General features: G+C 41.5%; 5 protein-coding genes, 1 non-coding gene and 2 pseudogenes across 9 annotated transcripts; 4 read left to right on the forward strand and 4 right to left on the reverse strand.

Moving 5' to 3' along the window:
• Window positions 1-329797: 329797 nt before the first annotated feature.
• LOC126279105 (uncharacterized) lies at window positions 329798-513021 on the reverse strand. 3 transcript variants are annotated; one of them, XM_049979584.1, is made up of 14 exons: window positions 512609-513021; window positions 486724-489072; window positions 481694-481863; window positions 459391-459596; window positions 439246-439378; window positions 403399-403559; window positions 381645-381870; window positions 378623-378874; window positions 355389-355674; window positions 342838-343060; window positions 342530-342712; window positions 342236-342438; window positions 338977-339030; window positions 329798-333444 (listed from the first exon to the last, which is right to left on the reverse strand). In XM_049979584.1, exons 1-14 carry the CDS (start codon window positions 512672-512674, stop codon window positions 333316-333318), a joined length of 4641 nt encoding a protein of 1546 aa, XP_049835541.1. In that variant the 5' UTR covers window positions 512675-513021; the 3' UTR covers window positions 329798-333315. The 3 variants fall into 3 exon arrangements, with proteins under 3 accessions (XP_049835541.1, XP_049835542.1, XP_049835543.1); XM_049979585.1 differs by lacking the exon at window positions 378623-378874; XM_049979586.1 differs by lacking the exon at window positions 486724-489072 and having other exon boundaries at window positions 512609-513018.
• Window positions 513022-513029: 8 nt separating this feature from the next.
• Window positions 513030-624171, forward strand: LOC126279109 (long-chain fatty acid transport protein 1-like). The gene is made up of 12 exons (XM_049979590.1): window positions 513030-513530; window positions 578203-578353; window positions 578441-578678; window positions 591717-591945; window positions 598599-598800; window positions 599050-599242; window positions 610582-610725; window positions 610803-610940; window positions 612275-612341; window positions 612536-612626; window positions 623071-623224; window positions 623707-624171. The coding sequence occupies exons 1-12, from the start codon at window positions 513352-513354 to the stop codon at window positions 623856-623858; spliced, it is 1938 nt and encodes a 645-aa protein (XP_049835547.1). The 5' UTR covers window positions 513030-513351; the 3' UTR covers window positions 623859-624171.
• Window positions 514594-514711, reverse strand: LOC126279785 (5S ribosomal RNA; annotated as a pseudogene).
• A 415-nt stretch (window positions 624172-624586) lies between the features above and the next one.
• Window positions 624587-947373, forward strand: LOC126279108 (long-chain fatty acid transport protein 1-like). 2 transcript variants are annotated; one of them, XM_049979589.1, is made up of 12 exons: window positions 624587-624890; window positions 853498-853648; window positions 855451-855688; window positions 866074-866302; window positions 886591-886792; window positions 905009-905201; window positions 905356-905499; window positions 905584-905721; window positions 930418-930484; window positions 930573-930663; window positions 930775-930928; window positions 947103-947373. In XM_049979589.1, exons 1-12 carry the CDS (start codon window positions 624709-624711, stop codon window positions 947252-947254), a joined length of 1941 nt encoding a protein of 646 aa, XP_049835546.1. In that variant the 5' UTR covers window positions 624587-624708; the 3' UTR covers window positions 947255-947373. The 2 variants fall into 2 exon arrangements, 1 of the variants encoding a protein (XP_049835546.1); XR_007550783.1 differs by having other exon boundaries at window positions 624607-624890; window positions 930775-930992; window positions 947103-947189.
• LOC126279786 (5S ribosomal RNA) lies at window positions 786219-786336 on the forward strand (annotated as a pseudogene).
• Window positions 844821-844925, reverse strand: LOC126279761 (U6 spliceosomal RNA). The gene has a single exon (XR_007551212.1). It is a non-coding gene; the product is annotated as a U6 spliceosomal RNA (small nuclear RNA).
• A 37750-nt stretch (window positions 947374-985123) lies between the features above and the next one.
• On the reverse strand, window positions 985124-1096427 carry LOC126279106 (protein CASC3-like). Its single transcript, XM_049979588.1, has 11 exons — window positions 1095857-1096427; window positions 1042859-1043020; window positions 1035945-1036063; window positions 1030075-1030293; window positions 1029053-1029322; window positions 1027821-1028292; window positions 1017923-1018028; window positions 1017440-1017616; window positions 1016910-1017229; window positions 989464-989844; window positions 985124-986324 (listed from the first exon to the last, which is right to left on the reverse strand). Exons 1-11 carry the CDS (start codon window positions 1095956-1095958, stop codon window positions 986184-986186), a joined length of 2469 nt encoding a protein of 822 aa, XP_049835545.1. The 5' UTR covers window positions 1095959-1096427; the 3' UTR covers window positions 985124-986183.
• Window positions 1096428-1096456: 29 nt separating this feature from the next.
• On the forward strand, window positions 1096457-1117286 carry LOC126279113 (V-type proton ATPase subunit G). Its single transcript, XM_049979594.1, has 4 exons — window positions 1096457-1096658; window positions 1096842-1096942; window positions 1109440-1109538; window positions 1116305-1117286. Exons 1-4 carry the CDS (start codon window positions 1096577-1096579, stop codon window positions 1116377-1116379), a joined length of 357 nt encoding a protein of 118 aa, XP_049835551.1. The 5' UTR covers window positions 1096457-1096576; the 3' UTR covers window positions 1116380-1117286.
• The last annotated feature ends 23023 nt before the right edge of the window (window positions 1117287-1140309 follow it).

Below are 1140309 nucleotides of genomic sequence, written 5' to 3' on the forward strand. Positions count from 1 at the left end.
CGACAGTTTACAATTACAAAACCGATTGCTGCTTGGTCCCCGCACGTCCTGACTTTGCCCCGCACCCTTTGAGGCTGTTGCCCTTTCTGTACTTGCCCGAGGCCATCTAACCTAAAAAACCGCCCAGTCCACGCCACACAACCTCTGCTACCCGTGTAGCCGCTTGCTGCGTGTAGTGGCCTCCTGGCCAGCGGAACCCGAAACCCCACCACCCTATGGCGCAAGTCGAGGAATCTGCAGCCCACACGGTCGCAGAACCGTCTCAGCCTCTGATTGAGACCCTTCACTCGGCTCTGCACCAAAGTTCCGCAGTCAGTCCTGTCGACTATGCTGCAGATGGTGAGCTCTGCTTTCATCCCCCTAGCGAGACTGGTAGTCTTCACCAAATCAGATAGCCGCCGGAAGCCAGAGAGGATTTCCTCCGATCCATAGCGACACAAATCATTGGTGCCGACATGAGCGACCACCTGTTATGGGTGCACCCTGTACCCTTCATGGCATCTGGAAGGACCCTTTCCACATCTGGAATGACTCCCCCCGGTATGCACACGGAATGCACATTGGTTTTCTTCCCCTCTCTTGCTGCCATATCCCTAAGGGGCCCCATTACGCGCCTGACGTTGGAGCTCCCAACTACCAGCAAGCCCACCCTCTGCAACCGCCCGGATCTTGCAGACTGAGGGGCAACCTCTAGAACAGGACAAGCAGCCATGTCTGGCAGAAGATCAGTATCCGCCTGAGACAGAGCCTCAAACCGGTTCGTCAGACAAACTGGAGAGGCGTTACGTTCAGCCCTCCGGAATGTCTTTCGCCCCCTGCCACACCTCGAGATGACCTCCCACTCTACCACAGGTGAGGGATCAGCCTCAATGTGGGCAGTATCCCGGGCAGCCACAGTCGTAGTCTGATCGGGGGATGCGTGGGACGAGCTCGCCGTCCCCGACAAACCCCCATCCGGACCCCCACAGTGATGCCCATTGGCAACAGCCTCAAGCTGTGAGATCAAAGCCAACACTGCCTGAAGCTGGGAGAGAAGGGATGCCAACTCAGCCTGCATCCGAACACAGCAGTTGCAGTCCCTATCCATGCTAAAAACTGAACTAATCTACAGAGAGCACAAACAATTCGACACAAAATTTAAACGGGTATTAAAATACAAGATTGCCTAGTAAATGCAGTAATGCTGCTACTTGCGCACTGCTGATACACTGCTCGGCGGCGAAAGGAGACTACGCGATTTTACACTATTCAGCTACTAAAACGCGATGCTACAACTCTCAAATACTATAATACTCCCGAAATTTATGAATTAAACAATGCAAGTACCAAAAACGCGCTAAGAAATTAAGAATTAAACTATATAACAAATAAGTGAGCTAGGAGTATACGACTTGCTGTTGGCAGCTGCTTAACCAACGGCGGCAGGGAGCACACAGCGGCAGTTAACACTACCAAAGATCCTAAACACTTTGGTTCTCCAGACGACCTATCGATGTAATCGTTCGATAGCACAGTTTCCCCTAGGCCAGACCCAGCGTAAAAATACAAATAGTATTTACAAAATAAACCAATTATACATCGACATAAATGCATAACTATTTATATATACAAATAGTAAAACAATTACAATACATAAAGACACAGAAATGTCATACCTTCAGGTAACAAAATAAGGAAAAATCTATAGTACAATAGATGGAAACAGAGGGATATGCATTCCCGGCGTTACAAGTTGACATATTATATCCAGTGTATACCCAACGCAGCTCAGATCACGCCTCTGTTGCATCTTCTACACCGTAAGAATGTGCCTTTTGCTTGTTTCAAAGTGTGTCAGGATACATCCACAAACTAAAAAATGCCTTGTGGAGTGACAGATGGCTTGTTCATTTCGATTCCGCTAGACCTGTGGTCTTCACAGTGGACGCTTCTCCTTACATAATCGGAGCCGTGCTCCCGCGCAGATTTGGTTCACAGGACAGACGAATTGCTTTCGCCTCCAAGTTATTGACAGAGACTCAACGTAACTATTCCTATACCTACAAGAAAGCGCTCGCTATTATCTATGGCGTGATGAAGTTTCATCGTTATCTGTTTGGTCGGAAGTTTTACCTAGTGATGGACCATAAGCCACTTCAGTCTTCGTTTCATCTGTCCACACTTGTTCCGCCATGCATGACTCAGAAGCTGCAACGTTGGGCTTTGTTACTGTCACAGTATCAGTACAAAATATTGTACCAGCCCACGTCGAAGCATTCAAATGCTGACGCGTTTTCTCGCCTTCCTGCTGGTACTGATTCTGAATTCGATGCTACTGCCACATATTATTGTCAGATCGATTCGCAGGACACTGAACTTTCACCGATTTTTCCACTGCACTACAGAAAAATTGTACAGGCCACAGAAACATATCCTGCATTGAGCCTTTTGTTGCACTACATCCGTACTGTTTGGCCTCGCTCAGTGAAAAACATTTCGTATTCTTTTGTGCGTCGATATTTTGCCTGTCGGCGTAGCCTCTCCATGCAGCACAGTGTGTGATTCTATTACCAAATGACTCTGGAGAGTTGTGTGTGCTTATTCCTTAAGTTTTGCAAAGCGACGTGCTGTGATTGCTACACCAAGGACATTGGGGAATGGTACGCACGAAACACTTAGTACATCGCCACTGTTATTGGCTGGGCATGGACAGCCACATTGAATAGATGACATCACAGTGTCGCGCTTTTGCTGATATTCTATCGGTACTGCCGCAAACATTTTCAGCTTGACCAAAGTCTCAACCATCATGGCAACGAGTCCGTACTAATTTTGCTGGTCCCTTTTGGAGCACTCGTTGACTTACTGTTGTGGATTCTTTTAGCAAATATCCGTTTGCTGTGCCCATGAACTCGACTATGTCGCGTAGTACCATTCAGGCTACGTCATTTATTTTTTGCTTGCAAGGTTTGCATGAACTGTTGGTTACAGATAACAGTCCACAGTTTTTACGGCTCAGGACTCTGAAGAGTTTTGTACAACTAATGGTATCAGTCACGTTACCAGTGCTCCGTTCATACTCAGTCGAATGGAGATGCTGAACGATTTGTGCGTACGTTCAAGCAACAGATGATCAAACTATGTGCCTCCCACAGAGTGGAGCAAACGCTGCTGCTCTTCCTCGGAACATACCGCTCCCAGCCACTCTACGGTCCGTCGCCAGCGGAGCGTCTACATGGCCGGCGCCACCGCACGTTGCTCCGGTTGCTGCACCCACTGCAGCGCACAGCGTCTCCCATGCTCCTCAAGTTTCGCTTTAAGCCTAATGATTCTATTCTTTTCAGAGTTTTTGGATGCACCAGTTGTTGGGAGAGAGGAACAATTCTTCAAAATTTTGGCGCTTGCATTTTTTAATTCAAGATTCTGGTGGGTTGCTGCGCCTCCATTAGAACCAGATTCGTGCTTGTTGCTTGCAAGATCTTGTGGCTGGCGCGGCCGCCCCCGGGTGAGTCTTCAGCACCATCTGCAGAACCGATGGAGCTGGACCCATCACCTTCGCGGCCGCACCAGGTCAACTGCCTGGCACTCGTCCCTATGCCCGCCGTGGACCCGGTGCCGTCGTCGTCATCATTGCCGCAGCCGTTGTCAATACCGCCCTCTAAGTTTTAGTCGAACTGGCTCAGGAAGACGGTGGGCGCCTTTCTGGAGTTTTCCGACTGACATTACCCTCGGAGCACAGGATGTCGGGGTGCGGCCGGGACCTGAGCGTTGATCCCGGTGCGGCATTTTGGGGAGAGGAATGTGAGTTCGTAAGGCATCGACCGCACACCGACCAGCGCAGTGCCGCAAAACGGCATCAAGAAGGCTCTGAACCGAACGCCAATGCAAAGAGGTACAGCGCCACACCTCCAGGAAGACATAATGTAGCGCCCCGTGTCAACACGGATTTAACCAGCTGCCCATCACTGGTTGGCCCTGTTTGGTCGCAGACGTTGAGAGCATCAGTACTGAGTGATAAGAAGACGTTACTTAGCCTGCATTCTGCAAGTAGTATCAGAGAGTAAAGTATTTGTATGTAGGTGGCACAGGAAGCAAGAGAAACAAGAGAAATTAAGTTTCCTTTTTTTAGAGAAATAAAGTTGTCCATTAATTTAAAAGTGTTTTGCACAGATGGTTTTTGGGTTCCTGCTATCGGTCACCACAACTTCGCGCCTTCCTTGTTCGTGCTGGTTATGACCCCCACAGCAACCGACACAACATGTTCAAATGGTTCAAATGGCTCTGAGCACTATGGGACTCAACATCTTAGGTCATCAGTCCCTTAGAACTTAGAACTACTTAAACCTAACTAACCTAAGGACATCACACACATCCATGCCCGAGGCAGGATTCGAACCTGCGACCGTAGCGGCCGCGCAGTTCCAGACGGTAGCGCCAGAACCGCATGACCACGACACATGTTCTAATGGATAAAACGCCTGAAGACGATTATCACCTTATAAATGTGTATGTCATGAAAGACTAAGCTGTGATTTTGTTAACAGTGTGGTAGCAAAATGGGAACACAGGGTAGTCATTATAGTTTACATTGAATTAGAGATTCCGTTGTGAAGTTAGTAAATAACACTGTATCATTACACACAGGTTAGTCCACTGATGGTGACCGGGCCAAATATCTCACGAAATATGGATCAAACAAAAAAACTACAAAGAACGAAACTCGTCTAGCTTGAAGGGGGAAACCAGATGGCGCTATGGTTGACCCGCCAGATGGCGCTGCCATAGGTCAAACGGATATCAACTGCGTTTTGTTAAATGGGGAACCCCCATTTTTATTACATATTCCTGCAGTACGTAAAGAAATATGAATGTTTTAGTTGGACCACTTTTTTCGCTTTGTGATAGATGACGCTGTAATAGTCACAAACGTATAAGTACGTGGTATCACGTAACATTCCGCTAGTGCGGACGGTATTTGCTTCGTAATACATTACCCGTGCTAAAATCGACCGTTTACCAATTGCGGAAAAGGTTGATATCGTGTTGATGTATAGCTATTGTGATCAAAATGCCCAACGGACGTGTGCTATGTATGCTGCTCGGTATCCTGGACGACATCATCCAAGTGTCCGGACCGTTCCCCGGACAGTTACGTCATTTACGGAAACACGAAGTGTTCAGCCACATGCGAACGTCAACCATGACCTGCAGCAAATGATGATGCCCAAGTAGATGATATAGCTGCTGTCCGCACATCAGTAGCAGACAAAGTGCGCGAGAATCGGGAATGTCAAAAACGTTGGTGTTGATAATGTTACATCAACATCGATTGCACCAGTACCATATTTCTATGCACCAGGAATTACATGGCGACGACTTTGAACGTCGTGTACAGTTCTGCCACTGGGCACAAGAAAAATTACGGTACGATGACAGATTTTTTGGACGGGTTCTATTTAGCTACGAAGTGTCATTCACCAACAGCGGTAACGTAAACCGGCATAATTTGCACTATTGGGCAACGGAAAATCCACAATGGCTGCGACAAATGGAACATCAGCTACCTTGGCGGGTTAATATATGTTTGCGGCATTATGGGAGGAAGGATAATTGGCCCCCATTTTGTCGATGGCAATCTAAATGGTGCAATGTACGCTGATTTCCTACCTATTGTTCTACCGATGTTACTACAAGATGTTTCACTGCAGAATGGCGATGTACTTCCAGCATGATGGATGTCCGGCACACAGCTCGCGTGCGGTTGAAGCGGTATTGAATAGCATATTTCATGACAGGTGGATTGGTCGTCGAAGCACCATACCATGGCCCGCACGTTCACCGGATCGGACGTCCCCGGATTTCTTTCTGTGGGGAAAGTTGAAGGATATTTCCTATCGTGATCCACCGACAACGCCTGACAACATGCGTCAGCGCATTGTCAATGCATGTGCGAACATTACGGAAGGCGAACTACTCGCTGTTGAAAGAAATGTCGTTACACGTATTGCCAAATGCATTGAGGTTGACGAACATCATTTTGAGCATTTATTGCATTAATGTGGTATTTACAGGTAATCACGCTGTAACAGCATGAGTTCTCAGAAATGATTAAGTTCACAAAGGTACGTGTATCACATTGGAACAACCGAAATAAAATGTTCAAACGTACCGATGTTCTGTAGTTTAATTAGAAAACTGTTCGTCAAAAATTGTGGAATATATTTTCGTAACTATTACAGCGCCATCTATCACAAAGCGAAAAAAGTGATCCAACGAAAACATTCATATTTCTTTACGTACTACACGAATGTGTAATAAAAAATTAGGGGTTCCTATTTTAAAAAAACGTAGTTGATATTCGTTTGACCTATGGCAGCGCCATCTAGCGGGACAACCATAGCGCCATCTGGTTTCCCCCTTCAAGCTAGACACGTTTCGTTCTTTGTAGTTTTTTCGTTTGACGCTTATTTCATGAGATATTTGGCCCGGTCACGATCAATGGACCACTCTGTATATGTCCAAAGAATGTGGTGGTTTTTGCTAACATAGGATACCACACATCAACATTCTATGTAGAGATACAGAAAATATCTCGAGAGTTCAGTTCTTAATAAGAATGCGTAGTGATCTTAATAGTTCTTTTGAAAAAAAATATGTGGTCTATATTAAGAAGTTATAATTTTAGTGCTTAGAACGTAGAACTGGCACACAATACCAGCGTTCTTGGACATGGACGCTCTTCTGTAGTATTAAAACTGTGTGCTTTTTTTATTCTTTGCACACGGTTATTGGTAAAAACATTTGGGTATGTATCATCTGTTAACAAATGTTTTTAATGTGAACGTAGACCACCACTGGCATGATACAGGCGTTTGGCTCTATCTCCAGCTAGCGAGCAGTGTGCATAGGTCTGTAGGTGGGCTAGGTGCTGTAGCAGCTGCCTCTACCGAACGCTGTGCAACACTAATGTGCAATCTCACTGGTGTAATAAAGAATATCCTCGCTGTCTGCCTCCTGTTATTATCGTTACTTGTGAAGCAGTTCACGCAGAACCTGATGCCTACACATGACCTTGCTGGCATCCATGCTACTGGACACCTACAAGGGCATATTACTAAAATATGTATGACGCTCTTGGAACAGAGCAAACAGAAGTGGAAGCAAAGAATGTAATAATGGAAGTGAGGAAAAAACTATTGTCAATATATGGGGGAGAAATGGCGTGATATTACATGGTGGGCAAACCGCAATGTATGCTTTAATAAGAGTGTCATACTGAGTCACTTTTCTGCAATACATGAAATAGGGTTCGTTAAGGTACTCTTTCTCGCATGTACTTACATGTTTTTCATCCAATTGAAGTCATGTCTAATTTCATCCCTCTTCCCAAAGATGCTCAACAGGCATGTATTAACGTCCAGAATCTTGAAGAGGTTGATGTATATTGCTTTGCAAGGCGCTTCTGTCTTGAGACAGAAATTATAGTGCTCATCGTACGTCTATGGCTATACACCAAGCATCTAATGTCGATGAGCATTATAATGTCAATAGCATCTTGTTCTCCATGAAAATTCAGGACCTACAAAACGTGAGAAGCAGAACCCTGGATATTCAGTTCACGTAGTAGGTGATAGCAAACGACAAAATTATGAAAACACCCTGTGTAGAAAGATGTAAAGCATAAAGTAGCTGCTCTTCTTTTCAAAAAACATATAAATCTACTGTTATTTTCTGAGGGCGAGGGCAACACAACATCTGGATAAAATGCATTTCCCACTTATTTTCAGCCCAGTCGAGAGCAAAAAAATGTACAAGGCATTTTAGCCATAAATTCCTAAACTATTATGCCAAGAGCGAGTATCCAGAAATGCTTCTGCTCTAGCCCAAAATGGGTACATAAGAAAATTCCTACTTACGCAAACAATATTTTTCAAAGCTTAAGAATATCCACCGCCATGACCACTGCCCCTTCATCGCACATGCTGAGTTCGAGTGCCTGCTAGCACATGTGGTGCATAGTGAAGATGACACCACTGTCTCTTATACTAGATTAAGAGAATGGCCAATACTGCCTCAGGCGGCACATCAAGTCGTATGCTCGTATGACTACTCTCATTGTTTCGGTTCATAAGTCAGGAATAATCCTGTCAAAGGGTTGTTCTCTGAGCTCAAGAAACTTGCAAGGGAAGTTGATTGCATTTGTAGCTACAACATTCCCAAGTGTAACTCATTTGGAGAATGATGCCTCACACGAGTATGCCATACAGTTGACTGACGTATTTGTAGGCTGGCAATGGATAGAAAAGCGGAAACTCCACGTAGAAACCACTGTCATGTAATAGGTTGGTACTGTGGTGCAGCTCACAACACATGAAACACATGAAACTTGAAATAAATTGAGAAGTGGAACACTGAGGTGAATTCAGCTTGAAAAAACAGCATCTAATTTTCCTAGTGAATCAAGCTATAAATAACGCTCCACTTCTTGCATTAGCTATGTTTTATCTCTGCGTCTGTTCAGAAACTAGCTGAGACGGTGCATCAGGAGGATATACCTACCATCAGAGGTTCGTATCTCGATGATTTTAAGTTTCAGCATTTGACAAAGAAAGGGGTGTTTCCTTATGTACAACTGGATTCGATAGAGGGACTCCATGCAACCACAGTGCCTGTCATGACTGCATTCACCACTAAATTCATATGCACTACCATTACAGATGGGGAGTATGGACAAGTGGTGAATGTTTGGGAGGATTTGTGGGAGTATGCGAGATGGTACATGGACAGCGATGTACATCTACGTGGACACCAATGTACATCTCGTCACAGACATTTTTGAGAAATCCTGAAGAATATGTAGCACTACATACATTCTGGATCCTGCCAACTACTACACCATGGCAGGGTTTCATAGATTTCAATATTAAAATTAAAATGTGTCAGCAGTGAACTGTTGGTTGATGTTAACATGTCGCTCTTTTTCGAGTGCAGGGTTCACAGGGGATTTTGCCAGAATGTCCATAGGCATTCCAAGGTGGAAAACCTGCCAATGAGCAAGGAGAAGTACAGGTCATGTGACTATTTCAGTAACATCTTTTACTTAGATGTAAACAACCTCTACATTCACACCAAGCAATAATCTCTGGAGGGTCCCAATGCCTGTCCAAAGAGGAAATCGCCAGACTGGAGAAAAAGGTTCAAGATGTGGCTGCGGATTCTGATGAAGGATTGTACTGAAGGCAGACATGACCTGCCCTAGAGACTTGTTTGACATGCACTTGGCAATGCGTCTGGAGCATCTAGTCCTACGCAATGATTCTGTCCCCAAGCTGATGACAGTGCCGGAGAATAAGCAGGGATACATTCTACACCACAGAAATGGACTTGTGAGCTCTGCCAGACCGTTGGTCACCCTTGCTCTGTATGTGGATGATTTCTGTATCAACTGCTCCAGGATGCCATCCAGTGCACTTACACGTGGACACTATCGTATAGTTTTCAGTTCTTTCCTCTCAAGCCAAGAATGTCTCAGTTTGGGGATGAAAGTTATCAGAGTCACATATGCTACCTCCTCCAAGCAGTCTGACTCATGTAAATACCGTACAGAAGTCTCCCATAATGCGTGACTTTGGGGAAGATTTTTTAAATTAATGAATAATTCTGTTTTTGGCAAAACTTTGGAAAATGTTAAAAGACCAGCAGAAAATCCATTTAGTTTGCATTAGGACAACCGTTATGGCACAAGAGATTACATCGCCAGACCATATTTTAAGTGAACCACTATCTTCAATCAAGATCTAGTCCCTGTGGAGATGGCTAAAGTTTCACTGCATTTCATGAAGCCTCTCCACAAACTCCGCATGTACCGAATTACTTTATATGGAAACGAACAGTTTTGATCTACCAGGTGAAAGGCTGCAATCTATAATAAACAATTAGGTACAATCACAAAGCATTGACATGTCTGTATAGGTTGTAAATAATCCTTACGGCACGCCACCTCAAACTTTTTCGGCTTGATCAAAAATAAGGCGAATGGATTGCTGATTGTGGAGTTCGCGGGACTCAGATCTAAAATGTACACATAACGTTCAGAAACAGATGCTACCCAAAGACAGACTAAGGGTGTGTAACATATCGTCATAAAGGCTCTCACGACCAAATATCACAAGAAGTGCATGGCTATGAAATACAAGTACATACTGTACTGCACCTGAAATTTGTCCTATAGCACCATGATGACAAATGGTCCATGTGTGGACACTATTCACTCAAGTGACAGCGCGTGGATGGGTATTTATTTGTAAATTGTGGTTATCTGTGCTGAACTGTTGGAGAAACCATTTCTCATAGGTGTAGGTATATGTATGTGTGAGTGAGTGCACATTATGCGTGCACGAATATTGTATATACCGCCCCTGTATAAAATCTATCAGAAAGTATTTATTAAATGTAAATGCTGAATAAAAAAGAGTGACAACAGGATATGGAAATATAAAGAATTAAGTGGGAAATGTCGTATATAAGTTCATCTGCTCTCTGCTGATTTTATTGTTTATGGGATATATATACCTGGTAGCATTACTTCCTAAAAACGTACACATGTATATAATTAATCAGAAAAATTATTTATTTGAAATTAACTTTCTAAATAAACTATAATATTTTAAAAAGTTGTTACTAAATGAAAAAAATATTGTTAACAAAAAGGAAAAATTTATTTTTGATAACAAACTTTACATTAATTTGTTATACTACTGCTATTATTTACAAAAAGAACTGATTCTTTCACTTCATATTACAACTGAACTATAGGGAGAGAGAAAATTGTTGCTGACAGTACAGGACTTAATTGTTATTACTGTTTAAAACAAACGTGATCCATCACTTTGGTGCACAGAACAACGCTGACGTCACCCACACATTTTCCCTAGTAACAAAAGTGGGAGGGGGCGCCTAATTCTTATTGATGTGGGGGAAAGGGTACGTGGTTGACATTCATTTTTCCACCAATTCTATGTCACACTATTGCCCTAAATGTTTGGGTGGGCTATCAGTCTACATCATGGCATTGAACATAACATACAAAAGTGCCCAGCAACCATATGACATATCTGGTTAAGTCAGAATCTTGAATGTACCATATACAGTTGCCCCAGGATATGGACAGGACGTGGGTTCTCCAAGGTGACCTTGAATATACTTGATACAGGAAGTGATCTTGAGATAAGAAACTGGTTTCGAGTCAGGACTCTCTCTAGATAGCTACTAATCTTCAATTATAGCGCTATTTCATCACCAGAAGTGATGCAGCGCCAGAAGTTTTCCTGCCTTCGTATCCACCCTTCCCTACTACTCGTATCTCCGTTGCGTGTAACTAAAAGCAAGAGCAGCTAAGTGTGTTCATTAAACTTCGTGAGTCTTTGAGAAGACAGCCTGAAGGATATGCAAAAATCAGTTGTAATCACATGGAGGACCTGCTGTAGTGTCAACAGAAAGATGGTTATCGTAGGCGAAAATGGCTCAGATAGTTAATTAGTTAGTTAAAGGTTCCACAGATCATTTTAACGATTCTATTACCAATGTGATGTGGAACAAGTCACTTTACAGGATATGTGTACATGACTAGTGTTAACATCAATGACTACATAATTTTTAGTCTTACTCATTCAACTACACTTAAAAGTAAAGTGGAATGGAGAGGTAGCAGTTGTTAAAAATGGTTCAAATGGCGCTAAGCACTATGGGACTTAACATCTGAGGTCATCAGTTCCATAGACTTAGAACTACTTAAACCTAAATAACCTAAGGACATCACACATAACCATGCCCGAGGCAAGATTCGAACCTGTGATCGTAGCAGCTACGTGTTTCCGGACTGAAGCGCCTAGAACCGCTCGGCCACATCGACCGGCAGGAGTTGTTCAGGACGAACACATGATCATATGGCTTCTTTCCTAGTGCTGAGCGAACTATGTCTTGTATGTAAGTCGGGCAGTTTTCTTTAAACGCCCTGAATGTTTTAATCTCTGTCTACCGCTTCAATACTTGACCTCGACAGATCCCTCTAGTGCCACTGAAATTATTTCGTGTTATCATAACTCCTATCAACCTGTCCCCTTTTTCAGTTAATCATTTCCACACATTCTTCTCCTCTTCGGCTCTGTCAGGAACACTCTTGTTTTACCAGTCCACTTACTTTCAACATGTGCCTGTAGCAGAAACTGCCAAGCGTTTCGTTTCTTTTCCTTTCTGATTTCTCAACAGTTCATAACTCATTTCCATACAATTCTGTGCTCCGGATGTATATTCGCAGACATTTCTTCCCCAAATTAAGACCTATATTTGATTCTGGAATACTTGTCTGGCGAGAAATTCTTTCTTTACTCGTCCAAATCTGCTTCTTATGTCGTCCTTGCTTAGTTCCTCATGCAGTATTTTGTTTCCAAGGTAACAGAATACCTTCGCATCGTTTGCTGCTGTTCATTTCATTCATTAGGTCCTCGTTGCTATAAGAGGCTCCCTGTTTTTACTCTATAATTTATTCACAGAAGAACTCATTCTCGATGAGATTAACCTGCTTACGTTAAAAAAAACAGTGTTCATAACGAATCTTTCGTTCTGTATTGGTGCTTAAATTGCTATGACATTTACTGGGAAATTAAAATTGTGTAGCAAATCAAAATTCAAATCCTAGTCCTTGCAAAAGTGTAAACAGATTTCCATTAAGCCATACAATTCTATTGTAACATCAACACTTATCTAGTATATAAATTCCAATTCTAGTAACAGTTTGCCAGCTGTTTACACCATGGCCGAGGCACTTATAACATACACAGACACTGAAATAATCAAGCTGCATCTGCATAAATAATAAAAAATAAAATGATGGTAACAGCATCAGTGACCTAGACGTTGTCTTGTAGAGCACACAGTGCAACAGAAAACGTGTCTAACTATGTAAAACTGCTTAAATTATTTACAATGAGAACAAGAAAGATATGACAGAAAGCGCAAAATATTAACTGACGTAGCGTAATACTGCGTTTCACCACGTACACCGACTGCTCCACACGTGGAACTTCATCAATATGCAAGCAATAAAGCCACGTGTATACTCCATTTTTTGTTTACACTTGATGGCCTTACATTCCACAGAGGTCTGCCAGTAGAAGTCGTTAGTGATTTCAAAACGAACCTGGACAGTAACCCCGAATAACTACTACGGAAAGTGATTTACAGTCGTCACCGGCAATCAACAATCGATGCCATCAGATCTTGCTGTGAAGGTCAGATAACAATCATTAGCTGCCGCCACGTGCCCATTTTTTTCCTCATGCTTCCCATCTGCCGGTTATTGTTCGTAAACAAAAAAGTGAGTAAGTAAAAATGGACTACGATTGCAAACCTGTTTAGAACGTGTCAGCGCGACCATGCACTAACATCTAGTTAATACTGAAATTCCTATAGTCGTCAGGTGAGATAATGATAGCAGCTCACTGTTCCACACTTAACAGCGTGTTGATAATGTATTAGAAAGCCGTAAATGTCGCTCGTGTCGGCTAAGAACGCTTCAGTGCGCGAGGGCATGAAACAACCGGGTGATCGACTGCAACCAACAGCTGAATATGAAAAGCAAATTTGGCGGGAACTTTATGAATTAGCTTCATGATCCATTTCATAAAGAACCCAATGAATTTGCCATTACTAGAGGTAGGTAACACATGTGAAACAGTCTTCGTCCGTAGTAAAAAAAAAATAAAAAAAAAAACAAGAAAATTTACCAACGATAATGCAGGCATTTCACATACTTGCTCAATCTCTTGTTACGATGAAATGGACATACCTATTTTTAGACAGCTGTTAGATAACGCTGGATTTCGTCCTCCATTTCAAAAAATGGCCGTCAATTTGTGAATCAAGCGATCCAATACTGTGAATTACTCCATTTGAACTTAAAGTTTTTCGTCGGTAAATCGTGTCTATGATTGCTTCACTGACCATTAATACGACAATATAATATGAAGAGATAAAGAAGAGGACTAATACAGTCCAAAGGAAGATTCATAAGTGAAAAACGCAGCTCACCAAAGAGACAAGTAGTATGCTTCAAAACGTATTTACTTGCTTCCTTGAGCACATTTCACTGTCCTTAAGTTTGTTATGGGGCAGAGTCATTCTGTCAAAGGGTTCTTATATCAACAATATAATAAAAGATACTTGCCAACTCAGCAAATCAGACTCAAAATTAATGGTACATACACTAAACAAACAAAATGACGAAATAAGATAAAGAAGACGCAATTATCGTATCCCTAAGGTCAGTGAGACTGCCTTCAAATTTACTTCGCTAAGAATATTTTTAAAAACGTATAAATAAAATTTTATAGATCTTGCAACCACGCAGAGTGGTTCGAGCTTTCTGTAGAGTCACTCCTGGGAAAAAGGTTCGCAGGACTATTCTGTGAGACCTCTGTCACCAAAAGACAAATCGCTTTTGCAACAGCGTAATAAACGAGGCGACTGAGATTAAAATACAGGACAGCAGCGTACATAAATTCCCTGATCTGCTTATGCACGCAATTAAAAGACACTTATATGGAGGGTTCAAACGCCAATCACTGTCACTCCACAATGAAACTGAAGATAATTAGATTTTTTCAAAATGTAACACAGAAAAATGCAGGCGATTCATACAATGATAAGACCTTTTTTATTGAAACCTAATACAACATCTCACCTATTTTGAGAATACCTAAGAACATAACTTAAATAATTTAAAACATAACTATAATTTACCTCAAAAACTGTGACTTATAGTCACTGCATACTGCACTTTTTGATGAATTTAATCTATATATCATCATTATCGCTTCCATACTCTGCAGGATTCTTGATTTTTTTTTATTTTTTTATTTTTGAGGATCATGCACGTGTACTTTGGTGTATTGAGGGTAACCATCGATAAAATGAGTGGTAATGCGGACGAATATATTGCTAAAGTTCCAACATATGCTTTTTCAGCTCTTTAACAGGTCGACGATCTGGATACACGGGATCCTGAACAATATTCATCAAATGAGGACGCCTTCCTTTTGAATTTGATTGATCTCATAAAAATTCAATATCTTCCAGCAATGTTTCTTTATAGAAAATAGAAATTTCTTGGTCGTGGAACATCTTAGCCATTTCATTTTCAATAAATTTACTTTACCCCCTTCAGTACTGGTTTTCCTACTGGAAATTAAAGCTTCCAAGTTTTTGGTTGAAAGAGACTTTTCTCGCTTCATCTCTGTTACCATAAACGGATTTTTGCGTTTGGCAATTGTTACCAAATCAAACCAATATCTTGGACCAAAAATAAATTCTTTCTTTTTTCTTTAGTATCGACAACTTCAAAATCTGCATCATTTGGGAGATAACTGTGTCCCGATACCATCTCTACATCTACATCTACATACATACTCCGCAATCCACCATACGGTGCGTCGCGGAGGGTACTTCGTACCACAACTAGCATCTTCTCTCCCTGTTACATTCCCAAACAGAACGAGGGAAAAATGACCGCCTATATGCCTCTGAACGAGCCCTAATCTCTCTTATCTTATCTTTGAGGTCTTTCCGCGAAATATAAGTTGGCGGCAGTAAAATTGTACTGCAGTCAGCCTCAAATGCTGGTTCTCTAAATTTCCTCGGTAGCGATTCAAGAAAAGAACGCCACCTTTCCTCCAGAGACTCCCACTCGAGTTCCTGAAGCATTTCCACAATACTCGTGTGATGATCAAACTTTCCAGTAACAAGTCTAGCAGCCCGCCTCTGAATTTGTTCTATGTCCTCCCTTAATCCGACCTGATAGGGATCCCAAATGCTCGAGCAGTACTCAAGAATAGCTCGTATTAGTGTTTTATAAGCCGTCTCCTTTACAGATGAACCACATCTTCCCAAAATTCTACCAATGAACCGAAGACGACTATCCGCCTTCCCCACAACTGTCATTACACGATTGTCCCACTTCATATCGCTCTGCAGTGTTACGCCCAAATACTTAATCGACGTGACTGTGCCAGGCGCTACACCACTAATGGAATATTCAAACATTACGGGATTCTTTTTCCTATTCATCTGCATTAATTTACATTTATCTATATTTAGAGTTAGCTGCCATTCTTTACACCAATCACAAATCCTGTCCAAGTCATCTTGTATCCTCAACAGTCACTCAACGACGGCACCTTCCCGTACATCACAGCATCATCAGCAAACAGCCGCACATTGATATCCACCCTATCCAGAAGATCATTTATGTAGATAGAAAACAACAGCGGACCTACCACACTTCCCTGAGGCACTCCAGATGATACCCTCACCTCCCATAAACACTCACCATTGAGGAGAACGTACTGGGTTCTATTACTTATGGAGCCTTCGAGCCACTCACATATTTGGAGACCAATCCCATATGCTCGTACCGTAGTTAGGAGTCTGCAGTGGGGCACCTAGTCAAACGCTTTCCGGAAGTCAATGAATATGGCATCCGTCTGATACCTTCATCCATTGTTCGCAAGATACCATGTGAAAAAAGGGCGAGTTGCGTTTCGCAGGGGCGTGCTTTCTAAACCATGCTGATGCATGGACAGCAACTTCCGTCTCAAGAAAATTCATTATATTCGAACTGAGAATATTTTCGAGAATCCTGCAAAAAAACGATGATAAGGATATTCGCCTGTAATTTTGAAGATCCGTTCTTCTACCTTTCTCATATACAGGCGTCACCCGCGTTTTTTTCCAGTCGCTCGGTACTTTAAGTTGGGCAAGAGATTCGCATAAATGCAAGCTAAGTAAGGAGCCAATGCAGTAGAGTACTCTCTGTAAAACCGAATTGGAATTCCATCAGGACCTGGCGATTTATTTATTTTCACCCCATTCAGCAGCTTCACAACCCCAGGGATGTCTATAACTATGTCCTCCATACGGGAATCTGTAGGAGACTCAAACGCCGGTATGTTTGTACGATCCTTCTGCGCGAAAGATTTCTCAAATGCTAAATTTAAAATTTCAGGTTTAGTTTTGCTGTCTTCCGTTGCCAGGTCAGACTGATCAGAGAGTGACTGGATGGAAGCCTTCGACCCGCTTACCGATTTTACGTACGACCAGAATTTCCTTGGGTTTCCAGCAAGAACATAAATTTGAGGTCAATGTAATCAGCTGCCATCCCTGGATCTTGCAAAAGTTTTTGCAACGATAAGCTTAGTGTGATATTCCTGTTTTGGCCTGTTCAAGAATTTGAATACATGACAATATGTTGATGAAATGAGGCATGTTGTTTGAGATCTTAAACATGTTTATGGAGACATGCTCCAAATTCCTGTGATCCTTCTGTCTCATTCCACATGTACATGTAACCTTAAGAGTCATTAATACTGTGCACTCCTAGGTCATATACATACATGTTTAGTTTGTAATAGGCAACAGATGTGGAAAGTTTTGGGAAAGGTAAAGATTTTTTCCAGATCAAAAGTCAAAACTCTGACATCTTCTCCTGCAAGCAACTTGTCTGGAGAATCTCGTGCTTGTTGTGCTCACTGAACATGAATTTCTTTTGTAATCTTTGCCTCGTCCTTTCTTGCAACATCATTCTCAAAAGTAACAATGTTCCCCAGGGAACTGCATAGCTGACGTGTATCTTTGGTCAGGGGTGTAAAATGTAAATTGAAATTAGTAGAAAACACGTGATAATACAGCTATTTTTTTTTTGACAGTTTCTGTACCATCCTGTGTACATTTCTCCACGTAAAGGTTGTACATCTTTCTGATATTCAGATTAGACTGCAAATATGTCTGATTTGCCGCATCAGAGAGGGTATAATGACTTTTATAAGAGGAAAAGATTCGATTTTTTCTTTCACTTTTGTCACATCGATTTTATTTGTTGGCGGCCTTTGGCCTCTTTTATCAATACATGCGAATGGTTCTGTACTATCCGATATTTTATAAAGACGAGCATTACTAACTTTAAATGCGCTCATCAAATACTTTTTACACACACGAACTGACATCACTGTTGTTGTCAAATAATATGTCAGAGTTTTCGATTTTGGTGGCTTCGTTGAGTTTCTTGGACGACGTTGCTTCATCTTCATGTTATGGATCAGTCTACGAAGATAGACGTTCTGCTTTGCATTATCGCTCAGTTTATAAAAGGATTCGAACAATGATCGCCGTTCTGCACGACTTATTAAATCAAAACACTTTCGCGAACATTTACAGTTCACATTTATAAAGGATCTTGCAGGCATATTTTTCCCACTTCTGTTCACATAAGCTTTCCAAGAACATCTTTTGGTTGAACTGACTACTCTTTTCCATGAATATTGCTTCCTCTTCCGTTTTCTTCCATTCTGTATCATCACATTTTCGTTTTCATTGCTGTTATCATGGCTGTCTAATTGGTGATCACCTTCTTCAACGACATCTACAGATAAATAAAACATTTACGAACTCAGTCAATGTAACTCACCAAACAATTCACAATTCAAAAAAGTTATTCCAAAACATGTGTTCAGCAATGCTTGTACTGTGAAGTTCCGGTTGGAAGGTTACAATATCAATAACGAGATAAACAAAACACTAGTTATGGGAAAGAAGCCTTTTCTGAGAGATCACATGAAATTACGACACATTTTAGAGGTTAGAATGTACATACCTGAGTCGAACGAATTATTGTAATTGTCTAGTACATGCTCAGAAGCGCTAACTGAAAACTGCGTATTTTCAGCGAGTGGAGAGGACATTCTGATCGAAAAATCACGTATTGTGTAACAGTAGCAGATTGCTATGTCTAACAGTACGAAAAGACAAACAAACCAGTGTTGCAAACTGACTTACTTAGGAACATTTCGGCTCATTTACTCTGTGGTCAGTACATGTGCTACCATCTAGCGTAAAACATGTCTCGGTAACTGAAAGATTGAATACTCTGGAGTCTGTTACGACATGTAAGTCACTTGCAGAAAAACTATGTCCTGCACTGATTGGCTTCTGAGCCCTCCACATAAAAAGAGAATCTATCTGGGTATAAGAATGAAGCTGGTTGGACTTCTGTATTGTAACTGCCTGTAAAACACTGCAAGATACTGTGCAAGGTACAACAATGGAATTGAATCTTACAGTCAGAGAATAAACTGTGGTCTACAATTAGGTGAAATGTGAGGTGTTGATAATGGCGTCTTTGTCACCTTAAGGGCTTTCTTGAGTAACATCAACTCACCATGTCCAATCTCAAAGGTAACTAAGCGCTCACGACCGTTACAGCTTCTATTTAAATAAAATCTTATTTGCATCAACATGGTGGTGCAACGAGTGGCAGTCTTACGCAACTGGTGCGAAATTTGAATTGACATCACCTTTCACATGTAAAAACAGTCCTATCAACTTTCGTTATGTCACACAACTCCTTTTTGATGTTCTCATTTTTTTCCATCAGTGCAGTAATATAGCTGGAAACATTCTATAACCCAATTATTATTTACGCTAACGATCCAGCCCACACGTATGCATCTATGTCTGATGTAGCGGTGATAAATTATACAAACAAATCTTCCTTGTGAATCTATCTATCTACACTCCTGGAAATGGAAAAAAGAACACATTGACACCGGTGTGTCAGACCCACCATACTTGCTCCGGACACTGCGAGAGGGCTGTACAAGCAATAATCACACGCACGGCACAGCGGACACACCAGGAACCGCGGTGTTGGCCGTCGAATGGCGCTAGCTGCGCAGCATTTGTGCACCGCCGCCGTCAGTGTCAGCCGTGGCATACGGAGCTCCATCGCAGTCTTTAACACTGGTAGCATGCCGCGACAGCGTGGACGTGAACCGTATGTGCAATTGACGGACTCTGAGCGAGGGCGTATAGTGGGCATGCGGGAGGCCGGGTGGACGTACCGCCGAATTGCTCAACACGTGGGGCGTGAGGTCTCCACAGTACATCGATGTTGTCGCCAGTGGTCGGCGGAAGGTGCACGTGCCCGTCGACCTGGGACCGGACCGCAGCGACGCACGGATGCACGCCAAGACCGTAGGATCCTACACAGTGCCGTAGGGGACCGCACCGCCACTTCCCAGAAAATTAGGGACACTGTTGCTCCTGGAGTATCGGCGAGGACCATTCGGAACCGTCTCCATGAAGCTGGGCTACGGTCCCGCACACCGTTAGGCCGTCTTCCGCTCACGCCCCAACATCGTGCAGCCCGCCTCCAGTGGTGTCGCGACAGGCGTGAATGGAGGGACGAATGGAGACGTGTCGTCTTCAGCGATGAGAGTCGCTTCTGCCTTGGTGCCAATGATGGTCGTATGCGTGTTTGGCGCCGTGCAGGTGAGCGCCACAATCAGGACTGCATACGACAGAGGCACACAGGGCCAACACCCGGCATCATGGTGTGGGGAGCGATCTCCTACACTGGCCGTACACCTCTGGTGATCGTCGAGGGGACACTGAATAGTGCACGGTACATCCAAACCGTCATCGAACCCATCGTTCTACCATTCCTAGACCGGCAAGGGAACTTGCTGTTCCAACAGGACAATGCACGTCCGCATGTATCCCGTGCCACCCAACGTGCTCTAGAAGGTGTAAGTCAACTACCCTGGCCAGCAAGATCTCCGGATCTGTCCCCCATTGAGCATGTTTGGGACTGGATGAAGCGTCGTCTCACGCGGTCTGCACGTCCAGCACGAACGCTGGTCCAACTGAGGCGCCAGGTGGAAATGGCATGGCAAGCCGTTCCACAGGACTACATCCAGCATCTCTACGATCGTCTCCATGGGAGAATAGCAGCGTGCATTGCTGCGAAAGGTGGATATACACTGTACTAGTGCCGACATTGTGCATGCTCTGTTGCCCGTGTCTATGTGCCTGTGGTTCTGACAGTGTGATCATGTGATGTATCTGACCCCAGGAATGTGTCAATAAAGTTTCCTCTTCCTGGGACAATGAATTCACGGTGTTCTTATTCCAATTTACAGGAGTGTAGTAGTGGTTACAGTAGTTCCTGAGATTAGCCTTAAAATACTGACAGTAAAACGCGACGGGGACTTTAATGCACATATATGTATAGATAAAACTACATGTAGTACAGACCACTCAAAACGCATCATAAACAAAAAGAAGCGAAGCATGAATGGGACGAAACAAACAACCTTTCGTTTGGTTGCGTCGACGGGCCACATCTCCAAGAACAAGCAACTAACGAACGACGGAAAACATAAAACATGTCTTATTGTGCCACCATCTGCGCTCGATCGCACAATCATGTTATTTACCATGAGCCAAGAAATGTTCTTTTTTGGAGCAACACTAGTATCCACACGAATAGTGTGGAGCGCACGGATTCTCAGTATGGCAACTATTAGTGTGGCTTTCCTCGACCGCGCAGGAGAAAAAGGCGCCCCAGCAGTTGTGAGCCAAATGAGATCACTGGACATATGAGTGGCATCACGACGTCTGTCCTGTGGATAGCATCACGATAGATGTATCCATGCGTGCTGTCTACGAGGTGAACGAATATTATAAGACTGCATTCATCACCTTCATATGTGTCTAGCAGCTGGCGTGATGCTATGGGTTGCCAATGGGTACACAACACTATCCCTTCTGGTTTTCATACCCGTTAATTTGGGCAGCGAGTTACATTTGGCTTTGAGGACTATGCGACTTAACTTCTGAGGTCATCAGTCGCCTATAACTAATTAAACCTAACTATCCTAAGGACATCACACACGCCCATGCCCGAGGCAGGGTTCGAACCTGCGACCGTAGCGGTCGCTCGGCTCCAGACTGTGGCGCCTAGAACCGCACGGCCACTCCGGCCTGCGAGTTACATTTCTGACGCGTTTAGGCCGGCGCTTGTGCCCTACCTACACTGTCTCTGTTAAGTTATATTTCAACAAGATAATGCAAAACCGAAACTTTTCTTACTGTCCTGACCTATCTCTGTACAAAAGGTGTTCTGCAGTTGTCTTGTGCAGCATGTTCTCCAGATTTATCACCCGTTGAAAATGTCATCCCGAGCTTCGTACGATGGAATTTGTTATTCAAGCTCAGTTTTATTCGATGCCTTAGAGCCATTGTTGCTGCCACAGGTGACAGCTACGTATACTTAATGCTGTACCTTCTACATCGCCATGTCACGAAGAAACTGAATAGATATTCATCCTACCTACCGCAAACGCCTAGTAGGTAAAATTTCGTTTTTGCTATTCTCCTCAGCGTTTCAGTTTTAATGGTCAGCTGTGTATCAAAATGGAGGTGAATAAAGTTGAATAGTTTTCAGATCACTTCTGCAGTTACATATTTTTGCTCCTTGAGAAACATCCGACTAGACGTGCTATATATAAAAAAACCACTGCTTCTTGCACATCAGTTTATCCTTCCATTTGTTATCGAAACCCCTTCCACAACGATCGAAGATTTTATAACTATTTCCCTGAACAGGGATATATCACGTCGGTCGACAGGGGTCTGTGGGTCTTTGAAAAATGATACAGCTACACTAGTATCTTCCAGTGACAAAGGGTGAATAATGAAGACGGGAAACTGGCTCTCCAAATCAATAGTCATCATGAATTTTTAGAGAAAATCTGGACACAAGACAGTGGCGAGCCAGGCACTTTATTTTTTTGTAGACACTTTCTTCTGGAGAAATGATAAAAAGAATACTGGCTCGTTGTCAAGGCAAACAGCCCACAGTATGAACACTGGGAAATTTTGCATTATATTCCTATTTTTGTTGATTTCCAGTGTTTCATCCGCATTTAATCAGAATTCCTCAAATACATGTTGTGTGCTGAGCACTGCACTTGGTTTCAGGCATAATTAGACTAGCTTAAATGTGCAATAACTAGGAGAGGAAACCATGTAATGCCACGAAAGTAACACGCACATCTGGAAACCATTGGATCAACTACCGTGAACACTTTCACAAGTCTTCGGTATGAATTCGTTATTATGTGTTATGAGTCATACGAGATGGAATTCTTAAAAACTTTATCGCTTCCCGTGGCGTTTCTATTTATTTGACGTACAAAGAGCTGTACACAGTGCTTCATATTCCCCATACTTACTCGCTAATATTGCTTCAGCGTTAAATTCTGTGAAGACCATTGACAAAATATGACAACTATGGTGAACGGCCAGCATCAACAATACGACGATTTCTAAGATAAAATTGTTCACTTTTATCCTCTATCTCCACTATACTAAAGAAAGGAATATTTCGAATATGTCGACAAAGAAAAGTGCTGAAACTAAGTTTATAAATAATGTTGCAGACGACAAAGGAGAGATCGATGTGTTCCGAGTTGTTAATATTAATCTTATGTTGTACAGGGTGCCAATTATTGAGCTATATGAAAAAAGGCATAAATTAGTTACAAATTATGGCGTGCATACATTTTATTCAACTTTTAAACGTCACTAAAGATACTCGGATTTAGGTTAGGATATGTCCGATATCCTCCCCCCATGAACCATGGACCTGGCCGTTGGTGGGGAGCCTTGCGTGCCTCAACGATACAGATAGCCGTACCGTAGGTGCAACCACAACGGAGTGGTATCTGTTGAGAGGCCAGACAAACGTGTGGTTCCTGAAGAGGGGCAGCAGCCTTTTCAGTCGTTGCAGGGGCAGCTGTCTGGATCATTGACTGATCTGGCCTTCTAACAATAACCAAAACGGCCTTGCTGTGTTGGTACGGCGAACGGCTGAAAGCAAGGGGAAACTACGGCCGTAATTTTTCCCGAGGGCATGCAGCTTTACTGTATGATTAAATGATGATGGCGACCTCTTGGGTAAAATATTCCGGAGGTAAAATAGTCCCCCATTCAGATCTCCGGGCAGGGACAACTCAAGAGGATGGTGTTATCAGGAGAAAGAAAACTGGCATTCTACGGATCGGAGCGTGGAATGTCAGATCCCTTAATCGGGTAGGTAGGTTAGAAAATTTAAAAAGGGAAGTGGATAGGGTAAAGTTAGATATAGTGGGAATTAGTGAAGTTCGGTGGCAGGAGGAACAAGACTTCTGGTCAGGTGAATACAAGGTTGTTGTTGTTGTGGTCTTCAGTCCTGAGACTGGTTTGATGTAACTCTCCATGCTACTCTATCCTGTGCAAGACTCTTCATCTCCCAGTACCCACTGCAACCTACATCCTTCTGAATCTGCGTAGTGTAGTCATCTCTTGGTCTTCCTCTACGATTTTTACCCTCCACGCTGCCCTCCAATACTAAATTGGTGATCCCTTGATGCCTCAGAACATGTCTTACCAACCGATCCCTTCTTCTGGTCAAGTTGTGCCAGAAACTTCTCTTCTCCCCAATCCTATTCAATACTTCCTCATTAGTTATGTGATCTACCCATCTAATCTTCAGCATTCTTCTGTAGCACCACATTTCGAAAGCTTCTATTCTCTTCTTGTCCAAACTATTTATCGTCCATGTTTCACTTCCATACATGGCATCATCAGTTATTTTGCTCTCCAAATAGCAAAACTCCTTTACTACTTTAAGTGTCTCATTTCCTAATTTAATACCCTCAGCATCACCCGACTTAATTCGACTACATTCCATTATCCTTGTTTTGCTTTTGCATGCCTTATTTTGCTTTTGCATGCCCTAACGCATCAAGGGATCACAACTTTAGCATTGGAGGGCAGCGCGGAGGGTAAAAATCGTAGAGGGAGACCAAGAGATGAATACACTAAGCAGATTCAGAAGGATGTAAGTTGATGTAGGTACTGGGAGATGAAGGAGCTTGCACAGGATAGATTAGCATGGAGAGCTGCATCAAACCAGTCTCAGGACTGAAGACCAGAACAACAACAACATGTCCGATATGCCTCCCATCATTGGCGATTATGTGGCCGAGACGATCGATGCTGTCGATGACCTCCTGAATTGCTGTTTTCATCTCAGAAATGGTTTTGGGGTTATTGCTGTACACCTTTTCTTCATTATAGTCCCACAAAAAGGATTCACATGTGTTCATATCCGGAGAACATGGCGACCAATCGGAGGCCCATGCCAGTGGCTTCTGAGCACCCCAGAGACAGAATGCGGTCCCGAAAGGGCACCTCCAGGACATAAACAATCTCCTGTTTGCATGAAATTGAGCTCCGTCTTGCATGAACCACGTCTTGTAGATATCAGGGTCACTCTGGATAATGGGATAAAATCATCTTCCAAAACCTTCAGATACCTTTCGGTAGTCACCATGCCATCGCACCGTGACTGTACATTGCACACCACACAGTCACCCGTTGAGGGTGAAGAGACTTCACGATCGCGAAATGCGAATTCTCAGTCCCCCAAATGCACCAGTTTTGCTTATTGACGAACCCTTCCGAATGAAAGTGCGCTTCGTCGCTAAACCAAACCACAGTCACATCAAAGACCTATACGACATTTCAGTGGACAACACTGTTGGCGAAACTCAACCGCTGTTCCATGGGCCTGGGGCTTAATGGCTGAGAGGTTCGAATTTTGTATGAGAAGAGATGCAGGTCTTAACAACAATTTGTCGCAGTGTCTCCTGGTTGATTCCCACCTGCTGTGCGGCTCGTCTGATCGATATCCTGGTGCTGGTTTGAAACACAGTACGTGTCTTGTCGATATTTCTCAGGCGGTTTCAGCCTTTCTGGACGACCGACATTGCCAACATATCATCACGATCACTACCCGTTCTCTCAAACTTGTGAATGAAATTCTTGATTGTTAGCACACATGGACCGGTTGTCTTCAGGTTGATCTCTGTGGCTAACTTTCTTTCAGCAGCAGTTGGGCTATTATTGCTCGCATAGTAGGCCGTCACAAGCGCTATGCTCTCAGGCGCGCTGTACGGTGATATTTTCACGGGCAAAAGGCCGACAAAATCAAGGCGCGTGCGCATGCGCATACAAGTTCCCAGCATGACCCGTGGCTAACGGTGCAATTTTCACGTCCTTACACAAACCATTCAGAAGTTATGACGGTTTTATTTCATATAGTTCAGTAATTGTCACCCTGTATATGATATCTCGGAGCACAAAAACTAAATTTTTGTGTGGGAAGGAGAACAAATAATTAAGATGGGTGACTTTTGAGTTGCTTACTCCCAGCGGTTGTTCAGTTTTTTGCGCAACTATTTGTAAGCATACAAGAACACAAAACGGTTAATTCATTGTCTTTTTTTCGGTCAGGACTGCCGACGTAAATTTGGTCAGTCGTTACTGGCATTTTTGTCCTGCCCTACAGAAAAAGTCTCGCATTATTGTGTAAACTGTACGACTGCTGCCCACAAGCACTTACCATTGGTTTTGTGTCACGTCGCTCATAAATTGAGATTCATTTACACTCCTTATTTTCAATCTCGATTACTCTCGATTTACCTCTAACACTTAGACAGTGCATACGACATACATAAAAACTTAGTATGATGTGACATACAAGTATCTCTCCTAAGAGCCGTCAGGCGCATTTTCTATAGTGTTTCAGTAGATATTTGAAGTTTAGTTTTGCAGTAGGTAGCTGGAGTCAGCCCTAACAAATACGAGTACTGCTCATCAGGTATTTCATGCGACTTCCATTGCCGACAGAAAACGTCGGTTTTTTTCCCGTTACGAACAAAATGATTTAATGATTTTTAAAGACGATAAATAATGACAGCCAAAAACAGTGGCAGAATAAAAATTTATTAAAATTCTTTACCAAGGTTTCGGTACATATAAATATACCTTCATCAGAAGTAAAAAATCCTGAACAGGAAGACACTTTCATTAGAGAAGCCATGTTTAAAATCTTGAGATTTTTAAAGAGGAATTTTGTTTGCCCATTCAGTTTAGCCTAGTATGATGTTTGAGTTGGTGGGCTATCATTCGCTGACAAGTCGATTGCCTTCTTCGAAACTCAGTTCCTAAGGGGTCTTAATTGGCTACAGAGGCCAATCCTAGAGTTGCAGATTTTTCCACATTGTTGACACACGTTTGTTCTGATGGGGACCGGCTGCGTAGCTTTGCTTATCTTCAGAAGTTGCCGTTGTTTCCAAGCATTGCGCTTGGCAGTTTCTGTTTTCCGCCTCAGCTGCTCGAAGCGCTGATTACCTCCCCAAACATTGCGATCGACATACTCCACGGTTTTAAGTGGAGTAGTTTTCCAGTTATCAGTTTTAGTTTGACATCTTTTCATGTTATTCATTAGTAAATCTTTGTATCGTTTCTGTGGTCTCCCTAGTTTTCTTTGACCATCCTTGGGCTGGAAATACATAATTTTTTTGGTAGACGGGATTCAGGCATACAAACAATGTGGACCATCCAAAGAAGCTGATGTTTAATGATCACGGCTTCAATGCTCATAGAGTTTACTTCTACCGGAAAGCTGATGTTATACGCCGATCTTGCCATTTCACTCTTAGGATCCTTTTCAGGCAGCGCTGATAGTACTCTTCCACACATCGTATGCACCTTCTGTAAGTGGTCTATGCTTTGCACTCACGTGCGAGGGATGGTATAACACTAGCGTGGTATACATGGAGCTTGATTTTAATGCTGATGTTATGGTTATCAAAGACCCTTTCCCGGAGAAACAAAAAGCCTTTCTGGCACATTGTATTTCGCATCAATATTTGCAATTGCTGAAAGACGGCTGCCAAGGTATGGGAAGTGTCCTACGTTCTGCCGGACTTTGCCTGGGACTGTGATTCTCAAGAGTATGGGACGGAGGTATATGTTATGTAGGATCTGCATCTTCTGGCTGTTAATGCTTAGACCAATGCTCGTGTATGCTTCATCAAATGCAATTAGGATAACTTGTAGATCTTCTTCTGAGTTGGAAAGAACGACATTATCATCTGTGTATTGAAGTTCATTGACGACCGTGTTGGATACTGTAGTCTTGGCCCGTAAACTATTGAGATTGAACAGACCGTCATCAGTCCTGTATTCTATTTCTGTGCCCTTTAGAGGCTTCCCATCGACAACATGAAGTATAGTTCCAACAAATATTGAAAACAAAGTGAAAGCTATCACACAGCCCTGCTTCACATCCGTTGTGATCTAGAAGTTCTCCCCAGGGCTATTGTTGGCAAGAACCATGTCGTTCATGATATCGTGCGGTAGTCTAAGAATGTTAATACACTTGACCTAGCTAATATCTTCCACGAGACATCTCTCTTGAATGGCCGGCCGGTATGGCAGAGCGGTTCTAGGCGCTTCAGTCTGGAACCGCACGACCGCTATGGTCGCAGGTTCGAATCCTGCCTCGAGCATGGATGTGTGTGATGTCCTTAGGTTAGTCAAGTTTACGTAGTTCTAAGTTCTAGGGGACTGATGACCTAGATGTTAAGCCCCATAGTGCTCAGAGCCATTTTGACCATTTGAATCTCTTGAATGAGTAAAAAGCCTTGACAAGATCTATGAAAGCCATGTACAGAGGATGGTTTTGTTCTTTACAACTCTGCTGCATTTGTCTGGCACAGAAAATCATGTCTGTGGTATTGCGATTAGGTTGAAATCTACACTGGGTTTCAGATAAACAAACTTCGGCGAGATGTATGACGCGGTTGGAAAGAATTTGAGCAAGTATTTTTCCAGCAGCAGACAGAAGGGACATTCCGCGGTAGTTACCACAGTCAGTTCTGTCTCCTTTTTTGAAGATGGTAACTATCCGTGCATCTCTGAAACCAGCAGAAATGGTTTCATTGCTCCATATTTTGATAATGAGAATTAGTACATATTCAGAGAGGATACTTCCACATTCCTTGAAAAATTCAACAGAGATTCCATCTGACCCGGTGGCTTTGATGTTTTTAAAGAATTAACTTTGCCAAGATAATATTTTGCAGCTTCTTGCGGAATTGTGGAAAGTAATGTTTCATCACCTCTTGGTCTTTATTCGAGAATTCGTGGAAATGTTTCTTGCATCGTGTGTTAATGGAGTTGCTGTCCTTCAGAAGGGTAGAGCCATCCCTAGATTTAAGTGGGTTTAGACCTTGAGTTATTGAGCCACGTATAGTTTTCACCATCATAAAGAAAGCTTGAGTGTTGTTAGTGTCTGCTATACGTTGCGTTTCTTGAGATATCATCGTCCACCATTCATTTTTAAATACACTAGTTTTCCTCTGCACTTCCACCTTTGCTTCTTAATAATCTCTTTTCTTGATGATTGAGTTAGGATTGCTCTATCAAATCTGATGTGCATCTCTCTTTTTGCTAAGTGATACCTGAATTTCTTGGTCATTTTCATTAAACGAATCTTGGTTTTGGTCTTGCAGTAGCCAACTGATTGTTAAGCAGCTGACACTATTGCAATCTTCAATGTTGCCTTGTATTCTTCAGTGCTTTCTGGATATTTAGCCAGTAGCCTTTCATCCAACAGTTTCTAAAATTTTTCTTTATTGCTACTATCCTTGAGACGGTCTGCGTTCATTTTAGATTTTGCAAGTTTCCTCTGTTTCGTATGTTGTAAGCGAATGTGAAGGGTCATCGCAGACCGTATCAGTCGGTGGTCTGGAAAGCAATCATCAGCACTTGTCAATGCCTTCGTGATAATGACATCGCGGTGGTCTCTGGCGCGCAGAATTACATAATCAATAATGTGCCAGTGTTTAGACCGTGGATATCGCCATGAGGTTTTAAACTTATCCTACTGCCTCAAAATGGTATTAGTGATAACTAATATGTGCTCTGACCATTTGGTTAGGACTGCACTTCCCTTCCCCTTCTTTTCCAATTACTTTGGGCTAAAGTGTTGAGTCTCTACCAACTCGTGCATTGACGTCTCGGAAGAGAATTATTTTGTCAGCTTGTTAGAAGCATTTCAAGTTGGGAGTAGAAGGCTTCCTTTTCATCGGATTCACAAGTGAGGATCGGGGCGTATGCACTGATAACAGTAACGCACTGGTTTGTGGTGAGTTTGAGGAGTAAGCTCTTGAGTCTTTCGCTTATGCCAGAAGGTACTTCATCAAAGTGAGGAAAAAAAGCGTTTGTGATTACAAACTCAACACGATGAATACAAAGTTTATGCATTTCTTTTCCTTTCTTAAAAAAAAGTGTAGCCACCTCCTTGTTCATTGATTTGTTCTTCGCCTGGTCTTCTAGTTCCACTCAGTGCTGCAATATCGATCTTAAATCTTTTAAGTTCACGAGAAACAATAGCTGTTCGCCTTTCTGGTCGATTTATTATATCATTATCTATTAAGAGTTTGAGTGTTCCAAGTAACAAGGTTCATCTTTATTTTCTGTCGAACGCATTCAGTGTACCCTCTGAGCGCAGCTTCCCAGTCGGGTTAAAATTTATGCTATGTTTCAGGCACCTTCCTGTTCGGGGTGAGCAGAGTGGTTCTTAAATAGGCCTCCTCAATCGCGAATGCAGCACAAAAGTTACTTTACAGTCTCTTCTCAAGCAAAGCGGAGATCACGCATACGTCGACTAAGTGCCGGTTTGTCACTAGGAGCTCCTAGACTACACGGTTCTGCCCCCGTCATAACTCTCCGATTGCCGCAGGACTTGCGGTGTTGTACTACGTTCTTCATAAGACGCCTGTGCATGACATCGTTTGGTGCGGAAATGATGCTGCACTACAACATTTACGTATTTCTTGACAGGCTCGTGACCTGTGCACAGTGACATAGTACTTACAATAGCTGGAGACTCCTTTGGTTGTCCCTGCGCCTGGTATGCCGCTGAGGATTTTAAGCTCCTATCAGCTCAACCGCCTTCCTAGGAAGCTGTTGGTGTAGTAGAGGAGACTCTTTATACCGAAAGTATATCGAGGACTTTCTGTCAGGTTTTATTCACTTGGATTTTGAGGATCCCTCCTCAGCCCACAACGCAGCGAGTTCCATCTGTATTAGGCCCAGTTAGATAGGTTGCCTCTTCCAACGGTTCCGCCGTTCTGAATTCCACATTCTCCACCTTCGCCGCCGTTGAGGTCTTCGCAGTACCCTGGCAAGGGGCCCTATCGAGATGCTGTCACCAGGGCCAGGTGAACCAAGGTCTTTTAGCGAAGTGTTACTCTCCCCCTCCTTCTTTCTCAACAGGGCCAAGGACCGGTTACAGTGAAGTTAATATTCGGTTTATCGACATGTAATAACGGGGAAGTAACCAGTAGCCCAACAACAGTTACTGAGCAGTGCTGCTGCGTGACGGAAGCAGACAGAATGGGCAGAGCGGTGCTGTCGCTGTTTGAGTAATGGTTATCCTTCGTGTTTTGCCGTCCCTGTTAAACATATCGATAAAACAAATATCGCACTAGACTAAAATGAGACCGCTCAATCGAATTGGCAGGTAAAATTTCGCTTTGAAAAAAAATTTGCTCGTAATTGAAAGAAAGACGACACTTTCTGACAGCACTGGGTGCTGCATGACGCATTTGATGACTAGTATTTGCAAAAACGAAATTAAAAATATCTGCCAAAACATCAATATGGTTCAAATGGCTCTAAGCACTATGGGAGTTAATATCTGAGGTCATCAGTCCCCTAGGCTTAGAACTACTTAAACCTAACTAACCTAAGAACATCACACACCTCCAGGCCCGAAGCAGGATTCGAACCTGCGACCGAAGCGGCAGTGCGGTTCCGGACTGAAGCTCCTAGAACCGCTCGCCACAGCGGCCGACTGAAATATCAGAGAAAACGTGCCAGACACCCTGCATAGTTTCATTGTACAGTGACCTGTATGGCTGCAACGTATACATATCATTTTTACAAACAAAAATAGAATTCACACACATTGATTTTTTTAAATTTTAAATGATAATACACATTTTGCCTCCTAATCCTAATTCCAACGTCGCACTGCTCAGATCTCGACTCTAAGTTGAAAAGTATCGATGTAGGATGCTTACGGATCGTTTAGTTGTACAGGGTGTAAAGTATTTAAACCGACAAACTCTGGGAGGTTGTAGGGGACATCAAAACAAATGTTTTGCCCTAATTTCATTTTTTCCTACGAGGATTATTTGAACCGTTGGAGGCCGTATTACGCTTTTCAGTTGATAGAGGCCGTATTACGATCTTCAGCAGTTAGAGGGCGTATTAAGCTCTTCAGTTGTAGGCAACTGCTCCACCAGTGTAGTAGTGCATTGTCTCTGTCTACTAATGGAGCGATACACCTGGAGTGAGTACACTGACATGGTTGGTGCGTACTACATAGCGCACCACAACGGACGAGCTTTACAGCGGGTTTATCAACAACAATATCCTAATCGCCGTATCCCGCATCATACGACCTTTGATGGTATGTACCAACGTCTGCGTGAGACCAGGTCATTTAGCAGATTACCTGGACAGTGATGCCGTCGCACGGTAAGAACGCTGCAATTTGAAAAAGCTGTCTTGGAGCATGTTGAACGGGATCCTTCAGTCAGCACTTGTGCAATTGCACGTCACATGGGGACGAATCAGACGAATGTAAGAACAGTCCTTCGAGAGCAATTGTTACGTCCATTTCACTTATAGCGTGTCTACAACCTGCAACCAGTTGATTATCCACCCACAGCACAGTTTTCGCAGTGTGAAATGCATCCTACATTTCCATCCTCTGTGTTGTTTACCGATGTAGCAACGTTCGGGCGTGATGGAGTCTTCAACATGAACAATTCGCATGTTTGGAGTGAGGATAACCCACATGCCACAGTTACTAGCGCTCATCAAGTGCGGTTCTTCGTTAATGTGTGGGTCGGTGTTGTTGGAGACTAATTGTGCCGTATCTGCTACCTAGTTGTTGTCTCTTGGTCATAAAAAACTGGAAAAGTGTTTGTTGGTTTAATTAATTTGCCTCCAGAGACATTAGGGAAAATATTTGTTTTGATGTCCCCTACAACCTTTTCACCCTGTACTCCTTCAGCTATTCTATGTGCTTACTCTGACTGTAGATACAGAAAACGCCCTTGAGAACATTTCATGTGTGTTGAATACGAGTTGTGAGAATGTTCACCAGAGCCAGTATTGGTGTCACCTCGAACCCACACTGCCCGCGACGACAGGGTAAGCGTGCCAGACGCGGCTCCCGCTGTCGCCCGGTGCGCCGGCGCCAGCCAGCTAGGGGCGGTGAGCGGCGCAGCGAGGTCACGAACTCTGCTATCTGTCGCTATTGGCTTGACAACCGGCGGTGGAAATTTCCACGATTGCCTCCGTGTCAAGGACAGCGCGCAGCGCCTATCTTCCCATACTGTGGGGATACCACTGCAGACACTTACTGGGAATATGTGCACCATTGCTTTCAAAAGTAAATACGTAAATCGTCAGTGGGGACCAAAAGGCACAGTAAAAGCCGCAAATTTATGGCAGTTTTTCTTAATTTGTCTTTCGAAGTGCATCTTCCGAGCATATTTCTGGCATTTTTTCCTGTGGTAGGAACTCTTACAGACGCAATATTCATTTTAAAAGAGCTACTGAGCTGTGCACAACAGTATGAGCTATCTGAAACAAGGATCTAACTTCCAGAGCTAGTTTTGTGACTTACTAGTAATAATCTGACGTTCATTCTCTTTCTTTAACAATAACTTCTGGTAGTTTTCTGCGCCGTTAGGTCATTTGTGAGCAGTGAGATTTTGTGTTCAACTAAGGGCTTATACGAGGGACGTTTAAAAAGTCTGTGCAAAGTTCGAGAGATGGCACCGCCGGCACGTATCGAGGTCATGTTTAGTTAGTAGCATCTTTGGAAGGAACGCACACCAAGTTGAAGCCATGTTGGTCTATTTCTGTGTGTTTGGCATTCGTGTGAATCAAGGAAGTCGAGTGATGGTCAAAAAATGAACAAAAAAGAATTTCGTGTCGTGATTAAACATTACTTTATGAAATGCAAAACGCCTCAGGAGACTAAAGAGAAGCTTGATAAACATTACGGTGACTCTGCACCTTCGATCAGAACAGTTTATAAGTGGTTTAAACATTTTCGGAGTGGCCATATGGGCACAAATGATGTTGAACGCCCTGTGGAGACTACGTCTCCAGAAATCATTGATGAAATCCATGATATGGTGATGGATGACAGAACAGTTAAGGTGCGTGAGATTGATAGTGCTGTGGTCATCTCAAATGAACGGTTGCATAATATTTTCACAAATATTTGGGCATGAGAAAGCTATCCGCAAGATCGATTCCGCGATTACTCACCAAAAACAGAATCGTGTGAAGTGTTGCAAGGATGGTTTTCAGCTGTTCAGGAAGAACCCGCGACACATTAAGCGTCGTTTCGTCACTGTGGATGAAACATGAATATATTACTATACTCCTGAGACCAAACAACAATCTAAACAATGGGTTACCACGGGAGAATCTGCACCAAAAAAGGCGAAGACCATTCCTTGGGCTGGAAAGCTTATGGCGACTGTCTTTTGGGATTCACAAGGGATAATCCTCATCGACTATCTGCTAAAGGTTAAAACTATTACAGGTGCATATTATTCATCGTTATTGGACCGTTTGAAAACCGAGCTGCAAGAAAAAAGCCGGTGATTGGACCGCAAAAAACTTTTCCATCACGACAATTCAGCAACACACACCTCAGCAGTTGTGGTAGCAAAATTAATGTAAATAGGATTCCAACTCGTTTCACATCTCCCCCCCCCCCCCGTTCTCCAGACTTGGCTCCTTCTGACTACTATTTGAAGGAAAATGGCTGGCAGGATAAAGATTTTATTCAAACGAGGAAGTGATTGCAGCAACTTACGAGGGTCAGTCAAAAAGTAATGCCTCCTATTTTTTTCTACGTTTAATTGTCAGGAAAATTAAATGCAATTACATAGGTTGAAAACCACAACATTGAGGATCATTTTGTCATTTTTCAATGTAATCTCCGCCCATCTCTACAGTTTTGGTCCATCTTTGAACAAGGGCATGTATCCCAGCACGGTAAAAATTACAGCTCTGCTTCCTAAGCCATTGACGGACGGATGTTTTGACGGCCTCCTCATCTTCAAAATGAATCCCACGATGAGCTTCTTTTAGTGGCCTGAACAGATGGAAGTCTGATGGTGCCAGGTCAGGGCTGTATGGGGGATGAGGCAAAACTTCCCATCCAATTTTGACAATCTCGTCAGAGGTATGACGACTGGTGTGTGGTCTTGCATTGTCATGCAAAAGAAGAACATCTGCCATTGATTTTGTTGGGCGAACTCGCTGAAGACGTGCTTTAAGTTTTTTGAGGGTTGTGACGTATTGAACAGAATTTATTGTGCATCCCTGCTCCAAAAAATCAACCAGAATCACACCCTCTGTATCCCAGAAAACTGTTGCCATAACTTTCCCTGCTGATCGCACAGTTTTGAATTTTTTCTTCCTCGGCGAGCTTGTGTGACGCCACTCCATTGACTGCCTCTTTGATTCGGGTTCAAAAAAATGCACCCATGTTTCGTCCCCGGTCACAATTTTTTTCAGAAACTCATCTCCCTCCAAACGGAAGCGCTGCAAGTGTTGGGAGGCTATTGTTTTCCTTGCCTCTTTATTCTGATCGGTTAACATTCTTGGAACCCACCGTGCACAAACTTTTGAGTACCCCAATTGTTTAATAATCGTGATCACACTGCCTTTACTAAGAGAGATAATGCGACACACTTCATCTGCAGTCACCCGACGGTCACCACGAATGATGTCATCAACTTGCTGAATGTTGTGTGGAGTCACTGCACTCACCGGCCTGCCGCTCCGCTTTTCGTCAGTCAACGATGTTTGCCCTTCAGCTTCCTTACAACGACGAACCCATCGTCTAACAGTGCTGACATCCACTGTCACAACACCATACACCTTCTTCAGTCTTTCATGAATGCGTATGGGCGTTTCACCTTCTGCATTCAAGAATTCAATCACACAACGCTGTCTCAAACGAACATCGATGTCGGCCATCTTACAAACTTCTGCTGTGCTGCCACCTGTTGACACAGAAAGGTACTACTGCAGTGGATTGCAGAAGAAGGTTTGAGGAATGGCGCCAAATTCAAATTTTTCACTTAACTTAATTTTTTTAAGTAGAAAAAAAATGGGAGGCATTACTTTTTGACCGACCCTCGTATATCTATTTTGCAGACTTTGACAAATCCTATTATTCGGAAGGGATCGACAAATTAGAACAGTGTTGGACGAAGTGTAAAGTCTAAAAGGAGACTATGTCGAAAATTAAAAAAGGATTACCCCAAACAAGAAAGTTGTTTTTATTTTTGCACGGACTTTTCAAACGCTACGCTTCCAGTGAGGGCAGACTATCGGGAGTCCGTAGTTGGTGAAAGTGTGGGAATGGTCACAAATCTACCATTGTTATCTTGGGCTATTGCGTATAGTATCTCGGCAGCACGCAAATGCCATACCAGAAGCTCGTCTACCAAACACTATTCCTACATAGGAATGGGGAAAAAAACTTCCATATACAGATACGAGTGCACTAAAGGGAATTTTTAACGTCTAATGTGAAGATCACTACCATTAAATTGACTGACTGCTTATAATGTGTCCAGAGACAGCGGCCGGTCGGAATGGCCGAGCGATTCTAGGCGCTACAGTCTGGAACCGCGCGACCGCTACGGTCGCAGGTTCGAATCCTGCCTCGGGCATGGATGTGTGTGATGTCTTTAGGTTAGTTAGGTTTAAGTAGTTCTAAGTTCTGGGGGACTGATGACCTCAGAAGTTAAGTCCCATAGTGCTCAGAGCCATTTGAACCAGAGACAGCGAAGAAAGTGGGACGTACCGCTTAAGTAAATCATTTGTAGCGGTGCTGTTATTATCAGTCCTCTTGTAATCTGGATGAATGCAAAGTACTGTCTTCCTTGGTTCAGAAAATACAAAGTCAGAATTGCTGAGCTACAGAAAAAATGTTACTGTGATGCTAAGAATGGAAATTGTCTGTTCCCGTTTACTAAGTGAATCCATAAATCTGTGGACGTTATCTACAAGATATTTCTGTCATTATGACAAAAAATTTCAGGGTAATGGGGAATGCTTTTTTTTTTTTACAATGTGAACCCGAAAATTCTGATTCTGAAATTAAATTTAATATTTACCCTCGTAACTTTCGATTCCGTCAAGTTGGCCTTTGGTCTCCTGAGGATAGCAAAAATTCAAGTAGATAAATTTGTGTAATAATTTTATTCATCAGCACTACTTACACAAGCTGCTAAATTTAGAACAGTTGTTCAGAGTGACAGACCATAACTTCTGTGCCTGCCTTACATCATCGCACAACAACCTAGTTTGAAATGCCATGATGCTATTCGAACAGTGTCGCAGGTAGTAAGAATTCATGCCATGAAAACCTTTTCAGTCGTGACTAGTATGTCATTCACAGGACTTTTTGCATAATGTAGCAAGATGTCAGTAGCGGTCAAATCAATTGAACGAGCTGGTCATGAAGGATAGCCTCCTCTTTCAATGTACCTCTCACGTAGGCAAAGGAAGTAATTTTAGATATTTACATGTTCTCATCCATACACACGCTGACCACAGAAGCACACCCGGGACAAATGAGGAACTTCACCGCTCCAGTAGTCTGCATCTCATCTGTTCTAGCGCCCATAAAAAACAAATTTAAGGATAAGACGATAATGGATACGTTGATATTCCTTTGCCTATGGTTGTCGTATATTCTACACTGAAGCACCACAGAAACTGGTATAGTCTTGCGTATTCAAATACAGAGATACGTAAACAGGCAGAATACGGCGCTGCGGTCGGCAACGCCTATCTAAGACAAGTGTCTTGCGCAGTTGTTAAGTCGATTACTGCCGTACAATGGCAGGTTATCAAGACTTAAGTGAGTTTCAATGTGGTGTCATAGTCGGCGCACGAGCGATGGGACACATCAACTCCGAGGTAGCGATGAAATGAGGGTTTTCCCGTACGAGTGAACAGTGAATAACAGAAATCCTGTAAAACATCAAATCTCCGACAACGCTACGGCTGGAGAAAGGTCCTACAAGAACGGGACCAACGACGACTGAAGAGAACCGTTCAACGTGACAGAAGTGCAACCCTTCCGTGAATTGCTGCAGATTTCATTGCTGGGCCATCAACAAGTGTCAGCGTGCGAACCATTCAACGAAACATCATCGATATGGGCTTTCTGAACCGAAGGCCCACTTGATGACAGTACGACACAAACCTTTACGCCCCGCCTGGGCCCGTCAACACTGACATTGGACTGTTGATGACTGGAAACATATTGCCTAGTCGGACGAGTCTCGTGTCAAATTGTATCGAGCGGATGGACAAGTACGGGTATGGAGACACCCTCATGAAACCATGGACCCTGCATGTCAGCAGGGGACTGTTCCAGGTAGTGGAGGCTCTGTAATGGTGTTGGGCGTGTGCAGTTGGAGTGATATGATACGTCTTGATACGACTCTGACAGGTGAAACGTATGTAAGCATCCATTCATGTCCGTAGTGTATTCCGACGGACTTGGCAAATCTAGCAGGACACCCCACACTTCCAGAATTGCTACAGAGTGGCTTCAGGAACACTGTTTGAGTTTAAATACTTCCACTGCCCATCAAACTGCCCAGACATGAACATTGTTGAGCATATCTGGGATGCCTTGCAACGTGCAGTTGAAAAGAGATCTACACCCCCTCATACTCTTACGGATTTATGGACAGACCTGCAGGATTCATGGTGTCAATTCCTTCCAGCACTACTTCATACATTAGTCGAGTCCATGCCAATTCGTGATGCAGGGCTTCGGAGTGCTCGTGGGGGCTCTACGGATGTTGGGCAGGTGTACCAGTTTCTTTGGCTCTTCACTGTCTATGTAAATGGGAGGTACATTTAAAATAAGTACAGTAGAGGTTTTAAAAACTGCTAGGGTACAGTATGTCATCCACTAAAAAAAAAAATTCCAATAGAAATATAGGCCACTGAAGCTGCCAGTGTCGATAACTATTTCAGCCGCGCGTGATGTCAGAAACTGGATAAATAACTAGAGACGGCACTGGTGCAATAACGAGATACGTCCGCGTTTGGCCGAAGATGAGAATTTACGACCACTGCTTAGTTTTAAAATTGCTAAATCATGTATGAGACTTACCCGTGGAATGAACTCGGAGTAACATAGGAAATGGGCGTGTCGGCGTCGGCTGTGTGGGCAAGAACCAGACATGTCCAGGATTTGCCTTGTCCTTGCCCCAAATAATAGTTAGATTCTGGCAATGAAAGGTGTAGAACATAAATCAAATGCAATCAGGATTCGAACTGCAACGATAGGTGTTTTTTCTATCAATATTTTATCACTCACTACGACACGCCGTTTGGAAAACACGAACAGATACTTGTTAAGAATGTGAAGTTATAGACACGAAGCTGAAAATATGTAAGACGAAAGAAGAGGAAAAAGCTCTTCTCTTCAAACAAAAAAGAGCTTCACCTTTGACGGGATGAATCACTCTATTTTCAGATGAAATAAATACTTACTCGTGCACAGAAAGAGAAAAATGTTTACGCTCTTTGCTTGGATTTTTTTTAAAATTTGCTTATGGCTTGTATACTGTCAGGTGACTTTCTTTTCATTGTAGTTGTAGGAGTACAGTTTTTGTATCAATATTTACAGCTCTGGCGCCAGTTGTTTCTGCCTATACGATGGAAGTTGGTGGAGGAAAGTGATATAAGTTCTGACCATTTCATTAATAACACACTTGACAAACCGAAGAACATATGCATATATTTACTGACAACTGCAGTGCTAGAACAAAAATCACAGCATGGTACAGTATCTGTGCACGATAGTGTTCAAAAAATCTTTCAAGATAATAACCCCCGTATTTCCCGCACCAGGTCAAAGGTTTTTACTCTATGACTGCAGCTTTCCCTTAACTGAAAAGAAAAGAAGGGAATGCACCAAATGACTGAAAAAAAACTCGTGAAAAGTACATGCAAGAAGTTCACTGTGGTTGATGTTACATAAGAGCTCTTTTTAGACTTCTCGACTCACCGTGAAAGTTGTTTCGGTCTAACGTTGAGAGTGTGATAATGAAAAGTTAACGCTTTCAAAATATGGGTTCTTTGACTACTCCACTGAACATAAACATGTAGTTCGCTGCAGAGTATCATTTTCACAATTTATTTCTCACGATTTCGCCATTCGGGGAACCTGAGCTCCATTGACGTCTGCTGAGGAAACACTTTTTTAAAGCCCCTCTGCCAGTCAAATGTGAGAAACATGCAGATGTCATGAAACTTGCTAAGAAGTACGCGCCAGCCACAGACATGGAGTTTTATAATAAATTGATCTGTTTTGGAACTGTTACGGATGTTACATAAAATTCATCAAAAGAGAAGCACGGATCTTCTTATTAAATTTCCACAGCTATGAGTTTTATTAGGGTACCCATTTTTTAAAATTCTCAAAATATTCAGCAACATATAAAGTGCTAATAGTTACTGTTTTTTAGTTATGTGTTTATTCATTTGACATCAGTTCATAAAGCAAAGTTGTTTTATGCAACAAAGAGACAAGTCCAACTTTTAATATTCAATAAATATCATAATAAATCTTTGATTGTTACGCAGTAAGCTATTATGGTGTACTGGTACCCTAAACAAAGGTTGGAATAAGACCAGACCTGTTCATTTTTTTTATAGATAACTTTTTGTGTTTTATTCTAATTTATCTCGTCCCTGCACTAAAGCCTTCAGGTGTCGAGATTGCGTTAGCTTCCTTCCGCCCTAGTTGATCGCACACGATTAATGCACACACAAGGATCATCCAAAAGCCTTGCACGACTGAGCATGCAAGTTGTATCTGTTAACCGTGACCAGTGATTTAATGACATATAAGCATCCTCACGTTCAAGTTTTTCTAGAGCTGTAAGCCTCAACTAATCGCTCAGAATCAATATCAAAATATTAAAGTTTCGAGCAGTCTGATTTTTAGTACCTTCCAGTCGTGACACGTACGACTGAAATCAACCACCGTAAAACTCTATAGATTGTTCGCACTACCAAATCCTTCACCGCAATTGACAGTTCAAAACGAGGGGTCGCTGTTGTAATGCAGATGTAGCAAAAACGTAAAATCGTCCAGCAGCGAGAAATACTAAACATAATTTCTTACTGTGAACATACTATTATCGGTCACATTAAATATAGTTTCTCGTAGGTGCCTTAAAATTATGAAACATCTTTGTCTTTTCCATAGCAATCTGACACAACATCAATTCGATATTTAATAATTGGTGGGGGGGAATAAGTGAATAAAAGATCGGAAGCTATCTCGACAATTTTTATTTGTAGAGCTGCTTGAAATCACGTGTTATTACTGTAGTTTCACTGAATATCGAAAAAGGCACTTATGGGGAAAAGTGTCCAGGAAGACCTGTTACACAACCGTCAGGTTATTTAAGGTAAGGAGATATTTTCTGGAATCTTCTAAGAGACTTCTCGATTCTAAAACTGCAAAAAAGATCATGTCTGAACGTCTAACTCGTACACTGACGGAAAAAAATCTCAAAACAAAAAGGGGTTGTGAAACGGAAACGATATTTGGTTGGCTTCTTTCTATATCTGAATGATGAAGCGTATTCAAATTCCGCTCTAGTCGCATAAGAGTGGCGATAGTAGTGCCACTGAGGATACAAATCAGGTTTCCTTCAAATATACTCTGTAACGGTCGTGAACGTTAGTTACTTTTGAGATTGCACGGTAGTCAAGAATGCCTATAAGGCGACAAAGACGCCATTATCAACACCTTACTGAGTTTGAACAAGATCGTGTAATAGGTCATGGAGAAGCTGGATGTTCTTTCTGCGATATTGTAGAAAGACTTGGCAAAAATGTTGCCACTGTACGTGACTCTTGGCAGCGATGGTCAAAAGAATGTACGGTAGCAAGAACGGCCACTTGGTACTACCGGGAGGGAAGACCACCGTGTTGTGCGTATGGCTCTGGCGCATCGTACTGAATCTGCAGCAACAATTTGAGCAGCATTTGGCAGCAAAGTGGCACAACAAACTGTTGACAATCGGAAGCTTCAAATTCAGCTCCAAGCCCAAAGCACCGCCATTTGCGACTTCGTTGGTGTCAAGCGAGAGCTCATGGGTGGGCAACATAGAGGTTTGTCGTGTTTACTGATGAGAACTGGTTCTGCCTCGGTGCCAGTGATGGTCGTGTATTGGTTAGAACGATGCCAGTTGAGGGTCTGCAACCAACCTGTGTGCGTGGTAGACACACTGTACCTACACCTGGAGTTACGCTCCGCGGCCCAATTCATATGGCTGCAACCTGACTGAAAATTGTTACGTCAATCTGGTGATTCGACTTGTTGTGCTGTCGTTTATGAACAGCGTTCCAGGGGGCGTTTTCCAACAGGATAACTCTCGCCCACATGCTGCTGTTGTAACCCAACATGCTCCACGGAGTGTCGAAATGTTTCATTAGCCTGCTCGATGACCACATCTGTCTCCAATCGAGCACATATGGGGCATCATCGGATGACAACTCCAGCATCATCAACAAAAAGCATTAACTATCCCAGCATTGACTGACTGGGTGCAACAGGCGTGGAATTCCATTCCAGAAACTGACATCCGGTACCTATTCGACACAATGCATACACGTTCAAAATGGTTCAAACGGCTCTGAGCACTATGGGACTTAACAGCTATGGTCATCAGTCCCCTAGAACTTAGAACTACTTAAACCTAACTCACCTAAGGACAGCACACAACACCCAGTCATCACGAGGCAGAGAAAATCCCTGACCCCGCCGGGAATCGAACCCGGGAACCCTGGCGCGGGAAGCGAGAACGCTACCGCACGACCACGAGCTGCGGACCATACACGTTCGCACGCTTGCATTCAACATTCTGGAGGTTACACTAGTTATTAATGTACCAGCAGTTCACACTTACAAAGGCATATCTCGCGCGTACGTTAACCTGTGATCTTGAAATTTTTATCACTTAAATATGTTACCTAGATAAATGAATTCTCGAAATTTCATTACTCTGTATTAATTACTTATTGGTGTTGCGATTTTTCTCCGTTAGTGTCTTTCCCCCATAATACTCAGCCGGGGTAAGGTCCCTTACAGGAATCCAGAGAAAGATCAGATAAATGTCTGAAAAACTCTGTAAATTGACAAAATTCTTCATGCGGAAGGAAATCTAAACAACAGCGGCTACATCATGGAAATATAGGTCCTGACGAGACAACTCCTTGTGTCACACTGCAGCATGATATATTCTGGCCAGATCCAAGAGTAATGCGCTTACTTTCTAGAAAAATGACCGGTGCTACTGCTTTCTGGCATGTTCGTTCGTTCGACATATCACCTGTTGTACCAGGTAGTTATACACTACTGGCCATAAAAATTGCTACACCACGAAGACGACGTGCTACAGAAGCGATATTTAACCGACAGGAAGAAGATGCTATGATACATAACTGATTAGCTTTTCGAAGCATTCACACGAGGTTGGCACCGGTGACGACATATACAACGTGCTGACATGAGGAAAGTTTCCAACCGATTTCTCAAACACAAATAGCAGTTGACAGGGGTTGCCTGGATAAACGTTGTTTTGATGCCTTGTGTGAGGAGGAGAAATGCGTACCATCACGTTTCCGTCTTTGATGAAGGTCGGATTGTAGCGTACCGCGATTGCGGTTTAGCGTATCCTGACATTGCTGCTCGCGTTGGTCGAGATCCAATGACTGTTAGCAGAATATGGAATCGGTGGGTTCAGGAGGGTAATACGGAACGCGGTGGTGGGTCCCAACGGCCTCGTATCACTAGCAGTCGAGATGACAGGCATCTTATCCACATGGCTGCAACAGATCGTGCAGCCACGTCTCGATCCCTGAGTCAACAGATGGCTTTGTTTGCAAGACAACAACCATCTGCACGAACAGTTAGACGACATTTGCAGCAGCATGGAATATTAGCTCGGAGACCACGGCTGCGGTTACCCTTGACGCTGCATCACAGACAGCAGAGCCTGCGATGGTGTACTCAACGACGAATCTGGGTGCACGAATGGCAAAACGTCATTTTTTCGGATGAATCCAGGTTCTGTTTACAGCATCATGATGGTCGCATCTGTATTTGGCGACATCGCGGTGAACTATCATTGGAAGCGTGTATTCGTCATCGCCATACTGGCGTATCACCCGGCATGATGGTATGGGGTGCCACTGGTTACACGTCTCGGACACCACTTGTTCGCACTGACTGCCCTTTGAACAGTGGACGTTACATTTCAGATGTGTTACGACCCGTGACTCTTCCCTTAATTCGATCCCTGAGAAATCGTACATTTCAGCAGGATAATGCACGAGCGCATGTTGCAGTTCCTGTACGGGCCTTTCTGGATACAGAAAATCTTCTACTGCTGCCCTTGGCAGCACATTCTCCAGATCTCTCATCAATTGAAAACGTCTTGTCAATGCTGGCCGAGCAACTGGCTCGTCACAATACACCAGTCACTACTCTTGGTGAACTGTGGTATCGTGTTGAAGCTGCATGGGCAGCTGTACCTGTGCACGCCATCCAACCTCTGTTCCAGTCAATGCCCAGTAGTATCAAGACCGTTATTACGGCCAGAGGTGGTTGTTCTGGGTACTGATTTCTCAGGATCTATGCACCCAAATAGCGTGAAAATGTAATGACATGTCAGTTCTAGTATAATATATTTGCCCAATGAATACCCGTTTATCATCTATATTTCTTCTTGGTATAGCAATTTTAATGGCCAGTAGTGTAGTTAAAGTGCAGCTGCTCACAGAGGTCGAGTATGAGGTGTAATTATCGTATGGGAGTGAAACTACGCGGATTTTGTAATGCGTTAACCTGAGAGCGATTTACGTTGGAAATGAATTAGGAAGGGGACGTGTACAGAAAACGTCATACAGGTGAGGAAGGCAGAATGCTGATTTTATTATCAACCGTCACTTAGTTCGCTCAATATGAGTACCGGAGACGTCGATGAGAAGCTGGATCCTTAAGACGACGTGATCAACAGCGCCATATTTGCATCTGGTGGTCAGACGTGGAGCAATTTTTTTTTTTTCATCGTAAATGGAGCCCACATCAACGCGTTAGGATATGTGTCAAGTTTCCGTGCCGTATGATAATTTCAGCCCACAGTGTACCTCCGTGTGTAGCTGTACTTCAATTATTATCACCCGGTACATTTCTAGTTGTTGCAATTTTCACAAAAAATGGCTACGAACCGATGATCTGGTAGCTCATATACGAGAGACGCCATCGAGCACACCGTTAGGTTGCATCACAGAATTGTTGATGCTGTAGCTTACGACGCAGTTGGCTTGTAGCGAACACGAGAAACGGGGAAGGCACGAAATGAAAATTCATGCCGAAGCCCCCGCCCGGCAGCGAACCCCGGCGGCGCCCCCTGCTGGCAGGCGCGCGCGAATTCCAGGCAGGTGGGACGGCGCCCCGCTTCGTGGGGCGAATGTACGCCTGCCCGGAGCCCGGACCGCGCGCCGGGGCGGGATGCTGCAAGGCGCGCGCTTACGTGCAGCGCCTCCAAACGCCCCCTCGCCGCCGCCGTCGCAATCACCTTATCGCTGACCCAGCCGCTGTCTAAGATTTCGGCGCGGATATCGCCAAACCGAGCATTCGACGTTTCCACATCCGTACGTGTCTGACCTGACTACACCTGATTCATGCGCCACTGTTAACAGTGTTTCCCGTCCCTGCCATGTGCTGTCTCCCTTCGTTATTTCTTCCACAAGTCGTTTCATTTACTTTTACTTTGCAACGTTATGCATCTATTCGTTGTTTGTTAGTGGCTGCAAAGGTATGTACGTGATATCAGTGTACTGGCTGACCAACCTGTCATTGTCCGAGTAATCTTTAGCCTATATAGCCATACAGCCAACAAATAATCCTGAGTTAACAACCAGCATCAAAACGGATATAGGGATTAGTGAACACAGAGTTGTCGTAGCGAGATTGAATATTGTAATCCCCAAATCCTCGAAAAATAAGCGAAAAATATACCTATTCCAAAAAGCAGATAAAAATTCACTTGACGCCTTCCTGAGAGACAATCTCCTCTCATTCCAAATTAATAATATAAGTATTGACCAGATGTGGCTTAAAACCAGAGAAATAGTATCGGCAGCAAAAAATGGTTCAAATGGCTCTGAGCACTATGAAACTTAACACCTATGGTCATCAGTCCCCTAGAACTTAGAACTACTTAAAGCTAACTAGCCTAAGGACAGCACACAACACCCAGTCATCACGATGCAGAGAAAATCCCTGACCCCGCCGGGAATCGAACCCGGGAGTATCGGCAGCAATCGAGAGGTTTATACCAAATAAACTAACAAACGACGGAGCTGATCCTCCTTGATACATAAAACGGGTTAGAACATTGTTGCAGAAACAACGAAACAAAGATGGCAAATTTAAACAGAGGCAAAATCCCCAAGATTGGCGATCCTTTACAGAAGCTCGAAACTTAGCGCTGAGTTCAATGCGAGACGCCTGTAACAGTTTCCACAACGAAACTTTGTCTCGAAACCTAACCGAAAATCCAAAGAGATACTGGTCGTATGTGAAGTATGTTAGCGGCAAGAAACAATCAATGCCTTCTCTGAGCGATAACAATCGAGATACTATCGAAGACAGTGCTACCAAAGCAGAGTCACTAAACGTATCCTTCCGAAATGCCTTCACAAAAGAAGACGAAGTAAATATTCCAGAATTCGAATCGAGAACAGCTGCTAACATGAGTAACGTAGAAGTAAATATCCTCGGAGTAGTGAAGCAACTCAAATCACTTAATAAAAGCAAGTCTTCTGGTCCAGACAGTACACCAATTAGCTTCCTTTCGGAGTAAGCTGTTGCCTTAGCTCCATACTTAATAATCATATACAACCGTTCTCTCGACTTAAGATCCGTACCCAAAGTTTGGAAAGTTACACAGGTCACACCAATATTCAGGAAAGGTAGGAGGAGTAATCCACTAAATTACAGGCCCATATCGTTAACGTCGATATGCAGCAGGATTTTATAACATATATTCTGTTCGAACATCATGAACTACCTCGTAGGAAACGATCTATTGACATACAGTCAACATGGGTTCAGAAAACATCGTTCCTGTGAAACACAACTAGCTCTTTATTCATATGAAGTGCTGAGTGATATTGACAAGGAATTTCAGGTCGATTCCGTATTCCTGGATTTCCGGAAGGCTTTTGACACTATACCACACAAGCGGCTCGTAGTAAAATTGCGTGCTTATGGAATATAGTCTCACTTATGTGACTGGATTTGCGATTTCCTGTCAGAGAGGTCACAGTTCGTAGTAATTGCCGGAAAGTAAATCGAGTAAAACAGAAGTGATTTCCGGCGTTTCCCAAGGTAGTGTTATAGGTCCTTTGCTGTTCCTTATCTCTATTAACGATTTGAGAGACATTGTGATCAGCCGTCTTCGGTTGTTTGCAGATGACGCTGTCGACTAATAAAGTCATCATAAGATCGAAACAAACTACAAAAGGATTTAGAAAAGATTTCTGAATGGTGGTAAAAGTGGCAGTTGACCCTAAATAACGAAAAGTGTGAGGTCATCCACATGATTGCTAAAATGGAACTCGTTAAACTTCGCTTACGCGATAAATCAGTCTAATATAAAAGTTGTAAATTCAATTAAATACCTAGGTATTACAATTACGAACAACTTTAACTGGAAAGAACACACAAAAAATATTGTGGGGAGAGCTAACCAAAGGCTGCGTTTTCTTGGCAGGGCACTCAGAAAATGTAACAGACCTAATAAGGAGACTGCCTACACTACGCTTGTCAGTCCTCTTTTAGAATACTGCTGCGCGGTGTGGGACCCTTACCAGGTAGGACTCACGGAGTACATCGAAAAAGTTCAAAGAAAGACAGCACGTTTTGTATTATCGCGACATATGGGAGAGAGTGTCACAGAAATGATGCAGGATTTGGGATGGAAATCATTAAACGAAAGGCGTTTTTCGTTGCGATGGAATCTTCTCACGAAATTCCAATCACCAACTTTCTCCTCCGAATGCGAAAATATTTTGTTGACAACGACCTACATAGGGCGGAACGATCACCACAATAAAATAAGGGAAATCAGAGCTCGTACGGAAAGATATAGGTGTTCATTCACTCCGCGCACTATACGAGAATGGAATAATAGAGAATTGTGAGGGTGGTTCGATGAACCCTCTGCCAGGCACTTAAATGTGATTTGCAGTTTCCATGTAGATGTAGATATTTTATATAAGAAGTATATACTTTCTATAAGCTGGGCGCAGCTGCTTCGCGTATCTAAACGAATCTATGGCAACTCCTCTTCGCAGCTCTGTAGAAGACTATTGTTTTTGCCTACAGCCATTTGCGCTTCGTAGTTAATAACTGCCAAAAGCGCTACCAGGTGTGAGGGATTTCTAATTTGACTGGACTGCAGGGGTGCCTAGTAGTAAAGAATGTATGTATTAAAACTTCATGTATTATGTTGCATTTTCTCACGCATGACAAAGTTTATGACGACATGTCTCTTGAACAATGAGTCGTGGAATGATATATTTGTGTAGGTTAAACAGCGGCAAATGTGGATACTGTCTGTGAAATATAGTCCGAATAGATTTAGCAGCAAAGGAGAAATAAATTTAAACATCATGTATGATGCGGCAGTTTTTCAGACATCTCAGTGCTTATGACGTCATAATCGCCTGAACTATGTGTAGTAGCATGGTATAATTTTTAATGTGCTTTTAGCGGCATATGTGGATACTGTGTGCGAAAAGTATTGCGAATGAAGTTAGTAGTATAGAAGCAGTAAAATTAAACATTACGCATGATGCGAAGCCAGGCCACAAGAAGTCAGAATGCCAAGAAGAAGCCACAGTTGGATGTATACCATGCAGGTATAGGAACAGGCCATGTCATAAGGTAGTGGGATCTGACTGCTCTATCTATAAGCAATTTTCCGAGAGCGCACCTAATAAGACATTACCGACAACGTTCACTAATACAAAGTACAACTACAACGGTCAGATATTGAAGCCCTCCTTAAATACATGTATAAATACGCGAAGAGACAATACATGGACGCACAAACACAAGTCTCCAGCAACTAAAACTAGACATGGTCAGCGTGCAGTCGCCTGGCGATAACATGTGGGTATAGCACAATTAACAGAACTACGTCACTGATAACGTAGATGAAATGTCTGTGCTGGTAGCCACTGACTACCACGTACGAACGAAGGTAAAACACGAAACGTTCCAGTGGGCAATCTTCCAGACCGGACTTCTGCTACGATGGAAGAGCTGGAAGAGAACATTTTTTACCAATGCAGTGCTGGTATCACCTCAGTGATACCAGCACATATTCATCTCACAACACCGAAAAACAAGGAACAGACATATTGGCACACCAACACAAGAAACACAAACAAATACAAAACCTGTTAACAATTCACTAGGTCAAAACAAATAATTAAAATCACATTCAGAATGAGACTCTAGCAAATGCAGACAGTACATAAAGCTCGTACGTTTTACGCGTAGTACCGACGAAAGAACAGGCACCAGGCGCAGTTCGCAGCTGTGATACACATTACGAAGGGAGACGAAAATTTAATAGTCATGGGTGACTGGAATTCGAGAGTAGGAAAAGGGAGAGAAGGAAACATAGTAAGTGAATATGGATTGGGGGACAGAAATGAAAGAGGAAGCCGCCTGGTAGAGTTTTGTGCAGAGCACAACATAATCATAGATAACACTTGGTTCAAGAATCATTAAAGAAGGTTGTATACATGGAAGAACCCTGGAGATACTAAAAGGTATAAGATTGATTATATAACGGTAAGACAGAGATTTAGGAACCAGGTTTTAAATTTTAAGACATTTCCAGGGGCAGATGTGGACTCTGACCACAATCTATTGGTTATGAACTGTAGGTCACAACTGAAGAAACTGCAAAAAAGGGGGAATTTAAGGAAATGGGACCTGGATAAACTGAAAGAACCAGAGGTTGTACAGAGTTTCAGGGAGAGCATAAGGGAACAATTGACAGGAATGGGGGAAAGAAATACAGTAGAAGAGGAATGGGTAGCATTGAGGGATGAAATAGTGAAGGCAGCGGAGGATCAAATGGGTAAAAAGACGAGGGCTGATAGAATCCCTTGGGTAACAGAAGATATATTGAATTCAATTGATGAAAGGAGAAAATATAAAAATGCAGTAAATGAAACAGGCAAAAAGACATACAAACGTCTCAAAAACGAGGTCGACAGGAAGTGCAAAATGGCTAAGCAGGCATAGCTAGAGAACAAAGGTAAGGATGTAGAGACTTATCTCACTAGGAATAAGATAGATACTGCCTACAGGAAAATTAAAGAGACCTTTGGAGAAAGGAGAACCAGTTGCATGAATATCAAGAGCTCAGATGGAAACCCAGTTCTAAGCAAAGAATGGAAAGCAGAAAGGTGGAAGGAGTATATAGAGGCTCTATACAAGGGCAATGTACTTGAGGACAATATTATGGAAATGGAAGAGGATGTAGATGAAGATGAAATGGGAGATACGATACTGCGTGAAGAGTTTGACAGAGCACTGAAAGACCTGAGTCGAAACAAGGCCTCCGGAGTAGACTACATTCCATTAGAACTACTGATAGCCTTAAGAGAGCCAGTCCTGACAGAACTCTTCCATCTGCTGAGCAAGATGTACGAGACAGACGAAATACCCTCAGACTTCAAGAAGAATATAATAATTCCAATCCCAAGCAAAGCAGGTGTTGACAGATGTGAAAATTACCTAACTATCAGTTTAATAAGTCACAGCTGCAAAATACTAACGCGAATTCTTTACAGACGAATGGAAAAACTAGTAGAAGCCGACCTTGGGGAAGATCAGTTTGGATTCCGTAGAAGTGTTAGAACACGTGAGGCAATACCGACCCTACGACTTATCTTAGAAGCTAGATTAAGGAAGGGCAAACCTACGTTTCTAGCATTTGTAGACTTAGATAAAGCTTTTTCAAATAAGATAAAGCTCTTTCAAATTCTAAAGGTGGCAGGTGTAAAATACAGGGAGCGAAAGGCTATTTACAATTTGTACAGAAACCAGATGGCAGTTATAATAGTCGAGGGGTATGAAAGGCAAGCAGTCGTTGGGAAGGGAGTGAGACAGGGTTGTAGCCTATCCCCGATGTTATTCAATCTGTATATTGAGCAAGCAATAAAGGAAATAAAAGAAAAGTTAGGAGTAGGTATTGAAATCCATGGAGAAGAAATATAAACTTTGAGGTTCACCGATGACATTGTAATTCTGTCAGAGACAGCAAAGGACTTGGAAGAGCAGTTGCATGGAATGGACAGTGTCTTGAAAGGAGGATATAAGATGATCATCAACAAAAGCAAAATGAGGGTAATGGAATGTAATCGAATTAACTTGGGTGATGCTGAGGGAATTAGATTAGGAAATGAGACACTTTGTAGTAAAGGAGTTTTGCTATTTGGGGAGCAAAATAACTGATGATGGTCGAAGTAGAGAGGATATAAAATGTAGACTGGTAATGCCAAGAATAGCGTTTCTGAAGAAGAAAAATTTGTTAACATCGAGTATAGATTTAAGTGTCAGGAAGTCGTTTCTGAACGTATTTGTATGGAGTGTAGCCATGTATGGAAGTGAAACATAGTTTGGACAAGAAGAGAATAGGTGCTTTCGAAATGTGGTGCTACAGAAGAATGCTGAAGATTAGATGGGTAGATCACATAAGTAATGAGGAGGTATTGAATAGAATTGGGGAGAAGAGAAGCTTGTGGCACAACTTGACTAGAAGAAGGGATCGGTTGGTAGAACATGTTCTGAGACATCGAGGGATCACCAATTTAGTACTGGAGGGCAGCGTGGAGGGTAAAAATTGAAGAGGGAGGCCAAGAGATGAATACACTAAACAGATTCAGAAGGATGTGCGCTGCAGTAGGTACTGGTAGATGAAGAAGCTTGCACAGGATAGAGTAGCACGGAGAGCTGCATCAAACCAGTCTCAGGACTCAAGACCACAACAACACCAGCACACTGGGAAATAGACACAAAGAAAAGACTCAATTGCTACATAACCTTGAGATAGGCAAACAATGTTACAAAAACAGAGATATGACGGCTGACAGTCGGGTGACGGACATCTCCAGGCACTTTTTCGGACTGGAATCTCATTCATTAGAGTAAAATTGTCACAATGATAAGTCTTGCTTCAAACTGATCCCCGATTACCAGCAAAGATGTGGCTGGGAGGCCCCAGACAGCGATTGATTACCAGCCTGACTCTCGACCGACGAAAGAACACGCACCAGGCGCAGCTCGCAGCTGTGATACACATTACGTAAATTGAAAGATGGTAGGGGAAAGAGGAAAGGAAAGAGAAGGAACTGATGATATCATTTGCATCCGAAAGAACAGACACCGCGCATTCGTATACTGATTCGCATCGATAGGCAACGAATCCGCAACCTTCAGTGTGGATGTACATTTACGTCCGACGTCCTGCAGGAATCTAAATTTAACTGGCATAGAGGATGTAGACAGGCACTGCGGACAGGTGGCGCTGGGTGGGAAAGTGGGGCGGCCAGGGAGCGTACCGAGACAGTCCACGCATTTGCGATAAACACTCTCTCCGGATAGCGTAGTAGTAAACGCAACTGCGTGGTAAGCAGGAGATCATAAGTCTGAGTCCCAACCTGGCACATACTTTCATTCGTCGCCGTTGTTTCCACATAAAGTCCCGATGCAGCTGATATCATCGGTTTCTTCCCTTTGCTTTCCTTTCCTTTCTTCCACCCTATCACCTTTCAATTTACACAATATGTATCACAGTCGCGGATTCCGTGTGATGTCTATCTTTTCGGACATGTCGAAAGGAACAGACACTGTTGTTGTAGTTGCTGCTGTTGTTGTTGTTGTGGTCTTCAGTCCTGAGACTGGTTTGATGCAGCTCTCCATGTCACTATCCTGTGCAAGCTTCTTCATTTCCCAGTACCTACTGCAGCCTACATCCTTCTGAATCTACTTAGAGTATTCATCTCTTGGTCTCCCTCTACGATTTTTACCCTCCACGCTGCCCTCCAATACTAAATTGGTGATCCCTCGATGTCTCAGAACATGTCCTACCAACCGATCCCTTCTTCTAGTCAAGCTGTGCCACAAGCTCCTCTTCTCCCCAATTCTATTCAATACCTCCTCATTAGTTATGTGCTCTACCCATCTAATCTTCAGCATTCTTCTGTAGCACCACATTTCTTATGCTTCTATTCTCTTCTTGTCTAAACAGACACTACGCACTCATATTAGCAGTTATATCTGTATTCTTGCTTGTCACAAATATTTGACTGTTTCATTCCGAATATGTGGACATTTGTGAGCGTATGTTGAAACGAGCAGCAATGACAGTACACCAGTCTGCTGCCGCAAAGTGCCGCAGTAGTGAGGGATTCTCTGGTCGGAAATGCCACTGTGCCAATCAGTTTGGTCGGTAGTGCCACAGTACCTACGGCACCAACAAAAGGGTTAGAAAGTCCACGGACCGCGTGTTCTGCGTATAGCATCACAATGTCTGTAGAGGTTGTGAGTAGAGGTAACGTTGCGATATTACATCCGTCATAGTCAAATGAGTCCAACATCTGGTGTGATTGGTAAACAATGCTGTCACGTCTGATTCATATAGTTGGCAGTTTGGACACCAACCGCTACATATCTGACGATTTTAGACCTGTGGTAGTAGCCTCTCCGAGGTTTCCGTGACTTTCAACAAGGTAATGCAAATCTGTATGTTGCCCTTGCAGTTCTTGCCTGCCTGAATACAGAGGGTGTTAGGTCACACACATTCTGCACAGCTCTCACGCACTAGAAACATCTGGTCATGGATTTCCGACACACTAGTACACCATCACTCGCCAGCCACTAGGAGTGATGATGCCTGGTACACGTTGCGCAACAAAATTGAAGTATCACTTTTCCGAAACCCTGTAATTCTCTCCCATTAGGTCACAGAGGCTGACATTTGGCTCAAAGGTGCCTACAACCTTCTTCTGTAATGATAGAAAAGCACTTAAAAATGTTCTTGTCGGAAACACTTTCGCGACAGCTCTCGCGCCTCAAGGTAGGCAAACCAAATCTAAGGAATGTCTAAGGGGTTGCCTAGCTCTCAGGCGTTAGAGCAGCCACGAGGCTGAATCGGTGTAGAGGTTTTTGCGATGTCACCCTCGGGCTCAGTGGAAGATGTCTACAAATGTGAAAAAAGACTACAGTTCAGAAGTTACTGTGAGCTTCAAGGTTGGTTAACGATGGCACATTCTTCCCAGAGCCACCGTGGACGTTTCACACGATGGGAAGCTCATCACGCCCACTCTTGATGCCTCTGCGATGGAGATCAGAACGGCGACTCCCAGCCCTGAAACCACGCGGTGTTCTTCCGTATGGCCGAGGGGAACATTTCACACACATCGCCACTCAGAACCGACACGAAAAGGCCTCAGGGTTTGACATAAGTGGCGTCAATAAAACAACCCCTTCCGTTGGGGAGTTGATTCCTGGACATTTCGTTGTCGAAAACGACAGTTTGTAGTTCGCTTAGCAATAGAACGACGGTCTTGACATCGTTCGATACTGCTGCCACCCCCTAGGCTTTTCACCCCTACGCTAAGGACGCCGTGGCTTTGCAACCCCACTGAACGTGATCTGATCCCATTGGAGTGTAGTGCGACCACTACTTTTGCTCTAGTATACAGAGTAAAATCACTAGGATTAGTTCGGAATCTTTCTACGAAATCTGAGAGTGATCCAAGCAGCGAATGGGTTTTATACTTTTTCAGTTCTTCTGTTTCGCGCCATCCTGTGACGAGATCTCTGGGGGGGGGGGGGAAGCTTGCATCATTATCATGTGCGTGACTAAAATGGCAAAGTGTTTTTACCAGTTTGGCAACACCCTCGATGCCATCCACGCACCTTTGTGAGGGCTTTAAAAATGTACCTTTCAGAAACTAGCACCTGAAGGTAGGCAAACCGCACCTAAGGGATGTAGAAAGGGTTGCCTAGCTATCAGGCATTACAGCAGCCACGTGGCTGATTATTCATGCACATAATGATTTTGCTCCTCCCCTCCTGTGATCATGCCATAGAAGGGATCGAAAGAGAAGCGCTGAAAAAGCATAAAACCCCTTCACTGCTTCGGATCACGTTCAGATTTCGTCGAATATTTTTGAATGGTTGTTAGTGCTTCTACCATGTACACCAGAGCAAAAACAGCGGTCGCACTACATTCTCAAGAGGTCAGAGTGGGGTCGAAACTACCAGAGGGTGGAGATTTCATTGAAGCCCTGAGCCCTTTTCGTGTCGGATCTGAGCGGCCACCTATAAGAAAACCGAGTGCTTTCAGCGTTGGATGTCGCGGTTCTCACCTCCATCGCAGGTGCAACAAAAGAACTGGCGATGTGTGGGTGAGAATGGGTGTGACGACCTTCACAGTTGCAGAGTTGCGGTGACATTTGGTGCCAATGAGACATTAACCTACCTTACTGCTGGCACGAACTCCTGAGTTGTGACCTTTTTTTCGTATTTATCGACACCGTGCTGTTTGAAGCGTCGCTGAACGCGAGGCTGACGTCGAAGGGTCCATGCTTCTCCTCCATTATAGAGGGACATTTAGGCAACTTCTGCGTCGAACTAGTAGAAAATTATGGAGTTTCGAAAAAGTGATCCGTAACTCTTGTTGCGCATTGTAGAATTACTTGGTTTACAGCAGCATAGAAAGTTGTACTTCTTTCTTTTATCTAATCTTAGTTCGACAACATTCTTAGCGCGTTAAGCCTAGTGTTGCGGTCAGAGCTAATAAATTTCGTTGCCTATTCACTCCCAGATCATCTACAAATTTAATGATGTATTCTTTCTACTACACTGTGTACGCTTAATAAATAAGCTATTGTTATTTGCTGCCCTTCTTGATGCTGCAATGTTAACGGCCAGCAGCACAATTTAAAAAGTCCTCGTATTTATCCTGGTTTCGTCAAAGTCATGAATTTTGCTTAAAAAATAACTCAAGCTTTTCATTACAAACTACTGCTTCTTACAGAATTATTATTTCAGCGTTCCTAAATAAAATGAGGACAGACCCGTTTACTTAGCTATAGCCTACCCCTCAAACGTTCATCGGTACCGAACTGTTCGAAGCATGTGGGTGAATTGCAGAACAAGTGTTGGACATAAAATTCCACTTATGACAAATTTACCGACCTTGTCGATCCGGAAAGAAGGTATGACTGGCTCAATACGAAATAAACTCAGGCCATATGTCGCCAAGGCTGTCCTGATACCCAAGGAGAGAAGTGCAACATCGGAAAGAATTTTCTAGCGAAGGTACTTAGCCAAACCATAGAACACATAATTCAGTATGTACAGACAAAATTGTAAATCCTGCTTGTTTCCAGTATGAGAGCACTGGAATACCATTGCGTCATTTGCTCTTTGATTTTCTCATATAAAACGGTAGCAGTATGAAAATGGAAGACTATGACTTTAGTCTGGAAAGCTACATGGATACAGTAATTTGTGTTGAGAGTTATTCGGACGTAGTCAATAGTGGAAAACTTGTCGCCACATTGTTTTTTGACGAGTACTCGAAATTCTTTCTCTGGTACCACTAGCCCCTGAAAGTCATGCTTGTTCCCAGTTCCATACGTAGCAGAAGCTTTTCGGAACGAGGGAGCTAATGATGCCATAACAGAATCAGTGCTCCGTATTTGGACGTAGCTTCGTGGTTGGTCACTGCAACGCGGATGAGATGTTGGCTATACCGTGCTGTCAGAAAATTTCGTTGTCTTCTTCGTCAGATTCTTACCAGTCCGCTACTTCTGCACCAAACGGCATTCGCAATATTTCGCTTAAACAAGCAGTATCGCCGCGACACACACATTACGATGTAGCAAAACATAATGGAATACCTTAGAGATGAACGCTACACTCAAAGCAAGAGAAAACGTCACGTAAACATTTGCCCAGATATGCTTAGTATGTTCGGCATAGGTGGAAAAAACGTTGCAATAGCACATTGTTTGTTAGCGTGTGTCAACTCTTGTAAGTAATCATAATCTCATAAAATTACGGAAACCAGCCAAAATGTTCAAGACATCCTCTTCGTGCTTCTAAAACTGGTAAGAAATAAGTGCGGAATTCACGAAAGTCTGTATTGAGAGCCTGACTGAGTATAAAAGAAAATTGTGCAGCGTGCTGTAACAAGTATTACGCTTTGAATCCACGCAAAGCAATGTACACATTTCTGTACATCTTTTACCCTCTGGGACGTCTTGCCCAAGGGACCGTGAGGGAAATTGTTTATTCAGGGCCCGAGCAGGACTCAGCAAGCTTGGCGGGCAGGTCGCTGCCAGATCCGTACCGTAGGCGCCACGCTATCGCACGGTGACATTCTTGAGCGTTTAAATATTGCAACATCTCTTGAGTCACCACCTTCCTTTCATGAAAGCTATTCCCATAGTGAAGGGAGATTTTTCTTGAATATTTATTGCCTTAAGAAGGATAAATCTGTAACTGTGAGTTATGCTGTGAAATAGAGAGTACATATGATATGTCTTGCTATATTACACTTAAAAATCGTGTAAAGAACTGCTACGGGCTACATCTTGGCGGTAAACATGGCGATCAGGAAAGGAAACAGGTTCCACACGTATGCTGTTTCACATGTGTTGCACTTCTGACAGTCTACTTAAAAGAATCATGTCTCCCTTTCTTTGTTGTTTCCACAATTTTGAGAAAACCAACACATGGTTACTTTCATCTCACAGAAAATATTCTAAATCACTTAAAAAAATAAAAATTGTGTAATATCTCAATTTTCCTTGATTACTGGTACCAGTGAGTTTTAAAACTGTAACAGTGAGTTAAAGCACAGTGAAGAACACATAGAAGACTGTACATTCTTACGTAATATTTCAGGCCCCCTTTTACCACAGAGACAGTCAGTTCCATGATTGTAGGGAAAATAGCTTACCAGAAATGAACTACTATCTGTACACAAGAATTAATATTGTTAACTTAATAGAAGATGAAGACATGAGAAGGAGGCAAACATTTATATGGGAAATGCTACGGACTCAGTTCACAAACATCGGTGGCACAGCTTAAAAGGTCTTCAGAAAAACAAGTTGATGAGTGCTTGAAATAAATTCAGAAAAATGCTTTTGCTAAGGATATGCTTTATCTGAAAATTACCTTGAGCAGTTAAACAGAAAACCGACTCGTGGCGATAACATATTAGACCTTCTGGTGACAAACAGACCCGAACTATCTGAAACATTTAACGCAGAACAGGGAATCAGCGATCGTAAAGCGGTTACTGCATCGATGATTTCAGCCGTAAATAGAAATATTAAAAAAGGTAGGAAGATTTTTCTGTTTAGCAAAAGTGACAAAAAGCAGATTTCAGAGTACCTAACGGCTCAACACAAAAGTTTTGTCTCAAGTACAGATAGTGTTGAGGATCAGTGGACAAAGTTCAAAACCATCGTACAATATGCGTTAGATGAGTATGTGCCAAGCAAGATCGTAAGAGATGGAAAAGAGCCACCGTGGTACAACAACCGTGTTAGAAAACTGCTGCGGAAGCAAAGGGAACTTAACAGCAAACATAAACATAGCCAAAGCCTTGCAGACAAACAAACATTAAGCGAAGCGAAATGTAGTGTGAGGAGGGCTATGCGAGAGGCGATCAATGAATTCGAAAGTAAAGTTCTGTGTACTGACTTGGCAGAAAATCCTAAGAAATTTTGGTCTTATGTCAAACCGGTAGGTGGATCAAAACACTCTGTGACCAAAATGGTATTGAAACAGAGGATGACAGACTAAAGGCCGAAATACTAAATGTCTTTTTCCAAAGCTGTTTCACAGAGGAAGACTGCACTACAGTTCCTTCTCTGGACTGTTGCACAGATGACAAAATGGTAGATATCGAAAAAGACGACAGGGGGATAGAGAAACAAAAGAGGAAAGGCCGCTGGACCTGATGGGATACCAGTTCCATTTTACACAGAGTACGCGAAGGAACTTGCCCCCCTTCTTGTAGCGGTGTACCGTATGTCTGTAGAAGAGCGAAGCGTTCCAAAGGATAGGAAAAGGGCACAGGTCATCCCCGTTTTCAAGAAGGGACGTCGAACAGATGTGCAGAACTATAGACCTATATCTCTAACGTCGATCAGTTGTAGAATTTTGGAACACGTATTATGTTCGAGTATAATGACTTTTCTGGAGACTAGAAATCTACTCTGTAGGAATCAGCATGGGTTTCGAAAGAGACGGTCGTGTGAAACCCAGATCGCGCTATTCGTCCACGAGACTCAGAGGGCCATAGACACGGGTTCACAGGTAGATACCGTGTTTCTTGACTTCCGCAAGGCGTTCGATACAGTTCCCCACAGTCGTTAAATGAACAAAGTAAGAGCATATGGGCTATCAGACCAATTGTGTGATTGGATTAAGAGTTCCTAGATAACAGAACGCAGCATGTCATTCTCAGTGGAGAGAAGTCTTCTGACGTAAGAGTGATTTCAGGTGTGCCGCAGGGGAGTGTCATAGGACCGTTGCTATTTACAATATACATAAATGACCTTGTGGATGACATCGGAAGTTCACTGAGGCTTTTTGCGCATGATGCTGTGCTGCGAATACATAGAAAGATAGATCCCTTATCATTTAGCTACAGTATAGCAGGTCAGCAACTGGAAGCAGTTAATTCCATAAATTATCTGGGAGTCTCATTAGGAGTGATTTAAAATGGAATGATCATATAAAGTTGATCGTCGGTAAAGCAGATGCCAGACTGAGATTCATTGGAAAAATCCTAAGGAAATGCAATCCGACAACAAAGGAAGTAGATTACAGTTCGCTTGTTCGCCCACTGCTTGAATACTGCTCAGCAGTGAGGGATCCGTACCAGTTAGGGTTAATAGAAGAGATAGAGAAGATCCAACGGAGAGCAGCGCGCTTCGTTACAGGATCATTTAGTAATCGCGAAAGCGTTACGGAGATGATAGACAAACTCAAGTGGAAGACTCTGCAAGAGAGACGCTCAGTAGCTCGGCACGGGCTTTTGTTGAAGTTTCGAGAACATGCCTTCACCGAAGAGTCAAACAGTATATTGCTCCCTCCTACGTCTATCTCGCGAAGAGACCATGAGGATGAAATCAGAGAGATTAGAGCCCACACAGAAGTATACCGACAATCCTTCTTTCCACGAACAATACGAGACCGGAATAGAAGGGAGAACCGATAGAGGTACTCAAGGTACCGTCCGCCACACACCGTCTGGTGGCTTGCGGAGTATGGATGTAGATGTCGATGTAGATGTATGATATGTTAACACCGCAGGTTTAGCTAGGTGAGAAACGGTTTTATATGTACTTCAGGATGATATGTGATTGTAGGATCTCAAATTAGAACTCGTTAAACACATTGCGACACAATAGGAATTATTTTGATTCGCTACACTCGATCATAAATTACTGGCCATTTTAATACCTCACCTTAAATGCCTCTTGCATCACATGATGGAAATCTGAATTGATCCCATGTAAATAACATCAATAACGGAAACAAACAATCTCACATATGTTTTAATATTAAGTCTGCTTTCCAGATTTAATAGTGAATGTCTTGCACATTACGGTTCTCGTCTATACATACCTGCTGTACACATAAATGTACTTCACGATATATGATAGTTTGTGGCTGCACCTCAAGCGCAGTACAACATGACATACCTCTACTATTTAAAATTTATTTTGTATTGGGTAGAAATAGATATGACTCAACTTTCAGCTTTAAAAGAGACTTCGATAAAGTAGCCACATGTTTCATGCAGCAAGGTGTGAACTAAGTACACTAAACATGAAGTAGCCAGCGATAACATTTTTCAATGGAAACATGACGAATTAGTTATATTCGATCATCATAATGAGTATGACCAATAACGAAAAGAATGCTAGTCTGCTGTCAAGTAGAGATATGATGGTAGACGGAGAATTACAGTTTTTTTGACCGGACCATTTCCTCACACTCTTTGAGAAAGAATTAATTACCCAATGCGCGTCATGAGCACACTCACGATGCAGCGGCAGCTGTGTGGTAGCACAGTGGAGAACAAATGGGTAGAGCGCGGCAGAAGCTGTTGCACCGTTGGGACACCGCCAGGAAGACTACTGCGTCTCTGTGTGCGGCCCCATAATCCGCCACGTGTCACAACATTGAGATGCAATATTAAACGCTGCGGCAGTCGCTACTCGGTTCCTATAGCGTCACTGTGTCTTATCACTGTGTTTAGTAGTACTGCGATTTGGGAAGACTGCGGCACCCAGACTTAACTGTCATGCGTAGCATGGGGTCTGTAGAAAGGTCCCCTCCCCCATCCACCATCTCAAATTGAGAGAAAAGGTAGATGGAGCAAATACGATGTACCAATTTCCTGTTTAATGTTGTCCTATAACAACTGATAAGCATTTAGACCTATCTTCTCACTGTGGGGCATAGAACGCACTGTCAACACACATGCCTCTGCTTACCGCATGTCTCGGAGTTCAGCAAAGCCGCAGGGCCACTATTATTCGTCTTCCGCAGCATGGAGAATAATGTAGGGGACCGATGTATTGCTTCACAGAATACTACACACCGGTTTCTGTACGAATTCGATAAAAACGACAAGTGTCGATGTGTCCTACTGGCAAATAAGCATGCATTGGAGGTCGCCTCATTTGGAGGCTATTTAGCTGGGATGAAATGGGGCACTTGAAACGCTTTCCATCGTCTCTCAATGGCGGTACTGGAAACGACTGCCGGATCATTCATATCTGTTCCTTCTCTACAGCATCTCCCAAGCGATCAGTACATTCATAAAGACAACACTCCACGCCTTTGTTCCGGAACTGTGTCAGGTTTCCTGGAGTAAGAGACTATGGACACGAGATTCGTAATTCCCCTTCCCCCTTCTTACAGTAAAAAGGTTAGTGTACTTTTATTCATTTTAGTTGGCTAACTGAAGTAGACGTCGGTCCTAACTACGTAATCAGCCATAAAGGTTGGACCTAATTACACAACTATATGCACAGTGCTACACAAGGACTGCCTAAAATCGCAATACAGCCCAAAAATTGAGGGTGCCATATAAAAATGGTTCAAATGGCTCTGAGCACTATGCGACTTTACATCTGAGGTCATCAGTCCCATAGAACTTAGAACTACTTAAACCTAACTAATCTAAGGACATCACACACATCCAAGCCCAAGGCAGGTTCGAACCTGCGACCGTAGAAGTCGCGCGGTTCCGGACTGAAGCGCCTACAACCGCTCGGCCTCCGCAGTCGGCGACGCCATACAACTGGCGTTATCGTGCTAGGGAAAGATTTAACATGCTACTCGAAACTAGTGGCAGACATACTCAAACTGTATCCTTCAGCAACAGCCTGTTGGGGAAAAGACATGCGTGTAAAGCATTATTTTTATTACCGGTAATCATACGGCTGAGGACTGTATCTATCACTGCTTGACGTCACAGTTCGCTACAGGCACCTGCTTGACAACCAATCTGCAGCCTATGTAATCAAAGCCAATACACGCTACCACAACTGATGTAAAATGGATCACTGTTCTAATTCCACATCGAAACTGTGAGAAAAAACACAACGGGTCATAATGCAACTAACATACTGAGGATTGCGAAAAAAGCATCGTAATAATACAACTACTGCAAAAACGGACCCCTTGATGGGCGCTCACGAACTGAACAGCTTGGAGGTAGTCTTATCCTCCCCCTCCTCCCTCTTGCACACCTTATCTCTGCCTCTCCTGTTCTAACTTGTTGCTGGTGGTCCATAAAGAGATCCTTCTGGTGGCATTGATATACGGTGTTCAGTCTGCGAAAATCAGTGACAAATAGACAAAAGACAAGAACAAGATGCTTCATGCAACCTATTAAACCTATTAACGTATTTTTGGAAAGACTGGACCCCCCCTCCCTGGAACAACATCGAAATTCTGCAGAACTCTACAGCTGGCTTTTTCAAAACAGGAAGCCTTCCGCCTAATGTGACCGCAGACCCTGGAGCAGCGTCGTGCTGATCTAGCTACAGTCTTCCCCAGCTGAGTCCAGACCAGCCTGCAGGGTGCGGCACGAGCTTGCGGTCTCCTTGAGGTAATGGTCCTTCACCAACACAAAATGGAAATTTAGCAGCACAGCCCCAACCTACACGCTGCTCCCGTGGTTGCGTGCAGCTGCATCGGCGATCTCACACACAGTGCATCATCCCCCACACCGCTTCACCACAAGCGAACCACTGTTCCGTGATGGAGAACACTTTTATATAACACCAACACATCTCTTATAAAATCAAGCATCTATTAAAAAGGAAAACACAATCACGACTATAATAAACGTCCTCTTTCCACGAAAATACAGGTAAGCATAGTAAATTTTCTTTTACTTTTATGAGCAAAATCGGCGTAGTTTTTAAGTTCGACTGCAGAATAGAATTCACACCTCACTATTTTGCGGCATCTAACGAAGTGCACCGCCACTGATTACATATGACCAAAATTCAAAGCTCCGGCTGTACTCGCTCTATGCACATGTACTCGAGAGATTTGGTGTTAGGGCGAAATTACTATATTATCCTGCACATGAACAAAACTACCTGACTTCATACCAGGACTTTCTTTGTGTAAGATCTGTGCTGGAGCTACAGTATAACAGCAATAAGGCTCTTACAACTAATTTGGCCACTGATCATGCTGCTTCTTTGTGCGCATTTTCGTGCAGCAGGGAGTGGGTGGTACCTCAATGTATCAGCTATCGAAAATATTCATGTCGGTTTTTTTTTTGTTTTTTCTTTTCTTAGTGAGACATAGCAGCATCCAACGAAACCGACACTATTAACACTAATGACATGCATAGCTGATGGAATAATGCTTCAAAACTGATAGCGCCTTTGATTTATGTGAAATGTTTCAAACTCTATCCATCTGGAGCTTCATCATGTTAACTATCTGTTATATCACTGCAACACTCTCATGTCAACTATACATCTATTAGAGGTGCTACCTTCCTCGTCATGCACCCTTCTGGAGCAATCTTGTGCTTTTGGTTGGGTGCCATGGGTAAGATTGGTCTTGCAGGGAGGATTGGCCAACGACAGTATGGTGTTATCTGTCAGTCTCCGACCTTATCCTACGAATGCGAGAATTCTCTGTAATGCCCATCCATGCGCTGGAAATATGTAAATAACCTAATTTCATTGGTATAGAAGGCTGTCTGGTATACGCTGGTGTATATGGCCACATGGATGTACTACAGTCATCTAGCTGTATTTGTGATCTACTACATAGTACTGGCAAAGTAGTGGAGGTGTGATTTAGCGATGTTGCAGAAATTTAGAAGCATTCTGCCACGTCATTGACTGACATTGAAATTAGGGAACAACTGGTAAAATTGCTGAAATTGATTGCAGTATCAACTGTGGTGCGTATTACAGCACATCACCCCATATCACATGTGTCTTTCCCGTCCCATCCAGCCACTAGTAAACTGTTGATCACCACATAATGATTGACTGAAACCGCTTGCTTGTGATGGAGAGAGACTTGCCGGAACACTGGATAGCTGCTACATATCGCTGTGGAACATGGTATAAGTGTAGAGGTCATCACTTTCAGACAGTTCTTTGGAAGCATTCCTCAATGCTGCTGACTCGTCCTATTTCCATATACTGTTTTTTTTTCTTTTCATCAATGAGACAACAGTACCTCTTTTTATTTCTAGTACCTCGCGCGTGTTGCAAGCAGCACCTTGCTTGCGGTGATAGACAACACCAGAAGAGTAATCATGTACAAGACTGCAAAAAGTGGAAACAACACTCTTTGAAATGGACCCCGCGACATCCGCTACCCATCACTGTAGAAGATGAGATATCTGTTGGAAATGCTCTACAATGCCGCAAACTCCTTCAGTTTCCATATGTTGCGATGTCTTCCACATTTTTGTAAATGAGAAACATCTATTTCTACGAACCTGTGTGTTGTGGGAGCTGAATAGTTTACACCATGCGATGTTCAGTTTTCTGTGAGAGTCAAAGGATCAAAACGTGTTAATGTCCGTTTAGCAGCTGACACCTCGAAGTCATGGTAGAAAAACAAAGTGTACGGCAGTGTACAGAGTTGTAGTTGTACTCTGTCTGAATGTGTTACAGCCGAAATAACAACGTATTAAACTGCATATGGAAGACCAATACAGGAAACACTCTTCTAATTGATAGTCTGTTGGATATCCTCCAGTACAGTTGACAAAACTTCACGCAGATCTGTGCAAGCGACTTTGACTGCTGGCCATGTGCTCCAGTGGGGCGATATGTGTACATGTAATATGCTCGATGTCAACACGCAGACAGTATTTGTTTTTCCGTTATATCGGAAGAGATAAATGCAATAAAATCTTATAGGAGGTTCTATTACAAGCGGTGGTAAACTGGTTAGAGTCTGCATGCAGATAGTTCTCTCAAAACTACGCCGATTTTGCTCGTAAAACAAACAGAAAACTGCTGTATCTATTCTTGTGGAATCAAGATTATTTTTAATATTATCTTCAGGATTGCGTGTTTAAATGACAAAAAATAGTTCAAATGGTTCTGAGCACTATGGGACTTAACATCTGAGGTCATCAGTCCCCTAGAACTTAGAACTACTTAAACCTAACAAACCTAAGGTCATCACACACATCCATGCCCGAGGCAGGATTCGAACCTGCGACCATAGCGGTCGAGCGGTTCAGAGTGGAGCGCCTAGAACCACTCGGCCACACCTGCCGGCGTTTAAATAACAGGTGTTACTGCAAGTCCTGTGCTATTTCATACTTCATAACCTCTAATTATAAAGTAGACACCACTTGAATTATAGCTCGCTATGGAATATAGAAATGTTAGTGTTGTTTTTCTTTTTTGCCCGACGTGTAAGTAGATGGTATGAGACAGACTGTGGTGATTAAATTGCCTAAAAAATTAGAAGGCAAGAATCTGCTGTATGATAGAAGCTTTACAGACGTGTCGGTAGAGGGGAGTTATGGAGCAAAGTGTCAAGTATTAGCATGCAGACGCTAATTGCCTTCGATGTAACGAAAGAGAGAGGGAGACATGATAAAATCTTACAGGAGCTTCTATTAAAAGACGAGTTCTCACAATTTGTTTCGAACGTAGGTGTGATACAGCTTTACATCGGTAAAATGCAACTTACCATAGTGTACAAAACAGCGACGTCCTGTTGAATTACAGCTTCTTGTTGTCAAACGTAAAATGATTGTGTTTTTTTCGACGTGTGAGCTAAGGGCGTGGGAGATTCTATTCTCTAATGTTATTTTGCATGTCTGAAACGTGCATGACAATTTACAGAAACTGATATGAAAGCGAGAAACGCTTTTTTTCTTCAGAGTTTAAACTCTCGCTTTTTCGTTACTCTAATGACAGTTTCAAAATAACGAGGACATTCTGTAGTGTTCGGTACTTTTTGCAGCAAAACAGGGAAAGCTTGTATCCCAGTTTTACACGGGATGGACGCATATTGGGGGTGTAAACCTGAGTTCTGAATTTTGGGCATATATAATTAGCGGCGATGATCTTCGTTGGATGTCGCAAAATAATGAGATGCGATTTGTATCCCGTAATCGAACGTAAAAACTATACCGATTTTGCTCATAAAACTAAAAGTAAATAGATTGCTGTTATTTTCGTGGAAACAGGATATTTATTATCGTCGCGATCGTGTTTTCCTTTCTAATAGATGCTTAATTATTGGCTGTTAAATAAAAGTGTTCTCCATTGCAGAACTGTGGTCGTTTGCAGTGAGGCGATGTGGGGGGCGGTCCAGTGTGTGATATCGCCGACGCAGTTGCACCCAGCCAGGGAGACTGCGAGCTCATGCCCTGCCCTGCAGGCTGCTCCAGCCACAGCTGGAGAAGACTCTGCAACTAGTTCAGTGGGAGGCTGCTCTGGGGTCTGCGGTCGCTTTAGGCAGAGGGCTTCCTGTTTCCGAATTAGCAGATGTTTGAAAAAGCCATCTGTAGAGTTCTCCGGAATTTCGTTTTGTTCCAGTGGAGTCCAGTCTTCCCCAAAAATACGTTTAACAGATTCCGTAAAGTATCTTGTTCTTGACTTTTGTCTATCTGTGACTGATTTCCACAGACTGGACACAGCATATAAATGCCACCAGAAGGATATCTTTGTGGACCACCAGCGGCAAGACAGAACTATATCCCTAAAAAATATCCCTAACTAATATGAGGAGAGGGAGAGACGAGGAGTGGAAGTGGGAAGGGTAAGACTACCTCCAAGTTGTTTAGTTCGTGAGCGTCGATCAAGGAGAATACAGCTGCAAGTTCTACCTGTCTGAAATCTTCTGGGGTCTGTTTTTGCAGTAATCACTACTATGATTTTTCACGATCCCCAGGAGATGTGTTGCATTATGATCCACTGATCGTGAGTGCTGGTTTTTTCTCTCACATTCTATGTGGAAATAGAACTGTGATGCATTTTCCAACAATCGTGGTATCATGTATTGGCTTTGACTGCCTGAGCTACAGGGTGACTGTCAAGCAGGCATCTTAGCGAACTCTGACATCATCAGTGATAGACACAGTCCTCAAATGTATGCTTACAGGTAATGCACTTATTATCCCTTCTGCGTCCAACACTGGAATCTTATCTGTCGAATATATTTCTCGCCAAAAAGAAATAAAGATAGTACTTTACACCCCTGCCTTCTTCCCCACCAGCTAATAGGTGAACTGTAGAGTTTGAGTACATCTTCCACTAGTTTCGAGCTGTATTTTAAATTTTTTCCCAGTAGGAAGACGTCCTCAGTTTTTGAGCTGATTGCAACTTTAGGCAGTCCTTGTGTGGCGCTATGCAAGTAGTTCTGTAATTAGGTTCGATCTTTATGACTGATTATGTAGTTATGACTGACCTTTACTTCGTTTTCCCAACCAAAATAAATAAAATACACTAACCTAACCTTTCTCTTCTGTACATGGTCATTTGCCATGTGTTGTGTGGTGCACTTGGCCTTTCCATCCAGAAGCACTAGGGTTCAAATTACAGAAAGGTGAAACGTCCCCTTAGAACAAATATACAAGACTGGTCTATGTGAAACGTTCTCTTTGAACAATTATACACGAATGTGAATGTTTTTAGCGCAACGCAATCTGACTTCCAAAAATCCCTACGAAAGAATGGCCCTGACTAACATTAACCTATACGTTTCACAAATCACTTACCTCACAAAAATCTTCGTTACTCAAGCTACTGCAATACAGCGAGCGCCACTACTGCCAGCTAAATAAAAGATTCAAACTACTGAAGGCACTAACTACTGATAGGCATAGTTAGCAAATGAAAGATTTTAATAGAGAACAAACAATGTATTTACCTCACTAGTCATAATATATATAGCAGTTCATGACACCAATTCTTACAAATTTCAAAACTCCGCCATCTCTCTCCCCACGTCCACCACTGCTGGCGGCTCACCTCCAACTGCGCAACGCTAAGCGCTGTTAGCATCCAGCTGCCACTGCCCGACACTACAATGGCAGACAACAATGCAAACTAAACACAGACTGCACACAGCACAGCCAGTGATTTTTCATACCAAGCGCTAAGCGGCGTTACCAATAAGAAAACCTAAACAGCCTACTTACATAGCCCCCATGCTCCCCACAAAAAATTTTTACAAATTGTTTTGGGCAGTGGCCAATAATGAATTGATAAAGTTTTTCATAATTACTATGACAAAGAAATGAAATGCACACACTTATCGATACAATGTTGGTCAAAAGTTAAAATTTTCTCACAGTCCATAAAGACAGTCCTGATCATTCATCAAAGTAAAATTGCAGTGATTTTATCAAAGTCTGAGTAGTAAAAGAAAATGCACACGGAAGTAGAGGATTTCCATGCAGTCTTGAAGAAGTAGTGTTGTCCTTCCAACAGAAAGACAGTGCTGACTCTTGACATGCTGACAGGTAATGGGCCACAACAGAGCAAACCCACAGCAGAGTCAGTCCAAGTTTTGAAGAATATTGGTAGGTAGGTCGTCACAGAATAGGCCCATTGTAGTCCTGGTAGAGATTACTATTGGTGGGCCACCAGAGGTGCAGACCCATTGCAGTCCTTGTAGAAATAATAGTATTGGTGGGTCGTCAAAGGTGTAGACCCACTGTAGTCCTTGTAGAGATGGCCAGCAGCCATCTGTTTGACTGTGCAGGTGCACAATCACCATTGAAGAGTCTTGCGGATAATATAGCAAGTCCATAACCACCACTTGTGCACTCACAAAAATTGTTTTTGAAATGTCCTTACAACCAGCAATGCTGTTATCCAGTCCCTTACTGAATTATTAACACACGTGCAAACACTATCAGTCCCTACTTCTCACATATTGTCCATATACTATGACCAACAGAAATGTGTGCAGTGAAATGTAATTTACAAGTTACTTAACTTGATGAACTGGTGTCAATTACCATTTTATAACATAAGAATACAATAACAAAGGTACAAAATACATCATTAAAGAACATAACAATACAGATAACATTAGCAGTAGTACAGGCTTTACAAAAGAATCGAAATAGCAAATACATCAGTGTTACAAAAATTACGACATAAGTACATACATAAAGTTCAGAATAACTTTTGAAACATCAACTTCACACATGAGCATTAAAACAAAACACAATAAATAATGTCTGAACATATTTACAAAGAAAATAACATAGTATTTGAAAAATTCTACAACATAAATCTTATAAGCTAAACACATAAAGACAGGAAAAAGACAAATACACAAGGGTACATAAACACATAAAGGGATAATACGAAAGGAAAGGACAGGGTTTGTTTTACTGCAGTATTTTGCATAGAGATCTCCCTTAGTTTATCATTATTCCCAAAAAGTCCTATCTAAACCTGCTGTCTGTATTCTGTTCATATCCTCTTTCAAAAATAGTTTTTCTCCACTGTACACTACTTTTTTGGCCAAACCATTTTCTTAAAGCTTCTCAATGCTTTTCTTCCAGTTCATCATAGTTAGTTTCTTATATAGTCTACCCCCTCTTAAGCTAACGTAAATCTACTGAGCTCAGATGCTTAACTAAGGGACAAGCCAGCAGCAGCATCAGCAGCAGCACAAAACAATTAATACAAACAGTAATGACAAAAAAAATGCAAGTAAGCACAGCGAGCAGCAATAAATGTAATAATTTATATCTAAACATGACAAAGCTGAAGCAGAAAAAATATTATAGTAAAAATGTTTAATACCTATGTCACATCTTAACACTAGAGTAATGCATCACGAGAACATACGCTAGCAGATAAGTTACCAAATCGTAAAAAAAATTGTTTTTGCAATTCCCATGAAGGGAAATGTCTATTTGTGCTCTCTTTTCCAAGAAAGTAAATCATAAAATGATTCTTTACTGGGTCTGTAGACAGAAAATAGTGATATTAGTACATCTATTAAATTTTATTTTAACCAATGCTGCAGTGCAGATAGAAACTGAATATTAAACAAAATGAGCAATCTCTCAGCTAGAAAGACAATAGATATAAAATGTTTCTCATCATTTCATTTCAGTAAATATCATAAATTAAGAACTCTACAGTGTAATCATGTTTCCAAGTTCGAGGGTGCGGTATTTACGTTGCTTTCTACAAAGGAATGTCAATACCGAGGATAATGGCGTTTTTTTTTTTTTTTTCACCTGTGTCTCTGACAGGCACACACTGGCTTTCTTTTGTCAGGTGGTTGGTCGTCGCGCAGCTGGGTGCCCACGACGCATTACGTGCAGGTGGTCACTTAACTGTCTTATCGAAATATTTACGACACCACTTTCCGCTACGGTGGCAGTCTCATATAAAAAAAATTCACAGGTCAAGAATTTGCGTTACAAATCTGTAGAAATAAAATCATTTAAATATAATAGTGTCCAAAAAATTTTCACCACCATTGTAATACATTACGCATTTACACACATTTCATAACTCTTAAAGTACGATTCTTGGTTTCCAACATCCTTTTTCACAAACCAGGGTCCCTAACCACTACTCATTATTCCTTACGTTATTGCACATACACATATTCGTCGACACTTTTTCAATATTTCATCGTAACAGATATGTAGCATAACCAAATAACTCACATAGCATCAGCTTAAACATACCTCAGCAGCATAATCCACATCGTCGTCGTAATAATATCATAACACCTCAGTCAAATTCTCAAAATCTCCGTAGCTTCCTCCAATAATTTCAAAACCTAAAATAAAATTCTCTGCTCATGTCAAAAGTGTCATCTGCCTCAAACGTACTTTAAAAATCGTGATCCCATACCAAATACATCATTCATAGCTCTCATAGTATCACAATGGTTCTGAAAAAATATGAACAGTTCACAAAGTACAGACAAAATACAATTTCTTAAGTGTGAAGTTATCCAACTGTGTAATTACGTAAACATCTGTCACTGATGTAGTATAATAAATGTTTGTTTCTCTCAGTTAAATGATCAGATAGCTGTGTAATTTATGTGTTAGAGAAATATGGTACCGATGTGTAAAGTTGTATAAACAAATACCATATTAGCTAGGGCTCCTTGTGCTTGCCAAACACATGGTACACAAAGTAAGCGTGTACCCCCCTGAGGATTAATGTAATTATATCCTCAGATGTTACAGGTTACAGCAATGGAATGAAATGTATCACGAAAAACTTTCTTTCTAATTCAACAATCTTTATAAATAAATGGTTTAAGTACCAAATTAATCACTCAAATGCGAGCCCTGTGTTGCTAAATGTGCGTTTTGCTGTAAGATAATTCTGTGGAAGTGTCGTAGTTATCGTCCTCCGAAAGCTAAGTTCTGCAGAAGTCAATGTACTTACCTCATGATAAACGAAATTGAAATGCTTTGCGTATAGATATCTTAGTTATTACGCTTATTGCCGTGATGAAGTAAGTACTGTACTGTACGTATTGTTGTGCTACAGAAAAGGCTGTCTCATTGTAGCTATACCACAAACGTTACTACTAAAACATGTTTTACTTTCCAGAATAATACAGAAAAACTGTGCAGATATAAAACAGATAAACTGCAAAAGCAACATTGTAAATTGTCACTCATTAGTAGCGTCGTGATAAAATCGTGTAGCTGTCACATAAACTAACCACTGTGTCATCTGGTATCTCACATAAAGTACTTTAAATCCAGAATGTATTTTCAAGTAAACCAAAATGTTGCATTAAAATCTCATTAGCAATACTGGTAAATGTTCTAAGTATGTGAGCCTTATAGTCGTTACGTAATCGTGCAACTAACAAGCAAGAATGTACACACGCAATAACACAGTGATGTCTGTTCACTATAACATTGCACTCGTAAATACTGTCTAAATATGTTCCGTAGGTTCTAGACTGTATAGTAAACTTCAAACATTGTTACATGTTAACAGTTTCTCAGTGTGACAAAGCATACTAGAAATGTGAAGTGAAATGTTTTATGGCAAAGACAAAGTTAAAAAGCAGATTATCTTTCAATAAACGGTTTTATATGTGAAATGTGGTGTAAACCATTACTCTTTGTAGAACTCAAAGTTTCAACTTGAACGCAATTATCATGCGGTGTACGTCGGTAAAGAATACTGGAATTTTTCTCAAGGTTAGCGTCTGTTATTTTTCTGTGAGCCAGCCGGCGCACGCGGCTGCCTGCGGTGCGAGTCATTGTCTGTCTCTTTGTTGGCGCGCGTCGTTATTGGGATTAGGAGACCAAACTTTTACAAATTCACCTTGCCGAGAGGGCCCTGCTCTGTTTGAATCCCGCCAGTTCTGATGCAATTCAGGTCTGTCGTTACGATCATATCGTCTGTCGTCATGTCGGTAGATTCCTTTAGTTTCTTTCTTGTCGGTCACGTGGTCGAGAATTTCTCTCTGAATCGTAACTGCGCGCTGGACCGTTGCGTCTGAAGTTATTCCGTCTCCCGTGATGATAATAGTTCTGCTTGCCATATTGTCTGTTTCTATGATTGTCTCTGTCATATTCATTACTACGGAAATGCGATCTTTCTCTGTAATTATTACTAACCTGCCAACGGTTGTCATACAGGTGGTGTCTGTTTTGGTCACGATTTGTATTGTGAGAATAGCCTTGTTGTGTCCAGTTATTATTTCTTTCATCGCGGAATTGCGACGGATGTGACCTGTAATTGTTGTGTTCCTGTTTTCGCGTTCCGCGATTGTCAGTGTCAATTTCTAATTCTTGTAAGAGTCCCTGAAAAGATTCAATGTCGTCTTTGCATCGTCCTGCTAAAATAATCTGTCGTAAATGTTCAGGTAATTTGATTAAGCAAATGCGGATGAGTTCTGAGGGGCTGTATGGGTTTGAAAGATACTGATTCTTATGTAATATGTCTTCAAAATATTTGACAAGACTGGAAAATTCAGATTGTTCGAAATGTTTCATCATTATGATGCTATGTTTTACTCGGTCTTGTGTAGCTTGAGACCAATATGCTGAGAGGAAGGCATGATAAAATTCTCCTTCACTATGACAATCGTGAATGACCGATCGCATTCTTACAGCTGGTTCATTCTCCAAGTAGCCACACATAAATTCTAATCTGTGCTCTAATGACCAGTTGGGAGGAAAACAATGAGAGAATTGATGGAGCCACGCTTGTGGATGAATGTCGTTGCCAGAATTCTTAAATGTTTTGAATTTACGTGTAGTAATGAACAGCTTATAGTCAAAATCATCGTGTCGGCGGGTAGCATATCGTTCATTGTTACGTCGTGTCGGCAGTTCCATCTCAAAATTCGGTGCACCTTGCCAATTTCTTTCACAATTTCCGAAATGCCCTGTGTTATTATTTTGTGGCTTTTCCGTATTTCTAAGCCCCTCTTCCCGTGTTGGAGCGAGACTGTCCTCTGAAATACGTAATTCTCGTATTACTTTAGCCAGCTGATCTTGCACTTCCCAGATTTCTCTTTGGTGTTGTGTATTAATTTGATTCTGATTTTGTTTGAACTTCCTAATTTGTTCGCACTCTTCTGTATCATTCAGATCATCATCTACCTTTGTAGATAAGTTAGTGAACTGATCTGAAAGTTCGGCTACTTTCTCCGATAGTGAACACATTTCCTCAGTGTGTTTTTCTGAACCAAGTTTCAGAGTGTCCATTTGTGTTGTAATCGAATCTACTGTGACCTTTAAGTTTTCCTGAGTTCTTGCAAGTTGCGTAACCGAATCGGTGGATGCAACTGAGTCCATTTTAGCTTGCAAGGTGTCGTGATTTTCACGAACAACAGTTTGCAATTCTTTTATGGCTGCTTCGTGATTCTGTAATGCGTTTTCATGCCGCGAAAAAATAGGTTGAAAATGCTCACAAATTTGTGTTTTTACGTCATTACAGATTTTTTGGCATTTCGATTCAATGTTATGTAACTCAGTAGTTAAATATTCACGTGTTTGTTCAAGTGTGGTGTCTAACTTTCGAAGATTTTGTTCCATTGTGTCTAACTTTTGAAGATTTTGTTCCATTGTGTCTAACTTTTGAAGATTTTGTCCCATTTGTTTCTGATTTTGTTCAAGCGTTGTGTCTAACTTTTGTAGCCTTTGTCCCATTTGTTGCATTAACTGTAATAACAGTGCACTGGTGTCTGAAACATGTTCCTCAGTGCTATTCAGCAGTGCATTTGAACCGGCAATATTCGCATTTTGAAAAGCAGAAAATGTGTCTTGATTTATTTGAGAAAACGGCGAGGACGCAAAACCTGAATCTACAGTATTTGCAAGATTGTGTCCTGTCATTTCGGAATCCTGAGGTGAGCTGTTGCCGACCGATCGATCGATAATGCTTCCCTGTTCACTAATTGTTTCACTGGCTACACCATTATTTGCAGCCCACTCCATTTCCCTATGCGCTATTACCAAATTACTACTTTGAACGTTAGTGAATTCATTACATGGTGACGCTAACACACTGCTTTCGTCTTCACTGTCATTTCTCAGTTTACTTTGGAGCCTAGAGTTACGTTTTTCACACTCCATTATTGTCACAATTTTTCACACGACAACACATAAAAACACAATTTGAAGAACAAAAATAAGAGAACACATTAACATAGCACTGAAAATAATATCTAGTTAATTGCAAGCGAAGCTGCGAAATACTTGGTGCAAATCTACATGCATGCCACAACTGTTTTACTGTACAACAATGAAAGACTGCAACTACAAAGGAAATTCTCTCTATGATTACGCGCTAGCAATAAACAAAGGCTACACTAACTATACAAACTACAAGAAAAAATCAGAAGATTCCAGTGAGGTATATCCGTGGCTAAGGGTCGACATATGAAACGTCCCCTTAGAAAAATTTTACACGACTGTGCTATGTGAAACGTTCTCTTTGAACAATTATACACGAATGTGCTTAAACTGACACACAATAGTTTTTAGCGCAATGCAATCTGACTTCCAAAAATCCCTACGAAAGAATGACCCTGACTAACATTAACCTAAACGTTTCACAAATCACTTACCTCACAAAAATCTTCGTTACTCAAGCTACTGCAATACAGCGAGCGCCACTACTGCCAGCTAAATAAAAGATTCAAACTACTGAAGGCACTAACTACTGATAGGCATAGTTAGCAAATGAAAGATTTTAATAGAGAACAAACAATGTATTTACCTCACTAGTCATAATATATATAGCAGTTCATGACACCAATTCTTACAAATTTCAAAACTCCGCCATCTCTCTCCCCACGTCCACCACTGCTGGCGGCTCACCTCCAACTGCGCAACGCTAAGCGCTGTTAGCATCCAGCTGCCACTGCCCGACACTACAATGGCAGACAACAATGCAAACTAAACACAGACTGCACACAGCACAGCCAGTGATTTTTCATACCGAGCGCTAAGCGGCGTTACCAATAAGAAAACCTAAACAGCCTACTTACAAAGGGTGCAGCCCTTTTTAATTTTCCACCAATTCCCAGGTGCTTAGCTGAAGTGCAGACGATGCACCATAAATGGGGTGGGGTGGGACGACAAAGAAATTCCACCAAAACTCGAAATTCCCGCCAAAATTCGAAATTCCCACCAAAATTTGGAATTCCCACCAGTAGGGTAGGTGGTGAAGGAGAAGGGGTAGGGAGTGGGAAGGAGGCTGAGACCCACGTGCATGTTGAGGAAAACATATGACGACATGGGTGTGGGACTGGGCTTCGTTTGAGGGATAATTAATTGATCATTTTAATAAATTTGCATATCAATTTGACATCAAAATTGCGCTCATGCTGCCATTATCCTACTACTTATAACAATCTACTCTAACGTTATGCCTAAGTAGGCGAGTTATTCGGCTGTGTAGAATTGGTATGAGGTGAGATGAATTTGTTTGTGCGGTTAACGCTAGCCCGGGACCCCTGGTCACAGGGCGAGCCGCCGCCGGTCCAGGAAAGTGGACGATACGGCCCTGCCCCAGCACTAGGGCGATCAGCTTGGCCGGGAATGAGTATCAGAACCGTGGTTGCTTGCTTAGCTGAAGAGCAGATGATGCACCACATATGACAGTATGGCATACAGTCTGAAATATGGCTACTTAAAACTCTCAGAAATTCTATAATAAATCACACTTATATAATAAAGCAAATCTGAGTAGATCGGTGATCTCAGAAAAATGAGTGAACAGTTAATAAATGCTTTGAACAGTGAATAAATATTTTGACAATGAGCCTTGGAATTAACAATTTTTAAATGCATCATGCTACTTCATCAAATGATATCTTAGACGATAGCATTGCCATACATCATCCATGAACGCTACATATCTCTAAATATTTTTTATAGATTTATTACGTTTTCATCTTTTTCATTCCGCAAATGTTTGTTAAAACACTGTAACACCCGCAATAACATAGCGACTGAATGTAGCATAAATACCTCATATTTTATCATATTTGTGTTGGTTATTTATGGAATATGTAACTATTTTGCCAGTAACTTAATTTAAATGTTGGTTACAACCGATATTAAAAACCATGGTAATTTAAAAGTGGTCACTCGCATGTGTTAGCTGACGCCACTATTGAAAAGATTCTCACTTAGCGTGAGCGCACTGGCGCTAGAGTACTGGCTTATTTACGTATGAACAAATCATTATTTATATTTGATATAAATCGTATGAATGTGCCCGAATGCATATGTTGTTGTTGTCTTCAGTCCTGAGACTGGTTTGATGCAGCTCTCCATGCTACTCTATCCTGTGCAAGCTTCTTCATCTCCCAGTATCAGTTTTTATTTCTTCTCCATGGACTTTAATACCTACTCCGAATTTTTCTTTTGTTTCCTTCACTGCTTGCTCAATATACAGACTGAATAACATCGGGGATAGACTACAGCCCTGTCTCACTCCCTTCCCCACCACTGCTTCCCCTTCATGTCCCTCGACTCTTATAACTACCATCTGGTTTCTGTACAAATTGTAAATAGCCTTTCGCTCCCTGTATTTTACCCCTGCCACCTTCAGAATTTGAAAGAGAGTATTCCAGTCAACATTGTCAAAAGCTTTCTCTAAGTCTACAAATGCTAGAAACGTAAGTTTGCCCTTCCTTAATCTAGCTTCTAAGGTAAGTCGTAAGGTCGGTATTGCCTCAAGTGTTCCAACATTTCTACGGATTCCAAACTGATCTTCCCCGAGGTCGGCTTCTACTAGTTTTTCCATTCGTCTGTAAAGAATTCGCGTTAGTATTTTGCAGCTGTGACTTATTAAACTGATAGTTCGGTAATTTTCACATCTGTCAACACCTGCTTTCTTTGGGATTGGAATTATTATATTCTTCTTGAAGTCTGCGGGTATTTCGCCTGTCTCATACATCTTGCTCACCAGATGGTAGAGTTTTGTCAGGACTGGCTCTCCCAAGGCCGTCAGTAGTTCCAATGGAATGTTGTCGACTCCGGGGGCCTTGTTACGACTCAGGTCTTTCAGTGCTCTGTCAAACTCTTCTCTCAGTATCGTATCTCCCATTTCATCTTCATCTACATTCTCTTCCATTTCCATAATATTGTCCTGAAGTACATCGCCCTTGTATAGACCCTCTATATACTCCTTCCACCTTTCTGCTTTCCCTTCTTTGGTTAGAACTGGGTTTCCATCTGAGCTCTTAATATTCATACAAGTGGTCCTCTTTTCTCCAAAGATCTCTTTAATTTTCCTGTAGGCAGTATCTATCTTACCCCTAGTGAGATAAGCCTCTACATCCTTACATTTGTCCTCTAGCCATCCCTGCTTAGCTATTTTGCACTTCCTGTCGATGTCATTTTTGAGACGTTTGTATTCCTTTTTGCCTGCTTCATTTACTGTTTTTTTTTTATATTTTCTCCTTTCTTCAATTAAATTCAATATATCTTCTGTTACCCAAGGATTTCTACTAGCCCTCGTCTTTTTACCTACTTGATCCTCTGCTGCCTTCACTACTTCATCCCTCAAAGCTACCCATTCTTCTTCTATTGTATTTCTTTCCCCCATTCCTGTCAATTGTTCCCTTATGCTCTCCTTGAAACTCCGTACAACCTCTGGTTCTTTTAGTTTATCCAGGTCCCATCTCCTTAAATTCCCACCTTTCTGCAGTTTCTTCAGTTTTAATCTATAGGTCAAAAGCCACAGATTGTGGTCAGAGTCCACATCTGCCCCTGGAAATGTATTACAATTTAAAACCTGGTTCCTAAATATCTGTCGTACCATTATATAATCTATCTGAAACCTGTCAATATCTCCAGGCTTCTTCCATGTATACAGCCTTCTTTTATGATTCTTGAACCAAGTGTTAGCTATGATTAAGTTGTGCTCTGTGCAAAATTCTACCAGGCGGCTTCCTCTTTCATTTCTTTGCCCCAGTCCATATTCACCTACTACGTTTCCTTCTCTCCCTTTTCCTACTACCGAATTCCAGTCACCCATGACTATTAAATTTTCGTCACCCTTCACTATCTGAATAATTTCTTTTATTTGATCATAGATTTCTTCAGTTTCTTCGTCATCTGCAGAGCTAGTTGGCATATAAACTTGTACTACTGTAGTAGGTGTGGGCTTCGTATCTATCTTGGCCACAATAATGCGCTCACTATGTTGTTTGTAGTAGCTTACCCGCATTCCTATTTTCCTATTCGTTATTAAACCTACTCCTGCATTACCCCTATTTGATTTTGTGTTTATAACTCTGTATTCGCCTGACCTAAAGTCTTGTTCCTCCTGCCACCGAACTTCACTAATTCCCACTATATCTACCTTTAACCTATCCATTTCCGTTTTTAAGTTTTCTAACCTACCTGCTCGATTAAAGGATTTGACATTCCACGCTCCGACCCGGAGAACGCCAGTTTTCATTCTCCTGATAACGACATCCTCTTGAGTAGTCCCAGCCCGGAGATCCGAATGGGGGACTATTTTACCTCCGGAATATTTTACCCAAGAGGATGCCATCATCATTTAATCATACAGTAAAGCTGCATGCCCTCGGGAAAAATTACGGCTGTAGTTTCCCCTTGCTTTCAGCCGTTCACAGTACCAGCACAGCAAGGCCGTTTTGGTTATTGTTACAAGGCCAGATCAGTCAATGATCCAGACTGTTGCCCCTGCAACTACTGAAAAGGCTGTTGCCCCTCTTCAGGAACCACACGTTTGTCTGGCCTTTCAACAGATACCCCTCCGTTGTGATTGCACCTACGGTACGGCTATCTGTATCGTTGAGGCACGCAAGGCTCCCCACCAGCGGCAAGGTCCATGGTTCATGGAGGGGGGGGGGGGCTGAATTTAGTATTATTCTTAATAGTATTCTTAATAGTGAAGTGCAACCAGCGGTATTTTCTGCCTTGTGGCCGCTAACGCCCCAGTTATCTGCCCTGGATGGCTGCGTACTTTTCCGGCAGTGTACCTTTCCTCATCGTGTTGATGCTGTCCGACACGCGTATAGTTCGAAGCCTCTTGTATTGTACTGTGTATATTTTTTGGGGGGGTTACCTTGGTTTCAGTGTTTCCCTCAGCCTTGGGTGTTTTCTAAAGACGTAGTGCTGTCTGTCTCTTCGCCCTTGCCTAAAAATATTCCATCGTTGTACGGTGATCGGACGTTAGGCCGCTTGGTTAGTCGGGCGGTCGGCGCTTAAGCTGCCCTAGTTTGAGTTGCCATCCTGTTACGTGAGTACAAGTCTTGGCTGCCTGTGTCACCTTACCTTCAAGATACCTTCCCAGGCCGACCCTTGGAACACTTGCTGAGAACTGCATGTCCTGATTCCCTAGATTGTGATGTTTGTTTGAAGGATATTTGTAATTTGTAATTATTGTTGGTGTGGCCTTCAGCTGTGTAATAATTTCACTTCTTTCATAATAAGGCCTTCAGCTGTGTTACAATAAGTTTTTTTAAGCAAACTTGTTTTAAAAGCAAGATATATGTTGAGATGTGTGCTATTGTGTGGAATTGTTTTCCTGACTTCTAATTGAGGCCTTCAGCCGTCTGTTTGAGGTTATTGTTAGTGGCCTTCAGCCCTAAAATTATAGAATTTTTTTTCTGTGATATGGCCTGCAGCCGTCATACAGTCAATTGTGTTTTTTAAGAGAGTGTTTTAAAATTTTAATTTCTTTAAATAAAGTTTATGTATTTGTTGTGCAACCCAGAGTAACTGATTACGGCCCCAGCCACAATCGTAACCTTATCCTGCCCCATCCTGAGAAACCAGTGCTCACCTGGCGTGGTTACGATTGTGATATTCCCATTTCAGTTACTCTCGGTACAATTGTAGTTCTGTCAGTGTTACTGGATATTTGTTTCGATATTTTGTTGTTTTAGGTGACTAATTCTAATGGCGGTCAGGCAGTGCCCCAGTATCGACCTGTTGAGCAAGATCCATCTCATTTATGAGCTAGCGGTAAGGCATCAGCCTACTGAGGGTAGTGTTCCGGACTTAGTGGCCCGTTTGCGTGCTACCGTTCTTCAGCCAGTTGACGTCACGCCGGATGTTGTGGGTGAGACAGAAGCAGCTACCGAGTTTTTGTTAAAGACCATTAGGGTCCTTGAGCACAAAACAGGCTTTTTGGAAGGCACTCAACCTAGTGGCAGTCAGTTAGAGTGCGGGCACAGTTAATTCATGTTTTTGAGTAGGTGGCCAACCCTTGGTGCCATTTAAATTCTGATAGCTCCTTTTTGTTGGTCAGCTCCGAATAGTTCTTGAATTTAGTCATCTTTTGAGACTTATCTCGGTACCTTCTTCAGTGCAGGGATGTCGGGTTGCCTATGGGAATGTGTTCCCTCTGCATGGTTGAAGTTCGAGCGGGTATCTCGCTTCTTTTGTTGCTGAACTAGCAATCATTCCGTGAATTGGTCATCTTGCAGGACTTAAGTCGATCCTTTCCTGATGCAGGGATGTCGGGTGGCCAATGGGCAGGTATTTCCTCTGAAAATGATTGGTTCTGAGCGAGTGTCTGGCTTGGGGCTTTCTCATAGCCATCGTTTTTCGCCTTCGTTAAGAGCTGCCGGTCGATTTCATTTTAAGATATGATTGTCTCTAAAATTGATTGTGTTTTGGGTTATTCGGTTAACGATAACAGAGTGATTCCTTACTAACTAAATTGGTTAGGCCTCTAGTTGGTGTCCCCCCGGGTTGATGTTTGGGGGAGGGGGGGGGCGGCAGGTTGAGCCGGTCATAGCTTGGCATTTTGTAATAGTGATAGTAGTGTCTCGTTTTCTTAGTGTGTTCACTGGCACCACTACGTTTGCTCGCCTTGTCTTTCCATGAGTGGCAGCAGCAGCGCTTATCGATAGCGCGTGCTGTGGTACCATCTTTGGAGCAGCCTCTAGTATTTCCAGGTCGTCGTGTGTCAAGCTAGTTGGGTTGGGACGGAGCAGGAGTGAGGTGCGGACAGCCAGTACTCGCCCGACAGCTGGCGACACACATGCACTGTCCAACGGAAGGATGTGGTCGCGAGAGTACTCGACCACGTCAAGGACCGGATTCAGCGAGTTTTAGTTGAATGGACTGTGACATTCGAGTAGTGCCATGACAGTAAGTCAGTCAGTCCTCGAAACTGGGACCTTTCCCGTGCCTGATTTGCCTGGGACGACCAATGGGCACGCATCTCGTGGTCGTGCGGTAGCGTTCTCGCTTCCCACGCCCGGGTTCCCGAGTTCGATTCCCGGCGGGGTCAGGGATTTTCTCTGCCTCGTGATGACTGGGTGTCGTGTGCTGTCCTTAGGTTAGTTAGGTTTAAGTAGTTCTAAGTTCTAGGGAACTGATGACCTCAGATGTTAAGTTCCGTAGTGCTCAGAGCCATTTGAACCATTTTTTTGAACGACCAATAGTTGGTCGTTTGGTCGGTCGCCGCAGTGGACGACGAGCATTTGGTCTTCCGATTGCTTCTGGCTTCTCTGTGTTTGCGCCGACTCATAATTCGTCTGTGTTATTTCACAGTGAATGGTTTTAGTATTGTGAGTTGTTGGTGGAATTGTTTTCCCGGATCCGTGTGTATCTTGCGGTTCTGAATGAGCAGTTATTTTCATGCTGTCTGCATACTACATTCCATTATCATCGTTTTACTTTTGTTGACATTCATCTGATTTTCCAAGTCCACTACTGTCTCTGACAGAATTACAATATCATCGGCAAACAAATCCTATTCCAAATTCTTCTTTCGTTTCCTTTACTGCTTGTTCAGTATAAAGACGGAATAACATCGGAGATATGCTACAATCCTGACTTACTCCCTTCACAAACACTGCTTCCTTTTGGTTCAAATGGCTCTGAACACTATGGGACTTAACATCTGTGGTCATCAGTCCCCTAGAACTTAGAACTACTTAAACCTAACTAACCTACGGACATCACACAAATCCATGCCCGAGGCAGGATTTGAACCTGGGACCGTAGCGGTCACGCGGTTCCAGACTGAAGCGCCTAGAACTTCATGGCCACACCGGTCGGCTGCTTCCTTTTCATGCCCCGCGACTCTTATAACTGCCATCTGGTTTCTGTAGGAATTGTAAAGAGCATTTCCCTCCCTGTATTTTATCCCTGCTACCCTCAGAATTTCAAAGAGAATATTCCGGTCAAAAATTTTCTTTAAGTCTGCAGATGCTATAAATGTAGGTTTTCATTTACTTAACTCATCATCTATGAGAGGCCGTAGGGTTAGTATTGCCTCGTGTTTTCCTATATTTCTCCGGAATCCAATCTGATCTTCCCCGAGGTCGGACTCTACCAGTTTTTCCACTCTTCTGCAAACAATTAGTTTTAGTATTTTGGAACTATGATTTATTAAACTGATAGTTCGCTGATTTTTACATCTGTCAGCTTCTGTTTTCTTTGGAATTGTAATTATTATATTGTTCTTGGAGTCTGAGGGTATTTCGCCTGTCTCATACATCTTTCTCACCAGATTGAATATTTTTGTCATGGCTGGCTCTCCTAAGGCTATCAGTAGTTCTAAAGGAGTGTTGTCTACTCCCGAGGCCTTGTTCCGACTGAGATCTCTCAGTGCTCTGTTAAATAAATTCTTCATGCAGTATCATATCTCTCATTTCATCTTCACCTATGTCCTCTTCCATTTCCATAATATTGTCCTCAAGTACAAAGTCCTTGTATAGACCCTCTATTTACTCCTTTCTGCTTTTCCTTCTTAGCTTAGAATTGGGTTTCCATCTGAGCTCTTGATATTCATACAAGTGGTTCCCTTATCTCCAAAGGTCTCTTTAATTTTCCTGTAGGCAGTATCTATCTTACCCCTAGTGAGATAAGCCTCTGCATCCTTACTTTTGTCCTCTAGCCATCCCTGCTTAGCCATTTTGAATTTCCTGTCGTTCTCATTTTTGAGACGTTTATATTCCTTTTTGCCTGCTTCATTTACTGAGTTTTTACATTTTCTCCTTTCATCAATTAAATTCAATATCTTTTCTGTTACCCGAGGATATCTACTAGCCCTCGTCTTTTTACCTACTTGATCCTTTGCTGCCTTCACTATCTCGTTTCTCAGAGCTACCCATTCTTCTTCTACCGTATTTCCATCCCCTGTTCTTGTCGGTCGTTCCCTAATTCTCCCTCTGAAATTCTCTACAACCTTTGGGTCTTTCAATTTATCCAGGTGCTATCTCCTTAATTTCCTTCCTTTTTCCAGTTTATTCAGTTTCAATCTACAGCTCATAACAAATAAATTGTGTCCAGAGTCCACATTTGCGCCTGAAAATGTCTTACAATTTAAAATATGCTTCCGAAATCCCTGTCTTACCATTATATAATCAACCGTCCGGTCTCTCCAGGTCTCTTCCACGTATACAACCTTCTTTCATGTCTTTTAAACCAAGTATTAGCTATAATTAAATTATGCTTTGTGTAAAACTCTACCAGGTGGCGTCCTCTTTCGTTCCTTCCTCCCAGTTCATATTCATCTGCTATTTTTCCATCTCTTCTTTTTCCTCTATCGAACTCCAGTCCCGTATTACCATTAAATTTTCGTGTCCTTTAACTATCTGAATAATTTCTTTTATCTCATCATACATCTCTTCAATCTCTTCATCTGCGAAGCTAGTTGGCATACGAACTTGTACTAGTGTGGTGGGTGTGGTCTTCGTGTCGGTCTTGGCTGCAACGATGCGTTCACTATGCTGTTCGTAGTACCTTACCTGTATTACTATTCTCTTATTCATTATTAATCCTATTCCTACTTTACCCCTATTTTATTTTGCACTTATAATCTTGTATTCCCCCGACCAGAAGTCCTGTTCCTCCTGCCACCTAACCTCACCAGCTCCCACAATATCTAACTCTAACCTATACATTTCCGTTTTTAAATTTTCTAGCCTATCTATCTGCCCGATTATGGGTTCGGACATTTCATGCGGCGATTCACAGAACGCCAGTTTTGTTTCTCCTGGTAACGACATCCTCATGAGTAGTCCCAGCCCGGAGATACGAATGGGGGACTATTTCACCTCCTGAATATTTTACCCGAGAGGATTCCATCATCATGTAACCATACAATAGAACTGCATGCCCTCGGTAAAAATTAAGGCTGTAGTTTCCCCTTGCTTTCAGCCGTTCGCAGTTCCAGTACAGCAGGGCCGTTTTGGTCGATGTTACAAGGCCACATCAGTCAATCGTCCTGCGACTACTAAAAGGACGTTAAGGTTTGGTTAAAAACAGGGGGTCGGTACTCAGGTAAGCGGGTAATGAAGAATCGGTGGAAAACAGCTGGTAGGTCGGTGGCGAAAAGCATTGTGCAGTACGTGTGACTTACGGAACGTCACGTCGGAGATGTGGAGGAGCTCTGCCGGTGGCTGTTGTAGCTGGCCGCAGACCGTATCTCGTGTCGGCACAAACACCTGCTGCTTTGGTTCTCAGTCGATCTCTAATTCCTTTGGACAGCTAACTGAATGCGGAAGAAAGCTGGTGGTATCCAACGTTGGGTTGCCCATCAGCCTCGATTGACACTGTCGCACGCCATCCCTGGTTAGGAGTCAAATTGGAGTGCTTGGTCCAGTCGCTCACACGTTTCTGCGGCGAATATGGATGTCTTGACATCCGCTATCCGGTGGAAAACTGTAAGAGCACCTTTAATGGGTGAGATCTGCAATACGTACAGGAAGCGGTTACTCCGTAGGACTGTCAACATTTTCATAGTGAAACATATCTATCCACAGGCGAGTAATCAACTAGGAGACTTTATGCAGAAAAAAAATAAATCAGACACATAAAGTAGAGAGGCAAACACTTGTCCTTTCAAAGCAGAGAGTGTAAATATTATTACGATATTAGGTACGTGCAGGAGCGTCGATGGTAATGTCACAGGACTGTTTTCACTTTTTAACGGTAATAGGCCCACCTCAAACGAATTACAAGGAATAGAAAGATTTCTGAGACCAAAAATGAACTACAGTGGAGTCATTATTTCCAACTGAAACACATATCGCAAGGTCAGGCTGATCGCTAGCGATGGTGGCGTATTTAACGCCGTAAATTACTCGATGATATCGAGAGCGATTTTTACATGTTCCGAATATGAGATAAACAATGTAACAAGGTAAATTTCATTTGTGAGTCCAAGATGGTAACCGCATTCTTCATAGGCAACCTATCTCAGAAGATTCAATGGTTGAACGCTTCAGAGGAAATGTGCGTGAATTCTCTTAGCGTGCTACACCAATTGTAAGTAGGCTGTTTAGGTTTTCTTATTGGTAACGCCGCTTAGCGCTCGGTATGAAAAATCACTGGCTGTGCTGTGTGCAGTCTGTGTTTAGTTTGCATTGTTGTCTGCCATTGTAGTGTTGGGCAGCGGCAGCTGGATGCTAACAGCGCGTAGCGTTGCGCAGTTGGAGGTGAGCCGCCAGCAGTGGTGGACGTGGGGAGAGAGATGGCGGAGTTTTGAAATTTGTAAGAATTGGTGTCATGAACTGATATATATATTATGACTATAATGGTAAATACATTGTTTGTTCTCTATTAAAATCTTTCATTTGCTAACTGTGCCTATCAGTAGTTAGTGACTTCCGTAGTTTGAATCTTTTAGTTAGCTGGCAGTAGTGGCGCTCGCTGTATTGCAGTAGTTCGAGTAACGAAGATTTTTGTGAGGTAAGTGTTTTGTGAAACATATAGGTTAATGTTAGTGAGGGCCATTCTTTCATAGGGATTTTTGAAAGTCAGATTGCGTTGCGCTAAGAAATATTGTATGTCAGTTTAAGCACAGTCCTGTATAATTTTTCTAAGGGGATGTTTCATATGTCGACCCTTAGCCGAGGATATCTCACTGGAATCTTCTGATTTTTTTTCTTGTAGTTTGTGTAATTAATGTAGATTTTGTTTATTGCTAACGCGTAATTGTAGAGAGAATCTCCTTTGTAGTTGTAGTCTTTCATTGTTGTACAGTACAACAGTTGTGGCATGCATGTAGAGTTGTACCAAGTATTTCTCAGCTTCGCTTGCAATTAACTAGATATTATTTTCAGTGCTACGTTAATGTGTTCTCTTAGTTTTTACTCTTCAAATTGTGCTTTTCTGTGTTGTCGTGTGAAAAATTGTGACAATAATGGCGTGTGAAAAACGTAATACTAGGCTCCAAAGTAAACTGAGAAATGACAGTGAAGACGAAAGCAGTATTTTAGCGCCACCGTGTAATGAATTAACTAATGTTCAAAGTAGTAATTTGGTAATTGTACATATGGAAATGGAGCGGGCTGCAAACAATTGTTTAGACAGTGAAATAATTAGTGAACAGGGAAGCATTATCGATCGATCGGTTGGCAACAGCTCGCCTCAGGATTCCGAAATGACAGGACACATTCTTGTAAATACTGTAGATTCAGGTTTTGCGTCCTCACCGTTTTCTCAAATAAGTCAAGACACATTTTCTGTTTTTCAAACTGCGAATATTGCCGGTTCAAATGCATTGCCGAATGGCACTGAGGAACATGTTTCAGACACCAGTGCACTGTTATTACAGTTAATGCAACAAATGGGACAAAAGCTTCAAAAGTTAGACACAATGGAACAAAATCTTCAAAAGTTAGACACAATGGAACAAAATCAGAGACAAACACAGCAACAGTTGGACACAATGGAACATAATCTTCAAAAGTTAGACACAATGGAACAAAATCAGAGACAAACACAGCAACAGTTGGACACAATGGAACAAAATCTTCGGAAGTTAGACACCACAACTTAACTACTGAGTTACATAACATTGAATCGAAATGTCAAAAAATCTGTAATGACGTAAAAACACAAATTTGTGAGCATTTTCAACCTATTTTTTCGCGGCATGAAAACGCATTACAGAATCACGAAGCAGCCATAAAGGAATTGCAAAATGTTGTCCGTGAAAATCACGACACCTTGCAAGCTAAAATGGACTCAGTTGCATCCACCGATTCGGTTACGCAACTTGCAAGAGCTCAGGAAAACTTAAAGGACACAGTAGATTCGATTTCAACACAAATGGACACTCTGAAACTTGATTCAGAAAAACACACTGAGGAAATGTGTTCACTATCGGAGAAAGTAGCCGAACTTTCGGATCAGTTCACTAATTTATCTACGAAGGTAGATGATAATCTGAATGACACAAAACCGGTAGTCTTTAATGACACAGAAGAGTGCGAACAAATTAGGAAATTCAAACAAAGTCTGAATAAAATTAGTACGCAACACCAAAGAGAAATCCGGGAAGTACAAGATCAGCTGACACAGGTAATACAACAAATACGTATTTCAGAAGACACTCGCTCTCCAATATGGGAAGAGGGCCATAGAAATACGGAACAGCCACAAAATAATAACACAGGGCACTTAGGAAATTATGAAAGAAATTGGCAAGGTACATCGAATTTTGAGATGGAACCGCCGAAACGGCGTAACAATGACCGACATGCGACTCGCCGACATGATTATTTTGACTATAAGCTGTTCATTACTACACGTAAATTCAAAACATTTAAGAATTCTGGCAACGACATTCATTCACAAGCGTGGCTTCATCAATTCTCTCATTGTTTCCCCCCCAACTGGTCATTAGAACACAGATTAGAATTTATGTGTGGCTACTTGGAAGATGAACCAGCTGTAAGATTGCCACAGTGAAGGAGAATTTTATCATGCCTTCCTCTCATCATATTGGTCTCAAGCCACGCAAGACCAAGTAAAACATGGCATCATGATGATGAAACATTTTGAACAATCTGAATTTTCCAGTCTTGTGAAATATTTTGAAGACATGTTACATAAGAATCAGTACCTGTCAAACCCATACAGCCCCTCAGAACTCATCCGCATTTGCTTAATCAAATTATCGGAACATTTACGGCATGTTATTTTGGCACGACGTTGCAAAGACTACATTGAACCTTTTCAGGGACTCTTACAAGAATTAGAAATTGACACTGACAATCGCGGAACGCGAAAACAGGAACACAACAATTACAGGTCACATCAGTCGCAATTCCGCGATGAAAGAAATAATAACTGGACACGAGAAGGCTATTCTCACAACACAAATCGTGACCAAAACAGACACCACCCGTATGACAACCGTTGGCAGAGTAGTAATAATTACAGGGAAAGATCACCTCTCCGCAGTAGTGACTATCACAGAGACAATCAGAGAAACAGACAATATGGGAACCAAAATAATTATTATCAAGGGAGACAGAATAACTTAAGACCCAACGGTCTAGCGCGCAGTTACGATTCAGAGAGAAATTCTCCACCACGTGACCGACAAGAAAGAAACTATGGAATCTACCGACATGACGACAGACGATATAATCATAACGACAGACCAGAATTTCATCAGAACTGGCGGGATTCAAACAGAGCTGGGCCCTCTCGACAAGGTGAATCTGTAGAAGTTAGGTCATCAAATCCTAATAACGATGTGCGGCAACAACGAGGCAGACAATGACTCGCATCGCAGGCAGCCACCTGCGCCGGCTGGATCAGAGAAAAATAACGCAGACGCTAACCTTGAGAAAATATTTAGCGTTCCTTACCGACGTATAAAACATAATTGCTTTTCAGTGGAAAGTCTGAGTTCTAGGTAGAGTAAAGGTTTACACCACATTTCACATGTCAAACCGTTTATTGAATGATAATCTGCTTTTTAACTTAGTCTTTGCCATAAAATTTTTCACTTCACGCTGCTAGTACAATTTGTCACACTGAGAATCTGTCAGCATGCAACAATGTTTGAAGTTAAATATCCAGTCAAGAACCAAGAGAACTTATTTAAACAGAAATTACGAATGCATTGTTACAGTGAACAGACGTCACAGTGTTAATATGCCTGTAGATTCTTCCTTGTTAGTTGCACGATTACGTAACGACTATAAGGCTTACATACTTAGAACATATACTGTTAATGAGGTTTTAATGCAACATTTTGGTTCAGTTGAAAAGACATTCTTTATTTGAAGTACTTTCTATGAGATTAAAGATGACTTAGCGTTTGGTTTCTTTATTAGCTACTCGATTGTATGATGACGCTACTAATGTGTGACACAATTTACATTGTGCTTTTGCGGCGTATCTGTTTTATATCTGCACAGTTTTTCTGAATTATTCTGGAAAGTAAAATATGTTTTAGTGGTAACTTTTGTGGTATAGCTACAATTAGACAGCCTTTTCCATTGCACAGCAAGACGTTACAGCACAGTACTTTCTTCATCACGGCAATAAGCGTAATAACTAAGATATTTATACGCAAAGCAATTCACTTCGTTTATTACGAGGTAAGTACATTGACTTCAGCAGAACTTTGCTTACAGAGGACGATAACTACGACACTTCCACAGAGATTATCTTACAACAAGGCACAAAGTTTAGCGCTACAGTACACGTATTTGAGTGATTAATTTTGTACTTAAAACATTTATTTTTAAAGATATTTGAAATACAATGATACAAAGGTTTTCCGTGATACATTTCATTCCATTGCTGTAATCTGTAACACCTGAGGATATAATCACATTAATCCTCAGGGGGGTACACGCTTACTTTGTGTACCATGTGTTTGGCAAGCACAAAGAGCCCTAGCTAATATGGTATTTACTTATACAACTTTACACATCAGTACCATATTTCCCTAAAACATAAATTACACAGCTATCTGGTCATTTAACTGAGAGAGACAAACATTTATTTTACTTCATCAGTGACAGATGTTTACGTAATTACACCGTTGGATAACGTCACACTTATGAAATTGTATTTGTCTGTACTTTGAGAACTGTTCATATTTTTTCGGAACCATTGTTATACTATGAGAACTTTGAATGATGTATTTGGTATGAGATCATGATTTTTAAAGTACGTTTGAGGTAGATGACTCTTTTGACATGAGCAGAGAATTTTTTTTAGGTTTTGAAATTATTGGAAGAAGCTACAACGATTTTGAGAGTTGACTGAGGTGTTATGATGTTATTATTACGATGACTATGTGTATTATGCTGTTGCGGTATGTTTATGATCAATAAGCTGATGCTATATGAGTTATTTGTTTATGCTACTTATCTGTTATGATGGAATATTGAAGAAGTGTCGACGAATAAGGTAAGAAATAATGAGCTATTGTCTTGCTAGTTGAGAGAAACGCCATATGGATTGCTTTATATATTTATTTACTCATTTTGTTTAATATCTAGTTTCTATCTGCACTGCAGCATTGGTTAAAATACAATTTAATAGATGTACTAATATAGATATTTTATGCCTACAGATCCAGTACATAATTATGATGTACTTAAAAAAAAAACGAAGGAGCACAAAAAGACTTCCCTTCACAGGAACTGCTACATAATTTTCTTTTCAAGTACTTGGTAATTTTTATGGTAGAATAAGTTGTGGTGCCCCACTTTAACTATATAGACATTAAGATGTGAATCGACATCTCCCTTTTCTGCATTGTTGTCTTTACTGTAATATTTTCTGTTCGTGCTTTGTCATGTTTAGTTATAAGCTGTTGCATTTCCTTCTACTGTGTGCCAGGCATAGTGCTACTGAATTTCACTTTGTATTACTCTGTTAAGCCAGTTTTACTACGGATTTATTTTTTCTTGTTTGCAGCGCATTGCCTTATATTAGTTGTAATATTGCTGCCTTTTTTTGCCAATTTCCATTTTTTTCATCATTGCTGTTTGTGTTAATTGTTTTGTGCTGCTGCATTGCCTCGTCCCTTAGTTTAGCATCTGAGCTCAGTAGATTTAAGTTAGCTTAAGAGGGGGTAGACTATATAAGAAACTAACTATGATGAATTGGAAGAAAAGCATTGAGAAGCTTTAAGAAAATGGTTTGGCCCAAAACGTTAGTGTACAGTGGAGAAAAACTATTTTGAAAGAGGATGTGAACAGAATACAGAAAGCAGGTTTAGATAGGACTTTTTGGGAATAATGATGAATTAAGGGAGATCTCTATGCAAAATACTGCAGTAAAACAAACCCTGTCCTTTCCTTTCGTATTATTCCGCTATGTGTTTGTGTACTCTTGTATATTTGTGTTCTTCCTGTTTTTATGTGTTTAGCTAATAATATTTACATTGTAGAATTTTTCTGATGTTTAGACATTATTTATTGTCTTTTATTTTAATGCTAATGTGTGAAGTTGATGTTTCAATAATTATTCAGATTTTTTATGTATGTACTTATGTCATAATTCCTGTAACACTGATGTATTTGTTATTTCGATTCTTTTGTAAAGCCTGTATTACTGCAAATGTTATCTGTACTATTATGTTCTTTAATGATATATTTTGTGCCTTTGTTATTGTATTCTCATGTTATAAAATTATAATTGACACCAGTTCATCAAATTAAGTAACTTGTAAATTACATTTCACTGCACACATTTCTGTTGGTCATAGTATATGGACAATGTGTGAGAAGTAGGGACTGATAGTGTTTGCACGTGTGTTAATAATTCAGTAAGGGACTGGATAACAGCATTGCTGGTTGTAAGGACATTTCAAAAACAATTTTTGTGAGTGCACAAGTGGTGGTTATGGACTTGCTATATTATCCGCAAGACTCTTCAATGGTGAATGTGCACCTGCACAGTCAAACAGATGGCTGCTGGCCATCTCTACAAGGACTGCAGTGGGTCTACACCTTTGATGTCCCACCAATATCATTATTTCTACAGGGACTGCAGTGGGTCTGCACCTCTGGTGGCCCACCAATAGTAATCTCTACCAGGACTACAGTGGGTCTGCTCTGTGATGACCTACCTACCGATAGTCTTCAACGTCGACTGACTCTGCTGTGGCCCATTACCTGTCAGCATGTCAAGAGTCAGCACTGTCTTTCTGTTGGAAGGACAACACTACTTCTTCAAGACTGCTTAGAAATCGACTACTTCCAAGTGCAATTTCTTTTATTGCTCAGACTTTGAAAAAAACACTGCAATTTTACTTTGATGAATGATCAGGACTGTCTTTATGGACTGTGAGAGAATTTTAGCTTCTGACCAACATTGTATCAATAAGTGTGTGCATTTGATATCTTTGTTATAGAAATTATGAAAAATTTTATCAAATCATTATTGGCCACTGCCCAAAACAAATTGTAAAAATTTTTTGTGGGGAGCATGGGGGCTATGTAAGTAGGCTGTTTAGGTTTTCTTATTGGTAACGCCGCTTAGCGCTCGGTATGAAAAATCACTGGCTGCGCTGTGTGCAGTCTGTGCTTAGTTTGCATTGTTGTCTGCCATTGTAGTGTTGGGCAGCGGCAGCTGGATGCTAACAGCGCGTAGCGTTGTGCAGTTGGAGGTGAGCCGCCAGCAGTGGTGGACGCGGGGAGAGAGATGGCGGAGTTTTGAAATTTGTAAGAATTGGTGTCATGAACTGATATATATATTATGACTATAAAGGTAAATACATTGTTTGTTCTCTATTAAAATCTTTCATTTGCTAACTGTGCCTATCAGTAGTTAGTGACTTCCGTAGTTTGAATCTTTTAGTTAGCTGGCAGTAGTGGCGCTCGCTGTATTGCAGTAGTTCGAGTAACGAAGATTTTTGTGAGGTAAGTGATTTGTGAAACGTATAGGTTAATGTTAGTGAGGGCCATTCTTTCGTAGGGATTTTTGAAAGTCAGATTGCTCTGCGCTAAGAAATATTGTATGTCAGTTTAAGCACAGTCCTGTATAAATTGTTCTAAGGGGACGTTTCACAATACACGGTTTCAACTTAGCAGCACAATACTTGACGCTTCACATGAATAGAACAGGTGCCGAGGATAGAGTATTGTATGATGCCTATCAGAAAAATCTTGGGAAGGACTGAAAAACCTGCAGTGTCTCAATGGACGAATAAGAAAGTTGTTGTAGCGATTAAAGCGTCACCCAGTTTTAAACGAAATCAAGGCACTGTTGGGAAATAAGAGCTGAACGAAGTACACCGATCCAAATGAAAGCGAAGAGAATGAACTCAAAATTCCACATTCTATCCACCGATGTGATAAAAATCCCTAAGAAGGGTTGGTTGTTGTGTGAAATTAACAACCGGCTCAAAGTTATCTATGCAGTCGCTCTTACTGGCATCAAAAAGGAGAACTGATAATTCATTATGCCGATGTTGTTTCATTGGGAAGATCTTGCTTCATTCTATGATGCTGTAGCATATCTGGATGAAAACGCGCAAAGATTCCCCCTCTCACCTTTCGCACCAATGACGCTAGGCGCTTCAGTCTGGAACCGCGCGACCGCTACTCTTGCAGGTTCGAATCCTGCCTAGGGCATGGGTGTGTGTGATGTCCTTAGGTTAGTTAGGTTTAAGTAAATCTAAGTTCTAGGGGACTGATGACCTCAGAAGTTAAGTTTCATAGTGCTCAGAGCCATTTGAACCATTTGACCCAATGACGCTATAACAGTGTTCATTTCAGCTTGTACGTAAGGAAACATCAACTAATACGTTCAGCAGATGAAGGGCGACGACACCTGACATAATGGGATAGCAGTACAGTTGTATACCATCATCATCATCACCACCGCCGTCGTCAGCGTTGTCATCATCAGCCGCTTGACATCCAGTACATGACAAAGGCATCCATGTATGGCGGAATATTAAAAAAAAAATCCTTTTCGTCCGCCCTCGATGTTTCGGGAGGTGTCTCGTGAAGTCACACTCTGGGCCGCATGCAGAATCTAAACGTTTCTGGCGATATGCGCTGAGTGAAACAAGTTACGCGAGTCACTATTCCGAATATTTCATTGTAACCGTATTTTGGGGGTCCCGGCTTAAGTCTGTGCGCTGTGGCAAATATCAAATCAGTCTAAATAAGCGACGCAAGCCGCACTTCTACTCGTGAGACACTGTTAAATTTCTCACAATTTCAAAGTCAAAAGTTACGTCCTACAATAGCAGAACTACTTTCGGAAATGAAACTCAACTCCCTGTTAGATGGAAACTGTGTGCCGCGTCCACACTCGAACTGGTCCCGGCACACAGTTTTCATCTGCCAGGAAATTTCATATCAGCGCACACTCCGCTGCAGGATGGAAATTTCATTCTGCTATCAGAAATATTCAGAGATCCGACCACTGTGCTGGAATAAGTACACTAGGGTAGCATTGATTATTAAAGTATGACTTTTTCCTTGACTTACCCCCTACTTTGGTTCCACTGCGTGAAAAAATGAATTGTTTGTAATATGGGATCCATTCGAAGAGGGAAGCCATGCCACTAGGCCCCTACATTTAAAATAAAAAGGGACGAAAAATTTCATTTACTTTTTGTTTTACACTACATTACACTGAAGCAACTGATTTACAATAACTACATACTTAATGATTAATTTTATTATATTAACTTTAATACTTCAATCTATAAAACATCTACAAAAATACTTGTCAGGCAAATACAATGACATAATCAAAGTAAATAATCCACTGTAGTCCTCCATGAGCTTGTCGCCTCTTATAGCTACAAGCGGTTATAGCTACTGAAACGCTTCGAAGCTACACTCCTGGAAATGGAAAAAAGAACACATTGACACCGGTGTGTCAGACCCACCATACTTGCTCCGGACACTGCGAGAGGGCTGTACAAGCAATGATCACACGCACGGCACAGCGGACACACCAGGAACCGCGGTGTTGGCCGTCGAATGGCGCTAGCTGCGCAGCATTTGTGCACCGCCGCCGTCAGTGTCAGCCAGTTTGCCGTGGCATACGGAGCTCCATCGCAGTCTTTAACACTGGTAGCATGCCGCGACAGCGTGGACGTGAACCGTATGTGCAGTTGACGGACTTTGAGCGAGGGCGTATAGTGGGCATGCGGGAGGCCGGGTGGACGTACCGCCGAATTCCTCAACACGTGGGGCGTGAGGTCTCCACAGTAAATCGATGTTGTCGCCAGTGGTCGGCGGAAGGTGCACGTGCCCGTCGACCTGGGTCCGGACCGCAGCGACGCACGGATGCAGGCCAAGACCGTGGGATCCTACACAGTGCCGTAGGGGACCGCACCGCCACTTCCCAGCAAATTAGGGACACTGTTGCTCCTGGGGTATCGGCGAGGACCATTCGCAACCGTCTCCATGAAGCTGGGCTACGGTTCCCGCACACCGTTAGGCCGTCTTCCGCTCACGCCCCAACATCGTGCAGCCCGCCTCCAGTGGTATCGCGACAGGCGTGAATGGAGGGACGAATGGAGACGTGTCGTCTTCAGCGATGAGAGTCGCTTCTGCCTTGGTGCCAATGATGGTCGTATGCGTGTTTGGAGCCGTGCAGGTGAGCGCCACAATCAGGATGGCATACGACCAAGGCACACAGGGCCAACACCCGGCATCATGGTGTGGGGAGCGATCTCCTACACTGGCCGTACACCTCTGGTGATCGTCGAGGGGACACTGAATAGTGCACGGTACATCCAAACCGTCATCGAACCCATCGTTCTACCATTCCTAGACCGGCAGGACAATGCACGTCCGCATGTATCCCGTGCCACCCAACGTGCTCTAGAAGGTATAAGTCAACTACCCTGGCCAGCAAGATCTCCGGATCTGTCCCCCATTGAGCATGTTTGGGACTGGATGAAGCGTCGTCTCACGCGGTCTGCACGTCCAGCACGAACGCTGGTCCAACTGAGGCGCCAGGTGGAAATGGCATGGCAAGCCGTTCCACAGGACTACATCCAGCATCTCTACGATCGTCTCCATGGGAGAATAGCAGCCTGCATTGCTGCGAAAGTTGGATATACACTGTACTAGTGCCGACATTGTGCATGCTCTGTTGCCTGTGTCTATGTGTCTGTGATTCTGTCAGTGTGATCATGTGATGTATCTGATCCCAGGAATGTGTCAATAAAGTTTCCCCTTCCTGGGACAATGAATTCACGGTGTTCTTATTTCAGTTTCCAGGAGTGTATTACAGTATAGGTGTCTTCGAAACGCAAGTACGTTTACGTTAAGATGTGTATCTGTCAAGATAAAGTCTGATCAGTGTATACGGGGTTCATGACTTGCATTATCATTTAGAAAAGATTTATCTGGATAACTTTAACTATAATTTCAGCAGAACACTTTAAATCACTTTGACACGACTGCTTTCGAAAATCAAATTCGAGTTATAACAGAAAACATATAAATGTAATTTTGAAGCATAATTACATATTTTTACAATGTCTTCATGAACAAAAGTGTCCATGTTGGCTATTTTTCAGCTATAACGAGAAGATTCTTACATTTATTCTCTACAGAGATCAAAGCGATAAAATTTCTGTCAAATTAACTTCCCTTCGACCGTTTCCCCAAGAGCCCTCAAATCAATAAAAGTACATTCGTAATACATACGGCACAGTCAGTCAGATGGCATTGGCAAACAGGCAGACAAATAACTAAAGAGTTCCAAGTTTTCTTTATTTACTCGCGACAACAAAATAGACTTAGTACAGCTGGTAGTAATTCATCCAGCAGAAGTTATCTAAAAAACATTTTCTACTTATAAATTGCGCTAATAGGACTCACTAATCAAAACTGGTGAAGTATATCTTGTGTGTAGCTTTTCACTTTAACTACTGTGGATCGTACTATTACTATCTGAGCTCACATATTTAGTGTGTGAAGTATGAATGAGCGCCTTAAACGAAGTCATTGTTACACAGCGAACTTCATCACAGCGTTGGTTTGTCGTCGTGTTAATATTTTCATTGGCTTAAAAATATATTGTAGAAAGTACCACGTACCGGTACAAAACACTAAAATGCACCAAGAAAACCTAAATTGCAACTACATCTTTTAGTGTGCAGTTTTCACTTAATTCCGTGTTGTAGCCTTACCAAACAGAAGGGTCATTGTGTTAATGTGCTTAACACAGCACGGTTGACACGTAAATCATATCGGTTTCTGACAAAGCTTTTCATCACACGTTTTCATTCACGACCAGAAAGAGAAAATCCTGTTCCTGGTGTGCCCATCTACCGAGTTTCCTGCTTGACCAAGTGCATTCACTGTTCCCAACGGAGCTTACGTTACACTCCTACACAATGCTCAGGCTGTCATGCGGATCACACGTGGCACGCTCAGCCGTTCAAAACGACTGCTGCACGCCTCTGTTCCGCAAATGCTGGCATTTGCTTGCCTTTCGGCTGACAGTTGCCGACACGGCGTGCATTCCGCGTTCTTGATTGAGTGCTCGCAGAAAAGAGCATATACATCAAGCCGTCAGATTCTGGGGAAGCTGCCAAGGGAGGAACAGGAAGCTTTATATATTCCGTGAGATCAGCACAAAGCAAGGTCGATGGCCAAGTAGCAGTACACTTCTGCCAGCAACTTTCGTGGATTTCTTCGCTACGGGAACCTATCTGGAGAACCTGACGTACACACTAAAATGTACGCGGGATAATGGGCGTTGGCGTCCGCTGCAAAGTACTTTCTATATTGAGTAACAATGGAGGTAGTTGGGAAGTCACACGGCGTTACCGTAACGGCGGTAATCCGCAAGGATCTCTACTTCGGCCACGCCCATGCAAACAAGCGATAGCCATGGGCTGCTATCCTTACAGTTTTTCATTAAATGCTTCTAGTCTTCATAGCGGTAAAGAGTGATCACCAGCGACAATCGTTGAATTAAACATATTTCGTTTAAACTGAGTGTTGAATAGTAACGGGAACGGTTATGGCATTTGAAGCTGTGCCGTGTTTGCGCCCTTATGTTGCGGCTGGATGTAGCGAATGATGCGAGTGTAGACACGGTATCTGAGAAGTCTGTTACGGACCAGTGTGTAGTGGGCATTGCTGCACATCGCGCGTTTAACTTATTTTGAATCAGGTACACGCAATGCGACATCAAACATACAGATATTCAATCATATGTTCATAACATATCAGAGTGGTGGAAATTGGCAACCTACTTTAAATGTTCAGGAATGTAGAATTGTACGTTCGAAAGAATGTCAATGGCGCCAGTGTGAGCATTCAGATCTTAACACGAAACTGTAAAATATTAACTTCACTATTTCTGCAGATATTTTAGTGAAGTACATTGCTTTCCACTGTATACAGTAATTGAAGAACACTCCCTATATCTGTCGCAGACAGCAGGACAATTGCTTTCCGTAGCATGCTGCTATAGCACAAAAATAAGCCCCATAGGCTCGCTGCCATGTCAAGTACTGTAGGCAAAGTTGGACGACCCTGAAATGACACCTTATGTATTACTCTTATATCAAACACTGACTGCCTAGCTGGAGGTGCTGAAACAACTTCTAACTGCTTATCGTTACATAAAATAATACCAAATCAAAGCAAAGCAGGTAACTTAAAAACGAGGTAAAAGTAGAAACAGAAAGCATAAAATTAGATGCGTCTTTAGAATACGAAAACGTCGCTGAAAATTATAATTTGCTTATTTTGTAATTGCGTCGCTAAGTGCCATATCGAGTATTCCCTTGCTGCCATTGAATAGATCTTCACGGTACCAACTGACAACAGGGTAATATAAGGTATTTTCTAGCCTTTTGGCCTTACGCACTAGTGCCTTCACTATTTTCACATCTAGGAAACGGTATTGAAATCAACATGCCAAAAAAATTATTCTAGTGAGATTGGTAGCACAAAATCATACAAGCAAAATTTATAAAACAGTGTCTAGATTAAAAAAATTACAATACTTCAGAAACACCTACTTACCTTATTTATCTGCAAGATTTTATTTATCGTGACCAGTGTTCGAGATTCGCATAACTTATGCGTAGTTCTCCTGACCGTTTTATTCAGAACTTTTAAAAATCTTTTGTAACCAGTTGTATGAAATATCTTCAAAGTGTCAGAAATCCGTACTGATAAAATCCTCTGGCGGACCAGGGGATGACATTAGCATCTAAATTTGTGAATCAAACTAGTAGAGCAGAGAAGAAACAAATATCTGCCGTCCGTTTTTAAACTGTTTATCTGACTTAACTACAACAAAATTAATATACTTTATACATAAAACACTTGACAGTCACATACATACCGTGATTAATACCCAGCCACATTGCGAAAAAGCGATACAAGGAATGCCTTTTCTTTTCTTTATTCCTCGACTTTTCGAAACTATACCGCATTTCGCTTGTATCACTAACTAATTTTCCTACGTATATTGTATCACTTATTAGAATTAGTATTAAGGTGAGCAGTACATTTTGTAGCATTTGATTTTTTTGTATGCACAACTTTGTTATACATATACATAACTTTAATACATCCGACAATCAATCTTGAATTTATGGGAGGATTGAAAAACACTGCTTGCGTTGTTCAGGGGGTCGCGGTCGCAGGGGTAAACAGTTGCAGCACGGTTGGTAACGTATGTTTCATGACGATCCTCTGCTATGGTATAAATGTCACACGGAAGTGACAAGGTTTTGTGAGAGAACCTTGCAAATTCTCTCACGTTAAGATCTAGTACTTATTTATAATAATGAATACGAAATTAATTTAAACCTGTTAAAGAGTTCAAATACGCAAACACTTGCAGCAGTGAGAAGCAACACGATGTGTATCGATCTCTTCCCGCTTCTGCGAAATGGAATTAGGGCGGCGACAGTCACTAAGTCTTGTACAGATAGTATTTACCTCTGAGGGGTTTGCGCGGAGAGGGAATGGACCACATGAACTTGGGCTTTACTGGCGGTGCAGTGGCAGCGTCTTGTGTATTACTGACTACTTAGTTTACGTGTCAGTCATCTACTGTGATAAGAATATCACACGGAACGAGAATCATTTAGAAAGCGCATTTAAAATATGCTCACGTTCAAATGTGATACAAAATGGCTCACTTGAAAGATTTGGCCCCACGGTTACTAGAACGCATTTCAGTAACAAGCATCGAACCAGAGAATAGATCGCTAGGATTGGCAGCAGTGAGACAAGACACGAAGTACAGTAATTTCTACCAGAGCAATTTCTGCCGAGCCGATCTAAGATGCCTGAGCTTAACTCAGACTTTTAATTCACACACTGCACGCTGACGTTTCCGTTTTCCTAGTTCTGTGGCTTCACATGGATTGCCACAAAATCGTCGTTGCTGGTCACCTGGTTAATTTCTCATTTCTTTCGTGTAGTTAATTGTGGTGATTGCCGTGAAGTGAATCATTATTTTTTTGATAGTACTTTATAAAACGGCTGAAAATATCTTACAAAAGCTAGTAACATCATTTGTCAAAAATATACAACATATTCCCGGAATTAATTAAAATGAAATAAAATAAATGAAATAACCAGCCTGCTACATGTCTCAAAACTAGGGGTTCTGCAATACAAAAACATAGGCCTATGTAAAATGGTATTTATTTTTTATTAACATTACGTATTTCCTTTTTAACATTCATTCTGAATTGAGCGTAATGTAGATTGTTTTATAATAAATACGTGTTAACGATAAATAAACGCAAAACTGGATGATTGTTTTCAGGAACCGATCGATAACTAAATGAAGAAGATCCAATAAGTAACTGTGAGAAATTCGAAATAAGATCTTCTTCTTTACAAATTGACTATACAGTGGGACCTCGTTTAGCGAATCTTACCTATACTGCAAAACACTCGTTATGCGAAACATATTTTTCTGTTGGAATTTACGTAAAGAAAAAGATAATGCATTCCATTCCGAAAAATACTAAAACAGTTCGTAAAATGGACATCCTTTTTTACAAGAAGTCGTCTAAAGACATTTGTTTTTACCTTCTCTTCAAAATGAGTCATAAACACAGAAGACGACTAGCCGAATCAAACATCTGCCTACGTATTGGTTAGTGCGCAGCTTTACTGAATTCGTATTGGTTAACGACGACATATCTAAAATGGAATTCATATAGAAGTATTTCAAGGCCATGAAGTAACGTGAGTCTTGCTTGCAATACCGTCACAGGGAATTTGGCAACATCGTCGAGGAGAGCCGAGCGGGGTATCGGTCACAATAATTGCAACGCGAGGAGTCTCGATAACAGTATAGCTGAATACTGCATTGGCGGCGGCTTTGTCTTTGTCGGGGCGCCTAAGGTACTTTGTTCGTCGTAATAATAATAATAACACTGATGTAAAACGCGAAGCTCTTTTTTCCTTCGCATTTTCTGCTATTTCATTGTCATTCCTTTCCCGCAGAGCATAAGTCACACCGTCAAGAGTAAAGTAAGTAACAATATGGTACGATCCTGCGATCATTCGTAGATGCACAGCGCTTTATCAGCACAACTGCAATTTGATGCCTGATGACTAATGTCACTCATTTGTATTACTAAAAAGTATACTTGACACTTATTAAGATTTTATTGTTCTGAACAGTTTTTATTCATAGGACGACACCAGCGATATCTGCCACGGGTGCCACGTAAGTTAGCCAGATGAAAGTAAGCAAGGGTTATAGGTGCTAGATTACAATAAAAATACAACAGTTTCAATGAGAAGGCTGTGTCTGTTCATTTACTAATAATTTGTCACATCCCGGTTCCATTTCTGAGACACAAATCACCAAATCATTTTCTAGTTGAAGTCTATTTCTCTTCTTAGTTTTTATGTTCACAATTGAAGAGAACGCTAATTTACAAATCTATGAAGTGGCGAATGGCACTAATAATTTCAAAGCTTCCTTTGCCATCTGTGGATACTCTTCTTTTCTCTTCATCCAGAAGACGTTAATCTTTTGCGAATTATTTCCATTTTAAGCATCTCGTCAGCTGCTAAATCTATAAGTGTCTCCTTCGTCATTATAGTACTGGCATCTAAAAAAAGGATTACTATCCAGCTATGACAGTTGTCAGCGTCAGAGTTCAGCTCTGGAAAGTAACTTTACAGTTTCTCTTCAAAATTGTGCAAGCTCTGTATCACGCAAGGAATGTGAGAACTTAGTACCACCGACTAGTCCATTGCAATTTCTTCGACAATCGTCTGAATACATCCTTCGATTTTAACTTTAGGTGTTATAATGTTTTCTTCTTTCCCTTCGAGGCTCTTGTTTAAAATATTTAGCTGGTTAAAAACATCCGGCGAAATTCTAATTTTAATAGCCAAACAGGATTACAAAAGTAGTTCGTTTACCCAGATTTAGATTCGTGTCAATATATTTCCTTTCGAAAGCCACCTGAGCTCTGAGAGCGAGTCATGTCTTCACAAATAATCTTGCTAGCTAGTAACGCTTTCTTGTTGACACTGGGTACCTAAAATCACATAAAAATATTGTTAAATCAGAAAAAATGAATAAAAAATCAGAAACATTAATACTATTTTAAGTCAACAAATAAAATTTCTACTTTATTACCTGAATCATAGTAGTTTGCTGCTGGTTAAGTGTTTTCAGTTACCTTTCAAAGAAATCCAACGGTTTACCAGCTTCCTTGGAATGTTCAGTTGAAAGGTGACGCAGAAGCTTTGTTGGTCTCATACTTCCACGTGACAATACTTCGCCGCAAATTACACACTGAGGTTTACTGTTCACGACATTAAAACCATACTTCAGATAACTGTCGTCATAAAGTCTTTTTTTTCGATTTTGATTCGCTTCCGCCATTGCCACTTCTACCAGACGTGGAGGACTGCACACATATTTTAAGAAACTTGTTCATTTTATGATTACTCACAGTGAACCGCGAAGACAGAATCCATGTGCATGCTTGCTGGCGTACTCGGACAACTGATTGTAGTGACCGAAAACGCGCGACTGTGCCCCACTGACTCCTTCTCACCCCCACACCTCTAACGCGGCAAAGAATATAATTATATCTCCAACCGCAGAGCACTGCGACCTCTTTCCACATTGCACTTGATTTCTCGACCTGTATAGTATCAATAGAAAGAAAATTAAATATGGTGCCCTTGAAATGGCTGACATAATTTTATTATGGTTTTGGTGATCGCCAGAATATTTTTACTTGGAAAGGAGTCGCATATTCAAAAAAGTTGAAAAACGCTGGTGTAAAATATGATCCAGGGTGATGTGTACAATTTTTATTGGCATGTAACCAGAATATATATATATATATATATATATATATATATATATATATATATGTGTGTGTGTGTGTGTGTGTGTGTGTGTGTGTGTGTGTGTGTGTGATGTATTAAAGTTTTCATCAGCAAAAAGTTACAAATGAAGAAAATGGAATATTGTACCAAACCTGTGGTAGTTACGGTGTGGTAAATATTCTATAGGTATGGGACAAAATTCCACAACACACGAAGAAATTATTATTACAACAGACTAAAGGAGAATTACAGTATTTGTCAAGTATTTCCATTATTAACTTGTGTAACGTTTTAATATACCAAAATCATCACCAGCATCACAACTATCATCACTGTCTCTGTCATTATGATTGAATTAGATTTTATTAACCATCAAAACGTGACACCAACATATCACTGATTTAAATACAAAACAGTTGAACGCAAGGGAAAAAATGGTTCAAATGGCTCTGAGCATTATGGGACTTAACATCTGAGGTCATCAGTCCCATAGAATTTAGAACTACTTAAACCTAACTAACCTAAGGACATCACACACATCCATATTCGAAGCAGGATTCGAACCTGCGACGGTAGCGGTCGTGCGGTTCCGGACTGAAGCGAAAGGAAAGTCATTGTACACTCCTGGAAATGGAAAAAAGAACACATTGACACCGGTGTGTCAGACCCACCATACTTGCTCCGGACACTGCGAGAGGGCTGTACAAGCAATGATCACACGCACGGCACAGCGGACACACCAGGAACCGCGGTGTTGGCCGTCGAATGGCGCTAGCTGCGCAGCATTTGTGCACTGCCGCCGTCAGTGTCAGCCGTGGCATACGGAGCTCCATCGCAGTCTTTAACACTGGTAGCATGCCGCGACAGCGTGGACGTGAACCGTATGTGCAGTTGACGGACTTTGAGCGAGGGCGTATAGTGGGCATGCGGGAGGCCAGGTGGACGTACCGCCGAATTCCTCAACACGTGGGGCGTGAGGTCTCCACAGTACATCGATGTTGTCGCCAGTGGTCGGCGGAAGGTGCACGTGCCCGTCGACCTGGGACCGGACCGCAGCGACGCACGGATGCACACCAAGACCGTAGGATCCTACACAGTGCCGTAGGGGACCGCACCGCCACTTCCCAGCAAATTAGGGACACTGTTGCTCCTGGGGTTTCGGCGAGGACCATTCGCAACCGTCTCCATGAAGCTGGGCTACGGTCCCGCACACCGTTATGCCGTCTTCCGCTCACGCCCCAACATCGTGCAGCCCGCCTCCAGTGGTGTCGCGACAGCCGTGAATGGAGGGACGAATGGAGACTTGTCGTCTTCAGCGATGAGAGTCGCTTCTGCCTTGGTGCCAATGATGGTCGTATGCGTGTTTGGCGCAGTGCAGGTGAGCGCCACAATCAGGACTGCATACGACCGAGGCACACAGGGCCAACACCCGGCATCATGGTGTGGGGAGCGATTTCCTACACTGGCCGCACACCTCTGGTGATCGTCGAGGGGACATTGAATAGTGCACGGTACATCCATACCGTCATCGAACCCATCGTTCTACCATTATTAGACCGGCAAGGGAACTTGCTGTTCCAACAGGACAATGCACGTCCGCATGTATCCCGTGCCACCCAACGTGCTCTAGAAGGTGTAAGTCAACTACCCTGGCCAGCAAGATCTCCGGATCTCTCCCCCATTGAGCATGTTTGGGACTGGATGAAGCGTCGTCTCACGCGGTCTGCATGTCCAGCACTAACGCTGGTCCAATTGAGGCGCCAGGTGGAAATGGCATGGCAAGCCGTTCCACAGGACTACATCCAGCATCTCTACGATCGTCTCCATGGGAGAATAGCAGCCTGCATTGCTGCGAAAGGTGGATATACACTGTCCTAGTGCCGACATTGTGCATGCTCTGTTGCCTGTGTCTATGTGCCTGTGGTTCTGTCAGTGTGATCATGTGATGTATCTGACCCCAGGAATGTGTCAATAAAGTTTCCCCTTCCTGGGACAATGAATTCACGGTGTTCTTATTTCAATTTCCAGGAGTGTATTATTAATATTATTTCACCTTTTCCTGCCACGCATTTCTGCATTTTTCCCAGTATAGTTGTATTCTTGTTTCCCCTTAACAATAAACTTGATGTGGCAGAAAGTTATACTAAGATCGCTAAGTTTCCAAGTAGCTGAATAAAAGTTCCATTTGTGATTAATTGAACCCCATTAACCTCCCAATACTAATTTTCTCCGTTGGCCTCAAGCTTAAATTACGATGAGCAGTAATTCAGCAAACCCAGTCTTCCCCTGGCACTTGGGTTTCTATATTAAACGAGTGGTTTACGCAATTTCGGTAAACTGATATGCTGATGTCCGAAATGTTTAAACGTAAGGCAGTAGAACAAAGAATCCTGATTCATACACTGCTACGCCATATCAGTTTCCTCTGTCTCCGAAAATACTCGTTTGAAATGCCCCGGAAATGCCATTCCATGTCCTGCTTTAAGTCTTTTATGGAATGCGAATTCATCTCATTCAAGCCTTTTATCTGGATTTCTCATGGAAGATCCATTTACTATTGGCTTCTTAGACAACGGCGTGGAGGACGTTTTTCTCTCCTAGTTTCTATTACGTGACGTGAAACTAGTGATATTAATATTTAATCAGTCGATGTAAAATAGTGAACTATAAATTAAGGGCCGTTAAATACGTTAAATAAACCTACGCGTTCAGCATTAAAACCGATGAAAGAAGAGACAAACGTTCTGAGGCAAAGATGTGAGTACATTTGCCCCAACTATTCGTAGGATCTTTACTGCGTGGCGCTTGTTTATGAACGTTTGGTATCAGATGCCATATATGTCAACTTGTTAAACTAACAACTAAGCTTGAAGCCTGAGTTACATGATGTACTTGCATACTTGGGATTTTGTTACAGCAGACAAAATGGTTCAAATGGCTCTGAGCACTATGGGACTTAATATCTGAGATCATCAGTCACCTAGAACTTAGAACTGCTTAAACCTAACTAACTTAAGGACATCACACACATCGATGCCCGAGGCAGGAGTCGAATCTGCGGCCGTAGCAGCCGCACGGTTCCGGACTGCAGCACCTAGAACCGCTCGTCCACCGCGGCCGGCTTAGAGCAGACGGAACGAGGCTCAAACCTAGTCAGACAGGTAGGACAAGACGTCAAATGACATCATTCAATCCAATGTAGGCAGCCCCATCTTGTCTACCCCTGTTAAAAACCTACCTAGCAATCATAATTTCAAACGGATCTAGCACGGAAGCGTTACGTTTCTGGACATTGATTTCTGTTCCAAATATTAGGTACTCACTCCCCTCTACAAGTCCTAGAAGTTTGTAACGGAAATTTGTAAACACCCTGAATAACGTGGTACTTCTAAGTAATCGAGCCAGTTGTAAACTTATAAACTTATTGTTACCAGCAAGCGACATCGTATGGGTGTAGTTGTTTCTGTATATATCACATTCTCGGTTGATTCCAAGAGCATTTATTTATTTAAAAATTACTTGTCACAAATTTTAATCATACCTGACCTGAGCATCAAGAAGAAAATTACCCTACAAACTTCAGTGCATTTCTCTTTCCGCAAGCTAGGCCAGAAACAACTTGTCATAATTTTGTTCGCAGTGACAAACTGCGCCAACAGTTACTACGTAAAATATCAGGATTGAGGTACAAACGTTAATATATTCTCCTGGAATGTATGGCTGACAGAATCTGTGTCAAAAGTTCGTTTGATATACAACGTATTAAACAGAAAAGAAAAATGCGTAGTTAGTAGGTATATCATTTTACACCTGGCAGGCTATGGACTTAACTTAGAATCTGAGAGACAATTCCCTCCACACCTTCAAATGCACCCTACAGTAAAACCCTTTTTTAAGAACGTTATAGAATTGTACAAGACTAGTAGAGAAAACTTTATTTCGAGCTAAAATCTTTGTAGATCTACGTTGTGTCTACTCGATCTTTTTGAAATGGTTAGGTTAATTGTAAGCGAATGCTTACGCGGCCGTTGTCACAGTCAATAAAATACTTCTGAGTGTGTAACTGCACTGTCAGTATGTAAAATTGTCCGACGTTTCGGCCAACCGCTGTTCCTGGCTAGGTAAAATATCCTGAGGAAGGCCTATCCAGCAAAATTTTATCGACTGTAGTTAGGTTAAATTCAAACAAAACCGACAAAATCCAGTGGAATAAACATGTTGTCAGTTTCTGGAGTTCTCAATTCCGAATAGTTGGTTATCTGTTTGGCGACATTCAAAGGAAATTCATAACTGAAAAGTCACTGTGAAGCTTCGAATAACCGAATAATATCGTAAACAGAAGCTACAGAGCGAAGATACGCAGACTAGGCAGTCACTGTTTTTGGAGAGTGCTTTTTTTTAGTCTCAGAGCAAAATTAATGATATTATTCTGAAGAATCATACAAACTACTGCTACCATCAAAATCCTGCAGATAGCAGTCTGATAAGAAAACATATTTACGAAGTACTGTCGATTGGAATAGTGACCAACACAATCAGAAAAAAATTATTAGCTTCAATCCATAGTTGCACTTTTATCTACGGACTACCGGTTTGGGTATCAAGTACCATCACCAGGCCATCTCACCATCAATCATCCACAACACATAGTTAAAATGTTCCTAAGAAACATTTACCAAATAGTTTTCAGTATAGCAGCAAACGAATGGTGTAAAGTGCAACCATAAAATATAGGAAGTCCCTTACCCCCGGCGCGCTGTTGTCAAGCTCACGTATTCAATCTAGACAATTTTTTCTGCCTTAGGCGTTTCATTATAGTAGGGATTGTTTCATTTTTTGTTTTATTATTTTTCTTCTTACATTCGATTTTTATACTATTTTTATTTTTTAGATATCTTATACATTGGTACTCCTTTTGAAGAATGAAAATTCGTTATATTCTTATCAGATCTGAGCACATTTGGGTCTATTTAAAACATACTATTGACATACTAAGAAGTATTCTGTAAATAATTCTTACAGAATATTTCAACTACGAGTCCATGTGAAAACAGCAATCCTCAGTTTCATTTTTCTTCCAAAAATAGAATAGCATAATTTATGTTCATATTTTTGTCCATCTGTGTGATATGCTGATGTTATAACACGCCAAGTTCAGTTCTAAAAGTGTGAACGAAGTGCTGACTCTTCAGTTCAGTGTACCGCGTCTCCGTGTAATCTTCGCTGCAGAAAATTGCTTTCCTGTTAGGCAACGCACCATTCATAAATTGGTCACTTCTGCGCTGCACTATAGTAAGACTTTTCGACGTCCTTGCTAAAGCCATTACAACCCAAAGAAAATGTCTCATCAATGTGAATTCATTAAAAAGAGAAAGAAAGTACACAAACTTTCCCCATGCATGACCAACTTCTATGCTGCCAGTCATTGCGATAACCACATCATTAATAAAGAGAAAGTTACTTTCCAAAATCTTTCGGTATCAAGGAACATAGGAAGACCTCCAGCCAGAACACTTTTACAACAAACCTGGTTTCTTGGCACCATGGGACTCACTGGTCAGGCTTAACCTATTGCAGGCAGGTGCTTAAGAGGTCCAAAACTCACAAGATTCTCACAACAGGAAAGTAAATAATAATGTTACAATTTTTAACCAAAGTATTGGTGGATTGAAGAAAAAAGTAGATTCTCACAAAAGAAAAGTACAAAATAATATTTCCATTTTTCACCAAATATTCTGGGATTGAAGAATGAAATAGATGAGCTCCTGGTGTTTTTAGATAACATTGAATCTGATAATGTAATAGATATATTATGTCTGTCTGAGCATCACATTGTGTCTGATATGGAAAAGGTAAATATCAGTAGTTATAAACTAGCTAAACATATGAGTAGAGAGAATAAGGTGAGAGGGCGAGTTGCCATATATGTCAAGTTATCACTGTGCAAAAAGCTTAGACAGAAAAAAGTTTTGTCTAGAGTAACATTTAGAAGCATGTTCCTGTCAACTTAAAATGAAGGAGGGCTGTTTTATAATCGTAACAGTATACAGGTCCCCTTCAGGAAACTAATTTATTCCTGGAAAAATTGGATGCCTTTTTGTACTATCTGTGAGATAGGGGAAACCAAATTATTATTTGTGGGGACTTCAATGTTGATTCACTGAAAGAGGGTAATAGGAAGAATGACCTGGAAGTCTTGCTCGGTTCTTTCAATTTGACATCTGTCATTAATTTTCCTACTTGGATGGTAAAGGAACTTTCCTACTCAGGTAGTAAAGGACAGCAGCACAATGATAGATAACACTTTTATAGACCAAGATACGTTTAAAAACATAAATTCTTGTCCTGTTGATAATGGCTTTTCTGATCATGGTGCTCAGCTAGTTACAGTATATGACATAGCTCCACTCAGTAATTCAAAACTATCCTCCAAAGTTGTGCGTTTAATTAATGACTCAACAATTCGAAATTTCAGAGAATTTGAAAACTGTTTCCCCAAGAAAGTAGTTAAATCTATAAGAAACCATGCAAAAAAACCTTGGCTTACGAAAGGAATAAAAATATCTTGTAATCACAAAAGGGAACTGTTTCTAACAATAAGAAGGAGTAATGACCCAGAAACAGCCAAATATTATAAAAACTTCTGTGCTACATTAAGAAAGGTTATTAAAAAGTCCAGAAGCAAGTGCATCATGACTGAGATTAATACCTCTGATAACAAAATCAAAACAATTTGGAATATTATTACAAGGGAGACTGGGCAACCAAGAGTACAGGATGACGGCATTACCATCAGAGCGAATGGAAACTTGACAAACAACAAGCCAGAAGTCGAAAATATTTTGAATAATCATTTTTTAAATGTTGTAGCGAAAATAGTTTCTAAATGTTCATTAGAAGAAGCAAGACAGTTAATGGAAGAGGTCTTACCCACACCAGTTGATGAAATTGAGATTCCACCCACCTCTCCTTCTGAAATTAGGAAGGTAATAAATTCTCTCAAGAATAAAAGCTCACATGGAATTGATGGCATTTCCAACAGCATAATAAAAGCTTGTTCTTAAGAGATAAGTGGGATTCTTAGCCACATAAGTAACAGCTCTCTGTAGCAGGGTATTTTCCCAGATAGACTGAAGTATGCCATTGTTAAACCAGTGGATAAAAAAGGGGATACGTCTGATGTCAACAACTACCGCTCAATCTCTCTTCTGGCTGCCTTATCCAAAATTCTTGAAAAAAAAGTAATGTATTGTAGAGTAGCTTCACACCTTTGTAAAACAATGTTTTAACAAAATGTCGGTTTTATTTCCAGAAAGGTTTTTCAACGGAAAATGCTATATATACTTTCACTAATGAAATATTAAATGCTCTGAGTAACCGGAAGTCACCCGTTGGGATTTTTTTTTTGAGCTCTCCAAGGGGTTTTTATTGTATAAATCATGGAATACTTCTAGATGAGCTCAAGTACTTTGATGTGGATGGGACAGAGCTCAAATGGTTTAAATCATACCTAACTGGAAGAGTGCAGAAAGTTGAAATAAGCAGTTCACGTAACATGCAACAAAACTGGTGATTTCTCAAACTGGGGCCCAATCAAGAATGGGGTGCTGCAAGGTTCGGTCTTGGGTCCTCTGCTGTTCTTAATATATATCAATGATTTGCCATTCTATATTCACGAAGATGCAAAGCTGGTACTTTTTGCCGATGATACAAGTATAACTTCACACCCAACAGACAAGAATTATCTGGTGAAATTGTAAACGATGTTTTTCAGAAAATCATTAAGTGGTTCTCTGTAAATGGACTCTCATTCCACTTTGACAAAACACAGTACATACAGTTCCACACAGTAAATGGAATGACACCATTAATAAATATAGACTTCGATCAGAAATCGGTAGCTAAGGTAGAATATTCAAAATTTCTCGGTGTATGCATTGATAAGGGATTGAACTGGATAAACACACTGAAGATCTGTTGAAACGTTTGAGTTCAGCTACTTATGCTATTAGAGTCATTGCAAATTTTGGCGATATACATCTCACCTGTCAGTAAGTTAGCTCACCACGCCTATTTTCATTCTCTGTTTTCGTATGGCATCATATTCTGAGGTAACTAATCATTGAGTAAAAGAATGTTCAATGCACAAAAGCGTGTAATCAGAATAATTGCTGGAGTTCATCGAAGATCGTCCTGCAGACACTTATTTAAAGAGCTACAGATCTTCACTGTAGCCTCACAATATATATATTCACTTATAAAATTATTATTAACAGTCCGAACGAATTCAAAAGTAATAGCAGTGTACGTGGCTACAACACTAGGAGAAAGGATGATCTTCACTACTCAAGGTTAAATCTAACTTTGGCTCAGAAGGGGGTAATTATGCTGGCACAAAAGTCTTTGGTCACTTACCTAACAGCATCAAAAGTCTGACAGATAGCCATATAGCATTTAAAAGGAAATTAAAAGAATTTTTTAATGGCAACTCCTTCAACTCATTAGATGAACTTTTGGATATAGTAAGTGGGTAATTTCCCCAAGCCCCACAAAAAATTAAAAATATTAAGTGTGATGTAATATTTTGTGTAATGTAATATCTTGTGTAGACACCTTTTATTAAACTGACACGTTCCACATCATTGCGAAGTGTCGTATTCATGATCTATGAAACTAGTCCTAATCTAATCTAATTTAATGTCACACAGGTTTACATCTATGCCCTCTGCATCAGATTGATGATATCACCATTCAATGACGGAACTTCCTGTACTTCATTGTAGATGTGACAAGAACTTTCGTTTTCCCCTTTAATTCTTTACGTTTTAGAACAGCAAGTACAAACGTTGCATTCGACAGATAAAGAAAGAACAGGAAGCGAAGCTGGAAGATCATTCTGATTCCATTATACATTAGCCGTATCCAACGTTGCGAGCCAAACAGTACTGTGGAGGCAAGCTCCGATCGTCGCAGACATTCAATCCCGTTCCTCGGATTTTGATAGGTGATGCATCGGTATGTAGCCGAATTAGACACTTTAGGAGAGACCTTGTAAACATGACAGAGAAAGTTGTTGCGTCACTTTGCACTTCACACTGTTGTGTTACTAGCATCTGGTCACAGAGGTGTGCAAAAACTCAAACTGAAACCATATAAAGTAACGTTAGTGCACTGATTGACCGATTGTTGCTTGACATCAGTGATGCAACTGGCAGTTGCAGTTCGCAGATGATGGGGAGGCTCATCCCGAAATACCCTTTTTTCTGATGGACTACTAGATGAAACCTGAATAAACTTGTAGGTTTGCACTTAAAACACCCCTAGCGAAAAGACCTACAGTTATTGGATACAGGACAATGGAAGAGCACACATCGCCAGTTCGTCTATGATAGCATTACGAGGGTAGTTCCTGTCATATAAAGTACATAAAATGTTACTAATGTGCGCCGTGACGCAAAGATTTTCTCCTTTTTTCCAGATCTGCTACAACCACTTGCCAAAAAGTCTGACGAACAAGCGAAAGCGTATGAAGCATCGGAGCCAGCTTCCTCGATATTGGTTTCCGACATCAGATACATTTGGGACAAGCCAGACTTACAAAGCTTAAGTCCCTAAAGTAGGAGACTGCTGTAACGGCTAAATTCTTTACATGTTCTGAGTATACGCCGTGTTGATTAAGTGCAACTCATTAACAATGTACACCGCACTGAGTCTCCGATAGCAAAGATCTACTTTTTGTGGATCCTGCTCCACCTTCTGTAACATCCAGCATTACACATATATTAAGAAACCAAGAGATATTTATTTAGAAAATATACAGTTTCTCTCTTTCCACCTAATGCCTAATAATACCTGCTCAAGAATACAAGTTTTTCATGTTGTTTTAACCTCCTGTCCTTCATTAAACTTTGAGTGGTATTGTTACACGTCGTGAATTTCTTGAAACCCTTTACCGAAAAGAGCCAGAGAATTTGCTTTGTATTTATACTGCGAAAGAATTGTACAAAATTAGATTTTATTTGTGTTCCTACTGTTGGTTACATTAACTTGAACATACATGTTTAGTCCATGTTTCTGGCCAGTACAAAATAGTGGACCTGTGAAACAGGGACAGTCAATAAAAGACTTACAAAGCCTCATTTAACTATCCTGGTTTTTATGTTGACTGGTGACCTTCATTTGATCTACACATAGACATCTATAAGGTAACATTTGATAGCTACTGCTATCGTTGTAAGATTTTTAGCTAATGTTTCCACAATCTCGCAGTCAATTTAATTTTAACAGCAGTTAAAAGACCATTCCTACTAATAGAGGCTCACATTCGAGATATGAATTCTCACATCAAATCACTTATACTAACAGCGAGACCATCAGACTTACAACTCGTGATATCTATTAATATCAGGGATACTGTAGAGGGACCTGTCCTGAGTACGTGGCTAGCGGCTTTTCATGCAACGGTATCGTTAAATGGCATTCGTCATGAAAAAACTTCAAAAATAGTCAATTTCGCCATAGTAATTTCATTAATAAGTTAAAAAATGGCTCTGAGCACTATGGGACTTAACATCTGAGGTCATCAGTCCCCTAGAACTTAGAACTAGTTAAACACAACTAACTTAAGGGCATCACAAACATCCATGCCCGAGGCTGTATTCGAACCTGCGACTGCAGCGGTCAAGCGGTTCCAGACTGAAGCGCCTAGAACCGCACGGCCACACAGGCCGGCTTAATAAGTCAATCATTACACCATAATTTCTTCATATGTGGACCGGTATTCCGTTTGTTACAGAATAGATTCCAGAATCGTCTTACTCGCTTGATGTTCTAGAACAGAGTTCCGAATGGTATTTGTCACAGAATCAGCCTAAACACAATCCGTGGAGTACCACACACATTTAACGAAATATACTGCCTTGCATGCACATGGATTTTTCAGAAGCGATACCGGAAAACATAGTTACTTTGGATTCATAAAGATTCTTCGATCAACTTGAAAGGTTCCCTTTGAACAATTATACATGACTGTGCTTAAACTGACACACAATATTTATTAGCGCAACGGAATCTGACTTTCAATAATCCCTACAAAAGAATGGCCCTGACTAACATTAAACTATATATTTCACAAATCACTTACCTCACAAAAATCTTCTTTACTCGAACTACTGCAATATAGCGAGCGCCACTACTGCCAGCTAAATAAAAGATTCAAGCTATTGAAGACACTAACTACTGATAGGCATAGTTAGGAAATGAAAGATTTCGATAGAGAACAAACAATGTATTTACCTTAATAGTGTTCAAAAGTCATAATATATATAGCAATTCATGACATCTAGTCTTACAAATGTATTGTCTCTGATGGACACACGTTTAGATCGTCTGCTCTCAAATTTCCGCCATCTCTCTCACCAAATCACCCACTGCTGGCAGCTCACCTCCAACTGCGCAACGCTACGCGCTGTTAACAGCCAACTGCCCAACGCTACAATGGCGAGTATTACAATGCCAACCAGCCAAAGACTGCACACAGCACAGCCAGTGACTTTCATACATAGCGCTTCGTGGCGGCGGCGTTACCAATATAAGAACCTAAACAGCCTACTTACAAACTTCGAAGCGAATAACGCTTATTTAATCATTCCTGTGAAAGCAAGAGCACTAAAACCATGGAAGAATGACAGGCTTTAAAAACGCTCCGCACCGCACTCTCGCGGATCTCCTTCATTTCGTTCTTGTCACAATTACATTTTTTTAGTTTATCAGTCAACTGGTCAGCTGTCTTTTGAACATTCCGACCAAATTTCCCGCATGGTTCGCTCCTTGTTCCGCATGCGATCTGTTTTACCCCGTGATACTCGCGGTTCGTTTGATCGGTATTAATTATAGAATCTAAGTCAAATTATGGATGATTACCTTCGTCTGTATCTGGAATCCTTCCGCAGCTGCTAATACTCCTTGCGAATTCTTTGGAGCTAGCCAAATGTTTGGAATTTCAATTACGACGCACAAATGAAATGCATGTTTGAAAAAAATATACTATACGGTTTGATTTAGCAAAGAAATTACTAATTCATATCTGGTGATTTTCGTATATTTTTCATAATATAATATTTAATGATACTCTGCGCGGTAAACCTGGAAAAAAACCCGTGCACCCGCTGGGTTTGACCGAGGACCTAAGCTCCCGCGCTCGCTTGGTCAGAATATATTCATCGGTACAGATATAGGACGTACGCATAAATCTTCAACATCGATTTTCTCGGAAACTAGGGGTCGCCGCATGAAAAGCCGCTAGCCAGGTACTCAGGACAGGTCCCTGTACAATACCTCCGAGATTTATCAAAATCTGTGATTAACAGGCCTGAAGGTCGCCTTGCAAGTGGGTGAGCACAGTTCTGCTACACTGTCAAATGTCAAAAGTGTAGTTCTACGCTCTTCTTCTTTACAGCAAAATTCTGAATGTCTAACATACTGGTGTTCTGATTTTAAATCGTTTAGTTAACTAATGAAATTGTATCAGTGTTGTTTAGTACCGAAAGGGCATACAATATGTCTATACAACTTGATCACACACAATTATTTTAGCAGTATACGGTACATAAAGCTCTTATGCTGCGCTTCTGAAATTTCTTTCGCTCCAGTCCTTGTGTTCGATAAAGCCTTCCCGGCGATCGACGTGGCAAAGGCAAGCCGAGAACATATCAAGGTCTTGACCTTGCTCGTTATCTCCGTATTATTGTTGGGAAGTAGCGGTTGGAAACAGCTCGACAAAAGAACATACAGAGGTCGGGGGCTCGTTTCTTTCAGAATGAGATAACCGTCGCTGCGTGTGTTCTCAACGCCCATTGGTCGTTGTATCATGAGTCTGTCGAGACACACACACACACACACACACACACACATACACCACATACGCACACTAATATACACAAAAAAACTTTGGCAAGTGGTGTTACTGAGCTCTATTTAAATGATAAAGCTATTTGCAAAAACATTAAAAACCACTCTGCAAGTAAGAAATACCGTCACATCACGGTACTAATTCGTAAATCCCTGGAGCCAGGTAGCAATGCACCTGTAATGCATCAGTTGCAGAACAAGGACGAAAACTGACACTATCTCATTAAGTAAGTGATGTCCTACACCCATTGCGAATCTTGGAATGGCAATAAGATTCTCTGTATTAGGTGTGTGAGTGCATGTGTGTGTGTGTGTGTGTGTGTGTGTGTGTGAGTTTTCTCTCATAAATAACTAATATAGGGCCTTCAAGTCTTAATAATTTTTACAGATAACCGTCAAATGAGAAAAATAATATGCTCTTTCTTCCTCTCGAAACCAACCAGAAGCGCTCACTAGGAATGAGTTCGACCAATGAAGGGGAAAAATACAGTGATTGGCTTCATTTAGATATTCTCTACAGAACATGTACCTCTCACATCACTAGCATTCAACTGCAGACTACTGAGCATCACTTCAAAGGTGCGTTTGCACCTGTGCGTCTTGCGCTTCTAATCCGTTCATTGGTCTAGCGGTTCAGACGCTCAGTCTGGAACCGCGCGATTGCTACGGTCGCAGGTTCGAATCCTGCCTCGGGCATGGATGTGTGTGATGTCCTTAGGTTAGTTAGGTTTAATTAGTTCTACGTTCTAGGGGACTGATGACCACAGATGTTAAGTCCCATAGTGCTCAGAGCCATTTGAACCATAATCCGTTCATCATAAGAATAAACCTGAAGTAAACATTGCACTATTTATTCTTCTGCTTCTGCTGGAACCTCATCGGATTTCCGTTTCACGTGGGACTGCAGCCAAGCTGTCTCGAGTACTGTCAAGTACGATAATAAGGGTTCGTTCTGTGCTGTGCCTTGCGTGCACATCGACTTAGCGGTAATACGGGACAAAAGCTTTACCTCCGCGTTTAACTTGGACAGCAGTGGCCGGTCAGGTATCTTGCAGTGACGTAGCCAGCTGCAGTTCACACGTAGAAATAGACGAGCAGAGGAGCAATACAGCTCCGAATGTCATTTACTATTTAAGCAGAATGAAATAATCCACTGCAAATCTCCCAAATACGCTCCTTAGACGACTGGACGAAAACCGCAACACATTATCGTTTTTAGCTAACGTACTATTGTAATTAAAAGCAAGAAAGATGAAAGTTCTTGATTTAACCACAGTGTAATTTTTCTGCACAATTTTTCTGTGTGTAATGTAACAGTATTGAAGGATTTCGCCGTATAGTTAAATATTGAAGCCACTGAAGGTATTACTTACAGTCAGTCGTCTGGTAATATCTTAACTCCTTCCTAATCCGAATCCGAAAAATACATTTCAGTTCTGGAAGTGTCACCTGCTTCGTTGATAAAGAGCATATCGACAACAGAGTCCACGACGCCAACCACACGCAGCGTTTTCTCTTCGTCGTTTATGACACGCCGTTCTTTATCCCGCCAGCGTTCGGCAGTGACGTGTAGAAAAACTGCGTGAGCTAGTTTCAGTACGTCTGGCAGCTTAACAGCCTTGTTAATTCTGTTGCCAAAGCCATCAGCTTGGCTCCAGATCACTTCTGTTGGGTTCATATTGTAATGGTACAGTAAGTAGCTAAGTAAAAATGCAGCATTTGTGTGATGTGCTCGATGCTGTGAAAATATTGTTTTTCATGTTTCTACGATACTCATCTGCGTCTGTGGTATAAAACGATGAACACAGTCCAAATAAAGAGGATTTGGTTTTTCATTTTTGCCTTAAAAATTAAATTGTTTTGTTTTCTTAATTTAAACAACTTTTATGAACAGTCTTTCATAAAATATCGATAATTAAGAATTTGTATTTGAAATGGAAACAGGAATTTCGCGTCGAATATGTAATTAGAAACCAGAAGACGTGCATTATTCATAAAAGTATGGTGATGGGTTTTATAATTACGAGATGTGGGTATTTCAAATTGAATGTGAAGAAAAAAATTGTACTGTGAAGAGTTGAACCTGCGCACAAATTAACCTATTCGAGTACGCTATCGATTGCGCTACGCGTTCAATGTGGGTTTGTTTATTAACTGTATTATATATAACGCTGGGAAAACTTCGAAGCCGGTTATTTACGCAAATTTATGAAAAATATTACGAACAGCTTATTTATCGGCACTTTTTAACCGTGTTCCATGCTCGTGTTTCATTATGGAACTGATAGCAGCCTCATCCATTTACATATTGCACATTAATAGCCCGACAATCAGAGCGCAACGCTGCAGAGACTATGACTGTACACGATTTTCGAAATAAAAACTACGTAGCGTGATTAAGAAAAACGTTGATGGCTGTTAACACATTTGAATATCTTAAAGTTTCATTTAAAGTATCTTAATAATAGGATATCTAATATATAAGGTGGACCTACTTCCAAGAGTGTACCAACAGAAATGTACGTGTGCTGCGTGTTCTGACCAATCATCGTGTTTGTGTTTGTTTGCATTATGTAATTCTTATGATAAACAGATTATAGTCACCGTGGCCTGAGCTTACTCGACAGGCGTGTAGGTGCGCGCACTTTCTCAACATGTACCCACTGTCGATCCCATTTTCACACTGGGCGCGGGACCGGGACGCGCGACTGCTTAAGTAGGGGGAGAAACAGCTTTTCCGTTTTTTACGCTGCAAAAACACTTGAAGGTATAAAGACTATGCCACATCGCTTTTTGAACTTACCTTTTCAACAGAAGTTTTACTTTCGTTGGTAAAAAATTAAACCCCTACTTCCTATTCTTCGTGATTTTTTTGGGCCTAACGTTACTCCGTGGCTTTTGCAGAAGGTATTCTATTTAAAAAATTTATTTTTTCCACATATGGTAGTATAGAATCTTAACTTCTTAATAAATAATTTATTTTCTCATAATTCGTAAAGATCATTGTCAAATGATGCTATTTGTCAATAAAGTGGATTTGATTTACATAACTTGTGTTACAATAGTCTGATAGCCTGTAGTTTACAGTTCGTTACTTTTTAGACCTTACAATAGTCTGATAGCCTGTAGTTTGCAGTTCGTTACTTTTTAGACCTTGTATTATTGGAAGTCAAAGACAGCTAAAACTATAAAAAAAAGGTTTATAAATGATAGTGGCACTGTATTTGTCTCTGTCACAAGTAAATGGGAGTTAATGCACGGTGTCAGCACCGCGAGTGCACGCAGGTGGAGTTTGCGAGGATTTAGCGTAGCGACCAATGCAGGCCTATTATCGCAATCCCGGGTGATTTTAATGTGCATGTTCGAAAACTACAAATATATACGAATTTTTCCGTTGGCGATGTCGGGTGGCACTAGGCAATCATCTGGTCTTACAGCAGTTCACAAGTTACATCACGAAAGGCAAGAAATTAATTTTTATTCATATCTTACAATTAAGTAGAACGTACAGTTCATATACGAAACTAGAAGAGAAGAATAAATCAGTGTTAAGATGAGACTTTGGTGTGGCTTGATTACAGGGAAAACTTCTCACACACTATTTAACTGCTTTCTAGTTGGAGATGAAAACCAGCCGACGTCAAAAACAGTAGTACATTCATAGATGTTCTTATGTCTGTAGTGGTTACTACACAAAATTTTCCTGTATGACATTTCCTATTTCGCATTTATGAAAGAGTGCAGTACCAAGAGCAGTAACTAACTGCCTTATCTCCACTTTCAAATAACCGTGCACAGCTCTTAGCAATATTTCTTTTATTTCATATGATGGAACAAAGGGCAAGCGGAACTTCATTGTAATGGACTTTTCCTTGGACCACCTAACCTAATCAGGTCAAATTTTTAAGTTCATTTCTCTATCTCTAACGTGTTTCTGTTTCGATTTTTCTCTTTTACCAGAAAAATAAGTGGCGGTTTCAGCGTAAACTCTAGCTCCGCAGGTCATGTAAGCGACTGTAGGTAGGTTGTTTAGGTTTTTTTTATTGGTAACGCCACATAGCGCTCTGTATGAAAAATCACTGGCTGTACTGTGTGCAGTCAGTGGCTCGTTGGCATTGTTGTAATACTGGCCATTGTAGTGTTGGGCAGCTAGATGTTAACGCGCGTAGCGTTGCGCAGTTGAGGGTGGATGTGGGGAGAGAGATGGCGGAGTTTTGAAATTTGTAAGACTGGATGTCATGAACTGCTATATATATTATGACTATTAAGGTAAATACATTGTTTGTTCAAGTGTGGTGTCTAACGTCCGAAGATTTTGTTCCATTGTGTCTAACTGTTGCTGTGTTGGTCTCTGATTTTGTTTCATTTGTTCCATTAATTGCAATAATAATATATTAGTGTCTGGAATCTGTTCCTCTATGCTTTTTGGCAGAGCATTTGCACCGGCAACATTCACATGTTGACAAGCAGAAAATGTGTCTTGACTTATTTGAGAAAACGGTGAGGACGCAAAACCTGAATGTACAGTTTTTGCAAGCTTGTGTCTACATCTACATCTACATCCATACTCCGCAAGCCACCTGGCGGTGTGTGGCGGAGGGTACCCTGAGTACCTCTCCCTTCTATTCCAGTCTCGTATTGTACGTGGAAAGAAGGATTGTCGGTATGCTTCTGTGTGGGCTCTAATCTCTGATTTTATTCTCATCGTCTCTTCGCGAGATATACGTAGGACGGAGCAATATACTGCTTGACTCTTCAGTGAAGGTATGTTCACGAAACTTTAACAAAAGCTACTGAGCGTCTCTCCTGCAGAGTCTTCCACTGGAGTTTATCTATCATCTCCGTAACGCTTTCGCGATTACTAAATGATCCTGTAACGAAGCGCACTGCTCTCCGTTGGATCTTCTCTATCTCTTCTATCAACCCTATCTGGTACGGATCCCACACTGCTGAGCAGTATTCAAGCAGTGGGCGAACAAGCGTACTGTAACCTATTTCCTTTGTTGTCGGATTGCATTTCCTTAGCATTCTTCCAATGAATCTCAGTCTGGCATCTGCTTTACCGACGATCAACTTTATATGATCATTCCATTTTAAATCACTCCTGATGCGTACTCCCAGATAATTTATGGAATTAACTGCTTCCAGTTGCTGACCTGCTATTTTGTAGCTAAATGATAAGGGAGCTATCTTTCTATGTATTCGCATCACATTACACTTGTCTACATTGAGATTTAATTGCCATTCCCTGCACCATGCGTCAAATCGCTGCAGATCATCCTGCATTTCAGTACAATTTTCCATTGCTGCAACCTCTCGATACACCACAGCATCATCTGCAAAAAGCCTCAGTGAACTTCCGATGTGATCCACCAGGTCATTTACGTATATTGTGAATAGCAACGGTTGTATGACACTCCCCTGCGGCACACCTGAAATCACTCTTACTTCGGAAGACTTCTCCCATTGAGAATGACATGCTGCGTTCTGTTATCTAGGAACTCCTCAATCCAATCACACAATTGGTCTGATAGTCCATATGCTCTTACTTTGCTCATTTAACGGCTGTGGGCAACTGTATCGAATGTGCGGAAGTCAAGAAACACGGTATCTACCTGTGAACCCGTGTCTATGGCCCTCTGAGTCTCGTGGACGAATAGCGCGAGCTGTGTTTCACACGACCGTCTCTTTCGAAACCCATGCTGATTCCCACAGACTAGATTTCTAGTCTCCAGAAAAGTCATTATACTCGAACATAATACGTGTTCCAAAATTCTACAACTTATCGACGTTAGAGATATAGGTCTATAGTTCTGCACATCTGTTCGACGTCTCTTCTTGAAAACGGAGATGACCTGTGCCCTTTTCCAATCCTTTGGAACGCTTCCCTCTTCTAGAGACCTACACACAGTGCAAGTCTTCCTCTGAGAAACAGATTTGGAAGAAGACATTTAGTATTTCGGCCTTTAGTCTGTCATCCTCTGTGTCAGTACCATTTTGGTCACAGAGTGTCTGGACATTTTTCTGCCAAGTCAGTACATAGAACTTTACTTTCGAATTCATTGAAAGCCTCTCGCATAGCCCTCCTCACACTACATTTCGCTTCGCGTAATTTTTGTTTGTCTGCAAGGCTTTGGCTATGTTTATGTTTGCTGTGAAGTTCCCTTTGCTTCCGCAGCAGTTTTCTAACTCGGTTGTTGTACCACGGTGGCTCTTTTCCATCTCTTACGATCTTGCTTGGCACATACTCATCTAACGCATATTGTACGATGGTTTTGAACTTTGTCCACTGATCCTCAACGCTGTCTGTACTTGAAGCAAAACTTCTGTGTTGAGCCGTCATTTCGGATTCCTGAGGCGAGCTGTTGCCGCGCCGATCCATCGATAATGCTTCCCTGTTCACTAATAGCTTCGCTGCCTACACCATTATTTGCAGCCCGCTCCATTTCCCTATGGACAATTACCAAATTACTACTTTGAACATTAGTTAATTCATTACATGGTGGCGCTAACACATTGCTTTCGTCTTTACTGTCATTTCTCAGTTTACTTTGCAACCTAGTATTACGTTTTTCACACGCCATTATTGTCACAATATTTCACACGACGACACAGAAAAACCAATTGAAGAGCAAAAATAAGAGAACACATTAACATAGCAAATACACTCCTGGAAATTGAAATAAGAACATCGTCAATTCATTGTCCCAGGAAGGGGAAACTTTATTGACACATTCCTGGGGTCAGATACATCACATGATCACACTGACAGAACCACAGGCACATAGACACAGGCAACAGAGCAAGCACAATGTCGGCACTAGTACAGTGTATATCCACCTTTCGCAGCAATGCACGCTGCTATTCTCCCATGGAGACGATCGTAGAGATGCTGGATGTAGTCCTGTGGAACGGCTTGCCATGCCATTTCCACCTGGCGCCTCAGTTGGTGCTGGACGTGCAGACCGCGTGAGACGACGCTTCATCCAGTCCCAAACATGCTCAATGGGGGGCAGATCCGGAGATCTTGCTGGCCAGGGTAGTTGACTTACACCTTCTAGAGCACGTTGGGTGGCACGGGATACATGCGGACGTGCATTGTCTTGTTTGAACAGCAAGTTCCCTTGCCGGTCTAGCAATGGTAGAACGATGGGTTCGATGACGGTTTGGATGTACCGTGCACTATTCAGTGTCCCCTCGACGATCACCAGAGGTGTACGGCCAGTGTAGGAGATCGCTCCCCACACCATGATGCCGGGTGTTGGCCCTGTGTGCCTCGGTCGTATGCAGTCCTGATTGTGGTGCTCACCTGCACGGCGCCAAACACGCATACGACCATCATTGGCACCAAGGCAGAAGCGACTCTCATCGCTGAAGACGACACGTCTCCATTCGTCCCTCCATTCACGCCTGTCACGACACCACTGGAGGCGGGCTGCTCGATGTTGGGGCGTGAGCGGAAGACGGCCTAACGGTGTGCAGGACCGTAGCCCAGCTTCATGGAGACGGTTGCGAATGGTCCTCGCCGATACCCCAGGAGCAACAGTGTCCCTAATTTGCTGGGAAGTGGCGGTGCGGTCCCCTACGGCACTGCGTAGGATCCTACGGTTTTGGCGTGCATCCGTGCGTCGCTGGGGTCCGGTCCCAGGTCGACGGGCACGTGCACCTTCCGCCGACCACTGGCGACAACATCGATGTACTGTGGAGACCTCACGCCCCACGTGTTGAGGAATTCGGCGGTACGTCCACCCGGCCTCCCGCATGCCCACTATACGCCCTTGCTCAAAGTCCGTCAACTGCACATACGGTTCACGTCCACGCTGTCGTGGCATGCTACCAGTGTTAAAGACTGCGATGGAGCTCCGTATGCCACGGCAAACTGGCTGACACTGACGGCGGCGGTGCACAAATGCTGCGCAGCTAGCGCCATTCGACGGCCAACACCGCGGTTCCTGTTGTGTCCGCTGTGCCGTGCGTGTGATCATTGCTTGTACAGCCCTCTCGCAGTGTCCGGAGCAAGTACGGTGGGTCTGACACACCGGTGTCAATGTGTTCTTTTTTCCATTTCCGGGAGTGTAATATCTAGTTAATTGCAAGTGCAGCTGCGAAATACTTGGTGCAAATCTACTTGCATGCCACAACTGTTTTACTGTACAACAATGAAAGACTACAACTACAAAGGAGATTCTCTCTACAATTACGTGCTAGCAATAATCAAAATCTACACTAATTACACTAACTACAATGAAAAAATTAGAAGATTCCAGTGAGGTATTATCGGCTGAGTGTCGACATTTGAAAAATTATACGTAACTGTGCTTAAACTGACACACAATATTTTTAGTGCAACGCAATCTGACTTTCAAAAATCCCTACAAAAGAATGGCCTTGGCTGACATTAACCTATACCTTTCACAAATCACTTACCTCACCAAAAATCTTCGTTACTCGAACTACTGCAATACAGCGAGCGCCACTACTGCCAGCTAAATAAAAGATTCAAACTACGGAAGGCACTAACTACTGATAGGCATAGTTAGCGAATGAAAGATTTTAATAGAGAACAAACAATGTATTTACCTTAATAGTCATAATATATATAGCAGTTCATGACGTCCATTCTTACAAATTTCAAAAATTCCGCCATCTCTCTCCCCACATCCACCACTGCCGGCGGTTCACCTCCAACTGCGCAACGCTACGCGCTGTTAACATCCAGCTGCCCAACACTACATTGGCGAGAATTACAACAATGCCAACCAGTCACTGACTGCACACATCACAGCCAGTGATTTTTCATACAGAGCGCTACGTGGTGTTACCAATAAAAAAACCTAAACAGCCTACTTACACGACTTACTATCGATCGATTTAGGTGTAGTGCTGTGCCCGTGCAGTCCAGACCAGTTTAAACCGTGAGAAGTGAGTGTGTCTGTTTTCGCGTCTGTGTTGGATTTTTCCTCATTGGCTGGATGATCCACACCGACAAGAGAATTCCCACTCTTCGACTGCTGACATACAGTTGTTCTGTGCCATCGAGTCTGAGCCACCGTACAGAAAAATGACTTCATTGTTTTACTGGCATCGTTTAGACAGCTCAGTGACTGAGTCTTGAACCACAGAAGAAATAGGAGGTTGTGGACTCCATGAACACTAACCAACATTTGGAACTTTTCCCCTTACATGAAGAACTGAAAATTTTTTCTGAAGTTGGTTATTAATATTACAGAATGAAGCATATTGCACTTCAGTGTCTGCTGCAGAATATTCAAGAAAAATTTCGGAACACATTTTTGTTTCAGTATAAGGGCAGAAGAAAAATTGCTTATTATGACAAAGTAAGATGGATTAGTGCACATTGATTTGAAGGAAATGTTTGCACACAGCTTACTGCGTCCCACTCATTACACAGAAGCTTTTCTATTTTTTTTACAAATATTTGCTTTTGAAGAAGAATGGCGTTTAATGCACTCCTCAGACTCCTCAGGAAGTAACCAGTGTCGTCATTTTGGGTGCGTTCTTTGTGTGCCTTCAACAAAGCTAATTTATCATTCTTGAGCTGTTAAAATTATTTGACATTATTTTTAAGGACTTTCTTTTCTAATAATTTTAATAATGTGGCACTTAGCGGTGGCGATAGCTCTTCGAGTTGATATAATAAAAGCATCTCAGAACGCTCTTAATATTGTGACAGAAAAAGATTAAAAAGTAAATACATGAGGTAATCCCAGCTGTCTCGCTGATTTTGCTTCCACTATGCATTTTTTAAAATTCATATGCTGAAACCAAGGCCAAGTGGACTTGCTTCTTTATGGACTTTTGCCTGGCTCACCTAATCTCCCATTGTCAATTTTTTTCAAGTTCTTCTTTGTAAATCTCTCAGAGGTGTTTTCATTTCGATTTTGGTTCGTTGGTTGATTTGGTGGAATGGACCTAAACAGTGAGGTCATCTGTCCCATCGTATTACAAAAGAACGGGGTAGGAAATTGTCAGTACCCTTTCAAAGGAACCATCCCGGCATTGGCCTCAAGCAATTTAGGGAAATCACGGAAAACCTAAATCAGGATGGCCGGACGCGGGTTTGAATCGTCACCCTCCCGAATGTGAGTCCAATGTGGTAACCACTACGCCATCTGGCTCGGTTTCACCGTTTTAACTGAAATAATCATATTATGATGTAAAAAAACATATCTGGCCATAGTAACGGCCTTGATACGCCTGGGCATTGAGCCCATGTAGCTTCAACACGATACCACAGTTCATCAAGAGTAGTGACTGGAATACTGTGACGAGCCAGTTGCTGGGCCACCATTGACCAGACGTTTTCAATTGGTGAGAGATCTGGAGAATGTGCTGGCCAGGGCAGCAGTCGAACATTTTCTGTATCCAGAAAGGCCCGTACAGGACCTGCAACGTAGGGTTTCGCAGGGATCGAATGAAGGGCAGAGCCACGGGTCGTAACACATCTGAAATGTAAACAGAACCTGGATTAATCCGAAAAAAATTACGTTTTGCCATTTGTGCACCCAGGTTCGTCGTTGAGTACACTATCGCAGGTACTCCTGTCTGTGATGCAGTGTCAAGGGTAACCTTAGCCTGGGTCTCCGAGCTGATAGTCCATGCAGCTGCAAACGACGTTGAACTGTTCGTGCAGATGGTTGTTTTCTTGCAAACGTCCCCGTCTGTTGACTCAGGGATCGAGACGTGGCTGCACGATCCGTTACAGTCATGCGGATAAGATGTCTGTCATCTCGACTGCTAGTGACACGAGGCCGTTGGGATCCAGCACGGCGTTCCGTATTACCCTCCTGAACCCACCGATTCCACATTCTGCTAACAGCCATTGGATCTCGATCAAGGCGAGCAGCAATGTCGCGATACGATAAACCGCAATCGCGATAGGCTACAATCCGACCTTATCAAAGTCGGAAACGTGATGGTACGCATTTCTCCTCCATACAGGAGGCATCACAACAACGTGTTACCAGGCAAAGCCTGTTTGTGTATGAGAAATCGGTTGGAAACTTTCCTCATGTCAGCACGTTGTAGGTATCGCCACTGGCGCCAACCTTGTGTGAATGCTCTGAAAATCTAACCATTTGCTTATCACAGTATCTTCTTCCTGTCGGTTAAATTTCGCGTCTGTAGCGCGTCATTTTCGTGGTGTAGCTATTTTAATGGCCAGTAGTGTGTTAACGGTGTGAGGGACAGAACTACGGACAGGTGCACGACTGTTGCAATTGCCTCCCCGCCTGATTCGGGAAACCTGATGCGGCTGTTCGCGATGTCCGGGGTGTACAAATCAGAGGCATTATTGACTTCGCACCAGGACATGCGCTCCGCGCCTCTTCAGGCAACCTCCGCCTGTGGCTAGAGGGCATAGAAAGTTTACAAGTGTAAACGCACCTTAATACCGAGTGATGACACCTGTATACTCATGCACTAAGAGATCTTCAAAATCGGCTAATCAAGATGAGGCATGACGAAATTCTTGCGCAAAAATTCCCTGGCACAATTGTTACGTGTTACATGGCAACAAGCAATCAAGACATGCTGGAAAGCCAGCCAGGGGCTAAAGTGTGATGTATTGCAATATGTCATTCCGCCGGTGTTATATAGATTGTCATTACGGGTTATGATACAATCGCATGCCGCATGCCAATATAACACGTACAACCCCTCCCGCCTCCCCTCTCCTCCCCAATATAACGAAGACAGATAAACCGTATAAGCCAAAAAGGCATTTTCAAGGCTTGTGAAGATATAAATTAACACTGAGCGACTATCTAGTACTAAGGAAAATTTAATAGTTGACATGTGGAAGGAAAACGAACACAATAAGCTCCTCGTACAGGAGACCCTAAGGGAAGCTATGAGGCGCCAAACCATAATCTTTGGAATGAAAGTCATCTTGAAGGTGACGTAATCCTCGCTAGATCTGGTGTGAACATCATTGTGGCCTTACTGTTAGCGAGAGACGATAGGACACCTCCGTTTACAAACCAGCACCCAGAAGAACTACACCTCCCAGGAGCCTGTCGCTTTCAGTTACAGTGAGATCGACTTTATACCGGGAGACTTTAACTGCCGCAATACGGCACAGGGTAGCGGACAACTGTCGACAATGGAGCTGCACACAGGGCATAGGCAGCAGCAGACGACATTCAGTTGATTATTGAGAGCAAATTACCACACTCTTTCAACGTTGGCAAGTGGAGAAAACAATAGAATCCTGATAATATCTTAGTGTGCCCTGAGACCGCAGTTTAATGAGAGTAATGCTTGCCTGAGTTGGTTCCTAACACATAGTACAGGTCAATCTCTACCCTATCAGAGTTGCGGTGAAGCCATTGTACACACCCTTTGATGGCACTGGAAACACTTCAGCATGGGCCTAGACATCCCCTCAAAACCAGAAGCAATATGTAAACGTCATCACCTAAACAAATGAGCTGCTGCGAGCCACTGTTGAAAAGTGAAAGAGAAAGTACAGCCACGTAGCTGAAGGTCTCGAAATGAAAGTAAACAGTAGTTGAGCCTGGAATCCCTTCAAGAACCTCAGATCACACATGTCCAAAAAACAAGTTCACCGAAATAGCTCCAGATCAAGTGGCAAACTAACTGCCTTTGGAAGGCAATACGAGCGGTAGGACTCGAGTACGCTTCGCCTGGGATCTGCGGTGTGAAAGCCAATTACTCAAGCATGTGTTCGCCATGGTTAAGCTGAAGTCAGCCATCTATGCCATGAAGGCCAACAGAACGAAGGGTGTTGGTGGTTTCGGATCGAACAAACTGAAAATTTTTGATTGAAACACAGAAACAACCCATCGATATGGTGATCTCCTGTGTTACCAACTTGGAGATCCCGAAGATGTGGAGGACGCCCAGGGTTGTCACCATACTGAAACGAAAAATGGAACCAAATAATCTAACAAGTTTCCGACTTGTATCACTCCTCCGTCATGCCTTAAAGACAAAGGAACGCCTGACATTCCGTGGGAACCTAGAAGAGAATTTCATAGACGAACAAACAGACTTCAGGCGTGTGACAGCCCGTACTGTTCAAATACGAAACCTGATGCAACATTTTGCAGAACTTGAGCGAAAGAAGAGTACTGATGTAGCCTGTATTGACCTGACAGCAGCATATGCCACGTCAACTACTGAAAGCTGCTGATTAAATTATATGATGAAGAGAGCCCACCACCTGACCTCTTTGGCTGGCACCATTCTCCACAGAAAGAGATTCTTCTTCAGTCTCTCTGGGAAAAACAGTAGGTAAAGGAATCAGAAGAATGGCTTAGCATAAGGAAGCTCCGTGGCGCCATATTGTACAACATATACGCAAATGATCAGCCAATACCAAGTTAAATCAAGCAAATTCATATGTGCTGACGACACAACAGTGGCACCTAAGGTTCGAGCTTCAAAGGGTTGGAAGAGAAACTGCACGAAATTTGAACAGACTCTACCGCTATTAACCATACAAGACTAAATCCAAGCAAGGGAAAGATCAGTGCTTTCCTCATCTTCAATACAAGAGCATAGTGAACTCTGTGTGACAGAGCGATGCAAACGACTCCAGCGCTGCTTACAAATGAAGTATATAGTTGGTACCTTGGATAGCACCCTGACGTTTAAACAGTATCAACATCAAAGTCATCAAATACCTGAGGGGCAGGACACGAGGGTTCCGACCAACTACCGTTGCAGATGTCAGCTACAGGACTGTGTGCGTGTGTTAGTGCCGAGAACGCTGCTTCTGTGTAGAAAGCATCTGTACACGGGAAGAAGGTGGGTGTTGCAGTAAACAAATGAGTACAAAGTAATGTAAGCTCTCGGTTTTTGAAGAATAAATATTTTTACTTCAAAGGTCTTTGCGTCGCATGATATAAATAAGCAAACATTTGGAAATGAATTTGTTTTACCAAAATTTTACATTTTTTATTTAAATTTCCCGCACTCTAAATCTCTCTGTTAAGGGCAACCTCGTCCTACACTATTTGAAACTACAGCCTTTACGAATTTTTTTGTAGCAAACGTCTAAAATAGCGACAAGTATACTATAAACATCTTCGCATTGTAGGACAATAGACTACATGCCATGAACAATCAAGGTCGCAGATGCTGCCATTTGTGACCTTCGACTTGCCTAATAATACTGCTGACTTTTGTACTTTATTTTGCATTTCAATTTTTTTGTGAGATGTGATCTCTCATGTATAGGTGAAAGCATGTGGCTGCCGGTAGCTTTTATTTATTTAGTCATTTATTTATTTATTTGCGCTTTGCTCTTATTGATTGGTTCAAATGGCTCTGAGCACTATGGGACTTAACTGCTGAGGTCATCAGTCCCCTAGAACTTAGAACTACTTAAACCTAACTAACCTAAGGACATCACACACATCCGTGCCCGAGTGCTGTTATTGATTCTACAAGTTAGTTATTGTAATACAATGCCCTCTTATGCAGTATAGTATATCTGTTTTATAACAGTAGTCATGGTTGCTGTGATACATCAGCTACACAATCACTGTAGGAAGCTACATCCGGAGAGATCACAGTGTAAATGGATACAGCGCTAATTTTCTTCGCTGAGCGATAAACAGTTGCGATTCAGGATGACACTGCCCCCACGACGGGGTTATCAGTAATCTGTCCAGCTGAAGGAGTGGCCACTGTTTTCGGCTGTGTAAGCCATCTATAGGTCAATCAGCACTGCGCCCCATCATCTGGCACCATCACAGAATAGTCCTAATTCATCACTTTAACTTTGGCCTGAAGTGTTAAGACACGTCTCATCATCTCTATATTGGTGTAGAGATAGCATACCATTATTACGAGACACTGCATATTTCACGTGAAGTCAGACTAACAAATTAAAAAAGAAGTAGTTGTCAATGGTGCCACTTCATCGGTGGAATTGGTAAGTACGAGAATCAGTCCTTTATCATAATTCTTATCAACTGCGTAGTATTTGCAACTTCCAGAGAGATTTTATCTATGAAAACACTGGTACTCGAATCTTGACCCTTCCTGTCCGAGGACAATGGTCTTCTCGGCGAACTGTGTTTATCACACAGTTTTAATCTGTTATTTACAGTAAGATAAACGTCGCTGTATAGTAATAGATTTATTATATACAGTACCAGGTTTATTGTATATGGTAGACTGATGCTGCTAAACAATACCCGTATCGACGTTATTATTACGATCAAGTTTGGTCTGACCTTCAGATAAGCAGTTTTATCCTTAGTGCAACCAACAAAAATTTAACGAAGCTTAAATGGTAATAGGATCGTTTGAAATGAAAATCACATTTTTCGAAGCTAACATGTGTTACTATTTTCTCTCTTCTATAACGATGGATGGTTTCTGATGACATAAATAAAGACATTGTTTAGATATGTATCTATTTAAAGTCTTCTTCACTGCTAGATCAATTTATGTCACATTCTACGGAAAAGTTTTCGAAAATCGCTCCTCATGATGATCTTCGCATTAATTAGATTTCTTTTTCACCAGTGCTGCATACAGCATTTAAATTATGGTGCATTCCAGAAATAGGTTTTATAATATTGATAAACTGGTGTCCAAAATTAAAGCAACAAACGGAAATTTTTCAAGGTTGCGTTTATCTTGCCACAAAACTGTGTAAACAGGTAATAGTAAAGTAGAAAGAAAGTAAAGAATACAGAATGTATACAACTGAACACGCATAACGGTAGAGAAAAATGTTCTTTGTTTTTTCCAATTTAACGGATTTGCACACACATTACGACAACTGCTTAATGTGCTCACCATGGGGTATTACCACGTCTGGTTGCAGTACGGACCTCACATCGACGGATCATGCTGTGAGTGATGTCATTAGTCTCATGTCTTCAGTCTCATGTTGAGGCAATGATGCCCATTCTTCATGCAGAACTGCTCGCAAGTCTTGGAGAGGGGTTGGTGGATGCCGATGTGATGCAACCTGTCCCCTTAGCGCATCCTACCATGCTCTATGAGATTCAAATCGCGAGAGCGAGCAGGACACGCCACGTGTGCAGTATCTTCCGTTTGCAAGAAAACGTCAACCACGCGTGCTCTATAAGGTCGAGCATTATGGTCCATCAATACAAGGCCTGGGCCCACACCAACTCGCAACAACCACATATGAGGTCCAAGATCTTGTCACGAAACCTGACAGCAGTTAAACCTTGTCGATTCACCCGTACAATTTCACGAAGAGGTGTTCTAGTGAGCAACATAATCCCTGACCACACCATTAAGGATCCTCCTCTACAGCGATCTCTTTCCACATCGTTTGGATTCCAAAATCGTGTTCCATGTTCCCTCCAGATGTGAATGCGTCGAGAATCACTCTCCATACCAATTCGGGACCCTTATGTGAAAAGAACATTGGCGCACTGTTCGACCGCCCTGGTGGCATCTTGACGACTCCACTCTAGATGTTCCCTTCTGTGAAGACGCATCAGACGACAATAAAGGCTATTCTGCCGAAGCCTTCTGTACCCCTCTTGTCTCGATACAACACTTCCAGTGGATGCTGCGAGGTCAGATGCCAGTTGCCGTGCCATTACGGCCAAATAACGGTCCTTCCCATTTGATATCACACGTGATTGGCCATACCCTTGTCTTCGGGATACTGTTTCGGCCTCTATCAACTGTCGCCGCATCTGAGAAACAACAAAACGATTCACATTAAGCCTTCGGGCCCCATCAGTTTGCGATTGTCCTGCTTCCATTCTTCTTATGGACTTCCACAGAAAAGTCTGGTAGGCGTCTTCTTTGTGCGTTACTGCACCGTCTGGAAGTGTATACATAGCGATTGTGGTTGTGAGACTACCTGGCAAACACTACCTCGGTTGATAGGTGCCCTGACATCGTCGTTGACGTGGTTGTCCATTGACCGGAATACCATCTTCCGTGAAGAACACGATTCTACGGGCGTCTGTTGACATTTTGTATGATTACACCGTGAATTAGACACAACACGGGGAAATAGCGGTTTGTTGCTTTAATTTTGGACACCAGTGTATGAACGATCTTATCACCACATAATAAGATTTAAAAATGGTAGACAGTATCTTACATTTAACGCCTACTAGATCTGTGTGTGTTCATTCTGTTCATAAATTTCATTTGTGCTCTTCCGCAAATGAATTGCTACCGAAAAAACAGTGATCGAGTAAAAATAACACAAATGGGCAGAATTATGAAATAAATTTTATCTTATGTGGAAGACTAGTGCAAATTTATATAATTGTAATGTAATCTTCATAAGCTGAAGCCCCCACTGACTGGGCATGGAATTTTCCTTTTTGTCTTGTAACATGCTGATGGATTGTGAAGTTCACGTTTATATATACGACAGACAGAACAACATGACTAACATGTTGGACAAGGGGGGAAATGTATATTTTAATAGAAATAACACAGGAATTTTGCGTCCACCGATTTCAGTAAACACATTGTGTGATTTGCAAGCCGGATATAGCCGACAATTGCGCTGGAGACTGCTGCAGTTGCAAATCACGTAACCAACACGTGCCGTATGACGTAGGCGCAATGTCTGGAGCGTTTGATTTTAGCGTCAACGTTCACCTCGTCAGCTGCCTCGTCCCGTGTGAAGACGGCTTAATTCAGCAAAATTGTGAAGGCGCGTTTACACCTACGCGCGGCTGTAGCCTTCCCCACACGCAAGTAGAGGCGCCCGGTGTGAACACAGGTGTGAATGGAATCAGCCTCACGCACTTGTTGAAGAAGAGGCAGGCAGCTACACATATGTCTCAGCTTGCGTGTGGAGCACGCTATAGCCGCACGGCGACTAGCAGCAAGACGCACAGGTATAAACGCACCTTTTAGGATGCTTTAAGTGCCCGAAGTCGTCCAATCAGCGATATAGCCTCACTGCATCCTCTGGGCCATTCATGGCCAGCAATATTTACACGGTGTTTCACAATTTCTGGTACTGCCTTCCAGGGATTGTATAGAGGGCTTATTAGATAAAGATCTGACAAGGAATCCATGCCAAGAAATGCACAGTTTGGATATAAAGTAAAATTGACAATGAATTCCTTTCTAGCCTTTCACTTTACGGTACGTACACAAATTGAAAACTAGTCTCGGTCGTTCTTCTCTGTTGTAATTATGACGTCCGCTACAACAACGGCTGCTAAAAACGCACTTCACAACTAGAAGGGTTGGCTGTGGGTCTCCACGGACACAACGCACTGTCGACTTCGAAGAGTCTGGCCTTCGCCAAGTATAGAGAATCCGAGGACAAATACTCGAAACACTGACCATTCTGTAGGCTCCTGTAGAAAACACAGGACAAAGCGCATTATCTCTGCTGTATGAGTATCGCAAATCTGGAGATTTTAATGTGATCCAATGTTTAAACTTACTTTACTTCCAAACTGTAAATTTCCGGAAATGGGTTCCTTCTCAGAACATTACCTACTACGTCTCCTCTACAACGTCTAGAACCTCGTTATAAAGACTGTGGAACACCCTGTATAATCCGCTTTTAGATGTTACCTACTCTTTGCACAGCGATCCAACAAAACGATACCACACTCACGGAAGGTCTCCATCGCTCAACGAACAAGGTGTCTTGGCCAATGTGAGCTGACTGATGAACAGTGAAACAATGTCCTGTTCAAGGCTGAATCATGTTTTAATCTAGAGTCTTGCTATCAGTTCTTTGAAGGACCCCTGGGACACAGTACAACCTTACAATATTGTAGAAAAGGGTTCTGTATGGCCTCGGCATGTTCTCATCGAGATAGGTATTGTGTGCTAATGCATGTTTTTCCTAGGCGTACAGCAACGACTGTGGTATACAGAAATGATATTATGCGACGCCATGCGCTCTTTTTTTTCGTGGTGGCTCTGCAGTCCATCTGTTGGATGGTAATGGTTGACTACGCAAAGATAACCTTATGAACATGTACCTGCTACATGGGGGAAACTATCGTCTATATCATCAGCTTGCTTCCCTGCTTTAAATCCGATCGAATTTGCATAGAACGCTGTAGGACGAAGATTACAGCCCGAGTACTACAATCAGCGATTGCTGCTGACGTCTCATAATGAGAGGCGTTATTTCAGGTCATTCTGAACGACCAAATTCACAACAAGGTAAGCAAATTATTTATTTTCATGTCCTTTGCAACACGTTTTTTTTATAGGAACTTGTCAAAATATCTTTGTTATTAACGTGAAGAAGATCCGTTAGTGTGCAACGTTCATTTAACAAGCGCAGTGTAGCAAGCCGCTACACTCGTACAAGACATGTTCATCTTGGAGGTGGCCCCCAAATTCTGCATGTTGATCTTGGAGCGCAGCTCTGCATCATGTCAAAGTTCACCACACAGGGTAGGGGAACTCACTGTCAGAAGCAGGCTTTTCCCCTGGGGGGACGGGGGGACGGGGGGGAGGGGGGAAAATGTCCGAATTCTCCATATAACCCTTCGATTGCTTAAATTACTATTTCCTATCGTTTTGTCCAGTCCGCTTGATAGTGAGTAATTCAAAAGGACCACACATAAGAATCACTCCTAAATTTCTATTAAACGGGCATCGTAAATTGTATTTGAAGTTGTAAGGATCTACTTCACATATTATCGATTCTGTTTCATTGCACTTCAATGACATAATTATAAGACTCTCTATTGCAGCTTTCTTAACTATCTTAAGACTTTTGTAAATTGTTTGTGGTAAACAAAAACAGTTACCAGCTAAAAATATTGAAACAAACCTAATAAATTAGGTAAAGTGCGTATGAAAGTACTTGAGAGTACTACAGAAACCGTCTCAAACGAAAAGAGGCAATTATATGCAACTCTGTGGCATAAAATGTTGCAGGATTACTGCGAAAAATCGCACTTCCCTGTTACAAAACAGATCGTAACATTAATTCAACCACTTAAAAAAAGGGTTTGAAGGGTGCTAGGTACTGCAAGGAAACAGTGATAAATATTTCTTTAATACCTAGGGTTAGTGGAACTTCAGTTTTAAGTACTTTCACCAAGTGATTAGTCCGAAACATCAGGGATTCTTATCGTCTTTAAGCCTAAATGGGACTAATATCAACTTCTCTTCTTTAGCAAACAGTCAAGAAATAACAATAGATGAAAATCTAATTTGTACTGTGTACGCAACTGCAATGTGCAAGAAGATTTCAGCATTTTTCCACGACCTACAAAAATATAAAAAGCTATTCCCTCTTGAGCTGTAAAAGAAACTTGCACGAACACTTATACTTCCAGTTACTGATTACAGGATAATACTATCCTGCAAGATCTTCTCAACAAAACTTCTGGATCCTAGAACTAGCTATGAATGGCTGTGTTCAAGATATCTGTGATGTTCGCCTCTTCGATCATATTTCGCTATCATATGCACAGCTGTCCTGCGTGCGTGCTGGCAAGTGCAGAGATTTCTAACACTCTGTCTTCTCTACTGTTTTACCAACGTACACTGTCCCTCATATGTCTCCTCGAATTTAACGCTCTTATCTGAACAACATGGAAGAAACATCCGTTACCATCAGAACAAAACCTTTTTGTCTCACTCCGTCGTTCAGCCACTTTCTCGAAGTCTTTCTCAGTAGCAGGGTCACCACTCTTTAATGTCCCCCCGCATTGTACAGTGTTCTTCAAAAAGAAAGAACGGACTTCAATTGTTTACTACATACTACGAAAGATAGAAACTCATTGCACATATCGCTAGACAGGTTCAGTCTTTTATGTTTGCACAGACACTATGCCATACACGCAACATGAGCCCATGCATTTCTCCAAAAACATCGAAGCGGTAGTCCATTTCACTCCAGACACGAATCAACAGGTCCCTGTCGAATCGAAGCTTCGACGATGATTCAGTGTCTCATGTCTCATTAAAATCTGTTCTTTCATTTTGATTCACCCTGTATTAGACAACTGAATGACATCTCCTGCTTCATAAGACAGTTATCATATGTCTTCTAAAGTAACAATAAGAATTACCACTGTCCCTGTACGCACTCGTTACCCTTGAACGCAGTTCTTCCCATCCAGATCTTCTTTTCCCAGTATTCTCAGCTAGTGTAGTCCCCTTAAATTTTCTTTCCCCAGAACTCGCTATAGCAGAAGAGATATATCTTGTACACCAATAAATTATTTTAGTATCACCCTTTATCATTTTCGTTATTATTATTATCACTATCACTATTAGTGGCTGCTGCTGCTGCAGCGGTACAAGTACTGCCAGCATTAACTTTATTAGTTCATAGTCAGTGTTATTTATTCAAATTGCCACTTCAGACATTCAAATCTTTTTAAAACTATTTGTCATATTAAAATAGTTATGTCTTAGAAAACTATGATATTGGAAAGGTACTATATACGTGAAGCCCTGGTTCACTGTAAGAGAGGGCCAGATGCCCCTAATTATGTGCGGGTAAATAAATAAAATGTGGCACATCAACAAACTGGGCTCACGTTTGGGAGGACGACGGCTCAAGTACCGAACGGTCCATCCAGTGTTCGTCTTTTGTGACTCCCCTTAAGTTGCTTAAGGCAAATGCCAGGTTGTTAACTTTGAAAAGAACTTAGCCGATTTCCTTCCCCTTCATCCTGCAGCATGAACTTGTGCTGCACCTCAAAGAACTTGTCATCAGCGGGACACTAAACAGTAAATACCTTCTTTGCCCTAATTATACATGGTACGCCGAGACAGCTCCCGGGCCATTTACATATTTTTTTATATTAAGGCCTCAAACAAAAATGTTAAAAATTTGTTACGTTGTTCCTCATGTCGTAATATTTGTTTGCTATTTTTAGAAGAATTGGTTTAAAAATAATACTGAGGAGGGTGGTACAGCATTTCATTTGAAAGTCTTCAAAATGGCCTTTCTGTGTGACCTACGCCTCTGTTCATGAAAGAATTTATACTACATTCAACAGGTGAGGATTAAATCTCATACAGATACAATTATGAGAAAGGCATTAAGTGTTACCACAGTGCCATTGGGTAGTCCATGCTGTAGATGAACACAAACTTGATAGCAAGTTTTCTGATGCGTTGATAAGATCGTAGAATCCTCCCATACCATAACAGCTGGGCCACCAAAACGGTCATGGAGGAGGAGGAGGAGATTAATGTTTAACGTCCCGTCGACAACGAGGACATTTGAGACGAGGCACAAGCTCCGCTTAGAGAAGGATGGAGAAAGAAAGCGGCCATGCCCTTTCGAAGGACCCCATCCCGACATTTGCCTTAAGCGATTTAGGGAAATCACGGAAGACTTAAATCAGGGTGGCTGGGCGCGGGTTTGAACCATCATCCTCCCGAATGCGAGTCCAGTGTGGTAACCACTGCACTACCCTGCTCGGTCAAAACTGCCATGTTCGAACAACCTTCCTGAAAGCATTAGGTGTTTTCAACTCCCGTCACATGAGTGTATGTCCGGAATCACTATTCAGACTGAATCTGCTCTCATCTAGAAGAGCAAGTAACCCCATTCTTTGTTGGTGCAGTCTCTATGCTCTTGGTACTATCTCGAATGATCATCTGCTGCTGTAGTTGACTATGACCGTGTTCGGCCCCTCCTGTCCTCCGAGCACCAGTGTCTGTTGTTTGGAACGCTTGCCATGCGAGTGAATACCAAACTTCGACCTTTTTCCAGATTGCCAATGATTCTTCCCCTTGCGAAGTCACGCAGGTGTTGTGTCTGGGCCATATTGTAATGAAGAACACCACCACAGTGCACAGTAACTGCTCGCTGATTGGCACACACCGCTGTTTCCCGTTCCTTCAATTGCTTTGTGTTGCGGGGCCAGCTCTATTGGCGCTACAGTCCTGACCTCAGGCTATGTGACGTCCAGCTTTCTGTGCACGACTGGGAGAGCTCTGAAAACATGCTCCCGAACATTCATTCATTTCCACCCTGTTGTTAATATTTTACGTTACTTTACCTAACTCGTCCTTCAATTTTGCAAAGTGAGACGCCATAGAGAAGTTCATAGTGAACTGATCTTGTGGTGGCCGTGTAGACCTTCAATACTTTACATTACTTTGAACACCATCCAGATGTAGCTTGGAAACATTGTATAAGCACGTCCGACGTCATTTGTTATAACAAAATTCTTTCCTTTAATAAATATTGTAGTATGAAGACATACTTGTATTTTGATCTCGTATTCAAACGTATCATAAAAATATCTGTATGTATTGTCCACATCTGCTCCGAAACCACTGGACCGATTTCAACTAAATTTGATGGTACACACTGTCTTGAAAGAATCGCTATTGTCCACACCTGCTCCGAAACCACTGGACCGATTTCAACTAAATTTGGTGGTACACACTGTCTTGAACGAATCGCTATATGGTAAGAAACACCTAACTTTCAAAGGGGTCGAGGGGTGGGGATTAAAAAGAGCTGTAGACCACGGTGCGCGAATACATGGGCTTTATTTATCCAGTATATGAGAAAGAGAGCATTTAGTGACTTGCAACAAACTTTAGACACAATTTCAAACCTTTACGAAACTTTTTCTCGCTCACAACCCGTACATAATGATGAAACGAAAAACGTTTGTTACTTACTACATTTTCGCTGTTTATGCAAAAACTGCCGCATCCGGCATGACTTTTCAATTTATTACATTTGACTACTAACTGCATTCGCGACATTTTGCGGGCAGTAAATTATATCATTGTACGACACATAGTTCAGGAGAGGAAGAGGAGATTAGTGTTTGACGCCCATCATAACGCGGTCATTAGAGATGGAGTGCAAACTCCAATTACGGAAGGACGGGAAGGAAATCGATAGTGCCCTTTGTCAAACGAACAAACCAGGCAGTGCCACTGAGGCAAATCACGCAGAACCTAAATCGGGATGGCCGGACGCGGGTTTCAACCATCGTCAGGAGATTTGACGTCTTAAACACTGAGATGAGTGAAAAACTGCCGCATCATGTATGATGTTCAAATGTTTTACTTCTTTGCTTCTAACTCTATAAGGCAATACATTTCGCAGACAGTATCCACATATACTGCGGAATAAAACTACAAAATTATATTATTGACGGCACATTGTTCAGGAGATATGGAGACATAAATATTGAGATGCGTGAAAACGAAACCGCAGGGCCAAATTCGCTAAAAATCCAAGTCAACTACGTGTAAATAAGTTTCAAATACACTACAGGCCATTAAAATTGCTACACCACGAAGAGGACGTTCTACAGACGCGAAATTTAACCGACAGGAATAAGATGCTGTGATATGCAAATGATTAGCTTTTCAGAGCATTCACACAATGCTGGCGCCGGTGGCGACACCTACAACGTGTTGACATGAGGAAAGTTTCCAACCGATTTCTCAAACACAAACAGCAGTTGACCGGGGTTGCCTGGTGAAACGTTGTTGTGATGCCTCGTGTAAGGAGGAGAAATGCGTACCATTACGTTTCCGACTCTGATAAAGGTCGGATTGTAGCCTATCGCGACATTGCTGAACGCGTTGGTCGAGATCCAATGACTGTCAGCAGAATATGGAATCGGTGGGTTCAGGAGGGTAATACGGAACGCCGTGATGGATCCGAACGGCGCCGGCCGCGGTGGCCATGCGGTTCTGGCGCTGCAGTCCGGAACCGCGGGGCTGCTACGGTCGCAGGTTCGAATCCTGCCTCGGGCATGGGTGTGTGTGATGTCCTTAGGTTAGTTAGGTTTAAGTAGTTCTAAGTTCTAGGTGACTTATGACCTAAGATGTTGAGTCCCATAGTGGTCAGAGCCATTTGAGCCATGTTTTGATCCGAACTGCCTCGTATCACTAGCAGTCGAGATGACAGGCATCTCATCCGCATGGCTGTAACGGATCGTGCAGCCACGTCTCGACCCCTGAGTCAACAGATGGGGACGTTTGCAAGACATCAACCATCTGCACGAACAGTTCGACGACGTTTGTAGCAGCATGGACTATCAGCTCGGAGACCATGGCTGCGGTTACCCTTGACGCTGCATCACAGACAGGGGCGTCTGTGATGGTGTACTCAACGACGAACCTGGGTGCACGAATGACAAAACGTCCTTTTTTCTGATGAATCCAGGTTCTGTTTACAGCATCATGATGGTCGCATCCGTATTTGGCGACATCGCGATAAAAGCACATTGGAAGCGTGTATTCGTCATCTCCATACTGGCGTATCACCCGGCGTGATGGTACGGGGTGCCATTGGTTTCACGTCTCGGTCACCTCTTGTTCACACTGACGGCACTCTGAACAGTGGATGTTACATTTCAGATGTGCTACGACCCGTGGCTCTACCCTTCATTCGATCCCAGCGAAGCTCTACATTTCAGCAGGATAATGCACGGTCGTATGTTGCAGGTCCTGTACAGGCCTTTCTGTATATAGAAAATGTTCAACTGCTGCTCTGGCCAGCACATTCTCCAGATCTCTCACCAATTGAAAATGTCTGATCAGTGGTGGCCGAGCAACTGCCTTGTCACAATACGCCAGTCACTACTCTTGATGAACAGTGGTATCGTGTTGAAACTGCATGGGCAGCTGTACCTGTACACGCCATCCAAGCTCTGTTTGACTCAGTGCCCAGGCGTATCAAGGCCGTTATTACGGCCAGCGGTGGTTGTTCTGGGTACTGATTTCTCAGGATTTATGCGCCCAAATTGCGTGAAAATGTAATCACGTGTCAGTTCTAGTATAATATATTTGTCCAACGAATACCCGGTTATCATCTGCATTTCTTCTTGGTGTAGCAATTTTAATGGCCAGTAGTCTATGTTAAATATGTGTACATCTGCGTACGTAGGTAACTCCACAAGTAAAAAGCTCCTATTTCAACCAAACTTACTACACACATTACTTACTGTCTGGAAAGAAATACTATGGGGGATAGGAAACACCAAGCTCATATTGGATTAGGTGTGATAACGTAGAGTAGGGGTAGGAGGATGTGGACAGAGAGGGGGAAGAGGGAGATGAGCAGAGAGATGGAGGAAGAGAAGATAAGCAGAGAGAGGGGGAGCAGAAAATGGACTAATATAAGACTGGAATAAATATATGCTCGGGCAACATAAGGTACTAAGCATCTCTACAACCGTATTATAAAAATCTATGTATGTATATTCAGAGTCTCCTCCTAAAATAGTGGATAGATTTCACCTGAATATGGTAAACATATCACTTCCTATCTGTAAAGAAGCACCTACGTCTCAAAGTGGTGACGGTGAAAAAGAAGCGCACCGCAAAGAGCGCAAATACCCAGATTGCATTCATCCAGTGTTTGAGACTGAGATCACTTAGCGACTTGCAATAAACATCACAGATCATTTCAAACCAGTATGAAACTTTTTCTCCCCGACACCACCCACAAAATGATGAAAGGAAACAAGTTTACCAAATGGTTCAAATGGCTCTGAGCACTATGGGACTTAACATGTAGGGTCATCAGTCCCCTAGAACGTAGAACTACTTACACCTAACTAACCTAAGTACGTCACACACATCCATGTCCGAGGCAGGATTCGAACCTGCGATCGTAGCAGCAGCGCGGTTCCGGACTGAAGCGCCTAGAACCGCTCTGCCACTTCGGCCGGAAAAGTTTACCAGTTACTACATTTTCGCTGTTCACGTAACAAAATTTCCGCATCTGAGATGCAGTTTTAATTAATTATTTCTCTACCCTTAACACTATTCACAATATCTTTAGAACACAGTATCTACACATACTACCGAATGAACCTACAAAATTATGCCACTGTACGACAAAACATCGTAAAGGACATATGACATTATAATAATACTTCAATACGTACAAAACTAGTGAAAAAAAGAAAAAATGAAGCGCAAATTACCCAGATATAAACATCCAGTGTTTGAGAACGAAGACACTTAGCGACTTCCGACAAACTTTAAACGTATTTTCAAACATATTATAAACTTTATCAGGATTACATGCTTAACGCCAAATATTTAAAACATTAACTAATTTGTAAAGTAATCAGAAGTCTGAATATGTTTTATATAATGGAGTACCAGTCTTCAAAGAATCGGCGATACTGGCTGCTTAATGCATGATCCAGTCACATTAATGTGAATAACTGAAGTCTACGAGTTGGATTTTTGGCATGATTGAATGGGGACCCAGATTTTATTTTTATCGATACCTAACATAGGTAACGTCACTATATATACCTATCTAAACATCCAGTAAGCCGAAATATTCATGGATTAAACAACAAGATAATACAACTTCACACCATAAGGCATAGCAACCGCCTGTAATAAAAAAAAGACGTAAGGATCCAAAAAAGAGCCCAGAATCCTTTGAAACGTATGAAACAAACAAATAAAGAGAAAGAGGGAGAGATGGCTACCTGACACACTAGAAGAAACCGCCTTCTGCGATAACTCTTATTAAAAAGTGTGAGGGGTCCACTTGTACGTGGAGCCCGATTTTGTAATATATTTCATGAAAAATGACATGAAATAGTTATCGCAAGTAGAAGAGATTGTATCTTTGACACCACTGAACCAAAGATATTTCCTGAGTATCAGAATCGATTGTAAGTAGGGGCGCGCGGAGCGTGGTAGAAATTACTGTTGCAGTCTGTTAAAGGTAGGAGGTAAGACAAAGCTAGTGGCTAGCTGTGAGGCTTTAGCTGTTGGCTTATGGACACTGCATAATACAGTTTTGTAAGATAATGAAATTTTGTACGTTTAGTTTTAAGTATGCAGCAACGCAATGTGGATCTTGCTAATTTTACAGTACTGACCTTTGAATGTAGGAACCAAGTATTTGCCACCAGATTTAATATATAGGTTGATCAGGTATACTCGATTTGTAAAATTTTGTGTGTTTTGTAATCGTGTTACAGAGAAGTTAAATTTTGGAACCTTTGTGGCCAGACTTTTCTTACGTAACAATACAAGTATTTTGAATTACGACAGTAAATGAGAATTGTAGAACAGTTTAGAAGTTCACTGATTTTGAAGTTAATGAAAAATGTTTCATATCAGATTTTGTGAAGAAGAAACTTTATTTTGAAAACAATTTTCAAGCTGAAGCATTCGGTCTTAGGACATCCTGTTATCAGTACCGAATCCTCTTCCATGTCGTGTTTGTTTAAATCTATTGAGTATTTTTTAAAAGAAATGATTTTTCAATCATAGATAGAAATATATAAATGTGCCAGTATTAATGGTTGTAACAGTTTCAATGTGAGCCAATATCCAAAATTATCACTGTACATTTTCAAGGTTATTCATTTATAACTAATCTACTGACATTGTTTGTATGAAGCTATTTTACGGCCAGCATTGCACTTCGCTGGGCCAATATTGAATATTTTTGTAGTGGAGAAAACAAAATACCAAGATTACATCCGTTGCGACTCAAGAGCTAAGGAAAATGTATTTCATTGTTTATTTGCATAGGAAATTTTATCAGTTTATTACACAGGGCCACAGAACTCGGTGCTCACGACATTGAGTAATTTTAAGAGGGATTTATTTCATTATAGGCATTATATACTGGTTTTCCAGATTAAGTTGTTTAATTTTTCTTTGGATTGTAGTGAAACTGATTAAGCACACCATTTGCTCAACAACACATTACACAGTAAATTTCCGTAAGACAAACATTACGCATTTTATATCCATCTATAAACACGAATAATGTAATTTAAAGAACGATACAAAGTAAAAAATGGCTCGGGGAGATGGGGGGGGGGGGGGGGGGAGTGTTAATATAACCCAGGATATCAACGCAGAGGTTAGTGAAGAAGGACCTTACGCTTCCATTCGTTAGTGACAACACATGGGTGATTAAAACTTCTTACACCACCACACTACTTCGAGGTGGAGTATCACTATATAATGTGCTTTAATGCACTATAATGATCACATGATTCTTTTTTTTTCTTTTGAAGGACGCTTTCAAAATCACGTGGAGTTGAAATGAGAGATTGCAGTGTGGTTGTACGATGCCCGTAACAGTTTCAGTAAATGTCGCTGCCTTCATCTGTTGACGTTACCCACCGTCACTGGTAATAGTATTCGACAACAGACTGGTATGTGCTAAGTATAGCCAACGCCTAAAGACAATAGGCGAGAAGCTGCTTTTAGCTTCTGCGTCACTGAGACTTGTCAGATGTGTGCCCTATTGTCGTGGCAGCCAGATATGCCATTTCAGATGCCGTTTGATTTAATTTAACGCCGACGTAATGGGCATGTGGGCTTGAATAAAAAATGTATAAATATTTCGCTTATGTAAATATAGTACAGTGGATTGCTGCCGAATTACTGAGTTTTTTTAACAACTAACAAATGTCTGACATGCAAAAAGTACAATCCCGCTTGCTCAGTGTGCCTAAATTGGCCAATAAATTTTCAAGTTCTGTTTTAATTCGGAGATTGTTGCCTTATACGTTTCTTGTAGGTTTCTAATATTTTCGCAGTACGAACTTCAAATGCGGAAATTCATTCTCTATCACAAAAACGCGGTTTTGAAGCTGAATTGATCAGAAGAATATTTCATGATCATGCAAAAATTACTAGTTTACTCAGTCGCAGCGGAAAAAGTGTTCTACAACAGTAAAATTTTACGAATCTTCTCCCTGTGCATCCTTTCAAGGGTGCATGCGACCCTTTCTTCGTTTCCATGTGGAAAAAATCTGTGTCGTTTTATTTTAATGACGTAATATAATAGCGCGATTGTATGAGTCTAGGGTATCCACTAAATACAGGAGTAACACAGAACCACGTACTGTATATCCTGATAGACGTGTCTTTTCGTTGCTCCTCTCTTGCTCTATGTGCTCCGTTCACTCTCGTCACCAACACAACACATTAAAATTTCAGGAATCCGCTAATGCCTCTTTTAAAGTCATAGACTATTTTTCCACGAAATGTCGATTTTTTTAAAAATCTTCTTTTAGCCAAGAGCTCATCAAGGAAAACAGATAACTAGTTTCGATTGTTTCCAGTCGTCTCCAGATCTGAAACATGTTGAAATGGAGGGTTACAAGACAGGAATTGCATTCAACATTAACGGTATTTACAAAAGATTTTGACAAAATTATTGAACAGTACATATCAGAACAGAAAAACCTGTGTCTAGGATAATAGGAGACTGTTATTGGAAAAAACGACATTCCGTTTGCGGAGCGGAAACTTATTGTAAGGCGTTATTTTTTAAATTTTTGACACAATCTTTTTTTAATGATGAAGTCATAACCGGTTTTGACCTTCAAAGGCCATCTTCAGGTGCTATGGGCTCTTGCCTTGTCAACCAAACGTAAAGCAAGACCTTTTAATAGGACGCTTTTGTCAATTGGCTGTTAGCAGCGCAAAGGAGTGTCAGCTTCGAACTCGTTAACAGCCAACTGACGAAAGTGTTCTCTTAGACACGGGTTTTTATATTCTGGTATGTAATGTTCAATAATTTTGTTGAAATCTGTTGTAAATACTCTTATGGTTAAATGCATTTCCTGTCTTATGACCTTCCGTTTCAGTATCTTTCAGATCAGAGATGACCGGAAAAAGTCGAAACAAGTTACCTATTTTCCCATATATGATCTTAGCCCAGTAAAGATTTTACAAAAAATTAACATTCATTGAAATTACAGATAGCTGTCTTTACACTGACAGCGCAAGGTAATTTCAATTTTTTTACGTTAGTTCCTTCTTCGTCCAAAGAAGCTTTATCTTCAGATTTACATGCATAAGCTTCTCTTGGCTGTAACCATTGCTTTTCAATTCTATATATAGAAACATGTTTTTCACTATTTCCAATGGATACCATTTTACAAAGACGGTAATAATCTGCACCTCATTTAAATTCCCTCGTCTACTTCTGTAGTCCGAAGGCTACATTACGTGTGGCAGAGTGTGCACTGATGTGCAAATCTTAAGAACAAAAGAAACTTTCTCATATGTCACTGACAAGCAACGTAGGTTGATGTGACTTGGACAAAACAGAACGAACTGCAGCGGTATAATACAGAAGGTAGCTGAAAGAAATATACATTGAGAGGAACATAAATTATACTTTTACTCAGAGACAATAAGTATATTAAAGTCACCGCGATCTATGATGGTCGCCTGGGCAATAATGTTCGACAGTGTTAGATGCACCGTCATATGGCAAGAGTTGACACACAAGAACGATGCAGAACATCATCGTTTGGCGATCCAGGTGTTATGATGTGGAAAGCCATACTGAAAAGTCGTACTGAAGTCTCAATCTTTGAAACGGTACACAAACTGTCAACGTTATCGTCACACTGTACTCCTTCTCCCTGTGCATTCTTTCAAGGGTGCATGCGACCCTTACTTCATTTTTATGAACGACAATACGCTACGACATCGAACTTTGCAGGTAGGGGAGCTCTTGTAACGAGTGTATATTCGTCGAATGAACTGGCTTGTCACCTCCCACCCCCAAGCCCCCTGCAGCACGTGTGCGATTTCAACATCTAGCAGCTGTCAGTTGCGCTGGTGGGAACGCCCTACTATAAGAACAATGGGAGAAAGTTGCAGAGCACGCACCCTGTTAAGAACCGTATACTGCGCTTTGTAATATCTATAGGATCATTGTTAATCGTAAAGGCTTCAGTGTAATTATTGTCTTTGAATAAAATTTCCATTTCTGTTCGTCTCATTTCGCATTTCTTTCAGTTACATTTTGTGCTTTACAATAGAGTTCATGTCATGTATGATCCAAGTTTCATGGAGCTACACTCCTGGAAATTGAAATAAGAACACCGTGAATTCATTGTCCCAGGAAGGGGAAACTTTATTGACACATTCCTGGGGTCAGATACATCACATGATCACACTGACAGAACCACAGGCACATAGACACAGGCAACAGAGCATGCATAATGTCGGCACTAGTACAGTGTATATCCACCTTTCGCAGCTATTCTCCCATGGAGACGATCGTAGAGATGCTGGATGTAGTCCTGTGGAACGACTTGCCATGCCATTTCCACCTGGCGCCTCAGTTGGACCACCGTTAGTGCTGGACATGCAGACCGCGTGAGACGACGCTTCATCCAGTCCCAAACATGCTCAATGGGGGACAGATCCGGAGATCTTGCTGGCCAGGGTAGTTGACTTACACCTTCTAGAGCAAGTTGGGTGGCACGGGATACATGCGGACGTGCATTGTCCTGTTGGAACAACAAGTTCCCTTGCCGGTCTAATAATGGTAGAACGATGGGTTCGATGACGGTATGGATGTACCGTGCACTATTCAGTGTCTCCTCGACGATCACCAGAGGTGTACGGCCAGTGTAGGAGATCGCTCCCCACACCATGATGCCGGGTGTTGGCCCTGTGTGCCTCGGTCGTATGCAGTCCTGATTGTGGCGCTCACCTGCACGGCGCCAAACACGCATACGACCATCATTGGCACCAAGGCAGAAGCGACTCTCATCGCTGAAGACGACACGTCTCCATTCGTCCCTCCATTCACGCCTGTCGCGACACCACTGGAGGCGGGCTGCACGATGTTGGGGCGTGAGCGGAAGACGGCCTAACGGTGTGCGGGACCGTAGCCCAGCTCCATGGAGACGGTTGCGAATGGTCCTCGCCGATACCCCAGGAGCAACAGTGTCCCTAATTTGCTGGGAAGTGGCGGTGCGGTCCCCACTGCGTAGGATCCTACGGTCTTGGCGTGCATCCGTGCGTCGCTGCGGTCCGGTCCCAGGTCGACGGGCACGTGCACCTTCCGCCGACCACTGGCGACAACATCGATGTACTGTGGAGACCTCACGCCCCACGTGTTGAGGAATTCGGCGGTACGTCCACCCGGCCACCCGCATGCCCACTATACGCCCTCGCTCAAAGTCCGTCAACTGCACATACGGTTCACGTCCACGCTGTCGCGGCATGCTACCAGTGTTAAAGACTGCGATGGAGCTCCGTATGCGACGGCAAACTGGCTGACACTAACGGCGGCGGTGCACAAATGCTGCGCAGCTAGCGCCATTCGACGGCCAACACAGCTGTTCCTGGTGTGTCCGCTGTGCCGTGCGTGTGATCATTGCTTGTACAGCCCCCTCTCAGTGTCCGGAACAAGTATGGTGGGTCTGACACACCGGTGTCAATGTGTTCTTTTTTTCCATTTCCAGGAGTGTACAATGACTTTCCTTTCGCTTCAGTCCAGAACCGCACGACCGCTACCGTCGCAGGTTCGAATCCTGCTTCGAATATGGATGTGTGTGATGTCCTTAGGTTAGTTAGGTTTAAGTAGTTCTAAATTCTATGGGACTGATGACCTCAGATGTTAAGTCCGATAATGCTCAGAGCCATTTGAACCATTTTTTTCCTTGCGTTCAACTGTTTTGTATTTAAATCAGTGATATGTTGGTGTCACGTTTTGATGGTTAATAAAATCTAATTCAATCATAATGACAGAGACAGTGATGATAGTTGTGATGCTGGTGATGATTTTGGTATATTAAAACATTACACAAGTTAATAATGGAAATACTTGACAAATACTGTAATTCTCCTTTAGTCTGTTGTAATAATAATTTCTTCGTGTGTTGTGGAATTTTGTCCCATACCTATAGAATATTTACCACACCGTAACTACCACAGGTTTGGTACAATATTCCATTTTCTTCATTTGTAACTTTTTGCTGATGAAAACTTTAATACATCACATACACACACACACACTGGTTACATGCCAATAAAAATTGTCCACGTCACCCTGGATCATATTTTACACCAGCGTTTTTCAACTTTTTTGAATACGCGACTCCTTTCCAAGTAAAAATATTCTGGCGATCACCAAAACCATAATAAAATTATGTCAGCCATTTCAAGGGCACGATATTTAATTTTCTTTCTATTGATACTATACAGGTCGAGAAATCAAGTGCAATGTGGAAAGAGGTCGCAGTGCTCTGCGGTTGGAGATATAATTATATTCTTTGCCGCGTTAGAGGTGTGGGGGTGAGAAGGAGTCAGTGGGGCACAGTCGCGCGTTTTCGGTCACTACAATCAGTTGTCCGGTGTCAATGTGTTCTTTTTTCCATTTCCAGGAGTGTATGTTACTTGTCAGAGAACCATCATGCGAAAGTTACTTTCGGGTTGCAGTATCATTTCTGACATTTTCTATTCCATTCGTGAAATGAAGCGCAGAAACAACGATCTGAAGTCTTCACATTAGCTTCAGCTTCGCTGATTTTTTTCCGTCATGCTATTTCGTAAGCTGTAAGTGGTATGAAGTAATATTTAGGCAAAAAATTTTCTTGCATTGATGTTCCTTAGTTTATTTTGGCTTCGTTCATCTTTTTCTTCGCAGTTAGGCTTTTATTTTGCTTAAAGATGCGAAGAAGTTCACTTTGCCTATGTAGTACCTTCCTCACACGACTATTGAACCATTGCAAGTCTTCCACATCCCTTACAACTTTACTGGACACATACATGTTTAAAATATATTGTAGAATAGTTTTGAATATCATCCATGGACACTCTACAACCTCGTCCCCAGAGTTAAAAGTGAGTTATTAATTGCTTCTGTAATTTGTAGTCTGTTTCCTTTCACAATTAAAAAATGGTCCAAATGGCTCTGAGCACTATGGGAATTAACATCTGAGGTCATCAGTCCCCTAGAACTTAGAACTACTTAAACCTAACTAACCTGAGGACATCACACACATCCATGACCGAGGCTTTCACAATTCCTATGTAAAAATTCGATTATCTAACCATTTTAACCGATCTCTGTCACTCACTTTCACCAAGATTATATCCAGGAAATGTACACACACAGTGCCTAGAAAAATTAGTTAAATCAATAAACTGTGCTAGTCAGAGACGCTTGTTATATTTAAGAGGTTGTTTGCGAGAGCCCTTAACAGTTCTGGCAACTGTAGTATGGATAGTGTAGCATTTTCAGCAAATATTAGGCATGCATAAATGCTCGTTACATGAAGTTTCACAACTCCTTAGAATGAAAACTCGTTTGCATATGATTGCTTCTTCGCATATCCACGTTCCATCCTCCAGCACTGGCCGAGGATAGCCGTCAGCCCCGTCGGCCGACAAACTGTTGATGCCAACGAAGGTGAACGGCGTGGAGTGGGTCGTTAACCTTCGATGTGTTTACGTATCGTTTATCTCGTGCAAACGCAGATGTCACGTAATGCCAACACCCACGCGCAGTTTATTTTTAATCTTCTATACCTCAGCGGCTATAGTGGTATGTTTATGAGTTTGAATAGCTACTCTAATTAAAGAAGATCAGTAATTTAAATGTTCAGACAGAAGCTGCGGGCTATTAACATACAGCTGTAGTAGAGTGTTTCATACATTCCTGTTAGCAACCTATGTAACGCTCTATAATTGTTTCATTCACGAATCGGCCAGCTACCTCGTCGTATACAATCCGTTTATATAGACTAGTTATACAAAAGTAACCTTCAATTGAGTAAATGATATATAACTTACGGAAATGTTTTATACAGCTCTGAAAGCAGTATATCTCCAAGTTTTATTTACAGATGTTCAGTGTGGCTATCTCTTGTAACACGCCCGAAAATCTTTTTACAGCTTACAGCGTAAAAACTTTTACCTTAGGCGAGTCCTTTACATATTCGGTTACGTCATTCAGTTTCTGCTTCCCCCATATCCGAACATTATGCCGATTCACTTTACACCAGGTATGGAAGGTGGCTTCGTCACTGAATACAATTGAGAAAATCATGTTCGCTCTGCGTTTTGTTATATATTTCTACACAAAACTCAGTTCGTTTTTCTTTGTCATTTTCTCTTAAGGCCTGCAACAGTTCCAATTTGTAGGTTTTGAATGACAGGCGTTTCCGTAATATCATCCACACTGTAACACTGTGTATATTCAGTTCTTAGCTGGCATGTCTCGTTGATTTAGTCGAATTACGAATGTAAGTTTGCCGAACTTGTTCAATTGGTGCGTCGAACACTGCCGGCTGACCCTGACCCGGCGTCCTCTGTAATACACAGCCAGTTTCGGTGAAACGATTGTACCGATTAATAACGGTTTGTCTTTGAGGTGGTGGCTTGCGATATTGATTCCTGAACTGTCTCTGAATTGTATTACTGGATTTAGCTTCATGAAACCATAAACAACACCGAGCCCTCTCTGCACCCTTATACGACTCCATGGTGACTGTTGGAATTTCTCATGTGCACTTGCAACCTAGCGAGAACGTTGGGAACTAACAGTGTTAGATGGGAATAAAACTTGAAGATATACTGCATTCAGTACTGTATCAAATATTTGTGTAAGCTATTAACCTTTTCACAATTAAAGATTACTTTTGCATAATTAATTTCTAAACATGTACTTCTCCATTAGTTATAATTAATGGCTGCTCTTCCGAAAGCGAAGGCAATCATCTACATCTACATGACTACTCTGCAGTTCACATTTAAGTACTTGGCAGAGGGTTCATCGAACCACAATCATACTATCTCCCTACCATTCCACTCCCGAACAGCGCGCGGGAAAAACGAACACCTAAACCTTTCTGTTCCAGCTCTGATTTCTCTTATTTTATTTTGATGATCATTCCTACCTATGTAGGTTGGGCTCAAAAAAATATTTTCGCATTCGGAAGAGAAAGTTGGTGACTGAAATTTCGTAAATGGATCTCGCCGCGACGAAAAACGTCTTTGCTTTAATGACTTCCCTCCCAACTCGCGTATCATATCTGCCACACTCTCTCCCCTATTATGTGATAATACAAAACGAGCTGCCCTTTTTTGCACCCTTTCGATGTCCTCCATCAATTCCACCTGGTAAGGATCCCACACCGCGCAGAAATATTCTAACAGAGTGTAGTGTAAGCTGTCTCTTTAGTGGACTTGTTGCATCTTCTAAGTATCCTGCCAATGAAACGCAACTTTTGGCTCTCCTTCCCCACAATATTATGTATGTGGTCTTTCCAACTGAAGTTGTTCGTCATTTTAACACACAGGTACTTAGTTGAATTGACAGCCTTTAGAATTGTACTATTTATCGAGTAATCGTGCGAATAAAGAGCTAGCTGCGTTGCACAAGAACGATGTTTTCTGAAACCATGCTGATTACGTATCAATAGATCGTTCCCTTCGAGGTGATTCATAATGTTTGAATACAGTATATGCTCCAAAACCCTACTGCAAACCGACGTCAGTGATATAGGTCTGCAGTTCGATGGATTACTCCTTCTACCCTTCTTAAACACTGGCGCGACTTGCGCAATTTTCCAATCTGTAGGTACAGATCTATCGGTGAGAGAGCGGTTGTATATTATTGCTAAGTAGGGAGCTATTGTATCAGCGTAATCTGAAAGGAACCTAATCGGTATACAATCTGGACCTGAAGACTTGCCCGTATCAAGCGATTTGAGTTGCTTCGCAACCCGCAAGGTATCTATTACTAAGAAACTCATGCTAGCAGCTGTTCGTGTTTCAAATTCTGGAATATTCCATTCGTTTTCCCTGGTGAAGGAATTTCGGAAAACTGCGTTCAATAACTCCGCTTTATCGAGCGAGGTAGCGCAGTGGCTAGCACACTGGACTCGCATTCGGGAAGACGACGGTTCAATCCCGCGTCTGGCCATCCTGATTTAGGTTTTCCGTGGTTTCCCTAAATCACTCCAGGCAAATGCCGGGATGGTTCCTTTGAAAGGGCACGGCCGACTTCCTTCCCCTTCCTTCCCTAAACCGATGAGACCGATGACCTCGCTGTCTGGTCTCCTCCCAAACACAACCAACCAATAACTCCCCTTTAGCGGCACAGTCGTCGGTAACAGTACCATCGGCACTGCGCAGTGAAGGTATTGACTGCTTCTTGCCGCTTGTGTACTTTACAAACAACCAGAATTTCTTCGGATTTTCTACCAAGTTTCGAGACAATGCTTCGTTGTGGAACCTGTTAAAGGCATCTCGCATTGAAGTCCGTGCCAAATTTCGCGCGTCTGTAAATTTTAGGCAATCTTAGGGATTTCGCGTTCTTCTGAACTTCGCATGCTTTTTCCGTTGCCTCTGCAACAGCGTTCGGACATGTTTTGTGTACCATGGGACATCAGTTCCATCTCTTACCAATTTATGAGGTATGAATCTCTCAATTGCTGTTGCTATTATATCTTTGAATTTGAGCCACATCTCGTCTACATTTGCATAGTCAGTTCAGAAGGAATGGAGATTGTCTTTTAGGAAAGCTTCTAGTGGCACTTTATCCGTTTTTTGAAATAAAATTATTTTGCATTTTTTTCGGGTGGATTTGGAAGAAACGGTATTGTGCCTAGCTACAACGACCTTGTGTTCACTAATCCCTGTATCAGTCATGATGCTCTCTATTAGCTCTGGATTGTTTGTAGCTAAGAGGTCAAGTGTGTTTTCGCAACCTTTTACAATTCGCATGGGTTCGTGGACTAGCTGCTCGAAATAATTTTCGGAGAAAGCATTTAGGACAATCTCGGAAGATGTTTTCTGCCTACCACCGGTTTTGAACAAGTATTTTTGCCAACATATCGAGGGAAGGTTGAAGTCCCCACCAACTATAACCGTATGAATGGAGTATTTATTTGTTACGGGACTCAAATTTTCTCTGAACTGTCCATCAACTATATCATCGGAGTCTGGGGGTCGGAAGAAGGAGTCAATTATTAACTTAGTTCGGCTGTTAAGTATAACCTCCACCCATACCAATTCGCACGGAGTATCTACTTCGACTTCACTACAAGATAAACCACTACTGACAGAAATAAACACTCCACCACCAATTCTGCATAATCCATCTTTCCTGAACACCGTCTGAGGCTTCGGAAAAATTTCTGCAGAACTTATTTCAGGCTTTAGCCAGCTTTCTGTACCTATAACGATTTCAGCTTCTGTGCTTTCTATTAGCGCTTGTAGCTCAGGGACTTTCCCAACACAACTACAACAGTTTACAACTACAATTCCGACTATTCCTTGATCCAAGCACGTCCTGTATTTGCCATGCACCCTTTGAGATTGCAGTCCACCCCGTACTTTCCCGAGGCCTTCTAACCTAAAAAACCGCCCAGTCCACGCCACACAACCCCGCTCCGCTACCCGTGTAGCCGCCAACTGAGTGTAGTGAACTCCTGACCGCTTCAGCGGAACCCGAAACCCCACCACCCTAGGGCGCAAGTCAAGGAATCTGCAGCTAACACGGTCGCAAAACCGTCTGAGCCTCAGATTCAGACCCTCCACCCGGCTCTGCACCAAAGGTCCGCATGTTTACGTTTAGTCATCGCAGTTAGCTATATACAGGGTGGTCAACTGATAGTGGCCGGTCCAAATATCTCACGAAATAAGCATCAAACGAGAAAACTACCAAACTCGTCTAGCTCAAAGAGGCCCGCTACATGGTGCTGCCATATGTCAAACGGATATCAACAGCGTTTTTTTTTTTAAACTGGAAACCCCCATTTTTATTACATATTCGTACAGTACGTGAAGAAATATGAATGTTTTAATTGGACCACTTTTTTCGCTTTGTGATAGATGACGCTGTAATAGTCACAAACGTGTAAGTACGTGGTATCACGTAACATTCCACCAGTGCGGACGGTATTTGGCTTCGTGATACATTACCCGTGTTAAAATGGACCGTTTACCAATTGCGGAAAAGGTCGATGTCGTGTTGATGTATGGCTACTGTGATCAAAATGCCCAACGGGCGTGTGGTACGTATGCTGCTAGGTATCCTGGACTACATTATCCAAGTGTTCGGACCGTTCGCCAGATAGTTACGTTATTTAAGGAAATAGGACGTGTTCGGCCGCATGAGAAAAGTCAACCACGACTGCAACAAATGATGATGCCCAAGTAGATGTTTTAGCTGCTGTCGCGGGTAATCCGCACATCAGTAGCACACAAATTGGGCGAGAATCGGGAATCCTAAAAACGTCAGTGTTGAGAATGCCACATCAACATCGATTGCACCTGTACCATATTTCCGTGCTCCAGAAATTGCATGGTGACGTCTTTGAACGTCGTGTACAGTTCTGCCACTGGGCACAAGAGAAGTTACGGGACGATGACAGATTTTTTTGCACTCGTTCTATTTAGTGACGAAGCGTCATTAACCAACAGCGGTAACGTAAACCGGCATAATATGCACTATTGGGCAACGGAAAATCCACAATGGCTGCGACAAATGGAACATCAGCTACCTTGGCGGGTTAATATATGGTGCGGCATTATGGGAGGAAGGATAATTGGCCCCCATTTTGTCGATGGCAATCTAAATGGTGCAATGTATGCTGATTTCCTACCTATTGTTCTACCGATGTTACTACAAGATGTTTCACTGCAGAATGGCGATGTACTTCCAGCATGATGGATGTCCGGCACGTAGCTCGCGTGCGGTTGAAGCGGTATTGAATAGCATATTTCATGACAGGTGGATTGGTCGTCGAAGCACCATACCATATGAAACGTCCCCTTAGCAAAATTATACACGACTGTACTTAAACTGAAACACAATATTTTTGGCGCAACGCAATCTGACTTTCAATAATCCCTACAAAAGAATGGCCCTGACTAACGTTAACCTATACCTTTCACAAATCACTTACCTCACCAAAAATCTTCGTTACTCGAACTACTGCAATACAGCGAGCGCCACTACTGCCAGCTAAATAAAAGATTCAAACTACGGAAGTCACTAACTACTGATAGGCACAGTTAGCAAATGAAAGAATTTAATAGAGAACAGACAATGTATTATAGTCATAATATATATATATATATATATATATATATATATATATCAGTTCATGACATCCATTCTTACAAAATTTAAAACTCCGCCATCTCTCTCCCCACGTCCACCACTGCTGGCGGCTCACCTCCAATTGCGCAACGCTACGCGCTGTTAACATCCAGCTGCCGCTGCCCAACACTACAATGGCAGACAACAATGCAAACGAGCCACAGACTGCACACAGCACAGCCAGTGATTTTCTTACAGAGCGCTACGTGGCGTTACCAATAAAAAAAACCTAAACAGCCTACTTACACATGGCCCGCACGTTCACCGGATCGGACGTCCCCGGATTTCTTTCTGTGGATATTTCCTATCGTGATCCACCGACAACGCCTGACAACATGCGTCAGCGCATTGTCAATGCATGTGCGAACATTACGGAAGGCGAACTACTCGCTGTTGAGAGGAATGTCGTTACACGTATTGCCAAATGCATTGAGGTTGACGAACATCATTTTGAGCATTTATTGCATTAATGTGGTATTTACAGGTAATCACGCTGTAACAGAGCATGTGTTCTCAGAAATGATAAGTTCACAAACGTACATGTATCACATTGGAACAATCGAAATAAAATGTTCAAACATACCGTATTTTAATTTAAAAAACCTACCAGTTACCAGCTGTTCGTCTAAAATTGTGAGCCATATGTTTGTGACTATTACAGCGCCATCTATCACAAAGCGAAAAAAGTGGTCCAACTGAAACATTCATATTTCTTTACGTACTACACGAATATGTAATAAAAAATGGGGGTTCCTATGTAAAAAACGCAGTTGATATCCGTTTGACCTATGGCAGCGCCATGTAGCGGGCCAACCATAGCGCCATCTGGTTTCCCCCTTCAAGCTAGACAAGTTTCGTTCTTTGTAGTTTTTTCGTTTGACACTTATTTCGTGAGATATTTGGCCCGCTCACGATCAATTGACCAACCTGTATATCCGCGATATATTTGGTTTAGCAGGAATACATGGGAACAAGGACTTAACATATACAGCTTCATTTTTATACTGTCAGTGTGTGCTTTTTATTGTGCTACACGAAGAACGTTAACCCGTAACTAAAACGATATGTGTATTACGTAGAATATTTTTGCAGCTTAACGTTTCGTAGAATGACTTTCTCACTCTGCAGCAGAGTGTGCGCTGATATGAAACTTCCTGGTAGATTAAAACTGTGTGCCGAGATTCGAACTCGGGACCTTTGCCTTTCGCGGGCAAGTGCTGTACCATCTGAGCTACCCAACCACGACTCACACCCCGTCCTCACAGCTTCACTTCTGCCAGGACAGCTGGAGAGCTTCTGTGAATTTTGGAAGGTAGGAGACGAGGTACTGGCAGAAGTGAAGCTCTGAAGAAAGGGCGTGATTCGAGGTTGGGTAGCTCAGATGGTAGAGCACTTGCCCGTGGAAGGCAAAGGTCCCTAGTTCGAGTTTCGATCTGACACCCACTTTTAGTCTGCCCGGAAGTTTCATAATGTTTCATAGAATTTACTTCCACCTATAAAATACAATCAATAACTTTTGAAAATCTGGATGAGGTATAGGGCGCAAAAAAAGTTTTTTGCTTTCTAGACGAAACAATTAGGTTGAGGCTGAGGCTTTAGCCTGAATCTTCAGCAGTGACGCAAGATTTTAGGTCGCTAAGATTAAACTCCAAAATGGAGATTGTGATAGGTACCAGGACATCCTCTTCGCTTTACAGCGTTTATTTTTTTGAATGATATAAGTTACATCGAGCCACCTCAGGCTTTGTCCAAGAGTCCTGAACAAGCCACAACTCAATGCCAGGGAGACGATCAGATCGGCTACGTATGAGGACAAAGAGGAGGTGCTTCCTGCCAGGCCCGCGCCGAGCGGCACACACCTCGTGCGCGCGAGAGCCCCTGCAGTGCTGTGGCCATGACCTTGCGGTACCGCCGCCAAGCGGCTGTCTTGGCGAGCATCAGATAACCTTTGGGCGCGCTGGTAAACAGAGATGTAGGTCAGTTACGACGTCCTATTAATACTGCTCCACCGCGCTGCTCCCCGACCTTGCGCCAGCCACATTCGCTTGACCAGGACACAGACTATCTGCGATTCTTTTATTAACGTCAGGCAGATATTCCGTACATATTGCGTCACTGAAACGCAGAACACAGTTCATAAAAAGTACGACACCAAGATAATACTAATTTAATGGCTCCCTTGCGAAATGCGCCACAGCGGCTAGTAACGACGTCACCGCCTTTCTGTCCGTGTTATACAAACGAAGGGGAAAAGAGCATGAACTTTGTGGACTCGCAGACAAGGCCTGAATTTAGTTCCTCCACGGCAGTATAAACTACATTGTGTACCAGAAACTGAACCCTGATATTTAGCTTTAACAACCAGTGTAGTTGAGCTATCAGAGAATGGAACAAACCTTCGACACCCAGATACATCCCGTGCTTCTCTTCATCTGATTAACACAACCGTTCACGTATAATACGAACTATAGTGTCAGACATAGTGATATCCACGATAACAAATGACTACCAGGTTCTAACGTTATTTCACGGTTTCCAAATTTTAATAAATATTGTTTATAAAGAAGCAGCATATCAAAAACAAAAATAAATTTGTTAACTGTATCCTAAAGAAGATGGCAACGTAAGGAAGAAGTATACTCCATGTTCAATGTATCGCTGTTGCGTTTCAGTTGCCCAGATTTCCATTTGTTAGACACAGGGAGAGGATTCTGGGATAGTGGTTACGCGCACCAAACGCATTACCTGGACGAACTTGAAAACAAGCCGAAAAGAGCACCTCACCTTAGTGTAAAAACTAAAAGCGGTTGCATGTATGCTGAGCACTACTCTAGACAGCGGTAATAAACAAAGAGGCATACACAGAAAACTGTAGCACCACAAATAAATTACAAAAAAACTACTAATAAACTGCAAAAAATAGTTTGCACTATATTTAATGTATACGTGGTAAAATCTAATAAGCCCAGAAGCATTGTGTGTATGTACATATACGCAGACCCTTCTCGCAGGGGAAAACATTGACGATATATTGTAGGAAAATACATGTGTTGAAGGGATCTGCTGTCTGATACAAAGTTTTCTTTGCCATAGGTATATTTCTGCAAGCTGTTGTTGCTATTTACACATTCCCTCAGCAATCCGTATTTGAATAACACACGAATCCACAGTCGTTGAAACTGTATCTTTATCTTTCTTACATCTTTCGTTTTCTGCTCGTGAGAGCTGTACGCGCTGTTGTAGAACTTCGTTCTTTTCAGCCAGATATCTCCGTAAGTTGCGAATAGGGCAAACGGGCTCCTGGTTGCGAATGACTGGCAGGAGATTTACAGTTTTAGCATTCGTCTTATAATCGTACCAAACCTACAAAAAACCTTGGTCGGAATCTGAGAATTGGAACTATTTTAATATCCTGTGGCCATCGCTGATGATCAGTGACTTACTATTAATTCTATTGCTCAGTTCAACTTGTGAGAGGCAAATCAGTAATTCAGCTCCTAAAGTGGTTGCCAGATAATATTGGATTTGGCACATGGTGTCGACAGTATAAAGTGGTTTTCTATGTTCCACACCATTAGCGAGCAGTTTAATACCTTTATCCACAACCGTGGCTGTTGAAAGTGGCCAAACGGTTTGCCTCATTGCGTTGCACTAATAATCGACCTATACCATTTCCAAAGAACCGCGGTTCTACCGTCACCATAGGCAGTGAATACGGCGCAGATGAAGCTTCCACATTTCTTCTCGTGACTACTGACTGGCTCTACCTACGAAAAACGCTATACCGTTGGGGTCCATGACTTTATCCTTTTATTTTCCACTGGCCGATACACCTCAGCGGTAACAGATCTTCCACATCTGCGTTAAGTAAACAAACTCCGACCTGTTTCTTACATTTGTCATCCAAAAAAAAGGTGGAAGTGACTCTTCGGCGTTGCAGAGAGGCTTTAGACATTTCAGCGAGTGTCTGTTCAACTTTTGTTGCGTTCACGGAAAACGGCTGATCTGTTCTCCCTATCTAACAACATCATTTCTCCTAACGGTTTTCGGAGCTTTCTATAATTACTGTTTCGTTAATTATGCAGTCCAGATGTCTAATACAACAGAGACACGATTTTCTCATATCTTTTCATTCATACAAGTTCTAGTATTGATTTCTATCGTGTCTGTCTAAATCTACAGACATCTGTTCTTCGCAAACCATTGTACAGTAATTGGTTGATGACACACGTTGTTGCTGCAGTCTTCAGTTCGGAGACCAATTTCTTGCAACCTTTACGCTAATTTGTCCCGTACAAGACTCTTCATCTCAGTATTAAATACTGCAACCTACCTCCATTTGAATCTGCTTACTGTATTCAAGCCCCAGTCTTACCTTCTACAATTAAAACGCCATACACTTTTCTGTATTAATAAATACAGCACTGCTTAAAGCTCAGCATGTGATCTCTCAACCTATCCCTTCTTTTAGTTCAGTTGTGTCATAAAGCCGGCCGGAGTGGCCGAGCGGTTCTAGGCGCTACAGTCGGGAACCGCGCGACCGCTACGGTCGCAGGTTCGAATCCTGCCTTGGGCACGGATGTGTGTGATGTCTTTAGGTTAGTTAGGTTTAAGTAGTTCTAAGTTCTAGGGGACTGATGACCTTAGAAGTTAAGTCCCATAGTGCTCAGAGCCATTTGAACCATTTGTGTCATAAAGCTCTAGAGGTGCTTCCCGATTCGATTCAGTGCTCCTTCGTTATTCATCCAATGTAAGCTTCAGCATTCTTCTGCAACACCACAGTTCAAAAGCTTCTATTCTCTTTTTGTCTGCTCTGCTTATCGTGCAAGTTCTCCATTCAAGGCCATACCGCAGAAAAGACTGCCCAACACAAATATTTATACCCAATGGCAACATCTTGCTCTTTTTGAGAGAAACATATCTTGTTACTGAAATCTATATTTTATACCCACATTACTTGTAAGTTCACTGTTTTTTTTTTTTTTTTTTTTTTTTTTTTTTTTTTTTTGCAAAGCCAAAAACTTAAATTTATATTCCATAGTAACTACTTTTTCTTCTTAATAGAAACTTCACTTTTACTGACAATAAGCATTTTATACATTCTTTACTTTTGCTGTCATTAGTTACACCAATACTCATCTACTGCTTTCAGCGTCTCATTTCCTAAACTCACTCCCCAACCATACCTGATTTAGATTTATATTAATACCGTCGGCTGCTCACGGGCGTTGTTATATATCAACGGGGACAGATGAAAGTGCGTGCCCCGATTGGGACTCGAACCCGGGATCTCCTACTTACATGGCACACGCTCTATCCATCGTAGTCACCGAGGGCACAGAGGAAAGTGCGACTGCAGGGACTATCTCGCGCACGCCTCCTGCGGGACTCACATTCTCACCTTGTACATCCACACACTACATTCGTAGTGTCCCACCCCAACACACTCATTACTCGTGGAAGACATTCTTGCCAAGTCCCGTAAGAGTTCGGGGAATACTTGTGCATCCGCACAGATGTGAAGGTCATCGCCGGTATCAATGGTGTCTGTTCTGTCGGATATATCAATACAAGATACCTTATTTAATTCGGCTACACTCTGTTGTCCTTATTTTGCTTCTATCGATATTCATCTGATATGTCTCTTCAAAACACTACCCAAAACGTTCAACTGACATTCCAAATCCATTGGCGTCACTGATAAAATTCCAGTGTCATCGGCAAACGAAAATCTTTGTGAACTTCAGTTCGTTTTCTAAATTACTGTTCTTAGTTTCCTTGACAGCTTTATCTATGTATAGACTGAATATCGTATGTGATCGCTACAAACCTGCCTAAATCTCTTGTCATTTATTGGCTGTCTTTAACGTCCTTCGACTTCTATAACTGCGTTCTTGTTTCTGTACACGTTGTAGATAACCTTTCACTCCCTGTTCTTTAACCCAACTACCTTCAAAATTTCAGAAAGTTTATTCTAGTAGACATTGTCAAGAACTTTCTCTAAATCTACATATTTAAACATCAGTCTGTATTTCTTTAAACGTCTTCTAAGATGATTCGTAGTATTAGCATTGCCTCATGTGTTCCTTCGTATCTCCGGAACCCAAACTATTCTTCTCCGAGTTCACATTCCCCCAGTTTTTCCATTCTTCTGTAAATAATGGCGTCTTAGTATTTTGCAACCATCAATTATTAAACTGATAGTTCTGTAATATTGACACCTATCAGCAGTTGCAGTCTCTGGAACTCAGATTATTACTGTGCATTCTTCTTGGAGTCTCAGGGTCGATAGCCTGTTTCATGTATGTTGCAGACCAGATGGAATAGTTTTGTCATGACTGGTTCTCCCAAGAATATCAGTAATTCCTAGGGAACGTCGTCTACTCCTGGTACCTCGCTTTGACTTAGGACATCCAGTGATCTCTCAAATTTTTATTTCGGCATCATATCTCACATCTCATCTTCTTGCTCTTTCCTTTAACTAGCACTGTTTTCAGGTTAGTTTCCCTTGTGTGCCCCTCCTGTATATTTTTTCCACTTTTCGGTCTTAATTTCCTTGCTTAATGCAAGCTTGCTAGCTGCTAGCTGAGCTCTTAATATCCATTCCTCTATTTCCCTTTTCTCCAAAGGTTCCTTTAATATCGCTGTAGGCTGCCTCTGTCTTCCTTACATTCATGCCAGTTCTATAGCTTTGCATTTCTCCTCTAACCACATTTTCTAAGTCTTGTCAATCTCATCATTTAGACGACTGGATTCAGTTTTATCTCATTCATTTGCTGCGTTATTAAATTTTCCCTTACCTTCAATGAAATTCTATACCTCATGTGTTATCCAACGACTTCTACCTGGCCTTGTCTCTTTGCCGATTTTTCGTCTGCGCCTTCGTTTTTCCATTTCTCGAAGTTACCCATCAGTCTTGTAATGTGTCTCCTTAACCGCTTCAGTCACTAGACGCTTGACGCTCCCTCTGAAACTCTCAATAACCGCTGGTTCTTTCAATAAATCCAGGTATCATTTCCTTAGTTCTCTACATTTCTGATTTAGAGCTCTCTTTCATACCATTATTGATCAGTCTGTAACGTTCCAGTGTCTCCGCTCTCTTCCAAGTGCACAGCCTTCTTGTATGATTCTTAAACCAACAGTTAGCAAAGCAAGATTTTCTCTGTACAAAGTTTTACCAGGATAGTTCCTCTTTCATTCCTTTCCCACGGTCCATATTCTCCTAATGTTTTTCCTTCTCCTCATTTGTTTACTATCGAATTCCAGTTCATTATCATATTTAAATTTTTCTCTCCCTTAACTATTTGAAAAATTTCCTTTGCTTCATCATATGTTCCTTCGTCGATGATATTATGCATATAGACATGCACTACTGTGGTGGATATTGGCATTGTATCTGTCTTGGCTTTGATAACGCGTTCACGATCAAATTATGCTGCTGTGGTCGGTGTTGACTTTGTTTATATTTGGCTTTGATGATGCGATCACTTTGCTGTTCACAGGAGCTCAGCCGCATTTCTATTTCCGTATTTATTATTTGCCCTGTTCCTTCATTATTCCTATTTGAGTTTTTCACCGCACTTCATTAAATCCCACCATATTTTTCAATCTGTAATTTCCTCTTATTAATTTCTCTAACCTTCCTACACGATTAGGGCATCTAACATTCCATGATCCGAGCTGCAGAACAACAGAACTGTTTTATCCGTTGACAACATCCTCCTGAGTAGTAGCCTCTCAGAGAGCCGAGTGTTGCCGTATAATTCTCAATACAAAACGAATTTTCGCTCTGGAGTGGAGACGCGCGCTGATTTATAACTTCCAGGCAGATTATAACTGTGTACCGGACCGGCTCACATTTTTAATCTCCCAGGAAGTTTCAGAGCAGCGCACACTCGCTAAAGAGCGAAAATTCATACTGGAAACAGTCCCCCAGGCTATGGCTAAGCTACGTCTCCGCAATCTCCTCCATTCCAGAAATGATATTTCCGCAAGGCATGCAGGAGAATTTCTGTGAAAGGGGGGGGGGGGGGGGGGGGGTTGTCCTGAGCCATGCTTGGATAGCTCATTCATTTGAGCACTTTCTTGCTGAAGGCAAACGTGACAGCTTCGAGTCCCGATCCAGCATACATTTTTAACTTGACGCGAACTTTCAGTACTCAATGGGGAACAAGTTTAGCGATCGTGTCAAGTTGTGTTGAGTGACACTAGTGACGTGTAGGCGAGCGTTAACTGTTAGAACAACAATAAACTTGCTTTTAGAATGGAAGCGACACAGATTGAAAGGCCAGAATGAAATTTTCGCTCTGCAGAAGACTGTGCGCTGATATGAAATTTCCTGGCAGATTAAAACTATGTGCCCAACCGAGACTTGAGTTCGGGACATTTGCCCCTCGCGGGCAAGTAACCTACCATCTGACCTACCCAAGCACGACTCACGACCTGTCCTCACAGCCTTAATTTCACTAATATCTCGTCTCCTACCTCCCAAACCTCACAGAAGCTCTTCCGCAGACATTGCAGAACTAGCACTCCTGGAAGAAAGGATACTGCGAAGACATGGCTTAGCCACAGCCTGAGGGATGTTTCCAGAATGAAATTTTCACTCTGTAGCGACTGTGTGCGGATCTGAAACTTCCTGGGAAATTAAAACTGTGTGCCAGACAGAGAAGTTTGGAAGGTACGAGACGAGGTGCTGGCGGAATTAAGGCTGTGAGAATGGGTCGTGAGTCGTGCTTGGGTAGCTCAGATGGTAGAGCACTTGCCTACGAAAGGCAAAGTTCCCACGTTCAAGTCTCAGTCCTACACACGGTTTTAATATGCCATAAAGTTTCAGGTTGAAAGGCGTTTGAACCTGATCACCGTTCCCCTGCAAACACTAAACTTAAGGAAGATTTCTAACTAACATCCTAACGTCAATACTTGAACTACTATGTTTTGAAGGACACACTACGGACGATATTGCTTTCCTTGTCTACACCATATGCACACTTACACATTATAGCAGTATATGCTCTCAGCCCTGAATACTGCTGAGAATGTGCCTCATTGCTCCTCCCAGTTGGCCAAGAAAACGTACCAGGGAGACGTGCAAGACGACGGATACTGTCTTATAAATGAGAGACTGAGAGATGGGTTAGGGAAGTGGATTCCGCAGCAACGAAACGATTCTCATTGTTACGTGACTTCCACACATCGGTGAAAACATCTGGACATCACCAAAATGGTACAAAGACAAAAGGGTAATTTTATTTTTTCAAGTGGCTCTAATATATAAAATCCTCTGCGACGGAATATTCTCTCAGAACCCCAAAGTGCGGGAGTTTCTACTGCTTGTCTTCGTGCTTGCCAAACCCTATCCTGGCCAGCGACGTCGACACATGGCTCCCCAGCTGAGAACGCTTAGAACATTATGGACAGGGCACTCCAGTCAGCCTGGGATTCTGACGATCTATCACGCCAATTGGACAGAATCTGACTCGATGTCCCTCAGGAGGGCATCCAGCAATTCTATTAATCAAAGCCAAGCCGAATAACTGCTAGCATTAAGGCCAGAGGTGAATCAATGCGTCATTGAGCTCCCCAGTCTGTGGAACTCTTTCTCCTAAATAAAGCACCAATTTTTTCTGAAATTATAATAATTTGTTTGTTTGTACATGCCCATCGCATATACCGATTTCACTCAGCGATGGTTTTTTTTTCTTTTTATTTGTAACACAGCTGTTTCTGAAGCAATACCGTACATAACTGAATGAAAAATTAGTGATACATAATATTAAATGACAAGACCGTACGCTCACGAACGCCCGCTTAAAACTTTATTCTGAATCTGAAACTGACATAAATTTAATCGTCATTGAACGTTAGACTGTCTTATTAAGGTAAAAGAACGTCATTCCAATTTCTTCTCTCGTTTCACATTTGTAGAGATTGTCCGATGACAAATACTTTGAGAGCCAGCACTCTAACACAAGAAGAACATTCAAGTGGTTTTCTCAGAGACCTACTGCAAGGGAACATAATATTTCTGGAATCTGAAAACGTGGTACTCTTCGACTTTTGTTCTTCTCTACAAGAGATACAGGAATGAAAAAGTATCTAAAATGTGTTCCTGTCATGATTATAGCAAGTGAAGCAGCCGACACCTGCGCACTACGTTTTTCGCGGCAACTGGAAGGACTGCCGGCCGCTGTGGCCGAGCGGTTCTAGGCGCTCAGTCTGGAACCGCGCGACCGCTACGGACGCAGGTTCGTATCCTGCCTCGGGCATGGATGTGTGTGATGTCCTTAGGTTAGTTAGGTTTAAGTTCTAGGGGGCTGATGACCTAAGATGTTAAGTCCCATAGTGCTCAGAACCATTTGAACCATTTTTTTTAAGCACTCTTTCGATTCAGGCAGTATGCAAGCCTATCAGATACCATCATCTGGAATGGAACCTGAATCGGTGGCGTTAGGTTTTCTTCAGTGATATGAGCCGGATTTTTCTGGCGTCTAACGACCTTTCGAAGAAGTGTGTGGAAGCGATGAGATACCAATTCAGATGTGGGTCTCGCGGGAGGCGTGCGCGAGATAGTCCCTGCGGTCACACTATTCTCTGTGTCCTCGGTGGCTCAGCTGGATCGAACGTCTGCCATGTAAGCAGTAGATCCCGGGTTCGAGGCCCGGCAGGGGCACTCATTTTCACCCGTCCCCCTTGATTTATATCAACACCCGTCAGCAGCTGGAGCTATTAATATCTAATTCTAATTTCGTTGACACCAATTCATGTCTTACCCATGCTGTCTCTTGCATTCAGTAGAAAGCTAGGTCTGCCATGTTTTATGCTGGTGTCGGACGATTCTCATCGTATCGTGGGATATTAGAGGGCTGTGTAGTACCGAGACAGGATCCTCCAACCTTATTCCAGCCCACCTGCCAATATTCCCCGCGTCTTTCAATACGATAAGGCACGGGGACAGCTTGCAAACACCTTCTCCCAGGAAGCTGGTTTCATTCGAGGGGAATAACCCACAGCATCTGCTAGCATGAACACAATTCAGCAAGTTCGGAACCCCTTAACACTTACAGTGCCTCCTCGCAATAACCATTTTAACATATCGGGCGACCTCAAGAGGCCTCGGAGTGGGTCAGGCTTTAGGAACATCATTTCGATCACCTTGTTGATAGAATGGCCGAGGAGGCACTAAATCCCGTTACAATATACGGGGTAGTGCATCACGGTATTGCATATTACCCAGCAACAGAGTTTGATTTCGCAGATGTGCACTTTCGAACAGACCGTCTTTTTCATTATTGTTTTATTTTTAACTCGCAGTAAGGTGATTTTTTAGTTTCATGAGCCTTGTTCACACATATTTCATTGCTGGCAGAAGGTGGCACACACCACAACTTGGAACTCATTTCTTTCTGAGCCAAAACATTAAGATTTCCTAGCGAATGGCATATATATATATTAAATGAATTCTGGTGCTTACTGCAAATGTCTGTTGGTTTTTACAGCACGTTTCGTCACCGAATAAAAGTCCTGTGAGGCTATTAATTAATCTCCTTCAACAGGTGCCTAGAAGGCGAGCATATATGTGAGCGCCACAAACTGTAATCCTACAATAATGAAACTGTCTACAGAATTTTATGTTCGGGGTTAGTCATTTGACGTGTTCAGTTACAAGCTTGCGACAAACCTGCCTGATTTAGCACACATAAGCCTCCTGTCGGGCGCAAGGTAAAATCTTAAGCATAGTAGAGGCTGTCAGCTAGTGCCATCTGCACGCAACCTCGGTAAGTATGTTGTAACTTAAACCTAGCAACACCAACGGGATGAGCGCTGTTTGACACCGAATCTTTTATCCGTAAGCCTCTTCACAATCACGGGCGCCGTAAGTAAACACGAGTTCGAAGAATACGCCCCTCCGCGTTACAATCGCAATCAAATTACTTCGAATAAGGCACTTTCAGGACACTGGCCGATTGGAGATCGTGGAAATCGTCGATCCTTAACTTCTTCACTACATGATCTTGATGCTCAACTCCAATCACAAGAAGTTTACAACATACACAAAGCACATTACTGGCTGGGTATAGAAGTTGTCCTCAAAATCGACTTCCAGAACGAAATAGCACAACTGCATAACTGCATTTCCTTCTGTAGTAAATTATATTAATGGGTCTGAAACATCAGACACTGTAGAATTATGTTAAGAAATAATGTGTATAAACAAATGAAGTAGGTTTACCACTTTTTGTCTAAAATAATCGTAAATTCAATTTGAGTTTATAATAAAGTTCTTTTCAAATAAAGTATGAAAAACCGCTTGTATGTACATCTTACAGCACAACTAAAGCTGCAAACATCACTGCAAACATATAATTACCTGCTAATTTAAACGGGTAGTGAACTTAATGTCACCAAATTATTTCCGGATCTCCACTAATTCCTCGCATGAATGTACCGACATTCTCACTACACTGAAAAAATGTATTGCGGTAACCATCGTACAGTGTGTGAAATAAACCATAAAGTCACGGTCAGCAATGAAAGGATGTACACAGAACTTGTTATTTTTCCACATTCTCTTTCTATTTTGACGTTGGACATAAAGCAACTAGCTCTTCTGCGTTCATTTCGATTCTGTGGACTACTGGAGATATTATTCTGGCGCACGGCCTTAACGACGGCGCAAGTACGGAAGCGCTGTCAGAATTGATAGAAAAAGAAAGAAATACAGACGACTGAAGAATGAAACTGGAGAGGTACCGTAAACTGAGGTTACTTGGACCCAAAACGTGAAAATTTTTGTACATTTAGTATCAAATGATAGTCTAAAAACAGTAATTTTGCTGATTTCCTGAATTCTTTTATATTTGTGATATTTTTCTAATACGTTAGATCTCTTTCAGGCCAAATTTTAATTTTTATGTGTGTAATAAATTATTGAAAATCGGGTTCAAATAACTCCTGGGTTTCTGCAACTTGTACCCAGTCATTATTTTCCATGTAGAAAGCAATTTAAGGCTGCATCCGTTGCAAGTAGGACCTGGGCTCTGGAGATAATGATATTTGCAAATATTTTGGTTTGAAGAACGTTCATTTAATTTGACATTAAATTTCAAAATATTCTAAAAATACCTAATAAACGGAGTATGGTTGAAAGAAACATATTAGCACTCGTTTACACTGTTGTACGTAGTCGTAATAACAAATTGTAGTGCACAGTAAAGTTAATTTGTGTTACCACTGAAAACACCACTTTTAGAACCAAGTGGCATTTTCTGAAGGTCATTAACATGCTATTCTGGTCGGTCTCATGCAGTGAACAATGGCACCGTTATGCAGACGGTCATTACTTGAACTGGAAATAAAACATTATTCCAAGTGACAAGAACAGAAACCCGTTCGTGTAAGGAACCTTTAGTATTTATTCGACTTCTTCATTTTTGTGGTCTGGAAGATTACTAGGGATGGGCGGATTGAGGCTGGAAGTTTCAATCGAATTGGAAAACGCTCATCTGAACAGAGTTCAAATTTCATCTTCAGAAAAAAGCAGGTCGCTCTCTCCTGAATCCCTAATACAGTCAACATCCTCGACCTCAGATTTTGACTCACCAAAATTTTTTTCATGGAGTTTGTTTTCTTCGGAGACGCTTTTTTCTCTGCTACTACTGTTACACGTTCATCTTCTCTTCGCCTTTCGATGATGAAGTTTCCGCTGCTTTAGGCTGAATATCAGAGGCACGGATGCTTTTACCTGCTGTAAGGCTGGGGGTTTACAAACTTAGTCCTCTTTTTATGGAGGTGAGCTAACAACGCATTTCCAATATGATCTAAGTTGACTGATCTATCTTGTTTCGGCAAACGAGATAAAATTTCATCCTTATTTGTGTGGTAAATGCCAGTTTTCTTAAAATCTGCTTTCAGTCTGCTTGACAGCTTAGGCTCCATCCCGTCTAATACAGTTTTTAGCAACGTGGGGAACTGATCTTTAGACAAACATGCTGATTTCTTTCCAGCTTCAGACTGATTCCATTTGTTTAAAATATCTCTGTATTTAGTTTTCTAGGGCTTAAAGCAGGCTACATCAAGGGGCTGTGTCAAATGTGAGGAGTTCGGTGGCAGGCATACAAATTGAATATTGTGTTCTTTACGCAGCTCAAACACACTCAAGCTGAGATGGTGTGACAAATTACCTTCAGTTATAATCTTAGTGCCTTCTTGTTTCTTGAGCACAGTAGAAGGTGGGCGATAAACCAGCCGTCAAGTATTGCATGGTGAACCCAACCATGCTTACTTCGGGTTGTGTCTAGCACCCACTGGTCCGTTTTCTGTCCCCGTTGTCCAAAGGTGTTCCTCTTTATATATTATGTATGGCGGAAGAAATGACCCTGCGGCATTGCCACAAAACATGACAGTCACTTCGGAGAATATTTTATCCTGTCTGGATATTTGCAACATTGGTGGCAAATTACATTCTTCCTGCCGGGATCATCAGACATGCTGGTTTCATCGAATTGTAAATGTTGTCTGGTGGAAAGTGTTTAGTCAAAGCACTCAGGTTTTCAGTATACTTGTGAAAGGAGTCTACTGGGGCACATTTGTATGTGGCAACTGAATATGATAAACGATGTATATGATATGCTTTATAATGTGGATCGCTGACAGCACGACCGTAGGCACAAAGATACTGTTTCTGGTCTGAGATAGTAGTGTTGGAGTAAGAGAGCGCTTGGCGCACAGTTGTAAGTAACTGTCTGTGAGTGAAAAAGGACCGGCCGCGGTGGCCGAGCGGTTCTAGGCGCTTCAGTCCGGAACAGAGCGACTGCTACAGCCCCGGGCATGGATGTGTGTGATGTCCTTAGGTCAGTTAGGTTTAAGTAGCTCTAAGTTCTAGGGGACTGATGACCTCCGATGTTGAGTCCCATAGTGCTCAGAGCCATTTTAACCACTTCGAATGAAAGAGGATGGTGTAGGCAGTTTTTGTGATGTGCTCTGTGAAGCCACCGAGTGTTAGATTAATGTAGTAGGTATGTCAGTATTGTTGATCATGGAAGCAGAAGTCTTCATGCAAGCAAGATAAGGATGTTAAATAATTATGATTTTCGTTATGCCAGCGTGTTAGTATAGATGAGTTGGCTGATAATTTGTAATTGTCTAAAAACCCTAGAATGTAATAATACTGATTTGATAAAAAGGCAAGTTAGATATTTCACTTTTGTAATGCTTCTAAGATGTGTTAACAGAACTATATGTGATTTGATGATTTGCATTCATACCAGTTTAGCGAGGTTAGATAATACTAACTGTATAAATCTCATTGCTCGAGAGTCATTTAGGAAATATCATGTGTTTTTCTGACCCAATTCAATTGTAAAATGTTTTGAATAGACAAACTTAACTTGCAAAATAATTTTATTAAAAAAGCTCAGCATTAGTAATTCACCATATTCAGTGTCGCCTTCCGGTCCAGGTCATATATTTTTCAAAGAAGTTGGATTTTTCGTAAATGTTTTCGTTGATCAGCCAAAACAATACCATGTGCATTACACAGTATTACAGTCAGCACTGCACCCCGCTGAGCCTGTAGCTAGCATATTTACATTTTTTGTGAGAGACCAGAATATATCGCGTTACTCCGTTGCTGCTTTAGAGGTAAGGCGATTGAATTTATTTGTTATGTGCGCAGGGACCAAAGTTATGAGTATTGAAAGAGCCAGAGGATTCAGTGCGTAAGGGGCTGAATGTATTTTGCAGTGACTGTATTTCTTTACTGGTATTGGGAGTTACATTGCACAAACCGTTCGTATAAAGTTTTTACTAACAATAACACAGAGTAAGAGCACCACTTGCACTGACAACACGCTACACGATAATTCGAGTTCAGTATCCATTCCACAGTTTAGACATTTATTCAACATAATTATAAACTTTTCTTAAAAAAAGAACGTTACACTCGATAATTCTGATTCATCTATGGCAGCAAGAGCTCTTTTTATATTGCTAGCACATCTTATGGATAACTGCAGAAATCTCTTCAAGAACAATTTTACCCCTTTTGTGCTAAGAGGGTTGTTTCAGGAAAATGCCACTGTTCTTCCATACATTTCGAATTACGACTTGACAATAAATCGAAATCCCACTTCATCCACGGGAAATCCGCGATCACAAAGTTTATCTTTATGGTTGGCGAAGGCCAGCTCCTCTTCAGTAGTTGACACTGTCGGATGTCCATGTTTATTCAAACTGTCAGTCTTCAGTCTCCTTTTTATCGTAGACCTTGTTATTCTGATGTATGCTAAAGCTACTCTTTGAGACATTTCTCCCGACACTACAACATTCAAACATTCTCGCAATTTTTCAGTTGTGAAATCCGCACATGTTCTGTTCCCAGGGGATCTTTTGTAATTTCAGGTCATTTTTTGGCTCCAGCTCTGCAAATAAACATAAACAGTGTACAAATCATTTAATGAAATAAATTGACAGAACTTAATGATATACATTATTCTGCTGGGAAATTTGGAAGTGTGTAACTTAAATACAGCGCTAGGGTCTACTTGAACCCACTTCTGGGCTGGGTCCAAGTAACCCATTTTTAGGTTATAAGCACACTATTCACCATATATATCAATTTTACTGGGCGTTCGTTATCTATATAATTCGAACAATTGTTATTTTGTTAGGAAATGTACACTTAATGTAAATTTCACTTTACCTTGCACGCAACTGAAGTGTGGAAAGCGATGCAAGTCGAAGTTTTCCGGAAGCGACAGTCCTTGGTTTGCCTACACGACAAGTTAACATTAGCTGTATTAGATGGGGCGAAATGCAGAGACACTGCGGAACGCTTTGGGCGTTAGCTAGTGCTGCTGCTACCGGTCGAGGAAATGGTTAATCAGATCAGATTACAGCAGATCCTGAACTGAATTAAAACATTTTTTGGTTTTGGGTCCAAGTCACATCCGAGTGCTCAAGTAACCTCACTTTACGGTACATGAGTTCTCCCATTCATTGTGTTCCTGTCGTCTGGCTAAGAACAGAAGGAGGCATGTAATAAACTTTTATCGACATTTGAAAATCGTTAACATACTCAGCGAAACCGGTAATCGACAATAAAGTTTGTTTACAGAAAAGTTGTATGAATGGTTTATCGGCTTATGATTAGTATACTGCTACGGGATCTAGATCGTCCAAAACTTTGTAATCCTACCGGTTCGCTGATTAAAGCTATGTCAAATACAGTCACAGATCTAGCTGAAAGTATCTCTCGTAAACCGTATACCAATGGTCACGATTGATTTACCCTTTCATTAATTCCCAATCAGGGTTTCGTTTGCAAAAACAATAAACAAGGCTCAGGATCAGAGAGAGGGGTGAGAGGAGATGGACAGAGAGGGATGGGAGGAAACACTCATAGAGAAGGAGAAGGAGGGAATTGACAGACAGAGGAGGAAGGAGGAGTTGGAGAGGGAGGAGGATGGAGAAGGTGGACAGAGAGATTGAGGGCCAGGTGATGGACAGAGAGAGAGGGGGTAGAGCAGGAGAGGAACAAAGAGGGAGGGGGCGAGAGAAGCAAATGGGCAGAGAGAAAGGGGAGAAGAGATTATGACGTATATCCAGCAACTACGAAGCATTGACAGGTTCGCTCATTATCTATCAAAGTGATGCAATATCACAATATCCTATCGGTTAAAATATAGTTTTTTATTCTTTCTTATGTAAACACGGTGCTGAAAACAGACGGAAAACTTTAGATCTACTTCTCCTTGCTTATCATATTAGACGCTTTATCTTATGTTTGTCAAATTTCTTTTAAGGGAAACTGTATAGATTAACAACACTCGTAACAGTTTTCCACGGTGCACAGGGGACAGAATCAAGACAGCGATGAAAGCTTCAGTTCAAAAGCTCGTTATGAATAGCATCAAATGGCTACAAAATCCTAACTTACACTCCTGGCTACTAAAAATACAACACCAAGAAGAATAGAAATAACAATATTTTACTTATTGTGTATATACATCAGCGTAGGAAAAATTCATGGTTAAATTTGAATGGGAACTGAGTGCACACGAGGTGCGAAATTTAGTACACAGAGCTTCCACGTCTGGGAGCAAAAGAGCTTGGACATCGACACGATCTAAGCTTGGATGACAAACAGGGGTACGTCATTTGATGCCGCTTCATCTCTTTGCCAGAGTTCATCTATCGTAATGGTTGACACGTGGTGGCATGCCAGTCTCTTGGCATCCCGTGACCAGATGTTTTCAATAGCTAAGAGATCTAGAGCATGTGCTGTTCAGGGCAACAGTCTAACATCCGCTGTATTGAGAAATAATATCAAAAAGTACTACTTCTGAGACTAAATGAATAGCTGTGAATCCCAAGTATGTGTGTAAGTACGTTCAGTGTTGTTCAACCGTCCAGCTATCTGCTATCAGCTGATCAAAAATTGTTCAAATGGCTCTGAGCACTATGGGACTTAACATCTGAGGTCATCAGTCCCCTAGAACTTAGAACTACTTGAACCTAACTAAGCTAAGGACATCACACACACACCCATGCCCGAGGCAGGATTCCAACCTGCGACCGAAAGGTCGCGCGGTTCCAGACTGTAGCGCCTAGAACTGCTCGGCCACTCTGGCCGGCCTAAGCTAATCAAATTTAGCTGGGAGTAGACCATAAATATTCTTATGTAATGCACACAATGTTCGAGCTCTGAATCCTAAAAGTCTTAAGAGTTTGAGTAATGGTTCGCATAATGGCGTATAACCTTTGTACGTACAAACATAATCTTCCATAATCTTTCTGGAGTCATATAGTATTCCTGGTGTAACTCTGCAGCATCTATTAGATGCTAATCAGTAGCTATCTGAATAGCAGTTCTGCAATAAATAAGTCAGTAATAGAGAGTACTCTGTTCAAGAATCACAACATGAGGAGGTATACTTGGAAAAGGACGGAAGATTTGAGTAGATTTGAATTAGATTACATCATGGTCAGACAGAGATTCTGAAATCAGATATTGGATTGTAAGGCGCACAAAGGAGCAGATATAGACTCAGATCACAGTTTAGTAATGATGAAGAGCAGGTTGAAGTTTATAAGACTATTCAGGAAGAATCAGCGTCCAAGCAAGTGGGATACGAAAGTATTAAGGAACGAAGAGATACAGATGAAGTTCTTTTGAGGCTACAGATACTGCGATACTGAATAGTTCAGTAGGCAGATCAGTTGAAGAGGAATAGACATCCCTAAATAGGACAATCACAAAAGTTATGAAGAAAACAATAGCTAGAAGGAAGATAAATGCGTAGAAACAGTGGATAAAATAAGAAATACTTCAGTCGATCGAAGAAAGAAGGAAGTACAAAAATGTTCAGGGAAATTCACAAATATAGAAATTTAAGTTGCAAGGTGTCAAGCAAATCCAACACTTTCCATGAAAACCCTGACATGATAAGCAAATCCAGTGGTATGTCACATAGCTCCGAATAAATCGTGTGATTAAATTAACCAAAGTAATACCAGTAACGAGTGAGCAAATGGAATACCACGGAGTAACACAAGAATGCCTAAATGCATGTCATACCTTCCCACCGTGAGACAGACGCAGTTCCGAGGGGAGAAACGAGAGCAGAAGCCGAGAGTAGAACCGTGTTAAGCTAGAAGGCCCTACGATAAGGGTCGGACTGGACACCCACGTCGCCAGCTAACCACTAGGACAACGCAAGCTGCAAGTTTTAGCATGAGACTTTTTCTCTTCTCTGTTATGTCAAGGACCACCCCTCAGCCCATGTTAAAAGCTAGAGCCCTCCAGAAAAACAGTATAGATCTTTCGATAACACAAAAAGGATCACACCACCCGCAAGTTTTAGCGTGAGACTTTTTCGCGTTTCTGTTACGTTAGGACCACCCCCCAGCCCATGTTAAAAGATAGAGCTCTCCAGAAGAACAGTATAGATCTTACGATAACGCTAAAAGGACCACACCAGCTGCAAGTTTTAGCGTGAGACTTTTTCGCGTCTCTGTTACGTAGCAAACTTTAAAAACATTGCCCCACCACGAAAAGTATAACGTTTCTCATTGGATAGACAGAATTTTTGTAGGCGGAGCTTAAGGTTAACATTGAGACCCTGATTGGTCAGATGAAAACACAGCCAGATAGTTTTTTTTAAACAATTTCGGTAAATGGTAGTAAGGAGAAGTTAGGAGAAGTTAGTTCCCCGAGACGGCGAGCTGAGCGGAGCTGCGCCGGCCGCCGCTCCCTGACGAACACCGACAAGGTAATGAACGCACGCGATGCCGCATAACAGCGCATAAAGCTTCACTCAGAACTGCAGAAGTCTCATCTGTTACACCCCCTTTTTGCGTAATACTAGTGTCGATCGTCAATTAAAGCTCATGGTGTTCACATTTGTCACTTGAAGTAAAAATCGGAAACGTGATGATTTTTCTGTTATATACTTATTGAGAAGCCACATCAGCCACTGTAATTTACGACAAGTTAGATAAGTAATTAAAGACAATTGAGGGTCACTGTAGACCATTTTGATATTTTTCTCTTTTGTGAAACTTAATTTAAACCTAGATTATAGATGTGATATGCCATAGGTCATCCTTCGATCCATTGCAGAACTTGGAAACCCATTCAGGGAATATTCGTTCACATTTTTGTTGAACGCAGTTGGTTTTTAACATCCTGTATTAAAACACTTCCTTTTATCAATAGTGCAATTTACAAACAATGTTTTGTAGGTAGAATAAAATTTCCAGTGGTAAACTTAACTGCTTTTTCGATGTTATTTTACCAGCTAACTAAAACTAGGAAAGCCTTGAAACCCTTCCACTAAATTTAGTTAGTATTAAGATTCTTTTACAGGGAGTGCAGTGGAGCTGACACTGAAATCATTAAGTATTTGGTTATATCATCGCTAGTCTCACTGAACTCTTCTGAATTCTACATGTCATGTGTGGTCTGGCGTCTCCTTACCAGCAACAGGTCCCAGGTTCAAACTAGTCAAACACGCTCTGAGCGTCGTTGGCGAAAGTGGTAGCGAGACACTATATAGAACAAACAGACACCACCCAGAATGTTAGAAAGTGACTGAGGAACGAGATAAATGTGAAGTGCAGTGAAACTAAGGCAAAATGGCTGAATAAAAAAAGTGAGGAAGTTGAAAAAGAAGTGATTGTCGAAATGACTGGATCAGCATACAGGAAATTCAAAACAACGTCCGGTGAAATTAAATGGCTCTGAGCACTATGGGACTTAACATCTAAGGTCATCAGTCTCCTAGAACTTAGAACTACTTAAACCAAAGTAACCTGAGGACATCACACACACCCATGCCCGAGGCAGGATTCGAACCTTTGACCGTAGCGGTCGTAAGGTTCCAGACTGAAGCGCCTAGAACCGCTCGGCCACACAGGCAGGTGGTGAAATTAAAAGCGAGGGCGGTAACATTTAGAGTGCAATGCAAATTCCACTGCTAAATGCAGAGGAGACAACGGAATAGATGGAAATAGTACACTTATGACCTCAGCGATGGGGCAGACTTGTCTGATGACGTGACAGAAGTAGAAACAGAAGATAGCAAGGAAGGGATAGGAGATCCAGTAATAGAATCAGAATTTAAACGACTTTTGGATGACTTCATATCAAATAAGGCAGTAAGGGCGGATAACAAACCATTGGAATTTTTAAAATCGTTGGAGGAAGTGGCAGCAGAACCACTATCCCCATTAGTGTGTAGAATGTATGAGACTGGCGATATACCATCAGACTTTCGGAAAAATATCGTCCACACAATTCCGAAGATAGCAAGAGCCGACAGGTGCGAGAATTATCTCACAATCAGCTTAACAGATAATGCACCGAAGTTGCTGACAAAAATAGTATGAAGTAGAATGAAAGAGGAAATTGAGAATCCGTTACAAGACGGTCAATTTGGCTTCAGGAAAGGTAAAGGCACCAGAGCGGCAGTTCCGACATTGCATTATAATGGAAGCTGGACTAAAGAAATTTCGATTCGTTCATAGGATTTGTGGACTTGGAAAAACCCTTCGACAATGTTAAATGGTGCAATATTTAGAAAATCCTTCGACAAATAGGGGTAAGCTATACGGTAAAATACAATATGTACCAGAACCAAGAGTAACACAATAAGAATGGAAGACCAAGAACGAAGAGCTCAGATTAAAAAGTGTGTAAGGCAGGGGTGTAGTGTTTCGCCCTTAACGTTCAATCTATGCATCAAAGAAGGAATGAGGGAAAGACAAGAAAGGATCAAGAGGGGGATTAAAATTCAGTGTGAGAGGATATCAATGATAAGATTCGTTGATGACATTGCTATCCTTAGTGAAAGTGAAGAAGAATTGCAGGATCTGTTGAATGGAATGAATAGTCTAACGAATACAGAGTATGGAGTGAGAGTAAATCGAAGAAAGTCGAGTATAATGAGGAGAGGCAGAAATGAAAACAGCGAGAAACTTAATATCGAAAGTACGGATAACGAAGAAGACGAAGTTAAGGAGTTTCTGCTACCTAGGCAGCAAAATAACTCATTACGGACGGAGCAAGAAGGACATAAAAAGCAGACTAGCAGTGGCAAAATGGTCATTCCTGTCAAGAGAAGTCTGCTACTATCAAACATAGGTCTTGATTTGAGGAAGAAATGTCTGAGAATGTACGTTTGGAGCACAACATCGTGTGGTAGTGAGGCACTGATTGTAGGAAAAACAGAATAAAAGAGAACCGAACCCTTCAAGATGTGGTCGTACAGAAGAATGTTGAAAATTAGATGGATTGCAAAGTAGGGAATGAGGAAGTTTTACGCAGAATCGGCGAAGAAAGGAAAATTTGGAAAACACTAACAAGAAGAAGGAACAGGATGACAGAATATCTTTTAAGACATTAGGGAATAGCCGGCCGCGGTGGTCTCGCGGTTCTAGGCGCGCAGTCCGGAACCGTGAGACTGCTACGGTCACAGGTTCGAATCCTGCCTCGGGCATGGATATGTGTGATGTCCTTAGGTTAGTTAGGTTTAAGTAGTTCTAAGTTCTAGGGGACTGATGACCGCAGCAGTTGAGTCCCATAGTGCTCAGAGCCATTTAAGCCATTAGGGAATAACTTCCATCAACTAGAGGGAGCTGCAGGGGGTGAAAACTGTAGAGGAAGACTGAGACTTGAATACACCCGGCAAATAATTAAGGATGTAGGTTGCAACTACTCTGAAATGGACAGGTTGGCAAGTCAGAACACTAATGAAAAAAAAAAAAAGTATTTCATTCGTGTGTAATAACGGAACTGTGAATTTATCGCTTGTGCTAGTTGTCCTAATGTGTGTTATTGGCACTTCGTCCAATAACAGAAATAATTATCCCAAATATCCGGAATACGATCGTGTACGCAGGTTCGACTACACATCCATGAAACACAGTTCCATACGATCCACGATATAACATAAATTTGATATGGTTGAAGAAAAAACTCTTGACAACCTGTCTTTTGGCTTTTGAATAATAGACACTATATTCTGAAAATAAGAATGAACAATCTGTTTACAGTCTGCCTACTGACACCAAGGAGATTACACGATCTCGTATATTTTAAGGTCACTCAACATGAAAACGCTTTATGGTAGATCTCAACTATGAAAAAAATCAAATTACAATGGATTCTGAATAACATCCACTTATTATCTCTGAAGCGTTCACAATAGAAGTGTCATTATCTTAGATCTTTCTATTCATACTCGACTGCAAAGAGTAAAACCCTGCGCGCCACGGAATTTCCAGCTCTCTTGCAGCCAAGTTTTTTCATCTAGTCGTACATGTTCGGCGAGCGAGTTGTGGAATAAGAGGTTATCCCGACAGCAAGCACAGACATTGCATTCGTGAATTTGAAGTACAGTCGCCTGCGATGGGCTAGACTAACATGGTGGTTTTGTTGAAGTATCTCATGGAGACCTTGAAGACCGGTATAAATACCGACCCTTAAGCATCAAATCATAGCGGTTGGTGAACAAACTTCCCCGGTTGTGCGAAACAGGGATGATTCTCCTGTATACCGAATGGCAACCCGTATCATCACATCAGATGTTGGGCCAATGTGCCGATAAAGAATGCAGTCTAGCAACGTTATCAAACCCATGTAGGTATGTCCATCATGATACTGCACTTCTGGAAAAGCGATAGTGTGCAGAGGGGTCGCTGGGTGCACCACTCTGCGTCATGTCAAGAGAAGTCGCAACAATGGTCTCCTTGCTGACGGTACATGGTGCTCCAGATGTCGCAGTCTATCCGCACACAAACCCTTTTCCTGACTGAAGGTAAGTCACGTGGCTGTACCGCTCTGCATTGTAGAGCGGACAGCAGATCCATCCTCTCAGCCACTAACCGCTTGGGGCCTTTGAGACATTGCTTGGTATTTAGTATCGCCCTCTTGAACCAGTCCATTCAGTACTCGCGTAACAGTTTTGAAACCCGATGAATACGAGCAGCACTACCGCAAAATGAAAAACCAAAGTCCTACAGGCCATGACCCACTGCTCTTAAATTCTAACAAGTGCTGATAAAGGTTTCTAACTTCTTATATACGGAGCATAACATAACCTTCTCAGATACAAACAACATTCAAATGCTATTTCTGAATAAAAAAAGCCGCTATGTACTCTTTTCCACATCTACAAATGAAGATAGCTATACTCTTAACTACTTTCCACAAATCCACTTAAATGCTACTTATTTGGAGATCCAGGCATTTAGTGGTTGTGGGAGAGCAAGAACGCTTGTAGCGTGCTGTCAGTATGAGGATCCACCTTCATGTCCAGAGAGATCACGGGTATCTCCCCTCTCGCTTGATAAGGCCTGCAGGTGAGTATTGTTCAGGCTTGGTAGTTAAATATTACGCAACACAACGTCACTAAAATTATTGTTAATAACGTTCTGGTGTGGACAAATGTGAAGATTCGAAGTTCGTAGCTGGTACAGTTAGGGTATACTGGTTTGTGATAAAACCGAGTTATTTCATAATTTTGGCCTGCGCCAGAATACAGAAGATACAAAGAACAAATTTTAATAATATGTAAGGACACAGTGTTAAAACCATGTTTAATCATTTTCACTATTTTCCAAGTTATTAAGTAATGTATCTGTGATACACAAATATAAAATGTTACAGATTATCATTCATTTTAGGTTAACATTTAGATTATAATTTTTAGCATCACATTTACGACAGCGTATAAAAAATGTATCAGTTTTCATGTTTGCAATTACAATAGTTTAACACTAGAACCACTGGTATTTGGTCATACCTTGCACCGCGGATGGGATCTAGGTATCCTGCGTCAATCGACAAACAATAACGGTGTACTTTGGTGTGCTGCTACAGTAACGAAAGCTACCACTCGACTAAAGTAACTACTGCAAGTGGCTCTTCAAACACAAGACAAACGCGTAGCGCAATGCCAACAGTGGTACTACGCACTACACAGTTAATGAAACACGGAACTCTGCCTGTGCTCGGATGAAATTTACGTGTTTACACTAAAGGCCACAGAGGAATTTCACAAAGTTAGTTCTTACGAGAATCGGCGTTAATCCCAAACGAGACCTTGTACTTGGTTGTGCTGATGACGTAACCAAATACTTACAGACAAAATTCTAGTATTATGCGTTTTAAAAAAATAAGTGACATACGCGAATTCCTATTTTTCTTATGTGTGGAATTTATTGGTACTATCATGCTACGGACATTCACATACTTATATATAGCAGTAATAAAGGTATTATTTCCTTCAGATCAATGTTTTTGGTTATTTTGTTAGCAATGATAAACACAAGCGACTATACGCAACGACTTTAGTTCCCAAATCGTCAGCTGTCAGCCATGACCAACAGAAAGTGCACAGGCTACTGGACATGTACAGGAATAGCCATTTTTCGCAACCAACACATCCAGAACTTCCAGGATTTCGGCGTCCATTTAATCAAATGTTTTCTCTTGTTTCCTTTCCAAGATGTAGCTTCAGCAAAACTTGGCTGCAGAGTATATCAGATCACATAATTACTACTACTGTCGGAACATAGATCAGTGACTGCATATTTACAGTCGAAAACACAATAGATAAAATTTAATTTTTTACTCTTCATATCACGCGTACCCACGGCTTCGGAGCATTCAAAACACTGGTGGTATCCTGCAGGAGATTGCTCTCAGTGCAACGGATCGGGCATACACGATCTGTTTTTTGTTGTCCGTAGTCACAGCTCACTTCATATGTAAAGAAGATTCACTGTATGGTGTTCTTGAATCTTCCCACTGCTGGTCCTGTAGTTATGTTAACTCAGGAGAAACGTGAAAGGAAGTGATCTATTTATCAAAATGAGGAGGGCTCGTACTGAGCAACACATTTTGATGGACATATTCGACACAATTTGAGACAGAAACACAATAGAACGTACTGAAAACGACGTTTACTTTATTCTCAAATGTTTGCAATTTCCAACCGAATCGTTTCGGTAAAATAAGGTAAATAATTCTTTGTCACGCCTAGTGATATGATTTCATGTTCACACTAAGCTCCCCCCTACCTGAAGCGGAATACTTGTATTTGTATAAATACTTTGTCATTATTGTCTGTAAAACCTACTTCTGCTTTACCTGTAAGATAAGTAATACCCTCCCCGCCACCTATAAACTCCAGTTTTCATTATATGATTTTTATTCCTTTTTAAAAAAAAAAAATTCAGTGGTGCAGTATGCAAGCCCAAGTGCTAGCAATAGTGCCGACTAACAAACTAAAAGTGTGTAATATGTTATAATGAACGCCTTCAGTGTTTTCCCAGAATTTATCTAATTAAGATTCTGTGGCTTTACGCCTGTGGTATTTGTTTGCCACAGTTCTGAGAAACTGTTGTCAACATGCTTTAGAGCCTGGTGTGCGTTATTCTATCTTTCTTTAACACTCTTTCTGCGATGTTAAGATGGACACGGAATTTCAAAACTCTTTTTGCGGCTATTTCTCCAAGTCTGTGAACTATTTTTCTATTCCCTATCCTGCCTCCTAAATGTAAGGAGGCCTTTACAACACTCAACAATTACATTAAAATGTGCTGAAAGAGCTCAGAAGATTAGTTACTTATTTTGATGTTCCATGGATATGTTCGCAATATATGGCTGTTAAGTGGGACATGTCAACTAATTTACTAAATATAAAAAATTTTTCAGTGGAAATATGTTTTACATAACTGGTTTGTATTTCAACTAGACTAGCATTTGCTCTAGCCTTAAATGCAAACATTATCAAAAATTTGTCTTTGGAGTAGAATGAGTCAGCTTGTTGCTTTGGTCAAATGTCTGAACGGAGCGAAAACACGATTCCCTTGAAAATACATAATGGAATTTTGTCCGAATTTGGAAAAATGGGCCAGCTGGAGGCCTAGTTTTGAAAAAGAAGATAACTAATAAAAACTTAATTACGGGTTTGAGGAAAATTGAAATATTTCAGGAGCAGCTAGCACGAACATGCTAGCATGTAAATGAAGTGTCAAAAAATATCAAACACAGCATGAATTGAAAACTTCTCCGCTTTCTCTTAAACTATGTACTCTTAATAATAATAGAATATATTTAAACATATTTAATTTCATGTTTTCTGAACAAAATTTGAAAATAAAATAAAAAATATGAAAAAATGGTCAAATGTATTGAGAAATGATTTGTCTAAAAATAAGAAATAAAACAGATTAGAGCAGTATTTGATGTGCCTGTGATGATGCTCGAAATCACGTGTAGTGGTCTCCTTGCGTCACTAACGTAGTAACATCTAATCTGCTCACATGATTTCGTGCATGATTCAAAAGCTGGTCAAATGTTTTTCTAATCTGTTTTATTTCTTACTTTTAGACAAATCACTTTACAAATCATTTGACCCGTTTATTCCATTTTTGCTTTTAATTTCTTAGGGGAGGCTGTTGGATGTTTTTATAAGTGCGTAACCTCCACCTTTCTATAGTATACTCACGTTAAGCAGCGAAAGAAGTATATTACGCAACTATTTACCGTTAGTGATACATTTAGAAAAGCAACTGTATCTTCTTTTTGTTATCAGTTGTTAGCACTGAGACGCAAATACCAGTGTGTTATTGATTTAATCAAAACACTGGTGGTATGAATTAAAAAACACTTTCAGTCACAACTTTTCGTATTTTATTCAAATACACGATGCATTTCGGACCCTGTGGATCCACCATCAGGTGTAATTTGTCTTAATACATGTTTTACTTCTTCTCTTGAATGAGGTGAAATACAATAACGTATTAACAGTGAGAAAATTGTTGAGTTGTCACTCCTCGGCATGCTGGAGCTCTGCAGCTATGATTCCACGTTTCTTCAAATAAAAAGCTCAAGTTGCCAAAGAGGTTGTACTTTTACTCACGCAACCGGTGTCGATTCAGTTACGAATTATTTTCAAGTATATTAAGCGGTTATGCCGAGAAGAGCACAGTCAAATAATAAAATGTACAATAGGACGATGCGTGTCGTTGTCAGATGGAGTAAAAACCGGCCATTTGAATCCAAACCGATTACTTGTGCCACAGTTTCATTAAAATTTTCATACCATTGTATTGCTGTTCCTTAGTCATGATACAAGATGAGACACGGAACCTCTGTTGTAGCAAATAATACGAAAAGAATATTCTGTGAAGAAGTGATGATTAATGCCTAGTTTTGCATCGCAGAAATGTCAGAAAAGACAGAAAAGTACCTTTGCATGATCGCCACATTACGGATTCATTAAATTATCTGTTTTTTGATTCTCAAATCTAACGGTCATCACATGCTACTGCCACGCAACAGGAACATCTGCTGCTCACTGACACAATTTCACATAGGCCGTAGCCACTGTGGAGTTAGAAGCCGTTCTTTGTTAGAAAAGCTGAACCATTTTCATTACAGCGGGTCGCTTGAATTTTGTTATCGTCAGCATAACTTCAAGTCTTGCATTCTGAACCATATTAAATATTTTGTAAGCGCAAGTCTTTTGGTCTTCAGTACCCTGTAACTCACAAACCAGACTCTCTTAGATATACTTCTTTCCTAACACGGTAAAGACATTACTGAAACACGGTACGAAATTCTCGATTTTCTTAATGTGTGCCTAGGTTTACCTGTTTTATAGCAGATCTGTACAACTGTGGACGTTGCACTACGAAGGATGTGAGTGAGAGTAATCACGTTCTAGTAGCATTTAGCGTGCTGTGCTTCGTTCATGTAACTAACAAGTCCATAACTGCCTCCTGGTACCGTCAACGACGCCTTCCTTGTTAACTAGACACAAAACACGAGGCACGGTAAAGCAAAGTGCCGCTACAACCTGGAGCTAAAAATATCGACGGAAACGGCTGCAGCGTCCATCATTTTATTGTGCTGCGGCTCTGCGCTGATGAGAATGACCTCCACGATGCCCAGCAGCCAACAGCCCTCGTCGCTCTCTCTCTCTCTCTCTCTCTTTCTCTCTCTCTCTCTTTCTCCCCTCTCTCTCTCTTCAACTCTCTTTCACGCACTTACAGTATAATCACACAGCACGTCCACTAACACGTGTGGTGAGAAACATTAGACATTCAGCCTCGTATAACAACCGTCACGTTAATCTCAAAACCAAAACTGAAAGCTTTTACTTCCCGATAATTTATATATAAGGGTCATTTTCAGCCTCACCTTCATAGTATTCATTTCTGTTCGAATATAATGCAACATTGCTTGTACTTTACATCATTATAATACTACAGGAAAGACCACGAAACGTGTGTTTCTAATATTCATTCTCAGTAATTCCGATGTACCACTGTGCCTTTTTTTCGTTTTTTTTTTTACAAGTTTCCAAAACTGATAATTAATTGTCAGTGAAACAGTGAAACATGTCAGTGTTTTTGAATTTCGTTCGTGGCTTGGTAACAGACATTCTTGTATTGCTGTGTACGAATCATACGAAAATTCACAAGTGTTTCCGCAAGTCATGCCAAATATTATTATCTTTACATATAGCAAGGTATTATCTTCTCAACAGTCTTCAAGTCGTAAGTTACGCCCTTAACTTTTATATATGAAATTATCGAATTTAGTCATGTTACCTTTGTCTGCGGTCACTTTCACAACACAAATTGATCATCAAATTAACTAATTTAGCATGATTGCATTCTGAATTGCTGGTGCATCCAAGAATCACCATAATAAAATAAAAACGGTGAATGGCTGGGGGAGTATGAATGAGAATAGTGGCGTATTTAAGTTTACAAAAATAATGACAAGTTTTTATTCATCCTTTTAAAACTACAAAAAAAAGACATACATAATTCAGGAAAAGAATGGTGCTTGATTGGCAAAGCATTCATTGGGATGGAAACTATACAAGTTCTCTCCTGAATTAGGTCCTTTCACAATGCAATCAGACTTCGTTTACCTTAATCCAAATGTGTGGCCAAGTTCTATTCAAATGGAATCAACTACGAAAAAATGGCTCTGAGCACTATGGGACTTAACATCTATGGTCATCAGTCCCCTAGAACTTAGAACTACTTAAACCTAACTAACCTAAGGACATCACACAACACCCAGCCATCACGAGGCAGAGAAAATCCCTGACCCCGCCGGCAATCGAACCCGGGAACCCGGGCGCGGGAAGCGAGAACGCTACCGCACGACCACGAGATGCGGGCGGAATCAACTCCGACCAGGTGCACTATAAACTATGGTTCATAGAGAACAGGGAGTTGTGAATACCATGTAACAACTCAACGTCAATGCAACAATACTTTACCTTTTCACCTTGATTCAGGCGGCAGCGGAAAACGGATGTGGGCGAGGAGCGGAGCGCGGCGGCAGCTGTAATGTTCTGAGACGCCGGCCTATTTGGCCGTAGCCGTGCGGTCTAACGCACGGCTTTCCGGGCGGGGAGGAGCGCCGGTCCCCGGCACGAATTCGCCCGTCGGATTTGTTTCGAGGTGTGGTGAGCCCGCCAGTCTGTGGGTGGTTTTTAGGCGGTTTTCCATCTGCCTCGGGAAATGTGGCAGATATGATACACGAGTTGGGATGGAAGTCATTACAGCATAGACGTTTTTCGTCGCGGCGAGACCTTCTTACGAAATTTCAGTCACCAACTTTCTCTTCCGAATGCGAAAATATTTTGTTGAGCCCAACCTACATAGGTAGGAATGATCATCAAAATAAAATAAGAGAAATCAGAGCTCGAACAGAAAGGTTTAGGTGTTCGTTTTTCCCGCTCGCTGTTCGGGAGTGGAATAGTAGAGAGATAGTATGATTGTGGTTCGATGAACCCTCTGCCAAGCACTTAAATGTGAATTGCAGAGTAGTCATGTAGATGTAGGCTGGTTCCCCTTATTCAGCTTTAGCTACACAATGTCGGCGATTGCTGCGCAAACAAGTTCTCCACGTACGCGTACACCACCATTACTCTACCACGCAAACATAGGGGTTACACTCATCTGGTGTGAGACATTCCTGGGGGGGTGGGGGGTGGAGGGGAGGGGGGGGGGGTCCACCCGTGGCCGAACCGCACTATAATCCTGGGTTCGGTGTGGGGCGACAGAAGGGGTGAAGCGGACTGCGGTAGTCGTCGTGGGTTTGCGGACCACTGCGGCTTGCGGCGGGGACGGAGCCTCTCCGTCGTTTCTAGGTCCCCGGTTAACATAACATAACATAACAATGTTCTGAGACGACCATGAAAACTTGCAGACTGGCATCCGATTATTAGAACGCAGGAAATCTTCCCCATCGGAGCCCTGAAATCCTGGCAATTTCAGTACAAGGTGCTCCTGTTCGCTGTTCTGGCCAACCAGTTTCACTCACAGTCACGGCGCTGCGTTCTGGAATTGTCAAACGGCAACAGCCGACTGAGGACGAATAAGTTCTCCATCATGACACACCATATGTCCGAGATGACAAGCAGTTCCACTGGCGGTACAGTTGGAAACTGGCATTGGCCCCTGTCCACCACAAGTTGCATATCACAAGTTTCACCCACTAGGGAAAGACCTTTAGTTCTCCACCAGGGGAGGACCAGAAGACGAGAAGGCAAAGAATCGCAATCACTTTCCGCCAAGCGTCGTACTGGAGCCAAATTAGCAGAAAAAAACTCTCCACGTTGTACAAATCAACCCAACTATCCTCCACTTCTCTACAGGTAACCCATGCAGTTATAAGAACATTTTGCTCACAATACCCACATGTAAAAAGAAGTCATAAGCCGCAAATACCAAATGTAATATTGAGGAACACGGAAATCATCACCTAAAATACGAATATTAATCTGACCGACAGAGAAGTTAAAGTGAGAGGGTGGCTTGTCACTTTTCATTACTAGTTTTCTACTCCTAAAGCTAATTACTAAACACGCATAGAATTGAAGACATATGCAATTTGTGAACAGTACCTAGACACCTAAAAATTGGCACCGAAACCTCGCCATAAACGGTTTAATTTGTTAACAAACGCTCAAGCCATAAATCTCAGGTCCCATGATAATTACATCTCAAGTGAAGGACAGAAAGGTCAAAAAATGCTTTCGTAAAGTTGCTAATACCTGTAAATAATCGCACTTTTCTGAGAGAAAAATATTGATTTTTTTGTTTGAGATTGTGCTGACGCAAAGTAACGAACTAACATCAACAAATTTGTGTACAAAAAAATCACAAAAAATAGTTCTGACATTGCTCTTTTTTAACTATGTATAATGACAAAGAATTATGCTGTCATAAACATACAGGATAGGCTAGAAGCACCAAATTCTGTAAGACTCATTTCTTAATATAAACAAAAAACGAAGAAAATTCACTGAGTGAAACATGCTGGGATACAAACAGTTCACGAACATGTATGTCATCACGTGACAAAAACAATTGGTAAGCTATTAACGAGCACAACGAGAGCTGCGGGAGAACTACGTTCAAGAAGGGTAAGTCTTGTTCAGGCATTGTATTTGTTATCAGACACGTAACTGAAAAGAATATTTATTGACTACCTGAAATCCTTTGACAATGTAGATAAGAGAATGTTGTGGGAAATTCTAAACAGAAAAGGCATACCACACCACTTACCAGGAGTAATGCAATAAATGTATCAAGATTACAAAATATCCGTTACTGGAAAAGAGAATGTTCAAGTAACAACAAATTTAACTTACGGCAAGAATGCAGTTTGTCTCTGATACTTTTTAATCTCTATGTCATTGGTATGTTCAGGTAATGGCTAAAAGAAATAGCGTTTTATATCATTAACCGCATCCAACGAAATTATATCATGATAACACTCTATACTCATGGCCAACTTCTTATCGCTGACAGTGAAGACATTCTTTAAAAAGGCACTTATAAATTCAGTTGCCTCCCACTGTTAGGGTTATTGATTTCAGCGAATCTCCTTGCCTCTCACCATTGGGGTGCTTGATTTCTGTGACTCAGCTTGCCTCTCATCACAACTATAACACACAGTAAAAGCTCAAACAGACGACGCTCCTTTTCGATACATTTATTAATTTGTGCGTGGAATGCATGTCCACAATTTAAAAGCAAGTCTGGTGAAATGTTTCCACAAGCATTCCTGTTACATTTTATCACGTTCTTTAGAGTAGTCGGTACTTCTGTGTACACTTAGAACTTCAGATAACCTCAAAAGAAAAAATACGGGGACATAAGGTCGGGTAATGTGGAAGGCCATGTTACAAGACCACCTCTACCGATCCACTTGAAATCACGATTCAATGCTTCTTCGGCTCTTGCAGAGTAATGTGCCACACAACCGTCATGTAGCAACCCCACCTTTTGTCGCACTACGAGGACAACAAGTACCAATAGAATGGGTAGTTCCTCCTGCAATAACTTACGGTATCTTTCCCTGATCAGTACACCTTCCACAACAAGGGAGCCAATTAGTTGTCGTCCAAGATACAACACCAAACGTAACAGACCAATGACGCTGACTAGCAGTCTCACGTATCCAGTGCGGCTGTTCCACACTCCAATAATGCGTGTTTTCCCATTAACTTCGCCATGGTTCGTAAATATTGACTCGTCAGAGACCGTTACCTAACAAAAGAATTGTGAATCTCTTTGAATTTGCAAAAACACCTAATTTCAAAATAGCATCCGATTCTTAAAATCATTACCATGAAGTCCTTGATGCATGGAGATGTGGTAGGGACGGTATTTGTGAGGTGTAGGACTGCCGAAGTGCTTGTGTGAACAATTCCACACTGCCACCTTATGGCTCATGTACCTGCAGGTAGGTTATGAGCAATTTCATTACAGATGTTCACCGTCACAGTTGCTTTAGGAGTTCGTGTTGTAGGCAGCATATTCCCTTGTTGTACAACATGAGGAATAGTCACGGGATCAGGACATATCGGCTAAATGTATGGCATAAAGAGCAACAGCAGTGTTCAGGTTTCTTACAGCCACGCCATATATTAAAATTATTTCGATCTTCTCTGCAACAGAGCCAGCTGCGTCAGAACAGGGTCCAGAGAGGAGTCGTGAAAAGAAGTTCGTTGTTCATGCTTATGAAGGCCCCAGCGCTTCAGTGGATCGTGCCACACGGTGGGACGCTGAGCAATGCGGCAAGCACAAGAGTGTTTACACGATACGTTTAAAATCGGGAGTTTCCATTTGAATATACAAAGTTAACAGGGTTCCACATAGGAGGGGTGGGTATTTCAGCACAGACAGATGTCCTCTTTACTAATATTAACTTTTCACCTACAACATTTATTTTGTACAAAGTGTCATTTTCGAGATGTTCAGTTACCTCATGTTCAAACAAAAATCCTGCATATAACTCAAACTGGCCACCTCATAAGTTTATGCCCGTCTAATTCTCATTATTATAATTTATGAACCAAGGAGGCTGCCTCTCCTCCTTCAAGTCAGTTTGGTAAGGTATTACAATTTTGGATCTGTCTGAATTACCGTAATTAACTATCCAAAAATGATGTCAGGCACTTTCACACTACAGCAACTGTGTGATATTTGAAATTCCTTGTTTCCGGTTCGCAGCAGAGTATTGTGGGCAAAAACATTTTTCTGGAAGTATGCCAACATATGACCACCTACCATTGCTATTTACAGTTTTGGTGCAATTTGTTACAATTCTGCTGATTTTCTCCAAGTATTCTGTAAATACTCCCTTTTCAAGATCTTTATCAAAAGACACGTAAATATGGGACTCCAAAAGTTTAACGACTAGCTCCACAGTACATTATTTAAACAAATAAATTTGTATCCAGTGTTTAACAATTAGAGACAGTGCAACAAATGAGCTCTGTTTCATACCAACTGTACTTTTTCAGTGCACGGAACTTAGTGTGTTAAAAATAACGTCATCAGTATCAAGTCGCCAAAAGACACTATAAGATTACAGTAAATAATAGTATTAGGGTAAGGGAACCAAGAACACACTTTTGATATCGAATTGATATGCCAATTAATTAAATTTATCAATTAATTTCCCCTACACCCCCATCCCTGCACCCAGATGACGTCATGTGTTTTCTACAGCCCCCGGGAATTCCGAATATTGGCGATAATTCTGAATTTTCGCGGTAAAATCGAATTTTCGCTGTAAAATTCATTTGTCAGTTCAGAGGACGTAATATTAACGAAAATTGTTGATGGAAATTGTTTATAAAACGGAGATAGGTGGTACAAATAGAAAAAATTCGGAGCATGAAAAATAGTGGAATGACAGAGGAGATAATTTCCGTTTGGTACGACAAGGATATTCTTATTTAACTTTCGATCGCATCGAATACTACGGTCACTCCGCTGACTGCTACATGCAGCGCTGGTAATCACGTATTTAACACACAGCGCGCTGTGCCGGGCAGCCGTGGCTGTCCAGCGAGGGGTGACGCTCACGCAGTATAGCAGAATGAGGTCTGGCATGTGGCACTTGGCGCGGTATCTGGCGGCCAGCAGTGACACCATGGGACCCACGCCTAGTAAAGTTGAAGTACTAGAGAACACACACCTGTCCCACCTACCCCCGGTTCCGAGCAGCGCCACACTAAGCTGACTCCTCGCATTCCACTACCGCCCACAATGTCCCACAGACGGCCAGTGGTCAAAGGGCGATAATTGTAATGCGAGCCACCGTTCCCGAGGTGCGTGGCGGTGGGTCCTCCCATGAACAATAGGCTTGTTTTCAAAGGTTAGCATCTTCCTCCCACAGCTGTGCCCTAACGAACAACGACGTAGATTTCAAGGGATGCAGCTGACATCGGATGTGCCAGGCTATCTGTTTGTGCCAGCATGAACACAGGGAGTTTTCCTAAAGAAAGCGGTTGCGTCCAATTTTCCAGCCACATGCAGTCACTTTCCAGAAAAGGATGTTTTCGAAAGTTCCGATAATTCTTTTTCTCCCTCACAACAGTGTTCTGTTTCTCAGCCACCAGCATAAAAAATGCTCCAGCCTGCTTGAACAAAAAAGGCACATTATAACTTCCTGGTAAGGCATCCTGAGTTCCTATTGGTCCTCTGTAAAATATGCAGTGGAGTGTAAAGGTATACAGAGCCCAACAATGATCAGTCTTTGACAGCGCCTAGTTGTGGTCGTGTGATTCTCGCAACATGAAACGACCAACTGGTAGTAGTGGCAGTGGCAGTGGTGATGGAAAATGGCCAAATTTTGAGCAATTGCCATGCAAGTACCTATAAAAACAAATTAAGAGTTCAGACTGCGACAGTTTCGCAGCAAAGTATTCAAGTTCTTTCGAGATTGTGATACATTTTTATAACAATTGGCGGTAAAAATTATTGTTTCTTGCTGTTGCAGCATTCATTCCTGAAATGCACGCTGACTTAGAGCCTCAGCTGGAAGCTGAGAAGCGCACGTTTAAGTACATTTCCAAATTCTGTGTGTGATAGTTTAAATGTTCAGAAAACATCTCTTAAAGTATTCAAATCGTAACAAGTGCTTATAACATTTCTACTATTGTTCAAGCATTAGAGCAACAGCAGGATGCTGAAAGTCAACAGCAGCAACAAGCCTAAGAGGTTATGCTACGACCATGTAAGTACATCTCCAAATTGTGTGTGTGGGAGGGGGGGAGGGGGTTGGATGGATGTGTGATAGTTTACATGTTCAGAAAACAGCTCTTCATGTCTTGAAATTGTAATAAATATTTTTAAAAAAAATTATATCGTTGTTGCAGCATTAGAGCGGCAGCTGACAGACCTTGAGCGCCTGCTGGAGACCGAATTGCTGCATTGTAATATATTGATGTTAGACTTTTTTCATCGCATACAATTGTGTGAGACATATATTCTTCACTATTGTAGATGTTACTATGGAGTAAGAGGAGGAGAAGAATCTAGCAGTGGTAATCATCAGGGATGATGACCAGGAGTCATCACTTCCATCTGATATGAACTCTCTTTTTTTTATAGTTGTGTATAATGAGTATCTCGCTGTAGTCGAATTCAGTATCAATTTTTTGTTGTTTCTTTTAATCAATATCTTGTTGTACACGCCTACTGTGAGATGAATCAATGGCTCCAAAACAATTCTGGAGAGTGTGAAATACCAGAGTGGGTGCATGAAATGGCAGCTGCTGAGGGCGCTGAAAGGCAACGCCATCTGACCCTTTTGGATGAGGAGGAGAGTGTACTTGATAGGGTGGGAGAACTAGCTGAAAGACCGACTGAACTGCTCTATCCTGGGACCCAGAGAGTAAAAGGTGATTGTAATGCAACCATCGTCATTACAGCATATAATAATAATTATTATTATGGAATGCTGATGTAATTAATTGCTGTTATTTGTTTACAGAATATATTTAAATATCTTGAGCATAGTACTTAATGTTTTTCTATTATTCGTATGTTACAGAGGGTCGCCAATACCGCCACAGCTTGTGTGGCACAGGTGCCTAGAGTGGTGGTTGTGGCGGCAAGCAACAAACATATCCGAGCGGTGCACACTGCTGTGCAAAGCACCCTTGTAGTTGCACAAGCGGCAGTGGAACCAGCTGTGGCTGCAGCTGCTGCTGTGCTAGATCCCGCACCATTGCATACCCTCTGGCGTCATCGGACAAAGAAGAGCGACATCTCCCACCCACAGTCTGGCAATGGTGAAGGCTTCAGCATGCATCAGCATCAACAAGCGCCCTCTCAAAAACCTGGGTGCTCCACAGGGCCTTACCACCGCCACCTCCTCCTACTTCAGCACCAACTGTTCAATCCCATTGGAACGAAAGGTATGTATACCTCAGCACATCCCCTCACCCAAGAAGGCGCCCCCCCCTCCCCCCCCCCCCCCCCAAGGCCTTCAACCATCAGATGGAGATAGCTGTTGGCTACCCCTACACATAGTTTTATTGATAGTGTTAGTGATAATGAACCTGTAGCTACTGTTAGTGGTCTCTCCCATCCTGATAGTGAAGGGCCGCCATGACCCCTCTAGAATATTCAGCAGTTGGTATGGCCTTTGAGGGGCATCTCTCGTTCACTAAAACTGAGAACCCGGCCGGGGGGTATTGCAACCCAGTCATGTTTCTGGAAGTGTGCCTCCCAGTGCTGGAGACAAAGCTCCTCAAAGCCCTAGACGATCCGAGATTTAAAGCCATTAAATGTAATGCAGTCTCTGCTGCAGGTTGACTCACACTTCCAAATAGCCGGTTGCCGGTGAGGAGAAAAGTGCTTTACATCTGGCGTGATAATGACGTTATGTCTTGGAGCACATCAATCGCCGAGTGGTATCGTGAGTCCACCTTGGGTGCTATGCTGACCCAGTTTTCTGAGATATAAGTAAGAGGGCCAGCTAAAACTCCCAGCAAAATACCACAGCTCGACATCCATATTCATACTTACCATCCGTTAAAACGAGGGTCCAGTTATATCAAACTCCCTGAGGATATTAAGAACAAGCAAGTTTTTATTATTGTCCAAACTGAGAAGGATCAGGCTTGTTTTACAGTATCAGTCTGACTTGTGGAAGAAATTACTCTAAAGGTCCACAGCAGATATCTCGATATGAAATAGGCCTTAACATTCGTGGATGTTATAACATTATTGGGTTCCCTGTAAAGATTCAGGACATGCCATATTTGAGGCACAAAATCCCAGAATATCGGTTCACATTTACGGCTTGAAGAAGCAGAAAAGCCAGATGAGCAAGGGAAGAATACTGTAGATGAACTACTCCATTTTGCGAAATATGCAGATGAGCATGATCTTCACGTGAGCATGCTGCTCTTCTCTAATCAGCATTATGTTTGGATCAAAGACATGCCCCACCTCCTTTACAGAAAACTGTCGAAAAAAGAACATAAAAAACACAATTGCTTCAGGTATCTAAATATCTTTTCGGAAGAAAAGTATTTAAAAAGGCATCTGAAAGGACTGTGAATCCAAGGAACCAGTACATGTTTTTATACCTGCAGGAGAAAACAAGTACATTAAATTCAAGAATGCTAACCACGAGGAACGATATCCGTTTGTTGTATAAGCTGACTTCAAGTGTGTCCTTGCACCTATCACCCATTGTGAAGGGAACATCTTAGCATCACTTACCACTATCACGCAAAAACAAGTACCATATGTGGCAGTGTATCAACTTGCATGCTCATATTATTCAAACCTAACTGCTACAAATCTTATGTTGGAATTAATCCTGTGGTTTGGTTGCTCACTGAGCTTGGAAAACTCTCATTGGATGTTGACAGGCTTTACAGCACCAAAATCCTCATGACTGAATCAGAGGAGGATAAAAAATTATACAATTATGAGTTTACCTGTCATGTTTGTGGGTGTCATAGAAAAGCTAACATTCCTTGTAGGGAGCACTGTCATCTTACGGGGAAGTTCCACAGTGCAGCTCACAATGCATACAATTTGAATTACTAGTTACTAGGCACATTCCCGTTTTTTCCATAATTTAAGTGGGTATGACACTCACTTTCTTGTTGAACAGTTGGTAATTTTGGCTAGGAGAATAATCAGCTCAGTGTTCTACCTGAGAGCGTTGAGAAATAAATTTCATTCTCCAAATGAATAACGCCAAAAATTATACTCCACTTCCTTGACATGCTATATTTTATGCATGCACCACTTCAGAAATTCGTTGGAACTCTACCTCAGTAGGATATGCATATCACCCGATCTACATACTCGGATGAGGAAAAGCTTCAGCTTGAGACAAGGAAAGGCGTTTGCCCTTAGGATTATCTGTATAGTAAGGCAAAACTCTACGAAACCAGACTACCCAACATATCTGCATTTACGAGTACTCTCACAGGCGATACCATAACTAGTGCAGATTCTGAATGTGCCATGAATGTCCAATGGGAATTCAACATTTCCAATTTGGGTGAATGTGCAAGAATATATATGGACACTGACGTGCGCTTGCTTGCGGGGTGCTTCCAGAGTGTAAGTATGGCCACGCACTCTCTGGATCCCACCTTTCATTACACAGTGCTTGAGTTGTCCTGGGACCTGATGCTCAAGAAAACAAAGCACAACATCGAACTTTTGGCTGATGATGATATGCTACTTTTCTCTGAGCATGGGATGCATGAGGGACTTTGCCAATGTGTCTGTAGACATGCCAAGACAGATAATCTATGTATGTATGTGTGGGGTTCAACACATTCCTTGATTGAAGTTATATTCCATACTTGAATGTGAATAACTCATATGAGCATGCAGCTACTGACAGTTGGTGGAGTTCAATGACTGCAAAAAAGAATTAGAGGAAATAATTGGTCTCGTGGCTGATTCTGGATGTATGATATGTGGTGGAGGCAGACCTCATATAAACTGTCAGTACACATGAAATGACATGTGACTTGCCATTATGTCCAGAGCAACAACTTCCATTATCCCTAAATTTATGACCACTATTGGACACAAGTAGAGGTACATAATTCATTATTGCAATCTCCAACAGTGTCTCGGCTTGTGAGTGTGTTTGAGTGTGGATGCCTGTGTGTAAATACAATCTCTTTATTTTTTCTTAGTAACTAGCATACTACATATACATCAGACCATGCGCTAGAAAAAAAATTTTAAATTATAAAAATGTGCAATGTCTAGATAAAAAGTTTAATAATTGGAGTAAAATCATCAAAAAAGTTAAAAAGCTGTAAATATATAAAAAATAGTTTCACTGTATTTCTCTTGCTGGCACTTGATCATTGTGTGTGATTGTGTGAGAGCATGCATAAATAAATAATTATTAAGTTTCACCTACCGCTAGCTGTCCAAATCATACTACACTCCTGGAAATGGAAAAAAGAACACATTGACACCGGTGTGTCAGACCCACCATACTTGCTCCGGACACTGCGAGAGGGCTGTACAAGCAATGATCACACGCACGGCACAGCGGACACACCAGGAACCGCGGTGTCGGCCGTCGAATGGCGCTAACTGCGCAGCATTTGTGCACCGCCGCCGTCAGTGTCAGCCAGTTTGCCGTGGCATACGGAGCTCCATCGCAGTCTTTAACACTGGTAGCATGCTGCGACCGCGTGGACGTGAACCGTATGTGCAGTTGACGGACTTTGAGCGAGGGCGTATAGTGGGCATGCGGGAGGCCGGGTGGACGTACCGCCGAATTGCTCAACACGTGGGGCGTGACGTCTCCACAGTACATCGATGTTGTCGCCAGTGGTCGGTGGAAGGTGCACGTGCCCGTCGACCTGGGACCGGACCGCAGCGATGCACGGATGAACGCCAAGACCGTAGGATCCTACACAGTGCCGTAGGGGACCGCACCGCCACTTCCCAGCAAATTAGGGACACTGTTGCTCCTGGGGTATCGCCGAGGACCATTCGCAACCGTCTCCATGAAGCTGGGCTACGGTCCCGCACACCGTTAGGCCGTCTTCCGCTCACGCCCCAACATCGTGCAGTCCGCCGCCAGTGGTGTCGCGACAGGCGTGAATGGAGGGACGAATGGAGACGTGTCTTCTTCAGCGATGAGAGTCGCTTCTGCCTTGGTGCCAATGATGGTCGTATACGTGTTTGGCGCCGTGCAGGTGAGCGCCACAATCAGGACTGCATACGACAGAGGCACACAGGGCCAACACACGGCATCATGGTGTGGGGAGCGATCTCCTACACTGGCCATACACCTCTGGTGATCGTCGAGGGGACACTGAATAGTGCACGGTACATCCATACCGTCATCGAACCCATCGTTCTACCATTCCTAGACCGGCAAGGGAACTTGCTGTTACAACAGGACAATGCACGTCTTCATGTATCCCGTGCCACCCAGCGTGCTCTAGATGGTGTAAGTCAACTACCCTTGCCAGCAAGATCTCCGGATCTGTCCCCCGTTGAGCATGTTTGGGACTGGATGAAGCGTCGTCTCACGCGGTCTGCACGTCCAGCACGAACGCTGGTCCAACTGAGGCGCCAGGTGGAAATGGCATGGCAAGCCGTTCCACAGGACTACATCCAGCATCTCTACGATCGTCTCCATGGGAGAATAGCAGCCTGCATTGCTGCGAAAGGTGGATATACACTGTACTAGTGCCGACATTGTGCATGCTCTGTTGCCTGTGTCTATGTGCCTGTGGTTCTGTCAGTGTGATCATGTGATGTATCTGACCCCAGGAATGTGTCAATAAAGTTTTCCCTTCCTGGGACAATGAATTCACGGTGTTCTTATTTCAATTTCCAGGAGTGTAGTTTTATATGTGAGTTCCAGCCAATTCATTTTAGTGCAGATGTTTGGGATGAACATTTTAGGGCCATCTGCTTCACTGTATTATTACATTATTTCAGCTGCTTGAGGAGGAAAATGTTTAGAGCCACCTAGTTCAACAAATAATTAAGTCTTCTGTTTGGGTAGAATTTCACTAGTAATAGTAACAGCGTAAGAGAAACTGAACCTCTGCAATAGCTATAATCAACATTGTGATGCAATGTAGAAATTTTCAATCAGTAGTGTTAGTGATGTAGGAAAATTCAATCAGTACTGCAATGTAAAGTAAAAAAAAATTTCAGCCAGTACTATTATTTGTAAAACCAAGAACTGTGAATAAAAAAATTTCAAACAGTAACAAAAATTATGAATTTAAAAGCAGTATTACTTCATGCATTGTAAAAACAGCAAGATTCGTGAATAAAAAGCAGTATTACTACTGTGAACATATATGTCTGACTAAAAGATTGTAATTCGTTACCATACGTCTTTGTTGTTATTTCACAAATCCTTACCCTCACAAATGTATGTAAAGGCTGTGCAAGACGTACGAGGTATAATGTTGTCGTGAACTGGTACGCCATTCTTCTTCTGGTCTTCTTGCACGCTGTCACAGCTCCAGTCGCTTACAACAAAGTCTTGGTGCTTCACCCACCCTGCCATGATACCCATTATGTCTGACACTGGTGTGCAGTGGGTTTTTATAGAAAATAATGAACCCTATGTCCTGCCATGATACCGACTATGTCCAGTACTGGCGTTCAATGGGCTTTAACAGAGAATTTAGTTAAATGACATAATATTCTGCTGTTGCATGATTGCAGTGAAAATATAAGTAGCAATAGCTTCAGTACTTGCAACATAATGATAGGTAAGAAATAAAACACATACATGGTTATATAAATTTTTATTCACTAATCACACACAGGGTGCACTACATCAAGAGGTTCTTGCTTTATCTTAACACCAGTGCAGAATATAGAAAATAAAGCCTTCTTGTAAGTACAGAATTCAACACGTATTTGTCTCAAACATATCAGCAATACATTAGTATCCGTTGGCACCATATTGACCCATTGTCCGAAGTCATTTACATGCACACTGTTTGTACAGAGACACTCTGCAATGCTCCTACACACAGCCTTAATGCAAGGCAGCCATCTGTTCAGTCTTTCCAACACAATGGATAGCACCATCTGTAGACTGAAAGAGTTTGTAACAGTGGAGTGTTGTAGATAAATGGATGTGTCACCGGATTTCACGTGGAATGCAGTCATCATACATTGTTGTAATGGACGGAGTTAGAGCAGCTCAGTAAATGTGCGGGGGAGGATGGCTTGGATGATACTCGACAGTCAACTGCTGCTTGTTGTAGGCTTTTCCATGACACAGTTCATCCCATTCCACATCCATAAACCACACTTTAACACTTTTAGCTGAAATCTTGTTCTCTATCACAACAAGCCAGTCTCTGTCTGTGGATGCTTCTATGCCAATATGAAAACACTTCGAACCACTAGTGCTTAAATTATATACTGAAGTGAAGAGCATTGATGCATAGGACGTAACTGGTATCTTCTCATCCACTATATTTGCACTTTGTCCATGCTGTATCACGGGAATATTATACGACTGTGCATATGATGGGGTCCATGCTGATTAGGACCCCTGGCGCACTTGTTCGAATCAAGGGGTGGCTGGCTGCCTTCAACCGACAATAACAACTCACTGTCCTGCTTCAACAAGCTGACCAGGTTTGCGACATGATCCCAGGGTGCTGTCACTGCTGCGGGTCCCGATGGGCTGGGACAAGTCACTGCTGCAGACCCTGACAGGCTGGAGGACATTGCATCCACTGACGAGCAAAGAAGAAAAACTTTTACGAGCAATGATAACAGCAAACTGACTTCATCATCCTCATACGACATTAAACACAGACATTAAGCAAGGGCTAATTACTCTGCCACAGCTTCTTCCTATTCTACTGCTGCTGCAGCTGGGCAGCGCTGGCGCTTCATGCTGACTGACTGACTGAAATCAGGCTGTAGAGCTGCTGGGCCCGCATCATATCCCCACTGTGATCGGATGCTGTGTTCCTATTGGCTACTGCCAATTTCAAGCACCTCTGGTGGCATAATTTCGTACTAGGCAAGTTGCTTTGTCCCCTGGGTCTCTTGTGAGGTGGAAAACTGAATATGAATTTCAAAAATGGCAAGCAGCTATAAAAAAAGCATCGATCTGCGTAACTTGCAGAATGCATCTTCATACCATTCTGCTGTGTAGCCATTACCTGCTTGACAGTATTCCTCTCCTTCTTCAGGCATTCATCCAATATAAGACCTTTCCATTCTTCATGTAGGAGGCTATGGGCGCAGTCCTAGGCAGTATGCTTACAGGCAACATGGCTGTTAAACTCCTCCCAGTCACACACCAGCTGCTCTTCGAAAGAACACATTCCACACAACAGCAAGCTTGGCGAGCGAGTGAGGATGGGATGAGAGGATAGGACGGTGGAGGGGGAAGTTAATGGAGGTGAGCAGTTGAAGCTCTTCACTGGTATATATCACATATCCGAATATGCTTCCACTGAAGCAAATTAGCATCAACTGCCCACCTCTTCCGTTTTGAAAAGTGAATGCGTCTAGTGCATAAGCATATATCGATTGCAATATGCATCTTGGCTGCATCCCTCTGCATTGCCACAATCTGCTGAACCGAATTCTTGTGCTTCTTTCTACTATACTCTTCCACTATCATAATCTTCCATCCCCCATGCAGTGAACTGTGGTTGCAGTCCTTCCTCGAATGCGTACTGTACCGATAGCCGGTGCAAAATATTAAATCGTGCGAGGAGAAGTCAGACACAAAACAAAGTAAAATGAAAATTTAACTTTGAAAATGTGCGTGCAATTAGCTGTCATAACAGTAATATATAATGAAATGAAATAATAACGGTACAAAGAGACTATAAGATAACTGTATAGGATCTTTGCGGTAATTTATTATTCTTTTACTCGTTATCGAAAGAAACTAAAAATACCAGCGTTATTACTCACTCTCTGTTCTAGTCTGCAAGCCATTTGGCATTGTAATTTGTAAATTTTAAATAATAATATATGGTAGTTTATGCTGAAAGTGCATTTTTTTTTCGTGTGCATAGTGACCTTCATGCAGCAGTAAAAATATTATTTCAGCACGCGGGATAAACACCAAGAACGGTCGAACAATCGACCATTCTTGACAGACATCTTTGGCAGGAATAATTTCATTTTAATTTCATTGCGTTCCGTCATGAACGGACGCATTAAATGACCCACACCATAATTATTAAGGGAAAAAAATGAATACATTAATTTATATCGTAGTAAGGTAAAAAACTAAAAACATTCAGTTAAGTTCAGAAGTTGGCCGCTACTCGGCAAGACGAAGATTATTACGTTAAAAAAGAAAATACTTTCTTTCGTTAAAGGGTTTCTTTTAACTACATTTCACTACATTAAAGACATCCTGCAGCAATATTTTAATGTAATAACACGAAATACAATCCCTGAGATTGTGTGTACGTTTCCTTTGTCAGTATAAACGCTCCACGTAGACATAAGTTTTAAAAAATTCTAAAAGTGCCTCATGCAATCCTGTATTAACATGGTGGTGAGTTGCGCGCTGTTAAATAATCAGAGTTCAGAGAACTATTTTACGAAAGTACAGATTCAGGTCCCACATATTATCATGATTCTTTCTAGTGTCCGCTCCGTCAAATAAGTGCTCTAATCACGCTCTTACCGGGCGTAAATGTCAGTAGAGTTAAGAGGTAAGAACTTACACTCTTTTCGCCACCGTGTATGCTTAAGACGGTGTCCGGACTATGGCGGTGATGTGGTCATCAGTCCAGAGACTCGTTTGATGCAGCTGTCCATGCTACTCTAGCCTGCGTTATCTTCTTCATCTCCCAGTACTTACTGCAACCTACATCCTACTGAATCTGCTTAGTGCATTCATCTCTTGGTCTCCCTCTACGATTTTTACCCTCCACGCTGCCCTCCAGTATTAAATTGGTGATCCCTTAATGCCTCAGAACATGACCTACCAACCGATCCCGTCTTCTAGTCAAGTTGTGCAACAAATTTCTCTTCTCCCTAATTCTTTTCAGTACTTACTCATTAGTTATGTGATCTACAATCTAATCTTCAGCATTCTTCTGTAGCGCCACATTTCGAAAGCTTCTATCCTCTTCTTGTCCAAACTAGTTATAGTCCATGTTTCACACCCATACAAGGCTACACTAAATACAAATACTTTCAGAAACGACTTCCTGACACTTAATCTATACTCGATGTTAACAATTTTTTCTTCTTCGGAAACTCTTTCCTTGCCATTGACAGTCTACCTTTTATATTCTCTCTACTTCTAACACCATCAATTATTTTGCTATCCAAATAGCAAAACTTATTTACTACTTTAAGTGTCTCATTTCCTAATATAATTCCCTCAGCTTCACCCGACTTAATTCGACTACATTCAATTATCCTCGTTTTGCTTTTGTTGATGTTCATCTCATGTGCTCCTTTCAAGACACTGACCATTCCCTTCAAATGCTCTTCCTGGTCCTTTCTACATCTACATCTACATCCACACTCTGCAAGCCATCTGACGGTTTGTGGCGGAGGGTACCTTGAGTACCTCTATCGGTTCTCCCTTCTATTCCAGTTTCGCATGGTTCGTGGAACGAAGGATTGTCGGTATGCTTCTGTGTGGGCTCTAATCTCTCTGATTTTATCCTCATGGTCTCTTCGCGAGATATACGTAGGAGGGAGCAATGTACTGTTTGACTCTTCGGTGAAGGTATGTTCTCGAAACTTTAACAAAAGACCGTACCGAGCTACTGAGCGTCTCTACTGCAGAGTCTTCCACTATCATCTCCGTAACGCTTTCGCGATTACTAAATGATCCTGTGACGAAGCGCGCTGCTCTCCGTTGGATCTTCTCTATCTCTTCTATTAACCCTATCTGGTACGGATCCCACACTGCTGAGTAGTATTCAAGCAGTGGGCGAACAAGCGTACTGTAATCTACTTCCTTTGTTTTCGGATTGCATTTCCTTAGGATTCTTCCAATAAATCTCAGTTTGGCATCTGCTTTACCGACGATCAACTTTATATGATCATTCCATTTTAAATCACTCCTAATGCGTACTCCCAGATAATTTATGGAATTAACTGCTTCCAGTGGCTGACCTGCTATTTTGTAGCTAAATGATAAGGGATCTATCTTTCTATGTATTAGCAGCACATTACACTTGCCTTCATTGAGATTCAATTGCCATTCCCTGCACCAAGCATCAATTCGCTGCAGGTCCTTCTGCATTTCAGAACAATTTTCCATTGTTACAACCTCTCGATACACCACAGCATCATCTGCAAAAAGCCTCAGTGAACTTCCGATGTGATCCACCAGGTCATTTACGTATATTGTGAATAGCAACGGTTGTATGACACTCCCCTGCGGCACACCTGAAATCACTCTTACTTCGGAAGACTTCTCTCATTGAGAATGACATGCTGCGTTCTGTTATCTAGGAACTCCTCAATCCAATCACACAATTGGTCTGATAGTCCATATGCTCTTACTTTGCTCATTTAACGACTGTGGGCAACTGTATCGAACGTGCGGAAGTCAAGAAACACGGCATCTACCTGTGAACCCGTGTCTATGGCCCTCTGCGTCTCGTGGACGAATAGCGCGAGCTGGGTTTCACACTACCTTCTTTTTCGAAACCCATGCTGATTCCCACAGACTAGATTTCTAGTCTCCAGAAAAGTCATTATACTCGAACATAATACGTGTTCCAAAATTCTACAACTTATCGACGTTAGAGATATAGGTCTATAGTTCTGCACATCTGTTCGACGTCTCTTCTTGAAAACGGAGATGACCTGTGCCCTTTTCCAATGCTTTGGAACGCTTCCCTCTTCTAGAGACCTACGGTACACCGCTGCAAGAAGGGGGGCAAGTTCCTTCGCGTACTCTGTGTAAAATCGAACTGGTATCCCATCAGGTCCAGCGGCCTTTCCTCTTTTGAGCGATTTCAATTGTTTCTCTATCCCTCTGTCGTCTATTTCAATATCTACCATTTTGTCATCTGTGCGACAGTCTAGAGAAGGAACTACAGTGCAGTCTTCCTCTGTGAAACAGCTTTGGAAGAAGACATTTAGTATTTCGGCCTTTAGTCTGTCATCCTCTGTTTCAGTACCATTTTGGTCACAGAGTGTCTGGACATTTTGTTTTGATCCACCTACTGCTTTGACATAAGACCAAAATTTCTTAGGATTTTCTGCCAAGTCAGTACACAGACCTTTACTTTCGAATTCATTGAACGCCTCTCGCATAGCCCTCCTCACACTACATTTCGCTTCGCGTAATTTTTGTTTGTGTGCAAGGCTTTGGCTATGTTTATGTTTGCTGTGAAGTTCCCATTGCTTCCGCAGCAGTTTTCTAACTCGGTTGTTGTACCACGGTGGCTCTTTTCCATCTCTTATGATCTTGCTTGGCACATACTCATCTAACGCATATTGTACGATGGTTCTGAACTTTGTCCACTGATCCTCAACACTATCTGTACTTGAGACAAAACTTTTGTGTTGAGCCGTCAGGTACTCTGTAATTTGATTTTTGTCACTTTTGCTAAACAGAAAAATCTTCCTACCTTTTTTAATATTTCTATTTACGGCTGAAATCATCGATGCAGTAACCGCTTTATGATCGCTGATTCCCTGTTCTGCATCAACTGTTTCAAATAGTTCGGGTCTGTTGGTCACCAGAAGGTCTAATAGGTTATCGCCGCGAGTCGGTTCTCTGTTTAACTGCTCAAGGTAGTTTACAGATAAAGCACTTTAAAAAATTTCACTGGGTTCTTTGTCCCTGCCACCCGTTATGAACGTTTGAGTCTCCCAGTCTATATCCGGCAAATTAAAATCTCCACCCAGAACTATAACATGGTGGGGAAATCTACTCGAAATATTTTCCAAATTATTCTTCAGGTGCTCAGCCACAACAGCTGCTGAGCCCGGGGGCCTATAGAGGCATCCAATTACCATGCTTTAACCGTGACCTTCACCCAAATCATTTCACATTTCGGATCTCCGTCAATTTCCTTCGATTCTATTGCACTTCTTATCGCTATAAACACGTCTGTCTCTGACATAATTACAAAGTTTTTATTTCTTCTACGTGGATTTCCATACCCACTCCGACTTTTTCTTTTGTTTCCTTTACTGCTTGCTCAATAAACAGATTGAATAACATAGTGAATAGGCTACAGCCCTGTCTCACTCCCTTCCCAACCACTGCTTCCCATCTGGTTTCAGTACAAATTGCAAATAACCTTTTGCTTCTATTTTGCCCCTGCCACCTTCAGAATTTGAAAGAGAGTATCCCAGTCAACATTGTCAAAAGCTTTCTCTAAGTCTACAAACGCTAGAAATGTAGGTTTGCCTTCCCTTAATCTATGTTCTAAGATAACTCGTAGGGTCAGTATTGCCTCACGTGTTCCAATATTTCTACGGAATCAAAACTGATCTTCCCCGAGGTCGGCTTCTTCCAGTTTTTCCATTAGTCTGTAAAGAATTCGCGTTAGTATTTTGTAGCCGTGACTGATTAAACGGATAGTTCGGTAATGTTCACATCTGTCAGCTCCTGCTTTCTTTGGAATTGGAATTATTATATTCTTCTTGAAGTCTGAGGGTATTTCGTCTGTCTCTTACATCTTCCTCGCCAGATGGTAGAGTTTTGTCAGGGCTGGTTCTCCCAAAGCTGTCAGTAGGTCTAATGGAATTTTGTCTACTCACGTTGTTTTGTTTCGACTTAAGTCTTTCAGTGCTCTGTCAAACTCTTCACGCAGTATCATATCTCCCATTTCATCTTCATCTACATCCTCTTCCATTTCCATAACGTTGTCCTCAAGTACATCGCCGTTGTATAGACCCTCTACATACTTCTTCCACCTTTCTACTTTCCCTCCCTTGTATAGAACTGGGTTTCCACCTGAGATCTTGATATTCATACAAGTGGCTCTCTTTCCTCCAAAGGTCTCTTTAATTTTCCTGTAGGCAGTATCTATCTCACCCCTAGTGAGATATGCCTCTACATCCTTACATTTGTCTTCTAGCCATCCCTGCTTAGCCATTTTGCACTTCCTGTTAATCTCATTTTTGAGATGTTTGTACTCCTTTTTCCCTGCTTCATTTACTAAATTTTTATATTTACTCCTTTCATCAATTAAATTCAATATATCTTCTGTTACCCAAACATTTCTATTAGCCCTCGTCTTTTTACCTACTTGATCCTGTGCTGCCTTCCCTATTTCATCCCTCAAAGCTACCCATTCTTCTTCTACTGTATTTCTTTCCCCCATTCTTGTTAATCGTTCCCTAATGTTCTCCCTGAAACCCCCTACAACCTCTGGTTCTGTCAGTTTATCCAGGTACCATCTCCTTAAATTCCCACCTTTTTGCAGTTTCGTCAGTTTTAATCTACAGTTCATAACCAATACATTGTGGTCAGAGTCCACATCTGCCCCTGGAAATGTCTTATGATTTAAAAACTGGTTCCTAAATCTCTGCCTTACCATTATATAATATCTGAAACCTTCCAGCATCTCCAAGCCTCTTCCATGTACACATCCTTCTTTCGTGATTCTTGAACCAAGTATTAGCTATGATTAAATTACGCTCTGCGCAAAATTCTACCAGGCGCTTCCTCTTTCATTTCTTAATAGCATTCCATATTCACCTACTACATTTCCTTCTTTTCCTTTTCCTATTATCGAATTCCAGTCAACCATTACAATTAAATTTTCGTCTCCCTTCACTATCTGAATAATCTCTTTTATCTCATCATACATTTCATCAATCTCTTCGTCATCTGCAGAGCTAGTTGGCATATAAACTTGTACTACTGTGGAACGTGTGGGCTTCGTGTCTATCTTGGTCACAACAATGCGTTCACTATGCTGTATGTAGTAGTTTACCCGCACTCCTATTTTTTTATTCATTATTAAACCTACTCCATCATTACCCCTATTTGATTTTGTATGTATAACCCAGTGTTCACCTGGCCAGAAGTCTTGTTCCTCCAGCCACCGAACTTCACTAATTCCAACTATATCTAACTTTAACCTATCCATTACCCTTTTTAAATTTTCTAACCTACCTGCCCGATTAAGAGATCTGACATTCGACGCTCTGATCCGTAGAACGCCAGTTTTCTTTCTCCTGATAAATGACATCCTCTTGAGTAGTCCCCACCTGGAGATTCGAATGGGGGACTATTTTACCTCCGGAATATTTTACCCAAGAGGACGCCATCATCATTTAACCAAACAGTGAAGCTGAATGCTCTCGGAAAAATTAGGGCTGTAGTTTCCCCTTGCTTTCAGCTGTTCGCAGTACCAGCACAGCAAGGCCGTTTTGGTGTGTATTACAAGGCCAGATTAGTCAATCATCCAGACTGTAGCCCCTGCAACTACTGAAAAGGCTGCTGCCCCTCTTCAGGTTTGCCTGGCCTCTCAACAGATATCCCTCTGTTGTGGTTGCACATACGATACGGCTATATACACTCCTGGAAATGGAAAAAAGAACACATTGACACCGGTGTGTCAGACCCACCATACTTGCTCCGGACACTGCGAGAGGGCTGTACAAGCAATGATCACACGCACGGCACAGCGGACACACCAGGAACCGCGGTGTTGGCCGTCGAATGGCGCTAGCTGCGCAGCATTTGTGCACCGCCGCCGTCAGTGTCAGCCAGTTTGCCGTGGCATACGGAGCTCCATCGCAGTCTTTAACACTGGTACCATGCCGCGACAGCGTGGACGTGAACCGTATGTGCAGTTGACGGACTTTGAGCGAGGGCGTATAGTGGGCATGCGGGAGGCCGGGTGGACGTACCGCCGAATTCCTCAACACGTGGGGCGTGAGGTCTCCACAGTACATCTATGTTGTCGCCAGTGGTCGGCGGAAGGTGCACGTGCCCGTCGACCTGGGACCAGACCGCAGCGACGCACGGATGCACGCCAAGACCGTAGGATCCTACACAGTGCCGTAGGGGACCGCACCGCTACTTCCCAGCTAATTAGGGACACTGTTGCTCCTGGGGTATCGCCGAGGACCATTCGCAACCGTCACCTTGAAGCTGGGCTACGGTCCCACACACCGTTAGGCCGTCTTCCACTCACGCCCCAACATCGTGCAGCCCGCCTCCAGTGGTGTCGCGACAGGCGTGAATGGAGGGACGAATGGAGACGTGTCGTCTTCAGCGATGAGAGTCGCTTCTGCCTTGGTGCCAATGATGGTCGTATGCGTGTTTGGCGCCGTGCAGGTGAGCGCCACAATCAGGACTGCATACGACCGAGGCACACAGGGCCAACACACGGCATCATGGTGTGGGGAGCGATCTCCTACACTGGCCATACACCTCTGGTGATCGTCGAGGGGACACTGAATAGTGCACGATACATCCATACCGTCATCGAACCCATCGTTCTACCATTCCTAGACCGGCAAGGGAACTTGCTGTTCCAACAGGACAATGCACGTCCGCATGTATCCCGTGCCACCCAGCGTGCTCTAGAAGGTGTAAGTCAACTACCCTGGCCAGCAAGATCTGCGGATCTGTCCCCCATTGAGCATGTTTGGGACTGGATGAAGCGTCGTCTCACGCGGTCTGCACGTCCAGCACGTCGCTGGTCCAACTGAGGCGCCAGGTGGAAATGGCATGGCAAGCCGTTCCACAGGACTACATCCAGCATCTCTACGATCGTCTCCATGGGAGAATAGCAGCCTGCATTGCTGCGAAAGGTGGATATACACTGTACTAGTGCCGACATTGTGCATGCTCTATTGCCTGTGTCTATGTGCCTGTGGTTCTGTCAGTGTGATCATGTGATGTATCTGACCCCAGGAATGTGTCAATAAAGTTTCCCCTTCCTGGGACAATGAATTCACGGTGTTCTTATTTCAATTTCCAGGAGTGTATATCGCGGAGGCATGCAAGTATCCCCACCAACGACAATGTCCATGGTTCATGGGGGAGACCTGGGCGGTAGCTGTACAATACATGTAATACAGCTATTCAAAGCCACTCTATATTTCACATTCATCTCATTGATTGAACTTATTGTGATGTTTTCACAACGACAGCTTAGCATAGACTGAACCTCCCCCATCCATTCTGCTCATGTGAACGGAGGAAAAAAAGAAATGCCCACACGGATTTGAATTTCCCACCAGTTTCTGTGAAAGGTGGGACGTCAGCACAGCTATGGGACAAGAAAATTCCACCGTTTTCTAAATTTTCCATCAAAAGTCGAAATCCCGCCTATGTGTTAGGTGGTGGGGAGGGAGTGGAGGGGTGGAGTGTGGGAGGGTATAGGAACCCACCCGACGGCTGGGGAAAACACATGACGACATCCGGAGGTGAAATGAAGGTGGGGTAATTAATTGGCTGTTGATATACTTTTCGGGATGTGAGGTCGTGGTCCAAGAACTTTTCTGCTCCTTACGTTTCGTCCAGCGTAGTCCTGGACGAAACGTAAGGAGCAGAAAAGTTCTTGGATCACGACCTCACAGCCCGAAAAGTATATCAACAGCCATGTCACCCGGTCGTGAAAGCCTTCATTCTACAATCAGAAGACTCTATGGGGTAATTAATTGTTCAATTTAATTAATTTGCATATCAATTTTATATCAAAAGTGCACTCGTGCTACCCATACCCCACTATTAATAAAGACAAGAAATCCAAATCGGAACATTTTTACACATTCGCAAAACAACATGTAAACCCACTACCACCGCTGGTATTGGTGTGCATTTTATTTAAAACAAGCAAAAAATTATCTTCCATGATCCACTCTACGATATCAACACTCCTTACCATTGCCCGAAGCCGTCGCTGTTACTGGCGTGATGACTGTTACTCCAGCGATTTTTGCTCACACACCTAGGACAAGAGTCCTCCTCACTCAACCAAGGAAACCCTCCCACGACGCACATAATATGCCTACCACGTAGGAGGCCAAGTGCAGCTGGCCAACAACATCTAGTTACTGGCCGCAGTGCTTATGTGATATTTCCAGCAATGAGACGTTATTTTACCGAACATATAGATGTTGCAAAGCTATACTATAGTACACCTGGTAGTCACCTTTTAGAGTACTGCTGCACCGAACCGTCTTTCCCCATATTCTCTGGCACAATTAGACTGTAACACCCCTTCCAATACCATTATATAAACGACTGATGTCATAAAGTAAACGTGTGGTTATTATTGAGACATATAATGTAACTTCGAAGCGGACATCTACAGCACAGAGCGACAGCGAGGTATTTTGTCATTAAAATGCAGGGTTTTGTAACAATCCATATTACTTACCATTACGTACTTGTATATGAAGTAAGCACAAACTGTATTACACAAGGATAAATGATATAGTCGCAACAGTAACACTGCTTAGTTCATTCTGCCTTCTAAATACCATCTTCATATGCGCAGAAATAGAGCGAAATAATGTGATTATCCTCTACAGCTCAGTTTGCGTCATGCGAAAGAGTGGGGCAAAGATGGCGTTTTATGAACAGAATACTTCGAAGATGCAATCCCCAATTAGACTAGTGCAATATTCGTTTCATCCATACATATTAACAAGGACATTAAAATCTGTACCACGCACCCTTCTGCATGCACTTTGATTTGCGGTATATATGCACAATAAGCCAATTTAATACTTCGAGATAAGCTTTGCTTAACAACGTAACACACAGAACAGCGAGATATATAAAGATTTCGTGTATTATTCATTTTTTCATGCATGCTATTCGTGAGTGGAATGGCTCTGATGTAGGATTTAGGGTCGAGTAGTGTACATCCCGCTTGTTGCATGAACCTAGGAGTAACCTCTTTAATAACGACATTGTCTCCTTTTCTTAAGACTTGTGGGAACAGTAATAGTTTATTCTACTATTGTGGAGTTGCTAGTCTCCCATCGGGCGCGTCCCCGGGTGTCGGACAGGGGAACGCTCACTAGATATGGTGGGTACTGGGGAAATAAAATACCCAGGGCGGACGAAAACTAGCAAGCCTCTGCCCCTCTAACAAGGGAAAGGGGTTGGCGGCAGGAAGGGCATCTGGCTGTAAAAATATTGCCAAAACAAGAAAAATGATGGATGCTTCTCAAGATAAATGTTCTGGAGTAATAGCCTCCAATTCGGATCTCCGAAGGAGGCGTTTTGCGAAGGATCCAAAGGTGTTCAAGATCAGAGTGGGAACTCTAAACGTGGGAACGATGACGGGAAAGGGAGGAGAGATAGTAGACATGATACAGAGGAGGAAGATAACGGCTTTGTGAGTGCAAGAGACAAGATGGAAGGGCAATAAGGCAAAGATCTTAGCTGAAGGCTATAAGCTACTTTATAGTAGTGCAAACCCGGAATCAAGAAATTGAGTTGGAGTTATTTTGCACAGAGAGCTTCAAGAAGAGGTATGTGAAGTCATCAGAGTAAATAATAGGATCATGTATGTTAAGATGATGTTTGGCGGAGAAATGGTAAGAGCGCTGACAGCCTATGCACCGAAAGCAGGATGTTCGGAGGACGAGAAGAAAAAATTTTGGAGAGATTTGGATGGAGTAATGGTCGGAATACCAGAGAAAGAAAGAGTGATAGTCGGAGGCGATCTAAATGGTCATGCTGGCGGAAGGAAAAGTGGGGAAGAGAGGTGGCATGGAGGATGCGGGTATAGCGAGAGAAATGAGGAAGGAGGAAAAAAGATAATGGAGTTTCCAGTGGCTTTTGATCCAGTGATTACTAATACCTACTTCCAAAGAACAAGAGAAAAACTAATAACATACAGAAGTGGAGAAAATAATATATGCTGAAGGAATAGCAACACAACATAAGTTGATTGTAGCGGATTGTGAGATGAAAGTATGTAAAAGACAGAGGCACATAAATCAATGTGAAAGGAAAATTAAGTGGTGGAGATAAAAGGATAAAAATTTGAGAGAGGAGTTTAGTGAAAAAGTACTGGGAACGGTAAAACTGACAGAGAGTGTGCAGGAGTGGTGGAAAATAAATAGTGCTGTTATAAGGAAGACCGGGGAGGAAGTGTTTGGGTTAACATCTGGGAGAGAGGTGCCAAAAGATAGGAAGCATGGTGGTGGAATGAAGAGGTGCAGAAGGTTGTGAAGGGAAAAAAAGACGCTAAGAGGAAGTGGGATATGTCCGGAAGTGCTGAGGATGGGCAAGCATACAAAAGTGCAAAGAAGGAGGCAAAACGAGCAGTGGCTAAAGCTAAAGCTGAATCAGTAAGGGAGGCATACGAGAAACTACAGAAAAATCAGGATATGAGACAACTGATAGGCAAATCAAGAGGTAAAGCTTCTAAGGATCTAACAGCAATAAAACAAATGAAAGATGAAACAGGAATAATTCTGCATGGTCATGGAAAAATAATCCAAAGGTGGTTGAGTTATTTTGAGAAATTTCTGAATGAAGAAAATGAAAGAGTGAAAACTGTGGAAGGAGGGGCAAACGAAGGATTAACGATGGATAAAAGTAGAGCTGAAGTCAACCAGGCAGTTGAAAAGATGAAAAATGGGAAGGCAGTTGGCCCAGACCAGATCCCCGCTGAGGTAAGGAAGTGCCTCGGTAAAAAGGGAATTGAGCTTCTTTGGGATTTAAAGAAGAAGATTTGGCGACAGGAGGAGATGCCATACAAGTGGAGAACTAGTGTACTGATCCCAATATTTAAGGGGAATGGTGATGCGCAGGACTGCAGTAGCTATAGAGGTATTAAACTGATGGCACACACAATGAAAATTTGGGAAAGAGTTATAGAAACAAGATTACGCAAGGAGACTGTGGTGTGAGAAGAACAGTTTGGGTTCATGCCTGGAAGAGGAACGACTGATGCAATACATGATTTAAAGCGGATAGTGGAGAGACACGGGGAGCTACAACCTGATCTACATATGGCTTTCATTGATTTGGAGAAAGTATGTGACAGAGTCCCAAGGAACGAAATATGCAGAAGCATGAGAGAACAGTGCGTGCCAGAGAAGTATGTGAGGTTAGTGAAGGAAATGTGCAGAGGAGCAATGACACACGTAAGAAGTAGTGTCGGCATGACAAAGGAGTTTCCAGTAAAAGTAGGGTTACATCAAGGGTCTGCGCCTAGTCCCTACCTCTTTGACGTGATTATGGATGTGCTGGTGAAAGATGTGAAGAAGGAAGCGCCGTGGAATCTGATGTTTGCGGATGATGTGGTTCTTTGTGAGCAGAGCATCCGCAGACTTGAGGAAAATCTGGAGGATTGGAGGAAGGCACTAGAAGAAAGAGGGATGAAAATTAGGAGGACAAAGTCAGAATATTTATCACTGAAGGATGTGCAGATGAGGTCTTGCAAGATCCAGGATGATGAGCTGAAATCGGTCTGCAAATTTAAATACCTAGGGTCGTACATACAGAGGGATGGAGGACTGGAAAGCGAGATACAACACCGAATAAATTGCGGTTGGAACAACTGGAGGAAAATGAGTAGAGTGTTGTGTGACAAGAAGGTGAGCATTGGGTTGAAAGCGAAAGGGTACAAGTCGGCAGTAGCCCAGGAAAGGAAGATGGGAGTGACGGAAATGAGGATGCTGAAGTGGATGTGTGGGGTAACAAGGAAGGACAGGATTAGAAATGAATTTGTTAGAGGTGCTGTGAAAGTGGGATCCATGGGGAAAAAGATACAAGAGAGCAGACTAAGCTGGTACTGACACTTACAGAGAAAAGGGGAAGAGTATATCAGGAACAGAGTTGAAGATATAAAGATTGAAGGAGCGAGAAGAAGAGGAAGACCGAAGATGAGGTGGAAGGATAAGATATCCAGGGACCTAAGGGAGAAAGGATGGAAGAAGGAAGAGGCAATGGATAGAGAACTATGGAGGAGAAGGATCCAGAAGAGCAACGCCGACCCTACGTGACATGGGACAAGGCGACGATAAAGAAGAAGAAGAGGAACAGTAATAGTTTATTATGCTTATTTCTTAAGAGGAATAGAATAACATGTTGCACATTTAGATACAATGTAACCACCCTCTATTTGCACATCCAAATAAGTGTTTCACAATATTCTCAACAGCAAATCTATACTAAAAAAATCGTCGACACTACCCCTGTCCACCCCGTTCCAGAATATCGCTGCGTGTTATCATCTTTTCCTATATTCTCGCCATTAACAAATGTTCCATCAAAACTGCAGCCTTCGATTATAGCATAAGTATCCCCAACTTCGATCTTCCTAGTTTTGAACTGTCTCATACTTATTTTCACCAGAAATTGCATTTCTGTAACTCTTACATCACAACTTGATGATCATCCAACTGTGTGCTACTCTATCATCATTCTTTTCTATACCTTTTTTTTATTTTCCATAGATCATTTGAACGACTCTTTCACTGAAATGTGGAACGAGTTAGTTTACAGGATGAAGGAGATAACCAGAAGAAATGATTTTAGATTGAAAACTTACTTTGCTACCTGTCAGAAAGTTTATGTTATTGAGCAAATGATCACAAATTTTTGTTGCTGCCTGTTGAACTCCTTTCTCAACCACTGACAGCCTTAACAATGGGTGACAAACATTTTTCCCTCTAGTCTTGTAGATGTGGACATCACTGTTCTTCTCAAATTGCAATGAACTACATATGACTAAGTTCATTAGTAAATATATGTAATGTGATGGTGCAGTTAAAATGCATAACTGCTTGAGTAGGTGCCTACATGACAACCATGGGTGAGCACCACATATTACTCCTGCTGCTCTATTTTTGTACAATCATTACTTCCTTTCTATGTGATGACTTACCCAAGAAAATTATTCCATAAGACATTATTCAGTGGAAACGCGCAAAATATGTCAGGAGGCTGATTCATTTGTTTACAAGACTAGCAGTTTTACGAAAAGTAAAAGCAGCTGAACTTAATTGAGGATCTCAGTAATATGCTGCTCCCAGATCAAATTTTCATCAATATGTATACTCATAAATTTGGAGAGTTCTGTCCTATTTACTGACTCCTGTGCTATGTAAATTGTTGGTATGACTCTTTGTTGTTCTGAGCTGAAGATATTGCGGTTTTTTTTGTTTTTTTTTTTGTTTTTAATGAAGGGTGAGTTCATTTTAGGAGAACCACTAAACGATTCTTTGAAAAACTTCGTTAACAGCATTTTCTCTTGATTTCTCTCAAATGGTATTTATTATAACGCTAGCTCCATCTGCAAAAACTACCAATTCTGCTTAAATAGGAGCAGACCTGGAATTGAATCCTGTGGGACTCCCTTTGCGGTTTCTCCCTAGTCACTAAACTTTTCTACCTTTCCAACATCGTTTGAATTATTCAGCACAATTTTCTGCATTCTGTTGCTAAGTATGATTCAAACCAATTGTGGATAAAGCTATCAAGTCTACAAAACTTCAGTTTTTCTAGGAGTGTAACATGATCTACGATATCAAACGCCAAGGAAAGGTCACAAAAATACAAACGTCTATAATATTTGGCGGATGAATGTACAAATAGCAATCTCAGCCGAGCAATCCTTCTGGAATCTAAACTATGATCTACCAAGTAAATAGTGGTAAATTCATTTCACAGCTATAAAATTGGCCGTTCATATGACTTCCATATTACAGTAAAAAACCGCTATCTATTGTAAAAATTCGTTCACACTTTATGGTATCTTCCAAGGTTAGAAACATAGGGAAGGGTAGTATATATCTTCTTCCAAATAGGTAGTACACATGCACATACTGGTAGTTATTTTCGAAATTAAACACTTTTTTCCCAAAAATGGAAACGAATTGTAATTTAGAGCGACTGGGTGGCATATGAATGGAATACATCTGGTACACACAGGTCGAACTTCCACATATGGAATTCCCCGTCAGAGTCTTCATTGAATGCAGTTTCTTTAAATTTACCCAATAGCATTTCGCAGGAAATATTAAGTCAATCTTTTTTGCCCAATAGGTTACACTAACATAATGCAATCCTGGCAGTGACATAGAACTTCCGACACCATTTACTGGATCGTCTACATTGGTGCGGCTGCCCCACAGGTCAGCCACAACCAATCACTTACTGTAATAGTGTTTTGTAAACCACTTTCTTCATGCATGTCCTTAAGATTATTCTCTTACTGATATCTGCTTCTGCTCTGTGTACTCACCACTTTAGGTCAGTTACTCCTATGTATTTTTTACAGTAGCTACTCTTTCCAACGATAATATAGCAGAACAGCAATGGATATCTTCCGCTATGTATGTACAATATACCACATCCACTGTCAACTCCAAGTCTCCCTGCATCATTTTTCAATCCTCTTAATGCTGTCTGTCAGCAACTACTGTGCTTATAGACAACTGCATCATCTATTAAGAGCCTTTTTGTACTACAATAAAGACTACATAACGTAGAATGCCCTTTCCTTACAAGAATCGAAGTAAACCATACGCACTTTATTATTTACATAGTGTTGCCTTCCACTCCCTTACTTATAAAAGCAGTCAACAGTTATTGCGCAGTGGTATTTCTAAAGCTTCAAAGACAACGTAAGTGGTTTGCAGGATGATATACGTATTGCAGCGAACAGATGAAGTCAATGACGAGTCCATGTTAAAACGCTTTTTGGCAGTGTTGTAAAATGTGCACTCTATATAGATGTATGCACCAGAAATTCAATGTGGGATGGCATACTTACTCCAATATGTTGACAGTGTTGTAAAATGTGTACTCTATGTAGATGTGTGCATCAGAAATTCAATATGGGATGGCATACTTACTCCAATATGTTTGAATACAATACACACAGAATTCAAACCATACAAAAATACAGTTACTGGCAAAATACTGTTGCATGGCAATTGGGACTGATGTTAAGCAAAAGAAAAATGACTACCTCTTATAACAGCAAATATGTGGACAGTGTTATCGCTGTGACGGAGGACACAAATACACTATATATAGGGGGTTTCAGAAGTGATGGTCGGTATTCAGAGATATGACAGGAATGATCATTCAAAACAAAAAAGAAGTCAAGGTACATTGGCTCTAAAACGCATACCTCAAGAGCTATGAGCAATTTTTGATCTCTGATTCTGTGAAACAAATCTCTTCTACTGCAACCTCTTTACGTTCCAAATTTTGGGGAGTGTTAGTATGGACGAAAACAAGAAAAAAGTCCAGTAAACATTTGCTCTAAAATTTCTAAAATTCATACCTTAAGAGCTATGAGGACTTGTTCATCTCCGCTACTTTGAAACACAACTCTTCTAATGAACAAGTGCGCGTAACTTATAAGGTACGCACTTTAGAGCACATGTTTATCGGACTTTTTTTGTTTTGGTCCATACCACCACATCCCTAATTATGGAAAGCAAAGAGCTTGCAGCAGAAAAGATTTGTATGACAGTATCGAAGATCAAGACTTTCCCATAGCTCTTAAGGTATGCGTTTTTGAGTTCATGTTTGCTTTTTGTTTCGAATGATCATTCCCGTCATATCCCTGAATATTGACCATTACTTCTGAAACAGCCCCCTATGCGCACAAATAATGCTGTATGGCACATTTTGACATTTTGTGCAACCGCGTAGAGTTGTATACAGCAGTCAGCATCGCCTGTTATAATAGTTGGCCTGTTTACCGTCCGAGGGCAGCACTACACAGCGAGGACAGAGACGCATTTTTCGCGTATCTGCGCGAACAATGATGTATGTTACAAGAATGGCAGAGTGTAGAACGATAACGGTGCCCAAGTGGTTTGAAACGAGCAAGTAATACAGGGGAGAAGGAAAATTAACTTTGGTAATTGGCCGTATATTAAGAGGAAAACACTTTGCGATGCTGGATTGGAATATAAATCGCGGAAAGGAAAGGTCGTTCCTGCGAAACAGTATCAAATGCAGATGATTGGAATAATGCTGTATGGTTTTGTAAGAAGGCGTCTGTCTACAGAGCAGTGTATGTGCCCTGTAGGGTATATGGCTCTAACGACGTACATTATGTGCATCTTCTGTAAACATTACAGTAACATGAATAAAATTAACTATACTTCTGTCTTTATCATCGACGAAAAAAATATAATACTCACTCTGAGTAATGCTATATTATTAAAAGAGAATGTGAAATATGATAATCCAGATGAATATTAGGTAGTAATATTGACTGCATTATTCAGGATCATGTATGCAACGCGTAAGTGTTTTCAAAAGGAGGATGCAAGGACATAAACCTGGAAATTAATTTAAAGCCGTACGGAGAATATCATGCATTGACGTATGAGCAGTCCATTTACTGGAAAAATTCCATGGAAATAGTCTTGCCAGCCAGAAGAAATGAATGTAAGACAGACGATACTTACGGAAACAAGCCAGTCAAAAGATGTATGTCAGAAAACATTGCTTGACATATTCTGCATCACCCAGCCACGAATAGACTCTTCAATGTAAACTGAAAGGTGGAATAGCCACTCCTGAAGACGGTCGATGCCACATGCCATATCAAATGACGACAGGACTCTGATTCGGGAATATATTTCGAGGTTCGCGAAGCAGATGAGTCATTGCTGAAGGAATAAATCCTCAAAAGTATATCTGTATCGCGATCTCGACCTTTGGAGAATGTATCGATTGTTTATGATCGCAGCTTCAGACTTGAGAGTCAGTTACGTCATGCAAAAGTAGACCAAGCATACAAAGTGCTAAGAAACGAAACGGAAATAGTTAAAAAGAACAACAATATGCATGTTACATCTGTTGACCTACAACAGGCCTTACTTTGTCCTACATCGATGTATTCCACGGTATTTTGCCAGAGAGAGCTGTCATCGTATAATTTCACCGTTCATGACTTGGTACTGGAAACAACACAGTAAGTTTGTGGCATGAATCCGCCGCAAGGAGAGGTTCAATCAAAATAGTTTCTTGTCTGCTTAAATTTGTGACGCCTGAAGAAGGTGTGGAACGCAAACTGATTGTATGGTCTGACCACCTTTGTTGGGAAGAACAATAAATGGGGAGTTTTAGCGTTTTATTTCTATCTGGTCAGCTGCAAGTACTTTACAGAAATAAACCACAAATTTTTGTGTTTGAGTCATAGTTTCCTTCCTTGTGACAGAAACTTCGCAATGATCGAGAAAAGAAAGAGTCAAAAGTTATCGTTCTTTAGAATGGAAGGCCTCTGCCAATCCTTCAGAACTGACCTATCAGTAGATGGTGATGCAAGACATAGGATCCAGTAAGTTGATTTCCAAAACGCCACCTGCTTTAAAAATTACTGGTGTGCTATGGCTGAAGGTTAAAATATGGCATTGTCAAGCCTCTCTACAAAACAGGGGACACCTCGGATGTCAATAATTACCGGCCAGTTTCCTTGCTTACAGAATTTTCAAAAATCACCGAGAAAGTAATGTACTCAAGAGTGGTTAGCCAGCTCGACAGTGATGGGATGCATAGTAAATCACAGTTCGTATTTCAAGAATGTTGTTCCACAGAGACAGAATTATATAGCTTCGCTGCCCACATAAAAGAGTCTTTAAACAGTAATATGCCACCAGTAGGAATTTTCTATGACCGGACCAAAGCATCTGATATTGTGAACCATGACATTATGTTACAGAAACTATAGTCCTATGGTATAAATGGAACAGCATATGAGTGGTTTAAGTCATATCTACAGAACAGGAAGCAAGAAGTTTCTTTATACGGTTTCAGTGATTTTTGGGAGTTTGCCAGTACATCTAACTGGGGTGAATTTAGATTAGGTGCTCCACAGGATTCAATCAAGGGTCCCCTTACGTTCTTGATATATGTGAATGATCTCCCTTCTTATCTGAAACAAGAAGCTAAACTGTGGTTAATGTACCAGATTTGTGTCTCAACGTGATATAAAACTTATGTTCTTTTACATTTTTGTGACCGAAGCAATCAGTTTACAATAAATATTAATTTGTATCTTCTTATAATTTTCTTAGTTACAACTTTTGGACCGAAGGCAACCTCATCATTACAGCATAGTGTAGAGTGATCTGGAGTAATATTGTGTACCTGTAGCTATACAGCGATTTTCTATTTTAATACTTACTTACTTTAAAAAAAACTGTGCTTAGCTAAATTTTAAAAAACACAAGCAAGTACTTTCAACAGTCTGTATGCACAAACAATACATATCTGCTATTACATTATTATTTTGCAATAACTCTCTGGAATTAACAGTTTTTGTCGATTTCCTAAAAACTGCAAAATGTGCCATACAGCAAGCGGACATGCTTCAAATGGGTGGGAAATACAAAGTGCTGCTGCAGGGGTTTAGTGTTCTGATTGTGATGGATCCATTTCGGCTATATTGCCATATTCAGACCACCTGCGAAAGTTGCATAATAGTTTTGTTTTATTTTATTATAATGTGGCTTATTGCATATCCAGTTATACACACATTTTGTACTTACGTCCATACACCATCTGTGGTCTCTGTCATTCTGGATTCTATAACAACGACTGTTATGTAATAAGCTGTTTTGTGGTTTGCTGCTGTGAACCTCCCTATCTCGTAATTTTTATGATTTGACATTTTATTGTCAGATTTGACGAAATGACGTTTGTGAAAGTTGGCCAAAGGTGCTATATGGTTACAGTTAATACGATGTGTTGACGTTATCATTTTGGGCTGTATGTGTGATCTATGCAATCTATGTATCTGAGGGTTGTTGTTTGTATCTATCAGTTATCTTTGGTTAGGAACTCAGTAAAATTTTGTATGAAATGTTTGTTTTAAAACCTTTTATTGGCTTACAATGTCATCATTACAACGCTAGCTGAATAGTTAACGTTCAATTCTCACCGTACACGTATTTGATGCTATCTACACATATTTTAACGTTGGACGTCATTAAAGTCTTGCAATACTCTTCCGAGTTGTTGGACGTTAGTGTTATTGGAGGTAGGCATCCGTCATGGTGAACCTCCGCTTTCAGATGTAGATCCAGGGGCGATGAGTATAAAGGACAAGTATGCGGTTACTAAGCCACCCACAAGAAACACTGTTATAGTGTAACCGTACTGACAGTTTAGCAAGGCGCAGTGCTCCTCCACTGCAACGTGCTGCTTTAAGAGCGGACGCGCAGACGTCCGCTTAACCTCGTGCATGCATGCGAGCGCACACCCCCTCCTTAATAGGATCACAACCCACGTCACCCGAGAATTTTCCAGAGCAGCGCGGAGCGGCGCGTGCGTCCACCGCTCCCAATTGACGGGTCAAGGGCCGGGTCGCGCGCTGACGCCATTGTGACGTCAGGGGGTGTGGCCGCGCTGTGCCTCGTCGCCATTGGTAGACTTTGAATCCGCCTCCTGCCGTAGTACGCGGTCACATGACGCAGAATCCGAGGTGACATGGAAACGCGTGATGCTGTTTCTGTAGCTACGCTGCAGCAACGCTTGGAACTGCGTTCCAACCGCTAAAGTACCGAGGTGAAAGATCAAAAAACGCCGTCTTCAGATTGAGTACTGACACACGTCTGCGCTCTATTGACCTGCTACTTCCCAACATCACTGAAATTGGCTTAGCCAAGGCCTGCTGTACCACCAATGGCTAGAGGCTTGTGGTGTGCATGTTTTCTGTTTTGTACAGCAGTACAGTTACGTAATCGTCGTACCATCATTATTGTTGTTTGGCGAAATTGTAACAGCTCTCCCATGGTTTTCATTTTATTTCATCTTATTCTGTATCGACTTTAGGTGTTACTGTTTCTTATCACATGTTGAGCACAGCTTCACTACGGGATTACCTACTCGTTTAGTCATGACATGAAATTCTGCTTTGTTTCTTGCCCATTATTGTTCATTTCTGTGGTCTTTGAACGAGGTTTCAAGATGCTTTTTGGCAGTTCTTGTCTATAGAAGATAACCTACTAGCTGACAAAACGGCCTGGGTATTCATTTTGCCAATATGCTGTTAGAAGCGGAACCCTGTATGTACCCCTGTAGTAGACCCGATCTAGGAAGTCCTGGACATTTGTAGGCCGTGTGCAGCTGCCTCGGGCGCTACAACGCTATTTTGTAAGCATCATTATGGTAATCCCTCTTCGAAGTTCTATAAACGGCGTTTGTTTTCCCTTATCAGTCCTCACCTTATCAGTCCAACTAATTGTCAACGTTCTTCTGTAGAACCACGTCTCAAGTGCTTCGATTCTCTTCTGTACCACTTCTCCCATAATCCATGTTTCACTACCAGACAACGCTGTGCTCCAAATGCACATTCTCAGAATTTACTTCCTCAAACTGACGCCTACGTTTGATACCAGCAGACTTCTCTTGGGCAACAATGTCCTTTTGCCACTGCTAGTCTGTATATTATGTTGTTCTTGTACCGTCTGTCCTACATTATTTTGTTGCCTAGGAAGCAGAATTCGTTAACTTCGTCTATTTCGTGATCACCACTTCCGAAGTTAAGTTTGCCTGTTCTCATTTATGCTACTACTCATTACTTTCATCTTTCTTCGATTTACTCTCAATTCATATTCTGTATCCATTAGACTGCTCATTCCATTCAACAGATCCTGTAATTCTTCTTCAATTTCTCTGAGGACAGCAATGTCATCAGCGAATCTTATCACTGATATCCTTTCACCTTGAACTTTGATCCCACACCTGAAATTTCTTTTATTTCCGTCATTGCTTCTTAGATGGAACAGTAGAGGCCAAAGACTACATCCCTGTCTTACACCCTTTTTTTCCGAGCACTTCGTTCATGGTCTTCCACTCTTATAGTTCCCTCTTGGTTCTTGTACGTAGTACACATTACAGTACTTCACACTTTTCTCATAATTTCAAATATCTTGCACCATTTTACGTTGTCTAACGCTCTTGCCAGGTCAACAAATCCAATTAACATGTCTTGATATTTCTTCAGACTTGTTTCCATTGTAAATCGCAACGTCAGAAGTGCCTCCCTGGTGGCTTTACCTTTCCTAAAGCCAAACTGATCGTCATCTAACACATCCTCAATTTTCTTTCCTATTATTTTGTGTATCATTCTTGTCTGTAGCTTGGATGCATGAGCTGTTAAGCTGATTGTGCGAAAATTCTCGCACTTATCGGCTCTAGCTACCTTCGGAATTGTGTGGATGACGTTTTTCTCAAAGTATGATGGCATATCGCCAGTCTCATACATTCTACACACCAACGTGAATAGTCGCTTTAATGCCACTTCCCTCAATGATTTTAGAAATTCCGATGGAACGTTATCCACCCTTTCTAGCTTATTTGATCTCAAATCCTCCAATGCTCTTTTAACTTGTGATTCTAATACTGGATCTCCTACCTCTTCTATATCGAATCCTGTTTCTTCTTGTATCAACTCATCAGGCAAGTCATCCCCCTCACAGAGACATTCAACGTACTGCTTCCACCTATCCTCACGCTCCATTGCATTTAACAATGGAATTTCCATGACACTCTTAATGTTACCGTCCTTGTTTTTAATTACTCCGAAGGTTCTTTTCACTTTCCGATATGCAGAGTCAGTCCTTCCGAAAAGTATTTCTTTGTCGATTTATTTATATTTTTCATGCAGCCATTTCGCTTTAGTTTTCCTGTACTTCCTATTTATCTCATTCCTAAGTGACTTGTATGTCTGTATTCCTCAATTTCCCTGAATATTTTTGCATTTCCTTCTTTCGTCAATCAGCTGAAGTATTTCTTCTGTTCGTTTTGTGAATAAAAACGAACATTTCTGTGGTTGCTGCCTATGATGTCCACGCAAATAAACTTGTTATTTCTTCTGTCACCTTTGGTATCTTTGCAGTTACCTTCCTTGTACCTATGTTTTTCTTTTCAGCGTCTTTGATTGTCCTTTTTTGAGATGTCCATTCCTCTTCAACATAACTGCCTACTAAGCTATTCATTATCACAGTATCTACAGCTTTAGAGAACTTCAAGCAGATCTTTTCATTCCTTAGTATTTCCGTATCCAACTTCCTTGCACAGTTCTCTTCTTGACTAGTCTCTTAAACTTCAGCCTCCTCTTCATCACTACTACATTGTGATCTGCGTCTATATATGCTCCTGGGTAGGCCTTACAAACCAGTATCTGATTTCGGAATCTCTGTCTGATCATGACGTAATCTAGGTGAAATCTTCCCGTATCTCCCGGTCTTTTCCAAGTATACCTCTTCCTCTTGTGATTCTGAACAGAGTACTCGCTATTACTAGCTGAAATGTATAGCAGAACTCAGTTAGCCTTTCCCCTTCTCATTCCTTCTATCAAGCCCACATTCTCCCGTAGCTCTTTCCTCTACTCATTTCGCTACTATTGCATTCCAATGCCCCAAGACTATTATCCTCTTGCCGTTGATCATTGCTGATTCTTCCATATTTTAGGATCAGTTCCCTCCCCCCCCCCCCCTCAGGGCAAGTGAGTGCCCTGAAACGCAGTCCTCCTCCACCCCCTTGACAGAATGAGGGTGACTTCTTATGCCGGCAAGATCATACAGAAGGCAATTCATTAAAGACATGTAATGTCTGTCTGAAGGACATGTGGCCTGTAATTGAAAAGTGTCATGACGATCTCTGCATTGGCAAAAGATTCCGGGCTGGTCCCCCATTCGGATCACCGGGAGAGGACTGTTGAGATGATGATATTCAGATGTGTGTGAACTCCTAAGGGACAAAACTGTGGAGGTCATCGGTCCCTACACTTAACACACTACTTAAACTAACTTATGCTAAGAACAACACACACACACACCCATACCCGAGGGAGGACTCGAACCTCCGGCGGGAGCGGCCGCGCAATCTGTGACACGGCGCCACAGACCACGCGGCCACTCCGTACGCCGGGGAGGGGACTGCCAAGGGGGAGATAAACATGACAAAAAGACCGAATAACCTACGAAAGTATAACGTTCTACGACACGGGACTGGAACTTCAGAATTGTGGACTTGGTAAAGAAGCTCGAAAATCTGAAAGGGAAAATGCAAAGGCTCAATCTAGATAGAGTGGTGATCAGTAAAGTGATATGGAAAGAAGACCAGTTGCCCGTCGCATTCGTATGAAACAGACCGCACGAGAACTCAACATGTCTGTTGCGCACAACACATTGAATTACCAAAAGACGTGTTCTCGCTGGTTACCAAAGCATCTCCGTAACACTTATGTGTTGTGCGAACCTACTGGTAACAAATCCAGCAGCCCATCTCTGAATTGCTTAGATGTCCAATCCGACAGGGTACGGATCCCAAACACTTGAACATTATTCGAGATTAGGTCTCCTTTACAGACGAATCACACTTTTCCAAAATTCTCCCAATAAACCAAGTCGACCATTCGCCTTCCCTACCACAGTCCTCACATGCTCGTTCCATTTCATATCGCTTTCCAAAGTTATGCCCAGATATTTAAACGACGTGAGTGTGTAAAACAGTACACCATTAATGCTGTATCCGAAAGTTGCAAGTTTGTTTTTCGTATTCATCCGCATTAACTTACAGTTCTCCACATTTAAAGCTAGTTGCCATTCATCACACCAACTAGAAATTTTGTTTAAGTCATCTTGTTTCTTCTTACAGTCACCCAACTACGACACCTTACCGTACACCACATCATCATCAGCAAATAAACGCAGATTGCTGCCCATCCTGCCCGTCAAATCATTTATGTATATAGAGAACAACAGCGATCCTAGCACACATCCCCGGAGCACTGCTGACAATACCCTAGTCTCTGATGAGCACTCGCCGTCGAGGATAACATACTGAGCTCTCTTACTGAAGATGTCTTCGAGCCACTCTCATCTCTGTGAGCTTATTGCATATGCTCTTACGTTCGTTAACAGTCTGCAGTGAGGCTCCGTGTCAAATGCTTTCCGGAAAGCTAGAAATATGGAATCTGCCTGTTGCCCTTCATCCGTGGTTCGCAGTATATTAGGAGAGAAAAGAGCAAGCTGAGTTTCGCACGACCCATGCTTTCTACAACCATGTTGATTCATGGACATAAGCTTCTCAAATTCAAGAACATTTATTATATTCTAACCGGGGATATCTTCAGTGATTCTGCAGCGAACCGAAGTTACGGATATTGGTTTGTAATTATTTGGATCCGTTCTTTTACCCTTCTTATATACAAGAGTCACCTGCGTTTTTTTCTAGTCGCTTGGGACATTGTGCTGGGCTAGAGATTCGAGATAAATGCAAGCTAGGTAAGGCGCCAGTGCCGTAGAATACTCTTTGTAAAACCTAACTGGTATTCCATCCAGACCTGGTGACTTATTTGTTTTCAGTGACTTATTTGTTTTCAAATCTTTCAGTTGTTTCTCTACGTCAGGCATGCTTATTACTATGTCGTTCATACGGGAGTTCGTCAGGTGGTCAAATGACGGTATGTTTGTACGATTCTCCTGCGTGAATGATTTCGTGAAAGGGAAATTGAAAACCTCGGCTTTCGTTTCGTTATCTTCAACTGCCACACCAGATTGGTCAACAAGCTACTGAATGGAAATCTTAGACCCGCTTAGCGATTTTTCATAGGGCTAGAATTTTCTCGTGTTCTGTGACAGATCTTTTGCTAAGGTATGACGGTGGTAGTTGTTGTATGCTTAGGGCATAGATCTTTTCACAGACGCATGAATCTCTACTAACCTTCACTTGTCATTTGTGCGTTCTCTTTTGAACGGAGAGTGTAACGGACTCTGCTTTATCAGATTCTTCCAAATATTATTAAACCATGGTGGGTCTTTTCCATCCTTTATCCACTTATCAGGCACATAACTTTGCAGACCATGATTCACAATTTGATTGAACTTTGCCCATGATCCCTTGACGTCCATCTTACTGGAACTAAGTGATGTCAATTCACTGTCTAAGTGAGATGCTAGCAACTGCTTATCTTCTCTAATTTATTAACTTTCGTAACCATAGGTGCTATAATGATGTGATGATCACTAAACCCCATTTCTATACTGACATTATCGATAAGATCCGGCCTATTTTTAGTTACGAGGTTTACGTTATTTCCATTGTGTGTGGGCTGCCGAGCTAACTGCTGAAGACAGTTTTCAGAAAACGTGTTTAAAAATATTTTGCACGACTGTCCGTCCGTATCCCCACAATGAATCCATAGACATCCCAGTCTATACTCGGTAGGTTAAAGCCACCTCCAGCTAGCTGTGCATGATCTGGGTATTTAAGAGCTATTGACCGCAAGCTTTCTTTGAATGACTCTAGAACTATCATAGCGGAATCGAGTGGTCAGTAAAAACGTCGAACAATTAACTTAGTTTCACCTACAACTGCTGTCACGACCAGATGACTTCACTGTCACACTCAACTCTGACCTCAATAAGAGACGACGGTTCATGCTGATAGTTGCCACATTTTGAATAACATTCCACTGTTTCATTTACGTTATACTGTCTTGTACTGTCACATTTCACCACTGTTAATAACAAGCTTCCCGTTGAGTTCCCGTTTACAAGGAACTGTTATGGTATGGAGCGTTCGTAGGTTCACTACAAAATGCTGCGAGCCTACTAAACCTGTGCGTAGCCGTTAAATAGGGTTGTAAAACATATTCAGCTAAGCTTTGTTTGATATTGGGAAAAGTAAATGAGCGATATTGAATTCAAGTTTATTGTGTCACTCACGTTCATTGTTGAAACCCCAGTTCCGTTCCCAACTCTGAATAGATGCAAGAATAAAATCTAACTACGGACGTTTACAAAAATGCTTACATCGCTTTACTTGTGGGGGAAAGGAAGACACTAACCATATAATATTAGGATGTCACGAAAAGACAGACAGGACAGATCGGACAGTAAATCAAGTTTGTTTGATTTTATTTTATTTTTATTTATTTTACCATCACCACAAGTCCACACGCGAAAGCAGCCACTCCGAGGGAACAGAGCTGAAATGAAAAAACGTCTGCCTGGAGGACCGTCCCCAATTACTCAACATGTTGAAAGACAAGTCAGACATACAAAGTTATTGTAGTTTTTTCAAACATTAATTCTCCTTTGTTGTGACGGAATTTAACTTTTGACAATAGATAAGCGTAATTTATTTACACAAATTTTATAAAAATTATACCTCATTTGCTAAATATGGATTTAAATTATGTACACAGATAAGAGTAAAAAGCGCCAGTAGTTACTAATGCGTATAAATTATAGTTGACTGTATGGTCATGAAACCAACAGCTAAAAGTAAAAAAATAATATGTTGCGTCATGGGTTGTTTTGCAGCAGAAAGAAATATTGCCTGAATAACGACTTTTAACACGAAATGTGCTACCACAAGAATCGCAAGATTTCCTCTCAATAAAGATAACTTGTGTTGAATTTGTCAGTTTTATCAGAGCTGTGATTGTAGTTGTTAAATCACTGCTGCCATTTACGTCTGGAAAACGTCGGAGCATTGCAGGCAGTTCGACAGATGTTGAAAATCTTGTACAATAATTGTGGATGATTTTCAACAAAAACTACACCAAATGGTATAGCAAGCAATAATTATCAGAGTACGAATTTAATTGAAATGCAGTTCGCCAAACTAAACTATTTTGTACGAAATTTGAGAGCAAATACGTTGTCTGGTATTTATTTTCTAATAACCAGATTGGTTTGACAGCAATACCCTATCAACGAAGTGCAGTTCAGTTGTTTGTGAAGCGATCGTAGTACGAGTGCCTCAACTGTGTTCTGTCTCACCACAAATAAACTGACTATACCGTAATTCAGGTAAATATAATTTGGCCCCGAACGACAGTCAAATCTTTAAACGTAAAATCGGTGATCGGTGTAAATACTAATGACGAGTTTTTTTCTATGTGACTTATCAGCTCTGACAGAAATAGAGTTCTCAGGCTATCGCTGATAACTAGTCAGGTACTCCTTATATTTTATCTTACTAGAAGTAGCAGTGACCACCGATTATACGTTTAAGGAAGTGGCATTCGTTGGCGTGTCACGCTATTGGTATCTAAGTTATTTGAGCGAGTTTATCTGTGGTGCGACAGAACACAGTCGAAGGGGCTGCTACTTTGACTGCTTCTCAAAGATTGCGAAGATTTCTATTCGGGTGGTGGGTGGGGGGGGGGGGGGGTGAAGAGGAGAACACATCCCCCTGACCATAGCCGAGTACACCCTAGCACCTAGAGCCAGTGATTGTTCCACATTCGGAAGTGGAAAGGAGTGTGAAGGGACAATCAATGTTGCAAATATCTCCAAAGTATTATAAATATAAAGACGGAATGTATTTATGGCAATTAATGTACAAGCCATGAGTATTATTTTTCAAAATATTTCGAACTTTTCATGCAGGAAAACAACGTACTACACCTACAGTGATCCCCCTCTCCAGCGTCTTTTTACGCGCAAACTGTTATCACTAGAGAAAAATAACATGTTTATCTTCTGAAAGCGTGTTAAACTCCAGAATGAAGATAGCGGCTGGCGGTATACGTAGTAGATGATGAAGTAGCCGGCCGCGGTGGTCTCGCGGTTCTAGGCGCGCAGTCCGGAACCGTGCGACTGCTATGGTCGCAGTTCGAATCCTGCCTCGGGCATGTATGTGTATGATGTCCTTAGGTTAGTTACGTTTATGTAGTTCTAAGTTCTAGGGGGTTGATGACCTCAGAAGTTAAGTCCTATAGTGCTCAGAGCCATTTGAACCATTTTATCTTGTTGTCCAAGTAGCGACTCTTGTAGATACTTTATTGTGGGTTACATTTGACAAATATTTGTCTAAGGATTGATGACGGAGGTTCAAATGGCTCTAAGCACTATGAGACTTAACATCTCAGGTCATCAGTCCCCTAGACTTAGAACTATTTAAACCTAACTAACCTAAGGATATCACACAGATCCACGCCCGAGGCAGGATTCGAACCTGCGACCGCAGCAGCAGCGAGCTTCCGGACTGTAGCGCCTAGAACCGCTCGCCCGAGGCAGGATTCGAACCTGCGACCGCAGCAGCAGCGAGCTTCCGGACTGTAGCGCCTAGAACCGCTCGGCCACTCCGGCAGGCGTGACGGAGAAGGCAACCAACCACAAATTTGGCGCTGTACTGACGACATCTTGAGAATCGGGAAGTACTCGTTCAAATGTACTGGGCAATCATGAACTAGTTAGCAGAACCACGACAGTGTCTTAGACACCACCTGACAAGTTCACTTCTACACTTGTTCTGATGACAGACATTAAATAAAAGTCATTCATCTACTCCTCTGTTCTATCCGCAGATAGAACATGAGAATAACCGTTAATTGCGTGCCCTCCCTAATCAGAAAGAGCGCTGTGGCACAGTGATTAAGACAGCGGATCCGCATACGGGAGCAGGGGTACTCCGGGACTCAAATACCTGCCAGTCACCAAGTTTTAGGTGTTCCATAGTTTAGCCAAATCATTTCAGCCGATCTACAGTGTGGTTCTTTCTAAAAGGATGCGATTCATTGAAACACCTGTTTAATATATCTAAATCAGTTATTTTATGAAACTCCCAAAGCAGTGGCATTTTTTAAGTAGCATCTGTCTTGATAATTTACTAGGTTACATTTAGATGGCGTAAACGCAAATAGTAGTAAGCAGTATAGTGATAGCGTATTGTTAATGCACTGTATGGACCACCTTTCTCAGATTTGTTACTTTTTTCACAATTTACAACCCCTCGCTCGTTTCGCATTGCCGAGGTTTCTCCTCGATGGTGGAATCTGCGGAACACAATGAATGAATGAATTTATTTCTTCCTCCACCTTTGTCCTGGCTCATCGTCGGCGGGGCATGAAATCCCAATCTTCTTTTTTTCGTTTCTTAACCGTCTTATTATCCTGAATCATCCTTGCAGCCTTTTCGAAGGTCACCGCAACGTTCTTTGCAAAATATAAGAGAGCGTTTAACGTTGAGTCAAAAGAAAAATATATGTAATGTACTCAAGTAACAAAGGGCCGTAATTCAGTTTTGAGCTGCTTTGCACTTATTGGCTTATCACAGATAGAAATATACTGTTATAATTGTGTATTCAGAATAAATAAATCTCGCAGTGCAAGTTATTACGACTTCCGGACGATTTTATTAGACCATTAACCCGTAGTCTACTGACTGCAGTTACTAATTACTTATGTCCCATTTTTTATTATTGCTGACCGTCCTACATTTTTTCACGGACGGGCTACAAATGGCTCACACAGCTTCGAGATGTAAGCTGCAAAGTTGCTTGAAAAAAAAAATATGAACCAATATTGAACGCAGACTTTGGAATCAAGACGCAAATTGTGCCATACGAGGTTATTCTTCTTCTTCTTCTTCTTCTTTCGAATAACCCATTTGGAGGGTACGATGAATCAACTTTGGCTACTCTTCATTGTGTTAGATTTCCTTAGCTTCCAAATTTCCTTCATCCTTTTAGAGTATTGTTCCCTTTCTTCTTGAGTCCACTTTCGTCTAGTTGTTCTCTTTCTCTCCTGAAATTCTGCCTTTTGAACTGCCTTTCTGAAATGTGTTCTGTTTTCTATTGTGGCTACTGTAATTCCACAGTTTTCCATGTCCTTTTCAGTCTCTGTGAACAATGCGGGCTTGGATTTGTAGCTACTGAGTAACGTGAATATCCGCTTGGATAGTTTGTTGTTATCCATTCTCAATATATGCCCAAAAACTGTAGTGTTCTCTTCCTCATTACAGCAGGTAGTTTTTCAGTTTTCAAATATAGCTCTCTGTTTGGTCTTAACCCGTATTCAGCATTATCGTTTCTTTTAGCTCCCAGTATTTTTCTTAAAATTCTTCTTTCGACCTTCTCTAGTTTCCCAAGATCTCAATTTCTTGATTAGATTAGATTAGAACTTGTCGCATAGGTCATGAATACGACACTTCGTAATGATGTGGAACGTGTCAGGTTAATACAAGGTGTCTATACAAGACATTACATTACACAAAATATTACATGACACTTAATATATTTTTTTGTGGAGTTGGGGAAATACCCACTTACTACATCCAAAAATTCGTCTACATATACATATACATTTATACTCCGCAAGCCACCCAACGGTGTGTGGCGGAGGGCACTTAACGTGCCACTGTCATTACCTCCCTTTCCTCTCCCAGTCGCATATGGTTCGCGGGAAGAACGACTGCTGGAAAGTAGAAGGAGTTACCATTAAGAAATTCTTTTAATTTCCTTTTAAATGCTGTATGGCTATCTGTCAGACAGACTTTTGACGCTATTAGATAAGTGACCCAAGACTTTCGTGGCAGCATAATTTACCCCCTTCTGAGTCAAAGTTAGATTTAACCTTGAGTCATGAAGATCATCCTTGCTCCTAGTGTTGTACCCATGTACACTGCTATTACTTTTGAATTCGTTCGGATTGTTAATAACAAATTTCATAAGTGAATGTATATACTGTGAGGCTACAGTGATCTCTAGCTCTTTAAGTAAGTGTCTGCAGGATGATCTTGGATGAGCTCCAGCAATTATTCTGATTACACGCTTTTGTGAAATGAACACTCTTTTACTCAATGATGAGTTACCGCAGAATATGATGCCATACGAAAGCACAGAATGAAAATAGGCGTGGTAAGCTAATTTACTCAGATGAATATCGCCAAAATTTGCAATGACCCGAATAGCATAAGTAGCTGAACTCAAACGTTTCAGCAGATCCTCAGTGTGTTTTTTCCAGATCAACACCTCATCAATGCATACACCTAGAAATTTTGAATATTCTACCTTAGCTACCGATTTCTGATCGACGTCTATATTTATTAATGGTGTCATTCCATTTACTGTGTGGTACTGTATATACTGTGTTTTGTCAATGTTTAATGAGAGCCCATTTGCAGAGAACCACTTAATGATTTTCTGAAAAACATCATTTACAATTTCACCAGTTAATTCTTGTCTGTTGGATGTGATAGTTATACTTGGATCATCGGCAAAAAGTACCAGCTTTACATCTTCGTGAATATGGAATGGCAAGTCATTAATTCATTAATATATTTTAAGAACAGCAGAGGACCCAAGACCGAACCTTGCGGCAGCCCCTTCTTGATTGCTGCGCAGTTTGAGAAATCACCAGTTTTTTTGTATATTATGTGAACTGCTTACTTCAACTTTCTGCACTCTTCCAATTAGGTATGATTTAAACCATTTGAGCACTGTCCTATTCATACCACAGTACTTGAGCTTATCCAGAAGTATTCAATGATTTACACAATCAAAAGCTTTTGATAGACCACAAAAAATTCCAACGGGTGACTTCCGGTTACTCAGAGCATTTAATATTTCATTAGTGAAAGTATTTATAGCATTTTCCGTTGAAAAACCTTTCTGGAAACCAAACTGACATTTTGTTAAAACATTATTTTTACAAAGGTGTGAAGCTACTCTACAATACATTACTTTTTCAAGAATTTTGGATAAGGCAGTCAGAAGAGAGATTGGGCGGTAGATGTTGACATCAGACTTATCCCCGTTATTATGCAGTCGTTTAACAATGGCGTACTTCAGTCTATCTGGGAAAATACCCTGCTTCAGAGAGCTATTACATACGTGGCTAAGAATCCCACTTATTTCTTGGGAACAAGCTTTTATTATCCTGCTGGAAATGCCATCAATTCCATGTGAGCTTTTTTTCCTGAGAGAGTTTATTATCTTCCTAATTTCAGAAGGAGAGGTGGGTGGAATTTCAATTGTATCAAATGGTGTGGGTAGGGATTCTTCCATTAACTGCCTTGCTTCCTCTAATTAACATTCAGATCCTGTTTTCTCTACAACATTTAAGAAATGATCATTCAAAATGTTTTCGACTTCCGGCTTGTTGTTTGTCAAGTTTCCATTCGCTTTGATGGTGATGCCATCATCCTGTACTCTTGGTTGCCCTGTCTCCCTTGTAATAATATTCCAAACTGTTTCGATTTTGTTATCAGATGTATTAATCTCACACATGAAGCACATGCTTCTGGACTTTTTAATAATCTTTCTTAATGTAGCACAGTTGTTTTTATAATATTTGGCTGTTTCTGAGTCGTTACTTTTTCTTGTTGTTAGATACATTTCCCTTTTGTGGTTACAAGATATTTTTATTCCTTTAGTAAGCCAAGGTTTTTTGCATTATTTCTTATAATTAGATTTAACTTCAGGCCATGCCACTGTTTGATAGTGTCTTAATTTCTTGTTCCAGAACAAGGATTTTTTGTTATAAACGGTTTTGGTCATATGAAACACTCTTTCCATTTTCTGCCCTCTAGTTTCTACAGCTGTCTTTTCTTTTGCATTGTATGTAATCAACGCTCTTAGGTATTTAAGGCAATCTGTTTTGTGGTTCAAAAAACCTAACTAACCTAAGGACATCACACAACACCCAGTCATCATGAGGCAGAGAAAATCCCTGACCCCGTCGGGAATCGAACCCGGGAATTAGGGCGCGGGAAGCGAGAATGCTGCCGCACGACCACGAGCTGCGGACAATCTGTTTTGTGTATTGTATTCTTATCAACAGCAATATTTTGAGGAGCGTCACAGACGTTTGTCATGAACTTTGTTTTTTCAAAGAATATTTGTAGTCCTACTTTCGCTGCTTGTTTTTATAGTTCTCTTATTTGTCCTTGGGCATTATCTGTAATCAATGCCATGTCATCTGCGAAGGCTAAACAGTCGACAGTGATATTGTTTGGATTCCTTCATAGTTGAATCCCTTTAGTATTGATGGGCTTCCTCCATTCTCGAACTACCTTCTTTAACACACTATTGAAAATCAAAGGTGACAAACCATCTCCCTGTCAGACATCTGACTTTATTTCAAGCGATTTCGAGAGCTCTACCCTAAATTTTACTTTCAATTTTGTATTTGTCAACGTTGATGTAATTATTTCAGCTGTTTTAGTATCGAGTCCCAATTCTTTTAAGATATCAAGCAGTGTATTTCTGTCAATTGAATCATAGGGTTTTTTTTTTAAATCCACAAAAGTAATTACATATTTTAAGCTCCTGATTTTCCTTATTTCTATTATGAGGATATTATTATTATTATTATAACCTGCTAACAATAGGATATGAAGTAGGAAGTACAACTGAATTAATACTTCTTTCTATCAAATGTGTAATTTAACAATTAATTTCAGATTAAAACTCTAGATTCTTACCGTCTGATTTGCTTCCGCTCGAGTAGCTCATCAGTAGAATTCTGAATCAATTAAAGCGTTACAGGTCTCCACTCGTAGAACTGAGTTGTTTTTTGAAAAGCGTCAGGACGTATTATGTGTAACTCACTAAAACATCAAGTACAAGTTTGTAATCTAACGAGACGAACGAGAGACAAATTTGAAGTCAAGAGTTGTAAAAATGTCCTTGGCTCCAGCTGTGCCTTCTTTCCTAATCGAATTTCCTGGTCTGCGTACAAATTGTAAACTACATTTATGTTCAACTTAAAACTAATTACAGCATGTTTGTCACAATAAGAAACATCACTCAAGAATGAAATAGCCAACCTTCAGTCATCTAGAGATAGAAATGGCTATTTAAAAATTTAGCAAAGTACAGTTATTTTGTTCATTTTCATGACCTTTCGCTCCGGGTATGATATAAACCCATAGCAAGTGAGAGACAATAGTAATTGTGCCTTATTTTCTGTAGTCTTTAACACTCACACAAGTCACATACTGGTAAAAACAGATTCCAAATTAAAACGTTTAGCACCTTAGGATAACACTTTATTTACAGGAGAGAAGAAATACACGTTAAATTAGGAAATAAATTATAGCATTTCGTTTTCCACCTGCAAGCTCGAATGTGGTGCGCACCTCAAAAATATGAAACCAAAATGACGGCTTTTAATTTAAAGCGTGTGAGTGAGTGAAAGTTTTAATAAATGTCCTAAATACATAACTAACTAACAATTTCGCAAAACGTAGTAGCTTTATGATGTCTGTATACAATATAAAAACAAAAAAAATCTAGTCCATATACAGAACGACAGGAAGAAGATTTTGGAAAGGGGAAGCGTTTTTAAAATTTTACATTTAATTGTTGTACCATTTTTCTCGCTTGGCAAAGTAGCAAAAAGAATAAAGAAGCGTTGTAGTTACTGCAATGTGGTTCCTACGACAAGTAATTGCTATACGCCTGAAGAATGAAAAAAGATGACCAGAAGAAAGATCATCATTAGCAATGTGTATTCAAATTTGATGAAAAACGAAACAAAATTATAATCCTGAAGTAACGGAGTGGGAGTGATAATATTACGTCTCAGATGTAACAGGAAACACACTAAACTATCTAAAAATGTAAAGTGATGCAATCCTGGACCGTCTGTTGACTCTGTAGTGAGGAAGAAACGGAAAACAGTTAATATCGTGTTAGCGTGACGCACGAGCGGGCTGCGAGACTACGACCCAACAACACCCACCGACGAACGCTAATCTGATCGCCGAGACACTCACGGTACTGACAAACGCTGTGCTACTTCACGGTTGCTGAAGAAAACAAATACAAATGTTGTTGCTGCAATGCCTTACACGTTTTTCCTAGAACAGAAATCTCTCTCTAAACGTCCGAGACTTTTCCTCGACCAATCAAACAATGAGATACACACACGCCTCACCACATCACGCTGTTATCTCAAGCTGATATGGCTGTGCTGATTGGAACTCATATTATAAAGGTTATATCTCAGGTGAATCACTATTCTTGAAATAAAGTTTGAGGTGGCAAAAACAAAGTGGAGAAAAGTTTTCGTAGAACGGTCGTAAATAAAATTGCTGTGTACGTACTATTGCTTCCCAGAACCACTTTATACGAAGGTGCACGGCATATGCGTATTGGTAAATCGACAAATAAACAAAGCGATTACAATCTAAATAATCTTTGCTAATTCTGTAAACTCGCTAACCTTCTGATATAGACTTGTAATTACGAGTTAAGCTCTTGCCGGGTGCACGTGGTGATTAAACACTCGGAGTTCCGTGTATTCGAGTGTAAGCGTAAATTTGGGGAAGAGGAGTTCCAGTTAGTAATGAAGTACAGAGTTACTTCCATGTATTAACAGAAATTTTCTGCTACAATAACACGCTAGCCGCACATCGACAGGAAGTTTCGTTTCGGCTAAAGTGAAATCGTCCTCGCGTCACTTAATAATATAATCATGATCTCCAAGTCATCTTTTGTGCAGTAAACCTTCCGAACGGATCTTTCTCAAAATCTCAGAGAAATTACTCACCTACCCAGTTTTACCATACAGCCTATGCTCCACCTTACGCAGCAGCCATCACAATAGCAATCGTTTTCATATACTTGTCGGCAGCTCTAGATTTTCTAGTTACCCTCGCTTGTTTCATCAGTTGATTGCTAGATTCTCTCCCCACAACAATCCGTCTTTTCTTTCTTCACAGCCATTGTCACTGTCATTTCAGTTTTTTCCTTCAACAGTTTTTCATGTTTCAGATTAGACTACGACAGATTCCAAAGCAGTGAAGTTGGGACGTTGTTATTCTGATAAGCTATAACTATTACTTTGTCGATTAGAGATATTGGCAAAACTGAGTATCAGATAAATACAGCACATACATTTCTTTCAAAGTAGAAAACAGCAACCGTTCGCTATCGATAATGCTATTGCATAAATAGCGCTTTAACCAGTTTCGAAACGACAGGTTCATATTCAGACTGCTGTTCAGATCAAGTCGCACATTTGTTGAAGTTTACAGAACATGACTTATGTAAACTTCAAGAAACGTGCATCTTGACATAAGCTGGCATCTGAAGATTAACCTGTCGATTCAAAACCGGTTACGGTGCTATTCATGCAAATAAATAGCATTATCAATAGTGGACGGTTGCTGTCTTGTTCTTTGAAAGAATCAGCCTGTATTTTGTACACAGTCACGGTCTCAAAATGTCAGTTTTAAGCAAAATAGCATTAAACTGGACATTTTTCCATATCAAATTTCTCAGCGACCGCTGACGAATAAGTGAGCCAAGACTCTAATAACTACATACTACGAATGATATTATTGCTGTTTCTCCAAGCCAACAGATGCCATCCACGTCCGCTTTTGATGAAACATCGACGCATACAGATATATTTTGCACAGATTTATTCCCTGTAATTTGATATCTCCTCGCTTTCTACGAGGGGCGTTTGAAAAGTCCGGGCGAAATCCGAGAGGTGGCACCACCGGCGTGTATCGAGATCATGTTTAGTTAGTAGCAACTTTGGAAAAAACGCACACCAGTTTCAGCCATATTGGTCTATTTCTTTGTGTTTGACATTCGTGTGAATCAAGGAAGTCGAGTGATTGTCAAAAAATGGACGAAAAATAATTTCGTGTGGTGATTACACATTACTTTACGAAAGGCAAAACGCCTCAGGAGACTAAAGAGAAGCTTGATAAACATTACGGTGACTTCGCACCTTCTATTAGAACAGTTTATAAGCGGTTTAAAAATTTTCGGAGTGGTCATATGGGCACAAGTGATGCTGAACGTTCTGGACGCCCTGTGGCGGTTACGACTCCAGAAATCATTGATAAAATCCATGATATGGTGATGGATGACGGAAGAGTTAAGGTGCGTGAAATTGCTAGTGCTGTGAGCATCTCGAATGAACGGATATATAAGATTTTGCATAAACATTTGGACATGAGAAAGCTATCCGCAAGATGGGTTCTGCGATTGCTCACGATTGACCAAAAACGGAATCCTGTGAAGTGTTGCAAGGATGGTTTGCAGCTGTTCAGGAAGAATCCGCAGGGCTTTAAGTGTTGTTTCGTCACTGTGGATGAAACATGGATACATTACTATACTCCTGAGACCAAACAACAATCTAAACAATGGGTTACCAAAGGAGAATCTGCACCAAAAAAGGCGAAGACCATTCCTTCGGCCGGAAAGGTTATGGTGACTGTCTTTTGGGATTCGCAAGGGATAATCCTCATCGACTATATGGAAAAAAGTAAAACTATTACAGGTGCATATTATCCATCGTTATTAGACCGTTTGAAAACCGAGCTGCAAGAAAAACGATGGCGACTGGACCGCAAAAAGTCCTTTTCCAACACGACAATGCAACATCACACACCTCAGCAATTGTGGTCGCAAAATTATTTGAAATAGGATTCCAAATCGTTTCACATCCCCCCTATTCTCCAGACTTGGTTCCCTCAGACTACTATCTGTTCCCCAATTTGATGAAATGGCTGGCGGGACGAAGATTTTATTCAAACGGGGAGGTGATTGTAGCAACTAATAGCAGATTGGACAATTTCTATTATTCGGCAGGGATCAACAAATTAGAACAGCGTTGGACGAAGTTAAGCCTAAAAGGAGACTATGTCGAAAAATAAAAAATGTTTACCCCAAACACGTAAGTAGTTTTTATTTTTTCACGCACTTTTCAAAAGCCCCTCGTATTTAGCATACCTTTTTTTTAGTGTTTTACGTCCTGTCGCCAGTCGAGTCATTCATGAAGTATAACTAAATAGAAAAGAATGCGAAGGAATTGGGTTTAGTCTTGTTGAACAAATTAACTGAATTTACATCTACATCTAGATATACATATATACTCCGCAAACCACTGAAAAGTGAATAGCACAGAGTGCTTATCAAAGTATCATCTGTTAGATTTCTTCCCATTTCAACAGCATATGGAGCGCGGGAAGGATGACTGCTTTAATGCATCTTCGCCGGAAGGATACACAGGAGGTTCAAGAATATCTCTAGTTGCTTCACTTAATACTGATTCTTGAAAATTTGTAAGTACGCTTTCACGGGACAATTGGCCTCTATCTTCAAGCATCTGTCAGTTAGGACTATTCAACATTTCCATGATACTCTCCAGTGAGTCAAACAAATATATCATCATTCATACCACCCTTCTTTGTATACGTATCCGCTGTTAGCCCTGTCTTACTTGCATCTACATCATACTCCGCAAGCCACCTAAGGTGTGTGGTGGAGGCTACTTCTGGTTCCACTAGCTGATACATCCTTCCTTGTTCCACTGGCTCGTGGGAAGAATGAGCATCGGTAAGCCTTTGTATTATCTCTAAGATCTCGAATTGTCTCGTCATGGTCATTTCACGAGATGTATGTGGGAGGTAGTAATACGTTGTCCAACTGTCGCCGAAAATGTTCTCTAGAAATTCCATTAGCAAATCACTCCATGATGCACAACGCCTCTCTTTTAACTTCTGCCGCTAGAGTTTGTTGAGCATGTTAGTAACGCTTTCGCGCCGATCAAACGATCCCCTGACTAATACGGGTCTCACTCTCTCGAGCAATCTAAGATGGGAAGTACAAGGTATTTGTAAGCAGTCTCCTTTGTAGACTGCATTTTCACAGTATCCTGCCAATAAACCGAAGTCTGCTACCTGTCTTACCTAAAAGTGAGTCTATTTGGCCATTCCATTTTTGTATCCCTACAAAATAATTCAATACAGGTATTCATATGGGTCGATTGATTCTGTGACTCACTGATAATGTGGACATAGGATACTATATTTTCTTTTCGTACTGAGAACGAATAATTTTACATTTCTGGGCATTTAAAGGAAGTTTCAATCTTTGCACCCCTTAGAAATCTTATCAAGATGTGGTTGAATATTTCTGTGACTTCTTTTAGATAGTACTTCCTTACAGATAACTCAGTTAACTGTATCATCTGCGAAAAGACTACATTTACTATTGACATTATTTCTCAGATCATTAATGCACAAAATGAACAAGAAGGGTCCCAACACATGCCCCGGGGCCATGCCTGAAGCTACTTCTATTTCTGTGGATGACTCTCCGTCGACGATAACATGACACGTCCTGCCTACAAGAAATTCTCAACCCAGACACAAGTTCTGTTTGGTACCTCATACATTCGTACTTTGTTTAATAATCGTTACTATAGCATCGAGTCAAATGCTTTTTGGCAGTCAAGAATTACTACAGCAACCTAAGTCCTTGATCCATAAATTTCAGGAAGTGTGTGAGACAAGCGGAAGTTGGCACATGATCAGTGTTTTCGGAATCCATGCTGGTTGCCCGCAGAGGGCCGTTCTGTTCAAGAGTCCTCATTATGTTTGTGCTTAGTATATGTTCTAGGATTCTACAGCAAACAGATGTCAGTGAGACTGAAGGGCAATTTTGTGGACCACTTCTGTTACCCTTCTTATAGATAGGATGACTTGTGTTTTTTTGCAATCATGGACACATTTTTTCTCTTCGGAGGATCTATAGTATATAATTGATAAAAATGGAGCTGAATCAGGTGCAAATTTTGTATCAAATCTGACAGGGAACCCATCGTGTCCTGGAGCGTTGTTTAATTTTAGCGATTTCAGCTGTTTTGAAACGTCACTGACTCTAACATTTATATAGGCCTAACTCATCTTTGCAGCGGTGCGAGAGGTAAACTGAGACAGAACTCCGTAACTTCTTTTGTAAGTAACAGATTCAGTATTTCTGCTTTTGCTTTGCTGGCCTCAGTTTCAGTATTTGTCATTAATGGATGTCCTGACACTAACTTTGATGCCTCTGACAACCTGTTCCGGCGGTTATTGAAGGCTGCACGCATTGCCCTCTTGACAGTGAAACGTTCTTCATTCAGTTTCTCTCTATGTATGGGCCTAAGCTTTATTTTACACCAATTATGCAGAAATCGCTGTTCCTTTAGAATTTCCCTTGCACTGGTTGTATACCATGGAAGGTTCCTCCCATCATAAACTGCTCTGCTTGGTATATATCTTACCAGTGTATAGCTTATTGCCAGCATTCTGCACCTAGTATTATTTGAGCTCTACTGTTTTTTAGGATTGCTTCTAACTCAGGGGCTTCGTTGCTTTGGCAGTATATCACTAGGATTTTAACCGTTTCAGTTGTAGAGATCTTAAGCTAATCCTTAGCGATCTTCTGCAGTTATTATTATCTGTAATGGTTGGAGAGTCGCCTAACCTCAGAAAACCTATCGTACATTACACACAGTCATCCACTTCAGCAGCAGCTTCTGATGTGTAATGCACCCCAGGTCCATTGAGGGGGCTCTAAAATTCTGAACCCTACAGTGCAAGTCTAGTAAATCACAGCCTAGCTTGTCACAGAACCCGCTAAGTCTCTGGTTCAAGCCTTCTACTCGGCTCAGAGCCAGAGTGTATCGACCAGTTCTTGGCGCAATACTCCAAATGGTGAACTTCGTTGAAATCCTATGAACAAGGCTAGTCTCCTCAATCTTCTATGCCAGTTGCTGGAATGATCCAAGTAACACCTCAGCCACAGTCGACGGGCATGATTCGTTCCAAAGTGTGTCACAATCCGGAGCTGACTGCACCATGCTCCTTCAATAGTCGCTACAAGACGTTAAATGATGCTTCCACACATACACACAGAATACGCAATGTGTTCCTTCCCGACCCTTGCTCCCATTTCACTAAGGGGTACCTTTATTTGTCATTCGTCTGAAGACCGACGATCAACAGACCCCTAAGCACATTTGTTGGCCCCCTCTTGACGTGGGATACAGCGGGCGTCTCAACTGTTGAAGAATGTCTCAGTGGCTCAGGTTCAGTTTCAATGGAAGAAAACACGTCGAAATTATTGGTCTGAATGATGGGTGTATATTCTATTTGATCCCTGTCTTCCCCTACAGAGGGCCTCTAGACCTACGAATAATACATCACTCACCGTCAAGTGGACAAGCAGCGTTAGATCCTGTACTTCCTGCAGAGTATCCATTGGAGAGAATAATACTTGAAGTAACATTGCTATCGCCGGCATACTTCTCTAGGCATTTCGCTCAACACACCCATTCGAAGCAGAACGATTTCCAGCACCTTGCGGAGCAGTGGGATTGCATTCCTACTGCTGCAACGTTTGCCTGAATACAAAATAATGAACTTCTGTCTAACATCTGAAGCTAAAATGCTCAAGAAATTGGTTGACGAGAATAATGAAATAAAACTCTGGGATAAAAGTTACGAATATCTCGAAGATGACTTCGTTTTTCCAACTTTTTTATTTTTATGCTAACAACGCAACCGCTGATTCGATCTAGACGGATCGATCTTAGTTCACCTTTGACTACAATACCAAACTTTGTCATTATTCCTAATCACTCGCTATACATGCTAATCACTGTCGATGTTTTCAGACATGCTAGTCATTGTGTCCTTTCATTTTCGTTTTTGTGTTTTCATCTCCAGTCAGCACCTTTTCTCCCTCCTTGTCACTTTGCAGAAAATGCAATCTCTTCTTTAGCGCCCTAAGTATTTCCACAAAGAAGCTGTCCTTGGTGAAGAGCTCCCAACAGACTTCTTATATACACAGTGTGTCACAGGAGGAATGATCAATATTCAGGGATATACAAGCACGATTATTCGAAGCAAAAAAGTCTAGTAAACATGGGCTCTCAAATACTTACTTTAAGAGCTACGAGCACTTCTTTGTTTTCGATACTGTGAAATATCTCTTCTATCGCATGCTTTTTGCTTTCCACGTTTTAGGAGGAGGAAGTATGGATCAAAACAAGAAAATATTATATAGTAAACAAGGGCTCTAAACTGCTAACCTATCAGTTAGGAGCATTTGTTCAGTAGAAGAGATGTTTCTCACAGCAGAAAAGACGAACAAGTGCTCATAGCTCTTAAGGTAGTGCTGTAGAGAGCATATTCACAGCGCTTTTCTCTTGTTTTGGTCCATACTACAATTCCTCAAAATAAAGAAAGCAAGGAGCTTGCAGTAGAAGAGATTTGTTTCACGGTATCGAAGATGAAAAAGTGCTCATAGCTCTCGAGGTTTTTATTTTAGAGCCCATGTTTGCTAGACGTTTTTGCTTCGAATTATCGTTCCTATTACATCCCTAAATATTGATCCTTCCTCCTGGGACATCCTGTATAATAATGCCAGTTTTATGGGGGAATTTGTGTGCCACCACTCCATAGACCGTAATTTAGTCTCGCAGTTCACATGTTTGACCCAAGTCTCTCCAGTTACGATTCGATCAAATAATGAGCCACCATCATTTACGTAAGAATCCAGAAATGTCAATGATGCAGACATACGCTGGTTCTTGTGGTTTTCTGTCAGTATTTGTGATACCCATCTTGATCAAAATTTATGATAGCCTAGCTTCTGTGAAACGACTTGATGCAACAAACTTCGTGAAGTTTGTGAAAAACTAAACGAGAGCTCCTTCATTGAGAATCGGCGGTTTTTTCGAATCTCCTCATCGACTTTTGTGACCAGCCCATCAGTCATAATGCTTGGTTATCCACCTCACTCTTCATCGTGAACATTAGTTCGGCCACTTTCTGATCCCCGACGTAAACAGAGGGATGTTATAAATTTAACTTGTGTATCTTTGTAATTGTCTGGGACATCGTAGCTCCCAAAGGTCCGATTGTACTGCAGATTTTTTGTCTTATTTGAAAGCTGATTTAATCAGGATGGTGCTTAGCTATGTTCCATGAAACTCTGTTCCGCCGTTTAGATTTCATCAACTTGTAAGTAGGCTGTTTAGGTTTTTTTATTGGTAACACCACGTAGCGGTCTGTGTGAAAATCACTGGCTGTACTGGGTGCAGTCTGTGGCTGGTTGGCATTGTTGTAATACTCGCCATTGTAGCGTTGGGCAGTTGGCTGTTAGCGGCGCGTAGCGTTGCGCAGTTGGAGGTGAGCCGCCAGCAGTGGTGGACGTGGGGAGAGAGATGGCGGAGTTTTGAAATTTGTAAGAATGGATGTCATGAACTGCTATATATATTTTGACTATTAAGGTAAATATATTGTTTTTTCTCTATTAAAACCTTTCATTCGCTAACACTGAGTTAGCGAATGAAAGATTTTAATAGAGAACAAACAATGTATTTACCTTAATAGTCAAAATATATATATAGCAGCCGGCTGTCTTACAGGTATTAGAAATGTTTTTCAGTTAGTGTTAGAGTTTTTAACTAATTTGCATATAGCATTTTCCACACTCTGATAAAATTTATGTCCATAAGCCACGTTCCACTATTTCATATATGAAATTAAGTCTCCAGCTAATTGTCTATCATCGACTGTGCTTTTTCCGAGAGACTAATGTCTAGCATATAGACCTACTTTTACGACTACATTTTCTTTTGAGAAGATAATATAGCAGAATACGGGAAATGTCTTAAAAATACAGAAGCCTTTCACAATTTCCTTTTGGGTCGTTAGTTCTGTACGAAAATAATTTTTATATTTGTACAAGAAAAGAAAGTAGGATTTGGACTCATTGACTAAAAGACATTAGGGTTAATGAAAGGGACGTTTACCAGAAGCTGTATCCATAATCAACACGTAGAGCAAATGAGCACGAACTACAGAGTCAGGTGTAACTATGAAATAAACAACTACAGAAACATCAGCAACAGCGTAGAAAGAGCAAGACGGTAATGCATTTAAAGCAGCTCCCACATGAACAACAAGACAATTAAAATATTCTTCATAGAGGGTACTCCAGCCACAATTTTTTCTGCTTAGACTGCTTTTATTTAAACTTATTCTTCGTTCTACGACTGTTTCGCTTATTCCTTGGTCACCGTTATATATTTGCGTCTCTTCCTTATATGTGCCAGATAACTGTAAAACCATCAAGTAGCTACATTTCTAAATCAAAATGAACGGAAGCACATAATGCGAATACGCTGCCAATTTTATACGAAGGGCACATTTTTCTGGGTTCTTTTCGTTAATTTTCATTTACATCACTGCGTTCCAGGAAACAAGATGTGGAACGAGGAATAAGTTTAAATAAATACAGACTAAGCGAAATATTCCGCCTTCATTTAAAAAGAATCGACTGAAAGCAAGAATAATTCGCTTCTTCAGATAAATCTTATTGTCCCAGATCTGGTTCTATTTTTGTCCTTTGGGTGTACTACATGACAGATTTTCCGTATCTTACTTGCCAGTACGTAAAAAGTATAATAATTAAATGTGCTTTCTACGTTACAAGACATAAATAATACCTTCGCCGCTAGTACATACTGTCACCCGGTAGTACATGTGCGGGAGCTACGTAGATACGCCGCAGTGTGCGTCACAATGGCGCTATCTCAACTTCCGCAGAAGATGAGTTTTGTATTGACGTCAGTACGTGTTTTGATTCGTAAAATTAAGCAACGAGAGAAAAACAAGCAAATCTAACAGTGTGATGACATCACACGGAAGTATGTTTGTGGACTAACCCAGATGTCGCAGTCAAGGCATATCTGAGTATTACAGAAAATGGCATAACACGACGAAGAATTGAAGGGTATAATTCCGTTTGTACCTGCTAAGAGACAATTAGAAAAGAAATGTTTCATTTTACAAAATAACATTTCAGAAATAAAAATCACATTAATCAGTGAAATATAGACAAAATATTTTGTGAGAAATATGTGGAACAAAATATACTGCTGTTATTCTAGTGCCACTATCACCATATAGCCACGGAAGGCCTCCGATATACACCAAAATTCCTCACTGTCCAGAAGAAGATATAAATCTGAATTTGAACGCTGAGGGAACTAAACAGCTAGTGATTAAAGGCTCGTATGGAATAAACCGGTACGAATGAAAGAACTCACAGCATAGCCACATTCTTATTTCTCACTGAAAATTTGCATGGCAATTTCTTGAAAATAGGACACACTCCAAACTTCATTAAAAGTGCTATTTAAATCCTTAGTTTATTCTATAATAACAACACCATAATAACAACGAACATGGGTGCATGCTGTGTCTTGACCATGACAGTCAAGATGCCCTAATCTCTTCATCATCATCATCATCATCATCATCATCATCATCATCATTTAAGACTGACTATGCCTTTCAGCGTTCAGTCTGGAGCATAGTCCCCCTTATAAAATTCCTCCATGATCCCCTATTCAGTGCTAACATTGATGCCTCTTCTGATGTTAAGCCTATTACTTCAAAATCATTCTTAACCGAATCCCGGTATCTTCTCCTTGGTCTACCCCGACTCCTCCTACCCTCTACTGCTGGAACCTTGAGTATCTTGGGTAACCTTGCTTCTCCCATGCGTGTAACATGACCCCACCATCTAAGCCTGTTCGCCCTGACTGCTACATCTATAGAGTTCATTCCCAGTTTTTCTTTGATTTCCTCATTGTGGACACACTCCTGCCATTGTTCCCATCTACTAGTACCTGCAATCATCCTGGCTACTTTCATATCCGTAACCTCAACCTTATTGACAAGGTAACCTGAATCCACCCAGCTTTCGCTCCCATACAACAAAGTTGGTCGAAACACTGAACGGTGCACAGATAACTTAGTCTTGGTACGGACTTCCTTCTTGCAGAAGAGAGTAGATCGTAGCTGAGTGCTCACTGCATTAGCTTTGCTACACCTCGCTTCCAGTTCTTTCACTATGTTGCCATCCTGTGAGAATATGCATCCTAAGTACTTGAAACCGTCCACCTGTTCTAACTTTGTTCCTCCTATTTGGCACTCAATCCGTTTATATCTCTTTCCCACTGCCATTACTTTCGTTTTGGAGATGTTAATATTCATACGATAGTCCTTACATTCCTGATCTAGCTCTGAAATATTACTTTGCAAACTTTCAACCGATTCTGCCATCCCAACTAAGTCGTCCGCATATGCGAGACTACTTATTTTGTGTTCACATATCTTAATCTCACCCAGCCAGTCTATTGTTTTCAACATATGATCCATAAATAATATGAACAACAGTGGAGACAGGTTGCAGCCTTGTCTTACCTCTGAAACTACTCTGAACCATGAACTCAATTTACCGTCAACTCTAACTGCTGCCTGACTATCTATGTAAATACCTTTAATTGCTTGCAAAAGTTTGCCTCCTATTCCATAATCTCGTAGAACAGACAATAACTTCCTTCTAGGAACCCGGTCATATGCCTTTTCAAGATCTATAAAGCATAGATACAATTCCCTGTTCCACTCGTAACACTTCTCCATTATTTGCCGTAAACTAAAGATCTGGCCTTGACAACCTCTAAGAGGCCTACACCCACACTGATTTTCATCCCATTTGTCCTCAACTAATACTCGCTCTTTCCTTTCAACAATACCTGAGATTTTACCCACAACGCTGATTAAAGAGATACCTCTGTAGTTGTTACAATTTTTTCTGTTTCCATGTTTAAAGATTGGTGTGATTACTGCTTTCGTCCAGTCTGATGGAACCTGTCCCGACTCCCACGCCATTTCAATTGTCCTGTGTAGCCATTTAAGACCTGACATTCTACTGTATTTGATGAGTTCCGACTTAATTTCATTCACCCCAGCCGCTTTATTGCACTGCAATATATTGACCATTTTCTCCACTTCCTCAAATTTGATCTTATTTCCATCATCATACCTATCCCATTGTACATCGAAATCTGAAACATTACTGATCGTATTTTCACTTACATTGAGCAACTCTCCAAAATATTCCCTCCATCTGCCCAAAGCAACAACAGGATTCATCAGCAGTTTTCCTGACCTGTCCATAATACCTGTCATTTCCTTCTTACCTCCCTTTCGAAGCCTGCTAATTACACTACAGAATGGTTTTCCAGCAGCTTGACCAAAAGTCTCCAACCTGTTTCCAAAGTCTTCCCTAGATTTCTTCTTGGATGCAGCAATGATCTGTTTGGCTTTGTTTCTTTCTTCAACATAACTTTCTCTGTCTACCTGAGTTCTAGTATGTAGCCATTTTTGATACGCCATTTTTTTCCTTTTACAGGCTGCCTTGACTGTGTCATTCCACCAAGCTGTTTGCTTCATCCTACCTTTACACACTGCTGTTCCAAGACATTCTTTAGCCACTTCTAGTACTGTGTCCCTGTACCTTGTCCATTCCTTTTCCAATGACTGTAATTGACTACATTCAACCAACTGGTACCTTTCTGAGATAACTGTTATGTACTTGTGCCTGATTTCCTTATCCTGAAGTTTCTCCACTCTTATCCTCCTACATATGGACCTGACCTGCTGCACTTTCGGCCTCACAATACCAATTTCACTGCAGATTAAGTAGCGATTAGTGTCATCAAAGAATCCCCTGAATACTCGTGTGTCCCTCACAGCCTTCCTAAATCCCTGGCCTGTTATTATATAGTCAATGGCGGATCTGGTTCCCCTGCCTTCCCAAGAGTACCGATGAATGTTCTTATGTTTAAAAAAGGAGTTTGTGATTACTAAGCCCACCTATACTGGCACAGAAATCCAAGAGTTGTTTCCCGTTCCTGTTAGGCCTCCATATCCTCTCCAAATTTACTCATAACCTTTTCATACTCTTCTGTTTGATTTCCAATCCTGGCATTAAAATCACCCATGAGCAGAACACTGTCCTTGTCCTATACTCTAACAACTACATCACTGAGTGCCTCATAAAAACTATCCATCTTATCTTCATTTGTCCCTTCACAATGCGAATATACTGATACAATCCTAATTTTCTTGTTAGACACTGTCAAATGTATCCACGTCAGTCGATCGTTTAAGTACCTTATTGCAACTACGCTGGATTCCATTTCTTTCCTGATGTTAAGCCCTACACCCCATTGTGCTATTCCTGCTTTGACTCCTGACAGGTAAACCTTGTATTCTCCCACTTCCTCTTCTTTCTCATTCCTTACCCAAATGTCACTACCATTCGTTTGCCGAGTCTTCTCTAGTCAAATACCTAGAGTGGTCAGATATGTTCCTAATTGTCTTAATCATGTACAGCTTTCCAGTGTTGTCTTTTCTCGTATTGCACCATGGGGAAAAAAATTATGTAGTTAGTAAGAACTACAACGTTTTTACATGTGAACTGGAGTTGAAAAAGAAGAACTGGAAGTGAGATCTGGCGCTATTTGCGACGGATACGTGGGCATTTGATGAGCATGGTTTGTTTTTCCCTTGTTTATCATTTTCGCTTTCGCATAAGCTAAATAAATCGTGTAAGGCTTACCTAAGCTGAAATTTCTGCTGAAGAACAAAGAAACATTTGTTTGCTACTGAAGTGGTATTGCCAAGAGCTGGGCTCACCCACAATGAAGACGCATCGCATGAACGTCCGTTCTTCGTCCATCCCAGTGCCCCCACAATTAATCCACCTTCTCATGGGCTCACGCTGATAAGTCTTTCGAGGCGAGTATCTCCAGAGGCTTTACGTCTTTTTGGTGGTAGTGTTATAATTACCGAGCGGACTGTTGAAGTCATTAGCGGACGTACAAAATTTGTTCGATTAGAACGTGATTACAACATAAAAGAAACTGTATACTGAGAGACAAAAGTCTCTAACTGAAGCCTAACCCATCATTCCTATTCTCAGTCTCACTTAACACTGAAGCCTAATCCTTAATTCCTATTCTCAACCACAAAGAAGAAACCAATTTACCTTTAGAAAACTTCCATTATAGTCAGCATACAAAATTCATTGATCAAACACAGAAACACAGGGTGAATCGTATAAAACTTGCACAACATATAGTGCGGAAATGGAAAGTGCAACTGATGTGCAGTTTTCCCAGAATGGATTGGGTAGTCGAAGGGCTCGTATTCTTACCCAATCAACAGATTGTAATAATACTTACAAAGTGTATTTTTTTGCTCAAATACAGACGTTTTATATGGAATTGACGTTAAAGAACTAAAAATAGGGTAAATTAGACTGACAGTAGCGTTTCTTGCATGATTCTAGCACGAGTCGTTTAAGTTATATCGTATTTTGAAACGTTCTCACACACCGACGCTTGTACAGCACCTGTGGTAGCACACACTAAAGAATAACACTAGTGCATACAATAGTTATGTGGACCAGTAACGAGACAACTGACCATCACAGATTGTGTTCAAAAGGGCCACTACTGCTGCATATGTGCTACTATTTCAGTGGAGAGTCCAAGCAAGCTGCACTAATACGTCGTTGCACATCATCGGATGTAATTGGAATGTCCTTTTAGACAGCGTCTTTCAGTTTTCTCCACAAAAAAAGTCTACAGGCGTCAAATCTGGGAATGGCCGACCAGAGTACAGGTCTCGTGCGTTCAAATCAACGGCTTGGAGACAATTCGTGAAGACTTGCTGTAGCGTGTGTGAATTTCTAAGGGACCAAACTGCTGAGGTCGTCGGTCTCTAGACTTACGCACTACTTAAACTAACGTATGCTAAGAACAACACACACACTGATGCCCGAGGGACGATTCGAACCTCCGTCGGGAGCGGCCGCGCAGTCCGTGATATGGCGCCTCCAACCGTGAGGCCACTCCGCGCGGCCTTCTGTAGTGCTTCTTGCGCTATGGGCTGGCCAGTCATCATGTTGGTACCACAGGTTCTTCACAGTCTACAGAGGAATGTCTTCTAGCATCTGTGGAATTTGGTCTCTTCGGTATCAGTCTGCGATAAACGGGCCTATGAGATGATGATCGTTCACTATCGCACACCACACGTTTACATTCCATGGGCACTGACGTTCCACGTGACGAATCCAACAGGAATCGTCAACATGCCAATAGAGCATCTTTCGGCGGTTTACCTGGTCACGATTGCTCAATGTGGCTTCACTACTAAACAAGATACATGATACAACTGGAGTATCGTGTGGTAATGCCCATGTACAGAAGTTAACACGAACCTCATAATCGTTTCCATAAAGCTCATGTTGGAGAGAGATTTGATGGGGATATAAACTACTGTATGTCAATGGGGAATGCGCGGGACATTTGCCTGACATGCCACTTCCTCGTGCGATCGTGCGGGAGCTAACTTGAAGACCAACTGCAACAGCAACAAGAACATTAATTTCCGTATCTTCTGGCGTCACTTGTTTCCTTCTGTTCTGTTGTCTAGGTGTTAAATTACCACTTTCACGCAACAGATTGAAGAGGTTGATAAATAACTACCGAGGTGGTTGACGTCTATTGAGACAGCTTGCCGCATACACCATACAAACACGGAATGCGTTCTTCCCACTCTCCCCATACACCATAAACATGTCGGCTTTTTCTGCATTGGTTAATCCCATATTCCACTCACGACTTACTGTTACACACTAATAGGCTATCAAGTCGCATTCAACGAACACGCAAGCACACTGTAAGCAAACAAACAACATCGTAACTAGTAACTACGCAGGCTGAATGGCACAAACAAGTGTCGGTGCGGAGAAATCGCAATACGATATCTCATAAACGACTCACACTAGACTCGCGCAACAAACACCACTGATATTCTAATTTAGCCTGCTCCCAGTCCGTTAACGGTAATAGGCATTGTTCCGTTTTAAAAAAATTGTATGTTTGCACAGGAAGTACACTTTCTATGTATTTTTACAATCAGTTTATTGGCTAACAATACGAGCCCCTCACTACCAAACGATTCTGTGAAAACCGCACATCAGCAACACTTTCGATTTCCACAACATATGCTGTGCAAGTTTTAGGTGACTCGCCCTGTACAAGTGAAATAAAAGTGCAATCACTACTCTGCCAAGTACTGTGCCTTGCTGATCACCAATCAAAAAAAGGGAACAGAATTTTTGTGAGTACAAAGGCTCTTTCAATACCTTGAACCGACAACTATGTCTTTCACTGAAGTCTACATCTTTGATGACAACTTCCGTGTCTGTGGTGTATTTACGTTTTGATGATACGAACGCACGTTAGTACATGGTGAGTGAATTAGCAAAAGTTTACGTGATGGATAGCACAGAGATACACAATGGGAGGCATCAAAGCTTTAGTTAAGGAACTTAGGTTCCGTGGAAAAAGTTTAGAGGCAATGACGTGTGCTGCGTGGACAATTTATTTTCACGAACTATTCTCCGACAGAACACTGAAGCTCAAGCAACAACTGATGCAAATACAACATAAGAAATGAATCTATCCACATAAAGACTCACTACCAGAAACTGTCATGAATTTAATTAATTCCACATTCACATTTCTTTCAAACCCCAATTTAATGAGGAATTTTTCTGGGTAAAACGCAGAATGTGAATGACAGCCTAAATAATTTAATTTGAATTACTTACTCAAAGAGCAGATTCTGTGGGCTCAATGTATTGAAACTACGTGTCTTTGATGCAATATACTATTTCAATTATGTTCAGCTCAAATTTTTAGAAAGAATCTGACCGTGTTCCGAAAGGAGAGGCTAAACACAGTTGCCGGTGGAGTGTTTGTTACTGTTAGAAGTAGTTTACCTTGTCGCGAAATTGAAGTAGATAGTTCCTGTGACTTAGTATGGGCAAAGGTCATTCTTGGCAACCGGAATAAAATAATAATGGGATCGATTTGCCGATCTCCCAATTCAGATGATACAATGGCTGAAAGATTCAAAGAAAACTTGAGTTTGATTTCAAACACGTAACCGACACATACAATTATAGTTGGTGGTGACTTTGATTTACCCTAGGTATGTTGGCGAAAATACATGTTCAATTACGAAGGCAGGTATAAAACGTCATCCGAAATTGTGCGAACTGCATTCTCTGAAAATTATTTCTAGCAGTTAGTTCATGAGCCCACACGAATAGTACATGGTTGTGAAAACACACTTGACCTGTTACCAACAAATAATCCTGAGCTAGTAACGAGCAAACTGATACAGGGATTAGTGAACACACGGTTGTCGTGGCGAGACTGAATATTGTAATCTCCAAATCCTCGAAAAATAAACGAAAACTATAGCTGTTCAAAAAAGCAGATAAAATTCACTTGACACCTTTCTAAGAGATACTCTCCACTCCTTCCAAATTAACAATGTAAGTGTAGACCAGATATGGCTTGAATTCGGAGAAGTAGTATAGGCAGCAACTGGGAGATTTATACCAAATAAATTAACAAACGACGGAGTTGATCCTCCTTGGTATACAAACCGGGTCAGAACACTGTTGCAGAAACAACGAAACAAACGTGCCAAATTTAAACAGACGCAACATCTCCAAGATTGGCGATCTTTTGCAGAAGCTCGAAATTTAGCGCGGACTTCAATGCGAAATGCATATAATAGCTTCCACAACGAAACTTTGTCTCGAAACCAGCAGAAAATCCAAAGATATTCTGGTCGTATGGCTAGAGGCAAGACAGTCAATGCCTTCTCTGCCAGACAGCAATGGGAATACTAGCGAAGACAGTACTGCCAAAGCAGATTTACTAAACACAGACTTCCGAAATTCCTTCACTAAAGAAGACGAAATAAATATTCCAGAATTCGAATGAAGGACAGCTGCCAACATGAGTAACGTTGAAGTAGATATCATCGCGGTAGTGAAGCAACTTAAATCACTTAACAAAAGCAAGTCTTCCGGTCCAGACTGTACACCCGTTAGGTTCCTATCAGAGTATGCTGATACAGTACTCAACAATCATATATAACCGTCCGCTCGACGAAATATCCGTACCCAAAGACTGGAAAGTTGCACAGGTAACACCAATATTCAAGAAAAGTAGTAAGAGTAATGCACTAAATTACAAACCCATATCGCCGCGCGGGATTAGCCGAGCGGTCTCAGACGCTGCAGTCACGGACTGTGCGGCTGGTCCCGGCAGAGGTTCGAGTCCTCCCTCGGGCCTAGGTGTGTGTGTTTGTCCTTAGGATAATTTAGGTTAAGTAGTGTGTAAGCTTAGGGACTGATGACCTTAGCAGTTAAGTCCCATAAGATTTCACACACATTTGAACATTTTTGAACAGACCCATATCTTTAACGTCGATATGCAGCATGATTCTGGAACAGATATCGTGTTCGAATATTATGAATTACCTCGAAGAAAATGGTCTATTGACACACAGTCAACACGGATTTAGAAAACATCGCCGGCGGTGTGGCCGAGCGGTTCTAGGCGCTTCAGTCTGGACCCGCACGACCGCTACGACCATGCCTCGGGCATGGATGTGTGTGATGTCCTTAGGTTAGTTAGGTTTAAGTAGCTCTAAATTCTAGGGGACTGATGACCTCAGAAGTTAAGTCCCATAGTGCTCAGAGCCATTTAGAAAACATCGTTCTTGTGAAACACAACTAGCTCTTTACTGGCACGAAGTGTTGAGTGCCAACGCCAAGGGATTTCAAATTGATTCCGTGTTTCTCGATTTCCAGAAGACTTTTGACACTGTACTACAAAAGCGGCTGTTAATGAAATTGCGTGCTTATGGAATATCGTCTCACTTATGTGACTGGATTCGTGTTTTCCCATCAGAGAGGTCACAGATCGTAGTTACTGACGGAAAGACATCGAGTAAAACAGAAGTGATTTCTGGCGTTCCCCAAGGTAGTGTTATAGGCCCTTTACTGTCCCCTATCTACATAACGATTTGGGAGACAAACTGAGCAGCCGTCTTAGGTTGTTTGCAGATGACGCTCTCGTTTATTGACTAGTAAAGTCATCAGAAGATTAAAACAAATTGCAAAACAATTTAGAAAATATATCTGTATGGAGCGAAAATTGGCAATGGATCCTAAATAACGAAAAGTGTGAGGTCATCCACATAAGTGCTAAAAGGAGTCCGTTAAACTTCGGTTACAGGATAAATCACTCAAATCTTAAGGCCGTAAATCCAATTAAATACCTAGGAATTACAATTACGAACAATTTAAATTAGAAGGAACACATATAAAACTTTGTGGAGAAGGCTAGCCGAAGAATGCGTTTTATTGGCAGGACACTTGGAAAATGTAACAGATCTACTAAAGAGATTGCCTACACTACGCTTGTCCGTCCTCTTTTCGAGTATTACTGCGCGGTGTGGGATCCTTACCAGATAGGATTGACGGAGTACATCGAAAAAGTTCAAAGAAGGGCAGCACGTTTTGTATTATGGCGAAATAGGGCAGAGAGTGTCACTGAAATGATGCAGGATTTGGGGTGGATACCATTAAAACAAAGGCGTTTTTCTTTGCAGCGGAATCTTCTCACGAAATTTCAGTCACCAACTTTCTCCTCCGAATGTGAAAATATTTTGTTGACGCCGACCTACATAGGGAGAAACGATCACCATAATAAAATAAGGGAAAACAGAGCCCGCACAGAAAGATATAAGTGTTCGTTTTTTTCTGAGCTACACAAGATTGGAATGATAGGGAGTTGTGAAGGTGGTTCGATGAACCCTCTGCCAGGCTATTATCCATGTAGGTGCAGATGTAGGGAAACGGAATTGAATTATTGGAAGAGAGTTTGCTGTCTGGAGATGGGCCAGCGGAATTCACGGCGATGCTTATATACTGCTCCCAGGTTGGCAACGCGTTAGTTTCGCGTAGCCAATGGGATGATACTTTCACATAACCCATGGGAGGCAAGAAGAGAGGCAATGTACTTACTGCGCCGGAATTGAAACCACTGCCTTATGCGCTATTTTTCGGTGTATCAGTAAGTCCAGAGAAAAATATTTTGTGATTACGGCAGCTAATGGTAAAAAGTGGACTGGTTTAAGTAATTTAGTTCTGCGTGGTTACGTCATCCGTTGGTGTATGTGTCGTGGATTAATTGCAGAGTCACGGATATATATTAAATGAGGCAGTGAAATCGCTCTTAAAGTGTCAAAGGTATGTGTTGGTGGAATCATTTGGAACTGTAGCAAAAGAAGCCACTTTTCCAAGTGTTCCATCAGATAGGACGCCTGGTTTTCTGGGAGCAAGCTAAAAATTAGAAGCATTTTGCACTTTTCATACTTTTGGGTTTACAACTGGAAATTAAAATTTATATCCCGAGAACTGGATTTGACGGAGCAAACGGGTAGACTGGCGATAGTTTTGTTGAGAAGTTTACATGCAAATCTGCCTGAGACAGAAGGACTAACTTGGTGGCGAAGGGTAGATTGTGGAAGATCGATGAATCTCAGTTCTGGAAGAAGTTGTTTGGAACAGGGAATAAAAAAAAACAGGAAGATTATTTGGTGTTATCCAACGAGATACCTGCAAGTGCTTTTGTGAGTTGCGCCAAAGCGTTCAAAAGTTGTTCTTTTAAAACTTATTAAAGAGAATATTTTGCCGGAAACAACCGTTCCTTTATATTAGACTGTTCTCCACATATAAATGGTTTACAGAGATTTATAAATTGACTTTCAAGGATCCCAAGACAGGTACCTGTACAAATACTATAGGGAGACATGTACCCATACAAATACTACAGAGGACACATGCACTGCCATTAAATGTTCCCTCCATGGCACAAGACAGCATAATAATTTCTTCGACAGATATCTCTTCGAATATGTGTGGAGAAAGCAGAATCGACATGAGCCAGACTTGTTTTTATGCTTTTTTGCGGGTTACTGCGGTAGTCTACACCCAAAAGAATAAAATTTGTTGCAGTTTCATTTTTTCTTTCTTTTTACTGGTAATTATTATCGCTTATACGATCTTCAACTATATCAATATTACCGCTTACCACAAACATTTAACTATTTTTCGCGATTGATGTCAGTATCTGCGAAGTTGTTGTTAAGATCGGATGTGAAAGTCTATGCATGTCAGTAGGCAAACCCAACGAAATGTGTGAGCAAAAAGATCTATTTGTGATGTCAGGCAGATCTGTAGCTTAGCGCGTGATCTAGGTTAGGTTGGAAAGCAACAGTTCGGTTGTGAGTTGGCATAGTCAAAGAATGTGAGCGCAGAAAAATCTATTTGTGGTGACAGGCTGATCTACTTGATTAGGTCATGTTCGGATTTTACTGTTTCACTAACAGAATTAGCCTATATTTATAACATTATTCGTAAGAAATATATCATTGTTTATTTTCGATCACGAATGACGACGTTGTTCTGACGGTAGGTCCCAGTAAAGAAGCCTACATATGTTACTGCAAGTAAAGTAGAGAATTGCATTAAAATTAATAATATTCATTGTCACAAGATTTCATTTCTATTTCATTTCTACTTTTCCAACATGTTACGAATTAGTGTGCTGTGCTTACGTGGGAACCTAATTGCATATTTTAATTTTTTGACAGTGAAATGTGCATCAATTATAATAATAACCTTTATTGTGACGAATATATCACTACTGTTTCTGAACATGTCACGAATTAACTTGAGCCTCGCACTTCAATACAGATACCAAAAGTCCTCCCCTATAACATCCCCGAGTGCTCAGACCTGCGTCATACAAGACAACAGGCGACGGACAATCGTGAGATAACATATCGATAAGCATGGGAAAAGTCATCTCCAGATTTCTAACACAGGTCTCTCGGTATACCGCTAACTGGTTTCAGCAGGATTCCACGCAGTTGTTTACGTCTGCTACGCCAAAGCGACAATTATCAGTTCAGAAGTTATAAACGTCGTCTGACTTCTCCCTAATCGACAAGAGCTATTTATGCTTCACGATACAGTAAAACCAGAGCCACGGAGCCGAACACAGTCCTCTGCACATCAAATTATTGAGAGATGGCTTATCGCTACAACTACAGAGCGGTAGATTACAGCGACAGTTACAAATTTATTTAAAATGTGCATTACTCGATACCACCTCGATATCTGTCTTCATGAGTAAGATTGCTAAATCAAAAGATGCATAATATTTGACCCATCGGTAGCGTTCGCAGACTTCATTGGTAGCACTGAACATAATAAATACTTGGCCAGTGAGAAAAGGAGACGAGAAATAACATCTCACAATTTTTGGTAATAACCTTTTATATGTTGTAAGTATGTTGAAATGCTCCATGCTATTTCTTGAACAATGAAGTATTTTTCCCGCCCTAATGGTTAATACGTCAATCTCTACACATACATATTAGTTAATTCCGAAAACAAATCTATAATTTAGTAGCAAACAACTGAAAACGAAAAAATACTGTGCGGCATTGTTAAGAATTACATACCATTCTGCAGTTCTATGTAGAGCAATTATGTAATACGCTGTGACGGTGTTAGAACCTTTAAATAAGGTTAAACGTGGAATGCTTTGTTCGCGGGAGGGTAGCCAACGTTTAATAGGGTCACACTAGTGTGAAAAATAATTGAGAACAAATGATGTGTAGCAAACTAATAAGCTATCAATGACTAGGCAAATATACTCCACTAGATAAGATATCGTAGGAAAAATTAGGGGGCGCAAAGTCTATGGAAGATTTCTGTAAAATTGTTTTGGTGGAACAGCGATACGAAAACTTGTGAAGAAAACAGCAAGAACAAATACATTTTCGGAATACTTCTGGAGAAATAAATTGAGCCTTTCAACACATTCACGGAGAAACATGCAGGAGAAAACTGCGAGGAACTATGAAGGTTAGGTTGTGGACGTAGCACAATATGCCTATTGTCCCTCCAAAATCCACCATCTTGGAACACGTCACGCGCTGTTGCCAAGTCTACATGCCGCTATCTTGGATGACGTCATCGCCGCCATCTTGAATAAATTTGGCTACAATGCAGCATGCCCTCATACATAGGTTGCCCCACTACTAAAGGGCACACTCTAAACAGGCGAAAGAATGATATATAGTAAGTCTTTAAAGGTAAAATGGCATGTTACAATACAGTAAAGCGCATTGACTGCTCTAATGTCAGTTAGCTGTTTTGTAATTTTTGTTGACGTTATCCCCAAGATGAGAGACAACAGTCTTGGAAAGGGTTAGAAACAAGCGAAGTAAGGAGTATTACTTCCATATCAAACTACGAGTGCTGCGCGATAAAGCAAAGCAACTTTGAATTTTTGTAACAAACATTAAATAAAATTAAGGATGAGATTCATTTTGCCGCTTTTCAGTAAGTGAAGTTTTCAGTTCTGGAATCATTGGCGATGGCTTATTTGAATTGTGGTTTCCACGTAAATTAAAGAATATTCAAAAGCATCCCCTTTGGGAGAGCATTCTTTCCTTGGAATTCGTTTGATTTTCTTCCATTGTAGCACACCGTCCATCAACAATTCTCACACAGTACAAACAATGCTGTAGGGTTATTTCATCTCAAATCGCACAGGTCATGAAATTGTCTGGAAAAAATATATGTTTTACACACACACACACACACACACACATTATATATATATATATATATATATATATATATATATATATATATATATATATATATATATATATATATATATATATATAATAAACAGTAAGCATTGGAGACCTGGCAGATGTTTTGCGTTAAAGCTCCCTCTCAGTGTGTTAAAATTTAGTTGACACCCACCTCCTTAAACTTACAAATTAAAGACGAAAATACGTAATTTATGTTAATTTTTCCACTTAAATTTTTTTCTATTTTGGAAAGTCACAGAACGCTATCTTTGCTGCCATATTACAAGATACTACTGATACAATTATAAAGAATATCTTCTCTGCTCCAGCTATCTGTATTATGTAAATATTTATTACAATAAATGTAAAAAATGCATTTTTACGACTTTTTACGAATTATTTAATGGAAAACCCCAATCCGAAATATTTGTGAATTATACGAAATATTGTTTGGTTAATAAGTTAGTAGTCAGTGCAGACACAGTCGGCAATATTTTTCAGTGAAAAGTGTCAAACATTTTTCAACACTCTGCATTTTTCGCATCACTGAATTTCTAGTGTAAAATATGCATGTTGGCAACACTATTTCCAGGTCTTTTCTGCTTATATAAACGAGTGAAAACTTGCGCATAGACCATTCTGTATCGAGTTTTGTGCTTGGTTTGATACAATGTCAGAGACGAAATACAGTAGTGAAAGAGTGAGGTATGTGAACTATGAAAAAAAAGACACAAGAAGGTGGTATTTAAGAAAACTGAAGAACACTTCACAGTTGTTGGAAATCTGTCAGAGCCCAGAGGTATTGCATAAATATCTTGGGTCCTCAAGTAATGGCATTAGTAACACATCCATTGTGCAGGAATAGGTATACTCACTACAAGAAGAAATTTAGTGACAACTAACAAGAGCGATCACCATCACCAGAATGTGAAACTGAAGTAGACAGTGCAGATGTTTATATTTCTGGGTGTGAAGTTGTTGATGTGTTGTATGTTAGCATTTCTGCCATGTCCCCAGCTATTCCCCCCCTTAAACGTGGAACAATCTTACACAAGAGGCACCTTCAAAACTTTGTGAAATGTATAATGTAGATGCACTAGGTGCAGATCCTGAAGATAGTGATATGTGCACAAAATGTGATGTGTGATTTCAAATCCTAAATACTGCTATCTCAGCAGCCACCTACCCCAATAAGGTACTGTTACTGACATTTATACCAGGTAGCTACTCTAAGCACCAGATACAGAAATACACAACCACTTCTTCACATTATTTGATTTCAAAAGCTCGTAAAATAAAAAATAAGAAGGCTATTTGGGCATGCCCAGATTCTTACTGTGGGCATCCGTCGCTAGATGATATGCTTACTGTTGCTCTGGAATATTACCTAAGTGGTGGCAAAGATTGCAGCAGGCAAGGTTCTAACCAGGCTGATGTTATCTCTGTTAGTGAAAACGGTGAAAGAGTTAAAAACGTAAAAATATTCGAGGGTTGGAGCTTTTATATTGGCAACTATTTATTTACAGCACCGTACAAAATAGATACGTGTTTCAAAGTTTTACTGACCTTCACAGTAATCACCAGGATTGTGTATAACCCGTTGCCAGCGATGTGGAAGTCGTCGGATACTCTTAGCAGTGCCAGTTGTGTTGACAGTTCGAGGGGCGCCGTGTATTGCCCGCCGAATTTGTAGCAGTTCGGAAGCGAATACCGTGAACTGTTTCCTTCAGTTCAGAAATCGAATTTAACTCACGAGGGCTTAAGTCAGGGATGCGTAATAGGTGGTACATCACTTAGCAGCCCCGCCAGTAAACAAATCAGTATCTGCTTGCACTGTACGAGCTTGAACATTGTCCTGCAAAATGATAGTCAGGTCCTGCAGAGAGTGTCATCACTTCTGTCTCTTTGCTGTTCATTTTTGGGACACAGCCTACGACCAACTTAGAGACAGAAGTGATGACAGTTTCTGCAGGACCTGACCATCATTTTGCAGGACAACGCTCAAGCACGTACAGTGCAAATTGTTACTGATTTGTTTGACTAATGGGGTTGCTAAGTGCTATACCACCTACTGCACTCCCCTGACTTTGCAGCACGTCTCTATTTTGTACGAGCTATAAATAAATAGTTGCCACTATTGAAGTTCCAACCTCGTATATTACACTATCAGTAAGAGAAGCATATCTCCTAATGAAAAAGGAAAACCCAAATTTATAAACTGGTCTCACGAAATTATACTCCTTGCGATCAAAATGGATAAAATGTCAGCCAGAGAAGGAAGTATGCAAGTGTATTTACGGCACTAATTCGAAACTTGTTTGTTTCGCCATGAGCAGTGTTACAGGAAAGAAGTACACAAAGATTCTTTTGTGTGTATGTCAAGAGCCGCATGATAAACGTTGGTTACAGGAGTGTGCAATGCGTCCCGGTGCTAAAGCGATGACTGTTGCATCATTATACCTTCAGGATACTGAAATGAAATAACCTCTGCATTTTGTGAGGGAGATAAGTTTGTGAAGGAGACAGCAGAGCCACAGAAATTCGTTACAGAGATTAGACATTGGGTTATGAAAGGAATAGTTCACCAACATATCCGTTGGATTCAGAGACAAGCCATAGCAGAACTAAAATTAACCACATCCTAGAATACTGACACATTAGTTCTTCATTTCGACTCTGCTGAGAACTGGTCTGTTGGTTTGCAGACCGAAATTGCAAGTTACCACTGGCACACATCACATGTATCAATATTCACATATGTTGCTCACTTCCTTGGAACATCACACTGTTTTGCTGTTGTCACTGATGATCTCATTCATGACAGTGCACATGCATACTACGCTGTCAGCATGATTATTGATGACATAACATCTAGAGGCCAAGCATTTCCCAAACATGTGTGTGTGATTGATGGCGCAGCATCGCAATTTAAAAACCGCTTTCAGCTTTATGAGCTCGGTCAACACTGTAGTACAGGAATTAAGACAAAAAATGGATGTTTTCAGCAACAGGTCATGGAAGAAGTGGATGTGATGGGGTAGGGGGTCTCTGTAATCATCTGTCAAACAATATTTAATCTCTAACATGAAACGATGCTATAAGAGATGCTACTGGATTTGTACACACCGTTTCAACATTAGTAACAAACATGAAACTTTGAATTCTAAGGAATTCCAGTTAAAAAAAGAGACAAGAGTGGTCTGCTATGAAGCCTGTGGTAGGAATTCAATCAAGTCACTACTGGGTTGCATCCTGAAGTGGCACATACATTGCAAGAACGGTCCTCCACCAAATGCAGCCTTCTACTGTGTGTGAAATGCAGAGACCACAGTAACATTAGGAGATTTTGCAGTGAGCCACTTCATTTCTTGTGTGTATGACGGTCAGTGGTGGGTGGGACAGATAATAAGTGTCTCTCATGAGGTGCAACATATAACTGTCTCCTTTAAGACACCTCGTGGTCCTGCTAATGCTTTCAAATGGCTATCATCGAAAGATCAGTGTGGAGTTCCCACTTCTTGAGAAGTGAAAAGCAGATGAAAAAAATGAACTCTTTGCAACAGTGCAGTGTTGATTGTTACACTGTACGCAATTTTAATTCATGAAAAGTCAAGAAGAAGTAAAATCATGACATAAGACAATAATAATTTGTGAATAATATCATAAAAATTGGGTATAGATATTCTCTATCTCATTTTTATTATAAAATCCTTTTGAATAAAATTATGAATTGTTTTCCTGCTCACTTTTAATGCTGCAGAGTAAATATTTTGATTCATAAATATCAGTTCTGCATGACATTTACTTAAAATCAGCGATCAGTTTAAATATTTAAGTGTCTATGATTTTTGACCTTGAGTGTAGAGCTAGGTCTACCTAAAAAAATTTCTCACATTTTTTACAGACAGGTATTGGCTACTCTGATTGTAATTCCCTAAGTACAATGATCAACTAACATACCATTAAATTTTTAGAATATTTACGATGGGGTTTCGAAGAAAATAATTTCCAAATAATCAGATTATTTCATATTTATGTACAAATATTTTGACAGTTTAAGAATTTCATGCATTAATGCCTTAGCTGACAGTTAACAGGCCTTCCACTTTACCATTTCTGAAGACAGTTAGCATCCTGTGAATATTCATATTTTCAAAACAATTTTGAAATTCGCCAAAAGTTACAAATTTTCATTGTTTATCTTTCAAAAAAATGAAAAAGCTCTGAAGTGTGTATGTATTACTAATGTCTCATAGTATTTGGAACAAAGTATTTGTTGTTGTGGTCTTCAGTCCTGAGACTGGTTTGATGCAGCTCTCCATGCTACTCTATCCTATGCAAGCTTCTTCATCTCCCAGAACCCACTGCAACCCACATCCTTCTGAATCTGCTTAGTGTAGTCATCTCTTGGTCTCCCTCTACGATTTTTACCCTCTACACTGCCCTCCAATACTAAATTGGAGATCCCTTGATGCCTCAGAACATGTCCTACCAACCGATACTACTACAAAGTATTTATTGAAAAGAAATTCAGATCTCTATCACTTTTGGTTTCTTTATTACAATTTTTCAATGTTCTCTTTCGTTACAACATTTTCACAAATACTCATAGTTAGAGACGCCTGTAGTGTTTTAACAGGTCACCAGAAAATCAAAAAAACGTGGTTTTGAAGTGGTATCGTGGCCCTTCACCAAACTTTGAAATTGTGATGTAACACTTTCACTCTTCAGCTGCATGATTTGAGACGAAATCGCCCTGTAGGTAAAAAGGAAAATATCGCTAATAGCACCAGCATATAGCACCATCAGACCCCTTAGGATCTACTCACCATACATTAAAATTGTCGCAAAAGCATTTTGAACATGTCCTCCTTCAGTAATTTCTTTCCACGCCACCAGTTGTCAGCAACATATTGGGGTTTTTGGCTCACAAATGTGGTACTCTTTTCAGATGTAAACCATTCTTGTCACTTAATTGAGCATCCTTAGAAAGTAAGGAAATAACTGCATTCAGGTTATCCTCAACCATTTATATTCCTCTGATTAATATCATCAGGCACTGTCATTTCTTGTGACCAATTGCACACATATGAGTAATAATAATAATAATAATAATAATAATAATAATATAGATTTTATTGTCCTTAGACCATTACAGCAATTGGCATCGTCAAATGAAGATACAATTTACAATACAGTATGATAAAGTATTGACTACTGAAATATTTTACCTTATATTACAATAAATGTACAGTGGTTCATCTATTGGATTACTGCATTTTACAGTTGAAGAATTCATTGATGCCATAGAATGGGTGGGCAATTAACCATTCATGCAGTCTTTCTTTGAATGTATGTTCAGGAAGATCCTGTATTGCATGTGGCAGCTTATTAAATAGTTTCTGCCCTGTGACTTCATAGCTACTTATTGATTTTGATATTCTGTGGTAAGCCGTATATATGTGTTTGATACTTCTTGTATTGTAACAATGTACATTTTCTCTACGTTTCACATCTTGTAGGTTTTTCTTCGTATGGATTAAGACATTGTATATATAGAGGTTTATTACTGTCATAATTTTTTGTTCAGTAAATAAGGTTTTTCAGTGTGCCTCATGTGAAGAATTTGTAATCACCCCAATGGCTTTCTCCTGTAGTAATAGGATGTCATGTATATGACTACAATTACCCCACAAAATCATGCCATAGGATATTATACTTTGGAAAAATGCAAAATAAGATGATCTGACATATGTTTCAGGTACACAGTTTCTGAGTTTTCTTACTTAATAAATTACTCTAGATAGCTTACTACTAATATAGTTTACAAGTTGACCCCAGGATAACTTTTCGTCCAAATAAACTCCCAGGAATTACACAGAACAAGGATCATCAGATAGTGGCTTGAGTCGTAGGGTGAAGATTATCTACTGAGTTTTATTTTCATTTAGCAAGAAACCATTTGCTCTGTACCAATATGCTGTGTGAGTGAGTGTATTTTCAGCACAGGTTTTGAGATCATAAGATTGTTACTGCTATTTAGAAAAGTTGTATCATCTGTACACAACACAGTGGTGGACCTAATAAACTAGGGGAGGTGATTGATCATTATAAGAAACAGGAAGGGGCCCAATACAGATCACTGAGGCACACCTACTTTAACATTTTCTGTTTGACATTTCCTTACCACCACAAACTACGGTTGCTGAGATAAGCCTTTAATAGTCTGAAACTGTTTCCTTTGATGCCGTAGAATTCTAGTTTCTTTAGTAGCGGTGTGTGCTCAACACAGTCAAAGGCCTTGCTTAGGTCATAGAATGAGACCTGAGCAAAGCCTTTGTCCTCAAAACCTTTGATGATGTAACTGACTACTGTGTCGATTGCATCAATGGTCGACAGATTCTTCCTAAACCCAAATTGTATAACACTAATTATCCATAGGTTCTCAAAATGAGATGATAATTGTTGGTACATTATGCATTCTATTACCTTATATATATAAATTAAATATTAAATATTACATATTAAATATAATATATATAATAATAATAACAGACAAACCCAGTATTGCCACTAAACAGTTTGTGTTAGAATTGACTGAAATGAACTTTATAATTAAAAGTAATGCGCTCACTGGCATTCTCAGTCAATACAAATAACACGGTAATTATGAACAAACTAATTGGTTAGGTAGTATTTGACAGATGATACGCAGACTTGCCATGTTATCCATGAAGTACTCTTATCTGATTCGCTGGAGCATGCAGATACAATAGGACCCCATTCACACCGGAAGCCATGCATCTGGATGCAGTGAGCCGCTTCCTGCATCCAAGAGCCATTCCACCGCTTCCTGCAGCCTCTCTGCGGCACACAAGGCCAATGTTCAATTCTTGACGTGTTTCTAACATTCTCTGTTCATGGACGCAACTTTCGGGAAAAACACTCCAAACAAAATGTTTGAAGATCTCTACTTCGGATATAGTCACTGTTTCCTCCATCTCTACACACGCACAGAAAATCTTAACAACACTGCACACTAATGACAAACAGTGGATAGAAACAAGAGCTGCTGACTTGACTGTGTGCAGATACCGCTTGGGAAGGCAACGTATTGCAAGCTACACACTGCCTCCCGCCCGAAGGCTCACATTTGCCTGTGAACTGAAAAGCAAGTGGCAAATACTCAATTGAACAGCCGCACGGCGGCTACAGGGAGCCGAAGACGAATCTCTGCGCCTCTTGCATGAAAAGACAAATAAGTTCATTGTAACGCGAGTCATTTCAACTCTCTGGATTTGGATGCACTGCCTCTCGCGTAAAAGTGCGTTAGATGGGCCCTGTCTTAGAAGGACCCTATTTCAGAGTCAGCGGAGAGTCTAAAAATCTGCTTCACCATTAACAACGCTTTTTAACAAAGACCTTTTCTTCTTGTGTAAAGCTGAAATGGATGACAGTCAGCAAAATGCGTTGTAATTGGAGGTCCTGGAAAATGTCTTATGCAAAAGATTATTACCCTATTCTAGCTTCATCTGAACATAATTTAAACTCAAAAAACTAGCATTACAGGAAATGAAAGAGAGTTATCTAAGGAAACCTCCACAAGACTTCCCACGAAGCTCATTTTTAAAGTATAACGAGCTGTAACATAAGGAAGACAAGGCTGCGAGAAGGAATAAGCAACAGTGCAGGCTGATATCAGTGCACGAAGAAAACATAATGAAATGCAACAGTTTCAAAGTGACATAACTGTCAGTTATGAGAAAAAATAGTGAAGTAGCTGTATGAGTACAGCAGTTACAATTGGCATTTTATATGTCAAAGTGCTTGCGTTACAATTAACAAGAATCAGTACTCTCCCATTGTGGTCCAGCTATTGAATAATTGAAAGGGACTAGAAACTTAAGTGAATTTTTCAGCTGCAGATCACAAAAATATTAAAGCTGGAGATGAATGGTGATTTTCACTTAAGCTCGACGTAGTTTCAGTGTTGTCTAGGCCATGGATATTTACAGCATAAACAAAAACCACAGCGAGGTTTTAGTTTTCAGTTACGTGCATGTGCATTAATACTTTCAAAATACAGGGTATACATAAAGTACGGAAATACTTCCAATTATTTATTGCACAAGAACCAAACATTGTACAGATATCATACATATGCCATTTTGCAGAGAAACCTGAAACTTTTTTTTCATATATACCGCCACAGCGTAGTTTGGTAATTTGCCAATAGTCAGTGCCACCGATGAACATAGCGAGGTCAGGTGCGGACCGAGCTGTTTCGTGAAGTGGCCTCTCCGATCTCCAGATCTCACTCCGTGTGACATTTTTCTGTGGGGACACATTAAAGATCTGCTGTACGTACCGCCTCTACCACGTGATGTAGCAGAGCTCTGAGAGAGAATACGGGAAGCAACTGCCACAGTCGACGATGCCATGCTGGGACGGGTATGGCAAGAATTCCATTACCGGATTGACGTCTGCCGGGTCACTCATGGTTCGCATATCGAAAGTTTGTAAAAAAAAACTTTGAGAGTTTATCTTAAAAATGCAATATGTATGACATCCGTACAATGTTTAGTTCTTGTGCAATAAATAATTGAAAAGGTTCCCGGACTTTATGTACACCCCGTATTAAAGTTTGTTGCAATCATGTACCACGGTTTCCACAAACATTGGTTATCTGGTTACAATACTGTTGGTACTGTACAAATAATGCTCCTGTGATTTTTTATAAGTATTGTTTCGTCTTCCTGGTGGGAATCACTTTTTTTCTACTACTAATTTAAAGATGAGTCTTCAGATCTTCCAGAAATTCATATCATTGCCATATTCGAGTGTCTTTAGTTTGTTACGACCATTACATGCTTTCCAAAAGCTGAATATTCTTAAAGGTACGACGTTCTCATTTACAATATTGTTGAAACATAGCTTGGAATACATTCATTGGATGACTATTACAGGCGCGGCTTAGTTTCTCATTAATATTTCTTCAATGATTTCAAACAGATTTCATGTATTTACCACGCTGCTTCTATTTGTAAACGCCTAAACATTGTGCATTGCTACACACGCAAACTTCAGACATTGACTGGATCTCTAATCGCAAATATTTTGAGTCAAAACACGTTAACTGTGAAGCGTTTAACATTTGTACGTCTAATCATTTCTGCCTTTAAAGGCAACAGCTACCGGCACTACTTCGGAGAAAGTGCATTACAGAATAAGATGTGATAGGACCCAAGTCACATACCATGTCAGACAGACAACCAAAATAAAATTATCAAGTGGTATATAACGTTCTTCGACACAGTAGCAACGTCGTAAACATTTCAACGATTCTGTGTTCTTGAAGGTTACCTCATACGCCATATTAAATCAGTATACCTTTGTAGTTCCGTGTTATGTTTCTAACAACGGTCTGTCCGCTCCCGGTAGCTGAGTGGTCACCGTGACGGATTGTCAATCCTCTGAGCCCGGGTTCGCCTCCCGGCTGGGTCGGGGAATTTTCTCCACCCAGGGACTTGGTGTTGTGTTGTGTTCAGCATCATACTCATCGACTGCAGGTCGCCGAAGTGGCGTCAAATTGAAAGATCGGCACCCGGCGAACGGTCTGCCCGACGGGGGGCCATAGCCAGACGATTAAATAAATTAAATAGGTCAAACAATAGTCAGATAATTGCTGGATCTGAAAGTTTGCTATTTTGCTATATTGCCTTTTCAGAAACAATATATTGATTTGCTGTAACGTCTCTGGCGGATGGATAGTCTCCGTAGCGGGCTGGGTTCCAATGTACACGAGGTCAGTGCGAGCAATAAGTTCCCGGCTGCGTAGCATAATAGCTTTTGAACCACGAGTACAGGACTTATTTCTAGTAACAGGCGATTAACATTTAGAACCGAAGACTAGCACAGCATGAAAATATTGCTACTTCTAAAATGTTACATGGAATAAAGAAAATTCCGAAACAATTCGGTACGACAGATTCCTATGATATTACACAGTTGCATACGAGTTAAAAGTCAGTTTTTCTGTTTAACCTGTTACATGGAAATCTTTCGGTAGTAGCGAAAAAAGCGTAGTGATACAATTTTAAAGTGTGGAACTTGTAACAGTTGAAAAATATCTCAGAATAGAAACTACACAACTGGTGGAAAAACTGTTGTAAAACATTCCACCGTTCTTATAGTGGGAGTAACTGACGCGTGTATCTTTAACATAGAACCGAGGCATTAAATGATGCAAAATAAAGTCACTAAACGTGTTAGTAAAAGGCTATGGAAAAACACGTTTCATGAAGCAATAGCAAAATCAATCAAAATTTAATATTTCATCATAGCATTTATGAAAACTGTAAAACAACTGCAATTGTCGGTATAAGTGTTAATTTCTCTAAAATTCTTTATAGCAGATTCTTATGTAACAAAAGAGGTGCATGGTTTGCCTCACATAAAAAAAATTAATTTATCTTTATTGTGAAGCTGTCGTAACAGTACGTGTAATTATTGCACATCCCTAACATTGTAAAACAGTCTGAAAATAATACGTTGTTAAAACTTGCTACTTGAAAACAGAAAATAACATGAAAGAAATTGGCTGATAACTTCTGTTTTATGCTTTAATAATTCGAACTAACAGAGTACGGTTTTACATTTTTCATTATTTAGTTTAAAAAAAACTGTTAGATCAATGGAACAAAGGTCCATAGCTTCTAGGGCAAACGGTACATAGTTATCGACGTTAGATATATATCGGTAAACGCAGTCTACAGAACACTCTGTAATTCCTAAAATGATAGAGAATATCTGAAGATTTTGCAGATGACTAGTTTTCGTTCGTTAAAATACTACGCTTTATCAGCATTCGTAACTCCACAGTCGTTTCGTTTTCTACCACCGAATGGAACATAACAACTTCATTTCACTTCAAGACCACCGCTTATTTGATTTGAGAAACGATCCAAACACTTTTAAATGGCTGATGTATTTGTTAAATCGACCAAGCATTACGCTCCCGCTCTGAAAATCGTAAAATGCCTGTTGTAAAGCTGTCTGCTAATTTCTGAGATGTGTTCAAGTTAGGACTCCTCCTCGAATAGTTCGCAAACCACTGTGGCCTAATTGTTTAAAAATTGGAAGTTTATCGTCGAAATGATAAGAATGTTGCTGTGAGCATTACTCTAATGGTAATCAATTCGCTGGGGCGCTGCGTGTTCTGACTGTAGCATTCCCGGCCGACCCCTGTTGTCAGTGACGCATGTTTGGCAGGATGGGCCATTAGACAACAGAGCGTAAGGAAATTGTGCGCTGACACTTCTCGTTAAATAATTTCGTAAGGTCTATTCAGCACAACGATTACATATGATAAGAGTGGCAGCAGTGACAATACATTAAAACAATTTTAACACGGTTCTTTAGCAGCAGCGCTCTAGTGTATACGTACGTCCGTATATACATATTTCCGCATATGATCTACAACAACTGTAATGAAGTGCAGAAATACTGCAGATATCCAAGAAGTTTTGCTTCTCGTCAAGATTAATTCGAATGTTATGACTCTGTATATTATTTTAAAAAATTTAGAATGATTCCGACGCTTTAAAAACAACACAAACACACAAGCACTGCAATAGTTATTGTGAGGGTAAAAAAAAGAAAACATATAAGAAAAAGACATGCATCATACATAGCCGAGAATAGGCGATAGCGTCGCTCGCGTGAGATATTACGAAGAAATTAGACTTACCGGACACATAGCAGTCACACTTAGTACTTACCATGACGACGAGGTTTTCACAGCTTCTGCGGGATGGGTTTCCGGCACACTGTCGGACGTCGTCCGTGAAGCATCGGTGAAATGCCTAAGTGTAGCGACAGCCGTTGCGAAACAAATAGCACATTGCAAATTTCGGACTGCACATTTACGTATTCGACCGAAAAAAAAATGGGAACGAACACTACGACGCGTTTAAACGGTTTCTTCAGAGATCGCTCACACGCAAAGATAAATGCAAATCGGTCCAAAGATCACTAACAACTAAGCATTTCGTAATTTGTGTAACTGTTTGTTGATTATAAAAGCTTCTGTTGACCTTCTAAGAGTGTTTGATAATACGAACAGAAAGAAAAACTTTGGACAGTGATTGCAAATAATGAATGTTGTAGGTAATTAATGAAAAATGTAAAAGACGTATAAAAGGAATAAAAGACTGTAGCAAATACAAGTAAAATAAAGATTCATGAAACTTTAAGAAATAAAGAAAGACCACAGTGACTTCTATTCCCCTTTACTCTCGCTAACTTGTATTCGGTGTTCAGTGACAGGAAGACAGAGTTGTGGCTGGGCGCTTAAAGTGATCCCATTTGTGCACACTTCAGGAAACATGAGTGCTGTTTACTGCGGATGATAATAAATGTAAGCGTACGACATTAGTGAGGATTATTAAAGCAAATTATCTACTAACATAGAATAAATGAAGACGTCTGAGACAGCCTACAATCGTGCAGCGCTAGGAGACACTGTTAGTTTTAAAAGTTGACGTATGTTTGCGATTCGCGTTTCATGCCCAATATAGTATCAAATGATTCGTAATTGTGTGCAGGGCTAGTGAATAGCAAATTTTCTTTACTTCCGAAGTAGTTATTTAGAACAAAAAAATTGACTTCCTCTATCAAAAGACTATTGTGTCTTCATCTTCGTGTCTTTAGGACGTACAGAGGAAAAACCAGTCGATGTGGAGGATCCAATTAGTCCTCAAATAAAAGCCCGTGACAATGCTGAAGCTCACAAACAAGGTGACACTGAAAAAGCTACAAATCTCGGCTTCATGCCAGCATTTTTTGCGTCAATCGGTTCTTATTGTTTTCGGATAAGGAAAAAAGAGCATTTTTAGTCACAGCTATCATGGTAACGAGACATCCACGACTTACTGTATTTCTTGGTGCACTTGCTGCATTAATATCGTAATTATTTTATCAGTTGTCTTTGGTCTTGCTGCAACAATTATCCCCGTATCTAAACATACTATATTTCAACAACATTATTTTTGTTATTTTGTTATGTACGCTCTAGTTTAAAAGAATTCAGCCGAGATGAAGAACCTGAAGGCCAAGAAGAATTTGGAGAAGTGCCATCTTAGATTCGAAAAAAGGTAGGTAAGTGGTTTCCTCACAGTTGGTTGCAACACAAAACATTAAAGTTGTATTTATGGCTGAGTTAGTAAATCTACCAGTTCGCAGGAATGTTGTATTTATTACTAACATTGTAACTCTACCCGTTCACAGATTAAAGCTTTCCAAAATATTATCACTGGAGCTATCATATTCACAGATACAGCAGCTGCAGAGGTCTCTCTCATGCCACGTATACCGACGATCCCAACAGATTTAGCCATCCATTTTAAGCGACTTCGACTGAAGTCGAGGTTGCGTCTGCAATAACAACAAATGGGGCTCAAAGTCGGAGAGAGGGGAAAGAGGAAGCGAACAGCGAGGACGGGGCGGGGAGAGGAAACAGAACACAGCATGTTGTACTCAATGGAGAGACGTCTACAGACGTTAAAGTAACCTCTGGCGTGCCACAGGGGAGTCTTATGGGACCATTGCTTTTCACAATATATATAAATGACCTAGTAGATAGTGTCGGAAGTTCCATGCAGCTATTCGCGGATGATGCTGTAGTATACAGAGAAGTTGCAGCATTAGAAAATTGCAGCTAAATGCAGGAAGATCTGCAACGGATAGACACTTGGTACAGGGAGTGGCAACTGATCCTTTACATAGATAAATGTAATGTATCGCGAATACATAGAAAGAAGGATCCTTTATTGTATGATGATATGATAGCGGAACAAACACTAGTAACAGTTACTTTTGTAAAATATCTGGAAGTATGCGTACGGAACGACTTGAAGTGGAATGATCATATAAAATTAATTGTTGGTAAGGCGGGTGCCAGGCTAAGATTCATTTGGAGTGTCCTTAGAAAATGTAGTCCATCAACAAAGGAGGTGGCTTACAAAACACTCGTTCGACCTATACTTGAGTACTGCTCATCAGTGTGGGGTCCGTACCAGTTTGGGTTGACAGAGGAGATAGAGAAGATCCAAAGAAGAACGGTGCGTTTCGTCACAGGGTTATTTGGTAAGCGTGATAGCGTTACGGAGATGTTTAGCAAGCTCAAGTGGCAGACTCTGCAAGAGAGGCGCTCTGCATCGCTGTGTAGCTTGCTGTCCAGGTTTCGACAGGGTGCGTTTCTTGATGAGGTATCGAATATATTGCTTCCCCCTATTTATACCTCCCGAGGAGATCACGAATGTAAAATTAGAGAGATTTGAGCGCGCGCGGAGGCTTTCCGGCAGTCGTTCTTCCCGATGTAGATGTAGAGAAAATAGCACCATCTTGCCGCTCACACCTCTTTCTAAGAAAACGTTAATATGGCATCGTTTTTATATTTCCCTTGACATGTGGGGTCCAAATTTCTCATTTGATTCTTGGAAGCACGCGTAGACTTCGTCTGGCTATCGTCCGCCCATTGATATACCGACATCAGTCGTGTAGCTGGGTATTGCACTGGGAACTGTGAACTGATAGCAACGTCGAGACGGCGTTTTTCTCTCCTTTTAGCGACAGCGTTCTTTCGGAAGAGAGTTCGGAGCTGAATTGACTCTGATCACAGCTTCATACGGAACCCATCTGAATGTTTTCTGTCGTGATTTACGCATTGACTTCAGTAACAAAAGTTGGAGCTCTTTGAACCATCTCTTCTTCGTCGTCCTTATCTTTTCATGCTTGGAGCATAGTTATACGTTGTGATCTTACCCTGAAGACCTTATTTAAAATGGGTCTGAGCACTATGGGACTCAACTGCTGTGGTCATTAGTCCCCTAGAACTTAGAACTACTTAAACCTAACTAACCTAAGAACATCACACACATCCATGCCCGAGGCAGGATTCGAACCTGCCACCATAGCAGTCGCACGGTTCCAGACTGCGCGCCTAGAACCGCGAGACCACCGCGGCCGGCCCTTATTTTAAAAAAATGGCTCAAATGGCTCTGGGGACTTAACATCTGAGGTCACCAGTCCCCTAAACTTAGAACTACTGAAACCTAACTAACCTAATGACATCACACACACCCATACCCGGGCAGGATTCGAACCTGCGGCCGCAGCGGTCGCGCGGTTCCAGACTTAAGCTTCTATAACCGCTCGGTCACACCGGCCGGCTAACTGCTTATTCAGATTAGTAATAAATCGCAGTGACGCTGTAAAGTTTCTTCACCCGAGGTTTATGAGTATGTCCAATTGCCAATGTTGTAAATGTCAATAATGAACGGAAGAACCGCATTCTCGTGGAACGTTGTACATGCCAATAATGAACGGAAGAACCGAATTCTCGCGATTCATCAAACTTCAGCATTACATGCTGCTTTATGACATTGAACTGCAGAGTACGATTTCATTCGAAAACTGTACTGAGTTCTCTTTTCTTTGCCGCGTAGTCCAATACGCTTTTAGCCTTCAGTTTCAGGTATTTTTTAAGGAGCATGTCTTCTGTGTTGAAACGTCTGACGTCATAATCACCATAGGGTTTTGCCATCAAAAACCTTGATGACACTTTCGACTTATAAACTTCGTACCAGGAGAAGGCTGGTATTCACTTTCACTTCTTCCATCGACTCTTCTCGAACTTGCTGTAACTCTACCGCTTGCAGTGAGGTGTTTCTTCACCACTGAAGACCCGAATGGTTCATCTTCTACACTAATACCATCTTCACGAAGAAGAGGTCGTGGTAACTTCATCTCAGCCAATACAATACATTAGCAGGGTTCTTTACCAATCGCCGGCCCATCTGACCCTTCACTACACAGTTAACTTCACAATACGGTACTTCAAATACACTCTGCACCGGTTCTACTGGTACCGACTGACGTAACAGCAGGCAAAGGTCGAATTCGGTATGGCATGCTCAGTGGCCACTATTGCACAGGTTTGCAGATAAACGAACATCACCAGTGCAGTAAGGGTCCCTTAATGATCCCATCCCTCACGGTACTGTGGTGTAAATGTGTTTGTTCGAGCCCAAATACTTTCCTCGATGGAATATAACCTTTACCAAGGTTTCTTACATACGGTTTTGTCAGATAATGTTAAATCCTAATCATTTACTTCACAGTACCTGTGTATCTATTTTAGTAGTTTCCAGTATCACGTACAATATCATTTTTAAAATGAAGTAAATGATTTATGTGAGATTCCCACTCTTTTAGTGTTAATAGAAACTGAACAAACAAATATTTATTCATTTGTTGCTCTTCAAGAGATATCTTCTACGTTCCCATGAGATGAAGATTAGTGGAGAACGTAGAAAAAAAAGTCGTAAAATGTCATACCACTAATAATGGCTCTTGGGATCGATCCTCGGTCAATACTAGATATTTATCTGTCACTTGTCACTTCTCCCAGCTCTGCCATTGTTCTTTTATGTGAGAATCGTGGTTGCACCACCGTTGGAAGTCCACGTTAAACTGTAATCCCACTATAACTGGCTATGTGAGTTCAAAGGTCGGAGGTAGGCAACGGCGTCTACAGGTATAATGTGTAAAACACTGTGAAGTGCGTAGCACAAGCTACTTCTCCATTAATAAGGTCTACTACCGGTTCCATTCACGCGTGTAGTGCGGGAAGAACGACTGCTTATATATATATATATATATATATATATATATATATATATATATATATATTGTGTGTGTGTGTGTGTGTGTGTGTGTGTGTGTGTGAGAGAGAGAGAGAGAGAGAGAGAGAGAGAGAGAGAGAGAGAGAGAGAGAGAGAGAGCGAGAACGGGACTTCTCACGTATGGCGCGACATACGGCTTCTGGTCGCGTGTTGGATGGGATTTGTACAATGGCCACTTCTTGGGACAAGAAGTGAGTGTGAGTCCAAACTAGGAGAAGACAGAGATATTGTCAGTGTCGGGCCTCGCGAAAAATCGACTTTATCCGGAAACTTAAAAGATTATTCTGTTTTATAATACTGCCACCTGGCTCTTCACCAACTGTTTGTCATTCGGAGCAAATCAACTTACAAATGACACATACGTACGTCCTCAGGAGAAGTAGGTGATTTCGGCTGGAAACGACGTTCTTCGTATTTTATCATTGCTTAATTGAGAACGTTAACTGGATTCTACGTTACTGTGAAATTGGAAGGAAGAAAAGTACTATTAGAAGGCATGCCTTACGAAAGGTCAATAAATATTAATTCATCTTTATCTGTATTGACAATACTTACCAATACTGCAAAAAGCAACTGATAATTTTTAATAGATGTTACTTGAGTGGCTAATTCGAGAGATTAGTAAATGTCTACTGTAGTGTCACAGAAACTACCAACGAACGGTAACTTGCAACGTCCTTTACGAGTAACTATCGCGTTTTGTCGTGTTTCCTGTTTACAAATGTGCCGCCGACCTCGGCTCTGTGTGTGTGTGTGTGTGTGTGTGTGTGTGTGTGCCTAGTTGTGCGTGCGCAGTTGCTACAGCGTCAGTAGGATTCAGGATTCAGGATTCAGACTCATAGTAGTGGAAGTTCAAAAACGTAACAAAATACTTTTTTTTAGATGTTAAATTCCATCATTTGTCACTTACTATTGGCTGCATTTGTTGCTATAGGTACACTTTTCTTCATAAATAAGAGAGATTCATCGAGGAATTTTGCACAGCACTATGCTTACAGGTGTATGAAACTCTAGAATTTCTTTACTTTAAGAAAAAATGAATGAGCTGTTACGTTTTAAACTTCATGGTCAGAAAAAACTCGAATTTTGTAGTTAATTATCTCACCTTTTACCACAGTTTTTAACAGATTTGGATTGCTGTAAGTGTGAATCCTGAATCCTTCCTGGTCATGCTGACAACGCTTTGTGACTTTATTTGTAAAAGTATAGACAGTGGAAATTAAAATGCCCTGTGGTGCCTCTCCTGCTCAAAGTCGGTCCGTTTGACGTCCTACATCTTAAAAATTTCGATGAGCTACCCCCCTTAAAGCGACTGGGGGAGGTAGAATAAGGCAGATGGTATCCAACTTGTCAATCAGTTCTTTTAATAAAAGGGACCATATTCGTCTTTTTTGTACTATGGTAGGAACATTTTACCGCTAGTTCCCTCCTTATCCTGCTACAGTAGGTCATGTCACTCATACGAAGAGAACGTTATGGGTCAGTAAAATTTTGATAGTTTACTTGTATGAAATTGAAATAATGAAGAATTATATAATTTTACACCTATGACCAGATTATATGTGTATAAAAATTTTGCATGTGTTTCAGTACTACAACAACATGACGCTCCCAGAACTCTTCTGACGACAACGGAAACATTTTACAGCATATTTCCCCGTGCTGCGTCACTTCATAAATTACGTTTTCGCCTCACAGCGGTTTTACGTGCATATTTTGCGTGCACAAGTATGGTAACTTTGAATCAATGTATCTCGGAAACGCATCAAGATACTGGGAAAATGTTCAAGTTCGTTCGAGATCAGGAGTTTTGGAACGTGTCGTAAAAATTACATCCATTTGCTGTGCGTAGCAGACGTGGAATCCGCAGCTCCGTTTTGGTACCCAAAAACCATGTTTTTAGGGTGTTTCTCGATAACGAATAAAAATTTTTGAAAACAGGAAGATGGAATTTCTGGATAAATGCTTAGAGAATATCCCGTTAAAATTTGTGCGATTTTCTGCGGGTATTTATTATTTAGATTTCGCATCACACCTTTTATTATACACGCATTTTACACGTACAAGTTGGATAGCTTTGAACCTCTGTATATCTGAATGGACAATGATGATGATGAGGTCCCATACTCCGAGGAGCGTAGTGGACGATGCGGGAGACCCACACCGCCGTACTAGGCAAGGTTCTGGCGGATGTGGTTGGCCAGAATGGACAAAGGTATCAAGAAAATTTTCAAGATTGTTCAAGATCGGGATCATAGGAATATATAGTAAAAATTTCAGCCATTTGCTATGCATAGCCGTCTTGGTGTCGGCGACCCGGTTGTGGTACACAAAAATCATGTTTTTCGGCTTTTCTCAGGAACCGCGCATGATTTGAATAGTGGTCCATAAGATCTTAAGACGCATATTAAACCACATCCAATGCAAAAAGAATCAGCCGGTTTGCTTCATTTGCTTAAGTCCGAGGAAGTGTGTAACATTCAAACCTTGACCCTTTACCGTAAGGTAGTTACAGAAAGACAATCCTTCTGCTCGGTATAAAAATGGTCCCTACAAACAACGATTTGTAGTTCTCGTTTTCCATTGGCTGTGTTTATTCCCCAATCCATTTGGCTAAGTAACTTGTCACTCAGTCGTTCCCGGTTCTAAGTTCCATACTCGAATTTATGTATTCTATTGATAACGCCTATTATTTAGTGAAACAGATACTTAATTGACACCTATGAGTTTTCTCATCTCACTGATCTTCCTACTTACGTGTGTTGGGAGGATCAACACAGTACCATCCACAAAATACAGCATGTTCCCATGTCAACAGTCTCTATAGCCTGACTAAGTGAAATGTGCGGCCGGCCGCTGTGGCCGAACGGTTCTAGGCGCCTCACTCCGGAACCGCGCTGCTGCTACGGTCGCAGGTTCGAATCCTGCCTCGGGCATTGGTGTGTGTGATGTCCTTAGGTTAGTTAGGTTTAAATAGTTCTAAGTTCTAGGGGACTAATGACCTCAGAAGTTAAATCCCGTAGTGCTTAGAGCTATTTGACTCATTTGAAATGTGCGAATGGAAGTATGAATGCGAGTCAGAAATACTCTAAACTCGCTAAACTTCAGAGAAGCTCATTTCCACAACGACTTCTTTTCTTTGCCATAAAGGCGGATAACACTCCGCAAACCAACGTGAAGCGCGTTGCGTAATGTATTTATCAAGTTCCACATATTACGGCTTTTTTCTGTTCGAGTCGCGTATGGAGCTGGGAAGAACTTCTGTTCACATGCTTCTGTATGCGCGGCAAAAATCTTGACTTCGCGGTCTCTGCGGGAGGATGACGCACATTTCTTGATTCCTCACTTACTAATGATTCTTGAAACTTTGTAAGTAGGCTTCTGAATGATAAGGAGTGGCGTCCATCTTCAACCGTAGGTCTATTCAGATTGATCAGCATTTCCCTGACGCTCCCAAACAAATCTGTAATCATTCGTGCTTCCCTTCCTTGTGTACACACAATATCTCTTAATAATGCTGTTTGGAATGGGTCGTACACACTTAAGCAATATTCTACGATGGGTTGCATGAGTGTTTTGTATTCAATTTCTCTTATAGACTACCAACATTTTCGCTGTATCCTTCTAATAAATAGAAATATGTCACCCGCTTTACCCACAACTGAGCCTCTGTAATCATTCCATTTCATATTTCCAAGTATTTGCTCTACCCGACTGATTACAATTGTGACTTACTGATATTGTACCTGCAGGTATCACTTTTCTGCATTAGTGAAGTGCACAATTTCATATTTCTGTATATTTAAAGCAAATTGCCTATATTTGCATCATCTGGAAATCTTATTAAGATCGTCTGGACATTTATGCAGCTCTTTTTTTCAGATACTTTATTACAGATAAATGCATCATCTAAGCTACATTTGTTTCCTTCGAATCGAATTGAAAGGAAAACACTTCACCTAACAACGTACAGTGCGTGGGACTGCTCAACTTTTCCACGAGTACGTTGTCCGTTGCAGGTCCACAACATCACGTTGCATCAGCCATTCCGATGGAAGAATGTCTTCCCTCCGTGAGTCACTCTGCGGGCTGACCTTGGGAAAGGCTCCACTAGCATTATCTCGACACAGTGGATACAAACAATACCGAACAGGTGCCGACGTTCTTGGAACCTGACGCAGGACAATTACGACCGCAGGTGATGTAAAATAATAACAACAACAAGAACATTCTTGATTCATTACATTGCCGAAAACCCGCTGTCTTCTTACCGAGTGTTTCCTTCATATTTAATACCTGGGCACAAATTTTACTGATAAAATCAAATAACATTTGATGCGTAGCACTGTGGAACTTAGATCTATAGGAAATATGTGTAGCATCATTTGCCAACTGTGACAATATTTGCTGTACGTAAACTGCTTCAAGTATCGGGAAGGCTCTACAAAAATTACTCAACGTCCTACCCTCTTCATAAAATGGATAGGATACAGGGAAAACAGTTTCATGCGTGTTCTGTCCTAGTACATATGTGGTGTTTTATTTTCCTGCAGCTCACATCATGTATTCGGTTTCTTATAGGTAATTTAGACGATTCCGTGTGGCCTCAAATGGTGGCAAAGGTGATTAGGATTTCACAAGAAATTGTAGGCACTTCTAGAGATGAATTTCCAGTTACGACAAAGCTAGAGAAAATGTACTGCCACTATTACTTCACTGTAGCGAAGAAAGGAAGGCTACGATTTAACGTCACGACGATGACAAAAGAGACAGACTCAAGGAATTGAAAAAAATGGACAGTTAATGCGTGGTACTGTGGAATTTAGTCCTATAGGAAATATGAGTAGAATCATTTGGAATCTGTGACAATATTTGCTGTATGTAAATTGTTTTCAGTATCAGAAAGGCTCTACAAAAATTACTCAAAGTCCTACCCCTTTTCGAAGGAAGCATTTGCCTTAATCGTTTTAAGGAAACCACGTAAAATCTAAATCTGGATGGCCGCTCGGGGATTTGAACTCATCTGCTCCGAAATACGGCTCCAGTACCTTACCCAATAGGAGTCCTTGCTCTGTTTCTCCTTTGTACTTCTCTCCAATAACATATTTATTTGATATTCTCATATGCTCCACCACTAGACACCGAGATTCTCTTGCATAATTATCCAGTACACAGTTTTAATATTTCCAACACTGACCTGTTCTCCAAATTTACGGAACTTCCCTTTCAAAGTGTTCATATTATCCTCTAGTGTTTTCACACAGACGTAACTCAGCACTTGATTAAAAATAAATGCTAAGACTGGTTACGTCAGACAAACGATTATTTTGCTAACCAAGGTAATTCGAGTATTTCGTCAGCAGTTCCTCTCTGAGTACAACTTGTCTACTCCTACTGTATTGCGTAAACTAATTTTAAAAAGAAATTTATAATGTTAAGCAAATATATTCCCAGGCATTTCTCCCCACAGGCGTTACCAACTACGGTGTAATTATCACAGAACTGGGAAATGACCATCGAAGATTTGATTGGGAAACGCCTTCTACACCTGTCCCACTATCTGTTATTCTAAAAAAATCGTTCAAATGGCTCTGAGCACTATGGGACTTAACTTCTGACGTCATCAGTCCCCTAGAACTTAGAACTACTTAAACATAACTAACCTAAGGACATCACACACATCCATTCCCGAGGTAGGATTCGAACCTACGACCGTAGCGGCCGCGTGGTTCCAGACTGCAGCGCCTAGAACTGCACGGCCACCCCGGCCCGCCGCAAAGAAGGAAAGAGAGCCTATTAATAAGAAAGCCACATTGAACACGTATTTTTCAAAACTTGCCTCCACTGAGCTACTTTTGCAGAAATCCTCGTTTTCCAAATTATCAGTTCATAATGTACCATTCTTTTACAATTGTTGTTTTTTCTCATAAAATGAAATGCTAGCATTGAAATATGAACATGATAATATGGACATTAGATGAAGACTTGTATTTTTAACATGTGAATAACTTTTAAAATTTTACTGTAATCTAATGAAGAGAGGACATTACGCTCGTAATCCCTCAGAATTGATAATTGTTTTACAACAAATAATTCTTAAAAGCGACCGACCAGTTGCTGGATTTTTTTATATTGTACGTATCTGATATGCTTGCACTATGCGCGTTGAATCGAGAAAGCTTCCAGTCGTTGACTTAGCTATATTGATATAAAATGTGCAAATGTGCACTTCACCAACTACAAGATTTTCTTTCTGGTGCCTCAGATATTGTGTTTTGAAACGACATGGTGGCTTGTCAGACCATGAATTTTAGAGCCACTTCGCCTATACATTCGTCTACAGTTTTGGTGATTAAGAAGCCATTTCATCCGTATTTAATCTTTCGATTCGGCTGAAGCGGCTTCTTAATCCTAAGAAGATTAGTCACAACTGTGTTTCTCCTGGAACCCTCTAAAATGTCCAGTGCTTTTCGATGTACAGGAGAAAAATAAATTGCAGAAGGAAACGCTTGTCCGAAACCGTCATCCACCAAAGCATCACAGCATCGCATGAAGTTTGCCGCAACATTTCTGGGACGCCCTGTATACATAGATAAGGATGGTAGTGTTTCGCTCAGGTAATCGATGACAAGGAGAAATAGGAGCAGGGTGAAACCTTGCCCTGGCACTCATCCTGCTTCTCTTGGATACTATCAAAGGCTCTGCTAAGTGTTGTATACTCATTCGGCACAAGGAGCACAAGAAACAGCTTCATATGCCCACTCGATGAGACAGCGTGATGAGGTTAGCGGCTGAACCCTGGTCAAAGGCCAGATGATCAGGAACTTTATACGGCCTCTCCTCCCCCTTCTGGTAAAATTACACTATTGGTCATTAAAATTGCTACACCAAGAAGAAATGCAGATGATAAACGAGTATTCATTGAACAAATATATTATACTAGAACTGACATGTGATTACATTTTCACGCAATTTGGGTGCATAGATCCTGAGAAATCAGTACCCAGAACAACCACCTCTGGCCGTAATAACAGCTTTGCTACGCCTGGTCATTGAGTCAAACAGAGCTTGGATGGCGTGTACAGGCACAGCTGCCCATGCAGCTTCAACACTATACCACAGTTCATCAAGAGCAGGGACTGGCGTATTGTGACGAGCCAGTTGCTCGGCCACCATTGACCAGACGTTTTCAATTGGTGAGAGATCTGGAGAATGTGCTGGCCAGGGCAGCAGTCGAAGATTTTCTGTATCCAGAAAGGCCCGTACAGGACTTGCAACATGCGATCGTGCATTATCCTGCTGAAATGTAGGGTTTCGCAAGGATCGAATGAAGGGTAGAGCCACCGGTCATAACACATCTGAAATGTAACGTCCACTGTTCAAAGTGCCGTCAGTGCGAACGAAAGAGTAATACGCCAGTATGGCGATGACGAATACACGCTTCCAATGTGCGTTCACCACGATGTCGCCAAACACGGATGCGACCATCATGATACTGTAAACAGAACATGGATTCATTCGAAAAAATGACGTTTTGACATCGCAGGCGCTCCTCTCTGTAATGCAGCGTCAAGGGTAACCGCAGCCATGGTCTCCGAGCTGATAGGCCATGCTTCTGGAAACGTTGTCGAACTGTTCGTGCAGATGGTTGTTGTCTTGCAAACGCCCCCATTTGTTGACTCAGGAATAGGGTCGTGGCTGCACGATCCGCTACAGCCATGCGGATAAGATGCCTGTCATCTCGACTGCTAGTGATACGAGGCCGTTGGGAACCAGCACGGCGTTCCGTATTATCCTCCTGAACCCACCGATTCCATATTCTGCTAACAGTCGTTGGATCTCGACCAACGCGAGCAGCAATGACGGGATACGATAAACCGCAATCGCGATAGGCTACAATCAGATCTTTATCAAAGTCGGAAACGTGATGGTACACATTTCTCCTCCTTACACGAGGCACCACAACAACGTTTCACCAGGCAACGCCGGTCAGCTGCTGTTTGTGTATGCGAAATCGGTTGGAAACTTTCCTCACGTCAGCACGTTGTAGGTGTCGCTACCGGCGCAAACCTTGTGTGAATGCTCTGAAAAGCTAATCATATCCATATCACAGCATCTTCTTCCTGTCGGTTAAATTTCGCGTCTGTAGCACGTCATCTTCGTGGTGTAGCGATTTTAATGGCCAGTTGTGTATTGCGATGAAATTTTCGTCCTTCACCAGGTCTCGACATTTCGGTCGGGCGCCACTGCTCTAGCGCACAAATTTCAATTGAAGATATCGGACTCGGTTACTGTAAACAGTGTGGTGAAACAGGAGTCCACTGTCGACTAGAGAAACGAAGCAAGACGGGCAGTACACGGACAGATGTGACGCGGAGTAACCCGCAAACGTGTCGCGCTTGTGCGGGCGACCTCGGCGCTTCTTTACTGGGCAGGAAGCTCACCGTTACCTGCCGGGTGCGGCCTTGGCGCTCTCACTAGACTAGAGGAAGCACCAACGCTCAGCGAGCGGAAAAAGAGCGCGCGCTCCGTCAAGGGCACCACCGGGCTGCTTTCTCCCCCCCCCCCCCCCCCCCCTTCCAAGAGTCCTGTCTCCGCCTCCATCGAGTACAAATGAAAATGACTAAATTCTCATTTATAAGGGGCAGTCAAATGAAAACGAGACAGATGGCAAAAACTAAGTAAACTGTTTGTTATTTCAAAAGTAATCGCCGAGGGGTGTTCAATAAGCAATGCAACACTTTTTTTCTGAAAGTAGGATGGTTTTATCCAGGATTCCAGTACACCATATTATTCCCCACTCTTTTGGCTACAAAAGCCTATTTTTCAACATGATCTGCGTTCAATTCGACGGCCTTACGCCACCCTACTGGTAGGGCCTGTTTGCCCTCGTGGTACCACTGTACTGGTCAGAGTCGGAGCCAATGACTTGCTGTGTCGATAACCTGACCATCATTCACGTACTGCTCCCCGCGGCGTGCATCCTTCATTGGGCCAAACAGATGACCCTTCGTTGCTCTGTATAGTCTTGTGCTAGGCGGAGAGAAACCCAGCGGTCACACACCTTTCGAGTGGACGAGTGTGTCAGCACTGTCTACAGAGATGTCCAGTTGAGTAGCGAGGTGTTTGATTGTGGTCCGTCGATCACCTCGAATGGGAGTGTCCATGCGTTCCAACACTGCAGGGATCACAGCTGTGCGCGACCGGGTACGTCAGAGATCGGACAGATTTGCACGACCTTGTTGCGATGAAGGAAGACCTCTCCCTCAACGACTCACTGTGCTTTCATTCACTGCCAGGTTTCCGTAAACATTTTGCGAGCGCGTATGAATATTTCTTATGCTGTTGTTTTCCACAAAAAAAGAAAAAAACACGAAAAAACACTCAATGACAACTCACTCCTCGGAATGAACCTCTGGTACAGATCCCATGTAGAAGCCTCCACCTATCGGCACTTCACGAAAAACTATGGCTGAATTCTTTCCATGTAAGTGTTTTCAGGCTAATAAATTCATGTGGAGGATTTTTGGTTAAATCTTATGCGCACTTTCTAATCAGCTTTTCTTCTCTTTTCTCATATACCATTTTCTCGCTTAAGAAAATGAACATGATCTAAGAAAGAAATATAATCATTAACATTGTATGGGCTGGTAAAGTGTCTGTTTAACTGTTGAATTAAAATATCAGCAGAAGCATTGAAAATTGTGAGTTAAGAAGACTTCAGTGTGTACACAACTGTATGATTTGCAGAAAGCTCGTAAAAGATGGCTTCACTTTACGGGTCGATCCAGGCTTGATGTCAACTTTGGATCAATGTTCCAAACTTCCGCTTCTTCTACCACTATTTCAAAATTACCTCTGAAGATAACTACAATGTTTGATGCTGTTTGAAGAGGAGGCATTCTTTATATCAGTATTACGGGACTGCGGTAGTTCCGAAACTAGGTTAATGTTTCCCAAAATCTTATTTTGAAGTATTAGAAGCAGGGACAAATCAAAACTTCCCATAATTTTTATCAAATTAGAAACTTCTTTCCTTACAGTATTTAAAACAGCACTGGATAGGCACTGCAAAATTTGTATGAAATTCTGTTTTATGGATAACAATAAACCGAATCTGGAAGACCGCCTAGTTGGGTAAAGTTTCTTCAGAGACGTTGTAAAACGTCTGTCAGTTGAACAGTTTCATTTATTTATTTGCTGTCATCGAACCACAGAAGCACTAAAGCAAACCTGTACTAACGTTTAGTGGAAAAATGCGAGTTTAACGACTATCGGACCAGTTCAGCGTCTGGATTCAACACTTCCCTGCATATAGAATTTAGCACGTCGCTCTTAACGGAGTACCCCAGAGAAGTTTGACATGACTGGTGCTGTTTAGAACGAACATAAATGGTATAGTGAAAGTGTCGGAGGCTCTTTAAGGCCAGCTTCACAAGGGTCACTTTGCAGCGCTTTCGCTGACGCGGGTGGCGCTGTTTACTGTGCGTGAGCGGCGCACCAAACGCGTGTTACTGCATGGCATTGCCAAGGCATGCCAGCAGCGCAGAAAGTTCTGCTCACCTTGAGTAAAATACTGAGCAATAAGTGCAGGTTGTTTCATTAAATGTGCACCAATATTTGGCAGAAATTACAGTAGAAACTTGCTGCCTTCTGCATAACTTCTTCAGAGAAAGACGTGGATATAAGTTGAGAACACACTTTACGTTGCTCCGCTAGTGGATGAGATGCAAGTAGACAACTCTCTATCTTAAAACGCTACTAAATGTGTCCAAACAGCATTTACTGATTATTTTATCAACGAAGGGGCATGAAAATGACTTAAATGTACATCAAATTTAAAATCAGGATTTACATGCATCTGGAATCGAGAACGAGATTTTCACTCTGCAGCGGAGTGTGCGCTGATATGAAACTTCCTAGCAGATTAAAACTCTGTGCCGGACCGAGACTCGAACTCGGGATCTTGGCCTTTCGCGGGCAAGTGTTCTACCATCTGAGCAACCCAAGCACGACTCACGACCCGTCCTCACAGCTTTAATTCCGCCAGTACCTCGTCTCCTACCTTCCAAGCTTCACAGAAGCTCTTCTGCGAAACTTGCAGAACTAGCACGCCTGGAAGAAAGGGCATTGCGGAGACGTGGCTTAGCCACAGCCCGGGGGATGTTTCCAGAATGAGATTTTCACTCTGCAGCGGAGTGTGCGCTGATATGAAACTTCCCGATAGGTTAAAACTGTGTGCCGGACCGAGACTCGAACTCGGGACTTCCGCAGGAGAGCTTTTGTGAAGTTTGGAAGGTAGGAGAAGAGATACTGGCAGAAGTAAAGCTGTATGGACGGGGCCAGAGTCATGCTTGGGTAGCTCAGACGGTAGAGAACTTGCCTGCGAAAGGTAGAGGCACACAGTTTTAATATGCCAGGAAGTTTCATGGATTTGAAATGTTCGCTTGAAATCCAACTCTGCATATTCTGAATTTGTAAAGTATTTTAGCTACTACAATATTTCTTGTATTACTCGTATTTAGTGTAAATAAACATTGCTTTTCTTACCGATTAAGTTTTCCTCTGTTGCGGACATACCAAATGAAATTTGTTTCCAGTTTCCCTATGATGAACTACCAAAGATTCTTTGTGGTCTCGTTGCTGTAATCGTCGTGTTCCAGTCCCATATGGTCGGCCCGTTTCCTATCTCAGTCTCAATAACAAAATCTTGTATACTTTGGTCCGTGTATTGCCGTAGCCGCGCGGGATTAGCCGTACGGTCTAAGGGGCGCTACAGTCGTGGACTGTGCGGCTGGTCCCGGCGGAGGTTCGAGTCCTTCCTCGGGCATGGGTGAGTGTGTTTGTCCTTAGGATAATTTGGGTTAAGTAGTGTGTAAGCTTAGGGACTGATGACCTCAGCAGTTAAGTCCCATAAGATTTCACACACATTTGAACATTTGTATTGCTGTATCCAACGCCACTGTCTACGACAGTGCACAACAAACCACTTCCTCTTTGTACTAGCTACTGCGCTAGGAACGACGACTCGTGCGTTAGCAGCGCTGCGTTTCCGCGTTTGAAATGTGGCGTGGTTGTGCCGCAGTCTAAACGCTACTATTACCTTGCTTGCTTAGTGATGAGAAGAGTCACTTGTAGTCGCCACGCTCGCTGAAGCACACCACCGAGACCGCCAGCAGAACCACTGATCGTTGGCTGTGGCTGTGTGTGAAATCACTCATGTTGTGATTCTCGTCGTCAGTTGTTACGATGGCAGGTATCCAATGCTAAATAGAAACATACACTCCTGGAAATGGAAAAAAGAACACATTGACACCGGTGTGTCAGACCCACCATACTTGCTCCGGACACTGCGAGAGGGCTGTACAAGCAATGATCACACGCACGGCACAGCGGACACACCAGGAACCGCGGTGTTGGCCGTCGAATGGCGCTAGCTGCGCAGCATTTGTGCACCGCCGCCGTCAGTGTCAGCCAGTTTGCCGTGGCATACGGAGCTCCATCGCAGTCTTTAACACTGGTAGCATGCCGCGACAGCGTGGACCCCGTATGTGCTGTTGACGGACTTTGAGCGAGGGCGTATAGTGGGCATGCGGGAGGCCGGGTGGACGTACCGCCGAATTGCTCAACACTTGGGGCGTGAGGTCTCCACAGTACATCGATGTTGTCGCCAGTGGTCGGCGGAAGGTGCACGTGCCCGTCAACCTGGGACCGGACCGCAGCGACGCACGGATGCACGCCAAGACCGTAGGATCTTACACAGTGCCGTAGGGGACCGCACCGCCACTTCCCAGCAAATTAGGGACACTGTTGCTCCTGGGGTATCGGCAAGGACCATTCGCAACCGTCTCCATGAAGCTGGGCTACGGTCCCGCACACCGTTAGGCCGTCTTCCGCTCACGCCCCAACATCGTGCAGCCCGCCTCCAGTGGTGTCGCGACAGGAGTGAATGGAGGGACGAATGGAGACGCGTCGTCTTCAGCGATGAGAGTCGCTTCTGCCTTGGTGCCAATGATGGTCGTATGCGTGTTTGGCACCGTGCAGGTGAGCGCCACAATCAGGACTGCATACGACCGAGGCACACAGGGCCAACACCCGGCATCATGGTGTGGGGAGCGATCTCCTACACTGGCCGTACACCTCTGGTGATCGTCGAGGGGACACTGAATAGTGCACGGTACATCCAAACCGTCATCGAACCCATCGTTCTACCATTCCTAGACCGGTAAGGGAACTTGCTGTTCCAACAGGACAATGCACGTCCGCATGTATCCCGTGCCACCCAACGTGCTCTAGAAGTTGTAAGTCATCTACCCTGGCCAGCAAGATCTCCGGATCTGTCCCCCATTGAGCATGTTTGGGACTGGATGCAGCGTCGTCTCACGCAGTCTGCACGTCCAGCACGAACGCTGGTCCAACTGAGGCGCCAGGTGGAAATGGCATGGCAAGCCGTTCCACAGGACTACATCCAGCATCTCTACGATCGTCTCCATGGGAGAATAGCAGCCTGTATTGCTGCGAAAGGTGGATATACACTGTACTAGTGCCGACATTGTGCATGCTCCGTTGCCTGTGTCTATGTGCCTGTGGTTCTGTCAGTGTGATCATGTGATGTATCTGACCCCAGGAATGTGTCAATAATGTTTCCCCTTCCTGGGACAATGAATTCACGGTATTGTTATTTCAATTTCCAGGAGTATATATTGCACTTTGGCAGTGAAGTCGGTAAGGAGCTGGCTCCACAGTCGGTATCTGCAAGGACTGAAATAGTTAGTAGCCGTTGGTACAACTTAATATATATTGTACTAAACATGTGTTACAGGCTTCTTCATATGCTGCATAATGTAATTACAAACATACCTCGAGAGGCATTACTTATGCCATACTTGACTAAGCGCCTTGTTAAAGGTTGCTTCCTATCAGCTCAAGACTATGCTACATTCCTAGTTGACGTCCCGAGCAACAGTGGACGAGAGCTCGCCAGATACTTGTCACAAGGCGCGGAGCGGCACTAGCGTCGCTTGTCGCAACTCGCAGGTCCAGCGATATCTACACTACTGGCCATTAAAATTGCTGCACCAAGAAAAAATACAGACGATAAACGGGTATTCATTGGACAAATATATTATACTAGGACTGACAAGTGATTACATTTTCACGCAATCTGGGTGCATAGATCCTGAGAAATCAGTACCCAGAACAACCGCCTCTGGCCGTAATAACGGCTTTGATACGCCTGGGCATTGAGTCAAACAGAGCTTGGATGGCGTGTACAGGCACAGCTGCCCATGCACCTTCAACACGATACTGCAGTTCATCAAGAGTAGTGCATGGCGTGTTGTGACGAGCCAGTTGCTCGGCCACCATTGACCAGACGTTTTCAATTGGTGAGAGATCTGGAGAATGTGCTGGCCAGGGCAGCAGTCGAACATTTTCTGTATCCAGGAAGGACCGTACAGGACCTGCAACTTGCGGTCGTGAATTATCCTGCTGAAATGTAGGGTTTCGCAGGGATCGAATGAAGGGTAGAACCACGGGTCGTAACACATCTGAAATGTAACGTCCACTGTTCAAAGTGCCGTCAATGCGAGCAATAAGCGACCGAGACGTGTAACCAATGTCACCCCATACCAGTATGGCGATGACGAATATACACTTCCAATGTGCATTCACCACGATTTCGTCAAATACTGATGCGACCATCATGATTCTGTAAACAGAACCTGGATTCATCCGAAAAAATGACGTTTTGCCATTCGTGCACCCAGGTTCTTCGTTCAGTACACCATCGCAGGCACTCATGTCTGTGATGCAGCGTCAAGGGTAACCGCAGCCATGATCTCCGAGCTGATAGTCCATGATGCTGCAAACGTCGTCGACCTGTTCGTGCAGATAGTTGTTGTCTTGCAAACGTCCCCATCTGTTGACTCAGGGATCGAGACGTGGCTGCACGATCCGTTACAGCCATGCGGATAAGATGCCTGTCATCTCGACTGCTAGTGATACGAGGCCATTGGGATCCAGCACGGCGTTCCGTATTACCCTCCTGAACCCACCGATTCCATATTCTGCTAACAGTCATTGAATCTCGACTAACGCGAGCAGCAATGTCGCTATACGATAAACCGCAATCCCTATAGGCTACAATCCGACCTTTATCGAAGTCGTAAACGTGATGGTACGCATTTCTCCTCCTTACACGAGGCATCACAGCAACGTTTCACCAGACAACGCCGGTCAACTGCTGTTTGTGTATGAGAAATCGGTTGGAAACTTTTCTCGTGTCAGCACGTTGTAGGTGTCACCACCGGCGCCAACCTTGTGTGAATGCTCTGAAAAGCTAATCATTTGCATATCACAGCATCTTCTTCCTGCCGGTTAAATTTCGCGTCTGTAGCACGTCATCTTCGTGGAGTAGTAATTTTAATTGCCAGTAGTGTACTACGGACCGCGGTCGATATCTGCAATCCCAAACAAGTGTGGCGTTGAACGTTGATACCACAACTCATATACTTGCAACATTTGCCCCAGGTAGCGCTGCCAGAAAAGCGCTGCCATGTGGCTACGTCCGAAGGGGTCCTTAAGACTGTTCGAAGACGTTGCGATTGTCTATTGTAAAGTAGCAACGCCAGAACATTGTATGGAGCTGCAGAATGACCTACAGAGGATTGGTGAATGGTACAGGCTCTGGCAGTTGACCCCGAACGTAATTAAATGTAACATTTTACGCATGCCTAGGGAAAAAATCCACTACTGTACAACTACGCTATTGATGACAAAATTGCTGGAAATAGTATCTGCCGTAAAATATCTGGGAGGAACTATCCACAGCGACCTTGAGTAGAATGACGACATTAAGCAAATAGTAGGAAAAGCAGATGCCAGACTGAGGCTCATCGAAAGAATCTTATAGAAATGTAACTCATGCACGAAAAAGGTGGCTTACAAGGCACTTGTTCGACCGATTCTTCAGTACAGTTCATCAATCTGTGATCCTTACGATGTATATCGCTACAGAGATGCTCCCCAAACTTCAGTGGCAAAAAATACAAGAGAGGCGCTGTGCATCACAGGGGTTTACTGTTGAAAATTCCAGACAGCACTTTCTCTGAAGAATCGGAGAACATATTACCTCCTCTCACATACATCTCGCGAATAGATTACGAAGGGAAAATTCGAGAAATTGGAGCTCGTACAGGAGCTTATTGACAATCATTCTTCTCACACGCAATTCGCTGGTGGAACATGGAAGGGGGGACCTGTTAGTGATACAGAAATACCCTCCGCCACACATCGTTGGGTGGTTTGTAGAGTATGATGTAAATGTATTTTCTCATACATCTGTTGCAGTTATACTAAATTAATGGCGGAATCATTTACTATCAAATTTAAATTGTGTGTTAAACATTATATAAACTCAGCATCTGGGACCCGCACTTTAATTTTTGGCTACAAACTTGAGTATTTGCGCACTTTAATTTTTGGCTACAAACTTGAGTATTTGCCACTCACAGTTGTAGCACCACGTATCTACGACCTCTGCGCTACCCAGTTGTGTGTTCATCATCTCTAAATCAGCTTTTTTTTTTTTCAAAATTTCGCATCATGGCCCCTTACCTCATGGACTTCTAAAACGATTAGTTTACTTCAAACTCCCTTCTATCCCATTTGCGTAAAGCTAGGTGCAAATCTCTTACAACACTAAGTGGATCACATAGCATATTGTGTATACAATAAGTGAAAAGAATGGCTGTTGTTTAATTTCACCAATGATTTGCTCTAAAATATAATCATTTAACAGTTGTAACTCCTTTTTATTTAAAGAAGTGCCGTCAGAAGAGGATCATTTTGGAGGGGGGGATCTGTTATATTTAAGAAACTGGCAAGCTGTTCCCCTACTTCAGATTCACAATGACCACAGAAGATAATTTGAAAAAGAGATAATGCTACATCCAGTATTCTAGAAATTATGGCCTTCATTTGGTCATGTCCTCCATGGTAAAGTGCATTAATGGTTTTGCCATGTTTACACATGCTGCAAGTCTTAAATGCATTTAAACGCGAAGCGCAAGTTTCATGTACCTTTATTTTTTTGCTCTGATCTTGCCAATCTTTAATTTGTTTATCATGCCATGCATCTTCCCTATCAGCAAATTGGTACGCTACACAATGTACTGCACCTGAAGCAGGGGAATAGCACAGCCACAGTCGTTCGATTTTCCTGCCCGTTTTAGCATAATTAAAATAATAATCGCAGCTAAACGATTTTTGGTCTTATCTTCAAGTTGAGAAGGACAGTCTGTTGGCGGCGAATGGGCCTCTACTGGTGGTACTCTGTTTTCAAATTGTGCATTACCAGAACTTACACCCGACTCGTTTTCACAGCTGATATGACAACCTCTATGAACTCACCAATTGTCAGAATATTACATTTCGTTTTTGCAACTGCATTGACTTCAACTCTTAAATCGTCAGACATTTTTCCTGTCGAACTACTATATTTTCGTTGTCTTTTTAACTTCTTCGTCTAAGCAGGCTTTTAATTTTCTCTTTTGAGCAACAGTTAAAAACGACATGTTTCTGTTAACTTTTAATGCAAACTTTTAAGAGCAGCACGAGTAATACGTTTCCCATTAATGCAGTCAGAGCTTAGATGAAGAGGAAGTAAACTGGACATGCACAGTAATTTATTGTAATGTCCGAGTAACTTTCTATTGTCAGTTTACTTGCAACGCAGCTCTGCGTCCGTCAAAAATATACAAAAAGTTTGAAGGATTGTTAGTAGGAGATCGTAATGCTGTCAACACCAACTGAAAGAAATACACCACGAAGAAGCTAGGCCATTCTAAACGCTAGTAGGCGCACCGGCGACTACTAGTATAGGAAGATGGCACTGGTGGAACCAGTGTTGCCAACACTCCAAAACGAAATAAGCTAAATATGTAAACAAAAGAGATATAAAAAGTTTAAATAAAACAAGATATATAATTGTGCGGTTTTATTTTTGCAGTAATTATACTGTGTAAGGTTTGGTGTGGGGTGGAGAGGGGGGGGGGGGGGGGGGGGAGCGAATACCAAAATGCAGTAGGTAAGTCCAACTTCCTTCCCCATGAACCATGGACCTTGCCGTTGGTGGGGAGGCTTGCTTGCCTCAGCGATACAGGAAACCGAACTGTAGGTGCAACCACAAAGGAGGGGGTATCTGTTGAGGGGCCAGACAAATGTGTGGTTCCTGAAGAGGGGCAACAGCCTTTTCAGTAGTTGCAGGGGCAACAGTCAGGATGATTGACTGATCTTGCGTAATAACCCGTGCTTTTTTTCTAAAAAAAGTTTGAGCGTACTCCGACATGGGATATAATGCGGCGAAAATTAGTTATAACTGAAGCATGGGATACCACCCGCCCTCTTTCAGCCTTGACGTCATCAACATGTCAAAAAAAAGTATCGGACTCTTCATTTGACTTTACAACTCGAATGAAGCAGGCGATACCGAGAAACACAAACATACAAAAAGAATGTGGTATCGAACACATCAGTTTACATCACCTCACATGAATCATGCGATTTAAGCGTACGCATATCCGTTTAGCGCTACCATAGCCCAACATTAGCGGGCCAAGGCACTACATGCTTGTCGAACTGGCTGCAAGCGATTCAGTTGTCGACATCGGTTGCCGCAGCTGCGAAATGCTTGAAACAGTCAATGACATCGATTTTCCCACCAAAAACTGCACTGGTATCGTTTTACCAACACGAAAAAATGAAACAAAAAATTTACGTCGGTGAAATAAATCTTTGGCACTCTTCCAAGTTCTCAACATCGTAAAAAAATTACATTGTCAATGAAAAATTTTAAGAGTACGCATCCTCCAGCGTTCCCCCAGAAAAACAGCACTGCTTGTAACATTAACCAAAACGGCCTTGCTGTGCTGGTACTGCGAACGGCTGAAACAAGAGAAACTACAGCCGTAATTTTTCCCGAAGGGATGCAGCCTTGCTGTATGGTTAAATGATGATGGCGTCCTCCTGGGTAAAATATTCCGGAAGTAAAATAATTCCCTATTTGGATCTCTGGGAGGTGACTACTCAAGAGGACGTCGTTATCAAGATAAACAAAACTCTCGTTCTGCGGATCGGAGCGTGGAATGTCAGATCCCTTAATCGGGCAGGTAGGTTAGAAAATTTAAAAAGGGAAATGGATAGATTGAAGTTAGACACAGTGGGAATTAGTGAAGTTCGGTGGCGGGAGGAACAAGACTTCGGGTCAGGTGAATGTAGGGCTATAAATAGAAAATCAAATAGGGGTAATGCAGGACTAGGTTTAATAATAGTAAAAAATAGGCGGACGGGTAAGCTACTACGAACAGCATAGTGAACGCATCACTGTGGCCAAGATAGACACGAAGCCCACGCCTTCCACAGTAGAACAAGTATATATGCCAATGAGATCCGCAGATAACGAAGGGACTGAAGAAATGTATGACGAGATAAAAGAAATTATTCAGATAAAGAAGGGAGACGAAAATTTAATAGTCATGAGGGACTGGAATTCGATAGTAGGAAAAGGAAGACAAGGAAAAGTAGTAGGTGAATATGGAATGCGGGTAAGGAATGAAACAGCAAGCCACCTGGTAGAATTCTGCAAGAGCATAACTTAATCGTAGCTAACACTCCATTTAAGATTCATGAAAGAGGGTTGTTAACATGTAAGACGGCTGGAGACACTGGAAGATTTCAGCTAAATTATATCATGGTAAGACAGAGATAAGGAACCAGGTTTTAAATTTTAAGACATTTACAGGGACATATGTGGACTCTGGCCACAATTTATTGATTATGAACTGTATACTAAAACTCAAGAAACTGCAAGAAGGCAGGAATTAAAGGAGGTGGGACCTGGATGAACTGAAAGAACCATAGGTTGTACAGAGTTTCAGGAAGAGTATTAGGGAACGATTGAGAAGAATGCAGGAAAGAAATACAGAAGAAGAAGAATGGGTAGCTTTGAGAGATGAAATAGTGAAGACAGCAGAGGATCAAGTAGGTAAAAAGACGAGGGCTAATAGAAATCCTTGGGTAACAGAAGAGATATCAAATTCAACTGATAAGGAGAAAATACAAAAATGCAGTAAATGAAGCAGGCAAAAAGGAATACAAACGTCTCAAGCATGAGATCGACAGGAAGTGCCCAAACAGCTAAGCAGGTATGGCTAGAGGATAAATGTAAGGATGTAGAGGCTTATCTCACTAGGGGTAACAAGATACTGCCCACAGGAAAATTAAAGAGACGTTTGGAGAAAAGAGAACCACTTTTATGAATATCAAGTTCTCAGATGGTAACCCAGTACTAAGCAAAGAAGGGAAAGCAAAACGTGGAAGGAGTATGTAGACGGTCTATACAGGGGCGATGTACTTGAGGGCAATATTATGTAGATGGAAGAGAACGTAGACGAAGATGAAATGGGAGATATGATACTCCGAGAAGAGTTTGACAGAGCACTGAAAGATCTAAGTCGAAACACGGCCCTGGGAGTAGACAACGTTCCATTAGAACTACTGATAGCCCTTTGAGAGCCAGCCATGACAAAACTCTACCATCTGGTGAGCAAGATGTATGAGACAGGCTAAATAACCGCAGACTTCAAGAATAATATAATAATTCCAATTCCAAAGAAAGCAGGTGTTGACAATTGTGAAAATTACCGAACTATCAGTCTAATAAGGCACGGCTGCAAAATACTAACACGAATACAAGTTCAGTTTGGATTCCGCTATGGAACACGTGAGGCGATACTGACCCTACGACTTATCTTAGATTAAGCAAGGCAAACCTACGTTTCTGCCATTTGTAGACTTTAAGAAAGCTTCTGACAATGTTGCCTGGAATACTCTTTTTCAAATTCTGAACGTAGCGGGGGTCAAATGGAGGGAGCGAAAGGCTATTTACAATTTGTACAGAAACCAGATGGCAGTTATAACAGTCAAGGGGCATGAAAGGGAAGCAGTGGTTGGAAAGGGAGTGAGACAGGGTTGTAGCCTATCCCTGATCTTATTCAATCTATATATTGAGCTAGCGCAAAGTAAACAAAAGAAAAATTAGGAGTAGGAATTAAAAGCCATGGAGAAGGAATAAGAACTTTGAGATTTGCGGATGACATTGTAATTTTGTCAGAGACAGCAAAGGACCTGGAAGAGCAGTTGAACGGAATGGACAGTGTCTTGAAATGGGGATATAAGATGAACATCAATAAAAGCTAAACGAGGATAATGGAATGTAGTTAAATTAAATCAGGTGATGCTTCGCGAATTAGGCTAGCAAATGAGACTCTTGAAGTAGCAGGTGAATTTTGCTATTTGGGGAGCAAAATAACTGACGATAGTCAAAATAGAGATGATATAAAATGTAGACAGCCAATGGAAAGGAAAGCGTTTCTGAAGAAGAGACGTTAGTTTAGACAAGAAGAGACTAGAAGCTTTTGAAATGTGCTGCTACAAAAGAATGCTGAAGATAAGATGGCTAGATGACGTAACTAACGAGGAGGTACTGAATAGAACTGGGGAGAAAAAGGAATTTGTGGCACATCTTGACTAGAAGAAGGGATCGGTTGGTAGGACATGTTCTAAGGCATCAAGGAATCACTAATTTAGTATTGGAGGGTAGCGTGGCGGATAAAAATCGTAGAGGGAGCCCAAGAGATGAATACAGTAAGCAGATTCAGAAGGATGTAGGTTGCAGTAGGTACTTGGAGATGAAGAAGCTTGCTAAGGATAGAGTAGCATGGAGAGCTGCATCAAACCAGTCTCTGGGCTGAACACCCCAACAGCAACAAGTCCACATTGATGAAGAACAAATGGACAAAATTTTTACAAAGATAAGCTAAGATGTAACTAACGCTGATATTATTTTGATAGACTTTTTTAACTTTGGAATCAAGTTCTTGAAAAATGATTACTTGCATTTACGCATATCGGGTATGAAATCTATGAAGTCTAAAACAACTTACGGCGATAACTGCCGCACATAATTTTGTATCATATCTTAAATGCCTGTATGACGTTTCATTTTAATGGCTTTAATAGCTGGAGATGAAAACGAATAGGTATCCAAAGATGTAAAGTTCTGGAAAGCAAAAAAGAATAAAAATTTAGACATACCTTGTGCATCTCATAAGAGAAATGATTTCTGGGTGCACTTGTACTTTGAATGCAGATAGAACAGTTTGAGTTTTCATTTCTATGATATGTATAGAAAATATCAACCTCTTTTTAAGACATCTATATTTTGAGGCAAGTGTAACTAGTTAGCATGCTCCTCAGTTAAGTCGCTGTCATACTGTTAATTGCAACTGTGAAGAGTATGATTTCTCATTCATGCTACATAAATGAAAATGTGGTTTGCGTAAAACAGCTTCCTTCATTATTGTGAAGTTGCTTGCTGATGTCAGCTATGCTGCAGCAACGTCTCCTGTAAAGCTCTCAACTGAATATGAGTATGCTGACGAGCCCAGTACACACAATAACAAAGCTTTAGTTCAGTTTGTTGTGCTTTTTAATAATATAGTTTCATAAAGTATGTAGCGTCTTGTGAAGATTTGTCTCAACGTAAATAATTTTCATTCACTAAACATGGGTTTTGACGCTTTCTTAGAGTCAATAAAAATATAGAAAAAGAGCCAAAAGATTGTGAAAAAAGCCATGCTTCCGCTCGCCATGTAAATTACTTGTTTGCCAGTTAGAAAGACGTCGGACTTAGCTCTAGCAAAGCCGATCTGGCGGCACTGGCTGAAATCTATGCACTGTCAGCCACAAGCTGTAGCATTTTTCAATCGAATATTCCACGGGTGTCCTGCCTGTTTATAGTGTCCAACGGGCACAATATTTCAACTATCAGACATATCGCCATCGTCGAGTGCGCTGTAGAATTTTTGTTGAAATTAAACAAGACAGGGTAGGCAACTGTAGGATTTGTGTGTGATACGATGAACCAGAATAAAAGCACACACAGCTTGTTAATAAACACTTTTAATAAACACTTTTAATACACCCAAATGTTACACACAATACAGTGTCGCTAGGTCACAAGAGAACGCTCGAAATGGAATACAAAACAAAGAGCTTACAAAAGACAAAATTATTTCGCAATAACAGTCAATTGCTGTTTGTTATTTCTCGAGCAATCTTTGGTTTGCTACACCAGAGGCCCCTTCCCTCCTAAAAAAAAAACCTTGGAAACCTAGGAATGTCAGGGAGCTGGTGTTCAGTCTGCCTTCCTGCCCTCGTCAGTATCGGTGGACGCCCTGGCGTAGGTGATTGTGGCTGCCAATGCTGCTCGTTTGTCTGCTCGACGTCCGTGCCGGTCGAATTCGTCATTTAGGACGAAGTGGTAACGGGTGGAAGGGTATACGCAAGCTGGCCCCGGTTGAATACGTGCCCGTCGTCTCCTCTACAAGATGAGCCGGCTTTAACACTTTTGAGACGAGCGACGTAGCCGATTTTCAGCGATGTTAACGACTCCCAGCGCATGACTTTCATATTCTGTAGGTTTAAAAGTACTCTCTGGTTATCCTAGTACCAAGAAAAAATTATAGATGGCAGCATATGTCACTGTTGGAAATAAGTGGTACAGGTGTATATTATGAGTCATTTGCTTTACCTCGCTCACGCTCGACTTACAACAGGCGCGCGGCAGTTCGAAACTTTAGATTGTTGTTGGCTGATAGCTTTGCGCTTTATTTTCGTCATGGCCTTGCGAGATGAAGAAATAGAGTTTTTAGTGAACAATAGTGGTTCAGAATTGGATGAAGAAATTGCAGATCTTGACATTAGTGATGGTAAGCTATCTTTTGTCCGAATTTTCCGTAATTCTGTGGTTTGATTCCTGGTCATAAAAAAGATAATTTTTACGAATTTTCTTATAGATGAAAACCATTCCTCGGACGGTGAACCGTCACGAAGACCTGAGGATGAGGCTGTTGACATCGTTGTCACAACAAACACAACTGGTCATTGCAATTTGCCATATTCTTCTGGCCAGTGGACAGATGACGATACAATCACTCCCCAGCTCCCTGTTTTATCTGAATCCTGTGGAATTCAAGATGAGATTGACCAACATTCTTCAGTGTTTGATTGTTTTACGTACAATTTCGATGAAGAACTGGTGAGACTGATCAAACGAGAGACAAACCGCTATGCTAGAATGACAATAGAGACACTAAGTGCTACAGGAAAACTGAAGCCTCAGTCAGTGTGGCGTAAGTGGACAACAGTGAAACTCAGTGAACTGTATAATTTTTTTGGTATTATTTTGCATATGTGCCTAGTCAAGAAACCAAAACTGTCTTGACTACTGTTCAACAAATCCCGTGTTGCAGTCCTCATTTGCGGCAAAGTGTCTGCCAAGTGGTAGATTTTTGTCAATTCTACGAATATTACATCTCGTAGATAACGCAACATATATTTCTAAAATCCAGGTAGGTCACGATCCTATTCATAAGGTAAGACCTATATTCGACAGATGCGTGACCCAAAGTGGAAAGGCTTACAAGCCAGGCGAAAATATTACTATAGATGAAGGAATTTGCCCTTTTCGTGGTAGACTGAGTTTTAGAGTGTATATAAAAATAAACCTAATAAATATGGCGTAAAAATTTTTATGCTATGTGGAAGTGAAAGTGGGTACATCCTGAACTATGAAATTTATTCTGGGAAACAGTCTAATGGCGATAACAGCATTTTACACATTGTGTCATTCGTTTCATAATAAAGGTCATAGATACCGATTTTACACCATCCCTGATTTATTTGTGGGGGAAAAGAACTAAGGCAGTTGGTACTGTGGAGAAAATGGAAAAGGGCTACCAAGGGATCCTGGTGGCCAGAAATTGAAAAAAAAAAATGAACTTTCGTTTCGCAGAAGAGATCACTTACTGTTTGTAAAATGGAATGACAACAGAGACGTTTTTCTTTCGACAACAAAGCATAAAATGACGGCAACAAGTGTCAGTGTAAAATCAAAAATTTGGAATGCTGGAAAAAATGAAGCCAGACTGTGTTTTGGACTACAATAGTAAAAAAGATGGTGTGGATCATAGCGACCAGCTAATGACGTACTATCCTTTTGAACGAAAACAAATAAAGTGGTGGAAAAAAGTTTTCTTTCACATTTTCATGCTCATGACTGTAAATTCATACATTTTATACAAAAACGTCGCGAAATACAAGCAAACATCTGGTTTGACTTCTGAAATTTTCCCGGCGTATTTGTTCTTCTAATAATTTCCGGGTATGCAGCCGGATCCCGTCGACATTCTGACACGATATTTCGGCCCAGAGACGTCCGGCCATCATCAGGTGAGTACACAACTACTGAAGAGCCCAGGTGCAGTCGCGGTATTTATACCGATTCTCGCGCACGTGTTGACATGCGCGGCATAGCCGAGTTGTAAGTGCTGCCCTCGGTGGTGAAAGTAAAAGATCATCTAGTCATTGAGTATCGAATGACGCTGTCTATTCCGCTGTGAATGTATAATTTTAATAACAGGATTCCAAGTTTTATCCAGTTGAAAGCCGTTGTCACGATTTATAAGATTATCGGCAAGACGTATTTCCACTGATTCCTTGATTACGGAATCCCAAAATCCGGAAACCGGAGCTAAAATTTTTGTTCCATTGTATTCCATTGAATGTCCCAATGAATTACAGTGCTCTGCTACTGCCGATTTTGACGGTTGCCGCAGACGGGTGTATCTTTCATGTTCTGTACATCGTTCATGGACAGTTCTTGTCGTCTGGCCAATATATGCAGAGCCACATTCACAGGGAATTTTGTAGACGCCTGCTTTCTTCAGTTGTAAATCGTCTTTAACGGATCCAACCAGGGCCCGGTTCTTTGCTGGTGGACGGAAGATAACCTTGATTTTATTCTTCATCAGTAATCGGCCTATTTTCGACGACACATTCCCGGCGTATGGAAGAAACGCAGTTGATTTAAAGTCGTCATCAGCGTCCTCAGTGCGCTGCTTCTTGTTATGACAGTTGTGCATGGCCTTTCTTATTTGGCGTGAAGTGTAGCCATTCTCTTTAAAAACCTTCTCCAAGTGTTCTAATTCTGCGTGGAGGTTTTCATCGTCCGATATTACATGCGCTCGATGTATTAAGGTACTGAGAACACCGGCTGTTTGTGCTGGGTGGTGGCAGCTTGACGCCTGGAGATACAGATCTATGTGAGTCGGTTTCCTGTACACAGAATGTCCTAATGACCCATCATTTTTACGGCATACTAGCACGTCTAGAAATGGTAAAGTGCAATCTTTTTCAATCTCCATCGTGAATTTGATGTTCTCATGTAAAGAGTTTAAATGATGAAGGAATTTCTTTACGGGGAGGAGATGGTTCAGGATATCCACGTACTGGATAAATTACGTGAGAAAAGAGCCAGGTTGCTGTGTTCACTAAATTTTTTACTGAAATGTAGAAACAATAACTTGATTCTAACTTTCGCCAGAGTTGTTCATTTTATTAACAGTGTGGCCGCCAACAATATAAAACGCAAGGCGAGTCTGGCTTTATTAAGAGAACGAATCCGTTACACGCGTCGTGAGTTAGACACTGTTGCCAGGAATTTATATTATTTACATCTGAAGATTGCAGCAAAATGTTCTTCCCTTAGCTGGGACTGGATTGACGGTGTATCCTGGGCCAAGGCAGACTGGGCTCACAGGAACAGTACGAACAGGCAAAGTGCGAAGTTTAGCCAACTCGTAACACGAAAGCCTCAAGAAGCTATCTCTGGACGATCCGTGGTGAACCTTACGGAGAAATCGTTTGACGATGCGACGATGTCAGTGCTTGCGAAAGGTTTAAACTTCGCCCCTACTCCTGCTTCACTGCCTTTAACGGATTTCATCAGTTCCATTGAGGAAGCTATTAGACGTCTCCCGGCGGATAATGCAGACGAAATTCGACGTGAATCTTGCCGAACGTTGTTGAAATGTGCGCCACAACGGAGTAACATCTCGCCAGCTGAAAGAGCTGCTCTCCGCAGCCTCAGAGAAGATACTAGCACAGTCGTACTGCCTGCGGATAAGGGTAACGCCACAGTTCTTCTGACAAGGGAAGCCTACAACGAGAAGATATATTGTCAGCTAAATGATTCCACGTACCGCAGAATTGAAAAGGACCCAACAAGCCGAATTTCAAGGAAAACTGCTACCCTTTTGAACGACTGTTGTCTACCTGAACAAATTATCAAGAGATTGAGACCACACAATGCAGTACCACCAAGACTCTAGGGTCTTCCCAAGATACACAAGGATGGTACCCCACTACGATTAATAGTGAGTAATATTGGTGCTGCCACCTATTCTACAGCAAAATATCTGGCCTCACTACTAAAGCCGTATGTGGGTAAGTGTTGCCACCATATACGTAATTCCGAGGATTTTGTCAGTCGCTTGAAGGAAGTTAAGCTTAGCAGCTCGGATTTATTAGTCAGCTTTGATGTGGTCTCACTATTTACCAAAGTGCCTTTAATGGAATCGTTACATCTTATTGGTAACTTATTCAGTGCAGAAATGACGGCCTTGTTTGAACATATACTCTCCTCAACGTACTTTCTATTCAATGACGAATTCTTTGAACAAACAGACGGCGTCGCCATGGGGAGCCCTTTGTCCCCTGTGGTAGCTAATCTCTTTCACTTTTTTTTCACTATGAAAACAGCATACTCTCAAATTAATATACAACCCTTGTCACTAACGTAAATGTTTATTTCTTTGCAGTACTCTGAAGGAAACGGACGTAGTTTTTAAATGCAAAAGAGTAATCTATTTTCTGTGGTATAGAATCTGCTGTAGAAAATTCAGAAAAACTGCGAAACCGCTCAGTATCAGCCGGTTGAGCGTCCACACTCGCGCTCAGTCCTCAAAGTGTTAAGCACCAATTTAAACCGTCTCCTCGTGCCCATTCCAAAAAAATTTAAAAGTGTGTCCTCTTCTGTCAGCACATAAGATCCAGTGCATGCTGACGTTAAAGGTGGATGGACAGAATCATCTCGCAGCCAAATGTGAGTAGAAGTGAACAGATCCTTATGAATGAATGTCTGTCTCCGTGAGGGCTAGGCGTAGCCATCTTTAACAGAAACACAATCTCGCGAAATAGCTTCCTGAACTCAGAAATACCGGTCGCCGGTGGATTCTGTATAGGTTTGTCCGTAATAATCTCGGTGAGCAGTCACAAGTTTTCCCCACAGACCAACTGCACCACTGTGTGTCCAACATCTTCTTTGAGAGCCGTCCTTTAAACCCAGCAGCCCCAAAGGCAAGGCATCAATCCACTTTTCATCTCTGCACATCAATGCCACCTCCAAGATGTGGTGCGGTTGTTCCACCATTCCATTACTTGTGGGATGGTAACAGGTGGTGTGAATGTGCAGGTAACTTGCATAGTCGAACCAACTCCCGAAGAAATGATGCTTCAAATTGCTTGTCTCAATGAGTGGTAATCGTTCGCAGAGATGTGAGATCCAGCCATTAACCAGTGTCTTTGCCCTGTCACTGCGGTAATACGCCTCAGGTCATCTTGTGAAACGATCTACAACTGGCAGGAAGTAACAGTAATTGTCTGCATACGGCAATAGCCCCACCAGCTCCACGTGAATATGTGAGAAACGCGCTGTAGACGTAGTAATGTTGCCTACAGGTGCTGGTGCACGTCTGTCTACTTGGCACTGCTGGCAACGTTGACATTGTAGAGCCCATCTTCTGCAATCGTTCTTTATCCCAGGACAAATCACTTTCTTTGTCAGTAACCGCACCATGGCGCACACATTGCGTGACGAGACAAATTATGAAATATACTAAATGCCGAAAGTGTTTGGGGCGAAGGTTCAAAGTATATTACAAGATCTGTCACACCACAAAGATGTGTTCAATTCTGGGACATCCACCTCCACTCACTCCAGGCTGGATTGCCCTTGTTCCCGCAGGAAACAAAGTTCAGGGTCCAGTGTCTGAACCTTAGCAATACTATTCCACTGTTCAGCCTTTATGTTTGTGCAGAATCTGGACAGAAAGTCCATGCCCACATTTCTGCTTTCACTAATGTGAAGCACGTCCATCACAAACATGCGGTTAGAGAAGAGTGGTCAGTGCAGATGGAAAAATATTTGCTTTAAGTTAGTCTCTAAAATGCTGGACCGTGGGATAATGGCATACAACTCTCTGTCGATGGTGCTACAATTCCCAGCATCAGTGAGAAGCTGAAAAAAAAGAGAATGGTGCCGCACCCCATCTAGAAGCTAATGTAGGACCACCTCCACTGCCACCTGATTAGCATCTACCATGAACGCCATAGGTGCATTACGGTGCAGATGTGCATGCTCTACAGCCCACACTGTGTAGTCCTTGACTGTGTTAAACGACGCCATTTGCTCTGTTTGGCATTTTATCTACCTTGTTGTGGCTGTAATTTTCCTTTTGGGAACACAGTTAGTGGCGCTTGCAATGCAGCAGCGTGGGGCAGGTGCCAACCGTAATAGTTTAGCATGGCCAGAAACCTTCACTAATCTTTGTATGTTTTAGACAGAGATGCATAGCTGATAGCATCCATGCTGTCCAGCAGGGATGTGATTCCTGCTGACGAACCTCCAGACCCTAGGAACTGGATGCAGCTCTTTCGAAACACACATTTATCTTGGTTGACTACACTCCATATTCATCTATATGCTGAAAAACTTAGTGCAGGTGGACTTCATGCTGTGTAATGGACTCAGAGAAAACAAAAGAAGAATTCCAGGGCCCTGAACACTTGCTGGATGAAGCGCTGCTAAGTTTGTGTAGTGTTTCTAAACCCATACAGCATATAGCGGTACTTCAATAATTCAAATGGCATGGTGAAGGCAGACTTTTAAATATGAGTCACTGCCACATGAATTTGTGAATAAGCTTGAGTGCAGTCGGTGATAGGAAGAACTTTAGCTGTCGCCATAAAGTTGTTGAAATCCATGACGTGTGGCATCAGATACCTGTCAGGCATCATTCTGGATTTTAGCACACGGTATTCGCCACACAATTGCTGAGTGCCATCAAGTTTTTGTATCACATCCAACGCAGAAGCCCTCTATCTCTTAAGTGGCCCCAAGAGTTCCTCCTGAATTTGCTTGTCTTTGTTGTTCCTTGCCACCATGAACTTTCCTGGTGTGAGCCACTGGAGTCTGGTTGCCGCTGGTGAGCTGTGGATCAAGTGCATTATGTTGCATCGGACCTTGCTCTTTGGTTTAAAATGGTTCAAATGGCTCTGAGCACTACGGAACTTAACATCTTAGGCCATCAGTCCCCTAGAACTTAGAACTACTTAAACCTAACTAACCTAAGGACATCACACACATCCATGCCCGAGGCAGGATTCGAACCTACGACCGTAGCGGTCGCGCGGTTCTAGACTGAAGCACCTAGAACCACTCGGCCACCCGGCCGGCCGTTGCTCTTTGCATATGTCATTGACTTAATGACAGGAAACTCATCCAAAATATAATTTAAATCTCGACTGTATTCTGCAGCTATGGTCTCTGCTACCGTCTGTAGAGTTTCACTGCTGAGATCCTTGACCAATGTGAAATGTTGTAAAAGGAAGTCCACCAACAAAAAGGCTTTGCTGTCATCCACTACCAGAAATTGTACTCATATTGTTTGTTTAAGCCCATGTCGAATTTCACGGTCTTCTGCCATATGCCTCGATGAGTAATTGCTTGCAACTGTAAGATCCAGTTGAGTCACCATAGTGTTCGGTTGGAAATGATTTATTGGTAGCATGCTTAGATCTGAACCTGTGTCCACCAAAAATTCTGTTCCTGAATGTGTGTGCACCGCAAAGAACCACTGGGATACACTGAGTGTACTTATAAAACCAATTCTTTGAGGATTCTGGCAAGGCATGTTAGGATTACTGGTTGTGTCACGGAAATAAAACGGTAGCTCCTCGAAGCTGAGGTTCTTGTAGCCAGATGCAAAAGCAATGCAATTACGCCATTTGTTGATTAATTCAGTGCGATGAACAGGCTACAATGTATGCCAGTATTTTGCTGCATGGAAAAAAACGCCTGTAGTCCTGCTACTGTGTGGGTTGAGAAGCTCTTCAGTTTCAGAAAAGTGGGACCCTCCGGAATCACACCAATTCCACTCGTTTAGTGCTGTGAGCAGGAAAACGCCACGACGGCTCCTTCACGGAAATCACCCTGCATTTTGCGCTCAAATGCGCACCGCAGAATTTTGCAGTTACGGGTGTCACCAGCATGCCTGGCACGGTGGTCTCAGCAGAGGAAGGGAAAAATGCAGCACGACAGCCTACAGACCCTTTATAGGTCGTCTAAGGTGTTCAGGTGTTTGTAGGGGGCTGTGCACATGCCCTGTCTCCAAAATGTCGTTGAACCCAACACCCATAACCATTATCTTTACTTGTCTTGCCTTCATAGCGCTTGGTCGGGTGCTGACGCACTGTATTAGTTTCCGTATCCTCCGAATGTTGCCTATTATGTGGTGAAGCGACTTGGACATTAAGTGCCTGAAAGCTCGCTACCAGCTGCTCTGCGCAGTTCGCTGTAGCGTTCAACTGAATGCCTGGTCTGGGGTCTGTTAGTGTAACTGCCTATGAAAAGCTTGGCTCAAGCCCACCCGACGTGTCGATTCTACCTACAGTGCTGCCAACACAGAAATGTACAAAAGCAGCAAAATGACTTCCTAACATTGTTAGAGGCATTTCCATATCTATGGTTAGTATCATTCTCACATTATGTGGAAGCCTTTAAAGTAAAGCATTATCTATGACCTCTCCAGCAACAGATACGAAACCGCTACTGAACAAAGTTTTAGGTTTGGGTGACTCACTTCCCAAACACTTGTCTGCTAATTGCCTCTGTAATCTAGACTCTGGAGTAAGTACTAGCTAGTTGATTAAGCAGTTGTTCAATGCCACGTAACTAACAAGGGAAGAATCCCAAATGTCAATAAACGACCATGATGAAATTTGGCGGGTGTGTAGAGGGGGGAAATGGTGCAATACGTGTTTTTCGGTGCCCAATTTCACTCTTAATGAATAAACCACACCCCAAAATGGAATTTAGCATATTAGGTTTAGAGGGAATATCTTTGAAACAATAATACACAAAAAATATTTTATATAAAAGTTGATGTATGCTTAATGCTTTTGAAAAGTGTATAATCAAGCTTTGTAAAAATTTGAAATACACTACCACCATTAAATAATTTAGAGAAATGAAAACTTCTGTTAATTGAAGCTTTCAATCCATATTCATCTCTCTATATTAAAGCTGGTTTCTGAGATAACATTTCTGGAAAATAAGCTGTACAAAATGTGCTGTCAGAGAATTTTCAGCATACCTAATTGAAATATGATGATGATGATGAGTCCCATACTCCGTTTACCGAGCGTAGGGGAGCGACGCGGGAGACCCGCGCCGCCATACTAGGCAAGGTCCTAGTGGAGGTGGTTTGCCATTGCCTTCCTCCGACCGTAATGGGGATGATTGATGATGATGATGAAGACGACACAAACACCCAGTCATCACGAGGCAGGTGAAAAATCCCTGACCCCGCCGGGAATCGAACCCGGGACCCCGTGCTCGGGAAGCGAGAACGCTACCGCGAGACCACGAGCTGTGGACAATTGAAATATGTAAACATTAATTACTATTCGAATTATTTAGTTTACTTTTTGTTTTATGTTTTAAATTGTTATTTTAAATCTTATATTCATGGTTTTTTTTAGTTTACTGTTACACATGCGTGTATTTTGTTAACTGAAAATAGTAAGTAACTAATTATTACGATATAAAATACTTAAAATAATGATAATCTGCAAAGGAAAGATTCAAACATAATGTTTTTTTACATTATGCGCATAAATTGAACGAAATTTCTTTTTCCCCTTAAAAGTGAAATTGGGCACAAATAAAAAAAAAAAAAAAAAAAAAAAAATATGTCTCGCTATTTTGTCGCGTCTATGCACCCACAAAGTTTAATCAAGATCGTTTATTGAAATTTTTGAATGTTCCTTTGTAAGTGTACCTAAAACCCCTCCACCTCCACAGTCTGCAATCCATTTAAATCTGCTACGAGGCAGTGAAATTGGGCTGTGCCCTCATGCATACAGTGTTAGCAAAACGTGCTTTCAGCTTGTGTGAACCAGAGTTCAGGTCTAGATCTCCAGAATGCCAGCAGTTTGACTTGATGTGCTGTCCTATATTGTTCATGAAATGGATGAATCAGTGGTTGGTGAATGGTGGAAGTACCTGTTGCAGCGATGTGTGGTGTTTGCTGTACCTCATTCAACTCGCCCCGTTTAACATTGCCGTTTCCAAGTTGATTCGTCATTCTGCCATTTTCCTACACAGGTCACCAGTGTAGGATTTTTTTGAGTGATGCAGTGATCCATAACGAAGGGAGACACAACCTGTCACGAAAGACTTTAAATGCACCCAAAGTTGACACAGTACTATGTCGCCAGGTCACAAAAGAATGCGCCGAACAGAATACAACACAAAAAGCTCACAGAACAAAAGTAAACCTAGCTGTGACAGTCAGTCGTTGCTTGTAATTTGGTCAATCTTTGCGTCACTACACTATGAAACGGTTCCTGGCACATTTTTGTTCGTTTCTCCTAATGAGTTTCGATGGCTAATTTGAGCATAAGAATACATTGTTAAATAAATCATTCAAACTCAGTTCTGGTCGCATCCCCCCCCCCCCCCCCCCCGCCAAAAAGAACAAAAAAAAAAAAGGACCCTTTTAGGGCCATTATGCCACTTGGTTGGAAGCAAGAAGGTGGTTAAAACATCAATATAGGCCTGTGCTGTGATAGCGTCATGCAAAACAACAAGGGGTGCAAGGCCCTCCATGAAAAACACGATCACAACATAACACCACTGCCTCCGAATTACACCAAGTGAGACATCATTTGGCATATACCAGAGTGATGTGTGGCTTATGAGTAGCCGCTCGACCATGAAATCCAAGTTTTCTCACCTCCCTCCTAACTGTCATAGTATTTGCAGTGGATCCTGATGCAGTTTGGAATTACTGTGTGATGGTCTGCATAATGTCTGCCTATTACACATTACGACCCACTTCAACTGTCGGCTCTCTCTGTAAGTCAACAGATGAGGTCTGCCTGTACGCTTTTGTGCTGTACATGTCCCTTCACATTTCCACTTCACTATCACATCGTAAACAGTGGACCTAGGGATGTTTATGAGCGTGTCATTTGACCTAAATTCCAGGTGAAAATCTGACTGCTCACAAACAGATTTTTCCAAGCGAAATAGTGTCCATTCTTACAGTATATGCCACGCATATCAGATTAATTTTGGCTTCTTGTTGACATTGACTCAAAATTTCTGTGCAATGGGTTCACTTATTTAGGAAAAGATGACCACAGATCACGTGACCAAATTCTTTCTGAAAATGAAGCAATGAAGTTGAAGGAACCGTTTCAAAAGAAGGGGCGAAAGGTTACTACGAACAATTTTTTTTATAACAGTGAAACTGGGCAAGAAGTTAAGAACTAATGGTACTAGCATTGTTGGAACAATTAGACGATCAAGAAGAGAAATCCCGAATGCTGTGAAGGCGTTGAAGGCTAATCTTTACGACTCAGATCTCTTCAAACATTCCAGTGGCACTCTTACTATATATTGAGGCAAACGAAACAAGAATGTGCTTCTGTATAGCACTTTGCATTCAGAAGTTGAACTTCAAACAGGCCAGAAAAAATTCCAGAAACAACAGATTTCTACAACAATACAAAATGTGGTGTTGATGTGGTGGATCAAATGGCAAGAAAATATACTGTTCAAGCCGGTACTCGTCGATGGCCAGTTCATGTATTTTATAATATTCTTGACTTGGCAGCTATCAACTCATCTATCATTTTCAAGAAAGTAACAGGGATGAAGATTGCTCATTGAAATTATATCCTGAAACTAGCAAAGGAGCTTCGTATGGGGTACATGGACTTGAAAAGTAACTTGGTGGTAACAGAAGCTGAATTTGGAAACTCAGTGGAAGGAAATAAAATGAGCAGACAATGTCAAATGAAAAAGTATAGGAATAAGACAAGTTGTATCTGCAAAAAGTGAGCGTGTGGCTCTTGTTAAAAGGATGTAACTAAGGATGTGGTATGTAGTTCCTGCTATTAAAGAGATGTAATTCACATCAGTGAGTGCAAATAAGTGTTTTACAAATCTGTTGTAGTATGTGGTTTTGGCAAACAGATTTCAGGACTATAAGTGCACTACATAAAATAGTGCAGTAATTAATTTCATAATAATGAGTACACAATAAATATGTCAGATTATTTACTAAAAGAAATTGAAATAAAAACTGTGTTTAGTAATTCGATAAAATGTTTCTAAAAACTCATCCTTGTATGTAATAAATGGAAAAAATATTAAATTTGAGAAAAATTATATAATTCATCTTATTTTAGTTTTATAAACCTAAAATACACAGTTAAAATGATGATAATGAAAATGAAAATAATAATATGTTCCGATGGTTGTACTGTTAAAAGTCACAGTTAGCTTTTTAATTTAACGTAAGATATTTGTAAAGTTAAAGACATGTCACGTGACACTGTAAGAGACAAATGTTGCAAATTGTACAATAATTTGAGTCATGGATGGGCTAAGGACATCAATCTCAATGATTTTAAAGGTGAACTTAAATTGACTTCCACATTGGTAAAGCCTGGCAGCACACCAATTGAAACTTTGAAACTCATACAAGAGTTTGGCTTTATGACAAACGTAAGTTTAGCCATAAAAATTTTGATGCACAACTGGTGACCGTGGCAAGTGGAGTAAGAAGTTTTACGAAGCTTATACCAATTAAAACCTGCCTGAGGTCAGCAATGGGCCAGAAACGACTGTGTGAGCTGGCAATTGTTCAACAGAACAAGAGCTAGCTGAATGTTTGAATTTCACGGAAGCTCTACAGGAGATGGCTGAAGCCAGCAAAAGAAAAGTATGAGAAGATATGTGTATCATTAATTTTATTTTTGGTTTATTTATAAATGTGGTGCTTTTTCATTCATTTACTTAATAAAGATTTTTTGTAGGAGAGGCATACATTTGTTTCATCTAGTGGCTAAGTGTTGCCACATTTCCCACAGATTCCATTCTAGTGACTGTTCCTTCTCAACAGCCACATATCTCAACAGCCACACATCTCATCAGCATGCAGGGTACCTTGAGATTGAGGGTTATTTTATAAAGGTTTTAACCATCTTGACAATCTGGGTGGTTAAGCCAAGATCTTCAGTTCCTGTGACACAACATTCCACCGCTGCACCACTTGATGGTTGCTGATGCATGCTCAGAGCACAAGGTGACAGAGGACTGACAGCTCTACCCAGCCTCCATCTGAGGCGGCCTGGGGTCACCAAGCCACTACTCAGCAAGGTAATGCTGAGCCTCTGCAAGCTGATCTCAAAGCTGATGATGATGATGATGATGATGATTATGAGTCCCATACTCCTTTACAGAGTGTAGGGGAGCGACGCAGGAGACCCGCGCCGCCTTACTAGGCAAGGTCCTAGTAGAGGCGGTTTGCCATTTCCATCCTCCGACCGTAACGGAGATGAATGATGATGATCGACACAACAACACCCAGTAATGTGCTGTAATGTGCAAATGTCAATTTAAGTGTGCATACTCGTATGAGGCTTGCAAGCTGAATCTTTAGAGTGAAACGTAAAAATTAGGTAATCTGTCAGTGAGGCAAGCCAAACTATTACATGAGGAATGATGCAATGTGCTGAACAGTTTCACAACTTCATGCACAATTTGATACTGAGCACAGTGTTCACCATTTCGAGCTGGTGCTTCACTACACAATATTTGGAAAATTGTGTGCTCCATTTCTTAACCATGGTTCATTACATATGATTTTTCAAAAAGATTCATCCAATTTCACAAGACCATACCTTCTATAAGAACGAAGACGGAAACTTAGGGTCAACTTTTCTTACAAATAGGAGTACAATTTTTTTTATTTTCAAAAGAACCATTCAGTTTTCCTAGGGTATATCTTCTACATGAAACTGTGGAATATCCATGCCCACAATGATAGTACAAAACTCTACATGTTGTTACAAACCACCATCACGAAGCGCTTCAAGCAACTGAATCCTGTATGGTTGGTTTGGAACACAAACATCACCACAAAACATGCTGAAGAGATATGTGATGAATGTTTAACTCTCTTCTGGCATGAGGAGTACGCTCCCATGCACTGTGTGTAAAATTCTGTTGAATGCTCTGGAGTGTTTCATTATGGGTGTCAGAAAGTTTCCTATTATTCTACTGAACTCAACACATGGTGCTGTTGGGGAAGTGTCAAGTGTAGTACCTTGCTGGCATGTCTGACCAGCCCTGAAGATGCAAATTGTGTCCAGCTGGTTTGGGAAGCATTGTTGGCCCCCAATATCCTGTTTGGCTTCCCTCTGACATGCACGTGGGCCGCCTTGCATACAAAACTTGCCTCACTTCTCTTGTTATGATCTGGCATGTAATAAAATTTATTAAACTTTTCTAATGTTACAACAACATTAACTTGCTTATCGTGCCCCTAACACTCACCCCAAGTTCAAGATATACGAATTGAGCTACCCTTATTTGAAATTTTTTCACATCCTCTTTCAATCCTGTCTGATAAGGATACCGTATCATTCAGTAACGCTCCAGAAGACACACTTTAATTCCGTGTGATTTACTGTACAACTGATATTTAACAGAATTTTCTAAGTACTCTGTGGAGATTCTTAAACTATTTACTCTTTAGGGTCTATTGCCACTTTTCACGCTAGGTACATGTCTTATCTAAATCACTTTGTAACATGGATTGATATTCTTATCAAGAATGCCTAAGCTATCTTCTAAATAATTTATGTAGATTAACTAGTGGGCAGAGCATGTAATGCTTTCTAGGTAACACCAGATATTAATCTGGTTGCATTGGACGATATTTTGTCAATAACTAAAAACCATGATCTTTCTTACAGGACATAATGAACCCAGTTGCACAGCTGAAACAATACTCGATAAGTTTGTAATTTGATTAGAAGATGCTTGTAAGGAACATCGCCAAAAGCCTTCTGGAAATCTAGGAATATGCGATCAACTTTAGATCCCCCATCAATAGCACTCATTACTTTATTTGAATGAAGAGCCAAATGTATTTTACAAAAACAGTATTTTCACCTTTTACACCCACCATGATGCCAGAGGTAGAGAATACTTAGAGCCTAGCTGACTGTGGAGACCGTTACATAGTATCGGTTACATAATGTAGCCTAGTTATTTGAGTAAAGCTGGTTACATGTCAGTGTAACATTAGCTTCAAGGTATTTTATAGTGTTGGAGCACAGTGTATGCGTCCCAAAAATCATTTCAATCACATGGGTCTCTAATTCAGAGTATTACTTCTATTTCTTGTTTTTCATTACTTGTCTCTCTTTTACATTTGGCATCTTTCTTTCCATATGTTTGATTTCCCCCATCCATCTGCCAGTTCTCTGTTATTGTCTATTTTTGTTTCACTAGGTTATTACATTGTGTGTCTAGTTCTTATCTGCAAATATATAATTAGCGACTTCCCACTTTTAAAGTTTTCAAATCTGATCTGTTGCTAATGCTTCACAGTTTAGTTTCTTTCAATAATTTCTCGCTGCACCTTCCTTTATACAAGATCCTTAGTCTCTTCTAAAGGAACTTCTTTTCCCTTTTGCTTTAGATCCTAAGGATCATGATTCCAGTGTTAGGAATGTACCATACATAATTTGTGACTGGTCAGATCTTGGGAAGTCTCTGTATTTCTTCCTTCCATCTCCTACTTTTAGCCATAACACACAAAAAAGTGACTGAAAATGTGTAGCACTTATTTATCATTCTTTCCATAGGCATATATTAATATCTATTTTGAAACTTCATGGCAGATTAAATGTGTGTGCCAGACCAGGCCTTGAACCTGGACGATTGCCTTTCACAGGCATTAGCTCTGGCGGAAGTAAAGCTTTGAGAGTGGGTCATGAATCGTGCTTGGGTAGCTTAGTCAGCAGAGTACTTGCCTGTGAAAGATAAAGGTCCTAGGTTCAAGTCCTGGTCTGGCACATAGTTTTAATCTGACAGTAAGTTTCATATCACTTCACACTCCACTGCAAAGTGAAACTTCATTATGAATATCTATTTCCTTTTTACATCAGTTGAACCAATAATAATTAGTCTATTTCTTATGATAATTCATATAATAAAAACGTTTGATTAAGTTCTATGGCAAAGTTTCTGAATACTGAATGTTAGTGAAACATAAGTGTTTTATTCTCTGTATTTTCATTTCGAATTATGTGCACATGGATTATCAGAGATGGAAATACCCAACAATTACCTAAATAAGTATGGTAAATTGCACTTAAACAAACATAAAAGTAGGTCAGCATTCTGACAGTTAGTTGATAATGTGAGAAATAGGTTTGGGGTTGCATAAACTCAATGTAAGGAAGATTAGGGTTCAACAACTTTTCAAAAAAAGTCATTGCAGATCGAAGGAAGAAAGATTAGGGTTTAACGTCCCATCAACAAAAAAGGCATTACAGATAGAGTGTCAGCTAGTAACGATCAATGACAAGGATACTGGCTGTGTCCTGCCTTAATCAGTTTATGGGAACTGCAGGAAACCTAAACCTGGATGGGGGAGATGAAAGCTTCTATCCACAAATCAACATGGATTTACACAGCACCACTTGTGCGAAACTCAGCTAGCCCTTTTCTTGCACATTACCCTGTGTAATATGAATAAAGAGGCAACAAGCACATTTCATATACCTAGAGTTCCAGAAAGCATTAGACACAGTGCTACAATGCGGCAATGCGGGTCAGAGGAGACTTACTGCACGGGATAAGAAGGAAAAACTGATTTTTGGGGACTGCATGGAATGAGATTTGAAAACCTGGGAGTTTAAAGGTGCAAGACAGAGATTATTGCTTAAAGATCATGCATGAGTTAATAAGAGTGAAAAGTTAAGTGCGTTCTATATAACAGAACTGGGGGGGAGGGGGGGGGGGGAGGTGGTAAGAAATACATGGGTAAGACAATGAAAGATGTAGAAAACTAAAATGGAGTGAAGAAAAAAGTAGTTACATTTTTCATTGTCTTACCTGTCAATTTTTCACTGCCTCCCTCCCACCTCTGTTATGTAGAATTCACTTAGCTTTTCACTCTTATTAATTCATGCATGTTGTTTAAGCGATAATCTGTCTTGCATATTACCCTGTCTTCCACCTTTAAGCTCCCAGGTTTTCAAATCTCATTTCATGCAGTCCCTAACAATCAGTCTTTCCTTCTCGTCCTGTGTGGTAAGTCTCCACAACTAGCAGTTCTGGGTGACTTTCCCAAAATCTACCCTTTTTCCTAAACCTCCACAGTACTTTTCCTTCACCCCTCTTCTTTAGCCTTAAACCCTTCTTCCCGAAGAAGGAGCCACTTGTTCTGAAAGCTTGCTTAATTAAAACCTCTTTTCATGTGTGTGTTCTGCCGCCACATGGTGAGTAGATTTTTTATCTATCCAATTAAATTATTTTGTCATAAACTGATTGTTTTTGTTGGAATAAATTATAAAATATGCGAGTAGCTTGGAGACTTCTGAATTAATATAACCTAGTAATTTGTCCAGGATGGCGAGCGTTCATTGGAGACAAAAGTTTTGTCAGGAGTGTGATGGGATCACTCTTGTTCTCTCTATATATAAATGATCTGACAAGATGGGATGAGCAGCGGTCTGTGACTGTTTGCCGATGACATTACAGCGGCATCATGTGGCCATGTGCAGCATGTTGTTCAGAAGAGATACATGGAGTTACTTTAAGTAGGCCAATTGTTTTTATATATCCTATCCAGATAAGGAATGCAAAATTAGGCAGCAGTCCTTAGTACAATATTCGTTCTAAAACTAGATTCTACAACTCAAAGTACCTTAATATTCCACTGTGTTGTGGCTTCAACATAGACTTTTTTTTTTATTATTAGTACACTGCAAAACTGTTAAGTAGTATTTCCAATCTAGTTTACGTCCAACCAGCACTGCAAAAAGCTAGTAATAAGGAATACAAATTTATTGTAAAAATAAAAAAAGTTGTTTGTGTAAACCAGAACTAAGAACAATAAAGATGTCATTACTTTTTCCAGCTGTATAAAAATTAACAAGGTTATTTGTGAAGCCCAGAAATTGTATAACTGGCAGTTTATGTCCTACTCCAGGTGTAAATTCAAAGCCTTGTGGGGAGTTAACAATGATAAAAAACGGTGTGTTCCCAGTCTATAACTTACTGAAGAATGGCATTCTGTATACTTAATCTGTAAACAACACAAATTAAGAAATAATGTCAAGCCTGGAGAAGGTGCCAGACAAGTGCTGAAACATGTTTGGTGATCGAAAAATACCTAGTTTCATGGAAGGCAGATATGTACAATTCTGCTAAAGCTTCTAAGTCTATTTCCAGGACGCCAATTCTCTTGGCATATGATTACTATATTATCTTATGCTTGGTTCTTTTTTTATGGCGTAATGCCATACATACCAAAAGATGAAAACATGCACTTGAAGTTCAGCGAATAGTTGACACTAGCTAATAGTTTGGAATGAAGCACTTCGTTCCAAATAAATTGACAGTCTCTGTGGAAAAAAATTAACCGCCAAAATTAATGCTTGATTTCCAATAACATGGAAATAAAATAAAATCTGAAAACTGGAACTAATAAGGTGTTTTAGTTTTCCATAACTATATGAATGTATTTTAATTCATTTGATAGCTCCCAACCAAGGAATTAATTTTGCCTTCATTTGTCGTGAGAGTTGTAAAGAGAGAAAAGCAAAATCACTAAACATAAACAAGGGACACGTGGAGACCACTCACCATACAACTCTTGACTGTTCTGCACATGCATGAATCTGGCAGCTCGGGCATGCCAGAAAAAATTTTCTGGGTAGCATCCGGCTGCTTGCAGCTACTGCTTACGCATTTAACAACCACACCTCAAGATCTAGGAGGAGAATGTGTTGCTCATATGCAACTTCAGCTCTGAGCTTGCACATGAGCCTGCTGGCAACTGCTCAAACAAACCTAACTAAAACAGCACTGACATCATGCTCATTGAAAGCAATGTGTTGTTATGAAGTATTGCATAGTCTTCATCCTAAAATCTTTGACACATTTTGGTGTTGGCAGACACTTGTGTGCACTGCCGTTTTATTGTTGTAAATGGTGCATTTTCTTTGTAACTTAAGTATTATACAGGTGTTTTTCTCTTGTTCATGTTTTATTGCTGCAGTACATTACTGCAGAAGTGGGCTAAAGTAAAATTCTTTGTTAGAATGTTAGTTATTGCCAGTCAAAACTACAAAAATTTAAAAATTAAAACAATGAAAAATTCCCGAAGTTCTAAAAACTTCCTAGATGTTTCCCAGCTTACTCCCATATGAAAAAATTCCTAGTTTTTCCTGAATTTCTCGGTTGTCCTGTGGGGCGTATACACCATGATACAGTATTAGTGTTGTGCTGCTTGACTGAGTTGTGTCGATTATATATCTAAGCTGGGATGGCCAAGATTTTGGCTCACAGACCATTCCTGGGCCTGAGTGCCAAAGCCCTCAGCCTTGCTTCACATTTCTCCCACCACGATGCCACATTGTCTGAGCAAGAGGACGAGGGGAAAATAGTGTTGTGCTGCTTGACTGAGTTGTGTCAGTTAAATATCTAAGCCAGAGATGGCCAAGATTTCGGCTCACTGACCCTGCCCAGGCCCATGTGCCAAAGCACTGTCTCGCTTCTCATTTCTCTCACCATCATGTCACACTGTCTGAACATCAGGAGGGGGGAGAGGGGAAAATACAGTCATACTGCTTGTGAGTTGGTTTTATATTTCACAACATAGATCACAAACAGTACAAGTTTTCAGTATTAATAAATCATTTTTGGTGAGCTGAAGACATAATTTTTATCTGGTGCTAACTGGTGGCACACGGAGAAACAAACAATTTTACAGAATTTCGCACTCTAGTTGCCACATAATTACGACTTATTTAGGAGGGTTGTTCAATAAGGAATTCCCCACATTTTTTTAAAAAAGGCATTAATATACAAACGTCTTTGTTGATGTTTAACATTTGATGTTTTTTTCTGTGCACGGTGAAGTTTTGAACCATTCTGGCAGATGACACAGCCATAGTACAGTGTCAAAATGGCGTCTAACTACAGCTCACATTACAAGCAGTGTGCTGTCATTGAATTCTTGTGTGCAGAAAAAGAAACCGTGGTGAACATCTATAAATGTTTGTGTGCAGTGTATGTAAATGCTGCAGTTGATAGAAGTACAGTTGGGCGATGGGGAAATAAAGTTACAGCCTCAGGAAATGCAGAAACAGAGCTCCATGTTCAGGCATGCTTGGGATGTCCTGTCACAGCCACTGCTCCAGACATACTAAATCGTGTGGATGCCATTATCAATGCTAATCAGTGCTTCACAACTCAACAATTGGTTCTACAAATGTCAGTTAGCATTGGAAGTGCATCTGCAATGATAGACACTCTTGGATATTCAAAGAGGTGCTCACAATGGGTTCCACGAATGCTCACAGCAGACCACAAGATTCAAAAGAAGGCCATTTCATCTGAACTGTTGGAGTAGGGAACACACTTTTAAGATGACGAGAGTGTCAGTCATGCAGTGAAAACAGGGCTATGCCTGCAGGACAAGAGCTTTCACCAGCAGGGAATACATGCTCTTCCACAACGTTGGAGTACGGCCATAGAATGTGAAGAAGACTATGTAGAAAAATAGGACATGGACAAGACATGCTGATGTATACTGTCACCAAATTCTGACTCTTAAAAATAAATATTGTCTCAGGAAAAAAAATACCGGGCATTACTTATTGAATGACCCTCGTAGTTTCATAATCGAGAAAAAGTCCTTCACACAAATATTTTGATCAAAGTACTGGAACACTTTTGCAACCTCATTATAGAGACTTGGAAAATTTACCTGAGAAAAGCAATGTAGGCATCCTGGACTGTTTTAACATAAAAAGATTTGTAATTATAACTGAAATTACCTTGCAGGTCAATCAGTTACATCTGCACATGCACAGGGGCACTTCCAACTGGAACAGCAAATGGTTTCGAAACCAGCTTGAGAATAGATGTAAGACTGACACTGTCCTCAAAACCTTATAAAATTATCATTGTAATTCTTGCAAGGCCACAATGAATTCTTCATACCCCATGATTTTTTTTTACCACCAACGAGCATACGTAAATGGATTTTCTTTGTCAGAATGTGTACCTTCTACAAGGCAATTTTCTTATTTAAATGCATCCGCATCATATCAGAAAGAAGCTACCTTGCAGTGTCTTACTGTGGGCAGTGTGCATCAAGTACAGTTAAAATGAGAAGTCTGCAACCCATCCTGTCTGTTCTAATTTTCATTCCTGCCTCCTTTTTCCTTAATAAATTCAACAATAGTGAGATTTAAATCAAAAAATCATTCCAGGCATGCCCTTGCCTTAACCAACACACTGTACAGTAATAAATGAAATCCCCATATTCTTTGCTCATTTCCGTTAAAAACTGTTGCAACAGAAAATGGAATCATGGCTGTGACTTCAGAAATTTTACTATTCATACCACCAATTTCTTCAAGTGCTCCGTGCTTGCAAATTTAGTACAAAGTGCTTCTTGATGCACAGAACAATGAATGCTGCCTCTTGATCCCTGTAATTTTTTGCTCTTTCAGTCTCATCTAAAAGTTTAAATTCTTTCTTCGGAGTACTGTTACGTCCTTTCATAGCAAATAAGCAATACCCATTGCTTATGTGGACTGAAAGTTCTCATTCCTATCTTCTGTCAATCCAATTCATTTTAAGGGATTGTGATAAAAAATTGATAGCCTGACTCTTTTTGCACAAACAGCAATTGGATTTGTGAATGTCCTTCATACCACAAACTTATAGCGAAGGGTGAACAGTGCTGACACCATGATTCTGCTGAACTTAAGAGCGTTGTAGTGATTGCACAATACCATACTGCAATGCTAAATGAAATGTCATGCTGTTCCGGGTACTTCTTGAAGGACTGAGCAAAGCTGAGTGACAGAACACATACTGCATGTGTGAAGTTTGGCATGCTGAGGCTGGCCCTGATTTAGGTATAACACTGCCAAGTGACATGAAATTGAACGAGCATGAAGGTTAGTTGTAAGGAAGGTGAGTTCTCAGCTTCGATTTATTGGGAGAATTCTAGGAAAGAGTAGCTCATCTATAAAGGAAACCATGGGCAGAAGAATTGTGTGACCCTTTCTTGAGTACCGCTGTAGTGTTTGGGATCCCTGCCAGCTCAGATTAAAGGAAGACATTGAAGCAATTCAGAGGCATGCTACTACATTTGTTACCAGTAGGTTCACAACAAACGAGTATTATGGAAATGCTCCGGAAACAATGGGGCTCCCTGAAGGGAAGAAAAGGTTCTTTTTGTAAACCTATTGAGAAAGATTAAAGAAATATAACGTTTGCGAAAGGCTTCAGAACTGCCACATACATACATTTCACACAAGGACTGCCGAGACACACACAAGGATTGCTGGGACACGGTATGCGAAATCAGAGCTCTTATGGTAACTTGCAGACATTCATTTTTCCTTTGCTCCATTTGCAAGTGAAACAAGAAAGGAATGACTAACAGTAGTACAGGGCATCCTCCATCAAGCACTGCATGGTATCTTTTAGAGTAGGGATACGTATATACACTCATGTTCATAAATTAAGGATAATGCTAATACATGGTGAAACAGTGCTCTGGCGGACGGTTTGCAGGTTTAAATCACCTCGGGGTATGACCATGTGGTGCATTTGACCTGCGGTCGTCACACGGTGGTACTGGCAGCAGTCCACATATGCAGAGTTGTGTTGGTGCGTGTCAGAATACGGTGCACCGAGTAGGTGTGCAGACATTTTCAGACATGTAAAGGGTGACTGTGTGTTGAAAAGGGCCCCAGAGAACACATATGGATGAGGTTGTGAGGGGTAGAATACTAGGGTGACTGGAGGCTGGTCAAACACAGCAGGTCGTAGCACAGGCCCTCCGTGTGCCACAAAGTGTGACCTCAAGATTATGGCAACGATTCCCAGACTGGAAACTTGTCCAGGCACTACACTACGGGACGTCCACAGTGTACAACACCACAGGAAGACCGATATCTCACAATCAGTGCCCGCAGACGGCCACAGAGTACTGCAGGTAGCCTTGCTCGGGACCTTACTGCAACCACTGGAACAGTTGTCTCCAGACACACAGTCTACAGATGACTGAACAGACATGGTTTATTCACCCAGAGACCTGCAAGGTGCATTCCACTGACCCCCGGTCACAGGAGAGCCCATAAAGCGTGGTGCCAAGAACACAGTACATGGTCATTGGAACATTGGTCCCAGGTTATGTTCACAGACGAGTCCAGGTATAGTCTGAACAGTGATTCTCAATGGGTTTTCATCTTGTGTGAACCAGGAATCAGATACCAACCCATTAATGTCCTTGAAAGGGACCTGCATGGAGGTCGTGATTTGATGGTGTGGGGTGGGATTATGATTGGTGCATGTACACCCCTGCATGTCTTTGACAGAGGAACTGTAACAGGTCAGGTGTATCGGGAATTCTTTACACACCAGTATGTCTGCGTTTTCAGGAGTGCAGTGGGTCCCACCTTCCTCCTGATGGATGATAACGCACGGCCCCACCGAGCTACCATTGTGGAGGAGTACTTGAAACAGAAGATATCAGGCGAATGGAGTGGCCTGCCTGTTCTCCAGATCTAAATCCCATTGAGCACATATGGGATGCTGCACATCTTCAAACCCCTACGACACTTCAGGAGCTCTGACAGGCACTGGCGCAAGAATGTGAGGCTATACCCCAGCAGCTACTCGACCACCTAATCCAGAGTATGCCAACCTGTTGTGCGGCCTGTGTATGTGTGCATTGTGATCATATCCCATATTGATGTCCAGGTACATGCGCAGGAAACAGTGACATTTTGTAGCACGTGTTTCGGGACTGTTTTCTCAACTTATCACCAATACTGTGGACTTACAATCTGTGTCATGTGTGTTCCCTATGTGCCTATGCTATTAGCGCCAGTTTTGTTTAGTGCCACACTGTGTGGCACTGTGTTCTGCAATTATCCTTAATTTATGAGCATGAATGTAGATGTACACTATGTGATCAAAAGTATCTGGACACCTGGCTGAAAATGACTTACAAATTTGTGCCGCCCTCCATTGCTAATGCTGGAATTCAATATGGTGTTTGCCCACCCTTAACCTTGATTACAGCTTCCACTCTCGCAGACAAACTTTCAATCAGTAGCTGGAAGGTTTATTGGGCAACAGCAGCTCATTCTTCATGGAGTGCTGCACTGAGGAGAGGTATCAATGTCAGCCGGTTAGGCCGGGCACGAAGTCACATTCCAAAACATCCCAAAGGTGTCCTATAGGATTCAGGTCAGGACTCTATGCAGGCCAGTCCATTGCAGGGATGTTAGTGTCGTGTAACCACTCTGCCACAGGCTGTGCATTATGAACAGGTGCTCAGTCGTGTTGATAGATGCAATCACCATCCCCAAAACTGCTCTTCAACAGTGGGAAGCAAGAAGATGCTTAAAACATCAATGTAGGCCTGTGCTGTGATAGTGCCATGCAAAACTACATGAAAAACATGACCGCATCATGACACCACTGACTCTGAATTTCACTGTTGGCACTACACATGCAGGCAGATGATATTCACCGGGCATTTGTCATACCCTCTCACTGCCATTTGATCGCCACACTCTGTACCATGATTCGTCACACCACACAATGTTTTTCCACTGGCCAGTGTTTATGCTCCTTACACCAAGCGAGACAACGTTACCGGCGTGATGTGTGGCGTATGAGCAGCTGCTCAACAGTGAAATCCAAGTTCTCTCACCTCCTGCCTAACTGTCTTAGTACTTTCAGTGGATCCTGATACAGTCTGGAATTCTTGTGTGATGGTCCGGGTAGATGACTGCCTATTACACATTACAACCTCTTCAATTGTCTTGGGTCTCTGTCAGTCAACAGATGAGGTCGGCCCGTATGCTTTTGTGCTGCACGTGTCCCTTCACATTTTCCGCTTTACCATCACATTGGAAACAGTGGACCTAGGGATGTTTAGGAATGTGGAAATTTCATGTACAGACGTATGACACAAGTGACACCCAATCACCTGACCATTCTGCTCTCTCACGATGTCTAATGACTACTGAAGTTGCTGATATGGAGTACTTGACAGTAGGTGGCAGCACAATGCACCTAATATGAAAAATGTTTGTTTTTGGGGGTTTCTGAATACTTTTGATCACACAATGTATGTACTCATTGCATCCCTGATGTAAGCCCAATGCCTTAACAGCTGAGGCACCTCACTTTGTTCAGAAAAAGTATATCATTTGGTTTTTGCCCTTGACACCTGTGCTTATTTAGTATCTTGTGTCTTGATGGTGAACTGTGAGACTACAAGTCCAAGTTTTTTTAAAACTTTTTATATTATACATTGCATTAAGTTAACATGAGATTTATCATCCATACAGCTGAGATGTTGAGTGGCCCCTCCCCATTCTCCTCTAAATTTGACTTGTACTCTATTATTCATTACCTCATTGTTGTAAGGATGTTAAACCATAATCTACCTTCCTTTCCTCCTTTATTCAGATTGGAACCTTTATGTGTATTTTGTTATTTAACTCTGAGAAGCCACACTGTCCAAATGCTTAACAATCAAGATGTTCAAATGTGCGTGAATTCCTAAGGGACCAAATTGCTGAGGTCATCGGTCCCTAGACTTACACACTGCTTAAACTAACTTAATGCTAAGGATAACACTCACACCCATGCCCAAGGGAGGACTCAAACCTCCGTCAGAAGGGGCCGCACAATTAGTGACATGGCGCCTCTAACCGTGTGGCCACTCTGCGCGGTGCTTAACAGTCATTTCATTCTTTTTTATATACCTGTCAACTGCACAATGCCTCAATTGTACAGTTGAACAGTGCCTCCTTTTTCCAGGCCAACTATATCTACATGGATACTCTGCAAATTACACTTAATTGGCTGGCACTGGGTTCATCTAACAACCTTCACAATAGTTATCTATTATTCCAATCTTGAACACCTATACCTTTCCATGCGAGCTCTGATTTCCATTATTTTATTATGATGATCATTTCTCCCTGTGTGGGGCAGTATCAACAAAATATTTTTGCATTCAGAGGAGTAAGATGATGATTGAAATTTCATGAGAAGATTTTGCCACAACAAAAAAGCCTTTGTTTTAATGAGTCACCCCAAATCCTTTTTCATATCAATGACATTCTCTCCCCTATTTTCCAATAAAACAATAAGTGCTGCTCTTCTCACTACAAGAGAGGTCAGACAAGAGTAGTGTAGGCAGTCTCATTAGTAGATCTAATACAGTTTGTACATGTTCTGCCGATTAAACAGAGTCTTTGGATTGTCTTCTCCACAACTTTTGCTACGTGTTCTTTCCAATTTAAGTTGTTCATAATTGTAATTCCTAGGCATTCAGTTGAATTTGACTGTCTTATCACATAACAGAGGTTTAACAGATTCCTTAGCACTCATGTGAATACCTCACACTTTTCGTTATTTAGCATCAATTGCCAATTTTCGGACCATACAGATATCTTTTCTAAATCGTTTTGCAGTTTGTTTCAATCTTCTGATGACTTTGGAAGATGATAAACAGCAACAGCATCTGCAAACAACCTAAGATGGCTGCTGTGATTGTCTGCAATATTGTTTATACAGATAAGAAACAACAGAGGGCCTTCTAGCACTACTTTGGGGAATACTAGAAATCACTTGTGTTTTATTTGATGACTTTCTGTCAATTACTATGAACTGTGAGCTCACTGACAGGAAATCACAAATCCAGTCACATAACTGAGATGATATTCTATAAGCACGTAATTTCACTGCAAGCCGCTTGTGCAGCACAGTATTAAAAGGTATCCGGAAATTTAGAAATACGGAATCAATCTGAAATTCCTTGTCAATAGCACTCAACACGTATGTGAGAAAAGAACTAGTTGTGTTTCACACGAACAATGCCTTCTAAAACCATGCTGACTGAGGGTCAATCGACTGTTGTCTTGAGGTAACTCATAATGTCCAAACACAATGTATGTTCCCTAATCCTGCTGTTTATCGGCCTGTAATTTTGTGGCTCTTTTTATCATCACTTATCTTTGGAATAATTAATTTGTTAGCACTACACATATTTAATTTTATTTAATCCTCCAGCAAAAAGCTGTGGCCAGCATTAATTGAGGACATCTTTTAGCCACTGTAATAGAACCATGACAAAAAAAAAATAATTTTTTGAGTTTTTAATAAACAAATGATTAACTTCACAATATGGAAAAATTATTTAAAAATAACCAATTTACATAATATTTAAGCCACATACAAAATTAAATTAAATACAGAATTCTGCTATACTCTCACATAATGTTAGCATAAATCTGGTTCAATAAAACAATTTGTGTACACATAAATAATATTTTATGATGATTTAACAACATGATTTATATGGTCTGCATGTAATCTGGAGGTCCACTGTCTACTGCTTTGACAGTATATGGTAACATTTTGAATAGTAACTTATATTTCCAGTCCTAAAAGTATGGAAATCATACGACACATTTGTGTGTGCTGAATATTTCATTTATGATAAACATTATTTCTCAGAACTACAAAACAGTATTTATTAGGGGTGTTTTCTGATTATCTCTATTTTATTACGCCCAGAAAACCCTGCTGTATGGTCTGCATCTTTATTAGCTTGTAAACGGCAGCTGTGATAAAACTTGTATCTAACAGGCAATGCCACAGATAAGGACTTTCACAGAAGAGAAATATCCTTAATGATTACACTCCCAATAACATGCTGTAGAAACAAATGCTAGCTCACTTCACAACACAAACAGAATGGAATGGAATAGTTTCAGCAGCTATTATGCTGGAACTCTATTGGTAACTGCTCTATGGTAACAAATATCAGTAATTAAAGGGGAAAAGAGAATACAGGACAGAAGATTAGTGTTTAATGTCGTGAAGAGAATGTGGTTATTTGAGATGGAACAGAAGCTCAGATTAGGAAAGGATGACAAAGGGAATAATCTGCACCCTTTTCAAAGGAGCCATACGAGCATTTGCCTTAAGCAATTTAGATAGATCCTGGAAAATCTAAATCTGGTTGGCTGGATGGGGATTTGAACCATAGTCCTCCTGAATGCAAGTCCAATGTGCCAACCACTGACAAAATGAGGCTCTGCACAGTCAGACTCCACATGGGGCATCCATATATAATAGTTCTTTGGAAAGAAGGGCAGAAGGCATCAAAAGTGTAAGAGCACCATGCTGTTGTCGAATACTGATTTGGACTTTATATGCTAGTCTGTAATGACAACTGGGTGTCTGATAATAACAAGTAAGTACAATTTAAAACAGTAAAAGAATATTGCAAAACAGGACAGTAGGTTTCACAGCCAATGAGTTTCAATTTTAGCCTATTGTGATCTTCAGTTACTGGAGTAAGTAAAATAATTAAGAGAGCTAAACAAAATGCAGATGGGTTTAATTGCAGGTGACAAAAGACAATTCATACCAAGAATAAGTTATATGTATGAAAGAAAGGTGAGAGAAGAAACTTCTGAAATGCATAAAATGTTGACACATTCAAGTAAAGTGGCTCAGGAATGTAATCAACAGGGCGTACATTTAATAAAAGCAAATTACCGAAGAGCAAAGAAAATACTACTAAAAAGTTAAAGGACGGTTAGACAATGGCATTATACAGAGAACAAGAGGAAAAGCAGAGAGGGCATTGGGCTACCTATCCATTCCTATCCTAGGGGAAAATACATGGAAGAAACAGAAGATCCTAGGCTTTTTTAGTGACCTTACTTCATGCAACTTTTCAGGATGCACAATCCTTTTCAAGATGGGGAAAAAAATTCTGCTGGATTATAAATTCCACTGAACTGGCACTGTGGCATAACTATTGCCATCGATTCCTTGATAGTTATTTGTTCTTACTCTTGATAAATCATTTCATGCTACAACACACTTTGGCCAAGTGAATGAACAAATTCACCTGATCTAGCTTATCTCAGACAAACAATATCATTTGTCTGTCAAGTGACTACAATAAGTAAGTTAATATTTGCTATGTTCAGTAACACAGTTTCCATTGCAGTTCCCAAGACAGAAAGCAGAAGGCTGGCAAACATCAGCAGGCTCTCAAATTAGATGAGTAACGACTGCCAGATCAAGTTTTCATTTCCAAACAGCCACCAAAATTGCTTTCAATGACAGGCAGAAAGATTCTAATTATCTTTACTTTTTTCTTCAACGAGATTTGTAAGGAACAGATGGTTTTTACTTGACAAGTAGTTCATAACAAACCAACTCAGTGGTCACCAAAAGAACTCTGTGGCTTGTGTAGGTTCACTCCATGGTCTTTTACTCTAATTAGGAAGGTGTTTGCTCTGGTCACCACCCAGGCCATATGGTTCATCCATAGCAATTGGAATGGAGTCCTTTATTGTGATAGCTCCAAGAGAATACAGCACAATCACCTTTCGAGGTACAAAAAGTGAATGAAAATGGAATCATGAACCGATAAAATACAGAAATAGTATAATATGAAAGATGAATTTCCTACCAGAAGTAGTATTAAAGAAAATCTTAACTACTATCAGTTTTCTATATGAAAACTACCTGCCAGCATATTGTTTTATTTTATTTTGATAGTCAAAGCTATACAAACTTTCGTCTTGTCTTGGGTTCACTGTAAGAAACTCATAACAAACAATAAATAGATGAGATATTTTTGGGTATGTTCTGCTTTTAAATACCAACAATAATTTTCCTTAATGGGAAGGAACAAGAGCTTTTGGGTAAAGTTAACTCTTCGGCGACAGTTTGGTTAAAGATGACATATAAACTCTGTTTTGAGAAGATGTACTTTCAGAGCAGAATGAGACATTTTAAATTCTGAGAAATGTTTGAAGGCATTTGATTGTAATAGTATTAGTATGCCAAATTGTTAATGAATAATGGAATTTGAAGATTTGCAGCTATTTGATAAGTCTTCTGATTCAATATATTATCTTAGCCTGACAGACACATTAGAAATTAAAATACTAATTCCTAAAACACCACTGCACCCTACATATAAAACCAGCTAACTGTGTTATTTCCTCCAGTGGTATGCAAGGAATTTAACAAGTACTCCACACACAAATTTTATAAATATGGTTTGTAGTGCAACATGAATCAACTGAGACAGGATGAACAAAAGAATCGCCTGTGATTGTTCAAAGCTGCATTCAAGTAAAGGAGTTTAAGAAAGTGATGGAAAATGTTACACAAATATATTAAGAGTGTTTCGAAATTTCAATCATGACAGTGAACCTTATTTAAAACCCTTTGATTCTCTTTGTTTATATAGCAATTCACAAGGTAGCAGCAAAATAATTATTGAATCAAAGACACAATGAAACCTTAATTATTTTCAAAAAATCAACAGTTAATAAAAAAATCAATATTTAACAGCACAGCTCCAACAATGGAGTGTCTACATACTACAGCATCTGCAATGCTTATTTGTACTTTCCAGGTTAAAAACAACATTTGAACTTTAGCAAAGTAATATTCCAGGTTAAAAAAAAATTGAACTTTAGCAGAGTAATAATACAAACTTGAAAAATGCAGTGTAACAGTCAAAAATAAATAACTCTTCTAGTGGCCAACACTAAATGTTCTTATAGCTCTAGGTGGAGTGAAGCACTTCAGTATTTAGCTTCATAACGACCAAAAATACTTATCAAATATTTTCAAACAATAATACTTCATCAAGATGGTAGCTTTTGACCGAAAGCACTTCATTTATTTTAACTACCAAGCACGTGATTGGGCCTATGTATTTGCCCAGGACCGAAAGGACATCATACCCCTGGAAAAAATATAAAAAATAAAAATAAAAACACTTGACAAACAAAAGAAAGAAAGACACTATTGGCTACTGTCAGTTTGTACTATATTGTTACACACTTTGAGACATGTGGGAAAGTGTAGGTAACAGTTCATCAGATGTGTGTTTCTAATTTTATGTGAACACAGTAGCAGGAGTTACACTATTTGCATATTGCCTTTCCTTGTTTTCTTTTCTCATTATATTGTATGTAACAATACCAGAGAAGGAAAGTTGCTACTCACCATATAGCGGAGAAGCTGAGTCGCAACAGGCACAATAAAAAAGACACACACAATTAAAGCTTTCGGCCATTAAGGCCTTTGTCAGCCTAGACACACATACACACACGTGGAGGCGCACAAGCACACGCACACGCACACGCACACGCGCACGCAGGCACGCGCACGCGCACACACACACACACACACACACACACACACACGTACGTACGTACGTACGTTCATACGTAAATGCAACTTGCACACACATCTGCGGTCTCAGAGAGCTGAAACCACACTGCAAACAGCAGCAACAGTGGGTGATGGGAGTGGCGACTGGGTGGGGGTAAGGAGGAGGCTGTGGCGGACAGTTAAGTGTTGCAGTTTAGATAGAGGGCAGGAGAGAAGGTGCGGAGGGGCAAGGGGTAAGTAGCGGAAAGGAGAGAAATAAAAGAAATTAAAAGACTGGGTGTGACAGTGATATGATGGCTGTGTAGTGCTGGTTTGGGAACAGGGAGAGGGCTGGATGGGAGAGGACAGTGACTAATGAAGGTTGGGGAACGTAGGATGTATTGCAGTGTAAGTTCCCACCTGCGCAATTCAGAAAAGCTGGTGTTGGTGGGAAGGATCCATATGGCACAGACTGTGAAGCACTCATTACGATGAGGGATATCATGTTTGACAGCGTGTTCAGCTACAGGGTGTTCCACTTGTTTCTTGGCCACAGTTTGTCGGTGGCCATTCATGCGGACAGACAGCTTGTTGGTTGTCATGCCTACATAGAATGCAGCACAGAGGTTGCAGCTTAGCTTGTAAATCACATGACTGGTTTCACAGGTAGCCCTGCCTTTGATGTGGTAGGTGATGTTAGTGACCGGACTGGAGTAGGTGGTAGTAGGAGTATATATGGGACAGGTCTTGCATCTAAGTCTATTACAGGGATATGAGCGATGAGGTAAGGGATTGGGGGTTGTGTAAGGATGGACGAGTGTATTGTGTAGATTCAGTGGACAGCACAATACCACGGTCGAAGGGGTGGGAAGGGTAGTGGGTAGGACATTTCTCATTTCAGGGTATGACGAGAGGTAATCGAAACCATGGCGGAGAATGTAATTCAGTTGCTCCAGTCCCAGATGCTACTGAGTTACGAGGGGAATGCTTCTCTACGGCTGGACTGTGGACTTTGGGCGGTGGTGGGAGACTGGAAAGTGAACCTGGAACCCATAACACACATTGAATCCCTTGCCCTGCAGAAACTTTAGCATCATGCACAACAGCACCTCAAAAAGTTCTCCATACTACTCACTTCCTACTCCCACCTCGGAGTACCACTGTTCACCACTTCTACAACCACCTCCAAACCTCCCCCAAGCACCCCATAGCTGACAGACACTGTCTCGCAGATCTAGTACATTTACCCCACCCTCCAAAACTCCCTCCCACCACCACACAGAAACTAGAACCTAAACAGACCCACAACACAGTTATTAACTTTTCCTCCAGAAGCCTTAGGCCCACAGAAACATCAGTCCTTTCCAAAGGCCTCACCTTTTGCCCCACTCCCAAATCCAACCATGCTGGACTAGTTAAAGCCCTTCTCTCCTTCTCCTGGTCCCTACAGTTGAAACACTTTTTCGCTACCAACCCGACCAATCAGACTCAACATTGAAGCTTGCCTAAACTCAGTTCACTCTTCCATTCAACCGTGATCCAACCCCACTGCCTCCAAAATACCCCCTGTTAACTTTCCAGAATTTCTTAACCTTGAATCTTGCCTCAAAATCATTCCCCAAATCTCTCAACATGCAAACTAACCTTACATCCGCAGAAAAAACTGCAGTCCACCATCTAAAACCTGATCCTGACCTTATAATCCTACCTGCTGACAAAGGCTCCACCACCGTTGTTTTGAACTAAAGATTGTGTGGCAGGACTCTGTCAGATGTCAGATACATCCACCTACAAACCATGCCACAGTGATCCCATTCCACTAATCCAGCAGGATCTCGAGTCACTACTCAAATCCTTAGGCCCATCCCAGAACCTCTCCTCAGAATCCATGTCTCTACTTACCCCTACCACTCACAGCACTCCCGCCTTCTACATGCTTCCTAAAGTCCATAAACCCAACCACGCAGGGCGCCCCATTGTGGCCGATTACTGTGCCCCCACTGAGAGAATCTCTGCTCTTGTAGACCAACACCTTCAACCTATTACCCAGAACCTATCTTCCTATATAAAAGATACCAACCGTTCGACTCACTCTCCACAGTTCCTCTCCCTTTACCACATGGTGTCCTGCTCGTCACTACTGATGCCACCTGCCTGTACACTAACATTCCTAATGCCCCATGCCCTTACTGCTGTCGAATCCTACCTTTCCAAACACCCTATGGATTCCAAACCAACAACCTTCTTTCTAGTCTCCATGACCAACTATATTCTCACCCACAACTACTTCTCCTTTGAAGGAATTACCTACAAACAAATCCGTGGTACGGCTATGGGCACCCGCATGGCACCACCCTATGCTAACCTATTCATGGGCCATCTAGAGGAATCCTTCTCAAAAACCCAGAATCCTAAACCCCTCACCTGGTTCAGATTCACTGATGACATCTTTGCTATCTGGATTGAAGGTAAGGACACCTTATTCACATTCCTCAAGAACCTCAACAACTTCTCCCCCATTTGCTTCACCTGGTCCAACTCAAGCCAACAAGCTAACTTCCTAGATGTTGACCTTCACCTCAGAGATGGCTACATCAGTACCTCTGTCGATATCAAACCTACTAATCACCAGCAATACCTCCACTTCAACAGCTGCCACCCATTCCATACCAAGAAGTCCATTCTGTACAGCCTAGCCACCCATGGTCATCACATCTGCAGTGACGAGCAGTACCTCTCAAAATATAACGAGAGTCTCACTGAAGCCTTCACTGACCATAATTATCCTCCCATCCTTGTACAAAACCAATCTCCTGTGAGTTATCTTTCCAGTCTCCCACCACCTCCCAAAGTCCCACAGCCTGGCCACAGAGGAGCATTCCCCTCGTAACTCAGTACCATCCGGGACTGGAGCAACTGAATTACATTCTCCGCCAGGGTTACGATTACCTCTCGTTGTGCCCTGAAATGAGAAATGTCCTGCCCACTACCCTTCCCACCCCTTCGACTGTGGTATTCCGCCGTCCACCAAACCTACACAATATACTCGTCCATCCTTACATAACCCCCAGTCCCTTACCTCATGGCTCATACTCCTGTAATAGACCTAGATGCAAGACCTGTCCCATACATCTTCCCACCACCACCTACCCCAGTCCAGTCATAACATTACCTACGACATCAAAGGCAGGGCTACCTGTGAATCCAGTCATGTGATCTACAAGCTAAGCTGCAACCACTGTGCTGCATTCTATGCAGGCATGACAATCAACAATCTGTCTGTCCACATGAAAGGCCACCGACAAACTGTGGCCAAAAAACAAGTGGGCCACCCTGTTCCTGAACACGCTGCCAAACATGATATCCTTCATCGTAACGACTGCTTCACAGCCTATGGCATATGGATCCTTCCCACCAATACCAGCTTTTCTGAATTGCGCAGGTGGGAACTTATCCTGCAATACACCCTACGTTCCCGTAACCCTCCTGGCCTCAACCTTCATTAGTCACTGTTCTCATCCATCCAGCCCCCTCCCTGTTCCCATTCCAGCACTACATAGCCATCATTTCACCGCCACACCCAGTCTTTTAATTTCTTTTATTTCTCTCCTTTCCGCTACTTACCCCCTGCCCCCCTCCACACATTCTCTCCTGCCCTCCGTCTAAACTGCAACACTTCACTGTCCACCACTCCCACCATACTATCCCCCCCCCCTCCCCGCCACAGCCTCCTCCTTACCTCCACTCAGTCGCTACTCCCATCATGCACTGGTGCTGCTGTTCGCAGTGTGGTCTCAGCTCTCTGAGACTGCAGATGAGTGTGCAAGTTGTGTTAATGTGTGTGTGTGTGTGTGTGTGTGTGTGTGTGTGTGTGTGTGTACTGCTGACAAAGGCCTTAATGGCTGAAAGCTTTAATTGTGTGAATCTTTTTATCGTGCCTATCACGACTCAGCATCTCCGCTATATGGTGAGTAGCAACTTTCCTTCTCTGGTATTGTTACAGTCCATCCTGGATTTTATATTGTATGTAAGGCTTGCTGGTCTTGCAGTAAAGTGCACACCTGGAATCTGAAATGTTGCAAGATTGAATCTTGTTTGGAGTATGGATTTTTTCAGTCTGCTTTTTACTTAGAATTCACCTCTCAATTACCTGGAGACCATCAGAAACAACACATGGCTTGGATTTCACATTAAACTGTAGGGCCCTTTCTCCTGATTGGATGACTGAATAACTGAGATAAGTTAGCAACATGCAAATCATCAAAGTAGCATCCAATTATAACGCTTTTAATACGCCACTGAACCATGAAAATTTTTATTGTATATACTTGAAAATACAGCATTCACCTAATTCAAAATGCCTTGTTTTCTCTTTTTACCCCACTTGTAAAATAACAGCAATGAAATAGGATAGCCACCACATAAAGGAGGCAGACAGGCACATTTAAGCGTAGACTAAGCTATCAGAGAAAGTTTTCCTTCAGTGTAGAAAACACACACACACATTCATATCTGCGCAACTCTCACACATATGACTACTGAGGACTTTGGTAACTTAGTCTACTTACTTTCAAATTGCTTGTCTGCCACTAAATACCACCTCTACATGGCGAGAGTCAATTTATCTTATTTATTATTATTATCATTCATCATTGGAGGGATGGCGCTCTTGCGTGCGTGAGGTGTGTTTGCATCTGTGAATGAATGTGAGTGTGTGTGTGTGTGTGTGTGTGTGTGTGTTTTTTTTTTCCTTTGGCCAAAAGATACTGTGCAACTGTTTTTTCTTTGTGCCAATCTGCAACTCAACATTTCACTTTAAAGTTAATTTAAATATAGCAATGGTAAATCCTTTGTGGAATATAAATGATTTAAGGAGTAAAGGTAATAAAACTCACCTAACAGTCGATGTGTTGAGTGGTCACCAGGCATCTAATCAAGATCGAAAACATTGCTAGCTTTTGGATGAAGTTATTACCGTTACTACCTAAATCATTAAGATTACTTTAGAAATATTTACTGGCTCTTTCATGCTTGCTTTCTTTGTCTTAGCACCCTGCTAATTCTTTATTGTCCTGCAATGGAGTATAACTTTTTCCAATGGAGATGCACTGAAAATACTTACTTCACTTCCACTTGGTTCAGGAGGCAGTAAATTTGCAATCGACTTCTGCAGGAGCTGTGAAATAAAATGTCAACAGAGTTTTAAAACTTATTACTATTACAATATAATCATATACATAAACAAAATCTGTTATTTTATATTGCAATTTACAGGTGGTAAAGAGGTAAAAGGACTTTTAAATCATAAAGAAAAAGATATATGCCACAATGTTTTGCTGAAAAAAGCAAGTTGAAAGTATAGCAGTCAACACACACACCAAATTTTCAAGAGAGAGGTACAGACAGATCCATTTAATCTTTATCTGAACTCACCCCAAAACAGATCTTACTCTCACATTGCCTGCCTTGTACAAATTTTGATCAATACAACTTACAATATATAAACTAAAAAAATTTAGCTAATGCTACTATACACATACTGTTATGTAGTGGATAAGTGGAATTGCAGGTTAAAAGACATGGTTAATTAAACTGTTCAATATAATCAAACAAAAAAAGTACTTACAGATACTATTATACATAGTTACCACTCAAAATTCTCTGCACTGTAATAGAATATACCATGAAGATTTTTTTCAAGTCTGCTTCAGGACCTTTTAACACTGTGCTGTGTTCCCACTTTTAAACTGAATTTACAAATTTTACATCCCTACAACGTAGGACTCAATATACAGATTGAATAACATTGGGAATAGGCTACAACCCAATGTCCCTTCTCAACCACTGCTTCCCTTTCATGTCCCTCGACTCTTATAACTGCCATCTGGTTTCCATACAAGTTGTAAATGGTCTTTTGCTCCCTGTATTTTACCCTTGTTAGCCTCAGAATTTCAAAGAGAGTATTCCAGTCCACATTGTCAAAAGCTTCCCCTAAGCCTACAAATGCTATAAATGTAGGTTTGCGATTTCTTAACCTATCTTCTATGATAAGCTGTAGGGTCAGTATTGCGTCACATGTTCCCACATTTCTCCATAATCCACACTGATCTGCTTCAAGGTCGGCTTCTACCAGTTTTACCATTCTTCTGTAAAGAATTAGTGTTAGTATTTTGATACCACGACTTATTAAACTAATAGTTCAGTAATATTCACACTTATCAGCACCTGCTTTCTTTGGAACTGGAGTTGCTATATTGTTTTTGAGATCTGAGGGTATTTCGGCTGTCTCATACATCTGGCTCAACAGATGAAAGAGTTCTGCCATTGCTGGCTCTCCCAAGACTTAACAGAATTTCGTTTACTCCTGGGGCTTTGTTTCGACTTACGTCCTTCAGTGTTCTCTCAAATTCTTCTCGCAATATCATATTTGGAAAAGCCTTGCAACTTAAAATCTAGTTCTGAAATCTCTATCTTACCATCATGTAAGCAATTTGAAACCTTCCAGTGTCTCCAAGTCTCTTCCCTGTATATAGCCTTCTTTCATGGTTCTCAAACCATATGTTAATGACAATTAAATTATGCTCTGTTCAGAATTCTACCAAGTGGTTCCCTCTTTCATTATTTTTTGCCAGTTCATATTCACCTACTACTTTTCCTTCTCTTCCTTTTCCTACTATCAAATTCCAGTCTCCCATCACCATTAAATTTCCGTCTCCCTTAATGTGAATAATTTCTTTCATCTCATCACACATTTTTCAACCTCTTCGTCATCTGCAGAGCTAGTTGGCATATAAACTTTTTCTACTGTGGTGGATGTGGGCTTTGTGTCTGTTTTGGCTGCAATAATGCATTCACTATGCTGTTCACAGTAGCTTACCTGCACTCCTATTTTCTTATTCATTATTAAACCTACACCTTTATTACACCTATTTGCTCTTGTATTTATAACCCTGTATTCACCTGACCAGAAGTGCTGTTCTTCATGCCACCAACTTTGGTAATTCCCACTACATCTAACTTTAACCTATCCATTTCCCTTAAATTTTCTAACGTAACTGCCGGTTTAAAGGATCAGATCCTTAGAGTGCCAGTTTTGTATCTCTTGATAGTGACATCCTCCTGAGTAGCCCTGTTCGGAGATCCAAATGGGGGACTATTTTACCTCTGGAATATTTTACCCAAGAGGAGGAGGATCTTAGTGTTTAACATCCCGTCGACAACGAGGTCATTAGAGATGGAGTGCAAGCTCGGGTGAGGGAAGGATGGGGAAGGAAATCGGCCGTGCCCTTTCAAAGGAACCATCCCGGCATTTGCCTGAAGCGATTTAGGGAAACCACGGAAAACCTAAATCAGGATGGCCGGAGACGGGATTGAACCGTCGTCCTCCCGAATGCGAGTCCAGTGTGCTAACCACTGCGCCACCTCGCTCGGTTTTTACCCAAGATGATACAATCATTTAACCACACATTAGAGCTCATGTCCCCGGGGAAAATTATGTCTGTAGTTCCCCCTTGCTTTCAGCCATTCACAATACCAGCACAGCAAGGTCGTTTTGGTTGATGTTACAAAGCCACATCAGTCAACCATCCAGACTGCAGCCCCTACAACTACTGAAAAGGCTGCAGTCCCTCTTCAGGAACTACATGCTTGTCTGGCATCTCAACATATACCCTTATGTTTTGGTTGCTACTGTAGGTACACTTACAGTACAGCTATCTGTATCATTAGGGCATGCAAATCTCCCCACCAATGACAAGGTCCATAGTTAATGGGGGTACAAAATCTTAGTAAGACTATTTCCATCCATCCATCTCCATCTTCCGATTTTCCAATTCTCCCACACTCTCAACTTAAGTCATTCATCTGTGGTCCTTACACTCTGTGGATTTTTAAATGTCACTAGGTGGGGAGGTTTGTATTTGCAGCAGGTATTACAAATATGAGCAGCTGCTTGCATGCTCAATTGGTTCACAATGTCAGGACAATGTAGCAGTTTGTATGCATGTGTATGCCTCTTCACTCTACAGAAAAACAGCTTAGAATGTTTGGGTTGCTTTCTACATCCTTCCGACCACAGAATGCTTCCATTATTTTAAAAGTGGTGGTATTTATCCAGGCTATTGTTTATAGTCTATCCAGAATTTTGTAACACTAATTTCGTACATACCTGATAGATTCCGTTTCAGAGAATAGATATTAAAATTACATATTACTTAAGAATCTTTAAGTTATTTTTAAAATCACACACATTTTATTTGGCTATTAAAGTAAGATCTTTTGTCAGCTAATGAGAAATCAGTGAAAAAAGATCTATTCATATCATGGTAGTAACTTCCCATATGAAACTTAATTATAACAAAAACAGAATTGCAAACAATTACCTTTATTTTAACTTTTGAATCTTCTGATACTTCCACACAAGAAATGTTAACTTCCAGTGACATAGCTGTAATTGTTTCTGTTTCTTGGTTGCACTTTTCACAGTAGAAGCCACCACCATCTATTTCAGATAAAAAATCACTACCGCAAATTTCACATGTTGGCCATGAAAATGCTGTATCCTCATCAACACCAATGACACATCCTGTAAGCAGAAGTATTGCAGATGTTTACTTCATTATTATGTTTTTATTGCTTTTTGAAAGGGACAGATGTGTTGATGACTAACTACAAACCTGACACTTTCACCAGATCCAGCACTTTAGACATTTCGCTGAAATTCTGTATAAGTGTCTTTTGGGCAGCTATACTTTCCAAGAAATCATCTGGAAATTTGAATGGTAGACCAAAAACAGGAGCATCTGCATCCTTTCTGGGCACTGTGAGAATCCGAGTGTATTTGTCAGCAATGAGTTTACCTGAAATATGCCATATAATGGTTTCAGACTTTTAAAATTTGGTTGTCTTTGAACACTAATTTAATTGCAACAAACAGAAAAATGAGACATCACTGTTACTACTTGCAAACAAACACTCCAATTACCTTCAGAAAGGAGAACATTCAGAAGGCAGAGTATAGTAATATTCCCTTTCACAGCCTCTTGAGGTACCACACATGTTGAGAGAACTTTAATAATCACATATGATGAATGATCTCTGGCACAATTAGTTACATTGAGAGAAGTATCTGTGCAGTAAAACAGGTTTTCATGTACATAAATTAGCTTAATTATTGCTGAACACCTTTCTTGCATATCCTCAGTCATCTAAAAACAAAAATACATTATATGCTTGCTATTAAAACATTGCTGTACATAAATAATGTTCAATACAACACCATATAATCGCTATACAGTGACACTCATTCATCCTCACACGTAAGTTCTGCTTCAGAAATTAAAATTAAGAAGTTGGAATGGGAGTGGGGATGGGAGGTGTTGGATGATGAAGGAGCACAAGGGACTACAAATTTAAGGCAAGAAGCCAGTAGGCAAAATGAAGCAAAGAATAATGAATGCGTGTAACCAATGACATCTGAATGCCAGAGTGTGTATGTATTACTACAATGTGAACAATGTCAAGACTTTGAGGAATTTGCTGTACTACTCTGCGAACATCAAACATATGTAGCGTAATCATAAAGTTTTAATCATTATCCATCAAAAAAGAAATTATTTAATTAATTTTTTAACAATATTGTGAAAAGGATAGACTGCTACTCATTGTAAAAGTGACACGATGAGTTGCAAGTAGACACAACGGAAAGAATGTTCCACATTAAGATTTTGGACAAAATCTTCCTTAGAATGGAAAAAGAGAAACACACATAATACAAGCAAGCACATCTCACCCCGATGAGGCCGGAGATAGTGGCTACGTGTGCATGCAGTGTGCTTGCTCGTGTGAATATGTGGCCGGAGATAGCCATCATGTATTGTGTGGTGTACCTGTGTGTGTGTGTGTGTGTGTGTGTGTGTGTGTGTGTGTGTTTCTCTTTTCCTTTCCGAAGAAGGCTTTGTCTGAAAGCTCAGTGTGTAACAGTCTTTTCATTGTGCCTGTCTGCAACTCAAAATGTCATCTACACAGTGAGTAGCAATCTATCTTTTTCACAATACTGTTGATATTCCAACCTGGACTTCCCATTTTCTCGTTTTAATTAGTTTACTGTTGTTTGCAGGTACATATCTGCAGTTGTGTTACACACGGAAATCCTTGTTCCATAGTACACCACTAGAGAAGACAAAACAAAATGGCGCAATCCCAATTTAAAGTGTAGTACAGTGCAGTAATTCAATTCTCATATTTTAAGGGGATCAGCTGTTTCAACTATTCATGTTGAGTTGGTGCAAATGCACTGAAACAATGCACCATAATACAATGCAGTGATAAAGTGGTGCTGTTGATTCCAGTGTGATCAAAAATACCTGAATTATGAAGAACATAGTGGTCATGGATCAGTTTTCAACAATATCCATGGCATTCTGAACAGAGCAATGATTGCCACCCACTGGATTCCATGACGGTTCACAGTGTCAACAACTGATGATATTATTATTATTATTATTATTATTATTATTATTACATTTGTTGCTTCCCTAAATTATCAATTGGTATCATGAACCATGGACCTTGCCATTGGTGGGGAAGCTTGCGTGCCTCAGCGATACAGATAGCCATACCGTGGGTGCAACCACAATGGAGGGGTATCTGTTGAGAGGCCAGACAAATGTGTGGTTCCTGAAGAGGGGCAGCAGCCTTTTTAGTAGTTGCAAGGGCAACAGTCTGGATGATTGAATGATCTGGCCTTTTAACACTATCCAAAACAGCCTTGCTGTGCTGGTACTGCAAACAGCTGAAAGCAAGGGGGAAACTACAGCCGTAACTTTTCCTGAGGGCATGCAGCTTTACTGTATGGTTAAATGATGAATGGTGTCCTCTTGGGTAAAATATTCCGGAGGTAAAATAGTCCCCCGTTCGGATCTCCAGGCAGGGACTACACAAGAGGACATCATTATCAGGAGAAAGAAAACTGGCATTCTATGGATCGGAGCGTGGAATGTGAGATCCCTTTATTGTGCAGGTAGGTTAGAAAATTTAAAAAGGGAAATGGATAGGTTAAAGTTAGATATAGTGGGAATTAGTTAAGTTCGGTGGCAGGAGGAACAAGACTTTTGGTCAAGCGAATACAGGGTTATAAATACAAAATCAAATAGGGGTAATGCAGGAGTAGGTTTAATAACAAATAAAAAAATAGGAGTGCAGGTAAGCTACTACAAACAGCATAGTGAACACATTATTGTGGCCATGATAGACACGAAGCCCATGCCTACTACAGTAGTACAAGTTTATACTCCAACTAGCTCTGCAGATGACGAAGAAAATGAAGAAATGTATGATGATATAAAAGAAAAAGAAATTATTCAGATAGTGAAGGGAGACCAAAATTTAATAGTCATGGGTGACTGGAATTCGGTAGTAAGAAAAAGGGAGAGAAGGAAACATAGTAGGTGAATATGGATTGGGGGTAAGAAATGAAAGAGGAAGCCGCCTGGTAGAATATTGCACATAGCACAACTTAATCATAGCTAACACTTGGTTCAAGAATCATAAAAGAAAGCTGTATACATGGAAGAAGCCTGGGGATACTGACAGGTTTCGGATAGATTATATAATTGTAATACAGAGATTTAGGAACCCGGTTTTAAATTGTAAGACATTTCCCGGGGCAGATGTGGACTCTGACCACAATCTATTGGTTATGAGCTGTAGATTAAAACTGAAGAAACTGCAAAAAGGCGGGAATTTAAGGAGAGGGGACCTGGATAAACTGAAAGAACCAGGGGTTGTACAGAGTTTCAGGGAGAGCATAAGGGAACAATTGCCAGGAATGGGGGAAAGAAATACAGTAGAAGAAGAATGGGTAGCTTTGACAGATGAAGTAGTGAAGGCAGCAGAGGATCAAGTAGGTAAAAAGACGAGGGATAGTAGAAATCTTTGGGTAACAGAAGAAATATTGAATTTAATTGATGAAAAGAGAAAATATAAAAATGCAGTAAGTGAAGCAGGCAAAAAGGAATACAAACATCTGAAAAATGAGATTGACAGTAAGTGCAAAATGGCCAAGCAGGGGTAGCTAGAGGACAAATGTAAGGATGTAAAAGCTTATCTCACTAGGGGTAAATTGGATAATGCCTACAGAAAACTTAAAGAGACCTTTGGAGAAAAGAGAACCACTTGTATGAATATCAAGAGCTCAGATGGAAACCCAGTTCCAAGCAATGAAGGGAAACCAGAAAGGTGGAAGGAGTATATAGAGTGTCCGTACAAGGGCGATGTACTTGAGGACAATATTATGGAAATGGAAGAGGATGTAGATGAAGATGAAATAGGAGATATGATACTGCATGAAGAGTTTGACAGAGCACTGAAAGACCTAAGTCAAAACAAGGCCCCAGGAGTAGACAACATTCCATTAGAACTACTGACAGGCTTGGGAGAGCCAGTCCTGACAAAACTCTACCATCTGGTGAGCCAGATGTATGAGACAGGCGAAATACCCTCAGACTTCAAGAAGAATGTAATAATTCCAATCCCAAAGAAAGCAGGTGTTGACAGATGTGAAAATTACCGAACTATCAGTTTAATAAGTCACAGCTGCAAAATACTAACACGAATTCTTTACAGACGAATGGAAAAACTAGTAGAAGCTGACCTTGGGGAAAATCAGTATGGATTCCATAGAAATATTGGAACACAAGAGGCAATACTGACCCTACAACTTGTTTTAGAAGCTAGATTAAGGAAAGGCAAACCTACATTTCTAGTATTTGTAGACTTAGAGAAAGCTTTTGACAATGTTGACTGGAATACTTTCTTTCAAATTCTGAAGGTGGCAGGGGTATAAGACAAGGAGTGAAAGGCTATTTACAATTTGTACAGGAACCAGATGGCAGTTTAAGAGTCGAGGGGCATGAAAGGGAAGCAATGGTTGGGAAGGGAGTGAGACAGGGTTGTAGCCTCTCCCCGATGTTATTCAATCTGTATATAGAGCAAGCAATACAGGAAAGAAAAGAAAAATTCAGAGTAGATACTAAAATTCATGGAGAAGTAATAAAGACTTTGAGGTTCACTGATGACATTGTAATTCCGTCAGAGACAGCAAAGGACTTGGAAGAGCAGTTGAACGGAATGGATAGTGTCTTGAAAGGAGGATTTAAGATGAACATCAACAAAAGCAAAACGAGGATAATGGAATGTAGATGAAATAAGTCGAGTGATGCTGAGGGAATTAAATTAGGAAATCAGACACTTAAAGTAGTAAAGGAATTTTGCTATTTGGGGAGCGAAATAACTGAAGATGGTCGAAGTAGAGAGGATATAAAATGTAGATTGGCAATGGCAAGGAAAGCATTTCTGAAGAAGAGAAATTTGTTAACATCGAGTACAGATTTGAGTGTCAGGAAGTTGTTTCTGAAAGTATTTGTATGGAGTGTAGCCATGTATGGAAGTGAAATATGGATGATAAATAGTTTAGAGAAGAAGAGAATAGAAGCTTTTGAAATGTGGTGCTACAGACGAATGAAGAAGATTGGATGGGTAGATCACATAACTAATGAGGAGGTATTGAATAGGATTTGAGAGAAGAGAAGTTTGTGGCACAACTTGACTAGAAGAAGGGATTGGTTGATAGGACATGTTCTGAGGCATCAAGGGACCACCAATTTAATATTGGAGGCCAGCGTGGAGGATAAAAATCGTAGAGGGAGACCAAGAGATGAATACACTAAGCAGATTCAGAAGGATGTAGGTTGCAATAGGCACTGGGAGATGTGAGAAGCTTGCACAGGATAGAGTAGCATGGAGAGCTGCATCAAACCAGTCTCAGGACTGAAGACCACAACAACAACAACAACAACAACAACAACATCATCATCATAAGCCAGTCGCAGTTTTTCACTGAACAGCTATCGTAAAATAGTCAGTCAAGAATAAAAAAATGAGAGAGAGAGAGAGAGAGAGAGATCACAACAGACAAGTGTGGAAATTGCAACAGAATAGTGAGAAAAGGCTGGCAGGATGTTTTCATGCTGGATACTGTGAAGCAACTAGCTTGTATCAAGATGTACCTAGCTTTACCACTGCAGCAGTTGTACCTATCGCTCCACAATTCACAATTACAGAGAAAGAGCAGCTAATCTTTAAACTAAAAGCTGATCTAACTGTGGCAAAAGCAAATAAGAACTACAGTAAAATTAGAAAAAATGTAGATGACTGGACTGTGGTAAACACTACCAGATCAGGCAAGGAGTTCAAGAGATACTGTAAAGTCTCAAATCTTGAATCTAGACATCTCCAACAGCTTCATTGCTCTGGAAACTGTGCACAAAGGTCTGCAGGCAATGCGAGGAGTTCAGGAAAACACTAACAAGACAGAGGAACAAGTGCAAGACAAGGTAATAATAAATAATACTAATAATGTAATATTAGGGTTAAAGAGACCATGAAGGTCCTCCTCCTAGCAAATAGTCATGGGAGGGGAAATGTCTGAATTAGTACAGAAATCTTCGGCTTGTGAATATGAAGTAATAAGTATTTTAAGACAAGTGCAGGACCCAGCGATATCAGCAGTGATTTAAAATCTCTGGGGAAAGATACCTGTAAAGATTATTAAGTGATTATTGGAAGTGCTGGGCACTGAGGGTGGCATTTGGCATTAGTGGACATGGTCTTCACACAAATGTGAAAAGTTTGCACACTCTGAACAAATATGCAAGCCCAGATGGAGCTTTCTGTTGAATGCACAGCTTCAAGAGTTGCTCAACAGAGTGGGTTGACCACACAAGGGTATGACTGATGTGTTCCTCCTCACACTGTGATACCCACACAGCATGTCTTGCATCTGAAGATTTGTGGAAATAGGTTACTTGCACAATTAAGTTCCAGAAAAATTCAGTGTAACTAGGGCACTGTGATTCACATTTATAATAAGCCCTGTTAAGGGTAAATGTTTCCAAATCACAGATCAACTGAACAATTCTACACATAATATCTTTCCTTCTCATCCTGTACAGTATGTCTCCTCCGACCCTTGGTTCTGGGTGACTTGCCCAAAATCTAAGCCTTTTCCTAGACCTCTCCAGTCCTTTTCCTTCTCTTCTTTTTTCCCCTTCAACCCTTCTGCCTGAAGGAGGAGCCACTGGCTCTGAAAGCTTGCCAATTACAACAGCCTTTTATGCGTGTGTTCTGCCGCCGCTTGTTGAGTAGATTTTTTATCTATCCAATTAAATAATTTTGTCAATAACTGATTGTTTTCATTGTTATGTATAAAACATGGTTCTATTAGACTTGCTCAGACAGGATTTCAATACTTCATCATCAGCCTTCATTTTTACCGTATTGTGTCAAAGAGATCACAAAAACTGTGGTGTCACTGCCAGACACCACACTTGCTAGGTGGTAGCCTTTAAATCGGTCGCGGGCCATTAGTACACGTTAGACCCACGTGTCGCCACTATCAGTGAATTGCAGACCGAGTGCCACCACACGGCAGGTCTAGTTTAGAGAGACTCCCTAACACTCGCCCTAGTTGCACAGCTGACTTTGCTAGCGATGGTTCACTGTTTACATACGCTCTCATTTCCAGAGACGACAGTTTAGCATAGCCTTCAGCTACGTCATTTGCTACAACCTAGTAAGGCGCCATATTCAGTTACTATAGTTACTTCAAGAATGTATTCTGAACAGATAATATTGTGAATCATGTACCGTCAATAGCAATGTTCATCATTAATGGATTAAAGTTAAGTATCAAAGTAATTATGTCCGCTTTCTGAATTCTCATTCCTTGTCATGTTCCAGACCTCACGTCAGTTCTTCCCTCTTCACGCCAGCCTGCGTGAACTAAAACGCATGCATTTCGGCCTCCACTCGTAACATGGTGTTGGCTCTTCTGCTAACACACACACACACACACACACACACACACACACACACACACACACACACACACACAAAAGATCATAAAAAGCAGTAAATCTTCTGGTTGTGGTATCTCAGCAAGTACTAAGGACTTGCATTGACTTGGTAGCAACCCCTTTCAATTACTTCACAATCAGTTCACAAGTCAAACTGTACTTCCTGAATGACTGAAGTATGCAGCACCGGCACCCATTCATAAAAGTAGAGAAAAGCAAAACTCTAATTTTAGACCCCTCTTCCTCCTTCGAAATTTTTTGAGAGGCTAGCTTCTAACATACTATCTCAGAAACTTTTCAAAAATAACCTTTAGGAAAATGCTCTATTTGTCTTCCATAAAGGCTTTTCTAATCGAAAAGCAATGTATGATTTCACTAACTCAATTCTAGTACAAGTACACACAAGATTACCTATTTGGTATTTCTGTGACCTTAACAAGGCCTTTCATTGTGAAGATCACAACAGTCTATTAGGAAAACTTCACTAATTGTGGGACACCTTCTAATACCATGTTGGACCTCTTTTGCCAAGCATAGTGCAGCAACTCAATGTGATATGGACTCAACAAGTTGTTGCAAGTCACCTGCAGAAATATTGAGCCATGTTGCCTCCATAGCCATTCATAATTGTGAAAGTGTTGCCAGTGCGGGATTTTGTGCTCAAACTGACCTCTTGATATGCCCCATAAACATTCAATGGGATTCACATTGGGTAACCTGGGTGGCCAAATCATTGACTCAAATTGTACAGAATATTCTTCAGACCAATCATGAACAATTGTGGCTTGGTAACATGGCACACTGTCAGCCATAAAAATTCTATCATTGTCCCGGAACATAGAGTCTACGAATGACCATTTCCAGTCAATGATCAGTTCAGTTTGATCATAGGACCCGGTCCATTACATATAACTGCTGCCCATGTCATTGTGGAGCCATCACCATCTTGCACAGTGCCTTGTTGACAATATGGGCCCATGGCTTTGTGGGATCTACGTCACACTCAAAGCCTTCCATCAGCTCTTAACAACTAAAATAAGGACTCATTTGAAAAGGCCATGGTTTTCCATTTGTCTAGTGTCCAATCAATGTGGTCACAAGCCCAGGAGAGGCACTGCTGGTGATGTGCTGTTAGGAAAGGCACTCACATGAGTTACGCGCTGCCACAGCCCAAAAATGCAAAATTTCGCGTCACTGTTCTAACAGTTATGTCCATTGTACGTCCCACATTTGATTTTTGTGGTTATTTTATGCAGCATTGCTTGTCTGTTAGCAATGACAACTATACGCAAAGGCCACTGCTCTCCGTCATTAAGTGAAGGCCATCAGCCACTGCACTATCCATGGTAATGCCAGAGTTTAGTATTCTCGGCATACTCTTGACACTGTGGATCTCAGAATACTGAATTACCTAACGCCCGGCACATCTGGTGCCAACTATCATTCCCTGTTCGAAGGCTGCTAATTACTGTCATCTGACCATAATCACAACAGAAACTGAAACTTCCTGGCAGATTAAAACTGTGTGCCCGACCGAGACTCGAACTCGGGACCTTTGCCTTTCGCAGGCAAGTGCTCTACCATCTGAGCTACCGAAGCACGACTCATGCCCGGTACCCACAGCTTTACTTCTGCCAGTATCCGTCTCCTACCTTCCAAACTTTACAGAAGCTCTCCTGCGAACCTTGCAGAACTAGCACTCCTGAAAGAAAGGAGAGCACTTGCCAGCGAAAGGCAAAGGTCCCGAGTATAGTATGAGTAAAAAAAAGATAGCAAATCCAATAGCAGAAATTGCTTATCATATCGTGATAGCCACCCCACCTCAAAATAAATAAATAAATAAATAAATAAATAAAAAGAAGAAGAAGAGGAGGAGGAAGAAGAAGAAGAAGAAGAGTAGGTTAGGACTAGGAATTACAGAGTACTTTCCTAATATACATAGAGTAATCACTCCAAGTGTGGCATGAATTTTTCACTGCATTAAACAGTACAGGAATTTGACAAAAATATGGAAACACTGTGAGAAATGCATGCTTCAACACAAATTTGGATGCTAGCCAAGACTGCAGATTGCACTCTTGTACTTGACCATAAATGGCACATGTCCCATGTCCTCAATATGCTGCAAGGGTCAGTCACTGTCAGAAAAGTGTTCTGCCTAGTTGTGAGTGCATTATGCTGGAGTTGTTTATGCAGTCCTAAAGCATCAACTGCACACCGATCAGCAAACCACCATGAAACAGCATCGAGAAGGCGCTGACCCACGTGCCAAAAGAAAGAGTGGGCAGTGCCACACTTTCAGGAAGACAGAGTTCAGCATCCCTTGTCAATGCTGATTTAACCAGTAACCCACTGCTGGTCAGGCCCAGTTCAGTCGCAGACTTCAAGAGTGTCAGTACTGAGAAATAGAAAGGTGTTACTTAGCCTGCGTTTTGTGAGTAGTAATAGTGAGTAATGCAATTGTATGTAGGAGGCACAGGAAGCACATTGTGTTTATTTTCTTTTTAGAAATAAAGTGGTATATTACTCAGCATGTGATATGTACAGATCACTTTGGATTCCTTCCACCGGCCATTACAGCTTCTCTTCTTTCTTGTTTGTTTTGGAGCTGACTCCTACAGTAGTCAACACAACACTAAGTGAATTTTAATGTGGGCAAATTGTCACTGCTTGTATGGTGGGTGCTCTCATAACCAAGGTAACAGAAGCATTTGGTGTTTCAAGAGGTATCATATCGTAGATTTATACCCCATACAGGCAAAGTAGAAAGACATAATCCACTAAGTCATAATATGGATGAAAGTGTATATTGAATGATCACCAGAGACAGTCATTGAAGAGGATTGGGACAAAAACTAAGATGATGACAGATGCAAAAGTCACTGCTCTCGTGAACCCCGTCAGCATAAGAACAATGCAAAGGTAGCTACATAAGCAGGGAATTACAGGGTGAATTGGAATTTCAAAACCACTCATCAATGATGAAAATGTCCAAATGATGCCAAAGCCATAAAACTGGACTATGGAGCAATAATCAGATGGGACCTGGTTAAACAGAAAGAACCAGACTTTGTAGAGAGTTTCAGATAGAGCATTAGGGAATGATTGACAAGAGCATGGGAAAGAAATACAGTGGAAGAAGAATGGGTGGCTTTGAGAGATTAAATAGTGAAGGCAGCAGAGGATCAAGTAGGTTAAAAGACGAGGGCCAGTACAAATCCTTGGGTAACAGAAGAGAAATTGAATTTAACTCATGAAAGGAGAATATATAGAAATGCAGTAAATGAAGCAGGCGAAAGGGAGTACAAACGTTTCAGAAACGAGATCTAAAGGAAATGCAAAATGGCTAAGTAGGGATGGTTAGAGGTCAGATGTAGGCATATGTCCCTAGGGGTAAGATAGATACAGCCTACAGGAATATTACAGACACCTTTGGAGAAAAGAGAGCCACCTGTTAGGTGGAAGGAGTATGTAGAGGGTCTGTACAAGGGAGATGTACTTGAGTGCAATATTATGGAAATGGAAGGGGATGTAGATGAAGATGAAATGGGAGATACGATACTGCGTGAAGAATTTGACAGAGCAATGAAAGACCTAGTCAAAACAAGGCCCCAGGAGTAGACAACATTCCATTGGAACTACTGATAGCCTTGGGAGAGCCAGCCATGATAAAATGCCACCATCTGGTGAGCAAGATGTATGAGACAGGTGAAAAACCCTCACACTTCTAGAAGAATATAATAATTCTTACCACAAAAGTTGAAAGATGTGAAAATTACTGAACTATCAGTTTAATAAGTCATGGCAGCAAAATGCTAACACAAATTCTTTACAGGTCAATGGAAAACATGGTAGAAGCCAGGGAAGATCAGCTTGGATTCTGCAGAAATGTTGGAACATGCAAGGCAATACTGACCCTACGACTTATCTTAGAAGATAGATTAAGGAAAAGCTAATCTATATTTATAGCATTTGTAGACTTGGAGAAAGCTTTTGACAATGTTGACTGGAACACTCTCTTTCAAATTCTGATGGTCGCAGGGGTCAAATACAGGGAGCAAAAGGCTGCTTACAATTTGTACAAAAACCAGGTAGCAGTTATAAGAGTCAAGAGACATGAAAGGGAAGCATTGGTTGAGAAGGGACACAGGGTTGTAGCTTATCCCCGATGTTATTCAATCTGTATATTGAACACGCAGTAAAGGAAACAAAAGAAAAATTTGGAGTAGGAATTAAAATTCATGGAGAAACAATATAAACTTTGATGTTTGCCGATGACATTGTAATTATGTCAGTGACACATGAATGGAATGGACAATGTCTTGAAAGGAGGATGTGAGATGAACACCAACAAAAGCAAAACGAGGATAATGGAATGTAGTCGAATTAAGTCGGGTGATGCTGAGGGAATCAGATTAGGAAATGAGACAAAGTAGTTGATGAGTTTTGCTATTGGGGAGCAAAATAACTGATGATGGCCGAAGTAGAGAGGATATAAAATGTAGACTGGCAATGGCAAGAGAAGCATTTCTAAAGAAGAGAAATTTGTTAACATCACTTATAGATTTAATTGTCAGGATGTCTTTTCTGAAAGTATTTGCACGAAGTGTAGGCATGTATGGAAGTGAAACCTGGACAATAAATAGTTTAGACAAGAAGAGAATAGAAGTGTTCAAAATGTGGTGCTACAGAAAAATGCTGAAGATTAGATGGGTAGATCACGTAACTGATGAGGAGATACTGAACAGAATTGGGGAGAAGAGGAATTTGTGGTACAACTTGACTAGAAGGGATCGGTTGGTAGAACACATTTTGAAGCACATCAAAAGTTCACCAATTTAGTATTGGAGGGAAGCATGGGGGATAAAAATGGTACAGGGAGACCAAGAGATGAATACACTGAGCAGATTCAGAAGGATGTGGGTTGCAATAGTTACTTGCACAGGATAGAGTAGCGTGGAGAGTTGCATCAAACAAGTCTCTGGACTCAAAACCACAGCAACATTGGTGAAATATCTTTAAATGTAAAATGTTTAGACTACAAATAACTGTGGTATACTCTTTACTAAAGATTCAGAGAAAAATGGAACTGTAGAGATTCTAATTATGTACAGTGCAGAAGGGAGTAGGTAAAAAAGCATTTTATTGCTTCACATATTGAAGATATACGTGAACTGTGTGCTACTGAACTACAAAAAGGGTTACACAGAAATCATTATTATGAACTCTTACAGTTCCTTGTAAAATTTGTCACAGGAGACACTGACAAGAAATTAATACTATGATTTTCTGGTGTGGTGCAGACAACAAGGAAAATGGCAAGTGCAATTCATTGCTACTATGTTCTAATTTAATTGTGTGTGGACAATGAAAAGATTTAAGAGACATTTCAACGTCCATGGCAATGATTTATATGAAACCGTGGTTCTTTTGCAACACAGCTGTCAAAGATTCTCAATATTAAATGCGTTTTTTCCCTATCTGCACAGACAACAAATAAGAATAATGGGTGACTTCTGCAGAAAATCATATTCTTCTTTTATGTATTTCTAATCTGGAACACTCTGAAGACAAATAAATTATTAGTATTATAATACATAGTATCTGAAATACAACTAACTTTTCTTAGGATGTCAGTAATATACTGAAAGCTATCCACAAGAAGGCTTATTGTTTCTGTTTCCATGGAAGTACAGCTCCACTCCTCAGATAAAGGTGAAAAAGTATATAGTATTGACTGGTTGTTGGTAGTATCTCTACCAATATTCAAACTTCCATTGTCATCTGTATTAGCATCAGTCTCAAACCTTATAGTTAATTCTGGTGTCTGGCCATTCGTTTTACAAAATAGTTTACAGAATGATGGTGTTTTTCTCACATGCATTAAAGTCCACAATCCTGAAGACCTTTAAAAACAAAAACAAAAACAAAAAAAAATTAGCAAATGGGAGAATTTTGTAACAAAGTACGTATAATTTTAACACAGTAGCTTAGAATTATTTTACAGACACAAGAAAATGTAATAATGTGAGTACACATTTTAAAATTATCAGAATAACAACCATACAACTGGTTCAAAATTTATGATAATTTATTAATTTGTATTGGAAGAATGACAGGAAACATATTTTTCTTCATAAATTCAACCCATTCTCCTTTGGATGTGCAGGGCTACAGAACCCTCTTCCCAGAACACAATAAGGAATCACTGTGAACAAGCAATAACACCAACAAACTTGCAACCAGTATCTTGCCTAACGTGTGCTGCTGTGTAAATCTTCAACTGTGTTGTGACAAGGACATAATCGAACAATTTGTCCTGCTCACAGGATCTAATGTTTGAAAGAGTTGTGTTCTGCACCACAGTGACCAACATATATTTAACTATATTAATTACATTCTTGAAATTAAGAATATGTACTGCTCCCTTAAGGATTTAAACCAAAAAGACAAGATTGATGATAGAATCTTCATCTTATCATGCAGCACACAATTTTCTGTATCAAGCCAACACTCAGGTACTGAAGATTCCTGCACAAAAGGTTGGTATGCATCTCACTGCTTCTGAACTGCAGGTCAAGTGCCACTAACGAACAGCTTACAAGCTCTAGCATTTACTCACATCTCAATGTACTGGTAACAAACATATCCAATGTGAACACTGGTAGTAGCCGTTTTCTTGCAGTACTGAAGCCTCAACAAAGGTTGTGCCATTTACACACTGAAATATCATGACAAACCCAAAAATTATAAATGTTAAGATGATTTTAATATCTGTAATTATACAGACGTGGAGGCTTTGATTCAAATTTTCTTGCACTATCACTAAATACTACCTCAAATTTTTGCATATTTTAAGTGTTCTGTTAAAAATTAGAAGTTTATACACCAGTACCTAAGTCTTACATCAAATGCAATTTATGACAGGACTACACATAAGTTATCATTAGCTGGGAAGTGGAGCAACTTGTAAGTATAATAGTATCTGAACTGACCCAACAAAACATTTTCAACAGAAACATTTTCATTGTGCCCACAACAAAGTATGCACTATGGGCTTCTTCCTGTAGGCCATGTTGATAAGACAGTGACAAACACAAGTGATGCACCCAATATGTATTCCAATGTGTACAGATCAGGCATGTCTGCTGGTCAAGACACCAATGTGATGTCACTATAATGCTCCTTAAACTGACCTTGTAACACAATAGTTATCCTGCTACAAGACATCATTACCCTAGGGGGAGATTTCAAGCATGAAGTGATGCAGATGGTCCACAATAATGTTCATATAGTTCACTGCTGTCATGATGCCTTTGATTACCACCACAGATCACAGATCCCATGAAGTCCAACTCAATGTATCCCATAGCATAAATCTGTCCTCAGTGGCCTGCATCTGTGGCATGGTGCATGTTTCGTGCTGCCATTCCCCTGGATGATGGCATATAAGGACCCAACCAAACACCTGATGTAATAACAAAAGCGATTCATTCAACAGGTGACATGTTTCTGCTGATCCACAGTGAAAACGTGGTGACGATGTATCCACTGCAATCATGACTGACAAAGTCGTTGGGTCAAAACAAGAACACACCGGTGTTGTATGATGTGGAACTCAATTTTTAACAATGGCCTTTGAATGGTGTGCTGCAAAACAATTGTGCATGCACCAGCATTGTACTCTGTTCTCAGGTCTCCCTCAGATCGCTGCCTATCCTGGGTTACACAGTGGGGGATCCTCTGACCTCTAATTTTTGTGATGAGATATGGTCGTTCAATACTATATGATCTATTCATTATTTCACCATCCTTCAACCACTTTCCATAGGAGCTCACGACAGTAGTATGCCAACAGGAGACCAGCTGCCCATTTCAGAGACTTGTTTCCAGCCGGAGTGCCGCAACAATGTGCCCTTTGTCAGAACCTCCTATATCAGCAGTTTTCTGCATTTGAGGCCCATATCTTCACTATAATTACTGCCCATTTGTCTCTGTTCAGCTCATATTCATTCCTTACCATGTCACTTGCCAGAGCACCACCAGGGGGCATTCAATCTTGCAGTGGGCTGTGGTCATAATGTTTTGGTTCATCAGTGTATGTGTATTTTGTACATACCGATAAAATTTTTCAATATGCATTTTTATTACAGGAAGAGATAAAGACACAACAAGAAGTGCTGGATATCATAATCATCATACTATCTGTCTTTTGACATCCACAGTTAGATAAAGATATCTAGATCTTACCATGCATTATAGTCTTGAGCTATAAGCATCCAAGTTTGTCCTGCATATATTTCATTGTCATATAATCACATTCCATTAGTGTCGCTTTCAATCTAGAGTGATGGTTTCCACCATCTTAAAGTATGCTTTTACCTCACAGCAGATAGAAGCTTCACATCTACTAGCTGTTATTCCCATAAAGCTACTTTTACTATGAAGAATAACTGGCTATGTACTCTGGACACAGTCTTAATTTATCGGCCAGACTACAATTAAAACTCGGTTTACAATTCAGATAACAACTTAGTTGTTTCCCAATGACATCTTGTCTGTCAGGTTTCTGTTGTCTGACTCTTCTATTTTTTATGTTCTACATTCTTAGATCTGTATTAATGACACCATGGTGCAATGCATGGTACTGCAGAATCCGAGCGACTACTTGTTATGGTTGAAACTCATCAAATGGATGTCTTTTGCTGCCATGACTCCCCAGGAACATCTCAAACATAAAAATTCAATCCCAACTGACACAGAATCATCTCAGTACCTTAACTAACAATAACAGTGCTGCTTAAACTCAGCTGAATGCCTGTTATGAATGATTTCAATCATACTCTCTGCTAAGGATGCAAGCGTTTCACAAAACCAGTGAAATATTAACTAATTTATATGTACCCTTACACTGGCAAAGAACTTCCTTAGGTTCTCTACTATTTAATCAACTTACCTGAATGTCCTTTCCAATTCCATTCATCATAACTGAAGTCATTACTAAGTCAGCCCACTACACTCTGTTTCCTGATAAATTTGTTTATTTTTCTTGTCTCTCCAAGTAATTCTCAAATGTATTTCCACATTGTTCTCTGATTAGCCCTCAGTTTTTTTAATGGTTTTTCATATAAATAGCCACATCTCACTGCCAACAGTGAAAACTGACACTACACACTGATCACGGCCTTCTCTTTTTAGATACGTTTTGGAAACTTTAGTTTTGAACTACTGACTTTACCAAAAACACTCAAAAAAGAGAGAGATAAAGAGAGAGATAAAGAGATAGATAGATAGATAGATAGATAGATAGATAGAGAGAGAGAGAGAGAGAGAGAGAGAGAGGCTTTTTCACTCTTCATTTTCATTTCTTTTTTTGTCTATCCAGTCATCACTTTCAACTGCTTTAAATGCAAAATTCATTCATGAACTGAACTTCATTGTTCATATGCACTATATTCTTTTTGATGTACGCTATTCTCTTTTTGATATGTTGGTCACACTTTATTTTAATTACAATTTATTTTCAAACTTGTTCTATCAAGCTTTTCCATTTATTGTTGGCATTTCTCTGCACTTGAAGCAAACACTACAAAATCATCAACAAAATGCGTGTTTCAGATGTTCCATTAACGTATATTCCTTTATCATTTTCCCAGTTTAAGGGTCTGAATACTTCAAGCACGGATGAGAAAAGTTTTGGTGACACAAAATTTCATTGCCTGGGCCCTCTTTGAGTACAAAGTACCTCATTATTTTGAGGAAGCAATTGAACCTCTATTTAGTATCCCCACCAGTCGACACTTTGATGCAAAGCAGAAGAACTAGCATGAGTAGCACATTGGTCTAGTGTGGACAACTGGCACAGGGTACACACACCATGCATTGTATGGAGAGACTTGCTGATGGAAGGGTTTACCTGCAGGAGACAGCAACCTGCATGAGCAATTTTAATGCTGAGTCCAACCACAGCGGACCTCATCTTACGCCTCATGCTGTATGCCATTTCTGTGTGCTCAGTTGTTAGCTGCTCACAACTGCCATGTGTTGTGTTTATCCCTCTGCACATCTCTATGTGGCTTTGGACTTTCTGCTTCTTCATAGATTGACTAGCACAGTGAGTTTACATTTTCTCCTGGGGGATTCTATTGCACAATTTATTGAGCCATCGTCAACCATACAGTACCTTGTGCTGACAATGTTGTTCAGGGGCATTGTCATGCTTGGGCAGATACTAAACACTGCATTATTCCTCACAGATTGTAGGTGCAGATTTTGATGAAAGTGGCTCACATGCTTCCTCACTATCTATGAATCCCAGACAAAGTGGTAATTCATGCTTTATGCTTAATATTATAATTTTATTCAGTAGTTTCAAGTGTTGTATTATATAAACTTCTAAAGCCAGGGTGTTCCTTTGCTTAATTAAAATCTGATTTTTTTTCTTTCTTTGTAGTTTAGAGATACTTTTAGTGAACATCCTTTATTAGGGAAGGTATACTGATAGGTCTACAGTTTTTATGACTTTTCTGTCGTCTTTCTTTTCAAGTACACAAACATTCTGCAAACAATTTTCAAGCTTCCTTTATATTACTTAGCTTTTAAATTTACGCATTTTTACTGAAACACAATTATCTCCTTGGCACCTTCCCATTCTTCAAACTTTGTATGACTTAGTACATCTGCCTTGGCATGTTATTATTTTCATTTCAACAATCTCGGCCTCAGCTTCATTGCTTTAGCAGTAGAAAATTTAAATATGTCTTGGAATTCTTCTAAAGTTTCCTCTTTATTGCTATTGCAGTATCATTTGACATCTTAACTGATGAAATATGAAGTTATCCAAAGATAAATTTCTGTTTTGTTTTATTCACTGTTTTCAACTGTTTCCTTCTATTTTCTCACAGCCTCTCAAAGGTGGCTACAAATAGTTTTATAACTATCATTTTCCTCGTGGCTATGCTTACATGCGTGTCATATATAATGCTCACATCTCTCCTTCTCCTCCCCCCTCACTGCCCATCACCTCCTCGCCTCCCTATCTGCCCATCTCACCAACCCACCTCTCTCTTTCTATCCCCCCCCCCTCTATTCATTTCTTTCCTCACCCTTTGTCTATCTTTACATCTCCTCCTGCTCCCTCTTTCCCTATCCACCCCCTCTACCTATCCATCCCCTCCTCTCTCCCCCCCCCTCTCTCTCTATCTGTCTGTCTGTAAATTCCTTGCCTCCGAATCTGTCCATCTCATTGTCCTCTTCTATCTGTCCTTCTCCAACCCTATTTCTGTCCATCTTTTTCTCAGCCCTCCCTCTTTGTCCATCTACTCCCCCAACCTCTGTTTACATCCCCTCCTGCCACTCTGTCTCCTTACACATTCCCTCCTCCCCCCCCCCCCCCCCATTCTCTCCCTATCCATCCCCTCGTGCCCCCTTCTCTCTCCATCTCAACCTTCCCTCAGGCATGTCCAACAGATGTGTAGCCCCTGTGAAAGAGGTTGAGAAAGCAGGCTAGTACTACTCCCACAACACACCTCTCGTGCAGCACAACCTAGATGCCAAGGGCTTGTAAACTATTTTTTGTCCCATACCGTGTAGGGTGCTATGCACTGCTGACCGATAAAACAGGCATATACTACTCCAACATAACACGCCTGTTGTGCTGGGCAGCCTACACTTTGGGTATGGAAAAACCATTCATTGCCCCTGATGTGTAGGTTGTTCTGCAAAGCAGGTCGATAAGGCACAGGTCAATGCTATCCCCACACAACACACCTGCCGTGCTGGGCAGCAAATACGCCAGGGGCTTCAACACGTCTCTTGCCCGTGCCTCCTTAGGAGTTTGTGTGCCAAATTTGGTCCACTTGGGTCCAGGGTCCTGGGAGGAGTTCCCAGACATACATAAATATTCTCAGCTTTGTATATATTAAGAGAAATATCAGACATAATTGCTGGCCAGTAGGTAGCTTGAGGAGGAGAAATGTTTAATACTGTCAATAGACACACAATACTTATAAGTAAAAGTGATGAAAGTATCCCAGCTTTCAAAACTGTTACTTCCTTCCTTGGAGAGAAGAGAGGGTTAGAGTGGGGAAGGATAAAAAGGTAAAACAAGTTGGCAATTCTGTCTCATAATTATTAATTTTCACATCTGAATTTTTCTTTGATATGATTACAAATAGTTTTGTTTAACTTAGCATCATTTGAGTTTAATGTTGCTTGTCACTCTCATCATATCTTCAACAGCAACAACATTGCATTTGATATTTTGCTTTCTTTTGTTCTGTCCATGTATGCAGTAATAAATAAAATTTATTTCACCTTTATTTCCATTTGGCCCTTCTCAAAACCATTTTCTGTTTCTTTTCTTTTGAATGAATTTGTTAAGGACATATTTGTAGTTCATCTCCTCAAATTTTATTAATGTTTGACCTCTGTCACAAGTGATATCACACCCAAAGTTCCCCCAATGAGTATCTATCTCTAGTTTTTGTCTAAATTGTATTTAGAGTGTACTGATCATCGTGTGTTAGGATTTGTTGTCGTTTATCAGCTTCTGTAATTCTCCATAGAAGTCTTCTACAACTTCATCAGAAAGTCAGCATACTGGTGCATAGAATCAAATCATTTCTTTAGAACCTCTTCCTTGTATTTTCAAATAAGTCTACTGTTTGAGATTCTTTCCACATTTGTAATATCATCTACAATATTCTTATTGACAACAAAACTTACACTGAATTTCCTCCATGTTCCATTATATTGTAAAGCATGTGACCAAATTATATTCTGTCTGGCCTGACCCCATTTCAGTGACAAAACTATATCCCATTTGAGCTTATTTAATTCATCTTTCCACTAACCCATCTCCGAATTCTGGAGTTCTGCAGTTTCGTGTCCCTAAATACAAAGCAGCACAAACAGTTGGTTTTCCAAAACCCATGTTACTGTCTATTTTGCCGAACTTTGCATAGCAAGATAAGGGTGCAGAAATAGCTGGGAATACCCATATTCTAAAGTCATTGGCTGAATTACCAGATCACTACCTCCAAGTTTATTTTGACCAGTGTGGGAAACCTGCAAACCTGCATCTCGCAGTGTAGTCCAAGATACACTATCTCCCAGGACTTGAAGAAATTGACAATACACAGGTACAGCAATAAAACTTGACAGAGCTATGCAGATCACATGCAAGAATATTTCTTAATTTTCCAGCCAATACCACTGTTTAATACAGAAGATAGCAACATATTTACCCTCAGCATGCTGTCTACAGAGTTGGTTGGTGAGCAGCCAACCCACATTTGGTCTCCATAATGAAAACCCTCAATACTGATACTTTATTGGCACTGGCAGTGGCATGGCGTGGTGTGAACGTCTGAACTGGGCATCAAAATCTACCTTAGTACTATGACATTCTTATTAATCACCTTTTTCTGCCTACTGAAAACTTGCTAGTAACATAAAATAATGTAATTTGCTGCTGCAAATCCTTAGCAACTGAATAGGCCAGTCCAGTTTTATGACCATTAAAGACACTCAGATTTGTGTAATTATTTATTTATGTTAGACACAACCAACACTGGTAATTGAACATGTCTGGTAATGAAGCAGTGACTTCCTTACTTTACCCAGAAAAATACACAGTAATGTATTTCAAGCCATGAGTTTCACACTGTAACACTCTATTTAATTCTTTCTGATTAGAGGTAACAAAAAATAAGAAGAATGGAGTAAACTGTGTTATGCACTCTTCCTCCACCTTTGCTGGCCCATCCTCACCAGCTTTGCACCTGAATGAACTAAACTTCACAATGCACATGCAACCTCTACCTGCTCACCTGATAAGTTCTGTCAAATATTTCAAGACTTTCAAGATACATACATACATACTCCTGTCAGAGATCTAGCTCAAAACAAGTATTCCCACAAGTTCAGTAAATCTAGAAGGCTACATCTTTCTAAGACATGAGAGATCTACCCAATGAAGGGGTGGAGTAGGAATTGTGATGAAGCAAGCTGGGCTCTCTTTACTTCCTCTCTTGTTTTGCAATCTGCCTCCTTAAATTCATTTTTACCTAAATACCATTAACATGCATGAGTATAATATTTAGTTTCATGAAAGAGAACGGTTGGTGCCCTCAGTCTTAAGGTATATAGCACCAGGCCTAATTTTGTACTCAGTTTTATGTATGTATGTAATTTCCTAATTTATTTTGACCATTCCTACTTAATGCCTTTGTTACAGAGTGAAATCAGTAATTCTTTCATGACATAGATTCTATTGTTGACTTATAAACAAATATAAATTCTGTGCTAATTACAAACATTTGGAAGAAGAACACTAGGATTCTTAAAGTATTTATTTGGGTCTATTTGGAACATATTAGCAAAGCCAGCCCTTAATTAGTTCCAAAATAATTAAAGGTTCATCAAAAGTAGTGTTTGTACAACTACATCTCTTACTATCATTATTTAAACAAATAATTTGGCCTAACCCTTGCAGTAGAAGGAATGGTTAAAAACAAGGAATTTTTCGATGTATTCAGTTAATTGAATGAGTTATGTTTTAACTGTAATTTCTGTAACTTAAACATCAGACAATGTGTAGTTTCAGTGCCTATTATTGTGAGGATATATAAAGGGTCGATTTTTAGTACCGAGGCAGACAGTCCATGGCCAATTTTCAGACGGAATTATGTATTGGTTAGAGCAACAACATTGCATCAACTTACCAGTGGAATAAGTATAACACAAATAGGCAATGTGTTAGAACAATTAATAACAATGTCTGTTTAATTTATTTGCAAAAATAGTGTCACATGTGCCATATTACTCACAAGGACTGTGAACTGTATGGTTACGTTTTTATTGCTCATAGATGCTATACAGCAAACTACTGTAACAGTATGCTGATGTTGCCTGCAACCTATTAATGAGACTTATCAACATTTACCAATAGTGAACTGGCAACATAATTGTGTAATATTGAGGGTTGTGAACAGTGGAAGTATATATATATATATACACACAATGGTACTCTTTGCCTTTAAATATGTCTGCTTGTGTCTGTGTATATATGGATGGATATATGTGTGTGTGTGTGTGTGTGTGTGTGTGTGTGTGTGTGTGTGTGTGTGTGTGTGCACACGAGTATATACCTATCCTTTTTTCCCCCTAAGGTAAGTCTTTCTGCTCCCGGGATTGGAATGACTCCTTACCCTCTCCCTTAAAACCCACATCCTTTCATCTTTCCTTTTCCTTCCCTCTTTCCTGACGAAGCAGCCGCCGGTTGCGAAAGCTCGAAATTCTGTGTGTGTGTTTGTGTGTTTTATTTATTGTGCCTATCTACCGGTGCTTTCCCGCTTGGTAAGTCTTGGAATCTTTGTTTTCAATATATATATATATTTCATGGAGACACCAACTGGTGTCTTTTGCGAATGTCATAGCATTTTTTTTCAAGCTTAGTACAGTCATATATACATAGGGTCGCTCAGAGGAAGCCTTCTTGGTTACTTGGTTACCCAAGCCTGCCAACGCAAAGTTTGGTACAGATTTATTGATGACATCTTCATGATCTGGACTCACAGTGAAGAACAACTCCAGAATTTCCTCTCCAGCCTCAACTCCTTTGGTTCCATCAGATTCACCTGGTCCTACTCCAAATCCCATGCCACTTTCCTTGACATTGACCTCCATCTGTCCAATGGCCAGCTTCACACATCTGTCCACATCAAACCCACCAACAAGCAACAGTACCTCCATTATGACAGCTGCCACCCATTCCATATCAAACGGTCCCTTCCCTACAGCCTAGGCCTTCGTGGCAAACGAATCTGCTCCAGTCCTGAATCCCTGGACCATTACACCAACAACCTGAAAACAGCTTTCGCATCCCGCAACTACCCTCCAGACCTGGTACAGAAGCAGATAACCAGAGCCACTTCCTCATCCCCTCAAACCCAGAACCTCTCACAGAAGAACCCCAAAAGTGCCCCACTTGTGACAGGATACTTCCCGGGACTGGATCAGACTCTGAATGTGGCTCTCCAGCAGGGATACGACTTCCTAAAATCCTGCCCCGAAATGAGATCCATCCTTCATGAAATCCTCCCCACTCCACCAAGAGTGTCTTTCCGCCATCCACCTAACCTTCGTAACCTCTCGCTTCATCCCTATGGAATCCCCAAACCACCTTCCCCACCCTCTGGCTCCTACCCTTGCAACCGCCCCCGGTGTAAAACCTGTCCTATGCACCCTCCCACCGCCACCTACTCCAGTCCTGTAACCCGGAAGGTGTACACGATCAAAGGCAGAGCCACGTGTGAAAGCACCCACGTGATTTACCAACTGACCTGCCTACACTGTGACGCTTTCTATGTGGGAATGACCAGCAACAAACTGTCCATTCGCATGAATGGACACAGGCAGACAGTGTTTGTTGGTAATGAGGCTCACCCTGTGGCTAAACATGCCTTGGTGCACGGCCAGCACATCTTGGTACAGTGTTACACCGTCCGAGTTATCTGGATACTTCCCACCAACACCAACCTATCCGAACTCCGGAGATGGGAACTTACCCTTCAATATATCCTCTCTTCTCGTTATCCACCAGGCCTCAGTCTCCACTAATTTCAAGTTGCCGCCACTCATACCTCACCTGTCTTTCAACAACAGCTTTGCCTCCTCACTTCCGCCTCGACTTACATCTCTGCCCTTACTCTTTGCCTTTAAATATGTCTGCTTGTGTCTGTGTATGTATGGATGGATATGAGTGTGTGTGTGTGTGCGCGAGTAAATACCTATCCTTTTTTTCCCCCTAAGATAAGTCTTTCCGCTCCCGGGATTGGAATGAATCCTTACCCTCTCCCTTAAAACACACATCCTTTCATCTTTCCTTTTCTTTCCCTCTTTCCTGACGAAGCAGCCAGAGCTCGGTAATCTGTTGTACCATATTTGACCACTAATGCATGGACTATGGTCTGTTGTTTTTAATTTTGTTCTTTGTCTGTAGTAGCAGTCTTTATTTCTTGTATTATAGACATGCATATCAGAGCACTTTGTTGCTTTGTTTTGATGTGTCACAAAAAATATAATTAATTTGTAAAGATACAGTGAGTAGACTGTGAGGTATTTATGATGAACAAAGATTTCTGTGCATGAATCTCTATACCCTAATCCATGGATAATTCTGATTGCTCTTTTCTGTAGGGTTCATATTCTGTTCATATGTATGTCGGCAGCACAACCCCATATCTCTATCCCATAATTAATCTGTGCAAAAATGGTTCCATAATAAATTGTTTTTAATGTCTGATGTGGAACTACTTTTATAACTGGCTGATTAGATGTAATGAACTGCTGATTTTATTGCATAAAAATTTGATATGGTTTACCCATCTTAGATTTTCATCTAAATGAATACCTAGAAATCTGCAGCCTTCTGTGTCCACTACTTCAATTCCGCCTATGTTACTGATAGAGGTTTGGTGTGAGTTTGTAAGTTTAAATGGCAATAACTGAGATTTACTGACATTAACTTTCAAACCTTGACCTTGGAAGTAAGTAGTTATTTGACGTAGTCCCTCAGTTGCTACCAACATTAACTTATCATTTTGTTTACCAAGAAATAACAGTGAGGTATCGTCTGCATAGGTTACCAATTGTGAGTTGATAGGTTGCTCTATATCATTTATGTACACTAGGAAAAGGAAAGGGCCCAAAATTGAGCCCTGGGGTACACCTTGTGTGACTGTCCCATATTTGGACTGGAAATTAATGATCTGATTATTGATTTTGTAAGTCAGCTTTGTACACTGCTTGCGGTTAAATAAATATGTAGCCAGCAATTGCATGGATGCAGCATTTACATTGTATGACTCAAGTTTACTTAAAAGTAACTCATGGTTTACCGAGTCAAAGGCTTTAGTAAGGTCTAGAAATATGCCAGCTGTTTGCATTCCTTGATCAAGGGCACCATATGTTTTGTGAAGAAATTCCATAATTGCTGTGATAGTACTATGATCTTTTCGGAATCCATGTTGTGTCTCTGTTAGGAACTTATTTTTCGAGTAATAGTCACTAAGTTGTGTCAGCAGCACAACTTCAAATACTTCGCTGAAGACAGGTATTAATGATATGGGCCTGAAATTTGAAACCTCTTCCTTGGATCCTTTTTTATGCACTGGTTTAACTGTGCTCCATTTCAATACATTTGTAAATGTGTGTTCTCTGATACTGCAGTTAACCAGGTGGGTGATTATTTTAACTAATTCCTTATTACATTTTTTAATCACAATACTACTCAAACCATCCCATCCAGATAAGAACTTATTCTTTAGGTTATTTATTATCCTGCCTATTTCTTTTTCACTTACTTGTTTGAATTCAAAAGGTGGCTCTTCAAAGGGGCAGAGCTTTACCTCACTACTCACAATTGTGTTATTAACTGGACTAACAGCTGCTGATATAAAGTATTTATTGAAAACATTGCAGACTTTATTAGGGTCTTTAATTGTGTTTCCTCCGTGTCTTATATTTACAATTTCAGTTTCTAGCTTCGGTGTGGCATTGCGAAATTGATTTACAATTCTCCATGAGGTCTTGGCTATATTGTCTGATTGAGTTATTTCACTGCTGTATATATTTTCTTAGATTTGAAAGCTCTTTCTTAAAGATTTTCTTGGCTTCGTTGTACTTGGCCTTAAAAACCTGCACGTTTGTTGACTTGTGTAACACATCCAGGTCCTGGATGTTTTGCCTGAGTTTTATCATATTTGCTGGAAGTATCAGTCTGTTGGTTTTTGCGCTTTGGTTATGGGTGAACACACTTTGTATTTTCTTAACAGGGCAGCATCTGTCAAAGTGTCTTAGCATAGTATCATAGAATTTGGCCCATTTGTTTTCAGATCCTTCAGTCTGCTAAACCAGATCCCAGTCCTCTGTAGCTAATTTATTTCTTAGGGCAAGGATGCTACCCTCTTTTAGGATTCTTTTATTTTCGATAACTTTTGCCATTTTTGGTATGCTTGTGTTTACATACTCTACAAGCTGGCATTTGTGGTCAGAGTAGTGAAAATCCATATTCCAGCACCTAACACTGTCTTTAATATGTTTACATAGTATAACGTAATCAATTCTGCTAGATGTGGACTTTGTTACCCTGGTATCACTATTTACTACATTTATGAGATTATATGAGTTAAGAGTATCTATCAACCTCATATGACACAAACTGGAAGATTTTGCCTCAATATTCAGATCACCAAGTATAGTTGGGTCACTGAGACCACAACGTCCCACTACTCTACTAAATATGTCTATGAAGCTAACTACATCAGCCTTTGGTGGATGATAAATCCAAATAACTTTATGTTTTCTCATAACCTCTCTACACTCTTTGGTGTGGACTTCAATGCCTGTCACTTCAATCAAGCCTTCTTTGTTGTACTGATCTAGATAGTTTATTTTCTTGTACTCGAGATTCTCACTAATGTATACTGCCACACCACCACCCTTATGTTGCTGTCTACAATAACTATTTGCTAAGGAGTAGCCCTCTAGTTTACAGTAAATAATTTCATCAGATTTTAATCCATGCTCAGTTAACACTACTGTATGAGGTGACTGTTCATTTACAAAAACCTGTCATATATTAAGCTTATTTCTAAGGTACTGTATGTGTAAGTGCACGAGCCTTAGTGGTATTTTTAACTGGTCACTCTGATTATCTTCCTTTAAAATGCAGGCTCACTTACATAAGTTCTGGATCCAAGCATTAAAAGTGTTCCTGTTCTTTGGCGATCTTGCATTTCTCGATCTACTACCCAACCTGGCTTCTGTCTGTCTAGTTGTCAAGGTAGCTGTTGAGGTGCCTTCTTGCTCCGTACAGTCCGAGGAGTTGCCGAACTGCCTGGTGTTGCAGTAACTGGAGTTGTATACTCCACCACATTTCATTGAGTAAGTGATGCTGAAGAGTCTGCAGCTGATGCCACAGCTTCTGTTGTTTTAACTAACTGGCTTGGCAAGTTGTTTTTACCCAGTTCTGGGAATCTGTTAGTTGCTTTACTTTCCCACAAAAACATGTCACTTTGAACTCTGGGTTTTATTGGTCTTGAGCATCTTCTAGGAGCACAATATGTTTCTGGACTTTTGAATATCCTGTTGCTGCAAACTGATCTTCCTACCAGCACCATAAAGTCACAATGGAGGCAGGTACTATCAGGTGCCCCCCAAGTATGGTAATGAGTCTAATATTCTTTTCCTTATATGTAAATAATGTGTATTCTGTTTTACTCTACTGCAAATACCACATGTACACTGATGAGCTCCGGCTACACATAAGTTCAAAACCAACAAACCTGAAGCCAGCTATCGAGAATCTCAATACCTACCTGTGCACCGTATCAAAATGGGCATGAAATATATCATTAAAGCTCAACCCATCCAAAACCCAAGTGGTGCTGGTTGGTCATTCTAGTCTCATTAGCCTGATATATCAGGAAACCCACCATCTTCAATCCTAAATGAGATAAATCTCAACCTCTCTTCCTAAGCAACGAATCTAGTAGTAGTAGTAGTAGTAGTAGTAGTAGTAGTAGTGGTGGTGGTGGTGGTGGTGGTGGTGGTAGTAGTAGATGAAAATCTAAATTGGACTGAGTATCTAACTGCAATGTGCAAGAAGGCATCAGCAACTCTCCACTCCCTACAAAAATATAAAAAGCTCTTCCCTCTTGGGAAAAGAAACTTGCACAAAAACTTCCACTAATGGATTACAGTGATATTATCATGCAAAGCCTTTCTCAGGAATGCTGATGGTGCTCAGAACTGGTTATGAATGCCTGTGTCCGTTATGTTTGTGAATTTCAACTATTTGATCACGTTTCACCACCATATGCACAGCTATCCTGGCTGCATGCAGGGAAGTGCAGTGATTTCCTTACCCTCTGTCTTCTCTATTGTCTTATCAATGAACACTGTCCTTTATCTCTCCTCAACTTTAACACACTTGTCTGAACAACATGGCAGAAACATCCACTCTATTGTTCAGCCACTTGCTCAAAATCCTTCTCAATAGCAGGAACCCTACTCTGGAATAACCTCCCACATTATATTTGAGAACTAAATAACATCTCCAGTTTCAGAAGACAGTTAATGATACATCTGCTAAAGCAACAATAAGGATAAGCACCGTCCCTGTACACACTCATTACCCTTGCATATCCATCTTTACAACCTAATCTTCCTCATTCTCAGTACTCTTAGCTGGTGCAGTCTCCTTAAATTTCCTTTTTGTCAGAACTTGCTATATCAGAAAACATCCATTTTGTACAACTATAAATTCATCTTGTTTCTCCCACTATCATTATTGTTATTATAATCATTACTCTTGGTATTACTATGATACCTATTAACTGCAGCAGCTGCAGAAATATATGTAGTGTCAGTATAAACTTTATTAGTTCATAGTCTGCTCACACTGCCACTCCAGAAATTCAAATCATTTTAATAGTAGTTGTCACATTAAAATTGTTATTTCACAGGTAACTAAAATGTAAAGAAAAGGTACTGTATTTGTGAAACCTTGGTCTGATACAAGAGAGGTCCTGAGGGGCCCAACCAGTTCAGATCAAATAAATACATTAAATTACATGTTTTAGACCCAGAACTAGAATTTTACTGAAGAACATAGAGAGATCAAAATGCCAATATTTATTAAATCTCTGCCTGGAAAATAAAGTTGATGTGTTCGCTATTCCACAAACACACACTAGTGATGAAGACCAACTCAACACAAGGGGTCAAATACCAGGATACAATCTCCTCAGCGCAAATTATATTCCAGCTTATGGGATCACCACATGTGTGTGCAGTATAATAGAGAATGCTTTCTTCATCTCAACAGGAAACTCTTTCATTCTAATCCTGCCTGGTATCCCCTGACCTGGGATTCTGGGCAACTTTTAAAAACTCTAAACCTGAGCAATTCTTTTCTTTCATCCCTCTTCCTTCCCCTTCAATCCTTTTGCAGGAGGAGGAGCCACTGGCTACAAAAGCTTCCAAATTTATTTAACCTTTATATGTGTTTTCTCCTGCCACTGCTTCGTGAGTAGACTTTTTTTATCCATCCAATTATATTATGTCGATAACATCTTGGGATGGATTCCTCCCTTGAGAAATAACTATGGAAGATCTGCGGGTACAGTATTAAGCACAGCAAGAAAGCTAATTCCCTGAGGAGTACTTTCCTGGACAGTCTGAAGTCAGTGAGAAACTGCATGACAATTTTCTCTTAACTGGACAACAAGAAATAGCAGATGAACTGCTGCACAGTCTTGACTCCATGTGTCACCAGAAATAGCTGGACATAGTTGAAAAACTTGACTTCAAAAACTAAAGCAGAAAAGCTTGGTTTCTCTTATGTAACTTGGGAGGCGCAAATTGAACAACATGCAACAACCACCTCATAAAAGTGAGTACAGCTGCTGCACAAATCATCTCAATATCACAATTACCTATTTCCCAACATCACACCACACAAGTGGAGCAGGAACTGAGAACTATGATGACAGAATGTTCAAATCACAGCCCTTATTCTGTCCCATTCATTTCAGATGACATTTCAATGACTTTACAACACATTAAATCAGGTAAAGCTCTAGATTTTGATGTTATACATCCAGAATTTCATCTGCACTGTGGAAAATATGCTACAACATAGCTACTTCAGCTTTACTCCAAAATTTTCCGCACAGGATCCTTTCCACAACTGGAAACAGATCAAAATCACTGATCTCATAAAACTACGCAAACTCAACAACAAACCTCGAAGTTATCATACTATTGCCCTTCTTAGTATGATGTACAAATTACTTGAGATGCTGTTGGAAAGATTCCTATCTTACAGACTGGATTCCAAACACACCATAGCCATGCGGATCAAGTAATTTCTTTGACAAGTTACAAAGAAGCTGGCTTCCAGAAACAGCTAAAGACCTCTGCTGTATTTATTGACTTGCCTGTAGCTTATGATACTGTGTGGAGGCAGGATGTTGTGTATCAGCTGCTCCGTGTAAAACCCTGCAGGAGAATAGCACAACTCTTAACCATATGTTGACTGACGAACCATTTGAAGTAACTGCAGGCAATACCACTAGTGACCAGGAGACCCACAACAATGGACTAGCTCAAAGCTCAGACGAGGCTCCACTACTAGTTAGCTTGTATATTGCAAATATACCAAACACTCACTCGATCCAGGGTGTTTGGTTAGGCTGATGACTGGGTGATAGAAACATAGCACATGTCAGTGAAGATATATTAACAAAGGACTTAAGTACAATGGGACAATACTTTCATAAATGGGGATTGCAACTGATCCCCAACAAAACTGAATCCACTTAATTTCATCAGAGCAATACCCTAGCCAACTGAGAATTGGGCAAATTTTTTGAGAGTAACTGGCAAAAACCACAGAGCATTCAGAAGCCAGAGACCAGAAGGCAAAGTGCAAGCATACAGCAAATATATAAGCACCACTTCCACTACGAGCAGCCAGTGAAGCACGTCATTTCCTGGTACCATCCACAATTTGCACTGGCTCATATGTTCAGCATATGTGTTGTCACATCCTCCTACCTCCTCTGGTGATCGAACTAAATAGTTTCTTGTTAGCCTTGGGGGCATGCCCTGCTGGCTGCTCATAGCATAAGTGGTGCTTATATTTGCTCTTTATATGGCACTTTGCTTTCCAGTCTCTGCCTATTGAATGTGCTGTGGTTTTCAGTTCTTGATACACAGCAGAGTGTAAACTTGAGTTTCCATACTGACTTGTCTGACCACCATGCATGTATGATTGTTTTGAATTAAGTAAGTATGACAGCTTTCTATGAATTATCTCATTTTTCATAACTCCTTGTACGGACTTTATAACTCGCATTCCCCCCTTGTCGTCACCTAATGACATCATAGAATGGAGCTATAATAATCTGAAACCATTTGTGCAGTTCAAGAAATTAATTCCCAATACAAGTGAAACAGATATGTACCACATCAAATCCTTTGTAAGATGACAGGCATAATTATTACAATTACCCACACAACAACTGTTACAATGTTTCTCTTTCTATAGGTTTTCTTTAAATAGCAGGTTCAATTCAAGAAATGACAGTTAACCAGTTTCTTTCATCGCTATGGTATAAAGTGCAGTCTTGTTATTTTCCTTGATGTGCATGTTATCTCTCTCTCTCTCTCTCTCTCTCTCTCTCTCTCTCTCTCTCTCTCTCTCTGTGTGTGTGTGTGTGTGTGTGTGTGTGTGTGTGTGTGTGTGTGTGTGTGTGTGTGTGTTTGTTATACAGCAGACAACAACAACAACAACCACAACCAAAGCCTTGTAGAAGAAAACATTAAATATATAACAGTCCACTGAACAAAACAAATTAGAAATAACCTGTGTCTGTGCCAGCAGCATGAATATGAATGCTATTGTCAGCAATTTAGTGGCATTACAATGTGCACAATTTGGTTTTTCAGATCCCAAATCCCCCCCCCCCATGAACCATGGGCCTTGCCGTTGGTGGGGAGGCTTGCGTGCCTCAGCGATACAGATAGCCGTACCGTAGATGCAACCACAACGGAGGGGTATCTGTTGAGAGGCCAGACAAACGGGTGGTTCCTGAATAGGGGCAGCAGCCTTTTCAGTGGTTGCATGGGCAACAGTCTGGAAGATTGACTGATCTGGCCTTGTAACACTTAACCAAAACGGCCTTGCTGTGTTGGTACTGCGAACGGCTGAAAGCAAGGGGAAACTACAGCCGTAATTTTTCCCGACGGCATGCAGCTTTACTGTATGGTTAAATGATGATGGCATCCTCTTAGGTAAAATAGTCCGGAGGTAAAATAGTCCCCCATTCGGATCACCGGACGCGGACAACCCAAGAGGTTGTCGTTATCAGGAGAAAGAAAACTGGCGTTCTACGGATCGGAGCGTGGAATGTCAGATCCTTTATTGGGCAGGTAGGTTAGAAAATTTAAAAAAAGGAAATGGATAGGTTAAAGTTAGATATAGTGGGAATTAGTGGCAGGAGGAACAAAACTTCTGGCCGAGTGACTACAGGGTTATAAACACAAAATCAAATAGGGGTAATGAAAGAGTAGGTTTAACAATGAATAGGAAAATAGGAATGCAGGTAAGCTACTACAAACAGCATAGTGAATGCATTATTGTGGCAAAGAGAGATACGAAGCCCACGCCTACCACAGTAGTACAAGTTTATATGCCAACTAGCTCTGCAGATGATGAAGAAATTGAAGAAATGTATGATGAAATAAAAGAAATTATTCAGATAGTGAAGGGGGATGAAAATTTAATAGTCATGGGTGACTGGAATTCGTCAGTAGGAAAAGGGAGAGAAGGAAACGTAGTAGGTGAATATGTATTGGGGGTAAGAAACGAAAGAGGAAGCCGCCTGGTAGAATTTTGCACAGAGCACATCTTAATCATAGCTAACACTTGGTTCAAGAATCATAAAAGAAGGTTGTATACATGGAAGAAGCCTGGAGATACTTACAGGTTTCAGATAGATTATATAATGGTAAGACAGAGATTTAGGAACCCGGTTTTAAATTGTAAGACATTTCCAGGGACAGATGTGGACTCTGACCAAAATCTATTGGTCATGAACTATAGATTAAAACTGAAGAAACTGCAAAAAGGTGGGAATTAAAGGATATGGGACCTGGATAAACTGAAAGAACCAGAGGTTGTACAGAGTTTCAGGGAAAGCATAAGGGAACAATTGACAAGAATGGGGGAAAGAAATACAGTAGAAGCAGAAAGGGTAGCTTTGAGGGATGACGTAGTGAAGGCAGCAGAAGATCAAGTACGAAAAAAAACCAGGGCTAGTAGAAATCCTTGGGTAACAGAAGAAATATTGAATTTAAATGATGAAAGGAGAAAATATAAAAATGAAGTAAATGAAGCAGGAAAAAAGGAATACAAACGTCTCAAAAATGAGATCGACAGGAAGTGCAAAATGGCTAAGCAGGGATGGCTAGAGGATAAATGTAAGGATGTAAAGGCTTATCTCACTAGGGGTCAGATAGATACTGCCTACAGGAAAATTAAAGAGACCTTTGGAGAAAAGAGAACCACTTGCATGAATATCAAGAGCTCAGATGGAGAACCAGTTCTAAGCAAAGAAGGGAAAGCAGAAGGTGGGAGGACTATCTAGAGAGTCTATACAAGGGTGATGTACTTGAGGACAATATTTTGGAAATATAAGAGGATGTAGATGAAGATGAAATGGGAAATACGACACTGCGTGAAGAGTTTGATAGAGCACTGAAAGACTTAAGTTGAAACAAGGCCCCAGGAGTGGACAACATCCCATTAGAACTACTGACAGCCTTGGGAAAGCCAGTCCTGACAAAACTCTACCATCTGGTGAGCAAGATGTATGAGACAGGCGAAATACCCTCAGACTTCAAGAAGAATATAATAATTCCAATCCAAAAGAAAGCAGGTGTTGACAGATGTGAGAATTACCGAACTATCACTATAATAAGTCACAGCTGCAAGATACTAACGCGAATTCTCTACAGACAAATGGAAGAACTAGTAGAAGCCAACCTCAAGAAAGATCAGTTTGGATTCCTTAGAAATGTTGGAACACGTGAGGTAATACTGACCCTACGACTTATCTTAGAAGCTAGATTAAGGAAAGGAAAACCTACATTTCTAGCATTTGAAGACTTAGAGAAAGCTTTTGACAATGTTGACTAGAATATTCTCTTTCAAATTCTGAAGGAGGCAGGGGTAAAGTACAGTGAGCGAAAAGCTATTTACAATTTGCACAGAAACCAGATGGCAGTTATCAGAGTCGAGGGACATCAAAGGGAAGCAGTGGTTGGGAAGGGAGTGAGACAGGGTTGTAGCCTCTCCCTGATGTTATTCAATCTCTATATTGTAAAACAGTGAAGGAAACAAAAGAAAAATTCGGATTAGGTATTAAAATCCATGGAGAAGAAATAAAAACTTTGAGGTTCGCCGATGACATTGTAATTCTGTCAGAGACAGCAAAGGACTTGGAAGAGTAGTTGAACGGAATGGACAGTGTCTTGAAAGGAGGGTGTAAACTGAACACCAACAAAAGCAAAACGAGGATAATGGAATGTAGTCGAATTAAGTCGGGTGATGCTGAGGGAATTAGATTAGGAAATGAGACACTTAAAAGTACTAAAGGAGTTTTGCTATTTGGGGAACAAGATAATTGATGATGGTCGAAGTAGAGAGGATATAAAATGTAGATTGGCAATGGCAAGGAAAGCATTTCTGAAGAAGAGAAATTTGTTAACATCGAGTATAGATTTAAGTGTCAGGAAGCCGTTTCTGAAAGTATTCATGTTGAGTGTAGCCATGTATGGAAGTGAAACATGGATGATAAATATTTTGCACAAGAAGAGAATAGAATCTTTCAAAATGTGGTAGGACTGACGAATGCTGAAGATTAGATGGGTAGATCACATAACTAATGAGGAAGAGTTGAATAGGATTGGGGAGAAGAGAAGTTTGTGGCACAACTTGACTAGAAGGGATCGGTTGGTAGGACATGTTCTGAGGCATCAAGGGATCACCAGTTTAGTATTGGAGGGCAGTGTGGAGGGTAAAAATCGTAGAGGGAGACCAAGAGACGAATACACTAAGCAGATTCAGAAGGAGTTGGTACTGGGAGATGAAAAAGCTTGCAAAGGATAGAGTAGCATGGAGAGCTGCATCAAATCAGTCTCAGGACTGAAGACCACAACAACAACAACAACAGATACCAAATCAGAAGATTAAATTTTGTTGGAAGTATGCTTAAAGCAACACAGTGGTTCTTTTACATGCCACATTCTTATATGATCCGGTGTCTCTTGGGAGCTTTGTGTGTGAGCAGTGGAAGAGATTGAACTTACAACCTTACTGACATAGCAATGTGTCCGTAGAGTCCCTGACAGAATGAAAATGTTAGTGTTAAAATGTAAAGATACAGTGATACACAGCAATGTTGTGTTCTAGAAAAATGTAAATACATGCACAAACATTTATTCTCATAGCATAAAATGTAATTCAGTCTTTAGATCATCATTTAAAACTTAATACTGCACTCATAGCTTATTTCAAACTGACTATCTTGCTCAGAATTAAATTAATCTGCTTTGATGTTAATTCAATTACTTGTCATGTGGTATTCCACTGGACTACACTTTTTGCACCAAGTTAACAGTATCAAAAATTAAGTTGGAAATTTTTCCTACAGTGACTGTGTATTTTCATAAGGATAAAGGAATCATTTTCAACTGGTGACATCACATCCTATGACATCTATACAACAAATGATACCGAAAAAGACACTTTTTTTTTTACATGTCTTTAATATGCTGTTGTATGAAACAGCACCGTTTTGTAACATGCAAGTTTAAATAACAAATCCAATATTGCCCCTGCTCCGTTTGCTTCTAAAAGTCAATCATAGCATAGATATGCATTCATTAATAGTGCTCTATCAAAAATAACTATTTACCTTATCTCGTGTAGCTTTTCTGTGAAATATCTTAGTTCATTCTACAATTGTGTTCTGTAATCACCAGCATGATGGGAAATCTTCACAGATATAGAATGAATAAAGGAATAAGTTAATAAAGTGAAAGAGCATTTAGAGACTGCAATTAAATTAATAGTTCTTAAAAAGCTATGGACTACTAATGCTTACTCAAGTTTAAAATAGTAAAAATAATAGGGAAGCAACTAAAAGTCATAAGGATTATTCTACACTTCAAACTTATTGTCAGCTGTTTTCAAGTAACAACAGTTGTTTCACTTACTTTTTATGCAGAACTTTGTTTACTATCATTAGCCCAGTAAACCTATACATTTTCCCAACGGCTCTGCCTTGTATGAAATCTTCCCATTGTTGGGTTTTATGTTGTTCTTTCATAGACGTGTCAAATTTTAAACAGGGTGAATGACCCAACACTACTTCACAATATTCTTTTGCTCTGTCAAACCCAAGAACTGACCAAATGAGATTTGATTTGTGGTCATTATCTGAGTCACCAGTTTTATGAGTCGGGTGCCTGGAAATATAAGCAACAGAGTTAAAGCAGAATAATAGGTTTCGTAGTGAGCAACAATTATCTAATATTGTTGCCATCATCAAAACAGAAGGTAAGATGAAGAGTAATGAACAAAGAATATGAAACAATTGTTAAATTCAAGTATTCAAATCCTAGAGTAGGGAGGGTATGCCATATTTTGGATGCAGAATCACTTCAGATGTACAAGTAACTTCAGGCGTGCCCCATAGAAGTGCGCTGAAACTCTCATACTTCATGTTGTATATCAATAACCTGGCAGAATATTATAATAATAGCCACAGATTTTTTTTGTAGGTGATGCAGTTATTTATAATGAGGTACTACCTGAAAATACCTACACAAATATTCAGTCAGCAAGGCAGCAAAGTAGTCTTATTAAGATTAAGCGACCCAATTTAAATGTTCATAAACGAGAAGTTCTGCACTGCATAAAATGCAAAAAAAAGAAGGAAAAAGTATCCTTTGGGTACAATATCAATAATTCACAACTGGAATCAGTCAACGCATACAATTACTTGATGGGAACAGATTGTGAGGTATGAAATGCAATTATCACATAGGTTCAACCATAGGTAAAGCAAGTGGCTGACTTTCGTTCATCAGTATGTGCCAAGAAAACCCAGTCAGTCTACAGAGATGACTGCTAACGAAACCCTTATAAGTTCCATTCTAAAACACTGCTGAAGTGTGTGAGAGTCACACCAAGCAGGATTAAGGGAGGGTATTGAATGTATACACAGAAAGGCACTACAAAAGGTCACAGGTTTTTTTGCTTCACATGAAAGTGTCACACAAATGCTGAAAAACCTGATCTGGCAGATGCTTGAAAACAGATGCCAATTATCTCACAAAAGCCCACTTATAAAGTACCAAGAATACATACTGAATGAATAATATGTGAATAAACTAAAGACCTCCTACAGGGAGCATGATGACAAGACAAATTACAGCAAGCACATAAGTTTTTAAACAATCATTTTTCCCCTGCTCTACATACAAATTAAACATGGCAAAATTCTAATATGGAGTACAATGTGAAGTATCCTATGCTACTCACTTCACAGTTGTTTTCAAGTTATAGATGCAAATAGATATAAAAAAATAGCATGTGAAAATTCTACAAAAATGTGAAACAGACAGTAATATGCTGTATAAAATGAAATATTTAAGCAATAATCTGAACTTAGGACCATGCACAAATCGGGATTCCAAGCACATATAGAATGCAATGACTATGTTTCACAAAACAGTTAGAATATTAAATTGAGAACATGCTCAGCTATGCATTCATCAAGATTCGCGTGTGTGTACACACACACACACACACACACACACACACACACACACACACACACACACACACACTCGTGTAATTTCTGTACCATAATGTCGTGGTTCACACAATCAAATGCTTTGGACAAGTCACAGAAAATTACTATTGGTGACATTTTACTATTTAAAGACTCTATTATGTGGACAATGAAATTCTATATAGGGGAACAGCATTTCTGAAATACGAACTGTGATTTACTAAGTATCCCATTACTGTTGAGATGGCTAACCACTCTTGAGTACATTAGTTTCTTGAAGATTTTTGAATACGCTGTAACCAAGGATACTGGCCCATAATTATTGACATCTGTGGTGTCCCCCTTTTTGTAGAGCGGCCTGACAATGGCATATTTTAACCTGTCCGGGAAAATACTTTGAGTTAAAAACACATTCCATATGTGACTCAAAACATCAGCTGTAATTGCTCCACGTTGTTTTAATATCTTATTAGAGATGTCATCTACTCCAGCAGAACATTTATTTTTCAAAGATTTAGCAATTTTACTTATTTCACAAGAGGTTGTTAGGTGAAACTTAATCTGACTAATTTTTTTCAAAACAAACTCTTCCATGTACTACCTGGCTTTTTCTTTTGAACTATTCTCACCAATTTTTTCTCGTACACTTAATAAACGATTGTTAAATACATTAGCTACTTTGGTACTGTTGGTTAGGATGGTCTTGTTCTCTTTAATAGTAATACTACCTACCCCCATTGATTACTTTTCCTGTCTCCCTTCTAACAACATTCCATAATGATTTGATTTTATTGCCGGAGTTGTTAATTTCTTCTCTAACATACATACTTCTTGATTTCCTTACAACTTTTCTCAGTGTGTTACAATAATTTTTATAGTGTAAAACTACTTCTGGATTTTTACTAGTTCTTGGTGTCTCATACAATTTCCTTTTGTTTGCTGAAGACACTTTAATACTTGTAGTAATCCAAGGTTTCTTTGAAAAGTGTGTTGTGTTACATTTAGTAATTGTATTTGGGAAACAATGTTCAAAAAGGAATATAAATTTATCAAGAAATATGTTGCTTTTATTATTAGCAATTGGCTCACTATATACATCTCCCCAATTAACATTTCTTAAGCTTTCTCTGCAGTGCTCTATAGGTACGAGGTTGGGCGAGCTCACACTTTTACTTAATGTTTTCCGAAGTGCTACATTCATTAGAATGCTAAGCTTAATATTCAAAAGAATTATTTTTTGTACATTTTCTAAATCCAAATAAGTGAGAAGTAAACTACTAAACACACAGAAAGTTTTTAACAAAACAGATTACAACGATACTACTTAGAACCAGGCACCAGTGTGCCTATGAAAGAGAGAACATGTATGTAGTGAGGCAGAAGTAAAAGAAAACATGAAACATGCAGAAGAACAAATGAAGAAAGTATGTTGTACATACCTGTAACAGAACACACCTACTACAGTGATGCATAGTTCAATGCCACCACCGATCAGGAAGGAGCTACCAGCAAGAGCTTCAGCAATGGTGCCTTTTGAATTGCTACTTGCTCCACCACTGAAATGGCTCTCACATCTGCCATGTTCCTGATCTTCTTCATTGAAAAATATCCTAAAGATGTTTCGTGGCAGACGGAACTGACATAGTTGCTCTTCATTTTGAGTCCCTTCAAAAGTATGACATACAGATTAATACAAAACAAAAACACACACAAGAATAGGTATAGTGCATATGATTTTACCATTACATAATAAAGTAGAACAAAACTTTCCAAAATTTTGGGAGTTGAGGTTTGGCTGAATTTTACAAGAAAATAATAAAAAGACTTTTGTTCTCTTAGGATCAGAAGTTCGCTGCTTCTGAAATTAAAGGTAGCACAGGAGACACACATGACATGATGCACATAATGACATTATATAACTTAGCTCCATATACAGTTTAGAAACATACTAAGGAAATAGTGAGGCTGCTTCATGACAAAACTACTGAAAATTTTGAAGAAAGTTTAAAACATTGACTGGGTGATGTTCACAATGAACCTCATGCTAACTTTAAGTATAACAACTTCTTAATGAGTCTATGTCCATGTTTAAAGTAGGTTAGGTTAGGTTTTCCTAAAAAGATAATTAAATGTAGTACTAGCAAATTATTAAGGAAACCTTGGATCACCACAGCATCAGAGTCTCTGCTGCACAGTGAAAAAAGTATTTTGTACAAAATAACCAGAACAAGTAATGGCCCAGAAATTCTTTCTTACTAGAAACAGTACTGTAATGTTTCAAGAACAGTTGTAAAACACCCAGGAGTATGAAAGTCTTGTCTGAAACTTAATATACCAGATAAACTGATATAGTAACAAAGAGATAGAGGGGCTGGCCAGTACTTACCTCAGCTCAGTACAGCCGATAGAAACACAAAAAACAACCGAAAATTTAAGCTCCTAGCTTTCGGAATAAATGTTCCTTCATCAGGGAGGAGAGAGGGGAAAGAAAGGGAAGAAGGGAAAGTGGATTTAGTTACTCACAACCCAGGTTATGAAGCAACAGGGAAAGGAAAACAGGGAAGGTAGCAAGGATGGAGGCATGGTTGTCAGAGGGAAGCTTCCCTCTGACAACCATGCCTCCATCCTTTAAGTATAACAACTTCTTAATGAGTCTATGTCCATGTTTAAAGTAGTACTAGCAAATTATTAAGGAACATTTATTATGAAGGAACATTTATTCCGAAAGCTAGGAGCTTAAATTTTCGGTTGTTTTTTGTGTTTTTTGTGTTTCTATCGGCTGTACTGAGCTGAGGTAAGTACTGGCCAGCCCCTCTATCTCTTTGTTAGTAATTGTTTCACATCTTTATATGAGATTTTCCATTAATTAGTTAAACTGATATAGTATACTGTTAAATGAGAGAAAGGAAAAGAAGCCATAGAAAATGACATTATTTCTGCTAAAGAGCATGGGAGCACTGTAAAAGATAGTTCATGTGTAGCAGGTATCTTTTTATAATTACTTTTAAAAATAGGAGAGAAAATTGGTGCAAATAGTTCAGAATAGAAAGCAAAACAGTATACCAAAGAAGTGAGGACTTGTAATGAAATAAAAATTTATCTCAAAACTACATCTTAAGGAATATCATCGTGACTCTAAAAAGTAAAAGTTCATACTGGATGAATATCAATTCCTATAAAACATCTTTCTATGGAAAGGGTTACTCCATAGATGTCAATAACTACCGCCATAGTCACTTCTTATGTCAGTTTCTGAAAACAGTCAATGTACTTCAGTTTTTCCAGTAACCTGTGTAGTAATCACAGTTTGGATTTTGAAAGGGACATTCTACTAAATCAGCTATTTATGTATTTACTAGCCACATAATAAAATCTTTGAATGATGAAAGCCACCAATGGGGTCTTCTGTGACTCATCAGAGGCATTTGATCAAATATAATGCTCTGTTCGAGAAGTTAAGTTTGTATAAAATACATATTTCACCACATGCCTGGTTTGGTTCATATTTAAGAAACAGAATGCAGAAAGTTACCCTAGGCTGTTTGAGTAATATAAATATGAGAGAAATTACAATGGGAGTCCCACAGGGTTCAATCACTGGCCCTCTACTGTCCTTGCACATGTTAATGATCTGTCAATTTATTTGAATCAGGAGGCAGAGTTAGTCCTGATGGTAGATGATACAAGCATTTCTTTGAAGCCTAGCAAAGAAGCATCCACAGAGAAAATAGTAAATTATGTTTTTGTTAAAGTTACTAAATAGTTTTGCAGAGATGAGCTAGCTTCAAACTTTGAAATAATGCAGTTCATTCAGTTTTGTACAGTCACAAATATTGCACCTTCTATTAACATTGTGTACCAACAATAAATAATAAACAGGGTAGAAAATTCTAGGTTCTTAGGTGTGATAAAAACTTAAAACTGGAAAAACATTTAGTAGACCTGCTAAAATGTTACATTGGGATACTTCTGCCATAAGAATAATTATCAACTTTGGGGATGTACTTAATAATTAACACGGTTTCCTTATTTTCATTCACTGATGACTTCTGGGATAATTCCACACTTAGCAAAAAGTATTCATTGTCCAAAAGAAAGTACTCAGAATTATGTGTGAATTCGCATATGTACTTCTTCCAAGAGCAGCTGGGAATATGAAACACAGCCTCCAATACATTTATTGACTTATAAAATTTATCAACAATCCAGCTAAGTTAATGAGTAACGAAATATTCACAAGTACAGCATTGAAAAATGATCTGCATTGTCCTTTAATGAATATAACATTGGCACAGAAAGGGTAGTATGCAGCTACAAAAGTCTCTGACAATTTACCAATGGGAATAAAATGTCTGACGGGCAGCAGACGTGTTTTCAAATATAGGTTGAAAATGTTTCTCCTAAACAGCTCTTCTTACACCATAGAGCAACAGAAGCCAATCTCTTCAACCTACCAACTACTATTGCATCTCCCGTTAGTAGCCTGGGGCCATTTCAGTATAGTTCCTTCAAGACTACATTTGGACTTAGCAATCACTGTTTACACAGTAACAAAACACTCAAGAATGTCTGCATCATTACTATCTGTTATAGTGACAAAATCATAGACTGCAAGGAGATAACAAAGTTATTTAGATTCCATTGTATTAGGTTTAGGACTTCAAGCACCATGCATCAAACTGTACAAAAGTCACGTACTCTTAATAAACGTTATCTTAATGTTGCCACATTTTTGTTCTAGTGTCATCATGTCACGCCAGTGTTTAATAAGTAAGCATGCAATCAGCCACTTTTAAACAACTACAGCCATAAAAGCACTTTCCTGTTACCACAGTTGTTTGGGCTGATTTAGCAGTAATGCTACGAATGACACCACCACCCATCAGAACTTCATGAAACTATGGAGGCTGCAGTGAGAATATTCCAAAACGTCCCACTAGAAGTTCTGCATTTTTTTCAATCACAACTGCCGCAAAAAAATGTGTTGCATTATTTACCGAATGCCCCTCTTTTACCTTTAACTGTATATAGATCCCCACTGGGAAATTTTGAACTGTTTATGAGGCGTACGAATTTCTTACTGTCCTATCTGTCGGGCAGTAGCAAGCAGTTAATAGTCTGTGGCAGTTTTACTGAAGAGTTTCTACAGAATTGTGGTAGGAAGAATGATATGGAACACTTTCAATTCTACAATTTGACTTCAGTAATTAATTTTCCAGAATGGGCTGATAAAAACAGTAAGACTCTAATTGATAATATTTTCTTTCATGAACCGGAAAGGAAGAAAATTACTGTACACCCAGTAACAAGTGCTCTCCTCTATTTATGATGCACAGTAAGGTAAAGCAGACAGTGCCTTACAGTATAGTTACTCCTCAGTGGAAACCAGATAGAATAATTAATGACCCTAGGACAAACATTTTTAAGGATGGTCTACAAGAAATCACCTGTGTTGGAATTTGTAAAGAACCAAGTGAAGACAAAATTTAACCTATTCCACAATAAATTCCTATCATTATATGAAAACATGGTTAATTAGAGGGCTTAAAGTATCTTGTGAAAGGAAAAGGGGAATGTATCTGTCAGCAGGAACACGTAAAGATTGTGCAATAGTAGAATATTACAAAAACTGCTCAATATTACTAACAAAAGTTAATAAAAAAAAAAATCAAGGAACATGCACAAGATGTCACATATCATTAATTCTGTCAATGGTCTCAAGTCTATATCGAATGTAGGGAAATGACAGACATGACAAAAGGCTGCAGAACAGGACAACATTACTTCTGTTTTTAATGGAAAATCTATAAATGGCCAGTCACAGGTAGCAGGTATGTTTTACAGTAATTTCTTAAACATAGTAGAAAATATAGGGTCAAGCTATTCAAAAGAAAAATCAAAGCAGGAGGTCGGTAAAGCAACTCACATTAAATTCAATCATATGGCTGCTTCCTCCTTGTGAAATTAAGATAATAATATATTCTCTCAAAAATAAAAGCTCATCTGAATTTGAAATGGTGTTTCTAACAGAGTGCTAAAGACTTGTTCGCATATATAAGCGCTGCCTTTTCTGAAACACACATATGGGGAAAAAATTGCAACATCAAAAAAATAATGTAAAGTAATGAAACACGTTAGATAACAACAGCAGTCAGGGTGCATGGCATAACCATGAAATGCTCCTGCTGTCATACAAAATCACACCCCTGACCATAGCTCCAGGTGTAGGTCCACTGTGTCTAGGCCAAAAACAGGTTGGGTGAAGGCCCTCAATTAGTCTCCTTTTAGCCAACACATGGCCATCATTGGCACCGAGACAGAACCACCTTTCCTTAGAAAACACAACAAACTTCCACCTTGCCCTCCATTAAGCTCTCACTTGACACCACTGGTTTAAGTTTAGTGAAACACACAATACAGGGCATCTGGCTCAGAACTGTCCTAGAAGTAACTGATTTGTAACAATTTCTTGTGTCACTGTGGTGCCAACTGCTGCTCAAATTGCTGTTGTAGATGCAGTACAATATGACAGAGCCATATGCCAAACACAATTGACTTCCCTATAGATAGCGACATATGGCCATTCAGAGCCCAATCTTCATAGGACTATTCATTCTTGTTACCACTGCTGCATGCAATCACATACAGTGACTACATTCCTACCAAGTCTTTCAGCAATATCCCAGAAAGAACACCCAGCTTCTCCTAGTCCTATTACAAGACCTCATTCAGACTCAGTTAGGTGTTGATAATGCAATCTTTGTCTTAAAGGCATTCTTGACTAATATCAACTCACCACGTCCAATCTCACTGGTATCTAAAGCTCACAACTGTTGCAGTGTGCATTTAAAGCAAACCTGATTTGCATTCTCATAGTTGCACTACTTAGCACCACTCTTATGTGACTGGCACTAAATTTGAACAGACATCTTTCAGATGTAGAAACATGCCTCTGGACTTTTGTGTATGTCGCACAACTCCTCCTAGGTGTTGCAGTTTTCTTCTGTCAGTGTATGTAATGCTGCACTAACTGAAGTCATTTATTCAAAGAAGAGAAACTCAAAAATGCCAGTGTTAAACCCCTCTACAAGAAAGGTGATAGGAGAGATGTCAACTACTGACCCATTCTGCTACTGATATCATTTACCAATATTTTTGAGAAAATGATATATTCTAGTATAGTATCTGACCTGAGCAACAATAATATCTTCTGTAAATCACAGTTTGGGATTCAAAAGATTTGCTCAACTGAGGATGCCATTTACAGGTTCGCTCATCAAACTTAACAAGCTATGCTGGTGCCCCAACACTTCAAGAGTCTCTGGGGAGTCCTTGCTCTCGCTGTCACCCCCCCCCCCCCCCCCCACAATTCCTTTTACCTCTTTGTTTGCCCATTGGTTCCCTCCCCCAATCGAACAACCAACCAATCAACCGATACGCAGAAAATTTTAACGGTTTACACTGGTGATTTGAACGCATTAGCACAGGCAGCAGATAGAACTGAGGAAATGAACCCCTCTGTGTGTGTCAACATTAGTTTCACAACAAGGTAACATGCCTGCAGTGACTCTCTCATACCTTCATTCGCAGTTAGCTGAGCTGATTATACAAATTCTTGCATTGCATAATACACACTTTCATTGGTAGTTATGACGCTGATCACCACAAATCCGCATTTGATCACCTGCTATGCAAAATATATGCTGATATCATAAGAAGCTCATCAATGATGCCCGGAGATGTACGCCACCGTGCAACAGGAAGCATGGCACAAAGAGTCCATTTCAGCAGCAGCTACTTCTGGCAATAGTACCAGTTGCCTCTTCATCATGGATGATGACACAAAAATACAATATGTGGTAGAAATGTGGGCAATAGCATTAATATACCCATCAAGACGCATACCACACCACAACTGTGATCATTACTACCTATTCGCCACCTGTGACTACAAGATCAGGACATATGGGTGCTTTACACTGTTACTCAATTTCAGATTATGTTGCAGATTCGAATGGCAGTTCAAGATGGCAGATATGTTGCAGCCCATTATAGGAGCTGATTTCTTACCTTTTGATGGCCTGGTCCCTGATCTATGATATTGGAGAGTGATAGATTCTACCACTAACCTGGATAGCTCAGGAAAGGTACATTGTGTCACCCCAACAACAGTGCACACGATTTTAGGGGATACTCTGTACATACACCTGTTATGGAAGTTTACCGAGGTCACAAACAATTGCAAACCCTAGCACCGGTGAATCACAGCACAGTGCAGGACCACCAGTCTGGGTACATACTAGGCACCTAGTGCCCGACAATTTAAAAGTCATGACACAGGAATTGTGTGTGGTGCCGACACAAGGTATCTGTCAAGCCTCCTGAAGTAATTGGGTAGTCCCGTTACATATGGTGCCAAAGAAGATGGTGCCCATGTGGTGATTACTGCCATCTCAACATGAGGACCATCCTTGATTGGTATCCAGTGCCACACATAGGAGACTTTGTTTGCAGCATACAGAGTAAGAAAATATTCTCTGCTATTGACTTAGTGTGAGCTTACTATCAAATTCCTGTCACATCGGAAGACATACATAAGACAGCTTTAACAATACCCTTTGGTCTTTTTGAGATTATGAAAATGCCTTTGGGACTGTATAATGCAGCACAGACAATACAACACTTAATGGACAAAATCACAATCGATCTGGATTTCTGTTATGTTTCCTTAGATGGCATTTTAATGATGCATGGGTCAGGAGGGGAACATCTACAATATTTAACCAAGATATTTGATTGTTTGCATATGCAAGGCCTAGTTATTAATCCTGCAAAATGTACCTTTGGGGTAACAGAGCTCTAGTTTCTTGCATATGCAACTGAAGCCCATGGCATCCAACCTCCTATAGATAAGGTGAAAGCCACAGTCAAGTATTTCTGTACTGTCACAGTTGGAACCAACCTTGTTTTCTTGGCATTATTAATTTTCATCATCGATTCATATGCAGTCATGAACCAACAACAGCTTCACTGAATGAGCTTCTGAAGGGTACACTAAAGAAAAATAACAGAGTGCAACAGACATGCGAAACAGATACTACTCTCCAAGATGTAGGAACAGCAATAGCAGAGGCTACACAATCAGCTCACCCAACAACACATGCTCCACTTGCACTCATTGTAGAAGCATCAGCTTCCACTATTGGCACTGTATTTCAGCAACAACTAGAACATAGGCACTCACGTTCTTTAGTCACAAGCTGTCACCATCACAGCAGCACTAGGCAACTTACAATCGAGAACTGTATACTGCATGTGCTGCAGCTAGAAAGCACCAGCACTTCTTAAAAGGTCGACACTTTATCATATACAAGCACCATAAACTGCTGGCATACACTTTCAATGTGCAACCAGAGAAAGCATCACCAAGACAGCTTTGACATAAGGACTTTATCAGCCAGTTTATGAGCCATGCACTTTATTGGAGTACCCAGTGGGATTTAAGTTACAACACATGACTGTATCAGCAGCAAGTGTCAGATTGTACTGTGATGTGTCTGGAGAAAAAGTACAACCATTCATACCTCACCAGTTTTTTCACAATCTGGCTTATCTCAGTGTCCGAAGCAAGGTGAAATTGGTAAAACAAAATTTAATCCTGCCAAGAATGGATGCAGACCATAAGACCTTTGTCAGATTCTGCATCGGTTGCCAAAAGAATAAAATCACTCGGAACATTATGGCACCATCAGGCGTGTTTCTACCACCAACTCAGCACTTTGAACATGTGCAGAGTAAAATATCATGAGTCAATCTAATATGGACAATTCAAAGATGGTACACTCCTGTCGGGAGAGGTGGAAAGAAGAACACCACGTGGTGGGAGTCTCCTCAATTGTACGAAGTTTATTAGATGGAAGTAGCACCCCCCCCCCCCCCCTCTGCCAAAAGAAATCCCTCAGCCACACGACCAGCAAGTTCATTACCCAGGATACCTATACAGCCAGGAACCGAAAGGAAATCAACCACCAAGATCGGTAAGAAGATTGTGGATGACAGAGACCAAAGTGTGTCAGGAAAAACACCACTCAATTAGTCGGTACATAACAAAACTTGGGTGAGGGAGGACCGTTTAATAAAAGGGACGGCCTGATAGATGACCATCAAGCCCGGCCATAAACATCCCACACCTGGCAGGGAGGAAATGGTGTTCTGTGCCATGCCAACAGAAGTTATGAAGGCATGTTGCACGTGATCAGCAGATTTAGAGCCATCAGTGGGGGTAGAGAATGTGGGGAAAATGACACAGAGGGAAGAAGGATATTGCGGCAGAGAGAAATGAGACAGAACACAACTGCTAAACCGAGCCGAGGGAAGGTAGTCGATGGATGATGTACCACAGCCGCTAAAAGAATATAACATGAGAGGTGAGCAGGAAAAGATCGGATAGCGATGGCATAACAAACCAGGAGGTGAGACCACCAAACCGAAAGGGGATGGGTTCCAGCATCAATTAGATGACTATTGACAGAACTAGTGCTAAAGGCACCTGTGGCTAAACAGACACCATGATGGTGAACCTGGTCCAAGAGGAGCAGCATAGAAGTGGGAGCTGACCCATAAACTTGACAACTATAGTCAAAATGAGACAAAACTAATTCCTGGGAAAGGCGGAGAAGTGTCGAACAATTCAAGCCCCAAGAGCTGTGGACAAAGAAGCAAAGGACATTTGGGTTTACAAAAACAGCCAGTCTTCAGAAGGTTGATATGGGGTACCCAAGTTCGCTTGTTGTCGTATTGGAGACATAATAAATGGAACTGGGGGACCACATTCAGGTGTTGGGTGGCACTGAATGAGAATGGACTGCAGTACAGCGATAGAAACACATCACCTTTGACTTAAGGGGAGAGAACAAGAGCCGAATGTGAGAGTGTTCACACAGAAGCACATTGGACTGCAACCATGAAGTTGTCGCTCCACAGACACTACCGAGTAAGATCTAGCCCAAATACAGAAATCATCCACATACAGAAATCATCCACATACAGAGCATGATTGACCAACAGTTCAGCAGAGGCCCCAAGTCCATTAATAGTGATGAGAAAAAGGATGACACTTAATACCGAGTTGGCAGTTGATGGTTGAAGTGTTGACACATTATCTGCATATCCAGTAATGCTGGCAACTGATGTGATATATATAGGTATCATATCAACCCGTACCACTTCAATAACAGCCTGAAGATGACACACTGAAGCATTGAAACTGGTTGCAACAAAATAAAATAAAATGATAAAGACGGCTGTAGGTGTTTTATTTTGTCACAACTTAATACGAGGTCTTGAGGAACACCATTCTCTTGGGTCTGCCGAGAGCTGAGAACGGTGCCAACCTGAACTCGAACATCCAGTACGACAGGAACTGGCAAATAAAAATTGGGAGTGGGCATCAAAGACCCCACTCGAGGAGCATAAATAGGCTGTGATGGCATCAAGTTGTGTCTTAGGCCTTATGAAGAAAACTTCGACAAGATGGCGGCACTGAGGAAAGGCTTGCCGAAATGCGGTTTCCAATCAAAGGAGATGATTGATCAGAAACCATCGCCCCCAAAAGCCGCATTGGTAAGGAGATAAAAGGTCCCGAGATTTAAGGATTCAACTGAGCTGATGAGCCATCACCCCTTCAAATAACTTGCACGGTACACTGGTTGCTGTTAACTATCGAGGGACAATTGATCCTTGCTGAGCTTACAGTCAGGAACCACAATACTGTCTCTCCATTGAGAGGGGAAAATGCCTTGGAGTGAAATATGGTTAAACACCTGAAGGAGATATTGTTGTGGAGGATTAAAGTGCTGAAGCAATTGGTTATGGATGGAATCAGGGCCAGGGGCTGAATAATGGGAAGAAAATAGGGGCAGAAGTAGTTCCCATTCAGTAAATGGTTCATTGTAGGATTCCACCCGACAAAGTGTAAAACATAAGTAGGAAGCTACAGACTGTTGTTTCCGGAGGAGGAAGGCAGCTGGACAGGAGGCTACAGCCAATGCCATCGTAAATGGATTGCAAGGTGTTCTGCAAGAATTGATGGATCTGCGCAAAGGCCACATGGAAGGGCAACATCTGGAATGGAACACTGCCATTGACAATCTTGGAGGGTGCAGAGTATAGCCCACACCTGTGACAAAGGAGCAGAAGAACCCAGGGAGGAGATCAAGCATTTCAAAGACATCCACTTGCTCTGCTCGATTAAGTAATGGAATATGGAGTGAGGACATTTAAAGATAAAAAGATCAGCGGAGGATGAGTGCCACTCTAGATGGTGTTACAGTGATCACGGATCATGATGGCAATGGCCGTGCTCCACCCATTAACTGGCTGGCAGTGAATGGGGTCCATCCAGTGGGCAATGGCAATGCCGACGGCATGAATTATCTCATCAGACAGATCATCAATGACCTCATCATTACAACCTGACAAAGGTGTAAACACAACATGGGAGGCACATAGAGGCCAATCAGCATGAAGGAAAGCCCAGCAGAACAACCTGGCCATCGGGAGGTGGGAAAGGACTCAGAGAATCAATGGAAAGTGCTCACTATCAAAGAGGTAATAGTGTGAAGACCAGTGTAAGGAAGGAAGAAGGAGAGGGGAATTGGGCAAAAGATCAATGGCAGAGAAAGCACCATAGGCGGTACTAAAATGAGTAGGGGAACCATGATTAAGTAAGTACAAGTTGTGGTTCACAAGAAATTGATCAATGAGGAGCAGCTGACGAAACATTTCTGCCTATCGCAAGGTAGGTGATACAATGATGTTTCGCAGTACACTGTCACTAACTGCATTACTTGCCAGCATCTACAGACATCGTAGAAGCTGCAATCAAGTGCAATTACCAAGTTCTTCCATTCGTAACAGTTTTTCCAATCGCTTCGCCTCCGATTTGGATAGGCTTATCACTAAAGTGTTTTTGATAGATGCATATCATTCGCTGATCAGCACTGTGGCAAGAACATCTTGCACGTCTGCAGCTAAAACACCATTTAGTGCAGCGAAAATGTAGCTGTATTTAGTTTTATCTGATGAGTGCTTACATGAACTGGCTTTCCAAATGTAATGCAGGGTTATGTTGCCAGACCTGTGGGAGTCTGGTTGTCATTCTGCTGATCCTGCTGCTTGCAGCCAGTTCTATGTTTATTGGTGAATCTGTCAATAAGTATGATGGGGCTGGTGTTGAAGGAATGCTCCCACGTGTGTTGTGATACAATATGGTGCGTCAGAGCCAGTGCGGTTTAACTGGGATAATGCTATGTCAGCAGCCTCCAAATACATGGTTATCTGTTGAGAATTAATCATTTATTTCCATACATATTATATTAATACTCACACACATAAATACATTACATTCTCTAATGCATGGAGCACAGAATATAAAACTACATCAAGAGTCAAAGAATAACACATAAACCATGAGTGTCATGGAATATTTATGTACGCTGCCACTACGCTTCTCATTACAGTGTTATACCCTACAACTTAAAAATGTCCTGCAATACTAGTATCACTAAATGCTGAATTCTGAAGAGGAATATCACACAAAACATCAGGAACAAATAAAACTGTCTATACATCTGCATTAGGCTGTAATTAGAGGAAAAAAGGAGATGCAGTTGATGTTATGGTGATTACAGATGGAGTTCCACCTTGGATCTGATAAAGATGCAGACGCAAATCAGCAGTGGCCTCATATGTAACTGCGATCACCTGAAATTATTTAGTGAAACTACTGAAAATCTCAATCCAGGTTGTCATATTTATAGGATTCAGACCATGTTCCTCCTAAATACTGGTCCAGCAGTTTAACTAGAGCACCATCGTATTTAATATCCAAAACTGAATTACTTCTTTGTAAAATATTATCCATCATAAACTTATGGAACACAGTTTAAGTGAATATAGCTTATGCATACTGGTTTTTGCCTATGATAATACATTTTTTGTCTCTTTTGTTCGCAAGTGTACTTTCTATTCTGTTCTTTTCACTTCAAGTATATATATTTTTGTAGGAATGTACTAAAAGAAAACACAAAAAAACTATCGATAACAAATGGGATTGGGACATCTTGCAAGCAAAAAGGAATTTTGTACATAACAGCAAAAGAATCAGGAAACCCCAGTCAAATAAATCATTATAAAAAGTATTGTAAAACTTTGAGTAAGGTAATCAAACTTTCAAAAAGCATATATTTAGATCCAAAATCAACCAATCCAGTAATAAAATTAATGCAATCTGGGACATAATAAGGAGTGAGACTGGTACGAACAGTGCCAGTAAGCCAGTAGACATTGTACTAAACATTGATGACAATACTGTAAGCAACCAAGAGACTATTGCGAATGCATTCAGTGACTACTTCATAAGTGCTGCAGAGCAAATAGGTTGCAATGGATCCTTAGAAAGTGCCATGGATCTACTGAAGCACAGTATTCGCATTCCAGTGAGCGAGATATGGACATCCCCCATAACCAGATATGAGATTTAAAAAACCATTGCCTCATTAAAATGTAAGGGATCATCTGGTGTAGATAATATCTCCAGTAAGCTACTAAAAACCTGCTCTGACCAATTAAGCAAATTATTAGCCCATATATTTAATGCCTCTATGTACCAGGGTGTTTCCCCAGAGGGCATGAAACTTGCTATAGTGAAGCCTCTCCACAAAAAGGGAGACACAATGCAAGTCTCAAACTATCGTCCAATCTCCCCCCCTGTCCACTTTCGCTAAAGTCCTTGAGAAACTACAGCACTCCAGAATTGTAAGGCACCTAGAAAACTTTGGCATCATAAGTGATATACAGTTTGGTTTCCGGAAAAGTATGTCCACAACTGAGGCCATATTTTCTTTCACAAATGATATACTGGAATCCCTAAATAATATAATGAAGGCAGTTGTAATATTTTGTGATCCAAAGCCTTCGACTGTGTGGACCACAAAATATTCCTCAACAAAGCACGCCACTATGGGATCACTGGGGCACCGGGAAGCTGGCTAAAATCCTACCTCCAAAACAGGAAGCAGAAGGTAATTCCCAATGGGAGCAATAAAGAGGGAGAGGTAGTAGAGTCAGACTGGAGTACTGTACTCCATGGAGTACCTCAGGGATCCGTCCCTGGTCTGTTGCTGTTTCTGATAAACATAAATTACCAACCTTTTTCATGCAATACATGCAAGTTCACCATGTTTGCTGACGACACCAGCATTTTGATTAGTAACAAACAGCTCACTGATATAGAGGTTGATGCCAACAAATTACTTACAGTACTATTAACCTGGTTCCAAGTGAACTCACTCACAGTAAACCTGAGCAAAACAAATTATATCCATTTCAGCCTTGACCACAAACTCCCCTAGGAGATTACTGTTTTAAATAACAATAATCAGATAGAAAGAGCACACTGCACCAAATTCTTAGGCCTCCACATAGACAGTAGTATCAAATGGGACCACCATGTCCTCGAGACTGTAAAAAGGCTGTCCTCAGCAATTTTTGCCATTAGGACAATCTCATAATTTGGAGACGTAAATGTCACCAAGTCCACATACTTTGCATACTTCCACTCCATTATGTGTTATGGCATCATCTTCTGGGGCAATTCACCCTCACCTAAAAAAATCTTCCTCATGCAGAAAAAAGTAGTCCATATAATGTGCAGAGTACCCCCGCGAGCCTCCTGCCGTACGCTCTTTAAAAAACTTGGAATACTTTCCATAACTTGCCAGTATACTTTTTGCCTAATGAGTTTCTTGGTTGACAGTCCTGCCCACTATGAAACCAATGAAAGCTTCCATTATCACAATACAAGAAAGAAGGCTGACCTCCACTTTGAACTAAAAAGTTCCACTCGGGTACAGAAAGGAGTGCATTATTCCAGTGTCCAAATATATAACTTATTGCCGAGCTATATAAAAAGTCTACGTAGTAACAGTGCATCATTCAAAAACAATCTAAAGACATATTTAATCGAGAAAACATTTTACTCACTTGATGAATACTTCAACAGAGAAAAGTAGTCTTTGTATGTATTTATATTTATTGTATTAAAAACAAAGATTCCAAGACTTACCAAGTGGGAAAGCGCCGGCAGACAGGCACAATGAACAAAACACACAAACACACACACAGAATTACTAGCTTTCGCAACCGATGGTTGCTTCTTCTGGAAAGAGAGGGAAAGACGAAAGGATGTGGGTTTTAAGGGAGAGGGTAAGGAGTCATTCCAATCCCGGGAGCGGAAAGACTTCCCTTAGGGGGAAAAAAGGACAGGTGTACACTCGCACACACACACATATCCATCCGCACATACCTGAAGAAGCAACCATCGGTTGCGAAAGCTAGCAATTCCGTGTGTGTGCTTGTGTGTTCCGCCCAATGTGCCATTGTGCTAGCTTTCGCAACCGATGGTTGCTTCTTCAGGTATGTCCGGATGGATATGTGTGTGTGTGCGAGTGTACACCTGTCCTTTTTTCCCCCTCAGGAAAGTCTTTCCGCTCCCGGGATTGAAATGACTCCTTACCCTCTCCCTTAAAACCCACATCCTTTCGTCTTTCCCTCTCTTTCCTGAAGAAGCAACCATCGGTTGCGAAAGCTAGTAATTCTGTGTGTGTGTGTGTGTGTGTGTGTGTGTGTGTGTGTGTGTGTGTGTGTGTGTGTGTGTGTTTTGTTCATTGTGCCTGTCTGCCGGCGCTTTCCCGCTTGGTAAGTCTTGGAATCTTTGTTTTTAATATATTTTTCCCATGTGGAAGTTTCTTTCTATTTTATTTACATCATCATTTATATTTACTGTTGTTTGTTTATGTTCTTTTTGTTCCTATTTGAAACCATATACTTACTGTGACAAATAGGCTTTTGCAATGTGATAAACTTTACATAATGTATTATTCCTAAGACTTTATTTTAGTTCATTATTATTTTTGCAAGTCTTGTGTAATTTATGTCTAGTTCTGCTCTCGTAAACTAATTGATACCATGGTCTGTGAACATATATTACTCAAGTCGTTCTAAATCCTAGCGTCATACTCATAACATGATCTATGGAATTTGTAGATAAATAAATAAAATAAACAGGAGCTGTCATCTTAACACTAGAATTGCAAAAACTGGGATACCTCTGAAACAGGAACATGGGGTCATTTGGCCCCTAATGAGATTTGTCTGAAAGTTTAAAACACAGTTTAAATAAGATCTGTGTTTTTTCTCCCATTTCTCTGTGTGTTACATACATATTTCAGTCAAAGCTTTACCTCAAAGTTCTAACTCTTTAATATTAATGACTCTAATACAGAATATTGCATGCCTACCGAGAAATCTGACCAATTCTTCAAGTTCCTAATGCTTCTTCATTTATTTCAATTGTTTGTTTCAAAACATTGAAATCAACCAACCTTTGAGCAGATTACCTTCCTCTCTCTCTCTCTCTCTCTCTCTCTCTCTCTCTCTCTCTCTCTCTCTTTTTTTTTTTTTTTTTTTTTTTTTTTTTTTTTTTGCGGATACAGCAGAGCCTCGATTATCCGATCTTCGGCTATGCAACCTTCTGTGTTATCTAACACTTTCACAGTGCAGACCGTGCGCCAGCCGACGACAGGTCAGTGACTAACGTGTTGTTTGTTGATACTCAGTTCATTGTCATTGAAAATTCTCCAGATGATGAAAATCTACAGCAGCAGAGCGGACCAGAAAATATTGCCCTGCTTTCATTGTTACGAAAAGTTCCGAGATGTGCTGACATCACAGAAGATGACATAAATGAATAAATTGTCCAAGGTGAAGAATTTGAAGTGACAGATGAAGAAATAGTCAACATGGTAAACGAAAAAGACGACGAAGAAGAAGATGTAGTGGAGGGAAGTGCAGCCAAGATTTCTCAAATCGAAGGACACAAGGCCTTAGAATCTGCTTTAAAGTATCTAGAGCAACTGGAGGAAACATCATCTACTAAGGTTTTACTTCTTAAGAGACTACACGATTTAGTGGCAAAAGAAAAAGGCAAACAAAAGACAATTACTAATTTCTTCACACTGTAAATATCTATTCAGTCTCATTTGATTTTAACTCATTTGGCCTACTCTAGTTTAATTTTTGTGTTTTTTTGTATTATTGTCCTTGTTATCCGACCTTCCTGCTTATCCGACCTTGCCACGACCGGTTTAGGTCGGACAATCGAGACTCTACCGCAGTATTTTTGCGTTTATTACGCGATTCATCGCTCTTGTTTGCACATTCAAATTTGACACTTCTTTTGCTTCTTTGATTTAAGTCATATAGTCACTCGTTTGATTGGCTTCCTTTCTGTTGTTCTGCTCTTTGTTGTTTCCTATTTGCAAATTAATTTATCAGCTCAAGAACAAACATCTTCCTCTTCAGATTATTTAGTTGTAGATTATACATGCATTTATTGCTGCCATGTGTAGGTTTTGTAAAAGACATGGAGCTGCCAACTCTTGCAAGCAACTGTATTTGATTATTTATGGATCATTTGACAACAATGACCTCATGGCATTATAGAAGGTAGCAGTTTCTTCCTTCTTTGCTCACTGATACTTGAGGATGAAGTGGGCTAAGAATAATGAGATTTTTATTCTTCTTCACATGGTGTATTTTCAAAGGGCATTATGGCTTATTAATCTTTTGAAGAAGATAATAACCATGGAAATATACTTACCATTCACTGTATTTCTTTAGTGTATTTTTCGGGAATATGTTATACAACTTCTATTTGCTCCTGGCATATAGTGGTAATCCACTGCACCTATTGGAGTTTCTGTCTCTTGTTAAATATTGCTTTTAGGGCCATAGAAAGTATACAGTCCACTAAATAACATTGTTTTAAAGGCCGTTGGGAAGTATACTTACCATCAAGGTAGTTTCTCCATGAAATATGAGAGATATACTTAACTCAAATGTGTCTTTTACAGAATTTGAGAAAAACATTTATCACAAACTTCGCAATTTAGTAAGTTTCTGGCAATATGTCTTACCACCTCTGGATGTGCCTGTCACTCTACCATGTGTACAAAAACTGCCACAACAATCAGTTTTTGTCTGTCATGAGATCACTACCACTGTCATCTGCCAAGTTAGAACACACTGCTTTGTTTCCACAGTATATATTATTGCGACTTGTATCAGCTCATTTCCATAAAATGCTAATGTAGTTTCTATGATTGTTTTCACATTATGGTATGTAAAATGAAAACACCAATACTTTTTCCTTTTTTCACATAAAATAGCAACACGTAACAGGCCACAAAAAGGAAATGGAAAATCCACTTCCACCACAGTCCAACATATAACAAAACAGTTGTGGGAGATAAACAGGATGTCTGTAATTAAAGTTCCAGCTTAAAATGCTGTAGAAATAGGACCATGCTCAGTATGATGACAAATTTGAAAATGGTTCAAATGGCTCTGAGTACTATGGGACTCAACATCTTAGGTCATAAGTCCCCTAGAACTCAGAACTACTTAAACCTGGCTAACCTAAGGTCATCACAAACATCCATGCCTGAGGCAGGATTCGAACCTGCGACCGTAGCAGTCCCGAGGTTCCGGACTGCAGCGCCAGAACCGCACGGCCACTGCGGCCGGCTGAAAAATTTGAACAGCATATTATTGATGCAGTGGGAAACTTCAAGGAAAACAAAAAATTTAACAAAAATTTGACCAATAGATGGTACTGTAAGCACCTTAACATAGGTAGCGTCAGCTGCATATGACAGATGAATCGCACAGATGAATCGCAATATGATGGCTATGACTTGATTTGCACAGTACAATCATTTGTACTGTTCAATATGCATCACTACATAAGTTCGTCACTACATAAGTTCGGCAGTCAACAATTGTGGCACTGTTAGGTAAGCTCATCCATCACGGCAAGGTCATACCACATCGAATGGGAAAAATTCATTTTTAGTTATCCTGAGGACAAAGGCTGCATATGAAGCAAAATGACATCAGTTTATAACTGTCCTGAGGCCAAAAACTGCATAAAAAATAAAAATGACATTCGTTGTTAAGTGTCCTGTGGGGTCAAAAAAAAAAAAAAAAAGAAGCAAAATGACATCAGTTTCTAGTTGCTGTGAGACTGGCGCAAGACGTGTTCAACACGCTGTCCACCACTATTTTCTTTCCCAAGCTGGAAACGGAGAAATAGCTTGTTCCACAAATGATTTGGGTACCGGGAGGTGGTGGGTGTCACATTCAGAATGTGTTGCACATTGCATACCTACAATTCAGGGCTGTAGGGAAATGATGCCTGATAATTCTAGCATTTCTGAAATGCCTCTACAGCAACCACTTCACTAGCTGTGCAATGAGCAGAGGAGCACCCAACTTGCATAAAAATGATCATTCAAAAACATCCATGCTGTTTAAGGATAAGAATGACACTGGTGTACAAAAGACTCTCATGTTATTTACCAGTGATGGTACAAGTAACAGGACCTGTAGGACTCGTTTTCTCAGAAAAATACAGCCCTACTATGATAAATGATGCCATCAATCCATACCACATGCTCACCTTTGCCCAAAAGAAGTGGTACCAGTTGATATGTGTGTGTGGGTTTTCCATTGCTCATATTCTGTACTTCTGTGTATTGCCAACCTCGGAGATGGAATGGACTTCATTTGCCCACAGAATGTTCCAAGGCCGTTCATTGTCCACTCCATGTGAACAAGAAATTCCATAACGAACGTTTGTCCTGCTGGCATATTAGCAGGAAGCAACTCCTGAACATGGGTGATTTTGTATGGATAGGAAAACAGAATGTTCTGCAGGATTTTATGCACTGTGGTTGCAGGTATATCCACTGTTCAGGCAATTCCCCGAGCATTGCATGCTTGCACACCACCACTTGACCCCTCCTGAAAAGCTGTGACCACATCTTCAATAGATGGTGGGTCAAATGCTTTCCTGCCTCTGCCACATTGCACTTCAAAAGAACCTCCCTTTTAGAATTTTGTAATCAGTTTCTTCACACCTTTAGCAGACATCACACCAACATCTCTTTTGTAGCCTTGAGTGAGTGGAACTGTTGTAGAGCTGCTGATGCACAGTCTCTGTTACTGTAAAAGATCTTTACCAGCAACACACAATCCTTTATGGAGAAAGTCTTGTTGCAAATGCCAGACACAAACTGAGGAACAGCCATGTGCCGCACATATGTTGGTGCATATTCTGATGCTTACAATGTCATATGTTGGTCAAATTTTCGTAAATTCTTTTAATTCCAAGAAATTTCCCTTTTCATGAGTAATATGCTGTTCAAATTTGACATCATTATGAGAAGTGGTTCTCTTTCTACAGCATTTTGAAACTGGATCTTTAATTATGGATTCCTGTACATACCACCATAGTATCTGGCCCTAAATCACAAAAATAAAATTATAAAAAAATAAATATTGTCAACTGAGCCCATTTCTAATGCAATGATAAAAACTAACTTCAATGAGTCACATAAAATTTGGAAACGTGAAAGAAATAAAATTAGATTTTAAATATCCACCACGTGATGGTATGCTTTCTAGTTGAACATTGATCTGAATATGACAATGAGTGTATAAATAACACTGATATAGTGATACATAATATGTTATTCAACTTATGTACACATCCATTATATTGCAGATATCAATATCCATACAATTGTTTGTTGTCCCCTGTATCAGATGCCACTGACAATAGGTTCTACACCTGAATACCTGTTCAGCTACTAAAAATTTTAAAGGCAGCTCATGGCATTTACAAGATGTGCTTTAACTAATATTTACAAGCTGTGGAGCTCCAAGCATTTCAAATTTTTTACAAGTTACTAGTAACCCGTTACGGCTTCACACAGGTAGCATTAACGAGGGAAGTTCCCTATGCACTCCCCTCAGGTTTAATGGTAAGATGGCCCAGTGGATAGCCACCAAAAACTGAACACAAATCAAGCATGAAAACAGAAAAAAAGGTGTACTGAACTGTGAAGAGAGAAGCAAAATTGAAGCAGTTAATGGTCCAGTCTTAAGATGTGCAACCCTGGGCAAATTTAAATGGCCAAGGCATAGTGATTATGTGGTCATGGTGTTGGACTGTGAAAAAGATGATCCACATTCAGATTTCCCTCATGCCATTTTTTTCCCCTCCACAAAATTATGAACTTTCCATCCTGTCACTGGCATGCCTGTTCGCTGTATTCAGATTTGTGTCTGTGTCGTGGTATAACTTCTGTCTGCAACAGTAAGGTATAAGGAAGGAAACACAGACATACATACCTCATACTTGATCTACACAAGCACCACATATTATACTCTTGCATTCCATTTTGGCAGTTTTGACTCTTGAATTCTTTCATTGTAACATAATTCACATATGTTTATTTGTTGTTTTCATTTCTGGGAGAGGTCTATGCAGCATCTTGCCTGCTTTCGCTATTCATCACATTTATTTGCAATGGTAATATATTCTTACCACTTGACTCATATTCTATAACCAATGTATAGTATGACAACTGCCGATACAGAAGGAGAACAATAACGTCAATGACCAGACGAAAGTTTGTAATTTTGTGGGGGAAAAAAATAAAAACTGAGGCAGGAAGGTGACTTGAACATGGCTCTCTCACTTTGCAGTCCAACACCATGACCACACAACCACAACATGGTGATTCTTGCAATTTGCTCAATGAAGAACTTCTTGAGCATGGACCATTCACTGTTTCCATTTTGCTTCTTTTTTCACAGTTCAGTATACCTCCTTCCTGTTTTCTTGCTTGATATGTGTTCAGTTTTTGATGGGCTATCCAATGGGAGTGGTCGCACCAGGCCACTGCAAGAATCAAAGACCCTATAGTAGTTCCTGAGAGTAGCCTTCACACAGAGAAGAAAGAATGTGGCAGGAACCTGCAACTCTTCATATTTCAGTGAACTTCCATGAAATATTTATAAATTACATACACAATCCTTTCTTTTGAATCACTCTATTAGTCAAAACTGGATCAAAATCCCTACAGCAGCTCTTCAGATTAGCCCATACATACAGACAGAAGTGAGCAGAGAACTTCAACTTATATAGACAGAGAGGAAATACAATAGCACATTTAAACAAATAGTAAACAAACATGTAAAAATGAAGGAAGTTTGTAGAAATACCTGTTAAACATTTGCAAGTAAATTCTTCCTCGTTTACTAACACTTCTTTCGATCCATTTTGTATTGCAGCTAAACTTTTCTCTGGTCTAATTGAAATAACTTCAAAATGTGACATACACATTAAGATCGAAATGTTGAGCCTTTGTACTTTTAATATCTGCCTGTTATGGAGGAAAGAACATTAAAGAAGGAATATGAGTTATACACCAAAAATATAAATTGTGAATATATACAGAAATATGCCACGCATATGATCTCATTTGATTAATTAAAATCAACTCATCCAATGTGTCTTACTAAAATTTTGCAATTTATTAGCTCTCATTGTCCTCATACTTCAGATATTTAAGTGTGAAATTAACAAGTTCTCTACTCACAATTATTGAACTTCAGTGACCTCTACCATTTCTTTACCTAGTTTATGACTTCTTTATTTCTTCTGAATTGTATAGTTTTCAAATCTTCCTGATATTGCTTCATTCAGGGCTAAAGCAATGGGAGATATTCAAGAGATGTACCTTCTATCACTCTAAGAACTACTTTGTTTCAAATAAATTTATATCATTATCTGCTTTCATATGGAATCTCTGTTAAATATTTCTCATGCGAGTTTAATAGCTTTGAAAAACCATGACGACTATTATGTCAGGCCCCTCTTTTTAATATCTGCTCCTATCCAACATGCTACACCCCCTATTCCAACAGATAATTAAATCTCCTCACAATATAAGTTCAAATACTTTCCCTCATTTATTACTCTTATTTTTTGGTCTTATTATGTAACTTAATACACAGATACAGTGTTGGGGAAAATGACTGATGAATGTGCTCATCTTGTCCTCTTATCATTTTTTGCTTCTACTGTAAGACAGAAGAATCCCACATTCACCCGTAAGTGTTCTAGGCAAAATATGACTACCTCAGTGTCATCCCTAATAATTTCCTCTTCATTTTAACTTACTTACATTTTCCTGAATGAAGTCATAATATGATGAGTTTTGCAAATGTCACACACTGGGGTATTAGTAATACAAGTAGCAATTACAATGACACACAACTACATACATACTCTGTACACCACCATGAGATGCGTGGCAGAGGATACAGTGTATCACTACTAGTCATTCCCTTTCCTGTTCCACTCGTAAACTGAGAAAGGGTAAACCTACTGGCTGTATGCTTCTGTACAAGTCCCAATTTCTTTTATCTTATCATCACAATCCTTATGAAAAATGTACATTGGTGACAGTGGAATTGATCCACACTCAGCAGCAAATACTGTTTCCCTGAATTTGCTCTTCCTTTAACCCAACCTGGTAAGGACCCGAAACACCTGGACAGTACTCAAGAATGGGTCACACTAATGTTCTGTATGTGGTCTCCTTTATAAACAAGCTATACTTCCCCAAAACTCTCCCAATTAACCGAAGTCGATCTTTCACTTCTGCATTACTGACCCTGTGTGTTCATTCCATTTCATACCGCTTTGCAATGTTACGCCTAAATATTTAAGAGATGTGACACTGTCAAGTAGCACATCACTAATACTGTATTTGAACATTACAAGATTGTTTTTCCTACTCATGTGCATTAACTTATATTTTTTCTACATTTAGCTGCCAGTCATCAAAATAAATAGCAACTCAGTCCAAGTCATCCTGTATCCACCCATAGTTACTCAATAGCAACAATTCCCTGTACACCACATCATCATCAGCAAATTGTTTTAAAAGTCACTGCATCAAAATTCACTTTTTTTTTACTAACTCAAAAACTGCAGTTTCTAGTGAATGTGTTTCCCAGGTACACATTTAAACTAAATTAAATTTCCCACAGAAGAAGGTCCTGTCATTTTTTTTCTAAGGCTAATAGTTTCCACATTACAGGGGATGAAAAAATTGCACATTATTAAAAATAGAGTTTTAATTATAAAAATGATTGTTGAATGAAGTGAGTTAAGAATAAATAATAAGTGTGTGTACCATGTCCTGGCGCAATAGAGCTGTATTAAGGGGCAAATTGCATTTTGGGGATGGAACAGGGAGGAGGGAGGGGGACAGATGGCAGAAGTGTGAGGGAAGGTATGTGACCAGAGTCTGCTCCTGCAATTCTCTCCTTCAATGGTCTGCAAACTGGAGAGTAAGTAGGTTATTCCCAACTCTGTCTACCCTGTTACATCACAAGAAGCTACTAGGGGGCATTCACAAAGTTATAGCAAGCTTCTGTGGCGCACCTTATGATCATGGGTGAGAGAGTGTGCAGACATGCCCAGGGATGTTTATTTTGCACAAACTGTATTAATGGTACATGGAATACAAATATGAGTCACTAATAAAGCCAACACAAGAAACACATATAGACAGAAACTATGTAAATCTTTGCACATTGTTTTACACTGCTAGAAGGGAAATTAATTCTTAATCATCCTGTGTGGTAGCTGTGGTGATCTTCTGGGAAAGGAAATTTCCCCCACCATGAGTGCTGATTGCTTTTCATTTGGCACACAGACTCCACCTCTCAAGTGAGTTGACAAAATAAATTTACTGAGCTCGTGTGTATATATTGGAGTTCTTTTCAGTTTATTCCACTAATACTTATTTGCAGTTGTTAAGTGAGTTGTTACAAAAAAAATCACAGTTCTTAAGTTGGCTATTATGGGGAAAAAACAAAAAAAAGCTGAAGCTGTCAACTGTCTTCCCCCTGAATAGCATGTCCCAATGCTGCCAATAGGTGCTCGATAATGTCAGTTTCATTGTCTCCACTATTACTAGTTGGAATACTTTTCACAACATGAGGTGTATCAAATTCATCATTCCAGCCTCAGCTCTCCTAACATCTGAAGAGGACCAGAGGCTTAAGCTGTTTCCTTCAGCAACAGAAGTAGGTGACCTAAGTGTTATGGAACTTCAGGTATTTCAACACCAGTTTAGCCCTGTTCCATCAGACATATTCACATCCATTTTGGAAAATAGACTGTGCAGGTGCGGTAAGTGGCTCCGCTCAGTACAGTCCACTCTACAAATACCAGAAATTCCTGAATGGAGGTGATTTATGCAATATAACAGTGACACTATTAGTGGCAACAGGAGTGCACTAACTTCTGGTCATTCATTAATTCACCACTAAATGATTATAACATTATTACATAGTTTTACAACATGCTGTCAAAGATAGACAGCAGTAAGGTGCCACAGTTTCCAATCGAACCCCTCTCCCAACAGCACTACAAAGGTCACCAACAACATCACACTTACAAATCACACACTTCTCAGCCATAGTTTATAGGAGTTTATTTTACATGCAAAGCTCCTTAACAATACAGTACTTATTTAATAAACTGCAACAGCTCCTCTGTATAAACACAAACTCGATATTTTATTTTGTCTGCTCACATACAGGAACTAGACAGGCAATGTTGAGGAGGCATATTCCGTAAACTGAAAATAGAAAAGCGTGCAGTCTTCATGGTAGGGGAAGTTGCCTTTGCTGGAAGCATGCTACAGCTGCTGTACATTAAGACTACAAATAAGAACACAATTTATCCATTAATACCACTCTACAGCACTTAGATGTGGTATACACATTACATATTTGTTTTTAACCTACTTCCTTAGCAGTAAACAGTCAGTTTATACCAGTAAAATACTATTTTCAATAACCTGCAATTTTTCGATCTCCTGCAATGCCTGGAGAAAAAAATTAACAAGAACTTTTTTGTAGGAAATTTTATGAAGTTTCATTTTATACTGGGACATAGCTTCACTAGAAACCACAGTTTTTGAATTATTCAAGAGAAATATAAAAAAGTGATGTTAAGAATGACGTAAAAAACAACAACATGTTTTAGAAGAAAGTGAAATGCATCTGATCTTATTCAAATTTTATTATAGTCACAAAAGACGGTATTTAACTTTTATAACTGTGACTGCAGAAAAGAAAGAGGGCGAAAAACAAAGACGACAAGAGTTTTCTGAGTCTTCTACAGTATTATGCAGCAGAACAAAAGTTTAGTGACACAAATCCTACAACATGATTTTATCTCCTTTGGTCATTGATAAACTGTCAAGTAGTGCACGACTAAAGTTACTAGGAATCTCTAGAGATTCTGAAGAAATGATTTTGGAGGCATTAAAATCAATTAAGGCACTGTGCAGTGAAAATTTTCAGGGAAATAATTCCAATAATTTTAAAAATACTTATCTCGCCCATAATGCATCCAACAGCAATAATGAACTGAATCAAAACTCAAAGCAGAGTCCTCCACTGACTTTTAAGCACCAAGGTCAAGACAACAGAGGCATTAAGAACAGACAAAAGGATCTGTATTTTGTCCAACAATATAAAAATAATAGTAATGAAACAAATTATTTGCTTTTATCGTACCGACCAAGTGGATGGCAGGAGGCGAGGTGGCACAGCAACCATCATACACAAAGACGTAGAACACATGAACATCGAGCTCCCTGTGCTTGAGAGACTAAAGGCTATGGCCATCAGGGTAAAGTTCAACAGAGCCAACACCGCACGGGTAATCCTGTACAATCCCCCTAGAGACATAGTAACACACGATATCAGCACAGTTCTCAACATAGCACCGTGGGTAATCGCCGCTGGAGATCTAAACGCAAAACATCCTGACTGAAACTCACAAATGCATACCTCCAACAGCAAGAAACTACACACACACACACACACACACACACACACACACACACACACACACACACTAGGCCAGAACTACATTATACTTGGACCGGACATCCCCAAATTCGTGTCTACACAGGCCAGACATGCTAAACATAGCCCTCATCAAGGGCATCACATGCACACTTAACCTTATGGTTGAAAATGATCTGGACTAAGACCACATGCCTGTAATGCTGCACATGGACAAAATACTGCAGGACACAGAACCATGCAGGATACTGAACTACAAGTGTGTGAATTGGACACTGTTTAAGGAAACACTTGATAGTGGTATTCCTGACACCCACAAAATTAACAACATGCAACAAATTGATGATGCTGTGGAGACTATTATTACTGCCATCCAAGATGCAATGACTGACGCCATTCCATGTACAACACCAAAACAACACTCAATGGCCCTGCCCCAGGCGATCCTGGGCATTATCTCAATGACGAATCGCCTCAGGAGAAACTGGCAGCGTACCAGGTGCCCATTCTATAAACTGCACGTCAACAGACTCCAGGGTATAATACGGGACAAAATACAAACATTTACAAACATTTACAAACAAACAATGGGGACAGAAACTCGCAGGTCTAGATACACCACGTCCTGGCGTGTGGAAGCTGTCCAGACACGTCACTAGGGAGAAACATTACATTCCCACTCTACAAGGAACAGACAGCCTAGCTTACTCCCTGACAGAGAAGGCAGAGCTTATGGCCACAACACATGCTGCATCTTTAATGCTGAATCTGGCTCCTTCAAATCCAGTATTTACACTTGAAATGGACCAGGAGGTTACATGACTTGTAGCCCAGCCCATGCGTGATGACATTAGATCCACTAGCTTAAATGAAATTACATGGGCTATCAAGCATACCAACGCTAGGAAAGCCCATGGGCCTGATGGCATTCAAAACCATCTCCTACAGGAGTTCACAGATAGAGCAGTAGAACACTTTGCACACATAACTAATACCATCTTAAAACACCAACACTTCCCTGACTTTTGGAAGGTGGCCAAGGTCCTGATGTTCAGGAAGCCAGGGGAAAATTATCGACCCATCAGTCTGCTGTGCTTGCTCAGCAAGATTGTTGTTGAGAAGGTAATAATAAAACACGTCACTAGACACTGCATCGCCAATGACACATTAAGACTGGAGCAATTCAGCTTTAGGAATCACCACTCAATAACACAACTCCTCCGAGTAGTCGAACATATAATACATGGATACAACATGAACAAAGCCACAGGGACCATGTTCCTGGACATTGAAAAAGCTTTTGACCGTCTTTGGCACAATGGCCTTATACGCAAAGTAAGTGAAGCTGGTTTCCTGGATGGACTTGTACGTCTCGTACACTCATATCTCACAAACAGATGTTTCAACACTGAGATGCAGGGCAAACAATCGACACAACAAGGTATCCAAGCTGGAGTACCCCAGGGAAACATCCTAGGGCCCATCTTGTTCAACCTGTACATTAACGACTTCCCAGTAACAGAAAACATGATGTTAGCCATCTACGCAGATGACACAGCCTTCCTTGCACAAGATTGGAAACCGTCAAACATTAATTCATGAATACAGATGGCATTCAGAACTGCAGAGGCTTAGTTGGAATGATGGCGCATTACAGTAAACGTTGACAAATGCGAAGCAGTTCTGTTTACATGTAGACCGAAACTACTGTGCACACCTCAACATACATACATACATTTCCGAGAGAAAGTCATATATCTTGGCATCTGGCTGAACTGGAAACTTACATGAGGGGACCACATTGAATACATTGACAACAAAGCGCATGCAAGGCTTAAACAACTCTACCCAATGCTCAACAGGGAAAACACACTGAATAGGAGGGTGTCGAGGTCCATATGCATGACACTAATTAGACCTCTGATGATGTATGCAGCCCACATCATATTAAGAATTCAAAAATGTTTGTTGATATCATAAAACAGATGAAGTTAGGCCCAAGTGATATCATGATCAGCCTCGACGTGGTTTCTCTGTTCACCAAAGTACCTGTGGATGACACATTACAACTGTTGGCTGCTCATTTTTCCTCAGAAATTTTGAAGTTGTTCCAGCATACCTTGACGACCACTTACTTTTTATACGTGGAAATTATTATGAAATGACAGATGGAACACCCATGGGTTCACCACTGTCACCAGCAATAGCGAATTTTTTCATGGAGGACTTTGAAGAACAAGCGTTGAGCAGTGCTCACCTCCGCCCATCATGCTTCTACAGATACGTTGACGATACTTTTTTAATCTGGCCACACGGCAGCGACACGCTGCAGGAGTTCATCGAACATTTAAATGGTGTACATCCAAACATAAAACTTACATTGGAGGTAGAGAAGGAAAGGAAGTTACCTTTTTTAGATGTGTTGGTGGAGCAAAAGCCGGATGGACGACTGGGCCATTCTGTGTACAGGAAGCCAACCCATACAGACTTATATCTGCATAGCCATAGCTTCCATCATCCGTCTTAGAAGAGAGCTATGTTGAATCCTTTAGTACACAGAGCCAGGACTATTTCCGACAAGGACCACCTCGGTCCCGAGATTAACCATTTGACGACTGTTTTCAAGAGGAATGGTTATTCTGCCGGTAAAATTAAATCAGTATTGTCCAAGAAAGTACAACACGATGCCGGCCATATACAAGAAGAGGACCAACACATAGCGCAGCTTCCTTTTTGCGGTGCTACAACGAGCAAGATAGCCAGAGTCCTCAAGAGGCAAGGAATAAAGGCAGTTTTCCGACCACCTAAGAAAATTAAGGAAATGTTGAGATCAGTCAAAGATAGTCTCGGCTTAAGAGTGCTGGGAATTTATTCTATTCCTTGCGAATGCAACCAGAATTACGTGGGCCAGTCTGTAAGAACCGTTGCCGACCGCTGCATCGAGCACCAGTGCCACCTGAAATACAGGTATTTGGAAAAATCAGCAGTGGCTGAGCATAGCCTGCTTAACAAGCATAAGATTTTATTTGAAGAAACCAGAGTAATAGCCCAAGCATCGAATTACTGGGACTCTGTGATCCGGGAAGCAGTCGAAATTAGACTTAGCGATAATAACTTTAACAGAGACAACGGCTATGCACTTAGCAACACTTGGAAGAGTGCACTGGATAAAGAAAAATCGCAGAGAAAAACTTCCCGCACTTTACCTCCTGATTCAAGGGATGGTGCTGCAAGCAACGCGGGATAGAAACTACATCTACGGAAGTAGAGAGCACCACTTCACTACGCGCCATATTGCTGTTGCTATGACGTATTCCAGCCAATCAGAAGCTGTCTTTTGCATATAAAAGTGGGAACCTCGCTAGTTCACGACAGTGGGTTTTTAGCCCTGACGACGACCATGGAGGTAGTGGTCGAAAGCTTGGAGTTTTATCCTGAATTGATGCGGCATGTACACCGAAAGATTTTTAATCTGAGAAAATGGTCCAAAAAAGAGGAAAAAGCCTTTAGATTTTGCTGTTCTTATGATATGGAGGCAGCCAAGAAATCATTCTGATGATTACTACTTTGCATTGTCGATATTACTGGTCATAATTCGAAAAACAGGAAGGTGATAAGCTACCCTAACCTTCCGTCTGCCATCCGACCCAGTAGGGCACGGTGTAGATTTGCCGGTTCCTGAACTGCCAGATGATTTATATTCTATTCCAACAGAAGTATTTTCTGATATACAATGTGACTTAGATGAACGAGATGATGATGGATTCCACCATCATACAGAAAGTATAGTGCCCAAATTGTTTACTCAGACCGAGCTTAACAATTTGGTTAGGGATCTGAGAGTAATGAAAGAAAAAGTGTTCAGCTTGGCTCTAGATTAAAAGAAAAGAACTTATTGGTAGTTGGCACCAGCATATGCATGTATAGATTATATATATATATATATATATATATATATATATATTTAGGTGATTTAATGTACTGCTCAGACATTCCCAGTCTGATGAATGAGTTTGCAGTCTGATGAACGAGTTTGATAACAAAATGAAGACTGGAGGCTGTTTATTGATTCAACCAAAACTAGTTTGAAGGCTGTTTTATTACACAATGGTAACACGTATGCATCTAGACCTCTTGGACATTCTGTACAAATGAAAGAAAGTTATAAAACCTAAAAATAGTGCTAAATAAAATAGGCTATTCTGCTCATGGTTGGATGGTATGTGGTGATCTACAAGTAACATGCATGCCCCTTGGTCAGCAAGGTGGCTTTACCAAATTTCCATATTACTTGTGTGAATGGGACATTAGGGTTAGGGATCAACACTGGTGCAGAAAGAACTGGCCTGTGAGGTAGTCTTTAAAACCTGGTGAGAAGAACATTCTACACAAAAACCTTGTAGATCCAAAAATGTACTCCTACCACCTCCACATATAAATTTAGGCCTAATGAGTTTGTAAAGGCTTTTCCTCAAGATGGACCATGTTTTAAGTATCTCTGCCAAAAGTTTCCACACCTTTCAGAAGCTCAACTAAAAGAAGGCATCTTTGTCAGACCTGACATTAGAAAATTGATGTTTGATGTTAACTTTGTATCCACAATGATCTTAAATGAGAAAGAAGCATGGGTATCATTCAAGCAAGTTGTTACAAAGTTCTTAGGACATGAAAAAGACCCAGAATATGTTTCTATTATAGCTACAATGTTAAAGAAGTTTAAAACTTTAGGGTGTTTAATGAGCCTGAAAGTTCACTTTTTGAACAGTCACCTTGATTACTTCCTGGACAATATGAGAGATGTTAGTGAGGAGCAATGAGAGCATTTTCACCCGGACATTAAAGTGATGGAAAAACACTACCAATGCCGCTGGAACACCAACATGATGGGGGACTACTGTTGGTCACTTCACGGAAAAGTTCAGCAGGTGACTCACCGTAGAAGAAACTACACAAGAAACTTCAAAGAAAAAAAAAGACAAAGAAAATTCAAACCAATTCCAGCTCACAAGTGAGACCTCTATTAACACATATCATTGTTTGAAGTAGCTTACTGTAAATACAAACCGTGCTTATGATGTAACAAAGCGTTTCAATTATTTCCCTGTTTAACGCATAGCATAGGATTTTTATACTATATAATAAAAAGCATATGCTTGAAAACTATGGGTGATAAAAAAAAACTAAATTTAGATTTGGATTCAGCTCATAAAAATCTTTAAAGATCAGCTATCAGAATAGAAAAAGATTAAAAAAAAAAAAATTTGTGGGTCTATGTAATATGTAAGATACGACATCTCATCTAATTAACAAGCTTGCTAATTGCTGGTAACTCACTAACAGTAATCGCATGAACTGTGATAGATAACTACTCCAATACAAAACAGTTTTCTTTCACCATGTACAGGAGATAAGGGATTTCGTATAAGAATTCAGTTAAAAAATGGTATCCTAACATTTACGAAATAATACCCAATTTCTCATTCAAAAAACCAGGCAGCTAAAAAGGCATGAAACATATGTTAGGGCTGGGATACTCATGAGACTTTTTAAAAGCTCTCAGACAGTTTGAAACTCTACAACAGTACTCATAAAATTGTTTACACTAAGGGTGAATTGTCGACGATTGATACTGTCTCACAGTTCCACGCAAGTGCTTTCTTTAAGTGTCTGAGAGTCTTGCGAGAGCAGATGTTGGAAGCATTTACACACAGCAGGGTGAAAGTGTATGAAAGTTAAGAGGTCACTCTCCACGAGATTTTTCCATTGTAGTTCTGTGCATGAAGGCAGAGGTTGCGAAGAAAGAGTATTGGGCTGCAACTGCACTTTCAATACTTTTGGTGGCAAAGAAAAGTGTAAATGACTGTGTCTGTACTGGATACGGGAGTGGATTAGGTGACAGAATGGGTTTGGAGCATGCAAGAATCTCATTGTAAAGCTTGTGATAGAAAATCCTCAACAACATAGAAATTTTACAAGAATGACAGTGATGGAGATGGAAAAAATACTCTTTATAACTGGACCCAAAATAATGAACCTATATGCTATTATGTGTAAATCCATTTGTGTTGAAGACAGACTGCTTGTGACACTAATATTTCTAGTATAAGCTATGATCATTCTCTTCAATATTTGATAAAGTAACAACTCTAATGAAATAACATTACACCAGTTAATCTTGATATCCATCGATGCCCAAAAGCCAAATACAGCGGATATATAATAAATGAACCTTTTCCGGACATACATTTATTTGAACATTTTTACTTGTATTGACTTATGGAACCACTCATAAATTTCTGAAGCTCTGTTATTAAATACCAATGTAATAATTTAATCAATAAATATCATGTCTTGTAAAATTATAGATACAGCTGTATTATTTGAAGTCAAATGACAATTTTCTGAGTTCCAAACTAATTATTTTCAAACATAATTTCACTTGTTTCTCTAATTTTAGTTAATCTATGTTATAAAACTGCTCTGACTGATTCCTTGAATTGTGGATATTCTGGTAAATTTCTTCTGTGGATATATTAAAAATGGTAGCCACTTCAGCCAACAAACTTTCCTTCTTATCTCAGTTTCCGTAGTCCAATAACAGTACATGACACAAAGCTGGCCATTCCTCATACAAGCTAATTAAATGCAAAACTTCGGCCTGAGTCCATTTTCTGGCAGCTTTATTCATTACAATCTTTCTCACTCAGTGCTAACTTGCACTCACATTGTGTATCAAACATGATGGTAGTCTGAACTGTCCTGACACTGCCAGTAAACATTTATAAAGTGGTTTACTGCAGTGTTGATGAGGTGTTGTGGGTAGCATGCTAGTCTTTCATTCATATTTTCACGCTGACATAGAATCAGGTCTCTTCAGTGACAAATCTTTGTTTTCATATGATTATTCTATATAAGGCCTAATATGTCTACAATGTTTTTACATGTAGTCTTCTGCATAGCATTGTTTAAGGCCACAACTTTCAAAACAGGCTAGCTACTCATGCTGCTTATTTACAAGGTAAAATGGGCAATTTCTTTGCTCAGAAACATGTCATGGCCACATATTATGGATCAGAACACGCAGTTTCTTGGGTACTTTTATTTAATGTCAGCATGAGTATGGTAAAATATATCACCAAGACGTGGTAATATACAAATTGTGAAATACAGCACAAATCTGACAATAAGGGAAAAAGCTGCCCATTCTTTTGCCAGATGAGGATGGTGGAAAGTACTATACAAGCACAGCAGCAAGCCAAAACATATTAGAGCAGCTATGAGAAAAATGTCAATTTGTACACAAAAGCTACTACAATAGGCAACTCAGTTGTCACTGCTTTGGATGACAAAGGCAAGAAATAAATTGCTGCATCTGTTTACAGTAGTGATGAAGCACACGCTTATTCTTATGGAGCTGTCTAATAAATTCCACTATTTCTCTGTAGCATTACACTGATAAATAAGAACCACTACCACTTCAAGTGACACAAACCAGTTATCATGCAATTTACAATATGTAAGAGCATATTTATTCACATCTCAGCCAATATTTTTGTGACAAATTATGATTTAAATTACTTTGAAAAATCTTTTATGCATTTTGTATTTCTTAAAAATGAATTCTGAATTTTTGTAAGTTCGTCAGCATCAGGAAACAACTACTAAACATGGTGTTGCTGGTTTTACATGTATTGTGTGTTTGTGTAATTTTCAGTCTTATATTTATTTACAAGTTTTGTATTTCACCTAGGAATTACCACAAAGAGTTGCTCAGATGAAAAATGATACAGGTTTGTGGAAAAACAGTTTGCTGGTTAGAGGTTTTGTTAACAGATTGCCATTTATCATCACACCATTAGTTGAATGATGATCTATACAACCTGATGACCACAGTATAAAGCAACAATCTCTTGGTCGAGACATCTGCCGATCCACCACAATTACTGGGTGAATCAATACTTATCCATCAACTACTCAAATGTCCTGCCTCCCTCTCACTTCACCTGTTGGAAAAAAGGAGGCTCGGAAGGGTGGGAGGAATTGCAAGACCTAAATGCGACACATTGGCCACCACTTGCATTTCACTTAAATGCTGTATTCACAGTTCTCAGAAAAAGAACAAGAAATATAGATCAGCCATAAGTATAATTGGGTGGAGTCTTGTTTCAATAGTCAAACACAGTTTTAAATTGTTAAAATATTTTAAGGCGGATCATTTCTGGGAATTTCACTAATTATAAAGTGGAGGCACTAGTCAGTTCCTAAACCCATTGAGTCAAGCTGTCATGTTATCATTTGTCCTTTAGTAACACTTCTATGATCTTTAACACAAAATTTAAAAGCAAGATTGATTGCTTTAACACATTAATTTAGTAATGTTGACTGGTTTTAATCTGAAACTGGTAGGTTAAAACTGTGTGCTGGACTGAGACTCCAACTTGATTTTCGCAGCAAGTGCTCGGCCGAATGAGCTACCCAAGCGTGACTCACAGCCTGTTCTCACAGCTTTACTTCTATCAGTACCTCATCTTATCCCTTCCAAACTTCACAGAAGTTCTTCCACTTGGTTAGCTGTGTACGCTGAGCACTTGTCAACGAAAAGCAAAGGTCCTGAGTTCAAGTCTCGGTTCAGCACACAGTTTTACTCTGCCAGGAAGTTTCGTGTCAGCGTACACTCCACTGCAAAGTGAAAATTTCACTCCAGCTTCAATCTGTTTTACACCATTGTCAGACTGTATTCTGCAATAAGAGATAATTTAGAGACTTAGAGTGATGTTTAAACAAGAACTGCAGCTTGATTCTAAAGTAACAACAATAATTAGCTGACGATATGCCTGAAGACGGCAGGTGGAGATGGTGACAGAGAGCAGGAACAGATGTCTACTGTGGGACAGTGTGAGGAAGCTACAGGTTAAGTAGAGGAGGCTCCATCTCTTGTCTGACATCAATATTAGCCAATCAGGTACAATGTGAAAAGGAGCATGACAAAAGTACTGTGCGTATGTGATTCTAAAACAAACTATAAGTACAAACATATTTTAACACAGAGGGATCATTAGTATCCAAAGCAATGGTATGTAGAGTATTTAGGCGTCTGGAGATAGAATGTATTGATACTTTCCACGCCTTTGCCTTGGTTACTGATGGTGTCTACTCTATTATCTTTGCTGGTCTTACAAATCACATAATAACATTAAGTCCCTATAGAGGGCAGATATTGTCCATAGAACCTCTTGCCATTGGTTTACTGATTATAAGTTCAATCACAACCGTTTTTAGTAAACTACTTTACACAGCAGTAAATTCTGTTGCCATTATACAAAAATTGTGCATCTGTACTTATATTTGGTACTGCATTCACTCACATACAGTACTTTTTTAACACATCTTTTCCATTGTACTTGAGTGGTTACTACTGCCATCAGGCAACCTCCTCTACTTAACCTGCAGCTTTTTCACACTATCCAGCAACTGACATCAATGTCTCGAACATATGGGTCCTGCTCCGTTTTCCGTATCCACCTGCTACCTTTGGATACATCATCAATGAATTACTGTTGTTACTTTTAGATTTAAGCTGCAATTCTTGTTTGGACATCCCTCTAAAGATCTAAATTTACTCTTATTGTAGAGCATGGTCTGACTTTTATGGTCCACAACAGTTTAAAGCCTCTTACCTTTATAAATAAATGTGTTTATACAATAAAGACTGCTTTTTAACTTTTTGTTAAATACTGATTGTAGATCACTGGTTTCCTAATTATGACTACATAAATGATCTTTTATATCATTTACTATTTAATGATACTCTTAATTTCTTTCTATTCCCTTCTACCACAACCAAAAGAGAAGTGACTGAGTTTCAATTAAAGTCACTTACTTATTCAATTATAATTTTTATTTTAAGTATACCTTTGGTTATTGTGGCAAACTGAATCTTGGATTATTTCATTGGTCTATCAATTCACAAAAAAGGAATTTTGCTTCTATCTCTCTATTTCTTGAAGTTAGGGCTTAGTTATCATATTACTGTGTTCATTATTTTTGGGGTAGTAATAAACTAAAAGAAGAGAATAATTCTGTCATTACATCTATTGTAAGATTTTGTGGCCACATTGTATCACCACAATCTCAGTATTATCTTTGGATCATTTTTTGCAATGGAAGTCTTTGCCCCACAAGTATTAAATGGAAGTGACCAACAATTATGAACCCACATACTAGCCACACGAAAGGAACAACTTTATTGTATCTGTTACCAGACTGATCATAATATTTAACGATCAGTGCCTGCTAAATTATTTCTAGCATCTTCTGTTGCCATGATTACAGGTACTACGAAGTGCATCTCTCTTTCCTCTTCCACTGTCTCAAACGTACAAATGTAATATGTTCCTTGAAGCCTTTTGAGAAACATCACTATGTTTGCCAGATGTACACTCAGTGGGATGCTATACATCACTGGTAAGTAAAGTTTCAGTGGATCCTTCAAAGGGCCAAGAACAGCTTGCATCTTCGGCAGTGGTTGGAAAATGGCTCTAATGTCACATTTTCCAAATAGTCTTCCAGTTTTGGCTAAGGGTGGCCTCATATAAGGAAGAAAGGTGAATCTTCCGTCTCCATCTTCTTCCTGATTTGTTGTATACTTTCTTTCCTTTAACACTCTTCTAATCTCTATGCCCCTTTATTTTAGAACTGTTCCTTCACGAGTTGTAGCTCAGACAAGGGATGGAGCCTCCTCTACTTAATCTGTAGATTCCTCACGGTGTCCTACAGTTGACATTGGTTCCTACTCTGTAGGTGATGCAGTTGTCTATAGTGAAGCACTGTCTGAAAGAAGCTGCACAAATATTCAGTCAGATCTTGATAAGATTTCAAAGATGTGCCAAGATTGGTACCTGCTTTAAATGTTCAGAAATATAAGACAATGCACATCACAAACTGAAGAAATGTAGTATACTATAAGTACAATATCAATTACAGCTGGAATCAGCCAACTCGTACAAACATCTGGGCATAGCACTGTAGGGATATGAAACAGAATGAGCACATAAGCTCTGTTGTGGGTAAAGCAAGTGGTAGACTTAAGTTTATTAGTAGAATACTGGGGAAGAGCAATCAGTGTACAAAGGAGATTGCTTATATATTGCTCTTGCAACCCATTCTAGGATATTGTTCAAGATCTGGGACCAGTACCAAAAGGACTAACAGGGGATATTGGACATATACACAGAAGGACTGGACATTTTCTTTAACAAATCAACTGAAGTTCTGGAAACAGCCTGAACCCTCACAACTAACATAATATATGTAGACATGAACATTAACACAGGTTTTGAGGGTGAAATTGATAATATGAGGCTAATTTCTGTATCCAGAAGTGGGAGAAGGTACTATTCATATGCGACTCAACTGCGCATGTGCATGAGCCCAATCGTAACTGATTAAATAAGTCAAATGTGTGGCGGTCATCGACCACCAGAATAGAGCAGAGTGGTATCTCTGCGCACTGACACGCTCTTAGGACGTGGATCTTGACGCACACCTTAGGGCAGTGTGTGTTTACGTTTCGACAGGTGATGCTCGCAAGGCTTGTTTATGTGTGTATATGTGTAATTCTGCAGTTAGAATAAAAACGAGTTTCATGCAGGTGGTGTTCAGGTTATTACAGCAGCTAAGCGATCTGATTCCCATAGTGGTGACCCCGGACTTTTTCGATACGACCACAGTACGCACGTTTCTCATCTTTCCTCCTGCCACCGTTACGCACCGATGAACCACCACGTGATTTGTGACCCGGAGCTCGCCATGAGTTTGCTTACAATTTCATTCATGGACGAATTGCCGGTAATTCAGTCATTGATGGCTCCGACTACAGTGTTAAACCCGTGTGCACAATATAACACCACTAGTACAGTCCATGCACCGTGGCCCATACATGTTGCAGTGCATCCAAGCACGTGGCAGTTTCCGGACTTCATACCGCAGGTGAAACAAGAACTTCCCTCACCACAGTGCTCAGCAACATCCCTTATGAATATGTTACATACCAGCCTGGCACACGACCAGGTACTTTCGCCTGAAGCGCATACCGCTATGTTCCCAACAAACCAACAGTGTGCGACTGCTTTTGCAGCAGCTGCAATGTCCGCGCCTACCGCATTTGCTCCCGCGCCGTGTGTGTGATGTGGTCAGAGGCCTAATTGTGCTACGGTACAGACACTCAACCCTATACCAGTTTCCGGGTCTCCGCTGCACCACCATCACCATCTTCCCACAATGTCAGAGCAGCCACCTGTAGGGCAGTTTCTGAAGCTGTCACAACTACAGAAGGACAACGCTATATCATGGTTTGTGTTAGTGGGCAATATTCTGGACATTTACGGAGTGTGGGGAGACAATGCACGTTTCATTTGTTTAATTACCCACCTCCACGATGAACCAGACCTGGTCAGTGACCTATTGCTCTCGCCACCAAGCCAGCACAAATATGCCTTTGCAAGAGCTCACATAATCAAGCGCTTATTGCGCCCTCGAGCAGACGCCATCCACTACGTAATTCACAATGTGCCAATAGAAGGAAATGCGCCTTCACAACTTTAGCGCCATTTAAAGTCCCAGGTGGGCAAGCAACAACTCCCCGACCTCGCACTCTGGGCGTTGTGGCTTGTGAAATTACCGCCAGACCTCCAACTACACCTGTTGGCTTACCAAAACGCTGCTCTGGAGGAAAAACTATGACTGGTGGACCAGGCATATTCCATCATCAAACATCGCCAGGTTGCGCCCTCCTGTTTTTCCGACACTCCAAATGTTGGCAACACTGCCGTCACGTCTACTACGTTTCACCGTCCGGCCAGCAGAGGACAGGCGCGTAGCTCGCAGCAACAGCCGATGGAGCCCCCTGGTGGCCAGACAGCTGTACTTGTTACAGTTTTCGACCGGTTGCCCCACCCACCTCCATGCGGGCGCAACAGAACATGCCACGTGACGTTGCCGGCTCACCGGCTCAGACACAACACCCAGCATACCAACTATGCTGGTGTCATATCACGTTCAGCAACCCTGCGCGTTCTTGCCTCGCACCCTGCAACAACCGAAATGGGAAACGCGAGTCAGAATGGGCGCCACGGCTCGCACCTACAGTTTAGTACGCCAAAAACATTATCGACTGACCACCCCCGCTGTTCACCATGCCGGCAGACTGTACATCCATAACAGGACGAGCACACTCTATTTCCTCATGGACACGGGCACCGATGCTAGCGTCATCCCTAAGTCGAGTGCCCTATCTTCGTCAATGACACCCGCCATGCCACTGCGAGCAGCCAACAATTCCGCAATTCACATCCACAGTTCAGCCGAACTCCAACTAAATCTCTCGCCTGATTTACACTGCACCCAGACAGTTTGTGTCATGGATGTCGACTGCCCCATTATCGGTATGGATTTCCTGCATAACTTTGGGCTCTCGCCAGATCTCGAGGCAGCAGCCCTCCTGCATCACGCTTCTGGCAATGGGATACCAGGGATTTTCGCCACCTTCCCCCTGCCCCCTGCCACACACTGTGATACCTTGCCCACCGTGACAGCCGAACGCGCCCATCTCATGACAGAGCTCTCCATCGCCTGGTAGCGCCTGACAACCCAGCGTCTCGAGGTCGCCGACCTCCACACCGAAAACTTGCGTCTGCAACAGCCGATCACCGCCACGTCAGCCGAACTGTCACGTGCATGTGAGGAAGCAGGGGACGTTTCCGCACCGTGGGGAAACACCCGCGAGAAATCCACCAAGGCACAGATACCTCCGCAACGATGCATTTTCCCGCAGGTCAGTGACATTCCTACCTCTAATGTAGTGTGTGTTACCCCACCTAGCCCCAGTGTGGTTCCCCAGGGTATCCCGCAGGTGATAGGGGCGATTACTAACGGTACCTGTCACCGTCTGAAAACCACGGAAGAGCCCCCCAGTACGCAACAAGGCTCTACGCCTTAATGCCACCAATTTACAGCACGCAAAAACAGCTGTACAGGAGCTGTTAGATACAGGTATTGTCCGCCCATCCAACAGCAATTGGACCTCGCCTATCCATCTAGTGCCCAAGAAGGACAGTTCATTTGGTTTGTGTGGCGACTACCGACAGTTGAACGCCAGAACGATTTTAGACAACTACCCTATACCAAACATACAAGATTTCGCCCAACAACTCCATGGTGCACGCGTTGCCAGTGTACTTGATTGCCAAAAAGCGTACCATCAGATCCCCATGAACCAGTACGACATCCCTAAAACAGCAATTATCATCCCTTTCGGACTGTACGAATACTGGTACATGCCGTACGTCCTCAAAAACACAGCACAGACTTGGCAACGGTTTATCGACTCCATCCTTTTCTCACTCACATACTGTTATGCGTATTTAGACGACATCCTCATTTCATCAACTGCCTTTATACACGACCTCCCCCTGCCTGAGACGTATCGCAACCTACGTCGTTTTTTAGGGATGATAAATTTTTTCCGGTGGCATCCCTACAGGCTCCGTTGACCAACGCACTCATCGGAAAGAATAGTTCAGGGCTCCGCAAGCTCCCGTGGGGCGACGATATGACGCACATTCGACGCACTAAAAACGGCACTAGCGAATGCAGTCACAATTGCGCACCTGGTATCTGATGTCCCAATATCAATCACAGCTGACAAGTGACGCTGCTATAGGCGCTGTGCTCCTGCAGCAGGTGGCGGGCTCCGCACAACCACTACGTTTCTTCTCGCGGAAGTTGTCAGCCTCCCAGTGTAGCGGAATTGTTGTACGGGGAACCCCTCGTCCTCTCAGCACAATTCGTCAAGAATTCTGATGCTCCCCCACAATCAGAACTTCCGACACTTATAGAACGCATCCGACACTTCATTACGAATGTACGCCCCCCACCCCTACGAGCACACACGGTCCCTCGTGTCTTCGTGCACAAAGTCCTACACGTTTGCGATTACGTGATGCTGCGTGATGTTACAGTACAACCCACAATACACCTGCCCTACTCGGGCCCACACAAAGTGATAAGCTGCTCGCCGCAGATCTTTGACATTCTGTGGAATGTTAGAATACAAACAGTGTCCGTCTCGCACCTTAAACCAGCTTGGCGCCTCAACGACAAGGCAACTTCAGAATACAACTTCCACCCTGACCACACTCTCATGCCACTTTCCATCTCTGATACCTCAAACGCGCCGAACCCCCCCTCCGGTACCCGTGATGCGTGTGACACCAGTGGTTCGTGTTCTCCCTCCAGCTCAGAGGCTGCAGGAAAGGTTGTGTGTGAAGGTTTCACCCCTCACCTTAGTATTTCCGTCGACCAGCCGACACAGACCGACAATGTCACAGTCACAGTTTTCCACGTCGACGTGTCACCTTTTCCGGTCGAGGACCTGTCTCTTCAGCTACGAGATGGGACACTGTTTGTCCTGCACGTTCCCCCCTCCCCCCCCCCCCCCACCCTACTGCCCCACATTGTATGATTCAGCCACTCAGGTTACACTCATACGCACATTTGAGGTACCGACAGAGGTGGAGAAGGTGGCAATCACCGCTTTGATCGACGAGGATGGCAACCTGCGCATTCGCATACCACTCATGGCACACCACGCCCCTGCATTGCCGGGCCGCTTGATCCTGGTTTCCTGTTTTGGCCGCCTGCTATGCCCACCGGCATGGCAACGCAACTTCATCATAATGGACTGATCACCACGCCAACCTACATCACCTCCTCTCACCGTGCTCCGCACTGGAAGGGGGGAGGGGCTCTGTGGCAGTCATCAACCACCGGAATAGAGCAGAATGGTATCCCTGCGCACTGACACGCTCTTAGGACGCGGGTCTTGGCGCACGCCTTAGGGCAGTGTGTGTTTACATTTCGACTGGTGATGCTCTCGAGGCTTGTTTATGTGTGTATATGTGTAATTGTGCAATTAGAATAAATACGAGTTTCATACAAGTGGTGTTCAGTTTATTACAGCAGGTAAGTGACCTGATTCCCATAAATGTAAATAGTTATGACGTCACGCTCATCGAAGGCAATTTGTTGTAATGAAGCATTGCATAGTCTTCCAAAAGACTTTGACACGTTTTGCTGTTGGGAGATGCTTGCAAGAGCACAGTGTCATTTTATATGGCGCATTTCCTTTGCAATTTAAGTTTTATTTTCATTTTTTTTCTCTCTCTCTCATTCATGTTTTAATGCTGCAGTATTATTCTGCAGTAGCAGGATACAGTAACATACTTTGTTAGACTAGCGGTTCTTACCAGTCAAAATTACAAAAATTTAACTGAAAACTAAAACAACGAAAAATTCCCGGAATTCTAAATAATTCCCGAGTTTTTTCCGATTTTCTCTCGGATGAAAAAATTCCCGGGTTTTCCCCGGACCGTATACACCCTGGCTAATTTACTGATATGTTTATCACCAAAATTTGCAATGACCCTAAAAAGCATAAGTAGCTGAACCTAACCGTTTCAGCAGATGATCAATGTGTTTCTACCAATTCAATTCCTCATCAATGCACACACCAAGAAATTTTTAATATTCTGCCTTAGCAACAGACCTCCATTCTTAGTCTGGATTTATCAGTGGTGTTACGCCATTTGCTGAACTGAAATGTATATACTGTGTTTTCTCAAAATTTAGTGAGAGTACATTTGTAGAGAACCACATAATAATTTTCTGAAAGACTTTATTTACAATTTCCTCAGCTGATTCTTGTTTGTTGGGTGTGATTACTATACTTGCATCATCAGCAAAAAGAACTAGCTTTGCATCTTCATGAATATAGAGTGGCATGTCATTAATCTACATTAGGAACAACAACGGACCCAAGACTGAACCCTATGAGACACTATTCTTGATACCGTACCTCCCTGGTTAGAGTACTCTGCAGATTTATGCAGCCTATCTGTACAGTTAATTTCAACCTTCTGCATTCTTCCAGTTAAATATGAATTAAACCATTTGTGAACTGTTCCACTTATGTCACAATACTCAAGCTTATCTAGAAGAATTTCATGATCATACAATCAAAAGCCTTTGAGAGATCACAGAATATCCCAATGAGTATTAATTCAATGCATTTAATATTTGATCAGTGAAAGCATATATAGCATTTTCTGTTGAAAAGCCTTTCTGAAAACCAAACTAATGTTTTGTTAGTACTTCATTTTTACAAATATGTGATGCTACTCTTGAATGAATCACTTTTTCAAGAATTTTGGATACAGCTGTTAGAAGTGAGATTGGGCAGTAGTTGTTAGAATCAGACCTATCCACTTTTTTATGCAATGGTTTAACAATAGCGTACTTCAGTCTATCTGGGAAAATGCAGTATTTCAGTGAGCTACTACATATGTAGCTCAGAATCCCATTTATCTGTTGGGAGCAAGCTTTTAGTATTCTGTTGGAATGCCACCAATTCCATGTGAGCTTTTACTTGTGAGTGATTTATTATTTTCCTATTTCTGTAGGAGACGCGAGTTGAATTTCAATTTTACCAAATTGCATAGGTATTTCCTCTTCCACAAAAAGTGGGTTTTCCCGCTTGGTAAGTCTTGGAATCTTTGTTTTTAATATATTTTTCCCATGTGGAAGTTTCTTTCTACTTTATTTTCATTGAGTTTGATAGAAATAGTCTTCCTGTGCTCTTGGTTGACCTGTTTCCCTTTAATAATATTCCAAATTGTTTTAATTTTATTATCAGATGCGCTAATCTTAGACATAATGCACATACTTCTGGACTTTTAACAAGTTTTCTTAATACAGTGCAGCAGTTTTTATAATATTTTACTGTTTCTGGGTCATTACTATTCCTAGCTATAAGATATATTTCCCTTTTCTGTATACAAGATATTTTAATCCCTTTTATAAACCATGCCGATGGTTTCTTACAATTATACTTCACTGTTTTCTTAGGAAAACTGTTTTCAAATATATCCACAAAGGTATCATGAAGAGGTTTATTTTAAATTAGCATCAGGTTCCCAGTCTAACTGTTGCAAGCTTTCCCTAAACTTTTCAGTTGTTGAATCGTTAATTGAATGCACTATTTTGGAGTACTGTTTTGCTTTACTGTATGGAGCTATGTCATATACTGTAACTAGCTGTGCATCATGATCAGACAGGCCATTCTTGACAGGAGAAGTTTTTATTTGAGTAAATTTACCTTTGTCTATAAAAACATTATCTATCAGTGTGCTGCTTTCCTGTACCACCTGAGTAGCACAATCGATAAATGACGTCAAATTGAAAGAACTACGTAATACTTCAAGGTCAAGTTTTCTATCAGACTCTTTCAGAAAATCTACATTGAAATCCCCACAAACAATCATTTGCTTTCCTCTGTCTGACAGATAGCACAACAAAGAATTCAAGTTTTTCAAAAATAACTGAAAATTTTGCAATGGGGACCTATACACAGCTACAATTATAAAAATACAATTGTCTAGTTTAAGCTCAAACACACATGCTTCTATATGTTGTTATACACAAAAAAATTTCAGTTTCCAAATTTTTCACACTACGGCCGATTTTAACATATATGGAAACTCCTTTCTCCAGTGTGTCTACTTATGTGTGTCAAAAGCTTATATCCACCGACATTTACTGTTTCCATATTTGTGGCCACATGATGTTCAGACAGGCATAGTACATCCATTGCAGCCTCTAAACAAACAAGAAGCTCATCTACTTTGTTTTTTAATCCCCATATCCTGATGCAATATACTAACATAATTTTTCACTATCCTTTTATGAGAATCATGTGACATACTGACATTATTTTCCACTTTACTGTGTGATAATCTTGTTATATTTTAAAATCTCTAGTACTTGCTTGATGAGTTCCTCATTAAGCTCAATTTCAATCAATGTTGGATGACTGGACACCAATCTTAGCCTAAAAAAAAAGTTCTCCCATGAGTTACAGTGCCCCCTCCCCCTTAACGATTTTACTATCATCCCAGCCAATTTACCCTTCCCTATTGAGATGCAGGGCATGTCTGGTGAAGTCCCACCTAGCAATACCACCAACAGGAAGCAAACCTATGCCTGACAAAGAAGCCGCCTGAGACAGCTGATCTAGCTCCATATTGACATTCCAGTTCAATTGGGGCCAATCATACCGCATGAAAGCAGCAACCAAGCCAACATGTGTATGGTTCATTGCAGATGCTATTTTTACCAGATCACACTCAAATTGTAGCCCTGATCCCTATCAATACTGTTTACTGCTCCACCCACTATCACAACATGATCTGCTTTGTAATAACCGTTGCATAATGATCCTACATCCTCTGTCACTTCGTTAAGATATGCAGTGGGCTCGAAAATACTTGTGTGACATGGTACCTGTCACCTAATTTTTCCTGCAAGATCTGGCCCATGCCTCTTCCATGTTCAGGTATTTTCCTATCCCTTGAACATGTTCTACAATACCAAGGAAGAGATCCATTTTTTACTTCCCCAATTCCCATGCCACTAAATTCCCCCCCAATGTAGACACCTGTCACAACGGCAGCACAAAACCCCAGAACTAACTTTCCTACAGCAGCTCAAACACTTCTAGCTCATGGTCGTTTACAATATTTTTACAAAATTTATCTAGCCAATAACAGTAATATTCTATTAATTACAGATCTCAAGAGTCACTAAAATTATGGGGAACAATAATATACATGTATACTATTAATATAGTAATGCAATGCACTTAAACTAAAGTAAAAAATCAGAACTTGTATACTTAAAAAATTAGGCCCAAGATTGTGTGTGTGTGTGTGTGTGTGTGTGTGTGTGTGTGTGTGTGTGTGTGAGATATGTACTTCAAGAATTTTGAAAGAAAATAAAAGATAGAATTTAAAACCTTTAATTCCCTGAGCAGATACGGCACTACTAAATATATGTGTAATGAAAACAACCAAAATTCTTAACTTAATACTTAAGCAAATGTCTTAAATTTGTATGTAAAGCTACATCTAAAGTACGTGGAAACTGGCCCTTAGGTTTCACTGATATATCCTTGGCACTGTACATGGAAACTGGCCCTTAGGTTTCACTGATATATCCTTGACACTGTACCCCTCAATTTCTTTAAGAGAAGTCCGTGGTTTACTAATCCAAAAGCTCTGGTCAGGTCTATATACATTCCAGCAGTGTGGATACCCTGTTGAATATATTGCACATGTCATGGAAAAATCTGCTAACACCAGTGGTTGTACTTAGATCTTTCCTTAATCCATGCCATGATTTTGTGTCACGAAAAAAATACTGTCAGTTAAGATGGAATAACAGTTTCAAGTACTTTGCTGATGGCTGGGTTAGCAATTTCAATCAGTGATTTGAAACTAGTTCTTTACTTTCCTCAGTGGCACTAGCCGAATAACACTTGGATTTATGAGGTTTGTCTGGAAAATACGTATAAAAGTTGAATAATAACTTTATTTTACAATTATTCAGGTATTACAATATATCTCCTTCAAAGTACTCGCCCTGAGACGCATTCACTTCTGCCAATGCTGTTTCCACTGGTGATAACATTGCTGAAAGTGTCAGTTGTGATGATGTTCAGTTGCCATTTCGTTTCCGCCTTGATGGCTTCCACATCTCCCAAGTGCTGCCCCCGAAGCACCATTTTGCATTTCAGGAACATGAAGAAGTCATACGGGGCTAAATCGGGTGAATAAGGTGGGTGGTCTGTCACGATGATTGAGCTTCAGGCCAATAACTCACACACAATGACCAACCATGAGAGGGTGCATTGTCATGATAAAGGATCCACCTGCCCCCTTTTGCCAACTCTGGTCAAACTCGGGCCACACGAGCTCTGAGACGTGTCAGAACTTCAACATAAAAATTTCCGTTCACTCTCTGGCCAGGAGGGACAAATTCTTTGTGAATGCCCCAAGAATCAAAGAAAACAATCAACACTGTCTTCACATTGGGCCTTGATTTTCGCGACTTTTTTGTTCTCGGTTCTCAGTTTCCATTCCTTGCTTTGAGATTTGAGCTCCACATCGAATTCGTAAAACCAGGACTCGTTTCCAGTGATGGCTCGGTTGAGAAAGTTCCCTCGTTCCTCTGCTTCCAACCAATCGTCACAGCACTCAACCCTCTTTGCTTTCTGTTCTGGCGTCAAGAGCTTCGGTACGATTTTCGCACACAATTTCTTTATTTCAAGTTTTTGGGCCAGGATTTCGTGAATGATTGTTTTGGGGATTGACAGCTTGTCAGCAATCATTCTGACTGTCAATCTATGGTCTTTAAGAACACAAGCCCAAATTTGTTCAACATTTGCATTGGAACTCAATGTCGACAGGTGTCCTGGGCTGGGGTCATCGTTCACTTCTTCTCGGCCATTCCGGAACCTTTTTAACTACTTGTTCACAGTTGATTCCTTCAGAGAATTGTCTCTGTAAACCTATTTCAAACACTCAAAAATCTCACGGCCATTCTTGCCTAGCTTTGCAAGAAACTTGATGTTCACGCACTATTCCTCAATCAGAGAGAGCTCTATGCCGACACAGGTGAAAAAGAGTAACTGTCAACAAGCTGCCGCACACTCCCACCTTCATGCAGAGTGCTCTGACTCGAACTGATCGTTGATGGGATTGATTACAGCAGTAGTCCCACATGGCGGTGACTGCAACTTGTAACATAAAGACATTATTCAACTTTTATACGTATTTTCCGGACAAACTTCGTATGTTTTCTCTATTACTAAAGTTAATAAAATAAGCAATAGTGTTAATGATTTCATTCACATATTTATCACCACCCTCGAGATACCATCCCAAACAAATGAGTGTTTTGTTCACCACAACAAATGAAATGCGTTAATCGTGTATGATATAACTTTGTTTCTTAGCATGGAAATCTGTAACAAGATGCGGATAGTCAAAAGCAGAAATAACATACAAGGTGCATTTCATAAGTAATGCGACCAAATTCATAAAAAAATCATTTGTGGAACATATTTGTACAAATAATCAAAAATTTTCAAAATAGCACCCTCTTGCATCGATACACTTCTGGAGGCAATGTTTCCATGCCTGGAAGGCATCCTGGAATGCCTTTTCTGGAATTTCCTTTAGAGCTTATGTAACATGTACCTGGATGCTTTCAATTGTGTCCCAATGTTTTCCTTTCATGATGCCTTTTAACCAAGGAAACAAAAAACAGTTGGCGGGAACCAGGTCAGGACTGTAGGGAGGCTGGGGAACCAATGGGGTCTTGCTCCTGGCCAGGAAGTCATTGACGACGAATGCATTGTGACTCTGAATATTGTCATGGTGAACTGTCCATGTGTCCTTGATGTCGCTTTGGCAGCATGAGACCCTCCTTTTTAGTTTTTTGAGCACTTCCAAGTAGAAAGCTGAGTCCACTGTAGTCCCAGTAGGTACAAATCCGTGGTGGACAATGCCTCTGACGCCAAAGACAATGAGCATGGTTTTGATCCTGGACTTGCTCATGTGTGCCTTCTCGGAACGGGGCGGTGATGGGGAGTGCCACTCAGAACTCTGCCTTTTTGTCTCGGGGTCATACTCAAAAATCCACCACTCATCACCAGTGATAACTGAATTTAAGAAATGAGGATCATTTTCACACACTTCCAACATTTCTCGGCACCGAAGCACTCGCATGTGCTTCTGTTCATCAATCAACACTTTTGGGGCGAGTTTGGCATACAGCTTTCTCATGTTCAAATCTTCGGTCACAATGCAGAAAATGGTTGCTTTTGACATGTTTAGCGTTTGTGCTATCAACTGAAGGCTCAGTTGTCTGTTAGAGTTCAAACAACCTTGCACACGCGTCACATTTTTGTCGACTCATGTGGTTGATAACCGTCCACTCCGAGGTGTGTCCATGATCTTCTCTCAGCCCTCCATGACCGACTTGTGCCATTGTATAACTTGTGATTTCGACAAGAATTCAGTCCCAGAGGCACGCTGAAGTAACGGAAATGTTTCAGTGGTGGACTTCCCAAGTTTAACGCAAAATTTGATAGCGTACTGTTGCTCTACAGAATGATCCATTGTGCCTTGTTACATAAACTCAAAATGGGGTTGACGGAAACACTCATCATGACTCTCCAGCAGTTTGCAACCGAATGAGAAAGAGCGTTTTGAAGCTAACATCCCCTTCCACTTAGCCCAGCCAGTTACAACACACTGTGGTGTACCGTTGCATCAGAAAAAAATTGGTCGCATTACTTATTGAACGCACACTCTATTACATATTGCATTGGTATACTTTACTAGCTGGTATTCATGCCTAGTACTGACTGGTTTACTGCCCACTTTGCAGGTAATTTTTTGAAGTTTATTGATTAGTCTCCAGGATGCATCATTGATAACAACTAAATGCTGTGTTGTAGGCTGTTCTAACATTGCCCCATGGGAGATGGGCAATGGAGAACAACCATCGGCCTGCTCACTGTCAGACACAGCTAGTATAGGCTACCCACCAGCTAGATCTATTGCACGCGCTCTGCCCATAGGCACGAGGCCAGGGCAGTACAGAGCATACGCTATACCCTGGCTGCCTGACTGCCTGCACTGCAGTCCACGGGCACCTGGCTGCCCGCAGTGCACAGTGGGGCACTTGAGCTGGAATAACCTACTTTACTGCAGCATTTTGATCCATTTTGTAAAGTGTATGAGATCTGACTGTAAGATCTTTTTTATTTTATTTTATTGCTTAATTGTACTTTTCTTTGTATGTATACAGTTTTGTTTCTTTATATGCAAGGTCAAACTTGTATGTATTTATCTTAGCTCAATCAAACTAGACAGACATTTCAATTTAGTATTACATTCACTACAGCATCTTCTTAGTACCCTGAGTATATGTGTGATGAAAAATGCTCATTCAATTTTTGAACAAGATCAGACATAGAGCACAAATATCTGCAATGATACAGTTGTCTCTGTGACTTTACTGACAATATGAAAACAAAATGATAGGTGAAGATGAAATCCACAAAAGCAGACGGACAATGCATGTCTCACACTTAACCTACGACAATCATGCACTATCTAATGTTGCTCTTTTGAACAAAATGTTTCACATATCTCAATTGCGCATCTCCACAACTTAGCAACTAGAACTATGGAACTACATTTTAGTGCCAGTAGGGCCCACATTCATTCCAGCCACCTGCAACAACACACACTCACATATTCTTGCTATGCCTATTCCTATTTTACCTGGAACCATTTTGATCACTTATTTTCTTGGCACTATGCTATTTTCTTTAGATTCATCCAGCATACTTTTATCTATGTTTTATCAAATGATTATTCCTAGCTACATGAAGCCTTTATGCAATTAACATCTGATAAAGAGAGAGAGTCTTTTGTTTCCTATGTCGTTCTGTCAACTTGGTTGGAGTGCCTAAGTTTTCTTCATTTATTTTGAAACATCCATACTGATCTTGCTACTGATATTGAATATCATGTAACTGTAGGACGGAAGGGTAGAAGGTTAAATATTAGAATCTCATCAGCATCATTAGAGACGCAGAGCAAGCACTTGCAAAAGCATATAAAGGAACATCCCGGCATCCATCTGAATGATTCAGTGTAACTGCAGAAAACAAACCAGCATTACTGTAATGTAAATAACCCTTCTGCAGAGTATGTTTCATGTCTTAACCGATGGGGCACATATCTCAGTAATATTGTTGCAAGGAATTAAATAGCAATGTATGCTAACCTGTATATTTAGTCATTTATCTTATTTGGAAAGAAAATCTGTTGGGGAAAAATAATCTTTAAGATCAATATGATTGCCAGCACACTGAGTAATGCATGTTAACAGCGAAGAGCAAGCTACTTGCCAACTACTGAAACAGGGTCATTCGGGTTTGGTGGAGCAGATACGGAAAGTGTGAGGGAAGGGTTGATTGGTGAAAAAGGGACTTAAGGCACAGAGAACAAAGGTGCAGAGCCGTAGAAAGCTCAAGGAGAAGGTTTTAATTGCAGCATTTAAACAACTAAAGCTACATTAAAAAGAACTAAGAGAGATAAAGCAACATGTTGAACAAAAAAAATTTTACACAGTGCTTGAAATATTGCAGATTACTGGAGAAAAAAATGTAAGATACATACAGCAGGATAATATAAATCAAGGATAGCCTTGCAAACAATCCCTCTGTACCTGCAGATCAATAATTACCATTCATCTACAGTACAATCACCATTCTATAGTGAGCAAAGGACTTGGGATATGTGTTTTGCCAGCTTGCTGTATGATATGCTATAGCAGATACTGGACACTGCCTCAGTGTTACCATTTATATTAAGAATATATGACTCCTCTCTTGATGTGAGGCTTTCAGTGCCTCCACCATCTGGCATTGGTGCATATAGTATCCCAGATAATTTGCTATGAGTAGAACGAATGGAGGAGATGTTATCAGTAACTTCTTTTGTGGTAAACGAATGTCATACAGAGCATCACAATAACGTGTGCAGTTCTACAGAACCTGTTATAATATTTGCTGTTTAACGGAAAAATTTTAAGTGTCATTCAGTAGCTTATCTCCGTAGCAAAGGGACATCTCTCCTACAACAAAAGACAGGATCCTTGCTCTCCTGAAAGTTTTAGTTATTGCACAAGTATTCTGCATCTGATTAGGGTTCACTATAATTTGAGGGTCATTTATCAGTGAGGCAACTTCCTTCCTCTTCCTCTCTTGTGAGATGAAGTACTGATATTTGAATGAAGAAACAAACAGAATTAACCTCTTCAGAAAATGCTGAGAGCCTCCACTCCATTCATTCAGTCCCCATTTTCGTAAGATTTCTTCCCTGTTCCCCTACAGATATTTACTGCCAGAGATCACAGAGAGAAGAAGTGCACAAGAGTACAACATTTTCCATAAGCACTTTCTGTGAAGGTGTATATGCTTAACTCACAGTGATAACTCAACTTGTGAGGAGTGGCTTAAAACTGCAAGTGACATGATAATAACATAAATTCTGCAAGTGCTATTAACATTTCTTTGTAAGTGCCTTGATGAACTTAGTTACATTTAATCAAATAATGGAAACTCCAGGTAGGAATATCAACAATGTAGGAAACGACAGATTGCTACTTACCATAAAGAAGACACATCAAGCTGCACACAAGCACAATTAAAAGACCCTCACATAAAGCTTTCAGCCACATCCTTCATAAGTAAAAGAGAGACACACACTATTCACATACACAAGCAAGTGCGTGCACGCACGCACGCACGCACGCACACACACACACACACACACACACACACACACACACACACACACACACAAACTGCCAACTCCAGCAACTCGTGCCAGAATGCCTCTTTTACTGATGAAAGCTGTGGGCAAAAACTTTACATAAGCTCCTTTAATTGTGCCTGTCGGCAACTTGACATGTCTTCTTTATGGTAAGTAGCAATCTGTCTTAGTCTATATTTAAGTAAAGTGGAACCTCGCTTAAGAAGCAATCCCTATAATACGCTTATCACATAACGAGCAAAAAAAATTGTAAGAAAAATAACACACTTAACAAGCGATGTTTTGCACAATGAGTGACAACATTTTTGTGTGATGTCACCAGCCGTTCACATGTAGTGGCGGAAATGTTCAACAATATGAACATCTTTCATTGTCAACAGCAGCATATGAACAATGACTCTAATGCGTGCTGCAGACTGGGTTTAGCGCTCTTTCTGCAACATCTTAGTGCAGACTGTGATCACACAGTTTTCTAAACTTGTGTTAATGCATTGTTTTTTTGTGTGAAAATTTTAATAATCTTCATACGAATTTCCCCGGAGACAAAGCCAAAAGAAGATGACCATAAGAGAAAAAAATGACCTTACAAATGAAACATAAAATCACTGAAAAACGCGAATGTGGTGTGGGCATTGCTGATTTAGCACATATATACAATCAGTCTACATAAACTATTTGCACTATACTCAAGAACAAGGACAAGATTAAGTATATAGATGCTTCAAAGGGAGTGACAGGAGTATCTAAACAACAGTTTCATATTCTGGACAATGTTGAGAGGTTGCTCCTTAAATGGATAAAGGCCTACAAGACTACCTCCTTGAAGAATTCCAATTCGTCAAGATCCATTTTCGGCTTCCCAAAACCACTCTGTTACCCCAGCCTATGGACCAACAGATTGTTCCTAACTTTAAGAAGCTCTCTACACTACATCACTCTTCGAGCATTGCTTTGAGTTGACTGAAGCTGCCCATCTAACTCTCAGAGAGTTTGGGAAACATCATTTCAACATCATTGCCTGTGTCTAGATGATTGAAAAGGCATGGGAAGGGGTTACCAAGAGAACTTCCACTTCTGCTTGGAAGAAGCTTTGACCGGAATGCATTGTCTAATGTGACTCTGAGGCATTTGAGTCAGTATCTGTGGAGCCCGTAGTCAATGAGATGGTGTCTTTGGCCAAAAGCATGGGTCTAGAAGTGGATAAAAAAGATATTTATGAGCTTGTGGAAGATCACAACCAAGAAATGATCGCCGAAGACGTTATGGAGTTGCAGTATGTTTCACAGCAGGAAGTTGTGGCGAGGAGTTCAGAGGAAGAAAAGGAAGAAGAAGAAGAAGAAGAAGAAGAAGAAGAAGAAGAGGAGGAGGAGGACGAGGAGGACGAGGACGAGGAGGACGAGGATGAGGAGGACGAGCTGGACGAGGAGGAGAAGGAGGTGGAGGTGGTGGTGGTGGTGGTGGTGGTGGTGGTGGTGGTAACAGCAATCCAGCAATCTTCTGGCACAATAAGAGAAATGCTGAAAGCATGGGAATTGTTTGAATCATACACTGAAAATCATCACCCTAATAAAGCAGTGGTTTTGAACGACAGAAATTTATTTGACAATAAAGCTGTGTCGCATTTCTGCCAAGTGTTGAAGCATCAACACACACATGACTACAGATAGCTTCCTAATAAAAGAATTAGTCATTTATCATGAATTAGAAAGTAAATAATACTGTAAGTATAATTTTCAGTGAATAAATAGCATGAATAAGATAAAACTTTTTGTACTTTTTCTGCAAGGAACACATTATTGTATTTTATATTAATTAATATAGGATAAATTGTTTCGCTATAAGAGTGTTTTGCGTATGGGCGAGATTTTGGAATGAATTATGCCGCTATGCGAGGTTCCACTGTGCTTTGATTTACTCTTCACTGAAGTTTTGGAAAATATGCTGTACTGACGACTGACTGGATAGCCTTATACACTTTTAGTTCCGTAATTTTTTCATTACAAGGGATACACAAGGCATTCAACTACTTCAGTGATAACTGCTTGAGCAGTTAATGCAGGCTTCTGGGGACACACACAGTGATCCTTCTCAAAGTGCTGTTATGCCACAGGTCCCGCATATTGCTTTACCTCCCATAATGGTATGTTCAAACTTCCGACATTTAAATCAACATACGGCATTAGTGAAAAAGACACTAAATTAAGGTGGGTAAAATCGGCACAGAGGTACACTGCTGGCTATTAAAACTGCAATACCATCAAGACAAACTGACATAAATTATACTACCTGCTTCATTAGCATTTCAGCTTAACCACACAAAGTAGGCAAGAGTAATGACATCTGCATACCGTATATAGGGAAAGATTATGCAGCAGATTTTGCTGAGTCATCACATTTGAATGTAGTTTGTTTGTGGTAAAACTACGTAATGCCTCACATAAGAAAGATAAATGTCTAATGCACCTGTTAGAATTCAACAGCAGCACGATCATGGTCTAATAAGACTGTGGTTTATCATTCCACGATATTGCCGTTTGTAGTGGTTGAGATCCCACAACTGCTAAGCAAATGTGAAATGAGTTCAGGAGGGCTGTACTCAATGGAGCATAGCATTGCAGCAGTTCTGGGCATCCACAACCTGTGACTATGTATATATTGTTCACTCAGCTGTGGAGAATTGTACATCATACACCTAGAGTCAAAAAATCGGGTTTTTTGCACCACGATATGTACCCACACGGCAGTGCGATCATGCCTGGAGCCCTACAGATGAAAGCATAGCAAACATTGTTAGGGCTTCCCCTGATACAGCAGCAGAGAGAGGCACACTGGCAGTTGTGCATCCAATATTAATACTTGACACAAGAGTTTTTCCGCATCGTCTTTTCAGATGTATCTCAGTTCTGCAAAGAAATTCATGACACTTAAACATGTGTGGAGACTCTGACGAGAACAAATGCATTCATTGACATCATATAGCTTCACCACATTGCATGATGGCTTGGACTACCATTCATACACAATCCAATCATCTCTAATTCACACAGTTGGTAATTTGAACAGCAACAGTTACATTTCTGGTATGTTAAGGAAAGCGTTCTGTTCTGTGCCCTGTCTCTAAGCTTCCCATGATGTCATCTTTCAAGAAGATAATGTAAGACTACATGTTGCTCATCCTGTGCTGACTTACATTGACACAGGCAGTGTATGGCTGTTGCCCTGGCCAGCACATTCTCCAGGTATCTCATCGAATGAAAACATATATTACAGCAATAGGCTGCTGTGAGGCTGGCACACCACAACTTGCCAGATACTATGATTGATGAACTCTGGAAGAGTTGAAACAGCGTGTTATGTCCCTGTATCTGTAACTTAGTCCAGTTGTGCTCAATGCCCGGCCACGATAAAGGGATTGTTGCTACCAGAGTTCACAGCCCTGTGTATTAAATTTCAGACCCTGTGTACACTCAAATCACCTGTAAATTTAATCGTGCATTATTCCTACTACACGGCATATACACAGTATGTAAATTCTTGGTGTCTCAGTTTTAATTAGCAGTAAGTTGTACATAATTAAGAAAGTTTTTCATTCAATATTGGTTTTAACAAAACTTCTGGCATTTTAAATAATGCATGTCATTAGGGATATAGACCTTAAGGTTAGTGGTATAAAATCAGCATTGTTGTAAGTGTGAATGCAGCTATTTTCTCAAGTTTGGCACTAACTTTATTCATGATGTTCCACATTTCTGTGACATTTTCATCTGCCCATTCCATCCACAGTTCTGCTGACTTTTCATTTGCCCATTCCATCCACAGTTCTGCTGACTTCATCCACCTACAGTTCAGCTGAATTTATGTGCACTATTTCACTGCAAGTTAACACACCATTAGCATAAGAAAAACAGTTCAGCCAAGATGGGGTACTCATCGAAATCCTTTGCTTTCAACATAGTTATATCAGTTATCACTCACGTCCCTTCTGGCCATACAAAGAGGACACTTTTCCAAAACCTGAATCTTTTCATTTGAAAAAGATCGAAACAATCTGAAATGTGGGATACACTCCATTGCAATAGGTAGGTTTCATGCAGTGTGATCAGGAGACCAAACCCACAAGCTGTCTTGGTTGGTTGTTGGTACTGCCTAGTGACCCAGCTGAACTGCAGAGAGATGGCTTTCTAGAGACATTTCAGTGATTTAGATCCCACAAATAAAAACCAATGCCACATAACACAGTTGATGCAAAACCATAATATTCTGAGGCTCATAGTACTCACTAAAGCAACCCCATTGCTTAAACTAATAAAGAACAGACAAATTTGACCATCACAAAACTCAAATTTTGGGTTCACAAAATCCAAACAAAGCTATTGTTTGTGGAGTCCCCAACATGGTTACACTTAGCACCACTGAGGACATAAACTCTACAACAGAGAAAGCAGCAGCAGCACTATCACCACCATCACACATCCCACTTACTTCACTCCACTTCCAGTAACAGACTCCTCTGCCACCTGATATCTATTATCTGTGCTTCTATTCAACATTATTTGTTTTCTCATACCAACTTTAATCCACTCTTTGAAAAGGAAAAGTTACTTGGGAAAACTACTGAAAGAAAATTAACTTGGGGCAAACTACTGACGACTGCCTGTAAAAGTACATGACAAATCCTAGCTTTTGTAGCTATTAATTCCTTCCTCAGAAGAGTGATAGGTTGAGGAAGGTTAAAATGGAAGGGTAGGTCACTCTGATCCCAGGAGGACACACACAGCCCACCAATTCTGTTTGATAAATAGCTTGTGAGGCATCTTGTACATCATCAAAACACCCAACAAAGTAATCAACTATTTCTTACCAAGGCGGAAAAATCTGTATTATAGAACCAGCCCTGAGATGTGCAGTGACTGCCTGATCACCATCCAGAACAACTATCACATCTGTATTAACAAATTCTTCTTGTGAACTTTCTTTCTGGTCTTCACATGGCTCTGAAAAATAAATGAAGAAATTCTGTAATAAGTGAAGGGCAACCACTGTGCTTTCATAATTATAATCACGAAAAAAAGCTGCCTGTAAGAATTTCCTGAAAATACAAAACACAAATGGCAATACATTACTATTATGTTCCTGTTTCATTCCACCTACACACCCTGAATAAACTTAATGTATGATAAAGGAAAGGAACACTATATTGTGTTTAAATAGTTAAAAATTACACAATGAGGCCTATCTCAAAAGTCTGGCTGGTGTTAATATGCTCCTAGTCAAAAAGCAATCTTTAATGAACAAAGATGGAAACCAAATAACTGACAAGAAAAATTGTTAACCAAAAAGCTCAGTTTTTTTCACCTTCAGTGTTTACATAACCATAAGTAGCCTATAATCACATTCCATATAAAATAAGGTAGTTAACATTTAAATCACTGTTAATAACATTTATAAGCACTTATCATACTTACACATCTGAACATCAACAATTTAAATAACAGAAAAGCAAATGTTTTAATGATTGTATCCAATATTACGCAGCTAAAGATCTACTTGGACTTTCTTTTACTGAATAGAAGAGCTAAAACACACAACAGTTCAACAGATTATGTTATAATAAGGTTGCTTGTCAAAAACAAAGGGGCGATAGATCTGCTGGTACCTCAGAGCAGAGGGACATAGCTCTAGGATTTGTATCCTGCCAGGTGTTAATCTATTGTTCTAATGTGCTTCATACTCTGTAGGAAGGAGAGTGCTTTGAAGAGGTATGATCTGAATTGCCTTCCTTGATCTGTTGTAACTCTTAGTGGTACACCGAAAAAGGCAATCTATTCCTGGAAGAATGTAGTCCCAACAGTTCTGACAACAATGTCGACCACAGGGAATACCTCCAACCAGAGTGTGGAATTGTCAATGGCTGTGAGACAGTAGACACACTCTTACAATGGTGGGAGCAGTGCAACAATGTCCAGATGCATGTGCTTAAATCTTTGGTTCTTGGAATGAATATGCCAGGAGGTTCCCTGACATGCTGACTAATTTTGTTCCACTGGCAGTCCACATAGTGATGCACATGTTGCTTACAATCTTTGTCAAAGTTTGGCCACACAAAAGTTCACTTCACCACATTCACAGTGGTCTGTATTACAGGGTGTGAGTGTTCATGTAAAGAGGTGACTGCCTGCTGCAGAAAGTCAACAGTGACAAATGGTCGTGGTCGGGTAGCTGCGAATTGATAATACAGTAGTGTGTTTGACAACAGTACATAACACAACAGAGTAGTAGGCCTGATGGTTGCATCAAAAGGTCTTGCAGCTTGCTGTCTGCATGTTGTGCTGTGGCAAGAAGCTTCGAAATCAACTGCATCAGGGATCACTTCAATCAAAAAGACAGCACCTGCCGGCACATTCAGGTCTCCCTCAACATGGACAGTGGCCTAGACGGTGCAGCTGATGTTGTGATGCTTTCTCTGGATGCTGGCAAGAAGTGTGCATCAGTTGGCTCGTGGTTAATAACCAGGATGAATTGCCATCCCTCTAACATGTGGTGAAACGTCTGAAAGGAAGTGTATGGAGTGTACAGTAACAGTTGTACACAGACCAGTTCCACTGTGAAGGCTATAGCTTTTGACTATAAAAGGCCAAGAGCTGTCAGCGTTTGCCAACTTGCTGTTGCGGTGCAGCACCAACTGCAGTGGCAGATGCCTGCGGAACTGGTTGTGTTAGCAGAGTAGCTTCTGCAATGGCAGTTTTTGCCACGTTAAATGCCAACTCGACTTTGGTATTCCACGGCAGTTTTCACTGTAGCCTTGGTGCACCAGGCAAGCCAGGGAAAGTTAACTATAGCTTCGACTTTTTTCTCTGGCAGCCATATACCCTGAGCATTGATAGTGTAGCCTAAAAACTGAAACTCAGCCACTCTGAAGACGAACTTCAATGGCTTGATAAGCAGACCATGTGCACCAAGACAAGTGAAAATTTGTCATAAGTGTGACAGGTCTTCTGCCTCAGAGCTTGACATGAAGAAAACGTCATTTATGTACAAAATCCAGGTGGCGTGTAAACTCGGCCATGAATCGTTGAAATGTTTTGGCAGCGTTACAAAGTCCAAAAAGCATTGTAGTGAACTGAAACAATTCAAACAGAGTGCAGACAGTAGTCTCAGGAATGTCGTCTGGTGCCACAGGTATTTGGTAGAACATACATACCAAATACAATGTAGTTAAAATGCACTAACAATGGACGTTAAAGGTAAAATTTTTGACATGCAGTATTCGATCCAGTCAGGAATGGTTCTGGTGTTGAATTGTCTGTAATATCCACACAGGCGGAATCTATTGTTCTTCTTAGGGACAATATGCAGTGGAGGTGACCACCTATTGCTTGAAGGGCAGCAGATTCACTGTGTGAGCATGAGTGAAAATTGCTGCTTCATTACCCTCAGTTTTTCTAGTGTCAGGTGGCATGGTCAAGGATGAATTGGTGGTCATGGTGTTCTCAATATATTGTGTATCGTAAAATCCTGCGCAGAAGCCAGTGTGGGCATCTGGTGCATGGTCTCTGTGAACTGCCTGAGGAGCTATCAGAGAGTCATCAGTTAGGTAGTGGTATCAAGGCAACACTGATGATGGAGGTCAGACAGAAGTCCACAGAACAATTGGCAGTACACTCTGAGTACAGGGTGCATTATGTCCCCAAACACGAATTTCCCACTGAATTTGTGTTGCAGGTCTAAGTTTAATGTAAATGCGGCTCAACCACATGTCAAGATCATGGAAACACTGGTGGCAAAAAGATGGCAGTCATCACATTCACGGCACAGTAGACAAGACATATGGATAAACTAACACATTAACACCCATGCTAACCAGCTGCTTCATATAATGCTCTGCCACGAGTAGTCAATGGCAGCAGTCTTGAGAGCCAGTGGCCATTATCACTAACTTCATCTTGAGTCTCTCGTCATACATAGCGGACTGCACTTCTACGCATTAGAGCCAAAGCATAAGTGAAACTTGCAAAATCTTACCAACAAGGGTGAGCGGTTGCGCTTTTTCAGTGGGCGATGGCAATGGGATTAGCGACTGATACTCTGAGTTCATACGACAGCAACACACACAATGAGCTCAGTGATATGCACTTCTAATACAATGAGTATGTTCTCTGCCTGAGGCTGTGGGCAAACTGTGGTGACACAAAGAGGATGGACACGTCTCCACTTGCACACGCAGTTAATAGCTTCTGCACATCAGGTGGCAGGTGTGATAACAAAATATTCCTCAGGATGTCTTCGTTAACAGCATTGCTGACTAACGTATGCAGGCAGTGCAGTAACTGCAACAGAGTACAATCCCCTAAAACTTTGATGTGGAGTAACTTCTCCTCTCTTCACCTCGGATAGTGAGACGTGGGTAATCGGGGCATTCTTGATAGTTGTGTAATGATCATCACTCAGCAGTGATGTCGGAACACCTTGCACCACTCTGTCCTCATCTTTATTGAGTGCTGCAAAGACGTAACTATACTTGCTGTCATCTGCAGCTGTGTGTGCTAGCACAAATTGACTTTCTAATAGTAGGAACCACAGGATGGGATTCTGTTGACAAAATGGTGGCAGCTCCACCATCATGCGATTGATTACTGCACCCACAGACATGTCTGCAGTTGGCACTACGTCTAATAGTGTGGAGTTACAGTGACAAAGGACATGAAAGGTGCACAGCACAGTTGACATGGGTGTTCCTTAGAACAATGTGGCACTGCATGAGGCATCAATGACCACTGAATACCTTGTCGGGGTCACCAATTGTCGCACGTTTAGTAAATTCACTTTATTGCCACATTTAAAACTATCCCATAACTCATACAATGTTTCTAGACAGAAAATAAAAAAAAAGAATAATTAAAAAACAGAGAGCAAACATAAATCAAAGAGAAATTATGTCAAAGATCTACTGACAAGTAAGTTTGACAACAGGTCATTAAAATGTTTCATTACCAGATATTATCCCAATGGTTACAGCTTATGGTATCCTAAACAACTTAAGATTGTATTTGGAAGAGATGTTTTTAAGATCAGTTTCTATTTGAAGTTGAATAGTGATGATTGGATCTTTAAGGAGGTTGTCCAAATGAAAAACGTAACACAGAACATAACAGAAGATCAAGGACATCAGAATGAAACTGACTTTGAGGAAACTGAGCAAACTACTGTAGGTAACTCAGAATCCATGACTTCAGAAGAAGAGAAGGAGGCATAAGCTCTGCAGAAAAGCAATACAATAAACAAGAAATGCAAGTACTCGGATGATTATGTAGTGTTAGTCCTGAATCCTGAAGCATTTGTGGAAAACTTACTTAAGAGTTTTCAAGATCTGAAGGATCAGCATGGTGAATAAGAATGGACAAAAACAATAAATAAAGAATTGAACACTCTGTAATCTAATGGAACTTGGACTTATAAACCACCTCTTAGAAAGTAAAAGAGCTGTTGACAGTAAGTGGGTGTTGAAAACAAAAAGAGATGCAGCTGGAAATACTGAAAGCTACAAGGCATGTTTAGTTATTAAAGGTTGCTCTTAGGTAAGATGATATGACTATGAGAAGACATATGCTTCAATTGTTGAACTCACAACATTAAGAACTTTTCTTAGTGCAGTGAAAGAACATGATTTGTTTGCGGAGCAAATGGATGTACAAAACACATTCCAGCATGTATAACTGACTGGAGAAATGACACACATGTAAACGCAACTTGCACACACATCTGCAGTCTCAGAGAGCTGAAACCACACTGCGAACAGCAGCACCAGTGCATGATGGGAGTGGCAACTGGGAGGGAGTAAGGAGGAGGCTGTGTGTTGTTGCTTGGCTCATGAAATCCCCCCTAATGGCCTTACCATCAAATTACCCATCGCTGGTTGCCACTCCTCCTTCCACAATGACCTCCACCTGTTCAGATTCCGCCAATATTTCGCCCTCACTAACATAGTCCTGCAAAACCATATCAACCAAGCCTAATCCTCCTTGCAGTACCTTCTCTCCATCCACAAAATTCTCCTAATATGTAATCTCAAATTCCTGGAACCCATAACTCACATTGAAACACTTACCCTGCAGGAACTTGAGCAACATGCACAAGGCCACATCAAAAAGCTCGCCACCTACTCCCACCTCGGAGTACCACTATCCACCACTTCACAACAACCTCCAAACCACCACACGGCCCCTCATAGCTGACAAACACTGTCTCGCCAACTTACTACACTTAACCCACCCTCAAAAACTCCCTCCCACCACCACACAGAACCCAGAACCTAAACAGACCTGCAACAGTTATGAACCTTTCCTCCAGAAGCCTTAGTCCCACAGAAATAGCAGTTCTTTCCAAAGGCCTCATCTTCTGTCCCACTCCCAAATTCAACCATGCAGGACTAGTTAAACACCTTCTCTCCTCCTCCCGGTCCCTACAGTGGAAACATTTTTTTGCCACCAACACGACCAATCAGGCTCAACCAAAGACAAATATTGAACCTTGCCTAACTCAGTTCACTCCTCCATCCAACCGTGATCCACCCCCACTGTCCCCAAACCACCCCCTGCTAACTTTCCAGAATTTCTTAATCTCGAACCTTGCCTCAACATCATTCCCCAAATCCCTCAACATGCAAACTAATCTTAAATCTGCAGAAAGAACTGCAGTCCACCATCTAAAAACAGATCCCGACCTTATAATCCTACCTGCTGACAAAGGCTCCACCACCATTGTTTTGAACTTCAAGGATTATGTGGCAGAAGGACTCCGTCAGCTGTCAGATACTTCCACCTACAAACCATGCCACATTGATCCCATTCCAGTAATCCAGCAGGATCTCCAGTCACTACTCAAATCCTTAGGCCCATCCCAGAACCTCTCCCCAGAATCCATGTCTCTACTTACCCCTACCACTCCCCGCACTCCCACCTTCTACATGCTTCCTAAAGACCATAAACCCAACCACCCAGGACGCCACATTGTGGCCGGTTACTGTGCCCCCACTGAGAGAATCTGCTCTCGTAGACCAACACCTTAAACCTATTACCCAGGACCTATCCTCCTATATAAAAGATACCAACCATTTCCTCGACCAACTCTCCACAGTTTATGTCCCTTTACCACACGGTGCCCTGCTCGTCACTATTGATGCCACCTCCCTGTACACCAACATTCCTAATGCCCATGACCTTACTGCTATCGAACGCTACCTTCCAGACACCCTATGGATTCCAAACCAACAACCTCCTTCCTAGTCTCCATGACCAACTATATCCTCACCCACCCGAGGTCGTCGCACCTGCAATGACGAACAGTCCCTCTCAAAATATACAAGGGGTCTCACTGAAACCTTCACTGACCATAATTATCCTCCAATCCTTGTACAAAAACAAATCTCCCGTGCCTTATCTTGCCAGTCTCCCACCACCTCCCAAAGTTTCACAGTCCAGCCACAAAGAAGCATTTCCCTTGTAACTCAGTACCATCCAGGACTGGAGCAACTGAATACATTTTCCACCAGGGTTTCGATTACCTCTCGTCGTGCCCTGAAATGAGAAATGTCCTGCCCACTATCCTTCCCACACCTCCTATGGTGTATTCCGCCGTCCATCGAACCTACACAATTTACTCCCCAGTCCCTTACCTCATGGCTCATACCCCTGCAATAGACCTACATGCAAGCCCTGTCCCATACATCCTCCTACCACCACCTACTCCAGTCTGGTCACTAACATCACCTATCCCACCAAAGGCAGGGCTACCTGTGAAACCAGTCATGTGATTTACAAGCTAAGCTGCAACCTCTGTGCTGCATTCTATGTAGGCATGACAACCAACAAGCTGTCTGTCCGCATGAATGGCCACCGACAAACTGTGGCCAAGAAACAAGTGGAACACCCTGTAGCTGAACACGCTGGCAAACATGATATCCCTCATCGTAATGACTGCTTCACAGCCTGTGCCATATGGATCCCTCCCACCAACACCAGCTTTTCTGAATTGCGCAGGTGGGAACTTTCCCTGCAATACATCCTACGTTCCTGTAACCCTCCTGGCCTCAACCTTCATTAGTCACTGTCCTCACTCATCCAGCCCCCTCCCTGTTCCTATTCCAGCACTACACACTACACACGCAGTCTTTTAATTTCTTTTATTTCTCTCCTTTCCGCTACTTACCCCTTCCTCCTCCGCACCTTCTCTCGTGCCATCTGTCTAAACTGCAACACTTGACTGTCTGCCACTCCCACCACACTATCCCTCTCCCTCCCCGCCACAGCCTCCTCCTTACCCCCATCCAGTCACCACTCCCATCATGCACTGGTGCTGCTGTTCGCAGTGTGGTTTCAGCTCTCTGACACTGCAGATGTGTGTGCAAGTTGCATTTACGTGTGTGTGTGTGTGTGTGTGTGTGTGTGTGTACTGCTGACAAATGCCTTAATGGCCGAAAGCTTTAATGGTGTGTATCTTTTCGTTGTGCCTATCGCGATTCAGCATCTCCGCTATATGGTGAGTATCAACTTGCCTTCTCTGGTATCGTTGCATTCCATCCTGGATTTTCCATTGTTTGACTGGAGAAATGGAAGTTCCTCAAGGTGTAGAGACTAAGGAAGGACTTGTATGCAAACTCAATAAAGCTTTACATGAACTGAAGCAGGCACCAAGAACTTGGAACTCTACATTTAACAATTTTATGAAGGAAATCGGGTTTTGATTATCCAAAGTTGACAGTGCACTGATGATTATAATACTTATTTGCTCCCAAATATGGCAGATATTCTAATTGCTGGAAAACATAAAAGTAAAATCACTGATACAAAGAAGAAGAAAAGACACAACTTGGAAGACTATAAACCTCATAAAGCACCAACGGAAGCAAAACCATTGAAGATGTTTGTGATGACACAGTGGGAAATAAATCATGCAGAGAATTAACAGATAGCCTTTCATGGCAGCTACAATACCAGACGTTAAGTACATCAGTTAACTATTTTAATAATCACCAACATAAACCAACAGAATACTGCTGGAAAGGTTTGAAACAGATTCTTTGGTATATTAAAGGAAAACTTGTGTTGGTCTGGGTTACAAAAAGGGAAACTGAAATGCTCTTCTCTGCTGTGCTGATTCTGACTGAGGAAGTGAAGAAGACATATCTACAACAGGGTACATACTGCAGGTTTTTGGAAATACTGTTTGTTGGGCCTTAGGGAGACACACATTTGTTTCACTATGTTTAACAGAAGCAGAATATAATGCTTTGACAACAGATACAGCAGACACCCAATGGTTGAAGAATCTTCTTGAAGAATTTAAAATATCAACAAACACCTCCAAAAGTTTATGAATGTAATCAGTCACGCATGTATCTATTATAGAAGTGGGAATATAGTCAGCTGAAGCATGTGGATATTAAATACAGTTTCATACATCAGCTGTATAACAACAGACATCTGAATGTTCCATAAATTAGTTCAGAGGAAAAAGTGGGATATAATTTAACAGAAGCAACTAGAAGTGTACAGTTCAGCAAACTGTGTCCAAAATGGCAGTAGTGAAATTTGCAGATGCAAGGTGTCTCACATAAAACTGATATGCCCCACACCCGAGATTCTAGTACCAATGACCTAACCTAAAAATGAATAGATAATTGTAACATAAAAAGCATGTGTTTACCTGCACTCAACTTTCAAATAAAATTCAGTGTAGCCAGTTTTCGATACAGTGTTGCCCCTTCACAAACTATTCCATTACAGATTATAAAACAGCATGTCAAGTGTAACAGTTTTACAAGGGACACTCTGCACTTAATGAAATTTTTAAATTGAGGGAGTGGGGTGTGTTGAAGTAATGACAGTTTAATAATTATACTTTTACTTTTTTCTCTTTGTTTTTTTTATATGTACTTTTCCCTCTCTTTGTTTTTTTATATGTATTTTTCCCTGTTTTCTTTGTCCTCATTTTCTGACTGTATCTTGTCTTCATGGTTGTACTGTAGTTGTAATTGTGCTAAGTAATAAAATGATATTGCTTATCTAAATACCTGGTAATTTCTAGCATTAACAACAATGGCTCATCACTGTAGTTCATATCTTGTTAATAGAGAAGTTTACTTTTTCTCAAAAGCACATGTATTTTAATGTTCTGATGACTTTACCTAGAATTTTACAGTACAGTTTGTGATGTGATGATTTAACCTGCAAACATTAGTTTCACATGATCGTAAGCACACTCTTCTCTGAGGTTTGAGGGTCAAATTTAATTTTATTTTACAAATTAGATAACTTTTTCAATTATCATTAGTGTGCAGTGCATCTTATACCAGTTTGCAGTCAACAAATAATTTTTTAATTCAGAAATCGATTTTTTTGTTTATTTTAGACATAATCTTATGAAATGTCAGTATCCAAGTGCCCCAGTCTCAAAGCATTAACTAAATGATTTAAATTATAAATTTGCAGTGCAGATAGGCATATGAAACTGTTATCTATATTGTTGTTTCCAAGAACTATGGTTCAATTTGCATGACAAGAGTTGGATTACATTATATTATGAAATGACTGAGGACTCTAGTATACTCTTTAACAATTATTTTCTAGAAAGTTTCTTTTAAAAATTCCATGCAATATTAGAAACGAAATTGCTGAAAGTGACCTTAGAATCAGTGTTTAAGCCCTCGTAATGTTTCTTGATTAAGCAAAGAATGGTAAAAAGGAGATAGCACACATAATAATAAATGATATCATTTTGAAATAGTCATAGGGCATAAGTGGCAGAGTATGCTAAATGGTTGAAGAAGTAGGGTCACAACATTTGCAGATATTCTCTAAAACTGACACTGGATGGTAATTAACAAGGAGCAACATCCCCTACTTTAGCCATTCCCCATCACTGAGTACCATATTTATGATAAGGTCTAGCAACAAGAATGTGTGTGGAATTCTTCCTTCATACAGGATGAAAAAAATGTGTTTGTACTAGAGGACTTAGAGCATACATCTAGAATATTACAGCTGTAGTAAGGAATTTCAGCGATAAGTATATACTTAATTTGATAAAAGTATTGATTTCTTCTAACTCATATGCAACACTTTCACAACATCAACATGTTTCTGCCCAGTGAAACATCCCAATATTTTTTAAAAAGATGGATGTATTTTCCACATGATATAGGCTATGAAGCAGTCACTGAAATGAAGGATGTCATGTTGCACAGCATGCTCAGAAACAGGGTGGTTCACTTGTTTCTTGGCTACAGTTTGTCAGTGGCCATTCACACAGACAGACAGACAGCTTGTTGGTTGTCATGCCCACATAGACTCCAGCACAGTGGTTGCAGCTTAGCTTATATATTACATGATTGGTTTCACAGGCAGCCCTGCCTATGATGGTATATGTGATATTTGTGACCGGACTGGAGTAGGTGGTGGTAGGATGATGTACGGGACAGGTCTTGCATCTACGTCTGTTATAGAGATATGAGTTATGAGGTAAGAGGTTATGAGCAGGGATTGTGTAGGTGCGGACGAGTATATTGAGTATATTCAGTGGATGGTGAAATACCACCGTGGAAGGGGTGGGAAGGATAGCGGACAAGACATTTCTCATTTCAGGGCACGATAAGAGGTAGTCGAAGCTCTGGCAGAGAACATAATTCAGTTGCTCCAGTTCTGGATGGTACCGAGTTACGAGGGGAATGCCCCTCTGTGTCTGGATAGTGAAACTTTGGGAGGTTGTGGTAGACTGGAAAGATAAGGCACAGGTGACTTGTTTTTGTACAAGGCTGGAGGATAATTACAGTCTGTGAAGGCCTCAATGAGATCCTTGGCATGTTTCAATAGGTACCACTCGTCACTGCAGATGAAACAACCATGGGTAGTTAGGCTGGTTTTTTTTTATATTTTTTTATTTATTTATTTATTTTTTCTGGGGCGCAAAACTGCTATAGTCATTAGCGCCCAGTCTGCGACTTATGAAAAGGTAAAAAACGAAAATGAAAACCCGCAGCAATAGGAACAAAACTCAAAAAATTGGAGAATCTAAAAGCAGAAGGAAAGCTTAAAAAACCACTACAGAAAGAGGTTGTTTGTCCCCAAGACGAGCTTCAAATGACTGACGTCATCTCACTGGCACTAATAAACTCGAGAACGAGATCGACCGAGCGCATGTCATCTGCTACAATGGACGATATATCAGGCGACAGCTGTAGACGGCCGCATAACAGAGTAAAATAGGGGCACTCAATTAAAAGGTGTCTTACAGTCCACAGCTGAGAGCAGTGGGGACAGAGTGGGGGAGGATCACCGCTTAAAACATGTTGATGGCTAAAAAGACAGTGCCCTATCCGGAGTCTAGTTAAAATTACCTCCTCCCGACGATGCTTTCGGGAGGAAGAGGTCCAAGCACAGGCACTTTAAAGGTGCCATAAATTCGTCAAGAAAAAGGGGCAACCAACTGCGAAAGCCCCAAGAGAACAGTGTGCGCAGGATGCCTGTCCTCCAACAGGTATCGTATGCTCTCTCCAGATCAAAAAATATTGCTACTGTTTGGCGTTTCCAGAGAAAATTGTCCATGATATAAGTGGAAAGAGCAACAAGATGGTCAACTGCAGAGCAATGCTTTCGGAAACCGCATTGGGTAGGTGTTAAAAGACTGCGGGACTCCAGCCACCAAGCTAAACGGCAATTCACCATACGTTCCAAGACCTTACATACACTACTTGTGAGAGAAATGGGGCAATAGCTAGAGGGGAGATGTTTGCCCTTTCCAGGTTTCGGAATAGGAACGACAATAGCTTCCCGCCATCGTCTGGGAAAGGTGCTGTCGGTCCAAATTCAATTATAAAGGCAAAGGAGGTAACGCAGACTATGGTATGATAAATGCAGCAACATTTGGATGTGGATACCATCCGGTCCTGGGGCGGAGGAGCGAGAAGAAGAGAGTGCATGTTGGAGTTCCCGCACGGAGAAAACAGTATTGTAGCTTTCGCGATTTTGAGACGAGAAAGCAAGAGGTTGCACTTCCGCTGCACGTTTCTTCGGGAGAAACGCTGGTGGGTAATTTAAAGAGCTCGAAATGTCAGCAAAGTGTTGACCCAATGAGTTAGAAATTGTGACGGGGTCCACTAATGTATCATGCGCGACAGTGAGCTCAGAGACCGGGGAGAAACTAAGCGCGCCTTATAACCACGAATCCGACTCCAAACTTCCGAGGAGGGAGTGAAGGTGTTAAATGAGCTAGTAAAGAAGTCCCAGCTTGCCTTCTTGCTTTAGCGGATGACACGACGACACAGCGCACGGAATTGCTAATAGCGGATACAGTTGGCCAATGTAAGATGGTGACTGAAAACGCAAAGAGCACATCGTTGCTCACGTATTGCGTCATGGCATGCCTTGTTCCACCAAGGAATTGGGGGGCGCCGGGGCAATTCGGAGGTGCGAGGTATTGAATGTTCCGCAGCTGTAAGAATAATGTCTGTAATATGAGTGACGTCATCGTCGACCCTAGGAAAGTGACGGTCATCGAATGTCACTAGAGACGAAAAACGTGTCCACTCGGCTTGGGCAAACTTCCAGTGTCTTGGGCATATATATGGCAGGTGTGGCTGCAGTCAAAGGACACATGGAAAGTGGTCACTCGAGTGTGTATCAGCAAGGGCGAACCATTCGAAGTGACGAGCTAGCAGAACAGTACCGACCGAAAGGTCCAAATGAGAGAAATTTGTCGTGGAGGCAGACAAAAATGTAGGGTCCCCAGTGTTGAGGCAAACAAGATCCGCTTGGTGGAAGACATCTAGTAATAGTGAGCCACGCGGACATGGATGTGGAGATCCCCAAAGCGGGTGGTGGGCATTGAAGTCCCCAACCAGCAAATAGGGGGGGGGGGGGGGGGGGGTTTTGGGGGGGGGGGGGGTTGAAGCTGACCAAGAAGATGAAGGAGATCAGCTCGTGCCATTGATGTGGACGATGGAATAAATACAGTACAAAGAGAGAAGGTGTATCCAGAAAGGGAAAGACTGACAGAGACTGCTTGGAAGGAAGTGTTTAAGGGGATTGGGTGAAAATGGAGAGTATTATGGAGAAGAATCATGAGTCCTCCATGTGCTGGTGTGCCCTCAACAGAGGGGAGATCAAATCGGACTGACTGAAAATGGGGGAAGACAAAGCGGTCGTGGGGTCACAGCTTTGTTTCCTGAAGACAGAAGATGACCGGTGAGTAGGATCGTAGGAGGATCGTCAATTCATCCTGATTGGCTCAAATGTCGCAGATATTCCAATGGATAGTGGACATAGGGTGGACAGAAAATGGAAGAATGTGACCAAGGTTGCCGTCAACTCAACAACTGCTCAGAGCTTGCGACCGACACTCGGCACTCAGCCAAAGACAAAAGATCCTGATCCATAGGTTGTTCAGGAGCAGCTCCTGCCACCAGCGATCGGCCGCCAGCAGTGCGCCTCAGCGACACAGTAGACGGCCGAGGGCGGTTACCGCCAGGTGGTGCCGTAGATGAAGACACGCCGTGGCGGAGAAGGAGAGGAACTGGATTTCTTATTAGCCTTCTTGGAAACATGATGTTTAGATGAAGGAAGAACTGATGGTTGTGAAGTTGGGGTACATAATAAATCTTCACGAGTATGCTCTTTTTTGGAAGTCTGGGTGTCTGACTTTTGGGATCGAGATTTAGCAGAACCCGATGAAGGGTGAGCCATAGATTGAGCAGGCGAAAGTGGGGAGGTTGAACGGGCAATCTTTGCGCTGGCCAATCTGACAACCGTGTCACTAAAGGTGAGATTACAAGTCTGCGTGGCCGCCTCCTTTGTTGGCCGAGGAGAGGGAAGGACAGTGCTGTATTTTCCTGTATGAGGCACAGTGGGCTTTCGACTGGCAAATAATTTTCGAGCAGCAAAGATCGACACCTTTTCCTTCACTCTGCTTTCCTGAATGAGCTTTTCGTCTTTAAAAATGGGGCAATCTCGAGAGGAAGCAGCGTGGTCACCCATAAAGTTGATGCAACGAGGGGATAGAGGTGGACAAGCACCCCCATGGGCATCCTTGCCACACGTATCACATTTGGCCGGTTTGGAACAGGACTGGCTGGTATGACTGAACCACTGGCACCGATAGCAACGCGTAGGGTTTGGGACGTAGGGGCAAACGGAAATTATCTCATAGCCCGCTTTTATTTTCGATGGGAGTTGAACTCTGTCAAATGACCGGTGACAGTACAGGTTGGAACGATGTTCGTGTCAACCCTTTTCATAACTCTATGAACAGCCGTTATGCCCTGGTCAGACAGGTAGTGCTGAATTTCCTCGTCAGACAATCCGTCGAGGGAGCGTGTATAAATGACTCCACGTGAGGAATTTAAAGTGTGGTGCACTTCAACCTGGACAAGGAAGGTGTGGAGCAGTGAAGCAAGCAGCAATTATTGTGCCTGGTGGGCACTGACTGTTTCTAAGAACAAGGTGCCATTCCGTAATCTGGAACAAGACGTTACGGGACCTGCAATTGCGTCTACACCTTTCTGAATAATGAAAGGGTTGACCATGGAGAAGTCGTGACCTTTGTCAGACTGAGAAACAACAAGGAACTGTGGCAACGATGGAAGAACTGTCTGTGGCTGAGACTCAGTGAACTTACATTTGTGAGTAGACATAGTAGAAGATGAGGAAACCATTGTGGGAGAATCCCCCATGATTACCGGCGTCTCCGATGGCACACTCCTCCCTTGTGGGGGCCATCTCTGAGGGCACTCCCGCCTTAGGTGATTGTTCACACCTCAGGTCACACCTACCGAGAAACGGACGGAGGGACCAATCAGCACTTTCGGAAGGTATCAGCTCGGGTAATCACCCCTCCCTGGGCCTGGCCGTTACCAGGGGGTACGTACATGTCCTACCTGTCTACCCAGGGCAGGGAATTACAAGCTACCCCGTCACCGGCTACGCACGAAAATGCATGGGTTGGTCTTCAGACACGACAGCGAGGAAGAAAGAGAAAGGGAAAAACAAAGAAAGGGAAAGGAAAGAAGAGAGGTCTCAAACGCCGCAGCGGAGAAAAGGGTAAAGAGAAGAGGTAAGGAAAAGAGAAGGACAAAGGAAGGATGAAGACATGCAAGAAGAGAAGGCGAAAAACGTGTTACATTTACGAGCGTCCGTCTCCGGACGTAGGCACAAACCATACTCCCAGAGGGGGAGAAAGGGAAGGAAAGAGCCAGAGGTGAGGGGAGGGGGGGGGGGGGGGGGGATAGGGAAGGATGCGGAAAAGGAAGGTATGCAACCCAGAAAGGAAGGAGGGCAACATTAGCTCGGGGTCCCGTGCTCGCTACGCACGTATCCACAAAAGAGTTGTGGACCCCCTGGGGGGAAGATAGGCTGTATGGAAGGGAGTTCTTGGTATGAAAAGAGGTGGCAGCTGTCAAAGTGGAGGTATTGCTGGTGATTAGTAGGTTTGGTTCGATATGCACAGAGGTACTGATGTAGCCATTTTTGAGGTGAAGGTCAACATCTAGGAAGGTGTGGTTTGTTGGACTGAGTAGGACCAAGTGAAGCAAATGGGGAAGAAGCTGCTGAGATGCTGGAGGAATGTGGATAGTGTGTCCTCACCCGCAACCCAGATCACAAAGATGTCATCAATGAATCTGAACCAGGTGAGGGGTTTACGATTCTGGGTCTTGGGGGGGATTCCTCTACATGGTCAACAAACAGGTTGGCATAGAATGGTGCCATTCCGGTACCCATAGCCATACCCCAGATTTGTTTGTAGATAATGCCTTCAAAGGAGAAGTAATTGTGGATGAGGACAACTGGTTATGGCGACTAGGAACGGGGTTGTTGGTTTGGAATCTGTCGGGCATTCGGAAAGGTAGTGTTCAACAGTAGTAAGGCCACATTGGTGTAAATGGAGGGTGGCATCAACAGTGATGAGCAGGGCATTGTGTGGAAAAGGGACAGGAACTCTGGAGAGCTTGGTGGATGAAATAGTTGGTATCTTTTATATAGGAGGGTACGTTCCGGATAATAGGCTGAAGGTGTAGGTCTACGAGAGCAGAGACTCTCTGTGGGGGCACAGTAGCCAGCCACATTGGGGCATCCTGGATGGCTGGGTTTATGGACTTTAGGAAGCATGTAGAAGGTAAGAGTGTGGGGCTGGTAGGGGTGAGGAGAGAGATGGGCTCCAGAAAGAGTTTCTGGGATGGGCCTAAGGATTTGAGGAGAGACTGGATATCCTGCTGGGTTTCTGGAAGGTTTGTGGCAAGGTTTGTAAGTGGATGTATCTGGCACCTGGTGGAGTCCTCCTGCCAGGTAATCCTTGTGATTCAAAACAACAGTGGTGGAGCCTTTGTCCATAGGTAGGATCATAAGGTCAGGGTCAGTCTTTAGATGGTGGACTGCAGTTCTTTCTGCAGATGTAAGGTCAGTTTGCATGTTGAGGGATTTGGGGAATGATGGTGAGGCAAGGTTCAAGGTTAAGAAATTCTTGAAAGTTAACAGGTGACAATTTGGAGGCAGTGGGGGTGGATCACAGTTGGCTGGAGGAGTGAACTGAGTCAGGCAGTGTTCAACATTGGTGTCTGGTTGAGTCAGATTGGTATGGTTGGTGGTGAAAAAGTGTTTATACTGCTGGGACCGGGAGAAGGAGAGAAGGTCTTTAACAAGTCCTGCATGACTGAATTTGGGAGTGGGGCAAATAGTGAGGCCTTTGAAAAGGAATGAGATTTCTGTGGGGCTGAGGCTTCTGGAGGAAAAGTTCATGACTGTGTATTAGCTCTGGATTCTGTGTGGTGGTAGGAGTGAGTTTTGGAGGGTAGGGTAAGTGTAGGAGCTCTGTGAGACAGGTTTGTCAGCTATGAGGGGACTTGAGGGAAGTTTGGAGGTTGTTGTTGAAGTAGTGGGCAGTGGTACTCTGAGGCGGGAGTAGGAAATGAGCAGGATGGAGAGCTTTTTGAGGTGGCATTGTGTAGGTTGCTCTAGTCCCTGGAGGGCAAGAGTTTCAATGTGTGTTATGGATTCCAGGAATTTAGGATTTCACAACAGGAGAATTTTACAGATGGAGAGAAGGTATTGCAAGGATGTTTGGGCTTGGTTGATACAGTTTTGCAAGACTAGATTTGGAGGGGGGGGGGGGGGGAGGATTGGTGGAATATGAACAGATGGAGGTCATTGTGGAAGATGGGTGGCAGCCGGAGATGAGTAATTTGATGGTAAGGCCATATGAGGGGGTTTCCATGAGCCAAGCAAAATGCAGGAACAGTTTGGTGGTAGAAAAAATGTGAAACATTACATAAATAATGTTGAATTATGTTCAAAAATATTCACAAAAATACACCCAAATACATAGGAAAAATCACGAGAAAGAGAGAAAGAAGAAACAGATGAAAAAGGGGGGAACAATATGAAACCTGAGGGAATCGATGGTAGCAAAAGACGAACACTCCCTAAAACTGGCGTGAAGTCATAATGAGATCAAAGATAAAATATAAATAATAATTAAAAAACTTTTTACTGTGGGCAGCAGGTAGGGTGGATAAGTGTGAAGAAGGCGGACAGCAGATGTGGCTAGACCAGGTGAAATTAGTGGACGTGAACTATCAGCGTTGTCTTGGGTTGGGTTGGGCTGTTTTGGGGGAGAGACCAATCAGCGAGGTCATCAGTCTCATCGAATTAAGGAAGGATGAGGAAGGAAGTCGGCCCTGCCCTTTCGAAGGAACCATCCTGGCATTTGCTGGAGCAATTTAGGGAAATCATGGAAAACCTAAATCAGGATGGCCGGACGCGGGATTGAACCGTCATCCTCCTGAATGGGAGTCCAGTGTGCTAACCACTGCGCCACCTCTTGTAGCTGTCTATTGTGCACAGATGAGATAGTTGATAGTGTGGCTCGTGAGTAGAGCGTGCAGTGTGGTTTGTAAGGCGACAAGAGAAACACAGGAAAGAAGAGAGAGAAGGACAGACATTGAGTATAGTCACACATTAGAAAATGGTAGGTAACACAGGAAAAGAACACTGGGTTAGGATGACGAAAAGCCATCAGGCAAAAATCAAAAAATGTAAAGTCCAGGATGGAATGTAACAGTATTACAAAAATGAAAAACACGGGATGCACACATGCGCGTGCACATAAATGCATGACTACACTTCTGGCAACTGAAGCCACACTGCAAGCAACAGAAATCTTGCGTGATGGGAGTGGCAAACTTTCCCAACTCCCAACAGATTCCAAACCAACAACCTCCCTTATAGTCACCATGACCAACTATATCCCCACCCACAATAACTTCTCCTTTGAAAACATTACCTACAAACAAATCCGGAGTACAGCTATGGGCATCCGCAAAGCATCAGTCTATGCCAACCTATTCATTGGTCATCTAGAGAAATCATTCCTAACACCCAGAATCCTAAACCCCTCGCCTGATTCAGATTCACTGATGACATCTTTGCAACCTGGGTCGAGGGTGAGAATACCTTATCCACATTCCTCCAGAATCTCAATAGCTTCTCCCCCATTTGCTTCATCTGACCCTACTCTATCCAACAAACCACCTTCCTAGATTTTGATCTCCACCTCAAAGATGGCTACATAAGTGCCTCTGTCCATATCCAACCTATTAACCACCAGCAATATCTCCACTTCGACAGATGCCACCAGTTCCATACCAAGAAGTCCCTTCCATATGGTCCAGTCTCCTGTGGTTGTTGCATCTGCAGTGACGAACAGTCCCTCTCAAAATATACCGAGGGCCTCACTGAGGCCATCACAGACCATAATTATCGTCCAATTTTGTACAAAAGCAAATCTCCCGTGCTTTATTTTCCAGTCTCCACAACCTCCCAAAGTCTCACCGTCCGGCCAAAAGAGGAGCATTCCCCTCGTAACTCATTACCACCCAGGACTGGAGCAACCAAATTACATTCTCCGCCAGGGTTTCGACTACCTCTTGTCATGCCCTGAAATGAGTAATATCCTGCCCGCTATCCTTACCACCATCTAATGAACCTACACAATATACTTGTCTATTCCTACACAATCCCTGCACCCAACCCCTTACTTCTTGGCTCATATCCCTGTAATAGACCTAGGTGCAAGACCTGTTCCATACATCATCCTACCACCACCTACTCCAGTCTGGTCACAAATATCACCTATCCCATCAAAGGCGGGGCTAACTGTGAAACTAATCATGTAATCTACAAGTTAAGCTGCAACCACTGTGCTGCATTCTATGTGGGCATGACAACCAATGGCATGAATGGCCACTGACAAACTGTGGCCAAGAAATAAGTGAACCACCCTTTTGCTGAGCACACTGCACAGCACAACATCCTTCATTTTAATGATTGCTTCAGAACCTGTACCATATGGATCCTTCCCACCAACAGTAGCTTTTGTGAATTGCGCAGGTGGGAACTCTCCCTGCAATATATCCTATGTTCCCATAAACTTTCTGGCCTCAACCTTCATTAGTCATTTTTTTCACCCATCGAGACCCTAGCCTGTTCCTATTCCAGCTCAACAGAGCCCTCATTCTACCAACACTCAACATTCCCAGTCTTTTTACTCTTCTCCTTTTCCACTACACCTCCCCCCCCCCCCCCCCCCCCCCACCTCTCCATTTTCCTCCATCTAGCCTCCCGACTGCACCTAGCTGCCCTACCCTCTCTCCAACTCGTTCCTGTGCACTTCCCAGCATACTTCACTATCAGCCACCCCTACCCTGCTATACCTCCCCCTGCCTGATCCACCCAGTTGCCACTCCCATCATACATGTTGCTCGCAGGGTAGTTTCAGCTAAAAGAAGCCGCAGTTATGTGTGTGTGTGTGTGTGTGTGTGTGTGTGTGTGTGTGTGTGTGTGTGTGTGTGTGTGTGTGTGTGTGTATTGTCAGATATAGTTTCCAGTCAGTTATGTAATAACACTTTCTTTATGGTATGCTCAGTAGTATAATATGCTCTCTACCAAGGTAACTGAAATATATTTACCACATGTTCTGGTATCAGGAAACTGCAGATGCCTTCTGCATCTGATGATGGTACGACTCAACTCTGTCCAAACAGCAGTCACAAGAAACTGTACTGCTCTGTACTTAGCATGACGCTTTTCCGCCAGGCACTGCTGATACTGCCACATGCGTATAGATGACTTCCGGCGTACAAGCAGCTGCTGTAATCTACTCGCCAAACCATTCCTGTGAAAGATTTGAATGAAATCTTACAGTACCAATTTTCACATATTTAAGGCAATAAATTTCAGTTTCAGTATTGCGTAGAAGAGAGTACTTTCCCACGGTAGAGTTCCTCCCATTGAACTCGCCATCAGAGTGTGAGAAAAATGAATGTGCATAAGGCTGTGCATTAATATAAGGTATGGTAGGGTAAGTGCACTTTCAGGGCAAGTGCACAATTAGTTCATAGTTTCCATGAAATATGTCATACAGAGCTGCCACCAAGTGAACATGTAGTGAACTATATCTATATCTACATCTATATCTACATTTACGTCTATATCTACATTTACATGTATATCTACATTTACATCTACACTCTTTGCCTTTAAATATGTCTGCTTGTGTCTGTGTATGTGCAGATGGATATGTGTGTGTGCGAGTGTACACCTGTCCTTTTTTTCCCCTAAGGGAAGTCTTTCCGCTCCCGGGATTGGAATGACTCCTTACCCTCTCCCTTAAAACCCACATCCTTTCATTTTTCCCTCTCCTTCCTTCCTTCCTGACGAAGCAACTGCCAGTTGCGAAAGCTCGTAATTCTGTGTGTGTGTTTGTGTGTTTTGTTCATGTGCCTGTCTGCCGGCGCTTTCCCGCTTGGTAAGTCTTGGAATCTTTGTTTTAAATATATTTACATCTACACCGACATACATACTCAACAAGCCATTGTTTGGTGCATGGTTGATGGTACCCTGTACTTCCAGAATGAAATTTTCACTCATCACTGATATGAAACTTCCTGGCAGATTAAAATTGTGTACCAGACCGAGACTCGAACTGGAGACCTTTGCCCTTCAAGGACAAGTGCTCTGCCGACTGAGCTAACCAAGCATGAGTCATGCCCCATTCTCACAGCTTTCCTTCAGCCAGTACCTTGTCTCCTACCTTCCAAACTTCACAGAAGCTCTCCTCCAATTCTGCAGAAATAGCACTCCTGGGAGAAGGATATTGCGGAGATATGGCTACCCTGTACTATTACTAAGTAGTAGTGGCAGATACAAAAATACCTCAAGGAGGGGGGGCAAAGATATCTTGAGCTACCTTTACTTTTACATAATAAAAAATAATCAAAGTTTAAGAAAGTTTAAATAAAACTGATTATATATATATAATGTTGGGTTCAAATTAATGATGATGTAAATAAAATAGAAAGAAACTTCCACATGGGAAAAATATATTAAAAACAATTCTGTGTGTGTGTTTGTGTGTTTTGTTCATTGTGCCTGTCTGCCGGCGCTTTCCCGCTTGGTAAGTCTTGGAATCTTTGTTTTTATATATTTTTCCCATGTGGAAGTTTCTTTCTATTTTATTTACATTATTTTATATATATATATATATATATATATATAGAGAGAGAGAGAGAGAGAGAGAGAGAGAGAGAGAGAGAAAGAAACTTCCACATGGGAAAAACATATTAAAAACAAAGATTCCAAGACCCACGAAGTGGGAAAGCGCCGGCAGACAGGCACACGAACAAAACACACAAACACACACACAGAACCACTAGCCCTCGCAACCGATGGCCGCCCCCCCCCCCCCCCCCCCCCCCCAGGAAGGAGAGGGAAAGACGAAAGGATGTGGGTTTTAAGGGAGAGGGTAAGGAGTCATTCCAATCCCAGGAGCGGAAAGACTTCCCTTAGGGGAAAAAAAGGACAGGTGTACACTCGCACAAACACACATATCCATCCGCACATACACAGACACAAGCAGACATATTTAAAGGCAAAGAGTAAGAGAGGATATATTGAAGGGTAATTTCCCATCTCCGGAGTTCGGATAGGTTGGACTTACTCTTTGCCTTTAAATATGTCTGCTTGTGTCTGTATATGTGCGGATGGATATGTGTGTGTGTGCGAGTGTACACCTGTCCTTTTTTTCCCCTAAGGGAAGTCTTTCCGCTCCCGGGATTGGAATGACTCCTTACCCTCTCCCTTAAAACCCACATCCTTTCGTCTTTCCCTCGCCTTCCTGGAGGGGGGGGGGGGGGGGGGGGCGGCCATCGGTTGCGAGGGCTAGTGGTTCTGTGTGTGTGTTTGTGTGTTTTGTTCGTGTGCCTGTCTGCCGGCGCTTTCCCGCTTGGTAAGCCTTGGAATCTTTGTTTTCCCGCTTGGTGGGTCTTGGAATCTTTGTTTTTAATATATATATATATATATTAAAAACAAAGATTCCAAGGCTTACCAAGCGGGAAAGCGCCGGTAGACAGGCACAATAAAATAACACACAAACACACACACACACACAAAATTACGAGCTTTCGCAACCGGTGGTTGCTTTGTCAGGAAAGAGGGAAGGAGAAGGAAAGATGAAAGGACGTGGGTTTTAAGGGAGAGGGTAAGGAGCCATTCCAATCCCGGGAGTGAAAAGATTTACCTTAGGGGGAAAAAAGGACAGGTGTACACTCGCACACACACACATGTCCATTCGCACATACGCAGACACAAGCAGACATATTTAAAGGCAAAGAGTAAGGGCAGAGATGTCAGTCGAGGCGGAAGTACAGAGGCAAAGAAGTTGTTGAAAGACAGGTGAGGTATGAGCGGCGGCAACTTGAAATTAGCGAAGGTTGAGGCCTGGCGGATATCGAGAAGAGAGGATATATTGAAGGGTAATTTCCCATCTCCGGAGTTCGGATAGGTTGGTGTTGGTGGGAAGTATCCAGATAACTCGGACGGTGTAACACTGTGCCAAGATGTGCTGGCCGTGCACCAAGGCATGTTTAGCCACAGGGTGATCCTCATTACCAACAAACACTGTCTGCCTGTGTCCATTCATGCGAATGGACAGTTTGTTGCTGGTCATTCCCACATAGAAAGCGTCACAGTGTAGGCAGGTCAGTTGGTAAATCACGTGGGTGGTTTCACACGTGGCTCTCCCTTTGATCGTGTACACCTTCCGGGTTACAGTACTGGAGTAGTTGGTGGTGGGAGGGTGCATAGGACAGGTTTTACACCGGGGGCGGTTACAAGGGTACGAGCCAGAGGGTAGGGAAGGTGGTTTGGGGATTTCATAGGGATGAACCAAGAGGTTACGAAGGTTAGGTGGACGGCGGAAAGACACTCTTGGTGGAGTGGGGAGGATTTCATGAAGGATGGATCTCATTTCGGGGCAGGATTTTAGGAAGTCATATCCCTGCTGGAGAGCCACATTCAGAGTCTGATCCAGTCCTGGGAAGTATCCTGTCACAAGTGGGGCACTTTTAGGGTTCTTCTGTGAGAGGTTCTGGGTTTGAGGGGATGAGGAAGTGGCTCTGGTTATTTGCTTCTGTACCAGGTCAGGAGGGTAGTTGCGAGATGCGAAAGCTGTTTTCAAGTTGTTGGTGTAATGGTTCAGGGATTCAGGACTGGAGCAGATTCGTTTGCCACGAAGGCCTACGCTGTAGGGAAGGGACCGTTTGATATGGAATGGGTGGTAGCTGTCATAATGGAGGTACTGTTGCTTGTTGGAGGGTTTGATGTGGACGGATGTGCGAAGCTGGCCATTGGAGAGATGGAGGTCAATGTCAAGGAAAGTGGCATGGGATTTGGAGTAGGACCAGGTGAATCTGATGGAACCAAAGGAGTTGAGGTTGGAGAGGAAATTCAGGAGTTGTTCTTCACTGTGAGTCCAGATCATGAAGATGTCGTCAATAAATCTATACCAAACTTTGGGTTGGCAGGCTTGGGTAACCAAGAAGGCTTCCTCTAAGCGACCCATAAATAGGTTGGCATACGAGGGGGCCATCCTGGTACCCATGGCTGTTCCCTTTAATTGTTGGTATGTCTGGCCTTCAAAAGTGAAGAAGTTGTGGGTCAGGATGAAGCTGGCTAAGGTGACGAGGAAAGAGGTTTTAGGTAGGGTGGCAGGTGATAGGCGTGAAAGGAAGTGCTCCATTGCAGCGAGGCCCTGGATGTGCGGGATATTTGTGTATATGGAAGTGGCATCAATGGTTACAAGGATGGTTTCCGGGGGTAACAGACTGGGTAAGGATTCCAGGCGTTCGAGAAAGTGGTTGGAGTCTTTGATGAAGGATGGGAGACTGCATCTAATGGGTTGAAGGTGTTGATTTACGTTGGCAGAGATACATTCTGTGGGCGTTTGGTAACCAGCTACAATGGGGCGGCCGGGATGTTTGGTTTTGTGAATTTTAGGAAGTAGGTAGAAGGTAGGAGGAGTGCAAGGTGTCGGTGGGGTCAGGAGTTTGATGGAGTCAGGTGAAAGGTTTTGTAGGGGGCCTAAGGTTCTGAGGATTCCTTGAAGCTCCGCCTGGACATCACGAATGGGATTACCTTGGCAAACTTTGTATGTAGAGTTGTCTGAAAGCTGACGCAGTCCCTCAGCCACATACTCCCGACGATCAAGTTCCACGGTCTTGGAACCCTTGTCAGCCGGAAGAATGATGATGGATCGGTCAGCTTTCAGATCAAGATGCTTTCAATAATTTCCACAATGAAACTCTGTCGTGGAATCTGGCAGAAAACCCAGAGAGATTCTGGTCAAACATAAGGCACATCAATGGCAAGATACAATCAATACAGTGCGATAACGACGATTAAGTCGCTGATGACAGTGCTGCTAAAGCAGTTATTAAACATGTTTTTCCGAATCTCCTTCAACAAACAAGAGAAAATAAATATCCCTGAAATTCAACCAAGAACAACTGCCAAGATGAGAAACTGAAGTAGATATCTTCAGTGTAGCATGCAGCTTTCATCACTTGATAAAGGCAAGGCCTCCAGTCCAGACTGTATACCAGTCAGGTTCCTTTCAGAGTATGCTGATACAATAGCTCCATACTTGTCAATCACATACAACCACTCGCTCACAGAAACTTCTGTACCCAAAGATTGGAAAATTGCTCAAGTCACACCAATACCCAAAAAGGGAAATAGGAGTAATCCGCTGAATTACAGGGCCATATCAATAACATTGATTTGCAGTAAGGTTTTGGAACATATATTCTATTCCAACATTATGAATTGGCTCGAAAAAAATGATTTATTGACACACAGTCAGCATGGATTCAGAAAACATCGTACTTGTGAAGCACAACTAGCTCTTTATACTCAAGAAGTAACGAGTGCTATCGACAGGGGATGTCAAATTGATTCCATATTTTTAGATTTCAATAAGGCTTTTGACGCTGTTCCTCACAAGCGTCTTCTAACCAAACTTGTGCCTATGGAATATTGCCTCACCTGTGCAACTGAATACATGATTTTCTGTCAGAAAGGTCACAGTTCTTAGTAACAGACGGAAAGTCACCACGTAAAACAGAATTAATATCCGGCGTTCCCCACGGAAGTATTACAGGCCTTCTATTGTTCCTGATCTATATTAACGACATAGGAGACAAATCTGAGTAGCCTTATTAGATTGTCTGCAGATGGTTCTGTCATTTGCTATCTTGTAAAGTCATCAGATGACCAAAACAAATTGCAAAATGATTTAGATACGATAGCTGTATGGTGCGAAAAGTGGGAATTGACCCTGAATAAAGGAAACTCTGAAGTTATTCACATGAGTACTAAAAGAAATCAGCTAAATTTCAATTACACAATAAGTCACACAAATCTTAAGGCTGTAAATTCAACTAAATACTTAGGGATTACAATTACAAATAACCTAAATTGGAATGATCACATAGATAATGTTGTGTGTAGAGCAAACCAAAGACTGTGATTCATTTGCAGAACACTTAGAAGATGCAACAGGTCTACTAAAGAGTCTGCTTACACCACGCTTGTCCGCCCTATGCTGGGGTACTGCTGTGTAGTTTGGGATCCACATCAGGTGGGACAGGTGGATGACATTGAAAAAGTTCAAAAACGGGCAGCTCGTTTTGTACTGTCACAAAATAGGGGAGATAGTGCCACAGACCTGATACATAAAATGGAGTGGCAATCATTAAAACAAAGGCATTTTTCACTGCGACAGGATCATCTTATGAAATTTCAATCACCAGTTTTGTCCTCTGATTGTCAAAACATTCTTTTGGCACCCACCTACATAGGGAGAAATGATCATCATGGTGAAATAAGATAAATCAGGGCTCGCAAAGAAAAATTTAAGTGTTCATTTTTCCTGTGCACCATTCGAGAGTGGAATGGTAGAGAGACAGTTTGAAGGTGGTTCATTGGACCCTTTGCTGGGCACTTTATTGAATAGCAGAGTAATCACTTAGAAGTAGGCGAAAAAATTCCAAATCATTGAAATTTGCAGAAAAAATTGTGTGGATCCATTCATTATCTATCCACATTTCAACGTCCTGGAAGTTACTCTTGGCCTTGAAAATACAACAATTATGATTAATAAACTAGATGAGAGAGGATTTGTTAGAGATCCTTCAAAAAGTAAAGTTGTGGATGATAGGGAATTACCTTCCTCAGGAACAAGACATTCTCCAGGATGGGATACTATTTCTGTTTTGTATAATGTATCTGCAAACAGAAACTCCCTCCATTAGTAATCATCATCATCATTTAAGACTGGTTATGCCTCTCAGCGTTCAGGCTGGAGAATAGTCCCCCTTATAAAATTCCTCCATGATACCCTATTCAGTGCTAACATTGGCGCGTCTTCTGCTGTTAAGCTTATTCCTTCAAAATCATTCTTAACCGAATCCAGGTACCTTCTCCTTGGTCTACCCATTAGTAATAATTAAAGGAAAATTCATATGGACTGACTGGCAAGCTTCTGAAGAATCAGCTTTTGATGGGCATAGAAACACGCATCTTTGAAGGGGATAGAAACCACAAGGCATGAAAATATCACGATTTAATTTTGCCTCCTAATCCAGTCCACCTTCTCCAGCTACTGGACTTGTGTGGGATGAAATACGTAAAAACTGCCAGGAACATAGAGCTCATTAAGTGGTAAAAAAACATCAAATTGGCCGCAATCTACCCAAGAAAGAATTTATATTAAAAACAAAGGTTCCAAGACTTACCAAGCGGGAAAGCGCCGGCAGACAGGCACATGAACAAAACACACAAACACACACACAGAATTACTAGCTTTCGCAACCGATGGTTGCTTCTTCAGGAAGGAGAAAGAATTTATTAATATCTTAAGCTGTGAGTGGGTGAATTTAGACCTATCTGTTATTCAGACAGCGTTTCAAAAGTATGAATTTACCCGCTCAAAAAGAATGTGATTTCAGTGGACATGTTCAGTCCTAAACCCTTTCAATTTTGGAAAGCAGAGCACCCAAAAACTGTTTCACAAGTATCAATCACTTATTGTACAACTGAAAAGTTGAAACAAGGCCGAAAAGTTCAGAAGTTACTAAAAAATGAGACTAATAGGACAACTAGTAAGAAGTTGTGGTTTCTCAGATAAACCCTTAAAACAAAAATTATATAAAAGTTCATCAGACTCAGACACATATGAATACAGCATTGGAGATTCCAATGAGTACTACAGCGATGATCTACTGGAGGAAAGTTTGTCATAAGAGGAGGAAGAGGAAACACTGACACTGGAAGCAGTGAAGAAAGAGTAGAACAAGGGAATGATTCAGCTTTGAAAGCTTCAGGGGAGTTCACTACGGATGACTGGGCAGTAAAGAAATATATTGGCAAAACCCAAATATGATACTATGCGAGGAGAGCACTCAATTTTGATGCAGGTGACTCCACTTTTATGTTTTGGAGAAAATCTTCAGCGATCAATAGCCAAACCATATTCAAAACCCCTCCCAGAGAAGACATTTGCTCAGTAGAAAAGAGTGATATTATAAATATTTTTCCATACCCCAGAGGATAATGAAGGAAGGACAAGACCTTTAATACTGAATTTTTTGATTATAATGTGCAGTAATGTGTATTTCAGTATATTTGGTTGTCATTTATTATTTAGAAAAACTACTGCTAAGTCTGTTCATCATCGTAGTGTTTAAAATGACGAAATTTGCTATCACTTGTAATTTCCCCTTTTATTGTAAGCTGTATTATGTGAAAGATGAACATCTTTACCCTTTGTCAACACATTATGCTGATGAAGAAAGAGAGTTTTCTACGGTACATCATCAAAATATGTTCTTTGACACAATAAATCTTGGTTTTGATGCTACATATTTTCTAGAGGTCCACAAGCATTGTGACACAGCAAAGGCACATGGGGCACTCAAAAAATTGTAATCCAACTTTGGAGCATCAAACACAAAAATAAATGTCAGAGTATGTATTAGTGAGCACTTTTTACAGTATTATTGTCAACTTAAAAAAAGAACTTTCACAGGTTATATTGGAGACTTACGCCACTTTAGTGAGGTAAGGTATATCATCATCAGCAAATGTGAAGGAAAACCAACTACTGAATGTATATTTGAAAAATGGACAGCCTCATTACCACAGTTCAAGAAAATAAATTGATATAGGTGTATAAACAAAGGTTGTATGCCCGTTTCAAGTCGAACTTCATGAATTTAGCTGCGCAATTACCACACCTCACCTCAACTTTACATTTACTGTAAGAATGGTAACTGCAAAAAACTGTGGATAATCAACAATATACGGTACTTCAATTGATGAAAGAATGCAATACTAAATTGTTAAAGAAAAAAGAGAACTCAGTGAATATGTTACTTAGAAATAAAATCAATATGAAGTGTAAACAAATTAAATGAAAATGCTGCAGAAAACATGCAAAGCAATCAGAATGAAAATGGTCACATCAACTAGAGATTCAGTACATAGAAAATTCCAAATAATTTGAAAGCAAAGGTATCAACATTTAGTGTGTAAAGGAACTCCTCTCAAATTTGGATAATAGAGCGAAAGTTCAAAAGAGTAGTATGAGGGTCAGTACAAGAGAGAGCTAGCACCTAGCGTGACAAAAGTAAAAACAAGATTTGATTTGGAGGACACAGGGATATAGTGCTAGAGTATGCGCAGAATACCATGGCTGTTACATGTGCAGGAAGAGCAGTGGTGGTGGGGTTATGGCCAGATGCTATAGGGAAAAAGCTGAGCGCTGGAGGGGAAGTGCCATTCTAAATTGAAGCCTACACTCGCATTTTTTTGTACATATTTACTAGAGCACCTCCATGCCTACAATGCTGTAGGACTATCCAGAAAGATCTACTACAACCTCTGCTTTAGTTGGCTACTTAACCGTTTGTAGCTTTCAGAGAAGTGTCAAGAGTGGCGCATTTTGAGTAAAACCTACACATTGCTCTTGTTTCCATGTTAAAACAAATTGCTTCTTTTGCCAAAATGCAGCAGAGTTGACACAGTGACACCTAAAATAATATGTTGTGCTGGTGCAATTGAAAGAGAATTCTGAAACCATGGATTAATTAGGGAACCAGAGAAAACTATGTTCAATAGCTTATGAAAAAGCACATCCTTGGTACAAATTAAACATGTAATATCTTCACTCATGTTGCTCAAAACCCCATAGAATTTCTCATTTCACTAGCTATTGATGGCCACTAAAAGTTCCATTCTTTCACTGAAAAGGTCTGTAGTTAGTGGCATAACAAGGTATATAATGAAGTTTTACATAATAAGCATACGGCAAAATACTCTCCCCTTTATATATTATCATTTGCCAAAATTCCATTTCGGTACCCAGAACAATTTATAACATATGAGGAATGTTTTGGATATTTCACTCTGCCCTTATCACTGGTGTGGTGTAATCACAAATGAGTGTGTTGCATCAGATCAACTTTCTCCAGATTGGTTACAGATACAGACCTCAACTCAAGTCTAATGAAAAATTCAGTATCTTACCTAAATTGCATATGCATCAACATATCAAAAAATCATAGCAACCTCTATTTTTCATTACAAACTTTTTTAATATTGTGCAGTGTCTCGGTTCCATGTAAATATCATAATAATTATGACCATTAAAAAAAATGCTGGGCACACCATCATAAGCCTGATACGAGGGTTGGAACTTAAATAGTGGCAACAATTTATTCACAACAGATACAAAAGAGTTAAATGTTTGCACTTGTTACTGTCCTTCAGAGTTGTCACCAACATTCTGTAGAACCCGTTGCCATAGATGTGGGAGGCGTAGTATACTGTCAGCAGAGCCTGTTCTGTTGATGGTGTGAATGGAGCGGTCTACTGCCTGTCGAATCTCTGGAACAGTTCTGAAGTGAATGTCACAAAGTGGTTCCTTCATCTTCAGAATCAAATCAAAGTCACAAAGACTTACGTCTGGATAGTATGGTGAAAGGTACAGTGTTTCCCAGTCCCATCTAGTAAACAGAGAAGCCACAGCTTGTGCTGTATGCACCTGCATACTGTCATGCAAAATGATGGATGCGTTGCGCAGAAAATGTTGCCGCTTCTTTTGCAAAGCTGGTCACAGGTGATGCTCCAAAAACAAACAGTAATACTGTACACTGATGGTCTGCCTTGGAGGAACGTAGTGTGTTAGGATAACACCATCAGTCGTACATGAGAATCACCATAACTTTCATCATAGTGGGGCTCTGGCGCACTTTTGACTTTTGCGGCGACTCATAATGATGCCATTTATCGGATTGGCGTTTCAGTTTTGGCTCATACGATGTGGCCCATGTCTCATCCAGTGTTACGATATGGCATAAGAAGGCCTCTCCTTTGCACTCATAGCGTACGTAACACATCCTTTTCTGCATTTCCATAAAGTCATGTGAAACCCATCGTGATGCAATTTTTCACATGCTCAGGCATTCCTTCAGGATGTGAAGCACAGTCGTACGTGCTAATCCAGTTTCATGGGCGAACTCACAAATCATATGGCATCAATCACTGCCCATTAACGCAGCAACAGAATGCACTTCTTCTGCAGAGATGCTAGGACGACCTGCTCGATGCATGTCTGCCATTTTGCCGACCTATGTTGAAGGCTTTTACACAACTTGCCACAGTTCTGTACAGCAATGGAGGAGGAGGAGGAGGAGGAGGAGGAGGAGGAGGAGACTAGTGTTTAACCTCCCGTCGACAATGAGGTCATTAGAGGCAGAGCACAAGCTCGGATTAGGAAAGGATGGAGAAGGAAATCGGCCATGCCCTTTCAAAGGTACCATCCCAGCATTTACCTGAAATCATGGAAAACCTGTATGGGGATGGCCGGATGCAGGATTGAACCATCATCCTGCCGAATGCAAGTCCAGTGTGCTAACCATTGCGTCACCTCGCTCAGTGTACAGCAATGCCGATTCCCCGCACACCTCTTGAAGACCTTGATGACACTGTCGTGCTGTACGACCTCTGGCATATTCAATCTTGATCCAACTCGGTTGTTCCTGTTTCGAAAACATAGTGACACAGTTACATTAGACTACTCGCTCACAAGTGACTGTTTCCCTCGATTGTGTGCATACCAGTGGCGTGCGACAGGCGAGTCCATTTGCTCAGAGGTAAGGTAGTTATGTCAACAATGTGTGCTATCAGTGACAATAGTAGATTCCATTTCATAGTATCTCCACAGCAGTGTTGCCACTATTTAAATTCTATATAAAGTTGTAGGTATCACAAAAATCCATTTTTTTTTACCAAATAGTTCCTGTAAAAACCAAATAGCTGACCTGCCAAAAAGTGGCAAACAGTGTCAGTCTCTCCTTCCAAACAAATGAAGGAATTCACCCGGCACTTTGCACGAAAATTGGTAACTGTGCATCAGCCACCTTAGCCAGTGCAGACTCTACAGTCAGAGTTTGGCAGAGCTTCAGAAGGCCTGCTAGCTAACAAGACATAAGGGATACATAACATTCCTTCAGAATTTCTAAAATCATTTGGGCAACTGACAAATAAGGGATTATTCAAGTTAGTTTGTATTGTCTATGAAACTAAAATATAGACATAGCACTGAATTTTCGGAAGAATACCAATCACGTAATTCAAAGACAGCAAGGGCAAATAATTGTGAGAATTATCATATAGTCAGTCTGACGATTCAAAAATACAAGTTGCTTAAAAAATAATATACAGAAGAATGAAAGAGAAATTGGGGATGTGTTGGAGGACAATCAGTCTCTCTTAGGAAAAAGTAAATGCACCAAAGAGGCAGTTCTGATATTATGCTTGGAAGTAAGACATAATAAATATCAAAAAACTTTCCTAGGATCTTTTGACATAGTGACAGTGCTCGACTACATACAGTTTTTTGACCACTCAATGAAGGAAAATTACAAATAAAAATCTGCGTAGTCACAAATTTTTGTACAGTGGTCAGAGGGAGTGTCACAAACAATGTACTAAAAATCCTTACTGATGGGTTCTGATCATGCGACTGGGGGCGCTCAGAATGTTACTTTTTATTATTTTTCTGGAATAATATGAAAACTAATTTAACTCCGCTATGCCGGTCCCAAGCCCGGGGCCTCACCATACAAGAGGTGAGGAAGGAGGAGGGGGAGGAGTAACAACCTCGTTAAAAAACCAAGGTTCACCTGGCCCGGGTGATAGCACCTCATAAGGGCTCCTTGCTAGGACTACAGTGGAGACCTCAACAGTAGTGAAGGCGAAGGGAATAGTTCTCAGTACGGCGGAACTAGCGGAAGAGACAACCAAAGAAAAAAATCCACTTGGCGTCTGTCTTGAAACAAGCGGCTGAGTGGTCAGCATCTGTCCACCTGTGGTGCGGCTGAAAACCATTCCTCGGAGCAAGGTATACTGATGAACATTCATTTGATTCAGAGGTATTCAGAATCTTCAAAGGGAAGCCAGAAAAAAGAGTTATGAAGAATGTACCCCAATTTGGAACAGGATTCATTGTAAACCAAAATATATTAAACTCGATAGTAGAATTTAAATCTGTCAGTGAAAGGCTTTCAACATTAACCTTCAAATCAGTAAACAAACTGTATACCATTGTAAACTCACATGCACCAACAAATGAGAAATACAGAAGACAAAAAGAACAAACAGAAATTTTTTGCCATGAACTGTCAAACACCTTAGACCAGATTTCATCCAAAAACACAATAATATTGTTGGGAGACTTTAATGCTCAAATCGGCAAAGAACATCATCACCAATCCATAGTAGGCAAATTCCCTGCACATAAAAGAACCAATGCAAATGGAGAAAGACTTATTAGTTTATGCAGAGAACGTGACATAGTTCTAAAGTCTATATATTTAAAAAACTCCCTAGAAAACAAACTACATGGGTAACCCCGAATCCAGTCTGTGGGGAGAAACAACTTGACCATGTTGCTATAAGCAGACTGTCTGCCTCAGAGAAACTCAATGTAAAAGTTGCTAAGAGTGCAAGTTTAGATTCAGATCACTATCTATCTGTCGTTAAATTCAAAATTAGACCAATATATAAAAGAAAGAGCGAATATCAACCTAAAAAGTTTGACACTCAGAAATTAACCAAGGTACACAATTTCAGGACACTTTTGGAAAAGAAAACACAAAACATGGGAACAACTACAAAAAGATATAGTACAGACAGCAGAAGAAACCATTCTCCTTACCAAAAAATGGAAACATGCCTGGTGGAATGATGAGTGTGACAAACTAATCCTAACAAGACAACGAGCTTGGAACATTTGGAATGCAAACAAAAATGATAAAAATAGGAACTCCCTAAAAGAAGCCCGAAAGCAAGCTTCAAAAGGCCTTAAAAAGATCCAAGTTCAATACGTAAAAGACCAACTAGCATCAATAGACTCCAACTTCAAACAGAACAATGCTAAGGACTTTGACAAAACTTTCAAAAGTAACTTAAAGAAATACTCTCCTCCTAGTCTATTTTTCACGGACCCAAAAACGCAGAAAACTGCATACAATAGCATAGAGAACTGTAGAATACTTGCTGAATATTTTGAAGAACTACATAACTGTTATCCACCGAAAGAAAATTTTAATTTCAATATTGTAAACCCAACACCACCAGATTCTAAGCTGTCAACCACAGAAGAAATAAAAGAAATCATAAAAGAGCTTAAAAATAATAAAGCCCCTGGAGAGGATAATATAGTTGCTGAACTATTGAAGTACTCTAGTGACAACATGATACGGTGTCTATCAGAAATACTAAAAGAAATCTGGACAACACACAGATTACCACCAGACTGGACATCTGCATTAATACATCCACTACAGAAAAAAGGGAAGAAAACAGATCCTAGCAATTATAGGGGAATCTCCCTCTTACCAGTGACCTATAAGATCTTGTCTAAGGCGCTTTTAAAAAGAGCAGAAGAGATACTTGACAAACAGCTAGGAGAGTATCAGGCTGGATTTAGGAAGGGAAGGTCATGTGCAGAACAAATACTAAATTTAAAGAACATAATAGAAATGAGGAAAATCAGGAACTTAAAATATGTAATTACTTTTGTGGATTTTAAAAAAGCCTATGATTCAATTGACAGAAGTACACTGCTTGATATCTTAAAAGAATTGGGACTCGATGCTAAAACAACTGCAATAATTGAAGGTACTTTGACAAATACAAAATCGAAAGTAAAATTTAGGGGAGAGCTCTCAAAATCGTTTGAAATAAAGTCAGGTGTTCGACAGGGAGATGGTCTGTCACCTCTGCTTTTCAATTGTGTCTTGGAGAAGGTAGTTCGAGAATGGAAGAAGGCCATCAATACCAAACAAGATCATTGTCGACTGTTTAGCCTTCGCAGATGACATGGCATTGATTACAGATTCACTATACAATGCTCAAGAACAAATAAGAGAACTACAAAAACAAGCAGCCAAAGTAGGACTACAAATATCCTATGAAAAGTTTATGACAAACATCTGTCATGCTCCTCAAAATATTGCAGTTGACAACACAATACACAAAACAGATACCTTTAAATACCTAGGAGAGTGGATTACATACAATGCCAAAGAAAAGATAGCTATAGAAACTAGAGTGCACAAAATAGAGTGTTTCATATGACCAAAAACATTTATAATAAAAAAATCCTTGTCCTGGAACACAAAATTAAGACACTACCAAACAGTGGCCAGACCTGAAGCTCTCTATGCGGCAAAAACACTTAAACTAACAAGAAATGGAGATCTTGAGAAACTAGAGAAAGTCGAAAGAAGAATTTTAAGGAAAATACTGGGAGCTAAAAGAAACGATAATGCTGAATACAGGTTAAGACCAAACAGAGAGCTATATCTGAAAACGGAGAAACTAACTGATGTAAAGAGGAAGAGGAGACTAAAGTTTTTGGACATATATTCAGAATGGATAACAACAGACTAACCAAGCGGATATTCACATCACTCAATAGCTACAAATCCAAGCCAGCATGGTTCATAGAGACTGAAAAGGACATTGAAAATGCTGGAGTTACAATAGACACAATAGAAAACAGAACACATTTCAGAAAGGCAGTTCAAAAGGCAGAATTTCAGGAGAGAAAGAAAATAACTAGACGAAAGTGGACTCAAGAAGAAAGGGAACAACACTCTAAAAGGATGAAGGAAATTTGGAAACTGAGGAAATCTAATACAATGAAGATTAGCCAAAGTTTATTCATCGTACCCTCCAAATGGGTTATTCGAAAGAAGAAGAAGAATGAAAACTAATTTAGAACTAATAATTTTTGCATTGTGTAGGATGGAAAAATCACATATCATTAAAAAATACAGATTTAAAGGCATCATACTAATGCTTATTGTGAAATCAAGTGGCTTAAGAACAAATACTAATGTGTGTACCACACCTAAGAGCATCAGAGCTATATTAAGGGATAAATTGTGTTCCATTTCTTTCTTGGTGAGTGGGGAGGTGGTGTAGAAGCATGAAGATGTGAGGGAATGTAGTTTCCCAAACTGTGTTTATGCACTTCCCTCCTTCATAAGTTCATAAACTGAAGAGCGAGCAGACAATACTTCACTCTCTCTAACCCACTATGTCACAAAAACCAACTACAGGGTGTTTGATGAAGTTACATAAACTCTTCTGCAGTGCCTTTTTTAATCACTGATGACAGTGCACAGACATAAATCTCTGCACACTTTTTCCTCTACTGGAAAGGAAACTGATTCTTAGTCACCCCATACAGCAGCTATGGAGCTATTCCAGGAAAGGCAGCTTCAATCATCACATGTGCTGTTCTCTTTTCATTTTGCAGACAGACAATACCTCCCCAGCCTCTCATGTCTAGTTCTCTTATGCGAATAGACAATATAACTCCACTGAGCTTGTGCTTATATAGTGGAGTTATCTTCAGTTTATTAAGTGAGTACTTATTTCCAGTTGAGAAGAGTTCCATTATGTAAGCAAGCTCAAGAACTGAAGCTGTCAATGGTCTACTGCACCAAAGAGCCTGCCCAAGTACAGCATGCTATCAATGTTTTTTCAACCATGTCAGTGTCATTATGTGCAGTATCAGTAGATGGAATACTTTTAACTGGATGATTGGTATCAAATTTATCACCTCAGCCTCAGTTCTGCCAATGTCCGATGAGGCCCAGAGGCTTGAATTGGCTCTCTCTGCAACGGTAGTAGGTCACCTTTGTGTTATGTAACTTCAGATATTGCAATATAACTCAAGCAACACTTTACAGCACATTACTGTTCTAGACGGGAACATGATCAGTTCCATTCCATCACACATATCTGAATGCAAGAGATTTATGCAGTTTACCAATAATGCAATTCATTAATTCACCACCAAGCACAGTTACATGTCTTTACAATACGTTGTCAATGATAAATACCAGCAGCAAGGTGTCACATTTACCCTTTCAGTCCCTTTCTTACCAACACTACATAAATAACTGACAGCACCACATTTACAAATTAAATGTTTCTCAGCCATTGTTTAAAGGAACATAGTTTACATAAAGGCTTATTTAACAACTGCAAAGTATTCACTTAACAAAATGAAAATTGCTCCACTAATTAAACGCAAGCTTTGTAAAGTTATTTTGTATACTCTCACAGAATAGAACTGGGCAGGGAATGCTGGAGATTTAGAGTCAGTCTGTCAACTGTTAAAGTGAGCTGCACTTGTGACGGAGAAGTCGCCTTTCCCAGAAGAATGTGACTGCTGCGCAGGATGAATAAGAACCAATTTCCCATCTAGCAGTGTTGAACAGTGTGCAGAGATTTGAGTAAAACTGTCCATTACGTTATTTGGGTTACTATCACCAGTAACTCATATCTGTACTCCATGTTGTGTTAACACACTTTGTGCAAAATAAACACCCTCTCGGAATGTCTGCACACTGCGTCACAAGTGATTTTTAAAGCGACATGTGGAAGGGTTGGTATAAACTTGTGAAACATCCTTTAGTTGTTTTCTGTGACATAGTGGGGAAGAGCGAGTGGGGAATCAGGGAATCACCTGCTCATGCCTCAGCAGTTTGTAGACCTATAAAGGAGGAAGGAGGGAAGTACTGACCACAATCTGGCATCCTACCTTCCCTCAAGCTTCTACAATCCACCATCCCGCATTCCCCCATCCCCCCACTCCTCCCCACTACACCCTGTCACTCCCAGACCACAATTTACCCTTTAATATGACTTTAACGCACTTGGATGAGGAACACACATTAATGTTTTTAATCTACTTCACTAAACAACAAATATGCATTTTATACCGTTAAGACACTATTTTCAATAATCCGCAGATCATCCATCCCTCTGCACACTGAAATTTTAAGTCCTAGAAAAAACATAAATATGACATTTTTTGAAGGATATTTAAATTTGCTTAATTTTGTACTGAAAAACATTTCTGCTAGAAACTGTAGTTTTCACATTATTCAAGAAAAACATAAAAAGTTACCTCGAAACAATCCTATCCCCCCTACACACACACACACACACACACACACACACACACACACACACACACACACACACACACACACACACACACACACACACCAGTCAGGATTTCTTGTATTCTGTTCATGGCATTCACTCCTACTGCTGTACAAAAGTTTGCGACAAAACACATTTTCCCCCCTATCCAACCTTCTTTTGACCTTTGCTGAATGGGCTACTTACAAAGTATGAGATTTTCACTCTGCAGCGGAGTGTGTGCTGATATGAAACTTCCTGGCAGATTAAAACTGTGCAGTTTTAATCTGCCAGGAAGTTTCATATCAGTGCACACTCCGCTGCAGAGTGAAAATCTCATTCTGGAAACATCCCCCAGGCTGTGGCTAAGCCATGTCTCCGCTATATCCTTTCTTTCGCAAGTGCTAGTTCTGCAAGGTTCGCGGGAGAGCTTCTGTAAAGTTTGGAAGGTAGGAGACGAGATACTGGCAGAAGTAAAGCTGTGAGTACCGGGCGTGAGTTGTGCTTCGGTAGCTCGGATGGTAGAGCACTTGCCCGCGAAAGGCAAAGGTCCCGAGTTCGAGTCTCGGTCGGGCACACAGTTTTAATCTGCCAGGAAGTTACTTACAAAGTGTTTGAAATCCTCAGAAGAATAGGTATTCAATAAAGGAAAAAACCAAAGAATCAAGGGATTAAATTGGACTTAAAGAAAGGAAGCAATCTTTCTCCTCTACTGGTCAAGCTATATATCTAAGAAGCAACAGAGAAACTAAAAGGACTAAAATGCACGGTGAAAGGTTATTAATGACAAGATTCACAGATTATATTGCTATGCCCTCTGGACACAAGAAAAATCATAGGATGTGGTGAATGGAATGAACGGTCTATTAAGTAGAAAAACCAAAGTACTGTGGATCGGAAGTAGAAATGTAATCAGCAATAACCACAAAATAAAATCTGGGGGCCACTTGGTAAGCAAAAGGAGAGAATTCTCTTACCTTACAACGAGAAAGGATAACATAAAAAAATGACTTCCAGAAAGAAAAATTGAATCCCTCATCAAAGAAAGTCTACTAGTATAAAATATAGGTCATAATTTGAAAACTGAATTTCTCTGCCAAATCAGACAGGTAAAGAACATGTGGAAAACACTAACTAGAAAAAGGGATGGTATGACAGGACATTTGTTAAAGACATTGGACAATTACTTACATTGTACTGCATGAGGTCATAGGTGGCAAATCTGGTATCGGGAGTCACAATTAGAATATATACAACAAATAAGAATGCTGGGAGTAAATGCTACTCTGAATCGATTGACACAGGAGAGAAATCATGGACCAGTGTAGTGGGTACACTAAAAAAAAAAAATTTAGCCAGTTACACATGAGCCGCAAGAATTAATGGAACTAGCTATTCTTTCTAGTGGGAGACTGTTGGATAAATTTAGACTATTAGCATTCATTACAAACAGAACAATTCTACTGACTTTGCCATTAATTTCATTCACGAACAATGAATGTAAGATCAGAGTGTCTTAGTAATTAAGAATTTATGCATTTAGAATATTTCCACTGCTTCACTGATGAATGCAAATGGAAAACTAGCAGCTAACAACAATACAGCAGTGTTCTACTACACCCTGCATAGTGTAGTTGCAGTATGAGACATAAGCAACCACAGGTAACACTCTTAAAATGCGTCCTAGAACAGTCTAGCTTTAGCTGATATCTAGGACCTGTTCTGATACCAAGAGTAGTTATGTGTAAACAATTTGTTACTGCAAAGCTCCACTAGCAAAGGGCAACTATAGAGTATACATTTGCTATATCTTAACTCACGGAAAACCAGTTACAGTTACAATTTAGAATTAAAACTGTGAATACATGTTGTTGTTGTTGTTGTGGTCTTCAGTCCTGAGACTGGTTTGATGCAGCTCTCCATGCTACTCTATCCTGTGCAAGCTTCTTCATCTCCCAGTACCTACTGCAACCTACATCCTTCTGAATCTGCTTAGTGTATTCATCTCTTGGTCTCCCTCTACGATTTTTACCATCCATGCTGTCTTCCAACACTAAACTGGTGATCCTCTGATGCCTCAGGACATGTCCTACCATCCAGTCCCTTCTTCTAGTCAAGTTGTGCCACAAACTTCTCTTCTCCCCAACCAATCCTATTCAATACTTCCTCATTAGTTATGTGATCTACCCATCTAATCTTCAGCATTCTTCTGTAGCACCGCATTTCAAAAGCTTCAATTCTCTTCTTGTCCAAACTATTTATCATCCATGTTTCACTTCCATACATGGCTATACTCCATACAAATACTTTCAGAAACGAACTTCCTAACACTTAAACCTATACTCGATGTTAACAAATTTCTCTGCTCCAGAAATGCTTTCCTTGCCATTGCCAGTCTACATTTTATATCCTCTCTACTTCGACCATCATCAGATATTTTGCTTCCCAAATAGCAAAACCACTTTACTACTTTAAGTGTCTCATTTCCTAATCTAATTTCCTCAGCATCACCCGATCCAAGTCCTTTGCTGTCTCTAACATAATTACAATGTCATCGGTGAACTTCAAAGTTTTTATTTCTTCTCCATGGATTTTAATACCTACTCCAAATTTTTCTTATGTTTCCTTCACTGCTTGCTCAATATACAGATTGAATAAGATCAGGGAGAGGCAACAGCCCTGTCTCACTCCCTTCCCAACCACTGCTTCCCTTTCGTGCCCCCCGACTCTTGTAACTGCCATCTGGTTTCGGTACAGACTGTAAATAACTTTTCGCTCCCTGTATTTTACCCCTGCCACCTTTAGAATTTGAAAGAGAGTATTCCAGTCAACATTGTCAAAAGCTTTCTCTAAGGCTACAAATGCTAGGAACGTAGGTTTGCCTTTAGAATCCAAACAGATCTTCCCCAAGGTCGGCTTCTACTAGTTTTTCCATTCGTCTGTAAAGAATTCGCGTTAGTATTTTGCAGCAGTGACTTATTAAACTGATAGCTCGGTAATTTTCACATCTGTCAACACCTGCTTTCTTTGGGATTGGAATTATTACATTCTTCTTGAAGTCTGAGGGTATTTCGCCTGTCTCATACATCTTGCTCACCAGAAGGTAGAGTTTTGTCAGGACTGGCTCTCCCAAGGCTGTCAGTAGTTCTAATTGAATGTTGTCTACTCCTGGAGCTTTGTTTCGACTCAGGTCTTTCAGTGCTCTGTCAAACTCTTCACGCAGTATCATATCTCCCATTTCATCTTCATCTACATCCTCTTCCATTTCCATAATATTGTCCTCAAGTACATCGCCCTTGTATAGACCCTCTATATACTCCTTCCACCTTTCTGGATTCCCTTCTTTGCTTAGAACTGGATTTCCATCTGAGTTCTTGATATTCATACAAGTGGTTCTCTTTTCTCCAAAGGTCTCTTTAATTTTCCTGTAGGCAGTATCTATCTTACCCCCAGTGAGATAAGCCTCTACATCATTACATTTGTCCTCTAGCCACCCCTGCTTAGCCATTTTGCACTTCCTGTCGATCTCATTTTTGAGACGTTTGTATTCCTTTTTGCCTGCTTCATTTACTGCATTTTTATATTTTCTCCTTTCATCAATTAAATTCAATATTTCTTCTGTTACCCAAGGATTGCTACTAGTCCTCGTCTTTTTACCTACTTGATCCTCAGCTGCCTTCACCACTTCATCCCCCAAAGCTACCCATTCTTCTTCAACAGTACTTCCTTCCCCCATTCCTGTCAATTGTTCCCTTATGCTCTCCTTGAAACTCTGTACAACCTCTGGTTCTTTCAGTTTATCTCGGTCCCATCTCCTTACATTCCCACCTTTTTGCAGTTTCTTCAGTTTTAATCTACAGTTCATAACCAATAGATTGTGGTCAGAGTCCATATCTGCCCCTGGAAATGTCTTACAATTTAAAACCTGGTTCCTAAATCTCTGTATTACCATTATATAGTCTATCTGAAACCTGTAAGTATCTCCAGCCTTCTTCCATGTATACAACCTTCTTTTATGATTCGTGAACCAAGTGTTAGCTATGATTAAGTTGTGCTATGTGCAAAATTCTACCAGGAGGCTTCCTCTTTCGTTTCTTACCCCCAATCCATATTCACCTACTACGTTTCCTTCTCTCCCATGACTATTAAATTTTCGTCTCCCTTCACTATCTGAATAATTTCTTTTATTTCGTCATATGTTTCTTCAATTTCTTCGTCATCGGCAGAGCTAGTTGGCATATAAACTTGTACTACTGTGGTAGGCGTGGGCTTCATATCTATCTTGGCCACAATAATGTGTTCACAGTGAATACATGAACATTTAAAATGTTAAATTAAGCTATTAAAAGGAAAATTCAATACTTCTTAAGCCTTTTTTTCTTCTTCTTTGCAGAATCCATGCAAATTTTTACTTCAGATGTTTGTTTGAGTGTACCCAATTCCATAGGTATAATGTCATTCACTAATGAACTGTCTGGTGAACTGACACATGACTTTGATTTCTTCATTGGTGATGACAGCTGAGATATGACCTGAAAAATGATAATCTGGGTGTAGGCATGTGAAGAAGGTTTTCATCCAAAAACATCTACAATAGTAAGTGGAATAAAAGAACTGTAACTTAGCACTCCTTTAAAGGCAGTACCACCATTAGACTGTTGTTTATTTACAGTGTTACATTTACATTTACACGATCATGATTTCGGCTTCAAAGTACCCTTATCAAGTGTTTTCTACCTTCAGAAAACACTTCATAAAGGCACTTTGAACCCGAAATATATTATGCCTGTGGCCCCACATTATGAAAAAATTATTAAATGTCAACCTAGCGAAGCATTTGCGGATGTACTTCACTTCCAACAGCTGAAGATAAAATTATTGAAAGCACCTGCTTTTAGAAAACACTTGATAATGGCACTTTGAAACCGAAATCATGATCATGTAAGTGTAAATGTAACACTGTAAATAAACAACAGTCTAATGGTGGTACCGATTTTAAAGAAATATATTATGACTATGGCCCCACATTCGGAAAAAATTATTATATGTAACTTAGCAGTTTGATAAAAGACTGTAATAGATAGTTAACACACAACATCAGTAAACATTTGCATTTCTGATATGATTTGTGATATTTCACTGGATACTGAAAAAAGAATCAACAGTTTCCAAACATTGCTACACATATGTACTTATTCCTTGTTGCTGTCAACATTATCCCAGTTTCCAACAGTACATCTGATGTAGGTAAAGATACATAATCCCCAGTAAAATGAAAAACCTGTCCGAAGGTGCAAATTTTACTTTTTCATTCAGATTATTATCCGTATGCACTGTAACTGTTGGTTGCACATTTTTGACATGGTTTTCATATATCTGGAAATACACTTTTTGACTATGTTACAATGACCTGAAGATGAAACTCGGCCCGGAAACTAGTCACTGAGTACATAAAAAAGTAACATTTGCAACTTTGGACTGGTTTTTCGTTGTACTGATTAACAGAAATTGCTGACTCACAGCTATTCCAGTATGCTGGAAGTTTGTAAATATATATAATCTCCAATTGTAACTTTTGTTTTAGACATTTGTACATGATTTTATTCACATAAAACATCGATAGCTGAAATACACAGCATTAGACTTTTGTAGCATGAGGTCTGTAAGGAAATTAGGATCAACATATCCAGTCTATCATTTCAAAGTGTTCAATATTTTTTGTATTGTTTATTTACATGTCTAGTTCCATAGGACCAAATTGGAGCAAAATTCCAAGGTCATAGAATGTGTCAGTACATTAAATTCCAACATAAAAGTAATAACAGATAAAATAAAATGTTTATGAACCCACAAAAAGTCATGCTATTAGTTTAAGTAAACCCAATCAACAATATAACATAGGAATCAGCTTCATTTTTCAAGGAACTCTTCAACAGATTAGAAGTGACCGTGAGAGAAACTCTTCAGTTTTGATTTGAAAATGTATGGATTACTACTAAGATTTTTGAATTCTTGTGGTAGCTTATTGAAGATGGATGCAGCAGTATACAGCACACCTTTCTGCACAAGGGTTAAGGAAGTGTGATCCAAATGCAGACTGGATTGCTGCCTAGTATTAGCTGAGTGAAAGCTGCTAACTCTTGGGAATAAGCTGATATTATTAACAAGAAATCACAGTAAAGAACGTATATATTGAGGGGCGAATGTCAGAATCCGCAGACTAGTGAACAGGTGTCTACAAGAGGTTCACGAACTTATACCACTTATTGCCCGAACTGCCCGTTTGAGCTAAACATATCCTTTGAGAATGAATGAGAAGAGCTAACCCATAATAAAATACCATATGACATAAGTGAATGAAAATAAGCGAAGTAGACTAATTTTTGTGTTAAACAATCACTTACTTCAGATACTGCTAAAAAAGTAAAAATGGCACCATTAAGCCTTTGAACAAGATCCTGAATGTGGGCTTTCCATGACAGTTTACTACCATTCTGAACACCTAGAAATTTGAACTGTTCAGTTTCACTAATTATATGCCCATTATGTGAAAATTGTAGAGGGAGACCAAGAGATGAATACACTAAGCAGATTCAGAAGGATGTATGTTGGAGTAGGTACTGGGACATGAAGAAGTTTGCACAGGATAGAGTGGCATGGAGAGCTGCATCAAACCAGTCTCAGGACTGAAGACAACAACAACAACAACAACAACAACAACAACATGTGAAATTAAAACATCAAGTTTGTTGACTTGTATGTTAGAATCTGTAAAAACTGAATCTTACTGTGATTTAGCTTTAGTTTATTTTCTACAAGCCATGAACTTACGTCATGAACTGTACTATTTGAAACAGGGCCAATGTTGCACACATCCTTTACTACCAAGCTAGTGTCATCAGCAAACAGAAATATTTTAGAATTACCTATTTTACTAGAGAGTATATCATTTATATAAATAAGGAACAGGAGTGCCCCAACACTGATCCCTGGGGCACCGCCCCCCCCCCCCCCCCCTCCCACCCCCACACATTTGACAGTACTCCACTCAGACCCCACATCACAGCCATTCTCAACCCTCTGAATAATGAGCTTTTACTGTCTGTTGTTAAAGTAAGAGGTGAACCCATTGTGAGCCACTTGCTGTATTCCATAATGGTCCAACTTCTAGAGCAATATTTTGTGATCAGCACAATCAAATGCCTTAGTTAAATAAAAAAAAATTTTACACTCTTACATGACTATAGAAATGTTGCAATCCAATCCCTCAACACTCAGATGCAAAGCTCCCATCATACACAAAACAGAAAGGTGGAGACAAGTATAATAAACAAAATAAAATCGAAAGATAGTTACAAAGGAGTGTGGCATATGGAAGAGTAAGATGTCTACGACAAGGATTTGTTATATTCTTTAGAATGGATTTTTGACAGTGTCTAAGGTCATAAACAATAATCAGGAGCATTTTTTGCTAAACCAAAACTGCATTTCATAGGATCTTGTTCCACAATGACAATGCACCAACTTACTAGCTGATGAAACTGAATAATTTCTAGCAAAATTACAATCCACATTTCTGCAGCAACCATACAATCCAGATATTGTATTCACATGATCTGAAACCATCACTGAACACCATTCTAAGTCCATGGAATTACGTTTTCTATATAAAAGCGTACCCGAATAACATTTACATTGAGATGTGTTGTGAACAACTTACTTAACTGTTTGAGTTGTGCATTCATGTGTATCACTGGAAAACTGACATTAGCCAACATTGCATGTTAACTTGAGAAAGAGAGCCATGACCAAAGTAAATGGAATTTTTCATTTTAAAGATTTTAGCATACCATCACTAAAATTAGGAACATAATGAACAGCAACACATTTTGGGAGTCAAGCTCAATCATATGGCTGTCTAAGTTAACCCAATATAAAACACATTTCAAAAGCACTCAAGATCAAAATATAAAACAAAGAAGAAAAAAAAAATGAAAACAATATTTGGGCATGAAGTCCTCCTCTTAATTTAAAAATGACAGCACCAATTCTCTGCTCCACTTATCCATGTTACCACATATCCTCCAATGGACAATATTACAATAAAACTCTTTGTAAGCAGAAATAAATGAAAATTCTCAAGCTCACAAATACAGTTGATGTTTCGGTGAAACTATTGTCATCCACAACTTAAACAGAATTTTGTTTCATTTTTGTTTCAAACAGACATATTTCATGGTTACTGAAACATGAATTCTTTGTTCCCCAGTCAATAAAAAAAATTAGATGTCATTTGTCTCTCTTAATATGAGGGCAATTCAGAAAGTATGGAACATTTTGGCATTAAAAAAAGAACTAAGTACAAGAACTACATTTTATTACATGCATCTGAAAGAGTGACTGATATACTACTTTGTCACATAGTCACAAAACACATTGAGGTACTTATCATAGCATTGGACAAGCTTTGAAGGACCTTCGTCGTAAAATTCTGTGGTCTGAGACTTCAGCCAGTGAGTCAATGCCCGCCTGGAGTTCCGCGTCTTTGTGTGTCCCCACTCCATCGATTGTAATTTTGTCTCACAATTGACGTGTTTCACCCAAGTCTCGTCACCGGTTACAATTCGATCCATTAATGAATCACTATGTTTTTGGTAGGCCTCCAGAAATTTCAATGTTACCCCATTTGCTGTTCTTTATGGTGCTCTGCAAGTATTTTGGGCAACCGTCGTGCACAAAATTTGTGGTAGCCTAGGTTTGGAGTGACAATTTCAAACAATAAAGTCCATGAAACTTGTGAAAAGGAAAGCGAAAGGTCTGTCATTGTGAAGCGACGGTTTTCATCAACTTTAGTGACAAGATTGTCAGTCGCAATGCTCGGGTGTCCACTCTTCTCTTCATCATGAATATTGGTTCGACCATTTTTAAACCGAATACACCATTTCCAGATGGAGCATTCACTCATTACATTGTTTCTGTAAGCTTTGCACAGTTCATGATAAATTTCTATAGGTTTTAGGTTTTTTGCCAACAGAAACCCAATCTCAGGTCGCACCTCACAACTGGCGGGATTTTCGATTGCAGCACACGTTTCAAATTCTAATATCAAAAAAACCAGATGTGCCGAGATGTTCCCACTGTCACAGATGGATGCTGACTGAGCTGCCGAGCACGCACATACCAACAAAATATACGTGATCGGCATGCGCCTAGCGGCGTCAGGCGGAAACATTCCCTACTTTCTGAATAGTCCTTGTACCTCTTTAACTGTTATCACACCAACTTTGGTGTGATTATATTGTGAGAGGTAGCAAATTCACACCAATATTTACATATTAACACACATGCTCTTCAGTAGTAATAATACAAAAACAGGAAAAAAACTTACAAACCTGTGAGTCTTGCATGTTCTGGCTGGACCTCCCCTTTTCTTCTTGTGACGATGTATGTTCTATAGTCACAAAAGAAGATGGGAACTGCTGACTACAAATAGCCTGATAACCTTCATCTTCAGTTTCTTTTTTCTTTACTGTTGTAATGCATTTCAGATTCATAACAGATTTCACACGCTTGCGTTTTGCAGGTTTCTTGACATCTTGCGTACTCTGGCACAATTTTGGAGATACAGCTTCTGAACTCTTGTTGTATATTGTCAATAATTTGATGGAATTTTCTGGTTTTAGAGGGCTGTACTTTAAATCTGGATCTTGGGTCAAAAATGAAATATCTGGAGTAAAATTCTGGCTAAAGTTTTCGTTGTAAGCTGCAGGAAAATCATGGTTTGAGTTGACTAAAGCTGAATTCAAATGATAAAATGTTTTTCTACCAGTCTGTGTGACAGATGGCTCTCTTGGCAAATTTGAGTTACTCTGAGAGAGAAATGAGATTTGCAGAGGTTCTGACTGCTCTGAGTTAGACTCTTCATTATGCACAAGCTGAATACCGCTTGAGTTATTTTCATCAACAGCGCAAGTACCATCACAGTCTGTAGCAAGTGAAACACAATGTGTACTTAAACACTGGGAATTTCTTGAGCTGTTCTGCTCTAACTTTTGTGTGTACTCAGTGCTATTGCTTTCAGGGAGAGGAACATACTCCTGAGGAGCAGAGCTGAAATCACTTTCAGTATGACTATGTCTATCTAGAGCAGTGTTACCATCCTTTAGCACGCTGGGGATCGATACCTGTGCCTGTACAGACTTTAAAAAATTAACAGAGTCTATAGTAACTGTTTTGAGCATTAAATTGCTTTCAGATCGTACAGCACAGATTTCACAATTTAGTGAAAGCTTTTTGTCTTCTGTGTTTATCTCTAACTTCAAGTCAGAATTGAGTAATTTACACACATTACTTTTATCTGAAACAAGAGACTCCTTTCCCGGAGTCAATATGTTGGGTCTAGTACTTGAATGTAGAGAGTTTCCTGCATTTTCCTTGGCTTTCTTGTTGTGTTTTGATCTTTTGAAATCCCTCCAATGGAGAGCATTTGTTTCTCTTTTTAGTACTGGTGATTGTGAAGGGCCAACCGTTTCCTCTACCCCTTTCTGGCTATAATACTTTTGTCGCTTCCTGTGGGAAGTAGCTACTGCTTTTGTCTTAAGAACAGGTGACACTGGTAGCTTAACTAACTGCTCTGCACTCTTACCCTCACTACAACGCCTCATGCGTTTTCTACGAGAATTAGTTCTAGCTTCCACGCTAAGTACAGGAGACTGGGACAATCTAACAGTATCTTTCACATTGACATTACACACATTGTGCACATCTTCATTTGCTGAATAAAAATCTTTCTCCATAACAATGTCATGCTGCTCCTCTTCTGGTATTATCAAAGATTGCTTTCGTCTGTGAGAATGTACTTTTGATAATAGACTCACTGATACATCCAGAAATGATGCTTCATCGTCAAGTGACAGACAACTGTTACCTACCTCATAATTCTTTGTTACGAGTTCCTCACCTTTACTTTTCCTTTTAAGAGGCATGTGCACAATTGTTTCTTTATCACAGTCTTTTGACAGTCTTCCCGACACAATATCCAGCACAGGAGATCCACAGTCATTTTGTAATGCACCTGAACATTTTAAATTAGGTGACACAGTATGACCGTGAGCATACTGGGACTCATTTTCTGCGTTTATTAACCTTTCTGAAGTTGATAGGGGACAACCAGATGAAGAATGTATACTATCATTTTCTGTTCTCCCTTTGTTCCTTTGAAAATGTTCATTAGACATTTCTAATGTATGGGTCATACTCAAATCAAGACTATCATTTTGGAAAACACTGACTGATTCTTCTTCAATATGACAATCATTCTTTGGTTCTGAACTGATGTCATTACTCTTCATTGAATCCACATGCGGACCAACTGACAAATCTTTTACAACAGCAACCGGTAACATCTCACTGCTCATTGCTATTGAGCCCCTCCTCTGGTTCTCAGTATCAACAATAGCCTCAGATTGCTCATGTTTCACAAACAAACGACTAACTTTTGCACGCTTCTTTCGTGGTGTCTTATGTTTTGTGGTGACACAGTCATCAAAATTAAGTCTGGTCACTACACGGTGGTTCTGAAGGTAATTTAGCCTGGGTGGTTTCTCTGATGAGTGAAGATCACTGTCACTGCTAGATGGTGAGCTCCAGGAAATTCTTGATACACTTTCATCTGAAAAAGCTTCATTTTCACTTTGCTGATTTCTAGGACTGAAGAATCCAGATCTGTAGTTATCCCACTTCTGTAAAACAAGATTTTAATCATACATGCATATGCAACAAAAAATCGTAGTTTTTAGTAGTAAATGGTTATAATGTTTAAATACACTAACAATCACACAATTAACATACATTATTTAATGAAAAATACAATTAGCATATACCACACTGGGGTTTTCTGCACAAGTACTTTAAGCTGTAGAAATAATGAAAATTTCAAGAATGTTTAATACAATTAAAATAGGTATCTACTTAGACTTCAGAACAATTAGCATTTTTTGTGATCCCACACAAAAACAAGGGAAATCCCATAAAAAGACGTGTAGCAACTTTAAGGCCACAGCTGTTAACAAAATATTCAGGATGATTTGCAATCTTAAACACTGGGGAAAGTTCACAAAGGTTGGAGAAGATTTCACTCATTGCACTAGTTCATGTTGTTATACCTGGAGGAGAGAAGTACTTTTTGCAGAATAACTCAGACACGGACTGTTTTACATAACGGCACAGCTATTAAAAACATAAAGGAAATTGGAAGTATCCATAGCCATCACTGTCATCATCATCATCATGAGCAACAAGGGCACCCCACAGTAAAACATAAGTATTGTTATAGACAATAGAAATAAGGAACACCAGAGTATCTACTTCTGCATTTCACATATACTCTGCAAGCTACCATATGGTGTATGGCAAAGGGCACCCTGTACAATCACTACTCCTCCTTTCCTTTCCTGTTCCACTCACAAATAGAGCAAGGGAAAGACAACTATCCAGATGACTCCTTACAAGCCCTATTTTTTCTTATCTTCGTGGTCCTTACACAAAATGTATGTTGGTGGCACTAGACTCATTCTGTCGTCAGCTTCCAGTTCTGGTTCCTAAATTTTTTCAATGCCGTTTCCCGAAAATAGCTTCTGTCTTCACTCCGGAGGTTCTCATTTGTGTTATACTTGCATGTTGTTTGAACCTACTGGTAACAAATCTGACAGCCTGCCTCTGAACTACTTTGATGTCTTTCTTTTGTCCAATCTGCTGCAGATCCCAAACACTTGAACACTACTCAAGAACAGGTTACATTAACATTCTACACTCCTGGAAATGGAAAAAAGAACACATTGACACCGGTGTGTCAGACCCACCATACTTGCTCCGGACACTGCGAGAGGGTTGTATAAGCAATGATCACACGCACGGCACAGCGGACACACCAGGAACCGCGGTGTTGGCCGTCGAATGGCGCTAGCTGCGCAGCATTTGTGCACCGCCGCCGTCAGTGTCAGCCAGTTTGCCGTGGCATAAGGAGCTCCATCGCAGTCTTTAACACTGGTAGCATGCCGCGACAGCGTGGACGTGCACCGGATGTGCAGTTGACGGACTTTGAGCGATGGTGTATATTGGGCATGCGGGAGGCCGGGTGGACGTACCGCCGAATTGCTCAACACGTGGGGCGTGAGGTCTCCACAGTACATCGATGTTGTCGCCAGTGGTCGGCGGAAGGTGCACGTGTCCGTCGACCTGGGACCGGACCGCAGCGACGCACGGATGCACGCCAAGACCGTAGGATCCTACGCAGTGCCGTAGGGGACCGCACCGCCACTTCCCAGCAAATTAGGGACACTGTTGCTCCTGGGGTATCGGCGAGGACCATTCGCAACCGTCTCCATGAAGCTGGGCTACGGTCCAGCACACCGTTAGGCCGTCTTCCACTCACGCCCCAACATCGTGCAGCCCGCCTCCAGTGGTGTCGCGACAGGCGTGAATGGAGGGACGAATGGAGACGTGTCGTCTTCAGCGATGAGAGTCGCTTCTGCCTTGGTGCCAATGATGGTCGTATGCATGTTTGGCGCCGTGCAGGTGAGCGCCACAATCAGGACTGCATACGACCAAGGCACACAGGGCCAACACCCGGCATCATGGTGTGGGGAGCGATCTCCTACACTGGCAGTACAGCTCTGGTGATCGTCGAGGGGACACTGAATAGTGCATGGTACATCCAAACCGTCATCGAACCAATCGTTCTACCATTCCTAGACCGGCAAGGGAACTTGCTGTTCCAACAGGACAATGCACATCCACATGTATCCTATGCCACCCAACGTGCTCTAGAAGGTGTAAGTCAACTACCCTGGCCAGCAAGATCTCTGGATCTGTCCCCCATTGAGCATGTTTGGGACTGGATGAAGCGTCGTCTCACGCGGTCTGCACGTCCAGCACGAACGCTGGTCCAACTGAGGCGCCAGGTGGAAATGGCATGGCAAGCCGTTCCACAGGACTACATCCAGCATCTCTACGATCGTCTCCATGGGAGAATAGCAGCCTGCATTGCTGCGAAAGGTGGATATATGCTGTACTAGTGCCGACATTGTGCATGCTCTGTTGCCTGTGTCTATGTGCCTGTGGTTCTGTCAGAGTGATCATGTGATGTATCTGACCCCAGGAATGTGTCAATAAAGTTTCCCCTTCCTGGGACAATGAATTCACGGTGTTCTTATTTCAATTTCCAGGAGTGTACGTGTGTCTCCGTTACAGATAAACTACAGTTTCCCAAAATTCTCCCAATAAACCAAAGATGACCATTTGTCTTCCCTACCACACCTCTCACAATTTCATTCCGTTTCATATTACTTTGCAACATTTTGCTCAGATGCAGCACATTACTGACACCTGTATTGTAACAGTATGGGTTTGTTTATCCTACTCATCTGCATTAACTTGCTTTTCTCATTTTTCTACATTTACAACTGGCTGCCATTCATCAACCATCTAGAAATGTTGTCTAAGTAATCTCATATCCTTCAACAATCACTCGATGATGACACCTTCGCATGTCACAGCATCAGCAGCAAACAACTGCAGATTGCTGCCCACCCTATCTACCAGATAATTTATATATATACAGAAAATAGTAGTGGTCCTACCACACTTCCCTGGGGCAGTCCTGACGATATACTTGTCTCTGATGGACATCTGCCATCAAGGATAAAATATTGGGTTGTATTACTTAAGAGGTCTTCGAGCCAAAGAAGCAAAAAGGAGTTTACAAATCTGAAGGACAAGGGTATCTGGTACAAGCACCAACTCACTAGCTTTTGTTCACTGCTATATCTCCGTAGATATTCTGCAAGTGCCTATGAATATCTGTGATGTTCCGATTTCCCGACAAAAGAAATTCAATGACAGGTCTCTAGTTGGAAGCACCTCCATTACATGTCCAATTTTAGGGTTGGGTTGATTGGGGAAGGAGAGCAAACAGTGAGGTCATCGGTCTCATTGGATTAGGGAAGGACAGGGAAGGAAGTCCCCGATGCCCTTCAGACCCAATTTTAAAGACTACATATAGGACCACTACTTATCGAAAGCTCATGAAACTATAGGGACTGATGTGGGAATATCCCACAATGCCTCACAACAAAATCTTCTTGTTTTCAACCAAACTTGACCGAGAAAAAAATGTGTTGTATTGCTTACTGAATGCGCCTTGTACAAGTGTACAATAAGACTGAATGATCAAGGACTAAGTGCTGGGATTCAAATGGCTCTGAGCACTATGGGACTTAACATCTGAGGTCATCAGTCCCCTAGAACTTAGAACTACTTAAACCTAACTAACCTAAGGACATCACACACATCGATGCCCGAGGCAGGATTCGAACCTGCGACCGTAGCCGTCGCGCGGTTCCACACTGAAGCGCCTAGAACCACTCTGACACTACAGCCGGCTCTGGGATTAAAATGGTGTACAACAGGAATGTAGTCTTTCAACCCTACTGTTCAATCTATACATCTAAGAAGCAATGATGGAAATAAAAGGAAGGTTAAAGACCGGGATTAAATTTCAAGGTGTAAGGATATCAATGACTAGATTCACTGTTGATGTTGTTACACTTAGAGAAAGTGGAGAAGAAATATCGAATTTGTTGAGTGGAATGAACACTATAATGAGTACAGAATGTGGATTCAGAGTAAATCAAAAAAAGGTGAAAATAATGTGAAGTAGCAGAAATGAGAATACTGAGAAACTTAACAGCAGAATTGATGATCACAAAGTAGATGAAGTTAAGGAATTCTGCTACCCAGGCAGCAAAATAAACCACAATGGATGGAGCAAGGTGGACATAAAAAGAAGACCTGCAATGGCAAGAAGGGCATTCCTGGCCTGGAAGAGCATACTAGTATCAACAAAGGCAGCACAGGATTGTATTGTAGTGAAACATGGACAATGGGACAACCAGAACAGAACAGAATCAAAGTATCTGAAATGTGGTACTACAGAAGAATACTGAAAATTAGTTGGACTGATAAGGTAAGGAATGAGGAGGTTCTCCGCAGAGTCATACTTCCCATAGTACCATCTATTTCCTGTGGTCATGTAAACCTGTCAGCATATATGTATTTTCTCTCACCGATTCACTTTGTTTATTTCTCAAAAGCTCTTCTCTTCTGCGACAGCCAATTTCTTAATCAATGTACCATTTAAATTTCAACACAGCTGTGTACATGGGATGTTGACAAGTTACGGATGTACAGATTTATCATCTCTACATCTTTTTTATTCCATATACAATTCCAAACTCATGATTTAACAACATTTTTAATTTGTCTGTATTCTTAGACTATTTAGCATAAAATTACTGAAATCCATTAACTAATCATCTAGTTCATTTACTTGCTCTTAGCTTTTGTGAGGATGTGCTCACCAGTTCAATTTTTTTCTAACTATATACATGGTGCAGGTTATGGGAACATGATCTGGTACTGTATCCTGTCAACATGCATACTCAAAAAGCCTCCATACAGTGCACAGCTTAATACCTCTGCTGGTAGAGCTGATGCACTCATCCACCAGTTGGTGTGCTCAAATATGTGTGCTGGCTGAGTTGCTCACCACCTAACAGAAGAACATAAAGAGAAACGAAAGACCACCTGTGCAGAATTGCTTGCACATTATGAGGCTGATTGAGACAATTTTTTTGTCAAACATTGTCACAGGCGATGAAACATGAGTTCATCACTTCAAACTGGAAACAAAACTGCAAATCATAGAACAGTGCCACACCAACTCTGCTCTGAAGAAAAAGTTCAAAGGCACACTCTCAGCCGGTAAAGTCATGGCATGGAATTCTGAAGGGTTTATTCTTTTTGATGTCCTCCCTCATGATGCAAAAATCAACTCTGAAGTGAACTGTACTACCCTTAAGAAACTGAAGAAACAACTTCAGCATGTTCATCATCATTGAAATGCAAAACAAACTTCTCCTCTTCCATGACAATACAAGACCTCACACAAGTCTGCACACCCAAGATGAGCCCACAAAACTTCACTGGACTGTTCTTCCTCATCCACCCTACAACCCAGATCTTGCACCTTCCGACTTCCGTCTGTTTGGTCCAATGAAGGATGGACACCGTTGCAAACAGTATGTGCATGTTGGGGTGGTTATTGATGCAGCAAGAGACAGCTCCGATATCGACCAGTAGAGTGGTACCATGTGGGCGTATAAACCCTCCCAGTACGGTGGTACAAGACTGTCACACTGCATGGATATTTTGTAGAAAAATAGGGTCCTGCAGCCAAAAAGAGTTGGGAATAATATAGTCTATTGGACTCCTAAATGAAACCAACCTGGTTTCAGAAAAAAGAGTCTTGTATTACTCATTGAACACCCCTCATACATACTGTATACACTTGTTTTTCCTTATACCTTCTCTCTACTGTTCTCAGAATTTCGAACATCTTCCATCATTTTACATTGTCAAAAGCTTTTTCAAATCAACAAAACCTATGAGTGCGTCTTGATTTTTCTTCAGTGTTTCTTCTGTTATCAACCGCAATGTCAGAATTACCTCTCTAATGCCTTTACCTTTCTTAAATCCAAACCAATCGCCATCTAACAGATCCTTAATTCTCTTTTCCATTCTTCTCTATATTATTCCTGCCACCAACCTGGATGCAGGAGCTGTTAAGATGACTGTGCAATAATTATCACACTTGTCAGTTCTTGGTACCTTCAGAATTGTGTAGATGGTGTTTTTCCAAAAGTCTGATGGTATACCATCAGTCTCATACATTCTACACACAGAGAGGATATGAGATTTTCTACTATTTTATTGGAAAGAATTTCAAAAAAGGAAACAATCTGATTAACAGTAAAATCCCTTATTAGCTTTATATATAAATTAACAAGTGTACATAGTTGTGCATTTTGGTAAAAATGACTAGAAAAGTCATTTCAGGAGTTAGAACTCTCTTTATTATGAATGAATGGTTTTTACGGAGCATGTTCTATTGTGGTTGTTCATTTTATTTGCTTGAGGTATTCCTAATGGGCTCTGTGCAGAGATGAGAACTGTAGCACTGCGCTTGACATCATCAAAAGTGCAGCAAAGAGAGTTCTGTGCTGTGCGCTGCTCCAGGTTACTGGATGCCATATCTTTTCCCTATTGGCTATTGTTTCTTCATCTGTCATTTGAATAGACAAGTCAGAGAGACCGGTGGTTCTCCCCCCCCCCCCCCCCCCCCCCCACCTACCCTACCTCTCTTCTAAATTCACTAATGGAATTCCCATTGCACACTTAATGTTAGCACCTTTACTTTTAACTTCACCAAAGATTCTTTTGACTTTTCTATACAATGAGTCAGTCCTTAAACAATCATTTCTTTTCCTATAATTTCACATTTTCCCTTCAGCCATCTCGTCTTGTCAGCCCTGCACTTCTTATTTATTTCATTCCTAAGTGATTCATATTGCTGTATTCCTGTCATACCCTGAACATTTTTGTACTTGCTCCTTTTGTTGATCAACTGATTTATTGCTTCTGACACTAAAGGCTTCTTTGGAGTTACCTTCCTTGCATCCAAGGAATCACTGCAAAATTTCTCATGAATGTTTGGCTCATCAGAACAAATCTCATGTAAACAATTCTTGAAGTAATGTGGTGTTGAAGCTGAAGACTTTGACAAAGAATTTTGTAAAGCATGTATTAAGTGGAAGCAGCATCACATCATAGCAGCATTCAGTCATGTCAGCAACATGCCACACAATCTAAAGAAGTAATTCATGCTGACCTGTGTGGAGATATGGAGAGTAAATCACTAAGGGTAACTGAACATTTTCTCTGCTTTATTTGTGATTTTTATACAATACACATGTCTGCCTGCAGATTTTCTAAATGCTGAGTAGTGTAAAGATTTTCGGTGAACAATCACCAAAAGCATTTCAATGTGATGGCAGACAGCAATTTATATTTATATTTACCACTGGGTGAACAGTTCAAGAAATGCTTTGTTTAAATACTCTCCTAGGTTCCTTCCAATTTCAGACTACTGTTAAGAAGTGCTTTGACTCCTCCTAATTTTTCAGCAGTTCTTGAAACAGTTAACAGCAAAAGTCCCTTCTTTTACTAACTATTTGGACAATACTGTAGTTGTGGATCACATGCCTGCTGAATATTTAGCAAATTTACATGGCTTGTTTCTAGTTTTTTCTGTAGCTGAAACCTGCTCCTTCCTCCAAAAGAACTGAACTATTTAGGTCATGTACTTATGCATAGGGTAGTCACCTTACCATATGGCACTTGGCTGTGATCAGAGCTCTGACAGTGGCTCATAACATTAAGAAGCTCCAGTCAGTCAATGGCAAGTTCACATATTATATAAAATTTATTGCTAATGCTATGCAAATTGCTACACTGCTCAATTGGTTATGACTGAAAAATGTGCCTTTTGTGTGATCCACAGAATGCCAGAATACATTTCAGCAACTAAAGGACACATTGTTAAGGCACTGATGTTTGCTTCACTTCGACCCACCTAACTGTTTCATGTTAGCTGCACCACCTTACGAGACTATCGTGGCAGAATATTGTCAAGTGTTCTTCCACAGAACCCAAAGAAATTCTGTTCGTATTTAAATGCCATTAGTGGTACCAAAGGTAAGTGTCCAGTCGTAGTGAATGAGACAGGAACTGAAAATGAGGGTGGCAAAGCAAAAGCTGAAATGCTTAACTCAGTGTTCAAATGTTTCTTTACAAAGGAAAACCCAGGAGAATTGCCCCAATTTAATCCTCATACCAATGAAATAATGTACGAAGTAAGTATTTGTGTCAGTGGCACTGAGAAACAATTGAAATCATTAAAATTGAACAAAGCTCCAGAGCATGATGGAACCCCTGTCAGATTCTACACTGAATTTATGGCTGAGTTAGTCCCTCCTCTAACTATAATCTATCACAGATACTTTGAACAAAAAAACCATGCCCAGTTCTTGGAAAAAGGCACACGTCACACCTGTCTACAAGAAGGGTGGTAGAAGTGATCCACAAATCTACCGATCAATATCCTTGACATCAATTTGTTGTAGACTCTCAGAATGTGTTCTGAGCTCAAACTTAATGTTGTATCTTGAATAGAATGACCTCCTCAGTGCCAACTAGCACAACTTTGGAAACACTGATAATGTGAAACCCAACTCCCACTTTTTTCACAGGACATATTGAAAGCTTTGGATCTCGATTTCTGAAAAGCCTTTGACTCGATACCACAGCTATACTTATTGTCAAAAGAAAGATCACATGCTGTATCAAGTGAAATTTGTGACTGGATTGAGGACTTTTTGGTAGGGAAGATGTAACATGTTATCTTGGATAGAGAGTCACAGTCAGATGTAGAAGTTAACTTCGGTTGTGCCGACTGAAATGTGTTGGGACCCTTGCTGTTCATATTGTATATTAATGGCCGTGCAGACTATAGTAACAGTAAAATCAGGCTTTTTGCAGATGATGCAGTTATCTACGTATAATGTAGTACTGTCTGAAAGAATCTGCATAAATATTCAGTCAGATCTTGATAGGATTTCAATATGGTGCAGAGATTGGTAACTTGCACTAAATGTTCAGAAACATAAAATTTTGCACTTCACAAATAGAAAATCTTTATATCACATGACTACAACATCAAAGAGTCACTGTTGGAATCGCCCAACTCATACAAATATCTGGTTATAATGCTTTGCAGGGATATGAAATGGAATGTTCACACATATTCAGTCTTGGGTAAAGCAAGTGGTAGACTTTGGTTCACTGGTAGAATACTAGGGAAGTGCAATCAATCTACAAAGAAGATTGCTAAAATGTCACTCATGCGACCGGTTCTAGAAAATTGCTCAAGTGTGTGGAACTCGTACCAGATAGGACTAACAGGGGATATTGAACATATACAGAGAAGGGCAGCGTAAATGTCACGGGTTTGTTTGATCTGTGGGAGAGTGACAGAGAGATACTGAAGGAGCTGAACTGGGAGACACTTGAAAATAGATATAAACTATCCTGAGAAAGTCTATTAACAAAGTTTCAAGAACCAACTTTAAATGATTACTCTAGGAATATACTACAGTCTCCTATGTACACATAGGGATTGTTAAGATACGATTAGAATAATTACAGCAAACACAGAGGCATTCAAACTGTCATTCCTCCTGCACTCCAAATGTCAAAGGAACAGGAAGAAACTCTAATAACTGGTACAATGGGATGTACCCTCTGCCATGCACCTCACAGTGGTTTGCAAAGTACAGAAATAGATGTAGATTGCAGCTGTGCCCTCCCATAAGATTTGCTCTTCTGACAGACCTATTCTTTTAACTCTAAAACTCTTAACAAAGTGCAGTGTAACTACAGTCAGCTTGAAAAAGAGGTGCTTGCCATTATCTATGATGTTACGTAATTCCACCAGTATTTGTATGGTTGGAAGTGCTTTTTGCTGACAGATCATTCCCCTTTGATGGTCTTGTTCACTCCTGCCAAGCCTGTTCCACCTCAGAGAGCACAAAAATTGTGATACTGCCTTATGATATTATCTAATTATCAGTGTGATTCGTTGTATTGGCCTGCTGCACAACATTCGAATGCTGACTTCTTGTCTCTTATCAGTTGGTACAACACAGTGTTTGATTCTTCTGAAGTGTCATGTTTTCAAACTGATGCTCAGGATTTTGAAAGTTTTCAAAATTTTCTTCTCAATTTTTGAGGTGTGACCACAGCAACTGTTTCTGGTACAGCTATTCAGGTTGTTTTGCAATATGTCTACCATGGATGGCCACGCAGTTTGAAAAAAATTCACCACCCAGTTGCGCATCACTACTTCTCAATTTTTTTGTGTGTGACCACAGCAACTGTTTCTGGTACAGCTATTCAGGTTGTTTTGCAATATGTCCACCATGGATGGCCACGCAGTTTGAAAACAATTCACCACACAGTTGCGTATTACTACTTTAAGCTTCGTCAATTGCTACCTGTGTGGTCTGGTGTTCTGCTATTGCATAAAAAAAAACCTCGTTCCTTACAGAAGGAAGTTTTATCTTTATTGCACCAAGATCACTGGGGCAGAGTTCGCACCAAGCAACTCACCAGACATTGTACTTGGCAGGGAATGGACGCTCAAATTGTGTAAAAGACTCGCGCTGCAAAGTTTGTGACGAACACCAGTCAGCTACACTGCAAAGCTTCGAGTGATCACATCCATCTGGATCATAGCAATGCATCCATATTGATTTTGCGGGTCCATTCTGGAACACACAATGGTGTTAGTGGCAGACACTTACAGTAAGTTTCTTTTTCTTGTCCCCATGCCAGCCACAACTGCTGCAAGTACAGTACTGCCTTTGTCTTATTTTTCTTTCTTTTTCTGTTGGAGGGCTTCAAGAATCCATTGTCTCAGACAATGGGCTACAGTTTACATCCTCTGATTTCCAATAGTTTTGTGCTGCCAATGGCATAGACCATGTGACCACTACACGTTTACACTTTCAGTCTAACAGTGAAGCTGAACAGTTCGTCTGAACATTCAAAAGTCAGACTGAGAAATTCCATTCCTTACTCGTCATCATTTGGGCATTGTTTTTTGAGCTGAGAGTGCAACAGTGTTTGCTTCCTTAGCACCTTCCAAATTTTGTTGCACAATCGTGGACACCATACTCGGTTGCGTCTCCTACAGTCATTGTGGAAACAATTTTTTCCATCAGGTCGGACAAAGTTCCAGATGCAAGTCAATGTCTTCCACAAAGTTTTTGGAAAGAAACATTGTTGAGAGAGCAGAGTAGTTACAAAAGCTATTGGACATTGTTCTTATGTCACCCAAAGCTCTGCAGGGCTACAGAACGCTTCTGAATATGTCACCAATTCTGCAGCAGAATTTTTGTCCACAGACCCAGCACTTTGCTGGAGCCCACACTAGCTGTCACTTTTGGCTCTCTGCCAGACATGGCTAGCACCATCCACTGTGGTGTCAACTGAGGTCGCCGGCCCGTTGCCAAAGACATCACCAACGTTGGTGCCAACTTCCATCCAACTGCCTGCACTGATGTCTGAGGTCGTACCACCAACAGAAGGTCACTGTGCTGCCTCAGAAGATCACTTCACTGTTCAATTGACTGCAGCATCTGCGTCTCTGGATGTAGGTGCACACCCTGTAACTGTTTTCCAGACAGTGTCCCTGGTCACTCACAAGGTGGATACTGGTGTATGGGCAGGAAGCACACATGGGCCGCTGTTACACTCCCTGCTTCTGCATCCACATCTGCATTCAATCCTCCCCCCAGCTATCGTCACAAGCATCTGTCTTAAACGACAACAGTGTGTAAGTGTGGAAGTTTATCACAAATCTCTTGCTGAGTGCACAGTACCAAATGACAAAAAATGCAGGTGACTCCTGTATTTAAGAAAACTAAAAAAATGGACCCACAAAATTACATGCCAATATCCTTAGCATTCCAAGGATTGTTCATTGGTGGTATGACTACACTAGGATGCACTTAGCCTCCTGAAGACAACCTTATTAAGAGGTAGCAGCTACAAGGTCGGAACGTTGACAACAGTCAGGAGTGCAGCGTGGTAACTCCTTCTCCCTCCACACAGTATTTTGAAGGCATCCCTCGCGTGAAGCACTGCCTGCCTTTTTCTCACATTATATCTTGTGAAACATGGGATGAAGGGCTACAAATGGATTCCACATTCCCAGATTTGCGGAAAGCATTTGACACAGTGCCCCACTGCAGACATTTAATGAATCTCCAAGCTTATGGATTAGTTACCCAGATATGTGAGTGATTTGAAGACATCTTAAGTAACAGACATCAGTATGTTTTCCTCGACAGTGAGTAGTCATCAGAGAAAGGGGTATCATCAGGATTGCCCCAGTGATGTCTGATACAATTAATCTTGTCCTCTATTTACATAAATGATCTGATGGATAACAATGCTAGTATTATCGACATGCTTTGTGAACTTGAGTGGGAATCCCTGGAGCGAGTGAAGTGCTTCTCGCAAAACACTACAGAAAAAAATTAGAGTGCCAGCATTTCAAACTGACATATGTTTTCCGTAAAGACCACGAAGATAAGAGAAATTACAGGGTTGCAACAAGTTTCCCCAACTGAAATTCCCTGGTATTTCCCAGATTTCCAGACAAGTTTTGGTATATTCCCTGACAAATTTTGAGATCTGAAGGGAACGTTAAGATGTAAGTTGACAATCTCTTTGCAGCTGCAGTTCAAGAAACAATAGTGCAAACAACACACTTGGTAAGTCTTGGAATCTTTGTTTTTAATATATATATATATATATATATATATATATATATATATATATATATATATATATATATATATGATGTGAAACAATTACTAACAAAGAGATAGAGGGGATGGCCAGTACTTACCTCAGCTCAGTACAGCCGATAGAAACACAAAAAACAACCGAAAATTTAAGTTCCTAGCTTTCGGAATAAATGTTCCTTCATCAGGGAGGAGAGAGGAGAAAGAAAGGGAAGAAGTGAAAGTGGATTTAGTTACTCACAACCCAGGTTATGAAGCAACAGGGAAAGGAAAACGGGGAAGGAGGCATGGTTGTCAGAGGGAAGCCAAAGATATTCTACTGTAGGTACTGTGCCAGCTTCAAACCAAAGAGGATGCATACAGAAGTAAAGAGGTGTATAGTATAAAGATGTAGGATGAAAAGATGCATGAATGGCTAAAGAGGAAAGGGAAAGAGGAGAAGACTGAAAAGTAAATGGGAGTGAGGTTGTTTAACGTAGGTTCAGTCCAGGGGGATGGCGGGATGAAAGGATGTGCTGGAGTGCAAGTTCCCATCTCCGCAGTTCAGAGGGACTGGTGTTGGGTGGGAGAAGCCAAATGGCACATACGGTGTAGCAGGTTCCTAGGTCCCTAGAATTATGCTGGAGGGCATGCTCCGCTACTGGGTATTGGACATCTCCTAGGCGGACAGTTCGTCTGTGTCCGTTCATGCGCTCAGCCAGTTTCGTTGTTGTCATACCAATGTAAAAGGCTGTGCAGTGCAGGCATGTCAGCTGATAAATGACATGTGTAGTTTCACAAGTGGCCCTGCCTTGAATTGTGTGTGTTTTACCAGTAGCGGGGCTGGAGTAGGTGGTTGTGGGGGGATGCATGGGGCAGGTTTTGCAGCGGGGTCGGTTACAGGGGTAGGAACCGCTGGGTAGAGAAGGTAGTCTGGGAATATTGTAGGGTTTAACAAGGATGTTACGGAGGTTAGAGGGACGACGAAAGGTAACTCTGGGTGGTGTGGGGAGAATTTTGTCAAGGGATGATCTCATTTCAGGGGTAGACTTGAGAAAGTCATATCCCTGGCGGAGTAATTTATTGATGTATTCGAGGCCAGGATAATATTGGGTGACAAGGGGGATGCTTCTGTGTGGTCTGAAGGTAGGAATATTGTTGTTGGACGGGGAGGAATGTATTGCTCAGGAGATCTGTTTGTGGACAAGGTCTGCAGGATAGTTGCGGGAGAGGAAAGCACTACTCAGGTTATTGGTGTAATTGTTGAGGGATTCGTCACTGGAGCAGATACGTTTGCCACGAATACCTAGGCTGTAGGGAAGGGAGCGTTTGATATGGAATGGAGGACAGCTATCAAAGTGAAGGTACTGTTATTTGTTGGTGGGTTTGATATGGACAGAGGTGTGGATGTGAGCTTCAACAAGATGAAGGTCAACATCCAGGAAGGTGGCTTGGGTTTTGGAGAAGGACCAGGTGAAATTCAGATTCGAAAAGGAGTTGAGGTTATGGAGGAAATTAAGGAGTGTTTCTTCACCATGAGTCCAGACCACAAAGATGTCATCTATAAACCTATACCAGGCCAGGGGAAGCAGCTGTTGGGTCTTCAGGAAAGCCTCCTCCATGCGGCCCATGAAGAGGTTGGCATAGGACGGAACCATCCTGGTTCCCATGGCAGTTCCCCTGATTTGTTTGTAGGTCTCACCTTCAAAAGTGAAGTAATTATGGGTGAGTATGAAGTTGGTAAGTGTGATAAGGAACGAGATTTTTGGAAGATCTTCGGGTGGGCGTTGGGAGAGGTAGTGCTCAAGGGAGAGGAGTGGGAATGGATTTGAGGCGTTCTAGGAAGTGATCTTCTCCCACCTGAAACCTTTCTTGTCACCATAGATGCTACATCCCTTTACACAAACATCCCACACACCCATGGTCTCTCTGCCCTTGAGCACTACCTCTCCCAACGCCCACCCGAAGATCTTCCAAAAATCTCGTTCCTTATCACACTTACCAACTTCATACTCACCCATAATTACTTCACTTTTGAAGGTGAGACCTACAAACAAATCAGGGGAACTGCCATGGGAACCAGGATGGTTCCGTCCTATGCCAACCTCTTCATGGGCCGCATGGAGGAGGCTTTCCTGAAGACCCAACAGCTGCTTCCCCTGGCCTGGTATAGCTTTATAGATGACATCTTTGTGGTCTGGACTCATGGTGAAGAAACACTCCTTAATTTCCTCCATAACCTCAACTCCTTTTCGAATCTGAATTTCACCTGGTCCTTCTCCAAAACCCAAGCCACCTTCCTGGATGTTGACCTTCATCTTGTTGAAGCTCACATCCACACCTCTGTCCATATCAAACCCACCAACAAATAACAGTACCTTCACTTTGATAGCTGTCCTCCATTCCATATCAAACGCTCCCTTCCCTACAGCCTAGGTATTCGTGGCAAACGTATCTGCTCCAGTGACGAATCCCTCAACAATTACACCAATAAACTGAGTAGTGCTTTCCTCTCCCGCAACTATCCTGCAGACCTTGTCCACAAACAGATCTCCCGAGCAATACATTCCTCCCCGTCCAACAACAATATTCCTACCTTCAGACCACACAGAAGCATCCCCCTTGTCACCCAATATTATCCTGGCCTCGAATACATCAATAAATTACTCCGCCAGGGATATGACTTTCTCAAGTCTACCCCTGAAATGAGATCATCCCTTGACAAAATTCTCCCCACACCACCCAGAGTTGCCTTTCGTCGTCCCCCTAACCTCCGTAACATCCTTGTTAAACCCTACAATATTCCCAGACTACCTTCTCTACCCAGCGGTTCCTACCCCTGTAACCGACCCCGCTGCAAAACCTGCCCCATGCATCCCCCCACAACCACCTACTCCAGCCCCGCTACTGGTAAAACATACACAATTCAAGGCAGGGCCACTTGTGAAACTACACATGTCATTTATCAGCTGACATGCCTGCACTGCACAGCCTTTTACATTGGTATGACAACAACGAAACTGGCTGAGCGCATGAACGGACACAGACGAACTGTCCGCCTAGGAGATGTCCAATACCCAGTAGCGGAGCATGCCCTCCAGCATAATTCTAGGGACCTAGGAACCTGCTACACCGTATGTGCCATTTGGCTTCTCCCACCCAACACCAGTCCCTCTGAACTGCGGAGATGGGAACTTGCACTCCAGCACATCCTTTCATCCCGCCATCCCCCTGGACTGAACCTACGTTAAACAACCTCACTCCCATTTACTTTTCAGTCTTCTCCTCTTTCCCTTTCCTCTTTAGCCATTCATGCATCTTTTCATCCTACATCTTTATACTATACACCTCTTTACTTCTGTATGCATCCTCTTTGGTTTGAAGCTGGCACAGTACCTACAGTAGAATATCTTTGGCTTCCCTCTGACAACCATGCCTCCTTCCCCGTTTTCCTTTCCCTGTTGCTTCATAACCTGGGCTGTGAGTAACTAAATCCACTTTCCCTTCTTTCCTTTCTTTCCCCTCTCTCCTCCCTGATGAAGGAACATTTATTCCGAAAGCTAGGAACTTAAATTTTCGGTTGTTTTTTGTGTTTCTATCGGCTGTACTGAGCTGAGGTAAGTACTGGCCAGCTCCTCTATCTCTGTGTTAGTAATTGTTTCACATCTTTATATGAGATTTTCCATTAATTAGTTATATATATATGATGGAAGTTTCAAATAAATAGATCATTTTGAACATAAGCTTAGGAACCATCAAATTATGGTTGGATACGTAACACAAAGATAAGAAGGTGGTTCTTTGTAGGCAATGCCTTACACACAACTGGAGTCCCAGCAATCAATCTCAAGCTGAAAATGATGATTAATAATGAAAAAAAAAATCATGTAAAGAAGCAGATTAAGGATAGCCAGAAATATCACACCTTGTTTACTGTCAAAATAAAAACTATCATTAAGAAACAGTTATAGTTAGTAATGAATGTCAATTGACTTAAAATTCAGCACAATGTAGTGCATATATATTGCAAGCAGATGGAATTTCCTGATGTGAGCAAAAATCTTTAGTACTAATATCAACATCTTTTCTAACGAACTGTTTTTAGGTGGAGAAAGCAAGCCAAATGCTATAAGTGTTTCATTAAGACCACTTACGTTATTTTATTTTAATGAAAAGAAACACATTTGGAGACAAAAATATGCATTTTCTTGGAGCCGCAGGACAGATTTAAAATAGCTTCACTGTGTTCAGAAATAACCTCAGAAAAAAGTAGGCCTCTTGAAAGAAGTGTATAAGGCGGGGAAGAATTGTGTAAACCAACACTGTAGGTGACCACCAATAAAATGTTGCTTCTACTATGTTTGTTATCTTCAGTTATTACGAACTGTGTTATATCTATCATTTTACAGGTATTGTGTGATTTTTCTTTCGAGAAAGATATGAGTACATAGTGTACAAGCTGCCAGTGATATACAATTTTCTTCTTCTTCTTATCATCCATATTTTCTATATAAAAAACAAAGATGCTGTGACTCAGCAAATCACACACACACACACACACACACATAACTTTTAAAAATACTCTGAGAATCAGTAACCATGATAGGTAGTAACACCGTAAAGACGATTGCTGTGCCACAGACAGGCATATAGAAAAAACAATCACACTCTCACAACTAAATTTTCAGACACAGATTTTGTCAGAAAAGGAGAGCACACACACATTCACACAATCATTCAGACACAACTCATGCACACACGGCCGCCTTTTCCGGTCGCTGCATCTACAGTCTCTGAGAATCAGATCCAAACAAACCACTCCACAGACCTGCCTGCCTCTCATCGGCAGCTGCTAGGCTAGCGGCAAGAAGTGGTGGCAGCACTGACTGCAAGCTGAGGGTAGTGATAAGTAAACAAACCATTTCATCTACTGAGACAAAAACACAATTTTTCCAGTGTTTTTCAAATTTCCCTGATTTCCGTGAGAGGTTTGAAATTCCCTGATATTCCATGATTTCCAGAACCTGTGGGAACCCTGAATTATGACTTGTAGGAAAGAACATAGACAGTAGTTTTCCCTGGCACTATTTGTAAGTGGAACAGAGCTATAAGGTACTGTCCGCCATGCCCCATAAAGTGGCTTGCAGAGTACATATGTAGATGTGAATGTAGATCGTTCAAAGGCTAGTACATAAGTAGGCCACGAACAATGGCTAAAGCAATGGAGGATGAAATGGCATCATCAGAGGAAAATGCTACATGGTCTTTGGAACATTGGCTACCACATAACATACCCATTACAAACTGTTGGCTTCATACTACCAAGTGTACAAATGTTGGTGAAACTGATCGCTATATAGCAAGATTAGTTGTGCATGGATTTAGTCAACAAGAAGGTATTGACTATAATGAATGGATTCCTAAAGAAAGAGGGGCTAGCACCAGTGGTTCAATGACTTCTCAGTGTATCTTGGACTTGTGGGAAATGCAGATCCATGTCTGTTTTATTGAGAAGACTGCAAAGAAATATTGATGGTAGTTCTTTATGTTGATGATGAATTAATAACTGCAAGTAAGAAAAAGGAGACTGAGGTTTTCCTGAATGAAATTTAGATCACTATTGAACCAGTAGGATACCCTTTTAAATACACTGGTCAACATGGTTTTCTTTACATGAAATTTGATTAGTGGTTCTAGTGCACATTCTTTACTGAATTCAGATATGGGGTCAGAATCATTCCATTTTTTGAGATAGTAACTTTTTTAAATTTGATTTTAGCTCTCCCTTCAACCTGTCGTAAGAATGTGTACCTCCGATATAGTTATTTTACTTCCGCCGTATTTTAGAAAGTGATATTATGTATCATGTCAAAGCTCCAAATGGCAAGACTGTTCAAGTTCATTCATATTTTGACAAATGGTATTGTGTTTTCAATTATCTCTTCTATTATGGGAACTCTTGGGCATCAACACCAGCCAGATGGGTGCGATTGTTCATTGACTTCTCTAAAATTAGTTTGAAGGCTGTGCTGCTGCATATTGGCAATGAACTCCATCAAAACCTGTAGCACATGCCACTGATATGAAACACACATTTGACAATATGAAACTAATTATAGAAAAAAAAGCAATATAAAAACTACATGGTGTACATAAAGTCTGGCAACACTTTCAATTATTTATTGCACAAGAACTAAACACTGTACAGATGTCATACATGTTGCATTTTGAAGAGAAACGCCAAAGGTATTTTTTTTAAATCCATGTTATGTGAACCATGAGTGACACAGCAGACGTAAATATGGTAACCAAATTTTTGCCATACCCATCGTCGACTGTGGCAGTTGCTTCCCGTATTCTCTACCGGAGCTCTGCTACACCACGTGGTAGAGATTGTACATACACCAGATCTTTGAAGTGTCCCCAGAGTAAAAAGTCACACGGAGTGAGATCTGGTCATCAGGGAGGCAATTTCAAAAACCAGCTCTCCCTTCTGTAGCAAGACTCTGTTTGCGACTAGCACTGACTATCAGCAAATTACCAAACTATGCTGTGGCGGTATAAATGGAGGGAAAAAAAAATCTGAGTTTTTCTTCAAAATGACATATATATAATATCTGTACAATGTTTGGTGCTTGTGTAGTAAATAATTGAAAGTGTTCCTGAACTTTATGTACACCCTATATAAATGGAATATCTATGGCGACTTAAAAGTCACTGATTTATTGCTTGGTTTGCAACTTCAGTTCATCAAATTTTGACCTTTTTTTATGCAAACGGGACAGCAAAGACAAAGAATTCTCACTACTTTAGAAAATCATGCCCTAAACATGTATCTCTTCTCTCTGACCAGAAAAAATGTGTCACTTGTTCCCTCAGTGAATCCTTAAAAAATATATTTACCTCCGTTGCATATTAAATTAGGAGTAACGAAAAGTTTTGTCAAAGCTATGCATAAACTTTCTGATGGATTTTTGTATTTGAAATTAAAATTACCCACAGTCAGTGATGCTAAAAAAAAAAAAAAAAAAAAAAAAAAAAAAAAAAAAAATATGGAACCACATATACGATCATTGATGGCTAATGAACATTTTGAAGTACTGTTATATCCACTGGAAAAAGCAGCCTGGCTGTCTTTCAAAAATGTATGTTGGAAGTTCCTTGGAAATCATACAGGAGAAAACTATTGTCACATTGTGGCTAATCTTTTGCATTCTTATAAAGCTATGGGATGCAATACCTCCTTAAAAACTCATTACATGGACTCTCACTTCCACTTGTTCCCGGAAAATCTTGGTGCCATCAGCAATGAGCATGGTAAGTGTTTTCATCGGCAAAATTTCTACAATGGAAAGAGGTACCAAGGCAAGTAGAGTTTTAATATGCTGGCTGACTAGTGCTCCTGAGATGTTCCTGATGAAAATTATGCCTGAAAATCACTATCCACAACTTTCGATGTAATCAGAATGAATAGTATATCATTTAAAGTTATATAGCTGGTTACTGATTTTATTACTAATAATCAAAAATTCAAATAAGTATTACACAAAAATCCTCCCTGATGGGGGAAAACATAAATGATATTTGCACTCGGCACAACTAATACTTATAGAAATCGCATATTTTTATTCTAGTGAAAGGAAAATAAGTTCAATTTTGTCAACCAGCGATATTAATACTACAAGGTGTTACAAAAAAGGTACGGCCAAACTTTCAGGAAACATTCCTCACACACAAATAAAGAAAAGATGTTATGTGGACATGTGTCCGGAAACGCTTAATTTCCATGTTAGAGCTGACGAGAATCCGCACGCAATTGTGCAATCATGTCATCAACACAGATTTTCTGTGAACGTTTGGCTAGGCATTGTTGGTGATGTCTTGATTGGGCCCCATGTTCTTCCACCTACGCTCAATGGAGCACGTTATCATGATTTCATACGGGATACTCTACCTGTGCTGCTAGAACATGTACCTTTACAAGTACGACACAACAGGTGGTTCATGCACGATGGAGCTCCTGCACATTTCAGTCGAAGTGTTCGTATGCTTCTCAACAACAGATTCGGTGACAGATGGATTGGTAGAGGCAAACCAATTCCATGGCCTCCACGCTCTGCTGACCTCAACCCTCTTGGCTTTCATTTATGGGGGCATTTGAAAGCTCTTGTCTACGCAATCCCGGTACCAAATGTAGACACTCTTCGTGCTCGTATTGTGGACAGCTGTGATACAATACGCCATTCTCCAGGGCTTCATTACCGCATCAGGGATTCCATGCGACGAAGGGTGGATGCATGTATCCTTGCTAACGGAGGACATTTTGAAAATTTCCTGTAACAAAGTGTTTGCAGTCACGTTGGTACGTTCTGTTGCTGTGCGTTTCCATTCCATGATTAATGTGATTTGAAGAGAAGTAATGAAAAGAGCTCTAACATGGAAAGTAAGCTTTTCCGGACACATGTCCACATAACATCTTTTCTTTATTTGTGTGTGAGGAATGTTTCCTGAAAGTTTGGCCGTACCTTTTTGTAACACCCTGTATATGTGAAAAGAATAGATCAACAGGGATTAATCAAGAAATTTATGCTAAAGACATCCTTCAAGAGTTTGACACAACGGAAGTTCATCCTGAACAAATTGAATAATGCAATATCTACAGCCATTCGAGGTGACCAATAACAAACGAATGAACGCTCTATTTCCAGCAGCAGTTCGGTGTCTTATGTGTTTAGCTGCTAGTACCAGCAGTTGGGTCTCTTATGTATTTAGTTGCTAGTACCAGGACCAATATATTATTTCCAGTGAACTACGTGCCAATACTTTTGGAGAATCCTCAAGAAAGTCATTGATCTTTGGTAAGAAGGATCGTAAAGTGTATCAGAAGTTCAGTCTCATAGATTTAGGGCTAACATACGAAGCTAGCCATGCAAACATAAGACTTGAGATGTACACTGATGCTGACTGTGCTAGTGACTCAACAACTTGACATATAGTAGAGTGAATGGAAGATTTTATGGAGGAGCAATTATCGGGGAAAGTAAGCAGCAACAATTCATATCACTGTCAACAACAAAATCACAATATGTGGCTGTCAATAAGTGAGCAAGAAGAGGAGTACAGTCATTCAAAATCTTTGAACAAATTTCAGCAACAGGGGAGTGTTCCTGTTATTCTTATTTATAACACAGGTGCCATTACACTGGCCAAAAATGCAGGATTTCCCAATAGTTTGAGGCATATTGACCTTTTTATACAATACATCTGTGAGAAAATTCATGACAGGCCAGTTAGCCATTGAGTATGTACCGAGCAATGAGCAAGCTACAGAATTCTAACCAAATTCGATCTGAATATTTAAAACTCTTTACTGGAATGCTTTAATTATTATTCCATTCTGGATTTTCCAATGCTTGGATTACTGTATTTAGCATCATAAATATTTAGCGGAAATGCTGACCCAAAAGAAAGATTTCTGCTATTACGTTGCACTTCCCTGTAAGCAGTTTATGCAATCAGGTTACCTTCCGTTCACAACACGGTTGCACTCAGTGACTGTTATATTGACTTGTAAATTATAGACCGCAGCAGTCAGTCATTTACAAGTTTGTGCAATGTCTTGTCATCCCAAAGACATGTTCTAAGAATTACATCACATGTATGAATTATTAATTTAATTAAAAGCATACTGTGCCCAACATAATTTCTGTCATAACAAGGACAAGTCAGGAGACAGATTAATCTAAACATAAAATTTTACTCCTTATAAATGAACAGAACATATTTTACGCACAAATCCCTTGTGTACCTGAATCACTCTTTGAAATAGACAAGCGAAAAATTTGTGTGTATTACCACCCATGTGGCATTCCCACATGTAGGTGAAATAATTACTAACAAACACATAAAGATACAAGCAAAATATGATTGAGGAGATACAACATCTTGTGGATGAAAAATAGAGAGATAAATGTGACATGAATCTCAGACTATATCAAGGAGTCACGTGGAAAGCTGAGAAGGCAACAAACACAAGACAATTATTCATATTAATTTGCAAATTATATTAATGTATCTCAGTGTGAAAGAGGAAAGGTGGAGATGTGAAGTGAATGAAGAAATATATATTGACAGAAATACACAAATATGAGACTATGAGAAACTACTGCTAGATCCTGGATATACTATTACCAATCACGTATCTATGATAGTTATGATATAAATTCAATTTTATTTACATTTTAAATGGCACAGGTGAAATCTTACGCAATGCACTGAAATAGTACCGGAAAAGGTTTTCAAAAAAGGGCATAGCTAGTTAAAACAGCAAATCCAATCTTGAATATCTTCAGAACGAGATGATGGTGCTACAGCCTAAATGAGCCTAGTCAAATATCAAATAATCCGAGTGTTTTGTAAAATCTTATTTGCACACATCTTCAATGTAGTAATGTGATCTACATAAATAAGATGTAAACAGCTTTCCCTTTACTGAAGTATCACTATACAAGCCAACTATTATCTATTGGACGTCAACATTTTTTAAGTGAAAACATGTTTCAAACTTCTTGCTTATTCCACATCCTTGAGGTCCATTTCACGTGAGACGTGAACGGTGAATGTTGTTAGATAAAAGTATCAAAAGGGAAAACAATCACTGTACATGAAAATCTCTGGTGCCAACAAAACGGGTACCAGTACTTGTGAACGAGAAAGTGCAACAAAAATGTCATTCTCGACATATGTGAACCATCAATAACGTGTCTGCAATGTACCCAGCAGGTGAAGGTTGTCCGAGATCTTTGTAACAAGTACATATAAGCAATAGGGGAAAAAAACACACACACTCCCACATCTCCCAAAGCAACTATACTACTTTAACAAATGTTCGCCACACAGTTCGGTTTGAAGTTTAAAATGCAATACTTTTCTCCTTCTACTCCACAGCTTCATATAATAAAAAACTGACCTCGAAGGCGGGATTTCTGGTATTTGTAGTTGGAGATATCTTTCTTTTTTGAAATTTAAGCGCCATGTCTGCATATATATGTAGCAATACTTCGAACTGCAGTCACAGTACATTTGTTAATCGAAAAATTATGAACTGTTAACACTGTGCATTTACTGTCACTTCTGCAAATATTCCACAAAAAGGAGGAAATAAACATGGCATGCTCGAAAGACATTGGCCTACATTTAGCGTTTCTTTCCGTCGTTTCATCTTATCGGCTGTAGATTTCTTTAAATGTATAATTACTTCTCACGCAATAACAAGCTGTTTTCTTAGTAAACATTACAACCTAAGCCAGCGGTGTTTACTGTTTACATCTGCTCAATTCAACTGCACATTTCCCGCCATTACTTTCCGAAATGTTACTTGCAACGACAAAAGACAGACGGTGTTACCACAGTCCAGTGTTATTATCAAGGGGGGTAACATTCACTAAATGGATTTTAATATATCGCCACTGGTCAAAATACTGTAGACTACCACTTTACGATTAACACTAATCATAACTTTAGAGCGAATCACATCCATGATTTCATTTTTAGACAGTCTTATCGTCTATAAACTGTTATCATTACCTTCAAACACGATAAGTTATGTGATGTGAGTGTGTGATAACTGTGGTCAGAGTTGCGCGTGGACTCAGTTCGACGCGCTGTGTTCGTAAAATAGTATCCTATACCCACTCATTTACCGGAGGCACGATGGTTGAAACAAGAATAATACTTCTTGCCCTCTTCGGTGCAAACATAGCAGCAGCAATTTTTCTCGAGAAAGAGGCCATACTTCGAACACTTCTTCTATCAGTTCTGATTTTTGTAGCAACAGGAAAACGGTACAGATGGTTTTATATCCTGTACAAAACGCGGCATCGAGATAGGCAGTAAGTACCTAAATGACAAGGAGGTTTTTTATTCATTTTTTACTGTTATTCACTAGTCAGTAGCATTTTCACTGTGTTATTTACATTTTTTGTACTAAGAAGGATAATTTATTGTCCATGTGCGTCGCGTTTCCTTCTTGTTAGTATATAAGCTATTATCTGTTATTAACATTATATAGTGTTCAAAATTGTGAGTTATGGTAACTAATTCCATCGTCTTGTCCTAAAATAATTATCGATGAAGATAAAATTCGTAAGAACAGTGAGTTCTGAAGTAGCTCTTGCCTAGTCTTAAGTAAACAGTACTACAAAATTGTGACTATCGTCATTTTTTTCCGGTTTTCCGTCGTTGATTCGAAATTCATGGAGGCATTTTCCGTCCATGCAACTAAATGAAAGGCAGTTTATTTTTTGCCGTACGCTTTTCGCGTGTTTTATTCATGAAGCACCTTCACTAGCTCGTAATATATCTCTTACAATATAATAAATGTAATATCTAGTAGTAGCAATATGTTACATATTGTCATATTTTCTCTTGCGCTACAAAAGTTTTCTAATGTGAAAAACAAAAGAAAAACATGACAAAATGTAACGTAGAAACCTATTGTAACTACTACATAATAGATTTATTACATGTATAAATGGAAAGTTGTATTACAGATCACTGGAGATCTTTCGTAAACAAAAGATGCGAAACGCATTTGGCAAAAAACAAACTGCCTTTAAAGTAGTTGCGTAGACGTGAGGTACCTCAACAAATTATAACTATGTTTAGAAGTAGTTCTAGAAGATATAGTTGGAGCTCCATCTTCTACATAAAACCTGTAACTGCGCTGTACATTAATTAAAACTAAACTCCTCCCGCACAGGCCATGAAGGCCCAAAGGTACCGACTAGCCGCCGTGTCATCCTCAGCCCACACGCGTCACTGGATGCGGATAAGGAGGGGCATGTGGTCAGCACACCGCTCTCCTGATCGTATGTCAGTTTCCGAGACTGGAGCCGCTACTTCTCAGTCAAATAGCTCCTCAGTTTGCCTCACTAGGGCTGAGTGCACCCCGCCGACCAGCAGCGCTCGGCAGACCGGATGGTCACCCATCCAAATGCTAGCCCAGCCCGACAGCGCTTAACTTCGGTGATCTGACGGGAACCGGTGTTACCACTGCAGCAAGGCCGTTGGCTCTACATTAATTAATTATTTTCAAACGGATTAAAATTGTTTATTTACATGAAAATTATTTTACCGTGAACGTCTTTGTTACAAAAGATTCATAATCTGGGACTAATACAGATGCAGTCTCTGACGCAAGCATAGTACTTGTCTAGTTGGGATTAAACTCGTTTTAAAAGGAAAATTGTTAAGACAGAATCGTAACATAGTTTCAGGAACAGGGCCGCACTGTTGATCTTGGATATGTTGAGGAAAAACCGAGACATCGCACAGATTGACTGCTCTAATCAAAAGTGCAAGAAACTTGCTGTGGTAATGAGGTCACTTCAACCTAAGACTGAACTAAGAGTGATTGGTGTGACCTTTCTTCGGATCACCAGATAAAAATATTAAGTAGAATTGCTTATCATCATATAAGTCAACACTTAACATGATGAATTATTGTAGATACTGATGGGTAAATAATGATCACATTCGTATGCTTATTTCTGGCGAAATTTAAGATATATATTGCAATGACAAAATCCATTTTCTATCTCTCTTGTAATCCACATTATCACTCAGTTAAATCTGTTTTGGTGATGTATGCTGCTCAGCTGGAGTAGTCATTGTGTCTGTTTCTTACTCAGGTCATCTTGTTTGATGGTTTTGCTCCTTATAAGAAATCGAATCTACTAGGTCGTTTAGTAATCCAGTCTTCAATTAGATCTCTCGGGTGATGTACCCAACAAACTTTTGTAATCATACTGCTGATGGTGATTACCTCCAACTTAATTGTTCTCTGATACATCTTGAAAAAGTAATGGTGGCATTTAGATAAGGATTAATTGTTAAAGCAGGCTGAGCTGCTACTGCCATTTAATCGCATGTTCTCTTCCTTGTCTTTGTTTTGTGCAAGCCTCTGTTGTAGTTATCATGTCACATAGCATTGTACTTATGTTGCCAATATGCAAAAGTATCCCATGTGGCACAATAGTCTGTCATACAGAACAACACCTATATATTATTACAGGCGCTCGATCCATGCTGTAATCTGCTCTAAAAGATTTTTTGTAGATTATGCACTCATCGTCTATCTTTTTCAAAACAATTTTGTATATAGGATCGCTGAGGAGCTGGTATCGATGATTGGGCGTTATCATATAGTGGAATCACTGGTAATGATGCTGAGGTCTATGTAGCCAAATAAGCCGCTGAGGGAGTAGAAATAGGTAACTGAACTGAAATCCCAAATACGAGTTACAAACAAATGTTATTTAAAGGTACAGTAGACGACTAAGGCACAGACAGCAAGACACAATGACAACGACTATTCAGAAACTAACCCAGCAGTTCCTCAATCTAGGAAATCCCTTCTACATTCAGTTTCTATGTTCCTAGTTTATTTAATATCTAAACTCAAACTTAACTACAGTATATTTTACAAATATCAGAATAGGCGGCAAATCTTAGACTTTTTTTCTGGAGATGATGTGGACCCAGACCATCTCTACTTCCATATCAAGCAATATGGAGTTACTGCAGTTATTTGACGTCAACAAAGCAAGGATCATTAAGTTTTATCGTCCGATCCACGATGAGATTACCAGAGGCAGATAACAAAATCAGATGGAGGAAGGAAATCAAATATGTCATCTTCAAAGGAACAGCTCCACCAGCAGCGTTAGTCGTCTTAAGGAAACCACGAAAACCTTAATTTGGATGGGCGAATAAGGATTTGAACCGCCATTCTCCTGAATGCGAGTCCAGTGTCTTACTACTGTGTCACTTCGCTTTGTGTTGCAAACAAATGCATGATCACAAAAGCAAATGCATGATCACAAAAATTACGACACACTTTCGATGCAGACATGCACATCTAACGCCAACATAGTGCAGCTCATATGCATGAAAAAAATTGTATGTGTGGCTTGTTACGTTTGTATATTCCCCGTACGAATGCTGACTGTGTGGCGTATACTGAAGCCTAACAAGTAAGGTATGCACTTTGGTGAGTCGGCGGTAGTTGATCTGACAGTTGCATAGGGCTATGTGCGACATCTTCGGGCGCTTGCGTCAACCAGCCACGTAATGCGACTTTGTAAAGCGTCTCTATGCCAACGCCTCTGTGTTGTCAGGACTGTAGGCGGCTATTGTTTACGCCTGCAGCTGTTTGCGCTTCACAACTGAAAGTTGGCAACAGTGCTGCGAGTTGCCTCGACCATAGTCCTCTTAATTTTTCTTTTTTTTTCCCCCACTCTTTCTTTTCATGGCCTTCCTCGGCTCATCTATGCATGCCATTTTCTGAGCATTGCCTATTCTTGAGATGTGCTCAAGATCAAATAGGGTGAACTCCTACAAACTACCAGAAAGGCCTTGATTTGATGTACTTGGAAAGTAATAATCTCTTTCTGCTCGATGAGTAGGGCGTTTCTGATGCGAATACTGACTTCTGAATGGCAGTAACCTTTGTTTCGTGGACAGGTATTAAGCTTGATCTTTGCCTGTTCTTTGAAATCTTTATGGGTGGCGTTGTTACTAAAGTGCATCTTGTAGAGCTCTTCGTCTGATGATATATTTCGGACAAAAAGAACAATAGCGCGCGTCCTTTTTAAAGAGTTCAAACTTCGTTGTTTAGACATTGTGGGAACGTAACTCCGTGGAGTCGCCCAGCATAATATCGCTGCCCTGCGGTAGCTTAGCTCAACTAACCTCTCTGGACCTATGTGACAGCACGCTTTTTATCTTGTAGGACAACAAAATATATTTGTACGGAATAGTAAAACGTTTTACTTGTTGTACGTAACTACTATCTCGAGTGCCATACTTCCTATAACCTTATTGCAGCCAGCTTGCGTTTCAGTTTACGAGAAAGCCTGGCTATTTGTTTCCGTAGAACATACTTATGCTCACTTGCTGCACTTCCTGATGCTAATTGCTTTTGATTAGATTCCAAATTGCCTATTGCTGCGCGGGACATTGCGAGTTGTTCTAGTTCCTTCTTTAGTTCTCCATTTTCTGTCTAAATGCTCAGTTTGTATGAGACTCATACAATGAGTGCTTCGAACGAGTTCACGAAGTAAGTGTTCGTTATGATGCCTCTTCCGTCGTGCTCAATCGCAGACGCAGGGAATAAAGGGCATGTACAGAAATTTGTGGAAAGAGCGCATTTACAGATGGCCGTTTTCGTATCCACGCGTTGTCTTATTGCGCAAACAGTCTTCTATGAATCTCCTTTGCCTGGGTTGCGATGAAAAGGCGACAAAAAAAAACGAAAATACAAATGCGACTGTAGGTAAATAAGTACACAAACAACAGAGGTATAAGAAATACAGAGTAATTACAACGTTTTGTTTGCAAATTTGAGGAGGAGACCACTACAAGATTTTAGATTTTCGTTTTGCGAAACTGCAGCATAAGGCTGACAATATCATTTTGTAAGCTAGTGACTGGTAATTGATATATTGTTTGAATTGTTTATTCATCATTTCAAAACAAAGAATTTTATTTCCGTTAAATTTGTAACTTCTAATGTGTGGTAACTCTAATCTATTATTTGACTGTTTTATACCTCTTTTTCACTGTAGGAAGTGCCTAAGTAGTAACTATTAGCGTATTTTGTTCCTGTGCATATTACAATTTGTATCTATTAACATCTATAAGTACTGTTATCACATGACTCGTTCCATATCCATGCAGTTCCCTTGCATACCGGATCAAAGGAACAAGAATAAATATTATTCTTGAAACAGAGAAATACTTAAGGGAGGTTCTTAGACGTTATTCGTTATGTGAGGGTTAATTTACGTTCAATGCGTCATTTGTATTTAATCATGAAATATGATATGTAAATTAGCATCCTCGGAATCGACAAATTTGGAAATTTCATAGACGCCAGGATCCACTAGAGCTTAAGTTGTGGTTTTCAGTTTCGTATTTTTTGCATCATCACTGGACTTCATTTCTATTTTTAGTAATTTGTTGAGCTACACATACCGCATCACTTCTTTTGCTGTGATGTCAGGCTCCTCAGTTATTGGGCTTTTAAGTCACCATAGCATGAATACTCTTCCACAGTTGTCATATATTCTTTCCAAAAATTCTTGGGTTACTCTTCTCAGCTTTCCTGCTTCTAAGCTTACGGCATCTCATAGTTAACAGATATATGATCGGAGACTTGTGTAATACGTGACGCTCAGGGCAACACTAATCGAATTTTTATTCAAATAATGTTCAGAAGCGGCATTACACACGTCTTTTTTCTTTGTCTATAATAAGCTACAAACTTAATCGTGCTTCCTTTGGAGTCAACAGACAGGCCTGCACATAAACCGCATTGCAGCATAGCCTCAACGTAATGCACAATCAAATCCAAGGATCCCAGCTGCCCATTGTCTGCTAAAAAGCGCAAAGATTCCCACCGATGGCGCGGGTAGCAATGCGCTTTGCGCATCTCCTCCATTTCCAGGAAAATACGCAAGCACAAATGCGATTGCGTAGTTGCGCCATTAGAACTTAATGCGCATGTCCAAGATTGAACACAAAAAGGCATCGTGCGGACGCACCTTTAATCTTTCAATCTGGCTTTTGATTTTTAACGAAAACAATGCCATGCTCACGTGTAAACCATTTTGATTGAAATCAAATTCTCCCGTTGCTAGTGGCTTTAAACATACCGTCTTTTAAGAATCAATCAAGTCGTATTCGAGTGTGTTCATGTCGAGGACAGCGAAGTTTTACAAAATGCTAAATGCATTGCAAACGCTCGGACGCCATGCATCTTTGTCGTACATATGTTTGCTATCCGTTTAGATATGTTGTATCTAAAATACCTCAGAGTCAACGTACTTAACTTTCGGATACTCTTGTTATGACCCACTTCTGACTGACCTTGGTATGAAGACATTAGATAACATTTCAGCGAAAGCTCAGTCTCGAACTACGTCCTTGTAACAATTATCGAAACAAAAGACTGGGGTAACATAGAAGTCGCCCCTTCTAGAATTATCAGTGAACGAAAACTTGTTGGAGGCTCACATAATTAAACTAATTACACCATGACAATTTTCACTGTATTTACCTACGACATGGATTACTTTTGTATAAGAAAGAGAGTGAAAAATAACGTCACTTGTAATAACACCTGACATTGCCTTTCTTAAACTGCACTATTGTCTCGCTTATACGGACAGGAAAGGACCACTCGAGTGTATTATTAAAATAAAATCAAAATGAGGCAAGTAAGAAACGGTGAACGACTTATTGATTTCTTTGCACCTTCCAGGCAAACATGTGACTGCTGTATGCTAACAGCGCTGCCTGATGAAAGTGGAGACTCGTATGTAACACCCTGGGGATTGCTGGGCTTGCCTCTGTTGTGAAGTAAATTAGACTTACTGCGAACTAACGAACCCAATCTTCATGAAGGCATTAATGCAGATACTGAGATCAGTAAGCATCGCGCAGCTGTAGCAATTACGGTCATCACTATCCAGAACATACGAAAATAAGCATAAATGTCCACATTTTGAGTGAAATGGATAAGGAGAAACTGAAATGCATCTCACACAGAAAATGAAATGATTTAATTCATGATGTGAACATAAAGACTCAACTTCTAAGGGTGACTGGGTATCGATTAATTCCCAGCCTCGGGTCGATAGTTAGGTTTCGCACATTCCCCGTGGTACAGGCCAGGCCCAGGGACGGGTGATTGCCTGAGCTGCTACCTTCCCAAATTGCTGATTGGTGTTCAGGAGGTGCGACCTGCGATTCTAAGACGTGTGCACCCCTCCTCCCTCTGAGGGGAGGGGAGGAGGGGGGGCAGTTGGAAGAATGGCGCCATCGGAGTCGATGGAAATCATGGCAGATATTCTCGCAATAAGCCAATCGTATTCTTCACAGACAGCATCTACTAAACATAAACGAAATGAGGCTAACGATTCAAAAACCCTCCCACGTGCACGACGATTCTTTTTGGCTTCATGTGCTGAAAACAGTCAGTCCTTTATGGTAAATATGTTTATTATTTAGGAAAAATGTTAATGCAGTTGCTGGCCCTGTGAAATCCTGCTCTCATTTACGCAATGGCACTTTGCTTTTGGAGACTACTTCTGACTATAAAGCCCAACAACCGCTTGCAGCTTCGTTCCTCCATGGCTAGCCTGTTCGTGTAGGTGCTCACTGAATGCTGATTACTTCCCACGGTGTGATCTGCTGCTCGATGATCTTATAGAACCAGAAATCCAAACGTGCCTCTCTGATGAGATTGTCATTGCAGTCCATCGAATGGTGAAAAAGACACATGCAACCCTAATGCCTACAAATACTCTTCCTCACATTTGATAGCATGGTGCTTCCATCCAAGATCAAAGCAAGTTACGAAGTTATCACAGTCTGACCGTACTTTTCAAACCCAATGCACTGCAACCAGTCATCGTCATTTCATCCCCACTCGAATGTCCTGTCAAATGTGTAACCTGTGGTAGGGATGCTCATGAGGGCAGTTATGCACCTCCTTCTCACCATTGTATCAATTGCACTGGCGACCATGTCGCCTCTTCCCGAGATTGTCTCGTGTATGTCGACGAGCGGGCCGTCCAGGAGGTCTGAGTGAAGGAAGAAGTGCCTTACCCAATAGCTTGGAAGTTGTTGGCTAGTCGTAAACCCTGTGTTTTACCGTCTGGCACTTACAATGCTGTGCTTGCTTCATTTCGCTCCATGAAGGACATGGCCATGCAACCTCAAATTCAGCACCACAGTTGTAAATTCGCCCAGTGACTTGGTAGCGTCCCCACCTCTTCCTCCAGCTGTGCAACAAGCCACAAACCCTCCGCCTCACAGGACGAAGTCATCTGCAACACAACTGGCAGGTGAGAAAGGGCAGAAGGAATAGTCCTGCAAAGACTTATTTCGTCCCTCCAGCCAGCAAACAACTAAATCTTCTTCTGCCAACTGGAAAGGCTGCAAGAAGTTGAACACAGGCAAACGGTCTTCTTCTCTACTAACTTGGAGATCCTTTTCGATGGTGTTGCCACGTGATACCCTCACCCGGCTGACATCCATCTGGCCAGTACACACTGCCAAACGTTTTTCTGCACTCAATTCTGCTGACCACCAGAAAGAGAATGCCAACGCCTCTGTAGATCTCGTGGAGTATGATCCTCCACGCTCTGCAACAACCCATGGCAACGATTCTTCGAAGGCTGGCACTCAGCAGCTACTGAGGTGACACTCCTTCATTTTTTCCCTCGTTTTTCCTAGTCGTGACTCTCCTCCAGTGGAATGTTCGTGGCCTTCGATCTAACTTGGAACCACAGTGTCCACTTGTTCTCTGCCTCCAGAAAACAAAATTGCGTCCTCACGACCACTTGGAACTTTTGCATTTCTTCCCAGTCCGCTTTGACCTTCCCCCCACCCCCTCTCCTGAGGACAACATTCCATCTCATGGGGTAATTGTATTGCTCATCGGGGATGATGTTCATAGTCAGCCTATCTCCCCGGCTAACTGTCTTCAAGTTGTTGCAGTCTGCATTTTCCTTTCGCACTTGATCTTTTCCCTTTGTACTGTTGTACTGTATACACCCCCACCCATCATTTGGTGTCACCAGGGAAGACTTCCTACAGTTTATTGCGCAACTCCCTCACCCCTTTCTGCTGCTTGGTGACTTTGATGTGACCCATTCCCTTTCAAGTTCTCCCATAATAGGATTGAGAGGTGCTCTCTTTGCTGACCTCAGTCAAGTTAACCTCATCTGCCTTACCACAGAAGGACCCACGTTTCTTTCAGACTCCATGCACAACTAACCCCATTTGGATCTCTCCTTGTACACTGCGCAGCTCGCCCATAGTCTTCAGTGGTCCATTCTCTATGACATGTACTCCAGCAACCATTTACTGTGTGCTATCCATTTGCTGATTCCTACCCCTCCTACGTGCACATCCAAAGGGCAACGTTTTAAAAACCAACTGGAGGCTTTACTCCTCCCTGGTGGCCTTTGACGAACATTTCCCCAGTCTTGATGACCAGGTAGAACACCTTACAAACTTTATCCTTACTGCCACAGAATGTTCCAGTCATCGCACTTCCTCTTTACTACGCCATATCACAATCCCTTGGTGGACTGAGACATGCTGCGACACAAGCCGCACATTGAGAGGTGCTCCCTGTGTTCTTAAGTCATCCTACAATGGCAAACTGCATTGGCCATAAACTGTTGCATGCACAATGTCATCAGGTTATTTGGGATAGCAAAACAGCTAGCTTGATTTCCTTTGCTAGTTCTTATAACAGTTCCACTCTCTTCTGTTGTGTGGACCAGCCTCCAGCAGCTCACTAGGACCAAGGTCCATTCCCCAATTTCCGGCCTGACATTAGCAGATGATGTCCTAGTGGATCCTCTTGCTATCTCAACACCTCAGGCCGCTATTTTGCGGAGATTTCAAGCTCCATCCACTATCACCGTAACTTCCTCCATCGAAAACGACTGGAGAATGTTCAGGCAATATGCTTCTCTTCTCAGAACAGTGAGTGCTACAATGCCGCCTTTACTATGAGGAAGCTAGATCATGCTCTCACTTCATACCGATACTCCATCGCAGGGTTGGATGATGTTAACATTCAGATGTTGCAGATCCTTTCTCTTGCGAGCAAGCACTTTATCCTTCATATGTACAATTGCACCTAGGAAGAGGGCACGTTTCCCATGTGATGTCGTGAAGCCACTGTCATACCTGTACCCAAGTCTGTTAGGGAAAAGCACTTTCCTTCTAGTTATCGCCCCATTTCTCTCACCACCTCCCCCTGCGGGTTCGGGGGTAAGAATAGGCCCGCGGTATTCCTGCCTGTCGTAAGAGGCGACTAAAAGGAGTCTCCAAAGTTTCGGCCTTATGTGATGGTCCCCACTTGGGTTTGACCTGCCATTTTCAAAATTTCCGTTGTTAGTGCGTGCCATTTGGGGAAGGACGCCTTACGTGGTGTTTTTCTATTGGTCCATCGTACACCTCCATCTTGCATGCTATCTATTGTCGTGTGGAGGGATTTACACCCCATGTCTTCTGGGTTGCCTCCTTGTCTTGTGCGCAATCCCCTTCTTAGCGCCCACGACAACTGTGGACCCTTTCAACACCTAAAATCCAGCACGGTAGCCAGTCCGTTGTGGTGGGGTCGTCATGTACCCTCTTGGTGGTAGCCCCCTGACCACGCAGGGATCGCACTACAGATGCCAGAGCTGTTTCCTCCCCATGCATGCCAAGGAGTATGTGCCCATCTTGTCTGGGGCACGGGGACTCCGGGCAATGGGGTATCGGCCAGGTACCCGTTGCTTTGGCTGAGTGGCGCCCTTGGGGAGAGCCCTCGTTCGGAGTAGGTCGCATCTGGGCGGATGTGGCGCAATGAAGCGCAATAAATCTCACCAAGCTGGTGGTCGCACTGCCACCAGCGTCTCTAAGCGAGGCAGAATTGAATTTGATGCTGCACAATATGATCCTCAGTCGTTCCCCTCGTTGGCTGCGCCATGGGAGGGACGCAGATCTAGTGCCAAGCAGGAGCCTTATGTACCACAATACCTTGTCTGCAGCAGGACTGATGGTGACTCCTTTCTTTCGACAAAGCCTATGTTTTTTGTGGAACACCTGGAGGATAAGTTTGGGGAAGTGGCGGGGTTGTCTAAAATGAGGAATGGGTCCATCCTCCTCAAGACGTCCTCCCCAGCTCACTCACGGGCGTTGCTCTTGTGTGATAAGCTGGGAGACGTCCCTGTTACTGTCACTCCACACAGTAGCTTAAATATGGTCCAGGGGATTATTTACCATCGCGACCTCTTGTTACAGTCCGATGACGAGCTGAAAGCTGACTTGGAACGACGTGGTGTGCATTTTGTCGGTCGTGTGCACAGAGGACCCAAGACCAACAGGGTGGCCACCGGTGCCTTTATCTTGGCCTTCGAGGGTGCTGTATTGCCTGAGAAGGTCAAGGTAATGGTTTACCGTTGTGACGTCAAGCCATACGTCCCTCCCCCAATGCGGTGCTTCCAGTGCTGGAAGTTTGGGCATATGTCCTCCCGTTGCCCATCCAGCGCCACATGTCGAGATTGCGGACGCCCCTCTCATCCTGATTCTCCATGTGCGCCTCCGCCTGTCTGTGTCAACTGTGGGGAACACCACTCTCCATGCTCGCCAGACTGCCCCATTCTTCATAAGGAGTGGAAGATTATGGAATTTAAGACCCTGGGCCGGCTTACTTATCGTGAGGCAAAACTGAAATTTGAAAGGTTGCATCCTGTCCCTCTTCAAACTTCTTATGCTGCAGCTACGTTATCGTCGCCCTCGCGGGCGGCAGATGTCGCCTCCTCTGTGCCGCCTTCAGTGGGCCCTTCGGGGCCATACATCTCTGTCTGCCCCCCTCGTGTCTGGGGGCAAGCCTTCCTCTGTTGCCCCCTTAGCAGTTGGGGGCAAACCCCCTTCTGTCACTCCCCCCGCACATGCTTCAGGAGTGACATCTGCTCCAAAATCAGGGGGCTCGATCCCTCTCCGCCGGCGTCGTCTCCGCCGGCGTCGTCTCCGCCGGCGTCGTCTCCGCCGGCGTCGTCTCCGCCGGCGTCGTCTCCGCCGGCGTCGTCTCCGCCGGCGTCGTCTCCGCCGGCGTCGTCTCCGCCGGCGTCGTCTCCGCCGGCGTCGTCTCCGCCGGCGTCGTCTCCGCCGGCGTCGTCTCCGCCGGCGTCGTCTCCGCCGGCGTCGTCTCCGCCGGCGTCGTCTCCGCCGGCGTCGTCTCCGCCGGCGTCGTCTCCGCCGGCGTCTCTCTCGTGGAAGGGGTCCCTCGGGGCCCTCCCTTCTTCCGTTTCTTCTGCTACCCCGCCGGATGTCAGCCAGTGGCTGAAGGTTCCTCCACCTGCTGGTCGTAGGGCTTCTGTGTCGTCGTCAGCCTCCGACGCTCCTTCCGAGAAACTCTCCCAGCCCTCTAAGCCGAAGGACAGACGCGAGAAGAAGGAACGGAATGTGTCCAAGAAGAAGGACGCTCCGGCAGTTTCAGTACCGCCTGCTGTCAATAGTTCTGGCTCTGGGGATGCGGTGGAGATCCTCGCCTCTGCCGCGGATCTCGCCCTCGCGGAACCCTCGGGGGCCTCTCCCATGGACACAGCTGACTCTCGCCCAGTGGCGGCCGTTGACTCTGCGGCGCCGTCTGCCTCTTAGTCGCCTTCACGCCCTCCCAGTCCCTTCCTGCTTCCATTCTCCAGTGGAATTGCGGCGGTTATTTCCGCCACCTGCCTGAGCTCTGGATGCTTCTGAGTGTTTCCCCTGTTCTCTGCATTGCTCTTCAGGAAACTTGGTTTCCAGCAATACGGACCCCTGCCCTTCGCGGTTATCGGGGATACTATAAGAACCGCGCTGACTGTCAACGAGCTTCAGGTGGAGTTTGCCTCTTTGTTCACCACTCTGTCTGTAGCTCGCCAGTCCCCCTTCTGACGCCTTTAGAGGCAGTCGCTGTCAGGATTGAGCTCTCTACGGCTATTACTGTTTGCTCTGTTTACGTTCCTCCGTATGGGCAGCTCCCTCGACATGTCTTAGCTGCGCTGCTGGCTCAACTCCCGCCGCCATTGCTGCTTCTGGGCGATTTCAATGCCCACAACCCTCTATGGGGTGGGACTGTCTCCGATGACCGCGGTCGCGCTGTGGAGCATGTGTTGGCTCAGCTCGACCTTAGCCTCTTGAACACTGGTGCTCCCACACATTTCAGTGTGGCCCATGGCTCGTTCTCGGCCATCGATCTCTCTCTTTGCAGCCCTGGACTTGTCCCATCCCTTCACTGGAGAGTGCATCCTGATCTGTGTGGTAGTGACCATTTTCCCATCTATTTGTCACTGCCCCAGTGTCATTCTTCTGGGCACCTGCCCCGCTGGGCTCTCAACAGGGCTGACTGGCCGGCTTTTACTTCTGCTGCCACCATTGCTTCTCCCCCCACAGGGTGACATTGACGAGGTGGCCCGTGTCTTGACCTTGTCAATTATTTCTGCGGCCGAGACTGCCATCCCCCGCTTTTCTGGACTCCCTCGGAGGAAGGCTGTCCCCTGGTGGTCGCCGGAGATTGCTGAGGCTATTCGCGACCGTAGGCAGGCTCTCCAGCGTCATAAGCGGCACCCGTCTCTGGAGACCCTCATCGCCTTTAAGAAGCTCCGTGCCTTGGCCCGTCGTCTTATTGCACGGCATAAGCAGGAATGCTGGGAGAGGTACATTTCATCCTTGGGCTCCCGTGTTTCCCTGTCGCTCGTGTGGTCCCGCATCCGGCGGATTTATGGATACCAGACCCCTATGGGTGTCCCTGGAATCTCCCTGGACGGCGCTGTCTGCACGGACGCTGCCACCGTTGCTGACCACCTTGCCACGCACTTTGCTACGAGCTCTGCGATTGCAACTTACCCTCCTGCCTTTCGCTCTCTAAAGGAGCGCGCCGAGCGGACGCCGTTATCATTCCACACACGTCGTTCTGAAAAATACAATGCTCCTTTCAGTGAGAGGGAATTCCTCGCTGCCCTCGCCGATTGCCCTGATACAGCGCCAGGACCGGACTGCGTCCACGCGCAGATGCTGAAGCATCTCTCCAGGGACTGCCAGAGACACATTCTCACCATCTTTAACAGCATTTGGAGCGAGGGCGTGTTACCGTCGCAATGGCGAGAGGGTGTTATCGTCCCCATCTTGAAGCCCGGTGCGGACCCTCTGGCGGTGGACAGCTATCGTCCCATTACCCTCACCAACGTTTTGTGCAAATTGCTCGAACGTATGGTGGGGCGGCGTTTGTGTTGGGTCCTTGAGTCGCGCGGTCTCCTCGCTCCATCCCAGGGTGGCTTCCGTTAGGGCCGGTCTGCTGCGGACAATTTGGTGCGGCTGGAATCTGCTATCCGTACGGCCTTTACCCGCTGTCAGCATCTCGTTGCTGTCTTTTTTGATCTGCGGAAGACATATAACACAACAGGAGGCATCACATCCTTGCTGCGTTGCGCGAGTGGGGTCTTCGTGGTCAGCTCCCAGCTTTTCTTCAAAACTTTTTATTGCGCCGCTCTTTATGGGTGCAAGTCGGTGCCGCTTCTAGTTCATTTTATATACAGGAAATTGGGGTCCCGCAGGGCTCGGTGTTGAGCGTTTCCTTATTTCTAGTGGCCATTAATGGTCTGGCTGCAGCCGTGGGGTCGTCGGTGTCTCCTTCTTTGTATGTCGACGACTTCTACATCTCATTCAGCTCAACGACTACAGGAGTCGCCGAACGCAGGCTGCAAGCAGCCATTTGCAAGGCGGCATCATGGGCTCTGACTCATGGATTTCAGTTCTCTGCTGCCAAGACTCGAGTTATGCACTTCTGCAGGCGTCGGACGGTCCACCCTCATCCGGAACTTTACCTCGACGGTCACCTACTTGAAGTGGTGGACACTAGCCGCTTCTTAGGACTCGTCTTTGATGCCCAGCTCACATGGGTTCCTCATATTACTCAGCTGAAGCAAAAGTGCTGGCGGCACCTCAACGCCCTTCGCTGCCTGAGCCATGCGTCTTGGGGTGCAGATCGCAGCACGCTGTTGCGATTGTACAGAGCCCTTGTGCAGTCCAGGCTTGATTATGGGAGCCTGGCCTATGGGTCTGCATCACCCTCAGTGTTGACGTTGTTGGACCCCATACACCACTGTGGGGTTCGGCTTGCAACTGGCGCTTTCCGTACGAGCCCCGTGGATAGTCTGCTGGTGGAGGCCGGGGTTCCCCCGCTGCGGATTCGCCGCCACCGACTGCTCGCCGACTATGCTGTCCACGTGCATTGCTCAACGGGCCATCCCAATCATCGCCTGCTTTTCCCTGCCAGGGTCCTCCCTCTGCCCGACCGGCGACCTAGGTCTGGACTTTCCATTGCTGTCCGCGTCCAGTCCCTGCTGTCGGAACTGGGGTCATTCCCTCTTCTGCCGCCCTTCCGGGCCTGTGCACCCATGCCTCCCTGGTGTATGACCCGTCCGTCCGTCCGCCTGGACTTGGCACGGGAACCCAAGGACTCGGTTCCGCATGTGGCCCTCCGTCACCGTTTTCTTGCGCTCGTCGCCTCATTTTCAGGCTGTGAGCCTGTCTACACTGATGGTTCCCTGGTGGATGGTCGTCCTGCCTACGCTTTTGCTCACGCTGCCCATGTTGAACAGCGCTCCTTGCCGGCTGGCTGCAGTATTTTTACTGCAGAGCTGGTGGCCATATTGCGCGCTCTTGAGCATATGCGTTCCTGCTCAGGTACGTCCATAGTCATCTGCAATGACTCCCTGAGCAGCCTCCAGGCTATCGACCGCTGCTATACCTCTTCTCCTCTGGTATCCTTTATTCAGGAGTCTGTTTTTGCCATTACCCGCTCTGGTCGTTCGGTGGTCTTTGTTTGGACGCCAGGTCACATTGGCATCCCGGGGAATGAACGTGTCGACAGGCTGGCCAAAGGGGCGGTCGACGCCCCCACTTTGGCGATCGGCCTCCCGGCTCGTGATTTGCAGCTGGCATTGCACTGTAAGGTGCTTCAGATGTGGCGTGACGAGTGGCGTAGCCTGACTTCTCCGAATAAACTGCGGGCTGTTAAGGAGACGACCGATGTGTGGCAGTCCTCCCTGCGGGCTTCTCGCAGGGACTCTGTCATCCTGTGTCGGCTCCGCATCGGCCATACCTACCTGACGCACGGACATCTTTTGCGTCAGGAGGATCCACCCCTGAGTCAGTGTGGTTCCCCGTTGACAGTCGCCCACATATTGTTGGAGTGTCCCCGCCTGCGCACCCTCCGGCAGACTTTTAATCTCCCGGGCACGTTGCCTTTGGTTTTATGCGACGATGCCTCCATGGCTGACGACGTTTTAAATTTTATCCGTGGTAGTCCTTTTTATGGTTCCATTTAGGGGGGACCTGTCCCTTTCCCTTTCTGTGTATCTTGTCCTCGAGTGTCTCATTGCTTGCAGATTTTAATGTGTGTATTCGGATGGTTGACTCTTTCTCAATTTTTTTCCCATGGTCAGTCAACCAGTCTCCGGCCCTCTTCTTTTCTTCCGTTTCTTTCTGTCCAGTGTTCGTCTGTACTCTACTTGTTTCTAGTGTTCGCTGCCACATTGGTGTTCTTTCAATGACTGGGGGAGGGGCGTCTCCTCCCCCTTGGGGTTTTACTTGTTCCGTAAATTTTGTTTCGCCTGTTTTTGGAATGGGGGACTGATGACCTTAGCTGTTTAGTCCCCCTTAAACATCCCAACAACAACAACAACATCTCTCACCACCTGTGTTTGCAAGGTGATGGAATGTACGATTCATGCCTGGTGGGTGTGGTGGCTTGAGTCTTGCAGTTGACTAACCACTGGATTTCGAGTCAGCCATTCTGTATTTGACAGTCTTGTCACTTTGTCAACCCATGTCATCAATGGTTTACTGCGGAAATAGCAGAATGTGGCTGTGTTTTTCGATTTGAAGAAAGCTTGACAGTTGCTGGAGGACTGATATCCTCTGCACTCTCTACACATGGGGCGTCCATAGTTGCATGCCCCATTTCCCTCAGAAATTTTAAAAGACCAAAATTTCAAGATATGTGATGGTTATGCCTTGTCAGACGCCGTTATCCAGGAAAATGGTGGGCCTCAGGGTTCCATACTTAGCGTTGTCCTCTTTGCTACTGCCATTAATCTCCTGGCAGGCATCTCCAGCACCCTTTTCATTGAGGATTTTGCGATCTATTGCAGTTCGCCATGGACTTGTCTCCTTGAGCGTCCTCCGTCCCCCCCCCTCCAGGACCAGGGGTTAGAATACATCTGAGGTATTCCTGCCTGTCGTAAGATGTGACTAAAAGGAGTCTCAAACCTTTCGGCCGTAGTGTGATGGTCCCCTGTAGGATTTGACATCCATTTTTCAAGATTTTTTCCGAAGATGGAGGCAAGTGGGGAAGGGCGCCTTACATGGTGCATCGTGTCCGTCCTGTTTTGAGATCTTCAGCCCACTTTCCCATTGTGGTATTGCAGTCCCGCTCATCCTCCATCTCTTGAGTGAGCAAATCTTCCTGGATGCATTTTCCTCCATCCACTATGCAGTGTCGTTTTCTGCGCCGACAAGGGCCATAGACTTCTTTGTACCTCATATCCAGCGGGGCCACCTTGTACACTGTTGGTTGTAGCCCCCTGACAACAGAGGGATCGATATACTGATGCCTGCGCCGTTAACTCCCCACGTATGCCAAAGAGTAGATGCCTATCTCCCTGGGCATCGGGACTCCTGGCAATGGCCATCCTGCCAGGTGGCCCTTGCTGAGGCTGAGTGGCGCCTGTGGGAAGGGCCCCTGGTTGGAGTGGGTGGTATCAGGGCGGTTGATAGGCCATGAAGTGTAGTATGTCATCTCTTGCTGGAGGTCCGCCGCCACCAGTCTCTAAGTGGGCAAAGTGTAACTATAATGCTAAGAAATATGACCCCACATCTTTCCCCTTACTGGCCACCGAATGTGAGGAATGCCAGGCTAAGGATGGCAGTGAAGCTTATTCTGCCCCGTACCTCATATGTATAAGAGTTGATGGAGAATCTTTCATGGCCATTAAGCCTCAGTTTTTTGTGGAGCATTTGGAGGGCAAGTCCAGGGAGATGGAGGGCTTGTGCTTAAATAATGTCTAGGTTATTACATTCCACAGTGACCTTCTTTTGCAGTTTGACGACGAGCTGCACGCCAGTTTAGAGTGGTGAGGTGTTCATTTTGTCTGGCACGTCCATTGGGGTCCAAGGGATAATCAGGTTGCCACCAGTGGCTTCATCTTGGCCTTCAAGGGTGACACATTGCTTGAGAAGGTCAATGTGATGGTCTACCGCTGTGACATCAAGCTATATATCCCTCCCCCGATGCGGTGCTTCAAGTGCTGGAAGTTCGGCCGTATATTTTCCCGCTGTACTTCCAGCATCACATGTCGAGATTGTGGATGTAAATCACATCCCAATACTCCATGTGCCCTGCCTCCCATCTGTGTCAACTATGGAGAGCATCATTGGCCTCGGTTCCCAAACTGCAGAATTTTACAGAAAGAGAGGAAAATCATGGAATATAAGACCCTGGACCGACTGACCTCCACTGAGGCTAAGAGGAAATATGAGCACCTACATCCTGTGGCTATGACCACCTATTATGAGGCCGCTACAATAGTTGCAGCCCTATCAGTTCCACAAGTGGCAGTTGGCTCTCAGAACCAGATGATAACTGTCCCCTTGATGGTGGAGGGTACTTCGCTCCCTGTTGCTCCCCTCCCTCACCACCTACTTTGGGAACAACTCCCTCCCCCCCCCCCCCAAACCATCACGAATATCAGTCCCCACTTCTGAGCCAGAGAAGCATAAGTCTTCTTTGGCTCCTCAGTAGGCGATTATGACTTGGGTCACTCCCTTCCCAGGTTTCTGTTAGTGGGAAAGATGACACCCATCAGTGGCTGAAGAGCCCAAAAGCAGATAGTCATAGGGCTTCACACTCATTCTCGGTTCTGGAGACTGAATCAGTGAAGCCCTCCCAGCCAAGGAAACCCAAGGAGTAGCGATGGAAATCCAAAAAGGAGAACCCCAAGACCAAGGGACTTGCGGTGGCACCCACACCACAAGTTCTGCGTCTTTGTATGAGGTGGAGATTCTGGCGCCTACTGAGGACCTAGATCTTGCCAGACCCTCAGACACAATGGATATAGACTGCTCAGGCAAAAAGTTGGTGGCAAAAGGTGACCCTCAGGCATAAACTGCCTCATTGAATGTTCCATGCCTTCTCAGTCTCGCGATGACGTCATCGTCCAGTGGAATTGCGATGGTTATTTCCACTGTCTGGATGAGCTATGGCAACTGTTAAGTTTTACACCTAGTTTGTGCATTACCCTCCAGAAAACCTGGTTCCCGGCAATGCAGATCACAGCCCTCCATGGCTATAAGGATACCACAGGTACCATAGTGACTATAATCGAGTGGCATGTGGAATTTCCGTATATATCCTAAACTCGGTCTGTAGTGCACCTGTGCTCCTTCAAACCCCTCTTCAAGCTGTGGTGGTCAGAATAAGGACGACACAGGAGATCATTGTCTGCAATGTATATCTTCCTCCAGATTGTGCAGTATCCTTGCATGTATTAACTGAACTGGTTGATGAACTCCCTAAACCTTTCATAACCCCTTGTGGGGCGGCAAGCACTGGCCGAGACAGAGATGTTGAAACTTTACTGTCTCAGTTTGACCTCTGCCTCTTAAATACTGGGGCCGCCACACATTTAAGTGTGGCTCATGGTAGCTACTCGGCCTTATGATTTTGCAGCCCAGGACTTCTCTCATCTATCCACTGGAGAGCACATGACGACCTGTGTGGTAGTGACCACTTTCCATCACTGTCCCAGTGTCAGGCCCACAGACGCCTGCCCTGTGACAAGGCAGACTGGGGAAACTTTCATCTCTGCTGTCATCGTTGAATCTCCCCCACATTGTAAGATCGAAGCGATGGTTGAGCAGGTGACTACAACAATCGTTTCTGCGGCAGAAAACACTATCCCTCGCTCTTTAGGGTGCCCCCAGCGAAAGGTAGTCACTTGGTGGTCGCTGGAAGTCGCTGAAGCAATTAATGAGCGTTGGCGATCTCTACAGATGTATAAGCGGCACCCTTCTCTCGAGCACCTCATAGCCTTTAAACGACTCTGTGCCCACGTTCGCCAACTTAACAGACGATTGAAGCAGGAGTGTTAGGAGAGATTTGTCTCGACCATTGGGTGCCATATGTCACCTTCCCAAGTTTGGGCAAAGATCAAACGGGTTTTTGGGTACCAGACCCCAACAGGTGTTCCTGGTGTTACCATAAATGGCTTGTTATCTACCAACGCAAACACGATTGCCAAGCACTTTGCTTAGCACTATGCTCTAGCCTCTGCATCGGAGAGTTACTCGTCAGCCTTTCACACTCTCAAACGGCGGCTGGAAGAGAAAGTCCTCTGGTTCACTACATGCCACAGTGAATCTTATAACGCCCCATTTACAGAGTGGGAGCTCCTCAGTGCCCTGGCACATCGCCCAGACACAGCTCCTGGGCCAGATCGAATCCACAGTCAGATGATTAAACATCTCTTATGTGACTATAAGTGACATCTACTCACCATCTTCAACCAGACCTGGTGCGATGCCGTCTTTCCACCGCAATTGCGGGAGAGCACCATCATTTCGGTGTTCAAACTCTGTAAAAACCCACTTGATGTGGAGAGCTATCGACTCTTCAGCCTCGCCAACGATTTTTGTAAGATGCTGGAACGTATGGTGTGTCGACGGTTGAGTTGGGACCTGGAGTCACGTGGCGTCCATGTCAAGAGGGCTTCCGTCAGGGTCGCTCTACCACTCATAATCTTGTCCCTCGACGCTGCCATCCGAACAACATTTTCCAGCCTCCCAACAACTGGTTGCCGTTTTTTTTTTTTTATTTACGAAAAGCGTATGACGCCACCTGGCAACATCATATCCTTGGGGTCTGTAAGGCCCGCTCCCGATTTTTATCCAGAATTTCCTGTCGCTTTGTACTTTCTGTTTCCAAGTTGATGCCGCCCCCCCCCCCCCCGTATCCAGGAGAAACGGGTCCCGCACGGCTCTGTATTTGAGTGTATGTCTATTTTTAGAGGCCAATAATGGTCTAGCAGCAGATGTAGGGCTGTACGTCTCACTTCCTCTGTATGAAGACGACTTTTGTATTTCGTACTGCTCCAACAGTACTGGTGTTGCTGAGTGGCGCCTATAGGGAGCCATCCACAAGGCGCAGTTATGGGCTCTAGCCCACAGCTTCCAGTTTTCGACCGCAAAGTCGTGTCTTATGCACTTCTGTCGGCGTCGTACCGTTCATCCAGAACCAGAACTTTACCTTAATGACGATCCACTCACTGTAGTTGAGGCAAACTGATTCTTAGGACTGGTTTTTGACGCCTAATTGACTTTGCTTCTTCACCTTCATGAGCTTAAGCGTAAGTGCTGGCAGCACCTCAATGCCCTCCACTGCCTGAGCAACACCATCTGGGGGTGAAGATCGCTCTACGCTGCTGCAACTATACAGAGCCCTTGTTCAATCCCGCCTTGACAATGGAAGTCTCGTTTATGGTTCAGCGGTGCCCTCTGCATTGCGTTTACTCGACCCATTGCACCACTGTGCCATTCGACAAGCGACGGGATCTTTCAGGACGAGTCCAGTGAGCAGCGCCCTTGGGGAGGCTGGAGTCCCTGCACTGCAGGTTAGGCGGGCACAACTGCTCACCAGTTACGTTGCACACGTTCGTAGTTCTGAACATCCAAATCACCGTCTCCTTTCCCCACCCACAGCGTTTCATCTCGCGCATCAGCGGCCCAGGTCAGGCCTTCCAGTTGCAGTTCGTGTCCAACCCCTTCTTTCCGAACTGGAGTCCTTCCCTTTAGCGCCTGTACTTGAGGTCCATTCATATACACTTCCATGGTGTACACCTAGGTTGTTGCTTCGCCTGGACCTTTTACACAGCTCTAATGACTCAGTTAACCCCGCGGCTCTCCACTGCCCCTTGCTCTCGATTCTTGACATGTACCGAGGAAATGAAGTGGTTTACACCAATGGCTGATGGTCACATCGGCTTTGCATATGTCCGTGGAGAACATACTGAACAGCATTCCTTTCCCTATAGCTGCAGTGTTTTTGTGGCCGAGCTGGTGGCTATATCTCCTGCTCTTGAGTACATTCACTCATGCCCTGGGGAGTCGTTACTTGAAAAGCCTACAAGCTATCGAGCAGTGCTACCCTCATCATTCTTTGGTAGCGACCTTCCAGGAGTCCGTCTATGCCCTGGAGCGATCCAGTCGTTCAGTGGTGTTTGACTGGACCGCAGGTCACGTCGGAATTCCACGCAATAATCTTGCTGACAGGTTGACCAAAGAGGCTACGCAGAAACCTCTTATGGAGATGGGCTTCTCTGCAACTGACCTGCGTTCAATACTATGCTGCAAGGTTTTGCAGCTCTGGGACACGAAATGGCATAACCTCTGCATGCACAACAAATAGCGTGCCTTTAAGGAGACTACGAATGTATGGCAGCCCTCCATGCGGGCCTCTTGCAGGGTCTCTGTGGTTCTCTGTTGGCTTCCCGTTGGCCACACTTGGATGACACATGGCTGCCTCCTGTGTCGTGATGACCCACCTCAGTGTCAGTGCGGCGCCCAGCTGACAGTGGCCAATATCTGGATGAGCTGTCCTTCTTTGGCTGCCCCGCGATGGACTCTTCCGTTGCCCGACTTGTTACCATTAATTTTAGCTGAGAACGCTTCATCGGCTAATTTAGTTTTACATTTTATACGAGACGGTGGGTTTCCATATAAGTTTTTGCGCATGTCCTATGTTCCATTGTGTTCTCCACTCTAATGCTTTTGTGGCGAATGTTTTAATGTGTCGCAGAGTGGCTGGCTTTGCCTTTTTATTCTCATTGCTGGCCATCCATGCTCATCTGCTCTGTTTTTATCCCTTCTACCTGTTTCTTGCTTACCTCTGTGGTTTTCCTATTTTATCCATAGTAGTGTTCGTTGTCCTTCTGTCATTCTTCTGGTTCTTCCATTCTCTTGTTATTGGGCTGTAATTATGTTACCGGGAACAAGGAACCAATGACATCACAGTTTGGTCCCTTCCCCCCTCCCCCTCCCTCTTTTTTATTCCTGCCTGTTTCAAGAGGCGACTAAAAGGAGTCTCACACGTTCTGGCCTATATGTGATGGTCCCCTGTGGGGTTTGACCTCCTTTTTTCACAATTTTCCGGAAGAGCGAGCCAGATGGGGAAGGTTTCCTTACATAATGCATAGTGCCTATCATGCATTGAAACCTCTTGAATCCTTCGTTGACATGGATCTGCACTTCTGCTCATTCTCCAGCTGTAGGGTGAGGTCACTCTCCTGGTTGCGTTTTTCTCCATCCTCTGTGCAGCATCACTTTCTGTGCTGACGATGATAAAGGTCTTCTTAGCTCATTTGCGCCTGATATCCAGCACGGTAGCCAGTCCGTTGTGGTGGGGTCGCCATGTACCCCTGTTGGTTGTAGCCACCTGATCACAGAGGAACCCTCTGCTGATGCCTGCACTGTTAACTCCCCATATATGCCAAGGAGTAGATTCCCATCACCCTGTGGCATCGAGACTCCCAGCAATGGCCATCCTCCCAGGTGGCCTTTGCTGTGGCTGGGTGGCACCTATGGAAAGGGCCCCCGGATGGAATGCATGGGATCAGGGCAGATGACATGCCATGAAGTGTAGTACGTTACCTCTTGCTGGTGGTCAAACACCAGCAGTCTCTAAGCAGTCAAGGCCTAACTTCAATGCTAAGAAATATGACCCCAAATCATCCCCCCCCCCCTCCTTGGCCACACTATGGGAGGAACACCAGGCTAAAGATGGCACCTAAGCTTGTTCATGCCAGTACCTTGTATGCACAAAAGTTGATGTGAAATCTTTCTTGTCATTGAAACCTCAGTTTCTTGTGGAGCATTTAGAGGGCAAGTTTAGGGAGGTGGAGGGCTTGTCCAAAATGTGGTCAGGGTCCGACTTGATCAAAACAACATCCTCTGCTCAGTCACAGGCACCACCCATAAGAGCTTAAATATGGCCCAGGGTATCATGTTTCGCAGGGACCTTCTTTTGTAGCCTGACAATGAGCTGCACTCCAATTTAGAGTGGCGAGGTGTCCATTTTGTCCAGCGCGTCCACTGGGGTGCGAGGGATAGTTAGGTTGCCACAGGTGCCTTCATCTTGGCCTTCAAGGGTAAAATATTACCTGAGAAGGTAAGGTGGTGGACCACTGCTGTGACGTAAAGCCATATATCCCTCCCCTGATGTGGTGCTTTAAGTGCTGGAAGTTTGGCCCTATGTCTTCCCACTGTATGTACAGGGTCATGTGCCTGCCTCTCATCTGTGTCACCTGCAGAGAGGATCATTCGCCTATTCACCAGACTGCATGATACTCCAGATAGAAAGAAAAATCATGGAATACAAAACCCTGCACCAACTAACCCACACTGAGGCTAGGAGAAAATATGAGAGGCTACATCCTGTACATAAGACATCAACCTACACCGACACCAAGACAACAACCATCTTCTATTCCGCGGTGTACACTTGGCTCTCAGAGCTGTTAGACTCCACCTGCCCTCTTGATGGTGGGGGGGGGGGGGGGGGGGAAGGGCACTTCCCTCCCTGTTGCTCCTGCACAACCTACTTCAGGAGCAACACCCCCTCCCCCCCCTGACAACCATTGGGGACATCAATGCCCACTTAGAAAAGTGTAAGTCTTCTTCGGCTCCTCTCGCCAGGAAGGGATCCTTTGGGTCACTCCCTTTGCAGGTTCCTACCAGTGGCAAAGCTGACACCTGCCAGTGGCTTGAAGCAACCACAAGTAGCTGGTCATAGGGCTTCACGATCCTCCTCAGTCCCTGAGACTGGATCAGTGAAGCCCTCCCAGCCGGACAAACCTAAGGAGCAACAAGAGAAACCTAAAAAGGAAAGAAACCTCCAAGAACCAAGGCATTGCTGTGGCACCCATGCGACCACTACCTACAAGCTCCATGTCTGAGGGTGAGGTGGAGATTCTGGCACCCTCTGAGGACCTAGATATCACTGGCCCCAAAGACACAATGGATGCCTATCACAAAGGTACTCATCTGGTGCCAACAGATGACACAAGCTTAGATTGCCTCATTGAATGTTCCATGACTTCCCAGTCTCACGATGATGTCATCCTGCAATGGAATTACGGCGGTTTTTTCCACTGCCTGACTGAGCTACGGCAACTGTTAAGCGGTACACCTGCTTTCTGCATTGCCCTCTAGGAAACCTGGTTCCCGGCAATGAGTGCCCCTGCCCTTCGCGGCTAAAGGGGATATTACAAGAACTGCAGTGAATATAATAGTGTCAGATGGAGTTTGCGTTTATGTCCCGAACTCGGTATGTAGTGAAACTGTGCCCCTTCATACTCCTCTTGAAGCTGTGGCTGTCAGGACACGGGCTATGTGGGGAAAAAACTGTCTGCAATATGTATCTCCCTCCAGATCCTGTGGTACCCCTGAATGTATTGGCTGTACTGATTGATCAACTCCCTAAACCCCTCCTACTTTAGGGAGATTTTAACGCACATAACCCCTTGTGGGGTGGCGCCATGCTTTCTGGCTGAGGTAGGGAGGTCGAAAATTTACTGTCACAACTCTCTCTCTCTCTGCCTTGTAAATACAGGTGCCTCCACACATTTTAGTGTGGCAAATGGCACATATTCGGCCATTGATCTCTGTTTGCACTCCTGGCCTTCTCTTGTCTATCCACTGAAGAAAACATGACGACCTATGAGATAGTGGCCTCTTCCCCATCTTACTGTCACTCCCCCGTCGTCATGTCCATGGACACCTATCCAGATGGGCTTTAAACAAGGCAGACTGGGAAGCCTTCACTTCTCCCCCACATGGTGCCATCGATGTTGTTTTTGAGCAGGTCACTACAACGATCGTTCCTGCAGCAGAAAACGCGATCCCTGGTTCTTTAGGGCGACCCCGGCGAAAGGCAATCCATTTGTGGTCGCCGGAAGTCGCTGAGGCAATTAAAGAACGTCAGCGAGCTCTACAGTGCCATAAGCGGCGCTCTTCGTTAGAGCGCCTAGTAGCCTTTAAGTGTCTCCGTGCCCACTTTCGCCAGCTTATAAAATGGCGGAAACGAGTGTTGGGAGAGGTATGTGTCGACCATTGGGTGCCACTCACCTTCCCAAGTTTGGACGGAAATAGACATATTTTTGCGGACCAGACCCCAACAGGTGTCCTTGGCATTAATATCAATGGCTTGCTCTCTGCTCATGCGAACGCAATTGCCAAGCACTTTGCTGAGCACTATGCTCGAGCCTCTGCATCAGACAACTACCACCCAGCCTTTCGCACCCTCAAACGATGGACGGAAAAGAAAGTCCTCTCACTGACTACATGCTACAGTGAAGCCTATAACGCCCCATTTGCACAGTGGGAGCTTCTCGGCGCCATTGCACATTGGCTCGACACAGATCCTGGGCCAGATCGGATCCACAGTCAGGTGATTAAACATCTCTTGCGTGGCTACAAGCGACATCTCCTCGTCATCTTCAACTGGATCTGGTGCGATGATGTCTTTTCAATGCAATGGCGGGAGAGCACCATCATTCCGGTACTCAACCCAGTCAAAACCCGCTTGATGTGGATAGCCACTGGCCTCTCAGCCTCACCTACTACCTATGTAAGCTGCAGGAACGTATGATGTTTCGGCAGTTGGGTTGCGTCCTGGAGTCACGTGGCCTACTGGTTCCATATCATGGCAGCTTCCATCAGAGTCGCTCTACACTGATAAACGTGTGTCCATCGAGTCTGCCATTCAGACCACCTTTTCAAGAAGTCAACATCTGGTTGTGTATTTTTTGACTTACGTAAAGCATATCACACGACCTGGCAACATTATACCTTGCCAAATTTTATGAGTGGGGTCTCTGGGGCCTGCTCTCGATTTTTATCCAAAAGTCCTTTCGCTCCATACTTTCTGCGTCCAAGTCGGTGCCTCCAACAGTTTCTCCCATATTCCAGAGAACAGTGTTCTGCACGGCTCCATATTGAGTGTATCTCTATTTTTAGTGGTTATTAACGGTCTAGCAGCAGCTGTAGGGCAGTCGGTCTCATCTTCTCTCTGTGCATTTCGTACTACTACTCCAGTACTGGTAATTCTCAGTGGCGCCTACAGGGAGCCATCCACAAGGCGCAGTCATGGGCTGTAGCCCACAGCTTCCAGTTTTCAGCCATGAAGTCGTGTGTCATGCACTTGTCAGTGAGTGTTCATCCGGAACTAGAACTTTACCTTAATGACGATCCACTCACTGTAGTGGAGACGTATCAATTCTTAGGACTAGTTTTCGACACCCAATTGACTTCGCTACCTCACCTTCGTGAGCTTAAGCGTAAGTGCTGGCAGCACCTCAGTGCTCTCTGCTGCCTGAACAACACCAACTAGCGTGCAGATCACTCTACACTGCTGCAGCTCTAGGGAGCTCTTGTTAAATCCTGCCTTGCCTATGGGAGTCTGATTTATGGTTTGGCAGCGCCATCAGCATTGCATTTACTCGACCCATTGCACCACTGTGACATTCGCCTAGTGACGGGAGGTTTTAGAAAGAGTCTGGTGACCAGTGTTCTGGTGGAGGGTGGAGTCGCTCCATTGAAGGTTAGGCGTGCACAACTGCTCACCAGTTACATTGCACATGTTTGTAGTTCTCCTTTGCCCACCCATGGTGCTTCATTTTCCGCATTGGCAGCCCAGGTCAGTGCTTACGATATCGGTTCGCATCTGGTCCCTTCTGTCTGAAGGGGAGTCGTTCCCGCCCATTACCACCTTTCCTCGAGGCCCACTCACGTACACCTCCATGGCGTACACCTAGGCTGCAGATTCTTCTGGACCTTTCGCATGGCTGTAAGGACTCTGTTAACCCTGCCGCTGTCATGTATCACTTCATTTCGATTCTCAACATGTACTGTGGTTATGAAGTGGTTTTTCACCGACGGTTCGGCCATATCTCGTGCTCTTGAGCACATCCACTCAAGTCCTGACGAGTCTTTTCTCCTGTGTACTGACTCCTTGAACAGCCTACAAGCTATCGACCAGTTCTACCCTCGCCATCCTTTGGTAGCGACCATTTAGGAGTCCATCTATCCCCTGGAATGGCCCTGTTGTTCAGTGGTGTTTGTGTGGACCCCCAGACACGTCGGAATCCCAGGCAACGAACTTGGTGACAGGCTGGCTAAAAAGGCTATGAGGAAATCGCTTCTGGAGATGGGCATCTCCGAAATTGACCTGGGTTCTGTTTTATGCCGCAGGGTTTTTCGGCTTTGGGAGACATAATGGCATAACAGTAAGCACAACAAACTGCATGTCATTAAGGAGACTATGAATGTGTGGAAGTCTTCCATGAGGTTCTCTTGCAAGGAATCACTTGTCCTGTGCCAGCTCCACATTGGCCATGCTTGGCTAAGGCATGGTTACCTCCTCTGTCGCGAGGACCCACCTCAGTGTCTTCTGTGACTCACAAATAACGGTCGTTCACCTCTTGCTGGACTGCTTAGTTTTAAGTTTTATTTGTGAGGGTGGGTTTTATCATCTGTTCTAAGTTTTAGCGCATGTCCTTTGTCCCTCTATTTCCTCCACCCTAGTGCTTTTAGGTTGGAGTTATATTGTGGTGCAGAGTGGCTGGCTCCTCCTTTTTATTCTCATGGTCAGCCAGCCATGGTAACCTGCTCTCTTGTTTTGATCTCTTCTACACATTTATGGCGTCCCTCTGTGGTTTTCTTGTCCGATTTTGTCTATTTTAGTGTTTGTTGTGCTTCTGTCATTCGTGTGGTTTTCTCCTTTCTTCCCACTGTGTTTCGTATGTCTCGATTATTTTACTCTCACCTTTGTAGAATTATTTTAATCAGAACGAGGGACCGATGACCTAGCAGTTTGGTCCCTCCCTCCCCCCACCCCCCCTCTTTTATACCAACCAACCTTCAACGGAGTCTTCAGCGATGTCTCAATCATATTTACTCATGGAGCATTGATAAAGGATTTCGCTTTTCCACTGATAAAAACATTTGTATGAATTAGTCTCGTCCATTTGCATCCGTCCCTTGTCTGTTTGAAACTAGACCATGGGTGTCTCATTTATGCATTTGCATATCCGTCCCTCTTACGCTATCTCCGTACTATACACCATTGTGGCATGCATTTGGCCACTGGTGCCTTTTACATTAGCGCGGTTGAGAGTCTGTGTGCAGGAGCTGCCGCGCTACCGCTGTCATCCCGGCGTGACTTTCTCCTCAGCAGATACGCATGACATTCATATGCCACGCCTGGTCACCCATTTTGTGCCTCCTTGTTCAATGACGCCTTTGATCGCCAGTGTAGGGTGCATCCCTCTTCTGTTACCTCCTGGAGTATGCTTTTGGCTCTTGCTCCAGCATCTTAACTTCATATTACGTGCCTCTTTCCCGGGTGTGCCTTCGTCATTGGCACTGACGTTTTCGGTATTAGCTTCTGGAACACTGGTTAGTATTTACAACAAATCTCTTCGCCCTGTATCAGGCCATGCAGTACATCCGGCGACACAGGCTTTTCAATTGCATCATCAGCTTCAACTCTCTCAGTGCCTTTCAAAGCCTCTGTGTGCTGTACACCGTCCACCCCTTAGTGCAACGAGTCTAGGAAAGCTGTCACTTCTTCACTTTGATGCAACAACTGTGATGTTTATGTGGGTTGCTGGTCACATCGGTATGACGGGAAATGCAGCCACTGATGCTGCCAAGGCTACAGCCCCCATACCTCCGCCTGCTAGTTCTTCCATTCCCTTCAGTGATCTGTGTTGCTGTCTGTCAGCAGGTGGTGTCACTTTGGCATCACCATTGGTCACCCCTTCATGGGAACAAGCTCTGGGGAATTAAACCTCTCCCAGTGGCTTGGACGATGTCTCAGCCCTCTCACCGTGAGGCGATCATTTTAGCTAGTTGCATACTGGACACTATCATTTTAGCCATCGACATTTGTTTAGTGGTGCTTCGCCACCACTTTGTGATTGCCCTCATCTTTGACGGTTCGCCATTTCCTGATGGAATGCCCTTTTTTTAACCACTTACGCTCTCATTGATATTTGCCGTCTGACTTAACGGCCGTTTCAGCGAACGATGCGCGGGCTGTCGACCGCGTTTTACTTTTTATCCGTCGTAGCAATCTGGCAAAGGACATTTAATCTTTAGTTCAGGACATTCGCTTCTCTATGGCGTATATCTTTGTCAAAGTCCCTGTTTTTAGTTTTCTTTCCTTGTGTCAACTGGGGCTAACGTGTAATCGTTTTTAAGTCCTTTTATGTCTTCGTGTTCCATAGTTCTGATATGGGAGGTTATGACCCTACTTGTTTTTGCGCCCTAAAAACAAACACAAACAAGTTCTAAGGAATAGTCAGCCATATAGTACGAAAATATGTATTTGGAAGAATAATTAAACACGACAGAGACGCTTTCTGGAGTACAAATTACTTCAGGAAACTTGTTAATAGGCAACGTCTACTGCCAATAGGTAAAAAAATAAATAAATAAATAAATAAATTTACGGGTAATCAGAAGTTAACTGAAATACACCTGGCTGCCAGAGCGCCAGAGTATTAATAACTATAGCAGCAGTTTATTATTTCATGAATTTTCTCACAACCGTGAGAAATTTTGAGGATGTGTGAAAGGTGTCATTGTATTCACGCTCTGACAGCGATCGAAATATATGTAATAACAGTGATACAGACGATTCCAAGCCTGTCTTAATTGTTCAGCCTTCCACGCTTGCAAGCTACTCTGTATAGATATGTTTTGTGTGGAAATAAATATTCAATTCAACCAGATACTACATATTTGGTGACCCCGACGATAACACAACACGGCCGCGTCGGCTTCAGCTTTCCGCACCGTACCGCGAAATTTCCTATTTCCGTGTCAGCCGCGCCGCGTTCGTTCTCGGACGAAAACTGACAATCAACCAGTCACCACAGACCCCCATATAGAGGCAGTACAGTTACAGCGTTACAATTAAACCCCCGCCGTTCTGGCAACATCAACCGGTGTTGTGGCTGCGCAGCTTGAAAGCCAGTTCGTCCTTGCACAGATATCAGCGGACGAAAGGAAGGATAGTGCTGCGACTACATTAGCTAACAGAAAACTTAGCTGCTGAGGTACAAGATATCCTTGCTGCACCACCCAACGCCGAACATCAGCGTCAATCAAGAACGCACTAGTGACGCGCCTATCACAATCGAAAGCGAAGCGACTGGAGGTTTTACGGACCGCGGAGCTCGGCGATCGAACTCCGTAAAAACTTTTACGCCGTTTGCATACACTGGCAAACAATATAGTGAGCGACGACGTGCTGCGCAATATTTAGTTTTCCCGATTACCCTCTGACACGCAAAAAATTCTGACAGTGTGCGGCGGTGATTTAAATGCATTAGCGCAAACAGCAGACAGGGTCGTCGGGATGTATCAAATGGTTCAAATGGCTCTGAGCTCTATGGGACTTAATATCTGAGGTCATCAGTCCCCTAGAACTTGGAACTATTTCAACTTAACTAACCTAAGGACATCACACACATCCATGTCCGAGGCAGGATTCGAACCTGCGACCGTAGCGGTCGCGCGGTTCCAGACTCGTGATGTATCCCTTAACAAACGTGTCACAATGATACCACGGTAAGAGAATACGTCTGCACTGACACTAGCATCGCTTCAGTCGCAATTAGCGGAGCTTACCACGCAAGTAGTGGCATTACAAACGACGCAAACAACTCTACCGCGCTGCCGGTCGTTAAGAAGTCGTAACCGCTCGTCATCGGCACAAAGCTTGTGTTGGTACCACAGGAAATTTGGCAACGACGCGCGAAAGTGTACTTTACCATGAAAGTGGAAACATGAAGCGGAAAAATGTATCAGCAAAATATACTCATACCGGCAATGCATGTCGACGTTTTGTCACAGACCGCAACTCGAAAGTACAATACCTTGTGGACACAGGGGCGTAAGTGTCAGTGTACCCGGTAACTTGTGTACAACGCCGCTAACAACTCTCCGATTTAAAAAACACGGTCAGGTCACATTGTTGCTTAACCTAGGACTGCGCCGTACATTTGTGTGGTGCTTCGCTGTAGCGGATATATCGCAGCCTATCATCTAAGCTGATTTTTTATCCTTTTATGATATGAAACCTGACCTCTGACGCAAGCAGCTGATCGTTTTCACTAAAAACCTGCAACTCCAGGGAAGGTGTGTTGTATCACTCTGATGACGGTACATATGGTAGCAGGAGATACACCGTGCACACGATTACTGAAAGAATTTCCCAATATCATGCAGCAGTTGCCTACTCTCGCTCCGGTTAAACACACAACGGAACATTACATTTTGACCACGCCAGGCCCGCGATCTCACGCTAGCACTAGACGTCTGACGCCGCAGAAGTTGCGAGTAGTGAAGCAGGAATTCCACAGCATGCTGTCAATGGGCATTTGCAGAGTTTCGAGCAGCAGTTGGGCAGCCCCAATCCATGTGGTACCAAAGAAGAATGGACTGGGGCTTAGATGTGGCGATTACCAACAGCTCAATGAAACGACTGTCCCAGGTCGGTACCCGGTGCCACATATACAAACTTTTCTGCCAATATTCAGGGTAAGATTATATTTTCCACCATTGATCTACTGCATATTAATCGGATCCCCATCGCCGTAGAAGATATCCCCAAGACAGCAGTGATGACACTTAACGGTCTATTCGAGTACACTAGGATGCCTTTTGGTTTGTGCAACGCAGCACAAACGTTTTAACATTTCATGTATAAGATCAAATGGTTTTGAGCGCTATGGGACTTAACATCTGAGGTCATCAGTCCCCTAGAACTTAGAACTACCTAAACCTAACTAATCTAAGGACACCACACACATCCGTGCCCGAGGCAGGCTTCGAACCTGCGACCGTAGCGGTCGCGCGGTTTCAGGCTGAAGCGCCTAGAACCGCTCGGCCACACCGGCTGACCTATAAGATCACTAGGGACTTAGATTTCTGTTATATTTACATAATGATATTTTGGTGATGTCTACGACGGAAGGATATTTTCATCATCCGACTCAGATATTTAATCGTTTACACCCACAAAGCTTAGTAATTAATCCTTCAAAGTGTACTTTTGGAGCGAGGGAAGTACAATTTCTGGGTTACACGGTAGATGTGCATGGTATTCGATAGCCGCAAGATACAGTGGAAGCCATAAACGAGTATCCTCGCCTCATTAAAATCAGAGCTACGCCGGTTTTTAGGGGCCCTAAATTTTAACCAAAGATTTGTATACAATTACGCATCGACAAGGTGCCCCTGAATGAATTTCTTAAGGCCACACCAAAGCCAAACGACAAGGTGCATTGGACAAGCGAAACAGATGACTCTTTTCAAGCCTTAAAACAGCAATTGTAGAGGCTGCACAGTTGGCACACCCCACGGCACAGGCTCCACTTGCACTCATGATCGATGCCTCGTCTACAGCCGTTGGCGCTGTACTGCAACAACAGATCGAACATTGTTGGCAGCCCACAGCAGTCTTCAGTCAGAAGTTGCCACCTTCACAGCAACGTTGGACAACCTATGACCGCGAACTGTATGCAGCTTACGCCGCAGTCAAGAAATTCTGGCATTTACTAGAAGGCTGCCAGTTCACTATTTATACAGGTCACAAGCCGCTAACGTACGCCTTTGCTGTAAAACCAGAGAAAGCATCGCCGAGGCAACTACGCCATTTAGGTTCCATTAGCCAGTTCACCACCTGCACTGTATATACAGGGTGGTTCATTGGTAGTAACCCGGCCAAATATCTCACGAAGTAAGCACCTAATGAAAAAACTACAGAGAACGAAACTCGTCTAGCTTGAAGGGGGAAACCAGATGGCGCTGCCATAGGTCAAACGGATATAAATAGGAACCCCTATTTTTATTACATATTCGTGTAGTACGTAAAGAAATATAAATGTTTCAGTTGGACCACTTTTTTCGCTTTGTGATAGATAGCGCTGTAATAGTCACAGAAGTGGTATCGCGCAACATTCCGCCAATGCGGACGGTATTTGCTTCGTGATACATTACCCGTGTTAAAATGGACCGTTTACAAATTGCGTAAAAGGCCGATATCGTGTATGGCTATTGTGACCAAAATGTCCTACGGGCTTTTCTATGTATGCTGCTCGGTATCCTGGACGACATCATCCAAGTGTCCGGACCGTTCATCGGATAGTTAAGTTATGTAAGGAAACAGGAAGTTACCATGGCCCCCACGTTCACCGAATCTGACGTCCCCGGATTTCTTTCTGTGGGGAAAGTTGAAGGGTATTTGCTATCGTGATCCACCGACAACGCCTGACAACATGCGTCAGCGCATTGTCAATGCATGTGCGAACATTACGGAAGGCGAACTACTCGCTGTTGATAGGAATGTCGTTACACATATTGCCAAATTCCTTGATGTTGACGGCATCATTTTGAGCATTCATTGCATTATTGTGGTATTTACAGGTAATCACGTTGTAACAGCATGCATTCTCAGAAATAAGTTCACACAGATACATGCATCACATTGGAACAACCGAGATAAATGTACAAACGTACCTACGTTTTGTATTTTAATTTAAAAAACCTACCTGTTACCAACTGTTCGTCTACAATTGTTAGCATATGTTTGTGACTATTACAGCGCTATTTATCACAAAGCGAAAAAAGTAGCCCAACTAAAACATTCATATTTCTTTACGTGTACACGAATGTGTAATGAAAAATGGGGTTCTTATTTTAAAAAACGCAGTTTATATCCGTTTGACCTATGGCAGCGCCATCTAACGGGCCAACCATATCACCATCTGTTTTCCCCCTTCAAGCTAGACAAGTTTCGTTCTTTGTAGTTTTTTCGTTTGATGCTTATTTCGTGAGATATTAGGCCCAGTCACGATCAATGGATCACCCTATATATAAAGGAAGCTGATCATACCAGCAGTTGCGCTATCACATGTAGAGGCTATGAACGAGATAGCAGACACATGGTCACATGTTTTAGCTATAATGGCTACCGCTGATTTTGAAGCCCTCGCACAGGCCCAGCAACTTGATAATGAGTTAAAAGATTTGTTGAAACAACCGGAACGACTGAAGTTAGAGCTTGTCGCGATGCCTGAAGCGAAAGTTGATTTGTGTTGTGACCTATCTGGAGTGAAAGCACGTCCATTTGTGCCGCAACACTTTCGAGCGCAAGAAAATGCATCAGTACACAATCTGCCACATCCAGGAGTACAAGCTACTATTAGACTGGCCAAACAATTTCGTCTGGCCTAGAATACACGCTGATTGAAAAACATTTGTCAAGCAATGCATTGCGTGTCAGAGGAACAAGATTACACAGCACGTCATAGCACCACTAGGCACATTTCTGCCGCCGAATCAACGTCTCAGACATGTGCACGTCGATACCGTAGGCCCGCCCACAGCCTCAGGAGGCTATAATTATTGCCTTCCAGTTGTGGAACGTTTTACCAGATGGCCTGAAGCATTCCCAATGAAGGACATCACAGCCGAAACCGTGGCGCTGATATTTTTTCGTGTTTAGATTGCCCGATTCGGCGTCCCACTAAGAATTACCACAGACCTTCTCAGAGCATTAGCTGCATTGCTGGGTATGAAGCTTATACGCCCCACAGTCTACCGCCCTGTATCAAATGGTATAGCTGAACACCTGCATCGCCAACTGAAGGCAGCTGTGCGATGTCACCGATGCAAAACTGGACGGAGGCACTACCTGTTGTACTCCTCGGACTATGGGGGGGACATTCAAAACCGATCAAAGAGCTACAGCAGCAGAACTTGTGTACAGGCAAACAGTACATCTGCCAAGAGAATTCTTGCACAGTGTGCCAAACGATGCAGTCGATGCATCAGATTTTGCTGCTAGATTACGAGAGCACATACGTCAGCTTAGACCAACGGCGCCCAGAAGTCAGGTTGGGAGACACTCGTTTGTGTTCGCAGATCTTGAGAACTGCACACACTTTTTCTTACGCAATGACGCAGTATGCAAGGCGTTGTAGCTATCGTACAACGGACCATATCCGGTGATTAGCAGAGGTGGCCACACATTCCAGATCAGAGTAAGGGGTATGCCTACCACTGTCTCACTAGACCAACTCAAGCCCGCATTTTTCAACGCATTGGATACAGCGAAGACTGCAGGAGGTGCACGTAACGCCAGAAAACGTCCCAGTACCCCACAGCCACCACGAGTCACTACGGAAGCCAGGCGCTTCGGATAAGAAAACGACGCCGAAGAATGATACCTCACGCCTGCTGGAACCACTGGCTCCAGGGGCACAATGGCATGTTTCAAGAAAGCGCTGGTGATACGTGAAGGGCGACTTGTTAAATTTAGTCTCCCATATCGTTAACACTAGGGGGAGTCATGTAGCATCGCATTCTGTCCCCGCAAACGCGAGTGTACAGTGGTATATAAACAGTCTATGAGGCTAGTGTTTGTTGAACAGTTAATCTTTGACGTAAGTGATATAGACGATTCCAAGCCTGTCTTAACAGTTAATTGTTCAGCCTTCCACGCTTGCAAGCTGCTCTGTATAGATGTGTTTTATGTGGCAATAAAGGTTTAATTCTACCAGATACCACATAGGTTTTCCACAGTTTTCCTAAATATCTTCATGCAAATACCAAGATGGTTCCTCCTACGAGGCCAGATCACATTCTTGTAAAACTTGACACATAATTATGTGACAGCATGTATGTATTAATTACTTGTTTTTGGTTCTTAAACAGTAACACCATGACAAGACACACAGCATTGAAAAGTGATCCACAAATATTACTACTACAACGAATCAGTAATGGTGGTGGTGAAAAGCAGTTTAAATCATTAAACTGAAAAAAGCCCCAGGAACCAGCGGAATCCACGTCAGGTTCTTTCAAGAATTCGTGAGTGAATTAGCTCCACTTTTGACCATATTTCAGCAAACTCCTGATTTGAAAAAGAGATTGGATAATATTACAGAAAAGTTAACTGCTGGCATCTCTCTGTTAAGGAGAGGTTTACTATCTCTGGCCCGAAAAAAGCATGTTCTTAGAGAATTTTTTTTCTCGGGATTTATTGCAGATATGAATGTCAAATTCGGTCAAAATGTTCATTGATATTTCCTCTACAAACTGGAATTTTTTTCAACTGGAAATGTTGAAGATCAAAGACGGAAGTGCCGTCGGAACGAAACAAAATTTCGATGTAGACCTCCACGCGCGGTATGTCACAGGTCAGCCGGCACGTCTGAAATCAAAATTGAGTTTACATTAGCGAAATAAATAAGATTCTTTAGAAGTTGTACCTCGCTTAAGTTACTTGGACCATAGGAAACAAAATAGCGGCCATTTGAAAAAAAAAATAGTTTTTCATCGATTTTTCGACTTCGTCGGCCAAGTAAAAATATTTGTAGTTGATGGATCGTAATAAAAGTGGTACAACTACTAGACAATTTAGTTAGCTTCGTCGGAAACAAAGAATCATGCCAATCGGTTCAGTAGATTTGAAGTTACCATACCGCGCGATAAAAAAGTCATTTCGAGAAAAACGCGTTCGAAGTTTTAACTACATATAAATGCAATATTATGCAACTTACGTTCAATCTGATATTCCGTGTTCATAAACTAGTCCTTCCTCTTCCTCATAGAGGGCGTTCTGCTCGATCTGGGCCATCCTGCGCTGCTCCAGAGCTGCTCGTACAGCAGGTGACAAGCGGTTTTCGGCCGCTTGAATCCGATAGTCGTCCGAATGCTTGGCGAACTGCGTTGAACAGAGTCCCAGAGTGGCGTCCATCGTTATCATGGTCTTCAGAATTGCTGAATACCCTTCGTTGAAGCTGCTCACTGCCAGGAAAATCGCAATCTCCACAGTCTTCGCACCAGAATGCAAATTCTCGGGAGCTAACTTCCAAACACAAGCGTTCAAACTTTCACTTGAATTTTGTGTGTTTCCTCCCAAACACCGGTACAATAACTCGTCCTCCGAAAGGGCCTCGTAGATCACATGAATCACTTTTTGAACTTCATTGGAGAGCAGCTGGTCGTATTGATATTCGTCCAGATGTCCGGCAGTCTCTGCAATGCGCCACTTGCACCAACTAATTTCCCCAGTCGGACAATTTTAGTGTTGTGGGTGGTCATCCGTCGAACACTTGTGGGAATACGTTGCCCAAATTGCCTTCATCTGTTCCACCGAACTGGAAGGCCGTCGGATTCCCAAGCCGTAGTACGTCGTAAGCTCCTTGATCACTTCATCAATTTGTCATGGGCAAACACATAGAATAATTTTTCGCGGCTACATAGTCGGATTCCCGAATAAAAATGGTACCTGAAAATGTCTATTTCAGGCAGGTGCATTTTTTTTGTTCAACCGCGAATAACAAACATTTTCATTCCGTATTTGGAAAAACCGTTTCAGGGGTGGATTCTAAACACTTTTATGGATCCAAAAATGCAATTTTTAAAAAAATCGATTTTTTAACTAAAGGATAGTACACCTCTCCTTAATGAACAGGAAAAGCAAAACTGAAGACCTAGCAATTCATTAAATGGAAGAAAAATGTTGTGGCCTTTGACTACACGATTAAGAGTCACGACTAGAGTCAGCCATGTACAAATAACTGGTAGCAACAATATGCGAAGTTGTTCTGTTCTGACAAGAGTACGTAAATTCAGCAGTAGGTGGAGCTACGATTTGTGGGTACGATTTAGTAAAACTGTTTGTCTATGAAATAGATCGCTTATATTGCTAAAATGTATGGGATCCACAATAGATCGGACTCGAGCACATAAAAAAAGGCGACTGAGATTGTCATTGGCATGGTTAACTAGCACAGAAATGTTGAAAAATTTTAACCTCGCTAAAACCTGCTCATAAAATTCAGATTTATGATTTTTAAATGGGAGTTTTATAAAACTCCGTCCTCTGTATGATACAACGCTCTTTTTCCTTTTTCATTCCTTATCCAAACATCTTTCAGCACCTAGGAGTCATTTTCGGTGTATATTATTTTATTTCTGTAAAAATTACGCAAAACTTTCGGATACTTAACTATTTTACGCCTAAAAACTATACTATGTATACTTTTTATTTTGTTGTGATTGCTCACATGAAACTACATTATGTCAATTCACGGCTTGGCAGCATGTCATCTCCAGAGTAATCGGAAGATATTTCTTTAATCAAAGAGTAATTATTTTTCTATACTTTTCGTACCGGTAGAGTAACAGTAGTGCATGTTATGTATTTGCATTTTCCGTCGTGTAGTACATCATTAGTGTGATCCTTTGTGGATTGTAATTATGTACACAATTTTGCACACTTCTTTCACTTCACTTCAGTCTCACATGGTACCCTCAAGATTAACATAAACAAGGACGAGATTTAAGAGAAACGCAGGAACTGGCTTCCGGGTGGAAACTAGGAATATTCTTCCTCTCACTGGATTTAGAGGCCAAAGAGATGAAGATAACATTAGATTAATAACAGCTGGCACAGTAGCAATAATTTTCTCCGCTCCATCCGTAAATTGGATGGAAAGAAATCTTAATACGTGGGCAATGAAAAGCATCCTTTGCCACATGCTTAACAGTGATTCGGAAAGTAAAAACGTATGTGTATATTCGAGAAAGATGGTTCAATAATGCCAAACGTCTCGTGAAAGTTATCAAATCGATGTACTAGTGTACCACCTTCCTCCAACCAACAAGCAGTATTACTATAACGTAATGTTCTTCGAGAACAGTGTTAGAGACTGTCCTTATTTAGATTTTAAAATAGTAGTAAAATTATTCTTAGACACTTTAGAGACGAGTTAATGTGTTCGGGTATTCATTGTCAGATTATAACGTTTAACATTGTCCCACATTGTCTTGCCAAATACTGGTAGTCTCCAAATTATTTGAGTGTTTTGTTGTGTATTAATACGTGACTATGAAGATTTGTTGCAGTTGAACGTTCACTCTCGTGCAGCAAGAATTCTTTATTTTGTACAGGTTCAAAACTCTGTGGAAATTACAATTCATTGAATAAACAGGCAGTGTCTGGTTCTTCCTAAGAAATATGCGTTCGAATCAGCTGCAGTGCTATTGTACCGACAGCTTGATGACCATGTGGACACTCAGTTTCGGTATCTTGTGATAAATGCTGGGACCAAATTTCAACAACTGATGGATCATACTGTAGATAAACATGATTACAGGAAACGTTAGCACCGAGAGATATCGCAAGGTTGAAGGTCACCGAGCATATGAGTATCTTATTTGTCACGAAATCTTGTTGGCTTTTGGCAGAGAAGTGCACCAACAATTGTACACGTACATCTTGTTGTAGTGGGATATTGCCTTGTAGTTATTTACTCATTTATCGTGTCAGATACACTTGATTGCCTAAAATTAAGAATCTGTGTAAATGCTGATACCATTACGCATGTGACAAAACTCTTAATGACACAGCACTTTCCCACAAATTAGATTCTGCATCTACATCTATTACCCGCAACTCACCTCGCTGGGTGTACCGGGGGTGCTTTGTGTATCACCATAATAGGTCTTTCTGTAGATGTATACGTAGTACGTTGCATTTGTTTATGTCGAGGGCCAATTGCCGTCCTCTAGACCATGCGTTAATCCTCTGCAGGTCTTCTAGCAATTCGCTACAGTTTTTTAGTGCTTTACCTTCTCTGTACAAAACAGCATCATCCGCGAAAAGTCTGTGGAACCTCCTATATTGTCTTCCATGTCATTCATATACTTGGCGCAACACAATCAAAGGATTACTGTTTTTGAAACCCCTTATATGTCTCCCATTGTGACGCAAAAGTTTGAAATTTGGCTCAGGTGTCTACAAGATCCCTCTGTAATGTTTGCAAATGCGTGGCTCGCAACGATCCCACCCTCGGACACGGTGATGATTCAGACAGCACTAGCGTCAGATTTTAATTTTACCACAATTCTGCCAAATTACAGCGTGGACGTGTCACGTTATGAGAAAGTCATCACACCCCTCTTATCCACATTTCAGCCTTTCGTTTGACGCCTCTCAGATCGAGGTCAGAAACGCGACACCCAGTGTTGAAATTACGTGCATTTCTTATAGATTGCCGTGGAAAACATTTCAAACACGCGAACGCTCGGAATAGACACACGGGTAGGCCATGGGAGATGGCATAAAGGTTCCAATGAAACCACCCCTTTCCTATGGGAATTAATTTTCACACATTTCACGTGCTACTGTACATCGCGCGGCCATCATCTGTCGTTTTCGAGCGCAAAGTGTGTGAAAACTAACAGTACACTGGTGCTAGAAGAGAGGCATATTCTATGTAGAATCCTATTGGTGTTACGTCCAGTGGCCTTTACTCTGTTGAGAAATTTCAGTTGAATTTATGTTCCATGGTCACTTATTTCGATATCAGCCATTTTGTTGTCCTTGCAACGATTTAAAGAAGGCACTACAGTGCGAGCTTCCTCTGAGAAACAGTTTTGACAAAAGATGTTCAGTATTTCAGCCTTTTTTATGTCATCCTCCGTTTTGATGCCATTATGGTCAGTGTCTGGGCTCAAGGCTTAGATTCGTTTACTGATTCAACACAAGACCAAAACTTCTTAAGATTCTCTGTCAAGACTGTGGACAGAATTTTATTTTCGAATTCATTGTACACTTCACGCACGGCTCTCCTAAATCTAATTTTGGCGTCATTTAGTTTTTGTTTGTCTGTGAGGCGTTTTTCTCCATCTTGAATGGTTCAGTGTTCCCTGCCACGAATTTCTCTCCTGCGCAGCCTCTTTATTTCCAAGAAGCACTTGCACCCTGCATCCTCAATTATTTGCTGGATGTATGCCAATCTCTGCCTTCCCTTACAGTGTTTATCTTCTATACCTCCATCTCGTACCATGGAGGTATGGAGGTCGTTCCCTGACATCTTAACATATGTCCTATCACGCTGCCCCCCCCCCCCCCCCGGCCACTCTTTGTTAGTGTTTTCTTCACGTTCCTTCCTTCGCCAATTCTGCGGCGAAGAACCACCTCATTCCTTACCTTAGTAGTCCACCTGATCTTCAACATTGATTTTGTAGTCCCACATCTCATACAGTTCAACTCTCTTCTGTCCGTTTTCCTCATAGTCCATGATTCACTACCATATGAACCTGGGCTTCAAACATACATTCTCAGAAATATCTTTGTCGAATTAAGACCTTGTGAGTAGTGTAGTTGTGTTGATTCCTGCGCGATTTTCTGGGATGCTGACATCGTTGATGGCACCATGGATGAGTTGCAGGTTTTCCCCACCCACCCCTCTGACAAAGGCCAATTGCCCTAGGTATGAAATTGTGGGAGCTTCATGTTTTGATTGGAAATTCAAAATTTTGGCAGGAAACTGTGGAAGTAGGGCTGTTGTCCGAAGTATAAACTGGTGGGAAATTCAAATCAGTGCATTGTCATGCTGATTGCATTGGAATACTGGGACATGTTCTGGGACGTCAGAATACAAGACGGCGATGCAAGATGGCCGACCTGAATAAAATGTCAGACACGAGATGACTGACCTGGAATTCTAGCACAGTCTTAGTCACAGCCAAGACTTTGAAAACTGGCGCAAACTTGATATGACATCAGAATACGACATGGCGATACAAGATGGCTGACATGGAATAGTGCTGGAGGAAATCTAAGACTCTGAATAGTGAGACAGGCTTTATGACATCAGAACCAAAATTCCAGAACACTGGCACTGAAACATCTGAAACAAAGCATGTTTGTGCAGGTTCAGCCCTTTGACATGTTTCCCCCTGCTACTATTCACTTAGAAGTGTGTGGTCACTCCTCGTCCCAGCTTAGTTTAGTTATTTCCACCTTTCCACCTTATCTCCTTAACACCACACTGGGAGTGAAAGGCTCTCACTCAGAGGTGTATGGTTATGTATACAATTCCTCGATGCTACTACTCCTAACTCCAATTCCTTTAACTTGGCTAGGAATGGCACCAGTAACAGTTCTGTACTGCATACTGTTGATTCATTTGCCTCATGTGAAGTGTAGGATAGAACTACAGCCATACCCCTTGTCTATGATTAACTATACATGTGCTATGTTCAAAACAAATACAGGGAGTAGGATAGTGACACTTTACCTTTGTTTAAATGAACAAATACCTGGCTGGGGAGAAGTCCCCTTTCCATGGTCACCACACACTGCTGACACAGTAAGACAGAACTGCAGGGCTCTCTGTGCTGTGTAAGACTAGAGGGTCCCAAGTTAAAGTGATGGGAAACGTGAAAACTTTGAACCTACAACCATGTGACAGGTAAGGGGTAACAGCAATGGGAATGAGGGAGGTATGTTGTGATTGAGAAGCAACAGAGATATGCTGCAGCCACATCAACTCAACAGGAAATGAGAGAGGAATGCTGCCACAGCTAACGAGAAGCACCAATAACCTATAACCTACATACATATGTACATACATATTTTCATTCTGTTGGAAAAAAATGATGTACATTCATCCTCCTGATGATAGACGCTTGGGCACAGGCTCTGAAGCAAAAGTGTTGGGGAGAGAGAGAGAGAGAGAGAGAGAGAGAGAGAGAGAGAGAGAGAGAGACAGTGTTTGTGTGTGTTTGTGTGTGTGTGTGTGTGTGTGTGTGTGTGTGTGTGTGTGTGTGTGTGTCGCTATTCAGAAATCCTATGAATGCTACAGGTGTTAAGTATGCACCATGACAGTTCCATGACATGATGGCAAATTCAGAAGGCTATGTCATGTAGGTGCAAGTAACTGACTGCACTGTGTGTGCTGGCCCACAGGTTTCTGATCATCAGCACTGCTTGTGGTGGGGTCAGTCACTGGCATGCCGAAGTGAAAGATTCGTATTTACAGAATGCTCCCACTTTCAGTGCCTGATCTCTGTTAGGTCCCTGACAGCACTTTTATGTTATTGTGTTCATGTTCTCTCCTTCAGATGGATCTAGCAACCTGTGCTGTGTCACTTGTGATAGCTATAGTCATCTACCACCAGTTGGCACTGCACCCTGTTGTTGGTAGCAGTTCAGTTTTCTGCCTTGAAATGTGATGTAAGAATATGGGATACACCATTACACTAATAGAAAATTTTTATCCTTTCCTGTCATATGTATTTGCTGGATTTTGACACTTAGGATTCAACTTGTAAATAGTTATAAATGTAATTCATTCTCAAAAGTCCACGCTACATTGCCCTGTCTTCAACGAATACTGTGTCAAAAGATACGCTATCCAAGGTTGTGAACAGAGTGTAATCCCCCCTCCCACTACCTTTAATAACAACATTTTATTTGCTAGGAACTCAAGAGTTCATCCATAATTCCAAATAAAGATTCCATATTTTGCTCATGTTGTAACATTTCACAACTCAACACTTAATTTTACTGTGTTGGTTCATCTCTTTTCTATGTAATGATTCTGCATTACATGGAGTAGATAAGCTCTTGATTGGTTGAAAGGGAGGGTATGAACATTGTAGCTATTCTGTCTCCGGAAAGGGTATATGAAGTTCTCCAAAACTGAACAGCCGACGAGTGCTAATGATTTTTACCTTAGGTTGTTTGATTCAACTCTGATATTTCACACAGTACATTTTACATTTCTACTAAAACTTGTCTCACAGAACAGATGCAGTTCTGACCTATAATCATACTATCCACTGGATTATGACATTAAGGTATTCACATTTCTACCACAGACCCAAACCCACAACAACTTAGAAGCTGGATGTTTAATACATATTTCTGATGAGCAGTGAATTTCTTCAACTGGTGGATAATTTTTTCATCTTTCTTGAGACTCACTCACATGCACACAAGATAGGCATGCAGAACACACACAATGCAAAAATACTGATGGTGATTTAAAGTTGTCCAACAGTACTTAAACATACATTCAGCTGGCAAGTTCTACACATTATGGTTGCGAACTTTAAGTGGGTGAAATTACTACCTTGGACACGAAATACAACATTGATTCTGTCTGACACAACAGATTTATAGGTTCCCAAAGGTGTACAACAGCAACTGTTTACGAATGTTATAACTGACTTCAGTTTGAAAATTCTGGTGCATTCACATCACGACCTGTAAAATGATAGTCAGCAATGGTAAACATATGTGATGAAATAGCAACAACTTATGAGAGCAATAGTCTGTCCATTTTTAGTTGTGACATTTCAGCATGAAAAGGTGTCTCCTCTCTTAGATCACAGCAAATTAAAACACAAAAAATGCTCACCAGACAGCAGCATACCTTGTGTTTAACGTTGTCCAGAAGTCAGGAATGCTAACTTTGCATTCCAACAAATACTTGACTACTTAATTGAAGAGCATTTAAGACATGTCCACCATAAGCAGTCTCTCCATAGTGATCCTTAAAGTTACGTGGAGGAGGTGAGTATTTGTTGTCCTGTTGCTCCATAGCAAGTCTAATAGAAAAAAGGACTGACTAGCAGTGATAAGATATTCTCTACAATGAGTTTTATGCAGACTTACTATCCATCAAGAATATATTGGAGAAAGACAGCACCAAAGTCTTAAACAACACCCCTCAGAAACCACACCTCACACCTCCCATTTCTGATCAGTTGTAAGATGGGTCTGTCTACCTATCCAATGTTGCTGGTCAGCAAGCAAACAATTTCAGATGAAAATAACATATCATAAATTCATAGCAGATACTTTCTTGTGGGGTCACTTTACTATGGCTTGTAGCTTAGCAGAGGTGATGTGAATTTCTGTAGTTTCCAATAACACAATAAGGCCACAATAATTCCTCATGATCCTGCACATAAATTATAAGTGTTTTACATTATGCATAGCACATCTAAGATTTCCAGTGGATTTCTATCCACAACTCACCCGTAGCATCCAGGCTTACTACACATAAAGAACAAAGTGTCCACTATGAATCTATAGCATATTATTCACATCCAGCATTCCAACATAGTAAACCACAGAGCAGGGTAACACTGTTTCTATGACATCACCCTGCGTGTTTTTAAGTTTAGAATCCATGACATATTTGATGACATCAGAACCAAGGACTGCTCTCCTAGAGATGAGAGCTGCAGTCCAAAATAGTTGTTCCAGTTCCTGATGTAATGTGAAATAATCACACAAATGTACACAGAGAAATTCCTCAGTGCTTTATGAGTATACAATGTGTGATAAAGAAACAATATAGCTCACTCTCCCATTCCTTTCATCATTTGGCAGCCTCCAACTTCAATAGGGAATGCAATTTGATTTTTCAATTTTGAGTTGTAAATCATGGAATGTAAAGTGTAAAAATGTTCTCCAGCAGTCTGCTTCAGGCAAAATATATTCATAGTCAATATATTCACTTTTCTAAGGTGGCCATTTGTAGCTTACCAGAAGCAGCATGAGAGTCTCATACATACGTGCTGCATGTAGCTCTAAACACAATAATGCAACCTTTTTTGTTGGTGAAACTCTTACCTCATTGCATACTAGATGAAAGGAGAAAAGTGCAAAGGTTTGTGATTTGAGAAGTCTTGCAGATCAAATGTATGTCTCTTGGTAATGCCGGAATGAGCAACAGTGCATGTTGTCAGAAGGCAAGGTCATCCCATAACAACCCCCGTGGACCCGGGGATTAGAACAGGCCTGAGGTACTCTTGCCTGTTGTAAGAGGTGACTAAAAGGAGTCTCTCACATTATGGCCTTTATGTGATGATCCCCTGTAGAGTCCAACACCCATTTTTCAAAATTGTGGAGAGGCGCCTTACACGGTACATTGTGTTCATCGTGCATTGAGATCTTTAGCCCACTTTCTTGTCGTAGAATTGCAGTCCCACCCATTCTCCATCTCTTGGGTGAGGGCACCTTCCTGGGTGCGTTTTCCACCATGCACTATGCAGTGTCATTTTCTGCGCCGACGAGGACCATGGAATTCTTTGCACCTGATATCCAGCATGGTAGCCAGTAAGTTGTGGTGGGGCCACCATGTACTCTGATCCCTTTGTAGACAGGAGTCTACAACCAACACTCTGCTGATGCCTGCACCTAGACTCCCCACATATTCCAAGGTGTAGATGCCCATCACTCTGGGCCATCAGGACTCACAGCAATGGCCATCCTGCCAGGTGGTCTTTGCTGCAGCTGTGTGGACACCGCAAGGAAGGTCCCTGGTCTGAGTGGGTGGCGTCAGAGTAGATGATGCAGAATGAAGCGTACCACATCATCACTTGTTGGTGATCAAATGCCAGGAGTCTCTAAGCTTTCAAAGTCTCAGTACAATGCAAGGAAGTATGATCCTAAATCGTTTCCCTCCATGGCCACACCATGGGACGAACACCAGGCTAAGGATGGCAGTGAACCTTATTTGCCACACTATCTCATAGGTACAAGAGCTGATGGGAACACCTTTGTCTCAATGAAGCCTAAGTTTTTTGTACAGCAATTATAATAGCACAAGTTTGAGGAGATGGAGGGCTTGTCCAAAATGCTGTCATGGGCAGTCTTGATATAAACGGCATCCTCTGTCCAGTCATGGGCATTACTCACTTGTGACAAGCTCAGGCTGGTAGATGTTTCCATTACCATCATGCCTCATAAGAGCTTAAATATGGTCCACAGTATTATATTCCCCAGGGACCTTCTTTTGCAGTCTCACGATGAGCTGCACGCCAACTTTGAGCGGTGAGGAGTTCATTTCGTCTGGTGCATGCATCAGAGTCCAAGGGATAATCAGGTTGCCACCAGAGTCAAAGTGATAGTCTACATCTATGATGTCAAACCATATATCCCTCACCCGATGTGGTGCTGTAAGTGCTGTAAGTTGGGCCATATGTCTTCCAGCTGTACTTCCAGCATCACATGCTGAGATTGTGGATGTCCATCCCATCCCAATGCTCCATGTTTCTGCAGAGAGCATCATTCCCCTTGCTCACCATACTGCAGGATTTTACAGTGAGGAAGGGAAATCATACAATACAATACAAGACTCTGGACTGACTGACCTACACTGAGCCCAAGAGGAAATTTGAGTGCCTATGACCACCTCTTATGTCACCTCTGTAAGAACAGTTGTAACCCCATCAGTTCCACGAGTTCCATTCGGCTCTCAGAACTGGAAGACTACACCTGCCCCTTGACGGGGGGTGGGCACATCCCTCCCACATCACCTACTTCAGGACCAACACCCCCCCCCCCCCACCCCACCCCACAAGCATTGGTGACATCCGTCCCAACTTCTAAGCCAGAGAAGTGTAAGCGTTCTTTGGCATCTCGTGCTAGGAAGGGGTCCCTTGGGTTATTCCATTCCCAGATTTCTGCTAGTGGGAAAGATGACACCTGCCAGTGGCTGAAGAGCTCAAAAGCATCTGGTCATAGGGCTTCACGCCCATCCTCAGTCCCAGAGACTGAGTCAGTGAAGTTCTCCCAGCCAGGGAAACCCAAGGAGCAGAGAAAGAAATTTAATAAGAAGACCCCTAAAACCAAGGAAATTGTGGTGGCACCCACACCACCACCACTACTTACAAGCTCTGCATCTGAGGAGGAGGTGAAGATTCTGCCATCAAAATGGATATAGACTGCTCAGGCAATAAGTTGGTGGCAGTAGGTGACTCTGAGGCATAAACTGCCTCGTTGAATGTACCATGCCTTCCCAGTCTCAAGATGACATCTTCCTTCAGTGGAATTGTGGTGGTTTTTTCCACCGCCTGGCTGAGCTACGGCAACTGTTAATCTTTGTGAGGTGCCGGGGTGTAGAAGAGTTTGTACCTCTTTAATTCAGACGAATTTTGCATGAGAACAAGACATGCACTCGACCCCCTACTTATCTACCAGCGTGTTTGGAGATTCCCGACTCACCTCCCTGACCAAGATCCTCTTTTCTTCCCCTTTTACTCTGTTTTAACCCCCTTTTTTTTTTAAAAAAAAAGGATGGGTTAGTCCCCTTTTCCCATACGTACTTCTACATTCTAGCGGTTGCACCTTTTAAGTCGCAGGTGGTCTTATCTCTGCTGCTTCAGCAAAGCGTTGGGTTCATTCTCTTGCTGACTTCCCTCATTTTGCTTTTACCAATGACAACATGACTGCCCTTTTACATTTTTACCCTTTTCCCTTTTATTGTTCTGACTTTACTGAGATGTCACACTAGCGGAATGGACCACATTTGAAATGAGGGACTGATGATCTTGCTGTTTGGTCCCTTAAACTCCAAACAACCAACCAACCAACTTATCTACCAGCTATTTAATTATGTGCACAACAGTAACGGAAGGAAATGATGGTGGACCCTGCTAGTTGGTAAATTAAGGAGTACACACTCACAATAATTTAATAACAATCGTAATCTACTCAAAAAAGAAAACTTTATCATAATAAAAAACAGGAAATGGGATTCTGCCTATATCTACAAAATGATATGTGGATTAAATGTTACAATGAGATTTATTATACATCAGAACATAAATGCACATGATTGTCAACACACACAGTAGGTTAAAGGATAGGATATACTGAAATGTTATGAGAATAAGAGTTGGCTTGAGAACCAGGGGCTCCTACTCTCTGTGATGCAATAGATTGACGATAATGACTGGAGGTCCTAATGAATCAAATATTAATCTCCTGACTATGTAGCAGTATCACAATTAGTAGTGAGAGCTCAAATGGGATCACATGGAGAAACAAGTGAGGTGGATTTGTAGCAAAGTGTGTGTGTGTGTGTGTGTGTGTGTGTGTGTGTGTGTGTGTGTGTGTGTGTGTGTGTGTGTGTGGGCGGGCGCACGCGCGCGTGCTGCTGAGGGATTCAGTATAAAATTGATAAGGTCCTACAATGCCGGAGCCGCAAAATACTATACCATTACTGAAATCTGCAGCATGTCATTGGTAGGCACTGTCCTGATGATGTAGGTGCCGACTTCTACTGTACAGCAACTCTGCGTCACCCTTCGGCCTCAAAGACTTTCTCAGAATTCTAAGTTGTTCTGAAAAGTGACCAAGTCACAAGACTGTCCGACTCCGAAGATCAGATCCCAAAACCCCTGCCCGTGCAACGCAAGAGCGAAGCCAACACTGCTCTACTCCCTACTCTCCTCAAAAACTGCAAATCAGCATTCAGTTCTGATTCCAAAATTCCCCCACACTGTTTCAGAACATCATTCACACCAATAGCGACTGTCCCTTCCAATTTCGAGCAGGGCTTTGACATCAAATAGCCTCAGTTTAAGTTGACCAATCATGCCTCTGCTATTCAGCTGAGGGCACTGAAGTTGCCGTTTGACTGGCTACGAAAACAACCTAGACCACCGGCCATCCGGTGCTAGACAGTCGCACCCAGCAGGGCACGGTCCACAAGTATTCTCAGAATCAAGAGGACAGTGCAATCAGTCGGTGCCACAAATGTTCATTCTGGATGCATCAGAATGGTAAACATACAAACTGTGGTGACACTCAGATGTCACGCAGGTCGTTCCATCCTGTATACAATAGCCGTGACTCGAATGAAATCAGTCATTCCACCAGGCATTTAAGCCTATTGTATGAACCCCTCAGAATTCAGGGAAGTGCAGCTCCCAACTGGAAATGCTGTGTGCCACGTCCTATGATGCTTGCCTCACTAAGGCCACCCAGGGAACTAACTCAGCATGTTTAGGAATCAAGTGAAAAATATTTGTTGAGATCTCAGTACAAATACTCTCATTACAATAACCTTATTTGGTCTGTTACTACCATGCAATCACACATAGAATATTAATAAAATTGATGAAGATGAGAAAAGACATTCGAAAGAAGGCATGGAACCTCTGCTTTGTGCATTGCCCTCCAGGAAACCTGGTTCCCGGCAATGCAGACCCCAACCCTTTGCAGCTACAGTGGATATTACAAGAACTGTATCGAATATAATAGTGTGTCAGGTGGAGTGTGTGTTTATGTCCCGAACTTGGTATCTAGTGAGCCTGTGTCCCTTCAAACTCAAGTTGAAGCTGTGGCTGTTAGGATACGGAAAACACAGGAAATAACTGTCTGCAACATATATCTGCCTCCAGATAGTGTGGTACCCCTGAACATATTGGCTGCACTGATTGATCAACTCCCTAAACTTTTCCTATTTCAGGGACATTTTAACGCGCACAACCCCTTGTGGGGTTTGCAGTCCTAGCCTTCTCTCATCTATCCACTGTAGAGCACATGACTACCTGTGTGGTAGTTACCACTTCCCCATTTTCCTGTCACTCCTCCGGTGTCATGCGCACAGATGCCTACCCAGATGGGCTTTAAACAAGACAGACTGGATAGCCTTCACCTTTGCTGTCACAGCTGAATCTCCCCCACATGGTGCCATCGAGGTTGTGATTCAGCAGGTCACTACAACGATAATTTCTGCAACAGAAAACACAATCACTCACTCTCTAGGATGCCTCCAGCGAAATACAGTCCCTTGGTGGTGGCCAGAAGTCACTCAAGCAATTAAGTGTCGGCAAACTCTACAGCGACATAAGTGGCACACTTCCCAAGAGCACCTAATATCCTTTAAGCAGCTCCATGTCAGTGTTTGCCTGCTTATATAACGATGGAAACAGGGTGTTTTGAGAGGTACGTGTCGATAATTGGGTGCCATACATCACCTTCCCAACTCTGGATGAAGGTCACATGTCTTTCTGGGCGCCAGACCCCAACAGGTGTCCTTGGTGTTAACTTTAATGGCGTGCTCTCTACCAATGCAGGTACAATTGCTGAGTGCTTTGCTGAGCACTATGCTCGAGCCTCTGCGTTGGAGTACTATCCCCCAGCAATTCGCACCCTCAAACGGTGGATGGAAAGGAAAGTCCTCTGGTTCACTACACGCCACAGTGAACCCTATCACACCCCATTTACAGAGTGGGAGCTCCTCCATACACTTTTGCACATTGCCCCAACACAGCTCCTGGGCCCCATTGGCTCCACACTCTGATGAGTAAACATCTCTCACCTGATTACAAGCAACACTTCCTCACCATCTTCAATCGGACCTGGTGCGGTGCCGTCTTTCCATTGCAATGGCGGGATTTCACCATCAGTCCGGTGCTCAAACTCGGTCAAAACTCACTTAATGCAGATAGCTACTGGCCCATCAGCCTCACCAACATTCTTTGTAAGCTGCTGGAACATAAGGTGTGTCGGCAGTTAGGTTGGGTTGTGGAGTCACGTGGACGACTGGCTCCATGTCAGGGCAGCTTCCACCAGGGTTGCTCTACCACTGATAAACTTGGGTCCCTTGAGTCTGCATTTAAATGGCATTTCCCAGATGCCAACATATGGTTGCAGTCTTTAAAGACTTGCATAAAGCATATGACATGATCTGGCAACATCATATCCTTGCCACATTGTGTGAGTGGGGTCTCCAGAGCCTGCTCCTGATTTTTATCCTGTTGCTCCATACTTTCCATGTACAAGTTGGTGCCTCCCGTAGTTCCTCCCATATTCAGGAGAATGGCATTCTGCAGGGTTCCATATTGTGTGTGTCTCTATTTTTAGTAGCCACCAATGGCCTAGCAGCAACTGTAGGGCCGTTGGTCTCCCTTTCTCTATGACTTCAGCATTTTCTATTGCTCCTCCAGTACAGATGTTGCTGAGTGTTGCCTACAGGGAGCCATTCACAAGTATCAGTTATGGACTCTAGCCCACAGCTTCTAGTTTCCAGCCCTATCACGTGCCATGCACTTCTGTCAGCGTCGTACCCTTCATGCGGAGTCTGAACTTCATCTTAATTATGATCCACTCACTGTAGTAGAAATGTATCAATTTCTAGGGCAGGTTTTCGAAGACCAATTGACTTGGCTACCTCACCTTCATAAATTTAAGTGGGGGTGCTGACAGCACCTCAATGCCTTCTGCTGCCTGAGCAACACCAATTGGGGTGCAGATCGTTCTACGCTGCTGCAGCTGTACAGAGCCCTTGTTCAATCCCACCTTGACTATGGCAGTCTGGTTTACGGTTTGGCGGCACCCTGAACCCAGTGCAGCACTGTGGCATTCGCCTGGCCACAGTAGCTTTTAGAATGAGTCTGGTGACCAGTGTCCTGGTGGAGGCCAGAGTCTCTCCAATGCGGATCTGATGTGCACAACTGCTTGCCAGTTATGTTGCACACATTCGTAGTCATCCTGAGGATCTGAATTACCGTCTCCTTTTCCCACCGGCAGCAGTCCATCTCCCACATTGGCAGCCCAGGTCGGGGCTATTGATTGCAATTTGGTGCAGTCCCTTCTGTCCGAACTGGAGCCCTTCCCTTTATCGCCTCCTCTTGCAGTCAGTTCACGTAGGCCTCCATGGTGTACACCTCAGCCACGGCTTCATCTTGACCTTTCATGTGGCCCTAAGAACTCCGTTAACCCTGCGGTTCTCCACTGTCACTCCCTCTCAATTCTTCACATGTTCCGGGGTACTGAAGCAGTTAACACTGATGGCTCGATGGCTGATGGTCACATTGGCTTTTCCTATATTCACAGCAGCCATATTGAACAGCATTCCTTACCTGATGGCTACAGTGTATTCACTGCTGATCTGGTGGCCATTTCTTGTGCACTACAGTATCTCCGTTCATGCCTTGGGAAGTCTTTTCTGTTATGTACTGACTCCTTGAGCAGCCTGAAAACTATTGATCAGTGCTACCCTCGCCATCCTTTGGTAGCATCCATCCAGGATGGGAACCTGTTTGGGGTGTTATTGGGAATATTCTGCATTGTCTGTTGCTGACGCAAGAACAGTCTCACCATTGTTTTTCCCTCCCTTTTCCTTTCTTTGTTTCCCTTCTCCTCTCATTCCTCTGCTTCGGCATTTGAGGTTCCTCTTTTTCTTCTTCCTGATGGCCAGCCCACCCATATGATGCATAAGTCCCAGTCCCGGGTCAACAGGTAGGGTTCACACATACCCCCTGGTACGGGCCAGGCCCACCGAGGCATAATACACTTAAAGTATTATTAAGTGCATTTTGAAAGCACTTTTGAATAACACATACATTTTTAGATTAATTGGTGTACTGATATGCAAAAAAATCTTGTCAGTGTAGTGGCAAAATTTAAGAGTAAGTTGACAGATTATCTTCTGGAAAACTTGACGGGAATATTAGATCATATAATGCTACCCTACTTAATAAGCACTTAGTCACATGCTGAGAATAGGCTTGAACAGTTTTAACAACTCAAAAGAATAGAATGAAAAGGATCAGTTCTGCAGGCCAGGGCCAGCCATGGCATGTCAAACTTCAAGTGGCAGGCCAAGCCTTTCCTACCACTCAGCTTTGCTTGGTCCTTCCCAGAAGTACACGGAACAGCACTACATTTCATTTATGATTGTGTTGCAGCATTTTCCAGTTGGCACATCTCCTCAGTGTGACAGTATCATGCTGTCAGCGGTGTTTAATCTGTGCTACTTTTTTGTGGCATGAAGAACATTTTATTGGTATAGTGGCTGTTTGTACAAAAGAGGCCATCTAGTGATCTATTATCAGAATTCCTTAAAATGAATGGTAGTGACATAAGAGAGGAATGAGAATTCTCAATTTGCATAAGTGACAGGTAGAACATGTTTACTGTGAAATGACATTGGAATACCATGCATTAGAATTCAATGAAAGAGCAAAAAATTACAAAGATTGACAGACAGGGTTCATTATTTTGTGCATCAAAATGCACTTCGTGCTACATTTGCAGGCCTGGAACATGTGAAGTAATTGGTCATTTGAATAGTAAAATCTATGAATTCACATCTATTATTACATTGACAGCTGAAATAGTTTACAGTCATATGTTACTGCAAAGTATGTAGGTTAAGTCAAGGGGCATGCCTGGAATGATTTTTCAATTTAAAACTCGCTGCTGTTGAATTTGACAGGCATCTCTCTGTCAAGATCTTTGTTACATGCAACAGTTGTAAAGCGCATGCTGGATGCTGGTCAAGTGTCACTGTCAAAGTGTAAACTAATATTGTTCATGTGAAAGTGTTCTGGACATCAAAATGGAGGCAGACAGATAGGAAAAAAGCCGCCTATACTGTCACAGTAAGTAAAAACTAAATTTACATCCATATCGACAGATAAGCTATAGTCATGGCGATACATTAAAGTGTGACCCATCTTTCTGCCATAGAACCAGCACCCAGCATTATGCTACTACCAGTAATGATGTAACTTCCCAGATCCTCCTGAAATCATCTGAAGATGAACCTGAAAGGGTTCAAAAACCGGTTAATGTAATAAAGCATTATTATTGAAAAAAGTGACTGGTTGCAGTTGGGTATAACTTATTTACAGTTAACATATTGTTCAGTCCAGTGCAAATGCTGTTGCTTCTTATGTGTAGTGAGTGGTATGCCTTGCTTACTTACAAAATCATTTGATGCCTTCTACATACATTACTCTCCACAGTCTATTAAGCACAGAACATTTAACGGTATCATTTAAGCACCTTTTTCTGACTGCAAACTTCTTTAGTGTGTCAACTGACCTCTTGCTGCAATCAGTCTAGAAAGTGAGGCCTCAGTATAATTTAACCAAGTTAGTAAACCCACCAGCTACCACGCATTCTCACAGCAGCAACAAACACCCCACTTCAAATATGCAATTGCCTGCATTGTCAGAGGATGTTCGTGGACTTACTGACACTGATTTGGATGTGGCAGTTGCAGTGCAACAGTTTTGCTGGTGGTAAATGTTGTCAACAGCAAATAATTCACAGCAAACATCTTTACAAAATATTATTTTTGTCATTGATAGCTGAAGTCTGTGTTGTTGTTGTTGTTTTTGTTGTTGTTCTTGTGATCTTCAGTCCATGCTACTCTATCCTGTGGAAGCTTCTTTATCTCACAGTACCTACTGCAACCTACATCCTTCTGAATCTGTTTAGTGTATTCATCTCTTGATATTCCTCTATGATTTTTACCCTCCACACTGCCCTCCAATACTAAATTGGAGAGCCCTTGATGCCTCAGAATATGTCCTACCAGGTGATCCCATCTCCTAGTGAAGTTGTGCCACAAATTTCTCTTCTCCCCACTTCTATTCAATACATCCTCATTAGTTATGTGATCTACCCATCTAATCTTCAACACGCTTCTGTAGCACCATATTTTGAAAGCTTCTATTCTCTTTTTGTCCAAACAATTTATCGTCCATGTTTCACTTCCATACATGGCTACAATCCATACAAATACTTTCAGAAATGACTTTCTGACACTGAAATCTATACTTGATGTTAACAAATTTCTCTTCTTCAGAAACGCTTTCCTTGCCATTGCCAGTTGACATTTATATCCTCTCTACTTCGACCATCATCAGTTATTTTACTCCACAAATAGCAAAACTCATTTACCACTGTAAGCCTCTCGTTTCCTAATCTAATTACCTGAGCATCACCCAATTTAATTAGACTACATTCCGTTATCCTTGTTTTGCTTATGTTGTTGTTCAGCTTATATCCTCCTTTCAAGACACTGTCAATTCCGTTCAACTGCTCTTCCAAGTCCTTTGCTGTCTCTGACAGAATTACAATGTCATCGGCGAACCTCAAAGTTCTTATTTCTTCTTCATGGATTTTAATACCTACTCCAAATTTTTCTTTCGTTTCCTTTACTGCTTACTCAGTATACAGATTGAATAGCATTGGGGAGAGGCTACAACCCTGTCTCACGCCCTTCCCATCCACTTGCTTCCCTTTCATGCCCATCGATTCTTATAACTGCCATCTGGTTTCTGTACAAATTGTAAATAGCCTTTTGCTCCCTGTATTTGACCCCTGCCACCTTCAGAATTTGAAAGAGAGTATTCCAGTCAACATTGTCAAAAGCCTTCTTTAATTCTACAAAAGCTAGAAATGTAGGTTTGCTTTTCCTTAATCTGTTTTCTAAGATAAGTTGTTGGGTCATTACTGCCTAACGTGTTCCAACATTTCTACAAAATCCAAACTGATCTTCCCCGAGGTCGGCTTCTACCAGTTTTCCCATTTGTCTGTAAAGAATCTGGGTTAGTATTTTGCAGCTGTGGCTTATTAAACAGATAGTTCAGTAATTTTCACATCTGTCAACACCTGCTTTCCTTGGGATTGGAATTACTGTATTCTTCTTGAAGTCTGAGGGTATTTCGCCTGTCTCATACATTTTGCTCACCTGGTGGTAGACCGGGTGTTTGTGTTGTCCTCATCATTTCATCATCATTCATGCAAGTGGCAGGATTGGACTGAGAAAAGATTAGGAACTTGTACAGGCCCTGATAACTGTGCTGCTGAGTGCCCCACAATCCATACATCACCAGATGGTACAGTTTTGTCAGGGCTGGCTCTCCCAAGGCTATTAGTAGTTCTAATGAAATGTTGTCTAGTCCCGGGCCTTGTTTTGGCTTAGGTCTTTGAGTGCTCTGTCTAACTCTTCACGCAGTATCATATCTCCCATTTCATCTTCATCTACATCCTCTCCCATTTCCATAATATTGTCCTCAGGAACATCGCCCTTGTATAGACCCTCTATATATTTCATCCACTTTTCTGCTTTACCTTCTTTGCTTAGAACTGGGTTTCCCTCTGAGCTCTTGATATTCATGCAAATGGGTCTCTTATCTCCAAACCGAGCGAGTTGGCGCAGTGGTTAGCACACTGGACTCACATTCAGGAGGACGACGGTTCAATCCCGTCTCGGGCCATCCTGATTTAGGTTTTCTGTGATTTCCCTAAATCGCTTCAGACAAATGTCGGGATGGTTCCTTTGAAAGGGCACGGTCGATTTCCTTCCCTAACCCGAGATTGCGCTCCGTCTCTAATGACCTCGTTGTCGACGGGACGTTAAACACTAACCACCACCACCTTCTTATCTCCAAAGACTCTTTCCTTTAGACAGTATCTATGTTACCCCTAGTGATACACACCTCTACATCTTTACATTTGTCCTCTAACTATCCCTCCTTAGCCATTTTGCACTTCCTGTCGATCTCAATTTTGAGATGTTTGTATTCCTTTTTGCTTGCTTTATTTACTGCATTTTTGTATTTTCTCCTTTCATCAATTAAATTCAATATTTCTTCTGTTATCCAAGGATTTCTATTAGCACTTGTCTTTTTACCTACTTGATCCTCTGCTGCCTTCACTATTTCATGTCTCAAAGCTACCCATTTTTCTTCTATTGTATTTCTTTCCCTCATTCCTGGTAATCGTTTCCTAATGCTCTCCCTGAAGCTCTCTACAACCTCTGGTTCTTTCAGTTTATCCAGGTCCTATCTCCTTAAATTTCCACCTCTTTGCAGTTTCTTCAGTTTTAATCTACAGTTCATGACCAATAGATTGCGGTCGGAGTCCACATCTGCCCCTGGAAGTGTCTTACAATTTAAAACCTGGTTCCTAAATCTCTGTCTTGCCATCATATAATCTATCTGACACCTTCCAGTACCTCCAGGCTTCTTCCATGTATACAACCTTCTATGATTAAGTTGTGCACTGTGAAAAATTCTACCAGGCAGCTTCCTCTTTCATTCCTTACCTCCATTCCATATTCACTTACTAAGTTTCCTTCTCTTCCTTTTCCTACTATCGAATTCCAGTCACCCATGACTATTAAATTTTTGTCTCTCTTCACTATCTGAATAATTTCTTTTATCTCATAAACATTTCATGAATCTCTTCATCATCTGCGGAGCTAATTGGCATATAAACTTGTACTACTGTGGTAGGTGCGGGCTTCATATCTATGTTTTTGAAATTTGCTAGGTGTAAGTCAGTTTGTTCAAAATAATAAATGCTGATCAGAGCTTATCTTCATTTCATTGTATCACTGCAGTCATTTCCTTTAAGTTTCTTCAGTGAAAATGGATCAGAAAACATAGCGCTTCTGAAAGGACATGAAAAGTCAGGCACAGTTTCAGGTGTAAAATTACGTCACAGAGTGCTGCTAAAGATCTTACATCTTACTGGTCCTTCCACATGATTTATCATGGATCTTGTGTACTTTTACTAACAATTGATGTATAGTTGTGTATAGCAAATTCACCAATTACAATTAAAGAAGTTGTTGATAATTACAAAAAACATTATCATTCAGTTCTACAATTGAAACATGTGAAATAAGGTGCAAAGGCAATTACTGAGCTCATGTTTTCATTGAAAATAAAGGGAATGATATGATTAAACAAAGCTAATTACATTTTTGTTAATTACACTGAAACTGCATTATCCCCAATATTCCTATCGTGTTTGCCGTTTCAAATATGAGTACATTATGTTTTAAACATTCCAGTATGGAATAATGACAGTGTTATGATAAGGATACATTGGTACTCACCGTATAGTGGAGACATTGAGCTGCAGAAAGAGGGAGGGAGAAAACTGAAGTCTTTAGTGCCATATCCTCGGAGTCCTCCATAAATCAATTGGTGACTACAGGCAATAAAAGAATACCCATAACCACTCCATCATTCTGTTACAAAATGGTGGCATTAAATGAAAAATATATGTATGTCAGCATATGATGACAGTTTCAACCAACTCCTTATCACTAATCACAGGGACTCTTCCAGAAGGATGCTGGGCAGCAGAAATTTCACATCAAAACTCGCTAGTAAATCTGAAATACCCAGACTCAAAAATTTCAACTGTTGAATAAAATCCACAGTGTAGGAGATATAGTGTTCACAACTGCCAACATGTGGGCTTAGTGCCGATGTGAAATAGTTCACAGGGACATAAGTGGGTGCACCAAAATTACTAATAATCGGGTGTAGAGGAACCACTTCTTTATGCAACTTTGACACACCATACAACCTAGGCAGAACAGCAGCACTAGAATGAAGTTTCTTCTGTAAATCTTCAGATAATGAGCTCTTTTTCAAAACTGAAAGCATATTGCACAGTCCTTTCTCTGGGATCGCTAGACAGTCTTCTGTGAGCTAGGTTAGATTAGATTAGATTAGATTAATACTTGTTCCATAGATCATGAATACGACACTTCGTAATGATGTGGAACATGTCAGGTTAATAAAAGATGTCTGTACAAGATATTGCATTACACAAAATATTGCATGACACTAATGTTTAAGCTACTTTTTTCCCCTTAATTTATATCTATAAATTCAGCCAGTGAGTAGGAGTAGTTGTCATCTAGAAATTCTTTTAATTTATTTTTAAATGTTGATTGACTATCTTTCAGGCTTTTGATGCTGTTTGGTAGGTGACCAAAGACTTTTGTGGCAGCATAATTTACCCCTTTCTGTGCCAAAGTCAGATTTAACCCTGCATAGTGAAGATCATCCTTTCTCCTGGTGTTATAGCTATGCGAACTGCTATTACTTTTGAACTGGGTAGGATTATTAACAACAAATTTCATAAGTGAATATATATACTCTGTGGTTACTGTGAGGATCCCTAGATCCTTAAATAGATGTCTGCAGGATGACCGTGGGTGGGCTCCAGCAATTATTCTGATTACACATTTTTGAGCAATGAATACTTTTCTACTCAACGATGAATTACCCCAGATGCCATACGAAAGTAGTGAATGAAAGTAGGCATAGTAAGCTAATTTACTGAGATTCTTGTCACCAAAATTTGCAATACGTAGCTGAACTCGGATGTTTCAGCAGACCATTAATGTGTTGCTTCCAGTTTAACCTCTCATCAATGGCCACACCTAAAAATTTTGAAAATTCTACCTTAGCTACAGACTTCTGTTCAAAGTCCATATTTATTACTGGAGTTGTGCCATTTACTGTACGGAACTGTATATACTGTGTTTTATCAAAATTTAAAGAGAGTTTGTTTCCTGAGAACCACTTAATAATTTTGTGAAAGACATCATTTACAATTACATCACTTAGTTCTTGGTTTTTGGATGTTATTACTATACTTGTATCATCAGCAAAAAGAACTAACTTTGCATCTTCATCAATGTGGAATGGTAAGTCATTAATGTATATCAAGAACAGTAAAGGACCTAAGACCGAACCCTGTGGGACCCCGTGCTTGATAGCACCCCAGTTTGAGGAATCAGCTGTTGTTTTAACATTACACGAACCACTTATTTCAACTTTCTGCATTCTTCCAGTTAAGTATGAATTAAACCATTTGTGCACTGCCCCACTCAAACCATAATGATTTAGCTTATCGAAAAGAATTCCATGATTTACACAATCAAAGGCCTTTGAGAGATCACAAAAAATACCAATGGGTGATGTCCGGTTATACAGAGCATTCAATGGTAGTATCTCTGATAGCTTTAATCTGTGGGTGGATAAGACAGCAAATTTTTGTATGATTTAGATTCCATAGTACAGTAGTATTATAACCATAAATTGATAACACCACGAATACAACATTCCTCTTTCCTCTTAAAATAGACTGCCGTGAAGGAAACATAACAGCACAATTTTGTGTTGCAGCTTAGGTTAAAAATTATATGCATGTGGAGAAAGAATATATGGAAGAAACAATTTGTCTAATGGTTTAAATAACCTGATATCCAAGTTAAAACTCACTGTGAGAAGGAAAATGAAACCACACATTTTCTCCGCACAGCACTTTGTTTCTTACAGTCAGTTTTAACATAAAAATCTGGGCACTATTGTTTAAAAAGTCATATAGCCTATGTCCATCTCAGTGTTAGCAGAGTATCGTGTAAATAATTGAAGTAAAAGCATCAATAACTTTCTGACATTTTTGCTAACAATGTTTCCCCCTTTGCATCACATACAAGTTGTGTCCAAAAAGTCATGAAATATATATATATATATATATATGTAGTTATGGGTGAGATATGTGCAAAGCTTTAAAATTCTTCAAAGTAGTACCGTTAGCATCTACATATTTTTTCTAGCAATTCATCCTTGACTGGTAAGCCTCCTGGAAGGCCTCAACTTGAATCTCATTTAATAGTGTTGTCACAACCTTTTGAATGTCTTCAATGCTCTTAAAACAGCATCCTTTGAATGTGGTTTTAATCCTGGGGAACAGGAAGTAGTCCAGCAGAGAAAGGCCAGTTGTGTAGGGTGCCTGCAGCAGCACTGCCAAGTTGTGCTTGCTCAGGTACTTGCTGACGTGCAGACACATGTAGCTGGGCGCATTGTCATGATGCAGTAGCCAGGTAGTGGGATGTCTTTTTGCACTTGGAGGAACCTTTTTTTAAAATCTTTTCAGGACATTAACACAGTGAAGAACATTAACAGTCTGTCCTTGGGGTACAAACACTCTGTGCACCACACCCTTGCTGTCAATTTTCACCTTGGATTGTGCCATTCTGAACTTTGGCACTTTTTTTCAGGTTGCACGCGGAAGTGCATGTCTTGTTGCCAGTAATGGTGTTGTCCAAATAATCCAGTTCAGCGTCCACACATTCCAACAGTTCACTCATGATCAACACACTATTGGCCTTTTGTTCATCTGACAGAGTTTTTGGTACCAACTTGGTGTACACCTTTTTCATGTGCAACTCCTCAATAAAAATGCTGAACACGGAACTTTTTAGAATGTTCAGTGTGTCAGCTAAAAACTGAACATTCAATCAGGTGTCAGAATTCAACAATTCATAAACACAATTCACATTGTCTTTGTTTCTACTTGCTGATAATCTTCCAGAGCAAGGGCCATCATTTACCCCTTCCTGGCTATCCTTAAACTTCTTCACCCACCTTTTAACTTGCCCGTTACTCATTGCAGACTAGCTGTAGGCTTGCTTTAGTATTGTGTGCATCTTGGAAGGCTTTTTATTGAGCTTTGTGCAGAAATTCATTGCCCAACATTGTTAAACTGCATCAACCATCCACATGTTGTGATGAGGTCACGAAGCAGAGCTGCACTTATTCAGTGATGCTAATGCTACTGGTGCTCAGAGCAGACTGAGGTTTGGTGCACTATAATTCTTCTGCTGTCAATTCACACCACATAAGCACATTTTCACAATGAAGTAGTATCGGTATATATAGGAGATATACAGGAGATGGCCCCTACATGTCCTGTTACCTGTACTGTAACTGGTAAGTGCTATGAGAGTCTTTTGTGCACAATCATCATTCCAGCTCTTCAACAGCATGGATGTGTGATAAGATCACTTTTATGCAAGATGGCACTGCTCCACACACTGCACAGCAACTGGAGCTGCTGGTACAAACATATTTCAGAAATGCTAAAATTATTAGCCGTCATTCCTCTATAGCCTGATCTTTCAGATCACCTGATCTTAATCTGTGTGACTTCAGTTGTGGGGTTATATGAAAGATGTTGTGTTCAGTGCTCCAATTATGAATATATTTGAATTGAAGTCATGCATTGAGTAAAACATTCTGAATGTGATCCCTGAGACACTTTGATCTATTGCAGAACATTCTGTTTCTCAATTTCAACTTGGGGCAGATAGTGGTGGACAGTACTCTGAGTTTTGCACCAGTTTCATGACAGAAACTGATTTAATTTTGCTTTTTATGTGGCTTTTGGCCCCAGGACAATTAAAAACCAATGTCATTTCACTTTTTATGAGTTTTTTGCCTCTGGACAATTAAAAACTGATTTCTCCTACCCAGTGTGATACAACCTTGTCATTGTCAATGAGCTTAGCTAACTACCAGTGGCACAACTATGAATTGCCAAATTTGTGCAATCATTCCTAATGAAGGGCATGGATGGTGTAATGTGCAACTCAATCCATAGCCATAATAGTGTGATTGATCTGTCAGTTTTAGCAGTTCTCATTTATGTTAAGACACTTACAGCGCCACCTATTGGTAGAATTTTTGTTAATTTTTTCCCCCCTTATGATTTCCCACCTGCATCAATAATATGCTGTTCTAATTTAATGTCACTCTGAGCTGTGGTTGTGTTTGTACAGCATTTTGAAACTGGAACTATAATTATGGATTCTCTATAGTAGTATAGATTAGATTGTGGAATGATGACTGCGTTTTATTTGGAAGATTTATGTGGTTGATTATAATACTACTTCATGACTGTATGACCTGAGATTAATATTTATGCAATGAATATTTCCAAGTTCAGTTTCATCCAGATTCCCTTCTCATGTTCTTCTAAGTTCAACTGCTTTATACAATCAGCCTGTAGTGAATGAAATCCAAAACTAATTAAGTATTTGGTTCAAGCCGCCAGGAAACAATACAGTATTTTTGTTATTATTCTATAACATGTCCGGTGTGTTACTTACATATAAAAGACATTACAGTCCTAAGCAGTGAATGCAGGACACTGTCTACAATATTTGTTTTTTCTTTCTGTACCTATGGTAAAACATTAAAGTACATTTTTTTTCTTTTAGAATGAAGATAATATCCAGGCTAATCAGTACCGTAATCCTTACTGAGAAAAGACTACACTTTTTATCTTCTCAGTGAAGATTTATGTAGTTTCTGTTTTGTGTTGTAAGATCTCTAAATACGTGTCATCATAAGATTGTGCAGCACTTAGAATTCAAAGGCACACATGGGAATTTTGGACAGTAAATAATGCATTACTATTGGAGAAGGAGCAGGTAGCAAAAATCAATCACCAGACATGGTTTCACAGTGACAAAGTACAAATATGAATTTTCTTTATTCCTTTCTGTTTGCATTTTTAAGCAGGCACAGACAACATACTATGAAATGCCAATTGTCAACAGAAGGTAACAACTTCATTGAAATTTTGAAACAGAATAATTCTAAGATTGAAATTGAACCATGAATGCTGGAGACTATCATTTCATTAGCTTCAGTGCTATGGTGTAAAAATGATTCCTCTTCAGAAAAGTATACAAGAAAAATATGCAAAAAAGGTTAATTTTTATTTTGTACATCATATTTCATAAAGCTGCCTTGTAATGTAGCATCATAGACAAATGCATATATTTAATAGTACACTATTTTCTTTTAATATTTCAGGGCTCTTTATCGATTTATTAAATTTAGTAATCAGCTGAGGTTTATGTATTGGCGCAAACACACAATACCAAAAGTTTTCAGGGAAGTGGTCCGTAGAAATCCAAATAAAGTTGCCTTCTACTTTGAAAATAAGCAGTGGACTTTTTCTGAGGTAATTCAATGCAATTCTTTTCCTAAATTTAAGTTAATTAGGATCTTGCAAACACATAACCAACATGTTTCATTTCATGCCGTCTAGGTAGAAAAATATACAAATAAAATAGCAAATTATTTCAAAAAACAAGGCTACAAAAAGGGAGACTGCATTGCTGTAATGATGGATTCCAAACCAGAATTTGTTTTTGTTTGGCTTGGTCTTGCAAAAATTGGCGTCGTGGCAGCTCTTATAAACTCAAACCTCCGAAAGGCACCACTGACTCACTGCATTACAGCTGCCAATAGTTGTGCTATTATATTTGGCTCTGAAGTTTCAGAAGGTAATATATATTTTTATACATATATGTATATGGTTATTTACAGTATCAATGTTGAAATTTGAATGTAAACTATTTTTATGTGGTCACGTGTATTACAACAAAATTTATAATTAGTATTAAAAGCAGTCATCTTACCATAAGTTGTTCCCATATTTGCAAATCCCATGTTTACACAGTAAATAAAGTTAAACAGTAATAAAGTTAATCAGCAAATGTAGCAAATTGAGGACAGGCATGAAACACTTAGTCTCTAAAGATTGTAATATGATGAAGTGCTATTTTTCAGATCAGGCCGAGAATGTTTTGAACTAATTTGAAATTCTCTCCTCTGGTATTACTCATATACTGATGTTGCTTTAGAGTAAAAGCTACACATCAGAAAAGAATGGGTAGGTCACAGGAAACTGAATTTAGGTCCTCTATTGGTCAGCCATGTAAACCACTGGACTGGGGCATCAGTCGCATACACTGAATTTTTATAGTGTAGTTCTAACCCAATTTATCTAGAAAGTTAGTAAAGGCAAACCAACAACAGAGGTTTTAAATCAGCTATCAGTAAACTGGAAATTATTATGAGTGGTGAAAACATTGAAACTTCATCCTGTGTGTTCTCACTGCTAAAAAAACTTGTAACTTACCCCACATATATACATTTGGCACTAGTAAAACAAAGCAGCTGCATTAGTAGAAAACAACATGGCAGTTAAAACTTTCATTCATTCCTGCAGTAATTAATTAATTTTAATTAATTAATTCATCCATCAAGTTCTGTAGATCTCCCCCCCCCCCCCCCCCCCAAGAAGGAAGGATATGGAATTCGTCAAGATATACATTAACAAAAGACAAAGAAATAGCAAGTTATTTCAGAAACTTAACTTAATCTGTATGCTGTATTAACAATAAATTGTCACTCTACTGCTTCATGTTATTCATGTTATGCTATCCAAATTTAATGACATAAATTAGAAAGAAAGCTGCTATTTTGAAAAGGGAAAAAAAAAATAGCTGCTGCCTTCTCAGTTTTTCAATATGGCTGCTGTTTTTCTGCAGTTAATTTACTTACTAGTTTATAATAGTATTATTCAAAGAAATACTTTCCTATGTCTGTAAATACTGAGTCTTATTTCCATTAAACTACTACTTGTTGTTCAGTTTGCCCTGTAGCTAACACAACTTCTCAATTCCTGAATTTAGATATTGAGGTAATTTGTAGAAACAGATACTAATGAGGTATGTTTCCAATTTTATTTTGTTGGTGGAGACACTTTGACTCACATCAGCCAAGAACTCTGGAATAATTGTTTGCATTCCAGTGAGGATAGATTATGGTGTGAAAATGGACCACAGTTACATGATAGTTGTTATTCTCAGAAGTTATGTGAAACAAAAGTATTGATGAAGAAAGGTTTATACAGCAAAATAAGTCTTTTGCGACCCATTATAGCTATGTAATTGGCGAAGGAGGTCTAAAAACTGTGAATCTGGTGTAAATAATTGAAATAAAGTGAATGCAGTGAAACTGGAGAAGAAGAAACTGTGAATATTTGAGATGTTGTGCTGCGTAAGGTGGAGAAAGTTAGCGAGTTCATACTCCAAGCGTAGTCATGGTTTACTGTAATACTAGTATGTAATGACATAAGTTAATTGCAACAAAGAAGCTACTGCTTCATCTTAACTTAATTTTGCTATTGTGAAACTGTTTTCTATGCCCCACAATGTCTCCATATTAACTTCCAGAATTTTTAATATTATTCTTCATATTGTTAAATGAAAAATATCCTCCTCCAAATCCTCATGAAACCTCCTCGCTCCAAGCATGACATTCTGCAATATCCCCATCTTGTGCAATATCCATGTCTGCCCATATGCCACTCTTGCCAGCAGTCCCTTGCCCTAGTGGCCATGTCCCTGTGAGTGATTGAGGAGTGGGATATGTCCCGTGCATTCACTGATAACTTCTTGTCCCTGTCTTGTCAATGCCATAGCAGTATTCACATACCAGCTTTGTTGCAACCATTGCCCAACATATGTGGGTTAACAAAAAACTACACAATCATATGTCGGCCTCCACTATCCTGTGACAAGGAGCCAAAACAATTACTCATTAGTAGTGCAAGCTATTCAGATATTATTCCTAGTCCCCTTTCCACTCCACTACAGATTCTTTGCACCACGCAGCTGGCAAACGTACACTCACACATCCCACTCCTAGACTCGGACCTCTTGTAATCACTGCCCTCATCCAGCTTTTCTGTCTTCCCCACACCAATGTCTCTTCCCCTACCTGTCACTTGCCACTTATAACCTTCAACAAACTCTGACCAATCACCCCACTTACTGGCTTTCTACTTCCCTCAGTCTTTTATTTTTCTTTCCAATCATATCTGTAATTTTTCAATTTCAGTAATGTCCCAATACATTTACTCTTTCTCCATTCTAGATTCGATTCAATTCAACTCAGTTTATTAGCGTCCTTGTAGTACATCATCAAAATGACATAGGACTTGTCAGTAATCATTACAATTTAAAATACATGTACATGAAAATTTATAATTGAATTCACTTGTCACTTAGACATTAAAATTTTAATAGAACTATAAGAACATTAACATAAAAATATACAAGTAAGATAACAATGTACAAAAAAAAAGCTAGTGATTTTCACATCAAAGATTATTTCCATTCATACATTAGCACTGTTTCACACTTTCATAGAAACATCAAGTATTTAAATGTGAGCAATTACACATATTTATAATGTCAGGGAAATATTAACTGCGCTTTTATTGTCAATGATTCATAAACTCTTCAATACTGTAAAATCTATTGCTCAATAACATGTTTTTTTTAATTCTCTTTTAAATATGTGCAGTTTTGGTATGATTTTTAGTTCTTTGGGGAGAGCACTGTAGAGGATTTTGGGTTGAACCATGGACCTTGCCGTTGGTGCGGAGGCTTGTGCGCCTCAGCGATACAGATGGCCGTACCGTAGGTGCAACCACAACGGAGGGGTATCTGTTGAAAGGCCAGACAAACGTGTGGTTCCTGAAGAGGGGCAGCAGCCTTTTCAGTAGTTGCACGGGCAACAGTCTGGATGATTGACTGATCTGGCCTTGCAACATAAACCAAAACGGCCTTGCTGTGCTGGTACTGCGAACGGCTGAAAGCAAGGGGAAACCACAGCCGTAATTTTTCCCGAGGACATGCAGCTTTACTGTATGATTAAATGATGATGGCGTCCTCTTGGGTAAAATATTCCAGAGGTAAAATAGTCCCCCATTCGGATCTCCGGGAGGGGACTACTCAAGAGGATGCCGTTATCAGGAGAAAGAAAACTGGCATTCTACGAATCGGAGCGTGGAATGTCAGATCCCTTAATCGGGCAGGTAGGTTAGAAAATTTAAAAAGGGAAATGGATAGGTTAAAGTTAGATATAGTGGGAATTAGTGAAGTTCGGTGGTAGGAGGAACAAGACTTCTGGTTAGGTGACTACAGGGCTATAAACACAAAATCAAATAGGGGTAATGCAGGAGTAGGTTTAATAATGAATAGGAAAATAGGAATGCGGGTAAGCTACTACAAACAGCACAGAGAACGCATTATTGTGGCCAAGATAGACACGTAGCCCACCCCTACCACAGTAGTACAAGTTTATATGCAGACTAGCTCTGCAGATGACGAAGAAATTGAAGAAATGTATGATGAAATAAAAGAAATTATGCAGATAGTGAAGGGAGACAAAAATTTAATAGTCACGGGTGACTGGAATTCGTCAGTAGGAAAAGGGAGAGAAGGAAATGTAGTAGGTGAATATGGACTGGGGCAAAGAAACGAAAGAGAAAGCTGCCTGGTAGAATTTTGCACAGAGCATAACTTAACCATACCTAACACTTGGTTCAAGAATCATAAAAGAAGGTTGTATACATGGAAGAAGCCTGAAGATACTGACAGATTTCAGACAGATTATATAATGGTAAGACAGAGATTTAGGAACCAGGTTTTAAATTGTAATACATTTCCAGGGGCAGATGTGGACTCTGGCCACAATCTATTGGTTATGAGCTGTAGATCAAAACTGAAGAAACTGCAAAAGGTGGGAATTTAAGGAGGTGGGACCTGGATAAACTAAAAGAACCAGAGGTTGTACAGAGTTTCAGGGAGAGCATAAGGGAACAATTGACAGGAATAGGGGAAATAAATACAGTAGAAGAAGAATGGGTAGCTCTGAGGGATGAAGTAGTGAAGGCAGCAGAGGATAAAATAGGTAAAAAGACGAGGGCTAGTAGAAATCCTTGGGTAACAGAAGAAATATTGAATTTAATTGATGAAAGGAGAAAATATAAAAATGCAGTAAAGGAAGCAGGCAAAAAGGAATACAAACGTCTCAAAAATGAGATCGACAGGAAGTGCAAAATAGCTAAGCAGGGATGGCTAGAGGACAAATGTAAGGATGTAGACGCTTATATCACTAGGGGTAAGATAGATACTGCCTACAAGAAAATTAAAGAGACCTTTGGAGAAAAGAGAACCACTTGCATGAATATCAAGAGCTCAGATGGAAATCCAGTTCCAAGCAAAGAAGGGAATCCAGAAAGGTGGAAGGAGTATATAGAGGGTCTATACAAGGGCGATGTACTTGAGGACAATATTATGGAAATTGTAGAGGATGTAGATGAAGACGAAATGGGAGATACGATACTGCGTGAAGAGTTTGACAGAGCACTGAAAGACCTGAGTTGAAACAAGGCCCCCGGAGTAGACAACATTCCATTAGAACTACTGACGGCCTTGGGAGAGCCAGTCATGACAAAACTCTACCAGCCTGTGAGCAAGATGTATGAGACAGGCGAAATACCCTCAGACTTCAAGAAGAATATAATAATTCCAATCCCAAAGAAAGCAGGTGCTGACAGATGTCAAAATTACCGAACTATCAGTTTAATAAGTCACAGCTGCAAAATACTAACGCGAATCCTTTACAGACGAATGGAAAAACTGGTAGATGCGGACCTTGTGGAGGATCAGTTTGGATTCCATAGAAATGGTGGAACACGTGAGGCAATACTGACCTTACGACTTATCTTAGAAGAAGGATTAAGAAAAGGCAAACCTACGTTTCTAGAATTTGTAGACTTAGAGAAAGCTTTTGACAATGTTGACTGGAATACTCTTTTTCAAATTCTAAAGGTGGCAGGGGTAAAATACAGGGAGCAAAAGGCTATTTACAATTTGTTCAGAAACCAGATGGCAGTTATACGAATCGAGGGGCATGAAAGGGAAGCAGTGGTTGGGAAGGAAGTTAGATAGGCTTGTAGCCTCTCCCCGATGTTATTCAATCTGTATATTGAGCAAGCAGTAAAGGAAACAAAAGAAAAATTTGGAGTAGGTATTAAAATTAATGGAGAAGTAAAAACTTTGAGGTTCGCCGATAACATTGTAATTCTGTCAGAGACGGCAAAGGACTTGGAAGAGCAGTTGAACGGAATGGACAGTGTCTTGAAAGGAGGATATAAGATGAACATCAACAAAAGCAAAACGAGGATAATGGAATGTAGTCAAATTAAATTGGGTGATGCTGAGGGAATTAGATTAGGAAATGAGACACGTAAAGTAGTAAAGGAGTTTTGCTATTTGGGGAGCAAAATAACTGATGATGGTCGAAGTAGAGAGGATATAAAATGTAGACTGGCAATGGCAAGAAAAGCGTTTCGGAAGAAGAGAAATTTGTTAACATCGAGTATAGATTTATGTATCAGGAAGTCGTTTTTGAAAGTATTTGTTTGGAGTGTAGCCATGTAGGGAAGTGAAACATGGACGATAACTAGTTTGGACAAGAAGAGAACAGAAGCTTTTGAAATGTGGTGCTACAGAAGAATACTGAAGATCAGGTGGATAGATCACGTAACTAATGAGGAGGTATTGAATAGGGTGGGGGAGAAGAGAAGTTTGTGGCACAACTTGACTAGAAGAAGGGATCGGTTGGTAGGACATGTTTTGAGGCATCAAGGGATCACAAGTTTAGCATTGGAGGGCAGTGTGGAGGGTAAAAATCATACAGGGAGACCGATAGATAAGTACACTAAGCAGATTCAGAAGGATGTAGGTTGCAGTAGGTACTGGGAGATGAAGAAGCTTGCACAGGATAAAGTAGAATGGAGAGCTGCATCAAACCAGTCTCGGGACTGAAGACAACAGCGAACGATAGTACACTTTTGTGATACATAGTTGTTTTATGAATTTCTCTGTGGAAATAATTCCTATTCCTTGTTTCGTAGTTGTAAAATTCTCTGTTTAATGTAGAAAATTCCTCGTGTTCTTTTAAGAAACATATGCTTTCATATATGTATAAGGATGGTAGTATCATGATTTTTAATTCTTTGAAAGACAAGAGTCTCTATATCCTATACCTTTTATTATTCTGACTGCCTTCTTTTGTGGTCTAAATGAATGTTTGTTAGACTGATGTTCCCCCAAAACTGTACATTGTATCTTATTAAACTGTGCATGAATGAGAAATAAACACATAACACTGTTTTAATATTACATGAGCTTTTAAGCATTCTAAGTATATAACATGTTTGACTTAATTTTTGGTTCAATGACATTACATGTTTTCCCATCTTAAGTGTTCATCAAACCATACTCCTGAGAATTTAGTGTATGATGCTTGTTCAATCTTACACTTGCCCAGTTCTACTGTAAGGTTAGTTTTTATTTTATTTGTAATATGTCTGAGGTTGATCCACGTTGGTTTTTTTTGGCATTCACAATGAGTCTGTTTTCATTAAACCATCTGTCTGCTTCGTCTGTTACTAATGTGACTTTTTCTTGTAAGTCAGCTTCACTATTTGCTTTAACAAGCAAACTTGTATCATCAGCAAACAGTACTGCCTCTGCTTCAGATAGTTGACTTGGTAGGTCATTGATAAATATTAAAAACAGTAATGGCCCTAATACAGATTCCTGGGGTACTCCATACAAAACTCTCTCGAATCTTGACGAATATGTCCTATCTGCATGGCTTATCTCCTTCTGATACCTGTCAGGCAGATATGATTTAAACCATTTGTGGGCAACTCCACGTATGCCATAGACATATAACTTCCTAAGCAATAACTTATGGTCGATGACATCAAAGGCCTTTGATAAGTCTAAAAACAATCCACAGTTTAATTCCTTGCTATTGATGGAATTTAGAACAAGTTGCAAAAAATTGAAGATAGCTGTTTTAGCAGATCTTTACCACTCTTTCCTCGGAACTCTCCCAGCTTTGTGTAGCCTACACCTTCCACAAGCACGTGATTTGTGTGCCTGACAGTGTTCACGTTCACCAGTGTGGGAGCCAATTGTATGTTTTTGTTCCTGTTCCTGTGCCCTTCATCTGGTGTCCTCCATTCTTTTTGCTTGTGTGTATACTATTATTATTAATAATCAACAATGTAGGAAACGATAAGATTTCTACTTACCATATAGAAGACACATTAAGTCAAAATACACACACACACACACACACACACACACACACACACACACACGAGGTGGCAGAGAAGGGGAAAGGATAATAGTGGATGGCTGGGGGGAGAGAAAAACAGTCTGGCAGAGTGTCAGAGAGGGCGGAAACTGCTAGTGGGAGACATGGGGACTGTATGTTACCATAGGTTGAGTGCGGGATAATTATGAGAGCGGAGAATGTTTTGTAACGATAACGCCCATCTGCACAGTCCAGAAAAGCTGGTGGTGGAGGAAAGGATCCAGATGCATAGGGTAGTGAAGCAGCCACTGAAATCAGGTGCATGTTGTGCCACAGGGTGGTCTACCCTGCTCTTGGGCACAGTTTGGCAGGGGCTGTTCATTCTGATGGACAGCTTGTTGGTAGTCATGCAAGTATAAAAAGTTGTACAATGATTGCAGCACAGGTGGTAAATAACACAGCTGCTTTCCCAGATGGCCTACCCTGCATGGGGTAGGATAAACTTGTGACAGGACTCGAATAAGAAGTGATGAGTGGGTGGATTGGGCAGGTGTTGCACCTGAGTCTTCCACAGAGATATGGTCCTTGTGGCCAGGGGTTGGTATTGTGAGTGGTATAGGGGTGTACTGGGATGTTGCGAAGGTTGGGTGGGAGATGGATCACAACTCAGGTAGGATGTCCTTCATTTAAGGATGTGATGATAGCTAATCAAAGCCCTGGAGAAGGATGTGAAACACTTATTCAAGTCCAGGGTAGATACGGCTGACAAGAGGGCAGTCTTTGCGGACGATTCTTGGGAGTTATGGGAGGATTGGCGGTGTAAGGAGAATGGCACAGGAGATCTGTTCGCAGACTAGTTCTGGGGGATAGTGCTCGTCTGTGAAGGCCCTGGTGAGGCCCTCAGCATACTGAGCAAGGGAGTTCTTGTCACTGCAGATAAGCTGTCAACATGAAGTCAGGTGGTATGGGAGGGATTTTTTGGTGTGAAAGGGTTGACAGTTGTCAAACTGCAGGTGCTTTTGGTGGTTGGTGGGTTTAATGTGGACAGTGGACAGAGGTGTGGATGGAGCCATCAGAGAGTAGATGGTCAGTGTCAATGAAAGTGGCACACTGTATTGAATATGACCAAGTGAATGGGACGCAAGATAAGCTGCTTGGGGTGTGAAGGCCCTGAATCAAGATCACGAAGATATCAGTGAACCTGAATCAGACTAGGTGTTTGGCATTTTGAGAGGCTGGGAAGGTCTGCTCTAGATGGCCCATAAACAGGTTGACATAGGGAGGGGGGGGGGGGGGGGGGGGTGCCATGCAGGTCGTCATGGCTGTGCTTCAGATTTGTTTTATACTTTCCCTTCAAAGTAGTAGTATTTGTGGGTTAGGATAAATTTAATAAGGTGTATGAGGAATGAGTTAGTGGGCTTGGGGTCTGAAAGATGTTGGCAAAGGTAGTGTTCAATATTGATAAGACCACAGGCATCACGGATGTTGGTGTATAGAGAGGTGGTGTCAACAGTGACAAGTAGAAATCCAGGAGCTAAAGGGGTGGGGATGGAGGAGAGTCAGTGAAGGAAGTGGTCAGTGTCTTTGACATGAGACACTAGGTTACAAGCAATTAGTTGAAGGTGTTGGTCAGTAAGGGCCGAAATTCTTTCAGTAGGGGCACAATTAACCAGCCACAATGGAGCATCCAGGATTGTAGGGTTTGTGAATTTTGGGGAGCATGAATGAGGTGGGAGTGCAAGGTGTCATACGGATGAGGAGAAGGGAAATGGATTCAGGGGAGTGGTTCTGGGAAGTGTCAAAGGATTTAAGCAGGGATTGGAGGTTGTGTTGGACTTCTGAGATGGGATCACTCTGGCAGAGCTTATAGGTGGAGGAATAAGATAATTGGAGGTGGCCTTCTGCCATGTAATCATTGTGATTCAAAACAGTGGTGGAACCTTTGTCTGCAGGTAGACCTATTAGGTCAGGATTTTTTTTGGGGTTGTGTATGGTTATTCTTTTTTCTGCTAAAAGTTTGGTGTTCTGAAGAAGGGGCCTGGGGAAAGATGGTGGGGCTAAGTTGGAGGTAAGGAATTCCTGGAAGAAAACCAGCGAGTTGTTTGGTAGGAGGGGAGGAGATTACAGTTGGATGGTGGTATGAAATGGGAGAGGCAGGGTTCAAATGTTGGAATTAGGTTGGTTTCAGTTGGAAGGATTGGTGGCAGAGAAGTGCTTCCAACATAGGAATCAGCAGGAGTAAAGCAGGACTTTCCCAATACGAGCATGGTTAAGTTTGGGTATAGAAATAAAAGTGAGTCCTTTGGATAGGACTGAAACTATTGTGAAATTGAGGATTTTGGTGGAAGGGTTAACAACATTGTTACAGGAATGTTTCAGGCCTCAGTTTGGTGGAGTATTGGCAGGGAATTTTGGGAGCTGTGACAAGTTGAAAAGGCAGGGTGTAGGTGCTATGCGGGGTGGGCGAGGAGGAATGCTGAGGGTCGGATCGGGGTTGGCTAGTGGTGCTGTGAGGTGGCAGTAGGTTGGATAACTTATGGTATTAGTGTCAGTGCTCCTCCAGGTGTTGGAGAGCAAGGGATTCAATTTTGGTGAAGTGATGTCTGGAGCATGGATTGCAGAGTATTAGTATCTTGCAGAGGTAGTAAAGGAGGTACTGAGATGCCAGTGCCATGGAGATGCTTTTTTTGCAGTACCAGGTTTGTAAGGACCAGGGAATGGCAGAATCTGAAAAGGTGTAGGTTATTGTGTAAGGAGGGGTGGGATCTAGAGAAAGGAACTTTTTAATTAGGTCTTTTTAGCGGGTTCAATGGTTTATGCAGCGTTTGCAAAACAGTATGTGGGACTGGGATTTAGACGGGGAAGGAAATAATTATTATAACTTGTGCAGAAAGATGGAGCAGGGATCCATTGTGGCAATTGTGGCGTAAACTAAATGGGAATGATGCGGAAATAGGCAAAATAGATGTTGATGTTTGTGAGAGGAACTGAATAAGAGAAAAGATGCATAAAAAATTCATAAAGACATGCAGAAACATGCACAGGTAAGCAGAAACATGCACAGATACGTAAAAATATGTGCACACATAAAACCACACAAAATGCATGAAACAACATAAAAATGTACAAAAATGTACGAGAAAAGGAATCAAAAGTTCATGTGGCATAGGCAGGTGTGAAAAATAAAACACTAAAGTACATCAGGGTGAGGCATGAGGGAGGATCAGTAGAAATAAATATAACTATCAGAGGATAGAATCTGGGGGTGGGGGCAGATGCTGCATCAAAAATCCGCATGATCATGAAGCTTGTTTTCTGTGCAGACAATCATTGATACAGTGTAGTTTGGAAGTAGATGTTGTTTCAAAAACAGTGAATAAAGGAGGGAAGAAGAGAAAAAAACAGTACTCAGAAGTGTAATGCTATAGAGAAGAGTAACAGAGGAAAACATCACTGGGATTTAGGGTGGAAGAAAACTTGTTTGACAAAATCAAACAATGGGAACTTCAGATAGGAATATCAACAGTGTAGGATAGTGTGTGACTTACCATAAAGAAGATACATTAAGTTGCAGAAAGGCATAATTAAGACACTTAACAAAGCTTTTGGCCACAGCCTTTATCAGCAAAAAAGAAACACACACCATTCACACACACAAGCATGCACACCTCACACATATATAACTACCAACTCCGGCAGGTTGGCCCAGAATTCATTTATCACACGTGATGGAAGCAACAGTCTGGAGGGAACAGATATGGGAAAGGATAGTAGCGTATAGGTAAGGGGGAAGAAGAACACTTTCTGGTGGAGTGTGCAGGGACTAGAATGCCAATAGGTGCAGTATAAGAGGGTTGTGGGACAGGAGGGTGGGGAAAAAGGAGCAAAAAAGGGAGAGCAGCAGGGGAATATGAGCAGGTGCGCTGGCAGAGGGTGGCAGACAAATATGGTAGGAAATGAGAATGGGAAGGATATGATAGGACAGAGGGGTGAAAACTGTTGGATGGAGGATGTGGGGACACTATGACACTATAGGTTGAGGCCAGGATCATTACGGGAGCAGAGAATGTGTTTTAAGGTTAACAAGAACTCCTTTGCTCAGTGAACCAAGGCCTTCACAGACAGGCACTGTCTCCCAGACCTAGTCTTCTAACAAATCACCTGTGCCATTTCTTTTCACAGCCCTAATCCTCCCACAACCACAAAGTACCAGCCACAACATAGTGCCCTCTTAGTCTGCCATTACCACCCTGGATTTTGACAAGTGAATCACATCCTTCTCTAGGGCTTTGATTGCCTATCATCATGCCCTGAAATGAGGGACATCCTACCTGAGTGGTGTTCCATCACCCACAACATCCTCGTGCACCCCTACACCACTTCCAACCCCGACCCCTTGCCACAAGGATCTTATCTCTGTAGAAGACTCAGGTACAAGACCTGCCCAGTCCACTCCCTCAGCACTACATATTCCAGTTCTGTCACAAGTTTATTATACCCCATCATGGGGTGGGCCAATTGTGAAAGCAGCAATGTCATTTACCAGCTCTGCTACAATCTTTGCATAGCTTTTTATAATGGTATGACTACCAACAGCTGTCCACCAAGATGAGAAGCCACCCCCAAATTGTGCCCAAAAGCAGGGTAGATCACCCTGTGGGACAACATGCAGTTGAGCACAATATGCTTGATTGCAATGACTGCCTCACTACCCAGGCCATCGATCCTCCCCTCCACCACCAACTTTTCTGGACAGTGCAGATGGGAGTTATATTTACAACAGATTCTCCGCTCTCATAATTATCCCAGCCACAACCTATGGTAATACACTGTCCCCACTCACTTCACCCAACAGTTTCCACCCCCTCTGCCCTATCACTTCTCTCCATTTTCGTCTCCCACACTCTTTGTTTGCTGCCCTCTGCCAATGCATCTGCCAGTCTTTCCCTGCTCATTTCCTTTTTTACTCCTTTATTTCCAGCATCCCTGCCCCACAACCTCCTGATGCTGTGCCTCTTGGCATTCTAGTCCCTGCACACGCTGGCAGACAGCATTCCACCCCCCCCCCCCCCCCTCCCCTCCTCCTGCCCCTCCACATTGCTGCTTCCACTCCGTGTGATAGTTGCATTCTGGCCTGACATGCTGCAGTTGGCAGTCATATGTGCATTAGGGATTTGTGTGTGTGTGTGTGTGTGTGTGTGTGTGTGTGTGTGTGTGTGTGTGTGTGTGTGTGTGCAGTAGCTGATACTTTACCACTTGTTTTGCCTTGTACTATTTATTATTAAGTTTATTATAAATTATCTAAAACCAAATGATCACAAGTGTTAAATAGGTTACTGAATGTGTCCAATGATGTGATTTACATGTAGAGTTTATGACTAAAACTACTCTTATAAATCACAAATTCTTCTGTGTTTTGTTTCACAGTCCAACAAGCTACAGTGTCATGGAGGTTTTTGATATGATGAATAATATTGATATGTATATTACAGTAATTTTTTTCCATGCCATTAACATGATTCTGTTTCAGAAACATTTCATGTTTATTTGGATGCATTACTTTTCAGCTATCAGTGAAGTACTAGACACAGTAGCAGGAAAGCCACTGTATCAGCTTAATGAAACTGATAGTTCTGAGGTGGTTGCCACTGCTACAAATCTTGGTAATGAACTGGCAACATCAGTAGATGGTAGTGCTCCTGAGTACCCAACATGTAGCCTTAGTGACAAGCTTATCTACATCTACACCTCTGGCACTACAGGTTTTCCCAAAGCTGCAGTCATAACACATACAAGGTGTGTACTTTTTTCAGATATTAGACATTTTATGCATTATTTCCTGAACTTTATTATTAATATTCTGGATTTTAAATCTTGGTATTCATGGTCCACAATTACTTGAAACAACATACCTTTCAGGTATCTTCGGTACCTCTATTGGAATAGGGTCCTTACTGATTTTTCGATTCACTATTAATTATGAATATTGTCATCCTCCTGTTTTCCAGCAAAAAATGCAATAAAATCTTTCTGGGTTACTAAACACAATGATTTTCTGAATGACTATGTAGTGAGTGCCCCTGTTGGACTGTGCACATGTTAAGCAACTTTGCATAACTGGCAGCATGGGGAAATTCTAGTCCACTGACGACAATCTCTGTGTATGTCTGGCCACACAAACCTCTGTAACACCAGCTTAAACATTGTGCACACTCCAGGGTGACACAGGTTATGGAAGTTATTGAACACTGTCCAGGGGAATGCAGTAAGTACATACAGTCATGATCTGCTGTGCATTACATCCCAGTACGCCTTGCCAATTTCACCCAGAATTTTAGTGAAGTTTTATCATTGAATAATACTGCTTGTAGTTCATGGTCTTCTTGCAGCACAACTGTTAACACTGTCATGTTCAATGCTTATGAAATACCGCATAAGCAATTGGCCATCACATTGGTCAGTCCAGAAATGTGCCACAAATCTGTAATGAATTGGCATATGAACTCGAGTTGAGAGTGCTGCCATAGTGAGCACTTGTCACTCTTCTTACGGAATGCATATACCAGCTGTTTATAATCAGTATGAACTGCAAAATCCTTTGCCTCGACCTGTGGCCTGAAGTGCTTGATGGATTGGTAGATAGCCAACAGCTCCCTATCACATGTACTCCAACACTGCTGTGAAGGTGTCATTTTATGCAAAAAAATATTCCAGGGGCTGCCATGCACCATCTACCCATCCTTGCAAAGCTGGCTGGCATCAACCACTAGGGGGAGCGAAGCATAAAGTTTAGGGTGAGTGAGTAGGGTGGCCTGAGCAAGGCTGTTTTTCATCGCTATGAATGCTACATCCATACTCACATTCCATTGCATCGGTGCATTATCTCATACTTTTGCACCTGACAGTGCTGCGTTTAAAAGATCTGTTACTCGGCAATATGTGGTAAGTGAAGCTGGTAAAAATTTACCATCCCAAGGTATCTGCATAGATCTTTTATGGTGGTAGGCTATGGCAGTTGTAATATGCCCTCTACTTTTTCTGGTAATGTTGCAGAGCCAGAGGATGATATGTGATGTCTCAGAAATTCAACTTCAGGCTGACCAAAATTGCATTTCACAGTGTTTAAAACTTCTCTGTACTTCTCCAGTCATTTAAAAACCTCACAAAGTGACTGTGATGCTGTTCTCTAGTTTCTAAATAGACCAACACATTGTCCAGACAAGCAAAGTGTCAAGATAACTCACCAAGACGGAACCTATAAACTGCTGCCTGGTCTGTGCAGTGTTCCACAACCTGAATGTCACAAACTTCGACTCGAACAATCTAAAGGATGGATAGCTGTCTCAGAAATGTGATCTGGCATGACCGGTTTCTTCAGTTAATGGCTCTAAATATTGTTGAACTATAAAAGATGTGGTTGTAGTCACTTATTAATGGTACCAGATAGCGGTCAGGAATAGTACTGGTATTCAGCACTCGATAATCACTGCATAGATGCCAGGTTCCAACTTTTTTTTTAGGGGCTATGCATAATACTGATGCACAATGACTGCACGATGGGCAAATAATTTCCTCGTTCAACTTAAGATCAAATTCTGCGTTTGCTATTGTGAGGCATCCAGGTGCTAATCTGCATGGGCAACATGAAGTAGGTGGACCATCTGCAGTTTTGATGTGGAGGACAGTGTGATGCAACACCTGTTGTGGCACTCACAGTGGTCTAGTTAAGTCTGGAAAATGTTGCAAAATCACACGGTAAACTTCATCTACTACTGCACGAGCTTGATGCTACTGGTTCTAGTATGGTGGTGATTTCCAGCAGCTGTCAAACCAGTAAGGCTATGCACAAGCCAGGTATAAGACATATCAGGCAAAAGTTTGAAATATGCTAAGAAGTAGGCAACTATTATTGTCTCGCCCACATCTGCTACCATGAAATTCCATGTTAATTGTCCCTGCAGGACTAGATTCACACCCCCATACTGCATACCATAATTTGGCATTTCTGTATTGTTAGCTACTGCCAAGTTGACTGCCATGCACAGCCTGCAGCTGCAGAGTGATTTCCTCAGTAAAATACTTATATCAGATCCTGTATCTATTAGGTATTTCCTTCCTGAGGTCCAACCCATTACAAATAGGTACTGAAAATTGTGGCAGTCAGTGGTGCCTACTAACGACCACTGTCCCCATTTGGGAATGTGCATGGGCTTGTACACATTTTCACCTGTTCACCATATCTGTGCAACTAGACTCTGATGCAGAATTTGAAGTGGAGTGACTCCTTGAACATCTTAAGTTGGCTACACCCTCTACAGTGGCTTTTATTACCGTGTGAAAGCACAGCTGCCATCTGTGCACTTAAGGGATCCACCTTGGCAGCTAGGGCATTATAATTGGCACACGACGCAGTAGGGGTTATGGATGTAACACTGATGGAACACTTACTGTACTGACCTGCGAGCACAGTGTGATAGCATCTTGAATGCAGTCAGCAAGCTCTGTGACTACATCCATATCTGACCATGTGTGAGTGATGGCTTTTACCTAGGTTGACTGATGGTTGCTCCAAATTGTGTGTTGTCAGGAATGGTGTCAATGTCTACTTTGCTGTGAAGATGGTGAAGGTATTGTGAGAGCTTCCTGTAGCACATTTCTTCTTGAGTCAATACCTAGTGAATGTGATCTTCCTATAAAGCTGCCATACAGTGCATAGCTCTGCTTTTAATCTGTCATAGGTGTTTTCCGTTGGAGGAGCTGAATTTAGGAATATGGACAAGTCAAAGTATAATGTAATGAAAGACCATCAGAACTGCAAACAATGTATTCCAGTCAGTATGGTCAACAGTTTTCTCCAAATCTACAAATGATATAAACATAGGTTCAGTATCTTTCTTAAGATAAGGCATTGGGTCAGTGTTGCCCATGTGTTCCTACATTTCTCAGGAAAATGATATGTAAATGATTAGAAGAGCAATTCGCTGTGACAGGTGTAATGGCCACCAGAGTGCATTAGTGTTACTTGTGTCTAGTACTGTACTGTACTGGCTTGGTATATAAAGGGTGTAAACAGCATCAGATGTTGAGTGATCTCTGTGAAGGACACAGACATGCTGTGTAATCATGTGAGGTTGCGTTATCAGCACCTAACATAGTTTGAAAGGGGGGGGGGGGCTCATTGCGGGTCTCCACTTGGCCAACTGTCTGATCATGCAATATCCAGATTTGTGGGTCATTCATATGTGACAGTTGTTTGATGTTGGACTTCATGGGAATGTGAAGGCAGGCATACTAGCTGTCATGGTTCCAGTCGACCCTGTCTGACCACTAAAATGGTTGATCATCATGTGCACCAAGTGTATTGTACCTCCTTCACATCTGCACCTGCCATCCAAGAACATGTAATGGACTCGCAGCAATACTGTGTGTCTTCCCACATGCTTGGTTCGAGACTGGCTGCAGCTGGATTGTGGTATTACTCTGCCATGTGTAGGCTGCCATTAACTTCTTAACAGAAATGGCTCCATTTGTAGAGGTCTCATGATCGGGAAACATGGACTGCTGATGAGGGATATCGCACTGTGCTCAGCCTTGAATTGTAGTCTGCATCAGCAAATATAATGGTGACCTGGGGAGAGGTCTATTTCTTCCATTGTTTTGAAGAGGCACAACTCTGCTACTCCTGGTGTCATGGAAGGAGGAGCCATTTGGTATGACTTCAGGTCATAGCTAACAGTGACTGAGAGAACTCTGACAGCACAACGGTATGTCATAGCCTCATGTTACCTCTCATGCAACAGTATTGTTGTGCCATTTTTCAATAGGACAATGTTCATCTACAAATGGCACATGTCACTTTGAACTGTCTGCTTGACACTGAGGATCTCTCCCTGACAGAACATGTGTGGGATCAGTTTGGATATCAAGTACCAGTTACAATAATTGTGGGCCAGCTTACCTCAGGAAAAGATACAACTACTTTGGCATACTTCCCAACCAAATTGGAGCATGCTTCCAGCTTACAGGGGAACAATGTCACACTATTAAGTGGGCTCATACTACCACATTCTTTGTAAATTTGACTTGTATTGTAATCACAGAAATAACATTACATACCTTCTCAACCCATGTAAGTTCATTTCATTTCCTCTTCTTCTGGGTGCTTGACTTTTATTGTCAGGCAGTGTATATCTTGCATGCCACATAGAATAGTTTTGCTGTGGAATGTTCTTTCATGGATCTCAATAATTCAAAAAGAATGTCTTCCATTCCAGATGCTTTACTTCTACTCTGGTCTTTCAGATATCTGTCAAATATTTCTCACAATATCATGTCCCCCATCTCATCTTAATCTACTTCCTCTTCCCTTTCTGAAATATTGACTTCAATTACATTTCCCTTGCACAAGCTCTCTATATATTCCTCCCCCCTGCGAGCCTTCCCATCTTTGCTAAATATTGTCTTCTGATCTTTTATTGATACAGCCATATTTGTAATTGCCAGCAGCACGTTACTGATGTAAAAATTTTAGCCACTTGCTGGTTGGTATACTGGTGTGGAATTGTAATTCTACAATACTGCATGTACTCTCTTGTGTTGTTTTTAAAAGGGACAGGAGTGCTGTGTTCACATGGTGGATTTATTAGTGGAACTTATTTGCTCACCTAAGGTAACCATGTTGAAATGCACTCAGGGAACATTGAGGGTGCGTAGTCTTTAGCTGTGTCTTTCATCTGTTGTAGAATCCTGTGCAAATTTGTTTAGTGCAAGAGAACAAGCTGGGTATTATGTACTGGTGGGGATCTTGTATCCCATGGGTACAATGGAAATTTATCATAAGACTGCTGAAAGTCTTTGTCCAGCTCTGACAGCTCCCATCAAATTACATACGCATGCACTCAGCAACGGGTTAGTAAAATCTATTCTGTAACAAGTTCTGATCCCCTTGAGTTTCCTGTTGTTCTGCTTATGCATTGTTTGTTAAATTTAGTTGGAAGCTGGTGAGTTTTGACTGGGCACAGCTCATTAAAAGCCATTACTTACTTTTTTCCCCAATGATAAATTTCAATTGTCAGTTGCAAATAACGACTGAAATATATCCTGAAAAAATAATACTACATTTGCTGGAAAAACCCTTAGTTTTTTATCACAGCACAGATTAAGAAGTTTTAATAGTTTGATGGCTGTATAATTTTAGAAAAAAAGTTCAATGTTTATTAATTCTGTATGTTTCTCTGTATTTTATATATTCACTGTACAAACAATTTCTCAAAAGGGAAGAAGCCTGAGGGCTGCGTTAAGTTCAAGTGGGAGCAATATTCGCTCCACTGACCAATTTCATGGTTAATGATATTTTGCTAACTGGTCTTCTTCCCAAATATTAATCTTGTCTATCTGTGTCCATTTGTATATTTAACTGTGTAAATAATTTCACAAGATGGAACAGTGCCCAAAGTCTGGGTTATGATCAACTGGGAGTACAATCACCCTGCTGACCAATTTCAAGGTTAATAATATTTTTTTGTTAATAGGGCTACAGCCCAAGACTGAGTATTAATTGGGTTTAATCCTGTCTATCTTGTTTTTCTTAACTGTGTAAATAATTTCAATGAAGGGGCAATGGTCTAGATCTCGGTCAAATTTATGGGATGCTACACTTGCTCCATTGACCATTTTCAAAATTAATAGTGTTTGTTAAAGTTTTAAGATTTAATAATGTTCCTTTCCTTAAGTTTTAATTATGTAGTTGAATGTTTTTAAAGGTTTTGATTAGTGCAAGTGTAGGCAAGGATTTTGATTTCAATATTTAATTATTAGTGTTTGTTAGAGTTTGCTTTAATACAGTAACTCCAAGCTTTGCTGGTCGTTTTGCTGCATATTGTTAAGATTCCAAAGGGACTTAAGTCTGATGTTCAAGAGTACTTCACTGAACTGTGTTTCATTCATATCAGTGTATACCTGTGTAACATAAAAAACAGTTGTTAAATAAACATTATATTAAGGTGCTTTCCACTTCTGAACCATTGTGTTAAAGTCTGACATGGTCCAAAGATTGCCTCCAGTTCCCTATCCCTGTTCTGAAGGTCTCACTCATGTTCACACAAAAGCTACTCTTTTCTTTATGGATTTCATTAATTTTCCTATAGGTGGCATATATCATCCCATAACTATGCATGCTTCTATGGCTTTGCATTTCTCCTTTAGCCATTCCTGCTGTGGCGTTTTGCATTTTCTGTCACTCATTTTTTAGATATTTATATTCCCTTTTGTCTGTTTCATTTGCTGCATTTTTATAATATACATTTGACACACATTCCACGATTTGACAGCCTCAGTATTTGTACTGCTGTGGTGATTTTCCCACAAAGCTATTTTTCTATGTATTTCTGTAACTACTATGATGGATTATTCAGTTATTTAACAAGGTTAACAGCAAACTGATGTCACAGGTTTCTGCTAATGGCTGTAGGGCTCCACAGCATGCTTCAAGTCTCCAGTGACGATATTGTTTATGATCCACTGCCAGTATACCACTCAGCTGGTGGTATACTTGGAGTTGGGCAGGCACTGTTGTATGGTACCTCAGTAGTCATTCGAAGGAAATTCTCTGCCAGTAATTACTGGTCTGACTGTATTAAATACAACTGTACGGTAAGTAAACAAAAATATAAAGCCAAATTAAATTCTGAATTAATATATGAACCTGTTTATTTTTGTTGGTTGATACATCATCCATATACTGAACAAGTAATATTTCAAATATTATAACAACACAGTTTTTAAATTAGTAAAATTTTAGAATTCATTGAATGTATTTTAACTACATACATCAAATTTCTTATATCTGATGTACTGTTAGAAAAACTTGTGCCTTTAGGATATAAATGTGTCACTTTTCAGGTTTCTCAGTATATTGGGGAAATGTGTCGGTATCTGCTTTCTGTCCCAGAGAAACCAGAGGACAAGCAACATAAAGTTCGCCTTGCATTTGGAAATGGCCTGAGGCCACAAATATGGAAGAAGTTTGCAGAAAGATTTGGGATCTCACAAATTGGTGAATTCTATGGTGCTACAGAAGGAAACTCGAATTTAAGTTAGTACCTATCAGAATCATATTTGATGAATTTTAATAGTAAAATGGCACTATTACAAATAGTTTTCAGTCTACAGAATCAAAAATGCAAAAGTGGCACAAAGCACTAACATTGTACATTAGTGATGACAAATACAATCTCTAGTAAAGAAATCTCCCTAGGGTAACATAAGCAATTACGTACACATACAACTCACAATTTTGCCATCAAAATTAATTCATTCATTCACATGCAAGCAAAAGTAAGGGAAAGCATTCACCCATCTGAAGCTGATGCCTACATACATGAAACAGCACAGAAATGTTACTAACTTTAAAAACTACTACTCTTTTACCAGTTTAATTATACAGCCTCATGAACAATAATTAAATTGGGAAAAAATGAATGGTAGCTCAAAAGTTAGTGACATGTCTGTCCTGGAAATTTCCATCGCTGTATATTCAGTCATCCTCATGCCACATAGATCTTATGTTGAGTAAGAACCATTATAAATGTGTAAAGAGTCAAAACGTGCTTTAGCTTGGAGATTGTTACAATTAACGGCTTCTGTAGGCTACCATAACAACCAACTACTATTAACACTACTCGTGCTATGTTATTTGTCAACAACAGCTTGTGTTCTCTCTTCACAATTAAAAATTTGCAATCATGATACATAACTAATAGAAAAGTTGCTATTTTGAAAATGATGCTGTTTTTACGTTACAATATTCATCTGCAGTTCAACTCTGCTCAATTACAACCAACGTAGGTGCAACCAAGAGACAGACAGGCAGATCATTTATACAAAGGGTGGTTTATGACATATAACAATTAAATTGTTTGTTTTTATACCTGGTGTCCTCCAACAACCCACATCACTGTTATACACAATTCTCCCCACTAGACTAAATAATTCTTATTATTTATTTAGCAAATGGCGAAAACAGACATATCATAAAATTAAATTACATATACATATTTACACACTTGAAACTTAAGTTTGGCTTTACAACTGAATATCTAGTCCATCAATCCAGCACACTGCATCTGGATTTGACAGAAGGAAGTCCTCTTTGGCACCGTGATAGGCTCGAATCCTGCATTCACTGACAATGTGGTGAAGAGTCTGGTATGGAGAACTGCAGTCACAGGCTGGATAAGGCAGCTTCTTCCACTTAAGGACAGCATCCCTGCATTGGCCATGGCTTGTACAGATTCTGTTAATGGTAGTCCAGGTCTTGTGTGATCCACCTGGAAGTTTAGCACCTGAGATGATGATATGCAGGCACACATCTGTCACTGCTTCCCACCAACATTTCCATTCTTCAAGGGGGTTTGAAACCCTTAGCAACCATGTCAGCAGCATCACACAGAGTTGAGTGGAATGATTTCACTCTTTTGCGATTTAAAGGGAGCAGGTCACTATGCACGGGTAGGTTAGAATTTCTGGAGATCTTGTGGAATTCCCTCATAGGCCAGTACATCTGCGTAGATCAGGGGGGCAATTATATTGGTTAACAGTGGAAGGCAATAAAGTGGGGTAGATCTGATTGTGCCAGATATTATGTGCATTGTCATATTCAGCTGGGTGTCAACAAGCCTTATATGATGACTATTCATCCAAACAGGTGCACAATGCCAATTCAACAATTCATATAATTTGTCTGTGTTATAAACTGGCATCCTGAGTCAATGCAGCAAAATCATTTTTGTACTTATCATTGTCATTTGTATTGCAGTTCATTAACAGAGACTTATTTCTCACAAATATCGATAAAGAGTAAATGTACTAAGATACTTCGCTCTTATACAAGCATCTGTAGATGATGATGATGATGAATAATTTACAGTCTGACAAACTCCTATTTGCTTCTTTCTCAGGTTCTTCAGATGAACGTTGGCCAAAGAACCCAAGGCAGAAGCAAATAGGCAGTTTGTCAACAAATGGCCACGAAAGCCTTAACAATTTTAAATTTACAGTCCATCTGTTTCTGCTGTTATCTCTATTCTGCTGTAGGCTGCATTTCTAATAAAGCAAATTATCAATTTGACACAATCATGTGGTAGTAAAGTATATAAATGTTTGCAAATTTGATTTTCAAGTAATTCATAAAATAATAACCAGCTTCCAAGTTATGGAGAAACTAGTATAAACACTAAAGAAATAACAATTGTTCAAGAAATAATGCATGTATGGGGAACAGGTCACACAATGGCCATATTAAAAACCCAAACACTGTACACATGCCAAGTGCCAGAAGAAGATTGAAGAACAAACCACAGTGGCAGCACTAGTTTGAACAGTCAAATATTTTGGTAGTTCAAAGGTAGTACACTGCATCAACACTAGATTCTGGTGGTCGATGACTGTCTCATAGGACACCCTTCCCCCCCCCCCCCCCCCCCCATCACCTAGTGCAGAGCACAGGGATAGATAGTGATGTAGGCTGGCATGGCACTCGGTCTGTGGTCATGTCTAAAGATGTCCCTGTAAGTGTAGAGCCTGTTAATGACAGTGTCGTTGCCTTGTCGGTGAGCGAAGCAGGCGGTCGAGCCAGCACCAGGCAGCTTGGTGATGCAAGGCATGGTGCGCCATGAGTGGCAAGCGAATAGAGGGGTGACCATCATCGTCAACTGAGGTGGTGATGGCTGTCTCCTTGCATCTGGAGGAATTGCAAACGTGTTAAGGAGCATGATGTGGCTGCTAGAGTTGTCCAGTGCGCATGGAGGGGCATGCAGGATGAACAGTGTGCCATCGCATAGCCGTAGGGAGAGGTCCTTGATGGGAAAGGATGACATGTCAATGTGGAAGACGGCAATGCAGGTGTTGTCGGCCAGTCAGTGGAGTCATTGGGGTGGGGGTAAGGTGAGAGGGAATCCTTCAGATGCAATCTCCGAGCTGGGTGGAGGACATGAAGCACTAGCATTACATGCATTGTCATAGACACTATCAGAGCCTAAATGAGAGCTCGGCTCATTAGGAGTGCTGGGAGTGAGGGGTTACACGGAAACGGGTTCGGGGGGGGGGGGGGGGGGGGGGAGGAAGGAGTTGTCCAAGTTTGCAGCTTCACTGAGCTGCCATACTGGTTTGAGACATGAGCCACAGTGTTTGTCTTCTGCTGTGAAGCAGAATGTGAAAGGTCTGCGGCGAGTGGTGTAATACTTTATGCCTAGGGGGGAAGCAGTGCGGGTCACACCATGTCATCACACAACAGCACGTGTATGAAGTCATGAGGGTCTGTGTGTGCCCTTGGCAGCATACCTGCATGAAGAAGTGTTAGACGCGCTCTGCTACTGTCAGAAGTTCAGAATGCGCAGGAGGGTTGGAGCCCTTGATGAATTGTGCTGGAAAGACTAGAGGTTCCTTGTACAATAAGTTGGCTAGGGAGGCTTTTAAATCCTCTTTGTAGGCTGTATGGACACCAAGCAGGACCCAGGGGAGAGCCGTGATGTGTCGTGGAACATCAGTGTAGCTTTTAAAGTGCGGTACCAGCATTCAACCAACCTATTGCTCTGTGGGTGGTAGGCTGTTGTACACATTTTGTTTGCACCATACATGTCACACTTCTTGGAGAAAAGAACAGCTTGAAATTGTCATCCCTGATCCATCATGACTGAAAATGGACAACCAAACTGGGTGATTCAAGAGGCAAAAAAGGCCCATGCGATAGAGTCGTCTGTTATATGTGTGAGAGGAATGGCCTCAACACACCGACTAACACAGTCGTTGATATACACAATGTATTGAAAGCCCTTTGACAGGGGAAGTGGGCTGATCAGGTTGAGAGGTATGTGATGGAACCAGCCTTTAGGAATGTCAAATGAGCCCAATGGTGGGTATGCATGGTGACCGACCTCGGAGCATTGGCAGGGTAATCATGTATGGGTCCAGTTTTTGAAGTCTGTCATAACTTCTGTCCATACAAAACACTCCTTTATTAGGCATGTGGTGGCCTGAATACTAGGATGTGCAATGTCGTTGACAGCAGCAAATATCTTAAGGCCCAAGACAGCTGGAACTAGGAGGGGTGGCACAGGGGAAGGGGGGCTGGGGGGAGGGGGGGGGGGGAAGGGGGAGCTGTGCCTTTGGAAATGTCACAGATGACTCATAGGAAAGAACTCAGAATTCGACAAGGCTCAATTGTAAGCGAGGTATACTCACTGTGCAGTAACTGCTGTATGACATCTGTCTGTTGCTGAGCCATTAGTTTGTCAGAATCCCAAGACAACGAAATCGTACCAACTTGGGGCACGTATTCGGTGATGGTGTTTTCCATACCCTTGATGTAACAGACATGGATGGTGAATTGTTATATTAAGTCCATATGTCAGAAGCATCGGGGAGGGAGGTCAACTGTGGGGTTACGTAATGCATCGGCCAATGGCTTGTGGTCCATTATATAGTCACTGACCTATCCTCAATGTCCTTGTGGAAATATCAAACTGCCTTGTAAATGGCAATAAGCTGTTGGTCAAAAGTGGACCATTTACGCTGGGGGGCAGACAACTTTTGTGAGAAGGAACAAAGTGGTTGCGTGTAAACCCTTGACCTGCTGAAGAAGCATGGCGCTGATGGCTGTGTCACTCACGTCCGCCGTGATCGGTATTGGAACATTGGAGACCCGGGTGTGCGAGAATGACAGCAATCACAAGTGCAGATTTTAACATGTCAAACATGCATTGCATGTCACCACACCAAGGGACCATACAAAGTCCGGAAGTGTTCTTCCCACAAATGCATTAGTCAACAGTGCTTGCACGGATGCAGTGCACAGGATGTGTCACTTTGAAAATGTTTATCATGTTGTGTTAAGTCTCAGGCAGAGGAAGGTCATGGATAATGGCAACTCTTTCCAATGTGGGACAGACCCCTTCCAAGGAGACAGTATAGCCTAGGAATGTCACACTAGCAGCTCACAACTGCCATTTATCATCATTGATCATGACCCCGTTCTCGGCAGGTATGTTAAGGGCTCTTGACAGATGTTGTTTGTGCTCCTCAGAGGTAGCTGATGAAATAATTGTCACCTAGATATGCATAACAGTACGGGAGAAAGTACAGTATGGAATCAATAAAATGTTGCCAGGTCTGTGCAGCGATCTTTGTCATACAACATGCAGCAGCACTCAGGCTGAAAGGGGTGACTATTTCAGTCTTTGAGATGTCACCCTTATGAATTAGGATCTGGTGGTACACTTTCCAATGGTCTATCACACTGAATAACCACACACTGTGGAGGTATTGAGTGAAATCCTGTATGGTTGGTATGGGCATTCAGTTGTCACCACACAAATGAAATAAACCATTGTTATTAGGAACTAAGTGGATTGGTGAGGACCAATTACTGTTGTATGGGTGAACAAAACTGGAGTCTAGCAGTTCTTGTACTGTGGCTTTTGTGTGCTGCAATTTTGTGGTGTTAAGGCATCTAACATTGTGGTGCATTGGGGACTTTCCACGGTGTTCAATCAGTGGCAAGTACCGTCAATAATAGTACCTACCACCAATGGGATTCCTTGAACAACAACAATGAGGGTAGATGTGGAACACTCATGACACAAGAGGCTGGAATGTCACTGATCTGTGAGGGTAGGTGTCACTGCAAGTGTGTCTGCAATGTATGTGCCATGATGGTATCAGCACTGTCATGTCCCCACAGTGTGGCTGCATACTCTGCCTCGAGTGTCTATGTGTCAGGTCAGCTAATGCGGTGGCGATCAGCTGTTGAAGACGCATGTTCTCAGCGTGAAGGTTGATGGTCTCGTGACGCTGAGATGTTAGGCAGGCCAGGGTGATGGTGAGCTGTGCACAGAGGCTGGCACATTTGATTGCAGTACCAGATAGGGCATCACAGTGTGTGGTAGGGTGGTAGCAAAGACCCCTGGTGTCTGGCTGATGATAGCGTGGTGCAAGAGGGCTGCTGCTTTGAGATCTGGTAAGAACCCTAAGTAGCATAAAAGATCTGTGCCAATAATGAAGTAGTCGACATCTGCAATGCAGAACATCCAGGTACAGCATAAAGCAAACGAGAGATATGGTTGAAGTTTGGGCAAGCCATGGACATAAGCTGCAGAATTGCCTGGAGTGGTATAGCAAATAGCAAGAGCACAGGCACAGCGCTCAAACTGGGAATGACACTAGTGTCGGTGCCCATGTCTATGAGGGAACAGTGTATAGTTTGCCGGCATGATGGGTGGCTGAGGTTGTGGTCGGCACCCTAAAGTGTTGGTGTGAGCCATGGCACCTGCTCAAACTCATAATTCACGTTTGGGTAGTTGTTTGGTGTGCTACAAGAATGCGCAGCATCTCCAAACGTAATTTAGTACCAACATAGTGGTTATGCTGTGTGCGGTGCCTGGCCCGGTAAGCTGGCGGTGTGGATGGGGAATTGTGTTGCGGCACAGGGGTGGCCGTGGTAGCGGGGTGAGAAGTGGCAGCAAGTACGGTGGTCTGGCCACCAGGTGGCACCTTCAGCTGCTGTTGCATGCTGCACGCCCAACCTCTGCCTGCCAGCCAATGAAAGGCAGGGTTTGGGGATGGCGCAGTGCTACCCATTTCTGGCATACCCAAAAAAACAGGGCGACATGCACTTGCATTTGTTTGATGATGCTGTATGCGTTGTCCAACAGGTGCAGTGTTTCTTTCAGCCAACAGATGTACCTGAAGATCTGACGACAATTTCAAGAGCCACAACGACCAGAGTACAAGGCGGGGAGTTTGGCCATGCCGATCTGAGCTCTTAAGTGGCACCAAAGTTGTAATGGTGTATGGCCCCTACAGAACTCCATGAATAATAGAACGGTTGGCTTCTGCTCTTGTGGTTATGCATTTTTGCAGACTTGGTGGCATTAGCAATAGATCTCGGACCACATCTGTCTCATTGTGTACATGGCTCATCAAACAGACTAAGTGTGCGTCGACTCCCAACATGCCGTGGATGTCCAGGATGTTATCCACCACCACGAACCGTTTTAAGGTTGTCCTTTTGAAGTTGTGGAAGCTTTGGAAGCTGTCCGAGAGGTGGCTGCTGTACCATCATTGGAAGATGGTGGTGGTGGGGGGAGAGGGACCCAGAAACTGGCATACAATCTGTCTGTAATGCAGCACAAATAAGTGTGTGCACATGACACACAGAGCACTGGAGGCATGGGAGAAAACGTGGTAGGCGCAGGCATCGTGGCTGGTGCAAACGCAGTCGCAGTTTGTTGATGCGTGAACACGACATGCGAGTCGGGCCAAAGTACATTCTCATGTGACAAGCTGGCAGGAAATGTGTTCCCTTCAAATATTATGTGGCACTGCAGCAAAGGTAGTTCTTGCTTCAGGTGTGGTGCAAAGTCTGGGAACTGCCGCACATGTAGACATGGGGCAGTCTGTGTGCGCTACAGCTCATGGACGGAACTGGTTAGGTTTTGTTATGCCGGCGCGGGAACACACAGGCATGAATATGCACTCAGAACTGTCAATGTTTGAACCCTGGCTGCTCATTGGTGAAAGAGACTGTAGACAAACACATAGCCACTTCTGGATTACACACCATGTGGAGTTTAATTAGTACTTTATGGTGCATTAATGATGCAAAATGTCTGTAGCAAAAATAGGTACACAGTCATATTGAAAAAGTCTGGAGTTACCACTATGAGAAACCAGTCATACAACTGTCATATTAAAAAACCAGAAACACAACTTTATATATAAACTCTGTGTTTATTAACAACACTGTACAAAGTACACCATCACATGCCAAGTGCCACAGGAAGTCTGAAGAACAAACTGCAATGGTGGCACTAGTTTGAATAGTCAAGGATTTTGGTAGTTCAAAGGTAGCACACTGCTTCACCACTCAATTCTGGTGGTCTATGATTGCCACACATGCAACAAAAATTGATGCAAGAAAGGCAACCTGAATAATCTGTGATAAAAGTCATAGCATTATTACAATACTGAAACAGGACGAATCTCCAGGTTTTTTTACATCACATAGTTTCCTTCACACTGAAAGACAAGAAATAATCATAAAACTTGCATACTGAAATATTCCCAGAAAAAGAAATAAAAAGCAGCAGCAGGCAATTTTGTAATTTTTTCACATGGATTAAAAATAATTGTTAGTGTTCTAGATTGGGGTGAAGATTTAACACGCAAATTATATTGTTATTAAATAATGATGGGGTTCTAAATATCTATCTTTGATTATACCTGAGAATGGAAATAAAAAAATAAGTGGGTAAGGGAAATGCATTATTTGACAGTTAAAAACACTAAACCTTTCTGGATAATAAGATCACAAATAAAACAAATAAACAGTATGTACAGATCATCAGTAGAAAGCATATGTATACATGGGAGACAAGTTTGTGAAATAAGGAACAGAGAAAGAGAGAAACTGCTATGCACAGAAATGAATTACTGGAGACAAAATTCTGAAGTCACAAAATTAGCAACATCAGAAATGAAGAAACCAGAAAAACTATGGAAGTGGAAGGGAACATCGTGGTAGATACTGAAAGGTAGAGGTTACTGTACAGCCATTCATAATGAATGGAGGATAAAACATGTCAATGTGTGTAATAGGCTATTGGAACACTTCAGACATGTGATCTGTGCATTTTACAACATGATGCTGTGTCCATAATAATGTAAACTGAGTTTATGCTATTTTTGGACAGCTAGTGTATTTCATTTAAAAATAAACCACATTTATAACTGAATGATTGATACTGCTGCTTTTGGTGTGGAAGAATTCATGTTCAGTTCCCAGTAGCTCTCAATTTTTTTCTGAGGTAGGAAGGTCTGGAATAAGGTCCATTAAGCCTTGAAAGGCCATATGAGGAGCTGCTTGAATAAAAAAGCAGCAGCACCATCACAATTTATCTACTGATGATAATGGCAGGAGGGATTGGCAACTTGCTGATCTTGTTTTCCTCAATAATAGATGACTCCTTGTACCATCTGGTAGGCAGCAGTCAGCCAGTCAGAACAGGTCTAAGGCCCAATCCAGGAGTGGTGTCTACATTTCATTATAGAAATTAATGAGCATCTGTTTATTGAAACTCTGGTTGCAGAATTTATTGACATGTGTGTAAATAAAACACACTCAGTATATTTGTGAGTTATTCAAAATGCACAGTTTGGTTTACTTAGTCATCATCTTGACAAGTAGATACATTGTAAGAATATTTTCTATACATCCATCACCTGATGTTTTATGATTTAATCTTGTCAACTAACATGCAATGTGCAAAAAAATTTATAAATATATATATTCTGAAATGTGATGAATAGGAATTTTATGGAAAGTTAATATCCAAATGCCAGGAAGAGACATTGAGAATTTTCACATTCTCTTGATGACATAGTTTCATATTTGCTGTTAGATGTATACAGGGTGGTCTGAAATTCGCCTTACCTACTTCTAGAATGTGTAGAGGGCATGGAGTAAACAATACTTTGAATTGGAATTCATGCCTAAAAACTTACCATTTTTATGCTACAACTATTTGAAAACACTTTTGGTAGGTAGATATGCAACAAGGTAGTCATGGTGGGGGTCTGGGGGTGGTAACATCGAATCAGCTGATATCATTTGATATCTATCCTACCACTTTGACCTCTTATGAGCCTCATTCACATGTCTGTGTGTGTTAGAGCAGCATGGTTGAGTACACATTTGCAGAATGCACTGACATGATCCTTCTGTATGGTGAAGCTCATGGTAATGAGTGAGCTGCTCATCACCTTTATCAAGATTGTTATCCACAGTGAGTTATGTCAATTACATACCCTTTTTGTAACACTTACACCATGACTTTGAGAAAGGGTTGCCTTCACCATCAGCGGTCATGACTGCAGTGTTCAAAGGAGACACCGCTCACCCAAACTGCAAGAAGCCATACTGCACCAGGTGTGATAGAACTTGTGTACCACATCACCATTTGTAGGTACAATGTGAGCACCGAACTTATAGATCGCCACATCGAACCTTCTTGTAGTGGATCAGAACGCTAACCCTCCTTTGAAAAGGACAAAAATGGTTAACTGTAAACAATAGTGTTTGTGAAATTTGATGAAGTTTCCTTTTTGTTTCTTTGTTTATTAATGAGTGGAATTGTAAAACAGGTGATGTACTGGGTCACATCTAACAAATTACTTGTAAAAGTGATTGTGATACCAACATATTCTCAAATGGCTGTAGCATAGAAATAGTATGCTTCTGAACTTGGTTTCCAGTTTAAAATATTGTCTACTCAGTCCTTCTACAACTCCTAGAATTTGTAAGAGGAATTTTAGAACACCTTTTACATCTGTACAAAAGGTAGTAATGTAATTTCCTCATAGAATTTTTATTATTTTGTAGGCTTTGGTGTGAAGATCTTTCTGAAAGTGCCAGGAAATTGAGGCTGCCCATAAATCAGAAAAAAGCTATTTCTGCATATTACTGCAGTACTTGGATTTCTAGAAATAAACATGAGTCTTCTTAGTGAAATAAACATACAGTAAACACTTACACAACAGACCACCATTAGTGTCACACACATAAGCAGCTTACAATCTTTGATTCTGCCAACTACTGTAGTTCTAGATTTGCCTCACACCCATGAAGTCTATTCTTTATGTTGATATCCACTTGATGTTGTATGCAATTAAATTAATGTATGAACTGCAAATGTAGTATGCAGTCAAAGAAATTAATTTATGGACACCAATATGTTGCTTAACGGTATTCTGAAAGTGAACATCTTTCATTATATTGAAGCTGTGCAGTACTGTCTAAAAAACAAAAAGCAAACCTATAGGTAGAACTTGGGCATTTAAAAACTGCAAATACACTGTGTTAATCCATAAATATTGCTTGAAATCATTTACAAGGACTTGTTTCAGTCACTGATGTTGATCCTGGCCATACAAAATATTGTTAACTATGAAAAATATGTAGCTAAATATCTTATCATATCCACTCTACTTACGATGGAAGAGACATGTCTTTGAAGAGATTAAGTGGGACTGACAACAAGTAAATTTAAAAAAATATATATGAATATCAAACTATAATAATTCTCCAGGACCAGCTTTTTAATTTCTTTTTTGTTTTTTTCTTTATAGTGATGAAGCAATTGTAGACTATAAAATTCAGTTGTATTCTCAAATATATGTGGATGTCATATCTGCTTTAGCATACTATTTTCTCACCTGGTATGTGCATAGACCTTTTCTGTCATAAATATAATATACATGCACTTGACTACCAATGATGTGAAATAAAAAGCTTGTGTGTGTGAACGCAATTTCATAATGTATGTGGACTAAATAATCGAAAACTTTAATTAAATAAGGTTTCTGTACTTCTCTTTTCAGTTAACACAGACAATACTGAAGGAGCTGTTGGTTTTATCCCCAGGTATGCTTGGTTTCTTTACCCAGTATCACTAATTAGAATAGATGAAGAAACAGAAGAGCCTCTCAGGGATAAAAATGGTTATTGTATTCCATGTAAACCAGGTAACAAACAGCTTGTTATCAAAAATTATTTTACCTCATTGTATTTCAGACAGAATTGCAGAGCATTTTCTGTACAGGTGAACCTGGTGTCCTTATTGGTAAAATTGACCAAAAGAAGGTAGTCAATAGCTTCAGTGGTTATTCTGACCCAAAATCTACAGAGAAGAAAATAATTGATGATGTTTTCTCAAAAGGTGATAAAGCATTCAACTCAGGTATGTTCAAAATAATGTTTATGGCTTATTTACATTAAAAAACACTAGCATATTGATAACACACACTGTAGATGGATTCTATCACCATTAAATAATAGTGCTATGAGTGCATCATAATATGCTGTGGATTTCTTCTTTCAAGATATCAAGGAAGATAGTTGGGTTTCTCAGAAGGAAGCTCTTCAATTCTTGATGACTGCTTCAAGTGTAAATATGAGATCAGCTTCTTCTACTTTGGTTTGTGATAATAACAGTATGTGACATCAGAAGCATCGGTTAACCTGGCTGTGTTTATGAAGTCTTAAATTTCCCATTAAATCACTAATGACTTACATCTGGGGCACCCACTCAAATGATTACAACACATGGCCATGTGTTTGCAATGTACTTGTCTGTTTCATTTCAAACTCCTGCTTTAAAAGCATGAGTTATTAGTCACTTTTGCTTAATATGTGTCATCTTGTTGTGCTGGTCAGTGCCACAGATGTATCTATGGCTCACAACAATATTAACATTATACTAAAACAGCAAACTGACTTAGAAATATCAGTAATATTAATCATATGTATAGATCATACTTAACAGTGGATGATATTTATCAATAAATGTGTCTTACGTATGCCATCACAATAGTACCATAATTAAATCCAGTGTTCACACATGTATTGAATGTGATGTACAAATGCCTGAATCTTAAAGTAAGAATGAGAAGACTGAACAATTCATATGTCAATTTCCTAAAGCTGAAAGATCAGTCAATACGATTGGAAAAGAATCTACATTTATTCAACAAGGACACACGAAACATCAAATTGTATATGTGACCTTGTAAAAATATGAACTGTTAAAGTTGGTAAATTTCTTTAAGTGTACTAGGCAGATGAATGGTAAGTATAAAGTTGCACAAAATGGCCCATCTTCCACTGCCACACTCTCCTTGTGACTATGGATGCAATTTGTGCATTCTGCATGATATCTGAAATTGTTCTGCCTAATGTGATTTATAGAGACTTTTGATCAAAACAATGCATCTGATTTGATGAAATCTACAGTTTGTGTGTCTGGCAGAATTTTTCACTTGGCTATACTGAGGCTTAGGCAATGCAGTTGGAAAACCCAAACTTTTTCTTTAAATAGGCTTATTTGGTAGAAAGTTACTTAGATGTTTCACATGTCGTAATTCTCTGCATATGTTTGGATTCTCTCTCTCTCTCTCTCTCTCTCTCTCTCTCTCTCATTTCTGATAATTAACTTATGGTGTATATGAATAATAATTTGTGAGTCTTACTTCAGGCCAACAGTCACTAATACTACTTCCTATTTCTGTTCCAAAGGTGATATTCTTGTTATGGACGAATTTGGTTACTACTACTTTAAAGACAGAACAGGTGACACTTTCAGGTAATTACTGCAGATCACAAATTTGTGCTGTTCCAAGCTGTAATGTGATTTTGATAAATGTAGAGTTTAAGTATTGAAATGTATTGTAAATGTGTTAAGCCCATAATTATTACTTGAAAGATGAAAGAAATTCGTAATCTATAATTTGATTTCTTTTTCATCCCCATTCTTATGCAATATCTGTTAATTTCCAGATGGCGTGGTGAGAATGTTGCAACTTCAGAGGTTGAAGGAGTCATCAGTGCAACAATTGGACTGAAGGATGTTGTAGTTTATGGTGTTCAAGTAAGTTATATTCAATAACATAACTATTAGTAAAGAGGGAATGTGCACCCACAGACAAATTCTTAGGAAAAAGAAAGACTAAAATGTAATGCAAAAAATAAGAGACTCTCAGGTAACCATTAAAAATTAATTGTTAAGCTTCAAATTCTGGGAATACATGAGGTTATCTGTAATTTAGGACTGATCTATATTGGTGAGACAGAACACACTATCAACACATGTTGCCAGGCACTAGTGATATACACGACTTGATCAATATACTAAATTCCCAATAGCAGAACATGAAGAGAAGTGTGGTGCCTCCATACAATTTACCACCAACTGAAAAATCAAAGAGGCCACTGAAACTGCAAAGCAGGCATCAAACATGAACTGCAAGGATTCGTACAGGCTCTTGCTGTCATTGTTGCCATTTACTGCATGTTGGCAGGCCAACCTTGCTTGTGGAGCTGCCCTCCATATCCCATAAACATGAAATACTGAAAGATCTCAGTTGCTGTCAGCTAGTACAAAATCAGCACTACACTATGACAACAGCTTATACCAGATTTATCACTGAAACCCAATAAAAATTAACATAAAATATTCCTAGCAGTAAGCATGTGAAAGACATTCTCCTTGATCCTGTGACCCATCAACTCATATGGCGCCTAGAGTTTGCAGCTGTGGAGATAAATACAGAATAGTCTATTTAAAACAGTAATTGCAAATCACCCTGAAGAAGATAGCCTGCAATAATAGCTGAAATTATGGTACTCTTATTACTTCTTAATGTGGTCACAGACCCTGAAAAATTTTACTAAAAAAATTTTATTCAACCATTCTTTATATTAATAATTACGTGGAAGTACAAGGACTAAACTACTTGTGTACAGAATTCATGGCAACTTTTCCACAGCTGTCCATAGAATCTGCATTTTGTGTCCACTAAATGACAGTTGTTCTTCTTCAATTATGAGTAAATTACAGCCATATTCCATAACTTCATTGGTATGTGGAGGACTTAAATTACAAACTTTAGGAAACACAAAAATATGCTGTTATTGTTAACTACTTCACGGAGTTAGCTCTGAAGTCCCTTTATGATCATTTTTGGAAAGAAATTGATCTTTCCCACCAAGTGCTGGGAGTAATTGTTGCCTGCATAAGCATCTGCAACTGAATATTTATGATACTCATTTCACACATCTTGTTCATCGTATTTTATGTATCGGAATCCAATGTCTATGAGCGAATCAATGTAAGACAAAGGTATTCCACATTGTGCGCCAATTATGAGGCAGGCTGAGTACCCTTAGATTTTAAGAAGAACATAATGATTACAGTAAAGAAAGACCTGGCAGAATGTAAATAATTTAGGAGCAAAGGAGACCACTCATCGAACAGCACAGGTTTTGAGTTGGTGGCAGGCACACACAAGAGATTGAAGACTTGCTAGTTTTTGGAAGAAATCGTGTGTGTGTGTGTGTGTGTGTGTGTGTGTGTGTGTGTGTGTGTGTGTGTGTGTGTGTGCACGTGCCTACCAATTATTTAATGCTTAACACTTCTTATATTCAGAACAGAATTATAATTTCAGAGGAGGAAGGTGCTGAAAGGTGTGAATATTACCGAATCCACAGTTTAATATTCCGTGGTTGCAAAACACTGACAAAGATTATTTATGGAAGAATGGGAAAGCTTGTTGAAGCTAACTTCATGAAAAACCAGTTTGCATTCCAGAGAAATACAGGAACATGCAAGGCAGTACTGACCTCACACTTTACCTTCTAAGATAGGTTAAATATAGGAAAACCTCCATATATGGTATGTGATTTAGAGAATGGTTTTGACAATGCTGAATGAAATAACTTTTTGTATTTCTGAAGGTAGCAAGGATAAAATACAGGGAGTTAAAAATAATCTACAGCTTAACAGACACCACACTGAAGTAGTGTAAGTCAAAGGACATGAACTGGAAGCAGTAGTTCAGAACGGAGTGTGTGAGGGAAATAGTCAAAACCTATGTTATGAAATCTGAACACTGTGTAAGCTCTGAAGGAAGACAAGAAGAAACTTGGAAAGAGTATTATAATTTACTGGAACGAAATAAAATCTTCAGAATAGACAGTTCAACAGAGTGGATAGTGTCTTGAAAATAGGTTACAAGATGAGCATAAAAAAGTAACACAAGTGTAACAGAATGTAGTCAAATCTGGCAATGTTGAGTAAACCGGGATAGGAAATTATTCTAAAAATAGTCCACAATTTTTGCTATTTGGGGAGCAAAATATCTGATGGTGGAAAAAGTAGAGTACATAAAGGCATACTAGCAGAAGCCAGGAAAATGTTTCTGAGAAAGTAAACTTTTTTATGTCTAATAAAAATTTAAGTGAAGGTAGTGAATTGAATTGGGGAAAAATAAATTTATGACTAAAAGAGCAAATCAGTTAACAGGACACATCTAGACACACCAAGGGATTGTCAACATGGTAATAGAAGGAAGTGTTGGAGGAAAGTTTTGGAGGGACACTAAGGCTTGACGATAACAAGCAGGTTCAAAAGAATGTAGCTTTCAGCAGTTAAGCAGAGATGAAGAGGCTTGTTAAGAGTGGTATATACAACATGGATGTTTCTCATTCTGGAAACATCCCCCAGGCTGTGGCTAAGCCATGTCTCCACAGTATCCTTTCTTTCAGGAGTGCTAGTTCTGCATGTTTCGCAGAAGAGCTTCTGTAAAGTTTGGAAGGTAGGAGATGGATACTGGCAGAAGTAAAGCTGTGAGTACCGGGCGTGAGTCGTGCTTCGGTAGCTCAGTTGGTAGAGCACTTGCCCGCGAAAGGCAAAGGTCCCGAGTTCGAGTCTCGGTCGGGCACACAGTTTTAATCTGCCAGGAAGTTTCATATCTGCGCACACTCCGCTGCAGAGTGAAAATCTCATTCTGGAAACATCCCCCAGGCTGTGGCCAAGCCATGTCTCCACAGTATCCTTTCTTTCAGGAGTGCTAGTTCTGCATGTTTCGCAGAAGAGCTTCTGTAAAGTTTGGAAGGTAGGAGACGGATACTGGCAGAAGTAAAGCTGTGAGTACCGGGCGTGAGTCGTGCTTCGGTAGCTCAGTTGGTAGAGCACTTGCCCGCGAAAGGCAAAGGTCCCGAGTTTGAGTCTCGGTCGGGCACACAGTTTTAATCTGCCAGGAAGTTTCATCTTTGGTGTTTATAGATGGTGTAACAACGCAACGTTCTTAAGGATGAAAGTTGTCAGTTAATATGAAATAAATTTATAATGTGTGCTTCATGCAACAGAATTGTAGTCCCTCTTTATGCTGAAGTGCATGATGTTTGATTTCTGTACGTTTAAATGTAAATTTATTACATACTGCCCTATCATAAACACTGTTGAGAATTTAATTTGCTTTCTTTAATAGTCCTGATATTTTATCAAAGACTACAATGGTGCTGCCACCAGCGAAGATAATTTTCTCTTCATGTCTTATACTGTCTGGACCCAGTACACTGCGCTGGAGAACACCTATGTTTATATGTTTCTTGTCTGACAATTTTGATACTAAAAATTTGTCACCAGCAGATGTGTGAACTGCCTTTTGTCTTTTGTATCCTGTTTTCCAGGTAAAACTGAAATCTCTCGTTTGCTATTCCTCTTACACCTAGTGCTTCTACCTTGTTCAGTAGCATTTTAAGTTAAACAGTGTCGAAAGCCTTGGACAAGTCAAAGAATATGCCTGTCATATAGTCATCTTTTCACATACAAGTACCACTTCTGTAAATTCTTTAAGGGCCCATATTGTACTTCTCCCACTTTGCAACCCAAGCTGTCATTTTTACAAAAGTTGTATTCATTCATGTACCTCACTATTCTAGCCTTCATGACTAATTCAATTAGCTTTGAGAATACAGACAGTAGTGAAACTGGCCTGTAGATATCAGTACTTTCCACATTACCTTCCCTTAATAGGATCACATCCTGTGAGAGCTTTAGGTACCATGGAAAAATACCTCAGCTGAAGGACTCATTTATGTTTGTTCCTGAAGTTTGTATGCTGTCTATACATCTCTTCAGAATAGACTGGAACCTCATCTATGCCTGGTGACTTTGGACTGTCTTCCTGTCTTTTACCCACAGCTGTTCATTTATTTCTGTTAGCTTGTTTTGTAGAAGTGGCTCCTTCTAGAAATGTTTCTTCAAAGATTAATGTAAACAATGTGCTGACTAACTTAGTGTCTGTATTGTTATCCATATGTACTTCATCCAAGGTTTGATTTTCCACCTATATACAAAACAATATACTTTCGTTAATAATGCGATGCATGGCAGATGGTACCCTGTACCGCTACTACAGCTGGTTGCTAATGATGGCGGTAAACTCTGCACTTACCCTGTGCACATGTTCTCAGAGAGCGAATCAACAATTTAGTAGTATTCTGAATGCTCTGTTGTGAATGTTGCAGCCAATTTGACCCGTAAACAAGATCATAACTAGTTATTTAGGTTAGAACATTTAAAAAGGGAATTGGATAGGTTAGAGTTAGATACAGTGGGAATTAATGAAGTTCAGTGGCAGGAGGAACAAGATTTTTGGTCCTGTGAATACAGGGTTATAAATACAAAATCAAATAAAGATAATGCAGAGTAGGTTTAATAATGAATTGGAAAATAGAAATGTGGGTAAGCTACTACAAACAGCATAGTGGACACATTATTGTGGCCAAGATATATATGAAGCCCATGCCTACCACAGTAGTAAAAGTTTTATATGCCAACTAGCTCCGCAGATGACGAAGGGACTGAGGAAATGTATGATGCGATAAAAGAAATTAGTAAGATAGTGAAGGGAAACGAAAATTTAATAGTCATGGGTGACTGGAACTCGATAATAGGAAAAGGAAGAGAAGGAAATGTAGTAGGTGAATATAGAATGGGAGTAAGGAATGAAAGAGGATGCCGCCTGGTAGAATTTTGCACAGGGCATAACTTAATCATAGCTAACACGTGGTTCAAGAAGCATGAACGAAGGTTGTATACATGAAAGAAGCCTGGAGATACTAGGTTTCAGATAGATTATATAACGGTAAGACAGATTCAAGAATGAGGTTTTAAATTGTAAGACAATTCCAGGGGCAGATATGAATTCTGTCCACAATATAATGGTTATGAACTGTAGATTAAAACTCAGGAAACTGCAAAAAGGTGGGAATTTAAGGAGATGGGACCTGGATAAACTGAAAGAACTAGAGGTTGTAGAGTGTTTCAGGGAGAGCATAAGGGAACGATTGACAAGAATGGGAGAAAGAAATACAGTAGAAGAAGAATGGGTAGCTTTGAGATATGAAATAGTGAAGGCAGCAGCGGATAAAATAGGTAAAAAGATGAGGGCTAGTAGAAATCCTTGGGAACAAAGGAGTTATTGAGTACAATTGATGAAAGGAGAAAATATAAAAACTCAGTAAATGAAGCAGGCAAAAAGGAATACAAACGTCTCAAAAATGAGATCGACAGGAAGTGTAAAATGGCTAAGCAGGGATGGCTAGAGGACAAATGTAAGGCTGTAGAGGCGCGCATATCACTAGGGGTCAGATAGATACTGCCTACAGGAAAATTGAAGACACCTTTGGACGAGAACCACTTGCATGAATATCAAGAGCTCAGATGGAAACCCAGTTCTAAGCAAAGAAGGGAAAGCAGAAAGGTGGAAGGAGCATATAGTGTGTCTATACAAGGGCGATGTACTTGAGGAAAATATTATGAAAATGAAAGAGGATGTAGATGAAAATTAAATAGGAGATATGATACTGCGTGAAGAGTTTGACAGAGGACTGAAAGAACTAAGTCGAAACAAGGCCATGGGAGTAGACAACATTCAATTAGAACTACTGACAGCTTTGGGAGACCCAGGAATAACAAAACTCTACCATCTGGTGAGCAAGATGTATGAGACAGGCGAAATACCCTCACACTTCAAGAATAATATAATAATTCCAGTCCCAAAGAAAGCAGGTGCTGACAGATGTGAAAATTACCGAACTATCAGTTCAATAAGTCACAGCTGCAAAATACTAATGCGAATTCTTTACAGATGAATGAAAAAACTAGTAGAAGCCGACCTCGGGGAAGATCAGTTTGGATTCTGTAGAAATGTTGGAACACGTGAGGCAATACTGAGCCTACAACTTATCTTAGAAAATAGATTAAAAAGGGCAAACCTACATTTCTTTGTAGACTTGGAGAAAGCTTTTGACAATGTTGATTGGAATACTCTCTTTCAAATTCTGAAGGTGACAGGGGTAAAATACAGGGAGCGAAAGGCTATTTACAATTTGCACAGGAAACAGATGGCAGTTATACGAATCGAGGGGCATGAAAGGGAAGCAGTGGTTGGGAAGGGAGTGAGACAGGGTTGTAGCCTGTGCCCGATGTTATTTAATCTGTATATTGAGCAATCAGTAAAGGAAACAAAAGAAAAATTTGGAGTAGGAATTAAAATCCATAGAGAGGGAATTAAAACTTGGAGGTTCACTGACGACATTGTAATTCTGTCAGAGACAGCAAAGGACTTGGAAGAGCAGTTGAACGGAATGGACGGTGTATTGAAAGGAGGATATAAGATGAACTTCAACAAAAGCAAAACGAGGATAATGGAATGTAGTTGAATTAAATCAGGTGATGCTGTGGGAATTAGATTAGGAAATGAGACACTTAAAAGTACTAAAGGAGTTTTGCTATTTGGGGAACAAGATAATTGATGATGGTAGAAGAAGAGAGGATATAAAATGTAGACTGGCAATGGCAATGGCAATGGCAAGGAAAGTGTTTCTGAAGAACAGAAATTTGTTACCAATTAGTATTGATTTAAGTGTCAGGAAGTTGTTTCTAAAAGTATTTGTATGGAGTGTAGCCATGTATGGAAGTGAAACGTGGACGATAAATAGTTTAGACAAGAAGAGAATAGAAGCTTTTGAAATGTGGTGTTACAGAAGAATGCTGAAGATTAGATGGGTAGATCACATAACTAATGAGGAGGAATTGAATAAAATTGGAGAGAAGAGAAATTTGTGGCACAGCTTGAGAAGAAGGGATCGATTGGTAGGGCATATTCTGAGGCATCAAGGGATCACCAATTTGGTATTGGAGGGCAGTGTGGAGGGTAAAAATCGTAGAGGGAGACAAAGAGATGAATACACTAAACAGATTCAGAAGGATGTAGGTTGCAGTAGTTACTGGGTGGTGAAGAACCTTGCTTCAGGATAGAGTAGCATGGAGAGCTGCATCAAACAATTCTCAGGACTGAAGGCCACAACAACAACGTGAGTTATCATAGCTGATGGTCGTGGAAAGTGACAAGTGACAAATTCTATATAAGAAAATGGGAAACAACTTTCAGGTTACACGCTTTCAAGTGAAAAGCACAAGTATGCACATACTGTAACTATCACTTGGATTTGGCAACATGTCATCGCCATCTGTGACCCAATTTGTGCAAACCACTATCATTCATGAATTTGACTATAGTCATTTCCTTTCCTGTTTCACTCGCAAGCAGAGTGAGGAAAAAACAACTGTTTATATGCCTCCATACAAGCCCTAATTTTTCTAATGCTACCTTTGTGGTCGTTAAACTAAACTTATGTTGGCAGCAGTAGAATTGTGCTACAGTCATCCAAAAATGTCAGTTCGCTAAATTTTCTCAGTAGTGTTCCTCGAAAAGATTATCACCTTCCCTCATTGTTTCCCATTAGAGTTCCTGAAGCATCTCAATAATACTTGCATCTTGGCCGAAGATACCGACAATACATCCAGCAGCCAACCCCTGAATTGCTTCCTTTAATCAACCTGTAACAAGTCAACAGTGGGTTAGGCTAATGGCCTACATGTGGTCTTCTGCACGGATGAATCACACTTTCCTAATATTTTCCTAATAAATAGAAGTAGGTCATTTGCCTTCTCTGCTACAATCCTTACATGCTCATTCCATTTCATATTGATTTGTTATGACACCTAGATATTTAATTGATGTGACTATATCAAGCAGCACACTTCTAATGCTGTGTTCGAATATTATGGGTTTGTATTTCCTATTCATCTGCATAAACTTAAGTTTTTCTACAGATAGAGCTTACCACAGCAAACAACCACAGATTACTGCTCACCCTGTTGGCGAGATCATTTATGTATACAGAAAATAACAGTGGTCCTATCACTATTCCCTGGTAAAGCCTACATCATTAGGAAAACTGCAGATGATCACGCAGCACAAGAAGTAAAGACTAGCTCCTACGTACACAACACAACTCTCAGTTGTTGAAAACGAATGCTGATAGTCAGGTGTTCAGCTAGAAATGTGCCTGTCAAGGGTCTACCAGATAATATGAATGAGATGACATTCCAGAAACTTCTTAAGGAGTCTTTAGTGCAAAAACAATTTTACACATTTAAATAACCTGATACATGTCATATTGTCTGTCTGCTTGTCTGTATGTATGTAATACATTTATTTACATGTGGCTAATTTATATTAAGACTGGATGCAAAGTATTTTACGCATCATATGTTTCTGTATGAGAGGCATTCAATAAGTAACGCAACATTTCTTTCTTTCTTTCTTTCTTTTTCTCGTTTTGAAAGTAGGTTGGTTTTATTTGAGGTTCCAATACAACGTATTATTCCCCACTCTTTTGGCTACAAAACCCTGTTTTTGCAACATAGTCTCCACTGAATGTGATAGGCTTATGCCACCTTATTGGGAGGGCGTGTATGCCCTCACTGTACCGGTCTACTGGTCGACATCGGAGCCACTGTCTTGCTGCATCAATGACCTCCACATCAGCCACATACTGCTTCCCATGAAATGCATCCTTGTGCCAAACAGACGGAAGTCAGAAGGTGTGATATCCGCCTAAAGGGAGTATGAGACAGAACAGTCCACTGAAGTTTTGTGCCCTCTTGTTATAAATTCTATAATCTAGTTAATCATAAAATTGCAGAGATTACAAATTTCTGCCATTAGTGTGCTGGCAGCTTGTTAAAAAAATTTAATCCCAGAGTACAGGATTCCACTTGAACACCTGACAAGTTGCCAGTCCTTAGAGATATATTTTTTCCTTGAAAACTGAGTGTTTTAGCCTGCTATCAACCCAGACTCGCAAATCAAGCATTACAAAACAAAAAGGTCATATCTGGATTTACACCAGGCACTGTTCAGCTTAACATTCCTGACAAACTCTCAGGTTATTGTAAAATGATATCACCCCTACAACACTGGACTGGATGTTGACTTTGTTATGATGCAAATGTAATTGTAAAGACAATGAGAAATTTTATATTTTCTCGGATAAAATATCTATAGCTCCAGTGCGACCATTTATATGCCACAACCAAACCAGTTTTTTCCGTTAAACAGAGTTGTATATTTCAGCTGAAGGATAGTTTTCTAAAAATATACACTTGGGTAACTGTAAAGTTGCCATCAACCCTAAAGGCAGAACATCATACTTCTTTACTCTGAATGGTCCTAATGGAGGTGCATCTTTGCATTACTCCAACCTACCTACTGCCTGATCTTGCCATGTTCCACATCAACAAAACATTACAAGAACTGAAAGGCATGAGAAGTGACAGAAAATAAATTGGCAGACTGACTAGGGTAGAAACCAAGACCATTGGATTTGCAGTCTGACATTTGCCATCTGAGTGACACATTAGCCTCCAAAATACTCAGAAAATATACGAAACAAACCAGGAACAAGCATATATAATAGACAAAATTTGCATATGTAATACTAGGAAAAACCAAGTTCAGACAAAGAATGTAACACTTGAAATGGTACAGATTAATATGAAATAAAAGGGGCATGAAGGCTAGATTGTGCTATTTGGCCTTCCTGGAATTTTAGTTGTGGTGGTTAACTGATTTGTACTGTAGCATGATGTCTAGGTTAGACTGGAAGGTGATAATTTGGTTGCGAGTTGTCGAAGCCAACGAATGTGAAGATCAAATAAAAGTAGTTTTGCACAGATTGGTTTGTAGTGTAGCCTAATCTTAACATTTCTACTTTTAAGAGACCTTTCATCATAAAAATTAAAACTGCAAGGTAATTGCAGTATACCTATATTAGATTTGGACTAGTCTCTGGTAAGAATTTTTATAAATATTATTTACATATATTGCACACAACCTACATAAAATGGAAGGAGGGCCCACTCTGTAACTTTTACAAACATGAAACTCAACAGAAGCTTACTTCCATGTGTGTGTGCTCCCCCCACATCTCTATGCCCCTTTCTCATCACTCTCTTCTTTTCTCCTGAACCAAATGATTCTACAGGATATCTGAGTTAATCATATTATCTTTGTTACTGTATGGTGCCAGTGGCGCAAAGTTCATGAATTTAAAATAGAGAAGGGCTACAACACGCCTGGTTCTCAACTCGTGTAACAGCTGAAAATTTTTCACAGATACAAAATGTCGAAGGGCGAGCAGGAATGGCAGCAATTCATGATGACAACGATTCCCTGGATCCTGTAGTACTTGCTGAAGCTGTGAACAAAAACCTGCCATTTTACGCACGCCCACTATTTGTTCGTGTAGTAAGAGAACTACCAATGACAGGTAATTAATTTACATAACACTTGTGGTTACAAGTCTATTACAGTTAACATTTTGTACTAATTCCTAAAATAAATTTTGATTAACTTCTGTTCTCCACTGGGTCTCAATATTCTCCAGTGGCAGTACCAGTATATAATGAGTCACTTTAGTAACATATTTCCACAACCTACTACACATTCAACCACTCCTGACATTCCAATAGCAATCGGTTTATCAAAAAATTAAAAGAGAAATTTTAAAGTCATTACTTTATAACCCTTTCATTGTTTTTGAATAGATGTGAATTTTAATAAGGACAATTACACAGTAAATGAATGTTATGTGTGTTATTTCATTTAAAAAAAACTCTAGTTACAGTTGTAAGAGTCTTGTAACTATTTTCCTCTTGATGCCAGCTAATTCTCCACCCACCTACAATAATAGACATATTGTTGCTTTGTAATGTAACACGAACCTATTTTGATAATTTCTTTCTGTTGTAGGCACGTACAAACTAATTAAACGGGAGCTGCAGAAAGAGGGGTACAATCCGTATAAAATTACTGACAAACTCTATTTTCTGGAAAAAGGAAAATATGTACCTTTGCACCGGCAATTATACGATGATATTGTAAATGGAAATGTGCGACTTTGAAAGCAAAATTGCAGACCGATACTCTGATATTTGGTGTTCCCTCTTCGTGGTGTGTGACCGTCATTATGGATTCCGTGTCACAAACCAAACATCACTGGGCATACAGCATTACATCTACACTCTGTAAATAACTGTAAACCATGAGTGCGTCATTACTGTATTGAGAAGTGATTATGAGCTTTTTATACACCCGTTTCCTAATTTTTAAGCAAATAATGGTATTCTAGTCTAATAGCATTTTCTACTCTTAGAAGATAAAATGCTTTAGTGTAATATTTTAAATGTTCAAATACATGTGTATTTTTTAACTGAACACTTCTTCATTTCTGCAGCAGTAGCGCAATATGACACACAGCTGGCACGATTTTATCGCGACCCGGCATTATTCGGCTGCGCACAATACGATTTTTTTTTTATAGGTCAAACGTTTATTATCTGAAATAGCTCCGCAACCTCATTGCGGCACTGACATACCAACAACTAGAAAACTTCGAAATGTGCCAAACTTCGTATACTAGTAACAAAATAATAGTGTAGCCAACATTGTAATAAAAAAATAAAATCAGAAAATTATTATACTATATATTTACAAGAAAAATGATCACATGTACCAAGCTGCACACTCAGCGTAATTCTAAGATAGGGTGTGTGGCAACAATATTCACCTGTGAGTAAAAAGCTTGTTACGTTTCCGATTATTCGGTTGGCTCCCCACCATACTCCTCGGTAGATAGCGTCAGACGCCTGGCTATGTCACAGCCAGTAGTGTTTGGGGCGTGACGAGGGCGGGTGGTTTGCCTTACGTCGTTGCAAAGTGCCGGGACGAAGTTTTTAGTTTTGCGGGAACAATATGACGAACCAACACAAAGCCGTCATTACCGGAATGTTTGCTGGAGCAGCTGGTCTCTCCCTCCTCCTAGGACGTAGGGTTATTCTTCAGGCCCTACTTGTATTAATAGTAGGATTTTTAGCTACAGGCAAGCGGTACAGATGGATCTACATTTTATACAAAACACTTCCACGAGATATGAGGTAAGTCAACAGTGCAGTTCGACTGCCTGTTATGTTTTTTCGTGCTTATAATTTCTTACATAAAAATAGGTTCTATTTCAAGAACATGCGATTTTTAAAGTGTTCCGTATTTGTTTCTTTCTGTTAAGTGGGATTATTAAGAACTTTATTTGCAAATTTTTTGTTAGCTTCACATCCAGCAGTAAATGATGATGATGATGATGATGATGATGGCTTAACAAGACCGACAGTTGTCGGATATAATTTACGTAGGGATTGCAGAGAAAATGCTTGCAGTCATTCGGCCTCGAATTATTTGACGCTGGTACGTATCTTGACGACCACTGACGTTTGTTTCGGTGCTCTCGTTTTCTGCACCACCGCGCTTTCTTATGAAGTCTGCTGCCTACCGACACAGCTACCGTAGCACAGTACAGAGGAAAATGAGAGTTCCGATACTTTCAAATAAGCGAAGGGCTAGAGATTTCTATTTAACTCTCTTGTAAGTAGCGTGGAGCTTAATGTGTCCTTTTGGAGAAAATCCCAGTTTACTCACTTTCAAACTCCAGAACATTGAGTTATAAATTGTTATTAACATAGTCTCAAACAAAAAACCTGAGCTCACAGTTTTTCACTCTTTTCCATCAATTGTTTTCTTGTCTACATCTATACTCCGCAAACCACCGTAGGGCGCATGGCAGAGGGTCGTTCCACTGAACCAATTATTAGGATTTCTTCTCGTTTCATTCCGTTCTGGGGCGCGGAAAGAATGATTGAACGAATTTGGATACACCAGTTATTCTAATCTTATCCTATGTGAGCGATACGTATGGGATTGTAATACACTGAAGCGCCAGTGAAACTGGTAAAGACAAGCGTATTCAAACACAGGGATATTTAAATAGGCAGCATACAGTGCTGCGGTCGGCAATGTCTATGTAAGACAAGAATCTGGCGCAGCTGTTAGTTCGGTTACTGCTTCTACAATGATAGGTTATCGACAATAGAGTTTGAACGTAGTGTTGTATTCGGCGCACCAGCGATGGGACAGCACCTCCGAGGTAGCGATGAAGTGGGGATTTTCCCGTACGACTATTTCAGTAGTGTACCGTGAACATCAGGAATCCGCTGAAGCATCAAATCTCCGAAATCGCTAAGGCCGGGAAAAAATCCTACAAGAACGGGACCAACGACTGCTGAAGAGAAAAGTTCAACATGACAGAAGTGCAACCTTCCGCAAATTGCTGCAGATTTCAATGCTAGGCCATCAACAAGCGAACCATTCCCACGAATTATCATCGATATGAGCTTTCGGAGCCGAAGGCCCCACTCTACCCTTGATGACTGTACGACACAAAGCTTTACTCTTCGCCTAGACCTGTCAACACCGACATATGTCTGGAAACATGTTTCATCGTCGGACGAGTCTCGTTTCAAATCGAGTGGATGGGCATGTACTGGTATGGAGACAACCTCATGAATCCATGGACCCTACATGTCATCAGGGGACTGTTCAGGCTGGTGGAGTGTCTGTAATGGTGTGGGGCGTGTGCTGTTGTAGTGATATGGGACCTCTGATACGTCTACTAACTATTTGGACAGTGACACGTAAGTAAGCATCCTGTGTGATCACCTGCATCCATTCATGTCCATTGTGCATTCAGTCGGACTTGGGCAATGTCAGCGGGAAAATGGAACACCCCACACGTCGATAATTGCTGCAGAATGGCTCCATGAACACTGTCCCGAGTTTGAACACTTCTGCTAACTACCAAATGGGGCCCAGGCATGAACATTGTTGAGCATATCCGAGTTGCCTTGCAACGTGCTGTTCAGAAGAGATCTCCATCCCCTTGTACTCTTACGGATTTATGGACAGCCGTGCAGGATTCAGTGTCAGTTCCCTCCAGCACTGCTTCACAGATTAATCAAGTCCATGCCACGTCGTGTTGCGGCACTTGTGTGTACTCGCGGGGGCCCTTCACGATATTAGGCAGGTGTACCAGTTTCTGTGGCTCTTCGGTGTATATTCCTCTCGTCATCATTTAAAGCTGGTTCTTGAAACTTCGTTAATAGACTTTCTCGGGATAGTTTACGTCTATCTTCAGGAGTCTTCCAGTTCAGTATCTCTCCAATACTCTGCCACGGATCAAGGAGACCTGCGACCATTTGTATTGCTCTTCTATTTATACTTCCAATATCCTCTGTTAGTGCTATTTGGCACGGGTCCCACACACTGGGACAAGATTCTAGAACTGGTCGCACAAGTTATATGTAAGCAGTCTCCTTTGTAGACCGACTACACTTCTCCAGTATTATACCAATAGTCCGGAGTGTACCACCTGCTTTATCTGCAACTGAGCCTTTGTGATCATTCCATTTCATATCCGTAAAAACAGCTAGCCACAAGTATTTGTATGAGTTGGCTGATTCCAAAAGTTACTCAGTGATATTATAGTCATGGTGTACTACATTTTTCGTTCTGTGAAGTGCAAAATTTTACGTTTAGGAACATTTAAAGCAAGTTGACAATCTTCGCACCACTTCGAAATCTCATCAAGATCTGACTGAATATTTATGCAGCTTCGTTCAGACAGTACATCATAGATAACTGCGTCGTCTGCAAAAAGGCTGAGATTAGTACTTATATTGTCTGCTAGGCCATTAATATACAACTTGAACAATCGGGGCCCCCATCACGTTTCCGTGAGGCACACCTGAAGTTACTTCATCTGACGATGACTCCCCATCCAAGACAATATCCGCGTCCTCCCTAACTAAAAGTCCTTATTCCAGTCACAAGATTCACTTGATATCCTATACGATCGCATTTCTGGTAGTTAGCGTACGTGTGGTACTTGCTGAATTCAGGCTTACCTCGCGCAGGTACCTCGTTGCGACAATGGAGGATGCTATTGTAACTCGTGTGTTCCATGGCTCAAGGGGTTTCAGTTAGCCGCTTCAGGAATTTCATGTTTGAAACGGCTTATCATCGATGGTTCAAAATGTTAAACTAATAATTCCTAAGCATTAGTTTTTCATGCTAATCAAATAAAAGCTCACTTCACATTTTTATTAATATTTGTATTTCATCGGCAATAACATGATCAGGTGATCCAGTTACTTATTTCAACGTGTGTTCAGTTGTTGGCCATATCTGACATGGGATGCAGTCTCACGTGTGTGTGTGGGAGAGCGCGCGCCTGCCTTGAATCGTTCTTGACTAATTCGAGTGTTTTCAGCAGTGCGATTTAGGTGCATTTGTTCTCTAATCCTTTACGAGATTTCGTCACTCATGTTTGCTGTGTTGACGCGATTTGAGCTCGTAGTAAACACGCGATGAGCAGCAATACAAACTGTGCACGACCAACGTGTGGTATATTTTTTCCACCTAGAAATGTATGTGATAAGTTGAATTACCAATCCAAAAAGAAGAAATTTTTCTTGCTCTTACTGCAATTATTATCTGTCATAGTCTCTAGAGGCTGGCATTCTTAATCACCTTGTTCATTAATGCCCTGTTTATTATGAAGCATTGCAGACTCAATAAATGAAATCTGTCAATTGCATTATTTGGAAATGAGTTGATCGCTCGCCATTGTCGATAAAGCTGCCTGACGTGTCGTTGAAACATAACATTTCGACATAACATTTCTATGAACGATGTCGATGAATGGTGAGTTTCCCGTAGTGTTACTAAGTCATAGCAACGTTTCTTGCATGCTCATTTTTCCCCAAGATTATATGATCCCTTGAGTATTTGTAGTCTTCGAAATTGTAAGGCACGGCTTTCTTTTATCACAGGGACAATATTTAGTGTTATCGTTACCGTAGTGAGATTATTCAAAGAAGCAATTTTCGTGTAGACAAGCACATTACCAGCGTGCGATAAGTGGTTGCTAGTGTCGTGTTTGTGCACCTCTGAACTTGGCACTTAATAGACTACGGATGTTTGGTAAATTGCAGGTCATGAAATTTGTGAGGAATTTGGGACTAGTGTGGCTGGGACAAAAACTGCCGTCTGTGGAATTTCGTTTTCCCCGCCTTTGTTATACGACAGATCAAAACAGCGAGTATATGCAAGCACTTTAGTGTTTGTGCAGTGAGGTACGCACAGCCAATCGTTATTCGCTTTCACCTTGTAGCGATTTTGTGTTTCAATTACACTCTAGCTGTCGCCTAATGTCTTTCTCTCCCCGTTCTACACGACTAACAACTGTACTGAATTCAGCAGTATGTTTAAGGATAATGACTTTAACCCTCGTACTTCTCTTATGTACGTCGTGAACGCAGGTTACGATGATGATCCTTCAATTTACGACCGTGTTTTCTCAACTTTCTGCTGCCGGTAGTATTATCTTGTTGCTGCGTATGTATTAATTAAATTTCTTCCTGTTGCAAATCGGAATCTGCATGCAGCTACTCGAGCTGCAAGTCTGGAAATTAAAATATTCAAAAATGACAGTCGTTCACGCTATGCCATTTATTTAAACTATTCACGTACGCTGTATAATTCTAAGGCGACGTACGTGTGTTCTCCGTTCCCTTTTTTTTTTTTTTTTTTTTTTTTAATAAAAGGGGGGGGGGACAAAAGTTGAAGAATCGCAAAGTTAGGACTAGTTGTGGGCTAGAACTGCCTGTCCCATTGCCGTATTTTGTTTTACTATTATCATCATTAAATAATTCTTTTCTACTATGGACATATTAGAACACTGCAACTGTTGAAACTGAAGATAGTTTATAGTGTATTAGCTGCAGCCAGCTGCCTTCATGGGCGTTTATTTTTCCAAGATATTTCAAGACACGTAACAGCCCATCTTCAGGCGTTTACTTTTTTCTTTTTACTTGTCGTGAACATTTGGTTTTTACTAAAGGCGTTGCACAATTTTGCAATGGAAGTTTTTAAGACAGCTATTGGAAAACATCTTAAGAAACAATGTTCGCCACGCGTAAATAAACAAACGTCTGAAGACAGAGGCACATAAAATGAATATACTCTCAAAAATTATTTTTTTACTTTTTTTATTGACACAAATTGTTAACGTGGCGTGTCGTGGAAGGTGTGCCTTTCATATTAGTGCATTGCATCATAATTAACATCACGGGCGTTATAGTTTTTGTCTAGGGACCCTATCACGTCACGTGACGAAGCGGCGCGCAATCATTGAGCACGTCAAATTTTATTACAAAAGTCATCAGTCAATGCTCACATTTATTTTTGGCTAAACCGGTTTCGGCACTTTAATCATTCTCAGGATCCAATATACCGATGGCTGCGGCAGTGTGTAGTATGAGCAGCCATTGCCAAAGTAGTAATATTGGCAGAAGACAATTTTTAAGTGTCGAACCTGATTGAGCCAATAAACAAATGTGAGCAATGACTGATAACTGCCGTAGTCATAATGGCCACGACATGGCTCTTTCGAGAATTAGACCGCATGCAAACACAAATTAAATACCGTAGGAGTACCAGTAAGTTTCTTGACATTCTTGGCTCATAACTTATTCCTTCTTGGAACGGCCTCTGTTAAACTGAATCAGAGTGTGGTGGTGGATGGAACAGGCTGTGATTTGAGTCATCGCCGCGTGATTTGCGTTGCGAACACCCCGAAAACCTGACTTTGCTTGGCCTGACGGGAAAGGAACTCAACTTTTCTCGAATGATAGTAGTTCTACTGCCTTCCCTTTTTGGATCAGTTTTCCAGTGAGCAGGAGGCCTGAAAAACACAAATCAAAGAAATAAAAACATATCCGCAAATCCTAATTCCTATAGATGTTGTAGCAGTTGGAAGTTAGAGTGCCAAATCTGGTGGACATTGGGGGATGTTAGAGTAATTCCTGTTGTCCGAAGCACTTGCGTCTATTTTCTAACGAAAAATTCGTTTTTGCAAATTGGAAATTTGTGGTAAGGTCTTTTGACATTTATTATTTCCAGAACACCTGCGTTGTATTTGGCAGTTATTGTTTTAACCTTGCAGGATAATCAGTAACAGAATCGCTGCTTCCACTGTGAAAATACTGGCCTTAAATTCTGTGATAGACGAAACTGACCTCGTATGATGTATACTCTAGGCCAGTGTCTTCCATTGGTTATTTCATTTCTGGTGGCCCCAACGTGTCAATCCAGGTGCGTTGGTGTGAAGAGTGCAGCAGCAGAAGCAGCACTCCCTCCCCCAAAACAAAAAGAGTCGTGAGAAACCGAGCATCCTGGACGCGCTCTTGCAGTCATTCACATTAAGACGTCGACGCACGAAGTAATTTTGTTTCTTTCTAAAACGGTGAGAAATTCATTTTTCTCAGTATTAAAAAATATGCAATAATCATGTCTCATATAGTCGGTTCAGCATTTAAAATGTACTGTAATCTTTCTTATGATACTTCATGCAGCAGTCACTGCAGATCGTCCAATACTGTATTGTGCACTTTCTCGTCATTCGCTTTGTTTTTGCATTTTTAGACTTGCTTCTCAAAGACCACGTCAAGAGAAGTATGGCGTTGTTTGAACCCAGCATTTCTTAACTTTTAAAAGTAATGGAGCAGACTGCATATACATTTGACAACTTTGGATAGCTGTATTCATTGGCAAATAAACTGCATATAATTAATTCTGTGGTGACGTATCAGAGTTTAACCATTTGGACAATGCTCACTCAACACCAATATCTTAAAATGGGGTACACAGAAAACTATTCTACAAATCAGGGTTTCACTTGACATACATTACCAACATACCGAACAAAATTTCATTGTTATCAACGACTTCTGTGCTCTAGTCGAAAAACTTTCAAATTACCGTCCGCATCTCGTAGTATAGTGGCTAATGTTGCTGCCTCTGCATCACGGGGCCCTGAGCTCGAATCTCGCTCAGGGACTGGGTGTTTGTGTTGTCATCGTCGTCATTCGGGAACAGTGGCGTGACTGGACTGTGAAAAGATTGGGAATTTGTACGGGCGCTGACAACAGCGCAGTTGAACACCCCAAGAATCAAATATCATCGTCACGGTTATATTATTCATAGCGTATAGCGGAGGAGATGTCTTCCAGTACTACGCTAGTGGTCTTTCAAGCTTATTGTTAGACCTGCTAGGCAATATGTGCGGGGCACTTTCCTGTAACGCTAAGTCAACAGGTTGGAAGTCTCCCAACAACGTACCTTTCGGTTCTTGTTCCCGACTCCTTGAATTGCTGGATTACGAAAATCTCTCGCTTCCGTTTTTATTACAAGGCGCGAGTCTGGCCACACGAATCATCTGGTCATCGCTCCCGGGTCTAAAACGGATGTCGTGGCTAAAAACGACGCGATGCGACATTGTTTTGGGTTCGTCCAAGTCTCCTGGCCTCACGTTTCGCCATCTACAGGGTGTTTATAAATGAATATCGGGGTTTTAATGCTTTGTAATATTTAATATATTAAACGTACAGTTACAAATGGTATGTCAAATGAAAGAGCAACTCTAATAGTTTTACCAAGAACCTTATAAATGTTCAATGTGAGCACCATTTGTCACACGGGATACATCAAGTCTATAGCCGAGTTCTTCCCTAACGTTGATAAGTGTGTCTTCAGTGATTGTAGCAACAGCTGTTTCAATCCGGTTTCTTAATTCAGGAGGGGGGGGGGGGGGGGGGTTCTGTTGGTAACTGAGGCACGTACACACGATCCTTGATGAAGTCCCAAAGGAAAAAAAATCGCATGGCGTTAGGTCGGGTGAACGTGGAGGCCATGCAAAGCAAACCCTGTCATTGGGCCCTTTGCGGCCTATCCAGCCCGCAGGACCATTCTGAAGCTACGAGGGTCAGTCAAAAAGTAATGCCTCCTATTTTTTTTCTACGTTTAATTGTCAGGAAATTTAAATGCAATTACATAGGTTGAAAACCACAACATTGAGGATCATTTTGTCATTTTTCAATGTAATCTCCGCCCATCTCTACAGTTTTGGTCCATCTTTGAACAAGGCCATGTATCCCAGCACGTAAAAATCACAGCTCTGCTTCCTAAGCCATTGACACACGGATGTTTTGACGGCCTCCTCATCTTCAAAATGAATCCCACGATGAGCTTCTTTTAGTGGCCCGAACAGATGGAAGTCTGATGGTGCCAGGTCAGGGCTGTATGGGGGATGAGGCAAAACTTCCCATCCAATTTTGACAATCTCGTCAGAGGTGTGACGACTAGTGTGTGGTCTTGCATTGTCATGCAAAAGAAGAACATCTGCCATTGATTTTGTTGGACGAACTCGCTGAAGACGTGCTTTAAGTTTTTTGAGGGTTGTGACGTATTGAACAGAATTTATTGTGCATCCCTGCTCCAAAAAGTCAACCAGAATCACACCCTCTGTATCCCAGAAAACTGTTGCCATAACTTTCCCTGCCGATCGCACAGTTTTGCATTTTTTCCTCCTCGGCGAGCTTGTGTGACGCCACTCCATTGACTGCCTCTTTGATTCGGGATCAAAAAATGCACCCATGTTTCGTCCCCGGTCACAATTTTTTTCAGAAACTCATCTCCCTCCAAACGGAAGCGCTGCAAGTGTTGGGACGCTATTGTTTTCCTTGCCTCTTTATTCTGATCGGTTAACATTCTTGGAACCCACCGTGCACAAACTTTTGAGTACCCCAACTGTTTAATAATCGTGATCACACTGCCTTTACTAAGAGAAATAATGCGACACACTTCATCTGCAGTCACCCGACGGTCACCACGAATGATGTCATCAACTTGCTGAATGTTGTGTGGAGTCACTGCACTCACCGGCCTGCCGCTCCGCTTTTCGTCAGTCAACGGTGTTTGCCCTTCAGCTTCCTTACAACGACGAACCCATCGTCTAACAGTGCTGACATCCACTGTCACAACACCATACACCTTCTTCAGTCTTTCATAAATGCGTATGGGCGTTTCACCTTCTGCATTCAAGAATTCAATCACACAACGCTGTCTCAAACGAACATCGATGTCGGCCATCTTACAAACTTCTGCTGTGCTGCCACCTGTTGACACAGAAAGTTACTACTGCAGTGGATTGCAGAAGAAGGTTTGAGGAATGGCACCAAATTCAAATTTTTCACTTAACTTAATTTTTTTAAGTAGAAAAAAAATGGGAGGCATTACTTTTTGACCGACCCTCGTATTTTTCGATACCTTTTTTTATTGGGAAATCGAACTTGAAGCAGTTTGTCTGTGAGTCTAGATTGTCATATTTTCAATGCATTCTGTACATATTCTATAATATGATACAATCCGGTCTGATACTGAATGAAAAAGCACTAGCCTGTTACTCACGAAAAACAAGACTTTGGTGGCGATGGTTAAGACCGCTGCTCAATTCTTGTTCAGCCATCCTGGTTTTGGTTTGCTCTAGTTTGCCTGATCACTTCCATCACAATGTCCTCAAATTCTACCGTTGACAATAGTTTCTTTCGATTAGGATGACACCCGATGCGAAAGTATTCTGCTTACGAGTTGCGATGTATTCGCACCAAAATTTACAACGATCCAGGAAAGCGTTTGTGTTTTTTATCCAGTTACCTGCCACAATCTGATACACCAGGTAATTAATTTCGGTCAGTGGTGTTATGACCACACCTGCTTTAAAGGGGACCAAGTAAAAAAAATGCGCTAAAATCAGAATTCATGTTCTCATACTGGGGTATAAGACTTTACTCCCGCATCCCCCCAAACATGTAAGTGTGACAGTCAGAAAATAAAAAGCCAGAAAAACTTCGTTTCATGTGAAATTGTAAGTACCACGTATAACGCATTCGAACAGGCATGTTGAATACATGCAACAGTTTTTAGCAGTGCGGCACACTAGGTGTCGCTAAGGCTCACCCAATTTGCAGGAAATAAACACTTAATCATTTCCCAATAATCCCTCCATCCCTCTTTAAACAATCAAACCATCGTGTATGAAACATATGACTACTTAACAAATGAGTTACTGTGTTAAATATTTGACGTTAAGCAAGTAAGCGAGAAAAAGTTCAGAAAAGGTTTTAAAATTGCGTTTGAAATTTGTTTGGAAATCGTTAAATGTTGTCATTATCAAACGCTTGGATGATCATAGTTTGGGTAACTTGCGCTCCATTAGAAGCAGAAGCTACGAGGGCCTTCAATAAGCAATGCAATACGTTTTTTTCTGAAAGTTGGTTGGTTTTGTTCGAGATCCCAATATACCATATTACAATACACCATATTATTCCCTTTACGACACCATATTGGGAGGCCTGTATGCCCGTATTGGTACCCTTGGATGGCCATTGGCGTGTGAAACGTCTGAAAGCAAATATCCTACAATCGTCGGGCGGGTGGGTCCGGGGAATGTTTTCGTGGCATTCCCTGGGTGATCTCGTCATTCTGGAAGACACGACGTATCTACTCAAGTATGCTTCTATCCATGAGATTTTGTTTATCCGCAGTACGACGGCATCTGCCACCAGAACAGTACAACATGTCACACAGCTCGCAGTGCACGTGCTTTGTTCGAAGAGCAGCAGAATGGATTAACGTAGTCCACTGGCCACTAAACTTCCAGGATTTAAATCCAATCGAGAATAGGTGGGACCATCCCAATGGGGCTGTTTGCGTCATGGATTCTCAACCGAGAAACCTAGTACATCTAGCCACGGCACTGAAGTTGGCATAGTGCCACATTCCTGACCGTACCTTCCAGAACCTTATTGCCACTCTTCATGCACGTCTCTCAGTGGTTCGGGCTGAAAAAGGTGGTTATTTGGACTTTTGGCAGGTGGTCACATATATTTGACTAGTGTATTATGTTCTCCAAGAATCGCTCACAATATGCTCAGCTCAATTTGCCACTTCATTGCTTTTAGTTCTCATGGATTTTGGCATCAGGATTATTCCAAGCTGCTTTTTCTGATTCGTCACTTCCGTGTAGTTGGCATGGGGCACCAAGGAGCATTATTTTAGATTTCTTGGTGTTAATACTTACTTCATTAGCCTTGGCGTCTGGACTCATCATTTGCATCACTAAATCCATCTCCTCGCTGAAGTTGACGATAACGCTCATCTCATCGGCGTAAACTTGTCAAAGCGTTTCTTGTATGAAATGCATTTGCACTTAAGGGAGGTAGGACGTCAAACGGGCTGACTTGGGGCAGGAGAGGCACCAGAGGACATTTTAATTTCCACTGTCTATACTTTTACAAGTAAATTCATAAAACTTTCTCAACATGACCAGGAAGGATTCAGGATTCACACTCGTAGCAGCGGAAGTTCAAAAACATAACAAAATAATTTTTTTACATGTGAAATTTCATCATTTTTTCACTTACTATTGGCTGCATTTGTTACTATAGGTACACTTTTCTTCATAAGTAAGAGACTGTTCGATGAATTTTGCACACCATACAAACCATACTTACAGGTGTCTGAAACTCTGGAATCTATTTAATTTACGAAAAAATGAATGAGCTGTTACGTTTTAAACTTTGTTTAGAAAAAAATCAAATTTTTACCACAGTTTTTAATATATTTGGAAAATTCTTGAGTTTCATACACCTGTAAGTATGGTTTGTATGCTGTGCAAAATTCATCAAAGAATCTCTTACTTGTGAAGAAAAATGTAGCTATAGCAACAAATGCAGCCAACAGTAAGTGAAAAAATGATTAAATTTCGTATCTAAAAAAAAAATATTTTGTTATGTTTTTTGCACTTCTACTGCTATGAGTGTGAATCCTGAATCCTTCCTGGTCATGCTGACAGTTTTATGAATTTATTTGTAAAAGTATAGACAGTAGAAAATAAAATGTCCTGTGGTGCCTCTCCTGCTCCAAGTCGGCGCGTTTGACGTCCTACCCCCTTTAGTTGCAGGAAACGCTCGTTAAAACCCATATTCCCCATTGCTCTTAGTTTAGTAAAAATACATGGTTGGTTCTATCAATAGCGTCATAGAAGTCTGAAAACGCCAGACCTAACGTCGATTTACATTTCCAGGTTAAAATATTGTACTCCTACCTCTGTAATCACATACGACATTCTTCATCGTAGTTCTGTTCTCTGCATGGGCTTGATTTGGACCTACGTATTTCTTTACCCTTGTTCCAATGTATTACTTACTGTCCTTATTAGCATTGTGAAACCTGTGTTTAGTGAAGTAATCCACCACCTGGTACTCCAGAAGCCTTTGCACTGTCCTTGCAGATACTTGTCTTGTACAAACAAAAGCATTTCTAGGGTCAAGGAACGTGAGGTGTTTATACTATCCAGGGCAGCCAAGCGAGCTATGTGTCTGTCCTCTCGGGCGTTAGTTGCGTGGTGCTGTTTAGCTCCTGCCGATAAGTGTGACTCACTTGAATCCATCGATATCAGATTTGCATGACAGTCGGGAGGTTCCCAACCAACGTGAAGTGGAACTTCGCGAACAATGAACAGGAATGTCGCTAGGCCACGATCCTGCCGGTGGCTAATTCCGACACGTGTCTCTTCCTCTCACATGGTATAACAATCTTCTCACGAACAACCAACATTCAACTGCGATTTGTTAATGAGGAACCAGCTGTGTAATCTTATGCATGAATGTGGATGGCATTACTCCTACCTAAATTATGCGGTTGCGCAAAAATAGTAATCATTTGTGCAGGGTGGCTTCGTTAACAGTAGCCCGTCTTCCTTTTGAATGCGATTGCAATATTTCGACTTGTGAAATAAACAGCAACAACAATGGATAGTTTTATGCGATAATAGAATTCTTCTGCTAGCATCTGTTTATTTCATAAGTGAAGCTGGAAGTTTCTCTTTGCGTTCTGCAAGATGACTTTCTCGATGGAAGAGAGAATGGAAATTGTTAAAGCATATGTGGAAACAGGTTCGATTAAGGAAATTCGCGAAATTTTCGGGATCAAGTATTCAGATAGAGAACTACCAGCAAAGGGAGAAATAGATAATTCTGTATCGAAATTGGCGCACCTACGGATTTGTGCAGAATGTAAAACGACAAAGAACTGATTCACTTTGCACACAAGAAGTTATTGTTCCGACATTCGCCGAAGAATTATTCAGTGCTCAAAGAAGTCTACACTTAAATTGGCTCAAGAGGCGCATATAAGTAGGGGGAGTTGCCAGCGGATATTGAAAAGTCTGTTTGAAGCCATATCGTGTGAGGATTGTGCAGGAATTTAGAGAAGACGACGCTCAGGAAAGTGTAGATTACTGCACGTGGATTTTGAATAACATCAACAAGGGTTCGTTCGAAAAAAAATGTTCAAATGTGTGAATTCCTAAAGAATCAAACTGCTGAGGTCATCGGTCGCTAGACTTACTACTTAATCTAAAACAAACACACACACACACACACACACACACATATATATATATATATATATATATATATATATATGCTAGAGGGAGGAACCCGAACCTCCGGCGGGAGGGCCGCGCAGTCCGTGACATGGCGCCTCAAAACCGCGCTGCCACAACGGTTTGTGGTTTGTCAGACCCTTGCCATTACATCATGAGTGACGAAGCATGGTTTCATCTTACCGGTGATATGAATTCACACAACACGATGTACTAGCCAACAGAGAACCGTAACATTGTGTGTCAGCAACCACTCCATGATGGAAAAAATATTCGTTTGCATGATTGGACCGATATTTTTAGACACTACCATCAACAAGGTTGCAATTATGGAAATTTTTGATACTTTGTTGCTCAACTCACTTAATATGAAAGGCAGTACTGCTTCTTCCTGCGAGAAGGGGCAACATGCCACGCTTCTAAGGTATCCCTGGAACGAGTCCATATCATCTTCACTGAGCAATGAACTGTCAGCAAACATTTATGGCCACCACGTTCGCCGGATCTAACAACATATGATTTTTTTCTTGTGGGGACGTTTGAGGACCAAAATATATGTATCAAATCCACACACAATACAGGAACGAAAGACAGCATCAGCCGTGAAGTTGACGCTATCGAGATCCGAACTTTATGCCGGGTGTATCTGAATACGCTTAGACGTGCACAGCTGTGTACTGTTGCAGGGGGTCACTTTCAGCATCTTCTATAAGTGTATTTTTCACTTTAAATAAATGGTAGGTCCATTTCAGCTCTTCGTTTTTGTAATTTCACTGCATTTTCTTTACACTTACATTGGCTATTTTTATCTGCGCCAGCCTGTATATTCAAACATGTATTAAACTTCAAGCGTATTTAACGTTTGTTATTGACTGGATCATGTACTTCAGATAGCCAGCAGTGCAGACAGACATTATAACTCTTAGTTGCTGACACGTGTAGTCGCGAAATATCTTATAGTCCTGTTTAAGACGAGTGACCGTAGCTGCCTACTGCATTTTAGCGCCTTGTAAAACAAACGACCCGCCAGTGCTGACTACAGCTTTAACAATGCGGCGCATTGCATGTAGTTCTGTAGCAGTACATTCGTGTTTCCCCTCAGCGTGCGATTTCCGGCACAAAGCGTCGCTTAACTTCCACCGGACTTGCCGAGTTAGCGGCGCTTACATTCTCTGCTGAGTCGACACGCAAACCTCTGGGAATCCAGGCGAGGGACATAACGTCGTTTCTGCTTGAGACCCATTCCACTATCTCGTAAGTCATTTGCGCAACTCCAATTTACCATTATTTATGGTAACGACGCCATTGCGGGCGGTGAGAGACGATCTTGTAGAGGGAAAGAAACTGTTGTTGCATGGTGCCAATTAATGTATAATTTACGCTCATAATTATACATAAAATGCATCTTCAATTTTTTGAATGACGAATATTCTTACGTGCGAACCGCTCGTTAAAACCCATAATCCTCATTGTTCTTAGTAAAAAGCCATTATTGGTTCTGTCTATAGCTTCGTTGACGCTCAAAAACGCCAGACCTAACTTTGATTTACATATCCAGGTTAAAAGGCATTAGTCATCTCTATAATGATATTTGTCGTCATCGTCCCGTTAGCTGCTAACTCCTGCCAGTTGCGGTATCACTGACTCCCCCCTCCTCCGTCTCTGTCCGCAGTTCTTTTCCTGTTACCATAATGTGCATGGGAAGAGCGACTGCCGATAAATACCTCGTGATCTTGAATTTCCCTGACGCTTCATCGGACTGAAAGCACACTGCAACAATCTCTGAAGGGTCCAGGTCGGACGAGAGGGCGTTATGGGCTGGGAATATTTTCGTGGCATTCCCTGGGTGTTTTCGTCATTCTAGAAGGCACAGTGGGTCACCCCAAGTACGCGTCTAGCCTTGGGGACCATGTCCACCCCTATTTGCGGTTTTTATTTGTCAGGATGGAATGTAGTCGAATTAAGTCGGGTGATGCTGAGGAAATTAGATTAGGAAATGAGACACTTAAAGTAGTAAAGGAGTTTGGCTATTTGGGGAGCAAAATAACTGATGATGGTCGAAGTAGAGAGGATATAAAATGTAGACTGGCAATGGCAAGGAAAGCGTTTCTGAAGAACAGAAATTTGTTAACATGGAGTATTAGATTTAAGCGTCAGGAAGTCATTTCTGAAAGTATTTGTATGGAGTGTAGCCATGTATGGAAGTGAAACATGGACGATAAATAGTTTGGACAAGAAGAGAATAGAAGCTTTCGAAATGTGGTGCTACAGAAGAATGCTGAAGATTAGATGGGTAGATCACATAACTAATGAGAAAGTATTGAATAGGATTGGGGAGAAGAGAAGTTTGTGGCACAACTTGACCCGAAGAAGGGATCGGTTGGTAGGACATGTTCTGAGGCATCAAGGGATCACCAATTTAGTATTGGAGGGCAGCGTGGAGGGTAAAAATCGTAGAGGGAGACAAAGAGATGACTACACTAAGCAGATTCAGAAGGATGTAGGTTGCAGTAGGTGCTGGGAGATGAAGGTTTCACAGAATAGATTAGCACGGAGAGCTGCATCAAACCAGTCTCAGGACTGAAGACCACAACAACAACAACAACATTTGTCACGATGGCGCCTACCAGCAGGACGATGCAACGTGTCACACAGCTTGTAGTGTACGTGCATGGTTCGAAGGGCTCCAGGATGAGCTCACTGTGCTCCCGGAATTTAAACCCAGTGGGACCACCTATCCTCAACTGAGAAATGTAGCGCACCTGGCTTCAGCAATGGAGTCGGCATGGTTCCACATCGCTGTCTTTACCTTCCAGAACCTAACACACTGTTCCTTCACATCTTGTAGCAGTCCGCTCTGCAAAAGGCAGCTACTTAGGCTTTCACCAGGAGGTCACATTAATGCGAATGACAGTTTATATGCAGATGTAGCTTTGTCAGCTGCTTATTATGCATTTCTAAAACGTTATTGATCAGAGAATTTTGCGTATGTTCTGTATGTTTCTAACTAGCGGCTGTATATTCTTTACGCACTTTCTCAGTTTCTAGTTACCTTCTGTCGTCTGCACAGTCCGTAGAGGAATTATAATGGGATAACATTGAGTCACGGGACAGATGCATTCCGGTTAGGGAAGCTACACGAATCATAAACCAGAAAAGGTCCCTGTAATTTGAACCTGAATCCGTCCAGCACGAATTCTGTACCCCACTCGTAACCATGTCGCCAGCGTAACAACAGATAAAGATGTTATGGTGTCTTCTGTGGGTTCAATCATGTTCTTCAGAGCAACATTCAATAAACCAAATTTCTGTTCAGTTTTTAAAAAGTACGAAAAACCACGGTTTCTGAAGAACCCAAATTTGAGCCTAGCCAATTTCGAACCTCGCAGCAAACGTTAGGGACACGAAATCATTCGCTCTTTATGGGTAACTTGGGTTCTTCCGCAATGTAGTCGGCGTTGATGGTTGTGTCAACAGCCGCGCCAAGGTACGAGGGTAATCCCTAAAGAAAGGTCTCCTATTTTTTTATATAAGTACATAGACCTGTTTATTTCTACAGTGGTTTTCATCAGTTTACTGCTTGAACATTTAGCTATTTTTCTACATAATCACAATTTCTGTCGATGCATTTTTGTAGACGCTGTGGCAGTTTTTGTATGCCCATGTTATACCAGCTCGCCGCGATGCTGCTCAGAAAGATATGAAACTCTTCTTTCACCTCGTCGTCGGAGCTGAATCGCTTGCCGGCCAAATGTTCTTTTAACCTAGGGAACAGGTGATAGTGACTGGGCGTCAAGTCAGGACTATAGGGTGGGTGGGTGATTATGTTTCACTGAAACTCTTGCAGGAGAGCAACGGTTTGCCGAGCGATGTGTGGGCGAGTGTTGTCATGGAGAATGTGTACGCTCTTGCTCAACATTCCTCTTCTTCGGTTCTGAATTTCCCGTTTGAGTTTTTTCAGAGTATCTGTCAGCGTTAATTGTGGTCCCAGCGATTCAGCTCCGACGACGAGATGAAAGAACAGGTTCATAACTTTCTGAACAGCATGGCGACGACCTGGTATAACATGGGCATATAAAAACTGCCACAGCGTCTACAAAAATGCATCGACAGAAATGGTTATTGGGTCGAAAAATAGCTAAATGTCCAAGCTTTAAACTGATGTAAACAATTGTAGAAATAAACAAGGTATATGTATTTATATAAAAAAATAGACCTTACTTTTGGGATTACCCTCGTATGTACCGGGTGTGAGAAGGGATTGAAGATACAGCACAGGATAGACTGACGTGACAACAGTAAATACAGGGGTGTTTAACTCTCGATGAACGAGAAGACGACATGGACAACCCGCGTCTGGCTGCTGCTGGCACCTCCTCCCCCCTTTCCCCCCTCCAAATAAGATAAAGAACATTGTACCCTTTCCGTTTTACCCTTTTTTTTTACATAATGATCGGAGTCGTGTTTCATTTTCGTTAGCGGGAGAAGCCTGAATTGGTGGCAAAAATCCCTTCTAGTTCACTTTAGGGTGAAAGTGGCGTTGGTATTAGATACTGTTTTTGTTCGTGGGTTAGATAAATTTTGGGGGTAGTATAGGTGTTAGGTGCCAACGCCTGAAGTGGAAGAGGTCTAGAAGAAAGAAAAGGAAAGGCTCATACACCGGTTCCTGTGAGATCACCGAAGTTGAGCACCGTCGGGTGTGGCCAGTACTTGGTTGACCATTCGGATACGTCGTGTGCTATTGACAATGTAGAGGTCGTGTCGTGAAGTCCCTGATCACCAATCTTGGCGACAATGTCCTGGTTTCAATTCGAAACCCGTCCGCAGTGTCCCACGAAGTGAGAGCGTGTAATACTAAACATTGAGCTCGGCGGCTACCTTGGTGCTCTTGGAGAAGAGCAGGCTTTGTTTCTGTTTTATCCTCTCCTTTCTCTCATCAACTTCATATTTCCGTAAAGGTGTCTGCGAAGGACAGGAAAAATCTTTCCAATTAACAGGATGAACCTGTTTGGGGCCTTCCAGTCATACATTCTGTACGTCTTCACATTACTTACTGCTGTCTGTGTTGGTCAGGTGGCTGTGTGACGGAAATTAAGACGTGCGATAATACTACTATGAAATTTTTTGTTCTGCGTTGCGCAAAGGCTACCAGTATAGTCCAATTAGACTGTAGCCAGACACTATAAAAAAAAAAGCTTGACATGGTGCTAGAAGATCTCAAGGCTGCGGGGAGTAAAAGGACCAAGTCCATAGAGGATACTCAACAGCAAACTTTATTTACCAGGCATCGAAACAACCATTACTGGTAATAGCACAGCACACAGACAATGATATTACAACTTACTATTAGTCCAAATAATACATAAAGTCAAAAATTCAGAAAACTCTTTCGAAGCAAGAAGCGCAACACTTAAAAAATGGCTCTTAGCACTATGGGACTTAACTGCGGAGGTCATCAGTGCCCTAGAACTTAGCACTACTTAAACCTAACTAACCTAAGGACATCACACACATCCATGCCCGAGGCAGGATTCGAACGTGCGACCTAGCGGCCTCGCGGCTCCAGACGGTAGCGTAACGTTTAAGAATATACATTTTACTTTAAGACAAATGGCAATGACTTTCTTCAATATAAGAACTTTTTTTAAAGTTGGCACCTATGCTTTTGCGTGCCAAATATTGCGTTGCAAAAATATAGCTTCCTTAGAAAAAAGTTAGGGAAGGACGTAGCAGATATTCTAATTGTTCAGTGCAAATAGACAAAACTAATTTTCAGGACTAACAATCCTAGCAGCTACGAAAACTTAGTCGTACTGGTCACGCGGCAACGCGTGAGGCGCAGCCCAGAAAAGAAGTTCTTATGTAACACAACAAACAAACTATTACACTATTACAACACGGCCGGTTTTACGCCAGCTGTGAAGCTAGTCAACCTTCTTTGCATGAAAGATGTTAAATCAGATATTAACGTACAACCTTGCAAACAGTCAATAAATCTTAAGTTCTTAGAGCAAATTGCAACACTTTAAAGCACGTAAAAGATCTTCATTGCAACTTTAAGCATCAAATGATTTAAGTACGAGGCTTATTGAGATACTCTAGAAGTGTGCTACGCAGTAAAGGGTTAAGATAAAATTACGCCTTTAAAATTACAACTAAAACGACATTGCATAATTTGAGGTGCTTGCGTACACAGTTGAGCAGAGCAACCGTTACTAGTAATTTGACTGATAATTAAGGCTATACAAGCCGCTATTCAATACAATATACTTCAAACAACATAAACTGTACCACAGTCACCCTTATAGAAATTGCCAAACATTGGGCTTTAAATAAACATATTACTCCAGCAAAATTTCTGGCCGCAAGCTGTATACAGTTTGAACAATTTGCACAGCTTTCGGAAGTTTTCGTTGTGGTCTTCAGTCCTGAGATTGGTTTGATGCAGTTCTCCATGCTAATCTAACCTGTGCAAGCTTCTTCATCTCCCAGTACCTACTGCAAAATACATCTTTCTGAATCTGCTTCGTGTATTAATCTCTTGGTCTCTCTATGACTTTTACCCTCCACGCTGCCCTCCAATACTAAACTGGTGATCCCTTGATGCCTCAGAACATGTCCTACCAACCGATCCCTTTTTCTGGTCAAGCTGTGCCACAAACTTCTCTTCTCCCCAATCCTATTCAATACTTACTCATTAGTTATGTGATCCACCCATCTAATCTTCAGCATTCTTCTGTAGCACCACATTTCGAAAGCTTCTATTCTCATCTTGTCCAAACTATTTATCGTCCATGTTTCTCTTCCATACATGGCTACACTCGATACAAATACTTTCAGAAACGACTTCCTGACACTTAAATCTATGCTCGATGGTAAGAAATTTCTCTTCTTCAGAAACGCTTTCCTAGCCATTGCCAGTCTACATTTTATATCCTCTCTACTTCGACCATCATCAGTTATTCTGCTCCCCAAATAGCAAAACTCCTTTACTTCTTTAAGTGTCTCATTTCCTAATCTAATTCCCTCAGCATCACTCGACTTAATTCGACTACATTCCATTATCCTCGTTTTGCTTTTGTTGATGTTCATCCTATACCCTCCTTTCAAGACACTGTCCATTCCGTTTAACTGCTCTTCCAAACCCTTTGCTGTCTCTGACAGAATTACGATATCATCGGCAAACCTAAAACTTTTTCTTCTCCATGGATTTTAATACCTACTCCGAATTTTTCTTTCCTTTCCTTTACTGCTTGCTCAATATACAGATTCAATAACATCGGGGACAGGCTACAACCCTGTCTCACTCCCTTCCCAACCACTGCTTCCCTTTGATGTCCCTCGACTCTGATAACTGCCATCTGGTTTCTGTACAATTTGTAAATAGCCTTTCGCTCCCTGTATTTTACCCCTGCCACCTTTAGAATTTGAAAGAGAGTATTCCAGTCAACGTTGTCAAAAGCTTTCTCTAAGTCTACAAATGCTAGAAACGTAGGTTTGCCCTTCCTTAATCTAGCTTCTAAGATAAGTCGCAGGGTCAGTATTGCCCCACGTGTTCCAACATTTCTACGGCATCCAAACTGATCTTCCCCGAGGTCGGCTTCTACTAGTTTTTCCATTCGTCTGTAAAGAATTCGCGTTAGTATTTTGCAGCTGTAACTTATTAAACTGATAGTTCGGTAATTTTCACATCTGTCAACACCTGTTTTCTTTGGGATTGGAATTATTATATTCTTCTTGAAGTCTGAGGGTATTTCACCTGTCTCATACATCTTGCTCACCAGATGGCAGAGTTTTGTCAGGACTGGCTCTCCTAAGGCTGTCAGTAGTTCCAATGAAATGTTGTCTACTCCCGTGGCCTTGTTTCGACTCAGGTCTTTCAGTGCTCTGTCAAACTCTTCACGCAGTATCGTATCTCCCATTTCGTCTTAATCTACTATCTCCCATTTCGTCTTAATCTACATCCTCTTCCATTTCCATAATATTGTCCTCAAGTACACCGCCCTTGTATAAACCTTCCATATAATCCTTCCACCTTTTTGCCTTCCCTTCTTTGCTGTGAACTGGGTTGCCATCTGAGTTCTTGATATTCATACAAGTGGCTCTCTTTCCTCCAAAGGTCTCTTTAATTTTCCTGTAGGCAGTATCTATCTTACCCTAGTGAGATAAGCCTCTCCATCCTTACATTTGTCCTCTAGCCATCCCTGCTTAGCCATTTTGCACTTCCTGTCGATCTCATTGTTGAGACGTTTGTATTCCTTTTTGCCTGCTTTATTTACTGCATTTTTATATTTTCTCCTTTCATCAATTAAATTCAATATTTCTTCTTTTACCCAAGGATTTCTACTAGCCCACGTCTTTTTACCTACTTGATCCTCTGTTGCCTTCACTACTTCATCCATCAGAGCTACCCATTCTTCTTCTACTGTATTTCTTTCCCCCATTCCTGTCAATTGTTCCCTTATGCTCTCCCCGAAACTCTGTACAACCTCTGGTTCTTTCAGTTTATCTAGGTCCCATTTCCATAAATTCCCACCTTTTTGCAGTTTCTTCAGTTTTAATCTACAGGTCATAACCAATAGATTGTGGTCAGAGTCCACATCTGCCCCTGGAAATGTCTTACAATTTAAAACCTGGTTCCTAAATCTCTGTCTTACCATTATATGATCTATCTGAAACGTGTCAGTATCTCCAGGCTTCTTCCATGTATACAGCCTTCTTTTATGATTCTTGAACCAAGTGTTAGCTATGATTAAGTGGTGCTCTGTGCAAAATTCTACCAGGCGGCTTCCTCTTTCATTTCTTTTCCCCAGTCCATATTCACCTACTAATTTTCCTTCTCTCCCTTTTCCTACTACCGAATTCCAGTCACCCATGACTATTAAATTATCATCACCCCTCACTATCTGAATAATTTCTTTTATTTCATCATACATTTCTTAAATTTCTTCGTCATCTGCAACGCTAGTTGGCATATAAACTAGTACTACTGTAGTAGGTGTGGGCTTCATATCTATCTTGGCCACAATAATGCGTTTACTATGCTGTTTGTAGTAGCTTACCCACATTCCTATTTTTTTATTCATTATTAAACCTACTCCTGCATTACCCCTATTTGATTTTGTATTTATAACCCTTTAGTCACCTGACCAGAAGTCTTGTTCGTCCTGCCACAGAACTTCACTGATTCCCACCATATCTAACTTTAACCTATCCATTTCCGTTTTTAAATTTTCTAGCCTACCTGCCTGATTAAGTGATCTGACATTCCACGCTCCGATCCGTAGAACGCCAGTTTTCTTTCTCCTGATAACGACATCCTCTTGACTAGTCCCCGCCCGGAGATCCGAATGGGGGACTATTTTACCTCCGGAATATTGTACTCAAGAGGACGCCATCATCATTTAACCATACAGTAAAGCTGCATGCCCTCGGGAAAAATTACGGCTGTAGTTTCCCCTTGCTTTCAGCCGTTCGCAGTACCAGCACAGCAAGGCCGTTTTGGTTATTGTTACAAAGCCAGATCAGTCAGTCATCCAGACTGTTGCCCCTGCAACTACTGAAAAGGCTGCTGCCCCTCTTCAGGAACCACACGTTTGTCTGGCCTCTCAACAGATACCCCTCCGTTGTGGTTGCACCTATGGTACGGCTATCTGTATCGCTGAGGCACGCAAGCCTTTCCACAAACGGCAAGGTCCATGGTTCAAGGGGGGGGGGGGGGGGGGGGGGGGGGAACAACACATAGCATTAATGAAAAAGCTGATTTGGATTTATTTCCACGACGGTGTGATCGTGACTGTTTTAGACAGAGAGGCAAGAGCCGTGACTTTATTTTTTCTCATTAAGTGGACGTCATTGAATCGTTGACCATCAGTCGATTTCTTCCATGCAGACCGAGGGAAAGAGCCTTTTCTCAGGAAACAGTATCGTTGGCTACTGCCACGCCAGAATACATGGAAACTAGAGGGTTGTTCGGGCTGTCAAAATGATTGTGTGACTGAAGCCAGCTCAGTATCTTCCCAAAATCTGACTAACCCCGAACTCTGCGACACACTATTAGCTCCACATGCTGGTCAAACGTTTTAGAGAACAGTGACACAAATGTTCTATGGCATCGGTTACATCTGCACGTGCGGGCACGGCACCAGCCTATCGAGCGAACACACTATTCGACGATCCGTGTCGATGTGTGACGTCGCCCGCCACCTTCATCTCATCAAAACTTGCTCTATGGTCATGGTAGTCCACATGTCTGGCCAGAGAACTAGTGATGGCAAGATACTGTGTGGGACTCTCACTCAGTAGTACGTCCAGTTTTTATTATTGCCTTTAATCACAAGGACACAAAACAAATGTTCTGGCAAAGTATACAGAATATTAACTCTCTCTCACTTGTATTTTTGTTTAACATAACATTTTAACACAGTACAAACGATTAATTTAGCATTTGCATTTTTATCTTCATTTTTGGTTATTATAGCCAGTAAAATAATTTGGCGCAAAAATGGAGCCAATCGGACGCTTGGTCAGTTATTACATTAAGAGTCCGTTCTCAGACTTCTACAGTCGTCAGGAGACAGCTGGGAGGGATGTGGTAGTGAGATCCTAGTTACTCTCGAGAGCACCAAGAAAACATCACTGATAAAAACACATTTATTATGCAGTATCGTCAGCACAGCAAAGCATCGGGTGGAAGCTGTTTCGTCATGGGTAGCCGTCGACTGTGTAATGTGCTACCTCTAGCTCTGCACATCGATCTCCAAAGTGCTCTCGTCGACGTCACAGATTTGCACTCACGAGTCTCGTCCCAAGTCCACCTGAAGTACTCGCTGGTTCACCAGAGTTGGCTCTGAGCCCCCGCTTAGAAAACAGAACCAGCAGAATCGGTTTTGGCCACAGGCTTGGGATGAGCAGCAATGGCACCCAGCCACTCGAAGGCAGATGGACAGCGTCCAGATCACACACATAAGGCGACCATCTGATCTATGGTTGACGGTGGGCTCCGTGTCCCCATCAGTGTGGCGTCGGAAGTTTCAGTGCAGCTGGCAGCTGCAGCGTGCTTCCAGCCAGACTCGTGGTTCCATAGACGATCAGAGACAGTTTGGTGTGCCGAGGGTTGACCTCCATAACCTCCCCTCTCACTGGATAGGGCTGAGACTAAGCACTGGGCAGTTGGATTCCCCTGGTCTCTGCATTGGTGAGGACATCATGTGTCCTGGTTTTTTCCTCGCTGTCAGCTCTCCTAGTGACTTCTGACATTCACAAGTTCACCTTTCAGAGGCTGTTTACTGCTGGATCGACACCTGAATACTTATTGTTGCGTCATACTTAGCCATCCTTGTGAAACTCTGCTTTTTTTATTAGTATCTTCTAGACTTCCATGTGGTCGTTGTGCTTCGCTTTTCAGATCTGAGCCACAGTCGTTCGTCTGTGCTGCGACATCATCTGTGTTGACTGCAACTCTCTCAGCATTTCCCCCTAGATGGCAGTCTACTGGTCACTGATACAAGCATTTCGGCTCATGAGAGCTGCCTAGGTAGAACTTGGACGAAATTTTAGTGTTTGCCGGGAATACTATTCTGGAGCGTAACACCATGTTTAGAACTCGAAAATTCCAAGATGGCGGCTTGTCCCCAAAGTAGACTTTCGAGGTGTATGCCAACATCCTGAGCGTTTGTGTCAATTTTCAGCTTTTTATGTCCAGTTTGGGGCGATTTTTTGTCTAATTTGACTGACCAGAAGCCATGGAAAAGTACCGGATGTGATATTCTGTCGTCGTCTGATGAAGCCTAAGAGGAGCATATGTTTTCGTATACCCCAGTTTCAAATCGTTGGCGATCTCATTCGTGTTAGACCATCGATCGCCCCGGGTGGCTCTGGGGAGGCGACGTGATGTCTGTCGTTACATACCTGTTGTCACCCTGACCAGCGGTTTGTCTCTGTGATGGTGTTGATCTGTTCTAGGCACTGTTAATCCTGGAAATAGAAATTCTAGCGTAACCTCCGGTATACCATGACTAACGCATCTTGCACCGATTATCATCCCACATGACAGTCGGTGCCGTGTTCGCACTACTCTCCTGCCTGTAACAGACTGCTCACAGATGTCTCTATACTAGCGCCACACAGCGCATCTAGCTGCAACATACACATCTTCAGCTGGACAGCAATGCCTGTCATTTATGGCCACTGAGTTCATAATTTCGTGTGAATTTACGAACCATATCAGCTAGTAACACTATTCGAAGCAGTAGTTGGTGCTTTTTCGTCGTACTTGCAAATGATCAAAAAAACCGTTGCACACGATTTAATTACTCATAAATGTGAGGTACCAGTGATGTTTTCAATTGTCACTGAAACTGGCCTGGGTGTATCGCAAGAACCACACATTTCAAAGAATCGAAGTCGCTCTATTACTCATGTAAGATATCTATAAACGCTTTGTAGTTATTGTTCTGTTTTCATTGAAGCTACTGGCGCGCGCACACACTGTCATTGCCTCTTACTGATATTTTTTTTTTTTTTTTTGAGTACGTAGCGATATTTTTTAAAATGCTTGAAGAGCGCAATTGTGCTAACTGTCATTCAGACTACCTAGTGGGGTATTTTTTTATTTTGAATTTAAATCGACTGTTGTATTTAACAATTTTTTTATTGCCAGATACGCTTTTTACTTCATTCTTTTATGTTGGGAACATAATTAAGCGAATAAGACAAAAATAATTTTAATTTTTATTGAGTGGGTTCTCCATTGACAGCACTTGGTGGCCGGGATAGGACAAAACTTCTTTTTCAGAATATGATTTCTCTTCGTTCCATTGGCAATAATTATGTCGCTAATAAACATTTCAATATGTTCTTTGGTGGCAATATGAACAGTCATTGTCTAACTTCGTTTAGTTTGTTATTTGACAATCATATAGGTACAAGTGTTGTTTGAGTTATTGAAATAAAACCGTCAGGGAAGTATGGTGACCTGTTGTTGTTGTTGTTGTTGTTGTTGTTGTTGTGGTCTTCAATCCACAAACTGGTTTGATGCAGCTCTCCATGCAACTCTATCCTGTGCAAGCCTCTTCACTTCCAATCCTTCTGAATCTGCTTAGTGTATTCATCTGTTGGTCTCTCTTTACAATTTTTGCCCTCCACGCTGCCTTCCAATGCTAAATTAGTGATCCCTTGATGCCTCAGAACACGTCGTACCAACTGATTCCTTCTTCCAGACAAGTTGTGCCACAAATTCCTCTTCTCCCTTAATCTATTCAGTATCTCCTCATTAGTTACGTGATCTACCCACCTAATTTTCAGCATTGTTCTGTAGCAACTCATTTCGGAAGCTTCTATTCTCTTCTTGTCTAAACTATTTATAGCCTACTTCCACACCCATACAAGGCTACACTCTATACAAATACTTTCAGAAAAGACTTCCTGACAAATCTATACTCGATGTTCAAAAATTTCTCTTCTTCAGAAACGCTTTTATTGCCATTACCAGTCTACATTATATATCCTCTCTACTTCGACCAGCATCAGTTATTTTGCTCCCCAAATAGCAAAACTCCTTTGCTACTTAAAGTGTCTCATTTCCTAATCTAATTCTCTCAGCATCGCTCGATTTAATTCCACTACATTCCATTATACTCGTTTTTCTTTTGCTGGTGCTCATCTTATATCCTCCTTTCAAGACACTGTCCATTCCGTTCAACTGCTCTTCCAGATCCTTTGCTGTCTCGGGCAGAATTGCATTGTCATCGGCAAACTTCAAAATTTTTATTTCTTCTCCATGGATTTTAATTCCTATCCCGAATTTTTCCTTTGTTTCCTTTACTCCTTGCTCAATGTATAGATTGAATAACGCGGGCGATAGACTGTCTCACTCTCTTCCCAACCACCGCTTCCCTTCCATGCCCCTCGACTCTTATTACTGCAGTTTGGTTTCTGTACAAATCGTAAATAGCTTTTCGCTCCCTGTGTTTGACCCCTGTCACTTTCAGAATTTGAAAGAGATTATTCCAGTCAGCATTGTCAAAAGCTTTCTCTAAGTGTATAAATGTCAGAAACGTAGGTTTGCCTTTCCTTTATCTTCTAAGATAAGTCGTAGGTTAAGTATTGCCTCACGTGTTCCAAAGTTCTACGGAATCCAAACTGATATTCCGCAAGGTCGGCTTCTACCAGTTTTTCCATTCGTCTGTAAAGAATTCGGGTTAGTATTTTGCAGCTGTGACTTATTAAACTGATAGTTCGGTAATTTTCACATCTGTCAACACCTGTTTTCTTCGGGATTGGAATTATTATATTCTTCTTGAAGTCTGAGGGTATTTCACCTGTCTCATACATCTTGCTCACCAGATGGTAGATTTTTGTCAGGACTGGCTCTCCCAAGGCTGTCAGTAGTTTCAATGGAATGTTGTCTACTCCGAGGGCCTTGTTTCGACTCAGGTCTTTCAGTGCTCTGTCAAACTCTTCACGCAGTATCATATCTCCCATTTCATCTTCACCTACATCCTCTTCCATTTCTATAACATTGCCCTCCAGTAAATCGCCCTTGTATAGACCTTCTATATAATCCTTCCACCTTTCTGCTTTCCCTTCTTCGCTTAGAACTGGGTTTCCATCTGAGCTCTTGATATTCATACAAGTGGTTCCCTTTTCTCCAAAGATCTGTTTTAATTTTCTTGTAGGCAGTATGTATCTTACACCTAGTGAGATAAGCCTCTGCGTCCTTACATTTGTCCTCTAGCCATCCCTGCTTAGCCATTTTGCACTTCCCGTCTATCTTATTTTTGAGAAATTTGTATTCCTTTTTGCCTTCTTCATTTACTGCATGTTTATATTATCTCCTTTCATCAATTAAATTCAATATTTCTTCTGTCACCCAAGGATTTCTACTAGCCCTCGTCTTTTTACCTACTTGATCCTCTGCTGCCTTCACTACTTCATCCCTCATAGCTACCCATTTTTCTTCTACTGTATTTCTTTCTCCCATTCCTGTCAATTGTTCCCTTATACTCTCCCTGAAACTCTGTACAACCTCTGGTTCATTCAGTTTATCCAGGTCCCATCTCCTTAAATTCCCACCTTTTTGCAGTTTCTTCAGTTTTAATGTTCAGTTCATAACCAGTAGATTGTGGTCAGAATCCATATATGCCTCTGGAAGAGCCGTACATTTTATAATCTATCTGAAACCTTCCATTGTCCCATTCTCTCCAGGCGTCTTCCACGTATACAACCTTCTTGCATGATTACTAAACGAAGTGTTGGCTATGATTAAGTTGTGCTCTGTGCAAAATTCTACCAGGTGACGGATATGATCTAATTAAGTGGTGTACTGTTGTGAAGCAAGTCATCAAATCTGATCACATCACTACAACAAAAGAAGTTAGAAAGAATGATAAACTTGCTGCTATCAGAGATGTCTTCATATTGTTTGTCAACCATTGCTAGTCTAATTACAATCGTCATTCACATCTTACAGAATATAAGCAACTTGTTTCTTTCCGAGGGCGATGTCCGTTCGTTTGTATGAAGTGAAAACCTAGTAAGCACGGGGTGAAAGTATTGGTTTTGATTGATGCCGAATCAAATTATACACTGAACTTACCAGTGTGTACTGGAAAAGATGGGAATGCCCTAGGAAGAAACCAATGACATAGAGTAGTGCTGGATCTGACTAGGTGTCTCAGAGGATGTTATGGCATCGTCACTGATAAATGTCTTATATCTCTTCCTCTTGCAATTAAACTTTTGAGAAATTTGGCTCTTTGTCGAAAAATGAAGAATAAGCAAGAAATAAATAAATCTTTGTTGCCTAACCATATAAAAAGAGTAACGTCAGCTGTCTTTAGTTTTCATAATGAGGTTAGCTTTATGTCTTGTGTCTCCGAAAAAGAATCGTGGTGTGATTTCACTTAGAACCGAACATCACGAGAGAAATGTAGGTGGTGGAATTGAAAGCTACAGACATAATTTGTAAAACAGTACCCAAGGGGTTGTCGACATAACGGATAAGATGGTCAACGGGCATTCTGTGAAAAGAACTACGAGAACATGGCCTTGCATCTTATTCCTCAACACTGTCTACGTAGGCTGTTCGAATCTTTATGTATTATGGAAGACAAAAGATCACTGTTCTGTGTATGGGAGGAGAACTTCTGTGCTGGATCTAGGCGAGCAGTTAATCATACCACAAGTCAAACGACGACTTGAACCACCCATAGAACTTGCAAACATAACAACTTGGAAAAAAATCTTGTTCCAGAAACAGGGGCTATGGGAAGAGAAGACGGCGATACTCTTGCCAAAGTCTAGCTATCAAAAAGAAGTCGGTGTCAGCTGTGTCCAAGAAAGTTTGACAGAAAGTATACTGTGTACTCTCAGAAGCGCAAAAAATATACATGCACAAAACTTTCGAAGAAAATTACAAAAACTTTGTGTGTTCCAAGCAGTGACAACAAGAAATAGACAAATCTTTGGAAATTTGATAGCTCCTTCTTTTTCGGTTGTGTTCTCATTTTTGTTCAGTTTTCATGTGTGTGTGTATGAGAACGCGTAAAAATATAAAAACCGGTATTATCTCAAACGTATATTAAGGGCCAGAGCATTATAGTCTTAACTGGTTGTTTAAATGTGTTGTAGTTACATTAAGAAAGAAAGTACATTTGTCATTTACTTAAAGTATTTTGTTACATTTTCCATTCATTTCTATTCAAGATCACTATTATTGCGTAGGGTCTCATTCGAGCCCTGTTGCTAGTTGTTGTTGATCCTGAGACTTTGTAGTCCGAAGATGAAAAGAACAGTGGTTAGCCTCTAACGTCTCGTCGGCTTACATGTTGTTACAAGGTGCTAGCTAGCTCCGTGGTACAGTGTTAAGGCCCGCATTAGGCTTTCAGACGTCTTAAACAAATCTTTTTTAAAACGCAGGACCACGGTACGTAAAAAATATATTATGTAAGTGCCGCAGTACACTGTCTAATGTGTTATGAAACGTCTTTCGTAACAGATCTTTGGCAAATTTATTTTGCAGCTTAATACGGGCGTAGGGATTCTACTTCGTCCTAGTTGAAGAAAACCATCTCTTTTTTCAGTAGAAGCTCTTTGGAGAATGGGTGGGAAATCTAAAGTAGGCTGGCCGCAGTGGGCTTGAGCCAACCTCCTCTTGAATTGAGGGCCATTTTCACAAGACTCAACAACTACAAAATTTGAGAAAACGTGTTGTACTTATCGTGTACTTCTAAATGAAGCGAATCCATATCAGTAATCGAATTTTATGAAAACTTTCCATTTACGTTTTTCATCTTGCACACAAAACTGTGAAATTTGTCCAAACTCGACATACACAAAAATGAGTTTCGACACATTTTGTACACAACTACTGATTGTGATAGACATTTGTTAGTTTCCGACTAGGTAGCTCACAACCGTACTTCCCAAGCAGAGGTCAAAGTTGCATGGCTCTTCATGTGGTATCTGATATCATTAAAAAGGAATTGAGAAGATAAGCTTACCATCACACTGTCATGAGGTTCTGAGCAATCATGGTACCAGTATTGTTCTAGGCAAGGACTGACATTTTCTCGATTTAAAGACCAATGTTAACAATTTAAAACAAGAGAAACTACCATTCAAAATATGAGTCCACAATTCTTATTTGTTGTTGTTGTTGTTGTTGTGATCGTCAGTCCGAGGACTGGTTTCGAATGGTTCAAATGGCTCTGAGCACTATGGGACTTAACATCTGTGGTCTTCAGTCCCCAAGAACTTAGAACTACTTAAACCTAACTAACCTAAGGACATCACACACATCCATGCCCGAGGCAGAATTCAAACCTGCGACCGTAACAGTCTCGCGGCTCCGGACTGAGCGCCTAGAACCGCGAAGAACTGGTTTGATATAGTTCTCCATGTTACTCTATACTGTGCAAGTCGCTTCATCTCCGAGTAGCTACTGCAACCTACATCCTTCTGAATCTGCTTACTGTATTCATTTCTTGATTTCCCTCAGAGTTTTACCTCTCCCACTTCCCTGCAGTACTAAACTGGTGATTCCTTGACGTCCCAGAATGTGTCCTACCAACCGATCCCTTCTTCTAGTCAGATTGTGCCATAAATTTCTGTTCTCCCCGATTCCGTTCAGTACCTTTTCATTCGTTAATTGATCTACCTATCTAATCTTAATTGATCTACCTATCTAATCTTCAGCATTCTTCTGTAGCACCACATTTTAAAAGTTTCTGTTCTCTTCTTGTCTAAACTTTTTGTCGTTCTTGTTTCACTTCCATACGTGGTTACACTCCATACAAATACTTACAGAAATAGCTTCCTGACACTTAAATCTATACTCGATGTTAACAAATTTCTCTTTTTCAGAAACGCTCTCCTTGCCATTGCCAGTCTGCATTTTATATTCTCTCTACTTCTCTCTACTTATTTTGATACCCAACTAGCAATAGTTATATGCTACTTTAAGTGTCTCATTTCCTAATCATTTCCCACAGCATCATCTGATTTAATTCGACTACATTCCATTGCTTTTCGTGTTGTTCATCTTATATCCTCCTTCCAAGATACTGTCCATTACGCTCAGCTGCTCTTACAAATCCTGTGTTGTCTCTGACAGAATTACAATGTCATCGGCAAACCTCAAAGTTTTTATTTCTTCGCCCTGAAATTTGATTCCTACTCCAAATTTTTCTTTGGTTACAGTCTACAGTTTGAATTACATCAGGGATAGGCTATAACGCAGTGCCACTCCCTTGTCAATTATTGCTTTTCTTTCATGCATGTCGACTCTTAAAGTAGCCGTCTGGTTTCTGTGCCAGTTGTAAATATCCTTTCGCTTGCTGTATTTTATCCCTGCTACCCTCAGAATTTCAAAGTGAGTTAACGTTTCCTTAACCTATCTTGTAACAAAAGTCGTAGGGTATTTGCCCCGCGTGTTCGTTCATTTCTCCGGAATCCAAACTGGTCATCCCCGCGGTCGGCTTCTAGCAGTTTTTCCATTCTTCTGTAAAGAATTTGTGTTAGTATTTTGCAACCATGACCCTTTCAAATGATAGTTTGGTAATTTTCACACCTGTCAGCACCTAATTTCTATGGAATTGGAATTATTATATTCTTCTTGAAGTCTTGGGGTATTTCGCCTGTCTCATACATCGTGCTCACCAGATGGAAGAGTTTTGTCATGGGTGGCTCTCCCAAGACTTTATGTAGTTCTAACGGAATTTTGTCTACTCCCGGAGCCATGTTTGAAGTTAGGTCATTCAATGCTCTGTCAAATTCTTCACGAATTGTTTAGATCCTCTGCATACTCCTTCCTCCTTTCAGTTTTTCCTTTTTTGCTTAAGAGTCGCTTTCCATCTGAGTTCTTGATATTTATACAGGTGGTTCTCTTCTCTCCGAAGGCTTCTTTAATTTTTCTGTTGCCGGCATCTATGTTTCCCATAGTGGTACGTTCTTCTAAATCCTTACCTTTGTGCTGTAGCCATTCCTGCTAAGCCCTTTCCTATTTGATCTCAGTGTTTAAACGTTTGTACTCCCTTTCTCCTACTTCATTTGCTGCAGCTTTAAATTTTCTCCTTTCATAAGTTAAATTAAATATCTCTTGTGTTATTCAAGTATTTCTCCTAGGCCTTGGCTTTTTACCTATTTGATCCTCTGCTGCCTTCACTATTTCCTCTATTGAGCCTACCCATTCCTTTCCCCTGTTCTAGTCAACTGTTGCCTAATGCTCCCACTGAACATATCAGCAGCCTCTGGTTCTTTCAACTTATCCAGGTCCCATCTCCTTAAATTCCTACCTTTTTGCAGTTTCTTCATTTTTAATCTACAGTTGTAGCCACACCCACGTTACCGCTATCTGTATCGCCGTATATGCAGGCCCCTCACCGACGACAAAATCTGTTGTTCATGGGGGGAGCTATATTTATATGGCAATGAAAATAATTAAAAACAGTCCTTTAATGAACCGATTTATTAAATTCTTATTTGTCCAGTAGGTTAAAATCAACTAGAACATCACTCCTGCAGAATAATTTATCAGTAGATGTTCAGTTTTATTATTTTTATAAATATTTTGCCACTGAAAGCTCATAGAAGTGTTTTGGTGGTGGTGGTGGTGGTGGTGGTGGTGGTGGTGGTGGTGGTGGTTAGTGTTTAACGTCCCGTCGACAACGACGTCATTAGAGACGGAGCGCAAGCTCGGGTAAGGGAAGGATTGGGAAGGAAATCGGCCGTGCCCTTTCAAAGGAACCATCCCGGCATTTGCCTGGAGCGATTTAGGGAAATCACGGAAAACCTAAATCAGGATGGGCGGAGACGGGATTGAACCGTCGTCCTCCCGAATGCGAGTCCCGTGTGCTAACCACTGCTCCACCTAGAAGTGTTTTGCCACCATGGTATTATGTATCCAGAGTTTATTTGTGAATTATAGTTTTGTAAGACACCAACAAAATAAACTGTTCGAGTAATTCAATAAAATGTGTTTCCTGAAAATTTAGTTTTTTGTAGTTGTTGACTTTCGTGAAAGCGATCCTCATGTCGAGTCCGTTGTCTCTATCAGTGCGTCACCTGATGCGGAGAAGCCGGTAGCACATCTGTAAGCAGTGAACACTGCTTCCGACCCGACGCTGAGGACAGTTAATTAACGACACCAGACAAACGATGGCAGCTCGTCTGCTTTATTCTGCTATTTGCTTGAAGGTGACAGTCCTGGCCAGCGGCACGTGTTGAATATGCAGGTCTGCGCCCGCCGTATGACGAGGATTCAAGCACCAGCGTTTCGTTGCCGCTTCCGCGACCAACACCTGTGGCACGCACGTCGCGACAGTATTTCTCCTCCGCTGGTGACTGGCTGAAGGACGGTTTCCCTGTTCAGGTTGTCTCGCTCAAGGACAGCGTGTCAGAGGCCGTTGCTGATCTTGGCGACCAGATCACTGATCCTAGTAAACAGTACTATCAGACAACTTTCCCTTTCTCTCTGTTCTACCAGTTCCTTTACTCAGCATATGGTTCAAATGGCTCTGAGCACTATGCGACTTAACATCTGTGGTCATCAGTCGCCTAGAACTTAGCACTAATTAAACCTAACTAACCTAAGGACATCACACACATCCATGCCCGAGGCAGGATTCGAACCTGCGACCGCAGCATTACTCAGCATACGACACGGTGTGGCGCGAGGGTCCAATATTAAAAATTCTGAAAACACCTTGTAACATTCTAGGTAACGTCTTAAGGAACGTGTTGAGCAACGGCGTGTACTCAGTGATGGCTTGCCTCACAACTCCGTTCTCGCTCCGGTGCTATTCTATACACAGCTGACCTGTCGAAAATTCCACTTTACGAAAGCCGTGCAATTTCATCTCGTGGCGACGTAGGCCTAATACTTCTAAAACAGAAGTATCTCTTTTCCACTTCTCTAATAGCCTAGCGAAAATGGTTCAAATGGCTCTGAACACTATGGTTGACAGTCAAACGGATCTTGTCATTGTCCATGGTCGCCTTATCACCAGGCAGACCACTGAACAGATCCTGTCGGTTGCTGCATTCGGTGGTGGCCGTGAATTCTGCCCAGTGACTGGATCACTGTGGGGGGCGTCAGGAGAGATGTCTTGCGAAGCCTGGACATTGACGTAACAGAGTGGCTGGCGATGAGTCCCGACCTAAACTGCATCGTGCATGTGTGGGACATGCTTGATAGACTTTCTGTGATCACCCTGTTCCACCACATATTCCCCAAGAAGTCTCACGGAGTCTTATTGTACAATGGGAAAGAGTACCACAGGGTTATCTCCTTAGAACCTTCAACGTTGCTGCGCGTCAGCAATCGTTGGTTAATATATTAAAAAACTAAAAAGCCTCCTTGATTGCGAAAAAAGCACCTAGTGTTAAGTGTTGACCTAGGTTTCGCCGTAGATAACTACACCTTCTTCAGAGCAACAATAAAACCCACAAGTGCCTAAGAAGACCTTCGTCAATGATTAAAAGAACACTATAGCTATACATTTATAAACGAAAAAAAAGAAAAAATAAAACACAAACAGTACATATGTTCAAAGTCAAAACCACTTCTTAACTTAATGGTGTACGCTCCACCTCACACCGGCCTATGTTGATGGGCCATGACCCGGCACAAACTGCAGCTACAAACGGTCGCCCACTTACAAGCCTGACCCGCTACCTATGCACAGGCGCAACACAAGGGAAGTTACTTGAATGCGCATGCGCCTACGAATACGAGAAAGTTTATACATGGGTCGGGGCTAAATAGCCCATATATTCCCAACCGTGGTTCAACGTATATCAAAAAATGAAATGGATAGAACAAGAGACGAGCTAAATAGGAGATGAAACCTAAAAATAACCGCACTATGTTTCTTATGCTAGTAGAGAAACTTATTATATATGAAGCTACCTATGACAACAGGAGGAACTCGTTAAAAACTATACTGCAGTTTATGGCGGATCATGGCCCATCGAACATAGGCCGGTGTGAGGTGGAGCGTACACCTTTAAGTAGTGGTTTTGACTTTGTACATATGTGCTGTTTGTGGTTTCCTTTTCTTTTTCGTTTATAAGTGTATAGTTATGGTGTTCTTTTAATCATTGACAAAGGTCTTGTTAGGCACTTGTGGGTTTTATTGTTGCTCTGAAGAAGATGTAGTTATCAACACTTATCACTAGGTGCTTTTTTCGCAGTCGAGGCGGCTTTTTAGTTTTTTAATAAATTATCTCCTTAGACCTCTACGGAGCGTGCCACCAAGGTGCCAGACAGTGATAAACGCTCACGGAGTGCGTACACGTTATTGAAACTCTCAAAGTCCAATGAAAAGCACCCAGGCTGACGGAATGAAAAACTGTTCCCACTCTGTTTTCGACACATGTGTGACATTTCAGTTCTTTTTATGTAAACAATCGAGGGTGTAATGATGTTTTGTTGTGTACTTAATTTTGGAAAAATAATGGTACGAAAGCTGTTCGGAAAGTAAGGTCCGTTCGGTCGCGAAGTGAAAACGACAATAAAAATCAAAAATTTTATTAATCGCAACAGTTAGACACACCTTACAGCTACTTCTTTAAATAGTCACCGCTCCAACTTAGACATTTGTCATGGCGTTGTACAAACTTTTCAGCAAACTCATCACAGGAAGCAGCCGCCAATTCTCTACGCTGGTCTGCCTTTCGTTGTTTGTGTCAAAATGTTGTCTTCTTAGCGAACAGAGATGAACAACGGGGGGAGCCAATTAAGGGCTGTATGGTGGGTGATCAAACACTTCCCATGGAAAACGCTGTAGGACCGTCTTCATTGCTCCTGCAGAATGCGGCTGAAAATTGTATTGAAGAAAGAAACGCATGACATTTGCGTTATATGTACTGCATAGCTTCAGACGAATCTCTCACCAGATCCACATACTTGGCGGGAGACGATGTTGTTTTAGGCATTTCTATGTGATCACTTCGGGCTCTGAACTGAAAAGAGCGACGTGAAGCGATCGACAAGCACACTAAAGACACTGCCCAACACATATGTGTAAAGCTCCATCGGATTTTCACAGTGGTTTCCATTCCGCGCCTAATTGGACCTTACTTTCCGAATACGTCTCGTATAATTCGGTAACAGTCCTCAGTAATTGCTCAATAGAGTATGGCAGACGCCCAAAGTCCTGTTCCTCTAATTCTTTTGAGCAGTGCATATTTTAATCACACACTTTCAAAACTTACGTGGAAGTTCATGGCCATTTCCACAAAGGCCGGCACCTTTGAACTTCGCGTTCCAGCGCCAGCGACATGCGTGCCGTCCGCGCGGCCTTGTCCGGCAGGTACAAGAGTGCGTCACGCGCAATGGCTGCTTGGCCATCTGTTTGCTACCCAAGGCTGGCGTAATGTTTGTGGACGCAGGGCCGCGAATTTTTTATTGCACAACCGGTAGCTGGTGGCGCGTGGTCAGCACTCGGCGTGGACTCAACACTGTCCGGCAACCACGCTCTCGGCTTTAACTCTCACCACACACACACACACACACACACACACACACATGCAATGTAGAAACTTTTTTGTGTGTTAATACAGCCGCGGTAGTCTGTCATTCTGTTCACTTGTATGTCTCATACTTTTACTAACGTCACGGATTCTCGAACACAGTGCTGCATAGGACACTCACCTGACAAGGTACTAGTTACCCATCGAAGGAGCATAAAGTTCGCGTTCGGGTGCTGTAGGTTGAGCAGAACTGATATCAGACGGTCATGTGCCACTCTATTGCTGATGTTGTGTCATACCCGTGATCAGGTGTGTGGCCGGCCGTGGTGGCCTAGCGGTTCCAGCTGCTTCAGTCCGGAACCGAGCGACTGCTACCGTCGCAGGTTCGAATCCTGTCTCGGGCATGGATGTGTATGATGTCAAAAAAATGATTCAAATGGTTCTGAGCACTATGCGACTTAATTCTGAGGTCATCAGTCGCCTAGAACTTAGAACTAATTAAACCTAACTAACCTAAGGACATCACACACACCCTGCCCGAGGCAGGATTCGAACCTGCGACCGTAGCGGTCGCTCGGCTCCAGACTGTAGCGGCCAGAACCGCACTCCCACTCCAGCCGGCGTGTGATGTCTTTAGGTTAGTTAGGTTTAAGTAGTTCTAAGTTCTAGGGGACTGATGACCTCAGACGTGAAGTCCCATAGTGCTCAGAGCCATTTGAACCATTTTGACTGAAATCCGCACCACAAGATGGGTCGACAAGGACGCGTGACAAACTGGGGGAAATTAACGAAATTGATCTCTCAGGCGTTCGGCAAGATTGGTTAATGGTGCCCTTCTGGTGTTCATGCGAGCTGCTGCCAGAGGTGTACACATTCCGCTTTTAGGCTGCCCATGCTTGCCTGATAACCAGGCAGGCAAACCTCCGCACGTTGTCAGCAGAACAGGCAAGCTGCTTTTACTCCTAACAATGCCAAGATAGTCAGCTCAGACAAGCTAGAGGAACCGTGCTTGGCTGCCCGTGTTCCCTCTGTTCTACATTACGTGGCAGTTTATTCTGTACGCCTTCATTGTAGTGTTATGAGTAGTGTTCGGAAATTGACGAAAACTCTTTTCTACCCGAGTATCACAAGATGGCTTGGCTTGGCTCTGAGCACTATGGGACTCAACTGCTGTGATCATCAGTCCCCTAGAACTTAGAACTACTTAAACCTAACTAACCTAAGGGCATCACACACATCCATGCACGAGGCAGGATTCGAACCTGCGACCGTAGCAGTCGCACGGTTCCGGACTGCGCGCCTAGAACCGCGAGACCACAGCGGTCGGCATCACAAGATGAGGCTCAGCTGAATATATATTCATTTTAGATCACTGTAGGCCAGAAAATGATGGATTTTTGTTCTTTTTCTTTTCGGTGCATTTTCACCCTCTTTCGACTAGTACTGCCTATTCTGAATACGAACCATCATCAGGTCACCTCTAACACATGTTTTTCCGTAGTAATCAAAATGATCTCTGGACGTCGAGACCCTTTGCACCTATCAACCTGAAGATGTCTGTTATACTGCGACGTCAAATGAACTAAGGTTTTGGAAGCCAAGTTTTTGTAATCCTTGTGCGTTTCAGCCAAATATGAACATAGTTATACCAATTTTAATTTCTTCTTTTAGGATGCGGGTTCGCTGAATTCATTTTAACTGACCAATGTAGATTATTGTAAATTTACCAAATTCAGGTAAATTTCCAAAATGCATTTTAGCAGATACGAAGTTCGTTTTCACGTTATGTTAATCTAAAAAGTACATGTTCGAAAGAAGGAGGTATTCTTTCTTACTAAGCTCTTGTGTACCACTAGGATGCGGTTTTTAATATCCACTGAGTCACTTTTTTTTCCTATTTCAGCTAATGTTTGAACTAAATTTAGAAAGCGTAGGGAGTCATTCCTTGCACACATTTCCACACACATGTCAGCCATAAAATCTCCGTCCTCTTTCAAAATACTTATGGAGTGAGGAAACTCCTAGTCAAATTTACAAACATATCGTAACATACTCGACATTCCCGAATTAGTGCTTAGTAATTTGTTTCAAAATTTGCATTGTGATACACCTACCCATTTATTACAACCACCTGACAAGTACACAACTTTTTCCGTGCTGGGCTTGGGCTCTGGTACAAGGTTCCCCAATTCTTAATTTCTCCTCAACCTCCTTTAAGTTTGTTTTCTTCATTTTGCTGCTCCCACCGTTATGATAAATGAGCTGTAGTGAAACTACCTATTCAATTCAAACTTATACGTAGCATTTCTGTTGTCACGTAGGATTGATAGCGCAACCAGCTAGGTGCAGCAGGCTGAAAGGGGGCCAGAGAAACTTGCCAGCTTTGCAGAAACCCAAGGTTGACTGGTTCAGTAAACACGTACTCCTGTGTCTGCGCCGCAACATATTGCTTTAGTGGTTGCAGCGGAGTTAGAGACAGGCAGGCTGAAAGGAGAATCTGTACACCTGTGGTTGTTGCTTCCGTTTTGTGCACTGTGGCGCTCAAAACCGGGAAGAACTACATTGTCCGGTCGTGCTCACGACCACGACTTGAACTCAGTTGTCCGGTTTCTGGTGTATGAAAGCAGTCTGCCCATCGTGTTTGTAAGGAATGGTGTCTAACACGGCGCAAGCACAGTGCTCGTAAAGGCAAAAACAACTCCAACAAACTCGGTTTGCATCTGTTTTCAGATCGAAGTTTGACTTAGTTTTCAGCTGTTGTCAACAGTCGACTGAAACCGCGAATGTGGAAAATTAATTGAGAGTAGTTTTACCTCGAATTTGTTGTTAATGGTCAGTGAGCAAAAACACGGCAGAATTGAGTGGCGCATGCGCTTTGCCATGTCGTCTCCATCGTTTCTTTCCTGTGTTTATACAACAGCGACTCCCGAGTGATCCACAGAAGTAGCTACTCAGTTGTTATTGGCAACTGAAGTTAGGAAATCTCTGTGATATCCTTCTGATTCCGCCTATTAAGACCGATGAGTGTTACCTGTTGCCAAACATCAAGAAGCTGTATTTCTGGTAATAATGAAGCTCTAAAATTTGTCTTTCCGTTGAATATGTGGGGCTACTAGCCTCAAGAATTCTTCGAAGTGTCCACAAGTCACTCTGAAAGGTTCTTGAAACCTTGCTTCTCTTCAATATAGAACTCCTCCAATACAAAATTATAAGCTCCATCGGTGTCTCTTCGTAACAAAAAGTTTATGACCACGTGCATCTTTTTTTGGATTGATTTTTGTGGTTAATTATTACACCAAGAATTATAGCTCAAAGTGCTGAAGCATCTTCAGTCAGAAATCATTTTGTTTTAGATAAAAAAAAAACACCGAATGTATGTTATCCAGAGTTTGAACTGTTGTGAACATTTTCCTACAGATAACTATAGCAAAGTGCCGAATTTACAACAATTGAGAGCTTGCAAGATTTACAACACTTGTCTGTTTTTGTTTGTTGAAATCGGTTTTCAGTGAGAAGTTGCCTTAAAAAGAACCTAACCGTCAGGGAGCAGAGAAGAGCATCCTGCCTTGACAATGACAATTGGTTTCAAACATGATGAGCGTTGCTGCTGTCAGTGAATGCGGCTCCAATTGCTGTTACCAGATTAATGTTATGGTCACCGTAATAATATCTGATATTCATCCGAATCGCACAATACTCTCTTAGTAATAATTGTTAGGATAGTCGCCAAATTTTCAACAACCACTTGATACAACTACTCTGACTCGAAGGAAACGCTCTCTGAGCGTTTAAAAATCTGCTCTGATGCATTAGCCGAATTATTTTGGTGGGACTTTAACAAGATGGCCAGAATACTGCACAAACAACGTCTCATCTTCACCAATCAAGTCCATTAGCGGCACAGATGGAAAAAAAGATACGTATTTGAGTGGTTCTGAAAGTAAAGTGTACAAGTGCCAAGTGCTGTACCGTGAATTGAGTAAGAGATTTCAAAAACATTGTTTTGACAGTGGTAACACGCTTTGTTCCCCGTGTCAAAGTGCGCGGTTTCCAACCTATAGCTAGTGCCAGATCTCTTTGCTCTGTATATTTTTATGTTGCGACTCACAAATACAGTGAAAATTAATCAAATGAATTAGTCTTTCATTAACGCTACTTAATTATTAATATCACTGCTGTGCGCTATTTTTATTTTATTTTGAAGCAGGCCTATCAAAATGAAGTACATTTGCAGGAGACCAGCTATTTCGCAACGTGATTGACATGATCAAATAGGACAGCGAAAATCTATAACTTCCTTTCGTAACTATTCTTCAACTACTTAGGTTTGTTTTTATTTTGAGGCATATACACTCAAGCGCCAAAGCAACTGATATAGACATGCGCATTCAAATACAGGCAACGCCTATATGACAAGTGTCTGGTGCAGTTGTTAGATTGGTTACTGCTGCTGTAATGGCAGGTTATCAAAATTTAAGTGAATTTGGACGTGGTGTTCTAGTCGGCGCACGAGCAATGCGACACAGCATCTCCGAGGTAGCGATGAAAAGGGGATTTTTCCGTACGACCATTTCACGAGTGTACTATGGAACCAGGAATCCGGTAAAACATCAAATTTCCGACTTCGCTGCGGCCGGAAAAGGTGCTGCAACAACGGGACCAAAGACGCCTGAAGGGAATCCTTCAACCTGAGAGATGTGCAACCCTTCCGCAAGTTGCTGCAGATTTTAGTGCTGGGCCATCAACAAGTATCGGCGTGCAAACCGTTCAGCGAAACATCATCGATATTGGCCTTCGAAACCGAAGGCCCATTCGTGTACCCTTGATGACTGTACGACACAAAGCTTTCTGTACGACACAAAACGATTCGCCTCGGCTGGGTCCGTCAGCACCGATGTTGGACTGTTGATGACTGGAAACATGTTGCCTGTTCGGATGAGTCTCGTTTCAAATTGTATCGAGCGTATGGACGCGCACGCTTATGGATACAACCTCATGAAACCATGGACCCTGCAGGTTAGCAGGGGACTCTTCAACCTGGTGGAGGCTCTGTAATGGTGTGGGGCGTATTCCGATGGAGTGATATGGGACCCCTGATATGACTGACAGATGACACGTACGTAAACATCCTGTCTGATCGCCTGCATCCATTCATGTCCATTGGGCATTACGATGGACTTGGGCAAGTCCAGCAGGACAATGCGACACGCCACACGTTCAGAATTGCTACAGAGTGGCTCGAGGGACACACTACTGAGTTTAGACACTTCTACTGGTCACCAAAGTCCCCAGACATGCACATTATTGAACATATCTGGGATGCCTTACAACGTGCTGTTCAGAAGAGATCTCGACCCCCCCCCCCCCCCCCCCGTATGAAAGCAATAAAATAATGCTGTTTACCGATCTTAATTACTGCGATAGATCGTAAAGTTTTCGCTTCTAAATATTTACGCTCTATGATAGTTTCGAGGGATAGATTAAAGAGATCTGGTGTGCCGGTCACCCTGAATTTGGTTGTTAGGCAGTTTCCCACACTCCACTAGATGAATACCGGGCTGGTACCCTCTTCCCACCTCAAATACGCGCTGTGCGAACGTTTAGAAAATTTTCTGACAGTTGTACATAGAAATTACTGTACAGTAGATGTTTAGTCTCCTTAACCCTAGAACACTAAAGAGGGGTAAATGTTACATTCCTACTAAACCATCGTAAAGTTTACTATTCCACATTGTATTCAAAGGAAGTGTAAATTTATAGGTTATGCATTTTTAATTACCATTATTACATGTCCAGTGCCGTGTCACATAGAAAATTAATTACAAAATGTTCTATTTTACACCCTGCTGCAATCGTAAATTCTACGAGGTTTTAGTAATCTGGAGCTAAATACATAATCAGCTACACCAGAAGTTGAGCTATGTTCGGTAAAAATTTGTCCATGTATGCATCAGAACGTCATCGTGGGACTAATGATCCACGGGGTTAAAGCTTCTACACGGCATCTAAAAAAAACAAAATTGAATTCTGAAAAGAATATCGGTAGTTACACTGCCACTTAAGAATAAGTGGTGTAATAAGGACAAGTAACGAAAGACAGTTTTGCAGAAGGAATGAAAGGAATAAACAGCCTTGTAGCCGGGTTACTGTAGTAGAAATTTAAAGTGGAATAGACATGCAGGTTTGTGAATGATATGTATTAAGATCTGATCGGAATCCGACTAGCAACCTGTCAAACATCAAAATTTGGCAGGAATTGAAAACGAAGGTAACTAGTAAAGTAAATGAAGAGACATAAAAAAGGAACAGAAGACAAAGACAAAAGAGCGATTAAAGCATTCGACACAAAAATTCGGCTGTTGGAGAACATGAACTCGGAAGTAAAAAACTATTTTCTACAAATCTGTAATTGGAACATAACAGTGTATGGCAATGGAACGTGAAGTGTTGGAAAATGTGAAAAGAACACACTGGAGTCGTCTGATACGTTATATAACCGAAAAATTAAATGGAAATGGAAGGTTGTGTGAATACTCTGACTCCCACATAAATAAGCTAATCGAAGTGTTAGCAGAAAAGGATGGACATGTTGGTGGATCATGTGTTCATATGCGTAGGACTGGTTAACTCTGCCACAGAAGGGAACAATAGAAGAGAGGGGAAGGGATAATTGCAGGCGCTGACAAGTGCTGGAGTAAGTAGAACAGTTATTGAGGACACTGGTCGTTGCAGGTTGTGGAGGTGAGTAGGCCGCCACAAGATAGAAAAAAAAGAGCTATGCAAAACGGCAACTTCAAATGTGAACATGTTGTATTTAGCTGGTGCCAGTGATTTAATTTTAATTGATAAACGGAAAATTTTTAAGTTATGCGAAAATAGGTAGATACAAGCAATTTTGATAAAAGGTAATTTATAACTATCCTCACACCCACAATTAAATTTACTGCAGGTTGTGTGTGTGTGTGTGTGTGTGTGTGTGTGTGTGTGTGTGTGTGTGTGTGTGAGAGAGAGAGAGAGAGAGAGAGAGAGAGGGGGGGGGGGGGGTTGTGTGAGTGGAATTCAAAGCAGGAGAACAAATGAACTTGTAGCAATCAGACGTTACCAAAATATGAAAGTAAGATTCGTACCATTTTCTCAAGCACTGAAAAAACGGAAAATGACGTCATATCGACTTCCTTCGTTCCTTTCAGCTGGACTGCTAAATTAGCCCTAAATTAAGGGAATTTTAACCCTTTCTTGGAACACGAACAGCTTTTTAATGGTGCTATATCAGATAATTATAATTTCCTAGATTTATTTCATACAAAAAAAGACCACATGGTTGCAGTTCCTTCCCAGAAAACTTGATAAGAGTGTTAATTGGACGTCCCGCAGATCACGCAACAGCATATTCATTAGTTTTGTACTCTTCTTTACGAAAATTTGTTATTTGTCAAAGCCGCCAGGAAGAATAACGTCATCCATCGAATACTAGTGTCGAGCAGATAAATGGCCATCATCGGATTACATAACAGAAAAAATTTTGGAAATTTGTAGTAAGTTTCTGTTGGGACCAAACTGCTGACGTCATCGTTCCCTAGGCTTACACACTACTTACTCTAACTTAAACTAACTTACGCTAAGGGCAGCACACACACCCATGCCCGAGGGAGGAATTGAACCTCCGACGGGGGTAACATAATAGAAAACAGTGTCTACATCGACTACTGAAGCAAGACGCTTTGTCACAATCATATTTACAATTCCAGCTCAAACCTTGTAGTTACAATGTTTGGAATCGTAAATATGATGGTGACAAAGCACATTGCTTCAGTAGCCGATGTAGACACTTTTCTGTTATGTGAGCTGAAGGTGGTCATTTAACTGGTCGAAAGTAGTAATCGATGTATCCTCCCTTGTAGTCCTCGCAAATAAAAAGTTATGCTAAGGAAAAGTACAACACTGACAATGTCAGGTAATAGTAGCGTATTCATTACGAAACTTTTGGCGTTCCCACGAGGCGTCTTCAGTTCGTGGCTGTTTGAAGGCGGCGTGAGAAGAAAGCGGAGCGCAAGGAACCGGTTTGGAGTTGGGAGAAAGTCAGCCGCCGTTCCGTCCCAGGAAGCGCGGACGCTCACCTCAGGCTGCCTCTGGCCTTGATACTACTTCTGCTCAGTAGTATCAGTTGCTTTCCGTCCACTCATCATTTATTTATCATACTCACGCTATTGGAGATGGTTTGCAAAATCCATTATTGACAGTACCCCATCCCCCCCCCCTTCTACCTTCTATATCTGTGTTCCCGTACATGGTCGCCCCCGAGCCAGGCTGAGGCCACTCCAAATGAAATAAATGTAGTTCATCTAAAGTACGCCATGTCAGGAAAGCAACTGATTTACTGAAGTAAACAGAGAACAAAAGTATCAGGATATCTGTTGGCATTAATATGGGGGTGACTCTATTGGTCAATGACGTGTCTGGATTTCTGTGGAAGAGTGGCAGCCTACTTTTCCTAGCGATCCGAAAACAGAGAAGGTAGTGTAGACGCTGGGGTCTGTCCCGAAGTCGACATTCGAACACATCTCAGAGGTGTTCCATTCGGTTCAGGTCGATACCTTCGGAAAAGAAGTAAATTTTAGGAGTGTTTATTGTCCATAAACCAAGGCCTCACAGATGCTGCTTTACGGCAGGGTGCATTGTTGAGCTGATACAATCAATCACCGTCGATAAACTATCCCCGATGTTATTCAATCTGTATATTGAGCAAACAGTAAAGGGAACAAAAGAAAAATTCGGAGTTGGAATTAAAATCCATGGAGAAGAAATAAAAACTTTGGGGTTCGCCGATGACATTGTAATTCTGTCAGAGACAGCAAAGGACCTAAAAGAGCAGCTGAACGGAATGGACCGGGTCTTGAAAGGAGGATGTAAGATGAACATCAACAAAAGCAAAACGAGAATAATGGAATGTAGTCGAATTAAATCGGGCGATGCTGCGAGAATTAGATTAGGAAATGAGACGCTTAAAGTAGTAAATGAGTTTTGATGTTTGTGGAGCAGAATAACTGATGATGGTCGAAGTAGAGAGGATATAAAATGTATAATGGCAATGGCAAGGAAAGCATTTCTGAAGAAGAGAAATTTGTTAACGTCAAGCATAGATTTAAGTGTCAGGAAGTTGTTTCTGAAAGTATTTGTATGGAGTGTAGCCATGTATGGAAGTGAAATGTGGACGATAAATAGTTTAGACAAGAAGAGAATAGAAGCTTTCGAAATGTGGTGCTACAGAAGAATGCTGAAGATTAGATGGGTAGATCACATAACTAATGAGGAGGTATTGAATAGAATTGGAGAGAAGAGGAGTTTGTGGCACAACTTTAGAAGAAGGAATCTGTTGGTAGGGCATATTCTGAGGCATCAAGGGATCACCAATTTAGTATTGGTTGGCAGCGTGGAGGGTGAAAATCGTAGAGGGAGACCAAGAGATGAATACATTAAACAGATTCAGAAGGATGTAAGTTGCAGAAGGTACTGGGAGATGAAACCTTGCACAGGATAGAATACGGAGAGTTGCATCAAACCAGTCTCTGGACTGAAGACCACAACAACAACAACAACAACAACAACAACAAACTATGCTTCTGCTGCATACAGTACATTATTCTGTAAAAAGTGTTAATGTCGTTTTGCATTAGCGCTTTCTTTAGCTCACATCCTAACCACGAAAAACACCTCCATACCGTAACTCAATATTCTCCGTGCTTCACAGTCGGCAGTGCGTATCATGGCAGGTAACGTTCCCCGGGCATTCGACAAACCCAAACACATCCATTGGATTGTCAGTGGGTATAGTGTGATTCATTACTCCAAACTACTCGTTTCCAGTCGTCCGTTGTCCAGTACCGCCTCTCTCTAGACTGTCTAAAGCGTCGCTGACTGCAGAAATGTGTAGCTTATGAGGAACCACCTCACTATTATACCCCATAGTTTTTAACTTGTTACACTCAGTCAGCGTGCTAGCTGCATTGCTGGTAACACTTAAGGACTCACGAGTTGATCCTTCCTCTGATATGCCGTTTTCTAACTAAGCTCCGCAGTGCTCTACGTTCCCTGCTTGTCAGTACATGAAGTAGTCTGCGCGGTCTTGGTTTAGCTGTGGTTGTACCTTCCCGTTCCCACATCACAATCACGTCGCCAACAGTCGACTTCGGCAGCTTTAGAAGTGTTGAAATGTCCCTGATGGAGTTTTTACGCAGGTGACATCCAGTGACTAGCCCACATTCGAAGTCACTGAGCTCACTTGAAAGACCCTTGTGCTGTTACTGCATGTCTATTGACAACATAGCACTCCCCACCTATTTTTGTGCTGGCGGGTCCGTCTCTCGTGACGTGTGGAGGTCAGTTCCGCTTTACACAGGGCTCTAGACATGTTCTTGATCAGATATTGATCTGTGGTTTCCAGCTATGGTGGAAGTTTCTGGATTCGAAGCCGCGCTGGACATTCACCCTCTGAAATAGTTCGATTATTTGGGTACCCGAGATATTGTGGCCAAGTATAATGCTTTGGTCCAAGGTGTGTCCAATGGCGGTGATATCATGCCGCCATATTTCTTCGAAAAGAGACAAACTGTCACGAAATTAGTTTATCTCCAAGTTTTGACAAATGTCGTGAAACCGTGGATGGTAACTGTGGCTTCCGGAAGACAATATGTCTTTCAAGAGGACGGTGCACTGAGTCATACTAGCCATTTAGTCCAAAACTGGCTCTCGGATAACGTTGACATGTTTTGTTCAAAGGAGTTCTGGCCCTCGAAGAGCCCGGATTGAACCCCCTCGTCTACTATGTTTGGAGCGTAATCGAAAGAGTTACAAATCAGGCGAGGCACCCTAGTGTCGCATCTCTACGCACCACTATCAAAGCAGCATTCACAGATATGGACAGTGCTATTTTAAAGAGTTGGTGCAGTTACTTCAGGACAAGCGGTTGAAGGGGCTACATCGAGCAATGTTACTCTCGAAAGATACCGGTACTTATAAGTAAAAGTATTTTCATTTGTATTTCGTTTTAATAAACATGCTTCTTTTAAAAAAATGTTTTTGTCCGGATTTAAGCGCCGCACTCTGTGTAGTCTAGATTCTCTCGTTTTGTTTCAACACGCCTCATGACGGGCTTAAGCATAACCCGGTTTCCAGAATGAGATTTTCACTCTGCAGTGGAGTGTGCGCTGATATGAAACTTCCTGGCTAATTAAAACTGTGTGCCCGACCGAGACTCGAACTTGGGACCTTTGCCTTTCGCGTGCAAGTGCTCTACCAACTGAGCTACCGAAGCACGACTCACGGCTGGTACTCACAGCTTTACTTCTGCCAGTATCTCGTCTCCTACCGTCCAAACTTTACAGAAGCTCTTCTGCGAACCTTGCAGAACTAGCACTCCTGAAAGAAAGGATATAGCGGAGACATGGCTTAGCCACAGCCTGGGGGATGTTTCCAGAATGAGATTTTCACTCTGCAGCGGAGTGTGCGCTGATATGAAACTTCCTGGCAGATTAAAACTGTGTGGCAAAGGCAAGGCAAAGGTCCCAAGTTCGAGTCTCGGTCGGGCACACAGTTTTAATCTGCCAGGAAGTTTCATAACAGCGCACACTCCGCTGCAGAGTGAAAATCTCATTCTGGAAACATCCCCCAAGCTGTGGCTAAGCCATGTCTCCGCTATATCCTTTCTTTCAGGAGTGCTAGTTCTGCAAGGTTCGCAGAAGAGCTTCTGTAAAGTTTGGACGGTAGGAGACGAGATACTGGCAGAAGTAAAAGCTGTGAGTACCGGCCGTGAGTCGTGCTGCGGTAGCTCAGTTGGTAGAGCACTTGCCCGCGAAAGGCAAAGGTCCCAAGTTCGAGTCTCGGTCGGGCACACAGTTTTAATCTGCCAAGAAGGTTCATAACCCGGTTTATTAAGGGGGTTAGGACGTCAAACGGACCGACTTGGAGCAGGAGAGGCACTCCAGGACATTTTAATTTCCACTGTCTATAATTTTACAAAAACATTCATAAAACTTTTTCAGCATGACCAGGAAGGATTCAGAATTCACACTAATAGCAGTGGAAGTTCGAAAACATAACGAAATTTTTTTTATATGTGAAGTTTCATCATTTTTTACTTACTAGTGGCAGTATTTGTTGCTATAGGTACACTTTTCTTCATAAGTAAGAGAGATTCTTCGATGAATTGTGCACAGCATACAAAGAAACTCTATAATTTTCGAAATTTATTAAAAACTGTGGTAAAAATTGAGGTAATTAAGTATAAAATTTGTGTTTTTCCTAAACATTAAGTTTAAAATATAAGTTCATTCGTTTTTTCATAAATTAAATATATTCTAGAGTTTCATACACCTGTGAGTATGGTATGTATGATGTGCAAAATTCATCGAAGAATCTCTCTAACTTATGAAGATAAGTGTACCTACAGTAACAAATGCAGCCATTAGTAAGTGAAAAAATTATGAAATTTCACACGTAAAAAAATTATTTGTTATGTTTTCGAACTTACACTGCAATGAGTGTGAATCCTGAATCCTTCCTGGTGATGCTGACAAAGTTTTATGAATTTATTTGTAAAAGTATAGACACTGGAAATTAAAATGTCCTGTGATGCCTTTCCCGTTCTAAGTCGGTCCGTTTGACGTCCTATCCCCTTAAGTTGTTTGTGCCCATTCGCGCAACTGTTTCTATATTCTGTAAGCAGCAATTTTGCGTAGTAGGCAACGACACGGAACTGTATTAATGGCTTCCCAGAAGTCTAGAAGTGCTTCACGAACCTGATCTCCGCAATCTTGATTTCGACAATGAATGAATGAACCTGAGTTTTACGCGTTTACTGTTGCGAAATACATGTTTATTCCTACAGAGGAATTGTTCGATATCGGAAGTAATTCTGGCATTTTCTACATTGGAAGTACAGATACATAGCGAAAGGTCGCAACACATCAGCTGACACGTAGACCAGACATTACGAAAGTGAAAACTAAAGTAAATGAAGAAGCAATCATGAAGCTCCAGAAAATTTAACGGAAGGTATTCTAAACTTGCGGTGGTGAAACTAGGACAGCGAAAGGATGGCATAAGCCACGTGAGGTTTTAACATCCCAGCGATAGTGAGGTTGTTGGGGAAGGATATTGGTTAGGGGAGAGGTGGGGGAAAGGAAATTAGTAATGTCGGTTTCACGTACACCATTTCGGCATTTGCCCTAAGCTATTCTGCAAGCACGGAATATGTAGATCTTGATGGCCAGACGAGAGCTGAACTGCCGTCATCATGACTGCGATTCTTGTGCCTTGACAATAGGCCCCTCTCTTCATCAGCAAGAGGACGAAACCACACATACAAGTATTCAATATTACACTCCTGGAAATGGAAAAAAGAACACATTGACACCGGTGTGTCAGACCCACCATACTTGCTCCGGACACTGCGAGAGGGCTGTACAAGCAATGATCACACGCACAGCACAGCTGACACACCAGGAACCGCGGTGTTGGCCGTCGAATGGCGCTAGCTGCGCAGCATTTGTGCACCGCCGCCGTCAGTGTCAGCCAGTTTGTCGTGGCATACGGGGCTCCATCGCAGTCTTTAACACTGGTAGCATGCCGCGACAGCGTGGACGTGAACCGTATGTGCAGTTGACGGACTTTGAGCGAGGGCGTATAGTGGGCATGCGGGAGGCCGGGTGGACGTACCGCCGAATTGCTCAACACGTGGGGCGTGAGGTCTCCACAGTACATCGATGTTGTCGCCAGTGGTCGGCGGAAGGTGCACGTGCCCGTCGACCTGGGACCGGACCGCAGCGACGCACGGATGCACGCCAAGACCGTAGTATCCTACGCAGTGCCGTAGGGGACCGCACCGCCACTTCCCAGCAAATTAGGGACACTGTTGCTCCTGGGGTATCGGCGAGGACCATTCGCAACCGTCTCCATGAAGCTGGGCTACGGTCCCGCACACCGTTAGGCCGTCTTCCGCTCACGCCCCAACATCGTGCACCCCGCCTCCAGTGGTGTCGCGACAGGCGTGAATGGAGGGACGAATGGAGACGTGTCGTCTTCAGCGATGAGAGTCGCTTCTGCCTTGGTGCCAATGATGGTCGTATGCGTGTTTGGCGCTGTGCACGTGAGCGCCACAATCAGGGCTGCATACGACCGAGGCACACTAGGCCAACACCCGGCATCATGGTGTGGGGAGCGATCTCCTACACTGGCCGTACACCTCTGGTGATCGTCGAGGGGACACTGAATAGTGCACGGTACATCCAAACCGTCATCGAACCCATCGTTGTACCATTCCTAGACCGGCAAGGGAACTTGCTGTTCCAACAGGACAATGCACGTCCGCATGTATCCCGTGCCACCCAACCTGCTCTAGAAGGTGTAAGTCAACTACCCTGGCCAGCAAGATCTCCGGATCTGTCCCCCATTGAGCATGTTTGGGACTGGATGAAGCGTCGTCTCACGCGGTCTGCACGTCCAGTACGAACGCTGGTCCAACTGAGGCGCCAGGTGGAAATGGCATGGCAAGCCGTTCCACAGGACTACATCCAGCATCTCTACGATCGTCTCCATGGGAGAATAGCAGCCTGCATTGCTGCGAAAGGAAGATATACTCTGTACTAGTGCCGACATTGTACATGCTCTGTTGCCTGTGTCTATGTGCCTGTGGTTCTGTCAGTGTGATCATGTGATGTATCTGACCCCAGGAATGTGTCAATAAAGTTTCCCCTTCCTGGGACAATGAATTCACGGTGTTCTTATTTCAATTTCCAGGAGTGTATATTCTTAATTCTAAGTGTGCAGGACCTAAGAGGCCTAGAAATTGAGCTACTGAAGACAGCGATAACGAATGAAGTTATGACAAATTAAAAATTTAAACTATCTTATGTGAGATTGATGAAAGCTAGTAGGGGACACTTGCAGTTATTAAAGACTTAGAAAAAATACGTAAGGTTGGGAAATGATGACTGTATATTATAATTTTTTTACGTTCCCTCTAATCCATCAGAGAAAGTGTGGGAGGGTTACTGTTCACTGTAACATTCATTTATGTGAACAATAAGATTCAGGACTGGGTGACAAATTGCGGCAGACGTAGTTTCTCTTGTTATACCGGCTGGGTGAGGCTTTTCCCTCTTTAAATTACCTGATCCTGGAAAGGCAAATCATCTCGAACTGAAGGTGCTGTTGCAGGAATGTTGCAGCGGAGGTTGTACAGTGCGCTCATTATCTTATCTCTCTAATCCCCTAAGCACGGCGGACGTAAATAGCGGTATGATCACTTGGAGCGAACGCCTTCTCGGAATCTAATACTCGCGCAACACACTGGCATACGTATTAAAATAGATCCAAACTAGACGTTAACGGATGAGAATTTCACCATCAAATGGTGGTGTGTTCGGATTAGACTGAACATCAGCACAATATCACTTCACTTAGTCCAGTACCCAGTTGAAAGTGACTACCCGTGATACAAAAAGTAAGAATGTAGTATCAGAATCAAGGAACTAGCTGTGTAAGAGCATACAAATAAGATCTTCCGCACAGCTGAGATCTGGAAGACTAGGAAGAATGTCGCACAAACATTTAAAAATATCAACAGTTCTTTGATCGAGAAAAATATATACCTACAAATAATGCGCCAGACAATGTTTAAAACGCAATATAAAGCATCCTTTTATTTTATTCTCTGTTTCTCATTTTCTTTCCAACTGCTAAATGACGTCAAAATTTCCGAAATTTTTTATCTAATCCAGCTGAATTCCTCACTTCTGTTTTACTCGATGACCTTCCGTCAGTTATTACGTGCTGTGATATCTCTGACAGGAAATCACGAGTCCAGTCGCGTAACTGAGACGGTATTCCATAAGCATGCAATTTGATTACTAACCGCTTGTGAGGTACGGTGTCAAAATCCTTCTGTAAATGTAGAAATACGGAAACAATTTGAAATCCGTTGTATTTGCACTCAACACTTTCTGTAAGGAAACAGCTAGCTGTATTTCACAAGAACGATGTTTTCTAAATCCTTGTTGACTATGCCTCAATAGACCGTTCTCTTCGAGATGGTTCATAACGTTCGAACAGAATATATTTTCCAAAATCCTGTTGCATATCGGCGTTAATGATATGGACCTGTAATCGAGTGGATTACTCCTACTGCCTTTATTGGTGAAACGTATTGCAACTTTCCAGTCTTCGGGTACGGATTATGATTGTAAAGTGTGGGGCAATTGCATCAGCCTACTCCGAAAGGGACCGAATGGCATACAGTCTGCAGCGGAAGACTTGCTTTCATTAAGTGATAAGAGTTGCTTCACTACTATGAGGATGTCTGCTTCTAAGTTGCTCGTGTTGACAGCTGTGCTTGTTCGAATTCGGGAATATTTACTTCGTCTTCTTTGGTGAAGGATTTTCGGAAAGCTGTATTTAGTAACTCTGCTTTAGCAGCACTGTCATAGGTAGTATTTCGATTGCTTTACGTACGACCAGACGCTCTTTCGATTTTCTTCCGGGTTTCGAGACAAAAGTTTCGTTGTGAAAACTATTATAAGCATATCGCATTGAAGTCCGCGCTACATTTCGAGCTTCTGTAAAATATCGCTAATCTTGAGTATTTTACGTTCGTTTAAATTTGGCATGCTTTTGTAGTTGTTTCTGCAACAATTTCAAATGGTTCAAATGGCTCTGAGAGCAATGGGACTTAACTGCTGAGGTCATCAGTCCCCTAGAACTTAGAACTCCTTAAACCTAACTAACCTAAGGACAACACACACATCCATGCCCGAGGCAGGATTCGGACCTGCAACAGTAGCGGTCAAGCGGCTCCAGACTGTAGCGCCTAGAACCGCTCGGCCACTCAGGCCGGCTTGCAACAGTGTTCTGAGCTGTTTTGTGTACCATGGGGATCAGCCCCACCATCTGTTAGTTTATTTGGTATAATTGTTTCAGTTGGCGTGGACACTATTTCTTTAATTCAAGCCACATCTGGCCTACATTTATATTGTTAATTTGGAAGGAGTGGAGATTGTCTCTGAGGAAGGCATTAAGCGAATTTTTATCTGCTTTTGTGAATAGATACATTTTTCGTTTATTTTTGGAGGCGTTGGGTGTTACGGTATTCAGTCTCGCTAAGAATACCCTACTTTCACCAATCCCTGTATTCGTTTTCATGCTTTTTATTAGCTCAGAATTTGTTGCTATAAGGCCAAGTGTGTTTCACAACTGTTTACTATTCGAGAGGGCTCATGAAGTAATTGCTCGAAATAATTTTTAGAGAAGGCATTTAGCACAATTTCGGATTATTTTTTATACGTACCTCCGGATTTAAACGCATATTTTCGCCAACATATCGACGGTAAATTGAAGTCACCACCAACTACAATTATATGAGTCGGATATCTGTTTGAAATTAGACTCAAGTTTTCTTTGAATCTTTCAGCAGTTGTATCATCTGAGTTGGGAAGCGGGTAAAATGATACAATTACTACTTTATTCTGGTTGCCAAGAATGACTTCTACCCAAGCTGACTCACAGGAACTATCTACTTCAACTTCGGCACAAGAAACACTACTTCTAACAGGAACAAATACCCCACCTCCAGTTATGTGTAATCTGTTCTTTCTGCACACCGTTAGGTCCTTCGCAGAAATTTCGACTGAACTTATCTCCGGCTTTAGTCAGCTTTCAGGGCCTTTAACGATTTGAGCATTACTGCTGTCTATTAGCGCTTGGAGCTCCAGTAATGTCCCAGCACAGCTACCACAATTTAAAACTGTTATACCGATGGTTTCTAGATCTACTTTCTTCCAGTGTTCAACCTGCACCCTTTGAGACTGCAGCCCTTTTTGTGTTTCCCCGAGACCCTCCACCCTAAGAAGCCGCCCAGTGCACGCCACACAGTCCCCGCCCCCTCCCCTCTTCCCGTGTAGCCGCCTGCTGCGTGCAGTGAACTCCAGACCCATTCAGCGGAACCCGAGGCCCAACCGCCCTAAGGCGCAAGTCGAGGAATCTGCAGCCTACGCGGTCGTAGAACCGTCTGAGCTTCAGTCTGAGTCCTGTCTCGAACAATAGTTTCAGTGGCAATCTCTAAACTATTGCGAGGACCCCCTGTACAGAATAACACGAGCACAAAGACATCAGCTTAGATTTGAAAAACCAGTGTGTGTTCCTCAATTTTTCATTTATCTTGGAAAATTAAATCTATGGAATAGCCAATAGAAAGATATGTTACACTAGCACAAAACACGTCTACTTCGATTTTTAAGAAACGTATTGGCTTTCGGAACGTTCCCCTTCAGGCATCTTAATCGCATCGATGCCAATTATAACGATACGAACGTAAGGACAACCTAATATCCAGTCTCCGAGCGAAAAAAATCTCCAACCTGTTCGGGAATCGAAACCAGTTCCTATCGGTTTTTTACCCGCCGTGCCAACCGCGCAGCTAACGAGGCAGACTCTTAAAGTGTTCGCTGAGTGAAAGTTACAGTTTCTTTCGAATTATCCTTTACTATTAACCACAACCACTGCGAGGGGTTTATAGACAGATATGCCAGAGTTACTGAACAATGTTCTGCACGAAGTATATGAATTAACATTACAGGTCATTCTGGGTGCCCTCCTCTGGGCTAAGAATGTTCTTTGAGAATGCGCAGACTTGGAACGAAATATCATAACACAGGATGTAACAAGTGACCCGTTCACCACTGACTCCTTAAAAACTGGATCTCCCATGTTTAAAATAGCTTCAAACGTGCAAACGTCTGATCACTTTAAAGATGAGGTAATATGTTAAATATGTGACGTTAAGCATGTAAAACATTTATGGAAGTTGCTAAATGCTCAGATTCTCAAATAGTGGATGAATATAGTCAGTGTAATTTTTGTGCCGTGAGTTACGCTACATCAAAACATACCCAGTTTCTGACTCTTAATATGTTAAACCTTTAACGTAACATTATACGTCTTTCGATTTAGACAACTTTTTAAAAAAAATTCTATCAATAATTAGTATGTGAAATATTAAAAATCAAAATTTCCCCAGGAAGCCGATAGGTAACCTGAAAATATCTGGCGAAAGTTTTAGCCGTTTAGTAATATAGCCAATTAAAATGTGCAAAGTAAACAAACATTCGCGTTCCAATGTCAGTGACAATGAAGACGGTTCTTATGGTAAATACCGATGGATCTAGTTCCCATATACGATCCTGAGTATGATACAAGAGATTTCATCTATCTTCTTCAGTCCTAATAAATCAAGAAGCATGAAACCTTTGAGTCTCGGGAATGCCAAGGAATTATAGGAATTGGGAGCTACCTTTAACACGATACTTGCGCTGCTGCCGGCCGCGGTGGTCTCGCGGTTCTAGGCGCGCAGTCCGGAACCGTGCGACTGCTACGGTCGCAGGTTCGAATCCTGCCTCGGGCATGGATGTGTGTGATGTCCTTAGGTTAGTTATGTTTAAGTAGTTCTAAGTTCTAGGGGACTGATGACCACAGCAGTTGAGTCCCATAGTTCTCAGAGCCATTTGAACCATTTTGAACTTGCGCTGCTTGCGTGAGGGCCTGACAACGGTGGATGGGCCAGTGGCCTGATCGCCTGCAGAGAACGCCGCACATTGACAGGTACAACAGATCCGACACGGTTCGTGAGTCCACCGGTAGAACCCGGAAACCACGGGAAGCTGATAAAGTTAGACAGAAGGAGAAAAACCATTTTCTATGGCAAAATAACAGAAATATTGATTTCCCGAACACAGGCGAAAACCACTGAAAAGAAACAACATTCTCGTCGTAGCCATAGTCTGCAGATTTATGTTCACAATATTGTAGTGCTAAGTGTTCCAGTTGCTGTATTTTTATAATTTTGATTTGATGGAATTTAAGCTAAAGCGCTGTACCAAGGATTGGTGTGTATAAGTTATTATTATTCTTTCTTTTCTCAGACGTTATGCCTAGATAAAAATGGAAAGTGACGCGGACCTTGATCAAGCGTGACTTTCTTTTAACTGTACGGTATTGTTACATTGCATTTAGGAACTTTCGAATAATTGAACATGTAGCAATAATTACAGATTTCTGTAGTTGTATATATACGTTTGGATGTTGCTGTATTGTGTTGATGTACTGGTGGATATTTTGTGGTATGACTCGTGTAGTTGATAGTATAATTGGTATAATGTCAACTTTATTCTGATGCCACATGTCCTTGATTTCCTCAGCCAGCTGGATGTATTTTTCAATTTTTTCTCCTGTTATCTTCTGTATATTTGTTGTATTGGATATGGATATTTCGATTAGTTGTGTTAATTTCTTCTTGTTATTGGTATGATGTCAGGTTTGTTATGTGGTGTTGTTTTATCTGTTATAATTATTATTATGTTAAAATATTCTACACTTTTTATTGTTATAGTTATTAAAATTGTAGGCGTATGTGGCCCCGCTCCTCAGAACCAAATCATGGATCGACGCCTGTATTGGGTGTACGGATCAGATTGTCGAGTAAGATCAGTATACGGTCTGGTCGCCTCTCCTAAATAACATCTACAGTAAGGCCTTCGGCACACACTGCTCAATTTTACGTAAGAGGTACACATCGCTCCAGAGGCGAGCGGTGGGAAGTTCACACGAGGAATACATAGCGTTTGGAAAAACGTAGGTTATTCCTGTTCTCGTGAAGAATCGTCGGATATATGCGCGTAGTTACATGCATATCTCGCTGACGACAGTCTTCACCACAATTATCGGTCTACTCATGGTGATGTTTTTGGAAAACGAAAATCTCTATAAAAGTCGACCATGGTTCAAATGGTTCAGAGCACTATGGGACTTAATATCTATGGTCATCAGTCCCCTAGAACATAGAACTACTTACACCTAACTAACCTAAGGACATCACACAGCACCCAGCCATCACGAGGCAGAGAAAATCCCTTCCCCGCCGGGAATCGAGAACGCTAGCGCACGACCACGAGCTGCGGACAAAAGTCGACATGGGTTCCGCAAACAGACATCCTGCAACACTCAGTTCGCCCGACACCTATATTTACATCTGCATCTACATGACTTTTCTACTATTCACAATTAAGTGTTTGGCTGAATATTCATAGAACCACTTTCAGATTATTTCTCGACCCTTCCACAATCAAACAGCACTTGCTTAAAATCTTTCTGTGCGGCCTCTGATGCCTGTTATTTTATTACGACGGTTGATTGACCGTATATAGGTGGGACACAACAAAATATTTTGTTTGGCATTCGGAGGAGAAACCTTTGTGATTGAAATTTCGGGAAAAGATCTCGCCGCAACGAAAAACGCCTTTGTATTAATGATTGCCGCTCCAATTCACGTATCATATCCATGACACCCCCTATTTCGCAATAATACAAAACGAGGGGCCCTTCTCTGAACTTTTTCGATGTCCTCCATCATTCCAATCAGCGAAGAATCCCATACGGCGCTGCCGCACTCCAGAAGAGGAGAGACGTGCATAATGCAGGCAGCCTCCTTGGTAGATCTGTTGTAATCTTGTAACAGGCAGTCTTTGGATTGCATTCCTCCATAGCGCCGTAGACAAGGCGCCCAAGGTGCTGCCGCATTTCTTTACTTTTGCAGGATATTCGATTTATTTCCAATATGTAGTTTATTGGTCAAAATACCAACTTCCAGAGTATAGGACCAGATTTGTGACTAGATCAATTACTTGCCTGCAGATAGAATTCAACGCGATGTTCTTAACGAAACAAAAACAACAAATATGAAGTTGATTTTGGGGAGTACCGCAAGGGTATAAGTATTTACGGTTTATATTGATGATCTGCTGGGTGACCTTGGAGGTTACGTGAGGCTATTGGCGGAGGATGCTCTTATCTATAGGAAAGGTATAACACCAAAAGACTGCTGCGAAATGCAGGGAGACATGCAGGTCCTGGCACATGACCGTGCACGTAAATGAAAGTAATGTATCGAGCACAGAAAAGCTAAGACGACAACTATTGTTTGATTGCACTGTTAGTGACAAGCCGCTGCAAACATAATATCGTAAAATACCTTTGAATAACCATCCATAGGGACCGAAAGTGGGGTGTCGACATAAAACAAATCGTAGGAGAAGCAGACACCAGGCGGAGATTAAGGATTGTTGCTCACCAGTTATGACCCTCACCAGATTCGAATAACAGAAGAGATGGAGAAGATCCAACAAGTGCGGCGCGTTTCGTCGCAAGATCGTGTATTGTGGGCAAGAGCGTTAAGGAGATGCTCAAGAAACGCAAATGGCATACGCTAGAAGAATGCTATTGTGCATCACTCAGAGGGTTACTATTGAGTGGGTACGTTCCATAGTCTGGCAAAGCGCTAATTCACCCTGCGTACATCTCATCAAATGACTGTGCGAGAAAAACAGAGAAGTTAGACCTCCATACGGAGCTTTATCGACAGTCATTCTTCCCATACGCGCCTCCTGAATGGAACAGAGAAAGGGGAGGGTCAGGGAAGACAGTCGCATCAGAGGTACTGTAAGGTATCGTGCGGAGTATACACATCCGGAAAAATATGCAATACCTCGAGGATAAGATCATTTTATTGATGAGTCATGTGACAAATAATTCATCAGTATAGCGGCATATGATAACAAACTCAGACTGAGTGAAACACACATGTTTAAAGCAAAGGGTGCTCAAACGGTCGCATCCGTTCACAATGTACCCCGTCTGGCGGTAAAGACGGCGTGTATTCTCCCATACAAATGACCGTAAAGGTGGGGACTGGCATCCTGCGACAGATTGTCCCAAGCATTTTTGCACCCTTTGCTGTAATTTTGTAATTTTACTTGTAGGCTGCAGAGAACGAGTAAATTATCGCCTCACCATGCCCCATTTGTGTTCAACTGGCAAGAAGTCCTGTGATCTTGCTTACGAATGGAGTTGTTGTACACCACCAAGAGCACTTTGCGTCACAGCAGCCATATGTGGTCGTGCATTGTTGTACTGTAGACTTGGCCACTGTTTCTATGTTTCGATACAGTGTATCGACACGTGGAACTGTTTCAGTGTTTCGGAACGGCTGTGGTTCACTAATTCGAAAGAGTGGTGTTTCATTCCGCCCCTGTCTCGGATAACCGGACCAGACACCGAGCCAGACACAGAAACAGTATCGTTGTTTCAAAATAAGGTTGTTTCAGTCCACCTTTGCTTGGAACGGACTAATTGTATCGAAACAGTGATGTTTCATTCCGCTCTGTGTTGGACGAGATTCGGGCTCGGCCCAGGTATTGAAACATAACATACCACTTCGTGAAACACTTTGAAGAGTGTTGAAATCTTTTGGACAAGCGATAGCATGAAGCTTAAGATATCCGAAAATAAAGCTTCGTTTCTAGCTGACTGTCCTATTCCAAAATGGCGTAACATCTGCTTTAGAAACACTAACCAAACAATAAAACAACGCATATTATTCACATTCAAATTAATATATATGTGAAAATCATTCAGTTAAATTACACTTTTTTATAACATACGCTTCTCTGTTCATGTACAGTAATCATATTATGAAACGCAAGTAAGCCTACAACATTTTGAATAAAAAAAGGCGTAGAGTGACAGTTATTTGACATATACATAAATTTGATGTAGGTATACTTGCAAGCAATCTGTTTGACATATTACTGATAGTGTAATAGTGAACGGGAAGGGCTGGGAAGCATGGTGAATTTATAGTAACGGTTCTAAACACCTTGAAAGACAAAATTTTTTTCTGTTATAATTTGTTATTTATTCGAATAATTTGGTATTGTTGGTGAGTCTATAGTCACTGTGCCTGTTATCCACAATGATTCCCTTTGTGTGCATGGAAATTAGCAGGATGGGTATATCACCCATACTAACGGAATGTGGGAATCCCAGTAGCATATCCGTTGTTTCTGCACTTTGCTCCCACCTCCAGTTCCGTTCGTGGTGGTTCTTCTGTCTTCAGCTATGGCTGTCCTCAGCCAACTGAAAAGTATGAAAGTCACACGACACGAAAGCAGCGCATTTGCTGCATGAAATACGAAACTGCCAAGACGCCTAAGTGATAGTTTAATACTTTCTGCGATACGATTAGCGCCCTCCCACCTCATTTGTGTTTATATGTACATACACTCCTGGAAATTGAAATAAGAACACCGTGAATTCATTGTCCCAGGAAGGGGAAACTTTATTGACACATTCCTGGGGTCAGATACATCACATGATCACACTGACAGAACCACAGGCACATAGACACAGGCAACAGAGCATGCACAATGTCGGCACTAGTACAGTGTATATCCACCTTTCGCAGCAATGCAGGCTGCTATTCTCCCATGGAGACGATCGTAGAGATGCTGGATGTAGTCCTGTGGAACGGCTTGCCATGCCATTTCCACCTGGCGCCTCAGTTGGACCAGCGTTCGTGCTGGACGTGCAGACCGCGTGAGACGACGCTTCATCCAGTCCCAAACATGCTCAATGGGGGACATATCCAACGATCTTACTGGCCAGGGTAGTTGACTTACACCTTCTAGAGCACGTTGGGTGGCACGGGATACATGCGGACGTGCATTGTCCTGTTGGAACAGCATGTTCCCTTGCTGGTCTAGGAATGGTAGAACGATGGGTTCGATGACGGTTTGGATGTACCGTGCACTATTCAGTGTCCCCTCGACGATCACCAGAGGTGTACGGCCAGTGTAGGAGATCGCTCCCCACACCATGATGCCAAGTGTTGGCCCTGTGTGCCTCGGTCGTATGCAGTCCTGATTGTGGCGCTCACCTGCACGGCGCCAAACATGCATACGAGCATCATTGGCACTAAGGCAGAAGCGACTCTCATCGCTGAAGACGACACGTCTCCATTCGTCCCTCCATTCACGCCTGTCGCGACACTACTGGAGGCGGGCTGCACGATGTTGGGGCGTAAGTGGAAGACGGCCTAACGGTGTGCGGGACCGTAGCCCAGCTTCATGGAGACGGTTGCGAATGGTCCTCGCCGATACCCCAGGAGCAACAGTGTCCCTAATTTGCTGGAAAGTGGCGGTGCGGTCCCCTACGGCACTGCGTAGGATCCTACGGCCTTGGCGTGCATCCGTGCGTCGCTGCGGTCCGGTCCCAGGTCGAAGGGCACGTGCACCTTCCGCCGACCACTGGCGACAACATGGATGTACTGTGGAGACATCACGCCCCGCGTGTTGAGCAATTCGGCGGTACGTCCACCCGGCCTCCAGCATGCCCACTATACGCCCTCGCTCAAAGGCCGTCAACTGCACATACGGTTCACGTCCACGCTGTCGCGGCATGCTACCAGTGTTAAAGACTGCGATGGAGCTCCGTATGCCACGGCAAACTGGCTGACACTGACGGCGGCGGTGCACAAATGCTGCGCAGCTAGCGCCATTCGACGGCCAACACCGCGGTTCCTGGTGTGTGTCCGCTGTGCCGTGCGTGTGATCATTGCTTGTACAGCCCTCTCGCAGTGTCCGGAGCAAAGTATGGTGGGTCTGACACACCGGTGTCAATGTGTTCTTTTTTCCATTTCCAGGAGTGTACTTACACAGTAGGCATTGAAGATGATAAAATGTGTAGGTTTATTAGATTACAAAACAAAAACTGTTTCAGTGTTTCGAAACAGCGTATCGAAACATTACATTGTGCTGTTTCATTTGTTTCGAAACAGTTACGTGTTTCAGTTTGCCCATCTCTATTGTACTGAAGAAGGACACAACCTTACTGCCCAACAGTTGGCAGTATCACGGGTATAACAACCTGATCAATATAAGGATCACTGGTTAGTACAACCTGCGTAACCACCAAAAGTGACCTGACGGCCCCCCCCCCCCCCCACACCTAATCCTAGTGGCGGTGCAAACACACTCTTCCCAGTGGTCCTCGGCGATAAAGCAGATGAAACGTAAGCCCGGTTTCTTCCATGGATGATGTTCGGCCGGCCAACGCTGCTTGCACAATGTGTCGATCTTGACGTGCTTCGATAATATGCGGACGTCCAGAACCTAGTCTGCGAATGTGAGAACGTTCCGCAGATCACTACTGAAAGCAGCGACACACCGGTGACAAACTGTGCCCGACATGTGCAGCAATCTGTCGATACGTCCCTCTAGCTTCCCACAGCCCCGCAATGCGATCCCGTTCAGATCGCTGAAGCTGTTCTGCCGGAGTCTGTACTCGTCGTTGGGGCATAATTGTGCCCTAGAATAAGTGTTGCAAACACTGTTCACCTCTAAAATGAAGACTGCTAGTGCCGTGCAGAGTCAAAACAGAGCTGCATAGACAGTCCTCCTCAGTGCCATCTGATCGCTGATGGCCGTGACAGATGAGTAATTAACACTACACACCTCAGTATTATGCACATACAGGGTGATCATGCTGCCTCTACCACCGGGTTTTATGCAACCCGCATCGCCTTCAAATACCACAAGCAAGATTTTTACATTCTCTCGCTCGCTATGTTCAAATTGTTAGTCCTACAGAAAAAATGAACAGAATCTCCTTGTAAGAAATTTAATGTAGTTAATTTTTTTAATAGGATGCTATTTCGCTAGAGGCCGTAGTTTTCGAATTCTTCAAGAAAGACGTACAAAAGTGACCTTCAAATGTGTTTTTCTTGAATAATTCGAAAAATGTGGCCTCCAAAGAAAACGTATCCCAGTACAAAATTTAACTACATTAAATTTCCTACAAAGAGATTGCAAGTAGCTTGTTTAGGTTTTTATATTGATAACGCCACGTAGCAGTCTATATGAAAATCACTAACTGTGCTGTGTGAAGCCTGTGGCTGGTTTGCATTGTTGGAATATTTGCTATTATATTGTTCGGCAGTTGGATGTGAACAGCGCGTAGCGTTGGGCAGTTGGAGGTGAGCCGGCAGCAATGGTGGATGTGGGGAGAGAGATGACAGAATTTTGAGAGCGGACGATCTGGACGTGTGTCCATCAGAAACAGTAAATTTGTAATACTGGATATCACTGATATACACAGGGTGTTACAAAAAGGTACGGCCAAACTTTCAGGAAACATTCCTCACACACAAATAAAGAAAAGATGTTATGTGGACATGTGTCCGGAAACGCTTAATTTCCATGTTAGAGCTCATTTTAGTTTCGTCAGTATGTACTGCACTTCCTCGATTCACCGCCAGTTGGCCCAATTGAAGGAAGGTAATGTTGACTTCGGTGCTTGTGTTGACATGCGACGCATTGCTGTACAGTACTAGCATCAAGCACATCAGTACGTAGCATCAAAAGGTTAGTGGTCATCACGAACGTTGTTTTGCAGTCAATGCAATGTTTACAAATGCAGAGTTGACAGATGCCCATTTGATGTATGGATTAGCACGGGGCAATACGCGTGGCGCGGTACGTTTGTATCGAGACAGATTTCCAGAACGAAGGTGTCCCGACAGGAAGAGGTTCGAAGCAATTGATCGACGTCTTAGGGAGCACGGAACATTCCAGCCTATGACTCTCGACTGGGGAAGACCTAGAACGACGAGGACACCTGCAATGGACGAGGCAATTCTTCGTGCAGTTGACGATAACCCTAATATCAGCGCCAGAGAAGTTGCTGCTGTACAAGGTAACGTTGACCACGTCACTGTATGGAGAGTGCTACGGGAGAACCAGTTGTTTCCGTAACATGTACAGCTTGTGCAGGCACTATCAGCAGCTGATTGGCCTCCACGGGCACACTTTTGCGAATGGTTCATCCTACAATGTGTCAATCCTCATTTCAGTGCAAATGTGCTCTTTACGGATGAGGCTTCATTGCAACGTGATCAAATTGTAAATTTTCACAATCAACATGCGTGCGGATTCTTGTCAGCCCACACAATTGTGCAATCACGTCATCAAAACAGATTTTCTGTGAACGTTTGGGCAGGCATTGTTGGTGGTGTCTTGATTGGGCCCCATGTTCTTCCACCTACGCTCAATGGATCCCGTTATCATGATTTCATACGGGATACTCTACGTGTGTAGAAGAAGTAACTTACTCAGCAGCAACAACATCAGTCTGAAAATAAGGAAACGCATCATGAAAGGTTTCGTTTGGAGTGTGGCCCTATATGGATGTGAAACTTGGACAGTTGGAAGAGCAGAGAGAAGACGGCTAGAAGCCCTGGAGATGTGGTGCTATAGAAGGATGATGAAGATCAGCTGGACAGACAAAGTAACAAATAAAGAGGTGCTTAGAAGAGTACAGGAAACCAGATCTCTGTGGAGGCACATCCAAACAAGAAGAGACAAACTTGTAGGGCACATCCTACGACACAACAATATCATTGGAACAATAGCAGAAGGAGTTCTTGAGGGAAGGAATCGGCGGGGACGACCAAGAATATCATACATGCAACAGATCATGAATGACGTTGGATGTAACACATATGTGGAAATGAAGAGGAAAGCAGACAGAAGAGAGGAATGGGGCTCTGCTGCAAACCAACCTCAGGGTTGAACACTAAAGAAGAAGACTCTACGTGTGCTGCTAGAACATGTGCCTTTACAATTACGACACAACATGTGGTTCATGCACGATGGAACTCCTGCACATTTCAGTCGAAGTGTTCGCACGCTTCTCAACAACAGATTAGGTGACAGATGGATTGGTAGATGCGGACCAATTCCATGGCCTCCACGTTCTCCTGACCTCAACCCTCTTGACTTTCATTTATGGGGGCATTTGAAAGCTCTTGTCTACGCAACACCGGTACCGAAAGTAGAGACTCTTCGTGCTCGTATTGTGGAAGGCTGTGATACAATACGCCATTCTCCAGGGCTGCATCAGCGCATCAGGGATTCCATGCGACGGAGGGTGGATGCATGTATCCTCGCTAACGGAGGACATTTTGAACATTTCCTGTAACAAAGTGTTTGAAGTCACGCTGGTACGTTCTGTTGCTGTGTGTTTCCATTCCATGATTAATGTGATTTGAAGAGAAGTAATAAAGTAAGCTTTAACATGGAAAGTAAGGGTTTCCGGACACATGTCCACATAACATATTTTCTTTCTTTGTGTGTGAGGAATGTTTCCTGAAAGTTTGGCCGTACCTTTTTGTAACACCCTGTATATGATGACTTTTGAACATTGTTAAGGTAAATACATTGTTTGTTCTATATCAAAATCTTTCATTTGCTAACTATGCCTATCAGTAGTTAGAATCTTTTATTTAGCTGGCAGTATTGGCGCTCGCTATATTGAAGTAGTTCGAGTAACGAAGATTTTTGTGAGGTGAGTGATTCATGAAAGGTATAGGTTATTGTTAGTCACGGCCGTTCTTTTGTAGGGATTATTGAAAGTCAGATTCCGTTGCGCTAAAAAATATTGTGTGTCAGTTTAGTGATGATCAGAATAAGTAAAGAGAGAAGTGTCTGAGTACGTTCAGTTTTACTCAGCTGTTTGAAAATCAAATAACGTAAGAGGTTTATCAGCTCAGTAATTCATTAATTTTTCTAAGGGGATGTTTCAAGGTCCTGTCCATTTTTTCTGTAGGACTAATAGTTTGCGCGTAGCGAGCGAGAGAACATGAAAATCTTGCATGTGGTAGTTGAAGGCGTTGCAAGCTGCATAAAACCTAGCGGTATGGGCAGCCGAATCGCCTATGTTATACCGTGGTACCACTGGACACGGTCCTCGAGGGTGTTGCATTCTTCTCCGGCAGTGTAGATGTCGTCGCACGGACGCCGCTAGTGAGGTGCGTACAGTTCCTTCGGCAGATGAGTCGCTGTCGGCTCTCGTATGCGTGGAGCGCGCGGAGGCGTCCGCTTAGGAATGCAGGCAGCCTACTGCCCCGTCGCGCCGTCCGTGACATTGCCACCCAACGGGACGCCGGCGCATTCCTACTTAAGCTGCAGTGCGCCTAATCTGTACCCAGTCACACACCCCACAAGACGCTATACGGCGCATCGCGGAGGGTACTTCGTACGAATACGAGGGATTGTCATTAAGCTTTAATTATCAAGTTGCGATCATGTACTTGGAGATGGGGCTTGTCGTTCTCCAGATACACACCCTTCAGTGCAACTCATTTTCTCCATCGATCGCACACTTAGCGGAGACCTTGGTTGTATATGTCTGCATTTATCAGTGTCTGGAAGTCCACCCCTGGTAGCTGAGGGGTGGCCGGCACGGTAGCTCAGCGTGTTCGGTCAGAGAGCCGGTTGGCCTCTGTAATAAAAAACTGAGTGGAAGGATCAACCACCGAACTTGAGTAGGATGTCTTGCGACGTCCGCAGCGGCCAAACACAACGATAAAAAAAATAAAAACAAAAAAAGTGGTCAGCGCGACGGAATGTCATACCTAATGGCCGGGGTTCGATTCCCGGCCGAGTCTGAGATTTTCTCCGCTCAGGGACTGCGTGTTGTGTTATCCTTATCATTTCATGCCCATCGACACGCAAGTGGCCAAAGTGGCGTCAACTCGAAAGACTTGCACCAGGCGGTCTACCCGCCGGGAGGACCTAGCCACACGGCCTTTTTTACTGCCTTGAAAATGTTCCACTTCGTTAATCACCTCATCGTGATTGCCAAGCAACGGTTAATTCGTTAGAGGAAAGAGGAGGAAGTCACTAAGTGTAATATTGACTGCAATATCAGGACCACAAGGGGAGCGAGGCAAAAATTGGTACCCAAAGAAGAAGCATACTAGACTTCGTCCTGTAAACAGTGAGCTGAGGCCGTGCCGTGGAACAAAAGCACCCCCTTGGACAGACTCCAGTGACGTCGTCGGGAGATTCCGTAGTTAAGTTCTAATACAACAAATTTCCTTCGGGCAGAAAAGCTTCTGCCTGCAAATGGGCACGTATTTACATAGCACCACCCTGGCGAAACTCTGCTTGCCCCCTTTCTTGCACGTTATCCTGCAAACCATGGATGAAGGACAGTAGCCAGACTCCATACTAAAATGTTTGAAGACATAGTCAGCGATCTTAAAATTTGTTAAAATTAAAATAGTCTTGATCGCAGTCTTGTAACAATATTTTTTTATTGGAGTGAGTGACCGGTTTCGACTCTATGAAGGTCATCTTCAGACTCCAGAGCGGTGGATGGACACCATCTAGATGAGTTCCGTCGACGCTCGTGCAACTGCTCAATCTCTTTTCAGATAATCCACTCTTTTCTAAAACTCTCCCAATAAACCAAAATCGACCTTTCGCCATCCCTACTACCATCCTTACGTGCTGGTTCCGTTTTAAATTGCATTGCAGCGTTATGCCTAGATATTTAAATTGACGTGACTGTGTCAAGCAGCAAACTACTAATGTTTATTGGACCATTATGGGGCTGTTTTTTCTACTCATCTTAATTAACTTACATTTTTCTACATTTCGAGCAAGCTGACAGTCATGACAGCAAATAGACATTTTGGCTATGTCATCCTGCAAGCTTCTGCAATCACTCAACGACGACACTTTCGTGTACATTACAACGTCGTGAACAAACAGTACCACACTTCTGATCACCCTGTCCGTCAGATCATTTATGTATATAGAGAACAAGATCTGTCTTATAATACTTCCCTGGATCACTGCTGACGATACCTTTGTCTCTGATGAACACTCGTCGTCCAGGACAACGTAGTGAGTTCTATTACTTAATAAGTCTCAGAGGCGCGATATCTGTAGGAACATACTCCGTATGCTCGGATCTTCGTCAACAGTCTGCTGTGGGGCACAGTGTCAAATGCTTTCCGGAAATCCAAGAATATGGAGTCTAAAATTAAAATTTAAAACAGTCTTGATCGCAGTCTTGTTACAATATTTTTTATTGGAGTGAATGACCGATTGCGACCCATTCTTGACTACTTCTCCAGTGTTTGGGATCTTCAGCAGGTCTGATTAAAGGAAAACACCGAGGCAATTCAGAGGGGTACTGCTAGATTTGTTAGCGGCAGATTCGATCAACATGCGAATATTACAGAGACGCTTTGTAAAGTAAAATCGAAACCCAAGAGGGGAGACAGACAGACACAAGCTGCTTTTCGCCAAACACTACTCTAAAATTTCAGAGAACCAGCACTTTCGACTGACTGCAGAACTATTCTAATGACGCCAACGTACGTACATTTCGCGTAAGGACCACGAAAGCAGTGTAAATTAGGAGTCGTACGGAGGCATACAAACAATCGTTCTTCCCCCGCTCCATATGCGAGTGGACAGGAAATAGCTAGTAGTACAAGGTACCCTCCGCCATGCACCGTGTGGGGGCTTGTGGAATATTTATGCACATGTAGATACATTCTTGCGACGGTTTGTCCCTTACGAGCATAATGTGTTAGCAACTTGTCCGTTGGTGGTTGACTCTTCGCCTTTTTCGGCGATCCTGAATCCACACAGTTTCCGCTGCGTGCTTTGCTCCTCTGTGTCGGGGTCATTTGTGATAGACACAGCAATCGCGCATGGTGATGACACGGCTAAAGACGTCAGCTGTGTTGGCCTGAAATAGCTGCAATATTTCCGCAGACTTTTTGAATGGGTGCGAGCAGCCGCGGAATCCATAGGATGGCGACCTTCTCCGTCTTGAGAATGCCTTGCATGATGTCGACTGATAACTGACAAAAGATTTTTCCAGTTTCGATTCCACTGTTATACGTCGTCTTGAAGGACAAGGACTACATTTATCTTGCGATTCCTCGTTCTTCTGTCACTTCATTCTTCGTTATTCAGATTTGCCTGATAACGATGGAAGCGTCTGCTCCACCATTGTGTGTGCGATAATATGGTTCATTGTTGGTGTGCACTTTCACCATTCCACCACATCAGCATGGACTGTTGCAGCGTTGTTCCGCTTCAAATGCTGAAAACGAACCACAGCTCTTCACTTTGACAGTGGGCGCTTATGGCACACCTAGCAGCGCACTTAGTATTCCGGCGCGTGGATTTCATTGTGTATCAGGACGGCAATGAATTAACATCCTTTTTTTTGGGGGGGGGGGTCATAATAAAATGACTACCCCCCATTTAGCCAGTTTCTCAATACGTGAATGAGATATTAGAAAATCTATACCTGTACATGGCCTAATTTCTTTTTTATTCTCACTACTCCTACGAGAGATATTCCAGGTGGTTGCAATTAAAGTGCAGCTACTGACGGAGGTCCAGTATGGGCCGTAATTGTGGTATGTCAGCGAAACTTGGTAGATAGGGTAACGCGTTAGTGCGGAATCGATTTACGGTGGGAAAAAAATTAGTTCCAATTTTGGCCACTAGGTGCAGATCTGTAGGATGGTAAACCGTGCACCCTGTCATTTGATAAGTCACAACGTGAATGGACAATACATCTGGCGAGAAGAGAAGTTGATCCCATGTGGTCGGGCAATATACACACATAAAAAAATAACCAGTAGCACGTCCTCTTGCATTGATGCATGCCTGTATTCGTCGTGGCATACTACCCACGCGTTCATCAAGGCACGCTTGGTCCAGATGCCCCACTCCTCAACGGCAGTTCGGGGTAGATCCCTCAAAGTAGTTCGTGAGTCATGTCGTCCATAAACAGCCCTTTTCAATCTATCCCAGGCATGTTCGATAGGATTCATGTCTGGAGAACATACTGGTCACTCTATTCGAGCGATGTCGCTATCCTGATGGAAGGCATTCACAAGATGTGCTCGATGGGGGCGCGAATTGTCGTCCATATACTGCCGATATGGTTGTAATATCGGTCGGAGATTGGCATTCACGTATCGTACAGCCGTTACGGCGTCTTTTATGACCACCAGCGGCGTACGTCGACCCAACATAATGCCACCCCAAAACAGCCGGAAACCTCCACTTTGCCCCACTCCCTGGACAGTGTGCCTAAGGCGTTCAGCCTGACCGGATTGCCTACAAACACGTCTCCGACGATTGTCTGGTTGAAGGCACATGCGACACTCATCGGCGAAGAAAACGTGATGCCAATCCTGAGTAGTCCATTCGGCATGTTGTTGGGCCCATCTGTACCGCACTGCATAGTGTCGTGGTTACAATGATGGACGTCGGGAGTGAAGTTCCGAATCATGCAGCCTATTGCGCACAATTTGAGTCATCCACTGCAGTTGTAGGCCTTGGGCGGCTTGAGCGAGGCATATCATGACAGTTCCTGTCTCTCTGTGTCTCCTCCATGTCCGAACAACATCGCTTTGGTTCACTCCCAGACGCCTGTATACTTCCCTAGGATGGCGACCTTCTCCGTCTTGAGAATGCCTTGCATGATGTCGACTGATAACTGACAAAAGATTTTTCCAGTTTCGATTCCACTGTTATACGTCGTCTTGAAGGACAAGGACTACATTTATCTTGCGATTCCTCGTTCTTCTGTCACTTCATTCTTCGTTATTCAGATTTGCCTGATAACGATGGAAGCGTCTGCTCCACCATTGTGTGTGCGATAATATGGTTCATTGTTGGTGTGCACTTTCACCATTCCACCACATCAGCATGGACTGTTGCAGCGTTGTTCCGCTTCAAATGCTGAAAACGAACCACAGCTCTTCACTTTGACAGTGGGCGCTTATGGCACACCTAGCAGCGCACTTAGTATTCCGGCGCGTGGATTTCATTGTGTATCAGGACGGCAATGAATTAACATCCTTTTTTTTGGGGGGGGGGGTCATAATAAAATGACTACCCCCCATTTAGCCAGTTTCTCAATACGTGAATGAGATATTAGAAAATCTATACCTGTACATGGCCTAATTTCTTTTTTATTCTCACTACTCCTACGAGAGATATTCCAGGTGGTTGCAATTAAAGTGCAGCTACTGACGGAGGTCCAGTATGGGCCGTAATTGTGGTATGTCAGCGAAACTTGGTAGATAGGGTAACGCGTTAGTGCGGAATCGATTTACGGTGGGAAAAAAATTAGTTCCAATTTTGGCCACTAGGTGCAGATCTGTAGGATGGTAAACCGTGCACCCTGTCATTTGATAAGTCACAACGTGAATGGACAATACATCTGGCGAGAAGAGAAGTTGATCCCATGTGGTCGGGCAATATACACACATAAAAAAATAACCAGTAGCACGTCCTCTTGCATTGATGCATGCCTGTATTCGTCGTGGCATACTACCCACGCGTTCATCAAGGCACGCTTGGTCCAGATGCCCCACTCCTCAACGGCAGTTCGGGGTAGATCCCTCAAAGTAGTTCGTGAGTCATGTCGTCCATAAACAGCCCTTTTCAATCTATCCCAGGCATGTTCGATAGGATTCATGTCTGGAGAACATACTGGTCACTCTATTCGAGCGATGTCGCTATCCTGATGGAAGGCATTCACAAGATGTGCTCGATGGGGGCGCGAATTGTCGTCCATATACTGCCGATATGGTTGTAATATCGGTCGGAGATTGGCATTCACGTATCGTACAGCCGTTACGGCGTCTTTTATGACCACCAGCGGCGTACGTCGACCCAACATAATGCCACCCCAAAACAGCCGGAAACCTCCACTTTGCCCCACTCCCTGGACAGTGTGCCTAAGGCGTTCAGCCTGACCGGATTGCCTACAAACACGTCTCCGACGATTGTCTGGTTGAAGGCACATGCGACACTCATCGGCGAAGAAAACGTGATGCCAATCCTGAGTAGTCCATTCGGCATGTTGTTGGGCCCATCTGTACCGCACTGCATAGTGTCGTGGTTACAATGATGGACGTCGGGAGTGAAGTTCCGAATCATGCAGCCTATTGCGCACAATTTGAGTCATCCACTGCAGTTGTAGGCCTTGGGCGGCTTGAGCGAGGCATATCATGACAGTTCCTGTCTCTCTGTGTCTCCTCCATGTCCGAACAACATCGCTTTGGTTCACTCCCAGACGCCTGTATACTTCCCTTGTTGAGAGAGCCCTTTATGGCACAAAGAAACAACGCGGACGCGATCGAACTGCAGTAATGACTGTCTAGGCATGGTTGAACTACAGGCAACACGAGCCGTGTACCTCCTTCATGGTGGAATGACTGGAACTGATCGGTTGTCGGACCCCCTCTGTCTAACAGGCGCTGCTCATGCATGGTTGTTTAAACCTTTGGACGGGTTTAGTGACATCTCTGAACAGTCAAAGGGACTGCGTTCGCATTGTTACTTAGTGCCAGGAAGGGCTCTCAACAAGGGAAGTGTCCAGGCGTCTGGGAGTGAACCAAAGCGATGTTGTTCGGACATAGTGGAATACAGAGAGACAGGAATTGCCGATGACATGCCTCTCTCAGACCACTCAGTGCAGTGGATGACCGCTACCTACGGATTATGGCTCGGAGGAACACTGACAGCAACGTCACCATGTTGAATAATACTTTTCGTGCAACCGCAGGACGTCGTGTTACGACTCAAACTGTACGCAATAGGCTGCACGATGCACGACTTCACTTCCGACATTCATGGCGCGGTCCATCTTCGCAACCACTATACAATGCAGCGCGGTACTGATGGGACTAACAACATGCCGAATGCACGGCTCAGGATTGGCATCACGTTCTCTTCACCGATGAGTGTCGCATATGGCTTCTACCAGACAACCGTCAGAGGCGTGTTTGGAGGCAACCCGGTAAAGCTCAACGCCTTAGACACACTGTCCAGCGAGTGCAGCAAGGTGGAGATTCCATACTGTTTTGGCGTGGCATTATGTGGAGCCGACGTACGCCGCTGGTGGTCATGTAAGGCGCCGTAACGGGTGTACGATACGTGAATTCCATCCTCCGACCGATATTGCAACCATATCGGCAGCATACTGACGAGGCATTCGTCTTCATGAACGACAATTCGCGCCTCCATTGTGCACATCTTGTGAATGACTTCCTTCAGAATAACGACATCGATCGTCCAGTGTGGCCGAGCGGTTCTAGGCGCTTCAGTCTGGAACCGCACGACCGTTACGTTCGCAGGTTCGAATCCTGCCTCGGGCATGGGTGTGTGTGATGTCCTTAGGTTAGTTAGCTTTAAGTAGTTCTAAGTTCTAGGGGACTGATGACCTCCGATGTTGAGTCCCATAGTGCTCAGAGCCATTTGAACCATTTAACGACATCGCTCGACTAGTATGGCCAGCATGTTCTCCAGACATGAACCCTATCGAACATACCTGGTATAGATTGAAAAGGGCTATTTATGGACGACTTGACCCACCAACCACTCTGAGGGATCTACGCCGTATCGCAGAGTGGGACAATCTGGACCAACAGTGCCTTGATGAACTTGTGGATAGTATGCCACGACGAATACTCGCTTGTATCAATGCAAGAGGACGTGCTACTTGTTATTAGAGATACCGTTGTGTACGGCAATCTCGACCACCACCTCTGAAGGTCTCGCTGTATGGCGGTACAACATGCACTGTGTGGTTTTCATGAGCAATAAAGAGGACGAAAATTATGTTTATGGTGATCTGTATTCCAGTTTTCTGTACAGGTTCCGGAACTCTCGGAACCGAGGTGATGCAAAACTTTTCTTGATGTGTTTACATAGTGTTTCGTGCCGCAATTGGTCATAAGATGTTTGCTAATAATGTGATTCGTAGCTGTGAACAATAGCTTTCTATAACTGTGTGATGACTTACGGGTTGGGTTGTTTGGGGGAAGGGACTAAACAGCGAGGTCATCGGTCTCATCGGATTAAGGAAGGACGGGGAAGGAAGTCGGCCGTGCCCTTTCAGAGGGACCATCCCGGCATTTGCCTGGAGCGATTTAGGGAAATCACGAAAAACCTAAATCAGGATGGCCGGATGCGGGATTGAAGCGTCGTCCTCCCGAATGCGAGTCCAGTGTGCCAACCACTGCGCCACCTCGCTCGGTGTGATGACTTAGTCGGAGAGTAAACTGCTTGCAGACCTGGTGAAACACACTGCGTTGGCAGAAGAACTGCTACGGTTGCCTTGTGCGCTCTGCGCAGGCGGCGGAAGCCCGGCAGCGAAAGCGCTTACGACGCGCGGGTTACTCAATTGTTTGCCTGTCTCTGTCTTACTCCGCATCACGAGGTGATAATTCCGCGGAAGAGGTAGCTGTGCGCTCTTCGACATTTACATAGCTGCTACGTCTGTGTGGTTTATTTTGATCGGCGTGGTTAGAGTGGCAAGCGGATCGCTTCTGTGTACACGTTTATACGGGCCCTATTTCGCGGCAGTGAGAGGCGGCAGTATTTATTGCCGTTTACATTGGTGCAGCTTGGCAGCAATATACGGCAATATTGCGGTATGGCTGGGCTATACTGCTCATGAAGCAGGCTGTTTGAGGCTGGCGCCGAGGTATAGTCGAGGTGTGGCCATTGTCGTCCACCAAGAGTGGAGAATATTTCGTATGGCCGAGCCGTATCTGCCAATGTCCTTGTCTGTTTCACTCTTATTTTCAGCCTTGCTTCATCTTTCTTACGCCGACCTCGCTGCAGGACCAAGTTACAAAACCTGATTGGTGAAACAACACAACACCGCGACTTTGGAGCTTCAACGTCAGGTATTTAAATCAGATTGTTTGTACGGTCGAACTAATTGTCTGGCGTAGCGGTAATAAATTACGTACACAAGCTTTCCTCGCGAATCAATCTATTACTGAAGACCGTATGTAAATCCTCACGATACTCCTCGAGATTAGCCTTCACGTACAAAAGAAAAACGCGCCCAAGGACTTTAATTTATAACATGAATAGATAACTTTCAAAATGTACTAGATAATAACAACAGGTTTCCAGCAAGTGACGAAATAACTTGGGATGTACTGTTATCTAATTCATGCAATGTCATGTGTACACCCATAGTTCCAATTCTCTCCGTGTATGCTATAATAACTCCACGCCAAAATGTTCAAAGGCATCGCGATTGTGTGCCTTAAGGTTCCATAGATTTGTAACCCTGCTTCTGTAAACGTGACCCTTTACAAAACCCTATTGGTATGAAATTAAGTGGTCGTGGAGGCCACAGAATCGGCCCGTCTTATCTATCTATGTGGAACATTTCCATCCAGAAATGGACAGAAATTTAGGTGCCAGTCAGGTGGTGCCCTATCCTGTTGGAAAATGACGTCAGAGTGCAGGTGTTCCAGTCGTGGCACAGCAGACTCTTGTAACATGTCCAAGTAAACATCAGCGTCTACAGTGGACTCGCTGATAAATAGTGGGCAAATGAAGCAGTTGTGTTGAAGTTGGTACCACACATTGATTTTGGAATGGTTTATTGCCATTTCACGTGTAACATAAGGACACTCTAATGTTCATACACAACGACTCAGTTTGCTGGATACGTGAGAGGTTGAATCATTAGAGAATCAAATCTTTTGTATAAGTCAATGTTTGCGTCAGTCTTGGCTAACATATTCATTGCAAAATGAGGTTTGTCCGTCGGCTGTGTTGACTGAAGCAGCTTTATATTGTAGCCATAAATTTATAACATCTTAAGCGACACTTCGTGTTCTGTTGACCCTCACAATTACTGTCTGGCCGCCGAGCATATTGATTTTGTCGAACTCCTTTCAAACGCCTGCTGTACCTCGTCCGTACTCGCATCGGAAACAGAAGGGCTACCCGCCCCCCTGTTTATTCTCATAAATGACGTATGCCAAGCCCGAATATTTGCTCGGGATTGTGATTCGCTTCCGTACTGTGTCCGAAGGCTCCGCTACACTTGTGTATTGGACTTCATTTATATCAACCAGACTACTAACTGGGCTTTCTCCTGTGGTGGCCACGTTTTAGTCACTTAGAAAAAAAAAAGATAAAAAAAGCTTTGAGTGATATTGTCACATTTTGAAAACCTGTTATCATTTAGAATAGCTTCAAACTGTAAAGCTGTGAAGATATTTTACGGACACCTGTATTACTTCGCTCCAGTTTGTAAGTTGGCCGTCTACAGGCATGTAGAAAAGAGAAAAAGAGAGAACCATGAATTTCATAAATGTGATACGTACATTTTCAACCGGAGAGCTATGGAACATACAGTAATACATACAAAGACACGTATGTTGTTGTTGTTGTTGTCTTCAGTCCTGAGACTGGTTTGATGCAGCTCTCCATGCTACTCTATCCTGTGCAAGCTGCTTCATCTCCCAGTACCTACTGCAACCTACATCCTTCTGAATCTGCTTAGTGTACTCATCTCTCGGTCTCCCTCTACGATTTTTACCCTCCACGCTGCCCTCCAATGCTAAATTTGTGATCCCTTGATGCCTCAAAACATGTCCTACCAACCGATCCCTTCTTCTAGTCAAGTTGTGCCACAAACTTCTCTTCTCCCCAATCCTATTCAATACCTCCTCATTAGTTACGTGATCTATCCACCTTATCTTCAGTATTCTTCTGTAGCACCACATTTCGAAAGCTTCTATTCTCTTCTTGTCCAAACTAGTTATCGTCCATGTTTCACTTCCATACATGGCTACACTCCAAACAAATACTTTCAGAAACGACTTCCTGATACGTAAATCTATATTCGATGTTAACAAATTTCTCTTCTTCAGAAACGCTTTCCTTGCCATTGCCAGTCTACATTTTATATCCTCTCTACTTCGACCATCATCAGTTATTTTACTTCCTAAATAGCAAAACTCCTTTACTACTTTAAGTGTCTCATTTCCTAATCTAATTCCCTCAGCATCACCCGATTTAATTTGACTACATTCCATTATCCTCGTTTTGCTTTTGTTAATGTTCATCTTATATCCTCCTTTCAAGACACTGTCCATTCCGTTCAACTGCTCTTCCAAGTCCTTTGCCGTCTCTGACAGAATTACAATGTCATCGGCGAACCTCAAAGTTTTTACTTCGTCTCCATGAATTGTAATACCTAATCCAAATTTTTCTTTTGTTTCCTTTACTGCTTGCTCAATATACAGATTGAATAACATCGGGGAGAGGCTACAACCCTGTCTCACTCCTTTCCCAACCACTGCTTCCCTTTCATGCCCCTCGACTCTTATTACTGCCATCTGGTTTCTGTACAAATTATAAATAGCCTTTCGCTCCCTGTATTTTACCCCTGCCACCTTTAGAATTTGAAAAAGAGTATTCCAGTCAACATTGTCAAAAGCTTTCTCTAAGTCTACAAATGCTAGAAACGTAGGTTTGCCTTTTCTTAATCTTTCTTCTAAGATAAGTCGTAAGGTCAGTATTGCCTCACGTGTTCCAACATTTCGACGGAATCCAAACTGATCCTCCCCGAGGTCTGCATCTACCAGTTTTTCCATTCGTCTGTAAAGAATTCGCGTTAGTATTTTGCAGCCGTGGCTTATTAAACTGATAGTTCGGTAATTTTCACATCTGTCAGCACCTGCTTTCTTTGGGATTGGAATTATTATATTCTTCTTGAAGTCTGAGGGTATTTCGCCTGTCTCATACATCTTGCTCACCAGCTGGTAGAGTTTTGTCATGACTGGCTCTCCCAAGGCCGTCAGTAGTTCTAATGGAATGTTGTCTACTCCCGTGGCCTTGTTTCGACTCAGGTCTTTCAGTGCTCTGTCAAACTCTTCACGCAGTATCGTATCTCCCATTTCGTCTTCATCTACATCCTCTTCTATTTCCATAATATTGTCCTCAAGTACATCGCCCTTGTATAAGCCTTCTATATACTTCTTCCACCTTTCTGCCTTCCCTTCTTTGCTTAGAACTGGGCTGCCATATGAGCTCTTGATATTCATACACGTGGTTCTCTTCTCTCCAAAGGTCTCTTTAATTTTCCTGTAGGCAGTATCTATCTTACCCCTAGTGAGATAAGCTTCTACATCCTTACATTTGTCCTCTAGCCATCCCTGTTTAGCCATTTTGCACTTCCTGTCGATCTCATTTTTGAGACGTTTGTATTCCTTTTTGCCTGCTTCATTTACTGCATTTTTATATTTTCTCCTTTCATCAATTAAATTCAATATTTCTTCTGTTACCCAAGGATTTCTAGCAGCCATCGTCTTTGTACCTACTTTATCCTCTGCTGCCTTCACTACTACATCCCTCAGAGCTACCCATTCTTCTTCTACTGTATTTCTTTCCCCTATTCCTGTCAATTGTTCCCTTATGCTCTCTCTGAAACTCTGTACAACCTCTGGTTCTTTCAGTTTATCCAGGTCCCATCTCCTTAATTTCCCACATTTTTGCAGTTTCTTCAGTTTTAATCTACAGGTCATAACCAATAGATTGTGGTCAGAGTCCACATCTGCCCCTGGAAATGTCTTACAACTTAAAACCTGGTTCCTAAATCTCTGTCTTACCATTATGTAATCTATCTGATACCTTTTAGTATCTCCAGGGTTCTTCCACGTATACAACCTTCTTTCATGATTCTTAAACCAAGTGTTAGCTATGATTAAGTTGTGCTCTGTGCAAAATTCTACTAGGCGGCTTCCTCTTTCATTTCTTAGCCCCAATCCATATTCACCTACTATGTTTCCTTCTCTCCCTTTTCCTACACTCGAATTCCAGTCACCCATTACTATTAAATTTTCGTCTCCCTTCACTATCTGAATAATTTCTTTTATTTCATCGTACATTTCTTCAATTTCTTCATCATCTGCAGAGCTTGTTGGCATATAAACTTGTACTACTGTAGTAGGTGTGGGCTTCGTATCTATCTTGGCCACAATAATGCGTTCACTATGCTGTTTGTAGTAGCTTACCCGCATTCCTATTTTCCTATTCATTATTAAACCTACTCCTGCATTACCCCTATTTGATTTTGTGTTTATAACCCTGTAGTCACCTGACCAGAAGTCTTGTTCCTCCTGCCACCGAACCTCACTAATTCCCACTATATCTAACTTTAACCTATCCATTTCCCTTTTTAAATTTTCTAACCTACCTGCCCGATTAAGGGATCTGACATTCCACGCTCCGATCCGTAGAATGCCAGTTTTCTTTCTCCTGATAACGACATCCTCCTGAGTAGTCCCCGCCCGGAGATCCGAATGGGGGACTATTTTACCTCCGGAATATTTTACCCAAGAGGATGCCATCATCATATACATTACATTTTCGCGTCCAATAGGGTGGTGCTTGTCTATATCTGCAGAACTGGGGGGAGTTCAGAAAATGCGAGACTTACATGACAGAGGCTCAGAGTCCGGATCAGCCACACAGCGTTGTGATACCAGTGTCTGCTGCAGGAGTTGAAGTCATTATGATGTAATGTTGATTCATTAATTTGTTCTGAAAGTGTTGCTGATATTCAAGACAATAAAAGCGGGTTAAAAGCTGTGAGCTATCTGGGGAAGTTAACCTTGCATTAATGAGCAACTGTTTCACCAGGTATCCAGTCTAGCTTACCAAATTCCCAACCAGACTAACATTAATTATAATCTTTTAGTAGTCATCTTACGATAACTGGTTATATATATATATGACAATTTAAATAAAAAGAAATTAATCAGTTTATATTTGGAAATTTATTTTAACATTAATCATTGTTCCGTTAAAATTTCAGCATATTAAACGTGATTCATAACTAAACTGGGCCTTATTTAGGATTGTGAAAATGATAGTTTGTAATCTTACGGAACACATCAAATATGGAGCCAAGATTGGGAGACTGCATACAACACTGCATTCATAAAATAACAACGAAGAACGTTGCAACATATGCAAGAGAAAATTAACCACAACCAACCGATTCAATTTTCAACCAAAGAAGTTACGTTCGTAGCGCAATCCTGTCCGTCATGAAATTCCCACACACTGGTATACTAAATTCACACTAACTCTCTGTGAAATCTTCCCGAAAAGAATAGCTGAGGGCTACGTTGATGATAACACTACATGCTTCACGTGGTCAACTTGGTTTACACAAAGAGTGTAACTCCACAATAATTTTTACAATTAAAATAAATTACATCGAAACACAAATTACAAAAGAAAAACCTCGAAGTGATTACTATCGTCTTACCATTAACCTGATGGGTCAAACAATTGTATAAGTACGTGGTTCTGGTCTCACAAAGTGCACCCCACGTGGGCTGAACATAAACAAAAGTTGATATATTGAAAAATATTGTCAATACGATACATTATAATCTCAAGCAAATGCGCATTTAAGATTGATGATCTTAGTTAGAGTTACGGATCATCAACCCGTGGTTCCACTTTACTCACAAAGTCGTGACAAAGCAACTACTGGGAGATATTCTGAACTTCACCCTCGAATTACACTGTGTTGCAATTTAAGATAACATAAGATATTTTAGATCTAAACCTGAAATAAAGCTGATTAAATTTTCAGTTAGGCTGAACTTAATAAATACATTGTCCTACGGACTTAGCAGAGACGCTCTTAGCCGGAGACCTTACCACTTCAGACGCTCGCCGCCGACCGACTGCCGTGGGCCCCCTACGAAGGCTGCTTCCAGATACAAAACGGAAGTGACGAGAGAGGCAGCTTCCTATACCAACATGACAAGGGACGGACAGGACCATAATAAGAATAGAAATCTCTTTGCTTTTATAAAGCGTAGCTACCTGTTCCGACGTTGGTCCTACTGTTCTCTAGCAGACAGGCTTGTCTGCTACCATCAAGCATGCAAATAGAAATACATTTGCTCATTCATCCTTTCACACAGAGGGGAAGGGGGATGACAGTGTCTTATAATATACAGTATATAAAAGAAAGCGGATGTAGGATCTGTATGAGACTGTGTGACATGAATTACATATAAACTAAACTGTGTTTTAAAGTGTAGTAGTGTGACAGATCGTTCTTGATTATGTGTAAAAGTAACACGTTCCACTGCTCAGTCTCCTCCCTGATAGTCAGAAACACCACAGTAAATTTAGAAGTGGAATGTATGCAGTAAATGACAACAGTTTTAAAAAATTAACATGAAAGGAATCCAACAGAGACCTTTCAATGATGGAAAATCGCCGTGTGACGGTGGATGAAATAGCGCCAATCTGAACATTAGTCATGGCTCGGCACATATCATTCACGAAGTGCTTAAGTTTCACACAGTGTCCGCAAATGGGTGCCTTTGTAGCTCACTCCAGAAATGAAAGAGCGACCCGTTTACGTCTTAGAAGAATTTTGCGGCACTTTAAAGAAGAAGGGAATGGCTTCTTCGGGTGAATCGCTACAGGCGACGAAACCTAGGTACACGACCAACCTGACACTAAGAGAGCAAGCATGTAATGGTGTCCCTCACCACAAAAGCCCAAGAAGTTGTGGCTGCAGCTATCTGCAGGGACGATTACGACTAGCTGAAGCACCATAAACAGTGTATTGTATTAAGATATGTTAAAAATTCAGCTTCGGCCTGCAATAAGTGGGTTTCTGACTACATGTGTCATTTTCCAAGATGACAATGCTCGCCTTGATACTGCCCGTGCAACACTTGCAACCATCGGAGATCTGCACTGTGATACTCTGCCACATCCGACACACTTACCAGACCTCGCCCCACTCAAAGAGGTGATAGGAGGAAAGAAATTTCGTTGCAGTGAAGAGGTGCAGGAGGTGGTGGAAGAGTGGTTTGTGCAAACAGCCAAAAGGTTTTTAAAATTTTTATTTTATTTTCTTTTTCTCCCAGAGGAATCCATGCACTTCCTACACGCTGGAGGAAATGCGTTGAACAACAGGGACAATATGACAAAAAATGATATAGTTCAGTTCCACTTTTGTTCAATAAAAAGATTTAAAAACATTTTTGAGATTTTTATTTGAATCACCTTTGTGACTGGTCTTTTATGTTGGTATTGGTCTTCGCAATTCTTGGACCATTTGCTTTTACGATATATGTGTAGTTGTTGTGATCTTCAGTCGAGACTGGGTTGATGCAATTATCCATGCTACCCTATCCTGTGCAAGTTTCTTCATCTCCAAGTACCTATTGCAACATACACCCTTCTGAATCTGCTTAGTGTATTCATCTCTTGGTCTCCCACTACGATTTTTTACCCTCCACGCTGCCCTCCGGTACTAAATTGGTGATCCCTTGATGCCTCAGAACATGTCCTACCAACCGATCCCTTTTTCTAGTCAAGTTGAGCCACAAATTCCTCTTCTCTCCAATTCTATTCAGTACCTCCTCATTAGCTACATGATCTGTCCACCTAATCTTCAACATTCTTCTGTAGCGCCACATTTCGAAAGCCTGTATTCTCTTCTTGTCTAAACTATTTAGGGCGTCCATATTTCACTTCCATACATGGCTACACTCCATACCAATACTTTCAGAAAAGACTTCCTGACGCTCAAGTATATAGTCAATGTTAACAAATATCTCTTCTTGAGAAACGCTTTCCTTGCCATTGCCAAGCTACATTTTATATCCTCTCTTCTTCGACCATCATCAGTTATTTTGCGCCCCAAATAGCAGAACGCATCTAATACTATAAGTGTCTCATTTCCTAATCTAATTCCCTCAGCATCACCTGTTTTAATTCGATCACATTCCATTATCCTCGTTTTGCTTTTGTTGATGTTCATCTTATATCCTCCTTTCAAGACACTGTCCATTCCGTTCAACTGCTCTTCCAGGCCCTTTGCTGTCTCTGGCAGAATTACAATGTCACCGGCAAAACTAAAAGTTTTAATTTCTTCTCTATGGATTTTTATTCCTACCACATTTTTTCCTTTTGTTTCCTTTACTGCTTGTTTTGTAAATAGCCTTTCGTTACCTGTATTTGACTCCTGCCACCTTCAGGATTTGAAAGAGAGTATTCCAGTCAACGTTGTCAAAAGCCTTCTCTACGTCTACAGATGCTAGAAACGTTGGTTTGTCTTTCCTGAATCTGTCTTCTAAGATAAGTCGTAGGGTCAGTATTGCCTCACGTGTTCCAACAATTCTACGGAATTCAAACTGATCTTCCCCGAGGTCGGCTTCTGCCAGTTTTTCCATTCCTCTTTAAAGAGTCCGTGTCAGTATTTTGCAGCCGTGGCTTATTAAGCCGATAGTTCGGTAATTTTCACATCTGTCAACACCTGCTTTCTTTGGCATTGGAATTATTATATTCTTCTTGAAGTCTGAGAGTATTTCACCTGTCTCATCGCCCGCCCCGATAGATGAATCGTCAGCGTGACGGACTGCTGTCGTCAGGTTCCCGGGTTCGGTTCCCGGCTGGGTCGGGGATTTTCTCCGCCCAGGGACTGGGTGTTGTGTTGTCTTGATCAACATTTCATTCCCATCTGAGGCGCAGGTCGCCCAATGTGGCGTCGACTGTAATTCGACCTGCACCAAGGACGGCCGGACCTACCCCGTAAGGGCAATGACGTCAAACGCTCATTTCATTTCCATACCTGTCTCATAAACCTTGCTCACCAGATGGTAGAGTTTTGTCAAGGCTGACCCCCCCAAGGCTATCAGTAGTGAAATGGAATGTTGTCTACTCCCGGTTTTCGTCAAGGCTGACTCCCCCAAGGCTATCAGCAGTACTAATGGAACGTTGTCTACTCCCGGTTTCGATTCAGATCTTTTCACTGCTCTGCCAATCTCGTCACGCAGTATAAAAACTCCCATTTCATCTTCGTCTGCGTCCTCTGTCATTTCCATAATATTGCCTTCCAGTACATCGCCCTTGCATAGACCTTCTATGTACTCCTTCCAGCTTTCTACTTGCCCTTCTTTGCATAGAACTGTTTTTCCACCTGAGCTCTTGATATTTATACAAGTGGTTCTCTTTTCTCCAAAGATCTCTTTAATTTTCTTGTACGCAGTACCTATCTTACCCGTAGTGACATATCCTTCTACATCCTTACATTTGCCATTTTGCGCTTCCTGTCGATCTCATTTTTGAGACGTTCGTACTCCGTTTTGCCTGCTTCATTTACTGTGTTTTTATATTTTCTCCTTTCACCAATGAAATACAATATCTCTTCAGTTACCCAAGGATTTCTACTAGGCCTCGTCTTTTTACATACTTGATCCGCTGCTGCCTTCACTATTTCATCTCTGAAAGCCACTTATTCTTCTTCTCCTGTATGTCTTTCCCCTTTATTTACCAGTCATTCCCAAATGGTCTCTCTGAAACTCTCTACAACCTCTGGTCCTTTCAGTTTATCCAGGTCCCATCTCCTTAAATTCCTTTGCGGTTTCTTCACTTTTAGTGTGCAATTCATAACCAATAGTTTGTTGTCAGAATCCATATCTGCCCCCCGGAAGAGTCGTACAATTTTAGACCTGGTTGCTAAACCTCTGTTTTACCATTATATAATCTATCTGAAACCTTCCGGTATCTCCAGGCCTTTTACTCATATACAACCTTCTTTCATGGTTCTTAAACCAAGTTTTGCTATGATTAAGTTATGCTCTGTGCAAAAGTCTACCAGGCGGCTCCTCTCTCATTCCTTACCCCCATTCCATATACACCTACTATTTTCCTTCTCTTTCTTTTCCGATTATCGAATTCCGTCCCCCATGACTATTAAATTTTCGTCTTCCCTCACTATCTGAATGATTTCTTTTCTCATCAAGCATTTCTTCAATTTCTTCAATCTCTTCATCTGCGGAATTAGTTGGCATATAAACTTGTACTATTGTAGTAGGCGTGGGGTGCGTGTCTATTTTGGCTACAATAATGCGTTCATTATACTGTTCGTAGTAGGTTACCCGAGCTCCTATTTTTTAAATTCATTTTCAAATCTACTCTTGCATTACCCCTATTTGATTTTGTGTTTATAACCCTGTGTTCACCAAGTTCTGTCTGGTTCCTCCTGCCAGCGAACTTCACCAATTACCACTACATCTAACTTTAACCTATCCATTTCCCTTTTTAAATTTCCTGACCTACGTGCCCGATTAACGGATCTGACATTCAGCTCTCCGATCTGTAGAACGCCAGTTTTCTTTCTCCTGATAACGACGTCCTCCTGAGTAGTCCCCGCCCGGAGATCGGAATGGGAGACTATTTTACCTCCGGAATATTTTATCCAAGAGGACGCCGTCATCGTTTAACCATACAGTAAAGCTGCATGCCGCCGGGAAAAATTGCGGCTGTAGTTTCCCCTTTCTTTCGACCGTTCGCTCTACCAGCACAGGAAGCCCGTTTTGGTTAGTGTTAAAAGGCCAGATCAGTCAATCATCCACACTGTTGCCCCTACAACTACTCACAAGACTGCTGCCCCTCTTCAGGAACCACACGTTTGTCTGGCCTCTCAACAGATACCCCTCCGTTGTGGTTGTACCTTCGGTACGGCTATCTGTATCGCTGAGGCTCGCAAGCCTCCCCACCACCGGCAACGTCCATGGTTCATGGGGGAGGGGGGGGGGGGTGTTACGACGTATAGATATTCGTATTTCAGTGCTCTGGAAAAAGGTATGTACGCTTCTTTATTTAACTAGTTAGTTGCGGAAGCAGTTTGCTTTATTAAAATAGAACGCATTCATAAAGGCCAATTTCTTTTTCTTTGACATTTTTCCTAGTGGGGTCATATACAGGAGAGCCACACTCAATGAATGCTAGCTCGTTTCCGACCATTTCGCTGCAGTATTGTGGCCCATGTAAACACCTTTGGCCCTGAAACGCATAGCCGGGAAACATGACAGGGCAACGGAGGCCGATAATGTTGTAGACATAGATGTACCGTAGAAGCGGAATACTCAGATTCCAAGGCCCATGTAAAAGTACCTTTATAGAATACATGAAACCATGTTTGGCACGCGGAATTGCCACAGGATGCTAATTTTCCTCGTAGAAAAAAAGTTATGTTCTTTCACAGGCATGATATTGTACGCGGCGGTTAAAACAAATTAGATTTAATTTAAACGTGGGTCCTGTGTTAACTATATGTGAAGATAAAGCTGAAGTTGACGCATGCAGTTCTGATTTGCGTGTGTAGGTCTGAAACAGGTGACTACTCCTTTGTTTCCAGCACCGATACAGTTCCTAGTACAAACATTTCCTCTGAAATTAAGAGTGTGGGTGACGCTAAAGCTAGTTTTCAGTCGCTAAATCGCAATCCTGCGTCAAGCATGTGAGGTGTTCTACATACAAGATATGGTGAACATTATGCCGACGTACCGAGCATTGTTTTCGTTATCAGCGAGCGCTTCGCCTTTACACAGCCGCTAAAACTTAACGATTTGAATTTAGTCGACAAGTAATTGCTAATCGCATTCGTAGGTCACATTAATGATGCTGCGAAAATCCACGTACCATTTTAGATGTCACCGTACACGGTGAACATGCAGGTGTGAAGCGCGCTATTGAGCGTAGCAGTTTAGCGCCCTAAAACCATAACAAATCCACGTGTGAAGCGATATGATCAGCAGTTTGCTGGAGCCTGTTGTTTAACCGAATGATTCACGTATGGAGACATCACAGCAAAACGAGTTACCGATTAGTGCATTATTTTGCCAGAAAACTGGGTATGTTCTTGGTGGTGGTGAGGAAGGCGCCCGCAAGTAAATATAAATAATATAAACTACTGTTCACCTACCGATGTATCTGCCGCAAGGGACTCATTGGTTGCTCATATCTACAGGGTGGCCAGAAACAGTCTGAAAAGCTTGTAAGGGTGTTGCAGGATGGGTTGTGCTGAGAAATAATTGCTGAGGAAAAAAATTCTATACTTTGAGCCGTTCCCTAGTTAATTAGCATTGAAATTAGCCAATCAGGCTGTTCGTCCGCAAATTGAACAGGCCCGCAAGTTACAGTTTGTGTCTGTTGTTCTCGTAGCGTTGTTGACGATGCTCTAGTCTGCGCATCCTTTGGCTAGGGTTCGATCCCTACTACCGCTCCGTTGTCAATATTTGCTTTGCTCTCTTGTTCGGATTTAGGAAACCAAACGAAGAACACGTTTGGCGACACCGTCTCTGGCGGGCCGCTTGAATTAGCGCGCGCAACGGCCTGATTAGATAACTTAAACGCTAATTAATTAGAAAACCGCACAACGTACCGAATTTTTCTTCTTTACAGTTATTTCTTAGCGCAACCTAGCCTGCCACACCCTTACAAGCTTTTCAGACTGTTCGTGATCACACTGTGTATTGCTAAACAATTAATCCTGTTCATGGCGCACAGTGCAAATTGCAGATTGCCTGTCCAGTGGCACCCAGGGGCAACAAAAATCTGATTTTCAATATTTCGCGTAATTATTGACCGTATTTAAAAATTTAAAATGCTAACATTATCTACTCATTAAGATGTACAATCTTATGTCAAAAGCTTGACACAATAAGACAACTATTAATGTTAGAAAATTAATATTCTTACGGTATTTTCACGTGTAAACCATTTCCATACTTACAGGTGTGCTTCTCATCATTCTTGTTAAGTCCACAACATTTAGACTGCTGTAACTCTTCACTCTCTGGTAATGGGAGGAATGTTTGTATGAACTTCATCTCAAGCTGTTTACCTCCCCATTTGTTGAAATTTCCTATTGCGCTTGAGACATTCTGAGCTGCGCTGTGCCATACTGGACATTGGTACCTTTTTTTTTGTCTCCTGCTTTTGACAAAGACCTGTTTTGTAAAGGGAAATACTACGATAGCCGGCCGTTATGGCCGAGCGGTTTTAGGCGCTTCAGTCTGGAACCGCGCGACCGCTACGGTTCGAATCCTGCCTCGGGCACGGATGTGTGTGAAGTCCTTAGGTTAGTTAGGTTTAAGTAGTTCTAAGTTCTAGGAGACTGATGACCTCCAGTGTTAAGTCCCATAGTGCTCAGAACCATTTCAAATACTACGATACCTTCCTTCGTCGTAAAGTCATTCACTTAAACTGAAATGTGCATTGTGTGAATTCGTCGATGACTATCTCTTAAGCCTCTTATGCAATACTAATTGTGCCTAAGATATGTATTGTAAACTTAGCTTTTTTTTGGGCATCTCGAAAGATCGAAAGATTGGTTCTGAAAAATCTCATTACTCTGTAGTACTGTCATTTTAACTGTTCTGTGTATGTTTCCTTTCATTAAGTCGTTACCTTTATCTAGGTATCCTAAATAAAAACGCTCGTCAGTTTTTGTATGACTGCATTGGTATTTTGTACTATTGTCGTTTCAGTCTGTTGCTTTTCAAATATTATAACTGATTTTCAAGCCTGCTATCGAACTTTATTTTCTTAAGACAACAGTGCAATGTCATTTGCAAAACGGAGTGGGTTCAGGAAGGTTTTTTAGGTTAAGGCTCTGATAAATGCATCTAAAACTTCTAAGAATAGTGTTGGTAATATGGAATCATTTCTTCCGACGCTTGATTGAAATTTGAATTTGTCCAGTATCCTGATAGTGTAAACTTGAGGCTTTTCCTGGATGTTTTTCCAGAAATGCGGAGAGGCCTTAACAACTGTTTCGCCCAGCCATTACAAAGAAAGAGTACCGAATTATTCGATAACATCAAATCCAATCACAGTGCACTACTGGTTGAGAAATTAAAGATCTGATGACCGCAGTTACGGGTCGATTGATTATATATTTACTAACTCTGAAAAACTGATATGCAAATTTCCAGTATAATATCAATTTTGTTCGGTATTCTGGACTCCCACATGTGTTGCTGAGGTGCAGCAGCACCGGATGGTGAAATGAAAATAATTTTAATACTTTCCAGAAACATTACTTAAGGAAGTCGCAAGATGGTGTTAATCGCTGAAGAAAAGAGCCGTTTCATTCATACTGGCTTCGCAGCTACGCTGTCGCGGAGGGAGGCCTTTAATATTTAGGGGTGCCTCAGTGGCGCCACTTCAGAATGACCAACCTAAGAGCCAGGGATTCGACCTAACCCATCGCTAAAACTGCAAGAGGGGCGATTAGCCCAACCCGCCCAGTAAAGTTGGCTGCAGGAACTAAATTTCTACTGGTGGATACACACCACCGAGGTAATGAAACTAATGGAGCCAAACTGACCAGTTTCACTCCGATGCAACTTCTTGTCGGAGCCGTTTGGTTATTATATCGCTGTAAGAATTAGCGCGGAATTTTAATGCCATCTTTGTTTAGCATGTGCTGATCTCATTTACTTTGGAGTCAGTTTTGTTCAAATTTATGCTCGTATGTGTGGTGTCTGTTCCCTCGGACATATTTGACTGGACGGACAACATGACGATTCTGTAGCCGTACGATTATGACGAAAGAGAAATTTCGACGTCAGCTGCAAGTGAGCACTGAAATAAATCCAATGAGACAGGTCAAGATTTGTGCGAGACAGAACTCAGACGCGAATTTCCCGCTTAACACGAGCTGTCACCCTAAAACTTCAGCTCTCTGAGCACACTTCCTGTCCAGTCCACACTCTCATATGTCGCGCACGACATATATAGTGTGATTGACAGCAAATTACGATACCTTCAGTGCGGACTCACTCTTTGTTCGAGGCCTTGCGGGAACCAATTGAGGCTGTGAGCAATGAGGATGTGAAAAAAAAAGAAAGCCGGCCGGTGTGGCCGTGCGGTCCAAGCGCTTCAGTCTGGAACCGCGTGACCGCTCCGGTTGCAGGTTAGAATCCTGCCTCGGGCATGGATGTGTGTGGTGTCCGTAGGTTAGTTAGGTTTAAGTAGTTCTAAGTTCTAGGGGACTGATGACCTCAGATGTTGAGTCCCATAGTGCTCAGAGCCATTTGAACCATGTGTCCGGAAATGAAACGTTGCCACGATAAATGGCGCTGACGGAAGACAGTTGCTTTGACCAAGTGCTGTGTGTTCCTTGTGTGTTGCAGTGTGTGACTGGCGCAGTTTTCTTTTAGCAGCAGAATGGTATGTTGGGAACAATCCGAGATGATGCTTGTGTACGGCCAGGCAGATGGAAACGGTCGAGAGGCAGCACGGCTACACCAAAACAAAGGTCTCCCACACACACACCAACCGCATCCCACAACATTTCAAGCCCTTTTTGGGCGTATGTGGATCACGGGTTCTTTCAGACAAACGAACGTGTAGGGAGGCAGCGGACTGTGCGTTCACCAGATTTGGAGAACTGAGTTCTACAGAATACTGAGACGAAATGGTGCAAGCCAAAGTACAATTATACGCATCCTGCTTGACAAGTATGTGTGAACGGGTGCACTGCATTCCATGGAGGCCGCTTTGAACATCTGCTGTGACGTGGATGCAATGCAGATCTGTACCATGTTCCAGGATGATTTTCAGTCGTTGCACCCACACCGTCCCTTTCCCGACACATGTTCATAGGACCTTTCTTCCTCCATTTCCAATCAAAAATCCGACCCTGCAGTTTGTCGGTTTCATTATATTCACCCTGTATAATCCACAGGAAGACGGTTGCTGCCACCGCATCATCTGATGCCTGTCGATACAGCTGATGTGAGAAACCGTCATAGCAATGAAAATGGAATCTCTGAATGTTATGCAAGAGTTATTCAACTGGTAATATGCTGGAACAAAGAAATTAATGTGCATAAAATGAAAGAACCTGAATATATACATAAGTTTCCAGTGTATTTTGAAAAGTGATACCATTTTAATATTCAAATACAGCTGACAGTTAAATTAACTGTAAACATATAGCAATACCTTCACATTTATTAAGGAGCTAGTCTTTATCCAAGTACCATGAACTGTTCTGACCTTTCGTGTAATCACATGCGCTCTGGGCGAGGTGCACACTTATGATGCAGTAGAGTGCCTCATTCTAATGCATGGTACTGCCGCAAAAACGAGAAATGTTTCTCCTGTCTACTACGATAAATTTTTCTTCATACTTTTTCTTTTTTAATGGATTATTCACGGTTTTCAAGATATAACACATGGTGTTTTCGTAACAACAGTGCACATTTTCTTTCCACATTTATTCTTCTGGACTTAGGTCTTAAACCTCAGCCTCCTCTTAATCCGAGTTAAGGTCGTTCATTAATATTATTTTATCATCGTCATCGTCATCATTCATGTCATTTGACGTCCATTGTTGGATAAAGGCCTCCTTTAAACATTTCAGTGCGTTACGATTTTCAACGATACGCATCCATGCTGCTCTTTGATGTTTTATAATGTTCCATTACGTAACTATCTCCTCTTTTCTCGTCTCTTGTAATAGAGCAGAGAACTTCCGTCATCCATCTTCCATACATTCGTGTGAAAATCCATGTCGTACTGCGTTAGGTCAAAACTAGAAATGCAACCTTGTGGTAAATGCTCCCTTTATACACACTGAAATTCCGTTGTAAGAACTCTCTTCTACTTAACCAAGAGCGATCCAACCCAAATTTACGCTTCTGCTTATTTCGTTCTCTGACCATCCTTTCTGTGTTTACAACTGCCCGAAATTTAAAAATTTATCAATTTATGCTGTCGCTTGATTGACGATGTGTACTGTTTTGGACATGATCTTTATACATTGTTTCATTATTATTCTAGCTGATTTGCAGTATTACTTTCAAACTTGATCGATCAAGTTATTTCCATCGATGTTCATGTTTTCTGTACCGGAGGCAAACGGTGCAACACCACCTGCAAAAGACATGGTCCTCTACCACGTATTTTCGCTGTTTAAGCGCAGCAGGGCTGTTGAGAATAGTTTTGATGATATGGAATTCTTTAAAATTTAAATTTCTGCCTATCCTGATAAATTATAATAGGAGTTGTATTGTTTCAGACATAAGATAGAATGAATAATGCCTTTTTTTCTCGAGGGCTATGATTACAGCTGTTAGTACGAAACTTTCTCAAATTATATAAATGCCAAACAGAGTGATGGTTCATACTCTTTGTTTCGTTCTGTAGTTTATTCAGATGATAGATTGTGTAACATCTTTCATATTTTGACTAGTGTTGTCAAAGAATACTAGGTATTAGTGTTTGTGGTTCATGAGATGATTATGTCTTAATCAGTACATCTTTAGGGAGATGTGACTTTGAAGTTTAAATGTTTAGTAATGATGATTGTAATATGCCATTACTTACAATGATAACAAGCAAAATGTTAGCCGCTGGTGTCTGTCCGCGTACATATAGTTATGGGAGCTAAGTGTTCAGAAAGCATACGACCTCGCTTATGAGGAATGTAACGTCACTAACGTTAGAATGTTTTGAACAAACTTTTAATTTGTATTGTAAGGAACGAACTGTGTTCCACTGTTGCAGCCTTCGTGAGACTGGGTAAGGTCGACAAGCAATGTGTAATAACGAGAAATGGAATGCAAGTAAACAGTAGCCTGCGGGTATTTTAGCGTGAACTGGGTGTGCCTTGTATATATTAGTAGGTAGGAGAACAATATTTGTTTTTTGAGCGTGGGAATAATAAGTATTCCCGTGATGATTATGTACGGAAACCCAGGTTTTTGTTTCCGCAGGTACGAGTATTTCAGGGATGGTTACTTTACTTTTAAATAAGACAGTGTGCAACACGAGGAGGAGCTTATATCTACACGACAAATGTACTGTTTGTATAATGTAGTTCCTCTGATCTGGTTTGCAGAGTGTGCGCTTCGAATGTTGCTGACCTGAGACAGAATGGTGGGAAACAGCGCACTAAAAATTCCCAGCCAGCTCCCTATTTAATGCTTGTTTTACACAGCAGAAGTACAGGACGCACGTTGCTAGCTTTACAGCTATCGTAGCCTACTGACCTTTAAATGCTTTAGTGTGGAGTTTCTCTACCTATTTCAGCTTCGGGCGAAATTACTTCTTCCCCTATTTTAAGTAAAAACACGTATTTTTTGTTCAATTAGCTGTTCAAGAAGCTTTATTTTCGTCTTCCAATGCACATTTTCTATACACAGTTATTGTTGACTAGAATCAACGTAAAATAATCGCACACTGAGCTTGCGTCGTATGCGCGTCGATGATTACTTCTTCAGGGCTAACAGAGATTCTCTATAGTTTTGTTAATGATTGGTCTAGGTATATTAAAATAAGCGTCGAACGAAGTGGTTATAGTTAATATACCAGACAATATTCTTAATGAGTTCGTGTTTGCACAGAACGGCAAATAGAAGAATGCACTGGAGCTTGCTGTTTAGTCTCCATAATGACACTGACGAGTTATGTAATTTCAGTAACACAGCAAATAAAAATAGTCGCACACTGAGCTTGAATCATTGCGCATCGATAATTACTTCTTCAGGGCTAACAGATATTCTCTATAGTTTTGTTAATGATTGGTCTTGGTGTATTAAAATAAGCATCGAACGAAGTGGTTATAGTTAATATACTAGACAATATTCTGAATGAGTCCGTGTTTGCACAAAACGACAAATAGAAGAATGCACTGGAGCTTGCTGCTTAGTCTCCATAACGACACTGATGAGTTATGTAATTTCAGTAACACAGCAAATAACAATAATCGCAAACTGAGCTTGCATCGTATGCTCGTTGATAATTGTTTCCTCAGGGCTAACAGACATTCTCTATAGTTTTGTTAATGACTGGTCTTGGTATATTAAAATAAGCGTTGAACGAAGTTTTTATAGTTAATCTACTAGACACTATTCTGAATGAGTTCGTGTTTGCACAGAACGACGAATAGAAGAATGCACTGGAGCTTGCTATTTAGTCTCCATAACAACACTGATAAATTATGTAATTTCAGTAACACAGCAAATAAAAATAATGGCACACTGAGGTTGCGTCGTATGCGCGTCGATAATTACTTCTTAAGGCCTGACAGACATTTTCTATAATTTTCTTAATGATTGGTCTTGGTATATTAAAATAAGCGTCGAACGAAGTGATTATAGTTAATATACTAGACAATATTCTGAATGAGTTTGTGTTTGCCAAGAACGACAAATAGAAGAATGCACTGGAGCTTGCTGTTTAGTCTCTATAATGACACTGATGAGTTATGTAATTTCTGTAACACAGCAAATATAAATAATCGCACACTGAGCTTGCGTCGTATGCTCATCGATAATTACTTCTTCAGGGCTAACAGACATTCTCTATAGTTTTGTTAATGATTGGTCTTGGTATAATAAAATAAGCATTGAACGAAGTGGTTATAGTTAATATACTAGACAATATTCTGAATGAGTTCTTGTTTGCACAGAACAACAAGAAGAAGAATGCACTGGAGCTTGCTGTTTTGTCTCCATAATGACAGTGATGAGTTATGTAATTTCAGTAACACAGCAAATAACAATAATCGCACACTGAGCTTGCATCGTATGCTCGTTGATAATTGTTTCCTCAGGGCTAACAGACATTCTCTATAGTTTTGTTAATGACTGGTCTTGGTATATTAAAATAAGCGTCGAACGAAGTGGTTATAGTTAATATACTAGACAATATTCTGAATGAGTCCGTGTTTGCACAGAACGACAAAAACACTCCTGGAAATGGAAAAAAGAACACATTGACACCGGTGTGTCAGACCCACCATACTTGCTCCGGACACTGCGAGAGGACTGTACAAGCAATGATCACACGCACGGCACAGCGGACACACCAGGAACCGCGGTGTTGGCCTTCGAATGGCGCTAGCTGCGCAGCATTTGTGCACCGCCGCCGTCAGTGTCAGCCAGTTTGCCATGGCATACGGAGCTCCATCGCAGTCTCTAACACTGGTAGCATGCCGCGACAACGTGGACGTGAACCGTATGTGCAGTTGACGGACTTTGAGCGAGGGCGTATAGTGGGCATGCGGGAGGCCGGGTGGACGTATCGCCGAATTGCTCAACACGTGCTGCTTGAGGTCTCCAGAGTACATCGATGTTGTCGCCAGTGGTCGGTGGAAGGTGCACGTGCCCGTCGACCTGGACCGGACCGCAGCGACGCACGGATGCACACCAAGACCGTAGGATCCTACGCAGTGCCGTAGGGGACCGCACCGCCACTTCCCAGCAAATTAGGGACACTGTTGCTCCTGGGGTATCGGCGAGGACCATTTGCAACCGTCTCCATGAAGCTGGGCTACGGTCCCGCACACCGTTAGGCCGTCTTCCACTTACGCCCCAACATCGTGCAGCCCGCCTCCAGTGGTGTCGCGACAGGCGTGAATGGAGGGACGAATGGAGACGCGTCGTCTTCAGCGATGAGAGTCGCTTCTGCCTTGGTGCCAATGATGGTCGTATGCGTGTTTGGCGCCGTGCAGGTGAGCGCCACAATCTGGACTGCATACGACCAAGGCACACAGGGCCAACATCCGGCATCATGGTGTGGGGAGCGATCTCCTACACTGGCCGTACACCTCTGGTGATCGTCGAGGGGACACTGAATAGTGCATGGTAGATCCAAACCGTCATCGAACCCATCGTTCTACCATTCCTAGACCGGCAAGGGAACTTGCTGTTCCAACAGGACAATGCACGTCCGCATGTATCCCGTGCCACCCAACCTGCTCTAGAAGGTGTAAGTCAACTACCCTGGCCAGCAAGATCTCCGGATCTGTCCCCCATTGAGCATGTTTGGGACTGGATGAAGCATCGTCTCACGCAGTCTGCTCGTCCAGCACGAATGCTGGTCCAACTGAGGCGCCAGGTGGAAATGGCATGGCAAGCCGTTCCACAGGATTACATCCAGCATCTCTACAATGGTCTCCATGGGAGAATAGCAGCCTGCATTGCTGCGAAAGGTGGATATACACTGTACTAGTGCCGACATTGTGCATGCACTGTTGCCTGTGTCTATGTGCCTGTGGTTCTGTCAGTGTGATCATGTGATGTATCTGACGCCAGGAATGTGTCAGTAAAGTTTCCCCTTCCTGGGACAATGAATTCACGGTGTTCTTATTTCAATCTCCAGGAGTGTACAAGAATGCACTGGAGCTTGCTGTTTAGTCTCTATAATGACACTGATGAGTTATGTAATTTCAGTAACACAGCAAATAAAAATAATCGCACACTGAGCTTGCGTCGTATGAGCATCGATAATTACTTCTTCAAGGCTAACAGACATTCTCTATAATTTTGTTAATGATTAGTCTTGGAATATTAAAATAAGCCTCGAACGAAGTGCTTATAGTTAATATACTAGACAATATTCTGAATGAGTTCTTGTTCTTGTTTGCACAGAACAACAAGTAGAAGAATGCACTGGAGCTTGCTGTTTAGTCTCCATAATGACAGTGATGAGTTATGTAATTTCAGTAACACAGCAAATAAAAATAATCGCACACTGAGCTTGCGTCATTGCGCATCGATAATTACTTCTTCAGGGCTAACAGATATTCTCTATAGATTTGTCAATGATTTGTCCTGGTGTATTAAAATAAGCATCGAACGAAGTGGTTATAGTTAATATACTAGACAATATTCTGAATGAGTTCGTGTTTGCACAGAACGACAAATAGAAGAATGCACTGGAGCTTGCTGTTTAGTCTCTATAATGACACTGATGAGTTATGTAATTTCAGTATCACAGCAAATAAAAATAATCGCACACTGAGCTTGTGTCGTATGAGCGTCGATAATTATTTCTTCAGGGCTAACAGACATTCTCTATAAATTTGTTAATGAGTGGTCTTGGTATATTAAAATAAGCGTTGAACGAAGTGGTTATAGTTAATATACTAGACAATATTCTGAATGAGTTGGTGTTGGCACAGAACGAGAAATGGAAGAATGCACTGGAGCTTGCTGTTTAGTCTCCATAATGATACTGATGAGTTATGTAATTTCAGTAACAAAGAAAATAATAATAATCGCATACTGAGGTTGCGTCGTATGTAGGTCGATAATTACTTCTTCAGGGCTAACAGACATTCTCTATAATTTTGTTAATGATAGGTCTTATTATATTAAAATAAGCATCGAACGAAGTGTTTATAGTTAATATACTAGACAATATTCTGAATGAGATCGTGTTTGCACTGAACGACAAATACACTCCTGGAAATGGAAAAAAGAACACATTGACACCGGTGCGTCAGACCCACCATACTTGCTCCGGACACTGCGAGAGGGCTGTACAAGCAAAGATCACACGCACGGCACAGCGGACACAGCAGGAACCGCGGTATTGGCCGTCGAATGGCGCTAGCTGCGCAGCATTTGTGCACCGCCGCCGTCAGTCTCAGCCAGTTTGCCGTGGCATACGGAGCTCCATCGCAGTCTCTAACACTGGTAGCATGCCGCAACAACGTGGACGTGAACCGTATGTGCAGTTGACGGACTTTGAGCGAGGGCGTATAGTGGGCATGCGGGAGGCCGGGTGGACGTACCGCCGAATTGCTCAACACGTGGGTCGTGAGGTCTCCAGAGTACATCGATGTTGTCGCCAGTGGTCGGCGGAAGGTGCACGTGCCCGTCGACCTGGGACCGGACTGCAGCGACGCACGGATGCACGCCAAGACCGTAGGATCCTACGCAGTGCCGTAGGGGACCGCACCGCCACTTCCCAGCAAATTAGGGACACTGTTGCTCCTGGGGTATCGGCGAGGACCAATCGCAACCGTCTCCATGAAGCTGGGCTACGGTCCCGAACACCGTTAGGCCGTCTACCGCTCACGCCCCAACATCGTGCAACCCGCCTCCAGTGGTGTCGCGACAGACGTGAATGGAGGGACGAATGGAGACGTGTTGTCTTCAGCGATGAGAGTAGCTTCTGCCTTGATGCCAATGATGGTCGTATGCGAGTTTGGCGCCGGGCAGGTGAGCGCCACAATCAGGACTGCATACGACCGAGGCACACAGGGCCAACATCCGGCATCATGGTGTGGGGAGCGATCTCCTACACTGGCCGTACACCTCTGGTGGTCGTCGAGGGGACACTGAATAGTGCACGGTACATCCAAACCGTCATTGAACCCATCGTTCTACCATTCCTAGACCGGCAAGGGAACTTACTGTTCCAACAGGACAGTGCACGTCCGCATGTATCCCGTGCCACCCAACGTGCTCTATAAGGTGTAAATCAACTACCCTGGCCAGTAAGATCTCCGGATCTGTCCCCCATTGAGCATGTTTGGGACTGGATGAAGCGTCGTCTCATGCGGTCTGCACGTCCAGCACGAACGCTGGTCCAACTGAGGCGCCAGGTGGAAATCGCATGGCAAGCCGTTCCACAGGACTCCATCCAGCATCTCTACGATCGTCTCCATGGGAGAATAGCAGCCTGCATTGCTGCGAAAGGTGGATATACACTGTACTAGAGCCGACATTGTGCATGCACTGTTGCCTGTGTCTATGTGCCTGTGGTTCTGTCAGTGTTATCATGTGATGTATCTGACGCCAGGAATGTGTCAGTAAAGTTTCCCCTTCCTGCGACAATGAATTCACGGTGTTCTTATTTCAATTTCCAGGAGTGTAGAAGAATGCACTGGAGCTTGCTGTTTAGTCTCTATAATGACACTGAAGAGTTATGTAATTTCAGTAACACAGCAAATAAAAATAATCGCACACTGAGCTTGCGTCGTATAAGCATCGATAATTACTTCGTCAGGGCTAACAGACATTCCCTATAGTTTTCTTAATGACTGGTCTTGGTATATTAAAATAAGCGTTGAACGAAGTTTTTATAGTTAATCTAATAGACAATAGTCTGAATGAGTTCGTGTTTGTACAGAACGACAAATAGCTGAATGCACTGGAGCTTGCTGTTTAGTCACCATAATGACACTGATGAGTTATGTAATTTCACTGACACAGCAAATAAAAATAATCGCACATTAGCTTGCGTTGTATGCGCGTCAATAATTACTCCTTCAGGGCTGATATTCTCTATAGTTTTGTTAATGATTGATCTAGGTATATTAAAATAAGCGTAGAACGAAGTGGTTATAGTTAATATACTAGACAATATTCTGAATGAGTTTGTGTTTCCACAGAACGACGAATAGAAGAATGCACTGGAGCTTGCTGTTTAGTCTCTATAATGACACTGATGAGTTATGTAATTTCAGTAAAACAGCAAATAAAAATAATCGCACACTGAGCTTGCGTCTTATGCGCGTCGATAATTACTTCTTCAGGGCTAACAGACATTCTCTATAATTTTGTTAATTATTGGTCTTGGTATATTAAAATAAGCGTGAAACGAAGTAGTTATAGTTCATATACTAGACAAAATTCTGAATGAGTTCGTGTTTGCACAGAACGACAAATAGAAGAGTGCACTGAGCTGGCTGTTTAGTCTCTATAATGACACTGATGAGTTATGTAATTTCAGTAAAACAGCAAATAAAAATAATCGCACACTGAGCTTGCGTCGTATGAGCGTCGATAATTACTTCTTCAGGGCTAAGTGACATTCTCTATAGTTTTGTTAATGACTGGCCTTGGTATATTAAAATAAGCGTCGAACGAAGTGGTTATAGTTAATATACTAGACAATAGTCTGAATGAGTTCGTGTTTCCACAGAACGACAAATAGAAGAATGCACTGGAGCTTGCTGTTTAGTCTCCATAATGACACTGATGAGTTATGTAATTTCAGAAACACAGCAAATAAAAATAGTCGCATACTGAGCTTGCATCGTATGTGCTTTGATAATTACTTCTTCAGGGCTAACAGACATTCTCTATAATTTTGTTAATTAAAGGTCTTATTATATTAAAATAAGCATCGAACGAAGTGTTTATAATTATATACTAGACAATATTCTGAATGAGTTCGTGCTTGCACAGAACGACAAATAGAAGAATGCAGTGGAGCTTGCTGTTTAGTCTCCATAATGACACTGATGAGTTATGTAATTTCAGTAACACAGCAAATAACAATAATCGCACACTGAGCTTGCATTGTATGCTCGTTGATAATTACTTCTTCAGGGCTATCAGACATTCTCTATAGTTTTGTTAATTATTGGTTTTTGTATATTAAAATAATTGTCGATCGAAGTGGTTATAGTTAATATACTAGACACTATTCTGAATGAGTTCGAGTTTGCTCAGAACGACAAATAGAAGAATCCACTGGAGCTTGCTGTTTAGTCTCCATGATGACACTGATGAGTAACGTAATTTCAGTAACACAGCAAATAAAAATAATCGCACACTGAGCTTGCGTCATTGCGCATTGATAATTACTACTTCAAGGCTATCAGACATTCTCTATAATTTTGTTAATGATTAGTCTTGGTATATTAAAATAAGCGTCGAACGAAGTGGTTATAGTTAATATACTAGACAATATTCTGAATTAGTTGGTATTTGCACAGAACGACAAATAGAAGAATGAACTGGAGCTTGCTGTTTTGTCTCCATAATGACACGGATGAGTTATGTAATTTCAGTAACACAGCAAATAAAAATAATCGTACACTGTGCTTGCGTCTTATGCGCGTCGATAATTACTTCTTCAGGGCTAACAGACATTATCTATAATTTTGTTAATCATTTGTCTTGGTATATTAAAATAAGCGTCGAACGCAGTGGTTATAGTTAATATACTAGACAATATTCTGAATGAGTTCGTGTTTGCACAGAACGACAAATAGAAGAATGCACTGGAGCTTGCTATTTAGTCTCCATAACAACACTGATAAATTATTTAATTTCAGTAACACAGCAAATAAAAATAATGGCACACTGAGGTTGCGTCGTATGCGCGTCGATAATTACTTCCTAAAGCATGACAGACATTTTCTATAATGTTGTTAATGATTGGTCTTGGTATATTAAAATAAGCGTCCAACGAAGTGATTATAGTTAATATACTAGACAATATTCTGAATGAGTTTGTGTTTGCCAAGAACGACAAATAGCTGAATGCACTGGAGCTTGCTGTTTAGTCTCTATAATGACACTGATGAGTTATGTAATTTCAGTAACACAGCAAATATAAATAATCGCACACTGAGCTTCGTCGTAAGCGTGTCGATAATTTCTTCTTCAGGGCTAACAGACATTCTCTATAATTTGGTTAATGATTAGTCTTGGTATATTAAAATAAGCGTCGAACGAAGTGGTTATACTTAATATACTAGACAATATTCTGAATGAGTTCGTGTTTGCACAGAACGACAAATAGAAGAATGCACTGGAGCTTGCTGTTTAGTCTCCATAATGACACTGATGAGTTATGTAATTTCGGTAACACAGCAAATAAAAATAATCGCATACTGAGCTTGCGCCATTGCGCATCGATAATTACTTCCTCAGGGCTTGCAGATATTCTCTATTGATTTTTTAACGATTTGTCCTGGTGTATTAAAATAAGCATCGAACGAAGTGGTTATAGTTAATATACTAGACAATATTCTGAATGAGTTCCTGTTTGCACAGAACAACAAGTAGAAGAATGCACTGAAGCTTGCTGTTTAGTCTCCACAATGACACTGATGAGTTATGTAATTTCAGTAACACAGCAAATAAAAATAATCGCACACTGAGCTTGCCTCGTATGCGCGTCGATAATTACTTCATCAGGGCTAACAGACATTCTCTATAATTTTGTTAATGATTAGTCTTGGTATATTAAAATAAGCGTCGAACGAAGTGGTTATAGTTAATATACTAGACAATATTCTGAATAACTTCGTGTTTGCACAGAATGACAAATAGAAGAATGCAGTGGAGCTTGCTGTTTATTCTCCATAATGACACGGATTAGTTATGTAATTTCAGTAACACAGCAAATAAAAATAATCGCACACTGAGCTTGCATCGTATGTGCGTTGATAATTACTTCTTCTGGGCTAACAGACATTCTCTATAGTTTTGTTAATGATTGGTTTTGGTATATTAAAATAAGCATCGAACGAAGTGGTTATAGTTAATAAACTAGACAATATTCTGAATGAGTTCGTGTTTGCACAGAACGACAAATAGAAGAGTGCACTGAAGCTTGCTGTTTAGTCTCCATAATGACTCTGATGAATTATGTAATTTCAGTAACACAGCAAATAAAAATAATCGCACACTGAGCTTGCATCGTATGCGTGTCGATAACTACTTCTTCTGGGCTAACAGAAATTCTCTATAGTTTTGTTAATGATTGGTCTTGGTATATTAATATAAGCGTCGAACGAAGTGGTTATAGTTAATATACTAGACAACATGCTGAATGAGTTGGTGTTTGCACAGAACGACAAATAGTAGAATGCACTGGAGTGTGTTGTTTAGTCTCCATTATGACACTGATGAGTTATGTAATGTCAGTAACACAGCAAATAAAAATAATGTCTCACTGAACCTGCGTCGTATGTGGGTCGATAATTACTTCTTCATGGCTAACAGGTATTCTCTATAGTTTTGTTAATGATTGGTCTTGGTGTATTAAAATAAGCATCGAACGAAGTGGTTATAGTTAATATACTAGACAATATTCTGAATGAGTTAGTGTTTGCACAAAACGGCAAATAGAAGAATGCACTGGAGCTTGCCGTTTAGTCTCCATAATGACACTGATGAGTTATGTAATTTCAGTAACACAGCAAAAAAAAATAATCGCACACTGAGCTTGCGTCGTATGAGCGTCGATAATTACTTCTTCATGGCTAACAGACATTCTCTATAGTTTTGTTAATGATTGGTCTTGGTATTTTAAAGTAAGCATCGAACGAAGTGGTTGTAGTTAATATACTAGACAATATTCTGAATGAGTTCGTGTTTGCACATAACGACAAATAGAAGAATGCACTGGAGCTTGCTGTTTATCAGTAACACAGCAAATAAAAATAATCGCACACTGAGCTTGCGTCGTATGCACGTCGATAATTACTTCTTCAGGGCTAACAGACATTCTCTATAGTTTTGTTAATGATTGGTCTTGGTATATTAAAATAAGCGTCGAATGAAGTGGTTATAGTTAATATACTAGACAATATGCTGAATGAGTTGGTGTTTGCACAGAACGAGAAATAGAATAATGCATTGGAGCTTGCTGTTTAGTCTCCATAATGACGCTGATGAATTATGTAATTTCAGTAACACAGCAAATAAAAATAATCGCACACTGAGCTTGCATCATATGCGTGTCGATAACTACTTCTTCTGGGCTAACAGAAAATCTCTATAGTTTTGTTAATGATTGGTCTTGGTATATTAATATAAGCGTCGAACGAAGTGGTTATAGTTAATATACTAGACAACATGCTGAATGAGTTGGTGTTTGCACAGAACGACAAATAGTAGAATGCACTGGAGTGTGTTGTTTAGTCTCCATTATGACACTGATGAGTTATGTAATGTCAGTAACACAGCAAATAAAAATAATGTCTCACTGAACCTGCGTCGTATGTGGGTCGATAATTACTTCTTCATGGCTAACAGGTATTCTCTATAGTTTTGTTAATGATTGGTCTTGGTGTATTAAAATAAGCATCGAACGAAGTGGTTATAGTTAATATACTAGACAATATTCTGAATGAGTTAGTGTTTGCACAAAACGGCAAATAGAAGAATGCACTGGAGCTTGCCGTTTAGTCTCCATAATGACACTGATGAGTTATGTAATTTCAGTAACACAGCAAAAAAAAATAATCGCACACTGAGCTTGCGTCGTATGAGCGTCGATAATTACTTCTTCATGGCTAACAGACATTCTCTATAGTTTTGTTAATGATTGGTCTTGGTATTTTAAAGTAAGCATCGAACGAAGTGGTTGTAGTTAATATACTAGACAATATTCTGAATGAGTTCGTGTTTGCACATAACGACAAATAGAAGAATGCACTGGAGCTTGCTGTTTATCAGTAACACAGCAAATAAAAATAATCGCACACTGAGCTTGCGTCGTATGCACGTCGATAATTACTTCTTCAGGGCTAACAGACATTCTCTATAGTTTTGTTAATGATTGGTCTTGGTATATTAAAATAAGCGTCGAATGAAGTGGTTATAGTTAATATACTAGACAATATGCTGAATGAGTTGGTGTTTGCACAGAACGAGAAATAGAATAATGCACTGGAGCTTGCTGTTTAGTCTCCATAATGACACTGATGAGTTATTTAGTTTCAGTAACACAGCAAATAGAAATAATCGCACACTGAGCTTGCGTCTTATGCGCGTCGATAATTACTACTTCAGGGCTAACAGACATTCTCTATAATTTTGTTAATGATTGGTCTTGGTATATAAATATAAGTGTCGAACGAAGTGGTTATAGTTAATATACTAGACAACATGCTGAATGAGTTGGTGTTTGCACAGAACGACAAATAGTAGAATGCACTGGAGCTTGTTGTTTAGTCTCCATTATGACACTGATGAGTTACGTAATGTCAGTAACACAGCAAATAAAAATAATGTCACACTGAACCTGCGTCGTATGTGGGTCGATAATTACTTCTTCAGGGCTAACAGGTATTCTCTATAGTTTTGTTAATGATTGGTCTTGGTGTATTAAAATAAGCATCGAACGAAGTGGTTATAGTTAATATACTAGACAATATTCTGAATGAGTTAGTGTTTGCACAGAACGGCAAATAGAAGAATGCACTGGAGCTTGCTGTTTAGTCTCCATAATGACACTGATGAGTTATGTAATTTCAGTAACACAGCAAATAAAAATAATGTCACACTGAACCTGCGTCGTATGCGCGTCGATAATTACTTCTTCAGGGCTAACAGGTATTCTCTATAGTTTTGTTAATGATTGGTCTTGGTGTATTAAAATAAGCATCGAACGAAGTGGTTATAGTTAATATACTAGACAATATTCTGACTGATTTCGTGTTTGCACAGAACGACAAATAGTAGAATGCACTGGAGCTTGCTGTTTAGTCTCCATAACGACACTGATGAGTTATGTAATTTCAGTAACACAGCAAATATAAAATAATCGCACACTGAGCTTGCGTCGTATGAGTGTCGATAATTACCTCTTCATTGCTAACAGACATTCTCTATAGTTTTGTTAATGACTGGCGTTGGTATATTAAAATAAGCGTTGAACGAAGTGGTTATAGTTAATACACTAAACAATAGTCTGAATGAGTTCGTGTTTGCACAGAACGACAAATAGCTGAATGCACTGGAGCTTGCTGTTTAGTCTCCATAATGACACTGATCAGTTATGTAATTTCAGTAACACAGCAAATAATAATAATCGCACATTGAGCTTGTGTCGTATGCGCGTCGATAAGTACTTCTTCATGCTTGACAGACATTCTCTATAGTTTTGTTAATGATTGGTCTTGGTATATTGAAATAAGCGTCGAACGAAGTGGTTGTAGTTAATCTATTAGACAATATTCTGAATGAGTTCGTGTTTGCACAGAACGGCAAATAGAAGAATGCACTGGAGCTTGCTGTTTAGTCTCCATAATGACACTGATAAGTTATGTAATTTCAGTAACACAGCAAATAAAAATAACCACACACTGAGCTTGCTTCGTATGCACGTCGATAATTAGTTCTTCAGAGGTAACAGACATTCTCTATAGTTTTGTTAATGATTGGTCTTGGTATATAAAAATAAGTGTCGAATGAAGTGGTTATAGTTAATATACTAGACAATATGCTGAATGAGTTGCTGTTTGCACAGAACGAGAAATAGAATAATGCACTGGAGCTTGCTGTTTAGTCTCCATAATGACACTGATGAGTTATTTAATTTCAGTAACACAGCAAATAAAAATAATCGCACACTGAGCTTGCGTCTTGTGCGCGTCGATAATTACTTCTTCAGTGCTAACAGACATTCTCTATAATTTTGTTAATGATTGGTCTTGGTATATTAAAATAAGCCTCGAACGAAGTGGTTATAGTTAATATACTAGACAATATTCTGAATGAGTTGGTGTTTGCGCAGGACGACAAATAGAAGAATGCACTGGAGCTTGCTGTTTAGTCTCCATAATGACACTGATGAGTTATGTAATTTCTGTAACACAGCAAATAAAAATAATCGCACACTGAGCTTTTGTCGTATGCGCGTTGATAATTACTTCTTCATTGCTGACAGACGTTCTCTATAATTTTGTTAATGATTGGTCTTGGTATATTACAATAGGCGTCGAACGAAGTGGTTATAGTTTATGTACTAGACAATATTCTGAATGAGTACGTGTTTGCACAGAACGACAAATAGAAGAATGCACTGGAGCTTGCTGTTTAGTCTCTATAATGACACTGATGAGTTATGTAATTCAGTAACACAGCAAATAAAAATAATCGCACACTGAGCTTGCGTTGTATGAGCGTCGATAATTACTTCTTCAGGGCTAACAGACATTCTCTATAGTTTTGTTAATGATTGGTCTTGGTATATTAAAATAAGCGTCGAATGAAGTGGTTATAGTTAATATACTAAACAATATGCTGAATGAGTTGGTGTTTGCACAGAACGAGAAATAGAATAATGCACTGGAGCTTGCTGTTTAGTCTCCATAATGACACTGATGAGTTATTTAATTTCAGTAATACAGCAAATAAAAATAATCGCACACTGAGCTTGCGTCTTGTGCGCGTCGATAATTACTTCTTCAGGGCTAACAGACATTCTCTATAATTTTGTTAATGATTGGTCTTGGTATATTAAAATAAGCCTCGAACGAAGTGGTTATAGTTAATATACTAGACAACATGCTGAATGAGTTGGTGTTTGCACAGAACGACAAATAGTTGAATGCACTGGAGCTTGTTGTTTAGTCTCCATTATGACACTGATGAGTTATGTAATGTCAGTAACACAGCAAATAAAAATGTCACACTGAACCTGCGTCGTATGCGCGTCGATAATTACTTCTTCAGGGCTAACAGGTATTCTCTATAGTTTTGTTAATGATTGGTCTTGGTGTATTAAAATAAGCATCGAACGAAGTGGTTATAGTTAATATACTAGACAATATTCTGACTGAGTTCGTGTTTGCACAGAACGACAAATAGAAGAATGCACTGGAGCTTGCTGTTTAGTCTCCATAATGACACTGATGAGTTATGTAATTTCAGTAACACAGCAAATATAAAGTAATCGCACACTGAGTTTGCGTCGCATGAGCGTCGATAATTACTTCTTCATTGCTAACAGACATTCTCTATAGTTTTGTTAATGACTGGCGTTGGTATATTAAAATAAGCGTTGAACGAAGTGGTTATATTTAATATACTAGACAATAGACTGAATGAGTTCGTGTTTGCACAGAACGACAAATAGCTGAATGCACTGGAGCTTGCTGTTTTGTCTCCATAATGACACGGATGAGTTATGTAATTTCAGTAACACAGCAAATAAAAATAATCGTACACTGTGCTTGCGTCTTATGCGCGTCGATAATTACTTCTTCAGGGCTAACAGACATTATCTATAATTTTGTTAATGATTTGTCTTGGTATATTAAAATAAGCGTCGAACGCAGTGGTTATAGTTAATATACTAGACAATATACTGAATGAGTTCGTGTTTGCACATAACGACAAATAGAAGAATGCACTGGAGCTTCCTGTTTAGTCTCCATAATGACACTGGAGTGTTGTTTTATTTCAGTAACACAGCAAATAAAAATATTCGCACACTGAGCTTGTGTCGTATGAGCGTCGATAATTACTTCTTCATGCTTGACAGACATTCTCTATAGTTTTGTTAATGATTGGTCTTGGTATATTAAAATAAGCGTCGAATGAAGTGGTTATAGTTAATATACTTGACAATATGCTGAATGAGTTGGTGTTTGCACAGAACGAGAAATAGAAGAATGCACTGGAGCTTGCTGTTTAGTCTCCATAATGACACTGATGAGTTATGTAATTTCTGTAACACAGCAAATAAAAATAATCCCACACTGAGCTTTTGTCGTATGCGCGTTGATAATTACTTCTTCATTGCTAACAGACGTTCTCTATAATTTTGTTAATGATTGGTCTTGGTATATTACAATAGGCGTCGAACGAAGTGGTTATAGTTTATATACTAGACAATATTCTGAATGAGTTCGTGTTTGCACAGAACGACAAATAGACGAATGCACTGGAGCTTGCTGTTTAGTCTCCATAATGACACTGATGTGTTATGTAATTTCAGTAACACAGCAAATAAATAGATGATTGCGTAGCCTACAACCAGTTTTTGCTTTCTCAGTGAGCAGACATCGTCAGATGCGAAATGTGCAAGTCTAATTTATTCAGTACACGTTATAAATGAATGAATATGTGATCTCGCTAGAAGATGCGGGGTGAATGGTAAGTTAACACCTGAGGTACCAAATGGAAATGAACTACTGAAATCAAGATTGTTGCACCAAAGTCAGTACGACAGGTGCCTCCTCCAGATGTGCTTTGATTTGGAAAATCAAAGTACGTTTCTTAATGGGATATCATGTAACTTTCACCATACATTATATAGTGTCTTCTGTGGTGCATTCTATGCTGACGAAAAGTCTTAAGACGTTTGTAACGTTGGAAGGGGTAGTGGAAGGCAGAGAGGGGGAGACAATGCTTCTGATGTCTCCACCACTGATAGAATTGGCTGTCTGAATGGGAGTAACTCACTATATAATAAGAAGGAAAACATCTTATTGCATAAAACATGCTGGGGGCACTTCGTGCTTCATCTCGCTGATGACTTTAAAAAAAGAAAGTAGCGCCAATCTTTTATGTCTGGATTACCAACAAATGACCGCTGCCATTGGTCAGTGGAACGTCACGTGGAACAAGGTAGCCAATTTGGACCCAAGCAATACATGAGAGGAAATGGGAGAATTGATCTTACTGGCGGTCATCTTAGTGTATAGGGGTGTGCGAAACATACAGACTAAATTTTTATTACATTAAGAGCCTAACAAAACGTGTTAACTTTGCTATGATGAAGAATACCGAGATGAGTAACTTAGCAGATGTCCTCGGTGTGGCGAAGCAGATTAAATCACTTAATAAAGGCAAGGCACCCGTTCCATATTGTGTAACAGTCAGATTCCTTTCAGAGTATGCTGATGCAATAGCCCCATACTTAATAATCATAATACAACTGCTCGCTAGTCGAAAGATCCGTACCTGACTGGGAAGTTACAGAAGACACCAATAACTAAGGAAGGAATTGGAGTAATGCCGCCGGCTGCGGTGGCCGAGCGGTTCTAGGTGCTTCAGTCCTCAGGCAGCAGAGGAGATAACAAAGTTCACAAACATGTTACAAAAACGATATGAGACTGGTTCTACCATTCCTGGGACAAGAGTGAATCATTTTTTCAAACCACAGAATGAAAACAAGTTTCTGATAGAGCATGTTTCATCATCTACTAAATTCATTCAAGTTCTTCTTGGAATTCAAAACACTGCCTCTAACACAATTAAAGAAGAAACATTGGTCGCAGCTATCTACTATAACCAGTGGTGGCTTGGAAAAATTCTAGAAATAAGAGCACATAGATGCAAAAGTCAAGTTCATGAGTCCAAGTGGCCCTTCCTCAAGTTATTCATGGCCACTTCACACTGATGTTTGCTGGATACCTTATGAAAACATTTTAATGACTTTGCCTGCTCCTAGTGCAAGCGCAAGTATGGGTCATTTATATACTTTTGAATCAGACATAATATTGTCCATTGAAAACTTTTGTGAAAGAATGGATGCCTTTTAGAATTTTATGGATGTGTTTGATGAAAACTGATCATCATTTGTGACCACTAGGTAAGAGTCACAAAATGAAATGCGTAATTTATTATTTATGTTCTTTCTGTTTTAAATGATTAAATAGAACAAACACCCTTCTGATTTGTTTATGTTGAAATTATGACAATAGGAACTCTTTGAGACAAAATTTAAAATGGTGAAATTGTGATTTTGACGAAAAAAAATTCATGAAGTTTGTAAAAAAAAATTTGAATACCTACCTTTCATACTGACGCCAGATGGAGAAAATGCTAGACATTTCAAAATGGCTCGTTGACTAAAGTTTTGATGGAAAAAATCTGAAAAAATATTTTATCACTTTCTATTTATGTACTTTCTTATAGCAAATTTTCACAATTATGTGTGACATGATGCCAACGAGATTTCTTTATTTTGGGTGATTTTAAATGAAATTAGCAAGTTTCTATAATCTACAAATTAAGTAGAAACACTAAAGACAAAAGACAGAAGTGTGGTCACTATGGTCTGTAATTTCGAGCTATGTCCCTCAAACATAATCAATTATTTATTACAAAAACAACTGCCAGGAAGTTTAATCCATATTATGGGGAAAATAAATGATTTCAGTGACGGACTTAACAAAAATGGTCATTTCATTCACTTTATATTTATATCTACTTTATATTTACAGTAGAGAAGAGGAAACAATTAAAACTGTAGCCCGTTGTTTACTTTTCCCACTAGCATATCACACGTATTCATTTCTTTATTAAAGAGAATTTGAGCATTCTGTCCATAGCGCTGCTAAGCCGCTTGATTCCAAAATGGCGGCCACCGGTGAGTTGACAATAACTTTTTGTTCTGAACTTTACATCTCGCGAAGACGTTGGTCTTTCTCGTCTAGATTGTCCCACTCGTCAACGGCGATTTGACGTAGATCCGTCAGAGTGGTTGATGGGTCACTTCGTCGATAAACAGCCTTTTTCAGTCTATCCCACGCATGTTCGACAGGATTAATACCTGGAAAACATGCTGGCCACTCTAGTCGAGGGATGTCATTATCCTGAAGGACGTCATTCACAAGATGTACACGAGGGGTCGCGAATTGTCGTCCATGAAGACGAATGCCTCGCTAGTATGCTGCCGATATGGTTGCATTATCGGTCGGAGGATGGCATTCACGTATCGTTCAGCCGTTACGGCGCTTCCATGACCACCAGCGGCGTACGTCGGCTCCCCAGAATGCCACCCAAAAACAGTAGGGAATCTCCACGTTGATGCTCTCGCTGGACGGTGTGTCTAAGTCGTTCAACCTGACCGGATTGCCTCCAAACACGTCTCCGACGATTGTCCGATTGAAGGCATATGCGACATTCATCGGTGAAGAGAACGTGATGCCAATCCTGAGCGGTGCTGTCGGCATGTTGTTGGGCCCATTTGTACCGCGCTGCATGGTGTCGTGGTTGCAAAGAAGGACCTCGCCATGGACGTTGGGAGTGAAGCTACGCATCATGCAGCCTATTGCGCACAGTTTGCAGCCTCTTGCGCAGAGTTTGAGCAGTAACACGACTTCCTGTGGCTACATGAAAAGCGTTATTCAACATGGTGGCGTTGCTATCAGGGTTCCTCCGAGCCATAATCCGTAAGTAGCGGTTATCCACTGCAGCAGTAGCCCAGGGGCGGACTGAGCGAGGAATGTCATTGACAGCTCCTGTCTCCCTGTATCTCCTCCATGTCCGAAAAATATCGATTTGGTTCACTCTGAGATGACTGAACACTTTGCTTTTTGAGATCCCTTCATATCACAAAGTAACAATGAGGAAGCGATCGAACCGCAGTATTGACCGTCTAGGCATGGTTCAGATAAAACGAGCCGTGTAGTTCCTTCCTGGTGGAATGACTGGAACTGATCGGCTATGGTAGCCCTCCGTCCAATAGACGGTACTCATGCATGGTTGTTTACAGCTTTGGGTTTAGTCACATTTCTGAACGGTCAAAGAGAGTGTCTCTGTGATACAATGTCCACAGTCAACGTCTGTTCAAATGTGTCTGAAATCTAATGGGACTTAACTGCTAAGGTCATCTGTCCCTAAGCTTACACACTACTTAACCTAAATTATCCTAAGGACAAACACACACAGCCATGCCCGAGGTAGGAATCGAACCTCCGTCGGGACCAAACGGACTGTTCATGACTGCAGCCCCTAAGACCGCTCGGCTAATTCCGCGCGGCGCAACGTCTGACTTCAGGAGTTCTGGAAACTGGGGTGATACAAAACTTTTTTGTTGTGTTTATTATTAACATCATAACAATTACTTCTATCGTTGATTATACTATTACGTTTATTAGTTGTACTTCATCATCGACTTTGAAGTTTGTTCCATTCTATTATTTGTGGGGCCCTGCCCAGTCGTCTCGTATAGGATGCCTAAAGGATGCTGTGTTCTTGGAATGGTATACAACAATTGAAGCAAATCACATTAACAGTTTTTATTACAAATAAGAAAATTGAGAATTCTTAAGTTTGAATGTACAACAAGTGAAAACGATGGGCGACATGCAGACAGTAATGTTCTTCGCTACAGACAATGTCCAAAGAAGCAATTAATATGGATCACTAATGCCTGTCCTGTGAGTGCCGGTCTACAGCTATGCGAATACTGCCCTAATACTGTCGGGCCGAGGCTGGCAGGGGTGGCGCTTATATTCTCTTCGGCATTCTTGCCGTGGTGCGGTCCTTGTCAGCGGGCTATTGGCTGACATCGTCTCACCGCCTTCTTTGCTTCGTCTTCGTGCCGGCGCTTGTCGATAAGCCGGAACATTACTGTATGCCAATGTCTGCGGTATCGAAGAAGTATTATTCCCTAATACATTTTCGACGAATGATCTATTATTTTGGTTTAATATACAAATCACGTTGCCACTGTGTTAATTTCGATATTCGCTTATTAATGAATTTTGATGGGATTTCTTGTGTCTCATTATTATGACGATCCGCTATTTTGTATGGACTATTTTCAACTTCAAAATCGTGATCAGAGATCATAAAATCACCATGTGGTGCGTTTTATCTGAATGAAACATCTTTTTGGGCTTTCAGCCGCGTTTTGGGGATTCGGTCCCATTGTGGACCGTGCCGGAAGTACTGAAGCGGGTAGTGTTTCTACAGCGTCACCTGACCGTGCGCTGTTCGACAGTTGGTTGCCCAGCTAGACGAGTTCGAGAGACGCCGCAACGTGGGGCCACGGGAGGCTACATTGGTCATATCGTCGTAATGCTTGCCTCCCGGTCGTACGGACACAGTTGTTGGCGGCAAAGGATACAGGCAGGCACAAATGCACGACATGAATGATCTGGCCGTCCAATATACATTACAAGGAGAAGGGACCAACGGATTGTCCACCACGTGTGAACAGGTCCGACGTAACGGTTGTTGTTGTTGTGGTCTTCTGTCTTGAGACTGGTGTGATGCAGCTCTCCATGCTACCCTATCCTGTGCAAGTTTCTTCATCTCCCAGTACCTACTGCAACCTACATCCTTCTGAATATGCTTAGTGTATTCATCTCTTGGTCTCCCTCTACGGTTTTAACCCTCCACGCTGCCCTCCAATGCTAAATTTGTGATCCCTTGATGCCTCAGAACTTGTCCTACCAACCGCTCCCTTCTTCTCGTCAAGTTGTGCCACAAACTCCTCTTCTCCCCAATTCTATTCAATACCTCCTCATTGGTTATGTGATCTACCCACAGAAGTCGTGTTAGTATTTTGCAGCTGTGACTTATTAAACTGATAGTTCGGTAATTTTCACATCTGCCAACACCTGCTTTCTTTGGGAATGAATTATTATACTCTTCTCGAAGTCTGAGGGTACTTCGCCTGTCTCATACATCTATCTCACCAGATGGTAGAGGTTTGTCAGGACTGGCTCTCCCAAGGCCGTCAGTAGTTCTAATGGAATGTTTTCTACTCCCGGCGCCTTGTTTCGGCTCAGGTCTTTCAGTGCTCTGTCAAACTCTTCACGCAGTATCGTATTTCCCATTTCATCTTCATCTACATTCTCTTCCATTTCTATAATATTGTCCTCAAGTACATCGCCCTTGTATAAGCCCTCTATATACTCCTTCCACCTTTCTGCTTTCCCTTCTATGCTTAGAACTGGGTTTACATCTGAGCTCTTGATATTCATACAAGTGGTTCTATTTTCTCCAAAGATCTCTTTAATTTTCCTGTAGGCAGTATCTATCTTACCCCTAGTGAGATAAGCCTCTACATCCTTACATTTGTCCTCTAGCCATCCCTGCTTAGCCATTTTGCACTTCCTGTCGATCTCACTTTTGAGACGTTTGTATTCCTTTTTGCCTGCTTCATTTACTGCATTTTTATATTTACTCCTTTCATCAATTAAATTCAATATTTCTTCTGTTACCCAAGGGTTTCTACTAGCCCTCGTCTTTTTACCTATTTGATCCTCTGCTGCCCTCACTATTTCATCCCTCAAAGCTACCCATTCTTCTTGTACTGTATATCTTTCTCCCATTCCTGTCAATTGTTCCTTTATGGTCTCCCTAAAACTCTGTACAACCTCTGGTTCTTTCAGTTTATCCAGGTCCCATCTCCTTAAATTCCCACGTAACGGTAGGGGCCATATAGCGGGCTCTCCCGCCCTGTAGGCAACATCTCCTAAGTGCTACTGGCTGCGGCGGGCGGTTGCATGACGTAGCGTATGAGATTCCTCTTGTTTTGGAGTTTATTTTACTTTTTCTAGAATTCGCCAGATAGCAAACATAATTCGGTGCCTTAAGCAGCACTTAAGCATACAATGGCAACTATTAGGAAACTGATTCCCACGAAGGTAGTAGTGACGATTGGACAGTACAGCGTGGTAGTGATATGGCAGTGGGAAGAAGTATGCGAGCGAATCTAGCTTGAAAGTTAGTACGTAGGGAAGCCACAAGTGTTCTGGCGCTATTAAAGCCCATTTTTGACGTATAAAATACTAGGAGGAGCCTACAGGTCACCAGGGCTTCAATAGCACATTACCATAATGTTGCTACGCAATAATTCAGTAGATTAATTAATAGTGTTAAATTACCGAAGATATACGAAAAGCTACGAAGTTTTGCAATGTAGGCAAGAGATTTCGACCGCGCGCCAGTCTTACCGGGAATAGAATGGTCTTGAAGCCTGTTATGAAACAGTTGGCTTTACCCTGCTACCGACATTTATTAACATTTTGAGATAAATCGTTTCAGACTATTCAATTTTTACTGTTTTACGGTGTTTGCTAATAAACGAGTCATAACGACAGCGTGGGACTTATTTCAAGTAAATTACCTTTACAAATGTCCACTTGTAATCACAGGTAGCCTGCTCGACAGCGTGGGACTTATTTCAAGTAAATTACCTTTACAAATGTCCACTTGTAATCACAGGTAGCCTGCTTGTATCGTCTGAATGCAATGTGCTGCAAGAACTGCTGTGAGGGAAACATCTACGAGTGATTCGTAGAAAACAAGTAAGAGAAAACCCTACGCCCCGAATCGTGAAGGTAATCCAGGAAAAGGGTAGCTTAATTAGCGCAGTGTCGTATATCAAGACTTGACCAGTCACACTGCACGTCACCTTCACAACTTTCTACGGAATCGAGGGAAAAAACTTTCATATCGGTTCTCCACAGCGAGGGGTTTAACGAGGGCTCGCCTCTTACCACCCACACACCTGTAGCATCGCGCCCGACTAGCCTGTTAGCGGCGACGGCGGACGTGGGGCTCTGTAGAATGACAGCGGGTCATGTCTAGGGACGAGTCCCGCTCCTGCCCCAGTGGCGGCGACCACCAGGTTCGTGTCTGGAGGCGTAGTGGAGAACGCCACGAAGAGCGGCTAGTGGTCTCCCGTCACACGTCCCACCAAACTGGCGTGATGATATGGGAGCAATATACAGAGTGTCCTTCCACCTATACAGAGTGTCCTTCCACCGTTAGTTTTCGCAACGGACTCCGAGACAGCCGGACGGTACGCGGAGGGCCTGCAACCGGTGGCTGTGCCATTCGTCAGTACCCACGCACGTGCACTGTTTCAACCGGACAACGCTCGTCCTCATACTCCCGGCCGTGTCTTGCAGCTGTGGATACTGTGCCACGGCGAGTCGTTTGACCCCATCTCTCCCTGTTCGAGAACGTGCGGCGTGTTATGGGGCGTGTCTTCAGGTTACACATCCATCCGCCAATCCACGGGAAACTCGAGCTCAGGCGAAAGCGGCATGAAACGGAATACCACAGCACTACATCCATGACCTGTACAGCTCCATGCAGTGACGTCTGGACGCTTGGATTCCTAGCCGAGGGCATCTGAAGCCGTACTAAGATTTGTGGCCATGTAGCGCAATAACTGTTGGTCCTTAAAAATTGCAAGTGTAATCGTTTTGTATGATTTTGCTGCATTAGTGTGTAACGTTTTTGTTTTGCATGTTGGTATTCCGGTTGCTATGGATTTATTTGTTGACTGTCATTTATTTGTAGTTCACTGTTGCTACCTGAGTTTAGATATTGTCATATTGAGATAGCGAGTGGAGCTGTGGACGCATAAAATTGAGTGCGAGGTGGACAAGTAGGAACATTTAAGACATATTCTTCTGATTTAGTTCCATACAGGGGTGACAGCAGCGGAGGCAGCCACAAACATTTGCCCCGTGTACGGGGACAATGCCATCCGATAGAGCACGACAAGAAAACGGTTTTCTCCTTTTAAGGAGGACCTTTTTGCTGTTAGTGAATCGACGTTCAGGAGGACCTTTGGGGTTGAACGCATTAATCCCCAATGAGCCGCGTCATTGTGCTCTAGAACTGGCAAATGGGATGAACTGTGGTCATTCTGCGATACTGAGACATTTGTGTGCAATGGGGAACCTTCGAAAAGTCGGGTGGTTGGTTACCGCATGCTTTAAACCACAAAAATCAGCGTATGGGCATCTGTGCTTGCTCGTCATCAATTGGCTCGTGAACAATATTGACCATTCGTGTCCTGTATCGTCACTTGCGTTGAGAAATCGAGTCTCTCCGCTAACATAAGGAAAAGAAAGGAATGGTTGAACCAAGAAAAAAGACCATCTCCCGGTACAAAAACTTATGTGCATCCAGAAGACAATGTTATGCTAAAATTATGCATCGGGTACAAGGACGACGGTGTGGTGTGTTACGAATTGTTTCTACGACTTGTGACAGGCACTGTTGACATTTACTGTCAACCACTGAGACGTCTTGCAGACGCGGTCCAAGAACAAGGACCAGAAAGAATGCCCGAGGTGATGCTACTTCACGATACGCCCGCCCGCTTTCTGTTAGACTGGCAGAAAACACTATACAGGAGTTGGGTTGCGAAGTCATACAGCACCAACTTATTTAGCTGATTCGCTTATAGATTTTCGCCTTTCCGTTCTCTGTCGAACAGTCTTCAAGGAACTTCGTTTTCGTAATAAAAAGCAAAAAAAAAAAAAAAAAAGGCTCTGAGCACTATGGGACTTAACTTGTGTGGTCATCAGTCCTCTAGAACGTAGAACTACTTAAACCTAACTAACCTAAGGACTTCACACACATCCATGCCTGAGGCAGGATTCGAACCTGCGACCGTAGCAGTCCCGCGGTTCCGGACTGCGCGCCTAGAAATAAAAATCATTCTAAACATGACTCGACGAGTTCTTGGCCTCAAAACCACGCGATTTCGACAGTCGCGGAATCAAAAGTTATCCCAGTGTTGGCAGACTGTTGTAAATAGTGAAGGAGAATATATTATTGATGACTGAAGTATCTGTTATTTACGGAAAACGCTATGAAGATATGCGTCAACCTGATATATGTGATACTATCTACCGGCATTCTAACAATGATTGCAATTTGGCTTGTCCTTCTGTGTGCAGTTCTTTTCATCATGATAATTGTAGTTATTGAGCGAGGTGATGCAGTGATAGCCACAATTTGGGGAACTGCTGTTCAAATATCGGCCCGGCCGTCTAGGTTTAGTTTTCCCATGATTTCCCTTGCTCGCTTAAATCAAATGCTGGAAGGATGCCTTTGGAAAGGACACGGACAATTTTGCTTTCTCACCATTCCCTAATTCCAGCTTGTGCTCCTTGTATAATGATGTTGTTGACGGTAGGTAACATCCTGATCTCGGTTTTCCATGGGTACTTGCTTGTGGTGTCTGCCACCACGAGTCTCCGACGGCGTCACGAGTGTACTATGTAGACGGTTCTAACGATGATTGTGATTAGCACGCATTCCTGTTTCTAAACAAACATGTAGCTCGATTAAGATCTTTCTAGCAGATTAAAACAGTTTTGCGAGCAAGTGCTCTACAGACTGAGCTACCTTCCAAACTTCACAGAAGCTATCCTGTGAACATGCACTCCTGGCAGAATGGATATTTAAGAGACATGGCTTACCAACAGCCTGGGGGATGTTTCCAGAATTAAATTTTCACTTCGAAGCACACATGTCGCTACAGAGTGAAAATTTCATACACTATTAAGAACATTTTTAGGAATTCCGTATTCCTATAGCAACAGTTATTGCTGCTTGCCACAGGCGGTGTGTAGTATAGCGTCTGGATAATTGATGCATCGTACAACTGCGGCGTTCGTCGATGTCATGGTACACATCATGCTGACCTATACCTTAAGAGTTGTTGTTCTTTTTTTTTCGGCTCGCCACCAAGTCCTCTCCTGTGCCAACCACTTCATATCTGAGTAGCACCTACGTAGCAACTACATCCTCAATTATTCGCTGGATGTATTCCAATCTCTGTTTTCCTCTACAATTTTTACCCTCTACAGCTCCCTCTATTGCCACGGAAATTATTCCCTGATGTCTTAACAATGTCCCATCATTTCGTCCCTTCTTCTTTTCAGTGTTTTCCATATATTCCTATCGTCACCGATTCCTCGCAGAATCTCCACATCCCTTACCTTATCAATCCACCTAATTTTCAACATTTATCTGTAGCCCCACATCTCAAATGCTTTGAGTCTCTTCTTTTCCAGTTTCCCGGCAGTCCATGTTGCACTACTGTACAATTCTGTGCTCCAAACGTAGTGTCAGGAATTTCTTCCTCAAATTAAGGCCTATGTTTGCTACCAGCAGACTTCTCTTGGGCAGGGAGCCCTTTTTGCCAGTGCTAATCTGCTTTTGATGTCCTCCTTCCTCCGTGCGTCAAGAGTTATTTGGTTGCCTAGGTAGCAGAATTCCTTAACTTCATCTACTTCGTGAGCACCAATCCTGATGTTAAGTTCCTCACTGTTTTCATTTCTGCTGTTTCTCATTACTTTCGCCCTTCTTCGATGTACTGTCATACCATTCAGCAGTTCCTGTAATTCTTCTTCACTTTCACTGAGGATAGCAATGTCATCAGCGAACCTTGAATTTTAATTCCACTCTTGAGCATTTCTTTTATTTCCGTCATTGCTTCTTCGTTGTACAGATTGAACGGTAGGGCGAAAGACTACATCCCTGTATTACACCCTTTTTAACCCAAGCACTTCGTTCTTGACCTCCCACTCTTTTTATTCCCTCCTCATTCTTGTACATATTGTATATTACCGGTTTTCCCTATTGCTTACTCCTATTTTTCTTGGGATTTCGAACACTTTGCACCATTTTACATTGTCGAACGCTTTTTAAAATCCTATGAACGGGTCGTGATTTTTCTTTAGTCTCGCTTCCATTATCAACCGTAACGTCAGAACTGCCTCTCTTGTGCCTTTACTTTTCCTAAAGCCAAACTGATGGTCATCTAGCGCATCCTCAATTTTCTTTTCCATTCTTCTGTATATTATTCTTGTAAGCAACAGGGGCCCATGAGCTGTTGCTCATTGTGCGGTAATTCTCGCACTGGTCAGCTTTTGCCGTCTTCGGAATTGTGTGGTTGATGCTTTTCCGAAAGTCGGATGGTACGTCCGCAGACTCATATATTCTACACACCAACGTGAAGAGTCGTTTTGTTGCCACTTTCCCCGATGATTTTAGAAATTCTGATGGAATGGTCTCTATCCCTTCTGCCTTATTTGATTTCAAGTCTTCCAGAGCTCTGTTAAATCCTGATTCTAAAACTGGATCCTCTATCTCTTCTATATCGACTCGTCTTTCTTCTTCTGTCACGTCACCAGACAAGTCGTTTCCCTCATAGATACCTTCAGTCTATTCTTTCCACATGTCCGCTCTCTCCTCCGCATTTAATAGTTGTATTCTCATTGTACTCTTATTTTTGCCACTCTTTCTTTCAACTTCACCAAAGGTTGTTTTGCCCTTCCTACGTGCTGAGTCAGTGCTTCAGACAATCATATCAGTTTCCTCGTCTTACCTTCCCTGCGTTTCCTCTTTACCGTATTTCATTCCTTTTATTTCTGTGTTCCTGAATTTCCTTGAATATTTTTGTACTTCTTTCTATCGTGGATCAACTGAAGTATTTCTTCTGTTACCCACGTTTTATTCTCAGTTACCTTCTTTGCACTGACGCGTTTCTTTCCATCTTCTGTGATTGCCTTTTTCCGAGACGCCCATTCCTCTTCAACTGAACTGCCTACTGAGCTATTCCTCATTGCAGCGTCTATAGCCACAGAGAACTTAAAGCGTGTCTCTTAATTCCTTCGTACTTCCGTATCCCACTTCTTAACGCACTGATTCTTCCTGACTAGTCTCTTAAACCTCAGCCTACTCTTCATCACTACTAAATTGTGATCTGAGTCTATATCTGCTATTGGGTACGCCATACAATCCAGTATATGATTTCGGAATCTCTGCTTGACCATAATGTAATCTAACTAAAATCTCCCTGTACCTTCACAGGCCTTTTCCAATAATACCTCCCCCTCCTGTGATTCTTGAACAGAGTAATCGCTATTGCTAGCTGAAATTTATTGCAGAACTCAACTAATCTATCTACTCTCTTATTCCTAGTAGCAAGCTCATATTCTCCCGTAACTCTTTCTTCTACTTCTTCCCCTACAAAGGCATTCCAGTCCCCCATGAATATTATATTTTTATCTCCTTTAACGTACTGAATTACCCGTTCAGCGTCCTCATACTTTCTCTGTCTCTTTATCTTCGGCTTGCGACATTGGCATGTATACCTGAACTACCGTTGTCGGTGTAAGTTTGCTGCCAATTGTGATGAGAACCACTCTGTCACTGAACTGTTTAGTAACTCCCTCTCTGTCCTACCTTACTATTCATAATGAATCCTACACCTATTATACAATTTTATGCCGCTGTTGATATTACCCTGCCGCGCGGTTAGAGCATGTCACTGACAGCGCGGCCCCTCCCGCCGGAGGTTCGAGTTTTCCCTCGGGCACCGGTGTGTGTGTTGTTCTTAGCATAAGGTAGTTTAAGTAGTGTATAAGTCTTGGAACCGATGACCTCAGCAGTTTGGTCCCTTAGAAATTCACACACATTTGAACATTTGATATTACACTGTACTCTTCTGACCAGAAATCCTTGTCTTCTTTCCATTTCACTCCACTGACCCCCCTGTATCTAGATTGAACCTTAGCATTTCCCTTTTCAGAGTTTCTAGTGTGCCTATCACGTTCAAGCTTCTGACATTCCACGACCCGACCCGCAGAGCGTTATCCTCTCGTTGGTTATTCAATCTTTTTCTCATGATCACGTAGCCCTTGGCAATCCCCTCAAGGAGATCCGACTGGGGGACTAGTCCGTAATCTTTTACCAGTGGAGAGATCATGGTGACACTCTTCAATTACAGGCCACATGTCCTGTGGATATACATTATGTGTGTTTAATGAGAGACTCCTGAGCCTCTGTCCGCTGTTCCGCCCTCTTCTACAAGGCCGTTGGCTGAATGAAGGGTGACTTCTTAGGCCGGAAGTCTTCGGTCACCACCACTGATGATTTAAGCGGTGGCGGGTTTCGTACCTGGGACCGAGTGCGTTTTGATTGCTAAGAATAGACGTTACGCTTGAACCACAGGTGCGACAAACAGCGGAATATCCATTATTCGTGAACGTCTTTCAAACGTTTCACTCTTTACAGGAAACAGTTCTCTGTATTTTCTTTAAACCTCCGAAGGCAAATCCAGGGACGCCTCCTTTGACATAGTCGACTTCCGTCTTGAACATTCCTAATCAGAGGTTGTGAGACATTAAACGCCGATCTTCCTTTTGTAGGCAACTGGTGTACCGCTTGTATTCAGTTGACACTTGACCTCTACTATAACTGAATGAAAATTGATGTGGCTCTTTGCAAAATAGAAAGTCTGTTGTTTCGAGATGTCACACGTATGGCTATAGCATGTTTTAAAGAAAACTGTACCATTCTGGGTATATCCTCCCAAAAGTCTGTCAAATATTTGTGAGCGTGGATCGAATAAAACAGCGTGAGACCACTACTTAATTTGTATGGCGTAGTCGTCGTCCAGTAACTGTATTTTTGTTATTGATGGTCAACTGAAGCGTGTCCATAAGATTTCTACCTGGGAATAACAAAATTCTAGATAAACTTTTAATGGGCTGTGATTACATGTGAATAGCATCTATAAATGTATTAGCCATTTATATAGCAGCATGTACGTAATAGGTTCCTAATGATGTGGAGCGAAGTGGAAGATAGCCCTTGTAGATTTTCTAACTGCCTTTTAGTGAGCTGATAAACTGAAGTCTCTAATGCGTGTATTTGTCAAAAGTTGACCCCGTCCGTGGTAGTAGCATTCTGCTCTGAAGCGACAGTATCTGAGGCTGTAACGAACCACTGTGGAGCAGACCTCACAAGTTCAGGTCCTTACAGAAGCACTTGTACACTGATCTGACGAGTCCCCAAAGCGAATTTTGTAACATCCCCCCCCCTCCCTGCATGCACTAAAAAGGTATACATTTGGTGAAGGAAATGTGAAGTACAGACGGTAACAGAGCCAGGATGGGGAAGGTGTAGGCACATTTATTTGGTCCAAGCCTTGTTGACACAAATTTATTATTTAACAATAATTGGTTATACATCCAAGTTAATACAATTAACTGTTTAAAAGGAAAGTTTGGCAATAAAATTTTAATTTTTTGAAACATTCTCTAGAAGAACAAGCAGCCTCACTCAGAAACATTACATAAAGGTACTGTTAGTAAAAGGTATATTATGTCGTACCTTAGTGCAACATGTACAAATATTAACAATTACACCAGAAAAATACTGAACTTGTGATTTCTACTACATGTAAATAAACCCTACGCAAATGTCAATGTCATGTGACATCATTTCACCTCTCGTGACAAATACACAAAACTTCTAAATTATTTTATATCAGTTAAGTAAGCCACAAGAAAGAAATAACATTAACGGCTGGTGACATGAGTAAACACTGTCAAGTTTTCAATTTCACGACGGTTGTGTTTACCTAGCAAATTTTCATTTAAATATTCCCCCTTGCCCACGTGTTCCAAAATAAATTCAGTCAGTCCCGAGAAGAAACACAACTTAATACATAAATATGGCAATATCAAGAAATAGATGGGTTTATCCCAAGCAATATTAGTAGAATTAGTAAATTTCCAATTTATCGATGATAGTGGATACCGTGCCATACACTATGTAACAAATTAAGAATTATTCACAGTAGACACCTGGCACATGATGATATTCTCTGAAGTATTTCAAATCACAAAATGTTGGCTACAATTACCAACCCCATAATAAGGTAATGATCATGAAATATAATAAAAGTATATGAAAATTTCGGCCTTAGCCAGGTGAGGAGTACCACACCAATGCAGTTTCCTGTTACACTCGAGTGCTAGGACCAACAAACAACAGCCAGTCATGGAGAACCACGCTAAGCAAGCGAGCATTCCGCCCTCCCCACATGCTCGCCAACAGCCACACTCATCGCAGTCCTTAATCGGCAGGCACCAGTTGACTCCCCGCCGCTTCCGTCCTGTCGCCATCCACCGACCGAGCCGTCCTCCCAAAACTGTTGCTTCGCGCACCAGCGCCAACAGCGCTTAGCGATCACGCCCCCTATCGCTGCGGCGAAAACAAGTGAAATAGTCTCGCGGGTAAATCAAAAATGCTGAGCCTTGACAAGGCTCAAGAAAGTACAACCTTCATTGAGACCACTTAAAACAACTTACGGAAGTGGAGCTAGGACTATTTAAATATTTCAACAAGTGAACACTGTCATTTTCAAGGCAAAAATAAAACGGAAGAGTGCTTGGAGGAAGTTCAAACCCACGTTAGGTGGGTCTACGCCGACCTAGATCTGTAATACAGCATATGCAGGAGACACACACACACACACATTATCGCCGCCAAGCAAACCATGGTGACCAATGAAAACATTGGACATTTACACACTGTAAATCAGGTTACAAGTGAAAGAAACTCACATATTGATTTAGTCCTCTTAGAACAAACAATGCTTTCAATTTTGTGAAGTGAGGCTAATCGCTAAAATACGCACATTTTTCCAGTGTCTCTTACGCGTAACACCCAAGAACTTTTCGACGTCATCCAAGTAAAATGAACAAAATGTTTCATTTTCAGTGCTTAGAATTGCCAAAGCACTGAATCTGTACTCGGACATTGCGTTTCTAATAAATGTTTTGATTAGTTTCGATTTAGAAAATGATGTTTCTGTCGTAGCAGGAGTAACTGACATAGCGCACAGCTGAATAGCTATGCCTATATAAGGGAGACTACTTGCAAGAAATTTGCAAGATCTTTAATTGACAACATGTTTCTTTTCAAATTCTTTCCACGTACATGTTTTTAGGCTAATAAGTTCATGTGAAAAATTTATGGTAATGTCTGTTTCATACTTTCCAACCAGCATTTCTGCTCCTTTCCGATTATCTTCATTTTCTGCCTTAAGAAATGAACAGGGTGCAGTATAAAAAAAGTAACATTTTGTAGGACGGTAAAACGTTTGTTTAATATTGTTGATTTAAAATGTGAACAGAAGCACTGAAATCTGTGACTTGAAAAGACTGTAGTGTATCCACAACTAGCAGAAAGCTCCTCCAAAAATTTCTTCACTTTATGGGCACGTCCTACGATAACTTGATTTTCATGGGGCCTCTGTCACTAGCGGAAGTTTTATTACAGCCACCCTGCACGCAATTGTAATGCCCGTGCTACTTTGTATTAGCAATTTACTTGCGCCGTAACACTGCGTACGCCATAGGCATACAAAAACATAAGCGATTGTTAAAAATCCGAATAGCGATTTGCGCACGTCGAGAGGCACGGGCGGTAATCGCATTGCTGCCGGTTCCAAGCGATAACTGCGCTACGCACAAACAAGTTCTTTTGGCTAAGATCAAAGCCACGCAACACCCAACCCTATGAATGTAAATACAATAAATGAAATACTTAAGACCTTTAAACAATTAAGATGACCGCGCTTAACGTGGAACTATAATAATTAATGAAATAATTAAGTTCCCGCGCTTAACGCGGACAATAGTAGTAAAACTTGAAATTTTTAAGTTTCATTTAATGAGTTATTTAGGTTACTCATGCGATAATTAAGGAATGGGCTTAACCCACACTTTGAAATATTTAATTAATGAAATACTTAAGTCTCGGGTAGTCCCGACTATATATATACACTTAAGCATCAGGTAAAATTGTAAAAGTTAGAATTGTATAACTTGGAACAATATTTTTCTTAAAATTATACTTCTTATGGTTGTAACTAAGAATTATCTCGAAAAATAAAATCTGTTCCTATCAGCTTAATATGTGATAAGTCCTGCATCGCAGGACCAGAATATTAAACTCATTTTTGGCTCATGGCGGAGTCCTAGGGGCTTGTTCCACTTGATGGGGTAGTTAAGTGCCTCGCTTTATTGTGTAGAATTTTCGGCCTAACACCACCATCAGCGATGAAGACTTGCAACAAATGAAATAAAAATCCACTAAATAACTCGCTACCATCAGGTTTAATGATCACATTGGCCACGACGCCCACAGCAGATCCCTAGGATGTAGGAACACTACTGAACGCTCATTGGCTGTCGGAGAGTGCGTGACGTAGGTGCGCAGAACGAGCCTAAACTCGCACGCTTTCGTCCGTGATTCCAACTATAGTAGGGGAGCCTATTGTTGTCCACACCAATTGAAGGAAATAAACAATGAAGAAGGCAGCGCATTCTAGAGCGCTAACTGGCAACCGGCCACTACTTGTACAGAAAAATAGCACTAGTGGAATCTGTGCGCTGTATCCAGTACTGGCCGCACATGTAGCATTCTTGTTAATATTAAGCCAGCAAGGTCACTAAATGCTTTCTGGCACAATTCTGTTCGCTTCTTCTTAACGAGATTCCATGACCAGATTGAATATAAGAATAAATTATGAAATAAAACACTAAAGTCAGTTTGGGACCCACCAAAATATGGGACCCTCGTAGTACAACACCCCCACACTCTCCTCCCCTGCTCGCACTGCGAGGTCGTTACACCAACAATAGCAGGTAATGAGAACACAGTGCTTCAACCCCGCTAATTTTCGTCTTCGTCCTAGTTGGGACGAATGGGTTATTCGTTATGTAATTACTGTATTGCTGAAAACGAAGATTGAAGGTTCTGCTTGAAAAGAGTAACAAGAGCTGGACGATAGGGAAGAAACGACGAGGCGGTCGATATTCCGGTCACGCGAGCGTGCGTGCCGATCACATACCGCCGAAAGCGGACGCACGCTATTCTGCCAAGGCTCGAGCATATTTACTTCCGAGTTTCTCTGTACGGTGAGCGAATTATTTGTTCACTTCTAATTCAGATGTTTATGAATTTATTTTCTTGTGGCCTCTGGACCAGTTTCAGTATTTGGTCAGAAATCCACATTTTTCGTGTCCATCTCAGCTTATCCTCGGATTTTTTTGTGTCAACATATGTATCCCAGGTTGGGAAACTGCGGTCGGAAAGCCAGCTTAAGTAAATATTAGGAATAAAATCACATTACTGTGTACCTTTTTATTTACATTAGCTACAGTTAACTGCAAATACCATAACTGAGACAATGAACGTACCACTTGAACTATATCTTACAAAATGTGCCGAAACTGACGGCCATCAACCTCAATGCAAGCATGACATGGCCGAATAAGATTCTGACGCACCCTGACAAATATTCCTGGTGTGTTTCGGATCAAATCACCGACAGCTACAATTCTGGTTACTAATTCCACCTCCTTATCCACTGCCACCCCCCCCCCCCCCCAATGAACCATTGGCCTTGCCGTTGGTGGGGAGGCTTGCGTGCTTCAGCGATACAGATAGCCGTACCGTAGTTGCAACCATAACGGAGGGGTATCTGTTGAGAGGCCAGACAAACGTGTGGTTCCTGAAGAGGGGCAGCAGCCTTTTCAGTAGTTGCAGGGGCAACAGTCTGGATGATTGACTGATCTGGCCTTGTAAAACTAACCTTGCTGTGCTGGTACTGCGAACGGCTGAAAGCAAGAGGAAACTACAGCCGTAATTTTTCCCGAGGGCATGCAGTTTTACTGTATAGCATGGAGAGCTGTATCAAACCAGTCTCAGGACTGAAGACCACAACATCCACTGGGGTCTCATGCACAAGTGACTTTAAATATCCACATAGAAAATAATCAAGGGGTTTCACGCCAAGTGACCTCGCAGGCCACGGAAGGATCTCCGCTTCTATCCAGCGACCAGGAAATACAGCATTGAGATGGTTGCGGACATCCACACTGAAGTGAGGCGGTGCACCCTAATGTTGTATCCAAATTTTCTCACGAACAAATGTTCAAATGTGCGTGACTTTCTAAGGGACCAAACTGCTGAGGTCATCGATGCCTAGACTTGCACACTACGTAAACTAACTTATGCTAAGAACGACACATACACCCATGCCTGAGAGCGGACTCAAACTTCCGGTGGGAGGGGCCGCGCAAGCCGTGACATGGCGCCTCAAACCAGGCGGCAACTCCGCGCGGCTTCTCACGAACAGCCAGGGGTACTTCCTCCAACAACTCAGAGTTCTTTACATGAACCTCAAGTAAACAAAACTTGCATCGTGATTTCCTAGTAATCAGGCTCGCCCTCCTTATTCTCTTGCAGGAAATAAAGAATATAAATGTAAATAAAAGTAACAGTACGTGTAAACTTGTTAGTTGCGAATAAGCTAGAAAACAGTACTAGACAAAGCGGCAGACAAGTTTACCTGATTATCTTCTTATGTTGGCTTCTCCGTCCCCAGGTTCTCTACCTCAAAATGCCCTGTTACATTTTTGCACGCTCGTACGGAAACAGTGAAATACTTCTCCCCAATGAGTCACTCCGCAAAAACTCGAACCAAACTTTCAAAAGTAGCGACACACACAACAAAACAAAACTGAGAGATAACACTAACATAGCCGCCTGTCAGCTGAACATGCCGACATACGTTTACTCCCAATCTCGTTCGATATAAACCGAAGCGGCAGACGGCAACGCCTAACATGACAACAAGTGTCTGGCGCAGTTGTTAGATTGGTTACTGCTGCTTCAGTGACAGGTTTTCAAGGTTTAAGCGAATCTGAACGTGGTACTATAGTCGGTGAACGAGCGACGGAACACAACATCTCGGAGGTAGCGATGAAGTGGGGATTTTCTCATACGGCCATTTCAGGACTGTACCGTAAACATCAGGAATCCGGTAAAACATCAGATCTCCGACATCACTGCGGCCAAAGAAAGATCCTGCAAGAAAGGGACCGACGATGACTGAAGAGAATCCTTCTAGGTGACAGAAGTGCAACCCTTCCGCAAATTTCTGCGGATTTCAGTACTGGGCCATCAACAAGTGGCAGCGCGCGAACCATTCAACAAATCATCGATATGGGCTTAAGGAGCAGAAGACCCACTCGTGTACCCTTGATGACTGCACGGCACGAAGCTTTACGCCTCGCCTGGGCCCGTCGACACCGACTTTGGACTGATGATGACTGAAATCATGTTCCCTGGTCAGATGAGTCGGGTTTCATATTGTATCGAATGGATGGACGTCTACGGGTATGGAGACAACCGTATGAATCCATGGAACTGTTCAAGCTGGTGAAGGCTCTGTAGTGGTGCGGGGCGTGTGCAGTCGGAGTGAAGTGGGACTACTTATACGTCTAGACATGACCCTGACAGGTGACACGTGCATAAGTATGCCGTCTGATCACCTGCTTCCTTTCATATCCATTGTGCATTCTGACGACTTGGGAAACTGCAGCAGAACAATGCGAGACGAGACCCCACAGTCCTGAGTTTAAACGCTCCCGCTGTCCGCCAAACTCTCCAGACATAAACATTGTGGAGCACATCTGGGATGCCTTGCAACGTGCTGCTCAGAAGAGATCTCCAACCCCTCGTATTCTCACGGATTTATGGACAGGTCTGAAGGATTCATGGTGTATGTTCCCTCCAGCGTACTGCTGACATTGATCGTGTCCATGCCACATTGTGTTGCGGCACTTCTGCGTTCTCGCGGGTCTTCATACGATATTAGGCAGGTGTACCAGTTTCTTTGGCTCTTCAGTGTATGAAAACGTGTTACAACAATTGAGGGTGATGTGTAAAAGGTGTGAAAAAAGTGTATGGATTTACCAAAAAAATGATGCGCAACGGGACGGAAACCCCAGTAAGAACATATAGCACAGCTACTTTCGGAAAAGTGGTTAAAAAATTAATAATTATCTGAACAAATTTTTCCGACTACTTTGAAGATGACAACCAAAAACCGACATCTACGAATCTTCTTTCAAAATTAATGTAATTACTGATGGGCAGTCAAAACAAAACATAAAACGCACATGTTGTTGTGTTGCTGTTTTCGGCTTAAAATAGAAACACAGCCATGAACTTTATATAATATTTTTACGAAATAAATCGAAGCTCAGAAATGACTGCTAGGTGTCGAAACATGTTTGGGAAAGCAGAAAAAACAATCATATTGTGTTTTGCAGAAGGAAGAGTTTAAAAACTCCGACTGAACGTTGTTCTTAGGTGCGAGACTGACGAAGCTATTCTTGTATTCAAACCTGTGATGGAATGCTAAGAACCATGTCTCATTGCCTGCATTATTCTGCTCTGCAAAGGAGGAATACATAAGAATAATGAACTAAGCGTCCAGAGCTCGCTAGTCCTCACGCAGCTCCAAAAGGTACCCCGAGAATACCAGAATGGCTTCTTTGAGAAGGGCAAAATCGATTCCCGTCCACGTCGTAGGAGTTTCAGCATATTTTTTTTTTATGTACTGGCTTTCGGGACGCGCCCATACAGTCATCTCAATAGTGGAACGTCAGCTGTGACGATACAAACGTGAAGTCAACACTCAGGCCCCAACGTAGAAAATCTCCGATCCGGGCAGGAATTGAACCCGGGCCTCTTTGGTTAGCAATACGCCGCGCTAGCGAGGCAGTTGCAGAGGCGGAGATTTTTCAGCACTTGTGCTTCATCTCTGATGACCTCGACATCAATAGATCGCTAAGCACAAATCTTTCTTTCTAACCCCAGAGCTGTTAAAACCTCGTAGGAGAGGGGGCGTGTCCATTAACCAAAAGCGCCTTTTTAATTTACCTAATATTCGTTGTGTATAATGTTTACATTGAACAGCCTTTGTGATCAGGTGGCAATGCCACCACAGATCCGCTATGAATCCACAGTTGTTTTTACGAGACTGAGTGCACCCCTTGTCTACATTTCCACCACAAATATCACAGCCAGTAACGATAATTAAAGAGGGTCATATGCATGCGAGACGCTGACTGCTTGGGAACGAAGTCAAGACCAGTGTCTTGAGCAGAGGCAGTTCAGCGCATCCACTGTAATATGACAGGAACACCACAGTCGGTGTATACTAGTTATTTTGTATAGTCGTAGCGACCGAGGTACCACAGTATTTAGACACTTGATTGACATTCATGCGCTCGGCCATTCCGATTTTTCGATTAAGCCAAATGGGGTGATAGTTCTTTCGATGCGAAGAGACAAACATGGTTCCCTAATCTGCATTTACATCTGCATATACCGGGCAAGACCCGTACGTTTCTTGGCGGAGTGTACACTGTACCGCTACCAACATTTTCTTTCCTGTTCTGCCCACAACCACGACGAGGCAAAAAGACTGTCTGTATGCCTCGGTACGAGTCCTAATTTCTCTTCTTATCGTCATGGTTCTGACGCGAAATGTACTAAGGCCGCAGTAGAGTCGTTCTGCAGTCAGATTCAAATGCCGGCTCTCTAAATTTTCTCAGTTCCTCTAAAAGAACGTCCCATTTGTTCCCAGAGTATCTCCGAAATATCTCCGTGTTGTTCGAACCTGCAGTCCTCCTCTGAACTGCTTCGATGGCTTCTTTCAGTCCGAAACACTCGAGCAGTACTCGAGAAAGGGTCGTACTAGTGTTCTATATTCGGTCTCCTTTACACATGAACCACAGTTTCCTACAAGTCGGCAATTCGCCTTCCTTACTACAATCCTTACATGCTTGTTCCGTCTCATATCGCTTTGCAGCGTTAAGTCTATATACTTAATCAACGTGACTGTGTCAAGCAACACTTTACTAATGCTGTATTCGGACATTAAGCGATTGTTTTTCCTACTTATCTTCACTAACTTACATTTTTTCTACGTTTGGAGCAAGCTGCCATTCGTCACAACATCTAGGAATTATGTTTATGTCATCCTGTATCCTCCAAAGCCAGTCAACGATGACATCTTCCCGTGCGCCACAGCGTCATCAGCAAACAGCCCCAGATTGCTGTTCATCCTGTCCACCAGATCATTTCTGTACATAGAAAATGACAGTAGTAGCATCATGCGATGTTCGTCTCTGCTTGCCTTCCACTTCGTTACTACGTAATGCAAACACACTACATATTAATTGGCCAACAATAATGTAACGAAGTTGAGAATTACAGCAAATCACTGTAACGTAAGAAACAAAACATAAATTTCATTCATGCTACCGGTGAACAACGGATTCAAGTCTGTACCCGGATGTACTGCGCTTTCGAATCTTAACGTGCTCTCCACTTTTGAATACTACATATCGTAAAAAAAGTGAGCATTGAATTCGCGTAAATATCGTATAAAACGTTACATCATTATGCCATTTTGCAATGACTAATTATCATGATAGAGCAGTTAGTTAGTGGCAAGTTAGCGACGACATTCCTTTGGTCGCGTAGCTTTCTCTTAAATCGTGAATAAAAGTCGAAAGTGCATACTACGGACTGCGGGCCAGCGTGCGAGTTGATATTCTGAGCACTAGTCACCAATGCTTTCGAGTCGTATTTCCCTAACAGCGTCCAGGATAGCGGGGCGGAAACACTGCCACAATGTTTGTAAATCCTGAAAGAACAAGAGAAAGAGACGCTTAGCGTTGTCTTGCGTTTCGTTTCTCTGAAGCACGTGCGGTCGGAAAAAAAGACAAACCTTGTTCTCCTTCTCAAACAAGAGACAAACGAAGCTACTTCCTTTGCCGTTGGCGGCCACTTGTAAGGACTTTACAGAATGAATTTTCACTCTACATCTGAGTGTGCCTGATTAGCCTTACGCAAAGGTCCCAAGTTCGTTCCCGATCCGGCACACAGTTTTAACCTTCCAGAATGTTTCCCTGAAGCTGTTTACCTCAGCATTTTGCCACTGACGGAAACGGCAAGCAGTGATCGATACTCATGTAACTCACCATACGTAACCAGGGTTCACAGAAAAACACGTGTCCCAAAATGAGTTATTTCTTAATATGCAACATCTGCTTCAACCATTGGGCAGATTAAATTGACAGGGCGGCAAGAGAAAGGTACGCTTATTTTTACATGAAAGAGCTGTGGCGAAAATTAGAAAAAACATGCTCTATAACATATGAAGAGTGCAAATTGAAGACATTCTAAGGGTCAATACTGATATTTCTTAGGAGAATGAAAAAAAAAAAAAAACAATGTAGGTCTGAAACCACGTTCAGAAAACCAACGTAGCTGTCAAACTCTATTATGCAAGGTGAGGTTTATTGTACGATGTATATACCCTACAGGGTGATCCAGCTGTCCCTACTGCTGTCGTTTTATGCAACTCGTAATGTTATAGCTGGCCTTCATAAACCATGCGCGAGATTCATATTCTCTCGCTCGCTACGCGCAAAGTATTAGTTCAATAGAAAAAAACTATCAGAACCCTTTTGTAGGAAATGTAAGTAAATCTTGTACAGGGATTCGTTTTCGCTAGACCCCGTAGTTTTAGAGTTGTTTAAGGTAAAAGTACAAAAGTAATCTTCAGGCGCACCTCCACTCCCATACCGAGTCTGCAACTGTCAGAATTTCTAGTATGTTGTTCATGGCACTCTCTTCATCCACTGACAAATATTTACGACTGCACTAATTATTTCCCACGTTCAGCCTCTTTTGGTCTTATTTCTGAATAAAAACAGTCTTTGTGGCGAAATTATTTAATGCCAATGACGCTTTTCACCCTTTTGGGGCATCAGCAGGTTGTGTAAAAATAGCTGGATATGTAACCCATCCGTCATATAGCCATATAAAATGGAAAATGGATGCAACTACAACTGGACACGTAAGCCGTCCGCCATAAAAGCAGTTACAGTTCGTGTAAATTTTACCTAGCAATTTTGTGAATTTTAACAGCATAAAATAAACAATTACATCGTTGTATTCGTCCAGCCTTCTGACTACAAAACTAATGTGCTTGTAAGAGTTAAATTTGGATCGAATTGTCAATGTAATTTGTTTTGAGGTAACGTTTACAAAAGCAGTTTTTCGTTCATTACTCCCACGGGCACAGTTACATTAACGATGTTAACGAAATAGCCGATTGTGCTTGTGGCGTAATAGACCAGTCAAAGAGAGCAACAGAGGTCGAATATCGGCTACATTACATTTTATACAGTGGCAGGATGGGGTGCCGCGAACAATATACAAGAAACCATGAGTAGTGAGTGATGAGTGTGGGGCTGAAGGTGCGTTTGAAGGTCACTTTTGTGCGTTTTCCTTGAATAACCCCAAATGCGTCGCCTCCAGGGAAAACTTTTGCGGATAGAAAATTTTACTGTATTAATACACTCAAACAGTTCTTTCCACACACAAAAGCCACATACATGGGTGTTGCGCTTCACAGACTGCGTACAAGCCCACATTTTGTTGTATGTCAATAACCGGCTTCCAGTTTCTTGTTAAATGTATATAAGGCACAGCGTATCCTTTTGCTTCTTTATATATAAACACAGTAATGAGACCCAGATGCATGACACCAAAACACTCAGAAAGTATCTGTGAACAGCCTCCGACATTTTGTCGGTGGAGCTCAGGTTCGCTCTGTGTGGTCTGTGTAATCTGTTATGTTGCCTCGAGACATCTGCCCAGTTTCTAACTTTAGTAGTTGCCTTATTGTGTTTAGTCTTTAACGTAACATTTTACCTATAAATGAGTGATGCATATTGTTTTAGAGATGTTACTCAAAATGTCGTCCGTTTATAATAACGAACAACTGGCATTTGCGTGCTAATGATTGTCAACACGTTCAACGTAACTAGGCGTATCTTGAGTAATGGCCAAATTTTAAAATTTGGAATTCGGTCAGTTTTTTTGTTGACCCTGGAAGTCGCTAGATAGGCAACCTGCTACTGGAACCGGCTGATTGGATGACCACTCTGTCCGTCATACTGAGCAGATAAAAGTCTGTGCTGGTGTCTGGGTGATTTGGCTGGTAGATGACCGCAGTCTGCACGGGGATGGTTCCATAAAAGACACACGCGCAACCGCACCTATTTGCACATTGCGAAGTCAATAGTTTAGTCTCCTACACAAAAAAACAGTGATATTAAACCCTCTTCTGCGGGTACTAAGGTAATTTCGCCATGAGTGTTACGTATCGGCACCTAACTTTTGTCTGTGGGTAAAATCAAAGACAGACCCAGAAAGAAAGGAAACCATTCACCATGCGACTCAATTGTTCATGTTGCGTAGTTTAGACTTAGTAACATTTTGCAGATAGGCAAATGCAAAATCATCTTCCATCTGTCGCAATTGCTCGAAACACCGCACATCTGCAGAAGAAACAACAAATTTTATGCATCTAAAATTTTTGTTTTAAGAACACCTGTGACAAAACTGTCACAGTTGTTCCTGCTAGGGTCCTTGAAGGTCTTGACACTAGTGGTCGCTAGAGACTGTGTTCAAACCGTCGGCTGGCGAACATTGTATTAATGTCGTCAGTTTACAGTAATGCACAACTCGCATCTGCGTCCTATGTCTAACACGCTGCAGGTAAGCCGGTGTTTCACGAATAATGGCTGCAACCTCAGCGAAACGGACAACCAGCTCTTTTGGAGTGTTTGTCGGTGTCTTGTACACCAAACGCAAAAAAGGAATCCAGCGTGAAGTCTGGAGATCAAGGTACTGTGCGACCTCTCATAATACAACTATTAGGAAAATATTGTCTAAATGTTCTCCATCACCAGCGGGAAAGTGTTGTGGGCCTAATCTTGTTGGAACCGAAATGGTTGGCTGACATTGTCAGATATTTCCGACAGTTCCTTGGCTATGGTTCGTGCCCTGGGGCCGGGGTTGTCCTAAATTCACTGTAAGACAGTTTTCTCGACTAAACTGTTCGCACACTGCGAGGTCTACCTGTTTCCCGTCGGTTTCGTCTAAGGGATCCTGTTTCACGAAGACGGCCATCAAAGCTTTGAAATGTGACATGGTTTTGGTATACTACTACTACTAATAATAATAATAATAATCGTGGCGTGTGACGAGGGCCTCCCGTCGGGTATGAATCCTCATTATAATTTATTCCTCATTCACTCGCCTTACGTGCATCGTGCCTCCCCATACATAAGATGCATGTCAGCTAACTTGATTCTTGTAAATAAAAGATACACTATCATAATGTAATTATTTAAACAGTGACGTGGCCACTGCTAACAGTGATGCAAGCTTACCCCTCCTAGTAGCAAGATGTAAATGTGTTGCCGATCAGACTGCAATGGCAACGTGTTGCGTGCGAAGCAGTCGAAACCGCGCGTTCGCGACATTTGTCTAACATAACGGAAGTGTTTCCTTTTATCTCTACTAATTACTCTACAAATTTATATACGTAGTTTTTTTACACCCGAAACATTACCGGTAGAAAAAAAATAGGGCATTAGTTAATGAACAACTCTCGTAGGTACTAGTTGGTGCAGTTTTATTGGCATCACAATGCGAACGCCTACTGTAGCAAAATATCGTAAAGGTTTTGGAAGTCATAAAAACAAAAGTGCCGCGTGGTCAGGGGCGTCTTGCCACGGTCCGCACGGCTCCCGCCGTCGGAGTTTCGAGTCCTCCTTCGGGCATGGGTCGGTGTGTGTGTGTTGTCCTTAATGCAAGTTAGTTTGTTGGAATAAGTAGTGCCTAAACCTAGGGACCGATGATCTTCGCAGTTTGGTTCCGTAGGTGAATACAACACATTTCCACAAAACAACGACCTAGTGGGCAAAATAATTTAACCTCACTGTCCCTTCTAACAATAGCGATTGCGTGCATTTTTTTAAGAGTTCTCCGAATCTTTGTTCTTTAACAGATGTTAGTGTCTTCAGCTTACTTGAGACATCCTTTAGAAATAGGTTCATCGGTGCTGCCCCGAATCAAACTGTGTAGCTAGAAACGGTCATATGCATACATTCTGATTCCCAACAAGCTGTCATTTCCCACCGTCCGGACTTCAGTCCTGGAAGAAAGGCTATCGCGTGTACTTGGCTTAGCCACAATCTGGAGGATTGTTCCCAGAATTTTCCACTCTGCATCTGAATGTGAGCTGATTTGAAGAAGGCTGGGCCACTGGTGAAGTAATATTGTGAAATCTGGTCGTGACTCGTACTTGGATTGCCTACGAGGAGAACACGGCAGGTGCCATAACCTGATTTCCCAGAAACTTCGCACAGTGGAAGGGAATCCAAAATAAGCGAAACGGTCTAGGCTTATTCGTAGATACTGAGAAAACGGGCGTCAAAGCTTTTATCGTAATTTAAGTGCATATTAGCGCGCGATAAGCTGAGACTGGTGGCGTTGTGGCTACAAGGCTACAATCGCGGCTTTAACTTTTGCGCCTCGTATTCGAAAACCCAATATTGCTTTCATCTATTCCACTTTTTCAATTTTTTTTTCGTTTACCTATCCATGCCCTAGAAAGACAGTACATGAATGTTTCTTGTGCAGGCAGGGAATACAAGGGTTTTATATTAATTGTAAAATTACGTGGTATTTTGAGACGTAAAATCTTTTTAAATTCTCATATCCTTATATTTCACACTTATATCAATTCTTAATTCTTATATTTTATTTTTATGGTTATTGTTAAGGAAGATTTGGTGCATTTCCTTGGCTGATAACGATCGTAAAAACATTCTAAACATAGAAATTCCGAACACCATGAGCATCGCGTGCAGACCGATTTGCCACGGTGACGTTTCTTCGTATGAATCTCATTCGGGAAAGGAACGTCGTTTAAAATGTAATTTTCACAGGGTTTTCAGTTGTTTTTCGAATATGAAAGTAAATTATTTTTAAAAGATCATTACTATTATCACTATTTCGTATGACTATAATACTGATTACAAAAGTTACCAATAATTACATTTACTTCAAATACTAGCATTAATGCTTGTCATAATTTAGTAAGGGTTATAGGTAGAGGTCTGCGCGGATGCGGATATCCGCGGATATATCCGCGGCTATCCGCGCTATTTGTTACTTGGTGGATAAAATCGTGACCGGTGCGGATATCCGCCGGTCATCTGCGGATAATGAGCAAGGCATGTTGCAATGTTAGTTGAAAACTTCAAGTCTGTTGAATTTCTTGGAATCTTGCAGGGCCCGGGTAGAACGGATGTCTGTTGTCCTCAGCCCCTGGCTACGACCGACGTAGCTGTACCCAAGAGACCTGCGCTTATCTGTTTCCGTGTCTTTTGTGTGGCCTGTGAAGTGCTCTCTGGGTGGCAAACCTGCCCACTGTCTATCAGATAACTTCAATTATTGCTGGCAGTTTAACTTTTTCACAGGTGCGCCAGCGTTTTGCAGTGTAGGCCTAATATTGTAAATATTTTCACCTGGAAATGACTAGGACTGAATGCGTAAGCTACAATATAATCATCAGCTGACATGAATGGCTTCAAAATTTGACACATACAAGCAGTGAGTACAAAAAAACTGTCGGTAAATGATGCAATGTGCTAGTAACAGTTTAAAACCATAGTCATTTTCAGCTGCCTTGGCACAAGAGCAGCGAAATATAATTGTTTCTATACACGTATTTTCATCATTTAATATTCTTACATTGAATTTTTTTTTTTAAAAAATAGCGTTTCCAATCTCACGAGTTCCGAGCCGCTACTGCGTGTGCTCCGTAGCGCCAATGCTTTACTGTTTGGAACGCTCTGCTTTAGAGTAGGTATAGAGCATTTCCTGTGGTTTAAGAAGTTAAGTTGTCGCAGAAATGGCACCCTAACAATAACTATGTTATTACATACCATAATTCTAAGTACTGCTGTCTTTTGCTATTAATTACTCATTCAAAACTTAAATATATGCGGTTGCGGATAAGGAACTTGCCGATGCGGATTGCCCTTTTCTTATCCGCGCAGACTTCTTGTTATAGGCTGTGAAATGAATGTATGAAAAACACATCCGTCAATATCTATAACAGTAAAATTGAGACGTATACATCACATATTCTTAAATATCTCATAAAAATGCCTTCTACAATGTGTAATAAGTTTCCGCTATAGACCAGAAATTGCTTCATTATGGGATTTGCAATAGTAGACGAAATAATTCACTGGACAGCTGAACAGTAGGCTAACTATCTAATGGGTACTACACTGCAGTAGGCCTACACTGTATTATTATTATTGATGTCACTAAAGAGGAAAGTCATGGGCAGCCTGAGGCCTCCAATTTCTAACAGTTCAGAAGTAAGGAGTCCATTGTACACACAGTTTGATGGATTTTAAGTGTGGGGTCAGACTGTGCGCGATATAAATGTCACCAAGGAAAAGAGTGATGCCGAGGAAGCATGTTTTGTAAGAAGTGTTTACCTTCCATTTGGATGGTTAGCCTTATTTTCTGAGGAGGAGTCGTAGGTAGTACTTGTCGTGAACTGAGAATGCTCTATATTTCTATAAAAAAAATTGTTAGAAATGAACTGTGTCTGTTGTCTCATTAGTTCGTGGTTCTATAAAATATCTACAAAAGCTAAATACCATTTATATTTCGCCATTTTAAAAATGCAAATAAAATTTACCTTTTAAAATTTAGTGAGGTGCTAATGTTGATTGTGGTGCTAGAGCGGGGGTGGGGGGGGGGGGGGAGATACTAGCTAACATCGGATGGTTGATGGTCTCAGTAAGATTGGGAACCACTAGACTACACATTGGTTAAACGAAAAAAATGAATAATTCAACGCGAAATCTACGGCCGCGAACGGGGACACACTTTCGGATTCTCTTCACTTTCGGAACTGCAAGAAAAACTCAGCTGATCACGAATGTGTTTCTGAAAGACTTCGAAAACACCGCCTCCGCCCCAGAAGGAACACAAGGGCCGCTGACCTACCTCGCGTTTTAGCGAGGTCCAAATCGCTCCACAGAACCGTTTACCATTTAGGCCTTCCAGCCAATCAGATCCGGGATAAGAACCTAGGCATTTTTAGTTACCATTTCCTGCTCCATCTTACAATGATTCAGCTAGGTCTCAGAAGTTATTCGGAGACGGCCCTTGGAAAACAGCCTGTTATATCCAGACCAATACCCATTTACGAGGACTCCGGATGACCCGTCCATTAACTGCAAACGCCTCCTTTCTCCAGAAACCGACGCTGTCGTATACAGTAACCAAAGGAAGAGAGTACAAACAACTCGAGAAAGACATGCTACATACGGATTGATGGCACTGATACTTTTTGCTGATTAATCAAAGTTTACTCTACACAGATCTACCAAGCAGCCCTGCATAGTATTTGGGTAACTGATATTTTGCATTATTTGCGGCTTTCACTATTGCGACCGTTAACAACAATCTAAGCTCAACTGTCTTAACTAAATAAGACAAAAGCCTCCTCCTGTATTCGAAATACAGTGTGACAGTTGTATCACGTATCTCATTGGCAGCAAACAAGTCAACACAACACAGTTTTTACAACATTCCGTAAAAAAAAACGGAAACAAAAAACTTTTTGCAACGGAGGCGTTAATATTACGCCAGGAAAATACATCGAAAACTCCTGTTGTGAACGAATACACTTCAGCTTGCTGATGGGACTTAGAGTAGTACTTTTAATCCTGAAAGGGTACTTCCTGCTGTTACTTATATTTTTGCAGCTGAGGCAAGGCCGACGTGGTATCTTTATAAAGATCGCGAACAGTGAGGCGATACATCCGATGCATTCCGCAGTCTACCCGTCGAATTTTCGTGTTTTATGGATATGCTCTAAACGACGAAATACTGCAAGATTCAGTGGATCGTTACAGCGCTTCAACGTCTCATATTTTATGTGAAAAGTGATTCCACATTAACTTCTGAATTAGCTCATTAGTTGTCACATAAATATGCTGTTATACTCGTAAGACGTTTTCATCAGTATTAAAGACCGAGGCGTCATAAAAAATATCGTAATCTCTATAACACAGTACCATTGAAAAGACATGATTTTGGAATTGATCATTAGTGACTCAGTTTAATATTTATGAATAACGAGAACTACCGCAGTGGTATTCATTGTGCATAATTGTCAAGTCTAACAATTTCAATTTTGTTAACATATGACGGAAACCATCCAGTTTAGTTATTTTAACTATTTTACATAATTATTCAGTGACAATACTACTTTTGTGACTATTTTATTCATGAGTTATGATTATTCTGTGAGTTCACAGTTAGTGTTTGTGTTATGTTCTGCATAATTACTTCACGACTGTTTTGTATAGTCGGTCACTGATTGCCATATCGGTCGAATGACGATGCAACTTGTGTAAGCAAGTCCTCTTGTCCCCTTGTTTTCCTGCAAAATTGTTTTGTTCTGTTTCGTTGGTATGTGTTTTTGCTGTTGTCTCGAATAGTTAGTAATGTTCTTTATATTATAATGTAACTTTTGAATTTAAGATTTTGCCTTTACTTGTAATGATTACAATATCCCATCTTCCATATATCGCGCATGGCAAAGTGGTCGAGCGGCCATGTCTGAACAGTCTAGTATACACAGTAAGGCGTGTCACATGCTTCTGCCGGGCGAGCGAAGAATGCCTTTTTATTTTAATTTATTGGCTTTCAAGACGTGCCCATATAGTAGTGGAAAGTCATTTATGACGATACGAACACAACGCAACACCAAGTGCATGAGCGGAGAAAATCGGCCAGGAATCGAACGCATATCCTTTCGCGTAACAATCCGCCGCGCTGATCGCACAGCTATCGAGGCGTACCATCAGAATGTGTGTATGATCGTCATTACCAGGTTTTGCCTCTAACGTTACATAAGACACTTAAATAGTGATACTGGCATAACTCGGTGTGCGTTTATTGTAAGACGGTTGGGCGTGTAGGTTGCCTATATTATTCGGTTAGGTACTACTGTACATCTTTTAGCCTGTTTTCTTCTTTTGTGTAATTGCAGACAGCCTGACAATGATGTAACGAACGAAACCGGTCGTAACACAATAAATGCGTATCAGCGCAGTTGTGGTGGTTCTCGTCAGTCATAAATATTACTGTCAGTGAGCTGTGTAGGTCAAAATAATAAAGTTTATTTGAATCATTTTGATCATGCTCCAGATGTTAATGGCCTGATATTCATCTGTGGACTCAGCAACTTGCCGCAAGGACAGGATTGCCACTGCGAGAAGTTGTGGCGGATCAAACACTCGCAGATACTGTCGCAAAAGAGGAATGCAGATTCAGAGTTGACAGAAGAGATAACAAGAGATTATTACAGAATCAGGGTTGAGCTTCAATAAAGGCTTGTCAAGGCTGATCCCCCTTCGTTTGGTGCCCAACTCCGAAACACGTGGTGCTGTTGTCTGACAAGCTTAGAAGTAGCGGACAGGTGATAAGGATAACCTGCTGGTCGGAATGTGAAGTTTGCTTGACAATGGAGTTTTTAAGAAATAGCAAAACAGAGATACGAATTATGCCTGAACCTCTTAGGGATTCAAGCGACTTAGTAATGCATTTCTTTGTTCAGCTCGAAATATGGCCTGCAAATGCAAAGACTGGATTCAACGTTTATCGGTTATTCGCTCTGATACATCTTTGGATGGATCTTCCTCGAAAAATTCTGTCCATCATGACGGAAGGAACCTTCAAATGACATCGAGACACATGACACGGCCGGCCGAAGTGGCCGTGCGGTTCTAGGCGCTGCAGTCTGGAACCGCGAGACCGCTACGGTCGCAGGTTCGAATCCTGCCTCGGACATGTCCGTATAAACCTGTTGCCACCGCCAAAGTCTTGTAGAACTTCGGCATTGTTTCTTTCGTTACGTAATTTCTTTAATGCTTATTGTACCACATATTGCGTGATTTTTTATACTTTCTTTCCGATATCAAGTTTTTCAATAGGTGACTGTACAACCGAGCAAAGGAAATTAGGTGACCTGTTTAATGGATTTGTTGTTAGTAATCTGCTTGTAAACTGAGCACTATGGGACTTAACTTCTGAGGTCATCAGTCTCCTAGAACGTAGAACTACTTGAGCCTAACTAACCTATGGATATCACACACATCCATGCCTGAGGCAGGATTCGAACCTGCGACCACAGCGGTCGCGCGGTTCCAAACTGTAGCGCCTAGAACCGCTCGGCCACCGCGGCCGGACAACTTGTAACGTGGTACAAATCGACAACAAAATGCAACTGCAACTTTTTTTGCTCTTGCTATCGAGTATCTTCAAATTTTGAAACAATTATTTGATCGTAGGAAAACAGAGTGCGTCAAGACGAAGCTACAACTATTTTTCGTTGGTAAAACTTAAATGTAGAGGTTTACTGTTCTCGAATGGCATCTTCAGTGCGCACAATTTCATCAAAAGTATCCATATACCCCATTCAATGTGGAACTGAGGTATAGATATCATAAGGGCGGGAGTATAAAAGGAGGCGACCAGTATCACGCTGTGTCAGTAGAGAAACAGTAACAGCTGACTGGACCGGACAGAAGAATCTCAGAGACTTCGAACTTGGGCTGAACTAGAGTAACAAGTTTCAACCTTTCTAAAGCTGTCCAAGTCGATTATTGGCGGAAACGCGAAAGATCAGCCACATCTAAGCCAAGACTTGGCAGTCCTCACGTACTTAACGACACAGAGCATAGAGCATTGCGGAGAATAGTAGTAAAGAATAGCATTAAGTCAGCGGAAGTAATCGCTCGTGAGTTCCAAAATGCTACCAGCGCTCCAGGTAGCACAATGACACAGTGCTCGAGTAGCTTCGCACAAACCGCACATTTTTGTACTCGATGGTTGAGGTGGCGTAGAGAGCGACTCCACTGGACAGTGGAGGACTGGAAACCAGTGATTTGGAGTTAGGAATCACACGGCACCCAGTAGCAATCCGATGGAAGGGTTTGGGTCTGACGGATGGCTGCAGAGCGTCGCCTGTCATTATGTGTAGCGCAAACAGCGAAATACAGAGGAGGTGGTGTAGTGCTGTTTTCCTGAGGATATGGTCCCCTTGTTGTCGTTAGGAAACGCTGTGTGCGGAAGGACATGCACACGTTCTATAGCATTGTAGAGGAACAGTTTGGACAGGATGATTGTTTCTCTCAGCATGTCATAGCAGCCTGTCATAAAGCAGCAACTGTGAGACAATGATTTGTGGCAATAACATTCCTCAGAGTCCCCACAGTCCCGACCCAAACACTGTGGAACGCCTTTAGAATGAGTTAGAACGTAGACTTCGCTCCAGATCCAGCGTCCAACATCGTACACTGGTACGATGGAGGGCGCCTCGAACTTATAACTCATTTTCAGGTAGGTGTTGGATACTTTTGATCACGTAGTGTATCTTTCCCTGTACGTGGCTGTATGCTACTTAGAGGTAAAATACATACTAGCGGACAACTGTGTCTATCTACGCTGCTCTAAAGTAAATCATGTGGGATACATTCGTTGAACATTAACATTTTATTAAAAATACTTTGTTCACCAACTGTACACCGCAAAATAAATTTTCTTCTTAACGAAACGTCGTTTCATGCTGAACGTAAGCGTGCAGTGACAGTGTAATGCAATTACGTACACAAGTAAATGAAATTAACAATTTACTAACAATTATGTGGTAACCACCCAATTTACATGAGATAAATTTTGTCGTCCAAAAAAATAACTTTATCCTTTATGTAGGCATGTGTTCAAACTGGCGACCACTGACTGAAAGGCAACTTTGCAATCGTCGTTCGAAAGAACGATGAACAGATGTAAGTACAGTGGATGATAGGTAGAGCATGCACTGGCGATTCGACGACACATATCGTCTGGCGTAGTTGGGGCTTCGTCATATACATCTTTGAGTGCTCACCAAAGAAAGAAATCAAAAGGAGTCAAATCGGAGGACTTCGCAGGTCATTTGACAACAGAATTTCATCCTATCCAAAGTCCAGGAAAGTTTGTTGTTGTTGTTGTCTTCAGTCCTGAGACTGGTTTGATGCAGCTCTCCATGCTACTCTATCCTGTGCAAGCTGCTTCATCTCCCAGTACCTACTGCAACCTACATCCTTCTGAATCTGCTTAGTGTACTCATCTCTCGGTCTCCCTCTACGATTTTTACCCTCCACGCTGCCCTCCAATGCTAAATTTGTGATCCCTTGATGCCTCAAAACATGTCCTACCAACCGATCCCTTCTTCTAGTCAAGTTGTGCCACAAACTTCTCCCCAATCCTATTCAATACCTCCTCATTAGTTACGTGATCTATCCACCTTATCTTCAGTATTCTTCTGTAGCACCACATTTCGAAAGCTTCTATTCTCTTCTTGTCCAAACTAGTTATCGTCCATGTTTCACTTCCATACATGGCTACACTCCAAACAAATACTTTCAGAAACGACTTCCTGATACATAAATCTATATTCGATGTTAACAAATTTCTCTTCTTCAGAAACGCTTTCCTTGGCATTGCCAGTCTACATTTTATATCCTCTCTACTTCGACCATCATCAGTTATTTTACTTCCTAAATAGCAAAACTCCTTTACTACTTTAAGTGTCTCATTTCCTAATCTAATTCCCTCAGCATCACCCGATTTAATTTGACTACATTCCATTATCCTCGTTTTGCTTTTGTTAATGTTCATCTTATATCCTCCTTTCAAGACACTGTCCATTCCGTTCAACTGCTCTTCCAAGTCCTTTGCCGTCTCTGACAGAATTACAATGTCATCGGCGAACCTCAAAGTTTTTACTTCGTCTCCATGAATTTTAATACCTACTCCAAATTTTTCTTTTGTTTCCTTTACTGCTTGCTCAATATACAGATTGAATAACATCGGGGATAGGCTACAACCCTGTCTCACTCCTTTCCCAACCACTGCTTCCCTTTCATGCCCCTCGACTCTTATTACATCATTCAGTATTTGCGTTGTAACGCGGGCGAAGGAGTTGCACAACCGTCGTGTTGCAGCCATTCGTACACTGTAGAATATCCAGTAGTACCTCTTCTAGGAGAACGGGCAGAATGTTCATCAGAAAGTGTGCTTACGAATGTCCATTTAGAACGTCTGAGATGAGGGAAGGTACCACAATCGAATTTCATATAATGTCGTACCATCGTTTACGCTCCACGGCCATTGATGATGTGCCTGTCGAAGCCAGTGTGGATTTTCGGCTACCCAGTTGTGCATGTTATGCAAATTTATATTAGCGTGGTTAGTAAACGTTGCTTCGTCGGTAAAGAGTACACTTTGGAAAAACGTAGGATCGTCTGTCGGTTGCTGAAGGGCAAACCGACAAAATTCTGCACAACGTTCGAAATCACGGATGTAGTGACGGATAATAGGATTGGAACTTCTGATGATGCAGGATGCGAATTACACTCGTCTAGTTGATTCCACATTCATTGAAAATATGTCTCGTACCACTGTGCGGATTTGTTAGTGTCGTACCCAGAACTGTGTCAGTTGCAGTCTTCTTTCTTGTACTGTTTTTGACGTTCAAGCAGCCTGTCGGCATTAGCTCCTTAAAAATTCGTGCAATTACCTGGCGCGTCGGACATTGGCGATCCGGACAGATAGCCCTATACCGTTGTACTGTTTCCACAGCATTTCGTTTAGATTGCCCGTACAAAAATAGTATATCCAACTTAACATTGGTGTACATGTCTGTACGGAACTAATGTTGAAGCAGAAAGGAGCGGCCTGTTAGTGCAGACAAGTAAACATGCAAATGTGTTGACATTCTGACTCAGCGTAGCGCGAGAGCTCTGCTTGGCGGCGTTTTCTCCGTTAATGTTGATTCGGGCCTCAGTGCTCTCAAATCCCAGGACAGTTTAAAAATTTTTTGTACAATAGGTTTCAACGTCAACATTACAAACGCCATGTCACTGTAATTGTCTTCTCAAGAGCTATCGCATGGAATGTAAGTAGGCTGTTAAGGTTTTTTTTATTGGTAACGCCACATAGCGCGCTCTGTATGAAAAATCACTGGCTGTGCTGTGTGCAGTCAGTGACTGGTTGGCATTGTTGTAATACTTGCCATTGTAGCGTTGGGCAGCTGGATGTTAACAGCGCATAGCATTGCACAGTTGGAGGTGAGCCGCCAGCAGTGGTGGACGTGGGGAGAGAGATGGCGGAGTTTTGAAATTTGTAAGAATTGATGTCATGAACTGATATATATATTATGATTATTAAGGCAAATACATTGTTTGTTCTCTATCAAAATCTTTCATTTGCTAACTATGCCTATCAGTAGTTAGTGCCTTCCGTAGTTTGAATCTTTTATTTAGCTGGCAGTAGTGGCGCTCGCTGTATTGCAGTAGTTCGAGTAACCAAGATTTTTGTGAGGTAAGTGATTTGTGGAACGTATAGGTTAATGTTAGTCAGGGCCATTCTTTTGTAGGGATTTTTGAAAGTCAGATTGCGTTGCGCTAAAAATATTGTGTGTCAGTTTAAGCACAGTCTTGTATAATTTTTCTACGGGGACGTTTCATATGTCGACCCTTAGCCGAGGATTCCTCACTGGAATCTTCTGATTTTTTTTCTTGTAGTTTGTGTAATTAGTGTAGCTTTTGTTTATTGCTAGCGCGTAATTGTAGAGAGAATTTCCTCTGTAGTTGCAGTCTTTCATTGTTGTACAGTAAAACAGTTGTGGCATGCATGTAGTTTTTCACGAATTATTTCGCAGCTGCACTTGCAATTAACTAGATATTATTTTCAGTGCTATGTTAATGTGTTTTCTTATTTTTGCTTTTCAAATTGTGCTTTTCTGTGTTATCGTGTGAAATATTGTGACAATAATGGCGTGTGAAAAACGTAATACTAGGCTCCAAAGTAAACTGAGAAATGACAGTGAAGACGAAAACAGTGTGTTAGCGCCACCATGAAATGAATTAACTAATGTTCAAAGTAGTAATTTGGTAATTGTGCATAGGGAAATGGAGCGGGCTCCAAATAATGGTGTAGCCAGTGAAACAATTAGTGAACAGGGAAGCATTGTCGATCGATTGGTCGGCAACAGCTCGCCTCAGGATTCCAAAATGACAGGACACAATCTTGCAAATACTGTAGATTCAGGTTTTGCGTCCTCACCGTTTTCTCAAATAAGTCAAGACACATTTTCTGTTTTTCAAACTTGCGAATATTGCCGGTTCAAATGCATTGCCAAATAGCACTGAGGAACATGTTTCAGACACCAGTGCATTGTTATTACAATTAATGCAATAAATGGGACAAAAGCTTCAAAAGTTAGACACAATGGAACAAAATCTTCAAAAGTTAGGCACAACGCTTGAACAAAATCAGAAACAAATGGGACAAAATCTTCAAAAGTTAGACAGAATGGAACAAAAGCTTCAAAAGTTAGACACCACACTTGAACAAACACGTGAAGATTTAACTAATGAGTTACATAACATTGAATCGAAATGTCAAAAAGTCTGTAATGACGTAAAAACACAAATTTGTGAGCATTTTCAACCTATTTTTTCGCGGCATGAAAATGCATTACAGAATCACAAAGCAGCCATAAAAGAACTGCAAACTATTGTTCATGAAAATCATGAGACCTTGCTAGCTAAAATTGACTCAGTTGCATCTACCGATTCGGTTACGCAACTTGCAAAAACTCAGGAAAACTTAAAGGACACAGTAGATACGATTTCAACACAAATGAACACTCTGAAACTTGGTTCAGAAAAACACACAGAGGAAATAATTTCACTATATGATAAAGTAGCCGAACTTTCAGATCAGTTCACTAACTTATCTACAAAGGTAGATGATGATCTGAATGACACAAAACCTGTAGCCTTCACTGACACTGAAGAGTATGAACAAATTAGAAAATTCAAACAGAATCAAAATCAAATAAACACACAGTACAAAAGAGAAATGTGGGAAGTACAAGATCAGTTGGCTCAAGTAATACAAGAATTACATATTTCAGAGGACACTCGCGCTCCAGTACGGGAAGAGGGAAATAGAAATACGGAACAACCACAAAATAATAACACAGGGCACTTCGAAAATTATGAAAGAAATTGGCAAGGTACACCGAGTTTTGAGATGGAACCGCCGAAACTACGTAACAATGACCGATATGCGACTCGCCGACATGATGATTTTGACTATAAGCTGTTCATTACTACACGTAAATTCAAAACATTTAAGAATTCTGACAACGACATTCATCCACAAGCATGGCTTCATCAATTCTCTCATTGTTCCCCCCCCCCCCCCTCCCAACTGGTCATTAGAGTACAGATTAGAATTTATGTGTGGCTACTTAGAGAATGAACCAGCTGTAAGAATGCGATCGGTCGGTCATTCACGATTGTCACAGTGCAGGAGAATTTTATCATGCCTTCCTCTCAGCATACTGGTCTCAAACCACACAAGACCGAGTAAAACATGGCATCATAATGATGAAACATTTCGAACAATCTGAATTCTCCAGTCTTGTGAAGTATGTAGAAGACATGTTACACAAGAATCAGTACCTGTCAAACCCTTACAGCCCCTCAGAACTCATCCGCATTTGCTTAATCAAATTGCCTGAACATTTACGACATATTATTTTGGCAGGATGTTGCAAAGACGACATTGAAGCTTTTCAGGGACTCTTACAAGAATTAGAAATTGACACTGACAATCGCGCAACTCGAAAACAGGAACACAACAATTACAGGTCACATCCGTCGCAATTCCAGGATGAAAGAAATAATAACTGGACACGACAAGGCTATTCTCACAACACAAATCGTGACCAAAACAGACACCACCCGTATAATAACCGTTGGCAGAGTAAAAATAATTACAGGGAAAGATCACCTCTCTGCGGAAGTGACTATCACAGAGACAATAAGAGAAACAGACAATATGGGAACCAAAATAATTATTATCAAGGGAGACAGAATAACTTTAGACGCAACGGTCCAGCGCGCAGTTACGAATCAGAGAGAAATTCTCCACCACGTGACCGACAAGAAAGAAACTATGGAATCTACCGACATGACGACAGACGATCGTAACGACAGACCTGAATTGCAGCAGAACTAGCGGGAACAAACAGAGCAGGACCCTCTCGACAAGGTGAATTTGTAGAAGTTAGGTCTCCAAATTCCAATAACGACTCGCGCCAACAAAGACACAATAGGCAATGACTCATACCGCTGGCAGCCACAAAACGTACTTCTGAAACTGACGACGGAGCTGCCGTAGCTAGTAATTACTTAAAAATGGAAGACATTAGGGACATCTTACTCCAGGAACACGACGTAAAACATAACAACATTGCATATCCTGTGATTCACATTACAGTAAATGACGTAAAATTTACGGCAGTACTTGACTCTGGCAGCCCCATTTCAGTAATTAGTGAAACAGCCTTTAGCAAATGCAGCAAATCTAACGATTGCCCCACACTTCCGTTACGTAAGATTAAATTACAAGGTGCAATCTTTGGGAAAAGTGTAGATGTACGCCAACAAACCAACTTAGAATTCTCTTGTCAAAGCCACAGCTTCTCTATGAACTTTCTTATTGTTCCATTGTTGTTGACGGAAATTATATTGGGAGTAGACTTTTTCAATGAATACAAAGCAATCTTAAACTTTCACGATGCTGAAATAAGTTTAGAGAAAGAAGGTAAGTCAATAGCTTTGAAATTTAAAGATTGGCTCTCAAACCATGATGAGGAAATTAATCAGCTTTACCTTCTGTTAGACAACAGTTCGGAATTTTCTACGTAACTAGACACTAACAATCACTCTGCAAGTACTGACAGGGATGATATCGACGGTATATTTGATACTAATGAGTTAATTCAGAATGAAATTCAAACAATTGAGAATTGTAATGACACTGATAGGCAGGACCCTTTTGAGATTTTACAAGCACATTCCACAGTTTTTACTCACAAAACAGGAACAATCAAGGGATTTCAGTACCAATTTCGTGTTCGTGAGCATACTAAATTTTGTGTTAGACCATACGTAATTCCAGGACATTATAGGGACCGTGTTAGAACAGAAATACAATCTATGCTTGATGAGGGCATTATTGAGCCTGCAGTAAGCTCATACAACAATCCGTTACATGTTGTTGAGAAGAAAAATGGATCGATCAGGCTTGTCTTAGATTCGAGACAAATCAATACTATCATTATTCCTGAAACAGATAGGCCGCAAACGTTGGAAGAACTACTTCAAAATTTTAATGGTGTAAAAGTATTGTCTTCCATTGATCTCAGATCCAGCTTTTATCACATCGAACTTCATTCAGAATGTAGAAAATACACAGCTTTCCTTTGTTTCGGCGTTTGTTATCAGTTTCGGAAACTTCCTTTTGGTTTGAACATTTCTTCGGCAGCATTCATTCGTGGGCTAAATTCCATATTACCTGATTTCTTAAAACGTCACATCACCTTATATGTGGATGATATTCTAATAGCAGAAGCCTCATGGGAACAACATAATCGCATCCTCAACAGTTTGTTACGTATTTTTGCAGAATCTGGAATTACAGTTAACTTGGAAAAGTCTGAATTCGGTAGGTCAAAGGTGAGATTTTTGGGACATATTATTTCTTCTGAAGGCATTCAGCCGGATCCTGAAAAATTAGAAGCAATCAGAGCCATTCAAGTACCATCCACAAAAAAACAAGTCCGCAGTTTTCTAGGTCTCGTAATCTTTACCGTCGTTTTCTGAATATGCAAATTCTAGTTACACCAAAACTTTGTTGTCTCACTGGAAAAAAATACTATTTGGAACTGGGACGAACAAGCACAGTTGGAACTCAATTCTTTGAAAGAATCGCTACTTAACGCGCCAATACTAGCTCATCCAGATCTGTCACAAGGTTTCTGTCCTTAGCACGGGTTCTTCTAAAGTCGGTCTTGGTGCCCATTTATTTCAAGAAGCCATAGAAAATGACACTACCGTTCAGAAAACCATTGCTTTTGCTAGCCGAGTGCTAACAAAATCTGAAAAAAATTATTCCGTTACTGAATTAGAAGTTTTAGCTATCGTTTGGGCATTTAACAAATTCCGTTTCTTTCTTTATGGTAAGTACGTAGAAGTATACAGTGATCATCGTGCATTACAATTTCTTATGTCTTCAAAATTAAATCATGACAGATTAAAACGTTGGGCATTGTTTCTGCAAGAATTCCACTTCACAATAGTCTACATTCCCGGCAAGGAGAACATTGTTGCCGACGCACTGTCACGCGCACCGGCTGGGCTCGAGAAAAGTAACACAGAAAGCAACCTCGATAAAAATTTCAGTATTCTTTACATTCAGAAAGTGGCCTTTGAAAACTTCATCATCACATCTTTAAAGGACATTGCTCATGAACAAGATAAAGATCCGATTTGGAAAGACATCAAAAGTAAATGGCATGAAAAGACACACACACAGATTCGGCATTATTACCTGGTTAGGAACAACATACTGTTCAAACGCTGCACTGTTGATGACACTCTATGGGTACTTTGCATTCCGGACGATTTCGTTAATAAGCTCATTTGGTACATTCATTTCAGCTATGCACATTTTTGTCCACGAAAATGTTATCATATTCTTCGAACGACTTGTTATTTTAACAATATGGAAAAGAGAATTCGAAGAGTCTTGTCTATTTGTAAACTTTGTCAAAAGGCGATACCTTCAACTGTCTCGCATCGTGCTCCATTGTTTCCTATCATTCCTTCTAAATTAAAAGAATTTGCTGCTGTTGATCTCTTGGGACCGCTTGTCAGAACATCTAATGGATTTTCGTACATTCTGGTCGCTGTTGAACTTACTTCAAAATTTGTTTCTTTCACTCCGTTACGTAAAGCCACTGGACGGTCTTTATCCAACGCCTTCGTTAAAAATTTCTTACGTGAAGTTGGACACGTTAGTAAAGTAATTTCAGATAACGGACCGCAATTCAGATCTGCTGTTTGGTCACGCTTGTTTCGTAACCATAAAATCAAATCTGTTTTTATTTCATTGTACTCACCACATTGTAACCCGTCTGAACGGATTATGAAAGAAATCAATAAGCTTTTGCAGACTTTATTGACACAGAAAGCATCAGCATTGGGACAGATATTTACACTTATTTCAAAACGTGCTGAATGAAATGCCTCACGACTCCACTTCTTTACCACCTGTTCTTGTACTGAAGAATAAAGAACCACCGAACAGAATCAGAGAGCTTGTACCTTTTCCGAATACACGTAAACTTCGACACAAAGACATAATTGATTTGGCTATTAAAAATATAAATTCTGCTGCAGACAAAAGGAGAAAATTACATGGTAAAGCAAATGCAAAGAAATTATATATTGGTCAGAAAGTTCTCATTAAAGCTCATTCATTGTCACATAAGAAGAAACACTTGAGTCACAAATTCTTTCTAGTTTACAATGGACTTTACAGAATCCGACGTATACCACATAATAATTGCGTTGAAGTTGAAACTCTGCGTACTAGGAAGAGTAAAGGTTTTTACCACATTTCACATGTAAAACCGTTTATTGAAATATAATCTGCTTTTTAACCTTGTCTTTGCCATAAAACATTTCATTTCACATTTCTAGTATGCTTTGTCACACTGAGAAACTGTTAACATGCAACAATGTTTTGAAGTTAACTATCCAGTCTAGAACCTAGGGAACATTTTTAAACAGAAATTACGAATGTATTGTTATATTGAACAGACGACACAGTGTTGTTATTTGTACATTCTTGCTTGTTAGTTGCACGATTATGTAACGACTCTAAGGCTTACATACTTAGAACATATACTGTTAATGAGATTTTAATGCAACATTTTGGTTTAGTTGAAAAGACATTCTTTACTTGAAGTACTTTTTGTGAGATTAAAGATGACTTAGCATTTGGTTTCTTTGGTAACTACACGATTATATCACGACGCTACTAATGTGTGACACAATTTACATTGTGCTTTTGCGGTGTATCTCTTTTATATCTGCACAGTTTTTCTGAATTCTTCTGGAAAGGAAAACATGTTTTAGTAGTAACTTTGTGGTATAGCTACAATGAGACAGCCTTTTCTGTAGCACAATAATACGTTACAGTACAGTATTTACTTCATCACGGCAATAAGCGTAGTAACTAAGATATCTATACGCAAAGCATTTCACTTTTGTTTATCATGAGGTAAGTACATTGACTTCTGCAGAACTTAGCTTTCGGAGGGCGATAACTACGACACTTCCACAGAGATTATCTTACAACAAGACGCACAGTTTAGCGCTACAGTACACGTATTTGAGTGATTAATTTTGTACTTAAAACATTTATTTTTAAAGATATTTGAAGTACAATGATACAAAGGTTTTCCGTGATACATTTCATTCCATTGCTGTAATCTGTAACACCTGAGGATATAATTACATTAATCCTCAGAGGGGTACACGCTTACTTTGTGTACCATGTGTTTGGCAAGCACAAGGAGCGTTAGCTAATATGGTATTTGCTTACACGATTTTACACATTGGTACCATATTTCTCTAACACAGAATTACACAGCTATCTGATTATTTGACAGAGAAGCAAACATCTTTTTACTACGTCAGTGACACATGTTTACGCAATTACGCAGGTGGATAACTTCACACTTATGAAATTGTATTTTGTCTGTACTTTGTGAAATGTTCATATTTTTTCGGAACCATTGTGATACTATGAGAGCTTTGAATGATGTATTTGGTATGGGATCATGAATTTTAAAGTACGTTTGAGGTAGATGACACTTTTGACATGAGCAGAGAATTTTTTTTAGGTTTTGAAATTTTTGGAGGAAGCTACGACGATTTTGAGAGTTGACTGAGGTGTTATGATGATATTATTACGATGACTATGTGTATTATGCTGTTACGGTATGTTTATGATCAATAAGCTGATGGTATATGAGTTATTTGGTTATGCTACGTATCTGTTATGATGAAATATTGAAGAAGTGTTGACGAATATGTATATGTGTAATAAGGTAAGGAATAATGAGTAGGGGTTAGGGACTCTGGTTTGTGAACCGAGAATCGTACTTTAAGTGTTATGAAATGTGTGTATATGCGTGAATGTATCACTATGATGGTGAAAATATTTTGGACTCTATTATATTTAAAGGATTTTGTTTCTACAGATTTGTAACACAAATTCTCAACCTGTGAAATAAATTTTAAATGAGACTGTCACTGTAGCGGAAACTGCTGTCATAAATTTTTCAGTAAGAAAGGTAAGTGACCACCTGCACGTAATGCGTCGTGGGCAGCCAGCTGTTCGACAGTCGCCTGGGAAAAAAAGCCATTGTGTGTGCGTTTCAGAAGCACAGTTAAAAAAAAAGGAAGCCATTATCCTCGCTATTGACATTCCTTTGTAGAAAGCATCGTAAATACGACACCCTCAAACTTGAAAAAAATGGTTACACTGCAGAGTTCTTAATTTATGATATTTACTCAAATGAAATGATGAGAAACATTTTATATTTATTGTCTTTCTAGCTGAGAGAATGCTCATTTTATTTAATATCCAGTTTCTATCTGCACTGCAGTATTGGTTAAAATAAAATTTAATAGATGTACTAATATCACTATTTTCTGTCTACAGACCCAGTGAAGAATCCTTTTATGATGTACTTTCTTAGAAAAGAGAGCACAAATAGACATTTCCCTTCACAGGAATTGCGAAAATAATTTTTTTACGATTTGGTAACTTATCTGCTAGCGTATGTTCTCGTGATGCATCACTCTAGTGTTAAGATGTGACATAGGTATTAAACATTTTTACTGTAATATTTTTTCTGCTTCAGCTTTGTCATGTATAGATATAAGTTATTCCAATTGCTGCTGCTGCTTGCCAGGCATAATGTTACTGAATTTGACTTTGTATTACTCTGTTAAGCCAGTTTTACTACAGATTTATTTTTCTTGTTTGCTGCACATTGCCTTATATTAGTTTTAATATTGCTGCCTGCTTTGACAACTTCCGTTTTTTTTTCATTGCTGTTTGTATTAATTGTTTTGGGCTGCTGCATTGCCTCATCCATTAGTTTAGCATCTGAGCTCAGTAGATTTTAAGTTAGCTTAAGAGGGGGTAGACTATATAAGAAACTAACTATGATGAATTGGAAGAGAAGCATTGAGAAGCTATAAGAAAATGGTTTAGCCAAAAAAGTAGTGTACAGTGGAGAAAAACTATTTTTGAAAGAGGATAAGAACAGAATAGAGAAAGCATGCTTGGATATGATGTTTTTTTTCGGCAGGAGCAAATGTTGAAATATGAGGAACGATCTATGGAATGAAGTTTTGGGTTGGACTGCAGTACCAAATGTTACACTGAAAACAAACCCTGTCCTTTCCTTTTGTGTTATCCCACTATGTTTTTGTGTACCCTTGTGTATTTATTTTCTTCCTGTCTCTGTGTAATGTTTCATAGAATTTTTTCTCTTCTAATACTAAGCTACATTCACTATGAAGAAGAATACTGCTATCCTCAGATATAATTTGCATTAATAACATGTTATTTACTTCGTAAAGATGTTTACACATTATTTATTATGTTTTATTCTAATGCTCATGTGTGAAGTTGATGTTTCAAAAGTTATTCTGATCTTTTATGTATGTACTTATGTCATAATTTTTGTAACACTGATGTATTTGTTATTTCGATTCTTTTCTAAAGCCTGTTTTACTACAAATGTTATCTGTATTATTATGTTTTAATGGTGTATTTTGTACCTTTGTAATTGTATTCTTATGTTATAAAATTGTGATTGACACCAGTTCATCAAATTAAGTAACTTGCAAGTTACATTTCACTGCACTTGTTTCTGTTGGTCATAGTATATGGACAATATGTGAGAAGTAGGGACTGGTAGTGTTTGCACGTGTGTTGATAATTCAGCAAGGGACTGGTTAAGAGCATTGCTGGTTCTAAGGACAATTAGAAAAAAAAACTTTGGGAGTGCACAAGTGGTGGTTCAAGGACTTGCAATATTGTCTGCAAAACTCTTCGATGGTGATTGTGCACCGGCACAGTCGCAATGGATGGCTGCTAGCCATCTCTACAAGAACTACAGTGGGTCTGCATTTTTGATGACCCACCAATACCATTATTTCTACAAGGGCTGCACTGGGACTGCACCTCTGGTGGCCCACCAATACTGTAATCTCTACCAGGACTACAATGGGTCTACTCTGTGTTGACCTACCTACCAATATTCTTCAAAACTTCAACTGACTGCTGTGGGTTTGCTCTGTTGTGGCCCATTACCTGTCTGCATGTCAAGAGTCAGCACTGTCTTTCCGTTGGAAGGACAACACTACTTCTTCAAGACTGCATGGAAATCCACTACTTCCGTGTGCATTTTCTTTTATTGCTCAGTCTTTGAGAAAAACACTGCTATTTTACTCTGATGAATGATCAGGACTGTCTATATGGACTGTGAGAAAATTTTAGCTTTTGACCAACATTGTATCAATAAGTGTGTGCATTTGATTTCTTTGTTATTGTAATTATAATTATGAAATTTTTTTCAAATCTGTATTGACCACTGCCCAAAACAATTTGTAAATATTTTTGTGGGGAGCATGGGGGCTATGTAAGTAGGCTGTTAAGGTTTTTTTTATTGCTAACGCCACATAGCGCTCTGTATGAAAAATCACTGGCTGTGCTGTGTGCAGTCAGTGGCTGGTTGGCATTGTTGTAATACTCGCCAATGTAGCGTTGGGCAGCTGGATGTGAACAGTGCATAGCACTGCGCAGTTGGAGGTGAGCCGCCAGCAGTGGTGGACGTGGGGAGAGAGATGGCGGAGTTTTGAAATTTGTAAGAATTGATGTCATGAACTGATATATATATTATGATTATTAAGGCAAATACATTGTTTGTTCTCTATCAAAATCTTTCATTTGCTAACTATGCCTATCAGTAGTTAGTGCCTTCCGTAGTTTGAATCTTTTATTTAGCTGGCAGTAGTGGCGCTCGCTGTATTGCAGTAGTTCGAGTAACCGAGATTTTTGTGAGGTAAGTGATTTGTGGAACGTATAGGTTAATGTTAGTCAGTGCCATTCTTTTGTAGGGATTTTTGAAAGTCAGATTGCGTTGCGCTAAAAATATTGTGTGTCAGTTTAAGCACAGTCTTGTATAATTTTTCTAAGGCGACGTTTCAGGAGTTTAAAAAGTACACGGTTCCATTTAAAAAACGTACGTGCTTTAATATCTCCGCTGATACCAGCACTAAAAACATACGTTCCCCCTCAACGCTCTAACCGCGTTTCGATATGTGTAACCGTTCACGAATTAAAAGGAGTGTTACGTCTCATGTGACTCACCCTGTATGTAAGGTTACGCTTAGGCTAGTGGTTACCTACGGATGTGAAGCATTGATGCCAATCACCACTGGTGAACAACAATTGAAAGTATTTGAAAGAAGAATAAGACGAAAAATTTGTGAAGAGATCCGAAATGGTGATGGTGTCTGGAGAGCAAGGAACAATTATGAGTTGGATCAACTCGTACAAGGAGCTGGTATTGTAAGGCTAATTAAAAGAATGGCCTGGCTGGGACGTGTCCTAAGGATGGAGGACACAAGAACTACAAAGAATGTTTTTCTGTGGAAACCGACAGGAAGAAAATTAAAAGGAAGACCACGTAAGCGGTGGCTGGATTACGTGGAAGAAAACATCACAGTCCAAGTAATTAGATGGACAAAGAAAGTAAACGAGAGGGCAGAAGGGAAGGAAATTGTGAAATTTAAAATTTTCCTGGCGAACTAAATATTCAAAAAAGATTTCGGGCTGTCAGTCTTCGATGGCTCACCTGAGGATGGCTGGCAGTTGTCCAGTCGAAATATCGTGGATGGAAGTTAACAACGACCGGCTGCAAGCCCGAAATCTTTTTGAACATGGGAAGGAAGTTGTTAAGCAACCATAGACCTACGCAAGGTTGTGAAACCACAAGAAGAAGAAAAACTGCGGTATATTATGTATTGCCATATTATAAATAAATAAATAGGGGTCCGGATACTTTTGATCAGATAATGTGAGGTTTTGCGCTGGCGTACTGGAGGCGGGCATCCGGCCAGCCTTTCTCCTCTCCCCAGGCCGCCTGCGCACTCTTCAGCTCGGCCGGATGGAGTGTTCGTTGATTCTGTACAGGCCAGTCGGACCCAGTATTTGTTCAGGGCGGCGATCTTCCGTCCTGACTGACAGTTATTTTTTTATACAGTCTTACAGAGGAGGGGTAGTGACAGTCCGTCTAGTCTGGAGGGCTAATAGCCTGGAAGCCTTAGTTGATACTGCCTGTGGATGCTCGCGCCCTTGCATTCCAGAGTGCAGCTGTACCGCGGCGGAGGCAGAGCGACGGAACGCGCTCTCGTCGAGCCTCGAGCGATGTGTGGCGCGCACTTTGCGCTGCGCCCGCCTGCCCAATTGGAGGCGATACGCGGACTCTGTGCCCGGGGCGAGAGTCCAGCGCCCGGCCGGCGTCAGGCCACGCCACGGCACGCCCCGCTGCCCTCCAGCCCCGCTGGCGACGTCTCAGTTGTTTGCTCCCATCTGCTGAGGACACAACCAAGTAGCTTAATGGGGTTGCAAATTGCCAGGCTGACGCGGAAACTCCATCTCGAAAGATCAGCATCTGAAGTCCTCACTCTCTCACTCCCCAAGTATGAGGCAGTTTTTTCCTTATTGTCCGGCATATCATGCTCAGAATTATAACTTTAGATCAGTACAGGAGGCAAAGAATACCAAGACAAACTGCTCACCGACGTCGTATACACTGCTGATCACTAAAGTTGCAGCACCTGGAAGAAATTAAATAACGAAATTTTACCTAACGTGCATATACAGTATAGTAGCAAGGCTATATGATTCGATTTGTAGATTATTTGGGGTTGTTCTGGGGGAGAAATTTACTAAACAGAGCTGCCATCTAGTGGCAATAGCGTATGTGACGTGGCTGTCCATCTAGTTGAATTGAGCTTGGCTGACTGGTACGGGTAAGTCGTCAAATGTTGCTCCATCAATCATAGTGTCTGTCGATAGAGGGCTTACCAGCAACCCGTGACTAAATGTTCCCAATGGGTGAGAGATCTGAAAACGTGCTGGCCAAGAAACAATCGAACACTCTCTGATCGAGTTAAGTCAGGACAGCACGGGCAACATACAGTCTTGAGTTGTTTTGTTGAAAGATATCACGGAGATCGAGAAAGCAGGGCACAGACGCCGGCCTTAACACGTCAGAAGAGTAACGGTTGTTGTCCAAATCACCAGCTATGCGAACTAGGGGTCTGATTTGTACCCAGTTATACCCCGTACCATCGGGCCAGGTTCTGGGTAGATGTGACGATGACGAATGTAGTTTGGTAACGTTCGTTCTCCTCGGAGCCTCCATTCACGATACGTTCTTCTTGTGGTGGTCACAGCCAGGAATGAAAAGATGATGTGGTGGCACTCCCGCGTTCAGTGTTGTCAGCTGGCGCGCCTCTCTGATGCGGCGTCGAGGGACGACACAACAATCGTCCCCGCGCTGGCATCCCGTGGTGCTCCTCTGCCTCATCATCATCATCAGTGTTCTACCTATACGCAGGTCTCACATGGTAACTCTCATGCTGTCCTGTCCTCTACCATCCTCCTCCTCTCCGTTTCCCTTGATGCTGTCCCCATCGTGTATCTCCTCCTTCCACTCATTGTGTATGTCCTCCTTCCACTCAATCTCCTCCCACAAACTCAACCTTCCAAAGCGTCTGTTAGCAAGAGTTTCCGTCTTAGCAAATGTCCCATCCAGTTCTTCTTCCTTTCTTGTATAACCTGCAACAACCAGCCTTCTCCTCTCACCAAACCTTTCCAACACTCTTTGTCACGCTGTCCCTCCAGCTTATCCTTCCCATTCTCCTACACATAAAATCTTAAATGCTTCTAGTTTTGTTTCATCCTCTCGTTCCGTGTCCAAGTTTATGTCCCTCAAAGTGCCACCTTGCAGACAAAACTCTTGCAAGTTTTCCCGCAATCGTCTTTCTGGTTTACCATATTATAATAACCTCCTCTTTCTATTGCGAGCCTTTTTCGCTGTAGCAATGCGGTTTTTCACCTCTAATTGCATCTCAAGTCTTCATTGATCGTACTTCCAAGATCTTTAAATGCTCTTACTTGGCTAATAATAACTTGTCCTAGCACAATATTTAGGGCAACGGCCTTACCGCAGTGGATACACCGGTTCCCGTAAGATCACCGAAGTTAAGCGCTGTCGGGCTTGGCCGGGAGTTGGATGGGTGACCATCCAGGCCGCCATGCACTGTTGCCATTTTTCGGGATGCACTCAGCCTCGTGATGCCAATTGAGGAACTACTCGACCGATTAGTAGCGGCTTCGGTCAAGAATACCATCGTAACGACTCGGAGAGCGGTGTGCTGACCACACGCCCCTCCTATCTGCATCCTCACCTGAGGATGAGATGGCGATCGGATGGTCCCGGTAGGCCACTTGTGGCCTGAAGACGGAGTCTTTATTTTTCTTAATATTTGCGACTCTCCTTCCTTTGCAGATAACCATACTCTTTGTTTTTGCTGTATTGATTATGATCTCATGTACCACACAAGCTTAATTCAGATCTCACAGCATTCTACTTACAGTTCGTTCACTTTCCGCCATTCCTGTCATCAGCAAACGCACCGGAGCTAGTTGAATCATGATTTCCAACCAAGTACTACCTGTCCGACTCCTCCCCTATTACTTGAGAAACGGAGCCCCGGGTTTTCCACAGGGTTAGCGGAGTTGTGGCTGCATTGTCTGTCTGGATATTTGCCTTGCTGCAAAAATGTGTGTTTCCTATAAAACTGTCAGGGCTTTCGTGCCAACTTGGTGACTAACTGCCTGTTAGCTTCTGTATCCGGTTCTACGGCCGTTTGTTTGACGATTATTGTGACGTTTCGCCTGCACAAGTGGCTGGCATTCTCAAAGCTTCATCCTCTATTGCTGGTGGTGACTGTTTGCTGACTGAAATTAAGTCACACGGCTGGAGAACTCTGCACGGCCGAACGAACAACGTGCCTTTCCTCTCGGGCATTAACCACATGGGGTTATTTAGATACTCCATCTACATATACATTTATACTCCGCAAGCCACCCAACGGTGTGTGGCGGAGGGCACTTTACGTGCCACTGTCATTACGTCCCTTTCCTGTTCCAGTCGTGTATGGTTCGCAGGAAGAACGACTCTCTGAAAGGCTCCGTGCGCGCTCTAATCTCTCTAATTTTACATTCGTGATCTCCTCGGGAGGTATAAGTAGGGGGAAGCAATATATTCGATACCTCATCCAGAAACGCACACTCTCGAAACCTGGCGAGCAAGCTACACCGCGATGCAGAGCGCCTCTCTTGCAGAGTCTGCCACTTGAGTTTGTTAAACATCTCCGTAACGCTATCACGGTTCCCAAATAACCCTGTGACGAAACGCGCCGCTCTTCTTTGGATCTTCTCTATCTCCTCCGTCAACCCGATCTGGTACGGATCCCACACTGATAAGCAATACTCAAGTATAGGTCGAACGAGTGTTTTGTAAGCCACCTCCTTTTTTGATGAACTACATTTTCTAAGGACTCTCTCAATGAATCTCTGCCTGGTACCTGCCTTGCCAACAATTAATTTTATATGATCATTCCACTTCAAATCGTTCCACACGCATACTCCTAGACATTTTACAGAAGTAACTGCTACCAGTGTTTGTTCCGCTATCATATAATCATACAATAAAGGATCCTTCTTTCTATGTATTCGCAATACATTACATTTGTCTATGTTAAGGGTCAGTTGCCACTCCCTGCACCAAGTGCCTATCCGCTGCAGATCTTGCTGCATTTCGCTACAATTTTGTAATGCTGCAACTTCTCTGTATACTACAACATCATCCGCGAAAAGCCGCATCGAACTTCTGACACTATCTACTAGGTCATTTATATATATTGTGAAAAGCAATGGTCCCGTAACACTCCCCTGTGGCACGCCAGAGGTTACTTTAACGTCTGTAGACGTCTCTCCATTGATAACAACATGCTGTGTTCTGTTTGCTAAAAACTCTTCAATCCAGCCACACAGATGGTCTGATATTCCGTAGGCTCTTACTTTGTTTATCAGGCGACAGTGCGGAACTGTATCGAACGCCTTCCGGAAGTCAAGAAAAATAGCATCTACCTGGGAGCCTGTATCTAATATTTTCTGGGTCTCATGAAGAAATAAAGCGAATTGGGTCTCACACGATCGCTGTTTCCGGAATTCATGTTGATTCCTACAGAGTAGATTCTGGGTTTCCAAAAACGACATGATACTCGAGCAAAAAACATGTTCTAAAATTCTACAACAGATCGACGTCAGAGATATAGGTCTATAGTTTTGCGCATCTGCTCGACGACCCTTCTTGAAGACTGGGACTACCTGTGCTCTTTTCCAATAATAATTTCCTTCCGTTCCTCTAGAGACTTGCGGTACATGGCTCTTAGAACGGGGCAAGTTCTTTCGCGTACTCTGTGTAGAATCGAATTGGTATCCCGTCAGGTCCAGTGGACTTTCCTCTGTTGACTGATTCCAGTTGCTTTTGTATCCCTTGGACACTTATTTCGATGTCAGCCATTTTCTTCCTTTGTGCGAGGATTTAGAGAAGGAACTGCAGTGCGGTCTTCCTCTGTGAAACAGCTTTGGAAAAAGGTGTTTAGTACTTCAGCTTTACGCGTGTCATCCTCTGTTTCAATGCCATTATCATCCCGTAGTGTCTGGATATGCTGTTTCGAGCCACTTACTGATTTAACTGAAGACCAGAACTTCCTAGGATTTTCTGTCAAGTCGGTACATAGAATTTTACTTTCGAATTCACTGAACGCTTCACGCATAGCCCTCCTTACGCTAACTTTGACATCGTTTAGCTTCTGTTTGTCTGAGAGGTTTTGGCTGCGTTTAAACTTGGAGTGAAGCTCTCTTTGCTTCCGCAGTAGTTTCCTAACTTTGTTGTTGCACCACGGTGGGTTTTTCCCGTCCCTCACAGTTTTACTCGGCATGTACCTGTCTAAATCGCATTTTACGATTGCCTTGAACTTTTTCCATAAGTACTCACCATTGTCAGTGTCGGAACAGAAATTTTCGTTTTGATCTGTTAGGTAGTCAGAAATCTGCCTTCTATTACTCTTGCTAAACAGATAAACCTTCCTTCCTCTTATTATATTCCTATTAACTTCCATATTCAGGGATGCTGCAACGGCCTTATGATCACTGATTCCCTGTTCTGCACATACAGAGTCGAAAAGTTCGGGTCTGTTTGTTATCAGTGGGTCCAAGATGTTATCTCCACGAGTTGGTTCTCTGTTTAATTGCTCGAGGTAGTTTTCGGATAGTGCATAATGTCACTCGATGCTCTGTCCCTACCACCCGTCTTAAACATCTGAATGTCCCAGTCTAAATCTGGTAAATTGAAATCTCAACCTAAGTCTATAACATGCTGAGAAAATGTATGTGAAATGTATTCCAAATTTTCTCTCAGTTGTTCTGCCACTAATGCTGCTGAGTCGGGAGGTCGGTAAAATGAGCCAATTGTTAACCTAGCTTGGTTGTTGAGTGTAACCTGCACCCATAATAATTCACAGTAACTATCCACTTCTACTTCACTACAGGATAAACTACTACTAACAGCGACGAACACCCCACCACCGGTTGCATGCAATCTATCCTTTCTAAACACCGTCTGTACCTTTCTAAAAATTCCGGCAGAGTTTATCTCTGGCTTCAGCCAGCTTTCTGTACCTATAACGATTTCAGCTTCGGTGCTTTCTATCAGCGCTTGAAGTTCCGGTACTTTACCAATGCAGCTTTGACAGTTTACAATTACAATACCATTTGCTGCTTGGTCCCCGCATGTCCTGACTTTGCCCCGCAACCGTTGAGGCTGTTGCCCTTTCTGTACGCCGGCCGCGGTGGTCTCGCGGTTCTAGGCGCGCAGTCCGGAACCGTGCGACTGCTACGGTCGCAGGTTCGAATCCTGCCTCGGGCATGGATGTGTGTGATGTCCTTAGGTTAGTTAGGTTTAAGTAGTTCTAAGTTCTAGGGGACTGATGACCACAGCAGTTGAGTCCCATAGTGCTCAGAGCCATTTCAACCTTTCTGTACTTGCCCAACGCCATCTAACCTAAAAAAGCGCCCAGCCCACGCCACGCCCGTGTAGCCGCTTGCTGCGTGTAGTGGACTCCTGACCTATCCAGCGGAACTCGAAACCCCACCACCCTATGGCGCAAGTCGAAGAATCTGCAGCCCACACGGTCGCAGAACCGTCTCAGCCTCTGATTCAGACCCTCCACTCGGCTCTGTACCAAAGGTCCGCAGTCAGTCCTGTCGACGATGCTGCAGATGGTGAGCTCTGGTTTCATCCCGCTAGCGAGACTGGCAGTCTTCACCAAATCAGATAGCCGCCGGAAGCCAGATAGGATTTCCTCCAATCCATAGCGACACACATCATTGGTGCCGACATGAGCGACCACCTTAGATGGGTGCACCTGTTCCATGACGATGAATACGTCCCTCTAGAAACTCACCGATCCCGTATTGGAATGACAATCGCGGAATTCCGTCTAACGCGAGTAGCAACGTCGCGGAACAATTAGCCGCAGTCTCGGAAGACCAAAATGGTGCCACTGTCGAATGCGACAGGTGCTGGTATGCGTTTCTTCTTCCCACATGGCGCTGAATACGATCTTTTCACAAACAACCAACACAAAAATGTAATTTCTGAATGCGAAACTCGCTGCATTATCTTTCTTTATGTACCAGGAAACAGATAGCGTTATTCCTATTTACTTTGCGCGGTTGCTCTGAAATTCTAATCTTTTGCACATCCAAGCATTTGCAGTAGCGCGATAAACTTAAGTATGAAAGTTATTTTCGGATAATTTGTCATTGCCAAGTAACATAGCTCGATGAATCTCGGACCATATATACGAGTCTAATTCGGAAAGTGAGATCAGATTAGGCGCGAAATGGAAAGCACTGTGAAAATCGATGGATCTTCACACAGATGTGTTGGGCAGTGCCTATATTGTACCTCTCGATCGCTTCACGTCGCTCTTTTCAGTTCAGAGCGCAGAATGATAACGTATAAATGCCTAAAACAACAGTGTCTCAAGCCAAGTATGTGGATCTGGTGAGAGATTTCGCCTGAAGCTATGCAGCCACATAACATGTCATGCTGTTTTTTCTTCAAGACATTTTTCAGCCGCATTCTGCAGGGGCAGTGAACACGCTCTTGCAGCGTTTTCGATGGGTAGTGTTTGATCTCTCACAATACAGCCCGTAATTGGCTCCCTCCGTTGTTCATCTCTGCTCACATGAAGACAACATTTTGGTACAAACAACGGAAGGCAGGCCAGCTTAGAGAACTGGCGGGAAGCATAACCTGCCGCTTTCTGTGACGAGGGTATTCAAATTTTGCCGAATACCAACAATATTCTGTTGCCTGTGTCATCTGTACGCCGAGCTCCTGACTGCGCTATGTAGAGAGATCTGCTCGACCGCTGTTGCTTTAGTATCACGTTAGAGAGAAATAGATTGAAATGTACGAAGCAGTCGATAAATCCCACTGTCACACGTGACACGAACTCCGAAGCGAATCTCGACCAGTTACAATGAGCATTGGTTGAAATATGAGCAGGTAGAGTATCTATGTAAGCAGGAGAAAAAGTTCTTATTCAGTCATCTGATGTTCTGGATGACCCTTCACTTTTTGGCTGTATTATTATTGTTATTATTATATTAGGAAAAATTACTGTATCTCGAAAAAAATTGCATTTAGTGATTGCTGACTGGCAAAGTCTACAATAACTCGAACAAGACCTTTTCATGAAGGCATCGTGAAATAGTTCGTCTAATCTCGTTTTTCACTGTGATCACCTCTTGAGTGGAGTAGGAATGGTAGCGCAATGCACACACTAATATTTGTAGATCTACTTAACGAGATAGACCTCGACCTTAACCCGTGTCAAGCCATACTAATTCAGGTTTTCCGTGATTTCTCTAAATCGCTTCAGACAGATGCCGGGATGGTTCCTTTGAAAAGGAATTGCCAACTTCCTTCCCTGATTCGATGGGACCGATGACCTCGCTGTTTGGTCCCTTGCCTCAAATCAACCACCAACCAACCTCGACCTGTCACACGTAACAGCCTTAGCGATCGTTCCCTCCTCTCAGTACATCTGACGTTATTATAGGTTCTTTAACTTCGCAGACTGTGAGATCGCCTAAGCGCCCAGGGATGTGTCAGAGTAGTTACGCCGTGCGAGTTTTAGCTTAGTAACCAAGACAACGATGCTATTTTGTACTTTTATCATCTCCCTTACTCTGCTAGTTCACAATCAACGTGCCAAAGAAATATTTTGGTAATTTTGTCAAGACATTATCATTCTCTCTCTCTCTCTCTCTCTCTCTATCTATCTATCTATCTATCTATCTATCTCTGTCTCTCTCTTTCCTGTATAAAAATTAAGATTCCGCAAACAGAGATCCTGCGAAACTCAGCTCCCTTTGTTATTCCATGAGATCCCAAGCGCAGTGGACAACGGCACTCAGGTTGATGCTGTGTTCCTTGATTTCAGTAAGGCATTTGACACCGTCCCGTATTGCCATTTAATGAAAAATTATGAGCTTACGGAGTATCGGAGCAGACCTGAGATTGGATTCAAGACTTTCTTGCAGATGGAACTCAACACGTCGCACTTAACGGAACTAAGTCGACAGATGTAATGGTAATACTTGACGTACCACAGGGAAGTGTGATGGAACCGTTGCTGTTTACAATATGCATAAATAATGTACTAGAAAGCGTCGGATGCTTGTTAAGGCTATTCGCAGGTGATGCAGTTGTCTATAACTTAATAGCAACGCCAGAAGATAGAAAGAATACTACTGTAGAGCTATACTATTGATGACAACACAGCTGGAAACAGCGTCTGCTGCAAAATATCCAGGCGTAACTATCCAGAGCAACCTTAAGTGAAATGGCCATATAAAACAGATGGCCGGAAAAGCAGACACCAGACTCAGATTCATCGGATGAATCTTAAGGAAATGTAACTCATCCACGAAAGAAGTGGCTTATAAGGCGCTTGTTCGCCCGATTCTTCAGTATTGTTCATCTGTCTGGGATCCCTGTTAAGTAGGTCTGATTGAGGAGACAGAGAAGATGCAACGAAGAGCGGCGCGTTTCATCACGGAATCGTGTAGCTGGCGAGAGAGCGGTACGGAGATGCTACACAAACCCCACTGGGAGATGTTAGAAGAGAGACGCCGTGCATCACGGAGAGATTTCCTATTGAAATTTCGGGACAGCACTTTTCACGAGGAGTCGGACAACATATTACTTCCCCCCACATACATCTCGCGTATTGACCACGAGGAGAAAATTCGAGAAATTAGAGCCAATACAGAGCCTTACCGGTAATCACTCTTTCCACGCACTATTCGCGAGTGGAACAGGGTTAGACGGATAATGTAGTGGTACCGAAAGTACTCTCCGCCTCACATCATTAGGTGGCTTGCGGAGTATGATGTAGATGTGTTTCTTTAACTGGTCGTTCCGTCGGTCTGAGAGAGAGAGAGCGAGAGAGAGAGAGAGAGAGAGAGAGAGAGAGAGAGAGAGTTAATCAACACGTGTGGTTCGTGAATTTTGGGTCAGCACAACATTCTAGTAGCTGGGATGGCCGCTGTGAAAAGGACAAGGCCCATTTCCTTTCCCGTCCATCCCCAGTCCATCTCTAATGAGACAGTCACCGTTTGTATAAATGAGAAGAAATGTGTAAGGACGTAATTGTGCGTTCCGCTTATTTCGAACGCAGTGCAGCGTGCTGTGGATGAATTTTCTTTCACGTGGATACCTGAGTCCTCGGAGAATTTAACTCTCGCGTATCATGTCATATTACCTGGAGGAGCAAAAAGAAATACGCACTTCTGCCGTAGTCAGAAAGGTCAAAGGAAATATTTCGACTATTACCGAAAGCAGCGAATGTCTGTCGGCTCTGCAAGCAACACAGAACTCGCATAACTTCCATGGTTCAAGCACTGCGTAGAATGTAAAGAATATATCCAAAGCAGTAACTGCTCCGTCGCACACAAACAAAGGACTGAACCAGCACCATAAGCAAACCTTACCAGCCGCAGAACTAGGATTTTCTGCAACGGATACGAAGCAGCTCCGCAGGGTGCTGGGTACGTAAATCCGCTGGCGCCTTGTTATTGAGGTTATTTCCGCCGCCGCACCTTTGCTCTTTACGCAATGCCTGTACCTGACAATGTGACGGACCTCTCGCTTCAGTGCCTGGTCAATTGGCGTGTCGCAGACAATAGCACACAATCACTTCTCCATCGTGCTGGGACGAAAGCTGAATCGCACAGCTTGCTTTGCTGCCTACTTTGGTTGCTTTCGACTAAACTAAACATACGATAGTAGCATAAGCATATACTGCTTAAAGATTTTTCACTTTTTTTTCAAACTGGTGAAAGTGATATTTTGTTCATTGTTCCTAAGAGATACCATGCGAAGATATGATAGATACATGCTCCATAGATCGGTTGAAAGATTCTTTTATCCAAATCATGTGCAGCGAATCAGTTTACGGGTATGTATGTATGTTTACATTAAAAATTAATCAATGCGTTTTTAGGCCTACTCAAGCGACTACACTTAAAAACTAGGGTTCTTTTTTTCGGGCTACCAGTTTTTAAATAGGAATTCTTCGCTGGAGTAGAGGGAATTGTCCAGGAGAAATGCTTTCAGGTTAGATATAAGACTTGCTTTGCTGTCTATCAGACATCTTATGTTATTGGGGAAACGATGGAAAATTTTTGTTGCTGCATGTTGAATTCCTCTGTGAGCCACTGACAGCTTTAATAATTGGTAATCAAGGTCAATTTTCCCTCCTGTGTTGTAGATGTGGACATCACTAATCTTCTGAAATTGTGATCGATTATTTATGACAATTCTATTAGCGAATATACTTGTTGTGATGGTGCAGTTAGAATGCCTAGTTAGTTGAAGAGTTGCCTACATGTCGACCGTGGGTGAGCACTGCATATTATTCTAACTGCTCGTTTTTGTTCGATCAGTATGCTCTTTCTACGTGATGAATCATCACAGAAAAGTATTCCGTAAGATATTAGTGAGTGGAAATGTGTCAAATATGTTAGAAGGTTGATTCGCCTGTTTCCAAGACGACCAACTCCACGAAGAGCAAAAGCAGCTGAACGCAATTGTTTGTTAAGCACAGTAAGAGGCGTCTTCCAGTTATAACTTTCATCGTACTACACCCAAAAATTTGGAGCATTCTCCACTGTTCACTGGCTGCTTTTCTTGTCATACGCCAATTGCTGGTATAACTCTGTTTGTTGTTCAGATTGAATATAATATGTCTTCTCAAAATTAAGGAAAAGATCATTTTTAGAGAACCATTTAATGAGTTTTTGAAACATATCATTAACAATCTCTTATGTTGCTTTCTCTCTACTAAGATATATTGTAATACTATTATCGTCTACAAAAAGTACCGCCGGCCGGGGTGGTCGAGCGGTTCTAGGCGCTTCAGTCTGTAACCGCGAGACCGCTACGGTCGCAGGTTCGAATCCTGCCTCGGGCACACATGTGTGTGATGTCCTTAGGTTAGTTAGGTTTAAGTAGTTCTAAGTTCTAGGGGACTGATGACCTCAGTTGTTAAGTCCCATAGTGCTCAGAGCCATTTTTTTGCAAAAAATTCTGCATGTTGAGTGTTAAGTAGAAGGCCATTCACATATAAAAAAATAAGGGAAAGGGTGGACCCAAAATTGAAGCCTGGGGGTCTCCCGTTGTGATTTCTGCCCAGTAACCAAAATTTTCTACTTTTCCAACATTTTTCAAATTATTCAGAACATCGTCTACCGAAGTATTTGACAGTCTTGCTTTATAATGTATCATATCTCACAGGATGACGAATTTCGATATGAGGTTCATATCACCAATCTCAGGAGTGAGTTTCACTCGTTTTGTACCTCTAATACCAGATCAAGGTGTTTGTGTTATGCTTCGGTTTATAATGTTTGACAGGCTTTGCAAACAAAGAACGAAGTGCTCGGCTTAAAAAGCGATGTGGGACAGGGATGCAGTCTTTCTCTCCTACTGTTCGAGCTGTACATAGAATCAATGCCGGAAATAAAATAAATGTTGAAGAGTAGGTCTGAAATACAGGCTAAAAAGATATCAATGAAAAGAGTCTCTGATGTCATTAATCCCTTCACTGACGTATAGTTACAGGAGCTGTTGAATGGAATGAACAGTCTGATGAATACAGAATATTAATTTAGAGTAATCCTAAGAAAGGCGAACGTATTGATGGGTAACGGAAATAAAATTAACTATAAACGTAATACCAAAATTGGTGATCACTAATTAGAAGAAGCGAAGGAATTCTTCTATGAAATGGTTCAAATGGCTCTGAGCACTATGGGACTCAACATCTGATGTCATCAGTCCCCTAGAACTACTTAAACCTAACTAACCTAAGGTCATCACACACATCCATGCCCGAGGCAGGATTCGAAACTGCGACCGAAGCAGTCGCGCGGTTCCGGACTGAAGCGCCTAGAACCGCTCGGCCACCGCGGCCGGCAATTCTTCTATCATGGAAGCAAAAAGAACACACGATGGGCGAAGCAAGGGGGAAGTAAAGAACAGCCTAGCGCAGGCAAAGAGCGTATTCCTGCTCAAAGGAAGGCTATTAACAAAAAAAATGGTTCAAATGGCTCTGAGCACTATGGGACTTAAAAGCTATGGTCATCAGTCCCCTAGAACTTAGAACCACTTAAACCTAACTAACCTAAGGACATCACACAACACCTAGCCATCACGAGGCAGGGAAAATCCCTGACCCCGCCGGGAATAGAACCCGGGAGCCCGGGCGTGGGAAGCGAGAACGCAAGGCTATTAACATCAGACCTTAATTTGAGTAAGACATTCATGAGAATGTAAGTTTGGACCACAGCATTCTATGAAAGTGAGCCTTGGACTATGGGAAAAATGGAAAAGTAGAGAATCGAGACGTCTGAGATGCTCTAAAACAGGTGAACTAGTAAGAATGGGGGAGGCTCTTCGTGGAATTGGCGAAGAAAGGCGCGTATGGAACATACTGACAAGAAGAAGGGATAGGGTGGTAGGACTTAGGGGAATAACTTTATTTTATTAGAGGGAGCTGTAGAGGGCAAAAATTGTGAAGGAAGACAGACTGAAATATATCCTATAAATAACTGAGGACGTTGGGTGTGCTACTCTGAAACGAAGAGATTAGCGCAACAGAGGAAATCGTGGCGGGTCGGGCACCTAAAACCAGAGGACTGACAATTCCGAGAGAGAGAGAAGCTGTGACATAGTTAATGCCGTCTTTCAGATCCTTTCGTTTTCTCTTTCCTATAGCACACAAAACTTCATATTCTAACTGCACTGATTTTTCATTTGTTGCTTTGCAGGTTAGCAGCGGACACCAACAGAACCCGCTATGCGTCACCAACAGAACCCGCTGTGCGTGGAATTCCATAGTGTGGAACCTGTGTGGGGACAAAGAATGAAAGTGATAATTTTGCTTATAGATACGTTTGTTTAATGTAACAAAGTCTATTGGTTTTGAGTAAGAAATACCGAGGTCTGACGTCCCATCGACGACGAAAACATCAGAGAAAGAGCACAATGAGAGCTTGTGGAAGGATGGGAAGAGAAATCGGCCGTGTTCTGTTCAAAGGAAACCTAAATTGATTTGACCAGGCGAATGTTGAGTCGCCGTTCTCCCGCATGCGAGACCAATGTCTTAAAGATTACTCCACGTCTCGATGTGAATGCATGTGCACAGCTGTGCGGAACAGAAAGAAAGAAATCTCTTAGCAAAAACAGTTACGGTTTAGAGCAGGAATCGCGGTTTTAATATTAAACATGGGGAGGCTAGCTGTCTTTCGGAAGTAGTATCACTATAATTTTAGGTATTTTTTTATTTCATCACTTTTGTTATTACTTTTTTTACATTTACAAATTTCAGGCCAACTGTATAATGACCTACCACTGTGCAGAGAGTATGGTGGATGTAATTCATACACGTATTATCAAATTTCTTGCCATTCGGGAACAGAGCTAGTGAAAAATGACTGTCTGCATCCCACTGCAGGCGCCCTAGCCGCTCTCATTTCAGCGTCACAATCCATACGCCACGTATGATAGCGACAGCATAACGGCCACACAGTCTCCTGTGCAGGTTCTGAAGCTTTCAGGTAACGTTCTCACATTGCAGAAACCAAAAACAGGGGTTGATAACTACTAGCGCCAACAACCGGCAGTTATTAAAATGAAAATACCAGCGTTAAAACTGAACCAACAGACTTTTTTTCTTTAATCAAACAAGTCAAGGCTTTGGAATTCCACGCTCAGCTATTATTTCACTGGCCCACAATAGTTTTTGTCGGTTGTTCAACATATACTCTTTCAATCAGTCGGTACTGTGTTCACAGAGCGATTACTGGCTTTTGCTTCAATAACGGATATTCCACTGGCGTCTGCCCCTCTCTTGCTAATTACACTGCCTCATGACAGAACATTTCCTAACAACAGCCGCCCCCGTTGGGTTGAAGTGTCCTGACATCTAGTTGCTTGCCGTTGAACCTGATGCCCTTCATTTGTCATTGTTGGTCAGAGGTTAGTTGAAACATTGTCTTTGGAAACTTTGTCTGCTACAGTCTTTCCTCAATGATCCAGCGGTAAAAGTCTCTTTGTATACGTGTTGATTACATTACAGAGCAATGTAATCTGTTTCTGGTGGTTTACGGAAGACATGAGAAATCAGCCAAAATATCGACGCCTAACGAAGTTATAACCATCCAGCGAATCCTCAACGTCGTCACAGGAGACGTCTTACTTCATGGAAAAGCAGTGTGTCGTTATCTCTCTGTGAATCTGGAGACAGCCCGGAATACTATGATGGAGACTGTAATGTCAGATGGAGTGTAACCTGTTGATGTACTGTAATAAAGCGACTCCATCAAATTAAACAGCTCACACAGAATGGGGGGACTTGGTGGTTATCGACTTCGAAAAGAAGGGTGAAGTAGTAAGTCATAGAACGACCTAAGGCATACTGGAAGTGGCCGATACAAATACACGACATTTTACACCTAGTGTACACTCCTGGAAATGGAAAAAAGAACACATTGACACCGGTGTGTCAGACCCACCATACTTGCTCCGGACACTGCGAGAGGGCTGTACAAGCAATGATCACACGCAGGGCACAGCGGACACACCAGGAACCGCGGTGTTGGCCGTCGAATGTCGCTAGCTGCGCAGCATTTGTGCACCGCCGCCGTCAGTGTCAGCCATTTTGTCGTGGCATACGGGGCTCCATCGCAGTCTTTAACACTGGTAGCATGCCGCGACAGCGTGGACGTGAACCGTATGTGCACTCGACGGACTTTGAGCGTGGGCGTATAGTGGGCATGCGGGAGGCCGGGTGGACGTACCGCCGAATTGCTCAACACATGGGGCGTGAGGTCTCCACAGTACATCGATGTTGTCGCCAGTGCTCGGCGGTAGGTGCACGTGCCCGTCGACCTGGGACCGGACCGCAGCGACGCACAGATGCACGCCAAGACCGTAGGATCCTACGCAGTGCCGTAGGGGACCGCACCGCCACTTCCCAGCAAATTAGGGACACTGTTGCTTTTGGGGTATCGGCGAGGACCATTCGCAACCGTCTCTATGAAGCTGGGCTACGGTCCCGCATACCGTTAGGCCGTCTTCCGCTCACGCCCCAACATCGTGCAGCCCACCTCCAGTGGTGTCGCGACAGGCGTGAATGGAGGGACGAATGGAGACGTGTCGTCTTCAGCGATGAGAGTCGCTTCTGCCTTGGTGCCAATGATGGTCGTATGCGTGTTTGGCGCCGTGCAGGTGAGCGCCACAATCAGGACTGCATACGACCGAGGCACACAGGGCCAACACCCGGCATCATGGTGTGGGGAGCGATCTCCTAAACTGGCCGTACACCTCTGGTGATCGTCGAGGGGACACTGAATAGTGCACGGTACATCCAAACCGTCATCGAACCCATCGTTGTACCATTCCTAGACCGGCAAGGGAACTTGCTGTTCCAACAGGACAATGCACGTCCGCATGTATCCTGTGCCACCCAACGTGCTGTAGAAGGTGTAAGTCAACTACCCTGGCCAGCAAGATCTCCGGATCTGTCCCCCATTGAGCATGTTTGGGACTGGATGAAGCGTCGTCTCACGCGGTCTGCACGTCGAGCACGAACGCTTGTCCAACTGAGGCGCCAAGTGGAAATGGCATGGCAAGCCGTTCCACAGGAATACGTCCAGCATCTCTACGATCGTCTCCATGGGAGAATAGCAGCCTGCATTGCTGCGAAAGGTGGATATACACTGTACTAGTGCCGACATTGTGCATGCTCTGTTGCCTGTGTCTATGTGCCCGTGGTTCTGTCTGTGTGATCATATGATGTATCTGACCCCAGGAATGTGTCAATAAAGTTTCCCCTTCCTGGGACAATGAATTCACGGTGTTCTTATTTCAATTTCCAGGAGTGTATAAAAGTTCGTATTTCATAGGCCCTTCATAATCGGTAGCTATTCAAGGACTATTAGATCTCAAATAGTTAAAATAACACGTCCGAACATTGTAATACAAACGTAAAATTTGTGCATGTGTTTAAAATGACGCGCAGCTGTCACAAAATAACCCTTCTCAGAGGAGTGACAAGTTTTTCTGTGATTATTAAAGATTTGGGTTTATGGAATAGATCAATGTACACTGGAAGGCCGCCCGGAATGGCCGAGCGGTTCTAGGCGCTACAGTCTGGAACCGCGCGACCGCTACGGTCGCAGGTTCGAATCCTGCCTCGGGCATGAATGTGTGTGATGTCCTTAGGTTAGTTAGGTTTAAGTACTTCTAAGTTCTAGGGGACTGATGACCTCAGATGTTAAGTCCCATAGTGCTCAGAGCCATTTGAACCATTTTACACAGGAAGGATGTTGCAACTTAAAATGCTACAACTGTCCTAATCGCGCATGAAATCAAGCATTTGCAACAGACTAGAGAGGATTTATGATAACAAAACTATAAAATGAAATTCGTCGTAAAACCAAATTGATTTGTTACTATCACCGGGGGGCAAACGCACTACTGTAAACTAATTGGCTCTACACAAGTTTAAGTGGTAGATGTGCGCCGCTGCATTGCGCCCAAATGAAATCTATTTGGAACATGTTCCTCAGCCTATGGACGGCTCTGAGCACTATGGGACTTAACATATGAGGTCTTCAGTCCCCTAGAACTTACAACTACTTAAACCTAACTAACCTAAGGACATCACACACACCCATGCCCGAGGCAGGATTCGAACCTGCGACCGTAGAAGTCAGCGGTTCCTGATTGAAGATCCTAGAACTGCTCGGCCACCGCGGCCGGCTCAGCCTATGGATAGTTAATGAATAAATTGCACAACACTAATAAATGTTAACGATAAGTCAAGTGACAGAGTATGAGCACTCTGTTCGAACAATGATGTGCCGAGACAAACTCAAACCTCGGCCGGAAGGACTCGAAAGGCCCAACGGTACCGACCGACCGCTGTGTCATCCTTCTCTGGTTGAGAATATGGAGTGGCGTGTGTTCAGCACGCCGTTGTCTCAGCCGTTGTTGGTTTTCGATACCGGAGCCGCGACAGCTGAGTTAGTAGCTCCTCTGTTGCCTCACAAGGATTCAGTGCCACCCATTTGCCAATAACTGTCGGCAGAGTCGAACAGTCACCCATCCAGGTGGTAGCCAAGTCCGACAGCGCTTAACTTTACTGAACGGACGGGAATCAGTGGTACCACAGCGGCGAGGCCTTTAGCAGTGTACCAAAACAACGCAGTGAAATTCAATCTTAATTTTATTTACGCCAAGTTAACATAATATATAGAACGATGGCATTGCAGAGGCTGAAATTTCTACACAGTGAAACATGCACGATTTGAAACAAAGTGTGCTGGTATACAGACCACGTTTAACAAGTGCCATAGGAATCGTGCAGTGATGATCAGGTTGGTTTATGGGGACGCAACATCGTAGTCATCAGCGCCCGTACAAGTTCCAATCTTTCCATTTCCAGTCTCGGCACTACCCGAATGACGATGAGGACAACACAAACACCCAGTCCCCGGGCGGAGAAAATCCCCGACCTGGTCGGGAATCGAACCCGGGACCCCGTGATTCAGAGGCAGCAACGCTAGCCACTAGACCACGAGCTGCAGACTGGAGTCGTCCAGTGTACCAACACGTTATCCTGAACAAATTCCTCACACTAAATATTTCACCCAAGTCTACCTGAATATCAGTTCATCAATAGCAAAGTTCACTCCCAAAAGTCTATATTAAGTCACAATCAGTTCACCTCATCAAATTGTAAACTGATGCATTCAGTTGACTGTACCTCATGTAGGTGCACTCAACGCTATCACTTTATCACAAACGCGGCTCATAACCCAGAAAAGATCTTACCACTTTACCCCGCCATGTAGGGCCACAAAAGACCCAAACATCCTTTCTGCATGCAACATCCGCAGCTGTCACTTCTCTAGTCAAGAGTTGCTGTAAGCCTGACCACCATATCTAATTCTATCTTCAATAATAATTTTTGACCTACGGCATTTGAATATTTGTTTTTCTTTTGATCGCATTTTACAAAATTGTCAATGTAACATTACACATTGTATTCCGCACGAACTGGAACACGAGTCGCTAGTTAATTGACCTCCTCTATATGTTACTCAGATATTTTTCCTGCAAATATTAATGTACAAATTCCTCATTTAATAAAGCGTAGGCCGGCCGGTGTGCCCGAGCGGTTCAGTCTGGAACCGCGCGACCGCTACGGTCGCAGGTTCGAATCCTGTCTCGGACATGGATATTTGTGATGTCCTTAGGTTGGTTAGGTTTAAGTAAACTAAGTTCTAGGGGTCTGATGACCTCAGATGTTAAGTCCCATAGTGTTCAGAGCCAATTGGACCAAATTAAGCGTAGACAAGGAAACACTGCTATAAATATTCCTACAGATGCTAACCAGTTTCGTATATCTGTGGAGAACTCTGTTTTTGCACACACGAGTAGTAATATGATTTTTTTAAAGTCCGGTGATGCTGAGGGAATTAGATTAGGAAATGAGACACTTAAAGTAGTAAAGGACTTTTGCTATCTGGGGAGCAAAATAACTGATGATGGTGGAAGTAGAGGGGATATAACATGTAGACTGGCAATGGCAAGGAAAGCGTTTCCGAAGAAGAGAAATTTGTTAACATCAAGTATAGATTTAAGTGTCAGGAAGTCGTTTCTGAAAGTATTTGTATGGAGTGTAACCATGTACTCGTATGAAAGTGAAACATGGACGATAACTAGTTTGGACAAGAAGAGAATAGAAGCTTTCGAAATGTGGTGCTACAGAAGAATGCTGAAGATTAGATGGGTAGATCACATAACTAATGAGGAGGTACTGAATAGGATTGGGGAGAAGAGAAGTTTGTGGCACAACTTGAATAGGTTGGTAGAGCATGTTCTGAGGCATCAAGGGATCACAAATTTAGTATTGGAGGGCAGCGTGGAGGGTAAAAATCGTAGAGGGAGACACAGAGATGAATACACTAAGCAGATTCAGAATGATGTGGGTTGCAGTAGGTACTGGGAGATGAAGAAGCTTGCAAAGGTTAGAGTAGCATGGAGAGCTGCATCAAACCAGTCTCAGGACTGAAGACCACAACAAAAACAACAACAGGTTGTTTATTTTATCCATATGTCAAATATATTCATTTTATAGCGGATTTCATGTCCTAACAGCTGATGCACCGTGTGCAGTCATAGCGCGTTTCTATCTGTTGTTATAATTGTTAAAAGTGATGTCATGCACAATTGTTGATAACTTATTTGGTAAAATGGTTCAAACATAGTGCTGCAGATTTTCTCTAACTCTTCTGGAAGAAATTTTTAGTGTTTTTAGTAAACGAATGTTTCATGTTGTTCCAAAAACAGAACAAAATCGTTGTTGCAAATGTTTTATTAATAACGACGCGTTTCGTGCGATTTGCACTGACCACGCGAAACGCATCATTATTAATAACACATTTGCTACAGACTGTTGTCTGTTTTTCGAACATTGAACCAGTGTTACTGCATCAGGCGGAAATAAAGCAGAGTAATATATATTAGTTCAAAATATGACTCTGAATACTCTGTCCCACAAGGCCTGCCAGACAGGCATTGTGCACATATCGTAACATATCAGTTCTGATGAATTGCTTTAACTTTTACATTCAGCAGTCTTTCTGCGGGGAGACGGTGTCCCTCAGTGACTCCAGAGATTGAACGGCTGTGTTTGCAATGAGGTTCGCAAGCTGGTGTGACGGTGAGGTAGCCACAGGTAGCCGCTGCGCAAGCATTGTGAGACCGCAGGGGCGGCGTGAGTGGCAGTCGTGGTATGTAGGCGCGCCCACCTGTCTTTTCAGCAGCCGGGCAAACAACTCTCTCCACCGCATGCTGCAGTTCTCTGCGTTGGTTTTTGCATACCTGCAACTATTAATTTTCTTAATGTTTGTGGCATCTGTAGACGAACAGTTTTACAACACGTACACAGATACTATCTTAAAGAGGTTGACAGTGTCAAAGTGGACTCGTTAGACTGAACAATACTACTGGGAGACGCCTTTCATCGAACAACGCGGTGCAGTCTTAACACATTGACTCACAATGGAGAGGAGCGGGGTTCAAAATCCTGTTAGCACAACTAGGTTTAATGATTTTTCTTTGAACTCGGATCATCAGTTCTCATGGAATTCTTAAATGGCTCAGCGCCGCCTATCACTAAAGAGCACTCTATGTTCGAAAAACTTCTGTTCAATCATAAAGTACATAATACATATAATCACATAGCAGGTGTAGGCTATGACTGAACATCAGTTAATGTCCCCACAAACTGCTGTGCAGTTGAAGCCTGTAGGTTATGATTACAGTATAACCTCGGTAACACGAACCCAAAGAAACCGAAAAATCAAGAGTTCTTGCTCAGTCATGTTCAGTGAAAAACACAATTTTTAATATGTATACTTGTACAGCAGTACAGTAATGCGTAATACAATAGAGTACCAATCATTTTACATTACTGTAGACTTAACTATAAAATGACTGTAAAAGTACAGGTACTCAGAAATTACACTATTTCCCAGGAAAAGATGCAAGCATCGTTCGCTAACGTTCACGCGAAGGAAAGTATCGTTTAATTTTACAGCCAGTTGTAACTATAGCGTCCGTAGACCCAGCAGTGACGTCGGATGTTGAACAGAACGCTCTAAACTGTCCAAGACTGTACACGTCTCCTGACTGGTAGGTGGAATGGCATCTGTATTCTCCTTCTCCTGGCTTTCTTCTGATGAATCAGATTGCACAGAAGCACATACGGCAACACCGTCGTTTACCCTAATGAATTCCTCAAAACTAATCCCAGAGGTCGCAAAGTCTTGCAGAACTGTCCATTCATCAGTTGAAGTAGCATCGTCTAACTCGTGGACATCTTCAGTGTTGTTATATGTCCAGGCTCTATTATGGCACTTCTGTTATACATACAATGTGGCGACTCGAAGTTCCAGGCTGCTGCGATGGCTTTTATTGCGTCAAGCAGATTCCTATACAAGGTTGCAGTATTGTTTTCAGTAGCATGAATTGCAGCTCATACAACTCGCTTGCGATAAGCTCTCTTCATGAGAGAAATGTTGCCTTGTTCAATGGCTGAAGGCGACTTGTCGGGTTTGGCAGAAAAAAAAACTGAACCTTTAAGTTGGCTAGGTTCAAATCCTGTACTTATGGACAGTGCATCCGTTCAGTGTCTGTTTTGAGCTCTCATTCGATTGTTGAAACGAAGAAACCACTTACGAAATGATGTGCAATCGATCCAAGCTTTCTAACAGTAAGAGTAAATAAAGAGTCTATATTCATGTTTTTAAAACCGCGTTTTCTCAGAGTTACCATATTGATTATGCATATTACGTCTTCACCCAGAAATACTAGGTAAAGTGGCGTGTTTCATATACAACTCGTATAACAAACTAGTATAGAAATATTTTCCATCCCAGATTTATGATGACCAAGCAGCCAACGAATAGGTACTACATAAAGGTGTAGGGCCAAAATTGTGCAGTAGTGCGAAAATAGACTAAGAATTAACTGTTGAAAGCGGCATGAAGTCGTTTAAGAAATCTAGATTTAAATCTCCATGTATTCCCTAAATCGCTTGAATCAAATCCCGGGACGATTCCTTTTAAAAGTAAACAGCAGATTTCCTTCCCCTTATCCTTCGAATTTGTGCTCCATCTCTAATGACATCATCGTCGGCAGGACCTTAGACCTTAATCTCCCTTCCCTCTGTACATTGAAAGAAATACGTAACATTAGTATCAGCGGTACCAGAATTTTCTTGATTTTTCTTGTTAGTTTGCATTAAATTCAGTATTATTATTATTATTATTATTATTATTATTATTGTTGCCGTGGTAGTAGTGTGGTGGTGGTCTTCTGTCTGAAGACCGGTCTGATGAAACTCTCCACGCTGTCTATCCTCTACAAGCACCTTCACCTCTGCATAACTGCAGCAGCTTACATCCATTTGAAACCGTACTTACCGTACCCACGCCTTGGTGTCGTAAAATTTCCCCCGCGCAGTTCCTTCCGCTAAACCAAATAGACAGCTCCCTGATGCTTCAAAACCAGCCGATCCCTACTTTTAGTCAAGGTGTGTCACAAATTTCTTTCTCCCTCAATTCGGCTCAGTACCTCCTCATTAACTATTTATCTAGCCACAAAATCTGCAGCATTCTTCCGTAGCACATTTCAAAGAGTTCTATTCTCTTGTTGCCTGCACTGTTTGTCGTTCACGTTTTTCTTCTGTACAAGGCTACACTTAATGCAAATTCCTTCAGAAAAGAATTCCTAACAATGAAATTTATACTCAATGTTAACAAACATCTCTTTTTCATAAATGCTTTCCTTGCTAAGGCCAGGGTCTGCATTTTATATCCTCTCTACCTCGGCCATCGTCAGTTATTTTGCTGCCCATGTAGAAAAACTCACCTACTACTTTGTCTTTTTTCTTTATTATGTTATTGCACGATGTCTTTTTTGATAATTCACGTTATACAATATTCCTTCAGACATGCGTGCGTGTCTGAAGGAACAACCACTGCAAGAAAATCAATAGCTGCTCGTGAAATATTACCAAACTTGAGACACAAATGGCGAATCTATATTGTCTTCATACGTACTACTTATCGATGACATATAAAAATTTATACCGGACGAGTAGTCGAACCCGGATTTGCTGGTTACAGCGAACGGTCGCCTTAAGCACTTTGGATATCCGCGCTCGTCTGCAGGACCGACACAACCCTACAGATATCTTAACTTGTCCCCAGCTCAAACGCTCACACACAGACTATGTTACTCCCGCCAGAGAGGAACATTCGATGTGATCGTCATTTTAACCCGTAGAGGCATGAAATACTTATGTTATTGTACAATGTCCGTGTTGACAGTTCACGTTATACAAAGTTCCTTCAGAGTCGCATGCATCTCTGAAGGAACAGACACTGTGTGACGATCCACAACTGTCCATTAAATATTATTCTATTAGTGTGTGTGTGTGTGTGTGTGTGTGTGTGTGAGAGAGAGAGAGAGAGAGAGAGAGAGAGAGAGAGAGAGAGAGCATTAGGAGATGTGGACCGGTGTGACATGCGGAGCTTTGGTCGGTCCTGGAGACGTATTCGCTTACTCGAAATGCTTTAGTCAACCGCTAGCGCCAGTCGGGAAATCAGGGTTCGAGTCCCGGCCCGGCACATGTTTTCATATGTCTTCGATAAACATTGCACCTGAAGTCAATTTAGATTCGCAATTTCCGAATCAAATTTCGTAATATTTAATGAGAAGCTGTTGATCATCACTCAGTGACTGTTCCTTCGGACATGCATGAATGTGTGAAGGAACATTGTATAACGTGAATTATTAACACAGACATTGTACAAAAAGTATTGGACCTCTCCGGCGGGAATCACATACTGTATGCATAAGCATTGTGGCACGTGGACAAATGTGACATTTGGAGCTTTGGGTCGGCCCTGGAAACGTGCTCGGATGACCGAAATTGTTAAGGCGACCGCTGGCGTTAAACGGGAAATCCGGGTCGAGCCCCAGCCCGGCACAAATTTTCGTATGTAACCAATAAATAGTAGATCTGAAGTCAATTTAGATTCACAGTTTGCGAATTATGTTCGTTGATACTACTTTTCGTCTCCCATTTCGTAATCTGATTGTATCAACGTCATCTGGTTTACTTCGACTATTTACCCCATAGTTTCTAATTGGAAAAAGTGAAGTACTGTTATTTGTAACATCTTCAACTTTTGTAGTCGTGTCGTCCTCAGGTGCGTACAATATTAAGGTATGTTGATAATTTTTACTTTGGGAGCGTCTGATGACAACAGAATAAAATACAGTTTTTGTGCCATACGCCTTTCGCCTTTATTCTTTGCAACCATATTCAATGGAGCGGAATATATACATATTTTTGTGTATACTATTTAGTTTACTTTTAGGACATTGCCCATGTACACTGAAGCGCCAAAGAAACTGGTATAGGCGTGCGTATTCAAATACAGATATACGAGTATGTAAACAGGCTGAATACGGCGCTGCGTTCGGCAACGTCTGTATATAAGATAACAAGTGTCTGGCGCAGTTGTTTAGATCGGTTCCTACAGGTGCAATGGCAGGTTATCAAGATGTAAGTGAGCTGGAACGTGATCTTATAGTCGACGCACGAGCGATGGGACACAGAATCTCCGAGGTAGCGATGAAGTGGGGATTTTTCCGTGCGACCATTTCAGGAGTATATAGTGAATATCAGAAATCCGGTAAAACATCAAATTCCCGACATTGCTACGGCCGGAAAAAGATGCTGCAAGAATGGGATCAACGACGACTGAAGAGAATCGTACATATTGACACAAGTGCAACCCCTATGCAAATTGCTGCAGATTTCAGTGCTAGGCCATCAAAAAGTGTCAGGATGCGAACTATTCAACGAAACGGGCCAAAGGCACACTCGTGTTCCCTTGATGACACAAAGCTTTACGCCTCGCATCGGTCCATCCAACACCCACATTCGACTGTTGATGACTAGAAACATGTTGCCTAGTCGGACTAGCCTCGTTTCAAATTGTATCGAGCGGATGGGCGTGCACGGATATGAATCCATGGACCCTGCATGTCAGCAGGGGACTGTTCAAGCTGGTGGAGGCTCTGTAATGGTGTGGGACGTGAGCAGTTGGAGTGATATGGAACCCCTCATTTGTCTACTTACGACTCTGACAGGTGACACGTACGTAAGCATCCTGTCTGGTCACCTGCATCCATTCATGTCCATTGTACGTTCAGACAGACTTGGGCTATTCCAGAATGACAATTGGACATACCACAAGTCGAGAATTGCTACAGAGTGGCTCCATAAACACTCTTCTGAGTTTAAACACTTCCGCTGGCCACCAAACTTCCCAGACATGAAGATTATTGAGCATATCTGGGATACCTTGCCACGTGCTGTTCAAAAGAGCTCTCCACCCCCTTTTACTCTTATGAATTTATGGATAGCCCTGCCGAATTCATTGTGTCAGTTTCCTCCAGCACTACGTAAGACATTATTCGAGTTCATGCCACGTCACATTCCAACACTTCTGCGTGCTCGCGGGGCCGTACACGATATTAGGCAGGTGTGCCAGTTTCAAAAATGGCTCTGAGCACTATGGGACTTAACTACTGTGGTCATCAGTCCCCTAGAACTTAGAACTACTTAAACCTAACTAACCTAAGAACATCACACACATCCATGCCCGAGGCAGGATTCGAACCTGCGACCGTAGCAGTCCCGCGGTTCCGGACTGCGCGCCTAGAACCGCTAGACCACCGCGGCCGGCGTGCCAGTTTCTTTGGCTCATCTGTGTGTATGTCATAAACAGTTCTAGCATTCTAGCACTTTTTCTATGATGTAGTAATAATTTAAAGTTCCCCTTCGTGGGTGTTTACATGTTACATTCTTGTTCCTTCGTTGGCGCTGTTCTTTCAGCTGCTATACGAAAGAATGCTTTCTGACTTCGTATCACTATGAACTGAACACTTGTTTTGATGGTATGTTTTGGTTGTCGTTGCCAACGGTCGAATGTTATTGCCAAGTATTGATTGTATTTTTGTTATCTCTCTCTCTCTCTCTCTCTCTCTCTCTCTCTGTGTGTGTGTGTGTGTGTGTGTGTGTGTGTGTGTGTGTGTGTAATCGTATTTGTTTTGGTATGATTACCGTCACTTAATCATACCATTTCACACACACATATACACGGATCGCATACACAAATATTATAAAAATAGAGCGCCAACAAAGGAACAAAAATACAATATGTAGATCAACATCCACGAAATCGGCAAGTAGATCTATAAATTATTACTGCATCATGTGCATCATAGAAAAGGAAAAAGTTCCAGAACTGTGTATAACCTAAATATACAATGTCCTAAATATACATATTCCAGGCCACAGAAGACGCCTTGCAGAGAATAAGGGCAAAATACTTGTGGCACAAAAATTGTTTCATAAGTTGTAGTTCAACGGTTCCTAAGTAAAAATTATCAACATACCATAATACTATTACCTGTTGTTGTTTAAGAGCCCGTTGTGTAGCGTTGCTCTGGAAATATGGGCGTCTGTTGTTTGTGTGTCCAGTAGTGAAGCGACTTTCGCAGCCGCAGCCGCCTGGCCACCCTGCGTAACAGGTGTCGAGCGGCAAAGGTACCTGGAGGCAGTGAAGCAGTGTTTACGCAGGGAGCCGTGACGCAATCGCTTGCTGCCGACTGCTGTTCCCTCATTTTCACTAAGGAAGCGTGCTCGACCTCTCGGCAGCGTAGCGTGTGTAGCAAGACGGGAGAAACTGGATTCAGACAATCTCCAGTACTGCAGATTGCCAATTATGATCAACTTCTGAGCTTCCCCAGTTTCGCATGTGTAGCCTCAAGAATCTACGGCCGTTCAATGTGTCAGGCGTGGCGATAATAATATAAATAATATACAGAAACCTGCTTCCTGAACCTATCCGTTAGTGAAAACCGTATTAAAATACCCACAATGGATCCTAAGATTAGCTGTGATATACGGGCGGAAAAACATGAATAGATGCATGAGGTTTACCATCTTTAAACTGTTGCAAGAACATTGTTTCAATTTCATTTGAAATCTTTGTGTCGGTGTGGGAACCACAGTCATCCAGTCAAGTATAATAAGATTATTGGCAGTAATTCTGACTTTATAGACTAAACGTTGGTGTAACTTCGCGGAATAACATCTAAGATAGGGTTAGGTGCCAGGAAGGCAACCCCCGTCCCGTTCTCCAGATAAAGATCTTCCGTGGTAAGGCGAATGCAGCGACAGCTCCCGTAGAAGGACGCGGCTGATTTCCTTCCACATATTTCTTCATGACCGCATAGCCGCGGAACATTGAACCCCAATCTACCTTCCTCTCTCTCTCTCTGACTCTCCAGCCCTTCAGCTCTTCCACCCTCTCCAATTCGAACTGTGAACGCATGTTGTGTACCTGCAATGGACAGATGTATGTCAATTCGCGTATAATAAGTAATAAGGGCGAAGTTTTTGAAGCCCGAACAGTCGTGGATGGCACAGGCTCTGAAACTGATCGTAGCAAAGTAGAAGCAGAATTGTTAAACTGTTTTCAAATGTTCTTTTACAATCGAGTATTGAGTTCTGCCCCAGTTAAAATCGCACATAATTGCAAAGATGTGAGCTATAGATATTAGTGTAACACTAGTAAAAAGCTTAAATTTGCTAAAACTGTATGAAGCTCAAGCGTGCGATGGAATCCTCTACAGATACTATTGGGAATTGGCGGGTGAGTTAGCCTCTAGCCTACCGTCGATCCCAAGAACCACAACACTTTGCCCGATAACTGAAAGAAAGCACAGGTAACAATGTCCTAAAATCATTACTGACTCTGTCTGTGTCTGCTTTATTACGATTAAATTTCTACCAACTTCTGAAGCGTGGGCTGTGACGGCAAAAGATGTCCGATGTCTATGTGATCTGTGTTCTTGGGAAGATAAAAAGACAGTGTTTAGCGGACACTGCAGTCGATCGTCTCCACTCAGCGATGCGTTGATCCTGGATGAAACGTTTGTCCTCGTAAATGACAACAGCAACTCTGTTCTAGACTTTTATTTTTAGTTTTACGAGCAGGAAGGCGGTGTTGAACAATTCATCTCTTAAACCTATAAATCCTCAGTTATCTAAGGGGTATTTTCTAACTTAAATGGACTTTGTATTTACGTACTTCCCACCAGCAACAAAGGACTGGGAATTCCACAGAACACTGTTATCACTCCATAGATTCCACGTCGTATGAAAGCTGTCACTCGATGCAGTCAAAGAATAAGCCAGCCAGGTGGTTCCTCATGAAAACATTATGTAAAGTCTCTGTTGTATCATCTGTGTAGCACATACTTGTCTCCTGTGTCTGAAACTGTCGACATTCATATCACTACGTTGTAACAAAGCTGATACGTTGCTAACGTAGCACGTTTAGTCTGCCGTCAAATGGCCATTAACTAAAAGATAGCTAGAGGTGCTTAGGAAATTACCAATGCGAGACCTATGCCAGCTGCGGCGACGGCTGTTGTGAGTGAAGAGCCGAACCAAGGCTGGAATTCTCTGGGAAAGTTCAGCAGTTTCACGGCCAGACTAACTTACAGGACAGTCCTTCAATTAAAATAAACCGTCGCTTTCTCACACAATTTGCGAAAGTTAATTGCCGGTCAGGGATGCTTCTTAAGGATTCATTCTGTGGTCTGCGGTAATCATTACTTCTAGTAATTCGCCGGAACTCTGAACATTAGTGATACATCAGTCATAATAATGAATGAGAGTCTAGTACCGTAATCTCTGTAGTGCTTCATAATGGTGTTAATAAGAAGTTACCTCGTCTTTGTTAACTATTTTATTAGGAAGCAAAGCTCTGTTCCTCAATACATTGCTAACACAGTATCTTTGATCAGTAGCGGAACTGGAACTGACTGTGAAACGATGGTGACATATGGTTTAAACTTGCAGAGAGCCGGCAGGAGTGGCCGAGCGGTTCTAGGCGCTACAGTCTGAAACCGCGCGACTGCTACGGTCGCAGGTTCGGATCCTGCCTCGGGCGTGGATGTGTGTGTTGTCCTTAGGTTAGTTAGGTTTAAGTAGTTCTAAGTTCTTGGGGACTGATGACCTCAGCAGTTAAGTCCCATAGTGCTCAGAGCCAAACTTGCAGATAGTCTTGTCGGAAAATTTACATGTGACAAAACGAAAATAATAAAATATTTGAATAATGCGTGTTGTGGTGATCCTTCTTGAGATTCACCCATCGTCTTTCTGTTGGAGCAATAAACTGGAAAATAGTGTAAATATAAGCCCGCCATTTGCCCTGTTTAAAAAAAAAAGAAATAAAAGGCAGTCCCCCTTTTTTTGCTTGTGCCTCTCGCGTCCCAGAATTTTTGTTGGAACGCGAATAAGTCCTGTATTTTCTTGATACCGTCTTCCTAAATTAAAAACCGCATTATTTTTGCCATTTCTTGTGTGGAAATTCTGGATCCGGCTCTTACCTCACTTATTGTTGTCATTGTTTAGTGCATTCTGTTAACAATAAAGGAAGATGAAGTTTGCTTAGTCTGTTGTTAGCAGTTGATGTGGTATATCGTTATTTGCGTGAACTAAGTCGTTATGCCTAAACGCAAATGCGCCTTATCATTCAGCTTAAAGAAAAAGTATACTTTCGTTGAAAACAGTTAGTTACGAAATTGACTGTAAATATTTAACAATGTTACGTTTTCGACTGCACATAGTGAGAAGTCGGGTGTTGTTCAGCATGACAAATCAAACTGGCTTCTTCTGCTGCTGTTGCAACACTTCTACAGTAAATGACGTCTTCACCAAAAAAATAGTGGGTAAGTTTGTTTTAGACATCCTAAGAAGTTCTGGTTTTCTATCTAACGTACTTTTACAAATGTACAAGACTGCCAGCATAAATGTGCTTTGCTAAAGTGTTTTATGAAATCACATCCACGACATTCAGGAACAGAGAGCTTTTACGTTAGTTATAATAACGAAAGATATAATACGGGGTGTTCAAAAAGTCTCTCAGCAGTGCTGTCTGCTTGTTAGGCGCGCGTGCCCGGGTTACTTCCCTTCAAGTGGACTAAAAAATGGCTCTGAGTACTATGGGACTTAGCATCTATGGTCATCAGTCCCCTAGAACTACTTAAACCTAACTAACGTAAGGATAACAGACAACACCCAGCCATCACGAGGCAGAGAAAATCCCTGACCCCGCCGGGAATCGAACCCGGGCGCGGTAAGCGAGAACGCTACCGCTCAAGTGGACTCTCCCAACATTCCACTGCTACGGTTATCTCAGCCAGCGTCAGTAGTATCGTTGGTGTGTGACGTTACGTGTTGACGTGAACGTTTTAAGTTTAGTGCCTTTGTTCCGTTTTTGTCACTGCTACAATGCTTAACACTGAAGAAAATGCGTGGTCGTCCTAGCGTTTTGTCTGAGGATAAACTACTCGATATTTCCGATAAAATTTCCATGAGTCAGCAAGAAAACTCGCCCAGGAAATCGATGTTAGTGTCGGAACGGCCCACACAGCTGTAAGGAAAAAATTAGTACTTTTCCCATACAAAGTGACAGTCGTGCAAGAACTGAAAAATACTGATCGTGGCTCGAGACTGCATTATTGTCAATGATTCAAAAATTTCGTTCAACAAAATGGAAGGGATTTTCTTAATGAACGTTTTTCACTGATGCGTGGTTTCATTCATCCGGGTACATGAACTCGCAAAATCCTCGTATGTGGAGTACTGCAAATCCATTGTAGATTCATGAGGAACAACTTCATTCTGTGAAAGTAGCAGGTTGGATTGCAATTTTTAGTCGTCGGATTGTGGGTCCCATATTTTTCAACGAAAGAATAAACGCACAACGATACTGCAGTGATATTCAGTACCCATTCATAGAACTTGTGAAAGTGAAATACTGAACGGTTATTTTCAACAAGATGGTGCAACTGCGCTTACAGCTCGCGTTTCTATGTCACTGCATGCTGATGTTTTTGGCGATCGCATAATTTCACAGGGACTTTGGCCTCCCGATCGCCTGACCAAACACCACCCGACAGCAGTCATAAGAATTTCTTATCTTAATTTCTCGCAAAATAAGCATAAGTGGACCCCAAATATAATGATGCAAAATGTTCAGTTTTCAATTATCTATTGTGGTGTAACAGAAAGTAACAGAAATTAGCACCAGCTATACAGGATTATTACCCCAGTGTACTTGGTGAGTAAATAATATACTGTCATTTTTGGAAGGTGACTATCAACAGTATGTATAAAATGTATGTCTGACCATCATCTGCATTTATTTTAAATTCAAGGAAAAAAAAGCAGCTGATGGTAAAACATGCATTTTACAAAATATACTGTCATGATACCCACTAAGTTATTAGAATCAGAATTTCATTTCTTATTTGAATGTTGTCATGATAGTTTTGTACATAAATGGTTGTTTCTGTGTGGTTCATGTAATATGGAAGAGTACAGCAAAAGGCCAATGACAGCACCTTCATCACTGCTGCCAGAATGATATGCCAACCACTGATACACGCCAAGCACAGCCATTGTGTAGGAGAACATCCTGCCAGCAACTGTGGCTCACCTCTGTCTTCAACTGAATTACCTAATGAGAATGTGTAATTGATGAAAAATGGATGTTGTTGTGCTAATTTCGTTAACAACACTGACAATTTTTTTTACGAAGTTAACATTTTTACAAAGACTGTTGAAACTATTTTTGCTCGAGATGGAGTCTCTTGATGTTCAGATTTGTAACTGCTCATCAGGAAACTTATCTGATTGACTTCAACATTTTGTGGTGACTTACACCCTGGTAAACAAAAATATGAACACATTCACGAGAAACTATAAGTCAATATATACCAATTGCAAGGTTGATTAGCTGAAAGTTTAACTTCTGCGGAGAGACTTTTTGAACACCCCGTATTATCGTCGTGGGTTGACCTGGTACTTCCCCGAACAGTGGCAGATTTACATATAGTGGCGGCACCTTAAGGGGGCGGCATTTTTTGCTCTGTACTACAGATGGGCAAACTGAAACACATAACTGTTTCGAAACAAATGAAACAGTACAATGTAATGTTTCGATACGATGTTTCGAAACAGTGAAACAGTTTGTGTTTTGTAATCTAATAAACCTACACACTTTATCATCTTGAATGTCCACTGTATAAGTATGTCCACATAAACACAAATGAGGTGTGAGAGCGCTAATCATATCGCAGAAAGTATGAAACTATCACTTAGGCGTCTTGGCAGTTTCGTATTTCCTGCAGCAAATGCGCTGCTTTCGTGTCGTGTGACTTTCATACTTTTCAATTGGCTGAGGACAGCCATAGCTGAAGACAGAAGAACCACCACGAACGGATGTGGAGATGGGAGCAAACTGCAGAAACAACATATATGCTACTGGGATTCCCACATTCCGTTAGTATTGGTAATATACCCAACCTGGTAATTTCCATGCACACAAATAACGCCAAATAATTCGAATAAATAACAAAATATAACGGAAAAAAATTTTGTCTTTCAAGACGTTTCGTACCGTTATAATAAATTCATAATGCTTCCCAGCCCTTCCCGTTCACTATTACAATATCAGTGATGTCAGATTGCTTGCAGTTATACCTACATAAAATTTTATACATGTCTAATAACTGTCGCTCTACGCCTTCTGTTATTCAAAATGTTGTAGGTTTACTTGCGTTTCTTAATATGACTACTGTACACGAACGGAGAAGCGTATGTTATAAACAAAGTGTAATTTAACTGAATGATTTTCACATATTTATTACTTTGAATGTTAATAGTATGCGTTATTTTATTGTTTGGTTAGTGTTTATAAAGCAGATGTTAACGCAATTTCGGAATAGAACAGTCAGCTAGAAACGAAGCTTTATTTTCGGATATCTTAAGCTTCATGCTATTGCTTGTCAAAAAGATTTCGACGCTCTTGAAAGTTTTTCATGAAGTGGTATGTTATGTTTCAGTACCTGTGCCGAGCCCGAATCTCGTTCGACACAGCAGAATGAAACATCACTGTTTCGATACAATTAGTCCGTTCCAAGCAAAGGTGGACTGAAACAGCCTTATTTTGAAACAACGATACAGTTTCTATGTCTGGCTCAAGATTGAATCTGGTCCGGTTATCCGAGACAGGGGCGGAATGAAACACCACTGTTTCGAAACAATGAACCACAGCCGTTCCGAAACACTGAAACAGTTCCATGTATCGATACACTGTATCGAAACATAGGAACAGTGGACAAGTCTACTCTGTACTCATTTCAACCTTTTACGTTTTAAAATAACTGCGCTTACAAACGACAACAATTTTTTTTATATTGTTAAACAGCTTGCTAGTTTAAGTAAGCTTGAAGAACGTAATTCGACAATGCGAACTTGGAAATATACGTAGTTTACTTGGTGACTGAATGCAAATTTAACATTTGGTTTTTGTCTGGTATCAACATAATTATTGCTCAAAATACTTTGAAGTAACCTGTCAGGACGGCAATCTGCAATACAATGTTTGAAACGTTATTATTCCGAGAATGTTGTCGACTTCTACTTAACCCTACCGGGAAAAACCGGGACCCCTGAGAAGCTATGATAAACTAATCAGCTGTTTCTTAAGTACTATATCATGTGTGGGCCTCAGTATGTAAAACCCGACTGTAGAAATTACGGGGAAGAATCAGGTGAACCCTCCATTACTGTAATTAATGTGAAAGCTCTGTGGTCTTCAATATCTGAGCTTTGATTTAATGACACCCGTTTAACAAAACATGTTGAGACAGGGAATGTTTTACATTAGTAAACACATGTTTATACGAAAAGAACATAAACAGAATATCTAATAATGTGTGAAATACACGTAACAACAGTTTAAAAATTTTATTTACTTAGTTACTTTTTTGACTAAAAAAGAAGAAACCAACTTTCTTTTCTCTCATTTATTGTGCTGGAGCCTGGACGATATTAAAGTTTCCACTCTGTGCAATCGAATAGTACGTGGCACTGCAAATTTTATTCGATGGTTGGAACTTTAATAGCGGCAACTATTTATTTACCGCTCGTATTAAATAGATACGTGTTTCAAAGTTTTACTGACCTTCAAAGTAGTCACCAGCATTGTGTATAAACCGTTGCCAGCGATGTGGAAGTCGTAGGATACTCTTAGCACTGCCAATTGTGGTGACAGTTCGAGCGGCGCGGTCTATTGCCAGACGAATTTGTAGCAGTTCTAAGTGTTTCCTTCAGTTTAGAAATCGACTTGAACTGACAAGGGCTTAAGTTAGGGGAGTGCAGTAGGTGGTATAGCAGTTAGCAGCCCATTCAGTCAAACAAATCAGTAACAGCTTGCCCTGTACGTGCTTGAGCATTGTCTTGCAAAATGATGGTCACGTCCTGCAGAAAGTCTCTATGCTGTTCATTTTTGGAACACTACCTATGACCAGCTGCAGATGGAGTATCATTCAAAATTAAGTCTTTCCTTTGCATCAAGGGACGTGGATGAGAAGGTTAAGTCACTTTCCAAGTAAAATCATCAGATTATCAAAATGTTTCTATTTTCAAGAAAAATTATGAACCTCCAGCAACACGATAAGAACTATGAGTTTGGCAGTCACGAGAGCCATCTGTTGAAGGAACTAGTTGGAACATAATAAAAACTGGGATAGGGAAAAGAAATTAGGAAAAATTAGGAAATTTATTTAAAGGTAAATTGTGATCAGAGTATCAAAGATAACTTCATTTTTTTTTTGGTAAATGACAAGTCCCATTTTTGTACTATTTTTAGTCAAACTAAGCAAATCAACTGGTACCATTGCTAAACGGTTTATTTTCCATGTTAGGACTTCGACACAATGATGTTCAAGATTCTGGTTAAAATTGCTTGGGACGTTGTTCCTGTGGGGCAGGGTTGAAGAGAACGAACGGTGTCACATTTCGCTTACAACTGATGCCAAAAAAAAAAAATGTAATTAGAAAATATGTGTTATCGAAGGCATAAGGAAAAACAATAATTGGGAAGTAGTTTCAATAATAATAGTAATGAAGAAGAGTATTTACTGCCACATTTTATTTAACGCAACATCTCTGTGACTTTCAGTATTGCAACAAGCATGTTCATCTAACAGTGTTAACAAGATCCGATGATGACAGCATAAATCTGTCGAAACCGGTCATAGTTATAAAAAGAATCTTGACCAACGTGATTCTTCAAGAATAATACAACTTTAAGATCGGCTTCAAACTGAAGCAATGTCAGACATACATAATTAAACATAAGTAATGTATTTAGGGCGGGCAGAGCATCGAAAACAGAAAAAAAAAACACTGCGAGAAAAGTTCATGTAACTGCACAGTTATTCACTAATGTCAACAGAAAACATTCAGAATTTGAAGGTGCAGTTTCCCACTACCACTTGCAATGAAAAATAAAGTTAATTACACAAAATATTCGAATGTAAATATAACTACAGCAAATACGCAGAATTTAGTATTTATATTGTGTGTATTCAGGACAACAAACTTTATTTATCATCGGGGGGGGGGGGGGGGGATAGTGCGAAACTTAACTTTCAAACTCTGAAGGTTTAGTGTTGGCATTTGTGAATTACTGTGCAATTAAATCAACTTTTCTCGCAAAAATCACCCAAAAACACAATCAAAAGTCAAAGTCTAGTAACTCTGTAACTTGCGGTCACAAAATTATTCGAAGTCCAGTGAAAAGTTTGAACATCTATCTCACGCCGTTGTTCAGTTGCACAGTGGAAGAAAGTACATTCACCAACACCTAACAAATACGAAGGATACTGACGAAAGACTGCAGAACAAACACCACGCGCGCATATATTTTTTTATTTTTTTTATTTTTAACAGATAGTTGAACCCCTCCACGCCCGCAGTAGAATTGCGACATCACAAAAAGTTCTACAATGACCTCCGCAATATGGTTAGTATTCAAACCTAGGCGTCACTAAATGCGTGTTTCTGATGTTTTCCGTACATCTGGCTTCGATCACCTACTAATTCGGTCCCATCTAGGAGATATTTGACCGAAAGCGATTGAGGGGTAGCGGTTTTAAGGGCAGAGGGAAAAGAGTGCCAGGGCAAGTGCCATGGAAAAACGAAGAACTCTGCGATAGCCAGGGCTGGTAGTAGGGTTACTGGTGGGTTTACGCCAGTAGCGACAGTTCATGCGTGAATCTTATAAAATGTTAGTGGAGGGGTGTTACCGTAGTATCTGGTCTTCGACGAAATCTCGTGGAGCAGTTGATCATAAAATTAGCGCTCGTTATCTGGAGTTTTGTGGGGTTTGTTCGTGTCTTATGTGTTCGGCTTCCATGTTTAAGCCGTCTGGTTGTCTTTATGTGTATACACTCCTGGAAATGGAAAAAAGAACACATTGACACCGGTGTGTCAGACCCACCATACTTGCTCCAGACACTGCGAGAGGGCTGTACAAGCAATGATCACACGCACGGCACAGCGGACACACCAGGAACCGCGGTGTTGGCCGTCGAATGGCGCTAGCTGCACAGCATTTGTGCACCGCCGCCGTCAGTGTCAGCCAGTTTGCCGTGGCATACGGAGCTCCATCGCAGTCTTTAACACTGGTAGCGTGCCGCGACAGCGTGGACGTGAACCGTATGTGCACTTGACGGACTTTGAGGGAGGGCGTATAGTGGGCATGCGGGAGGCCGGGTGGACGTACCGCCGAATTGCTCAACACGTGGGGCGTGAGGTCTCCACGGTACATCGATGTTGTCGCCAGTGGTCGGCGGAAGGTGCACGTGCCCGTCGACCTGGGACCGGACCGCAGCGACGCACGGATGCACGCCAAGATCGTAGGATACTACGCAGTGCCGTAGGGGACCGCACCGCCACTTCCCAGCAAATTAGGGACACTGTTGCTACTGGGGTATCGGCGAAGACCATTCGCAACCGTCTCCATGAAGCTGGGCTACGGTCCCGCACACCGTTAGGCCGTCTTCCGTTCACGCCCCAACATTGTGCAGCCCGCCTCCAGTGGTGTCGCGACAGGCGTGAATGGAGGGACGAATGGAGACGTGTCGTCTTCAGCGATGAGAGTCGCTTCTGCCTTGGTGCCAATGATGGTCGTATGCGTGTTTGGCGCCGTGCAGGTGAGCGCCACAATCAGGACTGCATACGACCGAGGCACACAGGGCCAACACCCGGCATCATGGTGTGGAGAGTGATCTCCTACACTGGCCGTACACCTCTGGTGATCGTCGAGGGGACACTGAATAATGCACGGTACATCCAAACCGTCATCGAACCCTTCGTTCTACCATTCCTAGACCGGCAAGGGAACTTGCTGTTCCAACAGGACAATGTACGTCCGCATGTATCCCGTGCCACCCAACGTGCTCTAGAAGGTGTAAGTCAACTACCCTGGCCAGAAAGATCTTCGGATCTGTCCCCCATTGAGCATGTTTGGGACTGGATGAAGCGTCGTCTCACGCGGTCTGCATGTCCAGCACGAACACTGGTCCAACTGAGGCGCCAGGTGGAAATGGCATGGCAAGCCGTTCCACAGGACTACATCCAGCATCTCTACGATCGTCTCCATGGGAGAATAGCAGACTGGATTGCTGCGAAAGGTGGATATACACTGTACTAGTGCCAACATTGTGCATGCTCTGTTGCCTGTATCTATGTGCCTGTGGTTCTGTCAGTGTGATCATGTGATGTATCTGACCCCAGGAATGTGTCAATAAAGTTTCCGCTTCCTGGGACAATGAATTCACGGTGTTCTTATTTCAATTTCCAGGAGTGTAGCTTGCCGTGCCTGCTCGGGTTTGCTGTAATTAAGGGGTTTGCCGATATCGCGTTGTTTGTGTGTTCAGTTTAAGCCTTCCACAGGTCGTTAATTTTCTTAAGGAACAGAGTTTTAGGGTACTTTTGCTTCGACCTATGGTTGTAACCGTAATTTCGCGAATTGTTACGAGTGTCTGGAATTCTTGTACAGTCTAGTGGCGAATATATATTATTTTTATGTAGTGCCCCAGTTTCCCAACGTGGAGAGTCACTAACGTCAAAGCGATTCTCTACAAAACAAGAAAATCATTTTCTTGGCGTGTTCTGTCCAATAGCATTATCCCTATACGTGCCGCAACTTTTTCTGGCTGCCTCCGCTGCTGCCGCCCTTCTATTGAACTAAAACAGGAGAATATGTCTTAAATTTTCCGATTTCTCCTTGGCATTTAATTTTCTAGCGTCCACAACTCCAGTCACTACTTCCAAATGACAAAATGTCAATATGTAAACTCAAATAGCAACAGTGAACTACAAATAAAAACTGACAATCGGTAAGTAAACCCATAGCAACTGGAATAACAACATACAAAACAAAAATGGTGCAAAGTTATGCACTAACTGAATATATACAATTAGCTTGTTGTGCTTAACGACTTTGTCAGTTTTCGCACAACACATATCAACAGACTGCTCCAGTGGTTTAGTTGTTATTGTTGTTGTTGTTGTGATCTTAGTCCTGAGGCTGGTTTGATGCAGCTCTCCATGCTACTCTATCCTGTGCAAGCTTCTTCATCTCCCAGTACCCATTGCAACCTACATCCTTCAGAATCTGCTTAGTGTATTCGTCTCTTGGTCTCCCTCTACGATTTTTACCCTCCACGCTGCCCTCCAATGCTAAACTGGTGATCCGTTGATGCCTCAGAACATGTCCTGCCAACCGATCCCTTCTCCTAGTCAAGTTGTGCCACAAACTTCTCTTCTCCCCAATCCTATTCAACACTTCCTCATTAGTTATGTGATCTACCCATCTAATCTTCAGCATTCTTCTGTAGCACCACATTTCGAAAGCTTCTATTCTCTTCTTGTCCAAACTATTAATCGTCCATGTTTCACTTTCATACATGGCTACGCTCCATACAAATACTTTCAGAAACGACTTCCTGGCACTTAAATCTATACTCGATGTTAACAAATTTCTCTTCTTCAGAAATGCTTTCCTTGCCATTGCCAGTCTACTTTTGATATCCTCTCTACTTCGACCATCATCAGTTATTTTGCTCCCCAAATAGCAAAACTCCTTTACTACTTTAAGTGTCTCATATCCTAATCTAATTCCCTCAGCATTACCTGACTCAATTCGACTACATTCCATTATCCTCGTTTTGCTTTTGTTGATGTTCATCTTATATCCTCCTTTCAAGACACTGTCCATTCCGTTCAACTGCTCTTCCAAGTCCTTTGCCGTCTCTGACAGAATTACAATGTCATCGGCGAACCTGAAAGTTTTTATTTCTTCTCCATGGATTTAAATACCTACTCCGAATTTTTCTTTTGTTTCCTTCACTGCTTGCTCAATATACAGATTGAATAACATTGGAGAGAGGCTACAACCCTGTCTCACTCCCTTCCCAACCACTGCTTCCCTTTCATGTCCCTCGACTCTTATAACTGCCATCTGGTTTCTGTACAAATTGTAAATAGCTTTTCGCTCCCTGTATTAATTTTTATTATTTATTGTATTTTAAACAATTTCAATTTTCTTAACATTAATCCTAGAATTATCCTTGAAGTTGCAATGAGCTCGTCTCATCGCCGCGATTTTTCTGGTGTACTTGGTTTTCCTGTATCATGCTTGTAGGATATGTAACGTAATTTCGTTGAAGATCCATAATATTCATCTTACATTTCGTCCATCTTAACTGCCATTCGTCGCGAGTTGTCAAAGCTCTCACCACTACCCCTTGCACCGCGAGCCGACCTCTCGCGAGGTCACATCTTGGCTTGCGGGTTCGATTCCCGGCAGGGGACTGCGGTGCTGTGTGTTCTTTATCATCATTGATTCGCAAGTCTCCGATGTGGCGTTACATAAAAAGGACTTGCAATACGGCGGTCGAACTCCCCCGATTCTCCTGGTCAGCAATGGAATACGATCATTTCATTTTTGCTTGCTTCCCTATGGGGTGTCACAAGAGCTGTAACGGGACAGAAATGAGTAGTTCCGAAAGAGACATTAGTGTCAGCTGAAAGTATGTTGCCTGTTTTGCCTCCCAGTCTGTGTGCACTTCACTATACTCAGCTAACAATGAAAATGCGAACATTGAGAGTCAGAGTCTAATGCAGCACGTATTGTTAATTTTGAATCATGTGCCTCTTCGAAGCAGGGTCCATTCTACTGCTGAGTAATCCGAGAATTGGGAGCGGCTAAAGTTCTCGAGTGTACCGTCTTTTCGGTGTTCTCAAAAAATGATGTCGATCACTCGAACCACTGCCGGCAACAAACCCTCATGTTTCGCGTTGTGGATTGGCTCTTGACGACAGCTGTTCATCGTTCTCGGTCGTTCAGTGGAAGCCATCAGCCACTGTGTTGTATGCGGAGAGAGGTAGTGCCCGAAGTTTGGTATTCTCGGTACACTCTTGACACTGTGGATCGTGGATTATTGACTTTCTTAACGATTTCCAAAATGGAATGTCCCATGTGTTTAACTCCAGCTCTCATTCCACGACCAATACATAAATACGTCGGAAACATTTTCACATGAATAGCCTGAGCACGATATGATTGCTCAGTCAATTCACTGCCGTTTTATACCTTGTGTGCGCGACACTACTGCCATTTTACATGTGCATGTCGCAGTTCCTTGACTTGTGGCACCTCAGTGTATATCAGTGAACGATACACAGCTGAAGACAGATGACGTCATAAACATTAAATACAAGACCAGAACCAGTATGTTACGGACGTAGACTCACATCTGTGCGACTCCGTATATATACATAATGAATCCCATTTTCTCTTGTGGTATTGTTATCATGTTCGTTATTTTTCCCTTTGAACTGCAGTGGATTGTTTACAACAAACTATCTCAGTAAATAAAAACGAAGAAGTAATCGAACTGCAACTTTACAGATGTAAACAATATTATTGTAGGTGAGCACCGTATGTTATTATTAAAGCACGCTTTTCTTCAATATGAGTTACCCCAAGACGTTATTCCATATGACATTATTGAATGAAAATGTGCAAAATATTTCAAATTACCTCCCCCTACGAACCTTGGACCTTGCCGTTGGTGGGGAGGCTTGCGTGCCTCAGCGATAAAGATAGTCGTACCGTAGGTACAACTACAACGGAGGGGTATCTGTTGAGAGGCCAGACAAACGTATGGTTCCTGAAGAGGGGCAGCAGCCTTTTCAGTAGTTGCAGGGGCAACAGTCTGGATGATTGACTGATCTGGCCTTGTAACAATAACCAAAACGGCTTTGCTGTGCTAGTTCTGCGAACGGCTGAAAGCAAAGGGAAACTACGGCCGTAATTTTTCCCGAGGGCATCCAGCTTTACTGTATGATTAAATGACGATGGCGTCCTCTTGGGTAAAATATTCCAGAGGTAAAATAGTCCCCCATTCGGATCTCCAGGCGGGGACTACTCAAGAGGATGTCGTTATCAGGAGAAAGAAAACTGGCGTTCTACGAATCGGAGCGTGGAATATCAGAGCCCTTAATCGGGCAGGTAGGTTAGAAAATTTAAAAAGGGAAATGGGTAGGTTAAAGTTAGATATAGTGGGAATTAGTGAAGTTCGGTGGCAGGAGGAACAAGACTTTTGGTCAGGTGACTACAGGGTTATAAACACAAAATCAAATAGGGGTAATGCAGGAGTAGGTTTAATAATGAACTGGAAAACTGGAATGCGGGTAAGCTACTTCAGACAGCATAGTGAACGCATTATTGTGGCCAAGATAGATACGAAGCCCACACCTACTACAGTAGTACAAGTTTATATGCCAACTAGCTCTGCAGATGACGAAGAAATTGAAGAAATGTATGATCAAATAAAAGAAATTATTCAGATAGTGAAGGATGGCGAAAATTTAATAGTCATGGGTGACTGGAATTCGGTAGTAGGAAAAGGGAGAGAAGGAAACGTAGTAGGTGAATATGGACTGGGGCAAAGAAATGAAAGAGGAAGCTGCCTGGTAGAATTTTGCACAGAGCACAACTTAATCATAGCTAACACTTGGTTCAAGAATCATAAAAGAAGGCTGTATACATGGAAGAAGCCTGGAGATACTGACAGGTTTCAGATAGATTATATAATGGTAAGACAGAGATTTAGGAATCAGGTTTTAAATTGTAAGACATTTCCAGGGACAGATGTGGCCTCTGACCACAATCTATTGGTTATGACCTGTAGATTCAAACTAAAGAAACTGCAAAAAGGTGGGAATTTAAGGAGATGCGACCTGGATAAACTAAAAGAACCACAGGTTGTACAGAGTTTCAGGTAGAGCATAAGGGAGCAATTGACAGGGATGGGAGAAAGAAATACGGTGCACGAAGAATGGGTAGCTTTGAGGGATGAAGTAGTGAAGGGAGCAGAGGATCAAGTAGGTAAAAAGACGAGGGCTAGTAGAAATCCTTGGGTAACAGAAGAAATATTGAATTTAATTGATGAAAGGAGAAAATATAAAAATGCAGTAAATAAAGCAGGCAAAAAGGAATACAAACGTCTCAAAAATGAGATCGACAGGAAGTGCAAAATGGCTAAGCAGGGATGGCTAGAGGACAAATGTAAGGATGGAGAGGCTTATCTCACTAGGGTAAGATAGATACTGCCTACAGGAAAATTAAAGAGACCTTTGGAGGAAAGAGAGCCACTTGTATGAATATCAAGAACTCAGGTGGCAACCCAGTTCACAGCAAAGAAGGGAAGGCAGAAAGGTGGAAGGATTATATGGAAGGTTTATACAAGGGCGATGTACTTGAGGACAATATTATGGAAATGGAAGAGGATGTAGATTAAGACGAAATGGGAGATACGATTCTGCGTGAAGAGTTTGACAGAGCACTGAAAGACCTGAGTCGAAACAAGGCCACGGGAGTAGACAACATTCCATTGGAACTACTGACGGCCTTGGGAGAGCCAGTCCCGACAAAACTCTAGCATCTGGTGAGCAAGATGTATGAGACAGGCGATATACCCTCACACTTCAAGAAGAATATAATAATTCCAACCCCACAGAAAGCAGGTGTTGACAGATGTGAAAATTGCCGAACTATCAGTTTAATAAGTTACAGCTGCAAAATACTAACGCGAATTCTTTACAGACGAATGGAAAAACTAGTAGAAGCCGACCTCGGAGAAGATCAGTTTGGATTCCGTCGAAATGTTGGAACACGTGAGGCAATACTGTCCCTAGGACTTACCTTAGAATCTGGATTAAGTAAGGGCAAACCTACGTTTCTAGTATTTGTAGACTTAGAGAAAGCTTTTGACAATGTTGATTGGAATACTCTCTTTCAAATTCTGAAGGTAGCAGGGGTAAAATACAGGGAGCTAAAGGCTATTTACAATTTGTACAGAAACCAGATGGCAGTTATAAGAGTCGAGGGACATGAAAGGAAAGCAGTTGTTGGGAAGGGAGTGAGACAGGGTTGTAGCCTATCCCCGATGTTATTCAATCTGTATATTGAGCAAGCAGTAAGGGAAAGGAAAGAAAAATTCGTAGTAGGTATTAAAATCCATGGAGAAGAAATAAAAACTTTGAGGTTCGCCGATGACATCGCAATTCTGTCAGAGACAGCAAAGGACTTGGAAGAGCATTTGTACGGAATGGACAGTGTCTTGAAAAAAGGATATAAGATGAACATCTACAAAAGCAAAACGAGGATAATGGAATGTAGTCAAGTTAAGTCGGGTGATACTGAGGGAATTAGATTAGGAAATGAGACACTTAAAGTAGTAAAGGAGTTTTGCTATTTGGGGAGCAAAATAACTGATGATGGTCGAAGTAGAGACGATATAAAATGTAACATCGAGTATAGACTTAAGTGTCAGGAAGTCATTTCTGAAAGTATTTGTATGGAGTGTAGCCATGTATGGAAGTGAAACATGGACGATAAATAGTTTGCACAAGAAGAGAATAGAAGCTTTCGAAATGTGGTGCTACAGAAGAATGCTGAAGGTTAGATGGGTAGATGACATAACTAATGAGGAAGTATTGAATAGGACTGGGGAGAAGAGAAGTTTGTGGCACAACTTGACCAGAAGAAGGGATCGGTTGGTAGGACATGTTCTGAGGCATCAAAGGGATCACCAATTTAGTATTGGAGGGCAGCGTGGAGGGTAAAAATCGTAGAGAGAGACCAATAGATGACTACACTAAGCAGATTCAGAAGGATGTAGGTTGCAGTAGATACTGGGAGATGAAGAAACTTGCACAAGATAGAGTAGCATGGAGAGCTGCATCAAACCAGACTCAGGACTGAAGACCACAACAACAACAACATTTCAAATTAATGATCTGTCTCTTCCCAAGATTTGCAATGGTTCAAAATGCAAATGTGGTTGAACAAAGTTGTTTCGTGTTTAGGAGTGCCAAAATGTGCTTTTCCTTTTTAAGTTTTATCGATGTGGACATCTAAAATTTTGAAGTTTCCAGCCTATTTATTATTTCTCCACGATGTGTTACATTTATCATTGGTGTAGTACAGTACCTCTAGATGCGTAGAACTGAATATGTTTTGTCTGTTTTAAAATTGAGAGTGAGGGCATTCACAGGAAAACTGTCAGTGATACTGTCTAAAACTTTGTTTACTGTCTCTGCTGCTGCTGAACGTATGCTAGCGTCGTCGGCAAAAAGGACTAATTAATTGTACTTCTGTATTAGAAGGAAGGTCTTTTACATAACTGATGAACCATAGCAGATCCAAGACTAAGCCTTGGGGAATCCAACATATGATCTGCCCGGTCAGAAGAATCTCCCTTGATTACATTGGCTGTATTACTAACTAAAACTTCTTGGATTATTGGGTTTATAAGATATTACGCATTGGTTGACTATACCATCAACCCCATAAAACCACAGTTACTCTGGAAGAATATTGTAATTCACATAGTCAGTTGCTTTAGATAGGTCTCATAAAAAACCAACAGCTGCCATTTTGTTATATAACGCTTGTAAAATTTGGTAAGTGAATATGTAAATGGCATTCTCAGTTGAGCACCTCTTCGGAAATCTTAATTAGATTTACTGAGGGAATTAATGTTGCTCGGGTGCGATGCTATTCTATAAGACAACACCTTCTCAAAAATTTTGGAAAATGATGTTAACAGTGGTGGGATATTATTCTAGAAGACAAGATCATTTTTAAAATTTTGGAAATGATAGTAGTAGTGAAATAGGTCGGGCGTTCTTGACAACTCTCCTAACACCTTTTTTATAGAGGAGTTTGACAAACATCTATTTCATTCTTTCTGGGAAAATGTCTTGAGGTAGTGATGTACTACGTATTTCAAATACCACAGTGCTTATTGTAGGGAGCAAATCTCTAGTTCTGTGTTGGAAACACAGCCAAATCCAGATGAGCTTTTATTTTGAGAGAATATGTAATTTCCTTGTGATACATTAATATAACGGAATGTAATGAGATTTAAACAGTTTGTTTCAAGATGTCTTGTACTGAAGTAATTCGTGACATCATAGTAACTACTACAAATAAGACAGCCAGTTCATTATCATGTGGCGATGTGAGGTTGCAATAAGAAAAAACTTTTTTCTTTCTTTACTACACCGTTTCCGTAAAATGGTGTGAAATATACTACATAGAAAAGAAGACGGGTAATCCAGAAGCAAAAGTAAAAAAGTAAAATGTTATCCGAAAAACTCCAGTTACATGTGTAGTTTTGCGTCATTTTCATAAAACCTTAGGAATATTAGAACCCATTTGTATGTCATTAACAGTATTTTCCCCCACCTTCAGATATTCTGGGACACTGTCCTCAAATGGTAGAAGTATGGATGATACAAACAATAAACTTGGCCAGGGCAAGAGCGCCATAAAACTACTAAATACTGTAGTATCCTCTCGAACAGCAACAGAACGCGCAGATAAAAACATTCCATCTCACATTCAGCTGCTGAAAGTATCACGACGTAGGGCCTTTGGGGCAGAGTTGCACGAACCAACTCAAAGACAAAAAGACCACCTGATGGCTGTCAAGATGGTCTTCCAGAGGCGGGGTTTTGGTTTTTCCAGGCCGGATAATATTAGAAATGACAGAACCGGAGGGATCGTGAACGTCGAAAGCACACTTCTAGACTGAATAGAAAGGAGGTGCCTTCTTAGGTATGGCCACTGACAAGGTGCCAGACACAAGATGGCCAAAGCGAATGTGCCAGTGGACTCAACATCAAAGGGGAAAGCGTGGAAGACCTTAGAGATGCTGGGAAGACGGCGTCACAGAAACAATGGCTGTTAGAGGCCTTAATGAAGGAAACTGGAAGGACCGCAAATGATGGAAATTGGGATGTGAGAGACGGCGGCAGCCTTAGGAAACTCACCGATGATCAGTCTGTAAAATTCCGGTTCCTTTTGGTCTCATGAACAACTCGTTTCTTTCATGTTATCGATTGTGCCCATCAGTAGTGCATGTCTTTTCCGTACAGAGATCGTAATTCTTATTTCTGGTGAAACTCTTTCATTCAACTACATTGGTTGTGCACGTTTTCAGTAGCCGTTTTCCTACTTTTCCCGAATATGCATAAATCTTGTACTCCATTTAAGTAAGTGCGCCATGTCATGACGACACCTGCAGGGTGTTTCAGAAACGGTTTGATGTTTTCGACAACGAGAAGAGCAATTCGATATGTGATTAAACTCCTAACTTCTCATGTCTGACAAATTATTGAAGCAACTAAGACTTTTAATTGGAAAAATTGAGTTGTACATAAAACTTTTTTCTTAGGAGCCAATACTGACTTTCTGGGACAGCACCTCTTATTATTGATTGGTTAACTACATAAATAAGCATGTTATGAACCCCCAATAGATAAGCTATAGTAACGGCGCGATAAGTTGGCAGCCGGCCACGAGATACTGATCGCTTAAAGTCGGCCCCTTTCGGAACACTTCCTGTCGACTGTTCTCTGTTTTAGACAGCTGTCACTCTCGGCAATCCCGAAATTGTGACACTGTAATTGCCTGACGAAGTGTTGTGTTATCTTTGTGAGCGGATCGTTAATTGATTAATAACTATAATTATATTCATATTTTAATACATTATACAAGTGATACGGTATCACAAATCTTTGCAAAAGTTTCTAGTCTTATTTTTTTGTACCCATTGCATTGTATTCCAAGAATCTTAATTGAATTTTATATTCCTTTCAGCAAATATGTACCGCATTTGAAGATGACAGTTTCTATAATTCGCATTCAAGAATCCACATTATTTCCACGTTATAAATGTTATGCCACAGCAGCTGATTGGTACGAGTCGTACATGCCAGTGAGTTGTCAGTACTGGAAGACGAACAGTAAAAGATCTTTCCTTCGCGGGAGACCACGGTCGCATAGAATTTTTTGAATGAAATTACCACCATTTGACTGTTAATTGTTGATTCATTTTACGCGATCATGATTTCAGCTTTATAACCATTCCTCAAGTGCATGTTGAATGTTAAAACATGTCAGACGTATTTTAACTTTTCATGATGACCATGAGAATGGTTATAAAGCAGAAATCATGACTGCGTGACATAAATGAACAATTAATAGTCAAATGGCGTAAATTTATTTAAAAAAACGAAAAAAGATTCTCTCTGGCACATCCTCTAATACGTACCTGAGACATGGTACCATGACGTTCGACAATGCCGCTGGTGGAACTTTTCGAAAAAAAAGGTAGAAATGGAAAAGCAAAGGGGGAACGGTAGGGCAATCCTACCGCAATTGTTACGCGAACATCGATAACATAATCTAGGCCGACGAAGAAATCTTTATTGAGTGCCACATTTAATTCGTTTTCCGTACATTTAACCAATGAAATATTTCACTTCTTTAAAAAGCCCAGAGCGGCGCAATAATTCACAATACATATAATTAAAAAGTAGTTTCTTCAGTATCTCGAAAGCTAAGAAAAGTAGGATAGTTAAGCATGCAGTAAAATAGTGACTTCCTCCAATTACTATCGGTTTAGTTAACTTCGTTTTCGGGTTTAGAACCGCTTATAAAATAACAAGGGTGTCCGGTTTAGTGAGAAACCACGTAAATTATTTTGTTTTTTTAACGTAAGAACATATGTGCTGCTGGCAGTCAGGATTATCTTTTGTTTCAGGAAAAAAATCCTGTTTTAAAGTGTGTTTTTGAATGTGATGGTTGCTTTTTGTTGGGCTGTCCCATCGTTTTCCTGTAACTTGAGAAATTTTGAGTGACGTGTAAATCATGAGGTAACACAAGCTCATAATTATTCACAAAGTTTATTTGCGTTTTCTTGTACACAAGCAGAAACACACAAGCATCGGCTGCCATTTTCGCTAACCTCGTTCACACTTTGAAGCATATGTAACGTTACAGGCCGGTGGTTGTCTAAAGCCTGAGTAATCATATTTTGCAACACAGACTGCTGCGAGACGTGCAGGAAGAGAAACGGTGAAGTTCTGGAAAGTACCGACAGGGATGTGCAGCCGTGCATACTGCAGTGTCATAGCTAGCTGTGCCAGGTTTCTCGGACGAGGATCCGTGGAGCTAACAGCCTGATCGAGGTGGTCCCACAGATTCTCGATTGGGTTTAAATCCGAGAATGTTGGTAGCTAGTGGATTGGATTACGACAAACTCACCCTGGTGCTCTTTGAAACACGCACTTACACTGCGAGCTTGACACGTTGCATTGTCCTGCTGGTAGATGCAATCGTGTCGCGACGAAAAATAAACTGCGTGTAGAGGTGGACATGGATCCCAAGGATAGATGCGTACTTTTGTTGCTGCATTGTGCTTTCCAGAATGACGAGATCACCCAGGGAATGCCACGAAAACATTTCCCGGACCATACTCTCCTCCGGCCTGGATCCTACCGAAGATTGTTGCAGGGTGTCTGCTTTCAGACGTTACAAGGCGTACCTATCAATGGCCGTCTGTCCGATGGAGCATAAAAAATTATTCATCTGAAAAGGCCAACTGTCGCCACGCAGTGGGCGTTCAGTTGCAGTATTGGTTCAAATGGCTCTGAGAACTATGGGACTTAACATCTGTGGTCATCAGTCCCCTCGAACTTAGAACTACTCAAACCTAACTAACCTAAGGACATCACACACATCCATGTCCTAGGCAGGATTCGAACCTGCGACCGCAGCAGTCGCGCGGTTCCGGACTGAGCGCCTAGAGCAGTATTGGCGTGCAAATTCCAGCCTTTGTTGCCGACAAAAAGCAGCATGAACCTGGCGCTTGCTGCAGAGGCACGAACACAGCAAGTTTCGCTGAACGGTCGCTGATGAGACATTCTTAGTACCCCTAGGTTGCCAGCCCGGTTAGCTGTGCGGTCTAACGTACTGCTTTCTATCTATCTATCTATATCCATACTCCGCAAGCAACCTGACGGTGTGTGGCGGAGGGTATTTAAGTACCTCTATCGGTTCTCCCTTCTATTCCAGTCTCGTACTGTTCGTGGAAAGAAGGATTTTCGGTTTGCCTCTGTGTGGGCTCTAATCTCTCTGATTTTATCCTCATGGTCGTGAGATTTACGTAGGAGGGAGCAATATACTGCTTGACTCTTCGGTGAAGGTATGTTCTCGAAACTTCAACAAAAGCCTGTACCGAGCTACTGAGCGCCTCTCCTGCAGAGTCTTCCACTGGAGTTTATCTATCATCTCCGCAACGCCCTCGCGACTACTGAATGATCCTGTAACGAAGCGCGCCGCCGTTGGATCTTCTCTGTCTCTTCTATCAACCCTATCTGGTAGGGATCCCACACTGGTGAGCAGTATTCCAGCAGTGGGTGAACAAGCGAACTGTAACCTACTTCCTTTGTTTTCGGATTGCATTTCCTTAGGATTCTTCCCATGAATCTCAGTCTGGCATCTGCTTTACCGACGATCAACTTTGTATGATCATTCCATTTTAAATCACTCCTAATGCGTAGAAGTGAAAGAATGTTGTATACATGGAAGAATCCTGGAGATACTAGAAGGTATCAGATAGATTATATAATGGTAAGACAGAGATTTAGGAACCAGGTTTTAAATTGTAAGACATTTCCAGGGGCAGGTGTGGATTCTGACCACAATCTATTGGTTATGAACAGTAGATTAAAACTGAAGAAATTGCATAAAGGTGTGAATTTAAGAAGATGGGACCTGGATAAACTGAAAGAACAGAGGTTGTACAGAGTTTCAGGGAGAGCATAAGGGAACAATTGACAGGAATAGGGGAAAGAAATACAGTAGAACAAGAATGGGTAGCTCTGAGGGATGAAGTAGTGAAGACAGCAGAGGATCAAGTAGATAAAAAGACGAGAGCTAGTAGTAATCCTTGGGTAACAGAAGAAATATTGAACTTAACTGACGAAAGGAGAAAATACAAAAATGCAGTAAATGAAGCAGGCAAAAAGGAATACAGACGTCTCAAAATTGAGATTGACAGGAAGTGCAAAATGGCTAAGCAGGGATGGTTAGAGGACAAATGTAAGGATGTAGAGGCTTATCTCACTAGGGATACGATAGATACCGCCTACAGGAAAATTAGAGAGACCTTTGGAGATAAGAGAACCACTTGTATGAACATCAAGAGCTCATATGGTAACCCAGTTCAAAGCAAAGAAGGAAAAGCAGAAAGGTGGAAGGAATACAGTATATAGAGGGTCTATACAAGGGCGATGTACTTGAGGATAATATTATGGAAATGGAAGAGGATGTAGATGAATATGAAATGGGAGATACGATACTGCGTGAAGAGTTTGACAGAGCACTGAAACACCTGAGTCGAAACAAGGCCCTGGGAGTAGACAGCATTCCATTGGAAGTACTGACTGCCTTGGGAGAGCCCGTCCCGACAAAACTCTACCACCTGGTGAGCAAGATGTACACTCCTGGAAATTGAAATAAGAACTCCGTGAATTCATTGTCCCAGGAAGGGGAAACTTTATTGACACATTCCTGGGGTCAGATACATCACATGATCACACTGACAGAACCACAGGCACATAGACACAGGCAACAGAGCATGCACAATGTCGGCACTAGTACAGTGTATATCCACCTTTCGCAGCAATGCAGGCTGCTATTCTCCCATGGAGACGATCGTAGAGATGCTGGATGTAGTCCTGTGGAACGGCTTGCCATGCCATTTCCACCTGGCGCCTCAGTGGGACCAGCGTTCGTGCTGGACGTGCAGACCGCGTGAGACGACGCTTCATCCAGTCCCAAATATGCTCAATGGGGGACAGATCCGCAGATCTTGCTGGCCAGGGTAGTTGACTTACACCTTCTAGAGCACGTTGGGTGGCACGGGATACATGCGGACGTGCATTGTCCTGTTGGAACAGCAAGTTCTCTTGCCGGTCTAGGAATTGTAGAACGATGGGTTCGATGACGGTTTGGATGTACCGTGCATTATTCAGTGTCCCCTCGACGATCACCAGAGGTGTACGGCCAGTGTACGAGATCGCTCCCCACACCATGATGCCGGGTGTTGGCCCTGTGTGCCTCGGTCATATGCAGTCCTGATTGTGGCGCTCACCTGCACGGCGCCAAACACGCATACGACCATCTTTGGCACCAAGGCAGAAGCGACTCTCATCGCTGAAGACGACACGTCTCCATTCGTCCCTTCATTCACGCCTGTCGCGACACCACTGGAGGCGGGCTGCACGATGTTGGGGCGTGAGCGGAAGACGGCCTAACGGTGTGTGGGACCGTAGCCCAGCTTCATGGAGACGGTTGCGAATGGTCCTCGCCGATACCCCAGGAGCAACAGTGTCCCTAATTTGCTGGGAAGTGGCGGTGCGGTCCCCTACGGCACCGCGTAGGATCCTACGGTCTTGGCGTGCATCCGTGCGTCGCTGCGGTCCGGTCCCAGGTCGACGGGCACGTGCACCTTCCACCGACCACTGGCTACAACATCGATGTACTGTGGAGACCTCACGCCCCACGTGTTGAGCAATTCGGCGGTACGTCCACCCGGCCTCCCGCATGCCCACTATACGCCCTCGCTCAAAGTCCGTCAACTGCACATACGGTTCACGTCCACGCTGTCGCGGCATGCTACCAGTGTTAAAGACTGCGATGGAGCTCCGTATGCCACGGCAAACTGGCTGACACTGACGGCGGCGGTGCACAAATGCTGCGCAGCTAGCGCCATTCGACGGCGAACACCGCGGTTCCTGTTGTGTCCGCTGTGCCGTGCGTGTGATCACTGCTTGTACAGACCTCTCGCAGTGTCTGGAGCAAGTATGGTGGGTCTGACACACCGGTGTCAATGTGTTCTTTTTTCCATTTCCAGGAGTGTATGAGACAGGCGAAATACCCTCACACTTCAAGAAGAATATAATAATTCCAATCCCAAAGAAAGCAGGTGTTGACAGATGTGAAAATTATCGAACATCAGTTTAATAAGCCACAGCTGCAAAATACTAACGCGAATTCTTTACAGACGAATGGAAAAACTAGTAGAAACCGACCTCGGGGAAGGTCAGTTTGGATTCCTTAGAAATATTGGAACACAAGAGGCAATACTGACCTTACGACTTATCTTAGAAGAAAGATTAAGGAAAGGCAAACTTACGTTTCTACCATTTGTAGACTTTGAGAAAGCTTTTGACAATGTTGACTGGAATACTCTCTTTCAAATTCTAAACGTGGCAGGGGTAAAATACAGGGAGTGAAAGGCTATTTACAATTTGTACAGAAACCAGATGGCAGTTATAAGAGTCGATGGATATGAAAGGGAAGCAGTGGTTGGGAAGGGAGTGAGACAGGGTTGTAGCCTCTCCCCGATGTTATTCAATCTGTATATTGAGCAAGCAGTAAAGGAAACAAAAGAAAAATTCGGAGTAGGTATTTAAATCCATGGAGAAGAAATAAAAACTTTGAGGTTCGCCGATGACATTGTAATTCTATCAGAGACAGCAAAGGACTTGGAAGAGCAGTTGAACGCAATGGACAGTGTCTTGAAAGGAGGATGTCAGATGAACATCAACAAAAGCAAAACGAGGATAATGGAATGTAGTCGAATTAAGTCGGGTGATGCTGAGGGAATTAGATTAGGAAATGAGACACTTAAAAGTAGTAAAGGAGTTTTGCTATTTGGGGAACAAAATAACTGATGATGGTCGAAGTAGAGAGGATATAAAATGTAGGCTGGCAATGGCAAGTAAAGCGTTTCTGAAGAAGAGAATTTTGTTAACATTGAGTGTAGATTTAAGTGTCAGGAAGTCATTTTTGAAAGTATTTGTATGGAGTGTAGCCATGTATGGAAGTGAAACATGGACGATAAATAGTTTGGATAAGAAGCGTATAGAAGCTTTCGAAATGTGGTGCTACGAAAGAATGCTGAAGATTAGATGGGTAGATCACATAATTAATGATGAAGTATTGAATAGAATTGGGGAGAAGAGGAGTATGTGGCACAACTTGACAAAAAGAATGGACCAGTTCGCAGGACATGTTCTGAGGCATCAAGGGATCACAAATTTAGCATTCGAGGGCAGCGTGGAGGGTAAAAATCGTAGAGGGAGACCAAGAGATGAATACACTAAGCAGATTTAGAAGGATGTGGGTTGCAGTAAGTACTGGGAGATGAAGAAGCTTGCACAGGATAAGGTAGCATGGAGAGCTGCATCAAACCAGTCTCAGGACTGAAGACCACAACAACAACAACAATGCGTACTCCCAGATAATTTATGGAGTTAACTGCTTCCAGTTGCTGACCTGCTATATTGTAGCTAAATGATAAGGGATCTTTCTTTCTATGTATTCGCAGCACATTACACTTGTCTACATTGAGATTCAATTGCCATTCCCTGCACCATGCGTCAATTCGCTGCAGATTTTCCTGCATTTCAGTTCAATTTTCCAATGTTACAACCCCTCGATATACCACAGCATCATCCTCAAAAAGCCTCAGTGAACTTCCGATGTCATCCACAAGGTCATTTATGTATATTGTGAACAGCAACGGTCGTACGACACTCCCCTGCGGCACACCTGAAACCACTCTTATTTTGGAAGACTTCTCTCCATTGAGAATGACATGCTGTGTTCTGTTATCTAGGAACTCTTCAATCTAATCACACATTTGGTCTGATAGTCCATATACTCTTACTTTGTTCATTAAACGACTGTGGGGAACTGTATCGAACGCCTTGCGGAAGTCAAGAAACACGGCATGTACCTGGGAACCCGTGTCTATGGCGCTCTGAGTCTCGTGGACGAATAGCGCGAGCTGGGTTTCACACGACCGTCTTTTTCGAAACCCATGCTGATTCCTACAGAGTAGATTTCTAGTCTCCAGAAAAGTCATTATGCTCGAACATAATACGTGTTCCAAAATTCTATAACTAATCGACGTTAGGGATATAGGTCTATAGTTCTGCACATCTGTTCGACGTCCCTTCTTGAAAACTGGGATGACCTGTGCCCTTTTCCAATCCTTTGGAACGCTACGCTCTTCTAGAGACCTACGGTACACCGGGCAAGGGGTGCCGGTCCGCGGCACGAATCCGCCCGGCGAGCTAGTGTCGAGGTTCGGTGTGCCGGGAAGTCTGTGGATGGTTTTTAAGGCGGTTTTCCATCTGTCTCGGTGAATGCGTGCCGGTTCCCCTTATTCCGCCTCAGTTACAATGTCGGCGATTGCAAACACTTTCTCCACGTACGCGCACACCATAATTACTCTACCACGCAAACATAGGGGTTACACTCGTCTGGTGTGCGACGTTCCCGTGGGGGGAAGGGGGGAGGGGGGTCCACTGGGGGCCGAACCTCACAATAACCCTTGGTTCAGTGTGGGGCGGTGGTGGGGTGAGTGGACTGCTGTAGCCTGCTGTGGGATTGTGAACCACTGCGGGGACGAAGCCTCTCCGTCGGTTCCCAGTTTAATACAATACAATACAATACCCGTAGGGTCATCTGGGCAGTCAGTTGCTCAACAGTTGCACGTCTGTTCGCTCGTTCACGTCTCCGCAGCCGTCGTTCACCCCTGTCCTCTACGGCCCGTGGTGCTCCACACTTGCCTCTGCCCCAGTTGTGGATAGCGCCATTTTGCCATGCACGCGAACAGTTTTACAAACATAGCCGCTTAGGAACTGCTTCCTGCCTTGGCCCAAAAGCCAGTTATCACACCTTTTGGACGTCAGAAAAATCGCTCTGTACTGTCTTCTGCCCCCCCCCCCCCCCCCCCAAGACACGCTTTATATTCCCTCCCCTGCTAGTGCTGCCAACTGCCGTCTGCAAGTGGTTATTGGACTTTAACGTCGAAAACTGGCGCGGTGGTCACATTACTGTGATAGGACCTTGTAATACTTGTTACATCTTGCTTGTGCCGGATTACCTCCTTCTAGATTCGAGTTCAGAGCGTTTTATTTACTACTCGGCGGAAGTCCATATCTAGCGAAGCAGTCAAACAAGAGCAGAGGTTATGTCAATATTGATGCGTCTTGACAGTGTTCCAAACTTCTTTCTCAAAAAATCTTGCATAGTGTCCTCGGTAATTAGCAAATATTATGATATCTGTGCTAGACGATGAATACCTCGTTTATCGCACACTGCTGCAGTTCTAGTACTTACTCTTTCTTCCTATTGTAATTAACACAGTCGAAGGATGTTATGAAGTACTGTATGCGAGACGGCAACAGCTCTGAACAAGCTTTGCACACATGTACATGGCATGCTGATGCACGGTGGTCGTACTCGTCAGTAGACACAGGCACTGTTTATCCATCACTTCGTTGTCATTGGAAGTTAGGAGGTTTGTGCCTAAGTTTTAAAATAACTGGTTGAAGGTAGTAAACTATGTGATGGCGTAGTAAATGCCTCAACGCTCACACTGCTTGATCTACAAGTAACATAACCGAGTACTAAGGTTTAGGTTTTTTTGTGACTTTCTGAAATTCGTAGCTGGATGAGCACCTGTCAATTTTCATTTTGGTACACATTGTACATTACATTTGCGTGATCTTTGTAACCAGAGGAACCTGTCAGCTGTGTCAGATATGTTGATGAAATTTTGCATAGATGTCCTCTAGTGAAAAAAAAAAAAAAAAAAACAGTAAGCACTTCGTCTTTTAACGCAGAACTGGGTAGTTCTTGAGACAATCGATGAAGATTTCTGCGTCACTCAAGTCTTAACTAGTATAACCATTTGTAGAGTTCGCCTATTGGCTCAGTAATTAAAGTCTCGGTGTTGAGAATTTACGGACCCCGTTAAAGTCTGCATGTCAAAAGTTCTTTCGTACATAGAACATTTAGTTGCGAAGTGATCAATGCTTCGTTGTCATAAGCAGTCTAATCGTTCGATGTGAAAGAAATCCAGGTGGTTAAAACTTCATTGATGGATCAAAAGACGAATGGTGAATATTAGTATTAGGAGGTAATCTTTTCCAATGATCATAAACAGTTATCTTCTTTCCCGTCAGAGAGCCCCGCTATCTAGAGGTAGGTGCGGAAGAGGCGGGCGAGGGGTGGCAAGAGCTCTTGAATATTCTCATTCTTTCAATATTTAACGCTTAGGGCAGCTGACTTGTAGCGTTAAGAAGTTCTACTTTGCACAAGCAGCATTTTTGCCCTCTACAGCTCCCGTTAATGCCATGAAAGTTATTCCCCGATGTCTTAACAGATGTCCTATCACCTGTCCCTTCTTGTCAGTGTTTTCCACACATTCCTTTCCTCTCTGATTCTGCACAAAACCTCCTCATTCCTTACGTTATCAGTACACCTAATTTTCAACATTCGTCTGTAGCAACACATCTAAATGCTTCGATTCTCCCTGTTGCGGTTTTCCCACAGTCTGTGTTTCACTACCGTTCCATGCTGTGTTCCAAACGTACACTCTCAAAACTTTCTTCCTCAAATTAAGGCCATGTTTGATACCAGCAAACTTCTCTTGGCCAGAAATGCCAGTGCTAATCTGCTTTTGATGTCCTCCTTGGACCGTCCGTCATTGGTAGTATTTCTTAACTTCATCGGGCGATCAAAAAGTCAGTATAAATTTGAAAACTTAATAAACCACTGAATAATGTAGATAGAGGGGTAAAAATTGACACACATGCTTGAGGTGACATGGGGCTTTATTAGAACCACCCATATTTCTAGACGCGTGAGAGATCTCTTGCACGCGTCGTTTGGTGATGATCGTGTACTCAGCCGCCACTTTCGTCATGCTTGGCCTCCCAGGTCCCCATACCTCAGTTCGTGCGATTATTGGCTTTGGGGTTACCTGAAGTCGCAAGTGTATCGTGATCGACCGACATCTCTAGGGATGCTGAAAGACAACATCCGACGCCAATGCCTCACCATAACTCCGGACATGCTTTACTGTGCTGTTCACAGCATTATTCCTCGACTACAGCTATTGTTGAGGAATGATGGTGGATATATTGAGCATTTCCTGTAAAGAGCATCATCTTTGCTTTGTCTTACTTTGTTATGCTAATTATTGCTATTCTGATCAGATGAAGCGCCATCTGTCGGACATTTTTTGAACTTTAGTATTTTTTGGTTCTAATAAAATCCCATGTCATTCCAAGCATGTGCGTCAATTTGCACCTCTCTATCTACATTATTCCGTGATTTATTCAGTTTTCAAATTTATACTGACTTTTTGATCACCCGGTACTTCGTGACCATCAGTCCTCATGTTAAGTTTCTCGCTATTGTCATTTCTGCTATTTCTCATTACTTTCGTCCTTTCTTCGATCTACTTTCAGTCCATATTCAGTAGTCATTGGAGTATTCATTCCATTCAGTAGATCCTGCAATTCTTCTTCACTTTCATTCACGTTGGCAATGGCATCAGCGAACTTTATCATTGATATCCTGTAACCTTGAATTTTAAATTCCACTTCTGAACCTTTCTTTTATTTCCGTCATTGCTTCTTCGGTGTATAGATTGAACAATGAGGGCGAAAGACTGCAGCTCTGTCTTACACCCTTTTAGTTCGAGCACTTCGTTCTTAGTCTTCCACTCTTATTATTTCCTCTTGGCTCTTGTACACGTTAAATATTAACCTTCTCTCCCTATATCCTACACATATTTTCCTCCTTGCACCAATTGACGTATGGAACGTTTTTTCGAAGTCGACAAATCCTATGAATGTGTCTTGATTTTCCTATTGTCTTGCTTCCATTATCAACTGTAACGAGAGAACTGACTCTCTGGTACCCTCGCCTTTCCTAAAGTCAAACTGATCGTCATCTTCTACATCCTAACTTTTCTTTTCCATTCTTCTGTATATTATTCTTGTTAGCAACTTGGATTCATGATATGTTAAGCGCATTGCGAAATAATTCTCACACTTGTCATCTCTTGTAGTATTCGGAACAGTGTGGATGATATTTCTCCGAAAGAGAGAGGGTATATCGCCAGATTCATAAATTCTAAACACCAATGAGAATAGTCGTTTGATGCCACTTCCCCCAATGATTTTAGAAATTATAATCAAATGGTATCTAACTCCTCTGCCTTATTTGATCTTAAGTCTCCCAAAGGTATTCTGATTTTAACACTGGATCCCTTTTCTCTCCTATATCGACTCCTTTTTCTTCTATCACGTTATCGGACAAGTCTTCCTCCCCGTGGAGACCTTCAGTGTATTTTTTCCACCTATCGGCTCTTTCCTCAGCATTTAACAGTGATATTTCCTTTAGATTCCTTGAATGACCACCCGTGCTTTTAATGGCACCGAGTGTTGTTTTGACTTTTCTATATGGTGAGTCAGTTCTTCCGACAGTCATTCTTTTCGATTTCTTCAATTTTTCATGCAGCCATGTCGTCAATACTCATCTGCACTTCTTATTTATTTCATTCCTCAGAGACTTGCGTTTTTGTATTCCTGAATTTTCCTAATCATTTTTGTACTTCCCTTTGTCATGGATCCACTGAAGTATTTCTTCTGTTATCCATAGTTTCTTCGCATTTACCTTTTTTGTACCTATATTTTTCTTTCCAAATTCTGTGATTGGCCTTTTTAGAGATGTCCATTCCTTTTCAACTGTACTGAGATATTCCTTATTGCAGTATCTGTAGTCTTGCAGATCTTAAAGCGTATCTCTTGATTCCGTAGTACTTTCGTATCCCAGTTCGTAGCGTATTGATTCTTCCTGACTACACTCTTAAACTTTAGCCTACTCTTCATCACTACTACATATTGATATTTGAAACTGGGTACGCCTTACAATCCACTACCTGATTTCGGAATCTCTATCTGACCATAATGTAATCTAACTGGAATCTTCCCATATCTCTCGGCCGTTTCCCAGTATACCACCTCAAATTGTTCAAATGGCTTTAAGCACTGTGGGACTTAACATCTGAGGTCATCAGTCCCCTAGAACTTAGAAGTACTTAAACCTAACTAACCTAAGGACATCACTCACATCCATGCCCGAGACAGGATTCGATCCTGCGACCGTAGCAGTCGCGCGGTTCCGGACTGAAGCGCCTAGAACCGCTCGGCAGCGTGACTGGCTACACCACTTCCTCTTGTGATTCTCGAACAGAGTATTCGCTGTTGTTAGCTGAAATGTATCGCAGAACTCAACTAGTCTTTCTCCTCTCATTCCTAATACCAAGCCCATATTCTCCTGTAACCCTTTCTTCTACACCTTCCCCTGCAAATGCGTTCCAGTCCTCCATGACTATTCCATTCCCATATCCCTTTACGTACTGCGTTACCCGTTCAGTATCCTCATATACTCTCTTCATTTCTCCATCTTCGACTTGTGACATCAGCATGTGTATCCAAACTATCGTTGTCGGGGTTGGTTTGCTATCGATTCTAATGAAAACAATCCTGTCACTAAACTGTTTACTGTAACGCAATCTCTGCCCAAACCTTTCTATTCATAACGAATTCTACTCCCGTTATTTAATGCTGCTACTGATATTACGACATAATCATCTGGCCACAAACCGTTGTCTTATTTCCATTTCATTTCACCGATCCCCATTACATCTAGATTGAGCCTTTGCATTACGCTTTTCAGAGTTTCTAGTTCCATTACCACGTTCAAGCTTCTGACATTCCACGCCCCGACTCGTAGACGTTATCCTTTTTGGTTATTCAATCTTTTTCTCATGATCACATTGCACTTGGCAGTCCACTCCCGGAGATCCGACTGGGTGATTGTTCTGGAATCTTTTGCCAATGGACAGATCATCATGACACTTTTCAGTTACAAGCCACATGCCCTGTGGATGCACATTATGTGTGTTTAATGCAGTTAGTTTCCATTGCCTTATGGATCCTCACGCCGTTGAATATTGCTTGCTTTCGCCCTTAGGATCAGTTTCTCACCCCAAGGGCAAGAGAACCTTGAACATCTGTGTGTTCCTCCACCCTCTTTGACATGACCGTTGGCGGAATGAGGGTGACTTCTTACGCCGTGCGTTTTCGACCACCTTTGGTGATGCTTTTATCCAAAATTTAAGCGGTGGTGGGGTTCGAACCCGGGACCAAGGATGTTTTGTTTACTAATCAAATATGCTACCCTCCTTTCGCAGCGGCCACACTAACCTTCTCTCTATCGTTCCAATTTTAATATATGTTCCGCCGAAGCAAGTGCGCCTCTAGACCGTCGGTGCTGACGTTCGTCGTGCATCTCACATTTATTTATGCGGCAGTTTCACGCATTGTTGCTTGTCTGTTATCAGTGACAACTCTAAGCTAACGCCACTGCTGACGGTCGGTAAGTGAAGGCCGTCGGCTACCGCGTTGCGTGGTGAGAGGTAATGCCATGAAACGTGGTATTTTAGCACACCCTTGACGCTGTGGATCTCCGAGTATTGAATTCCCTAATGATTACCGAAATGGAATGTCCCATTTGTCTAGCTCCAACTACCATTTCCTGTTGAAAAAGTCTTAACAGACTTTGACAATTCCCGCCGTGCAGCCATAACAAATCGTAAAGCATGTATCACTTGAGTACAAATGACAGATTCGCCAATGCACTGCCCTTTTGTACCTTATGTACAAGATACTACTGCATTCAGTATATGCGCATATCGCTATCCCAAGACACGTCATTGTGTTCCACTGTTTATTTCTGTAGGGGTCGATGGGTTGTGGCCCGTACGAAACAGGATGTCGAAGTATGGAGCATGGTGGTGAGGGCCTGTCGGGTACCGTGGGTGCTAATGAGACAGCATCAGCAAATTACACATTTATACCACAGCAGCGAGAAGGGCTGCAAACACAGCAGGCGGAGTCGATTACGCTGACGCGCACAGCTCGGCAGTCTTCAATACTTTGCCCTGGAGCTGTCACGACAGCTGACGCCCTGTAGGGTAGCCAGCCAATCCGGCGGTAGACGGCGCGCGACATCCCGACTAAGCACACTCGTGGACTTCGTAGGGAGTGCCCCAGTAATCTCCCGGCAGCTCTGCGAGGGACAGCGATAGTAGTTCAGAGTTATGGCATTGCCTCTCCACCAGAGCAAGGCCATGGACACCAGTGTCTGTTCACGGGGTGTGTGTCGTAAGCAGCAGCAGCTAGCGTGCCTCCCAAGTACAGTGAAGGTGAGGTAGAAGGCACCACGCCTTTAAGTCAGCAGATGAGAGGTTGGCAGTTCTCAGTGGCGAAGTCCAGTAGACTGGCTGCAGTCTCGGAGGCAGTAGTCATCTGGCGAACAGAATTCAGTGCGTCACAGGACCTGTCTCGATGCTGGCTCACTACAAATGGGAGACAGAAGGGCTTGGGAACCCAACATTTATAGTTATCTGTCAGACGCAACGATGTTGTGTATTGGCCAGGATAACAAAATTTTGCCTCGTTTTCTATGTTCGTCAGCAGCCTTCACTGCACCTCGGTGTCTTAACTGTGACTTTCAGCTTGGCGCGTTTTCGCAATATCAGTGGGCTGAAAGCCATTCTTATGTAAGATGTGTGTGTCGTTACTGAGCCTTACAGTGCTGTCAGAATGACGTGTTCCTTCCACAGTGAGATTATCTTGCTGAACTGGCGATTCAGACATCTGGCTGAAGCGATGTGCTGCAGTGATGTCACTTGTGTGGCACGATATTGCAGTAGTGGCACTCCTACCTTTTTGTCTTTCCGATTTCGACCCTGTGCTCGAGCCTGCCTTAGCTTGGCTCGGCGCTGGCCGAGGGAATCTTTGAATATTTTTATTTTCACCAAGTATATCTTCTTGCGGGACATCACTAATTACATTTTTATCCCAGTCACCTTACATTCACGTTGCATGCTTTCAAGCTTGTTTTATATTTTATCCTCTTTACTTTTGATATAGCGTTCTACACTAAATGGTAACACGTAAAAACTTATGTGGCAACTGTGATGCAAATTAACACTTCTTGTGTAATGCCTTTGTAACTGAATTGTGTAGGTACAGCCTTCAAGCGCATTTTAAATTTTTTACCGTTTTCAACTTTTATCTTACACTATCAAATGTCCCAACGATTTGCTGTTGCTAAATATGTATGGAAATTGAATATATATGTTCTAATCTCCTTCTCCACCCTCTCTCTGTCCATATTCTCCTTCCCCTCTCTTTGGAAATATCCTCCTCTCCCCCCTCACTCTCCATCTCCTTCTTCTTCCCCTCTCCATGTCTATTTCCCCCACCACCTTTCTGTCCATCCCCTGTTGCCCCCTCTCTGTGACTTTGCGCCTTGTTGCAAACTAAAACTTGATTGGGAACTGAAGTTGCTTAAAATAAATGGGTAAATCGATTGGAACAACTGGTGTGTGTGGTATGAGAGAGACCTCTGCAACGGATGGAATTTTGAGGATAGTAAATTCAGTGACAGTATATTTCGCATAGTTTTAATCTGTCAACGGCTGGGTTTGCAAAGTTTTGGACGATTCAGATTCCTGACTTGGTGTCCTTCAGTGCTGACGTTAGACTGGTGTACAAACTGTAGCTAAACTTTCGCTCCCTGTGTTATATACCCTGCTACCTTCAGAATTTCAGAGTGTATTCCAGTCTGATTTGTCAAAAGTTTTTTAAAAACGTGTGAGGGGCGTTCAGTAAGTAATGCAACACTTTTTTTTCTCAGCCAATTTCGGCTGAAAAAAATACTGAATATTTTTAGGACATCGTAGGATATTCCCGCTTCAGACCCTGTAGTTTCATGAAGTTCCGCTATATGGCAGCGCTATACTTAGCCTTCAAAATGGTGTCTGCAACACAGGTGCGTTCCAAACGGAGAGCTGTCATTGAGCTCCTTTTGACAGAAAACCAGAGCATCACAGATATTCAAAGGCGCTTGCAGAATGTTTACAGAGACCTTGTACTGAAAAAGGAGGGTGAGTTATTGGGCGATGTGTCTGTTATTATTACAACAAGGTCGTGCGAGCCTGTCCAGTCTCCCATGTGCTGGTCTCTGCACAGAGCTGTGATGCCTGCAATGTTGAAACTTGCTGCAATGTTGAAACGTGTGGATTCTTTCATTCGAGGTGATAGACACATCACAATCAAACACCCCACAGCTCAACTGGACATCTCTGTTGGTGGTGCTGACGCACCCATCCACCATTTGGGGTACTCAAAGGTGTGTGCCCAATGGGTTCATTGCCACCTAACGAAAGACCATAAAGAGCAACAAAGGACCATCTGTGCGGAATTGTGTGCACATTACGAAGCTGATCGTGACAATTACAGATGATGAACGATAGGTTCTTCCTTCGAATCAAAAACAAAACGGCAATCTCGGGAGGTGCCACACCACCTCTCCTCAGAAAAAGTCCAAAGCTGCACCGTCAGGTAGTAAAGTCATGGCGATGGTCTACTGGGACTTTGAAGGCTTATTCTGTTTGATGTCCTTTCTCATGTTGCAATGATCGACTCTGAAGTGTAATGTTCTACGCTCAGGAAACTGAAGAAGTGGATTTAGTGTGCTTGTCACCACAAAAATGCAAACAAACTTCTCCTTCTCCATGACAATGCGAGGCCTCACACAAGTCTGTCCTCACAAAACGCCATTGGACTGTTCTTCCTCATCCATTCTACACTTTCCGACTTTCCTCTGTTTGGCCCAATGAAGGATGTACCCCATAGGAATCAGTTGTGGATGATGTGGAGTTTATTGATGCAACAAGACATTGACTCCAACGTCAACCAGAGTGGTACCAAGTGGGTGTACAGGCCTTCTCGGTAAGGTAGCCACAAGGCCGTCTCATTGATTGCAAATTGTGTTGGAAAATAATCTTTTGCAGCCATAAGAGTGGGGAATAATAGGGAGTTTTGGCATCCTGAATAAAACCAACCTGCTTTGAGAAAAAAAGTGTTACATTGCGTGTTGATTATCCCCCATACAAATGTTTTATATGTGGTTTTGTTTTTCTTTAACCTACATAGCCAGTATTGCCTTGTGGCTTCCTACATGTCTCCAGAACCAAAACTGATCTTACTTGAGGTCAACTTCTTGACATTATTGCTAAACACTTTTACGATGTGACATGCCCAAGATGTTCACCACATATCATGTAATTTGGTAGTATTAGGTTATTTCTCTATGATATAAGAGTATTGATGCATTTATTCATCACACCAACCAAAAATTTTCTTTTGATGTGAAAACATCTGTTCACTCATCAGTCAAAATTTCTTGTGAAAAACTAACGCCAGATTTGGTTTGCATATAAATAGGAGACTAATAATGTGTAAATGAAGGTTGAGCTTGCAGCTGACACCTAAATCATGTCTGCAGTACATGTTTGTCACACGATATTTGCAATGCCTGTGACGTGGCCGTTCAAGTGAATAGGCCTGGTCCATGAACATTTTTGACACAAATGAACTTGTCCTTTGGCAGCCCTTCCCCCCCCCCCCACCCCCCCCCCACCCCTCTCACATACACTTCCACGTGTGTAGTTTTTGCTACTAACGATAAAATAAATGTCATGTGACTAGGGCCTCCTGTCGGGTAGATGGTTCACAGGTACAAGTCTTTTGATTCAACCCCACTTCAGCGACTTGATTGTCGATGGGGATGAAATGATGATGATTAGGACAACACAACTCCCAGTCCCTGAGTGGAGAAAATCTCTGATCCAGCTGGGAACCAAACCCAGGCCCATAGGATTGATATTCTGTCACGCTGACTACTCAGCTACCTCGGATGGACACTACTGATGATGATAACAATGTATACAATCTTCCACTTGGATGTCAATGGCACCTCTCACAGCTTGGCACCCCAAGCGACCTCTACTAATTGCTTTATGTCTTGTATCGAACTCTTACAGTTGTGGTGCCTCTGGTACCCTTTCCAGCTTGGCACCCCAATTGAGGACTTGTGTCACTTGAGCCTCTGGTCCTGCCATTGTATTCACATGCACATGATTGTTATGAATTAGCTTTGCATAAAGTTATAAATTACTGTAATATGGAAACGCATTTATCTGGGACACTGATTAGGATGTCATTGTGAAGAACTTGCAGAGCACTAGTAAAACCCAGATTGGGACAAAAAAAATATTTGTCAGAATATAAATGGAAATTAGTATTAAATTGAACATTACAAAATAACAAAAGGTATCATAAATATACTTGGAATTATAGAAAATGCAAATCAGAGGAAAGCTCACATTGAAAGCAATTCCGAAAGCCAAAGAAGTCCAATGCCAAACTAATTCAAGAGCTATGGCAGTGCAAAAAGGAAATGGAAAAATAATGGTGCAAATAATTATGTAGCTAGTCCATTGGGCATACAGCAGCTAGCAACAGCCCAAACTTGTGATTTATCTATTCTGTAACAATTATACTACTCTGGGTAACCATTGTATAAAGAGGATAAATTACAAATTAATACAAAATGATTGTTATGACTTTATCTCTACATTCTCATGAAAAATATATGTCTAGATCTGAACTGCATGCACAACTTTTTCCCCTTGTACAACTGCTAGGACCCTTTTAAGTCCAATAGTGATGGAATTCTGTTTGTCATAAGATTCATCATATTCTCAAGATAGGAATATTACCCTGTCTGTAATAGATATCCTCCTTATTTTAAAGAGACTTTGTAAGAATTGTCTCATTGTTAACAAATTTTGATGCAGGAGGATTGAATATTGTCTTATTAATATTAACTGTGTGCAGACCCACCACAAAAAGCACTATCTGGTGAAAACTTATCAGGTGTTGTCAATACATAGCCTTTCCTGCAGTACTCTTGATGGGTTTGCGTCCAGATCTTACAGTCTTACTGGAACAGCAAGATTATCAACGAGTGTTCGCACCTGAAGGTGACAACCAAGATGGACCACTAAAATATTAGGAAGAGTGTATGATCTGGCTGCAAGCTTATCACTTACTGATTGTCTGATGTTTCATTATAAGAGACAAACATGCATTTTTACGTTAATCGTCTTTTTATTTTCTGTCTAAGCTTAAAATCTGTGAAATCACAGTTTTTCCCTTAATGACCAGTGGCTATAGGTTGTGTTTGCCATAATGTAAAACAGACCCATTTCAATGTCAACTCTATCCTTACTTCCATGAATTCCACACAGCTTGCTGTTGGGAAATCTCTCTTTATTTCCAGCAACTTCATACTAATAACTTCTCAAATAATAGGGAAAGTTTACATTGTACTGTACACTGTACTGTCTACACCCTGCTACTTTAATTCATGAAACCTTCTTTGCAAAGGTTCCCTGGAAGTTTTGATTGTACAATCTTATCTATCACCAGCTATGAACAGACCCTTGTAACGCTGAATTTTATTTATATAGCACATTTTTTTGTGGCTTCCACTTCATTAATGAACTTTAGTCATTGTTGTGAACCATGAACTCATAGAATCATGTATGTCAACCATGCAATCAAGATCTTTAGCACAATGTAAAAATTCAAATTTATGCGACCACAAAAAATATCTAGCCTACTAATAATTTAGATTACCAATCAGTTGAATACAGCATATAATACAAAATCAAACAGGTCAGTCAGGAGAACAACTAGAGGATACTAAACGGGCTTTTTCAATGCAATATGCATCATATACAAATAAGCATTTCAGCTGTCATGCCAAATTTTATACTCCTGATTGAAAAGTTTTGAAGGGAGATTGGTCGAAAAACAACTGAAGATGATAAATATGAATATGACAGTTGATAGCAGTGCGGACATATTCTCTATTGTCACAGTGAGAGTAGTTGCACTTTTGCCCTGTGAATTCTATAAGATTTGCTCTGTACATAGTTTATGCCAATAAAATTAACTACAAAAAAGGGTTTGCTTTGCAAAAGTTAATGTAGGGCTCTGATATGAATAATGTGAGTTTGTTCCAATATCTGAGTGGAGCTTCAACAGTGATGAAAAGAAAACAACCAAAATTTCAGACAGTTTTCTTTTTTCTCCAAATTTTTCCAAAACTAAGTGTTAAATTGGTAAAGCAGAAGCTACCAAAGATGTAGAGCATTAAGTTCTACATCAACTAACTACCATAAATTTTCTGTTTGATTAAATTTCCCCATAGAGAAACTACATCAGAAAATGGTAACTTTCACTCTTTTCAAAGCACAAAATGGGAAATATAGCCCTATACCTGAGTTACATAAATATGTTATTGTCATCTCTTGTGCCACCTTGGTAACAGGCATGCAATAATTGCGCCTATAAAATTTAAGTCCTTAATCACTAAAAAACTCTGTTAAACATTGACATCAAATAGTTGATTCTTCTACATGATTCTGAAATATGAATATGATATTGCCCCTCCTTGCAGTTGTTGCGTCACTTTACAACTGCATTCCTCCATTTGACTTTGTGTCGATAACTCTGTTCTCACCTGACAAGAAATCCTGTTCTTCCTGTTGCCACAATTCTCAGATTTACATTATATCTAACATCAACTTATCCATTTCTCTTTGCAGGTTGTCTAATGTACCTACATGATAAAGAGATCTAACATTCCACACTCCAACATGCAGAACACCAGATTTGTTTTCTCTGATGACAACACCCTCCTGAGTTGTCCCTGCCTTGAAGTTCAAATGGGGGTCTATATCACCTCTGAAGTATTTTAGCAAGGGGGATACCATCATCATTATACCTTCTGAAACATTATGTTACTCTGAACCCTCACAGATACTGCTCCAATATTGTTGCACCTATGGTAAAGTTATCTATATAATTGAAAAACACAAGCAGCCCCACCATGGCAAGTCCACGTTTCATGGTAAGGGGGGCTCACACATCAGAACATAGTAACACTTAATCACTCACTTGGTCAATATCTCTTATGAACACACCCCTTTCTCATTTGATACATGACAAGGAGTCGTGACCTCCTGTTAAATCAAAACAATTCTGCTGTTCCTTGTAACATAAATCAGAAGATGTCTTTTATAATTCTATCCTACAACTGACACAACATCCAATATACATGTCAGAATGCCTATTGCAAACACTACCTCCTGAGGTGAGTGGAGAGATATACAAAAATAGCCTGTTGCCTGTCATACATATCATCTTAATGAAGAGATCTGCATACAAACATTACTGCCTGGAGGTGGCTGGTGAGATGTACACAAATAAATGGTCACCTATCATACATATCACCTTTATGGAGGGTTCTGCATGCATCAGTTGATGTTATCACCCATTCTATGACTGCAGTAATTACAGGCCTTATCTGGGGTCAGATCATGATCAACAGCATATGTCATAAATGCATGTCATAGCTCTTAGTCATTTTTGGATGATCCAGGATGCCTACCTGTTAAGTACTCTTTTTAAAGCATATTAGTAAAAGACACACACTCAATTACTGGACTGAGTTTGATATGTCTCTGTGATCCCCAGTGGCTCACTCATAGTTAAGTGAGAGTGGATTAGATACCCAAGCTGTTCTCTCCCACCATCACAGTTGTTCTCTCTCCCCATCACAGCATCAACTACCATCCTACTCACAAACATTAAAATGTTGGCTAAGCACTGATTGTACAATCAATCATTATTGTGTAGAGCATGCAGTTTTGAATGACATTACCATGGTTTAAATTTCTTTGCAATGTACAGCACTGATCTTGACTTATGCACTCTCTGTTGAAGTCAAGTACTGTCACGTGTTTTCTCATTTTCTACAACACAGTCAGAATGAAATTTAGCCAATAGAAATAACATGATTTGCAGAATTCAGCTAATGAGTTTTCTTTGTTTACTAGGATATTGAAGAGATACATAGTTGTCATCACTAGATTGTGGTGGTGGGAAAAGAAGAAACAGACTGTTCCAAAGATTTTTGTGCAGGTGGCAAGGACATATCCAAACAAAGTTGCCTTCCGGTTTGAGAAGAAGCTGTGGACATTTTCCCAGGTATTATTACAATGTTATGTTGACATAGTTACTACTTCGGCATGCAAATCATATACTACCTTCACTTCGGTATTTGTATTTCTAATTGTCACTTGTATGTAATGACATAGAACAGTATGTCCGAACCTGGGGCTAATTATCTTGTGAAGGGTAAAACGTAATTTTCTGACAGGTAAAAACAAAGGAGTTCAATTGTATAATGCCCACGCAACTGAATTATCTTTAAAAGATCATTACTATTACACTATTTCATAAAACTGTAAAACTGATTACATAAATTACTGAAAAGAAGATACTTTTTGAAATACAAGCGATGATTTGTGCCATGCATTTATGAAAGTGAAATTGAGACGTGTACATGTAGTACATCATGTATGAAAAAGCCTGCTCCAAGTTGTAGGTAGTTCCTGCAATAAATCAGGAACTGCAGCATTATTTAATGATCTTTCCTTCATGGGGGACCACAGTCATGTAGAATTTTTTGAAAGAAATTTTCGCTATTTGACTGTTAATTGTTTGTTTATTTTATATGATCATGATTTTGACTCTGTAGCCATTCTCAGGTGCATGTTGAAATATTTAGGTCTGACGGGTCGAAGATGACATGTCACAGACATGTCAGTCATACTTTAATATTTCCATATGCACTTGAGAATGGTTATGAAGCCAAAATGATGATTGTGTAAGTTAAACGCTTCATTATTTGTTTCATAATGGATAAATGGGCTAATTTAGAGCCCAACACTACAGTAACTATGTAATAGCTACTACATTGCTGTAGGACCTCTACCATATTATTATTATTATTATTATTATTATTATTATTATTACTACTACTGTTATTGTTAGTGGCAGTGATCATGCAAAAAGCATTAGCAGACTGAGGTCTTCAGTTTCTATCAATTCAGAAGTAAGGGATTGAGCAATCAATTGACACCAGAAATGTAACTCATCTATTTAAAAAAAAGTGTTAAAGATAAGAAATACTGATAGTCTCATTAGTTTGTGGCTAAATAAAACACCTACATATCATTTACTCTTCATCATTTTAAAAATAAGAGTGGCCAAAGAATATCATTTTTCATTCTAAATTTTCGTTAGGTGCTAATAATGATGATAGTAGGGGGGGTGGGGGGCGGGACGTCAGGCGTAGTACCTAATATCTGATTACACTCAGGGGCAGTGGTGGATACAGAAAAACATCAAGGAGGGGGCACTAAAGATATCTTGAGCTATTTCTATTTTTACCTTAATAAAAAATAATCAAGTCCACTCAAAGTTTAAGAAAGTTTTATTTAAACTGATTATACACTGTTACAAGACAATGCCATTTTATGATATAAAAAAGTTACAATTGTGGTTTTCTTCCTTAAAAGATGAATTCTGTGTGACTATTCTTCCTGGCAAATTGGTTAATTACATCATCAGTAGGACAATCAATGTCAGGGTGAGTTCTCAACAGAGCTAAGGCATTAAGTCGATTCTCCTACATTGTCAAACTCGAAGGTTCTCTGTACAAGAAAACAGTAGAATATTCACGACTTTCCTCAAACAAATGCCAGACAGAATAACATATCGAGATCACCAGAATGGTCGCTACTTTTCTCGAAGGTATGTTTTAGCTATCTATGTGCCAGACAGAAATGTATAAAATATGATGACACGGATGTACATGCTACATAGAAAAGTACTATAACTCGTTACAGTCGAGTGAATGTTGGGAAACCTTGACACAGAAGGAAGTTCATTTTTGAAAATGTATATATTGTGTTACAACATATTTAATAATTATCACTTTTCAGGTGGATGAATATTCAAACAAAGTTGCAAATTACTTTAGAAGTCAAGGATTTAAAAGGAATGACACAATAGCTCTTATGATGGACTCACGACCAGAATTTGTGTTTATATGGCTGGGTCTAGCAAAGATCGGTGTAGTAACAGCACTCATAAATTCTAATTTACGGAAAGGTCCGCTGATCCACTGTATTAATGCAGCCAGTAGCTCTGGTCTCATCTATGGCTCTGAGCTAGCAGAAGGTAAGCTGTGCAGTTTTGATGTACAAAGTTAATATTATCACTTGTAACTGTCAATGAAAGTGAAATAGAACGCTGTGTGTCCAGAACTGTTGAATGTAGTAATAATTTGTTACAGGTAATAATAAGTCATTTGATAATAAGTTCAAGAATTTTCATAATTGTTTTGATTACAAGTATTTGACATCACTATCCTGGCCTATCAGTCGCTATCGTTATGTGCTCTTTGCTTTTCATTCTAACAAAAGTAGTCCCCATTAAGCAGCACCATGACCTTGTGAAAGTATGCTGATGACCAAGCTGTTTAGTACCCAACAATTTTAAATCCATCCATTCATCCATTCACAATGTATACAGCAAGTGTACATGTAGTATAGGATACAAGGAAAACATCACTTGTATAAGTGATATGGTTTTATTCCAACTGAAGCTCAAATGATCCCTGTAAATACAGCAGCACTGGTAAATATACTGTAATTGGCACAAGTGGCAAATTTTGTACAATACTAGGGCATGTTATTGTCATGTTAGTACCAAAATTCTGTTATTGTTGCTATTAGTAGGCAGGTATTAAAATAAGTTTAAGACTTTGTTGTCATATTAAATAAAGTGCTTATATGGTGAAACCTTGATGTTTCAACAATAAAGATTTGAAAAGCTGAGAAGTGGATGTTTCAACAATAAAGATTTGAAAAGCTGAGAAGTGGCCAGTACAGCTGCAAGTCAAAGAAAAGGAAAGAATATACTGAAATATGGTCTGTGTAGAGAGTAATGGGAAACAACAAAGAAAAAGAAATAAGGAGGAAATTATGGAGAGAATACAGCAAATGAAAAGACAGAAGATTTGAACATGATTCAAAAGGAAAAAAATGTACTAAAGCAAAACAGTGACATCAAGAAATAGTGAAGGGAAGGGGTGGTTTGGAGGAGGAAGAATTTGGTGGTAAAGTTGGTGTTAGGAGTATAGCTACTGTGTTACTGAGTATTATTTGTTACAGGGCAGCCCATTTGTCTGTGTCCCTTCACTAACCATTTCTTGGGCAACCTTAAACCCATGCTTCTTTCATGCCCACTCTACACATATCCATTTACTGCACCTATCCCTTTACACAAATATCCCTCAAGTAAGGAGGCAACCCATGCTTCTTTCATGCCCACTCTACACATATCCATTTACTACACCTATCCCTTTACACAAATATCCCTCATGTAAGGAGGGCTACTGACAACTTTCTCGACCAGAGCCCACCCAAAATGAAACCTATGATGATCTTTCTCCTCACATTAATAAATATCAGATTTGGCGGAAACTATTCCCCCATTGAGGGATGCACAAAGAAATGATAAAGTATAAAACCATGGGAACAAGCTGACCCCACACTTCTGACAAAATTTACAAGAATCAGTTACAGAGAGAATGCATTGAGTCCTCTGACTTTGTCCTTTTTTTTTAAAAAAAAAAAAAAAACATAAACAGTATTGTCACCATTCTGATCTACAAGTAGGCTGAATTGTAGAATTTCTATGTGAAATCTTACAAGATGATTGAGCTGCTGAACCAAAATTCTCATTAACTAGGAAATTCCTGGACACCTGCCACAGTCCATTTATTAGGCTTGCTCAGGTATCTGAAACTGTACATGAATGAACCAGTATGTTCCTTTCTACCAAGATTGGCACCAAGATTGATCTTTAGAGTTAAATTGAACACATTCTCTGCAGTCCATAAGACATTCTAAACGGTACTAGTTCCATCTCATCAGAGGAACTTCAGAATTTATGCCCGCTAAACACAAATTAGCAAAAATTAAACTGGTAATAGGGACACAACACACGTCAAGAGGTGGAATCTGTTTCTAAATGTAAAAGAAAACAGGAGGTACCCCCTTGTTATAGCACAACCACTTCTAACTCCAATTTTATGGGTTGTCCAGTTCTGGCTGCAGAGTTGCATGTGTGGATAGCTGTGATAAGATTTCTCCAGTTCTCTGGCAAGTGCTGACTCAGGAATTCCTGCTGAAGGGAAACACTATTTATTACTTGAGTGACCACTGCTGAATTACCTTAGAAGTGATTCACATACCCCTTCCCCCCAGTTTCAAAGCAGGCTCAGGCCCATTGGGAAAATTTGTTCCTCCAAATTTCAGGCTGTTGCTGAACATGTGAATTACTAAAATAAATAGGGTACTGCCATGCTTATAATTTTGCTTCTGCGTGATGTATGATGAGTGGTAGACCCAGAATGTTCCTTCATTTTCGTTAAACCCTGTGATCAACCCATTGGGTTCGTGTGTAATGGACTGGGAGATTCTGTAGGTGGATGGCTTTCTGTTGGTGGTGGACATGTGCCACATAAGCCAAGGCCATGACTATGACTCAAGTTTGAAATTCCCATTACCATTGATTGGTGCTGGTATCAACTGCCATATTGCTGGATATGTTCGAACATCTATTCTTTGCTAAAACTCCCATCATCTGCAGCTAACAGTTTGTTGAAGGAACGAAATATGGTGGGGGTTGAGGGTAGCATTCAGAGAGGTTAGCTTCTTTGCTGGCAGTGTTTTGAAAAAATTGCCAAGTAGATATGGCAGAGGATAAGTTTGGTTAAGAGCCATAGTCCCATTGTTGTTGCTAGTAGACAAAATTTTAGTCTTAGGATGTCAGATTGAGTCCTGTTTGGCAGTATCCCACTGTTCAATAATTTCGATCATTCTATTTCCATTGAAGGCCCCTGTTCTTAGCAGGTGGTGGAAGGTACAACTCGGTCATACACTGAGTGCATTTAGTGAGGATTCTGAAAATATGGTGTGAGGGTGCAAAGACGGAAATTAATAATTCGGGAGTTTGTATAACATCTGACCCCACAATAGCTGATGTAATTGAGAAATTGTGGCTACTCCGTAGGCAATCAAATTTAAGTTATATTACTCTGGTTAGTCTGAGTATTGAGTTCATTGCATTTGGATTTATTCTTAGAGTGCTCCTGGGGCATTGTGAATGGCAGATTAAGACCATCTTATGATGAAACAAGTAGCCGTAGAGTCAACAGCACCATGCATTGCAATGTGGAGCCCCTCCATGATGGAGTTCCGTAGCAATGATCAACATTGACCTAAGAGTGTTTAATGAAGTAGAGGCAGATTCTGCCAAAAACTTTGGAACATTTCAATTATACGTGTATTACTAACAAGTTGTAATTTGAGTTGTGAATTTAAGTCTGTTTGTAATCAGACAAAGGCCTGATGAGGAGCTACTTGATTGAGAAGTGGCAACATCAGTCAGAAAAACTGACAACGGCTGGGAGAAGGGTGTGCTGACCACATGCCCCTCCATATCTGCACCCAGTAACACGTAAGGGCTGAGGATGACATGGCAGCTGGTCGGCACTGTTGGGCCTTTTTTTGAACAGTTCTTCATGGTGAAAAGTGATTTTCAGGAAGAACTTATGGAAAAAGTGGGGAGTTCTATCAGCTGAAGGTAAAAGTGTGCGTCAGGATAGCAGAACTCTTGAATGCGTAGGTTACAAGGATGACCCCTGAGCATCAGCCCGTGTCTGTTCCCCTGAGAAATAGCTTCATTTGCTTATCCCTGTGATAGTTTGGACGTCCATATAGGGGAGTACTGTAGTCTGCTCCTTCTGCCAGTGGCACACCTCTTCCACTTTCTTCGATACAAGTCTTATTATGTGAAGATGTAAAAATTTATCCCAAGTCCCCTGTTTCATTGGTTAAGTGTTTACTACTTAGTACTTCTATCTGCTGTTACTGTCTGCTTCTCCAGTTACTTTCTCTCTTATCTACATTGGCCTATCTCTTAATCTTAATGTATGTAAATGAGAGTGGCTTGCTCACTTTTTCCTGCCGCTTTTACTTTCTTATTCCCCTGCCCCTCACATAATGGTAGTAAAGTGTCCAACACAATTTTAAAGGATCAGATATGCCCAATGTGGACAACTGTTGTACAAGTAGGGAGCTGCAGCTTCACTTTTACCAGCAACACCATATTGATCCCTTGTTACAGACCCTGGTAATGGGCATAAATCATCTTTAGCTTTTCTCTGCAGAGTGTAATAGCTTGTTAGCATCACTAATTGCCCTACACAATAATTGGGAAAGTTGGCATTCCAGTGTCTCATTTGCTCCTGCTACTCTAATTCTTATGTGTTCACATTTTACTCTTGGTACCACACTGTTTGTAATGTTTTTGAAAAATCCTGCACATATGCATCATCTCCCCCCCCCCCCCCCCCCCCTCTCCACAAATTCTGGGTTTTGCAATCTGCAATAGTGATGGGCATCTTCTTTCCATTCATTATTTCCTTACTCATGTGCTTTTTGAACTGCACGTTGCCACTGCATAAGGTAATAGTGTGTCCCAGTCCTTATGTCGACTTTTGACACACTGGCTCAACATCTTCCTTGTCATATTGTTGAATCCATTTGCTTGGAGGTATAAAGCACTTATTTGTAATTTATAAATTCATAAAAAATGACAAAGATACTGTGATAGTTTTGACATGAAGTTATTACTTCAGTCCATAATCAAAGTTTAGTCTCCAGTGTACAGAACTTCAATAAACAGTTGTCAACCATGGTTTGTGCCATTGTGTGGGTTTGTTGATTTCTATGAAGCATGAAAAGTGATCTATTGTTGTTAACACATAAAATCCCCTTTCAGCATCTGCCAAAAAGGACCTAAGATGACCAACCTTACTATCTCAGAATTTCTGGCTTCTGTTTAAATAATACAAGAGTTTTGTTTGTTTACATAACACTGTGTCATGGAAAATGAACTTTGGTTGTGTTGCAAAAAACTTGCAGACCACATCACCTGCTTTTGTCCTGTGCCATTCTGTGACGTGGAACCTCCTCATTGTCACATACAATGTTTGACTGAGGCCTCTGCCATTTTTTTGTGACTCGTGAGGTTGATGAATCACCTCAGAATCAAAATCACTGCATTTTGCCACTCAGCAAATTAATTGACTGGATGAGTCTTTTAATCCTAATAACTATCACAACACTGCATGATCTGTCATAACTTAGAATTTTCTCCTATACATATAACATATACAGTGTGCTATGCTGTACACAAGAATCAAACATAATTTTTTTCCATTATAGAGTAGTTATTTTCTGCTCTATTCAATTTTCATAAGGCATAAGTGACCAGATGTTCTACCCCATCCACTTGATGGCTTAATACACAACCATGCACATGACTGCTCGTATCATGGAACACCACAAATTCTTCTCATAATTTGGGAAAAATAATATCAGTACAGTGTGTAACAATTTATTTAACCAATTGAACACACCCTCACACTCCACTGACAGGTGATATTTCACCCATTTCTTCAATAGATAAATAAGCAGCCATCCCACTTCTGCAAATTTTGGAACAAATATCTAGTAATAATTTGCCAGGCACTAGAAATAACACAACTATTCTTCCATACATGCTGCTAGAAAAGCCTGTATGGCTTTTACAGTCCTGGAGACTGTCTGGACTACCTTGTGACTAATTACATGAGCTAAATGCTGTGTATCTTCCAGTGTGAAGTGACAATTTCCTGAACTGAATGTTAGCTGTGCCATGCAGAACAAATTTAACACTTCTCATAGCCATAATTCATTCTCCTCCATGCACTTTGCAAGGGCGATTACATCATCTAAGTACACCATATATTGTCTATGTTTCAGTCTCCATCATACCCTGTCTAAGAGGTGCTGGATGGACAGTGGCAGGTGCATTTTTAATCCAAACAGCATAAGGGGATACTCATTATGTCTTATCAGGATCATAAATGCTGTCTTTAGTGATCCTCTGGTGTTAATATACATCTAGTTGGTAATAACCATTATCCATAACCATATGCTTGTTACAGTACTGACAGTCACATCAAAAATTCTATTCCTTTATTCCATTTGCATTTTTTCAGGACACTGCCACTCCCCAGGGACTGGTACTTTCTTCAGTAATACTGTCTTGTAACTGTTGGTTAATCAATTTTTCCCTCACTGGTTGCACATGATGTGGCACTGATAGGGCTTGTGATACACAGGCAATTCATTCCCAGTGGAGATTCTGTGCTATGTCACTGGCAAAGACCTGTGAATATAAATAACCAGATCCTCATATTACAACAATGACTGCTCCGTCACCATCTTCTCTGTTTCTTCCGAATGTGCTACCTTCTCCCGTAATGCAGCTATACTGGTTGCTTGCATGAGCTTATGGTATGAATTTGCTCTAACTAAATCATCTCTTGTAAATCTCCAAATTGGTAACTGTCAATTCCTTGGAAGGTTCCATGTCCACCAGTCGCAAAATTATCTATCCCCATAAGCACTACCTGCTCACTGTGTAACTTCTGTATGCATTCAACACTCTTTGAGTTCCAAACGCAATGCTTTATTTAATTGCTCATTATTTTATAGCAGTTCCACTACATACAATATGTTTGTCAGCTTATTTGTTCCTGTATTCATGCACACTAGTTTTCCTAATCTTGTGGTATGTTATCACACAAATTGATCATTAGTGGCTGTGCATGTAGTCTAAGTATTTCTTTTTTTGTGCCAGGTATGTATCTTGTGACCGTTTGGTACTGTCAGTAGTTTCCCCCACATGTAATGATGTCCTATAGAGTTCTACCATCCACTGATCAATATCATTTCTGGTATGATGTTCAAGCAAGACACCTTACCCTAAGACTGGTCCGTAAACATTGCCCATATGAGGCAAATCTTCAGTGAAAGCTCAGGAATTTTATGCCTCAACCCAAAAACTCAACACCTCTGATCCGAGTCAAGACACATCACTTTCACCCACTCCACTTAATGTACATTTTGTTGGGCTCAACCTGCTGTTGTCAATGGATTATAGTCTTTCCACATATTCCTGTGAGCCCATGTCCAACAAAAATTCATGCTTCCTTACATCTGCTAAACTCAGTTGTGCTACTGTACACATTTTAGCTGTTATTATATTTACTGGGAGTGCTACATGGTGGCTCCGGAACCACTATTGTTTGTTATTATTCTCATCCTGTGTCAATGTACCACATCCCCTCATAGACTTTTTGTCTGCAGTCCCATTCTGGATGTGTCACTCGTCCACATTTCTTACACTGCAGTTCATAGAATTCCTGCCATATTAAGCCCGTTCATCCACATCTGTAACATCTAACTCCCACAGTGAAAATCCCTTCTTATCCCAAACTCAAGTCACCACATCTCTCTCTTCTATTGTGGACACAGTTGCTATAGCTTCAGCTATGTTCTTGGGCAACTAAGCCCATACCTTCCATGACACATCATTCAGCAATCCCCACAAAAAATGAAGTCTTTACCCTCTGTTCTGCCTCTTGCAGAATGGATACTGTCAGTACTACCATTCTCTGTCAACAGCAAATGGTATAAAAGACATGATATAATCCATGCTGTATAACCTAACTACACTATACTGAGTTGATTTAGCTCTTTCATTTATTTATAGGCAAGAAATCCCAATTTAAATAATTACTCATAAACTAGAGCATTGAGTTGCTTTACTATGCATGATTGTGTGGTGGTATGCTCCTGTGATCTGGAACCAACTCTGTCAACAAACTCTTGGGGTACCGTCTGTTTAATGTGTAGTCATATCCATGAGATAATGGTAATATTTTGTATGAACAAACTAAGAGGCGAACTGAAATGTTAAATTCAGGATCCAGAATTTACAGATGCACTGATACTGATTAACTAACCACACACTTGTACAACAGTCACTTTCAAACAGTAGTTTGTTTTGATGAGATATTTACTAGCCAGTATTAGCATGAATAGCATCTAAATGTTGATGAGGATTAGAAGGTTCCAAGTCACCAGAAAACATGTGACAGAAGTTATTATAATACTGAAATATATATAAGTTAAATGCTGCAACTTAGTCACTGGATACATTTACCTGCTGTTCCCTTGCTATTCCTTAATTTCCTTTCACTTCTGTCAGTTTTAATTCACAATTTCTAATTATCAGCTACACATCTTCAGTAATAAAACACAGTCGTTCACTGTATGTACCTGTATTGGTTCCTTTCATTTTCACTCATCACTTTTCAAAAGTAATTTATAACACTAATTAGTATTGGTTGCTTTAAATTTGTGTTAGTACAACATTTTATTTCTGTTTCCTTTTCATCTGATTTGATTTGATTTGATTTAATTTTTTAATTGTCCAGTTTTATCATACAGCACAAATTGTGCAATAGGTATTAGACAGGACTAGTAGGATATTGTTGTGGAACATGTTTGGTTATATCTGACATCCCTCTGGTACAGTCTGTACATTCTTGTTCTGTAGTAGTTTGAGAGTTTCAAAGAGGGAGCCCTAGTGCTGCAGTATTGCAGTGTTTCCTGATTTCCGAAAGCATTTGGCTCATTACCGCACATACTCTTATCTCAAAAGTATGATCATATGGGTATCAAGTGAAATTTGTAACTGGATTATGGATTTTTTGGTGGGAGGATACAGCACATTATCTTGTATGTAGAGTCATTGTCAGATGTAGAAGTAACTTCGGGTGTTCCCCAGGGAAGTGTGTTGGGGCCCTTGCTGTTCATGTTGTATACGAGATCATCCACAAAGTAAGTTCCATTTCTATTTCTGTCCGCGGAAGCACTACAATCACAGTTCCAAGCATGTGCAGCCGTTACTCTGACTCAAGGAGAAGACATATACACCATTTTCAGATTGCTGCTGCCGACATGTGCTTTGTAGCACTTCTTTATAATGTCAGCTGTAATTGAAAATGGTGCCACGTGTGAAATCAGATCTGTGATTCATTTTCTAAACGAAAAGAAAGTTAAACCAAATGAAATTCTTCGGCAAATCTGTGAGGTTTACAGACAAAATATTACGTGTGATTAAATGGTTAGAAGGTGGGTCAGACTGTTCAATGAAACGCGTGATCAAGTGCATGATGAAGAACGAAGTGAACGCCCGTCTGTGGTGACTGATGAGCTGGTTCACACAATTGAAGAGAAGATTGAACATAACTGTAAGTTTACACTTTGTTTCAAAAATAAGAAACAAGTATCAAACATTCAGAACATCAAGCTCTGTAAAGACAATTTTTCAGTACTCCATCCTGTTAAGGCAACAAATTATTCTGAGTGCTCTTTATTGTGTTGTTAAAACATTTATGCTGTGAGTTGAGTGGCCCAGAAAATGATTCTTTGTCAGAGCAGAGAATGAAACTGTGCATAGGATGCTTGCAGTACTGTTCTTTTGTTAGTTGTAGACTTAAATAGTCTTAGAACATAGCTTATGGATTATAGGTTTTTTTTACAAGTTATTTATGAGTGTCCCATTTTAAGTCTGGCTGAACCTACAGACTTAAAAATTTTGTCACATTTAAATAGACATTTGGCAATTTGGTGGAAATAACTGAAGCCCAAGACATACATTTCGATTTGATTTTGGAGAACCACTCTGAAAGTATTGTCATAGAACTTTCTGCTGTTGAATGCATGGTTTCTGGGCTGGATCCAGTGACCAGTAGAATCATTTTTTGGGGATGCAGATATTTGTCAAAGTCATCCACACAAATCAAGAAGAGTAGCACTCCTAGGACTGAATCATGAGATACACCATATTTTATTGATAATTCATAGTAAAGGGAGAGTAGTTGATCCAGCACTTACCTGGACATCATATACATTTGGTGATTGTTTTTTAGCTGAGGTTTCATTTTATGCTTGGTTATAAAAAGTTGATTTTGCTCCCCCCTCCCTCTTTCTGCCCCTCTCCCCTTAATTCACACTTCACTACAGCATATTCACATCATTATTTTAATGTCCTGCGTGCCTTTCTCCTTAATGATGAAGTAATTCCCCAATTTTACAAGTACAATAATCTAAACTAAATAAATTGATATAATTTATATTTGGCCAGACAACACAATTAAAGATAAGGGCTTCATGTTATATTTGGATGGACAAGTTGTAGCAGCTAGCATTGGAACTAAGTGATATCTATATCAAGAAGTTAAAGTGTAGTGCCTCTAGAGTTTTCTTGATGAGAGGCAAACCTTAGTTTATCTTTGATTTTGAGAAATTGAAATATGACAATGTGTAGTGCCCAAAATCCTATTAGTTTCACTGAGTAACGCCTTTCCTTACTTGTGTCTCATTTTTCAACTTTCTCCTTTTTTGTGTCCTTCCCTACAATTATCAAGAAAGTATTACACAGCTCTGAGAATTCTAAACTTTAAGAGAGATGATTACGTGGCTCACATAATCTTTCACTTAGAGTATTATATTTAAAAAAGATTTTAAAAGTGTTTAGTGGTTAAGCGGCTAAGATTAAATGTGTAGTTTCTAATTGCCATTCAATGATAGCTGTTGAAGATATAATGGGCTCAATGAGTGCTCTCCGTCTCTACAAGTTGTGTGAAGATGACAGTCAGCAAAAATTGCAGTCTTCTGAAGATCTTGGCACTGCTCTGAAGACTGCAAGTGGGACTCAACCAGTGGAGATTACAGAAGGCAGCTCTGGTGATAAGCTTGTCTACATATACACATCGGGTACTACTGGACTTCCAAAAGCAGCTGTTATCACAAATCTCAGGTTTGTTTTTATGTGGCTGACATAATAATAAAAAAAAAAAACAGTGGGTAATGTAAGGTGTTTATAAATTGGTGCATTGAAAAGGTGAAAACTGCTAGAAAGGGAATATTAGACTCACATAATTATAAGCATTAGATATCAAGTTTTCAAGAATTGGGGAAATGTGAATCGCCTAGAAATCAGATACGACAATGTGTGCATAGGTAAACTTGTTATGAAATGTGCTCTCATTGGTGCAAAAATACAAACACTTTAGTCTTTCTGACAGTGACTATCGTTAATCATTTTTATAATGCATTGTGATGTTCAGCAAATCAACATAACACATTGCCATCAGTGACCTTCACCTGATTTTGAATTTCATGATTCATATTTCACTAATGTGTATGGATCTCTATTATGATACAGTCAAGGTTAAACACAATATTAATATACATGCAGGTAGAATGTTAAGTGTGAATGAAGCTAATTAAGGGAGCAAACTGAAATCACCAAAGAAAAGATCTATCTTGTCCTGGGCAGTATTATGGAAAATACCTAATTGCTGACACACCAGACAGAAAACAAGTTGGGCATCCGAAACCAAAGGAAGGAGACTGGCTATTCAGAAGGTTTTGTTTATGTCTGTCCATGTATTTGAACACATAAGTAGATGAACTGTTGTCAGATCATCTGTTGAACAGTTTAGAACTGTCTACAAATGATGTGGGCTGTCTTCTAACTATACAAATGCAGATAACTAACTGCTCTGCAGGAGCCCTAGATCAAGTCATGGAAGTGATGGAAATAATTTTTTGTAATCTCTAGGTAGATGATCTGTCAGTTAATCGCCTTCATGAAGATAATACCAATCCTGGTGGATAGGGCTAAATATTCATGAAATGTCTCAGAGAAGATCGGATGAAGAAGATAATGGAGAAGCTCATGATGCACTCAGACTCACTAGACAGTAGCTGTGATGGCAACGGGATTTCTCATGTTTCCCCATAAGTATATGAAAAAGGATGTGAAATATTTCTCAAGTAGCATGAGTAGGTTGGCAGGAGAAAAAGCTTCAATTTGAACATCAGACTCTGCAATATATTAACTGTTCCAAACAGAGCTAGAGAGCCCTGCACACTATTGTGAACAATTGTTGCGGATAAACAGCCCACGCTCATTTTTCTTTCTTGTGTTCGTTGACTGGCTGTTCACTTTAAATTAGGGCATGCTGTCAGCAACAAATCACATGATTGTGATAAGAGGATAAGACTATACAGATTATCAAATAAAGTAGATGTCTGCATATCCAACACCACACATGTCCATGATGGTGCTTTCTTTTATTATTGAAAGTAACCTTTTGGCTGAACTGAGTTTGAGTTGCTCTAAAATATTACGCCATTTGACATGTAAAAAAACCCAGCATAAATGTATCTTAGGTGCTGTTTGTGAACAATATTTTGATTATAAATGTGGCTTATTTCTGCTGCTACAGCTGGTTAGAAATGCATGCCTTCTATCGAGGATTTTTATTTATCCTGAATTGTCCAGTTTATTAATCTTGCTACAGTTGTAAGGGTGTTGAAATATCATTTCTACCACAATTAGTCACAGGGAACTGAATGTACTGTATTTCATTGTGATGGAGTGTCTGCATACTAATTATGTACATGGAACTGATTCATTTTAATAAATTACTTGCCATACTAGCCACTTCCTGACCTTGGAATGTAATAATTACGCTTGTATATTCTATAAAAAATTATCTATGAATCTGCCTTTTAAACCCTGTGATAGGTAACTGATCTTCATTAAACAGTTGCTTTAGGCCTCAAGACTTGAGGCACTTAAAGTTTATGTGTCACATTAGTATGATATAGCATATAGAGAAATTTGCTGCTTTCTGCAATATAAATAAGTGTGAAACCAACAATCTGATTTTCTTACAATTTCTTAATGCCATACTTTGCCTAGCCTGGTCGAAACAACCAAATCTTTTTAAAATAAAAATACACTCCTGGAAATGGAAAAAAGAACACATTGACACCGGTGTGTCAGACCCACCATACTTGCTCCGGACACTGCGAGAGGGCTGTACAAACAATGATCACACGCACGGCACAGCGGACACACCAGGAACCGCAGTGTTGGCCGTCGAATGGCACTAGCTGCGCAGCATTTGTGCACCGCCGCCGTCAGTGTCAGCCAGTTTGCCGTGGCATACGGAGCTCCATCGCAGTCTTTAACACTGGTAGCATGCCGCGACAGCGTGGACGTGAACCGTATGTGCAGTTGACGGACTTTGAGCGAGGGCGTAGAGTGGGCATGCGGGAGGCCGGGTGGACGTACCGCCGAATTGCTCAACACGTGGGGCGTGAGGTCTCCAGAGTACATCGATATTGTCGCCAGTGGTCGGCGAAAGGTGCCCGTCGACCTGGGACCGGACCGCAGCGACGCACGGATGCACGCCAAGACCGTAGGATCCTACACAGTGCCGTAGGGGACCGCACCACCACTTCCCAGCAAATTAGGGACACTGTTGCTCCTGGGGTATCGGCGAGGACCATTTGCAACCGTCACCATGAAGCTGGGATACGGTCCCGCACACCGTTAGGCCGTCTTCCGCTCACGCCCCAACATTGTGCAGCCCGCCTCCAGTGGCGTCGCGACAGGCGTGAATGGAGGGGCGAATGGAGATGTGTCATCTTCAGCGATGAGAGTTGCTTCTGCCTTGGTGCCAATGATGGTTGTATGCGTGTTTGGCGCCGTGCAGGTGAGCGCCACAATCAGGACTGCATACGACTGAGGCACACAGGGCCAACACCCGGCATCATGGTATGGGGAGCGATCTCCTACACTGGCCGTACACCTCTGGTGATCGTCGAGGAGACACTGAATAGTGCACGGTACATCCAAACCGTCATCGAACCCATCGTTGTACCATTCCTAGACCGGCAAGGGAACTTGCTGTTCCAACAGGACAATGCACGTCCGCATGTATCCCGTGCCACCCAGCGTGCTCTAGAAGGTGTAAGTCAACTACCCTAGCCAGCAAGATCTCCAGATCTGTCCCCCATTGAGTATGTTTGGGACTGGATGAAGCGTCGTCTCACGCGGTCTGCATGTCCAGCACGAACGCTGGTCCAACTGAGGCGCCAGGTGGAAATGGCATGGCAAGCCGTTCCACAGGACTACATCCAGCATCTCTACGATCATCTCCATGGGAGAATAGCAGCCTGCATTGCTGTGAAAGGTGGATATACACTGTACTAGTGCTGACATTGTGCATGCTCTGTTGCCTGTGTCTATGTGCCTGTGGTTCTGTCAGTGTGATCAGGTGATGTATCTAACCCTAGGAATGTGTCTTTAAAGTTTCCCCTTCCTGGGACAATGAATTCACGGTGTTCTTATTTCAATTTCCAGGAGTGTAGATACTCAGTCTTTGGAATTTTTTGTCAAAATTATCTTGTTTAACAGGTAAACTATTCTTAAAGCAATGTCGTGATTGCATAAGTTCCAAAAATAATCATGTACACTATTGTATATTCACATCTTAAACTGATTACATGGGTAATGTGATACTGACTTGTAGCTGCATCTTCTTCTACTTCTCTTTTCTTCTATACATATATCATCATTGAGTATTACACATTCTCTCTCTCTCTCTCTCTCTCTCTCTATCTCTATCTCTATCTCTCAAGGCCTGATGGATAGTTGTAAGCCTCCTCTTTCTTCTCCTTGGTGAAATGAAATGTCGTGTGACGAGGGCCTTCCGTTGGGTAGATCGTTATAACATTGTAGCCAGTCTAGTTTGTGGAGTAATGATCATAACTGATAACTGAATATATTCCCCTTGGTTCATAGATTTAGTAGTACATATCATGAATGACTATTTACCTAATGTTGTTAATTATTATGCACTAATATTGTGTAATTTAAACATTAAAAGAGTTAATAATTTAGGCAAATATTTATTGATTGAATAATTCACTTATACCATGATTTTTTTATTCAATAAAGTTTCTTACCCACACTGAAAAAAGCTGTATAATTTCATTGGCCCTGAACATTCAATAAACACAGTTCCTCGTTTCACTACATAGGATACCAATAAACTTCGTTATTAATCCATATAACAATAATGAATAACTAAATATGTGCTTGGCCTCTTGACTACTATAACCTCACTGTAATTACTCTCACTAAAAATTACATTCACTAAGCACTCTGACTCAAATCTTCACAGTAACAGACTTCTCCATATTGAATATTAATACTTTTTATGGCCTATATGTTAACTTTTTGCCCCCATAACACCACACATGTTCAGCCTCACTGCATGGGGCTGTGTAACTCCCCTATTGCTTAACTATCCATTAAGGTAATGAATATTTTAAGATGCACTGAGTTATGTCAAGATACAGAATGATGCACAAACCTTGCAAGAAACTTCCAAAAACGTTAAAACTACATCAAGTGAGAGCCTGTTTATGAATCATATTAGTGTAATGTATGGTACTCTCATAATGGGCAGGTTATATAAATGAAGAAATGATATTTGATCACAAATATGAGTCTTTATATCCACTTATTTATTTTATTTATTCCGTGTTCCATGGAACCTTACAGTGATAAGTTCATCATGGATATGAAACGTGTCAATATTAAGATTACATGCATATTAAATAACAATTTAACATGGAAAAAATTCATTTTTTGAAAATATAATTTAACTGGGTGGATAAAAAATCCACTCATCAAGTGACATGAGGAGAAACATATGCAAAGATATTGAAGTTTGCAATCTGCAGAAGGATTGAAGGGGAAGGAAGAGGGGTGAAGGAAAAGGTCTTGTGAGATTTAGGAAGGGTAGAATTTGGAAAAGTCACCCAGAACCCTAAATCAGGCTTAATTTTGATATGATTCATGTCCATGGTGAATTCATCACTATATGGATCCATGGAATACAGAATAAATAAAATAAATAAATAAATGGATATAAGTGCTGGTATTTGTCTGGTAAGTCTTCCCTGGCCCAGGGTTCTGGGCAACTTTTCCAAATCATCCCCAATTCCTGAACCTCATCAGTCTTTTCCTTCACCTCTCTTCTTTACCCTTCAGTCCTTCTGCCAGAAGAAGGAGCCATATGTGTGTTGTCCTACTAACACTCATTGAGTAGACTTCTAAAATAACAGTTCACTGTTTAATCTTTGATAGGCACAACAAAAAGACTGTCAAACAACTATGCTTTGATCCAAAAGGCATTCTTCTGAATTAGACAACACACACACACACACACACACACACACACACACACACACACACACACACAGTGCACAAAGCTGTATGCTGTCTAATTTGGACTTTTGCCATAAGCTTACTTGTTTGAGTCTTTTTGTTGTGCCTATCTGTGACTCATCGCCTCCATTATATGGTGAGTAATGATCTATCTTTTTCATAAGATTCTCATACTTTCATCCTGTATTTTTGGTTGTTTAAATTGCCTTTGAACAGATATTACAATGGAAATAACCACTGATTATTAATTTTCTTTTCTCAGTAGCAACATGTTTACAACAGTTAACAATCATAGTTGTCTTACTACTGGACAATCAGTTAAGTGATACAATTACGGGAAAAATACATATGCACACTATGCATGAGAATAACAAGATCTATATAAAATACTTATGAATAGATTGAAAAATCACTCAACCAGTTGCAAATATTTGCACAGTTGCTGTTTCGCAGCCATGTTTAAGATTTTAAAATACTTACATTAACATCTGACAAATAGTGATTTGTTCAGAACAGTTTTGCAGGTACTTATAGTTGTTCTTATACTGTTGGACAGATAATTATGCAGCACAATTACAATAAAAATATCTTTCCATACTACACAATGACCAAATGAAATAACTAATCTACATGAAATATATACATTAGCATTTGACAATCCTGAAATTGTTGAGATATATTTTAGATAAGCTCTCTTTTATAAATTCATAATTTATTTGATATATGTATATTAACATGTGACAATCCTGAAATTGTTTAGATATATCGTATGTAAACTCTCTATCTCAAATTCCTCAACAGAGTAGAATGAATGAAGAGAAACTGGCAAAGTTTAGTTTTGAAAAGAGATTCACTACTCCATAAGTTTCTAAGTCCAGTGGGAAGAAGGTTGAAAATTTTTTGCACCAACCTACTTAGCACCTCTCTGCACCAGAGATTTTTTAATTGATAGTGACTATCATTCTTATGTATTTTGTCATGGGGTTCATTATCATAAAGCACATCAGAGAAACTTTTTATTGTAAAGCAGTTCAGGTTCTTTACTGGCCACTGATCACATGTAGCAGACTGCACTTTACATTGATATACATCACTATATTAATTGCTGCTCACATTACATATATAAATAATTAATCCTGTGTTAACCAGTTGTACAGGAGTGTAATGATAATCCTAAAACTCAATTTCTACACTACTAGTACCCGAGAATTCTCTTAAACTGTAGAATGGATTGTTTATTAACCAGTTATACAACTTACTTTTAAAAATATTGAAAGGCATTTTGATTGCAGAATGTGGAAGTTTATTAAAAAATTTCAAACAGTTTACTTTGTGAGCGTTGCTTGTTTTTGTCAGCCTATGCCTAGAAATATCAGTACTCTTTCTTTCTAGTATTGTGACACTGTATGTTCTCTCTGGTGTCAAACTCTGCTATGTTGTTTTTAACATATATCAGTGATGTGTAGATATAAAGATTTATCTCTGTCATTATTTTGGTCTTGGTGAATAAAGGACAGCAGTGTTCCCTTGGAACAATCTTATACATTACTCATAGCACCTTTTTCTGATTCAGTAGTACATCACTGATATGACATGAGTGACCCCACAACAACAGCCCATAAGATATGTGAAATTGAAAAAGTCGGAAGTACTCTTTCGTAAGATATTAATTTCTCACTAGGTCAGATAATTTCTATATGAGATAGGGTCCCCTTGATATCTTTCTACAAACATGATTAATATAGCATTGCTAGTTTAGTTTGTAATATATATATAAAGGTTTTGCCTTTAAATATGTCTGCTTGTGTCTGTGTATGTGCAGATGGATATGTGTGTGTGTGTGTGTGTGTGTGTGTGTGTGTGTGTGTGTGTGCGAGTGTACACCTGTCCTTTTTTTCCCCTAAGGGAAGTCTTTCCGCTCCCGGGATTGGAATGACTCCTTACCCTCTCCCTTAAAACCCACATCCTTTCATTTTTCCCTCTCCTTCCTTCCTTCCTGATGAAGCAAATGCCAGTTGCGAAAGCTCGTAATTCTGTGTGTGTGTTTGTGTGTTTTGTTCATGTGCCTGTCTGCCGGCGCTTTCCCGCTTGGTAAGTCTTGGAATCTTTGTTTTTAATATATATATATATATATATATATATATATATATATATATATATATATATACGATGTAAATAAAACAGAAAGAAACTTCCACATGGGAAAAATATATTAAAAATAAAGATTCCAAGACTTACCAAGCGGGAAAGCGCCGGCAGACAGGCACATGAACAAAACACACAAACACACACACAGAATTACAAGCTTTCGCAACTGGCAGTTGCTTCGTCAGGAAGGAAGGAAGGAGAGGGAAAAATGAAAGGGTGTGGGTTTTAAGGGAGAGGGTAAGGAGTCATTCCAATCCCGGGAGCGGAAAGACTTCCCTTAGGGGAAAAAAAAGGACAGGTGTACACTCGCACACACACACACACACACACATATCCATCCGCACATACACAGCTGTGTATGTGCGGATGGATATGTGTGTGTGTGTGTGTGTGTGCGAGTGTACACCTGTCCTTTTTTTTCCCCTAAGGGAAGTCTTTCCGCTCCCGGGATTGGAATGACTCCTTACCCTCTCCCTTAAAACCCACACCCTTTCATTTTTCCCTCTCCTTCCTTCCTTCCTGACGAAGCAACTGCCAGTTGCGAAAGCTTGTAATTCTGTGTGTGTGTTTGTGTGTTTTGTTCATGTGCCTGTCTGCCGGCGCTTTCCCGCTTGGTAAGTCTTGGAATCTTTATTTTTAATATATATATATATATATATATATATATATATATATATATATATTCCAAGCAGTTTTATGGATTTTGCTTTTATGACTTTTGATAGTCCCAGCTGGAGGTGTTGAGTTTTCTCTGGGTTGCACAGTAGTTTATCTGATCAGAATCAATTTATTATTAAGGAGAACGTCCAGTGATTCTGATGTAATCTTAACGTATCTTGATCTTTGGTGATTAAGGTTGTGTTGTCTGCATAGCACGTAACTGAAGCTCTACATAATGCAGCAAATTGTTAATTGCAACAATGAAGAAGAATGGACCAAGAACAGAGCACTGAGGCACACCAGATTTGACTTTCTTCAGGGAAGAATGCCTGTTTTGATTTGACACAAACTGCGTTGTGTTGTTTAGATAAGAATTAATTCTTTTGAATGGTGTACAATTCATTCCATAAAACTGTATTTTGACCAGCAATATATCATAGGGGATACAGTCAAATGCATACCCAAATTGCATAGCTCAAGAGACCATATTCTTATTTTCAATAGCAGTTAATGTATGATTAACAATTACAAGAATTGCAGAAATGCTGTATTTTCCTGATCAGAAAACCATGCTGCCAACTACAAAGAAGGTTATGTTTTTCAAAGTAGTTACTAAGCTGTATGTGAAAAATTGCTTGATATATTTTGGAAAATATTATAACAATAGAGACTGCTCGATAGTTCTTGAGAAGATGCTTTTCCCCCTTTTGTTATCTAGGTGTAACTTTAGAAAATTTTAGCTGGTCAGGGAAAACTCCAAATTCAAGGAATTCATTCACAATAAAAGCAAGTGGTTTGAAGATAGTGTGTATTGTCCTTTTTATTGTGTAATTAGATAGCCAGTAGCAGCCCATACTTTTCGAATTAGAAAATTTTGAAGCAGCGTTTACTATGTCTATGATTGTGATTAGAGTCCAGAGGCTTTCCTGTCTTCTGGAAGCTGATAAGCAAGTATATCAATTGCTGATGCATTTGAATAGTTAATTTTAATTCCTTTACTGTAGTACTAAAGCATATACTGGATGAAGCAGAACATCTTTAGTTTGGATATAAGTGAATGCTTGTGTTATAATATCACAGGTGGCCTTACATTTGTTTGGAGCTCATTCTATGTAGTTTTCATGGGAAACTTGTTTGGCAAGTTCACTTTTTAATTTATTACATTTTTTACATTTCAGGTGAGCTTTGTGAGAAATGTTGTACTGCTCTGTGCCATGTTTGCAATTATTTTTATATATGTCGTGCAGTGACAGCTTCTTTTCCTTGGTACCAGCAGGGTCATCAGTGTACAATATAAGCTTTTTACCTTTTCTGTTTGCTTTAGAACTTTTCTTTTCATTAGTGAGCAAGAGTATCATAACTCAAATATATGTCTTGAAGCAATAATTAAAGAGAGCTTCAACAGTTGATTTATCTATATCATATTCATAAACAAAGCCTCAGTCTGAATTTCTAAGGCAGTTTTGTGAATAACTTGTCATGTCATGCTTGGATCCTTTTTTGCAGTCACTTGATCATCTGACTGTACATAGCGATATGTGAGGAGTAGTTCATCATGATCTGTAAACTTTCATCTGCTGTGCTAACAGTGTATAGGTCTCTTGAGAAATTAGCTATGATATTGTCCAAATAGGGGCTCCAACATATTGGGATATTGTTAGTACAATATAAATTTAATGGTAGGAATAGTTTAAAAGTTTTTGAGTTGAGCTCATCTGAGTCTGACAACTCTGTGTTGAAATCACCACATACTGTAAATTTGTTTTGAGTTTTAAAATTTTCTCAACATTTTTTCAAATTTCTAAAAGATAAATTAACATCACCATATGAAGGGCAGACCACTCAGATTCCAGGATGGGAGAGACACACTTGGTCCTCTCAAATGAGAGTCCTTTGTCTTTACCATGGTGGCACCTAATTCACTGTATTAGTTGAACTAAACATGTGGTTTCCTCAGTAATTAAAAACCAATCATACCAGCTGTTAAATTCTAAAAGAGGATAATTTGGGGCTCTACTTCTTGCCATACTGTTTCCCATCCTGGAGGTAATCACTATTTTGTATCAGTAGTGCACCTTCTTCAGTGCTGATCTCCTTCTCCTTGTCCATTTTGGCAGTAGGGCCTGAAGGCTTATGTAGGGGGTTGGGGGGTTCATATCTGTGTCCTTCATAATCTTTTCCCATTACTTCAAAGACAGATTTTTCCTGTGGAGGTGTGTTGAGCAAATATTTGAAAGACTGGAAGCCAACTGAAAGGAGTTGATTAAATAGTTCCATTTCCTTGTAGCTGCACTTAACTGCACACAAACTTAGAGTCAATCTGAGCAACTTCCCAGTCATACTGGTGAGCATTATTCTGCAGCAGAAAACAAAGTGAGGGAAGCTGCTCTAAGGACATTCCTCAAGAGCTTTCTGCAAGCTAACAAGGTTCTCTCTTCACTGCTGTTTCCTTGCAGTGGGCACGAAAAGTAAATGCTCCCTCTGAAGTCACTTCCATGTTTTTTGGAGTTTTATTGTGCCAGTTTGGCCAAAATATGGTCTGATCTGTTGGTATGCCATCCAGTGTGCTAGGTGGAAACAAAACACTTATATTTTAGTAATGCTGTGTTTGAGTCACCTTTTGATGAAATAGACCCAACTTTCACATTTCTTGATTATCCTGCTGCAGTACTAAATTGCAAGACCATCTATAATTCTAAATTATGAAACAGCTGAAACAAAATTAGTGACATTACACAAAGCCTTGTGGCAAACTGTTGTTGAAAAGACACAGTCTATCCTATTTATCTTTTCTCCCAGGTGCACTTTAAACTGTTGGTTGATATGCACAATACTGAGAAAGTTAAGTAGTTTCTTGCAGCAGACTGATTCATGAATTCTGTGATCAATGTTTCAGCAAGTCAAATGATAGGCATCAGCTTCCAGCCTATTGTAGCTCTTGCTCGAACTTGTAGTAAAGTTATTTGTTTGATAAGCAGTTTGTGAACTGTACTTAATAGTGATATTAGCTAGTACTGTTCTTTAGGAGAGCTATCTCTAAGTATCTTGCACGTGCAGTTTAATTGAGCATTGACGGCAGTTTTCCTGTGAATAAGATTTTGTTGTAGTAGCTGAGAAGCCATATCTGTACAACTGGGCTGCTAAAAACAGGAAAGAGTCTATCAAAGCATTTATGAACTTGGTGTGCTTCAGTCGAGCTTTTAATTCAATGACAGTGAGTGAAGCTGAGAACCGTAGATTAAATTTGCAAACTTTCCTTGACCTTGAATAGCTCTTGCCTTATTAGAAATGCTGTGTCTTTGTCTCCAAGGGTTGAAACTTTTGTTAGCCTCAAAAGAAACAGAAGCAGTTTTCATTTTATCAGCTGGATTCATTCATAGTCTGTGTTTAAATATGTTTTGCTGTTGTTGATCAAAGTCAGATCTTGGAGTTATTTTTTATAATTTTCTTTATTCTTCTCATTGAAATAGTTGAATAGTTTTGAGGAAGGCTTCGCATTTCCCCATGTTTTTAAATATTGCTTGGATAAATTTGGAGTAAAATTGGAGCAGATGGAGTGTTTTCACGTAGGAGGTTTTAAGTCTTATGAGTAAGAAGCCTAAGCTGCTCTTTTTTTATTGTTGTCATTTGGGTTTAAGGTGTCCAACATCTAGGTTATTAGCACACTCAAATATTGTTTGTGGACAAGTTGACTTAAAAACTGACACAAAAAAAAAATGTTCAAATGTGTGTGAAATCTTATGGGACTTAACTGCTAAGGTCATCAGTCCCTGAGCTTACATACTACTTAACCTAAATTACCCTAAAGACAAGCACATACACCCATGCCCGAGGGAGGACTCGAACTTCCGCCGGGACCAGCCGCACAGTCCACTGACACTAATCTTTCGTATCCATTTGTTAAAACAACACTAATAACCACAGGAGAAAATGATTTTACGTGAAAGAACCAATAATGAGATATCATCATTGGCAGCAGTGGAAGTGGTAGCAACAGTAGCAGCAGCAGCATCAACCAGTTCAATCACTTGGCATCCAATGTAGAACCCCAGCAAGTTCTTCCATTTCTGCCAACCATGAGCTTGTTGTTGCCAAGTGAATCCTGTGTCTGTCATAAGTCTGTCCCATCTGTCCAGAAGTCTATCCCTTGGGATTTTTTGGTAAATTGGGCTCCAAGTCAGTATTTGTTTTGACCATCTACCGTCCTTTCTTTCCGCGACATGACCAGCCCACTGCCATTTCCAAGTATTTAATCTTAATGATTTTTTATACATGTCGGGTATCTACTGCTTCTTTATTTCTTTGTGTATTCCAGCATTGATCTTTTCATTCCTCTTTTCAGTTTTTTAACAATGAACTTATTCAATGTCCATGTCTCATGGCAATAAGTTATTACTATTTGTATATATTGTTCAAAAACAGTTTTGTTCAGCTCTGTCAACAACCTAGACTTGGAAACTGATTGCACTCAGCAGTGTTTTAACAAAGAATTATGCTAATTCCCATACATAAAAACTGATAGCAGATAACCATGCACATTCCAAAACACACAAACTTTTTTTCTTTCTTTTTGCCATTTCGTCAGTTGAAACACAAACTGGTGGGCACCACACAAACTTGATGAGTTTACGGCTCTGTTCTTGCATCACTCATGGTTACACAAGTAATTGGAAATTTGTGGTAAGGGCTGTGGGACCAAACAGTCCTACACATGTAATACATGGAAAATATAACACTTTTGAAATGAATGAAGCACTTAAGTAGCCCTGTACAGTTAGCTGTAAAATGTGGCGCACTGTTAGTAGTACATCATAATCACCTCATACTGGTGCATTTCCTACTAGAGGAGAAACCCACACATCATGGGAATGTGTCCAGTATGGAGATACATTAATAGCATTTCATTCTGCTCTTGTGAATGGAAGGAACTGTGCCATGTTTGAGGGGTTGGCTTCACCATCCACAAGTTACATGTCACTTCCAGCCTTGCTTCCTCTTCAAGGGTCTTTTTCATCAACAATGAGATCATTGCATCTTGAGGGATTTCTGTCTGAGCCACTGTAGTACTGTGCAGGCTTCCTTGGCTGCTGCCCCTATCAACTCCCATGTGCCCTGGCACCGAGCAGAATACCAGCTCCTTCCCTAGGTAGAGGAGGGTGTCTCAGAAGTTACTGAGACCTTTTTATGATAAATAAATGCTCTAGGTAGCTTTCAGTGCACCCAGGGACTCAGAACAAAATTGAAATTTTGTAGATCAAAAATGTCTCATCTGCTCCAGTGCCCTCAAGATTACATGTACTTCTGCAGTGAATTTGTTCAGTAAGCATATCTTGAGGACACGATCAGAGCAAACCACAAAGTGGCCGTATTTTCCTCCTGCCCGTACCAATCAGTGTAGACTGGTATATATGATTATTCCTAGTGCTGGTTTAAAATACAGGGCATTTCAAAATGGTTCTATTGTTTTCAAGACTGTATCTTCTATATGAGTGAAGACAGAAACTTTTGGTAAGCTACAACTTATGAAGTTTTTTTTTTATTTTATTTTCAAAAGAACCATCTGATTTTTATCAGAGTATTTCTTTTACATACACATGCACACGTGCATGCACATGCATGTCCAACCTTGGGATACTTTCTACTGCTGTATTTAGGATCAAAGTTTTCATTTGTATTTCACAAATGTTCATGTGTCCTCCACTGGACACAGGACAAACATCCATATGATAGTCATAATCGTCCTGTAGTTTTGCAAGCATGTGTGGAGTTACTGCATAAATCTGTTGCTAGGCAGCATCAAAGTTCACATAAAACTGATGTAAAGGGAGGCACAGATACACATACATCCCAACAACAAAAATACTATACTGCGAGATCTTGTGATGTAGGGTGCCAACTGTGTTATGGAAAATCCTTAAACAGCTTATGGTTGATCCATCTTTGTGGGTGCTCATAGTTACAAAGTGCTTGTACATGCAGGTATCAGTGTAGTGCTGCTCCATCCAGTTGAAAAAGGAAACTTTCATCATTTTCTCACAACAATGAAAAAAAACCAGATCTCCAACACATCCAGGTACATGGTTCCTGTTTTTCCATAAAAAAAGGTACATGCTGTAAATGTTGTTGTTGTGGTCTTCAGTCCTGAGATTGTTTGATGCAGCTCTCCATGCTACTCTATCCTGTGCAAACTGCTTCGTCTCCCAGTAGGTACTGCAGCCTACATCCTTCTGAATCTGCTTAGTGTATTCATCTCTAGATCTCCCTCTATGATTTTTACCCTCCACGCTGCCCTCCAATACTAAATTGGTGATCCCTTGATGCCTCAGACCATGCCCTACCAACCGATCCCTTCTTCTAGTCAAGTTGTTCCACAAACTCCTCTTCTCCCCAATTCTATTCAATACCTCCTCATTAGTTATGTGATCTACCCATCTAATCTTCAGCATTATTCTGTAGCACCACATTTCAAAAGCTTCTAATCTCTTCTTGTCCAAACTATTTACCATTCATGTTTCACTTCCATACATCGTTACACTCCATACCAATACTTTCAGAAACGACTTCCTGACACTTAAATCTATACTCAATGTTAACAAATTTCTCTTCTTCAGAAACATTTTCCTTGCCATTGCCAGTCTACATTTTATATCCTCTCTACTTCGACCATCATGAATTATTTTGTTCCCCAAATAGCAAAACTCCTTTAGTACTTTAAGTGTCTCATTTGCTAATCTAATTCCCTCAGCATCACCCAATTTAATTCGACTACATTGCATTATCCTTGTTTTTCTTTTGTTGATATTCATCTTATAACCTCCTTTCAAGACACTGTCCATTCTGTTCAACTGCTCTTCCAAGTCCTTTGCTGTCTCTGACAGAATTACAATGTCATCGGTGAACATAAAAGGTTTTTATTTCTTCTCCATGGATTTTAATACCGACTCCGAATTTTTCTTTTGTTTCCATTACTGCTTGCTCAATATACAGATTGAATAACATAACCAGTCTCACTCCCTTTCCGACAACTGCTTCCCTTTCGTGCCCCTCAACTCTTATAACTGCCATCTGGTTACTGTACAAATTGTAAATAGCCTTTTGCTCCCTGTATTTTACCCCTGCCACCTTCAGAATTTGAAAAAGAGTATTCCAGCCAACATTGTCAAAAGCTTTCTCTAAGTCAACAAATGCTAGGAATGTAGGTTTACTTTTTCTTAATCTAGCTTCTAAGGTAAGTCGTAGGGACAGTATTGCCTTACGTGTTCCAACATTTTTACGGAATCCAAACTGATCTTCTCCGAGGTCAGCTTCTATCAGTTTTTCCTTTCGTCTGTAAAGAATTCACGTTAGTAATTTGCAGCTGTGACTTATTAAACTGATATTTCAGTAATTCTCACATCTGTCAACACCTGCTTTCTTTGGGACTGGAATTATTATATTCTTCTTGAAGTCTGAGGGTATTTCACCTGTCTCATACATTTTACTCACCAGATGGTAGAGTTTAGTCAGGTCTGGCTCTCCCAAGGCTGTCAGTAGTTTTAATGGAACATTGTCTACTCCCGGGGCCTTGTTTCGACTTAGGTCTGTCAGTGCTCTGTCAAACTCTTCACGCAGTGTCATATCTCCCATTTCTTCTTCATCTACATCCTCTTCCATTTCCATAATATTGCCCTGAAGCACATCACCCTTGTATAGACATTCTATATACTCCTTCCACGTTTCTGCTTTCCCTACTTTGCTTAGAACTGGGTTTCCATCTGAGCTCTTGATATTCATGCAAGTGGTTCTCTTTTCTCCAAAGGTCTCTTTAATTTTACTGTAGGCAGTATCTATCTTACCCCTAGTGAGATAAGCCTCTACATCCTTACATTTGCCCTCTAGCCATGCCTGCTTAGCCATTTTGCACTTCCTGTCCATCTCATTTTTGAGAAATTTGTATTCCTTTTTGCCTGCTTCATTTACTGCATTTTTGTATTTTCTTCTTTCATCAATTAAATTCAATATTTCTTCTGTCACCCAAGGATTTCTACTAGCCCTCATCTTTTTACCTACTTGATCCTCTGCTGCCTTCACTACTTCATCCCTCAAAGCTACCCATTCTTCTTCTACTGTATTTCTTTCCCCCATTCTTGTCAATTGTTTCCTTGCACTCTCCTTGAAACTCTGTACAACCTATGGTTTAGTCAGTATGTCCAGGTCCCGTCTCCTTAAATTCCCACCTTTTTGCAGTTTCTTCAGTTTTAATCTACAGTTCATAACCAATATAGTGTGGTCACAGTCCACATCTGCCTCTGGAAATGACTTACAATTTAAAACCTGATTCCTAAATCTCTGTCTTACCATTATATAATCTATCTGAAATCTGTCAGTATCTCCAGGATTCTTCCATGTATACAGTCTTCTTTTATGATTCTTGTGCAAAATTCTACAGGTGGCTTCCTCTTTCATTTCTTCCCCCCAATCCATATTCACCTACTATGTTTCCTTCTCTTCCTTTTCCTACTATCGAATTCCAGTCATTGATGACTATTAAATTTTTGTCTCCCTTCACTATCTGAATAATTTCTTTTATCTCAGCATACATTTCTTCAATTTCTTCATCATCTGCAGAGCTAGTTGACATATAAACTTGTACTACTTTAGTAGATGTGGGCTTCGTGTCTATCTTGGCAACAATAATGCATTCACTATGCTGTTTGTAGTGGTGGTGGTGGTGGTGGTGGTGGTTAGTGTTTAACGTCCCGTCGACAACGTGGTCATTAGAGACGGAGCGCAAGCTCGGGTTAGGTAAGGATTGGGAAGGAAATCGGCCGTGCCCTTTCAAAGGAACCATCCCGGCATTTGCCTGAAACGATTTAGGGAAATCACGTAAAACCTAAATCAGGGTGGCTGGAGACGGGATTGAACCATCGTCCTCTCGAATGCAAGTCCAGTGTGCTAACCACTGCGCCACCTCGCTCGGTATATGCTGTTTGTAGTAGCTTACCCACACTCCTATTTTTTTATTCATTATTAAACCTATTCTTGCATTACCCCTATTTGATTTTGTACTTATAACACTGAGATGTTCTAGGAAGTTTTATTTTTGAAAATATGCTTTTGCTGCTGTATTTTACTTGCGATGATGACTAATGGCATAAAAGCTTTATGGAATGTTACGCTACAGATTAGTATAAATATTTCTGTGTGGGTCTGTAGGTGTAGTAAAGTGATTTATTTATTAGTTTCCTTTTTTTATAGCACTTGATAATGGGAAAATGCTGTCCTGAAACATGCGGTAAAAATATCACATGTTGACAACTGGTCCCATAACATTCTACATATTGATTCATGAGACAGTTGTACGATGGTTTCACAGCAGCTAATATGATGCATGTGTCTAATGTTGACAATCAGCTTCCTCTGGTCCTTTTCCTAGTCACTATTTGTAATCCATCCTTTATTGTATAGTGTCTTCACACGAATAAAACTAAATTTAACAATGAAACTAAATTTGGAATAAAAAAATATTTAATATATCATGCAAAATTCAATTCTTGGCCCACTGTTTTTCTTGATGTGCATAAATTATTTACCAAAGATGTTGGTGGACTGCAAAACTATTATATTTGCTGATGATACAAATATACTGATAACAACATCCATGTCTGATAAAACCTGCAGACTATTGTCCAATTCCTGATGGTAATTGACACAGGTCAGGGCACACATGGGGATTGCAGCATCGCTGGTTCCAAGTGACAGTTGTGGTAAACTCACAAAGAGGTGCTTTTTTTTATTTTTTTTAATTAAAAAAAACATGTATCCTGTAAATTATGTGTGTCACCTGCTTGTATAGAGTATGTCACTTACCACCATCATTAGCCATGACATCTCACAATAGATGGAATAAAAATTCAATAAATAACTCCCTATAATAACATTTGATGCATGCACTGGCTACAATGCTCCATGCTGAGCATGCAGTACACTACTGAATGGCATTGTGTGCTGGAGAACATGTGATGTTGGGTTTGCAGAATGATCCTAAACTTGACTGCTGTTGTTTGTGAATCCAACTACAGTGGAACAGGTTTACAACTGGTTCACAGGAAATAGCTTTCCTTTTATCATCCAAAGACTTGCAGTATACAGGTGCAAGCACATAAAAATGGTGTAGAGCTTCTATAAATAGAGATCAATGGGCACACACTAAATGAAACAGTGTGTGTGGAATTCCTAAGTATACTAAATTGGCACCAGTACTTTTAATAGGTAATCAAAAAGCTCAGTTCTGTCTGCTTTGGGCATAGAAATGCCTCTCATTGTGTCACCTGCAGATGATGTTGGTAACTGAGCGTCTTGCAGAATTCCCTTTATGTGCTGATGTTTTTTTAAACTCAGGTCCCAAGACATTTTCTCCCCAGTGCTGTTTGTGGTTAAAAATGCTTTTCATATGGAATTTGCTTCCATGTCTACACTTCAGAAGTGATCTTTGCAATATGATGGGAAAACATAATACCAGGCTGCTGGTAGACATCAGACAGCAAGTTAAAAATCTCAGATATTGAAAAACAACGTAAAAGAGCATCTTATTAGTCAGACCTTCTATAATTCATCAGAATATTTGGACTCAGGGATGTAAGTACTGATTGACACTAAAGTTCACATTAAACAGGTTTGAACTTTTACAGGCAAACTAATTATGAAACAATATTGGGTTGGTACATGAGTTGGTAGCATTTTTCCTGAGTGTAATAAACACAACAGATACATAAATTCACATTCACTATTTCCAACAGTCTGCCAGCACTGGGGTAACTTTATGATTCCATGACTGTAGAAATCATATGGTTTTGAGGTGAAGGACTTGTCCAGCCATGTTCAGAACATGTTTTCATCCTGAAAGGAAGTTTCTTGAAGGTTGTCTGATAGAGAGCAGTAAAGGCAGGTTCTGAGGGCACAAAATCAAGTGAATAAGGTGGGTGTGAAATGACTTCCCAACCCAACTCCTGCACAGCCCAACTTCTATATAGTGTTTTTTGTCAGTCTTGCAGAATGTGAGCAGACATTATTGTAGAGTAGCATCACATCATACAGTCTCTCTGGTCATTGTTCTTGGATTGTATCTGCAAGACATCTCAGTTATTGATAATAAATGTCAGCAGTGATGGTTACATCTCATAGGAGCAATTCGTAGTACAGTACGCAGTGATTGTTCCACCAGACGCATAACATTGTCTTTTGTGGATGTGTGCATGTCTTCGGGAGTGGTTGCTTTGTTTGGGCTCAATCATTCCTTTCTTTTCCTGATGTTAGCATAAAGACACAATTTCTCAACACCAGTAATGGTACAGGATAGGAATGGCCGATGTTGTTGATGAGCCAAATGATGGTGAGCAAGCAGAGATGCACATATGGCCACATACTGATTTTTGTGATTTTGGCTTAGACTCTAAGCCAAAATGCATGCAGCAGCACTCACGCATGCAGCACCCATACACCCAATTTTTGAGCCTTCTCCATTGCATGCAAACTGTGCACAATGGTGGAGTGATCACAGTTCATCACATTTGGCAGTTCTTGAGTACAATGACGTAGATCATTGTGGATTGATGCGTTTAAATGATCTTCATCATATCCAGAAGGGCTTCCTGAACATGGAAGAGTCAGCAGTGTCGAAATGCTTGTCCTGAAATTAGGAAAACCATTTACTTGCCACACTCTATCCAATGGCATTTTCCCGTACATGTTGCAAATGTTTCTGGCTGCCTCTGCTGATGTCAACCCTCTATTGAACTCAAACAGAGTAATATGTTGGAAATGTTCTTATTTGTCAACTTGGCACTCCATTTTCTAGCATCCACAGCTCCACTCATTGTCTCCACATGACAAAATGACAATGTGTAAACTCAAATAGCAACTGTGAACTGCAAATAAAAAATGAGAATCAATAAAAAAAACCAATAGCAATTAGAATACCAACATGGAAAACAAAAACACCACGAACTTATACATCAATCTAATATATGAAAACTGCAAATGAGTAATGTTAGAGAAAGAGCAGTAGCCTCATATTATTTTTTTTCCAAAGCCCATGCTTTTACACTAATGTATATAACCTCCTGATTTATAGCACATAATAAAATTCTAGACATTCCCTCTATTATTAACTATATGGTTGGATTGTCACTAATTGTAACTGATTGTAATTGTTGTTTTAGGTTCATGGTTATAGCTGCTGGTATAAACATGCTGTTAAAAATCACTCAAGATGATGTTCTATATGATCCACTGCCATTGTACCATACGGCTGGCGGAGCAATTGGCATTGGTCAAGCACTTCTATTTGGTATCACTGTTACTATCAGGCGGAAATTTTCTGCTTCCAATTATTGGACTGACTGTATCCAGAACAACTGCACGGTAAATAAAAACAAAGTGCTTAGCTTCAATGATGGAATTAATAAACGGAAATTTATTTTGGCTGTGAATACATGTAATACCTCAACCTGTTTAATCAAGCATGAGAACTCTCACTAATGCTGTACAGTAAGCTAAAACACAGCAGTCTTAAATGTATGCAGTTCATACTTGATTTTATAATGAAAACAACAACAACAATAATAACCTCTGCTTTTGATCTGTTCTTGAGAAAGTCATCTGCAAGCTATGAAAAAGAGTAAGTGACAAAGGTGTTGTAAATTGAGTCAGCTTCAGTGACAGAAACATGAATGTGACCGCCTATTCATTTCCGATGACTTTGCAATTATTTCTGATCCACTAGATGCAGCTGAAAAAAAAATCAGTAACCTGAAGACATAAATAGGAAGTATAGCACACCAGCTGTTTCTTGAGAAAATGGAGTTAATAACAAAATGTCAAGTCAGCACCCACAGTATGAGAGGTAGAAAAGGGCAAATCAAATGGACAGAGAAATTTAAATAGTTAGGAGAGAGGACTGACTCCAACATCTCAAAGAAAGAAGGCTTTATTTCTCAGATCAGGAAAATGAAAATGACATGACAACTAACCAGAAAGATCTAGAAGAAGAAATCAATAATCATTAATGCTGAGATACAGCATTACTGCACACTAACATGATTGGGGGCCTCAAGTGTTGTAGTATACCTTACTAAAAATAGAAATAAGAGAAGGACAAATCTTGAAGAATAAAGATGCTGCACTTACCAAATGAAAGCATTGGTACGTTGATAGAGGCAATAAAAAACACACAAACAAACACAAAAATTTCAAGCTTTCGCAACCCAAGGTTGCTTCATCAGGAAAGAGGGAAAGACGAAAGAATGTGGGTTTTAAGGGAGATGGTAAGGAGTCATTCCAATCCCGGGAGCCAAAGACTTACCTTAGGGGGAAAAAAGGACACGTATACACTCGCACACACACATATCCATCTGCACATATACAGACACAGGCAGACATATGTAAATTCAAAGAGTTATATAAATATAAAAAATAGAAATAATCAAAGTCCTCAATCTTTCCTCTCCCACATCCATACCGGCCATTCAGAGCATCCTCCTACCGGCCAACCGCAAATTAGAACACCATGCCACCCTCCACCTCAAAAACTATCCAATCTCCTGGTTTCCCACCTCCGGAAAGTTAACTCACTCACCCTCCACAACCTTTCCAACAAACCTCAACCTCCTCTCATTGCACACAGACTCAGTCTCTCCCATCTATTCAATCTCCCATTTCCAGCTCCACTCCCACCAACACCTCAAAATTCTAGTCAACACAATCTGGAACCACAACACCCCAATTCAGTAGTTAACCTTTCCTCCAAACCTCTCTCCCAATCCGAACCCTCTGTCCTATCCAGAGGCCTCACCTTCAGCCCCACTCCCAGATTCAACCAAACTGCCTTTGTCAAAGATTTACTGTCCTACACTCGTAGTCTCTGCTGGAAATATCACTTTTCCACGAAGAAAAATAATCCTGATCCCACCCCTAATGATCCAACACCCCAAGACACATCCAAATTGAACCCTGCCTGGAACAGTTCCGTCCTCCATCACAGTGGGACCCACCTCCTCTTCCTCAAAATCACCCTCTCCAAACCTTCCAGGAATTTCTCACTTCCAGCCTTGCCTCTCAATCTTTCTTGAAAAATCTTAATCCTACTCCCAACATCACCACAGCCGAAGACCAGGCTATCCGTAATCTGAAAGTTGACCGATCCATCGTCATTCTTCCGGCTGACAAGGGTTCCACGACCGTGGTACTTGATCGTCAGGAGTATGTGGCTTAGGGACTGCGTCAGCTTTCAGACAACACTATATTCAAAGTTTGCCAAGTAATCCCATTCCTGATGTCCAGGCGGAGCTTCAAAGAACCCTCAGAACCTTAGGCCCCCTACAAAACCTCTTACCTGACTCCGTCAACCTCCTGACCCCACCGACACCTCACACTCCTACCTTCTACCTACTTCCTAAAAATTACAAACCCAAACATCCCGGCCACCCCATTGTAGCTGGTTACCAAGCCCCCACAGAACGTATCTCTGCCTACATAGATCAACACCTTCAACCCATTACGTGCAGTCTCCCATCCATCATCAAAGACACCAACCACTTTCTCGAATGCCTGGAATCCTTACCCAATCTGTTACCCCCGGAAACCATCCAACAGGGATACGACTTCCTTAAATCCTGCCCTGAAATGAGATCCATCCTTCATGGCATCCTCCCCACTCCACCAAGAGTGTCTTTCCGCCATCCATCTAACCTTCGTAACCTCTTGGTTCATCCCTATGAAATCCCCAAACCACCTTCCCTACCCTCTGGCTCCTACCCTTGTAACCGCCCCCGGTGTAAAACCTGTCCCATACACCCTCCCACCACCACCTACTCCAATCCTGTAACCCAGAAGGTGCACACGATCAAAGGCAGAGCCACGTGTGAAAGAACCCACGTGATTTACCAACTGACCTGCCTACACTGTGACACTTTGTATGTGGGAATGACCAGCAACAAACTGTCCATTCACATGAATGGACACAGGCAGACAGTGTTTGTTGGTAATGAGGATCACCCTGTGGCTAAACATGCCTTGGTGCACGGCCAGCACATCTTGGCACAGTGTTACACCGTCTGGGTTATCTGGATACTTCCCACTAACACCAACCTATCAGAACTCCGGAGATAGGAACTTGCCCTTCAATATATCCTCTCGTCTCGTTATCTACCAGGCCTCAATCTCCACTAATTTTAAGTTGCCGCCACTCATACCTCACCTGTCATTCAACAACATCTTTGCCTCTGCACTTCTGCCTCGACCAACATCTCTGCCCAAACTCTTTGCCTTTAAATATGTCTGCTTGTGTCTGTAAATGTGTGGATGGATATGTGTGTGTGTGCGAGTGTATACCTGTCCTTTTTTCTCCCTAAGGTAAGTCTTTCCGCTCCCGGGATTGGAATGACTCCTTACCCTCTCCCTTAAAACCCACATCCTTTCGTCCTTTATATATATATAAAACAGAAAGAAACTTCCACATGGGAAAAATATATTAAAAATAAAGATTCCAAGACTTACCAAGCGGGAAAGCGCCGGCAGACAGGCACATGAACAAAACACACAAACACACACACAAAATTACGAGCTTTCGCAACTGGCAGTTGCTTCGTCAGGAAGGAAGGAAGGAGAGGGAAAAATGAAAGGGTGTGGGTTTTAAGGGAGAGGGTAAGGAGTCATTCCAATCCCGGGAGCGGAAAGACTTCCCTTAGGGGAAAAAAAAGGACAGGTGTACACTCGCACACACACACACATATCCATCCGCACATACACAGACACAAGCAGACATATTTACAGGCAAAGAGTTAAGGGCAGAGATGTCAGTCGAGGCGGAAGTACAGAGGCAAAGAAGTTGTTGAAAGACAGGTGAGGTATGAGCGGCGGCAACTTGAAATTAGTGCCTGCCGCCGCTCATACCTCACCTGTCTTTCAACAACTTCTTTGCCTCTGTACTTCCGCCTCGACTGACATCTCTGCCCTTAACTCTTTGCCTGTAAATATGTCTGCTTGTGTCTGTGTATGTGCGGATGGATATGTGTGTGTGTGTGCGAGTGTACACCTGTCCTTTTTTTTCCCCTAAGGGAAGTCTTTCCGCTCCCGGGATTGGAATGACTCCTTACCCTCTCCCTTAAAACCCACACCCTTTCATTTTTCCCTCTCCTTCCTTCCTTCCTGACGAAGCAACTGCCAGTTGCGAAAGCTCGTAATTTTGTGTGTGTGTTTGTGTGTTTTGTTCATGTGCCTGTCTGCCGGCGCTTTCCCGCTTGGTAAGTCTTGGAATCTTTATTTTATATATATATATATATATATATATATATATATATATATGTGGTTCATGGTGTCGGTTCCTGTAGTCATGTCCTAGTTCATGAACCAGGCAACGTATGAGTGGCCAAGTAAGTGGTCCGGACAGTCGGGATTCCAGTTACTTTGGAATAAGGCTGGGCATCTCGTATATATTCTGAGTCGTGGTCACCTTTGTGCTCATACAGCAAAGACTACCAAATCCACTGATTAGTCCCTCAATCGTTAGGGGTAAAACTCAATGGGACTCGGGGGCAAGTAAGGCTAGCAACCTGCTTCCCTGGTACTTTAAATATGATGCTGGCAACAATCAGAGCAAAATGCCTCGGACCTTTGGAGGTGATGGAGTCCCACCTCTAACTGACAAACCAGGGACTCCTAAGATACGACTTGGCAAACAAATGGTAATGAGATGGGGAGCTATTAATATCAATGGGGGCTACTCTGGGAAGAAGGTAGAGCTGGCAGAGGCTGCAAGTAAGATGGGGCTGGATGTTTTAGCTGTTAGTGACATTCTGGTAAGGGGTGAGAAAGAAGAGGAAATGGGAGAATACAAGGTCTACCTGTGAGGAGTCAAAGTAGGAATAGCACAATGTGGTGTAGGGCTTTACATCAGGAAAGAAATGGAACCCAGCATAGTTGCAGTAAGGTATGCAAACGAACGACTGATGTGGATAGATTTGACAGTGTCTAGCAAGAAAATTAGGATTGTGTCAGTATATTCGCATTGTGAAGGGACAGATCAATATAAGATGGATAGTTTTTCTGAGGCACTCAGTGATGTAGTTGTTAGAGTAAAGGACAAGGACAGTGTTCTGCTCGTGGGTGATTTTAATACCAGGATTGGAAATCAAACAGAAGGGTATGTAAAGGTTATGGGAAAATTTGGAGAGGATATAGAGAACAACAGGAACGGGAAACAACTCTTGGATTTCTGTGCTAGTATGGGCTTAGTAATCACAAACTCTTTTTTTAAACATAAGAACATTCACTGGTATACTTGGGAAGGCAGGGGAACCAGATCTGTCATTGACTATATAATAACAGATCAGGAATTCAGGAAGGCTGTGAGGGACACACGTGTATTCAGGGTATTCTTTGATGACACTGATCATTATTTAATGTGCAGTGAAATTGGGATTGTGAGGCTGAAAGTGCAGGAAGTCAGGTCCATATGTAGGAGGATAAGAGTGGAGAAACTTCAGGATAAGGAAATCAGGCACAAGTACATAACAGCGATCTCAGAAAGGTACCAGTTAGTTAAATGTAGTCGATTACAGTCATTGGGAAAGGAATGGACAAGGTACAGGGACAGAGTACTAGAAGTGGCTAAAGAATGTCTTGGAACAGTAGTGTGTAAAAGTTGGATGAAGCAAACAGCTTGGTGGAATGACACAGTCAAGGCAGCCTGAAAAGGAAAAAGAAGGCGTATCAAAAATGGCTACGTACTAGAACTCAGGTAGAGAGAGAAAGTTATATTGAAGAAAGAAACAAAGCCAAACAGATAATTGCAGCATCTAAGAAGAAATCTTGGGAAGACTTTGGAAACAGGTTGGATACTATGGGTCAAACTGCTGGAAAACCATTCTGGAGTGTAATTGGCAGTCTTCGAAAGGGAGGTAAGAGGGAAATGACAAGTATTTTGGACAGGTCAGGAAAACTGATGGTGAATCCTGTGGATGCCTTGGACAGATGGAGGGAGTATTTTGAAGAGTTGCTCAATGTAGGTGAAAATACGATCAGAAATGTCTCAGATTTCGAGGTAGAATGGGATAGGAATGATGATGGAAATAGGATCACATTTGAGGAAGTGGAGAAAATGGTCAATAGATTGCAGTGCAATAAAGCAGCTGGGGTGGATGAAATTAAGTCGGACCTCATCAAATACCGTGGAATGTTAGGTCTTAAATGGCTACACAGGACAATTGAAATGGCGTGGGAGTCGGGAAAGGTTCCATCAGACTGCACAAAAGCAGTAATCGCACCAATCTTTAAACATGGAAACAGAAAAGATTGTAACAACTACAGAGGTATCTCTTTAATCAGCGTTGTGGGTAAAATCTTCTCAGGTATTGTTGAAAGGAAAGTGCGAGTATTAGTTGAGGACCAATTGGATGAAAATCAGTGTGGGTTTAGGCCTCTTAGAGGTTGTCAGGACTAGATCTTTAGCTTACGGCAAATAATGGAAAAGTGTTATGAGTGGAACAGGGAATTGTATCTATGCTTTATAGATCTAGAAAAGGCATATGACCGGGTTCCTAGAAGGAAGTTATTGTCTGTTCTACGAGATTATGGAATAGGAGGCAAACTTTTGCAAGCAATTAAAGGTCTTTACATAGATAGTCAGGCAGCAGTTAGAGTTGACGGTAAATGGAGTTAATGGTTCAGAGTAGTTTCAGGGGTAAGACAAGGCTACAACCTGTCTCCACTGTTGTTCATATTATTTATGGATCATATGTTGAAAACAATAGACTGGATGGGTGGGATCAAGATATGTGAACACAAAATAAGCAGTCTCGCATATGCGGATGACTTAGTTGTGATGGCAGATTCGATTGAAAGTTTGCAAAGTAATATTTCAGAGCTAGATCAGAAATGTAAGGACTATGGTATGAAGATAAGCATCTCCAAAACGAAAGTAATGTCAGTGGGAAAGAAATATAAACGGATTTAGTGCCAAATAGGAGGAACACAAAGTCAGAGCAGGTGGACAGTTTCAAGTACTTAGGATGCATATTCTTACAGGATGGCAACATAGTGAAAGAACTGGAAGCGAGGTGTAGCAAAGCTAATGCAGTGAGCGCTCAGCTACGATCTACTCTCTTCTGCAAGAAGGAAGTCAGTACCAAGACTAAGTTATCTGTGCACCGTTCAATCTTTTTGGCCAACTTTGTTGTATGGGAGCGAAAGCTGGGTGGATTCAGGCTACCTTATCAACAAGGTTGAGGTTACAGATATAAAAGTAGCTAGGATGATTGCAGGTACTAGTAGATGGGAGCAATGGCAGGAGGGTGTTCACAATGAGGAAATCAAAGAAAAACTGGGAATGAACTCTATAAATGTAGCAGTCAGGGCGAACCGGCTTAGATGGTGGGGTCATGTTACACGCATGAGAGAAACTAGGTTACTCAAGAGACTCATGGGTTCAGCAATAGAGGGTAGGAGGAGTCGGGGCAAACCAAGGAGAAGATACTTGGATTCGGTTAAGAATGATTTTGAAGTAATAGGTTTAACATCAGAAGAGGCACCAATGTTAGCACTGAATAGGGGATTGTGGAGGAATTTTATAAGGGGGCTATGCTCCAGACTGAACTCTGAAAGGCATAATCAGTCTTAAATGAAACTTCCACATGGGAAAAAATATATTAAAAACAAAGAATCCAAGACTTACCAAGCGGGAAATTGCCGGTAGACAGGCACAATAAAATAACACACACACACAAAATACGAGCTTTCGCAATCGGCGGTTGCTTCGTCAGGAAAGAGGGAGAGTGTAAGGAGCCATTACAATCCCGGGAGCGGAAAGACTTACCTTAGGGGGAAAAAAGGATAGGTATATACTCGCGCGCGCACACCACACACACACACACACACACACACACACACACACACACACACACACACATATCCATCCATACATATACAGACACAAGCAGACATATTTAAAGGCAAAGAGTTTGGGCAGAGATGTCAGTCGAGCGGAAGTGCAGAGGCGAAGATGATGTTGAATGACAAGTGAGGTATGAGTGGCGGCAACTTGAAATTAGTGGAGATTGAGGCCTGGTAGATAATGAGAAGAGAGGATATATTGAAGGGCAAGTTCCCATCTCCGGAGTTCAGATAGGTTGGTGTTGGTGGGAAGTATCCAGATAACCGGGACGGTGTAACACTGTGCCAAGATGTGCTGGCCGTGCACCAAGGCATGTTTAGCCACAGGGTGATCCTCTTTACCAACAAACACTGTCTGCCTGTGTCCATTCATGCGAATGGACAGTTTGTTGCTGGTCATTGCCACATAGAAAGCGTCACAGTATAGGCAGGTCAGTTGGTAAATCACGTGGGTGCTTTCACACGTGGCTCTGCCTTTGATCGTGTACACCTTCTGAGTTACAGGACTGGAGTAGGTGGTGGTGGGAGGGTGCATGGGACAGGTTTTACACCGGGCTCGGTTACAAGGGTAGGAGCCAGAGGGTAGGGAAGGTGGTTTGGGGATTTCATAGGGATGAACCAAGAGGTTACGAAGGTTAGGTGGACGGCGGAAAGACACTCTTGGTGGAGTGGGAAGGATTTCATGATGGATGGATCTCATTTCGGGTCAGGATTTTAGGAAGTCATATCCCTGCTGGAGAGCCACATTCAGAGTCTGATCCAGTCCCGGGAAGTATCCTGTCACAAGTAGGGCACTTTTGGGGTTCTTCTGTGAGAGGTTCTGGGTATGAGGGCATGAGGAAGTGGCTCTGGATATTTGTTTCGGGAGGGTAGTTGCGGGATGCCAGCGCTTTCGTTTGGTAAGTCCCATCATCTCAGACACACAAACAAACACAAACATACACACAAAATTCAAGCTTTCGCAACCAACGGTTGCTTCATCAGGAAAGAGGGAAGGAGAGGGAAAGACGAAAGGATGTGGGTTTTAAGGGAGAGGGTAAGGAGTCATTCCAATCCCGGGCGCGGAAAGACTTACCTTAGGGGGAAGAAAGGACAGGTATACACTCATACACACACACACACACACACACACACACACACACACACACACACATATATATATATCCATCCACACATACACAGACACAAGCAGACATTTGTAAATATGAAATAAATTCACCTCAAGAAAGGAAAGTCAAAACAAAAACAGGCAAAACCTAAAGTGAGAAAGGAACAATATAGAAAATGAATCCCCAAGCACAATGCTTTATTCAGTCAGACAGTTAGCATGTGGCCAAAAGTTTGTAGACAAATTACAGATTCCTTTTTCATGAATATATCATGAACTTAAGCTTACTTTAAGGTTAAGGTGGAAGTGAACAGAGATAAACTATTTATGTGGAGGAACTTTTTTATATTTATTTTCCCTATTTATATTATATTTGTATTAGAACTTAGAAAGAGACATATCACTTAATGTTCAGTTGGTTATGCAATTTTTTTAGTGTCTGCATAAAATAAAGTAGGCCATTCCTCAAGATTCTAAAAAGGATTACGAATAAGTAGTTTTTTATGGGAAAGTTCCTGCTTCAGTGTTGGAACACTTAAACTGACACTGAGCTATGCATTTGATAAAGTGAACCGTTCCCACAAAGTACTCTCTTCTGGCTATTAATATTATATTCCACTTGGTTCTTGTGTTATGATGATGTAGATTGAGTTTGACTCTAGTTTCCTGACCAACAAAAGTAGTCTTAATGCATACATATTACATACAGTTAAAATTGTAAAATAAATTTCCCCAAAATTCTTGAAGTACAGCCCAACAGATGATTCTAACACTGCTTTTGTATAACTCAAGTAACTTAATTAATTTACCTTGGCTTGCTGACCTCCTTATTTTAAATGCATAAAGTTTGAGGTAAATAGTGAATTATACACAAATATAACTCGAATTCTTTACAGATGAATGGAAAAACTAGTAGAAGCCGACCTCGAGGAAGATCAGTTTGGATTCCGTAGAAATACTGGAACACGTGAGGCAATACTCACCTTACGACTTATCTTAGAAGAAAGATTAAGGAACGGCAAACCTACGTTTCTAGCATTTGTAGACTTAGATAAAGCTTTTGACAATGTTGACTGGAATACTCTCTTTCAAATTCTAAAGGTGGCAGGGATAAAATACAGGGAGCGAAAGGCTATTTACAATTTGTACAGAAACCAGATGGCAGTTATAAGAGTCGAGGGACATGAAAGGGAAGCAGTGGTTCGGAAGGGAGTAAGACAGGGTTGCAGCCTCTCCCCGATGTTATTCAATCTGTATATTGAGCAAGCAGTAAAGGAAACAAAAGAAAAATTCGGAGTAGGTATTAAAATCCATGGAGAAGAAATAAAAACTTTGAGGTTTACTGATGACATTGTAATTCTGTCAGAGACAGCAAAGGACTTGGAAGAGCAGTTGAATGGAATGGACAGTGTCTTGAAAGGAGTATACAAGATGAACATCAACAAAAGCAAAATGAGGATAGTGGAATGTAGTCAAATTAAGTCGGGTGATGCTGAGGGAATTAGATTAGGAAATGAGACACACAAAGTAGTAAAGGAGTTTTGCTATTTGGGGAGCAAAATAACTGATGATGGTCGAAGTAGAGAGGATATAAAATGTAGGCTGGCAATGGCAAGTAAAGCGTTTCTGAAGAAGAGAATTTTGTTAACATTGAGTGTAGATTTAAGTGTCAGGAAGTCATTTTTGAAAGTATTTGTATGGAGTGTAGCCATGTATGGAAGTGAAACATGGACGATAAATAGTTTGGACAAGAAAAGAATAGAAGCTTTCGAATGTGGTGCTACAGAAGAATGCTGAAGATTAGATGGGTAGATCACATAACTAATGAGGAAGTATTAAATAGGATTGGCGAGAAGAGAAGTTTATGGCAGAACTTGACCAGAAGAAGGGATCGGTTGGTAGGACATGTTCTGAGGCATCAAGGGATCACAAATTTAGTATGGGGGGGGGCAGTGTGGAGGGTAAAAATCGTAGAGGGAGACCAAGAGAGGAATACACTAAGCAGATTTAGAAGGATGTAGGTTGCAGTAGGTAGTGGCAGATGAAGAAGCTTGCACAGGATAGAGTAGCATGGAGAGCTGCATCAAACCAGTCTCAGGACTGAAGACAACAACAACAACAACAACACAAAGTGTTGTGGGTAGCAGGAGAGCCAACACAGGGTTACTAAGGAGGCCGAAATGCACGTGTTTTAGCTCACGCAGGCTGGCGTGAGGTCTGGAACATGACAAGGGAATTATGATTGAGAAAAACGGACGTAGCTGGTGGAATACTTAACTTTAATCCATCAATGACGAACGTCGCTCTTGATGATACATGGTTTACAATATCAATAGTACTGATAATGGTGCATTGCTAGGTTGTAGCAAATAATGTAGCTGAAGGCTATGCTAACTAGTGTCTCGGCAAATGAGAGCGTACTTATTCAGTGAACCATCGCTAGAAAAGTTGGCTGTGTAACTGAGACGAGTGCTCGGAAGCCTCTCTAGACCTGCTGTGTGGCGGCACTCGGTCTGCAATCACTTATAGTGGCGACACGCGGGTCGGACATATACTACCGGACCGCAGCCGATTTAAAGGCTACCACCTAGCAAGTGTGGTGTCTGGCGGTGACACCACACAAAGTTTAGTGCTGTTGTGTCTTTACTGTAAATAACCAGTATTTATTGCAAATATGATCTTGGACAGTTCTTTTGACCAAGGAATCTACTTGAAGATCCCATTTTAGGTTACCTTGATTGATTATTCTCAGAAATTTTACACTTGGTTCCCTTTTTACAATTGTATTTCCTATGTGTAGTTCCACACCAGTATCATTTCTCCTTCTTTAAAATTCCATCATTGATGTTTTGCAGATGTGGACACTAAGATGGGTTTTATTAAAATATTACACTATTTCATTTACATTGTTGTTGCAGCAGATCTTAATTCATCACAGACTTTGTATTTGCAGGCAACAGATGAATCAAAATGAACTGCTTTAGATTTAAGAGAAATCTCTTTAATATAATTTCTATACAGAAGGAACAAGAGTAGAACCTGTACAGAAACTCTAGGCACACCATATCTAATGTTAGTTTTCAGACATTCAAGGTTTGTGTGAAAAGTAATGTCACTAAGTTCATAAAGAGTAATGTCACTAAGTTCCTATAAACTAATTTATTGATCCCTCTGGAGCAATGTATCAAAATTCTACAACATATGACCCTCATACATCAGTACATTCTTGCCAATAAGATTTCCAGGTGCTGTATGCACCCTGGAAGGCCTGTATTGGAATGCCCTTTAGGGCAGGCATAACTGTAGTTTTCACATTGCCAATGGTCATGAAACTGTGTCCTTTGAAGGGTGTCTTGAGCTCAAGAAACAAACAAAAGTCTGCTGGAGTGCGGTTGGGACTGTAGTGGGGTTGGCACAGACCAGATAATCTCTTACCAAGAAGGCAGTGGCTGGGTGTATAGTTTGAGTGGAGCTTCTGTGAACCAATGATGATGAGTGCTCTGATGTAGGCAACCCTCCCTTCCCCATCCCCTGCCTTTTGACTTCCATGTAAAAGACTTACAAACTCTTTCTGGACGATACCACTTCACTTTGGATCTGTTCCTGCATGTTTTCCTGGGGCATGCTGACTGTGAGGTGTGCCACTCAGAGCTCTGTCTGTTGTCTCAGGGTCATATTTGAAAACCCACATCTCATTTCCATTATCAGTGTTGCACCATAAATAATTCACTTGGCATGGCTGAGAGAAATTGAAACATCTTCCATGACTACTACAAGAGCCTGACAAACAAGTCAGGCTGGCTGAGCAATGTACACCAGGGCTGCCTGCCTATGCAGTGAGTACGAAGACCATGTCATCAAGGTGGTTACTTCAGTCAGTCACTAAACAGGGTGACCAGAAGTGCAAAACTATTGACGTGGCAGAAAGATGGAGCTGTCATACTGCAGATGGACCAATTGCTTCACACTCAGACCTTGGTTGTGTTGTGACTTGTCCAGAAGAAACCAGTGCTGTAGCAAAACAAGGATGGGTTAAATCCGCATAAATATTCCTTTTTTAGAGGTATTGCAGCCTGCTGCCTACCAGCTAATAGGAGGGACCTTTTCTCACATGTCTGTTGCTGTAGTTGGTCCAGAAGGTTAGCATAGTATTGACCCATAATTGTTTGAGCAGTGGGCATATAATTGTTTCATCAGTGGGCAGATAATCATGATATTTTTGTCTCTGGGCTGTAGTATTGGTCTCAAGTTTAATCAGTGGTCAGAAACTGGTACAAAAGATCTTGTCGGTTGCTCTGAAAACGGGGTCAAACGTTGTTTGGACATTTCCATTCTGATGCGTTTCTGATCATGCATCAAAAGTCATGGCACTCATCTAGCAAATAAATTTCTGATATCAAATTCCCATGTTAAAATGTGATATGCTTATTCAGATGATTTCTGTACAGCTTCAGCAGTTTCTTGCACTTTCACTTCCTCTGTGACCATCTTACGGACTTACACGATAATTTATGAGGCAGTGGCACATCTTGGCTGACTACTATGTGAATCATCATCTAAACTGTCCTGACCACTTTTGAACCTGTTTCTCCACTTGGTAACAGCAGACTATGAAGGATCAAAGTCTCCCAGTGTGTTTTGAAAATCTGCAAAAATATCCTTTGCTTTCAAATCTTATTTTACAAAGTATTTAATCACTGTTCGAATCTTGATTTTTTTTTTTATCCATCTTCACAAGTCACCAAATGAGAAAAACAACAGAGAGACACCTGCACCAATGATGTCTACCCAGAGTACTGACATATCACATCTTTACTCATGGAGAGTGACCTATTATTATGCGGAAACCTCGTTGTGCTAGCATTGTCATGTGTTAGCAACTCCGCGAACTTTTTGAACTACCCTTATATCACACGAAATAAATCTCGGGTGAACTGCCTGGTATGAGTGTGCATAGGACACAATATTTCGGCAATCGACCATGTTGCCATCATCAGGTGCGCTGATGTACTGACCGGCAGTGGGCTGGCGCCAGGTATATATAGGACAATCCCCCTCCTCCCTCAGGTGCTTCCTATGAGTCAGTGCGGTCCGCGCCCCATGCGCAGTCCAGGTACAGTGTCCATTCTCCCACCGTGTGGGCGCTGCGTCCTTGGTCCTCTTGTTCAGGAGGGTCTGCCAGCACCACTCTCGTTTTCTTCCCTCCTCCTCCGAAGTCGGTACATTCCGGGAAATATCTTTTTCCTCTTAATCTGGGTGATCGCGGGTTCCCGCACCTTGCTAAGGATGTAAGCGCTGTCACGATTTAGTTGTGGCTCCCTTACTCTAATCTATATGGCTTCTTTGATGACAGAGTCCCAGTATTTGGAAGTCTGTGTCAGGACTTTGGTTTGGTCATAAACCGTGCTGTGGAGTTCCGACAGGCAATGCTCAGCGATTGCCGACTTACTGGGCTGTTGCAGTCTAGTGTGTTGTTGATGTTCTCAGCATCGCTGACCGTTGCCTGAATACTAGGACTGTGTCATCAAAGAAGCCATAGAGATTAGAGTAAGGGAGCCACAACCTATCACAAATGGTGATTAGTAAGTAAGGATAGAATAGAGAAATACTTGAGAAACAAAGAGAAGTGTGAAATGTAAAAGGCTTATGCAAGTTTGTGTATTGTAGAATGTTTTCAGTTTGTCAAGATGACAGAATTTAATAATGTCATTGTACTAGTAAATAAGTTATGATTTGGTGGACTCAAGTTCCTGTAAGAAAGCCAGGGAGACCAGTGGAATGGGCGTGGAAGATTATGTTTAGATTTAAGAACATAGCCAATGAATCTTGTAATTTAAGTGAGCTAGTGTGAGAGGGAAGCTAAGTTTATTGCATATAATTGTCAACTTGTAAATGTATGTTGAGATGTTGCAGAGAAACCAAGAGCAAAAGTCCAGGGTAGATTTTCTAAATGAGGGAGGCATATTGTGCTGCATATAACCCACTTTGCACAGCCAAGGGAAACTGCAAAGTCTTCCTTGGCTACTATTAGAACCAGATAAATAGCTCAAGTCGAGCCAGCTGAGCAAATTATACGATGGCTGCTTGCTGTGGCAAGTACTAGGGTTGTGATGCCAAGGTGGTTATTTCACACTGTCACTGAGCACAGTGACCAGAGGTGCAAAAGTTTCAACACAGCAGACAGGCAGAGCCACCATGGTGCAGGTGGCCTGGTTGCTTCACACTCAGTCCATGGTTCTGTTGTGACTAGTGTGGAAGATACCAATACCATAACAAAACTAGTAATGGCCCAAGCATGTATACATATTCCTTATTTTCAATTAGAGGTATTTCCATCTGATGCTAAGGAGGATCCTATGATGGTTCCAATCTTCGCATCTACCAATTTATGAGTCTCCATTGTTCTACAAGTCTCTTTTTCTGGATGTAGCTGCTGCTAACTGTGATACTGCTGTTTGTGCCAAGTCCATTGCTGTGGACTTAGTGCTCTCCTGCAAGGTGGGCCACCTGTTGGGCTTACATCATCTGCTGCCGCCTTCCACCCTGGACCATCCAGGGCCATGCAGCTGTTAAACAGTCATCAGTTGTGTGGACAAGCTTCTTGCTGACTGTCTTTGCTCTGGGCAGACTCTGCTGTCATGATCTGCCTTGTCTTCATAGGGCTTCCAGTGTGGTAGTACATGCATTGATCAGGCTCACCCAGGACTATTAGTGCCCTATACGTGGTGTGGTTTGTGCAATGTCCCATCGTGTTGGGTCAGTACCTCTATCATGCACCATCTCACCACACAACTGCTACCCTCAATCTTTGTGACAGGTTACCAGCATCCTGACCTTGTTCTACCCTGTTGCACCATCTTCCATAGTGCCCGACCAACCTGCTCATTAAAATAACATTGTCCAGAAAAGTTGTATCATTTCTGCATAATTCCAGAAGTTCTTCACAAATGAGCAATTGTTTGGACTCAAGGTCATGGACAATGGTTCTGGACATCCAGAGTCTGAGCTGTAAGATGAACACTCATTCTATGGCCTCTGATCAAAAGTTTGCATGTCAGACAATCTTCACCTTTCAGCATTGTAGGTTGTTCAGAGTGAGTTTCATCATCGACTTAATCCCGCTTTCCAAAAACGCATTGTGCCACTGAAACAGCAGTTGGTTTGACAAACATTCACTCCCAAATGCCTGTTCGATCATTGGATATGTTTCAACTGTGGTCTTGCCAAGTTCCATGCAGAATTTGAGTGCATATTGTTGGTCAAGTGAACTCTCCATCGTGGCTGTAACCAGGCAACCAAACAGAGGTTAATATAGGGTCATATTCTGCCTCTCCAGGAACTCAGAGGGAACTAAAATTGGTTGTACTGAAGAGCCAACAGCTTCCACAAATGAGCCTGGATGAGTACATCTTAGTCTGATCAATAGGAGCATCAGAATAGAAGGGTGACATTACTTTCTGGACAAACATTTTGTATACATGATTACTATTTTTGTAACTATAAAATGTTTTAACGAGTAATTACAGCATCTAATAATTTATCTAATAGCACAGTAACATTAACAGAGTCAAAAGCATTTTTAAATGCAGCTGCATGTTTCGTTGTTTCTCTACCGCTTATCATTTCATCAAGAAACTAAGCAGCTGCCACCCTGGTGGGTTCGTTTTGTAAGAAACTGTTTTGTTTCTCAGAACTAAATTGCTTTTGTCCAGAAAAGTTATGGTTCTATTTTAGATTACCTTCCCCAATATGTTGGAGAAGACCAGCGAAACAGATTGACCTAAAACTTTTAGCGAATTTAATTCATTTGATAAATTTTCTTTTCTGTTTGTCCCCTTTCTTAAAAACTAGGAATAATTGAGTTTCAGTCTTTCTGGAAAGGTAATAGTTTAAATTACACTGTCAACTGCTGCAAACAGAGGTTCACAATGCTTCTTAGAGATTCCTAAAATGTTAATGTTTATTTTCACTTCGTTGCAGAGGTTTCTGTTTTAGTGAACAAATGCTACTGGTTATTTCTCTGCTGTCAGTGGAAAGAAGGTACATGTATGCTTAATGTTCAGGTCACCATAACATTCTCACTTGTTACTCTAAAACTATTAATTACATCCCATATGTCAGCAGTCAAGTTACTTGCATTTTGGAGCTCACTATTATTATAATTGCTTCTAGTTTCAGTTAACAAAATGTTATTACACTCATTGCAATTGCTGAAGCCAACTTTAAGTTCGGGATTATTGTCTTCTACAGTTCCAAATTGTTATAAAGTAACTTCTCCTAATCAGATAGTCGCATTTGTATGATGTGTAGTTTTGACTTTTGTAGCCACATCAAAGCAGTAATACAAATCATTGGTAAAATGATAAATGACACATTTTTTGATGAACTACAAGGTGAATTGTAATGCGCTCTTAAGGCTACTGATTTATCATCATATGCAAGTCTTTTACATACACACTGTTCCTTTTCTTGCCATTTTGTGGTTGGTGTGAGGGGAGTGCTATCATTTGAGTGAAACTGAAGCTGCATTGCATGGTGATCAGAGATGCCAAACTCCAGGAAAGATGTGCTATATGAAAAACTGATCATGCTATTCATTATATTTTCCAGGCTTGTATTTTTGTTATCATTTTTAAAATGTGCTCATTTGATCGTAGGATCAGGCCAATTTCATTAAGTTACAGGTAGCTCAAATATAAAATCCGCAAACATCCTGAAAAATTATATGAGCATGCAGTTACACTAGATACAAACAGGAAGTGATACATGGATTCTTTCCTGGGAGGATGCTTTAAAATACCTTTGGGTCTGGCATCCTCATCTTAAAAACAACATACATATGGGTATAACAATATTATGAAAAGGATAGTTGCTACTCACCATATCGCGGAGATGCTGAGTCACAGATAGGCACAACAGAAAGACTGTCAGAAAGTGAGCTTTTGGCCAACAAGGCCTTTGGTAGAAATAGACAACATATACACACACACTCACTCAGACACAACTCACACACACATGACCACAGTCCCCGGCTGCTGAGGGGGACTGGTTTGTCTTTCCTGTTAAAAGAAGCTTAAAAGATCGTGGACAGAGGGCTACAAATACTAACTGTTACCAAAGTACCAGTGTACAGTTACCATCAAGACAAAAAAAAATCAGTCAAATATCACAAGTCCATAATCTTTCCCATATGTAAATGCCAAAAAGCGTACCTTTCATAACACACTCGAAATTCATAGAACATTCATTCTGCATATCTGATTGATATTTTTTAATTTCACAAGTTCTCAGTAACATTTTAATTTTTTTTTACTCATTGCAGTATTAGTATAAACCTAACATTAATAGGGCCTTGTAAATGCTGATGTCTCCTTTCTCTTGGAGAAAAAGCTGTTTAATTGCTTTTTTCATTTTTAAATGAATTAGTGACTGTTAATATTGCAGCTAGTTGTAAAATAACAAAACTTAAGCAATTATAAAAATTTTAAATTAATATGAAGCATCTTTTTATAACAAGAAATTTAGTTTCCATAAATACAATAAATCAATTCTTCTTTTTTCATTTTATATTTCACAATTTTTAGGTAGCTCAGTACATAGGGGAGATGTGTCGTTACCTATTGTCTGTACCACCAAAGCCTGAAGATACTCAACACAAGGTTCGTTTGATGTTTGGAAATGGTCTTCGCCCACAGATATGGAGAGAATTCACTAAGAGATTTGGAATTAAAAAGATTGGAGAATTTTATGGTGCAACAGAGGGGAACTCAAACATTGGTGAATATTATTAGCAATTCATTTGCTGTTTCATAAAGTATTGTTTATACCTTTGTAGCATGGCTCTTTGAATATATCTAAATGCTAAAAGCTTCATAAAAGTTTGTTTTATTCATCCTACCAATTTACCACATTTTTTGTTGTGATTTTTCAGTCAACATAGATGGAACAGTTGGTGCTGTTGGCTTTGTTCCTCGATATGCAACTGCAGTCTATCCTGTTATTTTGATAAAAGCTGATGAAGAAACTGGAGAACCTATTAGAGATGCTAATGGTTTCTGCATTCGATGTAATCCTGGTACAGTGATACTGTTAAATAATCTTGTCTTGGAAATCCTGCACACCTAAACGTCTTGCTTACTGAAGTATGTAATATTTTCAGGGGAACCAGGATTGTGTATTGGGAAAATTGATCCCAAAAAAGCTGTAAGAAAATTTAATGGATATGCAGATAAAAAAGCTTCAGAGAAAAAGATACTGAGAAATGTGTTTTCTATGGGTGACCAGGCTTTCAATACAGGTAATTATCCCTTCACTGTCATTTTTAAAAAGTAGTAGTAGTTTTGAGTGGAATTAAAGTCTTATAAGAACAATGGCAGATAATATTTCTCCATTCAAACACAATAAAGTGAAATAAATTAATTAATTCACTCAGTCACTCATTCATTGTATTCTGTAGATTCCATTAAGAAAGAGAACCTTGAGCGTGCAGAACAAGTCAGGTTACACATTAACAAGAGAAAAGCAAATTACAGAATCCTCTTGCCACTAATCTCAGTATCATAACATCATTTTTTATGTACTGGATGAGTGTAACCATGATAGTTTTGAATCATTTAGAGGGGATGACGAACAAGTTTTGGATGCTGTCAGTGCCTGAGAAATACCCAGAGCCAAATGTAATCGCTCGCCCTCTTCCATATGAACCCTATTGGCCTGCTAGTTCTGGGCATTCACAGAGGGTGGTATTACTGGTGGTTGGAGCTCCAATATTATGGACCTAGTGGACCCCTCAGGGATATTGCTGCCAAGGAGGGGAAGGAATGTAGTGTGCATTCTGTGTGTATACCAGGAGGAGTCATTCCAGGTGTGGAAAGGTGCTTCCAGATGCCATGAAGAGCACAGGGTGCAGCCAGCTGCAGGTGGTAGCTCTTATTGATACTAACAATGTGTGTCACTTTGGATTGGAAGACATTTATTCTGATTTCGGACAGTTGTAAAGACTGCGAGTCTTGCTTGCAAGATGAAAGCAAGAAGCTTAGTTGTATTTACCTGTGCAAGATTAGCTGTACTTACCTGTGCAAACATGCCCTTGGTACCTGTGCCTATGTCAGATCTAGCTAAAAAGTGATTGTCTAAAGTATGTTAAGCTATTTTAAATGATATGGTCCACACCAGATTTTCAGTCCAAATACTTAAGTTGCACTTTGTTCTTGAATAACCTATAGTTTATGGCTAGATCAAGTCTCATTGATTATAATTTATGCACAGTAAACAGCTGACCACACACTAAACTTAACTCGTTTCCTATAAAGAGACTGTTGAGTGCAGTAACTTAAGCTAAGGTGACTCTAAAGTTTATGCAAGGCAAGGAAATCATTAACACATTGCTTAACTACACTGTCTGTCCAAATAAATAGTCATATCAGAATGAAAAAAATGAAGTACACAGTAAATAGCATTTAGGAATAACACAGTCCAATGTTTGGTACTATTGTCATAGTTTTTAGAATGCATTATTGAAGTTTGATACAGTTCTTAAGATTAATTGCAAGCTCACATTCAATCACTGAGAAATGGTCACTGAATTATAGAAAGATCTCCCTATGCAAAATTTAGATGAAACTTTGCACATTGTATGAGTTGTAATTTGTGCTAATTCATCTGCAGTACATTTTTAGATACAGATATTGCTCATTTCATAACCTGCCACAGACTAACTAAAATGGCTTCCAGGTGCCTCTCTCTTATAAGGCTACTTCCAGCTATTGTTGTTGCTGACGTTTTACTAATTACAGTTAAAGTTTTACTCTCCTGAGAAAATGAATAGTAAGAGAAGATTCTTCTAAATGTGGACTTTTAGCTAAAACAACAAATGCTATTAATTCTGCTGTCGTATTTGCCAAAATAGGGTATTTTATGCTGATGTCCAAAATTAAATCAACAAGCAGAAACTTTGCAAGGTTGTGCAGGTATTTTGCCACAAAACAGCATAAACAGGCGACAATAAATTAGAAACAATGTAAAGAATACAGAACATAAACAATTGCAACATGCATAATGTAGACAATAAAGGTTCTTCATTTTTTCCAACTTAACGGATTTGCACACATATTCGTACTAGTCTTGGAGAGTGGTTGGTGGATTCTGACATGATGCAACCAGTCTCCCTAGTGCATCTCAGACATACTCTGTGGGATTCAAATAGGGAGACCAAGCAGACCATGCCATGCGTGCAGTATCTTCTGTTTCCTAGGAAATGTCGGCCAACTGTGGTCTAGGAGGTCAAGCATTATCATCTATCATTACAAAGTCAGGGCCAACAGCAACTCACAACAACTGCTCATGAGGTCTAAAGATCTCATTACGATACCTGACAGCAGTTAAACTTGGCTGATTCACCCACAAAATTTCCTGAAGAGCTCCGTGAGTGGTCAACACAGTCCTTGCCCACGCCATTAGGGATCCTTCTCAATATCAGTCTCTTTCCACAATGTTTGGGTCCCTGTCCCACATTCCCTCCAGATGTGAATCCATCAAGAATTGCTCTCCAGACCAAATCGTGGCTCACCTGTGAAAACACATTGGCCCCCTGTTTGACCATCCAGATGGCATGTTGACGACTCCGCTCTAAACATTCCCTTCTGTGAAGACGCATCATAGGTACACATACAGCAGTAATGGCCACCCTGCTGAAGCCTTTTGCACATGGTTTGCCTTGATGTAACACATCCAGTGGATGCTGCAAGGTCGTGCAGTACTAAGGCGGTACCGTTGTGCCCCTACAGCCAAATAACAGTTCTCTCTTTTGATGGCACACATGGTCGGCCCTACCCGACTCTTCAGGCTACAGTTTAAGTTTCTATAAACTGTCGTCGCATTTGAGAAATAACAGAATGATTCACATTAACCCATCAAGCCAAGTCAGTTTGTAAATGTTCTGCTGCCATATGGTCCTATGGTCCAGCACTGCAGAGTCTGGTAGGCATATTCTCTGTGCCATACTGCAATGTCTGTGACTCTGTATACAATGCTTCTGGATGTGGGGCTACCCGACAAACACTATTCCGTTTGATAGGTGCCCTGACATTCTCTCTGGCGTAGTTTGTCCATGACCGGAATGCCGTCTTCCATGCAGAACACAATCTTATGGATATCTGTTGACTGTTTATTTGATTATATCATAAATTAGGCACAGGAGAGTGAAACTGCTGTTTGTTGTTTTAATTTTGGATACAAGTGTATTTCAGTATCAATGTTTTGACTATAAATGCTAATTACTCTGAAACTAAATGAAAGCAAAACCTGCTAACATATTTTGAGCATGAGCTATAATTATTTTTCCATGTTTTTCCTGTACTCTACCCAGAAGTTAGTAACTGGATATAAGTTTACGAGTGAACAATGATAAAGAAGTTTTGTATTACAGGTGTCTTGCAATTAGCACAGTTTTAGGTAAATTAATTACACGAATGGCTTCTAATTAACTAAATGAATTGTACTAACTAAATGAATTGTACTGGATAATAAAGTCAAGTTGGCTAATCCTGAGTTCTCATTCAAGATTTCTAGTACCGTACACTTTGTCGTATAAATGATAATCTTGAAGATATTAGCAGAAAAATTAAATAAAAATTTTGGCGGGAAGAAAACATAACATGGGAAAAGAACACAGCTGCTTCATTACAAGTAGAGATCACCATTTCTAGCATCATTGACAGAACTAACTGTGATCCTCTGGTACAGAGCCAAGTGGAGGGTCTGAATCAGATGCTAAGGTGGTTTTGCAACCATTTAGATTGCAGATGCCTTGACTTGTGCCATTGTATGAGTTATGACCACAAAGTAAGTTCTGTTTGGTTATATAAAACAAAAGTGTGCAGAAAAAAAATGTATATTTATTCTACAAAAATTTACAACTGTTAAAACTACTTTTCTGCAAAGCTTCCAAAATTTTGTAGGCACCTGTCACAGTGTGGCACAAGTCTTTTTATGCCTTCTTCATAGAAGGTTGCCACCTGTGTATTCAACCATGTGGTAACATGTTCTTTCAGCTTGTCATCATCATTGAAGTGTTGTCCACCAAGGACAGATTTTAGGTGTAAGAAGAGATGAAAGTTGCTAGGAGCGAGGTCCGGGCTGAATGGGGGATAATCAAATACATCCCAGTGAAATTCCCATAAGTGTAATTTGGTCACATTCTCCTTGTGTGGAAAAAAAGAACACCTTTTGAGAGTAACCCTCGGCACTGGTTCTGTATTGTGTGGCGGGATTTCTTAATGGTCTCGCAGTAACCATGTGAATTGATTGTTTGGCCTCATGGTAAGAAATCAATCAGCAAATGCCTTTTTTGTCTCAAAAAATGGTGCATATGACTTTTCGAGGTGTCAAGATTTGCTCAGGCTTAACCTTCGTTGGGGATGAAGTGTGGCTCCATTCCATTGATTGCCATTTTGTTTCAGGGGTGTTGTGGGATGCGCAAGTTTCATCCCACATGACTATCCGAGAAAGAAAACCATCACCTTCTTCATTGCAATGTGTCAAAAACTGAAGTGCAGTGCCCATCCATTGTTTTTGTGTTATTCAGTAAGAATTTTGGGTACCCAACACGAGAAAAGTTTTTGAAATTTCAGTTTTTCAGTAACAATTTCGTGGATTAGCGATCATGAGATTGGTGGAACTTCCATAGCAAGGGTATTAAGTGTAAACTTATGGTTGTGCTTAATCTTCTCTTCGGTTGTGTGAACCAGTTCATCAGTAACCACAGACTGGCATCCACTTCGTTCTTCATCGTGCACTTGATCACGTCCTTCATTGAACAGTCTGACCCATCTTCTAACCGTTGAATCACTCATAGCATTTTGTCCGTAAACCTTGCAGATTTGTCAATGAATTTCATTTGATTTAACTTTCTTTGCATTTAGAAAACAAATCACGGATCTGATTTCACACACGGTGGCATTTCCAATTACAGCTGACATTATAAAGAAGCACTACAAAGCACATGTGGGCAGCAGAAATCTGAAAATGACACACATGTCTTCTCCTTGAGTCAGAGTAACTGCCGCGCATGCTCAGAACTGCGATCGTAGTGCTGCCACAGATAGAAATAGAAATGAAACTTACTTTGTGGATGACTCACAAATGTTGAGTTTCCGGGTCAGGGGTCCATACACACAGAAATGGCTACACATGTAACGGGCTCTATGTTGATGGGACTGGGCAAATTTTAGGCTAGAGAATCTCAGGAAACTACAGAAGGGTGTCAGTCTGAAAGGGTGCAGGGTCAACAGAGGATGACGGTAGATCTAGCAACAATTGATACTGTAGTTGTAAATTGTCATCGCTGTGTTTAGAAAGAGCCAGAGCCCCAAGCGCTAATAGAAAGCGCTGAAGCTCAAATGGTTATAGGTGTGGAAGGCTTGCTGAAGCTGGAAAGAAGTTCAACCAAAATTTTTACAAAGGCCCTAACCATGTTCAGAAAGGATAGATTAAATACAGTTGGCAGTGGAATTTTTATTGCTTTCAGAAGTAGTTTACCCTGTAGTGAATTTGAAGTAGACAGTTCCTGATTGTATACTGATTAGGTTCCTTTCAGATTACGCTGATACTATAGCTCCCTACTTAACAATCATATACAACCGCTCGCTCACGGATAGATCTGTACCTACAGATTGGAAAATTGCGCAGGTCGCACCAGTGTTCAAGAAGGGTAGTAGGAGTAATCTATTTAACTACAGACCTATATCATTGACGTCGGTTTGCAGTAGGGTTTTGGAGCATATACTGTATTCAAACATTATGAATCACCTCGAAGGGAACGATCTATTGACACGTAATCAGCATGGCTTCAGAAAACATCGCTCTTGTGCAACGCAGCTAGCTCTTTATTCGCACGAAGTAATGGCCGCTATCGACAGGGGATCTCAAGTTGATTCCGTATTTCTAGATTTCCGGAAAGCTTTTGACACCGTTCCTCACAAGCGACTTCTAATCAAGCTGTGGAGCTATGGGGTATCGTCTCAGTTGTGTGACTGGATTCGTGATTTCCTGTCAGGAAGGTCGCAGTTCGTAGTAATAGACGGCAAATCATCGAGTAAAACTGAAGTGATATCAGGTGTTCCCCAGGGAAGCGTCCTGGGACCTCTGCTCTTCCTGATCTATATAAATGACCTGGGTGACAATCTGAGCAGTTCTCTTAGATTGTTCGCAGATGATGCTGTAATTTACCGTCTAGTAAGGTCATCCGAAGACCAGTATCAGTTGCAAAGCGATTTAGAAAAGATTGCTGTATGGTGTGTCAGGTGTCAGTTGACGCTAAATAACGAAAAGTGTGAGATGATCCACATGAGTTCCAAAAGAAATCCATTGGAATTCGATTACTCGATAAATAGTACAATTCTCAAGGCTGTCAATTCAACTAAGTACCTGGGTGTTAAAATTACGAACAACTTCAGTTGGAAGGACCACATAGATAATATTGTCGGGAAGGCGAGCCAAAGGTTGCATTTCATTGGCAGGACACTTAGAAGATGCAACAAGTCCACTAAAGAGACAGCTTACACTACACTCATTCGTCCTCTGTTAGAATATTGCTGCGCGGTGTGGGATCCTTACCAGGTGGGATTGACGGAGGACATCAAAAGGATGCAAAAAAGGGCAGCTTGTTTTGTATTATCACGTTATAGGGGAGAGAGTGTGGCAGATATGATACACGAGTTGGGATGGAAGTCATTACAGCATAAACGTTTTTCGTCGCGGCGAGACCTTTTTACGAAATTTCAGTCACCAACTTTCTCTTCCGAATGCGAAAATATTTTGTTGAGCCCAACCTACATAGGTAGGAATGATCATCAAAATAAAATAAGAGAAATCAGAGCTCGAACAGAAAGGTTTAGGTGTTCATTTTTCCCGCTCGCTATTCGGGAGTGGAATAGTAGAGAGATAGTATGATTGTGGTTCGATGAACCCTCTACCAAGCGCTTAAATGTGAATTGCAGAGTAGTCATGTAGATGTAGATGTATATGGGTAGAGGTTACAGGTAACAACTGGAATAAATTAATAATTGGTTCCTTTTACCAATCCCTGCAACTCAGATGATACAGTTCCTGAACAGTTCAAACAAAACTTGAGTCACATTTCAAATAGGTATCCCAACCATACAATTATAGTTGGTGGTGACTCCAGTCTAGCCTTGATATGTTGGTGAAAGTACATGTTTAAAGTCAGTGGCAGCATAAAATGTCATCCGAGATCATACTGACTGCTTTCTCAGAAAATTATTTTGAACAATTAGTTTAGCAGCCCACTCGATGTGTAAATTATTGTGAAAGCATACTTGATCTTCTAGCAGCAAATGATACTAAGCAAATAGGGAGTATCATGATGTAAGCTGAGCACAGATGTGGTTTGGATTTAAAGAAATAGTATCAATGACATTTGAAAAATATATATACCAAATAACTTAATAGGAGGTGGTACTGATCCCACGTGATACACAAAAATCATCAGAACACTGTTGCAGAAGCAATAAAAAAACAATGCAAAATTTAAAAGAATGTAAAATTCCCATGATTGGTGAAGTTTTACAGAAGCTCAAAATGTAGCGCAAACTTCAATGTAAGGTGTTTGAATAGTTTCTTCAATGCAACTGTGTCTCAAAATCTGGCAGAAAACGCAAAGAGATTCTGATCTTACTTAAAGTACGCCAATGGCAAGATTCAGCAAATACCTCCACTGCACAATAACAATGGTGATGTTACTGATGGCAGTACCACTAAAGCAGAGTTACTAAACACGGTTTTTCGAAATTATTTCATCAAAGAAGATGAAGTATGAGGTCTGTTCAAAAAAATCCAAAACATTTGTTGTTTCGCACCACTGGTGTGTTGGAGCAAAATGCGGTTGGCATCCCTGCACATGCCTGTGTTTAATGTTTAACTGCCAAAAGTTTCATTATTGTACGTCTGTTAGTTATTGTTCAGTGCCGTATTGAGTAGAACATTGTATTGCACAGTTTACAAATTTTGAGATGGCAGAGTTAGAGGAGCAACATATCTGCATTAAATTTTGCATTAAACCTTCACAAAGACACAACAAATGATGCAGAAAACCTATGGTAATGAGTGCTTAAGCCATACTTGGTGTTATGAATGGTTAATGGAGTTTCAAAATGGCCAGATGGAAGTTGAATATGATCCTTGTTCATGATACCCTTTGATATCTGCTGATGATACTCAAGTCAGGAACATCAACGAAATTGCATGTGCTAATCTAAGACTGACTGCCCAAGAAATTGCAGAAGAATTTATTATTTCAATTTGATCATGTCATGAAATCCTGACACGACATTTTGGAACACATCATGTTACCACTAGTTTGTCCCACGGCTCGTGAGTCAGGACAAGAAAGACTTCGCCTTGCAATGTGTTCAGAGCTTTTGGGTTGCACAATTGAGGAAGAGGTGTTCCTTAAGAGAATCATAACTGGTGATGAGATGTGGGTCTGTGGTAAGGATGTTGAGACCATGGTCAAATCTTCACAACAGGTTGAGAAAAGTTCTCAAAGACCAAAAAAAGCGTGTCAGGTCACATAAAATGGCAAAGCCATGCTGATAATTTTCTTTGCCTTTGGAGGATTAGTGCATCATGAATTCATGCCACAGGGGCAAACTGCTGATCGATGGTACTAGAGGGACGTGTTGTGATGCCTGCGAGAAAGTGTGAGAAGGAAACAGCCTGAAATCTCGAGAGACAATTCATGGCTCTTGCATCATGATAACAAAGCTGCACATTCATCCCTGTTGCTGTGTGACTATTGCACAAAAACGAAATCACTGTGCTGCCTTATCCTCCATACTCTCCAGACCTGGCCCCTGAGGACTTTTTTTTATTTCCAAAGTTGAAAACCCCATTGAAAGGATAAAGATTTGCGATATAGAAGAGATGAAAGAAAATTCACAGTTGGTGCTTAGTGCGATCTAGCTAGAGGTGTGCCAAGACTGTTTCAGGAAGTGTAAATGGTGTTGGGAGCAGTATATCAATTGAGGAGGAGGATATTTCAAAGGAGACAATGTACAATAAGTAAAAGGTACAGCATAGAAATATTTTGTGGACAAAGTTCCAGAATTTTTTGAGAAGGCCTCGTAAATACTCCAGAATTCAAACCAAGAACAATTACCAAACTGAGTGACTTAGTAGTAAAAGAGTTGACTGAAAAGCAATGCCTCCACCTTCATAACTCTTCAACAGTTGGCAACATTGGTATGCAGCAGGTACTAGCTTGTTCCATAGCCTCTTCTCTACAGCTACAGTTGGCGGGAAGTCTTAGCATTGAATGGTTGTGTTTTTACAGTGTAAAGTATGGAACCCTGCACAGACGGTCAGTCAATGCAATTTAAGCAACGTGCAGTCATTGAATTCTTGACAGCAGAAGGTGTCATCCCAAAGGATTCATCAGAGAATGAAAGCAGTTTATGGTGATTGTGTTGAAGTGAGTACTGTGTGTCGTTAGGTTAGTAAGTTTAAAGATATTGAGGTGGGAACATCTGACCTGTGTGACAAACAAAGAGTTGGACATCCTGTGACAGCAACCACTGAGTTCCACAAGCAAAATGTTTCCTTGATCGTGGAACAACAATAAATTCAGAGTGTTACATTACAACGGTGCGATCTCTGACACAATGGCTAACAAGGGTCTGAAAGGAAAAGGGAAATGTTTTCCTGCAGCATGACAATGCCAAAACCACACACTCCATATGCCACCACAGCAGAATTGAATTTCAGAGACTGAATCTCACCACAATACAGCATCCTCCATACAGTCAGATTTAGCACTGTCTGGCTATCATTTGTTCATGATAATGAAAGATGATCTGCAAGGACATCATTATGCTTCTGATGAAGATGTTGAGAGAACTGTGAGACTGTGGTTGCGGAAACAGTGTCGACTTCTTCCATAACGGCTTCAGAAAACTTGTTCATCATTGGCAGAAATGTATCCAAGTGGCTGGTGATTATGTGGAAAAGTGAATATTGGTAATTAAAGATCACATTCTATTTCTGCATTTGATTCATTAAAATATTCCCATCCAAACACAATTAACGAAGGTGGAGGCTTTACTTTTCATTGAACCCTTGTAGATACCTTTGGTGTAGCGACACAACTTAAATCACCTAATAAAGGCAAGGCCTCCAGTCCAAGTTTATACCAGCCAGGTTTCTTTCAAAATATGCAGATACAATAGCTCCATAATTTGCAATCATATACAAATGCTCCCTCATCAAAAGATCCATACCTAAAGACTGGAAAGTAGCACAAATCACACCAGTAACCATTTTAACACATACTGTATTTAAACATTATGAATTACCTCAAAGAAAACAATTTGTTGACAAATAGCCAACATGGATTCAAAAAATACCATTCTTGTGGAAACAACTAGCTCTTTATTTGCACAAAGTAATGAGTGCTATCAACAGGGGATATCAAATTGATTCCATTTTTTTAGATTTTCAAAAGGCTTTTGAGACTGGCCCTCACAAGCAATTTCTAATTAAATTGTGTGCTAAGGACTAGTATCTAAGTTGTGTGATTGGATTTGTGATTTCCTGTCAGAAAGGTCACAGTTCATAGTAATTGATGGAAAGTCATCAAGTAAAGCAGAAGTGATATCTGGCGTTCCCCAAGGCGGTGTTATAGATTCTCTGCTGTTCCAGGTCTACGTAAATGATTTAGGAGCCATTATGAGCAACCCTCTGAGGTATTTGCACATGGTGCTGTCGTTTACCATCTTGCAAAGTTGTCATATGATCAAAACCATTTGCAAATCATTAAAACAAGACGTGTGTGGTGCAAAAGTGGCAATTGACTCTAAATAATAAAAAAAATTGAAGTCATCCACATGAGTACTAAAAGGAATCCATTAAATTTCTGTAACATAATAAATCACATAAATCTAAAGGCTGTAAATTCAACTAAATACTTGGGGATTAAAATTACGAATAACTTGATTTGGAACAATCATGTGTATAATGTTATGGGGAAAACAAACCAAAGACTGATTTATTGCCATAACACTTAGAAAACACAATAGGCCTACTAAAGAGACTGTCTATCTATGCTAGTTCATCCTCCGCTAGAGTATTGCTGTGTGATGTGGGATCTGCATCAGATGGGATTGATGGAGGACATCAGAAAAGTTCAAAGAAGGGCAGCTTGTTACGTATTATTGCAACATAGAAGGGAGAGTGCCGTGGATATGATATGCAAATTGGGGTGGCCATTATTACAGCAAAGACTTTTTTTGCTGTGGCAGGATCTCTTCATGAAAGTTCATTTTTTTGCTCATAACGTGAAAATATGTTTTGGTGCCCACCTACATAGGGAGAAATGATAATCATCTACATCTAGATCTACATCCATATGGTTACTCTGCAATTCACACTTAAGTGCCTGGCAGAGGGTTCATCGAACCATTTTCGTACCACTACTGTACCATTCCACTCTCGAATGGCGCTTGGGAAAAAGGAACATCTAACTCTTTCCGTTGGAGCTATGATTTCTCTTATTTTATTATGATGATCATTTCTTCCTATGTAGGTGTGTGTCAAAAAAATATTTACACATTCAGAAGAGAAAGTTGGTGATTGAAATTTCATAAGTAGATCTCGCCACAAAGAAAACCGCCTAAGTTTCAGTGACTGCCACCCCAACTCGCATATCATATCAGTGACACTCTCACCCCTGTTGTGCGATAACACGAAACGATCTGCCCTTCTGTGCACTTTTTGATGTCTGCCATCGATCCTACCTGGTAAGAGAAATCACAGCTTACATGGAAAGATTTAAGTGTTCATTTTTCCTGTGTGCTTTTAGAGTGTTGAATGGTAAAGAAATAGCTTGAAGATGGTTTGATGAACCCTTTGCCAGGCACTTAATTGTGAATTGCAGAGTAATCATATAGATGTAGAAGTAGATTATGTGTTAAGCAGTGTTTGGTGAGAACAGTTCTTTCATCCTTCTAAAGACAGTGATCCCGAATTGCCCCCTATCTGATGATGTGTTGTGACTTGATATCAGATAGGCCAGAGCAGAATGCTGTGCATCACAGATCTATTATTTTATAATTGTAAGAGAGATTATGGTTTTGAATTTGATTATAGAAACATAACAGCAATTAGAAATTATTGTCCTGTTGATGGGAATGGTTTCGTTACTTTTATATAAACCAATAATATTTTATTCAGGAGCAGCCCATGAAAAAAATAATAATTATTTTTTATTTATTTCTGGTTTTATAATTCAAGATTATACATCAAATATAATTTTCATTTTCCATTCATACCTATCTCTCCATTATGATCACATCATAATAATTCTGACTGATTATTAACAACCCAAAGTTTAACACATACATAAATATGATCACATATGTGGGCTAGTGCTTGTACTGTGTATTCTTTCTACAGTTTGACACCCAGTCCTGGGATTTCAGCATTTTGAGTCCAGAAACTCTGCAGATTGTTAAAATTTAACACTGAGCAAAATATATGTATACATTGGTGGCCAATTAAAGAACTGACAAACAACTCTTATTACGACAAGAAATATGCAAGTACTGATGATAAATTTTCATTAGTTATTGTCATATGTTCAGAAAATAATTGAAGTGTAATACTGTATTAGATGTCCCCACCTGCAGTACTAATGGTTTGATTGAAAGACTCAGATGTGCTGCTGTTGGTACCAAATACGGATAAAGCAAGAGGGTTGGTGCCTAATGAAATTGTAAAAGGAAGCCTGGCCACATTTTAAGGCACCTCAGTGGCTAACTGCCTTAGTTGTAACTCAGTTGATGCCTATGCATTGACTCCCAACATAATCATTTGATTCAGTATGATGGCAAGCTCACTTGTAAAAAGCACTGCCCCCCCAGGTGGTAACCAATCCACCCTTGTCAAAGACAACTCCAGTGAATCAACAGATTATGGGGAGCTCGCATCAACATGCAAGAGAGTGAAAAGTAAGAAAGTGTCTTACTTTGTTACCTTCAACATTAACGCTCTCCTTAAAGCCAGAAAACTGAAATACCGGACAGATACTCTGGCCAAACAGAAAATCATTATAACATTGTTACAAGAAATGAGATACCCAGAGGAAGCAGCATTTGAATCAGGAGGAGTTTGGATTCTTAATGGAAATCCTGTCCAGAGAGTACTAAAGAGTGCCCCTCAACTTGCTACAGGCGTTATAAAAAGTAAACAAATCATAGCATCTATCACTGACTTAAGCTCCAGAAACAGTAGGCACTTCAGTCTTATCTTTAGTGGAGCAAATAAGGTATACATTTTGGTCAATGTATATGCTTCCATAAACAAAGACAAAAATTAAACAGGTCCAGAAAAAGTAGAAGAATTTTGGGAAGACCTGGTGGAGACATTACTCAAAATTCCAACCATGAAAGTTATCCAGAATGAGATTTTCACTCTGCAGCAGAGTGTGCGCTCATATGAAACTTCCTGGCAGATTAAAACTGTGTGCCCGACCGAGACTCGAAAGGCAAAGGTCCCGAGTTCGAGTCTCGGTCGGGCACACAGTTTTAATCTGCCAGGAAGTTTCATATCAGCACACACTCCGCTGCAGAGTGAAAATCTCATTCTGGAAACATCCCCCAGGCTGTGGCTAAGCCACATCTCCGCAATATCCTTTCTTTCAGGAGTGCTAGTTCTGCAAGGTTCGCAGGAGAGCTTCTGTAAAGTTTGGAAGGTAGGAGACGAGGTACTGGCAGAAGTAAAGCTGTGGGTACCGGGCGTGAGTCGTGCTTCGGTAGGTCAGATGGTAGAGCATTTGCCCACAAAAGGCAAAGGTCCCGAGTTCGAGTCTCGGTCGGGCACACAGTTTTAATCTGCCAGGAAGTTTCATAAAAGTTATCCTATTTCTTGGGGCTTCAACACTCGACTCAAGAAAGAAAGAAAGAAAATTCAGGATCATCATTGGGAACTATGCTGCCCACAGTACGACTAATTCCAATGGTGAATGACTAGTGAAAATTTATATGAGTTTTGATCAGATAATTAAATCAACAGCATTTCAACACCTACCAAGAAAACAGAAAACATGGGTATCTCCCAACTCTCTACCAGGAGAGTACCAGATCGATCATGTAGCAATGTCGAGATGTACAGAGAAGGAAATTCAAAATCTCGAAGTCCTAATGGACGCAAACTTAGATTCAAATCATTTTCTTTCCATAATTAAGGTCAAAATCTCCAAGATCTCGTTGTTGTCTTCAGTCCTGAGACTGGTTTAATGCAGCTCTGCATGCTACTCTATCCTGTGCAAGCTTCTTCATCTCCCAGTACTTACTGCAACCGACATCCTTCTGAATCTGCTTAGTGTATTCATCTCTTGGTCTCCCTCCACTATTTTTACCCTCCACGCTGCCCTTCAATGCTAAATTAGTTATCCCTTGATGCCTCAGAACATGTCCTATGAACCGGTCCCTTCTCCTTGTCAAGTTGTGCCACAAGTTCCTCTTCTCCCCAATTCTATTCAATACCTCCTCATTGGTTATGTGATCTACCTATCTAATTTTCAGCATACTTCTGTAGCACCACATTTTGAAAGCTTCTATTCTCTTCTTATCCAAACTATTTACCGTCGATGTTTCACTTCCATACATGGCTACACTCCATACAAATACTTTCAGAAATGACTTCCTGACACTTAAATCTATACTCACTGATAACAAATTTCTCTTCTTCAGAAATGCTTTCCTTGCCATTGCCAGTCTACATTTTACATCCTCTCTACTTCAACCATCGTTAGTTATTTTTCTCCCCAAACCATCAGTTATTTTTCTCCCCAAACAGCAAAACTGATTTACTACTTTAAGTGTCTCATTTCCTAATCTAATTCCATCAGCATCACCCGACTTAATTTGACTACATTCCATTATCCTTGTTTTGCTTTTGTTGATGTTCATCTTACATCCTCCTTTCAAGACACTGTCCATTCCGTTCAACTGCTCTTCCAAGTCCTTTGCTGTCTTTGACAGAATTACAATGTCATCGGCGAACCTCAATGTTTTTATTTCTTCTCCATGGATTTTAATACCTGCTCTGAATTTTTCTTTTGTTTCCTTTACTGGTTGCTCAATATACAGATTGAATAACATCAGGGAGAGGCTAAAACCCTGTCTCACTCCCTTCCCAGCCGCTGCTTCCCTTTCATGCCCCTCGACTCTTATAACTGCCATCTGGTTTCTGTACAAATTGTAAATAGCCTTTCGCTCCCTGTATTTTACCCCTGCCACCTTTAGAATTTGAAAGAGAGTATTCCAGTCAAAATTGTCAAAAGCTTTCTCTAAGTCTACAAATGCTAGAAATGTAGGTTTGCCTTTCCTTAATCTATTTTCTAAGATAAGTCGTAGGGTCAGTATTGCCTCACGTGTTCCAACATTTCTGCGGAATCCAAACTGATCTTCCCCGAGGTCGGCTTCTACCCGTTTTTCCATTCGTCTGTAAAGAATTGGCGTTAGTATTTTGCAGCTGTGATTTATTAAACTGATAGTTCGCTAATTTTCACACGTGTCAACAACTGCTGTCTTTGGGATTGGAATTATTATATTCTTCTTGAAGTCTGAGGGCATTTCGCCTGTCTCATACATCTTGCTCACCAGATGGTAAAGTTTTGTCAGGACTGGCTCTCTTAATGCCGTCAGTAGTTCCAATGGAATGTTGTCTACTCTGGGGGCCTTGTTTTGACTCAGGTCTTTCAGTGCTCTGTCAAACTCTTCACGCAGTGTTGTATCTCCCATTTCATCTTCATCTACATCCTCTTCCATTTTCATAATATTGTCCTCAAGTACATCACTCTTGTATAGATAGACCCTCTATATACTCCTTCCACCTTTCTGCTTTCCCATCTTTGCTTAGAATTGGGTTTCCATCTGAGCTCTTGATATTCATACGAGTTGTTCTCTTTTCTTCAAAGGTCTCTTTAATTTTTCTGTTGGCTGTATCTATCTTACCCCTAGTCAGATAAGCCTCTACATTCTTATATTTGTCCTCTAGCCATCCCTGCTTAGCCATTTTGCACTTCCTGTCGATCTCATTTTTGAGACGTTTGTATTCCTTTTCGCCTGCTTCATTTACTGCATTTTTATATATTCTCCTTTCATGAGTTAAATTCAATTTCTCTTCTGTTACCCAAGGATTTGTACTGGCCCTCGTCTTTTAACCTACTTGATCCTCTGCTGCCTTCACTACTTCATCCCTCAAAGCTACCCATTCTTCTTCTACTGTATTTCTTTCCCCCATTCCTGTCAATTGTTCCCTTATGCTCTCCCTGAAACTCTGTACAACGTCTGGTTTAGTCAGGTTATCCAGGTCCCATCTCCTTAAATTCCCACCTTTTTTGGCAATTTCTTCAGTTTTAATCTACAGTTCATAACCAATAGATTGTGGTCAGAGTCCACATCTGCCCCTGGAAATGTCTTACAATTTAAAACCTGGTTCCTAAATCTGTGTCTTATCATTACCTCTTAGTATCTCTAGGGCTCTTCCATGAATACAACCTTCTTTCATGATTCTTGAACCAAGTGTTAGCTATGATTAAGTTATGCTCTGTGCAAAATTCTACCAGGCGGCTTCCTCTTTCATTTCTGTCCCCCAATCCATATTCGCCCACTATGTTTCCAGCTCTCCCTTTCCTGCTCTCGAATTCCAGTCACCCATGACTATTAAATTTTTGTCTCCCTTCACTACCTGAATAATTTCTTTTATCTCATCATACATTTCATCAATTTCTTCATCATCTGCAGAGCTAGTTGGCATAGAAACTTGTACTACTGTAGTAGGCATGGGTTTCGTATCTATCTTGGCCATAATAATGCGTTCACTGTGCTGTTTGTAGTAGCTTACCAGCATTCCTGTTTTCCTATTTATTATTAAACCTACTCCTGCATTACCCCTATTTGATTTTGTGTTTATAACCCTATAGTCACCTGACCAGAAGTCTTGTTCCTCCTGCCATCGAACTTCACTAATTCGCACTGTATGTACCTTTAATCTATCCATTTCCCTTTTTAAATTTTCTAACCTACCTGCCAAGGACAGGAACAGTTAAAAGGCACAGTTATTGACAGTGTGAGGGAAAAAGTTTGCCCCGAGAAGACAGTGGTGAGCAGAAGGAGATCAGGCAATCAAACAGCATTGGTAAGCATGGGCTGGTTTGTGTTCTCAGAAAACTCCAGAAAATCCAAAAAAACTCCAAGAAATCTCAAGAGAAAATATGAGAAGGGAAGCATAACTCAGATAAAAGATGTTTTTCGAAAGAACACTACATGATACTTTTATAGAACATTCAAGTAGATATGATTCCCTAAAATCTCAACTTTAAGAACAAAGAAGGAAAGATAGTATATGGAGACATGGAAAACAGTCAAATCTTGGTCAAGTACTTTGAAGAGCTTGTGGACTGTGAAGTGTCATCTGAAATATTCTGCTACAATAAGAAAGAACCAAATCCCAGCTCAGAACCACCAACTATGGATGAGATTAGGAGCATCATAGATACCTTGAAGAATAATAAAGCTCCTGGGAGAGATGGACTTATTGCAAAACTCTTGAAGTATGTGAACAAGAATACAGTCATTGATCTGACTCCTGTAATACAGGTAAGTACAATTTGGGAAGAACAGCAGCTTCCAGAAGGATGGATGTTGGCACTAATGCATCGTTCACACAAGAAAGGAGATAAGTCAGAGCCTGGGAACTACAGAGGAATATCATTAATACGTTTTGTCCAGAACTGCGCTGGACATCTTTGGAGGCAATACTTCTCTGTTGAGTCTTGCCAATGGGTCAGACATCTGAAAGCAACATATATACTGTAGAAAAAAGTGTGTGGCCAGAGTTGCATGTGGTAAACAGAGATCCCTGTCAAAGATAAAATTTAACTATCAGTTGTCGTCTTGTCAAAGATAAAAAAAACCTCCTTAGTGATTCTGCAGAGGTACTGTCCATATGCCACTTCAGTTTCATGGCCTTTTCTTTCCTATTTACGCTCTGTACAATTTGACAAAGATGAGAATGCAACCAACAGAGAATCTTCAGTACCTTCCTCACCTGTACGAACTTGCTTATGCTATTCGATATTAGTGGTGCATTGATTGTCTCGTGTTTGTGTTGCTGGGAAGGTAGTGAAAGATGAAAGGGTTCTCTGATGACCAACATAAACAATCTTTAATCTAGGTGTCCTAAAATGGCATTAGCTGAAGTTTGTCACAAAATTACACAAAATGTATTGCTTCTGAGTGTCCTATTCCATTAGAAATAAATGAAAGCATTGTAGTATTTTGAATAAACTTGGCTTTACAAGATATCATTTTTCTATTTGACTTATGTCTATGCAGTTACACATAACTTTGCGACTGAAAAATTTCATAAGAGAGACTGAGTTTTAGTACATAAAAGAGCTCAGAACTTTGCAGCATACTGGTAGGTTCCTATAGAGAAGTGTTAAGAGACAATATGAAGACTACTACTACCTTTCTACAGCAAAGAGAGAACCTACAGTTATTGCAGTATTGTCTACCCACAATGGACATTGCAATGAACTACAGACTTATAATAGCCAAAGAAATTTTGAGGAAATTGGGTGAAGTGTTTATTATGAAGTCATAACAGAAAAAGATGATTTATTTTTTTATTTTTGGATAGGATTTGGGAGGTTAAGATGACTTGGAATCACAACCAATTTGCCAAAAGTTGGAGCAGAATTCATGATTGGTCAAGTTTTTGCTGAAGAAGACTTGACAATTTTACATTGTTATCCTGGGTGGTGGGGGGCAGCTTTTAAATCTTCAATGTGAAGCCTCGTTTTTATTGCAGATTATAATTCTACATCAAAATCTACATATGTTTTGTGTGAAGCATTTTCTTCATTTCATCACATATGGTATTGTGGTCAGAGGAATAGAAATATAGAAATGGGTACACAATCCTAATTTACAACATGCTATTCAATGACCCTTGAATATCCAATGGCATGTGGGACCCCACATCCATGCTGCGAGGATAGGACAGGTCAGTATTACATAACCTCCAATTGGAAACTCCATTAACAACATTGTATTCCCCTGACATATCGAAAAGGGACTACTCAGAATGCCACCTGGCTGTGTAGTGAACTACAGTAGAATATTTAACGTTTTCTAGGAACCAGAATATTTTAACCTTAAATGGGGGTTTACCTCAATTCGAGAAAGTGTACCTTTTCCAGAACTCTTTGCCTGTATTGACGTGAATTGCACCAACACACACAATTTACACAATAACAACAATAAATCAAGGACATACCTACACTACACACTTTACTGTAATTACAGCTTTTTTTTGTAGCACTAATATGGTAGTAGAAGATCGTAGTTTCTGAGCACACTACAAAATTAAAACATCCACAAAATACTTACACAGTTACAGTGATATAATAAACCGAATTACTTTTCCTATATACAACACATATTTACACAACTTTAACAGTACCTCATTTTTTGAAATACTTGTAATAAAAAATGGTAGTCTGCTTTTTAGCACTGTTAGATTTAGGTACAAAATGTCCATCTCTAATTGATTTACTCTGTCTATAACAGGGTTGTCCACTTTAAATACTGGGACAAATATCCAGACAATGTCTATACTGGCAATAGCTTCACTGAATGACGGTGTTTACGTTTCTTCGTCCCTAACATAATTTTCAACATCTCGGATGCATGTAGTGATGGCATCATCATCACAAGCCACAAATTCTTCGGAAGTGATGTGTAAATTGTTAGATACCTGCACCCAATCATGCATGTGTACTACTGCTTCATCACCATCTTCGTCATGAGTGCTCATTACATTAAATCCAGCCTTATGAAAGCAATTTGAGATGGTTTCCTTAGTAACCATTTTACAAGCTCCTGTGAGCATATGCATTGCTTTCAGGATGTTCAATAAGCACTTCATTCCTGTCAATAAAGGCAAGTGCCTTAAGGGCAAGAGCTTACCGATACTTGTTTTTCAGGCCTTGAATAATCCCTAGATTCATGGGCTGGAGTCTGCTAGTGCAATTTGCAGGAAAGAAATGCACTTTTGCAGTCCATCCCGAGATTTGAAACCTTCCAAGAGGGTGGCAGCACTTCTTCTTTCCAGTGTTTAACACTTTCATCACTAACTGTAGCACACTCTCGACTGCTGCCCTGCAAGTTATCCCATAGTGTTTTTTGAACCTATCCAGCCAACCATTCAAAGCTTTGAATTCTGTTAGCCCAAGTTTCCCTGATATTGTAGATGCTTTCATTTTTATCAACACCCCATCGATTGGTAAATTTTCAGCACGTGCTCAACTGAGCCAGTCCATTAGCTACGATTCCATTTCTTCGTACGGTGACTTTTTAACATTTTTTTCTCTGCTGTGCTTTTGAACCGGACTGTGTTTCTTGATCCAGAATCTTCTCCTTATTCTTCAATATTCCTGACAATGAAGACTGTGCAAGTCCCAGGCATTGAGCCATTTCACTTATGGGCACATTTGCGGTTCTCTCCACTTCCCGAATCAAGTTCACTTTCTCCGCGAGAGATAGAGTTTTTCTTTTTGCTGCCATAGTCAGCTTCACTACAACAACGGATGTGAGTGAGCAAACTGGTATACAGCTGGATTCTCCATGCAACACACAGTAATACACAAACTGATGCAAATTTGCGTAAACTGACACTATACATATTCTGCTAAGTTCGAGCTTACTCGTACATGCAGCAAGGAATCAATATGGAAGATGATCTATTGTATCCAGTATAAATGCTGGAGTTCATAGGTTCTTAAGACCCGTATTACATGATGCTTACATTTGGAGGCAAAGCGTATGGAAGTTCCGAAAAATCCCACTAGAAGCTGCCGCAAGTACTGTAGTTACTGTATTTACCTGATTGCATGCCGACCTCGAATGCAAGCCGCACCACAGAAATGAGACTCAGAAAAAAATTAATAAATAAATTTTACCCGATTTTAAGCCACACTCAAAAGTGATAGATATGGCTCATCATATGATGGATAGAGTATTAAATGGCCCTACCTCTCAGGAATTAGGGACACTTAGAATTACAATTACATTGCAAAACACTGACAACAGTGAAAATTCACAATATCTATCGAAATACAGTATTCCGGATCTACACGCATGTGAGGTGAGAGCAGTGATGTTGCTGGCAAGCTCGCTGCACTGCATACCAGAACACAGTTGTGATTTTTCATGTTTTATTATGAAATGATTGTATGGCATTGTTGGCCAGGAGGCCCCATTTGAGGGGAGTTCAGCCGTTGTATTGCAACTCCTTTTTAGGTGATGCCAGATCGACGACTTGCGAGTCAATGATGATGAAGGACACACAACACCCAGTCCCCTGCCAGGAATCTAACCCGGGCCCCCTGCGTAGTAGGCGGTAAGGCTGCCACTATGCTACGGAGGAGGACATGTTTTATTATTAACGACTTCTTGTCACTACTTTCGTACAAAGTGTCATCCTCTGTGCTATCAAGCGCATTAGAAATATAGTATTTTTTAAATGCATGATGAACAGTTTCACTTGGGAGACATTTCCAAGATTGACTAATGCACATGCACACTTGAGACAAGCTTGCACACTTAAACATGTCCTGTAGGCATTAATTGCCTATCTTCTTTCATTAGGCACTGTGTATACATGCTGTATTTTTCTGCTTTTCCATAAAAAGTTTGTTTAAACAAATTAACAGTTGCAGAATGGATGTCATCCATTCTGGAATTACAACTAAGTCCGTTTTACCCTCTGCATACGAATCTAACACAAGCATAAGTGGCAAACCTAGCAAGGTACCAGGACGATGTTGCCACCACAAGTCTTATCCAATCCAAAACTATGTCCTCCATGAACCAGCCAATTTCGTTAGCACATACAATAACATCTTTAGGAAATACTTCGGACTTCGGTAAAGTCTTCCATGTGAAATGAATGGTGGCAGTTTATGGCCATCGGCTGTACAAGCCAGCAAGAATTTCTGGTGCACAGTTTGATGATGTAGCTCTGTAATTCGACGAGTTTTTCCCCATATTTTTCAGGCTCAATTGCGGCTCCCTTTAAAATCCTGGAATTTCTGATGTGCTTTTACTTGAATTATTTATGCAGTTACAGGTAACCACTGTCACTGCTTTCTCACAAAATCGTTCACTACGACTTCTAACTCATAGTGGCGGCCATGTTTTGGTCCAGAAAACGCTTTTCTGTTGCTGGAATAAGCTGAAAGTTGTTATTTTTGCTGTCTCCGTGTCTTACCGAAGTTCAAAAGCAGACTGAAACAAACGTTTTTGCTAGCACTGCTCTCATTAGCTGGAGCTATCAAAATGTAAAGCCATGCTTGTCAAGTTTCTTCAAAACGTCTGTTTTGATGGTATATATGTAAAGAGATTTTTTTAAATTACTATGAATGTTTGGAAAATAACTAAATTCACCCATGATAAAAAATACCGTAACATTCATTTCTTGAAACTAACAGAATGGCTTCTGTGGCAGTTTCTAGCGGCAAAAAGCAGCAATAAAGGCCACAAGCACTTACGGCAGCAACTAGCAGCATTTTGCAGAACTTCTTAGGCTTTGCACCCAAATGTAAACTTCAGGCGGTTTTTTGGATTCCAAAAACTGGAAAAAAGTGCGGCTTGCATTCGGGCCACAAAAGCCACTGTTCTATTGTTTTCAATATTTAATGTTCCTAATGCTAAATGCGGGTTTTTCCGTAATGCGAAGTATATTAAATCGATTTTTGGGACTTGAAATTTCTTTCGTTAGATGCAGGTTTACGTTAAATCGAGATCATGCAAAATCATGTTATACTGTATGATATATCATAACAAACAGTACAGTGCGATCAGAACTGACATATCGTGCAGACGTAGAATGGACAGTGGCTCTTAACATTACAATACTTGCACAATGTTTATTTCTTACACAACTGCCTACCACATGGAGAACAGACATGCAGAAAGATGATGAATGTGGCAACCATAGTAGAAAAAATTGAAATATTCTGCTTTGTAGAGAATGTAGGAAAACACTGCCTTGTGTGCTGAGCATTTTTCAGAGAAAGCTCACTCTCATTCGTTCTTTTATAAGGTTGTGAATGCATTTATGTATGATAGGAGCATACAGACTGGCAAAAGGAAATGAAGCAAACATTTTACAGGACAAGCTAATGAGATAGCTGTACTAGCGGCAGTGCACCACGACCTATGGATAAACACTTGGCAATTACACCAATTTTTCTTGACATATGTTTTTATTCATGAAAATGACTAATATTTCAAATAAATATCTTTGTTATTTGGAAATAACAAATAATAATTTATATCTTAGTTGCTCCTTTCATTAGAATCATTTTTGCCCAAGTATGGTCAGTATTCACAAAAAAAGCTATCAATAGCAGAGGAACTAATAGCTGTTATTTTGTAACTCTGTGGCTCGTATTTTCCATGTTGTACTATTTGAACACATTCAGTAGTTTTTGGCTACATGAGGACTCTTATAAAATACTTATGTTAAGGTCATAAAACAATATTGTGAAAAGGAAAGTTGCTACTCACCATATAGCAGAGATGCTGAGTTGCAGATAGGGACAACAAAAAGACTGTCTGTGCCTATCTGTGACTGAACATCTCTGATATGTGATGAGTAGCACCTTTCCTTTTCACAATATTGTTACATTTCATCTTGGATTTTCCATTGTTTGATTTATGTTAAGGTAAGCACATAGGAAAATATCAGGGCACAATGAGCTGTAGAGTTGTAGCACTGTGTGTAGTTTAAAAGTGATTAATGGCTAGCTGCCATCAAGTAAAAGCATATAGCTAAAGGCTTCATGAATTTAATATTTATTGCTACATGTTCAAAATGTTTTCATAGTTCAGCCTTTGATTTTAAATATGGGATCACATTCTACACTGTCTCTGACAAAAATTAGACAGCTGCTTCCCTTTTTATCAGATGTGCAGAAATGATTAACACAGTGGTAGCCTGGAAGAGAAACACTGGCAATCTTTAAGCCAATACTCAGCTATACAGACAAAAATCTGTAGTTTCTAAGTTTCGTTTATTTACATGTCTACTGCATTTGTCTCTTCACTACACAAAGATATTTTAAAATCTTCCATCTAACACAAAGCAAAGAATTGGAAATCCCTATCAGTTTAACTGAAAGATAAAAAACATGTCTGGGTAGTCACTTCTACAAATTATCTTATTATCTAAAGTCAAGGATTGAAAATTCCTGTTAACTAAATGGCATGTAGCAGTTTTCACCATAAAGCTGCATGTCAGATAGTAATATATTGTAAACAGATTTCTGTTGTCGCAGATATAAGTTTTTATTCAAAAAATACTAATTTTTCATGTAAATGCAAAAATACAAATAGGAGATAAATGGAAGCTGTTTAATATAACTCGGGAAGCAACAGGCTGTTTCAAAGTAGTACTTTCTGCTAGTTTAGTAGGTCACATTAAGCAACTGTAAACACAAATAGTAGCCCACTGAGTAGCGTAATTATAGTCTGTTGTTAAAACAATAAACTGATTTAACATTCTAAGAGTTGTTTCTCTTTTGGTAACATATTCCTTGACTTGTTCCACACTCTTGGAGGTTTTCCTCCTTGATGAAATCTACAGAACATGATGAATGTGTGAATGAAAAGAATTGTCTTTTTTGTGATGAATTCCTCACCAGGAAAGTAAATGTCCTAGGTTGTGTGCCATGGGATAACTCTTAACTGTAATTCCCACACTCCCACCTGCAACTATCATGCAAAGAGAGTCATTAGAAAACTGCAATTACTTCTTAAAATAGTCTGTAATATTGTATGTCTGACAACAAAAAATGACACATTTAAACTGTGGAAAAAATTCATCATTTCTCTTCTCTCCATAGGAGATATTCTTGTAATGGATGAATTTGGATACTTCTATTTTAAAGACAGGACTGGAGACACCTTTAGGTATGTTTTAGAGATGCTTCGATTTTATATTTACGTTACTATATTGCATCCTTTTTTTTAATTTGCCCTGACAATTTGCCATTTTCAGGTGGCGTGGAGAGAATGTTGCAACTTCAGAAGTGGAAGCAGTGATCAGTAATATAGTAGGCTTGAAAGATGTAGTTGTATATGGTGTTGAAGTAAGTTATTTCAATCTTCTAATATCTCACTGAACCTCTCAAATGTAAAGAAATTAATTAATAATTTACAGTTTCACCACAAAACAATTGACACACTAATTTGTGTTTCAGATACCAAATGTTGAAGGGAAAGCTGGTATGGCAGCAATCGTCGATGACGAGGGTTTGCTCAATATCGAAAGTTTTGCAGCTGGAGTGAAGCAGCATTTGCCACCTTACGCATGGCCTGTCATTGTTAGAATTTTGCCACAATTGCCTATCACAGGTACTATGGTGTAAAACAGAATATACAATTAAGCATATATGGGGAATTCAATCTTGAAGCAAAGGTACTCATATAGTTTGGAAACTAAAATGTAAAATTCCATATCCATACCATGAAAGCCATCACAACATGGTTGGCATTTTCTCCTCCTTTGTTATATCGATTTTAGTGGTGTGATGTGCAATGACTGCTATTGAGGGGTGGAAGAAGCATTCTTCCAGCTGTCAGTATGGCATTCGGCTCACCCACCTGGGCACTGGCAAGGGCTACAGAATGCAGCAAGACAGATGGCGTGAAAAATCTTTTTTGTTCCAACAAGCTTAGAGCAGCTACAATGTGTACCACCATCATGTGACAGCCTGGCATCAATCCACAATATCCGTATCCCACGAGTGCGTCAGGCATCACCTCACGGACCGCGACACAAAGTGTTGTATTGTAGATGTCAGTTGCTGCTATGCTCAGCATGGCCTGAGCAGACTTTCATGGCAAACATTTCTTATGGTGCTGTGTCAGTTGCTGGTACTCTGGTCTGGTGTTATGCTCCTAGTGAGGTGGCTGGGTTCACCTGGGTGTGGCGAATGACAGAAACATAATCTGGAGCAGGAATCTCAGTCTGGAGACAGTCTTGTGGTGGCTGGCAGATGCCTCAGTTGCTGAGCGGGTAATGGGGCCTCAGTTCAACTCTCAGCCCATCTATTGGTGGACCCCTAGCAAGTGATCCTGTAAGGATGATGGTAGAGTAGCAGCCACCTCACAGTGGATGGTCGCCGACTCGGTGATTCGATCTGATGATCTGCCTGCTCAGGCAGCCAGTATTTATATGTGCCAAAGTGGGTTTGTTGTGGAATTACTGCCACAAATGAGACGTGTGCTGCATGCTGAAGTGTTCCTGTTTTGGTAACTAGCCGGTACTGGCTTGCAGGCAGGCAATGGCACCCAGTGGGTCTGTGACATAATTTCATGCCAGCATAATGTTGCAAGTGACCTTTTCACAGTATCAAGCTCTCTTGTGTAGATTTACACTGTTACACTCTTCCCCTTTTCAAAAAATTTATCCCTCTGAATTCTCTCTGTTGCTGTAACTGGAACTAGTTAATTCTTCAGTTCATTGCAAACACATTCAGTTAGTCTTGGGCTCACAACATCCTCAGAATTCATTTTGATACCTGTCAGTGGATAAAAACAGATACTCAGATACAGTTAACATCATTCCACAGCTTATAAGGTTCCACTCCCTGGCTAGCCTTGAAAACTAGCACTAGTTCTGTGAACAAATGTCAGTATAGTTGAGATGTATATCACATTTTGACTTTTTTCCAGTACATACATGCTTAAGTCTACTTGATGAAATTCACTTGCTGCTTCCTGCAGCACAGGTTACACTGCATTACAAACAGTTTCATTGATTCAGGCCTTGGGCCCTTCCCATAGACCATAACCAAATCTATTCCTGGTGTAATTAAATAGGACAGTGATAAGAGGAAAAACCCAGGAACAATGGGCACAAGAACCCCACAAGTGGCTTAGAATACACGTGCTGAGACTTACTCCTGACTGCGTTGATGATGATGGTAGCACCTCTCTCTGTCACGCTTGTGACTCCAAAAATAGAGTTACCACTGTGGAGGGGTGGAAGAGCCATTCTTTGTGTTGTCAGAATGGCGTTCAGCTCTCCCACTTGGATGTTGTGCGTTTGATGGGTTGGCAATGGCTACTGGAGTCTGAGGAGTAAGGCATCTGCAGCTAGACAGATGGTGTTCATAAAAATGCTGTTGTTCCAACAAGCTTAGAGTGGCCACAGTTGCCCTCTCTCATCACATGGTGCAGTGTGGTGCCAATCTGCAGTTGCTTTGTCCTACGGGCATCTCACAAATCTCAGCAGTGAAATTTAGCCATGTAGACATCAGTAGCTACTAAGCTCAGCGTGGTCTAAGCATGTAGTGACCCTGTATGGTAAGCATTCCCAGTGACACTGAGTCAGGTGCTGTGATGGCAATCTGGGTTGTATGTTGCTAGCAAGGAGGCCAGGACCTGCCCAGTCATGTAGGCGTCCGAGGCGAGAACCCCGGTCCGGCAGCTGGCTGGTGGTGACTGGCACTGGCAGATGCTCCAGTGGCTAGGAGGCCCTCAGTTTGACTCTTGGTCTGCTCAGCAGGGACTGCACTCCAGGAAATGTGCTTCTCAGTATAGTTTTGTACACATTATAATCTACTATACTTGCAGAATATGTTTTGTAGATGGCTGTGCAGTAATATGTTATTGAAATGTTTATAAAGACGTTTCTCATACACAATATTTACAGGCTATTAGCAAATCCAGCAATGCTAAACATGCATGGCGATTGGCCACACATCTTAATCTCCTCCTTCCCCTCTTCTGTCCACTTCCTCCTCCCCACCTCTCTGTCCATCTCCTCCTTTTCCCTCTCTATGTCCATTTCCTCCTTGCCCCTTTCTGTCCACCTCCTCTTTTCCCCTCTCTCTGACCTTTAACCTTCTTTATTGGTATTGTAAATGAAACTTGAAGTTGTGTAAAATGAAGGGGGAAATCAGTTGGGATAACTGGTATACAGGGTATGAGAGTGTGAGAGACCTCTCCAGCAGCTGGATCTGCTGCTTCAATGACAGTATTTCACATAGCTTTCATCTGTGAAAAGGTAGATTACAAACTTCCAGACAATTTAGATTCTGCTGTAGTAATCTAATCATAAGCCTTAATCCAGAAACACAACTTTCATGTATTCTGTCCAAACTGACTGTGAGGGAGAAAACAGAAGAGCACATTGTTAGGTGTATAATTTTTGTTTAGAATTATATACAAGGTGGAAAAATATCACTAGGAGAAACAGTTTGTCTAATGGTTTAAATGCTGGTATTGTAATTAAAATGCTGCAAGACAGAAAACAAAACTGCACATTCTCACAGTACAGTATTTCTTTTCTCCCTATTGGTTTTAATAGAACACCTCTACATCGTTTTTTAAAAAGGTATATAGTTTTGTCCATCTGAAAGTTTGTTGGAGTATGGTGTAAAAATTTGAAGGTAATTGGTCAAGAACTTTTTGAGTTTGGTAACAACGTTAGACAAGGAACAAAGGAAGACTGTGTTTAACGTCCTGTTGACATTGAGGTCATTAGAGACGGAGTGCGAGCTCAGATTGTGTCGAGGTTGGGGAAGAAAATCGGCCGTGCCACTTCAAAGAAATCATCTGGGTATTTGCCTGGAGCGATTTAGGGAAATCACAAAAAATCTAAATCTGGATGGCCATATGTGGGTTTGGACCGTTGTCCCCCTGAATGTGGATCCAATGTGTTGACCACTGTGTCACCTCACACAGTACAATGTTAGACAACATCATGTCTTTATATGGTAGTATACATTGAGAAAGTACTTCCCAAAAAGGCCTATGAGAAACAATAACAACAGGTGCGGCAGAGTACATGTGTTCTGTTGTAGCACTAATAGCAGAATTGGGAGTGTTATGACAGCTGAAAGAGCGTTTATTGACAGTTGTGAAGGATGTGTGCTAGGCCACATGAGCTTTTTAGTGTGGTCAGCATGGGGTGGTACCTTTCATACATGATGACTGGCAGAGATCAAAGTATGAGAAATACAGACTGTGCGTCAGCTAGCCAGAAACAGTCGCTGTGTGGTGGGAAAAACCTGACTGTCTGAGTTGACCATGAGATGAGGGAAACTGTAAATATAAACTGAATAAACCAGTGACAAAAACACCAGTCACATAGTTTTAAAGACAAAAATTGGATGAATGCATGAACAAAGATGCACCCTTGCTATGAAATTTAGTTCACAACTTATCAAATATTAAATATTTTGCATATCAAATTTTCTACAATTATTAATAACTCACTAATGCCTTAAGTGATTCAGACAGTCATAGTGTCAATGGATAGGGTTCAGTAAGCCTACGTAACTGTTTTAATAGATTTTCTGTGAATATTTTGTATTTCAATTTATAAGCCAGAATGTATAATCTGCGCATATAAAAGTGAATTTTCTAATAAATAAAACAATGAACAGTGAAGGTAGAAGCAGCATTAGCAAACAGAGGTAATTAGAGATGTATAACTGTAATTAGTTTAACTGTTTAACATTTATTAGTGATATAATCATGCGAAACAGTGTCCATGTGAACAAAAACACTCTTTGTGAGAAAATCGTCACAACTATGAGCAGCAGAAAAGCTGATGAAATTTGCATCCAGCTTTATATGTGATGTGTATATACAGTATTAAATTTATAGTTTATAAATGTTTGCGAAAGTCAGTAGTGCATATGCTAGACTCAGATCAATGCTACAGTATAAATAATGGTGGCCATTTTCGCATGGGACAGGGACACACACACACAGGCAGTTGGAGTGGAGTTTGCATACAGATGGGGTGTAAAGTCTGCATGAACTAAATTGGCACTCAACGCATTGACTGATTGGAGTGACAGAAAAGGCTTGTCCCACTTAAGGTCACTCCCATCAGATGCCAAAATGTCATATTAAGTTTGCACAGTCAGTAAATGCAGCTGGAAGTCTCCTTGTGGGTGTAACTGAAATATTTTCTAAGTGTTTGATCATGGACTTGTAAAAGTTTCAAGTCTGAAAATCGTTAGGATCTATGAAATATTTTTATCTTGTGTGGACTTAGAAAAATTTGTGTCATGTGAATCTTGGTCAGAACTTGTAAATATTTTGTGAGTGTCAATCACAAAGACTTAAACTTTTAAAGGGACACACCATTATTTGACTGTTTGTGAAGGATGTGTGCTAGGCCACATGAGCTTTTCGGTGTGGTCAGCACGGGGTGGCACCTTTCATATGTGATGACTGGCAGAGATCAAAGTATGAGAAATACAGACTGTGCATCAGCTAGCAGGAAACAGTCGCTGTGTGGTGGGAAAAACCTGACTGTCTCAGTTGATCAGACTCTGTGTCTGTGTATGTGCGGATGGATATGGGTGTGTGTGCGAGTGTGTACCTGTCCTTTTTCCCCCCTAAGCTAAGTCTTTCTGCTCCCGGGATTGGAATGACTCCTTACTCTCTCCCTTAAATCCCACATCCTTTCGTCTTTTCCCTCTCCTTTCCTCTTTCCTGATGAAGCAACTGTTGGTTGCGAAAGCTTGAATTTTGTGTGTATGTTTGTGTTTGTTTGTGTGTCTATCGACCTGCCAGCGCTTTCGTTTGGTGAGTCACATCATCTTTATTTTTAGATATATTTTTCCTACGTGGAATGTTTCCCTCTATTATAGCCATATCATTGACTGTTTTATTGTTTATTAAAGTACAATCCAGGTTTTATGCCAGTTTCAAGTATTCGATTTAATGTCTTTTACATGTATTGCAGGATAGTTAAGTTGTCTAGTTCAAAGTTGGCCATAAATTAAGAAAAATATTGGTTCCCCATGACATGCCAGAAGTAAAATCACCATCTTGTAACAGATCAATAAATAATCATGGGAGCACGTTGTATTAAAGAGAAACAGGCTTATGTTGATAAATAGAATATGAGCACATGTCTGTAAAACAGTGATAGTGAAATCAAAGAGTATGAGTAATAGAACTTTTTCAACATGATGACTTTGAATAGTTTTGGGTTAGGTGACTTAGTGTAAACATCTACGAACTGTTCTGCAGTTATTGTTGTGGTGATTTGCAATTAAAAATATTAGTCATTCGTGATTACAGAATCTTCAACTTAGCAGTGTGCTGATCTTCTTCAAATATTTTTTGTGGATTTTCTAAAGGTTAACAGACCACACAATGCTGGTCAATTTAGGTTCTCGCACTGACTGTGTTATTTTAATAATAAACTGTTGCGAACATTGTGAATGGATATTTCTTTTAAATTTTGTGCAATAAATTCCTGCCTGCATATTTATTAAACTTGAGACTATATTCATTTGAGTTAATGCAAAGAATGCGTTGGTTAGTCCCTGGACAATCCGCCACGCATTAGGATGTTCTAGAAACAGTCTTTTTCTTGCATTATTCAGTTTTTTATTCACGCAGGTGCACATGGGGGCTCATGAGTTGATCTCTGGATGAGACAACTGTGGTTAACTACACCACTAGTCATTTATTTTTCTGACAGCAAGAACAGAAATGTGAACATTTCATTGACATTTTTTAAACAAACATTTCCCATTTATTTACACTTATATATCAAAAGATTCAGTACCAGGGTCATAATCTTACCTGTCTATTGATGTACACTATTATCATCTCCTTGTAATTAGTTATAACACATATGCAGTAACTAGTTACTCTCTTCTACAAATCATATTGAATGTCACGACAGTTTTCAACAGATACTACATGATTACATTGGTGGCTGATGGTTATAAAGACCTCATTGTGCCGTGTATGTATGCTTTCTCTGATTTCAATAATTACGTTTCAATAATTCTCCAGCTAGAGTTATATATTGAGCTATACACGGTGATAAGGACTCAGTAAAGTTACATATCTAATGAAACATTGTATACAAGCATAGTTGTATCAAAATCCATGCAGAAGAGAAGCAGCATGGCATACATCAAACTGCACAGTAGTTTTCAGGTTCTTGTGAATAAAGTGAACAAGCAACATTATTGTTTCTAAAATTGTGCTGACTTGAATTGATTAGGTTCGTGAACAGTCATTAAATACAATCATAAAAGTGTTCTAGCAGTCAAAATATAGGTCTGCCAACTGGTATTATTAAGATTGTCAGAATTGAAATGACTTTCCATTCTTGATACTACTGCATGATGCAGTAGTATTAGTGTTTATTTGTGATAAACATACATTAGAATGGAGAGCAACTCTTGCATATTCAATGTCAATAGCACAAAAATTTAAACAACTTGGGTGTCCTATTTTCATCCATATATTATCATTATTTTTGTATTCTACTGACCAATATTACCAACAACATGTTACCAAAATAGAAAATTTAATAATTACTGGTTTACATTAAGTTCTACACATGGAACCTGGTAAATGTTAAAATGACAATTTTGCTGTAACTATACTGTTTTTGTTCAAAATTAAAATTTGTTAGTACATCACAACTGGACATTTTCAAATGATAACAAGGAACTACCAAAAAAAAAAAAAAACAAAAAAAAAAACCAGCTGTCAAAATCTCAGGAAACAGGGCACATGCCTTTGACATAAGCTTGAAGCTCAGCCCATATTACAAGGACTGTAATTCTTGGGGCACTGCAAACCACTTATGCTTATTATTTATACACTTTTTCTTTCACTCCAGGCTTTAGACCTATTAAGGTATTAAATGTACACACTATGTTATTAATTTGTGCATCTAATGATTACGAAGAATTATGAAAACAAAATGATGCACATGATACTAGAGCTCTCTGAATGAGAATAATAATTTTTTCAAAATATATTGTAATTACTTCAAAATAAATTCACTGAATGCGAGTAACCTGGCTTCCGGTGTGTTTGATATGGGTGTCGCCAGTAGGTAGTACATCTAGACCTATCACAGCTGAAGCTAGGTTATTTGCCTTCAGTGCTTTTATTTTGAAATAATTTTGGATGGTTTCTATTGTCAACAATGTCTGTTTATCCATACATGCAAGTATATATTGTAATCTTCTTCTGTACATAAAAGGCAATGTCCTGACTGACTGACTGGTTCATCATCACCCAGCTCAAACTGCTAAGGATAGATTCTTGAAATTTGGAGAGAGTGTGGATCTTATACTGCAGGTGTCATTTAAGAAGGGATTTTTTGAAAGTGAAGTTTATTCTTGAGGCTAATAATATGTTTGTAGACAGGCATGCAGTGGCGGCATTGACGATACACACATCGACGAGGCATAGTGCTTCAATGCTGTTGCAGATAGAGCTCACAGCGGAATGGTTCCATTGGTGTGCACTGCCCACTTATATAGGGAGCAAACAACCTTGGTTACATAACGCCACAGGCAGGCGTTATCCCGGACATGAACACTAGTCACTTTAGGTAGGGGATGAAGGTTTTTTCAAAAAATATCAGTTTTAAAGTAATTTTGAAGCTACACCTACGAAAATTGGTGTTTGGTTTCTCGGTCAGAAAAAAGAAAATAAGTGTTTCACTGTTTTTGGAAATTCAACACCTATGGGGGTGAAATAGGGAGTGAAAGTTTTATGGAAGTATTTCATTGTACAAGCATTTTGAAGCTAAATCAATGAAAATTTGTATTTGGATTCTCTGTTATAAATAAACATGTGCATATCACTGTTTTTGAGAATTCAATCCCTAAGAGGGTGAAATAAAGGGTGAAATGATTCATGAAAATATTTCACTGCAAAAGCATCTTTTAACCTAAATCTTTGAAAATTGTTGTTTGACTTCTCGATTAGAGATACAAAATACATGTTTCACTGTTTTCAGAAATTGAGCCCCTAAGGGGGTGAAATAGGTTCAGACTGATTCACTGAATCATCATCGCCCAGCCTAGCCAAGGGCAGAAACTTGAAGTTTGGAAAGGATGTGAACCTTATACTGTAGGCATCATTTAAGAATAAATTGTCTGAAATCCCACTCCTAAGGGGATGAAATAGAGGATGATAGGCTTTTTGAAAGTATGTAGCTATTAAGGAAATTTTGAAGCTAGTGAACTATGAAAACTGGTATTTGGTTTCTCAGTCAGAAAATAAAAAGTATGTGTTTAACCCTTTTTGATAATTTAACCACAAAGAGGGTAAAATAATGGGTGAAAGTCTTTTGAAAATAAATAATTATTGAAGACTTACTAAAGGATTTTTAAGGCAACCTCTATGACAACTAGTATTTGACTTCTCAGTTAGAAATAAATAATAATAATAATAATAATAACAAAAATACATGTTTCAGTGTTTCTGGAAATTCATCATCTAAGGGGGTGCAATAGGCGAAAGTTTTCTTCAGAAATATTTCATTACAGTAAAAAATTTTTACAGCTCCGTTTATGAAAACTGGTATTTCACTTCTTGGTAATGTATAAAGAAATATTTGTTAGGGACTGAAAGTGGCTATGGAAATTTTTCCACAAGAAGACAAAAGGCATGATTAACAAAAATTTCGGAATCCTGCTACTAGAATCACTTTTTGGTCAGAAGTATATTCACAAAAGGCCATGCTTATAGGGCCTTAATTAGTGTGAAAAGCTTAGAATGTGTTGCAGTTTGTGAACAAATTAAAAAATTTGATTAAATAAAAACAAAAAAGAATCTTTCCAGGCCATACAGTATATGTGAGCAAAGCAGTGGGTGCTAAGCTACTTTAATAGACAAAAAAATCTTCTCACCAAGCAACGGCAGGAGAAAACACATATAAAAGTTAAGGAAATGGGCAAGCTTTCAGAGCCAGTGGCTCCATCATCTGGTGGAAGGGTTGGAGGGGAAGGAAGAGGGATGTAGGTAAAGGACTGGCTAGATTTAAGAAATGGGTAGAATTCAGAAAAGTTGTCAAGAACATCCAGTCAGGATAGACTTACCAGACAGGATGATAAAGAAAGACTGATTGTTGGAGACAGCATTGGAGGAGATTTGAAAACCTTAGAGCTTAAAGGTGGGAGATAGCGTAATAATCAAAACAGAAATTGATGCAGAAAGCTAAGTGCATTATATGTCGTAGACCTGAGGTGGGAAGGTGTGTGTGTGTGGGGGGGGGGGGGGGATAGACAAGTTAGAAAATTGAAGATATAGAATAACTAAAAGGGAGCAAAGACAGGAATAGTTACAGAAAGAAAAGGTTGAGGCTGAAGAAATTAATGTAAATTAAGGCCATGTGTGTGGCGAGAACCATGTGCATATTGTTTAACACCAGTTCCCACTCACATAGCTCTGAAAAACTGGTGTCTTTGGGAATAATCCAGATGGCACGTGTGGTGAAACAGGCATAGAGGTCATGTTGTAGAACATTCTGTGGAACTGGATATTGTGTGTTGCCAGTCTGCACCCTCTATCTACACTCATACAACCTAACTGATAACTTGGTGGTACTCATACCAATGTAGAAGCTTAAACAGTGATTAAATAACAGTGGTACACGACATGTATATTTTTACAGTTGGTCTTCCCTAAGATGGTGTATGTTTTGCCAGTTACAGGGCTGGTAGAAGTGGTGGTAGGAGGGTGCATTGCACAAATCTTACAGCATGTACGGTCATAGGTGTAGGAGCCATACAGTAGACAAATGGGTGCAGAAGGAGCATAGTGTCTGACCAGGATATTGTGGAGATTGGGGGAGGGAGATGACAAAAAGCTATTCTAAGTGTGGTGGGCAAAATGTGAGAATGGACCTCATTTCAGGGCATGATTTTAGAAAATCATAACCTTGTACTTCACCATTTTCACCTTGTCCTCCCTTCACTGGATGTAATTACCCCACCATCCTAGTTCAAAATATTGGAAAAAATTCCCATTACTTTTTGATCACACCTCGTATAATCGTGATGATGCCAGAGTGATTCATTAACACTGTCTAGGAATACATGCACCATAATAACTGTTCACTGCTCTATGACATACATAAACATGGTTAAAAGTTCAGTACATAATATGATGACAATGGCAGGGGAGCAAAATTGACATAGTTGTTGACAATTCTGATAGTATTTCTGCGTGGTACACTTTGCATACGTTTTCACCATTACTGCTAATGTAGTCCATGCTCCCATGAATTCACAGCCTGACACTCTGCTCCTAGCTCATGTTCAGCTGTTTATAGTCTCACCCTTTGGGGGTAATGCATCACTTCAAGGTTTTTGTCATTTGAAAGAGAATGCCACATTAATTAATGATGCAAAAGAGAGAAATTACAAAGGTCACCAGCTCAGATTTCTAGAACCATTTACTTTATGTATGCAATGTTTTGTACCCTTATGTTTTACAGAATCACAGGGCACTACTTTTTGATTTTGTAGTGATACCACAACTTTATGTTAACAAAAATTCCCTGGCTTCCAAGATAGCTTCCATTTATAATTTATTTAACAAAACTTGAAACTTTGGATGTTTCCTTCAAAAATCAAAATATGGGAAATCTATCAGAACAAAATTTTGAAGTTTTATAAGGTTTAAACATTGTTGGTGTCTTGAAATCACATATTAATTAATTAATAACTTTGGTATGTCTTCAAATCCTTATATCTTTCAAATTAATTAACTTTATGTGAAAACATTTACACCACAATGTTCCTGGTTGGAGACAGTATATCTGTAATAATAAGAGTATGAAATCCTTTACCAAATATAAATGTTTATAAATTCTTGTACACTTATGGTGCAGTCGTGATTCTATATTTGTGCTAATGAAGTAATGACAGGTGTCTGTAGCATGTTAAATGGTTGGATTAAACATGCTTCATTTCAAGCTTGCATGCTCCCCATTACACACAGCTCCTGGGACTGACAGCTTGTCTGTGAAGAAGCTACCTCACTCTGATCCATGATTCCCACACAGTCCTCTGAATATGGCAAATAGAAGTTTGTATATAATATTTAGCCACATGCTTCTCAAATTTTGGATACAGGCAGTGAGGTATGCTACCCTAATCCAGATCTCATACCATTGGTTACAAAATTGAAAACAACAAATAAAAGCTGTATCATTACCAAAAAAGACATAACCATGCAGCATTTGCCTTACGTGGTAGAGGGAAACCAGTATAAACCAACATGGCATGCTGAGAATTAGAACCTTTTGCTCAGTGTATAGGAACAATAAATATTTTATGAAACAATCCAAAGTCAGATTACGTTTGCAAATATCTGAAAATCTTAAACAGATATGTTAAAAAATTACTAAAATATTAAGTTACTATGTGTTCTTCACAGTTTATGTAATTGAATAATTCAGACCTTTTAATTATTTAAGCTCCTTCCATTTCCAATAGAGAAAATATATATCAGAAAGACAGACAGAATTAAATGATTGGAAGGAGTGTACACTAGTATGCCCATATTTTTGTAGCTGCTTGGAGTGATTTTTATGTGTTATTAGGTAAGTAGGACAGAAATAATGTAACAAATGAGTGTTAGAATACATATTTTTACAAACTTTAAATCTTAAATGAAACAATAGTTTAGAGTAAGCAGTCTATGAAAAGAAAGACCTCCAGAAGGAAAATGTGTGATGACACTTCATGTTAGCTTCTTGGAACCTTTGAATTGTCTGTTGCTTATGTAAAGGTTTGCAATTTGTATACGCTATTTGTACATAATTTTTCCTGCATGTTGAGCAATGTGTCTACATGTAAATATATTTTCCTATGTAAAAATATATCTAAAAACAAAGATGATGTGACTTACCAAACAAAAGCGCTGGCAAGTCGATAGACACACAAACAAACACAAACATACACACAAAATTCGAGCTTTCGCAACCGGCGGTTGCTTCGTCAGGAAAGAGGGAAGGAGAGGGAAAGATGAAAGGTTGTGGATTTAAAGGGAGGGGGTAAGGAGTCATTCCAATCCCGGGAGCGGAAAGCCTTACCTTAGGGGGAAAAAGGGATACACAGACACAAGCAGACATTTGTAAAGGCAAAGAGTTTGGGCAGAGATGTCAGTCGAGGCGGAAGTACAGAGGCAAAGAAGTTGTTGAAAGACAGGTGAGGTATGAGCAGCGGCAACTTGAAATTAGCGGAGGTTGAGGCCTGGTGGATAACGGGAAGAGAGGATATATTGAAGGGCAAGTTCCCATCTCCGGAATTCTGACAGGTTGGTGTTAGTGGGAAGTATCCAGATAACTCGGACAATGTAACACTGTGCTAAGATGTGCTGGCCGTGCACCAAGGCATGTTTAGCCACAGGGTGATCCTCATTACCAACAAACACTGTCTGCCTGTGTCCATTCATGCGAATGGACAGTTTGTTGCTGGTCATTCCCACATAGAAAACTTCACAGTGTATGCAGGTCAGTTGGTAAATCACGTCGGTGCTTTCACACGTGGCTCTGCCTTTGATCGTGTACACCTTCCGGGTTACAGGACTGGAGTAGGTGGTGTTGGGAGGGTGCATGGGTCAGGTTTTACACCGGGGGCGGTTACAAGGGTAGGAGCCAGAGGGTAGGGAAGGTGGTTTGGGAATTTCATAGGGATGCACCAAGAGGTTATGAAGGTTAGGTGGACGGCGGAAAGAGACTCTTGGTGGAGTGGGGAGGATTTCATGAAGGATGGATCTCATTTCAGGGCAGGATTTTAGGAAGTCGTATCCCTGCTGGAGATCCACATTCAGAGTCTGATCCAGTCCCGAAAAGTATCCTGTCACAAGTGGGGCACTTTTGTGGTTCTTCTCTGGGAGGTTCTGGGTTTGAGGGGATGAGGAAGTGGCTCTGGTTATTTGCTGCTGTATCTGGTCAGGAGGTTAGTTGCGGGATGCGAAAGCTGTTTTCAGGTTGTTGGTGTAATGGTTCAAGGATTCCGGACTGGAGCAGATTCGTTTGCCATGAAGACCTAGGCTGTAGGGAAGGGACCGTTTGATGTGGAATGGGTGGCAGCTGTCATAATGGAGGTACTGTTGCTTGTTGGTGGGTTTGACGTGGACGGACGTGTGAAGCTGGCCATTGGACAGATGGAGGTGGACGTCAAGGAAAGTGGCATGGGTTTTGGAGTAGGACCAGGTGAATCTGATGGAACCAAAGGAGTTGAGGTTGGAGAGGAAATTCTGGAGTTCTTCTGTGAGTACAGATTGAACACACCCGTCAACTCCTATCCTTAATAAAAGTCCTCAATCTTTCCTCTCCCACATCCACACTGGCTGTTCAGAGCATCCTTCTACAGGCCAACTGCAAATTAGAACAGCATGCCACCCTCCACCTCAAAAAACTATCCAATCTCCTGGTTTCCCAACTCCGGAAAGGCAACTCACTCACCCTTCACAACCTTTCCAGCAAACCTCAACCTCCTCTCATTGCACACAAACCCAGTCTCTCCCATCTACTCAATCTCCCACTTCCAGCTCCACTCCCTCCAAAACCTCAAAATTCCATTCACATGAATGGACACAGGCAGACAGTGTTTGTTGGTAATGAGGATCACCCTGTGGCTAAACATGCCTTGGTGCACGGCCAGCACATCTTGGCACAGTGTTACACCATCCGAGTTATCTGGATACTTCCCACTAACACCAATCTGTCAGAACTCCGGAGATGGGAACTTGCCTTTCAGTATATCCTCTCCTCTCGATATCCGCCAGGCCTCAACCTCCACTAATTTCAAGTTGCCGCCGCTCATACCTCACCCGTCTTTCAACAACTTCTTTGCCTCTGTACTTCCGCCTCGACTGACATCTCTGCCCAAACTCTTTGCCTTTACAAATGTCTGCTTGTGTCTGTGTATGTGCGGTTGGATATGTGTGTGTGTGCGAGTGTATGCCTATCCCTTTTTCCCCCTAAGGTAAGTCTTTCCGCTCCCGGGATTGGAATGACTCCTTACCCTCTCCCTTAAAACCCACATCCTTTCATCTTTCCCTCTCCTTCCCTCTTTCCTGACGAAGCAACCGCCGGTTGCGAAAGCTCGAATTTTGTGTGTATGTTTGTGTTTGTTTGTGTGTCTATTGACCTGCCAGCACTTTTGTTTGGTAAGTCACATCATCTTCGTTTTTAGATATATTTTTCCCACGTGGAATGTTTCCCTCTATTATATTCCTATGTAAAAATTTTAACAAATCCTCTGTTATTTCATAAATGAACCAGTCTTGGTGGCAAAATATTGATTATTTAGTAATGTGTTTCACTCGTCTGGGGCTTATTTGCAGAATACTACGTAATGTGATCCATCAAAAGGGTGAAACACATTATTAAATAATCATTATTTTGCAACTAAAACTGTTTTCTTCTTGAAATAAATTACAATGGTCACTGTACCAGGCAGCCAATGAAGTGGAAAACGTTTTATAATTCTCTGCTAAGATTCTTTGTTGCATGCATTCTATATAAATAAATATTTCAAAAGCATGGCAGAGGTCAGCTACTTGGTTCCAAATTATGTGTCTCACACTGTGGCTTCTATTGTGTAATGTTTGGCAACTTCTTTTTGATTTCAAATTGCTTATGACTAAATTTCTGGAGATTATGTAGCCCTTCTGCTCTAAGTGGCAATTACAGTTCTGCACCTTAGACGTACATCTAATTTCCATAAGACAATATCTGTAATAGCCCCACGCTGATTCATTTTTTGAAGAAGGGAGGTAGTCCTGTTCCTACCCATGCCTAATTTGGACATGCACCCATTCAAAACTACCTTTTTGGCCAAGGGCTGTTGCAGGAAATCTACAAATGAAGAACTGCGTGGGCACTACAAATATAGTCTTAAAGCAAAATTGCAGAAATTAAACTTATGCTAATTTACCATTTAAGTACAACAGTGTATATTAACTGAACCTTTGCTTACACAAAAAGCCATTGTTATTGGTCTGTAATCATTGTTTCACACATCTTTGTATAAATATGATCGAAACCAGTAGTTGTACAGAAAAATGTGTCAATTTACAGACAAAACAGTGGTGATGGAGGCAGTATTGGAAAGCAGTCCTTGCTCCAACCAGCAAATTAAAAGCAGGTCTGATATACCTGTGCCTTTTGCACCCTGGGATACAACAAATACCCCAGTATGTCACTAATAATATAAAAACTGTCCAAAATTTCATGCAGGCGTGGATCCACGGCTTTACCATGATCCTGTCTTGTCTGTCACTATTTGGTCTTCATTGTGACACAGGTTCTTAATGTAGCAAATAAGCAGAGGAAAATGGCTGAACTGTCAAGGAATGTGGTTCTTACTTTCCAAGGAATGAGCAAGTTGAGTACCAGTACTGATACATCGGCATAAAATGAAATGTTGTCTCTATATTGTATTACCTGCCATCTCTCTCTGTCTTTTGTTCTCTTTGTTGCCTTATAATCACTATGCATGCATGATACTGTGCTTTTTCTTGCTTTCTACAATATGCTCTGTCATGCTGGGCAATGAGAATGATGTTCTAAGAAACTGGAAACTGTTAAAATTTAAGGTCTAAGAAATTTTTTACAAGGAAAGGAAGTGCTAATTCTGATACTTCTTCCCCAAACACTGATTTCTTTTCACTGTTGTCTTTGCCATGAACAGTAAATGAGTTAAAATCTTTAGACAACTATAAATCTCTACTCTGCACCATGTGACTCTACTGTGTATTTTTCTTTCAGGAACATATAAACTGAAGAAACGTGAACTGCAAGTAGAGGGATATAATCCAAGCACAGTTAAGGACAGAATGTACTTCCTGGATAAGGGTGCCTATGTGCCTTTAAATGAAGAGCTCTACAGTAGAATTGTTAATGGTGGGGTACGATTATGAAGTCTTACTGTACAAAGTCTATGTAACATTCAGTTTAAAATTGGTTCATTTTCAATTTGTTTCAAAGTTACAAAGCCCGCAGGATGTATTTTGTAAATACAGACATTAAAAACTTAAAATATTTTTATTTGATATGTATGGATGGATATGTGTGTGTGTGTGTGTGTGTGTGTGTGTGTGTGTGTGTGTGAGTGCGAGTATATACCTATCCTTTTTTCTCCCTAAGGTAAGTCTTTCCGCTCCCGGGACTGGAATGTCTCCTTACCCTCTCCCTTAAAACCCACATCCTTTCGTCTTTCCCTCTCCTTCCCTCTTTCCTGAAGAAGCAACCGTTGGTTGCGAAAGCTACAAATTTTGTGTGTGTGTGTTATTTTATTGTGCCTGTCTACCGGCGCTTTCCCGCTTGGTAAGTCTTGGATTCTTTGTTTTTAATATATATATATATATATTACATTAACCCAAAGAAGAATGATTTATTTAATGTGCTCATTTCTCTTTTCATGTTGTTGTGGGTATAGTAGATAATTCCTCAGGATACAGCTCAATGACAAAATTAAGTTATTTTGATATTGAAAGATATTGTTTCTCTAGCAATTTCCTTTAATTGGTTATTATAAGTAGTAGTATTAATGGTATAAATGTGCCTATCTGCGACTCAGCATCTCCACTATATGGTGAGTTGCCGCTTTTTTTTCAATATTGTTACATCCCATCCTGGATTTTCCATTGTTTGATTAAGTAGTAGTGTTCATACATAAATCTTTCCTTTGCATGTACTTTGAAAACATTATGTCAACATTGGTTGCTTGCTTTCTACAGAGACTTATTGAAAATTTTACAATACCACAAGGAAGTGTAAAATGGCAAAATAAGGCTACATCTAACATAAATAAATTGGGAAATTCAAAGCAAGCATTGTTTTTCACACATTCAAAACTACAACTGTTCCTTTCAAAAGCTACCAGTGAAGTGTAAGGAGCACAAGCAATAAAGTATCAGAAGTGCAAGACCTTTGTTACGACAAGGAAATGGAACGACACCAGTGCTTCAACTGGCCTGGCAGTGCACTTTGACCACTAGAGACATGGCGTGAAAAATCCATATATTTAATTTTAAGTACATTATTTAGATAACAGTTTTTTTTATTTATTCATCATGGGTAGGCTTCGTAGTCTAGTAGTAAAGAACATGCCTGGAAACTGAAAAGCTTTTGTGACCTTGCAAAGTAATAAATTTTAAAATCTTAATCAAAAACCAAAATTAACTTTTTGTAGTTGGGGTTCATAGTCGTGTAAACTTCTGTAAATAACAATGTGGTCTCCTTATGACTGAAAAATTATTCATTTGTAAAACCCGATACTGCAATTTCAATCGTGATTATTATAAAGTGGAAATCATCTGACATGAGATAACTCAGAAGCTGGTTTCACCTCATTGTGTTCCTGATACTACTACGCATTTGTATTGCACCCTTTGAATAGCACTGTAAGTATTATGCATTCATAATGTAGGGTGCAGTAAATAATTCCTTTAGTTTCTCACACTGTGTTCTGTTGATTCACATGTATTTTTTTACTGCTTATTAAACTGTGTGAACTGCTCAGTTTAATTGGATGTATGAGCATAATCCAAAAAGTAAGATATCGAAAGTGCTGGGGCGCAGGGAAACTATTTGCTTCGCTGATGGTCACGCTGTTTCTTTTCCTTGCCTCCCTCCATTCTCTACAGAAACCACCATACATCTGCTGGAGCTTTATGGCTTGGCTTGGTAGCCAATTGTAATGGAGCTCCCATTAGCCACTACCGCCAGGTGCGTAGTTTGCTCATTTATTTGGTTTTTGAGTGCAGAAGGCGTTAAACCAATCGACACTGATTGACAGTTGGTGGAAGTGTGTGGAGAGTCATGTGGCTGTCAAAAATATCCACAAGTGATTTAGAGAGTTTGCAGGTGGTCGTACTGAAATTCATGCTGAGGAAAAAAGTGGGAAATTGCCAATTCCCAAAGATACAATTGCAAAGGCTGAACAAATCGTGCTTCAAGATCAACAGATCACTCTCAGTGAGCTCTACAATGTTGTTCCTCCAGTTTCTCAAAGACCTTTAACTGGACTTTGACTGAAGTGTTGAAATTTCATAAGGTGTACAGAAGATGGGTCGCAAGAGCCACAAATAGCAATGTGTTGAAACTACAAGCCAATTTCTTCAATGCTGTGTAGATGAAAAGGATAAGGACAACCTTTTTGATTCTACAGCCATGGGTGATGAAACCTAGGATTTTCACTTCACAAATGAGACCGAATAACAGTCACATGAATGGTGGCATTCCAATTCACCCAAGCCACAAAAATTCAAAAGAACAGTCTGCCAATAAAGTCATGGCAACTGTGTTTTGGGACTGAAAGGGGATATTGTTAGCCAACTTCATGCATGGAACAACAATAAATGCCAACAGGCATAGTCAGACATTTAAAAAATCCAGATGGGCGATTCAGAACTGAAGAAGAGGAAGCTTGAGCAAGGGCATAAGCCTTCTCCACGACAATGCTCGCCCCCACATCATTATCAAACTGTAGATCTTCTGCAACAATTTGCATGGGACATCATCACCCATCCACCCTATAGTCTGGACTTAGTGCCCAGTGAATATCATGTGTTTCCCCAAGTTGTAGGAATGCTCATCTGGAAGGCACTTCAGTGACGATGAAGCGTGAAAGATGGGGTCCAACGCTTCTTCAGCAGCATGGAGGGGGGCTGGTATGACATGGACGTACAAAAACTGCTAGAGTGTTTACAAAAATACATCATTCGAAATGGCAATTATGAGGAGAAATAGAAAAATGTTCAAGCTTCAAAACTAAGTAAATAAATGTTTCTAAAAACAAAGATGATGTGACTTACCAAACGAAAGTGCTGGCAGGTTGATAGACACACAAACATACACACAGAATTCAAGCTTTTGCAACCAATGGTTGGAAAGAAAGAAGGAAAGAAAGAAAGAAGGAAAGAAAGAAGGAGAGGGAAAGACGAAAGGATGTGGGTTTTAAGGGAGAGGGTAAGGAGTCATTCCAATCCCGGGAGCGGAAAGACTTACCTTAGGGGGAAAAAAGGACAGGTATACACTCGCGCACACACACACACACACACACACATATCCATCTGCACATACACAGACACAAGCAGACATTTGTAAAGGCAAAGAGTTTGGGCAGAGATGTCAGTCAAGGTGGATGTAATTGTTTCATCATCCCCATCCTCACATCTGTGTTTGCAAAAAAGGATGAGGATCAAATTGGATGTGAAGCAGTCTCCTCTGTTTCTTTGTTATTCAAACTTCCAACTACGTATCCTCATCTTTTTCTGCTTCCACCCATGTTGCATTAGTAATGGTTATTCCTTTTCATTGTCATTGATAGTAAATTATCCAGTCCTAAGAATAGTAAAATGGCTAAGTAGGAAGAATTCAGATTTTGTCAGAAAGACAGTTTAGGAACCACTGCTGAGCGAGAAGCCTGTGAAATATTTGTCTGACACGCTGGAAGCTGCTATGCAAAGCTTGTTCTGCTAACTAGGAGCAAATCCTGGAGCATCACAAGGTTTGCAGTAAGCACAGCCGTCTGACCCTTGGACGGCATAGGCACCAGCACAAGGGGAACACTTACAGAAGACGTTGAGAAATATAGTGTGCAAGCAGCAAGAAGTGATGCATTAGCCTCATTACGACCACGAATGAAACAGCCTTCATGGAACGTTAGAGAAGCATGGTGTTGAGTGCAACCACCCCTTTTAAATAGGTGACCCGCCAACTGGAGGGGAAGCGCAGTTGGGTGGATGTCAGGGACGCTATCTCTGAGTCTGTTGGAATCAGGAGCCGAACTTGTCATGATCTGTATCAGAAAGTACTTAGTAAACCTCACTCGCCTCCCCACAGCAGTCGGGATGTTAAAGTTTCATACTTATGATACTTGTTCATAGTAACGTGTATATAGTTAAGGAATGTGCCTGGGGGTACTTCCAGGGAAATAAGTACTTCTCTACAAGTAGATGACTTGCATCCTCTAACTGACCAGATTCCCACTGAGTTGCACACTCTCCACTAGTCAATAGTGTACTTTTCAGCCGAGGTCGGGGGCTACAGTAGGCGGCCCATGAACAGTGCCTCATCGGAACCACCAACTGGGGTAAGTTCCTCTGTCTCGTGCACCAATTGTCGGTTCTACTCCCTCTCAGGACATGACAGTGACAGGGGACATAAAAAGTTTGGTGCCATGTGTGGCATGACTAGTTAATTGATTGATAATAGAGGCAATTGAGAGTGGAGGGATAGGTAGAATGGGAGTGCCACAACACTCTATCGCAGTATCGATATGGATGTCAGCGAGTGTCCTTGGTGCTCAGCTCTGAGGGTAACCGCAACATGCCATCACTGAACCACAACATGCCATTGCTGAACCACAAGGGCATTGCAGCATGCCAACACAGCTCAAAGGGGGCACCACAATACGCCATCACTGAACCACAGGAGCGTCGCAGCATGTCAGCACAGCTCCGAGAGTGTGCCACAGCACGCCGACGCTGGGGCTTTGCTTCACACCAGCACCACCACATGAGCGTGAGCAGGTGGCTCACCACAGCAGAGGGCAACGTGAACACCGAGTCCACCTCGCCAACCACACTCATCAAGGTTAGTGACAATGGAAGACGACAATAATCCTGATAGCACAATCAGTAGGGAAGTGAAAGATAAAAAAGCTCTTGATACTGCTTCAGGAACCAAGAGGCATTGGGTGTACCTGAGTTACAGTGAAGCAGCTAAATTAGTTCCGAGAAAATCTGATGAAAATAGGGACCAATTATCCAAATTTGTAGGCAACTATAATAATGCCTCTAGTTAAATAAAACTTAATGCTAGGACAATATTCTTAAAATGTGTCATTGGATAGATAATGGGCTCTCCCCGCAGTTAACTCTTGGTAAGAGAGCACATAGAAACTTGGTCCGAAGTGAGGGCTGTGTTATTAGAGAATTATAAGAATAAACGTGCTATTGATTTCTTTGCATGTCAAATGTTTAATAGTCAGGAATGGGAAGAGGAAAGCATGGTTCAGTGGGGTTCTCGCATGGACACAATGCAATTCCATTTCAGGAAGATAGCAAAATGAGTAATGAAGGATGAGGAAATGGTAGGCAGTAATACCTTAATTGGGAAACTAGGCGGGGCAGTCTTTGTTCAAGGATTATATGATGACAAGATAAAGACGGTAATAAGGGTTCAAGGGGAGAAATTGACTCTTTTGGAGGCCATTGATTTAGCGGTGTCAGAAGAAAGCACAATTCTGTCTGACAAGGTGAAGCGACGGGTGGTAGGCACATCCCAGTTAGAATGAAAAGTAGCTGCTAAGCGTTTCAATTGTGGCAGGACTGGGCATATATCATGAGACTGTAGACCAAAGTGTACTGTTGGTAAGGCAGATACAGTAAAAGAAGCTCCCCACAGATCTGACCATGTTAGGCTGCCAATTAAAGAGACAGATGTCAAATAATTAAGGGAAACTGGTTGCAATCCCATTGTCCTCTGCCGGTACGATGTTCACAGTATAATCTAACTGGGCACTCTGCACCGTGCCTCGAGGCAAAGCCTGTGACATGCTTCACATGTCACTGGTTCGGACATTTCGCCTGGGTGCGCCAGGAGAGTAAGTGGGCAAATATACAGAGAAGGAACGAGTAGGGAAATACGAAATGGGCATAATGCAGCAGTACCACTACACTGAATCAGAATAGTATGAACTGCTGACTGCACCAGAAAGAATCATTGTATGTGTCTGGAAAGAATGATTGTGTGCGTTTGGAAAGTAGGGATGTGAATGGAACGGAACAAAGCTATTAATTGATAGCTGTGCTCATGTGAATCTCATTGAGGCGAGTGTCTTGGAAAAGCACATACAGTGGCACACCAGAAAGGCAGTAACTATAAAAATGTATTGCGAACAAAGAAATCCAAACAGAAGGGCAAGTATACATACGACTCCAGACCAAGACCGGGGCCGAATGGACCTATTAATTCCAAGCAGTAGATGCTCTAGATGCTCAAATTGATTTACCGTTTGATGGACTGTTGGGACAAGAATTTCTGGAAAGGAACAAGGTCATACTAAATTATATGTGCTGTGAAATGTGGATACATGGAGAACGAATCGCATTAAGGAAAGCCAGGGAAGATGTGATTATAGTTTAAATTACAGTGCAAATTAATAGAAATTGGGGGCCGAACAACCAAAGTCTTCAGTTGTAACAAAGACGAGTTGTAATGAAAGAACTATGGTGTCTCGCAAAGGAAAGGAAAATCACAGGAGACGCACAGAACCCAAAGCAATAGCAGTGCAGTTGCCCACAGATAACTATGTGCCACCAGCCTGGGTTAAGGGCAAGTAAGTGAGTCTTGTTACTGAGCAAACACAGAAGTTACTATCACCTGCCATCTCGTGTGAGCCAAGAATAGGGAGCTGCTAACAGGCTGTGCATTCCAGAAGCAAGAAGAAATTATCCAAACAGGGGCAGAGAACTAATGGGCCATGAAGTGACTGGAATCAACCTGAAATAGTTATTGGAGCACAGAAAGAAAAGATTCTAAAAGTTCGGGTGATACACTGACTAGGCTCAGAGGTAATAATTCCAAGACAAGAAATTAGACCAGGAGCCTATATACTAGAAGCACTAGTAACAGTCAGGGACAGGATGTGTATCACAAGTATAATGAGCACCAGAGAACAGGATGTACCGTTTCCCACACCTGAAGTGTTTGCGGAGAAAGTTCCGTCTCCGAGCAGTTATCAAGTTTGACACATCTTGCCCAAATGAAAAGAGAAAGCAAGATCATGGCAGAGTTTGCTAAAAGAAAATAAGCACACCATGCATTTGAATAGCGAAGAACGAGGGGCAATAGATGAGTTATGTGCCACTTATAATGATGTATTCCACTTAACAAGACGACGCGCTCATGCACACCACACGGGTAACGCACAAGATCCCACTAATCCCAGAAGCGGAAGGAACCATAATAAATCAGAGGCCCTACAGGATAACACCGGTGCAGCAGGGCACCTTACAAACCGAAATAGAGGGGATGTTAGCCAAGTGTGTAATATCGCCCAGCACCAGTGCTTGGAATTTTCCTCTCATCATTTTACCAAAAAAACTAGATGCAAGCGGCAAACAGAAATGGCAAGTAGTGGCAGACTATAGGAAACTAAATGATATATCAATAAATATGGTACATGCAATGGCCAGAATAGATGAGATACTCTACAGCCTAGAAAAGGCGAAGTACTTCTCCATGCTACACCCTGCCAAGGGATTCTATCAAGTACTGATAGACGAAAAAGACCGGGAGAAGACTGCATTCAGTACACCAACAGGCCATTATGAATATAACAAGATGGTGATGGGCCTGAAGACGGCTCCATCTGTGTTTCAGTGACTGATGAACACAGTGCTGATGGATGTACAAAGAAACTAGGTATTCATATATTTTGATGCCATCGTAGTAGTGGGCACATCGCTAGGAGAGCAGGATGCTCACCTGGAAGAAGTGCTCAGTAATATGCGAATGGGAAACGTGAAGTTACAAGTAGATAAATGTGAGTTCCTCTGCAGGGAAGTGACATTCCTAGGACACATGCTAACTGAGGAAGGGTTAAAACCTGATCCCACCAAGGTGGAGGCAACAGAAAAATATCTGCAACCAAAGACAGTGACTGAATTAAAAAGGTTTTTAGGGATGATAGGACATTTCCGGTGTTTCATATTTCTGGTGTTTCATGAGCAATTTCAGTATAATTGCTAAACCTTTGCACAAGCTACTAATGAAAGGGGTTCCCTATGAACGGGGTGGAGCGCAAGGGAAGTGTTCCACCAGTTGAAGGAGAAAATGCTCAATCCTCCCATCTAACAATATCCGGATTTCGACAAGGACTTTTTAGTTACGATGAAAGCGAGTGGTCACTCTTTGGGCACGTATCTTAGCCAAGGGCTGAGGGGAAAAGACTTGCTGATCACATACATATTGAGTACACTAAACAAAATAGAGAGAAATTACAGTACACAGTAGAGTGTGAGTTGCTGGCAATAGTATGGGCTGTCAAATATTTTCAGACATGCTTATTCTGACAAAAATTCATGATAATTGTGGACCATAAACCACTGGTGTGGTTGGGCAGTATATCTGATCCATTGTCTTGGTTGTTATAATTCTGCCTAAAGCTAGAAGACTACGACTACCAGATGCTTTACAAAGAAGGTAAACAGAATCGAGTAGCCAATGCGCTTTCCCATATCTGCAGCATGTTAGATGGGGACACACAACAGAAACAGAGTGCTGAGGAGCCACCCAGGAACAATGACAAGTGTAAAGATAAGCTGTCCAAGGCCACGTCCGCGGAGATGCAAGTTGAGTCAGCTGGAGCAGCGATAACAGCTCCACCACCGAGCACTGAAGAACAAGGCAGTGACGTAGGAAAAGACGCACTGGAAACAAGCGATGAGTATGTGATGGGTACAGAATAAAAGCTGGCAGTGCTAAAGCAAATGCACATATCCCCTATCGGCAGACATCAGGTGATGAGGACATATGAGCAAGTAAAACAATACTGTTCTTGGCCTGGGATGAAGGCAGACATAGAGAATTTCGTAAAAAAGTGTGAGAGTTGCCAGAAAAACAAAATAATGCAGATAGAAATGAAGTAGTCAGTGGAATTAACACCAACTCCAGAGTTTATTTTTGAAAGATGCGATGTTGACATTGTAGGTCCCCTACCACTAACCCAATCTGGTTATTTGATATATCCTAATATTTCAGTACTCACTACCATAGTTTGTTATAGCAGAGCCAATTGACCACAAGACACCGACACGGTCACGAGTAAGATGGTAGAGAACATAATTCTGAAGTTTGTGATCCCCACAGCTTTACTCAATGACATGGGGGTAATTTTATTAGTGATACTATGAAGCGGGAATGTAAACTATTGAGGATAGATGAAATACAGATGACAGCTTACCATCCACAGACAAATGGTTTGTTGGAGCGTACACATCGTATCTTAACTGAAATGTTATGGCTCTACATTAGCCGAAATCAGGACAACTGGGACCACTGGATTTCTTTTGTGACATTTGTGTACTACACAACTCTGCACTGTATAACCAGGTACACGCCTTTCGAACTGTTTTTCGGGAGGAAGTGTAACTTACACAGGTGGTTACAGAGAAAACCTGCAAACATAGTTTATAACTATGAGGATTACGTGACTGAGGTCTGACAACAGATGCAAGTGCTGCTTCAAGATGACCGCGTGATGACCCAGGAAAGCAAGGAGAGAAATAAGGTTAATTAAGACTGGATGCAAAACCCAAAAGAATTTAGAAGGTGTGACCTTGTGTTGTTGTATGATGAAAGCATGCAAGGGGCCGCAGTAAGAAGCTGGACCATCACTGGTGAGGGCCGTACACTGTAGTGGATGTAAAAGGACCAAATATCAGGCACTTATGGGTGACATCCATGATAGGAAGTATATTGCTAACCGTCCTCGTGGAACGAGAATCACTGCCAGTGGACATACAAGGGCAGAAGTTTAAGTCAGCATGATGACCGTGGTATAATTAACCTGTACAGCACAACTTGTGAGTTATTGTAAATTAAAGGAATTACACGAAAAGTTCGAGCAGCCGCAAGTGTTGGACAATATAGCACTAGTGCATTGTCTTCACAGGTTGCACCAGGTAAAGGCGAACGTTGAGGAGTGTGAGAACCTTCAAAAGACAGTAGCATGCCATGTGGGAAAAATTACAGAGCCAAGGGCGTTAATTGTGCTTTTTGCCCGGCATGAGAGACCTAGAACTAAACTGGGGGTATTAAACTTTATTGGAGAGACTAGTAAGATACTATTTGTCATGCTAGATGAAGATGATGCAGCATTTTTCAAAGCAAAAATAGATGTATTAAAGGAGCAACAGAGAGAGCTGTTGCGGTTGTCCAATGAGCAAGTAATGATAGTCAGGGCATCACTGGCAGGGATTAATCAGACACTAAATGCGGTAACAAAGAATGCTCAAACTATTGCAGATGGAATCGTGAAACTAAATGTGCACCAACTGGAAGGTACAACAGGCCTTGCTTATAATAACCAAATCAAAGGAGAACTGAAAGACAAGAAGTTCCCCGTGGAACTCATGAAGGACCAAGGATACCTGTCATTGCAAATAATAGGTTTAGACGTATTTTAGCAGGTGACACCTTACGTTATGTATTAAATGTACCTTTAGTTGATAATTATGTATACAGGGTGGTTCACTGATAGTGACCGAGCCAAATATCTCACGGAATAAGCATCAAACGAAAAAACTACAAAGAACGAAACTCATCTATCTTGAAGGGGGAAACCAGATAGCGCTATGGTTGGTTCGCAAGATGGCGCTGCCATAGGTCAAACGGATATCAGCTGCGTTTTTTAAATAGGAACCCCCATTTTTTATTACATATTCTTGTAGTATGTAAAGAAATATGAATGTTTTAGTTGGGCCACTTTTTTCGCTTTGTGATAGATGCCGCTGTAATAGTCACCAACATATAAGTAAGTGGTATCGCGTAACATTCCACCAGTGCAGATGGTATTTGCTTCATGATACATTACCCGTGTTAAAATGGACCATTTACCAATTGCGAAAAGGTCGATATTGTGTAGCTGTTTGGCTATTGTGATCAAAATGCCCAACGGGCATGTGCTACGTATGCTGCTCGGTATCCTGGACGACATCATCCAAGTGTCCTGACCGTTCGCCGGATAGTTATGTTATTTAAGGAAACAGGAAGTGTTCAGCCACATGTGGAATGTTAACCTTGACCTGCAACAAATAATGATGCCCAAGCAGGTGTTTCAGCTGCTGTCGCGGCTAATCCGCACATCAGTAGCAGACAAATTGCGCGAGAATCAGGAATTCAAAAACGTCAGTTTCAATAATGCTTCATCAACACGATTGCACCTGTAGCATATTTCTGTGCACCAGGGATTGCATGGCGACGACTTTAAATGTCATGTACAGTCCTGCCACTGGGCACAAGAGTACAGGACGATGACTGATTTTTTTCACACATTCTATTTAGTGACAAAGTGTCATTCACCAACAGCGGTAACCTAAACTGGCATTATATGCACTTTTGGGCAACGGAAAATCCACGATGGCTGTGACAAGTGGAACATCAGTGACCTTGGCAGGTTAATGTATGGTGCAGCATTATGGGATGAAGGATAATTGGCCCCCATTTTATTGATGGCAATCTAAATTGTGCAATGTATGCTGATTTCCTACGTAATGTTCTATCGATGTTACTACAAGATGTTTCACTGCATGACAGAATGGCGATATACTTCCAACATGATGGATGTCCGGCATATAGTTCGGGTGTGGTTGAAGCGGTATTGAATAGCATATTTCATGACAGGTGGATTGGTCGTCGAAGCATGTTCACCGGATCTGACATCCCCGGATTTCTTTCTGTGGGGAAAGTTGAAGGATATCTGCTATCAAGATACACCGACAAAGCCTGGCAACATGCGTCGGCCCATTGTCAATGCATGTGCGAACATTATGGAAGGAGAACTACTCGCTGTTGAGAGGAATGTCGTTACACGTATTGCCAAATGCGTTGAGGTTGACGAACATCATTTTGAGCATTTATTGCATTAATGTGGTATTTACAGGTAATCACGCAGTAACAGCATGCATTCTCAGAAATGATAAGTTCACAAAGGTACATGTATCATATTAGAACAACGGAAATAAAATCTTCAAACGTACCTATGTTCTGTATTTTAATTAAAAAAATCTACCTGTTACCAACTGTGTGTCTAAAATTGTGAGACATATGTTTGTGACTATCACAGTACCATCTATCACAAAGCGAAAAAAGTGGTCCAACTAAAACGTTCATATTTCTTTACGTACTACACGAATATGTAATAAAAAATGGGGGTTCCTATTTTAAAAAACGCAGTTGATGTCCATTTGACCTATAGCTGCGCCATCTGGTTTTCCCCTTCAATCTAGACAAGTTTCATTCTTTGTAGTTTTTTCGTTTGACGCTTATTTCGTGAGATATTTGGTCCGGTCACAATCAGTGGACCACCCTGTATACACTATATAAGGTATGCCCATTACCCACTGAGTATGATAAGGTAAAGAAATTGTTCACTTATATAGCACCAGAGAAGATGAAGCGAAAGTGACAGAATGTGCAGCTGTCTAGTGACCAGTTACTTTGTAAAATGGTCATGATGAGAAAACAGATCTGTAAACAAAAATTCCTCCTAATTTCCACTTACGATCTAGAGTGATGTGAAGCTTGCATGTGACAACCAGTATAAGAGGTTCCCAAAGATTGCAATCTTAAATACATCATTTTAAACAAAAGTATCTGGATGCAGTTACGTGGCGACGAATCGTTGTATGTAGCCCCAAAGGATGAAGGGTTGACATCCAGCGACATCATTGTGCAAGGCACTGGTAGATTAAGTTTCTTAAGTAAATGTAAGGATTATGGTGCACAGGTACTGTTGCAAGCTGACCATGTCATTTGCACCAACATAGATACAGCACACATAGTTCCTAAGCTAAGCAAAGATATAGATTGTTGTATAATAGATGAGAAAAAGCAAAACATGACTGAAATCCCTATACTACTCCCATTAGCGCTTATAGTTAGACATTTAGATGATTTAAAGATAGCAAGTAGCCAAACGGATGATTTGCAAGATGAAATAGAGTACCAACAGAGAAAGATATTTAAAGGTTGGTCAAACAGTATGTATTCCTTATGGGGACACGAGAGTTCAGAGTTGCTTTGTATAGTACTTATAAATTGTTGTATGTGTATTTATTGTAAATGTTGTAGAAAGTGTGGAAGACTGCTTTGTGAAGTAGGAGGAAATTGTTGTACCAAAGTGGGTGTAACAAATACGGTTGTAACTAATAATAATCGTAGAAGTATGGTAAGGTATAGCACCTCACACCAGACTGTACAGTGCGGAGAGGAGGAAGAGGTAGTAGAGTATGAAATGAGAGCTGTACAACATACCTCTCACACAGCCAGAACATTATGGATTAGATTAGATTAGATTAATACTTGTTCCATAAATCATGAATACGACACTTCGTAATGATGTGGAACGTGTCAGGTTAATAAAAGATGTCTGTACAAGAAATTACATTACACAAAATATTGCATGACACTAATGATTAAGTTTTTTTTTTTTTTTTTTTTTTTTTTTTTTTTTTTTTTTTTTTTACTTAGTTTATATCTAAAAATTCAGCCAATGAGTAGAAGGAGTTGTCATCTAGAAATTCTTTAAATTTATTTTTAAATGTTAGTTGGCTATCTGTCAGGCTTTTGATGCTGTTTGGTAGGTGCCCAAAGACTTTTGTGGCAGCATAATTTACCCCTTTCTGTGCCAAAGTCAGATTTAACCCTGCATAGTGAAGATCATCCTTTCTCCTGGTGTTATAGGTATGCACACTGCTATTACTTTTGAATTGGGTTGGATTATTATCAACAAATTTCATAACGGAATATATATACTGTGAGGTTACTGTGAGGATCCCTAGATCCTTAAATAGATGTCTGCAGGATGACCGTGGGTGGGCTCCAGCAATTATTCTGATTACACGTTTTTGTGCAATGAATACTTTTCTACTCAACGATGAATTACCCCAGAATATGATGCCATACGAAAGCAGTGAATGAAAGTAGGCATAGTAAGCTAATTTACTGAGATTCTTATCACCAAAATTTGCAATAACCCTAATAGCATACGTAGCTGAACTCAGACGTTTCAGCAGACCATCAATGTGTTGCTTCCAGTTTAACCTCTCATCAATGGACACACCTAAAAATTTTGAAAATTCTACCTTAGCTACAGACTTCTGCTCAAATTCTATATTTATTACTGGAGTTGTGCCATTTACTGTACGGAACTGTATATACTGTGTTTTATCAAAATTTAAAGAGAGTCCATTTGCTGAGAACCACTTAATAATTTTGTGAAAAACATCATTTACAATTACATCACTTAGTTCTTGGTTTTTGGATGTTATTACTATACTTGTATCATCAGCAAAAAGAACTAACTTTGCATCTTAATCAATGTGGAATGGTAAGTCATTAATGTATATCAAGAACAGTAAAGGACCTAAGACCGAACCCTGTGGGACCCTGTGCTTGATAGCACCCCAGTTTGAGGAATCAGCTGTTGTTTTAACATTACGCGAACCACTTATTTCAACTTTCTGCATTCTTCCAGTTAAGTATGAATTAAACCATTTGTGCACTGCCCCACTCAAACCATAATGATTTAGCTTATCTAAAAGAATTCCATGATTTACACAATCAAAGGCCTTTGAGAGATCACAAAAAATACCAATGGGTGATGTCCGGTTATTCAGAGCATTTAATATTTGATCAGTGAAAGCATATATAGCATTTTCTGTTGAAAAGCCTTTCTGAAAACCAAACTGACATTTTGTTAGTACTTTATTTTTACAAATATGGGAGGCTACTCTTGAATACATTACTTTCTCAAAAATTTTTGATAGAGCTGTCAGAAGAGAGAATGGGTGGTAGTTGTTGACATCTGATGTATCCCCCTTTTTATGCAATGGTTTTACAATGGCATATTTAAGTCTATCAGGGAAAACACCCTGCTCCAAAGAGCTATTACATACGTGGCTGAGAATCCTACTTATCTGTGGGGAACAAGCTTTAAGTACTTTGCTGGAAATGCCATCAATTCCGTAAGAGCTTTTACTTTTCAGTGAGTTTATTATTTTACTGATTTCAGAGGGAGAGGTTGGTGGAATTACAGTTGTTTCAAACTGCGCAGGTATGGCCTCTTCTATTAATAGCCTTGCCTCTTCTAGTGAAGATCTAGATCCTATTTTCTCCACAACATTTAAAAAATGATTATTCAAAATATTTTCAATTTCTGATTGTTTGTTAGTGCACTTGTCATTCAGTTTTATTGCACTAAAGTCTTCCTGTGCTCTTGGTTGCCCTGTTTCCCTTTCAATAATATTCCAAATTGCTTTAATTTTATTATCGGAGTTACTGATCTCAGACATGATACACATGCTTCTGGACTTTTTAATAACTTTTCTTAGTACCGCACAATAGTTTTTATAATATTGAACAATTTCGGGGTCAGTACTCCCTCTTGCTGTTAGATACAGTTCTCTTTTACGGTTGCAAGATATTCTTATTCCTTTAGTTAGCCAAGGTTTTTTATATGTTTTCTTGGAATTATGTTTAACTATTCTCTTGGGAAAACAATTTTCAAATACCCTGAAAAATGTATTGTGAAATAAGTTATATTTCAAGTTTGCATCGGGTTCCTTATACACTTCATCCCAGTCTAGCTGCTGTAGGCTTTCCCTAAAGTTTGCAATATTTATATTGTTAATTGAACGCACTGCTTTGAAAGTCTGATTTATTATACTGCATGGAGCTATGTCATGTACTGTAACAAGCTGTGCACTATGATCTGAAAGACCATTCTCAACAGGATAAGCATTTATGTCCTTAAACTTATCTTGGTCTATAAAAAAGTTATCTATCAATATACTGCTGTTCTTTGTTATCCGAGTAGGAAAATCAATGACGGAGCTCAAATTGAAAGAACTGTGTAATACTAAAAGGTCATTCTTCCTATCACACTCTTTCACGGAATCAACATTGAAATCCCCACAAATGATAATTTGCTTCCCCCTGTCTGACAGATAGCACAACAAAGCATCCAAGTTTTCTAGAAATAGCTGGAAATTCCCTGAGGGGGACCTATACACTGTTACAATTATGAAAGTGCCATCATTTAGTTTTAGTTCAGTGGCACATGCTTCCATATGTTGCTGTACACAAAATTTTTTAGTTTCTAAATGTTTTGCGCTGTGGAAGCTTTTGACATATATGGCAACGCCTCCTCTCATCATATTATCTCTACTTACATGTGCAGCTAATTTGTACCCATTGATGCTAACCTTTTGCATATCAGTGACAATGTGATGCTCAGACAGGCATAGTATATCTATTATATTCTTGATTTCTATATCTTCTAAACAAAGCAGAAGCTCATCAATTTTATTCTTCAATCCCCCAATATTTTGATGAAATATACTAACATTATTTTTCACTTTACTTTTGTGAGTATCTTGAACTTTTTTAACATCTTTAGTACTTGCCTGGCTGAGTTTCCCACTGGACACTGATCTTACACTAAAAAAAGAGTTTCCACCATGAGATGTAGTTCCTCCCCCCTTTAAATTTCCTGCTATCAGCCCAGCCAGTTTACCCTTCCCTTTCCTGTTGAGGTTAGGCCATGTCTAGTATAGTCCCACCTACAGAGTGAATCAACAGGAACCACACCAATGTGTGACCCTGCACCAGATCCAAGTAGCCGTTCCAACTCCAAATTAACTCTCCTGACAGAAGAGGTCAAATGAGGTCGGTCGTGGCGCTCCAGAACCGACACAAACCCAACACATGATTCGATGCCGACGCAATCTTTGCCAGGTCACACTTTATGCTGTACCCCGGATCTCTGTCAATACTGTTGCCTGGCCCACCCACAATAACCACGGTGTCTTCCTTAGTAAAACCTTTACATAGTGAACCTAAATCCTCTGTAACCTGCCCAAGTTCAGCACTAGGTTTGAAAAAACTTGTGACCTGGAGAGAATGTAGTCAGACCCTGCAACCCACCAGAAAGATCGACATAAACATACCTATGTGGGAGTCTTGCTAACACAAGATAACCTAACTCAAGCACTTAGATATAAATACCGTAAACAACGTAGAGAAAATCTGTGTAAACTTGTCGGAGTCTTGGAGACTCGTGGTGGAAAGTATATTAAATTTTTGATACAATGGCAGCAAAATTTGGTTGTTATAACCATTCCAAAAAGACAGGATGACTGGAGGTATGTGAACTCAAATAATGGATTTTTGTAAAATTGTAACTCATGTGACAACTGAAAATTTAAATTCTGTTAATGAACCAAGTACTCTCACAGACTATGTCATGCAATATAGAATCTTTAACTTATGTGATGTTCAGAGACAAAGTTGACAATAAAAGCTGGCAATGTCCATTGGCACACAGTATTAGTTGACGAAAGTTCTGTAACCTCCGAGGTCCAAGCTTACAAAATTTTCCCCGGGGGATGGGAGGTGTCATATATAATAAAATATTCAGTCCTAAGAATAGTAAAATGTCTAAGTGAGAAGTATTCAGATTTTGTCAGAAAGGCAGTTTAGAAACTGCTGCTGAATGAGAGACCTGTGAAATATTTGTCTGACACACCAGAAGCCGCTACGCAAAGCTTGTTCTGCTAACAAGGAGTGGACCCTGGAACATCACAGGGTTTGTAGCAAGCACAGTCTCCTGACCCTTAGATGGCAAAGGCACCACAGAGGACATTGAGCAATACCACATGCTAGCAGCAAGAAGTGATGCATTAGCCTCATGACAGTCACGAATGAAACAGCCTGCATGGAATCTTCCAGAAGCACATTCTCCACTAGTCAATAGTGAACTTTTCAGCTGAGATCGGGGCTACAGTAGGCAGCCCACAAGCAGTGCCTCAGTGGAATTGCCGACTGAGATAAGTTCCACTGTTTTGCGCAGCGAGTGTCAGTCGTGCTCCCTCTCAGGACACAACATCATTACACATACTTCTGCTTTGAATTTAGTATTTGTCATCCCTCATGTATATCTATCAGTGATAATATTTACGGAATGATGGTATACTTTGTATTTTAATGTTGTTAAAAAGAAAGCTGTCCTCAACCTGCAGTGCTCACTATGCATGGGCACTCAGAGCTAGTATGCCCTTGCCTTTATCCAACTTTTGAAGTGACTTGTCCAACCAGTTATAGGGGGCCTACAGTTTAATATGGATTCCAAATCCCAGTCTAACTCCGCATTTTTCACTTACACAGATCACTGCAAGGAGAAAGAAGCAATAAGTGACAGCAAAAAAATCTTAGGATTGACTGGTGATTTAACTCCAAAACTTAGAAACTGTGGCCCGACAGTTGCTTACTAAGCTACATCATACTCTCTCTAAATGATGTGAGTGGACATATGAAGAAAAAATAGATACAGATTATGAATCATATCTCTATTGTAACCAAGATTAGCTAGATGATTAACAAACTTATTTCATTCCTCCAAACCATGCTCTTGAATCAGTATCTTGTAAGATTTTTTAGTTCAACTTTACCATACCTGCATATAGTCTTTTTCCTCTTCTTTAACATTAAAAATTTATGATTAGTGATACCTCCATATTACTGCCAAGTTTGTTACTAACAAGCCATTATTCTACATGCTACAAAACACTCAATAACTATCTTTTTGAGTAACTCTTACAAATGTAAACTTTCTCTTTTTTTATTGTTGTTGGACAGGCTGAGAATGTTTCCATCTACTACCATTAGAATAAAGGTGAAAAACTTGTACTTTCATGTGACAGTTTAATTGCAAAGCTTTGAACTTTTGACAAGCTTTCTTCCTACAATGCCACACGCTTTTGGTGGGTTTGCAAATCTTGGAAAGAGGCAATCTGTTTATATGTATACACACGCACACATATAAAAACTCTCTCTCTCTCTCTCTCGCTCTCTCTCTATCGGTATAAACTCGTCCAGATGATAGCGTTGTCACCTGGTGAGGAATGACTACTAGTCAGACACACACGTGGTGCATGTAGTATCAGTGAGCAGTGAGCATGCTGTCCGAGTGTGGGATGTGTGTCTGAACACTGCTAACATTGGGCCTCTATGATCGATGACCCACGCATGTGCCAACATTAACACCACAACATAGGCAACAGTGACTGAAATATGCATGTGACCATCGGCACTGGATGTCAGCGCAGTGGCAGAACATTGGTTCATCTGATGAATCCCAATACATTCTTCATCATGCTGAAGGGTGGGGTGTGAATGTGTGCCATTCCAGGGGAACAGCTCTTTGACACCAGGGGAACAGCTCTTTGACACATGTACTGTAGGACGGAGACAAATTGGCAGTGCCTGCATTATGCTCTGGGGAACATCATGTGGGCACCAATTGGTTCAATGGAGCTCGTACAAGGCAACATGACAGCCGAGGAGTATCATACACTTGTTGCAGACCACATACACGCCTTCATGACGATAATTTTTCCCGAAGGCAGAGGCATTTTCCAGCAAGATAGTGCGTCATGTCACAAGGACAGGAGTGTAATGCAGTGGTCTGAGGAACACAGTGGTGAGTTCAAAGTGATGTGCTGGCCCCCAGCTCGCCAGATCTGAACCCAGTCGAACATATCTGGGATGAGATGAATGTGGTATCAGAACTCATCGGCCCCTTCCCGGAATTTATGGGAATTAGGTGACCTACCAAGGCCTCATTGCTCACATGCCACAGTGCTTCGCTGCCGTTATCTGTACCAGAGGTGGACATACTAGCTATTAGGTAGGTGGTTATAATGGCTGATCAATGTATACAGTGTGTGTATACCCAAGATCTCCTCTCAAATTCCTGGATCAATTTCAATAAAATTTGGCACAGAAACAACAGGCCTCATAAGTATCAGCACCACAGGGTTTATAACCTCCTAGCTTCTATATGGGCCAAAACTTGCTTTTTCAAGTCCCTGGTGTATACGCTGCTCTGCTCGACAGGCATGTTGTGTGGAAAGAGTATCAGCTTGCCAAATCAACATGCTTTGCAGGGTAGCCCACATGGCAAGGGCAAGGATAAAGGTTTACCAGCCTCAACATGTAGGCTGCCGAGCATTACAGGCTTGTTGTGTTTTAGCATTATTGTCCTCCTTTACTGACCTGCTTTGCAATGCACCCTGTACATGAGGGACAAATAATTTATTTTCAAGCCCTTGATGTGTATCCTGCCCTGCATGACAGGTATGGTGTTGGAGTAGTATTGGTCTACTTTATTGAACTGTATTGCACGGGCTACACGTGCCAATGAGCACGGCTAGAGATAGGCTGAGGTGCATAAAGGAGAGGATGGACAGAGTGATTTTTTTTGGGGGGGGGGGGGGACAGGACGGTGAGAGAGAGAGAGAGAGAGAGAGAGAGAGAGAGAGAGAGAGAGAGAGAGAGAGAGAGAGAGAGGAGGAGAGGGAGAGAAACATGAGGCAGGTGGAAGATGTAGAGGGATGGTGGGCACGTGGAAAAGAAAGAGAGAATGGCAAAAGTTGGAAGAGAGGGGGAAGAGGATATTGTCAGAAAGAGTAGAGAGGAAGACATGGTCAGAGAGAGGGTGGAGGAAATGGACAAAGAGAGGGGGAGGCGAAGATAGAGAGGGGAATGGAGAGACACACACACACACACACACACACACACAGAGAGAGAGAGAGAGAGAGAGAGAGAGAGAGAGAGAGTAGGGAAGCAGAGATAGAGGTGGGAGGATGAGGTGAGCAGATAGAGGGAGGAAGAGATGGACACACGAAGGGGAATGAGACAGTGTGTTCAATACATGTGTCGATTGCATACATGAATGAAGCTGCAGGAAAATGGCTACTGTAAAAATAAAACAAGAAGATAAGTGGGAATATGGCAGAAGTGGTGGTTCCAGTAAACTTTCAAAGTGGAGAAAATATTTCTTCACTGGTCATCATCAAACTCCTGCTGATTAATATCTATGGCGCACATTACCCTGAATACACAAACACACAGTTTTGCTAGAGTACAGGGTGGTCTATAAATGTGCAGAAGGCAATGGATGCAATAACACACAATCATTACTGACAATAGTACCAGTGGTTGGGAGCAGGGGTTGTATAGGGACGGACGAGTATAATTGTGTAAGTTCGATGGAATGTGGAATACCACTGTGGGAGGGATGGGAAGAATAGTGAGCAGGACATTTCTCATTTCAGGGCACAACAAGAGGTGGTCGAAACGGTGGTTGAGAATGTAATTCAGTAGCTCCAGTCCTGGGTAGTACTGAGTTATGAGGGAACGCTCCTCCGTCGTTGGATGGTGAGACTTTGGGAGGTTGTGGGAAACTGGAAAGATAAGGCACAGGAGATTTATTTTCATACAAGATTGGGAGGATAATTACAGTCTGCAAAGACCTCAGTGAGAGCCTTGATATATTTCGAGAGGGATCGCTAGGCACTGCAGATGTGACAACCATGGGTGGCTATGCTGTATGGAATGGACTTCCTGGTATGGAGCGAGAGGCAGCTGTCAAAGTGAAGGTATTGCATGTGGTTAGTAGGTTTGTTATGGACAGAGGTACTGATGTAGCCATCTTTGAGGTGGAGATCAACACTAGGAAGATGTTTGTTGAGTTGAGTAGGACAAGGTGACGGAAATGGGGGAGAAGCTGTTGAGGTTCTGGAGGAATGTGGATAGAGTGTCCTCAACCTTGATCCAGATCACAAAGATGTCATCAGTGAATTTGAACCAGGTGTGGGTTTTAGGATTCTCGGTGTTTAGGAAGGATTCCTCTAGATAGCCCATGAACAGGTTGGCATAGGATGGTGCCATGCTGGTGCCCACAGCTGTACCTCGGATTTGTTTGTAGGTAATGCCTTCAAAGGAGCAGTAATTATGGGTGAGGATATAATTGGTCATGGTGACTAGGAAGGAGGTTGTCGGTTTGGAATCCATCAGGCATTGTGAAAAATAGTGTTCAACAGTGGTTTGGAGCCAGCGTGGAGGGGGAAAGTGCACTCACTGCCCCCTGGCCGCATGCAGCCACAACTGATGCAATAATCTGTGTTCAATGACAGCTTTTAATACCTGTGGGAGCCCTGTACCTCTGTTGGAGGATACCTTTCTATTCATTGAGAGGGATGGTCTTTCGCAGTGTCTTGTATGTCATAAAGTATTTAATTCTGCAAAGAGGTACAATATACGACGACATTATACACGTCTTCACGCAGCGCACTACGATCAGCTACAAGGCGTTGCACGCAGAGAACTGGTAGCCAGGCGTAAGAACGAGATACCAGGAGATGTAAGTTTAAAAATGGTTTTGTAATATGGAGGGTATCAAAACATGCAACATAGTTCATGTTCTGTAATGCATTTATAATTTTCAGGAGAATGAGAGCAGAGAAAACACTACTGAATCTGCAATTTGAGCAAGCTACAGGGTCGCTCACATCATTGCAGCGAGTGGCAAGCCGTTTTCGGTGGGAGCACTCATAAAATCGTGCATGCTAGCAGTTGCAGGCAATTGAAGGGGTTTGCCTGTTGAAGCAAACAATGTCTTGTCGAATCCTGGACATGGCAGATATTTAGAGAAACAGCTCAGGAAAAGGGCATTGTTGCATTTTCACTAGCGCTTGACGAAAGCACCGACATATCGGACTGTGCTCAGCTTGCAGTCTTTGTGCATGTTGTCAACATGGAGCTGCAAGTAACTGAAGAACTTTTGGATGTGGTACCACTCGATTACAACGCAACAGGACGTGACATTTTTGAAGCTGTTTGTGAATCAGTGGACAGTATGAATTTGCCATGGGATAAGCTCCAATCTGTAGAGACAGACAGTGCACCACAAATGATCGGGCGTCACCAAGGTTTTGCTTCTCGTTTGAAAAATAAACTCTGGGACGAATTCGGGAAAGACATTTTGACTCTTCATTGTTTTATTCACCAAGAGGCACCATCTGCTGAAACAGTAGAGCTGGTGGTGCAATGAAAGATGTCTGAAGTGTGTGAATTTTGTGCAGTGTCACAGTATGAATCATCGCCAGTTCAAAGGATTCCTGAAAGATATGGAAGCAGAGTATGGGGATATACCTTACCACAGTACAGTTCATTGGCTTTGTCAAAAAGTTCTTGATGTTTTCTTTGCCATTCATGAGGAAATATCCCTTTTTCTTGAAATGAATGGGGAAGAAATGCGTTGTCTGAAAGATATAAAATGGATATCAGACCCGGGGTTCATAGCGGATATAACTATGCATCTGAATAACTTAAAAAATAAATAAATAAATAAATAAAAATCTCATTTTGTTCGTTGCATCTGCTCGGGGCGGATGTAAGACAATCGTTGTTGACCAGTTAACTTAGTTTTTTTATTACAAAGGACTGCTAACCCTCTGACATCTGAATAACTTAAATCTGTCATTGCAGGGCATAGGGCAGCTAATGGTTGACATGCACGACCAGATCAAAGTGTTCATGGAAAAGTTACATTTATTTGAGAGGCAGATGATTAATGGACATTTAACATTCTCCAGTCGTCTTACTTCTTTAAAACTGCCTGAAGGTACTACTTTCAGCAATTACCAAGCAAAGTTAAATCAGCTTATCACGTCGTTTGAAACACGATTCCGAGACCTCACTAGTTTGGAAATGGAACTTAAGGTGTTCAGCACTCCCTTTTCAGTTTCCCCCGATGACTTGTCATCGTCACTTCAATTGGAGATTATTGATTTGCAAAATTCAACTTTGTTGAAAGAGAGGTACTACACAACGTGTTGGATTTGTCACGATGGTATTGTTCATTACAGCATAAAACATATCCCAAGCTTCACAACAATGCCGCTTAGATCATGTGCATGTTTGGATCTACGTATTGTTGTGAGCAGCTTTTGTCAGCAATGAAAAGAGTAAAAAGTAAGGAACGTTCGTTTCTTCAGGATGCAACAATGAAGGCCATCCTCCACATTTACGCTGCAAACACTTTGACGCCTGATACTTCCGATCTTGTAATGAAAAGAAAATGTCAAGTTACAAAGGCCCAATAAATTTAGTATGCAATTTCTTGTAAAACAGTTGCTTCTTATTTATTTCTTAGCAGCTAAGAGTATGAGCTTGTCGATCTTGTAAGACGCAGCTGGCACATCAAAATGCTTGCCTTGCCGCCTGCCTCAGCCAGCCGTGCCACGTGCCGGCCCACTTGAATGGTCACAGCGAGTGACACAGCTGCCTGGAGCAAGGAGTGCTCCACGGCTCACAAAAGAGCCGACGAGCTGTAACAGCCTGTACTATGGAGTCTGTGGAGAAATGGTATCTTTTATAGGAGAGTAGGTTCTGTGTAGTAGGCTGAAGGTGTTGGTCTGGGAGAGCAGAGATTCCCTCAGTGGGGGCACAGTAACCGGCCACAATGGGGCGTCCTGGATGGTTGGGTTTATGGACTTCAGGAAGCATGTAGAAGGTAGGAGTGCGGGGAGTGGTAGGGGTGAGCAGAGAGCCGAGAGTCCAGGGAGAGGTTCTGGAATGGGCCTAAGGAACTGAGGAGAGACTGGAGATCCTGCTGGATTTTTGGCATGGGATTACAGTGGCAAGGTATGCAGGTGGATATAATTGATAGCTGCGGTTCAAAACAACAGAGGTGGGAGGCTTTGTCCGCAGGTAAGATCATAAGGCCTGGATCAGTTTTTAGATGATGGACTGTGGTTCTTTTTGCAAATGTAAGGTTAGTTCGCATGTTGAGGGATTTGGGGAATGATGGTGAGGCAAGGTTTGAGGTTAAGAAATTACGGAAATTTAACAGTGGGTGATTTGAGGGCAGTGGGGTGGATCACGGTTGGATGGAAGAGTGAACTGAGTCAGGCAGGGTTCAACATTGGTCTTTGGTTGAGTCTGATTGGTAGGGTTGGTGGCGAAAAAGTTTTCCACTGTAGGGACCAGGAGAAGGTCTTTAACAAGGTCCTGCATGATTGAATTTGGGAGTGGGGCAAAAGGTGAGGACTTTAGAAAGGACTGATATTTCTGTGGGGCTAAGGCTTCTGGAGGAAAGGTTCATGGCTGTGTTTCGGGTCAGGAGTCTGTGTGTTGGTGGGAGGGAGTTTTGGAGGGTGGGATAAGTGTAGGTCTACGAGACGGGGTTTTTCAGGTATGAGAGGACGTGGGAGAGGTTTGGAGGTTGTTGTAAAGGTGGTGGACAGTTGTACTCCAAAGTGGAAGCAGGAAGTGAGCAGGGTAGAGAGGTTTTTGAGGTGGCATTGTGCATGTTGCTCTAGTTCCTCAATGGCAAGAGTTTCAATACGTATTATGGGTTCCAGAAATTTGGGACTGCATAGCAGGAGAATTTTATGGTTGGAGAGAAGGCATTGCAACAAGGACGTTTGGACTTGATTGGTATGGTTTTGCACGACTATTTGGTGAGGACTAAGGATTGGCAGAATCGGAACAGATGGAGATCATTGCAGAAGGGTAATTTGATGGCAAGGCCATATGGAGGGGGGGGGGATTCCATGAGCCTATGTATGACTCAGCATCACTACATGGTTTGTATCAACTTTCCTTTTACTTTTCATATTATTGTTAAAGAGACTACAGTTAGAAGACACGGTATAGTATTGTCAAGCAGTAGAAATGCTAAAAAAGGGATGGGAAGTAGGTGGTTAACTTAAATAAACAAAAAGAATACAAACATTATGGAAATTAGGACACACAGGAGAAATACAAGGCAGATTACTTGAGCTGTAGGACTTGAATCATCTGAAGGAATAAAGTTGTCCTTTTATAGTGCAACTAGAGCATGATAGGACAACCCGCACTGCAGTTTGTGTGGTGAAAACAGATATTTAATTAGTGATGTTTTGTGCACACTAAAATTTGTGAAAAACATATATAGAGAATTAAAAAAAATATATTCTAAATAAATAGTAATTTATCACAGAGATAGTACTAGAGTGTGACAAACTAATAATTAGTTGTACTTAATTGTATTGGATAAATATGTTCATATTCATAACATTATTTATGTAAAATGTGTACCTTGCTTAAATGAAAGGCTTTTATATTTTCAGAATGGGATTTTCACTCTGCAAGCGAAGTGTGCGCTGATATGAAACTTTCTTGCAGATTAAAACTGTGTGCCACACCGAGACTTCGAACTCCGGACCTTTGCCTTTTGTGGGCAAGTGCTCTACCATCTGAGCTACCCAAGCACGGGAGTGAGTGAGTGAGTGAGTGAGTGAGGGAGGGCTTTGTTTATACCAATATCATAAGTGTGTTGCCTAGAAAAATGCTTTCTGATTTGGCTGTGCTTTCCTAGATAATACCAAATGATTATAGTATCAAGTTCACACAACTTTCTTCAGTTTTAAGCTACCATTTCAGGCTGTTTCAATTCTGGCTCTTTTGTCATGGGTGTGTGTGAACATCAGTTAGTTCGGCAGGCTGCTGCAAGGTAGCCCTGTTTCACTGTGTTCATCCAGTGTTCTGTTGCATGCACACATCTCTGTTACTCAGCACAGCTGACATGTGGCAACTCTTTTGTTCCAAACATACTTCATTGTCATTCCAGGCACAAAGTGATACTCAGTAAAACTGGATAATAAGAACTCTGTAATAAAGGTAGGAATAATGAGGACTTCTTTGTCATTCTTACTTTTCTATACGAACAGTTCTTGTTTGTCGATAAAAGTGATTGTCTCAGTGCCTAGTGCACTACATGGGACATAAGATGATGAGCAAGATGAAATACAGTGTGCAATCTATGACATGTGGTGCTTACAGTCAGCTGGATGCCACTGCGAGAAAGCAATTTATGACCACATATAAGGTGAAATACGGCGACAGGTAAATCCAAGGAGTAAAAATTTGTATATAGAGCTCCTGCATGTTCTTCGTAGATATAACTGAATTTAGATGGATGACACTGTAACAAAGCAGGTGGATCCCCCACCTGTTCTGTTTTTCTTACAGCCTTTTCCTTTTTGCAAATATTTTCAACTGTGTTATATTATATGACGGTGTGCTCAATGCCAAAACTCTCAAATATTAACTTGGGGCTTAGACAACTTGACTTTGTTATCCAGTACATTTACTTAATTAATCAGAATATCTTGGTGTATTAAGTTACCTAAAGACTGCTAATTACAAATACTAGTAATTGCAAACTCCGTTATCATTGTTCATATGTAAACATATATCTCTTTACTGACTTCCAGATAAAGGAGATCAAAGTACATATTAATAAATGAAGTATCCCTACAGTTAATGTTGAAAATTTGGTATTAACTTTTGACCTCATTTAGTTTAAGACTCATTAGGATTTTACCAGAATGAGATTTTCACTCTGCAGCGGAGTGTGCGCTGATATGAAACTTCCTGGCAGATTAAAACTGTGTGCCCGACCGAGACTCGAACTCGGGACCTTTGCCTTTCGCGGGCAAGCGCTCTACCATCTGAGCTACCGAAGCACGATTCACGCCCGGTACTCACAGCTTTACTTCAGCCAGTATCCGTCTCCTACCTTCCAAACTTTACAGAAGCTCTCCTGCGAAACTTGCAGAACTAGCACTCCTGAAAGAAAGGATATTGCGGAGACATGGCTTAGCCACAGCCTGGGGGATGTTTCCAGAATGAGATTTTCACTCTGCAGCGGAGTGTGCGCTGATATGAAACTTCCTGGCAGATTAAAACTGTGTGCCCGACCGAGACTTGAACTCGGGACCTTTGCCTTTCACGGGCAAGCGCTCTACCATCTGAGCTACCGAAGCACGACTCACGCCCGGTACTCACAGCTTTACTTCTGCCAGTATCCGTCTCCTACCTTCCAAACTTTACAGAAGCTCTCCTGCGAAACTTGCAGAACTAGCACTCCTGAAAGAAAGGATATTGGGGAGACATGGCTTAGTCACAGCCTGGGGGATGTTTCCAGAATGAGATTTTCACTCTGCAGTGGAATGTGTGCTGATATGAAACTTCCTGGCAGATTAAAACTGTGTGCCCGACCGAGACTTGAACTCGGGACCTTTGCCTTTCACGGGCAAGCGCTCTACCATCTGAGCTACCGAAGCACGACTCACGCCTGGTACTCACAGCTGCCTGAGGAATATTTGATGCTGCTTAGTAGTACATATCTATAAATGTAATACATCATCAACATACCTAAACCAGTATCCAACCTTGGAAGAGACAATGCTATTATCCTAGAAATAGTTTTTCAGAATTGTCCATGATGATTTCTGGTAGGATGTTTAGGTGCTCATGAACAGGTATATTAGTGAATAAGATGCTAACATAAAAAAGAAAGTGTCTTGACCTAGGGGAATTTATGAGTCTTCTTTCTTCTAAAGTAGACAATACACGCAAGCTCAACTTGCACACACATAACCACTGAGGCCGAATATGGCCTCAGCGACTACAGACAATTGGCATGTATGTGAGAGTTGTGTCTTGCGTGAATGTGTGTGTGTGTGTGTGTGTGTGTGTGTGTGTGTGTGTGTGTGTGTGTGTGTGGACGCACGCGCGTGTGCATTATCTACACGAGCAGAAGGCCTTTTGGCCAAAAGTTCATATTTGTTGTACCTGTCTGCGACTCAACATCTCCTCTATACGGAGAGTGCATTCTAGCCTTTTCAGAATTTTGTCTGTGATATGTTAGACAGGGAAGTCGGTCATGCCATTGTGCATACTATGTACAAAAAGCAGAATGATAAAATAAGGAAATTATTCGGTAGTAAACAACTTTCAGAATCAATTTGAAAGCTGAAGTCACAAAATGTGAGGCTAATCTTTTGGACTTCGAAACAACCACCATAAAATTCCATAAAGCAACTGGAAGCAATAAAAATAGATATTCTATGCATTAGGCAATGAATCTCCACCAAGTATATTGTAGCTCACGAACTGGAAAATTGTAATGACATTTCTGGTGTCCCATCACATAAGAAAAGTCAAGCTGTAACCAATTTCAATCAGAAAATGAGTTGTTATAACGTTACAGCAACCACATCAAAGGAAGTACTCTTGTATTAACAACAACAACAAAAATATATATATATATATATATATATATATATATATATATATATATATATATATATATATATATATAACAGAAAGAAACTTCCACATGGGAAAAATATATTAAAAATAAAGATTCCAAGACTTACCAAGCGGGAAAGCGCCGGCAGACAGGCACATGAACAAAACACACAAACACACACACAGAATTACAAGCTTTCGCAACTGGCAGTTGCTTCGTCAGGAAGGAAGGAAGGAGAGGGAAAAATGAAAGGGTGTGGGTTTTAAGGGAGAGGGTAAGGAGTCATTCCAATCCCGGGAGCGGAAAGACTTCCCTTAGGGGAAAAAAAGGACAGGTATACACTCGCACACACACACACACATATCCATCCGCACATACACAGACCAGGTTATGATAATGAGGCTAACAATTGTTTGATGAAGAAATAATAACGTGTAAACCTGTGGGAAGCTGCTAGAAAATGATCGGTTTTGTGGGAAAAACGGGAATGGAAATAAAACGAAAGTTGTTGAAAAAAACTGAGATGGTTGTGTAATGGGTGAAAGGAACTGAAGCTGTGAAATAGTATTCACGAGTTTACACGAAATGTTTGTAAACTTGGAACAATGGATTTTATAGCAGCGGTTATGTTGAAAGCGTTGAAAATTTTAGGTTATGGTTTGGAAGTAAATTACGTATTATTGAGTATAATTAGGCAGGATAAAATGTATGGTAGATTACGGAAAAATGGAAGATGAATACAAAGTGGAACTTCTTGTACAAACGAAAAGAGAAAGTAAGACGATAGAGAAGATTTCGAAATGCAACAGAGACAATAACAAACGTAATTGTTGGGTTCAAATTAATGACGATGTAAATAAAACAGAAAGAAACTTCCACATGGGAAAAATATATTAAAAATAAAGATTCCAAGACTTACCAAGCGGGAAAGCGCCGGCAGACAGGCACATGAACAAAACACACAAACACACACACAGAATTACAAGCTTTCGCAACTGGCAGTTGCTTCGTCAGGAAGGAAGGAAGGAGAGGGAAAAATGAAAGGGTGTGGGTTTTAAGGGAGAGGGTAAGGAGTCATTCCAATCCCGGGAGCGGAAAGACTTCCCTTAGGGGAAAAAAAGGACAGGTATACACTCGCACACACACACACACACATATCCATCCGCACATACACAGACCAGGTTATGATAATGAGGCTAACAATTGTTTGATGAAGAAATAATAACGTGTAAACCTGTGGGAAGCTGCTAGAAAATGATCGGTTTTGTGGGAAAAACGGGAATGGAAATAAAACGAAAGTTGTTGAAAAAAACTGAGATGGTTGTGTAATGGGTGAAAGGAACTGAAGCTGTGAAATAGTATTCACGAGTTTACACGAAATGTTTGTAAACTTGGAACAATGGATTTTATAGCAGCGGTTATGTTGAAAGCGTTGAAAATTTTAGGTTATGGTTTGGAAGTAAATTACGTATTATTGAGTATAATTAGGCAGGATAAAATGTATGGTAGATTACGGAAAAATGGAAGATGAATACAAAGTGGAACTTCTTGTACAAACGAAAAGAGAAAGTAAGACGATAGAGAAGATTTCGAAATGCAACAGAGACAATAACAAACGTAATTGTTGGGTTCAAATTAATGACGATGTAAATAAAACAGAAAGAAACTTCCACATGGGAAAAATATATTAAAAATAAAGATTCCAAGACTTACCAAGCGGGAAAGCGCCGGCAGACAGGCACATGAACAAAACACACAAACACACACACAGAATTACAAGCTTTCGCAACTGGCAGTTGCTTCGTCAGGAAGGAAGGAAGGAGAGGGAAAAATGAAAGGGTGTGGGTTTTAAGGGAGAGGGTAAGGAGTCATTCCAATCCCGGGAGCGGAAAGACTTCCCTTAGGGGAAAAAAAGGACAGGTATACACTCGCACACACACACACACACACATATCCATCCGCACATACACAGACTCCTTACCCTCTCCCTTAAAACCCACACCCTTTCATTTTTCCCTCTCCTTCCTTCCTTCCTGACGAAGCAACTGCCAGTTGCGAAAGCTTGTAATTCTGTGTGTGTGTTTGTGTGTTTTGTTCATGTGCCTGTCTGCCGGCGCTTTCCCGCTTGGTAAGTCTTGGAATCTTTATTTTTAATATATATATATATATATATATATATATATATATATATATATATATATATATGACGATGTAAATAAAACAGAAAGAAACTTCCACATGGGAAAAATATATTAAAAATAAAGATTCCAAGACTTACCAAGCGGGAAAGCGCCGGCAGACAGGCACATGAACAAAACACACAAACACACACACAGAATTACAAGCTTTCGCAACTGGCAGTTGCTTCGTCAGGAAGGAAGGAAGGAGAGGGAAAAATGAAAGGGTGTGGGTTTTAAGGGAGAGGGTAAGGAGTCATTCCAATCCCGGGAGCGGAAAGACTTCCCTTAGGGGAAAAAAAGGACAGGTGTACACTCGCACACACACACACACACATATCCATCCGCACATACACAGACACAAGCATTTTCCCCTAAGGGAAGTCTTTCCGCTCCCGGGATTGGAATGACTCCTTACCCTTTCCCTTAAAACCCACACCCTTTCATTTTTCCCTCTCCTTCCTTCCTTCCTGACGAAGCAACTGCCAGTTGCGAAAGCTTGTAATTCTGTGTGTGTGTTTGTGTGTTTTGTTATATATATATATATATATATATATATATATATATATATATATATATATATATATATATATATATATATATGATTATGTAAACAAAGTAGAATATTTCCTAAACTCTTCAAAAACAATGGTTCAAATGGCTCTGAGCACTATGGGACTTAACATCTGTGGTCATCAGTCCCTTAGAACTACTTAAACCTAACTAACCTAAGGACATCACACACATCCATGCCCGAGGCAGGATTCAAACCTGCGACCGTAGCAGTCGCGCAATTCCAAAATGAGCGCCTTAACCGCGAGACCACCGCGGCCGGCCCTAAACTCTTCCAGCAGATGCAGAAGAAAGACCCACTATCTTATGACGATGAAGTAAAAAGTGTTATCAAGCTGTGTAAAAGTAGAATACCTCACTCTTGTACCTACTTTCGCAACAACTTAAAGCTTATAACTTCCATCATCATCATCATTTAAGACTTGATTATGCCTTTCAGCGTTCAGTTTGGAGCATAGCCCCCTTATCAAATTCCTCCATGACCCCCTATTCAGTGCTAACATTCGTGCCTCTTCTGATGTTAAACCTATTACTTCAAAATCATTCTTAACCGAATCCAGGTACCTTCTCCTTGGTCTGCCCCGACTCCTCCTATCCTCTACTGCTGAACCCACGAGTCTCTTGGGTAACCTAGCTTCTCCCATGCGTGTAACATGACCCCACCATCTAAGCCGGTTCGCCCTGACTGCTACATCTATAGAGTTCATTCCCAGTTTTTCTTTGATTTCATCATTGTGAACACCCTCCTGGCATTGTTCCCATCTACTACTACCTGCAATCATCCTTGCTACTTTTATATCTGTTACCTCAACCTTGTTGATAAGGTAGCCTGAATCCACCCAGCTTTCGCTCCCATACAACAAAGTTGGCCGAAAGATTGAACGGTGCACAGATAACTTAGTCGTGGTACTGACTTCCTTCTTGCAGAAGAGAGTAGATCGTAGCTGAGCGCTCACTGCATTAGCTTTGCTACACCTTGCTTCCAGTTCTTTCACTATGTTGCCATCCTGTAAGAATATGCATCCTAAGTACTTGAAACTGTCCACCTGTTCTAACTTTGTTCCTCGTATTTAGCACTCAATCCGTTTATATTTCTTTCCCACTGATATTACTTTCATTTTGGATATGCTTATCTTCATACCATAGTCCTTACATTTCTGATCTAGCTCTGAAATATTACTTTGCAAACTTTCAATCGAATCTGCCATCACAACTAAGTCATCCGCATATGCAAGACTGCTTATTTTGTGTTCACATATCTTAATCTCACCCAGCCAGTCTATTGTTTTCAACATATGATCCATAAATAATATGAACAACAGTGGAGAGAGGTTGCAGCCTTGTCTTACCCCCGAAACTACTCTGAACCATGAACTAAATTTACCATCAACTCTAACTGCTGCCTGACTATCTATGTAAAGACCTTTAATTGCTTGCAAAAGTTTGCCTCCTATTCCATAATCTCGTAGAACAGACAATAACTTCATCCTAGGAACCCTGGGTCATATGCCTTTTCTAGATCTATAAAGCATAGATACAATCCCCTGTTCCACTCATAACACTTCTCCATTATTTGTCGTAAGCTAAAGATCTGGTCCTGACAACCTCTAAGAGGCCTAAACCCACACTGATTTTCATCCAATTGGTCCTCAACTAATACTCGCACTTTCCTTTCAACAATACCTGAGAAGATTTTACACACAACGCTGATTAAAGAGATACCTCTGTAGTTGTTACAATCTTTTCTGTTTCCATGTTTAAAGATTGGTGTGATTACTGCTTTTGTCCAGTCTGATGGAACCTGTCCCAACTCCCACGCCATTTCAATTATCCTGTGTAGGCATTTAAGACCTGACATTCCACTGTATTTGATGAGTTCCGACTTAATTTCATCCACCCCAGCCGCTTTATTGCACGGCAATATATTGACGATTTTCTCCACTTCCTCAAATGTGATCCTATTTCCATCATCATTCCTATCCCATTCTACCTCAAAATCTGAAACATTACTGATCGTATTTTCACCTACATTGAGCAACTCTTCAAAATATTCCCTCCATCTGCCCAAGGCATCCACAGGATTCACCAGCAGTTTTCCTGACCTGTCCAAATTACTTGTCATTTCCTTCTTACCTCCCTTTCGAAGACTGCTAATTACACTCCAGAATGGTTTTCCAGCAGCTTGACCCATAGTATCCAACCTGTTTCCAAAGTCTTCCCAATATTTCTTCTTATATGCTGCAATTATCTGTTTGGCTTTGTTTCTTTCTTCAATATAACTTTCTCTCTCTACCTGAGTTCTAGTACATAGCCATTTTTGATACACCTTCTTTTTCCTTTTCAGGCTGCCTTGACTGTGTCATTCCACCAAGCTGTTTGCTTCATCCAACTTTTACACACTACTGTTCCAAGACATTCTTTAGCCACTTCTAGTACTCTGTCCCTGTACCTTGTCCATTCCTTTCCCAATGACTGTAATTGACTACATTCAACTAACTGGTACCTTTCTGAGATCGCTGTTATGTACTTGTGCCTGATTTCCTTATCCTGAAGTTTCTCCACTCTTATCCTCCTACATATGGACCTGACTTCCTGCACTTTCAGCCTCACAATCCCAATTTCACTGCACATTAAATAATGATCAGTGTCATCAAATAATTCCCTGAATACACGTGTGTCCCTCACAGCCTTCCTGAATTCCTGATCTGTTATTATATAGTCAATGACAGATCTGGTTCCCCTGCCTTCCCAAGTACACTGGTGAATGTTCTTATGTTTAAAAAAGGAGTTTGTGATTACTAAGCCCATACTGGCACAGAAACCCAAGAGTTGTTTCCCGTTTCTGTTGGCCATCATATCCTCTCCAAATTTACCCATAACCTTTTCCTGCCATTAAAATCACCCATGAGCAGAACATTGTCCTTGTCCTTTAACCTAACAACAACATCACTGAGTGCCTCATAAAAACTGTCCATCTTATCTTGATCTGTCCCTTCACAATGCGAATATACTGACACAATCCTAATTTTCTTGCTAGACACTGTCAACTCTATCCGCATCTGTCGTTCGTTTGCATACCTTAATGCAACTACGCTGGGTTCCATTTCTTTCCTGATGTAAAGCCCTACACCACATTGTGCTATTCCTACTTTGACTCCTGACAGGTAGACCTTGTACTCTCCCATTTCCTCTTCTTTCTCATCCCTTACCAGAATGTCACTAACAGCTAAAACGTCCAGCCCCATCTTACGTGCAGCCTCTGCCAGCTCTACCTTCTTCCCAGAGTAGCCCCCATTGATATTAATAGCTCCCCATCTCATTACCATTTGTTTGCCAAGTCGTATCTTAGGAGTCCCTGGTTTGTCAGTTAGAGGTGGGACTCCATCACCTCCAAAGGTCCGAGGCATTTTGCTCTGATTGTTGCCAGCATCATATTTAAAGTACCAGGGAAGCAGGTTGCTAGCCTTACTTGCCCCATTGGGTTTTACCCCTAACGGTTGAGGGACTAACCGGTGGATTTGGTAGTCTTTGCAGTATGAGCACAAAGGTGACCACGAGTCAGAATATGTCCGAGATGCCCAGCCTTATTCCAAAGTAACTGGTATCCCGACTTTCTTGGCCAGTCATACGTTGCCTGTGGTTCATGTACTAGGACATGACTACAGGACTCCATAAAATTCATAAGGACAATATACAGATATCCAAATCCCCGTAGTGCCAAATTACTTTATTTTTATGTCAGCAGCTTTTTCACTAATATACCTGTTCATGTGTGCCTGAAGACAGGTATTAGGAAAGAACAAACTACTGTATCTGCTGGCATAAAAGGTGTACCCCACTTATTAAGACTTTTTGTAGGGAAAAAATTTTTCACTTAATACACCTATTGCAAACCTATTATTCCACATATATGTGAATGTATATCAAATATTTAGGCAATAAAAACAGAAGAAAGTTCTCACCTTTTTAATTTTCATCCTCATATCCAAAGAATTCATTCTCAGAGCTGAAGGAAAAAGTACTTGAAGTTGCTATATCAGAATCTGAATCGTCATTGAAACTATTCTCTGTGTGATCCAGTGCATTATTGATTCCACACTTCTTACACAATTTAATCACTATTTCAGATTTAATAGACTTACAGGAAGCTTTGAGCCACTCACAAATCTGAGCAATGCTGGGTCTCTTCTTCCTTCCTGGCAGTACACTTTCAAAATCTGTAGATTTCATCCATGTATTCTACTCCTTCTTCAAAAGTACCTTAAATGGTATATTGATACATACATCCGATGGTTGAAGTAAACTAGTTAACTCAGGAATGCAGCTGACTGACTCTTCAATTCATGCAGTCTATTTTTATCATCATCTGCCCTGTGACAACGGAGCTGATCCCATACTAACAGGGCAGGCTTCTTCAGTAGGCCTCCAAGTTGCCTGGCGAGATTTATCCATCCACCTCATTTCTCCTCCATCCATCAGCCTTTATGGGCAAATATTCCCTTCGGCATTTGCTCCTTAGGAAGCCCTCTTTCTTTTAAAATATCAAAAGTGGCGCCCAGTTTTGTTCCATCAGCACAGCAGGACAAAATGACTGTGTAATGAGTCTTCTTGTGCCCTTGGAATCCACAGATCTGTTAGGAGGGACAGCAAAGGTTAGCACAGTATCTCACGTTTCCAACTTGTGGAAGTTCAAACTCTCTCTTTCCCTTGCATCAGCGAGAAATCAATGAAATTCAACAATTTGTTCTTCGTACTCCACTGGCATCTTCTGTGACACATTTGTCTTGGTCCAACCGCAAGGCCAATCTTCTCTTCATAAATTTTAACTCATGATGTTGATCCAGTAAACCTTTGTTAGTGGATATTGCTTTCACTTGATGAATTATGATTTTCGTAGAAACTGAAATTCCTGCTTGTCTGTTCTCTAAAATCCAAATATAGAGTTCTGCTTCAAGTTTTGACCATTTAAAAGTTCCACTTCTCAGATTATCTTTACTGTGAGGTACTTTCTTTAAAACATCTCCCTGATTCCGCCAAGTTCTTATCATTTTTTCAGTTGGAGGTGGCCTGAAATACCTTTCTGCAGGCCTGTTTCCATGCTCTTTAGTGTATGCATGGACTTGCAGCTTTAATGCAATAGTACAGCGATGTCATTTTTCCATTCATAGTTTGCAAATACTACCACAGTACAAGTACAACACAAAACGATCTCCACACTGAACACAAGAATAACTGAAGTCTGAACAAATGATAGAAAAACTGTTAACAACTATACAACTGGAATGCTCAAAATTCACAAGGAAGCTAACAATGAATTACTTCAAGCTGAACCATAGAAATTTTGAAGAAACGGAGCTTATAGGTACCTCTCTCAACTGCCTACTGACATAGGACACATCCAGTGTTTTTGACCTATTTTTGAAGGAAAATAGTGCCCCTTATATGCCCGCAGGTATGGAAGTTAGGATGATATCACAACATGCATGTAGAAGAGTTTACGAAGCTACAAAGAAACGATTTATCTCTGTTGTGGAAAGGATACAAACTGTAGTAATGTCCCAGTTTCATTCTCCAACACTGACAAACATCATCAAAATTGTCACAACTTGGGATCTGACATCAAAAGCCACATCCACACCAGCCGTGCTGCACAAAACCGAGGACAGAAGTTCAGTGCAGCATGGCACTTATATGGTGGACTTCAAATTGTTCCACTCTGCATGTCAATGAGGATGACATATCTCATTTTCCATTATTATTGACACACGCAGGCACAATGGAACATTGCTGTACATCCACAAGCATTCTGCACTGTTCTGTGTTCTTTCTTAACACTGCAAATTAGTGGTGTGTCATGTGTGGATATGGCTGGATATTTTGCCATTTGTGAATAAAACAGTGTGTCATCTTTCATAATTGTAATAAAATGTTAAATAGAATTGCTCTGTTAAACACATCATCAGCATAAAATACTATTAGTATCATGTCTGCTAAGTCAGTCTTCTCATTAGCAAGTATTATTGTGTATATAGTGGTGTAAACCCTGTGCTATTTTGTCTTCTTGTACTGACTGGAGGGTTTCTATAGTTACACTGAGCTTTTCATATTTTACCATTTTTTGCTTAAGTTTAAATTTACAAAACACCCTCGAAAAAATACACTTCAAATCCTGTATTACAGGCTTTTGACTCACCTATTAACCATGTACGACAACAAATTGAAATTGTACTTTTGTTGAAATTTACACTGCTACAAGTAAAATATGAAAAAAAATTCTACAACAATATACATATTGTCTCTCAAACATGGAACTCATGTATGCTGTCAAAAAGTGGTCATTTTATTCATAATCAAAAATGTTCAATTGCATAATCCAAAGACCTTAACAACTGAGATATTCTGTAGCTAATAAAGTTATTATAATTGACAACTTTATTTATATGTAGAGGTTATCTTCTTTTTGTCTACATTATTGACATTTACAATGCACATCTGAAAAGTGAATCTCATTAACTAAATACATTCCACTACCAACAAGGTGACAGAACAACTTTCAAAGTACAATCTGTACAATATTAGAAAAACAAAGAACCTGTACAACACAAAGCAATAGGAACTAGTAGTCAACCACATCAGTAATGAAATCCATTCTGCATGGAGTATGTCATAAATAAATTACAGAAAGTAAAACATTGCCAACAAGATATTAAATAATATTTGCTTGTAACAATTATTTTTAACTAATAGGTGAAATGTTGTCTTTTCATATGGACATTGTTCACGATTTTTTTCTGTAGAATAAATTCTGTATGTTAACTGTAAATAAAATATGACTTCACTTGTAAAATTGCTCCTATCAGTGATACCAAAATCATATTCTATTTAACATATTTCAGACGACAATTTTACTGCTATGTTACTGTTATTATCAACCAAAACTAAAACAATAACCTGAAGGCAATCACACATAACCATAAGACAAATATGCGGAATAAACACAAAAATTTTTCATCTTTCCTTTCGTCTTTGTCCCTCTGCCATGTATCACTTTGAAAACTACAGTGCCATTATACATGCATGGACCCTGTGTAATGGCACATGGGGGGAAATGCCAGGCTGTGTTATAATTTCTTAGATTCCTGGAAAGCACTCACACTTCATTTCTTACAGCAACAGCTACAATTGCATAGTCTGTATGACAAGTATAATTTTGCATCGAATAATACATTCATTCTTATAAGTAAGTTATCTTAAGAACTGTAATTTGACAACAGTACAGAAAATTTAACATAGTAATCTGTGATTCTAAATAGCTTACACCAAATCTGTCATGATTCTTTTGCAAATATAATTTAAAAGCATTTTCTTTCCACTATGCTACTGCAAATAAGGAGCTGCAATACTTGCATTAATGATGTAATTCTCAAAGAGAAAAGGATTTGAATCTACAGGTATACTTCTTTCTAGACCACACAGGAATATTTTATGAAGCTGGGTAGAGTCCCAATACAAACAAGACTGAAAACAGAAAAAAATATTGCTTAACAAAATTACAAATCAAACAGTAAACATACAAAATATTTTCATTGCGCTATAATCGTCAAATGGGGATTTAAAGAAACTACAATATTTCATAAAGCAAAATAAACATTTTTGTGCAAAAATATATGTGTGAAACATGACATGACAGATACACTTATTTATTGCATATTTTATCTACTGACATCAGGTGATCTTTTATTAATACACTGTGGAACAAGTCACTACAGCCTACGGGACATTTAGTAGGCTGCTGCAAGGCAAATGTAGTGTCTAATCAAATGTTTGTAGGAGATACACAGATATAAAGGTTGTGAAATACTGCTAACAATAAGAGTAGATGTAAAAGTTGTTCTGTTTCAATATACAACTAATTAAATGAATGAATATCAGCCTCACTAATACCAAGATTATTCTCTGAAAGCCAAACAATTCCAACCATTTTAAAAGGTCACCAATTCTACACCTAATGAAATAGTAGTACGTGAAAAAACCTACTGATGAGGTGGAATAAATTAGTATTTCGTTTAAAGGCACAGAGGGAAGGAAGATATGCTCATTGAACATAAACTGCCCGATACAAAAATGATGGTAAATCACAATGCCAGATCTCTTCCTAATCTTGGGTGTGTCTATTGGCAGACAGCAACTAATTTAACGGTTAAATGAGATGGTCAAAAATGAAAGAAGACAGATAAAATTGTTACATTAACATAAACTGCATATTAGGAAAACAGCTTTTGACTGTACGGAATTATTATTTTGCTGTTCAATACCTCAGAAGCAAAACCAATTAGAGTCAGAAAAAGCTGAAAAGAACAATTAGATTAATCTACAGTAGTATCCAGCAGAATGGAAATAAAATCTGTGTTTCATTACTCAGGTGATTAGGGAATCTCTATTGAGAACACCTATATTTTAACATAAAGGTAATGAGACACACTTGAAGTTTAACTTTGGAAAAGGTATGCTGTACACCAACCAGGTTTCCTTACTCTTACTACAATCTTTACATTATAACGTCATATTCACAATAGTTCCACCAATTTATGACGTTGAGGATATTTCTGGTAGTGTGCCAGTTCTGAAATCTTTATGCGTTTATTTTTATGTTGCATTCTATGCTACTGATAGCTCAAAAAGGTAGAAAAAGACTACATAGTATCTGCCAACTGTCCTAGTATTGAGTACCACAGCAGTAGACACTTTCTAATGCATTAGTTTCTATCCAGAACATGCTAGGAAAATGAGATCCATATATAGTTCTTTCGTGTGAAGGGCAGCAAATCTGCTTGAGAATGAAATATATACCAGCAGCAAAACAATAGGTGTTGCAATAATTGGAAGCACTAATATTTAAAAAATTAATAGTATCTGCACTCCTTTCCCACCCCCTCTCTCTAACAAAAGAATACTCAAGATCTACCCTTTCTTCATGTAATGAAAGAGGCATAAATTTTCATAAAAAAATTCAAGTTTTTAAACTATAAAATGTAAAAATCTTACATAACTAACTACATTAAAATAGGATATTATTATTAACTGAAAGATAAATATGTGAAAAATTTATAACATGAATTAAATTCGCTCCAGACTTGGCGAATAAAAATTATTTACAGAAACTTTATTGGTGCTTGATGTCAAAGCCATAAAAGATAACTTCACAAAAGAGTGTGTCAATATTTTTAATTTAATATAAATAAAACATAAAATATTTGCATTTTTTCTCGTTTGAAAAAATATAAATTAATGCAACTCTCAAAATATTACTGTAATTTAATTGCTGTTCTCCAGAAATGCTACCAAATCCTTGATAACCAGTGTAGACACATTGAGGAGCGTTCAAATACCTAGTCTATTAAACGCCCTTTTCCATGTAATCAATTATGAGGTTTGGTGCTTAACAAAATCAAGACATTCTTTTCGGGATTCTATAAGCTGGAAAAATTATATGAATTATTTATGTTTACTGAATAGACTACCAAATTATAGGCTTATTTCCTCTCTCTCAAAAACCAACTTCTTGCAAGAATGACCTTCATGCTATCGGAGACTACAATAAATATGTTTTAAAGAATTGTTCAAAATATTCTGAACAGTGTAATCCTACAGACACCACAGGCATTTGCCAAATCAAGTTGTACCCTACACATCTATTTATTATATTAATTGAATGAGACATCTTTATGTTCAAATTATACCACTGTTTGAATGAATAAATGTGCTTAAACATCAGCAAATAACCCCAAAAAAGAAAAAAAAAATACTGAGAAATTTTTTTGGACTAATTGCTAAGAAGCTTAATACACAAAGGGATAAAACTACACACACATCCAAATTATTTATGTCCAGTGGATAAGCTTCTATACAATGTAAATTTGAAAAGACACATTACTGACGTACTGCTTAGTATGTTTTTAGTGCCTGAAACGTATTAACATCTGGCAAAAACTGTAATTACCCCATTTCCAATGACAGGGACTGACAATACTAACACACAATGACCAGTTAACTACTATTACTTATTTACCGTCTGCATCTCTAAATAAGGAATATACAAAAAGAACTGACTTCAGTACAAAAAGAAAATGTTCATTGATTAAGTTCTACAAAAACTGTAAAGACCAAAACTCTCTGTAACATCACAAATGAATAAATAAGTGTTAGATAAGTGTTATGAATCTCTAAGTAAATGAGAGATCTAGAGAAATTTATTAACCATACCTATATGATAATGAGTGTAACAGCCATAAATAAATATATATGTATATATATTTTTTACACACCGTCAGTATATTTCCAGAACAGATATTCTTACAAAACAAAAACTGAAGGCTTAAAATGTAGGAAATAAAATAAATATAAAAATACAAATTACACAAATAAATAAATAAAAGGCATCACTATCACCACCGCTACATAAAAAGTACTTTACTGCATTACTACTTATTGGATAACTATGCAGAACAACTGTTCAAAATATATGGATTTCAATAATACAAGCGGTTGCATAAACAAAAACCACAAGCTGGAAGTGCAACATAAACTAAGGACAGAGGGAACAACCTAAGCCACCATTACATTATACAGCTACAAGTTTGTATATTTATGAGCGAACCTCCTGTTCTATTGCTGTGTTAGCAGTAACAATGCTCTCAGCTGGCGCTGGACTTGGGACTAATGTAGTATCCTGAGGTGCATCTGCATACTGGTCAGTAACTGCAGTTGGGTTTGATTCTTGGTCTTGCTCTGAAATCTGAATATCCTGCACTGGAGGTACTGTGACATCACCACCTGCACCAGGATCAGGCGCAACACCAATGTCACTGTCCCGTAAGCGGCCACGACCCTTCGACATTCCTTCTGGTGGCGGAACAATAGGAATAGCTGCACGCTGGCGTTTCTGGGCTACAGGCGGTGGCCGTGACATCACTTGTTCTTCTGTGCTATAATATGTGATTCCTTGGGCTTGGAAAAGCTCTGGCGGCTGCCCTGGAGCCTGTTGCAAATAATAAAAATATTACATCACCTACAAATAATCAGTAAGCATTTATACACAAACAAGTGATTATTTTAATTTAATTTTCTAGCAACTGATAAACGGCTTATTTCCACAACTTATTGGTTATAGGAAAGGATCAGGTACGAACTATTGTTAGGAGTCACTCAATAAGCAAACATCTTCGGCATGGCTATAATTTTTCTGGAAACCTGCCCTGAAGTGAGGTCTCCATGCAGCACAAGGAAGGATGTGCTATCACACAGAGATTTGACATCCCCAGTGAGAAGAACAATTGATCACACATCCAGTATGACAATGTGATTTCTCGACTATGGTAATGAATGTAACTAAGACTTGCAAAGAAAGGAGTTAACGCAGTAAAAATGTATAAAATATTAACATACCATTTTATAGAGCTTTCGAAGGTGACTTAGCTGCCGCAAAATGAGGAGTTTTATGAGAAATATTAATGAAGTTATCAATTATGAGAAAGTGCTAATCAGTGAAAATACGTAGTTTACAAAGTCAGATAACTATACACTGCATTATCATTCTCTCTATAATTCTAATGACATGTTCACAAGGAACATAAGACAAGAACATTAATTACCTTACTGTTAATCACGCTAATTAAGAAAAGTACAGGGAACTGGTGGAGGGCAGTATTATTTCATTCTTTCCGTATTGCCTCAGATATTTTCAAGCAATTCGGAACTTTCTTCGTCTTTTCACATCCATAAATACTCTTTTCACTTTAACATTTGTCTCTTTTAGTTTAAATCCTAATTTTCCTTCTTCAGTTTCTTGAGAGTTTCTGTTTTGTTTTGCAGATCTTCCCATCTAACATGTTTTTAATGATATCTGGAGTTCTACTTTTTTGTGCTGTGTTTTGCAGGCTTCTTCTTCTTCTTGTTGTTGTTGTCTTCAGTCTGGTTTGATGCAGCTCTCCATGCTACTCTATCCTGTGCAAGCTTCTTCATCTCCCAGTACCTACTGCAACATACATCCTTCAGAATCTGCTTAGTGTATTCATTTCTTGGTCTCCCTCTTGATTTTTACCCTCCACGCTGCCCTCCAATACTAAATTGGTGATCCCTCGATGTCTCAGAACATGTCCTACCAACCGATCTCTTCTTCTAGTCAAGTTGTGCCACAACCTCCTCTTCTCCCCAATTCTATTCAATACCTCCTCATTAGTTATGTAATCTACCCATCTAATCTTCAGCATTCTTCTGTAGCACCACATATCGAAAGCGTCTATGCTCTTCTTGTCCAAACTATTTATCGTCCACATTTCACTTCCATACATGGCTACACTCCATACAAATACTTTCAGAAACGACTTCCTGACATATAAATCTATACTTGATGTTAACAATTTTTTCTTCCTCAAACGCTTTCCTTGGCATTGCCAGTCTACATTTTTTATTGATGTTCATCTCATACCCTCCTTTCAAGACACTGCCCATTCCGCTCAACTGCTCTTCCAAATCCTTTGCTTTCTCTGACAGAATTACAATGTCATCGGCGAACCTCAAAGTTTTTATTTCTTCTCCATGGATTTTAATACCTACTCCAAACTTTTCCTTTTTTGCTTGCTAAATATACATATTGAATAACATCGAGGATAAGCTACAACCCTGTCTCACTCCCTTCCCAACCACTGCTTCCCTTTCATACCCCTCGACTCGTATGACTGCCATCTGGTTTCTGTACAAATTGTAAATAGCCTTTCGCTCCTTGTATTTTACCCCTGCCACCTTCACTATTCCAAAGAGAGTATTCCAACAAACATTGTCAAAAGCTTTTTCTAAGTCTAAAAATGCTAGAAATATGTAGGTTTGCCTTTCCTTAATCTTTCTTCTAAGATAATTCGTAGGGTCAGTATCGCCTCACGTGTTCCAAACTGATCTTCCCCGAGGTCGGCTTCTATCAGCTTTTCCATTCGTCTGTAAAGAATTTGCGTTAGTATTTTGCAGCTGTGACTTATTAAACTGATAGTTTGGTAATTTTCACATCTGTCAACACCTGCGTTCTTTGGGATTGGAACTATTATATTCTTCTTGACGTCTGAGGGTATTTCGCTTGTCTCATACATCTTGCTCACCAGATGGTAGAGTTTATTCAGGGCTGGCTCTGCCAAGGCTTTCAGTAGTTCTAATGGGATGTTGTCTACTCCGGGGGTCTTGCTTCGACTCAGGTCTTTCAGTGCTCTGTCAAACTCTTCACGCAGTATCATATCTCCCATTTCATCTTCATCTACATCTACATCCTATTCCATTTCCATAATATTGTCCTCAAGTACATCGCCCTTGTATAGACCCTCTATATACTCCTTCCACCTTTCTGCTTTCCCTTCGTTGATTAGAACTGGGTTTCCATCTGAGCTCTTGATGTTCATATAAGTGGTTCTCTTATCTCCAAAGGTCTCTTTAATTTTCCTGTAGGCAGTATCTATCTTATCCCTAGTGAGATAAGCCTCTACATCCTTACATTTGTCCTCTAGCCATACCTGCTTAGCCATTTTGCACTTCCTGTCCATCTCATTTTTGAGACGTCTGTATTCCTTTTTGCCTGCTTCATTTACTGCATTTTTATCCTTTCTTCTTTCATCAATTAAATTCAATATTTCTTCTGTTACCCAAGGATTTCTACTAGCCCTTGTATTTTTACCTATTTGATCCTCTGCTGCCTTCATTATTGCATCCCTCAAAGCTACCCATTCTTCTTCTACTGTATATCATTCTCCCATTCCTGTCAATTGCTCCCTTATGCTCTCCCTGAAACTCTGTACAAGATCTGGTTCTTTCAGTTTATCCAGGTTCCATCTCCTTAAATTCCCACCTTTTTTGCACTTTCTTCAGTTTTAATCTACAGCTCATAACCAATAGATTGTGGTCAGAGTCCACATCTGCCCCTGGAAATGTCCTACAATTTAAAACTTGGTTCCTAAACCTCTGTCTTACCATTATATAATCTATCTGATACCTTTTAGTATCTCCAGGGTTCTTCCATGTATACAACCTTCTTTCATGATTCTTGAACCAAGTGTTGGCTAGGATTAAGTTATGCTCTGCGCAAAATTCTACCAGGTGGCTTCCTTTTTCATTTCGTAGCCCCAACCCATATTCACCTACTATATTTCCTTCTCTCCATTTTCCTACACTCGAATTCCAGTCACCCATGACTATTAAATTTTCATCTCCCTTCACTATCTGAATAATTTCTTTTATTTCATCATACATTTCTTCAATTTCTTCGTCATCTGCAGAGCTAATTGGCATATAAACTTGTACTACTGTACTAGGTGTCGGCTTCGTATCTATCTTGGCCACAATAATGCGTTCACTATGCTGTTTGTAGTGAATATTTGCTTTAATTGTATGGTGCAGAAAGACTGAGAAAGTTGTATACATTTATTATATTTGCCTCATTCATAAACATGCTTTTGCAGTTTCAGAATAAATGTCCCACATCTTGTTTCTTGAAACTAGCTTGTGTTTGAATTTTTACCGAAGTTCAAAATTTGCAAGGCTCTTCCATTGGCTTTAATCCCACCTTACATGAGCCCTTTCTACACAACACTGCGTAGCAATCTTTTTGGCTTTTTGAACTCCTCCATTATATACATGCTCTCCATACACTAATTTTTACTCTATTTAATTTCATTTCTAGCACAAAATCTGCTGTGACCTGTCCTTGAAATTTTATTGGGTGATATCATCTAACCAACTAAAAATTGCAGCAATAAGCCAAATTTCACTTTGTGAAGTGAAGGCTACAGAAATGCAGACATTAGAAACAGACAATACATACAGAGCATTACAGATTCCGAATCATTCTTACAGAATAACAAAAGATTTAGAATTTAATCTCTTGTCGTCAAAAAAGTCACTACACATGGAGTATTAGCTATAACTGGACAAGGATGGGAAAGGTAATGACTTTATTCTAGCTAAAATAATCATTCCAACATTACCTGAAATGATTCAGTGAAACAAAAGAAACCTAACTCTGGGTGTTCACACAGGGATATGAACACTGCTCTGTTTAAATGAGAGTCCAGTATCTCAACTACTGTACCATCTAGTTTTTGAGAGTCTTTAGACTAAAAGTAATATCAAGTCTGTTTATTATCCATGATGGGGTAATGACTGCAGCATAATCATTTTTAATCTTTTTTGGTTTCAAGGATTGTGAACCTACTGCTATTTACACAAGATGGAGATACTTAACATGGCTACCCTTACTATTTCACAAAGAAACTAGAACAAGGTTTTAACAACTAATAGCATAATGGGACAGGGGCTTTGTGAACATCGCATGACATACAAGATACTATGCTGGTTGCTTTCACAACCACAATGTATAATGTTTGGCACCCTTTTTTTGAACAAAGAAAGGAATATTGGCATTTAAAGTCAGTCAATGAGGAGGTCACTTACACATATGTTTAGTGAATATTTTAACAAGCATCATTATCACTATACTCTTCTTAACATATGGGTCATTCCACACCAAAGCGACCAATATTGGAAAGTGTTCCCACTTGACCCACTCCAAATTTAATGAAATTTGGTGTGAAGGTTCTATATGGTTATTTAGCAAATTTCAGTCCAGGCTGCAGTAGGTACTGGGAGATGAAGAGGCTTGCACAGGATAGAGTAGCATGGAGAGCTGAATCAAACCAGTCTCAGGACTGAAGACCACAACAACAACAACATCTTCTGTGGTTGAAGTTTTAGGGGCTTTTAAAGAGAGGCTACTCATCTTCACATCACATAAGAAGGTGCAAATGTGCCAAGTTTGCTAGGCTTTTTTAAAAGTTCTAGCAGACATTTGATCATTTGCTTTAATATACAAAGACAACTTTTTATGCTGAATCACACCTTGGCAAAAATTAGGGATTTAGCTTTGTGAAGGCATTGGGGAAGCAGCAAAAAGATTAGAAGCCCATACTAGTCTGCTGAGGCCCTTAGATAACCAAATATTGATTCCATATGATTTATTCAAATTCTGCTATGTTAGTATTCCACGCATAAGTTTTTATGTCCCAAATGAAGAGACTGAAAAAATTCAGCCTGATCAAGAAACAAGGTTTGCCATGGGACATACAATACCTGGAACAAGAGAAAGTCATAAATTTAAGCCAATTAATTGTAATCAGCTCAGAGTAAGCAGAGTTTCCAATGATGCTACAGCATTCACAGGTCATGCCTTCGAAGCAGATGAAGCAACTCCAGCAATCTCATTTGCATGTTTACAACCATGACAATATGTTGCATGTATGATAATTTTTGGTGGGTTGGAAATGTGTGTAAAGTTTAACATGAGCAACAAGATGTCCTCATCAGCTTTATGCACCCACATGGTTCTGCTCATTCCTTCCACTGGCCAGCTGCTAAAGAGACCTGCTGGATTCCTGAGCAATATATTTTCATGACTTTTTAGAAGCATCATCATCATCAGGAAGACAATACAGTTATCCACAATCTGCCTTTGACAAAATTGTAGAACTGTTTAACCAAAAATGGAACTGACTCTTAGCATTTTTGTTTTGCAAATTTGCTGTGTAGTGTTCACAGTTGTTTTTATGACGTGTTAAGGTAATGTTTGAAACTGATTTATACACTGGAATAAAAAAAATTAATTATAGGACTTAAGCAGCAAAATATTTCACTTTTCAATCTTCTAGAAGTGCTAAAATAATAACTTGTGAAACATATTCTTACTCATCAAGATCCAAAAAATCAAACAATATGAAAGCTTAAACGATACTCTCTCCAACTGTAGAGGGGGGGAAAAAAAAGGAAAAAAAGGAGGATTGAACAAGACACAGTTCAGATACTGCCCCCCCCTCCCCTTCCGAAAATACCCAAAAATTTGCACGTAGAAAATTTTGGCCAAATTTGGAGAAGCATATCTTTTCATCTAGGCATCCAATTTTAATTACATTTGATCCATATATAGAAATCACAGTTAGGAATAACCCTCTGAAGTTTTGGTGTGATTGGTTCATATGAAAAGTAGCAATGGTCAGTCAAACCTTGGCTCTCTGAATAGTGCACTGAATTTTTTAGCCACTTTAGAGGCTTGTATCTGTATTAAGGTGTGGCGAAATCCCTATTTTTGGCCATGGTGAGATTCAGCATAAAAAGTTGTCTATGTATATTAAAGCAAATGATCAAATGTCTGCTAGAAATTTTAAAAAAAAGCCTAGCAAACTTGGTACATTTGCATTGCAAGTAGATGTAGATGTAGATTTTCAGTTGGGGAGGGCAATGAAGCTCCACTGGGAAAATGTATCTCTGGGAGAATGAGTCATCATTTCGGCACATGATGTAGTACAATCAATATACAAATGTTACGATGGAATACTGTGTGACTTAGGCTGAAATATTAAGATACAGAATGTTGTTATTTATGAACTGAAGGATTCGGCAGAAACAGTGCTAGCCCACAAGAGTGAATATTGAATTACTGTGTATTATCTGTTTGGTTAACTTAAGAGACAAGAACATACTTCAGACAAAACAATTTGTACAGTTGACAGTTCTTTTTAGCACTACATGTGGAACTAATCATTATCATTCAAAAATGCAACAGCTAACATGATCAGATTAATCCTTATTAAACTGAGGATTATCACTTTCTTCCACTCACCGTGTACGTGAAGAAATTTTTTCATTTTAGTTTTGATTACTGATGTCTTCATAAACAAGAATACTTCAAGGAAGCTCATTTCACAAAATTCAACTATTTGGAGATAACTACAAGATTTTGTTGACAACAAATTTTACTTTCTATCAAGAACGTGCACTCAAAAGAGCAAGGAAAATATAATAATTACTTTTTCACAGTGGTGGTATGGTCAAACTGTTTTAATGAAGTGATTAATTCTCAAAGAACACAGCACTGTTCAGGATAAAACAATATGGAAGTGCCATAGGATCGTGAAAATCAAAACTATAGTCGTTTCAAAATCACAGTGATAACAGTGCTCTGTGTATTAATCATGCAATAAAAAATTTCTCTCTCAACATACGAGGTCTGTTCAAAAAATTCCAGAACATTTGTAATTTCGCGCCAACAGTATGTCGGAGCAAAATGCAACTAGTATCTCTGCACAGGCCTGTGTTTTTTGAGATGGCACAGCTATACGTGCAATGCATATGCATTAAACTTTGCATTAAACTAAAGAAAACCTTTACAGACACACACTAAGTGGTGCAAGAAGCCAACATTGTGAGTGCTTAGCCATATTCAGTGTTATGAATGATTCACACGCTCAAGACGAACCTCATTCACGATGTCCTTCAACGTCTACCGACAACGCTCAGGTAAGGAACGTCAACGAAACTGCATGCACCAATCAAAGACTGACTGTCCAAAAGACTGCAGAAGAATGTATTATTTAGGTTTGATTGCCATGAAATCCTGATACAGCATCTTGGTATGCATCATGCTGCCACCAAGTTTGTCCCATGGCTCATGAACCAAGACCAGAAAGACCTTTGCCTTGAAATTTGTGAAGAGCTTTCGCATCGTGCAAATTAGTATTAGAATTCCTTAAGAGAATCATCACTGGTAATGAGATGTGGGTCTACAGTTATGATGTTGAGACCAAGGTTCAGTCTTCACAATGGGTTGGGAAAGGTTCCCCATGGGGAAAAAAGGGCTTATCTGGTCAGGTCAAATGTCAAAGCCATGCTGACAGTTTTCTCTGACTTTGAAGGATTAGTTCATCAACAGTGACAAACTGTTAATTGGAGGCACCATCAGGATGTGTTGCAAAGCCTGAAAGAAAATATGAAAAGGAATTGGCCTGAAATGTGGCAAGACACGTCATGGTTCTTGCATCACGAAAACACACCTGCACTTTCATCCCTGTTGGTGCATCACTATTGCACAGAAAACGAAATCACTATGCTGCCTCAACCTCCTTACTCTACAGACCCGGTCCCTGCAAACTTTTTTTTATTTTCAATGTTGAAAAACCCATTGAAAGTACGAAGATTTGCAATGATAGATGACGTAAATGAAAATTCACAGGCAACGCTTCGTGCAACAGGCATACCAAGACTGCTTAAATGATGTTGAGAGCAATATATCAATTGTCAACAAGAGTATTTCAAAGGAGCCCATGCGCATTAAGTAAAAGGTTAAGTGTAGAAAAATTTTGTGGGCAAAGTCCCTGAATTTTTTGGACAGACCATGTACAAAAATTAGTAGACTGCACTATGAATGAAAAGAAATTAGTTTGCAACATCAAGGGCATTAGAGCTGGAGCACTAGCTCAGTTGAATACAATGTATTTTTAAATATTGGGTGTGTCCATTTTAAATGACAGAATACACATGACATAACCCATATCACAATGGAGGAATTTTAGAAAACATGAAAAGCTAAACATTCAACAGTATTTTAAAATCTGTATGTCTGTCAGCCTTCTCCGGCCGATACCATTTCAGCAGCTTGTAACCACATGCTCTGTATCAGTCACAAATATGATTAGTATTAATTTTTTATTTTCATATTTATCTAGAAGCTTTGAGTCAGTCTGTGGTGTCTAGACAGTACAGTTTATGAAGTACAGCTAGCAAAAGGCAAAGACTGATTTGGGAAAACAGTGTAAGTGTAAGGATTTAAAGGTTTTTAATGATAATAGTCTAAATCACAATAATTTGATACTTTTTCATGGTTTCGGAGTATTTAACAATCTTCAGAAAATGTTTAGATAAAGTGTCCATTGGTGCTACAGCTATGTCGTTTTGTATTGGACACCTGTAGTGCTCCAGGTTAACCAAGATCTGAACATTTTCTAAAGATGAAATAAATAACCAAAGCAAGGAACATATATTAAATTTTTGCAATTTGGACTGTTATCAATATGAATTATTTTACAAAGAATTGCTGTGGGTTCAAAATATATTACAACTAAAAGACACAAGCAATAAATTTTTACTGCTTTTCAAAATTATTATTTCTTACTGAGTACATAAAGCACAAATACACAACTTAGGCCATAAAGTGCAATAACGGTGTAATCACAGTACAATTTCATTTCTATTGTTACATAAATTAAATCATACTGAGAGCAGAACAGCGTACGTGTAGTTAGGCATGGAAGTCACCTCTGCACAACAGCCAGCAGTGGTTAACACTTTCTTCTAGGTTACAACACTGATCTAATTGCACTGACAGGTAAAAAACAGCAGTGAAATCATGGATGTTTCCATAGTTTATTAAAAGATTCGGCAAATGCTATGCAGTTATGAAAATCTCAACATGCCTTTAAACACTGGGCCCACAGAGAGAGAGAGAGAGAGAGAGAGAGAGAGAGAGAGAGAGAGAGAGAGAGAGAGAGAGAGACAACAGCCCATCTCGAGCTGACTCCCAAGGGCAAATATTGAAGATGTAACAACACATGACAGGAGCACAGTGTTGTATCGATTGTATGAGTCACAGCCAGTTGAATGCATAATTTAGCCACACCAGCAGTATCCTCAATAGTTACCCAGTTCTCTGTGCAGTGACCACCTTTCAAGAAGTCTCAACGACACTCATACATGGGGAATAATACCTTTCACATTAGAGTGACCATGTTGACTGTATACAGGGTGGGCCATTGATAGTGACTGGGCCAAATATCTCACGAAATAAACATAAAACGAAAAAACTACAAAGAATGAAACTCGTCTAGTTTGAAGGGGGAAACCAGATGGCGCTATGGTTGGCCCACTGGATGGCGCTGCCATAGGTTAAACGGATATCAAATGTTTTCTTAAAAATAGGAACCCCTATTTTTTATTACATATTCGTGTAGTGCATAAAGAAATATGAATGTTTTAGTGATAGATGGTGATGTAATAGTTACAGACGTATAAGTACGTGGTATCACGTAACATTCAGCCAGTCCTGACAGTATTTGCTTCATGATACATTACCCATGTAAAAACGGACTGTTTACCATTTGCGGAAAAGGTCGATATTGTGTTGATGTATGGCTATCGTGATCAAAATGCCCAACAGGCGTGTGCAATGTATTCTGCTCGGTATCCTGCACATCATCATCCAAGTTCGCAGGATAGTTACATTATTTAAGGAAACAGGAAGTGTTCAGCCAACTGTGAAACGTCGACCACGACCTGCAACAAATTATGATGCCCAAGAAGGTGTTTTAGCTGCTCGCGGCTAATCTGCAAATCAGTAGCAGACAAATTGTGCGAGAATTGGGAATCTCAAAAACATCGGCGCTGAGAATGCTACATCAATGTCAACTGCACCCTTACCATATTTCAACGCACCAGGAATTGCATGGCGATGACTTTGAACATCGTGTATTGTTCTGCCATTGGGCACAATAGATTTTATGGGACGATGACAGATTTTTCACACACGTTCTATTTAGCGATGAAGTGTCATTCACCAACAGCAGTAAAATAAACCGGCATAATATGCACTATTGGGCAATGGAAAATCCATGATGGCTGCGGCAAGTGGAACATCAGCGACCTTGGCGAGTTAATGTATGGTGCGGCATTATGGGATGAAGGATAATTGGCCCCCATTTTATCGATGACAATCTAAATTGTGCAATGTATGCTGATTTCCTACGTAATGTTCTACTGATGTTACTACAAGATGTTTCACTGCATGACAGAATGATAATGTACTTCCAAAATGATGGATGTCTGGCACATAGCTCGCGTGCGGTTGAAGCGGTATTGAATAGCATATTTCATGAAAGGTGGATTGGTCGCCGAAGCACCATGCCGTGGCCCACATGTTCACCGGGTCTGACGTCCCCGGATTTCTTTCTGTGGGGAAACTTGATGGATATTTGCTACCGTGATCCACCGACAATGCCTAACAACATGCGTCAGCGCATTGTCAATCCACATGCGAACATTACAGAAGGCGAACTACTCGCTGTTGAGACGAATGTCGTTACACATACTGCCAAATGCATTGAGGTTGACGGACAACATTTTGAGCATTTATTTCATTAATGTGGTATTTACGGGTAATCACGCTGTAACAGCATTCTTTCTCAGAAATGATAAGTTCACAAAGGTACATGTATCACATTGGAACAACGGAAATAAAATGCTTAAACGTACCTACATTCTGTATTTTAATTTAAAAAACCTACCTGTTACCAAATGTTTGTCTAAAATTGTGAGCCATATGTTTGTGACTATTACAGTGCCATCTATCACAAAGCAAAAAAAGTGGTCCAACTAAAACATTCATATTTGTTTAAGTACTACATAAATATGTAATAAAAATAATGGGGGTTCCTTTTTTTTAAAATATGCAGTTGATATCGGTTTGACCTATGGCAGCGCCATCTAGCGGGCCAACTATAGCACCATCTGGTTTTCCCCTTCAAGCTAGACAAGTTTCGTTCTTTGTAGTTTTTTTTTTTTTGTTTTTTTATTTCGTGAGATATTTGTCCTTGTCACGATGCAGCTACCACCAATGCAGCCAGGTTATGAACCAATGACTGCTGCCTGACGCCCTAGCCATCATGTTGCCTTCACTTTGTCGCCGTAACTGTAGGCCACCTGCTCGGATACTACCACCATCTCGTGGTCCAAGTTATGCACTGAAGTCCTCCCAGCTCTGTGCTGCAGGGGATAGAATGCATAACTCTCCAGCGATCAGTTCAAAGTTTAAGACTGGGCAACACAGAAGTTGCATCAGTGGGGCAATGGGCCATCATACCAGAATCTTTGTATGGCTGAATGCGGCTGAGAGCTACGACCACGTTTGCCATCTCAGCTATCAGCGTCAGGGAGTATGCAGGTTGCTGGAAAGCAGCACAAAAACTCCAAGCCCATTCGTCGTACCTACTGCACGGATGCGGGGACAACATGGGTCGACAGCAGGCTGCACCATGAGCAGAGGGCACACCAGTAGTTGTTCAAGCTTACTGGAATAATAAGGAACTTACTTGCACATTGACAGTCTTGCTGCAGCCACCCATAACAGACTCCCGTCTCTCTCGTCAATTGTACAAACACGACACTCCTAAGTGGGAGAACTGAAGGCCTCGCCATAAGTGAACAACAGTGCAGTTGGAAACAAAAGTTACTGATGTAAATCGCAATGGAGATTCTACATGTGTAACAGCAGTGAATGTAAGTAGCAACAAGTGCATGTCTTATATCACTCACGGTGTCCATGTATCATTCGATTTGTACCCTTCGCAACTTCTTGTCCCCATTATATCATGGACAGACTCAGTCATGGTACCTGGAGGTGCCCCAAGGGATAAACGAAAGACACAGGTTGTGTGCACAAAATGTAATTTACATTGGCATGCACCTCCATGCATCAAATCATATACACTCCTGGAAATGGAAAAAAGAACACATTGACACCGGTGTGTCAGATCCACCATACTTGCTCCGGACACTGCGAGAGGGCTGTACAAGCAATGATCACACGCACGGCACAGCGGACACACCAGGAACCGCGGTGTTGGCCGTCGAATGGCGCTAGCTGCGCAGCATTTGTGCACCGCCGCCGTCAGTGTCAGCCAGTTTGCCGTGGCATACGGAGCTCCATCGCAGTCTTTAACACTGGTAGCATGCCACGACAGCGTGGACGTGAACCGTATGTGCAGTTGACGGACTTTGAGCGAGGGCGTATAGTGGGCATGCGGGAGGCCGGGTGGACGTACCGCCGAATTGCTCAACACTTGGGGCGTGAGGTCTCCACAGTACATCGATGTTGTCGTCAGTGGTCGGCAGAAGGTGCATGTGCCCGTCGACCTGGGACCGGACCGCAGCGACGCACGGATGCACGCCAAGACCGTAGGATCCTACGCAGTGCCGTAGGGGACCGCACCGCCACTTCCCAGCAAATTAGGGACACTGTTGCTCCTGGGGTATCGGCGAGGACCATTCGCAACCGTCACCTTGAAGCTGGGCTACGGTCCCACACACCGTTAGGCCGTCTTCCGCTCACGCCCCAACATCGTGCAGCCCGCCTCCAGTGGTGTCGCGACAGGCGTGAATGGAGGGACGAATGGAGACGTGTTGTCTTCAGCGATGAGAGTCGCTTCTGCCTTGGTGCCAATGATGGTCGTATGCGTGTTTGGCACCGTGCAGGTGAGCGCCACAATCAGGACTGCATACGACCGAGGCACACAGGGCCAACACCCGGCATCATGGTGTGGGGAGCGATCTCCTACACTGGCCGTACACTTCTGGTGATCGTCGAGGGGACACTGAATAGTGCACGGTACATCCAAACCGTCATCCAACCCATCATTCTACCATTCCTAGACCGGCAAGGGAACTTTCTGTTCCAACAGGACAATGCACGTCCGCATGTATCCCGTGCCACCCAACGTGCTCTAGAAGGTGTAAGTCAACTACCCTGGCCAGCAAGATCTCCGGATCTGTCCCCCATTGAGCATGTTTGGGACTGGATGAAGCATCGTCTCACGCAGTCTGCTCGTCCAGCACGAATGCTGGTCCAACTGAGGCGCCAGGTGGAAATGGCATGGCAAGCCGTTCCACAGGATTACATCCAGCATCTCTACAATGGTCTCCATGGGAGAATAGCAGCCTGCATTGCTGCGAAAGGTGGATATACACTGTACTAGTGCCGACACTGTGCATGCTCTGTTGCCTGTGTCTATGTGCCTGTGGTTCTGTCAGTGTGATCATGTGATGTATCTGGCCCCAGGAATGTGTCAATAAAGTTTCCCCTTCCTGGGACAATGAATTCACGGTGTTCTTATTTCAATTTCTAGGAGTGTAATACAGTTTGCTTGGAATGTCCACAAAGGGGCATTACACCTGGTAGTGCAGAGAAAACATGGGGCTAAAGTGAGGAAGCCAAAAGGTACTGAGAAAATTTAGACAATACACAAATATAAGTATGAGCTGCTTTAAATAGAGAAGCAGGAATTTAGGAATCTATATTAGTCTGAACAAAGTAGGATGAATGCTATAGATAGTTAAAGGATATACTAGGAAACAGGACAACTATTAGCAAAGAACATATACTCAGACAAGCAGCAGGGCTATAGTTTGAGAATACTGTTTGGTTCTCAGAGGTAAGATGGTTGTAGAAAGCACTGATGAACAATAATATAGATCAAGTGACAAAACTCTATTGAATACTAAGGTTTTCCTGTCTTTTCCCCATGTGACGCAGCAAGACGCTGAATACTACACAAATGGGTGATGATCATTAGATGCACATCATCCTGGTACCTCAAGATACAGTGAACATGACAGCAAAAAATCCAACAAAGGTACATGTCATACATAGAGATTTGACATTCCATGAGAATGCAGTGGGTATAATGGAAATAATATGAAATATCACAGGTGTATTAATGGAGCAGGAAGCTAGATGAGAAGTAACTGCAACCCAGGACGTAAGTCAGTGATAACAAGGTGCTCATACAACATGATATGCTAGACAAGTATTGTGAGTTGAAGCATTAGAATTTGTTATCAAGTAATGTGGATTTATTTAGGGGTTGATATCATTATGGTGATGTGTTAGGTTTGTGATTATGTTGTATTATGGAAGACTGATATGTATTTTGAGGATTACTGGAATATTGTGAAGGATATGCTGATGAAGTAGAGTGTTTGGGGATTAACTGCCCTGAAAACGTAGCCGATTGTATTCACCACGACTTGGGGCAATGCAGTTAAGGTAGTTTCCTGGTCATTACGTCGAGAATGCAACCATAGCAACGGTACCACTTATTTCACCATTTTGTAAAAGATTATTCTTATTTATTATGACACAGTGATACGTTAATATGGTGGTGTAAATATAGATGAGTTTCTACAGGTCAAGAATTGCCAGGTTTGGTCTCTAGCACTGGAAGAGTGCCTAGAATAGCACAAGGCTTGTTCCTACTTGATGTACATGTTAGTTATGTATTCTTATTACTTACTCAGAATTAGTGATGACAATAAAGTTATTGCAAAAGTGGGTAAGATTAACAAAGTTATGATGATAGGACGCTTTTTTGATCAGGGTCTCTCTACTACAAGGTGGGATGGCACCAAACAATAAAGAAAGAGCTGAAGTAAGGTCTCCGTGTGCATGACACAGGGAACACTGTGTAATTACACAAGAGGAAAAAGGCACACACTGATCAAGAGTACTTCCTACGGACTCAAGAACGAGAAGGCAAAGAGTACACAATTGTAAATATATATGTGCTTCTGTCACAGCCAGTTTCTCAAGCACGAATTTGGTGGACCAGATTTTTCCAGGGATGGAGGATATGTAATGAAATAAGACAGAAGCCCACTGCCAAATCCAGGGGACGAGTAACAGCCAACCAATGCAGCATTTTGCCATACAGTCTGCGTTCTCAGAAGCGGCACAGTTCTCCAGACAGTTACAATAATGACCCAGTTCTCCATATAGTGACCAGCCTCCAGAAAGTTTTGATGGCACTGAAATATGCAATAGTACTTGTCTCCCATGTTAAAAAAGCCCACTTGGCTGTATTCACATCCCTGAGCTGCACGAGGTGGTCATCAGTACAGCTACACTAAGCAGCAACACCTGCTGTGTGTGTCAGTCTCTACCTCAGGGCTATCGACACATATCTGATGCAACTGCCATTGTCACAGCCAAGCTGTGATTAACCACCAGAGCAGCTCCACTCCAGATATTGGTTAATTGTTCTTCGCCCTGGCAACACTGTTGTCTCCCATTACGCTGACCACACCCACCTTGCCCGAGTCACCAAAAGCCAGGACGCTGTCATGCGCTCCTGGCACAGAAACACTCGGGCAGGGGGAATGTGCTAATAGTAAGGCCACTCACTACCGGCCCACCTCTCCAAGAAAAACTCACAGTGGCGTATCCATGCCTACACACATGGGCCTAGGATTTAACTCCTGTCACCTGCTTTCTGCTTACCACAGACACACTGCACTAAGTGCATTTATGCTTAACCATAAAGAGAGTGGCTACTCAAACTTGAAGAAAAAATTTCATAAGGATGGCTACTCAACCTTAAAGAAAAAATTCCAGGTATGGGGAGGAAGATGGTGTCACAAGTAGCTCCTGAATTAATTGTTAGCAGCGGAGATGTGCAATGACACCATAATAACAACTTTTCTATCCTCTCAGCTGTACTTTAACAACAGTTTTTAAACACCAACAGCTTATATGGCATAATATTCAAGTAATTAACACACTTTGAAATATTAAGTATTTTAAAATTTCTGACTTGTAAAACTCAATAAAATTAAATTTTAATGCTGGGTTAAAAACATAGAATTCCCTGATGATTTTATGGTATTCCTGAAATACCCCAAGATTTCCCTGATTCTTCCATGCACAATGTATCACCTTGAGGATTCCAGCTGTTCCAGAAAAATCACCACCCTTATAAAAAACCTCTTGACATCATCTAGCTGCTTTTGTCACCTGCATCTCACCAAGACAATACTTCACATTTATTGCAGCAGGCTGTAGACACACTTTTACCTACCGTCAGGTCATACTTTAGCCATGACAGCAAACGTTAGATAAATATATTTAGTTCTTTACTTTCTTGCCCTACTCAGAAAGGGAGTAACAAATGTATGCAGAGACACAGTTAAGATTGTAAGGCTTTTTTTCCACTCTCAGTTCACTTGTATGTTATGGAGCCTGCAGTGTAAAATATTGCAGGCAGACTAATTAAGCATAACGTGTGACCTCCATCGCAGCACAGAATATAGCAAACAGTTATTAGATTAAGTAAAAAAAGGAAATGCGATAGCCAGAGACAATAGTTATGAACTACGCAAAAAGGAATTTCATGGGGCAGTACAGAGTGAACTCTTTTGAATTAATGAGACACAGGAAATGAATTTTTTCTAAGAAGATTACATTGGGGAGGAGGAGGGATTGCATGGTAGAGGTGAAGAACACGCTAGTGCTGCCACTGGGAGCATGCAGGGACATGGTGGGATGGTGAGGATACGATATACGAGCACTGGCTAACAGTGTAGGGGATGCCCAAGTCGAAACAGTGTTTTTTCAGGAAGCCATGCACCAAGTGGCGCGTGGACAATTAACCCCTACTCTGTTACCTCTGAAATGGATTTAATGTGCAGAAAGAGCTGCCAGCTATGCTACAGTTTATTACTCCTCTGGATAAGAAATCCATATTCCTATTTAACCACCTCGCAACAGTAAAAGTCAGAAATCACTTCACTTGTCCTGTTGTGCTAGTCTGTTTCCCTATAGCAAGCCCCAATATCCGGCATAGGTGCTATACAGTTCACTCATGTCTGGTGAAAGTGGGAGACTCTAGGAAAATACATGCAACTCAGAAACTCTTGTATTATTGATTTTGCCAGAAGGGAAAAACCATACACTAATATTGCATATGAACTCTGTCACTGCTAGCAACAGCAAATCACCATATGCCCATCCCAATTGATTCAGACTTCCGCAGGAGTATGTAAGGTACAATTATTCTTGGGAGGGATAAGAGTGGAGACATGTCTGAGGGATATCTTGATACCAAAACCCAAATCCCAAAAAGCAGGGTCAAACTGTACATACTTCCTTTATGATCCAAAGATAGTAACTGTAAATTTTTATAAACGGGGAAAATCTAAAGCTCTCCTCACAAGGAATAAGATTCATTTTAAGCTTACTTGTTGGTTCGAGAGATGGTCCCTCACATGCTCTGTCATCTGCTAGCTGGCTGCCACGCAAGGAACTGTCCATGTTTTCCGTGATACCTTTGGTGCTATTTTCTTTGCTTGTGTCCCAGAGCGCTACTGCACTGGCCAATCAGGAGTCCTGTTTGGTGTATGACATCATTGTCTAATGGTGGGAACACTCAGACAATGCCAGTTACACTCTAAACGAAATAGAATGTCATGTATCCGCCAGTTGATCAGCAGTCCTTCCCAATGCACAAAGAGGAGAGTACTTTGCCATGCGATTAACATGTGAAACTCCCATCTCTACCCCGATATTCAAACAATTACAGATTCTTTTCAATTAAATAATGTGACATTAAGGGCCAATGACACTGGTGAAATGAGAGTTGTTATGGGTTTGTAACAATATAAGAGAAGAAATTACCTGCTTATTTTTATATCAATCGTGGACATGTGCACAAACTACTGACCTGTTTTGTCGTTAGCTACCAGTTTAACAATACACTATTTCATGATCCTGCCTGAAATGTAACAGCCCATTTTTGAGATATCGAAGCTAATTTGGATTGCTTCATTAACTGTTAAGTCATCAGGTATGGATGCATATGTAATTTCATCTTCTGAGTCTACAATGTAATTTTCATCAACTCCATGGCCAAGTACTGGCTAACGTTACAACACTCCATTGGTAGGAACACGTATCTTGGAGATGTGTTTAATTGTACATCAGGACTTTCCATTTACAAAGAAGTGGATAAAAACAGAAACACCAATTATTTTATAATGTTACAAACTTGTAGTAGCAACTCTGTCATACAGTCAACTTGCTGTACTACTGCTTAACATAACGGAGTACAATTAATTCATAATTACTATAATTCACAACATGAAGCTAACTGACAATGTAAACAAAATGTCTATTTAGGCTACAGGACTATACAGGATGAGTCACTAGCAACTGCCACCAAGAATAACTCCGAAAGTATGATAGGAGCTGAAAAGTTTTTGTAACAAAAGTTGCACGGGACAACGGGGGCTATAATATGACGTTGGTTTTTTGTTGCTAGGTGGGGTCGCTTCAGAGACATGAAGGTCAACTTTGCTTTTTTAAATGGGATGCTACAGTTTGGTACCTATTTTCTGTTAGGGGATATCGAGACGAATACAATGACGTGTAACAACAAGGTCTTTGAAGGTCACAAAGGTGGCATGAACGTCCATTTACAGAAGGTGTTCAAAGTGATGACCATTGGTATCAATGCAGTGCTGCAATCTTATCATCATGGATTGAGCAGTATTCCTTATTACTTCGGCACTTATTGAAGCACATGCTCTGAAAATTCTCTCTTGCGTATCTTCAGGTGTAGTTGGAATGTCTTTATAAACAATGCATTTTACGAATCTCCACAAGAAAAAAATCCAGAAGCATCAAGTCTGGAGAATGAGCCGGCCATGAACCATCTCCTCCATGTCCAATCCTACGATTTGGGAATTGTCACTGCAACCCATTTCTAGCCATCAGCAAAAAATGTGCTGGACACCAATTGTGTTGTTACCGCTTTCTGTTCTTTGTTCCTAAAGGTATTTATTCCAATAACAGACCTAGTGTTTCTTGCAGGAATATCGTGTACTTCCTTCCATTAAGATTTCCTTCGATGAAATAGGGGCCTATAATTCTGTCCTCCAGAATCCCACACCATACATTCACTGATCATGGTTTTTGGTGTGCAACTTGCCAGCCAACATGGATTTTCAGTTGCCCAATAATGCATGGTATGCAAATTAACATTTCCATGGTCCGTGAATGCAGCCTCGTCAGTAAATAAAATCAAATTAATGACTGTGTCAGCATCCTGAATCTGAAGTTGATCCCATCGGCAGAATTCAATGCCATCCATACAATCCATACCAGTTAATTCTTGGTGGCAACTGATATGGTAAGGATGATATTTATGGCAATGCAGAATACAAACAACACTTCTCTGGCTCATGCTAGATTCCCTTGTGATTTGACGAGAACTAACATGAGGATCTCTAACACCAGTGGCAAGACTACCAATTTATGTTTCCTCGTTAGTAACTTTCCTTTGCCAGATAGGTTTCCGATGCATTAAAGATCCAGTTGTTCTCAATTTATCACACACATATTTAAACATACGATGTGTAGGGTGAGTATGTTGAGGATACCTTTCAGTGTATAAGTCTCCAGCTGTCACTGAATTTCGTTGGTGTTCTTCATAAATCAGAAGCATATCGACTTGTTATTTGAAGGAATACATCATTCACATACGTGTGATTCGACAGTACAAATTATCATAATCATCATCATCATTTTTTTTTTTTTGGGTGGGGGAGGTCATCAGTCTTCTGACTGATTTGATGTGGCCCGATACGAATTCCTCTCCTGTGCTAACCTCTTCATCTCAGAGTAGCAATTGCAAACTACATCCTCAATTATTTGCTGGATGTACTCCAATCTCTCTTTCCCTCAACAGTTTTTGCCTTCTACAGCTGCTTCTGGTACCACGGAAGTCATTCCTTCATGTCTTAAGAGATGTCCTATCATCCTGTCCCTTCTCCTTATCAGTGTTTTCCACACGTTCCTTTCCTCTCCGATTTTGTGCTGAACCTCCTAATTCCTTATCTAATCAGTCCACTTAATTTTCAACATTCGTCTGTAGCACCACATCTCAAATAGGTTGATTCTCTTCTGTTCCGTTTCTCCCCACAGTCCATGTTTCACCACCATACAATGCTGTACTCCAGACATAAATTCTCAGAAATGTCTTCCTCAAATTAAGGCTGATATTTGATATTAGTGGACTTCTCTTGGCCACAAATGTTTTTTTTGCCATTGCTAGTCTGCTTTCGAGATCCTCCTTGCTCCGTCCGTCACTGGTTATTTTACTACCTAGGTAGTAAAAGAAGAAGAAGAAGAAGAAGAAGAAAGAGAGAGAGAGAGAGAGAGAGAGAGAGAGAGAGAGAGAGAAGAGGAAAGACACTGAGGCGACAAAAGTCATGAGATACCTCACAATATCACATTCTGGACCTCCTTTTGCCTGGCATAGTGCAGCAAGTCAACTTGGCATGGACTCAACAAATTGTTGGAAGTCCCCTGCAGAAATTGAGTCACACTACCTCTGCAGCCATCCATAATCATGAAAGTGTTGCCAGTGAAGTATTTTGTGCACAAACTGACCTCTTGATTATATGCCGTAAGTATTCAATGGCGCTCACGTCAGACAATTGGGCAATCAAAGCATTCACATGAATTGTCCAGAATGTTCTTGAAACTGATCATGAACAATTGTGGCCCTGTGACATGGTGCACTGCCATCCACAAAAATTTCATCATAGTTTGAGAATATGAAGCCCATGAATAGCTGCAAATGGTCTCCAAGTAGCCGAACGTACCAACTTTCTGTCAATGATTGGTTCAATGGGACCAGAGGACACAGTCCATCGTGAGTAAACACAGCCCATATCATTATGGAGCCAACACCAGCTTGCAAAGTGCCTTGTAAACAACTGGGGTCCACGGCTTTGTGGGGTCTGTGTAGCAGTTGAACCCTACCATCAGCTATTAACAACAGAAATAGGGACTCACCTGACTAGGTCAAGGTTTTCCAGTAGTCTAGGGTCCAACCAAAATGGTCACGAGCCCAGGAGAGACTGCAGGCAATGTCGTGCTGCTAACAAATGCACTCCTGTCTGTCATCTGCTGCCATAGCTCATTAATGTCAAATTTTGCTGCACTCCCCAAAGGATACGTTTGTCGTATGTACGACATTGATTTCTGTGATTATTTCACGCACTGTTGATTGTCTGTTAGCACTGACAACAGTACGCAAACACCACTGCCCTCAGTAGTTACGTGAAAGCTGTTGGCCACTGTGTTGTCCATGGTGAATTTGGTATTGCTAGCACACTGCTGAAACTGTGGATCTCACAATATTGAATTCCGTAACGGTTTCCTAAATGGAATGTGCCATGCATCTACTTCCAACTAACATTTCGCATTCAAAGTCTGTTAACTTACGTCGTGTGACCATAAGCATGTTTGAAACTTTTCACATGAATCACGTGAGTCCAAGGAACAGCTCCACCGATGTTCTGTCGCTTTGTACCCTGTGTTTGTGATACTACTGCCATCTGTATGTGTGCATATCGCTGTCCCATAGCTTTTGTCACCTCCGTGTAATGTACTCACACTTGAAGGAGGAAACATGGTAGGAATACTTGGAATAGTATAATTTCAAAACAATTAACAAAAATGTAATCAGCATTGTTTATTTAAATCATTTTACCCACTTTTCCATGAAAATGACAACTATGTATTTGACTATGCACCATATTTCATATATTTCAATTGTAATCTCTCATAGATAACATTTTCTGTAATTCTGAACAATTTCTGTGACTGTAATTAAGTAAGTTACTACATACAACAATGTTTGAATTGTTAGCAAGAGTATATAAGACCCACAAGATATCATGCAGGAGAACTAGTAAAATGTGAGATTGTGAGCTGAACCATGTGACTTAATGTCAAATAAATCTGTGTACACCTGTCATTTACTCTGTCTTTTCTCATTATTTGGGAATAATGTTGTTGAGTGAGTGACACCCATCTAATTTTAAGAGCTTTTTTATCCATCTACAATTTTCAAGGTTAACATCCATAAAGACTTTTTATTTTGATTTACTTTTATTTGAAAATTATTATCCCCAGCAAGGCAATTACATTGCATGTCCCAATTTCAGCTGCATTAGAATATTAATGAAATGAATATTTATAAACTCTGCTGTGTTTTGCCAAAAGAATCAGATTTTAATGTGACGACAAGAGAACTTACATATTACTCAAAATATGTCACTGAACGCTTCTCTGAAGAAAAATAACGGTAGTAAGAAGTTTGGATAAAATGAATTGCTACATCTGTCGGAATTTCAGTGGAATCCTTTACCCCATTGTATTTTTAATAATGAATCATTTGATTGATTGATTAAACTGTTTAAAGGATTTTATTTCTATGACAAATAGTTGACAGAATTCTACAAATTTAAATGATTTCGTATTTCTCGTATCACTGAGATATAAAAATTAAATCCTCTGAGCAGTTAGAATCCATATAATTCATAATTAAAAATGTACTGGGATATAGGATTCTGTTGAAATTTTCACAGAAGTAGCGATTTATTTTTGTCACACTTCTTATTCTTTTTTTTTTCTTCAGGGAAACATTATCAATAAAAAGTCTTAAGTAATACTTAAGTTCTCTTGTTAAAATCTGCCTCTTTTGCCAAAACACAGCACAGTTTAATAATTTTCATCTTGCTAACATTCTAATGTAGTTGAAACTGCGACGGAATCCTGAAATGGTGCATTATTAAAATAGCAACTGAAGGTAAGACAAATCAATTGTTTATGAAATGCCCCTTCTCAGTATAAAAGTAAATGAGTAATTTCTTCACTTATATTGTTGCAAAAGCCACAAAAAATCTCCTCTCACTAGGTATTGATTGCCCTTATTATTATGTTATTTCATTGGAAAAAAAGATCTGTAGTTGCCTCAGTGTCACACTATGTGTGGAAGTTCTGCATATTAATCACGAGCAAAATATTATCCTCTGTGCATACTATTATCTACCAAAATCCTGTTTTCATACCTCAAAGCATTTATGAGATAAGAGGATTGTTGTATTTCAGTCTGCTGTTTTTGTCGGTGCATGCGATCGGAAGCAACTGCTTTACGTACAATTCATTTTCTTGAGGCTGGTGATAGACAGCAATATCCTTTCAACTTTAAAGAATAATTCAATATGTTCGCCACATTTCATACACAGCATATATACACCAAATGCATATTCATTGTGCCCCCAGTTTTACAATGCAAATTTTCAAAAATTCTTGCAATAGTTTACTTAATCTTGAAATATCACAATAAACTATGACCATTAACAAAGTGGTAGGCAGGTCATCATAAAACTATAAGATGTGCAAGAATCAATTTTTTTTACTGAATAGCTTCTTTACAATCATTTAAGAAACACTGCAGATTGGCTGTGTACCATGTCAAAAACGTGGAATTTGTGACAGCCAGCCCAGCAGAATTCAGCAGCCAGCCAGTAACTGAGTACCTAGCACTTCAGGTGTGTCAATAAAAGAACTTGTTAAATTTGCAGCTGTATTCCTCTGGAGCCACCTCGACTCCCACCTCTTTTCCACAACCCACTCACACTATCCTGGCTCACAGCCATCCCACCTAGCACCAGAAGGCACTATAGTACTGACATGTGATCTGTCATACTGGGAAGGATATGTCTCACCTCCCTGCTCTCCACTGTCTGATGAAATTGTTCGGCAGTTATGTTAGGAAGTAAGTTGGAAGCACCCCACTTTCGTGAGGTGTTTTATGTTCTGTTCTCATCAGAGTTGTATTGATTCTCTGCTATCGATGAGATGGACTGCGAATGGGCACTTCTATCTGCCAGGTGAAGGCGTCTGCTCTGTGGTGCCGCAGTTGAGGGCATGCTGAGAATGTGATCTCCATGATGTCAAAGAAATACTCATCAGAGAACAAATGCTGTTGGAATATATTTGTAACAATTGTTATTGTTTTGATGACTCCAGTAGACATACGAGGGTGAGTCAAATGAAAACCTTAAATTTGTAATAACAAATCGAAATTTTGTGCCGTTATCCTGCAAGTTGGTAAGTGTGCTACAAACAGTGCGCAGAATGGCCTAGGCAGCATAATGCAGATGCACACATACGGTTGCAGTATCAGTATAAAGATGGCCGCCCCACTTGCGACTTGCACCAGGGAAGAACATTGTCCCGTTATTCGGATTTTGCGTAGTGAAGGTGTGAAACCTATTGAAATTCATTGATGAATGAAGCTTCAGTACAGTGATGCATGTTTGTCAAAGTAGCAAGACTACAAATGGAGTAGGAAGTTCGCAAATGGTGTGCCTTCAGTGGAAGATGCTCCTTGTCCAGGTCAGACACAACAAGTTGTGACTCCACAGAACATTGCAGCATTTGAAGCCATAGTGATGGAAAACCACCGAGTGACACTGAATGACATTGCAGCATGTTTATGATGTGCTCCGGTTTCCCAAAGTGTCTGCAAGATGGATGCCATGGCAGCTGACTCCTGAAATGAGAGAATGACGTCTAGATGCTGTGAAGAACACTTTGAACGAGAAGGTTATGGCTTCCTTGCAAGAATCGTTACTGGGGACTAAACCTGGGTTCACTTCCACCAACTGGAAACGAAGAGAGCGAGCAAGGAATGGCGCCATTCCTCATCGCCAAAACCAAAGAAGTTTCGAACAGAACCATCAGCAGAGAAGGTTATGCTGACTTTCTTTTGGGATGAAAAGGGTGTCATTTTGAAGCACTGCATGCCTAGAGGGACCAATGTCACCAGTGCATCATACACAGATCTCCTAAAAAATCATCTGCGGACTGCAATCAAATCAAAGAGACACAGATTGCTGTCAGCAGGTGTCCTTTTGCAACATGACACTGCAAGGCCCCACACTGCCCATACAACAATTGCAACAATCACAGACCTACATTTTGAGTGTCTTCCTCATCCACCATACTCACCAGACCTTGCTCCAAGTGATTTCCATATGTTTGGACCACTCAAAGACGCAATGGGAGGAAAGAAGTTCCGTTCTGATGAAGAGGTACGCCACGCGGTGCATGAGTGGTTGCGCGGACTACCAAAAGAATTTTTTTCTAAAGGAATTTATGAACTTTGTAAGCGCTGGAGGACTTTCATCGAGTGTGAGGCAAATTATGTTGAAAAGTGATACAGCTTTGTACCACTTCTGCACAATAATAATATTTAAAAAAATATTTAACGTTTTCATTAGACTCACCCTCATACATTCTCTTGTCTAACTGGAATACATAGTGATGTAGTTGATCTGTCATCATCCAGAGCTGTATATTGTAGGTAATACGTCAGGTTCAATTATCTTTGTGTGTAATTTCAATGGATACATTGAACAAAAGAAATCTCTTTCGATGCAAAAAGAAAAGCACATGTAGTGAGACCGATAAATATATTGCAAGTACTTTGAAAAATTAACCTATGAAAATTCTACAGACTGACTAATGAATTGTTTTATCTATCAACGTTTACGACCAAAACAGAAAAAGTAGGAAGAAACATTTCAGTATGAAGGCCAGACTGTTGCAGCAGTGAGCCACATTAAACTGTGAATAGGCATGGCATTGTGCCACTTCTGTGATCTACAAGGTCAAAAATTAAGTCCTGTCACAATAGGACTGGTTGAGAGGCCATAAATACTGCTCGCTCCAGCTATGCTATCTGTCACTGTCTACGGTCAGTCATCAACAAGATGTAGGTCATGCTACCTACTTATTAATAGATGCTGCCTCCACTAGTTGTTGGACTATGTGCTTTGCTTAGTGCTGATGGAGCTGGGGGCAAAAACAAGATGTTCCCATCAGGGTCCAATCTACTGGCTGATGTCTACTGACTTCAGGATGCCTACCTGGGATCTGCAGTTTGCAGCTCTTGCGTCTTGTGGTTTGCATCTCACTTGCTGCCAAGCTGCCGCCTGGTTTGCATATATGGATTCTGCTACTGCAGGCTTGTGTTCATGGGCCACTGATCTTGCATCCTAGGTTGAGTGTCCTTGGTTCGTAAGACCACAAGCTACAAGCTGATCACACATTTGTCCCAAATGGTATGACCGACTAGCTTAGGAGTTTGTTGCCATGGCATGCCTTTTATCTGTCTGGCCTGACACAGCTCTATAGTGGCCTTGTGCACTGGCCACCTCCTGCTACCACATCTGAACTAAGCAATCACTACCATACAGAACCAGCCTGTACTGCTGGCCTCAGCAAGACAAAGCTTCCAACTGCTGTACAAATTGAGACCAACAAACATGCTGTTATTTCTTTCAGCCTCTATGATTCCATGATGATCTACCATCTGGTTCTATGTACCAGCTGCACTGTCAACCATCTTGCAACATCAATACATCCTGCTATGAGGTCAATATAAACACTCGAGACATTCTGATCCTGCTATACATGACTGCACAGAAAAAGTTTTCAAAGGAGACACACAATGCACGCTGTTGACATTTGCACTTGTAGGCTGATATTATTAGTGCAATACAGATGCAAAGGTAATTACTCTGTAACAAGCTGCCAGATGTACCTGGTCCCTTGGATTAAAATACTTAGAAAATACTTCTGAACAATCTCCTAAATTTTACTGGAAAAATTTGGGTTCACCCTGCACAGGAAACGAATATAAGAACCATAAAAATATATTAAAAAAATAGAATAATGATTCCATTAATTATGAAAATAAGAATGGAGGTAACCACACTTACCACAGGTGCATAACCTTGGAAGGCAGGATACCCTTGGGGTGGGAACTGTCCCTGAGCTGGTATGTAATTTATTATAGGAGCAGTCGGTGGTGGTGGCTGTACATATGGTCCTGGTGGTGGACCATGAGGGGGCTGCAAAATACGTGGTGGTGGTGGTGCAGGTACTGGTTGCATATATGCTGTAGGTGATGCATACGGAGGTGGAAATGTAGGTGGCTGATGATGAGGCATCATAGGAGCAGGTTGTGGAGGCGGTGGGGGTGGTGGTTGCTGAGGAGGCGGTGGGGGTGCCTCTGCATACACAGGTTGCTGGACATATCCTGCAACAAACAACCATAAAAGTAAATTAAGATACCATTCGTGAATAAAAATTCTTAGATTTTTGTCAGTCTCCAATTTTTCTTTCTTTCCTTCACTTAATAGATACATCAATTCAGTCTCTAAACCAATTAACATATTTAAAAGGGATGAGAGTGTTTAAATATTATCACTAGAACCAGGCAAGTAATAAATTTGTAAAAGTTCAGTACCAGGTGAATAATATCCATGAGGCTGCTGTGCATACGTAGGTCCATTGCTCTCTGGTAAGGACCGCTGCCTCTGAGATGAGTAACGTTTAGGCCTGTTCGCTGCATTTTCCTGTTGCATTCTTGGAGGAACAACTGCCTGCCTTCTTTCTGTATTTTGGTGGAAGTTTGGCTGGTTTTCTGTAACAGAATTATTAATTATGAAACAATGAGTACTTTATCCATTATTTTCTAACCTATTAATGAAAGCAATTTTTATTATTCCTAACAAGTCTGTAAGTATATTATACCAATTCAGTAAACTTCATTGAATTAAGCAAAACAAAAACAAATCACCAACAATGGGAAGCAGAAATTTAAACAACACTGTAAGATTAACAACTGACCTGGTTAAATGCAGCCATTAAGTTCATGCTGAACTAAGTTAATCAAAGCAGTGAACGCAAATAGTTAATGCAAGTTAAATTTTTCTCAGGCACTACTCACTGTTTGACCGCCTATTTTCTTTAGTCCCACGCTGTTCATTCAGGGAGAGCTGGCTTAGCTCCTTACTTGCATCATCCTGCGACCTCGTTATCACTTGGCTCTGTATCTGTTAAAGCAGTGTACCAAAATATTTTAAAGAAATCCAAGAAAAATACATAACTTGCAATTGATAAATGTGTGTGTGTGTGTGTGTGTGTGTGTGTGTGTGTGTGTGTGTGTGTGTGTAACCTGCCTGATACAGCGAGAAACTTCCACTCCCAAGGTTTGACTGGGGAGCCTGAATGAAGCGATGGGAGTGGAGTGGAGGGTATCATCCAACATTTGACCTTAAAATTACCTGGCAGGCACAAGATACATGACAAATAATACTGATGGAATGAAAAATGATCATTTCTAATGATATGATGTAGAAAGAACCATGTTGTATGGTGCAGTACATAGTACTGCAGTGCCAGTGGTGCTGGACATAGTACTGCAGTAAACGCAGTGATGGCACATGTCATTCTGTTTGATACACTTTGACTGACATTTAACTCCTGGACCATGCTCCTTTTCTTCCATACATAATCATGTTGAATGCACACATACCATGTATGTATTTATATAAGATAATTTTATACCATATATGGGTGCTAATCATATATCTCTTATTCATACCCATGCATTAAATTAATCTATTATTTTTGTTAAGAAATTTTATCACTAAGTAATACACACACACACACACACACACACACACACACACACAAAATGCAACTGATACACACGTGACCACTGGCTCTGGTTGCCGAGCCACCCAGAGACATTGGTCATGTGTACGTTAGTTACATTTGCGAGAATGTGTGTGTGTATGTCATCTAGTTCAGAAGAAGGCCTTTTCACCAAAAGCTTACTTTTGTTGTGTGTCTGCCACTCAACGTCTCCACTGTGAGTGAGTAGCAATCTATCCTTTTCATAATATTGTTATTATTCCGTACTACATTTTCCATTGTTTGTGCCATTTGTAGTAAAATTTTTATTATTAAAAATTAATTTAGATTTCCTGCTTTCTTATTTATTTGTACCATTTTGTATCCTCCTTACCAATACACTTTTACAATCGGCCAACCAATTTGTAATGCCATTTTCAAAGACAGTACAACGAAGTGATTGAAGCCAACTATGCACAAACCTTTGCACCAGTGCTTTTCTTGCGAAGTAGCTTTCTTGAGCAATCCAACCAAGTGGAGGACATGCAGTGGCGAGTCTGTGTTGCAGGATGAAAGTTAAAGGTCAGTCCAATGTGTATCACCCAATGTCTGTTGGACCACTGTTGTGGTGTGAGGTCTGCCATACAGTAACAACACACTTCTGTTCTAGTTGAACTCGTAAGAAAGTTTACAGCAGCAGGCAGCATTAATGATCCAACATTCCTGCACTTCCACAACATCTTTAACATGACCTAACCAGCAGACAACCATGTCCTGCCTTGTATCAGTGACCTGCTGCCACTCTATATTTTCTTTTTTTTTTATTCAGGCTTATAATTGTGGACCCATGTACCATCACATTTGACAGTTTCTGCAAAAAAATGTGTCATCTTCTTCCTCATATTTCATGAGAAGCATGCAAGAAATTGCAAACAGTGCTGTGCTCTGCTCTTCACTCAACAATTTCGGAACATAAAATCTGACATATTTTGGAATCCTAACCCACTCCCAATGATTCTTGAGAGGTTTCAAGGACAGTTAAGCACTGATCACTTGACAAATTCATGAATAGTTTTGATGTTCTGCACTCTGGAGATGACACAGGGATGATGTAATTGGGCAATGTTTCAAACGTTCTTTCCTCCTGTCTTGAACTCCTTACACTAATCCTTCACTGGGGACAATGACACTGTGTCTTTCCATGAACTTTGGAAGCAAATGGCAACACATTTTAGCAACATTAACATTTTCAACCCTTAGACACATCATTATGATGCACTGTGCAACACTTATTCATCACAGCACCCACTGAAAGCAGTGAGGACAAGATGTTCCAAAGTCAGTGCTCCCTGTAGATGTTCATACATCTAGTGGGTGCAAAGGCTGATTTATATTTAATCCACCTTTATCCAGCAAATTTGCTTATCTCAAAAGAGAAAAGGTGGGCATACACATATGGGGAGGTGAATTTTCCTTTATTCAGTTCTTACTCAGCTTTTCTTTGGATTCTCAATGGGGAGCAAGTTGGTGATGTTTCCAAATTCTCATTAGGGCCTACCATAAGTGCAAGTTTTACTAATGTCATTATTATTCTTGAAATGATTTATCTTGTGTAACTGATTTTGCGGAATGAATGGTTCAGTAGGATCTTCCCTTAGCTGTTGCTTAAGAATTATCTTTTAAACTGTTCTAACTCATTCCAAAACCATTACAATAGGATTTAAAATACTATTCCTTTACCTGCAAGTGTGTCCATTCCTTCATTACATCTGAATCCTCCACGTAGTTTGACTCTAATTCTGTGTGTTTCATTTTACTGTTATATGGTATGCACTTTTCTATTATGTGATTGATATTATTATTCACAGATATTCATCGGTAGATTGTTGTCAATGGCAATAAATTTATATTAGTGATTACCAAAATTTTGTTTACTGAAATGTTTCTCAAAATTCTGTGAGGCTGCTACCTGGTATACTTAACCCTTTTGCTGCTACAGATGTACTCTCTACATTCCATATCGCGGTACCACCATGCAACCCACATACTAAATTATATGCTCGATGTATTCCAATCTCTGTCTCCCTCTACAGTTTTTGCCCTCTACAGCTTTTCCATATGTCCTTTTCCTATCTAATTCTGCGCAGAAGCTCCTCATTCCTTACCTTATCAGTATACCTAATTTTCAACATTCATCTGTAGCACCACATCTCAATTGCTTTGGTTCTCTTCTGTTCCTGCTTTCCCACAGTCCATGTTTCACTACCATACAATGCTGTACTCCATACATACATTCTCAAAAATTTCTTCCTCAAATTAAGGCCTATGTTTGATACTAGTAGACTTCTCTTGGCCACGAATGCCCTCTTTGCCACTGCTAGTCTGCTTTTGATGTCCTCTTTGCCCTGGCTGTCATTGATTATTTAGCTACCTAGGTAGGAGAATTCCTTAACTTCATCAACTCTGTGGCCATCAATCCTGACATTAAGTTTCTCGCTGTTCTCATTTCTTCTACTTCTCATTATTTTTGTCTTTCTTCGATTCACTCTCAGTCCATATACTGTACTCATTAGCCTGTTCCATTCAGCAGATCATGTAATTCGTCTTCACTCTCACTCAGGATAGCAATGTCATCAGTGAATCATATCACAGATATCGTTTCACCTTGAATTTTAATTCCACACCTGAATCTTTCTTTTATTTCCACCACTGCTTCTTCACTGTACAAATTGAACAGTAGGGGGGAAAGACTACATCCCTGCCTTGTACTCTTTTTAAATCTGAGCACTTGGTTCTTGCCCATTCACTTATTATTTCCTCTTGGCTCTTGTACATTTGTATATTACCTGTCTCTCCCAATAGATTATCTCTATTTCCTCAGAATTCTGAAAATCTTATGATTTGATATCTTTGCTTGATGAAGGACTGAATTCTTTTTCATTATCTGTCATACTTAGGTGTGCTGCATCAAATTAAGTAAACCATTGCACAAAATTTTAAAGAGTTTGAAGAGGCAAAAACATATTCCATAAACTTCATATATGTCTGATTTTAGTTTCTACATTAAATGTAGATAAGATATCAAAACTTTATTTAAAATTGAAAGCAAAATGATATATCTCATTCCATTCTCGAATTACTGGGTTTTATATCTGACAGATGGTCGTGCGCAACATGCCCATTCACATCTTTGCACATCGCAAATCATATTTCATAAGGGATTCAATATATCGAAATGAAGTTTTCTGCGAATGACAGCACACAATGAGGCACATAATGTGTATGGTAAGTACTCAAGATCTTTTTATTCACCAAGATATGGAAGTAACTTGTGCACAGCAGTGGGAAGTCAGTGATTCAGGACACAGAGATGTCCACAGCAATGCAAGTATACACGTCCACAGCACTTGGAGATCAGCTTAGCAGGAGATGTATACACATCCACAGCAGTGAACAGGGTCAAATGTTACAAGAAGGACTAAAATTATGCAGTAAAATATTGGAGTCACCTACGGCAATTAATATTTTCAAATTATTGAGTATGTATTGCACTTCTTCCCATATATCCCCGATTTAATCCAGACATTTTACTTTTCTGGTTAGCCAAGTAAACCCATATGTCAATTAAGTGACAGGAGGCCCATAAGGAACTACAACTACTTCCACACAGGCAGAGGAGAATAGAGACAGGTTTCCTTCTAGGTGACTTTACTACCTACAATCAAACTTACAGAAATAACTCTTAGGTGATCCAGCAAACAAGCCACAACTGACCTGGTGGCAGATTGCTTCATCACCATGACTGCAAGTTCACAAATATACATTTTATTTAACATTTACCTATCAGTGGCTGTCATATCTTTTTAATAACAGCAAATTTTTGAGATATGTACACTCCTGGAAATTGAAATAAGAACACCATGAATTCATTGACCCAGGAAGGGGAAACTTTATTGACACATTCCTGGGGTCAGATACATCACATGATCACACTGACAGAACCACAGGCACATAGACACAGGCAACAGAGCATGCACAATGTCGACACTAGTACAGTGTATATCCACCTTTCGCAGCAATGCAGGCTGCTATTCTCCCATGGAGACGATCGTAGAGATGCTGGATGTAGTCCTGTGGAACGGCTTGCCATGCCATTTCAACCTGGCGCCTCAGTTGGACCAGCATTCGTGCTGGACGTGTAGACCGCGTGAGACGACGCTTCATCCAGTCCCAAACATGCTCAATGGGGGACAGATCCGGAGATCTTGCTGGCCAGGGTAGTTGACTTACACCTTCTAGAGCACGTTGGGTGGCACGGGATACATGCGGACGTGCATTGTCCTGTTGGAACAGCAAGTTCCCTTGCCGGTCTAGGAATGGTAGAACGATGGGTTCTATGACGGTTTGGATGTATCGTGCACTATTCAGTGTCCCCTCGACGATCACCAGAGGTGTATGGCCAGAGTAGGAGATCGCTCCCCACACCATGATGCCGGGTGTTGGCCCTGTGTGCCTCGGTCGTATGCAGTCCTGATTGTGGCGCTCACCTGCACGGCGCCAAACACACATACGACCATCATTGGCACCAAGGCAGAAGCGACTCTCATCGCTGAAGACGACACGTCTCCATTCGTCCCTCCATTCACGCCTGCCGCGACACCACTGGAGGTGGGCTGCACGATGTTGGGGCGTGAGCGGAAGACGGCCTAACGGTGTGTGGGACCGTAGCCCAGCTTCATGGAGATGGTTGCGAATGGTCCTCGCCGATACCCCAGGAGCAACAGTGTCCCTAATTTACTGGAAAGTGGCGGTGCAGTCCCCTACGGCACTGCGTAGGATCCTACGGTCTTGGCGTGCATCCGTGCGTCGCTGCGGTCCGGTCCCAGGTCGACGGGCACGTGCTCCCTCCGCCGACGACTGGCGACAACATCGATGTACTGTGGAGACCTCACACCCCACGTGTTCAGCAATTCGGCGGTACGTCCACCCGGCCTCCCGCATGGCCACTATACGCCCTCGCTCAAAGTCCGTCAACTGCACATACGGTTCACGTCCACGCATGCTGTATCTAGATCCCTCAACATTTTAACTCAACAAACCATCCTACAATGTACAGTGGAGGGTATTTTGGAAACTCAACCCCCCAACCTTTTGTTCCTTTCAAGTATGATATGTAGGAAGAGTAACTCTCATTATGTTCTGATTTACCATTTATTTTGTGATATGTGTCTGTGAGGAAGTAATATGTTGCTGTATGGAATGTACACTTTCAGTTTATCTATTTGTGCTGTGCTCACATAGTGTCTACTTTGGAGTTTGATGATCATCTCCAGGACAGTCTAACACTTACCAAATGAACCCATGATAAAAATCACCATTCTTCTTCATATCCTTCATACCTCTTCAATTAACCTCCCAGACGTATGAGCAATACCCAAGAATCAGTTGCACAAGTGTTTTGTGAATAATTTCTTTTGTAAATGAATTACATTGTCTTTGGATTCTTCCAATGTATCTCAGCCTAGCATCTGCTTTCCTTACAACTAGAAAAAAGTCATGGTCAGTTTTGGATCTTCTTGGTGATCTTAGATTGTTTACAGTATTCTAGGTTCTAAGCACACCCAATACAGAACAGTTCTTTAATTACATTTACAGCTTTTTTGCAAGATGGTATATTAAATTGTTTATACCAGCAACCCAAAATTATTATTGGTGAGGTCAAATATTGTTCCCTGTGGCAGTCCAGAATGTGCTCTTCTTTGTCAACTGCTTTTATTTTCGAATCTGATTAATAAAATTCTTTCTAACATAAAATTACAAATTCCTCTTGCAAAGTTTGTTGGTATGTCTGGCCTACCCAATTTTTGTGACGATACAGGTATATTAATATGCACATTGTCACATAATTTATGAAAATTCAAATTGCAAGTGTTAATGTTTGTATTTATTCAAAGGCTTTAGGTATATATGTGTACAAAGTAGATAGTTACATTATCCATACCACTTTTCCTTTCCTGGAACAGAAACACACAATGTCTATATACATTATAAATTAAGGTCCCCCGGCACGTGTGTGCTAATCTCAGGAACTACTATGAGGATTTTGATACAGTTTTCATTAATACATAAACTGATTCACAGTGAAGTTTTGAATATTTAATTCATAATTATAGAAATATGTATATTGTTATCTGCTCCATATTTTTACAGCATTAATAGTGACGTCTCAGGGCAATGGTGGGAGGTACGAGTTGGTCAGCTACAGATAATGCAGTGCCTGACCATACTACATATCTGTATCTATACATTTTATAAAATGAATCCCCCCCCTCTATGTTTTCCTGTCTGTACGTGAAGGCTAATCTCAGGTACTATTGCAGGTATTTTGATAAAGTTTTCACTAATATACAGACTGATTCACAGGGAAGATTTGTGTGTGTAACTTCTTGCCACTATGCTAGACAAGTTATCTGGCCATAACTACTTCATATTACCCACATGAAGGCACAGAGGGTCACTAGTAGATGATAATTAATACATGATGAAAACATAATTACTGAATAAAGTACAGTATTCACACACACACACACACACACACACACACAATCAACAAAACTTATAGTTCTTATTGCAGCCTGGACTTTTCCATTGATATACATTATGAAAAATATATGGATATCACTACAGAGATAGACATTACATGGAAATAATCTCATGTATCATGTGGAATACAAGAACATTAATTGCAGTCACAGCAAGTTGGAACGAAGGAAAATTTGGAGTTTAATATCTCATCGACAACAAGAGACTGCATGAAACTTGGTTCAGGAAAGGATGAGAAAGGAAATCAGTTGTGCCCTTTACATAGGAACCATCCCGGCATTTTCCTGGAGCAATTTGTGGAAAACCAAAATCAGGATGATTGGACAGGCATCTGAACCATTGTTCTCCAAATGCAAGCCCAGTGTGCTAACCACTGTGCTACCTTGCACGGTGATAGATAGAATGAGAGTGTTAATGAGTCATTCCTGTGTAACTCACAGATTTTGAATGTTCTTGTTCTCCTGCTCAAGCTGATAAAAAATATCCACTTCATTCATACATAAACTAACTATCCAAATGGCGAAGTGAAAGTGAATATTTCTTTTTGACTTTACAGAGCATTAAGCGCAGAAGAGACGCTCGAAAGATATCTTGCTTAACTATCATTACTAAGAAATATCACAGTGAATTAATACTGCATCAAGTTGCAGAGAAATTACATTTCTGTAATGGCCCAGCAGATGAGTGAAAGCTACACTTTGCACCTTACAAGACCCAGGCACATCATATCTACATGTTAAATGGTTTAAATGAATAATGGGCTGTCATACGGGCAGTCTAGCCATTTGCTGTTTATCGCTTAACTCGATTTTAGAAACATACATTACATGTCACCATGACAATGTGTGGCATGCTATGGCACTATCATATCTGATGGCATCATTAGAATGAAAGAAAGAGAAAGAGAGAGAGAGAGAGAGAGAGAGAGAGAGAGAATCAATTGTAAACCATACTGATTATGATAAATTTGTGTAACAATCACAATATGGATCCTCGCAGCGAGACTAACAACAAACTTTCTGGATAACAAACTCAATAATTTTACATGTATACTGAACAAAGAAATAAAGATTATCTATGGGCCCAGACAAAAGAAACTTCCACATGGGAAAAATATATTAAAAACAAAGATTCCAAGACTTACCAAGCGGGAAAGCGCCGGCAGACAGGCACATGAACAAAACACACAAACACACACACAGAATTACTAGCTTTCGCGACCGATGGTTGCTTCTTCAGGAAGGAGAGGGAAAGACGAAAGGATGTGGGTTTTAAGGGAGAGGGTAAGGAGTCATTCCAATCCCGGGAGCGGAAAGACTTCCCTTAGGGGAAAAAAAGGACAGGTGTACGCGCACGCGCGCACACACACACACACACACACACACACACACACACACACACACACACACAGACACAAGCAGATTGAAAAGTCTCAAATACATTTTACACTCTGTGAATATTAATAGCCCACTCTTATTTAAAAATAAAAAATGATTTTAAAAAGTCTCTCCAGCAGAAAGTAAGAACACTATGCACCAGAAGCTAGTGAATCTCTCTGCCTCAAAACACATTCTTGCTTGTATCTCAGAATCTATTCATCACAACACATGATGGTGAGAAGAAATTTTCTTCACAGAAAAAAATAGTAGTCTCTCACTGATGAGTCACTTCATAGCACAGATGACCTTTGAACAGAAATAATTTGTGTGCCTATGCACTCTGAGTGAAGCAGTGGATGGGAAAGAGAATATACTGTTATGCATAGTAAGTAAAGCTATCTTCAACCTGAAGCTTGGTTTGTACAACAGAGTGCTTTATTAGAAATGTCCTAATAGAGGTGGTATGTCCTCGCCTTTCTTCAACATATGAAATTGTGCACCCAGTCAGTTGCAAGCAGAAGTACAGTTAATTTAACATTGAGTCAGAGTCATTTGGTAATTTGTCACTTTTTACATTACCAAACATCATTGCAGGTGAAAGAAATAATTTAAAAAAATGTAGGACCAACCAAAAATTGAACCCTAAACCTGGATTAAACCTTTAACTGCTCTAGATGTGTTAACGCGCACGCCTTTGTACCTGTCCCTCTGTGCTCTCAACATGTTTATGCGTGCCACCAGTCCTTCTACCTGGTACTCTGAACGTGTCTGTTCAGAGCACACAGGGACAGGTACAAAGGGATTCACGTTAACACGTCCGGAGCAGTTAAAGGGTTAACAGTCTCAGATTTAGCAACTCAGACATGACACAGGCATATTTTAATACTGGAATGTGTGTAGCTTTATCAGATATACAGAATATGATATTTACTTATTAACGATCATTCAAGTTTATTTCTGATTCATATTTTAGAATAAATTATTCACTATGAACAACAAACTGACCATGCACTATATTCAGCACATTAAATTCACCACTTTTAACTTTACTTGTCAGAGGTTACTGTCTTACCATCAATAAAGATGGAGAGTGAAATACTTACACACGCAAGACAGAAAACATTTTTTGTGGTGGATGAGACAATTTAACTACTGTGTGAAACATACAGAATAGTATGTAATCTCCAGAGCTTGCATTTCTACATCAAACTTAGAATTTATGCTCACCTGATAACCAGCACCCCCACTTTCACTGCTGCTGCCTTCATCATGAGAGGATACTCTCGTTTCAGATAGGCTTCGTCCATCACTATTGGAATGATGATGCACTGCCGCTCCCCTACCACCATGACCAGCTTTTGAGGTTCCACGACCACGAGATCGCCGCCCACTTTCTCCCCCTATTGTCACACTACTATCATTTGTTTCACAGATCGCACGTCCCCTACCCCGATTTGCCCCAGTACCTTTCCACTTATTACTATTTTCTTCCTTTTTATCATCTTCAACAATAATTTGGCTTTTATTTGTTGTACATAGTTGGTGTGAATTTTTCCAGGTAGGGGGTTGAGACTTCTGAATCATTTCATCCTTTCTGTTTTCTACATTATTCTGATTAGTGTCCTTCTTCCATACATTACAGTTTGTAATAGTGATGGTACCATCATCTTTTCCTGAGGTCGCTTGTCTTTCTTCATTCCTATGAACAAATCAAAATTTGTCTTTTTACCATAATTATAGTTTTTTTCTGTGTACAGACTGAGTATTTAATGAGTTTCAGTTTGGTAACTGTACAGTCTTCAGATGTGTATAGAACTACAGGGAAAAGTTCATTTTACCCTAGAGAAATTTTATGGTTGGAAGAACAGGAATGAGGGGGAAATTTAGTACAATTACAACATTGTACTACGGTTGCAATATAAAATATGGCAACTCTGTTTCTGCCATTCTGTGGGAATAAATGAATACGATCGGTAGCAACAAACTAGTGATTATTTAGTTGAAAAATTTATCAGTGGCAAACAATTCATAGATATGTCACATTTTGATGTTATTGTCACGAAGAAAATAGTTACAGAAGTGCTAAATTAGTTATTTTTACCTTAATTATTTTCTGAAATGGGGGAAATACACACCTGCAGCAGAAGCAATACCTACCAATATTCCATTCTCTACATTCATTGCCTTGACAGCTCTACAATATACAACACATTTCCATTTTTTTTTTTTTTTTTTTTTTTTGTGAAATTTAAAGAAATCAATAGTTCATTAAATTGACAGTGCTTCATATTTATTACCCACGAAAGTGTGAATTCATAACTGACCTGCATGAAAATTATTAGTATGCAACAACTGCACATAAAACTATATTATTTATAAAACACTCAAAGCAAACTCTTGAACATCCACAAAAAATAGGATGCAACATGCCTGTCAAGTATTATACCAAGTAGTCTTACCTGTTTTGAGCTCCCTTTTTATCCAGTGTTGGTGAAGGAATATTCTTAACACGCTGGTCAACAACCCTCTCCTCCCCCTCTGACTGAGATGAGATTTGTTGCTGTTGCTGTTGGTTTTGTTGCAAAGGAGGGAATTCCTCAGTATTACGACGCCCTCCTCTTCCCACCACACCTCCTCCACGACGTCCTCCACGTAAACCAAGAGCAGCTGCTGTTTTAGTATAAGCATCTTCATCCTCCCAAGTGCGTGTGTATTTATTTGGACCTCGGCTATAAAGAAAGTAATAATGAGACATTTTACTTTGTGTATTTGGTCTGTTTAGAAGTTTACATCTAACAGATTACACAAAATATTTTCTAAATTTCTTACAGTAACATATAATATTTGAACAAACAACATCACTTCAGAGGCTTACTGTCATGGGAGACAGCACCAGAGGCTATAGCCTCTCAGACAGTAGATTCAAACTGCAGAAATCTTTGAGGCTTGCCTTCCAAACTGAGTCCTGCAACCATGATCCAAATTGACTTCTGCAACTGTGATACTGTCCCCCCCCCCCCCCCCCCCCCAGGGGAGAAAGGGAGGAGGGGGGGAGGGAGAGATAGGGGGGAGGGAGAGATAGGGGGGAGAAAGTGTTTATCATGGTGTATATATCTCCCTTATCAGTTTGTTATTATCACTGATTGCAAAATTCATACGAGAATGTGTATATAAGATGGAAAGCTGTGTCAGGACTCTCAGTCAAGTGTCATTGCAAAGGATTTAAAACTGAAATATTTGTGAAATAAGAATTATATATTTATTCACATTCTTCAAATTTAATTTCATTAGTCCACATTGTGTACTACCTTTCTATCACTGGTTATGAATGCAGTTTTCCTTGTTTCATAATTCTGATTACTAGTTATGCATAACTTTCTCAGTTGTGCATAACTTTCTCTGTTAAGTGGTTTCAATGGACATTTAGAGAACTGTGCAGATTACATGTTATATTTCAATAAAGATATGTGTTCATGCTTACCCATAACGCCTTCTTCTACGAGCACGAGGTGGGGCTTCTTCATTACGAATGTCATAGCCATAAATTGCTACCAGTTCTTCTCTGGACTTTGGTGTCTGTTCATCTTCATTGTATCTATCATGACTCCAGCGATTCTCATTTTCCTTCCACACTTTCTTCTTATCAGTTGCCTGAATTTCCTTCCCTCGTTCACTTTCTTTATCAGCTGCTTCTTCATCACTATGAGAATTTGAATTTTATCATTTACATTTACTGTTTAGATTACTGTAAATGTATTTTTATGTATTATTTGGAGTCTCGTTGATGACCTGAGAGATACTAAAAATATTCATAATTCATATGTAAACTAATGTTTATGAAATTTGCAAGACACATTTTAAAATATCCACATAATCTCTACACGAATTTCAATTCTTTGCATGAACTTAAGTTATTTTCACCATCCTTCATGTTCTGGCCTGTAACAATCCCAGAAGAAAACATTCATCATAGACTAATAAAAATTACACATCCAGCACACTCCGTGCAGTTAAGGAGCAAACACACCAATGAAACTGATGTCCACTGAAAATAGTCATTACACATGAAATGGTGCAACGCAAACTAACACCTACACTCCATGCCCTTGCAGATATGTTGCCAGATCAGAGATAAAAACTGGGCACAATCAGTGAATGTACCAAGCTTCATGTCCCAAACTCACAACAGCATACCCAATTCAGAGCATTCTCGATAATATTTCGTGTTTCTGTCTGAGGGGCCACAGACCTGTGTAGGAAAATGATGTTCTTCTGTTGCAATGCCGATCCTTTCTGCAGGAGGAAGCGCAGAAACGGAGATTAAAGTTTTCCTGAGGTTACCATCGTAACAGCTATGACAACCCCATTATACCAACGTCATGGAGATCTGGTGTCATTTCACATAATCCTATCAGGTCACACCAGAACTACGACTGCTCTATACAGATTGGGGCATCATTAATAGCCTTGAATATGACTGCAGTGCAGATCGTGTACCAGATTGTCCAAGAGAAGATAATCTGAAATATGGAGTGATGTCTCAAAATACAGCTGAAGCTGTTAACTTAGTATTAAATACATATATTCATCTACAAACATGGAATGCTGTCAAAGGTATGACTGGTCGAAATGTTCCTTCTAGAATAACTGAGAATGTTCTGAAATATTATAGGATTGTCCAAAATGTCCACGATGTTCTTGAATATCCTATTATGTTTCGTGAGGATAAATTCAGCTCAGAATGGTATATGCAGGCAATGGAATAGACACGTGTCAGTAGATTTTTGGAAATCGATTAGAGTGTATTAAGGGAAAATAGAAATGAATGTAAAATACATTTAAGTGCAAGTGAATTGTTTAAGGTAGTGAACAGTGTATTAAATACAGTAGAGTGTCGATTATCCAAAGTAATTGGGGGACATGGGTGTTTGGAAAAATGGTTTGTGCAGATAATCGAACTGTACATGTTTATTTGCCAAAAAAGAAGTACTGTGCAGTAAATTTATTCATAAAAACAGGCATCTCTTTTAGTATTACAAAGTAACATACAAAGGCAATTTCAGTGGGAATATATAGTATGTGGCACCGTTTATTAAACAAAAATATATACATATTACATATGCATTTTGCATGAACAATGCACATAGTATACAAAATTAATGTTTAAAAAATTCCTTTATTTTGGTCTGTCTAAGCAAGCCTACATGCTTACAACCAGCTAAGTCACGTACTTTTTTCATTGCAGATATCTGAAACTGGTCACTTTCATCTTGGGCTTCAAACCATCGCAAGGCAGTATCTGTCAAGTGAATGCCACAGAAGCTGTTGGTATACTTTCATCTTCACTTTCTGGAGCACTGATTGATGAGATGCTGACGGCGTCATCTTTATCAGTGACGACGTTTACAATCTCGCTGTCCTGCATGATTTGCTGTCCTGGATCTGCATCATCAATATTCATCCATTCATGAACGTCGTCTTCATCACATTCGTGGAAATCGATTTCTTTTAGCATACCGAGAAGTTCAGACATATCATTCTGTTCGTCATTTTCAATCATACCTTGTGAATTTTCTTCTGTGTCCAAAATTATACTCCAGGCTTTCTTCAAATTCTCTTCCTTTACACTATTCCATGCTGCGCTGATCATGTAGGGTGCGTCTTTCAAGACAATATTCTTATGATTTCTTAAGAGACTTTCTTCTCCATCCTCTTCTCTTTCTAACAATAACTTATGTAACAATTATTTCCTGTAATATCGTTTGAAAGTCTCAATAACGCCTTGATCCATGGGCTATAATAAAGAGGTTAAGTTAGGTGGAAGAAATATTACCTTTATGAACTCGTCTTTTCCGTTTAAAATATCACATGACGGACGAGTTGCTGCCTTGTCACGGAGAAGTAGTGTTTTCTCCCTCTTCTCATTCTTTAGCTGATGAGCTTTTACAGAGGGTACGAAAACGTCCACAAACCATTTCATAAAAATCTTACTATCCGTCCAGGCACTCTTTTGTGAGGTGTACACAGCAGGCAAGGCTGACATATTAACGTGCTTGAAACAACGCGGTTTTTTACTTTTACCAATGACGAACATAGGCAGTCTGTGACTTCCAGTAGCATTAGCACAAGCAAAAGCTGTAATACGGTCCTTGCTTGTTTTAGGACCAGGTACTTCTAATTCATGATGTGAAACAAAAGTTTTTCGCAGTAAAGCTTTCCAGTTAAGTCCAGTTTCGTCAGCATTGTAAACATTTTCGAGAGCATAATCTTCTTCCCTTAATACGTCCCTTAGTTTGACTTTGAAAGAATCAGCTGCTGAAGAACCAGCCGACAGTTTTTCTACCTGTATTGTAAGCACACGAATGCCATGTCTTGACTTTAAGTGTTTTAACCAGCCTTTGCTTGCTTTAAAGTTCAAAGGCTCTCCAAATTTTTCGTTTAACTGCATTGCCTTCTCACACGGAATGGGAACTGAGATAGGTTCTCCCTCCGATCTCTTTTGTGTAAACCACTTGTAAACAGCATCATCTAGATCTGTGTTAGTGGCGAGCTTAATAGTTTTTCGGCTTGGTGATCCATCAGTATACTCAAGCATAGCTATAAAATTTGCTATTCTCGTCTTTTGTTTTTTTATATCCGTAATCGTCGACTTCCCCACCTTGTACTCATTGGATAAAGTGGTTGCAGATTCACCTCCTTCTAACCGTTTAATACTCTTGTACTTATCCCTCATAGAAAGGACAACACGTTTACGTTTAAGCATTTTTTATTGTCAAGTTCACTTCTTCACACAGCAGCACGCAAGTGGTCATAACAGAGAACAGAAGGTGACTGTTTGCACCGTGAGAAGCTCTTCTTAGGGGTGCGCAATCCTTCAAAATGCGCGGACCGGCACGCCTCAACTCTAAGCTGGCGCACAGTTGTTGCTGTGAACAGCTTTGATACTGCCGCTACTTCTACTGCCAGTGCCAAGCCGACAGAAGTGTGCTGATTGTTGAAACACAGCGACTGGCGGCTTGGCTGGTCAGCAGTGCCTTGTGAAGGCCCCATTAGAAGCAATGTTCTGTCAGCGGTGGCCCAGTGCGGTGACTACTGTGGGAAACTTGGTTTGGGAGTGAGGGGGATGATGGACGGTAGGGTGGGAGAGTAACAGGTGCGAGCGAGTACACAGTTCAGTTCAGCGGTCGTTCGGTTGACCGACGTTTGGATAATTGACGCTCTACTATAATATTAAAAGGATGCAGATCTGTAAAAGAGGAGATCTTGCCAGTGGTGAAACAGAAATAACAGTGAAGATGTGAAACATATGAGGAGGGAGAAGCAAGTTTAGATTCACAACGGAAGAAAATGAATATACTGACAGAAAATTTAATGGATGAATAACAAGATGACATTACACATGATCAAATGGGACACTTAGCAAGCAGAACGAGAAACTGCTGAAGAAACAAGAACACAAAGGGAAAGCGCAAAGGAAAGTTAGAAACTACAGTACGGCAGGTGAAGTATTCTGTTACAAGTACATCAAACACAGACATGCTGTCATTAGCAGTGCCAATAAATTCAGTAGGAAATCGTAATAAATGTCTCATGAGTGAAAAAAATCAATTAGTACACTGCTGGAAGTGTCACATACAGAATTATTTCATTACCCACATCAGTTGGTGCTCTTTCCATGAGCAGTGAAGAACATGTATAAAATACTGCACTTCTGATTAAAGGACAATCTACCATAGAATGAGGTTACTGCTGCCATTGCCAAACATATCCCATAAATATTTTCAAGAATATCTCATTAGCAATGAACAAACTGAAGTTGGTCAATGTTGCTCAAACGTAAGTGGACTGAGGCGGAAACCACTCCAAGAATTGCACAGGATTTTACACATATACAAGCGATTGGTCCACACACTCAAAACAGCACTGGATCAAATGGTATCCAATGGGTATAAAGTTGTGGTTCAGGCCTAGAAAAGACAATAAGCCAACCTTACTCCCAGGTGCAAGAATATTGTGGTCAACTTTTAGTAACCAGGGGCTTATGCACCGATTTGAGATAGTTACTTCAAATTTGAAAACAAAACATTTCAGTGATTATTCATGAAACAGGGAAATACTTAAGGGAGATTCTTCGTTGTTATGTGAAGGTTAATTAACTTTCAATGTGTCATTTGTACATTATTTTATAAAAAAAATTGTTTATGTGACTTTAATCATGAAAGATTACATGTAGATTAACATTTCCAAACTCAACAAATTTTTGAATTTTATAGATGTCAAAAGCCACTGGAATGGAGGTCGTCTTTTTCAATTTTGAATTTTTTGCATCATCAATGTCCTTTATTTCTATTTCTTGTAGTTTGCTAAGGAGTTACACGTACCCTACCATTTCTTTTGTTCTGAGTTTAAGCTCCTCAGTTGTTATGTTAAATGTAAGTCACCACAGCATGAATATTAGTGAACAGTTTTCTTATACACTTTTCATAAATTTCTGGCTTATTCTTCTGTTTTAATACGTTGACATTTATGATATCTTATTATTTCCAGTAATACGATTAGAGACTTTTTACCTAATACTTGACACCCATGGCATCACATCACAAATTTTATTCAGATAATCTATAGAAGCAGCATTCCATACAACTTTTCTTTGACTGTCATTATCTATAAATTTAAGTGTGCTCCTTTTCTGTCAACAGACATTACTGGACATAAATTGCCTTAAAGCATATCCTCAACACACTACACAATGGAACACACATGGGCATCAGCTGCCTGTCATCCGCTAAAAAGGGCAAAAGATCCCTCCAACGATGGGAAGCAATGTGCTTTACGCGTGGCCTCCATTCCCAGGAAATAACGCATGCACAAATGCACATGTGTCGTTGCGTTGATGGAAATTTATGTGCATGTGCAAAAATGAATAGAAAAAGGCGTCATGCAGATGCACCTTTATGATGCACTTTCATATCTATTAATGCTTATAAGATGACAAGATGGTTACCATTTCAATTTGAAACAAGTGAACCCACAAATAGGTGCAAAAACAAATAGAATAGTAACTTCAAAGGAATTACAGAATGAGTTTCTGTAGTGTTCTTTAATGTTTCTGGATCTTCTTGTACGATTTAGAATGTTTTGAATATCTAAAAAGTTCCATAGTTTTCCTTAAATTTATTTAAGACTACTTAACAGTATTTTTGAGAGTGAAATGCTAACATTTTTTTTAGATTTTTTAAAATGTTCATTTTTATGATGTTCTCAAGTGATGTGGAATGTTCTCAGAACACAAGTTGTAAATATAGACCAATCAAAGCAGATCATTTGCAGCTAATAACTAATAAAACTTACGCATCTTCTGCAACAGTTCTGTCATCGTGCTCATAGAATGTACCCTTTTTTGGTATGTATTGGGGATTTCTTCTGTCTTCATCATCATCCAGTTTCTTTTCTTTGGGTGGTACACTCTCCTGGAATAACAACAATGTGTCAACTGAATTTTAATAGTTTGTAAATGTGGAAATAATAAACCGAATTTCTTTGTTTTCATTCACAAGGCTGATTCTGCAAACAAACAGAGAAGCGTAATATTGCCTTTTAAACAGTAACTGGAAACAATCATTTACCACTGCAATAATCGAAATCCAAAACGTTTCAAAGTGAAGTGGCAGATGGCAATTTCAACTCTGTATGGTTTCTCCAACTATTTTTCCCACTTTGCTACACATACGTGAACAGGTAACAGCTGATGGAAACAAGGGAAAGGAAACCATGCAAGACAAATGGATAGGTCTGAGAGACGAAATAAAGAGGCCAGCAGAAAATCAAATAAACAAAAAACACAAGGCCCCATAGAAAACATTCAATAACACAAATTAAATTTCAGAACTATTTGTTTCTCCCTCAGGGAGGGGACAGGGGCAGGCTGAGAAAGACAAGAAAGGTCATTCAGATCCCATGATGTGAAGGACCTACCTTTAGCAAGGACAAGGCTAGACGACAACAAAAGGGGAGGTGAAGAGAGTGTTTGAAGCCAGAGACGGTACAGTGGTAAGTACTGTATTTCAGCCCAGTGATTGTGAGAGTGAGAAGTACAGCTAGAATAAAAAGAACAAAACAAACAGTGCAATTATAAATGAGGAGGAAGGGGGAAAAAAGAAACAGGGGAGGGAGGAGAAGGAATATGTAAAAGTAAATGCAACAAATAAGACAGTTAACAACATGTAATAAATAAAAAAGTTATCATAATGAAAAAGGAGACAAGAGAGGGACGTCTTTACAGAAGTCAAGTACAGAACTGTGTCGGGATGCAAGAATGTGTTTATGTGAAACTCCCATCTCCGTACTTCAGTGAAAGTAGTATTGGGTGGGAGGATCTCCAAACAGCCGGTGCGTTATAGGATTCCTTGAGTCATGCTATAGAGCTTGTTCAACAGCTGGGTATTGAGTGTACCCAAAGGACAATTCTTCAATGCTGACTCATTCGATCGGCTAGTATAGTAATGCAGAGGGAACAAGTTAGTTGATAAACTTCATGTGTACTTTTTCAAACTGCTCTGTCTTTGATATTATAGGGTTCGCCATTTGTGCAGCTAATGTATGTGGTTGCTGGTGGGTGCATGGGACAGGTTTTATGGTGGGAAAGGTTGCGTAGGTATGAACCTTGGGGTTATAGATAAATGTTTGGCTATGGTGTTACAAAGGTTAAGATGGTGACAACGGGTGATGTGGGAAGGATATCAGGGAAAGAGCATCTCACTTCAAGGCTTGACTTCAGACAGTCACAGCCTTGGAAGAGCAGTGTATTGAGGCATTCAGGGCGCCAGTGGTACTGGGTGACAAGGATGGTGCTTCACAGTTTTTTGTAAGTGAGAGCTGTATTAGAGTGTGAGAAAAGAATAGTGTCCAGCAGATTTGTTTATACATAATATCTGTGCAGTAGTTGCAGGAAATGCTTGCTTCCCTACAGCCTGTGTGTCCACAGCAAATGTATCTGCTGTACCACAAAACCCCTCAATACTTCACTAGTGAGACTTATCAGGTAGATCTTCTTCCACTACTCTGGGGATGAGAATTTACCCTAAAACACATTCTTGCATTCCAGAACCTTCCTGGACTTAACATCTATAAACACATCCATTTCAACTCCTTTTTTTATTTTGTCATTATAGTGTTCACATATTTTTAATTACTAAATCTTTATTACATTCTTTACTGCTCTCATTTTTTTCCATTTCATTCTCCTCCTTTCCTTCTTCCTCATTTTTTACTTTTCACCTAGTTCTAAACTGCACAACTCATTTCTCTTCCTCTGAAGCTATCCTTATGGCTTACTCTTTTGGAGGAAAAATAAAAGAAAGCTTTGAAGAAAACAGAAACAATAGAAAAATATAAAGAGCTCAGATGAAAAAACCAGCACTAAGCAAAGAAAGAAAACTGGAGGAAAGGTGGAAGGGCTATGTAAAGGAAAGAAACTAAGATAATATTGTGAAAAAAGGAAGACAGTCGCGAAGAAGACATGGGAAATAAACTGTGAGAATAATTTGACAGTGCACAGAAGGACCTAAATTGAAACAAGCCCCTGGGAAAGAGGACATTCCTTCAGAATTATTGGACATTCAGCCATGACACAATTATTCCATCTGGTATGTACGATACAAGAGCAAGACAAAACACCCCAGACTTTGTGAAAAAATTAATAATTCCAAATTCAAACAAGGAAGGTGCAGATAAGTGTTAATATTACCAACTGAAATGTTTTTGGCACTCTACTTATGTGTTTGAAACTGAGTTGGAACACATACACTTTATCTGTCACCTGAAGTATCGTGTGTTAATTTACCCTTCATGTAACTTGGCCGTCTTTAATTATCTTCTTTATGTGGAGGTCCTGCACAGCAGGATCACCTTAGAACCGTGTGTAGCTCTGAAAAGACTTCAACTCTTCTCCTTTGCAGCTGTTATTGGTGAAAAGAGAAAGCCATCTACTCTAATTAGAAATGCTGTCAACATTTCATCATTGACTGTTTTGCATTTTTTCAATGGGTGTACAGGTCACAATTACTTCATAACTTTGACCAAATACAATATAAATTAAATATAACACCTGTCTTGAAAGCTTGACAAGAGGTAAAGGTATCTCATTTTTAGAGCTACAGATAACTGGAAAGAGGCGTCAAGGTCAAACTCAGGGAAGAACAATTCAGGTTCCTGCCTTGTGAACACTGTAACGAAGCAGGGTTGCCCACTGCTATCCTGTTTTGGTTTTACACTCCTTCAGTAACTTAGTTAAGCAATGAACTTTTTTTTCTTTTTCTTTTCTTTTTCACTACTCAGATTCCGACTAGATTCTGTGGCCTTCAGCCTCATAGTATAGAATTCACAAATAGTTTTAATAAAATTCCCCTAGTAAAATCTATTATTTCAGTACATTCTAATGTCTATTCTGAAAGTAATGAGCTAATCAGTTTTATTGGAAATGCATACTATTAACAGTTATGGTCAATGACGTATATTGTGCAATACATATTAAGTAAAATTCGAGCGAGCTAATAGATCGAATTCAGCTATAAGACTGCATCCAAAAGAAAGCCTAAATTTTACTGGTTCCAGCAAAGTGTTTAAATGAACCTAAAGTCTATTAGTTCAATAGATATTAAGACTTAAAAATCTGTAGCCTGTATGACTTTCAGTGCCAATTATGACCAAACTACCAAATAATTCCGAGATCTGTTTTGATACTTTTGCTACCTTTATTTTTCTATGTAAAATAACTCCAGTCTCAACTTTGTAAGTGCATTAATTAAGAATTAAGTAAATTTGAATATGTAAAAATTATTGTTCAAAAGGACTGCCGTGGTTATAAGTCGGCAATTCCCACGGCAGATGCGTACGTTAGTTCTGCGTATTTAAATTGATACAGCTCACTCATGTTATTTAAATAATAAAACCCAATAGTTAACTTCAAAACCAGTTAGAAAGGGTCATTTTAACCCTGGGAAATTATAAACTATACTATATTAATAGAAATAGTCAAATATTCAAGCACTCGTCTATATAAAGTCCGAGCTGGTGCAGTTCTCAGTTAGTTCTGTGTCAGATTCTTATGGAGCAAAAGTGCGGCAAGTCGGTTAATTTTTCTGGTCGATATAAAAAAAAAGTGTAATTGTGAACACTGTTAAAGAGTGGAAGTTTTTGACCTACCTAATGTGACAATTAAGTGTAAGAGGCCTGGTCACATGAATATTGTATGTGTGAGTGATAACAAATAAATCGCACTGTGGTTGTCATAAATGTTCAACAATGAGTACGGTCTTGACTTCTGATTTTGGAAAACTTAATCTAGGATCCTGGATTCTTAATTTCAGTGTGTTTTATGCGAGACGGACGCAGCTACCGGGAAGACAATGTTGAATAAGCAAAGCAAGGTAGGTCGAGAACATTGCGCACTATCTACTGGGTGAGGAAATGTTTCAATACCGGTACATCCCGTTGTGACGTGAAGTTTAAGTGGCACTAATACAAGGATACAGCCAGGCACGTTACAACGCACAAGCCAATACAAACCCTAGGACTTATCTTAGAACATAGTCTGAAGAAAGATAAACTTATTTGGCCAGCATTTGTAGATTTAGAGAAAGCTTTTAATGATACAGACTTGAATATATAATTTGAAATTTTGATAGCAGTAGGAATTACAAAAAATGGAGGAAAAGGTTATCTACAATTTGTGCAGAAACCAGACTGAAGTTATAGGAGTTGATGGACATTAAGGGGAAACTGTTGTTGACACAGGGATAGGCTTATCCCAGTTACAGACTCTTTGCAGTAAAGGCAATCAATTTGGAAAGCTGATTAAAGATTAAAATAAAGAATAAAATCTTCAGGGTTTGTTGATGTCATTGTATCAAGAATGAGATCTTTTCACTCTGCAGTGGAGTGTGTGCCGATATGAAACTTCCTGGAAGATTAAAACTGTGTTCTGGACCGAGACTCAAAAGCGGGACCTTTGCCTTTCGCGCACAAATGCTCTACCATCTGAGCTACCTAATCACAACTCATGCCCCATCCTCAGGAATGCTAGTTCTGCAAGGTTCACAGGAGAGCTTCTGTGAAGTTTGGGAGTTAGGAGATGAGGTAATGGCAGATCGAGGGCTGTGAGGATGGGGCATGAGTCGTGCCTGGGTAGCTCAGATGGTAGAGTACGTGCCCGCGAAAGGCAAAGGTCCTGAGTTCGAGTCTCAGTCTGGCACATAGTTTTAATCTGCCAGGAAGTTTCAATGTCATTGTAATTGTAATTCTGTCACACAGATGGCAAAGGACTTGGACACTCAGTTGAATGGAATTGACAGTGTCTTGAAAAGCAGTTATGAGAATACCATGATCTAAAGTACCACAAGGCCAATGACATGATGTTGAATTAAATCAAGTGATGCTGGGGGAATCAGATCAGGATGTTAAACGCTACTAGTAGATGAACTGTGCTATCTGGAAAGCAAAATAGCTGATAACTGAAGAATAAAAAATCCAGCCTGGCAATAGTGAGAAATTCCTTTCTGAAATAGAGAAATATTTTCGTTAATGTGTAATATTCATTTATGTGTTATTAAATCTACTATGAAAGTATTTGGGTGGAGAATAGCCTTGTATGGAAATTAAATGTGTACAATTAACAGCACATAAATAAAAGATGAGCTTTGTAAATGTAGTGCTAAAGAAGACTGCTGAAGATTTAGATGAGTGGAGTGGTGCTGAATCAAACAGGACAGAAAAGAAGTGACAGGTTGATAGTACATATCTTGCATCAAGGAATAGTCTGTTTGGAAATGGAGGGAACAGATGAAGAAGACACTGAAGAAAATGCACTGGACAATGACTATATGACACATGATGTCATGATGATTCAGAACTTATAACCAGCTGGGATGGAGCTAATGTTACCTATTTACCTCCGAAGCATCATAGTTTGGAATGGAAGGTGGTGCACTATCCACAAAAAAAAATACATATATAAATGGTATAAATGTGAGCACATGTACACAAACAATAATGAAGCAGGTAAGAACAATGAACATTATGTTGCAAAATATCCAGGTCATTGGTCGTCAAACTTCTTTTCTCGCAAGCCAATACTCATATTTTGGGGCAGCCCATTGGGCCACATGTGTACTGGACTTATTAATTGGTAAATAAGCTATAGTAATGGAACCATAAGTTAGCCAACAACACACCCGAGTACTGGTCACTGAAAGTCTGCACCATTTGGGACACTTCGTGTTAAGTGTTCACTGTGTCACATTGCTTCCACCCTCAGCAACTCGCAGAGTTGTGACACTGTAATCATCTGATGAAGGGTTGTTGTGTTGTAAGTGTGAGCAGATGACTAACTGATTAATAACAATAACTGTACTTACATTTAAATGCATTATGCAATATGAAACCATATACAAATATTTACTAAAGGTATCAAAGGTAATTTTTCTTCTACTCATTGCTTTTTATTACAATACCTTAATTTTATTTTGTATTCCTTGCTACAAATATGTACCGCTTTTTTGTTCACCTGAATGACAACTCCAAAGCAGAGAGAAGTGACAAGAAGTACAATCTGAGGTTATACTTTGAAATACAGGCAGAGAAGATATTTGGTAAATTTGGCATATTTCATTCAAAGCTCTTAATTGATGAAAAGATGATGTGTAAGTCAGGGGAGACTTACCTCATGGGACGAAAAGGAAAGACTCGTTCCTTCTCATCCCGTGCGGTACATCTCCCCTGACCTGCGGTTCTGAGTGACTTTCCTGAAATCTACTCCTTTTCCTATACCTCTCCACTCGCTTTCCCTTCACCCCTCCTGCCTGAAGAAGTCACTAGCTCCAAAAGCTTCCTTAGTTACAATCTTCTTTTATGTGCCTGTTCTGTCACTGCTTGGTGAGTAGAATTTTTATCTATCCAATTTAATTATTGTGTCAAAATTGATTGTTTTCATTGTTGAATAGATATTCAGTAATATTACAAACAATGTCTTTATTTTGTTCATGATATTTATTATAGTTTTCTGTACTAAAATAATATTGTGCACTTTGATAGCTAATTATGCCGATGTCCTGAAAATGGGATGGTCTATAGTTTTTGTACTAATATACAGAAACTTTTCAGAACTGCTTTTTTTCATTTATGATGCAGGATATCATATTAATTTAAAGTATTGAACAAATAAACTAACAATGATTTGGCAAGTAATGTAAGTAGAGAAATATAAGTACCTGTCCATCACCTTCTTCTCTTTCATATTCAATTACAATACTGTCACTGTCTCCATCATCTCCATCCCTTGGGGGCGAACAATCTGATCTGGAGTCATCTCCATCATTATCCACTGTTCCATCATACTCGTAAGATTTTTGACCTTCAGTACTTATTGTTTCCTGGAAAAATGGAATGTAAAGAAGCTTCATAGTATGATCATTTTAAGACAAACAGTAATTTTATTAGAGTTTAGGTATCAGGATAGTGAAAAGTAAGTAAAAAGACCACCCATAAACTTCACGACAAGATAGAACAAGTCTTTAAGAGATGTATGTAACTGTTTTGGTTTGTTTCCTACATTTTTTACCTACATCACACATTCATTCCTATGCATCTAGAGTCAGCTGCACCCTACAGCGTAAATATATTACTAACATGTATGAAACTATTTCTTTGTTCCTTTCTACACACTATCAGCAGTTACAAATTTACTACAAGTATTTTTAACAGTATCACAAAAAGTATTGAGCACACTGTGCATTTCTGTATGGCCGTTGTCATGTGTTACTTTACGAAAACAGGCTGCAATCAGCGTCTCTGAATACTGACAGAGAGGTATGGCACAGGGATGGGAACGGTAGGTGGTGTTTCACTGTGCAGGAACAGTAGGGGAGAGGAAAACAGGTAATGATGGGGGGGGGGGGACACAAACATGAGGGGAAACGAGATGACAAAGAGTACAAGAGGAGGGGGGGGGGGGGGGGGGGGAAGGATAGGTTAAAGCTTCACATCACATGAACATCACTGTTATTAAAGGCATATAAAATATGGGAAGGGTAGCTTAGAGGAACTACTTCAAGTTCTGTAATCCTGTCATCCTCAGTTGCATATAAAATTGCACTATGTTGATAACAGTTATCAACAAACTGCAAAATTAGAGGAACTTGCAAATTAGTCTACACGAAATGTGTTTCAGGTTATCAATCTAGGAGCAGTAAAAGCAGCTGATACTTTGTTATGGGGTGGCTGTAATTTAAAGTGTTTTTTTTTTTGTCTCTATCATTTTAATTTTATTTACTGAATGTAAAGGAACATCCTATCCATCAGATATGAGGTCATTAGAGACAGCACAAGTTCGAATTAGGGAAGGAAATTTGCTTTGGCCATCTCAAAAGAACCAATCCATTATTTGCCTTATGGAGCTTCAGGGAACGTACAGAAAACTTAAATCAGGAGTATCAGATGGGAATTTGAGCTGCCATCCTACGGAAGGTGAGTAAAGTGTCCCAATACAAAATGTGTATTGTGTTCCTACAGCCTGTAGTACCACCATACATAACATGAAGTTATTATGTTCTGCAATGTTATAACATACTTGCTAAAGATCAGTGAAAAAATTGGTCTGCATAAACCAAAAGAAATTTCTAGTAATTTTGTTTCATTTAGTAGGCTCTCTTTTTGTCATTTATTCTAGATTATCGTAGTAGTAGCAGCTGTTCCTCAGTAGCTTGGACAGTGGAAAAGTCAATTACATGAGAATTATGAAAAACAAATTAACCCAATTACTATCAGTGATGACAGTTCCCTATGCAGTGACATTATGAGACTTCTCTGTTCTTAATGGTGGATTTTCTCAAATATAACAAGTGCTATGATTATGAATGTACAATTTCTGAAGCGACAAGTGTCTGCAATGCAGTTTCTCTCATTTGTGTGATTCATGAGACAATTAATAACAACAGTAAGGTGAATGGCTTGTTTTCGGATTTGCGAAAGTTTTTTATATGGTAGTCCTCTGTCAGTTAGAGGGTAAGCTACACAGTAAACTAATAATTTAAATATGCAGTTGTAACATGTATGTCTTGTGAAGCAAAACTCTGCAATTCTGGCTTTTGTAAATAAACTTTGATAGAGTCAAGTAATCACATCAGTCATAAACTACTTTTATCCAGCTTGGACAATGGTAAATCCAGGATGGAATGTAACAATATTATGAAAAGGATAGTAGCTACTGACCATAATAGTGGAGATGCTGACTCGCAGATAGGCACAACGAAAAGATTGTCAGAAAGTGAGCTTTACACACACACACACACACACACACACACACACACACACACACACACACGACACAGTGTCTGGCTGCTGAGGCCTCAGCAGAGCTGCTCAAATAAAGAAGTAGTGACATCATTGGTATTTATCCACTGTTAATAATGGCTAGAGGGACTGTGAAATGCTGATCCCATGTCCTACAATCAGACTGCTCCACGTACTGACTTTCAGGCAGCAGTCACCCAGTTGGAACAGACTTAATGCAATAATGTAAATTGTAAGTTGGGCCATTCAGCCTTAGACACGTACTCTGCACAGAGTCAATCAAGAAAAGTGACTCTAATGGAAGTGAGAGAGAGAGCGCGCACCTTATCATAACAGAAATCAGCTGTCACTTAGTACACACTGCCGCATAAGACCAGCTCACGATTATTCCAGTTTTTACAACCTTCAGATATAGAAATCCAAATTATTCTCATATGTTTTCTAAAGTCAGCTACACCCATTCCACTAGGATATCTCCTCTGTCTTTTCTTATCTCTTGGTACCTTACAAAGATCCATTCACCAGGCAGTAAGTCCACCCAACTGCATTCGACTTCCATTACAGCCCTACCTATGTCAGCTACTCCTGGTTGTTCCCTAACTCATATTTTTCCTGTAATTATTATTCAACTCCAGCATTCTCTGCTCCATTTCTCAGAATAAGCCTTGGTTTTGAATGATTTTTGCATTAAAAGTCCAAGATTCATTATAAGTGAAAACTGGCGATAAAAACATATGGTATGCTTTCCTTTTTTGGACAAATTGGAATCTTACTTTTGGAAAGCTTATTTAGTTTACCAAAAGCACTCCAGACCACTTTTGCTCTTCTGTTTATTTCTTTTGCTATGCATCCAGTTGCTTCCTTCCCCTGCCCTAAATACACAAACTCACCTTTTTTTTTTTATAACACATGCTTAACTTTTATTAGTTTCCTTGCTATATACTCATATATTGGTTACAATTTTTGTTTTGTCTGATAGTAATTGATTTTCAGCCCTACTTTCAACCTTGTTCCCATTAATTCTTCCATTAGTTGTTGAAGTTCATCTGCCACTGGAGGCAAAGAGTACAATGTCATCCGTAAATCAAATGTCATTCAGAAATGTTCCATTACCAAGTAGGCCAATTGCTGCTTTGTTTCTTAGTTAAATTATCTTACTCCACAATCATATGAATTACTTTAGAACTGCTGTCAATATCTATGGTGATGTAAAATTTCCTTGCTTCACTCCTCTTTCAATTCTGTATTTTTATTATCATGACGAAGCTAGCAGAAAGCTGTACAACTGAATTATATATTGTTCAGAATCAATGCCTTTGGTCCCCAAAGGCTGACGGAACAGATTTAGCTGAATTGAAAACAGAAGCTTTTTCAAAATCTATGAAACCTACAGAAAGTGGCGAACTCGTGGCAGTTACTCCAATCTATATTTTTTCACAACTTGCAAATGGTCCATTTTCCCCCATCTATTTCTAAAGCTGGCTGGTTCCCTAGCCCAATTCAAATCTAATGTTCTCTCTATGCAGCTTGTAAGAATTTTAGTGAATATCTTGTAGCCATACAACTAAAGTAAATCAATACAATGCCATTAGATACAAATGAGAAACATATTTCACTGACCATCTTGGCAAGATCGGTTCGTTTTACAAAACTAGAGATATGGTCCTACCTATGAACAATACATTAAAAGAAAACTGAGGGAGATTCAAAGGGTAAATTACAAAGTAGTCCCACAGATTTACTCGCAAGTACCACAACAGAATGTATGGATTGAAGATCATGTTGATCAGTCACCTAAAATCTCATCACCATTATATAATTATCCACTCCTTGGTATTGTATGTCGCCCCTTTTGTTAATAAGCACATAATACATAAAACCAATCCAGGTAGCACAAATACGGCTTTATTCACAAGCCTCTGAACAATACTGGAAATAAGCCTCTCATGACTCTACACACAATACAAAAGAAACATACAGAAGGTGCACCGTAAGTGATACACAGAACTGATGTGAGCGGTACAAACTAAAAGAACATAATGAGAGGAGTCAGCACTGCTCTGTGCTTGTATAGATGCAAGTCACCGATAAATGGCGCAGTAGAGACTGTGCACACTATCTAGTGGTGGCCTCTAGGAATCGATCTGTGCTGATGCAGTTGGCAGTCGATTTAAATGCACATACATAGCGACACTACACACAGCGCTCAGATTTGTTGGCACTAGTAGCAGGATACAACAACTGTTTGTTTCCGGGCCTCAGTATCCTAAAACATGTTTGAACTTCCCATGTTTTCAGATCTGAAAAATGAGATTATCACTAAAATCTTAAAATGTTACATATCATGCACTCTGATATTTTCATCATTGTCTATTATGCTTCCTGGTATGTTTATTAAACATACTTTTTAGTCTGTTTCATAATTAAGTATATGTGCCAGGGTTCTTTAGAAGTGGAATATTCCTGGTTCCTTCTTAACATTTTATGGCAAACAACATCACAAATATCATCCAATCGATAGAAAGATGGCTGAAAATGCTCTGGCATTGACTCAAGTTGATTTATCTCAAATGAACCTTGTGTAGTTAGAAGGAGTGTGGTATTTTTTGTTGTCTGAAGATAACTTTTTCATTTCAGAAGTACCTATTTTCTAAGGACAAAACAAAAACTTTTAACTTGCATGAAACTCAGTTTGGAAAGAAAATCAAGGTTAACACTGGTGTGTTGTGGTCTTCAGTCCAGAGACTGGTTTGATGCAGCTCTCTGTGCTGCTCTATCCAGTGCAAGCTTCTTCAAGTAACTTCTGCAATCTAAATCCTTCTCAATCTGCTTAGTGCAATCATCTCTCAGTTTCCCTCTGTGATTTTTACCCTATACAGTGCCCTCCGATACTAAACTGAAGATCCCTAGGTGCCTCAAAGTGTCCTACCAACTGGTCTGTTCTTCTAGTCAAGTTGTGCCACAAATCCCTCTTCTCCCCAATTCTGTTCAGTACGGTTGGTTGGTTTGTTTGAAGAGAGAGAAGGGACCAAACTACGAGGTCATCGGTCCCTTGTTCCAAATAAAACAATGTCACAAGGGTGAGAATAAAACAGATGAAACATACAACACAAAACGGAAAGAAAGGAAAAGCCACAAGAACGAAGGGAAGGCAACGAATACTAAAAGGAACAAAAAGAGGACAAGAAAACAACAGAGAGACACTAGGAAAAGAAGGGAGTAAAACATGGAAGCAGATTACAGTGGCTGGCCAACCATGTGAATAAAAAGGGAAAGCCAGCCACTCTGCAACACATTAAAATCTCCACCCTAAAAGCACTAGGGTGGAGGACACGGAGGGACAAAGGACATGCACTAAAACCTACATAGAAGTGTAAAACCCACTCTCACAGATAAAATTGAAGCTGCTGTGGAGGCACTGTCACCCAACACCGAAGGCCGGGCCCTGGGAAAGTTAAAAGCCTGCCGCAGAGCGTCTAAAAGTGGGTAGTCCAGGAGGTGGACGACTGTCATTTCAGAGCCACAGCACCACTGAGATGGGGTCCTTGCAACAGAGTAGGCAACCATGCATTAGCCACGTACGCCAAATGTGGAGCTGGCAGAGAACAACTGATTCCCTGCGAGAGGTCTACATGGAAGACTTCCACACACTCATAGTCTCCTTAATAACGCAGTTTGTTGTGCATGCTGTTATGCCATTCCATCTGCCAAGGCTGGAAAACCCTGCAGTGTAAGAAAGAACGCAGATCAGCTTCGGAGATGCCTATCTCCAGAAGCAGTTTCCGCGTCGCCTGTTTCGGCAGCCTTTAGGCGAGTTCATTGCCAGAGATTCCGACGGTTCTGGGGTCCACACAAACACAACGAAACGGAGGTATTGTTCCAGGGCATAGATGGACTCCTGAATGGACGCTACCAGAGAGTGGTGAGGGTAGCACTGGTTGATAGCTTCTAGGCTGCTGCTCAGTGAGTCAGTACACAGGAGAAATGGCTTGCCAGGGCATGAGCAGATGTACTCAAGAGCACGAGATATGGCCACCAGTGCTGCAGTGGAAACACTGCAGCCAACTGGCAAGCAGTGCTGCTCAACATGTCCTCCATGAACATATGCGAAGCCTACGTGACCATCAGCCATTGAGCCGTCGGTGTAAACCACTTCAGAGCTTCGGAACATGTCAACAATCAAGAGGAAGTGACAGCGGAGAGCAGCGGGGTTAACAGAGTCCTTAGGGCCATGCAAAAGGTCCAGACAAAGCTGCAGCCGAGGCGTACACCATGGAGGCGTATGTGAACAGACTGCAAGTAGGGGTGGTAAAGGGAAGGACTCCAGTTCAGAAAGAAGGGACCGCACATTAACCACAATGGTTAGCCTCGATCTGGGCCATTCATGAGGGAGATGCCATGGGCGGGAAAGGAGATGGTAATTTGGACGCTCAGGGGAACTATGAATGTGTGCTGCATAGCTGGCGAGCAATTGCGCACGTATGATCTGCAGTGGAGGGACACCAGCCTCCACCAGTACACTGGTCACCGGACTCGTCCTAAAAGCTCCTGTTGCTGATCGAACCCCACAGTGGTGCACAGGGTCAAGTAAATGCAATGATGAAGGCATTGCCAAACCATAAACCACACTCCCACAGTCAATTCGGGATTGGACAAGGGTTCTGTAGAGCTGCAGCAGCGTACAGCGATATGCAGCCCAATTGGTGTTGCTCAGGTAACGGAGGGCATTGAAGTGCTGCCAGCACTTCTGCTTAAGCTGATGAAGATGAGGGAGCCAAGTCAATTGAGCATCGAAAACCAGTCCTAGGAATTTATGTGTCTCCACTACAGTGAGTGGATCAACATTAAGGTAAAGTGCGGGTTCCGGATGAATGGTACGACACTGATGGAAGTGTATGACACAAGATTTTGTGACTGAAAACTGGAAGCCGTGGGCTAGAGCAACTAAAAACAGAGAGAGACTCAATACAGAGCCCTGCGGGACTCCATTCTCCTGGATATGGATGGAACTATGGCAGTCACCAACTTGGACATGGAAAGTATGGAGCGATAGGAAGTTTTGGATAAAAATGTGGTGTGGTCCCCGGAGACCCCACTCATACAAAGGTGGCAAGGATATGACGTCGCCAAGTTGAGTCGTATGCTTTACGTAAGTAAAAAAAAAGACAGCAATCAGGTGTTGCCGTCTGGAAAAGGCTGTTCGGATGCTGACTAGATGGACACAAGATTATCAGTGTTAGAGCGACCCTGGCGGAAGCCGCCCTGACATGGAACCAGCAAGCCACCTGATTCCAGGACCCAACCCAACTGACGACGTACCATACGTTCCAGCAGCTTACAAAGAACGTTGGTGAGGCTGATGGACCGATAGCTATCCACATCAAGCAGTTTTTATGGGGTTTGAGCAACAGAATGATGGTGTTCTCCTGCCATTGCGATGGACAGACGTCATCACACCAGATCCAGTTGAAGATGATGAGAAGATGTCGCTTGTAGTCAGATGACAGATGTTTAATCGTCTGGCTGTGGATGCGATCAGGCTCAGAAGCTGTGTCGGGGCAATATGTAAGGGCACTGAGGAGCTCCCAATCTCTAAATAGGACGTTATAGAATTCACTGCAGCATGTAGTGAATAAGAGGATGTTCCTTTCCAGCCATTGTTTGAGTGCGAAAGGCTGACGGGTAATTCTCCGACACAGAGGCTCGAGCAAAGTGCTCGGCAATCGCATTTGTGTCGGTACATAACTCGCCATTTATGGTAACACCGGGGACAACTGTTGGGGCCTGGTACCTGAAAAGATGTTTGATCTTTGCCCAGACTTGGGAAGGTGACGTGTGGCACCCACTGGTGGAGACGTATCTTTCCCAACACTCCTTCTTCCGTTGTCTGATAAGGTAGTGAACATGGGCATGGAGCCATTTAAAAGCTATGAGATGCCCCAGGGAAGGGTGCCACTTATGCCACAGTAGAGCTCGCCGACGCTCCTTCCTGACGGTGGGGCAGTGACAGGAAGATGGGTAAGTGGTCACTACCACACAGGTAGTCCAGAGTGGGACGACTTCACTGGCTCAGCCGCCGGGACTGAGGGTGAGCATGAAGCCCTATGACCAATTGCTTTTGGGCTCTTCAGCCACTGGTGGGTGTCGTCTTTGCCACTAGAAGAAACTTGGGAAGGGAGTGACCCAAGGGACCCCTTACTAGCGAGAGAAGCCAAAGAAGACTTATGCTCCTCCGGCTTAGAAGTGGGGACGGATGTGCCCCATTTGGGGGGGAGGGGCAGGAAGGAAGTGGGCCGGGAGGGGGTAGGGGGGTGGGTGTTGCTCTCGAAGTAGGTGGTGCAGTAGCAACATGGAGGGAAATTCCCCCCCCCCCCCCATCATCAAGGGGGCAGGTGTAGAATTCCGGCTCTGAGTGGTAACCTGGTTTGGCGGAGCTGATGGTGCCAGAACTGATGTAGCAGCAGCATAAGATGATGTAATGCGCACAGGATGCAGGGGTTCAAATTTTCTCTTAGCCGTAGTGTAGGTCAGTCTGTCCAGGGTCTTGTACTCAATGATTTTCCTTTCTTTCTGTAGAATCCTGCACTCAGGCGAGCAAGGCGAATGGTGCTCTCCACAGTTGACACAGATAGAGTATTGGGATGTGATGGGCATCCGCAATCTCAGCATGTGACGCTGGAAGTACAGCGGGAAGACATATGGCCGAACTTCCAGCACTTAAAACACTGCATCCGGGGAAGCATATAAGGCTTTACATAACACCGGTGATCTATAGGTGCTGCATCTAATAAGACATGACTTACACACTATCTGAGTATCATCAATCACTGTGTGTGTACCTACCACTGCAGCGCAAGAAAGTGTCAACTGACAATCCCTGGAACAAGCGTAGAGAAACTACAGGTCTTCCTGTACTTAGCTGCAATTTTCTATCTTTGACATTTCTCTATAGATCCCCATGAACCATGGACCTTGCCGTTGGTGGGGAGGTTTGCGTGCCTCAGCGATGCAGATAACCGTACCGTAGGTGCAACCACAACGGAGGGGTATCTGTTGAGAGGCCAGACAAATGCGTTGTTCCTGAAGAGGGGCAGCAGCCTTTTCAGTAGTTGCAGGGGCAACAGTTTGGATGACTGACTGATCTGGCCTTGTAACACTAACCAAAACGGCCTTGCTGTGCTGGTACTGCGAACGGCTGAAAGCAAGGGGAAACTACAGCCGTAATTTTTCCCGAGGACATGCAGTTTTACTATATGGTTACATGATGATGGCGTCCTCTTGGGTAAAATATTCCGGAGGTAAAATAGTCCACCATTCGGATCTCCGGGCGGGGACTACTCAAGAAGATGTCGTTATCAGGAGAAAGAAAACTGGCGTTCTACGGATCGGAGCATGGAATGTCAGATCCCTTAATTGAGAATGTAGGTTAGAAAATTTAAAAAGGGAAATGGATAGGTTAAAGTTAGATATAGTGGGAATTAGTGAAGTTCGGTGGCAGGAGGAACAAGACTTCTGGTCAGGTGACTACAGGGTTATAAAAACAAATTCAAATAAAGGTAATGCAGGAGTAGGTTTAACAATGAACAGGAAAATAGGAATGCGGGTAAGCTACTACAAACAGCACAGAGAACACATTATTGTGGCCAAGATAGACACGTAGCCCACCCCTACCACAGTAGTACAAGTTTATATGCAGACTAGCTCTGCAGATGACGAAGAAATTGAAGAAATGTATGATGAAATAAAAGAAATTATGCAGATAGTGAAGGGAGACAAAAATTTAATAGTCACGGGTGACTGGAATTCGTCAGTAGGAAAAGGGAGAGAAGGAAATGTAGTAGGTGAATATGGACTGGGGCAAAGAAACGAAAGAGAAAGCTGCCTGGTAGAATTTTGCACAGAGCATAACTTAACCATAGCTAACACTTGGTTCAAGAATCATAAAAGAAGGTTGTATACATGGAAGAAGCCTGAAGATACTGACAGGTTTCAGACAGATTATATAATGGTAAGACAGAGATTTAGGAACCAGGTTTTAAATTGTAATACATTTCCAGGGGCAGATGTGGACTCTGACCACAATCTATTGGTTATGAGCTGTAGATCAAAACTGAAGAAACTGCAAAAGGTGGGAATTTAAGGAGGTGGGACCTGGATAAACTAAAAGAACCAGAGGTTGTACAGAGTTTCAGGGAGAGCATAAGGGAACAATTGACAGGAATGGAGGAAAGAAATACAGTAGAAGAAGAATGGGTAGCTCTGAGGGATGAAGTAGTGAAGGCAGCAGAGGATCAAGTAGGTAAAAAGACGAGGGCTAATAGAAATCCTAGGGTGACAGAAGAAATATTGAATGTAATTGATGAAAGGAGAAAATATAAACATGCAGTAAATGAAGCAGGCAAAAAGGAATACAAACGTCTCAAAAATGAGATCGACAGGAAGTGCAAAATGGCTTAGCAGGGATGGCTAGAGGACAAATATAAAGATATAGGGGAATTATCTCACTAGGGGTAAGATAGATAGTGCCTACGGGAAAATTAAAGAGATCTTTGGAGAAAGAAGAACCACTTGCATGAATATCAAGAGCTTAATATCAAGAGCTTTAATGGAAACCCAGTTATAAGCAAAGAGAGGAAAGCAGAAAGGTGGAAGGAGTATATAGAGGGTCTACACAAGGGCGATGTACTTGAGGACAATATTATGGAAATGGAAGAGGATGTAGGTGAAGATGAATTAGGAGATATGATACTGCGTGAAGAGTTTGGCGGAGCACTGAAAGACCTGAGTCGAAGCAAGGCCCCGGGAGTAGACAACATTCCATTAGAACTACTGACAGCCTTAAGAAAGCCAGTCCTGACAAAACTCTACCATCTGGTGAGCAAGATGTATGAGACAGGCGAAATACCCTCAGACTTCAAGAAGAATATAATAATTCCAATCCAAAAGAAAGCAGGTGTTGACAGATGTGAGAATTACCGAACGATCAGTATAATAAGTCACAGCTGCAAGATACTAAAGCGAATTCTTTACAGACGAATGGAAAAACTAGTAGAAGCCAACCTCGGGGAAGATCAGTTTGGATTCCTTAGAATGTTGGAACACGTGAGGCAATACTGACCCTACGACTTATCTTAGAAGCTAGATTAAGGAAAGGAAAACCTACATTTCTAGCATTTGAAGACTTAGAGAAAGCTTTTGACGATATGTTGACTGGAATACTCTCTTTCAAATTCTGAAGGTGGCAGGGGTAAAATACAGGGAGCGAAAAGCTATTTACAGTTTGGACAGAAAGCAGATGGCAGTTATAAGAGTCAAGGGACATGAAAGGGAAGTAGTGGTTGGGAAAGGAGTGAGACAGGGATGTAGCCTCTCCCTGATGTTATTCAATCTCTATATTGAGCAAGTAGTGAAGGAAACAAAAGAAAAATTCAGATTAGGTATTAAAATCCATGGAGAAGAAATAAAAACTTTGAGGTTCGCCGATGACATTGTAATTATGTCAGAGACAGCAAAGGACTTGGAAGAGTAGTTGAACGGAATGGACAGTGTCTTGAAAGGAGGGTGTAAGATGAACATCAACAAAAGCAAAACGATGATAATCGAACGAAGTCGGGTGATGCTGAGGGAATTAGATTAGGAAATGAGACACTTAAAGTAGTAAAGGAGTTTTGCTATTTGGGGAACAAAGTAATTGATGATGGTCGAAGTAGAGAGGATATAAAATGTAGACTGGCAATGGCAGGGAAAGCATTTCTGAAGAAGAGAAATTTGTTAACATCGAGTATAGATTTAAGTGTCAGGAAGTCGTTTCTGAAAGTATTTGTATGGAGTGTAGCCATGTATGGAAGTGAAACATGGATGATAAATAGTTTGGACAAGAAGAGAATAGAAGCTTTCGAAATGTGGTGCTACAGAAGAATGCTGAAGATTAGATGGGTAGATCACATAACTAATGAGGAAGTACTGAATAGGATTGGGGAGAAGAGTTTGTGGCACAACTTGACTAGAAGAATGGATCGGTTGGGAGGACATGTTCTGAGGCATCAAGGGATCACCAATTTAGTATTGGAGGGCAGCATGGAGGGTAAAAATCGTAGAGGGAGACCAAGAGATGAATACACTAAGCAGATTCAGAAGGATGTAGGTTACAGTAGGTACTGGGAGATGAAGAAGCTTGCACAGGATAGAGTAGCATGGAGGGCTGCATCAAACCAGTTCTGAGACTTAGGACAACAACAACAACAACAACAACAACAACAACAACATCACACCGGTAGACCATCACCTTGACCTTCTCGGGCAATGTATCACCCTCAAAGGCCAAGATGAAGGCACTGGTGGCAACCTGATTATCCTTCGGACCCCAGTGGATGCGCCGAACGAAATGTACACCTCGCAACTTTAAATTGGCGCGCAGCTCATCGTCAGACTACTAAAGAAGATCTCTGTGAAATATGATACCGTGGACCATATTTAAGCTCTTATGGGGCGTGATGGTCACATAAATATCCCCCTAGGTTGTCACAAGTGAGTAACTCTCGTGACTGGGCAGAGGGTGCTGTTTTGATCAAGACTGACCCAGATCTCATTGTGGACAAGCCCTCCACCTCCCCGAACTTATCCTCTAAATGCTCAACAAGGAACTGAGGCTTCGTCATCATGAAAGATTTCCCATCATCAGCCCTCAAACATACAGGGTACCGGGGCGAATAAGATCTGCTGCCATCTTTAGCCTGATGTTACTCCCATGGTGCGGGCAGGGAGGGTAATGATTTGGAGTCATACTTCTGCGTGTTGAATTGAGCTCGTGATCGCTTACAGACTGCTGGTGTTTCACCACCAGCTCTGTTCAGTACCTCCTCCTCAGTTACGTGATCTACCAATATAATCTTCAGCATTCTGCTGTAGCACCACATTTTGAAAGCTTCTATTCTCTTCTTGTCTAAACTATTTATCGCCCACATTTCACTTCCGTACATGGCTACACTCCACACAAATGCTTTCAGAAAGGACTTTCTGGCACTTAAACCTATACTCGATGTTAATAAATTTCTGTTCTTTAGAAATGCTTTCCTTTACATCGCCAGTATACATTTTATATCCTCTCTACTTCGACCATCGTCAGTTATTTTGCTCCCCAAATAGCAAGACTCCTTTACCACTTTGAGTGTCATTTCCTAATCTAATTCCCTCAGCATCATCCGACTTAATTCGACTACATTCCACTAGCCTTGTTTTGCTTTTGTTGGTGTTTATCCTATATCTTTCATTCAAGACACTGTCAATTCCATTCAACTGTTCTTCCAGGTCCTTTGCTGTCTCAGACAAAATTACAATGTCATCAGCAAACCTCAAAATTTTTATTTCTTCTCCGTGGATTTTAATACCTACTCCGAATTTTTCTTTAGTTTCCTTTACTGCTTGCTCAATATACAGAATAACATCGGGGACAGGCTACAACCCTGTCTCACTCCCTTCCCAACCACTGCTTCCCTTTGTTGCCCCTCGACTCATAACTGCCATCTGGTTTCTGAACAAATTGTAAACAGCTCTCTGTATTTTACCCCTGCCAATTTCAGAAACTGAAAACTGATACATTTCAACAAAGTGGAAGGCCTGAAAAAGAAATGTATAGTAGTACAGTCAACATGATAAGCAATACACCCACAAAATCTAAACGGGAATCTGTGGGCTGAAGTGATCTGGAATAAATCCAATAAAAGAAAAAAGTACCACTGAACTACGCAGTTTGCATGTAATGTGGATCTTACTAACCTGATAAGTTCCGGATGTAACTGCTATGTTCTGAGTGGATCACAAACAATAAAAGACCGAAAAGAAATAAAAAAGAGGACTTTTTTTCGTATATTAGCCTACTTTAATTTGTCCCACAAAAAATTCTATCTATTTGATAAAAAAGACATAGTTGTCCTCGATGTCATTTTAATTGAAAATAAAGAAGAATCTGCTGAAGTTAAGACAGTCACAGGAGAGAACAAGAATGAACATGGATATCAGAAGAAAATTAGATATCCAACGATCAACTATGTGATGCATCTGAAGGTTGCAACCTATCATCTGACAATGCAACTCAAAGTTAAGTCCCTCACCACCAGAAAAATGCAACTGAGAAAACTTGGGATGGCTATCAAATTCACAAACCACAAACTGGATCTTGTGCAATGCAATAGTAACACGAGTTTCAGTTAAATAGCAGAAGCTGACATACAAAAACTGGTACAGAGCAATGTATGATGAATACGATCCCTGATCAAACCAAAAATTTGGAGTCTTGTGAAACTTCTACAGAATTTACAATATGGCCTAAACATCTCGCTGGATGTTGTGTCAAAAGCAAGTTAGGCATCTGAAAGACAGTTAACAGTTTTTAAGCAGGGGGAAGGACTAGACTATTTGGAAGCTTTTAGTCCTGCGTTACAAATCAATAAGATTGCTTTATAGTTTTGCACCTACAAATAAAATGGAAACTTGATTATTACAAGGTGTTTTGAGCCCTACCCTGTCGATAGGTCACATATGTCTTCTGCATGCCATCTTCGCCTCTAGCACAGTGTGTGTCACTTTGACATAAGCAAATGGCAGTGTGAGGAGTGAGTTGGATGGCAGCAGGTGGTGGGCAGGAAGGGCTATTCAGGCACAGCATATTGTGATTTGGGCCGTGTGATTTCTCTGTCCTCTTGGGGTCGCATGTCTGAGAATAAGTTTTCATCCTGGCGACTCCAGAGGACACGAGGCAGCCTTCCTGCTGCGGAAGTCCGTGGTTGTGGCGACTTGGTTAAGATGGAAGCAAGCCATCTTAGAACTACGGTGGGGTACCTTTCTTCTGTTGGGTGAATCTGGCGACAGCGTGATGAAACTGTCGTTCCACTATTGTTATTTTGTAATAAAACCTGGCATAGTTCAAATAAAGTAGTCACTTTTGTGTGTGTGTGTGTGTGTGTGTGTGTGTGTGTGTGTGTGTGTGTGTGTGTGTGTGTGTGTGTGTCTATATATATAAATAAAACAGAAAGAAACTTCCACATGGGAAAAATATATTAAAAATAAAGATTCCAAGACTTACCAAGCGGGAAAGCGCCGGCAGACAGGCACATGAACAAAACACACAAACACACACACAGAATTACGAGCTTTCGCAACTGGCAGTTGCTTCGTCAGGAAGGAAGGAAGGAGAGGGAAAAATGAAAGGGTGTGGGTTTTAAGGGAGAGGGTAAGGAGTCATTCCAATCCCGGGAGCGGAAAGACTTTCCTTAGGGGAAAAAAAAGGACAGGTGTACACTCGCACACACTCACACATATCCATCCGCACATACACAGACACAAGCAGACATATTTCAATTTCTTCGTCATCTGCAGAGCTAGTCTGCATATAAACTTGTACTACTGTGGTAGGGGTGGGCTACGTGTCTATCTTGGCCACAATAATGCGTTCTCTGTGCTGTTTGTAGTAGCTTACCCGCATTCCTATTTTCCTGTTCATTGTTAAACCTACTCCTGCATTACCTTTATTTGAATTTGTTTTTATAACCCTGTAGTCACCTGACCAGAAGTCTTGTTCCTCCTGCCACCGAACTTCACTAATTCCCACTATATCTAACTTTAACCTATCCATTTCCCTTTTTAAATTTTCTAACCTACCTGCTCGATTAAGGGATCTGACATTCCACGCTCCGATCCGTAGAACGCCATTTTTCTTTCTCCTGGTAACGACATCCTCCTGAGTAGTCCCCGCCCGGAGATCCGAATGGGGGACTATTTTACCTCCGGAATATTTTACCCAAGAGGATGCCATCATCATTTAATCATACAGTAAAGCTGCATGTCCTCGGGAAAAATTACGGCTGTAGTTTCCCCTTGCTTTCAGCCGTTCGCAGTACCAGCACAGCAAGGCCGTTTTGGTTAATGTTGCAAGGCCAGATCAGTCAATCATCCAGACTGTTGCCCCTGCAACTACTGAAAAGGCTGCTGCCCCTCTTCAGGAACCACACGTTTGTCTGGCCTCTCAACAGATACCCCTCCGTTGTGGTTGCACCTACGGTACGGCCATCTGTATCGCTGAGGCACGCAAGCCTCCCCACCAACGGCAAGGTCCATGGTTCATGGGGGGAGGCCATTACAGTGAGGTTTGCAAAATGTTCCTTTCTATTGTCTTTCCCAGTCCATTGCCATCTGGTTATTTGCCTTACCCACAACTAGTAGAACTCTAAAATACCAGCTCAAGCTTCCTGCTTGCTCAAGCCCTAGTCGTGGGTATGTTGAGCAAGAATTCAAGAGGCAAGCACACATTTGTACCAACTGCTAATTATACTAGTGCAAATTTACGATGTTCTGTAATTAAGACATACTGTACAATTACCTTCTTGCATATGATAACTCAGTGGTCTTTGGTTTAAATCACACCATTTATTGCTGTGAGTGGCTTTCATGCTTGCTACTTAATTTGTCAATTCTGGGAGAACAGGATTCATGCTAATTTCTTAATATTTAAGATATTAACTGCTAATGTAATCGAAGTTCGTTTGCCAACCGTGTGCATCCATTCAAATCTTGTTGATTTTTCTGCCCTGTGTGGCAGGCCTTTCCTCCCATTACGGCACTAGGCATTGTTTTGAAACTGAATGAAACAAAGATTCCAAGACTTACCAAGCAGGAAAGCGCCGGTAGAAAGGCACAATGAATAAAACACACAAACACACACACAGAATTTCGAGCTTTCGCAACCGGCGGCTGCTTCGTCTGGAAAGAGGGAAGGAAAAGGAAAGGTGAAAGGATGTGGGTTTTAAGGGAGAGGGTAAGGAGTCATTCCAATCCCGGGAGTGGAAAGACTTACCTTAGGGGGAAAAAAGGATAGGTATATACTCGCGCGCGCGCACACGCACACGCGCGCGCACACACACACACACACACACACACACACACACACACACACACACACAAGCAGACATATTTAAAGGCAAAGAGTATGGGCAGAGATGTAAGTCAAGGCGGAAGTGCGGAGGCAAAGATGATGTTGAATGACAGGTGAGGTATGAGTGGCGGCAACTTGAAATTAGCATATTTTTCGAGATTTTATTCGAAAATTTTTTTCGAAATTTAATTTTTTCGGGAAATCTTTTTCGAATTTTTGTTTTCCGAAACTTTTTTCAAGAAATTTTTTCCGAAGTTTTCCTGAATTTCCCCACGCTTTAACATGTTTTGGAGACAACACACCTACCTAACCTTTGCGCCCATTGCTGTTCACCAACCTAAGTTCAGCACAGGATCAACATAGCTCATGTCAAACCAACACTTTTTCGACTTTTTTCACACCTTTATCTCTCCCTATATAAATTTCTATTTATTTTCACTATAACCTCATATTACCCTTCCCACCTTCTAATACCATGTCAACCTCACAACATCCCTACAACGACCCCATTAAATTTTATTTACATTCGCTCCGCAAACATGCCTTCACCCTAGCCAGATTATGCTCCCATATTTTATTTACTCAGGCTTGTCTCACATTTGGCATTACCCCCAAAGGCCTCACACTTAAAGTTCCCATCTCTGGCTGCAATCCTTTCCATCAGTCCTTATACCAGTTCCAAACAGCACAATCCATAGCCCTCACCCGCCTAATCCTTCACCTATACATCGACTCGGCCAATGAACACACCGGTCAACTCCTATCCCAAATCAAGGTCCTCAATCTTTCCTCTCCCACATCCACACTGGCTGTTCATAGCATCCTCCTACAGGCCAACCGCAAATCAGAACAGCATGCCACCCTCCACCTCAAAAAACTATCCAATCTCCTGGTTTCCCACCTCCGGAAACGCAACTCACTCACCCTCCAAAACCTTTCCAACAAACCTCAACCTCCTCTCATTGCACACAGACCCAGTCTCTCCCATCTACTCAATCTCTCACTTCCAGCTCCACTCCCCTCAACACCTCAAAATTCTAGTCAACACAATCTGGAACCATAACACCCCAATTCAGTTGTTAACCTTTCCTCCAAACCTCTCTCCCAATCCGAAACCTCTGTCCTATCCAAAGGCCTCACCTTCAGCCCCACTCCCAGGTTCAACCAAACTGCCCTTGTCAAAGATTTACTGTCCTACACTCGTAGTCTCTGCTGGAAATATCACTTTGCCACGAAGAAAAATAATCCTGATCCCACTCCTAATGATCCAACTCCCCAAGACACTGTTGTTGTTGTTGTTGTTGTCGTCGTCTTCAGTCCTGAGACTGGTTTCATGCAGCTCTCCATGCTACTCTATCCTGTGCAAGCTGCTTCATCTCCCAGTACCTACTGCAACCTACATCCTTCTGAATCTGCTTAGTGTATTCATCTCTTGGTCTCCCTCTACGATTTTTACCCTCCACGCTGCCCTCCAATGCTAAATTTGTGATCCCTTGATGCCTTAGAACATGTCCTACCAACCGATCCCTTCTCCTGGTCAAGTTGTGCCACAAACTTCTCTTCTCCCCAATCCTATTCAATACCTCCTCATTAGTTACGTGATCTACCCATCTAATCTTCAGCATTCCCCAAGACACTATCCAAATTGAACCCTGCCTGGAACAGTTCCGTCCTCCATCACAGTGGGACCCACCTCCTCTTCCTCAAAATCACCCTTTCCAAACCTTCCAGGAATTTCTCACTTCTAGCCTTGCCTCTCAATCTTTCTTGAAAAACCTTAATCCTACTCCCAACATCACCACAGCCGAAGACCAGGCTATCCGTGATCTGAAAGCTGACCGATCCATCATCATTCTTCCGGCTGACAAGGGTTCCACGACTGTGGTACTTGATCGTCGGGAGTATGTGGCTGAGGAACTGCGTCAGCTTTCAGACAACTCTACATACAAAGTTTGCCAAGGTAATCCCATTCCTGATGTCCAGGCGGAACTTCAAGGAATCCTCAGAACCTTAGGCCCCCTACAAAACCTTTCACCTGACTCCATCAAACTCCTGACCCCACCGACACCTCGCACTCCTACCTTCTACCTACTTCCTAAAATTCACAAACCCAAACATCCTGGCCGCCCCATTGTAGCTGGTTACCAAGCCCCCACAGAACGTATCTCTGCCTACGTAGATCAACATCTTCAACCCATTACATACAGTCTCCCATCCTTCATCAAAGACACCAACCACTTTCTCGAACGCCTGGAATCCGTACCCAGTCTGTTACCCCCGGAAACCATCCTTGTAACCATTGATGCCACTTCCCTATACACAAATATCCCGCACGTCCAGGGCCTCGCTGCGATGGAGCACTTCCTTTCATGCCGATCACCTGCCAGCCTACCTAAAACCTCTTTCCTCGTCACCTTAGCCAGCTTCATCCTGACCCACAACATCTTCACTTTTGAAGGCCAGACTTACCAAGAATTAAAGGGAACAGCCATGGGTACCAGGATGGCCCCCTCGTATGCCAACCTATTTATGGGTCGCTTAGAGGAAGCCTTCTTGGTTACCCAAGCCTGCCAACCCACAGTTTGGTACAGATTTATTGATGACATCTTCATGATCTGGACTCACAGTGAAGAACAACTCCAGAATTTCCTCTCTAACCTCAACTCCTTTGGTTCCATCAGATTCACCTGGTCCTACTCCAAATCCCATGCCACTTTTCTTGACGTTGACCTCCATCTGTCCAATGGCCAGCTTCACACATCCGTCCACAACAAACCCACCAACAAGCAACAGTACCTCCATTATGACAGCTGCCACCCATTCCATATCAAACGGTCCCTTCCCTACAGCCTAGGCCTTCGTGGCAAACGAATCTGCTCCAGTCCTGAATCCCTGGACCATTACACCAACAACCTGAAAACAGCTTTCGCATCCCGCAACTACCCTCCCAACCTGATACAGAAGCAGATAACCAGAGCCACTTCCTCATCCCCTCAAACCCAGAACCTCTCACAGAAGAACCCCAAAAGTGCCCCACTTGTGACAGGATACTTCCCGGGACTAGATCAGACTCTGAATGTGGCTCTCCAGCAGGGATACGACTTCCTAAAATCCTGCCCCGATATGAGATCCATCCTTCATGAAATCCTCCCCACTCCACCAAGAGTGTCTTTCCACCATCCACCTAACCTTCATAACCTTTTGGTGCATCCCTATGAAATCCCCAAACCACCTTCCCTACCCTCTGGCTCCTACCCTTGCAACCGCCCCCGCTGTAAAAGCTGTCCTATGCACCCTCCCACCACCAACTACTCCAGTACTGTAACCCGGAAGGTGTACACGATCAAAGGCAGAGCCACGTGTGAAAGCACCCACGTGATTTACCAACTGACCTGCCTACACTGTGACGCTTTCATGTGGGAATGACCAGCAACAAACTGTCCATTCGCATGAATGGACACAGGCAGACAGTGTTTGTTGGTAATGAGGATCACCCTGTGGCTAAACATGCCTTGGTGCACGCCCAGCACATCTTGGCACAGTGTTACACTGTCCGAGTTAACTGGATACTTCCCACTAACACCAACCTGTCATAACTCTGGAGAGGGGAACTTGCCCTTCAGTATATCCTCTCTTATCGATATCTGCCAGGCCTCAACCTCCGCTAATTTCAAGTTGCCGCCGCTCATACCTCACCTGTCTTTCAACAACATCTTTGCCTCTGTACTTCCGCCTCGACTGACATCTCTGCCCGAACTCTTTGCCTTTACAAATGTCTGCTTGTGTCTGTGTATGTGCGGATGGATATATATGCGTGCGTGTGTGTGTGCGCGCACGTGTGCGTGTGCGCTAGTGTACACCTGTCCTTTTTTCCCCCTAAGGTAAGTCTTTCCGCTCCCGGGATTGGGATGACTCCTTACCCTCTCCCTTAAAACCCACATCCTTTCGTCTTTCCCTCATTCCTGAAGAAGCAACCGCTGGTTGCGAAAGCTAAAATATTGTGTGTATGTTTGTGTGTCTATCGACCTGCCAGCGCTTTTGTTTGGTTAGTCCCATCATCTTTGTTTAACGTACATTTTAAGATAATTGTTTTAGTAAGTGTTCATTTCTTTGGCCAGCAGTGTTGTGGAACATTCTGCGATATCAAGCAACTGTACACCAGTAAACAAACTGTCAGAAAATACGACAAGGTGAATTGCCAAATTGTTTGTGACACAAATTCTTCTTGTTGTAGCTGTCATTTTGAAGCATAGATACTGTATTAAATTTCTGTGTCATTCTTCTGTCACTGCCTCTGTGAGATGGTTTCTTGAAAATACTTGCTTCCATAGCTGTGACAGAAAAGTGCAAAGTGCATTTGTTGTCTTTAAAAATACATATTTTCATAACCGTATATAACATTTTGGGTGTCCTATGTTTTTAAACAGTTTGGACAAGAAGAGAATAGAAGCTTAAGAAATGTGGTGCTACAGAAGAATGCTGAAGATTAGATGGGTAGATCACATAACTAATGAGGAGGTATTGAATAGAATTGGGGAGAAGAGGTGTTTGTGGCACGACTTGACAAGAAGAAGGGACCGGTTGGTAGGACATGTTCTGAGGCATCAAGGGATCATAAATTTAGCACTAGAGGGCAGCATGGAGGGTAAAAATCGTAGAGGGAGACCAAGAGATGAATAAACTGAGCAGATTCAGAAGGATATAGGTTGGAGTAAGTACTGGGAGATGAAGAAGCTTGCACAGGATAGAGTAGCATGGAGAGCTGCATCAAACCAGTCTCAGGACTGAAGACAAAAACAATGTGGAACAGTGTATTAGAGTCTTACTTGAACGCAAAGTAACCGTCACAGCACATGTTTGGGGATGTGCACATTTATGAAATTTAATGACCTTTGCAAGAATTGTTGTTATTTTATTTATGTGTTTTAATTAACTATTGGAAGCTTACAAGTAAATTTTTCTTAATTGGTTTGACTGACTTTTTAAGCATACATTGTTCAATAAATATATTTTGGTCATGAATGATGTTCAACTCTTACTTAAGGCCTAGTCCACTCCCTCCTAGATAACACCATGCAGTAGCTGTGTTCCTTCAGGAACTGATTAAGCAAGAACAGCAGAATTACTAACTGAAGACATTGCCATCCAACAGCGACACTCAGCTGCAATTACCTGCTGTCTCTTTCGAGATGGGGATGCTGCTACTGGAGAAACACTGGCCAGCAAACTCTCATAAATACCCTCCATATTAGATTCTCACTCTCAGATATACTCAGCTGTTCTCAGATGCTCACTGACATTCTCTGTACACGACTGAACAAAGATATGTATGAGTTGCCAACCACTGCCATCTCCATCAGCAGCTGACTTGAAGGTGGAGACTGCTGCAGTGGCAGACAAAGTATCCACTCATCTACCTAGCACTTTGCCTCCATTATCAGCAGGCAACTACCTGTTCTGAGGACTGTACGTAAACAACTTAAGTATCTTTGTACAACTGTGTCCCCTCTGAGTGACCACCTCCTGCTGGTGGCCAACGGGACAGGATGCCTGTTCAAGCCTGGACTGGGGACAGCCCAGTCTCTCTGTCAATGTCCACCAGTTCCTGAATGCTTCCATTCGTGCAGATCATCGTCCAGAGTGGGCACATGCCTCACATGTCAATCTTGTTGGACGCTACAGTCCAAGTACCATCCTTCCCATTGCCACATTCTATGACCCAATGTGGGACTCTCACACATTGGCCACAGTGTGTGGTCTCTGCTAGCTACAGCTGCCCTGCTGACCTCAGCTGGTGATACTGCATACGCCACCTCTGACCTGTGGTACCAACTGTATGAGTTTGGCGAGTGGGCTTTATATTTTTGTGGCATTTATTGTGCAGTTTCTGTGCATGCCAATAGTGGATAGAACCGACGTGGAAAGAAAGTTTTGGGTAAAGTTTGACAAACCAGAGGACCTGCAGATCTTCACAGTTTGTTGTTGTTGTTGTTGTTGGGATGTTTAAGGGGGACTAAACAGCTAAGGTCATCAGTCCCCCATTCCAAAAAAAAACTGGCGAAACAAAATTTACGGAACAGGTAAAACCCCAAGGGGGGAGGAGACGCCCCTCCCCCCAGTCACTGAAAGAACACCAACGTGGCAGCGAACACTAGAGACAAGAAGAGTACAGACGAACACTGGACAGAGAGAAACGGAAGAAAATAAGAGGGTCGGAGACTGGTTGACTGACCATGGGAACAAAAATTGGGAAAGAGTCAACCATCCGAATACACACATTAAAATCTGCAACCAATGAGACACTCGAGGACAAGATACACAGAAAGGGAAAGGGACAGGTCCCCCCTAAATGGAACCATAAAAAGGACTACCACGGATAAAATTTAAAACGTCGTCAGCCATGGAGGCATCATCGCATAAAACCAAAGGCAACGTGCCCGGGAGATTAAAAGTCTGCCGGAGGATGCGCAGGCGGGGACACTCCAACAAAATGTGGGTGACCGTCAACCGGGACCCACACTGACACAGGGGGGGATCCTCCTGACGCAAAAGATGTCCGTGCGTCAGGTAGGTATGGCCGATGCGGAGCCGACACAGGATGACAGAGTCCCTGCGAGAAGCCCGCAGGGAGGACTGCCACACATCGGTCGTCTCCTTAACAGCCCGCAGTTTATTCGGAGAAGTCAGGCTACGCCACTCGTCACGCCACATCTGAAGCACCTTACGGCGCAACGCCAGCTGCAAATCACGAGCCGGGAGGCCGATCGCCAAAGTGGGGGCGTCGACCGCCCCTTTGGCCAGCCTGTCGACACGTTCATTCCCCAGGATGCCAACGTGACCTGGCGTCCAAACAAAGACCACCGAACGACCAGAGCGGGTAATGGCAAAAACAGACTCCTGAATAAAGGATACCAGAGGAGAAGAGGTATAGCAGCGGTCGATAGCCTGGAGGCTGCTCAGGGAGTCACTGCAGATGACGATGGACGTACCTGAGCAGGAACGCATATGCTCAAGAGCGCACAATATGGCCACCAGCTCTGCAGTAAAAATACTGCAGCCAGCCGGCAAGGAGCGCTGTTCAACATGGGCAGCGTGAGCAAAAGCGTAGGCAGGACGACCATCCACCAGGGAACCATCAGTGTAGACAGGCTCACAGCCTGAAAATGAGGCGACGAGCGCAAGAAAACGGTGACGGAGGGCCACATGCGGAACCGAGTCCTTGGGTTCCCGTGCCAAGTCCAGGCGGACGGACGGACGGGTCATACACCAGGGAGGCGTGGGTGCACAGGCCCGGAAGGGCAGCAGAAGAGGGAACGACCCCAGTTCCGACAGCAGGGACTGGACACGGACAGCAATGGAAAGCCCAGACCTAGGTTGCCGGTCGGGCAGAGGGAGGACCCTGGCAGGGAAAAGCAGGCGATGATTGGGATGGCCCGGTGAGCAATGCACGTGGACAGCATAGTCGGCGAGCAGTCGGTGGCGGCGAATCCGCAGCGGGGGAACCCCGGCCTCCACCAGCAGACTATCCACGGGGCTCGTACGGAAAGCACCAGTTGCAAGCCGAACCCCACAGTGGTGTATGGGGTCCAACAACGTCAACACTGAGGGCGATGCAGACCCATAGGCCAGGCTCCCATAATCAAGCCTGGACTGCACAAGGGCCCTGTACAATCGCAACAGCGTGCTGCGATCTGCACCCCAAGACGCATGGCTCAGGCAGCGGAGGGCGTTGAGGTGCTGCCAGCACTTTTGCTTCAGCTGAGTAATATGAGGAACCCATGTGAGCCGGGCATCAAAGACGAGTCCTAAGAAGCGGCTAGTGTCCACCACTTCAAGTAGGTGACCGTCGAGGTAAAGTTCCGGATGAGGGTGGACCGTCCGACGCCTGCAGAAGTGCATAACTCGAGTCTTGGCCGCAGAGAACTGAAATCCATGAGTCAGAGCCCATGATGCCGCCTTGCGAACGGCTGCTTGCAGCCTGCATTCAGCGACTCACGTAGTCGTTGAGCTAAATGAGATGCAGAAGTCGTCGCCATACAAAGAAGGAGACACCGACGACCCCACGGCTGCAGCCAGACCATTAATGGCCACTAGAAATAAGGAAACGCTCAACACCGAGCCCTGCGGGACCCCATTTTCCTGTATATAAGATGAACTAGAGGCGGCACCGACTTGCACCCGGAAAGAGCGGCGCAATAAAAAGTTTTGAAGAAAAGCTGGGAGCTGACCACGAAGACCCCACTCGCGCAACGTAGCAAGGATGTGATGCCTCCATGTTGTGTCATATGCCTTCCGCAGATCAAAAAATACAGCAACGAGATGCTGACGGCGGGAAAAGGCCGTACGGATAGCAGATTCCAGCCGCACCAAATTGTCCGCAGCAGACCGGCCCTAACGGAAGCCACCTTGGGATGGAGCGAGGAGACCGCGCGACTCAAGGACCCAACACAAACGCCGCCCCACCATACGTTCGAGCAATTTGCACAAAACGTTGCTTAGTGTAATGGGACGATAGCCGTCCACCGCCATAGGGTCCGCACCGGGCTTCAAGATGGGAACAATAACACCCTCTCGCCATTCCGACGGGAACACGCCCTCGCTCCAAATGCGGTTAAAGATGGTGAGGATGTGTCTCTGGCAGTCCCTGGAGAGATGCTTCAGCATCTGCGCGTGGATGCAGTCCGGTCCTGGCACTGTATCAGGGCAATTGGCGAGGGCAGCGAGGAATTCCCTCTCGCTGAAAGGAGCATTGTATTTTTCAGAACGACGTGTGTGGAACGATAACGGCGTCCGCTCAGCGCGCTCCTTTAGAGAGCGAAAGGCAGGAGGGTAAGTTGCAGTCGCAGAGCTCGTAGCAAAGTGCGTGGCAAGGTTGTAAGCAATGGTGGCAGCGTCCGTGCAGACAGCGCCGTCCAGGGAGATTCCAGGGACACCCATAGGGGTCTGGTATCCATAAATCCGCCGGATGCGGGACCACACGAGCGACGGGGAGACACGGGAGCCCAAGGATGAAATGTACCTCTCCCAGCATTCCTGCTTACGCCGTGCAATAAGACGACGGGCCAAGGCACGGAGCTTCTTAAATGCGATGAGGGTCTCCAGAGACGGGTGCCGCTTATGACGCTGGAGAGCCCGCCTACGGTCGCGAATAACCTCAGCAATCTCCGGCGACCACCAGGGGACAGACTTCCTCCGAGGGAGTCCAGAAGAGCGAGGGATGGCAGTCTCGGCCGCAGAAATAATTGACGAGGTCAAGACACAGACCACCTCGTCAATGTCACCCTGTGGGAGAGAAGCAATGGTGGCAGCGGAAGTAAAAGCCGGCCAGTCAGCCCTGTTGAGAGCCCAGCGGGGCAGGCGCCCAGAAGAATGACACTGGGGCAGTGACAAATAGATGGGAAAATGGTCACTACCACACAGATCAGGATGCACTCTCCAGTGAAGGGATGGGACAAGTCCAGGGCTGCAAAGAGAGAGATTGATGGCCGAGAACGAGCCATGGGCCACACTGAAATGCGTGGGAGCACCGGTGTTCAAGAGGCTAAGGTCGAGCTGAGCCAACACATGCTCCACAGCGCGACCGCGGTCATCGGAGACAGTCCCACCCCATAGAGGGTTGTGAGCATTGAAATCGCCCAGAAGCAGCAATGGCGGCGGGAGTTGAGCCAGCAGCGCAGCCAAGACATGTCGGGGGAGTTGCCCATACGGAGGAACGTAAACAGAGCAAACAGTAATAGCCGGCGAGAGCTCAATCCTGACAGCGACTGCCTCTAAAGGCGTCAGAAGGGGTACTGGTGAGCTACAGACAGAGTGGTGAACAAAGAGGCAAACTCCACCTGAAGCTCGTTGACAGTCAGCGCGGTTCTTATAGTATCCCCGATAACCGCGAAGGGCAGGGGTCCGCATTGCTGGAAACCAAGTTTCCTGAAGAGCAATGCACAGAACAGGGGAAACACTCAGAAGCATCCGGAGCTCAGGCAGGTGGCGGAAATAACCGCAGCAATTCCACTGGAGAATGGAAGCAGGAAGGGACTGGGAGGGCGTGAAGGCGACTAAGAGGCAGACGGCGCCGCAGAGTCAACGGCCGCCACTGAGCGAGAGTCAGCTGTGTCCATAGGAGAGGTCCCCGAGGGTTCCGTGAGGGCGAGATCCGCGGCAGAGGCGAGGATCTCCACCGCATCCCCAGAGCCAGAGCTATTGACAGCAGGCGGTACTGAAACTGCCGGAGCGTCCTTCTTCTTGGACACGTTCCGGTCCTTCTTCTCGCGTCTGTCCTTTGGCTTAGAGGGCTGGGAGAGTTTCTCTGAAGGAGCGTCGGAGGCTGACGACGACGCAGAAGCCCTACGACCAGCAGGTGGATGAACCTTCAGCCACTGGCTGACATCCGGCGGGGTAGCAGAAGAAACGGAAGAAGGGAGGGCCCCGAGGGACCCCTTCCGCGAGAGAGGAGCCGGCAGAGACGACGCCGGTGGAGACGACGCCGGCAGAGAACGGGGAGGGGGAGGGGGAGGGATCGAGCCCCCTGGTTTTGGAGCAGATGTCACTCCTGAAGCATGTGCGGGGGGAGTGACAGAAGGGGGTTTGCCCCCAACTGCTAAGGGGGCAACAGAGGAAGGCTTGCCCCCAGACACGAGGGAGGCAGACAGAGATGGACGGCCCCGAGGGCCAACTGAAGGCGGCACAGAGGAGGCGACAACTGCCGCCCGTGAGGGCGACGATAACGTAGCTGCAGCATAAGAAGTTTGAAGAGGGACAGGATGCAACCTTTCAAATTTCAGTTATGCCTCGCGATAAGTAAGCCGGTCCAGGGTCTTAAATTCCATAATCTTCCGCTCCTTATGAAGAACGGGGCAGTCTGGCGAGCATGGAGAGTGGTGTTCCCCACAGTTGACACAGACAGGCGGAGGCGCACATGGAGAATCGGGATGAGAGGGGCGTCCGCAATCTCGACATGTGGCGCTGGATGGGCAACGGGAGGACATATGCCCAAACTTCCAGCACTGGAAGCACCGCATCGGGGGAGGGACGTATGGCTTGACGTCACAACGGTAAACCATTACCTTGACCTTCTCAGGCAACACAGCACCCTCTAAGGCCAAGATAAAGGCACCGGTGGCCACCCTGTTGGTCTTGGGTCCTCTGTGCACACGACGGACAAAATGCACACCACGTCGTTCCAAGTCAGCTCTCAGCTCGTCATCGGACTGTAACAAGAGGTCGCGATGGTAAATAATCCCCTGGACCATATTTAAGCTACTGTGGGGATTGACGGTAACAGGGACGTCTCCCAGCTTATCACACAAGAGCAACGCCCGTGATTGGGCTGGGGAGGACGTCTTGAGGAGGATGGACCCATTCCTCATTTTAGACAAACCCGCCACTTCCCCAAACTTATCCTCCAGGTGTTCCACAAAAAACATAGGCTTTGTCGAAAGAAAGGAGTCACCATCAGTCCTGCTGCAGACAAGGTATTGTGGTACATAAGGCTCCTGCTTGGCACTAGATCTGCGTCCCTCCCATGGCGCAGCCAACGAGGGGAACGACTGAGGATCATATTGTGCAGCATCGAATTCAATTTTGCCTCGCTTAGAGACGCTGGTGGCAGTGCGACCACCAGCTTGGTGAGATTTATTGCGCTTCATTGCGCCACATCCGCCCTGATGCCACCTACTCCGAACGAGGGCTCTCCCCAAGGGCGCCACCCAGCCAAAGCAACGGGTACCTGGCCGATATCCCATTGCCCGGAGTCCCCGTGCCCCAGACAAGATGGGCACATACTCCTTGGCATGCATGGGGAGGAAACAGCTCTGGCATCTGTAGTGCGATCCCTGCGTGGTCAGGGGGCTACCACCAAGAGGGTACATGAGGACCCCACCACAACGGACTGGCTACCGTGCTGGATTTTAGGTGTTGAAAGGGTCCACAGTTGCCATGGGCGCTAAGAAGGGGATTGCGCACAAGACGAGGAGGCAACCCAGAAGACATGGGGTGTAAATCCCTCCACACGACAATAGATAGCATGCAAGATGGAGGTGCACGATGGACCAATAGAGAAACACCACGTAAGGCGTCCTTCCCCAAATGGCACGCACTAACAACGGAAATTTTGAAAATGGCAGGTCAAACCCAAGTGGGGACCATCACATAAGGCCGAAACTTTGAAGACTCCTTTTAGTCGCCTCTTACGACAGGCAGGAATACCGCGGGCCTATTCGTACCCCCGAACCCGCAGGGGGGCTTCACAGTTTAGGGAGAATTCTAGAGAGTATTATTTGTGGCCAGTGAAATAGAGAGTACTATCTGCAGCCAATATTACAATTTAGCATGGTTGGTTTGTGGGGTTGAAAGGACTAGACTGCAAAGGCCATTGGTCCCTTTCTCCACGACCATGAAATACCCACAGGGAATAAAAACAAGCAACGGAGACGAGAAGGGACGACACAGAACAAAGAAGACACAGACAAAAACCAGAAAAAAAATGAATTAAAGACACACAGAGGTTTACAGTGGATGGCCGAGCATGGAAACAAAAAAAGGAAAAGACAAACCACCAAGAGACACTCTAAAAATCCCACTCTAAAACTGTAGGCCAAAGGCCAGATGCAACACACAAAAGAGACAAACCCTCACATAGAGCGATAAAGGCCCCCTGCTTGAATAAAACTCAAAACTTAGCCTGCCAAGGCAGCGTCATCTGTTTAAAATGCAGGGAGCGTATCAGGCAGCGCAAACGTCTGTCTGAGAGCAGTTAAAAGCGGCAGTCCAACAAGATGCGGACCACTGTCGACGCTGATCCACAGCAACATTGAGGTTGGGTCTCGCAGCGCAATAAATGACCGTGCATCAGCCAGGTGTGGACAATGCGCAGCCGGCAGATAACAACTGAGTCCTTGCGAAGGGCTCGCATGGAAGAGCGCCACACACCGGTAGTCTCCTTGATGATCCGAAGTTTGTTGGGTGAAGGCACGGTGTGCCATTCATCACCCCAGGTACCAAGGACTTTCTGCCGCAATACTGGCTGGAGATCACATTCTGGAGGGCCAATCTCCAGTGTCGGTTCACTGATAGCCTGTTTGGCCAGTCTGTCAACTCGTTCATTACCCGGGATGCCGACATGACCCAGGGTCCACACAAAAACCACTCAGCAGCCGCAATGGGCCAGAGTATGCATGGACTCCTGAAGAGCGAGGAAAACACTGGTCGATGGCTTGTAAACCGCTCAGGGAGTCACTACAGATAACTAAGGACTCACGTGAGTAGGAGTGGATATATTCTAGGACACGAGAGATGGCTGCCAGCTCGGCAATGAAAACATTGCAGAGTCATTCCATGTCAAATCAACACACTTTAAATTAAAATCTTACCTCACCCTCTTAGATTTTGCTGAAAGTTGGTATACTTATAGTGGGTGCTGAAACTAAAAAAAATACCAAATTTCAATTTTTTACCTCAAACCATTCCTGAAATTTGGTCATGTAAACTTTTCAAAAATTGGCCAAAAATGTGTGAACGGACTTTTTTTAAAATGCCCTAGGAGCTGCCCTAATTGAGCTAGACCACTGGGAAAGGTGTCATTTTGCAGCATTTTTCACACCCTTTCCAGCGATAGACAAAAAAACACAGCTTATAATTAATAACATTTTTCAAAATGGTAATTAATATTTTGATTTAATTTTTATACAAAAAGTACATAATTGAAAATTTTCTAAATATTTCCATAACTACTTCATACTTTTGTAAATCACATGGCAAAATATAAATGTGGGATGATGATGATGGGTTCATTGTTAAAAAAAAATTATTCCAGACACTTGTTTTTCACTAACGGCCCTAATTGACCAAACTGACCTTTAAAGTAGTATGTCAGTAGAGGACCGTATACATAGGGCTTGATGTCTGTACAATAATTCAGAGACTGAAGCCATTGTTAAGCTGATGTTGTCTGCATTGTTACCTTCTAAGGCTTTGTGTGCCTACAGCATTATTGTGCTCTGCGGTTTTAGTGCAAATCAATTGTTACCTCTGTGTTGATCAGTCTGCATCTATTATATTTAATAGTTCATTTTCAAGTAAATCTATACATTAAAGGACAGTTTATAAGCGGTTTTGGTATAAATATGGAACCAAGTAAAAAGTGCAGTGCTGTAAGAGTGCAGTGTTGTAATCCATTGAAGAAGTCAAATCATTTTATTAGAGTCAGAAAAAAACTGAGACATGTCACAACATAGATGCCCAATTTAATTCCTCAAATACGACGTGGTGCCAAGATTTGTGATAAATGTAGGAAAGACGTAACCAAATTTAAAAATACACCAAAGCCCATCAGTGATGAAAGTGTTGAAGAAGAATCTTCTGGATCAGAGATAATCATCCAAGACCAAGACCCAACTTCACTCCAACTTCAGTAGCTGACAAAACATTTAAAGCAACACTTAAAGAACTAGGTGAGTCTCCAATTGACAAAAGAAAACTTACATCTAGGCATTACGCCAAATCAAAAGTGAATAAAATTTCGTCAATGACACGTAAACTTTTTGTTGTTCCTAAAACTTCTTCGTCAGACACTGATACTGATGAATCCGCTCTTGAAAATCTTAAAAGAAACTTTAAAAATTCTATAAGTAGAGCAAAAAAACTAATGATTCTTACAAGTTTACCTGAAAAGTGGAGTGTCAGGAAAATAATGAGGGAATTTAATGCCCCTAATTACATTGTTCGGCAGTCCAAAAAAATTTTGAAAGAGAAAGGATTCATGAATCCTGTTGATGCCTTGGGCAGATGGAGGGAATATTTTGAACAATTCTCCAATGTAGGTGAAAATACGATCAGTAATGTTTCAGATTTCGATGTACAATGGGATAGGAATGATGATGGAAATATGATCACATTTGAGGAAGTGGAGAAAATCGTCAATATATTGCCGTGCAATAAAGCAGCTGGGGTGGATGAATTAAGTCGGAACTCATCAAATACAGTGGAATGTCAGGTCTTAAATGGCTACACAGGGCAATTGAAATGGCCTGGGAGTCGGGACAGGTTCCATCAGACTGGACAAAAGCAGTAACCACACCAATCTTTAAACATGGAAACAGAAAAGATTGTAACAACTACAGAAGTATCTCCTTAATCAGCGTTGTGGGTAAAATCTTCTCAGGTATTGTTGAAAGGAAAGTGCGAGTATTAGTTGAGGACCAATTGGATGAAAATCAGTGTGGGTTTAGGCCTCTTAGAGGTTGTCAGGACCAGATCTTTAGCTTACGGCAAATAATGGAAAAGTGTTATGAGTGGAACAGGGAATTGTATCTATGCTTTATAGATCTAGAAAAAGCATATGACCGGGTTCCTAGGAGGAAGTTATTGTCTGTTCTACGAGATTATGGAATAGGAGGCAAACTTTTGCAAGCAATTAAAGGTCTTTACATAGATAGTCAGGCAGCAGTTAGAGTTGATGGTAAATTGAGTTCATGGTTCAGAGTAGTTTCAGGGGTAAGACAAGGCTGCAACCTGTCTCCACTGTTGTTCATATTATTTATGGATCATATGTTGAAAACAATAGACTGGCTGGGTGAGATTAAGATATGTGAACACAAAATAAGCGGGCTTGCATATGCAGATGATTTAATTGTGATGGCAGATTCAATTGAAAGTTTGCAAAGTAATATTTCAGAGCTAATCATAAATGTAAGGACTATGGTATGAAGATAAGCATCTCCAAAACGAAAGTAATATCAGTGGGAAAGAAATATAAACGGATTGAGTGCCAAATAGGAGGAACAAAGTTAGAACAGGTTGACAGTTTCAAGTACTTAGGATGCATATTCTCACAGGATGGCAACATAATGAAAGAACTGGAAGCGAGGTGTAGCAAAGCTAATGCAGTGAGCACTCAGCTACGATCTACTCTCTTCTGCAAGAAGGAAGTCAGTACCAAGACTAAGTTATCTGTGTACCGTTCAATCTTTCAACCAACTTTGTTGTATGGGAGCGAAAGCTGGGTGGATTCAGGTTACCTTATCAATAAGGTTGAGGTTACGAATATGAAAGTAGCTAGGATGATTGCAGGTACTAGTAGATGGGAATAATGGCAGGAGGGTGTCCACAATGAGGAAATCAAAGAAAAACTGGGAATGAACTCTATAAATGTAGCAGTCAGGGCGAACAGGCTTAGATGGTGGGGGCATGTTACACACATGGGAGAAGCAAGGTTACCCAAGAGACTCATGGGTTCAGCAGTAGAGGGTAGGAGGAGTCAGGGTAGAACAAGGAGAAGGTGTCTGGATTGGTTTAAGAATGATTTTGAAGTAATAGGCTTAACATCAGAAGAGGCATCAATGTTAGCACTGAATAGGGGATCATGGAGGAATTTTGTAAGGGGGACCATGCTCCAGAATGAACACTGAAAGGCATAATCAAGTCTTAAATGATGATGATGATGATGATGATGATGATGATGATGATGACGAAGGATTCATGGAAGGTCCAAACCCAAAACCAGGGAAGTGTTTACCAACAGAAACTGTCAAAACTGTACATTCATTTTATGAAAATGATGAAGTTAGCAGAGCAATGCCAGGTATTAAAGATTGTGTGACAATTACAGAAACAAGTGGAAATAAAACAAAAGTATCAAAAATACTTATTTTGTGCAACCTTAAAGAAGCTTACATGCATTTTAAAGACAAGTTTCCTAACATAAAAATAGGTTTCTCTAAATTTGCTGAGTTGAGACCAAAACATTGTGTATGAGCTGGCCAGAGTGGCACCCACACTGTCTGTGTGTGCACAACTTACTAAAACATAAAATTAATTATAGAAAATGCCAAACTAAATACAGTAACAAACAGCAGCTTAAACAATTATAAGCAGTGCAGTGCAAAAATGCTGTGCATTCCATCATCAGTTGATTGCAACATGGGAAACTGTGAATACTGCCCAGGAGAAACTGTCATATGTAAAATTTTAAAAGACTGTTTTCATGATAACCTAATTGAACAAGTTCAGTTCCGACAGTGGATGTCAGTTGACCGATGTAATCTGGAAATTGTTCAGAAAACTTCTGAAGAATTCATAGATTTATTTTGTAGTAAGATGCCGACTTTGATTTGGCATGACTTCATTGCCAAGCAGCAACGAACATTCCTTAACTCCATGAGAGAAAACCTTAAGGAATCTGAATTTGTTGTCATATGTGATTTTTCAGAAAATTATAGTAAAGTTCTACAGCATGAAGCTCAGAGTTTCCACTGGACAAGACAACAGACTACCATTCATCCTTTTGTTATATATTACAAAGAGGAAGACAAAATTGAGCATATGAGCTTTGTCATTGTTTCTGATTGCCTGGAGCACAATACAACTGAGGTTTTCAAAAGCAGCTAATTTCATATCTAACAAATAAATTTGAAAAGAGTCCAAATAATATATTATTATTATTATTATTATTATTATTATTATTCTGACGGTTCTGCTGCTCAGTATAAAAATAAGAGAAACTTCCTGAACCTTGGCCTTCATGAGGAAGACTTCAACATAAAAGCTGAATGGCATGATTCAGCCACAGCACATGGGAAAGGGCCTTGTGATGGAGTAGGGGGTTCAGTAAAGAGACTGGCAGCTTGTGAAAGTTTGCAAAGGCCATAGCAAAATCAGATCCAAATCTCACAAGATCTATTTGAGTGGGCAGTAGATAATATCACAAATGTTGATTTTGCACATTCCACTCAAGAAAGCTACGCTGTTTCAGAAATATTACTAAAAAGCTGACTTGAAGAGACATTGACAATCAAAGTAACACAGCAATTTCACACTTTCATTCCCAACACTACATCAAAATTAATAGTCAAATACTTCTCATGTGATATGCAGAGTTGGGAGAGGGAAGTAACTACATCACCAGACAAACTGAAGTTACAAGATGTATCAGGCTGTGTCACCACTGTATACGGCAGATACTGGTGGCTTGGGTGCATTTCAGAAAAAAATGAAGAACTTTATGAACTTCATCCATGTGGACCAGCTAAGTCATTCTCTTATCCCGCACTTGCAGATGTCCTGAGAGTGTCAGTTGTGGATGTTCTCACAAAAGTGACTCCATTTACTCCGACAGGGAGAACATACATTCTTAATGAAAGTGATGTAAACCAAACCCAGTCAGCTTCATTAAAATGTAATATGTGAAGTTCCAAGACAATTTATTGGGAAACTGCTTTCAACTCAAAACTTAATTTTTGTCTCAGGTTAGTGTTAATGTATATTTTACAGAAAGTTGTTTCAAAATTATTGTTAGTACCTATAGTGTTAAATTTAGCTATGTACAGATATCTGTCACTCAAAAACAAGCATTACGTATTTAATTTGTTTAATATTTCCATTTCAAACATCATGGACCAGAACTATTGTGTAAATACTTGTACTTATTCATACTTTTTTTCAGTTTGTAGCTAAATGCTCAATTTCTTGTTTTTGTTATATCGGTTAATATACTGTTAGTGAAGTTGTATGAAATTAAAATAAGCAATCAACTTAATTATAAAATATGCATATTAGTTTTAGTTTAATAAGGTGATGTTTTGATATTTCTAATACTTTTTTTTTACTTACCTTTCAGTATATTTTAAAGAAATTCCTGTTTGTTAAAGGTCAATTTGGTCAAACTAGAGCCATTAGTGAAAAACAAGGGTCCAGAATAATATTTTTTTAACAATGTACCCATCATCATCCCAGATTTATATTTTGCCATGTGTGATTTACAATAGTATGAAGTAGTTATGCAAATATTTTGAAAATTTTCAATTATGTACTTTTGTAATAAAAAAATTAAAATTAAATCAAAATATTAATTAGTATTTTTAAAAAGGTCATTAATTAGAAGCTATGTTTTGTTGTATATCCCTGGAAAGAGCATGCAAAATGCTGCAAAATGACACTTTTCCCAGTTCTCTAGCTCAATTAGGGCAGCTCCTAGGACAATTTAAAAAAAGTCCGTTCACACATTTTTGGTTGTTTTGAAAAGTTTACATGGCCATATTTCAGAAATGGTTTGAAGTAAAAAATTGAAATTTGGTATTTTTCTTAGTCTCAGTGCCCACTATAAGTATACCAACTTTCAGCAAAATCTAAGAGGGTGAGGTAAAATAGGTGTGTTGATTTGACATGGAATGACTCTGCAGCCATCCAGCAATAAGCATTGTCAGATTGTACCCCAAGTGTAAAGGCATAACCAACACAATCAGCAACCATTGAACTGTCAGTAAAAACTACAACAGAGCCGGTATACGCGGCAAGGATGGAAAGAAAGCGTTGGCGGAGCGTCTCAGGAGGGACTGAGTCTTTCGGGTCTCGTGCTAAGTACGGCTGAAGGCATGCGCGGGGCACACAAACATATGGGCCCGGAAAAGAGGTGGGAGAGTGAAAAACTCAAGCCCAGAGGGAACAATCAGACACCCTGACCAGGGCCGCCGATTGGGAAGATGGACGACCGAGTGGGGGAACAAGAGACGGTAATTTGGATGCTCGGGCAAGCTACAAACATGCAGCATAAGCGGCCAGTAGTCAATGCCGCCAGATCCGCAATGGAGGGACACCATCCTCCACAAGTATGCTGTTTACAGGGCTTGTGCAGAAAGCGCCAGTTGTGAGTTGGATCCCGCAGTGAAGTATGGGTTCAAGCAACCGCAATGTTAAAGGCTCCCAAAATCAAGATGGAACTGAATCAATGCCTGGTACAGTCATAGAAGGGTAGACCAATCGGCGCTCCAGCTGGTGTGACTAAAAAAAACGAAGAATGTTAAGATGGCACCAGCATATTTGTTTAAGCTGCCAAACATGAGGGAACCAAGTCAACCAGGTATAAAAAAGCAAGCCTTGGTGGCCGAGAACTGGAAGCCGTACGTGACGGCCCAAGCCTGTGCCCTGTGGATAGCGTCCTGTAATTGTCGTTCAGCAGCCTCAATGCCAGTGGAGCTATAGTATAGGCAAAAGTCATCAGCATACAAAGAAGCTGATATGGACATTCCCACAGCTGCAGCTAGCCCATTGATAGCAACTAAAAAGAGGCAGACATTCAAGATACAGCCTCGTGGAAACCCAGTCTCCTGGACTTGAGAGGAACTATGGGAGGGACCAACTCGCACGCAGAAGGAACTAAGCGAAAAAATTTTGAATAAAAATCAGGAGCAGGCCCCTAAGACCCCACCCATGAAACGTGATGAGGATGTGATGTCATCATGTTGTATCATATGCCTTCCACATGTCAGAAAAGACAGCAACCAAATGCTGACAGTGGGCAAATGTCATAGGGATGGCAGACTCCAGGTAGACCAGATTATCGGTGGCAGAGCGGCCCTTACAGAACCCACCCTGAGACGGACCCAGAAGGCCCCGAGACTCAAGTAGCCAACTCAACCTCCGGCTCACCATGCGTTCAAGCAACTTGCACAGAAAGTTGGTGGCTAATGGGGTGGTAGCTGTCTGCCTCCAGTGGGTTATTTCCAGGCTTCAACACTGGTCTGATAATGCTTTCCCGCCATTGATACAGGAACACACCCTCAAACCAGATACGGTTGAAAAGGTCTAGGAGGTGTCGCTGGAAGTTTACTGAGAGGTGTTTGAGCATCTGATAGTGGGCACTTCGGAATTCCCACTCACTGAGTGGAGCATTGTACAATTCGGGGTGGCACATAAGGAATGAAAGGCTCCGGCATGACAACCGCTTTATCAGGAAGCGGAAGGCCAGTGGGTAATTCGTAGAAGCAGAACTCTGAGCATAATGCTCTGCTAAGAATTCTGCAATCATGTCTGATTCAGTACAGACTGCTCCATTCAGGGAAATCCCACGTGCACTGATGGGGGTCTGATATCCACAGGGTCACCTAATCTTGGGCCAAAGCTGTGATGGAGAGGTATGGATGCCAATGGTGGAGACATATCTTTCCCAACACTCCTGCTTCCATCGGCGAATAAGGCGTCGGGCTCAGGCACGGAGCCACTTAAAGGCAAGGAGGTGGTCCAGTGATGGGTGCCACCTCCGATCTCTAATCGCCTCAGCGATCTCCAGTGACCACCAAGGCACAGTACTCCGCCAAGGGGACCTGGAAGAACAGGGAATTGCAGAGTCTGCTGCAAAAACGATGCCGGTGGTTATCATGTGAACCACCACATCAAAGGCGCCATGAGATAGAGGCTCAATAGTGGCAATGGAGGCAAACAAGCCCCGTCAGCCTCATTCAAAGCCCATCTGGGGAGGCTCCCAGGAGAGTGACACTGGGGCAGTGACAGAAAGAGCGGAAAGTGGTCACTACCACACAAATCATCATGTACACTCTACTGCACAAATGGTAGAAAGCCAGGGCTGCTGACCAAAATGCTGATGGCTGAGTATGAGCCATGCGCCACACTGAAATGGTGTGGAGGCACCATTATTTAAAAGAGAATTGTCGAGCTGTGCTAGCACTTGCTCAACGACAGTGCCTTGGCCTGTTGCCACCAATCCACCCCACAAAGGATGATGGGCATTAAAGTTGCCCAGTAATAGAAAAGGTGGTGGCAGTTGGGCTATCAGCGCAGCCAATACATGCTGCGGGACATCACCATGCGGTGGAGGATAGAGACTGCAGACAGTAACAGCCTGAGGCATCCACACCCAAACAGCTACAGCCTCTAAAGGTGTTTTAAGAGGGACATGCTCGCTGTAAGGAGAGTTAAGGACATAGACTCAACCAGATACACTCTCATAAGTTTCCCGAACCTTATAATAACCCTGATAGCCATGGAGGACAAGGGTTCGCATCGCCAGAAACCAAGTTTCCTGGAGAACAATGGAGAGAAAAAAGGGGGAAGGCTGATACGTTGTCGGAGCTCAGCAAGGTGGTGGAAAAAACCGCTGCAATTCCACTGGAGGATGATGTCAATATTAGGATGGGAAGGCACGAAGTGCTCAAGGAGGCAGGTTACGTCTCAGTGCTTCTGCTGCCACTGAGAGTACCTGTGCGAGTGACATCCATTGTGGCTCAGGGCCTGGCGAGATCTAGGTCCTCAGCGGATGCCAGAATCGCCACCTCATCCTCAGATGGTTGGTTGGTTGATTGGGGTTGAAGGGACCAAACAGCAAGGTCATCAGTCCCTTGTTACAAAGGCGGTCAGTTCCGACAGAGGGACAGCTCAGAAGAGTCAAAAACGATAAAAGGTAAAAGGTAAAAGGCTAAAAAAGTGCAGTTGTGTCGTCAATGATAAAAACACAAGGAGGGAACCTCAAGAGAGGAAATATCCCACCTGTGATGCAGTACAAGCAAGACCACATGCTATTTAAAAGCGTTCAACCGCCAGAGTGTAAAAGGGCGGATTGTAGAAGGGATTAAACAAACCTAAAAGGCGATAAAAACAGTAAAAGGGAAAAAAGAAGGAACATGGCCAGGGAGGGGAGTCAGGAATCTCCAAGCACAGCCTACAGTGGGAGACATCCCAACCCTCACCGCCCTGCCCCTACTCCAGAGGGAGATGAAAATCCTTAAAACTGAGAATAAAAACCACTTTCACGGAGGAAACTGAGAACCAGTTCAACCATCCAGGAATCGTCTGCTAATATTAAGGGTAAAGTGCAGGGAAGTCTGTACTTAGTACGCAAAGCTAAAAGAAGGGGGCATTCCACCAAAATGTGGGCCACTGACTGGAAAGCTCCACAACCACAAAGTGGGGGTGGCTCACCACGCAAAAGAAAACCATGGGTCAGCCTGGTATGGCCGATGCGAAGACGACAGAGGGTGGTTGAGTCCTTTCGCGAGAGGCGTAAGGAAGAACGCCATGGGACAGGTGTCACCTTAATCGCACGAAGTTTATTAGACAAGGAGGTAGCCTCCCAGGATGTGGCCCATGATTGCGCAAAGTGGGATTTGAGATGAAGCCGTAAATCCGCCACAGGAGGGGTGACAGGGAATGGGGGATAAATGACTGCTCCCCCAGCCAAACGATCAGCAAGCTCATTTCCTTGGATGCCCACATGGCCAGGGACCCAAAGGAAGCTAACAGAACAAGCAGCATGGTGGAGATCAGCGAGATGGTCATGGATGGAGGAGACCAAGGGATGACGGGAGAAACACTGGTCAAGTGCCTGAAGGCCACTCATTGAGTCTGTACATAACAAAACGCGATTGAGCTTGGACTGTTTAATAAAGGCCAGGGCCCGGGAGACCGCCATCAATTCCGCAGTGAACACCCCACATGCATTTGGCAGGAGATGATTTTCCATGCCTACAGAGGAGGTGAAGGCATAGCCCACACGATCAGCAGATTTAGAGCCATCAGTGTAAAAAACAACAGCATCCCGAAACTCAGATAAAATGCGGCGGAAAAAACAACGGAACACCATCGGGGGAACGGAATCTTTCGGACCTCGGCAGAGATCCATCCGAACTCGGGGCCGAGGAACTAACCAAGGAGGTGTGTTGGGGAGGGAACGTGGGATACAGGAAAAGGAAGGAAGCTGAAAATCACGGCGAAGAGACGCTAGGCGGAGCCCAACCGGTAAACCCGCCCGAGGGCGGGAGTCAGGTGGGCGACTTCCTTGGGCAGGGAACAGGATAGAATAGGAAGGATGAGTGGGAGAGGAACGGACAGCGATTGCATAAGAAACCAGAAGCTGGGAGCGCCGAACGGAAAGGGGGGGGGGGGGATCCCAGCCTCAACCAGGAGACTATCAACAGGGCTAGTCGGGAAGGCACCGATGGCCAAACGGATACCACGATGGTGGACCGGATCCAAGAGGCGCAATGTAGAAGGGGCAGCTGAACCGTAAACTTGACAACCATAGTCCAAGCGAGACAACACTAAGGCCCGATAAAGGTGGAGGAGAGTGGAACGGTCAGCACCCCAAGAGGTGTGGGCAAGGAAGCGAAGGACGTTTAGTTTACGGAAACATCCTATCTTCAGGCGTCTGATATGAGGCAGCCAAGTGAGCTTGTTGTCGAAAAGAAGGCCAAGGAAACGAAACTGTGGGACCACAGGTAATCGTTGTGCATTGAGATAGAGCTCTGGATCGGGGTGGACTGTCACACGGCGACAAAAGTGGACCACTCGCGATTTTAAAGGAGAAAACTGAAATCCGTGTGAGATGGTCCATGCAGAGGCACGCCGTATAGCACCCTGGAGCTGCCGCTCTGCAGCGGCCATCGAAGAGGAACTAATCCAAATGCAGAAATCATCCACATACAGAGCAGGAGTGACCAAAGGACCGACGGAGGCCACAAGTCCATCTATAGCAATGAGGAACAGAAGTACACTCAATACGGAACCCTGAGGGATGCCATTCTCCTGGGTTCGCGGAGAACTTAAAACTGTACCAACCCTAACCCTAAACGAACGATGAAACAAGAACTGGCGGATAAAAATCGGGAGTGGGCCCCGAAGACCCCACTCATGAAGTGTAAGTAAGATATGATGGCGCCAAGCCGTATCATAGGCCTTGCGAAGGTCGAAAAATACAGCAACCAAATGGCGGCGCTGGGAAAAGGCCTGCCGAACTGCGGATTCCAAGCGAAGTAAATGATCGATCGGAGACCGTCCCTCTCGGAAGCCACACTGGTAAGGGGACAACAGACGCCGAGATTCGAGGACCCAAGTGAGCCGACGGGCTACCATCCGTTCAAGTAACTTACAAACAACGTTCGTCAGACTAATTGGCCGATAGTTGTCGACGAACAGGGGGTTCTTACCGGGCTTAATGACGGGAACCACGATGCTATCCCTCCATTGAGAAGGGAAGTCACCCTGGAGCCAAATACGGTTAAATACCCGGAGAAGATGTCGCTGTTGTGGAGCACTGAGATGTTGAAGCAGTTGGTTATGAATGGAGTCTGGGCCAGGGGCCGTATCATGAGAAGAGGAGAGTGCGGAAAGAAGTTCCCATTCAGTAAAAGCGTCGTTGTATGATTCTGACTGGCTGGGGGTAAAACATAAGGCGGAAGCTTCGGCCCGCTGTTTCTGGGGAAGGAAAGCAGCCGGATAGGAGGCTGATGCCGACGCTGTTGCAAAATGGGTCGCAAGGTGTTCCGCGAGAATCAACGGGTCCATGCAAAGGCCATCCGGGAGGTGAAGACCCGCGAGGGTAGACTGCCGATGGCAACCTTGGAGAGAGCGAAGTGTAGCCCATACCCGCGACAGAGGGACAGCAGAACCGAGGGAAGAAACAAAGCGTTCCCAACACATCCGTTTGCTCCGTTTGATTAAGTAACGGGCTTTTGCGCGAAGGCGTTTAAAGGTAATAAGATTGGCAACGGATGGATGCCTCTTAAGGTGTTGCAAAGCTCGACGGCGATCACGGATGGCAACGGCAATGTCCGAACTCCACCAAGGGACCTGCCGGCGGCGAAATGGTCCAGATGAGCGCGGGATAGCAAGGCTAGCAGCGTGAACAATCGCGTCAGACATGTCACGTATGACATCATCAATACCATCCGACAATGAGGGAGAAAAAACGACCTGTGCAGTATACAGAGGCCAATTGGCACATTGGAAGGACCAACGAGGTGATCTGTCCATGGGGGAGCGGGAAGGGAGTGAGAGAATCAACGGGAAGTGGTCACTATCGCAAAGGTCGTCGTGCGGTGACCATTTTAGGGAAGGGAGGAGGGAGGGAGAAGAGAGAGAAAGATCAATGGCAGAAAAGCTACCATGACCAGCACTGAAATGGGTAGGGGAGCCATCGTTAAGAAGGCACAAGTCGTGGTCGGTAATAAACTGGTCAATGAGATGACCCCGACTAGATGGAAATGCACTGCCCCACAAGGGATGATGTGCATTAAAATCGCCAAGTATAAGGAAGGGAGGAGGAAGTTGCTGAAGGAGGGCACTTAAGGAGGCAGGTGTAGGAGTTCTGTCAGGAGGGAGATACAGATTGCAAATTGTGACCCCAGAGTCCAGGTGGATCCTAACAGCAACTGCTTCCAATGTAGTTTGGAGAGGAATCCACGTGCTGGCAATGTCCGTTCGGACCAACGTGCAAACTCCGCCAGACGCCCGTAGGGGGCCGACCCGATTTCGACAGAAAGCACGGAAGCCACGGAGGGTTGGTGAGTGACCACCAGTAAAATGAGTTTCTTGTAGAACCACACAAGCCGCAGAGTAAAACGAAAGAAGGGATTGCAACTCCGGTAGGTGACGGTAATAGCCATTACAGTTCCATTGGATAGCCAAAAAACGATGAGTCAATTGGGGGGTGAACAGGCTAATGTCAGTCATGCCGGTGGGTCACCACCCGTCACCGACAAGGAGGGGGCGACATCCATGAATAACAGGTCAGAGTCAGGTTGTGAAGATGGGGACGAGACCTCTGGCGACACCAGAGACTCCTTGTCCCGGGACTTGTGCTTCTTCTTTCTTTCTGTTTGGGATCGTGGAGGGCTGTGCAACAAAATGGAGCCAGCCACAGCAAGATCGGGAACAGAAAGAGAGCGGGCGATCTGGGGGCCCGCAGACCGTGGTTCTCGTGGTGGCCGCGTGGCAGCAGACCTTTGGCCTGGAAGGTGCCGGGAAGGGGGATCCCGCGAGGGGCGCCCATGACCGGCAGACGCCGAAGAAGCAGGACACTTCTCCAGCCGGGGAGAGGAAGCGGTGCCCGGAGGGGATGGTGTGGGAACCGTAGGGGGAGGGGGGAGGAAAGGGGTTCGGGACTGGGGTAAGGAATGAGGAGGAGGGGGTGAAGATACTACTGAAGCATAACTAGTTGTCAGGGTCACTGGATGAAGGCGTGTATACTTTTTACGGGCCTCGGTATAGGTGAGACGATCAAGAGTCTTATACTCCTGTATCTTTTTCTCTTTCTGATACACTGGGCAATCCAGTGACCGTGAAGAATGATTCCCACGACAATTTACGCACACAGGAGGGGGAACACAGGAACTTCCCTCATGGAACGGATGTCCACAGTCACCACAGAGGGGGGCCTGCGAACAGCGCGAAGACATGTGGCCAAAACGCAAACACTTGAAACATCGCATAGGTGGTGGGATGTATGGCTTCACGTCACACCGATAGACCATAATCTTGACCTTCTCAGGGAGGGTGTCCCCTTCAAAGGCCAAGATAAAGGCACCAGTGTCAACGCGGTTGTCCTTCGGACCCTTCTGAACCTGCCGAACAAAGTGAACCCCCCGCCGGCTTAGATTGTCCCGAAGTTCCTCATCAGATTGAAGGAGGAGGTCTCTATGGAAAATTACACCTTGCACCATGTTCAAGGACTGGTGTGGGGTAATTGACACAGGAATCGTACCAAGATGGGTACAGGCACAGAGAGCTGCAGATTGGGTAGCTGAAGCAGTTTTAATCAACAGCGACCCAGACCGCATCTTGCTGATAGAGTCCACCTCGCCAAACTTGTCTTCGATGTGTTCAACAAAAAACATAGGTTTCGTATGAGTAAAAGTATCCCCATCAGTTCTGGCGCAAACCAGATAGCGAGGGAAAGGTTTCGCCCCCAGCAGACGAGCCTGGCCCTCCTCCCAGGGGGTAGCCACGGAAGGGAAGGCGGAAGGGGCAGAGGAAGCAGCACGTGAAGAATCTTTTCCAGTCAAAGAGACGGCCGGAGAACGGCCAGAGTTGTGGACTCTTATGCGTTTCATGAGCATAGTGTCCGCCCTGATACCACCCACTCCGATCAGGGGCTCTCCTCATGGGCGCCACCCAGCCACAGCAAGGGCCGTCTGGCACGGCGGCCATTGCTGGGAGTTCCGATGCTTCAGGACGACAAGCAACCACTCCTAGGCTTACATGAGGAGGTCACAGCTCAGGTATCAGACGTGTGATCCCTGTGTTTTCAGGGGGCTCAACCAAAAGGGTACATAGCGACCCCACCACACGGGCTGGCTACCGTGCTGGCTATGGACCCTAGCGTCAAACAACGATGTAAAGGAAACGATGGAATCAATGATGATGGCACACGCCGGAGACACTAGGTAAGGTGCTCTTCCCCAAATGGCTCACACTACAGAAGAAAATTTAGTGATGGAGGTCAAACCCCAGAGGGGACCAGAGAATACCAAAAGGATGAAGGAATTACAGAACAAGGCCGAATTGCAAGGTCAACAGAACCAGGAGAATAGCAGGGCCAACATAAGGAGGGACACCATAAGTAGGGACACCAAGAGAGGGAGAGGAGAGGTCGGAGGGAAGGATGAAGGACAGGAAAGGAGGGGAAGGGAAAGGAAATGCAGCCCGGAAAAAGAAGGAAGGCTGCAACAGCTCGGGGCCCCGTGCTCGCCACGCACGTACTCACGAAAGGACCGCGAGCCCCCTGGGGGGTCATCCTCAGACACAGAGCTTGTAGGGAGTGTTGGTATGAGTGCCACCATAAGGTCTGGATTCTTGGATGCCTTCTTCCTTTTTGGTTCCTCTCGCTGCTCCTTCGGGGTTTCTGTCTGGGAGAGCTTCAATGGGTCAGTCTCAAAGACTTAGGAGGACCATGAAGCCCTACGGCCAGCTACCTGTGGTTGTGGTTCCTTCAGCCACTGGCAGGTATCCACTTTACCACTGGTACAACCCAGGAAGGGAGTGACCCAAGGGACCTCTTCCTGGCGAGAGGAGCCAAAGAAGACTTACGCTTCTGCAGCTGAGAAAAGGGGACTGATGTCCCCGATGGTTGGGGGGGGGGGGGGGGGGATGTTGCTGCTGAAGTAGGTAGTGCAGGAGCAACAGGGAGCGAAGTGCCCTCCATCACCAAGGGGGCAGGTAGATTCTGATGGCTCTGAGAGCCAACTGTACATGGCAAAACGGAAGATGGTAGAACCGTTGTCGCAGCGGCGGCGTAGGTAGATGTCATACACACAGGATGGAGCCTCTCATATTTTCACTTAGCTACAGTGTAGGTCAGGCAGACCAGTGTCTTTTATTCCATTATCTTCCATTCTTTCTGTAGAATGCTACAGTCCGGCGAGCAAGGGCAATGGTGCTCTCTGCAGCTAACACAGATGGGAGGTGGGGCACATGGAGTATTGGGATGTGAAGGACGTCCACAATCTCAACATATGATGCTGGAAGTACACCGGGAAGACATATGGCCAAACTTCCAGCACTTAAGACACCGCATTGGGGGAGGGATATATGGCTTCACATCAAAGCAGTAAGCCATCACCTTGACCTTTTCGGGTAATGCGTCACCCTCGAAGGTCAAGATGAAGGCACTGGTGGCAACCTTATTATGCCTCGGATCCAAATGGATGCGCTGGACGAAGTGAACACGTCATCATTCTGGGTTGGAGCGTCGTCAGACTGCAAAAGCAGATCCCTGCGGGAGATAAGACCCTGAACCATATTCAAGCTCTTATGGGGCATGATGGAAACAGAAACATCCCCGAGCATGTGACAGGCGAAGAGCACCCGTGACTGGGTAGAGGAAGTTGTTTTGACCAAGACTGACCCAGAGCACATTTTGGACAAGCCCTCCACCTCCCCAAACTTGTCCTCTAAATGCTCCACAAAGAACTGAGACTTCGTTGACATGAATGATTCCCAATCAACTCACATAGAAATGAGGTACCGCGGTGAATAAGCTTCACTGCCATCCTTACCCATGCATTCCTCGCATGGTGTGGCCAGGGAGGGGAACGAAATTGGGTAGGATTTTCTTAGGTTGAGGTTAGACCTCGATCGCTTAGAGACTGCTGGTGGAGGTCCACCAGCGAGAGACAATGTACTACGCTTCATCGCGTGTCATCTGCCCTGATGACACCCACTCCAACCAGGGGCCCTCACCATGGGCGCCACCCAGCCTCAGCATGGGCCACCTGGCAGGATGGCCATTGCCGGGAGTCCTGATGCCCCAGGGAGATAGGCATCTACTCCTTGGCATATGTGGGGAGTTAATGGCGCAGGCATCAACAGAGCGATCCTTGTGTTCTCAGGGGGCTACAACCAACACGGTACATGGCGGCCCCACCACAACAGATTGGCTATCATGCTGGATATCAGACACAAAGGAGTCCATGGTCGTCGTAGGTCCAGAAAGCGAGACTGCATAGTGCATCGTGTAAACTGCACCCAGGAATATATCCTCACCCAAGAGATGGAGAATGAGCAGGACTGCAATGCAACAATGAGAAAGGGGGCTAAAGATCTCAATTCACTATGGGCACAATGTACCATGTAGGGCGCCCTTACCCAGTTGATCACTCTTCAGGAAAATTTTGAAGAATGGAAGTCAAACCCTACAGGGGATCGTCACAGAAGGGCCGAAATGTGAGAGACTCCTTTCAGTCACCTCTTACGACAGGCAGGAATACCGCGGGCCTATTCTAATCCACAGACCCACAAGGGGGGATAATTTAGCATGTCATGAATTATGTGTATGCATCATTGCCCAGACAATGTGAGACATGCCAACATTGGGGGCATGAAGCACATCAGTGTTCAGAGTCTCAATGGCCTCTGAACTATTCTAAGAATTACTGTTGTTATTCCTTGTGCCTCTGTCTGAATGTTTTGTGACATATGTCCTTGTTTGGTGGTGTACTGTAAGTATATTGTTTCGTATTATCAGATAGAGGTTGCAGAAATGCCAGAAACATGGAAATGACCAGGCAGAAACCAGCTGAAGTTTTGGACAGTTTAACGACAGATAGCGAGAGCAGAAAAGCCAGTGCAGTGAAGGCAAAAAGTCAGTATACTTATTCCTTCTGTGGATCCTATTGCAGCTAGTCTAGTGGCTCCTTTTTCGCGTATACCAACTGAGAATATGTCAGCAATTAATGACAATTGGGAAGCTGCTGCTGGTATGGGTAACTGGCCGACAACATACACTTGCATATGCCTAAAATACAATTAGTGAGTGGTGCAAAGACATGTGCTATGTATCATGATAGGCTGAATACGGCACGTACATTTGAACAACTCAAAAAGGGACTATCAGCATTATGAGTTAGGATGGAAAATCCAAAAGGATTTGCCTGCCACCATTATGGCTGCTAAGTGGTCGGAAGAACTGGACACAGCAGCACAAAGTGCAGAATAAACAGCCACATAAATCACAAGCTTTGATTTTTTTTAAAACTTGCGATAAAAGTTACAATAAGAAATCACTTTAACAAAACACTACTCTGAAATTCAGGTTTTTAAAATATAATTTCTAATAATCACAACAATAAAACCACAAGATTTAATATAAACAACAGTTGTTACTATCTGCCACTATAGCACTATAACTTTGCTTCCGAGTTCCTTTCGATACATACTGGCACAACTTTGTAGTCTTTGTGACTATGACATCATGTTACCAACAGCTGTCAGCCTTACTGTTCAATTGGTTGGACTGTAGACAGACTGCCTGTTGGTTTCTGTCTCTGGTTCTTCGGCCAACATTTGTTTGATGATTTTATAGGCGTCACACTAGCACGAGTTGCTGGCATTATCAAAGCTTCACCCTCTGCCGCCACCAGCAGTGCATGGGGAAGCTTTGACAATGCCAGCCACTCATGTTAGAGGAATGTCAGAAAAAACATCAAACAAATGTAGGACGAAGAACCCAAGACACAAGACAACAGGCAATCTGAAACTTCCTGGCAGATTAAAACTGTGTGCCCGACCGAGACTCGAACTCGGGACCTTTGCCTTTTGCGGGCAAGTGCTCTACCAACTGAGTTACCGAAGCATGACACACACCCGGTCCTCACAGCTTTACTTCTGCCAGTATCTCGTCTCCTACCTACCAAATTTTACAGAAGCTCTCCTGCGAACCATGCAGAACTAGCACTCCTGAAAGAAAGGAGACTGTGGAGACATGGCTTAGCCACATCCTGGGGGATGTTTCCAGAATGAGATTTTCACGCTGCCAGGAAGTTTCATATCAGCGCACACTCCGCTGCAGAGTGAAAATCTCATTCTGGAAACAGGCAATCTGTCAACAAGTGGCCATGAAATACTTAACAATTTTGTAGTTGCACTATAAATGCTCAATGAAATTAACTCGAGTATACTATGGAGAGTCACCCACCCACCAACCCCCTCTCCCTACACACACACACACACACACACACACACACACACACACACACACACACCCCTCAAGTGTCAATTAGTTCCAATGAGTTAAAAAAACACCTTCCTGGGAGGCACCAGAACGCCGATCTGGTGTGTTCTGGCTGAAATTAAGACCAGGTGTGGATGTATGAGCCACATTTGATTTGGAAACAATGTCACTGACTGCAACATTATGAATGTGAACGGATGATCGGGCATAGGACACATGACTGCTGAAACAGAAAGCAACATGAATGTCGTCATAATAAGCGTCCGTTAAACACCAAATAGAATTCCTTAACCATCGGACGGTGTTCCAAGTAAAATAGAATGTTGCAAAAGTGTGTGCAGAGATGGAGTGCTGCTTGGGGTCATGGCAGATGAAAGATAGCTTTTAAAAGACACAGGGGCTCAAGTGTCGGTGACCTGTCTGTACCTTGCAGATATGAACAACCGAATTCTCCACAGTAGACATCACACACAATGATAAGGCATCATTTGAGTCAAAATGTTCAATTTCCGTACTGGCCCAACGAATTTTCATGAATATATGGAAGTATTAACTCATGCCGTTGTGGGTTACTCTGCAATGGTAGCGCTGGATTTTCTGAATCACAGAAAAACTGATCTTTCGCAACATACTGTAAAACCCAATTGGATGTTGTTCCACTTGGGAATGGCTGCTGCAAGTAATACATTCTCACAAGGTTCGCCAATCATGAAGAATGAAATAAACTGTGTGTCATATTATGTATTAAAGCTCAATGTGCATGATAAAGTATTGAGATACACAGGAAAACTACTCTGTGTGAGTATGGGTACTAACTTACCAAACATATGTTGTGTGTTACAGTCATTAGAACACAATGGGAACATTCCACATCAACGCAACTAAATTTAAAAATGGTTTTCACTTAACTTTCTCCAATTTTGATCAACTTTTTACAGGATGTAGGAACCTTCAACATCGCAGCGCGTCAGCAATCATTGGTTAATATATTAAAAAACTAAATGCATCCAAGTAACTTCCCTTGTCTTGCGCATGTACATAGATAGCGGGTCAGGCTTGTAAGTGAGCGACAATTTGTAGCTACAGTTTATGGTGGGTCATGGCCCATTGAACATATGCCGGTGTGAGGTGGAGCGTACACCAGTAAATTAAGTAGTGCTTTTGACTTTGTACATACGTACTCCAGAATGAGACTTTCACTCTGCAGCGGAGTGTGCGCTGATATGAAACTTCCTGGCAGATTAAAACTGTGTGCCCGACCGAGACTCGAACTCGGGACCTTTGCCTTTCGCGGGCAAGTGCTCTACCAACTGAGCTACCGAAGCACGACTCACGCCCGGTACTCACAGCTTTACTTCTGCCAGTATCCGTCTCCTACCTTCCAAACTTTACAGAAGCTCTTCTGCGAACCATGCAGAACTAGCACTCCTGAAAGAAAGGATACTGCGGAGACATGGCTTAGCCACAGCCTGGGGGATGTTTCCAGAATGAGATTTTCACTCTGCAGCGGAGTGTGCGCTGATATGAAACTTCCTGGCAGATTAAAACTGTGTGCCCGACCGAGACTCGAACTCGGGACCTTTGCCTTTCGCGGGCAAGTGCTCTACCAACTGAGCTACTGAAGCACGACTCACGCCCGGTACTCACAGCTTTACTTCTGCCAGTATCCGTCTCCTACCTTCCAAACTTTACAGAAGCTCTTCTGCGAACCATGCAGAACTAGCACTCCTGAAAGAAAGGATACTGCGGAGACATGGCTTAGCCACAGCCTGGGGGATGTTTCCAGAATGAGATTTTCACTCTGCAGCGGAGTGTGGGCTGATATGAAACTTCCTGGCAGATTAAAACTGTGTGCCCGACCGAGACTCGAACTCGGGACCTTTGCCTTTCGCGGGCAAGTTTGGAAGGTAGGAGACGGATACTGGCAGAAGTTACATACGTACTGTTTGTGTTCTCCTTTTCTTTTTTGTTTATAAATGTATAGCTATGGTGTTCTTTTAATCATTGACAAAGGTCTTCTTAGGCACTTGTGAGTTTTATTGTTGTTCTGAAGAAGGTGTAGTTAATGTAGTTACCTACGCCGAAACCTGGGTTAACACTTGACACTAGGTGCTTTTTTCGCAATCAAGGCAGGTTTTTAATATATTTTACAGGATGAATGCATGGGTCCTCAATGAAGCAAATACCGAATTCCAGTTTCGTAAGCAGTATAGGGACGCCAGTTACCATGCCTGTGATAAGGCCAGTTTTTCCATACTGCAACAGATATGTATAAATCATCAAGTTTGCTTCACTGTTGCTCAAGATCTCAGGTGACTCCCATGCTGAAACTTTGTGATTCTGGTCAACTCTTTAGGTACAACAGCCTAGTTGTTGAACATGTGCCCAGTGTACAGCAGATTTATACCAATTTTCTGTCAAAGTAGCTCACAAATCTAGTCTGGAACACTGATCTGGCTGATGCCCATACAGTAAAAGGTCACACACACACACACACACACACACACACACACACACAGAGAGAGAGAGCGACTGCTGCGACCTGTTAACATTTCCAGGGGTGGTGAGGCGCTACTGCTGGAGGAATATTGGACAGCACTCTTATAAATACCCCCCACCCCTCCCAAAAAAATGTCAGCCCCTCATTAGTATGTGGTCATCCCTTAAAGTTGTTATAGTTTTGTAGGCCCATTGTGTTTCTCTTCAATTCACGTCCCTCCCTCCCCAATCCACCACTATGTGATCAGAGACCAGGAATGGATATGGATATTTGGAGTGAAAAGCACATTCAGTATAAATTGCAGTTGTTAACTCAATTGTGAGTACCAGCATACAACCTACTGATTATCTGAATAAAAATAAATAAATAATAAAAAAAAAAAACAGTTACTCGGGCTTCTCAGAGCATGGGGAATGTTAATTATTACCTTCGCGGGCTTGAACATTTTCTTGGGCACATGATAGGAAAACCTATCAACTACCAGGTCTTGAAGTTTGCCTTATTCAACAATAATTTTGCAGTCTATATAACAAATTTTCCTTTGAAACGTGTTAGTAAAAGGGGCAATGGACAATGTGAATGATCTACACAACCCAATATATTTCCCACAAAATTAACGACCCAAAATCTCTATTACATTATCTTCCTTCAGTGGTACACTCTTTCTCCACCATTAATACAAACATGTGCAATCAAAAGCCTGTAATTGACTAGAAACTTCTGTAGGACCTATCTGAATATGGGGGTTTCCAGTGCATTGTTCATAAACCCCTTGAGCTTTAATTGGAAAAAGACGGTTTGAATTTCAAGAAGGGTTCTGCTACTGACTCAAATTATGCTGCATTAGTGGCGTTCCTCATTGACTAAATGGGCACACAAATATTTTGTTCAAAGAAATATTGTGACAAATTGAATATTTCTATACATCTACGCTACCTCTAAAAACTGATTCCTTAATCAGGCAACTTATAAAAAGAGCTCTTCAGATCTAACTTCCTTTACGTTACCAGATGCTCTCAATTAATTCATTTAAAATTCACACCTGAAAAAAAGCAGATTTGATCGAGGCCACATCTGGCAATTTGCAAAATAGGCTTCTCATACGCCATGGACGTAAAGAACACAATGGGACTCCAATTCTTTTGCTCCTGATTCTGATTTCTAACAATTAAAGCTTTCTAGACTGGAAAAAAAAAAAATTCTTGAAAGCGAAGCAACGCGTCGACGCTAGCCTTACGTGTTCTGCCACATGGCTCTGACAGAAAAATAAGCTACGCCGCTTGGGGAACTTAACAAAACACTGCATTTTCGATGGCAACACTTACTGTTTTTCTAATGTTCTGTGTCTACAATTCAATAAAGATTCATCCCAATTTTATACTTCCGACCTATATACATTTCATTTGGTAGATATTCGCTGACGTCTAGTAATGTTTCTATTCGTCAACATATGATGGAAAATTTAAATAAATTAGTTTCATACTTACTCCTTCTGAGCCTTTCTTGACGTCCAGACCATCGAAAGAACTTTCTGACAATCCTTCAGATTCGCCAGAAGTTGTCTCTCTACGCCTGATTCTTTCGGACATCTTGTTTAATTACCTTACTGCCTTTTAAAATTTTCGCCTTTTACATGCCTAACATGTACACAAATAACTTAGGCAGAATATGTTTTTAAGTTACAGCTTTTGAAACAAACAAAAACACACACAGTAGCACTTTTAATTATTAAGGCACTTCAACAAATGTACGTATTTTGAGAGATCTAAGTCACCAGGTAGATATATCACTTATAACTATATGTAAACAAATCAGCATCACAAAGGCTGTGAGTTGACAATATTGCCATTAGATACGATACTCTTCAATATTTACTGTAAGAATATATGAATACAATACGACGAAAAATATGTTGTGATAAAATATAAATGCCTTAAGAGGTTTTTTTTTCCTCTAATATGCATTATTATTATTGAAAATATATTTCAGTTAGCTTTATTGTGTTCATTTATTTGCAACAATTTGTGTACCTAATATTATTTTCGTTTGCACTGAATGTTTATTACTTTTCTTAAAATATTTATTATCACTCGCCACAATACGATCTGTGGCAAGGCGACTGTAGCGCCGTACATTGTTGAAACAAGGAACGATTATGCTACCTTATATCTCTTTGAGTCATATGATCGATCTGTAAGTGCAGGAAAATGGCAAGCCAGACACAGGGAATTCAACAGCTCCTAGCAGCTGAAAAAAGAGCTGCAGAGAAGGTTTCAGAAGCAAGGAAACGTAAGTAAAAATGAGAAATACCGTCTTGCAAACTTTTGAGACTTTTTGTCTCGTTATTTTAACAAGAACACCTTACTGAAGGGGGCGTGACCTCGATTGGTTGACTGAATGGTTTGAATTTAAAGAATAAGTAGTATACTATATCATTTGCTTGTTAATGAAGTTTCACCTTTACATTTGCAGGAAAAGCACGCAGGTTGAAACAGGCCAAGGAAGAAGCACAGGAAGAAATTGAGAAATACAGGCAAGAAAGAGAGAGGCAGTTCAAAGAGTTCGAGGCAAAGGTATATCAATAGTGAAAGTTCAGACTCCTTTCTCGTAGTGACTACTTCAATAATATGAAATTGCATTAAAATAAAGTCAACTTTCACAATATCAGCCATTGTAAAGCTTCAGATTTCGCCAACGATATGCCATTATACATTTTTAGGGCGTTACACTTCCAGAAAACATTCTAAGAACACGTTAAAATCTAAGCAGTCTGTATTTTCAATTGTGAGAAAAGGCTAAGGGAATCGAATCTAGGTACAGTTATTCTCATGCTTCATTTGTGAATGGTAAAGGAAGAAGCTCTAATAACTGCTACAGGAGAAAGTACCTCATGTTATTCGCTTCAGTGGTTTGAAGCGTATAGGTGTAAATGTAGTAGAAGAAAAGCAGTTCTATACCTGTTTCCTCTTTACTGGATGCTGCATGAATGAGAAATTCTCATTGTGGAGATTCATATTGTAGACATGTTTTCTGTTGTTTCCACCTATTGAATGATGTATGTTGCCAGTGCATAAAATGTGTAAAATACTGAATACGTATATTTATATAATAGTAGTTTGATGGGGGGGGAGGGGGCAGCTGAAAGATAAAGTTAATGGTGATGGGGAAATATTCTGATACAGTAAGATTGGAAAATGAAGAATGCCTGCCATCTAAAAGGTTTCTAGAATGACTCTCATCCCCAAGAGATTATGCACTAAAGCACCAAAGAAATTGCTACAGGCATGCATATTCAAATATAGAGATATGTAAATGGGCAGAATAACAGCACTGTGGTCGGCAGTGCCGATATAAGACAATTGTCTGGTGCAATTGTTAGATCAGTTTCTGCTACCACAATGGCAGGTTATCATGTTCTAAGTGAGTTTGATTGTGGTGCTGTAGTTGACAAACGAGCAACCTGTCACAGCATTTCCGAGGTAGTGATGAAGTGGGGATTTTCCTGTTTGGCCGTTTCTCAAGTGTACTGTGAATATCAGAAGTACAGTAAAAAAAATTTTAAAAAAAACCTCACACAGTGTTGCGGCTGAAATAAGATCCTGCAAGAATGGGGCCATTGACGAATGAAGAGAATCTTTCAATGTGACAGAAGTGCAACCCTTCCACAAATTGCTGCAGATTTCAATGCTGGGCCATCAGCAAGTGTCAGCATGCGAACTTGTCAACAAAACATCATCAATATGGGCTTTCGGAGCCAAAGAGCCACTCGTGTACCTTTGAGGACTGCACAACAGTGCTTTACACCTCGTCTGGGCCCATCAACACTGACATTGTACTGTTGATGACTGGAAACATGTTGCCTTGTCGGATGAGTCTCATTTCAAATTGTATCAAGTGGATGGACGTATACAGGTATAGAGATAACCTCGTGAATCAGTGGAGCCTGCATGTCAGCAGGGGACTGTTCAAGCTGGAGGAGGCTCTTTAATGTCTGCAGTTGGAGTGATATGGGACCTCTGATACATCTAGATACGGCTTTGGCAGATGACATACGTAAGCATCCTGTCTTATCACCTGCATCCATTTGTCTATTGTGCATTCCAATGGACTTGGGCAATTCCAGCAGGACAATTCAGACACCCCACACGTCTAGAATTGCTACAGTGTAGCTCCAGGAACACTCTTCTGAGTTAAGACTTGTGCTGCTCACAAAACTCCCCAGACATGAAGATTATTGACAATATCTGGGATGCCTTGCAACATGCTGTTCAGAAAAGGTCTCCACCTCCTTATACTCTTACAGATTTATAGACAGCCCTGCAGTATTTATGGTGTCTGTTCCCTCCAACACAACTTTGGACATTAGTAGAGTCCATGCCAAGTCATGTTGCAGCTTTTCTGCATGTTCGCAGGGGCTCAACACAATATTAGGCTTATGTTGTCATTTAAAATTGTCTACTCAGTGTATCAGATTTGATGGTAGTGCCACACTTACTGATTTTGTGGAACAGTCCCGTCAGCAAGGGTAACATTGTCCACAGTGAAGAATGTGCAACACCTAGAGATTATGTTCACAGCCCATAAAGTCTTAAGTTCTGATGATTCCACATACACTTTACTGGCCAAGACTTAGCCTATTTAGATTTCTTTCTTCCTGAAAACTGAAGAGACCCATTAGTGGACTCCATTATTGCCGTATTCCAAGAGAACATTTAATGCTGTGGTGTTTCAGAATATCTTTGCAGATGACATTTATGATGGATGGTTTACTAAGTTGGTTGATACACGGAACTGAACTTCATAAACTTTCCTTTGCTCTTAAGTCCTGATAATGTGATATCCAAATAAATGTATTAGTGTGTGCAGTTCTCTTAACTCAGCTAAAGACCAGATCAGGGGCAGCAACAGTCATGAAGGTGCTTCTCTGCTGCTCATAGGTTGGCAATTCTTCAATTTTGCATAACCATTGGGATGATACCTTCACATAACCAATGAAGGATAAAAAAACAAAAAAAGGGGGGGGTGGAATGAATTTCTGGCCCCGAAATAGTAACAATTCCCTTCTTTGCTTTAATCACAAATATTAGGCTGTCTCTTATGAATATGTCATGAATTGTGAAATTGTGGTTAGTTTGGAATGTGACAGTTTGGTTGTGAGCTGGTGAAGCCAATGAATGTGAAGTCTGAAAAAAGAGACTGATCTTTAGCCGAATATCAGGCCTAGGTTAGGTTAGAATACAACTTTTTTACTCACAAAAATTAAATTAATGATCTTTGTTGTCAAACCTTTCTTAAGAATGTCGCAAATTATGAGACTGTGGTTAGTTTGGAACCCAATAAAACAGTTCAGATTAAATTAATAATCTTTATTGTGTTGACTTAGTCATTTTGACTCAGTTTGCATATTTTTGCCATGTGTTTTCTTTCAGTTCATTTTAAGTAAATAAATTATTTATCCAAGGGAAGTGAGTAGGAAGAATGATATGTAAAGCAGGTAACCATACATCTTGCAAAAGCCACTTAAGTATCTTGTCTGTTTACGCATGCAAAATGAATGTGCTCAGTTCATTAGACAGTACATAACAATGTACTGGTTATTCTGTGATCTGTCCAAGATATGTCTGTACAATAAATTAGAATACTATGGTGTAACAACAAATGCTGCAAAATAGTTCATATTATATATCTCTAGCCCCCACCAGAGGGCTCACTATTGTTTCAAGAGTTCATTTGTGGTGGCCATGGTGCCCCGGGCTGTTGCACCCTATTCTTCCTTCTCGGCCTGCATTTCCTTCCTCGTAAACCCCCCCCCCCCCCCCCCCTCCCAGCGAGCTTGCCACTCTTCGGTGAGTTTGTGCTCACAAATCTACCACGGGGCCCAAGCTTTTACACCATTTCTTCCCTTCTGTGCTGCTCGTCTATCCTCTTGCTATCCCCCGCCCCCTCCGCCTGGGGAACATGTCTACGTATCATGTTCTGCATTGTCTGTCGCTGACGGAAGAACAGTCCCACCTTTGTTTTTCGCTCCCTTTTCCTTTCTTTGTTTCTCTTCTATCATTCCTCCACTTCGGCGTTTGAGGTTCCTCTTTTCTTCTTCTCCCCTGTGTGCTCCTGAAAGCTGGCCCATGTGTCTGACGCATAACAGGTGACTGGGTAATGCCTAATTTCCCAGCCCTGGGTTGACAGGTAGGGTTTGCACATACCCCCTGGTACAGGCCAGGCCCAGGGAGGAGTGATTACCTGAGCTGTGAGCTGCAACCTTCCCAAATTGCTGATTGGTCCCTCTGTTAAGTTGTCAGGAGATGTGACCTGAAGAGTGAACAATCACCTAAGGCAGGTGCACCGCTCTTGTGAAGGGGGCCCCAAAGTTTTAAGGAGTGCGCCATTGGAGACACTGGCGATCATGGGGGATTTCCTCGCAATGAGTCAATCATCTTCATGATTGTCATCTACAAAACATAATGAGGCTACTTATTCAAGACCCTTCCTGCTGCACCATAGTACTTTGTGGTCTCATATACTTAAGATGGTCATGCCTTTGCCATGGTAAATCCATTTATTATTCAGAAAAGTATTGATGCCGTTTCCAGCCCTGTGAAATCCTGCTCTCGTTTATGGAATGGCACTTTGCTTTTGAAGACTACTTCTGAGTCTTGAACACAACAACTGCTTGCTGCCTTGCTTCACCACGGCTACCCTGTTTATGTCGAGGCCCATAGGACTTTGAATTCTTCCCATAGTATAATTTACATCATGCTGCTCGATAGTCTGGGGCCGAAATCCAATTTTATCTCCCTGATCAGGGTGTCATTGCCTTCCACCGTGTATTGAAGATGATTCATCCTTAGTGCCCACCCACACTCTTTTCCTCACCTTTGATGAAGTAGTGCTGCCATCCAAGATCAAAGCAAGCTATGAAATTATCACAGTTCGGCCATACATTCCAAACCCAATGCGCTGCTACCAGTATCATCGTTTCAACCAAACTAGAACGTCTTCTCAACACCCAGCAAAGTGTGTAATATGTGGGCGATTGTCTGCCTCCTCCTTCCCACTGTATCAACTGCAATGGTGGCCATCCTCCTAGGATTGTCCTATATATCTTGTTGAGCGGACTGTCCAAGTGATTCGGGTAAAGGAAAAAGTGCCTTACCCAGTCGCTCGTAAGTTACTGGCTAGTCTGCAAACCCTGTGTTCTCCTGTCTGCCACCTATAGTTCTGTTATTGTTACTCCCTTGCTCCATGAAGGACATGGCCACGCAGACATGTGACCTCAAATTCAGTTCTGATGTTGTGAAATCGCCCAGTGTCAAGGTAGCATTGCCATCCCCACTGCCCTGTCCAGCTGTACAACAATCCGTCAAACTCTTGCCTCAAGGGGCGAAGCCACTATCCACACAACCGGTAGGCCGGAAAGGACAGGAGGAGTATTCCCTAGTAGACTTCCTCTGTCCCTCCACCCAAACAACTCCCAAGTCTTCCTCCAACCAGAAAGGCTTGAAGTCCACCAAAGACAAACGGTCTTCTCCTTTGCCAACTTGAAGAGCCTTTTCGACGTTGTCACCATGTGCAACCTTAGCCAGGCCTGCCTCTGTATTGCCGGTGCACACTGCCAACTGTTTTTCAGAGTTGGACTCCACAGACCCACCGCACAAGCAAGCCGATGCTTCTGTGGACCCCATGGAGCAGGATCCTTCTGCTTCTCTGCCCTGTAGTAGCTACTCTACACCGGCTGTCACTCGGCAACCACAGAGTTGACACCCCTACTTCTCTTCCTCCTCATAGATGTCCTCCTATGGAACTTTTCCCTCATCTCCTGTCTTTTTCCTTCTGTACCATTTATATCCCCCCATCATTTGGTGTCACCAGGGCAGACTTCCTTCAGCTTACTGGGCAGCTACCTCCGCCATGTTTGCTACTTGATGACTTTAATGCGCATCATCCCCTTTGGGGTTTTCCCGGGACCTATTGGAGAGGTGCCCTCTTGGCTGACCTTCTTAACCAACTTAACCTCTTGTGCCTTAACACTGGAGCACCCACTTTCCTCTCCTACTCCTCGTACATGTATTCCCATTTGGACCTATCCTTCTGCACTGCCCAGCTTGCCCATTGTCTTGAGTGGTCTGTTCTTTCTGACACCACCTCGAGCAACCATTTCCCGTGTGCTCTGCATTTGCTGAATCCTACCCCATACGTGTGCATGCCCAAATGGCCACTTACTAAGACTGACTGGCAGCTTTACCCTTGCGGCCTTCGAAGAAAAAGATTTCCCCAGTTGTGATGACCAGGTGGAATATTTCACCAATGTTATCTTTACTGCTGCAGAACGTTCCACTCCTCGCACTTCCTCTTTATCATGTCATGTCACAATCCCTTGGTAGACTGAGGGATGTTGTGACGCAATTTGTGCACGTAGATGTGCTCTCTGCGTTTCTAACTGTCGTCCTACGATGGCAAACTGCATTCATTATAAAGAGATGCGTGCAAAGTGTCGGGTCGTGTTCTTCCAGATAACAAAGGAGCTAGCTGGATTTCATTCACTAGTTCTTTTAACAGTTCCCCCTTCCACTGTCATGTGGCCAACCTTGGGCGGCTGTCTGGGACCAAGATCCATTCCCCAATGTCCGGCCTTACAGTAACAGATAAAGTTATTGTGAACCCTATTGCTATCTCCAACATCTTGGGCCACCATTTTGCAGAAGTATCAAGCTCTTCCCACCATCTCCCTGCCTTTCTCCATTAGAAATGAGCGGAGGTGGCTCGGGTGGTACCCTTCTCTTCTCCAAATCGTGAATGCTACAATGCCACCTTTACCATGACTATGGGAAACTAGATCATGCTCTGTTTATCCCGATCCTCCACCCCAGGGTCAGATGCCCTCCACATTCAGATGCAGGCAAACATTTTCTGCTTAACACATACAACTGCATTTGGGCAGAGGGCACATTTCCTGGATACTGGTGTGAAGCCACTGTCATACCCATACCTAAGCCTGGTAAGGCCAAAAACCTTTCTTTTAGCTATTGCCACATCTCTCTTACCAGCTGTGTTTGCAAGGTGATGGAATGTATGATTCATGTCTGGCTGGTATGGTGACTTGAGTCTCGCAGTTCGCTGATGAATGCACAATGTGGATTTAGAGTGCAGCATTCTGCAGTTGACCATCTCGTTGCTTTACCCACCCATCTCATTAATGGTTCTGTGCGGAAATCTGACTGTTTCCCTGTTCTTCGATTTGGAGAAGGCCTAAGACACCTCCTGGAGAACTGGTATCCTCCATACTCTTTACACATGAGGCTTCCATGGCTGCCTGCCCTGTTTCCTTCAGGCATTTTTAAAAGATTGAGTTTTCAAGGTGCATGTGAGTTCTGCCTTGTCAGACACCTTTGTCCATAAAAACGGTGTGCCCCAGTGTTCCGTCCTGAGTGTCTTCCTCTTTGCTATCGCCATTAACCGTATATGGGCCTGTCTCCCACTGGGCATTTCCGACTCTATTTTTGTTGATGATTTTGCCATTTATTGCAGTTCCCCACAGACCAGTCTCACTGAGCGACCTCTTCAGCGATGTCTTGATTGCCTTTACTCCTGTAGCATCGACAATGGCTTTAGCTTTTCCACTGACAAAACTGTCTGTATGAATTTCTGGCAATGCAAGTGGTTTCTCCCACCATCTTTACATCTTGGGATGTTTCCCTTCCATTCATTGAAACCATTAAATTCCTGGGGGCTCATGCTCGATAGGAAACACTCTGTCCTCCCATGTATCTTACCTAGCTGCTCACTGTACGCAATTCCTCAGTGTCCTGCATGTCCTCAGTGGTATTTCCTGGGGTGCCGATCAAACCACCCTCCTCTATTTGTACTGTCCCTTGTCCATTCGAAACTTGACTAAGGTGCTTTGTTTATGCATCTGCACGCCCATCCCTCTTACTCTGTCTCAACACTATCCACCTTTATGGCATCCGTTTGGCTGCAGGCGCCCCTTTTACACCAGCCCGGTTGAGAGTCTGTATGCTGAAGCTGCTGAACTATCACTGTCCTACCGCCATGACTTTCTCCTCAGCAGGTATGCATGCTGCCTGTATGCCAAGTGTGGCCACCCATCCCATGCCTCCTTCTTTGATGATTCCTTTGGTCGTCTGTATGGGGCGCATTCCTCTTCTCTGTTACCTCCTCGAGTCTGTATTCAGCACTTGCTATGGCGGCTTACCTTCACACTACCTGCAACTTTCCAGTGGGTGTGAACCCTTCATCACCTTGGCTTTGTGAAGTGACCCATGTTAACCTTGGCCTTCATTCACTTCCTAAGGGCACTACTCCAGCCTTGGTCTATTGCCTTCAGTTTCAAGACCTTCGCATGGAACTTTGCAATAGTACCTTTGTGTACAATGATGGCTCTCTGACTGACTGTAAGGTTGGGTGTGGCTTCGTCATTGACACCTGTGTCTTTTGATATCAGTTTCTGGCACACACCTCAGTATTTACAGCCAAGCTCTCACCTTGTATCAGGCCACGGAGTACATCCAGCAACACAGCCTTTCAATTGTGTACTCTGCTCAGACTCACTCAGTGCCCTTCAAAGTCTATGTGCGCTGTACACAACCCATCCCTTAGTGCAGCGGGTCCAGGAAAACTGTCACTTGCCTATTCTTGGTAGAGCCAGTGTGATGTTTTTGTGGGTTCCTGGTAATGTAAGTGTGTCAGGAAACTAGGCTGCTGACACTGCTGCCAAGGCTGCAGTCCTCGTACTTTAGCCCACGAGTACCCATATTCCCCAGTTGTTTTTTTGCGCCCTGAAGCAAAACAAAATCAAATTTCCTTCCGCGTGCCCCTTTTTCCCCACCTTGCAGTTTTGTTCCCCTTGCATTTTCTGCCAATCTTCCTTTTTGGTGATTTTGGTCCCCCTTAGAGGTTTGACCACCTCTTCTACATTTTCTGCCTGTAGTGTAAGTCTTTAGGGGAAGAACTCCCTATCTGGTATCTATGGTGTTGATTCATCTCCCCCCTTCCCTTTCCTCTTCCTTCCCTGCTGTAGCCCCATCTGCCTCACTAGATCACCAGCATGTGTAGCCAGTCAGTGTGGTAGTGTTGTTATGTACCCATATGGCTGAGCCCCCTGATAACACAGGGGCCACATTTCTGATACTTGAGCTGATGCCTCCCCATGTGTGCTTAGGACTGGTTGCTTGTCATGGTGGATCATTAGAACTTGTGGCAATGGCCACTGTGCCAGACAGCCCTTACTTTCACTGTGTGGTGCCCACGGGAAGAGCCCCTGATGGAAGTGGGTGGCATCGGGATGGGTACTTTGTATGAGAAGTGTATCAAACTCCGAAAATTTGGCCATTCTCCTATGGCTGTCTCTTTGAGTGGTAACGGATCATTGACTTCTGCTTCTTACGACTGTGCAGCTTTCGCTTCCCTGGCTACGCCATGGGAAGAGGACCGGATCCACCAGATTGGTGTGAAGCACTTCCTCCGCTACCTGGTTTTTACTAGGGCATATGGGGACACATTCACCACTGCAAAGCCATTATTCATTGTGGAAAATAGTGAAGACAATTTTGGGGAATTGGAGTCTCTCAGTAATATGTGGTCAGATTCCTTGTGGATGAAAACTTTATATTACATATCACCAGTCTTGGAATATGGTCCAGGAAGTTATTTTTCATAGGGCCTTCATCTTTCAAATTGATGACAAATTCTGGGCCAGTCTGGAACGAAGGTGTGTTCATTGTGTTTGGCATATGCAGAAAGGTTGTATGGACAACTGCACTGATACCATTGATTCTGCCTCCCAAAGGTTTTATGGATCATCAGCCCTTTTCACACTGCTCCTCTTGGACCCAGTTCACCATCGTGGTATCTGTTTAGCCATCAGTGCCTATCACACTAGCCTTGTCTATAGTCTTGTGGTTGACGCTGTGATGCTTGGATCCCTTCCCTTTCGATTTGGCAGTCAGCTCCTGGTTTTCTCTGCCATCACTATCTGTGCTCTTCTCCTGCTCACCCCTCATATTCTATTCTTTTCATGTCTTCAGGCTATTGTTGGCCCATTGCCTGCCCTCAGGTGGGTTTAGTGGTTTGGATTCGCCTCACTTCTCTCTGCCATAACCTCCGTCTCCCCTCCTTGTTCTCTTCCCCATGTTCTCTCCAAGTACCCCCACTTGGTTAGTTCCTCAGCCACACATTCCAAAAGCCTCCATCGCTCTAATGATGTTTGTTCTGAATGGTGTTAGGGTGGTTTCAGGATGCCATTGTTTTTACACCAATGGCTTTAAATCCACTTTCCATGTGGGAAATGCCTTCATGTCTTCTGTTGGCACAGAATGCTATCTCTTGCCTGACGTGTGGAGTGTTTACTGGTGGCCATCTATCGGGCCCTCTGTATTGCTCAGTGCCTCTCCCCCCCACCGCCAATCCCTTGGTCTCTGTCATCCACGACCTTCTTACTGATATTATATTGGTGATGCTGCGTATTTGGTCGATGTCTTTCTTTGCGTTCCTGGCCACATAGGTATACCGGATAATGAACTTGCTCATCACCTGTGGGGGGGAGGGTGGCGGCCACCTAACCCCCATTCTCTGAAACCTCTCCAGAGGTGAGTACGTGGATTTGTGGCTTTATATCAAATCCTGTTTTGCTCAATTGTGGGTTGAATCATGGGAGCTCCCCCCCCCCCCCCCCCCCCCCCCAATAAACTTTGTGCTGTCAAAAAGACTCTTGCCATGTGCCGTTCGTCCCTCTGCCTCTCCTGGGAGGAATCTATCATCGTTTGCCATGTTCATATTGGATGTACTAAGTTGACCCATGGATTTTTTACTCCCCAAGGAACCGCTCCCACCCCACCTCCTCCTTTGTAGTTGCAGGGCTCCGCTAACAGTGATCCATATTTTGCTGGACTGCCTGTGCCTTTTGACCCTTTGCACTAAATATGTCCTTCCACTTCCTAGTATTGAGTGTTAGTGGAATATCCTTGCATTGTTATGTCTGTCCTGTTTTCTTTGCAAAAGTGGTTTGCACTCTCAGGTATAAGCCCTGGAATTTGAGTCCCTTAGTTAGTGTAGGCATTGGTTATGGAGGCCTTGACCTTGCCTCTAAACCAGCCAGGTTCTCCCCGCCATTTTGCCTTGGTTGTTTTGCCTGTTTTGTTTCCCATTTTCACGTGTTTTCTTCCCCTGGTGTTGTTCCCATTGTATCATGGTGGTGTGGTGATGGTCGATGGCAGCGCTGGTGCCCCATTTGCGTGTGTGTGTGGGAGGGGGGCGAGGGGGGGACGGCAGTCATTAAAACGAAACGTGTTTGTCATTGTGGCAGGATCTTTTCATGAATTTCAGTTACCAACTTTCTCCTTTGAATGTGAAAATATTTTGTTGGTGCCCATCTACATGGGAGGAAATGATCATTGTAATAAAATAAGAGAAATAAGAGATTGCATGGAAAAATTTAAGTTTTTGTTTTCCTTGCTTCCTTTTAGAGAGTGGAGTGGTAGAGAAATAGCTTTAATATGGTTTGATGAACTGTCTGAACTAGGCAGTTAATTGTGAATTGCAGAGTAGTCACGTAGTAGTACAAAAACGGAAAAATAAATACCTCATTGCTCAATCTTTCCACAAATTACCTCAATATCTAAACACCGGGGTCAAAAAGCTTTGTTAATCTACTTGGATAGCAGCAGCATTACATAAATAGGACTTGATGTTTGCAGATATAGGTATAATATATATTTGCAAATACCACTGTAATCCAGTAAATATTAAGCTACCAGTAGTAGAACGGAAGTGGCTGTAAACTTAGACAGACAGACATACAAAAGTAAAACACTGTTAGTAAAAATATCAAAACATTCTTGAGCAATTTACTTCAAATTTCTTATAACTGCAATAAACCTTTGGACAAACATAGGTTACATCTTCTTGATGTGTGACACTAATAAACATTCAGAAAGACATGAGCTACATTAAAAAAAAAAAAGTGTTTTACAAATGTCTATATATTACATAAAGGGAAAATGTTGGGGAAAATGTCAAAGTTCTTGATCAACATGCTTCATATTTCTATATGATGCTCTAACAAATAACAGGAGGATGTAGGCTTTGTGTTTTTTAGACCAACAATGTACAGGTGTTGTGTTAAAACCAACTGTGAGAAAGAAAATGCTGTGCAGTACTGTAATGTAAAAACTGCGGTTTTGTTTTCTATCTCTCCACAGATGTCTTGTCATGCCCTCCACTAACAAAACTAATTTTCCCAGTTAATTGTTGGACGATTAAAGTCTCCACTGATGATTACAGTTTGATTGGGGAACTTGCATACAAGCGAACTGAAGTGATCTCTAAAAATTTTGGTTACATCAGGAAAAGAGCCTGGTGGGCAATAGAAGGATCCAGTTATCATTCTATGGCCACCCTCAGTACTGAGTCTTTACCAAACAATCTCATGCGTAGTTTCAGTTTCTACCTCAGTGGATTTGAGTTCCTGGTCTTCTGCAACAAATACACCACCTCCATTTTCCACTTGCCTATCCTTTCAATATGTACTTTAAATTTTCCTCAAGTCTCACTGCTGTCAATTTCAGGTTTCAACCAGCTTTCTTTACCTAATACTATGTGAGCTCCACTGCTTTTCATGAGTGCTTCAAACTCTGACACAATGCTTTGGCAGTAATATTAGAATTTTAAGACTCTCACCTGTGGGAATGTGTTATGATTAGAATGGAGAAACATTTTTAATGTAATAGCATCACAACAGAAATGAGAATTTTTTGCTTCATACAGAATGTATCAATTACAAAAGCTGTCTTTGTAATGTAGTTGACTGCTGATTAAATCTGAAGGAAATGGCTGATGCCATAAGTATATATAGGGAGAAAAAGTGTGGTGCATTTGACAGGGTGAACTAAAAACCAATGTAAATAAATGTTGTGGATTCTCTCTCTCTCTCTCTCTCTCTCTCTCTCTCTCTCTCTCTCTCTCTCTCTCTCTCTCTCTCTCTTTCAAAGCATCTATTGTATCTAAAAGATACAGAGACCCGAACTTACTAATTAGTGCATGTGTTTTTCCTTTACAGCACATGGGTTCGCGGGAGGACAGAGCTGCACAGATTGAAGCAGAAACAAAAGTAAAGATTGCAGAAATGGAAAAATCTGTAAATCAACGAAAGGAAAAGGTATAACGTTTTCTGTTAAAAAAATATTAATAAGCTTGTGGGTGTGGATGTGGGGGTACACATTTGCTTTTGCATAGATATAATGAAGTATGAAACAATTCTTACGTACATAAAACTACTCTCAACTTGCACCTTGGCTTGAGGTAGTGTTTGACAGTGGGACACAAGCTGAGAGTGGAAGAGAGGCATCATTTCCAATGCAAAAGTGTATAATGGGCTTGGGGAGGGAAATGGGAGAAACTTACTGGACATGTGTGCCATGGAATTTTAAGGTACTCTTGAATTAATCAGGGAAAAGGTTTGTAGTGTCATTAGTTTAATTCATTGAAACCACAGATTGAAATCATAACTTGCAAAGATATTCAATAGCTGGACCTTAGGATAATCTGTTCCTCCATAGTAATCAGCAGCCCATGAAGGGACAAGAGAATGTTACACAAGCATTTCTGAGAATCACTGATCCCGTGTGTTAAAACCAAAAACATAAAATTCTCCATACCATAAATTCTGAAGCATGCCGCCCCCACTCCTCCTTGACTTAAACTGCCAGAGGCGACTGTGCCATAAAATAACACACAGTAACCTTATTGAAATAACATATATTAATGAATACTTAAAAGTACATACGTAAGACATCAGTATAACAGACTGTGATTTTCTCAGAGTAAGAAATACAGTAGAAGAAGAATGGTTAGCTCTGAGGGATGAAGTAGTGAAGGCAGCAGAGGATCAAGTAGGTAAAAAGACGAGGGCTAGTAGAAATCTTTGGGTAACAGAAGAAATATTGAATTTAATTGATGAAAGGAGAAAATATAAAAATGCAGTAAATGAATCAGGCTAAAGGGAATACAAACGTCTCAAAAATGAGATCGACAGGAAGTGCAAAATGGCTAAGCAGATATGGCTAGAGGACAAATGTAAGGATGTAGAGGCTTATCTCACTAGAGGTAAGATAGATACTGCCTACAGGAAAATTAGAGAGACCTTTGGAGAAAAGAGAACCATTTGCATGAATATCAGATGGAAACCCAGTTCTAAGCAAAGAATGGAAAGCAGAAAGGTGGAAGGAGGGTATAGATGGTTTATACAAGGGAGATGTACTTGAGTACAATATTATGGTAATGGAAGAGGGTGTAGATGAAGACGAAATGGGAGATAAGATACTGCGTGAAGAGTTTGAGAGAGCACTGACAGACCCGAGTTGAAACAAAGCCCCCGGAGTAGACAACATTCCATTAGAACTACTGACGGCCGTGGGAGAGCCAGTCATGACAAAACTCTACCATCTGGTGAGCAAGATGTATGAGACAGGTGAAATACCCTCAGACTTCAAGAAGAATATAATAATTCCAATCCCAAAGAAAGCAGGTGTTGACAGATGTGAAAATTACCCAACAATCAGTTTAATAAGTCACAGCTGCAAAATACTAACGTGAATTCTTTAGACGAATGGAAAAACTGGTAGAAGCGGACCTTGGGGAAGATCATTTTGGATTCTGCATAAATGTTGGAACACGTGGGGCAATACTAACCTTACGACTTATCTTAGAAGAAAGATTAAGAAAAGGCAAACCTACGTTTCTAGCATTTGTAGACTTAGAGAAAGCTTTTGACAATGTTAACTGGAATACTCCTTCAAATTTTGAAGGTGGCAGGGGTAAAATACAGGGAGCGTAAGGCTATTTACAATTTGTACAGAAACCAGTTGGCAGTTATAAGAGTAGAGGGCATGAAAGGGAAGCAGTGGTTGGGAAGGGAGTGAGACAGGGTTGTAGCCTCTCCCCGATGTTATTCAATCTGTATATTGAGCAAGCAGTAAAGGAAACAAAAGAAAAATTCGGAGTACGTATTAAAATCCATGGAGAAGAAATAAAAACGTTGAGGTTCGCCGATGATATCGTAATTCTGTCAGAGACAGCAAAGGACTTGGAAGAGTAGTTGAACGGAATGGACAGTGTCTTGAAAGGAGGGTGTAAGATGAACATCAACAAAAGCAAAACGATGATAATCGAATGAAGTCGGGTGATGCTGAGGGAATTAGATTAGGAAATGAGACACTTAAAGTAGTAAAGGAGTTTTGCTATTTGGGGAACAAAGTAATTGATGATGGTCGAAGTAGAGAGGATATAAAATGTAGACTGGCAATGGCAAGGAAAGCATTTCTGAAGAAGAGAAATTTGTTAACATCGAGTATAGATTTAAGTGTCAGGAAGTCGTTTCTGAAAGTATTTGTATGGAGTGTAGCCATGTATGGAAGTGAAACATGGACGATAAATAGTTTGGACAAGAAGAGAATAGAAGCTTTTGAAATGTGGTGCTACAGAAGAATGCTGAAGATTAGATGGGTAGATCACATAAGTAATGAGGAGATATTGAATAGAATTGGGGAGAACAGGTGTTTGTGGCACAACTTGACAAAAAGAAGGGACCGGTTGGTAGGACATGTTTTGAGGCATCAAGGGATCACAAATTTAGCATTGGAGGGCAGTGTGGAGGGTAAAAATCGTAGAGGGAGACCAAGCGATGAATACATTAAGCAGATTCAGAAGGATGTAGGTTGCACTAAGTACTGGGAGATGAAGAAGCTTGCACAAGATAGAGTAGCATGGAGAGATGCATCAAACCAGTCCCAGGACTGAAGAAAACAACAACAATTGCAAATCCTGTGTGATAACAATTAAATTTCTAGTTATCAAAGCACTGCTGTAGATTGTCATCTGCAAGAAGTTTCACAAAATCTGTCGTACAGGGCAGATTCAGCGCAACACTAGACTGTAGCACCTCACTTGCACTGTCATTTGCAGAGCTTCAGAAAATGTGACACTACATGGCACTACCTCACCAGATAGTGTTCTTTATATCACTTTTCTAAAATCGACTTATCATATGACTTCATACAATTTCAGTTCTGTAAAATCAGTAAATAGGGTGATGGTCAACATCTTACAGCAGTCCTTAGCGAACTGAAAATCTTCCTCCAGTCTGCCATTACTTGTCACAGTGTGGCAAATGTGCTTTCCACTGTTGTCACTCAGTGGCCCCTTTCCCAACTGTCCTACTGCTTCATGGCTCCGTTCCTTATGGAAAATATGCTAGACACTAATCGATAGAATACCCCAGGTGATAGGCAGAATCGTGTCAACTGGCACAAAGGGATGAGAAGGAAAGGTGTATTGTTAGTGTCTGCACCAGACAGTATTTGAAAACCTGAAAGCACTCACTTGCAGTTTTCTAGTGTCAGGAGGAAGACTCTAGATGGAATAGGCTCCTGGATCATGACTTCCCTGTTGTAGAGCGTCCTCTGCAACTGGATATTGTGTTGCCAGTATGCACCCTGTGTAATCAGTTACTTCAAAAAGGGAAAATCAAACAATGGAAAATCCAGGAAGGACTGTAATAATGTTATGAAAATGATAGTTGCTACTCACCATTTTGTGGAGTTGCTGAGTCACAGATAGGTACAACAAAAAGACTCTCAAAATGAACTTTCGGCCACAAGGCCTGTGACGAAAATACATGTGCATGCAGACACAACTCCACTCACGTGACCAGTCCCAGCAGCTGCAGCCAGCTTAAAAAGGCTATGACTTCCTAAAATCATGCCCTAAAATGAAGTCCCTTCTGTCTGATGTTTTGCCCCACCCCCACACCCCTAAAATAGCTTTTCATCACTAACACATCCCTGCCTCCCAATCTCAGTAATATCAGTAGGACACTATGCTTCTACTGCACCATTTCCTTAACCTCTGGTTGCTACCCCTGTGACCATATCTGCTGTAATACTTGCCCTGTTGTGGGCCTAGAGGGAGGACGCATGATTATTGACAAGGTCGTACCTCGATTGATGCAACCTATAAGGGACTATTGCATGGGTAGCTCACAGGACTCCAATCTGCAAAGTACCTTCGAAGCTTAAGGGTGATTAGAAACGCTGAACTTGGTGTAATTCTCAAGGAAACTCTGAGGCAATGAAACCCGGAATAATTTAGTTACAGTGGAAGTATACTCCTGGCACTACTGAATCGAGTTACTAGAACTCGGTGAATGCTATCACTGTGTCTGGTTTAGACAGCACAACTAGTCAGCTGCCGTCAACCTCACGAACCTGAGTCTACCTTCCCAGTAATGATACTCTGCCAAAAGTCCCCACTATCCTAAGTCCACTACCTGGCGATGACTGACATAGGCATAGTGTCCCAGATGACTATGAAACTGAATTCACTATTACTTGGGGTGGGTTGTCCCATTGTAGCACTTATCACATTCTGGTAGATTCCCTCTGACATACTACTATTTTGTGTGAACCTGACCATATTTTTGTGTGTGTGTGTGTGTGTGTGTGTGTGTGTGTGTGTGTGTGTGTGTAAGGGGGGGGGAGGGTCTGTTAGGCACTGGGGTGACGGTTTGAGTAAACGATTACACAAATGCAACTGCTGCCTTGCTATGACAATTCCTAGCTACAACGCAAATTTAATGCCAGTTTCACCTGACAATATCAGATTCCATGACACTATGCACCCTCTTATCACCACGTACAGCTGACCTATAACTGGCAAAACATATACTGTCAAAGAGACGGCTATGTGTGAAACTACACATTGTATACCAGCTGTTATGTAAACACTATTTCGCCATCTACATTGGCATGACTACCACCAAGTTATCAGGTAGAATTAATGGGCATAGACAGAATGTATACTGGTGACACAAAATACCCTGTTGCAAAGCATACTTAACAACATTAGTCATGACCCCAATGTCAGTTTCACCACATGTGCCATCTTGATTATCCTTCTTGATGCTAGTTTCTCAGAACTCCATAGGTGGAAACTAGCATTACAACATGTACTTGGTTCTTGCCACCCATTTGGCCTAAATTTATGTTAATTGTGGTCTCAGGATTCAAAGTGTACTGGTTACAACTTAAGAATCTTACATTCAAGTTAATAGTCTCTAAAGTTAACAACAGTTTCAAGAATATGGGATGTATTCTAAGTTTCATGCATTTGTAAACATTTTTTACAATTTGTTAAATCTCTAGCCTACAGCTGCTTTTTAATCTAAAGCACTTGTGTATTAACTGAAAGTTTCCTCAAGAAACTTCTTAGAATAGTTATTCATTTGAACCATTAAAGGAAATTACTCTAGTAACATACACTCCTGGAAATTGAAATAAGAACACCGTGAATTCATTGTCCCAGGAAGGGGAAACTTTATTGACACATTCCTGGGGTCAGATACATCACATGATCACACTGACAGAACCACAGGCACATAGACACAGGCAACAGAGCATGCACAATGTCGGCACTAGTACAGTGTATATCCACCTTTCGCAGCAATGCAGGCTGCTATTCTCCCATGGAGACGATCGTAGAGATGCTGGATGTAGTCCTGTGGAACGGCTTGCCATGCCATTTCCACCTGGTGCCTCAGTTGGACCAGCATTCGTGCTGGACGTGCAGACCATGTGAGACGACGCTTCATCCAGTCCCAAACATGCTCAATGGGGGACAGATCCGGAGATCTTGCTGGCCAGGGTAGTTGACTTACACCTTCTAGAGCACGTTGGGTGGCACGGGATACATGCGGACGTGCATTGTCCTGTTGGAACAGCAAGTTCCCTTGCCGGTCTAGGAATGGTAGAACGATGGGTTCGATGACGGTTTGGATGTACCGTGCACTATTCAGTGTCCCCTAGACGATCACCAGAGGTGTACGGCCATTGTAGGAGATCGCTCCCCACACCATGATGCCGGGTGTTGGCCCTGTGTGCCTCGGTCGTATGCAGTCCTGATAGTCGCGCTCACCTGCACGGTGCCAAACACGCATAAACCATCATTGGCACCAAGGCAGAAGCGACTCTCATCGCTGAAGACGACACGTCTCCATTCGTCCCTCCATTCACGCCTGTCGCGACACCACTGGAGGCGCGCTGCACGATGTTGGGGCATGAGCGGAAGACAGCCTAACGGTGTGTGGGACCGTAGCCCAGCTTCATGGAGACGGTTGCGAATGGTCCTCGCCGATACCCCAGGAGCAACAGTGTCCCTAATTTGCTGGGAAGTGGCGGTGCGGTCCCCTATGGCACTGCGTAGGATCCTACGGTCTTGGCGTGCATTCGTGCGTCGCTGCGGTCCGGTCCCAGGTCGACAGGCACGTGCACCTTCCGCCGACCACTGGCGACAACATCGATGTACTGTGGAGACCTCACGCCCCACGTGTTGAGCAATTCGGCGGTACGTCCACCCGGCCTCCCGCATGCCCACTATACGCCCTCGCTCAAAGTCCGTCAACTGCACATACGGTTCACGTCCACACTGTCGCGGCATGCTACCAGTGTTAAAGACTGCGATGGAGCTCCGTATGCCACGGCAAACTGGCTGACACTGACGGCGGCGGTGCACAAATGCTGCGCAGCTAGCGCCATTCGACGGCCAACACCGCGGTTCCTGGTGTGTCCGCTGTGCCGTGCGTGTGATCATTGCTTGTACAGCCCTCTCGCAGTGTCCGGAGCAAGTATGGTGGGTCTGACACACCGATGTCAATGTGTTCTTTTTTCCATTTCCAGGAGTGTAGTTACATCATCAGTGGTTCATCGTCCACATAGTAATTGGTATTAATTATAAAGATCAAAATAAAAAAGTTGAAGTGATATAGATTATTCTTCTACTCTGTTGTGGTAAAGTATTATAATTCATTTGCTGATTTTTTAAATATAAGAGACTATTATCTTCAAATTTAATGCATTTGTTTTATTTTTCAGTTAATAGAAAGGATTTTGGAATTGGTGTACGATATCAAGCCAGAACTCCATAAGAACTTCAGAGCTGCAAAGTAGGCTCTGTATTTGATGGAAATAAGTTTCAAAATTGGTATATAAAATTCCAGTGAATGTAATAAATTGCATAAAATTTTTGCCATCTGTTATTTAAAAAAGTATTATAAACATTTATTCGTTAAAGCTCAGATCTGTAGTTGAAAAGTTGGTGGTGGGATAACCAAACAGAAAACAAAGAAAATAAATATTTGTTCATTATTAATGTACCTGTGCATTTCTCCACCACATAAGAGGGGAATTTTTCCCGTTTGGGTCACATGCAGTAATAAATCAACTGTCACACAATTTTTGTGATGTGTTTTTAATTGCTGATGGCAGATAAATTCAGTATTAATTTGAATAGCAGTATCAGAGTTTAAGGAACATTATTCTAAAAGTAATAGTGATTATTTGAATACGCTCCATGTAATTTTGTTCAGTAATAATGCAGTTCTTTAATCAAATCCTGTGGCACTTGTTTCATTGCTTTTCATATTTATTTCTTATAAGATTTTACTATAATATGTGGTGCATGGCCAGTTACAATCCTGTCCCCATTCCTCCAGTGGTTTATTTGGTTATAGAAGTATAGGGTAGTGATAGATGTGGGATAAAGCAGTGGATTCCTTGCCTTGTACTGTGTACAGTAAGTGTTAATAGATTAATAATATGTAAATAAATTTACAGCTGTTGTGTTTATCATCATTCCAAATTGTACCAAATTACATTGTTTGTTAGTTAACATTACAAGTGAACGTGTGTGTGTGTGTGTGTGTGTGGTGTGTGTGTGTGTGTGTGTGTGTGTGTGTGTGTTTTGATAATGAGTCATTCTGAACTGATGTAAAATATTATGAAAGAAAATCATTGTAAAACTTCATACTTCATGGCAAGGTATAAAGTTGGAATAAATGTGAAATATGTACATTTACTTGCAGTACTTGTATCTCTCCTTATTTTTATAGTGAAAATATTGTAAATGATCTGATTGACATCTTAGCCCAACACCTGTTGAGGATGTATACGATCTGCTAGAATGACATAATTATTGAAGGGTGATACTACTGGCCACCGTGAACTACAGAGTTGGTATAGTTGCATGATGTAATCCAAACCATCTGAGATGCAACAGCCTGAATTATGAAGGAGTTGTTCATTTTTCATGTGTGTTTAAATTAGAAATTTTTCAACACTAGCACATTTTTCAGATGACTAAGTCAGCACCACCAGTCCTTTGGTAATGTAAGCTGTGGGCATGCTGCAGTGACTACTGAGGGTGGAAAAATGGTGTTTTTATTTTTTTATTTTTATAAGATAATCCCAAGTGTAAGTTCTGCTACTAGCCGGTAAATAGATATGTTATAGCAACACAGTCACTATTGAGTAACCTCTGGTGCCCCCGGCACAAGAAATTTATGCGAGGCATACATTGACAATCGGGACTGTCTGAGTGGAAGTTTATTTTCATAGCACCTTGTGGGAACAAAATGGTTTTCATTTTTCAAACTCTCAACAGAGAGGAGGGGGCATGAAAAATTAAGAATCATTGTTAAGACAGTAACAGGCAACAAGTTTGCCAAAAGTCATTTATAGCAGTCAACATAGAGGAGGGATTCTTTGAAAAATACACAAAAGTTAGGAAGGAATTGCCAGACATGTAAAAGGATTCTAACAACTTCAAAATGGGACTCGACTAATAGAGACAGGGACACCACATCAAGTCCAAAATATTAGACTACTACTATACTTTAATGGAAATACATATTGCACACAATTTTATGGAATGGGGAGTTGCTTGCTTCAAAATAATGAAAACTTGAGTCCAAAGAATAGGCAAATGGGGCATCACAAAGGTAAAGACCATCTTACTAGAATTAGTCATAAAGTTTTAATATACAGATAAAACTGTCAGGAACAAGCATCCTCAGATATTCATTGCCCTGCTTGTTTAAAACGCTGCTTGATACCGTCAGCAGTGCATAGTGATGCTAGTTGGATTTATCACTTTGTGTTGAAGACAGTGTGTAGCATGCTGTAGGCCTCTGTTTTATGACAAGTGCAATGAATATGAAGAATGCTCATGTCTTATCAGTGCAACTAGTCAATAAATTAAATATCTGATGATGTGACAGTTTTTATCTTTACATTGACAAGTTCCCCGCAGGTGATATCTGCATTTGCTGCAAGGAAGTTTTTTATAACAATGAAAAAGCAAAGCTATGCTTTCTTTCTTTCTTTCTTTCTTTCTTTTTTTGTGGGTACATATCTGCAACCATAGTATGAATTTAAATTCCTACACCACCTTACCACAGCATGCTAAAGGAGCAGAAACAAAATGGAGGGGGGAGGGGGGGCGCTTGACCAGTTTGTTTTGGCTTTCTAGTGGCATGGAGATTTCGGTGTGTACCGAGGCTGCTGAATCTACCTGGAAACAAACAGACAAAAGAGCAGTTGTATTACTTTGTTTTCTAGCCGGCTATTAATACTTTGACTAGCCTACTGGTCTTCCAAAATGAGAACAACCATACCTAGAATACCCAAGTGGCAGCCATTTACACACCACTATCAAGCAAAGATAAAGATGCACCCAAAAGCTGGGCAAAATCAAAGTGAAAGAGATTAAAACCATTTTATTATTGTAACTATTTGGAGAGAAAGACAGTATTGCAGATGTTAATTTCTCTACTGAAGAAACAAAAGACCTTACAAAGGTTTCTGTATTATTTGCTACCTAACACTATGGCAGAAGGAAATGGAATTGCTAGCTCCCATAATTCAGAGGAACAAGAATGGATGCAGTGTATCAGCAAAACAGATGAGTGCAGTCTTTCTGCACGTTGCAGCACCTGCTAGTTTAGCAGTCTCACTGTGCCACCACTGTCTGGCTCAGAAATGTGCTGTAGCCATGAAATCTAGAATATTGTGACAGTGGTTGATGATGTCATACAGTCAGCAGTTGTTAACTATATCTAAAATATATTCTGAATTTGTTCAGACAAGCGTTGTCAGCAGGAAAATATGTAACTAAGATGTTCCGAATTGTAAGTACCAGATAAAACATGTAACAATGGAAAATCCAGGATGAAACGAGACAATATTATGAAAAGGACAGTGGCTACTCACCAAATAATGACGATGCTGAGTCGTAGGTAGGCACAACAAAAAGATTATCAGAAAGTTAGCTTTCAGCCTTTTTTCGCATGACATGCTGAAAGCAAAGCTTTGGATCGAGGCAACCAGGTAGAGGCAGTGTTTCTTTATTTGACTCAGTACTGCACCTACACTTATTGTCAAATGTATGATCATATGGGGTATCAAGTGAAATTTGTGATTGGATTGAGAACTTTTTAGTAGGTAGGACACAACGTGTTATCTTGCATGGAGAATCATTGTCAGATGTAGGAGTAAGTTCAGGTGTGCCCCAGAGAAGTGCATTGGGATCCTTGCTGTTTACATTGTATATTAATGACTTTGCAGACAGTATTAATAGTAGAATCAAGCTTTTGCAGATGATGGTTTCCTATAATGAAGTCCTATCTGAGAGAAGCTGCATAAAAATTGTCATGTTTTGTTAAGATTTCAGTATGGTGCAGAGATTGGGAACTTGCTCTAATTGTTCAGAAATCTAAAATTTTGCACTTCACTAAACCAAACAAAAAAAACGTAGTATCCTCTGACTATAATGTCAGTATGTCACTGTTGAAATCGGACAACTCGTACAAATATCTGGGTTTAACACTTTGTAGGGATAAGAAATGGAATGCTCATACAGGTTCAGTCCTGGAGAAAGCAGATGGTAGACATTGGTTTATTGGGTAGAATACTGGGAAGTGCAACCAGTCTACAAAAGAGATTGCTTACAAATCACTCGTGTGACCCATCCTAGAATTTGCTAAAGTGTGGGGCCTGTACACGACAGAATAAACAAGGGATATTGAATGTATGCAGAGGAGGGCAGCATGAATGGTCACAGGTTTGTCTAACCCACAGGAGTGCGTCACAGAGATACTGAAGGAACTGAAATGGCAGATTCTTGAAGACGGTAGTAAACTATGCCAAGAAAGTTTATTGACAAAGTTTCAAGAACCTGCTTTAAATGATTACTCTAGAAATATACAACAACCTCGTACATTTTGCTCTTATAGGGATTGTGAGGATAAGATTAGAACAAGTACTGCAGGCACAGTGGCATTCAATCATTCATTCTGCACTCTATGTGAATGGAACAGGAGGAAACCCTAATAACTGGCAAAATGGAATGTATCCTCTGCCACGCATTTCCTGTTGGTTTGCAGAGTATAGATGTAGGTGTAGACTAGTCTCTGGTGCTGAGGCCCAAAAGCTGGGAGTTTCATGAAGATACACAGTTAATTGGAGTTAAGAAGTTACAAATTGGAAGTAAATTTTCACTGAAATACATTGTTGCCCATAGCCTCCAGGTCAACTACCATAAGGTATCACATGCATTGCAGCTGAAAAATTAATCTGAAGAGGAGATATTATTGAATTCCTTAACAATAATTATGGTGAAGAACAGTTTTTAAGTCCATGAATGTGGCCTAATCAGCCAAACTACAGCTTTTTGTGTAGGCGTGGGTGTGTTCCTGATGGTCTTGTTGGCCAAATGCTAACTTTCCGACACTCTTTTGTGTTGTGACTATCTACTACTCAGTATCTCCGGCAAATGGTGGGTAGCAACTATCCTTTTCATGATAAAGATACTATGTGTACATCTCGTAAGAGGAGGAAGTGGATGTCATTTCGTAAAAGCCCCCTCCTCCCCTGGAATGACACATCAGCTAGCACGAAATATGCGATGGTGACAGTTGTCATCTACGAAACAACTTTACAGCAATTCTCCCAGTGGACTGCCCCACATATAGAGGCAGATAAAAAATCAATAAACAAAGATGACAAAAAGTACAAAACACAGCTTATTGGCATGCACAATGTGGAACATTTCATTCTGGCACCCTTTGTGACTGGACCCAGTCTATTCCTATGCTAGAAAAACTCTGAGATTTGCATGAGAGATATACAGTTAATTGAAATTGAGAAGAAAGTTATAAACTGGAAGAAAATTTTCATTGAACTACATCATTGTCCTAAGAAACCAAGTCAATTACCATAATTACAGCACTGCATAAGCTGACATGCATTGCAGCTGAAAAATTAATCTGTGGAGCAATCAACACTGAATTCCTTAACAATAATTATGCTGAATAATAGTTTTAAAAATCCATGTGTGTGAATGTGATTGATTCTGGTGGCTGAAGGTTTCAATTGTGTCATCAGTACTTCAGCTGCACCCCAGGGCTGACAGCAGTCCTATCTTCAACTTATCAGGCTACAGCATCTGTGCTGCAGTTTATCTTCACATTACCTCGGCTAAGCATCAGCATCACGATGCTCAGAGCTATGCAAGTGAGTTGGTGAGCTGTACTCAGTTCACTTAGTTTTCTTAGTAGCTGTCAATTTAAATACTAAGCTAGAGACTTGCAATTAAAATATGATTTAAATATCAAGGTAGATACTGTTATTGCAAACATTTAAGTGCAGAGAGATGAACTAAAGGATGCTAATGAGAAGATTGAAGTTACGGGTGATGAGCTGTGTGCTAAAATAGACTGATCCCGCAAATGCTGATTTAAGTCCTACAGCGGATAAAAATGTTTCTGATTTATGGACAGAATTAACTTGACTACCAAAGTCCAGAATATTAAAATCAAACAGGCTATTACTGAAATAAAAACTAATGCTAACTTCTAAAAACACATCACTGAGTCACATCAGATTGAGACAGAGATAAATAATAAGATTTCTAATTTTCAACAACATTGTGTACCTTAACAGAGGAGCTATATTTCAAGAAAATTGAACAGTGTGACCTGGTAAGAAATGAATTTAGTCAGCAATTTGTAGAAGTGAATAGTGAATTAAAGCAAATTGGGGAATTAACTGGGGAGTTTGGCAGAACATGACCAAATCTCACAGAAGCAAGTGAGGTTAAATGTGTTAGAACAAAGATTCTGTGGTAACTGAGATTTCATGGTTCACTTTTCCTAAATTGGAGTAGCCTGTAAATGACTTAACTGAACAAAAAGTACAGGAAAAGATTGAATTGTCTGTCAGTACATCTTGTTCTTCAGCTGAGAGGGACAGAACTGAGGAAACTTGCAGAAGCTTTGGGACGAACTTGCAAAAATGAGGATTCAATTTGGTTCCTACATAAAGATTATGGACATTTTGGAACAAAAAAGTGTGTTTGCATATGATTGAGTTCTTCTATTTTAAGAATCTAAGTAGAGAAGTAAAGAGTATATTAAGAACTTGGGAACTGTGTCAGAAAGGAAAGGTCAGTAATAGAATTATATTGACCTTTACCAAAGGCTAGGGGCAGTGATGCAGAAATTTTTGTTTTAGTTGAATGCTGGTCCAAGTATGTGAAGTTATACCTAATAAAACTGGCAAGTTCAACAATGATGATTAACTATTCAAGAAATTACTCTGCAGATGTGGGAAGCCTAACTGCTTACTCAGTGGTAATGGTATGCAATTTATGAGTAACAGTTTTAAAGAGTTTCTGATCTGGGAAGGTTCTAAACATATCCCTATTTCTAAATATCGTCTACAATCTAACCCATCTGAGTGTATCATGAAAGAAATTGGCCAACTGATTTGAATGTATTGCTCTACTAAACATACTATGTGGGCTCAAATGATTCCAGAATTTCCGATTATTTGCAGTGAGCTACCACACTTATCTACAAGAGTTTCATGTGTGGAGGTAATTAGCAAGTAGTTCACTAGGAAGTTACTGAAATGTTTTTCTTGGCCAGACAAGGAAAAGGTATATACTTAATGACATATTCAAATATGTGGGGGGGAAAATTGAAGAATTAAGCCAAATACAGGCTGCTGGAACATAAATAGCAATTGCACCACTTCCAGGAGACAAGTAAATTCTTTCATTAGTGTGATGGTACATATAAAATAGTACGCATTCCTCATCCAAAAGTAGAATTTCTTGTGCATCCATCCAATGGCAAAAAAAAAGCTTTATAATGTTGAGATGATAAAAAGATGTGTGACCTGACGTTAGTGCTTCGGGGGAGTCTATGTGGACAAAATAGTGTGTCGCCTTCAGCCATTCTAGTTGTCTTTTGTGTTTTTTCCCATTTAGGTTTCATAGAACATACTTACTCTTTTACTGGCTTATTTAAAACTATGTTTTCTTTACATAACAAGGGGGACATGGAAAGCATTATGAAAAGAAATGAATACATACTCCAAGTCTTTGACATTGAATTTTATTTGATCCTGTAAGATTACATTGTGTACAGTAAATGTATGTGTAATACAGGACATGTCAAAGTAGTAACATTCATTATCACTTATTTTTATATCCTGTTAGGTTACATTTTTACATCGTTGATAATGAATAACAATATATACAAATTTTATGGCATAAGTATTCTGCAACACTGTAAAACTCTCTTTCAATGATATAGCCTTTAAGTTTCTTTGGTAAGTCATTGTCAAGTACACTATCTTGCAGGCTTTAAGGCAGACTTCTTAGTAGTCTGATACCTGAGTACTGGAGTCCTTTTTCTAGCATTGTCAGTCAGTGGGGTATGCTCCATACTTCATTCTTCCTTCTTGAATTGTGGGTGTGTACACTAGTATTTGTAATCCAGTCCTCACTACTTTTTGTGGTGTACATTATTGTTTTGTACATATACAATGATGAAAAGGTTAAGATACCTAACTTCTTGAAACAGTTTCTGCATGTTTCAGAGGACTTTCTTCTTAAAATGGTCCTAATTACCTTTTTTGTTTTGTAATGTGAACACTCGTTTTGTCTCTTGTTTGTTTGAGTTTCCCCACAGTGTCACTCGATACTGTAAGTATGGTTCGAAAAGTCCATGGTACACTGTCTTGCCTGAATACTGTGTTAGCTGCATCATTAAGAATGTGACAAAGCTCAGTTTCTTACAGAGATTATTCATATTTTTTTTTTTTTCCATTTCGGTGCATTATTCACAAGAATCCCTAAGAATCTATCAGATTCTGCTTCTTCCAGCCTCGTTCCATCAACCTCTAAATCCATGTCTACAGCCTTCTCCTTGTTTTTAAACACTGCATACATAGTCTTTTTTAGATTTATAACCAGTTCATTTTCCAACAGCAGTTGAGCTGTGACATTTGCAGATATGTATGCTCTTCTCTCAAGCTGTTTCATATTTTGGTCACTATTTAGTATTGTGATGTCATCAGCATACAATATTTTCTTTTCTTCCTCTTCAAGCCCTATATCATTAACAAACACATTAAATAACAATGGCCCTATTACCAAACCCTGCGGCACTCCATATTTGATGGGTTTGGTTTTTGATTGGTATGAGGTTCCTAATGATACATACTGCTTGCGGTTGCACAAGTATGATTTTATCCGTTCACCTGGTTGTCCTTGAATGCCATAGTTGCCTAATTTTTGTATCAGCATTTCATGGTCAGTGGTGTCAAATGCTTTTGAAACATCCAGAAACATTGCAGAGACAACCTTTTTTTCATCTAAGAAGTGTAAAATGTATTCTGTTAGACTAGCTATTGCTGATTTATCCTTTCTGAAACCATCTTGTGAGGGTATGAGAATGTTATGTTTGTCAAAATAATTAACTAATCTGGTATACATAAACATTTCTAGGATTTTCGAGAAACCTGATATAAGTGAAACGTGTCTGTAGTTGTGGGGGTCATCCTTATCTCATTTCGTGTTCACTGGCATCACCTTCGTTATCTTCAGTTTTTCTGTGGCCTGTGCTGTTGTTGGGTTGTGAACCACTGAGGACTATGGCAAGACAAAGCCTCTTCGTTGTTTTTGGGTCCCCGGTTTAATATACAACACCTCACCCAGTTGAGCTACAGTGCCAGTACAATGTAGTTGTCTAGGACAACATAGCATGCAGACATACTACTTACTCTGAAGAAGGATATTGTCCGAAAACTGAGTAACATTTTCAGTCTTGTCTATGTGCCTTATTGATCAGTTAATGCCTAAGCTATAAGGTGAGCTGTTACATTTACTACTTCCACTATTTATATTCCAATATCATATGATTATTCATTTTCCTAGTAGTACATTCTTTGTTATTATGTTCATAATTTAGAATGTTACATTTCTGGTAGTACTAACTTCCCTATAATTAAAAGGAATGCTGTGAGATGTGCTCAACCTGATACATGAGTAAATTTTCAAGTGCCAAGATCGCCAAAATTGTTTGTTCATATAGATAAACCAGTTTCAGAAATTCTCTGTTTCCATCCTTGAATGTATGTTTACGTCATTACACACTCTTCTCCTTCAGTGCAGTAAGTGCTGCTACACAATGTAAGTCCTTGTTGATATCATGAGCTATACTAGAAGCCACCATATCAATTTTAAAATAACAGCTAGGTACACACATATTATTGCTGACTTCTAGTATCATTCACGATACCAACATGGACATACATTGTACAGCACTATTTATTTACTGAAGGAGAATACTGTGCTATGATGTAAACATAAATCTGAAGATGGCAACAGAGAACTGACAGGTTTCAACATCTATATGAGAAAGTGATTTTAGTGATCTTGGGAGCTGAAGATTTATTCATTGTTCATAACACTACACATCCCCCCCACAATGTCAATGTCAGAAATGTATACTATACAAAAAATATTGTTAATTTCATTAACTTTTTCCCCATGCTACCTTGCTGCCACATTATTACTTTACAGAGATAGGTTTTTTAAATGCATCAGCACAGGGTGCTTCTACCTATTTCTACAGGCTTGCTTGCTGCTTGGAAATTCCTCCATTTATTGAGCAGGGATCGTCCCTCTCATACGCACTATTTTTAACACAGTGGTAGTAAGATGTTCTCACACACTGTGATCATGAAATAAGACATTCCAGAATATGGAGCAGTTCAAGAAGTACAAGAATAGAGACAGGCTCATCTTAAAAAATAAATAAGTTACAATTAAACAATGCAGACTCCAAGTTGCAATATCAACAATGTCAGGAAAAGATAGGTTGCTACTTACTGTAAAGATGACATGTTATATTACATAATAATTTAATTAAACAACAACTGCCTCTATTTTAGAAAATTTTATTGCATGCAACTTAGGTTTTCTGTTTCAAGTCCATTTTCTAAGGTGACACTATAAACTTACTGATTTCAAGACGTGGGAAGCATGTAATAAAAGTTCATTAAATGCAAACAAACTCAATAAATTGTGTGATAATTACATTGTTTTGGCAAGTACCTACATCCAAGATAATCAAAACGTGAAATAATTTCTTTTACAAAACATCTGCTGCTTTTCCCAGTGCTAAAGTTTATGTACAGTATGTACACTTTTCTATCCCATGTTCAAGAGCTTGGGATGCGAATACATGAAAAATCATCGCTCATTACAGTAAAGGCTGACAAGGAGTTGAAGAACTGCTATCCTCCTCTTGCAATGTTGCAAACAGTAGGAATGATAGTCATGGTTTTTTGCATTTTAAAAGGGAATGTGTACAGTGTCAAAACTGCCATGCAGAGATAACATTCATCAAAACTGACATTAACTTCCTTAGAAGTCATCATGGTTGATTCCTCTGAAATATCAAGAACTACTTTATTGCTCACTTTTGTAGAAAACATTCTAAAAAGAACATAAAGGAAATTCATACGTCCATATAACCATGACACCCAATACCCCACTTTTGAAAACAGTCATATCACATATAGGTGATCTAAGTAATTAATGGAAAATCTTATATAAAGATGTGAAACAAATACTAATAAAGAGATAGAGGGCTGGCCAGTACCTACCTCAGCTCAGTACAGCCGATAGCTACACACAGTTGTTTTTTGTGTACTGAGCTGAGGTAAGTACTGGCCAGCCCCTCTCTCTCTTTGTTAGTATTTATATCACATATAGCCTCTTTTATAATTTTTACATAGAGTTTTTTATATGAGTGTGGCAACTATCTGCCAACCTAAATGAATTGCCACTGCTGAATAGTAGCCTAGAGCAGAGTTGACCCTCGAGCGGCAGACACACTGCTGGACACAACATGCTCAGCTTCTGTGGCTACTTCACATGTGTGCCATCTGGATTGGACCCTCGCAGTCTATTCCCCTAAATTACTAGCTAATTCTCCTAACAAGGCACCCTTCAGTCATCCTGCATTCAGCCTTCCCTAGCACTGGTTCTACACCCATCTCCACTCATTTCCCCATACCTCCCCCCCCCCCCCCCCCTTGATTCATTCTATTCTCACACTTTCCTCTTTGCAGTCTCCTCTTTCTGTTCTATCTCCCCCTGCCAGTCCACTCCTCCATGTCACTGTGCACCCCATGCAACTCCTCTTGCCTGCTCCACAGTGAGTTCACCATTGCCACATTCCTATCCCATGCAGTTGCTGCCTGCCTATCCCAGCTGTCAGACACCTTTCCCTCCAACAAAACTTCATCCTCCATGTCTCTTTTTTCCACTCACTCACTCACTCACTCACTCACTCTGTGACATCAACTCCTACTCACAGTCAAACTGCAGTGCCAATACAGTGTATCTGATGGCACAATACCAGTGAAAAATATATATTTTGTGTGTGTGTGTGTGTGGGGGGGGGGGGGGGGGGGGGGGAGCGGCGGCACTAGCACGAGCAAGCAAGTAAATGAGCTTAGCAATGTTTTCAATCTCTTGTTTGCATGCCTATTGACAACTCAAAACAATGTGGTGAGTTGTTTAATCCTTCAGTCGTCTATATTCCCGCATGGGCATCCCATTACCATACGAATAATTTTCATTTTCTGCAGTAAATTAATTTCATTGTTTCAAATATTTAAGGTTAAGACTTACATAATTCTGATGTCACGAAATAAATCTCATATAGAATTGTTTTATAATAAAGAATTGGATTTAGGTATCCCTTTGTCATTATTTTTAACTGAAGGGGTATCTAAGTGAAAACTTTACCCAGAATTTGAATTAGCAGACCTGGAAGTTGCATTTTGCAGGAGTAATATTAGGGCAAAATTATAACACAATATTATAGTTCTGTCTTCCAAAAGAGTTGTAATATGCAGGAGATGCTGCAAATTTGATTAGGTTTATAGAATCCATCTCCAATAGTGCTCATGCTTTGGAGACTGAAAACAAAAGCATGGATACAACTAAAGAAGTTCAGAAACAGTGTTATCAGTACAGGTCATGTGGTGTAAGGTTCAGCTAGAACAGAGAGTTAAGAAGACCAATAACATTTTATTACTAGGTGGTAGTCATGGGAGAAGAATTGCAGAAAAGAAATAGTGAGTGGTATCATCTGTGAATTGAGCTGTTTGGGGAAACAGCTTGGTAAATATCATGTGGTTAAAATAAAGCTTGCAGACAACAGTTAGGATCATAATTTCATTCATATACAGGAGGATGACATAGATAAATTGCCACGATCAGTGTGAAAATTGTGTTACTCGTTAGCCAGTGTGATAAATCCTGGGTGAAGTGCTCTGTTAGCTGAATCAGTCAGATGAATTACCCTTCACTCAGTTCCATAATAAGCGACATGGTTTGCATCTGATATGGGTTACTTGAAAATCCAGTTAACAAAAGCGATCAATCTGACCAACCCAGCAATATTTAATGCATTTTAAGTTAATTTCTTCTGAAAGACAAATCAAGAGAATGAACATGTACTTGAAAAGTTACCTGCAACATAAGATATGCAGTTTGTGTATATTATGTCTGTGATCAACAACATTAAAGGGGAAAATACTGCAGCTTGGACAAAGCTAACAGTCTCACAAAACACTTTTTTTTTAGTGTCTCCCATCAAAATATTACTAGCTTCATAAGTTGAAAGGGTGAACTTCTAATGTCCAGACAGGAAAATGACAGGAACAGATGGAAAGCTATCAGGAAGGTTTTTCTTATCAGAAAATCACTGAAACTGAACACAGATGTTGAGGGATAGAAGCTAATGTCATACTACTGCAGAACTAGCAAGTGGAAAGAGAGAGGGTCTGGTTATACCAAAATGGAATTAATGGCAAGGTCCTTGAAGTTAATGAATACAAGCTGACAAACCCAGCATTGCCCAGGTATTCATTGCCAATTTTCTATTAGAAGCAATAACAAAAAATGAACTGTGTATTGTGTTATCCCATACAGTTTCTGTACACTGGGCACAGCTGCTTGACTTGCCTACAGTGTGATTTTGTAAACTTCTCTACAGCAATGTCTCTTCATAGCTCTATAGATGGCGACTTTATTCAGCTATAGCCATTCGTGGTTCACAGTTGAAAGCTGTCAAACATGCTGCCAGGTGGCAGGGATTTCCTTCAATTGACTGAACTGCACGAGTGCCTTAGTAGTAAATAATAAATGTATTAAAACTTCGTGAATGACATAGCAATTTTTCACTCATCTCTGTTTTAGCACATCACATCCAGAGATTGTGTTCATGGGTATGTGAGTTGTGTTTGCATATGTGTGTGAGTGTGTGTGTGTGTGTGAGAGAGAGAGAGAGAGAGAGAGAGAGAGAGAGAGAGAGAGAGTGAGTGAGTGAGTGAGTGAGTGAGTGGGGGGGGGGTTATTTTTTACGAAGGCCTAGTTGGCCAAAAGGTCACTTCGTGACAGTCTTTCTGTTACGCCTATCTGCATCTCAGTAACTTCGCTATATGGTGGAGGCGGACTTTGGATATCGAAAGGAAGCAAAGATGGTTGTTTGATGCTTATAAGGAGGCAGGAGCGGCAGTTTCAAAAGTGGTGCCAACCCCTTGTGCTACCTGATGTCAGTTGTTCCAGTAGTGCGTAGTAGCCTCTGAACTCTCCTTCTGTGCACATTTGTTTCGGCCCTCTCTGATTGGTGCCAGAAGCTGCAGTCATGCCTACATAAGTGGAAAACCATACCAGCCCTGGCAGTCAGTAGTATACTCCTGATGACAATGGCAGAGAGAGCCATTCAAAGCTCGAGAATTTTATTGGAATTGTCATGGCTTTAAAATGAAGATGATCTTATTCATACATTCCACTGCAAAAGACTCTGAGGATGAGTAAATTAAAATATCATTGTTAGAACTTCCTGGTAGATCTAAACCATGTGCCAGACTGGAACTCAAATCCAGAACCCTGCCATATAGACAATACTCTTGTATTCAGATCACAGAAGGAGAGTATTATATCACAAAATCATGATTTAATTACAGTGCTTAGAGAGAAATTATATCATGAATTCTGGGAAGAGGTTTATAAAGCTGACTTCCTGCAGCACTTTAGGTCTTGTTTTATACTAAAGCTAACAATGTCAAAAGGAAACTGTAGCAAGGAAAAGAGATAGATAACTATGGGGATTAAACAAAGAGAGGGGGAGGGGAATAAAGCTAACAGCATTCGTAGGATTTTTGATAAAACTAGACATCTCTCTCAAGTAATTCTATATGGCAAGTACCTCAGGGAACTCACCTAGCCTGGCTGAATACAAGCTAACACACCTAAGCTTCTTGAGCTATGAACTAGCAAAAACCATGTCCTCCGGTACTGTATGCTCCAGACATGCTTGAACAACCATTATAAGATGTGACAACAGAACGTTTATGTCTTGGAGAGCTTGGATCTTGGCTTAACCAATCAGATTGCTAGGATGGGACAAACCTCAAAAAACATTAAGATGAACTGCACAGACCTATGGTGTATATGGCGGCTGAGGTTAAACAGTTATTAGCAGTTAGCCTCTGGAGTATTTGCTGCATCCTAGCTGTTTAAGGCCTTAAGTAAATGGAGCACAGTGTGGATATCTAGCACCCTAACATTTCTTTACAGTTGTTGCTTTCTGAGTCGAGTTGCTGATGTTCAATGGTCCATTATCCCACAGATTTGTAATGGGATTTCCATTGTGATTGAATTCCTTAAGACTCTTCTCCCACATCATGTCGCTGTGAGTGAAGTCATTTTGGTTTGTGCTACCACTGAACTCATGGTCACTTGTTCTGTTCCTGCATATGACATAACTCCCATCTGAGCACTCATTGCTTTTGCCATTTGTGACTCTGTGCTTGACTGACATCACCTTTGCCAGTGCCACTGATACTCTATGGTTTGTTCAGTATGCTTCCTCCTGGTGTGTGATGTTAATTCTACTTGCATCACAGATGTCTTCCTTGCTGCATTCTTCATGTACTAAAACAGATGAGCTCTCAACATTTTGTGAATAATGTGCATTATGATGATGATAGGCTTTTTCTGACATTGCCTTCATGTTGGCTTATAATCTTTGTATTCTCTTCTCTGCGAAACATCCTTTTGGTACTTCCTTCTCCTACCTAGCTCTTCTGATCATCTGTAGTTCTTCTGTTATTCCACATTCATTTGGTGTCATCCATATACCTTCTTTGTTCATTGTTTCTATACTTTTGTGATGAATTGTACCTGCCATTTGCACTTTGCTCTGGTGGTCAATTGTTGTTGAATTCAGCTTCTGGCCATTCCACCTTTTGTGGCCGTTTTCCTATGCAATTGTGTATACCACTTGGTAATCTTTTCTCCACTGTTATATAAGCACAGCAATACCCAGTGCCATCGCCATGTAACCTAACTTGCTGAGCGTCTTCTGATATTAAGATGTAACACTGCCTCCCCTGCCTCTTGGGCTACACATAAACTCCCACATTACATTAGCTTGAGTGTCTTTTGACCAAAACATTGGAATAAACTCTTGGATAAATTCTTCAAACCTTTATTATATACACAATACTGAATCTCTTCTTCCATAAGTTGCGTCTGTTTTGTTTGCCTTGCTCCAACGCGCTGGGCTATTCTTTCATAATTCTTTCACAAAATCAAACAGATGTTATTTAGACTAAAAAATGGAAAATCCAGGATAGATTGTAACAATATTATGAAAAGGATAGTTGATAATCAATATACAGTGTAGATGCTGAGCTGCAGATAGGCTTTGTTTGTGCCTACCTGTGACTCAGCATTTTCGCTATATGGTGAGTAGCAACTAGCCTTTTTATAAGATGTAGAAATAGTAGTAGTAATACTAGTAGTAGTAGTAGTAGTAGTAGAAGCAGCTTTATTCATCTGTAGATCTCTTTTTACAAAGATATAGGACATACCAAAGTATTTACAAGTTAAGATCAATTTTAAAAAAGCTAGTTTGTGTATTTACAGACTTCTAGTTAGAGACAATAATTAGATTTACTTCCGGTATACAATACTTTTTTTACAAATAACTTATTAAATAATGTAATGCCACACTATTCACCGAGCGAGGTGGCGCAGTGGTTAGACACTGGACTCGCATTCGGGAGGACGACGGTTCAATCCCGCGTCCGGCCAACCTGATTTAGGTTTTCCTTGATTTCCCTAAATCACTTCAGGCAAGTGGTGGAATGGTTCCTTTGAAAGGGCATGGCTGACTTCCTTCCCCATCCTTCCCTTATCCGATGAGACCGATGACCTCGCTGTCTGGTCTCCTTCCCCAAACAACCCAACCCAACCCATACTGTTCACTCATATCTCACTACCAGTAACTGCACACACTATTCACACATTGTTTCATAACACTTCACTCACTACACACACACACTGGTGATCTTTGGGCCATTTACTATCCTGAAAAACTGAGTCAGCATCCCTCCATAATGAGTGAGATGTTGAGCTCAGAAAGAGGAAGAGCTGGTAGTATTGTACTGTGCATAGCTTGGGGGTAAGTATTTCTAGAAAGGAAAAAAAAATATAAAGTGAAGGTGTTATGTGATATTGTTGGATATTTTATAATATTAATTACTATTATTTATTTGTATAACATTTTTTATGAAACCCCTACTCTGTTTTAGCTAAGTAATTCTTCAATGTATAAAATGTGTTGCATAACTTTTAGCTGCCCTTTAAGTAAGTGTATTTTTGCAATTTCTTTAATCTGTTTTGGTAATTTATTGTACCGTTTTATTCCTTGGTAGAAAATGCTGTTTTGAGTTTTATGTTTATTTATACCTGGTAAATATACGTTGAGTCTCTCTCTTGTTGCCTGGTCATGGACAGAGCTGTTTGTTCAGAAATTACCAATGTTATTTTTGATGTGTACAACTGACTGGTAAATGTATTCACATGGAGCAGTAAAATCCCCAGTGTTTTTGAATAGATCTTTACAATGAGCTTGACTAGTATTTTTGGTTATTATCCTTATGGCTCTTTTCTGGAGTTTGAAAGTTGTGTTCATATTCTGTGCATTTGTTCCCCAAAAAAGAATGCCATAGCTAATGGTTGAGTGTACATATGAATAATATGTAACTAAAAGACACTGAATGTTACACACTGATGGTAGGATTCTAAGGGTATAACATGCTGATGACATTCTGTTTGCAAGTACCTTTGTGTGTACATACCACTTCAACTAAGAATCAATATTCATTCCTAGAAATTTTTGCATTTGTTACACGGTCTAGAGAGGTGCCATCTACATTTAATTTAACATTGTCATTTTTCCTCTTCAAAATGAAATTCATGGCATTAGTTTTCTTTTTGTTCAATGTCACTTTATTGCTTATTGACCAATCAAAACTTCCTTTAGAGTTTCATTTGCTTTCTCAGCAAAGAGTTCTCTTGTTTTCTCAGTGATTATATTTTTACTGTCATCAGCGAAGAGAATTTCTTCACCATGAGTAACACTACTGGGAAAGTCATTGATGTATACCAGGAACAATATTGGTCCTAATATGCTACCTTGCAGAACCCCCAATATTAATGTATTCTAGTTCTGATAAGTGATGTAGAGATCATCCTCTTTTAAATGCTGTATTGCTAAAGTTTTGCATTTTCCAAAAACATTTAAAATTTTCTTGCAGTAGAGGGGAAGCCATGTCTGCCTTGTATTGCTTTTAAGAAATGTACTGTAGTACCGCTTCCACCACGATGTCACTGGCATCCGCAGTGATGAACAACTCAGCCGAGGGGTCGGGATGGGTAAGTGTCACGGCGTGAGCCAAAGAAGTCTTTAGTGCATTGAAGGCCTCCAGCATAGGTGCAGTCCAGTGAATGGGTTTGAGTCCTGAAGTCTGTTTACCTGACAGCGGTCTGTCAGCAGGGCTGCATGGCAGCGGAAGAGGGCAGGTGACAGTGGTAGTAATTTATTGTGCCCAGGAAACGTCAGAGTTCTTTGTAAGTAGCAGGGAACCCAAGAAAGTGATGGAAGGCTGGCACAATTAGAATTTGTCTTTGTTGACCTTGACACCATTGGAGTTCAAGGTCTGGAGGATAAATGGTTTTTATGGTCCTCAGCCAACTTGCTGAATATAAGTAGTCATCCAGAGATGCAAAGCAAAACTAGAACTGTCATAAGACGGAGTCAATGAATCACTGTGCCGCGTTTTTCAGGCCAAATGGCATGAAGTTATATTGGAACAAACCAAGCGGCATGATAATAGCAGTTTTAGGGATGTCTTCCGGCACTACGGGAATCTGATGGTAGGCACATTTACCGTCAATAACACTGAAGATTGTAGCGCCCTACAACGTACAAGTGAAATCGTGTATGTTAGGCACAGGGAAATTGTCCACGATGGTATGAGCATTTAGAAGTCTGTAATCACCGCACATTCGGAAAGAACTGTTGTGTTTGAGGGTGGGGTGAATCTGTGGAGATCAGTTGCTGTCTGACGGTTGCAGGATATCTGCCTCCAAAGGTTTGTTAATTTGCTGCCGGGCTGCGTGCAACTCAATAGGGTTGAGGTGCCTAACCTTGTGCTTAATAGGATGGCCGGCAGTGGTAACTATATTGTGCGCATGTCAGTGACGGAATAAACTGAGAATTGCACACGAGACTGATCATTGTCCTGACATGAAGTTTTTGGACAAGTAGTGCATGAGGAGGCATAGCCGTTAGTGTGAGTGGGAAATGGCAGTCTAAAAGTCACATACCTAGTACATGCCTAGTACTGGAAAGGGCAGCTGCACGCGCAGCACAGAGTGGGTTGGAATGCGCGGTGAGTGTCTGCTGTCAGCCTTGCACTTGATAACCGGCATAGGTGAGAGTGGCGTTGATGTCACCTGTGGAACAGTGATGACCGCCACGTTGTGTGGTTGGTGTGCGCCAGAGGGGGAATGTTTATCAACATGTGGGGCGGTTGCTTGCGTGGTCGTGTTGTGCACGCAACTGTCATTAGAAGCACTTTTTGAAACACAAGGCACTGAATGTGGCGAGCACATCAGGGGTGCAGAGTCTACCGGACATGAATCATTACACGTGATTAATGTGTCTGGACTACCCTGATGAATGTCCGAGCTGATGTCAGCTAGGGAAGCCCGAGTAGGTGGTGGAACTGAGGAATGCAGTTTTAGCAGCGAGTTACGAGCTCGTAGATGTGTGCAATGCGTTGTTTCAGCTCGTTGTCATCCCAGTGGAGATGTGCCACCAAGTTGTATTCGAACAGTAGATTAGTTACATACGGCAGAATGTTGCCCACGAGTGTGGAGCACTCGCATACTAACTCACATGTCACAAGAGAAGCAGAGTGGAAAACATAAGTGTGGGGGCACAGTATCTGAGTGTTAGTGGGATGGTGTAACACTGAGCCCTGAACTACATTCGGAGAGAGTTTGTAGTGGGACAAAAAATCCATACCAAGAATTGGTACATCAATGTCAGCAATGTAGAAAGTCCACGGAAAACACAGTGTGTGAGATAGGTGCACCGTAACTTTGACAGAGCCTGAGGTTTGTAATGTTGATGCATTGACAGCTTGTTGGAGTGACCTCGTCGGTGAAAAGACGGGTGGAGACATTAATGTAGGTATGATAGACTCATCAGCACCAATGTCGACTAGGAAAGTGTGCTGTGACGAAATGTCAGTCATGCACAAACGACTGCTCAGCAGGGCGGATGAGTGGACGGAGGGCAGATTTCTTTGTGGAGTATGGAATCTCATATAAAGGGTTTTATCTGTATTGAGTGAGAGACCATTTGAAGAAAATCAGTTTAAAATATAATTGAAAAATTTATTCGTAGTTTGTTCAAGATTGTTGTCTGTAAAATAATCAATTAGAATTGCAGTGTCATCTGCAAAAAGAGTAAATTTACTGTTTGTATCAGAACAAAACAGGAGATCAATAACGAAGATGAGAAATAGCAGTGGACCAAAAACAGAACCTTGTGGTCCACCACATCTCACCGAGTCCCACTCAGATGAGGCACGTTCTCTTGATGAGACATTCAGCATTACAATCTGCTTTTGGTCCTTCAGGTGTGATTGGAGCCACAAACCAATGGTACCACCCAAACCGTACCATTGGTTTATGGCTCCAGTCAATAATATTCGTTGGATCGAGTATTACAAATGTGCATAAACACAATCAAATTCTTCTATCAACCAGCAGAATCACCTGCAGATGTAACAGAAAACTTCTAGAAAACTTAAGTTCACTAATATGTAAGTTCCCCCACCATACTGCTATCATCAGAGGAGACTTGAACCATCCACCAATCAATTGCAAAAATTACAGTTTTTTAAGTGGCGGGTATGACGCAACATCCTATGATAGATTATTAAAAGCCTTCTCTGAGAGCTATATAGAACATATTATTTGAAACCCCACACATAATGGAAATGTATTTGATCTAATACCAACAAACAGACCTGATTTCTGTGAGGAAGTCCACATTGATAGTGGTATCAGTGATCAGGGGGAAGTTGTAAGAGACAATGTTCCCCCAGGTACAGAGGGCAATAAAAATAAGTAAAAGGATGTATATGTTCAGCAGTCTACAAAATGGACAGTAGTGTCATATCTCAATAAAGAACTCCAAATATGGAGAGGAGAATGTAGAAGATCTGTGGCTCATGTTTAGAAGAATAGTTGGTCATGCACTTGATGCACATGTGTCTATCAAAACAGTTAATTATGAGGGCAACCCTCCATGGTATGCAATTAATGTACAGAAACTTGCTTGGGACTAGAGATAGGGAGTAGTGAAAGAAATATGATTGGTTGTCAAGGAAGCAATGCATTAAGCCTCCAGCAACTACTATAACAGAATATTATCAATTGATCTCTTACAGAACTCACAAGGTTCTGGTCATATGTGAAGGCTATTAGGTAACTGAAATTGAGGATAGCAAAGCAAAATCAGACTGCTTACCTTTGTTTTAAAATATTTCTTTACTAAGGAAAATCCAGGAGTATTGCTCTAATTTAATTCTTGCACCACTGCAAATATGAATGACAGTGTTAGTGGCATTGAAGAAGAGTAAAATCACTATAGCATAACAGCACTCCAGATCGCGATGCAATCTATCTCAAGTAAGCACAGGGCACACTCCTCTAAGAGAAGAGTAGCAGAAGTGATCTATAAAACTATTGTCTGGTATCCTTGACATCTATTTGTTATTGAATTATAGAACACATTCTGAGCCCAAACATAATGAGGTACCTTGATCCTCCATGCCAATCAGCAGGGATTCTCAAAGCATTGATCATGTGAAATGCAACTCTCTCTTTTCTCATATGACATCTTGAAAGCCATGGATCCAGGCACTCAGGTGATGCAGTATTTATTAATTTCTGAGATTTATATAATTTAGTATCCCACCTAAACTTATTTTCAAAAATACAACCATATAGGGTATTGAGTGAAATTTGGGACTAGAGTAGGGATTTCTTAGTAGGGAGTATGCAGCATGTTACCTCAGATGAAGAGCTACTGGCAGATGTAGAAGTAACTTCAGTTGTGTCCCATGGAAGTATGTTGGGACCTTTGCTGTTCGTGTTGTTTATTAATGATCTTGCAAAAAATATTACTAGTAACCTCAGACTATTTGCCTATGATACAGTTGTCTACAATGAAGTACTATCTGAAGCAAGCTGCACAAAATCTCAGTTGGATCTTGATGAGACCTCGACCTGGTGCAAATATTGGCAACTAGCTTTAAACATTCAGAAATGTGAAACTGTGCTCCTCACAAAACAAGAAAACATAGTATCCTATGAGTGCAGTATCAATGAATCGCTATTACAGTTGGTCATCTCACACAACTACCTGTATGTAACAACTGTAGAGATGTGAAATGGAATGCATACACTGATTAGCCAAAACATTATGACTGCCTGCTTAAAAGCTTGTTTGTCCATCTCTGATTTTGCTTATCAGGGATGCGACAGTTTGTTGATATGTTTTTGGAGGTATGTGGCTTTAGATATCTACACATGTCATTTGTGTAAATAAAAGGCTGCTGACTTCTTTATGTGGCGATGGCACCCAATAGCGACACAGATGGATTCCACAGGACTTACATCAGGTGAATTTGGTTGCCGAGACATCAGCGAGAGTACACTATTATGCTTCTCAAACCACTGTAGCATGGTTCTGGCTCAGAGATGTGGACAATTATGCCCCTGAAAGGTGACATTGCTGTTGGGGAAGACATCAAGCATGAATGGTTGCAGGTGGTTTGCAGCTGTCAGTGTGTCTCTGATTACTACCTCAGGTCCCATGTAAGCACAGGAAAGTATCCCCCAGCATATACTACTGCTCTCAACAGCCTGTGTCCATGGTGCACTGCACATTTTGAGCCATCATTCACTTTGATGACTGGGTTTGTGAAGGTAACCATCCCCCTAATATAGCAAAATCGTGATTCACCCAAAGAGCCAACAGGTTTCCATTTATTGTTGGTCATATCCCGATGGTCCGGTGCCCACTAAAATTTTAATTGATGAAGTCATTGGGTCAACATGTTAACACATAGGGGTGGTCTGCTCAGGAGCTCCATATTAAACGGTGTACAATGAATGGTGTGCCCTGAAACACTTGGGCTCTTTCGGCAGAGATGCCATAGCTGACCATCTATCCTACTTTACAGAGCAGACAAGCCTCCGAACCCCACATTTTGTGAAGAGTTGTGGACGTCCAACCATTTAGGACCTAGTGTAGTTTCTCTGTCCTTCTGCCTCTTTCTGTAGATGCTCATGACACTAACGCATAAACATTCAGCCAGCTTTGCTGTTTTTGTTCACAGGCTCTGCGTAATAACAGCCTGCCCTTTATGAAAGTTGCCTATCTCAATGGATTTCCCCATTTGCAGCTCATATCTGCGCTACAATGATCCCCCTTCCATGTGTGTTCCACTTACATACTTTTGTTACCGTGTAAAGTGCCCACAACACTGCCGGGCAGCATCCAACATCGTGGTGGGCAGTAGTCATCATATTTTGGCTTATCAGTGTACAAAAGCACAGTCATAAGTGCAGCAGGTGGCAGACTTTACTTCACTGGTAAAACATCAGGGAATGCAGGCACTCTTCAAATGAGATTGCTTACGAAATACTGATGCAACCCATCCTAGAGTACTCCTCAAGTGAGCGGGACCCATAACAAAGAAGACTAGTGGGTGATATTAAATACATACAGAGAATACAGCACAAATTGTCACACCATTGTTTGACCCATGGGAGAGTGTCACAAAAATGTCAAAGAAATTAAACTGGCACACACTTGAGGATAGATATAAATTATCCTGAGGAAGCCTACTTACAAAGATTCAAGAACCAGCTTTAAATGATGAAGCTAGGAGTATAGTATAACTGCCTAAGTATCATTTCCATAGAGATCATGAGGATGAGATTAGATTAATTACAGTGTGCACAGAGGAGTTTAGACAGTCATTCTCCCTGCACTCTATGCATAAATGTAACATGAAGAAGCACTAATAAATGGTAAATTGTGAGGTACACTGAGCCACACACCCTCATGCAGTTTGCAAAAGTATAAGTGTAGATATAACCAAGAGCGGTGGACAGTGTAGTTCACCAGTGGCACTTGGAAAATTAAATGTTGTTATTTTAACATTGTACAAGAGAGTCAGAATTTATTTATTGTAATAAAGAAAGAAGACAGGTCTTCTGGGAGCTTATC

This window comes from Schistocerca gregaria, chromosome 6 (genome assembly GCF_023897955.1).
Source record: "Schistocerca gregaria isolate iqSchGreg1 chromosome 6, iqSchGreg1.2, whole genome shotgun sequence".
Lineage (NCBI taxonomy): Eukaryota > Metazoa > Arthropoda > Insecta > Orthoptera > Acrididae > Schistocerca > Schistocerca gregaria.

Coding starts and splice junctions, on each gene's coding strand:
- LOC126279105 (XM_049979584.1), bottom strand. CDS start 512,674: ATGGCGCTTAAATTTCAAAAAAGAAAGATATCTCCAACTACAAATACC. Junction 489,073..512,608: donor CCAGAAATCCCGCCTTCGAG/GTCAGTTTTTTA, acceptor CTTGTTTTACAG/AAGTGGGATAACTACAGATC. Junction 481,864..486,723: donor AGAACATGCAAGACTCACAG/GTTTGTAAGTTT, acceptor ATCATTTTTCAG/GTCATATCTCAGCTGTCATC.
- LOC126279109 (XM_049979590.1), top strand. CDS start 513,352: ATGGTTGAAACAAGAATAATACTTCTTGCCCTCTTCGGTGCAAACATA. Junction 598,801..599,049: donor GTATTAAATACAACTGTACG/GTAAGTAAACAA, acceptor GTCACTTTTCAG/GTTTCTCAGTATATTGGGGA. Junction 599,243..610,581: donor AGAAGGAAACTCGAATTTAA/GTTAGTACCTAT, acceptor TTCTCTTTTCAG/TTAACACAGACAATACTGAA.
- LOC126279108 (XM_049979589.1), top strand. CDS start 624,709: ATGACGAACCAACACAAAGCCGTCATTACCGGAATGTTTGCTGGAGCA. Junction 866,303..886,590: donor GCTGTTATCACAAATCTCAG/GTTTGTTTTTAT, acceptor TTGTTGTTTTAG/GTTCATGGTTATAGCTGCTG. Junction 905,500..905,583: donor CTGCATTCGATGTAATCCTG/GTACAGTGATAC, acceptor TAATATTTTCAG/GGGAACCAGGATTGTGTATT.
- LOC126279106 (XM_049979588.1), bottom strand. CDS start 1,095,958: ATGTCCGAAAGAATCAGGCGTAGAGAGACAACTTCTGGCGAATCTGAA. Junction 1,028,293..1,029,052: donor AAAAAGGGAGCTCAAAACAG/GTAAGACTACTT, acceptor ATTTGTTCATAG/GAATGAAGAAAGACAAGCGA. Junction 1,017,230..1,017,439: donor TCATGGATATTATTCACCTG/GTACTGAACTTT, acceptor TGTTTGTTGCAG/GATATGTCCAGCAACCTGTG.
- LOC126279113 (XM_049979594.1), top strand. CDS start 1,096,577: ATGGCAAGCCAGACACAGGGAATTCAACAGCTCCTAGCAGCTGAAAAA. Junction 1,096,943..1,109,439: donor TCAAAGAGTTCGAGGCAAAG/GTATATCAATAG, acceptor TTTCCTTTACAG/CACATGGGTTCGCGGGAGGA. Junction 1,109,539..1,116,304: donor TAAATCAACGAAAGGAAAAG/GTATAACGTTTT, acceptor TTTATTTTTCAG/TTAATAGAAAGGATTTTGGA.